The sequence below is a fragment of the Balaenoptera borealis genome (genome assembly GCF_965194805.1).
Source record: "Balaenoptera borealis genome assembly, chromosome: 2".
NCBI classification, from domain to species: domain Eukaryota; kingdom Metazoa; phylum Chordata; class Mammalia; order Artiodactyla; family Balaenopteridae; genus Balaenoptera; species Balaenoptera borealis.
Genome location: NC_138867.1, coordinates 148310912 through 149464344, shown reverse-complemented (window position 1 = coordinate 149464344; position 1153433 = coordinate 148310912). Strand labels below are relative to the sequence as shown.

Below are 1153433 nucleotides of genomic sequence, written 5' to 3'. Positions count from 1 at the left end.
GAATGGCTTTTCTTTCCCCAAAATTTATACAGTGTTTGCAGGAAAGCACATATTTAAAAATAAACAACATTAAAACAATGGGAAATTGAACCCTCATAAAGTGTTTATGGAAATACAAAACAGTGCAGTCACTTCGGAAAACAATCTGGCAGTTTCTCAAAAAGTTAAATGTAGAGTTACCATATGATCCAGCAATTCCACCCCTAGGTATAAATCCAAGAGAAATAAAAACATGTATCCACAAAAGAACTTGTACATGAGTGTATTATTCATACTACCCCCCAAAAGTAGAAACAACCCAAATGTCTATCAACTGAGGATGGATAAATAAAATGTGGTATACCCATACAATGGAGTATTATTAGGCCATAAAAATGAATGAAGTGCTGATACATGCTACAACTGGGATGAACTTGTAAATATACACTAAGTGAAAGAAGCCTGTCACAAAAGATCACATATAGTATGATTCCATTTACATGAAATGTTCAAAATAGGCAAATTTACAGAAGTAGAAAGATTAGTGGTTGCCTAGGAAGGAGAGAGGGGAATGGAAGAAAGAAGAGCGATTGTTAATGGAAACGAAGTTACTTTCTGAAGCGATGAAAGTGTTCTAAAATTAATTCTATTGAAGGCTGTACAAGTCTGTGAATATACTTTGTACTGTATAATTTAAAACGACTGAATTGTATGATAAATGAATTCTATCTCAATTAAGTGGTTATAGTTTTAAAAAAGTGTAATGTAGCATGAGATACACACATGCATATATACATATATATATATATCCTGTATACCAACAATAACCAGACTGAATATTTATATTTATTCAACTAACATTAATTGTGCACCTAGAAAAGAAGAAATATATTAAACATTTGTTTAAATGACAGAAACAGTAAGGAAACAATAAGCTTTTAAAAAGAATGAGGTAAATAAAATTCAAGCAAATCTAGAGAAGAGAAAAGAAATATGAGTCAAACCTTGGCTCTATGAGTTAATACCAGAGTAACCTTAAACTAGACATTTAATCTCCCTCAGCCCAGCTAATCCTCATCTGCACAGCAAAAGCAGTCTGATTGTACTAATCCGTCTTCTATTCTAGAACATTTAGATCATTTTTAATGTTTTTGGCAATTACTGCTTTTAAATTAAAAAAATAAAACAATAGGAAAAAACTTTTAGAAATTAAATTTAGCCTATTTCATTAAACTGCATGTATTTTTAAAGACAGAAAAAGAAAGACTGCATAACCATATTTGCCATACCCGTGCACCTTACAGTGGAAAAAAATGAATGCCTAGAGTGGAACAAGATATAGTGTCAAATTCATAAGTTGCATTTCTAATTTGGGGCCTATTACCAGTGTTTTAAGTAAGGTATTTTACTTCTATCATGATCAATAACAAATAAGTCAAATTTGTCCATCCCAAAGAGTGTTTAAAATCAACAATTATCACGTTTTTTTGTCAAGCAACTTCATTTTCAACGCAAAAAGCAAACACACCAACAGAATCATTATTCCTTAATTTTCAGAGAGTAGTGGGCCCGAAGCCCAGGTCTGCCTTCCTTTCGTTTGTCTTGTGACTCCGCAAGTCACTTTACCTTAGTCTAAGTTTCAAAGGCAGATGCTATAAGTTGCCTACTCATTTTCTATTCTCTCCTTGTCTTTAGATATAAAGGCCAATTAGTTTTGGACATCAATGTACCCAGTTAATACTCAGCTTTCCCTGTGTTAGCTTTAGGCATTGAGAAGTAAAAGGAAGTTCCTGAGAGGGGCTTCCATGAACACTTTCAAACAGGGGCAAGGTCAGCTGGCATTCCATTTTGGTCCTTTGTTCTTCATGCTTCCCCGCTACAGCTTATCTAGAACGTGGACACCACACCTGCAGGAATAGCAGCCATACTATGGATGAGGTAGCACATCACACACCATGGGTGGGACGGCGAAGTAGGGAGATAGAGGGATTTCTTACAATATCACGTAGCGAATGCACCAGCCCTGGACACTATACATAGAAACTAAATCTCATTTGCTTAAGCTTCTGTTTCCTAGGTTTTTCATTGCTTGTAGCAGAATACATTCTTTTTCTGATACTATCTGAAGGTAATAATTGTACCAATCGCTGTGACTGTTGATTAGCACTATGCTTAGCACATGGTAAGTACCAGAAAATGTTTACTACTAATGTTATTAGCAGGAATTCTATCATAAACCTTAACGGATAGACATCTCTAAGATATCGAACTTCTGAGGCAGGACATGACTGGGAGAGAGATGTGTATATGTGAAACCAAATACAAAGATACACATTTAAAAATCTGATCTGTTTCTAGTCACACCTTCATTCAGCTAGGGAAGGTTTCTATATTATACGCTTAACTTTGGAGCTATTGCCATTTTCCCATAGTCTCGAAGAAGTCAATAAGTAATTGATAAATTTTCTGTCACTGTGGGCAATTAATAGAAGTTACACAGCATCGGTTACATCAATTTTCCTGTATCCGAGGAGCAAAAAATTGATTTCACAAACTTACTGGTGCATATTGATTCAATGCCTATCCCTAGGCCATTTCTATTTAATGCTTTTGTGCAGTCATTGAAAAAAGTCTCAGACTGCCAAATAAAATATAGTTCTGTGGAGTTTTTATCTATTACTCTGCTTTGCAAATATTTTTGGAATCAGTAATGCACTTTCAAGCTGAGGGATGTGGATATTCTTTCTCTTAAAATATTTTCATATCTAGAAAATAAGAATAGGAAACAATTATTCATTTAAGTCTGAAATCTCAGGTGACACATTCACAAAGATATGAGAGTATGTGTTTTTTGAAAAAGAATAGGATTTGTGTTTTAAGCTTCTCTCTTGGGTTTCAATAAGTGGTTTGAGATAAAGGAATACAAATATATTTCCAACACTTTATTTTCAGGGGGGTACTGTGCCCTCATCTTCTCAGGGAGGCCTGGGGTCACATTCAAAGAGCAGGGAGGCATCCAAAAATATATCTGAATATATATAATATTCAGTAATACTAGACCTTAAAAGCAATTCTAAAAACTGCTTTATTCAACTATTTCCCTGTCAAGAAATGTGGATGAAGTGCCCATTCTGTGGCAGGTATATTCTAGGTCTTGGGGAGAACAGTGTGAGCAAGACAGACAAGACTCCTGCCCTCATACAGCTTATATTCAAGAGAAGTACAAATGGATGGGGAGGGGAAAGATAGAAAAATATCAACAAATAAACAGCATAATTTCAAACAGTGTTAATGCTGTGAGGAGCGGTGATGGTATCTAGCAATGGATGAGACAGTAAGTGGGGTGAGTGGGAATATCCTACCTAGATAAGGTGGTCAAAAAGTCTTTTCAGAGGAGGGGACATGTGAGCTAAAACCTGAATGACAAGGAAGAAGCTGTACAAAAATCAGGTAAAGTACAGTCTAAAAAGAAAGAATAGATTGTGCAAAGGCCCTAAGGCAGGAAAAAGTTTGGGTTCTTCAAGGAGCAGACAGAAGAGCTAGCGGCTGGAGTGAGCAAAGTGTGAACAGGGTAAAATAAGAGCTATCAACAGAGGCTAGATCATAAAAATCTTCATTCTTACACAGAGTGGATTTTATTTTATGTGACATGAGTAGCCACTCGAGGGTATGGGAGTTACTGCACCAGACTCATATTTTGTTTATTCAATCCCAGTGTCCCTAATTAAATCTATTTTGTCATTAATTCTATATCTCAATTCCCTCCTGCTCCTTCATGTGAGGACACAGCAAGAAGCCAAGCCAGGAAGAGAAAAACCTTGATCCTTTTTCTTGGGCTTTCCATCCTCCCGTATTGTGAGAAAACAAATTTCTGTTGTTTAATCTACCCAGTCTGTGGTATTTCGTTAAAACAGTCCAAGATATTTGGATATGAGCTTTCCAAAGAGTGATCAACACAGAGACAGAGAAGAGCTTGAGAAAGCAGCACTAATCTCCCCACGACACACGTCAAAGTCATAGTGATCTTCCACACAATGCTTATCAAAGACTATTACATTGAATTTGATAGATGATCAAGAAACCGTTTTCCAAACTTTGCTCTGGGATAGAAAATCTACATTTATACAACATCCCTTGACTTATTCACAGCAGCACCCTCCTGAAACCAGTTACCCCCTTGACAATGAGGCAAACATTCAAACATATGGCTGCATTCAATAAAATAGCAGTCAAGTTATGTATATGTCATTTTACAACAACTAAGGTTATAGTGTGGTATTTATTTTCTAATTGAAATTTACTATCATTTTTTTCCTGAGACATTTTTCCTAAAGATGTAAAATAATTTTATGTTTCAGCAAATGCAATTTTATTCTTCTTAATTAATAACACAATTGTGTGTTTCTCATTTTGATTCATTACAAAAATCTTGACAGTTGGAAGAGTTTGTAAAATGTGTTACGTTGTGTTGTTGCTTAATACCTTATTAGGAAAACTGTCTTGCCTCCAAGTTAGTTCCGCTTGCTACATTACAATGAGACTGTAAGTTACTTTGACAGGGAAACAGGAAAAGGAAGTCTCTACTTATAAATACTTATTTATTTACATATAAATATAAATAAGAGGAAACGTAAAATTATTCTGCAACTTACATGATGATTGAGAATCCTGATCAGCATAAGCATAAAACTCAAACACAAGGCTATTTTCTTTCTCCTCTGATATCTTTATGAACATAATCAGGACTTTTATACAGGCCTTACTAGCCAATATTATAAACACTGTTAATGTTTATGAATACATGTCTCATTTCCATTTTTAGCATCTACTTATCCCTAAAAATAAATGCCCTATAGTTCTGCTCAACTTAAATATTAAGAATCTACCAGAACTTATTCTCCTCTGTAAGAATAACAAAATAAGCTTATTTCATGGTTATGTGTGATTATTCTAGTCTAAAACATTCATAAAATTGATTGTAATATATGACTATCTTCTTCAACATGCAGTCTAAGAACAAAAAGAGGGTGGGGACAGCAAAATGTTGCTCAAGATGGAGATTTATTATTAAACTGAAATAACAGAAAATTAAGCAAGGGATTTTCAGGCAAAGGGAAACAAAACATTCTGCTTTCCTGATGCACTGTTATAGTATTAAAGCTAATCAGTTTTGTTTGGTGAGTGCTCTTGTGTTAAACTTGTCAAGTGCAACATTAATTAATCATCTTTACCTCTGAAAAAGGATCCTTAGTGTCTGTTTCTTCTCCTCTCTCACAAGAAGAAAGGAAAAGAAAGATAGAAAGGGAGAGAGAGAGAGGGAGAGGAAGAAAGAAAGAAAGAAAGAAAGAAAGAAGGAAGGAAAGAAAGAAAGAAAGAAAGAAAGAAAGGAAGGAAGGAAGGAAGGAAGGAAGGAAGGAAGGAGAGAAGGAAGGAAGGAAGAGAGAAAGAAAGAAAGAAAGAAAGAAAGAAAGAAAGAAAGAAAAAAGAAAGAAAGAAAGAGAAAGAAAGAAAGACAGACAGACAGACAGAAAGAAAGAAAGAAAGAAAGAAAGAAAGAAAGAAAGAAAGAAAGAGAAAGAAAGAAAGGGGAGGAGGCAGGGAGGGAGGGACAGAGGGAGGGAGGGACAGAGGAAGGAAGGGAGGGGAAAGGAAAGGAGAGGAAAGGAAAGGAAAGGAAAGGAGGGGAAGGGCAGGGAAGGGAAGGGGAAGGAAAGGAAAGGAAAGGAAAGGAGGGAAGGGAAAGAGACTGAGAGAAAGAGAGGGAGGGAGAGAAGGGAAAGGAAAGGAAAAAGTGAGAGGGCTGGGAAGAAGAGCTCAGCCATAGATTGAAAAAAAAGGAACCAGGTAGGTTTCAAGTTGCTTTAGGAGCAAGAAAAAAGTTATGGAAACCATTAAGTTAGACTGCAGTCAAACCCTCCCTTTCAGTAATGACCATTGTACCACAGGGCTTGTCAAATTTCACAACCCCCTGGAAGCAATGATTACATTACCCATAATCAGATGAGTGCCCTAAGGGGCCCAATCTGCTTGGGGAGCTGATAAACCAGGTCTGCACACAAAGCTTCAGGTAGTTTGGAGAGCAAAATAAGATCTGGCTTGCTTATGCACAGTGGCTTTTGGATATTTTGCATTGCTGCACAATATGTCACTCTTTAAAGATAAAGAAATAATACCCACCAGCAATCACCTTTCATCAGTCATTTGTGTCTCAGTAGAAATTAGGTTCAAGTTGCCAGGGCCTGGTGTGAATTTTCCTTTATAAGCATACCTGGGCTTCATGCTGCTTTGTTATGTGGCTACTTACATAATTTACAGCCTCAACACTTGGGCCAGGATTATAGGAAATCTATGCGCAGGGTCTACATTTGTCCTTTCATTTGGCTGAGCGTGTATTTTAAAGAGAGAATCTTAATAATTTTATGTTTCCCCTTTTTGTTTTTGTGTAAACAAATAGGTAGTGCAAAAATAAAAAATAAGAGAATAATTTTATTCCCATCTCAGTTCTTTATACCATACTCATCTTGCCTGAGTCCCAAGGTAGGCAAAACGAAATTTCACTTATTCATGTTGCATGTTCTTTTAACTACAGGCTGATTACTGATCTTCATAATACAAGCCCCCTTAGTGAACACTATGTGTCTTTTTATAGGGAATCATAGTGCTCCTAACATCCCATGTGCATTTCTCAAATAATCTGTTCTCTTTTAAAAGTACTGGGGCTCATTGCCAAACCATTAAGAATTAGAGGAAAAACTCCCAAAATGTATACATAAAGAGGACAGGTTTAAAGTTGAGGGATTGCTAATATATATGTTGTCTTATTTGGACAGCTATAACAAATTATAACAGAATGGGTGGCTTAAACAGCAAACATATGTTTCTTAAAGTTCTGGAGGCTGGAAGTTTAAGATCAGGGTGCCAATATGGTTGGGTTCTTGGGGAGGGCCATCTGGCTGGTTTACAGATGGTGGTGTTCTTGCTATGTCATCACATGGCAAAAATAGAGCTAACTAGCTCTCTGGCCTCCTCTTATAAGGGTACTAATCCCATTCACGAGGGTCCCACCCTCAGGACCTAATTACCTCCCAAAGGCCCTACCTCTTAATACCATTACATTGGCATTAGGGTTTCAACATATGAATTTTGGGGAACACAAACATTCTTTAGATAGATAAATAGACACCTGCACTCCAAGTGCAATGATGAAAAATGGCAAAATTATGAAATATCACTGACACCTTTCACCTACCACAAAAATCATGTTCAGTGCTTTTTCATGGGCTCTACCACTCCCACCTTAAAGGAAGTATTTTGCTGTTTATTACTGCTCTAACTGCATCTTAAAAAACCACTTGAAAACACAATGAATACTGCAAATGAAAGTACCTCTACTGGTAGAACTCCTGGTATTTGAAAGATGATAGTAGAAAAGATACAGTTTTAAACAGTAAGAACCCCATACCTTCTCAACTAGGAGTATATCATGTTAACATCCATTTACACCCGCAACAAACATAAGGCTGAATAAAATTACCAAAATGTACTTACACATTTTATGCACTCTATACAATGATAGGCTCTTTTCTTGTACACCGTTAATGAGACAGGTGAAACAAACACTGTTATATGGCTACTGATGCATCAACACCCATGGGCAACTACCCATGTGAATTAATAGACGAAAATGGAGTCCATTGTTCCTTTAACCTTGATTTTCCCCTATGATATAAAAAGTGATAAGCTACCTTAGAGATAAGTATAATATACAATAGGAGCCAAATTACTGGACTTTCACCAGACATCTGTCACCGTGGTAACATCTATAAAGACAGAAGCAAAAATAACAGGACTGGAAAAATCAAGCTTCCTAGAAAACCATCCTTGCAAAAGAGGTAAAAATCTAAAACATTTCTCATTATTTTCTTGTCAAGGAATGAAAACATGGCCACTGTGGCATGTTTCAAGATTCCGGATAAGTGGCAAAACCATTCTTAAACCCACAACTCCACTTCAGAACAACTGCTCATTTAGAATCCTTCCGAACAAAGATGGCACATAGTATGATATCTTTCCACTTCACTTGCTACTCCCTTTGAAGAGTTGCACTTGACATTCAGTGACAAATCACCTCCCTTAAGGCTCTCAAGTCACATATCACCTACTGCACACTTGAGATTTAAGTCCTATACAAGAGAATCATTCTCTACCAAGCGAAAAATTTGCTTCCTGAGAATTCTCACCTCCTCCTCCAAACATGAGCCACCCCCATGCAACAGGGGGGCTCCTTGAAGGAGGTCTTTAAAATAGAAAGTAACTATGCTTCCCTGTCTCACCAAAGAATTCAGTATAAGGTAGTCTTGAAACTATATTCATGGGCTTTTTCTCATAGCAGGAAGATGCATATTAAAATATGACGTTACTGTATGCTGATTATTTTCCTTTGCAGGAAATGAATTAAAATTAATTAAAATTGGGAGTGGGCCAAGATGGCAGAGTAGGAAGACCCTGAGCTCATCTCCTCTCACAGGTATACCAAAATTACAACTATTTACGGAGTAACTATTGATGGGAAAGATCAGAATCCAGCAGAAAAGATCTTCTACAATGAAAGATATAAACAAGGAACCACAAGACAGGTAAGAGGGGTGGAGATGCAGTATAGACAAGACCCATACCCCCAGGTGAGTGACCCACAAACAAGAGGATAATTACAACTGTAGAGGTTCTCCCCAAAAAGCAACAGGTCTGACCTGTTGCTTTTTGGGGAGCAACCCTACATTAGGCTCCCCCAGCCTGGGGGTCCTGCAATCGGAAGATGAGACACCAGAACATTTGGCTTTGAAGTCCAGGGGGGGTTACTTTCAGAAGACTCAAAGGGCTGTGGAAATAGAGACTCCATTCTTATATGGTGCACACAAAATCTCACACGCTCCAGGACTCAGGGCAGAGGCAGTAATTCGAAAGAAACCTAAATAATTTCACATCAAAATATGCAATCAGTCCACATGTTCCATTGGCTACATAACACAGATACCCTGTGCAATTTTGTGGGTTTAGAAAGATGAACCAACTGAATATTTTACTTGCAAATAGGCATTCACCAAGAAAGCCAATAAGGTCCTTAGAAACATAACAGATAGGAGTTTCTGACAGGAATTCTGTTGGCCTCTCCCTCTAAATAGGCAAAACTAGGAAAACATTTGTAATGATAGAAAGTTCCCAGTTTCTGCATCCTTCTCACATTTTCCACCTTGCTTGATCATCTGTTACGACTTTCCCAAACCAATCTCTTTCTTATTTGTATGTGGAAGAGAGGCATTCCCTAAGGAAATATACAAAATTGAAGTATTTTATGGGTGCAGTCAGCATGTAACAAATGACTTATGACAACCATCTGAAATGTAGCAATTTTGCATTTTCTAAGTCCATTTACTACACTCTGCTATACTCTTGAGACATAACCAAGACCCTAAATGTTTCATTGTGTCCAGAAGACAGCAGAGATGAACTTTTTATAAAGCAATAAGTTTCCTTGGGCATATCTGTTGCTTCCAGGTAAACTTAACTATGATAGTCATTAATACAGTGGTCAGTATAAATGTCCTGAATATCTCAGTCACAATTAAAATAAATAAAAGTATGCCAGGGGTTACACATAACCCACTTTAGCCTCTAGGATAAACCACTTTCAAGATTTGCCTGGTGTATCTCAGTCTTCAGCAAGATAATTATCTATCATAAAGACAATGTTTAAAAAGCAACTGTTATTGGCAAAATATCAAAATTTCAAATATATTTAATAGTAGGTAGCTATAGCTACATTAAAATAATAAAATGTACCTCTGATAATTTCATTATTTTATTATTAAATTGATCTTCCCGATGCTTATGATATATCACCTCCTATTCAGAATCTAATGCTTCCTCAATAGACACTGGATAAAGTCCAATCTCCTCAATTAAAATTCAAGATGTATCCAAAATGAAAATAAATAAGGAAACACAAGCTTTAAATGATACATTAAACAAGATGGACTTAATTGATATTTATAGGACATTCCAACCAAAAACAACAGAATACACATTTTTCTCAAGTGCGCATGGAACATTCTCCAGGACAGATCATATCTTGGGTCACAAATCAAGTCTTGGTAAATTTAAGAAAATTGAAATCGTATCAAGTATCTTTTCCGACCACAACGCTATGAGACTAGATATCAATTACAGGAAAAGATCTGTAAAAAATACAAACACATGGAGGCTACACAATACACTACTTAATAACGACGTGATCACTGAAGAAATCAAAGGGGAAATCAAAAAATACCTAGAAACAAATGACAATGGAGATACGACGACCCAAAACCTATGGGATGCAGCAAAAGCAGTGCTAAGAGGGAAGTTTATAGCAATACAAGCCTACCTCAAGAAACAGGAAACATCTCGAATAAACAACCTAACCTTGCACCTAAAGCAATTAGAGAAAGAAGAACAAAAAAACCCCAAAGCTAGCAGAAGGAAAGAAATCATAAAGATCAGGTCAGAAATAAATGAAAAAGAAATGAAGGAAACAATAGCAAAAATCAATAAAACTAAAAGCTGGTTCTTTGAGAAGATAAACAAAATTGATAAACCATTAGCCAGACTCATCAAAAGAAAAAGGGAGAAGACTCAAATCAATAGAATTAGAAATGAAAAAGGAGAAGTAACCACTGACACTGCAGAAATACAAAAGATCATGAGAGATTATTACAAGCAACTCTACGCCAATAAAATGGACAACCTGGAAGAAATGGACAGATTCTTAGAAATGCACAAACTGCCGAGACTGAACCAGGAAGAAATAGAAAATATGAACAGACCAATCACAAGCACTGAAATTGAAACTGTGATTAAAAACCTTCCAACAAACAAAAGCCCAGGACCAGATGGCTTCACAGGTGAATTCTATCAAACATTTAGAGAAGAGCTAACACCTATCCTTCTCAAACTCTTCCAAAATATAGCAGAGGGAGGAACACTCCCAAACTCATTCTATGAGGCCACCATCACCCTGATACCAAAACCAGACAAAGATGTCACAAAGAAAGAAAACTACAGGCCAATATCACTGATGAACATAGATGCAAAAATCCTCAACAAAATACCAGCAAACAGAATCCAACAGCACATTAAAAGGATCATACACCATGATCAAGTGGGGTTTATCCCAGGAATGCAAGGATTCTTCAATATACGTAAATCAATCAGTGTGATACACCATATTAACAAATTGAAGGAGAAAAACCATATGATCATCTCAATAGATGCAGAGAAAGCTTTCGACAAAATTCAACACCCATTTATGATAAAAGCCCTGCAGAAAGTAGGCATAGAGGGAACTTTCCTCAACATAATAAAGGCCATATATGACAAACCCACAGCCAACATTGTCCTCAATGGTGAAAAACTGAAACCATTTCCACTAAGATCAGGAACAAGACAAGGTTGCCCACTCTCACCACTATTATTCAACATAGTTTTGGAAGTGTTAGCCACAGCAATCAGAGAAGACAAAGAAATAAAAGGAATCCAAATCGGAAAAGAAGAAGTAAAGCTGTCACTGTTTGCAGATGACATGATACTATACATAGAGAATCCTAAAGATGCTACCAGAAAACTACTAGAGCTAATCAATGAATTTGGTAAAGTAGCAGGATACAAAATTAATGCACAGAAATCTCTTGCATTTCTATATACTAATGACGAAGAATCTGAAAGTGAAATTAAGAAAACACTCCCGTTTACCATTGCAACAAAAAGAATAAAATATCTAGGAATAAACCTACCTAAGGAGACAAAAGACCTGTATGCAGAAAATTATAAGACACTGATGAAAGAAATTAAAGATGATATAAATAGATGGAAAGATATACCATGTTCCTGGATTGGAAGAATCAACATTGTGAAAATGACTCTACTACCCAAAGCAATCTACAGATTCAATGCAATCCCTATCAAACTACCACTGGCATTTTTCACAGAACTAGAACAAAAAATTTCACAATTTGTATGGAAACACAAAAGACCCCGAATAGCCAAAGCAATCTTGAGAACGAAAAATGGAGCTGGGGGAATCAGGCTCCCTGACTTCAGACTATATTACAAAGCTACAGTAATCAAGACAGTTTGGTACTGGCACAAAAACAGAAATATAGATCAATGGAACAGGATAGAAAGCCCAGAGATAAACCCACACACATATGGTCACCTTATCTTTGATAAAGGAGGCAAGCATATACAGTGGAGAAAAGACAGCCTCTTCAATAAGTGGTGCTGGGAAAATTGGACAGATACATGTAAAAGTATGAAATTAGAACACTCCCTGACACCATGCACAAAAATAAACTCAAAATGGATTAAAGACCTAAGTGTAAGACCAGACACTATCAAATTCTTAGAGGAAAACATAGGCAGAACACTCTATGACATACATCACAGCAAGATTCTTTTTGACCCAGCTCCCAGAGAAATGGAAATAAGAACACAAATAAACAAATGGGACCTAATGAAACTTAAAAGCTTTTGCACAGCAAAGGAAACCATAAACAAGACCAAAAGACAACCATCAGAATGGGAGAAAATATTTGCAAATGAAGCAACTGACAAAGGATTAATCTCCAAGATTTACAAGCAGCTCATGCAGCTCAATAACAAAAAAATGAACAACCCAATCCAAAAATGGGCAGAAGACCTAAATAGACATTTCTCCAAAGAAGATATACAGATGGCCTACAGACACATGAAAGAATGCTCAACATCATTAATCATTAGAGAAATGCAAATCAAAACTACAATGAGATATCATCTCACACCGGTCAGAATGGCCATCATCAAAAAATCTAGAAACAATAAATGCTGGAGAGGGTGTGGAGGAAAGGGAACTCTCTTGCACTGTTGGTGGGAATGTAAATTGATACAGCCACTATGGAGAACAGTAATGGAGGTTCCTTAAAAAACTACAAATAGAACTACCATACGACCCAGCAATCCCACTACTGGGCATATACCCTGAGAAAACCATAGTTCAAAAAGAGTCATGTACCAAAATGTTCATTGCAGCTCTATTTACAATAGCCAGGACATGGAAGCAACCTAAATGTCCATCGACAGATGAATGGATAAAGAAGATGTGGCACATATATACAATGGAATATTACTCAGCCATAAAAAGAAATGAAATGGAGGTATTTGTAATGAGGTGGATGGAGTTAGAGTCTGTCATACAGAGTGAAGTAAGTCAGAAAGAGAAAAACAAATACAGTATGCTAACACATATATATGGAATCTAAGGAAAAAAAAAAGGCCATGAAGAACCTAGTGGCAAGATGGGAATAAAGACACAGACCTACTAGAGAATGGACTTGAGGATATGGGGAGGGGGTGGGGTGAGATGTGACAGGGTGAGAGAGTGTCATGGACATATATACACTACCAAATGTAAAATAGATAGCTAGTGGGAAGCAGCCGCATAGCACAGGGAGATCAGCTCGGTGCTTTGTGACCACCTAGAGGGGTGGGATGGGGAGGGTGGGAGGGAGGGAGATGCAAGAGGGAAGAGATATGGGAACATATTGTATATGTATAACTGATTAACTTTGTTATAAAGCAGAAGCTAATGAAAAAAAAAAAAAAAAAAGAAATGGACCCAAAAAAAAAAAAAAAAATTCAAGATGTGACAGGTCTACCCTACCTCCCTCTCTAAATTTAACTCCCACTGCTACACTGGATAAACTGCATCATTCTACTTCTTCCACTGAAAAGATGCTCAACATCACTAATTATTAGGGAAATGCAAATCAAAACTACAATGAGGTATCAACTCATTTTGGTCAGAATGGCCATCATCAAAAAGTCTACAAATAATAAAAACTGGAGAGGGTGTAGAGAAAAAGGAACCTTCCTACACTTTGGTAGGAATGTAAATTGATACATCCACTGTAGAGAACAGTATGGAGGTTCCTTAAAAACTAAAAATAGAGCTACCATATGATCCTGCAATCCCACTGCTGGGCATATATCCTGACAAAGCCATAATTCAAAGAGATACATGCACCCCAATGTTCAGAGCAGCACTATTTACAATAGCCAGGACATGGAAACAACCTAAATGTCCATTGACAGATGAATGGATAAAGAAGATGTGGTGTGTACACACACACACACACACACACACACGCGCACACAAAATGGAATATGACTCAGCCACAAAAAAGAATGAAATAATGCCATTTGCAGCAACACAGATGGACCTAGAAATGATCACACTAAGTGAAGTGGTCAGAAAAAGAAAGACAAATATCATGTGATATTGCTTACATGTGTAACCTTAAAAAAAAAAGAATGATATAAATGAATTTATATACAAAACAGAAATAGACCCACAGACATAGAAAACATATCTGTGGTTACCTGAGGGGTGAGGGGAGGTGGCATAAATTGGGAGGTTGGGATTAACATATACACACTGCTATGTATAAAACAGAAAACGAGCAAGGATCTACTGTATAGCACAGGAGGCTATATCCAATATTTTGTAATAACCTATAAGGGAAAAGAATCCTAAAAAGAATAGATATATACGCATAACTGAATCACGTTGCTGTATACCTGAAACTAACACAACATTGTAAATCAACTATACTCCAATAATAAATAAATAAATACAGTCTCCACTCCCTGAGGAACTTTGTTTACAATATTCTTTCTGCCTGTTGGCTCCTCTCTTCTACATTTAGAAGCATCACCTTTACTTCAAGACTCTCAGAGACAGTGTCAGAGCTTGGTGATGGTAATGACAGCAGCTTCTTAATAAACAGAATTATTATTCTTATTATCTACCAGATGCTACACTTGGAATATCCTCATTATATAACAATTCTCTTCCTCAGTATTAAGACATCAAATTTTAAAAATCATTTCTAATTCTCATAAATTTCATTCATGCAGTCCACATATAATTTTTCAATTGGATAAAGTGGCAATACAATACTGACCAAGGCTGACACGGGCCTTGCCCTCATGGAGGGCACCATGGTGGGTGAGGAAGGATAACAGCTAAACTATGAAGCATGTATTATTATTATTCGATGCCACAGATGGACAATGCGGGCTTAGAAAAGAAAAGCAATTTAGCTAATTCCATACACTAAGCAGAGTTCGATTTCCTTGTCCAATTCATTCTCTCATTCCTTGGTCTAACTACTTTATCTAAATTCTTATGGTATGGTATGCATGCAACATTCATTCAGCACTTACTATATGCTATTTTGCATTGATATTTAAATATCCATATGTGCATCCTTTCTTCCTAAATAAAGTGTTAAAACCCTTGAAAGTAATGACACCATCATATATCTTTTGTATCCTTGAGGCTAAGGGCAGTGTTCAATCTAAAAAGCAGATATTGAATAAGCTTGATAATGATATGAACAGATATATTATCAACAGATATTATAATAAGTTTACAATAATTAATATTTAACACTTAGCAAGCATGAAGAATATCTGCCTAGACACTTTACCAGTGTCAAGCATGTTATTTTAAAGCATATCAAATATGTTTTAAGGCATATCAAATTATTAAAATACAAAAACAAAAACACAAGGCTATTCTCTAATCTACAGACCTTACTCAGATTTTGCCAATGGTCCTAGTAATAATTTTTATAGCAAAAGAATATCCAAGACTATGCATTGCATTCAGTTGTCTTATCACTTTAGTCTCCTTTAATCTAAACATTTGTTGAGTCTATGTTTCAAGACTTGACATCTTTAAAAAGTATATCCAGTTATACAGAGAATATCCCTAATTTGGATTTGTGTGATGGTTCCTCATTATTAGATTCATTTTATGGACTTTTGGCAGGAGCACCTCAGAGGTGGTACGGTGATGTAAAGTTCTTCTCAGAGCATTGTATCAGGAAGTACACCCTATTGATTAGTTCCATGATTGGGGCTAATTGGATAAAGTGGTGTCAGCCAGGATTCTCTACCGCAAAGTTAATATTTTACCCTTTGTAACTGATAAGTCTTATAAGAAGATAAATTGAGACTATGTAAATATCCTGTTACTCCTTAAACTTTCACCCACTGGTTTTTATATCCATTAATAATTTTTGCTTGAATCAATTATTATTATTACATTTGCCAAATGATAATTCTATTAGTCTTTCTACATTTATTAGTTGTTTGGAGAAGACAAACTGTGAGAAAGAGATTTCTCTTTAATTTGTTTAGTTAATTACACCAATGTGAATTCATGGGTTCATATTCAATAGGTTAAAATCCTTTGCTATCGTTATTTTGGTGCTCAAATTGTCTCATATTTGGCTATTGGAGGTCTCTTCAAACTTGCTCCTATGTCCTTTGGAAACATCAGTCATCGACTACATCCTCACTTTCTGCCACATCATATTCCGGGTTCATCTTGTACTTTCCTTGCCTCAGCCCCAAAATCAGATATTTCTCCAAGGAACCCTGGTTCATTCGTTTTAGTGGAGAATGGTATTTGGAAACCAAGACAGGGCCCATTTTCTTTTGAAACATCTCCAATCGGGCTGAACAAGAGAATCCACGTTGGAAAACCAAGTGACCCTTTCTCAGTCTTCACCATACGTGCCCCAGCAGGGGCATCTGACTTGATGATTCACTCACTTGAAATATGCTCCTTCCTTGGCTTCCTAGGTGACATTTTCTGAGTTCTCATTAGACCTCACTGGTGCCCCTTCTTGGTTTCCCCTGTAGGTTCTTCCTCATTTTCCTGACCTTTGTTTACTGTATTATCCTAGGACAATCCTTGGAGCTCTTCTCTAAGCACACACAGTTCCTAAAGAACCTCACATGGGAGGTATCATAGCATGATTCTAGAAGTCAGTCTGCCTGAGTTTGCATCCCAACTCCATAACTTACTAAGTGTAAGTATGTTATAGGGAAGATACACAACCTCCTATGCCTCAGCGTTCTCCTCCGTAGAGTGGAAATATTATTAATACCTACCTTACAAGGTTGTTCTGAGAATTGAAACTGTTCCTGTCCCATAGTAAACTCTATATATCATCATCATCAAGTTCCACATTTTTAAATAGCATCTTTATACCTCTCCAGCCTCAACCTCCCCTACACTCAGAAATATTTCCATCAGTTGGATATATAATGGTGACTAGGTGTCCAAAATAAATCTCAGAATTAACATTTGCAGAACCAAACATTTAACTTCATTCATAATAGCTCGTATCTACTGTCCCTAGTCTTCCCCATTTCAGAAAATAAGAGCCAGAGGGATCCACTTGAATTATCTCTCTACTTGAAACACTCAAAAGACCTACCTTTATAAAAATTAAAGCAGAGTCCCTTACCATGACCTATGGGCTCTATGTAGCTTTGCCTCAGCTACTTCCACAACCTCACGTCTCTTTTCTGCCTTCCCACTCACTCAGGGCCTTAGCACCCTCTTTCCCCCCTGCCTGAAGCTCTCTTCCTGTCCATATCCCAATGTCTCATTTGCTCACAGTCTATGTTAGTCAGAGTTCTTCAGAGAAACAGAACCAAATAAGATGTGTATATAATTTCCAATTCAAGACCCAGGAAGAGCCAGTGTTTCAGTGTGAGTCCAAAGGCAGGAAAAACCCATGTCCCAGCTCAAAGGCCGTCAGGCAGGAGGAATTCCTCTTATTCATGGGAGAGTCAGTCCTTTTGTTCTACTCAGGCCTTCAACTGATTAAAAGTGGCCCACCCACTTTAGGGAGGGCAATCTGCTTTACTCAGCTTACCAATTCAACTGTTAATCTCATCCAAAACACCCTCACAGAAATACCTGGAACAATGTTTGACCAAATGTCTAGGCACCCTGTGGCCCAGTCAAGTTGACACATAAAATTAACCATTACACAGCCTTTCACAGTTTTGCTGAAATATTATATCAGATAGGATGTCTCTAACCATCTATATAAAATCACAACCGTATTCTGTCTCTGGTTCCTTTACTCTTCTTTATTTTCCTTTCTAGAACATATTACCAACTGATGTATTATATAAGTGTTCCTTGTTTACTGTCTCTTCCTTCCTACCTTCTACCCAATACATTTGATTATAAGCTCCATAAAAGCATGGACTTTGTTTTATTCACTGCTTTATTTCTAGTGCTTAGAACAAAGAGGTAATCATTAAACATCTGCTCAGTGAGTGGATGAATATCTTCCTTACCTGCCATATTATTTAAAACGTAAACTAGCTTGTCCTTTTATCACAAAGAGGAGTAATATACCATAGAATTTAGTCATTCATATGTGATAACCTAGAGACAACCTTCTATAAGGCAATCATTGGTGAAGCGTGGAAACTGCTTTTTTGTTTCAGAATATACACATCATGTGGATTATCATCATCACTCTTTAAAAATAGATGTTTATTTCTCAGTATTCACCAAGAGAGCAGCAAAACCTTTGATGAGCTATTAAGAGATTACCAAGTTCAGCATAATTGTCAGAACTATGAATACTGATTTCTATTTTAAACCTTTTGCTAACTTTTTTAAAAAAAAGGTAAATTTCTCAACTACTTAAATAACATTTTACGCCAAACAGTTCTCAACTGAAAAGTTGTGATGACTACATTTCTGAGTTAAAATAAGCTAGCACAGTGATCAGTTAACAAAGAGTATATATAATGTGCCTTCAACTCTGATTTCTTGTTGTCTATCCTGACAACCATCTCCATTTTACTACCTAGACTCACTTTACAGATAAAAGGAAAACATTTTTCTTTTTCATTTTCCTTCTCCCAGTTGCCATCTCTTTCTCTCATTTCATCTCATTTGATCTCATTTCTGGTTTTGACTTCTATTAAGAAATGGAATTTTCTGCATTCAATCTACTGTATGCCCTGTACCTTCATCAATTATGCTTCAACTGTACACAAATATGGAAACTGATAACTGTAGCCTGTCAGAAGGTATTTCTATAATAAGGCAGAAGTTTCTATAATTCATTTTTAAGGGAAGTTTCCTAATGAATTTTTAAAGCATGTATTTTTTCATTCTTAGCATCAAAGTCTATTATTTTCATAAGCAGTTTTCAGAATGGTATATCCACATGTGAAGCTTTGATAACATCCTTTATTACGTTCTTAACAAATGTGGAACTCAATTATTTCAAATCTGTTCAATTAATGCTCTATTGCTTTTTCATGCTGGTCAGTCAGTCTTTTAAACTCTTTGCTGAAATAATAGGAGCTTAAACCACATAATACTTGGTGTTTGAGGAGGGGGTATGCCTTGAAAAGCTCAATTCTCTAAGCAAAGTAGTTCTGAAAACTGTTTTCATTTTCCTGATGATAATCCATCAATTTCTACAGTCCTTAAAATAATATAAAGCAGTTAAGCCATGGAGTTTCAAGCCTTACCGACCACTGGAAGTAAGCTTAAGTCCTGTTTGGAAGGATGTAAAAATATTTTTATACAAAGAAAAATTAATAGCCTCAAGCATTTGGATAAGGCCAAAATAATCCATAAACTCTAATATTTTGGTTTACTTGGGAAGCCTTCAAAAAGTGTTAAAATGGAAAAAACAAATATCTCAAAGATAACTTTAATGGAAAATTCTAGAAATTAAATCTTTTCCCCTAGTAACATATGCTGTCATTTACAGTAAATACAGTTTCAAAGAATCAGAATCAAAATAGACCAACCCAGCTCAATGATACCAGAGACAACGTCTTGGTTTGATCATTGTAGAAATGGTTCAAGAAGCTAAGAAATAGAGAGTATGATTCTCCTATCATCTATCAGAAATTTCAGCACAAGTTTGTTTTAAGGCAGCAATAATCCCAAGCTTCTAGAGCAGAGAAAAAGGTCAGCAAACTATAGTCCAGCTAAGGGCCTGCTGTGCAATGGTCTTCACATTTTTAAAGAGTTTAAAAAAAAAAAAAAAGAAGAAGAAAGTAAAAGAAGAGGAATATGCAAAAGACAACTGTATGTAGCCAGCAAATCCTAAAGTATTTATACCAGGCACTGTACAGAAAAAGTTTGCTGATCCCTGTTCTGATGCATAGTCTGAAATTTAAATTTAATATTTCTTTTTCCTTTACCAGGAAAGCAACAAACTAGGACACAGAGAACTAGAATCAAGAAAAAGTGAAAATGCCACATCTACCACAAAAATTATCCAGGAATATGAATTAAATGCAGTCATGTGCTTGAACTGGTTCATATTGGTTTCCATGGATGAGTTATTAAATTTTCAGGAATTTTGTGAGTTAACTGGCAAACCATTGCTAGTTTGAAATCAGCCATTTGTGAGAATATTTACACCATGGAAATTAGCAAGCACTATAAATAGAGCTTTGGGGGGGGGGTTGTTTGTTTATTTTTATTTTGTCTGCTTTAGAGCACACCGGTGACTGAATGTCTTCTTCACATGAATTGTAAAGTAAGATTTCTGTCAAAGAATCTCAGTGTTGAAATTATCTTGCTCAACCCTGCATATATTTCTAACAAAGTGATCCTTAGCCTTTTGCATATAGTTCTTTTGACTGAGAACTTTCTTTTGGCAAGGGAGCCATTAAATTTGGGATTTGTGTAACAACCACCACAGACTCCCATTTCTACAGGATTACTGACTGAAAACCTTCTGTTGCCAAATACAAAGAAATTGTGGATGGGATATAACAAGCAGTTATAAAAGCTACCTATGTGCATGTGTTTCGTGCATGTATTTGGATCTCCCCAAGGGACAAAAACTAAAAGAAAACTGGAAACAGAGGGAATGGCATGCGAGCTGACTCCACAGAAGCTGTATGGAGGGTTAGTGCTCCATAATCAAGGAACTTAGGATTTAAATATCCTGAGAACACAGAAGAGGAAAAGATGTTATTACATAGACTCTCAGATGAAGGCAGGACAGTTGAGTGATTTTTAAAGCAGTAAAATGCTATTGAATGAGTACCTATGGTTCAAGGAAGTGGTTCGAAGAAGTGAAAAGGAAATTGAAGCTTGGATTCTGATTGGTAAAAGAGACTTCCTTGGGAAGTCATAGGCCAGAGGTTCAGATTTAAACTACTTGCTTGATCTGGACCCTACCAAGCTGAAAAATGAACATCAAAGGGGCAATAATCATCACTAAAGGTATTTGGCAGAAGCAAATGAAAATCTTCTTAAATGATTAATTATCAGAGATCAAGGTCTTCTAACAATAAGCCCACAAAGATGCAGAATATGCAAGGAACATGTAACAGACCATGAAGAAAGTCAGTAGACCCAACAAACACACAAAACTTACAATAATAAAGCTATCAGAGTTAAGTATTTTGAAATATAATATTCATGTAAAAAGAAAATTGAAGGCACAAGTTATAATAAAGAAGAAATAATTTTTTAAAACCTGGCAAAAATGAAAAAGAAACAATTTAGATTTCTAGAAATAAAATCACTGAAGAGATTTAGTAAACTGTGTATGTAAAGAAATTAACTAGGCAGTGAGCACACATAAATAGAACACCTGGAAGAAAAGTTAACAGACACCAACAATAGAATGAGAAGGTCTAATATATTCTTAGTAGGAGTATGCAAAAAGAATACAAAGAATGGAGAAAGGTGATATATTGAATATTACAGCTGAGAATTTCCTGCAACTAACTAAATGCAAGAATCCTTAGCCTCAAGGAACAAACAGAATGAAATAGAAGTAAAATAAAATCTACACCTGGACATACTGAATATAAAAACAAAGAACAAGGCTTGAAAGTAGCCAAAAAAAAGAAACAGAATAACTTAAAAAAAAAATTACATCTTTAATAATTTTTTTCAGTAGCAACAATGGATAGAGTCCAGAATATTTGGGATAAAATTAAAGTATTAAAAGAAATCATCGATAATTACTACTCAGCTAAACTCTTATTCTAGAATAAGGAAAAAAGTAAAAATTTTCAGTAAAGAATGAGAGAGAGAGAGAGAAAGGGTCTGCTATAAGAACTACTAAATGATATACTTCATGGAAGAGGAAGTTAAATTCAGGAGTAGCAGGAAGGAGTGGTGAGACGAGAAAGTGGTATGTGGATTGCTGAATCTAAAGAAGCCTTGACTATCTGTATTAGTCAGCTCTGGCTACCATAACAAAATACCACAGAGTGGGTGGCTTAGACAACAGAAATGTATTCTCTCACAGTTCAAGAGGCTGGAAGTCCAAGATAAAGGTACCAGCAGGGTTGGTTTCTTGTGAGATCTCTCCATGGTTTCCAGAAGGCCATCTTCCCTCTGTGTCCTCACATGGTCTTTTCTCAGTGCATGCACACTCCTGGTGTCTCTTTCTCTTCTTATAAGGACACTAGTCCTATTAGATTGGGGCCCCACCATTATGATCTCATTTAACCTTAATTACCTCCTTAAAGGCCATATCTCCAAATACATTTACATTGGGAGTTAGGGTTTCAACATATTAATCTGGGGGCACACAACTCAGTCCATAACACTACAAAAGATAATAATAGAGGTAATCTCCAATGGGAAGGGAAAATAAGGTAAAATTAAAATATCAGAAAGCAACATGTAAAAGTATGTGTCTTTAATTTCTTCAGAAGTAAAAAGAAATGTAAATAGTTTTAGATTTTATGTCAAATATGCATGTTAACTTTTTAAAACATAGATATAGAATGTAGAAATTCCAAATAGAGGAGGAAAAAGTAAAAAGAAAATTTGCTCAATCTAATAAAGACAAAAAGAATCATAGATTAAAAATAATACATTTATCTTCACCCTAAATATTCTAGGTGAAATATAAAAATATCTAAGTCTACTGATGATTTTACAAGAAAGTATAGAATATTCAGGCCCAAAAGTAAACAAAGGCGGGAGTCCAGAAAGTTAAGCAGAACACTGAAGCTCACTTTTACCTTGAAGGCCTTTGCTGAACCAAGAGAACTTAAGCTTTGGTTTTGTGACTTCAAGAGGCATGAAGCATAGAAGAATATAAGCTAGCAAGTATAAAAGTAATGATAGAAATATAAAATCAGAATTTTGCAGCTCTAATATAATAATTGATTCAGACAAGGATCATCAAGCCCATAAAGTAAGATGTTGCTGGCAAGTAGAATATTTGCATCTTGCCAAAGCATCATCCTACAGATTATCTGTTAATTAAAAAAAATAAAACTAAAGTGAGCCTTAACAAAGGTGAAATATGATGTTCACCACTTTAACTAAATGATCAAGGCTAGCATCACTGACAATGAGATACCCTAAGTACCCCCTGATGAGTGCATCAAGAGTACATAACATCACCTATGAAGTATTCTTGCCAAAAATTGTATCCAGAATCGAATCACATCATATCAGAGACTTACCTTCCAGTTTATAAGAAAGCCAGTGCGTAGACAATTTCACGCCATGGGAAAATAGAGAGACCAGTACAGAATAGAGACTTTCTGCATGACAACTGGCCAGGCCTTTTCACAAGTTGATATCACTGAAAAGAAACAGAAAAAGAAAGGTTAGGGACTGTTCGAGATTAACTGAAACTAAAAAGGAAGTTTGAATGTGGACTGTATTTAGATGATATTAAAAGCTTGTTGCTAGTTTTCTAAGGTGTACGAGAATTATTTATTTTTGCAATATTTACACTACAATATTTAGGCAGAAGTGGTTTGACATTTGTCAATTTACTTGCAAATTATTTAGCATAGATAGATTAAATGTGCAGAGAGATAAGTATGGCAAAATGTTAACATTCTTAAAGTTAGAAGTATAGACTTTAGAATCAAACTGGTCTGATTTCAAGTCCTAGTTTCATCTCTTTCTAGTCCTAACCCAGTTCAGCATTGCTTACCTCCTGGTTGTTCCAGAAAGTGCGGCCTTAATTCCTGTCTCAGTGCTTTTCCTCTGAGGTGCCCTTTGCCCAGACTGCCTGTCCACCACCAGTGAATTTATCCATGATCCAGCTGCAGCCGGACACACAGCCATTCCTGACCACTCTGCCTTCAGGGGTCTCTTCCTGTGGCCAGTCTTCCCCACAGAATGGGTTTGAATGAGAAGGGGGTTGAATACTCCCCTAAATCCTGCTCTGTTTATACCCTCAGGCTCCACATATGGCTGTGATAGAGAGCAAGACAACGGACCAAGGCAGGGTCTCAGACACAGGAGACAAGCCTCTCAGTTACTTAAACTAGACCATGGTGTGGAGGGAGAGGGGGCGGTATAAGAGACGAGAAATACGAAAAACTTCAGCTGTTAGAACTAATGATTTCTTTCTAGGCGCCTGATTCAGCAGGTAGAGCAGGGCGAAGGCACTGGGGTGGAGCTGGGATGAACCACATCACCCCTACCTTGTCCACTCTTCTATGCATGAAGATCACCAGCAGTAAATCAGCAGGCTCCAAGGGCTTTCACCACACAATTCTGGGGGGCCTCCCACAAAACCTTTGCCTCTTTTATTTGTGGCTTCCATCCCTTTGCAAATATCTTTGCCAGCAGCCTCTACACTCAGCCATTCAATGCCTTTGTCCCCGTGTAGGTGAATGAAGGTGAGAAAACATTTGGTGCCTTTGGCCACTTTGGACCCTGAGTAAGGGTCCAAGATGAGCCCCGGAAGTACTATATCCTCTGGGAAAGGTGCAGGAACCACCAGTGGTACATGTCCCTAAAAGACACCTGTCATGTCTCCACCAAATTCAGGTAGGTCACAAGGCAGGAGTCTGTAATAGGGAAAATGGGGACATTCCATTCCTTCCAATCAGCTGATTAATTCTTTCTCCTTCTCATTCTGTTTCCTTATTTCCCACTCAGTGTACCCACATTTTTAATTGTGATAAATAACACATAACATAAAATTTACCACCCTAGCCATTTTTAAGTGTACAATTCAGTAGGGTTAAGTATATTCACCATGTTGTGCAACAGACTGCAGAACTTTTTCATCTTGCAAAAATAAAACTCAATACCCATCAAACAACAACTTTCCATTTCCCCTCTCCCCAGGCCCTGGCAACCACAATTCTGCTTTCTGTTGCTGTGAATTTGACTACTTTAGATACCTCGTATAAGTGGAATCATGTAGTATTTATCTTTTTGTGACTGGATTATTTCACTTAGCACAATGTCTTTAAGGTTCATCCGTGTTGTACCATGTGACATGATTTCCTTCTTATTTAAGGCTGAAAAATATTCCATTGTATATATATGTCACATGTTTTATCCTTTCAACTGTTGTTGGACATTTTGGTGGCTTCCACTTCTTAGCTAATGTGAATAACACCGCAATGAACACGGTGAGCAAATATCTCTTCAAGATCCTGCTTTCAGTTCTTTTGGATATATACCCAGAAGTGGGATTCTTAGATCATATGGTAATTATATTTTTAATGTTTTAGGAACCTTCATTCTGTTTTTCACAGCAGCTGCACAAGTTTACATTCTCATCAACAATGCACAAAGGCTCCAACTTCTCTACATCCTCACCTGCACTGCCTAGTGCTGTTGTTATGATTGTTTATAATAGCCATCCAAATGGGTATGAGGTGATATCTCATTGCGGTTTGGATCTGCATTTCTCTAATGATTAGTAATGTTGAGCATCTGTTCATATGCTTGTTGGTCATTTGTATATCTTCTATGGAGAAATGGATATTCGAGATCTTCGCCCATTTGAAAATCAAGTTTTTTGTTGTTGTTGTTGTTGAGTTAGAAGTTCTTGGTAAATTCTGTATATTACCCCTTTATAAGACATATGATTTACAAATACTTTCTCCCATTCTATAGGTTGCTTTTCACTCTGTTGTTTCCTTTGATGTGCAAAAGTTTTTAAGTTTGATGTAGTCTCATTTGTCTATTTGTGCCTGTGCTTTTGGTGTTATGTCCAATAAATCACTGTCAAATTCAAGTTCAGAAAGCATTTCTTCTAGTAGTTTAATAGTTTTAGATCTTATATTTAGGCTTTAATCGATTTTGAGTTAATTTTTGTATCGGGTAAAAGCTAAGGGAGCAATTTCATTCTTACATTTGTGGATATCCAGTTTTCACAACACCATTTGTTGAAGAGACTGTCCTCTCCCCATTGTTTGGTCTTGGAACCTTTGTTGAAGATCATTTGGCCATATACATGAGGGTTTATTTCTGTACTCTCTATTTTATTCCATTGGTCTTTATGTCTGTCTTTATGCCAGTATCAGATTGTTTTGATTATTGTGGCTTTGTAATATATTTTCAAATCAGGAAGTGCAATGCTTCCATCTTCGTTCTTCTTTCCCAAGATTGTTTTGGTTATTCAAGGTCCACTGAGATTCTATAAGAATTTTAGAACACTTTTTCCCACTTCTTCAAAGAATGGTATTGGGATTTTAATAGGAACTGTGTTGAATTTGTAAATAGTGCTAGGCAGTAAGGACATTTTCAGCTATATTAAGTCTTCCAATCCATGAACATAAGATGTCTTTTCATTTATCTGTGCCGCCTTTAATTGCTTTCAGCAATGTTTTATAATTTTAAGTGTACAAATCTTTCACCTCCTTGTTTAAGTTTCTTCCTAAGCATTTTATTATTTTTGATGCCTTTGTAAATGAGATTTTCTTAATTTCCTTTCGAATAGAGATATTTTGCAAAAATAAAAGTCTGGATTCCATGTGATCATGTAAACAGTCACAGACCCTGAGACAAGGGTTCAAGGACAAATGTCTTATTTGGGAGGTGATCCCAGTAGGCACTGGTAGCGGAACAACGACATGAGACAGAGGATATAAGGCAACCTACAACGTATGCACTGTTCTGCCAATTCACTGATCTTTGTCCCCACGGGGATGAAAATGGGAGTCCGTGTGGCACATATGTCTCTGAGTCATCCCACTGATAGGATCACTGGCTGAGAGTTGCCCAGGGATCATTCATTCTCTTGCCTTTCCAGCCTGCCAGGGCCCTGGGAAGAGCAGGCTATGGTTGCTAGAGAGAATCCTCAGGGAATTGGAAGCCATTGCTGTTATGCTCAGTGGTTGTAATGAGCAAGGGGTATGAATAGAAAGCTTTATGTCTGCTTCATATACCCTGACATTTTTTTAGACTAGTGGTATACTAACTTCTCCTGGTCTGAAGTTTCAAATGCATCTTCTCTCTACTGCCCTGATTCACCCATTCCTGATTATTGGAGGCTGGTTAGGACTTCAGTCAGGGCTTGTCTGGAAGGGGAATAACTACTCTGAGGCCAGCTAGAGAGCAGATGAACCTCAAATATGGTTGGGTCAGTATCCATTTTTATTTGCCTGCACAGATTTTCGGCTTCCAAAATCATTTTAAATTTATTTGGGAAGTTACCTCCCTTCCCTCCCTCCCCTCCAGCCCCCTATCAAGGCAAATAATCTCCAGTCCACATGAATCAGGAAATACATATGCAGTTTGATTCAGGTGTTAAAAATATCAATTAGAGCAAGTGTTGGCAAAATTTTCTGTAAAAACCAAACAGTAAATATTTTAGGCCTTGTGAATAAGAGGCAAAATTAAGAACACTGTGTAGGCAGTAATATAACAAAAGAAAAAAACAAATTTCCACATTTTTTTTTAACAAAATCCAAAAACAATCGAGTATATTTTTTGTAATAGAGGTCTGCAAATGGAATTCTCTTCTTTTGAAGGAGGGATAACATTTCACTTAAGTGATGTTCAGAGTTAGTATTCCCTACAATAAAAATCAGTTGCAAATGTTCATCTGTTAATGCTGATCTGTAATGAGATTTTACCAATTTCATCTTTAAAAATGCTGTTTCACACAGATAGGTACTGTCAAGTACTGATACTAATTCATGAGCATATAATTTTAATTGTGGATATTCATCACTTGGAAGACATTTATAAATTCTATTAGAGTCTTCTCTTGGTATTTGTCTTTCAGTATGTCATTACAATGTAGATTAATCACTTCCAATGGAAGGTTAAGTGGAAGCTCCTCAGTTGTGCAATTAAATGGATTTTGAAATATGGAAATTCCCTTTCCACTTGCATTGAGATCTGAAAAATACTGCTAGATTTGTAGTTTGAGCTTAGAAAATATATTTGCTGTAAATGTGTCTGGCATTAAAGATCTTACTTCTTGTTTTAACTCTTAATAGTACAGTAAGTATGCAAAGAAGCTTGTGATTCAAGCAATGTTAGCTGTTGTGAAAATATTTTTACAGCAGTATAAATTTCATATATAAGTGCTGTTTTGCTTTAAAATTTTAGTTTTAATTTATTATACAACATTGTCAAGTCTTCAGCAAAAGCAAATTAATTTCCTAATGTGCAGTGTTCCATAACAGACAGTCTTCTTGTTCAGAAAACTTTCCACCTCAGTCCTGAGCTCAAACAACTGCAATGAAACTTTATCCCTGTTAAAGCATCAGAATGCTGAGTGGTAGGGCAAGTCATGATATTTAGTTTCTATTTTTGACAAAAAATCATAAAACTGATGATGACTAAGTCCAGGAGAGTGAGTGAAGTTTACATTGACACTACCAATTCAATAACACATGATAAATTTAAATATTTTCCACAAAGTACCTGCCAGTGAATAACATGCCAAATAACCATGGGCATTTAAACCCTTCATATTTTCACAAGCTTTGTAAATTCGTCCAGCTAAACCTATTCCTGTTCCACACATATTTTTACCACCATCATGTATAACACATCTTAGCAGATTCCACTTCAGGTAGTATTGAATTAGTGTTTTCTTAAAGTCCTTGAAAAAATTCTCACCTGTAAATGAGACTAATTCTTCAGTCTCTTCAAACTTGGTAATGATTTCTCAAACAACTGAGCAGTATGGTAATCAATTGGTAATCAATTCACCAAGAACCAAAGAAATCCATTCAAAATTGTTTGCCTTGTTTTATAATTGACTACTGATGTTGTTCCAAATGTCCTCAACTCTTTAAGCAACTGTTCTCACCAAAAAGCTAATAGTCTTAAACAAGTTTATTTTCTCTAAATGCATTTTATTGGTTGTTTCAGTCAAACATGATTTAATTAACTCACTATCAGTAAGTGACTTTTCCTGCTTAGTTAACAAATGAGCCATTTGGAAGTTTACTTTGTTCGCAGCTTCATGTTTAGTTTTCATTGTTGTGAAGAATTTCCACTGAAATAAGATACTGTCTTGTAAAATTTTCTAATTTTCTTGATCATTGCTTTCCTGTGCATTAAGAACATTGTGATGCGTGCTTATCCTGGTAATACCATCATATATTGTAGTCTTTTAGCACCTCTATATTGTCACTACATAGTAAACTCAATTTGGGGCATCTAATTCAATAATTCGCACTCCATTGTGCTTTAAAAGTATGATATTCCACATTAGTTTCCTCTGTAGCTGCTGTAACAAATCACCACAAACTTAGTGGTTTAAAACAACACAAATTTATTCTCTTATAGTTCTGGGAATCAGAAGTCTGAAATAAGTTGTATGGGACTGAAATCAAAATATCAGCAGGACCAGTTGGAAGCTTTGGGGAGAATCCATTCCTTGCTTCTTCCAGCTTCCAGAGACTGCTGGAATTTCTTGGCTTGTGGCTTGCATCACTCCAATCTCTTCTTCTGTCATCACATCACCCTCCCTATCTGACTTTCCTATATCCCTCCTGTAAGGACCCCTGTGATTACACCGGACACACCCAGATAATCCAGGATAATCTGTTCATCTCAAAATCTTCAATTTGATCACAGGTTCAAACAGGTTGAACAGGTTTGATCACAGGTAACATACAGGTTCTGGATATTAGAATATGGACACTTTTGAAATATTCAGCCTACTGCACAAAGTCTACTTTTCTCATTTTGATATAATGAGAATGCACCCACAATAAAAAGTAAAAAAATGAGACAGTCCATAATAATATGCATTTTGAAATGCTGTCAAGTTATAACAGCATCATTGCAATTTGTATACACTGAACATTATGAGAAAATGTTGTAACTAATCAACTCTGCTCTTATAGCATGAAAGCAGTCATAGACAATATGTAAATGAGTAAGCTTGGCTGTACCCCACACTAAAATTTAAATTTCATATTATTTTCACATCATGAAATATTAATCTTCTTTTGATATTTTCAACCATTAATAAACCTATCTATCAGGCCATACAAAAATATGGTGGTAGGCTGGATTTGCCCTGGTAGGCCATAGTGCGCTGACTCTTGGCATAAAGCAACAGACAACACAATAGCCAGATGAGATCTACAGGTATACTTTGGAACACCAGGTGGTTAAAAGAAAAAATCTCCCGTTTAAAAGTCAGGGGAGTTCACATAAAAACCTTGTTTTCTTCTTCTCTTATAAAATCTGCAGATCTGGCAACACTGGGCCCACATGACAAAATTCCTACTATGAAATAATCTACCACTTACCTGCCTACCTCAATCTTACATTACTTTGAGTATGTGACCAAGGTTTCTTATTGCCCTAAACTTCCTATTGAATTCTTTTAACAAACTATGAAAGAAACTATGGACATACTTTCTCAGCCTTCTGCAATCTCAATCCCTTTCCTTTGTACCAGCGCCATTCTCTCCTAAAATATGGCACCCAATACACAATGAAATGCTTTACCTACTTAGCACAGACCTTAGATCAGCGGCCCTTAACCCTAGCTGTATATGAAAATAACCTAGAGATACTTCAGGGAACAAGTCCAATGCTTGGGTCCTACCCTAAAACAATTAAATCAGAGTCGCTGAGACTGGGGCCCAGGTGTCAGTATTTAAAACACCCCAGGTGATTTCAATGTGAAACCAGGGCCCAGGCGCACTGAATTAGAGCGGTTTAACATCATATCATCTTCTTTTTCTGGGGTTCATGTATTTAAACCAGCTCTGAGACTTTAAAATGAGAAAAAAAAAAATCCAGTAAACTTCTATTTATCTAGAATACTTCATATTATGGAATACTTCTGTTTAACTTTTATTTTTTAATTTTATTCATTCTTTCACTCAACAAGAATTTATTAAGCATCTACTACTTTCCACACACTAGGCCTGATTAGGTAATTACAGTAAGAATAGCTTGTTAATTTTCAGTTCAATTTGTTGACGTGATTTATACTACATTAACAGCTACCATCTACTGAACATCTGCCTGTGTGGCAGACTTTGTGCCAGGCACCCTTCACGGATTTCTCAGTTTCCTCTTATAACAGCATACTACTGTACATACACCCTTACTACCTCCAGAATACAAATGTTGATCCTGAGGCTTGATGAGATTGAAAACTTCACGTTTCCACAACTAATCATCTGTACACGCTGGGATCTGAAACAAGATTCCAGAGCCAAACTATCTACCTCTCTGTCAACTCCCTTTCCATGGGATAAACTATATCCCACACTAAATATAATGTTTTTAATGATATAAAGTGCTTCAGGGTCATGCAGTGCTTCAGGCTCAACTCTGAATAACAATACCCATATTCGTACGGAGATCATACATCCTTGTTTACCTGTGATACACCTGGTTTATGCCGATTTTCTCAGCAAATATATTAATAGACCAGTCTCCACCCTCAACAGTCTCCTGGTTGAGACAATAAATTATATAGTCACCTAGTTTTATAAGGTTATAGCCCAGTACAGTGCCAATAAACACTAGGCACTCAAAATTTGTTGTTTAACAAATAAAGGGGGACTTCCGTGGTGCAGTGGTTAAGAATCCACCTGCCAACGCAGGGGACACAGGTTTGAGCCCTGGGCCAGGAAGATTCACATGCCGCAGAGCAACTAAGCATGTGTGCGACAACTACTGAGCCTGTGCTCTAGAACCGCGAGCCACAACTACTGGAGCCTGCGTGCCTAGATCCCGTGCTCTGCAACAAGAGAAGCCACCGCAATGAGAAGTCCGCACACCGCAACAAAGAGTAGCCCCTGCTCGCCACAACTGGTGAAAGCCTGCACACAGCAAAGAGGACCCAATGCAGCCCAAAATAAATTAATTATTAATTTATTAATTTTAAAAAAAGTTGTTTACCAAATTAAGTGAAAAAAAATTAAAAACAAATAAAGGAATGCTGGTGAAAGTAAGAATTTAGGTCCTGCCTAAGTTATGGTCTGGCATAGCTTATGTTTCAGAAAAGTCACCCAGAGCAGTGTGTTTATCATGTGCTGTTTGTTCTCAAAACTTTAGTATAAGGCATTTCTAAATATTCAAATATTCAGAAAAGAATTTACAATTAAAGGAGAAGAGTTTCTTTAGTTATTATGACTGCTTGTTTTTGTCAATGAAATAAATGTTATTGACTAGCACTAAATTTTAAACATGGCTAATTTTAGGAGCTTCATGCCCTTTGAGATTATTTATGCTGTTCCTGGAATTTTCCCATGTGAGAAAAGGGATTTAAAAATATACATGTCTCCTTCCTACAAGGGCCAAAGAGACAACTCCGTAGAGACGGAAGTTTTTTCACTTACAAGAGGCATTATGTCCTGGGCCAGGTCTAACACCCCATTATAATGTGAGACGCTGTCAAGTCTAGGAATGTAATCTCACAACCACAAGCTAAGGGATTTGCTGTTGATTGCTCCAATCACTCCTCATAACTCATCCTTAATGTATTTGACCATTAATAAAGGCTCACAGAAAATAACTATTAGTGTATTTTTAAAATCATAAGTAGGTGAGAGTGGAGGTGAATTTGCATGTGAGTCTGCATTTATTCATGTTGTAGGTGTTTGTTACGTAATGAAATGATGTACTTTTCAGAGTCCTAAGAATGCCATTGAGGCAAATTTTATATTTTCTCACAGCACACTTCTTTCTCTAAAATTGTCCGTACTCTTATTTGACTTGTATTTTTCACCCTGTGACTACAATTACATTATATATTAAAAAGTAATAAAGTGTTCCCACTCGAAAAAAATACAGAAAGATGTGTTTCTCTAGTCACTTATGATTAGCTTTAATCTAGCTCTCCAGAGGGAAGGGACATGACATTGAACATGGAGTCTCTCTACTCAGAAAGCTGATCCTTAATAGCGCTGAGGAAAAAAAAAATGATTCTTTTGATCTTGTATTTTAATCTTAAATTTTAATTTGCACCATACAATTTTAATAACTGTCCTCTAGGTTTCAAAGTGAATGGAATTAAGTATTTTGCGCACGTTGCATATTACACATGTAACTTCAGATTCCTTTGTATCTGCAAGAGCTCTGAAGACTGCTTATTAAATTAGTAATGACCACCAGTTAAGGGCTGTCAACCTCTTTGTACACTCATGAGCCTTGGCCACAAATCAAAAATAGGTGTTGAACTCCTTTTTGTTCCTAAGTATAATATAATGATATGGCCATGATTAATAAACTCTATGTTTCGCATGGGGTGGTAAATAACCATATCTCCTGCTTTCTCCAGGCTTTATTACACACGAATGAATAAAGATGTCAGTCGATTGCTTATACAGTCTAAAAGTATGATGATCAAGTTCTAACCTTACAAAAATAGAACCACTTCTGAGCAGCACTCTCCTATCCTTATTATCCAAAACTAAAGCAAAGTTAATGTTCCAACAATGGAAAGACATCCATAGTCCAAGCCTATTGAGAAGTTGCTATTTCATTTTTCTGTTTTGCTTTTTTGTTTTATGTGAAGATTAGATACTATCTAAAATTAAAAATACATTTTAAAGAAATTACATCCTGCACTCCTTGAATGCATGTGAGAGAATATGAGTCTGAGTGTATATATTTATAATTCAATTTGGAAGCAAACATTAAAAAGTTACAAATGTATAATACAATTGGCAAATATTTTATATTTTTCCAAGAAAGTACACTTCTGTTCATTAGTTCCCTCGGGGAAAATACACTGAGAACTGGTTCTATATTATGTACTGTGCTAGCAGCACACATATAAAATTTTATAAAACAAGGGGTTTTGTCCGCTAACATACTGTTTACTCGAGAAGATAAACATGGACTCAGTCACGTGAAAGCACTGTAAGTAAAAGAATGGAGCAAGGGCAATAGACTGAAACAAGGGGGTGAAGCTCTGCCTTGAGGGGGCAGGAAGTTTCACTGAGGACCGAAAGCCTGACTTAAAGCTTGAAACATAAGGAGAGCTCACCAGAGCAGAGAAGTGGGGCAAAGGCATTCCAGGCAGATCTCAAGTAAGGAAAACGGTATCAACGCGTGGAATGCAAGGCCCATTAAGGGCTTTTTGAGTTTTTAGAATTGCTAGAAGACAAGTGGGAGAAATAGGAGATTATGTTGGAGAGGAAATCAGGATTCTGCACACACATACACATGTATGGATTTTAGTTTCTGAGAGTTAAAAAGGCTACCTAAACTGTGTACATTTAAAATGTAGCCATATAGGATTAAATGCTCCCACCAAAAGACATACACTGGCTGAATGGATCCAAAAACAAGACCCGTATATATGCTGTCTACAAGAGACCCACTTCAGACCTAGGGACGCATACAGACTGAAAGTGAGGAGATGGAAAAAGATGCAAATGGAAATCAAAAGAAAGCTGGAATAGCAATTCTCATATCAGACAAAATAGACTTTAAAATAAAGACTATTACAAGAAACAAAGAAGGACACTACATAATGATCAAGGGATCAATCCAAGAAGAAGATATAACAATTGTAAACATTTATGCAGCCAGCATAGGAGCACCTCAATATATAAGGCAAATGCTAACAGCCATAAAATAGGAAACGAGAGTAAATGACTGCCATTATGTTCTCCTCCCACCCTCAATGCCTCAAGGGACCCACCCCTAAAGCACATATTGTTAGTCCAGAAATAAGGTATTCAATGAACAGAAACCATATCTACTAATGACCTGGTAAAACCAAAGTATAACAGACTCAAGTCTTTCTTATCATGATGATTCACACTAATGTTGATTCAACAAATTATCTGATATACTTTGCTTATTGAGTTAGAAATTACACATTGTAAAATTAGATACTTTTAGCGTAAGGTTCTATGAGCTTGAAAAAACATTGTTGTGTAAGTATCATGACAATCAAAATACAGTTCTACCATCCCGAACAATTTCCTTGTGTCCCTTTTAATCACTCCCTTCTCCACGCTTCCCCAGTCCCCAGCCAACGGCAACAACTGATGCTTCCTGCCCCTATAGTCTTGCCTTTTCCAGAATGTAGTATACATGGAATCACTCAGTTTGCAGTCTTTTGAGTCTGGCTTCTTTCATTTAGCTTAATGCCTGTGAGATTCATTAACATATGATGTACATTCATACACACACGTATCAAGAGTTCTTTCACTTTTATTGCTGAGTAGTTTTCCACTGTACGGGTGCACCACACAGTTTATCCATTCATCAGTTTAAAGATATTGAGCTATTTCCATACTTTGTCAAATATTAATAAAACCACTATAAAGATTACATAAAGTTTTGTGGTTGGGGGGGCAGAGGCCACCGCATGTCTGTTCGGCAGGTGCGGTTGGCATTGGGTACCCTGGGGGTTCGGGACTTTGGACCCGGCAGCAGCGGTGGAGGCAAACAAAAAATTTGTGGGTGAACATAAGTTTTAATTTTTCTAGGTAAGTGTTTTGGAGTGGGATTGCTGGGCCATAGAGTAAGCATGTTTTTAACTATATAAGTAACTGACAAAACTGTTTTCCAAGGAGGCTGTACCATTGTGCATTTTCACCAACTATGTATGAAAGGTCCAATCATTCTGCATCCTCCCCAGCACTGAGTTTTGTCATATTTAATTTTTTAAGCTATTTTAATAGTATGTAGTATCACAATGTAGTTTTAATTTGCATTTCCCTAATAACTAATGATAATGAACATTTTTCCATGTACTTTTTGCCATCCATTTATCTTCCCTGGTGAAGTGTCTGCATAAAACCTCTGCCCATGTTTTCAAATGGGCTGTTTTCCTATTATCACGTTTTGAAAATTCTTCACATATTGTGAATATGTGTCCTTTGTCAGGTATGAGTTTTGCAAAGATTTCTCTCAGCCCGCAGATTTTCAATCTCTTAATAGTATCTTTCACAAAGCAGAAGTTTTTAATTTTGATGAAGTCGAATTTATCATTTTTTTCTTTTATGACTATGTTTTAATGTCATATCTAAGAAATATTTACCTAATCCAAGATCATAAAGATTTTCTTCTAAAAGTTTCATAATTTTAGGTTTTACCTTTAGACCTAAGAAACATTTTAAGTTAATTCACATGTAAGATGTGTATGGGTCTAGTTTCATTTTTTTGCACACAGATGTCCTATTGTTCCAGCACCATTTTTTGAAAAGACTTCTTTCTCCACCGAATTTCCTTGTGCACCTTTGTCTAAAATCGATTGGTTGTGTAGGTAGAACTGGTTTTGGACTCTTTGATATACTTTTAAAAATGTAACTAGTAAGATGATGAAACTCACTGTAGTTCTACTAAGCAAGTGCCCTAAAATATATGGGAAAATGAGAAGCACAAACAGGTAAGAGATGGAGAGAGGCTTGACAGAACACTGATGGAACTAGAAACATGAGATGCTGTAGGCAGTAACACAGAGCCATCCTTCTTTGTTAAACTGCTATTTCCAAGCATCTGGGCCACCTCTCTTTATTAGAAATATCAGGTTGGATTCTTTCTCCATAAACTCACTGACTTAAACTGAAGATGACCCATCACTCAGGAAAGCAGCAGATTTGACCCATGGTGGGCAGACCCATAGGAGGCAGCACACACCTGAGTACCACGGGATGAATAAAGAACAGCTTTTCATAGCTCTGTGCACAGATCTTGCAAGTGTTGTTTGTTTTTTGTTTGTTCATTTGTTTTTTCCTTTCTCCGGACTCCCTTTACATACACCTGTAGCATGGTCTCTCAAAGAGCACTCCACTGAAAGGGGATTTCTCAGATTCAAACCCTCTGAGGCAACAGGTTTTGATACTTAACTGTCTAAATCCAAATCCTCAGCCAACTTCTATCTGTACACCATATTCCTTTGTGTGGTTAAGGAAGTCATTCACATAAAAGCCATGTCTTTCACAGGCTGTAATTCTCCTTTAATTAGATTATAATTAAAAACAAATAAAAAACGTGCAGAGGAATAACTTCATAAGTTTTGTTTTTCCTCCTGGAAAATAGCTATTTGTTTCTTTCATAATCAGCCTAATATAGAGTCGGAAAATGGTTTTGAGCATTTTGATCGTAAACTTCTGTCGTGTGTGTGCGTGTGTGTGTGTGTGTGTGTGTCTTTCCCTGAATGGCACTCACACAGAGAACATTTTAATTTTCCATGGTATTGCTATCTTGACCTCTGAGACCTTGCAAAGTAAAGTATTTATGATCCTGGGCTTTTTTATGGTATTGTTTCAATATTTTTGTAACATTTGTATTTCTTGCTGATGTTTTTGGCATTAAAAATCACTCAAGCTGTGCTGAAATATAATGGTATTCACTGAACCATACCATGGAAGGATAATTCAGTTCAGTGAGGTTACTGTAGCTCATCATGTACACAAAGGATTGAAAGAAACTGTAGAAGATTCTCAGTTCTCTACATGGGCAGCATTGAGTCCTTTTTCCCTCTAATAACTTGACATAGAAAAACCTTCACTTGAACATAGAAATATCTAGTTTTAAGTCTTTAAAGCAAACCAAACGAACAATACAATGGCCCAAGGCATAAGGAAGCAAAGTACTGGTGAACAGTTGCGCTAGATCACTAATTTCCTTTACCTGTTACCCAGACAAAAATCAAACCTCAACAAGTCAGCTTCCATTCCCTATTTCAAGATATCCCCCTAAATAAGCCCCGCAAATTCTAATTCTCAAACGTGATTAGAGTAGTGGATTGTGCTATTACAAACAGAAATCAGGGATGATTTAATTTCCATATATTTAAATTGTCCCTAACTATAGATATCCGTAATGCCTGAGTTTGACTGCTATGCTTATACCATTTTGTATCTATTTTGCAATTTTTGTCCCAAGAATAGATAAATGCAAAGACTTTCTGTATCTTGTCACACTCAGCTTAAGATGTTGATTACAACAGCACCCAATATTATTTGACTTTTTGTATATTTTCTCTTTGATTGGCTAATCATTCAAGTTTAACTTTGATTATGCAGCATAAACTTCTAAGGAATGAGTATAAAAGCTTATTGGTCAAAGCACTAATATTTACATGTTTTGTGTTTGTATATATATATGCATACAGATAGATATACTCTCCAAAAATTTTACTCAATTCCACAGGACAAATATATTTTGAACTGCAAATGATTGACTGAGAACTTAAATTTAGTGTACTCATCTGACAGAAGCCATAAATTCCTCCTGAAGATGAAAACCAGATCTCCCAAGTTTTACTCCCCGTAGATAAGTAAAAGTAAATACTGTTGCAGTATTCAAACACAGCAGAGTGCTTAAACACATGGGCTCTGGAACCTGACAAACCTATGTTCAAATGGTGCCACTGCTAGTTATCTGCTGAGTGACTTCGGACAAATTTCTTTGTCCCTATAGAGCTCAATTTTGTCATCTGCAAAATGGGTATAGTAGTAATTTGGTTTCTGGTTCAGTTGCTGTCACACACACTGTAAAATAATATTGACTCAAACAAGATAGAAGTTTATTTCTCTCTCAAATAGCATGCTGAGCCTAGTATTCTAATACAGCAGCTTTACGGTGCTAGGGACAGGGCTCATTCTATCATGATGCTCTGCCTTCCTCAACATACAGCTTCAATATTTTGGTCAAAGCTCTTGTTATTATGTACATGTACCAGTCAATGAATAAAGGAAGAGGAGGTGAGGTACACTATAGAAATAATCATCATTCTCCACTCTTCCCTCTATCCATGCCTCTTCACAGAGTGACTTTGCAGTAACTCCCATAAAGCAGTTTATGTCCCCACCCCTTGATTCCATGAATGCCTTACAACTTCCTTTACCAAGAGAATGCACCAAAAATGACATATATGAATTCTGAATCTAGATCTCCATATGCCTTGCACTCTTCAACTTGCTCTCTTAGTACTCTCACAGCAACTGTGTAAACAAGCCCAGGCTAGCCCTCTGGATGAAGAAAGACATGTAGCCCAAGCACCCTCATTGCCTCAGCTGATGGGCAGCCCCCAGCCAATCTGATAGCTAATCACAGATAATGCCAGAAGAATCTATGAGCTGATCCCAGCCCAGAGTGCCAACCTGTCGAATTATGAGTAAAAATAAGTTACTGCTGTTTTAACCCACAAAATTTTAGGGTGGCTCGTTAGGCAACAAGTGATAAAAGGAAAAAAAGCATCACTTTCCTTTTAATGCTATGACCCAGGATCTGCACATATCCCGGCCACTCTTGTGGCACTGGTAAGAATTTAGTCATATGACCACAGTAGCTACAAAGGAAGCTGGGAAATGCAGTCTTCACTGAGTAGTTGTGTGTCCAGCTACAGCCAGGTTCCTATCACTAAAGGAAGAAAAGGGGAATCTAGGGTATCTGTATTGGCAGACAGCTAGTTAGGTCTCTGCCACCTCTACCTCTTCAGCTGGCTATGAAGGTTAAATGTGAAATCAACCTAACAATCTCAGCCCAAGAGCTGAAACCCAGAAAGGACCCAGTAAACACTTCTGTCATTTATATTCAGAATCAGAAATAGATGACATTTGTTTAAAGGGTCACAAAGAATAGTCAGAAGTATCAAGTTCTCCAGACCTACTTCTGGTTTGTCTGTTATCTTCCAGCAACCATTCCCCTGTACCAAACTAAAGTTAGGAACCACACGGGAAGGAGATCCATAGAGAGAATATAAAGAGTGACATTGAAATACTGTGTCCACTGATGTGATGCGACAAAGCCTGGATGTCTGTTAGAAAAGATTAGATGGAGCTTATGGCAGAAAGCCAGGGGACAGGACTGTCACTGTAAAATAAATAGAGAATGTCACTGGGCAACAGTCAGAAATCAGAGTGTGAAGGGCTTTCTTTATTTCCTTTTTTTTTTTTTTTTTTGGTACTGGGAGTTTTGTTTAAAAAAGAAAGGTAAAGGGTGTGGTAGTAAACTACCTTGGCCTTGAGGCAAGGGAAAAAAAGCACATGTCCATTTCCTGGAGCCAATTTATGTATCTTCTGATTTTAATGGAAAAGAAATGAAAGACAAGAGCAGAGTGGGAGATGGGTCATGGAAAAGTGACAGAAAAGAAATTTAAAAGGAAAGCGTTTGAAAACAGTTTGATGGATATATGCAAACTAAACCCCCCCAAAAAGATGATCATCACTTATTAACCAGCTAGATGATTACATAATGGTAACTATAGGATAAGTAAGCAACCATTAAACAAGCCTTAGTCAAGAACACATGTTCGCCTATATTTTGATGTTTCAATTTATCCCCCAGACTACTAGATGGCCTCATATTTGGTAAATAGTTATTATTGTTGAAATCTGTGTGAATCATACCTCTCTCCTTCCAGAGTTGCCGCCAATTCAGAATTTGCTATTACCAGTCAAATCCTGAAACAAGCTGAAAAAGTATAACTATAACTGAGGGACCCTGGATAGAAGAAAGATTAAATAATCAATAAGTAAAGTGACACATGCACAAAAGAATGAGACAGCAGTGAGATGCAGGGCAGGTGTGGGCCACCTTATGAGTGGCAGTATTTACTGAGTATGTCCAGATGAAACACAAGGAAGGGCTCAAGGTCAAAAACAACTAGAAAAACAGAAAGCCATAAGAAAGAAGCCTTTGTCAGGGGTCATATATGGATAAGGCCTAAAGGCTGAGAGTGGTGTACTCAAAGGTGAGCCGGAGAATACAAAAGACATTCCAAAGGAGAGAAACTCAGAAACAGGAGAAGGATCATGGACCAAGATAATGGTATAGAGGAGAAAAGGAAGATGAATGGCTCCGAAGCAGCATCTGTAGAAATATTTGTTTTATTCCAAGTGATTAAGAAGCAAACACCTGTGTCACCTACAGGAGCTGACATTTTAAAATATGAGAAAATGTCAGGATAATCGTATCAAAGGATTAGGAAACTGTAATATAGAGCATAGGAGGAATCCAATCAGAGGTTAAAGTGTGATGCCCAAGAGATGTGAGTCAGCACTTCCAGAGGGTATTCAAAGGAATACTAGTCTTTCCTAAGGGTAATAAATATTACATAAAAACAATAAATATAAAAAAAACGGCCAGGTTACACGTGGTTATACAGGTTTCTTTCCTGCAAAGAATATTCAGAGCTCATGTGTACTGGGACACTCCAAAAAGTAGATGTGTGGTGAAGAACTGCTCTTTGTCGGCACATCATCACCGCCACTTTTCCTTTGGGGAGCAAGAGGGCTACTTGCATTGGGATTTTCCATCAGAGCCCTCAGGTTACAGGCCCCGTCCAAAGTAGCAGACACGTGACCAAGTCAGGCCAATCAGGTTCTCCCTTCTTCCTAAGAATGTGCCACTTCAGCAGATGGACACAAGAATAAAAATTGGAGTCATGAAGCATCACTGCTTTGTCCCTGCTAATGGGCTTCCCCTCCCTCCCAAGGCCTGGTAGTTCATGTTCCCTTAAGTGTTCTGAGCAGCCCCACATCCCTCTAATGAATTCCTCTCAGGCTCAGTAGCCAGAGTTCCTTTGTTTATAACCAAATTGCTCGGAGGGAGCAGTGTGCAACATGTCACAAGTACAGTTGACTATGGATTTTTTTTCTTTTTCTTTGGCAAAATAATACACTACATGGGTTATCTTCAGAACACACACTGCTCTAGATAATAATGGAGGGCTTTTGGAACATATTACAGGAACATAAACTGTACTGGACGCTTGTATTTACTCATCGGAAATCACCAAGCAAGGAGCAATAATACCTCCCCCCATGCCTGTTCTTGCCAGAGAGAGCGTTAAAGTGGCCTTGCTAATGACGGTGAAACAACCACACAAAGATATTGTACTGGCACTAAGACCTTCAAGGGTCAGAGGACTCTTAGTGTAAGGAGAAATGTCCTTAGCAAAGTACAGGATTTACCAGGGCATCATATTTTTAAAGGACCATAGAATGGAACCTTGAGCTAACCACACTCAGGACCTGCCGGGAGAACAATAAGCTCTCGTGAACAGAACAAACTCCCTCACTCTGGAAGGGTGTGGAGGGTAGGGGAAGTACCCCTCACAAGCCCCCTCCCAAAGCCTAGTAGTAATCTGGTGTTGTGTATATACCTTTGAAGAAAAAATATCTCTTTAAGTATATTCATTTAAGAAAAGTAACATGCTCCTAATACAGGACACAAGGAAGGAATATCCCTTGGGAAAACAGGGAGAAGAGGAGGGTCCAAGTGGAAAGAAGGAATAAAAAGGTGCTAAAAAGCACACACCCAAATCACGTTAACTCTATCTTTGTGTTCCTCCACACTTTCTACAATGACAAGTCCAGAAACAACAACAATAAGTATTCGTAATTGTACTAGTAAACACTAATGAAATGATTTGGGTTCTATTTTACTTCTATTACAAATCATTATCCCCATTATACAGATGAGAAAACTGAAGCAGAAGGTAGGTTAACTGTCCAAGAAGCCTGCCTCTTTAGCCAATTTAACTTCCCCTCAGCTAGTTCTCTTGCCCTGTCTTCCTCTCTACACACAAAAAATGCAAACATGATACAATTGTATCAAACATGATACAATGCAAACATGATAAATGATACAAGGATACACCATTTCCTTCATAAGAGTGATGCAAGGAAACTGTATATAGGTTTGTATGTATACACACATACAAACACATGTTCAAAAGGCTGCATGAAAAGAATGCATAATAGAAGGAATAAATAATAAATGGATTGAGGCACTGAAGGGGATAGGAAGGAGAGATGAAGAACAGTCTTGAAGAACGTATTTTTTTCTAAGTCTGCATAACAGTAAAAATAGAAATGTTTTGCAGTAGGTATCAGGAATTTTGCGGAAATTCATGTCTTAAAGCAGTTAAGACACTTATATAAGTGTCATGCAGAGTGATCTGAGAAAAACAATGTTTTCCATCTTTTATTGAGTCTATTGGTCTGGACTAGCTTCCCCTTCTCTAACAACCTGTCCTCCATCCATGTAGGGTATAGATATTTGTCTATGATGGAGGTTAGATGAAAGAGTATGGAGTAAATCAATTATATATGGTTGCACCATGTTTATATAAATTCTAACAGCTCTTAACAGCTCTCACCAGAATACTTTTAGAAATCTTATAACTTTATCATGAACTTTCAGTTTGGTCGGGCTTTGTCAAGAGTTCCAATGTCTTTGTTTTACCTTTATTCTAAAGTCATGAAGAATGTTTCAAAATCAGAAGTCATCTAGATCAGGTGCCGCAAACTCAGATGACCCAGAATCTAGGCAAACAGTGTACGTGAATGAAGCAGTCGATGTGTGGAAAGAAACTATACAGCTGTCTCGGTCTGCCTCTCATTTGCCTACTCTTCATAGTGCTCTAGATGCAGAACAGAATCTCCCTAAGAAAAGTTACCCCAAAAGTGCAGTAATAATGACAACCCACACTGGTCTTAGTCTCAGATAGATAATAAGGAGTGGGTAGGCACAGTCATAAACTGGCAAATGCATAACCCTCTAAAGCTGGCAGCTGCCACCCACACTTACCTATTAGTGCCATGCCTGAAGTGTGATTCCAACACTGTCAGATGCTCTGAATTTTTAAGCAAAATGCATCTATGCCCTTTGTCATGTAACTATGCAGTGCCTTCATACGCTGACTACAGGATCACTTATGTCACTTGCTTTCACCAACAGAATAAGGCACAAGTGACAGTAATGCCAGAACTTCTAAAACTAGAGCTTAGAAGGTCTTGCATGTTCCTGTATGCTCTCTTTTACTTTTACCATTAGCATGAGAAGGTAGCCTGATGTGTATGAGAGACAAGGATGTGGAGAAGCCATAAACTGCCCTAGCTGACAGCCAGATGAGTGAGTCACCAAGATCAGCGAAGCCACATACCTAACCCCCAACTCACCCCAGACACATGAGCAATAAACTTACTTTTGCATGCCACTGAAGCTCTGTGGCTGTTTGTTATGCAGTATTATCATGGTAGTAGATAACTGATATACAAAACCAGGCTCTTAGGTAAAATCTTTTGATTTTTAAAATTCACACCTGAAAGAAGTTCTTGGAGAAGTATCACGCAGAGCGATGTGAGGAAACAACTGTTTTCCATCTGTTTATTGAGTCTACTGGTCTGGACTAGATTCCCCTTTTCTAACAACTCATCCTTTATCCATGTAAGATATAGATATTTATCTACAATGCAAGTTTTTTTCTAAGTTAGCAACCAATTCAAGTTGTTTAAACAACACACAGTTAGGGGCTTCCCTGGTGGTCCAGTGGTTAAGAATCCACCTTCCAAAACAGGGGACGCGGGTTCGATCCCTTGTCAGAAAACTAAGATCCCACATGCTGCAGGGCAACTAAGCCCGTGCCGCAATTACTGAGCCTGCACGCTCTAGAGCCCGTGCATCACAACCAGAGAGCCCATGTGCCACAACTACTGAGCCCAAGCACCATGGAGCCCATGTGCCACAGCTAGAGAGGAGCCCGCATGCCACAACAAAAGATCTCGCATGCCGCAACTAAGACCCCACAGCCAAAAACAAAAACAAAAAAACACACAGTTAAAACACAATATTTCTGTGGATCTGATCCAGACCACAGGCCACTATTTTGCATTCTCTGTTATAGTCTAATCTCTTCATTTTATTTTTAAGAAAAGACACTAAAGAGATAAAATATCTTTTCCAACAGTAAGTAATTGGACCTCAGATGTGTAACTTCACCTAATGCAGTTAGTTTTTTAAAAGTAACCAAGTGTCCTCTTTTGAGTGCATGGATATTTCCAAAATCATTCAGTTCTTCTCTCCCCATCCTTCCTGCCACTTTGTTTTTGTCCAGAGGCTAGATCCACATGAAGGATCTACACTGTATTCATCTCTACAAGCCTCATCTGAGCCCTGTCAGCTATTGAGAAGGGGATTTGAATTTTCTTTTTCCCAGGAAAGGTAATACTTCTAAAAATGTGCTTGAGGCCACAAACTTAGTATATTCTTTCAGCATTAAACTCACACCACCTCTTTCCACGAAACAAATGAATAGATGATGTTTCTACTTTAAAATGGTATAATTTTTACACAATGCTAACTAAAGCAAAATTCCCATGAAATCTGAATTACATCGGTCTTGGCCAAGGAACAATCTAGGATGAGAGCAGACAGATGAATTCTAATACGGCATGTGTCCATTCACTTAGAAAAACATAGTTTCTCTTTCACAGAACTACTGAAGGAGAACCCATATTGAAAGTTGTGATTATTGTTTTAGCCAGAATTCATAAAGAGACTGAACAGCTGCACATTTTATTAGATCTAACCTAAATACCTGTTCCTTGTATTTTGTGCTGGGAGTTATTTATGTTACCAATTCAACTTTATACTAACCATCAGGCGGAATATTCCCTGTAGTTCTGCTGACTCAAAATAATGACTTGTAAGGGAGCCCTAATGACAGAACAAGGGGCAATTACAGACACAGCGTGAGACTTGGAACAACTGTGTGATGTATTTTGTGCACTTGATTGACCTCATGTTCAAGTTCATTTGTGTCTCACTGTTGTAGATACGGCCTATGCCTCAGGGTATATGCCTTGTTAATTTCAATATAAGACGACAGAACGGAATAGATCAGATGGCTCAAACAAACAAAAAAAAGCTGCACCAGTGCTTGGCGGAAAAGTGATGGCACATTGGGGTCTACCTGAAGAAACCATCAAATATCTTTCAGGTTTTCAAGACTGAGAAGTTAGGATAATCAATATGCAGGGTTAATTCATTTCTATGCTTGGGATAACTAAAACTGCATATCTTCTTGTGTCTTTACATAACTGGGATGGCTGCTGAGAGGACTTAGGATTTATTGTAAAATGATAGAGGGATAGGAAAACAAAGAGAGCATAAGAACTCAATATAAAATAAGGTTATCGCGAGATATCCATAGGTTGTATTGCTTTAGAGTAAAACCGTAAGGCAGTCTCTTCTGCACGTGTCACTTTGAAATACACTCCTGCTGTGCTGTTCCGCTGAATGAGAAAGGGTGAAGTGAGTCTTTTCTGATGGGTTGTTTATAATCCCAATTCCTAATATGCTTACTTAAATGCAGGGGCAAGGGAGAGTAAAAGATGGCGAGTGTAGGAAAGGAACTGTTGTCTGTTTATCAACGTTAATGTTACCCAGAAAAAAAAGAAGAACAACAAATCCTCTTGTTTCGTTGTGTATAAAATTATAGAGGGAGTTCAAGCATATAACGATATTGCAGACTGACTTGAAAACAACATGGAATAACTGGCACTTAGGCAATTTCTCAGAAACATAGCTTTGATTCTAAATTGGTTGAAAGAGGTGTTGTGAAATAAATGGTCGTTTCATCAGTCTTGGTTGTTTGCTAATAATACCATCTAGTCAACCCCACCTACACTTCCAAAGTGGCTGTTAGAAAAACCTACAAAAGCGTTGATGAAAACTTGAAATCAAAGTTTTCTAAATGATCCTGGGAACTACATCTTGGCTCTTCTATCATTAGCCATCTAATCTTCGAGAAAGTGCATAACTAATATCTAATATTGAGTGAGGAAGCTCCAATATCTGAGGAATCTGAGGAAGCTCAGATATACAAATAAAGTGCTAACCTAGCAAGGACTACAGGCAAACACTGCTAATACAGAATATGGAAATCTATTCCATATGTATCTGGCCTGAAAAATTTAGGCTGTAAATGGGTCATAACAGAAACTATAGGAATGTAAGAGCTATTACAGGAAGGGACAAGATGCTGATGCTTTCCACACTAATTTTACCTCAAATGTTAGGGAAAGAGCAGGAAATGTACGCTCAAACATGCAGCGCCTTTTAAAAAAATTGATTTTCAATAGGCCAAGTTTTAAAAACATGTATTAGTAACTTCTTTTCAAGACACCACTCAGATAAAATATACTGATTTTAAACAGTACGTAGAAGAATGGATTTTCTCTGAGAAAATAGATTTGTGACTGAAAACACTTCCTTGAGAAAAAACATTTCTTCTCCACTAAGGCACTATCCTTTACTAACTTAGAGTAACTAACAAGATATAGGCAATAAACAAGTATAGCACGCATGATTGATTCATTAATTTTAAATCACTGTCTTTCAGTTTTATTTTAACAGCACTGCCATCACTTCTTCCCCAAATTAAAGAGAGAACTCAGGGAAAAAAGACAGATAATGCTATTATTTTATAGTACATATATTTGTAAAAGTATAAACTCACTAATCTAAAGTTAATGAGTTACAAAAATAAAGCTACTTTCACGATATCAACAATTGGAAAGTAGGGATGCAGACAGAAGTTCAGTCATGTAACAGCCTTTGATTTGATCTATTTCAACATTTTATTCCACTCAAGTTGAAGAATGTTTGATCAAAAAAGTCTATGATTTGGACATATTTTAACAAAGGCATCTATTTATCTTTCACCTAGTCAGGTGATTTTCCTCTGGAAGCCATCTACCCAACTTTCAGTTCATGCATTTGGGGATATTCATGACTCCACCCAGGCAAGTGACTCAGGTCTGGCCAATCAGACCTTATTTTTCCGGTTGATAGTAACTGCTTCAAAACAGAGTATCTGACACAGTTAAGATCCATGAAAGGGTCTAACCCTGAAATTCTTCTGCAATTATTGAAAGAGTCACTGGATTTTAACCTGGAAGCATTTGGCCTGGAGTTATCTGCAGCCATCTCACATTAAATAGAGCCTGAGAATGAGTCCATCAAAATAGAATATAGCTCCACAAAATAAAGTGAAAATAAATTCTGATGCATTCATTTATTTACTAATTTATTAATTCAACAAATATTTATTGTACACTTACTATGGACCAGAACAGTTATAGATAACGTAGCAAGTAAAATAACAAATGCTCTTGCCCTCATGATGCTTACTTTGTAGTGGGGATAAAAGCACAGTTGACCCTTGAACAAACCTCCACACAGTTGAAAATTTGCATACAAGTTTACATTTGGCCCTCCATATCCACAGTACCACATCCAGAGGTTCAACCAACCACAAATCGTGTAGTACTGTAGCATGTATTTAGTGAAAAAAATTCACACATAAGCACACATGCATGGTTCAAACCCGTGTTGTTCAAGGGTCAACTGTAGTTTTAAAAAATAATGTAAAATAATTTCAGTGTGATATGGGGCCTTGTAATGAAAAATTGTGCTAAGAATGAATGATAAAGTGGGTATGCTATCTGTCTAAGCATGGGCTGGCAAATTACATGTCATAGGTCAAATCTGGTTTTCATATTTTTAAAAGACTGTTAGAGAGAGAGAGAGAATATGCAACAGAAATAAGAATTTACATGGCTATAAAAGCCAACAATATTTACTACCTGGCCCTTTATAGAAAAAGTTGCTGGTCTACCAAGGTGGTTATCAAGAATTCCTCCTGTCCCTCTACAAGCATGCCATCGATCCTATTAAAAAAAAAAAAAAAAAAAAAAGAATATATTTTCCCACCCTTTGTATCTTGGCTGTGCTTGTAAATACTGTTGGTGAATAAAGTGCTGTAGAAGCAGTATTCTGAGACTTCCAAGCCTACTTCTTAAGAGGCCTTGTAGCTTTTGCTTTCACCTTTCCTAGACCCCCTATAAAGAGGTCTAGGCTCACCTACCAGAGTGAGAGGCCATAGAAAGAGAGAGGCCCTAGAGGATGAGAAACCTCATGGATAGAAAAGCCACATGCAGGAGAGCTGAAGCATCCTGGGCAATACTAAGGCTCTCTTCACATTTGTGGAGCTGTATCTGGTCCTCCAACGGCAGTCAAGGCACTCCAGCCAACAGCTACTATGTGGAACAGAGATAAGTCATCTCTGTTAAACTACCTGGAATTTCTGACTCAGAATTGTGGACAATAAAGTGATTGTTTTAAGCCATTAACTTCAGGGGTGCTTTGTTTTACAGTAATAGATAAGTGAAAACGAAATTGGTACCAGAATCAGGGTGCTGCTTTGACAAAACCCTGAAACACATCCACAGGCCTTTGGAACTGGGTGACAGGCAGAGGCTTGAAGGGAAGTGAGGAACCAACAATGGAGGTCTGAAGAGCAATGGGGGAAAAAATGCTACTAAAGACCAGAGAAAGAATGACCTGCGTTACATAGAGGTGGAACATTTGGAAACACTTGTGAATCTAGCTAAGATTTTTAGACAGAAGTCTGAAAGTGCCAATTATTTTCTTGTAACTGTATATCATAAAGTATAAGAGAGAGAGAGAAACTAAAGAAATGTTCCATTTACGAGCAGAATTTAGAGAAAATCTAAGGACCCAGGACAGTATTTCCAGTTTAAAAAATGTTCTCAAAGTGAGAAACAGTCCCCAAGTAAAGTGATGTCTATTATACCCTTTGGCAAAGTAAGATTCTTAAGATACTGTCCGAAATCAACCTGATATGCCCAAAGTAGAACACCACCAACAAAAAAGTTATCAATGTGACTTGAGGACATGGAGCGAACTTAGATATGTGAGAAGTCCACAATATTTTAAAGCACTACATTGATAGAAGCACATTGGATTAAATAGGATTAAGAGAGGAAAAAAATGAAGAGAGGCCTCAGGGCCCCCAACTTTGTATAGGCAGAAAGCAGAGGGAGGTAGGAGCTAAACTGCCAACATAGGGATTCTCAGTACACATAGCCATTAGTTGAGGAAAACAACGCACTTGAGAACCACCATTGGGGAGCGGAAGAACCAGGCCCCAAAAAAGAACCATTCTTGGGACTTCCCTGGTGGCGCAGTGGTTAAGAATCCTCCTGCCGATGCAGGGGACACGGGTTCGAGCCCTGGTCCGGGAAGACCCCACATGCCACGGAGCAACTAAGCCCATGCGCCACAACTATTGAAGCCCACGCGCCTAGAGCCCGTGCTCTGCAACAAGAGAAGCCACCGCAATGAGAAGCCTGTGCACCACAACGAAGAGTAGCCCCAGCTCACCACAACTAGAGAAAGCCCACGCGCAGCAATGAAGACCCAACACAGCCATAAATAAATAAATACATACATACATACATACATACATACATAAATAGAACCATTCTTTTGAATTGGAAAACAGGTGCCATGTGCCTAGATGTAGTTTATAATTGCTATGGACCAGTTCCTGTCTCCCATTGTTAAATGGATTGTCTATTGCAGTTAGCCTGCCCTGTCAACCTGTTGGTGAGTAGAGAGGAAAACTTGATTTTCAGTTCACAAATCTCTTGATCAAGAAGAACTATCTTCAAGGACTTATCCTCTCCAGAACAGGCATAGATTGCCAGACACCTAATCTGGGGCCTGATGCTATTTTTGAATACAGTTTGGGGGTTTGAGAGAGTGAGTATATTTTTCATGTGGAACAAGTGAGAAAGGGTGTAGCCAGAAGGTGGACTGTGGTAGATTATCTGCAAAAATGGTCTCCAACAATTATCCAATCCCTGTACGCACACGACACAACTCCCATCAAGTAGGGAGTACATTCCCCACCACTTGAATCTATGGTGGTCTTATGACTTGTTTTGACCAATAGAATGAGGTGAAAATGACATTCAGGGTCTCCAAAATACAGGCCTGTAAAAGCCTGATAGCTTTGGCTTTCACTCTTGGAAGACAGCTACTATATACTAGCAAAGTCCTGACTATACTACTGGAGAGAGATGCCACAGAGAATGAGAAGGTCCAAAGATGAGTGATCAATTGAGGAGAGAAGCTGGGTAGAAGAGAACCGAGGTGCCCCATCTGACAGCCAGCGTCAAAACCCCAGAGAAGTTAGTGAACTTGGTTCTCCAGCCCCCATTGGTCCACCCAGCCAACACCACATAGAGCAGAGACAAACCACATACTGAGTCTTGCTTGATTCTGACACATAGAATCATGAGCGATAAATGGTTATTTTAAGCCACTAAGCCTTATGATGACTTGTTATGAAGCAATACAGAAAAGACACATAGTCTATCTTAGAGTAGCCAAAGAAGCTGTCTGAAGAGATGGCCTCTGAACTGAGACCAAAATGATATGCATGAGGAAACCATGATTGAACACTGCAGGCAAAGAGACATACTATAAAGCTTTATTGACTTAATCTATTGTAGAAACCACAAGTTTTCTGAAGCTGGAGTGGTGTGGATAAAATGAGGAGTAGAAAGAGATGGGGTAAGTTAATAGGAAGAAACTGAAAGAAATCAGATATTGTAAGACCTTTCAGTCCAAAGAAAGGAATCTGAATTTTATTCTAAGCCTGTGTTAGAGTTCCTGAATCAAGCATGCTACTCTAGAACTTTTGTTTTATGAGCCAACAAATGATTTTCCTCTCCTTTCTAAACTTGTATTTTCATGTGAAAGGGCTCTAACTAAACAATCTGATTCACTGAGAAGACTGAGTTGAAAAGTAACAGCATTTGAACACCTTACACTGAAACCTTAGGATAGAATTCCATTAACTATAAAAGGTAAGATAAACTTTATCTAGATATCGAAGTTCTACACAAAAATGGGATTCCCCTGAAAGGAAGAACATACTAGTGATCTCCAGTGTGTTCAAATTTGGCAGATGACATATGTAGGTACTTTCCGAGTTCATGTTAATTAGTTTTAAGTTATACTTGTATTAGTTTCCTGTGGCTACCATAACAAATGACCACAATAGAAATAATACAAATATTGGGTTGGCCAAAGAATTCATTTGGGTTTTTCCATAATATCTTAATATCATAATATCTTATGGAAAAACTCAAATGAACTCTTTGGCCAACCCAATAAATTCTCTTACAGTTCTGGTGGCCAGAAGTCCAAAATCAAGGTATTAGCAGGGCAGTGCTCTCTCCAAAGTTTCTAGGGGAGAATCCTTCCTTGCCTCTTCCACCTTCTGGTGGCTCTAGGTGCTCCTTGTGGCTGCATTACTCTAATCTTGGCCTCCATTGTCAAATGGTCTTCCACCGTTCTCTGTCCCATATGAAGACACTTGTCATTGGATTTAAGATTCAACCAGTTAATCAAGAATGATCTCATCTCGAAATCCTCAACTTAATTACATCTACAAAGACCTTTTCTCCAAATAAGATCACATTTATAGGTATCAGGGGCTGAAACTTGGACTTTTTTGGGGACAGACACCATTCAACCCACTAAGATACATTTTTAAGTCAAAGGGAAAAAACAAAACAAAACATCGTGGAATGCCTGAAGCACCATTACAAGGAACCAAGTTCGAAAATTATGGCTTTAATTTCAAAGGCATATGTTACTTCATTTCTTTTTAAATTTTATAATTTCACAGGATGATGAAGAACTGAGGTTAAGAGGGACCAATAAATGGAAGAAACCAGCTTATACTTTTATGTATTGCACCCAGCCAACTTAAACATTTGAAGCTGTTGAAAAAATCATTTTGAGAATCCCAATACTTCAGATGCCAACCTCCATCTCCATTCCTAAGAAATTTTTATTTTCATCTTGCTTTCACTGGAACCATCCTTACTCCATTTACAATGTGAATTACAATTTATATTGCTGCCCTACACGCCTGAAGGTGACTCAGTAGAGAACAGAAAAGGGAATCACTGTAATACAGACAAGCTTGGTGATATATGTCAAACCAAAACAACATCCAGTGAATGTTTACTGACTTTTTTTATAATGCATCCACCTGAACAGCTAAATCAAAAACAATTGTAGTGAAACAAATCAAAAATAACACTAAAAGCAGTATTATATAATTATGCCAATTTAAAACTGTAATAGCAATTTTCATTTCTGACTACAAATGCACTAATGGATACATGCTCTTAACATAAGAAATGTTCATATCCTTTATGTTCGCACATTTCTAATTCTCATATCTAAGAATATTGTTGGTCAGAATGATTTCTGTTCTAAATGACAGACAGGGCAACTCAAATTGGATTTAGAAAAAAAAGTGGAAACAAAAACAAAGAACTTAGTAAATAACTTAATGAAACAGTGCAGACTTAGTAACTCACTTAATGAATGAGTCCAAAGCCTCAATTATTGGTGGAGCCAGGTCCCTAAACGAGTCTTGCTCCATATCGTGTATCTACTTTCTTTTTTATTTAATTTAATTAATTAATTTATTTTTGGCTGGGTTGGGTCTTTGTTGCTGTGTGCAGGCTTTCTCTAGTTGCGGCGAGCTGGGGCTACTCTTCGTTGCAGTGCGCAGGGCTTCTCATTGTGGTGGCTTCTCTTGTTGCAGAGCACAGGCTCTAGGCATATGAGCTCTGGAGCGCAGGCTCAGTAGTTGTGGTGCATGGGCTTAGTTGCTCCGCGGCATTTGGGATCTTCCCAGACCAGGGATCGAACCCGTGTCCCCTGCATTGGCAGGCAGATTCTTAATGACTGCACCACCAGGGAAGTCCTAAATCTACTTTCCTGTGTAATGGCTTCATTCTCAAAAAAGGCTCTCTCCGTGATGTATTTCTAAAAGTCTTGGGTCACATTCTTTCAGATTCAAATCTAGGAGAAGAGTAAATATTTTTCTCTCCAACACTCCAGCAAAAGTCTCAGGTTTATTTTGGTAGGATCATGTGCCCAACCCTGAATCAATCACTGCAGGTGGAAAGATACAATGCGCTGATTGGGCAGAGCTAATATATGTGCCCAGCTCTGGAGACTTCAGTAAAGTCAACCCATCATTGGTGGAAATTTAGGTTGTTCCCTTTTACTTTCATTACAAATATCTCTTTAAGGAATTTCCTTATGGATGTGTATGTGTTATTTTCTGATTACATTAACAGAATAAATTTTAGAAGTGGTACTGCTATATCAGAGTATACACATATATTTTGAAACTTAAAAATAAATGTACAAAATTGCCTCCCAGGAAAGTAGTATAAATTTCTATTTCAGTGAGTAGTATATGAATTTGCCTTCACATGGTCTTATCATATTTGGATATTATCATTTTTGCTAATATTCCCCATACTGGAAGACTAAATAAATTCATGTTTATATATCATTAAGCATACATATTATTTTCTTGAAACTTTGAAAGTCATTTATAGATATTAAGATACTTTACCTCTACATACTTCAGAAATTTCTCTTACATAATCACAATACCATAATCATAAGCAGAAATTTAATATTGATACTATTTAATAAACATTCCATATTCAAATTTTTCCAATTGACCCCCAATGTCCTTTATAGCTTTTTTTTAAAATCAAGGACCCAATCAGGATCATGAATTACATTTAGATATTATCTAACTAATATTCTTTTATCTTTCTTCCCAAACTGCATTCCTTTTATTTCTTTTTCTTGTGTTATTGCACTAGCTAGGACTTTCAGTAGGGTATTGAAAAGACAGGATGAGAGGAAACATCCTTCCCTTGTTCCTGATATTAGAGGGAAAGCATCTAATTTCTCACCATTAAATACTATGTTAGCTGTAGGTTTTTATAGATGTTCTTCATCAGACTGAGGAAGTCACCCTCTATTCCTAGTTTACTGAGAGTTTTTATCATGAATGGATGTTGGATTTTGTCAGATGCTTTTTCTACAGTTATTCATATGATCATGTGGTTTTTTTCCTCTTCAGCATGTTGATGGGGGATGGATTACAATAATTTACTTTCAAATGTTGAACCAGTCTCATGGGCCTGGGATAAATCCTGCTTGGTCATGGTGTATAATTATTTTTATACGTTGTTGAATTTCTTTTTATACATTGTTGAATTTGCTAATGTTTTGTTGAGAATTCTTGCACCTATGTTCATGAGAGATGTTGGTATGTTGTTTCCTTCTCTTGTTATGTCTTTATCTGGTTTTGATACTAGGGTAATGCTGGCCTCACTGAATAAATAGGAAGCATGCCCTCTGCTTCTATCTTCTGTAAGAGTGTAGAGAACTGGTACAATTTCTGCATTAAATGTTGGTAGAACGGTGAATCAATCTGGGCCTAGTGCTTTCTATTTTGGAAGGTTATTCAATACTGCTTCAATTCCTTTACTATATATATATGACTATTCATATTGTCTATTTCTTTTTGTGTAAGTTTGGCAGATTGTGTCTTTCAGGGAATTGGTCCATTTCATCAAGGTTATCAAATGTGGGCACAAAGTTGGTCACTGTATTCCTTTACTGTCCTTTCAACAATCATGACATCTATATAAAGTCCCCTCTTTTATTTCTATTAGTAATCTGTGCCATCTCTTTTTTTCCTTAATTAGCCTGGCCAGAGGCTTATAAATTTTACTGATCTTTTCAAAGAAGCAGCTTTTGGTTTTTTTTAAAATTTTCTTAATGACTTCCTGCTTTAAGTTTCATTGATTTCTGATCTAATTTTTATTATTTCTTTTCTTTTACTTTCTTTGGATTTAATTTGCTCTTCTTTTTCTAGTTTCCAAATGTGGAAGCTTAGACTACTGATTTTCAATCATTCTTCATATATATATACACATATATATGTATACATGTATATACATACACACACACACACACAATGCTCTGAATTTCCTCCCAAGCATTGCTTTCACTGCATTCCACAAATTTTGATAAGCTGTATTTTCATTTTGTTCAAAATATTTTTTTAAATTTTTGCTTGAGATTTCTTCTTTGACCCACATGTTATTTAGAAGTTTTGTTTGTTTGTTTTTTAATCTCCAAGTATTTGGGGATTCTCCAACTCTTTCTATTATTGATTTCTACTTTAATTCCATTGTGGTCTGAGAGAAGACATATATTTTCTACTCTTTTAAATTTTTAAAAGTGTGTTTCATGGCCCAGAACGTGGTCTTTCTTGGTGAATGAACCATATGAGCTTGAGAAGAATGTGTATTCTGCTGCTGTTGGATAAAGTGGTCGATAGATGTCGATTATATCCAGTTGATTGATGGTGCTCTTGAGTTCAACTATGTCGTTACTGATTTTCTGCCTGCTGGATCTGTCCATTTCTGATAGAGGGATGTTAAAGTCTCCAACTATAATAGCAGTTTCATCTATTTCTCCTTGCACTTCTATCAGTTTTTGCCTCACTTATTTTGACACTCTATTGTTAGGTGTACGAACATTAAGAATTGTTATGTCTTCGTGGAAAATTAACCCCTTTATCATTATGTAATGCTTCTCTTTACCCCTGATAACCTTCCTTGCTCTGAAGTCTGCTCTGTCTAAAATTAATACAGCTAGTCCCTCTTTCTTTTAATTAGAGTTAGCATGGTATATCTTTCTCCATCCATTTGCTTTTAACAGATATGTGGCTTTATATTTAAAGTGGGTTTCTTGTATAAAACATATATTTGGTCTTATTTTTTAATCCACTCTGACAATCTCTGTCTTTTAATTCATGCATTTAGACTACTGACGTTCAAAGTGATTCATGATACAGTTTAATTAATAGATATCACAGTTGTTACTATTTTCTATTCATTGTCCTAGTTCTTTGAACCTATTTTTGTCTTCCACTCTTTTTCTGCCTTTTGTGGTTTTAATTTAGCATTTTATATGATTCCATTTTCTGTCCTTTTTAGCATATCAGTTATACTTCTTTCTTTGTTTTTATTTTTAGTGATTGCTGTGGAGTTTGCAATATACATTTACAACTAATCCAAGTCCACTTTCAAATAACACTATACCTCTTCACAGGTTAGTGCCACTACTTTATTACAACAAATGATCCTAATTCCTCCCTCCCATCATCTCTTGTATCATTGCTGTCATTCATTTTACTTACATATAAGCACACATAAGTACATAATCAAATACACTGCTATTATTATTTTGGACAAATTATCTGGTAGGTCAACTAAAAAGAAGAAAAATAAAAATTTTATTTTACCTTCATTCATTCTTTCTCTGATACTCTTCCTTTCTTTATGTAAATCTGAGTTTCTGACCTATATTATTTTCCTTCTCTCTATGGAACTTCTTTTAACCTTGCTTGCAAGGCAAGTCTACTGACAACAAACTCCCTCCACTTTAGTGTGTCTAAGAGTCTTTATTTCACTTGCACTTTTAAAGGATAATTGTGCAGGACACAGAATTCTAGATTCACGGGTTTTTTATCTCAACGCTTTAAATATTTCATACCATTCTCTTCTTGCTTGCATAGTTTCTGAGGAAAAGTTGGATATAATTCTAATGTTTGCTTCTGTATAGGTAAGGCGTTTTTTTACCTCTGGCTTCTTTCAAGATGTTTTTTCTTTATCTTTGATTTTCTGCAGTTTGAATATAATATGCCTAGGTATAGGTTTTGACATTTGTCCTGCTGGTGTCTCTAAGTTTCCTGGATATGTGGTTGGGTATTTTACATTAACTTGTGGGAATTTCTCAGTCATTATTGCTTCAAAGATTTCTTCTGTTCCTTTCTCTCTTCTCCTTCTGGTATTCCAATAACATGTATGCTACACCTTCTGTAGTTGTACAATTCTTAGATATTCTGTTCTTTTTTTCAGTCCTTTTTCTCTATTTGCTTTCAGTTTTGGAAATTTCTATTGTTATACCCTCAAGCTTAGAGATGCTTTCCTCAGTCATGTCTAGCCTACTAATGAGCTCATAAAAGGCATTCTTCATTTCTGTTACAGTGTTTTTGATCTCTGGCATTTCTTTTTAATGCTTTCTTAGAATTTCCATCTCTCTGCTTACATTGCCCATCTGTTCTTGTGTGGTGTCTACTTAGTCCATTAGAGCCTTTGGCATATTAATCGTAGCTGTTTTAAATTCCCAGTCTGATAACTCCAACATCCCTGTCACATCTGAGTCTGGTTCTGATGCTCGCTCTGTCTTTGTAAACTGGTTTGTGTGTGCATGCGTGCGCACGCTTGCTTTTGCCTTTTAGTATATCTTGTAATTTTTTTCTTGATATCCATGTAACTGCAGTAAATAGGCCTTTAGTAAGGTCATGGTAAGGCATGAAGGAGGAGGAGGAGAAGCCTTCTATATTCCTGTAATTAGGTGTCAGTCTTTTATTTAGCCTGTGCCTCTGGACTCTGAACTTCTCAAATGCTTCTCAGTTTTTTCCCTCTCCTTAGGTGGACAGGATAGCTAGGCTGGAGCTGGGTATTTCCCTTCTCCCATGTGGAAGACTAGAGCAGGCTAGAGTTGAGTATTTCCCTTTCCCTAGGTTGGTTAGGCTCTGAAGAAAACCCAATACTTTAGGCTCTGGTAAAACAGTTTCTTTTGTAGGTAAGTCTTGTTAACAGAAGAACAGAATGCTCTGGTGTATTTCAAAATCATTACTTTTCCCCTCTTCTACTGGACGCATAAAAGGCTTCTTATTTTTTAATATTTATTTATTTATTTGGCTGCACCAGGTCTTAGTTGGGGCATGCGGGCTCTTAGTTGCAGCATGCATGTGGGATCTAGTTCCCTGCCCAGGCATAGAACCTGGATCCCCTGCATTGGGAGCACAGAGTCTTAACCACTGGACCACCAGGAAAGTCCCTATGAAAGGCTTTTTCTCCAATACTCACTGAGAAAACCTGGTCCAGCTTCTGGAGGTAAAACTCACATACCCTTCATGATTGCCACTCCACCCCACCCCACGCCCAAAATTTTTGACTCTCACACTGAGCCTCTAGCAATTCATCAATCAGATGTTCTAACCCCACCACTGGTTCCTGTAATTTCTGCTCTGGGTTTCTCTCCAATAAATTGTGATTCTTTGTCTGTCTCTTCAAGTTGGGGGGCAGTAGTTTGTCATGTGACCTCACTTCTCTGAAGAATCTAAAAGGAGTTGTTGATTTTTCAGTTTGTTCAGCTTTTTACTTGTTAGGGCAGAGTAGCGACTTCAAAGCTCCTTCCGTGCTAGACTGGAAACTGCAAGTACTCACTCTTTTCTCTAGTTTACCATTTCCTCATTTCTAATATATATCCTGAGGCAGTTTGTGGCCTGCTACTTCCTTTATAGCAGATATGCCTTATATGCCCTTGCACACAACAGAAATTTCTCATTTCTTCCACCATAATGTCTGCATTGATGCAGGTCCAGTATTTGCTGGCATGCTGGAAAGTTGGTACCAATCCCTGATGAGAATCTAGTCTCTTACGTACAGTGAGGAACTATAAGAATTGTCATCCTCTTATATGCCCTCTTCATGTTAGCAGAATATATTTGATCTCAGCTGCAGATGACAGAAAGCCCAATTCAAATGATCTTGTGCCAAAAGGGAATTTATTGGCTCTTGTGAATGGAAAGCTCACAGGAGTAGAGCTCACTTCAGATACAGCTTGATGTTACAAGGACACTCTTCTGACCCAGCCCGGCTCTCTTCTGTGCACAAGCTTTCTTCTTACACAGCTCTTCTTTTATGTTTCTATGATAAATACCTCAAATCTAGATTTTCTCTTCTCAACTGCATGTCCAGGGGGAAAGAATGAGAAACCCTCTTCCAAGATTTCCAGAAAGGCTTCATTGCATCATTGGCTCTGAATAGTTCTAAATAGGCTGTGGACACACATCTGATCCAATCACTATTGCCCAAGAAATGCAAGATGCTGGTTAGCTATGACCTAGGCTATATAATCCACTCATGAACAGGGAATGAAGTCAACTATGCTGGAAACTTGGAAAGAGCTGGAGATGGTGGGTAGCTCAAAGGAGAATCAGGATTCAGTTAGTGAAAGGCGGATGAATAGATACTGGGTGGCCAAATCAACATATGTTGTCTACCCTGGAAAACTAGAGCTAATTTGTGGTTATTCACATCAGCAGGTCCTGGATGAACAACTCAAAATTAAATTTTACTACTCTGTGATAATTTAAATTTTTTTCTCTTTTTCTCCAGATTATATTTACAAGATTATAGTATCAGAATTTTGGTATTTATTCAGTACTTCATTAATTTTGGATTATAATTTCCCACCTCTAATAAAAATGTTCTACTCATGATATCATAATTAAGTTACTTTGGAGGAGATTTTGATACCATGAACTGAAGATTATAACTACAGGTGAAAAATAAATAACAGGAACCACAAAGGGAGAATAAAGGCACTGGTTTCATGAAAATGCCCCCAACTCCATGTAATGACTCCATGTAAATATGATTTGTGATTTACTGGTACTGTTGTTTTTAAAAACACATACACACTTGTCTTCAATTTCCCCCTAGGGTACACACTTGGTGCTATAATAGCTAATGATAATTCATAAATGTTGAATTGCTATGATTTCATTTGCACTTTTATTATTTTGAATGCAAAATAAGAAATATGAAGTTGCTCTATACGTATACTATTGTTTGTATAAGACAAACAGGATTGATAAAATCAGTAAATTAGTCTACAAGAAATAACAACTGTATAATAGGTGGTATGCACAGGCAAAGACTAAATATAGTTTGCATTAATCAATTAGAATTATGATAAAAGAGTGAGGAACAATAATCTAAATTAATAGGCTTCTTAATATTCAGTATCACTGACATGGCTGTAAGTTGCAGAAATGATGGAGTACAATAGAAACAACTGAAAAAGAAAGCCCTGAGCAGGGGTCACTAATGTTAAATAAATATTCAACACTCAGTTTCCACAATATTGAAATGCTGGCAGGCTGAATCCCAAAGGCCTCACAGACCTAACTCTCACAGAAGTGTAGTTTTGAATTAACAAAATATTCGGAGCTCAGTAAAAGTACTTTAGCTCTCAGGCCCCAGGGCCATAGGAGGAGAAGACGGAGATATGCTGAGATGTCAAGTATTGTTTCTGTTTCTTCCCATCCCATTGAAAAAAAAGGAAAAAATCACACTGCATCCTCTATAAATCAATGAACTATGCACATCTTACAAGTCTTTACTGAGCTCCTAATACATGTCTGGTGCAATTTCCAAATGTGGTAAAGTTTGAGTTCATGATACACTGTAATCTCCACTAAGATCTCAGAATGATTTTGTGGGTAAGTCTCACTGATGAGACAGTAGGTTGACCAAACAGGAAAAAGGAAAAGGAGAAAGGTAGCGTTAGTTCCTCAGAGAAGTCTTCTCCAAGAAACCAGAATCCCGGTATGTTGTAGTACAGTGAGAAGAGTGTGCCATTTGGAGTTAAGTAGACCTGAATATGCATCCTGACACCCACCAGTTGCAGACTGTAGATGCTGGTCAATTTGCTAAACTTCTCTGAGCTTGACTATGATCATCCACAAATGGGTAATCACTCCAACTTCAAAGGTTTGTTTAAGAGTGAAGACTCAATCTAAAAACTTTGGAGAGATTTTTTCATAAACCTAAAATTAGGTGGAAAAAATATAACTGCATGTGTATTATTTTGTGTAGATAACTATATCATTACTCTTACTGGTATACCACAAACAGTGCAATAAACTAGCATATTAAATATTGTATATCTTTAGATTTTAAGGTGTATTTTATGTATGTATGTGGTAATTTACCATCTATCCCTCTATTTCCAGAAGAGAAAAAAAAGACCATAATTTTCTTCTTACTATGCTTTCAAAAAATTCCTCATATCTCTGAGTTTCTGAGTATTAGTTAAGGATTTGGAGCATAGAATTTCCAGGAAATATCTTACTTTAACCCAGCACCCAAGAGATTATTTTCACTATGTCTAAAATATCTTATCCAGTAAGAATGAGAGGGAAAAGAAACTTTTCCATTTAATTGCTTCTTTGATTTATATCAGCTGCCTTAGCTTTGTTGCCGATGCCAAGCATAGTTAGAAGATTTGGAAGGTGAGAGATAACAGAAGAGTAGCTTCTATACAGCTTACAAATGCAAAGCAAAGCAAAGCATCTTTATTGATATTCTTTTAAAAGAGTTCACTGAGGTGCAGCTCACAGTTGTCGAATGGAATGGAAAACAGAAATCCCTCTGAAAATAAGAGATAGAATTCAAGGTCAGTCTCCCACAAGCTGGTATTCCCTCTACCCTCACCTTTTTTTGGAAATGGTAAATCATTTATCTGGGTTTGCTCACTGCATGCTGATGGTATCACACCTTATCTCTGTCTAAAAGAACACTTCACGAGCATATTTTTAAAACACCAATTTATCTTCTCTTGTGCCCTAAGCTAATTTGAACCCCAAAAGTCTCATTGGAAAAAAATTTGTAAGTTGCAATGTTTTTGATAAAAGTTAAAACTTTCTTAGATCTTGTCATTCAAAGTTAATAAATAGTAGATACATTTATAGTAGATACATTTTCTCTTAGATGAGCCCACTCTGCCTACTCCAATGACAATATTCACAGCATTCAAGACAAGAGGAGAATTATTATGTTATTCCTATGTGGATGACAACATGTTTCTGGTCATCTTTTCCCCATTTCTTTTATGCTGAATCTCTCGAAAGAAAAAACACTGGTGATGAGTTGCTGAGACTCTCATATTATCATAGCACAGGATACCTAAGCCAGAAACTTTAGCTCCACCAGAATTTCTGATTCCGTAGGTCTGGGGTGGGGCCAAAGAATTTACTTTTCTAACAATTTCCCAGATGAAGTTAATGCTCCTGGTCTAGGGATCCTACTATGGCAATCACTGGCTTAAGCCACAGAAAAATAAATTCATTAGTCATCAGCATCAGGATTGTAAAGTACTACTTCGTTGCAGGTAAAGGGATTTCTAAAAACACTTGAATGGGATTTCCCTGGTGGCGCAGTGGTTAAGAATCCGCCTGCCAACGCAGGGGACACGGGTTCCAGCCCTGGTCCGGGAAGATCCCACATGCCGCGGAGCAACTAAGCCCGTGAGCCACAACTACTGAGCCTGTGCTCCAGAGCTCATATGCCTAGAGCCCGTGCTCTGCAACAAGAGAAGCCACCACAATGAGAAGCCCCGTGCACTGCAACAAAGAGTAGCCCCAGCTCGCCACAACTAGAGAAAGCCTGCGCGCAGCAAGTAAGACCTAATGCAGCCAAAAATTTTAAAAATAAAAATACTATAAAAATAAAAATGCTCAATAAAGCAGAGCTATAAAAATGCTCAATAAAGCAGAGCAAAACCCATATAATATCTATGACAAAATCAGTTCAGCGGACATGATATTTTAAGACTATTAAAATACAAATTTAAGATTCTATTTTCTGCCAACAGGTACTTTAAGATACAAACTATGTTCAATTATGGAAAAATAAATTATGTTTTCCTGCACACCTAAGTTTTGTGGCCTAAGACACTGTTAAAAGGTAAACTGAGGCACATTAACATTTTCAAGAGTTTATTTGAGCACACATGGATTCAAATTGGGCAGCACCAAACCACAGGTGGTTAAGAGCATTCTACTGACAGGAGACAGGGAGGAGTTTGCTTTTGGTTTTTGTTTTTGTTTTTTTGGATCATAAAATGTGGAAGCAAAGCAAGGAAATTATTTGATTGGCTATAGCTTAAACAGTTCCCTTATTTGGGAAAGCCCATTTGGATATCTGTGATTGGTTATTCTTAAGTCTCATTTTGTCAGGTTTGAATGTATTGACTCTGGCTTAGGTTTTGGTTTGCTTATGTAGGTTACTAAGGCATTATAGTCACCCCAGTCAAGTGGCCTACACTTTTAATTAGTTTAACAACTTTATAACTGTTTCATTCATTTTTAGGGGGCAGGAATTTACTGGGGATTTCCTACTAATGGCTAAGGTGGTATTTTTTAATCTCTGTGCCAAATTTAAGTAGTGTGTAAATTTTATATTTGCTTTGCCAAATCTTGATATATAAATTTTATATTTTCTATAACTTGATTATTCATATTGTTAGACGTCTATGTGTGTTCTTGTGACAGTAGAGACCGGAGTACATTTTTCTCCAAAGAATAGATAAGAGACAAAATGTTTTTATCTTTTGGTCCTGACTTGAAATTAGAACAACAAAAACAACAACAAGAAAAGAGCTCATGTTTCTGGAATACAGAAGGGCTCTATATCATTATTATTATGCATGAGCCAGTGGTAGGGAAAGTAACAGTTCTCCTCTAAAACAAGATGTCCTAAAAAAACAACCAAGAAAAGAGAATGATTCCTAAGGATGTTTAAAAGCAAGACAAAAAGAAGTGATTAATTTATCTTCCACAGTTACAATTTAGTGTTTTGCATCTTTGAGGCTTGCCTCATCCTAAAAGCTAGTATTATTCAAAAATGCCCTAAGAACCTAAGGACACAGAGAGGGGTAAGAACTATAGGGCTAGAGTTGAATTGCATGATTTATTTAAACACAACAAGACGAGGATACAGCAGCCATCCCTCAACTTTAGCCAGTATTACTTATGAAAACTAAAGATCCTTGAACTCTGCTCCCAAAGAATCTGACTGATTAATTTGGGGGGGGGGGGGCGGTGCAGGAATCTATGTTTATAAATGATTATGACAAGGACCAATGTGGAAACCTCTAAAAGAGATGGTAATCCTTGGAAAGCTCTTTCCTCTTCTCTGTCTTGCTTTTTACTCTACTGCAATCACTTTCCCATCCAGAATTGCCCATAAGGACTCCCCGCTGATCACTAGACTTATACTTAGCTATATTATTAAAAATAAATGTTATACTGTATATATGCTCCCAGTCTTATAGACATTCTGCCAACAGAAATGGCTACATATCAACTTTGTTTTGGAGATTCCCTTTAAAAATAAGGTATTTAAAGACTTAAGCAGTTCAAGATGTCCCTTTCTCTGAAAACCTCGGCATAATGCTAAGGTTTGCCCAAGACTTTTCCAATTTTAGCACTAAAGATCTTGCAGCGTAGGAACCCCTTAGTTCTGGGCAAACTAGAACAGTTGGTAACCCCACCAATCACTCTGTGCTTGAATGCTTATATTTCCCAGATGCCTATATGGAAAGTGAAGCAATAAAAACAAACAAAAACCCTTCAGAGTTCTTTCTTCTTTTTCAATTGCACTCTTGCTCCTATTCTGCTAATACCCTTCATATATTTTTCAGAACAAGAAACAAAACATTAAACAGCCAAATCCAAGAGTGACTTGAGGGCAAATACAGCATTTTATTCAACTTTCCATCCCCAATGTCTACCCTAGTGTCTGACACTGTGAGTGGTCTTCAATGAAGTTTGGGGGACGAAAGAGGTTGGAGGACTTTAAAATATTGTTTTCCATATGCAAGAAAGAAGTCATTTCCTTCTGTGAATATGCTCAGAGCTAGTTCTCCTCACTCCCAACTACCAACAAATGGACTCTGCCAATCTTATGTTTCAGATATATTATGTTCCATTGGCAATCTAGCCTTGCTCCTCTAAATGATCTTCATAAAATAGTAGGTCTCAAATCTCTCTGTCAGAAGAACTGTTGAAGTGCCAGAGAAGAGATCTGTCACCTGTTGTGATGTCTGCTTTAGGAAAATCAGTAAGTGCATGTATGTACACAATCAAAGATCAGGGCATTCATTCTAGGCTTTTGGATGTCTATCAGTAAGGACACCAGGACAGTCAGATTAAGTTTAGATACATTTCTCCTGATTCCTAGTAATAGCTGGCAGGCATTTGACAGCCATTCTCACAGTGAAAAAGTTTCCTCCTATGAAGGAGAAAACTATAGAACCGAATACCAAGCTAGGGCACTGAAGCAAACACTCTAAGGCTTTCCAGAGACTTTTCAATGAAGAGGCTTAAGAAGAAATCCTGACTCTTATTTTAAACACATATCACAGAAACAACAAATAAAAATTCAGAAATCAGTGAATCCACTATTACCACCCCGTATCAATTAAAATTATGAAGACTTCCAACTGTCCAGGAGTGTGTGTGTGTGTGTGTGTGTGTGTGTGTGTGTGTGTGTGTGTGTGTGTGTGTGTGTGTGTGTGTGTGTGTGTGCGTGTGTGTGTGTACACGTATCTGGACAGGTGTGCTTAGATCTGGGAAGAAAATATAGTAGGACTTTGAAGAAGATACAGATCCCATTCCTATACAAAGAACAAGTGATTTGGTAGCTGGCAGTTCACACTGGTGTAGCTGATTTGAAAACTCTATATGTAGAAGACTCTTCTCCACAAACCTTAACATTCACTCTTGTACTAACCACACAAAATGCTTTACACATTTCAGTCACCCATTAATAATGATGAAAGCCCTTGGAAAACATCCTTTGGGCCATAACCTTTCAACATGGTGTTTCAATATTCTGTTGCTCCGGGTTCCACCACTCATATTTTCCCATCACCTCTGCCTGAAACAGCAAGTTCAAGGCCTTTCCTCTCCTTCCCATGTATGCTCCATCACTTTGAAGGCTTTCCTTCAACATCCTAGCTCCTCTTGCTTTGGCAAACAGACTGATGAAGGACAGAAGCACATGGCTTTTACAAAGTCTCTTTACTTAGGTGGTGTAGGATGATGCAACCCAATCAAATTCTTCCAAAGAATTCAATAGGCACTGAGAATATTTCTGTTATTTCTCCCATTTCACACCCCACCTCTCTGTGCTGACAGCTGGCTTTAACAGTTTGTTCCATTCCGATGTTACCCCAGGCATACGATAGGTCAGATCTTTCACAAGAGTGATTCAATCTGGATGAAGAGGAAACATACTGGTAATAAAGTTGTGGGTGTATTTACTTGATAACAGCCTAAGATGATGGACCCATTTATTTTTAAAGACAAACAATTATTTTAATAGTGCCTTCACCATTAAGCTTTGTGTTTGCTTTGTTTTTTTTTCCCTTTGGGGAAGGGGGGTTGTTTTCATTTTGGCCTTAGCACTCAATAATAAGTGCTAATTATAAGTGTTTTGTGATTTCCTTGAAGGAGATGAGCATTACCACCAGAATTGCTCCGCAGATTATTTTTAAAGTTTCCCTTGCAAACTATGTCATTTGGCTGTCTTGAGAACTCCCAAGATGAATAGCACTTTTTGGTTAAAAAAATAAATAAATAATAAAGTTGATATACACTCTGCAAATAACATTGCACCTACATATATTAGATATTTAGGGGTCAGTCAGTGATTATTGATAGAACTTTAAAATCATCACAGAATAAGAAATGATCTTAGTTGCAACATGTCTCATATAGAGTACAGGCTTGTGAGAGTCAGGAATTTTTATAGATTTAGGCATGAAACCTTTTATGGTTTCATGCAGACTGGTTGAAGAAGACAGAAAATGTCTGATCATGTACAGAAGTGACTGCCAGGGACAAAAGGAGGTGCAGAAGTTGGGAATCTGCATGTCTACCCCTTACCAGCCACTCTCCACTCCTGCTCACATTCAAGGTTATCTGCTCCTGGGTTAAGGTGGTAAGTGACAAAGACTCCCTCCTTGACCAAACTCCAGTCAGGTTTCTTTCAGCTCTTTTTGTCTAGGTCCTGGCCTCAGGCATGTCCTTAAGAGCCGATTTTAGCAAGATTCCTGTCAAGTCATATTAGCCAGAATCCTCCATCCTTGATATCCGATCACTTTTCTCATCCCTACTGTCCCCCCAGGTGATGTCTGATCACCCCGGCTTGCCTCTAGTAAGAATCCTATTAGGTCGGTTTGGGCAGAATGCCTCCTTACCCCTGATGTTTCCTCTTAGTCATTTTCCGCCCTGCTTCTTGGCTATAAATTCCCATTTTTCCTTGTTGTATTCAGAATGCAGCCCAGTTTCTCCCCCTACTGCAAACCCCATTGCAGTGAGTTCAATCTCTCCCCGCTCCTAGAAAAGCCCACTGCAGTAGTCCCTACACCTTTCATGATAGTCCTTAATAAAGTCTGCCTTAGTGTTCTTTAACAAGCACCATGAATAATTACTTCTTTACATAAGACACTCAAAAGATATTTTAGGAAGCAATGATTATTTTGTTAACTGAATGCTACATCCAACTGGGAAGTTAAGTCACCTGTGAAAAAAAAAAAAGCTAATCTCCCTGGGTGCATTTCTGTCGTCCAAGGAGGAGAAGATGTGGTCCTACCAAGAAAAACAGGACTGGAAAAGGAGAGCCATATACCCCTGCAATGCGTCTACTGAGGAAATGCTAGAAGAACGAATGGCGGATCAGTGAACCTAGTCAGAGACAGAAAGATGAAAGTTCATGATCCCAAGGATAAAGAAGTCTCTCTTGCCTAAGCAGATACTCGGGATGATCATTAGGATTTGTGGTATTATGTGGAAATGATTCTGCACTGGAAAGCAAGAGCTGTTACCAAGGTTCACTGACATCTTTGTCACCGTCTTGTTTGATTAGAGACGGCAGAGTTTGAAAGGCTATTTTAATTTTTTCATTCTCTTTCACAAATAAACCATGAAAGATTGGAAGAGGGAGAGATTTATAGGTTTGGGGGAGTGAGAATTAAGGATTCTGGAGGTTCGTTTTTTCTTTAAACAAAGTCACATAAAGTAGCGTACCACACCCCTGTTAAGTTCACAGCTACTTTTTCACATTGTACTCCTTGCTTCAAATTAGACTTTTGGAGGGATTCTTCATTTAATTTTTTTTTTTTAATTTTTTATTATTTTTTTAATGCTATTCTTGTCTGCTTACATTCTTTTTATGTATGTATGTACGTATGTATGTATGTATGTATGTATGTATGGCTGTGTTGGGTCTTCGTTTCTGTGCGAGGGCTTTCTCTAGTTGTGGCAAGCGGGGGCCACTCTTCATTGCGGTGCACGGGCCTCTCACTATCGCGGCCTCTCATTGCCGAGCACAGGCTCCAGATGCGCAGGCTCAGTAGTTGTGGCGCACGGGCCTAGTTGCTCCGCGGCATGTGGGATCTTCCCAGACCAGGGCTCGAACCCGCGTCCCCTGCATTGGCAGGCAGACTCTCAACCACTGCGCCACCAGGGAAGCCCTCTTCATTTAATTTTAAATAATATTTGGATTTCAAAAGGGAAATCATATTCCTCAGCTGGAGTCAACTCTTGTGGATGGGAGAGACTAAAGCTCACATCATAGAGGACACAGCATTCCGTCCTTGCCTTTCCTACTGTCTATCGCTATTCTGAACTGCTAGGGACACACTGAAAGAATATTTATGCTGTACATGTTTTGGAAGTCTATTTTCCCTCATTTCCCCTTTACCAAGAAGAAGCTTTGATAAAGTTTCATTAATTGGTCTATACCACAGCTAATATTCAGAGGCAAGATTACTGTTGATTCACCACAGCTGTTCTAGCCTGAGCTTCTTCCAATATTTTCCCATTTCAGCTGTTTTAAACTATCTAATGTTAATTTCATTGGGTTTTCTAGGTCATTTTAGGAAGGAAGGAAGGAAGGAAGGGAGGAAAATAGATGTTAGGAAATATGCCCATACATTACGAATAGTTCATTATAGGGTGACAATTTGCATATATACATAGATATGTATGTATGTATATGTGTGTATGTCAAAACAAAAAAGGTCAAGAAACCTGAGGAATTACAATGTATTTATAAAAATAATCTTTCATATTTCAAAAATTTTATGTACTATAACACCTAAATAGCCCTTTTTCTGATTTTTTTTAAAGACTTTTATAAGTCCCCTATAATCTCTCTTTCATTAGGGAACATAAAACAAGAAGTCATGGTCCTTCATCTGGAGTTAAGTAGACAAAATATACACATATAGAACAACTGAAGGACAATAAAATCAAGTGCAAGTTTCTATGATAGAGTTCAAAAGTGTACAAAATCTTATTCCATAATGACCCTCCACTTTGTCAAGTCATTATAGAAAAGGATTTGACTTGGTCGTCCAAAGGGCAATCCAAGAAAGACATACCATACACACAAGGTCACAGACAAGGGTAGAAGTACGGCATGCATATTTTTTTTTTTCGGCATGCATATTTTAATGTATTATTATACACAGGAGCAGAGGCCTGGTAAAGAAATAATAAGAGAAAGTTTAGAAGGGAAGAAAATTGATATCTATATATTAAACACATTAAAACTAAAAATAATTGGAAATCGTTTCATAAATTTCTACCCAATTTACAAGCATGCGTATCAGTTTGTCATTTGTATGTAGAATTTTCTGCTTTTTGTGTCCAGAATCTACCATTTCCAATTGTGACTTTTTTTTCTATGTCTTCGTTTCAGTGAATCTACGCCAGGTATCCCCAAAGCAAACAGTGTGGTATATTCTCTTTCCTTTGTTTTAATTGTTTAAATGACAGCTAAAATAATGCTCTCACTTCTAAGAAAATCAAAGAGTAAAGTTACCCATGCCTGCTCTGATTCCACAGTCAAAAGCAGCTGGAGTTTATACAAGGTCCAGACAGTTCAGACCCAATTGGAGCAGCTTTATTTTCCTTTTCCACTTCTGACTGTGAAAGACCTGGTGTCAGGTTATCATTTCCAGAAAACATCTATGCCAGAAAAACCTGCAGATAGAGGCTTTTTTTTTCTTTCTGAATTGTTAGTTGGTCTCTCAGCACATTTTGAATGTAACCTTTTTAATCCCTGTATTTGCAATTAGAGATTAAAATTCCATTCCAAGAGCCATTTGGCAGATGGCATAGCATGAAAAAACTGGAGGTACTTTAAAATTGTATTTATACAGAACACCAGATGAATTTGCCAGGCTGTTTCTTCCTGAGCTTATACACTCGCTTGTGAAAACTGATTGTTTAAGATGTAAATTTCATTTGCTGGGATTTAGCATTTTTATAGGATTTTAAAGCATCAATTAATCCATCTATTTTGTTCAGCACAGTTGCTTTAAATATGGAAGTAAAATCTAAAAGAAACTACTTCTTAAGAAGATTAAGTCACCTGAGCAAAGGTCACTAAGGTAGGTTCATAAAGGCCACATGATAATGGAATGGACAGGCCACTGAACCAATGCATCTGTTAAGTGGAAGCCTCATCACATCTTAGGCCATTTAGGCAGTCTGATTCTTAATAAAGATTTTTCCTTTAGCTTCACCTAAGAGCTTTAAAAAAAAAAGTCCTTATAGCTTTTAAATGTTGACTGACACATAATAGATACAGAAAAGTGCACAAATCATGAATGTACAGCTTAAGGAATTTTTTAAAGTAAGCGTACCCATGTAAACACCTCCCAGCTCAAGAAATAAAAACTTACTCATACCATACCATACCCCAGAAGCCTCCCTTGTGTTCCTTCCCAAGTTATTTCCTCCCCCAATATAACCACTATTTTAATTCTAGCACCAAAGACTAGTTTACATCTTACTGAAATGTATACAAATAGTCTCATATAGTGTTTGCTATTTTGTATCTGGCTTTATTCACACAACATTCTGCTTGAGATTCATCCATTCTGCTGCACAGAGGGGTATTTTGTTCATTGCCATTGCTGTACATAAGCATATTTTATAAATATACAACAATTTATCCATTTTACCATTGATGAACTTTGAGGATTTTTCTAGTTTGGGGTGTGATCACAAATACAGTAGACCCCTTTATCCGCAGTTTCGCTTTCTGCGGGTTCAGTTACCCAGGGTCAACCTCAGCCTGAAAATAGTAAATGGAAAATTCCAGAAATAAACAATTCATAAGCTTTAAATGGTGTGCCATTCTGAATAACATGATAAAATCTCACACCAGCCTGTGCCATCCTGCCCAGGACATGAATCACCGCTTTGTCCAGCTTATCCCACCCATAAGTCACTTAGGGGGTCTCTTCTTGGTTATCAGATCAACTGTTGCGGTACTGCAGTACTTGTGTTCAAGCCACCCTTATTTTATTTAATAATGGCTCCAAAGTGCAAGAGCAGTGATGCTGGCAATTTGGATCTACCAAACAGAAGCCCTAAGGTGCTTCCTTTAAGTAAGCAGGTGAAAGTTCTCAACTTAATAAGGAAAGAAAAAAATTATATGCTGAGGTTGACAAGATCTACCATAGAAACGAATCTTCTATCCATGAAATTGTGAAGAAGGAAAAGGAAATTCATGTTAGTTTTGCTGTTGAACCTCAACTGCAAAAGTCATGGCCCCAGTATGAGGTAAGTGCTTAGTTAAGATGGAAAAGGTATTAAATTTGTCCAAGATATTTTGAGAGAGAAAGACCATATTCACATAACTTTTAGTATAGTATATTGTTAAAATTGTTCTATTTTATTATCATTATTAATCTCTTAGTGCACCTAACTTATAAATTAAACTTCATCATAAGTATGTATGTAAGGACAAAACAGTATATATAGGGTTTGGTACTATCCATGGTTTCAAGAATCCACAGGGGGTCTTAAAACACATCCCCTGCAGATAAGGGGGTACTGCTGTAGTGCTTCTATGACCATTTTTATACATTTTTTGGTGAACATACATATGCATCTCTGATAGGATTAGATGTATTTGTGCAACTGGTCACAGTTTTCCAAAACAACCATATCCACCAGCAGCGTATGAGGGTTTCAGTCGTTCTCCATCCTTGATAGCACTGGACACTGTCAGTCTTTTTCACTTTAGCAATCTGGTGGGTACGTAGTGGCTTTGTATTGTAATTTTAATTTGTGCTTCCCTGATGACTAATAAAATTGAGCACACTTCCATATTTACTGGTCATTTGTAAAATGTCTGTTGAAGTCATTTGGCCATTACTCGATTGATTCATATTTTTTTTAAATTTATGCTAGATGCAAATCTCTTATGAGATACATATATTGCAAATAATTTCTATTCTGTGGCTTGCTTTTTCACTCTCTTGGGTACTTAAGTGGTTCTTAATTTTAAAGAAATTCAATTCACCAATAATTTTTTTTCTATACGCCTAGTGCTTTTTATGTTTTATTCAAGAAATCTTTTCCTCTCTTAAGTTATAGACTGAACTATGCTATCTTCTAGAATCTCTATCTTTTTTCCTATCAAACTGGGTCAACAATCCAAATGTATTTTTGTATATGGTGTCAACAGGGATTAAAGTCATTATTTTCCATTAGATATATGATTGATCTAGCACCTTTTGTTGGAAATACCACTGTTACTCCTTATCCTCAATTTACTGCAGTGACATCTTTTTCATAACTCAGTCATTCCTATATATGTGGGTCTATTTCTTTTTTTAAAAAATTTATTTATTTTTGGCTGTGTTGGGTCTTCGTTGCTGCGCGCTGGTGAGCGGGGGCTACTCTTCGTTTCGGTGCGCAGGCTTCTCATAGCGGTGGCTTCTCTTGTTGAGGCTCACGGGCTCTAGAGCACAGGCTCAGTAGTTGTGGCGCACGGGCTTAGCTGCTCCGCAGCGTGTGGGATCTTCCCGGGCCAGGGATCGAACCCATATCCCCTACATTAGCAGGCGGATTCTTAACAACTGCGTCACCAGGGAAGCCCCTGTGGGTCTATTTCTGACCTATTCTATTTGTCTATCCCTGTGTCAACAGCACACCATTTAATTGTATAGCTTTATAAATCTCAAAGCTGGTGGAGTAAGTCCTCCAATTTTGTTCTCATGCAGTAATTCATTGGCTATTTTGGTCCTTTGTGTCTCCATATATTCCACATATTCCAATACATTTAAGAATCACTTGTGAATTTCCACAAGAAAACAAAACGTGAAGGGATTTTGACTGAAATTGCATTGCAAATAGGTTATTTTGGTGAGAACTGACATCTCCGCAAAACTGCATCTTTCATTCTGTTAACATGGTAGTTCCCTCTCCTTCCCAAAGCCTTTAATTTCTCTCAGTAATCTTTTGTTTTTGTCTGTGTATGGTAATTATACATCATTTAATAGGCCTATTCGTAGTTTTTGCTTTGCTTTGCTATTGCGTTTGGTATACCTTCAAATTTTATTTTCTGACTTTATATTGCTAATATTAAGAAATGTGTGTGTGTGCATGTGTGTTGAATGTGATTTCTGAGAATTTGCTAAGCCTACTTATTAATTCTAATGGTTTGCCTGCACTCTTTTGGATATTCTAAGCATACAATCCTATTTGTAAATAATGACTTTTTTTCCTTTTTTTCATATACCTTTTATTTCTTTTACTTTCATTACTGCCCTGGCTAGAACTCCCAATAAACTTTCCATAAAAAGTAGTCATAGGGGGAATCTTTGTTTTACTCTGGATCTGAGGGGGTAAGGTTTCAGTAATTCATCCTAAATTAAGATGTTTACTATAGGCTTTTTTATATTCTAAAAAATTGTGGAAGTTCTTTTTTATTCCTTATTTATGATGAGTTTTTATCACGAGTAGGTATTCACTTTTATCAGATGCTATTTTTTTGCATTTACTGTGATAATCATGCATTTGTTTTCTTTTTAATTCTATTAATGTGAAGTTCAGTGATTGATTTTGAAATATTACACACACCTTGCATTCTTGAATTCTACATAACTTTGCTGTGCTGTATAATACTTTATATATTGTTTGTTTTGTTTTCCTAATATTTATAGCATTTTTCATTTATGTAACATAAAAGGGTTTGGTCTATAATTGGGCTATCCTGTAATGCCCTTGACAAGTTTTGGTATCATGATGCTAGTTTTATAAAATGAACTGAGAAGGATTCTCTCATTTTCCATCCTATGGAAAAGTTTGTGTAAGGTTGGTGATAGTTCTTCCTTAAATTTGCTGGAAGAACTTAGTGGTAAAGCTCTATGTGTCTAATGTTCTCTCTTATAATATGTTATTATTTGTGGATTTATTTTTTGTGGGTTCCATTTTTTGCTTTGATACAGAGCAGTTCAGAATTTCTATTTCTTCTTGTGTCACTTTTTATAACTGTGTTTTTATGGGGCTTTACCCATTTCACCTAAATTACAAAGTACTATTAAGGTTATTTTATGATATCTTTTTTAATATTTTCAAATGTCCGTAGGCTCTGAGGTGATTTAATTTTCTTCATTGCTGATGTTGGCAGTTTGCACTTTCTTCATTAAGAGTATTTCAACTATATGAGTTTTTTCAGAAAATAAGATTTTGGCTTTACTGATTTTTCTACACAAATTTACTATTTTATTACTTTCTCTTATCTATTGTTTCCTTTTCTTTTAGTTTACTTCCTGTTTTTTCTAACATTTTTTCATTTGATAAAATTATTGCCTTTTCAAGATTTTTCTTCTTTTGTAATATACACATTTAAGGCTAGCTATTTCCCTGAAGCTACACCTCACGTGTTTTAATAAGAAGTACTTTTTACCACTTAGTTTGAAATGTTTTCTACATTTTATTTTGATTTCTTCTTTGACCCATGGGTTATTTAGAAACGTAAGTTACGTTTTCAAAGATACTCTTTGTTTTTGATCTTCTGCCAATTTCAATCTGGTTGAAGAACACACTCTGTATAAATGTCATCTTAGGAACTTGTAAAGGTTTGCTTTAGGAAACAAACACATGGTCTAGGGCTTCCCTGGTGGCGCAGTGGTTGAGAATCTGCCTGCTAATGCAGGGTGACATGGGTTCGAGCCCTCATCTGGGAAGATCCCACATGCCGCGGAGCGACTAGGCCCGTGAGCCACAATTACTGAGCCTGCGCGTCTGGAGCCTGTGCTCCGCAACAAGAGAGGCCGCGACAGTGAGAGGCCCGCGCACCGCGATGAAGAGTGGCCCCCACTTGCCGCAACTAGAGAAAGCCCTCGCACAGAAATGAAGACCCAACACAGCCATAAATAAATAAACACATGGTCTATTTTATGCGCATTTGAAATGAATGAACCCTGTAATTGTTGGTATAGTGTTTTACACATATCAATTAGATCACGTCATGCATTGATAAATTTTTCTATATTTCTACTAATTTTCTATTATATCTTGCATAGACAGGGATGACTATCCTGTGTGAAGCTGACTGATTTTTACTGTTTTTCTTTGTTATTGTATACACAAAATACAACTGTTCTCTTTTCCTAGTAGATCGATCCTTCTATAATTATGAAACTTCTCTGTATATCCAGCAACGTTTTTTCTTATAGTCTACTTTTTCTAATGTTAGTATAACTATGTCAGCATTCTTTTATACAGTGCTTGCCTCTTCTATCTTGTTTTAAAATCCTTTTATTTCAACATTTAATCTGTCCTTATATTTATGGTGTACCTCTTATAAGTAGTATACAGACAGGGCTTGTTTTTTATCCAGACTGACATTATTTTTCACTTGGGTGATTTAGTCCACGTACATTTAATGTGATTATTAATACATTTGAGTTTATCTACTACCTTATTCTTTCCTTTCTAATGACCCAATCTATTCTTTTTTTAAAAACTTTTAATTTTATATTGGAGTATAGTTGATTAACAATGTTGTATTAGTCTCAGGTGTACAGCAAAGTGATTCAGTTATACATATACCTTTATCTATTCTGTTTCAAATTCTTTTCCCATTTAGGTTGTTACATAATATTGAGCATGATGTTTGTTCTTTTTCTTTTTTCCCTTCCTATGGTCTTTTGAAGTAACAACCATATTTTACTCCATTTTCACCCACAATTAGCTTTTTAGTTATACTTATTTTATTATTTTTTAAAGAATACCCTAAAGATTATACTACCATGTTTGACCTATTAAATTCTACTATTAAGGTAGTACTTTTGCCACTACCAAGGCAAAGTAAGGATGTTAGAACTCTTCAAATCCATTTGCTGCTCTCCAAACTTTTATGTAATTGTCATCTATTTTGATTCCAATTATATTTATTGTTTTGTAAGTCAGTATACATTTAGATTTATCAACATATTTGCTTTCATTGCTCTTCATTATTTATTGCATCGTCATACTTTTATAAGGGGTCATTTTCCTTCTGCTTGAATAATCTCCCTAAATTGTTCTTTTAGCATGTTTCTGCTAATCATAAATTCCATTTTTTCTGGTAATATTATTTTCTCTACTTTTGATTTTTCAGGTTGGAAGTTATTCCTTTCAGTACTTTAAAGACATCATTTTAATGTCTCTGGTTTCCATTATTTGTGCTAAATATCTATCACTCTTGTTGTTATACCTTTGAAACTAATGTGTATTTTTTTTCCTAGCTATTTTTTAAGATATTCCCTTTATCTTTGGTTAGACTATCATGAATCGAGATGTGTGAATGTGTATGTGTGTGTGTGTGTGTGTGTGTGTGTGTTTTAATTTATACTGCTGGCAGTTTAGAGAAAAACTTCCTAGATCTGTACATTGATATAATTCATCAGATTTGGAAAATTCCTGGCCATTGTATCTTTAAAGATTGCTTCTGTCTTATTCAATTCTCTCTTCTCCTTTTAGAACATTACACATATGATAGACCTTTTTGTACTAGCCCATATATCTCAAATGTTCTTTTATGTAGTACATTAGTTTTCTCTTTTGCTTCTAAACCAAACTGTTGGGTTTATAATTGCTACTTAATTTTTCAGTTCTAGAATTTCCATTTGATTATTATTTATCCTAATGTTTAATTCTCATATTCTTATCTATTTTCTTGAACATAATAATGAGCAATTCTAAAGTCTTGAACTCCAGTTTTTGAATTGCTAAGATCAAGACTCCAGTAGAAACTTCACCGAGATTTTTAGCCTCCATTCCTTTCTGCTTGGCTTTTTAGTCCTCTGTCCTGCCCAGAATATGGATCAATAAATGCCTCAATTAGGCAAGAACCACAGAATGTCAGATCCATTTGGTTTTTGCTGTTTCCTTCTCTCTAGAACCTCAGCCTCTGCAGTTCTGACTTCCTTCATAACCCTGATTTCCATCTTCCATCTACTCAACCTGAGGGGACAGCCAAAAGCTCTGAGCCACTGTTCTCTGCCCATACTACTTATGAACCAGAGAACAATTTTAAGGAAAAGTGGAGGAGAAGGTTAGGTTTACCTCACCCTTTTCTTCAGAATCTTTAACACCTAAGTCCTGGATGCTTTGGTTGCTTTACTATGCCTTTCGTATTTTTACTTATCCTTTATGATTGTTCTGCATTGTGGGTTAGTAAGATACAAGCTATTCTATCAGAGCCAAAAGGAGAAATATCCTAGTTCAGAGTTTTCAAAACTTCAAAGTTTGAAGCTGTAAGAGAGACTGGAAGAAAAATCAGTGTATCTTCGGTCAGTCCTCATAATTTTCTTTAAAAATTTGGTATTATAGATTGAAATATAAGTTGGGAAATTGTTAAGTCCAAATTGGTAATCAACCTATCCATTATGAATATGGGGGGAAGGGAGAAACTACAGGATATGGAATAAAAGGACCTATTTTTAAACCCCAGTAATGAGATTCACTAGCTCTAGGACCATGGCTGATCACATAAACCTTCTGAGGGTTGGTTTTCATCTGTAAAGAGGAATAATAATTAGTGAGATTAAATGATATTTTAATGTGAAAATTATTTGTAAATTGAAATGCAATATGAAAATATGAGATAAAACCAATTGTGATACCAAAGAAATAAAGAAAACTTCAGAAATATTTATATTAAAAAGGGTCATATTTTGAAGAACTTAAGTTGACATATACTAATCTGCTCCACACATAAAAGCAAGCATTTTATGGGTTCTGAGAAGGTATTTGTCAGTGGGTTTTTATTTACTCAAAACATACCTAACTAAAATATGATCTTTATAAAAGGAAATAGAAAATATGAGTAGACTATGAAAATAAAGAGATTGAATCAGTAATCAAAAATATACCTACAAAGAAAAGCCCAGGTATAGATGATTTCACTGCTGAATTCTACAAAATATTTAAAGAATTGAAAAGACATCATAAGGAAACTATAGACCAATATCTCTTGTGAATACTGACAAACAAATCTTCAACAGAATACTAGCAAACCAAACCCAACAACATGAAAAAAGATTATACACCATGACCAACTGGGCTTTATCCCAGGAAGGCAAGGATAAATATGCATAAAATCAATTAATGTAATAGAACATATCAACCGATAAAATTAAAAACCAAAACCACATAATCATCACTAAATTGCAGAAAAAGCATTTGCAGAAAACCCAACACCCTTCCATAATAAAAACACTCAACAATCTAGGAATAGAAGAAAACTCACTCAACATGATAAAGGGCACCTATGAAAAACCCACAGCTAACATCAACTTAATTATGAAAGGCTGGATACTCTTCTCTAAAGATCAGGAACAAGATAAGAATGTTTGCTCTCTTTACTTCTACTAAACATTTTACTGAGGATTGTAGTCAGGACATTAGGACAAGAAAATGAAATAAAGGGCATTTAAACTGGAAAAGAAGAAATAAAATGATATTTACAGATGATATGAACTTACACATAGAAAATTCTAAGGAATCTACTATTAAAACTACTAAATGAGGGCTTCCCTGGTGGCGCAGTGGTTGAGAATCTGCCTGCTAATGCAGGGGACACGGGTTCGAGCCCTGGTCTGGGAAGATCCCACATGCCACGGAGCAGCTGGGCCCGTGAGCCACAACTACTGAGCCTGCGCGTTTGGAGCCTGTGCCCCGCAACGGGAGGGGCCGCGATAGTGAAAGGCCCGCGCACCGCGATGAAGAGTGGTCCCCGCACCGCGATGAAGAGTGGCCCCCGCTTGCCGCAACTAGAGAAAGCCCTCGCACGAACCAAAGACCCAACACAGTCAAAAATAAAATAAAATAAATAAATATATTTCCAAGGCAACTAAATGTAACTTTAAAAAAAAATATATATTGAAAAACACATTTAAAAAAAAAAAAACTACTAAATGAGTTCAACAAGGTTAGAGGATACAAGATCAATATAAAAACCCAATAAAATTCCTATACTATAGCAATGAACAATCTAAAAATGAAATTAAGAAAATAGTTCCACTTAACAATAACATCAAAAAGAATAAAGTGCTGCTTAGAAATAAATTTAACAAAAGAAATGTTAGATTCCTACTCTGAAAACTACAAAACATTGTTGAAAGAAATTAAAGAAGCTTTAAATGAATGGAAAGACATCCCATAATCACGGTTCAGAAGATTTAATATGGTTAAGATGGCAAAACTTTCCAAATTGATACACAGATTCACTGCAATTTCTATAGAATTCCAACTAGTTTCTTTGTAGAAATAGACAAGCTAATCCTAAAATTCATATGGAAATTCAAGGGACTCAGAATAGCCAAAACCATCTTGAGAAGGAAGAACAAAGCTGGAGAACTCATACTTCCTGATTTTAAAAGTTAGTACAAAGCAGCTGTAATCAAGACAGCATGGTACCAGCATAGGATAGATATATAGATCAAAGGAATAGAACTGAGTATCCAGAAATCAGCTTTGGATTTGGTAGCAGTTTCTTAAGCATGACACCAAGCATAAGCAACAAAATTTTAAAAAGATAAATTGAATTTCATCAAATTAAAAACATTTGTGCTTGAAAAAAACAGTATTAGGAAAGTGAAATCATGACCTACAGAATGGGAGAAACTATTTGCAAACCATATATCTGACAAGGTACTTGTATCTAAAATATATGAAGAGTTCTTACAACTCAATAATAAAAAGACAACCCAATTACAAAATGAACAAAGGATTGACTAGACATTTCTCCAAAGAAGATATACAAATGACCAACAAGCATGTGAAAAGACGCTCAATTTCACTAATTAGGGAAATGCAAATCAAAACCACAATGAGATACCACTTCACGCCCACTAGTATGGCTCGAAACAAAAAGTCAGATAACAACAGGAGTTCATAAAGATGCAGAAAACTTGGAACCTCTATACATTGCTTGTGGGAATGTAAAATGGTGCAGCTGCTTTGGAAATCAGTTTGTCAAATCATCAAAAATTTAAACACAGAATTACTGTTTTACCAAGCAATTTCACTCCTAGGTTTATACTGAAGGGAAATGAACACATATATCCAAACAAAAACAAATACAGCATTATTAATAATAGGCAAAATGCAGGAATAACCTAAATGTTCATTATTATGTGGTATATATGGATAAACAAAATGTGGTACACCCATGAGATGCAATATTATTCAGCAACAAAAAGAAATGAAATCCTGATACATTCTTCAACATGGATTAAGCTTGAAAACATTATGCTAAGTGAAATAATACAGTTACAAAAGACCACATATTATTTTATGAAACGTTCAGAATAGGCAAATCTATAGAGACAGAAAGTTAATGATTGCCTTGGGATGAGGAGAGGTGCGGGGATTGGAGAATAACAGCTAAAGGGAATAGGGTTTCTTTTGGGGGGTGATAAAAATGTTCTAAAATTGTGGTTGTGATGCTTGCACAACTCTGTGAATATAGTAAATACCATTGAATTGTAAAGTTTAAATGGGCAAATTGTATGGTATGTAAATTATATCTTGATAAAGCTACCATCCCCACCCAAAAAAAGGGGTACATGTATTCAGCACTGGTTCTGGGTACTACAAGGCTTAAAATATATTAATCCCTGATTTTGATAAATATAATAAAATCTATAGAAAAAAGATATAGTTTTTTTAAAGTTTTTTTAAAAAACTTTTTTTTAAAGCACACTGATAAATACCTATTTGCCTCATTTTTTAGATTCTAACTTTCAATGGTTTTAAAAATCTTCACATGTCTAAAAGTAGCGTATATCTTGGGACTTCCCTGGTGGCGCAGTGGTTAAGAATCCGTCTGCCAATGCAGGGAACACGGGTTCGAGCCCTGGTCCGGGAAGATCACACATGCTGCGGAGCAACTAAGCCCGTGTGCCACAACTACTGAGCCTGCGCTCTAGAGCCCGCGAGCCACAACCACTGAGCCTGCGAGACACAACTACTGAAGCCTGTGCACCTAGAGCCCGTGCTCTGCAACAAGAGAAGCCACCACAATGAGAAGTCTGCGCACCGCAACAAAGAGTAGCCCCCGCTCGCCGCAACTAGAGAAAGCCCGCGCGCAGCAACAAAGACCCAACGCAGACGTAAATAAATAAATTTATAAAAAATAAAATAGGCTATACCTTAAAATCAAGGTATAATTTAATTCAGGTTACCATCCCTCATAAGAACTATGAGTTATTCTTCTTCAATAACTTAGAATCAAATAAATGTTGAGGAATGTAATGGAAAATAATTCGTATTATACAGGTCTAATCTCATTGTGAATTCATGCAAGAAGTCCCATACTACTGAGATTTGAAATGGTCAGAGAAGCCTTTGTCCAGATTTGTGCTCAAAGAAGTCTTTGAAGACTGGGCAAGGCACAGATTGGGGGGAAAAGCAAAAAAGAGCTTTTCAGGCACTTTTTACAGAATTTCTGCAGATGCCGTATACTTTCATTCCCTTTTGCTTCTGTTTCTATGCCCTTGCTTTTAACCATCTTGGACACACACATCTGCTGCATATAATCATCCAAATAAAAAACGAGGTCCCTGTCTTTTCCTTTTATAAAGCACATATTACCCATACAAATACCTCACACCATTCAAGATAAAATGGATAAAAACAGAGCATTTTTAAATAAAAGACGAGGAAATTACAATGATTCTCTGATAGTCTATTGTTTTATTCATACATGAGCAGTGATTATATTTATAGGAAATCCAAATTCATACAGGGATTTTACATTTTACATAATTTCTTTCATCCTCCTCGAATGTTACATCAAGAGCTACACAACAATCCCACAAAACAATATAGGATAAGCCCAGGCATCATTTCCTTTAACAACTAGACAGAGGGGCTTCCCTGCTGGCGCAGTGGTTGAGAATCTGCCTGCCGATGCAGGGGACACGGGTTTGAGCCCTGGTCTGGGAAGATCCCACATGCCGCGGAGCAACTGGGCCCGTGAGCCACAACTACTGAGCCTGCGCGTCTGGAGCCTGTGCTCCGCCACAAGAGAGGCCGCGACAGTGAGAGGCCCGCGCACCGCGATGAAGAGTGGCCCCCGCTTGCCACAACTAGAGAAAGCCCTCGCACAGAAACGAAGACCCAACACAGCCAAAAATAAATAAATAAATTTAAAAAAAGAAAAAACTAGACAGAATAGTGTAATTGTTAGGAGCTCAGGCTGGTTTCAAAACCAAAACTCTGTCATTATTATCTGTAAGACCATGTGCACATTCCCTAATCTCTGAGTCTCAATTTCCTCATCTTAAAGTGAGAATAATAATAATATTTAGCTGTAAGAAAATGGATTTGTTTTCATAGTCTTCATATGAACTTAGTATCAGAACCACTCAGATAAAAGATTATTAAACCAGAGTTGAAGTAGACTTCAGGGAAATGGATTTACGTAGTTCAAGAAAACTAGAGGAAGCTATAATCTACTTTCTGCTTCCAGTTAAGGATATAGATTTGATATTACTAAGTTTGGTTTCAGAATCATGAGTGTCTCATTATTGGAAAGATTCCCTTAAAAGGGAACATAGTTTGTGCAACTTTCTGAATGGTGACACAAAAAATGACTGTGGCATGGCGAAAATGATGATCTCAGGTCTGCCAAAGCTTATCAGTAGTTCTGGGTGATCTCCTGTTAAGGACTCTGGAACACATAGGAAATATGCTAAGATATGCTGAAACTGGACCTGCTTTCTCTCAGCATCCACCTCACTTACACAAAGACTTTGCATCCCTGACTAATTAACTCAGGCTCACAATCTAACCTACAGAGGATCTCTGTATAAGTGCCAGTCTCTTCCCGGGATCTGTAACTTCCTAGGCCGCTGTGTGCCCATAAGCATGTAACATATTCAAAGTGCTTAGCAGGATGCCTGCTATAGAGTAAAGCCCTAAATAAACACGAGTTAGGACTGCATGAAGTTGATGACGTTGATTATGAAACGAACAGATGCACGTATGATGTCAGCATTCTATTTTGGTGGATGATCAATAAGACAGGAGGAGGGGAGGTGCCTCCTTTACTCCTCGAAAGCTCCTGGCATGAAAGAACAGGGATTTTAATCAGAATCTTGCTTCTCCTCAATTTCTGAGAATTTTAGACTAAGATAATTAAAGGCAATGTGATGTAATCCAGAAATGACCTCAAGGATCACTTTTTTTCCTTTGTATTTAAACTAAAATTGGAGAGATGGATATTAAAGTAAGTTGGAATCTGACATCCCAATCGTGGTCATCTTTGTGATTCAGAGGGAGTCTGTGTTCAAAGTTTAATACAACAATATTTCACTCACTTAGCAGACCACCGTGCAAGATCATCCAGAAGACACAGAGAAGATCTAAAGGCCCCTCAGAGTGAAAGTAATACATACGGATGAACTACCATAGCCTCTGTTTCTGTCTCCCTTCTATTAAAGATTTGCTATTACCGGCTTTGTAGCCTCAAGCAAAATACTTAACCTCTCTAAATCTCATTACACTCACTTGTGAAATGGAAAAAGTAGAAGCTACCTCATACATTGTGTGGGTGTTACTATTATCATTTCACCATTATAAGCATTATCAAAATGTCTTAATTAAAAAGGATGGAATAAAAGGAAACCAAGGTTATTCAGAAGCCATGACATAGTATCCATCTTCCTTTCTAACTTCGTCTATAAAACAGCCCTCAACTCTTCCTACATTTCAGATACCTCAAAATATTAGTTGCTTCTATGAAGAGAAAAATGTTGCCTACCATTCCAGTTCTGCAGGGATCAAGTCATTAGCCACTGCACTCGCCCACCCACAGTGCACTCTGAGGGGAATTCAGGATGGAGAAAAATAGGAAGTATTCTGTGCTGTCCTTAGTAAGATACATATCTAAGGAAAATTTTCAATGACCCCCAGATTCTTGCACCTAAGAGCACTAAAATCATTAACTTAAAACGTCTATTCTTTGTGATTAGCAGTAATATTTTTATGCTTGACCACGTATTTTCCCAGCAAAAAAAAAGTTCATATGTAACTGGGCTCCTCCCTTCCCTCTTTGGAGCAGTTCTTCAAAGGTATCTGAAAGGCTGTCTCCTGGGTTATCATGCTCAGTAAGGCCCCTGAACAAAACTTAACTCACAGTTTTACACTGTGCGTTTTTATTTCAGTGGACACTCGTTAATTACACTTAATTCTTTCATTCTCAAACATTACTTAAGCACCTGCTATCTTTCAGGGCACTGAAATACAACAGTGAAACAACTTGGACCCTGTCCTCAGGGAATTTACAATGTAGTAAAAAACCATTACTGACATTTCTCTTAATCTAAACGTAATTCTCTACTACCAGCTTCCATTCAGGAAACATTTTCCAATACATCCAAACAGTCTAGATCTGTCTGCCTTCTTCTCTTGTTACATTTTTTTTAACTTTGCATATAGCACTTAAAACACTGGGTTATACAGAACAGTTAGTACAGTAAATTCCATTTTGGAAAAGATGGCATCTTTTTTTATATAGGGTCTCATTTCTGTGTATCCAACAGTACTAGTAAGCTATATCTATTATCAGACATTACACATAAATAAATATACCTAAACACAAATAATAATACCTATATTCCTTTGGCATTTTATATTTTCAAAACACTTTCTCACATACCTCTTCTTTTAACCTCACAATAACTTCTACAATACATTAATGTGAAAGAAAATAAGTCTGCTTTAATGAGTTGCCAAAAGTCACCAAAAGTTAGAGCTGGGGAATCTAGAACAAAAGACTTCCAACTCCTGTTTCAGTGACTTTTACATGAGGAGCTCATTGCCTTCTAAGAGCCATCCTACGATTTGTCGATTTTTAAACAGGCTTTAAAGAAACATTTCGGCAGGAGATTGGAAGTTAGAAATGAGAAAGATCAGGAGAATAAAAGATTTATTACCGTCTTGAAAAAGATGAAAAACTATTGTTAGCAAATGACAAGATAAATTTGAAAGGCAATTCTAAATAACTTCTGGCACTATTCACCTATTAGTATATAACTAAAGCCAAAACCTTTCCACCTGTGGGAGCTACTAACCTTTTTGACTTTGAACCTGAAGCACAAGGGTTCAGGACTATGTTCATCTCCCATTAAAAAACCTTATGATATTGGTTACCATGTTCATAAAAGACATGACTGGTTTCCCTACGTGTGTATACATACATGTACTGTGTGTGTGTGTGTGTGTGTGTGTCTGAGGCTCTGTCGTTGTAAAGAAAAAGCACTAGACAAGCTCCTAATTCAGAGAGCTCTCTCACCAAATAACCTACCCTTAAAATATTGTGATTCTCCCTGGAGAAAGGACACAACTGAACAGAATCCAGTGACCTGAGCCTGGAATTCATGAACTATTATCTTTGATCCACCCAACTCTTCCTGTCATTTAATCTTCTCATTTTGGAAAAATTAGTTGTGATTTAAATAGTTATTTTTCAACATGTATGATTTGCTGGTCGATATTGGTACTAGAAATGTATGCTTAAGGAGGCATTTGGGGGGCTTCCCTGGTGGCGCAGTGGTTAAGAATCCGCCTGCCAATGCAGGGGACATGGGTTCGAGCCCTGGTCCGGGAAGATCACACATGCCGCGGAGCAACTAAGCCCGTGCGCCACAACTACTGAGCCCCTGTGCCACAACTACTGAAGCCCATGCACCTAGAGCCCACGCTCCTCAACAAGAGAAGCCACCACAACGAGAAGCCCGCACACCACAACGAAGAGTAGCCCCCACTCCCCACAACTAGAGAAAGCCCACGCACAGCTACGAAGACCCAACACAGCCACACAGCCGAAAATAAATAAATAAATAAATAAAATTAAAAAAAAAAAAAAGGAGGCATTTGGGTCAGTCGAGGGACATATAATGGACTAAAACAGACTAGGTTGAAATTGTCATGCTTCTACATTGTCAAAGAGGAATAGCCATGAGACTCCTGAATTCCAGGGAGCTCTGTTCTTTCACCTCACCACTACCTCCACAGTCATTTGGATGGGCCCACGCAATGAAGCAAAAACTTGCCACTAATGCTGAGCTCATCCCTTTCTCCTAAATTTCAGAGTGACAGAGGGACTGTTATTTTATTGTCTATAAAAAATAAATGGCTTTGAAGCTGGGGGGAAAAAGGGGACAGAGAAGAGTGCAGATTTTAAAGCAAGAAGATATCTCTACGTCCTGAAAATTTGCTAGGTTCAAAACGTAGCCCACAAATGCACTCAGTGTTGCTCTCTATTCTACCTCCACAATGTTGGACATACGCTTTCTAAAAGGATCTTAGTCTCCAGGTGTTTTTTTTCCAAGCTCTCCCAAGTTTTAATTATCAATTCACATGATAGGTCTAAAATCAAGTACAGGAACAGATTTGTTGCCATGGGGACAAGGCTCTGTGCATAAAATATCAGCCCTGTTGGCCAACTGGCAACTCTCTTTGTTTGCACACTCTTGCAATTACTTCCAGGTCATTAGGCCCATCTTGAGTAGATATTTTACTGTCACTAAGAAAAGTGGTGTAATGACATTCAGTGATTTCATGATAATAGCTCTAAAAGACAGGGGCAAGCGATGCCAGCAAGGAAGACTTATAGGCACTGAATCTGAGCTAAATTTTATAAGAAAAAAATCAGCATTATTATACACTAATTACCAATAGATTTGTTTTATTCAACAAAGCTATATTGAGGGCTTACAGTTAGCCAGACACTGTTCTAGGTGCTAAAAATAGAGCTTTGGAGAAAACATACAATGTACCAGAATGTATTAGTTGTAAGTGCAATGAAGAAAATAAAACTAGATGATAGAACAGAAAATGATGACCAGGGACTTAATAATACAGAAGTTCTCCCTGAAGCATCACACTTAAACTTAGACCCAAATGCCAAAAAGTACCCAGTCATTTGGAAATCAAGTAAAAGCTGAGATATCTGGTACAAAGCCTGTGAGACAGGAATAAACTTTGCATGCTTTAGGAACAATAACAACAACCAAAAAAAAAAGTCAGTCTGGCTAGAGAATATTAACCTAGAGGAAAGGACTGGAGAAATAGTCAGATTAGATCACGTAAGGCCTGGTAGGCTCATATAATTGTACTAAATATTTACTGAAAACCTGGTATGTACCAGGCACTACTGTAAATTCCAGAGTTGTATCAGTGAACAAAAGGGCAAATTCCCTGACCTCAGGGAGCTCACTGTCTAGTTATTAGAGACAGACAGTAAACAAAATTTTAAAAATACAATGCTACGGAGAAAAAATAAAAGGGCTAAGGAATATAATTGCTACGTGGTGGGGAGAGGCATGCTATATTATACAGAGTATTATGGTAAGTGAAGGATGACTGCAAATTCTTTGCCACTCCTTACATTAAGATGTTGAGGCTGATTCCCTTACCCTCGAACCTGTGCTAGCCTTGATGACTTTCTTCAATAATAGGATCCAGTGAAAGTGATTTTCTGAGACTTGTGCAGCTAGAACATAACAATCCTTGTGGCTCCTACCCAGGTCTCTTGGACCAGTCTTTCTGGGAGCTGCTGAGAGCATCACATGGGAGAGGTCATGCATAGACACTCTGGTTGTGGTAGACAGCATCTAAACTGGCTCCCAATGATCCCAACTTCCTAACATTCATATCCTTGTGTATTCCCCTCCCCTTGAGTAAGGGCTGGACCTAGTGACTCACTTCTAACAAAGAGAATAAATACCACAAACATGTTGAAATGTCACATCCACCCATTAGGTTCCAAAAACCAATGTCTTCTGTCTTGCTTGATCAATCTCCTGCCCACTGCAACCCTTGCCCTGCACCAGATCTCTCACTCCGGGGAATGCAAGTTGCCATGTTGTGATGTTGTGGCCAACCTACAGAGAGGCCCACATAGCAGGGAACTAATATCTCTGACCAACAACCAGCAAAGACTTGAGACCTGCTAACAGCTGCATGAGTTTGGATTCTGCTTCTTCCCCAGGCGAGACAAGGTAACTGCAACCCTAGAAAACACCTTGATTGCCTTCCACGTGAGAAACCCTGAGCTAGAGGACTCAGCTAAGTTCTACCTAGACTTCTGACCCACAGAAACTTCGAGATAATAATGTTTGTTATTTTAAGCCACTATGTTTTGGGGTACTTTGTTACACAGCAAGAGATAACTAATACACTGGAAAACCATCCTAGTTGAGACCAGCCTTCCATCATCCCTGCCAAAGTGCCAGGCATGTGAATGAAGCCTCCCTCCAAGCCCATTCACCCACTAAATAGCCCTGAATGACCTCTGTCAATATCAATTTCAATAGATTCTTCCAGCCAAGCCCTGCCCAAATTCCTCACCCACAAAATTGTGAGCTATAATAAAAATGCCACTTAAAGTCACTACGTTTTGGGGTAGTTTGATACGCAGCAACAGATAACTGGAATACATGGTCAGGAATAGCTCTTTGATAAGGTGACCTCTGAGCAAACATCTGCAGGAAATAGGGAGTAAGACATGCCAGTTTCAGGCCAAGGGAACAGCGAGTAAAGGACTGAGGTGAAAGCATGCAAGGCATGTTCAAGGAACATCAAGGAAGTGGCCCTGTGACTGGAATGGAGTAAGTAAAGAATAGAGTGGTAGCAGATGCACTCAGAGAAGAAGCGGGATGGCAGATCACGAAGGCCATTTCAAGGACTGGCACTTGCTGTGAGTGCATTACAGAGTTTCGAACAGTGGCTCAAATTCTGAGTGGAATATTCTGTCATAAAATTCTGTCTCTTAGTCTGACTCTCTTCCCTTATAAATGTCATGTCCAAATGGTGAGCAGCACAAGCTTACAAAAGACACCCTTCATAGCATCAAGCACCCAACAACAACCAGTCATTGTCAACTTCCCCTAAGGAATGGCTCATGGACCCTGCAGTCTGTGTATGGCCGGTGCCTTTACCTCTTCCCATCCTTCTTCTTTGCCTGGCCATAATTGCAATTCAGCACCTGGTGCTTTCATTTTCAGATTGTTTACATTAACTTGAAGTTGTTAACCTAGTTGTGTTGCAGCATGTTTCAGACAATGCCAGAGGCTATAAATAAATAACAGTTATTTCAGGTCTGCCTGGCAAATAAGCGCCTGGATTCTGCTGAGGCCACAGAGACTATGACTGCCGCAGTGCTGAATACCTCAAACAGGGCTAAAGCAGGTATCCTCAAGGAATACTAAGCAGATGCACTCCAGCTGACACAGTTATGTTTCCCATCAACATGCATCTCCTGATTGCCTTGGAGACCAATAAATAGACCTCCCTCATACCCACTCGGAATAAACCATGGCTAACCTGAGCCCAATTACTACATATTACCAACCAGACTTCTTATCTCACCTTGAACTTTAGCAACTGACAAATGACCAAAACAAAGTCTTCCAAGGATTTTTTTTAACGTATGCTGTCATCTAGAGGAGTAGATCCCCAGTTTTTCAATTAGGAAGACCTATTTTTTTTTTAAACATCTCATTAATGACCAATATATAGCTATATGCACTTGGACCAGATAATTCATCTCTCTGTGCCTTGGTTTCTCTACTTGTAAAATGGAAATTAAACTACCAACTACTGATGTCATAGTTAATGAGAACTTAAATGAGATAATACATGTAAAGTGTTTAGAAAAGTATCTGATCTGCGGTTAACAGTCAATAAATATCAGCTCATCATCATGTAAAAATATTATTGACTATTCTCTCCACATAATAGAAGTTATACTTCTAGCCAGTTTTTCTAAGGAAAACTGTAATTACCATGTTACAATGAATTCAGTAGCACTTACAAATGAATTAATAATTCATTATTCATTAGAGAACTGCATATGCTTAAACCGTAGGACGTATTGGAAGAAGACAGGGTTTATCAAGTCAGTCGTGCCTCAGGAATATGTGGCTGTTATAGAGTTTGGGAATCTCTGGTGCATGGGTCAGGGTACATTTATCCCTATCCACTTTATCATTTATATCTCTAGCATTATACACTGAAAATTATTGTTCAGAATTATGACACACTGCCCCAGCAAGAGTCTCACTTACCAAAGAATGCAATTAAAAATTACATCAGAACATTTTAAGAGAAAGATGCAGGAAATTTGAATTTGGAACTCTTTAGCAACAAAACTGAAACAAAAAAAAATGTCCTTCTGATTCATTTTCAGTTAAGTAGAAAATTCAACCTATCAGAATTCCTCTTTCTTGGCAATCTAGCTGGTTAAGGTTTTATAACAATACATTTCATTGAAGTACCTCAGGATGCAAACTGGCAGTCCATTGCTTCGTCTATATATTTTTTAATTTGTGCAACTCAATCTTTCGACAAAATGTCACTTAATATATAGACTAAGGCTCTTGGGAAATGGCTAAGGGTGGTCAATTTTCTCCTCGTAGATGTCCGATCTCCTTATAATTAAGTATACTATTTATGGAAAAACAACATCAATTTCATCTAATTGTTAGTTTATATATTAATTTCAAACAAAAACAGAAGTAAATACTTTCTCCAATATACTAAACATTTACTAGGTTTTCATGTGGGAGGGAAAGTAGAGATAAAGAACTGAAAATATCATTCAATTCATATTCACAAATTTACCAATGAAATTACATAATATATCATGAATTTGAATTAAGGCAAAGTCTTAGTTATTAGGTTATAATTGTCTTCATCTAGTTTTACTTCACTAACATGTTTTTGGACATAACTTTACATGTAGTAGAGAGAACTATCCTCCTGCCCCAATTAATTGCGAGGTTGTAAAGGAGCAAAATACAGTATTTTAGAAAAAGGGGAAAGAGGAAAAATTAATAAGGTTTTAGAGTGGGAACTATTGATAGTATCATTAATGAATCTACCCATCTTTAATAATTTTTCCCTCATATCCATTTTCACATTTGCCATTCTTAAGAATATAAACCATTCCTTATAGATAAGCCAAAGTGCAAAATTAAATGCTATCAGGATATCTAATTACTAAGAATAACTGTCTTCTGAACAAGAGAACTTATTACTACTAATCTTCAGTAATGACTTGGATCAAAATGTTGACTGTTTTTCATCCCCAAATTAGCTGACCACACCCATGTAAAGACCCTGCCTTTGTTCTCTTGCTTGTCTTGGAATTCATACATCCCTAGTTGCTATTTGCAGGTTGAGGTTGAACCAGGAATGCTTCACCCGGGTCTTTACTCCCAGAAACTCTTGATAGTATGGGTTAATTATCTCTCATCTCACCTGCCATTACCACTCATTCAATTAAATACAAATTTGAAAGAAAAAAACAGTTTTCTTCCCACACAAATGTTTGTTTTTAGCCTAATGCAGTTTTTAAGTAACTGGTTGCCATGGTGGCAGGCGCTTTGGACAAAGAGTCTCAGAGTGAGTAGAGATCATTAAAAATGACTAATTAGCCATGAGATAGGAAGCTGCTATTTTCATGCTCAGGTGAGAACCAGAATTCTCCTTGCAGATTTCAGAAACATGCATATAAAATGGGAGAGGGATAAAGGTAAAAAAAACAATGTTTTCTTTTATCCTTCTTTCTTCCCAACCAGGACTCTATTTCAAAAACATATTATAGGCTACAAAAATTGCTTGATCCTCTTGGTTACCTGAGTACCAATTACTGATGCCTTTCTAGAATATCTATCCAGTATCCATCATTTCATGGGTCAGTTGTTTGTGATGTATACGAAAAGAATGCAGGCAGTGGTACTTTAGCCATAATTAGATTCTGCTACTTCCCTCACCAATTCAAAACTCACGATTGTATTTCCAGAGAGATGTTTCTAAGCACAAGGTCAGAAAGACACTACCAATTTCAGTTTAACCTGCCTCTTCAATTGACGGCTTAACTGACAACTCTAATTGTCCACCAGTGAACACACTTATACATTAAAATGTCTGGTTACATTGTTCTAAACCAAAGGATAATCTGACTTCAATAATCAGGTCTGAATTTAGAGGCTAACTGTATCTCATCCTTTAACCTTTAAAATGACTTGCCCTTATAATTTAGCAGAATTCTCTGCACATGTGTCTAAAACTAAAGGTTCAAAGGGGTGGAAATGAAGAGATTATTCTCTGTGACTGAAAAGTGACAAAGCAATGACCCCTCAAGTCTTCAATTTCAAAAGGGTTGTGAAATCTATGTTCATATTGTGTACTTGCTGGATTTATAATGTGTTCCTTGCCCATTGCTTTGATTTGCATGAAAAAAAAAAAAGGAGGGAAAGGTCAATATGTTCCTTCTAAGGTGTCTAAACTTCAATTCCAAAAAGCATTGTTTAATGGATGGTCTCTTTTCCTTTCTCCCTTTCTCCCTCCCTCCCTGTATCTCTTTCCAAAAGATACAACCCCATGATGTAGACTTGCATTTGGTTTCAGAAAAATCTGAGCTTTGATCCTAACACAACCTTTATAAGTGGAATAACCCAGAGAAAATATACATTGTTTGTCTCTGAAGTATAAAGATTATATTTATAACCTACTCAGTTACCAGCAGTGTCTTGTATATGTTTAATTGATAGTCATTTGCTATTTGTTTGTTGCCATATCATCGGGTACATTTGTAAAAGCCTGAACAGAAATGAAGCAAATTATGTATGTTTATTAGGGACCACAGCTGCTGGCTGCCCCCAAACAGATTATAACCATGCATCTACCCAGGTTAAGGAAACAATGAAAATGTGTCCTCAGAGAAGGATGAATCCATATTAAATATCAGGTGTTATTACTTGTCTAGATTTCTCTATCACTTGTCTACTGTGCTACACAAAAGAAACAATAACTCACAACTCACGTGCTTTTCTTCTGATTCTTAAACTGACTCTAAGTTGTAGATTCTGTCATTCATTCTGATCCTTTCCACGTGCTACACAACTTTCAAGCAGGTAACATTGGTGAAAAAAATAGTACGAAAGTAAAGTACAAATGTGTCTGTGCCTATCTGACTGGACCACTGAATTAAATATACTTTTGAATTTTTGACATTTTGTGTATTTGAATGGAACGAAGAGAATCCCTCTTCTCTGACCAGAAGTGCTTATTTACAAAACAGAAATAGAGTCACAGATGTAGAAAACAAACTTATGGTTACCAGGGAGTAAGGGGGGTGGGGAGGGATACATTGGGAGATTGGGATTGACATATACACACTACTACAAGGTAACTAATAAAGACTTACTGAATAGCACAGGGAACTCTGCTCAATATTCTGTAATGACCTATATGGGAAAAGAATCTAAAAAAGAGTGGATATATGTATATGTATACCTGATTCACTTTGCTGTATAGCAGAAACTAACACAACATTGTACAGCAACTATACTCCAATAAAAGTTAAAAAAAAAAAAGAACTGCTCTATCAAAAGCCTAAGATAATCTAGTGGGAGTCGGGAGTGGCTGTTCAATAGGTATAAAGTCTCAGTCATTGAAGATGAAAACGTTCTAGTGATTGGCTGTACAACATTGCTGTCAGAGTTCACAAGGCTATGGTGTACATTTCAAATTTTGTTAAGAGGGTAGATCTCACGTTATGTGTTTTTTAATATGATAAAAAATTAAAAGTCTAGAAAAGTCTTTATTCCACAGATGAGTAAGAAACCACTGGGGTTTGAAGAAAGCATTTGAAAATCAGCTATTTATAACAAACAGATTTAATGATGACCTGCTGCCCTCCATAAGTGAAAATGCTATTATTTCTGGTGTCCCACAGTAAGCAGACTAGACTTGGTTTACTTGCTTGACATGTAGTTTCTAGAACTCCCAAAGATTCTAATTCATTAGGTCAGCTTAATGGTCCCCAAATCTGCACTTTTAACAGCATGTCAAGTATTTATAGGCCTATAAATAGGAATATAAGTCTATAGTCCACACTTTGAAAAGTCTGTGGGTGGTATGCTCCTTCTACCCCAAATACCAGGGGTATTTGATGAATTCATTTACAGTACCTTTCAGGGTTTCTGTTGAAACATGCACTTGGAAAACACTGGCCTGGATGTACCTGAAAGCCTAAAATAGTGTAATATTAAGGGGTCAATTTTGGGAATAAAATCCATGACTCTGGCACTATTAATACCAACAACTGGTTGCTATGGTGATGGAACTATGGTCAAACTGGCTCACACAGAAAGAAAATTTCATTAAAAATGACTAATACACCATCAATAGGAAATTTACTAAAATAGCTATAATTCATGAGCAAGTTAGCTTAATAAAGGAAGAAATAAAGAGGAAAGAAACGACTCTTGAATCTGTCAGATCTCAGAGCCTGTTTTTTTTTTTAAAGCTCCTTATAAATACAATGAGGTTTCTGAATGGTGATGCTGCAACTTTAGCTGTTCATTTGTCTCCTTTCAGTAGGACACCACTAACTTTGATTAGAATATTAAAATTCCAGGAGTTATTGCAATGTAAAAAGAAAACATATTAAGAAACGCTGATGATAACAAAGACAGGGAAAAAATATATCAGCAGGCCACAGGACATTTCAAGATTACAATTCTCTTCTTTTTTCTTTTAATAGAATGAAAACCTTTTTCCACTCAAAAATCTTCAAATCATGTTCATCACATCTTGGTATTCTTCGAATATCCTTCTTTTCTATATAAGGTCCAGTGATTATAAATCAAAACCATCAAATAGAATCCTACTCCCAGACAATAATTTCCTGGATAACTAACCTTGTATATTTTAAGATGTCTCAGAATATGTAAAAATCCTCCTTCCCTAATCAGACCTGCTTCAGTAGAAGTCTAAGAAAGTCTTTCATACCATGGGTGATTAAGAAACCACTGGAATGTGAAGGAAGAATTTAAATACTCCAATCTCTGTAATGCTGGAAAGTTGTCAAATCATTCACAGATCACTTGCATTTGTATTCTTCTTTCTTTGTATATGTGAGCTTCAACAACACTCACAAGACCAAGTTATCAATTAAAAAATAATCAGTCTCAAGCAAAATTTACATCTAGATTTTGATGGGTACCCTAGACTGTTTAATTCACATCTCACAGCCTTTAAAAAGTTTGTTACAGTTTTCTACTTGTCAAAAATACAATACTGCCATCAAAATAGAACTTGCAAACCATAAATACTGTAAATGGCGTCCAAAACTCATGTTCCATCTTCCTAATCCAAAGAAAAGGTTTCAAACTAAAAACAATAATTTGACTATCTTAAAGATTTTGCTTCCATTAAAGTAGCAGACACTGATGAGGATAATATGGGTCTCAAACCACATTTAAGGGAATAGAGACAAAAAGCTAAACTACTGCATCCTGAAGGAGCCTGCAGTCCAGCAGACCTGACCATTACAGGGCCAGTTTCTGCCAAAGTGATGAAAATCACAACCCAGGTATGCAAAAACTGTGTGGGAGCATGGCTGAACTTTAGAGTGGCTCTCTTTGTCTAGGGGAAGAGTCACTACTTAATGAAATACCTATTTCACAAATCCCACTCTGTCCCATGAGCAAAAGTAGATCCTGGGCAGGTAGAAAAGAATCAAATGGAGAGGGGCATATGTGATGGAGGGAATATTTGTCAAGTGCACAGACTGCTTCATGGGGCTGAAGGATGGAGTAAATGGTGGGCACTGGTAGGAGATGAGAATGGAAGTCTTTCCAATCAAAAATCTTTAAAACAAGTTTATCTCTTTCTTCAATTCACCAGCATCTTCTGAGCGCCTACCACTCTCCTTTCCCACAGTTTTATGTTCACAGTATACACATACATACACATATAAAACTACTTGAGGGGCACACTGAAGTAAAAGTTCCTCCCAGGACTGAAGGAAGCCCTTCAGCACACCTGAAACTCATTCCCAGCCCAGCAATGGGAGGATCCAAGTCGGAGAAGAGCAGCCTGATTGAGAATCAGACATCTCAGAATTAAACTCTCTAGATTCAAATCCTGATTCACTTACCTTTGTGAGCTTAGAGAGGCTTCTTAACCTAGATAAACTTCTGCTTCTTTATCTGCAAAATGGAGATAATATTTACTTGCCCATGGTGGGAGGATTGAATAGATAGTGGAAGTTAGTAGCAAAATTTACCTAACAGATCACCAAATGACAACTACTAATATTATCAGTATTATTTCACCTGGGGAATAGAGAACAAATAATAATAATAGTAGCTTTTATACAATGAACCCCTACTAAGAGGCCAGAGCTATTGAATCTTCCTAACATTCTAATGAGGAAGGCACTGTGATCATTCTCCTTTTACAGATGAGGAAACTATAACACAAAGAAGTTACATAACTGCATAAGGTGCACAGCTAACAAGTGAGTCAGGTAAACTGTCACTCCTGGGTGGCTCTCTAGCCCACAGAAGAAACTTCTTTAACAAAGAAGTTTGTTGCGTGCCACAACTACTGAAGCCCATGCGCCTAGAGCCTGTGTTCCACAACAAGAGAAGCCACCACAGTGAGAAGCCTGCGCACCACAATGAAGAGTGGACCCCGTTCACCACAACTACAGAAAGGCCGCGCACAGCAATGAAGACCCAACGCAGCAAAAATATAAATAACTAACTAAATAAATAAATAAATAGGTATGCAGGATAACCATGTTTTTAAAAGACATGGAGGTAAATCCCAGATGAAACAGCTAAACTGGATTAAAGTAATTTTTCTGAAAGCGATGTAGCAGCAGGAAGTTGGTTGGGAAGGATCAGGGTACAGCTGTTTTTAGCTGTTAGACATTTGAACACTTGTGCAAATTACTCTGTCAAAGAATTAAATACCTTTGGAAGAGTATTTAATGCTCACTTGCTAAAATATACAAGTGCAGAAATAAATATTTATCCTGAGGATGATATGGCTATGATATATGGCTAACGCTGAGACGTGAGGCCAATTTAAAGTTTGACTACTAGTAAAATATCCACCCTCTCTTGAAGAAGCAAAGAAATTAAAATAAAGTCAACAGTGCAGTCTATTTGTTTAATCAGGAAACTTTTAAAACATGAATCGCTTCGAATAGAGTTTCCCCCATCAGTTTGAGAATATAATTTACTTCCTTCTTCCCTATGCATTTATTATCTGTGTTATTTATCAGATAATCAATACTCTGCAGTTAGTCCAAAAACCCTTTGATGAAAAGTCCATATTTTCTTCAATTCTTATCACATATAGATACATAATGATGGGAGAAAGAAAGAGAGGGAGGGCAGTTACAAGAAACAAGATGGGCAATTACTATCCAGTGCTTTACAAACAAAAGTGGTTTAACACCCCTCTTACCCAATGGACAGATCATCCAAACAGAATATAAATAAGGAAACACAAGCTTTAAATGACACAATAGACCAGATAGATTTAATTGATATTTGTAGAACATTCCACCCAAATGTGGCAGAATACACTTTCTTCTCAAGTGCATATGGAACATTCTCCAGGACAGATCACATCTTGGGTCACAAATCAAGCTTCGGAAAATTTAAGAAAATTCAAATCGCATCAAGCATCTTTTCTGACCATGCTATGAGACTGGAAATCAATTACAGGAAAAAACTGTAAAACACACAAATACATGGAGGCTAAACAGTGCACTACTAAATAACCAAGAGATCACTTAAGAAATCAAAGAATAAATTAAAAAATACATAGCAACAAATGACAACAAAAACATGACAACCAAAAATCTATGGGACACAGCAAAAGCAGTTGTAAGAGGGAAGTTTACAGCAATTCAATCTCACCTCAAGAAAGAAGAAAAATCTCAAATAAACAATCTAACCCTACACTTAAACAACTAGAGAAAGAAGAACAAAGAACAACCAAAGTCAGTAGAAGGAAAGAAATCATAAAGATCAGATCAGAAATAAATGAAATAGAAAAGAAAAAAAAACAATAGCAATGATCAATAAAACTAAAACCTGGTTCTTTGAGAAGATAAACAAAATTGATGAACCCTTCGCCAGACTCATCATGAAAAAAAGGGAGAGGATGCAAATCAATAAAATTAGAAATGAAAAAGGAGAAATCACAACTGACACCGCAGAAATACAAAGGATTATAAAAGACTACTACAAACAACTCTATACCAATAAAATGTACAACCATGAAGAAATGGACAAATTCTAGGAAAGGTACAATTTTCCAAGACTGAACCAGGAAGAATTAGAAAATATAAACAGACCTACCACAAGTAATGAAATTGAAACCATAATTAAAAATCTTGGGACTTCTCTGGTGGCGCAGTGGTTAAGAATCCACCTACCAATGCAGGGGACATGCGTTTGATCCCTGGTCTGGGAAGATGCCACATGCCATGGAGCAACTAAGCCCGTGTGCCACAATTACTGAGCCTGCACACCTCGACCCCATGCTCAACAAAAAGAGAACCAACCACAATGAGAAGCCCACACACCACAATAAAGAGTAGCTCCCACTCACCACAACTAGAGAAAGCCCGTGTGCAGCAGCAAAGACCCAATGCAGTCAAAAATAAATAAACAAAAAGAGAAATAAAACAAATAAAAAATAAAAATCTTCCAACAGACAAAAGTCCAGGACCAGACGGCTTCACAAGCGAATTCTATCAAACATTCCGAGAAGAGCTAACACCGATCCTTCTCAAACTCTTCCAAAAAATTGCAGAGGGAGAAACACTCCCAAATTCATTCTACAAAGCCACCATCACCCTGATACCAAAACCAGAAAAAAAAAATCACAAAAGAAAGAAAACTATACACCAATATCACTGATAAACACAGATGCAAAAATCCTGAACAAAATACTAGCAAACAGAATCCAACAACACATTAAAAGGATGATACACCATGATCAAGTGGATTTATCCCAGGGATGCAAGGATTGTTCAGTATACGCAAGATCAGTCAATATGATACACCACATTAAAAAATTAAGGAATAAAAACCACATGATCATCTCAATAGATGCAGAAAAAGCTTTTGACAAAATTCAACACCCATTTATGATAAAAAACTCTCCAGAAAATGGGCATAGAGGGAACCTACCTCAACATAACAACGGCCATATATGACAAACCCACAGCCAACATCATTCTCAATGGTGAAAAACTGAAGCCATTTCCACTAAGATCAGGAACCAGACAAGGTTGCCAACTCTCACTACTCTTATTCAACATAGTTCTGGAAGTTTTAGCCACAGCAATCAGAGAAGAAAAAGAAATAAAAGGAATCCAAATCGGAAAAGAAGAAGTAAAACTGTCACTGTTTGCAGATTACATGATACTATGCATAGAGAATCCTAAAGACGCCACCAGAAAAATACCAGAGCTAATCAATGAATTTGGTAAAGTAGCAGGATACAAAATTAATGCACAGAAATCTCTTGCATTCCTTTACACTAATGATGAAAAATATGAAAGAGAAATTAAGGAAACACTCACATTTACCACTACAACAAAAAGAATAAAATACCTCGGAATAAACCTACCTAAGGAGACAAAAGACCTGTATGCAGAAAACTATAAGACACTGATGGAAGAAATTAAAGATGATACAAACATGGAGAGATATACCACGTTCTTGGATTGGAAGAATCAACATTGTGAAAATGACTATACTACCCAAAGCAATCTACAGATTCAATGCAATCCCTATCAAACTACCAATGGCATTTTTCACAGAACTAGAACAAAAAATTTCACAATTTGTGTGGAAACACAAAAGACTCCGCATAGTCAAAGCAATCTTGAGAAAGAAAAATGGAGCTGGAGGAATCAGGCTCCCCGACTTCAGACCATACTACAAAGCTACAGTAATCAAGACAGTATGGTACTGGCACAAAAACAGAAATATAGATCAACGGAATGGGACAGAAAGCCCAGAGATAAACCCACACACATATGGTCACCTTATTTTTGATAAAGGAGACAAGAATATACAATGGAGAAAAGACAGCCTCTTCAATAAGTGGTGCTGGGAAAACTGGACAGCTACATGTCAAAGGATGAAATTAGAACACTCCCTAACACCATAAACAAAAATAAACTCAAAATGGATTAAAGCCCTAAACGTAAGGCCAGACACTATAAAACTCTTAGAGGAAAGCATAGGCAGAACACTCTATGACATAAATCACACAGCAAGATCCTTTTTGACCCACCTCCTAGAGAAATGGGAAATAAAAACAAAAATAAACAAATGGGACCTAATGAAACTTAAAAGCTTTTGCACTGCAAAGGAAAACATAAACAACACGAAAAGGCAACCCTCAGAATGGGAGAAAATATTTGCAAATGAAGCAACTGACAAAGGATTAATGTCCAAAATTTACACGCAGCTCATGCAGCTCAATATCAAAAAAACAAACAACCCAATCCAAAAATGGGCAGTAGACCTAAATAGACATTTCTCCAAAGAAGATATACAGATTGTCAACAAACACATGAAAGGATGCTCAACATCATTAATCATTAGAGAAATGCAAATCAAAACTACAATGAGGTATCACCTCATACCGGTCAGAATGGCCATCATCAAAAAATCTACAAACAATAAATGCTAGAGAGGGTGTGGAGAAAAGGGAACCCTCTTGCACTGTTGGTGGGAATGTAAATTGATACAGCCACTATGGAGAACCATATGGAGGTTCCTTAAAAAACTAAACATAGAACTACCATACCACCCAGCAATCCCACTACTGGGCATATACCCTGAGAAAACCATAATTCAAAAAGAGTCATGTACCACAATGTTCTTTGCAGCTCTATTTACAATAGCCAGGACATGGAAGCAACCTAAGTGTCCAACAACAGATGAATGGATAAAGAAGATGTGGCACATATATACAATGGAATATTACTCAGCCATAAAAATAAACGAAATTGAGTTATTTGTAGTGAGGTGGATGGACCTAGAGTCTGTCATATAGAGTGAAGTCAGAAAGAGAAAAACAAATACCGTATGCTAACACATATATGTGGAATCTAAAAAAAAAAAAACTGATACTGATGAACTTAGTTGCAGGGAAGGAATAAAGATGTAGACATAGAGAATGGACTTGAGGACATGGGGTGGGAGGGGAAAACTGGGGCGAAGTGAGAGTAGCATCAACATATATACACTACAGAATGTAAAATAGTTGGCTAGTGGGAAGCAGCAGCATAGCACAGGAAGATCAGCTTGGTGTTTTGCTTTGACCTAGAGGGGTGGGGTAGGGAGGATGGGAGGGAGCTCAAGAAGGAGGGGATATGGGGACATATGTATGCATATTGCTGATTCACTTTGGTGTACAACAGAAATTAACACAGTATTGTGAAGCAATTATACTCCAATAAAGATCTATTAAAGGGCTTCCCTGGTGGTGTGGTGGTTGGGAGTCCACCTGCCAATGCAGGGGACACGGGTTCGAGCCCTGGTCCAGGAGGATCCCACATGCTGCAGAGCAACTAAGCCCGTGAACCACGGCTACTGAGCCTGCTCTCTAGAGCCTGCGGGCCACATCTACTGAGCCCTTGTGCCTGGAGCCCATGCTCCGCGGCAGGAGAGGCCACCGCGGTGATAGGCCCACGCACCACAATGAAGAGTAGCCCCTGCTCCCGCAACTATAGAGAGACCCTGGGCAGCAGCGAAGATCCAACGCAGCCAAAATAAATAAATAAAATTTATAAAACAAACAAACAAACAAAAACAAAAAACCCTCTTACTCTTTAAAAAAAAATCTATTAAAATAAAAAAGTGGTTTAGTATACGTATAGCTGATTCACTTTGTTATAAAGCAGAAACGAACACACCACTGTAAAGCAACTATACTCCAATAAAGATGTTTAAAAAAATGTATTTGTTAAATAAATATTCATTAATATTAAAAAAAAAAGTGGTTTAAAACCCCTTGAACTTTGGCAGCATGGCTTTTCTGTTCTTTGGGTGTTTTTGTTTAATTATACAAGAATAATATCAGAAGCTCGTGGTTTCAATTTGTCTGATAAGAAAAGTTAGAGAATTACCCTTCATAATATTTAATTAAACATTTTTATCAATTACACTGAATAAATATACAGTCACAAGTACCACTGGTTCAGCTGGTGTTTAAAAAGCTGGCATATATTAAAGCCCCAGTTTGGCTATGCAACACATTCACTTCGGTTAGCAAACACAGCAATTGTTTTTCCTAAGAAAATTGTTCCTTTTAATTAAAGCATTTGCTCTTCTCTTAGCACTCTACAATGTGTGATACAAAACAAACATAAAATAGTAACTGCAGATTTTTCCTCAGCTTTCTCAGTCCAGATTCAGAATAATTTTTTAAGGGTTTATTTACTTGAAATGGGAGCAAAAAATACTACTGGCAATTTTGGTAATCAGCAAAACTACTTTATCAATAAATCAGACTACTAAGAAAACTCCTATAGAAAACATAATGAGATATTATGAAACGGAAAAGGAAATCTCCAGTTATATATTGAGATGTCTGTTGAAAAAATTGAGTCACATGGGAACATGATTGTTTCAGACACTGAAGATCAGGTAGAAATAAAGAATATGGATCTTGAGCCCAAGGTAATTTACCAGAACTGGATGTTCTTTCTCTTTGAAATGCTGTAATTACTTAAGGGTGAACTACTTTTGAGTTCATTTTTTAAACTAATCTCTGATCATAATATAAATTGACTTATTCTTCAATTACAATTTTAAAATGTTGTAATTTTTTTGTCCCCCTTTCTCTTTTTTTCTCTCCATACATATTTAACTTATGTGACAGATCCACTTTTTAAACATGAGTATTTGATGAAAGAATGTTCATCTAGTATGCATCAACCATCACACACAAAAAAAAAAAAGCGTGATTCTGCTGGATTTTCTCTTCAAGTGAATATTAACAAAGGTTTTAGGAGCCATGGAATCAATTCCTCTTGTAGAACCACTGCCAATAGAAACGAAGTATAGAACTGCCCGTCTGTACACTCACCTGTGTACTGAAGTTTTTAAAGAAAAATTCAATGAAACCATCTTATGGTTCTTTGTGATGCCAAATGCAGGTTTCATTTTTTAATCAGGTGTTTAGAATTCACTGGGTTTTTTAGCAAACAAAAGCCCACTCCACCTCCCAACAATGTGTGTGTATGTGTGTGTATAAAAGTTAAAAGAGTAGGTCACAAAACTAAAGACACAAAGTTCATCTTTCCTCATAAGAACCCAGAATTAGGAATTAGAACCAGAAACTATACCCTCTGTCTACCCCTCTTTCTAGGGGCAAGCACGCCTGCCACCTGCCTCATGTCTGCCCCTTTCCCCACACTCCTTCTGGTTCTCCCTTCTACTGAATGGAAGGAGAGTCTTTTCATTCTGAACTAACTCCTTACTTTCACTCCTTCATTTTGAAAAAGCAAAACTGGAATGTCTGGAGTGTGTTTTACCAACTAATAGGAAAATCTCTGTCAAAAGTCCAATAGAATTGACTGAGTCAGTGAGCACTGTGGGACCCAGTCAAGAGTCACTTGAAACAAGGAATGAGTGACATAAGATGGGCCTTTCATGTATGCATATCCTGCAGATGGCAGGCACAAAGGAAAGGTGACCTGTTCCTTTCATCCACAGAGCAGAGCCTCCAAGTACTAAATACACTCCACAAGCAAAGAAATAAGAGCATTTATGGATCTAAAGCACTATAATGGGAATAAGACAATAGGAATCCAGTTTGAGGTGAGAGAATTAGCTTTAGAGTGAAAATACTTTGGATTCAATTTCTGACGGAACTACTGTTAGCCAAGTAACCCTGGGAAAACAGCTGAACCTTCATGTGTGTCTGTTTCAACTCTTGTAAAATGGAGGTAATATCTACTTTGGTAGGGTTGGTGAAGTAAAGGAGATAATGCACATAAAGCTTATGACACAGTGACAGTCTTTACCGAGTGTGTGTATGGGCTCAGTGGTGAGAAATGTATGCGATCAAATGTAATTCAAACAAGAATGCAGAAGAGTATCTATCATTCCCTAATCTGGTCAAGGCCTCCTGGACTGTCTGTCCCTGTCATTTCTTCCCCAAAGTGCAGAGTGCCAGAATAAAAGGCACTTGCGCAATGAGCAGCTCAAATACCGCATGGAGCACCTCTCTTCAACACCCCCAAGGTTGGCTAACTTCTATTTATCCTCTCGTTCTGAGCTTAGGTGCTCCAAGAAGCTTTATCTTACTTGCTGGACTGCCTCCCAGAAACTAGGCCAGGCCAGCACTCCCTCTAATTGGTCCAGAAGCTATGCCCTGTGCTCTAATATAAATCACTAATTTGTCACCTCTTTATTATCATACTGGGAGATTCTTTAGAGCAGGGAACATTTCTTGGTCACTACTGCATCTCTAGCAATCCATACAGAATCTGACAAATGAGTGGCCAGAGTTAACATTTGCCATTTGTTGTTTAGTAATCCAGCATCCAAAAACCCTCTGACTTCTGGTGAAAACTCCAGTGCATGAGTATTGGTAGTAATCAGGGCTGACAGGAGCCATATGGTACCAGAAATTCTCATTTTCTGATACCTAGAAATTAGGCCTGGAGCATGAGACCTAGGATTGGCCAACTGGACACCCTTGCCCAGGACTCTGAAGCCACGGGAATGAAAACAAAAGCATATGAGACAGAGATTATTCACAGTGGCATCTGCGCTATCAGGAGTCCAGTATTGACAATTATATCATAAAAAGACCATGGACAAGCTCTGGCACCTATCTTACCAAGGTCTGTGTTGCCGTTTGCTTTGAATTCTCAGTCCAGGTCTTTGACTCTACGAGCTGCACAGTTTTCTACAAATAAATCAATTTTCTGCTTAAATTAGTCACTCATGATTTCTGTTGTTTATCATCAAGACCCCTAAAGAAGGAAAGAATTCAAAATTTCAATAACTGGATGGTCATATGGATAGAATGATGCACAAATAATTAAATCAGCAAATGAATGAGTAAAACAAACAATTAAAGGAAGTCTAGGCTCAATTTCCATGGTGATTACTATTATTTCTCTCTCTCCTCCCATGAATTGGCCTCCCAAACCATTCCTTAATAACAATTAATTTTTAAAACAAATCAACGTTCCAGTTTCCTAGAAACTCTTAAGGTTCTTATATAACGTATAATAATGATTCCTAAGGTACTGGTTTAATTATATTCAACTAGAGTGTGAACTAGTTGAAGTAGAAGACTTGTATCCTCTCTTTGAAGCTCATCTATGTTTTTGAAACTAAGGAAGAGATTAGAAGAAAGAAAACGAGCATCTTTTCATTTACAAAAACTAGCTGAGCTTAGTATTATGTTAAAGCTTGGATTTCAATAAACAATTCCGTTCATGATTCTAAACAGCAATTAGAGACCTTCCTGTGAGTATCTCTTAGGTACCTTGAATTTAATGTCTTTAAAAATTAATTTACCTCTTTAATTCTAAACATGGTTTAAAACTTTGTTTATTCTTCATGTTCCAGATGAAAACATGAGCCTATGGATAGATGTCCGCACTCCTTACCTTCAAATTTCCTTAAAATCAGTTAAGAAATATGGTAGAACAAATCTCTATTACAACTAGAAAAAAATTTTTTTTAACTGTTCCATACAAGTGCTAGATATTTTCAGGCAATTCTATGAATACTGGAAGGAAGGATTAGAGACTGGAATTCCCATTACACAAAGGAAATGCCAAGATGGGGAGTAAGTGAAGGAGCCCCCAGCAGAACTATTCTCAGACCTCATACTCAGAGAAGCAAATGAGATCGGGGGGCGGGGGGGTGGGTGGGGGAAGAATGAATCCTATTGAAATTAGAGCAGGTTTTTTACATGGCAGCATTAAAATGTGGGAATCTATGAAATCTCATTTTGTGCTTTGACTAACAGAGCACAGCAAATGTAACTGCGACTTCCAAAATTTTTTTCAATGGCTAACATCATGCAGCCTGGGCTCTGTTCAATGGAACACTCTCTAAGGGAGCCCTGGGCCTCCATGTAAAATGCCTTACTGCTCTGAACAGCCCATGTTGGGCGAGCCATGTGTAGGCACTCTGGTCAACACTCCCAGCTAAGTCTTGCCTCCAGGCATCCATGCCAAGGTGCCAGACCTGTAACTGAAGCCAGTATGCCCAACCAGCTCGTTTACTAGCAGAATGTCATGGAATGACCTCCATCAATATCCCCTTGATCAAAAGAAAAATCAAGTCATGCCTTGCCTGAATGCCTGACCCAGAAATTTAAGAGAAATAATAAAAAGGCTGGTGGCTTAAGTCCCTATGTTTTGGGGCAGTTTGGTATGCAGGTACAGAACTTGTAACAGAAATGGTTACACTAAAGGTACAACATTGGGTGTGAATCTGGGAAACAGGCAATGAATAAAAGCATGATAGGACTCAAGCTGGCTGTCAAAGGGCTTGAAGTGAGAAAAAATATTTTGGAGGCTGGAGGAAAAGAAATTCTTGTTATGCAATAGCAGAAAGTTTGGCAACACTGTCCCCTGGGCTAACATGGAAAATAGGACATATACTTAATGAATTCAATGACTTACTCAGGAGATTTCTGGACAGTGTTGGAGATACCATCTGACCTATCCTCGATGCCTATAATACAATGAAAGGGGGAAGCAACTGATCAAAGAATGAACTCTTCAGTTTTTGAACAGAATTGGAAGGAAATGTAAAGGGTCCAGGAGAGTCTTTATAAGCAACCCAATGTTCTAAAAGATTTAGCCTTAGGGAAAAGATCAAATTCAGAGCATTGCAAATAAAACACAGCCTCAAAGAACCCAAGGTTTTGGCTGTAAAATCCTTCCTTAAGATGTGAGAAAGATTTAAGTCAGTACCTCAAACACCCTTTCACTTATACAGAGAAGCTTCTAAGGAACACTAATAGCATGGCTTACATTGTCAACAAGACAACAGTGCTTCTAAGACTCATAAAAGTGCGAAAATCTATAGGCAGAGAACAGATGAAGAAAGTTACTTAGCTGCAATATTGGCTATGTTTTAGGGAAAGTACTACTCAGAAGGCAGAACCAAGACTTGCATGGAATCATTCACAGAGAGCAAGACTGAGCCCCATTCATGAAACTGACAATATGTACACAGCTGAATTTCAGAAGTGCTCTACTAGTGACTGCCATATACCTCCCATACCCCTCCTTTACTGAACAGGAGTGTCTAATGTGGCTAGTTCCCATCACGGTATCTTGCCTATATGCGTCTTGAGGGTGGGAGGGAGACAAGGCATTATTCCTTAAGTTCACAATTCTTCAGAACAAGAATTGTGCCCAAGTAACTCAACTCAAAGAGCTTCATCTGCTCCCGGACATGATTTAAAATGAGATCCTGGGGGCTTCCCTGGTGGCGCAGTGGTTGAGAGTCTGCCTGCCAATGCAGGTTCGAGCCCTGGTCTGGGAAGATCCCACATGCCACGGAGCAACTGGGCCCGTGAGCCACAATTACTGAGCCTGCGCATCTGGAGCTTGTGCTCCGCAACAAGAGAGGCCGCGATGGTGAGAGGCCCGCGCACCACGATGAAGAGTGGTCCCCACTTGCCGCAACTGGAGAAAGCCCTCGCACAGAAACGAAGACCCAACACAGTCAAATAAATAAATTAATTAATAAATAAAAGAACGTGAATTTCTTTAAAAAAAAAAAAAAAAAGAGATCCTGGATCTCAAGCCAATTTGAGGGCAGATTGTGGCAGTTTTGAAAGTGGATGCAAAATCTTTGATACTTCATCAAAAAGTGGGGCTTACATAGCCCCCCCTTGAAGTGAGGTAAATTAGTAGATGCTTCAACTAATAAGATATACCAGAAGTGATGCTGAATGACTTGTAGAGGGTAGCTCATAAAAGGCTATGCATCTTCTGCCTTATTCATTGGAAGTCTGACCACTGCAAGGCCGCCATCATGGAGAGACCTCTATGAGCAATCTGGTTGACGGTTCCAGCTGAGTCCAGCCTTCCAACCATCCCCACCAAGGCACCTGAATGACAGTGAAGCCATCCTGGAGGGGCAAGAGCAGCCCTCCACCAGCTGAATACTGTGAGGTGACCGCCATCCATACCACATGGAAGAGTCACCCAGCCAAGCCCTCAACTAAAAATCATAAGTCCTAAATCCTCAACTCAGAAAATCATAAGATGTAATAAAGTGTTTGTTGTTTTAAACTAACAAATTTCGGGGTCATTTGTTAGGTAGCCACAGATGAGTGGAACACTTCCTGAAGCTTCTAGAGTGTTTACCATGCACTCCAGGCCATGTATCACAAGTCCCACCGGGAGGATGGTAACTGGCACCTGTTACAAATAATAAACTGAGTAACATGGGGGCTGCTGCTGGCAAAAGAAGGAGTTAGTCCCAGCTGATTTCAGCAAACCACACAATAAAATCCCTTTCTCAGGATCTAAAACCAATTAGACACATGTATATGGATATACATACACATGTACATGTATAACTGAATCCCTTCGCTGTACACCTGAAACTATCACAACATTGTTAATCAACCCTACTCCAATATAAAATTAAAAGTTTTTTTTAAAAAATCCCTTTCTCTTTAAAGGATCACTCCCCCACAGATACATCCAGCCAGCCACAGGAGCTTCCCTATTCTTCACCAATCTTCCAGCTGGGAAAACTAAATTACAGAGAATTCTTCTCTCCCTCCCTCATTTTTTTTTTTTTTTTTTGTCTTTTCTTGGAAATACATACATATATATATATACACTCAAAAAAACGAACAGAATTGAGTTTAAATCTATATTCCTGACAAACATCAATGTAAACAAACAGAGAACAATCTCTGGGTATATGGGAAAACTGAGAAATTGAAAACAAGGGGAATAACCTCCTCTCTGACCCTACTGGACTCTCTTGCTTTGGAAAAAGCCTCCTGAGAACAACTAGGAATGTGGATAAAATTTTTTAGCCGGAGTCCAACATTCAGGGTCATTTATCCAGTCATCTCTATCAGCATTTGCCAATCACCTCAATCAAGAGGCTAAGAAACTGAAAATCTGAGCAGAAATTTTCAAGTTCAACTCCTTTATCCATTCATATGGAAAATCTGATGGATCGTAGAACCAAAATGTAATCATTAAAAACAAAAAGCCTTTAGAAAAGAACGTAAAAGAATATTTCTGTGATTGTGGGAATCGTGGGATAGGCTTGGACAGGACACAAAAGCACGAGTAACACCCAAAAAGTGATAAAGTGAACTTCAATAAAATGTTTGCCCATCAAAAGACCCCAAGTAAGAAATGAATAAACAAGCCACAGACATGGAAAAAAGATTTGCAGCACATATACCTGAGAAAGAACTTGTATGCAGAAGAAAGAACGAACTATAAATTACCAACAAAAATACCCTAAAATTCCTAATTTATAAAATGAATACAAGACTTAGATAGTTGACAACAAAACAAATTTAATTGTCTAAGGAAAACAAGGAAATGTACTCAACATTATTAGTCACCAAGGAAAAACAAATTAAAAGACACATTGAGATACTACTTCAAACATGATAGATGGCTAAAAACAGAATGCTGGTGAGGATGTGGAACCATGGTCTCTCTTGGTTGATAAGAATGTGAAAGATGCAACCACTTCAGAGGACTGTTGACATTTTTTGATAAATAAAACATAGATCTAGCTTATGACCCAGCATGTCTAGTCCTGGGTATCTACTCAAGAGAAATAAAACCATATGTCTATCCAAAAACTTGTACAAGAATGTTTACAGCAACCTTATTCATAATAGCCAAATACTACAACAACCCAAATGTCCATGAAGAAGACAATGGATAAACCAATTGTGGCTTAGCCACACAATGGAATACCACTCAGCAATAAAAAATAAAGTATTGATATACTGATATTCTTTGTTTCATAAATTCCACTTCTAGAAATTAGAGAAAATGAATTAGGAAGATGTGCAAAATTTAACTACAAGATAGTCATTACATAATGTTTATCATAGTAAATAACTGAATCAATTGAAGTTCCCCCAATTAGGAAAGAGATTAAATTAATTGTAGTTCATACATGCAATGGGAAAATACCAAAAATTAAAACTAAGATGCAGTTTTATGGAAAACTGGTCACAATGTTTTAACTGAACAAGCCAACTTACAGTATAGTATATAGTATAATATGTTATAGACAATGGGTAAATGCCCACATAAACTTATACTTACAATAATATTTATGTAAATATTTGTATATATGTGTACCCTTGTGTGTCATGTGCTAGTGTCTCAAGCACATGCATATATGTGTGCACTTGTAGAGAGGCTGAGAAGTGGGGATAAGAAAGTCATGCTGGAATAATGTTCTGGAGCTTCCTTCTTCAATGACATTGCTGAATCTTGTTTTGTTTTTAACAGATGTTAACTGCTAATATAGCAAAAGCAAACCATAAACTAATAAAAATTCAGTCTATAAATCAAATAATAAAATATGCTTAATTATATGCTTTTTATGTAACCTATTCATTAAAATGAATCATAACTTTTCATCAGATGCTTTTATTTTTCCTAAATCTGATGTAAAGCCAGCACGTATTTTTCTATTGGTAGGTCTAGCAGGTAGGAGGTACCATTTCCATTGACTGAACTCTCCTTAGAATACTCTTTAAATCACTTTCCCCCTATACCAGGGAAAGCAAACTTTTTCTGTAAAAATCAAGATAGTAAATATTTTGGGCTTTGGAAGCTACTGGTCTCTATCCAATTTGGCATAGAGAACACAGTTTGCTGACCCCTGCCCTATATAATATAAATAATCATAGTAATGATACAAAGAGTAATGAAAATATGGAATGAATATAATAGAAATGGCAAGGACAAGGTAAGACATGGATTAATAAATTAAACAGATTTTATATGCTGAATACTCATTTTGTAGTTGTGAAATATTTTGCTAAAATGTTAGCAATGTGTTATTTTCTTATATTAATATGCAACCTCTAGCAACTAGTTAAAAATATTTAACTCAAAGAAGAATCTTGTAGTAAGAAGATGAATTATATTTTAAGACTTTTTTAAGAAATATACATCTTCGGAAAGATATATACCAATGTGATAATGCCAATTATCTCTGAATGTTAAACTGATAAGTGGCCACATAATTGAGAAAATATGGGGAATGAAAGCAGAACTAAGATCATTAAAATATATACTTTTTGGAATATGCATTTATTGACCAACAATTTTGCTTCATTATATTGTTAGACTATAAAATAGCTCTATTCAAAACTTATTTCCAAAAATGAATAAAATTATTTCTAAAAATAAAAACATACACACATGTTAATTTAAGCAAATTGGTTTCTATTGATTATCTGTACATTTAAAAGTAGCATAAGAAGAATAATCATTCCTATCTCATATGTCCCTCATACCATGTCACAGGTATTGTTCTAAGTATATATTTTCCAATATAATCTTTTTATTACCTTATTAACAAACTGTTTGCAATCTTCAAATTTGCATTTTACAGTTAATAGATTTTAAATTGTTGACATTTTCAATTGGTTCCTCTCTATCATTCTCTATTTAGGTTCCAAAGTAAGCAGAACAAACTCTGCTAAATGGAGAATATTCTCATTTCCAACATTTGAATATTATAAATATTTCAACCCAATGTATTTATAGGTGCTGACTTTTTGCCTCCATTAAGAGAATCTTTCTTCACAACCATTTTTACAAAATAAAAATCTTCAAATAAGTCTTCTCTATTTTTAGATATTCTTAACATCTTTCACCAAATATAAAGGCTGAAAACTCATAGAACTACTCAAACTCAATCCGTTCCAGTATGGAATATAAATGTTTATTCCTATTAAGTTAAAATTAGGAGCTCCATCAAAAACTGTTTCCCACCATTTGAAATATTCCAAAGTACAATTACAGAATTTCAAATTGAAATTTTGTACCCCATTGGGGGAATAATATTTAATTTGTTCTGATCTTCCCTTGTTTTAATAGAGATGCATTGCAATAGTTTCCTGTTCATAAATTTTGTTTTGAACAATCACAATTTGATAAAAAGAATTAAGAACTGATGTTTCTTGGTGCTCCATTCATAATACATTGATTAAATATTTCCAACTAATTTTGAATAAAATGTAAAAATTTTAGATGACTCATTGTCAAAAAAAGTTCAATATCATGGAAGAACATTTATGTTTATTTCCAAATATTTCAGAGCCTAAAACATTTCTAATATCTGATTGCTGGTGGGCAGCAAAGATGGAAATCGCATCTGTCAGCTAAAATTACTTTTTTGCTCTTATTCAGAAGAGCTTCCCACATAAAAATTTTGTAGTTCAGTTACTCTAAATTGTGTACGTATTTAAACTGTATAAATGTGACAACTCTTGCTTCTGCTACCATTTATAGACTAGGAACAATGATAAATTACGTGCTCACCATGATGAATACCAAGCACACGGCTCCAAATTTTCTTAATTTAGTAACAATATTGTTTTCCTATGATGCTATGCTCCACGCTTTTTAGTAATACAGCAAACCAAATAATTTTATTTTGAATGGTGAACCTTTTAACGGAATTTCACAAAAGCATCCACCATAATATCAGACATTTCACATTTGACAGAATGAATTTCCAAAGGCTTAACTTTGATTCCATAAATTGAATGGGAAAAAAAAAAATTTGACGCACTACTGGAATTAACTAGTCTTCTGTTTGAAGGATCTGAACACTCTGGTATAAACCTGACATCATTTAATGATTGGAGATATTCTTCTGCTAATACAGCTAACATATTCACAGCTACTGCTTAAGTTTTCATACTTGTACAAGATAATCTGGAATAAAAATTGAATAAAAGCTATTTTAAACAGCCACTTTATTTAAATGATAAATGATATTTCACAGAGTGATGTAAACATACCATCTGCAGATGCATATTAAATCACAGTCTTCAGGCACATTCTTTTTAATATAATTATTAACTTTTGAAGTAAATTCTGATCCTTCCTTAGCATATTTGTCTTCTGTTTCCCATTTAGACACGAATATCACTGTGGTCCCCATGGTGGGTAGTAATTGTCAACAAATATTTAGCATAAGCTAAATGTTCTTTATCAACTCTTTTGAAAAACAAATTTAGTACTTAATTTTTTTAAGTATGCACTTCCAGTTTTTGAGCTCATTGCACCCAAAAGGATTTATTCAAAAATTAAGTAATAAACACATATAAAAACATAGTTGTATATATGTCCATATAATAAACATCAATATCACTGTAACAGTAATGTTCAGAACACTCTCAATATTCTTGGCCTCTCTTTCCTGAATATATTTCACATATACTTAACCAATAATTGTCCATGTTACCCAGTGATTCCTCCAACTAGTGATCTGGAAACTTCACGCACCTCACCGGCCACAGCACAACCATCCGGCACACCAAGTAGGGAGAGCAATGAACATTTCTTCCATTGGTACCAAGAAATGAGTTAGTAGTCCCTAACTATTCTTGGGAGGTAATTGTTCCCAGGTAAATGAAAAGGATAAAAATATATAAACAGATCATAGCTGAGTATTTCATCTTATTTTGCTTTGTTTCTCATATTTAACCATGTAATAAAACAAAACCTCTACTGCATGGCAGAAGCTGGAAGGTCAGAGTGGAGATCTATAAAACCAGCTGTACTTTTCCAACAAACAGTTGGAAACTGGAACTAAAGAAATAATACCATATATAACAGCATCAAAACATAAAACACTTAGGGATAAATTAAACAGGATATGTGCAAGAGCTGTAGACCAAAATCTACAAAGCACTGCTGAGAACAAATTTTAAAGACCTAAATAAATACATAAGGAATCATGACTGTGGTTTAGAAAACTCATTATTAGGAACATGTCAATTCTTCTAAAGTTGGCCTATTGCAAACTCATTCAAAATAGCAGGAGAATCTTTGTAGAAATTGAGGAGTTGATTCTAAAATTAATAGGGAAAGACAAAGGAAATTTAAAAACCCCAAACAATTTTGAAAATGAAGAACAGAGTTGTAGAATTTATGAGACTACATTTCCAGACATCCCAGAAAGCAACAGTAATCAAAACAGTATGGTACTAGACAGACACATAAATCAAGAAACAGAATAAAAGGGGAAAAATACACACACACGCATTTGTATAAATTCATTCATGTGACATTCTGAGAAAGGCAAAACTACTGGGTCAGAAAACAGATCAGTGATTTCCAGCGACTAGGGGTTAAGAGCAGAAGCCTGACTGCAAAGAGACAAAAGAGAACAATTTTGCGGTGACGGAAATGTTATACCTTGATTGTGCTGGTGGTTATATAACTGTATACATTTGTCAAGTCATGGAACTGAACACTTTTCAAAGTTGTATTTTATCATATGTACATTTTAGCTCAACAAACATTACTTTTAAAGAAGAATAAGGAAAAGGAAATCTCAACTGAATATCATTTTCTCTTGGAAATATTTCTTGCCTTCATTATTTTCAGCCTGTTGTCTCACTTCAGTGGTTACTTGGCCACTCTCCTGAACGTGCCTCTATTCCTGTGCTTAGTACCCTAGATTAAACTCAACGTTGTTTCTGTCATTCTCCCACTGGATTGGGCTCCCTGAGAGATTTATTTCCCCCAAAGCTGTATCCCCATGCTTAAAGTCATATCTAACACATAAAGATAATCAAAAGGTGTTGGGAGAAAGAACAAATGAATGAAGGAAGGAAGGGAAAAAGACACTCTCTTTCATTACTGTTTTCTTTCCCAACCATGCTTTGGGGGAAAAAATGTTTTCTTCTGTCATTCTGTAGACACCAAAGCTAATCTTAATTATAAAAATGTCCTGGATTTATGTTTTAAAATGAACCTTGGATTTTGTTTTTATTCAGGTCAATAGATCAGGAGATGATTGTCATTGAAAAGACAGTTTGTTACCCACAGTTCCTAAGAGCAGGGGGGCATACCACGCAGGGCCACAAAGAGAAACACCAGGGTCAATCAGGAGGTAAAAGGAGTGAGGAGAAAGGAGGAAAAGGTGGGTCAAAACCTTTATTGTGGTTTTCATGAGGGTATGAGCAAGAAAATGTAAGCAGCTGAGTAGGCTTAGGACTGGATGGTCTGAATAACTTCAGTGGACTGCGGGCTCTAAGGTTGTCTCCAGTCTTCTAGTACCTAGAATTGGGGTGATTCAGGGCAAGAGGATTGTGTCCCAGACTGTAGGAGCCTGACAAAAGGATGCAGAAGGGGGTAGTACTCAAGCCTGCTTGCTTTGCATATCAAAGGGACACTGCCAGGCAAGTATTCCTTATCTCTAGGAATGGGACAGTCTCTTTCCCCTTCCTGCTCCCTCACCCTCCACCCCTATCAGTGAGGCCCCATTTGCCATAAGAGAAGAATACAGAAAATAAGAAAATATAGTTAATACAGTGTATATAGGATCCTTCCTATATACATTATAGTTTATCCCATAACCTTTAGATGACCAGCATTGCACATCCAGTTTTATTCTAAGTATTATCACTATTTTCAGTCTATAAAATGCATCTAACATCTTGCTAAATATCAAGTGAAAAATTGCTTAGATGATGTGCTAAGGCATATTTCTCTATATTCTGCAATAAGCACCATGTAAACACTGAGAGAGATATTTAATTTGTTTATGGAAAGACGGATTACATAGTCAACTGCTTTAACTTTTATTTCCTACTGTGAATCAACAAAAGCCACGCTTTAGTGCCTCCCGGGATAAGTAATAGAAAATGCCACAGACACAAACTGCTGAGTTATTTTCACCCTTGTTCTTTTATTTAATATTATGTCCATGTTATTTCATTTAATGAAAGATACAAGGGCTGAGAAAACACAAGAGTGTGTCTGTACATGTAAAGATATAGGAGAATCAATTACAATATAATAGAAAGCATTATATTTTCTTACATACATTTTGTTTAAAGTATTAGGAAAAGGCCACACTATATTAGACTCCAAAATATATATATTTTAAAATAAATTCCACTATAACAAGATAACAAAATATTTATCACTGTTCTAAGATCACTATTAGGTTTTCATTTCTGATGTCTCTCTTACATGTCTGCTTTTGGCATTATTCAGGGTTAAAGTTGGGAAGAACAATAATTAAATATAAGACCATCAGATACTTTCATCATAAGGTTCTCAACTGCTGGGTAAATGCATAAAATAACATACTCATTTAGGAAATTGTGTTTTGTATCTCAAATGGCCTCTCTCAATTGCCCTCTTATTTCCAAGAATATAAATACAAACATTGGCAAACTCTAAAAAGAGTGTTTAAACATAACCTACAATAACAACAGTAATATTAAACAGCTAATGCTTGATATCTTACTATGTGCTTATTAATTGTGACATATATTATTTCATTTATTCCTCCAAATACTGCATGAGGGATGTATTTATGCCATCCCCATTTACAGATGGAGAAACTGATGGACAGAGAGATTAAGAAACTCACTCTGTCACTTAGCCGCTAAGTGGTAAACCCAGGATTTCGATGAAGGGCTCTCTGACTCCTGAACCTACACTTTTTACCACTCTATTAGGTTGCACCTCAAGTATAATCTGCTTGGTTGGAGTGATTTCCCCTAGAAACAGTGTTTACAGCCCTATGAGTACCCACAAAAGCATAGTGTACCCACACAGAAGTATGAATACTATTTTACAAAATCTGACCGTAATGTATAAAGTTGGTTCTGTGAGACAATACATGCTAAGATTTTTATTCTTGACAGCATGAATAGATTTTTGTATTTATGTAACTGGACAATGGAATCTTTCCCCTTTCCCCTGTGCCCTACTAAACCTGGATACAGCTGATTATGTGGGGTTTTGTGATAGAATAAAGAAATAAGAATCACTTTCACCATGGAGGGGACAGAGATAGGGCATTCTAGAAAGACTAAAATAACTCTAACAGGTACCGTAGAAGTTGAGAATCTGTTGAAAGTTTGTTTTTGAGAGAATACAGTCCTATCATCTATTATGTACCTATAGTTTCCAAGCCCTTGCTAGATATTTTACAGACATTAGCGCTAATCCTCACAGCATCCTTATAAGGTAGATACAGATATTTTTATTTCATAGTTTAGGGTCAGCTGAAATGACCCTAATGAAAAGGTGGTTCCCATAGCAGTAGAATCAGTCTCTGAATTCCTGGTATGTCCACAGCCTAAGTCTCCCCTACAGTGTGGTCATTGGTGATGAAAGATCTCTGACAAAGGCAGTTAACTGTCTGCCTGAATGTCAAGGTTGTTTCCACAGTCATATTTTATTTGGTGCACCAAGTGTTGTAAGTAATTTTTAACTTAAGTTCCTTTGTCACCAATTTGTTACAGTTTTCACACACACCAGCTCTTACACTGCTTCCAACACAGTTAAATTTATTTTGTGGCTCCTGAAAGAACTGAAGAAGCCTGAAGGAGGAAGATGATGATAATGATACTATCAAGATACTATACAGAAGCTCTTCAGTAAATGCTTTACGTGTATCGTCCCACATTTAATCATAATAACCACCCAACGTGTTAGATATGATTATTCCCATTTAACAGATAAGAAAATTTATTAATTTACCTAAGGCCACACAGCTCTCTAGTGGTAGAGCTGGGATTTGAATAAGTCTATATCACTCAAACTGTGCTCCTAACTACTAGTTGTATTGCTTCTACTACAGGACTACATTGTAAATGTTGCCATTAAAAACGACTCCTGAACAATAGCTAGAAACATGAGAATATGCCCTGAGAAGTAGCAAAGGAAGATGACTAATCAGTGGACTCTCCCCTCCTTTAAAAAAGAATCAGCCAAAATTTCAATTCAACTCAATTTCATACACCTTCTATTGAGAAAACCTTCACCCTAGGAGGTTGACTTAATTTTCTAGAGGATTTGAGGCTAAATATTCTGTCCTTTGATTTCACTCTTGAATCAATGGCCCTCATGTCCTTCTGTCACTGTGAAGACTACAGCATCTTACCTCCAGACAGCAGAAGAGCAAGTGTGCTAGAAGGGAAGAGACTGATGTATTAAAGAGAACTGCCACCTGGGCAGAGGATTGATGGTGGCTTCAAGAGAAGGCGCTCTCCCGTCCACTCACAAGTGTAATTTAAAGAGGATTTTTCAAGGCGTGGATAGACACCATTACTCACATCAACTCCCACTGCTTTCTCCCTCTATAACTCTTTACCAATTCTGGTCCACAGCTACTCTGCCCTGTTTAATCAACAGCATGCATTTGAGAAGTATTCTCCAGCATCTCCAAATGAATTTCTTATAACACAAATCGAATGAAGTGGTGAAAATGATAAATATGTCTGCAGTGTAACAGATTTGTTTCAAGCTGTGAGATCTGCCTGAGGGTAAAAAGGACTTCCCAAACAAACTATGCCAACTTCACATTTGAAATTATCTATTTTGACCATTATCATACTCTCACTTTTTCTCCCATGAATTTTTTTACTCTGTGAAAGTTTTTATCTACAATGTTTTATGATATTCAGGTCAATTCTCTGCTTGGAAAACAACGTTATAAACAAATTCAAGGACATCAGTTTAGGCAAGACAAAGATTTCATAAAGTAAAAGGCATTTGAGACTCACGAAGTTTTCTAACCCTTTCTCCATATGAAAACTGTGATAGAATAAAGATGTCCACGTCCTAGTCCCTAGAACCTGGGAATATTTTATGTTATGTGTCAAGGGTATTAAGGTTGCAGATGGAATTAAGGTTGCCAACTACCATGATCTTGAGATGGAGAGATTATCCTGGATTATCTGAATGTAATCACAAGGGTCCTTGTAAGAGAAAAAGAAAGCCAGAAAATTGAGTGTCAGAGGGATGTGAGAAAGGAAGGGGCCATGAGCTGAGGAAAGTAGGTGGTCTACAGAATCTCCATGGAAAAGGCAAGAAAACAGATTCTCCCCTAAAGTCTCCAGAAAACAATGCAGCCCTGCCAACACCTTGATTTTACCAGTGAGATCCTTTTAAGATTTCTGATCTTCAGAACCATAAGGTACTAATTTAAGCCACTATATTTGTGGTAATCTGTTAGAACAGCAAAAGAACACAATACAGATACTGGTACCTGGAAGTGGGATGATGCTATAACAAACATGTAAAAATGTGAAAATGGTTTTGTAATTAGGAAATGGAAAGAGGATGGAAGAAATTTGGGGATCATGATAGAAAAAGCCTAGATTGCCTTGAACACAGTAAAAACATGGATGATAACAAATCTGTTTGTAAGAAAGCAGAAGGAAATAGAAGGATGGTAGAGAAAAACATGTATTATGTCTCAGAGAAAACCTAAATTATCATGATCAGACTGTTCACAATGAAGGTGTGAGTATTACATGACTATATGCCTGCCAAACATGGCAGATAACAATTATATATACTTTATATATAACTTTAATTCTTTCTAAGAATTATTGAGAGGCCAATAGGAATTTTGATGGAAACAAAGGTAAAAATCTTCACAGGGTAAGTAACCACAGGCATTATTTATTTTAAAGCAGATATGTTGCATTATAGAATTCCAAATGCTCTTAAAGAGAAGGCTTCCCCAGGCTCCAAATCCAGATGGGTTTAGAAGTGCAGTTTGGGAAAAATACTTGAGAGCGGAGAAGTACTCATATAGTTATGGGTGAAAATATGTTAAGGGTATAGAAACCTCAGGACATGGTCCAGCAAGGTGGGGCAGGCACTGCATGGGAATAGAGGGAAGATCTGAGAAGCCTTGGGCAGAAAGCCCAAAAGAGACTTCAATAAATAAAAATACTGAATAATTGGAAACTTACATCTAAACAGCTAATATAAATATGAAAAGGTGTTGCACCTCATTAGTCATCAGGAAAATGTAAATTAAAATCAGAACTAAATACTATTGCACCAGCTAAAAAGATTGACAATATAAGGGTTAACAAGAATGTGGAACAATGGAAATTCTCATAAGCTACTTTTAGGAAGTAAATTGCACGACTCTGACCTACCAATTTCACTCCAAAGTACATACCCAAATTCAGCATTATATCTATGTCATAGCTCTCACCTGGAAACAACCAGAATGTTGATCGACAATGGAACGGATATATCATTTGTGTTATGTTCATATAATGCAATAGTATACAGCAATAAAAATAAGCTAACTACAGCTACACATAACAACTTGGATATTGAACATATACTCACAAACATATTATTGAGCCAAAGAATCCAGACACAAAAGAATATGTGGTGTGTGACTGTCCATATAAAGTTGGAAAATTTATATTCAGGAATAGACACTTAGGTATAAACTTAAAAGGAAAAGCAGAGCAGTAATTCCCCTACAAGTGAGGATGATGGTGACCTTTGAGAAACATTGGAAGGGACGGGAAGAGGGGTTCTGGCATGCTGGTGACAATCAATTCCTTAACCTGGGAAGTGGTCACACAGGTATTCATCTTTGTTTTATGTACTTTTCTGCATGTGGCTTATATCTTACAACAAGAGTAATGACAAAGAGGAAATTCAAAGTTGCAAGTTGGAAAACCATAGTACCAAAGGTCCTCAAAATCACCACAGACAATTCTGTTTTATGTCTTAGCTACCTTTTTCCAAGACAATATGGTTTTAAACTCAAGTCATGATTTTTACCCCAAGGATGTAAATCACTACCATTGCGCATTATAATGCATTTGAAATTACTTCCCATAAATGTGCATGTCTCTTTGTCTCCTTTAAAAATCTTTAATTCAGAGAGCATTCCAGACTTGGAAACAGCAGCACAAAATAACAGCATTCTAAAACATGTCACTGTGTCCATTATCTCTGTGACATTGGTCCTGGCCACTGCAGTTATAGACCCCTACCTAAATAGGGAGGGAGGAAATGACCGTTTTCAAGCAATAGCTCTTCCACATATAGTGTGCATGAATAAATGAATAATTATAGACTAATGGAACCATACTTATTTGTCCTACAAGTTACTGCAATTAATTCTTACATATTTCAGCAAATGAATATTACATGATGATTATTATCTCTAGTAGCAGTTTCAGGTGCCCAATGAATACAGCCAAAACCTAACCCTCTGATGAGACCTTTAGATGTATTTCCTTGGTACAAGGGAATGCAGTATCAGTATTCCATGTGTAAATAAGTTCAATTAACAACAAGTTATAATTGCAAAGGGAGATGAAAATTAGTTTAAACAAGTCAATTAAATCATAAACATTTCATAAATAAGAGGATATGTTTGTAATCCAATTAGTGTGTTAATACACTAATAAATTTACTGATTTGAATGGTACCTTAATTGTATAGTAGGGCACCAGAAGAAAAAAACAGTATATTTTAATTGTCATAAAGGGAGCTTTGGCTGCAGCATGACTACATAAGTTTGGAGAAAATTATCCATGTTAATGAGATCAAAATGCTTCTATCTAGAATAATAAATAAGGTTACTTGACGGTTTGGTTAATAAAAATGCATCCAAGGGACAGGGGAAATGACTGAACACAGTGTTGTCTGCCAGACACTAATTACACTAAGTTCCTGATGGGAGAGAATGGGACATTTTATACTATGACCAAAAAAAACCACTTCCATAGTTTAAACACTCAGATGATCATGGGAATAAAATATTCCAGGGATAATTCTTTATTGCTACCTCAATTACCACAAATTAAGCTGATATTAATATACTTTACTGCTGCTCAGCCTTAAGTGAAATCAGTTGCACTTCACATATAACTCAAGGGAATGAGCTGATCTCCTATTTCTGCGTAATTACCTGTAATTTATGGAGCACGGAGAGACCTGTGAGCAGCCTAGTCAAGGTCACCTAAGAAGGTTGAATCGCATCGTTTTCAATCACCATCTGTGATCTGGCCTGAGGCTGCCATCTCCCCAACTGCCACAAGAGGAAAGGACCCCTTCCCAGCAAAGGGGTAATAGGACCAAATCCTCAGGCCAGGGGCAGAATGATCATGAGCTTTATACAAAGTGTGCCTTTTAACGAGTAGATGGCATTCCGATGAGAAGGCTGAAATAGATAAATAATGGGTTTTAGTGCTAATTGCAACATTTTAGATCAATTGGAATGCCTGCAAAGATTTCTGACAACCCACTCTGGATGGATTCCAACTTATTCCTGCAAATGTGGTCTCCTCCTCAAGGCTTCTACTCTATTGCAGTATGAGTGTAGCATCCCCTCCAGATCTCCCCAACTTGGCCAAACCTCCGCCCATTTTAAACATCACCAAAAGCCATTGTTACTCCACAAATATTTCTCAATTTTTACCTCACTCTAATAAAATTCATTATGAGTATTTTCTATTTGCTTATGTGCTTGTTTTCTTGCTTTACAAAAAAAAAAAAAAAAGTCAAGTGGAAAAGCATTTGGGAAATGACATGCAGGGTAAATCACTAAACACAACGACAAACTAGAAGTAGCTGAATGTGAAGGGAAAAGATAATCTGGGGTTTCTTGGTGAGCACTGTGTGCAGCGTTTTAATAAAACAACAGCATTTTGCAAAAGCCAAAGTCAGGAAACCAAGAGAGAGAATGATCTCATATCAATTAATTTAACAAATACATAATAAGCACTTGCTTTGTGCTGGCCACTAGAACACAACAGGGCCCCTCATGATGGCCTGGGGTTCACAACTCCAAGTTTACTGCTTAGGAGGCAGATGGTAAACAAATAAACAAGAGTAATTATAAAATATAAATGATAAACGAAGAGAAAAATAAGGCAAGATAAGGAAGAAAAGGAATAGGGGGAGGGGGAATTTTTATTTATGATAAAAGAAGGCTTTTATCCAATAAGCAATAAGATAAAAAAAGAAGGCTTATCAAATAAGCAATATTTGACCACAATTGGGAGAGAGAAAGCCATGTGATTACTGGAGAACAGAAGTGTCAGGCAGAAGGAAGAGTATGTGAGGTTGGGCCATGATGTGGAGGTGTGCTTGGCAGGTTTGAGGAAGGGGAAGGAGGTCAGTATGGCTAAAGTTTAGGAAGCATAGGGGAAAATTGTAGGACATGGTATCTGGGAGATCACAAAGGACCAGATATCAAAACGTGTTGTAAGCCATTGTAATAAAATTTTCTTTTGCTCTGAGTGGTATGTCCATGTTGTTGGAAACCACTGGAAGATGCTGTGATCTGACATGTTTCAAAAGAATCATTTTGACTACTGGATTGCAAATGGATGTCAGCATAGGAAAGAGAACAGTTAGGAGACTACTGCAATCATTCAAGTGAGAAATTATGGTTGTTAAATCAGGAAGATAGCAGTAGATATAATTAGAAAATATCAGAATTCTGTATATAAATTAAAGGTAGAGCCAACTAGATTTTCTCATTGGAAGTAGGACTGGAGAAAAAGGCAAGGGTCATGGGCAAATCCAAGATTTTGGTATAAGCAGTTGGAAGGATGAAGTTATTCTTTACTGAGATGGAGAAGACAAGAAGAAACAGGTTGGGAAGGAGAGAGGAATTGGCAGTTAAATTGCAGACATATAAAGTATGAGATGCCAATTCGTCATCCAAATGGAACTCTTGGGATAGCAGCCAGATAGCTGAGTTCATATCTGTCCAGGCTGCAGATACAGATTTAGAAATCACCAGTTTTTAAATAGTTTTAAAAGCAAGAGTCTGGATAAGATCACTCTGGAGTGAGAGTAAATAGAGAAGGGAAGAGATCCAAGGACTAAGATGAGATGAGGAAACATTAGCAAAGGAGATAGAGAAGTGTCTAATTTCTAAGAGGAAAACAGTAACCCAGAATCCAAGTGTTATATCTGAGGTCAAGAAAGATGAAGACTAAGATGTGGCCATTGGTTTTTAGCCATGTGGAGGTCGTTGGATTTTTCTGACAAGTGTTTTCAGTGGAGTGATGGGGATAAAAACTGTTTTGAGTATGTTCAAGGAATTTGGGAGCAAGCAAATAGACACCTCTTTCAAGGAGTTTTATAGGAAAGGGGGTCAGAAAATAGGGCAGAAGCTAGAGGGAAATGTGAAGCCAGGAAATGTTTTTTCAGATGTGAGAAATTATAGCATATTTGCATGCTATTAGAATAAATCAGTAAAAAGGAAGTGAGGGGGGGAAACTGCTGAAGCACAAGTGTTGAGTTCGGCCTTAGAGAGAAACACTGAGGTTTCATTCCTAAAAATAAAGGAAAGGCAGACTACATGGATATAGTTCCAAGTTGACTGGCAGATGCCAGAATGGGACCATGTAGAAATTTTCTTTTAAGTGCTTTTACTTTCTCAGTGAACTAGGAAGCAAGGTTATCAAATGAGAATGAAGATGAGACAGTATGTGTTGAAAGTTTAATGAAAATGAGATGAAAAGGAAATATTCGTCTAGGAGAGTAAAAGAATGAATGGACTAGGAAAATGAGGTAGGATGGCTGAACAGTAGATAAGTCCACTTGAATAAAGTGGCCATGGATTTCAAGTAAGACTATTCAACATAGCTTTGTTCTCCAGTCATGTTCAACCATCTAGGTCCAGAAGCATAGTACGTAGAGAGTTGGATTCAACCATGCGTGTTTCTATGTAAATACAATGAAGGGGTAGAGGAAGAAAGGACAACATAGTTGAGAGTGTATTAGGGAAGTGATTAAAATGGCAGACCTGTTCAAGAATAACCAAAGACCAGAAATATCAAAGCTGAATGTATTAGTCTGCCATGCAAGGGAAAGTCACTCTGGAGTGGACAGTAAGTTTCTCTGAGTGTGAAGTCTTTGGCTAGATATAGGACAAGAAGGAGGAATTTCTACCCCAGGAAGATAGGATTCTGAAAAGCACTTTTTGATTACAGAAGAAAGCAATGAAAGCCTTTCTCAGGATTGGTCATTATCTCAGCATGACTGGTCATTTGTGCAAGAGTAAAACAGGGTCTGATTCTCAACAAGATGGCATAAAGTAACTTAGTGTCAAACTAGCTCAGGGTTAGGAGTGACCCAGTCCTAATGAGCAGGTACAAGACTGGATCAGACATAGGGTCAAGCAATGGTCAAACCCTGAATTGCAGTACAAGGTTTGAGCAGAGGTATTTCACAGTTAGGCCAGAGAACTCAAGCTAAGTAAGGTATGAAGGAGAGAATAGCAATGAAAATGTGATGTTAGTGTAAAGCCAACAGAGTGAAAGAATGGTTGCCACGTGTTTTAGAGGGAGTGAGCAAGAAAGATGATGGCTGGAGAGTAAGATGCTTGTAATTAAAATTATGGAAGAGTTGTAATTTTAGAGTATCTGACAGTCTAGGGTTCAGCTAAGGAAGGATACGACTGTAGAAGGTAGAGGACAGGTTCCCTGGAAGAGAAGAAGTCAAGGAATTTGGAAATCAGGGTGGTAGAAGAATTATTAACAGGAAAATTAAAATCAGTCACAATGATGATGGGAAAGTATGAGAGAAAAGGACAGGGAGCTAGGAGTTAAAATCTTCACAAAGTGAGAAGTTATGTGTCCATGAAGACTACAACAAAGGAGGGGTAGCAGGGAAGTGCAGTCTGACCCTTTGGATTTCAAGACTGGAAACTTTGGGGGAGAAGAGAGAGAGACAATGAACTCTAACTGCCAATGATAAAGACACTACACCTTTAGAAAGAGTGGAAAGAGGCCAAAGAGGATGAAGATGAAGTCAGATTAGTGGATGTGCAGAGCCAAATAAGAATGCAACTCCAGGTCTTGACAGACGACCTGGGAAATCTTAGGCTTCTTGAAGACGCTGAAGCATATAGAAATGAAGGGCATATGGGATTATTCTTGGTGGACTCAAGTCAGATTGCAGAGGAGACACCATTCGTATGGAGGAAAAGAGAGAAGTAGAACTCTTGACTCTGGAGCTCCACTACGATGCCTTTCAGCTCTTCTCTTTTAGCTTTCACTGCATTATCCCTGGAAAAAGTGATTCTATGCTTTGTTAAGAGTTTCCCATAGTCCTTGGCAACCACCCCCTGCTTTAAGAAACCCCTTGCATAAGAAAACTGGTTCTTCTGGGGAATCACGTATTATATATCCTCAACAGAGGCCTGAATTACTTACCACTTTTGTTCAGAGCCCTCAAATATGCCTTATCAAACAAGTTACATCTTATAAACCCTTATTTTATACTGAGGAGCGCTGAAGAGTTCAGCTAAAATCTGAAGCTGTAATTTCAAGTATTCTGCCTTTCCTTTAATCAGTATTCAATCAATTCTCAACCAAACTTTCCATTTTACTTCTGTCTCTTAAACATTGTCCCCAATTTATCATCTCCTAACTTGTTTCATTCTTCAAAAAGAAAGTTACCAAGCGCCTATTATGTGTTATGTGCAACAGAAGATACAAAGAGGCAGATGCTATTTCTGCCCTGGAGGAGCTCAGAGCCTTGGGTGAGAAGCAAACATGCAAATGAGTAATGTAAAACTTTGTAGAATGTGGCACTAACAGAGGGATGTTCAAAACACAGTTTTGTTTCCGGGTTCCAAAACTGACTTTAGAATTGATAATCAGAGTTTTTATTGCCTTTTTTAAAACTTACTGGCCACTTTCTAAATCAATTTGGAAGAGATAACTTTCCTCTTTCTTGTATTCAAAGTCTTTCTTATATTTATAGCAACAATCCAGAGCTCTAACTCCCCCAGCTTTGCATTCACAACTACTTGTCAGCAATTACCAGCCACATAACCCCTTCATATAGGTTTGAGTACTTATAGAAAGAAACAGAATGAAGGAGTGACTTCAGCATCATGGCAGCTTGAGACACTCTCTTGGTCTCTCCCCCTCAGTCTACAACCAGTAAAACCCTCACAACTCAGCAAAGGTGCCTCTGCCCAACATACCAGGATGCCAGAGAATTCCAGATGTCTGTACATCTAAAGGTGTGAAAAGTGGGACACACAGAAGAGGCAGAATCAGGTGAAAGGTGGAAGGTGACTATGATCCCTGACCTTCAGCCACAGTAGCCAAGCCTGCAACCCCAGAGAAGCCAGTAGCATCAGGGGAGGCAATGGATACAACGCCCATGCCTTGGCCACAGTGGAGCCCACAGACACAGGAACCAGGCAGAAGCAACAGAGGAAACTGCAACCTCATCCCTTCATTCACGGAGGCACTCACAACTCCAACCCCCCACCCCATCCACAATTGTGGCACCCTGGAACATGAAAACCCCAAACACGGCAGAGGCCCCCACAACCCTAGCTCCTGTCCTACTCTCCCCTCCCCTAGCAGCAGTGGAGCATGTGACTCAGGAGACCCTAGATGTGGCAGAAACACCCACCATCCCAGTGTCCCAAGGAACAATACCAATGACACCAACAGCGGCAAAAAACCAATGACACCACAGGCAGGCACAGCAGCAACAACCAGGGCACTGGGTGACACCTCTTATGGAGATAGTGGAGTATAGAAAGTGCCAATTCTCAAATATAATTACAGGTAAGAGAAACGAAAAACTTGTGCTACAACACACCTACTGGGGGAAAATAAAGGCACCTAATTTCTAACTAGTTGAATCCTTAGAATCCAGTTGGGGGGGCGGGGGGAGAAGACCTACCTAAAAAAGAAAAGAGTTTGCAACTTCAAATGGGCTGGCAGAGAAATAACCCATCAAGCATATAAAAAAAAATAAAATTAAATAAAAAAAAATCACCGTAATACTGTATCACAAAAGAAAATGAAAATTCCCCCAGAAACTAAATTTAAGTCACAGAATATTGTGGTCTAACTAATGAAGAACTCAAAATAGCTGTCATGAAGAAACTCAGCAAGCTGAAAGAAAACTCAGAAAGGCAGTTTAATGAGCTCAGGAATAAAATTAATGAACAAAAGTAATATTCAACCAAAGAGATTTTTTAACTCTAAAAAAGAATCAAATGGAAATTCTGGAGCTAAAGAACTCAGTAAATGAGATGAAGAACATTAGAAAGCACTGGAAATAGAGAAGACCATGTGGAAGAGAAAATGTGCAAGCTCAAAGATTCAAATCTAGAAATGATACAGGTAGAAGAGGAGATAATATCTAAAAATAGTGAGGAAATATTCAAAGAACACTCCAACCCTTTTAAGAAGGATAACATAAGAATAAGGGGTATCCCAGAAGGAGAAGAGAGGGAGAAGACAGTAGAAAGTTTATTTAAAGAAATAATAGCGGAGCACTTCCCAAACCTGGGGAAAGAACTGGATTTACAAGCTCATGAAGCTAAGGAAACAACTAATAACCTCAATACAAAAAGACCTTCTCCAAGCACATTATAGTAAAACTGTCAAAGTAAATGACAAAGAAAGAATTTTAAGGGCAGCCAGGGAGAAAGTATGGTAACTTACAAAGGAACCCCCATTAGGCTACCAGCAGATTTCTCAGCAGGAACTCTACAAGCCAAGGAGGAGTAGAATGACATTCTCAAAATATTGAAAGATGAAAACTGTCAGCCAAGAATATTCTATCCAGCACAGCTATCATTCAGATGTGAAGAAGAAATAAAGGCTTTCCTAGACAAACAAAAGCTGAGGGAGTTAATCAACACTAGACCTGCCTTACAAGAAGTTTTTAAAGGAGCTCTTCTATCTGAAACAAAAAGGCAAGAGTACATAAAATTTCGAGCAAGGTGATAAACAGAATCAGAAAAATGCAACTCTATATCATAATAGGTGTTGAACACTTAATTAAAGCACAAAGGTTAAAGGTTAAAAAGCAGTAAAACTAACTATGGCTACTTCAATTTGGTAACAAATTGAACATAAAAATCAATAATTTGAGACAACAAAAACATAAAAGGGGGAAAGGAAAATGATAGAATCCATACAGGTAATTGAAGATAAGATGCTTTCAGCAGAAAAAGGACTGTTTTATCTATGAGACATTTATACAAACCTCGCAGTAACCACAAAACATAAATCAAGAGCAGAGACACTAAACATAAAAAAGAGGAAAATGAGAGAAAGATGACAGAAAACCACCAAACCAAAATGGCAGACAAAATCACAAGAAAAAAGAAACATCGGAGACAGAGCACCAGAAAACAAAACATAAAATGGCAGTACTGAGTCCTCATTTATCAATAAGCACCATAAATGTAAATGCATTGAACTCACCAATCAAAAGACATAGAGTGGCTAGATACATTAAAAAACAACACAACTATATGCTGTATCCAGGACACTTACCTCAGCTCTAAAGACAAACATAGGCTCAAAGTAAAGGGATAGAATTTGATACTCCAAGCTAATGACAGCCAAAAGGAAGTGGGTATAGCCATACTTATACCAGGTAAAAGACTTCAGCTAAAAAAGTAACAGAAGACAAAGATGGACAGCATCTAATGATAAAGGGGACAATTCATCAAGAATATGTAACTGTTATTATTTATATATGCACCTAACACACGGGCACCAAAATATATAAAACAATTATTAACAGACCTAAAGGGAGAAACTGACAGCAAGACAGTAATATTAGGGGACTATAACACCTCACTTTTATCAATGGACAGATCATCCAAACAGAGAGTAAAGAAGAAAACGGTGCCTTTAAATGAAATATCAGACCAGATGGACTTAATAGATTTATATAGAACATTCCACCCAAATGCAGCAGGATAACCATTCTTCTCAAGTGCACAATGGAACATTCTCAAAGATGGATCATATACTGTGATACAAAAGAAGTAATAAATGTGAGAAGACTGAAATCATATCAAGCATCTTTTCCAATCACAATGGTATGAAACTAGAAATCAACTACAAGAAGCCAGAAAAATCACAAATTGATGGAGACTAAACAACATGCTATTGATAATTACTGAATTGAAAAAGGAAATCAAAGATTTTAAAAAATACCTGAAGACAAATGAAATTCAAAATACAATATATCAAAATCAATGAGATGCAGCAAAATCAATACTAAGAAGGAAGTTCATGGTAATACAGGCCTACCTCAAAACACAAGAAAAGCTCAAATAAACAATTTAACCTTACACCTAAACGAACTGGAAAAAGAAGGACAAATGAAGCCCAAAGTCAGTAGAAGGAAGGAAACAATACAGATCAGAGTGGAAATAAATGAAATACATATTAAAAAGACAATAGAAAAGATCAATGAAAATAGGAGCTGGTTCTTTGAAAAGATAAACAAAATTGACACACCATTAGCTAGACTCACTAAGAAAAAAAGAGAGAAGGCTCTGATAAATAAAATCAGAAACAAAAGAGGAGAAATAACAATGGACACCAAAGAAACAAAAAAGGTTAGAAAAGAATACTGTCAAAAAATTGGACAGCCTAGAAGAAGTGGATAAATCCTTAGAATCATACAATTTACCAAGACTGAATTAGGAAGAGATAGAAAAGCTGAAAACACCAATTACTAGTAAGGAGACTGAACAGTAATCAAAAACCTCTGAAAAAACAAAAGTCCAGGATGAGACAGCTTCACTGGTGAGTTCTCCCAAACATCAAAGATTTAATACCTATCGCTCTCAAACTCTTCACAAACCTGAAAAGAAGGGAATGCTTCCTACCTCATTTTATGAGGCCAAAACCAACACAAAAAAATTACAGGCCAATATATCTGATAAATATAGATGGAAAAATCCTCAACAAAGTAGCAGCAAACCAAATACAACAATACATTAAAAGGACCATATACCATGATGAAGTGGGATTTATTCCAGGGATGTGAGGATGGTTCAGCATCTGCGAATCAATCAATATGATATACCACATTAACAAAATGAAGGATAAAAATCATATGATCATCTCAATAGATGCAGAAAAAGCATAGGACAAGATTCAACAATCATTTATGATTTAAAAAACTCTCAATAAAATGGATATAGAAAGAACATACCCCATCATAATAAAGGCCATATAGGACAAAACCACAGTTAACAACATACTCAATGGTGAAAAACTAAAAGCTATCTCTTTAAGATTAGGAACAAGACAAGGATGACCACCTTCACCACTCTTATTCAATGCAGTACTGAAAGTCTTCACCAGAGCAATTAGTCAAGAAAAAGAAATAAAAGGCATCCAAATTGGAAAGGAAGAAGTAAAACTGTCACTACTTGTGGATGACATTATTTTAGATATAGAAAAATCCTAAACACTCTACCAAAAAACTATTAGAAATAATCAATGAATACAGTAAAGTTGTAGGGTACAATTCAACATTAAAAATTTGTTGCATTTTTATATGCTAACAATGAGCTAGCCAAAAGAGAAATTAAGAAAACAACCCCATTTACAATCACAACAAAAAGAATAAAATACCTAGAAATAAATTTAACCAGGGAGGTCAAAGACCTATATAAAGAAAACTATAAGACATTTTTGAAAGAAATTGAACAAGACACAAAGAAATGGAAAGATATTTTGTGCTTATGGATTGGAAGAATTAACAGTGTTAAAATGTCCATATTGCTTACAGCAATCTACAGATTCAATGCATCCCTATCAAAATTGCAACAATGTTTTTCACAGAAATAGAACAAAAAATCCTAAAATTTATATGGAACCATGAAAGACCCAGGATACCTAAAGCAATCCTGAGAAAGCAGAACAAAGCTGGAGGTATCACACTCCCTGATTTCAAGCTATGTTACAAAGCTATGTAATCAAAACAGCATGGTAATGGCAGAAAAACATATACAGATCAGAGGAACAAAACTGAGAGTACATAAATAAACCCACATGTATATGGGCAATTAAATTACGACAAAGGGGCAAAAGAACATACTTGGAGAAAGGATAGTCTCTTCAATAAATGGTGCTGGGAAAACCAAACAGCCACATGCCACAAAAAAATGAAACTAGACCAATATCTCACACCATACACAAAAACTGCTCAAAATGGATTAAAGACTTGAATGTAAGATCTGAAATCATGACATTTCTAGAAGAAAACATAGTACAGTCTTTGACACAAGTCTTAGCAATATCTATCTGGACAGGTCTCCTCAGGCAAGGGAAACAAAAGCAAAAATAAACAAGTGGGACTATATCAAACTAAAAAGCTTCTGCACAGGAAAGGAAACAAAATGAAAAGACAACCTACTGAATGCAATAAGATATTTGCAAATCATATACCTAATAAGGGGTTAATATCCAAAATATATGAACAACTCATACAACTCCACAACAACAACAACAAAAACCCAATTAAAAAAATGGTAATAGGATGTGAACAGACATTTTTCCAAAGAAGATAAACAGATGGGCAACAGGCACATGTAAATATGGCTAACATTACCAACTATTAGGGAAATGCAAATCAAAACCACAATAAGATACCTCCTTCAAGCTTATGAGAATGACTATTATCAAAAAAAAGGAAAGAAAAAACAAGTGTTAGTAAGGATGTGGAAAAAGGGAACCCTCTTACACTGTTGGTGGGAATGTAAATTGGGTACAGCCATTATGGAAAACAGCATGGACATTCCTCAAAAAATTAAGAATACAACTACCATATGATCTAGCTATTTCACATCTGGATATTTATTCAAAGAATATGAAACACTAAGTTGAAAAGATTCTGCACCTCTATGGTCACCACACCATTATTTACAATATCTAAGATATGGAAACAATCTAAGTGTCCATTAATGGATGAATGGATTTTAAAAATTGTGGTATATACATCTATAAAATATACTACTACTCAGCCACAAAAAAAGATGAAATCTTGCCATCTGCAACAAGATGAATGGGTCTTGAGAGTATTATGCTAAGTGATATAAGTCATACGGGGAAGACAAATACCGTATTTTTATTCCTATATGAGATAAAAACAAACAAACAAAAATAAATAAATAAATTTACAAACCAAAACAAACACGTAGATACAGAGAACAGAGTAGTAGTTACCAGAGGGGAAGGGACTGGGGGAAGGAAGAAATAGGTAAAAGCAGGCAACTGTATAGCAACAGATGGAAATTAAATTTTTGGTGGTGATCATGCTGCAGTGTATACAGAAGTAGAAATATTAATGTTGCACATGAAACCAATGTTACTTCTATTTAACAAATCAGAATGGAAATTGAAAACAAAGGGCTTTAACCAAAATCCTACTTTATATGGTAACTCATGCACTCCTGTATTCATTTATTCTTTCACTCATTTATTCAATATAAACACTGATAAAATAAAATCTATACGGTAGGCACTGAACAAGGTTCTGCCTAGTGCCTAATGAGAATAAATCAGGGGACACTACAGATGACTTATCATGCCCTCTCTGGAAAAACATCTCCAAGTAAAAAGACATTGGGGGTAGGATAAAGTTTCACCTATCCTCTAGCAATTCATGACAGAGGGAGAAGCAAGTTCTAGACTTCAAGCACCAAATGAGAATACCTTATTCAAGGTGAGCCTGGAAATGAAGTGTCCTTGCAAGGCAGGGCTGGGTACCAGCCTAAAGTTCTACTCAGCGAGAGAGTTTTCCCTTGTCCGATGTTAGGGTTTGAGCCACAGAAAGAATGATATTTTGGAACCTTCACAACATGGGCAGCATAGGATTGCAGGCTTTAGGGTAGCAAGTAGTGAGAATTTCCACTGGATGATTTCTATTTTCTCGCTGTAATCACTCATACTAAAGTAACAAATATGACCTTCCTGCTCTTAAATCCAATAAATGCTTTGTTGTTCCAGTCTTCTTTAACCTCTTAGCTCTACATGCTCCCTGTTTCTCATAATGCTCTGCTCTCCTGGCTTCCCTAACATTTTACTCTGCTAGATATATTGCTGTACTTTTTCAGTTCTTCAAAAAATAGTGTGCCACGCCCCTCCTGGGAGCCTGTGCAGCCCGCCACTGCCAGGGTCCCATGATCCAGGGACAACTTCCCCGGGAGAATGCACGGCGCACCTCAGGCTGGTGCAAATTCACGCTGGCCTCTGCTGCCGCAGGCTCACCCTGCATCCGTACCCCTCCCTCCCACCGGCCTGAGTGAGCCAGAGCCCCCGAAGCAGGTGCTCCTTTAACCCTGTCCTGTCTGAGCGAAGAACAGACGCCCTCAGGCGACCTACACACAGAGGCGGGTCCAAATCCAAAGCTAAACCCCTGGAGCTGTGCGAACAAAGAAGAGAAAGGGAAATTTCTCCCACCAGCCTCAGGAGCAGCGGATTAAAGCTCCACAATCAACGTGATGTACCCTGCATCTGTGGAATACCTGAATAGACAACGAATCATCCCAAATTGAGGAGGTGGACTTTGGAAGAAAAGATATATTATTTTTTCCCCTTTTACTCTTTTTGTGAGTGTGTATGTGTATGCTTCTGTGTGTGATTTTGTCTGTATAGCTTTGCTTTCACCATTTGTCCTAGGGTTCTGTCCATCCTGTTTCTCTCCCTTTTTTTTTACTTTTTAAAATGTTTTTCTTAATAATTTTTATTTTTTATTTTAATAACTTTATTTTATTTTATTTTACATGATTTTATTTTATTTTAACCTCTTTCTTTCTATTTTTTCTCCCTTTTATTCTGAGCTGTGTGGATGAAAGGCTCTTGGTGCTCCAGCCAGGAGTCAGTGCTGTGCCTCTGAGGTGGGAGAGCTAACTTCAGGACACTGGTCCACAAGAGACCCCCCAGCTCCATGTAATATCAAACGGCAAATATCTCCCAGAGATCTCCATCTCAATGCCAAGACCCAGCTTCACTCAACGACAAGCAAGCTACACTGCTGGACACTCTATGCCAAACAACTAGCAAGACAGGAACACAGCCCCATCCATTAGCAGAGAGGCTGCCTAAAATCATAAGAAGGCCACAGACAACCCAAAACACACCACCAGATGTGGACCACCCCACCAGAAAGACAAGATCCAGCTTCATCCACCAGAACACAGGCACTAGTTCCCTCCACCAGGAAGGCTACACAACCCACTGAACCAACCTTAGCCACTGGGGACAGACACCAAAACAACGGAAACTATAAACCTGCAGCCTGCGAAAAGGGGACCCCAAACACAGTAAGTTAAGCAAAATGAGAAGACAGAGAAATACGCAGCAGATGAAGGAGCAAGATAAAAACCTACCAGACCTAACAAATGAAGAGGAAATAGGCAGTCTACCTGAAAAAGAATTGAGAACAATGATAGTAAAGATGATTCAAAATCTTGGAAATAGAATAGAGAAAATAAAAGAAACGTTTAAGAAGGACCTAGAAGAACTAAAGAGCAAACAAACAATAATGAACAACACAATAAATGACATTAAAAATTCTCTAGAAGGGATCAATAGCAGAATAACTGAGGCAGAAGAACGGATAAGTGACCTGGAAGATAAAATAGTGGAAATAACTACTGCAGAGCAGAATAAAGAAAAAAGAATGAAAAGAACTGAGGACAGTCTCAGAGACCTCTGGGACAACATTAAACGCACCAACATGCAAATTATAGGGGTCCCAGAAGAAGAAGTGAAAAAGTAAGGGACTGAGAAAATACTTGAAGAGATTATAGTTGAAAACTTCCCTAATATGGGAAAGGAAATAGTTAATCAAGTCCAGGAAGCACAGAGAGTCCCATAAAGGATAAATCCAAGGAGAAACACACCAAGACACATATAAATCAAACTATCAAAAATTAAACACAAAGAACAAATATTAAAAGCAGCAAGGGAAAAACAACAAAAAACACATAAGGGAATCCCCATACGGTTAACAGCTGGCCTTTCAGCAGAAACTCTGCAAGCCAGAAGGGAGTGGCAGGACATATTTAAAATGATGAAGGAGAAAAACCTACAACCAAGATTACTCTACCCAGCAAGGATCTCATTCAGATTTGATAGAGAAATTAAAACCTTTACAGACAAGCGAAAGCTAAGAGAATTCAGCACCACCAAACCAGCTTTACAACAAATGCTAAAGGAACTTCTCTAGGCAGGAAACACAAGAGAAGGAAAAGACCTACAATAATAAACCCAAAACAATTAAGAAAATGGTAATAGGAACATACATATTGATAATTACCTTAAATGTAAATGGACTAAATGCTCCAACCAAAAGACGTAGATTGGCTGAAAGGATACCAAAACAAGACCCATATATACGCTGTCTACAAGAGACGCACTTCAGACCTAGGAACACAAACAGACTGAAAGTGAGGGGATGGAAAAAGATATTGAAAGCAAATGGAAATCAAAAGAAAGCTAGAGTAGCAATTCTCATATGAGACAAAATAGACTTTAAAACAAACACTATTACAAGAGACCAAGAAGGACACTACATAATGATCAAGGGATCAAACCAAGAAGAAGATATAACAATTGTAAATATTTATGCATCCAACATAGGAGCACCTCAATACATAAGGCAAAAACTAACAGCCATAAAAGGGGAAATTGACAGTAACACAATCATAGTAGGGGACTTTAACACCCCACTTTCACCAATGGACAGAAAACCAAAAATGAAAATAAATAAGGAAACACAAGCTGTTACTGATACATTAAACAAGATGGACTTAATTGATATTTATAGGACATTCCATCCAAAAACAACAGAATACACGTTCTTCTCAAGTGCTCATGGAATATTCTCCAGGACAGATCATATCTTGGGTCACAAATCAAGCCTTGGTAAATTTAAGAACATTGAAATCATATCAAGTATCTTTTCCAACCACAATGCTATGAGACTAGATATGAATTACAGGAAAAAATCTGTAAGAAATACAAACACATGGAGGCTAAACAACACACTACTTAATAACCAAGAGATCACTGAAGAAATCAAAGAGGAAATCAAAAACTACCTAGAAACAAATGACAATGAAAACACGACGACCCAAAACCTATGGGATGCAGCAGAAGCAGTTCTAAGAGAGAAGTTTATAGCAATATAATCCTACCTTAAGAAACAAGAAACATCTCAAATAAACAACCTAACCTTACACCTAAAGCAATTAGAGAAAGAAGAACAACAAAACCCCAAAGTTAGCAGAAGGAAAGAAATCATAAAGATCAGATCAGAAATAAATGAAAAAGAAATGAAGGAAACGATAGCAAAGATCAATAAAACTAAAAGCTGGTTCTTTGAGAAGATAAACAAAATTGATAAACCATTAGCCAGACTCATCAAGGAAAAAAGGGAGAAGACTCAAATCAATAGAATTAGAAATGAAAAAGGAGAAGTAACAACTGAAACTGCAGAAATACAAAGAATCATGAGGGATTACTACAAGCAACTCCATGCCAATAAAATGGACAACCTGGAAGAAATGGACAAATCCTTAGAAGAGCACAACCTTCCAAGACTGAACCAGGAAGAAATACAAAATTTGAACAGACCAATCACAAGCACTGAAATTGAAACTGTGATTAAAAATCTTCCAACAAACAAAAGCCCAGGACCAGATGGCTTCACAGGCGAATTCTATCAAACATTTAGAGAAGAGCTAACACCTAACATTCTCAAACTCTTCCAAAATACAGCAGTGGGAGGAACACTCCCAAACTCATTCTAGGAGGCCACCATCACTCTGATACCAAAACCAGACAAAGATGTCACAAAAAAAGAAAACTACACACCAATATCACTGATCAACATAGATGCAAAAATCCTCAACAAAATACTAGCAAACACAATCCAATAGCACTTTAGAAGGATCAGATACCATGATCAAGTGGGGTTTATCCCAGGAATGCAAGGATTCTTCCATATACGCAAATCAATCAATGTGACACACCATATTAACAAACTGAAGGAGAAAAACCATATGATCATCTCAATAGATGCAGAGAAAGCTTTTGACAAAATTCAACACCCACTTATGATAAAAACCCTCCAGAAAGAAGGCATAAAGGGAACTTTCCTCAACATAATAAAGGCCATATATGACAAACCCACAGCCAACATCATCCTCAATGGTGAAAAACTGAAACCATTTCCACTAAGATCAGGAAGAAGGCAAGGTTGCCCACTCCCACTACTATTATTCAACATAGTTTTGGAAGTTCTAGCCACAGCAATCAGAGAAGAAAAAGAAATAAAAGGAATCCAAATTGGAAAAGAAGAAGTAAAGCTGTCACTGTTTGCAGATGACATGACACTATACATAGAGAATCCTAAAGATGCTACCAGAAAACTACTAGAGCTAATCAATGAATTTGGTAAAGTATCAGGATACAAAATTAATGCACAGAAATCTCTAGCATTCCTATACACTAATGATGAAAAATCTGAAAGAGAAATTAAGGAAACACTCTCATTTACCATTGCAACAAAAAGAATAAAATATCTAGGAATAAACCTACCTAAGGAGACAAAAGACCTGTATGCAGAAAATTATAAGGCACTGATGAAAGAAATTAAAGATGATACAAATAGATGGAGAGATATATCATGTTCTTGGATTGGAAGAATCAACACTGTGAAAATGATTCTACTACCCAAAGCAATCTACAGATTCATTGCAATCCCTATCAAGCTACCAATGGCATTTTTCACAGAACTAGAACAACAAATTTCACAATTTGTATGGAAACACAAAAGACCCGAATAGCCAAAGCAATCTTGAGAAAGAAAAACGGAGCTGGAGGAATCAGGCTTCCAGACTTCAGACTATACTACAAAACTACAGTAATCAAGAGAGTATGGTACTGGCACAGAAACAGAAATATAGTTCCATGGAACAGGATAGAAAGCCCAGAGATCAACCCACACACATATGGACACCTTATTTTTGATAAAGGAGGCAAGAATATACAGTGGAGAAAAGACAGCCTCTTCAATAAGTGGTGCTGGGAAAACTGGACAGCTACATGTAAAAGAATGAAATTAGAACACTCCCTAACACCATACACAAAAATAAACTGAAAATGGATTAATGACCTAAATGTAAGGCCAGACGTCATCAAACTCTTAGAGGAAAACATAGGCAGAACACTCTATGACATCAATCACAGCAAGATCCTTTTTGACCCACCTCCTAGAGAAATGGAAATAAAAATAAACAAATGGGACCTAATGAAACTTAAAAGCTTTTTCACAGCAAAGGAAACCATAAACAAGACCAAAAGACAATCCTCAGAATGGGAGAAAATATTTGCAAATGAAGCAACTGACAAAGGATTAATCTCCAAAATTTACAAGCAGCTCATGCAGCTCAATAACAAAAAAACAAACAACCCAATCCAAAAATGGGCAGAAGACCTAAACAGACATTTCTCCAAAGGAGATATACAGATTGCCAACAGACACATGAAAGAATGCTCAACATCACTAATCATTAGAGAAATGCAAATCAAAACTACAATGAGATATCATCTCACACCAGTCAGAATGGCCATCATCAAAAAATCTACAAACAGTAAATGCTGGAGAGGGTGTGGAGAAAAGGGAACCCTCTTGCACTGTTGGTGGGAATGTAAAGGGAACCCTGTTGCACTGTTGTTCTTCTTTCTCTAATTGTAGGTTTTTCCTTCCGCCACCTCTAGCCTGCCCTTACTCTGCTGCCACTACCTTGAATGTGTTCATCTCTTGCAATTAATTTCTCATACTATCTTCAAAAAGACCACTCCAGCTCTTGACTTTTTCCTGCTTTCCATTGCTTGTTTTAAGAATATTTTTCAGCTCTCTCTCTGCTCCAAGAATAGAAGCAGGTGCTGAGAAAACAATATTAAGTAATAGACTATATACTATGTAGGAGCTTGCATGTTGAGGAAGCGGGGTGGATACTAATTAAATACATAGTTTTAATATAACATTATAAGATACTACAGAAGGTGCTGAGGCAGCATCGAGAAGGGAAGACCTTCTGAGCATGGGATGTAGAGGAATGGGAGAAGTCATTAAGAAAATTGTTCTACCTCCTTTCTCTGGATTCCTATAGTAAAATACCATGTCACAGTCATTCTAGCAATTTCTGTGCCTAACATCTGTTGAGCATACCCATTATCGCATTTAATTCTCATTACAACGCTATGAGTTAGAAGGACATAGATGCTACTATGGTCAGCATTTTAGGGTGAGAAAACAGACTAGGAAACACTGGGTCAATGTCCAGGCTCTTAACTACTATGCGGCAAAATTCCAATCATCTGTGGCTGATACAAAAAATACTGCGGACAAGGGAAGGGGGTACATGTGTCACATGAATCCTAGGACAGTAACTAGGCACACAGTAAATTGTTTGCAGGTCTTTTTTTATTTTTATTTTTTAACAGCTTTATTCAAGTATAATTGCTTTACAATGTTGTGTTAGTTTCTGCTGTATAGCAAAGTGAATCAGCTATATGTATACATATATCCCCATATCCCCTCCCTCTGGCATCTCCCTCCCACTCTCCCTATCCCACCCCTCTAGGTGGACATAAAGAACCGAGCTGATCTCCCTGTGCTATGCGGCTGCTTCCCACTAGCTATCTATTTCACATTTGGTAGTGTATATATGTCAATGCTATTCTCTCACTTCATCCCAGTTTACCCTTCCTCCACCCCGTGTCCTCAGGTCCATTATCTATGTCTGTGTCTTTATTCCTGTCCTGCCCCTAGGTTCTTCAGAATCTTTTTTTTTTTTTTTTGTATTCCATATATATGTGTTAGCACACGGTATTTTTCTCTTTCTGACTTACTTCACTCTGTATCACACTCTAGGTCCATCCATCTCACTACAAATAACTCAATTTCATTTCTTTTTATGGCTGAGGAATATTCCATTGTACATATATTCCACATTTTCTTTATCCATTCATCTGTTGATGGACACTTAGGTTGCTTCCATGTCCTGGCTATTGTAAATAGTGCTGCAATAAACATTGTGGTACATGACTCTTTTTGAATTATGGTTTTCTCAGGGTATATGCCCAGTAGTGGGATTGCTGGGTCATATGGTAGTTCTATTTTCAGTTTTTTAAGGAACCTCCATACTGTTCTCCATAGTGGCTGTATCAATTTACATTCCCACCAACAGTGCAAGAGGGTTCCCTTTTCTCCACACTCTCTCCAGCATTTGTTTGTAGATTTTTTGATGATGGCCATTCTGACTGGTGTGAGGTGGTACCTCACTGTAGTTTTGATTTGCATTTCTCTAATGATTAGTGATGTTGAGCATCCTTTCATGTGTTTGTTGGCAATCTGTATATCTTCTTTGGAGAAATGTCTATTTAGGTCTTCTGCCCACTTTTGGATTGAGGTGTTTGTTTTCTTGATATTGAGCTGCATGAGCTGCTTGTAAATTTTGGAGATGAATCCTTTGTCAGTTGCCTCATTTGCGAATATTTTCTCCCATTCTGAGGGTTGTCTTTTCATCTTGTTTATGGTTTCCTTTTTTATGCAAAAGCTTTTGTTTCATTAAGTCCCATCTGTTTATTTTTATTTCCATTTCCACCCAGGAGGTGGGTCAAAAAAGATCTTGCTGTGATTTCTGTCAGAGTGTTCTTCCTATGTTTTCCTCTGAGAGTTTTATAGTGTCTGGCCTTACATTTAGGTCTTTCATCCATTTTGAGTTTATTTTTGTGTATGGTGTTAGGAAGTATTCTAATTTCACTCTTTTACATGTAGCTGTCCAGTGTTCCCAGTACCACTTATTGAAAAGGCTGTCTTTCCTCCATTGTATATTCTTGCCTCCTTTATCAAAGATAAGGTGACCATATGTGTGTGGGTTTATCTCTGGGCTTTCTATCCTGTTCCATTGATCTATATTTCTGTTTTTGTGTCAGTAACATACTGGCTTGACTACTGTAGCTTTGTAGTATAGTCTGAAGTCATGGAGCCTGATTCGCCCAGCTCCATTTTTCTTTCTCAAGACTGCTTTGGCTATTCAGGGTCTTTTGTGTTTCCATACAAATTGTGAAATTTTTTGTTCTAGTTCTGTGAAAAGCCATTGGTAGTTTGATAGGGATTGCAATGAATCTGTAGATTGCTTTGGGTAGTAGAGTTATTTTCACAATGTTGATTCCTCCAATCTAAGAACATAGTATTTCTCTCCATCTGTTTGTATCATCTTTAATTTCTTTCATCAGTGCCTTATAGTTTTCTGCATACAGGTCTTTTGTCTCCTTAGGTAGGTTAATCCTAGGTATTTTATTCTTTTTGTTGCCATGGTAAATGGGAGTGTTTCCTTCATTTCTCTTTCAGATTTTTCATTAGTGTATAGGAATGCAAGAGATTTCTGTGCATTAATTTTGTATCCTGCTACTTTACCAAATTCATTGATTAGCTCTAGTAGTTTCCTGGTAGCATATTTAGGATTCTCTATGTATAGTAACATGTCATCTGCAAACAGTGACAGATTTACTTCTTTTCCAGTTTGGATTCCTTTATTTCTCTTCTCTGATTGCTGTAGCTAACACTTCCAAAACTATGTTGAATAATAGTGGTGATCCAATATCCTTGTCTTGTTCCTGATTTTAGAGGAAATGGTTCGTTTTTCACCATTGAGAACAATGTTGGCTGTGGGTTTGTCATATTTATGTTGAGGTAAGTTCCCTCTATGCCTACTCTCTAGAGACTTTTTATATAAATTGGTGTTGAATTTTGTCAAAAGCTGTTTCTGCATCTATTGAGATTATCATATGGTTTCTAGCCTTCAATTTGTTAATATGGTGTATCACATTGATTGATTTGCGTATATGGAAGAATCCTTGCATTCCTGGGATAAACCCCACTTGATCATGGTATCTGATCCTTCTAAAGTGCTATTGGATTGTGTTTGCTAGTATTTTGTTGAGGATTTTTGCATCTATGTTGATCAGTGATATTGGTGTGTAGTTTTCTTTTTTTGTGACATCTTTGTCTGGTTTTGGTATCAGAGTGATGGTGGCCTCCTAGAATGAGTTTGGGAGTGTTCCTCCCACTGCTGTATTTTGGAAGAGTTTGAGAATGTTAGGTGTTAGCTCTTCTCTAAATGTTTGATAGAATTCGCCTGTGAAGCCATCTGGTCCTGGGCTTTTGTTTGTTGGAAGGTTTTTAATCACAGTTTCAATTTCAGTGCTTGTGATTGGTCTGTTCAAATTTTGTATTTCTTCCTGGTTCAGTCTTGGAAGGTTGTGCTCTTCTAAGGATTTGTCCATTTCTTCCAGGTTGTCCATTTTATTGGCATAGAGTTGCTTGTAGTAATCCCTCATGATTCTTTGTATTTCTGCAGTTTCAGTTGTTACTTCTCCTTTTTCATTTCTAATTCTATTGATTTGAGTCTTCTCCCTTTTTTCCTTGATGAGTCTGGCTAATGGTTTATCAATTTTGTTTATCTTCTCAAAGAACCAGCTTTTAGTTTTATTGATCTTTGCTATCGTTTCCTTCATTTCTTTTTCATTTATTTCTGATCTGATCTTTATGATTTCTTTCCTTCTGCTAACTTTGGGGTTTTGTTGTTCTTCTTTCTCTAATGCTTTAGGTGTAAGGTTAGGTTGTTTATTTGAGATGTTTCTTGTTTCTTAAGGTAGGATTATATTGCTATAAACTTCTCTCTTAGAACTGCTTCTGCTGCATCCCATAGGTTTTGGGTCATCGTGTTTTCATTGTCATTTGTTTCTAGGTAGTTTTTGATTTCCTCTTTGATTTCTTCAGTGATCTCTTGGTTATTTAGTAGTGTATTGTTTAGTCTCCATGTGTTCGTATTTTTTAGTTTATCTCCTGTATTTAATATCCAGTCTCTTGGTGTTGTGGTTGGAAAAGATACCTGATACGATTTCAATTTTCTTAAATTTACCAAGGCTTGATTTGTGACCCAAGACATTGTCTATCCTGGAGAACGTTCCATGAGCCCTTGAGAAGAAAGTGTATTCTGTTGTTTCTGGATGGAATGTCCTATAAATATCAATTAAGTCCATCTGGTTTGGTTTAATGTGTCATATAAAGCTTGTGTTTCCTTATGTTCATTTTGGATGATCTCTTCATTGGTGAAAGTGGGGTGTTAAAGTCCCCTACGATTATCGTGTTACTGTCGATTTCCCCTTTTATGGCTGTTAGCATTTGCCTTATGTATTGAGGTGCTCCTATGTTGGGTGTGTAAATATTTACAATTGTTATATCTTCTTCTTAGATTGATCCCTTGATCATTATGTAGTGTTCTTCTTTTGCTCTTGTAATATTCTTTAAAATCTATTTTGTCTGATATGAGAATTGCTACTCAAGCTTTCTTTTGATTTCCATTTGCATGGAATATTTTCTTCCAACCTTCACTTTCAGTCTGTATGTGTCCCTAGGTCTGAAGTGGGTCTCTTGTAGACAGCATATGTACAGGTCTTGTTTTTGTATCCATTCAGCCAGTCTATGTTTTGGTTGGAGCATTTAATCCATTTACATTTAAGGTAATTATCGATATGGATGTTCCTATTACCATTTTCTTAATTGTTTTGGGTTTGTTTTTGTAGGTCTTTTCCTCCTCTTGTGTTTCCTGCCTAGCGAAGTTCCTTTAGCATTTGTTGTAAAGCTGGTTTAGTGGTGCTGAATTCTCTTAACTTTTGCTTGTCTGTAGAGGTTTTAATCTCTATCAAATCTGAATGAGATCCTTGCTAGGTAGAGTAATCTTGGTTGTAGGTTTTTCCCTTTCATCACTTTAAATATGTCCTGCCACTCCCTTCTGGCTTGCAGAGTTTCTGCTGAAAGATCAGCTGTTAACCTTATGGGGATTCCCTTGTAGGTTATTTGTTGTTTTTCCCTTGCTGCTTTTAATATTTTTTCTTTAATTTTTGATAGTTTGATTTTGATTAATATGTTTCTTGGTGTGTTTCTCCTTGGATTCATCCTGTATGGGACTCTCTGTACTTCCTGGACTTGATTATTTCCTTTCCCAAAATCAGGGAAGTTTTCAACTATAATCTCTTCAAATATTTTCTCAGTCCCTTTCTTTTTCTCCTCCTCTTCTGGGACCCCTATAATTCAAATGTTGGTGCATTTAATTTTGTACCAGAGGTCTCTGAGACTGTCCTCAATTCTTTTCATTCTTTTTTCTTTATTTTGCTCCATGGTAGTTATTTCCACTATTTTATCTTCCAGGTCATTTATCCATTTTTCTGCCTCAGTTATTCTCCTACTGATACCTTCCAAAGAATTTTTAATTTCATTTATTGTTTTGTTCATCATTGTTTGTTTGCTCTTTAGTTCTTCTAGGTCCTTGTTAAACGTTTCTTGTATTTTCTCCATTTCACTTTCAAGATTTTGGATCATCTTTACTATCATTACTCTGAATTCTTTTTCAGGTAGACTGCCTATTTCCTCTTCACTTGTTTGGTCTGGTGGGTTTTCACCTTGCTACTTCATCTGCTGCATATTTCTCTGTCTTCTCATTTTGCTTAAATTACTGTGTTTGGGGTCCCCTTTTTCCAGGCTGCAGGTTCGTAGTGCCCATTGTTTTTTGTGTCTGCCCCCAGTGGGTAAGGTTGGTTCAGTGGGTTGTGTAGGCTTCCTGGTGGAGGGGACTGGTGCCTGTGTTCTGGTGGGTGGGGCTGGATCTTGTCTTTCTGGTGGGCAGGACCATGTCTGGTGGTGTGTTTTAGGGTGTCTGTGAACTTAGTATGATTTTAGGTAGCCTCTCTTCTAATGGATGGGGTTGTGTTCCTGTCTTGTTAGTTGTTTGGCATAGGGCGTCCAGCACTGGAGCTTGCTGGCCGTTGGGTGGACCTGGGTCTTAGCGTTGAGACAGAGATCTCTGGGAGAGCTCTCGCTGACTGACATTACGTGGAGCCCGGAGGTGTCTGGTGGTCCAATGTCCTGTACTTGGCTCTCCCACCTCAGAGGCTCAGGCCTAACACCAGGCCAGAGCACCAAGACCCTGTCAGCCACACAGCTCAGAAGAAAAGGGAGAAAAAAAGAAAAAATAGAAAGAAAAAAATAATAATAAATAAATAAAACTATTAAAATAAAACAATTAATTAAAAAAAAGCAGAGAGCAGCCAAACCAATAAACAAATCCACCAATGATAACAAGCGCTAAAAATATATTAAGATAAACATAAAAATCAGAAACAAGTCAGTCGCAGACATCAAACCCCACGTCTACAGTTACTCCTCAAGTCCACCACCTCAATTTTGGGTTGATTCGTTGTCTATTCAGATATTCCACAGATGCAGGGTACCTCAAGTTGATTGTAGGGATTTAATCCGCTGCTCCTGAGGCTGCACGGAGAAATTTCCCTTTCTCTTCTTTGTTCGCACAGCTCTTGGGGTTCAGCTTTGGTTTGGCCGCACCTCTGCTTGTAGTTTGCCCTCAGGCTTCTGTTCCCACCCAGACAGGAGAGGGTTAAAGCAGCAGCTCATTAGGGGGCTCTGGCTCACTCAGGCCGGGGGGAGGGAAAGTTATGGTAGTCATAATTGGAATGCGGGGCGAGCCTGTGGCAGCAGAGGCCAGTGTGATGTTGCAACAGCCTGAGGCGCGCTGTGTGTTCTCCCGGGGAAGTTGTCCCTGGATGATGGGACCCTGGCAGTGGCAGGTTGCACAGGCTCCCAGCATGGGGTGGAGGGGCAGCGTGTGGATACTGACCTGTGCTTGCACACAGGCTTCTTCATGGCTGCAGCAGCAGCATTAACATTTCATGCCTGTCTCTGGGGTCCGCACTGATAGCCATGGCTCACACCCGTCTCTGGAGCTCGTTTAGGTGGTGCTCTTGCTTGCAGGCCCTGTTTTTTTTTGTTTTTTTTTTTTTTTGCTCTTATATATTTGGACCAAGGATAATCAAGCTCAGGGGTAGAAACGAAATCCACAGCTTCTAATCTCCCACTCCAGTATATTCACACATCAGACCTAGATTTTTTTTCTCTCTTGTTGTACATTTATATGTTTTGTTTGAATTGGGGGTAGGCATGTGTTTATTTAATAGAGGAAAGTCTCGCAGGAAGAAGGAAGAAATACTACAGTACTTGCTCCTGTAGGAAATAAACCCAGATGTGAGAATTTGCTATCATTCCCCCCATTTTTATTAGAAAAAAAGAGTCTCTCTCTTGCCTTTCTCAGTGTAGACAATGAGGCATTCACACCAGCCCATGGGTTCCCCCATCCTCTGTGCACACCAACCAGGCAAGGCTACTGTCCAACTGCCCTTCTGATACTTCTCTCGCTGTTTGCATGAAAGAAAAGCTTGAAATAAAATTTACTCTTTGCTCTCAGCAAGAACTAATACTCATCAAATGCCCTGGTCAAACACAATAAAATCATACTGTGTAAGGAAATTGCTTTTGTAATTGATTTACTAGTTTTCATAGAGGAAAAAGCATTTCAGTAGCATTTTCATTAAATTGCTTGTCTACGACAACCAAAAAATATCTAGTTTTCAGTTTTTAAAGACCCAGTATCTCTGTCACTTGGATTTTTTTTTAAGTAATAGAATAAGGAAAAATACTAAACCTCATGGTGTGCTGTACGGTAAATAAAAGATCTAGACATGTCCTTCATGGTAGAAAAGTTTAGAATTAGAAATTATTTCTAGGGAAGACCGTGCTTTTGTTTTTGTTGTCTTAGGTTGGAAGACAGAAAAATAAAGTGACAAAGGAGTAGTCTGGCTTTGTTTATTTTTTAAAAATGCCTTAACCCACTCCCCAAAGGAGGGTCCAGCAGTCAAAAATCAAATTCAACTGCTCAGATTCTGCTCCACAGGACTCTGTATGTCACCCAAGGCACCATGATGAGCCCATAAGCACCAATAAAAAGCTTTTAAAATATACTCGGTTCACAAGAGATCAAGGTAATGAACTGCATCCAAGTTTCCTATTGGTGAAATTACTTGACATAAAACCAAACCACAGAGCCTTTGGCTAAAAATCTGTATATAGTCACTTCCATATTAAATTGTAAGCACCCTAAGGACAAGGTCTGTATGTGTGTGCAGCTGTGTCCCCAGGGCCAAGCACAGAATGTGATTCGCAATTAATATACACCTTTTGAATAAATAAACAAACTTTAATTTCCCATTGAATCAAATAAAAAGTGTCTTTGAATGGATGTCAAAACAATGTCTTTCATCATTAACCTTTCAGGGGGGAAATCTTCCCAAGCTCCCACTTGAATCTACCATTTTAGGGTGCATCAAAGGAAAGGAAAGAGATTTGGGAGCCAGGGCAGAAAAATAAAATAGGAATAGTAGAAAGAAAAGCTATAGGAAATGGAAAGATGTCACTTGGCATGATCAGATCAAAAGCTTGAGCTCCACATCCCAAATGGCAATCTTAGCTTACTTTTAAATATAAATACTGTGGGTGACTACATTTGGTAGGCACTACAAGAAACCAGGCAAAGTAAAAAGTGTTTCCTTTGGAGAAACTAGAGTATTGCAGGAAACGCACTTGACATGTTGACACAACTTGAGAGCATTCATTTATCCAACAAATATTTAGAGACCTGCTTTATGCTAAGTACTGTGCTAACTGCTGTGGATTCAACAGTGAACACACAATGTGCATCTGAGATTTTTTTGAAGGTCCTAAATCAATTTAAGAATCTGATATACAGACCCTCTCCCTAGGGGAAAAAAACAGAAGAAACAAAACCACACATGTACATGTTTTACATACAATTTCAAGGAAGTTGTAGAACAACCAAAGCCAATTCACATACCCAGAGTATATACAGGTATAGCAACCTACTGATTCCACTGCCCTCTGCCCAACCAGTGATCTGACATGCTGTATTTTGTCTTTTTGCATTTAAATTAAATTCAGGTTATGTACTGGACAGAAGCCTCTTGATTAGAACAGATTACAGAAGGAGGCTTAAAAAGGCAGGGCAAGATGGCAGGTGATTTCAGCCCCTTCCCAATCTTAGAGAGCTTCCTGAAGTACTAGCTTGTAGAAATTAAGTAAATCATTGTAATATATTTTTTAGAAACCTCCCCTAACTTGATTTATCAACTTAGAGCACTTTCTATTTGAAAGGTCTTTCTCATTTAAAACACTTGCATTTTCAATATGTGGATAACAAGCCAGATATGATACAGAGAAAAATCAAGCCAAGGTGTCCCATTCCACATAGAAAGAGAATGTCAGGTGGACATTTAAAATACTTATTTGCAGAAACGAATCTTTGGCTTTTTTTAAATTAATTATCCTGGTCTCACTTTCTTTATGTATTATAATTCACGGATTACAGGAATTAAAAACTGAATAATATGTAGATGTCACCTAGAGGTGCTAAACCAATTCTCCTCCTTAGAATTGCCTGTCTAAATAAGAATGACACTAACTTTAGCATTTTCTCTCTGATTAGAGACACTATAGATCTGCAGTCTGCTCCATGCAATATAAATCAATAAAGAATAATTTTCCAGGCAGTAAGTCAATTGTCAGTTCACAGACCCTAATACCCCTGTGCAGGATTTATTGAAAAAATGAATGGCAGTCTTGTTACGAGATGTACAGCATGCTTTATAGGGACATAATAGTGTAAGCCCCAGACTATTACACTCACTACAGTGAGGAATCCAACAGACCTAACTCTTTCCTTTCCATGGAACACACACTTAAATGGATCTTCTAATGACAATATGAAAAAACTTAAAAGACGATTAAAAGAAAACATCTCTGGAGTGGGAGGGTATGTCAATCTTGGGGACACCATAACACCTTGGCTGGGACTTTCTGCACTTTTGCAGTGGTAGACCGGAAAAGTTAATATTCCAAACCTCTGACATCCAACAGATTATCCACTAGCCACAAGGGGGTTTTGAGTTCTTATGATATGGCTAGTCCAAGGTGAGATGTGCTTTAAGTAGAAAACAAACATTAGATTTCAAGGACTTAGTACAAAACAAAAAACATAAAATATCTCATTAATCATTTTTATACTGATATGTTGAAATGGTAAATATTTTGTTATATTAGGTTAAATAAAATACATTATTAATTCAACTGTTTATCTTTTTTATGGGCAACAAGAAAATGTAAAAGTACATATGAGTCACATACTATTTCTATCTTATAACACTCTTCCACAAAGTAACTGACTGAAAAATTGTAGCACTATAGGTCAACGATGAACTAGCAAATCCTCAGAGGATCAGATAGTTAAGTAAGGGAATGACAAAATGAGACTCCACTTTGAGGAGGAGAACAATACATGGGTTTTCTGAAGAAGTGGGGAGAAGACAATAGCCAGAAGTTCATGGGTGGGAGGGGGGAGGTCCCCACAGATCATTTGGTAACTAACATTATTATTTAAAGTGCTTGGCCACTGAAAGTAGAGAACATGAAAGAAGAGAAATGTCAGACCTACCAATGGCTACAAAACCAGATTTCAGCTAATGAGAAGTATAGGAAAGAGTAAGCCAAGAGAAGTTTGATTAATGCCCTATTAAGATATTTTAAATCTGTTTGTACCAAAAGTTATCTTTGGTTCAACAGTGACAAGCAGTCTCATTCATTACTAGACGCCCAGAATCTTGCACAGGGCCTGGTTCTAGAAAACACTCAATAAATACTTGGCAAATGAATTAATGAAATGATTAAATAAAAAAAAAAAGACCTAATGAACCTAAAGCATCATTCAAGTGCAAGAAAAAAAAAGTGTATTAATTTGTCTACTGCACTAAACTAGAAACTAGAAACATGGAGCAGGGTGGAGAGACTGGAACGCTAGACAATGACAAAGAATTACTGAGAAAATGGTGGATAAAGATGGAAAGATTTTTAGACCTAAGAGTAAGGAAAAATTAAAATGTATACTAGCATTAGTAATCATAAAACAGGGGAAGGTAAACAAGGATTAGAAGATGTAAAGAGTTATAGGATCTAAGACAATTTCTACCATTCTGTGGCTGGGTGAGGCAAGTCATAGGTTTTTGAATCTTGAATTTTGAATTTGTATAATGAAGCTTCAGAATTAATTCTAAAATTCTGGTAGTCTGTAATATGAATGATATGGGGAAAAATCAAAGAATGCAACTAACCATTCCCAAACCCTCAGGAAGTTCTTTGAGAGGTTTAACGTCAAGGAGAAAATGCATGTAAACTTCAGTGCTTCTCAGCTAGGGATGATTTTGCTCCCCAGGGGCGTTTGGTAATGTCTGGAGATGTTTTGGGTTGTCACTACTTAGGGAGTACTACTCGCATCTAGCAGGTAAAACCATAAATGTTGCTAAATATCCTATAATACACAAGACAGCACCCCAAAACAAAGAATTACTTGGTGCAAATCATCAATAGTGCAATGTATGAAACCCCAATCTACAGTAATACAGAAATAGTATTTACAGAGCCAATGAAGGTGAGCCAAGGAAATACCAGAAATTTCAAAGCACTGCAGTGATAGGACAAAAGAGCTTGTGTAAGTCTTAGGCTTAAAAACATGAAATAACACCTAAATTCATCATTCACCCTTGCTTCCCCTCTCTCAATATCACTTCAGAAGTTCTGCTAGAATTTTTCTTAAGAAATCATCATCTCTAAAACAAATACCATATGCTAACACATATATATGGAATCTAAAAAAAAAAAAAAATGGTTCTGATGAACCTAGGGGCAGGAGAGGAATAAAGACGCAGATGTAGAGAATGGACTTGAGGACATGGGGAGGGGGAAGGGTAAGCTGGGACGAAGTGAGAGAGTAGCACTAACATATATATACTACCAAATGTAAAATAGCTAGCTAGTGGGAAGCAGCCACATAGCACAGGGAGATCAGCTCTGTGCTTTGTGACCACCTAGAGGGGTGGCATAGGGAGGGTGGGAGGGAGACGCAAGAGGGAGGGGATATAGGGATATATACATACGTATAGCTGATTCACTTTGTTATATAGCAGAAACTAACACAACATTGTAAAGCAATTATACGCCAATAAAGATGCTAAAAAAAAAAAAAAGAAATCATCATCTCTAAGAAAATGAGAAAAATAATTCAAATTTGTAGGGGAGATGTATGTGCATTTTATGTAGAGGAAGTAAAAATTATGCTTTATTCTATTATGAATAAAAAGACATCATAAATTTAGACTTGGTTTATTTCTTTATGCTTAATAAAGCCTGCATGTGAGTACCTGAACAGAAAGTAGACAGAAAGTGTAAGCATTAAAATATTTACCCTTCCAAGTAACCTAAAGCAGTAAGAAATATAGGCCTAAGTATCTTCTCAGATTTTCAGCTAGCACATGAATTTGTAGTCCTACTACACTTGAAAAATAAAGAACACATTCAATACCAAATTTAAATCTACTGCTTTAAAAATACCTTCCTTTGGGCTGCAAACTATAATCAAGTATTCTGTATCACCATGAATTTTAGTACATTAATATGATATAAAGTATGCTTTAAAGATATAGTCATGATTTATAATAATTGCAACTCTCAGAAACTAAAAGCCAGAAGCACTTGACTTTTACCTTCAAATATCCTCACTCAAATCCAGTTAAAATACTGTCTGAACCAGCATAAGAGGGTCTACAGTAAGATATTAGAAACAATCATCATTTTTTAAAAGAATTCTGCTATTCAGTTAAGGTTTGATATGTTACTCTTCCCAGGTAAGACATTTTTATTTTGATAGGAATTTATTAATAATATACTTAAAAAGAATTCTAGTGATGTTATTTCCAGGGACCCAGGGACCCAGAGCTGGAAAGCACATATGTTTATGTGTGCGTGGGAGTGGGCATTGAGGGACAGAAAGACTTTTTGGAGTATCTTACCATTTTCATTTCCTGAGGCTGCTATAACCAACTGCCACAAATTTTGTGGGTTAAAACAACAGAAATTTATGTGCAGTTATGGAGTCTAGAATTCTGAAATCAAGATGACAGCAGGGTTGGTTCCTGCCGGGCGCTCTAAGGAACAGTCTGCCCCAGGCCGCTATCCCAGATTCTGGTTGTTGCTGGCATTCCTCGGTACTCCTTGGTTTGTAGCATCGTTTAACCCCAGTATCTGTCTCCACCTTTACATGGCTTTCTTCTCAATGTTTCTGCCTCCTCTGTGCCTGAGGGTCTCTCTATGTGTCCTCTGCTCTTATAAGGGCAACAGTCACTGGGTTTCAGTGCACTCTAATTGCAAGATGATTTCACCTCTAGATCCTTAACTAATTATAGCTGCAAAGACCCTATTTCCAAACCCATTCTGAGGTCCTGAGTGGACATCAACTTTGGGAGGACACTATTCAACCCATTACACTCACCATACCTTACCTATGGTCAACTATTTTATTTAAATAGTTAAATAAATGCTTCTGTCTGTGTCACCCTCTCTCATTTTCCTTATGGTGCCAAGCCTGAAATTATATACAGATAACCCTTCCCAAGTACCTACTGTGTCATCATCTAAACAACGGCACTGCCATCAACAGATGTCAATGAAAGAATCCAAACTGACTTGGAATAAAATGGACCATGTACCAGAGTTTGGGCTTTTTCAGAAAATACCTGGGAATATTAGAGAAGCAGTTTAACCTCTTAAGGTCTGTGTTATCAGGAAGATAAAATGAATTAACCACCATACCATGATTCTAGTTCTTCCACTGAATAGCTATTTGAGCACAGCCAAATTACCCAGTCTCAGGTCCTGTATTTGTAAAACCAGAATAATGTAGTGTTGAATTTAATGATAAAACTCCTGTATATGAATAAGCCTACCACAGTAAATGCAGTAGGTTAGTTAGATATTTTGTTTGGCCAGCACAGTGGACTTTATTTTTTATTTGAATATAAGTGACTTTAAGCAGAGAAGGCATTCTCCAATTTGCCCCAGACACCACACTCCACGGCCTTAACCTGGGTTTACCTGTCCTAGGAAGCCTTTGAGTTTATTACTACAATGTAGACACATAGCAAATATTCAATAAATGAGATTGATATCAGAGGCTACCTGTCCCAATACTGACCATCCAATTTAGCAACAGGGAATTCACTACCTAGAGAGAGAACTAATTCCATTTTTTAAAATAACTCAATTTTCTGGTAAATTCTTCCATCTATTATTTCTGTAAGTTTTATTTACTGACCTTAGTTTTCACTCCTAAAACAATATTAAATAAATCTAATCAACTGTCTTTCATCTACATGAACACATCTAGTGTGACTCCCCAATACATGAGATCATTTCTATGACAGCATTCAAAAGCATAATTGTAAATTACAATTAGTATACACCATTGAACCATTCATCTCATTGCTGTCAAAAATTGCCCAAGGAAATGTTCACGCCACGAGATGATTATACTTCAAGCTAATAAATAATCAGCCCTCCTTTAGTTTTTTGACTTTGTAAGATATGATGGGAAAACCCCAATTAATCACTCCCAATGTTTATACGCAAAAGGAAAGAAATATACCCTTGTGTGTATTTAACAAAGGCTCTCCTTCTTCTAATTTTCTTGGGCCCAAGGATCATAGAATAAGATTAATGGGTAATTTTCCTTCTTACAAAAATAATATTTAAAGCAAACTAAACCTTCAAATTTAGCAATTGGCTGTGGTAAGCTTCCCCCAACCCCTCCCCTCCAGGCCACCTTTCCAGCTCCAGAAGCGCTATAGAAAAGCTTGATGTTTGGAAGTACACTGAAAATGCTAGCTTGAAACTACTGACCAATGGTCATATATCAGGAGTCTGGAGAATTTGACAGGGACTTTGCATCAGCCCTGGTATTGCTGGTATTTAGAATGCATGAGAAAGAAATCACCTTGAGCAGCAACTTCTCATGCAAAGGCTATAAGTGCCAAGTGACCAGATGTCAATATAGTCAGCTCTCTGCAGCGGCAATAGGAATTCTATGGCATCTGGAATGCTGAGATTTACTTATCTTGCTGATGGTAAAATAAACTACTGTCACCAAGCCCTTGATACTTAGGCCCTGTAGGAGCTAATTCTCATTAAAGATATGGCAATCTGAAGTGCCCAAAACATTAACTATTGGTAATGGGAGAGACAAGAATGCCATTGCCGGTAATTTCCAAAGTATGTCACATTTACATTTCTTTTCTATTCCTCTACTCTAACCCAATGCTAAACTTACCCAAATAATTCTCTGATTAAGGAAATGGTTGCACTTAAAAGCTTTTAAAGCACAAGTCTTTGAAGGTAGTTGGAGTATATTAATCTATCGATCATAAATTAAGAAAATATTTTCTGTATGCAAAAGGGTTTTTAATTTTTTTAGAAACCTACACATAAACTACACATACATTGTATATAAATTCAGCAAAGCAGTAGAAAAAAAGAATTAAAAAAATCACTCATAATCAATCTTGACCATCAGAGATTTAAGACGTGATAAAATTTTGGATTTTGCATAGTACCTTTCAGACAACCAAAGACTTACAATGATGGAAAATAAGATGGTTATCAACCTCATATGGCATGAGTACAGTTCTATTCAAGGCAGCATTTTCAACAATCATTCTATCCAACTGGACACTCTGCCAACAGGTCAGCCTTAAGAATTTCTCCTACACTGGTGAAATGAATATACTCTCAAAACTTCCTGAATCTTGTTTTCATGTAATTCCTCATTTATTTAGAATGGTTAATAAAATTAGCCTACACAGTGACCACATTTTATTACATGCAATAACTAAATCCATATAACTCAGATTTAAAACTCCTCATGTTTAAAAAATCCAGTTCAATAATGTGAATTTGCTCCAACTTAACATTTGATACTCAAAACACTTACTTAGTTTTTCAGAACAAGAGACCCTTATTAGGCAAATACAGGCGAATATAATCAAATGTATTTTATGAGATTTTAAAGACATTAAAACAATAAATGCACTGTCATAGTAGCGTTTCTCAAAGAAGAAAAAGAGAAAGATATATTTAACCAAAATTATTCCTCACTTCCAGTGTGCTGATGAGCTGTGAAAATGCCAAAGGGTGAAATTAAAGGATTAAAACAAGTGACTAAAAAAAAACTTGGTAATTGTAGTTAAGAAGTTATAGGCTTTTAGAAAATTATATCTCTTACAGTTCAAGACTCCCAGTCTGTAAGTCAAACAGAAGATGAATCAACCCTAAAATGGTATTAAATAGTATTTAATAAATATCAACATTGGATAAGATATAGTAGAATAATCAAGGGCCCCAGCAGCAAGATAGCAGGCTAGGACTGGAAAAGGTGGATCAAAGGTGAAAGATGGGGTGTCTCCTGTAATGGGTACAGTCTCTGAACATAAAGAACATCATACTCAAAGGAGTCAAAAACTTATGTCCACACAAAAAACTGCATACAAATATTTATAGCAGCTTTATTCAAAACTTGGAAGCAACCAGTATGTCTTTCAGTAGATGAACAGATAAACTGTGGCACATCCAGACAACAGAATATTATTCTGCTAAAAAGAAGTGAGCCATCAAGCAATGGAAAGACATGGAGGACCTTAAATGCCTATTACTAGGTGAAAGAAGCAGTCTATAAAAGCTACATACTATACGATTCCAATATATGACATTCCGGAAAAGGCAAAGCTATGGAGACTGTAAAAAAAAAACTGGTTTTGGTGGTTGCCAGGGGTTGGGGGAGGGAAGGATGAATAGGCAAGAGACACAGAAGGCTTTTCCTAAAAAAAACTGAAACTTTTGCCTTCCGGATCAAGTACGAGGTTGGAGAGGTTGTCCTCCGTGGTTCCATGTGCCACGGTCGAGGGAGGAACCGGGCCTGGAGGGGCTGGGGAGGTGGCCCAAACCCGCCAGCCAACCTAGCCCCTGGGTCCAGCCTCCGCCTGAGCCCCATCTTGGTCCTCAGCCTTCGACACGTTTCTGCTTCCCCCTCCCCCCAGTTCCATCGGGAAGTTGGAATCTCCAGAACTGCTTCTCTGTAGAGGGCTGTCGGTGATCCGGCTGGAGACCTTGAGGTAAACCAGCATCAGTCTAGGGGCCTTGGTGCCCTGACTCGGATCCCTGGATTCAAGGAACCTGAAGACACACTTCCCAGCTATTCCCGTGAACCTGCCCAAGAAGGTGATCCCCAAGCCAAATGACAACCGTATTGATAAGTAACTCATCTTGCTGCCCCTGCCAGAAGCCTGGAACTAAAATCTGCAATGCATCGGTGGCTGGCATCACCGCCATTACCCCTAATTTTAACTGCGAAGACCAAACAGGCAATGCCACCCACTGGTGCCCCCAAGATCAGCCGGCCGGTGGGATGTGTCTCTCCTGGACAGGCCTGGAGCCAAGCGTCTGACACACATCTTCCCCACGTGTGATACATGTTTTTTGCCTCTCTGAAAGCCTTCGAAAAGACTCATACACCCTTATTCAATGGTGGGATCCTCTCCTCCAACTGCACTGGAACCCCCTTGGGTAGACTCTCTACTGAAGTGGTTTAATTCCACAACAGTATGTCAGGCATGTACCCCTCCCGGACATCTATTCCTTTGTGGTCCAGATATAAACTGACTGTCCTCTTCAAAAAAATCCAATCCCTCTTTCCCTTTCCTGGGATTAGCTGTGGCCTTTCCTTGTACAGACAATGCTCTGTTTACAGGACAATGTAATGCTAGGCCAACTGAGTAACCAAACAAACCCAGGTATTACCATCTATAACATCACCCACCCCTGGGGCAAAAGGGCAATTGGCCTCCTTTGGCAGGAAATGGAGCTGCTGTTGGTTTGGTGGCCCCTTGGGGAGGCTTTGTTTATCACGAAGCATTGTTCCACAATCTTTCAGATGCCCTGTCTGTCCTGAGTGAATCCACAGGGAGCGCACTCACCAGACTCTCACTGTCTCTAAGTTCCTTGGCTAATAAAGTGATGGCTAATAGACTAGCCTTGGACTTCCTCCTAGCCAAACAAGGAGTATGTGCAGTTATCAATAAGAGATGTTGCACCTACATCAATAACACTGGGCTAGTAGAAAAGGATGTCAAGAACATGTGACGACGCCAAATGGCTTCATTCCTTCGGGCAGGGTAACCCAAGTGCTGACTATCTAGACTGTAATTAAGGAGATGTTACCAAAATGTGACCTGGTTCTTACCCCCTGCTTGGGCCTCTAGTTGCCATAATCCTTTTACTGAACTTTGGCCCCTGCCTTTTTAATCTGTTAATTTTGTTTCTTCCTGGTTGCAACAATTCCACATCAAGATGATGGTGATGCAGGGATTCCAGCCACTCCCTGACATAGATCCTACCGGAAAAACAGCAGAAGTCACCCTGGGGCCCCTGGACAAGACAGGGCGAGAGTTCCGTGGCCCCAATTAGGTAGGGTCCACGAGCCCAGTGCCAGACTGAAGAAGCTACAGAAGACAGACCTCCACCCCTCATCCTCCCAATAAAGAGTTCTCGGGGTGCACGTCACTCAGGGGAGATTTGAGGTAAGAGATAGGTGGGCCCCAGGCTGAGCAGCTACAACCATTCTCCTGCTGACACTTCAAGATAAGGTATAGCAGGAGCTTTGGGCCCTGACTGGGTAGAAGACAAAGCGACCACAATTTCCTCATTCTTGTGGTCAAGGGGATTTTCCAGCCCAACACATTTGTTTCACAGTCTTGGTCTCTTCTGGATTCTTGATCTTGCTGGACTCTTTCCTCAAAGAAGACATCTCTAAGTCTGTCTGAAGCGCTTAGCAATAAAGCAAAGGCGGTGAGTTGAAAAAAAAAAAAAAAACCCTGAAACTTTTATAATACTGCAATGGTGGATATATGCCATTATACATTTAAACCTATAGAATTTGCAACACCAAGAGTGAAGTCTAATATAAACTGTGGATTCTGGGTGATAATGATGTGTCAATGTAGGTTCATCATATTTAAAACATGTACCACTCTGGTGGGGGATGCTAATAGTGGGGGGAGGAGGTTATACATATATGGGGGCAGGGGATACATGGGCCATCTCTTTGCTTTCCTCTTAATCTTGCTGTGAACCTAAACAGTTTTTAAAAATAAAGTTGACTCAACAAGAAATGAAAGCAAAATGAAGACTTTTTCATACAACAGTTGAAAGAATTCATCACCAGCATATCTGCATTACAAGAAATGTTAAAGAAAATCCATCAAGCAGAAATATCAGTAAACAATACCAGTTGGAAATATGAATCTACACAAATAAATGAAAGATACAAGAAATGGTGGCTATCTGGATAAATATGCAATTTCTGTTATTTAAATCTCTATAAACAATAATTGACTGCCTAAACAAAAATAATAATTAAAAATGTGGTATGATGTTTATAATATACTTAAAAGTATGACAAAAATATCACAAAGGTAGGGAGTCAAAAATGAAAGTATACTATTGTAAGGTTCCTACATGACATGTGAAGTGGCATAATATTACTTGAAGGTAGACTGTGATGAGTCAAATATGGATGCCACAAATTCTAAAGCAACCATTAAAATAATAAAGTAAAGAATCATAGCTAGTAAGTCAACAAAGGAGACAAGAGGGAATCATAAACACTACCCAATTATTACCAAAGAAGGCAGGGGGAAAAAAAAAAAAAAAAAGGCAAGAAAGCACATGTGGGAAAAGAGCAATATGGTAGATTTAAATTTTATTGATCATCACAGAAAATATCAATGTTCTAAACACTTAAAAGACAAATACTGTCAGATTGGATACAAAGCAAAATCCAATTATGTGCTTCTTTTGGAAATGCACTTCAAATCTAAAGCACTAATGGGTTAAAAGCAGTGATAAAATAGACACATACCATGGTAACACTAATCAAAAAAAAAGGTGGAGGGGGTGACATGAGCATCACTGCATCATAAGACACTTTGCTCCCTTTCTCTGTCCCCTTCAACATATACCCAGTAAAACGTCCATAACATCATAAAGGTTCTTCTGCCCAACATACACTGGAGAGGTCCACACATGTGCACATCTAAAGATGGGTGGAATGGAACACACAGAGGAAGCAGAAGGCGGGAACAACAGAGGCGATGCTGGGGATCCCATCCCCCCCCCAGCACAAGGGGTGACCCTGTGGCCCCTGAGAACCCAGAAGTAGCAGGGGAGGCCGTGCATACAACTCTAGTCCCCTGACTGCAGCAGCACACTCCACTGCTGAGAACAGGGCAAGAGAGGCAGTCTGGCCTCTCACTCCATCCCTCTAGCTGCAAAGGCACCTGCAACTCCAGCCCCCACACCCAAGAGGCAGTGCCCATGAACCTAACAAACCTGGATATGGTAGAGGCAGAGTCTGTGACCCAGGCTACCCCTGAGGCAGTGCAGGCGCCCACCATCTGGGCACCCCAGGAAGCTACACCAGCAACAGCAGCAACACTGGCTACAGCAAGGCAGAAGCCAGCCCGAAGGCACAAGAAGCAACAGTAAGGGCACAGGGCAAGACCTGTGGCAGAGGCAGTGGAGGGTGGAAAGAACGGATTATCGAAGAGCGATACAACCAGAGGCAGCTCAGGTAGGAGAAACCAAAAACTTGTGCTATAGCGCCACCTACTGAAAAACAAAAGAAGGGTCTCTAAATACTAATCTTGAATTTTTACAATCAAGTAAAGAAAGCTTTACCTAAAGAAGCAAAGTGTTTGCTACTTCAAATGCAACAGCAGAGGAACAACTCATAAAGTGCCACGAAAATCCACAGTAACGCTAAATCACAAAAAGAAAATGACAATTCTCCAAAAACCAAAGTCACGGATAGAGTGATCTAACAGACAGATAATTCAAAATAGCTGTCACGAAGAAATGCACAAGCTACAAAAAACTCAGAAAGGCAGTTCGAGGAGCTCAGGAATGAAATTAGTAAACAGAAGGAAAATTTTACCAAAGAAATTTAAATCTAAAAGAGAACCAACAGAAATTCTGAAGCTGAAGATGCAATAAATGAGATAAAGAACACATTAGAGAGCATTGGAAATAGAGCAGACCATATGGAAGACAGAGTTAGCAAGCCTGAAGATACAAATCTAGAAATGATCCTCGTAGAAAAGGAGAGAGAATTAAGATCTAAAAGAAATGAGGAAATCCTAAGAGATCTATCCAGCACATTTAGGAAGGGCAACATAAGGCTAATGGGTATCCTAGAAGGAGGAGAGAGGGAGAAGGGCATAGAGAGTTTATTTAAAGAAATAATAGCTGAGAACCTCCCAAACCTGGGGAATGAACTGCATCTACAAGTCAATGAAGTTAAGAGAAAACCTATTAAGAAACCTCAATGCAAAAAGACCTTTTCCAAGACACATTATATGAAAACTGCCAAAAGTCAACAACAAAGAAAAAATTTTAAAGGCAGCCACAGAAAAAAAGGATGGTAACCTACAAAGTAACCCCCATTACGCTATCAGCAGATTTCTCAACATAAATTCTATAAGCCACAAGGGAGTGGAATAACATTCTCAAAATATTGAAAGATAAAACTGTCCACAAAAAACATACTCTTTCCAGCATAGTTATCATTCAGATATGAAGGAGAAATAAAGGCTTTCCCAAGCAAACAAGAGCTGAGGGAGCTCATCAATACTAGACTTGCCTTACAGCTCTTCTACCTGAAACAAAAAGGCAAAAGTACACAAAATGTTGAGTAAGATGATAAATAGACAGACAGAATCAGAAAATTGAAACTCTAAATCAGACTAGGTTTTTTAAAGGAATAAAAATAACTATAACTACTTCAATTTGGTAACAAACAACATAAAAAGTGATAATTTGAAAAAACATAAAATGAGAAGGGAAAAGGATGGAATTCATAGAGGCAACTGAAGATCAGATGCTACAGTCAGGAAAAGGAATATTTTATCTATGAGATATTTTATACAAACCCGATGGTAACTACAAAACATAAATCTAGAGCAGAGACATTTAAAAAAAAAAGGGAAACTGAGGAAAACATCATAGAAAACCACCAAACCAAAATGGCAGACAGAAACAAGGAAAAAGAAACATGGAGATATAGAGCAAACAGAAAACAAAAAATAAAATGGCAATACTAAGTCTTCATTTATCAATAATCATTTACATTTAGTAAATGAATAGAATTCTCCAATCAAAAGACAGAGTAGCTGGATTGATTAATAAATAACAACCAACTATACACTGCCTCAGAAGACTCATCTCAGTTCTTAAGACAAACATAGGCTCAAAGTGAAGAGACAGAAGACAATACTCTAAGCTAATAGCAGACAAAAGAAAGCAGGTATAGCCATATTCATATCAAAGAAAATACACTTCAAGCCAAAACAGGTAACAAGAGACAAAGATGGACAGTGTACAATAATAAAAGAGATAATTCATCAAGAAGCATAACAGTGATTAAAATATGCACCTAACATATATAAAACAATTATTAACAGACATAAAGGGAAAAATTGACAGCAACAAAATAATAGGGCACTTTAACACCACACTTACATAAATGGATGGCTCATCTAGAAAGAAAGTCAACAAGGAAACAGCAGCCTTAAATGAAACGTTAGACCACATAGGTTTCATAGAATGTACAGAACATTCCATCCAAATGCTGCAGAATACACTTTCTCAAGTGCACATGGAACTCTCTCAAGGATAGACCATATGCTGGGATTCAAGTCTCACTAAATTTAAGTAGATTTAAATCATATCAACTGTCTTTTCCAACCACAATTGTATGAAACTGGAAATCTACTACAAGAAGAAAGATAGAAAAATCACAAATATGTGGAGACTGAACAACATTCTACTGAACAACTATTGGGTCACCAAAGAAGTTAAAGGAGAAAGAGAAAAAAAAATACCTGAAGACAAATGAAAATGAAAATGGAAAATACAAAATATACGGGATAAAGTAAAAAGGGTGCTAAGAGAGAAGTTTATAGCAATATAGGTCTATCTCAAGACAAGAAAAAGCTCAAATAAACAGTCTATCCTTACATCTAAAGGAACTAGAAAAGGAAGAACAAATGAAGCCCAAAGTTAGAAGAAAGGAAATAATAAAATCAGAGCAGAAATAAATAAAATAGAGACTATAAAGATAAAATATCAATAAAAATAAGAGCAGGTTCTTTGAAAAGATAAAATTGACACACCATTAGCTAGACTCACTAAGAAAAATACAGAGAAAGCTCAGATAAATAAAATCAAAAATGAAAGAGATGAAATTAAAATAGATATCACAGAAATACAAACGATTATATGAGAATACCAAGAATACCTATACATCAACAAATTGGACAATGTAGAAGAAATGGATAAATTTTTAGAATCATACAACTTTCCAAGACTGAATAATGAAGAAAGAGAAAAAGTGAATACACTGATCACTAATAAGAAGATTGAAAAAGTAATCAAAAACCTCTGAAAAAAATAAGTCTAGGACCAGACAGCTTCATAGGTGAATTCTACCAAACATTCAAAGAAGATATAATACCTACTTTCAAATGTATCCAAAAAATTGAAAAGAAGTTTCTAACTCATTTTACAAGGCCAACATTACCCTGATACTAAAACCACACGAAGACAACACAAAAAATGAAAATTACAGGCCAATATCTCTGATAATGTAGATGGAAAAATCCTCAACAAAATACTAACAAACCAAATACAACAATACATTAGAAGAAACATACATGATCAAGTAAGATTTATTACCGGGATGCACGGATGGTTCAACATTCACAAATCAATGAACATGATATACCACATTAACGAAGTAAAGGATAAAAATCATATGAATATCTCAATAGATGCAGAAAAAGCATTTGATAAGATTCAACACCAATTTATGATAAAAACTCTGAATAAAGTGCATATAAAATACCTCAACATAATAAAGGCTGTATATGACAAACCCACACCTAACATCACACTCAAAAGTAAAAAACTGAAAGCTATCCCTAAAAAGATCAGGAACAAGACAAGGATGACACTCTCACCACTCTTATTCAATACAGTATTGAAAGTTCCAGTCAGAGCAAAAGGAAGGAAGAAAGAAATAAAACTTTTACTATTGAAATTTGTGGGTGACATGATTTTTTATATATATATTAAAAACCGTAAAGACACTATCAAAATACTATTAGAAATAATAAATGAATACAATATAGTTGCAAGGTATAAAATTGATACACAAAAATCTGTTGCATTTTTATATGCTAACAATGAGCTAGCAGAAAGAGAAATTAAGAAAACAATCCCATTTACAATTGCAACAAAAAGAATAAAATACCTAGGAATAAATTTAAGCAAGGAGGCGAAAGAACTATATACTGAAAACTATAAGACATTGTTGAAATAAACTGAAGAAGACACAAAGAAAAGGTAAGAGAGTCCACGTTCATGGATTGGAAGAATTAACATTGTTAAAATGTCCATATTACCTAAAGTAATCTACACATTCAATCCCTATCAAAATTCCGATGACATTTTTCATGGAAATAGAATTAAAAATCCTAAAATTTATATAGAAATAAAAAAGACCCGGTAGCCAAAGCAATCCTGAAAAAAATGTACAAAGCTGGAGTTACCACAATCCCTGATTTCAAACTGTACTACAAAGCTATCAAAACTACACTAAAAAAATAGACTACAAAATAATCAAACGGCATGGTATAGTCAGAAAAATAGACACAGATCAATGGAACAGAATTGAGAACCCAGAAATAAATACACACATATACAAACAATTAATTTATAGCAAAGGAGCAGAGAATATAAATGCGAAAACGACAGACTTCAATAAATGGTGCTGGGAAACCTGAACCGCCTCATGCAAAAGAATAAAACTAGACCACTACCTTATACCATACACAAAAATCAACTCAAGATGTATTAAAGACTTGAATGTAAGACCAGAAACCATATAACTTCTAGAGGAAAACAGAGGCAGTGTGCTCTTTGACATTGGTCTTAGCAGTCTTTCTGAATATGTCTCCTCAGGCAAGGGAAACAAAATCAAAAATAAACAAATAGGACCACATTGAACTAAAAAGCTTCTGCACAGCAAACAATCAACACAATGAAAAGACAACCTACCAAATAAAAGATTATATTTGCAAATCATATATTCAGTAAGGAATTAAAATCCAAAATATATAAAGAACTCATACAACTCAACAACAACAAAATAACCTGATTAAAAATGAGCAGAAAATCTTAACAGACATTTATCCAAAGAAGACATACAAACGCCCAACAGGCATATGAAAAGACATTCGACATCACTAATTATTAGGGAAATGCAAATCACAACCACGATGAACTATCACCTCATGTCTGTTAGAATGGCTATTATCAAAAAAGCAAGAAATGACACATGTTAAGAGAGGGTGTGGAGGAAAGGGAACCCTCCTACATTGTTAGTGGGAATGTAAATTAGTGCAGCCACTATGGGAAAAAAAAGTATGGAGATTCCTCAAGAAATTAAGAATTCAGCTACCATATGATCCAGTTATTCCATTTCAGGCTACCTATTCAAATAATAGGAAAACACTAAGGTGAAAAGATATCCACACGCCTATATTCATCGCAGCACTATTTACAGTAACCAACACATGGAAACCACTTAGGTGTTCATCAGTGGATGAATGGAGAAAGAAGATGTGGCATATACATACAATGGAATACTACTCAGCCATAAAAATAGATGAAATCTTGTCATTTGTGACAACATGGATGGACCATGATGGTATAACGCTAAGTGAAATAAGTCAGAAATGACAAATACCATATGATTTCACTCATGAGTGGAATATTCAACAACACAAAATAAATGAACACACCAAACCAAAGAAAAACAAACACATAGATACAGACAACAGAGTAGTGGTTACCAAAGGCAAAAGGGGGTTTAGGTGAAATGGGTAAAGGGGGGATCAACTGTATAGAGATGAATGAAAACTAAACTTTTGGTGGTGAACGCACTGTAGTATATACAGAAGTCAAAATATAATGGTGGTCACATGAAACTTATATAGTGTTATAAACCAATGTTACCACAATTTAAAAAAAAAAAGAAAGCTGCAGTGACTGGAATATTGGACAAAACTGAGACCGGAACAAAGACTACTACCTAGGATAAAGAAGTTTACTTCAAAAAATAAGGAGATGGATTCATCAGGAAGACCTGATGTGCTAAAAAATTTCAAGTGCACACAAAAGACTTACCACATTCTGCATCATAAAATGTTATAAATTTTTAATTATTCAAGTCATACAAAATATGTTCCATGACCATAATGATATTAATAGATATCAATAAGAGAAAGATCTCTAGAAAATCCCCAAATATTCAGAAACCAAATAACATACTTCTAAATATCCCATGAGTCAAAGAACAAATCTAAATTGAAATTCGCAAGTATTTTGCAGTGAATAACACAGCATATAAAAATTTCCAGGCTATCTCTAAAGCAGTACTTCTGGAAAATCTAAAGCACTAAAGAAGAAATATCTCAAATCAAAGACCTCAGATTTCACCTTAAAACATATGAAAAAGACAAGCATATAAAACCCAAAGTCAGAATCATAAAGGAAATAATAAAAATTAGTGCAGATACCAAAAAAGTAGAAAACAAAAACAATTTTTAAAATCCAATAAAATTAAAACTTGGCTTTTTGAGATCTTGATAAATACATCTATCAAGGTATTGATATAAGACATTGATAAATATTTTATCATGCAGATGATATAAAAAAGAAAGAAGACACAAACTAACAACATCAGGAATGATGGAATAAATAATAGGTTGGGTATTGGGAAAAAAACAGTATCATGAATGATGGGAGACACTACTATAGACACTATAGAATTAAAAGAATAATAAAGAAAGTCACCAAAGGAAAATATTTAATTGGATTACCTCAAATTTAAACATTTTTACAACAGATAATACCATGCAAAGAATGAAGACAACCCACAGAATGGGAGAAAACATTTGAAAAAATCATGTATCTGACAAGGAACTTACATCTAGCCTATGTTACTTAATGTTGAAAAACCAAACGGTGCTCCTCAGATAAGGATTAAGACAGGATGTCCACGCTCACTATTTCTATTCAACATTGTACTAGAGGTTCTAGGCAGTGCAATCAGGGAAGGAAAAGCAAAGCATAAAGATTAGAAAGGAACATGTAAAAATCTTTATTCACAGCAAAACATGATTGTCTATGTAGGAAATCCAATGAACGCTACAAAAAGCTACTAGAACTAATATATGAGTTTACTAAGGTGCAGGATGAAAGATCAGTACATAAAAACCAATTGTATTTCTCTATTCTGTCAACAAATAATCAGAATTTCAAATTTTTTTAAAATACCATTTACAATGGCATAAAAAGTATGAAATATTATATTTAAGGATAAATCTGACCAAAGATGTAAAAGATCTATACATGAAACACTAAACAATTCAACATAGCACTGGAAGTCCTAGCCAGAGCAATTAGGTAGGAAAAGGAAAAAAAAGGAAACTAAATCGGAAAGAAAGGAATAAAATTTTCTCTACTTGCAGTGGACATGATATTATATATAGAAAATCCCTGGGGCTTCCCTGGTGGCGCAGTGGTTGAGAATCTGCCTGCTAATGCAGGGCACACGGGTTCGAGCCCTGGTCTGGGAGGATCCCACATGCTGCGGAGCAACTGAGCCCGTGAGCCACAACTACTGAGCCTGCGCGTCTGGAGCCTGTGCTCCACAACAAGAGAGGCTGCAACAGTGAGAGGCGATGAAGAGTGGCTCCCGCTTGCCACAACTAGAGAAAGCCCTAGCACAGAAACGAAGACCCAACAGAGCAATCAGTCAATCAATAAATCTTTAAAAAAAAAAAAAAAGAAAAAAAAATCCTAAAGATTCCACACAAAAATAACCTGTTAGAACTAGTAAACAAACTCAGTAAAGCTGTAGGATACACAAACAATACACAAAAATCAGTTGTGTTTCTACTCGGCAAATACAAAGTAGTGAATTCCTGTTAAACTATAACATGGATGAATCTTAAAACAATTATACTATGAGAAAAGAAACCAGACAGGAAAGAGCAAATGCTGTATGATTTCATTTACATCAAATTCTTTAAAAATGCAAAACTACATGGACAGAAAACAGATTAATGGGTGCCTTTGGTAGGGGAGATGGAGAAAAGTCCAGAGGAATTACAAAGGGGAATGAGGAAACTTTTGAGAGTGATGAATATTTTCATTAACCTGATTGTGCTGATGGCTTCACTGGTATATACATATGTCCAAATGTCTCAAATTTTACACTTTAAATATGTGTAGTCTATGTCAATTACAACTTAATAAAGAGGTTTTTAAAAATTAAACTAAAAGCAAAGAGAAAAAAGTTCCTATGAAAATTTAACAGGAAATATAATCAACATCTGGGAATAAGCCAGGATTAGATTAAAATGCAATAATAAATTATTTAATTGATGAGAATACTGAAAAGTTTTGGTCATTTACATTTACCTTTAAAGATCACTCTATCAGAAAAATCTGCTTTATCCAATTAGGGCTTCATAAGTCCAACTATATTAACAGAAGACTTATTTTAAAAAAATCAACATCTGATTTTACAATCTAACAACTATAATATTTTACTCTTGGCTTCTGATTTTCAGCATAAATTCACAGTAGTTTGGAAATTCAATTCTAATTGATGTTCTTCATTTTAAGATTTATGAGTATTTTGTATCAGGGAATTCTGAAATATAAGCACTTAACATTTTGTAATACATAATATACTTTAAATAGCATAAGTAATTCAATTTGCATGTTTAAATCCATCATTCAATGTAGAATGAGTATAAACAAATCTCACCTTCTCTGTTATCAGATTTCTGTATTTTATGTTGACTGAGAAATAATTATGTAGTGCATAGGAAAGATTCCCAAAGGTAAAATACAGCCCTCTTACAAACTGCCAGGTATTTGTGTTTTTTTATATGAAACATTGTGGGCTAGAGGCCATAGGGTATATTCAGTGGTATACAAAGTATCTTCTGCCCTCAAATAGTTTGCAATCCAATAGAGGAAATGAAATTAACACATAATAGAAAAATCGGTAGGTGAACAGATAAAAGTAAGTAATGTAATTAAACGGCCAGTGAGTAATCTTCGTAAGTTCAGAGAAGCCAAAGTGGTTTGGGATGGTTTCCATGTGATGATGAGATGGAAGTTTATCACATGATACCATAACTGAATATTTACTTGTCAGATTCCCTGTTATAATGTAAACTCCGTGAAAGCAGAGATTCTGTCTTCTTATGAGCTGAGCACTAAAGACATAGGTGCCTAGTTCAATGCCAGTACACAGCATATACTCAATAAACAGTTGGTGAATAATGTATAAATAAACCTTGAAAGTTTTAAGCATATACGATTTGAATACACTAATAAGACAATTTAATTTTTGGCAGAGCCAACAGCATTAAGCAAAAGCACATGGTTGGAAAAGCAAGAGTGATTCAATGAGACTGGGCATGCCAATGTACCCGGAGGGCAAGATGCATGCACAACAGTCAGAAGATATAGAACTGGAGTGGTTAGTACAACCCCAACTGAGATTGAAGGTAATAACACCAGTTAGGGGGCTGAAAATAATGCACATATGAGCCAAGGAAAACCTAAGCCAGGATATGGACAGTGGAAAAGGAAACTTGTTATAACCCAACATCCACTAGAAAGGAGGAACTCTGCTGGCTTCAGCAGTACATACTCAAATTAGAGTAATACAGAGAAAATTAGGATGGCCTCTCAGCAAGAATGACATGCAAATTCAGGAAGCATTCCATATTTCATAAAAGCAGCATGTGTTGACTGAATTGAGAGGGACCATAAAAATACATAAAAAGTCAAGAATGACCAAGCCCTTCAACTCTGGGTAACAAGAAACAGAGTGGTGCCTTTTCAACATAGGACGGGGGATTCATTTTGATAGGAAAAATATGAGTTATGTTTTAGTATTAAACTTAGATTTTTGCACATCAAACAAGAAATTTCAAGGAGAAAGTGTAAGATTTTAAAACAGACCACTGAAGAGATCAGAATTAGATAGATTTTCTCACCGAAGACATAAATCAGAGCTTTTGGCTGAATCTAGAATAGCAAATCTGAGTTGTAGTAAACAACCATAATATTGAAGGAAACTGGAAAGAAAAGAAAATGACTAACGGGAGAAGAAGGAGACACTCAGAATGTTGCAGCACTAAGGAGACTAAAGAGTAGTCCTAAGGCAGGGGCTGATAATAGTGGAAATACTATGAGACGATTAAGGAGAAGGCTGTGACCACCATGGAAGACATCAGCTACCTTCGAGAATGTAAATCAGGAGTGAACATCCAGTTCTAAATTTTAAAGGAGAACAAATGGTGACGAATTTGATGAAGCATAATTATGTACATATAGTACTGCCTCAGGAAGTGTGGATATAAAAGAAAACTTTCGTGCTTAGCAATAACAGCAGAGTAAAATAGGGAATTGTGTGTATATGTGTAAGACCAGGAAGGGGAAGGAGGTGTCAGGAGAGTGGGAACTGGTGCACATTTTAAACACAAGAGAATATACTAATAATCAGAATCCAAAAATAAAATAATTTAATTGGCAGACTGCATAACCAGATGGTGACTTTTTTAAAAGTATTTCTTCCACATCTCTTTAGACCTGCTCTGTCCAAAACGGTAGCCACCAACTACATGTGGCTATTTAAATTTAAATTAATTAAGTTCCTCATTCACTACATTCAGCTACATTTCAAGTGCTCCACAGCGACACATAGCGAGTGGCTACCATATTGGACAACACATATTTAGAATGTTCTCCAAATCTCAGAAATTCCTATTACAAAGACCATGGTCTTTGAAAGCATGTAAATTAACTATGAATGTCCCTGAAATGTTTTAGTATTATAATGGAATAATGTACTCCTCCTCTTTGGTTCTTCTTCTCCAAAGTAACCACAAGCTCGTGCATGCACACACACATACAGCATTTTACTATGAAAGACATAAATTATAAACAGAATCCAACTCGCACAGAACCATAAGCTTGATTACAAATCCCTAGAAGTACTACATAGCTGGTGAATGTTTTCTTTTTTAGCTCTTTTTCCTGACACATCAATATATCAAGCATTTTCAATAAACACACTTCACAGATGGGTTTCACAGATGGGCAGACTGAGGCCTAAAGTGAGGAACACGTATCAGGAACAGTTATGAGGACTGTCAGTTGCCCCAGTGTGTTTCTCTCTCTGAGGATTCTCTTCTCAGCAGCCAGAGCTCAGTCTGCTCCCACCCCATGCACTTCTAGAGGTAGCATTTCCTTTGCTCTCCGACAGTTGTCAAAAACCTCACGCACAGGCTATGTCAGATGCTAGATGAGAAATCAACAATAGATACTTCCTAGTAGCTGTGTACTCTGTGTGCAGGTGGATATTTCATCTGACACAATCATCCACCGCACTATTATGGCATACAAATGCACTTGAATGTCCAGGTTTATATTGCTTTTCTGCCAAGGAGCCAAACAAAAACTCTTCAAAAAAAGCATCTTCTTCAGTTTCTCCTTTCTAGTCACTACAAATGCCATTACTCATATTTATTTACATGTGTTTATTTTCTTATTTTTTTAATACATTTATTTATTTATTTTTGGCTGCGCTGGGTCTTCATTGCTGTGCGCAGGCTTTCTCTAGTTGTGGTGAGAGGGGGCTACTCTTCGTTGTGGTGGGGGGGGGCTTCTCATTGCAGTGTCTTCTCTTGTTGCGGAGCATGGGTTCTAGGCGCGCAGGCTTCAGTAGTTGTGGTGCACAGGCTCAGTAGTTGTGGCTCACGGGCTCTAGAGCACAGGCTCAGTAGTTGTGGCGCACGGGCTTTTGCTCTGCAGCATGTGGGATCTTCCCGGACCAGGGCTCAAACCCATGTCCCCTGCGTTGAGAGGCAGATTCTTAACCACTGCACCACCAGGGAAGTCCCTGCATGTGTTTAATAAAGTTACATTCATAAATGCATCCACAGTGTGCTCCAGCAAATCATAAAAACAGACCGGAATAATAAAAGGACATATATTTTGAAGGGATGGGAAGGATGATAAACATGGAAAAAAAAAACAACTAAGAATAACTCCACTTTCCCAACTTTCCACAGTGGAAGACTGGATTTTTCTGGCCTATGACTCCCAATCAAGTTCTCTTTGGCATTTTAGGAACCTGTGAGGATAAAGATAGACAATAATATTCGACAAATTTGAATTATAATTCTTGATGTTTTTTTAGACTTTCTTCTCTTTGTCCATTGCATTCACATCACTGTACCCACCCAGGTAAACAATATGGGCAGCTACTAACAAAAGGGAACAGTCTCCATGATTCACTGGAATTATTATTTGATTGATCAAGACTGTTCCCACCAACCTCTGTCCAATAACTCACATGATTATCCTCCTCACATTCTTAAGTACTTCCCAGGTACTTAAGTACCTCCTTGGTACTTAAGTACTTCCTTCATTCAAGAGACTCATGATCCCCTAAGAAGTCTTTGTTTCAGACAGCAGGTTTAGCAAATAATTTTTTTCACCCCTATCCCCCGCTTCCTGTCACTTCCACTCAGATCACAGCTCAAATATCATCTCCACAATGAGGTCTTGCTTGGCCATCCCCTCTGCAACAAACTATCACTAACTCACTGTCACATCATCATACTTAATTTTCATCACAGCACTTACCATTAGGGGAAGTTATCTTTATATAGGTCCATAATATGTTTGTTTAGTGTATGTCTTCCCTGGTTATAATTTGAGCTTCATAAAAGCAAGAATGCATCTGTTTTGCTTACCATACTGTGACTGCCATATTCTGGGCAGTCATATATCTACTTAAAATCCAATTGAGTCTCCAGACCCAAACTCTAGTGCACAGTGAATTCAAGGGCTAGAGATACACACATTAAATGACACCAAAAGGAAACAATCAAGCATATCAAAATGTGGGAGATTATACATAGTAACTGACTTGAACTCTTCAATACATCAGTGTCATGGTGAAAACAAAGTGGAGGGATTATCTGAGGAAGATTTAGATGTTCAATGATTTATGGAATTGTTATTTTCTTAGAAATGACAATGACACTGTGATAATTTAGCCAAATGTCCTTATTCTTAAGAGATCCATGCTGAATTATTAATGGCTGAAATTTTTAAATATCTGCAACTTAAATTTTCAAATGGAATGTTGAAACTCAGTGTGTGTGTGTGTGTGTGTGTGTGTGTGTGTGTGTAGACAGAGAGAGAGAGAGAGAATGAGGAAACGTAGATAGTAAATCTTAAAGGATATTATATAGGTCTTTATTGTACTTGTCTTTTGACTTATTTCTTATGAAAATTTTCAAAGTTGGGAAAAACAGCATTTGAATAAATGACTAGCTAGGTAAAAGGTAGCAAGTTCCTATTGATTCTAGCCTACCTAACATGAAGTACTCAGGATGCACTATTGTTCCAATTTTTCATGATAAGAATGTTTATTTACACTTACTTAATAGTCTAAGCCATCGGTCTCTTGACTTTTAACAAGTTGTATGTCCTTTATACCACTTGGTTCAATGATAATCCTTATAGAATAAGAGCCCAGATGTCAGGAATCATGCCAATCAATTCACTTCCAATGCCCATACTAGAGTGTCAAACACAGAATGATGATTTATAAATTACTGGAGGAACAAAAATATATGCAGATCAACTGTCCATTTAGGTAAGTCATGCATCTTGAGCATCTAGATAGAGATCTTGGAACCAGTCCCAAGAGAGCTGTCCATGAAAGGGAAAGTAACACTGTAAAATGAAGTAAGTGCGGTTCAGTTCCCAAATGTTTACACTGCAACTTATGCCAAGCCTACTTCAAACACCATGGTCACGGAAAAGGGCATCTTGCAGTGCCCAACATGGCATAAAGAAAACTAATGAATTCCCATTTCCTTTGACTTTCCCAGATTGCTCACTAGAATACAAAATACAAGACAGCGAGAGTTTGACTATTTGTTCACAATGCTGTATTGTCAGTGCCTAAAAAGAGTGCCTAGAATTTGTTAGATACCCAATAAATATTTATCGAATGAATTAATGAATCAAATTCCAGTAAAACAATGGTTCTCCAGTGTATGCATACATCAGAATCACCTAAAACATTTGCTAAAACACAGATTGCTGGACCTTACTCCTAGAGTTTTTGATTCAGTACTTCTGGAGTGTGGCCCAAGAGTGTGCATTTCTAACAAACTACTATGTAATGCTAATGCTACTGCCCTGGGGACCACATTTTGAGAAGCACTGCCATAGGAAATATCTCTTTTAAATTTCCCCTTGCTTCAGAAAGCTGCTGCTGCTTCAGAAACAAACACAGTACTATGCAGTCCTTTTATATAAGATACTTAAGGTACCTCACTGTTTGTTTGACCAATAATCTTCTTATGGTATTATAGAAACATTTGAGTTTAGATTAGTCAAAATTCAGACACTTTCCCATCAATCAAGCCAAATATTTACCATAGGTATTTGTCTCCCTGCCAGGAAAGCTAGAATTCTATATTACCAGCTCAGTATACTACTCCTCCAGCTCATATTTGTGTATTTGGAAGAAGTCTGGGAAAATATACACTATCTCTTTGCAGCACGATTGCTCTGTGAAGCATGTCTGCCCCCAGAGAAATCAGGTGCCTCGTGCACAGCAGAAATTTATGTTAAAAAAGTCTGTTTACGAGAAGCGAATGTGTAACCCAAATTTATCTCCCAGTGACAACTTCAGAATCTGAAAATTTCCAACTTCTCCCCTTGTGAGTTGCTTGAAATTGCTGTTTTTCAAGTCAAGAACACCTGTTTAGTGTTTTTCTGCTTGCCCTCCCTGGTAAATGAAGCCGCTAGGAAAACAGCATCTGAAGGTTTTAATGAATAAGACACACAAAGTATTGACAGATTTCAACACATTATACAACCCTTACCCTGTCCTCCTAATGAGGTAAGATCAAAAAGGAAGAAAACAGTTGTGATATTGGGCTCTGGAGTTTGCTTTTAAACTGCTGCAAATGAGCTCAGATCGAGCACCGTTCTACTGGGTACAGCCATAAGCAATTTGCATATTGCTGTGAAGTAACATACACAAACATGACTTTGGTAAGTGAACAACTACAGGTTTGATGTTCAGCATCAGGCACCCTTCCAAACAACTTTCCATCTCAACTATATGACACTCTAGCAATCAAAATTCCACTTGTGCTTTTACCACTGGGTCAGATGCAACTACAAAGCAAAGAAAATCACAAAAACAAACAACCAAAAAGCCTGAGCCTCTTATTGAATCGTATTCTACTTGAATAGTTATTGAGTACCTACTCTGTACAAAGTACAGATTTTGAGAACATAAAAGGAAAATATTAGTTATGGCTTGGTGGGATGAGGAATCAGTGAAGGCTTCAGGTGATATAACCTTTATTCATTCCCTAGTATACTGTTATAAAGCACCTACTTTGTGCTAGTTACAGACCTAGGTGCAAATATTTATTTGATGGCCACAGTCCCCATATGTCTTTGTGCAGCTTGGTCTCGTCACAGCAACAAACAAACAGGTCAACAAATAAATGGATATGTAACTACAAGTTAAGAAAAGTACACCAAAAGAAGTGAACAGAAGGCCTTTCATTCAACCACCATTTGCTGTACAAGTGCAGTAAGTCACGTCCTGTGGCTTGAAGGGTGGATGGAATTTTGAGAACGAGATAAGGAAAAACTGAGGAAAGAAGGTTAGTATGGTAGTCTATGTAGATTGAAAAACATGAGGAAATATATAAGATAGAAAATTACAAGTGAGTCTTCAAATAGAAGTGAGATCTTAGAAGGCTTTGAACTCCATACAAGGGAGTATAAATTTTATCCTCTAGTACAGAGGCCTATGAATTGGGGTTTACAAAACAATTAAACCATTGAAGGGAGGAAGAACAAATCAGAATATCTATTTACATTTCTTATCTAAAAATTGTAAGACAAAGATCCCTATAGCTTCCTTACTTGACCCATATGTTGGATAGACATGAAATTTTGAAAGGAATCTTGACAGAGCAGGTCATTTCCTTCAATCTTGCCCTCATCTGCAGTGCTTGTATAACTGCCCTGAGATGTTAGATAATGTGAATATGTTTAACTAGTAGAGATCTTATAATACTTTATAATAAGATAAGCACTCATCAAGAACATCTTATATATCACTCAGATGTTTGTTGGTTACCTTAATGAAGAGTATTTAAAAGAGTTGTAGAGTTGTCAAATTAAAGATGAATTATACATTTTTTAGAGAAATAAATTCCAATTTTTCAGGCCTCTTCTATGACAATAGATTTAAAATATCATACATGCCTTAACTGTCCCTTGAAGGTAAACGTTAATATTTTAATGACTAAGAAAGTAACTTATTTGGGGAGAGAAAAAAAGCTATGGAAAAAACATTTAAAATATTAATGTTTGCGAATTTTCCCATTTAAAAATTTTTGTTACCTAAGTAACTGAAGTATGTCACATAGTTAAATACATATCAATACATTTAAATTTGGGAATGGAATTTTCTAGCTTGAACACAAATCTTCTAAATGAGTTTCAGACTGTTTAGAGCCATTTGTTAATATAAAAATGTTTGACTGATTACTGTGCAAGATTAATTAATCTGCAAGCAAAACTGACTAATGTTAAAGAAGGCAGAAATTTACATGTCAAATTTCAGTGAAAAAAAAAACTTTCATATAACTGGCAAAGCAGATTGAAAATGAGTATCATGACAGTGTAGTAAACAATGTATTCTCTCATATGTATATTATGAGGCAACTTTTTTTCGTTAATAACATCTATAACAAGTATCAAAATAATCTGGATGTAGTCCAAGATATTCAATATATTAAAGTGTTAAGCCAACAGTTCCATAAAATTATGGTGCATAACTTCATCACATTTCTCTTACTGATAATATTAATAATTTTACTAAGAAATGGGAATTTTGTACTATACACAAAATTTTTAACTATCTTAAAAGCTTTATTTCATCTTTTGCACATATTTTTGAAAATTTTACATATGTGTATAAGTTTATAAAACACTAGTACAATAGCATATGAACAAAAATTATAATTAAATAAAAACATTAATGTGTACATAAATTTGTATAGATAGGCTGCATAATCAAAAGAGCTTGGGGAATACTGCCTTACTGAAAATGCTGCCAATGAAGCTTTTTGAGGACAGATAAAATACTCTACACTAGACTTTATGGAGATGAGTCTGCCAATGGAGATTAGGATGTCTGGAGAGATGAGAAACTAATGGCAGAGAAGAAAGTCAAAGGCTATTGCAACGATCCTAATAAATGGGCCTGAAATAAAAGATTCACTTGGTAATCATGAAAGAAGGAATGGATATGATAGTTATTGTGACAGGCAGAATAATGGCTCCTCAAATATATCAATATCCTGATTCCTAGAACCTGTGAATATATTATTTTAAGTGGAAAGAGAGAATAGCATTGCAGATGGAATTAAGGTTGCTAATCAGAAAACCTTAAAATAAAAAGCTTAACATGGACTATCTTGGTGGGCCCAGTGTAGTCACAAGGGTCCTTAAATGTGGAAGAGGGAGGCAGAAAAGTCTTTGGCAGAGTGATACAACATGAGAAAGACTCAATCATATGTCTCTGGCTTTGAAGATCGAAGGGGTCAACAGTCAAAGAATGCAGGCAGACTCCAGGAGATGGAAAAGGGCATGAAAATGAATCTCCCTTAGAGCCTCAAGAAAGAACACAGCATAGCCAACATCTTGATTTTACTCCAGTGAGACCAATTTTGGACTACTGACCTCTAAAACTATAAAATAATAAATTTGTGTTGTTTTAAACCAGCAAGTCCATGGCAATTTGTTACAGAAAATTGGAAAACTAATATAGGTATTATGAAAGAAACATGATGCATAGTAGCTGGAGGAAAGACTAAGAAGTTAAAGATGACTTGGATGTTTAAAGCTCTGAAGACTCCAAGGGTAAGGTTAACAATTACAGAATCAAAGAAGAAAGGAGCCAAAACAGAGGTGGGGAGTATGTTAAAAATAATATTGTAAAACCATCTAGAGTTCTAGTTCTATACTGTGCTCTTAATAAATATTAATCAGTTAAAATAAAGAAACTGTTCACCACTTCAGTAAAATTTTTAATAACCAATGTCACATTAAACTTTTACAATAAAATATTTAATTGTTAAAATTCTGGAGACAATGCAAAAGAAATCAGGCATCTGCTTGACCAGTGATCAAATGCTATCCTATTTGGAAACCTATCCCAAACATAATCTCAGTATCAAGAAAAAGGGTGCAATACTTGCACTAATACTAATCATTGTTTTTATCTTTGACTCCTTTTTTCTCCTGCCTTTAATGTGTTGTATTCCTATAAATAACAAGGTGCTTCAGTACCTAAATTTAATGCACTAATAACTTGATATTGCTTTGGAATAGAAACAAGAAATTATTAGAGGGGTTGAAATGGATTAGTCTAGTAAATGTACAACAGATGTCTCTTTTCTGTTTTTCATGTCATGTCCTCTGAGCTACTCACTGAACTGCCTGGTTAGAGGACCAGTGAAAACTGGATGCTATTGGAACCCAACAAGCAAGTGCAACTCTGGATTAGATAATGGGGCAACACACGGGGTTTTCAGATGCTGACAGAACACTTGCTGTTGAATGAACACAGACTTAAGGAGAGCACTAAAGTGAACAGTCACTGTGTTGTAGAGCTCTCCATTTTACTTCTTGGCTAGAAAATCTGGGTGGTGTTCAACTCAAAAATCTCCATATGCTAGTAGTTGGCAAGATGCTACAAGAGCATGTAAACGTATATACTCTCTGACCCTGTAATCATACTTCTAGTACTCTATACTGAAGAACTAATCAGGTGTAGGAGTGTGTGTGTGTATGTGTGTATGTGTGTGTGTGTGTGTGTGTGTCTATGAGAATAATTTCTACAAATGTTCATTCAGTTTTGCCTTTCTATATTTCCTTCACCCTCCTCCAGTTTCAAGCAATGGCCAGGCTATTTTTGCTTCCTCAACTTAGGTATTTTTCAGGGCAAAAAGCAAGAGAAGCCCAAGTCTAGAGTTCTTACTATAGGTGGAGATTCATAGAAGAAATAATGCTAGGTGTGGGAAGGGAGGGAGGGAACAAAATTAAAAGCCAAAGAAATAAGAGAAATTTCCTCAGACCAGAGTAAGGAGTGAGTACTGTGAGTATTTATTCATATATACACATCTCAGTTTTTACCCACCCAAGGAACTCAGATTTTCAACTCCAGCTCTGCCACTGACAGGGTGGGTAACCCTAGTTAAACCCTGTTCCACATTCTGAGGTTATATCAGTGAACAAGACAGACAAGCCCTATCTTTATGGAACTTACCTCCTCTTAAAAGACAAAATAAAATAAATAACTCATTCTGCCCTAGCAATGATGTTACCCAAAACCTGGAAAAAAATCAGTTTAAAAAAAACCCTCAGTAGTGACACTGATGGTGGAACTAGTTGACACATACATTAAGTCAACTAATATAACAATGTTCAGTATTTAAAGGAAACTGGAATATAATGAGGAGAGAAACAGATGATATAAGATCTCAATGGAACTTTGAGACATGAAAAATACATTATCTGAAATGAAAGCTTCACTGGAAAGTCTCAATAGCAAATTGTACTCTGCAAATGAAAAAATCAGGGAACCTGAAAACACAGCAATAAAATGTATCAAAATAAAGCACAGAGGTAAAAAAGAGCAAAAACAAACAAAAAAAAACACAAAGAAAAACAGAACCATAGTAAACTGTAGGAAAATATCAAGCAGAATGGCAGCAAGAACAGAAAAATCATTTGAAGAAATAATGGACATAATTTTTCCAAATTTGATGAAAATTTTCAACACACAGATTCAAAAAGATCAACAAAACTCAAGCAGGCTAAATACAAAGAACACCATATCGATACACATAATAATCAAATTGCTTAAAAAAAAAGCGATAAAGAGAAAATCTTAAAAGCAATCAGTGATAAATACGGACAGATTATGTACAGAGAAGAAAAAAAGAAAGAAACATAAATGACTTCTCATCAGAGAATATGTAAACATAAAGACAATAGAATGACATCTTTAAAGAAAATAAAGAATATCAGCATTTGGCAAATCCCTAATAATAAATCTAGCCAATGATTATCTAGGCTACGAACATCCCATAAAGACAAACAATTTATCTCTTGTTGGAAGTACACAAACCACATATGTTTGTATTTTTGCCAAAAAAATAAGAACCTGAATCAGTTCAAACTTCTAAATGCAAAATACACGGTACATGGGAACATATTAAATAAAGTTTAATGGTTGCAATCAGCAAGATCCAGAATGAGAGAAATACTACAGAATAAGCAACACATTTCCTTAGCCAAATAAATCTCAAGAAAATAAAGAGACTTAAGAGACATATCAACCAAATTCAATGTGTAGATTTTAGTTACATTCTGATTTTAACAGATTAACTAATAAAAAAATTTTGCACTAACTGGGTATTTAAGGATATTAAGGAATCAGATATCCATACTAAAATATTTATGGTACTTGCAAATTTTTTTGGGAGGAGGTGAAGAATACATACTGGTATAAATAAAACCACAGTGGCCATTAGTTGATATTTACTGTAGCTGGGTGAAGGGAACATAAGGGTTCATTGCTCTCTGCTTTTATTTATAAATTTTACATAATAAAAAAATTTTAAGAACATGAAGCGAAAGAAATGCAATGTTTTTCATATATCTAAGTTTAAGGAATAAAAGTTATAGTCTCACAACATTGTAAAGCAACTATACTCCAATAAAAATTAATTTAAAAAAAAAAGAATGTTTCAGGTAAGCCCCCAGCAAAAAAAAAGCCATATTCTCTGTATGTATAGACATGTTATCTGTAGTGTTATAGAATGGAAATGGGGTGAGTAAGGATATAAAAATGTATATAATATGATCTCAATTTTTAAATATATAGGACTATTTACATATGCCTGGACAAGAGAGGAGAAAAAAAAGTAAAAAAGAATGCCAAAATATTAGCTGTAATTATTTCCAAGCAGAATTATGAAAGATTTATTTCATTAAAAACTTTTTTCCAAACTTTCTATGTGACTTATTACTATAATTTAAAAAGTATAAAGTATTTGAAATAGAGACCAAAACAAGCACATCCAAAATCAAATTCATAGTAAGAGTTTGAGAAAATTAAGTCTACCCTTTACTTTGGAGTTGATGAATAAAGGGATAATCCAGAAATATTGTCATGATACCAGTGCATCTACTATGATGTCTTCTCCAGGCACATGTAACGCTTTCTTTCACTGTTTTCTGAAAGCACATTGTACGTGTCTCTTTTTTTATTGCTTCCTTATCTCATTATATTATCATTTTAAAGTGTCTCTCTTTCTTCTTTTGCTTAAATGCAAGCAAGACCTTTGTATCACAGCACTGACACATAGACGTTCCCTACATATATGTTAGAGAAATGAATGAGTTACTAATGTTCTTTTAAAAAAAAAAGTAACAGCATGAAATTAACAGAAACTAGAGAAAACAGGAACAAAACAGGAACTCTCCTTATACCACAGGATCTTTTGATGAGATCTATGAATCAATTCTTCAGGCTTTTAAATACATATTCATTAAGCTTCAATCTTGTGCTAGGTAGATGGAGAAATTTTTTAAAACTCAGATTATCTGAGCTCAGGAATGAAGAGGAGGAACCAAGATGGCGGAGTAGAAGGACGTGCTCTCACTCCCTCTTGCAAGAATACCAGAATCACAACTAACTGCTGAACAATCATCGACAGGAAGACACTGGAACTCACCAAAAAAGATACCCCACATCCAAAGACAAAGGAGAAGCCACAATGAGACGGTAGGAGGGGCGCAATCACAGTAAAATCAAATCCCATAACTGGTGGGTGGGTGACTCACAGACTGGTGAACACTTATACCACAGAAGTCCACCCACTGGAGTGAAAGTTCTGAGCCACATGTCAGGCTTCCCAACCTGGGGGTCCGGCAACGGGAGGAGGAATTCCTAGAGAATCAGACTTTGAAGCCTAGTGGGAATTGATTGCAGGACTTCGACAGGACTGGGGGAAACAGAGACTTCACTCTTGGAGGGCACACACAAAGGAGTGTGTGCATCGTGACCCAGGGGAAGGAGCAGTGAACCCAGGGGAGACTGAACCAGACCTACCTGCTAGTGTTGGAGGGTCTCCTGCAGAGGCAGGGGGTTGCTCTGTTTCACCATGGGGACAAGGACACTGGCAGCAGAAGTTCTGGGAAGTACTCCTTGGCGAGAGCCCACCCAGAGCCTGTCATTAGCCCAACCAAAGAGCCCAGGTAGGCTCCAGTGTTGGGTTGCCTCAGGCAAAACAACCAACAGAGAGGGAACCCAGCCCCACCCATCAACAGTCAAGTGGATTAAAGATTTACTGAGCTCTGCCCACCAGAGCAACACTCAGCTCTACCTACCACCAGTCCCTCCCATCAAGCCTCTTAGATAGCCTCATCCACCAGAGGGCAGACAGCAGAAGCAAGAAGAACTACAATCCTGCAGCATGTGGAACAAAAACCACATTCACAGAAAGATAAACAAGATGAAAAGGCAGAGGGCTATATACCAGACGAAGGAACAATATAAAACCCCAGAAAAACAACTAAATGAAGTGGAGATAGGCAACCTTCCAAAAAAAGAATTCAGAATAATGATAGCGAAGATGATCCAGGACCTCGGAAAACGAATGGAGGCAAAGATCGAGAAGATGCAAGAAATGTTTAACAAAGACCTAGAAGAATTAAAGAACAAACAAACAGAGATGAACAATACAATAACTGAAATGAAAACAACACTAGAAGGAGTCAATAGCAGAATAACTGAAGCAGAAGAACGGATAAGTGACCTGAAAGACAGAATGGTGGAATTCACTGCTGCGGAACAGAAAAAAGAAAAAAGAATGAAAAGAAATGAAAACAGCCTAAGAGACATCTGGGACAACATTAAACGCAACAACATTCGCATTATAGGAGTCCCACAAAGAGAAGAGCGAGAGAAAGGACCAGAGAAAATATTTGAAGAGATTATAGTCGAAAACTTCCCTAACATGGGAAAGGAAATAGCCACCCAAGTCCAGGAAGCACAGCAAGTCCCACAGAAGATAAACCCAAGGAGAAACACGCCGAGACACATAGTAATCAAATTGGCAAAAATTAAAGACAAAGAAAAAGTATTGAAAGCAGCAACGGAAAAACGACAGATAACATACAAGGGAACTCCCATAAGGTTAACAGCTGATTTCTCAGCAGAAACACTACAAGCCAGAAGGGAGTGGCATGATATACTTAGAGTGATGAAAGGGAAGAAGCTACAACCAAGATTACTCTACCCAGCAAGGATCTCATTCAGATTTGATGGAGAAATCAAAAGCTTTACAGACAAGCAAAAGCTAAGAGAATTCAGCACCACCAAACCAGCTCTACAACAAATGCTAAAGGAACTTCTCTAAGTGGGAAACACTTAGAGAAGAAAAGGACCTACAAAACAAACCCAAAACAATTAAGAAAATGGTCATAGGAACATACATATCGATAATTACCTTAAACATGAATGGATTAAATGCTCCAACCAAAAGACACAGGCTTGCTGAATGGATACAAAAACAAGACCCATATATATGCTGTCTACAAGAGACCCACTTCAGACCTAGGGACACATACAGACTGAAAGTGAGGGGATGGAAAAAGATATTCCATGCAAATAGAAATCAAAAGAAAGCTGGAGTAGCTATATTCATATCAGATAAAATAGACTTTAAAATAAAGAATGTTACAAGAGATAAGGAAGGACACTACATAATGATCAAGGGATCAATCCAAGAAGTAGATATAACAATTATAAATATATATGCACCCATCATAGGAGCACCTCAATACATAAAGCAACTGCTAACAGCTATAAAATAGGAAATCGACAGTAACACGATAATAGTGGGGGACTTTAACACCTCACTTACACCAATGGACAGATCATCCAAAATGAAAATTAATAAGGAAACACAAGCTTTAAACGACACAATAGACCAGATAGGTTTAATTGATATTTAAAGGACATTCCATCCAAAAACAGCAGATTACACGTTCTTCTCAAGTGCACACGGAACATTCTCCAGGATAGATCACATCTTGGGTCACAAATCAAGCCTCAGTAAAATTGAAATCATATCAAGTATCTTTTCTGACCACAATGCTATGAGATTAGAAATCAATTACAGGGAAAAAAATGTAAAAAACACAAACACATGGAGGCTAAACTATACATTACTAAATAACCAAGAGATCACTGAAGAAATCAAAGAGGAAATCAAAAAATACCTAGAGACAAATGACAATGAAAACATGAAGATCCAAAACCTATGGGATGCAGCAAAAGCAGTTCTAAGAGGGAAGTTTATAGCTATACAAGCCAAACTCAAGAAACAAGAAAAATCTCAAGTAAACAATCTAACCTTACACCTAAAGGAACTAGAGATAGAAGAACAAACAAAACCCAAAGTTAGCAGAAGGAAAGAAATCATAAAGATCAGAGCAGAAATAAATGAAATAGAAACAAAGAAAACAATAGCAAAGATCAATAAAACTAAAAGCTGGTTCTTTGAGAAGATAAACAAAATTGATAAACCATTAGCCAGACTCATCAAGAAAAAGAGGGAGGGGACTCAAATCAATAAAATTAGAAATGAAAAGGAGAAGTTACAACAGACACCGCAGAAATACAAAGCATCCTAGGAGACTACTACAAGCAACTCTATGCCAATAAAATGGACAACCTGGAAGAAATGGACAAATTTTTAGAAAGGTATAACCTTCCAAGACTGAACCAGGAAGAAACAGAAAATAGGAACAGACCAATGACAAGTAATGAAATTGAAACTGTGATTAAAAATCTTGCAACAAACAAAAGTCCAGGACCAGATGGCTTCACAGGTGACTTCTATCAAACATTTAGAGAAGAGCTAACACCCATCCTTCTCAAACTCTTCCAAAAAAATTGTAGAGGAAGGAACACTCCCAAATGCATTCTATGAGGCCATCACCCTGATACCAAAACCAGACAAAGATACTACAAAAAAAGAAAATTACAAACCAATATCACTCATGAATATAGATGCAAAAATCCTCAACAAAATACTAGCAAACAGAATCCAACAACACGTTAAAAGGATTATACACCAGGATAAAGTGGGATTTATCCCAGGGATGCAAGGATTCTTCAATATATGCAAATCAATCAATGTGATACACCATATTAACAAATTGAAGAATAAAAACCATATGATCATCTCAATAGATGCAGAAAAAGCTTTTGACAAAATTCAACACCCATTTATGATAAAAACTCTCCAGAAAGTGGGCATAGAGGGAACCTACCTCAACATAATAAAGGCCATATATGACAAACCCACTGCAAACATCATTCTCAATGGTGAAAAACTGAAAGCATCTCCTCTAAGATCAGGAACAAGACAAGTATATCCACTCTCACCACTATTATTCAACATAGTTTTGGAAGTCCTAGCCACGGCAATCAGAGAAGAAAAAGAAATAAAAGGAATACAAATTGGAAAAGAAGAAGTAAAACAGTCACTGTTTGCAGATGACATGATACTGTACATAGAGAATCCTAAAAATGCCACCAGAAAACTACTAGAGATAATCAATGAATATGGTAAAGTTGCAGGATACAAAATTAATGCACAGAAATCTCTTGCATTCCTATACACTAATGATGAAAAATCTGAAAGGGAAATTATGGAAACACTCCCATTTACCATTGCAACAAAAAGAATAAAATACCTAGGAATAAACCTACCTAGGGAGACAAAAGACCTGTATGCAGAAAACTATAAGACACTGATGAAAGAAATTATAGATGACACCAACAGATGGAGAGATATACCATGTTCTTGGATTGGAAGAATCAATATTGTGAAAATGACTATACTACCCAAAGCAATCTACAGATTCAATGCAACCCCTATCAAATTACCAAGGGCATTTTTTATGGAACTAGAACAAATCATCTTAAAATTTGTATGGAGACACAGAAGACCCCGAATAGCCAAAGCAGTCTTGAGGGAAAAAAACGGAGCTGGAGGAATCAGACTCCCTGACTTCAGACTATACTACAAAGCTACAGTAATCAAGACAATATGGTACTGGCGCAAAAACAGAAACAGATCAATGGAACAAGATAGAAAGCCCAGAGGTAAACCCACGCACCTATGGTCAACTAACCTATGACAAAGAAGGCAAAGATATACATTGGAGAAAAGACAGTCTCTTCAATAAGTGGTGCTGGGAAAACTGGACAGCTACATATAAAAGAATGAAATTAGAACAGTCCCTAACACCATACACAAAAATAAACTCAAAATGGATTAGAGACCTAAATGTAAGACCAGACACTATAAAACTCTTAGAGGAAAACATAGGAAGAACATTCTTTGACATAAATCCAGCAAGATCTTTTTTGATCCACCTCCTAGAGTAATGGAAATAAAAACAAAAATAAACAAATGGGACCTAATGAAACTTCAAAGCTTTTGCACAGCAAAGGAAACCATATACAAGATGAAAAGACAACCCTCAGAAATGGGAGAAAATATTTGCAAACGAATCAACGGACAAAGGATTAATCTCCAAAATATATAAACAGCTCATGCCGTTCAATATTAAAGAAACAAACAACCCAGTCCAAAAATGGGCAGAAGACCTAAATAGACATTTCTCCAAAGAAGACATACAGATGGGAAGAAGCACATGAAAAGCTGCTCAACGTCACTAATTATTAGAGAAATGCAAATCAAAACTACCATGAGGTATCACCTCACACCAGTTAGAATGGGCATCATCCGAAAATCTACAAACAACAAATGCTGGAGAGGGTGCAGAGAAAAGGGAACCCTCTTGCACTGTTGGTGGGAATGTAAATTGATACAGCCACTATGGAGAACAGTATGGAAGTTCCTTAAAAAACTAAAAATAGAATTACCATATGACCCAGCAATCCCACTACTGGGCATATACCCAGAGAAAACCATAATTCAAAAAGACACATGCACCCCAATGTTCATTGCAGCACTATTTACAATAGCCAGGTCATGGAAGCAACCTAAATGCCCATCAACAGGCGAATGGATAAAGAAGTAGTGGTACATGTATACAATGGAATGTTACTCAGCCATAAAAAGGAACGAAATTGAGTCATTTGTTGAGATGTGGATGGATCGAGAGACTGTCATACAGAGTGAAGTAAGTCAGAAAGAGAAAAACAAGCATCGTATATTAACGCATGTATGTGGAACCTAGAAGAATGGTACGGATGAGCCTGTTTGCAGGGCAGAAGTTGAGACACAGACGTAGAGAACAGACATATGGACACCAAGGAGGGAAAACCACAGTGGGGTGGGGCTGGTGGTGTGCTGAATTGGGAGATTGGGATTGACATGTATACACTGATGTGTATAAAATTGATGACTAATAAGAACCTGCAATATAAAAAAACAAACAAAAAGACAACTAATATTAAACTTTCTTTGGGTTATTTGTATGGAAATATGTTAATATAAATGTTTCAGACATTACATGAAATTTCTAAAAATCTTATATGTTCTAGTATAATGTTATAAGTCATAATTCTAGTTATTAGTTTAAAATGTATATCTCAGAAATAACTAAATTTCCTTGTCAATTGCATTATTATGATCTTTCATCAAATCTTTAACCATAGTCATTTTTAAGTCTTTTGTCATTTACAGACAGTTCTGGGTGTACTCTGATGCTTCTGCAAATATGTTCCTATAAAAGGGTTTCATCTTCAAGGAATTCATGGAAAAGCCTCTGACAAGTACAGGTTTCTGTTAACTGACTATACTGCTGAACTGAATAAGCATTTTCAGAACTCTAATGGAAAACTGATGAACTCATAAAAGTGCTAACAAAAGATCAAGATGAAAAAAATAATTAATTACATGGGACTGAGTGAAATTGACAAGGATGATTATAATTTTTGTGACTTTGTTTGAATAAAAAACAAAAATCAGATTATCTTCCCTCAAGGAGATTAGAATCATACAAGCGAAAAGAGAGAATTATAAATAACCGCACTAACAAGATCATAGGAGGAAAGAGGCATGGATGGTACCAAGAGTCCTTATCATGGAATAGTACAGAATATTTACATCCTAAAGAGAATAGAAGGGAAATCTCTGTGGAGAAGAAAGTACTGGCATTGGCTTGAAAGATGTTTGGAAAACATATGTGGTAAAGAATGGCATGAGTTAAAGATGTGCACATATGCATTCTTTGACACCATCAGTAAAAATGAAAAAGGCAGAAAGTGACTAGATGGACCTTTAATTGAACAATTAAAAGCCAACAACTAGCCAGATATTCATTAATTCTTCCAGTAAATATTTACTGAAAGATCCTGGGTATCAGGCACCATGTCCACCACCCTTTCTGGTCTGACCTCTACTCGCCCGTCCACTTCACATGTTTCTTTTCCCCACCACACATGCAATGTCTTAACCCTCCACTTTTCCTCCTCCTTCCCTCTTCTATTTTCTCCTCCTCCCTTTCATCCCTATGCAACTCATCCAATAAAACTCCCCTTCGAAGTCACTTTTTCAGGTAAATTAATACACCCCGCCGCCTCAGATGCTCTGGGTGGGTGCTGCCCCCCCCCCCACTGTCACTATATATATCACAATTAGAGACTAACCAAGAACATCAATACCATTGGATATCAGTGACTGATGTTTGTATCCACAGTTCATCAACTAAAAGTCAATAATAATTTGACAGTCAAGAGAACATTGTTATTAATGGCAGGTGGGTTTGTTAAGGAAGTTTGGTAGATGGAGCCCCAGATGGTTTAAACTACAAAACGCTTTTCAGCTCAGCTTGCTGTGGTGAAGACTGGGCAAAGAATGCAGAGGCAGAAAGACATAATACTGTGTGAGGTGTCTTTATTTCCTCCTTTCTTTCTATTTGTAGAAATGGGTGGGGGAGGGGAGGCATCTGAAAGTATCCCATCACACTGAAGTTTTTCTTTCAGAACTCTCACCCACAACAAATCTCAGCAGACATGGGAACAATTTTCTCCAGGTGAATCAGGTCATTGTTACTGAGCTTCTCTTTACAGCAAGGTATGCTAATGGCATTTTGTTCTTTCCTTCACAAAGGGAGCCAGAATATCTGCCTCATTTTCTCTCAACTATTCACACCTCAGCTAATGTCAGATTCTTTCTTGTTCTCATGCTTGGCTACCTCCATGGTGTTGACCTAATAAATCAAACTTACCCAAATGTCCCCAAATGTGGCCAGGAAAGAGAATCTGATTTTTTTTTTTTTTTTTTTTAAATAAGCACATACTCGCCAATCATTTAGACTCCTTTGCACTTCTAGCGCTAAGGAGACAGTCCCATTATCTCACAATGTCCCCTGTTAGTTCTCTCTGGTTTTATTAAAACCTTTTCTCTTTCATTAAAATAAAAAGCCCCTGAAAAACTACAGTTACAGATTTTCTGCAACCCACAATTTATGGCTGCTACTTGCAACCTTCAAAAGCTTTTAAAAATAGCATCAGCTCTATTATTCTGTATTATGGTAATTGTAGTAAAGATTTAAGAGGCACTTTAAGACTTTTTAGCTCTACAGTATATTTCTGTTCCAATTTCTTGCTTAGGCATTTGGGAAAGAAGCCTTATTTAAAAGCTTTACCCTCTGCCCTCTGATACACAATTTCCCTCTTAACTAGAGTAACTAGACCTCACCACACAATTAGGGAAGCTAGGTCTCCAATTAGAGCTCAGCAAAACGTGGGGCAAAGCACATCCGTCCAGAAGCCCATTCCATTCATACGCACCTGACAATAATCAAAATTTTTCTCGTGTGCTAGGTACCTTTGACCCCTTTGTTATGCTTCACATCCCCTTGTTAACTCCCTACCCCTCCTTTGCTCCCATAGGAAATCAGCGAAGATAATCACAAGATTAAATAACTCCAATGCCACTAGTGCTAAAACGTTCAAAGCCATTAATATGACAAACGCCCAAGTGGCCACAGGGATTTATGCAGTATGAAATTAAACTGACCTCACCCTATCTTCCACATAGATCTGTTCTTCCTAGTTAACCTGTGTTCTTCTTTTGTTGCCTAGTCTAGGATGGTTACAATTCAAAACAACCAAGGAAACACCTAGTGGAATTTCCACAACTGTGAGCATGCACCAAATCCCAATCTAAAGGTTGCCCGGGCATTGTCCTTTGTATTCATTGCACCAAATGAGAAGAGCATTTTAAACACAATTCCCTCCACATACTACTTTGCTAAGGCATTTGTCTTGGGTGCACACCATATGGAAAAACCACGCATCCCCTGCTCTTTCCCTTCCCTCCTTTAGGATTTCAGTAGCATCTGGACAGCACAAATCTGTAATGGTCCCCAACTCTGCAAAGGACAGAGCCACATCCCAGACTTTCCTTGTTCTGACTCAAGCCTTCCTACTGCAGAGCCACAGTTTTTTATTATGTCAACAGTTATCAGCTGGGGAGCTTTTCATATGAACTCCCTCACTGAGTGCATTTTCCCCCAACTGCCAGCTTCCTCCCAAAGCAAAAGGATAGCTCTATTCCATACCCATAGTAAAAAATTTTAAGTGTTTCCCCGTTGTTTCACCTTGCTCCAAGTTTCCATGTAAATTTCAGAATAGTGAAACACACAGTGATTCCTGCCCACTGGTATTTTACGATTTTAATTTGCTCAAAAGCTCTGAATTTCATTATATATTTTCCCATTTGGTGCATGGGATTTTTACAGTTAACAGATGTTCACTTAATAGAGCCTCCTAGTGAGCAAATCAGTTTTCTCCCTCTGGTATTCATGTAACTTTCTAGTCCTGCAGTAGCTGTTTCTGGTGCCTGCCAAGTTATCTGGCAGTGGAAGCTCAAATTGCAAAGTGCAACAGCTTTTTGGAAATGCTCGTTCCTTTAGTCCCACTCATCCCAACTTGACTCCTTCCTCCTAAACACCATGTGAGAAAGCCCCCAGGGGAAAACACCAGCCTCAGACCATAGACAGGTTTCACTCACAGATGCAAAGATGTTCTGCACCCAATAAATATTTTCTCAGCCTACAGCCACTGCAAATGCCAAAAATTATAATGCATCCAAAATACTAAAGGAAGAGTTTCCCAAACAGCTGTCCCAGGCCAATCTCCAACTCATGAGTTGTTTGGAGTTTTTTTACTCAAATATATCTCAGGACATTAAAATAAGTCACAGCATTGAAGAAGAGTCTGCATCCCAGGAATACTGACATGTCTGATTATAGTTTCTTACTTAAATAGGAGAGGCTCTAAGGGTGTCTGCAGAGGCTGTTATTACAGGTCTCCCTCAGTTTACAAACGTGACCTAAAAGTTTGAATATCCAATGTCCCACCAACCTCTTATTTGATTCAGGATATAAAAGATAATATTTTTTTTAATTGAAGTCTAGTTTTTTTTTGGTTTTTTGTTTGTTTTTTGCCACACTGCATGACACGTGGGATCTTAGTTCCCCAACCAGGGATCGAACCTGAGCCCCCTGCATTGGAAGGCAGAGTCTTAACCACTGGACCAGGAGGGAAGCCACAAATTAAAGTATAGTTTTACAATGTTGTGTTAATTTCTGCTGTACAGCAAAGTGACTGAGTTACACACATTCTTTTTCATGTTCTTTTCCATTATGGTTTATTACAGAATATTGAATATAGTTCCCTGTGCTATACAGTAGGACCTTGTTGTTTATCCATCCTACATATAATAGTTGACATCTGCAAATCCCAAACTCCCAATCCATCCCGTTCCCATTCCCCCTCCCCTTTGGCAACCACAAGTCTGTTCTCTATGTCTGCGAGTCTGTTTCTGTTTCATAGATAAGTTCATTGGTGTCACGGATTCCATATATAAGTGATATCATGTGGTACCTGTCTTTCTCTTTCTGACTTACTTCACTTAGTATGATAATCTCTAGGTCCATGGAATGATCTCTCTTGAGAGTCTATTTGAAACCCCAAATTATCCACTGAGTAGCAGAACTAGAGGACAAATATCTTTACAAAGAAATCAAAGCTCTCAACTTGCCAGAAGTCCTCTTGGTTATTTCTTGGTACGACTCCTAAGATTAGGGCTTGTGACAAGTGAAGGATAAAGAAAAGAGATGGGAGGAATTTGGGAATGTCATCCAACCTATTCCTTCTCTCCTAATTGAAGATTCCAAAACATCTGCAATAGACTTGCTCCTGTTTGGTTCCTAACAAGAGCTGTCTGGCTATCTAATGTGGTCTTTTCTAATGCCCTTATCTAGAATGTTTATACCCTCACCAGCTTTCCAGTCTGCCTGTAACATCAATAGTCTCTGGGTTAGTCATCCTTCAGGACTCAGGCCAATTTTCCCTTCTTCATGAAGTTCTCCCGGATCCCCACCATTTATCCCCAACCGAATTAATATCTACCTTTTTGTATCTGAGAAATACATTATTTTTTACATGTCTTACTGAACAGGTAGGTAAAGTGAGGTCCTTAGCACTTAAGGTATTAACCTAATTTCTCATAGATGGCTTAACCCGGAGGCAGAAGTTAAACCCAAGTGTCCAGTGTCTGACTGGAGGCACTTTCTACTATCTCACTTACAACCCACTTTATCATCTTTTAATTTATACTTTCCTTCTATCCCTGATCCCTAATCATTCTGAGGCTTCTTGAACATCTCTTACATAGTAGGGGCTTTAAATGCATTTTTTACTTAATCCTGAAAGATTAAGTCACAGTCTAGTTAGGAAAACAGAAAACACTCTAGGTGTTCCAAACCAAGAGCATTTAAAGTAGGAAATCAGTCACGAAGGTGATAGGAGAGTTGAGAAGCCTAACAGGGATAGTAAGGCTGCTCAGAATTGAGCCAAAACAGGAAGCTGCTACCTCAGGGCTGGAGAGATAAGGGAGAGGGCATGTCACCAGAGCCCACGGGTCAACCTCAGTGATGAAAGCTGAAGCCATAACCAACTTGTCTGCTGGGAGCTGGAGCCCTGGGAGAGATGCAGCTGCTGCCAGAGAGGCTGCAGGAAGCAGACAGAGGGAGAAATACCCTAACTTCTATGTTCCTCCAGCCCTCCACTCTCCCACCAGCAGATCCCATTGGCCAAATCCAGCACAAGTCAGCTGACAAGGGAGTTTGAGGAATCAGTCCCCGCCTGGATTTGGAGTAGAACAGAAGAGTGAAGAATGGCTCTGAGAACAAATAGGTAGCACAATAATTACCATCAACTCTACTTACCAGTTCAGGAGCCTTAGGCTGAAAGTGAAGATACCTACCCAAAGTTAGATAACTGATAAGCGATGGACTCTACATTCCAACTTCAACACTGTGCAACTGATTCCAATGCCCGTAATCTTACATTGCCCCCTAATCAATCCAAAGCCCAAAATCTCTCACTGTCCTGCCTTCACCCTCACACATGAACTCACAGTGGGTGCTTAATGGGCGACCAACGAATTAGATGTAACGCCGAACAAGCAGCCTGGCTCTGTTCACATGTGAAGGCCTCCCTATGTGAGTTTCCAGAGGTTGCTGATTCTGTTTAGGCTTAGAGAAATTCTACTCATTTCCCATTTGTGGAAAAGAGAGATGCCATAATGGACTCCTCCAAATCATAAACTTCCATGGAAGATGGTTTTAGAGCCAGTCATAAGTGGTTCACATCTTAAGCAATATGGGATACAGCTGTGTTTAACGAGCAAGGGTTCTGAAATTAGACTGAGCTGGACACAAATCTCTGCTTTGCTATTCACAACCCGTGTAGCCCTGGACAAGTGAATTTCCCTGAGTATCAGTTTTCCCATGAGTCAAATGAAAATAACAACACCTACCATACAGGGTTGTTAGGTGGACTGTTAGGTCAGTTACATAAAAGAAATAATATGGTACCTAACACACTTCCAGTGCTCAATAAATATTAGAAAAGAGAATAATGATAAATGTTCAGAAAAACATTCCCTGGGGGGAACACAGCTTTACACGGATAGACCAAAGAGTAAGGCTTCTCCCGAGTACTCCCACATTAACTTGTGCTTCTGTGGTGATTAAAAAATAAGTTGGCAATGCAAGCTAGCATCCCAGGGTCCCCAGGGTCCATACTAATACTGTGGGGGGCATTTAAATGGTTTTTTTTAGCTCTTAATCGGCAACAAGTTAGTAACCCAAGAATTATAAAGAACCGTATTTATCTGCATCCAGCTGATCAATATTCACTCAGCATGCTTCAGCTCCTAGCATCTCAGAGGAATAAAATTGTCAGTCAGTAGCACAATTTTGTTGTGATGCTGGTAGTAGTCATTTTTTTTTTTTTTTTTTGCTAAATTATTCACCTTCTCGAAAAGCAATTTGATAAATGTTTATTTCTCCATAATACATTCTAACAACCACTGATTTGTGACCCTCGTTGTGGACTGAATTTAAATTGGAGAGGAGGTAAGGACTCCACGAAAATGCCAAGACAGGGCCACAGACTAGCTCTAGGGCTCCTTCCTTCTTGCTCTCAGAGAGCACACTGGCCTCCCACAGCAAGAGGGTACTAATTGAATTTAAGAGAGTAATAAGTGAGAAGCGAACACAAACACGACCTGCAGCGCGAACGCCAACACCACGGGCTTGACAGGAGATTCGATGGGACAGCACAGGGGAGCAGACCCACAGCCAAGCCAGAGACCAAGACTTGGAGATGTGTTGACGAGTGACCTGGGAGACAAGGGGACAGGTAGGGGTCAGGGAAGGTGGAATTCTGTGTGCTTCTGGTTCCAGAAAGCATCCTGACCAGCAAACACAACTAAAACATACATGAGGTTATTTTCTTCCTGCGGCCTCTTCTGAATAATCTCTCTCCGCTGCCCCCTGCACTACCATTTAGAGGCTCCCCAGGTTGAGAAAAAGGAAATGCTTCTTGCAGGCAGCAGGGTAGGAAGGTGGTTCGCCCAAGGGATCCTTCTCCACTTAGTGCTCCCCTATCATCTTGATATCCTTGATGGCAAATGACTGAGAATTTCCACAGTCTTTCCTCCAGACATTTAAGAGGATTTAAATTAAGAACTGAAGCTCAGTGTGCCAGGGGCAGCAGGACAGAGCGTTATTTTCCTGCACACAGGAAAAGTACAGACGTGAACACATGCTGCCTGGCACGTGGCCCTGCTATGGAATCACGCCACGGAAGTTCCCTCACAGTGAAGGGCCGTCACAAACATCCTGACTTCTGTCCTACCTGCACCATGAGGCAGACTGCTCGGGTTTAGCTTGGTTGGGACTACAAACTTCGAATCCATCATTTCCCATTTCAAATTCTCTGACATAGAAAGTTCTGGGAAAAGACCATAGCAAATTCTTTCAGGTATCTGCTTCTGAGCATTAAGACTGTTGCTTTTTTCCCATCAACCACCATGTGTTACACATACAACTTTAAAAATAGCACAGGAGAATTTATTCCTAAGTGAGGCAGGTTCCCAACCTTTTGTACTCATGGTTGCCATAGTTTTAGGGCCAGCCTCTGAGCACTTGGTGGCTTACCCTTTAGGTTAGGGACATAAGCTCAAATCCCTACACAGGTCAGGAAAAATAAATAAATGAGTGAAGCCAGCTAGGTCAGGGAGTGCAAGGCAATGGTATGGACTGTGGAAAACTTAGCACAGGGGCTCCATTCACTGAGGCGACTATCACTGAGCTCCCAAAAGACCGCCTTCCTGGGGAAACGAAGTCTCAGTATTGCCAGTTCTTCTAATTTTGCCAAACAATTGCCAAGTTCTTCTAATTCTTCAAAAAAAGCTGGAAATCTAAGTTTTATATAAAATTAATTGGCAACAAATTCAATAAAAAAAATAAAACAAATACAGCATGGGCCAACATGTGCAGCTGCAGTTGTGATGTCTTAACCAGTATTTCCCCTTCCAAAATTCATGGTACTCTAAATTAGGCTGATTGGGTTGCAGTAAGAAATTCAATCAAATACCTAGTGGCTCTCAACACAACAAAAGATTATTTCACGCTCACATAACAGTCCACAGTAGGTCCAAATCTGCTGGGGCCAGTGGAAATGGAGGATGGGGGATAGGCGAGTGAGGCCCTACTCCGTACAGTCATTTAGGAAACCAGGTTAAGTGACCCTGCCATCTTTAGTATATAAATTCCAAGGGCACCCTGGGAGTTACTCCATCCAAGTCAAATATTAGCTCCTCTCTCCCGTTCCTTTGCACAGAGGCAAAGCGGGACAGAGAGGGAAGATGGGAGTAGAAGATAAAACCTGACTTTCTCCTGATATGACATTTTCTATTAAGGGTAGGGGGGGTTTTTAGTCTAGGCGAATCTGGAGAAAAGCTGGTGTCTTATACCAGGGTTCTTTCTGATTTTGAAAAGCCAACAGATCAAAGATTTCATGGTATTTGAAAGTCTGTCAAGGTATACATACACCATTCTCCACTGTCAGATGGAAAAAGAGATAAAGTTAATAGCGATTGCCAGTAATGGGCATTATTTCATGAATATCATAGAATTAGAGTTGGAAGCTCACCTAATAAATTGATCCCAGCCTCCTCAACTGGGATCAAAGACAAGTGTATATTGAAAGACAAGTGTATATCAATGGTCACACAACTCATGCAAGGCAGATGGACAATTAGAAAAATCCCAAACCACTGTTTTCTCCCTTACTTTATGTTTTCTCCACACTGTCCAAGCTACAATGTAAATCACTTTTCCACACAGTTTAAAGGAATATTATTGTAAGATGGTCCATTTTTTTTATAGATTTCAAAAGCCAATAGTAAAATAAAAGGGCAGAGGGAATGTGGTGGACATTTGTCATTTGTCATTTTTTTGCCTTCCTAATACCCTTTCTCTCTTCTTCTGGCAATAGCACCCTGCTTTTCTGTTGAGGAACCACCTCTCCCCAGTTTTTGAATGTTGTTTGACCCCATCTTCTCCCTCAGCTCCTGGAATAGGCAGGTGCACCCGACCTGACCAATCAGAGTATTCCTACCAATTCAGAAATAAACACATGTTCCAAGAAAGTCAAGATTCACAGTTCAGGGACGTTTGTTAGATTGCTTGGGAATAGAAAAACACGATTTCTGCTGAATTTGAAGATTAAAAAGAGGGTATAAAGCCAGGAACTATGGGCCTAGAGAGTAGAAAAATCCTGCTTAATCATGAAGCTAAGATAGGAAAACAGGTACCCGACAGAAAGGCCTCCATCCTCCAACATCATTTGAACCTCTGACTCCAGCTGTATATAACACCAATCCTTTTTTTTTCTTTTTTTTTGGGGGGGGGTGGGGCTTAAGTCAATTTGAGCTGACTGATAAAAAAAAGTCCTGCTAACAGAAAAAAGTATTGCAAAGAAATCAGATACCATACCCAATGGGAAAAAAGTCAAAATTGACAACTTATTTACTGTTTGTGAGGAAAGCTCCTTTTAGGAGGAAGACACAAAATGATAAGTAACAGTCACAGCAGTAAGTACTCAATAAATGTAATTTCTGCCAGGTGCTGCCTCCAAAATTTTACATCTATTAACTTATTTTAATTTCACAAGCCTGTGTGGTAGGTATTATCAAGACCCCCATTGCACAGACAAAGAACTTAAAGTTTACAGAGGTAACTTGCCCAAAGTCCTAAAATTAGGAAGTGGTAGAGCTAGGAATCCAATCTTCATTTTATAAAATTCAAAGATACATTCCTCATTCCTGCCCTTGTAATATCTTGGGAGATACTTCCTCACAGAGAACATCAGTTCAAGAAAATGGTAAGATTTCCTGTAAAATGTTGAACAGAACACAAGTGCTTGTTCTACTTACCTGAAAGATAATAATCTTCTTCAGTGAGGATTTTTCCAAGTCTGAAAATAAGAAAACTAAAGTCAGGGCCCCTGCTAGCCTATATGAAGCTCTGGATAAATGCAGCCTCATTTCAGGGCTGATCATCACAATCACCCTCTCAACCTAGTGCTCGTGTGCAGTGCACCAACTGCAGAACGAGACCCAGCAGCCCTGAGTAAAGTCCAAGTTAGTTAAATGAATTGCTCAACATTAGAAACCTGGAAAGAAACAAAGACAGAACCACAACCAAGGTCTCCAAATGAACATGGCGGAATAAGGGACAATTCAACCTTCTCCTGGGTCCTTCTCCTCATTCCAGTATTGCTCACACACTCTCAGTGATATAAATATCTGCAACATGTTTTTATACCCCAGCCAGCTGCAAAGAATACAGGAAGCAAGTGGTAATGGACAGACCAAGGGCTTTGCTGATCCCAGCTGTTTCTTTTGCTATTTGCGTGGCTTTGAGCAAGTTGGTTAAATTTCTAAGCATCAGTCTGCTCATCTGTCAAGTGGGAACAGATATCTAATCCACCGGCTGCTGGCACAGTGATTAGTACATAGCAAGTAGCAAACAAATGACGGGTCTTCCTCTCCCACTTCTGCCGACACCTCAGGATCTCTGCTCAGCTAGACTTTCTGAACAAGGTCCATACTTTTGGAGCATCCAGCAATAGTGTCCCATGACTCCCTGTTTTTGATTAATGAGGAGCATGCAAAGCTCAGTGGAGCTATATAGCTAGGGTGTTTTGAGATACCAGTGGCATTCCTCCCTTTCCTCATTTATATTTTAGAAGAGCCAGACCAGACACTCTACATTCAGTTTGCTCCCACAGGACAGAATTGACCTGTAAAGTGAGAATATCAGTGATAACTTTGCCAGAGATGATAGCAATGATTAGTGAGAGAAGATAAAAAGCACTTAGCTGACCATAGAGGGCAACTGGAAAAGAAAACTGAATAACCAAACATACTTTTTAAACATCCGGATAAAGTAATAGAGAAGTTCAAGAATCTAGTTAAATGCTATTAGTTTGTATTTAAGTATTTAAGTAGAAAGAAATACCCCAGTGTGGCAAATAGCAATTATTGCTTCTTGAAAAAAAGAATGAAAGAATAAAAGAAGAAAGAATGGGGGGGGGATGGGGGAGGGAAAGAAAGAAGGAAGGAAGGAAGGAAGGAAGGAAAGAAAGAGGAGGGAGGGAGGAAGGGAGGGAGGAAAGAAAGAGAAAGAAAGAAAGAAAGAGAGAGAAAGAAAGAGAGAAACAAAGAAAGAAAGAAAGAAAGAAAGAAAGAAAGAGAGAGAGAAAGAGAAAGGAAGGAAGGAAGGAAGAAAAGAGAGAAAGAGGGAAAGAAATAAAGAAAGAGAGGGAGGAAGGGAAAGAAAAAAGAGAGGGAAAGAAAGAGTGAGAGAGAGGGAGGGAGGAAGAAAGGGAGAAAGAAAGAAAGGACAAAGCCAATGTGACTATTCAGAAAAAAAAATTAACTATCTTTCTTTTTAGCATCCTCTATGTGCTTTCTGTGGTACTATATAAAGTAAAAACTCATCCCTCCCCCTTAGGAGTCTTATGCTTAGAAAAAAGATAAACAAGAAGGGAAAATAAACAAATATATGAGATAAATATTTTTAGTTATCAGACAGCTGATGCATTCAAAGGCTACCGAAGTTTATAGGGTAGAAAATTCAATCAGATCTCCACTCCTCCCTTCCCTTCATATCCACATCCAATCAAACACCAAAACCAATTGTCTCCCCCTTCTCCACCTCTCTCCAACACATTCTTTCCATCACCACTGCCCCTCCTATGAGTCAGGGCACCACCATCTCTAGCCTTGACTAGACATTTCTGCAGCCTGACAGCCTCCAGGCTTGCCACTCTCCATACTTAACATGAATTAGGTTTTTTTTAATGCAAACTGAATCAGTGTTGAAACCACTTCGATAATGCTGAATAGGCTTCAGAATAAAATCAAAATAACTTTAAATGATATGAGAGTCCTTTGTACTCTGCCTACCTCTTCAGTCTTATCTCCTGAAAACCTTTCCTTTGCAAATTCAAGGCCAAACTGAATGCTGAGGTCTCCTGTCTGATCTTTGACACATTCTCTTCTGTCTGCCCAGAACAATCTCACTGTCATTCATTTTCTTATTTCTGGATTATTCCTTATTCTTATATCTGGTTCATCCTTTTGGATTCAACTTTGAATGCCATGGTCTCCTCCATGAAGCCCTCTCTGACCCTTCACACAGACAGACAGGAAGAGAGTTGGTATCCCATCAGAGAGACTCCCCAGAATACTGTATTTACCCTAATCATAATGTTAAGGGAACCACTGACCGAAACCACCCACCCTGGCCAGGCACAATAGTAATCACTTGCATGAGTTATCTTACAGCAGGAGGTCGAACAAGCTACCACCAACCAGAAGAATTCGGGAAAGGTCAAAAGGAGAGAGGAGACACCAGTCCATAAGTCCTACCAACCTCCCAGAATCCTTCTCGCTGGAATCCATCTTGGCTGAGTGATGTGTGTACCACCAGGAAGGATCCTGAGTCAGAATGACTGGCCAGAGGCAACTCAGAAACTAACCCCATTACAATAAAACCGAAGACCACAAGCCACGTGGCAGACTCAGAAACTAACCCCATTACAATAAAACTGAAGACCACGAGCCACGTGGCAGACTCAGAAACTAACCCCATTACAATAAAACCGAAGACCACGAGCCACATGGCAGAGCAGTCCTCCTGGGTTCCCTTACCCAGCTGCTCTCCGCCCAGGTGCTCCTTCCCAATAAAGTCTCTTGCTTTGTCAGCACATGTGTCTCCTGGGAAACTTCATTTCCAAGTGCCAGATAAGAGCCCACTCTCAGGCCCTGGAAGGGGTTCCTCTTCCTGCAACAACAATATTAAATTGAAATTTCTGTTTACTTCTCTATCTCTCCATTAGACTCAAAGATCACTGAGTCTGGGAGCTCTCCCATCATAGTGCCTAACAGAGATTCTAACAGACATTAGGCACTAAGAAAATACTTATTAAATAAATGAGTGGATAGAGTTGCTGGGGAAGACATTTCTAAATCAGATTCAGAGGAATTTAAACATGTACAATGGAATGAAGAGGACTTTCCAAAAATTTTTATCTTCAATAAAGCTTAATAACATGCAAATATCCTTAATGGTTGGCACCAAAAGGTATTAATTGTTTATCACCAAGTGTGTTCCAATTTAAAGCTAGGCTCTATATACATAAGACAGAATGTTAGAAGAGATAAACTTTTGGACACTGGAATGTTAAAAAACAAAATTCAACCAAGTAAATTTGAAGCTCTAATTGGCTTTATTTAAGGGTTCATGAATTAGGCAGCATCTCATTTAGTAAACAGAAGGGCACTTGAGGGGCTGTATAAAGTGGAAGGTTTTTTTAAGCAGAAGGAGGGTGGGGCAAGAAGAAAAGAAAGGATTGTGTCAGGCCAGGCCATGTCCTCCGGGTCTTTATCATGCAGATTACCTCACCAGTGTTGATCACGAAATTTCAGATTGACTGTTTCTAGGGTCACTTTTCTGGGAGAGGCTGAAACTACAATAAAGTCTTGGTTTGTTGTTGCTGGGGGTAAAAGACTCCTTTTTTTTTTTTTTTTTTTTTTAACAGGAAGAAAACAAAACTCATTCTTTCTAAACCAGATTCCTCCATTTTAGTCTGTTTACTCTGACAAAGAGCAAAATTTTAAACACTGTACTTGGGGAAAAAAATGCCCTAGATAATAAAAAATATTTGTTCCCAAAATATTAAGTGACCGAAAAAAATGCATGCTCCAGGAAAGCAACAATGTTCAGTGGCTCATCACTACAGCATGAGCTCCCACTGTCTTAACCTGACATTTTACATTTTCCCATCTTCTTTTCTTGTTTTTCTTGTTATTATTCCTTTCTGTATCCTTTTCAATATCGCATGGGAATATTATATATTCCCAGATAAACCATAGTTTTATTTTTATATTTCTGACTTTCCACATCTTGTAACTTTTTCCAAAATACTCTTTCCTTTTCCTAAGCTGGTGAACTCACTCATCAATTCCCAATTCAAATTCTCACCTCCTCTGTGAAGTCATTTCCATCCCCTGCCAAGGTGAGTTCACTCTACCATCTCCATTCTGCCATAGCTGTCTATTTATCTCTATTCAAATACTTTCTGAGGACTGTTAATTTCATAGACTGTCAATAGGTCATACAGGAACCAACGGTTTCCATTTTCAGTAATTATGAAATATTGGGCTAAAGATGTACCATTTCTGTAGCATTTCTGAGATTTTTATGCACTGTAAAACTTAAAAAGATATTATGGTTTAATGTATTTTTCAAATTTATGTAGTCATGAAATTCTTGAAGACAGGAATCCCTTTCTTTACAAAATAATTTGTAGGGCTAGTGTTTCCAGAATAATTCAGGAAATGTGGCTTATTTTGTTGTGATCTACATGTCAGTCCCCACAAAGAGTCTGTATGCTCGTTGTGAACCGTGAAATAAAATGGAGTCGCTATGTCAAGGGGTTTTAAAATGGAGCCAAGAGGCCATTAAGGAAGTAGGCCTTTCACCTTATCCTCACAGGGTAAAACATAAACTTTTGAAAAGGGCCAAACCACAAGTATTCCAAATATTGTAAGAACTCCACAAGGATACCTACAACTTGTTCCAGGAAGGGACTTTTGTTTAGTGATAGCCTTAGCAACCAATAATGTTCGGTCAAGACTAGCTTTCTGTCACCAACACCAATCAAAATTCTCTGTTAAGAGAATTATGCAGACATTCCCTTTTTTGTCTTTAAAAATCCCTGACTTTTGCTCCCTAGCGGGACACTATTTGGGTTGCTACCCAAATCTGTGTACCCCACATTGCAATTCATTGATGACAAATAAATGATTTTGCTTGATTGTTGCCTCTTAACATTTTTAGTTTGACATAACTGGTGTTATGTCAAGTGGGATCTCAAGCCACCTCACTGCCATAGGACCAGCGTTACCTAGAACCAGATGCGGTACCCACCTGAGCCTTTTGTGCACACCCCTTCCACAAACCACCATCTCCTTCAACTGAGAGTCTTCTTAGGCTCTGACCTCCCTCCTTTGGTTGAGGTTCTTTGGGATCAGGTGGGCAATTGTCCTAGGAGATGATCATCTTGTGGTGCTGCCTCATGGTTACATCCCTGTGGTGCATTCTCAATTTTTTTTTTTTTTTTTAGATGCTCCTTTAATTATGAGATTGTTTTTTCCTAAGTCCTCCCAAGAGGATTATCCTCCCTTAGGGAAGTCAGCTGGTTTTATGTTTAAAAACCATGGTCCTTTATCTTTTAAATTTATACCTCAATGGACCAACACCAAGGATAACTTATAATTACAATGGCCATAATGGAGTTTTTTTGAAGTCCCCAAACTTGTTTTCCTGCACAATAAACTTAAAAACCATAGAACTAAACAAACTGAATGGAATGCTTGCTTTAATTTGGTATTTAGAAGCCTCTAAATGAGTCTATGAATCCAAAATCACTTCCCTCCAATACATAAATTCTAAACTCTCCAAAAAGATTTCCCAATTACATAAGACTCATAACACTTCTCTGTCACCTCCTTCTGCTATTCAAGGCTGTACTCTACCCTCCACCTCTCTTCCTTCTCTTTACCCTTCTTTTGCTGAATTTCCTTTGTATCCTCAAGACCCTGAAGGTCCCCTCAATCCTCCAGCCCCAACCTTTTCCACTCAACTGGTTTAAATTCATCCCTTTAAATTAAGACCTAACATTGAATAATAAAGGCACCCCTTTAAATGTAGCTTATACACCTTGGACTAAGGCAGAATTACAAATTATAGCCAAGGAATTTCCCAACATTACTCACTCTTTAGCAGAGAAATTTAACACTGTCATTCAAACCTATGAACCTGGGTTTTCCTATTTCTGTCAACTAATTTACATGCTCATGGGATAAGGTCAGGCCACCACCATATGGAAATCTTCAATAAACCATGTCAAATGATAAATCTAAAGCACCAAGAAGAGCAAAAGCCTTATATGAAGCCATCCCTCTGTCCCTCCCAAAACCTGTCGATGGGAATAAAATCCAAGCATGCACTCAAAGGACTAATGAACGTATGCATGACTATTTTAACAGACTTGAAATTGCTTTTAAGGAAAACTTTCGATGCCCTATAGACACAGAATCTACTAGAGCAGCGGCCCTCACCCTTTTTGGCACCAGGAACGGTTTCGTGGAAGACAATTTTTCCACGGGGGGGGCGGGGAGGGAAGATGGTTCAGGCAGTAATGCGAGCCATAGGGAGCGATGGGGAGTGGCAGACAAAGCTTCGCTCGGTTACCCGCTGCTCACCTCCTGCTGTGCGGCCCAGTTCCTAACAGGCCATAGACTGGCAGTCCACAGCCTGGGGGTTGGAGACCCCTATACTAGAGGTCTTTTAACTCTATGTTCATAAATGGCCTAGATGAAGATCCTGCACTTCTAGTAAAGTGAGCTCAACTTAATTGGGAAACTATGGCAACTCCTGATTTGGTTAAACTGGCCAAACAACTGGTGCAAACCATACAAAAATCAAATAATGAAAGGCCACTAAAATCATGAATTCCCAGCTTCAACAGCCATCAGCCTCCTCCCAAAGTCCTTGGCAAACTAAATCAAAGCCTCCAAACTCTAAAAATGTTTGCCATTATTTACAAAAAACCTGGTCATTGGAAAAAGGATTGTCTTAACCTAAAACACTTTTAAACAATCCTCCAATGTTAAGCCTTTAGCTCCTCCATGGATGAAAGCTCCTTCAAAGACAATTAAGGAGTTTTTCTGATCTTTCCCTTACTCAGCTGGGTGAAACTTCCCTTATGATCAGAAACAAGGTCATTACTGTCTTAATCAATATAGAGCCACACTTTCCATGCTCAACCTCACCAAACTCAAACAACCCCTTCCTCAGAGTACTGAAAACATTCAAATAGTGGAAGTATCTAATAAAACCCTTACAGCTTACAAATCCCTTCCTTTACCCTTCCATCTGGGCCCCCTTCAGGACAACCATTCCTTCCTATTGATCAATTTTATTCCTGTCAACTTACTAGGATGAGACTTTTTAGAAAAATACCATGCTGCCATCTTTTTTTCTCAAAAGGGAGAAATAATTCTGGAACTCAACTTAGCCTCCATTTCACCTGGCACTACTGAAGACCTTTCAATGTCCTTAACAGTTTTGAACCTTAAACCAACTAAGGAAAATAATGAGAGCTTAACCCTCTTAGAGCAAGTTCCTGAAAAGCTTTGGTCAAAAAGCCACCACAGATACCTGGTGTATTCACTCAGCACTCTTGATAAAAATTCAAATAAATCCAAGTAAGCCTCTCCCCAACATCAGATGCTTTTGACCATCTGACCCTTGCAGGAATTAAACTAATTATAAAAGAATATAATGCCCAAGGTCTTATAATCTCTTGCACTAGCCCTTGTAACACATCCATCTTCCTTGTTTAAAAAAAACAAAAAACAAAAAACAAAAAAACCGTGGATGAGAATGGAGATTTATCCAGGACTTCAGAGCCATTAATAACATTGTCATTTCTCAATATCCAGTTGGCCCTAACCCCCACACTCTCCTAACTTCCTTTCGTATGGAAAGCAAATTCTTTACTATAATTGATCTTTGCAGCACCTTCTTCAGTCTTCCTGTAGATCCTGAAAGTCAGTTTTTGTTTTCCTTTACTTGGAAAGGACAACAATTTACTTGGACTGTCAAGTCACACAGCTATACAGAGCCCATCCTACTTTTCACAGATTTTAAAAGTCAGACTTGGCAGATGTTACTTTCCCATATGAATCAAACCTTGGCAGTATGTTGATGACCTCCTCCTCTGCTCTCCTTCCAAGCAAGGAAGCATGTGAATGGGACAGTATTCACCTCCTCGAGCTACTAGCAGCCAAAGGCCATAAGGTCTCCAAGGAGACACTTCAATTTGTCCGAACTCAAGTTAAATGTGGGACATTTAATTTCAGATCAGGGATTCCTTCTGGACCCTGAGAGATTCCAAAGCATTTTAAACTTCCCGCAACCACAAACTAAAAGACAACTGAGAGGATTTTTAGGGTTGGTAGGATATCATAGAAATTGGATACCTAATTTTTCCTTAATAGTTCAACCCCTCTATGTCTTGCTAAAATCTGATAAATCTAACCCTATAGAATGGGAAAAGAATGTTCATGCACCTCCTGCCAATTAAAAGAAAGGTTCCTCAGCCTATCTACATTATTCGGACACCCTAATTATCAACTTCCTTCTTCCTTTTCATATGTGAAAAGGAAGGAAATGCCTTGGGGTAACCTATTATGAATGCCAAACTTTCATGGTTTACCGATGGTTCCTATTTAAGAAATGATGAAGGGAAATATTGCACTGGGTATGTTATTATAACTCCTTTTGAGGTGGCTAAAGCATCTCTGCTGCTGACAGCCACTTCAGCTCAACAAGCTGAACTATAGGCTTTGACTAAAGCTTGGACTTCTGCAAAAGGTAAAACTGCAAACATTTATACAGACAATCATTATGCCTTTGGGGTCCTTCATGATTTTAGCATGTTCTGGAAACCGGGAAAATTTCTAACCTCTGGAAAATCTCAAATTAAGAATGGATCCTTCATTAATGAATTACTAGATTCAATCTAACTTCCATCTGCCTTGACCACTGTCAAAGTTCCTGGACATTCAAAATTAGACTCAGAAGAAGCTGAAGGCAACAATTTGGCTGATTAACCAGTGAAGGCTGCCTTAAAATCTATCAAAACCAAGGCTCTTATAGCCAACATTAATTACCTCCTGAAGGAATATCTAAAATTCATTATTAAGGATGACCAATCTAGGGCACCTCGCAAGGAAAATCTTTATCGGGCTGACAATGGTTACAGTTTCAATCCACTGAACAATTTATGGTCTGGCCCAAATAAGAAACTTGCCTTGCCAGAGTCCAAAAAATGACCCTCATGGAAATGGCTCATCAGATGACCCACTGGGCAGTTGATAAACTTGTAAGTTTCACGAAACAATAGATGGGGATATATTTCTAGGGCTGCTCAAGAGGCACGACTGGTTTGTATTGTATGTCTTAAATACAATCCAGGGAAGACTATCCACACAGCTCCTGGACATTTTGACTTACCTAAAGGACCTTCTAAAGTATGGCAAATGGATATTACCCAGCTGCCCTTCTTGGCTGGAACATATTCCTAAATCCATATCTATCAAAGAAATCATAAATAACTATACTCTTGGTGATGTACTATGTACCCCTTCTGGTTACACCTTTGTATGTGATTACAGAGGAGAACCATGGGCTTATGAATGTCTAGACAGTTGGCGTATGGCAGGACAATGTCTTTTGGGCTACCATAGTATTCCATTTCAAGTGTTAAAGAAAAAACCCAAGTAAATAAAACTTGACAACCCTCTTTTCAAACCCCATCTACTCTGCATTGATTACCAGTGGCAAAGAATTTGTTCCTTGGATTGGTGTGATCCATAATGACCTACTGATTAAAAATGTACCCCTAACTGTAGCTGAATTAGCAAACCCCACTGCTGGAGCCTTGGCTCAGCAGCAACAATCCTTGGGTTCCCTAGCAAGGAATAACACTCTATTATCTCCTTGCAGAATAAGACAACATCTATGCCATAACCAACACCTCCTGCTGTACCTGGATCAATACTTCTGGTGAAACTGAATTAGAACTTGAGAAAATTAGAAAAATACCACAAGATCTCTCCATTCCAATGTCTTTTAATGGCACCCTCTGGTTCCCTATTGATGTTTTTAGCTGGCTTCCTTCAGGTATAGGCAATAGGTTAAGATCAGGATCTAAAATATGATCGGTGATAATTTTGGGGAATTTTTTCTATATGTACCTGTGTTTAAACTTCTTATACTACTACTTACTCAGTTCTTCTCCAAAACCTCTACAACCACCAAGATTACAGTCACTCAACAGGTTGAAATGATAAATAAGGCGTATTCATCTAAACTTCCTGGTGGCTTAATGAAGTTCCCAGGCAAGGAAACTACCTAACAACCACTTCCTGACTGCTTTCTTGTTGCTCAAATGTGGCCTAACCCTTATGACACTGACTCCTTGAAATAACCATTAGAGATTTAAAAATTACCCCCACGTAGGACATGACTTTCAGGAACATGTTCATCCCAGCAACACAGGACTAAGCAAATCTATGCTTGATCAGCAATGCCTTCAGAGAAAGATCCGGATCAAAAAAGCTAGACGTGAAAGATGAAATAAAATTAAGTCACTTATGTCAAGGGGTTTTAAAATAGAGCTAGGAGGCCATTTAGAAGTGGGCCTTTCACGTCCTCACAGGGTGAAACATGAACTTTTGAACTGGGCTAAACCACAAATATTCCAAATATTCCAAGAACTCCACAAGAATACCTGCAACTTGCTCCAGGTACAGACTTCTGCTTAGTGATAGCCTTAGCAACCAATCATGTTTAGCCAAGACTAGCTTTCTGCCACCAATACCAATCAAAATTCTTTGTAAGCCAAGTATGTAAACAGTCCCATTTTCGTCTTTAAAATGCCGTGACTTTTGTTCCCAAATCTGTGTACTCTGAATTGCAATTCTTTAATCCCAAAAAAATGCTTTTGCTTGATTATTGCCTCTTAATATTTTTAGATTGACATCATTAAGAGTAGAACCCATTTCGTATTGGTCTTTGCAACTTCAACAACCAGGACACAGTAGTTAATGACTATCTCTGAAATTACTTTATAGAAAGATGATAAGGGTGCTGGGTGAAAAAAGGTAATAGGGATGGCCAGCCCCATGGATCTCTCATGATAGAAGGAAATACACACTTACATATACCCAGATACCCACGCAGACCAACATAATATGACTTAGTTGCAAGTTAAACCCAACTCAAACTAACCTTTACAAAAGAGAAATGTGTTGGCCATGCACCTGAATATTGAAGTAGGTTACAGAATTGATGAAAAGCCCACAAAAATCTAGGACCTAGGGAAAAGAATGAGCAACTCCAAGCTGTGGGACACATATTCTCTCTGTGTCCATCTTCCACTCATTCCAACACTGTTTCTCTTTGTATTTATGTATCCTCCAACTAAAATAGGTTAGTCAGAATGGCAGGAACCCTGGGAACAGTAGCCAAACAAGTACCCTTTTTGGAAGGCGTGAGCCTCCTTCTCCCAGTATCTATATACCAATATCACGTAAGGATTCTAGTGGTCTTTGCATGGTTCATGAGCCCATGCTTAGGATCAATTTCTGCTGCCAGGGAGATGGATAATAGAACCAAGGCGGGCCACAGTTCCATCCATTCCAGTGTGCAGGAGCCTAGGTGCATTACCCAGAAAAAAAGAGACAGAAAGGCTTGATGAGCAGACCAGCAAAGAGCTACTACTATTCCCTCTAGCTGATTCAACATGGCCCAACTAAAAGACTGTCCAGACACTTTACTCTTGGTGACACAGGAAAATAACATTTTATTGTTGTCGTGGGAAGAGCAGTGCCTCACTTTGTGTTTTGGCTTCAAGCATCTCTCTCCCACTGTGAAGGAAGAAAGTTTCAAAAAGCAAAGCAAAGGGACATAGAGAATATATACTTAGCTTACTGAAGCAGAAATATGCTGAGCTTGACCTTAAAATGCAAATATCTGAACCCTTTGAAACCCCTGGAAGCTAGGTAACAAGAGAAACACCTGTCTGATAGCTTAACCATGTCAAGTTATGTCTTTATTTCACATGTCTTTTTTCTGGGTAGAAACACAATTTGACCTCCAGACTACCCATAAAATTTGGACAAAAAATAAGCCAAGTTGTACACAAGACTGTTACAATCAACGTAAATCTAACATTACTTAATGCTTATCTTTTCCACTTTACCAGGAAAAAATTTGGAAGAAGCACTGGGATTTTGCTTTTCTCTACTGCTTACCTAGAATTTTCCAGCCATCAATGGAGCAGAGTTTAATTTTTTTGAGAGACAGAGAAAAATGAAGAATTAAATTGTAATTAGAAAAATTGCTTCAATTAGAATTGCACTTCAAGATGCTTGAATGGATGGGCTAAATAAGTTCAGGCATCCATTAGTTTCCAAATTGAATTAAAATATATTGAGTGCTAATTCAAAAATCTAAAGGCAGCCAGCTGGAATAGAATGGGAATCATCTGGGTCTAAAAGGGTAGTGCAGACGACACAAAGCAAGAAAAGATGATGGCATTTTTGCTGACCTGAAAGAACAAAACAGAAATCTTAAAAACTGCTAGTAATTTATTACAGCCCATTATACTAATATTATTGCTGTTTACTCCAAGCCTGCATTATGGGGGGGGGGGGTCCCTTTTGATTCTGCACAGCACAACGGCCCAGTTCTAACCCTCCTTTCTGCTCCTTCGCACAGCCTTTTTTCTCTGCCATTTGCTGTATGCAGCAGAGATGACCTGTGGTAATTGCTGAAGACATTTTCACCCATATTTTTTTAGCAAATGTAATTTCCTTTTGATGCAGCCACATCCTCTCCCCACCCTGCTGTGACAACGAACTCCAATAATCATGCGACTAACATTCAGATAGAGATCAAGTAATGCAGCCAGCTGTATCACAACTTTTGACTTTCAACTTTGTACTTACTTGGGTGCACATATTACCACATTTGAGGAAATGAAAAACATTTTTTCCTCTAATGAAAATAGCTTTTGGCCTGGGGTGAGGCTGGTGGAATTGTCCTGAGTTTAATTTTTTTTCTTCATATAATTTGGCTGTAACAAAAGTCCTTTAAAAAAAAAAGTGAATCCTTTTCTGTAACACATTTTCAAAGCACCTCATGGTTAAAATACTCATTATTTATAGACTTGAAGAAATAGTCCTTACTTTTAAGACTGTCCACCAAATACTGTGAATCTTTAAATTTTTTTTTTTGAAGGAAGGGAAGGAGATAGAGAAAAGAAGGACGGAGAAAGGGTTGCATATCATCAAGGAATATATAACAAATTACTCCAAAACTTAGAGGCATAACCATTTGTTATGCTCATGGATTCTGTGGGTCAAAAATTCAGATAGGGTTTGGAACTAGCAGATGCAAACTATTATATATAGAATGGATAAACAACAAGATCCTACTGTACAGCACAGGGAACTACATTCAATATCCTGTAATAAACCATAATGGAAAAGAATATGAAAAGGAATGTATACATATGTATAACTGAATCACTCTGCTGTACAGTGGAAATTAACACAACATTGTAAACCAACTATACTTCAATAAAATAAATTTTTTGAAAATTCAGATGGGACACAACAGGGATGGCTTGTCTCTGCTCCCAGTCAGCTGAAGCCTCTTCTTGAAGACTTGAAAGCTGACGTCTGGAAGCATCTGAAGTCTCACTGACTCAGCGGTCTGGCAGTCAATGGCGGTTATCAACTGGAGAACCGAGATGCGGCTAGTGTCAGTTGGAATACATACCCATGGTCTTTCTGCTTGGCCTGGGCTTCCTCACATAATGGCAGTATGAAACCAATATGATGTCTCCCAAAAGACCAAAACATGCTATGCCTCGGTATCACTTGCCCAGACATCCAGTAAACTGATGGACTAACATCTCCTTGGAGACCAGCCAAGAAACAGAGTATATCACTTGAACCAAGGTCACTCCCCACATGATGTCATCTTGGGAAGGAAGAAGAAAAGCTGCTTAAGAAGAAAAATAGACTTGATAAAGTTCCTGAACTTTGAGCTGACTGAATATTTACCCAAAGAAGATTGTTTTATATCCAAAGAGTTTGAGTTCATTTTAAACATGAAGTTTAAATATTTTCTGTTGTCAGCAGAAATGGGAGTCCAAGAACAAGATGAGATCAGTTATAAAAATCATAAAGAAAGCCACTTTTATTTTGATATCTGGGTTGAAATACAGACATTCCTCCTAAACTAGGAATTTAAGTTTTCAATATGTTAAGAAGTTAGCTCGGGACTTCCCTGTTGGCGCAGTGGTTAAGAATCCACCTGCCAATGCAGAGGACATGGGTTCGATCCCTGGTCCGGGAAGATTCCACATGCCGTGGAGCAACTAAGTCCGTGCGCCACAACTGCTGAGCCTGCGCTCCAGAGCCCATGTGCCACAACTACTGAAGCCCGCACGCCTAGAGCCCATGCTCCGCAACAAGAAAAGCCACTGCAGTGAGAAGCCCGCGCACCACAATGAAGAGTAGCCCCTACTTGCCCCAACTAGAGAAAGCCCACGTGCAGCAACGAAGACCCAACGCAGCCAAACAAATAAATACATAAAGTGTCTTTTAAAAAGAAAAAAAAAAGTTAGTTCTTCCTTAGACCATAAGCTACTTGAGCTGATGAACTGTGATTCCTTTCATCTATTTAATCAACTTTCAATGAATATCTACCATGAGCAAGGCATTCTAGTAGGCACTCAAAATATAGAAATGAAGGGCACAGTCCCTTCCCTCAAGAAGCTCAGAGTCTATAATATAGAAAGAAAGCAAACAATTATTTTAATAGGGGAGCTCCACTGGTCCATTCACACCAAAAGAAGATCCCGTATGTGGTTTTAAAACTTCAGGAGAGAATGAAAGAATCATCAAAGTTGTTTGCGAATTAGGAAACTTTGTGCTAAATACACAAATGGTTTATCATTATCTGCTAAATGCTAAATACACAAATGCTAAATTTGCTACATGCTAAATACACAAATGGTTTATTATTATCTGCTTAGCTCAGTCAGTTAGTGCAGACTAGCAATAAAGTCAGGATAGTGATAGTTAGCTCTGCACATGATAAACTATGCCCAAAAGCCATAAGCTACATTTCTGTTTCCAGTCAGTCATCATCTTGAAAATGCACGATTAGGACTGACTGCCAAGGGTATATGGTTGAAAGGCACTCATTCTCTAAGAAAATATCTCAGTACTTAAGAGCTTCTGACTGTTGCTCTGTTCCATCAAGCTAGGGAGATGGGAGAGATGTCAATTATGAACCAGTTTGGAAAACTGGACGTACCATATTTTACCAAATCTAAGACATCAATTATAAGATGCTCCACTATTTTATTTACCACCAGGAAATACAAATGGTATCAAATAAATGATGACACTAAGCCAAGACATTCTCACATTCCAAATTCAGAGATGTAAAAAATATGAAAAAAAACTCAGCTTATAATCAATAAAATATCGTGTCATGAGAAGCCCTGACAGATCTCCAGGGAGAAATAATGAGGCAAGTTCTTCAGACAACTTCACAACAGAAAGTCTTAAATAAGTAGAAATGATTTTCTCTAGTTTTAGGATCCACACTCCTTGTTATGACCTACAGTACAGTCTGGTTTGCAGTTTCTACTCTGGCTCTTCTGGGCCACCCTACCCTTCACCTATTCTGCTCCAGCCTCCCTGGAAGAATGAGGTCTTCATGGCTCATTCTGGGATTCTGTTGTACTTTGTTCCCTCCACCAAAAACTCTCTTTACCCAGGGCTTCACAAAGAGGTATGCTGCATCTCATTCAGGTTTGAGATCAATTATCACATCCTTTGATCATCCCATCTAAATATCCCTCTCTCCTGTAACAGTTCTTATTTTATAGTCAGCTTTACCTTTCTACATGACACTCTACATCTGGTGCTTATCGTTCCTAAAATAATTATACATTTATTTGTTTTCTTGTTTATTTTCTATTTCCCCCATGGATACAAGAACTTCATTAGGGCAGGGAAACTGTCTTTTCTCAATGTTAAAAGAATGCCTGACATATAACAGACATGACATAAATGTATTTGAATAACTGACAGAGTCATCTAAAAGTAAACAAAGAGCTAAAATGTTTAACCCAATCCTGAGGCTCTGATTAGCATAAATAGAGAAAGAATTTTAAATATGAAACTGCGTGATGCTATTTGAGTTACCCTCCAACAAAGCCCCTAGAATTTATTCTCAAGTTTTTCAAGGTTAGAGACAATTAGAAATTGAAAAAGCAAATCTAGAGTTGCAACGTAAGGAGTACCTATTGAGGAGCCAAATTAAAAAGTGTTAATACCTGTGTATCAAGTTTTCTTCTCATCCCCACCAAGGGACTCAATACCACTGGCTTTGGGAATAACCAAGTCATCACAGATAAAGACAAGAGAGATGACCACAAAGTGATAACTTTTATTACCGTGGAATGACAAGGATCATTTGAGGATCAGGGAAAGAATATAAACAGGCAACAAGGTGCCCCTAAAAGGTGCCAGGACCATCCTGAGAGCAATAATTTCCTAAGTGGTTACAGGTACCAGTTAAGTTGTCAGAGAATGACTTGGGTGGGCTAACTCCATTTCCCACCATTTTCTAACTTTCCTTAAGTCACCTAATTGGTTTCAGATGTTAAGCAGTTTTTTAAAAGGACACAAAAAGAGAAAAAAAAAAAAAAAGAACAACTCATCAGTGTGTTAGAACAAAGCAGAAAAAAAAAGAGTAATATCACTAATCTCCAAGCCCCCTTCACCAACTCTTCCACCCTTGGTTTCAAGAATTGGGCATGTCATGTTTTGGGATGAATGTAGCTTACAGTGAGCCTCATGGTATGATTCTTCTAAAAAACATCTTTCCCATCCCTGGAGGAGCTAAAGAACTTGAGTAGAGTCTTGGGGCTTTCTTTTTTAATGTATTTGATATAATAAAAATGTCAAAAACTCTAGTCTGTATCTAGAGTTCAGAGAGTTTAAAGGGCCTCTCACAACTTCTTCAACCTGAGCAGAACCAGCTTCTGCCTGGTGCCTCTCCTCCAAAGATAATATACCAGAAAGAAGGGTAGGGAAAATTCCTCTGGGGTTATTTCATCCTAAGACCCAGAAGAAAAGACAGAGGCTTTCTTATACTTTATCTTATACAGAGATTTAGGAATAAAAGCTTAATAGATGACAGCATTTCTCTGATAGCATACTGTTGATTGGCACAAAATTATTTTCAAATTCACTGGACTATCTGCAAAGTCACCGTCAAGAGCCCTGGATTTGAAGTATGACTAATTCGTGTTCTTATACCAGGAGAAAACAAATGATAAAAGAAAGTTCTCATAAAACTGGGCACGGGGGTGTGGGAGGTGGGTGGGTAAAGTGGGCTTAAACAATTTGGCTTCAGGGTGAAGCACAGTTTGTGGGGAGTTGGAAGGTATACCCAGTCACTGCCTGGCTTATCTCCATCTCAGAGTCCTGTTTCTCCCTAAAGGAGAAGGGGAACTAGTGCTTTGTAGATGGGTCTCTCATAATCTCTTAATTGCAATTATTCAGACACAAAGAGAAATTCAAGTAATAGCAACCACAATAATTGGCATGCTTTCCATTTTGAACACAAAGACATGTTCCCAGGACCACAGAGGTGGTAAATAGCAAAGCTCAAAGCCAGTACATCTCTGTGGTCTTCTCCCTGAGCTTTCATGTCAAGGGGAGACACATGAGAGAAAAAAGGTCAAGGGCAGGGAACAAGGAGGTGGACATAACTGGCCTGTGACATTACAGACCATGGTTAACAACTCAGAGCTCTACTGGGGGATGGAAGGATTAAGAAAGAGGGGTTTCAATGATTCAACCAGATTTTAAGTGTTTCAACCACTTCTAAATCTTCAATTCAGACTGGACTCTAGGGTGTTTGCTCGAGAGCCTTCAGATGTGTCTTAGAGAAGGGACAGGAATGAATCTTAACTACCACCCCCCAAGCTTTTTTTTAATTGTTGGAAAGTGATATTATTATTACTATTAAAAATTAACACTATATAGAAAAATGAGGAGGATTACACATCAAAAAATAAAGATTAGGGCTTCCCTGGTGGCGCAGTGGTTGAGAATCTGCCTGCCAATGCAGGGGACAGGGGTTCGAGCCCTGGTCTGGGAAGATCCCACATGCCACGGAGCAACTAAGCCCATGAGCCACAACTACTGAGGCTGCGCGTCTGGAGCCTGTGCTCCGCAATGGGAGAGGCCGCGACAATGAGAGGCCCGCGCACCACGATGAAGAGTGGCCCCCGCTCGCCGCAACTGGAGAAAGCCCTCGCACAGAAACGAAGACCCAACACAGCCAAAATAAATAAATTAATTAATTTTAAAAAAATAAAATAAAATAAAGATTAGGTTTGTGGGGGGAAATGGGGAGTTATTATTACAGGCATCTTTTATTTTCCACATTATGTATCTTTCTAATGTTTGACTTCTTGACACTGAGCATATATTACTTTTATATTTGGGGAAAACAAGGTGGTTTGAATTTTTTAATCACTGCAAGAAAATGAAAGATCACGAAAAAACATTTACAGTGCAGGAGTCGTTAAAGAAAAGTAAAAGATTTTGAAAGTTTAAAAACAGAAGGGAAGACATTCAAGCCAAGGAAAAAGAACTGGTGTTTTAATTACCAGTCCTCTCGTCTTTCATTTTCAGAAAAATAGATAAGGTACAGTGAGAAGGACATAAGAGGAAAGAAGCCACTTTCTTATTACTTGGAGGAAGAGGATTCAAAAAGAACAAAGCAGCTCATTGACAGGTCTAACCACAGACATAAGAAGGGGGAGAAAAAAAGGAGAATTTGGAATCATGAGCATTTGTTTTATCTGTCACATTTCCTTCTTCACAGAGGCACAATGAATTTGCAAGCCAGCTACTAAAAAAGAGTGGCCAAGTAAAATAGAGAGAGGGAATGGGAACCAGCTATTCCCCCTAGGAACTCAGTCAATTAAATGCAGCCTGGAAGGGATCTAATCTAATATCAAAGAGGCTGTCAGGGAATCAGTTCCCCAGAGTGTAGGGTTAATGATGTACAGCAAGGCAGCCTGGCCAGGAGCAGAGGAAAAGAAACCTCACCGAGATCAGGTGTAACTAGAAAAGACCAAAATAAAATAAAATAAGCATTTCCCAGAGTAATGGAGGACCTTGGGCAAAACCTTCTGCAGACATGTCACAATATCCTCTGCTTGCAGCAATCCTCAAGGGGTTGGGTTCTCCAAGATTTAGCATGTTTCACTGTAAATCGAAGTTTTTTGCCTAAAATCATAATCAGCATTGAAGAATGACCTCCCTTGATATCATTCACAAGTCCTGGAGTATTAATCTAGTAGACCCCAAAGTAAGTCCCTCTTCTACCCAGGGTTCAACTGGAAGCATCGTATTAATCCTGAAGTTTTTATAAAAAAGAGCTCTGAAATGAAGGTTACTGGTAAAATTGTACCTAGAAATCTGAGTGTAAGTTAATTACCTACCAGCCTACTGTCCACTTTGGTGAAAATCAGTGACCAACACAAATGGAGACAAGGTGAACTACTAAATGCTACGCCTTTGCTAGCTGTGGTCAACTGAGCCCTCTTTCTAAAGGGCTGTGAATCTGTGAAAAGATTCCCCCACTATTTCCGAGGCCAAGTGTGAGAGATGAAGTAAGAAAGAAACACAACCTATTCATATAAACAGGCAGATAGATTGCAGCCCATGTTCAGTATCTAAACTTTTAAAGTTACTAAAATTCATAAGCAACTTGTCTTTTTGGTTTCGTAAATTTCATTTCCAACAACATGGTGGACCAGATACCTTGAAAGTTCATTACACCTGAAGGACAATTCTATTCCCTTTCTCGCCTCATCCTTCCTAATCACAATCCAGGAGTTATCCTGATAATTAGTATTTCTTCTAGCTGTGTACACTGAGGAAAAAAAAGAAAAGAAAAAAAAAGGCCCACGATGTCCTTTAAGCCTTTGACAGATGCTATGCTTCTCATTTTACTCAATTCTTTTATTTAACTATTTTATTAAACTATTTGGTGATGTAAGTTTTTCATAATCAGTAAATGTTAAGTCAGATAACAGAAAGGCAATATGAGAGACAGAGAGAGGCCTTTGTTAACCTTTGCTGGAATTACTCTTTGATGGAAATCAAAGAACAAACAACTCAATAGAGCTGTAATAGGTCTTTTGGAGAGAGAATAAAAAATAGTGTACTCCTCAAAGCAGTCATGGAAGCCTCACCATTATTTAGAACTTAATGGCTCTGAAAATAGTAGTGAGAAAGGAATCAACTACTTTTCCTTTTTGGAAAGAAGTGTTAACTCTTCCGGGATGCCATTTAGAGACCCTAGCGAGCCAGTTTACCCAATGGTGCATAAGTGGCCTCTAAAAATTAATGGACCTTTCAGAGGTTGCTACTTATTACCTGATGCTGAGGTCTAGGGATAGGCATTGTTGAGGAGGAAAAAAAAAAAAAGGTGGGAACACACCACAGATGCTCAAGTTTTGCAATAGCCTGTTATCTAATCCTGAGAGTACAAATGGCTTTTGTGGATGACATTTATTTAGCACTTAATAAATGCCACACATCAGGTTCATCCCCTTACACACATTAGCATATTTAACCTTCACAACAACACTGTGAAGAAGGTACCGCTATTATCTTTGCTTTACAGAAGGAAACTGAGCCTTACAAAGATTTTTAAAAAGTGATCCAACAAATCCCCACACAGGAAAATTTATGGGCACAAAAAAAAAGAAAAATTACTTAACAAGAACACTAAGCATTTCTGTTTCTGGACAACTGTTCAGAGGCCAAAAAGCCACTATGCCTCTCAAGATAGTAAATGGCAAGTCAAAAATGCATATTAGCATACTGTCTCAGGAACACCGGGAATTCCAACCACAGAATTCAGAATAAACCACAAATAGCAATGGAGAATTTAACACCAAGGGAAAAACCACAAGCAATTAACATTAATAACCTCACACGGACATTATAAAACCATATTTATGAGTCTCAGACTCACAGGCCCTCTGGATCCTGACCCTAGAAGTTTTTGTGACGGCAATAAAGCAGGATCTGATTAATGTGAAACTAAACTGTCATATCCATGCCCTTTTATTTGACAATCCATCATGTAAATGCAACTAAAACACAGAAATTTGTCAGTGTTCATGGTGTTTGGCTTGGAACTTCTCTACAGACCCAACACTCATAAGATCTGTTTGAAGTTTCTAAGCACTATCAAGCTCCCAGATCCTTAATGAAGGCAATAAAAGAGTAGAGTAGTCATTATACCTGATCCATTACATTTTCACATTCATCTACAAAGAAAGGTTCCTTGAACCAGTCATGGACTATCTTTGCCTAGGCTATAGTGCCTACACAAGAGAGATTATTTTCCAGCAACTGACTTAAAAATAACGGAATGAAATATACACATACACACAGATGCAGGTAGATATGCATACATATCTACTTGCATGTGCATACATATATATAAACATATATATGTATACTGCTGTAAAAAAAAAAAAAAAAGTCTTTGCCTAATAACAATTTCAAGTGTTTATATGAGCAACAAGCCAAATTCTACAGGTGCCATCAGCAGTAAACAATCTGACCCTCATCTTACTTCTCCAATATGGAGACCTACTGACCATCTAGACAGATGAAGAGACTGCCATGGGAGCACAGGCTGCAAAACTTGACTTGCTTTGGAAGGCTGGGAAAGGACGATACCAAATTTTTTTAAATGGCATGTATAAGGTAATAGGTTCATCTAAATTTCAAAATGCTAAAGCAAAAACACTCCTGAAATGTAAATGGGTTAAGTACATGACGAAATCATTACTTCATATAGAATGCAACAATCTTAGAAAAACAGTTACCTTCTCCCCACCCCCCTTCCCAAAAAAAGGACCTAAAGAGACATGACGACTAAATGTCATGTGGTATCCTAGATGGGATAGTGGAATAGAAAAACAAAAGGCATTAGGTAAAAAGTAAAAAACTCTGAAAAAGTATGGACTTAGTTAATAGTAATACATCAATATTGGTTCATTAGTTGTGGCAAATTCACCATACCTGTGTAACATGTTAATAACAGCAGAACCTGGGTGTGAGGTAGAACTCTCCGTGCTCTCTTTGCAACTTTCCTGTAAATCTGAAACTATTCTAAGATTTAAAAGTTTATTTTTAAAAACCTAGTAGGCCTGACATTTTTTGGCAACCACGAGCCTATAATCTCTACATCTGTCCAAAGGGGAGGAAAATAAAGCTTATCTTGCTTACTTCTCCAGGCTCACCTCAAACAACTTTCTCCTCTCTAGCATGGTGCACCTCCCTCCGATCTTCAAGGATGACATTTTGTAAGATTCTGCAGGTGCTGTTCTACTGCCAGAAAAACTCTCCCTGCTTTTCCCTTTCTTTTCTGACTCTTTCTTTTCTGTCTGAAATAATCCAAAAGACCTATAGCAAATGCTTAGCCACACATATACAAAAGCCATCCTGAAAGAGCAAAGTGGCATATCCAATCTTTCTTTGACCTTGGTAGGAACCGGCAGAAAAAAATAGCCCTGATTCATAAGGCAAATAGATTGTGGGAAATTCAACAAGAGATACAGAAGAGGCTCTAGTGTTAGGAAATGTTAACTTTCTATTCCCGTCTCATTGTCACTTTTGATGCCCATCAGGCTTTCCCTGCTACCTGGAGCCCAAAGTTGCCCAGCTCCTTTGTGCCAGCCTTGCAACCAGAAAAGCAATGGAAACAGCCACTAACTAAGAGGCCAGGAGGCACCTGAGGTGGAAGCTTCTGGTCTGCAGAAACTCTGAAACTGATCCCAACAACCACGAGTAAGGATTGCTGTTGGTAGCAAGCACGGCAGATCTGTACACTCTTTTCTTGTTTAAGTGCCAGGAAGGCACACAATACTTTGGATTTCCACAAATCCATAGAGGAAACATAATCCAAACTTCTCCGAAGGGATAAAAACAAAAAATAAAATAAAATTAAAATAAATAAATAAAATTTAAACGGGGACTGTTTACGAAATCCAAGGCGAGGGGCGGGGTGGGAGGCAGGCAGGCATAATTTTACATGGTTTCTCCCCCTTTTAAGACCTAGAATAAGTGTCAGGTGGAAGATTTTGTGCGTTCCCTGTCTTCCTGGGGGCACTCATTCCACTTGTAATTATTAATATCTGTGTTCCCTGCTGTCATACTGCAGGGATCATTCCATTCTATTACATCCTCACGACCTACCTTAGTGCTGTTACATAGTAAATGCTCAGTAAACAAACCTCCTTATGCCTCTTATCTAGTTTTCTAACACAACTGTGTATTTTTTTTATCTCTACTTCCTGGTCTTAATAAAGTACTTAAAATCAATTTGCCTTCAGGGGCTCAGTTATCTTATTAATTGAGTAAAAAAAACTGGTTTTAATTATAATTTCTCAATCTACATTATACCCAAAGACAAAAGATTTTAATCAGAAATGTATTTATAATTAATTTGTCTTTTATTTTAAAAGGCATAGAAAACGTCTGTCAGTCACCTTTGAAAGACGTGGTTAAATGACTCAAACATTCCCGTGAATCCAGCCACAGGGAGTATTAAATATTTAGGAGTGTGGTGGCGTCTAGTTTGTCAGAACAGTTCCATTTAAATTATGCTCCCCTGTTACCAATTGTAGCTGATGATTTAATTAGGTGGATGGAGTGAGTTACAATGATCATTAATAAGCTGTGTTAATGTCATCAAAATTCCTATTCTCCAGAGTTGGGGGAACAGAAAAAAAAAAAAAAAAATCCTGCCTAGTGAGGAAGATGGCCTATTTCTCACAAAATTCATTCTGTTTTTTTTCCCCTCCAGTAATTAGCCTTGTTTTGTTTGGTATGTTCACACTAATTACAACAACAGCTTTATTTTGCTGTGTATAAAAGATTGCTTCATTTGATTACATTTGCAGAGAGAGTCTGCATAGTGTAGCTATTATAAAGTGTCCAAAAGGATGCTTTTGTGTTCTTTTCCCAAGGCATTCATAAGAGCTGTTCTTATTATTTAAACTGTGATATAAAGAGTATCAGAAAACTAATATGCAAATAAAACTAAGTTCTTTAAAGACTATATATCACAATAACCTTTTAAAAACACCTTATTTTAGAGCCCCCCCAAAAATGTTTTCCATCTCCTAAATGAAAATTGTTATAGAAAAATGCCTGAGAAGAATATCATGTAGGACCCTGGATTTGCTTCAGAGGCTGACAGCTCCAGGAAAATTTCCCTACAACCTGCTCAGAGGGCAGACAGACAGTGACACTGAGTAGGAAGAGAGAATTCCATATCCAGTTGCGACCGGACCCACTGTGACCTGCTGATCATAGTGATTCCATACAGCACCCACAAATGAAAGGTTTTCTCTTCTCATCTATTAGGCTGAAGGTGATCTCAGCAATGAAGAATCCTATTTCCAACTCCCCATTTATCCACAGGACAAACCCTATACCATTCGCTCACAGGGACAAGAGGAAATGGAAAGAACGTTAGTCCTCTGAATAAGGAGAACAACACTCTTGAGCGATAGGCTCAAAAAAAGCCCATCTACCCAAGAAACTCCCTTTCAACCTGACAGGCAATTCCCACAAGAATTCATTATTTATAGGAGTCTCCGCATTGAAATGGATGAAGACTTACTTGTCCTCAAAGAAAGAAACATTAGACAACTAACTCAATAGAAAGGATTAGTTTATCTCTTGAAACAATTAGAGTCACTATCACCTAGAAAAAGTAAGGTGGCCTGAAAAATGCACCAGGAGGCCAGCAGCTTTTATTTGAAAATAGGAGGCGCAACATCAGGAAAATCCCATGCAAAGAATTCAATGAAGGACACACTGGCAGAGTCCATCAACACGAGACCTTATGAACATTCATTCTTTTTCTCAGCAATTTTTTTTTTTTACCAAATATGCAATATATACAAGGTTCTGTACTTGCACTAAGTGGGAGGAGAGAATGTAGCATTGGATGACCACCACTTACATGCCAGCAGCTTTCCCTGGGTTTCCTTGTTTCTCTCTCATCACAGCCCCTAAAAGGTTGTCATCTTCATTTTACAGGTGAGGAAACAGATGCATCGAGACTGAGCCGTCTGCTCGAGATCACACCCACCAAATGGCAGAAGCAGCAGCTAAACTCTCTTCTGCTGACTCCAATCCCCATGCAAGTTTCTGCAGGAAAAAACAAAGACATCACCTACCCTCCAGAAATGGATCCCTGAGCCAGGGAGAAAGGGCAAAGATAAAGATCACTCTAATAAATGTTTCTGGGATGATGCTATAAGGAAGGATACGTCTAGTGCCTTAGGAGTTGAGAAATGAGGGAAGAACTGAAAGAAATGAAATATAAGCTAGACCTGTGGTAGATTTTGGCATGTGACTCACAAAGCATTCCAGAAGAAAGACAAAATATAAACAAAGGCACAGAAACAAAAAAGTACAATGTAGGTTTGGGACACAATGAATGATTGATTTTGGCTTCAAAACAGGGTACAGGTAAGCAATATGCAGTGGGTGATTTACAACATCAGCTTTGGAACGAGGCTGTCTGTATTCCAATTCCAGCTTGACCACTTGTTAGCTGTGTGAACTTGTGCAAATTATTTAAGCCCTCTAAACCTCAGCATCCTCATCTGTAAAATAAGGATAATGGTACATATCCCAAGATTTGTTTCAAAGGTTAAATGACATGATACATATCAAGCTCTTAAGAGGATACCACATACCTGGAAAGTGAGTGTTAGCGGTTGTTACTGTATGGAGGTCGTGGGAGATCAGCTTGAAATAGAAGGTTGGGACCATACCGAAGACTGGTGTGAATGCCACGGAGAAGAGTTTGGACAGTGTATCGTGGGCAAGAGAGAAATAACACTGAAAGTTTTTGACTCAAGGAATTTTATGATGAGAGTTATACTACAGAAAGAATAATGTGGCAGTGGTGTCCATAATGGACTGGGAAAAAGAAAGATGAACATAATGGAGACACCAAAGATATTCTATAATCAGCCCTCATGCCCTACTGCAGAGGCAGTCTGCAATTAATGAGCTAAATATTAACTGATCCTATAAACTCACTGCCTCTACAGTAATAGGAGATGCATAAATGAGATCCAATGACAATAACTGACTATGTAACTCTACAAATATTGTCTCCAGTCTTTTATGTTTTATAATAGATGTTTGGGATACAGTATTGATTGTGACATTATTCCCACCCTCAATGCACTCAGTCTAGTATGAGTTCTAATGGTACATATACCAGTTGCTCAATAAATAGTGAATGGAAGAATCAGGTGTAATCACATCAACATTTTTAAGGTCAAAAGACCAGCATTAAAATCTCAGCCCAGATACTCACTAAATTTGTGCCTTGGGTGAATTATTTAGTATTCCTAGCCTCAGTTTTCCTTACCTGGAAATAGGGATAATGAGAGTTACAAGCTGACATAATTATGGTGAGGATTAAATGAAAACACATACTTGAAGACTGTAAAGACTAGAAGATCTAGAACACAAACTAAGAATATTTAAAGCATTTAAGGAACTAGAAAAAAATAAATTGAAAGCACAAAGAGGGGGAAAAGAGATTATTAAAAATTATCAGGAATTTGAAAAAGAACCAAAGAGAAGTTTTAGAAATGGAAAATAATAGGTAAAATTTTAAATATATTGGATCAATTAAACAGAAAATTAGACACCTCTGGCAAGACGATTAATGAACTGAAAAATATAAATGAAGAAACAACTCAGAAGTAGTAAGTACATAGAGTTAAAGAAAATCAAATATGAAAAGAAATTAAAAGAGAAAAAGTATAAATTCCACCACTTAAATTTGGAGTTCCAGAAATAACGGGAAAAAAATGAAGGAGAAAAAACATTTAAGTGAGAACACTTACGATGGCTTCAGGACAGTAATACTCTGGTTTGGGAAACAAAAATCTGAAGTTTGAATGAAAAGAATCACCAAAAAAAGACATGCAGTAATAGTTCAGATGAACTTATTTGCAAAGCAGAAATAGAGTCACAGATTAGAAAACAAACTTACGATTACCAAGGCAGAAGTGGGGGTGAGATGAATTGGGGGATTGGGATTGACATATATACACTACTATATATAACTTATATCCTATATAGGATATTAGTTATCCTATATATACAGTAGGATAACTAATGAGAACCTACTGCATAGAGCAGGGAACTCTACTAAATCCTCTGCGGTGACCTGAATGGGAAGGAAATCTAAAAAAGAATGGATATATGTGTATGTATAACTGATTCACTTTGCTGAACAGCAGAAACTAACACAACATTGTAAAGCAACTATACGCCAATAAAAAAACAGATTAAAAAAAAAAGACATAGTAACGAAAACTGAATTATACCAAAGACAAAGAGAAAATCTTACAAGCAGCCAAAGATCAAAGACAAACCTATGGTTGACTTCACTTGACTGGTAACCAAAGCCAGAAGACACAGTAATAAAATCTCCATAAAGTTCTGAGAGAAAATAAATGTTAATCCAAAACTGTAAATTTAGCAAAATTTACAATTTCAAGAACAAAGGACAAATACATTTCTTTCAGACAAAACTTTACAACCAACAGACACTCACTAAAGTTATTTGAAAGAATGTACATTAGAAAGTTGGGAAATGGGGACTTCCCTGGTGGCACAGTGGTTAAGAATCTGCCTGCCAATGCAGGGGACACGGGTTCAAGCCCTGGTCCGGGAAGATCCCACATGCCACAGAGCAACTAAGCCTGTGTGCCACAACTACTGAACCTGTGCTCTAGAGCCTGCGAGCCACAACTACTGTGCCCACATGCCACAACTACTGAAGCCCATGTGCCTAGAGCCCGAGCTCCACAACAAGAGAAGCCACCGCCATGAGAAGCCTGCGCACCACAACGAAGAGTAGCCCCCCCCACAACTAGAGAAAGCTCGCATGCAGCAATGGAGGCCCAACGTAGCCAAAAATAAATAAATAAATTTATTTTTTTAAAAAAAAGCAAGTTGGGAAATGATTGCTGAAAAAAGGCTTAAAATGCAAGAAGAAATCTTGAACAAAAAAATGATAAATGAGGATAAAAATTTACTCTAAGATCAAATTTACTATAAAATAAAAATTACTCTAGTGAGCATGATGAAAATATCATCTAATTTGTATGGTTAGAAAAACAGCACATAAATAAAATATTTGATAATATATTTGATGGTAGTGGGCTGTATATGTTGAAGTATCATTAAATCTTTGTGATGTTTGAAAAATAGGTATTTTAATTTGTTAAATGAAACTGTAGAAACAAATCCAAGACTATAATATTGAATATTAATATTATGATACTCATAATAAAAGCAAATGAACTCTTACAAAAAGAAAAGAGAGGAATAAAGTTGGATACACCAAGTAACTATCAAGCCAAAAAAAGTCAGGGAAACAGATTTATTTCAGATAACATACACCTGAGGGAGAAAAACATCATAAGGAACAAAAAAAAAGATATTATAAACAGTTAAAGGAGTAAAAAATCAAAACAAGAAAAAGTGATAGAAAGGGGCAGGGAGAGAGAGGGAAAGGGAGAGAGAGAGAGGGAGGGAGGGAGAGAGGGAAGGAGGAAGGAAGGGAAGGAGGGAGGGAGGGAGGAAGGAAGGAAATAATAAAGATAAGGACAGAAATCAATGAAATGGAAATAAATGACAAAACCAAAAGTTAATATTAGCAAATCCCTGGCAAGACAAATCAAGAAAAATAATTTAAAATGTATATATCGGAATTAAAGTGGGTAAATTATTACAATATAACAAGTATTAAAAATATAAAAATGCTATGGAAAACTATGGTAACAAATGTGAAACCTAGACAAAAAGCATACATTTTTGGAAATATGTAAAATATCAAAATAGGAAAGTTGAATGGGCCAAGAGCCATCAAATAAATTGTAAGTGGTAATTTTGGCAGTTTGTTTTCTGTTAAGCTAAAAATGATATGTTAAATGACAAGATTCCCAGAATCCCCTTCCATGAATGATTCTGAGTTAGCTCTTGCCAAAAGAGAAATGTGTAAAAGATTTGGAAGGTGGAAGTGAAGTACTGTCATTATTCTCTGAAGGTTGTCATAGTCAGATGTGGTGACAGACCAGTGCTATGCTGGGGCCAGCCTGTGCCAGATCACAGAAGTTCATTATGCTTATTTCTTCACAACTTATCCTTCAGAGACCATATTGTTAGCTTGAAATCGGACACAGCGGCAATATTTACACCACAGATATTGGCAAAGACTTAAATCAGGAAGCCACCCCCTCCCCTCACGACCCCCCACAGAGAGCCTGTTATTAAATATTTTCAACAAATTACTATGACAGATACAAAGCTGTCAATAGGTTTCCTGCTGATCAACTGTAATTCTGGGCCCATTATCAAATGCTTTGAAGGCAGTGATGATCTCTGTCTTATTCAAGAAATTCTAGCAAGTATGAAAAGAATGTGAGCTCCCTGATTATACTGCAAAGCTAAGGATTAACCTAAAACCAAATCTGGATACAAGAAAATGACATTATAGGGTCATTTCAATACATGAATATAGATCCCAAAATCTTCAATAAAATGGAAGCTAACTGCTCTAATTCTATATTAAAATGTGTACATCATAATTTGACAGTTTATCCCAGGAATGTAGAAACTGTAACATCAGACAATCTAACCACCATCATGCACCATATTAATGGACTAAAGCAGAAAAAAAGACATGATCATTTCAACAGAGACAGAGAAGGCATTACACAAATCTCAATAGTTTATAGGATTATTATTAAAAAAAAAACAAACTTGTAAAATCTGAAGTAGAAGGGAACTTGCTTAATTTGATAAATATCTGCCCAAATTTCCCCGTAATCAACGACACAAGTGGAGACATTTTCCCTTTAACATCAGAAACACTGCCACTCCTCAACACTGTACTAGAAGCCATAAGCCATAAGAAAGCCATAGCCCAATACCATAAGCCAAAGAAAAGAAATTAGAAGTATGAGGATTTTGAAGAAGGTAAAATTACTATTATTTAGTAAATATTATCTCTTGCATAGCCAACCCCAGAAAATTAACAAAATACGTCTATTAATGAGTTGAGAAAACCTTGTAAAACATTAGCATGAAAATCTACACATTTGTCTTTAACAATAGCAACTAGCTAAATGATATAATAGAAAACAAGATACTAGGGACAGCCATGACAAAGCAGCTAGCAAAAATCTAGGAATTACCCTAAACTAAAAGGACATTTGCAGGAAAAAAAATAATTATTGAAAATGTTTTAAACTGAGTAAAAAGTTCATGTTCAATAAAGAATTTCATAAACAAAATATGAGTGACAGACTGAGGGAAAATAGTCACGATAATTAAGACAAAGGATTGATTACAATATACAGGGCATCCTTATAAATCATCCAGAAAAAAACTGGAAATCTGTAAGTAAAATGGGCAAGGTTATGAACAGGCAATTTCCAAAAAGAAAAACCTTTAATGCCTAATAAGCATATAATGTTTGACCTCATTAGTAATCAGAAAAATGCAAATTAAAAGAACAGGATGCCACTTTACATACACTAGAATGGCAAAATTTAAAAGATCAGATAACATCAATTACTAAAAGCCTCATGAACTATTGGTGGGAGAACATTAAGTCAGAGTATATATATCCTGGCACCCAACAATCATCCTTACGGAGACACCTAGGAGATAATTGTTGAAGCATTGTTCTCATACTAAAATGCTGGGGTCCTCCAAGCTGTCCATCACTAAAAGAATAGGTAAGTAAAATGTAATAAATGTATATGATGGAAAAAATAAATAATAAATAATATACTTTATAATAATAAAATATATTTTGAATGTTGAGGAGATAAATCAGGAGTGTGTTTTACAGCCTAGTACCATGTATGTAAACTAAAACCTCACACACACAAAAATAGCAGCATGTTTGTTAAGGATGTATACCTGAATAAACATAGGAACATAAGATTAGAAAGAACTATGTTAAATTCAACAAAGTGAGTGCTTACAGACAGAGTGGAATGATGGTAAGGACTGAAGATAAAGAGAGAAAACATCATTAAAGAAGATAAAAGATATTAAGGAATGATGAGATTGCCGTATATTAAGATTAACTCAATTCTTGCACCTAAAGTTCACACTAAGAAAAACAAACGGTCAATGGCACACATCCACATGTTAGAAGAGAAATGACCATCTGTGTCATGTAACTAAATGCCAATTGACAGATTCTATTCTCCCAAACTGATTTCCAGGTGGGTGAAACATTCTTATGTCCAAATGATAAACTTGAACACCCAAATGAAAGGGGAGAATAGTATTTCTCTCTTCTACCCTGTCCCCCACTTGCAAAAAAGACAATCAAACACTGATATTGGCATAGGAAGAAGCTGCCACCTCTAAATAGTATGCAGTTTTTCAAATCACAATTTTATTATCTCTATACTTCTGAAAATTCCCAAATCTCCAACGAGGAATAACTCTCATAGATCTCAGATTCAGTCAGGGGATAAACTTAAAACAGAAGTAAAACAAGGCACAGTTTGTCTAGAGATTTTTCTTTAGAAAACATAAACTACTCTATGCAATTATGTTGAGAATTGAAAACTGCTACAGATGGCTTACTAAAACTATTAATACCATAAGACCATTATATGCAATTCTGTCATTAATTGCTAAAATCCCACTGATTTTAATCTACAAAACTAATAAATCCAACATACCGTAATTGCTTGTAGTTTTAAACCCTAAGAGATTAGACATTTTAAATCTTCTTGTCTCTGCCCTTAACTAGGGAATTTAAATATTAGAAAATAAATTTGAAGCTTCTGCTTTAGGGAGGAAAAACATAAAAACAGATGAATTCAGTGCATACTATTTACCTCACTACAGCCTTTCTATAAAAATTGTAAGATAAAACTGAACATTAGCAAAATTTAATATTCTTGACTCAGAATATGACCTAACACGGGTCTCAGGTAAAATAATATTATAACCTTGATAGATTTTAGAACATATTTTCTTACGATTATAGTTATACATATTTATTGTTGTTATGCTTATGACTTAAAATAATAGTATTTATATAAAAATATTTTCAAATATATAGTCACAACAATGTAAATACTCTTTACTAGGTTTTAATTTTACAGCTTAACAGTAGTCAAACACAGAAATCTTAACGGTTCTAGAACAGACTGTGTTCTTAATAGTAAAGGATATATAAAGTATGGGATAGAGTAGGAGAAAGAAATAAAGATTTACTTTCAATACTAAATTATTCTGAATTATTTCTTTAATCTTTGCATGTATAATTTTGATAAACAAAGAAGCAAAAATGCAGATAATGGTTATGTCTGAGAGGTAAGATTACAAGAGATACTTAATTTTCTCCTTCATACTTTTATATATTTTTCCAATTCTCTTCCACAAGAATATATTTCTTTTTTACTCAGAGGTAGAATAAACCTTAAAAGTAAAACAAGACAGCCCCTGCCAGCAATACAGCTAACCAGATATCTAGAGTACAGCGTAAACACAAACCACCTAAATCTCTAGATAAAATATATTTTTTTAAAAGAACACTTTTTAAAATTCATGGCTAAGAATTTTTTTTAAATGAGAGGAAATGGAGTAAGATGCTAGACAAGAAACAAACATTCCAAGTTCTAAGGGAAGCTTATTAATATTGATAAAAGTCTAAAATTAAATATGCATGTTCAACTTTAACATTTTACTGTAAGCTCTAAAAAAGTATAGTGCCCATTTTCATACCAGTTTTTAAATAGTAGTTTTAGTACCATCTGAGGATATGAGAGGACTATCATTGCATATTAATATGGAAATGTTGCCTTATTCAATATATGGTGTTGAGACCATGGGCTGGTCATATGGAAAAAAAGAATCCATTTGAATCTCTCTCATGCATCAAAAAATTCAAACTAAAACCACACTGAGATACTACCATAGACACATTCAAATGCCTGAAATTAATAAGACTGACAGTAGCAAGTGTTGGCCAGAATGTGAAGAAATTGGAACCTTCATACATGGCAGGTGGGAATGCAAAAAGGTACAACTACTTTGGAAAACAAGTTTGGCAGTTTTTATAAAGTTAAACATAAACTTACCACTCCTAGCTTGACTCACAATAGTCAAAAAACTGGAAAGAGGTAAATGGACACACAAACTGTGGCATATCCACACAGTGGAATGGAATAGCACTCAGCAAAAAAAGAGAATAAAAAGGAACCAACTAGTGCCACATAGAAAAACATGGGCAAATCTCAAATACATTTTGCTTAGTGAAAGAAGCCAGATGCAAAATAATACATACTGTTCGGTTCCGTTTATAGGAAGTTCTGGAAAAGATAAAACGAACCTCTGGTTACAACACAGATGAGTGCTTGGTTGGGGCCAGGAAGGTTAGAGGGTACACATTTGTCATAACCCAAACTGTACACTTTAAATGGGTGTATTTTATGTGAATTAGGCCTCAATTAAATGTACGTATATGTATAATTTTAATATGGATTAAAAACTTAAATGTTAAAGACATAACATTAAACACCTTCTGGAGAAAAAAATACCAGAAAATATACCAGCTCTATGTTTTCTGGGTAGAAAAGAATTTTCTAAATAAATCACAGAAAAAAAATCGTAAATGGAAAAGAGAAATGGTTTTGACTACATTAAAGTTATGAACTCCTTTCCTTCTCAGATACATTAGAGTGATAAAAAAAAATTATAACCAGCAAAAAGATATTTGAAATATAAAATGACAAAGGATTAGCATCCAGAATATTTTTAAACTCCTATGACTCAAAAAAGACAACCCAATCGAGCAACGGGCATAAAATAAAAATAAGCAATTCACTTAAATGTAAACATGATTGTCCAATAAATAGATGAAAAGATGCTAAACCTCGTTAGGGACTGTCAAATTAAAACTACAACTTGATACCATTTCACACCCGCCAGATTTGTAGAAATTAAAATGTCTGACAAAGTTAGGTACAAATACAATAAGGCTTTCAGTAAGACTGGTGGTAATCTAAATTGGCACAAGGGTTTATAAAAGTATTTAGCATTACCTGCGAAAGCTGAATAACTCCATACCTTGTGACTTAGCAGTTCTACTCCAAGGAGTAAAATATTTTAAGTAATTAATAGCAACCTAGGTAAATTGGGTATACTAAATTTCCTTTAGGGCAGTAGGTCTAAAATCTTAGCATGCATCAGAATCCCCTGGGAGGCTTCTTAAAGCAAGGATAAATCCCTGGGCCCATCCCAGAGTTTCTGATTCAGTGGGTGGGATGTGGCCCTAGAATTCGCATTTGTAGCAAGATCTCAGGTGATCCTGAAGCTACTGGTCTGAGAACCACACTTGGAGAAGCACTGCTCTAGAATAATGTGCTGTCCCAGATTTACACCTTGACAAAGGCGTATAGGAAAGAAATTCTTCTTTTGCTTGAGACATCTCCTCTGTCATTTCAAGGAGAAGCATTATCCCTGAGAAACAAAAAAACAAAAGGGAAGTAATAGTGAAACAAGTTTACTCCAAAAAAGGAGTGTGTCTCAAAGGGATTGACAGCCTCTGATTTTAACACATAGTAGACAGTCTAGGTTTAGTTACTTGCTTTGTACACCTACAACCTGAAAAATGACACTAGTACTTTATCAGTTTCAACAAACTAATCAATCATTTTCTAATTGAGAGACTTTTCTGCCAACATTTCTAGTTTCTTACTAATCTGTATACTGCTTTTTATGGAGTATTTGGTAAATTATGCAAGAGATCTAATTATACCTATTTTTCAGAAGACAAGATGAGTAAACCATGGACTTAAATAGCAAGAAATGAACATCTGATTTTAATTTACTTGCTCTCAACATCAGGAAAAAGAAGAAAATTCCAATTACAGATTACATTCACAAAATCTAATACAGACTGACAACCTCTAAACAATTTATTTCAAAAACCACTGTTTTGCAATTCCCAAAGATATTTCCCCTGAGATTTTCCATGACAGGTTTAAAATCGTAAAATTATGTGAAACTTGTACAAGGCATATAATGTTGGACCAGATTTGTCATTTTATGTTATGGCATCATCAAGCAATTTAATAGAACCCAATAACCTTCTGTGACTAATAAAAGAAGATACATGGTTATTCAAAGAGCTTTGAGGGTTTTTTTTTTAAGAGTGATTTTATCAAAAACAGGAAACCTCCTATAGATAAGCTTTTCATGTATCTGAACGCAAATAAACTCATTCATACAGGATGCCAGTAACTAGTCAAAAATTAATACAATAATCATCTAAAACCAATTTCCACTAAAAACATAAATAGAATTATATAAGGTTCCATGAACAAATACTAACTACAATAGTTGTTAATAGTGTAATAACTGAGAAAATTATTTCATGTGAATAAATCAATGAGGTGAGAGATACACCTGAGTAAGTACGTGGGCGTGGGTAAATAGATAATAGGAAGAAGGGAAAACCTGAAGAGGATAATCAGTAATTGTTTAGTCAAGAACATTTCTTCAGAGACCCACCAAAGATGCTAGCACCCTATTGTCAAAAGCCAAGAAACGCCCCATAATTTATAGCCATTTAGTAGGCTGATGAACTCCTCTAAACCTGAAGCTTTCGTATTGTAAAATGGGAACTGACAAGGCTGCCTCATCCGGGGGCAATATGCATGTACTCCACAAAGTAGTTTGGTTTAGGGGGAAAGAAGGAGCCCAGATCCATTCCTGTTCTACTTCGTCAGACTTGTCTCCCCCCCTCCAACCAGAGGGGCTTCCTTTCTCTACTTCAGGAACCATACAGACTAACAGCAGCCCTGTTAATGAGCCTATCCCATCCTGTTGTTCTAAGAATTAATTAAAGGAGGTAATGAATCAATATGTCAAACATGCATAAAGGTTAAAGGAGGTAATGTATGTCAAATAGTGTAGTGGCTACAATATAGTAAGCACTTAATAAATGTTAGCTATAATTGTAATGGCAGCTTTCATCAAGATCTGATGATCATGGGAAAAGAATCTAAAAAGAGTGGATATATGTATATGCATAACTGATTCACTTTGCTGTACACCCGAAACTAGCACAACATTGTTTTTTTGTTTTTTTGGTTTTTTTGTGCTTTCAAATACTTTAATACCATCCTATTATTACAGTGATTACAATTAAAAATGAATCTTATCTTTCATTAAAGCAGGCCCAGCATAATTCCTAATCATCACAAACTACCCATCACTCCTTTTCACATATTCTACTGTTTAGATTCATCACCAGTTCAGACTGGTTTCTCCTACAATTTGAATTAATAGTGACAGACCAACTAACACAACATTGTAAATCAACTATACTCCAATAAAAAGTTTTTAAAATAGTGACTGACCATTTGGATTGATGTTATGATTTACACAGTATTCTTCCCTGGAAGAGCTTCATAAACATTATGTTAAAGTTTAACACCTCCCTTTAAACAGACTGACATTTCCAGTAGATCTTGGAGAAAGAATCATGCAACAGAGTATGTTGCAAGCTTGTGTTTCAAATGTGTTACAAAATTACATTACTCCAAATGAACTGTAACACAACATTGTAAGTCAACTATACTCCAATAAAATTTTTTTTAAAAAGATAATCAATTAAAGAAATACCAATAAAATATTCCAATGGCCAATAAAACCCTTGGAACTTTGTTTAAAAGGAAAAAAAAAAGATCTGATTACCAGGACTATGAAAATATCATCATGGACAAAAAGATTTTAACACTGTACTCTACCTGGATCCAATTAAAAAGGAACATCTCAACTTTCTGAAGATTCTTTATCATGATTGTGGTGTTGATTACATGACTGTATACATTGTGAAAAATTAATGTGCATCCTTAAATTTGGTGAATTTTACTTTAAATAAATTATCCCTCAATTAAGTTAATTTTTAAAAAGAAAATAAACAAATCTGCTGGAGTTCTCCTGAGATTATTTTCTTGTGCCTGACAAAAAGATAGAAGAACATGAGGAGATCTGTCTCTCTTGTCACCCTAGCAGATCCTCTACTTCCTACCTTGAACACAGTCATGTCAAGACAATTTCTGGGCATTTGACAGCCATTTTGTGACCAGGAGGTAATACATCTCAGAAGCAAACAGGGGAATTATAGAGAGAATAGAGGAGGGAAAAGACATAAAGCACGGGGAGTTCCCCGGCGGTCCAGTGGTTAGGACTCCGTGCTTCCACTGCAGGGGGCCCAGGTTCCATCCCTGTTCGGGGAAGTAAGACCCCACAAGCTGCACGGTGTGACCAGAAAAAAAAAAAAAAGCTTGTAGGTTCTATAGATATCAATGAGCTGTCAAAGCAATCCCTCTCTGTTCTTGTGTTAATCCAAGACGCAATGCTGTTAGATCTGAGTATCTATGACTTGCAGCACAAAGCATTTTGACAAGTACTTACAGCACACAGTATTTATGGAATGTGACAGAAACACTGCATAGGGAATATCAGATGACACAATGAACAAAGTCTTCAACTACATACAGAGTAGTGGATATTTACTTTTGTGCCTTCCTTGTACCTCTGCCTTCTTCTGGAAACTACATGCTTTGGGGGGTCTTGCTCCTCTCCCATTGGATCAATGTCCCAGCCCTCACTACTGTGGGTAAATTAACCATTCAAACAGAGCTTTTTAATTGCCCAGTTCAGCTGGTTAGTTGGTTGTTTCTACTGTAAGTTAATAATCATCTTAGTCCCTCAAAAATAAATGTTTTTTTATTATTTGGAGAAATAAAAGGAACTTGCCTGGGTCATTTCCTCAATACTACAGAAGCTGGCCCCCCATCATACAAGTCTAACTAAAGTTGTCTTCCACTGAACTTTTCAGTATGCAGAGCTATGTGTACGTGTAGAAGTATGTCTGGATGCTGTTATGAGCACAACACCTAATGATTCGAGTTTGAGATGTTTATACTCATGTCTAACCACACAGACAGAACTCGATTTAAACAATCTATAATTTCAAGTTAAAATACCATGGGGCATTTCTGGTTGAAACTTCATATTTACCTTTCCACTTACCTCAAATTCTTCTCATCCTTCAGGATCTATCTTGAGCCTCCTTTTTAATGGGGTTGTCAAACTACAACAACTTATATTGATTTTCCCTACTCTTAAACCATCCAGTATATATCTGGACTCTACATGTTAACATTTTGATCATTTCATATTTAATTTTATTTTCCAATCTTATTTCTAAATACTGCATGAAATGCTTGACATACAGTACGTTCTTAGTATATACCGTCTTTGAAACTATCACCCTTTATCATCTATCCAAATCATGGGTAGCATGGTAAAGACAATGCTAAACTTATGTTTAGTACTTAAATAAAAACACTGGATACTAAATTAATAGCTTTCTTTTAAAATCTTTCTTTTTAAATTAAAATATGGAATCTTAGAAATAACATAGTCTAATAAAACATGCAACATATTGATCTTCCAAATAAACCAATGGGTTTTTCCAGGGCCTCTAACATATTAAAAACACACCATTATGCATTTTTAGTATTCAACGATTTTTTAAAGTTATGATTTCTCATATTTGCTTTGAGAGATGCATAAGACAGATATCATGCCCTGTGATATAAGAAGATATCAGAGCTACACAAATAATAACTAGGCTCTCCTAAATCTCAGCTCCCTGCCTGTCTTTCTAGAGACAGAGCTGTAGAAATGGCATTATTTCATCATTCTAAGAAATGTCATGTCCTCCATAAATCGCAAGGACACAAATTTGTTGGCAGCTAATAAGTTGGAATCAACCTAATGGGTTAGATAGTATGATCCCATAGATACTTGCAGTTCTTAAAAACGTAGCTTTTTATCATAAAATATGATTAAAGTGAATGTGTGACTAGAAATAGAAAACAGTAAAACAATCATATACCAAGGTGATAATGATGATACACTGAGAAGTCAAGTCACAAATTTCTATATTGATGGTCCTGTTAGCAATTAAACTGGTAAAACTAATGTTAGAGCACATACATGCCCAGAAGCATTATTGGAGAAACCTGTGAAATGGAGTTGATGCGTTCCAATATAAATGTCTGCTATCCTTCCCATCTGGAACGATTACTGCTCAAAAATAAAACTAACATCCCCCAAAATGTCTATATCATGCCTTTACTTTCTCCTTAAATCCTTAATATTACTTCATCCTCCTCAGCATTTATCTGTATCTAATCCATCTTCTTCCTACTAGTCTTACAACTAAGAACTATCACTCTTCTTAAGAAGAGCCTTAAAGTTGCTTTTTTTTTTCTCTCCCTTTCCACTTGAGCCTTCCCCTCCACCAAAAGCTGTCTCCTACTCTACCTACCCTTGGTCCCCATCACTCAAGTCTTCTTTTGCTTTCAGCCTGTCTACCTCCCTCCCTTTCTTCACCATACAAGATCTTGAAAGAGTAGCTCATGCTTGTCTCTACTCTTAATCCATAGCAATCTATGCCAACTACCATGCCCAACTGCCCCTTAGAAGGTTTCTAATGGCCACTTCATCATAAAATCCTAAGTCTATTTCTCAATCTTCCATTTTCTTGATCCCTATATAGCTGTTTATAGTCTTGACAACTTATCTTTTGAAACTCTCTTACCTCATGGGACCATTATTTTCCTATGTGTCTGATCCAATGCAGGTCCTCTTGCTGCTCCTTCACTAGATGTGGGCTACCCTGCAGAAGTACCCTGGTCCTCCCCTCTACTCTTTCTACTTCTCCCCCTACCCCCTTGCTCTTCTTGGTATATTAATCCAGTCTCATGGCTTTAAATATCACCACTATTCAGAAGACTCTCTGATCCATAGCTCATCTCTCTCTTCCCAGCCCGGACTCCTCTTGCAAATTCTAGTCTCCTTCCTGATCAATTCAACTTTCAAACATTTAGTCTCTGTGTTCTCTGGGACTGAGAAATTCATACAATAATGTTTCTTCTTTCAAAGATCTCTGTAAACATAACTACAGAATATCTTTGATAAATACTGAACATGTCCTATTGATACATCTAAAGATGAAATCATCTTCTCATTACCCATCTTGCCCATCACCATTTGAAAACATCTTCTTCTTCTGTGCTCATAATTTTGGTTAATGGCACTGCCATTCTTGTAGGTTTCAACTTTGAAAAACAACTTTCTCTCCCTTGCTTCCTACTTATACTTAGTTTTGGAATCCGTCCCCTCCACTTTATTCCCACTAGAGCCTGATTGGGTCATCACTATTTCAAGGATGCAGCACAGCAAAGAAATTAGAAGTATAGACACTACAATCAGGATGCCCAATTCCTCATCTTACAGAGGAACATAGCAGGGGAAAGCAGCAATGAGGAATCCACAAGAATAGAACTAGTAACATTCATGGCCAATCTCTTGAAGCTTAGGACAGACAAAGGCAAGATGATAAGTAAAGGCAATTCTTACCAGAATAGGACTCTGATGGGTGCCAAAGTGTTTTAGTTACCAGAGTACTCACCAATGAAAGGGGGGTGGGGGGGGGCGGGTGAGTGAAGAAGACATGGAAAGGACAGCATCTACTCCAGTGATTGAGGCTCACAATGAATACCATTTTCATCTTTTTCGTCAGTATTCACAATATTTGAACTGCACCATAATTTCCCTTCCCAGAACCTAGCCCATAAACAATAGGTATTTAAACATCTGTTGAATGAATATTAACAAACAGCAACCATTTACTAAGCACTTACTGAGTACCAGACACAAAAAAAGTCACTACATATATAGAAGAAATTATTTCGTCCTAATTAGACGAGGAAAATGAGGCTCCCATGATTAAATATTTTGCCCAGCCTCCCATTAATTTATAAATGATTGGGTCAGAATTAAAACCCAGTTCCATTCAACATGAAAGTCTCTACTCTTTCTGCTGCATCATAATTAATAATTCTTTGAAGATATTAAAAGATGTTTTGAAAGGTCCTATAAGGCCTCAACCATGATCTACTGTTTGCATGAAATGCCATCATGAAAAGTAGAATCCCTCCTGAAACACATAAAAGTTATTATGGGGGGAGAAAGAGTTAAATTTAAGCTGTTGTTATTCATTTTGTTTGTAGAAAGGAACGGAGAAGGGGTTGTACAAGAAAGTAAGTAAAAAGAGGGTGGGAAGAGAGTGAGAAACTAACATCATCAAAGATCCTTAACTCAACATACTTTACAATTTTGCCTAAGGCCAGCCCTGAATTATCATCTCCAAAAATCCTAGAAATAAGACTTATCTCAAAGAAGCAGCTGTCTTCATTAAATATAAATGAACAGAAAAGACAATATGTGAGAATGGAATAACCCACGTCCTACTTGTCCAAGGCAAAAACTTGGAGAAAACCAATGTGAGACCATTTTTTTTCTCTGACCTGTGACATAATTCTGGAGGCATGCATTCTGACTCCCAAGAATTTAAGATCAATATGTTGAATTTTATCATTGTAAATAGCTAATGTGAATTATTTGAACCAACTACCCCCTTCATCTCTAATACTTCATGTAGGAAAGAAAATTAAGCAAAGCAGAGTGGTTCTCTTTGTGTGACTAAAGCCCCACCATGTACTAACTATGCATTTGAACAAATAACTTATTCTCTCTATACCTTAGTTTTCTTTTCTTCAAAATGTGGATAACAACAGGACAGTTGTTGTTATTAAATGATTTCTTAAATGAAGTAATAGAAGAGGGTTTAACAATTGTAAGCATCAGTAAATATTAATTACATTATCTCCACCCCCTAGAAAGTTCCATAAGGGCAGGGATGTTAGTCTGTTTTATACATTACTATATCCCCTTGAGCCTATGAAGTATATATCATATAGGACATGTCAATAAGTTTTCCAATGAGTGAATTTTTAAAAAAGTAAATAAAACATGTTTACCTGAGTCCTCTGACAATACAAGTAAAAGTGAAGTTGCCTTTGTAATTAGCTAGACGGCCAACTGCTTCTACTCTCATTCTACCAGATTATTGAGCCCTGCTCTAAAGACCTCTGGGGTAACAGTTCCCTGTTTTCATGATTAGAAGTGTTTAAGGCAACGGCAGTCCACCTCCTCATTTACCCTCTTAGTGCTTAATACTGCCCATCGGTTCATCAAGTTGGTCATATCAGTTATGATCTCTAGGGAAAGAAGACACCTCTTTCATTTGGGGTTCTGACTTTTATGAGGAGAATGCTGCTGGTACTAAAATAATAATAATTAATGGAGATGAGGTCATCAACATTACTTGCATTATGAATCCCTTTTCCCTGACCAGCCAGGTGTTTGATGGACAGTCACTTCACTGCTCAAACCTCCACTGTAGGGAAACTCCTACAATGAATGTAAATTCAGCTTTATTTGCTGTGGGATGAATGGCAAGCAATTAACAAACGTTCACAAAGTACTTGCAAAGAGATAATGGCATGATATAAATGTTACAGATTATTGCACCATGAAGCTTAAAATCATAATCAACTCTAAGATGGCTTAATTGGAAAGGTAACAAAAACTCTTCCAAAAAGAGCCTCCTTCCAGAGAATTATCAAAAAGGAATTGCTTTTCTGTGGCCGATAAATCAATACCAGACCTTCACCCCTCATCCACGCCCTTGAGGAAATAAGGATAAGAAGAAGCTACATGGCTATGATGAGTAGGGGGAAAAAAAGAATATGGATAAAAAGCAAAAATAAACATGAAATCATTACCTATCCAGAATTAAAGCAGAGAAAAAACTTAAAAGAGTCCTGGCTTTAAACTAGGTTACTAGGGTGTCACAAACAATTTTTATGCAAGTCACAAACAGCATAACATAGAAGGCAGTGTGCACAATAGCAAAGAGCATACTGGTTCTTTGTTGACTGGTACTGACTGCTCCCAAAGGTATACCTCCAACTCATTCTCAGTATCCTGTTATCATCTCCACTGCATACCAAACAGACATCTCAAACCCAACATGTCCAAAACCAATCTCTTGATCCTCCCCTAAAAACCTGTACCCTCACCAGCCACAGTCCAGCCATTCTCTGCAAACAGCAACTCTACCTTCCAGTTGCTCCAGCCAAAAACCTTGGACTCAACTCTTCTATCTTACAACCCTCATTCAATCCGATAGTAAAATCTGGTGGCTCTAATTTCAAACTATACCCAGAAATCAACTTCTTACCACATTTACTAATACTGCTCTGGTCCAAACCACCACCTCCTCTGGCCTGGATTATTGAAACAGTCTCCTAATTTGTCTTTCTGCTACCTCCCTTGCTTTCCTTTTTTTTTTCCCCCCCAATAAACTTATTTATTTATCTTTTATTTTTGGCTGCATTGGGTCTTCATTGCTGCACGCAGGCTTTCTCTAGTTGCGGTGACCAGGGGCTACTCTTCATTGCGATGCACGGGCTTCTCACTGCAGTGGCTTCTCTTGTTGCGGAGCACGGGCTCTAGGCATGCATGCAGGCTTCAGTAGTTGTGGCACGCGGGCTCATTAGTTGTGGCGCATGGGCTTAGTTGCTCTGCGGCATGTGGGATCTTCCCAGACCAGGGATTGAACCCGTGTCCCCTGCATTGGCAGGCAGATTCTGAACTACTGCGCCACTAGGGAAGCCCCTCCCTTGCTTTCCTTTAGTGTATTCTTAGAAAGTCAAATCACGGCATTCCTCTGCTCATAATCCTAAAATGACTCTCCACTTGACTCCAACTGAAAACCAAAGAGTCTTTATAATGGCTTATAAGAACCTACATGATCTATCTCCGTCATCTCTGAGCTGATCTACTACAACTCTTTCTTCCTTCCCATCTACTCTAGCCAAACTGGCTTCCTTATAGCTCCTGGATGGTACCACAAATGCAAGTGCCTCAGGGCCTTTGCACTTGCTGCTCCCATCTATCCAGATATCCACATTGGCTTGCTCCCTCTCCCCTTTCCCTTCTATACTCAAAAGTAATAACTCAGTAAGAATTTTCCAAGCCAATCCTTCTCCTTTCTAAAATTGCAAGCCTCACCCCGACCTGACTGTCCCTTTAACCCTTATCTATAATTTTTCTTATTATTATCTATCACTATTTGGCATTACCTGTTGAGTATTTATTGCTGAATACTTCCCCCCTCATTTGAATGTACTCTACATGAGGACAGTAACTTTTGTCTATTTCTTTTCTTTTTTGTTCACTGTTGTCTCTCCATCCCCCAGAAAAATGTCTGAGATATAACAAACACTGGATAAATATTTTTTAATTTACTTTTTTGCCATTTTACTGGTCCTTGAAATCCCAAGTGCCAAAATTATTGCACTAATAATCTGTGCTAAAGAATCACATGGCATCATCAAGAAAAATACCAGGAATGCAGTTGGCTTGCTCTCAAATTTTCAAATTATATGACTTCTGGGCATGAAGATATTAAAGGGTAAAGCTGGAATTTGATTTTTCCATAGTTATTAATATTGAACACTAGCCCTCTAATCATAAAACGCAAGGCTGGCTTTTCTCGTGAATCAGGCTGGAGGGGAAGAAATCAAACCAAGATGTGCATTTCATACTCTGGCACCGTCCCTTGGATATAAGAGACAGTTTTGTTCAACAGCTAAAACAATGTTTTTAAAGTGTAAATTCTAAAAGAAAATTAAAACTGGCAGCTACTTGATGTTTAGCAAAAAAAAAAAAAAAACAAAAAAGACCTCCTGCTCAGCAATCATTAACATCTAGAGCTGCAGAAATTCCCTCTAATAAAAAATAATTTATGATTTTCTCGGAGCTGAGAAAATGATGGTGCACCTGAGCCTCTGACTTATAAAAAATGCATCTCCAACTCTTTTTTTTTTTAACTGCATCTTTATTTCAGCTTTACAGCTCTTCAGTTGAAGCAAATCATAATAGTAATCCCTCGACAAGAAGGTAAAGGCCACAAAAGGAAGCCTTCTCTAAACTGCAGGGGGAAAGGAGCAGACTTAACTTTGGAAGACCCTCTCAAATGTGACACAGTGGCCTTCCCTGACCATCCAACCTAAGTGTCCCCTCCAGTATCTCCCAATCATCCAATTTTAATTGTTGACAGAGCAATCATCCTTCTCTTGCTGTGTAATACCAGTCCCCGAACTCTAGACACTCCCAAAGACAAGGACCTGTCTGTCTGGTCCACCAAGGTACTTACAATGGCCAAAATGACACCTGGCAAAGAGTAGGTGCTCAGTACAGATTTGCTGCATGAATGATTCCATTAAACATTTGAATTTTTCCCTCTTGCACTCTGTCCAAGTAGGAAGTATGATTCTAACCCTTGCCGATTAATAAGTTAACCTGAACAGCTAAGAAGATTCTAGAGAAATGCATGCTTCTGTAACGTCTAAGTTCTGCCTATACAAATTAGTGCTGTAGAAAAGAAAGTCCTGTAAGAGTGAACCCATTCCTGTTCCCCTCCCCAATTCCTAATACAATAAATGAAATGTACATTTCTGTTGGCTTCTATTTGCTGGTGACATTTAGTTTTAATTCGAACCAGTCTTCATAAATTCTGGTACTGTGCACAACATCTTAAATGGCTCTATTCTTTACTCAAAATCATCCCTCTCATTCCCAGAATTGTAATAAATAGATCTTCTAAAGGGGAAATAAAACTATGTCAACAACAGGCCTATTTCAGTGATCTTTCAAAAGGTATTTCTTTCATTCCCTTGGCTAGAATTTTCATTTTATGCTTGGAAAGTTGTGTTATATATACATGTATTTTAGTCCAAATGGATGTGGCTTTTTGTTGTTGTTACTGTTGTTGATTTTGGCTTTTCTATTTTCCACTTCAGTATGTTTGCAAAAGCAAAACTTCATATTTCTCTTATTTCTGCATTTGTGAGTCTCTATTACTAAACCCATGTTCTCTTTCAAAGAAAGCATACTCAGAACACTCTGTGATTCATATTTTCCCTAATGAAAAAAGTCAAATTTATAGATCAGAATATTTATAGCATATAATAATCTCAAATAAACTTTCACTTTTCTACACAACTTTTAAGGACTGACTTACATGCATAAGGATCTTTTCTAAGTTTTGCTTCCCATATACCCTCACTATCAACTACAGTCCTCAGAATTATCAACAAGCCAGAGACCATTCCACACTATCTCCCACAATGCTGAGAGAGATGACTGGAATGGAGGAAAATATTTCAAAAGTCATCACTCCTTCCCCCTCTAATCAACACCTTCAACTTCACCAACCCCTTTCTCCAGCCCCAAGCCCCTTGGTGACTTAAAACCTTCAGAGAAATTTTAAGTAATTTTAACTAATCCTAAGGAAACACTCAGAACAGTATACCAAATGTATCTATAAAAGGGTTTATCACAATATTATCCTATTATAGTATCAAAAATATACATATGTGTACCCATATTGAACAGAAAAAAAGACTGTAATGAAATAAAACCATTTAATACTATGATACATCCCTAAATAAAGGAATTATCAATTATTCTTGTTTTCTTTTTACTTTATGTGTTTCTGTTTTTGTCAACTACTACATGTTCCATTAAAAATTCATAGTTTTAATGTTTAAAAAAAATCCTTTTACCAATAAAAAGTAGAAGAGTCCTCTGATCATAACTGTCTTTTTTTAATATTTGTATCTGCCTTAACTGCCAGATTAAAAGGAACAGAGTCTCAGCCTAAGATAATATTGAGAGATCCAGTATCATATGGTGAAAACACATCTCCTAAAAGCCAACCAGCAACAAGTTTGTGGATATAAAAATAAAGAAGGGCTTCCCTGGTGGCGCAGTGGTTGAGAATCCGCCTGCCAATGCAGGGGACACGGGTTCGAGCCCTGGTCTGGGAAGATCCCACATGCCGCGGAGCAACTGGGCCCGTGAGCCACAATTACTGAGCCTGCGTGTCTGGAGCCTGTGCTCCGAAACAAGAGAGGCCACGATAGTGAGAGGCTCGCGCACCTCAATGAGGAGTGGCCTCCGCTCGCCGCAACTAGAGAAAGCCCTCGCACAGAAACGAAGACCCAACACAGCCAAAAATGGATAAATAAATAAATTTTAAAATGGTCCACATCAAAAAAAAATAAAATAAAAAAAAAATAAAGAAGAGGAGGAGAAAAAGGAGGAGGCTTTTCCAATGCTAGAGAATGGATCTTTCATAAATTTCACCCATTGTTTCTTTCCTTTTCTCTTAGAAGCCTATGGAGCAAACTGGAATTTCTGATTGATTACATTTAGGAGTCAACATGATCAATGACTGTTTTTCTAGCCAAATCTTTTGACAGATGAGCAACTCACAACTTCTTGGAGGTATCCCCAAACAAACAAACAAAAAATCTTATCCAAAGCCGTCTTTCCCCAATTTGTACTAATATTTTACTAAAAATATATATCAAGTTACCATCTACCATATTAACTATTTTCATCTATGTTTTTCTTTCTAATCCTCATCCAGACATTTCTATTTCATGGAGTTGTAAACATGTTAAAAGATTTTGCGTTTTGCTCTCTTCATTTAATTTTAGAGAGATTCTTATTTTAAACTATGTATGGTTTTAATTCAAAGAGAGAAGATAATTCTATGAGATTTTGACTAGAGATATCTTTCCACCCAAGTATAAACCCTAAAAGTAAATACAGCCATTAAAGTTAATTACACCAAATTACTTGAGCAAGGCAAACAGAAAACCCAGGGCCGAATGCTAAAAACTTGAGAGAGTCAATTATCAAGCTATATAATAATTATTATAATTATAATCGATAATCCTCCAGCCTTACTTTTACGATGACATTAGAAATAACGTTCAATTTTTTATATATAAGGAACGATCTCATGGAAAGTTGGTCTATGCTAATTTTTTAAACCTATTACCAACATTTTATGCATCATAATCCTAGCTAAATGAGAGTGTATATATATCTATTTAGGTCCTCCCAACAACTGCACTTTCTAAAAGGGTCCCTGCCAGGCAGTAACACCACTCATTTACTAAATATTGCTTGGGGACCCAGCCACGCATGACTCACATTAAGGCAGATGGGAGTTTCACAAGTAATATCCGAGGTCTGTGGAAAAAACAGAGTAACCCATTATTGGTTCTTCTTCTCTCATATCTATTTAATGTGGATCATAAAAAGAATTTGGTCTGCTATGCTTTACTCAATTGCCAGATACCATTAGGTTCATATTTTTAGACTTTGTTTTCCCTTTGAACCTAGGTATCTTTTATCCTCACGAGTTCACAGGTAGGGGGAAATCTATACCTTAAGCCATTATCCTAAGACTATATCTTGATCAGCCACCTGTTGTCTCATAATTATTTTATTGGCATAATTACAAGTAAAGGAAATTCGATACTCATAAAAGTTGCTACATAGGATGTAAATCTGTATTCTAATGACACCAAATACTGCATGTATTCACACCACAGATGATAATTGTTCTGTAACAGAGCAGTCTGTCAATTTGATTTCCTAATGTTAATATTACTAACCCAAATAATGAGGCTCACTTAGGGCTATACAAACAAACAATTAAGAGACACTTGTTTCTAAGCCTTCAACAATATGATGAAATAAATTACAGCCTATCCATCCAAGAAAATATGTCAAAGCCATTGAATATGATATATAGGTCCCTATTTATTGTCCAGGACATATTACCAATTAAAAATTAGCAAACAATAGGTCAAGATGGTAGATGATCCAATTTTAAGACTGTATATGTGCGTTAAAATGGAGCATGGAAGAGTATACACCAAAATCTTATCAATGGTTATCTCTGGTAAGATTACAGATGAGGTGCTTGCTTCTTCTAACCTATCAATGTTTTATATCATGATAAATTTAAGTCTATATGATAAAAAGCTTGGGGAAAATGTTTGAGAGACAGAGAAAGTGAAAGAGAGAGGTGAGTTAGGATCAAGCGAGACAGACAACCAGCCTGCCCTTCAGTTCAGTATCAGACATGTACATGCTACTTCTTATAAAGGATAACTTTATTGACTTGGGTTAAGAATCCTGAATCTAACCATCAGTTTGCAACTTCCAGGACACAGACAGTTAAACCTTAGCACACCAACGCGTCTTTGCCATTCTTTTGTCCCGTGCTGCAGACTAGCTCAATTTCCTTGCCCACATGTCCTCCATTAATTGCCTTTTCAATGGATTACTAATAAGTTTTTGATGTTAAGCAAACATCCTATTAAAGTGCGACCAAACACTGTGACTGTTTGTTTAATAACACAGTCTGAATGAAGGACGAAGTTCAATTAGCACTGGAGCTGATACAGGCTTCATTAGGAAGGAGAGGCAATTAAAAATGGAAGGCTGCAGGAGGCACCGATGTGCACATCATGCGGCAAGTGGAAAAGGACAAGTGGCACAGAGTTCCTTTGAAAAAACTGTAACCTGAAGACAGAAAGAAGGATCATTAGCACAAAATTAAGCACCCTAATAGGGTGATCCTTATCCCACCACCTCCAGAAAAAATATGAGGCCAAATCACGTAATCTAAATAAACTGCAGGGTGTCAGGACAATTGGAAGGAACGGGAATTATCTAGCAGATAGAATTTCAGTTAGCACAGGGCTTGGTTCATAGACGTTGCTCAATGGATACTGCGGAGCACTGTTTGGGGAGTCAGAAGACCTGCCTGTACCGTTAACTAGCTGTGTGACCTTGAATAAGTCACCCAACCTCTGTAGATCTGTTTCCCTTTTTGTAAGGTTAAGGAATTAGATAAATGAGCTCTTCTACAAAAATTCCATAATTTTATGATTCCAGTTACTCATCGTTATCATTGTTATCTTAGAGATCCAGGGGACAGTGCACATCACAAATTACCTAAAATTTACCAATATTCATATTATTTCTTAAAAGGATGGTGGTAAATATAAGCAAAAGTGCTGTAATTTTTTTTTTTTAAAGGTACGTACAGACAGGTATTTTTTCATGACTAAAATCCCAGGATGTCTTTGATCTATTCCAATTTCAATATATGTTCTGGAAATTTTAAACCAATATGATAAATCCAGTCTTTTCTATACCTTTTCTTTGTGGTACTGAGTATTTACAATTTAGTGCCAGACATGTGAGGAGAATTAAATGCAACTGAAAGATGAAGAGGAGATTCTTTCATCTATTAAACTGTTTAATGACAACTCTGTCATACCCCAAGGTCACTCTTGAAATCACAACCTTGTGAAGAGGCCCATGGGATCAGACCAGCTGCCTAGTGCCTCCTTCTCCTCCAGAGATCCCAGGAGGGAAAGAAACCAAGCCAGCCTTCCACAGTAGAAACAGCAGACAGACTCACAGAACCATTCTGAAGAGGGGCAGGAGAACACTAAATGAGATAGGCAACGGTGTGGGAAGGAGGAGTGTAATAACAGAGGATTTGAAAAAGACAAACAATTGCAATGAGCACACAAGGAAGCAATTTCCCTTCTAGAAATTTATTCTACACAAGCATTTATTCAAATGGACAAATATATGTTCATTCAACACTCATTCAACAAATATGTAAAGCAACATTTGAACAGAGACCTAAAGGAGAAATAAGGGAGGGAGTCAGGAAAGTATGAGGGAAAGGGAGAGGCTTGAAGATTTCTAGGCAGTGGAAACTACAAACACAAAGACCCTAAGGAAAAACTGTGCTTATTACATTCAAGAAATAGCAAATATTTCAGCGTGGCTGGTGTGTAGTGAATATGGGGGAAGGATGGTAGAGGTCCAGGTCAGAAAAGTAGTAGGATGCTGGTTTATGGGATGCCTTAAAAGACCATAGCAAACACTTTGGATTTCAGTGAGTTAAATGGGGAGACACAGAAGAGCTTTGACCAGAGTGATTTTTATCTGACTGAGTTTTAAAAAATGACTCTTGACTGCTGTTGGGAAGAAGAGACACTGCTAGAAGATGATGACAATAATCTAGATAAGAGGCAATGATGGTTTGGACCAGATGTTGGTGATAAGAGGTGCTGAGAAATGGCCAATATATTTAAAAAACAGAATCTGCATATATGTAAAAACTAAAATCAATAGGATTTGCTGTTGAATTGGATACAATAATCTCTGTGTTAGAGAAAGAGAGATATCAAGGATAATGCCAAGGTTTGGGGCCTAAACTGGAAAAATGAAATTTGCATTTACAGAGATGTTAAAGACTAAGATACTTATTTCCATATAGTTTCCTATTTTCCGGTAACTACAAATAATCTAAATAGCAGTGAATAGTATAATAACTAAATAAATTATGGTATACCAATACGATAGAACCAGTAAGAAAAATTAAGACAGAACCACACAACCTTTCATGGAAAAACATCCACAACACATAATAAAGTTAGTCACAAGCTACAGAAATATGACAAATAATATACAACAAACTTTAATGGTAGCTATCTTTATGGAAACTGGTAGGTTAGGAGTGACTATCATCAATTTTATCAATTTTACCATAGACTGAGATTTTAACAACTTATGTATCTTACTACTGTCCATTAATAATTAGCATGTATTACATTTTATATTTACAAAAAAATTTATTTTCTTTAATTAAACATAAACAAGAGCATCCAGCCAGTGTCAGTCTATAGCAAAATTGTTAAAGGCTTGGACTCTGAAGTCAGACTCTGAATTCAAATGCTGGCTCTGTAGCTTATTAGCTACGTGACCAAGAGAAAATTGCTCAACCTCTCCGTGCCTCAGATTTTCATTGTTAAAAAATGGATAAAAATAGTATCTATCTAAAAAAGGGGTGGTGAGGATTAAATGAGGTAATGATTGCACAGTTCTTAAAACAGTACCTGGAACAGAAAACATGCTAAACTGAAGTGAATAATGAATAAAACTCTACCATGAGATAAACCATCATAAATTGCATAGAGTTTATTATTTTTTTTAAAGTACAAAGAAGTATATGTGTACGTAATTGTCTATGTGTATATTTAAAGTTGGTGGATTTACACCAGAAGAAAATGAACACTAATGAGGACTTGAATTTTAGTCATAGTCTGTGTTTTGAGGAGGAAGACATCATTTAGGCTGGCACTCAAGGAAAAATTGTACTTATTACAGTTTAACAACCTAAAAGATCAATATTCAAATTATAGGGGTCCCAGAAGAACAAGAGAAAAAGAAAGGGACTGAGAAAATATTTGAAAACATTATAGTTGAAAACTTCCCTAATATGGAAAAGGAAATAGTCAATCAAGTCCAGGAAGCACAGAGAGTCCCATACAGGATAAATCCAAGGAGAAACACACCAAGACACATAGTAATCAAACTATCAAAAATTAAAAACAAGGAAAAAGTATTAAAAGCAGCAAGGGAAAAACAACCAATAACATACAAGGGAATCTCCATGAGGTTAACAGCTGATCTTTCAGCAGAAACTCTGCAAGCCAGAAGGGAGTAGCAGGACATATTTAAAGTGATGAAAGGGAAAAATCTACAACCAAGATAACTCTACCCAGCAAGCATTTCATTCAGATTCGAGAGAGAAATTAAAACCTTCACAGACAAGCAAAAGCTAAGAGAATTCAGCACCAACAAACCAGCTTTACAACAAATGCTAAAGGAACTTCTCTAGACAGGAAACACAAGGGAAGGAAAAGACCTACAATAACAAACCCAAAACAATTAAGAAAATGGTAATAGGAACATACATATCGATAACTAACTTAAATGTAAATGGATTAAATGCTCCAACCAAAAGACATAGACTGGCTGAAGGGGTACAAAAACAAGACCCATACATATGCTGTCTACAAGAGGCCCACTTCAGACCTAGGGACACATACAGACCGAAAGTGAGGGGATAGAAAAAGATATTCCATGCAAATGGAAATCAAAAGAAAGCTGGAGCAGCAATTCTCTTATCAGACAAAATAGACTTTAAAATAAAGACTATTACAAGAGAAAAAGAAGGCTCCTACATAATGATCAAGGGATCGATCCAAGAAGAAGACATAACAATTGTAAATATTTATGCACCCAACATCGGAGTACCTCAAATACATAAGGCAAATGCTAACAGCCATAAAAGGGGAAATCAACAGTAACACAATCATAGTAGGGGACTTTAACACCCCACTTTCACCAATGGAGAGATCATCCAAAATGAACATAAATAAGGAAACACAAGCTTTAAATGACACATTAAACAAGATGGACTTAATTGATATTTATAGGACATTGTATCCAAAAACAACAGAATACACTTTCTTCTCAAGTGCTCATGGAACATTCTCCAGGACAGTCCATATCTTGGGCCACATATCAAGCCTTGGTAAATTTAAGAAAACTGAAATTATATCAAGTGTCTTTTCCAACCACAACACTATGAGACCAGATATCAATTACAGGAAAAAAATCTGTAAAAAATACAAACACATGGAGGCTAAACAATACACTAATAAATAACCAAGAGATCACTGAAGAAATCAAAGAGGAAATCAAAAAGTACTTAGAAACAAATGACAATGAAAACACAAAGACCCAAAACCTATGGGATGCAGCAAAAGCAGTTCTAAGAGGGAGTTTATAGCAATACAATCCTACCACAAGAAACAAGAAACATCTCAAATAAACAACCTAACCTTACACCTAAAGCAATTAGAGAAAGAAGAACAAAAAACCCCCCAAAGTTAGCAGAAGAAAGAACTCATAAAAATCAGATCAGAAATAAATGAAAAAGAAATGAAGGAAACAATAGCAAAGATCAATAAAACTAAAAGCTGGTTCTTTGAGAAAATAAACAAAATTGATAAACCACTGGCCAGACTCACCAAGAAACAAAGGAAAAAGACTCAAATCAAAAGAATTAGAAATGAAAAAGGAGAAGTAACCACTGACACTGCAGAAATACAAACGATTATGAGATTACTACAAGCAACTATATGCCTATAAAATGGACAACCTGGAAGAAATGGACAAATTCTTAGAAAAGCACAACCTTCCGAGACTGAACCAGGAGGAAACAGAAAATATAAACAGACCAATCACAAGTAATGAAATCGAAACTGTGATTAAAAATCTTCCAACAAACAAAAGCCCAGGACCAGATGGCTTCACAGGTGAATTCCATCAAACATTTAGAGAAGAGCTAACACCCATCCTTCTCAACCTCTTCCAAAATATAGCAGAGGAAGGAACACTCCCAAACTCATTCTATGAGGCCACCATCACCCTGATACCAAAACCAGACAAAGATGTCACAAAGAAAGAAAACTACAGGCCAATATCGCTGATGAACATAGATGCAAAAATCCTCAACAAAAAACTAGTAAACAGAATCCAACAGCACATTAAAAGGATCAGACACCATGATCAAGTGGGGTTTATCCCAGGATTGTAAGGATTCTTCAATATACGCAAATCAATCAATGTGATACACCATATTAAAAACTGAAGGATAAAAAAAATATGATACTCTCAACAGATGTAGAAAAAGCTTTTGACAAAATTCAACACCCATTTATGATAAAAACTCTCCAAAAGTAGGCATGGAGGGAACTTATCTCAACATATATATGACAAACCCACAGCCAACATCATTCTCAATGGTGAAAAACTGAAACCATTTCCACTAAGATCAGGAACAAGACAAGGTTGCCCACTTTCACCACTATTATTCAACATAGTTTTGGAAGTTTTAGCCACAGCAATCAGAGAAGAAAAAGAAATAAAAGGAATCCAAATCGGAAAAGAAGAAGTAAAGCTGTCACTGTTTGCAGATGACATGATACTATACATAGAGAATCCTAAAGATGCTACCAGAAAACTACTAGAACTAATCAATGAATTTGGTAAACTAGCAGGATACAAAATTAATTCACAGAAATCTCTTTCATTCCTATAAACTAATGATGAAAAATATGAAAGAGAAATTAAGGAAACACTCCCATTTACCATTACAACAAAAAGAATAAAATACCTAGGAATAAGCCTACCTAAGGAGACAAAAGACCTGTATGCAGAAAACTATAAGACACTGATGAAAGAAATTAAAGATGATACAAACAGATGAAGAAATATACCATGTTCCTGGATTGGAAGAATCAATACTGTGAAAATGACTATACTACCCAAAGCAATCTACAGATTCAATGCAATCCCTATCAAACTACCAATGGCATTTTTCACAGAATCAGAGAAAAAATTTCACAATTTGTATGGAAACACCAAAGACCCTGAATACCCAAAGCAATCTTGAGAAAGATAAATGGAGCCAGAGGAATCAGGCTCCCAGACTTCAGACTATACTACAAAGCTACAGTAATCAAGACAGTATGGTACTACCACAAAAACAGAAATACAGATCAATGGAACAGGATAGAAAGCCCAGACATAAACCCACGCACATATAGTCACCTTATTTTTCATAAAGGAGGCAAGAATATACAATGGAGAAAAGACAGCCTCTTCAATAAGTGGTGCTGGGAAAACTGGACAGCTACACGTAAAAGAATGAAATTAGAACACTCCCTAACACCATACACAAAAATAAACTCAAAATGGATTAAAGACCTAAATGTAAGGCCAGACACTGTAAAATTCTTAGAGGGAAACATAGGCAGAAAACTCTATGACATAAATCACAGCAAGATCCTTTTTGACCCACCTCCTAGAGAAATAGAAATAAAAACAAAAATAAACAAATGGGACCTAATGAAACTTAAAAGCTTTTGCACAGCAAAGGAAACCATAAACAAGACCAAAAGACAACCCTCAGAATGGGAGAAAGTATTTGCAAATGAAGCAACTGACAAAGGACTAATCTCCAAAATATACCAGCAGCTCATGCAGCTCAATATCAAAAAAACAAACAACCCAATCCAAAAATGGGCAGAAGACCTAAACAGACATTTCTCCAAAGAACATATACAGATTGCCAACAAACACATGAAAGGATGCTCAACATCACTAATCATTAGAGAAATGCAAATCAAAACTACAAGGAGGTACCACCTCACACCAGTCAGAATGGCCATCACCAAAAAATCTATAAACAATAAATGCTGGAGAGGATGTGGAGAAAAGGGAACTCTCTCGCACTGCTGGTGGGAATGTAAATTGATACGGCCACTATGGAGAACAGTATGGAGGTTCCTTAAAAAACTAAAAATAGAACTCCCATATGACCCAGCAACCCCACTATTGGGCATATATCCTGAGAAAACCATAATTCAAAAAGAGTCATGTACCACAATGTTCATTGCAGCACTATTTACAATAGCCAGGACATGGAAGCAACCTAAGTGTCCATAAACAGATGAATGGATAAAGAAGATGTGGCACATATACACAATGGAATATTACTTAGCCATAAAAAGAAACGAAATTTAGTTATTTGTAGTGAGGTGGATGGACCTAGAGTCTGTCATACAGAGTGAAGTAAGTCAGAAAGGGAAAAACAAATACCATAAGCTAACACATATATACGGAATATAAAAAAAAAAAAGGTTTTGAAGAACCTAGGTGCAGGACAGGAATAAAGACGCAGACGTAGAGAATGGACTTGAGGACACGGGGAGGGGGAAGGGTAAGCTGGGACGAAGTGAGAGAGTGGCATGGACTTATATACACTACCAAATGTAAAATAGATAGCTAGTGGGAAGCGGCCACATAGCACAGGGAGATCAGCTCTGTGCTTTGTGACCACCTAGAGGGGTGGGATAGGGAGGGTGGGAGGGAGACGTAAGAGGGAGGGTATATGGGGATATATGTATACATATAGCTGATTCACTTTGTTTTACAGCAGAAACTAACACACCATTTTAAAGCAATTATACTCCAATAAAGATGTTAAAAAAAAAATGGGTCTCTTACAAACAACAAAAACCAGAAGATAAACAAACAAACAAAAAGATCAATAGAAAGAGACAATGGTAAATTAAGAGAAAAACAGTCCATGTAGGGACAAAAGACCTGAATGAGCTACTTCAAATTATCAGGTTGATTACTTTTAAGAAGATCTGGTCTTTTAAAAATATATTGTTACCAATACTATTTTGGCTTATTTTTTAGAACTCATTACCATATATACCAAAACAGATGGTGACCCTGAATATGATTCCCCCATTTTCCTAGTAAGAAGATTCCTAAAATATTTCTAGCCAACTTGAGCACATAAACTTTTACATTAAGATAGAAGAGTTAAATATTTACTTCTAATGACTGACTTTTTTATTCCTTACACTCATGTTTAAAACCACATATTATATGAAATATATTAATTTAGAATTACTCCTCTTTCCTATTCTCATATTACTTGAAGTAATTTTTTTTTTTTAATTTATTTGGTTTTGGCTGGGTTGGGTCTTCATTGCTGCTCGCAGGCTTTCTCTAGTTGTGGCGAGCGGGGACTACTCTTCGTTGCAGTGCACGGGCTTCCATTGCAGTGGCTTCTCTTGTTGCGGAGCACGGGCTCTAGGCACGCGGGCTTCAGTAGTTGTGGCGCACACGCTCAGTAGTTGTGGCACACGGGCCTAGTTGCTCCGCGGCATGTGGGATCTTCCCAGACCAGGGCTCGAACCCCTGTCCCCCGCACTGGCAGGCTGATTCTTAACCACTGCACCACCAGGGAAGTCCCTTACTAGAAATAATTTTACTTGAATTCTTCACATGTATCTTTATCATTATGTCTGTATCAACTCTGGATCCTCATTTTGAGGTGTCTAACAGCTTTCCAGAGCTCATCGAGTTCTCTTCCATCTAAACTGTATGAATTTGTGCAAATGCGATCAGTAGCAGTATTACCCACACCTGAAGTCTCATCAGCATGACATTAGGGCACTTACTCTTCTCATCATCCTGTAGGAATATACTCCTAATTTCCACAAACCCAAACACACAGAATTTTCCTTCCTTAAGGACTAAAATTTTGGTTTATACTGGCATACAATGCTTAAAGTTGTGAGGTCAAACCCCCAGGAACAATTACAAGCTGTGTTAAATAGTTTTACTTCTTTTTAAAACCTATGATGGCAGACGAGCTCTTTAAGTATGCAAAACTAACATTCAGTGAGGTCTTTAGGGCTTCTGTGTTTTCCACAAATCTTAACACTATTTTACAGTGCATCCCTTATGAGAGGCTTCCAAAGAACTTTTTATTAAATGCCACTCAGTCTTCCAGCGGATAATATTTTAGAGAAAAGAAAGCCTTTCTTATGTTTAAACATCAATCAGGCAGTATGTTAAGCATCTTATATGTAATGTGTTCTATATGAAATTTTCAAAATAACCCTGTGAAGTGGAAAATATTATTGTTGCCATTTTCCAGATGAGAAAACTGAGGCAGTTAAGTAACTTGCCCAAGATCACAAGACTAAAAAGTGATGGAATGAGTATTTGAAACTCCAAAATCTATGCTCTCAGCCATTACTTTCTATGATGCTCCCAGTCAAGACTATTGGCATAACATCCGTTTTTGAAGAAAGGCTAAGAAATATGAAAGAGAAGGATCCAGACAACAGCATGAGTCTTTTCACTAAAAAAAGACGAAGAAATCAAACAGGAGAGGAAAATATGGCCAAAGCTGTGTTTTTTAAAAACGAATATAATTAAATCTTCACGGACCAAAGGAAGAACAATTTTTCAGAAAAAAAGAGGCATAGCTATTTCAAGATATCTTTCTACAGAGGACATTACAGAACCACAAGGGATTTAAATTGAATAAAATTTTTCTAAAAATGCAACTTTTAGAGCCTGGGAAGTTTACTTAAGAAAACATTAGAATTTATCCTTTCTGGTTTCCTTTTACAAAGTAAAGGGTAGGGCTGGGGAAGCTATGTTTTTTCCTATGACTAAAATTTCTCCATAACAACTGCCTTTGACATCAGTGGGTAGAAAACCTCATACTGGACAATCGGTTGTGTGGGAAAGAAAGGACTACTAAATTAAGTAGTCGAGTCAGGAAAATATGATTCAGCTTCCTTGTGATTTATTCAATGGTGTTTCTGTGGAATGCACTGGATTATTCAATAAATATACCTTGAGTATTCATTATTTGACTAGCACTTTGTTAAGCATTTTAAGTTTCTAAAAAAGGGTCTCTGTCCTCAAATCTACTTAAAATTTAAGACTAATTATTATTGGATGGTAGGATTATGTTGATTTTTATTTTCCCTTTTGGACTATATTTTCTATCTATATCAACCTGGGGAAATTAATCTCGCTAAGCCTCCATTTCTTCATACATAAGGCAGGAATAATAGTATATCCATCTCATAAAGTTCATGTGAGAAATAGACGAAATAATGATACATAGTAAATGTTTTTCAATAAATATTAGCTATTATTTCATTTTTATTGGGTTTTTTAAGATTTAATTTTATTTATTTTTGGCTGCGTTGGGTCTTTGTTGCTGCGCACAGGCTTTCTCTAGTCGTGGCGAGAGGGGGCTGATCTTCATTGCAGTGCGCAGGCTTCTCATTGCAGTGGCTTCTCTTGTTGCAGAGCACAGGCTCTAGATGCACAAGCTTCAGTAGTTGTGGCATGCGGGCTCAGGAGCTGTGGCGTGCAGGCTCTAGAGCACAGGCTCAGTAGTTGTGGCACACAGGCTTAGTTGCTCTGTGGCATGGGGGATCTTCCTGGACCAGGGCTCGAACCCATGTCCCCTGCATTGGCAGGGTGATTCCTAACCACTGTGCCACCAGGGAAGTCCCTTTATTGTTATTTTAAATGCTTGCTATTTTTAACAGGACTGCTGCAATCCAGTTGTGGTTGTGGAACAATATGATACTTATCTGATATTAAACAGCTTTTATTTAGCTAATTTATTGCTACCACAAGAAAGTATGTAATTAAGTACCTAGTGAATGTCAAACAGAGTCAAGAACTCAAAGGAGAGATCACTTTTGCCTAGAGCAATCAGAAATGACTTGACAGACATGAAAACTTCAAGTTTCCATGAATGAAGATGAAGCAGGAGAGAACACAGGCAGCCCATGTCAGAAGCCATGGAAAAATTAAGCTCAAATCAGGACCTTGGAATAGAAGCAACCAGGGGGTAGAAAGGAAAGAGCAAAGAGCACTGAGGGCGTTCCCTCATCAATTCCCAGGTTACAAAAGCCTTTCCCTTTTAAGTTTTTTCCATCCTGACATTCGCATTTCCACTTCTCAGGTGAAAAGCTATTCTTCCTTTTCCTATGGCCCAAGCTCTGGCAATTTTCTCTCTGTTCCTTTTCCACCTGCAAGTCTTTTAAGAATCAGTAAGCTCACCTACCCTTGCTAAGTGTAGGAGTAATAGGTAATCATGGCTAGTCAGAAAGAAATATGAAGATTCTTCTCTGTACCAGGTGCTATAATACAAAAAGCATAGGCTAATAAATCAGCCTTAAGTTCCAGTCCTGGTTTTGCCTATATGAACGACATTTCAGGGCCTCAGTCTTTCCATCTGTAAAATGGGGTGGTAACACCACAGTTGTTAAGAATATTAATTTAATAAAGTTGATAAGGTGCTTAATATAGCTGATATACAGTTAGAACTCAAATAAGAGATGGGATGGTTATGAAAATGAAGGCACAGAAGAAAAGGAGGAGGAGAATAAGTGAATATAAAGACAGAACTTCATTGCAGACCTTTTTTTTTTTGGCAACCCTTGTTTTGAAGAGAGTCAAAAACAAATGAATCATTGGGAAACCAAAGGAGAAAAAATGTGTTTCAAAGTTGATTTATCCTGTATTCTAGTCTGTCTAACTATTTCAGCAATAGAGCTCCACATTTCGTTTCTCAACTTGAAATTTTAAAAATGTCCTCTAATGACTTATTCAGAACCTGTTAACAACCATACTAATTTAATTGCCATTATATTTTAGCAAGAGAACCCTATTCTCCTTACACTAAATGATATAGCCCTTAAATTTTTTTCTGTACACGAATGTTTACAGCCACTTCATCTGTGATAGCCAAAAACTGGCAACAACCCAAATGTCCATCAACAGATGTTACATCCATACGATGGAATACTACTCAGCAATTAAAAGGAACAAAATAGTAATACCCACAATAACAGGGACAAACCTCTAAAACATAGTACTAAGTTAAAAAAGTGAAACACAAAACACTACATACTGTAGGGATCCTTTTATATGATATTCTAAATAAGATAAAACTACAATGATAAAAATCATATCAGTGGTTGCCTGGGGCTGGGGATCAGGGCCTACTGCAGAGTCATGAGAAAATTTAGGGTGATGGAAATGTTCCTATGTCTTGCTTATGGTGATTGCTTGCACCACGGTATACAGTTACCCTAATTCAAACTGTACACTAAAAGGGGTGAATCGTATTATATGTAAGTTATACCTCAATAGGTTGGGGAGGAAAAATCTCTAAAGCAACTGCTGCTTCCTAACAAATAAGAGGAACCTTCCCACACACAGTTTTAAATGAACAATGATGCAACTCCACCAAAGCAAAATCAGGTCCTAGTATTTTTTTCACTCTCATTCACAAAGGTTACACTGTATTCCCAAAATATTTGCATACTACAAAGGTGAGAAGAGCACCTTATTCACCTCTGACTTCAAAGGCTTTGATAGCTTCTAGCATTTGTATAACCTCAGCTGCTTTCCATACATCATTGGCTTCTTCCCCTAGTATCATTAATTGTGCTGTTTACGTGACCTGCATTAGACGCCAAAAGGTCCGTTTTACTAACACCTTCTATCTCCAACCAAAGTTCTGAGTAAACTCCTGAAAGAATTTGTAAGAGAACTTACCGCAAGCAGCCGAAAACAGCCTGTTGGGCCTTAAAATGGTTTCCCTCGACAATCAGCGTGATGTAGCGACCCGGTCCTGCTCTAGCGAGAGCAGGTCAGTCCAGGATCCTTTCAGGATGTTCAGGGAACTCCCGAAGGCACTCCATCTTCTCCTCGGCCTCCACAGGCCGTCAGCTTGCGGTCCACATATTGCGTCACTGTGAGGGGCCCCGGGGTCTCACACTTCCCGAGCGCAGACCCTGCAGGGGAAGAGCCAGCAAAGCCCACTCAGCCCGCTTGGGGCGGAGCCAGCAGAATGGCTTTGGGGCGGGGCGGGGGCGAGGCCGCGTGCTGGGAGGAGGAAGTTGGCTGCGCGGGGTTGGGCCTGTTCGGGCCTGGCTGAGCCGGGGGAGGGGATCTTAAATCACTGCCCTTCCTCCTTCCACCTGACCTATCCGACTCCAGGTGTGAGTGCTTCTCACGCGGACCTCGGCATCAGCCCTTAAACTTTTTATGATGGGGCTCAGCTTTGCGTCAAAAACACTTCCTCATATTTACACTGTATCAGCCAACAAACATAGCCGATAAAACTGTCTTCGTTCATTCAATGTTTTGCATTTATTCCATCGTATTTGTTCACATAACCAACATTTACTGAGCAAGTTCTGGGTCGGCAACTGTGCTAGTTGCTAGGGTTATAACGCTGACCAAAGGAGATGCAGGCCCTGCCCATCCCTGGCCTTACGGTCTGGTGGAATCAGACCCTGCTCACTGCCTCTGGTGAGGGCAGACTGTACACGGCACTTAGCCTGCCACCTCATTTTAGCCCACAACACCTGGATCAAGTTGGACTCTGATTATTCCCCAAATCTACAAACAAGAACCACGAAGCCCAGAGGTTAAATCATTTGTCTCATATACTGGTAGGGTCATCCCTAGGCAAAAAAAATAAATGTGACTGTGATAGAGCTGATCCATGGTACTGTCTTGCCTTCACCTTGCCACAAAGAGCCTTTTTCTAGACTCCTTAAAGGCCTCTATATGAGGGATCATGCACTCAGCCAAATAGGTGCTCATTAAAATTTTAAGCCAATGAATAACATTTCCCTAAGGTCCAGTGGTTCTCAAATTACAGCAATACTACAATTGTTCGAATGGCTGATTAAAACTCAGCTTGCTGGGCCCCAACCTAGCATTTGATTTAGTAGGTCTGGGGTTAGGGCCCAAGAATTGACGCACCTGCCGGGGATGCTGAAACTGCTAGCTTAGGAACAACGTTTCGAGAATCACTGCGCTAAAAGAATGGCTGTGCCTTCTAGCCCATGTAACATAAAGAGTTCAAAGTTAACAACAACAAAATCTACAAAGCTCTTCTTGTTACCTGCCTAAGACATGGGAACAGGAATGAGCAGAGCACATGAGAGAAGTTTGCACCCTTAAAATGTTTACAGGTGAAGCAAACGAGGTTCAAAAAACTTGTGTGGACCTTAATATAAACTAGGGACTGGGGATGCCAATGAGGTGTAAATGTAGCTTCTCAGCTGGAACGAATGTACCACTCTTGAGGGGGACGTTTGTAATGGACGAGGCTGTGCATGTGTTGAGGCAGGAAGTGCAAAGGCATCTCTGCACCTTCCACTCAATTCGGCCGTGAACCTAAAACTGCTCTAACAAAGGATAATCTTAATTTTTAAAAAATGTTAGGCAGTCCTTGGTTTTCTATAAGTGACAAGGCTGAGGCTTGGAATCAAAGGCTGTATGATATATAAGCCGAAGAGTTTTCTTACTCTGATGCTAGAGTTTTACACCTGGAGAGCAATAAGTACATTACAGGTATCAGGTATCACTCTCCTTAGTGCCCAGGATGGCAGAGTAGGGGGACTTGGGGTGGCCTGGGCCCTGCAAACAGCGTCCTCCAGACCAAGTTCAACTGAATCTCTTGAATTTCTCTTAGGCCCTGGCCCACACCTATGGTTTGCAGTATGTAGGTTTGATTTGAGTAGGGCCCGGAAATCTGCATTTCTCCAATCACACAGAATTTTGAGAAAAATTAAATGGTTGTTCATGCCTCAGGGAAATATTAACCATATCCAAAGCAATCCTCTCCGCTGTTACTACTTACAGTGTGCTGATTAGGTGTTAAGTACTGGGGTCAACAACAAAGCCCAGCAGGTTGCAACTCACCCTCCCTCCCTCAATTTTCCACATGGTCAGTGAGCTCTGCAAATCGGACTCGTATTGGGTCAGTGGATCTTTAATCTCCTAGATGATCTGAACAGGAAAGATGGCCCAGCAGCAAGCCAAGACTGAATTCATTTCCCTTACAATCTGCATTCCATACCTGGTCATCTCCAATTCTCAGTTAATGTAACTGAGCTTCATCCAGAGCACCAGTTCCCACAAAACGGTCTATTATTCAAGGAACCAGAATCTGATCAAGCCTTAAGTATGTGTGTGAATGTGAACAAAAAGAGGAAAGGGGGAGACTAATTAGTATGCATGAGAGGTTAAGTAAGAAACTGTTTTCCTACCCAACTCATGTACTCATTGATCAAATGCCTACCCTATACGCCTGCTCTATGCTAGACCCTGAAATCTGAAAGGAGCACTAAATCATGCTGTCTTCCCTTGTAGAGCCTGCAGTCTAGTGAGTAAGAGTCCTCTAATCAGCAGAAGTAGAGGGGAACAACCCTTGCCTCGTTTACACAAAGAGGGGACCCAAAACAAGTAAAATCAAGTTGGAAAAAAGTGACAAAGTAGTAAAGTAGATGGATTTAGCATCTTCACTTCAGAAAGGAGGCTCTGCATACTTTATCCAGCAACATAATGAATCAATTCTCCACGTTTTCCTTTCTACATAGGATTCAGGAGAGCCCTGATCAAATCGTACCCTGCAGTTGCCCCCAAATCTCTCCCCGACAAAACAACTGTCCTTCCATTATTCACCCCCTCCTTTTGGTTATGCCATTTTCCCTGATCCTTTTATAAAGACAGTTACCCCTCAGAAGATTCATGCCTTAAGCCAGGAATCCTCAGACTTTGGTGAGCATAAGTATTTCTTGAAGCTCTTTTAAAAATGCAGATTCCTGGACCTTTCCCTCAAGATTTCAAGTCAGTTGTCTAGAATAAGATTCAGAAGACTCCATTTTTAACAAGCACCTTAAGTGTTCGATCCAGACACTGAGATTGAAATGTGGTGTTGCACTTACTGCTCAAAATAGCCCTATTTACAGAGGGGGACATAACGTGAAAGAAAAATAATTCACCTAAATTTACACAGCAAGGAAATGGCAGACTCAGGATCCTAACAGAGTTTCCAGACCGCCAAACCCAAGGACAACCCCAAGTAGGCAAGCCTGATGCCAGAGGTAATTAAACTGAAAACTAACAAAGTTTAAGGGGAAATGGAAGGAAGGCTTAGGTTCAGGGAGAGGAAAGGTAAGCAATGAAATCAGAAGGGGCTCAGAAACAGACTTCGCCGGCCACTCAACTTTGGCTAGGGCCAGTTCCACTCCTGCTAAGGCCAGCAGAAGTGTACCGGTATAAACAAGGCAAAGCAGTTTCTATAAATGTGTCAGAAAAAAACTTGAGGTTTTACATGCAATTAATTGCAAAGACATTTCTTAATGGCAGCCTCCTCTTGCCTTTCCAAATTAATGAGTCAGAAAAGCACTCCTCTCAATAGCACCTTTAGAAATGGGCAAACCCCCCTCCTGGGCTCCCATGAAAACAGAACACAGGACCTTGGGCTAAATGCTGCAATGTCCTCCAATCTAGAAAGTCATCTCAAAGCTGTAAAAGCCTGTGCACAGATCCCTTCCTTGAATCCCTTTGGTCCCAGAAAAAAAAGAGAAGCAGGAAAGAAATGAAGATGTGTCATCTTGGTTAACATGTCATTTGGGTAATATTTTGGATAACACTAGAGATAGTTAACTGATTTAAAAGATGATTCTTCCTGTGAAGGAAAATGTCTTTTTTGTTGATGAATAAAAATTATGCAAGTAAAGAGGGTGGGGCTGGAAAAAAAAAAACCTAAACTATTGTATACCAGGAAGCACACTCAACAACAGCATTTTCAAGTTCTTTCTGTTTTTACTATAGTGTGTGTGTGTGTGTGTGTGTGTGTGTGTGTGTGTGTGTGTGTAACATACATTGGGAGGAACTACTAGTGAACAAATTTTCTTATATAACATCCAATCTACGAATAGATGAAGTCTGATGGGCTACAGCCTATCACCAAATTAAACTCCAAGTTAAAGGCCTGGGTGGCCACCTGGAAATTTGCGTTCTGTAGAGCCTTGCCTTTTAAATGAACCAACAAGGGCCCACCTGTGTTTGTTGCATGTCCCTTGGATAATTCATGCTGGTAATAACACCTAAATGTTAGCACACAAAGCACCTGGAATGCAGCTCGCCATACACATTCTAATCACACCAGCCACCTAACTCTCCAAATGACCTTCTGCAAAACAATGACTGTCTCTGAAACCACCGAAGCCAACCTAGGAGGAAGCCGTTTTTTCCCCAGGATTTGGCTGCAGCGGAGCAGTTCTTAAAGCTACAGTGGCACCAAGTGGTCAGGACGGGAATCAGGCTGCCAGTTTGTATTCGCAGCCTCTGGCCAGGCTGCATGCCTGTCAACACAATGTTGCTCCCAGGGCTGCCGGAGGTCTCAGCCCGTCTCCTCAGAATGGTGACCGGGACCAGAGAGGAAAACAGAGGCCCACATACCCCTGATACCTTAGAGGTGATTCTGAAACTCACATAAATCCTAAACTCTCCTAATTTTAAGGAGACTTAACATTTTAAAGATCACCAAAACAGGGGCGGGGTTAGGGTAGATAGCAATGAGGACAGCCTGTTCCATATCACTGTTTATAACAGTCACATAGTATTTTCTATTTTTACTGAAGTCTGTCTGTGTCACTGTGTCCCACAAAGATAATGAGAAATATTGTCTCCATATTACAGGTAAAAAAGAAGGGGTGACGTGATAAGAACAATAGGGAGAGTATTAGTCAGAGAACAGGTGAGTGTTCTATGAGTTTGATAGTCCCTTGTTTAACTGCTGAACCAATTCTCCTCCTGTCCGTTAGCTTTTCATGGCCCCAACCAGTTTTTTTGTCTCACACACAAGGTTTCCCCCTAGACCAATATCACTACTCCATATTCTGACTTTCTCTTCTTTTTTCATATTTGTCTTACTTTGTTTCTTCCTGTTTTTTCCCCTCTAATGGCTCAGACTCAGATAACTTGGGTGGCTTCAAAGACCACTATCAGAAAGGGTTTCTCCCTCCTATGGTTTCATATAATTATAGACATACCATTTTCCCATAATGCTGCAGCATCGTTAATCACTTCAAATACAGAGAGAGCCAGGCACGCTTTTCTGGGAGCAAAGAGCTCACGGTCCCATTTCAATTTGCGATTGTATCAATAATCTCAAGACTGTCTTATGTGAACTGACCCATTATTTCTAGAGAAACTGGAAGGAAACTGGTAGAATCATATAGGCTGGCTGACACAGGGAGTATATTTGTATGATATAAAATTCCAGATGACATTTGTCAGCTGCTTTGTCCTTTGTTTCTAAGTGGCAAAAAGGCAATTTTGCCTTTCCTGTCAGGGTATTCATGTAAGGAATTATGAGAACCTCTATCACTAAAAGAACAAATTATCTAAGGATCTCTCCCACACACAGCAGAGGCCAGTATGAATTTAAACTGCTTATAGATCAGAACAAAAACAACAACAAATTAATCTTGATGTACTTTTCTAGAATACCTTAGTGTAATTTTCATGCTGCAGCCCCTGCACCCCCCAAGACCACAAGCAAATATTGTAGCAATTTCACAGATAATAGTATGGCAGATTGGAAAGATTAGAGGAAGCAAAATTTCTAAAGAAATCATTTCATAGAACAAAAAGCTTAACATAAATAGTGTGATTTGTATTGATTATTTCTCATGAATACATCTTTAACCAGGCTATCTTCAACATAGAATAAACAGATCACAGGTCATCTCCAAACAGGAAAATACTTTTCTTTGGGATAATAAAAGAGGAATAACACATACTGCTATGGTCAAACAGTGGAACCACAAGACTGTAGGAGGGAATGTTAAGATATAACTTGCCTTTAAAGAAAATGCATTCACTTGTTCAAAAAATGTCTATTGAGTATCTACTATATGCCAGGTACAATCTTTAGGACAGCAGACAAGTCCCTTGGACATTATAATTGTGCTGTGTAAAAACAATAAACAAATGAATCTAAAGTCAGGTAGGAAAAAATGCTACGAAGCAAAGTATACCACTTGAGAACTATGTTATGAGAGCGGCAGGGTGGTCAAGGAAGGCCTCGCTAAATATATAAACTTGAAAGCAATGAAGGCCCATGATCAAATGTGCATTTTAGGATTTAACCCTAATAGCAGCCAAAAGGAAGTACCAAAGGGAGAAAAGAGTGGAGGTACCCAACAAATGGGGATGACTTTTATTCCATAGGGAGGGTGGAGAGGGACAACTAATCATCGGGGATACTAAGTGTCTGTTCCTCAGCTTCCTAGAATCTAAGTGCTTATCCAATGCCTTCTGCTTTGGCAAGGGAAAGAATAAGGGTCACACTATAAACAGATCATCCTTGACATTTCACAGAGGTTTGAATTAATTGCCATGGGATAATAGCATCAAGACTTAAGCTTATAACAAATGTTACTTTTAAATCAGTTATGCAAATACAGCTTTAAGAAGCCTGATATATGTAGATTTATGACTAGTTCTTTACAAGTAATGATCTAAAAAAAAAGTCTTCTAAAAAATTACACTAATGTCTAAGGGGGATTTATAATGTAAAATAAAAATAAGAGAAAAGCAAACAATGGACCGCTAAAGTTTTTCATCAACAAAGAAATGTAGCTTATCTACTAGAAATAATAATATAAACCCACTGATTTCTTTTCTCACACAGCATATTTTACTGAGCTTTTGCATATATCAGAAGGCAAAAGCAGCCAGCAATCTGGAGCTCTGGCACATAGTAGATTTCACCTCATTTTGCATATATAGGGCCTCATGCTGTGGAATTAACAACTTTTAGATTGTTCTAGTGCAACCATTGAGCTGTTGCACTTGAATATGATGTATATTTTTTAATTTAAATAAAATACATTTAATATTGATTTTTTTCATCCATATTCAGTATGCCATCCAAACCACAAAATATACTGATGATAGAAAAAGTCCCTTCTGGAGCTTAACAAATCTTCTATGATTCTGTATGACGTTTCATTTATACTTAGTACAAATTTGCCACTCCAGAATTCCTCAGCCTTCTGTAGTCCAATCAATAATTGCTGATAGTTTATAAAATAAAAAGGTTTTCTCCAGATACTAAGCAAGTATATTATTCAATGTGTTTTTTGAGATTCTATAAAGGTATAGAATTAATTTCTTAGATGTGCGGCTATTGAATTAGCAAAGCATTGGCATACTACCAAAATGGTCAATTTTATAAGGAGACATAATAAACATCACGTTAGCCTGCACACTGAGCATAATCAAAGGTGAGTATGTTTGGGACAGATTTCCTCTGGGCATGAAACCAGGAGTGGCAATTGCCTGGAAATGCTTGAAGGACCTACTACAGTGGAAAATTTTCAAAACAACTTCTTAATGACATGGGGAAAATGATCTAAGAAATTATTAGGAATTAACAAAAAATATATTCATAGTTGATGTTTATGGAATTTTACATAATCCCATCCAGAGTCCAGATGAGAAAACTAGCAGACAAATATTTGAACAGCATCATTGTGTCCTGTAGGTCATTGGTGAGTTTTGTTTGCCTGGGGTGGTGATATTCTATACAACAATTAAGAGAGGGAAGATAAATAATTTAACAGTTCAGATGAGACTTTTTTTTTACACCAGAAATTTTAAAAATATTTTTAAGTTTTTGTGTTTTTTTTAAATTTTCTTTATTTTTTGGCTGCACTGGGTCTTAGTTGCCGCATGTGGGATCTTCGTTGAGGCATGCGGGATCTTTTTCGTTGCAGTGCATGGGCTCTTGGTTGTAGCATGCAGGTTTTCTCTCTCTAGTTGAGGTGCGCGGGCTCAGTAGTTGTGGCACGCAGGCTTAGTTGCCCTGCGGCATGTGGGATCTTAGTTCCCCAGCCAGGAATCGAACCTACGTCCCCTGCATTGGAAGGCTGATTCTTTACCACTGGACCACTTAAAGGGAAGTCCCTTTAAGTTTTTCAATTTAGTAAAAGTACAAGAAATAATGTACATACTCTTATTTATAACTATATCTTCTTTCTGAATTTTATGTGAGCTCAAGTGAAAACTTTTATTAAAATGCAGAAAAGTCAGATCATATGGTGCAGAGAAGCAAAAACCATCTACTTTAAAATGCATCCCACAAAAAATTTATAATTTCCTGATAGATCTCCTGTCATCTTCAAAGACTGTCAGTGAAAGTAGCAAATCCTTAATCATTTTTAAGTAGCAAACCCTTAATCATTATCAAAAGAATTTAAATTTGAGGTACCCATCTGTTGCATTTTTTAGAGGCTCCAAACACCCTTCCTAGAGAGAAACCTTGGTTTTGAACTTCAGTGATTAAACAGTGGTCTCCTTTGTACAATCTGCTATACTGCTGTTAGATAGCAAGTATTTTAATACCAACCTTCAGTCAAGAGCCTCTTGTCCTACAAGACACTCATTATTCAAGAAAAAAAATATCATCTACATTTAAAAAATGAAAGGAGGGAATCTGTGCTTACACAAGGGTTTTGTGTTGTATTTTTTTTTTTAATCTCCAATTCAGAGGCTTTGCAATTATCAGAATTGTGAAGATTTTTCCTCTCTGAAATAATAAAGAGACCACTTAATTATCATCTCATGGTCATTTTGCCTGCTACGTGCGGATTGCAAAACCCAATAACAACTCTAATGAAAAGCATTTCTTCATGGCCACAACCTCTTTACACCTGGACTCTGGCTTTCAGGAGATGATTATACGGCTGCTGCACGAAGGTCACCACACAAGGCCAGAGTCACAATCCAGATGCCTGAATTCCTCCCAAGCACTTTACCAGCACGTTGCAAAATGAATGGCTCCAAACGATGGAGTGGCTTATGAAAGAGACTTTCAAAATGTCATTTTAATTTTAAAATGTTTTGAAGAGACAATTTCAAATGCTTTTAAAAGACAATTTTAAATAACTATAACTGTACACAGAGGTTAAGATAATGGACTGACTCTCTAAAAAGTTAATCAACTTGTAGTTTGAAGTAAGAATTAGGGTAAAAGGAGATGAAACTAATATTTTACAAGAATTTTCACCAAAGTAAATGAAACAGTACTTCAATAGGAGAACCTAGGAAGAATGCAGAATTCTACCCATCAATTTGTTATAAACGACAGCATATGTTGTGTTTTATTTTGAATTCTTTGATAAATGAATGTTTATCCTAGGATCAGTGGTTCTGGGTGAATGGCAGATTGCAGCAGCAATTGCTTTCTCACCAAGAGAATTATCTTAAATCAGATCTCCTTTGTTTGATGAAACTTAAATTGCAGGGGGAATATTTAAACATCTAAGGAGAAAATCCATAGATAAGCTAACACATGGCTCCAAGATGCATTTAGCAGAACTAATTGTCTCTATTATTCTTTTATTCTAAAAGCTACAGATAGAATGTAGAAGTCAAATAACAAAATGCTGTATCATTATAGGTACCCTGATAAGGGACAATAGGCCACCAAAATGCTATATTTACTTCAAGTGATATTGGAGGGCTAGGGCAAATGAGACGATTATGTCTATGGTAAATCCAGCTAAATAACAGGATTAGGAAGAAAAACTCCTTCCCTGTGCTGTGTGATATTTTTATGAGGCTAAGCAAAACATGGAAGCCATCTCTTCTGTGCAGTGTCCATGGCCACAAATGTCCTCAGCATGCCCTGGGACCAAGAAGGCTCTCTATTCCGTTAGGTGACCACAGACCCACGGCCTTGATGAAGGTGGTGGAAAAATTAACCACAGTTAAGAGCTCAGCCTCAGGGGGTAGATGTATGTTGGAATTCTGCATCTGCCACTCATTAGATGTATAATCCCAGGTAAAGCACTGAACCTTTCTAAAGCCCCTTTTCCTAATTGGTTAGCAGTGGAATGATAAGCATATGTAAAGTATCAAAAGGCTATCTTACCGCCATATTCTTGCCTCTCATGTACTTCTCAACCCACTCCTGTATGGCTTGTTGCCTCCCCACTCCACTGAAACAGCTGTCCTTAAAGTCACCTTTGTCACTAAGTCACCTTTGTCCCAAGCCAATGGCCACTTTCCCAGCCCCCACTGTGTTACCACAGTACCTCAACAGCATCGAACAATGTTGGCCACTTCTGCCTTCGTGAAACAGCTCCTTCTCTCTGCAGAAAGATGCACAAAAGAGAAGCCGCTGTGGTGCAAAGGACAGCAGCTACCTGAGTTTCTTTTGGCTCTTGGAACTAGGGTTCCAGCCTTCCTGACTTTGGGTTCTGTGACCCTGTCATGAATCTTTATTGTGACTGTCCCTTTGGGGTACCTTAAAAGACCAGAGACACTATACAGACGGACAGGACCACCGTTAAGTCAATTTTAAGTTTTTCTCTTCAATAGCCTGCATTGTGTCCCCTCCCCCCGACCTTGATTTCTTAAGCTTTGGCAACAGACAAGCACATAACATATGCAATTGACAGGCACTGGGAAGGGGTGAAAAGAAACATGAAAGTCCATGGCTCAATGTGAGTCATTCCTAAAGCCCCTTCACCAATTAAGTGGTGTCCCTGGAGGGTTTTTCCAGGTCAGGAGGTGGAAAGATTTCCTTGAATTTAGAGGAAACTCACTTAGGACAGCCGCAAGCCTGTGACATTTCTTCACCCCTTAAGAGACTTATTTAAAATAAATAGCCAAGGCTTTGCCTCTTTGCCATGGCCTTCCCTATTATGAGATGAGATCAGGACAGATAGTTCATGTCCCTGACTCACAGCTAAGGATGAGATGACTCCTTCGAGGAATCACTAAATCACACGATCCTCCTGGCAAAGGACAAATGGAGTTTGCCATTCGCCACCGGCTCAAACAGGTATCAACAGGACTAGGAATCAAGCCTCTTAGGTTTCTGCTTTGCTTGAGGCCCATCTAACTACCCCTTGAACAGGTCACTCCATCTCTCCTGCATCCTGGCCACATCTAGGTAGAGAGATTCAGTGCTGTCTTATTGCGAGTGCTCTGTGACTGTCAGTGGTGTGTCTGCTAAGACAAAGACTGACAAATTGCACTCCTCACATTAATTTTCAAGTGCATTTTTAAAGCACATGCCTCTGATGAAGTATTTTGAATAGTGCTATAGATGTCAAGGAGACATTTAAAATATCTCACTCATAATTTTTGAAAATCTTCCTCATTCAAAGTTGTCACAGCTTGACAGCTTAGCTCTGTTTTGAGTATATTCTTTTACAATGTACTACAAACTGATTGAAGAGCTGACAAATCTGACTTAACCCAAACAAGAATCTTTAAATATAGCTCATTGAAAAGAATGTTTAATGAAAATGCATATACAGATATTACATCTAGCATCCTATTTTTAAGAAGTCAAATTACACAATTAAAATCTTTACTGAAAATATGCCTCTACCCCAGGACTAGAAAAAGGAAAATCACTCCCTGATCTATTGAGACAAAATTCTGAAGTTATTAGAAATTACTCTGATTGAATATTCATTTATCTTTTTTGTCTAAATAAAAGCCAGGGTTTTGTTTTCTGTGTATAACTTTAAATGGAGTTTAATATAATTATTGCCCAACTGACCCATTCCTTTGAATCCAATGACTGACCCTAGCTTGTACAAACAACTTATAAGAAAGAGAGTAAAACACTGAAATAAGGTTATTATAATTCTTCTCTAATTCAGGCTGGAAAAGTAACCTTATGATTATTAAGTACAAAAAAAAGAAGGAAAAAGAAGAATAAAAGGGATCTGTAGCTAAATAAAGGGAGAGAAATTGGCTGTGGAATGCAGGAGGTAACCGTGAGTTAGGGTTCCTACTGCAGTGAGGGTTCTTAAACACCCACAAGCAAAGCAAACCCTTAAAATTCCACCGATATCAGCAGAGCAAAGGAGAGAAGTTTTTCTGAAGAAACAGCCGTAAGATTATCTCCCAAAATATTTTTTGGTCTTTGGTTTTGCTAAAATACATTTAGTTTCCTACACACCTTTCTGGCATTAAGATTATGTCACTAATAAGGAGTAAAAAAAGAACAAGTCATAACATAAGGCAAAAATTCCTGCCAGAAAGGGGATGAAGTGGAAAACCTTTCCAGTGCTGGCATTAAAGGAAGAAATAAAAGAAAGAAAGAGAGCTTCCCTGGTGGCGCAGTGGTTGAGAGTCTGCCTGCCAATGCAGGGGACATGGGTTCGAGCCCTGGTCTGGGAGGATCCCACATGCCGCAGAGCAGCTGGGCCCGTGAGCCACAATTACTGAGCCTGCGCGTCTGGAGCCTGTGCTCCGCAACAAGAGAGGCCGCAATAGTGAGAGTCCCGCGCACCGCGATGAAGAGTGGCCCCCGCTTGCCACAACTAGAGAAAGCCCTCGTACAGAAACGAAGACCCAACACAGCCATAAATAAATAAATAAATAAATAAATGTAAAAAAAGAAGCCACCCGGGACTATAGCCTTGGGGTGTACTTTAAAAAAAAAAAAATCAGCTGTGACCACGTGACTAGTTATAGAAATGAGGACTGTAGTTGTAATGATGTCATGAGTCCTTCTTCCTTATTTTGTTATGAATATGTTTGTGTATGTGTGTGCTCGTAAAAAAAAACAACTTTGTTTTCTCCCCTTTCTTATTTCCTTATCATGTAACATACATGTATTGACTTTATATCATAGTATTTAAGTTTTGTTAACTTTACAGCATAGTATTTAAGTTCCATAAAATCAAGGAGAAGAGTAAACATCATCCAAGGACTTTACATCCTCTTCTAGGGGAAGGATTACTGCGGTTCTGGTTGTACACAGAACAGTTGTGTCATGTTAGGTGGAAGTATGGCCTTGTCATTGTCTTTGGAGATTAAGAATGGTCTAAGGTGATGCATACAGGCGCCAAGTTGACAAGAGGAGAACTTGTGATGGTTAATTTCATGTATAAACTTGGCTGGCCCATGCCCAGACATTTAGTCAAACATTATTCTGAGTAATTCTGTGAGGGTGTTTTGGATGAGATTAACATTTAAATCAGTGACCTTTGAGTAAAGCAGATTGCTCTCCATAATGTGGGTGGGCCTCACCCCATCAGTCGAAGGCCTGAAGAGAACAAAAGACTGGTCTGCCCAGAGCAAAGGGAATTCTTCAGCAGATGGCCTTCTGTAACATCGACTCTTCCCGGTTTTCTAGCGGACTGCCTGTGGACTTGAACCACAACTCCTTCCTGAATCTCCAGCCTGTTGGCCTCTTTACTAGATTTTGGACCCACCAAGCTCTACAACTGCATAAGCCAATTCCCTAAAATAAATCTCCTCCTATAAATATACACATTCTATTTGTTCTGTTTCTCTGGAGAACCCTAATACAGGGTTTAACATAGCATCCTCTAAAGAAGGTCTCCTCATCAAATCCTCTCTTCTCAACATTTTGATCCCTTGCTACAACTTTGACTGAAAGATCCTTCTTCTTTAAATAGGCTGCATTTTAATCTGGCACCTTATTTAGTTAAGGAGCATCTGTAACATTTTACCTTTGAAAGATCCTACTGAAACTTTCTATTACAGATGCTCTTAAGGGGAAGGGGACAGGAGAAGACCAGTGCTCAGGACAAGGAAACCTCAGAGAGTAGAGACCTCACAACCAGAGACAAAAAGGGTGTGTGGTGCTCCACAGCAGAGGCCAGCATGCCTGGGACCATACCAGCAATTCACATACGATGGGAATCAGCCCAGGACAAAACAGTCCTGAGAGGTTAGTGTCATCTCTGAATTGACTGTATTTTATCTACAAGAGATGGTTTCAAACTAGAGGAGTCCCATTAAGGTGATTGGAAAGTTTACGGTTTTTTTCTTTCCACGAGAGGGAATAAGTAAAAGAAAAACATGAGAGCAATATGAAATTAGTTTTAGAAAACAAAGAAAGCTACATGTTTATTCACATCTAAGTCATAATGAAAATTTTAGTTTTTCTGATTCTGTTTCACAGAGAGAAATTTTTGTAACTGAAAGCTAACTGATTTCTTGGCTGTAATAAATCAACCACAATATAAGTTAAGCATGAGTATATCGTGGATCCACATAGAATGTGGAAAAGCATGGAACACATAGATAATCAGCAGTCAAAGAGGAAGCAGGGCAAAAGGAGTAAGAGTCACAGATTGACCAAGACTGGGACATTTCCATTAGCCTCTTCTGGGATTATCTAGAAATGTGTGAATCCTTGGAGAGGACAAATTGTAAGGAAATGTTAGAACCATAATGTAGTTATAACTGTATTTTTATTGTAAAATGTGAGTGTGTGTGTGATATACATAAATGTGCATACTTATAAAATATTCATTGTTTATTCCTGAGGTAAGAGAAATGGTCATAAAATTCATCTACTTCCAGATATTAATAGCCCCAAACACTATTAATAGGGTTCTAGACGTTGACATTTTAAACACTTCTGTCTTTTAAGCAATCAAGACCAACAGCATAGTATAATAGTTAAAAGTACATATTCTAGACGTTCCAAATCACAGCTCTTTCTTTTATTAGGAGTGTGACCTTGGGAAAGTTATATAACCCCTCTATGTCTCATTTCCTAACGTGTAAAATAGGGATAATGGTAACAACCTCGTAGGGGTGTTATACAGATTAATGAAGGGATTTATTATCTATCCAGCTCTTAGAATAGTGCCTGGCACATGGTGAGCTCTACACAAAGATTTGTTAAATTAAACTAATATGGTAACACATTAAGACCATGATGATAAAATGTGTAAATTGTGTATTTTGTTTTCTTGGGATATTTCATTTATTTTTGTTCTAAACCAGTCATTTTTATTTTCTTTACCACATTCAGAAAAGGGGGGAACTCCCAACTGCAATTATTATTTTGAAGTGGCTTAAATCAAGTAAGCCAATGAAACAGCTACAAATAAAACTGAGGTTCTAGTACAGTACTAGAAGTTTGGAAATAGCACTAAAATAAAGGAATTTTAAGATTGTGCAGATATTAAATTGATATTTAAAAAGAAAAGAAGGAAACATAACTATCAGTCTTTCATAGGGAAAAGATAAAAATACAGTGGAGCTTTGAAATTCAAACTACCCTAACTTTCAACTAGCTAGGGTTTCCCATTTGATTGAAACTTAAGAGTATTTATAAAGTTAAATTTAAAAAATTCTAGATATGGCTTAGGAAATTCCCTAGCGGTCCAGTGGTTAGGACTCTGCATTTTCACTGCTGAGGGTGCGGGTACCATCCCTGGTCGGGGAACTAAGATCCCACAAGCCGCATGGCATGGCCAAAAAAATTAAAATTAAAAACTAGATATAGCTTATAATCAACCAATATTTAGGCCAATCTATTTACTATAATCAATGAAATTGATAAATTGGAATGATTTACATTATGCACTGTAAGATTTTTAATTAAAAGTGGATCTTATTATGCTTAATTTACTGTTTTTAAAGACAGTAGAGTGAGTGAACTCAAACATTAAAGATTTTCAGAGCTGGAAAAAGAAAGGATGCCTAACCTTTAGCTAACTAAAATATAAAAAATTTTAAATTATCTGGGATACCCCATTCTTCCAGCTTTGAAGTTTATCCAAGTTATATTACTAAGTCTTGATTTCACTTTGGGCATATTGCTTACCACATTTATAGTTCTGATTTTTATGCTGGCAAAATTATTTGAAATGCACATAATTTGGTAACGTGCTTGCTGACAAAGAATAAATAATTCTGCAACTGGTGACACAAAAAATAACCACTCGAGGACAAACCCGTAATAGAAGTTCACAAAGTCAGCAGCTTAGATGTTTTGTGGGGAAAGCTTCTGGTTTTCCATACAAGCTAACCCAGAATTGAGAAATAGGAAAAGAAATGTAACATAATAGCCACCCACCAAAAGCATTCCACATGAGGTAGACCAGGATATGAGTGAACAGATTATACTGCACACGGGGCTTCAGGGAGCTGGAGTCTATGCTCATTACCACTTGTAAGCTTTGGGATTTCCCACAGTTATTTACGCAAATAGAGCCTCACATCATTAAACCCTCATCAGTGCTGTCACTCTCTGCCTCTGACCGCACAGAATGCTAAAGAAGGAAATGGGATTTCAGAGCTTCATCTTCAGGAGACTGAGAGGTTACAGTTTTCCCTCCTGGAGACCTGTGTCTAGAGACTGAGGAGCTCCTGATTATCTGTCTTCAGTTTCTCTCATTTGTTCTTTGTCCAGAAAGGTCATTGTCTGTTCCTCAGAAGAAGCGTCACGCCAAGCCTCTTCTGTGAGATGTGTACCTCTCAATCCTTTCTTATACCCCTCAAACCAGAGGCAACCTTGAGCATAAGTGTGCAGGGAATATTATTGTCTTAGGCAGGTTGGGCTACTACAACAGAATACCAGAGACTGGGGGGCTTCAACAACAAACATTTATTTCTCACAGTTCTGGAGGATGGAGAGTCAAAGATCAAGGTGCTAGGAGATTCAGTTTCTGGTGAAGGCCCTCTCGTAGACTGCTGCCTCCTTGCTGTGTTCTCACATGGAAGAGAGAAAGAGAGAGAGAGAGGAAGAAACGGAAGGAAAAGGGAGGAGAAGGAGAGGGGAGGGAAGGGACGGGTGAGTGAGAAAGAGAGTTTGAGGGATCACTGTCTGTTCTCATAAGAGCACTTAATCTTATATGAAGCCTCCACCCTCATGACCTCATCTAAACCTGATTACCTCCCAAAGGCCCTACCTCCTAATACTGTCATATTGGGTTTAGGATTTCAACATATGAATTTTGATACCAGGGATACAAACATTCACTCCATAACAATTTTCCTATGTGGACTCTCTAATACCTAGACAAGAGCCACACCCTCACTCTCTCTTTGTATTATACCCTCTGGCCTGGCAAAAGGACAGCTTTGATAACAAAGGTAAGTAGTATTTTCTGATCTTTCTCTTCCGCTTATATGATTCAGAGAAAATCAAAGATTAAAATGGGACAGAATAGCTTGAGTAAAAAGATCAGACTCTGAAATCAATATCTGTTTGATTTTGTATAAAATGCTTAATCTTGTTTCCTCCTCTGTCAAATTGGGTAACAGTAATACCTACTTCCCAGACTGTGTTGTGAATATTAAGTGGGATCTCTTTGGTCATTTCTTCCAGTACTTCTTAAGTACCTACTCTGTGCAAATGCTGTTTAGACACTTTAGACTGTCAAAATCTCCACATGATGGAGCTTGCATTCTAACCAAAGAGGTAAACAAACTTGTGTACTTTATAGTTAAGCAGTGCCAAGAACTATGCAGAGAAACAAAAGCAATGTGAAAGGCTAGAGAGTAACAAAAAGTGCTATTGGGAATAAAGGTGGTCAAGCAAGGCCTCTCTCTGGCAATGAATTTGAGTGAAGATCTATTAAAGTGACATTGCAAGCCATGCACATATGTGGAGGAAGAGACTTCTAGACAAGAGCAAGCGCAAATTCCATGAGATGGCAACATGCTTGGGGTCTTCAAGGAACAATGAGGAGGTCACTGTGGCTGGCGTTCTGTGGCCAGTGGGCAGAGTAGGGGGACGTAAGGTCTGAAAAATAAGGGGAAGGGAGTAGAGGCAGATCACGGAGAATCTGGCACAGAGCAAGTGTTCAAAAGGTGGCTATTTTTAAAATATTTCATCCCTGTGTTGTTGATGCAAGTTAGGATTAGATAGCCTTCCTTAATACTGTCAACAAGGTCCTCTTTCCAGAAAAACTCTTGCTGAACAGCTTATGGCCCCATCACTTTCCCACAGTGCTATCAGTAGAGTATTTGGGTTCTCCTTGACCCTTTCAGTAAGTGGCAATTGCTTTTCCTCTTTCCAAGGTCCTGTTCATCCTAATGAAGATGCATCATTGGCACTTGCTTCCCGCATGGCTGGGAAAGAGCAGTACAACCAAAAGGCCCCATCCAGATGGAGGAGCTCAGTAGAATATCTGCCTTGCGTGTCTGTCACCTCCCTACCTCCTGCTGCTGTGTTAGCTGCCAGCCATCATAGCAGCTCCTGAGTCAAGGGCCCTCCTCATCCAGTGTTTTCTTGGAGCTTTGACAGATTACCTGCAGTCATTCCCAACAGCATCATGCCATCTTTCTTAAAATTGCAGGAATATCCTGATGGAAATCTGTCTTTAAAAAAAAAAAAACCCTCCAAAATGGGATCCATTAAACTATAGTTATGCCTGCGAGTTTTATATCAACTGGCACTGGGCAGTTAATTCATTTGCATCAATAACATGGATGGCCTAGAGTGGTCCATGTGACATTGAAGAAATGAGACAGCTATGGAGAGTGCATTCATCTCTCTCCATCCCCTCTACCACTGCTCTAAGTCCAAATCACCATCATCTGCTGCCTAGATTACTACAATAGCCACCTAACTGATCTGGTCCAAACCACCTTAGTCCAAACCGTCACTTGCCTGATCATTACTAAAACCAAGTAGCCTCCTAACTAGCATGTTTCCACTCTAGCTCTCCTTACCCCAGTTGATTTTCCCACATTTAGCCATGTGAAGAGATTTTTTTTTTTTTGGCCATGCTACATGGCATATGGGATCTTAGTTCCCCGACCAGGGATCGAACCCACGCCCCCTGCATTGGAAACCACATTAACCACTGTAGCGCCAGGGAAGTCCCTTAAGTGACATTTTGAAACCAAATTCTGAACATTTGAGTTTTGATTAAAATCTTTCTGTGGCTTCCCAAAGCTGTTAGAGATTATTTATTAGTGATAAATCATGATTCCTATTAGCACCCTGAAGGTGATGCATGATCTAGGCTTTGCCTAGCTGTTATCTAACAACATCACCCTCCCTGTTCCCCATACCTTAGTCCTATCAGCCTTTTTTCTGTTCTGCCAACATGCTATGATCCTTTCTGCCCTAGGGATATTTTAATACTGTTGCCTCAGTCTGGAAATCCTTCCCAACCTCATCGCACTTCACCTACTAAACCATCACCTTTCATATTCCAATTCTAACACCACTTCCTCAGAGATACCTGCCCTGCACTCCCAGACAGCTCCATCACCTGCCTTCCTTTCTATAGTTCCCTCTACCCTACTTCTGAAGCTTTTATAGTTTGTAATTACATGTCACTGTGATTATTTTATTGAATGCCCATCTCCCTCCACTAGGATATATTCACCAAGAAGCCAGGGACTTTGCTTTTCTCACCTCTTGAATCCCAGCATTTTCTGATTCTGAAGCTCATGCTCATTACACTGCTTTTTGAACAGACTTGTCAAAGAACAAATAACCATTTAAACCTAAATGGCTCTCAATATAAACACTGCCTGTATAAGTTTTTCAAGCCTATGCCATTTGGTGCATTTTATATGGGAGAAATTGCAACATCAGTATTTTCAAACATGAGCTTGAGCTAAGAACTGAACTAAGAGCTGAGACGCCCATAATATTTGTTGTGAGTAACATTTGCAAAACTAAAGACTTTTATCCACTCTTTTCTTCTCATTGAAGTTTTATCCAAAAAACTCAGCTGTGGACATAAGCAACAAGGTAAAAATGGAACTGACCTAATCTTCTGCTTCTGTGAGTTTAGCTAATTTATTTAGTGAAAATGAATATCTACTTGCTTAATTCTGTTAAGTCCTGCTTGGATTCTTGGTACCAATTCCATATGTTAAGTGAACTAAAAAGGCAAAGCCTTGCTCTATTATGACATCATCCCTTCCTTTGAAAATTAAAAACTATTTCATAAATGTGTTTAATAACACTACCTTAAACATCTGAGTTTTTCAAAAGGTATTATTTTACACTATGGAAAAAGAATAGAAGAATATCACCAATACAGCTCAATTATAAATTCCCAGAAAAAAATAACAAGAAAGAAGAGGAGGAAAGACAAAAATATAAATAGATAAAGCAATATTTAGAAAGCAGAATAATTAGTCATAAGTCTCAGAACTAGGGATTCTGTATGAAATCATCATGTTATTCTAATACAGATACAGAAAAACGTGATAGTATTTATATAAAACTACCCCCTTAAACTAACCACTAAATTATAACAATTTAAAGCACATAAAATTGTATTTGATGTTCAGACATCATAATATCAAAATTCTATCCACTCATGGGCAAAAACCTTATTTCTTTAATAGAAGCAACAAATATTTATTGATTATCTACTATATGCCAGGCAATGGGATCCATGAGTAAAGAAAATCCAAGATTTGTCTCCATAAAATTTAGCTACTACTAGGTAAGTATAATCAATAAGTAATAAGTATAATCAGTACATCATATAATTTGTTGGAAGATGACAAATGTTATGGAGAAAAACAAAATCAGAGAAGAGTTGAGAGTAGAGGGATGTGGAATTGCAATTTAAACAAGGTGGAGATAGGAGGCCTCATTAGGGCTGTAACATTTAAGCAAATTTTGAGGAAGGTGAGAGAGCTAGCTAGCTACTTGAATATTTGGAGGAAGTGCATTTCAGGTGGAGGTCAAGACTGTATCTGGGATATTCTAGGAACAGCAAATGGCTGATGTGGAGCAAGTGAGGCAGGAGATGTAGGAAAGGAATTCAGAGAAGGGCTAAGAAGCCAGGTGATGTATTTTTACTCCCCTGTTGGTTAATGGTGTTGAACATCTTTTCATGTGCCATTCGTGCATACTCTCTGGTGAAGTGTCTGTCTAAGTCTCTGCTAATTTTGAAATTGGTTTGCTGGTTTCTTTACTATTGAGTTTTGAGAGTTCTTTATATATTTTGGATAAAAGTCCTCTGTTGGGTATGTGTTTTGCAAATATTTTCTATCAGTCTATAGTTTGTCTTTTCATTCTCTAAATAATGTCTTTTGCAGAACAAAGATATTTAATTTTGATGACTTCCTATTTGCCAACTTCTTTTATGGATCCTACTTTTGCAGTTCCATCTGAGAATACTTTGCTTAACCCTAGGTCATGAAGATATCCTCCTAAAAGTTTAATAATTTTAAAATTACATTTGTAATTCATTTTGGTGTCTTTTTTTTTTGGCTGTGTTAGGTCTTCGTTGCTGTGCGTGGGCTTTCTCTAGTTGCAGTAAGCGGGAGCTATTCTTCATTGCAGTGCATGGGCTTCTCATTGAGGTGGCTTCTCTTGTTGTGGAGCACAGGCTCCAGGTGCACGGGCTTCAGTAGTTGTGGCACACGGGCTCAGTAGTTGTGGCTCGCAGGCTCTAGAGTGCAGGCTCAGTAGTTGTGGTGCACGAGCTTAGTTGCTCCATGGCATGTAGGATCTTCCTGGACCAGGGATCGAACCCATGTCCCCTGCATTGGCAGGTGGATTCTTAACCACTGCGCCACCAGGGAAGTCCCTGTAATTCATTTTGAGTTGATTTTTATATAAGGTGTAAGGATGAAATTGAGGCTCATGTTTTGCATACAGATTCAAATAGTTCCAACACTGTTTGTTGAAATGTCTATTCTTTCTCCATTGAATTGCTTATGCACCTTTGTAAAAATCAAATGGTGGCATGGACATATATATACTACCAAATGTAAAATAGATAGCTAGTGGGAAGCAGCCGCATAGCACAGGGAGATCAGCTCAGTGCTTTGTGTCCACATAGAGGGGTGGGACAGGGAGGGTGGGAGGGAGATGCAAGAGGGAGGAGATATGGGAACATATGTGTATGTATAGCTGATTCACTTTATTATGCAGCAGAAAGTAACACACCATTATAAAGCAATTATACTCCAATAAAGATGTTAAAAACAAAATCAAATGGCAACCATACACTGAAATATTATTTAGAAACAAAAAGAAATGAGCTATCAAGTCATGAAAATACATGGATGAGTCATAAATGCACACATTTAAGTTAAAGAAGTCAATCTGAAAAGGCTACATACTAGTTACAATTATGTGGCATTCTGGAAAAGGCAAAACTATAGCAACAATAAAAGATTAGTGGTTGCCAGGGATTCAGCAGGGAGGAGGGGTTGGCTAGCTGAGGCACGGGAGAATTTTCAGGGTGGTGAAACTATTCTGCATGATATATAATTGCTGATACAGGGCACTATGCATCTGTCAAAACCTATTCAATTTTATAGCACTTTACAATGGAACTTAATGTATGCAAATTTTAAAAAATTACTTAGAATGACATGGGATCCCAGGATGGACTATCCATGAGCCCATACTGATAGAAATAAATGACTCAACAAAAAAATGAACGGGAAGAAGAACTAAATATTTTACGCAGAAAAATTCCAAATAATTTACTTGCATAGTCCTTCCATGGGGAAGTATAACTGCTCACTCCCTAATTGTGGGCTATGCATAGAGACTTGTCTCCAAATAGTAAAGTTCAAAAAGGAGGAGAAATGAGCACCTTTTCATTTGAGAAACCTGACAAACACTATTTCAGCCAGATGCTCAAGGTCAACACCAACCGTGATGTCATATTGGTGGTATGTGTTCTTGATATGATGTGATGAAAAAGGCAATGTACCTCTACAGTCTTCTTCCCAAAAAACTATAGCGCCAGTTTAATTATGATTAAAATGTCAGAAAAATCCCAATTGAGGTGCAATCTGTAAAAGACCTGACAAGTACTCTTCAAAACTGTCAAGGTCAACAAAAATAAGGAAAGTCTGAGAAACTGTCAGAGTCAAGAGAAGCCTAAGAACAGATGACAACTAAATGTAATGTGTATCTTACATGGAATCCTGGAACAGAAAGTGAACTTTAGGTAAAAGCTAAAGAAATCTGAAAAAAAGTATGGGCTTCAGTTAATAATAATGTATTAATATTGGTTCATTAATTGTAACAAATGTACCACACTAATGTAAGATGTTAATAATAAGTGAAACTGTAGAGACAGGATATATGGGAACTCTGTATTATCTACTCAGTTTTTTCATAAATCTAAAATTGTTCTAAAATAGTTTATTTTTTAAATAAATAAAATTCCTCAAGTGCAAATATAATCAAAGGGTCATATTTGTGTTAGTCTACTTCTGGAATCTCTTCCACTTCATTGATCTGTGTGTCCATCCTGTTGTCAATACCACACCATCTTGATAACTGTAGCTTTATAGTAAGTTTTTAAATTGGGTAGTTTGATTTCTGTAACTTTATTCTTCTTTCTCAAAATTGTTTCAGCTATTCTAATTTCTTTGCCTTTCCATATATATTTTAGAATCTGCTTGTCTGTATCTACAAAAATCCTGCTGAGATTTTTATTAGAATTCTGTTAAGTCTACAGATAAATTTGGGGGGAATTTAAATCTTTCCTCTGCTGAGTCTTCCTGTCTATGGATATGGTTTGTCTCTCCGTTTATATACCTCTTCTTAGATTTCTTTCAGCAGCATTAGTACTTTCAGCAGACAGGATACAACATATTTTGTTAGATTTTTCCTAACAATTTCACTTTGGGAGCCAATCTAGAATTCTGTACACTGTGAAATCATCCTTCAAAAGTGAAGGAGAAATAAAGATTTTTCTCAGACAAACAAAAAGTAAGCAAGTTTGTTGCCAGTAGGCTTGCCATGCAAGAAGTATAAAAGCAGCTCTTTAGAGAGAAGAAAAAGTTATAGTTCAGAAACTCAGATCTACATTAAAAAGGGAGGCGAATTAGAGAAGGAACAAGTGAAAATAAAATAAAATCTTTCATTTTTCTTATTCTTAATTTATCTAACAGAAAACAGTTTGTTTAAAATGATAATAGCAACAAAGAATTCAAGTATGTATAATTTTATTCAACTTTATATATTTATATATGTTGATTATACATTATTATTATTTATTATATATTTATTTAATATATATGCCTATGTGTACTTATGTATAAGTTAAATAAATGACAGTAGTGATAAAAGAGACAGAAGGGAGGAATTAGGATTATTTTTTTATTATAAGGTATGCACACTACCCATGAAGTATTATTTAAAAGTGGACTTGGATTACTTGTAAAAGTATACTGCAAACTCTAGAACAACCACTAAAAAAAGTAAAAAGAAGTATAACTGATATGCTAAGAGAGGAAAATGGAATCATATAAAATGCTCAATTAAAACCATAAAATGCAGAGATTGGTTCAAGATGGCGGAGTAGAAGGACATACTCTCACTCCCTCTTTTGAGAACACTGGTTGAATAATCATCAACAGGAAGACACTGGAACTCACCAAAAAAGATACCCCACATCCAAAGACAAAGGAGAAGCCACAATGAGATGGTAGGAGGGGCACTATCACAATAAAATCAAATCCCATAACTGCTGGGTGGGTGACTCACAAATTGGAGAACACTTATACCACAGAAGTCCACACACTGGAGTGAAGATTCTGAGCCACATGTCAGGCTTCCCAACCTGGGGGTCTGGCAACGGGAGGAGGAATTCCTAGAGAATCAGACTTTGAAGGCTACAGGGATTTGATTGCAGGACTTTGGCAGGACTGGGGGAAACAGAGACTCCACTCTTGGAGGGCATACACAAAGTAGTGTGCACATCGGGATGCAGGGGAAGGAGCAGTGAACCCAGGGGAGACTGAACCAGACCTACCTTCTAGTGTGGGAGGGTCTCCTGCAGAGGCGGGAGGTGGCTGTGGCTCACCGTGGGGACAAGAACACTGGCAGCAGAAGTTCTAGGAAGTACTCCTTGGCGTGAGGAAGGGAACCCAGCCCCACCCAACAGCAGACAAGCAGATTAACGTTTTACTGAGCTCTGCCCACCAGGGCAACAGCCAGCTCTACCCACCACCAGTCCCTCCCATCAGGAAACTTCCACAAGCCTCTTAGATAGCTTCATCCACCAGAGGGCAGACAGCAGAAGCAAGAAGAACTACATTCCTACAGCCTGTGGAACAAAAACCACATTCACAGAAAGATAGACAAGATGAAAAGGCAGAGGGCTATGTACCAGATGAAGGAACAAGATAAAACCCCAGAAAAACAACTAAATGAAATGGAGATATGCAATCTCCCAGAAAAAGAATTCAGAATAATGATAGTGAAGATGATCCAGGACCTCGGAAAAAGAATGGAGGCAAAGATCGAGAAGATGCAAGAAATGTTTAAAAAAGACCTAGAAGAATTAAACAACAAACAAACAGAGATGACCAATACAATAAGTGAAATGAAAACTACACTAGAAGGAATCAATAGCAGAATAACTGAGGCAGAAGAACGGATAAGTGACCTGGAAGACAGAATGGTGGAATTCACTGCTACAGAACAGAAAAAAGAAAAACAATGAAAAGAAATGAAGACAGCCTAAGAGACCTCTGGGACAACGTTAAACTCAAAAACATTTGCATTATAGGGGTCCCAGATGGAGAAGAGACAGAGAAAGGACCCGAGGAAATATTTGCAGAGATTATAGTCAAAAACTTCCCTAACATGGGAAAGGAAATAGCCACCCAAGTCCAGAAAGCGCAGCGAGTCCCATACAGGATAAACCCAAGGAGAAACATGCCAAGACACACAGTAATCAAACTGGCAAAAATTAAAGACAAAGAAAAATTATTGAAAGCAGCAAGGGGAAAATGACAAGTAATATACAAGGGAATTCCCATAAGGCTAACAGTGGAATTCTCAGCAGAAACTCTACAAGCCAGAAGGGAGTGGCATGATATACTTAAAGTGATGAAAGGGAAGAACCTACAACCAAGACTACTCTATGTGGCAAGGATCTCATTCAGATTCAACAGAGAAATCAAAAGCTTTGCAGACAAGTAAAAGCTAAGAGAATTCAGGACCACCAAACCAGCTCTACAACAAATGCTAAAGGAACTTCTCTAAGTGGGAAACACAAGAGAAGAACAGGACCTACAAAAACAAACACAAAACAATTAAGAAAATGGTCATAGGAACATACATATCGATAATTACCTTAAACGTGAATGGATTAAATGCTCCAACCAAAAGACACAGGCTTGCTGAATGGATACAAAAACAAGACCCATATATATGCTGTCTACAAGAGATCCACTTCAGACCTAGAGACACATACAGACTGAAAGTGAGGGGATGGAAAAAGATATTCCATGCAAATGGAAATCAAAAGAAAGCTGGAGTAGCTATACTCATATCAGATAAAATAGACTTTAAAATAAAGACTGTTACAAGAGACAAGGAAGGACACTACATAATGATCAAGGGATCAATCCAAGAAGAAGATATAACAATTATAAATATATATGCACACAACATAGGAACACCTCAATACATAAGGCAACTGCTAACAGCTATAAAAGAGGAAATCGACAGTAACACAATAATACTGGGGGACTTTAACACCTCATTTACACCAATGGACAGATCATCCAAACAGAAAGTTAATAAGGAAACACAAGCTTTAAATGGCACAATAGACAAGATAGATTTAATTGATATTTATAGGACTTTCCATCCAAAAACAGCAGATTACACTTTCTTCTCAAGTGCGCACGGAACACTCTCCAGGATAGATCACATCTTGGGTCACAAATCAAGCCTCAGTAAATTTAAGAAAATTGAAATCATATCAAGCATCTTTTCTAACCACAACGCTATGAGATTAGAAATGAATTACAGGGAAAAAAACGTAAAAAACACAAACACATGGAGGCTAAACAATACGTTACTAAATAACCAAGAGATCACTGGAGAAATCAAAGAGGAAATCAAAAAATACCTAGAGACAAATGACAATGAAAACATGATGATCCAAAACCTATGGGGTGCAGCAAAAGCAGTTCTAAGAGGGAAGTTTATAGCTATACAAGCCTACCTCAAGAAACAAGAAAAATCTCAAATAAGTAATCTAACCTTACACCTAAAGGAACTAGAGAAAGAAGAACAAACAAAACCCAAAGTTAGCAGAAGGAAAGAAATCATAAAGATCAGAGCAGAAATAAATGAAATAGAAACAAAGAAAACAATATCAAATATCAATAAAACTGAAAGCTGGTTCTCTGAGAAGATAAACAAAATTGATAAACCATTAGCCAGGCTCATCAAGAAAAAGAGGGAGAGGACTCAAATCAATAAAATTAGAAATGAAAAAGGAGAAGTTACAACAGACACCGCAGAAATACAAAGCATCCTAAGAGACTACTACAGGCAACTCTATGCCTATAAAATGGACAACCTGGAAGAAATGGACAAATTCTTAGAAAGGTATAACCTTCCAAGACTGAACCAGGAAGAAACAGAAAATATGGACAGACCAATCACAAGTAATGAAATTGAAACTGTGATTAAAAATCATCCAACAAACAGAAGTCCAGGACCAGATGGCTTCACAGGTGACTTCTATCAAACATTTAGAGAAGAGCTAACACCTATCCTTCTCAAACTCTTCCAAAAAATTGCAGAGGAGGGAAAACTCCCAAACTCATTCTATGAGGCCACCATCACCCTGATACCAAAACCAGACAAAAATACTACAAAAAAAGAAAATTACAGACCAATATCACTGATGAATATAGATGCAAAATTCCTCAGCAAAATACTAGCAAACAGAATCCAACAACACATTAAAAGGATCATACACCATGATCAAGTGGGATTTATCCCAGAGATGCAAGGATTCTTCAATATACGCAAATCAATCAATGTGATACACCATATTAACAAACTGAAGAATTAAAACCATATGATCATCTCAATAGATGCAGAAAAAGCTTTTGACAAAATTCAACACCCATTTATGATAAAAACTCTCCAGAAAGTGGACATAGAGGGAACCTACCTCAACATAATAAAGGCCATATACGACAAACCCACAGCAAACATCATTCTCAATGGTGAAAAACTGAAAGCATCTCCTCTAAGATCAGGAACAAGACAAGGATGTCCACTCTCACCACTATTATTCAACATAGTTTTGGAAGTCCTAGCCATGGCAATCAGAGAAGAAAAAGAAATAAAAGGAATACAAATTGGAAAAGAAGAAGTAAAACTGTCACTGTTTGCAGATGACATGATACTATACATAGAGAATCCTAAAGATGCCTCCAGAAAACTACTAGAGCTAATCATTGAATCTGGTAAAGTTGCAGGATACAAAATTAATGCACAGAAATCTCTTGCATTCCTATACACTAACTATGAAAAATATGAAAGAGAAATTAAGGAAACATTCCCATTTACCATTGCAACAAAAAGAATAAAATACCTAGGAATAAGCCTACCTAAGGAGACAAAAGACGTGTATGCAGAAAACTATAAGACACTGATGAAAGAAATTAAAGATGATACAAACAGATGGAGAGATATACCATGTTCTTGGATTGGAAGAATCAACAATGTGAAAATGACTATACTACCCAACGCAATCTACAGATTCAGTGCAAGCCCTATCAAATTACCAATGGCATATTTTACAGAACTAGAACAAAAAAATCTTAAAATTTGTATGGAGACACAAAAGACCTCGAATAGCCAAAGCAGTCTTGAGGGAAAAAAACGGAGCTGGAGGAATCAGACTCCCTGACTTCAGACTATACTACAAAGCTACAGTAATCAAGACAATATGGTACTGGCACAAAAACAGAAATATAGATCAATGGAACAGGATAGAAAGCACAGACATAAACCCACATACATATGGTCAACCAATCTATGACAAAGGAGGCAAGGACATACAATGGAGAAAAGACAGTCTCTTCAATAAGTGGTGCTGGGAAAACTGGACAGCTACATGTAAAAGAATGAAATTAGAACACTCCCTAACACCATACACAAAAATAAACTCAAAATGGATTAGAGACTTAAATGTAAGACTGGACATTATAAAACTCTTAGAGGAAAACATAGGAAGAACACTCTTTGACATAAATCACAGCAAGATCTTTTTTGATCCACCTCCTAGAGTAATGGAAATAAAAACAAAAATAAACAAATGGGACCTAATGAAACTTAAAAGCTTTTGCACAGCAAAGGAAACCATTAACAAAATGAAAAGAAAGCCCTCAGAATGGGAGAAAATATTTGCAAATGAATCATCAGACAAAGGATTAATCTCCAAAATATATAAACAGCTCATGCAGATCAATATTAAAAAAACAAAAAAAAAACCAATCCAAAAATGGGCAGAAGACCTAAATAGACATTTCTCCAAAGAAGACATACAGATGGCCAAGAAGCACATGAAAAGCTGCTCAACATCACTAATTATTAGAGAAATGAAAATCAAAACTACAATGAGGTATCACCTCACACCATTTACAATGGGCATCATCAGAAAATCTACAACAACAAATGCTGGAGAGGGTGTGGAGAAAAGGGAACCCTCTTGCACTGTTGGTGGGAATGTAAATTGCAGCCATTACGGAGAACAGTATGGAGGTTGCTTAAAAAGCTAAAAATAGAACTACCATACTACCCAGCATTCCCACTACTGGGTATATACCCTGAGAAAACCATAATTGAAAAAGAGTCATGTACCACAATGTTCATTGCAGCTCTATTTGCAGTAGACAGGACATGGTGCAAACTAAGTGTCCATTTACAGACGAATGGATAAAGAAGATGTGGTACCTATATACAATGGAATATTAATAAAAAGGAACAGAATTGGGTCATTTGTAGAGACGTGGATGCATCTAGAGACTGTCATACAGAGTGAAGTAAGTCAGAAAGAGAAAAACAAATATCGTATATTAATGCATATATGTGGAACCTAGAAAATGGTACAGATGAACTGGTTTGCAGAGCAGAAATTGAGACACAGAAGTAGAGAAAAAATGTATGGACACGAAGGGGGGAAAGCGGCAAGCTGTGGTGGTGGTGGTGTGATGAATTGGGAGATTGGGATTGACATGTATACACTGATGTGTATAAAATGGATGGCTAATAAGAAAAAATAATTAATTAATTAAAACAAAACAAACAAACAAAAGCATAAAATCAAAAACAAACAGTGGAAGATAAAAATAGGGATAAACAATACAGGGGATAATCAAAAAACAGTAACAAATATGGTAAATATTAATCCAACTATACCAATAATCTCTTTAAATGTCAGTGGCCTAAATAAACCAGTTAAAAGGCAGAGACTGTCAGAATGGGTCAAAAAACAAGACAACTATATGTTGTCTATGAGAAACTCACACTAAATATAAAGGCACATATAAAAGAATTAGAAAAGATATACCATGGTAACACTAATCAAAAGAAAGCAGGAGTAAAGGGGTCATTGCTTCAAGAAGACATAAGTGCATATGTGCCTAACAGAGAGTCAAAATACAGAAGGCAAAAACTAATAAAACTGTAAGAAATAGGTGAATTCACTATTAGAGTTGGAGGCTTCAGTACCCCTCTACCAGAAACTGACAGATCCAGTAGGTAAAAATAAGGAAAGACATAGTGGAACTCAACCCCATCAATCACCTGGATATAATTGATATCTATAGACTGTTTCATCCATATCCTTCTCAAGCTCACATGGCACATTCACTAAGAAAGACCACATTCTGGGCCATGAAACACACTTTGAAAATTTAAAGCACAGAAAACATACAATGCCTCCTCACAGATCATGGAATGAAACTAGAAATCAATAACAGAAGGATAGCTGTAAAACCCCAAAATACTTAGAGATTAAATAACATGCTTCTAAATAACACAAGTCAACTAAAAAAAAATCTCAAGATGAATATAAAAATTTTTTGAACAGAATGAGAAAGAAAATACAACTTTCAAAATTTGTGGAATGTAGTGAAAGCAAAACTTAGACGGAAAATTATAGCAATGAATGTGTATGTTAAAAAAGAAGATCAAAAATTAATCATCTTAGTTTCTACTTTACAAATCTAGAAAAAGAAGAGCAAATTATATCCAATTTAAGGAGAAGAAGAGAAGGAATAAAAAATTACAACTAGTATACTGCAACCTTGCAAAATTCACCTATTAGTTCTAGGAGTTTTTTATTCGGTTTGATTTAGTTTGATTTGTTTTTGTTGTTGTTGTTGCTGCTGCTGTTGCTGCTGCTGTTATTTGTAAATTCCTCAGCTTTTCTATGTAGAAAATCATGTCTGCAAATAGGGAAAATTTTATTTCTTCCTTTTCAGTTCATGTCGTTTCTTTCTTTTTGTTGTTTATTACATTGGCTAGGCCTTTTAGTAGAGTATTGAATGGGAGTGGTGAGATAAGGTATCCTTTCCTTGTTACTCATCTTCCTGGGAAAAGCATTCAGTCTCTCACCATTAAATGATTTTGGCAATGGCTTTTTTACAAATACTCTTTATTAGGTTAAGGAAATGCCCTTCTATTTCTAGTTTTTTGAGAGTCACTATAAGAAATAGACGTTGAATTTTGGCAATTTTTTTTTTGCATTGGTTGACATGATCATATGGTTTTCCTTCTTTAAAAGTGTTAACTCAGTAGATTACTTTGATTGATTTTTAGATACTAAGCCAGCTTTACATTCCCAGAATAAAACCTGCTTGGTCATGTTATAGTATTCCTTTTATGCATTGTTGGATTGAATTTGCTAATATTTTATAGAAAATTTTTACAGTGATACACATGAGATAGATTGTTTTATTGTTTTGTAGTTTTCTTCTCTTGTGATGTCTTTGTCTTATTTTTATATCAGGACAATGTTGGCTTCATAAAATGAAGAAATTATATAGAATTTGTGTTAATTCTTTAAGTGTTTGTTAGAATTCACCAGTGAAACCACGTGGGCCTGTAGATTTCTTTTACAAAAGATTTTTAACTATGTACTCAGTTTTTTAATAGTAATAAGACTAACCCTGTTACCTATTTTATCTTCAGTGAGTTTGATAATTTAAATTTTTTAAGGAATTAGTACTTTTTATCTATCGCTGAATGTCAAATTCACATGCATAGAGTGTTTTGTAGGATTTCTTTATTATCCTCTTAATTCTGCACAGTCTGTAGTGATATCCACTTATTTTATTTCTGATATTTGTACAGATATTTTTATCTGTAATTTTTATCTTTTCTATTCTTTGGTCAGTCTTATTAACATCTACTTTTGACACTTCAGATTCCTTACAATAAATATTTGTTATTTTATAATTAGAAAAATATTATGATTTTAAATACATTTTAAATTTGCTTGCTTCTACATTTAAATTATGAATAAGAATGCCAAAAACATGGAGTTGATATGTGGACTAAAAGCAATAATGTACATAAAAGTTCTGTACAGTCTATATTCATGTTAGCTATTATGATTATAACATACATAAGTAAAGGAAGACAGCTGCGTAACTGATTTAGAAGAACATTGTTATACAACTGAAGAATAGATGGTAATATTTGAATTATGATTTGGGGGGGTTCAAGAGAATAACCTAAATGTTTGTGTTTTTTTTTGCCACTCCACGCAGCATGCAGGATCTTAGTTCCCCCACCAGGGATCGAACCCTCGCCCCCTGCAGTGGAAGCACATAGTCTTAACTGCTGGACCGCCTGGGAAGTTCCTGGGAATAACCTAAATTTTAAAACATGGTTTCCCACAACATTTAGAGTACGGTTGTCCACAATTAGATATGTGACATTTGTTTATTTAAAATTTTTAATCACTTCTGAAAATGACTAATCACAACTAAAAATTTTAAATCTTTGTAGACGAGTAGAAAGAACAGTAGAAGGTAGGCAATTATCTCATTAATTCTGAAATATCCCATGTATTTCTTTGAAGACCAGTCACCTAAACTAAATCCTACAGTATAGTTAGTGGATTCATATTACATATTTAGGTCCACAGGTAGATTACCTGTGGGCCTACAACATGCTAGCTTACTTGTCCTATTTTTCAAATTAATTTTTAAAAAACAACCAATATAAACCTGTCCTGAAAAGAAACCATTCAGATAATATACTTTTAAATCTCACCTTTTATATTAGCACAGAGTTTAGGGGCAAATGGGAGGGTGGGGCGGGGGAATTACATTTTCTTTTAAAGCACTTAAGGTGGGTTGGTACAAATATTCCATCTCATAAAAAGGGTTGCTGAATTTTCCCCCTCTGAAGCCTGGAAGCACTCTACCTGGCATTTGGAAGATGCTACTCTATGAGGAAGTGATCCTGTAAATACTAAGCTCTCAGAGCCCCGTGAATTCGCAGGTATGAATGAGGCAAGGGAAATTACAAGATGAGAAGGATTCCAATTGCAGGAGAGAGAAGAGCATTAGAGGAAGCCGACACATTCAGCCATGATTTATGCAATACCCAAGTACTAATTCTCAAGCCAAGAGCACACTTTCAGGCTATATGCAACCACCAAATTATCATAAATTAAGCTCAGGCAAAAAAAAAGGCCATAAAGTGGACACTTTACAGTGGCTGTTGACTACGATGTTCAGTTTGCATTAAATCTTCTGAAACATTGTTAGTTTGTCAACTGAATTAGTAACTGGTGTCTTCTTGGGAGGGAAATATATCATGCTTCAAACTCCATATATATTACTCACCACAATTAAAGTCACTTGCTGTAAGAAGCTGCTATCTATATGCAGCAGACTAATTATTTTGTGCTTTTTTACTAAGATAATGGGACACTGCTGCCAGTGGGCAAATCTTGATCATACATTATGTGGTACTTCCTAGCAATTTTTGATGAAAACTACAGGTAGAAACAGATTATAATGGGAACATCTAATTGAAATTCATCTCCATTTTGCTTCAGATGGAAGACATGCTGCTTGAGCCCTGAAACTTATTCAATTTCATTCAAATGGGATGCAGATTTTTCAGGCAAAAACTAAACTCAAAAAATATATGTTTCAAAGGGTCCTGGAAGAGAGTGAAGAGTACCATAAATGTTGACCACTCAGGTTTATTAGGCTACTGCTCCCAAGGCAGGAATAGAGGGCTGAACTCCTACTAAGGGCCATTATCTTTGTTATACCCTATTCCACTGGCAGTTAGTAACCCCAGGTTCACAAAGCCCAGGAGGAATACTGTTTAGTCCTTTCATAAATTTCCCCCCCACTCCACAGTCAGGTCTCCCCAATACTGCACAGTTCCCCACTGTCACCTCCTTCCATGTCCTGCCTCTGGCACTGCCTCCTAGGGCAGAAGATGAAGACTTTCCCAGTGAGACACTGAATAGGAAGGCATCTCCTTCCTGGGCCAAAAAAATTTTATACACGAACACACATATATTCACAGACACATTCACATGTAATACATGCACGCATATATTTATTTTATGTAAGTGTGTATATAGGATATGTATATCCCCCTCCTTGTCTATAAACCAAAACATCCATCATTGGCAATATGACTGATAAAATGCTTAGTGAAGTATCAGATAAGTACTCAATAAAATAGTACTTAAAATGGAAAATTGCCGAGTTATTTTTGCTAAATGCTAGACAATGTACTTCTTAAGAACAACTTATTTATTCATTTATCTGCTCATTCATTTAACCAATATTTGATGAGCACCAACTATGTGCCATGTACTAAAATAGATGCCAGAGATACAGCCCTAAACTCAACAGTCTCAGCTCTTGAGAAGCTTTCATTCTTGTGGGGAAGAGACAAACATAAATATGTCAGATGGTGATATGTCCTATAAAGAAAAATAACAAGTTGCAGTGAAAACAGAGTGATGGTGGGCACTCTATACATGGTGATCAGCAAAGGCCTCTCTTACAGGGTCATATTTTAAGAGACTTGAATGAAATGAGAGAGTAAACCAGGAAGATAACGGGAGGAAGAGCATTTTAGACAGAAGGAGCGGCATATACAAAGGCTCGGCAGCAGGAGCGTCCTGTGGCTGGATTACAATGAGAGAAGGGGAGAGTGAAAGGAGATGAGGTCAGAGGGAGAGCAGAAGAAAAGATAATGCGAAGACTTATAAGCTTTGGTGATGGCTTTGGCTTTTACTGAGTGAGATGGGAGCCATCAGAGGGTTTTGAACAGAGGAGCTACATGACATGACCTTTCATAAGGCTTTCTCTGTTTGCTCTGTAGAGGAAAGATGGCAGGGAGAAGGAAAAGAAGCAGGCAGAGAAATTAGGAGATGACCACAATAATCTGAGGGAGAGAGGATGGTGACTTGAATCACAGCACTGCAGTGCAGGTGGTGAGGACTGGTCAGATTCTGAATATATTTTAAAAATAAAGACGACAGGACATGCTGATAGATTTAGGTGGAGCATAAAGAAAAATGAAGAATCAAAGTTTACTCCAAGGCTCCTGCCTGAGCAACTGGAATAAGCGAGTGGCAGGTAAAGTGCCAGGATGCAGTAGGTGCTAAGAGATGCCAGCAATCGGTATGCATATTACTTCCTTGGGGTGAGACTAGTGACTGTCCTCTTAACCAAGCACAGGTGTCCTAATGAATAGCTGTAATGAAAGCCTCTGTCTTTGAGCTGTTAGTTTTTATCATCAAGAGGGACTCTAAATGCCAAAAACTTCTTCCCTGGGGGAGGGAGCTGGAGTCTTAAAACGGAAGCCACAAATAAATCTCCAGGGATTTCATGGACAATTTCTATAAATTTTCTTTTCGTGCTATATTTTAAGATGTGCTCAAATTTCCACAGGCAACATACTAAAATCAAAATTAATCCAGTCCTTCGGATGTGGAGTTATAATTACAAGTGACCATTCAAAGTATGCTTTAAATACAGTGAACGAAATATAGAACATAAAACCAAAACAAAGCAACATGGCTGAACGCAGTCTTTTAGGAGGTACAGCAATGTGGCTTCTTTAAGGAGCTATGTTTAGAACAGTCAGCCTGAATAGTCAGCACATTCGTTACAAATAAAAATAGCTTCATGGAAAATATAAGTAAATTCACAGAATATAGAATATAGGCCCGGGACTTCCCTGGCTGTCCAGTGGTTGAGACTCTGCGCTTCCAATACAGGGGGCGTGGGTTCAATCCCTGGTCGGGGAACTAAGATCCCACGTGCTGCGCAGTCAAAAGTAAATAAATAATAAAAATCAGAATGATAGGCCCACAATTACTGAATAAGAGAGGATAAAGTATACTATAGATATATTGCCAAATTTAAAGTTGACAACCAGGCAGACAACTATGATCTTCCAAAATATTCTTCTTGTAGCCTTTTCCAGAGACAGAATGTGAACGGACTGAACCGCGGGCAGGACACAGGAAGATAATTCTAAAGATGTCACTCATGCTCTTTCAGAGTTTCTAGTCTCTATGATGAAATTGTAGAGGCAATTTTACACTGAGAAAAGAAGCATGTCTGCAGAACAAAACATATCCATACATTTGCCATCCACAACTTAGCACACAAATGTGCGACTAGAAAATGTTATCTATACCAATGCATGCTAGATATTCTCTGTTTGCCCCTTTAGGTCCACTCTCCAGCCTTCTTCATCCTACTTTGCATCTCAGGAGTCTGATTTTTATTGGCTATGTCATCTGGACTCCCTGGCCCTTTGGATTTAGCCAATGGAAAGTACCAGATTGAGATCAAAGAGCAAAAGGAGAAAAAGATTTTTCTCTCTGCTGGACCATGGGTTGGTCCACAGTTCTTGTCCAGGAGTCCTCTAAGTCTGACCAAGTTCTGATAACCACTCCTGCCCCTTGCACCTGTTTCCTGGTATTGCTAGCTGTGGGGGCCCACCATCCCTTAATAGTTTACTTTAAACTTGCCCACACTTTTGTAAATAACTCATTATTAAAATCTCTTTAATAACCCTTTTGAGTTTACTGTCTGTTTCCTGCCCCTCAACTGATACACAGTGATCTCCACACTTGCTTCATAATCATTTGTTGAGCTTTTTAGAAACATAGATTCCCAGATCCTACCCAAGACCTAGTGAAACAGAATTTCTATGCCTGGAGCTAAAGAACGTGTAACTTTAATAAACAACCCAGGTGATTCTGATGCAACCAACCTGGCAACCATCCCCAGACCAGCATTTGGGGAAAAGTGCTCTGCAGATCCTACCATACCAAACAGAATCATCTGAAAACAAACATGGTGCTTCCAAAACACAACCCCAGCTACACTTCCCTCTAACACCAGAGCAACCAGTACTCAGAAAAAGAAGTGGATTCTCCATGGGGACATCCAAAGCTGAGGAAAATGAGCATATGGTCTGCAGTGATAGGAGACGCTCCAGAGGACATTAAGTAAATGCTCAACTACCCCTTTCACATTTGATTAGATCCTCAGTTGAATATCACTTTTCAACCATTTTGCAGGAAATGAAATCCATTTCCACCTCCATCTGGTGCCAAAATTAACAAAGTGGAAAATGCCGACCCGCTTAGGCCTGTCCAGCTTCAGCTTAGAGTGGGCACCAGAGCACCCAGTGCCTTTCAGCCCTGGAGAAATGAGCCTGTTTATTCCTGAAGACCATGAGCCTCTGGTAGGACCAACGGATATACAGAATCAAGAGCCCAACCTGCTACAGTCTCTGAGGATCTATTCTTCATTCCAAAGCCAAAGGCATCAGGAGATGGGCTAAGTTGACCATCTGTTCTTCTCTCTGATAATATGTAATTAAGTAATTTATTTATTCAGCACTTGAACCCCCTCCTCTCGCCTCCCATTAGTCAGGGATGATTATGCCAGATCCAGCTGCAGGTAACATATTGCACACTCAGATGAGCGCTGTGCTACAAAGCACTCTGCTAGCCTCCTGGCTATGGCCACCTCTCAGACCCTACCACAGGAGTGACTGCGTGAGGCTTGCTGCTCTGCTGGCTTTGCTTTCTTCCCCAACGATTAGGCAGCACTTTCCTGCTGTGCATCAAACCATTTACTGTGCATATTTAATTCATTTGTTCAAAGATGAATTTACCCACATTCTCTGATCACTTCCACCAAGCCAGCTTACTGGCTAGGCAGCACCGATGGATTTGTCCCATCTGGCAAATTTTATCTAAATATGTAAACAAACATAAATGTACCCAGAGCCTGATGCACGGCTTTAAAGCAATGGGATTGACTCCATAAGCCTCCGGCTAAACTTAGAGCTGAAACTATGATTACATATAGCATATGTAATGTTTTGCGTATTACATGTAATGTTTTGCGTATTGCATCTGTTATTGTGGCCTGACCAACAAATATGTCTCTTTTTCTGATAGTGGCTTTTTAATATTTTAAAGGAGAACCATCACTCCTTACCCTATGTCCCTGCAGTTTCAATGGGTCTGACATGATCCAAGGTTGGGCTTATGACCTTGGCCAGCCCAATAAATGCAAATTCTAAAAACAGTTGAAAAAATGGAGCTTTTTCCACTGAGGTCTAAGAAGATATCAAGGTTGCCTGGGTCATCCTGGTGATCATCTAGCCATCTTAGTATTAGCTGGCTGAATACAATCAATCAGAAAGAACCAGAACTCAGAGATGAAGAGACCAAGTCCTAAGCAAACAAGTCACCATTTGAGCCCCGGATCCTGCCGACGCTATACCTATTCCAAGCCTTTTCTGGTATGTGAGCCAATAAATTCTTGTCATTGCTTAAGTCACTTGGTTATTTTTTAACACTTGCAAACATAAGAATTTTGATTAATATATTTCCTTATTTTAAATGTGATAGGTCACTGTAAAACCTCAATAACCATTCAGGCATGGATTGGGATAAATTCACCTGAGCTTAGCATATTAGCATATTCTTTTTTGTAATAGATGGTACAAATGGAAGTTAGTAAATATAAATCAGTTCCTGAAAAAGTAACTTTAAAACAGTAATTCCAAAACCATAGATTCTTGAGAATAGGAAAGGGCTAAAGGTTATTGTAGTACAAACTAATGGCCAATGATATTAGGTCCCTAACACTGACATTACTCAAGTGGAGGCTGGAGGACACTTGCCCAAGATACTGTAAAGAGTGGTATTAGGGCAATGAAGATATCTGTTTGATGTCCACAAAGCTTGCTGTGGTAGGCTGAATAATGGATCCCAAAAGATATCCCTGTCCTAAACACTGGAATCTGTGAATGTTACCTTATATGGCAAAGAAGAATTTTGCAGATATGATTAAGTTAAGGATCTTGAAATGGTAAGGTTACCCTGAATTATCTGGGTGGGTCCTAAATGTAATCACAAGTATTGAAACCTACATTTAGAGTCTGAGAACTTAACTATTACAGATAAGATAATGTCTGCCTGTGTTTGATCGCTCCCAATGATGAGAAAAGGACAAAGTCATCAACCATTTGTAGGGTGGACTATCTTTTCATGTGCAGCTGCCTCTAGTCAGCAAGAGGTTTTCCTCATATCAAGCCCAAATTTACCTCCTTCTATAACTTCTGTCAGTTGTGAAGCTTTCTGAAGATACAGAGGATATATTTGATAGGTTTTCCACAACACAATCCATCACACCCCCTTAAGTTTTCTTAAGTATATAACTGTATCAAATCAACACATTATACACCTTAAACTTATACAATGTTATATGTCAATTATATCTCAATAAAGCTGAGTAAAATATATATTCTTTGATTTAGCAGCAATGTCATGGAAAAAATTACACATCCTTTCAATGTAAGGATAACATCTATTGAGTATACATGAAATAATTCAGCAAGAAAAGTTAATTTTAGGGCTTCAAGCAAAAATATCAGATCAGATAACCTGAATACCTCCTGTGATAAAATATATAGATATTCTGGTTAAAAAATCACAAGTATCCTTTTAAATACATGTCTGAACTTAAAACTAAGGAAAATCCCCAGGAATCAAAAATGAAGATGGAAGGAAACTCAGTGAGACAGTACCATATTGTCCTGGTTTGGTGATTGGGGAAGGGATTGGTCTGGTCTCCACCCAGGGTCTTCGATTTTAATAGCTACACACATAGGACATAAGACCTGGGACCTATGTGAAACAGACAGTTGAAAATGAGACCTTCACCCTTAATCCAGAACCTTCAGAGGACTGCACTTTCAATTAAATGGTGTTTTATATGCTCACTGGCACAGGAAGGTAATAAAGAGGCAGATGCAGTTCTACATTCCAGGCAGGAGGAGTGGGGGAAGCCTTCCCTGATTTAACCTGAAGCCTTTCTTCCCATGAGTTTGGGTTTATTTTATACTGTCTTTGCAGTGTCCTGTATTCCTAAGGCAAGAAATTAACATAAAAATTTATCCTGGAACACCTGGCAGGAGAAAAGGAGAAATTTACCTCAGTAGAGAAAGACTCAGCCCAAACCGCATAAAAATCCCATGGATAAAGCTCTACTGAGAATGCACACGCAAAACAAAATTATAGAGTTCAAGAGGAAAAATCTAATGTTCATGATAAATCAGCAGATAAAAAGAAGAACTAGATGCCCCACCCCAAAACTTCAGATAACAAAACAGTCAGAGATTATTTTTTTTTTAAGTATGCTTAAAATGATTAAAAGGACAGTGTATTGAAAACATGCAGTTAATTCTGGTCCTTCCCAAAACCCTTCTAAAATATAGTAAACCTTTTTCCTCCCTAAGGCATAAACACACAAATGTAAAAAGAAAAAAAGTAAGAACCAAACAAAAAAATTTTGAAGGATGGAAAGCTGATGGACAAGTGATAATTTACTAGTAGACAAGAAAAGGCTACATTCTAAAGTAGTAATCAGAAAAGCCAAGAAGTACCCAATTTACCCTACAGATAACACCCCCATACTCAACAAGCCTCACACATATGCTCAAAATATTTATAACCCCACTGGTACATATGAGCAGATGACCCAAGTATGGGCTAATATTTGAGAAAGAAGATGTGAAAGTCAGACTATACCTGAATTCCAACTCTGCAACTTTGTACTATGTACAAGTATTTACCTTCTTTATGTCTCAGCTTTTTCACCTGTAAAATTAAGAAAATGATAATATCTCCAATAGTTAAAGTGAAGATTAAATAAGTTAGTATGTATTAAATAAGTTAATATGTATAATGCACTAGAAGAGTGACTAGTGCAGAGTTAGTGTTTAATAAATGGTTGCTACTACAGTTGCCATTGTTGTCTGAAGAGAGGACAAAATGAAGATGCTGAAGCCAATTAGAGAAAATGGAGATCATATAGGGTGAAAAAAAATATTTTAAATTAATAATATCCTCAGAGAGATAAAATATCTTGGCTATTGTGCTCAGGAAAAAAGAGCATACATTTATTTTTCAAAAAAAACTATACTCAGAGAATAAATACACTCAAAAGAAAGAACAAAAACAGTTTCAAGAAATCTCTAGAAATTTGGAATGGTGGGAAAAGGATATCTGAAAAACCACTCTATAAAAACAGTGGAACACTAGCAAAAATTGTTGAAATCAACTTATTCAGACCACTGGAAATTAAAGAATGACATAAAACAATCCAAGGAGTGTTTATTCAAGGAAAACATCTGAGTCCCATAAGGACAATGAGATTTGTGGTGTTTTAATGTAACCTATTCCATCACCCTCTACCCAGCTCTGCAATAGCCTTGAAAACCAACAGTCTAACAAAGAGAGTAGCTGTGGAAACCAGCAGCCTTAGGGAATTCAGGTGTTATACTAGGAAATATCTAATTAACACAAAGCAAAACAGTATGGAGGAACAGAGAAACAAAAAGGACAAAAGACATAGAGATATAAATAGCAAACCTGCGGACATAAATCCTACCTTGGCAGTATTTGCATTAAATGTAAACAAACACTCCAATCAAAAGACAGATATTGACAGATGGATTTTTAAAAATATATATATTCCAACTATATGTTGTCTACCAGAGATACACTTTAGACTCAAAGACACAAGTAGGTGAAAAGTAAAAGGACAATAAAAGACACACCATGCAAAGAGTAACCAAAAGAAGTTGGAGTGGATATACTTTTATCAGGCAAATTAAACTTTAAGACAAAATTGTTATTAGAGAAAAAGGCATTTTATAATGATGAAAAGGTCAATCCATCAAGAAGACATAACAATTATAAACATATATTCAACTAACACAGCCCCAAAATAAATGTAGTCAAAACTGAAATAATTAAAGGGAGAAATATACAATTCAACAAAAATAGCTGGAGACTTCAAATCCCCACCTTCAAGAATAGATAGAACAACTAGACAAAAAAACAAGGGAACAGAAAGAATTGAAGAACAGTATGAACAAACTAGACCTAGCAGAAATCTATAGACCAACAATAGAAGAATATACATCCTTATTAAGTGCACATAGAACATTCCCCAGGATAGACCATACACTACTACATAAAACAAGTTTCAACATATGTATAAGAATTTCTATCATACAAAATGTGTTCTCTGGCCACCATGAAATGAAATTAGAAGTCAATAACAGAAGGACATTAGGGAAATTCACAAATATGTGGAAATTAAATAACAGAGTCTTAAATTACCAATGGGTCAAAGAAGAAACCACAAGGAAAATTAGAAAATACATGCAGATTAATGAAAACAAAAACACAGCATGCCAAAATTTATGAGATGTGGCTAAAGTAGTCCTTTGAGGGAAATTTATAGCTGTAAAAGCCTATATTAAGACAGAAGAAAGATCTTAAGTCAGCAACCTAAATTTCCACTTTAAGGAACTATGGGAAAAAAAGAGCAAACTAAACCCAAAGCAAGGTTAAGTGGAGACAAAGGGAGGACACAGGAGAGGAGGGAAGAGAGGAGACCTCCCAGAAAGTCAGAACACAAAAATGCAGAAATTGAAAATAGGAAAGAAAAGATAAGAAAATTAGAGGAATAGTACAGGAGGTCTAACATCTGAATAAGATGAATCAGAGAATGGAGGAAATGGAGATTAATGAACCATTCAAAAAACAACCATTATTATTATTCACTGAAATATAAAACGTTCCAAATTTAAAAGGCACATTACCAGCAAAATGGATGAAATAAATATACACCAAAACATATGGGAAATTTCAGAAGATTAAAATATATATTATAGTACACTTCATGGCTTGACTGTGAATAGTTCTTATGAAGCCATAATAATATAGACATTCAATGTAGAAATATAAATCTAACAAATTTCAACTAATTCTGAAACAGAGCAGGACCCTGTGGGGTCCTCCTGGGCACCAAAGCCTTTGTGTCTCTGTTTCTTATTTGCAGGAAAAATGCTTCAGCCTCCTAAGACCTTCCTGAATACCAAAGAGCAGATTCAAAGAGTTGCTAACCAGGGAAGTGAGGGAATGCAGAAACAAAGGAGGAACCATCAAGCAACTGTAGTGCAGCTATTAAAGCAGGATCCTTCCTCCTCAAGGGATATACATAACAATATCTTTGAGTTCTTCTGCAGGAACTGAGGCCCCCACCCAGGTGGAGGATGGCAATTTCAGGCTGAGCACAAGATTCCTGGAACAACACCCTGTTACCTCACCAACCAATCAAAAGAAAGTTACACACCCTGCAGCCCTCACCCCAAACTTTGCCTATAAAAAGTTCTCCCTGAAAATCATTGGAGAGTTCCAGTTTTTTGAGCACGAGCTGCCCTTTCTCCTTTCTTGGCCCTGCAATAAACCTTTCTCTGCTCCAAACTCTGATGTTTCAATTTGTTTGGCCTCACTACACGTCCAGCACATGAACTTGAGTTCGGTAACAGTTCTGTTGAATAAATAGGGAAATGGGAAGATTTTGTTTTGTGGTAGGGATCAAGGATGAGATACAGCTAAAACCTTCCATATTTGAAATTGAATAGATAAGACTTAAAATTGAAAAATCAAGAAACAGCAATAAAAGCATGTTATTTAGAAGCATTGCTTAATTCCAAAATAATAAGTTAAAATAATTAAAGTGGTTTTGTAACTGGGAAGAACAAAATATGACTCCATGTTGGATCTGTTTCTTTTACTTTAACCTTTGCTCTCTGTTGTTTTTTATTACTATAATCACTAAAAGAATGTTGTCTATAGCTATTGGCATACATAATGGCCTCCCTCGGGGAACCCTGCCCCTCTGCCTAAATGTTAAACTAAAGTGCCTTTATTCGGCCCACGGGGAAACACCCTGACCCTACCCACCTGTGAATGGCTGCAGAAAAGAAGAAATTAACACATCCCCTCCCCAAGGATGGCCAAAACCAGAAGATATTTTGCAAGACTAATGGCCTTTTTACTTTTTTGCCCCAACTCTTCCCCCTCTCTGTTCTATAAAAGATACTGGCATCCAGACCCCAATAGGATGGTACTCTAGGACATTAGTCTGCCATCTTCTCGGATGCCTTGCTTTCCAAATAAAGTCGCTATTCCTTGCCTCAGCACCTTGTCTCCTGACGTATTGGCCTGTCATGTGGTGAGCAGAGTAAGCTTGGACTTGGTAACAGTTTCTCAAGAGCAAAATAGGGAGGGAAGAGGAAAGGAAGGAGGACAAAAGTAAAACAAAAAACAAGACACCACTTTAAAAGGGCAGGGAAATTTGAAAAATCCAGGGACAAGAAATATCCTTGCAGTAGGAAAGTAGACATATTTACAGTGAAATGGAGGGCATGATCATTGAAGAACAGACTTTTGAGCTTTAGCAACATCCTGGAAGACAATCTTTTTTTCTTCATAGAAATCATGGAAGCTCATCAAACCTATCTTTCCAAGGGAGCACCAAATGAGGACATCTACAGGCATTCAAACATTGACAGTGAGAGGGCTTCACCTCACTACATCACTTCCTGAAATAACTATTAGGAACAGAACTTGCTAAAGCCAGAAAAATTCAACTGAACTCTGTGCAGAAGCAAACTTTAAGAGATGCAGCAGAAAAATAGAGTTTGTTGTGATTATCCTACCAATACTTATGTCAAAAGGCAGAATACTCAGGGACAGTGAAAAAGACAACACAGACTGATGACCTGGATCAGGATAACAATAGAAAGGGCCAAGAGGAAGAACAAGAGATTACCAAAAGAATCTGAAGAAGTATATATATATATATATATATATATATACACACACACACACATACATATAGAGTTATATATATAACTGAATCACTTTGCTGTACACTTGCAACTAGCACAACATTGTAAATTAACTATATCTCAATATTAATTAATTAAATAATTTTTTTTAAAAACAAGAGATTACCCTTGTTGTTTTTGACAAAGGGCATTACCTACATACTTACGAACAACTAGTAATTAATGCAAAACTACATGTGGTTACATATGCATGTCATTTGTAATTTCCTGTGTGAGTGTATGTATTTGCATAAAACACTTAGAAAATTGTATATAGTTCAGTTCACTGCTGAATACTTTTGCTGTTTTCAGGAAGTTAGGTCAGAACATCATAGCAAGTAGGGTAAGTGAAATAGTAAGCATCTTCATTCACTACCCAGGTTCCACATTGCATAGATAGGTAAGATACTATAAGATACTTTTTCTTTGAATATTATGCATAAACATTTTACATACCAATAAAAGAACAAACTATTAATTGCAGTTAGCTCTCTTAAGTTTTCCTTTTTTTTTTTTTTAATTAATTAATTTATTTATTTCTAGCTACGCTGGATCTTCTTTGCTGTGCGTGGGCTTTCTCTAGTTGCGGCGAGCGGGAACTACTCTTTGTTGTGGTATGCAGGCTTCTCATTGCAGTGGCTTCTCTTGTTGCGGAGCACAGGCTCTAGGTGAACGGGCTTCAGTAGTTGTGGCACGCAGGCTCAGTAGTTGTGACTCTCGGGCTCCAGAGCGCAGCCTCAGTAGTGTGGCACACGGGCTTCGTTGCTCCGTGGCAGGTGGGATCTTCCCAGACCAGGGCTCGAACCCGTGTCCCCTGCACTGGCAGGTGGATTCTTAACCACTGCACCACGAGCGAAGTCCCTAAGTTTTTCTTAACAGGCAGCACTTTATGTCATTCAGGATTACAAATTTGGGGGAAAAGAGTTACAATTCTTTAAAACTATTCTTTAATATAACAGCTAGAAGCTTTGAGTCTGTGACTTAAATCTGGCCTAAGACCTGTTTTAACTTTCACAAGTGTTATTATTAAATTAGTTGCCAAAATATAAAACTTGGAAGACTTTGCAAACCTCCCCCTCAAAATCCAGATTTATGTATTCTCTATTTTTAAAAATGTTGTAACAGTTGGCTAGAGCTAAGTTGGGGTGCCCACTTTGGACAAGGTCTGCAGGCAGGAGGTCTTCTTCACTCCGACCCCCAACCTCCTCCCCTGTCTGCCTGGCCCCATGGGCATTGAAGACTAGGATCTTGGCTCTAATTGCATGTACAGACCAGCCTAGCAAAATCAGCATCAAGCCAGACAGACATGGTTTAGAACCCTGGGTTCACCAGACTTTCCCGATGCTGGGTAATTTATTTACTCTTTTAAGCCTCAGTTTCTCCATTTTTGGCAAAATGGGAATAATTCTGTCTTTTTTATAGGACCATTATGAGGATTCACAAGAAAAGTGTATGTATGTCAAATGCTTGGCATATATATTCAATAAATGATAGTTCTTCCCTTCCCCTAATTGAACTTTTCACCAACCCTAACACATTCAACATCTTGAATCATTCAGCACACTTCTGAGTGACCTTCACATGTAAGTGATTATACAACAGGTGGTTGAGGATAAAAAGATATGTGTAACCCCTGCCTTTAAGAAGCATATAAGCTAGTATAGGAGATAAAAACTAAGAGCAGAACAAGGTAGAACATGATGTCACCATACACCTACTAAGAATGGTCGGGACTTCCCTGGTGGTGCAGTGGTTAAGAACCCACCTGCCAATGCAGGGGACACAGGTTTGAGCCCTGGTCGGGGAAGATCCCACATGCCGCAGAGCAACTAAGCCCATGTGCCACAACTACTGAGCCTGTGCTCTAGAGCCTGTGAGCCACAACTACTGAGCCCACATGCTGCAACTACTGAAGCCCACGCACCTAGAGCCCATGCTCCACAACAAGAGTAGCCACCACAATGAGAAGCCCATGCACCACAAGGAAGAGTAGCCCCCACTCACTGCAACTAGAGAAAGCCCGCGTGCAGCAATGAAGACCCAAAGCAGCCAAAAATAAATAAATAAATTTATAAAAATAAAAAAAAAGAATGGTCAAAATCCAGAACACTCATTGCAGCTCTATTTACAATAGCCAGGACACGGAAGCAACCTAAGTGTCCATCAAGAGATGAATGGATGAAGAAGATGTGGCACATATATACAATGGAATATTACTCAGCCATAAAAAGGAACGAAACTGAGGTATTTGTAGTGAGGTGGATGGACCTAGAGACTTGTCATACAGAGTGAAGTAAGTCAGAAAGAGAAAAACAAATACCGTATGCTAACACATATATATGGAATAAAAAAAAAAAAACGGTCATGAATAACCTAGGGGCAAGACGGGAATAAAGATGCAGACCTACTAGAGAATGGACTTGAGGACACAGGGATGGGGAAGGGTAAGCTGGGATGAAGTGAGAGAGTGGATGGACATATATACACTACCAAAAGTAAAATAGATAGCTAGTGAGAAGCAGCCGCATAGCACAGGGAGATCAGCTCGGTGCTTTGTGACCACCTAGAGGGGTGGGATAGGGAGGGTGGGAGGGAGGGAGATGCAAGAGGGAGGAGATATGGGGATATATGTATATGTATAACTGATTCACTTTGTTATAAAGCAGAAACTAACACACCATTGTAAAGCAATTATACTCCAATAAAGATATTAGAAAAAAAAAATCCAGAACACTGACAACACTAAAATGCTGACGAGGATATGGAGCAACAGGAACTCCCATTCACTGCTACTGGGAATGTAAAATGGCACAGCCACTATGGAAGACAAGTTAGTGGTTTCTTACAAAACTAAACATACTCTTACCATACAATCTAGCAATTGCACTCCTTGGTATTTATCCAAATGAACTGAAAACTTATGCTCATACAAAAACCTCCACATGAGAGATTATAATAGCTTTATTCATAATTGCCAAAACTTGGAAGCAACCAAGATGTCCTTCAGAAGGTAAATGTATAAATAAACTGTGGTATATCCAAACAATGGAATATGATTCAGTGGCAAAAAGAAATGAGATATCAAGCCATAAAAAGGCATGGAGGAATCTTAAATGTATATTACTAAGTGAAAGAGGCCAATCCAAAAAGGCTATGTACTGTATGATTCTAAGAATATGATATTCTGGAAAAGGCAAAACTATAGACACAGTAAAAAGAGCAGCAGTTACCAAGTTTTTGGTAGGTAGGGAGGGATGAATACATGGAACACAGGACATTTTTAGGGCAGTGAAAATACTCTGTATAATACTGTAATGATGGGTACATGTCACCATATATTTGTCCAAAACCATGGAATGTACAACATTAAGAGTGAACCCCAAGGTAAAGGATGGACTTTGGGTGATTATGATGTGTCAATGTAGGTTTGTCAGTTTTAGCAAATGTACACTTATGTGGGAGATGGTGATAATGGGGAGAATATGCATGTGTGGGAGCAGGGGGTATTTGGGAAACCTCTGTACCTTCCCCTCAACTTTGCTATGAAACGAGTTTCTCTCTAAAAAAAGTCTTAAATAAAAAATTATAATAAAGGTGGCAAGTTGGAGGAGAAAAGAAGGATAGAGTATGATGAATGCCAGGGCAAAAGTGAAAACAAAATACAATGAATATACTGAGGTCACATGTGATTAGGCAAGTGTTATTCAGCCGTGTTTTTTTTATAAACCTTTATGGTACTTTTCCGTGTGTTATCACCTACCTCACCCTCATTGCCATCTACACCAATACAAAGGCGGGGGGGATGGGGTAACTACAGTTAGGACTTCACTTAAGGAACTGAAAACTCACCGGTCTTCACAGATCTGCTTGCTGGACATCCAACCCTGTTCTCTACAAAGAGAAACAGCAGCTACTGCTGCTGGTTTAAAATAGGATGTCATATCTAGCTGTGAAATAATATTTAGAAGACTCTACTTTAGATCTGAGTATATATGGTGGGGAAAGAAAAGGAGGTCAATTTTTTTTTTTAATAAATTTATTTATTTATTTTTGGCTGCATTGGGTCTTCGTTGCTGCGTGTGGGCTTTCTCTAGTTGCGGTGAGCGGGGGCTACTCTTCATTGCGGTTCGCGGGCTTCTCGTTGCGGCATCTTCTCTTGTTGCGGAGCACGGGCTCTAGAGGTGCGGGCTTCAGTAGTTGTGGCATGCAGGCCCAGTAGTTGTGGCTCACGGGCTCTAGAGCTCAGGCTCAATAGTTGTGGCGCACGGGCTTAGTTGCTTCGCGGCATGTGGGATCTTCCCGGACCAGGGTTCAAACCCATGTCCCCTGCATTGGCAGGCGGATTCTTAACCACTGAGCCACCAGGGAAGTCCCAGGAGGCCAATTTTTAAGAACAATCTTACTTGTCTGGTGGGACTCATGCTTTATCTCAAATACAAATGTGCTATTAAGTGAATCTAAAATAAGTGATACAAATCTCTCTACGGAGCCAGAGGGAAACTCCAACCTTTGTAAGTTGGGAAGTGCTAAACCAGCAACCTTTTAGAAAAGAGTGTCTTTTTGAGCTGTTTCCGGGGAACTGCATATAAAGCATTCTGAAAACAAAAATACTTCCCAATTTTTCCAGGATTTGTTTGCCAGCTTGATACAAGGCTACCCAGGACAGATATTGTCAGGGCTCAAAGTGTTTTCAGAATTATATTCACAGTTGAAATGTTCTCCAATATGGTGTTTGAACATCAAAACCAAAACAGCCCTTGAGGAGATTAAAAAAAAAAACAAAACACATTCCCTAATTTTTTAGTCCCTTTTAAATGTCTAAAGGAATTATTTTCTCTACCAATATTCCTATCACTTAATAATTTGACAGGCCTTTCTGAAAAATGTCTTTAGCAGATTTACAACTAGAAGAACCAGGCATATTTTGATTGACTACAGTAAGCTACAAAGTGACATAATTCTGATTGATTTTAGGTGGGAAAGAAAAACCATATGCTAAATGTTTCTGTCTTCTTATGGGTGGGAAGAGTAATTATTGGTCAGGTCCCAGGGGTTTCAGAAATGGTTAAGTATGCAAACTTCATTTTCTAGTTAAATCTTTGAGTCATTCTTCTGATGATTAATTCAGCTTTGCAAAAATATACTCTTGTGGCAACTTATTTGGAATAAGAAGTCAATGAAAAAACCTTAACTTTATTGAGCTTATATGTTGACACAACTGTCAAAAGATAACTAGATTTTTTTAAGAAAAGATTAATTTATACATGACAAATTCAGGAAAGATGACTAAAGGGGAGTTAACAATGTTTGGAGTATATTCCTAATATGGGGAGGCTATTAGAGACTGAATGTTTATGTCCCCTCAAAATTCACATGTTGAAGCCCCAACCTCCAACGTAATGGTATTTGGAGAGGGGGTCTTTGGGAGGTAACTGGGGTTAGATGAGGCCATGAGGGTGGGGCCCTCATGATAGGATTAGTGTTCTTACAAGGAGAGACACCAGAGAGTTTCTCTACACACACACACACACACACACACACACACACACACACACACACACACACAAAGAAGAAAGGTCATGTGAGGACACAGGGAGAAGGCAGTCATCTGGAAGCCAGGGAGAGAGGCCGCACCAGAATCTGACAGTGTTGGCACCCTGATCTTGGACTTCCAGCTTCCGGAACTGTGAGAAAACAAATTTCTCTTGTTTAAGCCATCAAGTGTATGGTATTTTGTTCTGGCAGCCCGAGCTGGCTAATACAAGGACCATATCCCAGAAGAAAGTATCACGCTCTAATATCCTTTAGCAGACATCTTTTGGGATGTGCCTGCCTAGCCCACATCCCTACTGCTGAGAACAGACACCCCCTTCACCCACAGGGTATTAATGGTACTCACTCTCCTGCCCATAACTAACTGGCCTAGGGGTAGACACCTGGCAAACCATGCTGCTCTGAGCCATACTGGAGCCTGAGGCAAAAAGAAAAAAATCAGTAATAGTGATCCTGTCTTTATTCAAAATTTTGTATCTTGTTCACCACAAAATTTTTTGCATTAATTTTTATTTCGTAAAATATTACATTGAAGTATTATTTATCCAGATTATTGATATTTTTAGTCATTGCCTTAATTTTGCTGAGGCTCCACTCACCTAACCCTAGACCCATCCCTGCTGACAAAGTTAGGTATCCCCTGAACTTGAGAAATGGTCTAAGAAAGCCCGGTCAAGGGATCTTACACTGGCAGCCTCAAGACTCCATTTGGCCCGTAGACTCTAGTTGTGTGTGTGGTTTTGTTTGTTTGTTTTTAGATTTTTTTGATGTGGACCATTTTTAAAGTCTTTATTGAATTTGTTACAATATTGCTTCTGTTTTATGTTTTGGATTTTTGGCCCTGAGGCATGTGGGATCTTAGCTCCCCGACCAGGGATCAAACCCACACCCTCTGCATTAGAGGGCGAAGTCTTAACCACTGGACTGCCAGTGAAGTCCCTCTGGTTGTGTTCAGTTTTTACCACTAATATTGTTTAAGTTGAATGCTTTTAAGGAAGAAATGCACTCTGCATATTGCCACTGTCCCATCACTACCTGGTAATTAAGATGTGGCCCAGCTCCTGACAGCCTTTGGGCCTAACTCTGACCCAGCGGGTGGGACTGGTCACTGAAACTGAGACCCTTTGAGGCCACTATATTCTGCACATGCAGAAAGATGCAGAAAAAGCCCAACTGCAGAAAGAAAAATGAAGTAGATGTGCAAGAGGAGCAAAAAGGAGATCTCCAGGAGAGAGAAGAGTATAAGCTTGACTATGGTGATTTTGAACTTCCTGTTCGTATCACCCATGGGCAGCTCTAATTCTACCTTCAGTCTGAATGAAACACCCATGTCCCTCCTCACTAACCACCCCTTGCTCTCCCACCTTCCTGGGCTAGGGCTCCTGATACGTGGAAACTTACAATCCTCACCAAGTCTCCTAATGAGGAAAAACCATTGTCCTTTCTTACTTTCTATTTACTGTAAAACGAGCAGATAAGCAATTCGCCAAGGAAGTTCTGTCCTTCTCAGAGTCCCCAACCTGTGCAAACAGCTGCCATTTGAAAGGAGGAATGATCTTTCACTCCACAGTCTTTGTTGTGTGGTTCGTAACCCCGTCTGCGCCGCAGATACAGTTAACACTTAAAAACTGGCGAGCACAGAAAGGCTGGATGGAGACAGCCTCCAAGAGCTACAAAGAACACCCAGGCTCATGCTGTGATTTACTGTTGTTATAATTATTCGGAATCAATTTTAATCAAGAAACAACATACCCATTTAAATAAAATGAAAATAAAAGCACTGGGAAGAAAACCAAAGTTTGATTCCAAGCAAAACTGAAGACTTCAGTCTCTGCAAAGAAAATCTAATTCTGCCAAAATTTAGTACATTTTACATTTAATTTTGCTCTGACTTATGACTGAATCTCCTGTACCAATGGTACATAAAAAACCATTAACTCTGTGGAGGCAATTGTTAGTTTTTATCATAAAAAATGCATACTGCTTATACCATTATTGCTTAGGAAATTAGGAAACACAGCTTCTAATACCCTGTGCGTGGAATACTGTAGCAAACCACTTAACTTGCAATAATAGAGTATTGACTGGGTACAGTGATCTGTGAGCCACGGCCACAGTCAGATTAAGCTATCATCACGCTGTGCTCGATAGAGCCGCTCTTATAATACATTCATTCCACCTTAGCCAAAGAATAGCTAACAGATTAGCCACAAACAGGCCTAAGAGGCTCTTCCTGTAAAGTATATATTATTTTCCTTGTTTCACTTTGTTTTCAAATACTTAATTAAACTACTGACTTCCTTTTTCCTCCTATCTGCAAAACCTTTAGGACTTTGTAATACTGTAAGCCTATGATTTAAGCAATATCTGAATTAAGAGAAGGGGTTTCTGAGGCTAATTTCATGTTTACCCAAGAGAATCACCATCCGAAAGGTTGGATTATCATTTGCAGGTCTTGAAGGTGTGAGAGGATAAATTTAAGAGCTTTAAAATGCCGTTTCAGTGAGCTTCACTAGCCCAATGGCATCAAAGCACACATATGTGCACGCTCTTTCTGAAGGCAGGCTGTGATCAGCACCCCTCTCCCCCTCCTCCCTCTCCCTTCTTCCCTTTCCCCCTTTTCTCTTCTCACACACAGACACACACACACACACACATCACACACACACTCACTCACTCACTCACACATAGACTTTTCATTATTCCTTAGTTAATCTGAGGAAGTGATCCAGCGTATTACATAGTGACAGGATATGATATTCTGGTCCCTGTCACTATTCTTTAATGGACACCGGAACATTTAGTCTGAAGCCTTTTCTTTGCGTCCCAGTTAGCATTGTGGACAGATCCTAAGTGTCTGTGGCAGATGAGCCTTAATAACAAGAGAAAAAAGGCACCACCCTGGAAAATCTATCCAAGTTACAGGTCACAGGAGGGAAAGCCTCAGTGGGAGACATAAAAAACTGATATGCCCCCAAAACACTCCTCCTGTTTTACCGTAATTAGTATTACTCCTTTGATTTCAGGCATTACCTAAATGCAATAACTATAAAAATATGAGTCTTTTGAACATATCATTGGGGTCAACTCTTCATAGGTTTCTCATGTTCCTGCAAGTTTTCTGAGCAGAGGCATTGACAGTTTTTTCCTAGACTATCTTGTCAAGAATGTTTGAAGAGCAAACAGCCTTGGAAGCTAGAGATAGTATCTTCCTCTGGGACAGAGGACAGATTTGTTTCCTGACCAATGTAAGAAAGATAATATCTCCCTCTGAGGCAAAAGTTGGTCAGGTTTATCAGCAGCCCCTTTAAAAAACTGGAGTTTCCTAAGCTTGGGGTTCCTCAACCATGACACAAACCCATTATATGCACAGCAATCCCATTGGACCTCTTCTGCATCATCCTTTGGACTTGGGGACAAGGGGAACCAAGGAGGTCATGATGTTCATGCTGCCTGGGGAGCCATGAATAAGGAGGTCTGTTGTCTCTACCCAGGAGTCTTATGTTTTCAACCAGCATGCATGAAATTGTCGCAGGCTGACTCGTTAGTTTGCAAGTAGGTTAAAATTTCAGACAATCACAGCTCTGGACACTCACCACACAACAAATTAATATGTAACTTGAGAACAACCAACTCTTTCCTCACAGGAATAACAGATTGCTTGACTCCTGAATTGCAGTGGTTCTAAGGGATGTTTAAAATATTCCCCAGGCACTGTCACCCCCAAAAGAATGCTACACACATTCCCATGAACCCATATGTCAGCAATAGCCACCACACAGAACTGCCATGTTCTGCCTCTCCTGCACCAACTGCCTCCACAGGTGTTTTGAGCTTCCCCCAGCAACTGCTCACCACATCCACCCTGTGAATGCTGGTGCCCATGAAAGAGCATGGTCTCCAGAGAATCCTCCATGACGCCAATCCCAAAGGTGCCAAAACAGTGCTTAGGGACTTCCATCTTTTCCATTCTGTGCCATACTCTGACACCGAGGTTCTGCAACACAACTGATTGGGCACCGGAATCCCTAAAGACTCTCATAAGAAAAATAATTACAGCAACTCCTGACCATTGACCCATTAAGCAATGAACTCAAACCCACTCCATTGTATAGGCAAGAAAGACAAAACAACACCCTCATCGTTTCTGTCTCTCCTCCTCCTTGTAACCTTTATTGCAGCCAAGCTCCTCCCTCCAATTCAAACTAACAATCCAATGTTCTTATATCAAAGGATACAGACAGATTCTGGGCAAGTGTCCAAAGGCTCCATTCATCCTGGTAATAGTCTATTACAAACCCTTTTTGTTTATAAGACTATCTCCCAACCAAGGAGCAGAGAACTATATTAAAGAAAATGGAACACAAGTTGGATAAATACTGCAGAAGAAAACAGAGAGGAAAAAAAAGACAAAAAAAAAATGACCTAGACTCTAAAGATATATGGGAAGTATGCACCTAGGCATTTGAACACGTTCTTGGCAGTAAAGACAAGATTGTCAAGGTCATCTTCAGCCTTGAGCACCTCTATCCAGGGCAATACTTCTTTGCACATGTACCCCAGGCTTTGAAACTGGTCATGCTTTTATCTAGGTGATGATGCTCATTTGTATATTCAAATATGCTAACTAGTAATTATGAAAAGTAGTACATGCAAAACATGGGAGGACTAGAGTAATCGCTCAATAAAAACTGAAGAAAAACTGAGTCTTGCTATCTTTCATTTTTCTGTCTTCATCCTCCAAAAAAGAAGAAAATGTAGACTTGCTAGGGAACAAGAAAAGCATCTGGATCAGAATGCCCCCCCAAATTTCATATTCAATCCTGCCATCCAAACGAGGATTTAGAAGCACTTTTCCTAAACCAATAATTGAGTGGTGCCTGCCAATTTCTCCCAGAACTTGGCTTTTCTTAACAAGCCATTCCACTGCCTTTATCCCTTTTGTTCTTCGTAATGAAAATAAGAAAACTGGATGAATTGCACACAATCAGTAGGGATATCATGGGGGTAAAATTGTGTAATGAACTGTAAAAAAAAGGCTTTTGAATCATGGAATTTTCTGAGAAAAATCCACAAATAAAAAAATACCATCTAGAAAGTTGACAGTTTTATAAATCGGTCCATAAAACAGTAATGCTCAAATTTTTTTACTAGCCTAGAAATTGTTTAGTTTTGATAGCAATGACCCAAGTAGCAAGGACTATATTTCTATGAGGAAAGTGGTAAATACGTAAAATGTAGCCAGGACCAATTTTTGCCAAAAAAATCAAAGAAACTAAGTTACTTAAAGACAAGAATGAACTAACATCTAACACAACTCAACAGTGATTTCGCTGACAGATTTCTCAGGAAGGCTGTACCATTACCCAGACCTCTGGATCTTTCCACTGCCCTGGTCCAGTTCTCTGAGTCCAAGTTTGATCCTAGGTTGATCACTGAAACAATGTTCAGACCACTTATGGTTTCAGAAGATCTAATAAGAAAATTTCCATCTGAATCTTGATCCTGAAAGAGGAGATTTGAGAAAATGCATCAACCTTGTGAAACAGCCTCTCCCAAAGCTGAATCTACTCCCTGGGAGTAAGTTAAATTACTACAGAAGCACTGAGGGTTCTGCAGGACCATGTATCATGAGGTCAACAGCACAGGTTTGGCAGAGGCCAGTCTCAGGTTCAAATCCCAGCTCTGCCAGCACGGCCCAGGTGGCCTTAGGAAAGTTATAAGAGATTCTGTAAGCCCAGGTTCTGCTTCTCTAAGAGAGGGATACTAATATTACAATACATGTTCTCTGTGAAACTCTGATGATCAACCATAATATATGAACTGGAACTTTGCTATATAGCAGAATTGTCACAGATCTCAAATGACTTCAACACCAGCAGAAAGAAAAGCACCACTGTGGAATAATAGCTACTTTGACTGTGATGAGATAAAAAAATCCCTACAGGAGAAAAGAGGGGTGTTAAGAAGAAAACAGTTATTCACAACTTCTCCTTCTGGAGGTATCTGTTTTACTTCTCCAATCTCTAAAAGCTGTTGAGGCTTCAGCTTCTTCTATGAACAGGAGCTGACCGGTGACGGGAAAGGAAGCTCAGACCAGCAACAGGAAGTCGTGTAATCAGCACTGGCTGAGAAGCCCTAAAATCTCGCCTGGGCTTCGCCCCTAATAGGCTGTACCTGGGGCCCTCGCTTAACGTCTCTGCGACCCCAAATTCTCAATTATAAAATGAGAGATTTGAACGGAAAATGTTCTAGAAGGTCCACTAGAGCTAATGAAAAACATTCCAAATTTCCATGATGCTACTAAACAAAATACACAGATGATCCAAAAAAGATTGCAAGTCAGGTTATCTTTCCCCTGGAGAAATCGAGCTTGCGTTATAGGGAGCTCATGCCTTGTTTGGCAATCAATGTCCTGATCCACTGCACTGGGCATCCAGGTAACCCACATTTCTGTATAAATGCTTCTGCTGGTGCCAAGGGCTGCATGTGGCCTGGAACTAGAAAGGAAGAGATTAAACGGAAGGCACAAACACCCGCCTCAAAGCCTGTAGGGAGCTCTAACCATTCTGATGGGCCATTTGTGGTAACTGTCCTGTCTTATCCAATAAACTGGCTATTCAGGCACTGAGAGGTTGATGCCTCCTGTCAGTTGACCGTAATTCCAATCACCTCCACTGCAGATATATGTTTTATTTGCATCACACCTGTACCACCACAGACCAGGAGAGACCAATTAAACTATGATGAGCACATATGCCACCTAAATCTGACAAACGTCTGTTCTCAATGAAATTAAAGAACTGTGTTAGGGAAGGCCAGATGACCACTTGGGTGTGGGAGGGTCGTACCAATGACATTGAGAATATGAGACGTGCAGAAATAGATCTAAAAGAAATGGGTTTTGTTAGTTGCATTTTCTACTGCTATTGATAGACAACTTTTGATAGCACATGTTCAGACGAAGGAGAGCATTCCATTTTAAACACCTGCTAGCAAATCAAGTGGCAAAGGAATAGGATCATGTAGCTTGACTTAAATAAGTACATCAATTGCCGGGGCATCTGGACAATTAGCAACTGGATACAATGTCATTTGGGCTATTGAAACGTAAAGCACAAATACAGACAAGGTCATTGCCGTGACTAATACATCATCCCAACTTGCTTCCCTGCCTGTGTTAGGGCAACACCAGCTGCTCTTAAAAATAAAACTGTTAGCATCTAGTGAAAGTGTTCTAGGTGAGCAGGCTACTCTCCTCCACATGGAAATTTAGAGAACCAGAATCCTACTGTCTGGTGGCTCTGTCAATCCCTAGGCCCCTGGAGTCTCCTGTAACCAGATGACAGACAGGGGAAAGACATGGTCAAAGAGATACTGGTTTCTTAAAACTCTGGCCCAGGAAATAATACCTCTGCTCCTTTGCAAGAGCGGTCACATGGCATATCTGGATGCCAGCAGGACCAGGAAATGTAGTCCCTAGGTGGGCAACTTCTTCCCAAGGTTGATCCTATACCATGGAAGGCACAGCACTCAATTTTGGTGGACGGCTAGTCTCTTCTACAATTACGTACTCTCTTGTACAGAAATGTGTCTACTTGCGAGCCGGTTTTTATATCCCAATCATTTCAATTGTACTTTATCATTGACTAGATATGTTACATCCCAACTTCCTGCTTTTTCCTAGTCAGTAACTTCATATGGCTATCACACTGAATGTTTTTTCAAGGTATTGGAGGATACCCAACCAGACAATAAAGATGCCTCAGAAGTGTACTATTAGGAGCAAGAAGAGCATACGATTGCCTTCCTCGTGAGGAAAGAGAAACTATTGATTTGTCTTCACTTTTTTGGTCACTCTGCTTTCAAGCTTTACACCCAGTAGGGTGACAGGCTGGTCATAGTGTCTAACTCTGCCTCAGGAACCTGGATCATGATGTGAGCCCAACACCAGCTTTGCCACCAACATCAATAGTAGATTCTTGCACAGGCCAAAATCGGGGTCACAGCTCATGGCTCTGTGAACTGTGGGAAGGGAGTATAGATGATAGAGGTTATGGTCAAAGATGATTGCCAGATGGCATAAGGGAGAAGGAAAGACATATTAAGAATGTCTTATTCAGTGTATCAGTTAAAGTGTCAAAATCCTGCTTGCCTTCTTAATTGAATTCTATCTTTGATACCACTTTTAGGATTGATAGAGCATCCTGGGATGGCTGAACTTTGTTATAGAAAAAAGAATACCAAGTCATAAATGTAAAAACAGAACAAAAACTCGTCATTCATAAGAACTGCCCTGGGCTTCCCTGGTGGCGCAGTGGTTGAGAATTTGCCTGCCAATGCAGGGGACATGGGTTTGAGCCCTGTTCTGGGAAGATCCCACATGCCGTGGAGCAACTAGGCCCGTGAGCCACAACTACTGAGCCTGCGCGTCTGGAGCCTGTGCTCCGCAACAAGAGAGGCCGCAATAGTGAGAGGCCCGCGCACCGCGATGAAGAGTGGCCCCCGCTCACCGCAACTAGAGAAAGCCCTCGCACAGAAATGAAGACCCAACACAGCCATAAATAAATAAATAAATAAATAAATAAATAAATAAATAAATAAATAAATAAATAAATAATTTTTAAAAAAGAAACTGGTAAAATATGTTATATTAAAAAAAAAAAAAAAGAACTGCCCTGAAGGAAGCAGGAGACTGTTCACCAGCCAGGTGATAGGAACCACCACTTCCCAGTTTCTTAACATGCTGAAATGACAGTGTTCCTTTTGTTCCTGAGTATAGTTAAGATCCCCACCAAGATATGTCTTATGGACAGCAGGTAGAAGTAGCTTACGTCACTCAAGTAGGGAAGATGGGACCATGTATCTTTCAGCAGAGGAGGAAAAGGCAGATCTTGTAATCATAAGCTAGCCAACTTTAAAAAACCTATTTAAAAAGAATTCTGATAACACTCATTTTGATGAGATCAAAATACGTACGTAAAGAACAGAATCTATGAGCTGCAGTTTATGTCCAGGGTAGTAAGCCATTAAGGATCTCTGAGCTTAGATTCTTAACTTCTAAAATGCACGATGTATTTTAGAAGTTAAGAATGCATCAAGTTCTGTTGATTATAGAGAGTCTGATTTTCTAGTCAGCATCCACCAAAAGCAGCCACAGAAAATGCTTCTGTAGCACAGTTCTGCTGACTTATGATCCCTACTCTGCCGACTCTCATCTGCTTCTAGGCACAGCTGTTCCAAATGGAACGGTACTTTATGCAAACAGTGCCAGCCTGGCCTCAGAGCAAGAAAGCCCAAAGAAGAGGAGTTGGGGAAATCAGTCTTTTATAGCTGGAGCCAAGAATTTGGACCATCACCTGCAATTTCAGATACCTGTGATGTTACAAGGCTTCCTCTTTGCTGAAATGCACTGCCTGAAGCAGATCTTAGAGAGATGTTATGGCAACCCTGTTCTCTGGGTCCCTGAAAACTTCCATGAGACTGCCAAGAAGATGAGCAAATCGGAGGATAATGAAGAAGGCTGTAGCATGCACAGTGCCTCATCTATCTTTGCTGAACCTCAAGGAGAAAACTGCACCCAAGTTGATAATTACAATACCAGAATCCATGTAAGCGTTTTTTGTTTGTTTGCTTGCTTTTCTATAGAGTTCAACAGTACAGACTTTCTATTAAAAAAAAAAACTAAAACTAAACACAGTGAACCAAGGAGTAGAATTTCAGATTCAACAAGATACGTGTCATCAACAAGAGCAGGACCTTTGGGAAACTAAGAGAAATAGACCCTCTAAAGAACAACACTTCTCTTGAGACCCAACAGAATGTTTTACAGAAGTCAACCTCCTGCACTCGGCTCCTGGCTGATGACTACCAACTGCTATAATCCTACATCTTCCAGGACTTTCGAAGGCTAGGATTTGATCCATAAGGCAAAGTATAAATTGTAGTGTTTAAGAACAAAGCCTTTGGAGTAAGTCTTTCTTATTTTATATCATGGCTTCACCACTTACTTAATAACTGTCAGTAAGTTACCTAATTTCTATTAAGCCTAATTCACACATCGGAGAAGAAAGAGCTGAAGATATATATTTTTAAATATATGTATACATATATCTATATATCTTTATAACAACAGTTACCTCTGGATAGAGGGACTAAGCATTAAATTATTTTATTTAATTTATCTGCATTTGCTAAAAAATTTTACAATTGAGCATATATTATTTTTATAAAAAGAAAAACAAACATGTCATATAATAATAAACTTAACTAAGGAAACTGGAACTTAATGAAATAATGGCTTTAATAGAGTAACTCGTGATAAATCCAAGCAATAGTTAGATCCCAACTGTGTTCCTCTAAATACTGTCAAAATGCCAAAAGTCAATTTGAAAATCAGTTGATGGGCTTCATTCTAAATAAAGGGAAACAAAACCACAGCACAGTGTAACAAATAAAATTACAAAACCTCCCCATCTCCCCATTGGTCCCTCGATTCCATTCCTCCAGGCCTTAGCTAGCATGGTAACTGGCTCCCTTGACAGTCCTGTGATGCCTCCTGTACCAGACTCTGTGCTGTTATCCAGATATATACCTCCCAGGGCTACCACAAAACTGTCCTTCCAAAAGATTCCAGCAAAATGAAACATTCTGCTGGAATGTTTTTAAACAAGTTATTGAAACACAGAAAGGACATTTGCTTTCAAAGTTTTAGCCTATTCCAAGAACCCTGTTGAGATTTCTGGCTCATTCTCCAACAGCCCTGACACAAAACTCAACTGATAGAGGCAGTCCCGCTTCATGATGACTGACTGAGCACGGAAGGTGCATCAGCCAACCTGATCATTAAGGAACTTCAGGAAGATAGAAAAAACACATCATATGATTGACAGTGAACTCCCGAAGAACTGAGAAACCTCCAACCTCAGGCAAAAGAGAAGACCAACAGAACTACAGAATAATCCCCAAATAAGAGAATCAGGTACTGTAGCAAGCTTCAGCAGAGACAACAAATCTTGTGATTGTCCATGAGAAAACTAAAGTGCTAGAGAGCAGCTGCAATGGTCCCTGCTTTCAAATCGTCTTCAGTACATTTTGAATGAAAGCCTCAAATACAACCCTCTAAATAAAGTGGAAGATATGCCCCCAAAAGATAATTCAAGCAAGCACTGGAACACTATGTTGCATGAAACTCCTAGCATCCAAAGTTAAGCTATTCATGCACCTAAAGAAAAGGCTACACAGCCCAATGTTTCTCTCCCCTTCTACCCTACACAGCTGTAGAGCCACAGATCCTGTAATCATAACTGAATTATCTACCAGAAGAACAGCTATTTTCATTTATACTGAAGAAATCCATTCCAACTACTAGTACTGATCAATCTAGACCCCAAATTATAAATATAAGAATGTCAAAATAACAAAACTTATGAGGAAAACTAACAAATGAAAGAGATAAAAGGCTGAAAAGCAAAATAACCAATCCCTGTAAATGAGCTTATGAACAATAGTAAATATAAATTTAAATACATAACAATTATCTTCAAGAGATTTGATAGGACTTACAGCTATAAAAGAGTGCTGTGAAAAATGATCATCACTCAGCAAATTAAAAACATGATTGCTAAGATTTTTTTTGAAATGAAATAAATCAACAAAATAGCAAAATGGACATCAACGAAAACTGCATTAGCAAGCTGAAAATCCATCAAATGGACTAAGAGATAGAAATTATAAGAGAGGTGGCAAAAGTCATGATAAATCTTAAATCTTTCAAGACAGATCTTAGAAAGCCAGTATCTCTCTACCATGAGTTCTAGAAGAAAGGAATGAAAAACATGGAGAGGGAATATAATGAAAGAAATAAAAATCAATTTTCCTTGACTTAAAGACATTTTCCACAGGACATGGCCCACTGTAGAAAAGATAGCTAGTTGTCTCACTATATCCATTCTCCCTTTCTTCTCTTAAGAAACCCCCTGAGAATTTTAGCTGATCACAGACGACCAAGCTAAATACTTTCTCATCCCCTCTTGCTTATTGGTCATGTGACAAAATTCTACCCAATAAGATATGGGATGAAGCGATATGTGCAACTGTGCACCATTGTCTTAAAGAAAAGAAAAATGCCTTCCACTTTCTCTTTCCTCTACCCATTGGCTGGAATACAGATGTAATGGAACAGACGTTTTAAATCAAAGATGAGCAAAAACAGCCAGGCCTTTGTATTTACTTATTTTCAATGGCTGCTTTTGCACTACAATGGCAGAGGTAAATAGCTGCAATAGAGGCCTTATGGTTCATAAAGTCTAAAATATTCACTGTCTGTCCAGTTATGAAAAAAGTTTGCCATCCCAGGTTAGAATTTTAAAGACTGAAAGCATATGTGTTGGTGATTATATGAAGCACCTGGAATACTCAGGCAACGGCCAGTTGGAGTGTAAAGTGTCACAAGCATTTCCTAAAACTGTTTGAAAAACAGTTTGAATAAAGTAAAATATACGGCTGCCCTGTTACCCAGCAATTTCACATCTATATATATTCCCAAGATAAATAAGTATGTGTTATGTGTGCATGTGTGTATATATCCACAAAAGGCACGTTCAAGACTGCTCAGAGCTGCTTAACATCACTAATTATTAGAGAAATGCGAATCAAAGCCACAATGAGGTATCACCTCACACCAGTCAGAATGGCCATCATCAAAAAGTCTACAAATAGTAAATGCTGGAGAAGGTGAGGAAAAAAGGGGACCCTCCTACACCATTGGTGGGAATGTAAACTGGTACAGCCACTACGGAGAACAGTATGGAGGTTCCTTAAAGAAACTAAAAATAGAGCTACCATACAATCTAGCAATCCCACTCCTGAACATATATCCAGAAAAGATGAAAACTCTAGTTCGAAAAGATACATGCACCCCAATGTTCATTGCAGCACCATTTACAATAGCCAAGACATGAAAACAACCCAAGTGCCCATCAACAGACAAATGGTTTAAGAAGATGTGGTATATATATATAATGGAATATTAACCATAAAAAAGATTGAAATATTGCCATTTGTGGCATAATGGATGGACCTAGAGATTATCATACTAAGTGAAGTAAGTCAGGAAGAGAAAGACAAATATTATATGATATGTGGAATCTAAAAAATAATACAAATGAATCTATATACAAAATATTAATAGACTCACAGTCTATTAATATCACATAGAAAACAAACTTATGGTTACCAAAGGGGTGAGGGAGGGAGGGAAAAATTAGGAGTATTGGATTAACAGATACAAACTACTATATATAAAATAGATAAGCAACAAGTATTTACTGTATAGCACAGTGAACTATATTCAATATCTTGTAATAAACTATAATGGAAAATAATCTGAAAAAACATACATATACAAAACTGAAACACTTCGCTGTACACCTGAAACTAACACAATATTGTAAATCAACTATACTTCAATAAAAATTTTAAAAAGACTGCTCAGAGCAGTTTTATTCATTATAATCGAGTGGATAAACATATTTTGATATATTCATACAGTGAAAAACTACACAGCAATAAAAAGGGACAAACTACTGGTATGCCCAAAGACATGAATGGAACCCCAAAACATACTAATGAGTGGAAGACAGACACAAAATAGAATTTACTGTATGATTTCACTTATATGAAGTTCAAAAAGAAAAATTAATTTATAATGATGGAAATCAGAATGGTTAATACAGGTGGAGGATGTGTATTCACTGATAAGGGCATGAGGAAGCCTTTTGGGGTGCTAAAAATTCTATAACTTGATCTGGCTGGTGGTTACACAGATACTACATTTGTAAAAATTCATCAGGCTATGCACTTAAAGTTTTTGTACTTTACTGTATACATATAATAACTGAATAAAAACTGAAAGAAAAAAAAGCTGAGATAAACAAAAATATATATATCTTGTAGTTAACACAGAATAATTGTTGATTAATTTTTGGCAAAACAGCAGGCCATAGAATTGAGCACATTACCTGAAAATGTAAGACTGAAAAATGTAAGAGGCTAGAATAAGAGATAAGCTCTTCTAAATCATGAATAGAAATAAATCAACTGCAGCAATATTCAATAAATATTACAATGTTTAGTAAAAAGAATAAGACATGAGAAACAAACACAGTATGAGTCCGTTCACACAAAATTCAAAAACAGATTTAAAGCATATATATTAGGAATGCACGCTTAGGTGGTAAAACTACATAGGAAAACATGGTAGTGAATTCCATTACATTAGGAGAGTAATTACCTTGGGCAATAATAGAAGGGGCTGTGATAACAAAATGATGGGGGAGGGGAAATTTGGCATGCTGGTAATGTTATTTCTTGACCTACATGGTGATCGTACTGATGTTCACATTATTACTACGCTAAAATGTACATATGTTTTAAGCACTTTTCTCAATGTATACTTTATTTTACATAACAAAAAGGTTTAAAATGAAGTAGAGATATAGAGAACTTGAATAACAAAATTCATTCACCATTATACATGTGTTATCTCTTCCTATATAGGTATGAATATTATACCCATAGAGATATAATATTATAGACTCATACAAATTTAAATGTAACATATATTATATATATATATGTGTGTGTGTGTGTATGTACCAAACAGAGAAGATGCATTCTATTCAAATACTCATAAAACCTTTTCTTAAAAGTCCATCGGGCTTCCCTGGTGGCGCAGTGGTTGAGAGTCTGCCTGCCAGTGCAGGGGACACGGGTTCGAGCCCTGGTCTGGGAAGATCCCACATGCCGCGGAGCAACTAGGCCCGTGAGCCACAACTACTGAGCCTGTGCGTCTGGAGCCTGTGCTCCGCAACAAAAGAGGCCGCAATAGTGAGAGGCCCACGCACCGCGATGAAGAGTGGCCCCGCCTGCCGCAACTAGAGAAAGCCCTTGCACAGAAACGAAGACCCAACACAGCCATAAATAAATAAATAAATAAATAACAAAAGTGATAAAAAAGTCCATCATCTACTAGGCCAGGGATAATTTCATCATTGCCGCAGCTCAATCATGGCTGTGAGCTTCCCATGCTTTCATTTTCCAGGTTGGGGTTTATGTATTTGTGTTTATACTGTCCTTATTTATGGATGTATGGTAGGGGAGAGAAGATAACTCAGCTTTCAGTTCATGTGTTGCAGGTCACGAGGAATCAGCATTCACCCACACTTCATCATTACCCAGAAAGCCTACATGCAGTAAATGAATGGATGCAGTAAATGAATGGGACTCAGGATTGTCTCTCCAAGGCAACAGTCTGAGAAGAAAGGTGCTCTTCTTACATACTTGGTAGCCAGAGGCACGGACTAGCACAAAGATGGCTAACTGCGTTACCCTTCCCCCAAAGAGCTGAGATGTCTCAGAGAAGTAGCTGCTTAGCCAGGGACTACATTTCCCAGTTCCCTTTACCATTAGAGGCAGTCACGTGACTAAGTTCTAGCCAACAGAATATGAACAGAATTGAGGGCCTTGACTTCCAGACATGACACATAAAGACCACCCACACAGCACTCCATCGTATTCTTTTTATCTTTCAGCTAGCTAGAATGGAGGTGATCCCCCAGGGTGACCTTAAAAACTATTTGTTGAAGAGGAAAAATTCTCCGTCAGCCCAGGTCCCTGAATAACTGTATGGATGGTAGGATAACTTACTACCCCGCAGTGTGGTTGTAAGGATTAAATGAAATCACGGAAAGAAGATGCTTAGCACAGTGCCTCACACATCATACGTGCTGAGTGTGTGTTAGCTTAGTAAGTACCCAGGAAATTATTACGAGGACCTGAGAGTCTTCAAAATGATTAAGTTTCAAGAGGTGAGCTCTTGAAGATAAAGGAAAGTGATTGATGACAGTCTACTGAGCCCATTTCTTCCAGTTAATCACTCCTTCCTCCAAAGAATCCTCTGTGCTTGGTTATATGAGTTGCACAGTAGGCAACGGAAGCACATTTGAGGAATCAAGCTGCAAAACAAGCTCAATATGCTAACCATCAGGGACAAAGATGGACCAGCTGGAGACTCAGAGAGGAGTCCCTAACATCAGTGAGCAGAAAGGAGGAAATCATATGTAAATACAGGTGTAAAGGTAAAGTTTTTCCCTGCTTTTTCCCTTTCTGCTTGCATCAAGAATATGTGCATGTATACAAGCACACACACACACACACACACAAACACACACACACACTGACACACGGATAGATTGCTGTGCTGCAAACAGTATTGGTGATTTTATTGATGATTCTCTCAAATCACTAAAACAAAATAAGCTGTTCACTTCACAGCTGGAGTCAAATAGAGTGAGGACAGTTGTGTCACCCTTCTCTGATGATAAATGAGCCTTCCCCTCCTTACTCGGGTCCTTGACCCAAATTCACAGTTATTCCAGTGACCCAGGCAGACAGACCTCTGAGATGAAAAAAAGCCACACTCACAAATGCCTAATGAAGCTTGTCTCAACTCTTACTATTGTAGCCTGTCATTCTAACTATAATTGATTTGCTAAGGTAGCTTTTTTTTTTAATCATCAGCCTAGCAGACAAAAATACCTAATATAAATTAAACACATCCTTTTCTCTCTCTCGCCCACATTTCACCAGCCCCACTATCCCTTGTTTACTTTAAACTTTCTCTGAAACTTCATATCCTCCTTTTTTATCTTGGCAGTTAGCAAATAAGTGTCTGGCCTTTAAGAAGTCCTTTGGTTAAAGAATCTTTGAATCATGTAAAGGGAACTTTTCTCCCCTCAACAATCTTTTTCAGTGAGGCACAAATTTCAGTCAATTGAGAGGGACTCTCTAGAACCCTCTTTGAAAATGGTTTGGAAGCCACATCAGAGCTTAGCAGGAAAGAATGCCATGATCGAATAGCAATGTTTACACAGACAGGGAATGGTGGCATATTCAAATATATTCCATGTATTTGTCCTCTCTAGGAGTCAAGATACAATGAGACATAGAAAATTCCAGAAAGCAATATATCTAGCCTATTGTATATAGATATAGACATAGATACAGATATTTAGAATCCCAGTCCTTCAAAGAAGATAACACAACCTCGTCTCAAAGCACATTCCTTGAAATTGCTTGTACTTGTTGGTTGTTTCCTACAACCATCCACTTTAAACTCCTTCTGTTGTGAAACAGAGATAAAATTAAACGGCTTACTCAGGGAAAAAGAGAAAAAGGGCTCTTAGAAGTAAGGCCCCGAGGTTTCTGTGTTCCTTTCACAAAACCAAGCTCTCTGAGACATCCTCCAGCCTGAGAGCCTCCTGGAGGCCATGTGCTTTGTGGCTACCTGGATGTCTTTCTCCAACAACGGAAGGGTGCGTGTTAACAGCCTGTAGTAACGAGACTCCATTATTGCCAGAACATAACATCTCAGAAGGACTCCCAGCTACCCAGAGTCTGCAGAGAGTTCCATTTACCACCATCTTTGTGAGGCGTGAACACCTGACACAGGATGAAAGTGGAGGAACCAGCCCTGGGGAAGAAGGGCTTCTTCCCTTTCAAGTTTCTGAACTTTTCTAGGTCTGTGGCGGTCCAAACCACAGAACCAAGGAAACTGAAAAGGAAAGCCAACAAAAGAAGCTGCAAATCAAAAGAGCCCTCTCCACTGCACAGCTCCTGCTGTTCTGCTTTCATTGCACACCAGCGTCATCTGAATGGATGGCAGCACCTCAGCCTCCCCGTACAAAGTCAACACATTGTATGGAGGGGGGTGTGTACAACTTGCAAAGGAGCGGACTGGCTGCTGGCTAAATTCTCCAGCCCCTTTCCGTCTCCCTCTGCGCTTTTTTTCTTTGCGGGGCTGCGGGCTGCGGGGTTTTCTTTGTCCTGTGATTACTAGGTTCCTCTGGAATCTTTAGGAACACCCTAAGGATGCCCCTCCGCCCACCCCCCATATGGCCATGCCCTCCCTGAGAGCTGCACCGCAATTAGGACCTTTCTCTGCCCACCCACTACACCTGTCCTCTTCTTCCCTCTGCCTGTTACTCTGCCACTAATTTCTTTAAAGGTATTTGTGTTAGTCAAAGCTCTCTGGCTTGTATAAAGCAGAAATACCCTTCAAACTAGGGAGAAGGACCTTTTGGAGATTACGTAAGTGAGTGAGCTTATGAAAATAAAGCAAAAGCAGAGAGGGATCCAGATTTTGTAGGGCTCAAAGTTTAAACAGTGCTGGCAGGGAGCAAGGGGGAAATCTCTGTAATTTCAAATACAAAATTAGGTTTGAAAGTGAGTATTTATTAAGAATGAGAAAAGAAACCACAGCAAACTGCGAATTTTTAAATGTTGACAAATGTTACAAATACCACAAAATCCAGAAAAATATCCTAATGTTTTTGTTAATTAACTGGCTGATAAAACTCTTGTAATAACTTTGTCCTGTTCCTTTTATCTGCTTACTCTTTGATCATCTCTCCACATGACAATAACTTTGTACTGTAATTTTCTCTAAGAGAGTAAAAAGATAGTTCAGTCTTTCTTCTGGCACAGTGGATCAAAATTCATTACCGAAGTTGGGATGCAGAAAACATGCAACATTACACACAGGGAGTGCTCACTGTTTGCAGTACCAATACCTGTCCTCGCTCTACGAAGACAGGAACTCTAACACATTATATTTTGCATGATTCACAACAATAGAGAAAAATACACGGTTTATTTAAATTGCCTACACTGCATAACCAAATATATTCCTCCCTATTTCCATTTTGATAGACATCAATGAGGACCGAGTCCTCTTCTTATAATTTTAGATTTCTGGTTATTTATGTGTACAACATTCTCCCAAATCTTCCTTCTCCTCCACTTTCCACATACATCTGATCCTAGGAGCTATACAATATGTTCGTATTTTAATCAGATCACACTTTCCCGCCCTGTCTTCTCTGTAGGAAAATGATTATGGACTGAGGGGAGGGGAAATGCAGAGTGGAAGCAGAGAGAGCAGCCCGGAGGCTCTCGAAGCAGTGTGTGCAAAGGACGACGGTGATTTAGACCGTGGTACTAGAGGTAGAGATAGTAAGTGATCAGACTCAGACAGATTTTGACAGCAGAACCAATATGACTTGCTAATTAGATATGGGAGACAAGAAAAAAAAAGTTGAGCCAAGTAGATAAGAGGACCATTTTCACACAGGATTATTCTGAGTGCTAACTGAATTAATGCTTGTAATTGTGCCTAGCATGACGCCTGGAACATAACCGGAGCTCAATAAACATTAGTTGAATCTGAACCTTGTTTATATTACTCAAAAAAAAAAAAAAAAAAAAAAAACCCCTGAGAATGAATCATATAGCAGACCCTATGTTGTTCCTGGCTTGATTATTCATGACAACAAGCATTTCTGAAAATTTCCCTCACTGGCCCCTACAGATCTGCTGAGCACAAGATAGGATAACAAACCGAGCAAACAATTAAAATGAGATACTTATAAAAAAGAATGTAGAGCACAATCTTATATTTATCTACATAAACACAACTCACAACACAGCTCAAAATAGATATATCTAGGGTGATCACTTCAGTGCAAAGGAGAAACTACTGAAGAAGACTCATTCTGACAAAACCTGCTGGGGTTTTTAGATCGCCAACCTAGTGATTCCAATACACACCCCTCAACACCCTTATAATTCCCACGACTACACAGCCTTGAAATTATACCCTTATAGGGCATAATTTTTAATTTGATAAATTCATGCTATTTCAAATCTTTCCATTAAATGAAATATTAATATTTGCATCATATCACTTCACCATTTGCTTAAATTTGCACAAAATAAGATCTTACCATATAACAAAATTATCAACATAAGTTATTTCTAGTTAGTGAGATTTTGAATGCTTCTTTTTTTTCATCTGTATTTTGTAAAATGTTTGCAATGACAGCATATTACTTTAAGAGGAAAGAATGTATTTTTAAAACGTTAAGAAAAAAAGGCTAAGAAAAACAAGTGGAAATATTACTTGATTACACCTCAGTAATAGCAGCCTCTTAGTAAATATAAATAAAGTTGAACTTAACTTTTTTTTCTTTTTAAATTTTTATTTATTTATTTTTGGCCACATGCTGCATAGCTTGCGGGATCTTAGCTCCCCAACCAGGGACTGAACGCAGGCCCTTGGCAGTGAAAGCATGGAGTCCTAACCACTGGACCACCAGAGAATTTCCCTACTTAAAACTTTAATGAATGAGAATAACTGAGGATAATGGTGCAAACTCTAATGGTGCAGTATGATATATATTTTAGTCATACATATATATTCACACCATCTTTGGTCCCTGCCTTCCTCTTCTCTCCCTAATTCTTCTCTTTCTACTTCCTTCTCCCAAGAATATAGCATAGTTCATCAAGAACTTCCAATATGCCATGTGCAAGCCTTTGTCATTAGCATTTAGAACATTGGGCCTAAAGAAATCTCAAAGGGCTTATACTTTGTAGAAGAGATTTAAGTCAGTATTTACCACAAAATAAGGAAATTTCCCAAGAGAATATGGCAAATACTGTAGGTTGGCTCATGCCATACTTTTCCCTTTCCCTTTTCTTCCTCTCCTGCAAACCCACCTAGATAGATGTAAACCCAACTTTCCAGAGACCCCCACAACTAAGGATAGCCATGTGACACATTTACAACCAATGACAGCTATGCAGATATCTCCTGGGAATTGCTGGGAAACACTATCGCTGTTTGCCAGTTCCTGCCTGGAATGCAAGCGTAATAGTTAGAGTGGCAGCAGCCACATTGGGACATAAGGAAAAAAGTCAAGAGAACCACAGAGACTTTGGGCCTCACGTCTTGGACCCACTGATCTACTACCAAATGTCACATACCTCCAGACATTTTTGCATGAGACAGAAAGAAGCCTTTATATATTTATGCCTATTACAAGTCCAGCTCCTGCTATAGACAAAGGCAAATCCTAACAAATCCACAGGCCTAAAGTGGCTTTTTGCCTTTAACTAAATCTCTACCACCTTATGTTCCTAAATTAGCCACTTTCTTCTGATATCACAATTTAGGAGAATACTAATTACCTGATGGTTCTGGAAAATTGAAATTGTTTACCAAAAAAAAAAATTCATATTAGGCTTTTTAGACCCAATGCTCCAATTCATATATTATGCATTTATGGAATAGGGAAAAATCAAAGAAGTAAATGAAATAAATCAAATAAAATAACAAACTTGACAATTTCAAAAACAGTTATTGGGGAAGAAGTCCTTAGAGTCAAGTCTTCACATCTGAGAAGCCCTGTGGTGTCTGCAAACCTTTGTGTCAACAAACCAGCTTTGCCCTGTAAGAGGTGACTGAATGTTCAGAACGTACAAAGGCCACTAACTCCTAACATGGAAATTTTTCCATCTAGTCCATGGCCTAGAGGGTATCTGCACCCCACCCCCAATCAAGAAGAGTACAGGAGACATCAAGGCCATGAAAAGGTAACGGACAGAAGACAATCTCACCAAGATTACATTCCATAAAACGGAATTGGCAACAGCTGCTCAATCTACTGTAGATAAACAGTGAACTATTTTCCATCTCATTAACTGAGAGGATGAGATATTAAATAAACCCCAGGGGCCTCATGCTTTGTTATCACATTTAAGGGTTGGCCCAGACTTGCTGCATTAGCTAATCCTTATAATGGTTTACAGTCTAAAATCCTACCAATTCCAATCTCTCTTTCTCTTTCTCACACACCAACACACACACACACACACACACACACACACACACACATTCCCAAATGGCTTAAAACCAAAAGTTCCTGCTTAATCTGGCTGTCTCTCTAATTACTAGTCACTTAGCTTAAATTATTAACCATGTCTTCAACTGTGATATATGATACCTATAGGTCTCCAAACAGGATTCTAATAGAATTATCTAATTCTATTAAACTGAAAACAACTGCCCATTAAATATTTATTAGCCAGCTTGCATTCATTGCAGATAGATTGGAGTGTCAGCAAATCTCTGTGTTCCCTCTTCCCGGAGCTCTGTCACACACAAGACTCAGCCAGACCAGCTCGTCAGAATCATACCTACTGATCAACTGCCAATTACCTCTTTAATGAAAATCAATGGAAACAAAAAGAGTTTAGAAGAACTTACAAGATATGGTATGGATCTTTTTTAATACTTGGTTAAATAAGTAAATTGGTTAAAATATAGCTAACTTGATTGTAAACACTTAAGGTTTATTTTTACCAGGGGGAAAACTGCTGGCGGTTAAATAATTAGATTGTCTTCCTCAGCCTGGTGAATTGCATTTTTAATAAAGGAGTTGAAGATCTGTCAGTTTCAGCCACTCAGGAGTGATGCTTTTTGATGCTGTACTTTCAGGCTAAAATAACTTCTTTCTTAAAGCCATATGAAAGTTAACCTGACACCTTTGGCAGACAGCATGCCTTAAGATGGTAAGTAAGCATGTGGGCAGTTTTAGACAATTAGATTATGCAAGATGGCAACTGTTCATTCACTTAAAATGCAAGAACCATCTGGATTCTCCCAGAGGATCTGGGGAAAATGAACAAGGAAAGTCCCTCCTCTAGACAAACCATTTTAACATGAATCATTCAAAACCCAAATTGTAAATCAATTCTTAATAGCAAAAGGTCATAATGCAGAATATAGATGAAGGGCAGGAAAGTCATCTGACTCTTGTTCAACTAGTGTCTCAACAGTCATAGAAAATCAGGCAAAAGAAAAACAGGAATTACTATAGCAAATAATCAGTAGTAGTATAAATTTTTGCTTTCTGGTTGCTGTATTTAAAGATTCAACCTCAGACAACTGCCTTGTAGGTTGATTTTTGAGAAAATACTCCTGTCCAGAAGCAAAATAATTAAGATGGACATGAAAACCAACACTAGGAATCGTCATTAAAAACAAAGCAACGGGAAAGTAAATAAATTGTGTTATATTCACACACTGGAATAAAGTATTGCAATGCAAATGGACAGACTATTGCAACATGAAAAATGGATTAATTTCATAAACATCATGTTGAATGAAAGAGCCAGACCAAAAAAAGAACAGCTTCTGTGTGACTGAATTTACATAAAATTCAAAAACAGGCAACATTAAGCTATGTTTTAAATAGAATAGTATTTACCTTTGGGAGTGGGAGAAAAGATAGTGACCGGGGAGGGGACACGAAGGAGATTTTTGAAGTGCTTGGTAATATTCATGCTCAGTCTACAAGCTGGTTACACAAATCTAGTCCCTTTGGGAAAATTTCTGTACTTCTGAACGTGTGTTATTTTTCAAAAAAAAGTTCACTTTCCAAAAAGTAAAGCAACAGAGCAATTTATTTGTGTGGCCTTAGGCAAGTCACTTATCTCTGGACCTCAAAAGTTCCATCATGTGTAAAATAGGCAGTTGGACAAGATGGTCTTCAGATTTCTATTGCAAAAATGCTCTGACTCTACGAAAGATCACTAGTCTCACAAGGACAAAATGAATCAATAAACCTATTTCTGACACCAACCTCATTTTAGTAGTCAGATGCCTTCCTCTACCCCCTCACCCTTTCTACACCCTTTATTTAAATAGTAAAAAGCAAGTTTTTAGGCAGCACACTTACATAGAGAATCCTCCTGATAGATAGATAGATAGATAGATAGATAGATAGATAGATAGATAGATAGGTAGATGATAGGTAGATATGCAGATTCATAGATAGACATATTCTTATAACACCAGACAAAAAGGAGAGGTAAAGAACTTTCACACACTCATGAACATGCCCTTCAAGTTTCTTTCAATTTTTCATTCACATGGAAATATTTAACTTTTGAGTTATTTTATCCATGGTTCTGAAATCAGACAGGCATGGACTTATAAAGAATGCAAAAAAATCTGCCCTAAAATATCTCTTTGGCCTAGCTACCTAAGTGCCTGATGTTCCCACAATTAGAGCATCTTAGATCAATCAGCCCTTCACCTAGCAGAGAACTGACCTCTGAAGATGTGAGACATAGGACACAAGTTTTGTCCATGTGGGAGAGGATGGTAGAGATCAGGAGCCTGGTGCATCTTTAGAAGACAGGATGCTGATGTTGGGTACCAAGATGGCATTTCCTCACCTGCCCAGAACTAAAAACCAGACAACACTGTTAGGGAATGGGACCCAGGTGTTCTCCCACTGTTCATTTCCCACCTAACACCAACTTATTCCTGGTTCTCCTCATGTTTCTACAAGAAAAAGTCTTGTGATTTCACCATGTGATAAGAAAATGAAATCCCATCAATGGCTTACTTCCCCTAAATAACCACAAGCCACCAAAATAAACTGTTCACTTTTTAAACTATTAGTTATATATACAACACTAAAGAAGGACTACTCAGAATTTCCCTTCACTCATTGTAGAAACCAAAGCATAGATCTCTCTTCTCATAGAATTTTATAAGGACATGTTGGAGTTTCACTGGGGAATGAGCACATGTCACCGATGCATGGCCAAGATAATGGACAGAAAGAACCTAAATCCCTCAAGCATAAAATATGACAACTTTTAAACTCCCCAGTAGTGTATCTTTTAAAAGGACAAAATAAAGTACAAGTCAAGAATTGCTCTTTAGAGGAATATCCCTAGATCATGTTGTCAGGAAACATATCATTTCTCCTTAGACTTCAGGAAGAGTAGAAGTGCCTGGAGAATATGAGATGAGCAAGTTACCTGCTGTTGTCTTTTATAAATCTTAAACAGAGACCAGAATCAGTTTGGTTGGATTTCCTTAACAAGGTGCAAGCATCTCTAGAGAACACATTCTCATGAGGCAAAAAAGCTGCCTCTAAATGTCTCTGTTTCATGCACTCCCAGCTGGGATTGGGGATCTGCTCTCTCCTTTAGAAGCAAAGGGTTCTGCTGTGCATCTGGGGAAAAGATGAGGAAGAATTATATTCTGGTTTTTCTTTCTTTCTTTCTTTCTTTCTTTCTTTCTTTCTTTCTTTCTTTCTTTCTCTTTTCTTTCTTTCTTTCTTTCTTTCTTTCTTTCTTTCTTTCTTTCTTTCTTTCTTTCTTTCCTTCTTTCCTTCCTTCCTTTCTTCCTTCCTTCCTTCCTTCTTTCCTTCCTTTCTTATTTATTTAGTTACGGCTGCGTTGGGTCTTCATTGCTGCGCGCAGGCTTTCTCTAGTTGCGGCGAGCAGGGGCTACTCTTCGTTGTGGTGCACGGGCTTCTCATCACAGTGGCTTCTCTTGTTGCGGAGCACGGCCTCTAGGCGCGTGGGCTCAGTAGTTGTGGCTTGCGGGCTCTAGAGCACAGGCTCAGTAGTTGTGACGCACGGGCTTAGTTGCTCCGCAGCATGTGGGATCTTCCCGGACCAGGGATTGAACCTGTGTCCCCTGCATTGGCCGGTGGATTCTTTTTTTTTTTTTTTTTAACATCTTTATTGGAGTATAATTGCTTTACAATGGTGTGTTAGTTTCTGCTTTATAACAAAGTGAATCAGCTATACATATACATATATCCCCATATCTCCTCCCTCTTGCGTCTCCCTCCCACCCTCCCTATCCCACCCCTCTAGGTAGCACCGAGCTGATCTCCCTGTGCTATGCAGCTGGCAGGTGGATTCTTGACCACTGCGCCAGCAGGGAAGCCCAAGAAGTATATTTTGTAGGTATATGTTTAGGTGTCAATCTTCTTCTCCAGTCTGTAAAAACAGAGCAATTGTGCAAATACTATTTAACTCATAAAAAATGCCATTGACCTAAGCCCAGTATAGGAAAATCCTGTGATAAAACAGTCTTTTCCACTCCCAGAAGGTAGAAGCAAGTTGGGAGAAGAGACAAGAACGTAAAGAAGAAAGTATAAGAGGGAAACTAGAGCCTTGGCTACAGCCAGAACCATTCCATAAAAAATTCAGAGCTGCATAGATGCTGAGGCCCACAAAGATGCTACTCATGTTGCCATCCCTCAAGGACCCTGAGATTTCTAGTCTCTATCCCATATTTATTTTTCTGTAATAATAGAAGTTTTATCATGTGTATGGCTACCAGGTTAAAGACTACATTTCTCAGCCTTCCTTAAAGCTGGATGTGGCATGTGACCAGGTACTAGCCAATAGGAGATGCAAGCAGAAGTTACTTATGCAACTTTCTGGTCACACCCTTAAAAAATAAGGCACGTGCAATTCTGTTGTTCTTTCTTTCTTCTTACTTGCTGGAATTCAGACATAGTGGTAGGAACTAAAGCACCTATCATGAACCGAGAGTAAGAAAGCACAGGCTAAACATGGAAGAGCAGCAACACAGAAGGTGCTGAGTCCCCACGCCACGGACCTACCATATAAACCTGACTGCTTACACTCAGCAGCCAAACCAATATACTAAAACATACAACCACCAATTGGTTCTTCACCATCCTCTGTTCCATTTGGAGTTATGCTTCTCCCTCCTCTCAACATTGCCCACTGCTTCCCATCAAGCACGAATGATTCCCCCATCTAACATCCTGGCACAATGGACTGCCCCCCACCACCACTACCCAGACTGGGGGTTACTACAGATAGACAACTTGCAGGATCACGGTAGTTTGAATCAAGAGCCCTATCCTAATCAAGGTGGGACCATGATGAACCAGTTTGAAATCATCCACTGAGCCTGGTCAGCAGTGGCTATATTATCCCTGATGACAGCTCAATAGCTTTTTTCTCCAGCCAGGAAATTTGAGAGGTGAGTCAGGGCAGGGTTACCTAAATAGATTGTACCTGCCAAGACCTGGTGCCTGGATAAATAAGTGCACGTGGAATGGAAATTAGGAGGCTGGACTGAAAATAAATTTAACAGACTGCCTCCTCTTTACGTACTCCTTTTAATCAGCTGGTTTCATGAGATTTCACTTTGCAGAAGAGGAGATGTGACTCATGAGCATGCTTGCCAGAGACAGATGCTTTGTGGGTTTTGTTGTGTTTAAAAAAAAAAAAATTCTATCAGATAAGGATCTGCAAGAAATTTGGATGAGAAGAAATGCCAAAGGTAAACATGATTGGAATCAAGGCAGATTTTGGAAGGAAGTTGTACAGGATTTTTATAGACTCGTAGTTCCTCAAACTCTTTTCAAAGACATAAAAATAAAAGGTGAATCAGATTTTTACAAATAAAAAAGTCATCTAGTTCAACTCAGTTTTCCTAAAAAAATACTTAAGATAGTATATAACACACAGTTGTCAAACAAATATTTATTTTTGTTGTTGTTGAATAAATGATTGCCTGACTAGAAAATAAGGGAGATAAGTGACTTGTTCAAAATTATACAAGAAAGATTCAGGTGAACTAAGATGTCTTAACCCCAAGCCCAATATATTTTCTATGTTGTCTTCTCTCATTATGTGGCATAGGCACTTTAGTTTTTGAACTGAGCACAAAAAATCTATGCACATACCTTCCTTTTCCTAGTGTCTATTACAGTTAGAACAATTTTAGCCAAAGGTAACACAACATCTAGCAAAACACTGTTTAAATCAGAAGAATGTTTTATCGTTTACCTTACAAAAATTCAGAGGTAAATTATCCCAGGGTTGATTTTGAGGACTCAACAACATCACCAAGGACCTAAGAACCTTCCACTTGCCCATGCTCATGTGTTGCTTTCATTTGGAGGCCTATTTCCTCATGGTTGACAAATAGTTGTAGCATTTCTTCTTATCTTCTATGAAAGCATCCAAGTAGAAAAGAAGGGAGAAGGATACAAATGGCTTCCTTCTCACACCACTCTATTAATAAAAAGCAAAATCATTCCCCAAACCTTCAACATACTTCCCCTTATGCCTCATTAGCCAGAAGTGGATCACGTGCCCACCCTTTGACCAATCACTGGCATAAAGGAATGAATTGTGATAACTGGGTTAGGCCAATGATGATTTCCTTATCGGACCTGGGCTCATACCATCCCAAAGAAATGTGTTAACAAGGAAGAAGGGAAGTGGCTATCTGAAGACATCGATGAGATTCTGCCACATACACAGATTGCCTTGGCAGCTCTACTGAAGACTAAGCCCACAGGTATTATATCCCAACAACGCTAGATGTAGAAGTATGAATTCAACTCAACAAACACTTGTCAATCCCCTTCTATTCTCCAGGTTCCACACGGACCCTGCAACTAAAACTACAAATAGGACTGACACTTTTCTTAACCTCAAAGAGTTCACTATACAGCGGCAGATGAAGACCACTAAATAGGTTACTACAATCCCAACATGACGTGTGTTCTTAAGGGAATGTGCCTACACACCCATGAGATAATAAAGAATACCTACCTAGCCCACATACAGACCGTCAGGGAAGACTTCCAAAGAGCAGGTGTCATCAACAGAATAAGTAGAAGTTAGCATAGAGATGCTATGGAAAAAGCAGAGTTCCAGACAGAAGACTCAGGATAGGCCAGATGCAAAAGACAAACGAGAATACAATGAGTCTGAAGGCTCAAAAAAAAAAAAAATTCAGTAGGACTAAATCACTGAACATAAGGCAGAGAGATCAAGTGAGACTAAAGAGGTAAGAGCTGGTATGCCAATTAGTCCTATTTCAAGTTTTTGCCAGTTTGATAAAGGATTCGCCATGACAGCTGTAGGTGGAGTCACAGGTGTGAAAACAACTAAAAGGCAGCAAGCACAGAGGTGACCTCCCCCAAGGAAATAGATCATGACATTGCTACTTGGTGACTTGCAATTCCCTTTGCCAATTCTCCATCTATCGAGGCTATTACAGACTAGGCTGAAAATAATGTACCAGTTCAGAGTGTCGACAACTCCCAGCATAAGGGCTAGTGTGGGTAATGAGTGTGTTTTGACAGCCCAAGGTCAGGTATTTAATAACAATATTCCAGAGTTTAAGTATGATACACTGAGCACTGTTTTAGCTCCTTACTAAAGGCTCACAGCTGCTAATATTTACAGAAATAGGAAGCAATTACAGTCTGCTGCCACAGGAGGAACTTAAATAATTTAAGACTCATAATGCCTCTGAGTCTTTGCAAGCCATCTTTTCTCCAGAACCAGCTGCTTCTGGCTCTCAGAAAGCCCTCTGTTCAGAAGGCAGAGTCGTCCTGATGCACAACCCTGCTTTCGCTTGCCCAAAAACTCAAGCACACAGCTTTTTGGCATCCATAACATTTCTCCCACACTTGTTCTTCAGCTCTGGAAAGGGCCCCTTTTCTCATCAGCCATGAAACTCCACAGCCATCTGCCTGGGCTAATCTGGGCAAACTGGGATGAGCAGAGAGAACCATACTGTGATTTCACAAATTAAACTACTTTATTTCAGTAGCCATTTTCATGACACGGATGTGGTGGGACAAGAATAGAGAAGAAGAAAGGGGAATGGGGGAGAAATTGAGTATGTTGAATGCCAGACAGAATAAAGTCAAATTTGCAGCGCTCCAAGTTTCCGTGTGAACCACCATGAGAGTCTCTCCTGATGATTCCATTGTGGACACAGCTCTTTCCCATAGTGGACTACAAGCTGATGAGTGGGGTAGGAAAATGTAGACAGTTATAAATTTTTTTAATGGAAGTGTAGATTAATGAGTTTCTAATATTAGTCTATAAAATGACCTTTGCAAGAGTGAGAGAACATTGGGTTATTTGCTTCCATTATAAAGTTTTAAAAACTGACTAAGAAAGTAACTGATAAGGTTATTCCACCTGGGGATAGACAGTTTTTATAGGAAAGGTGTTCTAGGATCTTTGGCTTCCACAATCTTACATTCATCATCACAGTTTTCTTGGGAGGATATCAGACTAGAAGGGAAAGAGCATGTTTTCTGGCACCCAACCTATTAGCTGTCAAATCCCAGCTCTACCCTTTTCTGGCTCCAAACTGTGGGTGGTGATTCCATGTTTCTGAGCCTCAGTTTCTACGTCTGCAAAATGGAGATGACCTAATAAACATGTTTTAATGAGAATCAAATTACTTTAAAGGAAGTAGCTTGGACAAAGAACCTAATACTGTCTAGGCTATAGAAAGCATCCAATGAAGCCTGGCTCCTTCCCTTCCCTCCCAATACATGTTCTTCCATTTTTCTTGTCAGGATAATATGTGTACGTTTCCAATGGCTGCAGCAATTGGGAGAAATGCTAATCAGTTGCTCCTGTTTGTACACTGAAAAATACAGAAACACTTTTTTATGTCTGAAAGGGCCCTGTTACAGTTTGAATTGTGTCCCACCAAAGTTTGCATGTTAAAGTCCTCACCCACAGTACCTCACAAGGTGACCTTATTTGAACTAGAGTTGTGGCAGATGTAATTAGTTAATACAAGGTCATTCTAGAATAGGGTGGGTCCCTAATCCAATATGTCTGGTATCCCTACTAAAAGAACACCATGTGAAGAGACAGACAGGCCTCCAAAGAGAATGCCACGTGAAGATGAAGGCAGAGATCCGAGTGATGCAGCAGAAGCCAAGGAATGCCTCATTGTCAGCAAACCACCAGAAGCTAGGAGAGAGGCATGGAATGCTTCCTCCTAGCCCTGAGAAGGAACCACCTCTGCTGACACTTTGATCTCAGGCTTCTAGCCTCCAGAACTGTGAGACAATAAACTATGAGTGTTTAAGCCACCCATTTGTGGTACTTGGTTATGGCAGCCCCAGCAGACTAATAGAGTCCCACTGCTAAAGTCATTTTCTACTCAGTATACACATTAATAGCTTTCACCATTACAACATTTTTTAGAGGTTGCCAATAACTTTAGGTCTTTTGAGTGAACATTCAATTATACCCTGTGCAAATACCATGGCTGGCATGGATCATTCAGGCTGGCTGAGAACACAGAGGTCCTTAGTCATTGTCTCCTTTACTTCCAAAGCACCTTGATTAAAAGGTTTCACTGGCTCTATTTATTTACCTGTTTTTCTTTTCCTCTAGGCTTCAAGGTCCTTGAAAGCAGAAACTATGTCTCACTCATCTTTGTATCCCTGGCAGAAAGATGGGGAAGGGGTGTAACATTTGTTGAACATCTGACTTTTGCCAAGCATTCTAAACTTAGGTCCACAAACTGATCTGAGTGCCCACCACATGCCAGACCACTTCCCCAAACCAGGAGAGGAAAGTATCAAGGTCTTCATCTTATGAAAGAAGAAATCAGGTTCAGAAAATTAAGACGGAAATGGTGAAGGCCTTTTTTCTTTTTAATGGTATTTTGCAACATGATTTCAGGAAATATAAAATATGAGTCCAGGGACTTCCCTGGTGGCGCAGTGGTTGAGAGTCTGCCTGCCAATGCAGGGGACACGGGTTCGAGCCCTGGTCTGGGAAGATCCCACATGCCGCGGAGCGACTAGGCCCGTGAGCCACAACTACTGAGCCTGCGCGTCTGGAGCCTGTGCTCCGCAACAAGAGAGGCCGCGACAGTGAGAGGCCCGCGCACTGCGATGAAGAGTGGCCCCCGCTTGCCGCAACTGGAGAAAGCCCTCGCACAGAAACGAAGACCCAACACAGCAAGAAAGCAAGAAAGCAAGAAAGCAAGAAAGCAAGAATAAACTACTCTTACATGGAGAATTTAATGTAAAAAAAATAAAAAAGAAAAAAAAAATGAGTCCAATGCAGAAGCTCTCCTGGAACTTGGACTCAGAGAAGGCAAGGAAGAATGAGAGAGAAAGAGTTGGTGAAAGATGTCATCTCCCAATAAATTCCCATAAGTAAACCATACATTGTAAACAAACTACAATGAGTGATGACATAGTTCTGACCCTGAGAAAATGTAGGTAAAATCTAGAATACAGTTATGTCTCAGAAGAAATGTCTGACCCAGAAAGACTCATTCCCCTTCTAAATTGTTCAACACTTATTACTTGTATCCTGTAAACTAAAATGCTAAGTTAAAATCATGCCTTACCTTTTACCATTCAACACATGAGTGTTGAAGAGTGGCCCCCGCTTGCCGCAACTAGAGAGAGCCCTCGCACAGAAACGAAGACCCAACACAGCCATAAATAAAAAAATAAATAATAAATAATAAATAAATAATAAATAATAAATAAATAAACACATACACATACACCCCAGACTTATTTACTAACAGAAATAAGGAATACCCTTGAGTATCACCACTATATGCACTCCCAACCCCTGCTGCTTTCCTTGATCACAAAGATCCATCCCTTCAGGATGACTTGGGACCAATCTGGACATGTGAGTGCCTAATGGCTATGGTCTAAATGTTTGTGTCGTCCCCGCCCCAAATTCCTAACCTCAATGATAATGGTATTAGGAGGTGGGGTCTTTTGGAGGTACTTAAACCATGAAGATAGAGCCCTCATGAATAGGATTAGTGCTTTATAAAATAGGCTCCAGAGAGATCCCTGACCCCTTCCACCATGTGAGGACACAGCAAGAACCTGGCTGTGAACCAGGAAAAAGGCTTTCAGCAGAATCCGACCATGCTGGTACCTTGATCTTGGACTTTCCAGCTTCCAGGCTGTGAGAAATAAACTTCTGTTGTTTATAAGCTACCCAATCTGTGGTATTCTATTCTAGCAGCCCAAATAGACTAAGACACTGATCAGCTTTGACAGACACCCTCTGAGTTTGACATTTCTTTTGCCCACTTCACTACTTATTAGTTGGTTTTCTTCCCTTCCAGGCTTCTTATTTACTGTATTATTCCATGAAGAGGGGACACAGACCAACTTTATACAATCCTGCAGAAACTCTAAAAAGTACCTCCATGTCAGGCCCTTGAACCAAATCCAGCACTTCAGCTCTTGCCTGCAAGTTTCCAAATCCCTTCTACGGAACTCAAGGAAAATCTCAACTATGAACATTCATGGAGAATTGGTACTAAATCAGTACCAAACTAGATGCTTAATGATTAACTATATGCCCTTGATAAAATATTCAATCTCAACATTGCCTGGCAGTCATGGCTTGCTTGAGAACACCTCTCAAAAGGGATGGCAAAGCATAACCAATTTTAGAAACCATCTACTTCTCTAAAGGAAAACATATATAAGCAATGAAATTCAATATTTACACTGAATTCTTTTTCAAAGAAACCATGAGCTCTCTGAGGACAGAAACCATATATTGTTTTTATCCTGAACACCCATCACAATGTTTGGTACACTGTATGCTTCCAGTAGATGTTGGGCAGGCTGACTGAATGGCAGAGAAGGTACTGAGACATATACAAGTTAAAGACCAAGGCTAACATCACAGGTGAACAAGAGTCATTACAAGTACATCTATTTGCATATCAATTTCCAAAACTAGCGGAAGTGTTTTTGATGCTTGCCTTGAACAAGGCTCTAAGAATATGAAAGTAGTAACTTTCATATTCTTAGAGCCTTGTTACCAAGCCTGATTCCTTAGTGCCAAAATGTAAGAAACTCAATTGTTCCTGCAAAACCTAAGCACAGTTTAATTTAAAATGACAACTCAGAAACTTAAGGCTTAACCACGTCAACTGAACAATTAACTTCTTTATTTGAAACATACAATATATTTGAATTACATTTACTAATCATTCTACTCTGTTACACATTAGAGGCTTTTGAGTTATACAAGGAGCATAAATATTGCTTGTGCTTTTAAACTTTTCTAAATACAAGAAATTGCATACTCAGTAATACAGGGAGGGATGACATAGAAAGTCCTTGTGATCCAGTATCACTGCTAACTCTCTGATGCTTTTTCTTCCATGTTTTTTTCATTTAAGATCACATAACATTTAGCTTTTAAAAAAGGGATCCTATACATTGTTTTGTAACTTGCTTTTTCCATTTTCTTTGTCTGTCTTTAATGCCTATAGTTTTTAAAATCAGATAAAAATGTTAAATGATTAGCTGTCAAACCTATATTGACAACCACGTACTGCTTATTTTTGATAAGTAATGAACAATTTCATGATTTGTACATTTCAACACCCCAGTCAAGCTGAGGCGATGTGAACAAAGATGGATCTCTGTTCAGAAATATATTGAAACCTAAAACTCAGGTATTATAGCAGAGCTCAAGAGACTGTCAAAATGTTGAAATTTTTAATATAGGCTGACCCTGGGTGACTCTGATTGACCCAAACCCTTTGCTCACAAGATAAGGGTCTCTATTACCATGTCAGTTCACCAGTTGGGATGTTGACTTTCTGACATTAGGGGTGAGAGTAGGGGAGGAAAGAAAGAAAAAACTACCCATTCAGACACTGTAGTATATCACCAGCAGATTCCCAGACATACTGTGGCATACAAGCCCATCAATTATATAAACTCCCAGCAAGTTCAAATAAAACAATAAACAAAGAAAAGGTCATCATATAACAGCAAAACAAGTCAGGGAAAACAGCTGCCAGTGTCAGGCAATGCTTGATCCAATCTAAGGCAGAAAATATCAAGAGAGACTAAGACTGCTTATTGCTTTAAATCTGTAGGTGGTGCATTCCCTCTGAAGCTGCAGTGCCCAGAAAGGCAGCAATCAAAACCAGTAACCCAGTGGCCCTTTCAACCATGGCTCTCCCTCCCATAATGGGTTGTCAACACCTATTCGTGGGCTCAGAAGCCTGGAGTTTGGGTTATGGTCTATGAAACATTAGAATGGGCTCCTGAAAAGACACAAAAGCTAAAACTGTGATTTACAAATTCTTCATGAGGCTCTCCTTTGGGAGAAAGTAATGTGATCTGAAGCTCAGATCCAGAATGAATCTCTATCTCAGGCAACATTAAGAGTGACTAAGGTTATGCTGGTCTGTCTAAAACCCAGATAAATGATTATGAGATTTCCAGATTTCAGTTTCAGAGATTGGTCTAACTTCATTGCTAGAAGTGCTTTGACTAGAAAGAAAGCGAGGCAATTAAAAGTTGAAGTCATCACGTCTTTAAATACTGAGATAAATAATGGATACTAGTAAAATGTTTTTCAAGTTCGGGTTATCAAAATTCCTGCTACTAATGTATTTTGAGTGCTTTAACGCATACTGCTGAAACTTTGACTTTCTCCTAATTACCTGTGTATACCTTAGTGATGAAAACTGACGGGGTCATTTCATCCCCTTACTTAAAATCCTTCAATGACACCAAGTCCAAATGCCTTCTTATGTCCAAATAAGTCCTTCCTGATCTGGGCACAGCCTCAGGGTTCCCCTCCTCAACAATCCTCAGTGTACAAGGCACGTTCAGCTGTACGCTGCTACTTACAAATCCCTGATTTGTGCCACACTGTTTCACATCTCTCTGTCTTGCATGTGCTGCTCACCTGGCCAGGCAAACCCTTCCAAATTCCCCAACCCTCCCTTTATCCCAACTCGACCTCCAACTCTTCCAGGCAAACCCTTACTCACCACTACTTTAATCAAACAGAGCCACAAAATGGGGCTGACTTTGGAGCTGATAACTTGGATTTGCACCCTGCTTCTACCCTCCAGTAGTTTACTTAACTACTCTGTGTCTTTGTTTCCTCATCACCGAGATGTGAAGAGGAATAATACCTAGAGATGTTGAGAGGTTTCAAGGAGGTAAGACTTTATAGGTAGCTTTCGAGAACACACTAAGTATTCAAAAACTATTAGCTATTGTCACTAGCATCCTCCTCATCATCACTCTCTCTTAAGACCCCAGTTAGGGACTTCCCGGTGGTCCAGTGGGTAAGACTCCAAACTCCCAATGCTGGGGGCCTGGGTTCGATCCCTGGTCAGGGAATTAGATCCCACATGCATGCCGCAACTAAGAGTCCGCATGCCACAACTAAGAAGTCCGCATACTACAACTAAGATCCCGCATGCTGCAACAAAGTTCTCACGTGCCGCAATGAAGACCCAGCACAGCCAAAAATAAATAAATTAACTAATAATAAATAAATAATTTTTTTTCCTTTAAAAAGACACCAGTTAAAGCTCCTTTAAAATCTTTTGCACAGCAAAGGAAACCATAAACAAGACGAAAAGACAACCCTCAGAAAGGGAGAAAATATTTGCAAATGAAGCAACTGACAAAGGATTAATCTCCAAAATTTATAAGCAGCTCATGAAGCTCAATATCAAAAAAACAAACAACCCAATCCAAAAATGGGCAGAAGACCTAAATAGACATTTCTCCAAAGAAGATATACAGATTGCCAACAAACACATGAAAGGATGCTCAACATCACTAGTCATTAGAGAAATGCAAATCAAAACTACAGTGAGGTATCATCTCACACCAGAATGGCCATCATCAAAAAATCTACAAACAATAAATGCTGGAGAGGGTGTGGAGAAAAGGGAACCCTCTTGCACTGTTGGTGGGAATGTAAATTGATACAGCCACTATGGAGAACAGTATGGAGGTTCCTCAAAAAACTAAAATTAGAACTACCATATGACCTAGCAATCCCACTACTGGGCATATACCCTGAGAAAACCATAATTCAAAAAGAGTCATGTACCACAATGTTCATTGCAGCACTATTTACAATAGCCAGGACATGGAAGCAACCTAAGTGTCCATCGACAGATGAATGAATAAAGATGATGTGGCACATATATACAATGGAATATTACTCACCCATAAAAAGAAACAAAATTGAGTTATTTGTAGTGAGGTGGATGGACCTAGAGTCTGTCATACAAAGTGAAGTAAGTCAGAAAGGGAAAAACAAATACCGTATGCTAACACATATATATGGAATCTAAAAAAAAAAAATGGTTCTGAAGAACCTAAGGGCAGGACAGGAATAAAGACACAGATGTAGAGAATGGACTTGAGGACACGGGGAGGGGGAAGGGTAAGCTAGGACAAAATGAGAGAGTAATATTGACATATATACACTACCAAATGTAAAATAGATAGCTAGTGGGAAGCAGCTGCATGGCACAGGGAGATCAGCTCAGTGCTTTGTGACCACCTAGAAGGGTGGGATAGGGAGGGTGGGAGGGAGACACAAGAGGGAGGGGATGTGGGGATATATGTATATGTACAGCTGATTCACTTTGTTATACAGAAGAAACTAACACAACAATGTAAAGCAATTATACTTCAATAAAGATGTTTAAAAAAAAAAAACCTCCTTTAAAAAAAAGAAAAACAACTCTTGGCCAAATACAACCTCTTCTCCCAAACATATTGATTACTTACTCTTTTGTTCTACCCCTGAAACTTGGACATACTTCTAATGCAGTTCTCATACGGAATCACAAGTATTTCTTTTACATATCTGTTCCCTCCCTGAAAGCTTCTCAACAACAGGAACCATGTCTCATTAATCTTGTATTCTCAGTGCCTAGCGGTGCCTGACACATGGGAGATACAAAAATAAGTATTAGCTGAATGAATAAATAATTGAATGAGTTCCTAAAAAACCAAGTGAAAACCAAATACTGATCAATCAAATCATGTTTAATTATTCTAAGGAAATTTGATATTCAGAGAAATCATAAGAAAAATTCAAGGACTGGGTGAAATAATGGAAAGCACATAGATTTAGGAGTCAGGCCTACCTGAATTAGAATCCTAGTTGTTCTCTTACAAGTTTTATGACATGGGCCAAGTTATTTAACCTCTGGGAAACTCTGCTTCATTTTTAGGTAAGAAGATAACATCTACCTCATAAGTTAAACAATAAATAAGAAGATACAAGCAAAGTACCTGGGCCTACAAGCAAGCGTTCATTCATTTATCATTTCCCTTGGCCTTTAATGAAGACCTATTTTTGTATATTTCATTATTACTTCATTCATCTTTGGGTTAAATTTGGATCTGCTAAAATGCTTCATACAACTATACCATCATAGGAGTCAAGTTTTGTTTTCTTGTCCTGTACCCACATTCTTTAACACCTGGACATATACACCCCATCTGTGACCAAATTCATGGATTTGTATACTATGGACAAGTGTTCTTTGCTTCATTTCAACTGCTATATTTTCCTTCTACTCAAACCAATAATTTCAACCTCAGAATTTGGAAGGTAAGTAAGTAATCATTATCTGAGGTTCCAGGAACCCATGCTTAGACCTAACCCTGCAAATGTTACTATATTCTTTACCACTGCATTACCAATAAATTGATCAGCTCCATATATCTAAGGAAGATAGAGCTGCAAAAAGAGAAGACAGAACTAAAGGAAACACATGACAAATCCCATCTCTTTTGTTAATTTGACTAGGTCTGACCATGATGATACAAATTCTTCAGTCACTCAGTTTTTTAAAAAAATGGATTAAACATTTTTTTTCCAGGCTTCCCTGGTGGCGCAGTGGTTGAGAGCCAGCCTGCCAATGCAGGGGACGTGGGTTCGAGCCCTGGTCCAGGAAGATCCCACATGCTGCGGAGCAGCTGGGCCCGTGCGCCACAGCTGCTGAGCCTGCGCTCTGGAGCCCGTGAGTCGCAACTACTGAGCCCGCGTGCTACAATTACTGAAGCCCGCGTGCCTAGAGTCTGTGCTCCACAACAAGAGAAGCCACTGCAATGAGAAGCCTGCGTACCGCAAAGAAGAGCAGCCCCCACTCGCCGTAACTAGAGAAAGCCCGTGTGCAGCAACGAAGACCCAATGCAGCCAAAAATAAATAAATTAAATAAATAAATTTATAAAAAAAGAAACACACATTTTTTTCCTACCGTAAGATAAATTACTCATGAATTTCAAACAAGTGTACAGGTTTGTCAGGGAAGTTTTTTAAAAAGGAGGGTATGGTAGGAATGACAGAGTTTCTGGTTTCACAAGTTCAAGGCATTCCCGGTTTATCTGTAACCATTCTTATCTTTCATTCTTGCTTCAAGAATAAAGGGAGTGGGCTTCCCTGGTGGCCCAGTGGTTAAGAATCCACCTGCCAATGCAGGGGACACGGATTCGAGCCCTGGCCCGGGAAGATCCCACATGCCGCGGAGCAACTAAGCCCATGTGCCACAACTACTGAAGCCTGCACATCTAGAGCCTGTGCTCCGCAACAAGAGAAGCCACCACAATGAGAAGCCTGTGCACCGCAACGAAGAGTAGCCCCCGCTCGCCGCAACTAGAGAAAGCCCACGCACAGCAATGAAGACCCAACGCAGCCAAAAATAAATAAATAAATAAAACAAATTTTTTAAAAAAGAATAAAGGGAGCAAGAAGAAGATGATATCGATGTTACTATTGATAAACAGAGAAACTGAATTAAAACCACCCAAAATCTTGAGATCCACTGAACAGACTTGAATCATACATAGATATCAAACTGTTTATTTAGCCTCTAAAGCCTAAATTTAATAAAACTGCAAGAGTGGAGAAATGGGAACCCCCGTAAGGTGAGTATGGACACAGAGCGTCATCTACCTTTTAATATTATGTAGCATCATCCATTGTGTGCATTGCAGATGCAAGTGTCATTAAAATTAGAAAACACACAATCCCCCTTCAGCTTCTCCGAAACCCCAAAACGTCATGATTGCTAATGAGTGGATGGCTTACCTTTACTAGATTCCAATTCTTGAGGACGTCAACAGACGCACAGGCTAATACCTGTATTTGGCTTATCAGAGGAATAGAAAAAGAGGAATAAGAAACTTTGCAGAAGTAACTAATACTACAGTAGTGTGGCTATTAACAAATGCCCCCAAAGTAGAACTTAGATCCAGAGAAATGCAACTTTATTTAAAGCATCAGCTACAAAATAAAAGAGTTGGCCTATCAACACCACATAGTGAAATTTAATCAAACTGAAAAGAACAGTTGATCTGTCTTCAAGAGAAAATGAGGGGCTCGTGGATAATATCTTTAACATATGGATGGCTGGGTACAGTAAATGACTGTTGCACAGAAGGTTTATCTGTAAACACTGCAGCAAGTTTGGGGTTTTTAACTGCAATATATGGCTGGCTTCAATCAGCTGCTACTAGCAGGAAATCTATGGCCCATAGGAGCAATTACCCATCTCTTGACTGAAGCACAGGGCAATTATAAGCTATGGAAGTACACTCACGATGCTGGAGCACTTGACAGTACGGTGCTAATGGAATTCGGACAGGAAACAGTGTTTGGACCTACATTTCTCTGTTTTAACCCCCTCCTCAAATCCTTCCATATTTCTCTTTCTCGCAAGATGGCAGCACAGACAGAGAAACTGTGGTCTGAAAAAAGCCGTGTCATCTTCACCCAAAATACAGACAACAGGGTTTTCTCTGGCCTGTACCCCCCTACAGCCCCTTAAAATTATTACACTCATCCTGATTTTTCGAAATGCATCACGCCTTCCTCTGTGGTTTTACAGATTTCTTACCCAAGTGTCATATTCAGCATTTGGTGCTCATTACTGACTAAATCAATTAGCCAAATTAGGACTTCTAATCTCAAGGAAGTGAAGAGAAACTTGTCAGGGAAATAAATGGGGAAATAATTACTCTTTTATGTCACTGTGAAAAAATATGTCAACTAGGTATCCTTTAAAGAGGTAACCTCTCTAAGATTAGAGAAAGGAAAATGAAAGAGAGTAAGTGGTCTGTCAGTTAACCTTCCATCCTCATTACATTTCTTTCTCTTTTTTTTTAATTAATTCATTTGTTTGTTTTTATTTTTTTGGCTGTGTTGGGTCTTCGTTGCTGTGCGCGGGCTTTCTCTAGTTGCGGCGAGCGGGGGCTACTCTTCGTTGCGGTTCGTGGGCTTCTCATTGGGTGGCTTCTCTTGTTGTGGAGCACGGGTTCTAGGCGTGCGGGCTTCAGTAGTTGTGGCTCGTGGGCTCTAGAGTGCAGGCTCAGTAGTTGTAGCGCATGGGCTTAGCTGCTCTGTGGCATGTGGGATCTTCCCGGGCCAGGGATCGAATCCGTGTCCCCTGCACTGGCAGGTGGATTCTTAACCACTGCACCACCAGGGAAGCCCCATTACATTTCTTTCTAACAGAAGACCTAATGTGCTAAGCATCATATTAGGTGCTTAAGTGCATTGTCTCATCAAGCCTCACAATAACCCCAAAGCAGGTACTACAGTCATCCTCATTTAAAGAATGAGATAATGGAGACTCAGTTTGAGTAATTTCCTCAAGGCGTCACAGCTAAGTACATTGTGGAATCAGGACTTGAATCTGCTCTGTATCAGTCCAAACCCTAGCTCTTAAATACCCTCTCATCCTGCCCCTGCTATTATTGGGCGACTCTGTGAGAGGAGATGAATAATTGGCAAAGTCACTCTATTATGCTCCCATGATAGACATTAACAATGAATCCCAGCATCCTTTCCCATTGAGTGTAGACAGGACCGTAGAATCTCTCTCATCACAGTATTTCAGGAAGCCAACAGTCTTCAATTCTTATGCCAACTTCGGTTTAGAATTCCTCAGCACAGTAGCCTTGGCACAGTACTCGACCTATTAGTAGGCAATTCAATAAATGTTAGATTTTAAGAGATCACTGTATAGAAGGAACATAGGCACCTTCATTAGACCCGAAGTGACCAGGGTTTAACTTGTGGGTCTACCGTGTATTACTCACATGCTTTAAGCAACTTATCTAACTCTGGGTCTCAGTTTCCTCAGCTTTAAGAGAAGGATGGTACAACCTACCTCACAAAGCTGTTTTTAGGATCAAATGAGATGGATTCTGAGTTGAGGTAACTGACCCTCCAGAAATACTAGGCCTCTTAGTAATAACGAAAGATTATTAGGTTTGCATAAAACTACTAGTATCCCCAAAGACCAAAATAGATAAGAGCTATGCTCCTAAGAAGGAAGAATGGAATTAAAAATAATGGAGTATAGTGAGAATCCTGGAAATGGGACTGTGAAAGAAAGTTAAGAGACTTGAAAAAGACATATGAGGTCCTGAATTGAGTTAGAAAAACAAAAAGACCACCCCTGGGGAATGGATGGTGGGGTGGGGTACCTTTATTATATCAGGGCATGTGACTCAGAGGAAGAAAATACAAGGAAAAAATAATCAATTTCTTACTTCTAGGTCTTGGACCCAGCTAGCAAGACTGAATCTTTGTTCTCGTCAATTGAGAAACTCTTAAGAGAGCATAGTAATATATAGCGTAAACTATGAGTTAATTTTAAGATAACTGATCCTCCCCCAGACTACTGGTGACCCTGTCTTTCTGGGGAATCAGACAGAGACCCGACCATATATCATGGGCGGGGAAGGGGGGCAATCAAGCACAATGCCCAGCTCACAGGTAGTGCTCATGATTAATGCATATTGATTTTCATCCTTGTATCCCTTAAGAAAGAAGAAAACCTGGGCTTGGACTTGCTTCTCCAAGTGCACCTTGGTTCCTGCCTACATAGAAATGCACCATTTCTGCCCTGGCCCTTATAACTAAGTAGCCTCCAGGTGAGTGGAAGCAACAGTGTGCCTGATACAGTTTCCAAAGGGTCCTGCAACAGAGGATTGGGGTTGTCTTTTTTTCCCTCTTTTTATTCCTGTATTTCCTATTTCTCAAGAAATGAGGAAAGCAGAGAAGATGCTCTACAAGACAAATCTCAATGCATCCAGCAGATCAAATCTGGACAGAAGTGGACAGCACTGAGTTGCTTAATCCCACGAGTCCCCCAACTGCACGGCACAGTCTTCTTCCAGGCTCTAGTGGCGACAGAGAGGAGTAGATGCAAAGAAGCCAAACATATTCATAAAACTGAGTCAGGGACTTCCCTGGTGGTCCAGCGGCTAAGACTCCGCACTCCCAATGCAGGGGGCCCAGGTTCGATCCCTGGTCAGGGAACTAGATCCCACATGCTGCAACTAAAGATCCCACACGCCGCAAGGAAGATCCTGCGTGCCACAACTAAGACCTGGCGCATCCAAATAAATAAATATTTTTTTAAAAACTGAGTCATAAAAGAGTTCATGAATTACACTTACTCTCACAGAGCTAGTTTGGAAAAAAAAATGACCGAAATATATTGGAAAAAAATGTACACTACATTGCAAGAAGTCCAAACTATTAGGTTGACTGCGTGGTCAACACCTCTGACTGTATTTCCCTTTATTATTTTTTTTCCTATTCTGTCGTTCATGATTCAAGGCCTGAGTTTAGGGATTAGGACACACCATGTCGCTTTGCAGTTATGGATTCTCACTGACGCCTAAATTCCCCATTCCCCTCCATTAAAGCTTCCCTTCTTGCTGAGATCACCTATTTCTTTTTTTTTTTTTTTTTTTAGATCACCTATTTCTAATTCTCATTAGGTTTATTCTATAGATCAGAAATGTTCGTGCTAAAAAGTCCATAGATGCAGATTTTATGGAAATCTGATGACACTCTTATTCCAATATTTATAAAATGCTTCTTTGAAGAAAATACACGTAAGATTTGGGATCTTTAAGACATTAACTGCTAAGGTTTTCAACTATAATATGACTTCACTTGAGTTATTGAAAACAAAGCAATAGAAAGATGCTTTGACGGATTTAGAAAGGTCAAATATCTTTGGTGACACTAGATATTCAACTCTGTGACAGTCAACCTCATTTTTATGACAAAATATTTCAGTTTTTTTTCCCTTGGTTCACAGATGCTCTCTTTATCTCACATTATACATTCACAAGGCATAGTGTTGTGTTACAACATTCATTCTGGTCTCCTTAGCCTCCTGGCTGCCTACCCCTTTCCATTACCTTACCAAAAAAGTAGCCACAAAATTAAGGGAAAATATCCAGCTTAAAGGGCAAGGATTTCTAGTAGTGGAAAAAGAGTAGGAAATGAATTGTTTCAGACCAAAAGCAATTATATTTTGAAGGTAGAAGCAGACATCTTCTGGCACAACTGTCAAGATGTTACAAAAAGATTAAAGGAGTTTTTTTTTTTGTCATTTAAAATCTGTTTCTAGTTCTCAAAAAAAAAAAAGGTCTGCTGTTCAGTTTGTGATTTTTAATAAGATTTCTCAATAGACTCACTGCTTTTAAAAAAAAAGTGTGAGGGAAAAAAGAAGCAAAAAATCGAAGGCCATGTAGCAAATACAGCAATGACTTTGATATAGTATCATTCATTTTCACCATTCTGGTGGATTTAGACAAGATTTTTGTAGGAGGTTATACCCTATACAATAACCTGTCAACAAAATATACTTTTTGCAGAGACTTTTCAGGATTTAGGCTTCTATTGGGGTTAAAGTAGAAACACCAGATTAATTCCTTTGAAAACTCTAGGAAATTTTGCTCAAGGAGGCAAAGGATGGTATTTTTCACCGTTAACAGTGTGCAAACCTCTCCCTAAGCTCCAAATGTCCAGAAACTACTTCATCCCCATTCTTTGGGATATTGGCTCTCTCAATTCTTCATTAAGTACTGATTATCAAGCTCCTGCTGTAGAGACACAAGAGGGTATCTTGAAGAACTAACTGAGGTTATTCAGTCAAAAGGGCCGTGATTTCCAGTGATTATCCTCTACCCTGTTCCCCACCTTTATGACATGGAAATTGTTTTGGAACTTGTTCACAGCCAAATTCTCTCCATGGCAGCTGAGCAATCACCAATTCTCTTTCATCTTTCACATTCTCCCCATCTTCACGACATTCTTCATCTCTTTCCATTGTTGGAGTTTAACGTATTCTTTTCAAAGGCTTCTCTTCTGGCCTCTCTTCACCCTCCCTGTACATCCACTTCTATTGGTGAGCATGGTGAGTCACAGCTTGGCCTTAACATATTCATTAACTGAGGGACACCACAGATGGGAGATAGGCTCAGGGCTTCATTTTCTCTCATCCTGTTCCCAACTTGCAATAATGCATGCACAGAATGGGGTTAGGAGCTGTAGGAGGTCACACCAAGTAAGTATGTGAGATGACCCATCCCCTCAAGTATTTTGCAATATTTTGAACAAAACAAGACTTCTACTTGGAAAACAATTAGAGGACAGCGTGTGATGGTAATTAATGAAGGCTAAGTCACCTGCCAAATGGTATGATACATATAAGATCTACTAGAAGGGGCAGAGGGAAAGAAATACTTCTACTCAATCCAGTCCTTGCATTCATTTTTCATCCTATGAACTCATTCAGATGTCAACCTGCTATGGCAAATGTGACTTTGCAAAGGAACAAGTTCTCAACTCTCCTCCTCTGATTTACAACCCTGGTGACATTTCTCCTTCTTTTATTTCCCCTTGAAACTCCAAACTACCAAAATTGCCATCAAATATGATACAGGAATCCATTTAGAGTGTATCTCAGCCTCCTCTAAAATATTTACAAGGCTGAGTATGCCTTAACTTTCTACTTCACAGTTTAAAAAAAAAAAGACATGAAAATCAAAGCTTCAGCATCCAGGTTAGGTCAGCAAATTGAAAATTTTAACATGAAGTTTTACCAGTAAACTTTTCTTATTCTAATGCTCCCCAGATGGAAGAAATAAAATCTGAAAGAGGCTATTCTGAAATGAGGAAATACGGTGATGCTTCCAGGAATTTAAGATTAGAAAAATATTTAATTTCTCATTTAACTCAATGTATGCTTTTGGCCAGTCACCTTTACCAGATATTAAGAGGGGAGGGGAAAGATGGTGAAACTTTGATCAGCATTTACTAATTGCTAGAAAGTTTATAGGGAAAGAGATTGAAAGTACTGAGTAATTTCTTTGAAAATGCAGCATATTTCACATTTCCCGATATCACACTGTAAAATACAATAAAACAGAAAGATAAGGAAAAAAGGAACTTGAAAAAGAAGAACACAATTCTTGAGCACCAGTAACGTGCCAGACACTTGGCTAGGTCCTCCATATACATTATCTCATGTAATCCTCCTAACAGCCACACACAGGGTCATTAGGAACCTCGTTTTACAGATGAAGCATTTGAAGATTAGGGAGGTAAAGAAACTTGGTCAAGACCACACAGCTTAGACCACACAGTGCAGAACTAGGATTTGATTCTAGATCTAACTCAGACTCTTGTCTTCGTGGTACTATATTGCCTCTCCAAACAACCAATCATTCCTCAGGGGTCCTTCCAGAATAGTCACACCCTACACATTTTGGGTGCCAAGGAGACAGCCTTCTACTGGGGAACTCCCAGGCTCAGCTAACCAGGGGACACAGTGAACACATGGAAATATATATGATTTTTCCCCCTCTCCTCTCATTGCCTCTTACGATCTCCCTTCACATCCTCCAGGCAAAAGCCCAGCCACCTGGAACATCAAGGAAAGTGAAAGCATAACCCATCAAGGTGGATGGAGATCAGGAGGGAAAGTGTGGGATCATCAATCTCCAGTTCAGCACAGACCCACTCATGACCCAGTAACCAGGGGACAGAAAGAATTCCTGACAGAAGCCTGACCACAACTACAAAATGGTCCTAAGTCCCCAGGGCAAATGTACCTGCTCGGTCTATCTAACTGAGAGAAAAGGTTGACAAACGTACAAGCAAGAGAAAAAAATGTGCTCAGAGTATTTTGTATTTGTCAATGTGCAGTTGGCATTGGGGTGACCTGCTGTATGGAAGTGGGACAGGCTTGGGGAGGGGGAGCTGCTGAAAAGAGAGGAGAACGCAGAGGATGAAAGTGAGACAGACAACTCAGAATTCTTTCCTTTTGAATTTCAACCTGTTGGATAAAAACAATAGCAAATGAGGCACTGAATATGCATGAGGCCTAGAAGGTATTTTAAGTTTTTCAGGAGACAGCTCGCTGAATGGAATTGCTAATTATGTCTCACATTGCTCTGTCCAATTCAGTTAGCTTGATTATAGCTGAGTTGTCAACTCTCCTGAACTTGAGGTTCCACAGTTGCAGCCCATTCTGAGGTTCAATTCAAAATTAGAATTAGCTTTTTCCCCCCAAAAAAATGTTTTCCTCACTGAAGAGCTAGCTTTACCCTTTGCGACAACATAACCTTTCTCAACAAAAATAAAATTAAAACCACCAAGGTTTCAGATTCAAGGGTTTTGGGAGTTGGTGGAACTTGGGAATGTGATCACAGCTGTGACAATTGCAAATTAAGATTGAACAATGAGCCAAATTAAAAGGGTGAGAAAGAGCAGAGTACCATATGGAGCAGCTCGCTACTACCCCCACAGGATGTGTTTGATTTCTTAGGATAAGGAGGCTTTGCCAAGTGAGATACGGACTAAATAGAGCCCTAGAATCTCACTCTTTTTTTTACCCTAACCTGCAGTGACTGCCTGAGTCAAGGCAGTTGAATTTCCCATTTCCTTTACTTAATTCCTTTACCTCTAAAATGAGACAAACCTCACTCGATAATGGGGCTAGCTCAAGAGAGGGATGATGGGTGAAGTAGAGGTCCTAGCTGGACAGTTATATAAAGATCAAAGGCTGTCTAGAAAACCAGGACCTCGGGAGAATTTACCCTAAAGATAGAAGGAATGGGGCATGATAGGCTTAGTCAAATAAAATGTCATTCGATTCATTCAGTGTGATGCCCTTGAGCAAATCCAACCATTCCCAGCCAAGCCCATGCTGGACACATGTCTGAAATGGATGAAATACAACAGAGAATGGAGAAAGATGAGCAAAATTGAGAACACAGCAGTCCTGCTTGGGGGCCCCTCCAAAACAGTAGTCCAAAGAGGGAAGGAGCAATTTTCCCGCCTTGCCCCAGAGAGCCACACTGCTTCGGGGACATGAGGATCGAATGCATGGAGGAAGGTATACGGTAAGAGAGACCTGCAATGGCAGCTCTGCCGTGCTGAACTAATGGAAGGGTGGGCAAACACTGCAGCAGCTGGCAGAGCAGCACAGCTTCAATGGAAGCGTATATTCTGAGAACATTTGTGACACATTCTCAGGAAGTATAGGAAATGGTCCAGGATGAACTATTTCTTAAGGGGGTTGAGTTTTATGTTATACAGTTGGGAGGCTGCCAATGCAATGTAAGAAGCCTAGGCTATCCTGCTGAGAAGCCATGCAGAGGAGAACCAAGCCACACAGCCAATCGCTAGGCATGTCAAAGAGGCCCTGGGAACCAGTCAGCTGACTGCAAACGCATGAGTGAGGCCAGCCATAACCACACATAGTAGAGATGAGCCAGCCCAGCTGAGCCCTGCCCAAATTGCAAAAGTATGAATAAACGGGTGTTGTTTTAAGTCACTGTGTTTTGGGGTGACATGTCACAGTGTATTAGATAATTGATACAATCTGTACCTAACTCTTTTCCTTCTGATACTCCCCCATTTTCAAGACAGAAAAAAAAATGATGTTTTTCCCATGTCATCTGCTCATGAAAGCAAGCTTAGTTGCTCCAGAGTAACATCTGCTGCTGACCTTAATCAGAAGCATTAGAGAAGTAACAATCATCCTACTTGCTAAATTTAAAGCTTTAGCTACAGTACGTCATTCTGCCTGAGCAGAAAAATCATCCAATAGCAACAGCTTCGATGCCCACATCTGTCTGCCGTGAATAGACTCAGAACTGGGTGATGTACATGCACTTCGGCCTCAGTAACACACCAACCTCCAAACGGGCTGTGAGTTCAGGATATCACTGCAGTACTACAGGCTTGGTTATTTGCCCTAGAGTTGCTTTCATAACAGTTCCCTTGGTTCTCCAAACATCCCCATGAGGATTAGAGAAGATAAAAATCACGTCTATAAATAAAGCAGCCAAGCTACTGTGAGAGGGGAAGGCAAGTCAGCTGCAAAAAGGCATGGCAAACAAAAACATACAATATTATCAGTCGGTGCCGTTTTCCAGTGTGGCAGGAAAACAAAATCTCCATTCCTCCACCTGACATCTCCAGGAGATGTCCTGAGGAACATGCAGGGTTACTTTCTATCAAACCTAAGTGGGGAAGTTACCAGGAGGAAAAAGTGCTATTTTTTTAAAATGTTTGAAATGTTCCTTTTTTCTGTTTCTCATCTCCTGTCCTCCTTTCTCCTAAACTCAAGTGTTTATTTAGTGAGGCAAAGACTTTCTCAAGCAGAATTTTCTTTCTGATGAAATCTTCTCTGTTCTCATGCAGTTCCATTGCTTCAGCTCTGATAAGCCTCAGGTCAGCTCTATCTGAGTTTACAATCCAATTTGAACTTTCAGTGATCATGGAAATATAGCTATTTCTTATTTCCAGTGATATCAGATTAAGCTGTCATCCCTAAGCAGCCAAGGTGGGAGAATTAAAATCATATCATGAAATGCAGAAACTATTTATTCACTTAACTCTTTCTCATAGATGTTCCAGATATGAGTACATCAAAATGTTGCTGATAGTCAAGGAAAATTACCCCCTAAAATACAACCTGTGCACATGATTTTTTAATGTGCTCCTGATGTCTGTCCTTAAAAAAAAAATTGGGTTTGGGCTTCCCTGGTGGCGCAGCGGTTGAGAATCTGCCTGCTAATGCAGAGGGACACGGGTTCGAGCCCTGGTCTGGGAAGATCCCACATGCCGCGGAGCAACTAGGCCCGTGAGCCACAACTACTGAGCCTGCGTGTCTGGAGCCTGTGCTCCGCAACAAGGAGGCCACGATAGTGAGAGGCCCGCGCACCGCGATGAAGAGTGGCCCCTGGTTGCCACAACTAGAGAAAGCCCTCGCACAGAAACGAAGACCCAACACAGCAAGCAAGCAAGCAAGCAAGCAAGCAAGAACAGGGTGCAAACCTCAGGGTTTAAAAAAAAAACAAAAATTGGGTTTACTTCAATAGATTCACCTGCTTGCTGTGATGATCTATGCCAGTTGGAAGCCTCAAATTTAAGTCGATGGTGCTTAAATAAGAAGAGTGTTTCCATGGTTCCAAGTCAAAAGGTTCAGCCTTTTTTTTTTCAGTCTCAGCAATACAACACATACTAATTTAGCTAAACTAAATTCCATTTTTCTCACTATGTATTAATATTAGGCTTTAACTCTGCATGACCAGAGTCAGACTAAAAGAAAAGTCTACACTAAGATAAATCCAAGCCTGAGGAGACAAAAGGACAAAAATCCAGGGGTAGCAGACTAACCAGTAGGGAAGAAAGAAAACAGAGAGGAACCACAGTCTTATGTCACTCTATGTTTAAGACTGACCATTGGACTCTGAAGAGAGGTTGGGAATGGCAGCAGAGATTCAAGGCTAGTATACTCCTACGGCAGTCACTGAAATGAGCATTTATTGTGAAGAATCCCTAATCGGAAGAGATAGACCTCTTTCCTCTCCTCCAGCCCCCAATGCCCTTCTCTTGGCTAATTCCTGTGAAGAGTAACGATGGCTCCATTACATCTCTTATCCCATGACTACCTAGAACTCTTTCCTAGATGTTTAAAATAAGCTTACTCAGAGGTTGTTTCACTGCGGCAGTTCAGAAGGCAACTGATACCTGCAAGAGGCCTAGAAAGAAATATTCCAATTCCAATGAATATTCCAATGAATAACAATACTAGGAAGACCTTTTTTCTTTTCTTTTTATTCTTGATTACTTACTGTATATCAATGGTACAAAAAATTTCTATCATTTAATTCTTACAATAGTCCTATGAGGAAAATAGTAGGCGTTGCTTATTTTTTGTCTGCTAACACACGCTACACTATCCCATTCCTTTGGGGACCTGCTTCTCCCATTCTCCAATCCTATGATAGTGGTGGGGCTGGCAGTCCCATACCCCACAACCATAGCCCTAAGAGGGCAAGTAGAACGGTCTAAACAATCTAAGTCCCCTCACCAGACCACATGATTGGTCCAGGGTGGGGATATGACCAAAGTAGAACTAACTTAGACTATTTTACCACTTTTTAAAAAATCAGTAAATTGTTTAAATTTCAAGTTAAAGAACTAGATAATGTAAACGAGGAATGGCAACACCTTCTTCTCTGCTATGTGGACAAATCCTGTAGGCAAAAATACGATTGAGGCTAAAAGAGGCAGCAAATCAAAGGAGGGCAACAAGGTCATACCTTAACTAACCACTCCTGGAGAGTACGGTGATGAGACAGAGACACAGACAGAGACAGATTAGCTAGCACATTCCCTTTTTGGCTTCAGCAACCATAATTTGGATGCTGACATGACCAAACAGCCTTGATTTATCAAAACAGGTACTATTATTATCCTCTTTACAAAGATGGGAAAGCTGAAACTTAGAGAGATTCAATAACTTGCCCAAGGTCACACCAATACAAAAGACAGAACCTGGATTTACACCAAACTCAGTAGGACTCCAGAGTCAGAGCTCTTAATCATTGTAAAATATAATCTATCAAGCAAAGCCGTCCTGTTAGGCATTTTCAGAATGCAGGGGAGATCAAAATTGCTCTTAAAGAAATAGTGCTGTAGGAGAGATAGATAGGAATATAAGTAGCAATAATATAAAGCATATTGTGCTATTATTATGTGATCTAGCACTCTTCAGTAATAAATACTGCTCATTTACAGTATCTGATCTGAACTTCTCAACGACTCTGTGAAGTAGACAGCACAGGGATTTTTGTTATTCCGTTTTACAGATTAAGAGAATGTCTGAGAGAAAGTTCTCCCAAGATCACCTCACTATGTGATGACTAATGAGATCAAGATAAGACTAGACACAGTGTCTTCCAACTTCAAGGCCAGGGTCCTTTCTCTATCATACTATTTACTTAACCTGGCTTAACTAGGAAAAGTGGTGCTCCGCTGCTCAGGAAAAGATACTTGGGATTCAGAGATTAAGCATTAGAATCTCCCTCTCAACATTGAACTACTTGGGAAATTTCTGATCAAAATTTCTAAACAAAACTTTTAACAATAAGGACTTTTTTTCATCCAGCGTAATTCTTAGACTCTCACAAGTCTGAGTATTCAGTCAGATAAGACAGATGAGTGGAACATATACTCGCCAATATTTTTTCCTGTTCTTTTATACTTTTTAATTTTTGATTTGAATCCATCTGGAACATATTTTGATGTAAAATGTTAGATGGAAAATAACTTTTTCCCCTCCATATAACTGATCAATTCACCAGTATCATTTATAAACTAATCCAGCCTTTCCCTCTATATACTCATATATACACCCTTAGATTTTTTTTTTCTGAGCTATTACTTCTATAATACTAGTGTGTGAAAAGTTTTATAAGTATAAAAGACAAGAACAAAAAAGGAAAAAAGACAGAGAGGTTTGCATCTGTGCAAACAAACATGCAATATCAATTGACAGATTTAAAAAGATTTAAGCCAATACAGACTCTGTGATATAAGGCCAAAAATCTTAATTTGCATAATAGTTATAAATACAGAAAGATAAGATGTCCAAGTAGAAAGATAAAGATTAGGAATAGTCAGTTTGCAGGAAAAGAAAACATATTAGCAAAAAAAAAATAAAAATGTGAAGCATGACAATGTTGGCAAGGGGGTGGGGAAACTGTCTCCTCTACTGCTGGAGACTGTGCAATAATTGGTATCTTTCTGGAAAACAATTTAAAAGTATGTATCTAAGGCATACAATGTCCCATACCCTCTAATCAGTGACTCTACTACTAGGAATTTCTCTAAAGAAATAACTAAGACTGTGGGCACCACTGTTTCATACAAAGATGCCCATATTCTCATTTATAATAGCCAATAAGCAACTTCAAACTTAAACTATAGCTAGACAAACAATGGTTTTATCCATGCCTGGAGTATCCTGTAGGTGTGAAAACTTGTTCATTCATCCAAACCAAAGTTCTTGAAGCTTCCACTGTGTGTCAGGTACTATGTTGAGCCTTGAGAATACACAACCCCTACCCTTATGAGTCTCACAGTCTAGTGGGAGAGACAGAACAATCAAAAATCACAGAGGAATTAAAAATTTATAACAGTGATCAGTGCTCAGAAGAAAACTGCTAAGCCATGAGAATATCTAATGGGGCATAGATAGGTCAGGGAGATCAAGAATGGTTCCCAAGAGAAAGAAGGACAGTCCAGTCAGAGGAAACAGCTCACACAAAGTTGTTATCCTTTGCATGAAGAAAATATATGGATGTGGAAAAAAGAATGGCTACAAAAGCATATGTACATTATACTACTTTTACACACACACACACACACACACACACACACACTTAAAAATTAGGACTATCAAAATATTAAGAGTAGTTTTATCTTGTTGGGGTGATATTTGTCCCTACCACTCCTTCCTTTTTTTTCCTGTCTTCTCTTTTATTTCTTTTTGTATTAATTTTGTAAATAGAAAAATAAAGTATGAAATAGGATGAAAATCTGCATGGTTGCTTACTGATATACCCCATTTCCACATGTAGGATGTTGTGTTTTTCAAGCCAATTCCATCCCAGGGCCAGCTCTAAGTTGCCTTACCCAGAGAAAAAGTTCAGAGCAGCTACAAACTCCAGAGTAAGCTGTGTTTTCTCACTCGCATATCTTTAGTTACAAATGACTATTTACCTGCCAGTTGGGCTGAGAACACCCATAGGTTTTCCTCTGAAGTGAACCTCTTGGATTTAAAGAGATTTTTTTTAAACTGTTGAAGGTTTGCTTGATCTAAAGTCTCAGAGACGTTTGAAGTTGTGACTTAATGGAAGATTATTTTTATTCACAGTGATCAAGCAGTTAATGAGATAAAGTAGTGAGGAGACAAGCTTAATAGAATATGTGGTTGTGCTGCATGTTAATCTTCATAAAAGGCAAAATGAAAATAACAGGAAACCAGGAAGAAATTGGGACAGATGGCTGAACAGCTCAAAGATAGGAAAAACAACTCTTCCCTGCACAGGGCTTTCAAAATTAAACCCCTCTCATGTTGAGTTCAATAGATTAAAAAAGCGATAAAGAATGAGAAGATGCAGAGCCAGGACGAAAAGTTTCCTGGTGGCTTTCCCCTAACCCTTCCTCCATGCCTGCCCCAGCCCTCCTCTGAAGGGCAAAATCATCCAGAGCGGCTACAAGTCTTCAATGTGGAAAGAACATAAGCAGTAAAGAAGGCTGCCATCTGCCTCAAAGGCTCACCATGCACCATTTTAACCTCCATAAGTCATAACAAGGTAAAGGGGCATCTCCAGCCTGGACGGACTCAGCAGCAACGGACTTGGGAGGCCAGCGAAGCAGATGCAGAAGAGGGGAATTGAATGTCAATTCCATTTACTCTCTATGTTGGTTCAGTATCATTATTATTATTATTATTTATTGTCATTTGCTTGTCTTTCAGGCCAGGGGAGAAAAATCCTGGCTACCTAATTATCCACTGAAGTCAGAAAACGGATAAAGCCAGATAGACACAAAGGAGAAAAGTAAATTTGTCATTAAAGGGTATTCTTTTAACCCACTAATGTGGAGGTGAACCCAAGCGTGGATACCTTTAGTATTTAAAGTGGCCAGTGGAATACATTTTAGGAAAGCAGCAAAGCTTCATTTGCCAGTGGGTCTTCTGAGAGCAATCTGCATCGTACTCCTTTGGGATGCTTATTTAAAGTGCAAATTCCTGGACCCAGACTACCTATTGATTCATTGGGACCCAGGAATCCATACTTTTCAAACATCTTAAAGATACTTATATTCTGTACCTCATATCCAATGTCTAAAAGTCCTTGAGAGTCTGTATTTCTCCTGGGTCAGGTTACAAATGGATTTGGAAACTGGAGTTAATGTTAGACTGGGCTTTATTTCTAGAATCCACCTGGGCAGAGGGGCAACCCTGCAAGGAAAATACTCTGGATTCTGTCCTCCATGCCTCCATTCCTTCAACCCAGGAACTAGGAGTTAGTTTCGGGGCTGGGGTCTTCGTGGACCATGCAAGTAGTGTGAACTCACCAAAGGGCAAGCCTGTGGTATAACCCACAGGGGAGAGCCCACCTTCACCCCCTCCTGGAACTCAGACCAGGAGGGCTAGACTCCTTATCACTTCCCTTTGCCAATGGTAGATTTGTCTTTCAGTCTGCCACTTTTTAATTAGGAAAATGCCCTTTCGAAGAGATGGAGATAGAAGTCTCAATTCTTACCCCATGCCTTGGGGCAGCCTCAGACCTTGTCTTCTGTCCACCTCTAGCCTAAAATACATTACTCTAGATTATCACCCCTCGAGGCGGCTGTGGCGTGAGCACCCAATTACCTCTTCAAGTCATAGCTCCTCCTGCCAGTTTCTGGCTGTAGGAATTTTCCTTTCTTGGTCACAAGCTCAGTTATGCATTTATAATCATGTTGGCTATACTTTATCCAACATTTCTAGGAGTTGTGTAGCAAGAGGGTTTTTTGGGCTCTCTTGCCTTGTGTACTGCTGGAAATAGAAGTTCTCAAAACTGCATTCTTAGCAAAGCACCGCAAATGACTCTGATCCACACAAGTTTGAGGACATTATAATCTGAGCAAGTAATGAGACTTTAGAGTTGTGTAACAGTAGTTTATAAAATGTTTTCAGATTCATTTATTTCATTTCATCCTTGCAACAACCTTGCAAAATAAGCAGAACTGGTATTTTTATTCCCAACTCTCTGACGATAAAGCCTTGTCAGCCTAAGTTTCTTGCCCAAAGATATAAAAGTGTTTAAGGAGCAAAAATGAGAAGCCTCAGACTTCCCTGGTGATGCAGTGGTTAAGAATCCGCCTGCCAATGCAGGGGACACGGGTTTGACCCCTGGTCCGGGAAGATCCCACATGCCATGGAGCAACTAAGCCCGTGAGCCATAACTACTGAGCCTGCACTCTAGAGCCCGCGAGCCACAACTCCTGAGCCCGCGTGCTGCAACTACTGAAGCCCGCACGCTCTAGGGCCCGCATGCCGCAGCTACCGAAGCCCGTGCACCTAGAGCCCGTGCTCCACAGCAAAAGAAGCCACCGCGATGAGAAGCCCACGCACCGCAATGAATAGTAGCCCCTGCTTGCCGCAACTGGAGAAAGCCTGCGCACAGCAATGAAGACCCAACGCAGCCAAAAAAATAAATAAGAAAATAAAATAAGAAAATGAGAAGCCTCTCCTAAATTCTGCCTGGCTGCTGAAGGGTTAGAGCCTGGTTGAATGACTCTTCCTATTCTCCATACTCTAAATCATGGGCTCTTCCTGATTTGGGGGATCACTTTTCAGCCCTTCAGGAAGACTCAATGAGCTGCTAACCATGGTCCAAGCAGTACTGGGCTCACCATAAGACTTCAGCCACATCTCTGTTTCTGGGTTTGCATTTGATCATTCATCCTACAACCACATCCATTCCACAAACATCTGAGCACCTACAATGTGCCTGAAAACAAACTAGAGACTGTCTCATATCCAGCCTATATTTTAATATTCTATGGGGAAATTTTACTACGGCCTTAACACTGCAGTTTCAGATTGCTTCAAAGGGCCTTTTAGCAAACAATCGTGCAACTAAAATAGTTTTCTGCTCTGTCCAATGTTAATAGAGTCTTCTCTTTCCACTTGGCATTATCCCCTTTTCCTCCTATCTTTAGGGTTTACAGAGAATAAGTGTCTTCCCTATAGAAGACATGCCAAGAATTTTTTCACAAGCACAAATTGCCATGAAAACTTAAAAGAATTTGTTTAAAGGGAAGTTAATTAATTTTATTTTAGCGTTGTTGTCCAAATGGCTTTGAAATTGCTGCCTTTTTCCCTGTAGGGCCAAGCTGATTTCCTTTAGTCCCTTTAACACATGGTAATTTGCATGAATGTGAAAACATTTTATCTGCATTAATATTCTAGAATTTGACAAGTGTGTGTAGTCATGAAGGCAATCAGGTCAGCCAGTATCCATCAGTAGTAGGGTGGGAGAACACATAACTGTATATGCAATCAACAGAAAACTCAACTGCCATCCAAAAAATAAGGTGGACTTATGTTGAACGTACCAACATGGAAAACTCAAGTTACATCATTAAGTGAGAAAAGTTTAGTTAGAAAACAAGGTATAAGGTTTGATCCCATTCATATAAACACTTAGAAAGAAGTCAATTTTGAGAAAGAAAAGAAAAATCAAGAAGGTAAGAGGCTCTCATTTTTTTTTAAATTCAAAAATGCATCAGTGCATAAGGAAAAATGTGAAAGCACTCAGGTATAATACCTTTAACAAGTATATCTAAGCCACCAAATAGTGCCTAACTGATAATCATCTCCGATTGTCCTCTAAAACTACCAGATAAGGAGACCATTCTACAGTTCTCCTTGTAAAAATGTTTGCGTTGTCCTTCTCCACATACAATTATCAGAGAATAATTTTAGTAATGTCGACATGTTATTAAACTCTTACAAGGAACCAATCACAGTGCTAGCTCTGAAAGTGTTAGCCAGAAAAAGAAGGGAAAAGAGCACTAAAATGCAAAATCTATAGGTCATCGCTGCTCCAGAATTTCTATAAAGCAGGACCTAGAGCCAGCAATCTGAAAGGGGTTTGGACTTGAGCTCTATTTGTATAGAATTTGAAACAAGAAAATGCCAACAGATCATATTGAACAATGGGGAGAGAGTGAATAACTAGTCAAATGATGATAGACGGACCCCCCTCGATGTTTCTGATGTCCTGGGATGAGAAAATCCCCAGTGGAGAAGACACTGCCCTCTGGTTCTGGGTAAGAAAATTGGATTTTTTCTGGTAGAAGATTCTAGAAACTCAACAAGATTTCAAGAAGTTTCACAGAAGCATCTTCAGCAATGTAATAGTTATAATGCCATGGACACAGCAACAACCTGATCCGTTCCTTTTAAAAGTATACATATTGTATCTAATTACACATGACCAACAGCTTAATTTTCCTTCAATGCAGAGCTTCCCAAACTATCTGCGGTGAAGGACAAGTCTGTTTTCACTCCTTTGTTTATTAACTTCCTTTCCATAGGAGATTGATGACAACAAGTAGCTTATAGTAGATGTGATTCACCATATGGGTTTGACATCACCCAACTGGACCAGACACTGACTGAAAAAAAAAAAAGAGTTCACTGATCACTTGCTTGAATGTCACAGCAGTGACAAATTGTTATAAATTTTTCTAAATACTAATTCTCCATTTCTATTCTTTTGTTGACCTAGAGCAGTAAAAATGCTGTTCCACATACCACAATTTAAGTAGTGCTGGTAAGAAGCATACAGATTCTATCTCAGTCTTTAAATATCTTTAAATCAGACACTGATCAAAAAATAGACATATTTAAACAAATGACATAAACAATTAAACATAGACAATAAAACATAGATAGTTTAAACAAAAATGTCCTACGGCTCCTTGTTTACACTTTTTCCGCTCAGTTTAATTGACAAGGATCTTGACACATCAAAGCAATCTGTTTCCAAAAGCTGCTACCATTTGCAACTACTTATCTTTATGAATTATAATTTTCCTCAATATCGTGCAATCAAAATAAGATAAATTGGATACTGAGACTGAAAAAGTATCCTGCAGAGATACTCTACAGAAGAATTTAAATTCCACTATAAAACACATGATTGCAGTAGAGATTCACAGTGTACAATGGCCCTGAAACATCCTACAGAAGTAAGCTGGATTGACTTTTCAAAGGTTTGTGAGTTATTTAACCACAAAATGTATTCTTTACATTATATCAAGGAACATGCTGATTTACCCATTTTGAGAATTGTTGGAGAAGACTCTCTGTAAGGGTACCTTGTCCTTTCTAATGCCTCAGACTTCCTGAATCCCTGTATAGCAAATGCAGATGCCTTCACTTTTCATTACCCACCCGCCCCTCTCGACACACGCACACTTTTCAAGTGCATCCAAAATTTCTATTTTTTGCCTAGGAATGAAGGACATCTAAGGCCTTCCAGTTTCAGTAATAACAATCAGAGCTTTGCGTAGAGCATAACCTTTCAGTTCTGAGAAAACTAACCACTGTGCTTACAAGTAAAATAGAAGAAAGCTGTTCTGAGATCATGAATGCTGGAGAGTTAACTAGAGTCACGCACTAGCTGAGAAACTAGTCTTATAGCCAGTGACACAGCAAGGAGAGTTCAAAGCTGTACTTCAGCCAAAGTAAATGTTAGTGCATCATGGATTCACACAATCACCTGAGGATACTGAAAGCAAAAAATGTTAAACCTATCACTGCCAAGGTTCTATGGAACAATCGTGACTCCCTCCTGCCCAAAGACCTATGCAACAATACTAAAGCTCAAAGCAAATTGGGTAAAGCTCCTGCAATCCATGGGATCACATCAAACAGGGTTTTTCAGCTTGAGAGCCCAGACCATTTCATGGGAAATCCCTTGTTAAAAATGCAGCTTTTTCTGGACTGTGGTGATAATAAGACAACTACATAAATGACTTTAAAAATCACTGAAATGTATACTTTCAATGGTTGAATTGAATGGTATATAAACTACACCTCAATAAATATGTTAAAAGTCAAAACAAAATTTTAACCTCAGCTCCTGGGCCCCATCTCCAGAGATTCAGAGGTAGTAGATGTGTAATAGGGTTTAGGAGCTCACAATTTTTTGTAAAGAACCTAGTAATTCTTCTGAGGATGAATGTTTAGGCTAGATGTTCTAAATTATATACTAGAATTAAGCTAGGTCATCAGAAAGCAGCATTTTCCTGGGTTACATGTGAAATCATTTTACTGAGTTGCTGTCACCAAGGAATGTCACCGTCGGGGAATGCCACTATCAGGAAATGCCACTCATTTGTTTTAAGATGTTAAGTATATATATTTTTTAAATTATATATTTCCCCTTCCCTGTTATGAGTGTTGAATGATAACTTAGGTACCAAGAAAAGACTTCCCTCTTCCAAGGAACTGTTATGTTTGTATATGATTTTCACAGATAATTTAACTGACATTACTTCCTCTTTTAATTTGCCTGCTAGGAAGTTCAGAAAACAAAAGTTCTTCCAACTGTAGTAATTATATAGGAGTTAATGGTGTGATTACCTTCAGTCATAATTTCTGTCTTCTCTGGTCTTGATATCTTTTTTACATATTTCATCTTATAGGAAACATTCTTATAAGCTGCCTCAAAGCTTTGCACAGTGGCAGTGTCATAGCCAGTGAGGTTTATCTGAGGCATAATAATCACTGCAAGTTAAGTTGCTTCAAATTTTGTATGAAATAAGACAAAATAAAAATAAATGCTTACAATAGATATAACTACATGGAGAACTTGCATTGTAAAAACTCCTATTAAATAACCAATACTATCGTCCAAAGAATTGGAAAAGAAAAAGATTACCAAATAAAAACATTATCTAGCCACTTGGGTGAATTTAGAAATATGTGAGCATTATGGAACAGCCTTGAATTAATGAAGGAGATGCATTAAGAGAGCCTCCTGCATTGTAGCCCTGTAAGACACTAGGCAAATGTCACCAGTTCACTTGAAGGCAAACATTTCCATCAAACTGCAGAGAAACCTTCCCCCAAATTCTGAAGATTCCAATCAGCCAATAAACTGGTGGGACTGAGGTTGGGGGTGGAGCTGGAGTACAAAGGTGGACTATAGAGATATTTGGTACCTGTGGGGAAGTTATAGGAGTTATGGTTGGTTTTACTAAACAGAAAGCTTTGGGATTCTGAAGACACCCTTTGTCAATTCTACATTTCTCCTCCATTCTAAGCGTGACGAGAAGCCACTGGAGGTTTTTTTTTAAATAAATTTATTTTATTTATTTATTTTTGGCTGCATTGGGTTTTCGTTGCGGTGTGCGGGCTTCTCATTGCGGTGGCTTCTCTTGTTGCAGAGTACGGGCTCTAGGCACACGGACTCAGTAGTTGTGGCTCTCGGGCTCTAGAACGCAGGCTCAGTAGTTGTGGTGCACGGGCTTAGTTGCTCCTCAGCATGTGGGATCCTCCCGGACCAGGGCTCGAACCCGTGTCCCCTGCATTGATTCTTAACCACTGCGCCACCAGGGAAGTCCCCACTGGAGAGTTTTGAGCAGTGGGGCTGGCATGATCTGGTGAAAGTTTTAAAATGATTTTTCTGGGAGTTTTCTGGGAAATAGACCAAAGTAAGGGGGCAAGAGTGGAGCAGAGAAATCTGTAGTCTGCAGCAGAAGTCCAGACAAGAGATGATGGTGCCTAGAAGGGATAGGTGGATAGCAGAAGAGATGGTGAGAAGTGGTTGGATATGTCTTGTAGGTAGAGCTGACCAGACCTGCTACTGAACTGAACTCCAGTTTTACCAGTTTATTCAACCCCCAGGTTTTGGCGCTTGTGCCAGAGTCTACAGTGATAAGATTTGGTCACAGCCCTCAATGAGCTCTCATTTGATAGCAATGAGTCAGACTTGTTTTTAAAAATTCTAAAACATAATGCCTTTGTGTTAATAATTTTTAAAACATAAAAATAATTTCCCATAAAAATATAACTTAAACATAACTAAAGAAGACAGACAAAATATAAATAGAATAGCATTTTAAAAATTAAATCAACATTTATATACACACACAGAACCAGCAAGCCAAGACTACTGAAGCAGTCAATTTTCCCCCATTTTAAGAAGTAAATAATCTTAATCTCATACAAACTATTGCAGAGAATAGAAAAAAGCAGCAAGCTCTCCAATTCATCATATGAGACTAGAACAACCTTATCTCAAAACAGATGAAGAATAAATGACAAAGAAAAAAACACAGCCAACTCACTGGAGCATAAGTACAAAAATAATTTTAAAAAAAAAGAATTGGAGAACTAAATTCAATAGCATTAACCCCCTACATCCCACCACACAAAAATATTAATTCAAAATGGATCATAGGCCTACATATAAAACTTAAAATTATAAAGCTTCCAGAAGAAAACAAGAGAAAATATTTACAACCTTGAGGTAGATAAGTTTTTAGATAGAACATATAAGATGCAAGTTATTTTAAAAAATGATAAATTGGGCTTCCAAATTAAATGATCTTGATTTTTAAAAGACATCATTTTTAGAAAATGAAAAAGCAAGTTACAGACTAGGGGAAAATATTCCAGAAACATATATCAGATAAAGGACTTGTAGCCATAATATACATAAAAAACAGTGTAACTCATTAATAAGAAAACAACCCAATTTAAAAAATAGGACAAAACTTTGAACATAAACATCATAAAAAATATGTTCAAATAGCTGAGAAGCACATGAAAAGATGGAAAACATCATTAGTCATCAGGGAAATGCAAATTAAAATCATAATGAGCTATCACTACACATACATTAGAATAGCTACGTTTCAAAAATAATCATATCAAGTTGTAAAGGCAAGGATGTAGAGCAACTGGAACTCTCATGGATTGCTGATAAAAGTATAAAATAGTATATCTTCTTTATAAAACAGCTTGGCAAGTTTTTTTTTTTAAGTTAAACATTCACCTACCATATAATCCAGCCATTCTACTCCTAGGTGTTCATCCAAGAAAGATGAAAATGTATGTCTGTACAAAGATTTGTATATGAATCTTCATAACAACTTATTTTTAATAGCCAAACACTGAAAACAGCCCAACTGCCCATCAACAAGTAAGTGGATAAACAAACTATGATGCATCTATACAGGGAATGCCGGTGAGCAATAAAAAGGAATGAAAGGTGGATTTAACTATAGGTACCTATCATTACAAGTCACCCATTAATTCAAACAATTAAAGGAAAGAAGAAGATTGTGATCATCAGTTTATGTGGAAAAGGGACCTTCTAAAATTCAACATCCATTCCGGCATTAAAAATAAAGTAGCAAACTAAGAAAGAGAAAGACACTGCCTTAATCTGATAAATAGTATCTTCAAACAAAAACCTACAGCAAACAGAATAGTTAATGATGAAAAGTCAGAAGTGTTTCCTTTCAAGTCAGAAACCAGCCAAGGCTGTCCAACCACTACATCTATTCAACATTGAACCATAGGGCAGACAACTCAGTAAGAAATAAAGTGTGTAACATTGGAAAGGAAAAAGCAACTGTTATTCATAGGCATTGACATTGTGAACGTAGAAAATCCAGATTATTCTATGGAAAAACAATTAGAACAAATAAAAAGAATCAGAAACTTGCTAGATATAAGATCAATTTCTTTTAAAGTTGTTTTCCAATATACCAATAAACAATGAGAAAAATTTTAAAGGAAATTGTTGGTTCACAAACTCAATAGCTTCCCAGGTGAAATATGAAACTGACCCCCAAACACGGAAGGCAAGGAGAGACCGAAGAAAGAGATGGACCACTTCAGGTTGGCAGGTGGCAGGTTTAGTAACCAAGGGAACTTACTTATGAGGCTTGTCTCGGGCGGCTGCAAGACTGAGTAGATCTCCACACCAGCCCACCAGAACCTTAAAAGTTTATATAGAGGCCCTGATTGGGTTCGGTCACACATACCATCCAGATGATCTCAACAACACCTTACTTTCTCAAGGCTATATCCTTGAAACAGCTCCTAGAGTGGGAGTGATGGGCAGAACATACATTCCAAGGACGGGGCGAGGGGGTTAGGGGGGGCAGTGAAGAGCCTCCAATTGCCCGCGTCCAGCTTGTGGGTCAACTGGTGGTCACACCCTCTTAATGACCTTCTCCAACAGAAATATGCTGTTGCCCACCCTGCCCCCAACACACACAAAGTGAGAATGAGGGTGCAGTCAGGATACAGATATGGAAAACCTTGTAGTTCATACACAAAAGTCACACTTTTTCCTGAGGGCAAGACCTTGGGACTCTGAAGAGTCGTACACAGGGGCAGCAACAGCCAGATTTGTGTTGTAGGAGGTTCCCTCGAGCTGCAGGATTGGAAGAGCAAGCAAGGCCACAAACTCCATCTGAACTGTGTATACACTCTTCAGGCATCCTAAAGATAACTACTACTGAAACAATAACCAGCTCAATGCAACAGGGTGAACCTTTCATTAACAGAAACCAAATACTGCCTTTCAATGCAAAAAGAAGTTCATGCAAATACGAGGCCTGATAACAGTTTGTGAAATCAAGATTTGAAGGATCCAGTAAAGGACAAGTTTATTAGGAGCTCACAGGGGGTGACAGCTATTGGGAAAGCTATTAGGAAATTATAAATTAAAGAGAAAAGAGAAAAGATGAAAAAGAAAATCTCATGGCCTCTCCAATAGCATACTAGGCTAATATGTCCTATTGTGAACACTGTAGCTACATTTTAAGAAGTGACATTAGACATGAAAATGGAGGGGCATATGGCCATAAATTTTTTGATGCTCCTCCCACAGAGAGGTAAACCTATGTCCCTTTCTCCTCATCAGAGTGGGTTCTGTGACTTCTATGATCAGTAGAATGTAGCTGACTCTAACAGTTTCTAGGCCCAGACTTTAAGGCTACTTAGTAGCCTTTACTTATTCTATCTTGGACCATGGAGCCACCATGTAAAATGGCCATGTACCCAGAGGCCATCATGCTGGGAGGAAGGGGAATGGCCTTGTGGAGAGATAGAAACCCAGCCAGTCTCAAGATATTCCAGGACCTAGCAAATCAATTCCTGGCCCAGACCACAGCCAGACACTGATGACATTTCGGAAAGCCAGCCCAAGTCAAACCAGCCCCACTGAGAATTTGACTGCAACTACATGAGTGATCCAAGCACGAATCAGCCAAGTGGGTTCAGTCAACCTACAGATTCATGAGATATAATAATAACATGATCACAATTTTATATACTATATCATGTACAAGTATTAATACAATAAAAAGTGGTTTTAGCCATTAAGTTTGTTACACAATAGAGAACTAAAATATGAGTTTCCTGTCTCACAGACTGTTTCCTGCCACATGAGGAATGATTAAAAGAACAGTGGATATTTAGCCTAGAAAAGGGAACACTTTAGAAAAGGATAATAACCATCTTCAAGTATTTGAAACTCTAGCATGTGAACTAAAGAAGAGCTTTATTCTCCAAAGGACAGATCTAGGACCAAGATCAGATGATATAGGGAAGGAGCAAACATCAGGTTCCTAGAAAGAATATTCCAATAATCAGTGTGGTACAAGAATGAAAACAGCATTATAGTAATGTCAGAAACAACTTTCTCTGGACATGTTCAACTAAGTGGACATTTTTCCAAAGAGGAAATGCAAATGGCCAAGAGGCTCATGAAAAATGCTCAACATTGCTAATTATCAGGGATATGCAAATCAAAACCACGAGGTATCACCTCACACTTGTCAGAATGGCTATCATCAAAAAGAACACAAATAACAAATGTTGGCAAGGATATGCAGAAAAGAGAACCCTCCTACACTGATGGTGGAAATGTAAATTGATACAGCCACTATGGAAAACAGTATGGAAGTTTCTCAAAAATCTAAAAAGAATACTACCATGTTACCCATCAATTCCACACTTAGGTATATATCTGAAAAAAAAAAAAACCCTACTAATTCAAAAAGATACATGCACCCCAATATTCATAGCAGCATTATTTAAAATTGCCAAGATATGGAAGCAACCTAAGTGTCTATCAAGAGATGAATGGATCAAGAAGATGTGGTGTATACACATATACAATAGAATACTACTCAGCCATAAAAAAGAATGAAATTTTGCCATTTGCAGCAACATATATGGACTTGGAGGGCATTATGCTAAGTGAAATAAGTCAGACAGAGAAAGACAAATACTATATGATATCACTTATATGTGGAATCTAAAAAATATAACAGACTAGTGAATATAACAAAAAAGAAGCAGACTCACATATATAGAGAATAAACTAGTGGTTACCAGTGGGGAGAGGGAAAAGGGCAGGGGAAATCTAGGGGTAGGGAATTAAGAAGGACAAAGTATTAGTTACAGAATAAGCTACAAGGATATATTGTACAACACGGGGAATAGAGCCAATATTTTATAACTATAAGTGGAGTATAAAAATTCACCTTTAGGGGCTTCCGTGGTGGCGCAGTGGTTAGGAATCCATCTGCCAATGCAGGGAAAACGGGTTCGAGCCCTGGTCCGGGAGGATCCCACATGCCGCAGAGCAGCTGGGCCCGTGAGCCACAACTACTGAGCCTGTGCTCTAGAGCCCACAGGCCACAACTGCTGAAGTCCATGTGCCACAGCTGCTGAGGCCCGCGCGCCTAGAGCCCGTGCTCTGCAACGGGAGAAGCCACTGCAATGAGAGGCCCGTGCACCACAACAAGGAGTAGCCCCTGCTCTCAGTAACTAGAGAGAACCTTCGTGCAGCAGCAAAGACCCAATGCAGCCAAAAATTAAATAAATTAAAAAAAAAAATTCACCTTTAAAAATTGTGAATCACTATATTGTACACCTGTAACTTATATAATATTGTACAGCAACTATACTTCAATAAAAGACAGACTAGAAGTATGACCAGGTTTCTGTGTTCCTACTGTGTGTTTCAGAGAGGTGACAACTAAACTTGCCGACATCTGTGTGAACTGAAAGTAACCAAGCTCTTCTTAATTCTTTCTCTTTGAAAATACTGACTCATGAGGCAATCACATTCCATGGCCTTGACTCCAACTCATCCTAAGCTTAAACAAGACAAATATCTTAGGAATTATACACATATTCTATCTGTAAGATGTTCACAAAAGCGAGTGACACAAATGCTATCAGGAACCTCTTCTAGTATTTAAACAAACAACTTTATGGAAACACTTTAAGACTGGAAGAGATGATCCTTCACTACACCTCTTTCACCTACACTGGATAACTACTTCCCTACATCTGATCACTCACTATAATCCAGAAACTGTGCTAGTCATTTTAGAGTATTCTCCTATTTGTGCCACACAAAACTCTAAGATAAGGTCTTATCCCTATTTCACAGATTAAGAAACTGAGACACAGAGGTTAAGTAAACTGCCCAAATGTGCAGCCAATAAATCCTAAACTCTTACCCAGCTGGCCAATTACCTGGGCAGACTGAAGAATCCTTCTCACAGAAAGCAGTGACTTTGCTTTAACTCAGTTCCTTGGAAGCCCCATCCATACCTGTTTCTTGGTTTCCAGTAATGCCTTTATTTGATTATCAAATGGGTGACTAAATTCTTGTGTTAGAAAAAGCAGCAAGGAGAATAGATGGAGAATGAAGTACCTGTCTTTACATAGAAGTGCAATTATGTGCGGGCTTCTAGGTAGAGTTGAAGACAAAATTGCTATCGCAACCATTCTAGGTCTCTTCCCCAAAATACAGGTTACTTCACAAATCAGACAAATGCCATATAGCATAGCACCACCTCAGTGAAAACTAGAAAATAAATTGTGTTGATCCAAGGAGAGCAAACTATGATAAACAAAGCTAATCATTCTTGGGTCTCTCCATTTAAAACAACAACAAAACAAACAAACAAACAAACAAAACTTTAAAAAGAATTTTCCCTAGAAATCAGATAAACCAAACATGCTGTTGCTATATTCAAGAATCAGTCCACCAAATAAGGCAGCCTCTCATTCAGAAAGAGTCCACTTGGGAGCCCAACTTAGGCTTATCATCAAAGTATTGATATTAAAACGTCCTGAGAAAACAATCAGTTGGAATGCCTAATGTATATATTTAAAACCCATCTCTGGATCTTTCTTCCTTCCAGGGGTCACAGGGTGTATGAGGAAGGTTACGCAGTGGGATACACAGTTATTTGTAGCGGTGTTTTCTGCAGGGGCTTGGACCAAATGACCCTTCAAGGTGATTTGGTATCTTTCAAGTCCACAAGCTGTGTTTATACCCAATCCCAGCTCAGACAAGCTTCACTAACCACAGAAGCTGGGATAAAAGCCAGATGCATCCCGCACATCCCTGTGGTCCTCCTGCCTTCTGGCAAACTCCAGGACCAGATTGGAAAATCTGTGCCCGGTTTGGGGGCCAAGTTTGGTGAGATCCGGGGATGATTTACATGGCTTCGGTTGGAGTCCACACCATATGTGCTACTTTGGCCAAGTTTAGCTTTGGGGTTTCTGACTCATTTGAAGTGAAGTGTATCAGGTGGGAACAGATGGGCCCCCCCAACAGGGATCAGAGGGGTCTCCTCCAAATCTTGTGGGACACTAAGACAACTGAATTGCCCACCTCTATACTCAAAAGTCCAGAAAACATGCAACGCAGGTGGTGTCAGGGCAAAGGAGCTGGATGTACAAGTGCTTTCCATGAGTTGCCAAAAATAAAAATAAATTGCTTTAATTTCTGAAGGGAGAAAGGCTGGATTGATTTTACAGAGTCTCCTCTGAACAGCAATTTACGTGCTGAAACTGCAAAGCTGAGGGTAAAATATCCCTTCCAGGTGATTTGAAATCCGTTGATTAATTTCAAGTTGATGACCTTGTTCCCCTACAACAATAGAACTTTAATTCATCTCACTCAGGCTGCCTCTAACTAGTTTTCAACAATCACTAAACAACAAGCAAGTGGTGGCTATTTGGTGGATAGAATCCCTATTAATAAATACAAATTAAATGAAGCATATCAAAAGAACCCGATCCCAGTACCAAACTAAATAGGATTTTCTCTGAATTTAAGAGCAAAAAACATCCCCATCAGAAGCATCTCAGATACTGTAAGGCAGCTCTGCTCAATAGATAGAAATAAAAGGCGATGGATAAACAAGGCCCTACTGTATAGCACAGGCAACTGTATTCAATATCCTGTGATAAACCATAATGGAAAAGACTATGTAAAGAATCTATATATATGCATAACTGAATCACTTTGCTGTAGTATGCAGAAATTAACACAACATTGTAAATCAACTATACTTCAATAAAATAAATTTAAAAATAAAATAAAAGGCAAGCCACAAATACAAGCCACTAGGTAATTTTAAAATTTTCCAGTAGCCACATTAAAACACAAGAACAGGTGAACTTAATTTTTTAAATATTTTTATTTAACACAATAGATCTAAAATATTATCATTTCAACATGCACTCAATATAAAATGTTTAATGAGATTTTTTTACATTCTTTTTCCATGTAAGTATTTGAAATGTGGTATGTATTTTACACTGCACAGCATCTCAATTCCAACTTTCTGCATTTCAAATGCTTGAAAGACTTATGTGACTAGTAACTACCAACGACGGACAGTGCAGCTCTAAGGTAATTAGCCACCCTAAATATCTTTCAGAAAACAAACGTTACAGTCAGCTCAGACACAAGTTACAGGAAGATGAATAACGGCTTTGATGAAATGGCAACATTTGGGAGGCCGTACAGTACCAGGCCGCAGGGAATCTGAGAAAAACTCTGCCCAAGCTTTACCTCCACCTGCCTCAGTTTCCTCATCTGTATCGTGAGGATAAGAGCTCAAGCTATCTCATATGGCTTAGCAGTTAAATTAGTGAACACAAGTAGAGTGCCTGGAACCATTCCTGGCATATCATAACAATCAACAAATCCTGGCAAGAAGAGGTTGATCAGAAATACCTTGAAGGGGCTTCCCTGGTGGCACAGTGGTTGAGAATCTGCCTGCCAATGCAGGGGACACGGGTTCGAGCCCTGGTCTGGGAAGATCCCACATGCCGCGGAGCAACTAGGCCCGTGAGCCACAACTACTGAGCCTGCGCGTCTGAAGCCTGTGCTCCGCAACAAGAGAGGCCGCGATAATGAGAGGCCCGCGCACCGTGATGAAGAGTGGCCCCCACTTGCCGCAACTAGAGAAAGCCCTCGCACAGAAACGAAGACCCAACATAGCCAAAAATAAATAAACTAATTAATTAAAAAAAAAAAAAAGAAATACCTTGAAGGCAAGGACTGTTCCTTATTCATCACTGTTAAGCCCCAGTACCTAGCATAGACCTGGTACATGGTCAATGAACATTTTCTTTTAAGCTGTTAAGAGTGGTAAGATGTGGTGATGGGTTGCCCAGATCCTGCTTTCAGAACGAAAAGGAATTTAACTCGGGCTGTTGGGCATGCTGCCAGCAGGCAGCCCTCGGCTATCCTCTCCCTATTGGGATTGCCTCAACTGAAGACCAATGGCTTGCTTAAAGTCAAGCACCTTTTCCAGGTTTGTTTACTTACAATACAACTATCAGGCAGGCTCTCTCCTCCGCAGGGAAGACAGCTCCAAAAGGCCATACCAGCTCCAGAGACCCTCATCCCTGTGTATGTAACCTTGAGCATGCGTTGTGCATCGACTTCTCCCTCTACCCTATGCTGCTTCCCTCCCCCTCCTTCCACAGGTGTCGATCCTAAAGGCTCTCCCTAATAAACACCCTGCCTGTTAACACACAACTCACAGAACCCAACTGGTGATGGATGATAAGAAACCAGAACTGTCTGTCGAAAGAAGAGTTAAGATGGTGAATAAACAATATTTACCAGTGGCTTTCTAACAATTTCTATTAACCAGGTCAATACATGTGCCACCTGTATGCCATGCATCGTGGAGTGTCTCTTTGAGTCTTTCCACCAGCAGCTCATTTCTTCCAAGACACACAACCAAGTAATGACAGAAGAAACGAGAACAGCTGCAAGCACTGAGACTTTCAAGAAAGCCTCTTTCTTCTTTAGGTTATCCAAGACCCACACACTACAACCAGACGCATGCTGGAGTGAGCCCAAACCACTGACTTCTCTCCCATCTCGGACTTTCAATTCTTAAATTTGCCCTTTACTTAAAAAAGTCAATGATTTCACCAAGAAAGTTTGATTAGTTTCTTTTACTTTCTGTAATGAAGTGCCATCCTTTTTACACTTGAAAGGATCTTTGTAATAATGCAACATTGATCTTTTGAATACAGATGAGCTAACCTAGATAATAGGATTTAGAATGTGAAAGACAGGACTTGGTACGATATTTAAGGCTCCAGTGCCATCAAGAGGAATTGCGGCATAAGACATCTGTTTCCAGAGATGTTGCCTGGTGCCACATTAATAAATGTCGGATCATGTTCCCTCCTGCACAAAGTTTTTATTTTGTTCAACAGCTTCAGAGATGTCAACATGCTCTGTCCCAAGATGTCAATCACCCAGTACAAAAAAAAGAACGAAAAGAAAAAAAGAGAGATTTAGCTCTGCAATCTGTCCTCTACAGCCTGCAGCTTTACGCCTCAAAAGTGGACAACCCGGGAGCTTCCCTGGTGGCGCAGTGGTTGAGAGTCTGCCTGCCAATTCAGGGGACGCGGGTTCGAGGCCTGGTCTGGGAGGACCCCACGTGCCGCGGAGCGGCTGGGTCCGTGAGCCACAACTACTGAGCCTGCGCGTCTGGAGCCTGTGCTCTGCAACAAGAGACGCCGCGATAATGAGAGGCCCGCGCACCGTGATGAAGAGTGGCCCCCACTTGCCGCAACTAGAGAAAGCCCCCGCACAGAAACGAAGACCCAACACAGCCAAAAATAAATTAATTCATTAATTAAAAAAAAAATGTAAATAGTGGTAAAAAAAAAAAAAAGTGGACCGCTGGGATTCAAATTTGATACTAAAAAGCAATTCTAATAAAGCTTTAGAAAAAAATATCAAGTCATTCATTCAAACAATGCTATTTTGCACCAGGCTTAGTTTAGATAGAGGCTGGGGATATAAGAATGAATTAAACATAGTTCAAGCCCTTGAAGAACTAACAGGGGAAGGCAGGAGATGTTAGCTCTGGACAATGAAGTGTATTTTGCAGGAAGCCATACAGTAGGTGGCTATTTTTCCACCTCCCCAGCCCTTAGAAAAATGGAGAAAAGAGAGCTTTTTGGTGGGCCCACCCTCCAAGAGAGGCTGAGTTAAGACATCCTTATACACAGCCTCATACATAGTGGTCGCTCTTGCTCAGTCAGGGCCAAGGTCATGAATTCTGTGTATGCAACCATGTTAGATTTGACCTCAGAACAAAGTAAAAAGAACTATCATGAAAGACCCAGTCCAGTGACAAGTCTAGGAGGATCCATGTTATTCTTCTCTCTCCTTATGGTATGTTTGAAATTATCGATATTTTTTTCTTAATTAAGTCCAAATTTAGTTTGGGGAGTGATAACTAAGCCACCAGCAAAATCAAGTGCCGAGTCTGAGATACCAACCATAAAGTATATAGAGCCAGAGAGAGCTCAGTGTGGGCTGAATTGGGCTAAATTCTATCATCCAAGTCCCAAGGGCTTCTTGGGACTTGGATGATAGACTAGCTGAGAGTTACTGCTCCCTCACTCTGTAACAGGTGGTATGAGAAGCACTTCACACACACTGTCTCATTGACCCCTCATGGGACTGTATGAGGGAATTACCTCTGCTTTGCAGATGAGAAAATTGCAGCCCGAGGTTGAATAACTTACCCAAGGTTGTGCGATTCTTAGGTGGTGGAACTGAAATTTGAACTCAGTTTGTCTGACCCCCAGAACCTGAAGTCTTCAGCAATTAAATCATACCAAACACTTGGCAAAGAGTGAGGATGGATCAGCGAGACACAGGACCAAAAAGGAAGACCAGGAAACCTGCTAGGCCCATGGGGAAAGGCATATTGACAGACAACAGGTAGAGATGTAAGCAGGTGTCATGAGGAGAGTCTAGCCATACAGAGTCAAGTTTGATGCTAGACCTTGGAATGACAAATAGGTCCAAAAGAATTGGGATAACAGATAAGAGACCAAAGCAGGGATGCCCTTACTGGAATGCCTTATAAGACAGCGACTTGGTTACCAGGTAAGATGGTAAGAGTACAATTCTAGATGCAAAATATCAGTTGCCAGAAAAGCAATAGCAGAGCTGATTGATACCCTCATTATATGCTGCCTGGGAATCTAATTGGTCCCAGACTCTGGCCTTAGGCTCCCCCTATTGAGGAACATGATAACCTCAACCACAATGGGCAGAACTGTAGCTTCTAAAACATGGACTATGACATTCTGGCCCCATGAAATGTGAAAAGAAAAGAAAAGAGAATAAAAGAAAAGGAAAGAAAAAAGAGAAAAGGAAGGAAGCAAGGAAAGAAGGGAGGAAGGGAGGAAGGAAGAAAGGAAGGAAAGGGTGAAGGAAGGGGGGGAGGGAGAGGGAGAGGAAGGGAGGGAGGGAGGGAAGAAGAGTTTTAAATTCCTAGGTCCAAATAGCTTGAGAAACCCTGCATGCAAGAGCATCCTTTGAGAGATTTATAATGCACATTAGCATAAAACTCCATTTAAAAAAGCAAACATTTTCCAAATTTGTTTGCCCACTGAGCCCCACAGAACACAGCCTAGGAATGAATAGTGTAGAGAAATGCAGGGGCAGAGAACAAAACCAGCCTTCTCGAGAGAAGGAAGGGTATTACAGAAAGTGGAGATGGCCAGAGAAAAAGGCATGAAGAGGAGCCAAGATTAACCAGGAATTATGGTTGGAAAGAGACAAAGAATGGACAGAAAGTGGGAGAGTCCTGAACTGAGGAATCATAACATTAACAGCAGAGATCGAATGTGCTGGGTCTAAGAGCTCAAAATCTAAATTGGGAGAGAATGTTGGTGAGGGTGGTGGGGTGAGGAGGTGGGATCTGTTTTTAACTCAAAGGCAGTGTACGCCGTGGAAAGCGCCAGAGCTTTGAAATCAGACATTTCCATTTGAATGTCAATGCTGTCACTTACCCCCGTGTAACCTTGGAGTTTGGGGCTCCATCTCCTTTCCAGAAGCTGGGAAACAAAGGCTTAAAGAAGGAATGTGACTTGCCCAACATTCCACTGCAAAAAGCATCTCAGCCAGGATTCAAAACCACATTTGGTGTAAAATAGATAGCTAGTGGGAAGCAGCCGCATAGCACAGGGAGATCAGCTCGGTGCTTTGTGACCACCTAGAGGTGTGGGGTGGGGAGGGTGGGGAGGGTGGGAGGGAGGGAGATGCAAGAGGGAAGAGATATGGGAACATATGTATATGTATAACTGATTCACTTTGTTATAAAGCAGAAACTAACACACCATTGTAAAGCAATTATACTCCAATAAAGATGTTAAAAAAAAAAAGAAAGAACAAAAACCACATTTGGCTGCCTCCAGAACCATTGGGCTGGACCATGGTATTATACCATCTCTGAGATCTTTTCCCTTCAGCCCTTCAAGGGCAAGAAAGCCAGTCACTCACCCAGTTTCCATGGTTCTCCCTGGTACCTCTGCCTCTCCACTTCCCTGTTAGTCAGCTGAGAGCATCACCTGTGCCCCACAAGAAAGGTGTTATTGGAATACAAAGTTACATAAGATCTGTGCTATTGTTTTTAAAAATTCACCCAACGCCACCTTTAGCCAACTATTTTTATTCCAGACACTGACTATTAGGATAGTTATTTTATTTCAAGCTAACAGATACACCCAGTCCAGTTATATCGTTGGCCACCGTTCAGGTGACAGAGCCAACGCCACCCCTTAGGGATATCTCTGGTGGTTTCCATTCTTTGAGCAGCACGGTTCAGCACCTTTGTTCCGGCTGCAATTGCTTAAGAACAGCACCTGTCCATTTCCTTTTGCGTCACCTCACTCTTTAGGTGATGCTCAACTCTAAAAGTCACCAGTTCTAAAGGCTTTTTTTTTTTTTTCGTTTCTCGAGTTAGACCCTGATAGGTCTGGGGTGAGCAGCCCCGGCTCCCCGTGACGTAGAGAGCGGGTTCTCCGTCTGAGCCACCCCCGCAGGGTCATCGCAGCCCCAGAGGCAGCTGATAGGCCCGCGGGCGGCATCTCTTGGAGGTGAGAGTGCGGAGAAAGCCCGCCTGAGCCTCGGCTTTGACTTGTAAACAGAGGCTTTGAAAGAGCAAAGTTGTGACTTTGTCTCCACCAAAGCAAACTTCCTCTGCTGTTTGCTTTGGGCGTTTTGCCGCTGTCTCTGCAGAGCGAGCATGGATTTCCTGTCTGTTCCTCTAGCTTCTTGGAGCCGCACGGAGCTCAGCTAGCACCGCGAGGCTCCAGAACAGGCGTGCAGCCGCGTCCGGGTCGGAGCCCCAAGCCAAAGGCTTTCCTCTCTTGCTCCGCGGCTCGCTTAACCCTTTCTTCCCCAAGCACCGTCAGGCAGGGAATCTGCAGCTTGCTAGAGTGCTAGTTAGGAAGCTCCCTGAATCACCAGCCTGCAAACCCAGCGCTCCCAAGAGCAAACCAAGAAAGAGCCAGGAGGTGGCCTCCCGGGCACCGTGCCAAAGAGCGTACCCTGTTAAGGTAGTGCCTGCCTCGCCAGGGCTGCCGTGAGGGTTAAATGAGATTATCCCCATTTCACCAAAATCACAGTGAGACTCTACCCAAGGTCCACCTCGGGTCTGCCCACCTTCAAAAACAGAGCTCTTCCAGGAATGAAATTCAAGGTGCTGGCAATTTCTCTAAGTGCTGCCCAAGCAGGGAGCTCCACATTCAGGCTGATTTTTCTTGAGACCTGTGGCGCCTTCACTATATCTTTCATTTTTCTACTTTGAGACAGGCATGGGTATTAAATGCTCATTTTCCTTTTTATTGTGACAAAAACAGTGCAAAGTGATTTCAATTGGCACCTCCTTCAGTGTCAGAGAAGCAAAAGGGGACACCCGGGTGTGTAGTGACTACAAACAGCTACAGAGAAGGCTGCCCTTTGTCACCGGGCTAGTCATACCAAATTGCCCAATGTTTCAAGAAAAATCCAGGTTTCAGCAAGAAACCTGGATTTTTAGTAAGACCTCTTTGCATTTAAGTGTTGGCAATTAATTTTAAAAAAAAATGTTAAACACCGTATGGGCCCATACAACCTGACAAACTATATATGCTCATAGGATAGGTGTTAGAACTGTCTGCCATTGTAACCTCTGCATTGTCCTACCTTAGGAAGAGTCAGCTGATTAGCTCTGAGTTAAGACCTCCTGCATCCAAAGGGGCCAGGGGACATTAGGAACCCAGCAGGACTAGACCTATCTGTGAAAGAGGTGCTTCAGAGTTTCTATGATCATGAGGTTAAGGAAGGTCACAGAGTTCCATCTTCAGAGAAAGCTGGCTAGATTCTGCCTACTGAATAGGTGTGGAGAAAGATTAAATGCAAAAATTTTCTGATAGCAACAGCAGGATTTAAGTCCTATCTAAGGGTATTGAGGGTTTGGAGGAAGGATGGGCTTATGTATTATCTTTGTGACATTTCCAATTAAATGCAAAATCAACAGAACATCTTCTGCCAGGGTCACAGTGGTAATGAGCACTCACCCCAGCTTGTTAGCACAGCAATCACTCAAAACAGCAAAAAGGAGGATAAATCAACTGCCTTTGCTACATTTATCAGCATAAACAAAGATAAAAATACGGTATAAAATTTTAACTATCTTCCCCCGTTCTACCTGCAAATGTGAAATTCCCCTGTGCTTCAATAAAGGAAAAATACATCCAATGAAATCTCACAAACGTGCCATCTGTTCAGAAAGCAAAGGCAGGCATCTTTTATATGTGACACTGCTGCCCTCGTGTGGTCTAAAGATATAATGCAACTGTTTTCCAAGAAGGCTTGAAAGGTTCTGACTGCAAAATGTACTTATAAGTATGTCAGTTATAAAATGGGACAATACATGGAAAAACTTTCATTTTAAAAAACACAAATATCACTTATAATAAAAACCTCCGTTCAAATCAGACGCTGGACTCTGAGTTTCATTCCACGCTGAGCTTTCTTATGAAAGGGAGAAGAAATCAAGGGAAACAAGTATCATTAGGAAATAGCTGGATAGCAGGGACGCAGAACTCTCAGACCTAATGATGACGTCAGTCACTTCTCTGCCACAGTGCCGGTACCTGGCTTCCCACCTCACTGCTTTCCTGTATGGTTCTGCAAAGGTGGGGGAAAGACCTTTTACTTCCCACTCACATTTACTGGCTCCACAACATTAGTTTGGACCACCACCTCCGACTACACCATTCAAGTCCATGGGCTTGAATATTCCAGAGGCTCCCCCTGAGTAGGCATCATCCGAGGGGGTGGCAGGAATTCAGTGCCCAGACAGGGAATAGAAAGGAAAACTTCCCCAGCATGGTGAACTAGACAGGATGGAGACAACATTATAACAAACTAAATAAATAATACTTCTATTTTCTTCTCTCTTCCACTGACTTTAGGGTGACTCGGTTATTCAACGAACAAATTTTTTTTTAATGGAATATCTATGAACACAAAACAAGGTGGCAGGCACACTCAGAGTAGAAACACCTCTCACCCAGCTTTCTTCCCTGTAAAATGGGAATAATGCCTTCTATTTAATCCTTACCATCACCCTATGGAGTGATGGGCATCAAAGTCTCTCCAAGATTGAGCAAAGCCTGTAGGCTTTCATCATAACATTCTAGTTTGAATTGAGGTGCAAGTGAATGGGATGTTTGGTTGATAATCTGAAAGCTGAGTGGATTTCTTGAGCTTTGTGACTCAGAATGGCTTGTTGCTCCCTGCAATGGTTGAAACCAGGCCAACTGGTTGCAAAAGCGGAAAGCCCCCAAGGGAGCCCAACGTAGCTGCAAGGTCCAGGCTGCTGCAGTCAGTGTTGGGATTGCTGGCTGAGTGGCTGGCCATGACAGGTCCTAACCAGCTGGACCCCAAGCACCTCTGAGGGCTGCAGGCTGCTGTGCCCCGTCCCAACTCCCGCCACTGCCCCAGATCCTGCTGCAAAAGTGAGTGGGACCCTTACTCCCCAGCTAGTAAGCGGGCGGGCAACATAGCTAGTCTTTGTTTTATTCATATCAGGCATGTCTGCCGCTCTGTGCGAGTGCCCATTCAGTGTCCGAGAAAATGAGTTTTGGCATCAGATACACCCAAGCTCAATACACCCCACCTCTGCCCCTTACCAGCTGTGTGATCTCAGCGAGTTAATCTGTGTCTCGAGTTTCCATCCTCATCTATAAAACAGGGATAACGGTCCCTGACTCACTGGGTTGGTGTGAGAATGCATGCCTGTTTGGCACACGACACATGTTGTTAAATGATGACAACAGAGCTGGCACTGTAAATAATTGAAGCAGATTTTGAAGGCCGGGTGAATTTGAGCTTGGGGTGAGCAAAAGTATCGAAGCCAGAAAAGCCTCTGGATGCGATTTAGACTTAGTGACTATGAGGGATGCAAACTCTCCAGCATCAAGATCAAGGGCAGGGTTGGGATTCCGACAGCCCAGCCAACATGACTCACAGCCATTTGTTGAACATTTACTCCTTCCCTTGTAACCTGTCAGGGGCCACTATCAATCATCTTCCTTCCCTTCTGAGCCATCCCCGCAGCTGGGCTGACAAGGGTGAACGGCAAAGTGCTGGCTCCTAACTAGGAGGTTTTCATGATGCCGCATTTCTCTGGCTGCTGCTGTAGTCTTTTCACACCAGGGTGACCAAGCCCTGCCCTGGAGCGTTTCTAATGTGGTGCTCCTAATGCTGCTGAAAAGCAAGCCACGACCTTCTTTGTTTCTTTGCTGTCGAGTGCTGGGCAGATGGATTAAGCTTCCAATCCCCAGTCTCCCTTCAACCTAGAGTCCGTTCTCTACTTTGTATTCCGGACCCATTTTCAGGCCAATCCCCAATGGGAATCTTGGCCCTTGATCCATCATTACCTTTTCAGGGAGCTTTGGTCCCAACTGCTTTGTGCGGATCCACTCTTCCTTTCAATCACTACCCCTCCACTTTTTCTTTTTGACAGTGAAATAAAGCCCGTTTGACCTGCCTCATCTGCAGCATCTTCCCTGATAAAAAACTGAAATTGACATCCCAGTCTCAAGCTGGAGGGTTTTTTTTTTTTTATAGTTTTCTTGTGATAGAAATTACATATCTTAAAATTTACTACTTTTAAGTGTACAGCTGAATGAATGATAGTAACATTACAGTTGTACAATCATCACCACAATCTAATTTTAGAATATTCCCATCCACCTAAAAAGAAACCTTGTGCCCATTTACAGGCACTCCACAGTCCCACCCCCCCAGACTTTTGACCATTTCATGTAAATGAAATAATACAAAGCATGCACTTTTGTATCTGGTCAAGCTGAGCTCTTTTTACATATCCTAGTGCCTTGGCCATCACCTTGGACAGCCCCCCAAAAGCCCGTATATCCTTACTCTTTTGTTCTCTATCCTCTTAGTGAAGATGCCTGCCTTTCTCAACAACTCTGAGCCTCCTCTATATATTAGGCTCTGGGCTTAGCCTCAGGATACAGTGGTCAGCAAAACTAGACATAGTCCTTGTGCTTACAAAGTTACACAAGTATTTATTTCACCCAAATTTAAAGTGATCAGTGTGATGTGTTCTGCAACAGAGAGACAAAAATCTTGATTTTATTCTGAGCTAACTTAATGCAGTTTATAAGAATTGCCTACTACCAAGCATCTTGAAAACCACAGACTTTCCGGTCAAAGTGGAAATGTTTTTGTTTTTGCTAAAAGTAAGACATGGTATTCTATGCAATCCCTATCAAAATCCCAGTTGCCTTTTCTGCAGAAACTGACAAACTGATCCTGGAATTCATATGGAAATGCAAAGCACCGCAAATAGCCAAAACAATCTCGAAAAATAAGACCAATGCTTTACCTAATGTCAAAACTTACTACAAAGCTACAGCAATTAACACAGTATGGGGCTTCCCCGGTGGTGCAGTGGTTGGGAGTCCGCCTGCCAATGCGGGGGACATAGGTTCAAGCCCTGGTCCGAGAGGATCCCACGTGCCGCAGAGCAGCTGGGCCCGTGCGCCACCGCTGCTGGGCCTGTGCTTTGGAGCCCACGAGCCACAACAGCTGAGCCCGCGTGCCACGGCTACTGAAGCCCGCGCGCCTAGAGCCCATGCTCCACAACGGGAGAGGCCACTGCAATGAGAAGCCCGTGCACCGCAGCGAAGGCCCAATGCCGCCAAAAATGAATAAATAAATAAATAAATAAATAAATTTATTTTAAAAAAAATGACAGTGTGATACTAGCGTAAGGATAGGCATATCGATCAACAGAATAGAATTGAGAGTCCAGAAAAAAACATAGACATTTATGGTCTATTGATTTTTGGCAAGGGTGCTAAGATAATTCATTAGGGAAAAGAATAGTCTTTTCAGCAAACGATGCTGGGACAACTGAGTATCCACATGTAAAAATTAACTCAAAATAGATTAAAAACCTAAATCTAAGAGTTAAACCTAGAAAAATCTTAAAAGAAAACATATGTAAATCTTTGTGACCTTGAATTAGGCAATGAATTCTGAGATATGACAACAAAAATATGAGCAACAATAAAAAACAGATTAGACTTCATCAAAATTGAAAACTTTTGCACAGCAAAGCACATTATCAAGAAAATAAAAAGACAACCTATAGAATGGGAGAAAATATTTGCAAATCATATATCTGATAAGGGGTTAATATCCAAAATATATAAAGAACTCTTACAACTCAACAACAAAAAAAATCCAATTAAAAATGGGTAGGACTTCCCTGGTGGTGCAGTGGTTAAGAATCCACCTGCCAATGCAGGGGACACAGGTTCGAGCCCTGGTCTGGGAAGATCTCACATGCCGCGGAGCAACTAAGCCCGGGCACCACAACTACTGAGCCTGCGCTCCACAGCCCACATGCCACAACTACTGAAGCCTGTGCACCTACAGCCCGTGCTCCACAACAAGAGAATCCACCGCAATGAGAAGCCTTCACACCACTACGAAGAGTAGCCCCCACTCGACGCAACTAGAGAAAGCCCGTGTGCAGCAACAAAGACCCAACGCAGCCAGAACTTAATTAATTAATTAATTTTTTAAAAATCATTTACACTTCAAAAAAATGGGTAAAGGACTTGAATAGACATTCTCTAAAGAATTTATACAAATTGTTAACAAGCACATGAAAAGATGCTAGGGTTATTAATAAAGTATAATTTCATTTTACAGAAAAAATCACATGAGATATCATTTCACATCCATTAGGATGGCTCTGATCAAAAAGACAGACAATAACAAGTCTTGATGAGGATGTACAGAACTGGAACCTTCATACATTGCTGGTAGGAATGTAAAATGGTACAGCTGCTATGGAAAACAGTTAAATAGTTCCTCAAAATGTTAAATATAGAGTTACCATACGACTCAGCAATTCTACTATTTAGTATATACCAAATAGAATTGAAAACATATGGCCACACAAAAACTTGTATACAAATGTTCATAGCAGTGACATTCATAATAGCCAAAAAGTAGCAACAATACAAATATCCATCCACTGATGAAGGATAAACAATATGTGGTATATCCATGTAATGGAGTATTATTCAGCTGTAAGAAGCAGTGAAGTACTGATAACACACTACAACATGGATGAACCTTGAAAAGTTTGCTAAGTGAAAGAAGTAAAATAAAGAAGGCCACAAATTATATGATTCTGTTTATATGAAATGTTCAGAATAGGCAAATCCACAGAGACAGAAAGTAGATTAATGGTTGCCTAGGGCTAAGGGGAGGGACGGGGGTGTAGGGGATGGGAGGTGATAGCTAAAGGGTACAAGATTTCTTCTGGGCTGATGAACATAGTCTGGAATTAGATAGTGGTGATAATTGTACAACTTTATGAATATACTAAAAAATACTGAACTGTATACTTTAAAGGGGTACATGAAATATATCTCAATAAAAAAATAAGTAAGGCTTGGTCACCATAAGCCAATTCAAACAAAGCAGAAGAACATATAACATGAGAGTAAGTGTCTGCATTCCCTTTTCCCCACATGACTGTCATTAAGCTCCTGTCTCCGGGCTCCAAGCCTACTTTTCCATAATCTGCTTTGTGATGCTTTGACTGGGACTCAGCATGTCACATTTCTCACAAGAGGGGCATTGTCAGGCAGCAACGTCCCTTGACCCCAGGAGCGCAGTTTGTTCCAGTTCCAGCCTCCAGCTTCTTTCAGCCCTCCTAGCACCATCCCTGTGGCCCCCTTTGGAAGGGTACCAGCAAAAGCCAGGGCTCGCAGGTCTGAGCCCTCCTCTGAGGTTCTAATAACATTCAGCCTCATCCTATTTCTCATTCTTAGATGTGGTAGCTGCTTCCCACAGTTACTGTCTTTGTGATATCTCAATATTCCCTTCTTACTTTTTCAGCACTCCAACCTTGTATATATTTCTTTATACCAAATCCCTTTTGTTGAAATATTTTGTATGGTTTCTGTTTGCTTAATTGCATCTTGACTGACAAAGCCCATTATATACCTATATATTCCTCTAAGTTGCTTTTAATTCATATTGAAATATTACCTACCATTGTTCTTTATATAATGGGATACTATATTATGCCATAAGTTGTTTTACATTGTTTCATCAATGTACTTCCACATCATCTTGTATACAGTTAATGTATCCTTTTTATGGTACTTGGATCCATTTCATCTTCTCCCATGATGTTCATTGTTCTAAATGTGTCTAAAGTATATTATTCTTTTGAGAAACTTTGATTGCACTGAATTCTAATTATATTCACTTATTTATGAAGCACCTACTCTGTGAAAACATTATACTGAGTGTTTGAGAATGTAAGGATAAATTAGACATGGTCTTGCACTGGAGGAGATATGAGATATAACTGAGACTATAAAATTGAATTTTTTAAGACATTTCCAGTTTTAAGTAATCTGTCCTTTTCCTTCAATATACTAATTCTCATACCCAAATTTTTATTTTCAGTCAAACACAAATCTCCATTCAGTCGCTACTATGCAACTCTTTATCCTGATGTTCATCTGCTGCATAAAAAGAGAGGTTCTATTCATACCTTGTAATGGTTTTGAGACAAAAATTCTGAGAGTGCACCTAAGTTTAATTGTTTTCAGATAAAAAGGTAGTAGTTCCAAGGAGATATAAAATTTATCAAACTGGAAAAAATAGTAATATAATTATACCTAATATTACACTGGTATTCAGAGAATTATCTGAACCAAACTCAATTTTGACCCTATGGGAACTTAAATAGTCTCCCACTGGGTCACCAAAAGGTATTTTCTTAGACATCCTAACAAGGTCATTTCTCTTGGTGTACATAAGGGCAAGATACCAATCCTACATTTCATTGACAACTGGGAGAGGCCCAGAGGCTCAGAATAATTTATGACATTTTCTTTAAATAAGTTCTCTTCATAAGTCCATAGTATATTTAAAAGGAAAAAGAGGAATGAAATAAACTTATTTAACATCACTAAGGGTTGCTAGAAAACCAATTCATGACTCTGAAATTTGATAATTAAAAGGGAAAAAAAAAGGTCAGAATATACTACACCTTTCTAGGGTAAATATACCTTAAGGCAATGAAAACACCTTTAGTGAAGGAAAGAAAGTTTTCTATCTAAAAGAATTCCAGCTAATAAATACAAAAGAAATGATAGAATTCACAAATCACCATTTCACAATCTTTAACGAAATACCAAATCCAGGCAATGATCATGTATTAGTTTCCTAGGGCTGCTGTAACAAAGTACCACAGACTGGGTGGCTTAAAAGAACAGAAATTTATTTTCTCACAATTCTGGAGGCTGGTAGTCTGAAACAAAGATGTCAGCAGGGCTCTATGCTCCCTCTGAGACTCTGGATAGAACCTCCCCTTGCCTCTTTCTCACTTCTGGTGGTGGCCCCATCAATCGTTGGCATTCCTTAGCTTGCAGCTGTATAATTCCAGTCTCTGCCTCTGTCACCGCGTGGCATTCTCCCTGTGTGTCTCTGACTTCACATGACAGTTTCCTCTTCTTATAAGACACCAGTCATATTAGATTTAAGCCCACCCCAATGACCTCATGTTAATTTATGTCTTTATGCAAAGACCCTACTCCCAGACAAGATTCCATTCACAGGAACCAGGGGTTAGGACTTCAACATATCTTTTGGGGGGGGACACAATTCAATGCATAATAGTCAACAACAGATCATAAAAAGATTAAACAAAATGTTGATGCAAAACGTTACACTGAAAAGATGAAAATGTCACCACCTGAACCCACTGATCAATATTAGTGTCACTAAAGGCTAAACAACAAAACATTACATATGACATGACATGATAAAATGTAAACCACTTGGCACCCCTACGGCATATTCTTGTAAAACAAATAAAAAGTGAACTGATTTTGAAAAGAGTTTGACTTTAGTTCTGCCTTCCCTCCCACAGAATACTGGAGATAGAGGAACACGTTAACCTGCACCACAAGGAAACCTCGGCCAAACCCAGACTGTGGGACAACTACCTTGTTTCTTCAACAAGCAAAGACATGGGGAATGAAAGAAAGGGAAGTGTTCTAGAGGGGAAAAAGTAGAGCTGAGAGAAAATTCAGGTGTAAGAATGAAAAAAAAAAAAAAAACAGACCACATTTGGAAACCAAATCAATAAGCAGAGCAATAGTTAGAATATAAGTTTATAATAAAGCAATGTTAATATGCACTGGATATTAGATAATATTAAGAATATTTTCCTAATTCTATTGGCTTTTTACGAAACAGACATTTTTTGAGAGGCATTTTGCAGCATTTAGTGATTCACTGACAGGATATGTAATATTTACTTTAAAATGCTGCACACAGTGGGTACTCTTCGTTAAATGAGTGAATGGATGGATGGATGGATGGATGAGGATGAGGGTGGCTATGGCTTTCGCCTGTGGATTAGGTCACTCTGCTTTGAATGTCAAGTGTTGCCCATTCAGGTGAGACTTAAAGATTATGTCTCACAAAAATCAGCATTTCAGAAATAGGCTCAATTCCTGAATATTTCATACCTCTTTCGACCATTTTCTGCCCATATCATAAACTGATTTAAGCATGAACAAGAAGCTAAGGGCCACCGTTTCCTGAGCACCTACTATGTGGCAGGCGCCGTGATGACACATTAAAGCTATTGTCTCAGTTAATCCCTAAAACATTCATATGAGGCAAGTACCATTTTAATCTTCATTTTACAAATCTGGAAATTGAGGTGTGGAGAGATGAAGTGACTTTCCCAGGGTCCCAGAGGTAATAACCGACAGAGTCATTGCTTGAACAGAAATCTGTCTCCCTCCAGCACTTGTAATTATAAGAACGGTGAAGTAAGATCAACTAGGTGGGCTCCTTAATCAATAGTTTGCTTCACCTACATGGGAGACTTTCAATAAAATTTAGGAAATGGAACACACATTACCTCCTCTCCCTCCCAAGACCTCACTATATCCCTCACTAAAGGGATTTTAAAAGAAAAAGGCATAAGAACAAAGAATAGAAGAAAAAATGAAAATAAAATTTTAAGATCTGGAAAGTAGACTAAGTGGTCATCGATTTAGCAGACCTGGAAAACAGAATCCTAAGCTGGCAGAGGGAGATCCGAGAAGCAACCCATCTGACATCAGAACCCAAAATGCACAGGAGTTTGTCACAATAGATACTTCTGGGATTGTGGAATAAGGATGAAACTAAAAACCTGAAAATTGATGGAGCCTGTTTCATAAGCAGTTAGATGCGCAGAGCCCTTTCCTCATTATGCACAGAGAGGCAGTGAGGGTACTACAGAGGCTAAGGTAGGAAGCATCCACCAAAAACAGGAGGAATAAGAGAAAAGTTACATACCAAAACTTGAGACTCCCAGGCTTCTTCCCCCACCTGAGCCCAGAATGTTGATACCTTAAATTATACCCTCTGGGCGGGATGTAACAAAAGACCTCACTATGGAATCTGACCAGCCAGAGAGGAAATACCTAACAATCCTGGTATTTGGGGTACCCTAAGGAAATAGCCAGTGAAGTCACCTTACAGTGAAGCTCACAGTTGACAACCCTTATTCTCACTCCAGCTTTTTGTGCCCTATTCTTAAAAATGATCAGGACTTTCCTGGTGGCACAGTGGTTAAAAATCCACCTGCCAATGCAGGACACAGGTTCGATCCCTGGTCCTGGAAGATCCCACATGCTGTGGAGCAACTAAGCCCGTGCGCCACAACTACTGAGCCTGCGTTCTAGAGCCTGAGAGCCACAACTACTGAGCCCATGCACCACAACTACTGAAGCCCACGCGCCCTAGAGCCCACGTGCCGCAACTACTGAGCCCACGTACTGCAACTACTGAAGCCCACGTGCCTAGAGCCCGTGCCCCACAACAAGAGAAGCCACTGCAATGAGAAGCCCGCGCACTGCAACGAAGAGTAGCCCCCGCTCGCCGCAACTAGAGAAAGCCCACATGCAGCAACGAAGACCGAACGCAGCCAAAAAAATAAATAAATAAAAAATTTTTTTAAAAGATCATTCTTGTATGATTCCAACTATGTGACATTCTGGAAAAGGCAAAAACCATGGAGAGAGTGAAGAAAATCAGTGGTTGCCCAGGGTTGGAGGGAGGAAGGAATGAAAGGCAGAGCACAGAGGATTTTTAGAGCAGTGAAACTACTCTGTGTGGTACTGTAATGATGAATACATGTCATTATACATTTGTCCAAACCCATAGGATATAAAACACCAAGAGTGAACCCTAAATAAACTATGGTCTTTGGGTGATTATGTATGTTCATCAATTGTAACAAGTGCACCTCTCTGGAGGAAGACATTGATAACAGAAGAAGCTGTAAATGTGTGGGTTCAGGGGGTACATGGGAACTCTCTGAACCTTCCCTTCAATTTTGCTGTGAACCTAAAACTTCTCAGAAAAATTTTTAAAGGAGATCTTTATATTATTCTTACAAGTATTCTGAAAACTTATAATTTCATCAAAATAAAGTTACCCACCTCATGCCCCCTCCCAAAAAAAGATGTATATGCAATTGATAGAAGGGGTCAGGAGATAGAAGGTGTTGTGGAATAAAAGGACTGAGAATTCTGAGATGTGCTTTCAACCTTTTAGAGTTGTTTTAATGCCTCTTCCCTCTTTCTGGAAATAACCATATCCAAAGTCTGCTCGTTTATAACCCCACATAAGAGACAATTTTCAGATAGCTAAAAAAAAAAAAAAATTGCCCGATACCCATTGTAAATAACCAAGTCTCAGAAAATAGACATTTTGGTTCTAATTTGGTAGAACATCCAAGTGTGCAGAAAGTAACATCAAAAAAGGGGGAGCAATAGCCTAAAAAGCCAACAGCAGGGAAGTGATTAAATACATGGTGTTACATTTGCAACCTGAAATAGTATGACATAGATATATTAAAAGATTGCTTATTGTCATGGTTAAATGTCTATGATAGCACATTGAGCAAAATAAGGTACAGAGAAACCCATACAGAGGAATCCATGCAAAGAGGTGTGTAGATGGGGGAGTAGCCCTCTTGTATTGTATGTGGCATAGTAGTTTCTAGGAACCTAGCATAATAAGATCTATCTCTTAATGAATGCAAAGTATTTGCATATGGCAAATACTCCATAAATACTGTTAAAACAAAAACCAGATGAAAACAAACCAAAATGTTAGCAATGATGACTTCTGTGTGGTAAGATTGTGAGCCATCTTTCTTATAGGTGTGGTTTGCTTTTTTTTTTTTTTTCTGTTTTTGATAATGAACATCCACGATCTTTTTTTTTTAATCAGGAAAAATATAAATTGTCTTCTCCTGGCCACACTACTTCCACCTGGAAGTTAAAGGACCCAAAACTGACCAGACATAATGTTCAATTGTAGGCATCCAGAGAGAGTCCTGCAATTGAAAAAACAGACCTGGGTTCACTGACAGCAAGAGCATTTATGTCCAAAGAAGGCACAATTGCTCCCTTATGAAGGCTGAGAGCTTGACATATATAAGCTCTACTGTATGCTATACTGTATACTATACCATACAGTATAGTATAGTATACAATACTATACTATACTGTATGCTATGCTGTATATACTATTATATACAGTAGAGTGAGACAGGTTAAAAAAAAATTGTGTGCACTTGCCCAAGTTTCTCAGAAAGCATAAGGAACACTGAATAAATCCTTGACAAAAGTGATCATTAGATATGCATTAAATCCAGAGTTCCGAAGTATGTGTTTAGCTTCGTTGTGGATTAACACTAAAGGTAAAGGAAAAGGAGGCTTGGTTATTAATAAACATATTTCTTACTTAACCTGCTGAAGGACGCTTTGGGAGGCTAAAGCATCACACTACCCTGGGGACATTCTCCAAGCTTGAGTGTGGGCACCCTCATGTATCTAGATTGAAAAGTATCAACAAGCTCCTAAAAGGAACACCGTGGATAGTCAGGTCTGAGGCTCTGTCACCAATTCTGAAAGGTCTCATTCCCCTCCCTACCCACGGCAACAATAGAACTTACAAGGGTTTTCACACTTGAGAAGACCTCTTCCAGAAGGATCCCAAACAAAGTTCCTCAAAATTGATCCATCTGTTATGAACTGAATTGTGTCCCCCCATGTTCCTATGTTGAAGCCCTGATCCACCCATGATATGACTATTTAAGAAGATAATTAAGGTTAAATGAGGTCATGGGGTAGGGCCCTAATCTAATAGAACTGGTGTCCTTCAAAGAAGAGGCAGAGATACCAGAGCACAATCTCTGTGCACACACAGAGAGAGAAAAGGTCATGTAAGCACACAGCAAGAAGGCACCCACTGTCTGCCAGCCAGGAAGAGATCTCACCAGAAACCCACCCTGACAGCACCTTGATGTGGAAAGCCCAGCCTCCAGAACTGTGAGAAAATCAATGCCTGTTTAAGCCACCCAATTTGTGATAACTTATTATGGTGGCCTTAAGTCAACTAACTCATCACCCTTTCTTTTTAACACAAAAATTTAACCATGCCACATTGAAGAATCTAAGGAAACATTTTACAATGGTCAGACTGACTGAGGTTTGAACTTCCACTTCCTAATTCCCTTTTCATAAATATCAGGCTAAAGGGGTATTTTCCTCTAATATGGATCTACTCATAATGCTTGATGGTTCACTTTATTCTGACTTGACTGTCTGAAGAACTGGATATATAAGAATCAAAATAACTTCCTCTGATTACCAAATAAATGCGTAATGAAAATATGCAAAAGCCATCTGGGGCTACACAAGCCAATCCTAGATATCATGATTGTTCCCTTTAAGCCTGCTTTGGTTTGAATTGTAGAAAACTGATGGGAAAATTCTTTGAGTTTTTCAGCTATGATGCTGAGAAGTACAGAAGGGATCGTGGAGATTTTATCTTTGACACTAACAGAAAAGAACTTCTATAGGAAAGCAAACTGCTTTTATGCTTCACTGCTCTCAAAAATGACCAGAAAGTCACTCTAAAATTTACTTCTGAAAAGGTGTCAGATTTGTACTGACCTCACGGGAGCCAGATTTTGGTTAATTAGAAGCTCATCTGTGAACAGACATCTGAAAGTTCAATGAAGAACCATTAACAACTTTTTGGACAGGTTTCTCTTCATCTGTTGTCTCACAGAGCAGTCAGTATTGGGATCTGTCCCTTTTTCTTAAGATATAAAAGTCCAGTTGTTGCCAAAACATACGTTCCGTGAGCTGGTGCCTTCTGGAGGGCAGGCTTTTGTTGGCCTCTTTTATTGATTTTCTTGACCCCAGAAATTTGCAGTAAATAGCATTCTGTTCAACTTGAAAAGAGAAACTAGACTCCCAACACTGTCCATACCAATCTAAACCCTTCACTGATTAAAAAGAAAAAAAAAAAAAGGAAAGGCAACAACAAATGAAAAACCACAAAAACAATAGGCAGCAAGCCAAAGGCAAGACCATTATAAATAAAATGATCTGCTTTAGAAAAGAGGCCCAGTGTTCTCCATCTAATTTAAAAATTATAATGCATTGAGCTAAAAATCAGATAGTCTCTTTTTATGGTAGATAAAAGAGGGAACCAGGAAGACCATCAGTGACTGAGCAAGAATCGTGGTTATGCTGGGGGAAGGGGTCCATGATACCCCTCCTTGACCTACCATAACCTCATCCTGCTACCCTGACTTTGCTGATAATAGTGTTTGTAATATAACAGATGACCTTCCAGTTAAGAGTAATAAATCCAGACCTATTTAAGTGATTCTTCTCACTACCTGGTATTAAATTATACATTTATTTTCCCTTGTATATTGCCCTTGAGCACCACCAGAATCAAACCCATAAAGTCACCTCTATTTCCTCAATATTTGATGAATAAAGGAATTAATGAATGAAACATAGGGGTTGAGATTGTTGCATTTGCTTGCAGCAAGCCCCTGAAGATGAAATGAGAGCTCAAGTGATCTGGAGGAAGGGAAATGGAACTACTATATTCAGAACATTATCCCTCGATTATTAGGTAAAAGCTAGAAAAAGTCATTTGATATAAAATAGAGAAATCTTGTTGGGAATGATCAAAGGATACTACTATCATCAATGACTACATATATAAACCATAATATCATCAATGACTATCATCATTGACTACATATATAAACCATAATATCAATACAATGGGAAGGTATACAGCCATTTAAAAAATCAGATCACAGAATATATTTCAAGGGGGAAAAACAGTGACCGCATGTATATTAGGTGGAAATGGCACGTAGCAAATGCATAACGCAGCTCCTTTTATTTAATAATCTGAAATCCCGTACCACTAAATACTCAGTAATCATCATTAGATTAATTCAGTGTGATTAGATTTCCTTGCACTTATTGCTGCTTTTAGGAGGTGTCTGTATTGGATATGTATTCATTCATAATTAGAAACTGCTCCATGGAGTTCAAGAAGAAAGACTTTCCTTCAGCCTGAAGCTCACAATTGGATCACAGGACTACATTTACTGCCCTCATAGTCGTATCATCTACCCTTCGGAGACAGTATGGGTGAATGAAAGCAATTCTCTTTTTAGAAATAGGACTCTTTAAGAAAACAAACAAAAATATATCTACCTCTTAACCTAGTCTGTCAAGCTCCCTGGACCCAACCAACAGCAACATGGCTCTTCTGACTATCCTCAGACCCTGATCCTTTCCTCTCCCTTTGGATACCTTTTGTTATGTATGGTTTAGAGTCTTGCCTCCCATTTGTCCATAGCAGATCTCTGTGCTTCTTGCAGGTGCAAAGGGAAGGCTCCTATCACAGGGAGGACCAAGAGCCTGCTAGGACCTTATATCCACCCGGAAACTGTCTCAAACTGAAACTCCTTACAGCTGCAGGTTAACTAATACCTGACACATAGAGTTGTCGCAAGGACAAGTGGTAATCCCGAAGTTAGACGCATGGGGTGGGGCGGGGGAGAAGTTCCTAGAGGGTGTCCTCTAAAAGTAAACAAACACCAGATTCACCTGAGGAGCTGGTTAAATGAGAAGTTTCCATGACCTCGCTCCCAAGATTCCTTTTCAGTAGGTCATTTTTTTTTTTTTTTTTTTTTTTACTTATTTTTGGCTGTGTTGGGTCTTCGTTTCCGTGCCAGGGCTTCCTCTAGTTGCGGCGAGCGGGGGCCACTCTTCATCGCGGTGCGCGGGTCTCTCACTATCGCGGCCTCTCTTGTTGCGGAGCACAGGCTCCAGACGCGCAGGCTCAGTAATTGTGGCTCACGGGCCCAGTTGCTCTGCGGCATGTGGGATCTTCCCAGACCAGGGCTCGAACCCGTGTCCCCTGTATTGGCAGGCGGATTCTCAACCACTGCACCACCAGGGAAGCCCCAGTAGGTCATTTTTAATGTGTACATTGAATAGGTTTCTAAGGCAATTCTGCTGCAGACAGTCCACAGATGACACTCAGAAGCAGTGCTTCCAAACTTTATCTAATGACACAGGGTAGACAGTGAGGCCAACGGAAGTGCCTCAACATTTTATCCCAACTCTGGTTGAACTGAAGTCAAATGGTTTGCCTCGGGGCTTGCCTGGTGGCACAGCGGTTGAGAATCTGCCTGCCAATGCAGGGGACGCGGGTTCGAGCCCTGGTCTGGGAAGATCCCACATGTCGCGGAGCAACTGGGCCCGTGAGCCACAACTACTGAGCCTGCGCGTCTGGAGCCTGTGCTCCGCAACAAGAGAGGCCACGATAGTGAGAGGCCCGCGCACCGCGATGAAGAGTGGCCCCCGCTCGCCGCAACTAGAGGAAGCCCTGGCACGGAAATGAAGACCCAACACCGCCAAAAATAAATAAATAAATAAATAAATAAAATTTAAAAACAAAAACAAAAAACGTTTGCCTCTAGCTAGCTGTAAAACAAACAAATAAAAAAAGCTGAAGTAATAAAGTAGACTTTCAGAGCATCTGACATTTAAATCTCAATTTCTTTTAGGAATGTGACAGCGTTCTCACCTGGGAACTTTAGGCAATGCTGTTTTGCATTTATAGTTTAGTTTGCTCGGTAATTATTCACAAAATGTTTTACAGGGTGTATTTGGTCTCCCCAGCTTGACTATAAACTCCTGGCGTAGTTGGAAGGCTTTAAAAAAATTTTTGTAATGACATGGAAAGAGAGAAAATGTGCTTAGTTCAGCGCTGTTGACAAAAGTGCATCCAAGGTCACTAGGTGTATATTTTATGCTGCCTCATTCACCTCTAAATCTGGAGTATGATTCCTTTTAAATTGGAGACCAGGAGTAGGAATATCAGGTGGAGAATATTATCGTTTTAAATAAAAAAGCTTTTACTTCATAATCAGGGCAAGTTTCGTTTTAATGCAATGGTCCTCAAAATGCGGTCCACAACCAGCCAAATTAAAGTCACCTTATGGAAAATGCACGTTCTCAGGCTCCTCCCAGACCCACTGAATCAGAAACTCTGGCAGTGCACCCAGACATATGAGTTTTAACAAGTTCTCCAGGGATTGCTTCTGTCTTAGTCAGCTAAGGCTGCTATAACGAAATACCACAGACTGGTGGGGGTGGGAGGGGGGGAATTAAACAAGAAACATTTAGTGCTCACAGTTCTGGGGGCTGGGAAGTCCAAGATCAAGGTGCCGGCAGATTCGGTCCTTGGTGAGGGCTTTCTTCCTGGTTTGTAAATGGCCGCCTTCTTGATGTATACTCACGTGGCCTTTCCTAGATGCTCTCTCTCTCTCTCTTATAGGGTCATTAAATCCCATTGTGGGACTTCCTTGGCAGTCCAGTGGTTAAGAGCCCGTGCTTCCACTGCGGGGGGCACGGGTTCGATCCCTGGTCGGGGAAGTTCCGCATGCCGCGAGGTGCGGCAAAAAAAAAAAAAAAAAAAAAAAAATCCTGTTATGGAAGTCCCCACCCTCAAGACATAGTTTAAATCTAATTACCTCCCAAAGGCCTTACCTCCAAACACCATCACGCTGGAGGTTAAGGTTTCAACATGTGAATTTGAGGACACATTCCCTCCGTAACACGTTAAAATGCACACTTAAATCTAAGACTGGGGGTAGAAGGGATGGAGGAAATCTGTCTTATTATGCATATTAAAAACAAACAAATGAAAAACACTTGAAGGCAATAAAATAGTAAAGCTAGCATGTAATCAAAGTGTACAATGTGCTTGCTAGAAAACACTATTCATAAAATAAATGTGCATGAAAAGAGATCCCCCCACATACATGTATAAAATAAATGCACAGAAACAAATGAAAATGTTTCTGTTGCATTTTATAAAGTGCCTTGTCTCACTTGATCTCAGTGGAGTCTCCTAACTTCCCTGAGATGAAAATTAAGTCCTATTACTTTTCTATTTTACAGGTAATAACACGAAGTTCAGAGATGACCTGGGGCAAGTCACATTGGTACCCAAGCTGCCCAAATTCTGTATTCGCTTCCCTCCACCAAAAAGCATTTCCTTCTTTTATTGTAACAAATGAATTCTCCTGTTCCTTCACCCTGTTTCACAAGGATTGGGGTAAATGTTATCTTCCAGAGCTCCTAGCTAGTTTGTTTGTTGTCTGCAGACCTTTTCTTCATTCACAAATTAACAGCTTGTCCTCATATTAACCAGATGGATGGCTGCACCTGGTTAATTGGAGTTGTAAGATGGATAAGTGGATTAAAGAGCACAGCAGCTGGAATGCTCACTGCTGGCCGGACATAATTAAGAAAGGAGGAGTGAGCAAGTTCTACTGGGGCTTCAGTGAGGGAAAGGCTCAGTGGACTGATTTCCTGGAACTGCTTCAATTGCTAAATTATGAGAAGCGCTTGCTGCTGCATCGGGGGAACGTTGCAATTCTGCTGCTGAGAGAGCACAAATTCTGCTCTCTCCCTAAGATGTTCAGCATTTAAATCAATGTTTCTCAGAGTGTGTCTACTGACCAACTGTCTCAGAATCATCTGGATGTTTATTAAAAATGCAGATTTCTGGACCTCATCCAAGACCCACTAATTTAGGGGGCGGGGGTTGATGGTGGGGACCAGGAATCTGTATTGTTAACCATCTCCCTCTAAAATTGTGAACCACTGACTTATTGCTACCTCAAATAGGTAGAATTTCTAGAATCACCTAAAAAAGACTGCACAACCCACACTTTGGGAACAGTAACTCTGGTAGAGCCCTTGGCTACCAAAACCTCCAGCAACTGAATCTCCAAAACCCCAAAAGTCCTTGAGAAAGCAAAGAATCTATTGCCAGAATCCAAGTAGGTTTTGTCTCAGAAGCCTCCTGAGACACTTGTTAGAAATTCTCCACCTCAGCCCAGAAGTGGTGAATCAGAAACTCTGGGGATGGGGTACCCTCAGGATGAGTCTGAGGCATGCTGAAATTTGAGGACCACTGCTCTAGACCCGTTCCGCTCAACTTTCAGTGCACATATGAATTCCCTGGAGATCTTGTTAAAATGCAACTTGTTTCAGTAGGTATGGGAGCTAAAAATCTCCCAAGTGACATTGATGCTGCTGGTTCATAGACCACACTTTGAGGAACAAAACTCTAGGTTACTTTTTATCTAATGGTATGAGATAAAATCCATATGTTAAAAAAAAAAAAAAAAAAAAAAGCGTGTTCCCAGGCTTAGGCTGAAATGGTTACGAAATCAGCACACTCCAAGCACAGAAAGTGAAGCTGCTAAAATACCATCAGTTGGATTTGAGCTCTGAATACGAGGGATGCATTTGTACTGACTGGCCCACAGGCCATCCTCCAAAACCGTGATAACTAAGATCACAATTTTTTTTTTTTTTTTTTGGTATTTTGGCTACGCTGTGCAGCATGCAGGATGGTTCCCCGACCAGGGATTGAACTCCGGCCTCTGCAGTGAAAGCACCAAATCCTAACCACCAGACCACCAGGGAACTCCCCTGAGATCACAGATTTTTACGTGGCTAGGAAAGGAAGCCAAAAATGGCTTCGCAAGGATCAAACTCTGACCCAATTTACAAACACTGTCACCAGTCAGCTAATAGGCTCTGATAAATTATACTAACTCTCTCTAGACCGGACTCTGTTGTATAGACAGCTCTGGTCAGGGACTTGGGGACTCCTAGTTCTGACTCATGTCACTTCACTGGGCCTTGATTTCCTCACATATTGAGTGATAGGTTTGGGGCCTTTGCCTACCCTTAAAAGTCTGTAGTTCTATGACCCGTTCAGTCCAATTGTTATACTTGCTATATTGCCTCTGGAGCTGAAGATTGCCACTGCCTACCCTTTGCACTTGAGTTCAGCAAAAGCACAGTTTTGTTCCTCTGAGTCAGCCTCTATTGCTGGTCCCGGGATCACAAACTTCTGCAACATGCGTATGATCTCAGACCCTATGCGCTTCTTGCGCTTGTACTTTTCACCTTTACCTTGGTATGTTTTCAATGATTCAGCCTTGATGTTCCATCACACTAAAATTCATAATTTGGAATATTATCACATAGAAGACTAGTTTGCCTGGCTGTCAAGGGTTTATTAAGTAGCCCACGTCTGCTGAGATGAGGTATGTATAAATTAGAGTGTGAGGATTTGCTTCTAATAGAGACCTACCAGAATAATTTGTGCAATAAAGACTTTGAATAGCTAGTAGGTTTATAGAATTTCTCTAGTGTAATTAGGAGAGGCATTGTTGTGTAATGAAGAAAATTAATTAGAACTAAGTGTTCAGGGAATGTCTGGTTAGATAACCAAAGGCATATTTGCAGCCTAATTGTTTTTTGGCAGCTGGAGGTATTTTATACCCTTTCAGAGTGTTTAGTTAATGGATATTTTAACATGCCCCACTGTTTGCTTTTCCTTAAATTTAAACTACTCCCATATATTAAAAAAAACAAACAAACCAGTTCATCAAAGGTTTGAACCAACTATCTATCCCATTGGAAAAATGCCTCAGTTATCTGATTTATTTGATCATACTATCTGCCAAATGTTCATTGTTTTCAGAGGAAGTCCATACTGAGAGTAATTTGCATGCCCTCCCACACCATGTGTATAGAGTTCTACTGTATGCTTATAAAGCACAAACACCAAAACACTTTCTAATATTTTTCCAATATTTCTTCTAACCTGCACCCAAGTTGCAAGTATTCTGTCTCAAGTCTTCTCTGGAACAAGGTAGAGTTTTGAAAATCCAGTATGTTTTAAAATAAGATGGGGGCTTCCCTGGTGGCGCAGTGGTTAAGAATCTGCCTGCCAATGCAGAGGACACGGGATCGAGCCCTGGTCCAGGAAGATCCCACATGCCATGAAGCAACTAAGCCTGTGAGCCACAACTACTGAGCCTGCGCTCTAAAGCCTGCGAGCCACAACTACAGAGTCTGCATGCTGCTGCTACTGAAGCCTGCACACCTAGAGCCTGTGCTCCGCAACAAGAGAAGCCACCGCAATGAGAAGCCCAAGCACCGCAACAAAGAGTAGCCCCTGTTCACCGCAACTAGAGAAAGCCCGCGCGCAGCAACGAAGACCCAACACAGCCAAAAATTAAAAATTAAAAAAAAAAAAAAGATGGATCAGTTATTATCCAGTTGGTTGATTATTTTTCTAATATGCATAAAAATTTGAAGTCAAACAGACATAGGTTCAAATCCTGGCTCTGTCACTTGCTATGAGATCTTTAGAAAATTATTTAAACTACTTAAGGCTTAGTTTCATGATCTGTAAATGAAGATAATAAGCCTGGCATTATAGGGTTGAAGTGAAAATTAGACAAAATAAGTATATTTTATTAAATTAGGACATTTTTGGTTTCAGATGAGAGAAACCTGACATAAAATAACTTAAAATAATAAGAGGGAAATAATGTTTATTTAGAATAATTTTATATTTCCAAAAGAATTACAAAAATATTCGTTTCCCTTGAGCCAGCTTCCCCAAATATAAACAAGTTCACTGCCATAAAATTATTAAAACCAGAAAATTAACATCGACAAAAATACCTTAATCCACAAACCTGATTCAAATTTTGGCAATCATCTCTTTTCTGGTTCAGGATCCCACATTGTATTTAGGCTTCATATCTCCTTGGTCTCCACCGCCTGGGAAAATTCCTCAACTTTCTTTATTCTCTTGACCTTGACAAGTTTGAAGAGTATTAGCCAGTTATGTTATAGAAGTCTCTCAACTTGAGTTTGTCTGATATTGTCTCATGATTTGGATTGAGGTTATTCATTTTTAGTAAGAATACCACAGAAGTGACGTTGTACTCTTCTCAGCGCATCAAGAGCCAGATGTCAATATGTCCCATTGCTATGATGTTAACTTTGATCACCTGGTCCAGGCGGTGTCTGCAAGGTTTCTTCACTGTAGGGTTACTAAGTTTTCCTTTGCAAATAACTATTTTGTGAGATGATACCTTGTGACTGTACAAATATGCTTTTTCTCATCATAGTTGTGTCCACTCATAGCATCCATCAACAATTATTGCCTGTAACAATTATTACCACGGTGTCTGGCAAATGGTTTCTATTTCCACCATGCATTCTGCATTTATTAATTGGAATTTTACTGTAAGGAAGAGTTGTCCCATCTCCCTGACCTATTTATTCAATTATTTATTTACTGATGTATGGACTCACAAATACCTTATTCTATAGGATATAATCCATTACTAACTTTATTTTATTTATTTTTTATTTTATTGCTAAAATTGCCTTAGATTTGGTCATTGGGCGATCCTTCAAGTTGGGTTCCTGTGTCTTTTTAACTTGCCTCTGTTATTCTTTGGGCCCTTTCTCACTTTCTGGCACCTATGCCCATCTCATAATTCCAGCCCTGGAATGAGCCATTTCTCCAAGAAAACTTACATCGTTGGGAAGTTCAAGGCAATGAAGCTGGCTTTAAGCACAGCTGAATCAAAGGGTTCAACGGATGTCACTAGGAATTCAAACCTTTCTCTCAAACTTTTGGTTCTGCTTTTCTCAGTTTCATTCTTAGGCAAATGCTTACACATGGTGGCTAAGATAGCTGCTGATGCTTATTTTCCTAAGAAAAAAGAGAAAACTCCTGATAGTCACACTGCAAGTCCCATGGAGAGGTCATATTAGCACAGCTTGGGTGATATGCCCATCTCTGATACAATCTCTTTGGCCAGGGAAATGGGGTACTCTGCCCAGGTATGTATCATATGGCCACAGGCAGGGAGGAGGGGAGTTCAGTCCCATGAGACCACATGGAATGGCTTTTCCTCAAGAAAAGTGGGCTTCAGTAAGATGTGGATGGGCTCCCACCATACACAACATCTACAAGGCTCTTTGCTTAGTGAAGCACATAGTGAATATTACACAGTGACTTTTCCATCAACTCACTCTTCTGCCTCACTTCATCACTTCCATCTGAAAGCAGGCAAATCTGAGATGAGATAAAATTCACATGAAACAAGTTGGTTACTTGTTGGCACTGCTGGCCAAAGGTTTTTTTTAAGTAAAAAGATGAGTATAATGTTACAATATAGGAGGTCTCAACCTCCTATCTACAACAAAAGGCTACCTGGAATGGCTGAGGACTACTATTCTGGTTAACACTGTGGATGGTGTGCACGTATATGCTTGCATGTGTGTGTATAACATTCAGATTCACAGTTTTCAAAGATTTAGAGGTAGTGTGGCAGAACAGAAATAATAGGGCTTTAGATACAAGTAGATCTCAGTTCCAGTTCTGCCCCTTGCTGTGCCTTGGGTGAGTTACTTAGTCTCCCTGAGCTTGTTTCATCTGTAAAATAGAATAATTCGTACCTCACATGATGTGAGGAATCAGTGACATAATGCATGTAGAGCACCTAGCACAAGAGTAAGTGCACGAGAAAAATTTCAAATAAAATACAGGTAAAAATAAAGGAGATACATAGAAAAAATAAACTAGAATGGATGTCATCTTTCTTCAACAATAATACAGGCACCTCAGAATGTCCAAAACATCATTATAAGCATCAGCTATTGTTGAATTAAAAATATGAATGTTACCAGTTAACAAAATCTGCAGTGCATATTTCTCTTTTTATGTTGCCTGAAAACAAACAAGCAAACAATAACAACAGCAAAACCTAGAGTGAGGAAAAGTAAACAACAGAGTGAGAAGGCAACCTACAGAATGGTAGAAAATATTTGTAAACCACATAACAGATAAGGAGTTAATTTCCAAAATATATAAGGAGTTCATAGAACTTATTATCAAAAAACTAATAACCCAATGTTAATATTGGCTAAAGACTTGAATAGACATTTCTCCAAAGAAGACATACAAATGGCTAACAGGTATATGAAAAAATGCTCCGTGTAATTAATCATCAGGGAAATGTAAATCAAAACCACATGAGAGGGGCTTCCCTGGTGGCGCAGCGGTTGAGAGTCTGCCTGCCAATGCAGGGGACACGGGTTCGAGCCCTGGTCTGGGAGGATCCCACATGCCGCGGAGCGACTAGGCCCGTGAGCCACAACTACTGAACCTGCGCGTCTGGAGCCTGTGCTCCGCAACAAGAGGGGCCGCGATGGTGAGAGGCCTGCGCATCGCGATGAAGAGTGGCCCACACTTGCCACAACTAGAGAAAGCCCTCGCACAGAAACGAAGACCCAACACAGCCAAAAACAAAATAAATAAATAAATAAATAACAAATCCTAAAAAAAAAAAAAAAAAAAAAAACCACATGAGATCATCTCACACCTGTTAGGATGGCCATTATCAAAAAAAACAAAAGATAAGTGTTGGCAAGGACGTGGAGAAATTAAAACACTGTTGGTGGGAATGTAGTAATGGTGCAGCCACTATGGAAAACTGTGTGGAGATTCCTCAAAAAATTAAAAATAAAACTACCATGCAATCTAGCAATTCCACTTCCAAGTATTTATCCAAAATAATTGAAATGAGGATCTCAAAGAGATATCTGTACTCTCATGTTCACTGCAGCATTATTCACAATAGCCAAGATGTAGAAACAACCTAAATATTCATCAACAGATAATGGATAAAGAAAATATGGTATATCATACAATGGAATATTATTTGGTCTTTAAAAAGAAGGAAATCCTGCAATATGACATAGAAGAATCTTAAGGATATTATGCTAAATCAAATAAGCCAGTCACAGAAGGACAAATACTGCATGATTCCACTTAAATGAGGTACCTAAAATAGTCGAGCTCACAGAAGCAGAGAGTAGAATGGTGCTTGCCAGGGGCTAAGGGGAGGGGGAAATGGGGAATTGCTAATCAATGGGCATAAAGTCTCAGTTATGCAAAATAAGTTCTAGAGATCTGCTGTACAACATTGTCCCCATGATTAACAATATTCTATTGTACAATTAAATATTTATTAAGAGGGTAAATCCCATGCTAAGTGTTCTTACCAAAAACAAAACAAACAAACAAACAAAACCTAAGAGTGAAGAAGCCAAAGCCACAGTTCCAAATGTAGGTAGAGGGACTTCCCTGGTGGTCCAGCGGCTAAGACTCCACACTCCCAATGTGGGAGGCCCGGGTTTGATCCCTGGTCAGGGAACTAGATCCCACATGCGCGGCGACGAAAATCCCACATGCCGCAGCTAAGACCCGATGCAGCCAAATAAATAAATAAATAAATATTTTTTTAAAAATGTGGGTAGAGCAATGGGGCAGGGGTTACATCTCTGTTATTGAGGGCTATGACACATGAGGGTTCCACTTTGTTAAACGTGGCTCCAACAGTCTCTCCATACTCAAAACCCCCTTAATACTTTCCTGGCATTTGTTTGTTAACGTTGATATGCAGTGATTTAACAAGGTGGCTCTTTTAACGTACAAGATGGAATATAAATCCAAATAAATGTCATCCCCTTCAAAATAGTTTCAGAGAAAAGATATATACTTGTTTCAGTGATGTTCCAAACTTCTGTGTCTAAAATTTTTCCCAAGACCAGATATTCAAAAATCAATTAAAATTTATTTAAATCCGAGATTAAAGAGAGTGATCAAGTTTAATGAATCTGTTTGGCATTGAAACAATAAGGTAATAATAGAAAATAACTGGTTTCCATATAATGGGATCCTATGAAGCTATTAAAAATAATGGAGCAGATATATATGCACAGCTATGAAATGACTTATAAGACATATTATCCAGTGGAAAAAAACAAGGACCATAACAGTACATATGGCATGCTTTTAACTGTTACTTTTTAAAAGGAGTATGTGTATAGATATATGCTCAATCTATACACAGGCTGTCTCTGGGAGGATATCTAAATAATTGATAGTTTGCAAGTAGTTGTTGTTCCAAAAATACTAATATGTTTATGTAGCATTTTTACATGTTTGATTCTTAGCTCTTATTAGATTTCAAGATCCCTCAGGGCAGGGATCATGCTCTGTTCCTCTTTATATTCCCACGTGCACAGGAAATCACACTGAGTAGATACTCAATAAAAGGCTGTGGATTAACATGCTCAGAGTTACATATGGTAAAGCTAAGTAAAGATGGGGCGTAGAGACAAAGATTCATCAAAATGAAGATGAAAGTAATGTGAGGGCTTATTTGAGGAGATATTCAAATACAATACAATGAACTTTTCATATTCTTCTTATCTCATATAAATAAGTGTGACTAAAACTTGGCAAAAGCCTGTGCATTCTACTGGCTATTGTGATAAGTGTAACAAAAAAGATAACTTTCCATTTCGTCCCCAGAAAGTGGATAATTCATCATGTTTATCCTGCAGCCCAGTTTTGCACACAGACACCTGCAGTTATATTTACCATCATAAAATTAATAGCCCGTGTGGTTCCCAGAACTTGGAAAGGGAACTTCCCATCACGTAGTGTGTAGTGTAACTACATAGTGTGTAGTTAGAAACAGCTGGTCCCATGGCCAGGGAATATGCTGACTTCTGCCAAAGCATTTTCCATGGGTCATTGCCATTCTTGGAGCACCAGACCAGCCCACCAGCTCTTCATGATATGATACAAACCCACAAGCAGGTAGTTGCCACTCCACTTCATTTCCTCCTTCAAAACATTTCCTGAAGACATAGCAATGAGCACGTGGTAAGTGAAATATAAAATTCCCAGATGGAGAACAAGTACATCTAAGACTATGTGACTTGGTACAACTTCAGAGGAGATGTAGTCCTTGCCTAAATGGATTGAAGTGTTGAAAAGTCCGCCAATCTGAAAAGTCACGATGCTTGATGTTACCACGAGAGAGAGGCAACATGGTAAACCACTTTCCCCATCAACATCAGAAATCAGCTGATTTCATTTGCAAATTATATCATTAAGGGGAGAACATTAAGGAAAGGGTTAGCTAACACTTCAAATTTTCTCAAGGACCTACTATAGCCATGAATGTTTATGGGGGTTATCTCCGTTTTCTTCACACAAATATCCCTATTTTACTGCTGAGGAAACTAAAGCTCAGAGAAGTTAGTTAACTTGCCCTAGATCAAACAGCCATTGAAATGTCAGAATCTACATTTAGGATCTGACTTAAAGCAACAATTAGTTCTCCCAGTTCCGACAGCCAGTGAAAAGCAGAGGTGAACAGCAGGGGCTCTGGGGCCAGATCACCTGGGCATGAATCCTGACCCCCATCACTTGCCAGCTGTGAGACTTAAACAACATGCTTAGCATTTTTCATCACTGTCTCTCTTACCTCCATTTGCAAAATGAGCACAAGAATAGTAACTACCCAAGAGGGTTATTTTGAGGATAAGAAGATTATTACAAATAAAGCACTTAGAAATGTACTTAGTAAGCAATACTATTATGTTGGCTGCTGACTCTGGAGAGAATCAGGACAAACATACTTTGATGAGAAGTAGAAAGGAGTATGATAAAGCTGTAAATCAGAGGAAGGTAGATCAAGGCAAGAGAAATAATGCAGAGGTCTCAGTTTCGACCTGCGATGGTATCTGAGGATGGGAGCAGGAAACAGCCCACCAAGAGAGAACATGGACGAATGCCAATGGACAGAACATTAACGAAGACAAACTTAGAAATCAGAGTTGTTCTGTTGATGGGAATACCCTGCAGTTTGTTTTTCACTGGCTTTGCTGTTGTTATTGTTCCCTATTCTTTAAACAGAAAAGATATCACTTTGTTGAACCATCTCAAAAGCAATTGTGTAAAAAGTAAAGTCTATACAATCTGAACTCCTATGAGAGGTTTAGTCTACCTTCCTCAGCTCAGGCAAAGGCTTCTGGGAACAAAGCACCAACTTTGATTCCTAAATGAGCATCAGTCCCTGTGGTTCAGTTGCTCAAAGCTTCCAGCAGCACAGAACCTAATAGTTCATGCTCCACAGCTGGGTTCTGAGCCTGGGGCTTCCAGTGACTTTTCAGAGAGCTTCATGATTGGTTTGCTTCCATGGGATTTGGATCAAGATGAAAAATGAGCCCAAGGTTATTTGGAAACAGTTCATATTTAAGAGACCTTCAAACACTTTCACAAATAAAAGCGGTCTATGAATATTGTATAATAACCCTCTAATAACTTCCCACTTGCTAATGTTTATCACGGGAGGAAAATTAGCAACGGGTACACCCATACTTCAAAAGTTAGGAAATGGGAGATAAAATCCAAGTAGTTTGGAAGAGTTGAAATCACTTTACTCAGAAGGGAATAGCAGTTCATAAGGGAAGGAAATTGCATTTGAATTTCCTAGCATGGTGATAATAAAAGTATTCTATCTAGATACTTATTTTTGACAGAGTATCCCCAGACTCCAGCATCTAACCCACCAATCCCTGTCCCCACCAACTCATAATGGGCCATCCATGGAGCCTGTATTGTTCTGGAGTCACAGGGATGGGGTTATGCAGATTGAAGATCATCTGTCTACCTTTAATGCATAAAGTAGAAACCAAACGCAATAATCTCATGGACACTTAAATCAATGTCTTTTCAATCACCATCCATCACCATCCTTTTGTGGCACTGGTGCTAACCCTCACCCTTCATTCTGGAGCAGAGCTGCCCTTTAGGACCTGTTCCACATTAGTGAGTCAAATCAGCCATTTTTTCATTGCAGACCCGCTGGCTTAAAAAGCAGCGTTTACAAAGAAGCTTGTGATGCGGTGAAGAGCCAGGACAGAAATGTAATAAACAATGTTTTGAATTACATTTTGGACATTTAAAAATGCTCTGGGCTCAATTTCATAAGGCATTTGCATTTGTAATGAGAAAAAAAAAAAAAACCATCTCTGAGCTTCCAGTCTCAGGTTAACAGCCTCTTCTATGCTGTAAATTTTTTGTAGGAGCAATTACAAATTGTACACAGATTCATTATTTCTCGAGTACTTTATCAGGACGTTTCCCCATACATCTAATTTATCCTGTCTGAAATGTAACTTGACATAAGGGATTTTCTTAATTGCTTTTGAAGCCCTTCCAAGATAATCAACTGCTTTTGGGAGGATGATAAAAGACAGTAGACAATATTGCCAGTCTGTCTGCAGATCACACGCTGAAGTTTATGGGTAAGAGATAGCAAAGAAAGGCAACATTTGCCTCTTAAACGATCTAGTATCTCTATTTTAATTTGGTTTCCATTTAAATGGCAGTGTCTAAGAATAGCAAGAAGAAAATCTCCCATTTTTATCTGCCCCATTGCAATGGCTGTCACTTTGGGGGGGGCGGTAGATGCAGTCATTATTTACAAATAGACAAAAGTACAGTCTTTGTTATTCTGAAGAATCCTAACCAAAGATTAAATAAAGATTAAAGCAAAAATAAAATAACCAAATTTGGGGAGGAGAAGAAATGCTGTCAAAAGCTGGTTGTGTTTCTGCAACCCACCATTTAACAATTTAAGCAAATGGTGGAACACTTTTTTAGAACCTTTTTACCTTGAGTTTTCAAGCTGCCAATTCTAAATAATTCCATTTTTTAGTTACAGAACTGTTATCTAATGTACATGGTAGGCAGGATTATGGTTGCCCACAGATGTCCATACCTTGACACCCAGAACCTTACACGGCAAAACAGACTTTGTAGATATGATTAAGACTGTTGACCTTGAGATGGGGAGATTATCCTGGATCATTGGGAGATACCCAATCTACTCAGGTGCGTCCTTATAATTGGAGACCCTTTCCCGACTGTGGTCAGAGAGCGATGAGACGGAAGCGTTGGAGAGATTCAACGTTGAGGACTTGCCCCACTGCTGCTGGCTTTGAAAATGGAAGGAGGGGGCCACAAGCCAAGGAATGTGGTGTCCTCTAGAAGTTGGGAACAGCCTTCAGTTTATAACTAGCAACAAAATGGGGACTTCATTCCCTCAGATGCAAGAAACTGAATTCTATCAACAACCCTAGTGAGCAGGAAATTATTCTTCTCTAAAGCCTCTGCAAAGGAATACAGCCTGGAGACACTTTGATTTTAGCCCATTGAGACCTGTGTCAGACTTCTGACCTACAGGACTGTGAGATAATACATTTGAGTTGTTTAAGCCACTATGTTGGTGGTTATTTGTTAAAGGTGCCCAGAAAACCAATATGCTGTCTAAAGTATAATATCCTATTTTGGTACCCAGATCATCTTCGTAATGCCCAAATACAAGAGATTTAAAGGACTTGTATTATCATTTAGCATTTAGTTAGTACCACCCTGTGCAATGGAAATTCAAATACTGCTTGCTAAAATCAAATTAATTATATCTCACAAACGGAAAATAGAAAGACTCTAGTGTCCTTTTAGGGAGCTGACATTATTAACTTAAGAACACTAACTGGGACATTGGGTAAAGGAAGAAAATTATTAGCTTTGTTTTAGATCAACAATGTTAATATGCCATGCTGACCCTTAATCATCTCCCAAGAATTGCTCTTGGCAGGAATTGGAAAACTGATTGTTTTCAATTTTAAAGCTTAGCCTTGGCAGTCTGTAGTAAGAAGTCCACAGGAGTTCAAGGAATATTTAGATCTTTTCAACTAAAAGATACTCCAAAATGATAGGAATCATAACTAATAACAGAATCACTTTTTCCAGGTAATGCAGGCAATATTAATAGCCAAAATTAAAATGGTTAGTTTGGTGCTTCACTTGTATTAAACGATGGATGACCTTATCCTAGGTATCATGTTCCAGTTGTAGTTAATTAACTTTCCCAAAGACACAACAGCAAAGCATAGCAATTCAAGTGAGGCAGGAGATCACAGAAACTGCTATGGAAGGCATCAAACTAAAGAGAACTGGGAGCGTTCAGCTCATAAAGCAGGTCAGGAGGAGATCCATGATCTAAGTCTATAAATCAATAAAAGTATGGTGTCCCATTTTAAGATGGTGGATGGAATACATGTATCAAATTTTGTTTCCACCCAAAACCCCAGTGAAAAATACTTTTTTTAAAAAAAGACATAAAATAACAAGGACGGGAAGAACAGGAAATGAGACAACAGTAACAAAATTTTGGAAGCTGGAAAGCAAAGGGAACTATGGTAAAGGATTTAACCAACCCCCAAAAGCTGAGTTGTAGCCAGTGGTTGGGAGAGCTGAGAACCAAAGTAATTTACTCTGAAAATCCTTAAAAGACTCAGGACCAGATACCTCCAAATCTTGGGTGAAAGGGAAGGAAGAGAGTAAAGAGAGATGAGTGAAATTAGATTCCCAGATCCTCTCCCCAACACCTCCAGATTTCTGAACATCTATCCTCTGGATAGTCTTTTAACACAGATGATGTCTGGAGTGGAGTACGGGAGGTGAGATGGGCAGGTTGAGGATGGAGGTACTACACTGAAGACAGGAGGAATAAGTGAACGTATGAAAGCTGGATGCTACCTTCAGGACTTCGAACTGTGTGGGAGCGCTAACATAATCTAGCAAGGAGTTCACTACCTTGGGTCAAGGTCTCTACTGGATGAACTGCACACCTTAAGAAAGCCTATTATGTAGGCTGCCTGTGTGGGCCCTCGGGGCTGCGTGAGCAGGTCTAGGACGCCAAGCGGTGCGTCTCCGCCGCACCCAGGGGTCGTGATGCCTACGTAGTAGAGTGACAGCAGCTGGGCTAAATGTTTCACCGCTGAACTGCTTCCTCAGGTATCCTGGCTCTGGCGATTGCTATGGGAGATTGGATGACTGTTACAGATTGAGGTCTGTCTTCAGAAAGCAAAAATATCTCTCAATATACCTCAGAAACAAAGATGTCTCCATCAAGTTTATACTCACAGCAAGTGCTATGTTCTTCAATACCTTTATCAAAGAATGTGCATGGTTTTTTTAGTGCCTTCTGCACAGAAGAGAATATTGAACAAAGTATTTCATATCTTGATCAGGAATTGACTACTTTTGGTTTTCCTTCATTATATGAAGAATCCAAAGGTAAAGAGACAAAGAGAAAATTAAATATACTTGCTGTTTTAAATTGTATGAATGAGCTACGTGTACTCAGCGGAAGAACCTTCTAGCTCAGGAAAATGTGGAAACACAGAATCTGAAACTGGGAAGCGATATGGACCATCTGCAGAACTGCTATGCAAAACTTAAGGAACAACTGGAAACCTCCAGGACAGAAATGATTGGTCTTCAGGAGAGAGACAGACAGTTACAATGCAAGGACAGGAATTTGCATCAGCTACTGAAAAATGAGAAAGATGAGGTGCAGAAATTACAAAATATCATTGCAAGTCAAGCTACTCAATATAACCATGATATGAAGAGAAAAGAGCGTGAATATAATAAACTAAAGGAACATCTACATCAACTTGTTATGAACATGAAGGATAAAAAGATAGCTATGGGGGCTTCCCTGGTGGCGCAGTGGTTGGGAATCTGCCTGCCAGTGCAGGGGACACGGGTTCGGGCCCTGGTCTGGGAAGATCCCACATGCCGCGGAGCAACTAGGCCCGTGAGCCACAATTGCTGAGCCTGCGCGTCTGGAGCCTGTGCTCCACAACAAGAGAGGCCGCGACAGTGAGAGGCCCGCGCACCGCGATGAAGAGTGGCCCCCCGCTTGGCACAACTGGAAGAGAGCCCTCGTACAGAAACGAAGACCCAACACAGCCATAAATAAATTAATTAATTAATTTTAAAAAATAGCTATGGAAGTTTTAAATTACGTGGGGAGAGCTGATGGAAAAAGAGGCTCCTGGAGGACGCGTAAAACTGAAGCCAGGAATGAAGATGAAATGTAAAAAATTCTCTTGAATATTGTCAGAAACAAATCCTAATGGAAAATGCTGAACTTAAGAAGGTTTTTCAGCCAATGAAAAAGGAAATAATTTCTCTTCTTTCGCCCCAAAAGCAGAAACCTAGAGAAAGAGCAGAAGATGATAGTACAGGAATTGTTATCCCTGATAGTGAAGAAGATGCTGGGGAACTGAATAGAGGCAGTACGTTTCACCTTTCCTGTGAAACCGTGAGAGAGCAGCTTACCAACAGCATCAGAAAACAGTGGAGAATTTTGAAAAGTCACGTAGAAAAACCTGATGACCAAGTTTCAAAGGTACACTTAGAAGGTTTTAATGATGAAGATGTAATCTCACAACAAGACCATGAACAAGAAACTAAAAAACTCGAGTTAGAAATTCAACAGTGTAAAGAAATTATTAAAACTCGGCAGCAACTTTTATAGCAGCAGCTTGCTACTGCATGTGATGATGACACCACTTCACTGCTACAAGACTGTTACTTGTTGGAAGAAAAGGAACGCCTCAAAGAAGAATGGTCCCTATTTAAAGAGCAAAAGAAGAATTTCGAGAAAGAAAGACTAAGCTTTACAGAAGCAGCTATTCACCTTGGATTGGAGAGAAAGGCATTTGAAGAAGAAAAGAGCCAGTTGGTTAAACCAACAGGTTTTAAATATGACTACCTATGACCACCAGAACTCAGAAAATGTGAAACTTTTCGGTGCCTTCTCACGAAGTTCTGATCGGGACAACCCTACAGCACACTCGAGGCCACGGCAAAAGAAACCTCACGGTGTGCCTAGTGGGTCTCCAGTTTGCAAGTCTAAACTTATTAAATCTCTTCCTGCTTCTCCCTCTACTTCCGACTTTTGCCCGACACGTTCCTGTGTATCTGAACATAGTTCAGTCAATGTACTAAATACAACCCCTGAAGAATCTAAGCCAAATCAGGTTGGAAGAGAATGTACAAATCAGAAGTGGAGTGTGGCATCAAGGTCTGGATCACAGAAAGGTTGCTATAGTGGATGCTCCTCGACTTATACAAATTCTCACGTAGAGAAGGATGACTTACCTTAGACACGTGAACTGGGATTTTTTTTTTTTTCATTAACATGTTCATCAAATTTCACATCTGAGTTGAAACAGGGTGTGTTATAAAGTCAATCATCTCTAATAATTTAAGATGGTCTGTGTTGCTTGGACTTCCCTGTTCCTCCCCCAAAGAGCTAAAATGTTAAATCTATTTAAAAGGATATAAAAGCTTCGGATATGTATTTTTAGTAACAGAAGCACCTGGTTCTGTGAATAAAGGAATGTACAGACGTTTCGATGGAAACAAAGCACCAGAATGAGTTTCCTCTTATAGGTATTAAAAATAGCACTTTTAGGAAACTGATTATTGTAAATATTTAATTTTGTCTCATATATAGTTGGCATTGGAAGTTTAGCCTTTCCTTGACTGTATACTGCAGATTTTTAACAAAGCAAGTTATATATTTATGATGTTTAGTGTGATTTGAAATACCCTCGTTCATGTTTTAAATAAAGTGAAATTTATGTAAAAAAAAAAAAAAAGCCTATTATGTAAAAGATAAACTTGGCTCTCTAACAGTGGCCCTCTACATTACTAATTATGGAATCTCTAAACCGTATTAACCTCAGTAGAAAAAGGATGGTATGAGAGAGTCCTTGGAGGCTACGAGTACCGCCTGCCCCAGGCGGGTCACCCTTCTGGCCCTTCTATCTCCAGCATCTCAAGGGAGCTTAAAGGCAGTGATGTGCTGATGTACTTAGTGCCCTGCTCCCTCTGGCAACACTTCTTTTGTGATAAAACTTTCTCTCTGATTCACTCTCCCTCAAACGGCTTAATAGTACAGATCTCAGGCTTCTTCTCCAACCAGCCACCAGACCACTGGCAGTCAAACCTTTGCCCTCCAAGCAGGGGACTGGAAGACCCTTTTCTGAGGAATCTGACCTGCCCAAAAGGAAAAACCTGAAAATAATGACATTGGGAGCTCCCCCAACTAACGGGAAGCACTCACATTGTCCTAGAATAGTTGTTCTCCTTTGGGATGACTTTGCTCCCAGGGAATATCTGACGATGTCTGGAAATATTTTTGATTGTCAAGACGGGAGGGGTGTGGCTGGTGTCTAGTAAGGAGAGGCCAAGGGTGCTGTTAATCATCCTACAATACACAGGACAATCTTCCTACACACAGATACTCAGCAGTTCCAATTAGCCTTTCAGTGTCTCGCTCTCAGTCATGATCAGACAGCCAAGGGTTACCAGACAGCTTAGCAAAGCCTGTAACAGAGAAGAAAACAGACTAAGCACAATCAAACAAATAAAAGCAGTTTGGAGGAAACATACCTTGCAGCCAAAAAAAAAAAAAAAAACTAAAACTATCATTAATAAAAAAAGAGATAACACAGTCCATACATCCATGAAACATAACAATGATGCTCTTTTTTAAAAAGGAAACATTGAGAGAACACAGGTTCTTGGAAACTAAGATGATAACAAAAAGAATAATTTAATAGAAGTGGGGAAAATTTTTTTAAAGTTAACGTTATCTCCCAGAATGAGAATACTAAAAAGACAAAGAATTAAAAAATAGAGATGAAAATCAGAGGATCAGTTATTGGTTTCCTATTGCTGCTGTAACGTATTACCACAAACTTGGGGGCTTAAACAACACAAATTTATTATCTTTCAGTTCTGGAGGTCAGTAGTCTGAAATGAGTTTCACTAGGCCAAAACCAAGGTGTTGGCAGGGTCATGCTTCTTCCTGAGGTGCTAGAGGCAAATCTGTTTCCATACTGCTTTTTTTGGCTTCTGGAGGCTGCCTCCATTCCTTGGCCTGTGACCTCCTCCTTGCATCACTCCCATCTCTTGCTTCCATTATCACATCTACTACTTAATTTCCTGCTTCCTTCTTAAAAGGACCCTGTGATTACATTGAACCCAGGAGGACAATTCAGGACAATCTCCTTATCTCATTATTCTTAATCACATTTGCAAAGTTCCTTTTGCCACATAAAGTAACATTCACAGATTCTGGGGATTAGGACATAGGCAAGTTGGGCAGGGGGCATTTTTTGGCCTACCACAATCAGATTACGAGGCGTGATATCCATAAAGTACAATGAAAAAGAAGATGGAGAGGAGGAGATAGTAATGAAATACTGAAGGCTTTAAGTTTAAAGACTGAATGGGCTAAGGGCTAAGCAAAATGAATGAAAATAGACCTACAACAAGGGGCACCACTGTAAAATTTCAGAATAGCAAAGATAAAAAGAAGATTCAATAAGCTTCTAGCGAGGGGGAAAAGAAACATACGAAGGACAAAAAAATCACTGCCTCTGGACTTTCAAATACCAACATTGGAAGCACAAACAATGGAACAATGTCTCCAAAATTCTGGGGGGAATTGTTTCCCCTGTTATCATTTTATACCCAGGCGGTCAAGTTTCAACATTTTCATCCCTTATCGACCCTTTCTCAGGAAGCCACTGAAGGATGTGCAACCACAACTAGAAAGCACAATAAAGTGACAGAAATGAAATGCAGGAAACAGGAGACTCAACATAGGAGAGACAAAGTAAATTCCAGGACAATAGAGAAGGGAGATCAGAAAATACAGGGCAGCAAGTCCAGACTGGAGCAACATGACTAAAGAGAGTAAGCTGAGAGCTATCTCCAAGAGGGTGTTTGCAATCCTATCATCTTTGTTTTAAACCTGAGAATGTCAGATGAGTCTGGCCCAGTTTGTTCTGTTTCTGCTCTGCCCTTCATGCTGTGAAGCCTGGAATTGGTGGGGATCTTCATCTTAACCCCAAAGAATAAGAGCTACCTACCTGTGACAGCTAGATGGTAGGCCACAACAAGCTTAGAAGCAGAAAACACAGAGCAAGCCAGTCCCTGTTACCACATTCTTACTGGCCTTCCAGACCTACACAACAGTAGTTGGTCCAATTTTCCCAAGACTCGTTCACGCCCTTGCACACTGTAAACTTGCAGGAAAGCTGAAACCAGAGACATTCAGTAAATCATCTCCTGGGAGCTGTCGCTTTGCAGTAGCAATATTATCCTTTTCTTCCCTGGCTGTGGGCTTACTATCCGTTTTTCAGAAGTAAATAATATATAGTTGGAGATGCGTACATAAATTGTAAATAAAGACAATCAAGACAGTGACTAATACAAGAGTCACGATACTACCGCACACCCATTAGGATCACTACTATCAGAAAAACAGAAAATACCAAGTGTTGGCAAGGATGTGGAGAAACTGGGACCCTTGCCCTGTTGGTGGGAATGTAAAGTGGTGCAGCCACTATGGAAAACAATATGGTGACTCCTCAAAAAATTGAAAAATTGAACTAGTGTATGATTCAGCAATTCCACTTCTGAGTATGCACCTCAAAGAATTGAAAGCAGGGTCTCCAAGCGCTATTTGACACCCATATTCACTGCAGCATTTCTCACAATAGCCAGGAAATGGAAGCAACCCAAGTATCCATGAACGGATGAACAGATAAACAAAATCTGTACATACAAACATGGAATATTATTCAGCCTTAAAAATGAAAGAAACTCTGACACGTGTTTCAGCATGGATGAATCTTGAGAATATCACACTAAGTAAAATAAGCCAGTCACAAAAAGACAAATCCTGTACGGTTACATTTATATTAGGTACCTAGAAGAGTCCAATTCAGAGACAAAGTAGAATGGTGGCTGCCCAGGCCTGGGGGGAGGAGGGAATGAGTTGTTGTTTAATGTGTATCGTTTGTTGTGCAAGATGAAAAGTTTTGGAAATTTCTTGATGAATGTACTTAATACAATACTATTGAACTGTACACTTTAGAATGGTTAAGATGGTAACTTTTATGTGTATTTTATCACAATATAAAAAAATTTTTTTAAAGTGAAGATAATGGTTACCTCTGGAGGGAGAATTGGCACTGTGTGTAATTTTGTAATTTTGTGTGTCAATCTGGCTAGGCCACAGGGTACCCAGATATTTGGGCAAACATTATTCCAGGTATTTCTGTGAGGCCGTTTGGATGAGATTAACATTTAAATCAGTGGACACTGAGTAAAGCCCTCCATAATGTGGGTGGGCCTTATTTAACCAGTTGAAGGCCTGAATAGAACAAAAAGACCAGCCTCCCCTGAGCAAGAGAGGATGCTCCAGCAGACTGCCTTCACACTTCACGTGCAATATCAGCTCTGCCTGGTTCTACCACAGACGGCCTACGGACTCAAACTGCAACACCGCTTCTCCTGGGTCTCCGACCTGCAGGCCCACCATGCAGATTTTTAATTTGCCAGCCTTCACCATCACATAAGCCAATTCCTTATAAATCTCTCTCTCCGCATATACATACATCATATTGGTTCTGTGTCCCTGGAGAGCCCTAATTAATACAGGCACAATAGGGGAAAGGCATACAGAGAGCTTTTAAGATACCTGCAATGTTCAATTTCTCAACCTGGGTGGTAGTACATAAGTGTTTATCACTATTCTTTAAACTGCACATACATTTTATGCACCCTCTGCACGTAAGATTTTTTTCACCATTAAAAATACTTTTTTTAAAAAAATCTAAGATTGGGATGAAACCCAATCTATTCACCAAAGTTCACGTCTAGATTTCTTAACCCTTCAAGATTTTAAATAAATAACCTGGGCCTGATAAACCTCTCTGTAGCTGAAGATGATTAAATTGGCTTGGCAGAGTTAAGTGGATCATGAATGATGGATCTGAAATGAGTCATTAAAAACTTAAGAACGTTTAGAGGTTGACATTATGAAAGATGACTACCCCTCAGGCCGCTGAGAGACATGTTATCAAACCAGATAGAAACTGGTGCCATCTCACATGGTCTTAGCTCATATAGCACATATTTTTTTCCATCATCCATCCTCGTCCTTTAGTTTCAGTGTGAATTCTAACTACAGAAGAACCCTCAACACTCTTTCAACTATCCAATGACTTATTATGTACCAAGCACATAAAGTCTGGGGTGAGACAGTGTAAGGAGAAAAAGAAATTATTCCCCACCCTTCAACATACCCAAGTGTTTGTCCTCTCCTGAATAAGTTTAGCATCTCATATTAAGATGTTTTGAAGCCTCTAAGTCAAGTTTACATTTTAAAGGTAATTTTTTTTTTTTTTTAGGTAAGAAGTGGATTTATTTAGAGAAACACATTCCACAGACAGAGTGTAGGCCATCTCAGAAGGCGAGAACGGCCTCAAAGGTAACATTTCTTGAGTTCTATAACAAAGTACGGAGAAATTGGAATTGCCCAGTAACATGTACTATGTTTTTTCAAAAATTAGAGTGGAGATGGGGACCAGGGAAAGCAAACAATCATGAGTGTGAGCTGAGCAATTTCACGGCCATCTTTTGATATAAATCATCTGCAAATAAATATATGAATTTTAATTTATCCAATTTCCAGATATACAAATACATGCATATAAATTCATGTATCTTCTCATGTGTGTGGCAAAATATGGAAAAGAAATTTCAGAAGTTGTTAGGCTAAACAGGTTATAAAAATAATTTACATTATTTTCAATTTTTCAAAATTTTATTTCTAAATATAAAAGTATGCTCATTGTAGCAAAGTACTACTAATGATACGGTTTTCAAAGAGATAGGATTTAATTTGGACTCCAACAGTAATTTATTCCAAAGGTTTTGCAATACTGGCAAGTTGGATGTTTCCTTCCTTCCTTCTGAAAGTAGCTAAAATGATTATTTCGTATTAAAACCCATGCGAAATAAGCAAATACTTTGAGGTAGGACAGTGTTAGTTTAAGCAAGTAACATAAAAATAGTCTGATTAGGATGCACTCTTTTCCTCACACATTCAGGTCCATATCTCAAGCAGTATTCCTATTTTGGTAATGAATTTTTTCTGAGTTCATTCCTACTTCACAGACTGATACACATTCAGGACCTGTAGCATATACTTGTCAGCTTAGAGGTATAATCTGTGGACATACAATAGAAGAGAAAATCCCCCAAACTTGAAAGTTTTAGACAATGAGCTCACGAAAAGCATGCTCTAAAGATTCCACACAAATAACTGACTCACTTCTCTGTACAGCAAAGACTGGCACAACACTGCAAATCAACTATACTTCAATTAAAAAAAAAAAGGCACAAGACTAAAGATTCCATACAATCAAAAGCACATCAGTAAGGGGGCTTCCTTGGTGGCGCAGTGGTTAAGAATCCGCCTGCCAATGCAGGAGACACGGGTTCAAGCCCTGGCCCGGGAAGATCCCACATGCCGTGGAGCAGCTAAGCCCATGCGCCACAATTACTGAGCCTGCGCTTTAGAGCCCGCGAGCCACAACTACTGAAGCCCGCGTGCCTAGAGCCTGTGCTCCGCGACAAGAGAAGTCACTGCAATGGGAAGCCCACGCACCACAACGAAAAGTAGCTCCCGCTCGCCGCAACTAGAGAAAGCCTGGGAGCAGCAACAAAGACCCAGCGCAGCCAAAAATAAATAAATAAAATAAATTTAAAAAAGCACATCAGTAAGAAACTGATTCATTCACTTGATACAAGGGAATAAATGCAGCCATTAAAGAATACCTAGCTGCTTCTCTTTGGTGCTCTCCTGGTACATGGTGGACTGCAGGGCTGCTGATGCAATGCCTCCTGGGCTGGGAGAAGGTCCTCGACCAGGGGCAGTGGCCCACTCGGTCACTGGCATCAGGGCCATGGCCCAGGGGTCAGGAATGCTCAACTGGCTCACAGAAGCCTGTGTGGTAAGGGGGTGGGGAGCAGGAGGGACTTGGTGTGATCGGAAGAATGGCTCTTACAGGTGACTTGAATGTTGAAAATAATGGGAGCTAGGTTTCTAACTGTCAGAGAAAGGAACTACAAATACGAGAAGAGGGAAGCTAAAATAAACCCTGTGGAGCAACATTAGAATTGGAGGCATCGATGTGAATCCATGATGTCCAAAAGTCAAGTCATGAAAGAGAAAAAAAGACTAAGGAACTATTCTAGACTGAAGCTGAAGCAAGATGGTAACAAATGCCATGAGTAACCCTGGACTGGACAGACTTACAAAGGACATCACTAGGACAACTGATGAAATGTGAATAGGGTCTATGAATTAGAGGATAATATTGTGTCAATGTTAGCTTCTTGACTTTGATGGTTACATTATGGGATATGTAGACATGTATTCTTACTGTTAAAAAACATACCTTAAGTTTATACACTAAGTAGGTGATTGGGCATCATGACTCCAACTTACTCTTAAATGGTTCAGGGAGGGACTTCCCTGGTGGCGCAGTGGATAAGACTCTGGTGTTCCCAGTGCAGGAGGCCCGGGTTTGATCCCTGGTCAGGGAACTAGATCCCACATGCACACTTCAACTAAGAGTTCACATGCCGCAACTAAGGACCCAGCGAGCTGCAACTAGGGAGCCCACGTGCTGCAACTAAGACTCAGCACAACCGAATAAATAAAGATTTTTTTAAATAAAATAAAATAAAATAAATGGTTCAGGGGAAAATACATGTATCCTGTGCGTATATGTAAAAAAGAGAAAGAGAAAATGATAGGAAAAATACGGCTAAATGTTGACAACTGGGGAATCTGGAAAAAGGGATTACAGGCATTCTGTATGGTATTATGGCAACTTTTCTGAGACTGAAATTTCAAAATGAATAGGAAAAAAAAGACAGTCTTTGTAACTATATAAATTCTAAGGCATAGTAAATGAAAAAAAAAACACTAAGTGCAGAAAAATGTGTATTATATTACGCTATGTAAATAAAGTATGGTGAGAGTATGAACACGAATATGTATGTCGTGAGACTATATCCTTATATAGGTAGAATGCCTCTGAAAACATGCCAGAATCTTATCTACACTGGTTTCTTCCACAGATGAAAGATAAGTGGCTAGAGAAGAATGAGAAAGAAGTTTTTTTTACTCTGAAAATTTGAATTCTGTACTATGTGAAATGAAGTAACTTAAAAAGACAAGCCAGAATGCTTCAGTGGTTGCCAAATACAGGTGCCAGGCTGGCTACCTTAGAAGAACCTGGGGAACATTTAAAACTACATTAGCAGGCATCAATTCCAGAAATTCTATTTCAGTGGGTCCAGGATAGGGCTCAGGTAGCGGTAAAATTTCCCTAGTTAATAATAAAACATAGCATGGTTTGGGAACTGCTGCTTTAATCAAATCACCCAGACTTGATGCTCTCTAAACCCCAAATTCTGAGTAAATTAGGAAATTAGAAACAAATACTTTTTGTCTAATGAGAAAATAAGATCATAACATCTAGGGAAAGAATACTCCACAAGTGAAATTGGAAAATCCGAAACCAGGATTTGCACTGAACTCGAACTCCAAATAGAAGCCAAGTCCCACTAGTTACTCTACCTTTCTGCTCCCTTATTAAGGACCAAAAATATTGTTGAGGCTAAGGTAACCTGAATATCACTTGGTATAGAAAACACATTCAAATACTCTGCATTCTTCAAAAGGAACATTCTATGTAAATCTATTACAAGAGTATATAGTTATTTACTTTCCATTAAAAAAATCAGTGGGCACAACAAGTAAACACGATATCTGTAACATTCTAGATTTCAAGTGGTATGTTCGCCAGGGTTCATTTTATTATTGTGCTTTATATCTTAATGTATATTAACTATATTCTCTTGTATGCATCAGATGTTACATGGTAAGAAGGTAATTGTAAAAAATTAAAGCAACAAAACAACAGTTCAGATAAATGGTCCTTACATTTAAAAAAAGAGAAGTAAATACAAGAAAACTAAGCACTACCATGCCAGCAGTACATATTTATTATTATTCATGAATGGTCAAAAGACTTACAAGGCCCATTACTATTGATATAACCACACATATGAAATATCACTTAGTGACATGGAGTGAAAAGGACAGTTTCATATATATTAAAAAAATACATACACATACACACATTCTCTCTCTCAAAGGCTCACCATTCACTGCTACAAAAGCAGGAGGCATCAAGCTGCAGGAGTTCCAATATACATAACAAGTTGAAACATCTCAAGCATAAAAACTACACTTAAGTTGCAAAAATAAAGTTTCTTTCTTCAAACATTTTGATCTGAGCTCGAGCAAAGCAAATAATGGACACCAATTTTTATACTATTTTTATACTATTTAACACAGTTTAAAACATAAAAGGATCAACAGATGCAAAAGTCCTGAAAATGTAGAGGTTATTTATAGGAATGAACAATGCATTTCATCCAAAAAAATGTCTACAGCAGATGTGTTTCATCCTGGCTCTCAAATGTTTGAGAATCATAATTTACTATATTCAAATAGCAAGTTAAGCCAGAACAAAATGATAAACAGGAAACTCATTACTTCAAACAAGGCATTACTGACCTTGGTTTCCTTAGACAGTTTCACTAGTGCAAGAGCATCATTTACCTGAAAGACCATGAGTCACAAAGAGCACTCGTACAAAACTATTTCCTTTTTTCTTTAAAAAGTGCCACATACTTGACTTCTCATTTAAAAAAAACAACAACAACACACATACACTAATGAAAGACCGTCTGTCTCCATCTCTTGTCAATGAGGAAAGGCCAGAGTGATTCTTTGATTCCAATTCGAAATGGTGTTCGCTGGCCAATGCCTAAGGTCTCCAATTTGGAGCAGTCAAGCTGAGCGTTTCTCGGACGTTGTGCTCCTAAGACAGGACTGTCAGTTATCTTTAAAACAAAAACAAAAAATCAAAAATAAGAAGCCCCAGGCTGAGGCTTTATATTCTCTACTTCCCTCTGCCCTCTTGCCCTCGGTGCAAGAAATCAGATTTGATCCCTGGAAAAATAAATAAAATGTCCGCCACAGTCAAGACAATACTTTTTCTATAAACTTCACCAATACTCATGGGCTTCTTTATACATGGTAATTTAGAGAAAATTAACAATAGAAACTGTCAAAATACAAGCAAAGTTCACTTTGATTAGTACCAGAAAATAAACTTATCCAAAACTTCCAAACAACAAGAAAAATGTTATCCATAGTACACACCGCAGTGATAGACCGGGACTTCCAAACAGTAAGGTTAGCTTGTTTTTTTTTTCTTGCCCACGCCTCAAGGCTTGCAGGATCTTAGTCCCCCTACCAGGGACTGAGCCTGTGCTCCCTGCAGTGGAAGCGCCAAGTCCTAACCACTGGACTGCCAGGGAATTCCCAGTAAGAAGGTTTTAAATGCCATGTACTTACCGGTCTTAAGTGGCTGCTGGGGAGGTTGAAGGTGTCTGCAATTGCACACGCCATTTCATACTTAGTCATCTGTTCATTGCCAGACCAGTGAAAGGTTCCCTTAATTGATGGATCCTGACAAGGACACAAAAAGTTCAAAATGGTTTCAAACTTTTTGAGTTGAGTGGAACGGCAAGTTTGACAAGAAAACTAACTTAAACAGGCTCAGGAAATAAAATGCATCACTCCTTTCTGGAATGCTATACACAAGATATCTAAAATCAAATTCCTATAAATACCCCCAGCTAAACAAGAAAAGCAATTTCTAGAATTTAGCCTTAAGAATTCTTTTAAAATAAAAATGTAAGTAGCTCCAATTTTATTTAGTGGGAATCCTAAAATGATTACAGATTTTTATGAAACACAGGCCAATTTAACAAGTATTTCCAATTATCCTAAGAAGCTAAAACCAAAACTTAACAGAACCATTTTTCAAGATGAGCTAATTAGTCATAACATCCTTAAGTATTGTCATGGTACATATTTTTTTTAAAAAATATATAAATTTTGATGTATTAAAAAAAGTCACGCGGGACTTCCCTGGTGGCGCAGTCGTTAAGAATCCGCCTGCCAGAGGCTGACAAGAATGACAGGTCTGTGAACAATCTGGTCATCCTGCTGTACGAAACGGCTCTCCTGTCTTCTGGCTTCAGTCTGCAGGATCCCCAGACACATGCTAACAGGATCTATAGGATGATCAAACTTGGTCTTGGTACTGATGAAGATGACCCCACTGCTGACGACAGCAGTGCTGCTGTAACTGAGGAGACGCCGCCCCTCGAAGGAGACGATGACACGTCCCGCATGGAAGAAGTAGACTGAGCTCTGCCTGAGGATTACGTGGCCGCGTGTTCAACACTCTTGTCTTCCATTTCTTCTGATAATATGTTTTCAAGTATTTCTTTATTTGTGTTAACATTTAAAAACCTGTATGGCATGACAACTACTTACGGGTAAGGTAAGATTTCTTTCTACTAAGTGTGATACTGTGATACTTCAGACACTAAAAGCAGAGCTAGTTTTTTTCTAGTTTCATGTTGGCTTATTTTAACAGACGGAAGCAGCATTTGTCGTCAGGTGTATGTAACCTACGTTAGCTTCATGGTCTGAAGTGTTTAGCTATCAAGCGGATTCTTTAGTAGACCAAATCTTCTGTCACTGAAGTGTTCTGAAGTATATACCTTGATGTTTAAAAGAAAATACTTCTTAAAGCAACTTTCATCTGCTGGGATTTACTTTTTAAACCTTCCATCGCCTGTACTGACTGCATGTGCCAGGCCCCTAGAAATTAGTGTGTTCAACTGAACCAACTTGATGGGAGTCACTGTCCATACATAGGGCTTGTTTTCCAAAGAAAAGTGTTGTTGAGAGTAGCAAAATTATAAGCCTATCTAGGCATGCTGTAAAGCTGTTTAAAAAGTGACTCGGAGCAAGTTTTGTGAGTGGAGATGTAGTGCTCAAGTCACATTCTGTTTTAAAAGTTGTAACAAATACAGATAAATTAAAAAGAAACTTATTGGGCTTCCCTGGTGGCGCAGTGGTTGAGAATCTGCCTGCCAGTGCAGGGGACATGGGTTCGAGCCCTGGTCCGGGAAGATCCCACATGCCGCAGAGCAATTAAGCCCGTGTGCCACAACTACTGAGCCTGTGCTCTAGAGCCCGCACGCCACAACTATTGAGTCCACGTGCTACAACTACTGAAGCCGGTGCACCTAGAGCCCGTGCTCCACAACAAGAGAAACCACCGCAATGAGAAGCCCGCGTACCACAACGAAGAGTAGCCCCCACTAGCCGCAACTAGAGAAAGCCCGCGCGCAGCAACGGAGACCCAACACAGCCAAAAATAAATAAATAAATAAATTTTTTTAAAAAAAGGTCATGCTACTATTAATATTCTAAAATAAATCCGTCTCTAATCTTTCTTTCTGTGGATATTCTATTTTTTCAGATGCTTAAAATGAACTACTATTCAAATATCCAAAAACAATTACAAATTATTCTTACACTGGCTGAAATGATAAATCCCTATGTAGGTTCTTCTTTGCCACTACCTAAATCTTAAATAGACATTATTTAAGACAGTCTTCTTAAAAGACATTAGGAGATTATTTTGTTACCTGAAGAAAAATACCAGTTTTCAGTTATCTTGCAATAAGAGAATGACAGATGGGGTCTACAGTATTTGAGAAATAAAATCAAACGTAAGAGCATAATACTTTTATTATTCATAAATACAGCCTACTATCTGAACTACTTTTGTTTGGTGTCCTTGTTAAGTTTTTAAAAAGCACTTAGAGGGCTTCCCTGGTGGCACAGTGGTTAGGAATCCGCCTGCCAATGCAGGGGACACGGGTTCGAGCCCTGGTCCGGGAAGATCCCACATGCCGCGGAGCAACTAAGCCCGTGCGCCACCACTACTGAGCCTGCGCTCTAGAGCCCGCGAGCCACAACTACTGAGCCTGCGCTCTAGAGCCCGCAAGCCACAACTACTGAAGCCCGCGCACCTAGAGCCCGTGCTCTGCAGTGAGAAGCCCGTGCACCGCAACGAAGAGTAGCCCCCGCTCGCTGCAACTGGAGAAAGCCCATGTGCAGCAACGAAGACCCAACGCAGCCAAAAATAAATAAATCCATAAAAAAAAAAAAAGCACTTAGATTCTCACCAGCATCCTCTTCTCTGCTAACTGACGACACACAGTGGCCACATCTTTGACGTGTGTGGGGAACCGCTGCTGCCAGTGGTCCATGTTCGCAGACTTGTTGCTGAACTGCACTTTATCAAACATAACAGTCACGGCGCTTTCCTCAAGCTTTTCAACTTCTCCATACAGAACAGGAATTCTCAAAACAGCAGCTCCTAGAGAGTAATAAAAGCAGATAATACCTCAAAGCTGACTGGTTCTTAAGTCTTGCTATAAGATCAAAGTGTGCGGATTTAAACGACATCATCGCAGAAAACTTGCAATATACCAAAATGACACAGCTCACCTATTTAACAAATGTGATCCTGAATATTTTTAAGTGTCTCTGTCATGTGGGGTATTTTTTATAATTATATTAATTAAATAATTTCTACATTATTGTGGCCATTAAAAATAAAACTGATCATGACAACTAAATGCAACAAGTGATCCTTGATTGTACCTAAAAAATAAATGCAATAAAGGACATTACTGGGACAAAATTCCTATAGAGACTGTATTGTATTAATGTTAAATTTTCTAAGTGTGATAACTGCATTGTAATTATGTGAAGAACATCCTTGTTGAAGATACACAGTGAAGTATTTCAGGGTGAAATTCAACTAATTCTCTATGAGTTCAGGAAGAAAAGACTGTACATATAAAACACGTGGCAAAACATTAACAACTGGTGAATCTATATAAAGGGTATATGAGTGTTCACCACATAGTCCTTGAAAACACTGACTAAGGAATTACGAGGTATTTCTATTTTATGTTGGTCAATACTGAGGGGTTACAACAGACTAAATAATTAACGCTTTAATTGAAATTCAAAAAAAACTATTTAAAATTAAATTAACTTATTGCACAGCTGCACAGACGACCTTTGAACAACACAGGTTTGAACTGTGTGCATCCATTTATATGTGGATGTTTTTCATGTAGCACATCATGTACAAGACTTAAGCCAGCCTATCCTTACATAGGCATAAGGTGAGTGACCATTAATATAAAATTAATAACGTGTTAGTTTCCTTATTGTTTTATAACTTTGTTTTCAAAGAGTTACATTACCATACAGCATGCCTCTCTTCTCTCTCATAATTGGAGAAACTCCGTATCAGTCTACCACACAGATAAGTGGTTTTTGAAAAAAATATACCAGTATTTCTAACACTGTATAATGAATATGACTATAGTACCGTATGCCATTTAAATTTTACAAAGATTCACTCATTAGTGTATAGGCTAGGCTATCATGAAACAATCATACCGATTACACTAGGCTACCATAAAGCAATCATATTACTGCTTCTTCCTTATCAACGCCTGAATCATACCTGTAAATAAATACAAATTTCTTCTCACACTGTCTTTTCATTTTTGATGTGTAGTGTTAGTAATACGTGTAACATCTATAGTGTTTGGTATCATATAACACAACAATGGGACTTCCCTGGTGGCGCAGTGGTTGAGAATCTGCCTGCCAGTGCAGGGGACACAGGTTCAAGCCCTGGTCTGGGAAGATTCCACATGCCGCGGAGCAACTAAGCCCGTGAGCCACAACTACTGAGCCTGCACTGCAGAGCCCGCGAGCCACAACTACTGAGCCCACGTGCCACAACTACTGAAGCCCACGCACCTAGAGCCCGTGCTCCGCAACAAGAGAAGCCACCGCAACAAGCCTGCGCACCGCAACAAAGAGTAGCCCCCGCTCACCACAACTAGAGACAGCCCGCGTGCAGCAACAAAGACCCAACACAGGAGAGAGAGAGAGAAACACGAGAAAGAGAAAGAGAAAGAGAAAGAAAGAGAAAGAGAAAGAGAAAGAGAAAGAGAAGGAGAAGGAGAGAAAGAGAAAGAGAAAGAGAAAGAGAAGAAAGGAAAGGTTAAAGACGTGACTGTCCTGGGAATTACATTAAAAAAAAATACATGCAACACACAAAATATGTGTAAATCGACTGTTTATGTTTTAGTAAGGCTTCAGTCAATAGTAGGCTGTGAGTGAGTCTTCGGGGAGTACACATGGATTTCCCACTATGCAGGGATTGGCAACCCTAATCCCTGCACTGTCCAAGGGTCAGCTATATATTGATAATATATTCAAGGATGATTTCCGAAGGATAATTTATAATACAAAAAGAAAACCCCTAAATGTGTTAGTATAGTATATATACTAGGGGATGCTTCTCAGGGATGTAGTACAGTCTGAGGCAGGAGTTTTAGTGCAGGGGATCATTAAGTCAAATATTATGCAGCTACTGATATGAAAAAGATATTCCAGAGATGGCTCCGTAAGAACTGAAATGTATGTATGTGGGGGGAGAAAAACCAGGTTACAAAACAACATGCACACAGGTTTAAAAATTCAAAAAAAATACTTCCATACATAAGCACAGTTGGTGCTTCTCTCTCTGAGGGAGTACTGAGAGAACTCTTTACAATTTTAAATGTTTTTAAAAATTTTTTCAAGGAGGGTATACTTTTTATAATCAGCACATTTATGTGTGCGTATATATACACAAACACACACAGGAAAAAAGAAAAACCATACAAAAAACAGAATACCGCAATCCAAGAAAAATAATATTGACCTGTATTACAAAAATTTGTACTGTATGATTTGTTTTCTTTAACAATATTCCTGTACCCACCAATTCTGGAAAAAGTCTGGAAGGATTCATAAATTCTTCAGGATTTCGAAAATTCTTGTTTTTCTATTAATTGCATTCCCTAGTTTTTCTCCAATGATTTATGTTCCTTGACTAATTTTTTTTAAATTAGAAACATATATAATACATCATAAACAAAAAGGAATCCTCAAAAGCAGTCACGTACGGGGCTAAAGAGATGTGTCTTACCTAAATTGTTCTCCAGGACAGCCCTTTCTCCTTCTAATTTTGTTTTGCCATATAGATTTAGGGGACTTGGTATGTCTTCCTCTCTATAAGGTGGGTTTATTCCATCAAAAACATAATCGGAGCTAATGTAGATTAGAAATGCTCCAACTGCAGCTACAAAAAAAAAAAAAGACACAAAGAAAAGAATCTATTAAATTACTACACGACATTACTCTACTGGAATTTCTAACAGCTTATTCATCATATATATAACAAATCTTTTATAAACCATGTACAAAAGTTTAATCTTTACAAACTCAGCAGTCACTCAATATCTTATGAAGATTTTATAAAGACATCATTACCTGCTTCCTTTGCTAAGTTCCCAGAAGCAGCCACATTAAGTTGAGAAGCAGCATCCGGCTGATTTTCGACAACATCTGGCCTTCTCTCTGCTGCACAATGTACTATGACATGGGGCTGGGAGTTCAGCATGGATGTGTTTTTAACCCAAAAAGGAATAAAACAGAAGAACTGTAGCCTTCCAACAGTAAATTAATTCATAGAAAATGTTTATTAAATCGACATTCCTTCAACTAAAGAATCATTGTAATTTTTAATGTAGTTTTGTCACACTCCCCTTTTTCAACTTTCAAACTTCCTGAAAGGGAAAGAGCAATTTAGCAATTCCTAGGCAAAATCAGACACAACTCTTGTTGACAACCATGCTTTTAAATCAAAAGAAGCTTCATCCCCCTAATCTGGGTGGGAGAAAAGAGCGATCATTTATGTAATTAACATGACCTAAATACTTAATAAGTCTAGGATAAATGGAGAGGAATATCAATTGCAAATTAAATTCATAAATTCCAATCTCTTAAACCAATCATTTAAAGAAGATTAACCATCCATAAAAATTGTATTCCCAGTTGAGCATTTAAGTATGCCACCTATATGCTAAGCACCGTGCGAGGAGCAAGGATTTCCAAATCTAATGCAAAAGACAGATATGTAAAGAGACTGTTTCAATATCATATGACCTACATCAGGACAGAGGAATGCAGAGGGTCCTTTGTAGAGAAGGGGCACCTACTTCCCAGAGGAGCTGAGTAAGAGCTAAGATTTGGCAAGTTCAGTGACATACAGGGCTCGTGTACCCACTCACCCAACTTCCTCCTTCTCAGCAATTGCTTGAGGAAGCATGATCTGAGAGCTGTTTTCAAACTTAAATGTGCATAAGCTGGGATGGTTCTTAAAATGTAGAGTCCCAGGGCCCACCACACACTTATTGAATGAAAATCTCTGGGAGTGAGCCCTAAGAACAAGTTTCCCAAGTGATTCTGATGCAGGTTTTCCTTGGATCATATTTTTAGGAAGAACCTGAACTTCTGATTTGATCAGAGGTGTAACAGAATCTAAATTTTTCTGTAAGTCTTCTGTGACCATCGCCAACAAGTGGTTTAACCACTCTTGCCTTTGTGATCTCTAAAATGCAAATGAGAATATTTTGCAGTGTTGTAAGGTTTACAAATAATATTAAGAAAGGATATGCATAGAAAGTAGTACTTAGGAAGAATACTTCACAAACATAAGCATTTTACAAAATGCTTCATTTTCTGCCTTTTGTCAACCTATGTCTCAACCTAATCTTTTCAAGGATGACATATTCTTATCCATGCCAAAAAAAAAAGTGTACTATATATTATTGTTGCTTAATATGTTAGAGCTTTCAGTAACTTCCTTGAGAACAAGAGCACTTTTCAAGTCATCCAGACAATTATTAATAGTTAACTTATGTGTTAAAATAAACCATACCTGAAAATCATAAATGATGTGATGAACTGCACTAGAATCCAAGAGATTAACCTGCTCAAATTTTGGTCTTGCTCTTCTAAAACCACAGCCAACGGCATGCCAATTATTCTGCTGAAATTCTTTGTAAACAGCTCTGCCAAGAAGCCCAGTGGCACCAGTAATCAGAACCCGCCTGTTGGGGATGTTAACTTCCTCCTAAATGTGAAGGGGGCGGAAAAGGATTGTTTAATTTGAAAATAGTCTCTCAACGAAATCAGCCACCATCTTCATTCACTACATACTTCAAAGTCTTAATTGTATGCTTCCTTTCCCATACCTATAAGCCAATTCTTAAGTTAGAAAAAAGATTAATCAAAATGCATGGGTAAGTGTGTCACTTAAGAAAAAGTTTTGCCACGGAGCAACTAAGCTCGTGCGCCACCACTACTGAGCCTGCGCTCTAGAACCCGAAAGCCACAACTACTGAAACCTGTTCACCTAGAGCCCGTGCTCCGCAACAAGAGAAGCCACTGCAATGAGAAGCCTGCGCGCAGCAACGAAGACCCAACACAGCCAAAAATTAAAAATAAAATAAATTTATTAAAAAAAAAGTTTTAATAATCTTACCCAAGAAAAAGAACCTAAGATGATACTGCAAGGAATCACCTAGTCAAATAGATTTAGATTTCCTGTGGTAATAATGGAAAAGCTTATTTTTACGATCAATGATGTCCAAATTAGTAAAAAAACAGCAATTACGTTCTTCTGTTTATAAAAATGCAGTTAGTTCTAAGCTTACTTACTTTATGGCCTGATTAAATACTGGGGCTATGTTCTGCCGATATGTTTCCAAATTGACATTTTTGGTCTTCAGTTTTTAATCTCAAGTTTTTTTTCAAATCTCACTGACTTTATCATACTGTGATAGGTCCAAATTAGAGAATTCACATTTCACAGAATTTATGTAGAAGAAAAATAAATTTGGTCCTTATAGCACTACCATTCTTTCTAAGTTTAACCAAATTGGCAAATATTCCTGAATTACCTCTTTTGTAAATACTTTCATTTGTATCATTTTTTTAGATACATCATATAACATTCTTTTTCTTAATTTTATTTTTTTTACAGCAGGTTCTTACTAGTTACCTATTTTATACATGTTTGTGTATATATGTCAATCCCAATCTCCCAATTCATACCACCACCACCATCCATATTCCTGCATTAACTCTTAATTTACCTATTTAGACCAGTTAAAACTAATAAACAAAGATAGAGGATAAGAAAAAAATAAATATTTTAAACTGGTCTGTGCTGCTATTGTGAAAAAGGAAAAATTCCTCACACACTGAAATTAAAAAGGAACTACTATTTAAGAAACAATTTAAGTTCTATGTTTACATAGAACTTTCCCTTCTTCCCAAGATAGGTAACACCGAATTTCCTCAGACTCTTGAATTAAGTCAACATTTACTATTAAAAAACAACAAAAAGTTTTATTAAATTTTATCAACTTGAGGCCTTTTAAATTTCAAATGTTGTTATAGTCACCTAATTCTGAGCTGTCAAAAATCTTAAATATGCACACAATAACCTTTTTTGTGCACACAAAAAGACTTTTTTTTTCCTGGCCCTCAATTCAGCTAACTTAGAAGACTATACATTTTTTTAAAAAAGGCCACCCAAATCAAGTATTTCTATTATACGAAAAACCTGAAATGAAAGGGCTGACAGAGACAGTACAAAGGTAATTCTTAAAGATATTTTTTCCTTAGTTCAACCAATTTCAAGACATTTTAGAAGTTAGAGAAAAATTCATCTATGCTCTGTGTTGCAAAACTTGGCTCTAAGCCAAATGATCTATAAAAACAAGGATTTCAGCCAGCAAAATATTTTCTTTGAATTTCTGGCAAGAAAACAACTCTACAAAGATTCTAATTGTAAAGAGGTTAAAACATGCCAAGTCTAGTAGAGATACAATCAGAAAACAATTTACACAGGATAAATACCATAAAGATCCCTGGGAAAAGACTATAACAGAGCTATGATGTGGTCTCTTCTGAGTTTCTCACTTCACTCTCAAGAAGGAAAGGAACAGACAAGGGTTCTTAGATCAGTGGTTCACAGGCTTTATTCGCTGAGGATAGGAATCGACTGCAAGGCTTTCAGATCAAGTAGATTTGGAATGAGGCCTGATAATTTGCCTTTCTAACAAGTTTCCAGGTGGTGCTGATGCTGGTGATTTGGAAACTGAACTTTGAGAACTCCAGGGAAGTCCAAGACCTTCCTAAAGATAGCTCTTAATCAAAGAAGTCAAAAAACTGCCATCTACCTTTCTAGCAGCGACAACATCTTTCCCATTTTCCCCCTTAAAAAGGAAAACTAGAAGTAGTTAAAGAACAAGCATCATGCTTGCAGTAACCACAAAATTCTTAAACAGTAAAATAAGATCTCTAGGTACTTCACTGATTCTGTGAAGCACATTTTTTCCTCATTTATCATCTCTGTTAAATGAATGAAATAAAGATGGTTTGGCAGTGTTTTTTGCTTTTTAGTGCATCTTAAAATAAGAGCCCAGATAATCTTATAATTGAGAGCATCTTAGATTTGATGAAATACAGTATTAAGTTACAAGCACAGCAAGGCTCTTTAGGGAATATAATACCACTTAACTTTAAAAAAGGATGGGCGTTGCATGGAAAAAATACAACCTTACATCCTTATACCCTGGGATAATATGTAAGGTCCCTGGAAGAAAATATGAAACAGTCTGTGTTACCTAGTGGTCACATGTCAATGCTCAAGAATTTTCTATGTTAAAAGAGCAGAGATCTAAAGTACAAGCATTTTCTGAAACAAATGATTCTGCACAATCTTATATTTGAAAACTATCATGTGTTATATAAACCTGCATCATACCTTTTGACCACAGGAGGAGTCCTATTAGACAGGCAGGGCAGATGTCACTTCCAAAGTGAGGAACCTTGTCTACAGATGTTAAAGGTTTTGCCCACAGTAAAAGGGAAAAGGTTGGAAGCAGAACTTGGGCCCTTTTGCTTCTATCATCCAGCCAAGTTTTGTCTCAATCCTTTGAACTTATACAGGGTTTCATGACGATTAACCACACTCTGTGGCATTGAGAAGTTACTCCATCTCTACTGATCTAACTCCTCACTGGTGAAATGAGGCATTTGGACAAGATGACTAAGGCTCTTCCAGCTTTACAGTCCTACAATTCCATATTATCCTTACCACAGAGAAATCTGAATAGAGTGAAAGAAGGTTCATTTACTTAAAATAACTTATCCTCTTTTCATATAGTTCTCTCTAGAGACTCAATGAGCACCTTCTGTCACCAGTATAGGAGCCCAACAAGATGTTTTCATTTGGATTGCAAGTTTATTGGTGGTTAGCAAATAAAATATGCATCACTCTGAAATTAAAAGAGGCCAAACAAAAGTATCTCTTCTATATTTGACTTTGTATAAACAACTCTACCTGAAGCTTCTTAAAGCACACTATTTTGATTTTTTTCTTTTTAAAAGAGAAATAATCCTCTAAAAATTATTTTGGACCATTACCCTGTAAATTACTTTAGTTCTGCAAAACACAGGAATGTCCAAACACTTCAAGGAACTCTGAATAGAGGAACAAAAAGCTGTCTAGTTAACACAAAGAATAATTAAGAGTTGAAGATACTCTGTCTGCCTGAAGAGTCTATTTCTCAATTTTTATTCTTATGGGTCAGGAATATTAAACACCACTTTAAGTTGCCCTGAACATATGTGCCTCTTATCCTATAAACTCTTAGATGTACAGAATTCAGTAACTTCAGGTGACCAGATTTACAGACACCAAAAACAAACAAAAAACACTTGAAAAAGTAAATGCATATAAATAAACGAAGAGCTGTAGCTCTTATTATGCCATCAAATCAAATAATACCAAACTGTACAGGTAATGGAAGATAAATGGCTCTTTCAAAATGGTCTAAACAGTACTCTGGAACAGAGGTTTCTACTTCAGTACACTTGGATTAACTTCTACTAAAAAATGTCCTAGAAAAAGTCAAGAGTGAAACAAAACAAATATCTAAAGAGAGTTCTTCTTAAATGTTAGTGGTAAATGTAATTATACTTTGCTATTTTTAGAACCTCTTCAATTTGGCAAAGCTTCACACTGATTTATATGATTCTAACAACATTCCCCTTGAGGCAGATCTTTGAGGAGATACTCCTGGACTTTAAAAAACTTTAGATACCTAGGTGACACTTGTCTAACTCCTACTGGCATCCTATTGTACCCCACAGACAGTACTATTAACAGGAACCACTACAGTCTATTTCTCAAACAGAAACTGTAAGACACGAGCAAGTTTTAATTCCGGTTTTGAGAGCAGCAAATATGTGCCAAGCTTTTGGTTGTGCAATTTTACTGAAGGAAAATCCATTTTCATTAGTCTACTGAACTCCTACTGTGAAAACTGATTAAGGTGTATATACATACATGTGCGCATATACACTGACATAAACAAACAATATGTAACATTACAATACTCAGCATTGTTTGGGGTACACAGGAACAAAAGAGAGGTTTAAACAGCCCATTATTCTAACCTTACCCTCCAAATACCAAAACGATTTGAAAACACTAAATATGCTGTATTTTGAAGGTGTAAAAATTCTGCATAATCAAAAATAGCCATCACCTATATCCTCTCTTATATCCTTAAGATATGTTGGCCTGGGCATTAACATTCTTCCTATCCCCAGTGCTAGATATATTATGTGGACTGATGAATGCTGGGGGGCCTGGAATGAAACAGGAGAGAATGAGGGCTCTCCAAACACAGTAGGAGCTTTCGTTTATGCAACCTCCGTAGTTGTTCAAATAGATCTGTATTTGAATCCCGGCTGCAACCTTACTGAATGAACTTGGGCCAAGGACTTGCCCTCTAAGCCTCAATTTTCTTATCTGTAAAATGGAACAAAACCAGTATCTCATAAATATGAGGACTAAAGTAAATAATGCATGTAAAGTGCATAACACAGTGACGAGTTCAGTAACTTTTCACCTCCAATCCTGTTATTATTTCTGAAAAGCCACCTGGCCCCTTCTTTCTTAGGGATACGAACTGTTAAGACCGAAGGATACGAACAAAAGATGAAAACGAAATTTAGAAATAATCAAAACTGAAACAGCTCTGAAAACCCCTCTTCGTTCCCGGGAGGGGAGACGGGAGGCTCGAAAGTGAAACCCGACCTACTCTTTTCCCGTCACAGCGGCTGAAAAAGAAAACACAGAAGGGTGTGCACCAAGGTAAACAAACTCGGCGGCGCCGCCCTCGCCGCCCGGGGCCTCCGACTCCTGCAGGAGGCGTCTGGAAAACCACTCGAGCTCCCGCTGCAAGACTCGTCCCCCTCCGCGCACTCAGTTCCTACGAGACGCACCTCCCCTCCCCGCCCCAAGACCCGGGCCGACTCCCTCACCTCCACCAAACGGCAGTTCCCGGGGACAAAGTGGATAGAGAGCTCCTTCTCCCGCCCCACCATGCCCGCCGTCTTGGCGCCGCCGCCGCAGCGACCGCCACTTCCCCCAGCCCACGTTCGCCGCGGTCCGCAGCTCTAACGCCCTCGGCCCGCCTCCCCTAGGTCCGGGCCAGCCCCCGCTCACCGCTTCCGGCTTCCGCCGCCAAGACCGCGCCCCTTGATTGGCCACGCTCCGCCGACGCCCCAGAAAGGGGACTGGCGCGCTCGGGACGCTCTCAGCCCACGCGCCAACTCTTAAAGGGAAACAAAGGCCTTGGTCTTAAGCAAGGAATGCGAGTTTTGTTTTGGGGCCGGGGGCGGGGGGGAAGGAGGAGTTGTTTATTTTGTGTTTTTCCTTCCCGACTAGGTAAGGATTGAATTGGATCGCCTAGACTTGCGCAGTGCATAAGAATCTACTGCATAAGAATCTACTGGGCACGTAATACATAAAGTGGGATAAAATAGTTTAAAGTCATGGCGGGAGGGGGGAGGCGGGGGGTTGAGGGGGAGGGGAGGAAGCACAATGGACCTGTGTCTCTAGAGCATTAAGAGTGTTTTTTGAGAGATTTAGAAAGACACTGGAATAAAAATAAAAGTGTTGGTATCTGAGTCATTAACACCTCAAGAACCCATTCGTCTTTCCGGGATGCTAAAAAGTAGTACGTGTGAAATTCCAAAGATGTCAAACTAATTTTGACTAGTTAAAAATAAAAAGATGTGGGAGGCTGGGGGATGAATTATTTGGGTGCCTCTTCAAAACGCATATTCTCGGACTTTACCAGTAATTGCAGAATGAGCTGTGGTAGTAGAGCCTGGGACTTCTGGTGGATTTAACGGGAGTCCAGATCAGCCTTTGCGAAGCACCGCCTTACAGGCTGCAGCGTCGGGCTACACGAGCCGAACCTCCGCTACCAAGGAAAATTAAAGGAACCAGGGGAATATAGTAATACTGAACCTTCTACCACCTGGATCGCGCTTTTTTAAAGTGACAAAGACAGCTCTAAGCTTTGAGGCCGACCTAGCACTTAATTGCAACTGATTTCTCTTCCAGTTCAAACCCGAAAAGCCCTCCGCCAGCCGAGATGCTTATGAAATTTACTCGGCGGGCGGGGGGCGGGGAACCAGAGCGTGGACCGCATAGATTTCGCCAACTTTCCACCGAACAGTCTTGCGTGTTCTTGTCCAGACATACCGGATACCAAGACCTTAAAAGTCGCCCGCAAACGTGATTACTGTTTCTAAAACATTATTTCATAAACCTTTTTTTGGCTTAATCTTAGAGCTCAACGCTAAGCAGCCTTGAAAAATTTTTTTCCACATCTGAGTCCCGTGACTTTCCTTCCTACCCAACCCCCAACAAGAACTCATTTCCTTATTTGCATAAGCATAAAGTTTCTTTGGAATAGTAACAGAAGAGAGCCTGAGGTCCCCCACTTTTCAATTTCTGTTTTAATCCAGGCTGTTAATCAACTTAGCATTATTTAGAGTCCATGAGAGGAATGCCCCACTTAAACCATGCATAATCTGCAAACAACAAAGAAAAGGTGTGGGTGGGTTTTGGGGGAGCGGAATCAAGATCCTCTTGATCCTCTAAGGAGCGGAAATTTTTGTTAAGTTTCTAGTTGCAACGTGTGATGCAGTGTGATCTTTCCAGGAAAAAAAAAAATTGTGTTCAACGCGAAGACGGTTTAAAGTCATGCATATGCAATTAGCATTTTGAGTCTCAGAGCAGCCTTATCTAGAGTGAGGAACAAATAGAGTTTACTTGCCTGCATTTGAGGATCTGTTTTCATGTTTGCCAGATAAAACGTGGGTATGGTTCCAGGGGCACATGTTCGTGTATGGGTTTTAATCATTCTTTTTAAAAATGGAAGTTTCTTTGTGAACAAAAACGCCACTGTTACACAGACAATATCCAAGTTCCTGTGGTGGCTAAGTCTATAAATTTAAAGACAGCAATCTGGAGATAAAAGTTAGGTTAGCAGATTCATTTCATGCCAAGACAAAGAAAGGCTGGAGCACACGACTATAGATAAAAACCGTTATTTATATAGAACCTTCACCTACATCACTGCATTTAATCTGGTAAATGAAACTGCTGTTCTGTTTTGGATTTTATTTTTGTCAGTTGAGACTTAGCTGAGCTCTCCATACAGCGTCAATAATTAAAGTTGCTTTATTAGTCCAAGTCCCAAAGTTACACGTTTTAAAGAAATGAATGACACTTATTTGTTTTTTTTACACACCCTTTCGGCTTTTACCAGACCTTCATTGGGATTCTTTTAAAGAAACTCTTAACTCCAGAATGCTTCTTTTCTTTAATAGCTAACTCTTACCTGTTCCATGTTCTCCGGCATTTCAGGCATGATTCCAAAATTACCTCAGGAAAAAGATTTAAGATGGGTCTCTGCCTCTGCCTCCTCGGGCTGGGTCTTTGTTCTGCCTGCAGAGAGCGCAGGCACGCGAAAACGTGAGCTACAGCTTCACTCGACCTTTGAAATTAGCATTTTGAGTCCAATCCCAGAATCTCGTGCAGTTTTCCACATTGCAGTAAACTGGCAGCTGATTCCCCGTGGCAATCTTGAAAATACCCAATGAGAAGTTTCATGTTTTATTGCCAGCCAAATGAAGGTCCATTATCAAAACCATTTGGAAAACCAACTTTTTTTTTTTTTTAAGAAATAAAGATGTAACAACAAAAACTTCCTGTGAAAACTTGTTGCAGTTTTCTCTTGTAAAAGAAAAGCAAGAGCCAGCAGTTGGAAAGCACACAGACTATGCAATTGATTCCTGTTTTGAAATATTTTATTGAGTTATGCCTTGTTACAACAGAATCCGTTTGGTAAAGTTCGCCAGTGCTTTCCCAACCAGTGCTTTCTAATTAACTATTTCAAAGGACGGTAAAAGGCACTGGTGGTAACAATACGCAGAAATTAAAACGCAACAGGTTATTTCCATGAACAGTGTCCTGGCCTCTGTTTGAGGAAATGGTAGGTGGAGTAGCCTTAAGTTTGGCCGAGCTTTAAGGACTACTACTAGATCAGTGATTCCCAGACCTGCCAACACCGGAGAACCTATGAAACACCATCAAGTGGAGCCCAGCAATCCTATTTTTAACAATTTCAAGGGTGATGAATATGCTCAGTTAAATTTTGAACCACTGTTCTGGATTAAGGCTCTAACAATTTAAGAACAACCAACAAAAAACTGCCATTCAGATAGAGCTTTAAAAAAAAGTCACTTAACTCTTTATATTCTACGCAGAGTACACAGCATGTGGTAAACTGTATGAGGCATGTAGAGGGTCTGTAAGTGATGAAGAATATACAATTTTTTAAAATTGATAAATTAAAATTCATCAAAATTTAAAACTTCTGTTCATCAAAAGACAATATTAAGAAAAATAAAACAGACTGGGAAAAATAATCTTGATACATATACCTGAAAAGGACATATTCAGAATACTTTAAAAACTCCTGCAACTCAATATTTTAAAAATCATTTCTAAAATGGACATAAGTTTTGAACACTTTACAAAGTAAAGACATCATGGCCAATAATCGCATAAAAAGATGCTCAAAGTCAGGGAAATGAACATTAAAATCACACTGAGTTACATACCTAACAGAATGGCTAAAATAAAAAGACTGATAACATTATATGCTAACAAGCATTTTAAGCAATTAGAATGCCATTCATTGTTAGTGGGATTCATTGTTAGTTTCACTTTAGAAAGCTGTTTGGCAGTTTATTATAAAGTCAAATATACACCTACCCCATGACCCAAAATTCCACTTCTAGGTGCTTACCCAAGAGAAATGAAAGCATATATTCACTAAGTCTTGTACAAGAATATTCACAGCAGATTAATTCAAAATAACTTAGGGAATTCCCTGGCCGTCCAGTGGTTAGGACTACGCCCTTCCCCTGCAGGGGGCACAGGTTCAGTCCCTGGTTGGGGAACTAAGATACTGCACATGGCCACAAGAAAACAAAACAAAAAACCCAAAATAACCTAAAACTGGAAACAACCCAAACATCCATCAATAGATGAATGGATAGACAAATTGTGGTAGAACCATACCATGGAATATTACTCAGCTATGCGAAGTAATGAACTGTATGAATGTAATGAAATAAAATTTTATATTTTAAGGCAAGACAAGAAAAATTAAACATAAAATTCTCTCTGTGTGTCCACTTTGGCCTCCTCCCTCCCTCCCTAATATGCACTGTGCATCTGCATTACACATTAACCAGAGCTCATCAAAGATGGGAGTGCCTGCTCAACTGTAAAGATCAATATTTTTTTCCTTTCTTTTGATGCTAGCAATGTGACTTCTTAAAAGAATAAAGTTCCCTCCCAGCTCTGTAAGGGGTCTAGTGACTTACTGCTCACTTTGTATGTGCTTACCTGGACTACATACCTTTGGTGAACTTTATGTAAACATTAGTATGTCATTTGATGTACGAGCTTTTGTCTCAAAAATGTATATGACTGTGCTTTCAACTTCTAACTGGAGGAACAGTTCTCAGAGCTTTATGAGAATCTGTCTCCCAGGTTATAATCCTCAGTTTGGCTCAAATAAAATTCCCTTTTATTCCTTAAGTTGATTGTTAAATGAATTTTTGTTGACAAAGGAATCTCAAAATCATTATACTATGTGGGAAACCAGACACAAAACAGTATAATTTGATTTATGTGAAATTCTAAAACAGGTGAAACTAATCTATGGTGAAAGAAATAATCTTGCCTTAGGGAAAGGTAGGGATTGACTGTTGCAGCCATAAATGAACTTTCTGAGGTTATGGAGATGTTTTATATCCTGATAGGGGTGTGGGTAACATGACTATATATGTTTATCAGAACTCATCGAACTATATCAATTAAGATCTGTTTATCTCACTGTCTGTATTGCTGTTTGTAATTTATACCTCAATTTAAAAACAATAACACAGTCATACTTTGGATCATTTGGGTCACAACCTTAGACACAGGCAACAACTTCCAGGATACTAGTTTGAGGTAGTGTTAACCATTGCATTGGAACCAAGTGATGAAATAAATGGACAGTTTTTAAATTTCTAAACTCATTAGGATTTTAAAAATCAAAAATTTTTTCCTTGACATGGTACGCATACATATTTCAAGTTTGAGAAATCCATCTCTAAGTTATCGTGATACCAAAGGACAAGAACAAAGAGTTCTGTTTCTTCCTTTTTACAACCTCCTGTGTCCCTGTGTAAATTACCCTCTGCTTCCCCCATCCCAGCTGTTCCCATTTCTGTGACTGACGCCCACACTAATGGCTTTGACCAGTACTCTCTCCCAAACCATAGTTTCCATATTCTAGATGCCTAAAAGGCATTTATACCTGATATTCCACTGACATATCAAACTCACAGATACAAGAAACTGAAAGTAAATTTAATATTAATTCCTCATCTTGCCCCCAAACCTGCTCTTCCTCTTAACCTCCCAGGTTTATGTGAAAGATACTATTACACTAATTAATTCAGCTAGACTCAAATATGCATATGGGAATTTATTAGGGGACAAAGATAATAAATTAAAAATGAATCATTAAAAACAATAAGGCCGGGGGACTTCCCAGGTGGTGCAGTGGATAGGACTCTTGAGCTCCCAACACAGGGGACCCAGGTTCGATCCCTGGTCCAGGAGCTAGAGCCTACATGCATGCCGCAGCTAAGAGTTTGCATGGCGCAGCTAAGACCCAATGCAACCAAATAAATAAATAAATAAATATTAATTAAAAAAAAATAAGGCTGGATTCCTACTTCTCTTATACTAAAATAAGTTCTTGACAGATTTAAAAAGTTTAACCAAAATATGGAACAAAAGTACTAGAGGAAAATGTGTAGAATAATCTTAGAGTGAGGAAGTCTTTTATAAGCATATCATGCAATTCAGAAACCAAAAGTGAAAATATCAAGAAAATAGACTACATAGATTTTTGTAAATATCTGCATAACAACAACAATAATGATAATTAACATAATCAAAAGACAAACTGGGAGAAAATATACGTGATGCATGAGAGACAAAGAGCTAATTGCCATGCTACGTAAGGAACTTTTGAAAATCAATAGGGAAAAAGCCAATAAACAGAAATTGAATATTGGACTTCCCTGGTGGCACAGTGGTTAAGAAACCGCCTGCCAATGCAGGGGACACGAGTTTGAGCCCTGGTCTGGGAAGATCCCACATGCCGCAGAACAGCTAAGCCCGTGTGCCACAACTACTGAGCCTGCGCTCTAGAGCCCATGAGCCAGAACTACTTGAAGCCCGTGTGCCTAGAGCCCCAGCTCCGCAACAAGAGAAGCCACCGCAATGAGAAGCCCGCGCACTGCAGTGAAGAGTAGCCCCCGCTCGCCACGACTAGAGAAAGCCTGTGCGCAGCAATGAAAACCCAATGCAGCCATAAATAAATAAACAAGAAATTGAATATTGATATTAAAAAGCAATTCAGTTGGGAGTTTGGAGTTAGTAGATGCAAACTATTGTATATAGGATAGGTAAACAACAAGGTCCTGCTGTATAGCACAGGGAACTATATTCACTATCCTGTGATAAACCATAATAGAAAAGAATATGAGAAAGAATGTATATATGTTTAACTGAATCACTTTGCTGTAGAGCAGAAATTAACAGAACATTGTAAATCAATTATACTTGAATATATGTTTTTTAAAAAAGCAATTCAAGATGACAAAATTTGAATGGCCAAAACACGTGACAAAATACTCAACCTCACCATTAGTCAACAAAATGAAACTGACACTATTTTAAGTTCTCTAACAGGTTGAAAAATCTTTAAAGATTTTTTTTAATTAATAATTTTTGTCCGTTATGTTAACTGTTGTATTTACTAGTCAAGATAGGCTAGTTTACACTAAGTTAACACATTAAATCCAAGATCTCAGTGGCTTCACTTTAAGAAGTTTTACTTCCCACTCCTACAGGTCAACCAGCCAGGATGCTGCTTTACAGTTACCACAGAAAGCCAGGTGAAGGAGGTTCCTCCATTCTGTAACTCCAAGAATATCTAATAAAAGAACATTCCAGGCAGAGGAAACACCAAGTGCACAGAACACGTGCCTAGGCAGCCTGATGGGCTCAAGCATCTGCAAGAAGTCTAGTGTGGCTGAAAAGAATAAAATAGGGAAGTGAGAGGTAGGAGGTGAAGCCAGAGAGGGGAGGGGTGGGCATGTGGGGATGGAGATCTGTTAGGACCATTTAGGCCACTGTGATAACTTTGGTTTTTATTCTTGGCGTCTCTGCACATTGCACTACACCACCACCCACTGAATAACCTTTTTAAGGCATAGATCAGATTGTTTTCCTACTTTCTTACAACCTGTCAATAACTTCCAGTCTACATGAGCATACATGATCTTTGTCCCACCTTTGACTCCACTCACATTGTCAGCCTCTCTCCTCAAATAGACATACAGACAGACATACGTAGACACACAGACACACACACACAATCTTAATTAGGCCTCCATGTTTTCCTTTCTCACAGCATTTTATACCTTTTTTTTTTAGCGTTTTTTATGTGTGATTACCATCATTTACTTCATGTCTGTCTCCTTCCACTCAACTATAAACTTAAGTTTTTCACCTCTGTGTATCAGCTCCAGACTCAGCACCTGGCTCAGAATGGATATTTTGTAAATATTTTTTGAATATATGAATCAATGAGTAAATGAATGGATTAAAATCAATATCAAAAGCAGAATTTATTGGTGAACTTATTTCATTCTTACTAAATTCTCAATTGTGTAAGTACATGAATACTTTTTTGATTGTTTTTCCCCCAAAATAAACTTTATTCTAAACAATCCAAATTAATAAGGTATGTGTTTGTCATTATTCTGTTGCTAGAGATAACTTGTTTGCTCTTCTAAGCACCAGTGATTGAAGAGACAGCACATCTTAACTGTGAAAATAAATCACTATAGGAAAAGGCAGAATAGTAGAAAAAGAGTAGGGAGAGTCTATTTCTGTTGATGATTGCTAATAGCGAAATTGAAGTATGTATATTTAAAGAACAAATATTCAAAATATTTATTGTTGAAGATGAAAACACCGACCAAAACTAGGCTTTGTTTGTGTCAGACTATTTTTATGTTGTACAGGCAAGAAAATTTGCATTCTAGGAGGTAACATATTTCTAGGCAACTTAAGATGGCACTCTGCTTAAGGATTTTTTTAAAAATAGCTTTATTTATATATAATTCACATACCATAAAATTCAGCCTTCTAAATTGTACAATTTAATGGTTTTCAGTAGATTCACAGAGCTGTCCAGCCACCACCACCATTCAGTGACCATTGCCAAATTCTCTGAAGTGACCATTGGAATTGTCATGTTGGTGGAGTGAAGGTACAGAAGTTCAACTGAAGGGTGAGGAGAGAGAATGGAAAATAAAGACATGGATGCCAATACTGTAGAAAATTCTTCCAAGTACTTTTCCTGTGAAGGGGTTAAGTAAAGGCATGGATGCTGGAGAGTGATAGAAGATCCCAGGAGAATTGTAAGTTTTGGTTTTAGGTTTTGTTTTGTTTTAGCAGGTCCAATATTAGATCATGTTTATATGATAGTGGGCATGATCTGTTAACCAATGGGAGGTGTTATGGATTGATATGTTGAAGTCCTAAGCCGCAACATCTCAGAATGTGATCTCTTTTGGAAACAGGGCCATTGACCAACTCACATTTACCAGGGCAGGGATGTATAATTCTCCTGAAGGAAGGTACACTGCGAGTTCCATGGCCCAGCCTAACATCAATGGAGGTGAGAAGTATAATCCTCCCCTGGGAATTACTGTATTTGAAGAACAATACAAGGTGCTGCACCTTGTAAGGAGTAAAGGAAGGGGATATGAGTACATGTGTATTTATGTTGGAAAATTTAATAGAGAAGGGGTGAAGAAGTCGCTGTCTGAATTCTTCAATTTTCAGCAAAGTATGTGGTAATGCCATCAGCTGAGGGTGATAAGGAACGAGGGATACATGAGTCAGGACTTTGAGGAGAGGCCTGAGCTAAAATTATATGTTATCACTTTTTAGCTAATGTGGGGAAATTTTTTAAACTTTTTTTTTTAATATTTATTTATTTATTTTTGGCTGCATCGGGTCTTTGCTGTGGCGCACAGGCTCTTCTCTAGTTGTGGCACGCAGGCCTCTCTCTAGTTGTGGCACACAGGCTTAGTTGCCCCGTGGCATGTGGGGTCTTAGTTCCCTGACCAAGGATCGAACCTGCGTCCCCTGCATTGGAAGGCAGATTCTTAACCACTGGACCACCAGGGAAGTCCCCTTTAAAACTTTTTATTATAAAAATTTTCAAACTTACAGAAAAGTTTAAAGAATAGCTTAATGGATACCATTGTATTTTCTACCCAAATTTTGTTTGGCTATTATGTCTTATTAGTTTTATTTTCATCTAAATCAACACTTCTACTTTTTTAAAAGAATTAAACCTTTATTTTATTTATTTATTTTTTAAATTTTATTTATTTATTTATTTTTGGCTGTGTTGGGTCTTCGTTTCTGTGCGAGGGCTTTCTCTAGTTGTGGCAAGCGGGGGCCACTCTTCATCGCGGTGCGCGGGCCTCTCACTGTCTCGGCCTCTCTTGTTGCGGAGCACAGGCTCCAGATGCACAGGCTCAGTAATTGTGGCTCACGGGCCCAGTTGCTCTGCGGTATGTGGGATCCTCCCAGACCAGGGCTCGAACCCGTGTCCCCTGCATTAGCAGGCATATTCTCAACCACTACGCCACCAGGGAAGCCCTATTTTTTTTTTTAAGAGCAGTTTTAGGTTCATAGCAAAACTGAGGGGAAGTTACAGAGGTTTCCCAAATACCCACTGCCCTCACACATGCACAGCATCCCCATTATCAACATCCCCCATCGGAGTGGCACATTTGTCACAGCCGATGAATCTACGCTGACAAATCATAATCCCCCAAAGCCCATAGTTTACATTATGGATCACTTGTGCTGTTGTACAGTCTATGGGTTTAGACGAGTGTATAATGACATGTATCTATCACTGTGGTATCATACAGAGTATTTTCACTGCCCTGAAAATCCTGTGTTCTGCCTATTTATTCCACCCCACCCTTCACCCCCTGGCAACCACTGATCTTTTTACTGCCTCCATAGTTTTGCCCTTTCCAGAATGTTATATATTTGGAATCATACAGTGCGTAGTCTTTGCAGATTGGCTTCTTTCACTTAGAAATATGCATCTAAGATTCCTCCTCTAGGACTTCTCTGGTGGCGCAGTGGTTAAGAACCCGCCTGCCAATGCAGGGGACACGGGTTTGAGCCCTGGTCTGGGAAGATCCCACATGCCGCGGAGCAACTAAGCCCGTGTGCCACAACTACTGAGCCCGCATGCCACAACTACTGAAGCCCACGCGCCTAGAGCCTGTGCTCCGCAACAAAGAGAAGCCACTGCAATGAGAAGCCCATGCATCGCAACAAAGAGTAGCCCCTGCTCGCCGCAACTCGAGAAAGCCTGTGTGCAGCAACAAAGACTCAAGTCAGCCAAAAATTAATTAATTAATTAATTTTAAAAAAAAAAGGTTCCTGCTCTATGTCTCCTCATGCTTTGACAGCTAGTAATTTTTAGTGCTGAATGAGCTTCCATTGTCTGGAGGTCTGGATGTACCACAGTTTATTTATCCATTCACCTACAGAAGGATATCTTGGTTGCTTCCGTGTTTGGACAGTTATGAATAAAGCTGCTATAAACATATGTGTGCAGGTTTTTGTGCAGACATTCCTACTTTTTTTTCCCGTCGCTTTGGCTTTTTGAAGATACCAATGATGATACCAATTATCTGATTATTTTCTTCAGGGAGTCATTTAATATTCCACTAAGCTTTGTGTTTTCTGTAAAGTGAATTTTTTTTGAGACTTGATTAGATTGACGATGCTGTGTATTCCATGTTGTATCACATTAGATGACAAAAGGTCATCTCAATATTAGTGATTATATGTTTTCCCATTTGTTAGAGTGGTACTTTTTTTTACCCTTTGTAATAGTACGTAATCTTTGGGGTCCTACTTTGGAATCTGTAAATATCCTGAAACCTAACAACTTTCACCTAATTGCCTCCATTGATGTTCCTCATCTAAATCAATTATTACATCGGATGCGGCAAAGTGGTAAAGATGGTGTTTGAATTCATGAAATTCAGTGAGCTCATGTAGGAAGAGAGTGTGGATAAAGAAGAAAAGGCTAATCCCTTACTCACCCCAACAGTTACAAGTCTAGTGCAGGATGGTCCAGCAAAGGAGTGAGGAAAGAAACAGGTGAAAGGAAAACCAAGGAAACGGCCTCAGCGGTCTAGAAATGAGAGCTTTCAAGAAAGAGGAAGTTGTGAATTAGAGTAAGATGGAACTAGAGAAGTGTCCATTGGATTTGGCAAGATAGAATTCACTGGAGAAATTAGCAGGAGACTTCACAGAGGACTGGGGACAGAAACCAAACTACAGTGGGTTAGAGTAAATGAGAACTAACAAAGGAGAAAGAGCCATACGATGTACCTTTTTCAGAGGTGGCTTCAAGTATCTCTAGCTTAGGCATGTCAATAAACATTTATTGGCTTTCACAAATTTTACATTTATTTCTCTTCCTTTGGTCATTTCTCTCAACGTGAACTTTGAAGTGTAGCATGGTGGGATTAGATCTTGAAATACTAACCTTCATGGTTTTTACATTTCTTACTGCACTTCCTTAATTTTTCCTACCCAGATGGCAAGCATCCGTAGAGCCAGGAGGAGAATTAGGATGATTCAAGTGAAAGTACACAGAAACAGCAAATATTTTTTCTGCTGTTGTTATTCTCTTGAATCTAGAGCTAACAGGGATTGTGAAGTGAATGGGGGAGGGAGAGGATCAATCAATTCTGGCTCAGGGAGAATGGATAAACGTTACTGTGACTGAGATGGAGATAGAAGGTATTGAAGCCACCCTCTCTGTTGTAACAGTCTCCAGAAAATCTAGTCGACAAAATTTGATTTGTGATTGAGGTTCAGATGACTTCTATGTTAAAGAACTATTGAATGAGCTAGACTTGGAGTCCTAACTAAAACCTTTGTAATGAGAGTAGATGTCTCAATGTCTTCAGACTCTGGGTCCTTATCTTTCACACTGCCTCCACCCTCCTGGGCCCCACCCTGTATAATGTGGTGTTCATGTAGAAGTCATGAATAGCAGCAAGAAGAGAGGATGTGGTAGAAGGGTTCCAGGGATAGTGGGGAAGGTGGCAGGGCAGCCCAAACTGCAGACAATCCCCTCTTGTCAGTAGTGTGAAGCATGGATGGGTATTCACGGTTAAGGGCTATTATGGAGACATAGGGCCTGAGTGGAACTAGACATGTCCCAACCTTCTCATCACTTGGATTTTTAACTGTCAGCCCAACACACACAGGCCAGGTCCTGCATGTTCCTTGGCAGGCAGCATGGCAAAAACCTTGAGGCAAAAGCTTGGAGGCTTAATAAACAGACCGAAGTTTAGCTCCTTCCTCCCAAAGAGACCTCACCCACACCTTCAATACACTCTAGCCTGGCACTCCCTCAGGAATGCAGTCCACTTATACCAGAGCTGAATTCTGAAAGATTTAAAATCTTCCCCTAGATATCCTCTTCTTTTGCAGAAAGCCAGGACTATTACTACTACTACTACTACTACTACTACTACTACTACTACTGCTGCTGCTGCTGCTGCTGCTGCTACTACTACTACTACTACTACTAACTACTACTACTACTACTATTATTATTAGCAACTTTATGGAAAGCTAACCTCATTGGCCACTCACTCATGTAGTTGGTGTAAACCCTTGCTGGTCAGTTATTATCATCTGTACCTTCATCCCCATAACACTATTAAAGCTGCGCTCCTTTTTCTTCAGAGTAGTTAAATGAGTTTGTAATGTTACATTTATAAGGATGACTGATTGTCTTTCTCGCTATACTGTAAACTCTGAAGATAGGAATTGTCTTGGTTCTTTTATAGCCTCTAGCACAGTGGTTATTTAAAAAATCTTGATAGCTGCTAAATGACTCTAACATTCTGGCAGATCTCACTGATCCTAAAAATCAATTACCATCTGCACACTCATCATTTCCAGATGTGTGTCTCTAGCTCAGAGCCTTCTCCTGAGGACGTGTGTATGCAAGATTCTACCTGACATCTCCACTTCCTCAAATTCAGTGTGTATCAAACCGAAAGTGTCAACTTGTCTCTGCAAATGTGCTTTTTTTCACCCAAGTTCTTTATCTCAAGGAATAGTATGGTCTTTCCTCCAACTGCCCAAGCCAGAAAGCCTTGAATTCTTCCTCAGGCCAGGGGCCATATTTTACCCTTACGTGGAGTATTGTTTTTTTTTTTTAAAGCAACTAGACAGTGTCTAACTATATACGAGGTATTCATAAATAGTATTGGATGAATAGTCTGACTTCAGGTTTATTCCCATTCAATTAATTTCCTACTCAGCAGTCAGAGTGATGTTCTGAAACACGTACCTGTTGCTGCTCTAATACCCTTTAATGGCTCACCATTGTCCACAGGTTAAAGATCAAACTCTTATTGCATGTTTTGCTCTTTATGATTCACACAATCAGATCTACTTACCCTTGCAGTTTAACTCCTCACCACTTTTCTGCTGGTGATACTGAATGTTCAGTTTCTCAAATATGCCGAACTCTCCTACCTTCCCATTTCATGTTATTTACATTTGCACTGAGTCCTCATACCCCCACGCCCCTTCATCTGACTCACTCCTACTAATTCTTGAGGTTCTACCTTAGCACTCACCTCCTGACCTGACCTGGACGAGGTTAGAGACTCCTGGCTAGATCACTAAGTACTTAGCTAATCAAGCATGTACTTAAGCAGGCACTTAGTTAATCAAGGACTACATTGTCTTTTGCTACCAAACAGTTTTGCAGAGAATATTCTTATACTGAATTCTATCCATATTTGTATGGATATCTGAAAGACTAAGTCCTAGAAGAGGAATTTCTGGATCAAAGAGCACATGATTTTTGACTTTAACAGATACTGTCAAGATGATTTTTATGGGGACTTCCTCGGTGGTGCAGTGGTTAAGAATCCACCTGCCAATGCAGGGGACATGGGTTCGAGCCCTGGTCTGGAAAGATCCCACATGCCATGAAGCAACTAAGCCTGTGCACCACAACTACTGAGCCTGCGCTCTAGAGCCTGTGAGCCACAACTACTGAGCCCGTGTGCCACAACTACTGAAGCCCTCGAGCCTAGAGCCCATGCTCCACAACAAGAGAAGCCACTGCAATGAGAAGCTCACGCACTGCAAGGAAGAGTAGCCCCCACTCACAACTAGAGAAAGCCCACGCGAAGCAACAAAGACCCAACGCAGCCAAAAATAAATGAATAAATTAATTAATTTTTAAAAAAGATGATTTTTATGATTAAGTTGTATGATATGCCATTTCCTCCTACCTTCACCTTAGTGTATCATCAAAGTTTTGATCATTGTTAATCTGATATGGAAAGATTAACATTTCATCTTACTTTGCATAACTTGGATGATGAGTAAGATTATCTTCTCAAAAATAAAGAACATTTGCATTTCTTCTTTTAAGTTGTATCTGTATGGATCTGGTTTACTTATTGATTTTAAAAAGCCTCTAATCAGAGGAAATTTGCGTTGCATGACTTTGTGTTTGTCATTTTGTTATGGAATTTTTCTACATCCAGATTCTTTTACTTTTTAAGAAATCACAGCTCTCTTTTCTGGCTTCATAATCTTCTTTAGAAAGCCTCTCCATTTTGAAATTATAAAGACATTCTCCCACATTATCTTGTAATATTTTTCTAGTTTTTTTAATTTAAAAAAATTTTTATTAGAGTAGAGTTGACTTACAATGTTTTGTTAGTTTCTGCTGTACAGCATGACAGAAATAGAGTCACAGATGTAGAAAACAAACTTATGGTTGCCCGGGGGGTGGGGTAGGGACGCGCAGCAGGGTGAGGAGGGATAAACTGGGAGACCGGGATTGACAAATACACACTACTATATATCAAATAGATAACTAACAAGGACCTACTGTATAGCACAGGGAACTCTTCTCAATACACTGTGATGACCTATATGGAAAAAGAATCTAAAAGAGAGTGGATATAGGTATATAGTTTGTTTTTTTTTAAAATTTAAATCTGGAGTTTATTTTTGGTTCGAGAGTGAGGTAAAAGATGCAACTTCTTTCCAACATGTGGAAAGCCAGTTATCTCAAAATCATTTGTTGAATAACCTACATTTTTAGGAAATTCCACCATTGTTATTTTAATTTTCTTTGTGAAATAGAAGTTGCTATCATCTGCTGAGGGGAGGTGGTAAAGTCTGAGGTTTGAGAAAAATTTAAAATGGGAAAGAAAAAGGAACAATAATGTTAGGTGACATTAAGAGCCTAGTTAAGGTGGAAAGCAGGACCTTGCCATGGCCACCAACTCTGAAATTAGAAGATTTTCTTTAATAGTGCTTGACGGCCTGGGTACAAAAGCATAAGATACAGACATTTGAATTTGTGAAGTGTTGAATTTTAATAGGAAGGTGAGAGGAAAAAGAATGGAAAGATAGAGGGTAGAGTGATGGAACATTGAGTCTAAGATAAGTAGTAAAGGGAATTAAATAGAAGGTAGTCTGGTAACAACTCACTCTAAAACCTTGTGGCTTAAATGGCAACATCTATTTTGTCCACAAATCTGTAATTTGGGTAGGGTTCAGCGCAGGCCACTCATTGCTGCTCCACACCTGGGGCAGCTAACTCCAAGGATGGGAATCAACTGAAGGTGAATGGCTTTCAAGAATGAGTATCCAAGAACACCAGGGAGACACTGTATCATCTTTGATGAATATGGTAGACAAGCTAACGACTCCACCACATATGTCCACATCCTAATCTCTGGAACCTGTTAATAGGTTACTTTACATAGCAAAAGGGACTTTGCAGATGTTAACTAAATTAAAGACTGAGATTGGGGGATTATACTTGATTATCTATGTGGGTCCAGTGTATTCAAAAGAGTCCCTATAAGAAGGAAGCAGGAGGGTCAAAATCAGAAAAGATGTGACAGTGGAAGCAGAGATTTGAGTGATATGCTTTGAAGAGGGAGGAAGGGGCTATGGACCAAGGAATGCAGGTGACCACCAGAATCTGGGAAAGACAAGGAAACTGATTTGTCCCGGGAGCCTCCAGAAAGAATGCAGCCCTGCCAACACCTTGATTTCAGCCCCATAAGATGCATTTTAGACTTCTCACCTCCAGAATTTTTAGATAATAAATTTGTGATGTTTTAAGCCACTAATTTTGGGGTCAATTTGTTACAGCAGCAATATGAAACTAATATAGATGACTTAGCTACTGAAGTTACATAGTGCCACTTCCACTATAGTTAATGGGCCTTCCCAATTCACGGGGTGGGGAGGAAACAGACCACTGTCTCCCAATGGAAGAGAATGTCACTTCAAAGAAGAGCATGTTGGTTAGGAGATATTATTGTGGCCATCTCTGGAAAATATTATCTGCAGTAGAAGGAAAATTGGGATCAACTTGATTAGTTAAGACCTATATGTTCAGAAGCCCAGTCTTCAGGAGCTGAGTACTTGTAAATCTTTATTAGGGCTTAACCGTGAACACTTTCCAACATGTGGCTTTTCAAGATTGGGTGCTTCTCAGAAATTATAGGCACTCTGGAGTGGTGTTAGCAAAAATATGGGACTATATTTTGAAGCTGTTCCAAATATCTATTAAAACTGCTAATAAATGGAATTTAGTACTTTATATAATGAGATAAAGGGGTTGTTTACCATTTCATACTCGAAGGATTGTATAATGCTGGGGATGAGAGGGGTTAGGCGGGGACAAGAAAAAAAGGTTTGGGACTTGACATTCTCAATCTGAAACCATCATACATGTGGTACCAAAGATTCCTCCTAACAACTGTCCCATTTTCCTCATAATCTCAAAAGGGAAGAAATCATTAGAAATCATTACAAAAAGGGCATATTTTTTTCCCTTAAGGGATTTTCTTCTGTTAATAATTAAAAAACAAACACATTCTGAAACCCTCCCCCCAAAACAAAGCTCAAAATTTTCTAAGAATGAAAACTAATTTCCTTTGAACAAATCTTAACTAAAAATAATGCATGTAAAAATGAACAGGTCTTACTAGAGTCTGTCATACAGACTGAAGTAAGTCAGAAAGAGAAAAACAAATACCTTATGCTAACACATATATATGGAATCTAACAAAAAAAAAAAGGTTCTGATGAACCTAGGGGCAGGACAGGAATAGAGATGCAGATGTAGAGAATGGACTTGAGGGCTGGGACAAAGTGAGAGAGTAGCACTGACATATATACACTACCAAATGTAAATAGATAGCTAGTGGGAAGCAGCTGCATAGCACAGGGAGATCAGCTCGGTGCTTTGTGACCACTTAGAGTGGTGGGATAGGGAGGGTGGGAGGGAGAGGCAAGAGGAAGGGGATATGGGGATATATGTATACACTGTGCTGATTCACTTTGTTATACAGCAGAAATTAACACAACATTGTAAAGCAATTATACACCAATAAAGATGTTAAAAAAAAAAGAATTAAACACACATACACACACACACAAATGAACAGGTCTTAGGTCAATAAAAAATCAATCTAAAAAAAAAAATCCCCAAAGACCCCAAAAAGTTCTTCAGAAATAAAGCCATTTAAAACCAGTAGCCCAAGAGACAAGGATAATGGCAATATTAAAACTTTAGTTTCAGAATGAACTACTTTTTAAGAGCTCTACTGAAGTGTAACTGACATAATAAACTGTATGTATTTAAAGTGTACAATTTGAACAATTTGGTATGTTTGATATACATAATACATACCCATAAAGTTGTCACCATAATCAGGATAGTGAATATATCCATCACACACAAAAGTAATGTCACCTTTCTTATTCTTGATATTGCTAGTTTATGTATTTTTATATTCTCTATCAGTCTAGCTAGAGGTTTATCAATTTTATTGGCTTTTCTCAATGAATTATTTTCATTGATTTTTCTCTATTGTTTTTCCGTTTTCTAGTTTACTGATTTCTACTCTGACCTTTATTATTCCTTTTCCTCTACTTACTTTGGATTTAAGTTGCTCTTTTCTTTCTTATTTCTAAGGTAAAAGCTGAGGTCATTGATTTGAAACCTTTCTTTTTCTGAGATATAGGCCATCATTGAAGTAATTTTGTGCTAAATCTGCTTTAGCAGCATTCCACGTTTTGATATGTTGTGTCTTCACTTTCATTCTGTTCAAAATAGTTTCTAATTTCTCTTTTGATTTTTTCTTTGATCAGTGGCTCACTTAAAAGTGTGATAACTGATTTCCAACCGTTTATGGGTTTTCCAGAGATTTCTGTTATTGATTTCTAATTCAATTCTATTGTGGACAGAGAACATACTTGGTTTGACTGGAATCCATTTAAATTTATTGAGATAGTTTTCATGGCCCAGTGTATAACCAATCATGGCAAATTTTGTGTGCTCACTTAAAAAGTATTCTGCTGGTGTTAGGTGATGTCTATAAATGTCAATTAGATCAAGTTGGTTCAGAGTATTTTTTAAATCTTCTATGTTCTTTCTCATTTTCTATTTATTTGTTCTACAATTTAATGAGGGAGGCTATTGATACCTCTGACTATAATTACAGATTTTTCTATTTCTCCTTGTAAATCTATCAATTTTTTTTAAAAAAACATTTATTTATTTTTGGCTGTGTTGGGTCTTTGTTGCTGCGTGAGGGCTTTCTCTAGTTGCGATGAGCGGGGGCTACTCTTCGCTGTGGTGCGCGGGCTGCTCATTGCGGTGGCTTCTCTTGTTGCAGAGCATGGGCTCTAGGCACGCGGGCTCAGTAGCTGTGGCTCACAGTCTCTACAGCGCAGGCTCAGTAGTTGTGGCTCACGGGCTTAGCTGCTCCACAGCATGTGGGATCTTCGCGGACCAGGGCTCGAACCCGTGTCCCCTGCATTGGCAGGCAGATTCTTAACCACTGCGCCACCAGGGAAGCCCAAATCTATCAATTTTTGATTCATGTATTTTGAGACTACCACTGGGTACATAAATGTTTAGATTTTGGCCTCCTGATGAACTGACTCATTTATCATTATGAAATGAACTTCTTTATATTCCCAGTAATATTCTTTGCTCTGAAATCTATTTTGTCTGATATTAATACAGCTACTCTAGTTTTCGTTTTCAATTGGTTAACATTATCATGGCATATCCTTTTTTTTTTTTTGTGGTAAGAATATTTAACAGATCTACCCTCTAAGAAAATTTTAAGTGTAAAATACAGTATTTTAATTATAGGCATGATGTTGTAGAGCAGATCTCTAGAACTTACCTTGCATAACTGAGATTTCATGCCAGTTGATTAGCAACTCCCCATTTCCCCCGCCACCCAGGCCCTGGCCACCACCATTGTACTCTCTGCTTCTATGATTCTATTTTAGATACCTCATATAAGTGGAATCATGCAGTTTTTGTCCTTTGGTGATTAATTTAGTTTACTTGGCATAATGTCCTCAAGATTCATCCATTTCTTGCATATGGCAGGATTTCCTTCTCTTTAAAATAATATTCCATTGCAGGTATGTATCACATTTTCCTCATCCATTCCCACATCTTGGCTATTGTGAATAACAATGCAATGAACGTGGAAGTGTAAATATCTCTTTGAGATCCCGATTTCAATTATTTAGGATAAATACCCATAAGTGGGATTGCTGGATCATATGGTAGTTCTATTTTTAATTTTTTGAGGAAGCTCCATCCTATTTTCCATAGCGTCACACCATGTTAAATTTCCACCGACAGTGTATGAGTTCTAATTTTTCTACATCCTTGCCAACACTTACTTTGCTTCTTCTGTTATGCAGAAAGTTTTTAGTTGCATCTAGTCCCACTTGCCCATTTTTGCTTTGCTTGACTGACCTTTTGGTATCATAACCAAGAAATTGTTGCCAAGACCAGTGTCATTAAGTCTTTTCCATGTTTTGTTACAGTAGTTTTAGTTTAAGGTCTTACGTTTAAGCCTTTAATCCTTTTTGAGTTGACTTTTGTGTAGTGTAAGATAAGGTTCCAATTTCCTTCTTTTGCATTTGGATATCCTATTTTCCCAACGCTATTTGTTGGAGAGACTATTCTTTCCCCATTTCCAAAGGGAATTTGTCTCTGTATTGCTGTTGAATCAGTGTGTTTGTGAGGGGAAGGAGGCACCAGGTCTTCCTATCTCTTCAGCATGGTGTATCTTTTAACACCCTTGTACTTTTCACCTGTTTTTGTCATTATATTTGAAGTGTATTTTTGTTGGCAGCATACAGTCAAGTCTTGCTTTTTAATCTAATTTGATCATTTCTGTGTTTTAATTGAGGGATACAGACCATTTACATTTAATGTGACTATTGACATGGTTAAGTTTAAATTCATCATACTGCTATTTGATTTCTTTTTGACCCCTCTGTTCTGTTTTCCTCTTCCTCTTTTTCTGCCTTTTTTTGAATTAATTGAATATTTTTTTATGATTCCGTTTTATCTTCTTTGTTGGTTTATTGGCTACAAGTGTTTTATTTTAGTGATTGTGTTAGGGTTTACAGTATACATTGTTAACTTACCAGTCTGTCTTCAAGTAACCTTATACCACTTTACATATAGTATAAGGAACTTACAATCATATACTTGCATTTTTCCCCTCCTGGGCTTTGAGCTATTGCTGTCATACTCTAATTTTAAGTATGTATAAATTACAGACCACGTTGCTATTCTTTTTGTTTAAACAGTCAATTATATTTTAAAGACACTAATAAGAAAAAAGTTTTTTATGTCTGAAAGTAAGTTTTCACCTTTGCTTCTGAGAACTATTTTTGTTGAGATAGTTTTAGGTTGACAGTTTTTCTTTATCATTGCTTTTCAGCAATTTGTGATGTTCCATATTTACTGTTCCTGGAGTTCTAGTTTTCATCATATTTGGAAATGTTTCCACCAGTATTTCTTCAAATGATTTTTCTGTTGCCTCCTTCTATCTTCTGGGAACTCCGATTACATATATATTAGGCTGCTTGACATTGTCCCAGAGCACCTTGGTGTTCTGTTCATTTTTGGAATCTTGCTTTGATTGGATGTTACTTTAAAATTTACTTTTCTGAGCGCTTGATATTTTTATAAGCCTATACATTTTCTTGAGCTTTGTTCTGGGATGTAATAATTAAGTTTCTTAGAAAGAGTTTGATCCTTTTGGGTCTTCCTTTTAAGATTTGTTAGGTGGGACTAGAGCAGTGCTCATTTTAGTACTAATTATTCCCCAGTACTGAACACTTCTGTATCCCCTATTCAATGCCCTATTAATCATGAGGTTTTCCAGTTTGGCTTGTGGGAACAGGCAGTATTTTCTAGCCTGTGTGAACTTTGAGCACTGTTACTTTTAATTTTGGAGGGTGGTTCTTCCCTAGGCTTCAGGTAGTTTCCCTATATATACGACTAGTCAGTATTCAGGTGATTACTTGAGGGACCCTTTGTGTATCTCCAGAATTCTCTCTCCCTGCAATTTTCTCCTTTCTGGTACTCTGTCCTGCAATCTCTAGCCTCTTTCATCTCACCAGTTCTGTATTTTCAACTCAGTTAGTTCGGTGGGCTCTGCCTGGGTTCCCCTTCCCTGCATCATAGTTTGGAAACTCTCTCAAGGCTGTAAACAGCGAGCAATTGTAGGGTTCACCTTGATTTTCCTAAACTCTAAGGGATTGTTGTGTTTTTTATCTCATGTCTAGCATTCGGAAAATCATTCTTTTGTATATTTTGTCATTTTGGATAGTTTTAGGGGTGTGTGTGTGTTTTTGTGTGTGTGGAGGGTAGGAGGAGGAGCAATAAATCTGATTGCTGTTACTCCATCTTGGCTAAAAGCAGAAGTCTTGAAATATTTCATTTTATTAGACAATTTTTCTAATTTCTACATTTCCTCTGAACTTAATTATGTATTAATATCTAATAAAATAATTTATTATGAAAAGTTATTCTTATTGTAATAGTCTCTGTTGGTCCATCAATGGGGAAACATTACAAAAAAGATGACCTATAATATCATACCAACTGTGTTAATCAGATATTTTAGATGGAGAATGACCACTTGCTAAGTACTATATTACCATTAGTGATTCTGGAGACAAGTTGGGGAGGGGAGGGCAGAGACAATAAACACACCTGAAATAGAAGGATTAATGTAACTTCATATAATACAAGTTGTATAATTGGGTCAATGAGTTAATGTGTGATTTTAGTTCATATTACATAAATATAAATCAAACACCCAGGAATCAGGCAGATACCAAGCAGCATAAGACAAATTCTCTAAAGGGGTTATGAGCAGAGTTTCTAAGAATTAACTGCAGTTTGTTAAAAATGCAGATTTTCAGACCAAATCCCAGATTTTAATTTAGGAGGACTGGGATGGGGTCTAGGAATCCATAAATTATTAACCAACTCAGTGACTTTGGTAAGAGATAAAGAGGTTGCTACAGAATTAAGCATACCTTTATTTCTTACTTGAACTGGAAAAATGGATGATGGGTAGGACAGAATGAACATTATTAGGAGAATCAAAATAGAGGCAAGACCAAGCCAAGGTATTTTAGCCCTTAAGGTTCAGATTAGAAAAGGCCTCCAATATCAAACTAAAAAACCTGGGGATTAGAGTCTTGAAACCACCTAAGGTTTCAGAATACAGAAATAATAGTATGAGAGTCAACATTTTTAAAAGAATATATTGACTTGATGGGATGAGCTGCAAAGCTGGAAAGCCTGTCAGAAGGTTTAGAACGAGGTAATAAGGGTGAGCATCAAGGAGGAAGTGCTGACAATAGAAACTAAAATGTCAGAGACATTTAGTAAATGTAAAAATTCTGAACTTCCTTTCACATATGTAAGGACAGGAAGTTAATATTAAATACGAGATTTAAAAATATTCATTACAAACAATAACAACAACAAAAGTAGCAACAATAACAATAAAAATAATAAGAACGAAATAATCTTCAACAGGCTTTTCAGATGTTTACTTGCATGATTCTTGAAACTCCATTAAGAGCTCAGGAGCAGTTTGTATTGCCTGAAAGGAGTATTAAACAGCAGTGTTAGTTTTCTAAATTAAAATGAATTCATCAGTTATTATGAACTAAAAACAGGCACCCTCTATCTTCTCTAAGGCAGATGAAGCAATGTGTGCGTTCTTTAGCATAATTTTATTTATATTTCTTCATTCACTCTTTCAGCCAATTTCAGTTTATTGTCAAAGATACAGAGATTTGTAGTCAAGAAAGAGGGAAAATCTACTTCTTCAAAATTACAAATTGGACATTTAGGTTAAAAATGCCAAGGGTATGATAGAGGGATTAACTCTGGTAGGGGGGTGGGTAGGAGCAAAAAAGTCAGACAAGGTTTCAAGGAAGATATAACTTGAGCTGGGCTTGAAGGACAGATGGGATCTGAACAAATGGAGAATAGAGAGTATGGAAGCAGGAAAGAAAAGGCATTTTATGCAAAAAATCTCAGTAAGAATTTCTTTTATATCAGAAACTGTTAACAAATTTTCACAAAGATGGATAACTTGCTCAATGCTGTGAAAGGAAATCCAAAGGAAGATGAGACTTATGGACATTTATTCATTTCTTACCTTCTTTTAATGGGGTTTTGAGACCAAAATTTTCTTTACTTTCATGAAGAAAAGCCTTTGAAGGATCAAAGTGTTTGATACCCAGAACTTTATTCAATTCCTCCTGAAGTCTTGTTTCACGTTGTTTTCTTTTAGCAAGTTGAGCGCGGAGTTTTGACACCTCCTATATAAGAAAAAATACAGTCAATAAATAATTATTGAAGATCGTGTTGATGAAATGCATTACCAATGCTACCGACAATCCCAAAGTTGTTCATTTTTCGAAACTTAATGGCAAAAGCCTACTAGATTTAGGCTTTCAGACTATAAATTACAAAATGACTTTGAACAGCTGTGACAAAGAAGACAAGTCATTTAAATCTTCTTGTCCCTCTACAGGTACAAAGCTATGTTTCTGATAAAAGTTGAACACCAAATTAAATGCTGAGATCCACTACAAGCATGATAGCATGAGAAGCTCTGCTGACCTGTTCCCCAGTGATATAAAAAATTATAAAAAGGCAACCACTTAAAGCCTCTGAAAATTGTCCTATGGTAAAACAGCAAGTGAAGAAATATTTATTCAAGCAGATCCACAAAAAGGTGGTTAAAAAAGGCAGCGGCCTATTGTGTTTGAACCAATCCTGTTCCCTTTCTCTCCAATCCCTGCTTAGCAAAGACTTGACATCAGACCTTTGCAGCCAAGTGCACAGGGCTCCCTCTTTCCCCAGCTCCCAGTCAGAGGCTTTTCCTGCCAGGGGGAGCAGGACATCAGCATCTCTCATCTTGCCCCCCAGCTACCTGTTGCTCTGAACCACAGCAAATGTTGTTGAGAGGTGGGGGGTCTTTTCTTCCAAGGAACGGAGGCCTTATCTCAGGTGCAGAGTGCTGAAAATACTGAGACCCTGATCACCCTTTCCCTGGCTCATGAGACAATGGTTTCAAACCAAGAGGGGCAAGGTGAGAGAACCTCAGGGTGCTCCCCATCTCTCTCTCCTCCAAGTCTACTGAGCATCTAGCCACTGGGACAGAGGTGTCGTTCAGAGAAAAGCTTGCCATCGTCTGCAAATCCAGCTCTGAAGCCTGGGCTCAGAAAGTTTGCCTGGTAGGAGAAGCAGGCTATAAAACACAGAGCTCCTAATTTATTCCCAAAGGAACTGACTTGACTTGCAACAGAGCTTAGAGAAGTTCAAGCTGAAGGGTGCTCTCAAGAACAGTAGAGGGACTTCCCTGGTGGCACAGTGGTTAAGAATCCACCTGCCAATGCAGGGACATGGGTTCGAGCCCTGGTCCAGGAAGATCCCATGTGCCGTGGAGCAACTAAGCCCGTGCGCCACAGCTACTGAGCCTGCGCTCTAGAGCCCGTGAGCCACAACTACTGAGCCTGTGTGCCACAACTACTGAAGCCCATGCGTCTAGAGCCTGTGCTCTGCAACAAGAGAAGCCACTGCAATAAGAAGCCCATGAATTGCAACGAAGAGTAGCCCCTGCTCGCCACAACTAGAGAAAGCCTGTGCGCAGCAATGAAGACCCAATGCAGCCAAAAAATAAAAAAGAATAGTAGAGTTTGTGGGGCAGGGGAATTGGAAAGTGATTCAAAATGTAGGCTAAACTGTAGGCTGTCTGCTTTGTAGAGGAAAACTGCTGAATGAGAGGAGTGGGAGGAGCCCTCCTGGAGTACTGACCTAAGACACAATTCCAACAAAGGAGCCAGAATTAGATTGGATTAGTCTGTAGAGCAACTTATTATGCCCCAGGGCATTGTTGAAAATAACAGAGGGATAAGCCAGCAGCTGGGAGTGTTTGGGGAGAGAGGAAGACAGCCTTACCAAAACCAAAGTCATCTCAGGGTGACTGTGGGCACACCCCAAACTGAACCTTCCTCAGTAGCAACATCAGAGGCACAAACTACTGGGGGTGGGGAGGAGGAATAGACTTCACTAAACAAGAAATAACAACATACCTGGAAAGGGATAGCAGTACCCAGAGGTGCTACAACATATTATCTAAAACATCCATTTTCCAACAAAAAATTACAAAGTATGCAAACAGGAAAGCATGACCTATATACTGGGAAAAAGCAGGCAACAAAAACTGTCCAAGAGAGTAATCAGATATTGAATTTACCCAAAAAAGATTTTAAAGCCATTATAAACATGTTCGCAGAAGGAACTAAAAAAAGGGAGTATACTCAAATTACTAGAATCAGAAATGAAAGAGGGGACATTACTACTGATATTACTAAAATAAAAAGGATTGTAAGGGAATATTATGAACGATTGTATACCAACAAATCAAATAACTAAAATGAAATGAACAAATTCCAAGAAATCCACAAACTCCTGAAACTGTCTCAAAAAGAAATAGTCAATCTGATAGACCTATAATAAGCAAATAGATTAAACTAGCAATCAAAAACCACCCACAAAGGAAAGCCCAGGTCCAGATGACTTTACCACTGAATTCTACTACACATTCAATAAAGAATTAATACCAGTTATTCACAAACTATTCCAAAAAAACAGAAAGGATGAAACACTTCCCAACTCATTTTATGAGGTCAGCACTACCTTAATAAAATAAAAACCACCCCACCCCAATATCAATATCAATAGAACTAAATGTGATTTTTACAAACCGATTTGAGTTGGCTATTTTCATCTTTCAATTTCACAACATGCTTGATTTTTTGCTTTAGATTCTGATGACCCAGTAATTTAGCATACGAATCTCTTAGTTTATTTAGCTGTTCCTGAGCTGCACCATGTTCATTCAACAACGCCTGTTTCTCTGCTTCAAATGCATCCAGTTGTAGCTGAAAAATATATTTTTTTATAAAGTTAAGATTTAAAACTGTTAAATCTTACTTGACTCATATAAACTATAAGTACAACTAAAGTGAAAGAAAAAAAGGCAAAAGACAAAAAAAAGATTATGCTTACTCTTAGGGTTCTCCATAAATTGACTCTTTTTTAAAAAAGTTCTTTTTCATTTCAAAGATCATTATTAAAACAGAGGGAAAGAAATGAGGAAAGAAGCCCTGCTAGCCAGCCTAATCTGTATCAGCCACATCACCCCATTATAACTAATACTGTCTTCTGACTCTATTTAACTACCAAGATTAGCATTTATCCTTTTACGATCAGTGTATTAGAGAAAAACTGAGAAAAATCATAATAAAGTAAGTGTCACAAATTTACATAGCTTAATTATCAAAAGTTCACATCAGGAGAGCCTTCTAAGCTATTAACTTTAAGAAGCTTATTAAAAGGTAATTTTTTATTTTTATTTTTAGTTTTGGCTGCCTTGGGTCTTCGTTGCTACACGCGGGCTTTCTCTAGGTGCAGCGAGTGGGGGCTACTCTTCGTTGCTGTGGTTTCTCTTGTTGAGGAGCATGGGCTCTAGGCGCATGGGCTCAGTAGTTGTGGCACACGGGCTTAGTTGCTCCGCGGCATGTGGTATCTTCCCGGACCAGGGCTCGAACCCGTGTCCCCTGCGTTGGCAGGCGGATTCTTAACCACTGTGCCACCAGGGAAGTCCCTAAAAGGTAATTTTTAAGCCTATAAAGGTTACAGTAAAAAATGTTATGCATAGGGACTTCCCTGGTGGCGCAGTGGTTAAGAATCCGCCTGCCAATGCAGGGGACACGGGTTCGAGCCCTGGTCCGGGAAGATACCACATGCCGCGGAGCAACTAAGCCCGTGTGCCACAACTACTGAGCCCACACGCTGCAACTACTGAAGTCTGCGCGCTCTAGAGCCTGCGTGCCGCAACTACTGAGCTCGCATGCTGCAACTACTGAAGCCCACTCACCTAGAGCCCGTGGTCCGCAACAAGAGAAGCCACCACAATGAGAAGCATGCATACTGCAATGAAGAGTAGCCCCCGCTCACCACAACTAGAGAAAGCCCACACGCAGCTACGAAGAGCCAAGGCAGCCAAAAAAAAAAAAAAAAGTATGCATAATAATGCAATAAAATTTATAGGCTTTTTAAAATAGGAAGTTAAGTTGGTACTGTAAATGCACAGCGAAATGATCTTTCAGAAGAACCATGTCACTGTCATGACTGTGACAGGGAACAACATGAATTCTTAAATACAAGTAAGTTAAGTCCTAATTGACAGACCTGAAAAGGTTTTGTTTTATTATGTAATTCTTCATAGAGGAGACGCCACTTATTCATTTCCTCAGTTAATTCTGCGGTTGAGTTTTCTTTTCCAGCTTTTCTGTAAGGGAAAATTAAATTTTAAACCACTGTATACTAGAAAAAATAACTGAGACACATGGCATTTCGGTTCTAAACCTAAATTACCTTGCTTCTCCCTTTTCCAGTTGTTTCTTAAAGTCTTCTCCTTGTTGCTTGAGTTGGTTTTGCAAATCAGTTATTTTTTTAAGAGAAGAAACTGTGATTTCTTTAACTTCTGCTTCTTTAAGTGCTGATTTGGTCTGCAGATCTAGAAGCATCCTTGGGTTTGAGAGAGAAGAGTCCACTAAACAATTTACAGCCATTTTAGTTTTTTTAACTCAAGCAACTATCAAGAATTATACTTTTTTAACTGTCTAAATTCCTAATTTGAAATTGAAGATCACCCAAAGCAAGCCATGGGACTAGTTTCCTGCATCACTTAGTAGCTGACTTTCAACAACATTAAATTGTCTTAATGGTTCTCAGGTCACAGGTGTCGGCAGGTTTTATTTTTTCCCAATACCTTGCGTATTCTTGATTTGCATTCTCAGTTGCCAATATCTCATGCTGAACATCCTCTGCACTTTTCTCAGCCTTGGCCACTTTTTCGTGAAGTGACATGTTCTCCACCTTAAGATCTTCTATCTCACTTGCTGCTGATGCTTTATAGCTTATAAAAAAGAAAAAAAAAAGGTTAAAGGATTTTTCTAACTGCTGTATGCATGACAAATCTATAGCTGATTAGCTTATATTTTATGCACTTTTAGGCAGGGGTCCCCAACCCCTGGCCCGTGGACTGGTAGCGGTCTGCAGCCTGTTAGAAACCGGGCCGCACAGCAGGAGGTGAGCGGCAGGCGAGCGAGGGAAGCTTCATCTGCCGCTCCCCATCGCTCGCATTACAGCCTGAACCATTCCCCCCACCCCAAGGAAAAACTGTCTTCCATGAAACCGGTCCCTGGTGCCAAAAAGGTTGGGGACTGCTGCTTTTAGGTAAAACAAATAGAATCTTATCTATTTTTGCATTTGCATAGGTAAGAATTCAATGTTTTGAAGTCAGTACTTATATGACATATGCTGTTCATTTGAAGAGTCAAGTGCCTACTATGTGCGGAAACTAGGCCTAGAGATGAAAAGAAATCAACTACCAAACATCGAAATTATCCCAAAACAAAAAGCCCACACATCCTTCCACCTATTGTCACAGACTTTATCATCCTGTGGGTAAGAGAGGGAAAAAAATGCCTCCACAGGTCTTTGCAAAAAAAAAAGGAAAAATAAATATATATAATTACATTTGTAGTACGTGTTTTGAAGGAAAACTACAGAACACCTTAGCTGATTAGCTGATAGAAATGGAAAAGGCCTTTCTGAGGAATTTACAGTTAAGCTGAGACATGATGGATAGGAAGGATTTAGCTAGCCAGTTGGGGACAAGTATTTCAGAGGGAAAAGATGCGTATGTGCTCAGAGACAGGCAGAACACAGTCCATAAAGAGTTGGGACTGGAGTCTAATGAACAAGAGAGGCAGGGGCAGAAGCAAGAGGCATGAGGCCAGTCATCACTGGTGGGGCACAGTGAGTGGGTTCACCTGAGGGATAAAGGAGAGACTTCACAGGTCTCTAAGTAAGTGTGTAGATTATTCTAGAGATACGTGGAGAACTGACTGGGGAAGGGGCAGGAATGCTAAACTGGAGGATTAACTAGAAGACAAGTATTTTTCAGCCCAGGTGAGTGGTAAAGGAATCTTGAACCAAGGAGTTGGCAATGGAAAGATATGAGCTCTCTTTTGGAGGCAGAATTGAAAAATTCAAGAAATAGATTGGATGTTGGGAGAAGGGGAGAGAAAATGATCAAGATGACTCTAAGATTTACGGAACGAGAAGCTCGGAAGATGGAGATGTCACTGACTGACATCAACAAGAAGGAGAAACTAGAGGGAGAAAGAGGTAGAAAGGAGATCAAGAGCTGTTTTGGTCAGGTTAATGTTAGACGATAGTGAGATATCTACTTGCAGAAGTCAAGTAGGCAGCTGGATATATGGGTAGGAAGCAGAAAGGACAGGTCTGATTTGAAGAAATAAATTTTAATGCTATTAGCATACTGATGGTGAGTGACATCATAGAATGGTTGAAAACTTCTTAAGGCAGTATTTTTTAAAATAGCAAGAAGGGAAATTGCTTTCAGGGTTGAGAACAGCACTAAAAATTATATATATATTTATATATATTTAATTTATATAATTTATATTCATGTTGACATGCGTAAATTATAATTAAAATATATATACTCACATACATTATGTGTGTGTGTGTATACATATATGTATGTCATAATATATCAGATGTAGGAACAGGTCACTGGGGAAAGAAGGTACTGGTCAATGAATGGGTTCTAGGCAATTGATTATCCATATGGGAAAACAAAAGTAAATTTTATCCCTTTATCACTACACATACAGAAATCAGTTCTAGGTGGAAAAATGAAAAGTGAAACTTTGGAACTTTTAGAAAAAAGAATAGGTGAATATCTTTGTGTTCTTGGGATAGAAAGAAGTTTTGGATGTGAAAGTGTTCACATAAAAATTTGTAAACTTAAGCACATTAAAATCAAGAATTTCTATTCATCAGAAGAAACCATAGGCACTTCCCTGATGGTCCAGTGGTAAAGAACCCGCCTTCCAATGCAGCGGCCTCGGGTTCGATCCCTGGTCAGGGAACTAAGATCCCATATGCTGCGGGGCAACTAAGCCCGAGTGCCACAACTACTGAGCTCGCACGCCTCAACAAGAGAGCCTGTGTGCCGCAAACTACAGAGCCCACGTACTCTGGAGCCCGCACTCCACAACTATAGAGCCCACCCACCCTGCAGCCCGGGCACCGCAACTAGAGAGAGAAAACCTGCACACCAAACTAGAGAGAAGCCCGAGCGCTGCGACAAAGAGACCACATGCCGCAATGAAAGATCCCACATGCCCCAATGAAGATCCTGCGTGCTGCACCTAAGACCTGATGCAGCCAAAAAAATATAGAAAAACAGTAGATAATCAGCAAGGACCTATGTATACCAAGGAGGTCTATCAACACTCTGTAATAACCTACGTGGGAAGAGAATCTGAAGACGAATAGATATATGTATATGTATAACAGAAAAAGATACTGTACACCTACAACATACACAATATTGTATATAAATGTTACCCCCCCAAAAATAAAAATTAATAAAAAAAGAGGTAGTGAGACACAAGCTTTAAAAAAAAAAAAAAGAAGAAACCATAAAGAAAGTAAAAAGACAAGCCACACTTTGCGAGAAGATATTTGCAACCCATATCGCTGATAAAAACTACAAATCAATGAAGAAAAGAAATGAAATGAGAGAGAAATGAAAAAAAGTCACATACAAGCCTGTTACAGAAATGGAAAGATAAATTATCCCTAAGAAAAAGCTCTTTTACACTTATTACACTGGCAAAACTTATGAAGTCTGACAAGTTTTGGAGGGGAGATAGATCATTGAGAACTCACACATCACTAGTGGGAGTGTAGATTTTCACACCCACTTTGTAAAGTGATTGGGCATTAAATTTTAAAGTTGAACATTCACTTAAATATTACTTTAGATAAATTCTTACACATGTATACTAGGAGACCACAAGAATATTAATAGAGTACTATTAATAAAATGAAAGAAATGGGAAACAACCCAAAAGCCCAAACGGAGAATGGATAAATAGTGGTAGATTGATAAAATCAAATATTCTATAACAGTGACCATGAATGAACTATAGCCTCAGGCAACACTGTGATTCAATCCTAGAAACATACATAACGCAGAGTGAAAAGGCAAGTCCCAGGATATGGCATACACTACATGACATTTTTGGTGAAGTTCAGGAAAAAACAAAATTAGATAATATATTATTCATATGGATATACATGCTATAAAATTATACACAGGAAAAAAAGCAAGGAAATAATCAATGTAGACTCTGAGATGGTGTTATCTGTCGGCGGAAAGCATGAAGGCATGAAGATGCGATAGTGGAAGAACTCATATATATACCGAGCGGCTGAAAATCTTTTAGCCTGTAGGTTGTCTTCTATGAGCTCATGCACGTTAATTTTACCTTTATGCTTTATAATTTATGTATACATTGTATATCTTTTCTATTTATTGAACATACTAAAATAGACAAAGAAGAGCCCTTCCCCCCAAATTATATAAAGTAAATAAGTAAAAATGTTAACGTTAATATACTCTTAGTGTGAGACTGTGTGATGTATTGGTATTTGTTGTATTATCCTTTGCAATTTGTAGTCCCCTCCAAAATAAACTTTAAAAAAAGGGAAAATAACAAGTGAGAAAAATAGGAAGTAAAGAAGTGGATACAGTATATAATCTCCTATCAAGAAGATGGGCTATGAGATGCAAACTATTATATATAGGATGGAGCAACAACAAGGTCCTACTGTATAGCACAGGGAACTATATTCAATATCCTGTGACAAGCAAGCCATAACGGAAAAGAATATGAAAAGGAATGTATATATATGTATAACTAAATCACTTTGCAATACAGCAGAAATTAACACAACACTGTAAATCAACTATATTTCAATAAATTAAAAAAAAAAAAAGAAGAAGATGGGGGGAATTCGCTGGTGGTCCAGTGGTTGGTTGGGACTCCACGCTTCCACTGCAGGGGGCACGGGTTCGATCCCTGGTCAGGGGAACTAAGATCTCACAAACTGCATGGCCAAAAAAAAAAAAGGGCTATGAAGAGGAGTAGAATTTTGGGGTAAGAAGGGTGCTGGGAGTGACAGGTGTTATTGGATAACTGCAGAAGGAAGTGGGGGGTAAACAGAGAGTTTTTAAAAATGTATTTTAAAGATGAAGGCACATTAACATGTTTTAATATTGACTGGAAAAATTCTAGAAGAAAGGCTGAAAATTATGAGACAAGGGATAAATGATAGCATGAGGTCACTGAAGGTTAAAGTAATTAGATACTTCATCTGTAATAACTGGGAGGAAGATGGGATGAGCATAGATGTAGATGCGTTTACAGGTTTGATGAAGGGGAAATAAAAGCTTTAGGATTCTTCATGAGGAAAATGATGACATCAGGAGAGTCAGACAGAAGTGCCAAAGGTCTGAGAATGCATGAAATTTGAAGTGGGTAGTGGGAAAGGGAAATTACTATATATTCTAAGATACGAGGTAACATTAAATGCCCATTTATGATTGGATACTATGGAATTTAAAGTAATACCAATTGTTTTATTCTTGTGATTGTTTTGTTGACAGATGTTCCTACGTAAACACCCCTCCTTGCTCATGTGTGTTCGAGAGTGCAGTCTCCCCATACAAATACCTTTCAAATTGAGCGGTAACATCTCCCAGGCTCTGCACTGTACTGTTATACCTTTCCTGCAAAAGCAGTGTGGCCTGAGCGTGAGCAGCATTACTTTTCTCCAGTTCAGCTTCTTTCCTAAGAAAAAGGAACAGTTAAAAGACAAAATGCTAACTGCAAATCATTAGTCTCAGAAAGAGACTAGGATGTACCTTTGACACTGTGAATCATATATCCCATATCTTCATGTTTATGTCAGATACTGGCAGCTTAGACCTAAATTTATGACCTACATCTAATAGCCTGTTCATTTACATACAGCTTCATTTTATCTTTCCTGCTTTTATTTTACTTCTGTTTTCATCCTAATTTACTTATTTATCATTTCATATCATACATACTTAGGTAGGTAGTTTAAACACTTTTTTGGAAGAAAGTAGATTAAAAAGACTCTGAAACAGAATCTTGATAGCAGCCAAAACTAAAGAATGTGAAGGACTACCAGTTAAAAAGCACTAGGGTTGAATGAAATTTAATTCTCTGCACTTAGACATTTAAGGAACACTAGGTACAGTTAAATTAACTTCATTTTAACAGTTCTTTTGAAAAAAGAGTTACGGAACTATGTAGATTTATTTTGATTATACCAATTACCCACATAATAAATTGTTAATTATCCAAAGATTCAACAACTTATTTAGTGCACTATTTTGAATAGACAGAATGGCTTTTAAGACATCTTTATAAATATATACTACAAATCTATAGATTTTTAAAAATATTAATGTTACATATTACCACAACGGTGATACAACTTTTTTGATAGGCATATGAGCTTATAAGAGATCTTTTAAAGAACTAATAAAAACTGTAAGTAAGAAGCATTATTCACTTACAGACTAAGTTGGACACTGAGACAAGATAGTTGGTCAAATTCATTCTGTAATGAGTATAGTGTTTAAAAAATATATACCACAGCTAAAAGCAATCAACTAGTACTAAAGGGTTTATAATAAAAATATTCTCTTTCCTGCCCCCTAGAGGAATCATTGTCAACTTCTAAGTTTTTCTCTTAAGCTTGAAATTTCCAGGCTGGAAAGAACCTTAGAAATGATCTCATAAAACTCCTTTATTTTATATCTAATGAAACAGAAAATAAATTAAGATTGTCTTGCTCAGAATCACACAACTAGTTAACAGATCTAGGAATAAAATCCTTATCTCCTGACCTCTGGACTGAGTTCTTTGAGTTGGAATAAATGAGTATCTCATCTTTCTTTCCTAAACTGACATCATCCACTCAAGTTTCTTGTTCCCTGGGGCTGGTTGCAGTATAGAACAATCCCCCTAAGTACACTTTGGTAGTGTTCCCCAAAATGCAAGCATAGATAAAACTTTGGTGTTTTTTAAATCAGTAACAACTAAAAGAAAACTGAAAAGGGATTAATAACAAAAGTACCTAATAAGAGATAGATACACACTTGTGAAATAAGTGGCAATTCTGTAGCTTTATGTCTAGTACATGGTTCCTTGCTAGAAAATGTTTTACTGCTGAAATCCCAAGGATTCAAATATTTATTCACAAATTGAACTCAAGAATCAACCCAGATATTTTTGTTTTGTTTTTATACCTTCTGTATTTATTAGCTGACTCTCTTCTTTTTTTTTTTTTAACAACTTAAACTTTTTATTTTTATTTTATTTTATTTATTTATTTTGGTTGTGCCGGGTCTTAGTTGCGGCAGGTGGGCTCCTTTGTTGCAGGTTGTTAGTTGCGGCATGCACATCCTTAGTTGTGGCATGTGAATTCTTAGTTGCAGCACGCATGTGGGATCTAATACCCTGACCAGGGATCGAACCCCTGTCCCCTGCATTGGAAGGTGGGTTCTTAACCACTGCGCCACCAGGGAAGTCCCTAAACCCATTTAAATAAATGTAGTGGAGAAGGACCTATAATGTGATGAAAATAATGTGGAATAAGAGTTTAAAAAAAAAAAAAAAAGCATGAGATCTTAGGCTTTCTACTTTTTTTTTTTTTTAAAATCCACTAGCTTTGTCTACCTGAAATTGTCCTCCTCCTCTTTCTGGCTTTGGAGACTGAGGTTATTTATTTACTTATTTTTTTATAAATTTATTTATTTTATTTTTGGCTGCACTGGGTCTTTGTTACTGCGCGCGGGCTTTCTCTGGTTGTGGCGAGCGGGGGCTGCTCTTTGCTGAGGTGCGCAGGCTTCTCACTGTGGTGGCTTCTCTTGTTGCAGAGCACAGGCTCTAGGTGCCCGGGCTTCAGTATTTTTGGCACTTGGGCTCAGTAGTTGTGGCTCACAGGCTCTAGAGCGCAGGCTCAGTAGTTGTGGCGCACGGGCTTAGTTGCTCCGCGGCATGTGGGATCTTCCTGCACCAGGGCTCGAACCCGTGTCCCCCGCAATGGCAGGCGGATTCCTAACCACTGCGCCACCAGGGAAGCCCCAGGCTTTCTACTTTTAATGACAAATTTTAAATTTTTGAATGTTTCCCAGTCCTGGTTGTTTTTCTCCCATTGTGCTTTTTGATTGTTACTTCTGAAGTGTTTGTGCTCCCTCAAAAGAGGTAATTAAAAGTATAACTTACACTATGATGCACATATGGACAAAAAATGGAAATGTTTCTTATTAAAGGGTGGGAATCTTATTATTTTGGGTATTTTTCTAAATCTGTTATCATTGTAATGTTAATGTCCAATAATTTTTAGAAAATATAAGAGCAGTATAGGAATCCAAAATTTTGGTTATTAAAACTCTCTTTAGTTAAACCTTGGGCCTTAAATAAAGAAAGGGCATGGCTTCTGACTTTGGCTATCATACTTGTTTATATGCACATCCTGTGCATGTACTTTACCTGTCTGTGTTTATCTCTTGTTTGTAAAATAATTCCAATCTCACCACTCACATGATTGGTGTGAGAATCCTGAGAGAATGTACTAGAAAACACTTGTTAACATCTGAAGTCATATATAAAAATGAAGTCTTATTAATACAAACCCTTTCAGCCTTTCTTCTAGGAGTTTTATTTCTTCACCTCTAGACCCTGATTCCTCTTCCAATTGCTTGACCAGGCTTTCAACTTGTTCCTCCTTTTGCTGTAATTTATCTAGCTCATCCAGTGCTTGCTTTAATTCTCCCTCAAAGAGATTCCTCTCTTTAACCATTTCCTCTTGAAAAGAACATAGCTTCTGTTGAAGACTAGAAGATAATTCCTGCATCCAAATAGAAAACCATCAAAACAATTTGAAAGCTTTTAAAAATTTAATAAATAATTAAATTTAATGATTTGTGAGGTTTTACTAAGGGCAAAAAAGAAGTACAGATGATGAAGTATGGACACTAAATTCAAGGGCCTCCAGGAAACTTGAAAAATAGAGAGATATCATATTCATTTTATCATGGATTATACCCTACACCTTGTTAACATTATGGCAAACGTTATTTCAGTCTTTTTTCCTACTCAACACACACACACACACACACACACACACACACACACACTTAGAAAACTAAAATCATATTCTACAACTGACTTTTACCATTTTTCTCATATGATTTATATAAAAAGAGTACTATGATTTCAATGTTATATAAAATATTTTAATGTTATATAAGATGAGGAAATATGAATAAATAAATACAAGTAAATCACTTGTGAAAAAATTCTAACATTACAAATAAAATGAAAATTGCCTACTCGTATTCTAACCTTAGTTTTCCCATTCCAGAGATAACCACTAGTTTGGTATTCTATGCCTTATGGTCTTTTTCTATATATTTATATACTTAAAGTGTAAATGATATATACTGTGTATGCAAAGGTCATTTAAAATATCATAAAAATAGTAGTTGAGATCTTTTCAAGTCAATATATACAGATCTACTTAATTCCTTTGTTGTTGCAGATTGCCCAACGATATAATATTTCATGTGCATGTGAATGCCTGCTTGCCCAGCTCTCACCAATGTGTCATAGTAGTAAATGTTTTAATATGTGCCAATCTTGTAAGTGACAAAAACAAATTATTTTTATTTCTTGGATTACTACTAAGGTAGAGCATCTTCTCGTGTTTACAGGCTACCTGAATTTATTTATTTTTTTAATTTTTTTTATTTTTTGGCTGCACCATGCAGCTTGTGGGATCCTAGTTCCCCGACCAGGGATCGAACCGGGGCCCCCTGCAGTGGAAGCGTGGAGTCCTAATCACTGGACCGCCAGGGAATTTCCGAAGCTATCTGAATTTCTACTTCTAAGAGTTATCTATTTCCATCCTATGCCTATTTTTTTTTTTTTTTTAGTGAACTGTCTTTTTTTCCTCATTGATATGTAAAGTGTTCTTTATGTAATCTGCATTTAAAAAAACTGTCAGTTTCCTTTCTTGTCTAATTAGACACTCTTTTACCATAGAACTGTAAATGCCTATGTAGTAATCTAACACAAGAATGTGCTGAAAATTTTTTTAAAACAATTTCCTTATTTTGCTTCAACTGTTGCTTGAATTTTTTCACATTATGAATAACCCTGTGGTGAACAGCAGTTAAATATGCGGCATAGGCACGATTATTTCCTCAGGATAAGATTCTAGAAGTAAAACTGATGGATCAAAGGACATATACAATTTAAAGGTTTTCTGATACACAGGGAAATGTATTACCTAAAAGAAGCACTAGTGTTTTAAAACATTGTAGTAAACTACCTTCTCCTGTTGCAGAAGTGAATCAATTTGCAATACTTTTTGTTGTAGCTCTTCATGTTCTTGTTGCTCAAGAACAGACCTCTCTTTTAAGTTTTGCATCTCAGAGTTTAGATTTTCATCCTGTGCTCTGTCCCTATTGATGAGGTCTTCTAGAAAAGGGAGAACATTAACAATGCTGTAATTAGATACTAATATTAACTTTGAGAAACCCAGATTCCCATAATATCCCACTATACTGCTTTATAGCATGTTACAGAGATCGAGTATTTCCAAAGGGGGGAAAAATAACTCTGAAGTTGGTATGATTACTATATATAAAATAGTATGTATATTATATAATAAAACCCTCAAACCTAGTTCTATGTATCTACCAATTTTAAATGGCCACCCAATGGGGAAGTCAAGAACTGCACAACTACATATATTTCAATCAAGACAATATATTGAAATAAACAGATAACAAATATCATAAAAGACAAAAATTCCCAAACATAGAACCAAATTTTTGTTGTTTATATAATTATTTTAGAAAGTTGTTATAACATAGCAGTACTTTTAAAAAATATCATCGGTAGTACTTATCTAAAGAAAGGAGTACTATAAACAGTGTAATACCTTTTTCTTTTTCAAGCAGCTGGCATTTAGCATTCATGTCTTCTACTTGTTTAGACAATATAGCAACATTTTCCTCCAGAGACTGCTTAAGGCTTAAAACTTCATGATTCTTCTCTTTCAGATTTTCTTCTAACTGGGCAATATCTAGCTTGTATTTTTCCACTTGATCTGATGCACAACTGCATTAAAACAAATTATGTTGAAGAGCACATCTATTTAAGCATAGGGAACATTAAATGAAAAGAGATGAAAATGATGTATTCATCACAGTTCAACAAAATAAAGTCCAATTTAAAACTACTCTTCATATTACCTTATTTCTTCGATGTATTCTAAAAGTTTTTCTGTTTCAGATTTTTCATCAATCTTTTCTTTCTCTATTGAAATACTAAAAAAAAATTGCACATATTAATATACACAATAATCACGCATAATGCTTACTCTGTACCAGATACTGTTATCTCAGGTAGGCTGACTCCAGAGTCCAAACTCCTAACCATTCACTTATGTGACCTCTCAAGTTGACAACTTAATATATGCAAATAGGAGGCTCAAGTTGTTTTTTTTTAAGTAAGAAAGCTTTCCAAATATATTCTGACAAAAGGGTTATGATGATGAGAGTCATCATCTGCAACACTCCAAGTGTAGCAGAAATCATCTTTTCTGTAGCTTTCCTAGCTTCCCCACCTCCCACACATACAAAACAGCATTTTGTGTGCCACAAAGCCTCTGTTCTAGGCTGCCTTATATTCAATTACTTATGTGTTTACCTCCTCCAAACACCACAATTTGAGAAACGGGCAAGCGACTTAAACAGACACTTTACAAAAGGATATATACGAATGGTCAATAAGCACATAAAAATATGCTCGACATTAATAACAACAAATTAAAATCACAAATGAGGGACTTCCCTGGTGGTGCAGTGGTTAAGAATCCGCCTGCCAATGCAGGGGACATGGGTTCGAGCCTTGGTCCGGGAAGATCCCACATGCCATGGAGCAACTAAGCCCGTGCGCCACAACTACTGAGCCTATGCGCCACAACTACTGAGCCCATATGCCACAACTACTGAAGCCTGTGCGCCTAGAGCCTGTGCTCTGCAACAAGAGAAGCCACCATAATGAGAAGCCCATGTGCCGCTATGAAGAGTAGCCCCCGCTCACTGCAACTAGAGAAAAGCCTACGTGCAGCAACGAAGACCCAATGCAGCTAAGAAAAAATAAAATAAATAAATTAAAATAAATAAATAAAATCACAATGAGATACTACTTCACATCCACTAGAAAGGCCGAAATCAAATAGATGACAACATCAAATGTTGATGAAGATATGGAACAGATGAAACTATCACACATTGTTAGGTGGGAGTGTAAAACAGCAAAACCACTTTGAGTGTTTTAAAAAACGTTATATGTATACAACCCTATGACACAGAAATTCCACTCCTAGATATTTACTCAGAGAAATAAAAGCCTGTGTCTACAAAAAGGCATATAGAGTAGACTTATTGATAATAGTCAAAAACTGGAAACCCAAGTATTGATCAATAGGAGAATAATAAACAAATGGAGGTATATTCATATAATGGAATACTACTCAGAAATGAAAGGAGCAAATTATAATACACACAACAGTATGGCTGAATCTCAAAAAATTATCTTAAACAAAAGAAGCCACATATACACACATATGCATGCATGTGGTAATAAATGTCCCCAAAAAGGCCAAACTAATTTATGATGATAGAAGTCAGAAAGTGATTGCAGGGGTACGGGGGCAGCCATGGGGGAGGAACAGGGGAGCAGGAAGGAGCATGAAGGAACTTTCTGAGGGGATGGCTACACTCTCTACCTTATTTGGGTGGTGGTTATACAGGTGTATACAATTGTCAAAAGTCACTAAACTGAATACTTACGATCTGTGCATTTTACTGTACACGAATTACAGCTGAGTAATAAAAAGAAGGCTAGGATTGTGCATTAATCACAGCTTCCTATACCAATACTTCTCAGTTTTGGTCTCACTACAACCTCCATAAGATTATGTTGTTAGAAAGACTATGAGTCTTTCCTCATCATTGATATAGAAGATGTACAAAAGTAATACATTCATACATCTTTCAGCATAAAATGTTTGGGAATGATTAGGGCTCAACTGTCACTTAGGAAGAGAAATAGGGCAAATAGAGGCAGGCAATGAGGTAAGTATGAAGGGAAGGTTAAAGTCTCAGTAAATAACTAGCCGAGAAAGGTAAATCAAAAATTGGTTACACACACACACACACACACACACACACAAATTGGTTATACAAAGGAATCTCTTTCCTTTTAGTCACTCACAGTTTCCCCTCAAGTTGTGCTATTTTCTCCTGAGACTCTTCAAGATTCTTCTGGGTGACCTGCAGCTTCACCTCCATGCCTTCTTGCTTAGCCATCATGCTCTACACAACAGAAATATGTTTTAGGAAATGAGAACTTGTTCAGATCCCCCGTTCCAAACACAGCAAACTTACCAAAGGTATCACTCACCTTCATCTTTATTTCTCTTTTGTTTCTAAGTTTCATCAACTCAAGGCTTAGAATTCTCAAATTCTTCTGGTTACTATCATCAGAAAACTAAGTACAACAAACATAAAAAATCGAGAAATATTTTCTATTAAGTGCTGTAAAAAAAAATCACTTAAATATTGATTATCTATTATTGGGACTATTATTTGCCTACAACATACTCTGGTAGAGAAAAGAGCCAGGATTACTGGTTTTACACTGCTACTGTTCTTGTCTCTCCTTTTCCTTCATGTGGCTTTCTGGTCTACTTTTGAAATCAGCTTCAGTGGTCATTTATCTGTATATGCTAGAAAGTCCACTGTGTGGCTCTAAAACAAGCTTCTTGGAGAGAATTTCATAAAGTGTGTTTGCTTAACAAAATGCATCTGCATTGTTTGGTCTACTTTGAAATATGCAGACTATAGGGTCCATCGCAGGTCTAATAAATCAGAATCTCCCTGAGTGGGGACCAGGAATCTGCTCCCTTCCCCGTGCTTAATTCTTACGCATCCTTACTCCCTTTGTAAGCAAAGAGCTCAGCACATTACAGGCCCTGAATAAATGACTCTTATTAAGCTGAACAGTGATTTACAGCTTCCTTCTACTTCTGTAAAAAAGCAAGACGACCATGTTAAGTCCTTTAAGATCATTAGTATATTAATATTGATAAATACAATTTATCTATTGAACACATTTAGTCCACACAATTATTCATTTCCCACTATATTTCCAAAAGGATTTGAGATGGAAGCTTGCTATTATGCTATTATTTATAAGATCTATAATATGCTATTATTTAGAAAGATCTTTAAAGATACTTCTAGATGTAAATTCTGCAACATTTATTAGTGGCCTTATTTATTGGGGGTGACTTTGAAGAAGGTGAGAAAATGTCAGACATTAAAGCAAAAAGTAAACTGTTTTGTTTATAACCTCTTATGTGCCAGGCACCAAAATAAAAAAGATGCAATAATAATTCCTACTGGAAGCAGCTTAATATTTAAAGTACATTTAGTGAAGGAAAATGACTAAACTAGGCCTAAAATTCCCAAACAGCTATATGAGGAAAAAAAACATGTTTATTATTTATTCAATTGTAAATATTATCATGAGGTTCAAATACCTTAGATTTTAGTAGCTCATTAGTCCTGGTTAATTCAATAAGCTGTTTTTCCAGTGAAGCATTACTTGCAGAGAGAGATGTTTTTTCCCTGACGGCAGCATTTAGCTTTGCTTCCATCTTCTCCAACTCAGCTTCCAGATCCTGGATCCGCTTGTCTTGAGCACCACGTTCCTGCACAAGAACACGAATCTGGACAGAAACAAGGTGATGAATGAATAATTCACTGATTACTGCCAACATAATCACTAAATGCTACTGATAATCAAAATATTAACGTTCTAGACAAACTTCTGATTGTGACATGATGCTCTTAGATATTCTTAGCTGTTTCAGCAATCATATTTATTTTATGACACATCTTGAAAAACTGTAAGCATTTTAAGAACAGAGGATTTGAACTGTCATAAACTTCTAGGTGTAACTAAACTGTTTATTCACTTTTAAGGTATTTCTACCTATAAAAGTTCTTCCTTACTCTAGTTCTAATTATAGGAAGTCAAATTATAGCTTGCAATGCTAAATATCTTTTTCATTTCTGGGGAAGCAGAACTGGGCTTCTGAGTCGGATATGGTAGGCATCAGCAAGCCATCATTCCTGCTGCAATTACTAGGTAAAAACCAAAACCTAAATCAAAAACACATACTTGTCAACAGAAAATGTGGAAGCCAGAAGACAACGAAATGTGTAAAATGTATGCAGAAAATCTGCCAATCAAAAATTTTATTCTCAATGAAAATATCCTTTAAAAATATGAAGGTGACATACAGATGTTTTCAGAGGGGAAAAAAAAAAGGCTGAGAGTATCTGTCAACAGTAGAACTGCATAAGGAATTCTAAAGGAAGTTTTTCAGGCTGAAGGAAAGTGATCCCAGATGTTTGTAAGATATGCACTTTAAGGACATAGATAGATTGACAATAAAGGAAAATAAAGGAAAAGATTTACCATGTAAGCATTAAACAAAAGAAAGCTGGTATGGCTATGTTAATATCATACAAAGTAGACTTTAAGGCAAAAAATATTACTAGGAATAAAGAATTTTACGGGTAAAAGATTATTTCAAGAGGAAGACATAATCTTAAATTTGTTGTGCACAACAAAGTAATATCATAACTTCAAAATATACAAAGCAAAAACTGACAGAATTAAAAAGATAAATAGACTAATCCCCAGAGCTACAAATTTAAAAATACCTTTCTCAGTAACTGATAGAATAAGCAGACAAAAATATCAGTACAGATAAAGACCTGAAGAAAACTGTTAAACAGCTTGAACTAATTGTCATATATAGACCACTATAACCAACAAGTGCATATACATTTTTTTCTAGTGCACATAAAACATTTACCAAAATAGACTATTAGCTGGGTATAAAAGTATCAAGAAAGCACAGCTGCATTAAATCACATGAAAAGTATTTTCTACCCTTATTGGCTTTGTATTCATACTAATCTCAGTATTCTAAGCCAATTGCTTTAACTAAATATATATCAAGCACCACTTATATATATAGCTGTGAACTAGATGCTAGGGACTGAACGAGCTTTAAGATTCCCTACCATAAGATTCTTTATGCCTACATTATTGGTTTAAAACCAATGTTGATAGCACAGCATAAAGCAGAAAAAAGGAGGCTGAGATTATCTACATCACACTTTTTTCAGCTAAAGAAACTTAAGCTCCAAAAAAGGACTGTAAACTCAAACGCCTACATGACCAAGCAGATAATATAAATAAGAGAGCCAGGCGAGGACTGACTGAGCAAATGTGGGGTCTAAAGAAGGCAACGGATGCGGAAACTGTGCTATCAGATCTTCTAATTTTGCAAGAGAAGTCAGAAATCTGAATTTGTTTTGCATGATATTTTACTTTTAAATATTGATAATTAATTCAAATTAATCAAACAAACAACAAATACTGTGGGGCTTAAATAAAATTGAGCTGTATTTGTCAAAAATTTCTATTCTAAAAGATTAAGTAACTGATACAAATTACCAGTTCTAATCCTGGCACTGCCACTCACTCACCAGCTATCTCATAGAGACTCAGAGACACTCAGTTATTATATATCTAAGTATTAACTCCTACATCATAGGCATGTATCCTCAATAAAATGATAGCCAATATTACTAAAATAAATACAAAAAGGATCAGAGCAACAAGGGCAAAGATTTGCAAAGTTATTTTGACATATTCTTGATCTTAAGCCAACATTTAACTGTAATCAATAGTAAGTTTTAATACGTCAAAAGAATATGTCTAGGGGACTTCCCTGGCAGTCCAGTGGTTAAGACTCCATGCTTCCAATGCAGGGGGCACAGGTTTGATCCCTGGTCGGGGAACTAAGATCCCACATGCTGTGTGGTGTGGTCAAAAAATATAAATAAATAAATAAATAGAAAATTCTTAAAAAAAAAAAAGAATATGTCTACTAGAAAGAGTTGCTCAGTAATGGAAACACAGAAAAAAAAACTGCCAGAAAAGCAGAGCTGGCAGTGACCAGCCTCGCCCTGCTTAGGGAAGTAGGCAGGTTTTTTAGGTCAGCTTTGCTCAATAGAGATTTCTGCTACGATGGAAATGCACTGTGCAGTATGGTAGCCACTTACCACAAGTGCCTATTGAGCAGGTGAAATGTGACTAGTAGAACTGAAGAACTGAATTCTTAATTTTATTTAAATAGAGACACGCGGTGAATGGCTACTATATTGGATAGTACAGGCAGTAGGTCATTTTATCCTTGAGGAAGGCATATACCTATAGTGCAGAGATGCAGTAAGTTAGCACAACTCCATCACAATTCAAATAACCTGCTAGGATTTCATGCTCACCAAGTTTTCTAGCTAGTTACTGTCTTAACACATAGATTACTATATAGGAAGAGTGTATGCTATGAGTAAAGGTTAATATTTGATCCACGTACAGTTGTAATAAACTAACATATTGAGTTTTAGTTATCAGTTTTTCATGAAGTAGATTATCTTGAATCCGTCCCTTAGTACGCTAACAAATTGCATACCACATTGACAACCAAGCTGTAAAATATGGTATCCAAGCCAAGGATTGGTTACCCTGTAGGTACCGGCCTGGATGGTACATATGCCTCACTATGTGACTCCTCAAATAGCAACAGAATCCTTGTCTCTTAACTATGGGTAACTCTTTTTCCATGATATTGCACTTACTTTTCAGTAAGTTGAAAGTATTGCTTACCTCTTTTTCCAACATCTTCAAATCTTTTTCATTCTTTTGAGACTCTTTCTATTTGAAAATCAAAGAACAGAGACGATCAAATTTAAGTGCCACAAATACCATAGCCAAATTTGATTTTTAGTTATCAGAAAAGATTAAGGGTTCCAAACATTTCACTGACTCTATAAAATATTTTGTAGGTGACTTACCTAGCAAATGAAGGAAAAGTTTCTTCAAATCTTAAAATATTTCAGGCTTGAACATTTTTACCCCAATAGATGAGGCTTTTGCTAACAAGTCCACTGAAAAGAATAGGTCCTCTTTTCTAATGTTAAACAGCAATACATTTTAAATACTTAAGTATGCTATCTCAGAAAAAAAAAGACTCTTAAGAAGAAAAATCAGGGCTTTCCTGGTGGCTCAGTGGTTGGGAATCCGCCTGCCAATGCGGGGGGCGCGGGTTCGGGTCCTGGTCCGGGGGTATCCCGCGTGACGCGGAGCAACTGAGCCCGTGCGCCGCAACTACTGAGCCTGCACTCTAGAGCGCGCGAGCCACAGCTGCTGAAGCCCACGTGCCGCGGCTGCTGGGGCCCGCGCGCCTAGAGCCTGTGCTCCGCACGGAGAGGCCACCGCAGTGGGAGGCCCGTGCACCGCAAAGACGAAGAGTGGCCCCCTGATCGCCGCGGCTGGAGAAGGCCCGTGCGCAGAGGCGAGGACCCAATGCAGCCAAAAATAAATAAAATAAATTTATTAAAAGAAAAAAAAAAAAGAGAAATCAGCTTAAACTTAGATCCCAAATATGAAAAAAAATCTACAAGTGCAAAAACATAAAGAAAAACTGAAATAATACAAACTGATTCTAATCTACTCATTGCCTTTATTCTCAATAAGATGTATTTTTACGTATCTTTTTATATCCAACAGCCTTTCTGAGATAATGGCCCAAAACAGAATATCTATCTTTTCCATCTAAAGATGGAAGAAAAGTCATAAACACCTTGAACAAAATGTGTTTCATATATTTCTAAGTTGGGGGAGGGCCACCAGTCTCATGTTTAATTTCACGCCTGATAGCATTTTCTACCAAGGAAGGCCTATTACGTAGGAGTTTTACACAAACTTGTTTGTAATTTAGTTTTAAATTTCAGAACTGTTTCTCCAAGAAATTCAAGTCAAGAAATTTACATCAATTTCCAAGAAAAGGGTATCTGTATCAGTGCTGCCCATAAAAATATAATGCAAGCTATGTACATATTTTCAAATTTTCTAGTAGCCATATTTAAAAGGTAAAATTTTTAATAATACATTTTACTTTACCCAAGATATCAAAAATATTATTTCAACATGTCATTAGTATAAAATTATTAACAAGATATTTTATATTTTTGGTACTAGGTCTTCAAAATTTGCTGTATATTTTACACTTACAGCACATCTCAATTCAGATGCTAAATTTTCATTAGAAATATCTATCTATATTTAGATTTCACAAAATATACAGATGAAAAAGTAGATTCACATACCCAAGTTATTCCAAAAACATTTAAGTTTTATAACAACAGAATCGAGTATCAGTTTTTAACTACCCATTAATTAAAATTAAATAATACTAAAAATTCAATTCTTCACTTTCAAGTGCTCAGTAGCCACACGTGGCTGATCACTTCCATATTGGACAACAGCTCTTTTTTTATAGAACAAGAGACTTAGGTAATCACCAAATTAATGAACAAGAATAAACTTAACTTACAGCTTTGATTTCCCAACTCTGAATCTTTTCACATTAAAATACCAAGTTGTACAACTTGGTACTTGGTACTTCCTTAAGGAAGTACAACTTGCTTTATGAACTAATGGAAACCGTAATAGTAGGCTCTTGCACAAGCTATAACATGAAGTTATTAAGAATTTAATCTCCTACCACTCTTTGGCAGTTTCTGAGTAGCAAACCTCTTTTAGGCATTAGAAGTTTTTTCCTTTATCTTCGCCAATATTTACTCTTCCACCAAAACAAATAAACAAACAAAACCAGAACAACTCAAATTATGGTAACTAACAAATCAAAGCATTGCATAATTTTTAAAGCCTTACTACGTATTATAAAATTTACCCAGTTATAGAAATGACTGAGAAATGGAGACCATTTTGTAATTCTGAACTAAGGGCACATTTAAACACAATATATTTAGTAATGACCCAGGCAGGTATGTAAAGCTTGCTAGAGTTCCAATGATAATGTTTTACTAATTTACAGATTTGCCAATAACCTTAATTTATACACTTAACCCATTCTAGTCAAATATAGTACCTTTCAGAAATATTTTCATATTACAGTTTATAAACCAGCTAGAATATAAGAGCTCCTTACCTTTAATCCCGAAGTCTTAACTTTTCTTGATGAAGCAGGCAAGGTAGTATCTTTGTCAACATTAAGATTTTGTTGAGATTCTGCTATAAAACAAATTGTACAGATCATGGTTTGTGCTTACATATTTGAACCACAGACAAAACACAATTCCCAGATTTCTTATAGCAATATAAAGTTATTCTTTTCTTGATTGTACATTTTCAAATAATTAGTTGCACAATATTTTTTACACATCTCTTTCCTGATTTCCCTAATATTCTTTCTAATATTCTCCAACAGAGAGTTAAAGTAACCGAAAAGGAAAACTACATATCTATGGCATCTTGCTTAATTTTCCTGGTTATATGACAGTGTAATGATGAAAGTGTTATTCTGAAGTTGACCCTTTTGTAAATCTATCAATTAAGAAAAATTAAATATAGGTGTAGCTTCACATTTTTAGAAATACTACAGCATCTTTAAATTTAAATACTGTTTTCTTAACTTCAAAATTTACAAGATCATATAACCATTATTTTATTTTGGGATCAATTACCTTTTTGGTTTTTAAACCTTTGTGACTTCCGAAAGGATACTGGTCCTTTTAATACTTCTGAAGTTTTAACATCATAAGCACCTGGAGATGGTGCACATCCTAGAGGAAACATAAAATATTAAAATCACATCTAATGTGACTTATGATCTTAAGTTAAAAACATGTCTTACAAATATTATATGATATTTATATGTGGAATCTAAAAATTAATACAAACGAATATATATGCAAAGCAGACACAGACTCACAGACATGGGAAACAAACTTATGGATACCAAAGGGGAGCAAGGGGGGAGGGACAAGTTAAGTGTATGGGATTAACACATACAAACTACTACACATGAAACAGATAAGCAACAAGGATCTCCTGTGTAGCACAGGGAATTATATTCAATATCTTATAATAACCTATAATAGAAAATAATCTGAAAAAAATATAATTGAATCACTTTGCTGTACACCTGAAACTAACACAATATTGTAAATCAACTATACTTCAGTTAAAAAAAAGTCATAGTAAAGTGAGTAATATAAATGTAAAAATACTATTAATAAATTGCTTCTTTTTCTAATTTAAAAAAATGATATAAATGAACTTACTTACAAAACAGAAAAAGACTCACAGATTTCAAAAACAAAGTTATGGTTACCAAAAGGGAAACATGGGGAGGAGGGATAAATTAGGAGCTTGGGATTAACATATACACACATACATATCTATATAAAATAGATAACCAACAAGACCTACTGTATGGCACATGAAACTCTGCTCAATATTCTGTAATAACCTATATGGGAAAAGAATCTAAAAAAGAATGAATATATGTGTATGTATAACTGAATCACTATGCTGTACACTTGAAACTAACACAACACTGTAAATCAACTATACTCCAATAAAATTTTTTAAAAAATTGCTTCCTTTGTTTTCAAATGTAAAAATAGCGCCCATTTGATATTAGGCTTCTCTGTGAAGAACAATATCATTATCTTCCCAAATGACCTTTATTTCAATTGGGTCAAAGGAACACAGACAACTGAGCAAAACAACAAAGACAGTTTTGGGATGAACATTGTGTCAGAACAAGCAATACAGCTTTGTTATTAAGGATTGAATATAAGAAATAAAATATTTGGAATCAACTCTACTCAGAGAGATTCACTGAGGTAACTATCACCAGATTTTAGAAATGAAGTTACTAAAAATGTCCAGCCCTCAAGATTTAGCTTGGAATAAAAATTTAGTGACAATCCATCTCTAATATCATTACACCAGAAAATTTATAAAGCCATGTTATGCAAAGTACAAACTACGCTAGACTATATTTCTATGTTCCAGCAATTTATACTGTATAACCTCATGTAACTGGAGTCCCAAATCGAAGGCATTTCAGAGTGCTTATGCAAAGCTGACTTGAGATCCGGCTCTTACTTACTTTAGATCTCAGCCTGGAGGTCGCCTCTTCCAGTTTTCTCCAAATCCCCAAATCAAGCTAGAAACTTCCATTCCACAGCAGCCTACGCATATTGTTACTATCACAGAACTTCTTGCAGTTTTGTAATGGGTTATAATAATGTACTTATCCATCTCCCACCTTAGACAAAACTGCTTGAAGTTAGGGACAGTCTCAATCATGTCCATTTCCTCAGTATTTAGGTCAGGGTTTGGCAGTGTGGCAAAGAAAACAGAAAGTTACTTGGGATGTGGGATTGGGAATAGAGTTTTGTATAGTAATCAGCTAGATGGATGTTCAAATCCAGCTTTGCCTGCCAATCAATAGATAATACTATATGCCAGGTACTTTGCAGTCATAGAGAGAAGATGATGAATAAGAACATTATACTCTCTCCTTTTCCAGTCTAGCTTTAAGACCCCTGGGAAGTTATTTCTATTTGAGATTGATTCTTCATTCACGAAACAGGAATAAAAAATAGTATCTACCTCACACTTTGGTTCTTAGGATTTCTGGAGTAATATGAGAAATCACTACAGTGCCACACACACACGCACACACACACACACACACACACACACAGCATCAAATAAATGGTAACTTATTACTCTTGAAACTATGAGCCTGAAATTTTGTGTAATTGGAAAAAGCAGTTTCATCTATTATAAAGCAAGCAAACAAATCTCCTTAAAAGATACACTGCTGACAGAACTTAGAGTAGGTTCTTTGAATGTCTGGAAAATTATATGGTTCTTGAGTCTTCTAATTAAAAAATATTCTTGTGCTGATGCATTTGCTCCCTTGGCCTTCCTTTGTGAGCAGAGGTCTTTTCCACTTGCATTTTAGCTAATAGAAATTAAGGTGTAATGAGTGACTGTTAAAAGTGTACATTATAAAGGACAAATCATGAGCTTTGATATTAAGCTCTGTCACTTACAGGCTGCTCAGTACAGTTACAAAACCCCTTAGTGTCCTCAGCTGTAAAATGAGGACAATATCAGTACCTGCCTCACCTGGCTGTTGGCAAGAATAAACCAGATCTAGTAGGGGAGACCTTAGCATAGTCCCTGCATACAGTGAGTAGTCACTAAATGATGAATGCCTGACCAACCACATGGAAGGCTTCATCGTTATTGTGCTTTTGCACCGCAGCGGTTAGGAGCACAGGATGGGTTCGTGGAGGCCTGGTTTCAAGCCCCAGTTCTGACAGTTTGGATTGTGTAACATTTAGCAAATAGTCTCCATCTCTTTATCAATAAAATAATGAATAACAGGGATTTGGGGGAAATAAAATAGAACTAATAATCTATGTAAAGACTTAGTGTGGTGCCTGGGGTACTGTCAAAATTAGCTCCCATTACTTCATCTATAGTGTTTTCAGTAAGTGCTACTGCCATAATTTTACACCCATAAACTGCCTTTACCAGTCTTCCTTCTTTTACGCCTGAATGGGATATCCAAAAGAAATCCACAAGTTCAAACCAAAAGCAACAGTAAAAATACATATATATATATATATATATATATATATATATATATATTTTAACAGTGAGGCCTTCGGACTTGAGCAACAAATAGCTATCAATGCTTCCTAATTCCTATTCCCTTCCCTCTGCTTTAGTTTCTCCACAGCACTGTTTATTGGCTGCATTCTCCAACTGAAGGTAAGCTTCATGGAGCAGGGATTTTGCTTCGCTCGCTGTTGTAAACTTATCATTCTGAATAGTGCTTGGCATGTAGTAAAACCTTAGCATGTGTTTCAGGAAAATGAATCAATTAAGTGAGCCCCATCCCAGCCCTAAAAATCGCCTTCTATTTGCCTCTGATGAAGGGAACCAAGAGGGGCAAGGGGCGTGAGAGCATCTTCTGTCCCCCAGATCCCTTCCCCGTACGCACCAGAAGGGTCATTGAATCGTTTCAGGGGCGCCTTAGAAAAGGACATGCTGACGACCAGCTGCACAAAACCGAAGGTTTCTAAGGTGCTCCTCGGCAACTTCCTGCGGCTTGTTAGGCCCTATTCGCTTCAAATTCAAATCTCCCTGCTTATTCCCCGCCCACCCAACTTTAACCAATCGGAAAGCCAAAGTCTTGGGCACAGCAATCCAGGACGGGAACATCCATAGAGCATGCGTACTCGGTTCTTGCAGCGTCCAATTAGGTGATCTGTTTAGGTTACCATCCAATAGGAGACTATTACTGTCTCCTCTCGCCCCTCCCCCCTCCGCACGGGCCCAACCCCTACTGGCGTTACTCAATTTTAACTACGCACCAGCAGCATTTGCGCAAGCGCAGTTCACATCAAAGAATTTTCAGTCGCTTTTGACGTCATATTGGTGGCAGTGTAATGAATTCTGACTTTACTGGTTCCAGCCCTCTCCCATCGTTCCTTGGATGTAAACTTTTCCGGATTTCAGTTCGTTAAACCTGGGTCCTGCCAGCGTCCTAAATGGCCCCTGAAAGGGAAAAACGAACACGAGCGGAGACTTCAGGTTACTTCCTGCGCATGTGCAGTGACCCGAGCGGAGAAGCCGGGGTGTGGCTCGAACGCGGAGATTCCGTGCGTGCGCTCGGCTCGCTCGGTGCCACCGCGGCCGGGAGGCGACTGGAGTATGTCAGCCCCGTTTGAGGAGCGCAGTGGGGTGGTTCCGTGCGCAACACCTTGGGGCCAGTGGTACCAGACCTTGGAGGAGGTGTTCATTGAAGTTCAGGTGCCGCCAGGCACTCGCGCCCAGGATATTCAGTGCGGCCTGCAGAGCCGGCATGTGGCGCTGGCCGTGGGGGGCCGCGAGATCTTCAAGGTAGCGGCAGGTTGGGGCTTGTGCTCAGTTTCTTCCCGGCCCCCTCAAATCTCTGAGTGCTAGAGTTCATAGTTTCCTTGGAAAGACTGGTCTGCGGAGACCCCACCCTCAGGGCCAGTCCTGAGTTGAGGTGGGAATTTTGAGTACGCCACTTTTCCTGGCTTTGTTTCTAAGCCAAATGAAGCTGTTCGTTTTGTTTCTCTGCGGGTCCTCAGCTGAGAACTGCTTAACTAGATCGTTGAAAGAACAAATACTTACGGTACTTATAGTTTCTTCCAGGCACTGATCTCGGTGCTAGTAGTACAGCGGTGAACGAGCCAGATAATATTCCCACACTCAAGAGAGGTTATGCTCTTGTAGGGAGTCATAATTAAACTAATAAATATTTAGGCAGTTACAAGAAAATAAAGATGAAAATAAAGGATAAAGATGTCAGGATGAGGATTCGAAGGTGATGTCAGGTGATTTATTTTCTCATCTGAAATTAGAAAAATTCTCGTTTGTGGAGTGGTTAAGCAGTGTCAAGAGGTCGTGAAGAAAATAATATCCCTTTTATTCTCATCAGTACCCTTTGGATCTGGTACCCATTTTTTCCTTGTTAAAATTTATAGTTAAATTCAGTTAAGTTGAAGTTAGATTTCTTTCTCAGATTAGATGCCCAAGATATTTGATGGCAGTGTTGTGTAATGGTCAAGGGATACTACTTGGTAAGATACCTGGCTTTGTCATTTTTCCAGTTTTGTAACCTTGGGCAAGAGATTATTCATTGTTTAAGCCTTCATCCACAAAGTGGGGTAATTATAGTACCTTTCTCAGGATTGTTTTGAGCATAGCATGGTGAGTGAAGAGCTTGGAGTAAGTAGTGACTGGTATGTAATAAGCTCACACTACGTGTTAGTTATTTTATATGAAAGGGTTTTGAGTGCCTCAGAGAAAAGGAAGATTCATGTGAAAGACATTGATTTATGTCAGCTTGGATCTTTTGTGCAATTTTGTGCGGTTTACTGAACGGTGATTTAATATTACATGTCAAATTTACTTTAGTAAATTTAGTTAATTTGCAATAGCTTAGGGAATTTAGCAATAACTCTAACTCTAGGATTTTAGACAAGTAGGATTTTTTTCCACTGGTATTGACATGAAAAGAATGTGTTTTCTTTTTTTAATGTGACATTTTAATTTCATTTCCTACAACAAATCAAAATGGATTTTAGCAGATGCATTCTCTTTTAAACTTATATTTTGCTTAGTTCTTTCTTAAAACGAGTTTCTGAAAAATCAGTGACAACTCATCTGACCTCAGATGTACAGTATGTGCTTTAAAATTCTTTTAATGCTAAATTGCCCTACAAAGAGATTGAACCAGTTTTATTTATTTATTTATTTTATTTTATTTTTCTTAACATCTTTATTGCAGTATAATTGCTTTACAATGGTGTGTGTTAGTTTCTGCTTTATAACAAAGCTTTATGACAAAAACACCCCTCTAGGTCTTCACAAAGCACTGAGCTGATCTCCCTGTGCTATGCGGCTGCTTCCCACTAGCTATCTATTTTACATTTGGTAGTGTATATATGTCCATGCCACTCCGTCTCACTTTGTCCCAGCTTACCCTTCCCCCTCCCCGTGTCCTCAAGTCCATTCTCTACGTCTGTACCTTTATTCCTGTCCTGCCCCTAGGTTCCTCAGAACCATTTTTTTTTTAAAGATTCCATATATATGTGTTAGCATACAGTATTTGTTTTTCTCTTTCTGCCTTACTTCACTCTGTATGACAGACTCTAGGTCCATCCACTTCACTACAGATAACTCAATTTCATTTCTTTTTATGGCTGAGTAATATTCCATTGTATATATGTGCCACATCTTCTTTATCCATTCATTTGTTGATGGACACTTAGGTTGCTTCCATGTCTTGGCTACTGTAAATAGAGCTTCAATGAACATTGTGGTACATGACTCTTTTTGAATTACGGTTTTCTCAGGGTATATGCCCAGTAGTGGGACTGCTGGGTTGTATGGTAGTTCTGTTTTTAGTTTTTTAAAAGTTTATTTTAAAAGACATCATTTCTTCTTAATATCCATAGGAGAGCTCTTCTTGTAGTTTATTATAGTTGGTAAAGTTAAAGCATTTCAGTTATTAACTTCACATTTGGCCAATCAGTGATCAGTAGTATTTCTTCATTTTCTAAAAATTAAGGAGCCCTTATCTTTCTGTAGAGAGCCCTGTGTTCTTTGTCTTAGTATATATTCCGTAGTGTAAACTAGGTTCTGTTTCACTCGCTAGGAGGGAACTTAGGGTTGAGCACCTATCGGTGTGTTGAAATGGTATAAAATTTGATCTCCCCACTCTAAACAAATTAAGTAATTATATGTGGATTAGATGGGAAGTAAGGTAAGTCTTAAATCATGAAAACTTTATGAAAATTAATGGAATTTCTTTATTTTTAGTACTCATATGTTTATTTTTCAGGGCAAACTCTTTGATTCTACAATAGCTGATGAGGGAACGTGGACTCTGGGTAAGGGTAATCTATTATATTTCTTAGAATCTTTTTAAAAATTAATTTTGTCTTGGAAATTAGTATGTTTCCCCCTGCTGTAGATTTGCAGCTTTGGAAGATATAGTAAAAGAAATGTATTGAAAACAATTGTACGTCAAGATTCCCTAATGATTTTTTTTTTAAATAAATTTATTTATTTATCTATGGCTGTGTTGGGTCTTCGTTTCTGTGCAAGGGCTTTTTCCAGTTGCGGCGAGCAGGGGCCACTCTTCATTATGGTGCGCGGGCCTCTCACTGTCACGGCCTCTCCCGTTGCGGAGCACAGGCTCCAGACGCGCAGGCTCAGTATTTGTGGCTCATGGGCGTAGCTGCTCCGCGGCATGTGGGATCTTCCCGGACCGGGGCACGAACCGGTGTCCCCTGCATTGGCAGGCGGATTCCTAACCACTGCGCCACTAGGGAAGCCCTCCCTAATGATTTTTGAAAATACAAATTAATGATTAACTCTGATTTCTTTGTGATTTTTGTTTGTTTAGAGGATAGAAAAATGGTCCGTATTGTTCTTACAAAGACAAAGAGAGATGCGGCAAATTGTTGGACTTCTCTTCTAGAATCTGGATATGCAGCTGATCCTTGGGTGCAAGACCAAATGCAGAGAAAACTTACATTAGAGAGATTCCAGAAAGAAGTAAGTCAGATGAATGTATGAATATGTATAGTTAAACATCTTAAGCTCATAGAATAATTATTATTTGAAATTAAAACTCAAATGTGGTTTTAAAAAATTACTAAAATTCTTCAAAGAAATTTTTTAAGTTAAATGGTTAGAAAAATGACTGGCCTTTCCATATATGGATTTGCATGCCTCAACTAAGAAGTCCTCATGCCACAACTAAGAGCCTTCATGCCGCAACTAAACATGCCGCAACTAAACATGCCGCAACAAAGATGCCGAGTGCTGCAACTAAGACCTAGTGCAGCCAAAAAAAAAAAAAAAATGTCTTCGGTTTCTTTCCCTACTAGTACATACAGATAAAATTCATTACTTTTAACTGCTTTAGAGTGTTCCCTAGTTTGAGTGTATCATTATTATTTAGCTGTTCCTCTTTGATGAGATTTCGATTTCTCTGTTTGTGTCTATTTCAAACAGTTTGTACTTTCATCTCTGAAAATATTCAAGTTTTCCTTTAAGATAGATATATGGGAGAATTATTACTGGATCAAACCATTGTTAAAGTTTTGATGGATAATTTCCATCTATATGATGGTGATTCCCAAACGTATGTCTCTGGCCTGGACTTTTCTCCTGAATGTTGGATTTGCATATCCAGCTGCCTATTTAACATCTTCACTTTTCTGTCTAATAGACATGTCAAACTCAACATGTCCAATGTGAACTCCCTAATTTCCCTCCCACATTTGTCCTACTTATGGCCTTCTCATCTCACGTGATGGAAACTGGGTGTTCAGATTAAAAAAATCTGGGGAATCATCCTCCATTCCTCTGTCTCTCACACCCTATCTAATTGTCAAGAAACCTTACTGGCATGGCCTTCTAGATATATTCAGGATTTGACCACTCATCACCACCAACTCTACTACCACTCTCACCTGGAACACCTCTAACGTCTTGCCTGGGTTACTCTAATGACCTTTTAATTGTTCTCTTTACCTCTACCCTTGCCAAGCTACCGTCTTCTGAAAATAGCAGTTAGAGCAGTCCTTTTAAAAATGCATGTCAGATTATATCACTTCTCAGAACTCTTTCACTCAAGTAGAAGACAAAGTCTTTTACAAGGCGCTAATTGATCTGGTCCTCCATGGTGTCTCTGACCTCCTCTCCTACTACTGCCCCCCTCATTCATTCTGCTCTAGCCATACTGGCCTTTTTGCTGTTCATTAAACATGCCTGGCCTTTTGACTGCAATGGTCTTCTCCCAAAGCTTAGCTAATTTCTTTACTGTTTTCAAGTCATTTCTCAATGAAGCATACTTTGATCATTCTATTTAAATACTCTAATCTCCTCATTTTCCTTACTTGCCCTACTTTCTTTTTTTTTTTTTTCTTCCTATACTATAGCACTTAGGAACTTTTAACACACTAGATCATGGGGTTGGCAAACTATGGCCACTGGTCAAATCCAGCCCACTGCCTGTTTTTGAAGGAAAGTTTTACTGGAACACAGCTATGCTCATTTGTTTGTGTATTGTCTTTCATATAGTCACAGCAGAATTAAGTAGTTATGAGAGTCTATGACCTTCAAAGCTTAAAGTATTTACTACCTGGCTCTTTACAGAAAAGCTTGCTAACCCCTGCTCTAGGTAATTTAGGGTTTATTATTTGTCTCCTCCTGTTAGAATGTAATCTCCACCAGAACATGGATCTTTGTCTATTTTGTTCATTCGTAAATTCCGCATGCCTCTCATGGTGTCTTCTAAACAGTAGGAACTCAATAGATGTTTGTTGAATAAATGAAATGTCTCTAAAAATACTGAAGCCTGAGGTAGTACTTACTCCATAAGATTGTCGTGAGGATTGAGTATTTTAAAATATATACATCTCTTAGAACCCTGCCTGGCATGTAATAAGCTCTCAAAAAATGCTAGTTATTAAAAATCTGTTTATACACTGATGGTAAAGTATGTGTTTGCCCATACACTTGTCAACATTGTAGTATGCATATTGATCTTCTAAATATTTGTAAATATGAAAGTTGAAAAAGTACCTCATAGTTTTAGGTTCCACTTTGGTGATTACAGTGAGGTTTGATATCTTTTCACATGTTTATTGTCCATTTAGATTTCCTTTTTTGTCAATTGCTGGTTTATATCTTTTTACCATTTTCCTTTTGGGTTACTTACATTTTTCCTGGTAAGTTTTATAATGTTATTTTTTCATATTTTTCAGAATCCTGGTTTTGACTTCAGTGGAGCAGAAATCTCAGGAAACTACACTAAAGGTGGACCAGATTTCTCAAATCTTGAGAAATAACTGCCATCTTCTTGCTGCATTTTGTGGATCCTAGCAGATGTTGCCAACTTAATCAAAGGAACAGATTATGTGGTGGAAGAAAAATGTGAATGTCTACAGTTAACAAATTGCAAAATATATTTAAATATGGTTCTAAAAATTGCATTCAAATATGAGTTACATAGGAAACATCTTAAATACTGTAGGAACTATTCTGTTGATATACGGTAACTTTTTTTTTGGACTTGTTTTTGCTCAGCATGAAGTTTTATATGCTGCATTTTACTAATTTCATATTTAACCTGTATTTTTAATACAAAAATCTTTAGGGTATAGATCATGTGAAATGACAGGGTGCCATCAGGGAAAATTAAGTTTTTCTTTCAATAAGTGTGATGCAGGAATAATGTTCAATAAACTTTTCCAAATAGGAATTGTGTACCTCTTTGTCTAAGTGTACCAGTTCATACAAGGAAATTGTATTACTGAAAAAAATTTTCAGAAAGGAAAAAACAATCCACAGATATATTCTAAGTTAATTTTAAGAGTTACTGAAATTTTCTGAATTAGTATATTATTCCTTGAGAGATGTCTTTAAGTCAAGAAATTGAAAAATAGTTAAAAACCTATCAATAAGAATAGATTAGTGCAAAAGAGAATTGGTGAGGTGAATATGGTTATTGGGTGAATCCTTTGTTAGTGACAAAAACAAATTATAGTCAATGGTTATAAGTCAGTGACGACATTTTGATCTCCAGTGATCCAGACATATAGGTAAGAATTGTCTTGAAGTTTTACTTCATCCTTTTTATGTCCTTTCTAATTTTAAATATTTTAAAGAGTCTTAAATGTATTGAAAAGTTACAAGTAAGGTACACAGAATTGTTTTCTTCCTGACTCTTCAGGTTTGTGTGTAAGTTGATAACTTGATGCCCCATCACCTCTGAGTACCTTAGTGTGTGTTTCCTTCGAAGGACATGCTGCTACATAGCTACAATACAATCATTAAAATCAGGAAAGTAGCATTGACACATTATGACCACCTAATCCTTGGACCTTCATTCCATTCAAGTTTACTTATTGTCCCAATAATGTTCTTTATAGCAAAAGGGTCCAGTCAGAATCATGCCTTGCCTTTATTATTATTTTTTTTTTGCCATGGCACATGGCTTGTGGGATCTTAGTTCCCTGACCAGGGATTGAACTTGGGCCGCCATCAGTGAAAATGTGCTAGGTCCTAACCACTGGCCCGCTAGGGAATTCCCCATGCCTTGCCTTTAATATCAGGGTCTTTAGTCTTCTTCAGACTGGAACAAGTCTTCATTTTAACCTTGCCTTTTACAGCCTTGGCTCTTCTGAAGATGACAGGCTAGTTTTGTACACCTCTGTCATTGTGAATTTTGTTTGATGTTTCTTCACGATTAGAATCAGGTTATGAATCTTTGACAGGACTGTTGCAGGAGTGATGCTGTGGTCTCTCTGTATCCTAAGTTATTAGTTTCAATTTGTCCTTTTTCTGATAGTGTTTACTGTTGGCCTGCCATATCTGTGGGTTTCAAATTCTCAGATTCAACCAACTGAGGGTAGAAAATAGTAAAAAAAAAAAAAAAAAAAAAAAAAAAAAAATCCAGAAACTTCCAGAAAGCAAAACTTGAATTTGCCTTGCAACAGGCAACTAGTTACATGGCATTTATGTTGTTTACAACTATTTACATAGCATTTACATTGTATTAGGTATTATAAGTAATCTAGAGATGATTTAAAGTATTGTGGGATAGGATGTGGGTAGGTTATATGCAAATACTGTGTCATATTATTGAGCATCTGTGGATTTTGGTGTCCGAGGGGGATGCTGGAACCAATACCCTGTGGATAGTGAGGGACGACTGTACTTAGATCACTGATTAAGTGGTGTCTGTCAGTCTTCTCCACTATAAAGCTATTCTTTTCATGTTTATGGTTAAGTATTTTGTGTGATGTAGTTTCAAAGTACCACCTTGTTTCTTATCAAACTTTAAATTTATCTATATATACTCATGATTTCCACTTTATTCATTGGGTTAAAATCTATTATTCCCATTACTTTGATCCTCAAAATTTTTTCTGGATTCGGCCAGTGGAAGGTCATTGTAGGTGGCTTCTATGCCCTTTTGACATGTCCCCATCATTATTTGAGCAATTTCTTATTCTCTGGCATAAGCTATACCAGACTTATTATTGCTTTCCCTACCCTAGCCCAAGATTCAGCCATTTTTCCCAGGAGCCCTGGTTCTCTAGTGAAGAATGGTGTTTAGAAGCCAGGTTCTATGTGTTAGTGAGTAGGTGCTGTTGGTGTGTGTTTATTATGCATATATTTACATTTGTATTTTTATATTTATGTATATATTGAAAACCATGAGTTCACACTTAAACTTTCATTTCTGATCCCATGGGGTTCATTTTTGCTCTCTCCCTTTGTATAAAACTCCTTTCAACAGCGAGATACCTGATCGCTATTATCCTTAATATATTTGGTTCACTATTCTAGGTCATCTTCCCATGCGAATACCTTTCTCACTCTGCTCAGGCTCCAAAACCCTATGCCAAGCAGAGATAGCCTGCCTCACCTACTTGGATCCTAATGCCCCACTCTGGGCCACTGCAGCCCAACCACACCCTTTGGCCAGATGCCTATGATGTTCATTTTACCCAATAACTTTAGGAATGAATTGTTGGGGAAGAGGCTTTTTTCTTTTAATTGGCTTATCTATGTGACATTAAAATTTTTTAATATTTTGAATAAACATACAGTAAAATCAACTTTTTTTGTTTGTAGTTTTGTGAATTTTAAGTTATGTAAAAATATGTGTAAACACCTCCAAAATCAGGAAATTGACCGGTTCAGTCAGCCCAAAAACTCCTTCATGCTTTCTCTTTATAGTCACACCCTACTCCTAGCCTCAAACCCTGGAGTCCACTGATTTAGTCTGTGCCTCAATATTTTTTTTTTTCAAGATCTTCATTTAAATAGAATCATATATAATCTTTTTAAAAACATAGCTTTGAGATAATTCACATACCATACATTTTACTCATTTAAAGTGTATAATTCAGTGGTTTTTAGGATAGTCACGTTAAGTTCAACCATCACCATCGTCAACTTTAATTTTCATCACCTCAGAAAAAACCCCCCACCAAATCCATACTTTTAAACTATCACCCCACCCAACCACCTACAGACACCCAACCCCCTGAAGCAACCAATAATTTACTTTCCATTGCATAGATTTCTCTGTTCTGGATATTTCATGTACCTGGAATCATAGTGTGGTCTTTTGTTTCTGGTTTCTTTGACTTAGCATAATGTTTTAGAAGTTCATCCATGTTCTAGTATGTCTCAGTGCTTCATTCTTTTTGGCTAGCTAAATAATACTCCATTTATGACTACCACATATTTATCCATTTGCCAGTTGATGGACATCTGGGAAGTTTCCACCTTTTGGCTACTGTGAATAATTCTGCTATAAACATTCAAGTACAAATTTTTGTGTGCATCTGTATTTTCATTTCTTACCTAGGAGTGGAATTTCAAGTTTTATGGAAACTGTTTAATCATTTGAGGAACTGCTAGATTGTTTTGCAAAGTGGCCTACACCATTTTACATTCCCACCAGCAGTATATGAGAGTTCCAGTTTCTCCACATCTTTGCTAACATGTGTTATGTGACTTTTTGATCCTAGCCATCCTAGTGAATATGGACTTGTATCACATTGTGGTTTTGATTTACATTTCTCTGATTGCTAATTAATGTTGAGCATCTTTTCTTGTACTTATTGACCATTTGTGTATCTTCCTTGGAGAAATGTCTATTCAGATCCTTTGCCCATTTTTTAATGGGTTATCTGCCTTTTTATTATTGAGACGTGAGAGTTCTTTATATATTCTGCACAAAAGTCCTTTATCAGATATGTGATTTGCATATATTTTCTCCTTTTATGTATGTTTTTTCACTTTCTTGATGGTGACTTTTGAAGCATGAATGTTAATTTTGATGTAGTTTAAATCATGCTTTTGGTGTCATGTCTAAGAATTTTGTAATCCCAGGTTATGAGGACTTTTTTCCAGTATTCTAAAAGTTTTATAATTTTATCTTTTACATTTAGATCTGTGACCTATTTTTTGTAGGAGCTGTGAAATATAGGTGGTTTTTTTGCATATGGATGTCCAGTTGTTTCAAAATCATTTGTTGAAAAGGCTATTCATTCTCCATTAAATTGTTTTTGCACTTTTCTCAAAAATCAATTGCTATTTATATGGGTCTGTTTTTGGTCTCAGTATTCTGTTCCATTGATCTATGTGTCTTTCCCTTCACCAATACCACACTGCCTTGACAACTGTAGCTTTAAAGCAAGTCTTAAAATTGGGTAGAGTGATTCCTTTAACTTAATTCTTCAGAATTGTTTTGGCTGTGTTAATTTTCTTTGCCTTTCCGTGTAAAGTTTAGAATCAGCTAGTCTGTATCACAAAAGGTCCTGTTGGAGTTTCCACTGGAATAGCATGTCTTCTGATCCATGAACATGGGGCATCTTCATTTAGCACCTCTTTGATTTAGATCATCAGCATTTATGGTTTTCAGCTTATAGAACCTGTACATCTGTTGTTAGATTTATTCCTAAGTGTTAATTTTCTGGAGCTGTTGTAAATGATTTTTTATTTGGTTGTTGGTATTTTTCAGTCCTTCTATGTCCTTGCTGATTTTCTAGTAGTTCTATACATTACTGAGTGGAGTGTTTAAGTCTCCAACTGTAATTGAAGGTTTGTTCATTTCTCCTTTCACTGCTGTTTTTACTTCTTGTATTTTTAAGCTCTGATGTTAGGTGCATACATATTTAAGATTGTCACGTCTTGGTGAATTGATTCTTTTATCATTTTTAATATCCCTCTTTATTCCTGGTAATTTTGATACAATTTCACGAGTCCATTTAATCTATATTGGGAAGTAATGTGCAGAGAGGTTAAGAGCATAGCCTCCGAGTCAGAATTGCCTGGATTGAATCACACATCCAAGTACAGGTGTATGACCTTGGGCTCATCACTTACCTGTTCCTTGGCTCTGGTTCATTTGTAAATTGGGATAATCTCATTCAATTTGTAGGATTAAGGATTACATGAGATGATTCATCTAAAACATCTGACAATAGTACCTGACAGTAAAAACTTATCATGGTTAACCACAAATGTTAGATCAGAAATGTCTAGTTTTTAGAAAGTATGTCACATAATTAGAAATACATAGAAGGTTCAGGTCCCTTTTTAAAAACAACACTTGCGAAAAGAGGGATTATTAAATATATCTAACCTGAGTCAAATACCAAAGGAACCTTCTTTTATAAAAGTTTTTCTTTCATCAGTAATTCCGTACAGTGTCTACTTTATATCTTGTTAGTTTAAACATGAACAGTTCAAAGTCATATATTGTTTGAGTTCCAATAATAATTAACCAGTGATCTAAGCAGATTAACAACCACCTGCTGGAATAGTTTAATTAGATAATAGGGTTGCACAGAACTTCAGGTGGGCTGAATCTGATGGTGAATTTGTATTATGGATAGCCATAGTAGTGATGAATCTAAATAATAAAAGCAACCAATAGTGTATAAACACCGACTTTTAAATGCATATTAAGCATATTTAATTGTCATTATCTTGTGTCTATCTTTAAAAAACCATTAGAAAGGAAAGTGTCAATTAGGTAATAGCCATACTCTTATAAGAAATTGTGTTTCTCCTACCATGCATCTTTAGTGCTAAATTTAAATATAGTGAGTGAAGACAGCTTTTTATTGTGGTTCTATTATCACAGTGCCAAAATAGTTAATTAAATTAGAAGAGAAACAAATAGAAAACCACCCAGCAAAGGAATGCATTTCAGTAACTTTATTGAAAGGTATATCCCTTAGTACCAAAACATAATGGTAGTTGGTTAGGTTACCTCTGCCAACTCAAAATTAACACTGATGTATTCAAAATATTGAAATTTATCAGTCTTTTGGGAAAACTGGAAAGTTATCCATAAAACATGGTTTACAAAAGTATAAGATACACTGTGGTTCTTTGGTTTATTTTCCAATGCATATCTCTCCATAACATGATGTCAAATTTGGGTACAGGCATCCTGGATGGATTCAGGCTACACATTCCACTAACTGTTTATAACACTTTAACACAGATCTCCTTAGGTTCACTGAAATCCTGAACACTACCTCAGCAACCTTATAATTATGAAGATGCCTACTTACCCTTCTTAATACTTTCTTTTGGCACAGTAGGGGCAATTAATGAAAGTATATTCTCTCCCTTTTAAGCAAAATTCTAAATTAGAAGCAATGACAGTTTCATAAAAACAGTGCTTAGTAAAAACTTCTGGAGTGTTAAATCAGAAAGTTTTCAGAGTGACGTTAATTTGTTTTGAGTTACTACTACAATAAAAACTAATTTTCTAATTTTCTTGATGGGACTAGACTGAGGCAGTAAATTTTGTATAAAACTTTTTAAATCATGGATATAAACATCACCTGTTTAATAGAAAAATATTAAAGATAACTTAATATGCTGAAATTTAATAGGTCTGTAGTTTTGCTTTATATAAAATGCCCTCAAATTTAAATGTGATTCCCATGTAGCAATAAAGTCCACATCTCTGGATTATATATTACTTGCATTATGAGTGCCAAGAAACCATTTTCACTGCCTAGAATACTGACCCTTATTATGCCTTAAAAGTGCATTTGTGAAGTGGTGGTTTTGATGTAAACCTCATATTTAAATTTAAAGTTTAAATTTAAATTAAGTAGGTTACCATTTTTAACACCACCTAAAATACAATATATTGACCCAATACAGAAAGTTGGATCAATGTTAGAAATGAAGATTCACAGTTTACCTTCCCAGGCTTGTCATTAGCATTTCACATTTATGCTGTTAGCTTTGATTTGTATGCTTCACAGGTGAATTCAAATGTGAGTAATTCCACTATAGGGTAATGTTAATTAGGCAGTTTTCCCAAATCTGAGAACACCAATGTTAATCTACTTGTGATGTTTTGAGGCTTCACAGCTTAAATCCATTATAACATTATGGAATCCACAGCTCAGGATTGTGGAGAAAGGCTTCAGAAGAGTTTTTTGTTGCTGTAAGAATCCTATTTAATAAACAAAAAAATCAAGTTATCAGAAGTCTGCCAAACACAAATACTACTACCTGTTAAAATATCTAAGATTCATAATCACGTCTTATGTAGATGTGTTCTATGTTAATATTCAGTTTTGAGTAGGAAGAAAGAAATCACCAACATGAATTAAACTTAGATGGCAAGAGTGTATATCATATATTTGTGAGGAGGCTTACATTTTTTTATGCATGTAGATACTTTCCAGTGTTCAACTACTATAGCAATGATACACATACAGTTGAGATGTATAATGATACACTATACAGTTGAGACATCCTGGCGGTTTCTAGACACTCAATGTAGAGACCACCTGTCACAACTTACTTTTTAAGTACAATACCCAAGTTCATACTGATTTTGCTAATAAGCTAACAGTCTCAAATTAGTTCAATGTATGGTTCAAACTTTTGGTCCTGTTCCCTTACTCAGGCTTGTGTAACTTTAAATGAGCCAAAGCCTAAGTCTACATATAGCAAAATGATGTGAAATTGAAAAAAAAAAATGCTGTTTTAGTGCTACTTTTAAAGTTCAGGTTATTAAGGATGCTGCTTTTTAAGCTGAAAATTTAATGGCTAACATATATATCAAAGGTTAAGAGGATTCCTTACTCTTAGGGTGTTGTACCTTGAAAGCAGTAAATGCCCTCAAATACTAGCTGACTAGATCAGTGAAGTCATTTTCCCCTCTGCTAGTCCAATTCCATTTTGTTTATTTTGAAAATAATGCAGATTTAAATTCTTGAGTTGCAGAAGAAAATTACAGCATTAGAAAAGTTTCTCTACATGGAGAAAAACTATGAACCAAATTTACCAATTAAGGGACCAATTCAGGAATCGTTGGAAGGTGGGTTATTCTGTAGTAACTATGCTTCAGTTGCCGTGCAGTACGCCCAGAAACAATCCATTTCAACTTCTGAACATTTGGTTTGGAGCACTTGTTGGATGAATATTCAGTTAAACACTTGGATACGAGCTCTTGCCAGAAAGTCAAATCTCTGCCATTGATCTGTGCGTAAATTAAAAAAATATATTCCTTAAAATAAAAGTCCTACAGTATTTAATTATAGTAATAATTGCAATCTTATTAATGTGTGTTTCCTCGTCAAAAAAATTTGAGGATAAGCTACTTAAGTTTCAGACAAACACAGGACATCTCATTTTACTTTAGGAACAAGTGGTTTAGTTTCTTTTACAGCTGTGAACAGGATTTAGGCTATGACCTGTACATACCTTGGAATGTTTCTGAAGACATTCTACTCCTTCTGTGAACTCTACACACTTCTGTGCCTGGATCTCCAAGGCAATGATAGACAGTGCCAACACAGATGGCTAAAAGAGATAAATTTTAAAGTAAATGCTGAATATAAAAGTAGGTATATAAATAGGTTTAATCTTTATAAAATATTTACCTTTGCTTTAGAAAATATGATCCTGCAGTAGCATGCCTTAAGTTGAGCTTCTAGTCTTTCAAAATTAAGGCTATTCCTCCTTTAAAAAGAAAATGAAATCAATTTTATATAGATAATTTTACATCAAGTCAAAAGAAATTTTTAGAAAAGTCAATTTTAAAGTGAAGTTTATGCACACTTATCATAGAAAGTGAATTATCTGAAGTAAAGAATTTCCCTTCCTTCAGAAACATTAACTTCTTAAGGATACCATATATGAATTTTAACTGATTTGGGCCAAAAAAAAAAGTATCATGCTACAACTCCCAAGGTTTCTTTTCATTTTAATAAATCTATTTTTGAATCTGAAATTCCTTTTTCCATAAATCTGTGTTAGATGCTTACCTACTAGGTTCTATAAGTTAACTAGTCTATAAATGGAAAACATAATTTAAAAAAAAAGTTGAAATGTCCATCTTAAGAATTCACAGACTTCAAGAAGGTGCTTTTGACTGAAAGTCTTCTCACTTCTGCTGGAGAGTGAAGTGAAACTCAAGGAGCTTAGCTGTCACTTTACTTATTTTGATTGGAATTCTCCCAGGATATTGATTTTATGTAACATCCGGACAATACATTCTGATTTCCAAATCTGCTTTGTTAAAAACAAAGATCACATACCTTTCATATGGCAAGTTCTCTTGAAGGAGTGAATAATAGAGTTGTAGAAACTGAAAGGCAGTAGTAGCTTTGACTTTCCAACACACCTTCTCCAACACAATCTTTTCCATTCTCATCAAGTCTGAAACCGTGAACCTATACTGGCTTATTCGGATCAAGTCAGTTGCCAATGGGACATTCCTTTCCTCTTCTATTGATTTTACAGCCAAATAGAAGCAGCTCAGTCCAACACACCCAAGGTGCTTGGGCTGTACCTAAAAAGACAGTAATTTTACAGCCAAATAGAAGTAGCTCAGTCCAACACACCCAAGGTGCTTGGGCTGTACCTAAAAAGACAGTAAGTCCATGTCTTTACCTTATTTCAGTTAAAAAAACATAAAGGATAATCTAGAACTCAACCCATCACTTCGAAAATGTATCTTTGGGGCTTCCCTGGTGGCGCAGTGGTTAAGAATCTGCCTGCCAATGCAGGGGACACGTGTTCGAGCCCTGGTCTGGGAGGATCCCACATGCCGCGGAGCGACTAGGCCCGTGAGCCACAACTACTGAGTCTGCGTGTCTGGAGCCTGTGCTCCGCAACAAGAGAGGCCGCGATAGTGAGAGGCCCGCGCACCGCGATGAAGAGTGGCCCCTGCTTGCCGCAACTAGAGAAAGCCCTCGCACAGAAACGAAGACCCAACACAGCCATAAATAAATAAATGAAAAAAAAAAAGAAAATGTATCTTTGAGGTATATTTCTCAGCTGTGAAGGACTTAACAAGATCCACTGATACCTCAACTGTAGCCTCTTAACCATATGAACCCACTTGGAACCAATTTTTGAGTAAACAGACTAAGTTTCAGTATAATGTGTGGCTTCAGCACATAACAATTCTTACTTCTTTTGGTTTGTTTAAATCACTGCAGAACGATAAGCAATAAGCTACTAGGTCAAAGGCTTATATGAGGACTGAAATACCTTACAGCTTACGCACAAAATTTCTTTCCGGAATGTTGTGGCTTTCCAGGCTGTTTTCTTTGTAGTAACACATGTAAAATGTTTTTAAATACTATAGCACATACTGTTTACTCTGCCTGTAAAGCTCTATTCACTACCAATATTTTAAATTTATTCATCATTTTCTGAATGTCTACAAAATTTGTCACAGTCAAAATTCTGTCCACTTTAAGTTCTGCTCAACGGAAACTTTAAGAAGCCTTTACCAGTATTTGTGCTCTCCTCTTCTCAGAACCCCTTCAGCAATACATTTATGCCTCTTTTGAGGTATAATGTAATCATTTTTCTTATTATTCCTTGTACTATATAATAGTTATCAGTGCAAACATTACTGCCACTAAGATTATAATACACTTAAGGGATAGATGTATGTCATTCATCTATGTAACATTTATAGTCAAAGGGAGTGCCTGCACATGGTGTCTAAAGAGTTGTTTAATTAGGCTATTGAAAAAGTTTCTTGAACCATTCAATACACATTGAGTTCCTCCCATATATGATGCATTCTGTTAGGTACTGAGGACTAAAAGATGAGTTGCATTTTAACTGTCACATTATTTCATTATCTACCAATGACCACTGGCACACAGAGAAGTCAGATGTATTTTTAACAATTAAGCTCTGAAAGCTACACAGATGTCCTGCTTATCCAATACAGGGAAATAACTATGTATAAATGCTCCTTCAGAAGATACTCTCTCTCTATTGCATGCAAACTTAGGCTGGAAATGACAAGCATAAGCACAACTTGGGTAAATTTAAGGCTAAAACAATTAGAACTTTATTCTATATGAATAGAGATCAAGAAATATACTCTATTGACCAGGTGGTTGACAGTATCAACAAAAAGGAAAAAAAGAAAAGAAATATAGTCTAATTCTTAACCGACAATCTAGCATTCTGCCTCTAACACATTTCTTAAAATTTAGAAACAACAGTAAATAAATGAAAACACCCAACCTATCAAAAAAGACTTTTAAAAACAACAGCCAACTCTCCTACTGGGAGACTCTGCAATTAATTATTTGATATTAGACTATTTTTCAATGTCAGAAGGTAAGTCGAATAAATGATGCATCACTCTTAATTAAAAGCAAGGATTTCATCAGTGCTGTAGTACACAGAATTACCATAATGTTTTGGCTACTTGCTGAAAACAAAAAAGGTCAAGTTATGAATACCAGCCCAAAGCTAGCAATACCACCTCCAAAACACACTGAACAAAACCACGAAATAGGGTAATGTAGCTTTAGACGTACCTTCATTTTAGACAGGAATCTGTCCAGTAAATTCACAGCTAGAGAAAATGTCTCCGTGTCAAAGCCAAAGAACTGAGTTAGACTAAGGAGATCTTTTACTTCAAAGTCCCTCAGTCTTGCAGTCATTCTAAGGCCATTATCGTGTGCAGATTCAATTAGTCTCAAGCCGCAGACCTTTGGCTGACATCTCAACTCCTGTTCCAACAGGGCATTCAGCTGGTGTAGCAGTTTCTGAGAGTCAGTTGTTGTCACTACCTCTATCATCTATATATAGAACAAAGCCCAGAAAGGAGTGAAAGAACAGCCCTTCCTGCCTTGTGTTGTGCCAGGTGCATTATAACACAAGTCTCCCCTCCCTCAATGCTATTAGTGAATCTAAGTCACTGCAAAATGCCATCTGTTATTCTCCCCCTCCCCAACCAGTTGGTCACATCCTAAATTGTGAGTTCCTAGAGGGCAGTAGCCACGCCTTTTTGCAGAAAAAAAAATGCAAATCTTCATGCCCAAACTTTGAAATTAGATGGTAGCATGTATTCTGCCATTTATTAACAATGTGAACTGTTCAAGTTAGTAAATTTTTCTTAGTCCTCAATTCCTAATCTGTAAAGTGGGTATAAGGTTATTACCTATTTCATAGACACTTGTGTGGAATGAATGAGATCATCTAGGTACACAGGTACTTAGCACATACAGTAGGTGCCTCATAAACACTGGGCAATATTAATGAGCTTATTTCTAGTCTGTAAAATGAGGCAATATCTGCCTCTTTGAATGGCTGTGAAGATTAACCAAGATGATTCAACTAAAGAGTTTAGCATAGTGCTTGGCACTCACTGCTCAGTAACTGTTAACTTTTATTGATGTTAGGAAAGGAAGCTTAAAGGCAGTTATGGGCGCACGCAGTGGGGGCGGGAGGTAATCCAGCCTGCAAGAGGAATCTGGCAGTTTCATTAATTTAAGACAATACTGAACATCTACTATGTGCCTGTTCCGGGCACAGGCTAAGCCCTGGACACACGGACGGTCCCTCCCCCCAGCAACCGAAAGACAGGAAGGCAGAAAGAATCCTTAGGGTTGCGCGACGGAAAGGGTGGGCAGAGGGAGAACCGCAAACTTCAGGGGTCCAACTCTTTGGCCCCTGGGCTGGTGCCTGGGAGCCGGCCCATAAGACACTAAGACGTCTCAGGAGGTAGGATCTGGCCCCGCCCCTCCATGCTCGTACTAGCCTGAACATGTTGCTCGGGGAGAATTAACCGAGGAAAAGGGCTCGAGACCTACCCCTCACCCCGCGCCCCCCAACCCTGCTCCTTACCCGCACTCCGAGGTCAACCCCGAAATCCGAGCTCACCTTGATTGCGACTGCAGCTCCTCAGCGGTAACCACCCTCCCCGGGCCTGCTCTCACCTCACCCCAAGATATTAGAACCGAGAGGCCTACGAGGCGAGAGGGCTCGCGGGCAAGACGGGAAAGGCCCGGGGAGGGGGAGCTGTCTTGGGTGGAGGTCTCTACAGCGCCGCCGAGATGACACTGCCCTCCTCGGGGTCAGCTCGGAGCCGAAGGGGCAGCGCCTGGCCGCCTGAGTAATATATTGGAGGGCGGGGTTTTCTCGCTGCGGTGGGAGGGGCACATGGGAGGCATTTTCGCCGCTGATTGGTGTAAGTCTTATGATGGATGGCTCCTGCGGCCCAAAGAGGGTTGGTCCGTAGAGGGAAGAAGTCCGGCCAATCAGCACACGCTTTTCACAATCCCGGCGTCAAATTCTCCGCCCCTTGAGACCACGCCCCCTACCTCTGGGCGTCTCTCATTGGAGGATTTCTCCAAGTGTCTTCAATGAAGAGGAGGGAGAGCTAAACGCTGCGCGCACCAACCCAGGCCCGGTAAGGCCTCTGCTGGCAGGCGGATTGGCCAGAATATCGTTCCAGAATGTACTGGGAGTTTTCGTTCTGTTCGGTTTAGTAGAGTGCTTCTGCTCTCTCTAAAAATACAGTGTCTGATTCCAAAAAAAAAAAAAAAAAGTAAAGGCCTGATTTTTCATTGCAGTTGGAGAGGTGGTGGAGTTTCTATGATGTGGTTTATTAAATTTCCAGAAGTTTCTCCCTGTGAGCTTTGGAAATCACTTGTTCCTTGCCTTGTTTTGCTTTTTTGTGTAATTTATCAAAGGGTGGAGTTGGGCTACGTACATTCTTGGTCTCCTACCAATTTCCTGAATTTGATTTTTGAACAAATTAGAAATAGAAAAGTTGGTAGTTCTTCATCGGCTTAAAATGAAAGGTGTGTGATTGACTCAGGAGGAATAAGTAGACAAAAATAATTGTAGTGCTTATGAATCTGAGTTCACAGATCCATGTGTGAAGCAATATTAGTCTTTTTACTTGCTGTCCATGAACTTAATCTCTGATTGTGAGCCTTTGCCTGATAAGTGGAAAAATAATTAGCTTGAAGCCTTCCTGGACTCACTCCTTCCCTCTTTCTTTCCCTATTGTCACAAATGGGAAGGGTCTACATTAAAAGGGCCTGAGGATTGGTGAACAAGGAATTGGTTATCAGTTCTGGTGGTGAACAAGGAATTGGTTATCAGTTCTGGTGGACTGTACTTTGACGTCTCTGTTCTCACGGTCTCTTCCTGGTTGGTGGCTACCTGGGCTTTGAAAAAATGAAAATCTGAAAGATTTGCTGGCATGTTTGCTGTTTGCCCTGCCGGGTGCTTCCCTGAGGCAGTGACACAGAACCAAGCCCTGAAATGGGGGCAGAGTTGTGGAGAGAAAGGGGAAGGGAAAACCTGAGAGAAAAAGTTAATGCCCCAAAATATTATCTTAGCCACATCTCTAGGTCAGTTTGTCAAACCTCTGCGTTTCAAATGGGGAAGAGGCCTTGGTCACCCTTGAAAAAGAACTCACGTAATGAATATAAATGGGCAATTAAAACCATTTAAAAAGTTCTTTTTACAATAATGTGTGAGTTTACAAATGTACGTTTCTCCTTTAGTAACAAAGGAACAAAATTAGTAACAAAATTAGGAATATAGGTATGTACACATGCACTCTTTCACTATTTGTTGAACACGTAATATGTGCCAGTGGAGGACAGAATATACTGGTTCCCGTCCTTGTGGATCGTGTAGTTTTGTGGACAATATAAACTGATTTATTTTCAAGTCACAGGCTACTAACTAGGTACACGACTTTTAGCAAGTTTTTAATCGCATTGAGTTTCCATTTTCTTTTATTAAAAAATAGGAAGTAAAAGTACCTTATTCACAGGGTTATTGAGAGGATTAAATAATGCAAAGTACCTAAAGAGGTAGGCATTGTGCCCAGAGCACAGTAAGTACTTGATAAATGGTAGCCTTTATTATTAAATTACTAACATTTCTTTTGAAATGTCTTGCTTAACATACATTTAATTCTGTTTTATCTATTGTCAGAATTAGTCTTCTAGAATCGGAGTATTGGAGTTGTTTACTTAACACTAATGAAAGTATCTAAATTGTGTGTATTAATTTCTTTTTTTTTAAGATTTATTCATTTATTTATTTTATTTTTGGCTGCGTTGGGTCTTAGTTGTGGCATGCGGGATTTTTTGTTGCGGTGCATGGGCTCTTCGTTGTGGTGCCCGGGCTTCTCTCTAGTTGTGATGTGTGGGTTTTCTCTCTCTAGCTGAGGCGTGCGAGCTCAGTAGTTGTGGCACTCAGGTTTAGTTGCCCCATGGCATGTGGGATCTTAGTTCCCTGACCAGGGATCGAACCCAGGTCGCCTGCATTGTAAGGTGGATTCTTCACCACTGGACCACCAGGGAAGTCTCATGTGTATTAATTTATTAATTTATGTGCCTTTTTTATACTTAAAATTTTCACAAGCAGCTTTAGGTAATATATCATTGTTTATGTAATAAAAATGTTTTCTCTTACGTTAGGATCTTATTACTTTTTATTAAAATCTGAAATTACCTGCATGAAAAAAATTGTTTCTATAGCACTGAAGAAACATTGATTCAATACAAATCAAATCAAATGGACATTTTTTACCTTTTCTCCTTCCCCTCACCTCCACTGGCATTTTTATTCCATAATATTAGAATACAGACTATCATTTAAATAATTTTAAAGTCCTAATTAGCAAAGTGTGCAAATGTAAGACTCAATTATATACTATTGTAAAAGAAAAAAAAATGAGCCTTTTGTTAATTGTGATTTATTTTTAAAGACTTACAGATTTAGTAATGAGTCTATCAGGAATCTTTCAAAGGACTGACTTCCAGGGTATTTTCTAGGCTCAGTGATATATTCAGCTGCCATCTTCACACTTTCTTCTCAATCAGCAGTTAAGTTCAGCAAGAACTGAAGCTCAGAATAATGGCCTCGAGGCTGGGCAAGAATCCAAGGCAGTAACAGGAAGATTTAATCATATTCTCTACATTGCGGATTATAGAAGTGCCTTGAGCAGCAAAAATTATAACAAGCAGGTATAACAGTGGTGGCTTGTCAAATGCTGCCCTGACCAGGGAAATTCCTCATTGGTTCTGTTTCCATCCTAGAGACTGGAGGAGTCTTTGCACCTCACCCTCTGTTGAGGCTCCCTGACAAATGTCCAGAACTTTTGGATGTGGGCTTGTCCAACTGTGATGAGGGCTGAAAAAGTGAGGATCCAGAAGATCTCAGCTCAGTCTCTTCCCCTCTACTTCCTGATCCTTCCTGGAACTAATTATGGCCCTCTCCACCTCTCCAACTGTTCTCTAGTGCATCTGCTCTGTCTTAGAAGAGAACTTGCTTGGCTGTGGCTTTTTGGAGTCTTCATTAGCCCCTGGGATAGCAGAGAAATTGTGTATAGTTTGGGTGGTGATGGAGAGGCAGGGAAAAGGATACATAGAAAACAGATTAGTAATGTCAGGTATATCTTGCCCTTCAGAGATTCTAGCTATCTCTGATAAAGTAACCCTTTCCAATTAATTGAGGTGTTAATATATTCAGTAGAAAAATAAACTTTGTCAAGTAACCACTGCTATATAAAGGCACTGGGAGACATTAGACGGAGATCTCCCACTTGCTAGCATTTAATCTAATGGCCATAGACTCTGTTGAGTATAGGACTCAAAGCCAAGATCAGCCAATAATGAAAAGAGTTTGCATTTGTTATATATTTCCCAAATGCCAGGCTGTGTGCTCGACTTAAACACACATGATCTTATTTAGTCCTCTAACAACTCTGATATTATTATTATCTTCAGAAATGAGGAATATCTTGTATATCTCCTGTTTAGCAACTACTTTTTACTGTTTACTAAATATTCTTAACACGTAACTTGAATTTGGATTTTACAGCGTTTAAAAACAAGTTTTTATTTTGGAACCTTTTAAACTCACTACCCAACTTCAATAATCATCAACATTTCGCCCATGTTGCCTATTTACTTTCTGTTTGTCCCATCATTCAACAAGTATTTATTGAGAACTTTCTAGGTGCCAAACCATTGTGTTTTGTAGTCCCAGATTGAAAATGTTACGATTTTGGGCCATAGGGTGCGTTGGCTATTGTTTTTTGTGAAGATAGAGGTTGGAAGGATCAGCTGGGTCATTCTCCAGGTGCATCTCTTTCTACTCTGAAGCCCACACTGAAGGTGTCTCTGGGGTCTGCTGCTTTGGTAGGAGAAGGAGGGAATGGGGAGGGATAACAGTTCCCTTCCTTATTTAGGTCTCTGCCTGTACTGCTAACCTTCCTCACAAAAGTGCATGCAGACACACCCACCCACACCCACCCACCCACCCACACACACACACCCGTTTACAAAAGATTTTGACAGAGTTGAGTTTTGGGAAATGAAGTACTTTCGAATCTAGCTTTTTTGTCCCTTAGGGATCTCATAGGTCTGAACTTTTGTTCTCTAGGTCAGCGTTCCTTGCTTGAGGTCACCACTTTCCTCATTTCTTTAGCCTTTTAACTCTTTAACTCGTGATCTGAGTTTTGATGCAGCCAAGTGAAGAGGTTGGTGCAAAGGGCATTCCAGACAAAAGCAACAGTATGTGCAAAGGCATAGAGGAAAGAGAGACTAAGTTGATTTCTGTAAATGAAATATAGATGACTCTGGCTAAAGCATGGAGGGTGTTGGAGGTGGGGGAGTCTAGCAGTGAGGTGGGGAAAGAAGCAATTGCTTATCCTGAAGGACCAGGTATACCATATATACCATTATTGGAATTTTGGACTTTATAGGCTTTGGGGAACCAACCATGGAATTTAAAGGGAATGCCACAAACTGGATTTGTGATTTAAAATGACCATTTGGCATCAGTGTGAAGAGTGGGAAGAGGGGGCCAAGAGTGGAGTCGGAAGAGCAGTTTTAGAGGCCACTGCCTTAACCTAGGAAAAAATGAGAAGATTGAACTGAGGGAGTGAGAGTGGGAATGGGAAGGAGATGGATTCAAGGGACCTTAGGAGGTTGAGCTGATGGATTGTGGTGACTGATTAGATTTGATTGGTTAGAGGATCAGGATGAAGGCAGAGTCAAGAATACTGTTCAAATTTCTGGTTCAGGCAAAAAGTTGAATGGAGAGTCTATTTATGTGCTAAGTTCAGGGAATACAGGAAAAAGACCAAGTTTGTAGGGGAAGACGTTGACCTAGAGATGCCTGAGGGAACTCCAGGTGGAGATGTCCAAAGGCATCCAGAGAAACATTTGGTGCTACTGATAAGTTTGGGACTCATCAGAACATGGGAGGTGATTGAATCATGGAAGGAGATCAGTCAGGGACAATTGAAAGTGGTAAGAGAAGCCTGAGGAGAGAGTCTAGGGAACAGGAGTCTCTGAAGGGATCTAGAAGGAGAAGGCATGTTACAGGAGTCAAGAGAAAGTGTTTCAAGGAGAGAGTGAGCACCAGTGTCTGATGCTGCAAAGAGGATAAAATGAAGTATGAACAACAAAGAAAGAAAATGAAATCAATGAATGTGTGACCCACTCTTGCAAGGGGCTGGACTGCAAGAGGGATAGAGACCCTGGACAGAGAGTGGACATGGTGTTGAGAGAGATATTTTGCTTTTCAAAGATGAGCTAGACTTGTGCATGTTTAAGTAATGACCAGAAAGAGCCAGCAGAGAAAAAGAAGGATCTGACGGCTAGAACAATCTAAGTTCTCAGATGACACTAGTCAATTTGCATTCTGTCAGCTGTATTGTTATAGAAGCTTCTATATAGTCAAATACTCACAGACTACAATGGAAGTGAACAACACAAAGGGGCAGAAATTATATGTGTTTAGCATGCCTAAAATTCTCTAAATAGGTGTTAAGAAATATCACTACATGCTTTATAAATGTTTATGTTTTCTATAGCTATTTTATATTCAGGATTTCCAGTTTCAGATTATCCAAAGCACTCCTCTTGATTTACAATATTCTGGCTTGCCAGGTTTAGGAGCTTTATATCAGCGTTGAAGTAAAAGTAATAAATAAAAACATGCATTTTATGTACCCATATGTAGTTAAAATATGATAGAACAAGGCATCCATTTGCTCAAGCCTTAAATATCTAGCTTTTGTTGGAAGTCAGCCATACATAGATTGAGCTCAAATAGAATAAAAACTTGAGGCACATTATGGAGGTTTCTACTTTTAATGGAAATATACATATATTTACATCATACAACCATAAATGTGTGTGAGCATGGAAATATGTGGATGTGATAAGTAATACTGCCAAATAGCATTGATATAGATTTTTCTATAACACATTTCCTGTCAATCCTGGCCTTGTAGAAGAATTTTTAATAACTAAAAGCAGTGCATGAAGGGACAGACTACAGTCTGGGTCTCATTTTCCCCAGTTACTCTCTCCCACCCTCAATATTTTCATATTTTAATTGGGAAAATAATAACAGTACTACATCAGAGGTTTAATTAATTGAACTAATACTCAGAAGTAGCATATGTAAGGACTTAATAAATGTTAGATATTATTATCTGCAGAAATAAGTAACCTTCTGTGAGATAAATAAATTGCAACCCACGATACTGCTGACATCAATTACTAAGTGTATTTAAATGAAGCAATATTATCAAGGTCTTTGCTCTTTTTTTACTTACAATAATAAGTTTGTCTTCCAGTTGTTTTCACTTTAAAGTGGGAATTCATCTCCTACTATGCCAGATATAAGACCTCATAAACTGGGAGGAGTTGCTAGTACAAATCAACTAACAAACATAAACCAATGTTTTAGGTTTTTCCTTAGTCTTTCTTCTGTGAAGCATTTTCCTTAAGCGGACTCTCCTTTACGTATGAAAGTGTATGATGATTCCCATCAAGATAAAAATCTTCTATTTTTAGTAAACTTCATAGTTTACCAAGGATTTTCACATATATTTTCTCAAACTCCCTAAAATCCTTGCCAGATTTTCAGGGCATAGATTTTGTGTTAGTTTGCTAGGGCTGCCATCACAAAATACCACAGACTGGCTGCCTTAAACAACAGAAATTTGTTTTCTCACAGTCTGGAGTCTGAAGTCCAAGATCGATGAGACGATAGGTTAGGGTTCTTCTAATACCTTGCCTTGGCTTGCATGTGGCCACCTCCTCGCTGTGTCCTCACGTGGACTTTTCTCTGTATCTGCATCTTCCTGGTGTCTCTTCCTCTTCTTATAAGGACAATAGTCATATCGGCTTAGGGACCCACCTTTATGGCTTCATTTAACTTTAATTATCCCTTTACAGGCCCTATTTCCAAACATAGTCAGATATGAATTTGGGGGGACACAATTCAGTCCATAACAGATTGTGATCCATATTTTCTTGGGGAGAACGGTAAGGCCAGAGAGGTTAAATGATTTTATTCAGGGTCACTTGGCAGGACTTTTCATCCTCCTATTTTTCCCCATTGAACATCCCACATTCCCTTCTGGAATTACTTCTCCAGAAATGCTTTTTTTTGATGGCATGTGTTTATGAAAATGATTTTAAGTTCATGGACTAAAGAATGCTATTTTATCCTGAATTTCACAATTTCATTGCTTGATTGTACTTTCCTCTATTCAACTAAACTCTGTCTTAGACTTCACTATTGTTAATTTTTAGATGGTCATTTCACAATAACTTTTGGACTATCTTGAGAAATTAAGGGCTAGCTTATTCAAATACTCCCTAACGCACAAACCCCTTAACAATAAGAACCTGAAAAAGGAAAGAGCCTATTATGAAATTGCTTGTGAGGAATGTGATGTTAAGAACCTCTCTTGGGCCGTGAATTAATTATTATTGTGGTTCCAAGTTTTCATTTTTTTAAAACAGGAGAATGAATAGGGACATCTTGTCAGTACTGATGCAAATGAAATGTCCTCTGTGGAATACAGAGTCTCAGTTCTTCTGGCCTCTCCCACCCACAGTCCATCATCCCACAAGGCTCAAAAAATTTATATAATGTTGAGTAACAGAATTTGGTAATATTTGAGGACATCTTTCTAATCAGACATTTTATTACACTTACACATTTACTCTTGATTCATTGTATATTGAAAAAAAAAGATGTTTCATGCAGACTTATCTCTGATTCACTGTACATTTCAAGCAAAAGGTGTTTTCATAGCCAGTATGACTATAATCCCCTTTCTTCCAAGGAGAGGTCATCATACCAATACTCTACAGAAAGATATCCACACAAAAGGCATACCTGCTACCCTTTTCCTACCTCCAATGTGAGATCATTACTAAAAGGAATTTAATGAATCTATGGACATAAGTGTTTGTTTTTGAATATATAATTCCTTCTCACATGTATGTGCCTTCCATAAGTGACCGTATATATCATTTCTTCTCTCAATTAGAGTGATTTTTAAAACTTTTTGAATATTTTTATCAAGATTTTAATTCACATACCCCCAAAGTGTACAATTCAATGGATTTTATTATATTCATAGAGTTGTGCAACCATCACCACAATCTAAGTTTAGACCATTTCACCCCCAAAGAAACACCATATTCATTAGCAGTCATTCTTCATTCTCGTCTCTCAATTCCCCAGCTCTAGGCCATCAATAAGTTACTTTCTGTCTCTATATATTTGCCTATTCTGGACATTTCATATAAATGGAATCTTAGGATATGCGGTCCTTTGCAATTGGCTTCTTTCACTTAGCATAATGTTTTCTAGGTTCTTCCATGTTGTGGCATGTATCAGCATTTCATTCCTTTTAAATAATATTCCATTGTATGAATATACCAAATTTTGTGTATCTTTTCTACAGTTTATGGGCATTTGGATTTGTCTTAGTCAGCTCAGGCTGCTATAACAAAATACCATTGACTGGATGGCTTAAACAACGGATATTTATTTCTCATAGTTCTGGAAACTGAGAAATCCGAGATTAAGGTGCTGGCAGACTTGGTTCCTGGTGAGGACCCTCTTCCTGGTGTGCATATAGCTACCTTCTGGCTGTATCCTCAATGGTGGGGTGGTGGGGGAAGGAGAGAGAGAACTCTCTAATCCCATTAAGTGGGCCCCACTCTCATGGCATCATGCAAACCTGATTACCTCCCAGAGACTCCCACCTCCAAATCCCCTCACATTGAGCATTAGGGCTTCAGCATACAAATTATAAGGGGACACATAACAGGGTTGTTTCTATTTTTTGGCATTTATGAATAATGCTGCATTCATGCACATATTTTTGTATGGACATATACTTTCATTTCTGTTGGGTATTTACCTAGCAGTGGAATTGATGGTCATGTGGTAGCTCTATATTTAACATTCTGAGTAACTGCCAAACTATTTTCTAAAGTAGCTGCACCACTGTACATTCCCACCAGCAATAGGTAAGGGTTCCAATTTCTCCACATCCTTGTCAACACTTGTTATTATCTGTTGTTTTGATGATTGCCGTCCTAGTAGGTATTTCATAGTTTTGGTTTGCTTTTACCTATTAACTAACGATGTTGAGCATCTTTTCATTTGCTTATTGGTCATTTTAATGTCTTCTTTGGAAAAATGTTCAAAGCCTTTGCCCAATTTTTTTTATTGTGGTAATATATACATAAGATAAAACTTACATTTTAACCATTTTTTTTTTTTTAAAGAGATTGCAAGTTCTAGAAGGAGGAAGTTTTTTTGGGGGGCTGCATTGGGTCTTCGTTGCCATGTGGGCTTTCTTTAGTTGCCGTGAGAGGGGGCTACTCTTCGTTGCAGTGCACGGGCTTCTCACTGCGGTGGCTTCTCTTGTTGCGGAGCACGGGCTCTAGGCACGCGGGCTCAATAGTTGTGGCACACGGGCTCTAGAGCACAGGCTCAGTAGTTGTGGCGCACAGGCTTAGTTGCTCTGCGGCATGTGGGATTTTCCCGGACCAGGGCTCGAACCCATGTCCACTACATTGGCAGGCGGATTCTTAACCACTGCGCCACCTGGGAAGCCCACATTTTAACCATTTTTAAGTCTACAGTTCAGTGGCATTAAGTACATTTACATTGTTGTGCAACCATCACCACCATCCAGCTCCAGAACTTTTTCATCTTCCCAAACTGAAACTCTGTACCCAGCAATAACTCCCCATACCCTCTTCCCCAGCTCCTGGTAACTGTCATACTACTTTTTGGCTATGAATTTGACTATTCTAAGTGTTTCATGTAAATGGAACCATACAGTATTTGTCTTTTTGTGACTGGCTTCTTTCGCTTAGCCTAATGTCCTCAAGGATCATTCATGTTGTAGCATGTGTCAGAATTTCTTTCCTTTATAAGAGTAAGTAGTAGTCTTTTGTATGTATATACCATATTTGTTTATCCATTTATATGTCAGTAGATATTTGGGTTGTTTCCATCTTTTGGCTTTTGTGAATAGTGCTGCTGTGAACGTTGGTGTATAAATATTTCTTTGAGACTCTGCTTTCAAGTCTTCTTGTGTATATTGAAGTGGGATTGCTGGTAATTCGACTTATAATTTTTTGAAGAATTGCCATACTGTTTTGTATAATGGTTGCACTATTTTATGTTCTTACCAATAGCACACAATAGTTCTAATTTCTCCACATCCTTGCCAATACTTGCTATTTTCTTTTCTTTTGTCTTTTTTTTTTTTTTATAAGAGCCGTTCTAATGGGTAAGAAGTGGTATTTCTGTGGTCTTGACTTGCATTTCCCTAATGATTAGTGATGTTAAGCATCTTTTCATGTTCTTTTTATTCTTTTTTAAATTCAACTGTTGTTTATTAGGTGTCTTCCAAGACCTAGGTCTGGGCATACAGAAACAAAGTACATCCATAATCCTGGACCTCAAGAAGCTCTTCTTAGTAGAGTATAATCTAGTGCTTAAGACCTCTTTGGATTTAGGGTAGCTCTAGCTGAGTGACCTTGGGAATATTATTAACTTGTCTGAGAATCCATTCCATCTTCTGTGTAAAAGCAATAACACCAATTTCACAGGGATGTTGTGCCTTTTCATGTTGTTATTGACCAATTTATATATCTTCTTTGGAGAAATGTCAAGTCCTTTGTCCATTTTTAAATTATTTATTTATTTATTTATTTATTTTTGGCTGTGTTGGGTCTTTGTTTCTGTGCAAGGGCTTTCTCTAGTTGCGGGGGCCACTCTTCATCGCGGTGCGCGGGCCTCTCACTATCGCGGCGTCTCTTGTTGCGGAGCACAAGCTCCAGATGCGCAGGCTCAGTAGTTGTGGCTCACGGGCCCAGTTGCTCCGGGGCATGTGGATCTTCCCAGACCAGGGCTCGAACCCGTGTCCCCTGCATTGGCAGGCAGATTCTCAACCACTGCGCTACCAGGGAAGCCCTGTCCATTTTTTAATCAGGTTTTTTTTTGTTGTCGTTGAGTTGTAGGTGTTTTTTATATATTATGGATATTAACCACTTATCATATGTATGATTTGCAAATATTTTCTCCCTTTCTGTGGGTTGCCTTTTCACTCTGATGGTAGTGAGCTTTGATGCACAATAGCTTCTCATTTTGATGCAGTCCAATTTTTTATTTTGTTGCCCACGCTTTTGGTTTCATGTACGAGAAATTATTGCTAAATATAATGTCAAGAAACTTTCCCCTTGTATTTTCTTCTAAGAGTTTTATAGTTTTAGCCTACTCGACATAAGCAGAAAAAAAAATCTTGCCTTAGATGCAGTATCTCTCTTCTTCCTTTTTCTCTTCATGTTGTAATCCCTCATCGTTTTTATAAATTTATTTATTTATTTATTTATGGCTGCATTGGGTCCTCGCTGCTGCGCGTGAGCTCTCTCCAGCTGTGGCAAATGGGAGCCACTCTTCCCTGTGGTGCACGGGCCCCTCACTGCGGTGGCCTCTCTTGCCGTGGAGCACGGGCTGTAGGCGTGTGGGCTTCAGTAGTTGTGGCACGCGGGCTCAGTAGTTGTGGCTCGCGGGCTCTAGAGCGCAGGCTCAGTAGTTGTGGCACACGGGCCCAGTTACTCCACAGCATGTGGGAACTTCCCAGACCAGAGATCGAACCCGTGTCCCCTGCATTGGCAGGCGGACTCCCAACCACCGAACCACCAGGGAAGTCCCCCTTATGGTTTTTATATCTACTACAAAATGGCTAGCTACTCTGAAAAGTTAACCTGTACCAATATTAATGTTTTACTCCTGTTGGTTATCTATGGGTACATAAAAAACTCTCAAAGCTAAGTGACGTAAAATAATGTCATTTACTTACTAACAAATCTACACTCAGCTTGTGTTGGCTAGAGTGGGTTGGAGGCTGGTGGCTGGAATTCTCTGAAGGGTCACTCACTCACTCACTCACTCACTCAGACGTGTGTCCTTAATGCTATCTGAGACTTCAGCTTTGGCTGTGGTCAGAATGCTTACATGTGACCTTTTCATGTGGCCGCTGGGCTTCCTCACAGCACGGAGACAGGGTTCCAAGGGTGATCATTTAGGGAAAGAGACAGAGACAGAGAGAGACAAGAGCAGGCAGAAACCATATTGTCTTGTCTGAGCTAGTTTTAGAAGTCATGCTTCTTTCCTTCTGCTCTTCTATATTGGTCAGGTAGCCTAGCCCAATTCAAGGACAGGGAAAATAGGTTCCACTTCTTGATGGAGAGCTGCCAGGTTCTGGAAGAGCATGTAAAACTGGAAATATGGCTGTGGCTATTTTTGAAAAATATAATCTCTGCACCTCTCAATGGTAGTACACAAATTTTAAAAAGGCAAGATTCAAATCTAAAGAAATGATTGTCAAAGTGGGAATTTCAGGCAATAAAGCACACCTCTGACAGAGATATTTAGGCAGCTCTTTCAGTAACATTAGGTAGGCAATCACATAGTCTTCAGTTCTGAAAGGGAACCATGAACTTTTCTAAGGCTTAAATGAGCCAAGCTTTCCATGCAAAGTCTTGCAAAGTAGAATTTATTTTTGCAAACTCACTAATCTCAGGATTTGAAGGAAATGTTCTAATAAGTTTTTTTAATCATTCTACTTAAACTTGTACAGAAATATTGCCATCCGAAATGGTCAGGATGTTATCAGTGTGGGTTCTTTTTTAAAACTCCAAAACCACCTAATTATAAAATTAGTAAAGTTTATACAGTATGAAAGATGAATGTTGAACAAAGTAATATGTCAAGGAAGGTCAAAAAAAGACATTGGATTTGAAGGCCATTTAGAATTCTATGGAGAAAGAGTCACTGTGTTGCTAGAATATGGTCAGTGCCTTTATTCATGCTGATTTTGAACTTAAAGTCTAAGTGATTTACATTTGTGTAACCAGGTCTGATTATTTCCATGGTCAGTATGTGCCTGTTGAGAAAGTTACTCATGACTGGGGTGGGGGAGAACTACTCCAAATTTTATTGTTTGTCACTTTGCTAAACAGACAGTTCTGCAAATAGATATATTTGATATTTTTTTATTTTTATTTTTTATTTTATTTTATTTTATTTTATTTTTTTTGGCTGTGTTGGGTCTTCATTTCTGTGCGAGGGCTTTCTCTAGTTGCGGCGAGCGGGGGCAACTCTTCATCGCGGTGCGCGGGCCTCTCACTATCGCGGCCTCTCTTGTTGCGGAGCACAGGCTCCAGACGCGCAGGCTCAGTAGTTGGGGCTCACGGGCCTAGTTGCTCCGCGGCATGTGGGATCTTCCCAGACCAGGGCTGGAACCCGCGTCCCCTGCATTAGCAGGCAGATTCTCAACCACTGCGCCACCAGGGAAGCCCTACATTTGATATTTTTATGCGAACTTCAGTCTACTTACTGGTACCAAATTTTGACACTCACAGGAATTAAGCATTAAGTGAATATTGAATTGCTACAGTTAGTATTATTCTGATTTGAGAAGAAAGACACCGTTGCTTCATTCTCTTGGTCACATGCTGTTACTGGTGGCGTTGTCCCTCCCTATTTAGTCCCTTGAATTGTGGGTTAAAGATTAAGGAAACCCGAATGCTATCAGTTAACCAGAATATTTGAGTAACTCTCCTTTATCATTCCCTGGACAACAGAGCCTTTATTTCATATGTAAGCTCAAGACTATTGTGGTAGGTAACAGGGAGTTCTTGTTAAACAAGTGCTTATGAAAGTTACCCCACAGTTGCTGTAGTGGATTATAATATGAACATACTCACTAATGACCTAAACACTTATGAAATTAGTCTCATCTCAAAGATTCTTTCACTCATCAGCACTTGTGTCTAGCCCACCCATCAGGTCAACGTCTTTGTCAAGCAGAATATATAATGTAAATAGGACACAAATGGATTACAAAATGAAATTGCAAACCTTGTAAAAAGGATGATGACAGGATAGATGATTCAGAAGGGAATGATGTGAATATCAAAGGATAAGGAGAGGCCCTTGGGAAAACTGATGAAGCTCTGGAACATTTTGCAAAAAATCTGAAAATTGAATATGAAAGACTGACTTATTACTCTCAGACAACTTTATCAAAAGAATCATGCCAAAAATAAAACAAAGTCTACCCTTAATACATTTTTTTTTTAATTTTTATTTATTTATTTATTTATTTATTTATGGCTGTGTTGGGTCTTCGTTTCTGTGTGAGGGCTTTCTCTAGTTGCGGCAAGTGGGGGCCACTCTTCATCGCGGTACGCGGGCCTCTCACTGTCTCGGCCTCTCTTGTTGTGGAGCACAGGCTTCAGACGCACAGGCTCAGTAATTGTGGCTCACGGTCCTAGTTGCTCCGCGGCATGTGGGATCCTCCCAGACCAGGGCTCGAACCCATGTCCCCTGCATTGGCAGGCAGACTCCCAACCACTGCACCACCAGGGAAGCCCCCTTAATACATTTTTTGTTTGTTGTGTTACAACTTAATTGTAATTATAAACTAATTTTTAAATGTGTGATAAAATTATTTCATAATCTTTGGTTTCTCTTCTCATTATGAATATCCTTATAAAAATTTTCTCATTATTTGCTATGAAATGATATTCTCTTTTTAAGTAGATGTAATTTTCTTGTTATTATTTATCCTCAGATAATGAGGACATCCTAAATCAATACTCTTCCTCTTGGTAGTTTCCTAAAAACCTGGATATTAATACATTCATTCTCCCTACAAGACTAGCACCCCACAGACACCTCCTAATCCCAAACACTGGGTTGACATCCCCCTCTTAAAATATTTGAGGATTACAGCAATTGCTAGAATATTAGAGTTTGACATGACATAACATGCACTGCATCTAACAGTGCAGCCCTCTGCCTCTAGCTGAAGAAACTGAACTCCTTCCCTTGTTTCCCTATAACTACTCCAGTAACATTGATTCTGTTCTCCCTGGCTTTTGTATTCTATCTCACCTAAACATAAATTCCTCTGCCTGAAATGTCTCCCACCTTCTTAGCTCCTCTCTTCTCAATTGTTATGGCCCTTTAAGATAGTTTTCAAACACAGCTTCTTCAATGAAGATATTCCCAATTCTCAAAAGAAAAATAGCTTTTTCTCTTTTAAGTTTTTTACATCATTTGTCTTCTGCATTTGGCAATTATCACCTTATGTCTTCTTAGCACTAATAGTAACAGCTATTTTTGTATCTATCGATGTGACTCAAATCCCTGCCCCACTTCTTCCCATCCCTCACTTCTGTTCATTAGAGATAAAAGCCCTTAACATTTTAACTACTTTTTCTTGCATTTACAACCATACTTTTAAAATGGAGGGCAGGGGTCCTCATCTGGGCGTGATTTTGCCCTCTAGGGGACATTTGCCTCCATCTGGAGATGTTTGTGATTGTTACCACTGGGGAAGATCTATGCCTTTTTACTGGCTAGAGTCCAGGGATGCTGCTAAAACATCCTATCAAGTACAGGACAGATCCCACAACAAAGAATTATAGGGTCCAAAATGTCAATTCTGTCTAGGTGATTGGGTATAATGACCTCTGCTATATTAGTGATGAGACAACTGGGAGATATATTCACAAAAGTATTTCAAAAATTATTATCTATGGAGCTTCTTGGGGAGCATTCATTTTCTCCACCAAGGGATCCTCTAATAGTTAGTCTGCAGAATTAAAAGAAAATAAGTTCAGCTGACAGTGTTTGGGGAGTGAGGTAGGGAAGTCCACTTGTTTTCAGCAAGGTGCCCCACCCCCTCTCCTCAGTGCCTCGTGTTCCAGAGCCCAAGATCTCTCTGCCTCAGTGTCTTTAGAGAATAAGCCCAGCAGTGTCCATGGTGGTCTGGGAGAAGCAATTACCTGGCTGTGACATGGGGATGGGGAAATGGGTGGTTTACTGCTCCTTTTACAGAGTTTCAAATGATCACCAATAGTTCACTCTGTCTTCTGAGATACCTGAAGCCTTTAATTCCTGTGGTGCTTCTCTCTCTCCCCTCCCCTCGCCTCCACTTTCCCTTCTTCTCTTTCTTTTTTTGACTGAGTAGGTTTTCTTTTTTTGGCAGCAGGAACGGTGGGAGGGGGAAGCTCTTTCCTGCAGTCCTGGTTTATGCTTTCTCAGCTCTGGTAAATCAGTTACCATTGTGCTAACTACTTCTCATCTTTCAAAAACATGTTAACTTCTTCTTCATTGTCTCCACTCCCATTCTCTTTGTATTTTGGAATTACACTGTTTTCATTTCTTTTACTGTTTTTTCAGTGGGTGTCAGAAAGGAGTGGCAGTTAACACATGTATCCACCCTGTCACTTTAAAGGAAGTCCAGAATGCTGTCAATCCTTTTGCATGGCCTTGACGTATCATAATGAAAAACCAACATGAAAGAATGAAGTGATTTTCACTCTAGAGATTCATCGTCTCGTTTTCTGGCATAGGGTGTGTGATGGCCAAACAAAGGCAAATAACCAGAGAGCACACACATCAGACCTGATACTGCAATATCCACTGGAGAAAATTCACAGAGACAGAAGTAGCAGGCAGGTGGGTACTTTTGCCCATTCCTTCTAGGGCAGCACAGAGATCCAGCAAAGTCAGACATCAGATTGCATGAGAAGAATTTTAGCTGCATGATTAAGGAATAACTTGCCCCACTTCCAGAGGGTAAGAGGCCAGGATACAACAGCAGTATGATGTGATGGAACCTTGGCTGCAGCTCTAGCCCCCATCTAGAGAGTGGCAAAACCTCAGAAGGAACTGCTCTTGGTGGGCCCAGGAAGCTGAATTCTGGGGCTACTGGCTGAGGGAAGTCCCTTGTGCTCTATCGACATGGTGGCAGTAGAACCGCCCACTTCAAGGGGCCCTGCAAAATCAGACATGAGGATAATGGCAGGAATCACAGTGGACCGAAGAGGAGATGAATTTTGTTGATTTCTTCAGTACAATACTTTTAAGCTCCCCAGATTTCCATGTAACTCTAGAGAAGGAAATAATGATGGAATTGGGTTAAAGAAAAATCAATGTGAGATTTCTTACACACTCGAGTTGGTGAATTAGGTGTCACATATACCATATATGTTTGAAATATTGTCCCACTGACTCACTATGGCCTGACATAAATTAATATGAAACTAGGATGTTTTCAAAGGCTTGTTGGGGGCCTAAAACAGAGTTGATCTTTTTTTACTGCAAAGACTATGGAGACTATTTATTGCTATGAAAATTTCAGTATGTTGGCCCCTAGACGTTCCGAAATTCAGGAGAACATTATAGTGATGAGGAAGTAGAAATGAAAGAAATGTAAACAGCGCAATTGGAAGAGGAGTAAGTGCAAGATGAATCTAGATGATACAGACCAGTATGGGGCAACCACATGCGCTCTCCCTATATTGGAACAGTGACCAGGCTATTGTCAAAAAAACAAACTCAGGGTACTGGATAAAACAAAGCAGGAAGATGAATTTATTGTAAGGGTTTCAACCTGAAGCTGGGAAACTCAAGGCTTACATGAGCAATGAGTTCTGAGTTGCTCACAGACTAAGGGATTTTTAGGGGGTAAATGTGGCACTAGTTATTTGGCTTTTCCAGCTGACTGGTTGCCTAGTGGCCTTCTTCCTTATTTGGATCAGGGTAGCTGGGTCACGGGAATGAGGAAGTCCAGAAATAGTGTGAACAGACTTGACATTTGGGGATTAGGTGGCGTCCTCTGCTGATCTCTGAGAAGAGTTGTAAGTTTCCGTTAGGCGAGGTGTTTTTTTTTCCCTTTCTGTGCCTTCATTGACCGTCTCCATTTTGTCCCTGACATAAGTGACTCCATTTTAGTTTGGTTCTACATTATAATTTTAGGAACTGGCCCAGAGAGGACCCACTTCTCTTGCCTCTGAGGTCTTGTGCTGATCAAGTGCTTCTGTGTTCTGCTGGCTGGTCTCACAGATGAGGGAGGATCAGGGGTGTCTGAATACCACACAGCTTGGTCTGGGAAATGGATCAAACCCAGACTGGTAAACTCTGGGACCTTGGGTGTAGTGTGAGAGGAATTTCTGAGAGTAGGATGATGGGGGCATTTGGCCTGGAGGCTAAGAACATTGTCAAAGTGAAATTAACCTCGGCTGAGGCAAATCATGCGTTTCAAAGTAAATAGACTGAAGAGGTCTTCTGTGGCTGAAAAATATAGTTGTCTATCTTGTTTTCATTTGAAACAGCTTATTTTGCACAGTTACCTATGAAGAGATGCTATGAGCAAACAACATTTCACAATTAACTAGTTTACAGGATCTGTCAAAGGAGACAGAGTATCTTACTAACAGCTGAACATGTTCAAAACCCTAGAATTCAACTGTATAGATACCACAGTACATGCTAGTTATGAAGTGACTGTGATGTTAGGTAAAAAGAAAAAAAGCTCCTTCAGTGAATAGGAAATAATAAAGAATTTTATTAATGCAAATTGCATTTGCTTTATAAATATGTATATATGTGTATGTATGTATGTATATGTATATGTGCATGTATACACACACACACACACACACACACATATATATATATATATATATATTTTTTTTTTTTTTTTTTTTTTTTTTCTGCACTGTGGCGTGTGGGATCTTAGTTCCCTGACCAGGGATCAGACCTGTGCCCCCTGCATTGGAAGCATGGAGTCTTAACCATTGGACCGCCAGGGAAGTCCCTGTATATATGTATTCTTATAAATGTAAAATTTACAACAGGCAACCTGTGTGGAGTTTGAGAAGGGCAGTGACATGTGGGGGAGTGGGTGTGGTCATTCTCACATGTCCTCTCTCTTCTACTTTGAAGCTGGTCCAAGAACAATGGCTCAGGGGGCCTCAGTGCCAGGCACTGAGAGGTAAACATGATCTTTCTGGGACTCACTGGCTTCATTTCCAGTGATGCTGCAGAGTGCAGGCTTGGTTTTGAAGTAATTAAAAACGAGAAGGCCATTAGACTGGGGTGGCTTCAATGCCTTGGCAGCTTAAGGAAGCAAGCAAACCAAACCCTAAGTCAAAGTCAATGCACTTGAATCCAAGAAGATGGAACTTATGAACAACCAATCACAAACAGCAACTAGGCTTTCCCAAATAAGGCAATCACTACAGTTACAGCCAAGGTAATGATTTCCTTGTTTTGCTTCTATGTCTTCTCTATAAAAACCTCTCCCCCTGCTCCTGTCAACGGGGCGCTCCTAACAACTTCTGGTTTGGTGCTGCCTGATTTGAATGGACGTGTGCTCAAGTAAATTCTTGAAAAAAAAATTTTAATGTGCCTCAGTTTACCTTTTAACAGTTTGCTTTTACTGCAACATGGTGGTAAAGAGCATTGGAGGTGGGGGCAGGGTACAGAGGGAGAGCCGGCCTCAGAGTCTGTTTTGGTCTGAGGCTTAGGAGAAGGAAAGCTTCCATATGGTACAAATTGATTATTAGATTTCTGTCTGGAGATTGGGTCCAATCTCCAGATTGGCTCTGGCTGGTACTAAAGTGTTCCTTTCCTTTTCTATATCTGGGTAAGAGCAAGGATAATAGCTAAGATAATTCCCTTATTCCTGAGTTTGATGGCCATAACAACATCCAAATAGCTCTCAGTATGACTCCAGTTTCTAACACAGCATGAGGTTCTCAGCCCCTCTCAACCTGGTGGCTGTCTACCTTTCGAGTTGACGTATTTCGCTTGGTGTTCCCTCATCAGATCTCTTCCTGTCCTTGGAACACATGATACCCTCATGAGCTTATACATTGTTCTTTTCTTTCCTTTGTTCTGTTTTCTTTATCTAACAGCTTACTTTTAACCCATCCTTCAAGGCTGTATTGGTTTCCTAAGTCTGCCATAACAAATCACAAACTTGGTGGCTTAAAACAACAGAAATTTTTTCTTTCACAGTTCTGGAGGCCAGAAGTCCAAAATCAAGGTGTTGGCAGGATTGGTTCCTTCTGGAGGCTCTGAGGGGGATTCAGTTCCGTGCCTCTCTCCCAGCTCTGGGGTGGCTGGCAATCTTTGGCCTTCCTGGCCTTATCACTCCGGTCACCGCCTCCATCTTCACGTGGCCTTCTCCTTATTTTTCCTCTTCTCAAATCTCCCTTTTCTCTCTTTTATATGGACACCAGTCATTGAATCTAAATCCAGGAAGATTGCAAGCTCTGTAACTTAATTACATCTGCAAAGACCCTTTTTCCAGGTTCTATCACAGTCACAGATACTGGGGACTAGGACTTGGACATATCTTTTGGGGACTGTTGCTGAACTCACTACAGCAGCCTAACTCACTTTTCTCACTGAAGTCTTTCCTAATCAGTCCACACCGTTTCCCCCTCCTCTGTGATGCCGTGGCACTATTCTAATTGTTTGTGTGCCTGTTTCACGTGGGAGATTAGGAGCTCCTTAGACTTGGTGTTCCTAGCACAGTGCCTGACATATTGTAAGACCTCAGCGTGCTTGTTGAACTTAAACAAAGCATTGCTCATGTCACTTTGTCATTCCAAGGCTGACTTACAACACAATTATGTCATTCAGACCAGAGCTGCTCACAATCCGTTGTGAAATCAGTGAGCTCCTACCAAGGCTCGATACCTTCTCTGAACTAGAAAACATTTTACTCACCTGTTTTTTAAAAAAATTTTATTTATTTATTTAATTTATTTTTGGCTGCGTTGGGTCTTCGTTGCTGCGCGCGGGCTTTTCTCTAGCTGCGGCGAGCAGGGGCTACTCTTCGTTGTGGTGCGCAGGCTTATTGCGGTGGCTTCTCTTGTTGCAGAGCATGGGCTCTAGTCACATGGGCTTCAGTAGTTGTGGCTCACGGGCTCTAGAGCGCAGGCTCAGTAGTTGTGGCGCACGGCTTTAGTTGCTCCGTGGCATGTGGGATCTTCCCGGACCAGGGCTCGAACCCGTGTCCCCTGCATCGGCAGGCGGATTCTTAACCACTGTGCCACCAGGGAAGCCCTACTCACCTGTTTTATGTCTTAGATATGGAGCCAAGTGGAGAGGGCAACTGTTCATGTGATGCTTACTCATTCATTCATTCATTCAACAAACACGGAATAGCTGTTCTGAGCCAGGCCCTGCCCTCGGCATTTGAGATACAGTGTACACATAATAAAGCAGTTGGTACCCAGACTGGGACTGGAACATGTGAACACTCAACTTGTATTATGGTAATGGCTTGAGTGCTGAATGAAGTGCAGGATGATGTGAAGTTCCTAACACGAGCCCAGAACCTAGACGGGTGGGCAGGGAAATTATCTGGGAAGAAGCGACCTGAATGCTGAGACCTGAGGAACACCGAGGAGTTATGATGGCGAAGGCGTAGGCCTGGAGCGTTCTGGGACAGGCATGTGACAATGGTGGCAGTGAGAGGGAAGGTGTAGCATGCTTGAGAAATGGCTGAGGATGGCCAGGCAGTGGTTCTTAAACTTCGGCTGCATCAGAATCACCTGGAAGCTTGTTAAGCACAGGTAGCTGGGCCTTACTCCCAAGAGTTTCTAATTCAGTAGGTCTGGGAGGGCTGGAAAATTTGCATTTCTAACAAGCTCCCACGTAATGCAGATGCTGCTGGTCTGGAGACCACACTTTGAGAACCACTGGGCTAGAAAGAGCACAGTGAGTGAGGTGCAGAACTGGCTAGAAGTGGGCTGGACATGAAGCAGGGGCTAGATTAAAAAGGGTCTTAAAAGATGTTTGAATTGGGTCCTAAGGTCCATTGGAAGCTTTTGATGGGGCTTGATGGTGACATACTTTTGATTGCTTCAGTCTATGTATGGAGAATCTGTTGCAGATGGACAAAACTGAAAGAGGCTGTTGTAGGAATGGAGGAGAGAGGCGGTGGTCACCTCAAGTACAGAGATGGCAGCAGGGATGGAGAGGATGGATGGATTTCAGAAATAAAGGAGATAGCACAGGAACAGTCTGCAGAGGTGCTCCTTTAAAAATTCTCTCCCTCATCAGCTGTATCCTGTTATGATATTCTGTCGTAGAAATTGGAGACCAGATTGTGGTCCCCAGACCAGCAACATCACGGCATCCGGGAAATCGTTAGAAATCCATGTTTCCAGAAAGTGTAGGGGCCAATATTCTGTGATGTATAGAGCCCTCAGGGTGATTCTGATGTATACCAAGGTGTGAGAGACACTGCCTAAGCAATTGTGTCCTTAACTGAACAGAATAAGATGAAACGCAAAATAAAACGAAATCCAAACTAAATCAAAATTAAAATGCAAATCTCCCATGGAGTGACCCAGCATTAGGAATTTTTAAAAATAAAATAGCACTGAAAATGAGTCAGATTCTTTCCAGTGTGGTACGTGGCCGACAGCAGGTTTTGATGGGCTGGACGGGGCTAAGACTAGCAAGACCTTGGCGGGAAGGTGGGGCACCAAGTTGGAGAGAACTCAGAGAAGGGGTTTGTGTCAGTAGCTTTGTTGCTGTGCTTAAGGAAGTTGGCACTTTACTGCCAATCAAGTCTTGTGGCGAGGGAGTGTTTTTAAAAATAGGGGTACCTTTTGGAAGGATTCATAGCTCTGGTTCTGAAATACAGAGTTTGGCTTTCATTCATTCAACCACGAGATGGCAGCCTCGTGTCACTTTTCGAATAGTCAGCAAAGTCTAAATTTAGGAGGAAAAAACTCCAGCTTAGGAGTTTGGAAAGGATGCAAGCTCATTCATCTGTATCCTGCGCGTGGTTTTGACATTCTATTTTTTTGGACTTCCTCCATTAATTATGACACTCAAAGTTTTTGTTCACTGAGAGGCAGAGAGCCAAAGCTTTAATTAAACCCTTGGGGGCGCTGCCTCAATAACTACCATGCGCCAGGCACTTTACATGAATTGTTTCATTTAATTCTCATAACATCCCCATGAAATAAGTATTATTACCTCTCATTTTACACTGGAGAAAGCTAAGGGTCCAGAGGTTTAGTGATGAGCCCAAGACAATGCAGCCAAAAGGTAGAACTGAGTTTGGAACCCAGGTTAGCTTAACTTGCCAGTAAAACACCCTTGCTTAATTCTTGAGAAAATGTTGATTGCAGTTAGATTTTTTAAAAATCTCAGTAAATTACAGCTAGATTCAACCCCAAGTTTTATAAGATGGGACTCATGCACAAGGCTTTAAATTAACTGTTCCCCATATTCCAACATCAGAAGTTTCATTGGTTTTATTTGTAGGGATGGCATTTAGCCTTTTCTAGATTTATTATAGAAAAGAAATCGGTTTAATCAGGATTTAGATCTAAAAAAATCTCCTATTCCAACTGAACGTTAGAACTCTCTTTTGCTTCAAAGCTTATAGAAATATAGGCATGATTTTCTTATGACATATCACTTTCTACTTTGTACTATAAAGTAGTACACAGATAAAATCATCTATTTCCCTGTGAGTTCAGGAAGATAGGATTCATGCCTGAGCCATTTCTTCATATTCTTGCCTTATATTGCCTTTATTGAGTTTGTGTATAGTCAGAATGTGTGTAATCAGGGCAGAAACAAAATAAATGCAAAATAATCCATATGAAGAAAATATCAAATATTTATATAAAGATAGGACCAGTATCAGTGCCATGCTGATCCAGTTTGGAGCCTGAGGCAAAAGGTTCCAAAAGGTTTTTCGATGCCCCCTTAAATTTTGCACTGAAATGGGTGTCTCACTTGCCTTTCCCTAGTCCCAGCCATGGAAATACTCCTAAGTGATTATTCAGATGGGTTTCCTCAACATTTATCCAATAAAAATTTATTGAGTGACTACTACATGCCAATCACTGCGCTCAGTTTTTTTAAACAAAATGATGAGTAAAGATGGACCTAATTTTTCTTTCATGGAGCTTTATTTTTCCTATGTAAAGTTGGAAAGCACTCTTATGCAGCAAATGACTATTAGTTACTCACTTCTTTGTTATAAACAGGAAAAACAGGTGGCAAACCGAGCCACGTAATGGCACTTTAATGGAGCCCTGTTTCACTGATTAATTTTATAGCTTCTAACTACAGTTTGCAGATTGAGACCAGAAAATATTCTGAAAGAAGTTTAACCTGTTGAAATAAACCATTGTCCTTAACTCCTCTTCTTTCATTAGTTTTTCTGACCAGGAAGATTGACATACTGTCATAATCGGGGACATCATACGTTGTTTTCCAGTGTTATAGTGATTATGAGTGTGGGTTTGGGATGGTCAGATTGAGTCTGTGAGTTATTAAGAACAACTGGTATTATAATGCTGGGGTTTGCCTCCTGGCTCTACCACTTTGTATTTGGGTAACTTTGGAGAATTTAACATCTCTTTGCTGCTGTTGCCTCATTGATTAAAGGACGGTGATGAGTAAATAAGCTAATCTATGTAAGGTGCTTAGAACAATTCTTGGTACATTGTAAATACCGTATATGTATATTCCTACTAATTATAGTAGCAGTAGTTCTGTCACTGTGATCCTATGTAAATTACATGCTTATCTAAGCTTCAGTTACCTAACTGGCATATGGAAAAAATAATAGTACTTTTATCATGGGGCTCTTGTGATGACCAAGCGAGAGAATAAATGGAAATCACTTAGCTTGGCATCTAAATGCTCAAAAAAGGTAGCTCTTTTTTTTATGTTTGTCTTCTCAACTAAAGATCCTTTAAAATCCAGTAGGAACTATAGATTATTCATCTTGTATCCTTGGTGTTATTCAGAGTGTCTGGGACACAACAGATACCCAATAAATCTTTGATGAGAGCATTTAGAAATGACTAAATATTGGAATCATAAAGCTCTTATGCTCTGAGGTGTGTATGTAGTTGTGAAGTAAATAAAGGTCATTTTGGGTGCGTGTGTGTATGAGAGAGAGAGAGAGATTATACCTATCTAGGAAAGTACTATGGTCTGAATGTTTGTGTCCCCCCAAAATTTACATGTTGAAATATAATGACATTAGGATGTGGGGTGTTTGGGGTTAGGTCATGGTGGTTCTGCTCTCATAAATGAAATTAATGCCCTTATAAAAGAGGCTCCAGAGAGCTAGCTTGCCCCTTCCACCATGTAAGGACACAAGGAGATGTCAGTTTGTAATCTGGAAGAGGGCCTTCACCAGAACCCAACAATGCTGGTGCCCTCATCTGGGACTTCCAGCCTCCAGGACTGTGAGAAATACATTTATGTTTTTGATAAGGCGCCAGTCTGTGGGATTTGTTATAGCAGCCCGAATGGACTATGACGGAGTATAAGTGAGGAGCTGCATTGAATTCCAGTGAACCTTTTACATGCATCCCTTGCTAGTGTTTAATAACGACCACAAAAGAAGTCTTCAAGAAGACAATGCAGATTTTTGCGTGGAAAAAAGGATATTCCCAGTTCTATGCCTATCAGTTTCCCTGAGAAATCACCCAAGTCAAGTGGAGTTATTCAAGTAGATATCAGAGTAGATTAGTTTACTGGAAAAATTTAGAGCTGAGAAACACAGAATAGTGGTGATATTTTTTTTCCTTTTCTTCTTGATCCTCTCCTCCTTGATCATGTTCTCAGTTTAGCTCACCCTTTTATTCTCTTTTTAAAGCTTTTTCAAAAGTTAGAGAAAAAACACCGAGTCAATCAATATTTACTTCGAAGATTAAAAGCTGTAGCTTTTTTAGAGTACATCTTTTAACCTGGTGCCATTGTTATGAGGCTGTCTGGACTCCCACCTTATATCCAGAAAGGTTTCATCTGCATTCACTAAGAATTAAATCATATTGAACAATTGACAGTAAGAAATAATCAGTTTAGTTCTTGGGAGTTCAGGCTGTAGTGTTTTTATCATCATAATGTCAGGATGGTTGGTCTAGTTAAAATAAAAATCCATTATCTTCTAGAATTTTGCCTGTGCCTGTTAAATAGTTGAATTAAACTATCCACTTAAGAAAAGAACTAGCCAAGAAGGTAAGAGTGTGAGCTCTTGGTCAGACTGCTTGGCTTTGAATCCCGATTATACTGTTTGTCAACTATGGGACTTTTGTAGTTTACTTAAACCTTTCGAGTGTCTGTTCCCTCATCTCTAGAATGGAGAGAATAATATCTGTCTCATAGTTGCTGCAGAAATTAAATGAAGTAATGTATGTAAGGTGCTCAGCACAGTGTTGGCATATGACAAGTGCTCCATAAATATTAATTATCATCATTGTTATTCAACTGATTGAGCATCCGATGGCTGCAGCCACTGGTGAAGTCACTTCCGAAAGGGGGAAAGTCAGAGCATACATTTCTTTCAAGGTTGCTATTTTGCAAACTTTAATATTAATGCACTCAATTCAAGGGATGAGCTTCAGAAAAACTGGATAGCTGGAGAGGAAAATTACCTAATCACCAATGTGATTTAAAAAGGTTGTTTCAAATTACACTGAATGTTAACACTGAACTGTTAGGGAATGAGAATATGGATCATGCCCTGTATTATTTCATGTTCTCAACTGCACCACACAGACACTTTCTCAGAAAATATCGGTGATTAGAAGCTCTTTCATTGTGTATATAAGAGAATGTATAGTGTATAAACTATTTCTTTGTTTTTTGTTTTTTTTTTTAAATTTTTTGGCCGTGCCCTGTGGCTTGAGGGATCTTAGTTCCCCAACCAGGGATCGAACCCGTGCCCCCTGCAATGGAAGCGTGGAATCCTAACCACTGGACCACCAGGGAATTCTCTTTGAAACTGGTTATAATAACTTGCAAACATTTCTAGGGTACCAGAAATTTCCAAATAGTTGGACATAAAAGAAACATAAATTTAGGGTAAAATATATATCTATATATATATTTTAAAAGCAAGCATCTGCCTTTTTAAAAATAATTAATTAATTAATTAATTAATTTTTGGCTGTGTTGGGTCTTCGCTTCTGTGCAAGGGCTTTCTCTAGTTGTGGCAAGCGGGGGCCACTCTTCATCGCGGTGCGCGGGCCTCTCACTATAGCGGCCTCTCTTGTTGCGGAGCACAGGCTCCAGACGTGCAGGCTCAGTAGTTGTGGCTCACGGGCCTAGTTGCTCCGCGGCATGTGGGATCTTCCCAGACCAGGGCTTGAACCCGTGTCCCCTGCATTAGCAGGCAGATTCTCAACCACTGCGCCACCAGGGAAGCACCCCCCCCCCCACGGTGAAACACTTTAATGTAGTCTCTTCCACCACCAAATGAAAATACATGGGTATTTGGTTTAGGCAGAATAACTAGAGCTATTTCTGGCTACTCTATATAATATAAACTCACATGAGTAAAAATATTATTAGCAACTACTATTTGGTAGGTTCTGTATTTAGGTCTGTCCAAAACATCTCATTTCCATTAAGTCTTTCTCTGAAGGGGGTCAAGAACTTATTCATTTTTCCACCCCGTAGATCAAATGTTATTTATTTATTTTATTTTTGTGCACAATTTCAGGTTAATCCACCAGTGATTTTACTCTAGAGGTATAATTATCTATTGAAAGTTGATCAGTTCTAAATCTGAATTTTGCATGGATGAGGCATAGGTATGGCTAATTTATCCCCTAAGAGATTAGGGCCTGTGGGCTTCTAAAGGGCTGTGTTTGAGACCTGAAAAAAAAAAATTCTTTGAAGCAGCTCAAAAATGCCATAAAAAGTTAAAAAGTCATAATGTAATAAATGTTAAATCAGATGTTCACAAAATATAATATGTTGTCAATTTTAATAATCTTAAATGTATGTCATAAAAATTCATTCAATTTGAAAACTTTTTAAAAATTAATTTGCTCACCTGGTATGAATTCCTAAGTATGTGTGATGATTGCTGATAAAAATTAAATGTGTTATCCAGAGCCAAATAATTTAACAAGCAAAATTTGTAAAATGTTTAAGAATGTTTATATAGCAAAAATTATTTTAATGAGGCATTTGTAGTTATATTTTCATATAATTCATTAACATGATGTGAGGGAGAAATCTGTATGTGTGAGAGTGAAATGGCCTTGTGATTGTCTCAAAATATTCTGGGCAGGCTTTTAGTTTTAGCTTGCTGTCTCTTTCTACATGACCAATATGGTCGTGGTTAAACACTCTTACAGGATTAAGGACTAAAAGCTAAGACAGCAAGCTCCATTTGTGCCTGTCCCATCATTAAGTCAACAGAAAATAAGCAAGGTCGTTGCTTTTCAGTCAATATTGTCAGCTGGGTACTGTACTGCTGTAATGGCCTGTCAGCTCTGATTCACTTACATAGAAAGATTAAGAGAGGGGGAAAATGCCCTTTTAATCATCCTGCTGGGAATCGACCTGCTCTTTCTCTGTAACCAAACAAGAAAAAACTGAGGTGTAAGTGCTGATCTCTTGAACAGCAGGCAGGACTTAATTTTCAAAAGAAACACGAAACTCCCCAATGCAATTGCTAGTCTTGATTTTAGGGGCCTCGCCTGGGATCAAGATGAAGTCTTGGGTTGGGGAGTGAAGCCTTCAGAACTCACCACACGTGCTCTTGCACCCTGGAATGAATTTAATTAATTGATTAATGTTTTAAATAATGAAGAAAGAAAACCAGGAGCACCAAGTCCACATTTTCTATCTCTAACAAAAGACAAGTAGGAACAGGTTCATGTATTCCTAACACTGGATCGGAAATTCACTCTGGGTTCCTGCTTTGCATTCTTTTGCTCACTTTTCCAGTGATTATTTGTTGAGCCTTTTCTATTGGCCAGGCACAAGGCTAGGCCCTAGGCATATAGCAAAGAACAAGTCAGATAAGCAATGTGTTCCCATTTGGCTAATGTGAAACACACCATCAGGTCATTCTGTTAATGGTGGACACAATTAAAGAAGCTACCCGGAGTGTAAGATAGTAAGTCACTGGAATTTACAAAGGATGGTCTGGGGTGTCTTCTGGGAAGAAGTGGCATGTAAGCCAAGAACTGAAGGATGAGAATGAGCCAGCTAATTGAAGAGATGAGGAAGAGCATCACAGGGCGAGGAACAGCAGGTGCAAAGGTTCAGTGGTGGAAAGTGCACCTCTGTCCTTCACGAATGGCATGGTAAGGAAGGAGCCAGCAAAAAGTAGGGGAGCCCCCCTCCCAATTAGATAATTCTTTATGATTTATTTAACAAATACTGATTAGGAGGCATTTTACTAAGTACTTTTAGGGACATAGTCCTTGCCCCCAAGGAATTTATATAGAAAATGTTATTATTTCCCTGGTAGAGATTCATTCTCTAAGTCAATGAATAAATAAATATACTATAGCTTTGTGTATGCTGGTAATATAGATCTCAAATTTAGCTTATGCTAAACAAACAAACCAGCTGACAGGCAGAAAAAATGGTCTGTGGGGTCAGATTTTTAAAGATATAGACTTGAGTCACTCCAAGAAGCTGAGCAGTTAAGACATACTATTATTTTGATCTCATGGCTTTAAAATCTCAGACTTCCTCTGCTGTGTGACCTCCAATGGGGACTTTTAACTTTCTGGGCTTCACATACAACATCTGAAAAATGGAGGTTTTGGGTGGAATCTAGCTGTTGATTCAAGCTGATTCTGGAACTGAATGATGTGACCATGTAACTGTGGCCCAGTAATGGCAGAAAGGAAGGACACATTTCCCAAATGTGCTCTTTCTTCCTGCTGGCATTTTCATGGGGGAAGTAGGAGAACTAGAAGAGACATAACAACAAATACTATTTGGTAATCTACTACTTTGTCCACCTACCATGGTAAGCCCCTTTATTCAGTGTATCTCTTTTAAATCTAAAAAGTACAGATGAGGAAACAAGTTTAGAGCACCCAAGGTCATATATCTAGAAAATGGTGGAGCCAGATTTGGAACTCTTATCTGTGCTCTTTCTACTGTATCTAAAGAAAGCCCAATTGTAGGCAAATGGGTAGATGACCAGGGACATCTTTTCTGGTATCATCTTTTAGGAAGAACTTCCTAAATGAGATGTTTGCTGTAGCCTGGAATGGTTGCTAAAGGGAGCTGGTAGGCTTTTAAAAACAGAATAGCTATTTAGCTAGAAGAGAAATCAGGCAAAGCAAGACAGTAACATTTATTGTGAGTGTATACTTTGTACTAGACTCGATACTATATGCTTTCAATACATCTCATTTAAGTCTCCCAACAAACCTTTAGCAGGAAGTATGATCACCCCACTGTAGATGAGGGTATCAGTCCTGACCAAGAAAGTAAGGCCAAGAGATTAGGGAACTTTCCCTTGGACAGATAGCTGGTAGGCAGCAGCTATGACGTTCAATCTCCTATTTCTTTGAACATCAAACCTGGGCTATTTCCACTAAGAGAAGCCAAGTTTTAGACAGGAATATAGATGATTTCTAGATGTTTTTCTAGTTCCTAGTATTTTTTTTTTTTTTACCCTTTGGCCATCCTCATTTTATTTCATTTTTTTACTTCTGCATCCATATCTTTCACGTACACAAAACATCGTTGATGTCTATTTGCCTTCCTTTACTTTCAGCTCAGCTCATTTTAATATATCTTTTTTTCCCCTTTGCTGTCTATGACCAAAGGCTGATTGATGAAAAGTTAACAATTCTCTAGTTAGCATATTAAATAGACTTTTATCCCTCCTGCCAATGTTGAGGCAACTAATTAACAGCCCCGTTTGGGAGCAAGGAAAGTTGACCTCGGATGGAGCAACAGAGCCTTTCAAAGAGAAAAAGGGAAAAGCGGGGTCTCCGAGCTCCCTCAGCTCCAAGCCAATCTGATATAATTGCCTGAGAACAAGGACTCAAGTACTTGGAGTCTTCATAGATAGAGAGCGACAGAAATAATGATTACAGCAAATCAGGACTCATGAATATGCAGCTTATTTCTGCTTAGAGACACTTGAGTTATCGAAATTAAACATACAAAATTATGGATTGCAAAGAAAGCAGCGGGTTTTGTTTTTTTTTAATTTTAACAATTGGAAAATATCACTGGAAATGAAGTCTTCCTGCCAACATGAAGCACATAATAATCATGCCAGGGAAATAATGCTTTTCTAAATGCTTGTTTAAAATAGATTCCCCCCCGCCCCACACACAAAAAAACTGTGTTTAAAGATAGACTATGGAAGCTTTAACTCATGTGATTTTTCTTTCTGTGGATTTCAGTTTCAAGGTTATTCATTTTGGAACAGAGTCTAATCCCATCTCATTCATGAGATGTTCTCTATAGTTAGCATCTACCCTCAAAAGCCCTGAAATAAGGCAACTTGGTTCTGGTGCCTTTTTCTTTCAGAAGTCCCTTCCTTTTTTCAGCATTCCTCTAGGCTTGACATTTTAGACCCTGCCCCATGCGTTAGACCTTTCTTCTATTTCCTGCTAGTCCGTCAAAATGACTCATTCTGTGCTCTCTTTATTCAGGATTTGTTGAGGCAACATGGTTAACAAATGTAAGTGAATGTGCTCATGTTTTATAATTTGTGATGTTACTATCATCTTTTAAAAAATTTCTTATTATTTATTTATTTTTTAAATTAAGAATGATTTTATTTTAATTAATTTATTTTTTTGGCTGCACTGCGTGGCTTGTGGGATCTTAGTTCCCCGACCAGGGATCGAACCAATGCCCACGGCAAAGAAAGCGTGGGGGTCTTAACCAACGGGCTGCTGGGAAATTCTACTATTATCTTTTTACGAGTTAAATTTGCAATCCCATTTTTTTAAAATTAATTAATTAATTTTTGGCTGTGTTGGGTCTTCGTTTCCGTGCGAGGGCTTTCTCTAGTTGCGGCAAGCGGGGGCCACTCTTCATCGCGGTGCGCGGGCCTCTCACTATCGCGGCCTCTCTTGTTGCGGAGCACAGGCTCCAGACGCGCAGGCTCAGTAATTGTGGCTCCCGGGCCCAGTTGCTCCGCGGCATGTGGGATCTTCCCAGACCAGGGCTCGAACCCGTGTCCCCTGCATTGGCAGGCAGATTCTCAACCACTGCACCACCAGGGAAGCCCTGCAATCCCATTTTTAAATGGGCTTGCAACACCAGGTTGCCACCATGTGGTTAAAATTGCCTTGATCACATGGCTTGTACTACTAGATGCAAGAATGTGTAACTAAAATAGTTCTTTTAAAATGATTGTGTGTGTGTGTGTGTGTATTTGAAGAAATAAGTAAACCAAAGCACAGGATTTAGTGATACACAGGACAGTTGGCAAACATATAGCAGGCATTTTTCCATTTCTCTCTTAGTGATTATGGCAGATATTGCTAATTGCTGAGGCATCCTTTCAACTAAATTAGGATAAGGCCTCAGAATCCTTCTTAACACAGCACCTGAAATAGGCTCTATCCATTAATAGGAAGTGGCATTTGGGATAAAATCACATATCTTTCTTGATATAGAGGAGGTTAAAAATAACCACAGCAAACCAAGGCTTTGAATCATCAGGCTGGTGAGCTGGTGCTGGGATGTAGGAATGAGACAGAGATGATCTTTGGTTATAGGGGTGAAGTCCAGGTAGAGGTGGGAGTGTGGTATTAATAGAGCAATTTAAGTGAAGCAAGTTTCAAAACCAAAAGGCAGTGTGAAAGGTCAAGTTATAAGGGGGTGGGGCAGGCAGAGAGGTAACAACCAAGAATAAAGTGAAAGGAGTGTCATCTTGGGGGATTGGGCAGGTTTGGGAGGGTAAAAGGGGCAGAAATGGTAGAGATTTCTTGAGGCTTTGCAGTTTTACTTCTGCTCAAAGCATCAGTACCTCAAAGCCTTTTCCAAATGCACACCATCTGCCTACTTAAAACAACTTGGCATTTGCCATTTTGAATGTATAGGTTGGCACACCTGCCATGCTCTTTGCATTCCTAAGTGGGCTTCTGAAATTGAGTAAATAGCCACGTTTTCTAACTAAAAGACAACGGAGGCAAGAACAGGACAACATGCTTCTCCTAGAACCCTTGTTTCTTGAACAATGCAGTAACCCTAACCCCATTTTACTTTCTGTGCTTTTCAACTGAGGTTGAAATGACAACAAGTCCCAGACTTTCCAGGCTACTTTAGGGCCAGTTAATAACTACCTTCACTGCATCCTGCTTTCTCGCTACCTATTGGAGAAACAACTGAATTTCATGCTCAGATTGACCAATGAATAGGATGCCAAGGGCCATATAGTTCTGCCAAAACTGTACACAGGCCTATAAAAGAAACTTGTTGGAGTCATGGGATCAGGGGTATCAGATTTATAGTCTCTTCACTAAAGCTCTGATTCCTTTTCTTGGCTGGGTGTGAGGCTAATGCTTCTGAAATGGAAAAGTTGAGCAGCCTAGATATCTTCCCAGGCAGTTCTGGGTCTTGACCTTCACCTGACACATAGACACAGATGGTTGGGATTGCTAGTTTTGCATTTTCAATATTATCTTCATCCCTCCCTCCAGCCCCTCTGCCACCACTTGCACAGGAAGGAACATGAACCCACATGGAACTGAAGGGGAGAGCTGGATTAGACACTGAAACTAGGACTAAATTGCCTAGCAGGTTAGAAAGGGAAAGCTCTGCCTTTTAATGGTCTCTTCTCTGTGGGCCAATGAATAGAGACTGATTAAGGTGTTAAGTCCTTTTGGTCAAAGGTAATCTAAACTCCTTTACCTGAAATCAGGTTTACTACATAATGACCAACCAAAGTTGAGGGCTGAGACCATTATCTGGATAATTTAGTCAATAGGAAGAAACCTAATTTTGCTTCAATTAATCTGATTTTACTGAATAAAACAGTAGAAATTTTGGCCTGGGTTATGAAGGTAGTTTGGTCTGAGAAGAATAGACTAAACCCTTTCTTCATTAGAGTGAATGCAAAAATGCAAGTTTAAAGTTCTCAGAGGTAATGTATTCCTTCTTTCATTTCCACTCTTGTGATGATGTTTCTTGCTTTATGGATCGGTTGCCCAAAATGTTGGTTTGGTTTTTCTCCATAAGGTGGCTCCAGTAGCGAGCGCTTAGTTGCCTTTAACTTCATTCGAAACAATTTTGTTAGATTGTATTGGGACAGCTGTCGTATCAGCGTGCATTTAAAAAAAAAACATCAAAATTGGTGAATTTTTGTGTAGCCATTTTAATATTGAAGATGGAAGAAAAAAAGCAACATTTTCTGCATATTGTGCTTTATTATTTCAAGAAAGTAAAAAACACAACTGAAACACAAAAAAAGATTTGCGCAGTGTATGAAGAAGGTACTGTGATTAATCGAATGCGTCAAAAGTCATTTGTGAAATTTCATGCTGGAGACTGCTCAGTGGTTGGGTAGACCAGTTGAAGTTGATAGCGATCAAATCGAGACATTCATTGAGAACAGTCAATGTTATACCATGTGGGAGATAGCCAACATACTCAAAATATCCAAATCAAGAGTTGAAAATCATTTGCACCAATTTGGTTATGTTAATTGCTTTGATGTTTAGGTTCCACATAAGTGAAAAAACCTTCTTGACTGAATTTCCACATGCAATTCTCTACTTAAACATAATGAAAACGTTCCGTTTTTATTTCTTTTCTTTTCTTTTTAAAAAAATGTTTATTTATTTATTTGGTTGCACCTGGTCTTAGTTGTGGCAGGTGGGCTCCTTAGTTGCAGCTCCAGGGCTCCTTAGTTGCGGCTCGCTGGCTCCTTAGTTTTGGCTCTCAGGCTCTGTATTGCAGCACATGGGTTCCTTGGTTGTGGCATTCGAACTCTTAGTTGTGCCATGCATGTGGGATCTAGTTCCCCGACCAGGGATCAAACCTGGGCCCCCTGCATTGGGAGCGTGGAGTCTTATCCACTGCACCATGAGGGAAGTCCCCAAAACGTTCCGTTTTTAAAACAAATTGTGACGGGTGATGAAAAGTGGATACTGTACAACAATGTGGAATGGAAGAGATCGTGGGGCAAGCGAAATGAACCACCACCAACCACATCAAAGGCCTGTCTTCATCCAAAGAAGGTGATGTTGTGTATATGGTGGGATTGGAAGGGAGTCCTATTATGAGCTCCTTCTGGAAAACCAAACGATTAATTCCAACAAGTACTGCTCCCAATTAGACCAACTGAAAGCAGCACTCGATGAAAAGCATCTGGAATTAGTCAACAGATAATGCATAATCTTCCATCAGGATAACGCAAGACCACATGTTTCTTTGATGACCAGGCAAAAACTGTTACAGCTTGACTGGGAAGTTCTGATTCATCCACCATATTCACCAGACATTGCACCTTTGGATTTCCATTTATTTAGGTCTTTACAAAATTCTCTTAATGGAAAAAAATTCAATTCCCTGGAAGACTGTAAAAGGCACCTGGAACAGTTCTTTGCTCAAAAAGATAAAAAGTTTTGGCAAGCTGGAATTATGAAGTTGCCTGAGAAATGGCAGAAGGTAGTGGAGCAAAACGGTGAATATGTTGCTCAATAAAGTTCTTGGTCAAAATGAAAAATGTGTCTTTTATTTTTACTTTAAAACCGAAGGAACTTTTTGGCCAGCCCAATATTAGTTTCCTACAGCTGCTGTAACAAAGTACCCCAAACTGTGGCTTCAGCAATAGAAATGTATTGTCTCACAGATCTCACAACAAGGTTGGTTGCTTCTGCAACTGTGAAGGAGGATCTGTTCCATGCGTCTTCCCCTGTTTCTGGTAGTTTTCTGGCAATCTTTGATGTTCCTTGGCTTGTAGAAGCATCACCATGCTTGCTGCCTTTATCCTCACATAGCATTTTCCCTGTGAGTGTCTTCAAATTTCCCCTTTTTATAAAGATACCAGTCATATGCTAATGACCTCATTTTAAATTGATTATCTCTGTAAAGACCCTGTCTCTGAATACGGTCACATTCTGAAGTATGAGGTGGGCTATGACTTCAACATATGAATTTTTGGAGGACACAATTAAACCCGTAATACTCTAATATATTGTGTGGATCCCTTATATACACACTGAATATATAATTATAAAACCATAATTATATAATCAACATGCCGTTGCCTTCATTAAGCGAGTCTGGTTGGATAAGCTTTTCAAATGTATATATTTCCTCTTCCTAACTTGAAATGAGAGAGTCAGAATTTATCAATATCTGTTCAGCATTGTGTTGGAGCTGTGTAGTAATCCTTTTTGCTATCTGGGAAATAGAACCAGATGGACAGCTGGCTTCAGAGTTTGCATGAAGAGTACATAATCCTACTTATGTAACCCATCATGTTTGCAAAATCTGCACTGCAGTTTTTGAGAGGGAATGAGATGTTTGGAAATAAAATCTGCTGTGCAGGAGTGTAAAATTTATCCACTCCTCACATTATTTTTGTTGTCTATATTCTTATTTTGCATTCTCAAGAGGTATGTATCCCTGCTTGTGTGTTTCTTTCCTGCACATCTTAGGAATTCAGAAAAGGTGAATTATGTTTCTAGGTCTATTCATTGACTTCTTTGTGATGTGCAAGTTGTTTAATTCCTCAAGGAATTAATTATGATTTCTTAAGTGTAGAGTCAATCAGATTAGACTGAGGTGGGATGAGGAAAGAGTGAATTAGGAATGAATAGTTATGCTGCCCTTAAAAGTATGAGGGTTCATTGTTCAAATTGTAATTCTGCAAACAAAGTCGGTCCTTACGTCCATGTACTAGCCATATATATATATATATATATTTTTTTTTTTTTTTTATCAGCCCAGCAACACTTCTACCCTGCTTCTTCTGATTTATGGCACTATTACCCCTTCTTCTGTAGGAACTTTTGTCACTGGCCAGTCATATTACCCTATCAACTGGTGACAATGATTGGACAATGATTGGACAAAGACATGTGAACAAGTCAGCCAATCAGAGACCTTCCCTGTGATTTTAAATACTAAGGCAAGGTTGGGAAAAAAAGTTTTCATTTTTTTGTGAGCTTACCAAGCTGGGATGACTTAGTCTTATCTGAAGTCATAGCCTGCTCAACATCTTATGACCAAAGCCTCCATATGATAGGAAAGAATTAGACAACACATAGACACACAGAGAGAAAGAGAGAATGACATTATCATTTGAATTCTTAGACAAGGTCAGTTTCATGTGTGAACTTTTAAGTTTCTTGAGTCGATAAAGCTGTCCCATTGCTTAAGTTGGTTTCAATTGGCACTCTGTCAGTTGCAACAGAAATAGTCTTTTTCTAAGACAGTCCATAAAAAGAAAAAGCAATAAAACTTGTATTAAAAGTTCAGGTCTTGGGGCTTCCCTGGTGGCGCAGTGGTTAAGAATCTGCCTGCCAATGCAGGGGACATGGGTTCGAGCCCTGCTCTGGGAAGATCCCACATGCCGCGGAGCAACTAAGCCCGTGCGCCACAACTACTGAGCCTGTGCTCTAGAGCCACAACTACTGAGCTTGCATGCCACAACTACTGAAGCCCGCGCACCACAACTACTGAAGCCTGCGCACCTAGAGCCTGTGCTCTGCAACAAGAGAAGCCACCGCAATGAGAAGCCCGCGTACCACAACGAAGAGTAGCCCCCGCTCGCCGCAACTAGAGAAAGCCTGCGCAGCAACAAAGACCCAACACAGCCTAAAATAAAAATAAATAAAATTTAAAAATTAAAAAAAAATTCAGGTCTCTCTTTTCAGTGGCAAGGAAAACTTTCTGCAGGTAGCAGTATTTGAAAGGTTTTAGGAATAATATGTTTTTCATAATCTTATTTTTTAGAATTGAAGCTAATATTTTTAATGGAGTTACTCTTCCATTATCACCTGGGATTTTACTTCTCACTTCATGTTTGCATTTCCCATAATCTGAGGGGACCTTAAAACTGTATCTAGGGCTCTCAAAGTCCTCTGAAAGAGAGGAAGGTCTTTAAGTTTATGCTATACACTATATGAAATGCTTCTTGTTTTCTACTTATCCTTTAAGACCAGCTGAAATGCTACCTTACTGGTGAACTCTTCTCCAATTTGCTTGCTTAGAAGTGGATCTTACCTGTGTCCCATATCACCCTATGTCTTAATGACACCAATCCCATTCTGCCTTCTGTTATGGATTCCAGTGCTGTGTAATGAATCATCCCAAATTAATGGCTCTTTTATTATAACTCATCATTTTCTTGGTCAAGGATTTGAATAGGACTTAGCTGGGGGATTGCTCTCCATCTGTTGTTGACTGAGGTCACTTGATAGTATTTAGCTGGTCTGGTCTAGAATATCCAAGACAGCTTCACTCACCAGTCTTGCACCTTGGAGGGGTTGCCGCTGCTGTTGTCTCCTCTATGTCCTTTCGGGTCCTGTTTTCCTTTTTCTTTTGGGTTCATGCTTGAAAAAAATCCCTTGCCTCTTATTCTAGAAGGGTTGCTGGTGGGAGGATGTGTTCAGTCTAGCATTTTAACCTGGAAGTCCCCGAAACCTAGTTTACAAAGTACTTTCACATTCAGTTTCTATTTTGTCTTTACAAGAGCCTTATGGTTCTTATTCCTCTATCTGTTAAGATAGGAAAACTAAAGTGGACAAGGTAAGTGTTTTGGTATTCAGGAATAGAAACGCATTGAAGCTAGTGAAGGTAAATATCACTTTTCCATTTCCTTTAAATATCCTATCAGCCCCCAGGCTTACACTTGTGTTTGAAGGTTGCTCTAGGTACACCATTTGGATTCTCCTGATTTCTGGAACCTAGGTGTTTATTAGGGTTCCCAGATAAAATACAAGATGGCCGGTTAAATTTGAATTTCAGCTATACAACAAATACTTTTTGAGTAAAGGTATTTCAAATATCTCATGGAATACTCATACTAAAAAATTTCATTATTTACCTGATATTCCAATTTAAATAGGCATCCAGCATTTTTATTTGCTAAATCTGACAACCCTAGTTTACTTAGGCCAACATAGGATCTATTCTTATGAGGACTGGTTGGATTTTGAAAGAAAAATTAAGAAAACATCCTTGGTGCTTGGCTGCCAACTGTTTGTAAACCTGGAATCATTCTTTAGCGAAATCTTAAAGAAAGGGAAATGTTGTCTGTTTTGTTTTTTAACTTTTTACCTTTATCTTCCTCCCTCATCACACGTCAGGTGGCTTGAGTAATCTTCAAGCTGTTTTGCAGCAACATAGTCATTGCCATACATCATAATAAAAATAATAACTGTCATTTATTGGGCTGTATGCCAGGCATATTGCTAAATACTTTAGGTGTGTTATTTAATTCTCACACTAATAGTAGGTGATAGTATATCTGATTTTACAGGTGAGGAGAGGCTCATAAAGCTTACCTGACTTGTCTAAGATTAGTTAATAAGTGAGCGAGGAGGCAGTGGATCAGTAGTGGCCCAGCTTTTTCCCAAGAGCAGTTTTGTTGAAAAAGAAGGAAGGAAAGTCTGTGAAATTAGTCCTTTGCATCTTACTGTGAAGGTATTGGGAAGTTTTCTTTTTCCAGGGACTTTGGAGTTTTGTTTGGCCATGAAAAGAATCCAGGTCTCTGAGTCCCTTATCTCTTGTCTTCATGGCACTGTACCAATTCTCCTTCCCTCTTAGTTGCTCATCTTTGCAGGCTTGTTGGGCAAATTCGAATTCCAAAACAGAAGAGTGCCTGCAAACCCCGAAGACATTGACTTGTACTTTATTCTTCCACAAAACGATGGTGAGTGGTTCTATTCTGCTGGACTAAGCCTGGAAGACTCGTCATATTCATCGCTCAAAGCAATTGATTAACCCTTGAGAAAACAGGCCAATAACTAAAGTTTGTTTACACAGTGACTCAGCCTTAGTCCAGAATTAGGTAATAGGTCTTTATTACCTTTGCTTTCTTTCCTAGAAAAAGAATTGACTAAGTCCTAATAGTGGAGTGCTTGTAGCATTTGGAGGTCCTTATAAAAACTTCAGATGTTGTCACTAAACATTTTTCAAGATCCCCAGGATGACATCCTTCTCATTTCAGTTCTTCCTCATTAAAAGAAAAAGGTGCAGTTTTCATTTTTCTTGACTCGGTCATCAAGGTTCTTCTCTTGAGTCGTGTGTGTGTGTGTTTCTGTGTTTCTTCCCTCAAAAGACACTAATAGGTCTGTGTGATAATATTTTGCTAGCCACATCTCTTTCCCCAAATCTTAACAGACATTTATTCTGCAATTTGAGATTGTAATTGAAAACAGGGGAATAGAAGAGGCCAGGAAATCTTTAAACAAAGGGACATTAAACTACATCCCAAAAAGTGGGAAAATTGGGCCTCTTCATAATAGGCATACTATGTCTTTGTGTTGAATAACCACAGCTAATCTTAATACAACTCTGCCTTGGGAGACATACTGCAAAAAAGGCTAAGGATAGCTCAGGCTCTGGCACTAGTCAGCTGTGTGATTTTGAGCAATTCACGTAACATCACTGCATTTCAGTTTTCTCATTTCCAAAGGTAATGTTCAGTGTTCCTCAAACTTCGTTATCTGTATATCCTTCTTCGTGGTTTTTTTCTTTTTTTTAATTGTTGTTGATGCCTCCTCACATCTGTACTCTTATTGAGCTAACATTAAAATAAGCCTCTTTTTTTTCCTTTTAACTGAGGTAAATATTGTAGATGAGGAATGAAAGGCAGGTGTGAAAGATAGTGAAGACAATGGCCAGGAAAGAATAAGCTACAGCCTAGAAAGGCCAGGGCAGAGGAAAGTGGGTTGGAGGCTGGAAAGAGTTTGCCAGAACAGGTGAGGGCAGACAGAGCTGGGCTTCCTGGAAGTTCTTTAGGAAAAGAAGTTTGGGCCCAGTGATGGAGAGAGTAGGAGGATCTAAGACTAAAGAGGGTTCTAAATTAAAAGGTTGCCAGTAGGGGCTTAGGAAAGAGGACTCTTGGGGCCGCAGAGCTGTCTGCTCCACGTTGAAGCACACTGGGCTTCCTCCCTCAGCCTCTTTCTCCAACCCCACCCTGCTGGAACCTCAGGCCACCACCTTGTGCTTCCTTCAGGCTCACTGGTGTCTAACCTGTCCCCTACAGCCCCTCTTTAGGGAAGGCAGAGCCGAGGGAAAGTGCAGCGTGGGAGTTGGGACCCTGGAGGGAAGGTTGGAGGGGGATTCAGAGGTGGGGGCAGAAGGATGGATGAGGTTAGGAGGGGCCAGAGAAGCTGGAGGTTTTAGAATAGGGAAACAGGAGGGGATGAATAACAGCCATATCAAACTGAGCAGGTTGTGTCTTGAGATACTGTGCTGCATAGTATCTGGTGAGTTATGTGTAAACTACCTGAAACAATAATTGTTGTATACAATTGCATCTACCTCAATATGTTGCATGGTGTGGTATGTGTAGAGGTAGTAAAAAAATACCTAAAATAACATCCCTAACCATTTGGGAAATATCCAGGTTGATGCGATTATATTGAACAATTGTCATGTACTAATGTCCTACATATGCTACCTCATTTAATCTTATGATACCTACTGTGAGGACGGGTATATTAGTCTATATATTTTATGGATGAAGAAACTGAGGCTCAGAGACATTCAAGGACATGTAATTGGATTGGAAGCCAGATTTTTGGAGTACGTCTGGGCTTCAAGGGATGCTTCCAGCCTTACTGTTCTGTTCCACCTCTCCCTGCCCCCCACTGTTGCCAATTTCTGAAAGGGAAAAGATTCTTAGTGAGAAAGGGCAACTTATGGGCTCCATGTTCCGTGCCATTTATTTTATAAACTTTACAATCAAAAGTCTGCAGATCAAATGACTTACCTATCTTTGTTTTTGGCAGTTTTCTTCATCATAATTATTTCAAATAACCTGATTCTCTTTTCATCATGGTTTTACATTCAAGCGATAAGAGAGCTAATTGGAAGAATTAAAGAATGACTGAAATAGAACTTGACCTTGACCTTGGTGGTGGAACGTGCTCAAGTTTTGGAGTTAGAAGGCATGGATTTCAGTTTTGGTGCTACCCCTTGCGGTGGCCATGGTTAAGCTATTTAAATTCTCCAAGTCTCAGTTTCATCCCATGTATAATAATAATATGGATAATAATACCACTTCATACAGTTGTTGAAAAGGGAAGGAAAAGATAAGATGTCTGTGACAGCATTTTGTTAAGAACAAGGCACTTATGGATAGAAAACATTATATTGTGTTGGACATTGACATAATGATTAGGTCTTTCTCCAAGAGCAAAACAGAATTTTGGTATTCATTATATTTGCTTGGTTAATGCCTACTATCACACTGCTGGTTTGAATTACAAATCTAGTTTTCTATTTCTCCCTAACAAATGAATGCAAAGATTGCCAAATATTTACTCACTTTGCACTGTGTGGATATATTGGGGGAACCACTGACGGAAACCGCCCACCCTAGCCAGCCCTGATAGTAACCACTTGCATGAGTTATCTTACAACAGGAGGTCCTGGTAAGGAATGCAGAACTAACAAGCTACCACCAACTGGAAGAATTTAGGAAAGGTCAAAAGGATGGAGGAGATGCCAGTCCATATGTCGGGCCAACCTCCCAGAATCCTTCTTGCTGGAATCCATCTTGGTTGAGCGATGCATGCACCACTAGGAAGGACCCTGAGTCAGAGTGATTGGCCAGAGACAAGTCGGAAACTAACCCCATCACCATAAAACCCGAGACTGCAAGCCACTTGCCAGAGCAGTTCTCCTGGGCCCTGCTGCTCTCCTCCTTATTGGAAGGTGCCCCTTCCCAATAAACTCTCTTGCTTTGTCAGCACGTGTGTCTCTTCGGACAATTCATTTCCGAGTGTTAGGAGCCCACTCTCGGGCCCTGGAAGGGGGTCCTCCTTTCCTGCAACAGATATAGCCCAAGTAAGAGAGTTTAATATAATAAAAACTTTCACAGGCACTACTTGATCATTAAGAAATTTTGGGGGCTTCCCTGGTGGGGCAGTGGTTGAGAATCTGCCTGCTAATGCAGAGGACACGGGTTCGAGCCCTGGCCTGGGAAGATCCCACATGCCGCAGAGCAACTGGGCCCGTGAGCCACAACTACTGAGCCTGCGCGTCTGGAGCCTGTGCTCCGCAACAAGAGAGGCCGCGACAGTGAGAAGCCCACGCACCGCGATGAAGAGTGGCCCCCGCTTGCCACAACTAGAGAAAGCCCTCGCACAGAAACGAAGACCCAACACAGCCATAAATAAATAAATAAATAAATAAATAAACCAAACATACGCATCTGATTCAAGATCCTCATTTTTGGAATCGGAGTCTTCTAATATCCCACCAATATTCACCTGAATCTGCTGCTACAGAAACTGCCAATTAATTAGCAAATATTTATTGAGACTTTACTCTTGGTAGAGCATTTTTATGAAGTTGAGCATGCAGTTGCCAGAGGCAACTGTACACAACCATGCTGTACAGCCAAGGGGCATCATTCATATGGACTGGGATGCCATGGTACTGCTCGAAGGTATGCAGTGCGGAGGCTGAAATATATATTTTCTGGTTTAGCAATGAAAGTACAAAATAATTTCAAATGATGCCCCACAGGGCTTTTGCAAACAGTGATAATTTGTACTTGGAAGTTTATTTCAAGGGAAATTCAAACATTTCAACCCAGAATTATCTGGTAGCCTACTATGAATTAATGAAAGAATTCAAAGGCAATACTTTGTTTCAAATTCATCAGACCTCTCCTTTCCTGAAGCAATAGAAAAATTTACCCTGAAAGGGCTTAGAAGAATGAAACAAAAGGTGATTGTATAAACCCTCTCAAAATTCTAAATCAAACCAAGAGTGTGATTACTTTCTTCCTAAGGCAGGGCAAGAAATCAAAGATATTTCTAAAATCTTCAAAACTGAAGCATTAAATTCTGCTTTCTTCCAAGTCTGACATCTTTTAACAGTAAAATTATTGACAGTTGGTTCTTGATTTGCGATTAAGAAAACAAGTACTCATATTGAGTAATAATTTTATTTTTTAAGGTAAGTAGCCGTCACTCAAATATTTCAGATTTAAACCTAATTAGTTAATTATACCTATCACGTTCCGATATAAATATTGAATTATTTTACCGATTGCAAGTTATGTTTTCTCTCTTCTTGAAAAGCTGTAACTTGGAGTTTTAAAATCAACTTAAGGGGGACAATATTGGATATAAAAAATCTCCCTTCTCTGCCTTATAAAAATAGTTTAAGAATCAAATTATGCAGTGGCAATTTAGCAATTGAATTAAATTAAAATTATCAAAAGAAAGGTATGGAAACATTACTCTTAATGAGTGATCTGTTTGATCCTGAACTGGAAATGTTCCTAGGAAGTAAGAGTATAGAATGGAGTTTTGTAAAAAATAATGGACTGAGAATGAAAAAACAAAAACAGAATCAAAAACAGAAAACCAAACCCCACACTGGATGATCCTGCTGGCCTCATTTCACTTTTGTGTCTCTGGAAGGTGTGGGTGTAATGGCTGGTTCAGTTGGTAATACTTGATCCACAAGGTCATCTACGAGTCATCAGTACAAACCGTCTGAAGAGTATGAGACCTCCAAATGTTTCTTTTAATCTATGCAGAATCAGATTACTATTTTGAAGAATCTTTGCTATGTGATGGGGCAATCAGTCCATTCATTGTAGTAAATTAAGCTCTTATCTGGTGATCTGAGCCATGTAGACAATCATGATTGGATTCATATTAGCAGGTAAGAATTTCTAGGGGTTATGGGTTCACTCTTACTGGAAAAGTATAAATTAAAGCAGTTTCCTCATAAGATATTGTTCATAGAATTGGTTGCCTTTGGACATTTCTGACCTTGTATAATCACTGTGGTCGGATATTAAATATAGTCATTACAGGTAATGAAGCTGTTTTAAAAAACACTTTAAAAAATGAATACTTATAAAATCAAATGATTATTATTGCATTAAAGGCCATTCCCTTATCCAATTATTCTGTTAGAGAGTGAAACAGCTCTAGAATAGTGCTGGAAAAGACCTTGGTGATCAAGTCATTCTTAGTTGACTGATAAGGAAAGCAAGCTATGTGGAGGCTAAGTTGCTCAAGTTCACCCAGAATGATAATTAAAACCCAGTTATCTTCTTATGAAATTGCCTTCAGAAACACACAAGAAAACCACTCATTGTGGTAGAGACAAACAGAGTTTTCAACCAAAATGGAATAATACATTTGAATCAACACCTCACTCATGAGACTTGCTTTCAAATTATTTGAGGCTTAAATTATTTTTGTTATGGAAAATTTCAAACATATACAGAAGTACAGAGAAAAATATAATGAACCCTAGTGTACCTATTATTCAGTTTCCATATTATAAAACATTTTGTTAGTCTTATATTATTATTTTTTTTTAGATTTATTTTATTTATTTATTTTTTATTTTTGCCTGCGTTGGGTCTTTGTTGCTGCGTGTGGGCTTTCTCTAGTTGCGGCGAGCGGGGGCTACTCTTCGTTGCAGTGCACAGGCTTCTCATTGCGGTGGCTTCTCTTGTTGTGGAGCACGGGCTCTGCATGCACGGGCTCCAGGAGTTGTGGCACGTGGGCTCAGTGGTTGTGGCTCGTGGGCTCTAGAGCACAGGCTCAGTAGTTGTGGTGCACGGGCTTAGTTGCTCTACAGCATGTGGGATCTTCCTGGACCAGGGCTCAAACCCGTGTCCCCTGCACTGGCAGGTGGATTCTTAACCACTGCGCCACCAGGGAAACCCAGTCTTATATTATTTCCCATCCCTACTACTACTACTATACTACTCCTACTCCTACTCCTCCTCCTACTCCTCCTCCTCCTCCTCCTCCTACTACTACTATTACTACTACTACTACTAGTGATGGTGATAGTGTTTTTGCTGGTATATTTCAGCCTTTAAAGAAAATCCCAACTATCCTGTCATCTAACTAGAGTTACTAGTTTATTATGCACATTATATGCATTATATATGTCTGACATATAAGGGCATATTTTTTTAAAAACAGAAATCAATGCCATTACCATACCTAACAAAATTAACAATTTCTTAGCATTATATAATACCCAGTCCAAGTTTCCGTGATTATTTCAAAAGTGTTTTTTAGAGTTAGTTTATTTGAATCAGGGTCCAAACAAAATGTGCACATCACATTTGGTTTTTATATTTTTAACTCTTTTAATTTATAATGGTCTCTCCTTTTCTTGTTAAAAAATGCTATTGTTTATTGAGTAAACCAAGTTAATTTTCCTGAAGAATGTGCTGGATTCTGAATGTGGCTGATTGGTTTCTTCTGGTGTTTAACTTTTTTGCTACCCTCCTTATTTTTGTACATGGGAAATTAGAACTGGAGGCTTGATTAGAGCCGGGTTTCTTTGTTTTATTCTTCTTTTCTATTTTTTTTTTTGAAGCAAGTGCTTTGTACTTTTTGTTGCATCACATGAGGAGGCATAATTTTGGATGCTCCATTTTCAGATGGTGTCAGCTTGATTTCTTCCTTTTAGAGTTCCTTATCAAATTTCACCTAGTGGTCTTAGCACCTATGATGATTATTGCCCTGATCCATTATTTTATTAGAGGTTGCAGAATGGTGACTTTCTAATTTTACTATACTTTCTGCACTTATTGGCTAGAAATGTTCTGTAAAAGACTTTCCTCAGCAACTATTGGCTTTGCTGAAATATAGCTCATACAGGAAAGTTGGGCTAAGTACTCAATTTATTCCCTTTATTTGTCAGTTTTTAAAGTAATGGGTTGGTGATATAGCCAATTCCTGTAATGAAAATGAGGTTTCTTTTCCAGTATCATTTTTCAAATATTTGCTATATTTTCTTCAGATACTATTATTATTCCTTTTTGATACTCAAATTGTCCCATCTTAGGCTACTAGGAGTCTCTTCAAGATTGGCTCTTGAGTCAGGTTGGCCTTTTGATATCTTGTTCTCTGGCACAACATAAACAATACCTAAAGGAAGAGACAAAATTTCTGCCACAGACATTTAAAGGAATATATTAGTTCTGAGGCTTATAAAAAGAGGTTAGTTTTTTTTGAGTTGACAACGATGTTGGAATAAGTATTCAAAGTAATTCATCTGAAGGGGACAATAGTCATATGAAATTTTTTGGTGATATTTATTCTTAAAAACCCAACCACTTCACATCGTTTTACAGGCATACCTTAAAGTGTGATCTTCATTTTAAACCAAGTGACATGGAAGTTCAGAATATTATATCACATATTGTTCATTAACTATCTTTTTCAAGTGCTGAGAATCCAGGGATGGAAAATAATGCAGGAGAGGCGTACTGACTCAACAAGTTGGGTTTATCATTTAGGTTCCAAAAAAAACCCCCGTTTGGTTTCTGTAAAGGGGAGCGGAGCACACTGACGAAGAGATCAGGTATTGGAATCGGATGTGTATTGTGACTCCTCCGGATCCTGGCTCTGATGCCTGTCAAAGTCACCTAACCTTTTCAAGATTTTTTTCTTCACATGTGAAACAGGGTAATAACGCTGATTTCATCATGTAGGAATTAAGATGTGATGACGTAATTGTAAAGCATTCCACTTAGGACATGCATTGGTGACTGGTGAAAGCAGCATTTGGTAAAGATGTCTGGATGAGGTTGATGGTGGCAGGGAGGACAGTACAGCATGGTGGGGGTGGACCATCGGAAGGAACCACCTGCTGACTTTTCAAGTCCAGAATCCATTAGTCTCCATCATATTTTAGGATGCTAGCTTTATAAAATTTCTGAGAAGGGACTTTACAGGACTTCTGTCTAACCCCCCATGTTATACGTAAGAAAACTGAAGCCCAATGAATTTAAGTGACTTGCAGTAACATCCCTAGCACTGTGAAATGAAAGCACTAAGCCTAGAGCAGCATTGTCCAACAGAAATACAGTGCAAACCACAGACATGATGTTAAGTTTCCTAGTAGCCACTCGTATATATACACATATACAGAACGTCTCAATTCAGACTAGCAACGTTGCAGACATTCAGTACCCCATGTGGCTGATGACCACTATATTGGACAGGACATCCAAAGCTAGTTCTCTTAATTCTCAAGCTTATGCATTCTCTGGTACAAACCATGACCTTATTATTATTCATATCAGAAATAATTGCCTTACAACATACATGGGCCATCAAACATTTTTTATCTTGAAGAAAATGTCACTTGTGGTCATGATGCATTTTAGAGAATTCTAGATAAACCTTTCCCAGAGACCTACCACTTCTAGAATCTCTACCAGTAGCTTACCAATGAGTAATTTTAAAGGAGGACTTTTTTTTTAGACACAAGGTGCTAACTGCAATCATAGAGACATATTTTTCTGAGAACAAGATTTTTGGCTAAAAGTTCTTTCAAAAAATACATTATTAGAGAAAATCAAATTGTTGGCCCATTTCTAGGAGATGCACAAGTTTTTACAGCATGCATTAGCTTCACTCCAGTCTTCATTGTATCTTGCATATTTTAGTTTCCCATTAGCACATTTACTACTTTTTAAAAATACTGTCATTTAAAAATTAAAGTTATACATATACCTGGTTTTAAGAATAAAAAATTACTCTAGAATTATTTTAAAGACAGCAGTTATATCTTTTAACCCTATTTCCTGATTCGCCCTCGCCCCAATCCTCCAGAGACAAATACTTCGAACTCTTCCAGTTACTTCTTCACAATTCTAAATAATAGACTTTTGTTTTATATCTTGACTTTCCAGTTTTAGGCACTTTTATGGCAACTTTTGTGCTATGGAAGATAAAGATTTAGCTCCCTCTCCCCCCTCCCCCCATCGTTCTCCTCCCTTACAAATGTAATCACTCTCCTGACCCCTCTCCCACCTAAAACAGTTATATCATAATTTTGGTTAGAGAGTTCAGTGTTCGGCAATATGACTGTTGTCTGTAAATATTATTCATGCCTTAGTCATGAAGTATACAGTAATTGTTCTTCTTTTTTTACAAAGGCTTTTCTGCTGGAGTTAACAATCTTGTTTTGTTGTTTTATTTGGATTTTCATATACGTATCCAACCCCAAACTCTCTTACCTGAGAAGTGCAGTTTGAGCTTTTGCCTGCAAGATGAATACATGAAAATTAGTTGATGGAGGGGTGGAAAGAGGAAAAGCATCTATTAAGAGGGAAGAATATGTGCAGAGGCCCTCTGGCTATAGGACAATGGTAAAAGAGAAACCATGAGGTGGTCAGGGTGAGTAGAATTTAGAGATTAAGGGAGAGAGAGATGAAATAAACTGCTGGAGAGGCAGGAAGGGCTGGGCCATGCACGGTGTATAGGCACTATTAATGGTTTGGTCTTGATCTTAATTACAGTTAAAAGAAATCCACTTAAGCATTTCCGGCAGGGGAGTGAGATGACCAGAATTACACCTTTTACTCCATTCTGTGCATTCCTTCACTTTTTTATAATGACATTCTATTTTGATTAAGTTAGGATCTTTTCTGTTGTTTGAAATCAATGAAGCTTAACTGATTCTGCAGCTCTCTCGATTTGCATTCTGCTGTCAACACTCAGTTGGACTGGATTTCATTACACTGGGTCCTGTTTTATTCTGTTGCCTGAATATTGCCTAAAGCTACAAATACACTGTCCAAAAGATTCTTTTGTATTTGTAGCATATAGTTGTTTTTGGTTCCCTTTAATAGCTGTTGTTGAATTCAAATCCATTCACAGCTGTCATTTTTCAGGTACAGTTCTCAGGTTAAACCTCTTTTCAGTCAAGTCTTTTAGTGTGTCAAAAAGAACTTTAATTTGTTTCTGGCATGTTATCTCTTTTAAGTCCTAAGAACTCCAGGCATGACCATTGTCACTGCACGATTCAGCTGCAATTCATTTGTTGTCTTGTTCAAAAATTTTAATTTATTTGTAAAAGGGGCAAAAATTCATGATGTGTGAGTATCACATTTTTCCCTTTCCCCTTACCTGAACCTGAAGGTTTTGTGCCTGCCCATGCTACCTCCTCTCCTTTTACCTACTGTGCTCATCAGGCCAGTCAGTGAACCAGGGATGGGGAGGGAGTTGTTTCAAAAAGAGCTAAGAGGTATTGCGAAGTGCAAAAATGCCCGCCCAAAATGCTAGTACAGAAGAGAGTTCAGGAGAGGAACAAGAAAACAGAAGTGTCTGTGATGATAGGGATGTTGGGTAATTAAAACATTTTTTTTTCTAGAAAATGAAGAATGAAGAATGGGGAGAACAATTTTGGGCAGTTACCATGAAAGATGGGGGTGGAAAGAAATGTGAGAAGAATTTTAAGATGTAGTGCAGTAGGTTTATTTTAAAAAATAACTTGAAGAATCAGAATCAGAATTACTTTTTTTTTTTTCTTTGAATGTTGTGAGACTGGGTCATATAGACCCTCACTTATATTCGAGTAGTAGTAGATTTGTACTAAGATTGGGAAACAGCAGATGGAGCTCCAAGTTATTTTTTTGATAAATCATGCTAGTGGCAGAGTTCTTTGCTAGTATGAAGAAATAGGCTCTGGGCATCGTCTGGAAGGAGAGGGCAGTATCAAAAACTACTTTTTCTGCATAAAAACATCATAGGAATGTGATTTTTGAGAGGGTATCTTAAGGGATTAAGGAACCAGGGAGATGGGGAGAGGGTCAAGCAACATGATGAAAGGGCCAGGACTGCAAGGTAAAATATGGCCATTGCAAAATTTCCAGTGGTGAAGATGGCTTGGAGAAATTTAAGAACAGTGATGTGTAATGTTTGATTTATAACTGTTTGCTCTGCCATGACGGAACCCTCCATTGTTATGTCCAACACCACCCTGTGGGAGACATACTTAGGGAGATATTCAGTTAACATTGGGCAGGGAAAAAGATAACTATAGGAGGTTAGAATGAGTAAGAATAAGGCTTCTGTAGGATCTCGAAATAAGAATAAGTAGTAATAATGAGAATATAATTTCCTAAAATCTGTAGAAGCATTGGGAAGAGCATTATGGATTGGGGGGCAGGAGTAATGGAAGCATGACCCTATAAATTGGAAGCAGACACGTGGATTACGAGAATACCGTAGCTTTTCTCCCATCATCGACAAAGTTTGTTTCTTTAGATGGTTTTCATTTTTTTTTGACTGATGTGAAAATCCTCCACAGTCAGCTACTCAAGAAGGAATTTGCAAAGGCCTCCTTTCTACCCAGAACGAAGTGATAATTGAGTTCAAACAACAACAGTAGAAAACTTTGTTGCACTTCTAACAGCAAAGTTGGCAAATCACAAGACATTTAATTATATGGGGCTGGATGGGCTCCTGGGAAACCCAAGGCTAAATACCTTGAACAATTTGTTAAGGGTTCTGCACTCTAAATGGCCTCTAGATCAGCACAGCTGCGGGCAATTTGCAGGAGACTGGCAATGTGGTGTGTGGACCCAGTGGCAGCGAATGCTAATCTGAGACTATCCCCTCCAACAGCTTTTGCCATTTATCATTTTCACATCCAGATGGCTCCCATTGTCTCTCTAGTCCTCTTTTTGTGCAAAGTGGCTGCTCTTAAATCATGGTATATTAGTCTTGGAAGCAATTTTATTATTCATCTAGTAGTCCAATTACAACTCTTTGTAGAAGAGGAATTGGAAACCCAAAGAGGGGAAATATCACGGTTAGAACTACCCAGTTACTTCATGTCACAGCTGAGGCAAGAACATTTATCTCTTGGATCTCAGCCCGGTGCTCATTCCAGTTCACCAGGATCTCATAACTTTGGTGAAAACATGTAGCACAGGATTTGGAGTCAGATGATCTCAAGTCCAGATCTCATCTCTGTTATTTAATGTGACCTGGGAATGTTAACCCTGTTTTCTCGTCTGTAAAATGAGGATGATAATGGAACCTCCATCACAGGCTGTCATGACAACAAATGGATACTGATATTTAAAGTGCTTATTATGGTGTCTGGGTCCATAGTAAATGCTCAGTTAGTGAGCTTTTATCATTATGGCTCCAAGTCTTTTCACATTAAAGCATGAAGAATTGGTTCTTTTTAGGAAGGAAGACAGAAGAGTTTTTTGTTCATGAGCTTCTGGCCAGGCATACGTATTAATAGTATAGTTCAGTTCAGTGATCAATGCTTGCCAACATGATGGTTGAAAATGTCTTTCGATAGGGAACATTTTGCTAGACAGTACGGAGAACGAAAATTTTAAGTTCTTAAATACTGTGCCCCCTGTTGGTATCTGGCATTCATTGGTAATTCATTGGTAATGATCATTAGTGGACCTTGTCAGCAACTTGGGGAACCAAATATAAAGAGACTCTCTGAATTCATGGTATTCTGCATATTTAAGGAACTGTTTGATTTTTCAAGATTATAAAAATGGCTTCAAAATAAAACAACACAATCTTTCTCTGAGTTAAAAACTTGAAATTTTGTAAGGTGATGAGCATCTGGGAGATACTGGAAAAAATATGCACTTGGAAAAAATTAGCAAGAAAACAATAGTGTTTGACGTACTGACATTTATTTACTCTCTACTGAACAGTCTTTCCCATGAGGTCATAACATCTTTACCATTAGTTATAGAAGTTCAATTTCCATGACATCGAAAGCCTCCACAGACTAATTACAGAGGAATTACATGAGGGCGAAAGTTTTAAGATTCAAATTCCTTTGGTTTTACCCTAGAGGTTTTGGTTCAGAAGGTCTAAGGTAGGGCTCAGGAATCTGCATACCTAAAATCTCTCTAGATGATTCTTGGGCACCTAAAATTTGAAAACCACTGGCCCAAGGGAAGTACTGCTTTGGGATTCTGTTGCTTCAAACAAAAATATTCCATGTCTTAAGAAAACCTAACATACTCAAATCTTAGAATTAAAATGACTAGGTAGGACCTGGCGGTACAGTGGTTAGGACTCCTCACTTTCACTGCCGAGGGTCCAGGTTCACTCCCTGGTTGGGGAACTAAGATCCCACAAGTGGTGCGGTGCAGTCAAAAATAAATAAATAAATAAAATAAAATAAAAATGATTAGGCCATGATTATATGCATCTCTCAAGGATTTCTTGCTCTATAAAAAGATTTATGTTTTGTTTTTATAATAGTGAGTTTTTGCACATGTGATGATTTTCTTTGTACAAATTTGATTAATGCCAACCTCCCCTCCCCAAAACAACAATAAAAATCCAAACAAGCAACAAATGTCAATAGTCAGCTCAAATCTGACCTTACCTATGAAATCTTCTTCTGAGTTTAGATGGTCCTTAGTATCTAAGTCACTCACCATCCTGCTTTGTAATACAAGGCATTTTCACCTGTATATAGCTTGTCTCCTTAATTATATTTTGAATACTTTCAAGACAAGGACTGTGAGTACCTTTGCTTGTGTTCCTTGCATTGTTCCCTTCTTTCCTTCTTGCTTGCCGTTATTCATTTATTCATCAAAATTTATCACATGTCTGCTGTAAGTCAGGTTCTGTAATAAGTTCCAGGGTGGAGGGAAATCCAATGACACTAAGATGAGGGTATGGACTATATCAGGTGTTGGCAAACTACAGTTCACTGGCCAAAATCCAGCCAGCTCCTTTTTTTTGTAAGTAAAGTTTTATTGGAATACAGCCATACCCATTCATTTAGGTATTGTCTGTAATAGCTGCTTTTTTGCTTCAGTGGCAGAACTGAGTCGTTGCTATAGAGACTGTATGGCCTGAAAAGCCTAAAATGTTTACTGTAGTCAGCCCTTCATATCCATGGGTTCTGCATTCATGAATTCAACCAACCACAGATTGAAAATATCTTTTAAAAAAATTCCAGAAAGTTCCAAAAAGCAAAACTTGAATTTGCTGCACACTGGCAACTATTTACATAGCATTTGCATTGTATTAGGTATTATAAGTAATCTAGAGATGATTTAAAGTATTTGGGAGGATGTGTGTAGGTTATATACAAATACTACACCATTTTATATAAGGGACTTGAGCATAAGCAGATTTTGGTATTGCAGGGGTTCCTGGAATCAATCCCCCATGGATACCAAGGGACAACTGTATTTGTCCCTTTACAGAAAGTTTGCTGACTCCTGGATTATATGATTGCTAAGGTCCTGCCCAGTTCACAGCACTCCACTGATGAATGCTATGAGCTGGAAGTGCAGGGTCCTGTCAGGGGCTGATGGGTATCTCAGGAGGCAATATTTAATCTGAGACCTGGAGGATTTGTAAGAGTTAAGTAAGGCAGGCCAAGAATGGGGGAAGGGCATTCCAAGTTTTATGAGTTTTATGAGATTTTATTTCCCCAAAAAATGTTGCGGCCCAATAGAAGGGGAAAAGAAAAACATACAGAGACTACCAATATTTATTGTTATTTTATAGGAAATATGATGAAATGATTTATGTTCTGAATCAGTGGTCTTATGACTTTTTTGCAGCTAACTAAGCATGTGGAATTAGATGCCATTTAACCTTTTAGAGCAGGGATCAGCAGACTTTTATCTTAATGGGAAAATAGTAAATATTTTAAGATTTGCCAGCCATACAATCTCTGCCACAACTATTCATTTCTGTTACTGTAGCATGGAAGCAGTTATAAGCAATATGTAAATGAATGAACATTGGCTATGTTTCGATAAAACTTTATGAATAGTGAAATTTGAATTTCATGTTATTTTCATGTGTTATGAAATACATATTATTCTTCTTTGATTTTTTTCAATGAATTACAAATGTAAAAACCATTCTTAGCTCGTGGGCCATACCAAAACAGGTGGTGGGATGAATTTACCTGGCAGGTCATAATTTGCAGACCCCTGTTTTGGTATGACATTCTTTGCTGGTAAAATGGGAAGATATTTTCTCTACCAACCACCTAGGGTGGTGATGAGTGAGAGGCATTTGTCATTGAAGTTCTTTGCATAGGGCAACATGTTCAGATGTGATATATTATCATTTTATATTCACAAAAATTATTGAATTATCCACAGTTGCAGGATGCACAATTTTCCTGGGAGTTGATGAGAAATTTATCTTTTTCATGAATAATTTTTGCTGAAGGGAAAATTTGAATATATTTTGCATATGTAATAGTACAAGTATGATTCTTTTATTCCTAATATTCCTAGAACACTGGTTGTAAGTTATTTTCTAAGCAGAGAAGGGTTTGAGCTAATTACAGCAACTCAGATATCTTATTGTACTTTATTTTTACTCTTCTCATTGAACTTAACGTTTTTTGTTTTATGTAGATGGTTTGTTGGACAGACTGGACTTGAGAAGGTACAATCAGGAACCAGCTTCATTATTTTCCAAGCACTGCCTTCAACTAGACTCTTTGGATCACCTTCCCCAATTCAGAGGATTTGTACGCCAAATCTCAGACACTTTCAGGTATTTGAACAGTGTCATTATCAGATATTATGAATTTGTGTGCAACCCAAATCAAAACGTTAATCACTCATCTAAGTCAGGGTTTCTGTCTAACCAACCTCTTCCCTGCAGGCCTGACCGCTGAATCCCTAGCCTACCACTGGGAAAGGGCAACGTGGTTCATTCTTTGGTTCTGCTTGCTCCACCTGGTCCTTCCATCCACTCTGCTGCTTATGGCTCTTCTAGAGTTGAGCACAGAGCGTGCACGAGTGTATGTGGATGTGTGTGTGTGTGTGTGCACACGTGCAAGCACGCGCTGAACTTACAGAGAAAGGGCGAAGTGTTACTTCTCTGATGCTGGTCAATTTGATTGCTGGTGCTTTCTTTCATGACAAGGGTAACCTGCTGGCTCTTCCTACCATGGGGCGCTTGTAAGGACTCTTTGGATACCCCATGAGGGACAAGCGCCACCCTCTTAGGATACTGACATCCCCTTAACTTCTGCCCACTGGCAGTGCGCTCCTGGTGTTCCCTTTGTCATGAAGCAGGAGTTCTCTCAAGATGGCTCTGGCTCACCTACCATTCTGTGTGCCCACCTGCCCTTCCAACCCCAACACTCTGGATTTATTTCCCCCCAATCTCCCTGAAGGATTCTCCTGCTGACCCTTCACGGAGCTTGGGGAGAGAGAGGGGGTATGTGTCAGAGCGCTGTGTTTCCACAAATACCCTTCAAAGTATGCTCTCTCTTCCTTATTGAATCTCTGGGCTTCTTTTATCCTGGGTGGGGGTATGTGATGACCTAAGGACTCCTACTGGACTGGATAGCAATTCCTTCAGAGGTGTGCAATGTATGGGCATTAATTGCCCATGATTGTCATTAGGGTTCCAGGAGACAAGAAATGTCCCACATAAATTGCTGTTTCATTTATATATGCCTATTTGTCTCCCCTGTTGTCTTTCTCCTTACTGTATTCATAAGCTACTTGAGGGCAAGACTTCTTTGCATTTTCCTCAGTTTTAATACTCATTCAATGGATCATTGAATTCGCTCCTAATTACTAAGTAAAGGGGGATTGAAGTCAGTGGGCTGATTCATTCATTCAGTATTGAATGCCTACCATATGCCAAGTTCTGTAATAAGTGCTGGGGATATAGCAGACCAAAAAGACATAATCCATGACTTCAAGGCTTTATTTTAGTGGAGAGGATATATATTAAACAATCACAGGAATATACAATTAATTTCAAATTTTGATGTGTGCTGTGAAATAGTGCGGAGTCCTGTCAGAGAGTATAAATGGGAACTTAATTTAAATTGGGGTGATGGGTATCTCAGGATGTGGTATAAATTTGAGAACTGGAGGATTTGTAAGAATTAAGGCAGGCCAGGAGTGGGGGAAAAGCATTCCAAGCAAGAGAAATAGCGTGTGTATAGACTCTACTGCAGGGAGAAGCTTGGCATTTTAGAGGATGCTTTGAAGGATGTAAAAAAAGGTGAGTGTAGCAGATTGTGAATTGGGGGGAAAGAGTGGGGTAAGGTGAGGATAGAGAAGTAGTCCGGAGTTTGACCATATGAGGAACACAGGCCATGAGAAAGGATTTGGATTTTATCTTAAGAGCAGTGGGAAGCTTTTGGAGAGCTTAAAGCATCCCATTTGCATGCCTAGGTGGTTCATATTCAATAACTTTTTGGCATAAGGGATATAGTTAATAAATACAGGAAAGGTGCCTTATCAACAGAGGTCAGTGCCTGTTTTAGCCTTATAAGTGTCCTGCAAATCCTACTGCATTCAATGAAGACATTCTTCAAAAAACACATCGTGTTCCCTGCTAGTCTGAGACTGCATTTGATCATACAGATGGAGTTGTGTTCAAAGGACATTCCATGCTCTGCGGAAACATTTTGGAGCAATCCTGCAGATTTCAGATAACCTAATGGTGAGAATTCTGTTCTTTCAGTGGGAAACCATAGCAACATGCCACTTAGAAGGCACGCTATATAATCTATCTGTTCTTCAGTTAGTATTTTGCAGTCCAGAAATAGTCATCATTGCCTAATGTGAGTATGCAAAAGGTCAGGCAAATATAAGCCCCAGTGACAGTGCAGTTCTCCCTCTAACCACAGGGTGGTGGTGGGGAACTGCACCTTCTCTGGGAGACACTCTATCAGGCGCACGGGGGGCCATGAAGGAGGAAGGAATTTGGACTAATAGCTCTGTGTTTCAGCACAAATTGTAAGTTGATCCTCAATCTCTAAGTACAAAGAATGGGGCTATGATCGATAGATCTGGATCTTTTTTCCAAAACCTCATATACAGACAGACCCAGTACCCCTGGGTGCAATTCTTGTTAAACTGCAAGATTTATGGTTCAGAGATTTTATGTCCCAACACCTTTTGTGATTTCAAACACACTCCCTATCTTGCCTTAGGTACAAAACAATAATCTATAAATTCTCCAATAAATACATAAACAATTGAGGAACTTAGAGAGCCAAAGCTGCCAGCTTGGTATCCATCAATGTGTAATGGTTAAAAGGATCTTTGCTAAAAAACAGGTAGAAATGGTAAGATCTTTAGGGACGGGGATTCAAGATAGTTGGTCACAGTATTACTTCAGTTAGTATTTGGTCAGTGAAAAATGGTGAAACTCTATAGAAAGAAAAGAGAAAAGCAAAAGGAAAAGAATCTCCTGGGGTCTTCTACACTGCTGGTAAGACGTATGGATATGTTTTGTTTTGATGAGAATCACGTCTTAAGGTGCCATTTTCTTCTCCTATCTTCCTCCTATCTAGGATATTTCCCCCCTTTTCTTTCTCCCTGTGATCTCCTTGGGTCTTGCATTGCCTTTTTAATTTTTAGTGCTTTGTGCTGGCACCATTTTGTGAAATGGCTCCCCAAGCAGCCCATCTGTTAGGGCTCCAGTGGGCTGTGTGCTCTATCCATCACCCTCTCCTTAATGCAAGCATTACAAAGCTTGGTTGCTAAGAATATTTACTTCCCACCCTTGTTGACTCACATCCCCAGCGTGTCAAGGGCCCACCAAGAAGACCTTTAAAAGAGATCGCACAATTACATGGGCATGATACCATGACAGAGGCCTAGGGGAACACAGTAATGCTACCCCAATGTAAAATGGGCATTTGCTTTAGGTCTGTACCTAAAGTATGGAGAGGGAGAAAAGAGAAGTCAGAGCTCCTGGAAATGATGCCCAGAGGTATTTAGTTTGATTCATTCATTCATCTCTTCCTTCATTCTTTCATTATTCAACAAATATTCCTTGAGTACCTACGTGTCAGGTATTGTGCTAAGTATTGGGGATAGAGCATAGACCTGAATAGACATAGTTCCTCCCTGAAGATAGTTCATGGTCTTGTTGGGCTGCATCCTGCAGGCCTGCAAGCCTTGTAATTGCTCAGCCGAGAGACTAAAGAAAGAGCCCAGAGACAGTGACAGAGACATCAGTGGTTTATTGTATAGGGAATCTTACAAGTCTGAAGCAAAGTCCTGGAGTGACAACCCACTGTATACAGCAGCTGGTCGACAGGACATGGCAACAGTCTTCGCTACTGGGGACAGGGGAAGGGGGGTGAGAAGGAGGCTACCAGTTATAGGGGGAATTGACGTCAGTCTGGCTTATCAGTTACCAGGGAAACCAGAAGCTGGGGCAAGGGGCAAGCATGTAGGGAGTTACTGATTAAGCCCTATAATAAAGAGGATTGGATAGTCATGTGAGTAGGTGTAGGTCGAGCAGGGAATGTACAGAGAGCAAGAGGAATAGCTATCTTGAGTGGCCTGTCCATGCAGTCTGCTATGGTAAGTAAATAAATGGGCAATTACTATACAGTGTGATAAGAATGAGCCTTGGCCATGTGGATTTTATGTGAGTGAGAAATAAACTTTCTTTTGGATTAAGCCACTGAGATTTTATGGTTGTTTGTCACTATGGCATAGCTTATCTTATCATAACTAACAGACTGTATCTGCATAAGAGGAATTATACCTGCCTAAATCCTCTCTCAAGCCTTTTTTTTTCATGTTTCAGAAAGATATTCAGAGGCCAGGATTCATTCCTCAAATTAATCTCTATTTCGCCACATTATTGTAGAAATTGGCCTTTCCTTGCCTCTGTCTCATCAAAAAAGAAAGCTCAGGTGGATATTCCTGCTGCTTACCTTATGTTTAATGGAATCCTCCTGCGATTTGGCTAAACTTGGCATCTGAAGAAATTTCATATCATCCGTTCTCAGCAACCAAGAAGCAAGTTCTGTTTCTTCTCTGCTTCAGTGCTCCTGCCTGATGCTAAGACAGCTAAGTAATTTTTTCCCTACTTACTGCTCTTCCAAAGCACAAAAGCTGTCTTCACTGGAACATTAATGAGTTATTCAGCTGATATAACTATGTCTAGCAAGTAAATCACCTACAGCTGCCTATCAACAAGGCTAGGGCAAGGTGATTACAAAAGAGAGGGATTTTATTTAAAATGAAATTGAGCTAGTTTCTTAAACCATACAGTCTGTCCCTTTTGGCCATCCACCAGAAGGGGACAGTATAAGAACATGGTTTGCTCAAGGCTAACTGCACCAACTCTTTGAAGAACCTGCATTTGAGAATGTTTTTTGTTAGAAATCACACCAAGTGCTTTGTGAAATTATTTTTACATATATTTCCAGGGCTGAGAAATTCCAGAGCATTAAAAAAAAAAAAACCTCCAACATATACGAGATGTTTAATGGCCTTGGTTTAAACTCCAGGAGACAGAAGTGGAATTTTTCTAGCAAAGATCGGTTAAAAGGTTGACTGGAGGAAGACCAGGCAAATGAATTTAAGCCCAAAGTGTCCTTGTTCAGCTTCTACTCTTGGCGGGGTGGTTATTGGAGTGTTGAAAACTTCTCTTTGAAGAATTTGGCTTTCTCATATTCTCCTTCTGACTGCAGGCAGCTAACACCCAGCAGTCCTTTAAAAAACGTTCCTAAATCAGCACTAATTTTGCATATTCAAGAGCACCAACCACTAGTTATTTCGGAACAGGGATGCTGAATCTGACAGGTGTGGAAGGAAGAACAGTGGATTCTGAGTTTGCCAATGAGAGGCTGAGTGTCATCTCATGTCTCTACAGTTCAGTTATCTTCCCTCTTAAATGAGGGGCCCGGATAAAATAATCTCTGGAGTTTGTTCTATGTTTGAACATCTATGATTCTACAGTCAAGCAGGATTATTCTACTACTACTGTCACTATTACAGCTATTATAGATGTCACTGATTGAATGATTAATATATACCAGCCATTGTGTTGACATTTCACATTCATTATCTTTAATTTTGAAGCAATACTATGAGGTAGATATTATCAAGTTTGTTAAATAGGTGAGAAAGTTGAGGACCAGAGAAGTTACAGGAATTGTCGAAGGTCCCAAAGCTAGCAAGTGGTGAAGACGTGAACCAAAATCCAAATATTTTGACTCCCAAGTCCCTACTCTTAACCACTGCCACGTATTTCTTTCTTTCTTTCTTTTTTTTTTAACTTCCAGCACTTGCGTCCTTACATTATTAGTCTTTAACATTCATAGGCGTGGTGCCAGGCTACAATGATTGACCTCTCTTTGGCCCCTAGCCTTTGCTTCTCTGTTCTTTCCATTTTCCATGTCTCACAATGCCCTCTTCCTGGCTATCCAAATATTACTCACCCTTCAAGTTCTAGTTTACTCCTGCTCTCTTGCCTGACCACTCTCACCCATACTAATCTGATTTTCTTCTGGGATTTTATTGCATTTATAATCCATTCCGTGTAATTCAGACTCAACTCGATATTGTCTCTTATTTTGCTCTGTGTTTTAGATACGTTAGTCTTGTCAACATTAACTACAGTGCAAGGCTCCTGAGGATGAAGAACACATCTTAGTCTTTTTAATCTTCTGCTATAAAGCGCGTGGGCAGGGTTGCATAACAAGTTGGGGATCAATACCTTCTTCTTGTTTGCTAGAGACAGACCTTAGGCAAAAATGATCCCCTTTGCTTCTAAAAATTACGACGTTCTCTGAGAAAAATTGTTTTCTACTCTTGCTTTAAAAAAACCCTATGAAATTGCAAACCTTCCTGGCCAATATAGTCAAGTATTTCACAAGTTTAAAAATCAGAAATGATTATTGTTATCATTATCATTAACATTATACAAATAGTTAACATTTATAGGTTACTTGCTACATTCCTTGCATTGACCTGATGTTTTACATGAAAATTTTATACTTACAACAGCACTATGAGGTGGGTAAGTATTCCCCACTTCACAGAGAGTACAACAGGTTTAGAGAGATTGAGTAATTCATATAAGGTCTCACAGAGCTGGTAAGTGGTAGATTGGCTACAACCTTTTTTAAAAAAAATTTTGGGTGTGGCTTTCCTAGATCTAGGCGACTTGTACCGTGTTGTAAATTAGACTATTTCTACAAAGGCTGGTGCCTGGCTGTTTTTAATCCACCTGTTCCACTCTGTCTAGAAAGCTGCCTAGGAGTTCGTTCATCTGATTATTTAAAAATTCCTATATTAGATTTTGCCTCTCTATCCCAGTCCAGTGGTAATTCACATTTCCAAATTATGGTGGGCTGAATTATGGTCCCCCAAAGATGTTTACCTCCTAGCCCCCAGAACCCATGAATGTCACCAACGTTGCAAAGAAATTTTGGACATGTGATTCATTTAAGGGTCTTGAGATGGGAAGATTATCTTGGATTATCCTGTGGATCCTAAAGGTAATCACCATGGTCTTTATAAGAGGGAGGCAAGAAGATCAGAGGTGGAAGAAGGCTATGTGACGATGGAGCAGATATTGGAGCGATGCCACCAGGAGCCAAGGAATGTTGCAGCCTTTAGAATCTGGAAGAGACAAGGAGCAGATTCTCCCCTGGAGCCTCTAGAAGAAACAAGTTTCCCAACACCTTGATGTTTGTCTCTTAAAACTCATTTTGACTTCTGACCTCCAAACTGTAAGAGAATACATTTTTGTTGTTTTAAGTGTGTGGTAATTTGTTCTGACAGCCATAGGGGACGAATACACTAATACAGAGTTCTATAGATATACCCATTTACAGAGGCTGAGAGTCAAGACCAAGTCCAATTGCTCATACTAAACCCTTACTCTCTCCTTTGAGCCAGAAGAGATGAATCCATCCGAAAGTTTTGAATTAGTAAGGGCCAGCCCTAAATGCTGTCTAGTGTCTGAGCAGTAGTAACTGGAGAGTACAAGAAAAATGTGCAACCAAACTCACACTCCACTAGGGTTTTTCTTTAATCTGAAAAGGAGGGAAAGACTGATGGAGCACGATTTCATAAGGTACCATGGAATGGGATGGGGTGGGGACTTAATGTTTAGGTGGTTTTATTGAGGTTGGCTTTTGTTTGTTTATTGTTTTCTTAATAGAATTCTTCCTGCTTGGATTTAAATGTCTGTTTTCAAGATACTAGCACTACTGCACCAATAGAACCACTACCAACAACAATTAAACACTAGAAGATGCTGCCGTTTGACAACCTTAAACTGCCTGCTTTTTATTTTGTCTATAAGCAATGGAATGTAAATGTTGCTGACTCGACTTTTAGGTACCAATATCATGCATTCCTTTAAACCAGGTGATAAACATCCACCTGGGAGGCACCCTTGGTTTTGTAGGGAAATGAGTCATACTGAACTCCTTGAATTTGCCTGTGACAAGCAGAATCCACAGGTACTAGGAGTTCTGTTGAGAAGTTAGCAGAGTAAACCTTTGATGAAATCTTTTCTGAGGACATGCCAGTGAGGTCATCCATCAAGACTGCCCCATTCCATTTTGTTACATAGAGCTTAGCTGCTAAATCAGAATCCAAGAATTGTGAAAAACCTCATGAAAGCATCTGGAAACCATTTAACACAATTATTAACAACAAAGTTTTGACTTCAGGAACTCTGTTACCTGGTATGTGACCTTGAAAAATTCACTTAACTTCTCTGCGTCACACTTCCTTCATCTATGAAATGGGGATAATTATGGTTTCTCATGTACATAAAAATGTTACCAAAGAATCTAGCATAAAGGGGCTAGTCAAGACCTTTGCGGTTATAAGCAGCAGAAACACAATTCAGGTTTGTTAAGCAAAAGGAATATGTTTTACATGACTAAAAATCAAGGCTAGACCTGGATTTGGCGCTGCTAGGTTCCATAATTCAAAGAATGTGATTATAAAGAGAGACTCATTTGTGAGATAGTTTCCTTCCTAGAAACATTTCCTCTCTCTCTAAGAGCACTGGCTGAACGTTCCTGGGGAGCTCCTGCCTTGGCTTCTCTGTGCACCCTTGAACCGTAATTACTGTAATCTGAGGGATGGATGTGCTCTAATTGACCAGGCCTGGGTCTCATGCTGGTTCAAATGTCTTTTGTTTGCAAGAGACAGAGAGTTCATTTCAAACTGTTAGAAACAATAAAGGAAATCTAATGGCTCATACAGATTTGATTTCAGATGGGGTTCAATCTACAAACAATGTCGTCAGGGATCAGATTTCTCCCCATCTCTTCACTCTGTATCCTGTATTGTTCATTTCATTATCGGGCTCCATACATGGCCCTGGCAACTGGAGGTTCTCTCTTCACGGAATCAAAATGATTTTATTTCTCACACCATGTGATTCAGGTTGAGAGTACTCTTTTAGTGCTCCCACACGATTTCTGACATTCATCTCCTCTTTTTTTTTAAAAATTTATTTTATTTATTTATTATTTTTGGCTGCATTGGGTCTTCGTTGCTGCGCGTGGGCTTTCTCTAGTTACGGCGAGTGGGGGCTACTCTTCGTTGCGGTGCGTGGGCTTCTCATTGCAGTGGCTTCTCTTGCTGCGGAGCACCGGCTCTAGGCACACAGGCTTCAGTAGTTATGGCTTGGGGGCTCTAGAGCGCAGGCTCAGTAGTTGTGGTGCACGGGCTTAGTTGCCCCGTGGCATGTGGGATCTTCCCGGACCAGGGATCGAACCCGTGTCCCCTGCATTGAAAGGCAGATTCTTTTTTTTTTTAAGTAATCTTTATTTATTTATTTATTTATTTATTTATTTATTTATTTTTATATTTATTTTTGGCTGTGTTGGGCCTTCGTTTCTGTGCGAGGGCTTTCTCTAGTTGCGGCAAGCAGGGGCCACTCTTCATCGCAGTGCGCGGGCCTCTTCACTATCGCGGCCTCTCTTGTTGCGGAGCACAGGCTCCAGGCTCAGTAGTTGTGGCTCATGGGCCCAGCTGCTCCGTGGCATGTGGGATCTTCCCAGACCAGGGCTGGAACCCGTGTCCCCTGCATTAGCAGGCAGATTCTCAACCACTGCGCCACCAGGGAAGCCCTGAAAGGCAGATTCTTAACCACTGTGCCACCAGGGAAACCCCATCCCATCTCTTAATGGCTGGCATTGGGTCACATGCCTCCTCCTATGGCCTGGAGGATGGAATGTGTCAATTGCATTAAGCCAAAAGTAGCTTACTTATTCAGCTAGGACATGACTAAGAATGGGGAGATGCATATTCCATAAAGAATATCAAGGTAGTGTTGGTGAGAAAAGAGAGTTAAATGCTGGGAAGAAGTGTATCATGGTGGCACAAACTCAGTCTAGGCTACTCGTAATGACTTTCTCACTTGTAGGACAGGTCCTGTTACTACACAGAAGGTAAAGGGATGTGTATACGATAGGCAAAACAACAAGTATCCATGATATTCATCTTAATATATGTTAGTTATTTTGTTAGGATATTATCATCCCATTCATGTTGTATAAACTGGGGTCCTGAAAGATGAAGTGACATTCATAAAGTAGCAGAGGTAATAAGTAGCTGAGCTGATACCAATATATTCAGAAATATATTCTTTATGAAAAGCAGTTATGTGAAGTAGTTACAAGGGCCTACTATTCAAGGAAAAAATTGCACAAGCATAGACCTAAGGGGACAGAGAAATGAAAGTACTGAGGATGAGAAAACAAGACTTCCAGAATTCCCAATTATATTTTAAAACAGAGATCCCCTCATAACCATTTTTCTGTTGTTCTACTTGAGGATCTATGGTCTAGAACTTGAGAAAACATATCATTGACTGAACAGCTCTCCTGAGGCATAAGGCTTTTAGCCACTTCTAGTTTCCCACTCAGCTAGGTAGGCTAGTGAGACAAGTGGCTTCTTTTTAGCCACTTGTCAGGGTGGGATTAGGAGTTCAATCACTGGGTGAATAGACCAGACCATGTGGGAACAGCAGGTGGACACAAGGCAGTTATTAGAGCAACCAGCTAGAGGAAGAAGAGCTGGGCAGATGGGACCTGGTATGTATAGAGCATGATGGCAGGTGGTAGGTCTTAGTCCTGGCTGGTGTTTGAAAGGATGGCTATCAGTTTGAAAGGATGATACAGCAGGCAGATGGTACCTGTTCGGAGACTTGGATTTTTTTTGCCTTGATATCCTTTACACCTGGTATAGTCTTACTGTAGTAAAGTGTTGCCACATAGTAAAGTCTTGATGTTTCTTAAAAAAATGAACATTTAGAGATGTAGAAAGGCAGCTGGCATCAGGGAAATTTGGTAGAGGGTAAAGAGGGAACACATCCATAGATAGGGTTTCCCAGGTGCAGGACTTTCAGGGCTAGAACTGTGATGGTTCTGGGAACACCCAGATGATTGGTCACCCTAAACCACATGGTCAAAAACTAAAGGTTGAACTCTAGGAGACTAGTAACAGTGGAAGGCATCCCTTCTCAACTTCCAAGGTGTCATATCTGGCTCAGTACAAGGTCACCTGTTGACTCAGAGCACCTCTAGTTTGTGGCTCCTCTAGGATGAGAGATGAGGTTTCTCTCTTTTTTTTTTCTTAACATCTTTATTGGAGTATAATTGCTTTACAATGGTGTGTTAGTTTCTGCTTTATAACAAAGTGAATCAGCTATACATATATCCCCATATCTCCTCCCTCTTGCGTCTCCCTCCCTCCCTCCCTATCCCACCGCTCTAGGTGGTCACAAAGCACCGAACTGATCTCCCTGTGCTATGCGGCTGCTTCCCGCTAGCTATTTTACATTTGGTAGTGTATATATGTCCATGCCACTCTCACTTTGTCCCAGCTTACCCTTCCCCCTACCTGTGTCCTCAAGTCCATTCTCTATGTTTGCGTCTTTATTCCAATCCTGCCCCTAGGTTCTTGAAAACCATTTTTTTTTTTTTAGATTCCATATATATGTGTTACCATATGGTATTTGTTTTTCTCTTTCTGACTTACTTCACTCTGTGTGACAGACTCTAGGTCCATCCACCTCACTACAAATAACTCAATTTTGTTTCTTTTTATGGCTGAGTAATAATCCATTGTATATATGTGCCGCATCTTCTTTACCCATTCATCTGGCGTGGACATTTACGTTGGTTCCATGTCCTGGCTATTGTAAATAGAGCTGCAATGAATATTTTGGTACATGACTCTTTTTGAATTATGGTTTTCTCAGGGTATATGCCCAGTAGTGGGATTGCTGGGTCGTATGGTAGTTCTATTTTTAGTTTTTTAAGGAACCTCCATACCGTTCTCCATAGTGGCTGTATCAATTTACATTCCCACCAACAGTGCAAGAGGGTTCCCTTTTCTCCACACCCTCTCCAGCATTTATTGTTTCTAGATTTTTTGAGGATGGCCATTCTGACCAGTGTGAGATGATATCTCATTGTAGTTTTGATTTGCATTTCTCTAATGATTAATGATGTTGAGCATTCTTTCATGTGTCTGTTGGCAATCTGTATATCTTCTTTGGAGAAATGTCTATTTAGGTCTTTGCCCATTTATGGATTGGGTTGTTTGTTTTTTTGTTATTGAGCTGCATGAGCTGCTTGTAAATCTTGGAGATTAATCCTTTGTCAGTTGCTTCATTTGCAAATATTTTCTCCCATTCTGAGTGTTGTCTTTTCATCTTGTTTACGGTTTCCTTTGCTGTGCAAAAGCTTTTAAGTTTCATTAGGTCCCATTTGTTTATTTGTGTTTTTATTTCCATTTCTCTAGGAGCTGGGTCAAAAAGGATCTTACTGTGATTGATGTCATAGAGTGTTCTGCCTATGTTTTCCTCTAAGAGTTTGATAGTGTCTGGCCTTACATTTAGGTCTTTAATCCATTTTGAGTTTATTTTTGTGTATGGTGTTAGGGAGTGTTCTAATTTCATACTTTTACATTTGGCTGTCCAGTTTTCCCAGCACCACTTATTGAAGAGGCTGTCTTTTCTCCACTGTGTATGCTTGCCTCCTTTATCAAAGATAAGGTGACCATATGTGCGTGGGTTTATCTCTGGGCTTTCTATCCTGTTCCATTGATCTATGTTTCTGTTTTTGTGCCAGTACCAAACTGTCTTGATTACTGTAGCTTTGTAATATAGTCTGAAGTCAGGGAGCCTGATTCCTCCAGCTCCATTTTTCATTCTCAAGATTGCTTTGGCTATTCAGGGTCTTTTGTGTTTCCATACAAATTGTGAAATTTTTTGTTCTAGTTCTGTGAAAAATGCCAGTGGTAGTTTGATAGAGATTGCATTGAATCTGTAGATTGCTTTGGGTAGTAGAGTCATTTTCACAATGTTGATTCTTCCAATCCAGGAACATGGTATATCTCTCCATCTATTTGTATCATCTTTAATTTCTTTCATCAGTGTCCTATAATTTTCTGCATACAGGTCTTTTGTCTCCTTAGGTAGGTTTATTCCTAGATATTTTATTCTTTTTGTTGCAATGGTAAATGGCAGTGTTTTCTTAATTTCACTTTCAGATTTTTCATCATTAGTATATAGGAATGCAAGAGATTTCTGTGCATTAATTTTGTATCCTGCTACTTTACCAAATTCATTGATTAGCTCTAGTAGTTTTCTGGTAGCATCTTTAGGATTCTCTATGTATAGTATCATGTCATCTGCAAACAGGGACAGCTTTACTTTTTCTTTTCCGATTTGGATTCCTTTTATTTCTTTTTCTTCTCTGATTGCTGTGGCTAATACTTCCAAAACTATTTTGAATAATAGTGGTGAGAGTGGGCAACCTTGTCTTGTTCCTGATCTTAGTGGAAATGGTTTCAGTTTTTCACCATTGAGGACAATGTTGGCTGTGGGTTTGTCATATATGGCCTTTATTATGTTGAGGAAAGTTCCCTCTATGCCTACTTTCTGCAGGGCTTTTATCATAAATGGGTGTTGAATTTTGTCAAAAGCTTTCTCTGCATCTATTGAGATAATAATATGGTTTTTCTCCTTCAGTTTGTTAATATGATGTATCACATTGATTGATTTGCGTATATTGAAGAATCCTTGCATTCCTGGAATAAACCCCACTTGATCATGGTGTGTGATCCTTTTAATGTGCTGTTGGATTCTGTTTGCTAGTACTTTGTTGAGGATTTTTGCATCTCTGTTCATCAGTGATATTGGCCTGTAGTTTACCTTCTTTGTGACATCTTTGTCTGGTTTGGTATCAGGGTGATGGTGGCCTCGTATAATGAGGTTGGGAGTGTTCCTCCCTCTGCTATATTTTGGAAAGGTTTGAGAAGGATTGGTGTTAGCTCTTCTCTAAATGTTTGATAGAATTCTCCTGTGAAGCCATATGGTCCTGGGCTTTTGTTTGTTGGAAGATTTTTAACCACAGTTTTAATTTCAGTGCTTGTGATTGGTGTGTTTATATTTTCTATTTCTTCCTGGTTCAGTCTCGGAAGTTTGTGCTTTTCTAAGAATTTGTCCATTTCTTCCAGGTTGTCCATTTTATTGGCATAGTGTTGCTTGTATTAGTCTCTTAGGATGCTTTTTATTTCTGCGGTGTCTGTTGTAACGTATCCTTTTTCATTTCTAATTTTATTGATTTGAGTCCTCTCCCTATTTTTCCTGATGAGTCTGGCTAATGGTTTATCAATTTTGTTTATATTCTGAAAGAAACAGCTTTTAGTTTTATTGATCTTTGCTATTGTTTTCTTTGTTTCTATTTCATTTATTTCTGCTCTGATCTTTATGATTTCTGTCCTTCTGCTAACTTTGGGTCTTGTTTGTTCTTCTTTCTCTAGTTCCTTTAGGTGTAAGGTTAGATTGTTTATTTGAGATTTTTCTTGTTTCTTGAGGCAGGCTTGTATAGCTATAAACTTCCCTCTTAGAACTGCTTTTGCTGCATCCCATAGGTTTTGGATTGTCGTGTTTTCATTGTCATTTGTCTCTAGGTGTTTTTTGATTTCCTCTTTGACTTCTTCAGTGATCGCTTGATTATTTAGTAACGTATTGTTTAGCCTCCATGTGTTTTTGTTTTTTACGTTTTTGTCCCTGTAATTGATTTCTAATGTCATAGCGTTGTGGTCAGAAAAGATGCTTGATATGATTTCAATTTTCTTAGATTTACTGAGGCTTGATTTGTGACCCAGGATGTGATGTATCCTGGGGAATGTTCCATGTGCACTTGAGAAGAAAGTGTAATCTGCTGTTTTTGGATGAAATGTCCTATAAATATCAATTAAATCTATCTGGTCTGTTGTGTCATTTAAAGCTTGTGTTTCCTTATTATTTTTCTGTTTGGATGATCTGTCCTTTGGTGTAAGTGAGGTGTTAAAGTCCCCCACTATTATTGTATCACTGTCAATTTCCTCTTTTGTAGCTGTTAGCAGTTGCCTTATGTATTGAGGTGCTCCTATGTTGGGTACATATATATTTATAATTGTTATATCTTCTTCTTGGATTGATCCCTTGATCATTATGTAGTGTCCTTCCTTGTCTCTTGTAACATTCTTTATTTTAATGTCTATTTTATCCGATATGAGTATAACTACTCCAGGTTTCTTTTGAGTTCCATTAGAATGGAATATCTTTCTCCATCCCCTCACTTTCAGTCTGTATGTGTCCCTAGGTCTGAAGTGGGTGTCTTGTAGACAACATATATATTGGTCTTGTTTTTGTATCCATTCAGCAAGCCTGTGTCTTTAGGTTGGAGCATTAAATCCATTCACGTTTAAGGTAATTATCAACATATATGTTCCTATGACCATTTTCTTAATTGTTTTGGGTTGGTTTTTGTAGGTCCTTTTCTTCTCTTGTGTTTCGCACTTAGAGAAGTTTCCTAAGCATTTGTTGTAGAGCTGGTTTGGTGGTGCTGAATTCTCTTAGCTTTTGCTTCTCTGTAAAGCTTTTGATTTCTCCTTTGAATGTGAATGAGATCCTTGCCGGGTAGAGTAATCTTGGTTGTAGGTTCTTCCCTTTCATCACTTTAAGTATATCATGCCACTCCCTTCTGGCTTGCAGAGTTTCTGCTGAGAAATCAGCTGTTAACCTTATGGTAGTTTTTGGTAATTATGGAAAAAGTAATTTTTCTTTGTCTTTAATTTTTGCCAATTTGATTACTGTGTGTCTCAGCGTGTTTCTCCTTGTGTTTATCCTGTATGGAACTCACTGCACTTCCTGGACTTGGGTGGCTCTTTCCTTTCCCATGTTAAGGAAGTTTTCGACTATAATCTCTTCAAATAATTTCCCTGGTCCTTTCTCTCTCTCTTCTCCTTCTGGGACCCCTATAATGCGAACGTTGTTGTGTTTAATGTTGTTCCATTTGTCTCTTAGGCTGTCTTCATTTCTTTTCATTCTTTTTTCTTTATTCTGTTCCACAGCAGTGAATTCCACCATTCTGTCTTCCAGGTCACTTATCCGTTCTTCTGCGTCAGTTATTCTGCTATTGATTCCTTCTAGTGTAGTTTTCATTTCAGTTATTGTATTGTTCATCTCAGTTTGTTTCTTCTTTAATTCTTCTAGATCTTTGTTAAACATTTCTTGCATCTTCTCGATTTTTGCCTCCATTCTTTTTCTGAGGTCCTGGATCATCTTCATTATCATTATTCTGAATTCTTTTTCTGGAAGGTTGCCTATCTCCACTTCATTTAGTTGTTTTTCTGGGGTTTTATCTTGTTCCTTCACCTGGTACATAGCCCTCAGCCTTTGTATCTTGTCTATCTTTCTGTGAATGTGGTTTTTGTTCCACAGGCTGCAGGATTGTAGTTCTTCTTGCTTCTGCTGTCTGCCCTCTGGTGGATGAGGGTATCTAAGTGGGTGCTTTGTTCTTAATTGGAGTGCAAAGTACTCCTTTTGTAGGCCATTGCATCTGCTAGTGTTGGGGGGGGTCTCCTGCAGAGGCGGGCGTTGTCTCTGTCTCACCGTGAGGACAAGGACACTGGCAGCAGAAGTTCTGGGAAGTACTCCTTGGCTTGAGCCCTCCCAGAGCCCTGTTCATATTTTCTATTTATTCCTGGTTCAGTCTCGGAAGGTAGTGCATTTCTAAGAATTTGTCCATTTCTTCCAGGTTGTCCATTTTATTGGCATAGAGTTGCTTGTAGTAATCTCTCATGATCCTTTGTATTTCTGCAGTGTCAGTTGTTACTTCTCCTTTTTCATTTCTAATTCTATTGATCTGAGTCTTCTCCCTTTTTTTCTTGATAAGTGTGGCTAATGGTTTATCAATTTTGGTTATCTTCTCAAAGAACCAGCTTTTAGTTTTATTGATCTTTGCTATCGTTTGCTTCATTTCTTTTTTATTTATTTCTGATATGATCTTTATGATTTCTTTCCTTCTGCTAACTTTGGGGTATTTTGTTCTTCTTTCTCTAATTGCTTTAGGTGTAAGGTTAGGTTGTTTATTTGAGATGTTTCTTGTTTCTTAAGGTAGGCTTGTGTAGCTATAAAGTTCCCTCTTAGAACTGCTTTTGCTGCATCCCATAGGTTTTGGGTCATTGTGTTTTTGTTTTTTTTGTTTTTTTTTTTAGAAATTTTTTTTTTTAAATTTTATTTATTTATTTATTTATTTATGGCTGTGTTGGGTCTTCGTTTCTGTGCGAGGGCTTTCTCTAGTTGTGGCAAGTGGGGGCCACTCTTCATCGCGGTGCGCGGGCCTCTCACTATCGCGGCCTCTCTTGTTGCGGAGCACAGGCTCCAGATGCGCAGGCTCAGCAATTGTGGCTCACGGGGCCAGTTGCTCCGCGGCATGTGGGATCTTCCCAGACCAGGGCTCGAACCTGTGTCCCCTGCATTGGCAGGCAGATTCTCAACCACTGCGCCACCAGGGAAGCCCGGGTCATTGTGTTTTTATTGTCATTTGTTTCTGGGTATTTTTTGATTTCCCCTTTGATTTCTTCATTGATCTCTTGGTTATTAAATAGTGTGTTGTTTAGCCTCCATGTGTTTGTATTTCTTACAGATTTTTTCCTGTAATTGATATCTAGTCTCATAGCATTGTGGTTGGAAAAGATACTTGATATGATTTCCATTTTCTTAAATTTACCGAGGCTTGATTTGTGACCCAAGATATGATCTATCCTGGAGAATGTTCCATGAGCACTTGAGAAGAATGTGTATTCTGTTGTTTTTGGATGGAATGTCCTATAAATATCAGTTAAGTCCATCTTGTTTAATGTATCATTTAAAGCTTGTGTTTCCTTATTTATTTTCATTTTGGATGATCTGTCCATTGGTGAAAGTAGGGTGTTAAAGTCCCCTACTATGTTTGCATTATTGTGTATTTCCCCTTTTATTGCTGTTAGTATTTGCCTTATGTATTGAGGTGCTCCTATGTTGGGTGCATAAATATTTACAATTGTTATATCTTTTTCTTGGATTGATCCCTTGATCATTATGTAGTGTCCTTCTTTGTCTCTTGTAATAGTCTTTGTTTTAAAGTCTATTTTGTCTGATATGAGAATTGCTACTCCAGCTTTCTTTTGATTTCCATTTGCATGGGATATCTTTTTCCATCCCCTCATTTTCAGTCTATATGTGCCCCTAGGTCTGAAGTGGGTCTCTTGTAGACAGCATATATACGCGTCTTGTTTTTGTATCCATTCAGCCAGTCTATGTCTTTTGGTGGGAGCATTTAATCCATTTACATTTAAGGTAATTATTGATATGTATGTTCCTATTACCATTTTATTAATTGTTTTGGGTTTATTATTGTAGGTCTTTTCCTTCTCTTGTGTTTCCTGCCTAGAGAAATTCCTTTAGCATTTGTTGTAAAGCGGGTTTGGTGGTGCTGAATTCTCTTAGCTTTTGCTTGTCTGTAAAGCTTTTAATTTCTCCGTCAAATCTGAATGAGATCCTTGCTGGGTAGAGTAATCTTGGTTGTAGGTTTTTCTCTTTCATCACTTTAAATATGTCCTGCCACTCCCTTCTGGCTTGCAGAGTTTCTGCTGAAAGATCAGCTGTTAACCTTATGGGGATTCCCTTATGTGTTACTTGTTGTTTTTCCCTTGCTGCTTTTAATATTTAATTTTTGATAGTTTGATTAATGTGTGTCATGGCATGTTTCTCCTTGGATTTATCCTGTATGGGACTCTGTGCTTCCTGGACTTGATTAACTACTTCCTTTCCCATATTAGGGAAGTTTTCATCTATAATCTCTTCAAATATTTTCTCAGTCCCTTTCTTTTTCTCTTCTTCTTCTGGGACCCCTATAATTCGAATGTTGGTGTGTTTAATGTTGTCCCAGAGGTCTCTGAGACTGTCCTCAATTCTTTTCATTCTTTTTTTCTTTATTCTGCTCTGCAGTAATTATTTCCACTATCTCATTTTCCAGGTCACTTATCCGTTCTTCTGCCCCAGTTATTCTGCTATTGATCCCTTCTAGAGAATTTTTAATTTCATTTATTGTGTTGTTCATCTCTGTTTGTTTGCTCTTTAGTTCTTCTAGATCCTTGTTAAACGTTTCTTGTATTTTCTCCATTCTACTTCCAAGATTGGGATCATGTTTACTATCATTATTGTGAATTCTTTTACAGGTAGACTGCCTATTTCCTCCTCATTTGTTAGGTCTGGTGGGTTTTTGCCTTGCTCCTTTATCTTCTGTGTGTTTCTCTGTCTTCTCATTTTGCCTGACTTACTGTGTTTAGGGTCTCCTTTTCGTAGGCTGCAGGTTCATAGTTTACGTTGTTTTTGGTGTCTGTCCCCAGTGGCTAAGGTTGGTTCAGTGGGTTGTGTAGGCTTCCTGGTGGAGGGGACTAGTGCCTGTGTTCTGGTGGATGAGGCTGGATCTTGTCTTTCTGGTGGGCAGATCCACGTCTGGTGGTGTGTTTTGGGGTGTCTGTGGCCTTATTATGATTTTAGGCAGCCTCTGTGCTAATGAATGGGGTTGTGTTCCTGTCTTCCTAATTGTTTGGCATAGGGTGTCCTGCACTGCAGCTTGCTGGTCGTTTAGTGGAGCTGGGTCTTGGTGTTGAGATGGAGATCTCTGGGAGGTTTTCACCATTTGTTATTACGTGGAGCTGGAAGGTCTCTTGTGGACCAGTGTCCTGAACTTGGCTCTCCCACCTCAGTGGCACAGCCCTGATGCCTGGCTGGAGCACCAAGAGCCTGTCCTCCACACGGCTCAGAATAAAAGTGAGAAAAGAAAGAAAGAAAAAGATAAAATAAAATAAAGTAAAATAATTAACAAAAAAATTTTTTTAAGTAAAAAAAAAAAAAAAGTGGACAGACAGAACCCTAGGACAAATGGTAAAAGCAAAGCTATACAGACAAAATCACACACAGAAGCATACACATACACACTCACAAAAAGAGAAAAAGGGAAAAAATATATATATCATTGCTCCCAAAGTCCACCTCCTGAATTTGGGATGATTTGTTGTCTATTCAGGTACTCCACAGATGCTGGGTACATCAAGTTGATTGTGGAGATTTAATCTGCTGTTCCTGAGGCTGCTGGGAGAAATTTCTCTTTCTCTTTGTTTGCACAGCTCCTGGGGTTCAGCTTTGTATTTGGACCCACCTCTGCCTGTAGGTCACCTGAGGGCATCTGTTCTTCACTCAGACAGGACGGGGTTAAAGGAGCAGCTGATTCGGGGGTTCTGGCTCACTCAGGCCGAGGGGAGGGAAGGGTACGGATGCGGGGTGAGCCTGCGGCAGCCGAGGCCGGCGTGACATTGCAGCAGCCTGAGGCGTGCCATGCGTTCTCCCTGGAAAGTTGTCCCTGGATCACCGGACCCTGGCAGTGGCGGGCTGCACAGGCTCCGGGAGGGGCGGTGTGTATAGTGACCTGTGCTCGTACACAGGCTTCTTGGTGGCGGCAGCAGCAGCCTTAGCGTCTCCTGCCCGTCTCTGGGGTCCGCGCTGAGGGCCGTGGCTTGCGCCCGTCTCTGGAGCACGTTTAAGCGGCGCTCTGAATCCCCTCTCCTCGCGCACCAGGAAACAAAGAGGCAAGAGAAAGTCTCTTGTCTCTTCAGCAGCTCCAGGCTTTTTCCCGGACTCCCTCCCGGCCAGCTGTGGTGCACTAGCCGCTTCAGGCTGTGTTCACGCAGCCAACCCCAGTCCTCTCCCTGCGATCCGACCGAAGCCCGAGCCTCAGCTCCCAGCCCCCGCCCGCCCCGGCGGGTGAGCAGACAAGCCTCTCGGGCTGGTGAGTGCTGGTCGGCACTAATCCTGTGCGGGAATCTCTCCGCTTTTCCCTCCGCACCCCTGTGGCTGCGCTCTCCTCCGTGGCTCCAAAGCTCCCCCCCTCCGCCACCCGCAGTCTCCGCCCGCGAAGGGGCTTCCTAGTGTGTGGAAACCTTTCCTCCTTCACGGCTCCCTTCCACTGGTGCAGGTCCCGTCCATATTCTTTGTCTCTGTTTTTTCTTATTTCTTTTGCCCTACCCAGGTACGTGGGGAGTTTCTTGCCTTTTGGGAGGTCTGACGTCTTCTGCCAGCGTTCAGTGGGTGTTCTGTAGGAGTTGTTCCACATGTAGATGTATTTCTGATGTATCTGTGGGGAGGAAGGTGATCTCCACGTCTTATTCCTCCGCCATCTTGAAGGTCTCTCCCGAGGTTTCTCTTAAGCCTCAGGGGTTTTTTTACAAAAAACCTTTGGCCAGGTATCATGAATAGAATGGCCATTAGAGATGAACAATATTGGTTGATTCTCAGCCCCACCGAGTAGGACATATCATTTGGTTGTTAATAAGTTGGTGTTTGGAATCAGAGGGACCTGGATTTCCACCCCTGTCTTTATATAGTAGCTTAGGTGAGTTACTTAATTTCTTTGTTTGCTCCATCTGTGAAATGGTATAATAGTCTCTATATCAAAGGGCTGTTATAAAGCCTAAGTGGTATAAAGTATGTAAAGCACTTACTACAGTACCAGCCTCATAGCAGTCAATTAATAATAGATATTATTCTATGGTGAGGGCTTTCCATAGTCTGCTTATGTGGGTTTAATAATGACGTAATATTTTGTAAACACAACTTTGGGTTTACCTCTAGGAGAACCCAAAGCTGTACCTGATCCAGAACACAAATGAATCTCATTAAGAAATAAGAGAAGCTAATGCATGAAATATGAGAAAATAATTCACATTCAGAGTGTTTTAAGCCTTCGTTGAAGTCAGATAAGGATGCACATTGTATGAATTGTTAAAAAGCAGCTAAAATCTAGAATGCTTATGTGATTCTGAGATTTTACTGGGAAAAGCTAACCATGATATAAATTTATAATTTAAAATAATTTTGTTTTAAAGCTGTACTGGTGTATCTGTAGAGTTAGAAACCAGCCATTTGATGTAAGGCTTCTTGAAGACTGGGAAAGACAATTCCATGCCTCAAAGAATTTTTATAAGTTCAGTGTAACTGTCTTTCCAGTGAATTGATGTTAATTAATGTTAACTCTGATGTGAATATGATTACTGTTTTCTTTCAAAACGAATATATTCATATACAGAAAAGCAGATCAACCATGTGTTTATGAACAGGAACCTACTTTAGCATTAATTGGGAGGTTTGTTTGCTGGATTTTGCTCCCCTTTCTACTCCTAATTATATGCAGCCTTAAGCAGGTCACTTATGCTCTTCATGCATTAATTTCCTCACTTAATATTTTTATTTTTAATTTTTATCTTTGTGGGGGATAAAATGACATATTAAATGTTGATTATGCAGGTCAGTGGTTCCCAATCAGGTATGATTTCGCCCCCCAGTGGACATTTGGCAATATCTGGGGACACTTTGGGTTGTCCTACGTGAGGTAGGGCCATGCTGTTGGCATCTGATGGATAAAGGCTATAACTTATGCACAACATCCTACAATGGACAGGACAGGCCCCACCCTGCCCTCCTCCTGCCATATTAAAGAATTACCATAATCATGAAATTAGTTGAAGATTTTTCTCTTTTTACCGTTGAAGAATTCGGAAAAATATTTACGAGTATTCTCTACTTTATATCGTCCTAAAATTTGTAAATTCATTTGGAAACATGATTTTTATGAACAGATTAGGGAAGTTCTCCTCCTTTCTAGGCCCAGTGCTGAGTGCTGGCGTGCAATGAAGAACCAAGTAGTTATGGTCTATGTCTTCACACAGTGTCGGTCTTGTGGATGAGTCAGACAGTGACAAGTAAACAAAGAAGTGCTTAATAAAATTTAAAATACATTGTCATAAGGGAAAACAACAGGGAAGCCTCTCTGAAGAGGTGACAGTTGAGCTGAGCCTTGAAGAGTAAAATGGTGCTAGTCTTTTAAAGGATGAATAGAAGGATGTTCCAGGTAGTGGGATGAATGTGTTTACTGGTTTTGAGGTGGGAAAGAACTTGGCGTGTTAGAGGACCCGAAAAAAGCTAGTATGACTGGAATGTTGTTAGTGAGAGGGAGAGGGGGTGAAATGAGGTTAGAACGAATAAGACACAGGCAGTCACCAGAGCATGTGAGCTCTTGTAGACTCGTTAAGGAGCTTGGATGATTTTGTAAATATAAGGGAAAGCCAATGAAAGGATTTAGGCAAGAGACTTAAATGTTCTTATTTATGGTTTTAAAAGAATCCCACTGATGTTGTAGGGAAAATAGATTGGATTGGGGCAAGGATAAAAGCAGGAGATCAACTGAAGTTGATTGGAATAGCCCAGACAAGAGATGATCATGGGGGCTTCCCTGGTGGCGCAGTGGTTGAGAATCTGCCTGCCAATGCAGGGGACACGGGTTTGGGCCCTGGTCTGGGAAGATCCCACATGCCGCGGAGCGACTGGGCCCGTGAGCCACAATTACTGAGCCTGCGCGTCTGGAGCCTGTGCTCCGCAACAAGAGAGGCCGCGATAGTGAGAGGCCCGCGCACCGCGATGAAGAATGGCCCCCACTTGCCGCAACTGGAGAAAGCCCTCACACAGAAACGAAGACCCAACACAGCCATAAATAAATAAATAAAATATTAAAAAAAAAATACTTTAAAAAAAAAAAAAGAGAGATGATCATGGCCTGGACATGGGTAGTGGCAATGGAGCTGAAGAAAAGCTGATGGAACCCAGACACAGGTTAAAAGTAGAATAGATAAGAATTGATGATAAAGGGGATAACTTTAGAGGAGTGTGAAGAAAAGAGAAGAGTCAAGGATGATGTAGGTTTCTGGTTTGAAAGGCTGGGTAGGTGCAGAATGGTGCCATTTACTTAAATGTCAATGACAGAGGGGAGGGAGAGGTTATAGGGAGCAGAAACCAGGAGTTCTGTTTTGGATCTAATCATACTGAGGTGCTTGTGAGTCTTCTAATTGGAGATTCCAAGCAAGCAATTGTAGAATACCTGTCAGGAGCCTAAAGAGAAGTCAGGTTAGAGACATAATCTGGGAGTCACCTACAAAGAGGTGTCAATTAAGACCACAAGAATAGATGTAATCATGCGAGAAGAGGTGTAGAGAAAGAACAGTAGTTGGGGGCCTGGGGCTGATCACAGAAGGACTTAAATATTTCAAATCTGGCCCGAAGAAATGCAAAACATCAGTGAACAAATGTGAACAGTGTATGTTCACATTTGTTAAAAATCCTATTCTACCCTCTCCTCTACCCGTCAAATTTAAGTTCCATATTATCAGTCATGCTTCTTTTGCTCACTGAGCTAACTAATGGAATTCCAGTATTAGCCTTCAAACTCTAGCCACCTGTAATTGCTGGTGCAAGAAATCTTGGTGCCCCAAGGAGAAAAATTTCCACCTTCTCTTGTAGCTGCAGATTCTGTTTTGTTTGCACCATAAAATTCTCTTTGCAATGGATATTTTTAATAATAGCATCTTGTAAGACACTGGGACTTCACATATTGACAGGTTCTATGAAAATAACCTTTAACCTCTAAAATGTCTGTAAATCTCATTAGTTTTGCTTAAGAATGTGTGGCTCAAAAAATAATATTTCAGTTGACATCTTTGTTTTCAAAGAATTTTAAATACTTGTGAGTTTTCTTTGTTAAACCAGAAGGGGAGCATTCTTCCTCTACATGTATGAAGATACACCACCAACAACAAAAGAAACCTAAATCTCTGCTAATTTCTTATTTAAACAAAATATTTCAGAAATTAAAAAAAAAACCTTTTAATATGACAGACAGAAAGAGCTGGCAAAGGAGGTTGAGGAGTCAGATAGGCTGGTGAAATACTAGGAGAGTGGAAGAACAGAGCCTAAATTTAGAAAAGAGTGTTTCCAGGAAGTGATCGGTTATGGAGAGATGTCTAGAAAGGTGTTGACGGAAAATGTCCACCGGATCTTTATAGCATGGAAGTGATTGGTGATATTTGTCTGACCAGTTTCAGTGGAACAGTGGAGATGGAAACCAGTCTGGGCTAGGCTGTTTGGAAGGTGGAAAAGGCAAAGACAGTCTGTGTGGGGGAGAAGATACAGAGGAGGGGGGTGTAGGGCACTGAAGGAGGCAGCAAATATCTTTTAAGCAGCATGAAACCAGCTTGTTTCACCACGTAACACATGATAATTTTGTAGGACTTTTCATTTCATTTCCAAGACTTCTATCAAGTCAGTGGGATAGGTCTTTTATCTCCATTTTTATTGATAAGGAAATAGATAATCAATTACTTACTCAAAGTTTCAAAGCAAGTCAGTACTGAGTAACAGAAGCCAGGGCTTGAAACTAGGTCTACAGAATCAAGGCCAGTACCCTTTTTTCTTGCATATATAAGGAGAGGCAATGTTCAGGAGAGGCGGAAGTGACCCAAGAACAAAGCATCCATACCCAATTAACAAATTTCTCCACTCTAACTGGCCCTACACTTGGTTCCTACCTTTTGTAAGTGAATGAAATGGTGGATGGAACACGCCTAATTCTTTGCAGAGGACAGGAGACCCTAGGTTCATTGCACAATGAAAATGGTGCATTTCTAAAGGAAAATTCAAAGAACCACCATTTAGACAGCAATAAGCAATTGAGGAGAATTTAAAAAGCTAAGCATCAGCATGAGAAACACTCATCGTTCTTGCTTCAACTATACTGACAAGAAGTGCTGGATCCTGGAAGTGTCAGTATCAGATATGCCTTTTATGGGCTCACATGGTACACCTTGGTCTCTCCGGAATTCAACAGCAACACAGTGAGAAACTGCATCAGCTGGACATAGGAAATGTATCTGCTGAACTCTTGAGCAGCTTGAGTTTAAAATAGGAATACCATTTTTATGTCATATTCCTTGAATTTGTCAGATTCTTTTAAAGTATCTGAATTTGTTCAAGGTGTAAAAATATTGAGATAAATTGAAAAATGTTCTATTGATATTTCTTACCCTTGAATATATGCAGAAAGCAAATATCAACATGGAATCTCTAAGAAATATCCAATTAAAAAGAACAGGGTTATTTGCAATTTTTGAAGCCTGAACACCTTGCTGGGATGGTGGTCCTGGTTTAGAAAGACCTAAAAAAGTTAGGTACGACGTTTTTTTTTTTTTTTAATTTAATTTATTTTTTATTTATTTACTTTTGGCTGCATTGGGTCTTTGTTGCTACACGCGGGCTTTCTTTAGTTGCGGCGAGCAGGGACTACTCTTCGTTGGGGTGTGTGGGCTTCTCATTGTGGTGGCTTCTCTTGTTGTGGAGCACGGGCTCTTGGCGTGTGGGCTTCAGTAGTTATAGCACGCAGGCTCAGTAGTTGTGGCTCGCAGGCTCTAGAGTGCAGGCTCAGCAACTGTGGTGCACGGGCTTAGTTGCTCCACGGCATGTGGGATCTTCCCGGACCAGGGCTCGAACCTGTGTCCCCTGCACTGGCAGGTGGATTCTTAACCACTGCGCCACCAGGGAAACCCATGACATATTTAAAATGATGTCAATTACATACTGTATGATTCCAACTATATGACATTCTGGAAAAGGCAAAACTAGGGAATTCCCTGGCAGTCCAGTGGTTAGGACTCTGTGCTTTCACTGCCGAGGGCGCCGGTTCAATCCCTGGTCCGGGAACTAAGATAAGATCCTGCAAGCTGTGCAGCATGGCCCCCCCCCCAAAAAAAATCAGTGGTTGCCAGGGGTTAAGGGGGAGGGAGAGATAAATAGGCAGAGCACAGAGGATATTTAGGGCAGTGAAACTACTTTGTATGGTACCATAATGATGGATACATGCCATTATACCTTTGTCCAAATCGAAATCCATAGAATATACAACACCAAGAGTGAACCCTAAGGTAAACGATGGACTTTGGGTGATTATCATGTGTCAGTGTAGGTTCATCATCAGTTGTAACAAATGTACCACTCTGGTGGGGATGTTGATAATGGTGGAGGCTATGCATGTGTAGGGGCAAGAGGGATATGGGAAATCTCTGTACCTTCTCCTGAATTTTGCAATGAACCTGAATGAATTCGTGACCAGTCATGTTTTCATCTAAACCCCTATCCATTTACCCTCCTCCTGTATTATTTTAAAGAAATTCCCAGGTATTATATTAATGAAGCTTTTTTGCTTTAATTTAAATCAGCAGAATTGCATATGCTTGCTTTATATAACTAAATGTATATAGTACATAATATACATTGTATAATATATGTTTTATGTTCTCAAATATCATACCTCTCTATCTATTGTCTCCACTGTGGGAATTGTAATAAATTCAAAATTTTCATTAATATTTATTTACTTTTTAACAGGTAGTACATGCACACAGTTCACAATTCTAAAGATTTGAAAAGGTATCCATAAAAAGTTAAGATTCCTCCTTCTCCCTCCTCTTCTCCTTCTCTCCTCCCTCCAGCCACTGTGTCTGGTTTATGTATTTGTTCATAGATATTCTGTGTATGTATAAAAGTGTGTGTGTGTGTGTGTGTGTGTGTGTGAGAGAGAGAGAGAGAGAGAGAATATTTTATTTACTCTGACTTTGTTTTTTTCACATAACAATATGCCTTGGACATCTTTCCTTAACAAGATTTATAAAATGTAGAGCTGCCTAATTATTATTATTATTTTTTTTAAACTCAAGTAGATTTTTTAAAAAAATTAATTTAATATATTTATTTATGGCTGCGTTGGGTCTTCGTTTCTATGCGAGGGCTCTCTCTAGTTGTGGCAAGCGAGGGCCACTCTTCATCGCGGCGCGTGGGCCTCTCACTATCGTGGCCTCTCTCCTTGTGGAGCACAGGTTCCAGATGCGCAGGCTCAGTAACTGTGGCTCACGGGCCTAGTTGCTCCACGGCATGTGGGATCTTCCCAGACCAGGGCTCGAACCCGTGTCCCCTGCATTGGCAGGCAGACTCTCAACCACCGCGCCACCAGGGAAGCCCCTGCCTAATTATTTTTAAAGGCTGCATAGCATTTCATTTTGTGATGCTACTATAATTTGTTTAACCCACTTCTATTGCTGCACATATAAGTTATTTCCACTCTTTTGCTGTAATATATCTTACATAAATTCCAAGTCTCTGGTACATTTTTTTAAACTGAATGCCTTGGAACCAATGTTATAAGTACATTCTGACTTTCTTTTTCTACCCGTTCTTTGTTCTAGTCTCTTTGCCCTAATTTCCCACCCATAGCCTCCTCACCACGTTTTTGGCATGTGATTGAAAGTCAAGGGCCATGCCTTGCTCTTAAGGCAGTGACACGGTGATGATCAGGAGGGTGAACTTTCCTTGGCTCAGCTGAAGTCAGCTAAGCCTGGCAGCCCAGCCCATTGCAGGATAGTAAAGCTGGATACTTTAAATTCAACTCTTTCATTTAATGGTAAACTAAGGCCTAGGAAAATTATTTTACCCAGTTCCTCAGGATTCTTAACTTCTTACTCAGAGGAGAGAGTCACAAAAAGACTGAAAAAAGTCTAAATATATTTCTTCTTAAAGGGAGATATAAACTTGCCTTAGAGTGTGGCTTCTGTACTTAAGGAGTAAATGAGAAGAATGTTCTGCTGACATCACTGGGAGAAAAGGAGGCTGTGGTCTGTATCACTTGCCCTTATTCATATAGCGCATCTAGCAAGACAGGGGGGATAAACTGTTTTTCACTGAGTTCCCCTTAAGGTTCATATTCATAACATCTTGTTCCCAGTCTAAGCCTCTCCTAGGATGCTCATGATACCTTATTTTACATGAATAATAGTAACAGCAACAACAACAGCAGTAACAGCAGCTCACACTTACATGCTTTAAACGTGTTCATTTAATCCTTACAGGCGTCCTATGAGGGAGGTACTATTACAAGTGGAGAAACTCAGGGCAAAGAACAAAAGTAACTTGCCCAAGATCACAGCTAGTAAGTAGCCAAGCTGAGATATGGGTTTGGTCAGGCTCCAGAATCTGCGTTCTTAAGCCTGATGCTATACTTCCCTTCGAATAACAATGTTTGGGAGAAGGGGAGTGGGAGTGACCTGGACCAGTTCACAGATGTTCAGATTTTTTGCCCTAGTAGTGGGGGCCAGGAGTTGGATGGACCTGGAGTTCTATGCGCTTGAGCCAGGTCTGGATGGGACGGTACTGCTCACGGACTTCCAAGGACACACCAAGAAAGATCGTAAAGCAGACAACCAGGCAGGATGCTAGTCAAGTCAGGCACACACTTCAGCCAGAGGATTAACATAGGGGAGCTGCACAGAGTCTGAGGGAGGCGGCAGAACAGAAGCTAGAGCTGTTGGGAAAGAGTAGACAGGTTCAGCATGGAGGAAAATAGACTTGCCTCAGAGTTTCCTGAAATGTGGGAGCCCAACATCAGAGACTTTTTTTTTTAATTTAAAAAAATTTATTTATTTATTTATTTATTTTGGGGGGCCGCACCACGTGGCATGTGGGATCTTAGTTCCCTGACCAGGGATCAAACCCGTGCCCCCTGCATGGGAAGCATGGAGTCTTAACCACTGGACCGCCAGGGAAGTCCCCAGGGACTTTTAAAAAGAGCTTGTAGCCTCCTTTGTGGGGGAAGAGATTTGATAGGGGTGTTGCTTCACTAACACAAGTCTGTACAGTAATTACATGGGAAGGTGGTTAAACATTCAGATTCCTGAACCTCACGCCCTGAGGTTCTGAGGTAGAAGGTCTGAAACTGGCCCCTGGAATCCCGTCTCCAGCAAACACCTCAGGCAGTTCTGAAGCAGGAGTTCCATGGCCTTCACGTTGAGAGACCATAGATAAGTGTGGAGAGGCAAATTGTTTCCTTCCTCTTGACCTCAAATCCCATTTACTTAAATGCTGGAAAAGAATGATGTTTGGAAATTTCACAGCAGAGACTAATCTGGATTATAGAAAAAGAGGAAAAAAAAATCCACAGGGATGTGGGCAGGGGAGGCATCGCCATCTTATTTGTCTGTTGGCTGGGTCCACATCAGAGAAAGCTGCAGCAGGGATTCTTCACTTGGCTGTATCTTTAATTAATTAATTAGTTAATTAATTTAAAAAATTTTATTGGAGTGTAGTTGATTTACAATGTTGTGTTAATTTCAGGTGTACAGCAAAGTGAATCAGTTATACATATACATATATCCAGTCTTCTTTTTTTTTTTGATTCTTTTCCCATATAGACCATTACAGAATATTGAGTTCTCTATGCTGTACAGCAGGTTCTTATTAGTTATCTATTTTTAAAAATAAATTCATTTTATTTTTTATTTATTTATTTTTGTCTGCGTTGGGTCTTCATTGCTGTGTGCGGGCTTTCTCTAGTTGTGGCGAGCGGGGACTACTCTTTGTTGCAGTGTGTGGGCTTCTCATTGTGGTGGCTTCTCTTGTTGCAGAGCATGGGCTCTAGGACCGTGGGCTTCAGTAGTTGTGGCACGCAGGCTTCAGCAGTTGTGGCTCACGGGCTCTAGAGCACAGGCTCAGTAGTTGTGGCACATGGGCTTAGTTGCTCCGCGGCATGTGGGATCTTCCCAGACCAGGGCTCGAACCCATGTCCCCTGCATTGGCAGGCAGATTCTTAACCACTGCACCACCAGGGAAGTCCCAGTTGTCTATTTTATATATAGTAGTGTGTAAAACTGGGAGATTGGTATTGACATATACACACTTGGTTGTATCTTTCATGTGCCTGGGAGTGTCCTGTTTTCTGTCCCCAAGAAATCTGAAGATCAAAGGAACAAGCTAGATTGAGAACTTTATTCATATTTTCATCATTTAATTATATAATTAAATAATTAGACATTCATTAGCCACGTATGTGTGCCAGACAGTGTTCTAGGATTTTGGAGGTATAAAAGTGAGCAAGATAGATCAAGTCCTTGACCTCATGGGGCTCACAGTCTGGGGAGTAATTGAAAGAGATGGGATTGCACAGTGGCTAAAAATGTAGTCTCTGGGGTTGAAACTGCACAACTCAGATTGGGACTTGAACCCACTGTCTTTTAATTAAGATGACACACCTGGTCTCAGGACCTACTGAAGTTCAGGTTCTTTATGTCTCAGCACAGAAAGAATTTAATGAGACACAAAGCGATAGGTAAGAAGTGGATTTATTTAGAGAGATACATGTTCCATAGACAGAATGCGGTCCCTCTCAGAAGGTGAGGGCAGCCCTGGGAGAAACACCCTCTGTGAGAGGCCCCAAAATATGGGGTGGTTAATTGTTTTTTTTTTAACATCCTTATTGGAGTAAAATTGCTTTACAATGGTGTGTTAGTTTCTGCTTTATAACAAAGTGAATCAGCTATCCATATACATATATCCCCATATTTAAGGTGGTTGTTTTTATGGGCTATGTAATTTCATAGGCTAATGAGTTGGAGGATTATTCTGACTATCTTGGAGAAGGGGTGGGGATTTCCAGGAATTGGACCCAGAATTGACCTTTGATGGTAGGCCTCAGAACTGTCACAGTGCACAGGGAGATCAGCTCGGTGCTTTGTGACCACCTAGAGGGCTGGGATAGGGAGGGTGGGAGGGAGGGAGACGCAAGAGAAAAGAGATATGGGAACATATGTATATGTATAACTGATTCACTTTGTTATAAAGCAGAAACTAACACACCATTGTAAAGCAATTATACTCCAATAAAGATGTTAAAAATAAAGTAAATAAATAAATAAAAAGTATCCTCTTTGAAAATGTAAAAATAAAATAAAATAAAATAAAATACACCTATCCTTTGCAAAAAAAAAAAAAAGAACTGTCAAAGTGCCTGTGGGTGGGTCATTTAGCTAATGAATTACCATGAGCATGTAATGGGGCTCAAGATCTACTGGAAGGCGAATCTTCTGCCATCTTGGGCCTAATCGGTTCTAACCAGTTTTTGTCGTTTCCTCCAGGGCTCTGTCATTCTTTAGGGATTGTGCCCTGCCCCCTTGCCTCCTGTTTCAGGGTCAGACTGCCTGGTGCAAACCCTGGCTTCACCACTTACTTACCGTGTGACCACTCTATGCCTAAATTTCCTCATGTGTGAAAAGTGGCTGATAATGACACCTCTCATAGAGTCCTAAGGGTTAAATGTGGGAATGAATGCAAAACTTTTACTGTAGGCCTGGCGTATGAGTTAATACACAGCATTGTTTTTCCAAGGTTAGTCTTCTTTTGGAGTCTTTGGTTTATAGCTCTTGGTAGTCAACTTCCTGGATTGTCTTCATTCCCTCTCTACCTAAGTGGAGCTGCAGGTCAAGGAGAGCTTCCTGCATCCCCAGTAATCTTCACTCAGAAAGGACCTCCTGTAAGCTGCAAACTTGGCTACTTGTTGCAACTGAAACTTATAAATTATGTAATCTGGTTTGTGCCCAGCCTAAAGTTTTGAATTATTCGAGTCAGTGTGGGAAAATGTTGAGGGAAAGGAAAAAGAAGTGATATTCACTCCATGTGATTTTTACGAAGTATTCTGCATGAATATTCAAGACCTTCACCAGCACCAGTCGCAGCAGAGAAAGGCTGGCCTAACATTTGCTCCCTCAAGTGTAGTCTGTTTTTCTCCAGACAGTTTTATGTAAAATATCTACATTATGAAAAAGAAAATTAGAGTGAGATACTAGGAAGGGATAGATGGAGCCACTGTGTGCTTTGATAATTCTGCATCTGAGTAATTAAGAATACCCTCAAATGCTTCCAGATTCTACTGAGCTCTTTCTCAGGAAACTGCAGAATAATTCATTCCTATTACTCACCACTTTAAGGACAAACCTCCCGTCATGGATGCGCTTTTGCAAAGGAGAACTACTTAATGGCTAGACTAATTGAGAATGTTTACATATCAAATGCAAAGTCTGGGGAGGATTTGGAAAATAAAAATAAATTCAGTGGGGATCAAGGCTGGAGTCCATTTGGCTTTCAGATTGGAACATGCTGCCTTTTAGATTGGAACCTTATTTCTTGGTCTGATCAGAGCATAGTCCAGGCCCTAAGGATTGCTTAAAAACTTTTCTTTCAGAACTCTTCCCAGATTCCATTTATCTCAAAGGAGAAGAAACAGGCTGATCTGCATTCAGCAAGTGACTGCCCCAGCGCCTCTGCAGTGTGAAGATTTGAAATCGACTTTCTCCCTGGAGGATGTTTCTTGGATGCAGGAGGGGAAGAAAAGTCAGCTAAGCCAAGTCATCTTTAAAGATCTTCTCTCGGAAGCAAGGTACAAACTGTGCTCTTTAGACAATACATTTCCAATGTTCTAACCTGTGACCTTCCCTACTTCAAATGAATACCAATGAAAATCAATTCCTCCCTGAGTGAGAAACAGAATTTACTGGGGTTAGGAGGTAGGTGACAAGGGAATTTAGTATATGAAGGGAATAGTAGTTTTTCCAGGGGTTTCCGGATCTGCTAAGCAAGTTTTCTCTAAGGGGAAAAGAGCTTTAAGGAAAGTGAGACGTTTACTTCAATCTTGGAATTCAAGAAAATTGAGACTTTTGTCACAAAACGGACATTCAGAGACCTTTGAACATAAATGTACTCCTTCCTCAACAGGGAGAACACACTCCAGTCTGATCATGTTTATCATGACTTTGACAATCATGATGCTGGGAAAAGCCTAAGTACTGGGTTGGGCAGACCTGGGTTCATATCCTGCCTCTGTCGCTGTTAGCTCTGTGTTCTAACCTCTATAACCTCACTTTCTTTATCTATAAAATGGAGATAAGAGAGCTCCTCAAGATGGCGAAGTAGAAGGACGTGTGCTCACTCGCTCTTGCGAGAGCACTGGAATCACAACTAACTGCTGAACAGTCATCGACAGGAAGACAAAAAAATATCCCACATCCAAAGACAAAGGAGAAGCCACAATGAGACGATAAGAGGGGCACAGTCACAATAAAATCAAATCCCATAACTGCTGGGTGGGTGACTCACAAACTGAAGAACACTTATACCACAGAAGTCCACCCACTGGAGTGAAGGTTCTGAGCCACACGTCAGGCTTCCCAATCTGGGGGTCCGGCCATGGGAGGAGGAATTCTTAGAGAATCAGACTTTGAAGGCTAGCGGGATTCGATTGCAGGACTCTGACAGAACTGGAGGAAACAGAGACTCCACCCTTGGAGGGCACACACAAAGTAGTGTGTGCACTGGGACCCAGGAGAAGGAGCAGTGACCCCAGGGAAGACTGAACCAGACCTACCTGCTAGTGTTGGGGGGTCTCCTGCAGAGGCGGGAGGTGGCTGTGGCTCACCGTGAGGACAAGGACACTGGCAGCAGAAGTTCTGGAAAGTACTCCTTGGCGTGAGCCCTCCCAGAGTCTGCCATTAGCCCCGCCAAAGAGCCGGGTAGGCTCCAGTGTTGGGTCGCCTCAGGCCACACAACCAACAAGGAGGGGACCCAGCCCCACCCATCAGCAGGCAAGCGGATTAAAGTTTTACTGAGCTCTGCCCAACAGAGCAACAGCCAGCTCTACCCACCACCAGTCCCTCCCATCAGGAAACTTGCACAAGCCTCTTAGACAACCTCATCCACCAGAGGGCAGACAGCAGAAGCAAGAAGAACTACAATCCTGCAGCATGTGGAACAAAAACCACATTCATAGAAAGATAGACAAGATGAAAAGGCAGAGGGCTATGTACCAGATGAAGGAACAAGATAAAACCCCAGAAAAACAACTAAATGAAATGGAGCTAGGCAAACTTCCAGGAAAAGAATTCAGAATAATGATAGTGAAGTTGATCCAGGACCTCGGAAAAAGAATGGAGGCAAAGGTCGAGAAGATGCAAGAAATGATTAACAAAGACCTAGAAGAATTAAAGAACAAACAAACAGAGATGAACACTACAATAATTGAAATGAAAACTACACTAGAAGGAATCAATAGCAGAATAACTGAGGCAGAAGAACGGATAAGTGACCTGGAAGACAGAATGGTGGAATTCACTGCTGCGGAACAGAATAAAGAAAAAAGAATGAAAAGAAATGAAGACAGCCTAAGAGACCTCTGGGACAACATTAAATGCAACAACATTCACATTATAGGGGTCCCAGAAGGAGAAGAGAGAGAGAAAGGACCAGAGAAAATATGTGAAGAGATTATAGTCGAAAACTTCCCTAACATGGGAAAGGAAATAGCCACCCAAGTCCAGGAAGCACAGAAAGTCCCATACAGGATAAACCCAAGGAGAAACATGCCGAGATACATAGTAATCAAACTGGCAAAAATTAAAGACAAAGAAAAATTATTGAAAGCAGCAAGGGAAAAGTGACAAATAACATATAAGGGAACTCCCATAAGGTTAACAGCTGATTTCTCAGCAGAAACTCTACAAGCCAGAAGGGAGTGGCATGATATACTTAAAGTGATGAAAGGGAAAAACTTACAACCAAGATTACTCTACCCGGCCAGGATCTCATTCAGATTCGATGGAGAAATCAAGAGCTTTACAGAGAAGCAAAAGCTAAGAGAATTCAGCACCACCAAACCAGCTCTACAACAAGTGCTAAAGGAACTTCTCTAAGTGGGAAACACAAGAGAAGAAAAGGAACTACAAAAACAAACCGAAAACAATTAAGAAAATGGTAATAGGAACATACATATTGATAATTGCCTTAAACGTGAATGGATTAAATGCTCCAACCAAAAGACACAGGCTTGCTGAATGGATACAAAAACAAGACCCAGGGTCTTCCCTGGTGGCGCAGTGGTTGAGAATCTGCCTGCCAATGCAGGGGACATGGGTTCGAGCCCTGGTCTGGGAAGATCCCACATGCCGCGGAACAGCTGGGCCCGTGAGCCACAGCTACTGAGCCTGCGCATCTGGAGCCTGTGCTCCGCAACAAGAGAGGCTGCGATAGTGAGAGGCCCATGCACCGCAATGAAGAGTGGCCCCCGCTTGCCGCAACTAGAGAAAGCCCTCACACAGAAACGAAGACCCAACACAGCCAAAAATAAATAAATAAATAAATAAAATAAAATAAAAAAAAAACAAGACCTATATATATGCTGTATACAAGAGACCCACTTCTGACCTAGGGACACATACATACTGAAAGTGAGGGGATGGAAAAAGATATTCCATGCAAATGGAAATCAAAAGAAAGCTGGAGTAGCAATACTCATATCAGATAAAATAGACTTTAAAATAAAGAATGTTACAAGAGACAAGGAAGGACACTACATAATGATCAAGGGATCAATCCAAGAAGAAGATATAACAATTATAATTATATATGCACCCAACATAGGAGCACCTCAATACATAAGGCAACTGATAACAGCTATAAAAGAGGAAATCGACAGTGACACAGTAAAAGTTGGGGACTTTAACACCTCACTAACACCAATGGACTTATCCAAACAGAAAATTAATAAGGAAACACAAGCTTTAAACGACACAGTAGACCAGATAGATTTAATTGATATTTATAGGACATTCCATCCAAACACAGCAGATACTTTCTTCTCAAGTGCACATGGAACATTCTCCAGGATAGATCACATCTTGGGTCACAAATCAAGCCTCAGTAAATTTAAGAAAATTGAAATCACATCAAGCATCTTTTCTGACCACAACGCTATGAGATTAGAAATCAATGACAGGGGAAAAAACGTAAAAGACACAAACACATGGAGGCTAAACAATACGTTGCTAAATAACCAAGAGATCACTGAAGAAATCAAAGGGGAAATCAAAAAACAGCAAGAGACAAATGACAATGAAAACACGATGATCCAAAACGTATGGGATGCAGCAAAAGCAGTTCTAAGAGGGAAGTTTATAGCTATACAAGCCTACCTCAAGAAACAAGAAAAATCTCAAATAAACAATCTAACCTTACACCTAAAGGAACTAGAGAAAGAAGAACAATCAAAACCCAAAGTTAGTGGAAGGAAAAAAAATCATAAATATCAGATCAGAAATAAATGAAATAGAAACAAAGAAAACAATAGCAAAGATCAGTAAAACTAAAAGCTGTTTCTTTGAGAAGATAAAAAAAATTGATAAACCATTAGCCAAACTCATCAAGAAAAAGAGGAAGAGGACTCAAATCAATAGAATTAGAAATGAAAAAGGATACGTTACAACAGACACCGCAGAAATACAAAACATCCTAAGAGACTACTACAAGCAACTCTATGCCAATAAAATGGACAACCTGGAAGAAATGGACAAATTCTTAGAAAGGTATAACCTTCCAAGACTGAACCGGGAAGAAATAGAAAATATGAAGAGACCAATCACAAGTAATGAAATTGAAACTTTGATTAAAAATCTTCCAACAAACAAAAGTCCAGGACCAGATGACTTCACAGGTGAATTCTATCAAACATTTAGAGAAGAGCTAACACCCATCCTTCTCAAACTCTTCCAAAAAATTGCAGAGGAAGGAACACTCCCAAACTCATTCTATGAGGCCACTATCACCCTGATACCAAAACCAGACAAAGATACTACAAAAAACGAAAATTACAGACCAATATCACTGATGAATATAGATGCAAAAATCCTCAACAAAGTACTAGCAAACAGAATCCAACAACACATTAAAAGGACAACACCATGATCAAGTGGGATTTATTCCAGGGATGTAAGGATTCTTCAATATATGCAAATCAATCAATGTGCTACACCATATTAACAAATTGAAGAAGAAAAACTATATGATCATCTCAATAGATGCAGAAAAAGCTTTTGACAAATTTCAACACCCATTTATGATAAAAACTCTCCAGAAAGTGGGCATAGAGGGAACCTACCTCAACTTAATAAAGGCCATATACGACAAACCCACAGCAAACATCATTCTCAATGGTGAAAAACTGAAAGCATTTCCTCTAAGATCAGGAACAAGACAAGGATGTCTACTCTCGCCACTACTATTCAAAATAGTTTTGGAAGTCCTAGCCACGGCAATCAGAGAAGAAAAAGAAATAAAAGGAATACAAATTGGAGAAGAAGAAGTAAAACTGTCACTGTGTGCAGATGACATGATGCTATACGTAGAGCATCCCAAAGATACCACCAGAAAACTACTAGAGCTAATCAATGAATTTGGTAAAGTTGCAGGATACAAAATTAATGCACAGAAATCTCTTGCATTCGTATACACTAATGATGAAAAATCTGAAAGAGAAGTTAAGGAAACACACCCATTTACCATTGCAACAAAAAGAATAAAATACCTAAGAATAAACCTATCTAGGGAGACAAAAGACCTGTATGGAGAAAACTATAAGATACTGATGAAAGAAATTAAAAATGATACCAACAGATGGAGAGATATACCATGTTCTTGGACTGGAAGAATCAATATTGTGAAAATGACTATACTACCCAAAGCAATCTACAGATTCAATGAAATCCATATCAAATTACCAATGGCATTTTTTACGGAACTAGAACAAAAGATCTTAAAATTTGTATGGAGACACAAAAGACCCCAAGTAGCCAAAGCAATCTTGAGGGAAAAAAACGGAGCTGGAGGAATCAGACTCCCTGACTTCAGACTATACTACAAATCTACAGTAATCAAGACAATATGGTACTAGCACAAAAACAGAAACATAGATCAATGGAACAAGATAGAAAGCCCAGAGGTAAACCCACTGGTCAACTAATCTATGACAAAGGAGGCAAGGATATACAATGGAGAAAAGACAGTCTCTTCAATAAGTGGTGCTGGGAAAACTGGACAGCTACATGTAAAAGAATGAAATTAGAACACTTCCTAACACCATACACAAAAATAAACTCAAAATGGATTCGAGACCTAAATGTAAGACCGGACACTATTAAACTCTTAGAGGAAAATATAGGAAGAACACTCTTTGACATAAATCACAGCAAGATCTTTTTTGATCCACCTCCTAGAGTAATGGAAATAAAACAAAAATAAACAAATGGGACCTAATGAAACTTCAAAGCTTTTGCACAGCAAAGGAAACCATATACAAGATGAAAAGACAACCCTGAAAATGGGAGAAAATATTTGCAAACGAATCAACTGACAAAGGATTAATCTCCAAAATATATAAACAGGTCATGCTGCTCAATATTAAAGAAACAAAGAATCCAATCCAAAAATGGGCAGAAGACCTAAATAGTCATTTCACAAAAGAAGACATACAGTTGGCAAGAAGCACATGAAAAGCTGCTCAACATCACTAATTATTAGAGAAATGCCAATCAAAACTACAATGAGGTATCACCACACACCAGTTAGAATGGGCATCATCAGAAAATCTACAAACAACAAATGCTGGAGAGGGTGTGGAGAAAAGGGAACCCTCTTGCACTGTTGTGGAAATGTAAATTGATACAGCCCCTATGGAGAACAGTATGGAGGTTCCTTAAAAAACTAAAACTAGAATTACCGTATGACCCAGGAATCCCACTACTGGGCATATACCCAGAGAAAACCATAATTCAAAAAGACACATGCACCCCAATGTTCATTGCAGCACTGTTTCCAATAGCCAGGTCATGCAAGCAACCTAAATGCCCATCGACAGATGAATGGATAAAGAAGATGTGGTACATATATGCAGTGGAATATTTCTCAGCCATAAAACGGAACGAAATTGCATCATTTGTTGAGACATGGATGGATCTAGAGACTGTCATACCGAGTGAGGTAAGCCAGAAAGAGAAAAACAAATATCGTATATTAACGCATATATGTGGAACCTAGAAAAATGGTACAGATGAACTCGTTTACAGGACAGAAATTGAGACACAGATGCAGAGAACAAACGTATGGACACCAAGGGGGGAAAGTGGCGGGGGGTTGGGGTGGTGGTGTGATGAATTGGGCGATTGGGATTGACATGTATACACTGATGTGTATAAAATGGTTGACTAATAAGAACCTGCTGTATAAAAAATAAATTAAATTAAATTTAAAAAAAAAGAAATGGAGATAATACTTGCACATGTGTTCCGATGATTAAATGTGATTACTATGTAATGCAGTGAGTGCAGTACTGGCCCTCATTGGGTATCCAACGCATGCTTCTATCTCTCTTCTCTCCTCCCCCTCCCCCTCCTCCTTCTCCTTCTCCTCCTCCTCCTCCTTCTTCTCTCTGTCTACACACACACACACACACACACACACACACACACAGACACTCACTCTGAATTTCCTCTGTGGATTGCTCTCTTCTCCCTTCTCTGTCTCTCATTTGCTCATTCTGTAAGGCTCAGCTCTCATTGCCTTCTTCTTGGTCCTCTTTCTACATATATGTCTCCTTTTTACTTTTTCTAGTGCTCATAGTTTTGTCCATGACCCTCAGGAGTTTATTATTTGATAACTATGGCAAAACCATAATTTTAAAATACTCCACAGCCCTGCAAACTTTGAAGGATACATAGTAAGTTTACAATAAATTTTACTGGTTGATATTATTATTTTTTACTTCAGGTACAAAGTCCCCTGATTTCTTCTTTTCTCTAAGTTGGTCTGGAGACATCATTATTAATATTTATAGAGTAAACATACAATTTGCATATATTAACTCAATCCTTCATAAGCACTCCATGAGACAGGTATTGTTATCCTCATTTTGCCAAGGAGCAAACAGAGGGTCGGAGATTTTCAATAACTTGTTCAAATTATACACCAGTGGCTGGATTGTTAGGATTTGAATTTAGGTCTTTCTGATTCTAAAGCTTAAACTCTCTCTGCCATATTATGTGATTTTTCCATTAAGTTTGTGATGAAAATGTGTTTAGGGTTCTCAGTCATGGCTTTTGAGCATGATTTTCTCTGAATACTCTTCATTACTAAATTAGTTCGTCCCTTGGAACAGACCCAACCTCTCCTTGGTGGCCCTTCCGATATGATCCTGGGTCCCTGTGAACAGTGGAAGGAGGTGCTTGGATTCCTTTCTTCTGTTCAGAGATTTCAGGTGGCACTCAGTCTCCTGTCCATACCCCTCTTCTTCTCGCTGTGAACATCATTAGACAGCTAGCACCTTTGTTAGAGAGGCAAGAGAGAGCATTATAGATAGAGAGAAGACTATAGGTGTGTGGGTGGAGGCGTTGGTAAATAAGCTGGAAGAATCATCATAGAGTCATGACTTAACTGCATGATATAAGCTTTTCCCTTTTATAACAAGCTTATAGCACTGTAGCAATATATATTAATAATTACTTTTGTCGCAATTGCTCTGTTTTGTTGCTTCGGAGTATGTATAATTCTTAGCTTGACTGACCATTCTCTCTTCTCTCTATCATTTTCTCTCTCATCAGACTCATCTTTTTGTCCTTTACTTAACCAGGAGCCGTTAATAACAATGCAAGGCAGTATAGAGTTAAATGTAAAACTGAGAGGAGTGGAAAAGGAGACATGAAAGTAAACCCAAAATGTTAGGTGAGACTGTTAGAAAGGGTAACATGTGATCTAGCCCTTTAAGCATGTATAGGATTGAACCGGCCTAAAGGGAATACCTCAGAGTGATATTTAGTTAAATATGATGGGAAAGATAGCTGGTGAAGAAGTGGTTTCACCCATCTGGGTAATTTTTAGGTTAAGATATTTCGTGCATGGCTTTGTTTATAGGCTGAAATCCACACAGTGGGTTTTATCTAGGGAGACTTCAGGCTTTTTTGAGCCAGGTGTGATGTTGTCACAGACATGGCTGTCAGCCAGTTAACACTTCTTAAGTGTGAATCAGAAAAAAGAGAGAGAATAAGCCTAGTACTATAGAGCTGATGGTACTGGTAGTAGGGGCAGTGGGAGGCCTCAGATTTATCAGTCTGTGAGTCAGGAAATCGAGGTACAAATGGGAAAACTGGGATATTAAGGATCAGGATGAAGACCCAGGAACAAGGTTGCTAAGTAAAGTGGAAAGAAGGGACCAAAACTTGATGGTCGGTATTATCAATAGTATACCATAGCAATGAACTGACTCCAAGACGTCTGATAGGATCAAGATCAATGCACCAGGAGTAATATTCAGGAAGCCTTTCCAATCTGCCCCTTATTTTGGGCCAAGATTGCTGCTTCACTGGAGAAGGTCTTACTTGGAAACTTTTTGATCCCAAAGGAAACGCAAATTGCAGGATACTAAGAGACAGGCACTGGTCAGAGGATTTCATTCTCTATTTAATTCCTGTCTGAAGTTGGGATTCTTCAACTTTCTCAAGAACTGATGTAGCTTAAAGAAAATGGACATGGACAAATAAATGGAGATGGATTTCTAGCAATGCTACCAATTTCGTGAAATTTTGACAAAGGCATCTTCTTGGAAAGAGAGACAGAGGTGGAGGAGTGAATGTCTCTTTTTTTTTTTTTATAAATTTATTTATTTATTTTTGGCTGCATTGGGTCTTCATTGCTGCGCATGGGCTTTCTCTAGTTGTGGTGAGTGGGGGCTATTCTTCACTGTGGTGCGTGGGCTTTTCACTGAGGTGGCTTCTCTTGTTGCGGAGCACGGCTCTAGGCTGGCGGGCTTCAGTAGTTGTGGCTCGCGGGCTCTAGAGCACAGGCTCAGTAGTTGTGGCGTTTGGGTTTAGTTGCTCCGTGGCATGCGGGATCTTCCCGGACCAAGGCTTGAACCTGTGTCCCCGACATTGGCAGGCGGATTCTTAAGCACTGTGCCACCAGGGAAGACTGCGAATTTCTCCTTTGTTATTTCCCTTATGGCAGAAATTATGGACCTTGGTGACAACCACTCATGACATTCTTTTTCCTTATTTGGATCACTATTGTTTGTTTGTTTGTTTTTAACATCTTTATTGGAGTATAATTGCTTTACAGTGTTGTGTTAGTTTCTGCTGTATAACAAAGTAAATCAGCTATATGCATGTTTATATACCCATATCCCCTCCCTCTTGCGTCTCCCTCCCGCCCTCCTTGTCCCACCCCTCTAGGTGATGGCAAAGCACCGAGCTGATCTCCCTATGCATTGCAGCTGCTTCCCACTAGCTATCTATTTTACATTTGGTAGTGTATATATGTCAGTGCTACTTACTTTACTCTGTATGACAGACTCTAGGTCCATCCACCTCCCTACAAATAACTCAATTTCCTTTCTTTTTATGGCTGAGTAATTAATATTCCATTGTATTTATGTGCCACATCTTCTTTATCCATTCATCTGTTGATGGACACTTAGGTTGCTTCCATGTCCTGGCTACTGTAAATAGTGCTGCAATGAACATTGTAGTACATGACTCTTTTTGAATTATGGTTTTCTCAGGGTATATGCCCAGTAGTGGGGTTGCTGGGTCATATGGGAGTTCTATTTTTAGTTTTTTGAGGAACCTCCATACTGACTTCCATAGTGGCTGTACCAATTTACATTCCCACCAACAGTGCAAGAAGGTTCCCTTTTCTCCACACCCTCTCCAGCATTTGTTGTTTGTAGATTTTTTGATGATGGCTATTCTGACCGGTGTGAGGTGATACCTCATTGAAGTTTTCATTTGCATTTCTCTAATGATTAGTGATGTTGAGCATCTTTTCATGTGTTTGTTGCCAATCTGTATACCTTCTTTGGAGAAATGTCTGTTAAGGTCTACTGCCCATTTTTTTTTTAAATTTTTTTATACAGCAGGTTCTTATTAGCCATCAATTTTATACACATCAGTGTATACATGTCAATCCCAGTCGCCCAATTCATCACACCACCACCCCCACCACCCTGCCACTTTACCCTCTTGGTGTCCATACGTTTGTTCTCAACATCTGAGTCTCAATTTCTGCCCTGCAAACCAGTTCATCTGTACCATTCTTCTAGGTTCCACATATATGCGTTAATATACGATATTTGTTTCTCTCTTCCTGACTTACTTCACTCTGTATGACAGTCTCTAGATCCATCCACGTCTCAACAAATGACCCAATTTTTGTTCCATTTTATGGCTGAGTAATATTCCATTGTATATATGTACCACATCTTCTTTATCCATTCATCTGTCGATGGGCATTTAGGTTGCTTGCATGACCTGGCTATTGGAAATAGTGCTGCAATGAACATTGGGGTGCATGTGTCTTTTTGAATTATGGTTTTCTCTGGGTATATGCCCAGTAGAGAAATTATGGTTTTCTCTGGGTATATGCATGTGTCTTTTTGAATTATGGTTTTCCTGGGTCATATGGTAATTCTATTTTTAGTTTTTTAAGGAACCTCCATACTGTTCTCCATAGTGGCTGTATCAATTTACATTCCCACAACAGTGCAAGAGGGTTCCCTTTTCTCCACACCCCCTCCAGCATTCGTTGTTTGTAGATTTTCTGATGATGCCCATTCTAACTGGTGTGCAGTGATACCTCATTGTAGTTTTGATTGGCATTTCTCTAATAATTAGTGATGTTGAGCAGCTTTTCATGTGCTTCTTGGCCATCTGTATGTCTTCTTTGGAGAAATGTCTATTTAGGTCTTCTGCCCATTTTTGGATTGGGTTGTTTGTTTCTTTAATATTGAGCTGCATGAGCTGTTTATATATTTTGGAGATTAATCCTTTGTCAGTTGATTCGTTTGCAAATATTTTCTCGCATTTTCAGTGTTGTCTTTTCGTCTTATTTATGGTTTCATTTGCTGTGCAAAAGCTTTGAAGTTTCATTAGGTCCCATTTGTTTATTTTTGTTATTTCCATTACTCTAGGAGGTGGATCAAAAAAGATCTTGCTGTGATTTATGTCAAAGAGTGTTCTTCCTATGTTTTCCTCTAAGAGTTTAATAGTGTCCGGTCTTACATTTAGGTCTTGAATCCATTTTGAGTTTATTTTTGTGTATGGTGTTAGGAAGTGTTCTAATTTCATTCTTTTACATGTAGCTGTCCAGTTTTCCCAGCACCACTTATTGAAGAGACTGTCTTTTCTCCATTATATATCCTTGCCTCCTTTTTCATAGATTAGTTGACCATAGGTGGGTGGGTTTATCGCAGGGCTTTGTATCTTGTTCCATTAATCTATGTTTCTGTTTTTGTGCCAGTACCATATTGTCTTGATTACTGTAGATTTGTAGTATAGTCTGAAGTCAGGGAGTCTGATTCCTCCAGCTCTGTTTTTTTCCCTCAAGACTGCTTTGGCTATTTGGGGTCTATTTGTGTCTCCATATAAATTTTAAGATTTTTTGTTCTAGTTCCGTAAAAAATGCCATTGGTAATTTGATAGGGATTTCATTGAATCTGTAGATTGCTTTGGGTAGTATAGTCATTGTCACAATATTGATTTTTCCAATCCAAGAACATGGTCTATCTCTCCATCTGTTGGTATCATTTTTAATTTCTTTCATCAGTGTCTTATAGTTTTCTGCATACAGGTCTTTTGTCTCCCGAGGTAGGTTTATTCCTAGGTATTTTATTCTTTTTGTTGCAGTGGTAAATGGGAGTGTTTCCTTAATTTCTCTTTCAGATTTTTCATCATTAGTGTATACGAATGCAAGAGATTTCTGTGCATTAACTTTGTATCCTGCAACTTTACCAAATTCATTGATTAGCTCTAGTAGTTTTCTGGGGGCATCTTTAGGATTCTCTACATATAGTATCATGTCATCTGCACACAGTGACAGTTGTACTTCTTGTTTTCCAATTTGGATTCCTTTTATTTCTTATTCTTCTTTGATTGCCATGGCTAGGACTTCCAAAAGTATGTTGAATAAAAGTGGCGAGAGTGGACATCCTTGTCTTGTTCCTGATCTTAGAGGAAATGCTTTCAGTTTTTCACCACTGAGAATGATGTTTGCTGTGGGTTTGTCATATATGGCCTCTATTATGTTGAGGTAGGTTCCCTCTATGCCCACTTTCTGGAAAGTTTTTACCATAAATGGGTGTTGAATTTTGTCAGAAGCTTTTTCTGCATCTATTGAGATGATCATATGGTTTTTATTCTTCAATTTGTTAATATGGTGTATCACATTGATTGATTTGCGTATATTGAAGAATCCTTGTATTCCTGGGATAAATCCCACTTGATCATGGTGTATGGTCCTTTTAATGTGTTGCTGGTTCTGTTTGCTAGTATTTTGTTGAGGATTTTTAAATCTATGTTCATCAGTGATATTGGCCTGTAGTTTTCTTTCTTTGTGGCATCTTTGTCTGGTTTTGGTATCAGGTTGATGGAGGCCTCGTAGAATGAGTTTGGGAGTGTTCCTCCCTCTGCTATATTTTGGAAGAGTTTGAGAGGGCTAGGTGTTAGCTCTTCTTTAAAAGTTTGATAGAATTCCCCTGTGATGCCCTCTGGTCCTGGGCTTTTGTTTGTTGGAAGACTTTTAATCACAGTTTCAATTTCAGTACTTGTGATTGGTCTGTTTATATTTTCTATTTCTTCCTGGTTCAGTCTTGGAAGGTCATGCTTTTCTAAGAATTTGTCCAGTTCTTCCAGGTTGTCCATTTCATTGGCATATATTTGCTTGTAATAATCTCTCATGACCCTTTGTATTTCTGCAGTGTCAGTTGTTACTTCTCCTTTTGCATTTCTAATTCTATTGAGTTGAGAGTTCTCCCTTTTTTCTTGATGAGTCTGGGTAATGGTTTATAATTTTTTCTATCTCTCAAAGAACCAGCTTTTAGTTTTATTGATCTTTGCTATTGTTTTCTTTGTTTCTATTTCATTTATTTCTGCTCTGATCTTTATGATTTCTTTCCTTCTGCTAACTTCAGGGTTTTTTTATTCTTCTTTCTCTAATTGCTTTAGGTGTAAGGTTATGTTTGTTTATTTGAGATGTTTCTTGTTACTTCAGGTAGGGTTGCATTGCTATAAACTTTCCTCTTAGAACTGCTTTTGCTGCCTCACATAGGTTTTGGGTAGTTGTGTTTTCATTGTCATTTTTTCTAGATATTTTTTGATTTCCTCTTTGATTTGTTCAGTGATCTCTTAGCTATTAAGTAGTGTATTGTTTACCCTCCATGTGTTTGTATTTTTTACAGATATTTTCCTGTAATTGATATCTAGTCTCATATCATTGTGGTTGCAAAAGATACTTGATACGATTTCAATTTTCTTACATTTACCAAGGCTTGATATGTGACCCAAGATATGGTCTATCCTGGAGAATGTTTCATGAGCACTTGAGAAGAAAGTGTATTATGTTGTTTTTGGATAGAATGTCCTATAAATATCAATTAAGTCCATCTTGTTTAATGTGTAATTTAAAGCTTGTGTTTCCTTATTTATTTTTATTTTGGATGATCTGTCCATTGGTGATAGTGGGGTGTTAACGTCCCCTACTATGATTGTGTTACTGTCGATTTCCCCTTTCATGGCTGTTAGCATTTGCCTTATGTATTGAGGTGCTCGATGTTGAGTGCATAAATATTTACAATTGTTATATCTTCTTCTTGGATCGATCCTTTGATCATTATGTAGGGTCCTTCTTTGTCTCTTGTAATAGTCTTTATTTTAAAGTCTATTTTGTCTGATATGAGAATTGCTACTCCAGCTTTCTTTTGATTTCCATTTGCATGGAATATCTTTTTGCATCCCGTCACTTTCAGTCTGTATGTGTCCCTAGGTCTGAAGTGGGCTTCTTGTAGACAGCATATATATGGGTCTTGTTTTTGTATCCATTCAGCTAGTCTATGGCTTTTGGTTGGAGCATTTAATCCATTTACATTTAAGGTAATTATCAATATGTATGTTCCTATTACCATTTTCTTAATTGTTTTGGGTTTGTTATTGTAGGTGTTTTCCTTCTCTTGTGTTTCCTGCCTAGAGAAGTTCCTTTAGCATTTGTTGAAAAGCTGGTTTGGTGGTGCTGAATTCTCTTAGCTTTTGCTTCTCTGTAAAGGTTTTAATTTCTCTGTCGAATCTGAATGAGATCCTTGCTGGGTAGAGTAATCTTTGGTGTAGTTTTTTCCCTTTCATCACTTTAAATATGTCTTGCCACTCCCTTCTGGCTTGCAGAATTTCTGCTGAAAGATCAGCTGTTAACCTTATGGGGATTCCCTTGTATGTTATTGTTGTTTTTCCCTGCTGCTTTTAATATTTTTTCTTCGTATTTAATTTTTGATAGTTTGATTAATATGTGTGTTGGCATGTTTCTCCTTGGATTTATCCTGTATGGGACTCTGTGTGCTTCCTGGAATTGTTTAACTATTTTCTCTCCCATGTTAGGGAAGTTTTTATCTATAATCCCTTCAAATATTTTCTCAGTCTCTTTCTTTTTGTCTTCTTCTTTTGGGACCCCTATAATTTGAATGTTGGTGTGTTTAATGTTGTCCCAGAGGTCTCTGAGACTGTCCTCAATTGTTTTTATTCTTTTTTCTTTATTCTGCTCTGCAGCAGTTATTTCCACTATTTTATCTTCCAGGTCACTTATCCGTTCTTCTGCCTCAGTTATTCTGCTATTGATTCCTTCAAGAGAATTTTTAGTTTCATTTATTGTGTTGTTCATCATTGTTTGTTTGCTCTTTAGTTCTTTTAGGTCCTTGTTAAACGTTTTGTTGTATTTTCTCCATTCTGTTTCTGAGATTTTGGATCATCTTTACTATCATTACTCTGAATTCTTTTTCTGGTGGGTTGCCTATTTCATCTTCATTTATTTGGTCTTATAGCTTTTTACCTTGCTCCTTTGTATGTAACAAATATTTTTGTCATTTAATTTTTTTTGTTTTTTTATGGGTGGTTCTGTGTTCCTGTTTTACTGGTTGTTTGGCCTGAGACGTCGAGCACGGGAGTTTTCAGGCAGTTGGATAGAGCTGTGTCTTGGTGCTGAGATGAGGACCTCCAGGAGGCCTCACTCCAATTGATATTCCCTGGGGTCTTAGGTTCTCTGTTAATCCAGCAGTTTGGACTCAGAGTTCCCACCACAGGAGCTTGGGCCCGACCTCTGGCCTAGGAACCAAGATCCTGCAAGCTTTGTGGTGCGGTAAAGAAAAAAAAAAAGGAAAAGGAGAAAGAAAGAAAAAAAGGAGCAGTACAATATCAAAGAATAAAAAAAAAAAAATTAGAAAGATAAAAAACATATTAGGAAAAATAAAACTATAATTGAAACAACTGCAACAAGGTAAGATAAAACCACAACAGAAAAAAGAAAAAAAAAGAAGGGGCGGGGGACAAGTCAAAAGGAGAGATCACTAACAAAGTATAAAGAATAAAATAAAATTAGAAAAATAAAAGATTTATTAGGAAAAATAAAAATATAAAAGAATCAACAACAATGAATCAACAAGGTAAAACAGAACCCCCATCTAAAAGAGGAAAAAAGAAAAGAGAAGAAAAAGAAAGCCTTGGCTATGGGAGCCAGGTTTAGGCAGGGCAGGGCAGGGATGGAGAGGTGGAACTTAGGCAGGGAAGGGGTTTAGGGTGGATGGGACCTAGGCGTGGGGGGAGATGAGTTTTGAGTGTGTGGCAGGGCCTAGGCTCAGGACCGAAAAGGCCCTGGGGGTGGGCCCTAAGTGGGATGATGTTCAAGCTTGGGGCGGGGCCTCTGCTTTGGACCTTCAGGGAAGTGGAGAGGCAGCACGTGGAAAGGAGGGCCTCTGGAGTGTGGAGTTCTAGAGTTTAGAGGTAGGGCCCTGGGTGAGGGTGTGTGGGTGGGGTTTAGGCCCAGCGCATTGGATGGGGGCTCCGAGTGTAGAGGTGGGGCCCTGGGTGGGGGTGTAGGGGCAGGGCTTGGGCTTTGTATGGCAGGAGGGAGGCTCCGAGGGCAGAGGATTAGGCCCAGGAGCCCAGCAGGCTCCCCGGTGCCTAAGTGGAACAGGAAAGCACTGACCCCGTTCCCTTCCATTCCTTCATGCCCCTCCCTAACCATCTCCCCCAGGGTCTCCCCCGTCGCCACTTGACTCGTAACCATGGGTGGGTTCCGCTGGGTGTAGGAACTCCTTCCCTCCCCCAGCCACCACTCAGGGGTGCCGATCCTGGAGGCCCGGCCTTTACTTTTGCTTCCCCTTCCCTCCCTCCCACTCCCTCAGGACCCATGTGGCTGGAGGGGGCCTAGGTGGGCAGAGGATCAGGCCGGGTGTCTCAGCAGGTTCCTGGGGGCCCAAGTGGGCAGGGGAAACCTGGCCACGCTCCCTTTTGATTCTCTGCCCTCCCAGTGGTTCCCCAATTTCCCCCCTCCGGAGTGGGATCCCTTCTCCTCCCCCAGCCGCCCCTGAGGGGTGCCAGTCCTGTCCTGCCTCCACTTCTCCTCCCCCCACGCTCCACACCCTACCTGGCTGCTGGGGGTTCCTCCCGTCCCCTTAGGTGTCCGTGGTCCCCCACCAGTGCCTGGTAGGTGCCCTAGTTGTGAGGAGACATGAATTCTGCATCCTCCTAGTACGCCATCTTGACTCCAACCCCTACCACTATTGTTTTATAAAATCTTGAAAAAAGCAAAGACACAATTTCTAAAGAAAGAGTCCTTGAGCAGGAGACTTAAAGACATTATATATTCTCTTTTTTCAATGCAGATATACAGCTTATCTCTTAGAAGTGCACATAGGCATTGACTTGTGGACATTGACTAAGGGCTTCCAGTTAAATACAGAGGACTGAACACATGCATTTATTTTCACACCTTCCTAAGTCCCCCAAAATGAATAAAAATATGTGCTTATTTAAAAGAGTGAAACAGAAGAGGACAACACAGGACATTTTGGGAAGGGAATGCAGATGGAATAGTAGACACTGAATTAGCCAACCTGGGAAAGCTGAAACTAAAGCCTGCAGTGGATGAAGCCAATGAGAGAAGAGGAAAATTATGTCCCGGCATCTAGAAAGGTGTAGGAATTAGAGATACCAGGTGGTTTTAAAAAGGGAGCATGGGGCTTCCCTGGTGGCGCAGTGGTTGAGAATCTGCCTGCCAATGCAGGGGACACGGGTTTGGGCCCTGGTCTGGGAGGATCCCACATGCCGCGGAGCAACTAGGCCCGTGAGCCACAATTACTGAGCCTGCGCGTCTGGAGCCTGTGCTCCACAACAAGAGAGGCCGCGATAGTGAGAGGCCCGCGCACCGCAATGAAGGGTGGCCCCCACTTGCCACAACTAGAGAAAGCCCTCGCACAGAAACGAAGACCCAACACAGCCATAAAGAAAGAAAGAATCCTGGTCAAAAAAGGTGATGATTTATTTAAAAAAAAAAAAAAAAGGGAGCACGGCAAGAAGTGAAAAATAGGGATTCATTTAAACTTTTGTGTCATGAGCATTTAGACCCCTAGATGACCTCTCTTAGCCCTCTTAGCCTAGAAGCTGCTCCTTGTCCCTCCTGGTAGAAGATGGGAAGTTCACACTGGAGAGGTTTGTACAGCTGGGGATCACAGTGAGATGTTGAATGTCTGCAGCTTGAATGGTGAGCTCCCCTGTCCCTATTCTCCTGAAATGCTTTCAGAATACTGACAGTCAGGCTTATACCCCCAACAGGAGGAAGCCACAAATGCTGACAGTTGGGTGTTCCTCAACCAAATGGCCCACTCTCTACCCCACCATCTGACTGTGACTTGAAAGCCACGTGGATGCATTACTTTGCTAAAATTAAGAAAAGATTAAGTGAAAAAGAATAACTCACAGCCTGTTAAACCATCTGCTTCTAACAAGAAGAAGAAAAAAATGCTTGTCATGAGGCAAGAGTGAGGGCTCATAGGCCCATATAGGGAATTTTCCTAAGGGTATCCTATAACAGATGGGAATCCCTGGGTCACCAATATGTATATACAGAGAGTCATTACAGAGATTGACTATTGTACCTCCAAGTATGGTCTGATTAGAGTTATGCTGGGGAAATGGGGTTAATTGCAGAGATAACTTACTTGAGATTTTTCAAAACAAGTGTCATAGGAGATAAAGTCTGTGGTTGTCAGAGTTATTTCTCACTGCTTCTTTGTTACTATATCCATTCTTTCCCCAAGTTGCAATGGTGCTTCTAAAAGACACATCAACCTGGCATATGTTTGTTCATTTGTTCAGTCATTCATTCAAGAAGTATTTTCCATCCTCTTATATTTCACTGGGCACTATTCCAGCAGTGAGAAAACAAAACAGAGTCCATGATTATGAGATGTAATTTACATTCAAGTGGGAGAAATTGACATAAACAAATAAAAACTAAATTCTTTCTTCCCTTCTTTTTACAAGAGTTGACTTCACCCTCTCCCGGGACCAAAAGCAGAGAAATGAGAGATTTACATTCTAACATTTTTTTTTTTTTAGATTGGGAAATTGGATTGGAAGTCAAAATGGGAAATACAAATTAGAACTTTCTATAGAAAACTTAGCCCTTGAGGTGATAATGGAACATAAGTGTTAGAAGAAACTGGGAAATTGAAAGATCAAGATAAGCAAATGGGCCAATGAGGTATACTGTGTTAAGCTCCGAGCAAACCACTCTGGGAAAAAAAGCACATGAATATAATAAATACAGGCACTATTCTCTGAAGTCTTGTTCAATTTCTGGGAGATTTCCTCACCTTCTTTTATCTATTCCGTTGAGTTACATGCACACACACACCCTTGTATATAAACACACATGTATGTATATGTACTATGTTCTGTTTTTCCCAGAACTCTTTTTCCCCAGTAGCTCTTTTTTTGTTCTTTCTTTTCTTTCTCCCTCACCTCCTCCCCTCCCACTTCTTTTCCTCCTCCTTCTTCTTTTAATAGTACCATGTTCTTATTTCATATATATTATAGGTTTTCTTATCTTTTGAGTAAAGCAAGGATAGTTTGTTTAAAGTTTTATTCTCCTTGCAAAGACTGCGTCCTCCAAGTTGCTTTTATTTCTTTCAAACCCTACCTTACATGTTTCAGTCTTTTTTTTCTGATGTTGGGGATCCTTCAAGACTGGGGCAATACACAGCTGACAGGAAGCTCCTGAGCGCATGTGTGGGGCTTCTGGACTGTGGGCTCCATTGTAGTTTGATCTCAGTGGGCCCTTTCATTGAGGCAACTCCTGATGGAGAATCCCTCCTTTTCCATCTATTATCTTCACCCTTAATTATCTATGCCTTTTGCTCTCCATGTAGAGAGTAAACCTATCTTATTTCCTGTAGAGGATAAGCCCCTTTTATCCTGTTGGGGCAGAGATGATGCACAGACTGTATGAAACAGGGAAGGGATAGGGATGTAACTGAATTTCGGATTTCTCCAAGTGCTTCTTTAACCGTCTTTCCAACTGTCCTCTTGTTTTTAATTTCACTTCCACATCCATTCCCAGAGGACCTAATGTTGCCAATTCTGGAGCCTTTGTAGATTCTGCAAAGCATATTGGGTTTCTTCCGGGCTTCCTCCACTGATGGTTTAGGACTGAGCTTTCTTTAGATTCTTTCCCATTCATCCAGCTTTCAAAACTGTGCTGCAGTTGTTCCTTTTTTCTTTGTCCTTGTGGTTTGTGCCCTTTAGAAAGTTTTTTTCTGATGTTTTAGTGTAGTTTTGGGAGGGAGTTAAATAAATGGAAATTTACCTGAAGGTCTCCCTTGTTCTCTTAAGTATTTAAAAAATTACAACAATAATTCAAAAATACATGAATTTAAATTCAAACAATCCAGCAATAAATTAAAGAAGATGTGGCTATCTTCCCCCCACCCCCACCTTTGGATTCCACATTCACTTCCCCCGAGCTAAACAATATTAACTATCATGATTATTTTTCCAGTTCTTCTTCTGTGCATTTACATGCACTTACTTACATATTTCAAAAAATAATTGGGATTGTATCAAACACATGACTTTATGTTGTTTTGTTTGCTTTATTTTTTTAGACTTGGTGATCTTTCCACATAAATACATGTATTATAGTTCTTTCCTGTTCTTTGAACAGCTGCAAAGTAATCTAAAATAGTGGTACCATATTTTATTTAACTTCTTGTCCATTTAGGAATATTTAGTTTTTTTTCAGTTTTTCTGTATTATAACAAGGCTGTAGTGAACATATTGGAACAAACTTTTTTTGCACATGTACAAGTATTTCTTTAAGAAAATGTTTAGTGGCTCCTAGCCTAGGTCTGTGTTTTCCAAACTTAACTCAGTTGCATTCCATTTCTTGATTTTTGCTATATATGCATAACACATGTACTATTATATACTTAATTTCCCCTTAAATTAACTAATTTTTATTTTATTTGCAATGGAAGCTTTATAGTGTTATTTCTATTTATTTATATAAATAGGAAAAGAGTGCCATTTGCCATAAATAGATGGTAAATATAAAAGTAAATGCAGATTGAATGGAAAAAAATTTTATTGAATTTGAAGTGGATGTGGTTGCTTTCTCTCTTTGTTAAAAGGGATATTAACAAAGTGTTATAGAGCTGTTAAAGTCATATTAGTACCAAACCAAAAACTCCTTCAAGTCTTCTGAAAATGAAAATTAAAGTAGAATATATTTTTCACTGTGTAATTCAATATTACTTAATTCCATGTTCAGGTACCACCTAAAATCATTTCATATACCATCAGTTGGTAAACTCTCTTTCTAGTCCAATATGTATACTACTAACAGTATTATCTTCCTTTGATGCTTCACCATGTCACCTCTCTGCTCAAAGATTCTTTAGATCTTCACTGCCTAGAGAATAAAATAAATATCCTAAGACTTAAGGTCCATCACCTGATCTTAATCAGACCCGGTATGGGCTACTCCCATGTCTTTATTGCTTTTTGAGTTTCTATAGGATTGCTATATACACACATTTGCTTTGTATGACATTCCACAGCTTTATATCTTTTCTTGCATTCTGGTTATTGTTTTCTCTAATACAACATTATTTCTTTGGGTAACACCTGTGTCTTTCATCTTACACTTTCTTATGCCCTTTACCATGCCTAGCACAGTGCCTTGTACATGGTAGATGCTCCATCAAAGTAAGGTAATTATTTATTTATAGGCTTTATTTGTTACCACAAATGAAGCAGTCATTACATAAAAGCTTAGTAGAGATGATTCAATTATCAAGCCATCTAAATTCTCGTGATAATGGAAGGAGATTTTTCTTTATAATACTGCAATATTAGAAAACACAATAGAAGAAGGACTTTCTAGTGATGACACTTTTCTACTGAGTTTGAGTTCATGTTCATCATATTTGTTTCCTTAATTTGAAAGCCTAAGCTCCCATAACTTTTTATGAACTAGCTTATTTCCATGTTTCTGAGTCGCTTCTGGAACGCATTTTATCTTAATAAGAATAACCCATCAAGCAAGAAAGCCAGCAGGCTCCTCATTATCATTCTCTGTATATAGGAGTTTATCTTTTGGCTGCCAAACCTGATTTCCACACCGTCCGACTTTAGAAAATGGATTGTTTTTAATGGGTAAGTTTGAGTGACAAAGGCAGAGAGCAAGCCAGTGGCTTGTCCTCTCAGTTGATAGGATTAGATCTGAATGAATAAAGGTATGTGATGGGCTGCAGACTTCAGGGGAAAGTCTGCAGTGCACATTGGCACTTCTGAGCAGCATTAGCATTAGCATTCTCTGCCTGCTGTACTAACTCTTTAAAATGCCATTTGCATTGACGATGGTATAATTGACATTGCTCCCAGAGGAGCTCAGAGGATTGTGGGGAGGTGGAATCAAAGAAAATTCATCTCTTCTGAAGGTTCTCCTCTGGCTACAAAATGCAGAGAGAAGAGGACTGTTGTAACTGAGTGATGTCATATTAATAAAAAACAAACAGGCACAAAAATCTATCCATCATCACATTTTTCCCAGTAGCCTTTTTATCTCATCATGCATAGTCTTTCTAATTGCATTCATAACATTTATTTGGATGCATGATATTATTATTATTAATTATTATTTTGCACTAAATATCTGTTAAGATTCTTTATGACCTATTTGCTCTCATTGATCTCTCTTTAAAAAGTTAAACTTGTGTGGTTCCAGCAATAGCTTAATGCCTAGTCAGACAGCTATGAACGTGTATGAGAGAGGACACTTGGGCAGGGGACTCAGTATTCAGCCTTTGCTATAACTGCATGGGGTTGAAATCAACATGAATGAACAAGGCCATTTCGCGGTCAGAGAACAACCTCAGTATGTTGAAACCATAATGTAGAAGGACACATGCACAGATATGAATAAGGGCTTAAATGAAACTGTCAGATTTCCACAAGGTCAGTTGTGATATATTTTCTCCCTAGATTTGTTCTGGATCAGTGTATATTAGCAAAATTTTGATAAATGTTTTGTGAACAATGGGTTAAGTAGAGGAAATAAGTGACTTCTAACTAGCATTTTATAACAGTTATAGTAGAAATAACTGATTTCTTAGAGCATTTTATATAAGTTAAATCGGACAAAAGAACATAGATAACCAAAGTAGAACACAATCTCTAGTCCTAATATTGGCTTTTCACACAGCAGTGGATCAAGGGATAGTTTTTTTGTTTTAGTTTGGAAAAATGCCAGTAAAAATCTGTTTTTCTCCCCTTAATATTTATTCCAAATGGAAAATATAATGATATTTGTAATGTAAGAAACAACGTAAGAAGATTCAAAAAACAATGAAATGACTGGAAAGCACTTAAAAGAAGTAGTCAGGTTAAAGTTTAGAGTTTAGAGTTTAAAGGTATCCTCAAGGTACCTTAGAAAACATAACCCAAAGGCACTGGATTATTCTGAAGGGCCTTCTAAGTCATCTAGGAAAGATCGAAGTATGTTTGGTGCTATTTTGAGGTTGTTCACTTAATTGTATTATAATCTTTGAACTGTTAATCTGTGTATATTATATGTGTCAGTGCATGTTTGGTTGCAAAGAAAAGAGAGCTATTCAAATTTGCTTGAGGACTTACTGTAAATAATAGAGGGGTATCACAGAGAAGTCAGTTTTAGGCAGTATAGCTAGACCTCCAGGTGAGTAGAAGAGACAGACACTCAACTCAGGCTGGCCAAAGCAAAAGAGGGATTGTGTCACAAACCTAAAAAGCATGGATGAATCAGTATGTTTGTATCCAGGTGCACAGACAAGGTCAGGAGTTTGTCTCTGTCGCTAAACAGAGCTTTCCTCTCATTTGGCTTCATTCTTAGGTAGGCTCCTTCCTTCTGGTGATAAAGTTGCAACTTCGCCTTACATCCTCAGATCTTAGCAACCCTAGTGAAGAAATATTCCCTCTCCTAAGAGTTCTTACAAAAATTCTGGGTCTGGCCCTCACTGTTTCAAACTGGGTCATGAGCCGGTGGCTAAACCCATAATTACGACCCTGTTAGTTGGAAGCCTCGCTCATGTCTATTGATCACTGGAGTTGGGGTGGGAAGAGTAGAGTCAACCCCACCAGAACAAGCTGAGAGTAAAGGAAGAGTGCTTCCCTGAGGGAACAATGAGGTTTATTAACAGAAGAAATGCAGTAGGTGCTGTTGGTGCTTGTTGGTGCTCCTCCCAGATCCATTTACCAAGTCGGGGCATCCATCCCTGAGCTGCTATGACTGTTGGCTGCTAACAGCTCAGAGCTTTCCTCTTCTCCAGTTAATTGCCTTCACCAAAGGAAGCAGCTCATCCGGAAAGTAAATCACCCCTTTCTTCAGCAGCTTGCATCTCGTGACTGTTTGATTCAAGGGCACAAAGGGCCGCCTCTTTTCTCAAGGAGGGAATAAGTTCATAATGCGCGTCATGTTTCAAAGTTCTAGGGGAGAGCACAACCTGGATTAGCTTTCCCCCCTTCCCATCACTCTTCCCTCACTCCCTTTTTCCTGAGAGTACAGCCTTAATAAATAACTCCTTCTCAGGCTCTGCTTCTGGGGAGCCTAAACTAAGATTTAGGGCTGGACGTTGGACAGGGAAAATAATTAACATCCGTCTAGACAAGAACTGAGATCTTTTTCTCCATCTCTCAAGGGTTCCTTCAGTTCTTTCCTTTCTCTGGATGTCTGTCTTATTCTTCTCTCAGAAGAGATCTTCCTTAACTTGTGCAGCCTCTGGTTCTCAGTTTTCTTGCTGATTCTTCTCCCTTTTTCTGACCTCCGAATATTGATATACTGGAATGTTAAGTTCTCAGTCCTCTGTTTTTAATCTATCCTGATTTCCTAAAGAATCCACCCAGTTACATGGTTTCAAATAACTATCACTGATAATTTCCAAATTTACATCTCCAATTCCACCTCTCCCAGAGTCCCAAACTCATATGTCCAATTGCCTCCTCGGCATTTGCATTTAGATATCTAACAAGTATCTCACACTTGACAGAAATCTTGATCCCACCCTCCAAACCCATCTCTCTCTGAGTCTTTCCCATGATTAGAAGAAGAGGTACTGGCTGATCAAATATTCTGTTAGAGTGATCCTATCACAGCAAATATAGTGGCCAATCTGCCTGCTCATCTTCTGTGAGATTCAAACTGCCACTTACAAAGCCATATTGGTACCTCATGAACAAACAGGGCCTCCTGGTTCTCATGCAGATACAGCTTACCAACCCAGGTGAAGGTGGAAATTTTAAGTAGATCCTCCTTGATTTTGTCATTTCATGAGATGGGAAGTAGAAATAGGCAAGAAGAAGGAAGAACGTGAGACAGGACCGTGAAGAAGCAGCGATCTCCATCTGGTGCAGCAACCCTGCACCATGGACATTTTGAGCTGGATGATTCTTTGTTGTGGGAGGCTGTCCTGTGTGTTGTGGGGTGCTTAGTTAGCAACATCCCTGGCCTTGATCCACCAGATGCAAGTGGTATCTCCCCCCCCAACCCCCATCCAAAGTCGTGGAAATAAAAAATGTCTCCAGATGTTGCCAAATCTCCCTTGGCAGCCAAAATGTTGCCAAATCTTCCCTGGCAGCCAAAATCACCCTTAGTTGAGAACTTCAGTATAAGAAAGTAAATGTATGCATGTCAGACTGTCACCAAACTCCCCAACCATTTATAGCCTTTCTTCCTGTGGAGAGAATCCAATAAGGGGTGAAGAGAAGTGTGGAAGCTTTTTTTATCCAGCTCTTCCTAGAGAAAGCTGAAATTTTGACGAAAGCTTCTATTTTATAGAACAGGTTGAGACTAGGAGGAAAGGGTATAAGAAGATGTTTCTATGAGGCTTTACTGTATACTATCTTTTCACAGCATGTTGAGGTGTAGTTTATCCATTTCCATTCAAATACGTGTTCAGTTAGGCTCATCTTTCCAAATTGACTTGTTCAAAGATGTAGATCTAAAACCCTACGCTATTCTTTCAAAGTATCAGATAAATATGGCAAACCAATTGTCAGTTTATAATACAGTTTGTAGTGTTTCAAGAAACAAAGGAATTTTTTTCCTCACTTGATTCTTACTTTAATTGTAGAAGACACCTCTGTTAAGAGATGCATGATAAATGTGGAATTTAGGAGTAGGACCCAACTCTACTCGGTATTTTGCTTTTGCATTTTAGTCTGGTAGGTGTTTACCTTTGTCTTGATGGAAAATCAAACCAAACCAAACTAAACCTAACATACCTCCATGCCCAATTTTCACAATATTGTCAACTCTATTCTTTAATACATAGTCTTTAATCCATGAATTACTAAAATCTTAAATTTAAATTTTATTGATTATTTCATTCCATTATGTTTTCATAGCATTATGCTGTTTTTTTCTTCTCAGTCTACTTTACATTTGATTTTCTGCTCTTATTTTACACAGGTTATATATTCTGGCATCCTATTGAGGAGTGCTGTAGCATTTATAATGTTTTTCCTTTGTTTCTACTAGTAGATCCCTTTCAGAGTCATGGTCTTATGATTCTTCAGTGCGATTTTTCTTCTTAATGTTCTGCATATATCATCATTCGTTGAGGACACATCTCTGTCTATCTCTCTATCCCCCAGTCAGGAGATACTTATCCAGATTCAATGTTTACCAGCAGAGGGTTGTGTACATTTCTCATGGTTCTTCCCTGCTTGTTAAATTCTTGTGTCAAATCAACCATAAGAAAGTAGCTCTCTTTCCAATGCTTTATAGATTTAAATACAGGGATTTTGTTTTTAATATTTTAATTTTATTGGAGTATAGTTGATTTACAATGTTGTGTTAGTTTCAGGTGTACAGCAAAGTGATTCAGTTATACATATACATATATTCATTCTTTTTTAGATTCTTTTCTCATATAAGTTATCACAGAATATTGGGTAGAGTTCCCTGCACTATACAGTAGGTCCTTATTGGTTATCTATCCTATATATAGTAGTGTGTGTGTGTTCATTCCAAAATCCAAAATACAGGGATTCTTAAACCCTACTGCCTAGAACCTGAACATTTCGAACTGATTCCATATACATACTTCAGTAAGTACTTCTATCAAGATCTTCCTTTCTTAGCTTTTCTTTGACCACATTCTTTTCTTGCAGAGACTACACCTTCTACGGGAGATATATCTGTGCCTTTCTTCTTTCTATGTCTCCTATTTATATTTTTGAGAGTTGTTCTTCCCAAATGACAAACTGATTCTGGGTCGCATAAGCCAGAGGGATTTGATATTTTGGAAAAAATTAGAGAATTGTACAATTATTGGGTTACTAGATGGGCATCACTGCTGCATTTGGGCATGAAATTTAAATGTCTTTCACCTTTGTGTCACTTGGTCAAACTTTAATATAGGGGCTGGGAGCATCCAGTGGGCTGAGATCCATCAGGTCATGTGCCTGGGTGGAAAGTGGGACAGTCTGACTCCTTCTGCAGTACAGGGCCACAGGGCACTGCCTCGCACCAAAATACACACGTTGTAGGTTGAATTGTGTCCCCTCAAAAGATATGTTCAAGTCCTAACCCTTAGAATTTGTGAAGGTGACCTTATTTGGAAATAGGGTCTGGTGTAATCCAGTTAACATGAGGCCGTACTGGATTAGGGTGGGCCCCTAATCCAAGGACTGGTGTCCTTATGAGACGAGGGAAATTTGGACACAGCTACACAGGGAAAACACCATGTGACAATAGAGGCAGAGATTGGAGTGATGTAGCTGCAAGCTAAGTCACATCAAGGGTTGCGGGCAACCACTAGAAGCTAGGAAGAGGTAAGGAAGGACCCTCCTCTAGAGCCTTCAGGGAGAGCATGGACTTCCCTATGCCTTGTTTTCAGACTTCCAGACTCCAGAACTGTAAGCGAATAAATTTCTGTTGTTCTAAGCCACGTGGTTTGTTTTAATTTGTTATTGGAGTCCTAGGAAATGAATACAACCCACAATAGGGGGAATTCTCCTGAAATTGTAAAGGGGGCAGGTGGATGCTGGCCAATAGCAGAAATCCAGTGGTCCAGTAAGGAGAGGGTAGAAACAGGCAGTGTCCTGTCCATCTCTTTTAGTAGCTGAATGCCCACCCTCTTTTCCTATTGTCCAGATCCTGGGTCTTTCAGGCATCAGACCAGAGTGGAAAAGGAATGAAATCTCTTCCTCTCTGTTATCTGGGTTGCTCTGTCTGATGAACTAAAGCATTTTTTTTCTTTGTCCAGTTTCATAAGCCATAGTATTGTGGGAATCCTCCCAGATTTTGGAAATAACATATTTGTTCATCTTTACTTTAAGCATTTTAAAAAAATTGTTATTATGTGTGAATATTTATGAGAATTTATTTTTATGAGACATCAAGAGGATCTACAATCAGAGACACCCTGTTAAACTTCTCCATTACTCTATCTCTTAAATTATAAGCTTAATTGAAGAAGGTTAGGGAATAGGGGCAAAAGTGGCACCAAGCAAGACCTCATGTCATCTTATGATATCTAAAATTTTGTCAGCTTTTTGTTTCCTTTTTCCTATAAGATGGGGCAACTAGCCTATTTCTAGAGATGTCTAGATTATCTAGAGCTCTCTTATGTGAGTACTGCAGTCTTAATTATGAAATGATAGAACTGAAAAATTCCTTCTCTAATATCTTGGTTTGTTAGTCTTTGAATTATGTAATATGTAAATAGCATTAAGCCAATTTAAAGAACTTTAAAAGCAAAATTATGCATTAAAATACTAAGCCATCAGAGCCACTTAAGAGTCAAAAGCATGTAGCTGCTTTTGAATAATAATTCGAATGATTTAATGGAGGTAAACTCTTAAACAATTGTTAAGAGAATAAAGACATAATCTTGGACTTTGAAATAGTTCTGAGAATATTTTGAGCAACAATTTGTTAGCTTGAAGTTTATTTCAAATGTCTATCCCAGGAATGTAATTGAAACAAAACCAAAAAACTGTCTAGTCTAATTTTGAACTTTATCCTCTATCTTAAAGTTTGAACAAGTTAAAAAATAAGCATTTTAGGGCCATAAAGTTTTTCAAAAATCAGAAATCTTTCTCTGTTTTACTTATGTTGAAGATATGTTTTTTTGATTAAAAAGCAGAGAAAGCTACCCTTTTCTTTAGCAAATTTCAAGGCATCTGTTCTCATAGATAGGGTATTTACAAATGAAGACTATCCAAGGTAATTTAAAAAGCAGTGAGACTTGATGAGGGGAAATATGTATTTTATTTTTGTACTGATACTGCTGTCACTCAACTCTGCAAAGAAAAACAGAGAAAAAAGGAACAACAAAAGGACAAAGTCATTTACTTTTAAATGCTCAAAATGTGCAGGTGGTCTGCAATGTTTTGCAAATGAAAGGATTTTTCTTCTTCCTACTCATTTTTTTTTAGACCTCCCTGAACAAGGGGAAAAATATAATTTAGATAGAAAAATCAGAGTCAATGAAAATTGTTATGAGTGGGAGCTTGTAAAATTAATTTTAGTTTCTAGGCCTTTTCATATCAGGGTGTGTCCTATGCCCTGTGCCCTCTTAAAATAATCCTTTTATGTGGCCCAGGGCAGATGTATTTTGAAAATGGCACCTCTATTAACCTTAGTTGTATACCTCTCAGAAAAAAAAATCACTGGAGGTATATTTTGAATGCTGCCCATGCTGAACAATTGCCACAGAATGTTAGTTTGAAATGTAAATGGTGTCTTGACTATTCTTTTCAGGTAGGAGAGAAACAAGGTGGTAAAGAAAAACAAAGATGTTTCTCACCCTGAATTTCTTACGACATTGTGACATTATGATGGTATGTAAGAGGATCTAGAGAAAACAAGAATCAAAACAAGAACTTTTAAAAGGGGGAGGAAAATATCTATAGATGTCACAGTGCCAGACAGTGAAATGATAATAACTAATGTTTACTGAGTGCTTATAGGATGCCAGCATAGCACTAAATGCCTCACATGCTTTAGCTCGTATTTTCTGCCAATAGCTCTAATATTATCATCCCATTTTTATAGCTGAGAAAACTGAGGCACAGAGAATTTAAGAAACGTGGCTGAATTCTCACCAGTAGTAAATGGTGGAACTGAGACTGGATCCCATAATTTGCATCCCTGGATCTTGCTCTTAACTTCTCTACTCTCATGCCTCCCTCCCTTGTAATACCTCTTCCATCTCATCCTATTTATGTGGGTACAGGGTGTAGATTTCAGTGAATAAGTGGGATGACTATTTATAAATTGCCAGATGTGTGATAGCATTTGCAGAAAAATGATAAAGGATTATAGTGGCCTTGATTGATTTTGTTGGCTCAGTGTCTCCTCTCTCTTATGTTGGTATCAGCATCCTGATTTTGCTTAGGAAAACTATCTCTCCCTCATCATACAGTATTTATTTGGGTGCCCTGCCTTCCCTTGGCTAAAGGGTAGACTAGGGATGCAAGCTAGTGGGATCAGATCCTCTGTCCCTGGATTTTGAATCTTAAGGGGAATGAGAAAGACCAAAAATAGTTGCAGTTCTTCCATCTTGATGAGGGTGTCAGGAGGAGACTGACCAGAGTTCTTGTAGTACATTATGATTCCTGAAGGTGCTCTAGCTGTGCCCTCTTAGAAGTATGTCGTGTTCGCTTTCCTTCACTTCCGTGAGCCGTCCCAGGTCTCTCAAATAAGTTCCTTTCTGCCTTAAGATAACCAAATTCTATTTATTTTGCTTGCAGCCAAAGAAGCTTAATGGAGCCACTGACAACTGTCTCTCTTTTGTGAGACTGACATAGTGGTATTGCAGGAGGGCCTCCATCAGCTCAGATTGGAACACCAGGACAGGGGTTCACGGCTTGAAGGAAAGGTGTGTGGAGTTTTGGGCCTGTTGCTTTCTTGCTCTGAGTTGATAAGGACTTTGTTCTTCCTTCAAACAGCCATTTGCCATTTTGTGCCAGAAAAGTTAATTTTTTTTTTTTTTTTTTGGTGGAAATCAATTCTGGTTTCACTCAGAAGCTCCTGTTGTCCAGTAGAAAGGAGTGTAGGGTAAAGAGTTGAGTTTTGGTCATAGCTTACTGTTATAAAAACTCTGTGAAGTTAAATTCTTCTTATGGCATTTAATTTATCTTTTAAATGAGGAAGAAAATAGTCTTGGTTGACAGATGTGAAATAACTTAAAAATGGTTAAAGTTGTTATTACATCCTAGGGGAGAGTGGGCAGACCCATGTCACTTCCTTGCTTCGGCCTCTCCCCTGCCAGCCTCTTGATAACCTCCAACACTCATTGCCTCACAGTGTCTTGAATTGACCAGACTGTCTCAAGTATCTTATGTGATTTCACTTCCTCAGAATGCCTCTCTCTAACATGTCCATCTAACACACTTCTATTAATCCTCCAACAGGTCACTCCAGCATCTTCTCTGTTACATAGCCTTCCCTTACTCTTCTAAGCCTGGCTAATCACTTCCTCTCATCATGCTAATCTGTGTGATCTTATCTGATTAGAAGATGTATTACACAGTATTTCAATTATTTAACATACAGGTTCATTTCCACCATTTCTGTGAACTTCCATAGGGCAGCCCCTTGCATTTTTGCATCTCTAATGTATTTTGTCATATTGAAAATGCTTAATAAATATTGAGCACACCTTGCCAAAATTCCCAAGAAAGCTTACCACTTAAAGCAACTCTGTTACAGATTCTCTGTAAATTTAAAACTTCTCGGAAAATGCTAAACTCATTTCACAATGATATGCTCTTTAAATCATTTTTTTCACATTAATACATTTTTGGATCATGCTACTAAGTCTATTCAGGCTGCTATAACAAAAATACCATAGACTGGATGGTTTATGAACAACAGAAAATTATTTCTCACAGTTCTGGAGGCTGGAAGTCCCAGATGAGGGTGGAAGCTTGGTTGGGTTCTGGTGAGGACCTGCCTCTGGGTTGCAGACTGCCCTTTTCTCCTTATATCCTCACGTGACAGAGAGCAGAGCGGAAGTAAGCTCTCTCGGGACTCTTATTAGCACACTAATCCCATTCGTGAATTCCTGAGGGTTCCTTTCATGATTTCATCTAATCCTAACCACCTCCCAAAGGCCCCACTTCCTAATACCACCACACTGGGGGCTAGGGCTCAACATATGAGTTTTGGGGGGAACACATATTCAGTCCATGACACGAAGTTTTTTAAAGATGCAGCTCAATTATGAGAAACTGCCTGCTACCTGCACAGCTCGTGTCTTGAGGACTTGATGACTGTCACTTTTCCTGTGGGCCGTTCTGTATCTCCTACCTCTAAATCCCTAGAAATGTCCTTAGACATGTGTTTGAAATAGACAATGCCATACCGAGTTAGAGCAGCAAGGGAGAAAAAGAAATTCTCAGCATATTTTGTACTAAGCATCCAAAAAACGGACTAGGAGGTTGCTGGGGGCTATGCATCCATTAAGAGGTGTGATTGACAATGGAAACTGTATTATAAAGCTACTGGGATTTCTCATTTCATATCAAACTAGTTTTATTTCATTTGTGGGGAAGACAGTCATCTCCTACAGTCCTCCTTATGGTCTAACTTGTCTTGATTTTAGGATACACAGAGATATCTCGAGTAGCAGAACTGAAAGCAGTAATGAGAGAGTGCTCTTTAGAAAAGCTTTACATTTACATGTGGTTAGAGACGTGTGAGTATGTATCCGCTCTTGGGACAGATTTTTCCTCTCTCTTTTTTTTTTTTAACATGTTTATTAGAGTATAATTGCTTTACAATGGTGTGTCAGTTTCTGCTTTACAACAAAGTGAATCAATTATACATATACATATGTCCCCATATCTCTTCCCTCTTGCATCTCCCTCCCTCCCACCCTCCGTATCCCACCTCTCTAAGTGGTCACAAAGCACCGAGCTGATCTCTCTGTGCTATGCAGCTGCTTCCCACTAGCTATCTATTTTAAGTTTGGTAGTCTATATATGTCCATGCCACTCTCTCACTTTGTCCCAGCTTACCTTTCCCCCTCCCTGTATCCTCAAGTCCATTCTCTAGTAGGTCTGCATCTTTATTCCCATCTTGCCCCTAGGTTCTTCTGACCGTTTTTTTTTTTTTTTTTTAAGATTCCATATGTATGTGTTAGCATACAGTATTTGTTTTTCTCTTTCTGACATACTTCGCTCTGTATGACAGTCTCTAGGTCCATCCACCTCACTACAAATAACTCAGTTTCATTCCTTTTTATGGCTGAGTAGTATTCCATTGTATATATGTGCCACATCTTCTTTATCCATTCATCTGTTGATGGGCACTTAGGTTGCTTTCATGTCCTGGCTATTGTAAATAGAGCTGCAATGAACATTTTGGTACATGACAGTTTTTGAATTATGGTTTTCTCAGGATATATGCCCAGTAGTGGGATTGCTGGGTCGTATGGTAGTTCTGTTTTTAGTTTTTAAAGGAACCTCCATACTGTTCTCCATAGTGGCTGTATCAATATACATTCCCACCAACAGTGCAAGAGGGTTCCCTTTTCTCCACACCCTCTCCAGCATTTATTGTTTGTAGATTTTTTGATGATGGCCATTCTGACTGGTGTGAGATGATATCTCACTGTAGTTTTGATTTGCATTTCTCCAGTGATTAGTGATGTTGAGCATCCTTTCATGTGTTTGTTGGCAATCTGTATATGTTCTTTGGAGAAATGTCTATTTAGGTCTTCTGCCCATTTCTGGATTGGGTTGTTGGTTTTTTTTGATATTGAGCTGCATGAGCTGCTTGTATGTTTTGGAGATTAATCCTTTGTCAGTTGCTTCATTTGCAAATATTTTCTCCCATTCTGAGTGTTGTCTTTTCATCTAGTTTATGGTTTCCTTTGCTGTGCAAAAGCTTTTAAGTTTCATTAGGTCCCATGTGTTTATTTTTGTTTTATTTCCATTTCTCTAGGAGCTGGGTCAAAAAGGATCTTGCTGTGATTTATATCATAGAGTGTTCTGCCTATGTTTTCCTCTAAGAGTTTGATAGTGTCTGGCCTTACATTTAGGTCTTTAATCCATTTTGAGTTTATTTTTGTGTATGGTGTTAGGGAGTGTTCTAATTTCATTCTTTTACATGTAGCTGTCCAGTTTTCCCAGCACCACTTATTGAAGAGGCTGTCTTTTCTCCACTGTATATTCTTGCCTCCTTTTATCAAAGATAAGGTGACCATATGTGTGTGGGTTTATCTCTGGGCTTTCTATCCTGTTCCATTGATCTATATTTCTGTTTCTGTGGCAGTACCATACTGTCTTGATTACTGTAGCTTTGTAGTATAGTCAGAAGTACAGGAGCCTGATTCCTCCAGCTCCGTTTTTCTTTCTCAAGATTGCTTTGGCTATTTGGGGTCTTTTGTGTTTCCATACAAATTGTGAAATTTTTTGTTCCAGTTCTGTGAAAAATGCCAGTGGCAGTTTGATAGGGATTGCATTGAATCTGTAGATTGCTTTGGGTAGTAGAGTCATTTTCAGAATGTTGATTCTTCCAATCCAAGAACATGGTATATCTATCCATCTATTTGTATCATCTTTAATTTCTTTCATCAGTGTCTTATAATTTTCTGTATATAGGTCCTTTGTCTCCTTAGGTAGGTTTATTCCGAGGTATTTTATTATTTTTGTTGCAGTGGATAATGGGAGTGTTTCCTTAATTTCTCTTTCAGATTTTTCATCATTAGTGTATAGGAATGCAAGAGATTTCTGTGCATTAATTTTGTATCCTGCTACTTTACCAAATTCATTGATTAGCTCTAGTAGTTTTCTGGTAGCATCTTTAGGATTCTCTATGTATAGTATCATGTCATCTGCAAACAGTGACAGCTTTACTTCTTCTTTTCCAATTTGGATTCATTCATTTCTTTTTCTTCTCCTATTGCTGTGGCTAAAACTTCCAAAACTATGTTGAATAATAGTGGTGAGAGTGGATAACCTTGTCTTGTTCCTGATCTTATTGGAAATGGTTTCAGTTTTTCACCATTGAGGATGATGTTGGCTGTGGGTTTGTCATATATGGCCTTTCTTATGTTGAGGAAAGTTCCCTCTATGCCTACATTCTGGAGGGTTTTTATCATAAATGGGTGTTGAATTTTGTCAAAAGCTTTCTCTGCATCTATTGAGAGGATCATATGTTTTTTCTCCTTCAGTTTGTTAATATGATGTATCGCGTTGATTGATTTGCGTATATTGAAGAATCCTTGCATTCCTGGGATAAACCCCACTTGATCATGGTGTATGATCCTTTTAATGTGCTGCTGGATTCTGTTTGCTAGTATTTTGTTGAGGATTTTTGCATCTCTATTCATCAGTGATATTGGCCTATAGTTTACCTTCTTTGTGACATCTTTGTCTGGTTTGGTATCAGGGTGATGGTGGCCTCGTATAATGAGGTTGGGAGTGTTCCTCCCTCTGCTATATTTTGGAAAGGTTTGAGAAGGATTGATGTTAGCTCTTCTCTAAACGTTTGATAGAATTCTCCTGTGAAGCCATCTGGTCCTGGGCTTTTGTTTGTTGGAAGATTTTTAATCACAGTTTCAATTTCAGTGCTTGTGATTGGTCTGTTTATATTTTCTATTTCTTCCTGGTTCAGTCTCGGAAGTTTGTGCTTTTCTAAGAATTTGTCCATTTCTTCCAGGTTGTCCATTTTATTGGCATAGAATTGCTTGTAGTAGTCTCTTAGGATGCTTTTTATTTCCATGGTGTCTTTTGTAACTTCTCCTTTTTCATTTCTAATTCTATTGATTTGAGTCCTCTCCCTTTTTTTTCTTGATAAGTCTGGCTAATGGTTTATCAATTTTGTTTATCTTCTCAAGGAACCAGCTTTTAGTTTTATTGATCTTTGCTATCATTTCCTTCATTTTTTTAAAATTTATTTTTGATCTGATCTTTATGATTTCTTTCCTTATGCTAACTTTGGGGTTTTTTTGTTCTTCTTTCTCTAATTGCTTTAGGTGTAAGGTTAGGTTGTTTACTTGAGATGTTTCTTGTTTCTTAAGGTAGGCTTGTATAGCTATAAACTTCCCTCTTAGAACTGCTTTTGCTGCATCCCATAGGTTTTGGGTCGTTGTGTTTTCATTGTCATTTGTTTCTAGGTATTTTTTGATTTCCTCTTTGATTTCTTCAGTGATCTCTTGGTTATTAAGTGTGTGTTGTTTAGCCTCCATGTGTTTGTATTTCTTACAGATTTTTTCCTGTAATTGCTATCTAGTCTCATAGCATGTGGTCAGAAAAGACTTGATACAATTTCAATTTTCTTAAGTTTACCAAGGCTTGATTTGTGACCCAAGATATGATCTATACTGGAGAATGTTCCATGAGCACTTGAGAAGAAAGTGTGTTCTGTTGTTTTTGGGTGGAATGTCCTATAAATATCAATTAAGTCCATCTTGTTTAATGTATCATTTAAAGCTTGTGTTTCCTTATTTATTTTCATTTTGGATGATCTGTCTATTGGTGAAAGTGGGTTGTTCAAGTCCCCTACTATGATTGTGTTACTGTTGATTTCCCCGTTTATGGCTGTTAGTATTTGCCTTATGTATTGAGGTGCTCCTATGTTGGGTGCATAAATATTTACAATTGTTATATCTTCCTCTTGGATTGATCCCTTGATCATTATGTAGTGTCCTTCTTTGTCTCTTGTAATAGTTGTTGTTTTAAAGTCTATTTTGTCTGATATGAGAATTGCTACTCCAGCTTTCTTTCAATTTCCATTTGATTGGAATATCTTGTTCCTTCCCCTTACTTTCAGTCTGTATGTGTCCCTAGGTTTGAAGTGGGTCTCCTGTAGACAGCATATATACGGGTCTTGTTTTTGTATCCATTCAGCCAGTCTATGTCTTTTGGTTGGAGCATTTAATCCATTTATGTTTAAGGTAATTATCGATATGTATGTTCCTATTACCATTTTCTTAATTGTTTGGGGTTTATTATTGTAGGTCTTTTCCTTCTCTTGTATTTCCTGCCTAGAGAAGTTCCTTTAGCATTTGTTGTACAGCTGGTTTGGTGGTGCTGAATTCTCTTAGCTTTTGCTTGTTTGTAAAGCTTTTAATTTCTCCGTTGAATCTGAATGAGATCCTTGCTGGGTAGAGTAATCTTGGTTGTAGGTTTTTCTCTTTCATCACTTTAAATATGTCCTGCCAGTCCCTTGTGGCTTTCAGAGTTTCTGCTGAAAGATCAGCTGTTAACCTTATGGGGATTCCCTTATGTGTTACTTGTTGTTTTTCCCTTGCTGCTTTTAATATTTAATTTTTGATAGTTTGATTAATATGTGTCTTGGCATGTTTCTCCTTGGATTTATCCTGTATGCGACTCTCAGTGCTTCCTGGACTTGATTAAGTACTTCCTTTCCCATATTAGGGAAGTTTTCAAATATAATCTGTTCAAATATTTTCTCAGTCCCTTTCTTCTTCTCTTCTTCTTCTTGGACCCCTATAATTCGAATGTTGGTGCATTTAATGTTGTTCCAGAGGTCTCTGGGACTGTCGTCAATTCTTTTCATTCTTTTTGCTTTATTCTGCTCTGCAGTATTTATTTCCACTATTTCATTTTCCAGGTCACTTATCCGTTCTTCTGCCTCAGTTATTCTGCTATTGATCCCTTCTAGAGAATTTTTAATTTCATTGATTGTGTCGTTCATCTCTGTTTGTTTGCTCTTTAGTTCTTCTAGATCCTTGTTAAACGTTTCTTGTATTTTCTCCGTTCTACTTCCAAGATTTGGATCATCTTTACTATCATTATTCTGAATTCTTTTACAGGTAGACTGCCTATTTCCTCGTCATTTGTTATGTCTGGTGGGTTTTTGCCTTGCTCCTTCATCTGCTGTGTGTTTCTCTGTCTTCTCATTTTGCTTAACTTACTGTGTTTAGGGTCTCCTTTTCGTAGGCTGCAGGTTCGTAGTTTACGTTGTTTTTGGTGTCTGTCCCCAGTGGCTAAGGTTGGTTCAGTGGGTTGTGTAGGCTACCTGGTGGAGGGGACTAGTGCCTGTGTTCTGGTGGATGAGGCTGGATCTTGTCTTTCTGGTTGGCAGGTCCACGTCTGGTGGTGTGTTTTGTGGTGTCTGTGGCCTTATTATGATTTTAGGCAGCCTCTGTGCTAATGGATGGGGCCGTGTCCCCGTCTTCCTAATTGTTTGGCATAGGGTGTCCTGCACTGCAGCTTGCTGGTCATTGAGTGGAGCTGGGTCTTGGTGTTGAGATGGAGATCTCTGGGAGATTTTCACCGTTTGTTATTACGTGGAGCTGGGAGGTCTCTTGTGGACCAGTGTCCTGAAGTTGGCTCTCCCACCTCAGAGGCACAGCCCTGATGCCTGGCTGGAGCACCAACAGCCTGTCCTCTACACAGCTCAGAATAAAAGGGAGAAAAAAAGAAAGAAAGAAAGAAGAAGATAAAATAAAATAAAGTAAAATAAAATAAAGTTATTAAAATAAAAAAAATTATTAAGAAAAAAATTTTTTTTAAGTAATAAAAGAAAAAGAAACAGACAGAACCCCAGGACAAATGGGAAAAGCAAAGCTATAGAGACAAAGTCACACACAGAAGCATACACATACACACTCACAAAAAGAGAAAAAGGGAAATAATATATATATAGTTGCTCCGAAAGTCCACCTCCTCAATTTGGGATGATTCGTTGTCTATTTAGGTATTCCACAGATGCAGGTACACCACGTTGATTGTGGAGATTAAATCCGCTGCTCCTGAGGCTGCTGGGAGAGATTTCCCTTTCTCTTCTTTGTTCGCACAGCTCCCGGGGTTCAGCTTTGGATTCGGCCCCGTCTCGTGTGTAGGTCGCCTGAGGGCGTCTGTTCCCCGCCCAGGCAGAACCGGGTTAAAGGAGCAGCTGCTTCGGGGGCTCTGGCTCACTCAGGCCGGGGGGAGGGAGCGGTACGGAGGAGGCGGGGCGAGCCTGCGGCGGCAGAGGCCTGCGTGACGTTGCACCAGCCGTGACGTTGCAGCAGCCTGAGGCGCACCGTGCGTTCTCCCGGGGAAGTTGTCCCTGGATCACGGGACCCTGGCAGTGGCGGGCTGCACAGGCTCCCGGGAGGGGCGGTGTGGAGAGTGACCTGTGCTCGCACACAGGCTTCTTGGTGGCAGCAGCAGCAGCCTTAGCGTCTCATGCCCGTCTCTGGGGTCTTTGCTGATAGCCGTGGCTCGCGCCCGTCTCTGGAGCTCCTTTAAGCTGTGCTCTGAATCCCCTCTCCTCCTGCACCAGGAAACAAAGAGGCAAGAAAAAGTCTCTTGCCTCTTCGGCAGGTCCAGACCTTTTCCCGGACTCCCTCCCAGCTAGCTGTGGCGCACTAGCCCCCTTCAGGCTGTGTTCACGCCGCCAACCCCAGCCCTCTCCCTGGGATCCGACCTCCGAAGCCCAAGCCTCAGCTCCGGCAGGTGAGCAGACAAGCCTCTCGGGCTGGTGAGTGCTGCTCAGCGCCGAGCCTCTGTGCGGGAATCTCTCCGCTTTGCCCTCCGCACCCCTGTGGCTGCGCTCTCCTCTGTGGCTCCGAAGCTTCTCCCCCACTGCCCCCCGTCTCCGCCAGTCAAGGGGCTTCCTAGTGTGTGGAAACCTTTCCTCCTTCACAGCTCCCTCCCACTGGTGCAGGTCCCATCCCTATTCTTTTGTTTCTGTTGTTTCTTTTTTCTTTTGCCCTACCCAGGTACGTGGGGAGTTTCTTGACTTTTGGGAGGTCTGAGGTCTTCTGCCAGCGTTCAGTAGGTGTTCTGTAGGAGTTGTTCCACATGTAGATGTATTTCTGATGTATCTGTGGGGAGGAAGGTGATCTCCACGTCTTACTCTTCCGCCATCTTGAAGCTCCCCCCACCCAGATTTTCCCTTTCATGCACTCTCTCCTGCTGCATACACAAGTATTTTCCAAAGGGTGTTTTGGGGAACATTACTTTCTCTAAGTATTCACTGGTGTTAAAGGGAGGAGGACAAAGTTTTTTGAAGCTAAGTAAATTTGGGAAGCACTGGATTAAACAGGTGGAACCAGTTTCTTCACTGTCATACATGTTAATCATAGAGGAAGATGAGGCATTCAGCCCAAACCTACTCAACCCCGGACCCTCACAGAGAATTTTGCTTGTGGTATGTTGAGGCAAACACTGCTGTGATAAATGGCCTGATTCATTCTGTTAGAAGAACAGTTCAGGCCCATGGTTGTTGAATATTTTATGGCATAGCTAGCGTTTATTCATGTGTTGTTTTTAGCCCCCAGAGAGCCTTAGAATTAACTTGCTGTTTTCTGTTCTTTTGTGATGAATTGGTTTTATTCACTTTCTTGCTTGATTACCTTTTTCTAGGTACTTAGGATACTCTGCTTTTATGTCTTCTCTGTTGTTTTTTAATGGTTGATACTAATGCCAAAGCATTTCCCCCTATAGAACAAAACAAAATAAAACAAAGAAACAAAATCTAAATGCCAATAGTTCTTCCTTAATGTCTGCCACAGGAAATTAGCCAAATTCAGTGGGACGAGTTCCACAGTTATAACTCAGGCTTGGTGAGTTGTGATTCTGGTGCTGCTCTAAATTTGCTGACAGGACAGACCTCATTGTTTATAAAATGAACATGAGGCTAATTGGCCTCATGAGCAAGTTCATTTTTCATGAATTCAACACATTAATTAATTCAACCTGTATTTACTAAGCATCTTTTATTGGTCTTTGGGGAATAGTGAATAAAATAAATGTGACCGTTTCCTGGAGGTTTCTATCTGATGGGATAGAGAGAAGGAAAGAGACCACTATAATGCAGGTAGATAGGTGATAGTGATGAGTGAAGTTTAGAGGAAATACACAGAAAGTCCATCTATTTATTTGAGAGAGAAGTTATTCACAAAAAAAGCAAGTGGGAGGGGAAAGATATTCCAAGCATGGAAGAAAATGTCTGAATACAGTTTTTATTGAGCCTTAGCATCCCACTGTTCTAGGCACTGGAGATAAAACCGTTCCAGTTTATATGGAAACATACATTTCAGTCAATGAACTGTTAAAAAAGAGGTTTAGGGACATGTTTCTATGGCAGCACAGAGGAGGAAAAGATTTTGTAGCTGGAATATTATGAGGTTGACTGACATGTGTTGGCTAAGAATCATTTAGTTGTCAGTTGCTACCTTAACAATCATTTAGTTGTCAGTTGCTACCTTAAAGTGTCCCTAAAATAGGTTGAGACATATTTACAAGGCAGGAGTTCTCTGGGACACAAGTGTTTTCCCAACATTGCTGTGACAATCACCACCTACAGCTCAATCCTGTGCAAGAAACCTGTTAGCTACTATGCTGTCTCAGAGATTCAGTGCCCCCTTGTTCATTGGCTCACTGAGTAATTCAAAGACTTGGGTATAGTTTCTTGTTGCACTCCTTCTATGGTTCAAATTGAACCCATTTGCTCTTTATATGTTTAACAGTGATCCTTTTTCCCCTGAGCATGCTACTTCTGCAGCCACACTGTCTCCTGGTCCTCGAATGTGCCAAACCTTTCCCACTTGCTGGCCTTTCTCACATATTGTTCTGTCCTCTTGAGATGCTTCCTGCTGTCTTTGCTTGAATAACTCATCTTACTCATAGTTTAGGTCTCAGTTTGAGGCATCTTTTCTTGGGATTTTCTCTGACCTACCCCTTTCCTAGAGTAGGTTAGGCCCACAGTACTTTTTCTTCATGCACTTATTACCATAGCAGTTAAGAGCATATGTAATTATTAATTTGAGATATATATATATATGTTTTTACTTCACTAAAAGATTGATGAGGGCAGGCATTGTATCTGTATCTCTTTGTTGCTCCTTGCTGCATCTCCAGTGTCTACCACAAAGGCTGATATCCTAGTAGGCATCCAGTAAAATAATTTTTGACTGAATGAATTAATGAAGAGTAAGAGTTTTGTTTTGTTTTGTTTTGTTTTTTGCTTAGTTCCACAGAGGATCAGAAATGACAAAATAGTAGAATGGAATGAAATGTCAATCTTGGAATTCAGATAATAATAATTACTATAACTTTGAGTGTATGTGATGTGCCAGTGAATTGTGTTTTAGAAGTTATCGTAAATCTAGACAATAATTCTACAAGTGTGAAACTGAAACTCAGAGAGGTGAAGCAACTTGCTGAGACTCACACAGCAGTTTGTGAAGGAACAGGCATGGACCAAGGTCTGTCTGACTTGGAAACTTCCTTCTACTGTATCATGTAGCATTTCATTGATTGTGAGCCAAAGGCACTGGTAGTGAGTTATAGAGGGTAACCAGTGGCTGGGGGGATCAGGCTGGCATAGTAACTCTAAATAACTAAGGATAATGTCTAGAGACCAGAACAATCCGCTGAGGCAAAGAGAAACATACTGTGCTCTGAATCTACAGAGATTAAACATGGAGCCTAGGGTGCTTGGGTGAATGAGAACCAGTGGATTAGGGGTCTGAGTAGAGGTTCTGTTCAGAGAGATCCAGGCAGGGTGGGACTCTCTGGCTCGTGATCTAGGCAAGGGTCCCGAGGCAGAGGCATCCACAAGAATGTGTGCCTTGGGCCTGTCTGACATACATTTTGCCTTGCAGACCACCCTTCCCGACCCCAACGCAGAGTCAGACCTAACTTTGGGAGAGAGGCTATGAGTCTGTACATCATTGCATGTTTGTTATCACGTGTGTGCTTAGACTCTGTTGTTCATCTGGCTTCTCTCTCTCTCTCTTTTTTTTTTTCCAGTGAGCTCCATTGGAAATTCCTGGATTCATTTACTTCATTTCTCTTTTACTTTCCATTTGATATATATATGTAGTGCCCATTTTTCTTTTCAATCTTAAATTGACTAAATATCTTTTCTTGCCACAGAAATGGCAAGCCCAATTTTAAATGTCCCACATTTTTAATAAGACATATGAATATTGTGCTTAGTTTTGCTTCTATTTTACAGAAGGTCTTCTTAGAATACTTACAAATATATATACATACACACATTTTAGAATTTTTCTTAGTGTATATATGTATATATACACATACACTAAGAAGTAATATATATACATATACACTAAGAAATATGTATTCTCTATATATAACCTACTAGCATCCTATATAAAAACCAAAATATATAAATATATATTATATATTTTTATTTTTATGTATAAATTGTCTTTTACATAGGCTGTTAGTTTTCTTAATTGGTCCTCATGCAGTTCTTCCAGATGAACAAGTTTGATTTATTGTCAGTTTATTTTTCTATATTTTTGTTATTTGAGATAAATAGCTTTCCAATGAGATTGCACTTTATCTGAAAATAAAAATCAGTGCTATTTGATTTGTTTTTGTTTTGTTTTGTTCTCTCATAGGTAATTTGGTTGCCCTTCAGGTTTGCTTTCTGCCATGGAATGTTCAGAACATTGCTGCCTGGTTTCCCAGATTTTCCTACCTTATCTTGTTCCTAGCGTCCTGCTGATCTGGGTACAGTGAAGGCTTCTAAATCCCTGGTTACACTTCCCTGTGTTTTCTATTAATCTCAAACTGATCATCTGAAATGGACTCTTAACTTTTCCCCCCAAGCAGAGATATTCTAGGATGATGCTCTATAGTGAAAAACAACCTTAAAGTAAGAAAAAACAACAACAACAACAAATACCATCTAAAATTAGAAATCAGAAAATAAATTTAGAATCTAGAAAATTTTGCATCTGCAGTGTTATTTTTGTGCAAGGACAGTTATATGTCTTAGTTAAAAATTTTTTCAATTAAAAATGGAAATTGAATGATGTTCTAATTTTCCTATAGCTCTTCAGCACTCTTTTAGAGATGAAAAACAGCTGCAGAATATTATTTTTTCACAAGTTTGAAAGATGCTTTATATTTTGGAAGGTCTGTGTATAAATCTTTCAGGTTAGTTTTCCTTTATCAGCTTTCTCCTCTGTAGAGAATGTTTATATTTAGGCATTATGACCTATTGTTATCATCTTTATTACCATCATCATCATCATTATCCTTGTTCGTTTTGTACTTTTAACCAAAGCCAGCCATAGTTTGTCAAAGATTACAATCCCTAAATTTTATATTTAATTTCTCTTCAGAAGAAAAGTTCCATTTTTTAACTTCATTTGAATTTATAGGAAGCCCCCAATAAATTTAGGCCCCCACAGGGATCAGCTCTCAAAGATTATTTCCCCTCATTTTGCTAGAAACACCAGAATAATAAATTTTGTGCCATAATCTCAAATGGCTGATGTTGACATAAGGACCAGGCACGGTAAGTAATCTCTTTCTTTCTCCCCTGTTATTTCCAGAGCACATAGCAGACATCACTAAGCAAACACAAAATATTCTCCTCCCCCCCAGACATTACTAATCTATCAGGAAACTTTCCCATCACTCAGGAGAAACCAGACATGCTTTTAAAGTTCTTGACATGGAGCTACAGTCATCCACTACCAACTGATCCTAGTTGGAGCATGATCTGATTATAAGATTGTCTTACCTTCTACCAGCCTTCAGGCAGCAACTGTCTCTCCCCCTTTATTGATATCTTTATCTCCTCTGGTCATTGTTGTCTTTGAGATGGTGAGAACAAAAGAGTTTAGGTTTGTTTGTTTTAAAGAATAATAAAAATATAAGACAATGGAGGACCACAATGATTATGTAATGTAGTAAAAAGAGCAAAAGAATAATTCAGAGTCACAGAATATGGTCCAGGCTTTCACACTATCTTTTGGGTTACTTTGGGTGGATGACTTTGTTTTGTTGGACTTAAGTTTTCTTATTTTAAAATGAGGGTTAGAATACCTTCTCCATACATATGATAGAATTTTGTGAATATCAAGCTAAAAAGAAATAATGAATGAAAAAACCCTCTACTAAGAAAGACACTGAGTGCCATACCTGAAATTATCCTTTGGTTGGAGACATTAATCCAAGCCTGCCACAATCCTTTTCCAAGGTGGCTTCTTTAACATTAAATCTCCATTACCCTACCACCTGAGCACTAGAAATTGGGCTCGAGATGAACACCTGATCCTAAGTCACCAATTCAAAAGCTGGCCTGTGTTCTATGTCAGCAGTCCCCAACCTTTTTGGCCCCAGGTACCAGTTTTGTGGAAGACAATTTTCCCACGGACTGCGGTGTGGGGGGGCGTCAGGGGCGTTGGGGATGGTTCAGGTGGTAATACCAGCGATGGGGAGCGGCAGATGAAGCTTCACGGGCCCGTTGCTCACCTCCTGCTGTGCGGCCCGGTTCCTATCCACGGCCCGGGGGTTGGGGACCCATGTTCTATGTGATAGTCTTCTGTGGTGAGGAGTGGAATGGAAAAGTTTTGCCTCATGTGGCCACAGACAAGTAACTGAACCAATCAGATCTTTTGTTGCACAGTTTGGATTTAAGGCTCGTTTTTAACTTATTTAAGCAGTTAGTATGGGAGCAGAGGCCAAAATAGAGGAGGAGGAGTGGTCTTGATATTTCTGAAAAGAGAGATTCAAAGAATGAGAGAGAGTCTCCTACTGGCCTTGGCAAAGCAAACTGCCACATTGTGGAGAGGGCCACATAGCAGGGTCTGAGCATAGCATCTAGGAGGCCCTAGAGCAGCCCCAGGCCAAGTCAGCAAGAAATCAGGGAAGATTTACTCAGGCCCACTCAGTCTTCCTTGTGTCTCAAGGTTGTCTTGCCCATGGCTACCCTATATCATAAGAAAATTCTAAACATAGGAAAAGGTGGCTTGGAAAGAGACATACATATAATGGCCTCCTGAGGTAACTAGCCTAGATCTACATAATCGTGTATATAAGAACATTTGTAAGTTCAGATTACAATGGAGCTGAGAGAGATGTGCTGTCTACATGTGATCTATGTTTTTGTTTTGTTTTTTTTTCTTTCTCTCTCTCATCTCCCTGCATGGAAAATCATAATAGAAACCATCTAAACTTAAAATGTGTAGTCTATAGTTTTTAGATTACAACATTTGTCAAGCTTTAGAAGACTCTGAGGTCTCTATGCCTTCCCCCTTCCTTAGCTCCTTGTATTCTATGAGCACCCCCAGTATTCCTTCCTAGGCTTTAGCTACTGCTAGATGTGTTCCTCCCACTTGCAAGTCAAAGAGTTCTGCCTCTTTGAAATTCATATTATTATTTGTATTTTCTGGGAAAGGTATTAATATTCATGTTTCAGGGAAAGAGAGACCTAGTTCAATTATTGCCCAAGGTCTTGTGTTATTATATCTCAGATTGTCTTACTCCAAACTCATGTTCTTTCAGTCCCATTAAACTTCCTCCTTCCTATATGAAAATTGCTTCCAATTTCTTTCTCTCTTTCTTTCTTCTATCCTTTTCCCCTCTCTCCCCTTCCTTTCCAAGGTTTCTTGAGTGAAGAGTGAATGAAAGATTTCTGTGGAAATTTCCCAGCTTGCGTGACAAAATGGTATTTACTGCAAGAACAAGATCCCTCAGGAAGCTCTCCATCTCTCTGTATTTATCAGCTACTAACTGAATATTATGGAGCCTCTAAAATGTGGCCAGCACTGTGTTATTAAAAAGGATAAGTTAAAAGAACAGTGAGAAGGGAAATGGCTCCACATGTGTCTTAACATCCACTTGGAGAGATAGTACATAAACCTAAATAAAAATAAATAAAATATGTCAGTGCATGGTTAACATGCTTGACTACAAAATAAAAACGTTTCAAAGTAATTGCAAAGATAATCTTGGATGTCGATTGGGCAAGTCTGGCAATCTGTGCACAAGGACTTAGAGATGGCTGTGACTAGAGTCATCAGGGAAATAGCCTTATGAATTGCCTGTATCTTTCCTATCATCTGTACCTCATATATTTGTCTCCCAAAGGACCAGAGACACCATACATTAATGCAACATTTATTGGGCACTTAACTGGTTCTAGGAACTATATTAGATGCTGTGGCTAAGAAGATGAGTAAGATGTGGGTTTCTAAGGACAGGTGAGTTGCTTTGCCAAAACTTCAGTACTTCCTTCTCATTTCTTTCCAGAAAACTTTACCTTCCTGCTTTTCTGAACACCATAAATATGTTTTCCATTTGCCTTGGCCTATGGCCTATGTCTTAGGAAAAAGTCCTAAGAGAAGGTGATAACCAAGGAATAGGAGTCTTCTGAGAGATAGTGCTTCCTCATCACCAACGGGCAGTGGGTATGCCAGAGCTTTATTTAAGATTATTTTAGGGGGAGCAAGCAGGTTGTTGGAAGAAGAGGTAGTTAGAGAGTTGTCATAAAATAATGTTTCCATAGCAAGCACACTAATTTTATTTAGATTCTGTATTTGAATTGGTTTGGGGGAAGAGGGAGAGAAAAAGATAGACAATATTGGGAAAAATTGAAGATTTCCCCAAGCCAATCCTTGGTGTTGCCATTGTGGATAGAACTGTAGTGATCTACTGTTTCTACAGCTGAGTGTCTTACTGAGAGAGCCACCTTGCAAACTTAAGGAAAAACAGTTTCTATGGCAACACTCAAGCCATTTGAAGGAAGACTAGATAATCCTTTCTTATAACCAAGGAAGCAGAGATGGAAATTTATTAAAAGGTATAGTTCAAATATATTCAAGTACATATTCAGGATAAGTATGTTCCATCTGTGTCATGTCATACATCTGACTTAAATCCCAGAGTGTTAAATACTGATGTATCTCAATGGCTTAATTAGTTTTCCAAGACACATTTAGCCTACTAGGAGCATTAACATCATGATTAAGGACATACTGTGGAACCTGACTGCCTAGATTCATATCCTGGCTTGGACACTTACTATATTCTCAATTTTAATTTATTGACCTATCTGCTGTTCAGGTTCTCATCTTTAAAATGGAAACAAACATAATATCTACTCATCATGTTTTTGTAAGCCTTAAAGAAAGGAATATGTATAGGCACCTTAGAACAGTGTCTGGTAAATAACCGTTCAATAAATATTAACTATTATAATTAGCAAGTTTTTCAGCAACTAAGTAGCTTTCTCTATTTACAGATAGAATTGGAATTCATAGTGCATTTAAATAAATACAAGTAAATTCAACTAACATTTCTTGGCCATCTGTTTTACACAAGGTGTCACACTTGAAGTTGTGGGTAATGAAAAATGAATACTGTATCACTTCTGCCCTTAAGTTGTTTATTATCCACTGAGAGAAGTGGAAAGAGACAGACAGCCATTTACAACCCAGATTCCAAAGGCAGAAGGGCTTATTAAAGGGTCGTATTCTTAGCCTCTCTCCTCTTCTTCAGATACTCTAGCCTAGCTGGGATACATACCAAGCTTATTCCTGCCCCAGGACCTTTGTATTTGCTGTTCCTGTGCTGGATTGTTCCGTCTTAGTACTTAGAAGGGCTGATTCCTTGTGGTCATTCAGGTCTTAGCTCCTATATCACCTCCTCAGAGAGTCATTCCCTGAATACTTTTACAAAAGTTGGTTCCTCCTGGTCATTTTCTATCAGAGCACCCTGTTTAAAAAAATTTTTTTTTGATTTAAATTTTTTTATTCCTAGCATTTTAACAATTTATAGTTATTTGTTTTAATTAACTTGTTTGCCTGTGTCATTGACTGGACTGAAGTTCCATGAGAGAAGGGACTATTTCTGTTTGATTTGCAGGTTTATCTCCAGTACCTTTCATAGTGTTTGGTGTCTAGTAGGTACTTATTTAATGAATGAATGAATATAGTGAATGGGACTGTAGAGGAGAAATTAATAATTTGACTAGGCACTCCACACAGTTTTTAAGGGAGAGGTTGAAAATGTAGGAGAGGCATTGTAGAGCTCAAGAACACTAGGGTGAAGACACGGAGAATTTTATGCCCTTTTCTGCTTTTGATGGAGAATCTGTGTATCCTCAGAAGCTGTCTCCTTACCTCGGTCCTGTTATTGTGTAACTTTTCCTTTCACAGCCTTGTCTTTCCAATCTTGTTACCATCCACTTAAAGAAACATACCAGAATAGAGTGCCATCTTGTTGCTCTGAAGCAGGAGATTTTGCTAAAACATTCACACCCACACTCAAATGATGCATTCACCAGGGACTGCATAGATAGTGCAATCACGTTTATGCAGCAGAGAGCAAGAAAAGGTCAGGTGACTGGTGGAGATCACTTAATTAAGAGCTATGGGCTTCTATTAACTGTGGTCACCAGAGACTAATTTCACTGCTGAATGAGAGCTGTAAGATAATTAGGAAAAGTGCATGCCAGAATACCAGTACATATTTCTCCTAAATTAATACAGCCTCATCAAATAGGTTACATTAAAAACAGACACTTTATGATACAAGATCATTGATTGGCTGAATTAATAAGAATCAACAGCCAGAGTCAGGGCCTGCATTCACCTTGGCAGCAGTTTGGGATTTGGGGAAGGTAACTGAGCAAGAATTATCTGCGGGGAGTAAATCCATGCTTACAAAATAGCTTCTGAGATGAAGCCTGGCTGTGCACTAATGCAGCTTCTGTGATCTTCACGCAGCTCTTTCCCAAAGGATCTCCCCTGGGAGGACCCACCAGGGTCTTGTTCCAGAGCAAGGTAGGGAACCTGCCATGGAGAGATGGATGGTTCAAAGCCACGAGATTCACTGGTGGAGATGAATCAATCAAATACAAAACTTTTCTAATTTTGCTAGCAAAAAGGACTCAGAAACTAAAGCACAGGGACACAGTGATAATGTGCAAAAAGGTAGAGACTTAGAAGGGACATTGTCCAGACTGTTAAGCAACACAGCATTCCTGATAAGGTGGCTTACCTAGCCCCATGTGAGATGAAAAGTCCTGCATTCCAATTATGGAGATTTTTGGAACCATTACTTCCTAGATCAGGGAGAAACTTTTGCTGTGGTCTGAGTGATATTCTAGGAAATCTCCAGTTATTTCAACTGGCAGATTTAGTGAACAAAAATATGAGACACCCAGTTAAATTTGAATTTCAGATAAACATGCAGTATTTGGGACATACTTGTTCCTAAAAAAATGTTTTCTGAATCCAGATTTAACTGGGTGTTCTGTATTTTATCTGGCAACCATATATTGTTTTAATTCATTTTATTTTTAAGTGGAATATCTTCTGGATTTACAGGGAAGGAGGAGACCAAAATATGTTAAAAAAAATTAGCATACATATACTGAGCATTTTCTGAGTTAACTGGTGGGGATATAAAAATGAATAAGATTCATTTCCTGCCCTCATAGGGTTCAGTGTACACTAGGAGAGACAGACTTCAAAGAATATCATCTGATAATTGTTTAATACGTGCTGTACTAGTGGTATATCCAAGATAAAGTGAGGTCACAAAGGAAGGAGTGACACCAAAATAGTCGAGCATTATTGTCCCAACTAAGGGATAGTAACATCACACATTAATAATATGTTTCATGCTCTTCTCCCACTACCATTTTATCTTCATACAGTTTAGTTCTTAAAAAATACGGAAGAATGGATTACCTTCTTGGGAATCAACTTTTAGGTAGTAATAATAACAAGATATTTTCAATGCCCTTTTATAGAACCTTTAGAAAGCAATCTTAAAATTTGTAGAATTTGGTTGTTTGGCAGAAATGATGAAATAATTGCAGCCAGTTAGATAATTATAACACTGATCCAACGCTGAGGCTGTCTTAAAGTATGTGGAGCACCAGTGGGCTGATTGAGACAAAATGGGTAGCTCTGACATGAGCCAATTTTGAAGCTGCTTCATATTATTTAAGAAAAGGAATATGCAAAAAAGTGTATCAGCGTGTTTCCTGTATTTTTAATATTTAGTGGTTTGATTCTTGACTTTTAAAGAATTTTTTGGAGATTTGATCTTGCACCAACAGTGTCCCCTTGAGACCAAATTTTCTTGTGCCATTGAAGCTAAAGATATGCATATTTTTGAACTTTGTCATGCAGGATTGACTAACTGTTGTTGATTATGTTTAGAATTGGCAAGGGTTCAGAGAAAGTAGTACTTCCACATATTGGCAGTGCCTACTTTATACTAAACGCTCAATAAATATTTGTTGACTGAATATTGGTTGAATGAATACCTCTTAAGCAGGAATTTTATTTTTAGGAATATAAATGAAGAAAATAATAAGGAGGTGACAATGATTTAGCAATAAGGATAAGTGCAGAATTTTTATAATAGTTAAAAAAGAGGGAAAAAACTAAATAAGCAGTGGCAGGTTACTGAATAACACACTTATGGCTCCATTATTTAATGAACTATTAGCCAGCTATTAAAAATTATTATGCAGATGTACATTTATTGAAATATACAAACATTCACAATGTATTATTAAAGGAAAAAACATTTCATCAGCAGCAAGTACTCTCGTATCCCATGTAAAGTGTGTGTGTGTGTATTTGTGTTTGTGTGTATGTGTGTGTGTTTATGGAAATGGAAAAAAGCCTAGAAGAGTCTATATCAAATATTGACTATGGATGACAGGATTCTTAATGATACTTTTCTACACCCATTTCTTTTTCCTTTTTTCTGGGACTCTAATAACATGTGAGATCTTTTGATATTGTCTTACAGTTTGGAGTCTCTATTTTTTTCAGTCTTTTTCTTTCTGTTCTTTAGATTGCATACTTTTTATTGCTCTATCTTTAATTTCCCTGGCTCTTTCCTCTTTCACATCCATTCTGCTGTTGAGCCCCTGCAATGAATTTTTAAAACTTAAGTTATTGTATTTTTAAGTTCTAAAATTATCATTCGGTTTTTTTTTTTTATAGTTTTAATTTTGCTTCTGAGAACTTTTATCTTTCTCCTAATTTCAATAGTGTTTACCTTTGCCTCATGGAATATTGTTATAATAGCTACTTTAAAAGTCTTTGATAATTCCAACATCTGGTCACCTCAGTCTTGTTATCTGTTGGCTGTCTATTCTCTTGAGTATTGGTCAGATAATTTTGGTTCTTTGTATGTCGAATAATTTTGGATGGTATCCTTGATGTTTTGAATGTTGTGTTGATAGACTCTGGGTCCTATTAATTCTTCCTCAGAGTGTTATTTTTTTGTTTAAGCACGCAATTAAACCTCATTACATTCAGATCACAAGTTCTGAACTCCTGATGGTGTTGTTTCCAAGGTCAGATTGGATTTTAAACCTTTGCTGTGCTTTTTGGATCAGCCTGGCACATGTGCCTCTTGGGGTTAGTCTTGGACTTGGGCAAAGGTTTATATGGTAGTTCACTTCTTGAAGCCTTTGCTTTTTTCTTTGGGTCTGTTCTGTGTGTGCACGCCTTGAAGACAAGTCCAGAACTTATGTGACTTCATACACAGAATTAGAGGAATCTCCTTCAGCTGTCTCCTCTGAGATTTCCCCCATACTCCCTGGATCCCACGGTTCTCTTTTCCCTGCACCTCTGATCAGAAAGATTTAAATATTTTCTTCAGACTTTTAGCTTTCTCTACTGTTAGGAAGTTCCTCGTGACTGGTGCCTCCCACTTTGCAGACAATTATTTAAATTCTGATTTTAGTCCTCAATCTACCAGCTATTTATTTTTTCTTTTCAGAGTCCTCAGGTGGTGCATTTTGCATTCTATTCAGAATCTTTAGTTGTAAATCAGTAGGAGAGAGAACCTTTATCAGCTTCTCCATCTTAGCTGCACCAGAAATCCCTTGATATTTTATTTTCCTGTAAATCTTTATTTTCTAAATCTTCTACCATGAACATATGCTATTTGTAAGGGTAAATTTTTTTTTAATTTAAAAGGAATAATTTTTGTGAGGAATACCATGATTTTTTGGGAAGCATTGTAATGATATAATTGTTTTTCAATGATCAGATAAATAAATATGAAAATGATTGATAATAACGAATGTGGGTGCAGGTATGGGACAATAGGCAATCTGTTATAATGACAGTGGTATACACATTAGTACAGTCATTTTCATAGTCATATGGCTATCTTGATAAATGTAAAATGTACATTTCCTTTTATCTAGAAGTTAAAATTTCAGGAATACATCAAGCAAGCAAATACAGTGAATGTTCTTTCTAGCATCATTATATATGTGAAAATTGGAAAGAACTTAAACTCTCATCAATATGGCAATACTTTAATGGATTACAGTATCCCCATACAATTAACTTCTATGTAGCTACTAAAACGTCTGTATTTACTTACTGAAAAAGGTATCTACAATTAATGTTTGAGTGAACAAGTGGGTTACAGAAGATTATACATATAAAAAAATCCCATTTATGTTTATATATGTGTTAATAAACAATGCACAGAATCACTGTACAGGAATACACATCAAACTGGTAAGAGTAATTTTCTTTGGAGACTGGAAAATTAGGGGAACATGAATGCTATTTCATTGTCTCTGTTGCTTGAGGTTTTGGAAATTAATTAATGTTAATGTGATATTTTTAAATCAAAAAAAAATATTTTAAAATGCTTCTGGAAAGAGATTTCAGTCTCTTTGAGAAGTTTAAATTTTTGTTTTCTCCATAATTGATAATTAAGTAATCTTTGCTAAACCTGGGGCAGGTGGTGTGATGACAGAGGTGTGACTTAGCTTCAGGCTGCTTCCCTGAGAGTTGCATAAGTTGCTCTGATTGGTAATGAAGAGAACCTTCTGGACAACCAGTTAGGAAGAGATGGTATTACCAGTAAGGAAAGCACCCTGTGACATGAAGTAGACCAGAGCGACACTGATTTTGAGACAGTGAATGCATAGGTGCATATGCAAAAGCTTGCCTTACCGAATATTTGAAGGTTCAGTTATAGAGCAAGAAATGCTAGAGTGACTGGTCATGGGTACCCATAGAAATTAGGAGTAGAGTTTATGTGCAACTGATTCCTACTTGCTAGGTTGATAACCTCAGCAGCTGTTTCTTACCAAGTACCAGATTTTTGAATCAAGACTTTTGCAGAGCCATGAAATGATGGGGTTGGTAGATCAAAGTTTAAGGGTAAAGGGAACCTTTGGGAGAGTATCTCTGAATTCTGGTATACTAAGGGTCCAAACAACTCCTATTCATCACCTGCTTCTCAAAGGATCTGCAAAATTATTTCATGCATGTGAAGCTCATTTCTAAACTATATGTTTCTGGAGGGAGTGACTCCTTACTATGCTTTATTTTTCTTGAGCACATATGCTACTTAATATTTTTCTATGACATTTTAATTTTATTTTGTTATTTATCATCTGTTTCCTCTACTACAATATAGGCTCTAAGACTGACTTTTCATCTCTTGTTCTGTGCTATAGGCCCACTATTGAAATGGTGCCTGAGCCAGAGTGGGGATGTAATAAATATTACTGATTAAAGAATAATGCATGAGGGCTAGACATGGGGTTTCTACTTTTTCTCTCTCTTTCCTCATATTCTCTTCCCACCTCAATTTCTCCTATTTCAGTGCATAGCACAGTGTTAGCACTTTGACATCAACAAAATGGGGGATTTGGAAATCAAGACAGGATTTGAAAGTGCCTTTTCTATCCGTCTTTGAAACATTCTGGACCTGAAGATTCTCCACTGTTGGCAACATGAGTGGGTTTCAAAATAGGAATTAATTCCACAATTTTCATTTTCCTACTTGAAACCTTAAAGCCAGTTTTTCCCAAACAGGGGCCACAACTAATACATTTATACTTGCACCTAATCCCTTATATTACTATTTTCACAACTTCTCAAGTGAGCATTTTATTTCACATTATGAAATATGAATGTCTCTTAATATCATTGGCATCTAAGCAATATGTCATATTTTAATTTGTAATGTTTGATATATCATGCAATTGATGGATCTGAGGTTTTATGAAATATTGTATTTGGGTTTAATCATACTTTTTATATTAGTATTTTAGGGAATTAAATGGAAATTAGTGTTGTAGAAAGAGGACTTGAGTTGTAAACAGAAAAACTGAATTTGGTTCTGCCAATTATGTGTGTGACAATGTGCAGGAACATTGCCCTTCTGGGCCACTCTCTGATCTGTAAAATGTCATTGGAAGATAGCATTGGTCTACTATTTTAGTGAGGGATTATTTGGTGGATAGAAACAGAAACTATAAGGGTGAAAGAAGTGGCCGTAATGAATCATGAGTTAGCATGGAAATCAAGGGCAGAAAGTAGAGTTTGTTTTCATGAAATATTAATACCTGGAACTGGAAAATGGTCAAGATCTGAGGAGGTTACTTTCTTCTTATTTTTTTTCCTCTTTTCCCTTATCTCTTTCATTCCACATATGTTCCCTTCTTAAATTGCTTTTTCTTTTCTTTTTTCTTCCAATACTATGGACTCCTTTCCCTGAGTTGGTATGTACATGATCAAAAATGGCTTCTTTAGCTTCTAGTTTAATTCCAGAGGCTAATTAGCATGTTTGAGGTTCAAGTCTAATCTGATTCTCCCACGTCGGTTCAGGGAAATCTATGCCTGTGAACAGGTCGGGAAGAATCATTTATTACAAACACAACTGAGAGGTCCACTCCAGTATTTGGAGGGAGTTAATTCTCAGAGAAGAGGGACAAAAGGACAAAAGTTAGGCAGGTTCTAGCATAGCTAGATAATCTCTATGGTCTTTTCTTGCTCTAAAATTTGATGAGTCATGATGTGGAAAGAAAATGAATTTTTAATGTAATCCAGAGCTTTTCTGCTAAAGAATGGTCTTGGTGATGGATTTCAGGGTGGTAAATAGCCCTTCCTTTATACTGTCTCAGTAATGAAAATCTTACTACTGACTCCTGGATCTTTTTCTTATTTTATAAAAGGACCTATATAGATGCGGCTGTTTCCCAAATCTGGCATGAAGCTAGTGAGGAGAGAACTTTGAAAGGCATTAATATCATAACTTTCCATTTTTTTCAATTGAAATAATTAGCCTAAGGTTAATTATTTGTTGTTGTGAGGGTTTTTTTTTTAACATCTTTATTGGAGTATAATTACTTTACAATGGTGTGTTAGTTTCTGCTGTATAACAAAGTGAATAAGCTATATGTATACGTATATCCCCATATCCACTCCCTCTTGTGTCTCCCTCCCACCCTCCCTATCCCACCCCTCTAGGTGGTCACAAAGCACCGAGCTTATCTCCCTGTGCTATATGCAACTGCTTCCCACTAGCTATCTATTTTACATTTGGTAGTGTATATATGTCCATGCCACTCTCTCACTTCGTCCCAGCTTACCCTTCCCCTTCCCCATGTCCTCAAGTCCATTCTCTATGGCTGGGTCTTTATTCCTGTCCTGCCCCTAGGTTCTTCAGAACCATTTTTATTTTTATTTTTTTAGATTCCATATATATGTGTTAGCATATGGTTTTTGTTTTTCTCTTTCTGACCCACTTCACTCTGTATGACAGACTCTAGGTTCATCCACCTCACTACAAATAACTCAATTTCGCTTCTTTTTATGGCTCAGTAATATTCCATCGTATATATGTGCCACATCTTCTTTATCCATTCATCTGTTGATGGACACTTAGGTTGCTTCCATGTCCTGGCTATTGTAAATATAGCTGCAGTGAACATTGTGGTACATGACTCTTTTTGAATTATGGTTTTCTCAGGGTATATGCCCAGTAGTGGGATTGCTGGGTCGTATGGGAGTTCTATTTTTAGTTTTTTGAGGAACCACCATACTGTTCTCCATAGTGGCTGTATCAATCTACATTCCCACCAACAGTGCAAGAGGGTTCCCTTTTCTCCACACCCTCTCCAGCATTTATTGTTTGTAGATTTTTTGATGATGGCCATTCCGACTGGTGTGAGGTGATAGCTCATCGTAGCCCTGACCTGCACTTCTCCAATGACTAGCGATGCTGAGCATCCCCTCATGTGCTTCTTGGCAATCTGTATATGTTCTTTGGTGAAATGTCTATTTAGGTCCTCTGCCCATTTTTGGATTGGGTTGTTTGTTTTTTGGATATTGAGCTGCATGAGCTGCCTGTAAACTTCGGAGATTAATCCTTTGTCAGTTGCTTCATTTGCAAATATTTTCTCCCATTCTGAGGGTTGTCTTTTCATCTTGTTTATGTTTTCCTTTGCTGTGAAAAAGCTTTTAAGTTTCACTAGGTCCCATGTGTTTATTTTTGTTTTATTTCCATTTCTCTAGGAGGTGGGTCAAAAAGGATCTTGCTATGATTGATGTCATAGAGTGTTCTGCCTATGTTTTCCTCTAAGAGTTTGATAGTGTCTGGCCTTACATTTAGGTCTTTAATCCATTTTGAGTTTATTTTTGTGTATTGTGTTAGGGAGTATTCTAATTCATTCTTTTACATGTAGCTGTCCAGTTTTCTCAGCACCACCCATTGAAGAGGCTGTCCTTTCTCCATTGTATATCTTTGCCTCCTTTATCAAAAATAATGTGACCATATGTGCGTGGGTTTATCTCTGGTCTTTCTATCCTGTTCCATTGATCTATATTTATGTTTTTGTGGCAGTACCATACTGTCTTGATTACTGTAGCTTTGTAGTATAGTCAGAAGTCCAGGAGCCTGATTCCTCCAGCTGTTTTACTCTCTCAGGATTGCTTTGGCCACTCGGGGTCTTTTGTGTTTCCATACAAATTATGAAATTTTTTGTTCTAGTTCTGTGAAAAATGCCATGGGTAGTTTGATAGGGATTGCATTGAATCTGTAGATTGCTTTGGGTAGTATAGTCATTTTCACAATGTTGATTCTTCCAATCCAAGAACATGGTATATCTCTCCATCTGTTTGTATCACCTTTAATTTCTTTCATCAGTGTCTTATAGTTTACTGCATACAGGTCTTTTGTCTATTTAGGTAGGTTTATTCCTAGGTATTTTGTTCTTTTTGTTGCCATGGTAAATGGGAGTGTTTCCTCAATCTCTCTTTCAGATTTTTCATCATTAGTGTATAGGAATGCAAGAGATTTCTTTGCATTAATTTTGTATCCTGCTACTTTACCAAATTCATTGATTAGCTCTAGTAGTTTTCTGGTAGCATCCTTAGGATTCTCTATGCACGGTATCATGTCATCTGCAAACGGCGACAGCTTTACTTCTTCTTTTCCGATTTGCATTCCTTTTATTTCTTTTTCTTCTCTGATTGCTGTGGATAAAACTTCCAAAACTATGTTGAATAATAGTGGTGAGAGGGGGCAACCTTGTCTTGTTCCTGTTCTTAGTGGAAATGGTTTCAGTTTTTCACCATTGAGGACGATGTGGCTGTGGGTTTGTCATATGTGGCCTTTATTATGTTGATTATGTTGAGGAAAGTTCCCTCTATGCCTACTTTCTGCAGGGTTTTTATCATAAATGGGTGTTGAATTTTGTTGAAAGCTTTTTCTGCATCTATTGAGATGATCATATGGTTTTTTTTCTTCAGTTTGTTAATATGGTGTATCACATTGATTGATTTGCATATATTGAAGAATCCTTGCATTCCTGGGATAAACCCCACTTGATCATGGTGTATGATCCTTTTAATGTGCTCTTGGATTCTGTTTGCTAGTATTTTATTGAGGATTTTTGCATCTCTGTTCATCAGTGATATTGACCTGTAGTTTTCTTTCTTTGTGACCTCTTTGTCTGGTTGTGGTATCAGGGTGATGGTGGCCTCGTAGAATGAGTTTGGGAGTGTTCCTCCCTCTGCTATATTTTGGAAGAGTTGAGAAGAGTTTGGTGTTAACTTTTCTCTAAATGTTTGATAGAATTCCCCTGTGAAGCCATTTGGTCCTGGGCTTTTGTTTGTTGGAAGATTTTTAATCATAGTTTCAATTTCAGTGCTGGTGATTGGTCTGTTCATATTTCCTATTTCTTCCTGGTCAGTCTTGGAAGGTTGTGCATTTCTAAGAATTTGTCCATTTCTTCCAGGTTGTCCATTTTATTGGCATAGAGTTGCTTGTAGTAATCTCTCATGATCCTTTGTATTTCCGCAGTGTCAGTTGTTACTTCTCCTTTTTCATTTCTAATTCTATTGATTTGAGTCTTCTTCCTTTATTTCTTGATGAGTCTGGCTAATGGTTTATCAATTTTGTTTATCTTCTCAAAGAACCAGCTTTTAGTTTTCTTGATCTTTGCTATCGTTTCCTTCATTTCTTTTTCATTTATTTCTGATCTGATCTTTATGATTTCTTTCCTTCTGATAACTTTGGGGTTTTTTTGTTCTTCTTTCTCTAATTGTTTTAGGTGTAAGGTTAGGTTGTTTATTTGAGATGTTTCTTGTTTCTTAAAGTAGGATTGTAATAGTATAAACTTCCCTCTTAGAACTGCTTTTGCTGCATCCCATAGGTTTTGGGTCTTTGTGTTTTCATTGTCATTTGTTTCTAGGTATCTTTTGATTTCCTCTTTGATTTCTTCAGTGATCTCTTGGTTATTAAGTAGCGTAGTGTTTAGCCTCCATGTGTTTGTATTTTTTACAGATTTTTTCCTGTAATTGATATCTAGTCTCATAGCATTGTGGTCGGAAAAGATACTTGATACAATTTCAATTTTCTTAAATTTACCAAAGCTTGATTTGTGACCCAAGATATGATATATGCTGGAGAATGTTCCATGAGCACTTGAGAAGAAAGTGTATTCTGTTGTTTTTGGAATGAATGTCCTATAAATATCAATTAAGTCCATCTTGTTTAATGTATCATTTAAAGCTTGTGTTTCCTTATTTATTTTCATTTTGGATGATCTGTCCATTGGTGAAAGTCGGGTGTTAAAGTCCCCTACTATGATTGTGTTACTGTTGATTTTCCCTTTTATGGCTGTTAGTATTTGCCTTATGTATTGAGGTGCTCCGATGTTGGGTGCATAAATATTTACAATTGTTATATCTTCTTCTTGGATTGATCCCTTGATCATTGTGTAGTGTCCTTCTTTGTCTCTTGTAATAGTCTTTGTTTTAAAGTCTGTTTTTTCTGATATAAGAATTGCTACTCCAGCTTGCTTTTGATATCCATTTGCATGGAATATCTTTTTCCATCCCCTCACTTTCAGTTTTTATGTGTCCCTAGGTCTGAAGTGGGTCTCTTGTAGGCAGCATATATATGGGTCTTGTTTTTGCATCCATTCAGCCAGTCTATGTCTTTTGGTTGGAGCATTTAATCCATTTACATTCAAGGTAATTATCGATATGTATGTTCCTATTACCATTTTCTTAATTGTTTTGGGTTTGTTATTGTAGGTGTTTTCCTTCTCTTGTGTTTCCTGCCTAGAGAATTTCCTTTAGCATTTGTTGTAAAGCTGGTTTGGTGGTGCTGAATTCTCTTAGCTTTTGCTTGTCTGTGAAGGTTTTAACTTCTCTGTCAAACCTGAATGAGATCCTTGCTGGGTAGAGTAATCTTGGTTGTAGGTTTTTCCCTTTCATCACTTTAAATATGTCCTGCCACTCCCTTCTGGCTGCAGAGTTTCTGCTGAAAGATCAGCTATTAACTTATGGGAATTCCCTTGTGTGTTATTTGTTGTTTTTCCCTTGCTGCTTTTAGTATTTTTTCCTTGTATTTAATTTTTGATAGTTTGATTAATATGTGTCTTGGCGTGTTTCTCCTTGGATTTATCGTGTATGGGACTCTCTGTGCTTCCAGGACTTGATTAACTATTTCCTTTCCCATATTAGGGAAGTTTTCATCTATAATCTCTTCAAATATTTTCTCAGTCCCTTTCTTTTTCTCGTCTTCTTCTGGGACCCCTATAATTTGAATATTGGTGTGTTTAATGTTGCCCCAGAGGTCTCTGTGACTGTCCTCAATTCTTTTCATTCTTTTTTCTTTATTCTGCTCTGCAGTAGTTATTTCCACTATTTTATCTTCCAGGTCACTTATCCGGTCTTCTGCCTCAGTTATTCTGCTATTGATCCCTTCTATAGAATTTTTAATTTCATTTATTGTGTTGTTCATCTCTGTTTGTTTGCTCTTTAGTTCTTCTAGGTCCATGTTAAACGTTTCTTTTATTTTCTCCATTCTATTTCCAAGATTTTGGATCATCTTTACCATCATTATTCTGAATTCTTTTTCAGGTAGATTGCCTATGTCCTCTTCATTTGTTTGGTCTAGTGGGTTTTAACTTGCTCCTTTATGTGCTGTGTGTTTTTCTGTCTTGTTATATGCCTAACTTACTGTGTTTGGTGTCTCCTTTTCACAGTCTGCAAGTTCGTAGTTCCCGTTGTTTTTGGTGTCTGTCCCCAGTCGCTAAGGTTGGTTCAGTGGGTTGTGTAGGCTTCCTGGTGGAGGGGACTGGTGCCTGTGTTCTGGAGGATGAGGCTGGATCTTGTCCTTCTGGTGGGCAAGGCCGCATCTGCTGGTTTGTGTTGGGGTATCTGTTACCTCATTATGATTTTAGGCAGCCTCTGTGCTAATGGGTGGGGTTGTATTCCTGTCTTGCTAGTTGTTTGGCATAGGGTGTCCAGCACTGTAGCTTGCTGGTCATTGAGTGGAGCTGAGTCTTAGCGTTGAGATGGTGATCTCTGGGAGAGCTTTCACCGTTTGATATTACATGGAGCCGGGAGGTCTCTGGTGGACCAGTGTCCTGCCATCAGCTCTCCCACCTCAGAGGCACAGGCCTGACACTTGGCCAGAGCACAAGACCCTGTCAACCACATGGGTCAGATGAAAAGGGAGAAAAAATGAAAGAAAGAAAGAAAAATAAATAAAAAAATAAAGTTATTAAAATTAAAAAAATTATTAAAAAAGAAAAGATGTAGTAAAAGAAAAAAAAAAGGACAGACAGAACCCTGGGAGAAATGGTAAAAGCAAAGTTGTACAGGCAAAATCATACAAAGAAGCATGCAAAGAAGCATACACATACACTCTCACAAGAAGAGAAAAAGGAAAAAAATATATATTTCTATATAAAAAAAAAGGAAGATAGCAACCAAATCAATACAGAAATCTACCAATGATAATAAACTCTAAATAGTAAACTAAGATAGACATAAAACCAGAAACAAATTAGATGCAGGGAGCAAACTCCAAATCTACAGTTGCTCCTAAAGTCCACCACCTAAATTTTGGGATATTTGTTGTCTATTCAGGTATTCCACAGATGCAGGGTACATCAAGTTGATTGTGGAAATTTAATCTGCTGCTCCTGAGTCTGCTGGGAGCAATTTCCCTTTCTCTTCTTTGTTCGCACAGCTCCCGGGTTTCAGCTTTGGATTTGGACCCGCCTCTGCGTGTAGGTCGCCTGAGGGCGTCTGTTCTTCGCTCAGACAGGATGGGGTTAAAGGAGCAGCTGCTTCGGGGGCTCTGGCTCACTCAAGCCGGGGGGAGGGAGGGGTACGGATGCGGGGCGAGCCTGTGGCAGCAGAGGCTGGTGTGACGTTGCAGCAGCCTGAGGCGCGCCGTGCGTTCTCCCGGGGAAGTTGTCCCTGGATCACGGGAGCCTGGCAGTGGCGGGCTGCACAGGATCCCGGGAGGGGCGGTGTGGATAGTGACCTGTGCTCGCACACAGGCTTCTTGGTGGCGGCAGCAGCAGCCTTAGCATCTCATGCCCGTCTCTGGGGTCCGCGCTGATCGCCGCGGCTCGCGCCTGTCTCTGGAGCTCGTTTAGGCGGTGTTCTGAATCCCCTCTCCTCACACACCCCTAAACAATGGTCTCTTGCCTCTTAGGCAGCTCCAGGCTTTTTCCCGGACTCCCTCCCGGCTAGCTGTGGCGCACTAACCCCTTCAGGCTGTGTTCACGCAGCCAGCCGCAGTCCTCTCCCTGGGGTCTGAGCTCCGAAGCCCGAGCCTCAGCTCCCAGTCCCCGCCCGCCCCTGCGGGTGAGCAGACAAGCCTCTCGGGCTGGTGAGTGCTGCTCGGCACCGATCCTCCGTGAAGGAATCTCTCCGCTTTGCCCTCCGCACCCCTGTGGCTGCACTCTCCTCCGTGGCTCCGAAGCTTCCCCCCTCCGCCACCCGCAGTCTCCGCCTGCGAAGGGACTTCCTAGTGTGTGGAAACCTTTTCTCCTTCACAGCTCCCTCCCACTGGTGCAGGTCCCTTCCCTATTCTTTTGTCTCTGTTTTTTCTTTTTTCTTTTGCCCTACCCAGGTACATGGGAGTATCTTGCCTTTTGGGAAGTCTCAGGTCTTCTGCCAGCGTTCAGTAGGTGTTTTGTAGGGGTTGTTCCACACGTAGATGTATTTCTGATGTATCTGTGGGGAGGAAGGTTATCTCCACATCTTACTCCTCTGCCATCTTGAAGGTCTCGGGGGCATTTTTTTTTTATCTTCAAAAAGACAGCAACGCTTGAATCAGGCATCTTTCTGTAGAGTTTGTATTTATTCTGTTGCTTCCATTGAGTGAGACTATGTAATCTTACTGTTTTTTCTTTCATTTGGGACACTGTGTGTGTGTGTGTGTGTGTGTGTGTGAGAGAGAGAGAGAGAGAGAGAGAGAGGGAGAGAGAGAGAGAGAGAGAAAGGAGGAGGGAGAAGAAGAAAATGAGGAAGAAGAGGAGAGGCTACAGTAAGGGACCTTGGGGACAACCATGCTCCAGGCTCATTCATCTAGGATGTTAAATTTCTCTTGTTTGGGGCAAGTGGAAAAACCAAGGTCACTAACAGTTGGGGTGACCTGGGACAGTTGTTCACTGTGGGCAAAAGACCTAAGAGATCTTAGTTTCGATGGAGTGAAAAGTAATAGTACTTGCATATATACTTTGTACTAGACCCTTTTTATATAGTAGCTTCAATAGTTATAACAGTTTGGCGAACTGTTATTATTCACAAATCACTGAAAAGAAATAGTGGGTAATTTCAACTAGGTTACACAGCTAGTGTATGGTGGATCTGCGATTTGAATGTGGACATATCTGCTTCCAGAGCCTGGAGTCTTTCATCATATCATCGTGTTTACTCTTCAGGACTGAGATTCAGTGCACAAGCTCTAGTCCTAGCATTTGTGAAGTTGCTCTGAGATCTTAGGCAAGCCCCTTAACATTTCTGTGCTTCGTTTTCATCAGGCATAATGTCTGTCAAATAGAAATTTATTAAAAAGTATTTAATGAATATAACTGGATACTCACCTACATCCAGGGTTATTGTGGGTGATTTGTGTATAGAGCATGGGGAGTAAGAGTTTGGGCTTGCTTAGTCCATCTACGTGACTGGGCTTAATTTCTTTAAAACTTGGTTTTCTTAATGATAGAACAAAGGATAAAAGAAATGTACAAAGTATTATATATAAAATAAGCTATGAGGATAGATAGTACAACACAGGGAATATAGCCAATATTTTATAATAACTCTAATGGAGCATAACCTTTAAAAATTACGAATCACTATATTGTACACGTTATATTGTTATGTAACATATAATATTGTACATCAACTACACTTCAATTAAAGAAAAAGAAAAAAAGAAAACTAACTCATTGGATCATTATGAAAATTAAAAGCATGTAAAATATTTACCAAGAATCTAGGCACATATCAATTGCTCTACAAATTTTACCTGTTCACTCTTATGAAGGAGACTTTATATGGCCAAGGACTTGGAAACTTTGGATTCAGAGTCCAGAGTTCTCACCATTACATCCTGGAACCGCCTAAGATTTGGAAAGTTTTTTGGTGTTGAAATACAGAAGTTTGAACTTAGTTTCAATCCTTGCCCTGGTGGTGCTGTAACCCCATTTCAGGGTCTCTGGGACACACAAAACTCACATTTCTCTGTGGCAACATCTGATTCCAGACTTGTAAACAGCCTAAGGGCAAAAAAGATGAGAATTCTGGGCATCATTAGGAGGCATGTAGAAACTTTCCAGGGTATAACACATAAGTTTAATTTTCCAGTTTTCCTTACCTAGACACAGTTCTATAACCCTGAATGTCTATGACTTCCTTTCACTGACACTCAGAAATCTGAGTTTAGTTGAGGCAAGAAGAAAGAAATGGAGAGAAATTAACAACAAATTTACTCTTATGATCGGATTTTGAAAGATTCAGTGTCTGTGTATGTATTTGTATAATCCGCATCTACTGATACCTTTTAATGTAGAAAAATGACTAATATCCCTTCTACATGCCACAGTTTGTTAAGAAGCGGGCACTTTGTCACCTTTCTTTAATAGATTACCATAAAGTATGTGGTGGAAGATTAGTCCACTCTGTTATGTAATTATATAAACTACTTTAGAATTCAGTTTAGATTTGGGAGTTTCATTCTGTGGAATGATGGGGCTATCTTTTGGTAGTTTGCTTTTTTTTAATAAACTGATATTCCTTACCATTACCCATTGGTAGATATCAATCTTCAAGGCCCAAGTAATGCCCTTTCATAGAATTGAATTTTGCTTTCCTTTGCCCAGATAAAATTTCCCTTCAAAAACTGGCATATATTTAGTGGGATATTCAAAAACTGTTGGTAATTTATGGATAGTCCTGCTGGGCAAGAATTAACCTTTTCCTTTATTATAAGACCATAAGTCCAGTGGAGTGAAAACGTAGAAGAATTAGAATGAAAGATCTTATCAGACTCTGCTGCAGCAGTAAAGAAAATGACACCAAGACAAGCATCCTGAAGAATTTAAAGAAAGTGTAATATATTTTAAATCTTGTCTGTTTAATATCAATATAGCACATTGTAAGACTCTTACCTTTCATTTCACCTATGGACAGTAGATAAATATTCTGGACTGAAATATTTAAAAGTGAAAGGTTGTGTGGTTTAAATTTCATGAGAAAACATTATATTTCAGATCTACTTTTTGAGCACTCAGCAGCATTTTTGAAGAATTCCTCTTCAGTCTGAGAGCTGAAGGTGGAGCCCTTGTGCTGTGTCCAAGAGACATTCTTAGCATTAAGTCTTCTAAACTTGTTTATGCAGTTCTAGAAAAGACACAGGCTAGCAAAGAAATTGTGACTGTTTTTTAACTTTTGGATTGCCACCTTGGATATTTTGTGGAGGAGGCTGTTTTATAGGATTTCATGGGACATGGTAAAACCAGCCAAAAGACCTATTGAGGTTTGGAGTTTGGGGTTTTTGGAGTGACTTGTGGTTTTGATAATTTCTGGAGGATGGGAGGAAACTGTCATTATTCATTCACATCTTCGTGGGTGTTCTCCTGGAAACATCCCTGAAGGGCCTCAGTTTTACCGTTTGTAAAACGAAAGGGACCTATTAGCTGTTTCTTCCACTCCTTTCCCCTTAGAACATTCTGTGACTCTGAGGTGTTTTTAAAGTGTTCTCCATCCAGATCAGCTTGAAGAAATGTAACTTCTTTAGGTGTGAGGGCAAGGAAAGGAGTGAAAAAAGATAATACTTGTCAAATCCCTACTCTGTGCCCAGAACTTCACAAATGTTGTCTCATTTTCTTTTTAACGACAACCCTCACAGGGTTCACAGTAGATATTAGTAGCTCTCCTTTACAGATAGAGATGCTCAAGCTCAGTAACAGTAAGTAATTTATGCAAAGACACATATTGATGAAGTGCAGAGTGAGATTTGGACCCAGCTCAGTTAAACTTCAATTTTGGGGGTATTTCCACTGAAATCAAAACTTTGTTTACGCCTGCAACAGAAACTATGGAAAGTAGCCTTTTTTCTTTGAAATGAATACAGATAATTTAAATTAAAAATATGTAGCATGAACTTAAGTTACATGGAAATATTACTTTTCACCTATCAGTAAGGTAAAAGTAATTAGCACATTGTTTCAACAAAGGTGCTACAGAAGAGACACTTTAATGCTCTGACCAGACTTTTCCTATATTTCACATACTTGAAAAACCTTTCGCTTTTTATATTATTAGTTGTAATTGTCTTTGCCTAGTTTGTCTTTTTATCAAGTTTTTCTTTAGATGTTGTGTCATAGTTTTACATATCTTCCCCAATTTGAGATTCTAAAAGAATTTACAAATGGTTTCTTCTAACACTTCTATGTTTTGTAAATTCCTTCATCTTTTGGGGAGTTTATCTAAGTATAAGGGGGATCCAGTTTTCCAAACAGCTAAATAGTTGTCCTTATTGCCTAAGCTATCTTTTCCTTACTGATTTAAGATGCTTTTTAATAATACTAAATCTTTGTATGCATTTGGGTTCATTTTTGCACTTCTGTTCTAATCCACTGATTATCTCTTCATGTGCTGCTACCACAGTGCTTTAGTTATTGTGACTTCATAATGTTTTCGGGCCAGTCCCTTTCAATACTCTGATTTTTTTCCTCAGATTTTTTTTTCCTGGATATTCTTGCTTGTTTCTTGTTCCATATAAATTTTGGAGTTAAGATTACTCTACATTCTTAGATCAATTTAAGGAGAAATAACATTTCTATGATGTGTAATCTTCCTATCTAGGAATATGGTATGCTTTTATTTGTTCACCTTTTAGAGTCCGTCAAGAGCATTTAAAACTTTTCTTTATTTAAATCTTGTGAATTTCTTGTATGTTTATTCTTAAATATTTTTTATTTTAATTGCTATTGATTTTACAGCATTTATTCCATTATTCTTTCTAGGTGGTTATTGTTTGCAAATGTGAAAGCCATCAATTTTTGTATATTAATTTTATTCCAGCCTACTTATTTGTATTTTCTTTTTTGGTAACAGTTTTTAGGTTGAAATCTTTGATTTTTCTGGTATGTAGTCATATCATCTTCAAACTTTAAACAACTGTACGTTTTGTTTGCACTACTAAAATAGCCAGAACGATGTTCAATAATTGAAGTGAGAAGGAACATCTATTTTTTTAAGTAAATAATTTTCTAATGTTTAACCACCTCTCGTGTTTCTGGATCCATCCCAATTGATTATTATTTTAAATTATTTTACTATATTGCTGGGTTGATTTTGCTAATAATTTTTTTTAATCTTCACAATGAAACTGGTTTATAATTTTCTTTTCATTATACTCTTATTGGGTTTCATATCAAAATGGTTATTGCTTCATAAAATGAACTGTGAAGTTTTTGATCTTTTTCTGTGGTCTGAATCCTTGAAGGTTTGGGAAAATGAGTCCCTAAAACATGGATGTTTCATTAATTACCTTTTAAATTTCTTGTATGGTAATTAGTCTGTTAAAGTTTCTTACTGATTCAAGACTCGATTTTCATAATAGATGTTCCAAGAGAACAGTCTATTTTATTGAGTTGTTGATTTATCAGTATGAAACTGTATAGAATACTCTCTGACCATTATTTTGATGATAGAATATCACCAGTTTTCATCCCCAGTGAATTAATTGATGTGGCCAATGATTAGCAATGGCTGTTATATCACAAAAGCAGAGAATCGGATCCCGATGGAAGTACCCAATGTCACCTATAAAATAAGTTGTTTTATCAAATAATGGAACCTGAATCTTATGGAGTTTCTGGATCTGACTGCCAGTTTTCAGCAATTGAAGAGAACAGAGAAACATACTAAATGACACTGCAGGATGTAATCAACAAAATCCAGGCTGTGGGTAAACCATAGGACAAAAGGCAGTTTCCTCAACAAAAAAAATTACAAGGAAAAGATAAGGGAAACATGCATTAAAAGAAACAGAAAAGACCTATCAACCAATAACAATGTAGAGACTGTTTGGATTCTGGTTCAAACAAACTAAAATATTATAAGGTGACTGGGAAATATAAAAACAGAAATATAAATACTGAAAGCACGATGATGATATAGTGGCTGTCTTTAAAAAAAGCTACTACCTTTAAGTGATACATACTGAATATTTACAGATGAAATCATCTGATGTCTGAGATTTGCTTTGAAATCATCTAGGCTGTGGGGAGTGATAGAGGATAGAGATGAAACAAAATTAGCCAGGAATTAGCAATTACTGAAGCTGGCTAATGGATACCAGATTCATTAGTGTATTTTTTCTACTTCTGTACACATTTGAAATTTTCCAAAACCCCAAGGTATCTTTGTATTTCTAGTTATGTTCCCCTTTTCATGACTAATATTGGTTATTTAGTTTTTCTTCATTTTTTCCTGATAAGGCTTTGCAGAGGTTTGTCTGTTTTATTAATCTTTCCAAAGAACCAGTTGTTGTTCTTCAGTCTACATCTGAAAAACAGATGTATACTGTTGTTTTTTGTTGTTTCATCAGTCTACATCTTTAAAATTTGTTTTACTTTCTAATAATTTCTGATATTTTTTTCTGATGAATCCTATTCTTTTCCTTTCTTCGGCTTTATTCTAACCATACATCTAGATGCTGCTCGAGAGAGGAGTGAGGTTTGACTTGTTTTCTGGAAGCATTTCTTTTTTTTTTTTTTTAATTAATTAATTAATTTATTTATTTTTGGCTGTGTTGGGTCTTCGTTTCTGCGCGAGGGCTTTCTCTAGTTGCGGCAAGCGGGGGCCACTCTTCATCGCGGTGCGCGGGCCTCTCACTATCGTGGCCTCTCTTGTTGCGGAGCACAGGCTCCAGACGCGCAGGCTCAGTAGTTGTGGCGCATGGACTCAGTTGCTCCGTGGCATGTGGGATCTTCCCAGACCAGGGCTCAAACCCGTGTCCCCTGCATTAGCAGGCAGATTCTCAACCACTGCGCCACCAGGGAAGCCCCTGGAAGCATTTCTGTCCACAGCACTGGACTTGATTATTCTTTCCCCCAAAAGCCTGTGAGGATTAAACTCATCATGCCAAACATCACTGTTTACCTCAGTCACCACTAGAAAATATAATCTTCCTGAGCATTTATTATCAATCCCATTTTTTTTTTTTTCATCTGTGTACTGTCCTGTGTGTGACCAGCCCCTCATTCCTGGCTCCCAGAGCCTCCCCTGTGTCTTCTGGGACCTGCAGTGCTGATCAGTAAGCTGTCCTGCTTTTCCTCTTCTCCTTGCATGTTCTCTTCTTATTGTAACTGAAACATAGGTGTCTTCTCTGGGTTCACCTCTCTTAAAAAGGCTGTATTTTGTTTCTTCCCTCATGCTCCATGTACCTCAAGAGCAGATGTTAGAGTAGGCACCCTCCTTGTGCTTTATTGGTACTTCTAGACCAGGACTCTCTCCTTCTTGAACAAAACCTACTCCTTCTGGAGATACATAATCCCTTTCCTCATAGTGTTCCTATCACATCACATGGTCTTCCCTGTAACTTCGATGCCTATCGTCATTCTTGGCAAATCCAGTTGCCACCCTTCAATATCTGGCTTCTTCATTCCTGGAACTTAGTATGAATGATCCTTTCCTTTACTATACCAGCCTTTTAGTTCCGTAGACACACTCAGAACCACTTAAAAAGTGGCACCTCATCTGTAACCTCAACGTCAACATACGACCTTGAATACAACCCTCTATCTCAGTGTACTTCAATGTACTTTCTCAAGGACAACTGTTTCTCAAGTACTTTCTCCAGTTTCTCAGTACTTTCTCCTAGTGTAACAGTTCGTTGACTGCATCATCACTTGAAACTATTATCACCATAAATTTAACCTTATTCTATAGTTTTTTATATTTAGCATAGTTTACTTCTAAATTGTCCTTAATTTCGGTTTTTCTAATATTTTATTATGAACATTCAGCGATTTTGAAATAATTTTAGAGCGAAGACCAGTATACCCACCACCTGGATTCTACCATTACCCTTTTATTCTACTGTTTACCATGTATCTGTACGTGTACCCATTGCTCTATCTATGCATTAAGCCATTATATTCTTTTGGATACATTTCAAAGTAAATTGCAGTGTTCAGTATATTTCCCCCTACATGCTTCCTCATGTGTGTGTATCTTTAACTAGAGTTCAGTATTCATTTATAGATTATTTTGTTGGATTTAAAAATTATATATAAATAAATTGAATCACTATGTTGTGTACCAGGAACTAACATAGTGTTGTAGGTCAATTATATTTTGAAAACAAACAAACAAACTCATAGGAAAAGAGATAAGTTTTATGGCTCCTAGAGGGGGGAGTGAGGGGAGGGGCAATTGGATAAAGGCAATCAAAAGGTGCAAACTTCCAGTTATAGGGTAAATAAGTACTGGAGATGTAACGGACAATGTGATAAATATCATTAACACTGCTGGACGTTATATATGAAAGCTGTTAGAGTAAATTCTAGGAGTTCTCATCACAAGGAAAAAATATTTTTTTCTGTTCTATATGAGGTGATGGATGTCCATTTAACTTATTATGGTCATCATTTCATGATGTATGTAGGTCAGATTACCATGCTGTACACCTTAAACTTACACAGTGCTGTGTGCCAATTGCATCTCAATAAAAATGGAAGAAAAAATTTCTTAATTAAAAAAAAGTATATGCAACAAAATATAAACTACACACTTGCTGAATTTTGACAAATGCGTATTGCTGTGTAGTCCAAACCCCTATTAGGATGCAGAATGTTACCAAGGTCCCAGAAATTTCCCTCATTTCCTGTCCTACTCAGTCTCTGCCCCACATCTCCAGAGGCAATTGCTGTCCTGATTTTTTTCATCATAGATTTGTTTTGCGTTTTCTAGAATTTCATGTGAATCAAATCAAATAGGTGTTCCTATGTGTAAGATTTCTTTCACACTGCATAAAGTTTTTGAGCTTCATCCATGTTTTTGCATGTTTCAGTAATTTATTCATTTTTTATTGCTGAATAGTATTCTATTGAATGAATGTGCCACAGTTTATCCAGTCTCCTGTTGATGGACACAGCCTATTTCCAGTTTTTACTATTAACTTCCATGTATTAATTGGCCATTTGTATATCTTCTTTTGTGAAGTTTCTGATTAAAACTTCTCAGTTTTTAGGTTATTTATCTCTTTATTATTGAGTTGGAGGTGCTCTTTGTATAATCTGGATAACATCCTTTATCAGATATGTTTTGCACATAATTCTGCCTTGTTTACTCACTTTTTAAATGCCATCTTTTGATGAACATAAGTTTAACATTTTGATGATTATAATTTATCAATTTTTAATGCTTATTACTTTCTATGACTTGCCCAAGAAACATTTGCCTACCCAAAGTCATGAACATATTCTCCTATGTTTTCTCTAAAAGTTTTATGGTTTTAGCTTTTACTTTAGGTCTGTGATACACCTTGAATTAATTTTTGTGTGTGGTATTAGGTAGGGGTCATGGTTTATTTTTCCCCATATGGATAGTCAGTTGTTCCATTACCATTTATTGAAAAGATTTTCAGTTCTCCATTAGTTTGCTTTGGTGCCTCTGTTAAGTATCAAATAACTGTAAGTTATGCCAGTGTATATATATATATAACATATATATTACATACATATATATATACACACATATATATGTAATTTTCATTTTAATATTTCCTTCAGCAATGTTTTGTATTTTTTTAGTCTGCACATTTTGATGTTACTCTGCTAAAATTATTTGTAATTATTTTCTTTTTTTAAAAAATTTATTTTTATTTTTTTGAACATCTTTATTGGAGTATAATTCCTTTACAGTGGTGTGTTAGTTTCTGCTTTATAACAAAGTGAATCAGTTATACATACACATATGTTCCCATATCTCTTCCCTCTTGCATTTCCCTCCCTCCCACCCTCCCTATCCCACCCCTCTAGGTGGTCACAAAGCACTGAGCTGATCTCCCTGTGCCATGCAGCTGCTTCCCACTAGCTATCTGTTTTATGTTTGGTAGTGTATATATGTCCATGCCACTCTCTCACTTTGTTCCAGCTTAACCTTCCCCCTACCCATATCCTCAACTCCATTCTCTAGTAGGTCTGCATCTTTATTCCCATCTTGCCCCTAGGTTCTTCTGACCATTTTCTTTTTTTTTCTTTTCTTTTTTTTTAGATTCCATATATATGTGTTAGCATACAGTATTTGTTTTTCTCTTTCTGACTTACTTCACTCTGTGTGACAGTCTCTAGGTCCATCCACCTCACTACAAATAACTCAGTTTCATTCCTTTTTATGGCTGAGTAATACTCCATTGTATATATGTGCCACTTCTTCTTTATTCATTCATCTGTTGATGGATACTTAGGTTGCTTCCATGTCCTGGCTATTGTAAATAGAGCTGCAATGAACACTTTGGTACATCACTCTTTTTGAATTATGGCTTTCTCAGGGTGTACGCCCAGTAGCGGATTGCTGGGTCGTATGGTAGTTCTATTTTTAGTTTTTTAAGGAACCTCCATACTGTTCTCCATAGTGGCTGTATCAATTTACATTCCTACCAACAGTGCAAGAGGGTTCCCTTTTCTCCACACCCTCTCCAGCATTTATTGTTTGTAGGTTTTTTGAGGATGGCCATTCTGACCGATGTGAGATGATATCTCATTGTAGTTTTGATTTTCATTTCTCTAATGATTAATGATGTTGAGCATTCTTTCATGTGTTTGTTGGCAATCTGTATATCTTCTTCGGATAAGTCTATTTAGGTCCTCTGCCCATTTTTGGATTGGGTTGTTTGTTTTTTTGATATTGAGCTGCATGGGCTGCTTGGATATTTTGGAGATTAATCCTTTGTCAGTTGCTTTGTTTGTACATATTTTCTCCCATTCTGAGGGTTGTCTTTTGGTCTTGTTTATGGTTTCCTTTGCTGTGCAAAAGCTTTTAAGTTTCATTAGGTCCCATTTGTTTATTTGTGTTTTTATTTCCAGTTCTCTAGGAGCTGGGTCAAAAAGGATCTTGCTGTGATTGATGTCATAGAGTGTTCTGCCTATATTTTCCTCTAAGAGTTTGATAGTGTCTGGCCTTACGTTTAGGTCTTTAATCCATTTTGAGTTTATTTTTGTGTGTGGTGTTAGGGAGTGTTCTAATTTCATTCTTTTACATGTAGCTGTCCAGTTTTCCCAGCACCACTTATTGAAGAGGCTGTCTTTTCTCCACTGTATATTCTTGCCTCCTTTATCAAAGATAAGCTGACCATAGGTGCGTGGGTTTATCTCTGGGCTTTCTATCCTGTTCCATTGATCTATATTTCTGTTTTTGTGCCAGTACCATACTGTCTTGATTACTGTAGCTTTTTAGTATAGTCTGAAGTCAGGGAGCCTGATTCCTCCAGCTCCATTTTTCGTTCTCAAGATTGCTTTGGCTATTCGGGGTCTTTTGTGTTTCCATACAGATTGTGAAATTTTTTGTTCTACTTCTGTGAAAAATGCCATTGGTAGTTTGATAGGGATTGCATTGAATCTGTAGATTGCTTTGGGTAGTACAGTTGTTTTCACAATGTTGATTCTTCCAATCCAAGAACATGGTATATCTCTCCATCTATTTGTATCATCTTTAATTTCTTTCATCAGTGTCTTATAATTTTCTGCATACAAGTCTTTTTGTCTCCTTAGGTAGGTTTATTCCTAGATATTTTATTCTTTTTGTTGCAATGGTAAATGGGAGTGTTTTCTTAATTTCACTTTCAGATTTTTCTTCATTAGTGTTTAGGAATGCCAGAGATTTCTGTGCATTAATTTTGTATCCTGCTACTTTACCAAAATTCATTGATTAGCTCTAGTAGTTTTCTGGTAGCATCTTTAGGATTCTCTATGTATAGTATCATGTCATCTGCAAACAGTGACAGTTTTACTTCTTCTTTTCCGATTTGGATTCCTTTTATTTCTTTTTCTTCTCTGATTGCTGTGGCTAAATCTTCCAAAACTATCTTGAATAGTAGTGGTGAGAGTGGGTAACCTTGTCTTGTTCCTGATCTTAGAGGAAATGCTTTCAGTTTTTCATCATTGAGAACAATGTTGGCTGTGGGTTTGTCATATGTGGCCTTTATTGTGTTGAGGTAAGCTCCCTCTATGCCTACTTTCTGGAGAGTTTTTATCATAAATGGGTGTTGAATTTTGTCGAAAGATGTCTCTGCATCTATTGAGATGATCATATGGTTTTCCTCCTTCAATTTGTTACTGTGGTGTATCACAATGATTGATTTGCATATATTGAAGAATCCTTGCATCCTGGGATAAACCCCACTTGATCATGGTGTATGATCCTTTTGATGTGCTGTTGGATTCTGTTTGCTAGTATTTTGCTGAGGATTTTTGCATCTATGTTCATCAGTGATATTGGCCTGTAGTTTTCTTTCTTTGTGAAATCTTTGTCTGGTTTTGGTATCAGGGTGATGGTGGCCTCATAGAATGAGTTTGGGAGTCTTCCTCCCTCTGCTATATTTTGGAAGAGTTTGAGAAGGATAGGTGTTAGCTCTTCTCTAAATGTTTGATAGAATTCACCTGTGAAGCCATCTGGTCCTGGGCTTTTGTTTGTTGGAAGATTTTTAATCACAGTTTCAATTTCAGTGCTTATAATTGGTCTGTTCATATTTCCTATTTCTTCCTGGTCAGTCTTGGAAGGTTGTGCATTTCTAAGAATTTGTCCATTTCTTCCAGGTTGTCCATTTTATTGGCATAGAGTTGCTTGTAGTAATCTCTCATGATCCTTTGTATTTCTGCAGTGTCAGTTGTTACTTCTCCTTTTTCATTTCTAATTTTATTGATTTGAGTCTTCTCCCTTTTTTTCTTGATGAGTCTGGCTAATGGTTTATCAATTTTCTTTATCTTCTCAAAGAACCACCTTTTAGTTTTCTTGATCTTTGCTATTGTTTCCTTCATTTCTTTTTCATTTATTTCTGATCTGATCTTTATGATTTCCTTCTGCGAAGTTTGGGGGTTTTATGTGCTTCTTTCTCTAATTGCTTTAGGTGTAAGGTTAGGTTGTTTATTTAAGATGTTTCTTGTTTCTTAAGGTAGGATTGTATTGCTATAAACTTCCCTCTTAGAACTGTTTTTGCTGCATCCCATAGGTTTTGGGTCGTTGTGTTTTCATTGTCATTTGTTTCTAGGTATTTTTTGATTTCCTCTTTGACTTCTTCAGTGATCTCTTCGTTACTAAGTAGTGTATTGTTTAGCCTCCATGTGTTTGTATTTTTTTACAGATTTTTTCTGGTAATTGATATCTAGTCTCAAAGCGTTGTGGTCAGAAAAGATACTTGATACAATTTCAATTTTCTTAAATTTACCAAAGCTTGATTTGTGACCCAAGATATGATCTATCCTGGAGAATATTCCATGAGTACTTGAGAAGAAAGTGTATTCTGTTGTTTTTGGATGGAATGTCCTATAAATATCAATTAAGTCCATCTTGTTTAATGTATCATTTAAAGCTTGTGTTTCCTTATTTATTTTCATTTTGGATGATCTGTCCATTGGTGAAAGTGGCGTGTTCAAGTCCCCTACTATGATTGTGTTACTGTTGATTTCCCTGTTTATGGCTGTTAGTATTTGCCTTATGTATTGAGGTGCTCCTATGTTGGGTGCATAAATATTTACAATTGTTATAACTTCTTCGAGGATCAATCCCTTGATCATTATGTAGTGTCCTTCTTTGTCTCTTGTAATAGTCTTTATTTTAAAGTCTATTTTGTCTGATATGGGAATTGCTACTCCAGCTTTATTTTGATTTCCATTTGCATGGAATATCTTTTTCCATCCCCTCACTTTCAGTCTGTATGTGTCCCTAGGTCTGAAGTGGGTCTCTTGTAGACAGCATATATACCGGTCTTGTTTTTGCATCCATTCAACCAGTCTATGTCTTTTGGTTGGAGCATTTAGTCCATTTACATTTAAGGAAATTATCAATATGCATGTTCCTATTCCCATTTTCTTAATTGTTTTGAGTTTGTTATTGTAGGTGTTTTCCTTCTTTTGTGTTTCCTGCCTAGAGAAGTTCCTTTAGCATTTGTTGTAAAGCTGGTTTGGTGGTGCTGAATTCTCTTAGCTTTTGCTTGTCTGTAAAGTTTTTAATTGCTCCATCAAATCTGAATGAGATCCTTGCTGGGTAGAGTCATCTTTGTTGTAGGTTTTTCTCCTCCATCACTTTAAATATGTCCTGCCACTCCCTTCTGGCTTGCAGAGTTTTTGCTGAAAGATCAGCTGTTAACTTTATGGGGATTCCCTTGTGTGTTATTTGTTGTTTTTCCCTTGCTGCTTCTAATATGTTTTCTTTGTATTTAATTTTTGATAGTTTGATTAATATGTGTCTTGGTGTGTTTCTCCTTGGATTTTCCTGTATGGGAGTCTCTGTGCTTCCTGGACTTGATTAACTATTTCCTTTCCCATATTAGGGAAGTTTTCAACTATAATCTCTTCAAATATTTTCTCAGTCCCTTTCTTTTTCTCTTCTTCTTCTGGGACCTCTATAATTCGAATGTTGGTGCATTTAATGTTGTCCCAGAAGTCTCTGAGACTGTCATCAGTTCTTTTCATTCTTTTTTCTTTATTCTTCTCTGCAGTAGTTTTTTCCACTATTTTATCTTCCTGGTCACTTATCCGTTCTTCTGCCTCAGTTATTCTGCTATTGATCCCTTCTAGAGAATTTTTAATTTCATTTATTGTGTCGTTCATCATTGTTTCTTTGCTCTTTAGTTCTTCTAGGTCCTTGTTAAACATTTCTTGTGTTTTCTCTATTCTATTTCCAAGATTTTGTATCATCTTTACTATCATTATTCTGAATTCTTTTTCAGGTAGACTGCCTATTTCCTCTTCATTTGTAAGGTCTGGTGGATTTTTACCTTGCTCCTTCATCTGCTGTGTGTTTTTCTGTCTTCTCATTTTGCTTAACTTACTGTGTTTGGGGTCTCCTTTTCAAAGGCTGCAAGTTCGTAGTTCCTGTTGTTTTTGGTGTCTGTCCCCAGTGGCTTAGGTTGGTTCAGTGGGTTGTGTTGGCTTCCTGGTGGAGGGGACTAGTGCCTGTGTTCTGGTGGATGAGGCTGGATCTTGTCTTTCTGGTGGGCAGGTCCACGTCTGGTGGTGAGTTTTGGGGTGTCTGTGGCCTTATTATGATTTTAGGCAGCCTGTGTGCTAATGGATGGGGTTGTGTTCCCGTCTTGCTAGTTGTTTGGCATAGGGTGTCCAGCACTGTAGCTTGCTGGTCGTTGAGTGCAGCTGTGTCTTGGCGTTGAGATGGAGATGTCTGGGAGATTTTCGCCGTTTGATATTACGTGGAGCTGGGAGGTCTCTTGTGGACCAGTGTCCTGAAGTTGGCTCTCCCACCTCAGAGGCACAACACTGACTCCTGGCTGGAGCACCAAGAGCCTTTCATCCACACGGCTCAAAATAAAAGGGAGAAAAAATAGAAAGAAAGAAAGAAAGTGGATAAAATAATATAAAATAAAATAAAATAAAGTAAAATAAAATAAGATAACGTTATTAAAATAAAAAATAATAAATAATTATTAAGGAAAACATTTTAAAAAGGAAACAAACAAACAAAAAAACCACAAAGAACGGATGGACAGAACCCTAGGACAAATGGTAAAAGCAAAGCTATACAGGCAAAATCACACACAGAAGCATACACATACACACTCACAAAAAGAGAAAAAGGGGGTAAAAAAATTTATCTTTGCTCCCAAAGTCTACCTCCTCAATTTGGGATGATTTGTTGTCTATTCAGGTCTTCCACAGATGCAGGTACATCAAGTTAATGGTGGAGCTTTTATCCGCTGCTCCTGAGGCTGCTGGGAGAAATTTCCCTTTCTCTTTGTTCCCACAGCTCCTGGGGTTCAGCTTTGGATTCGGCCCTGCCTCTGCGTGTAGGTCGCCTGAGGGCGTCTGTTCTTCGCTCACACAGGACGGGGTTAAAGGAGCAGCTGATTTGGGGGCTCTGGCTCATTCAGGCTGGGGGGAGGGAGGGGTTCGGATGCGGGGTGAGCCTGCAGCGTCAGAGGCCGGTGTGACGTTGCAGCAGCCTGAGGCGCGCCGTGCGTTCTCCCGGGGAAGTTGTCCCTGGATCACGGACCCTGGCAGTGGCAGGCTGCACAGGCTCCCGTGGTGGGGGGGCAGTGTGGATAGTGACCTGTGCTTGCACACAGACTTCTTGGTGGCTGCAGCAGCCTTAGCGTCTCATGCCTGTCTCTGGGGTCCACGCAAATAGCTGCGGCTCACGCCTATCTCTGGAGCTCCTTTAAGCGGCTCTCTTAATCCCCTCTCCTCGTGCACCAGGAAACAAAGAGGCAAGAAAAAGTCTCTTGGGCAGCTCCAGACGTTTTCCCGGACTCCCTCCCGGTTCGCGGTGGCTCACTAGCCCCCTTCAGGCTGTGTTCACGCAGCCAACCCCAGTACTCTTCCTGGGATCCGACCTCCAAAGCCCGAGCCTCAGCTCCCAACCCCCGCCCACCCCAGCAGGTGAGCAGACAAGCCTCTTAGGCTGGTGAGTGCTGGTTGGCACCGATCCTCTGTGCGGGAATCTCTCTGCTTTGCCCTCCGCACCCCTGTGGCTGTGCTCTCCTCCGTGGCTCCGAAGCTTCCCCCCTCCGCCACCCGCAGTCTCCGCCTGCGAAGGGGCTTCTTAGTGTGTGGAAACCTTTCCTCCTTCACAGCTCCCTCCCACTGGTGCAGGTCCCGTCCCTATTCTTTTGTCTCTGTTGTTTCTTGTTTCTTTTGCCCTATCCAGGTATGTGGGGAGTTTCTTGCCTTTTGGGAGGTCTGAGGTCTTCTGCCAGCGTTCCGTAGGTGTTCTATAGGAGCAGTTCCATGTGTAGATGTATTTCTGATGTATTTGTGAGGAGGAAGGTGATCTCCACGTCTTACTCTTCCGCCATCTTTAAGCTCTCCCTCTCTTAATTATTTTCTAATTTTCTAACTCCAAATTTATTTTTGATGCTATTGTAAATGTAATTTTAAAAATCATTTTTTAAATTGTTGAATGCCATGTATGTAAAAATGCAAGTTTTTTGGTATATTTTTCTTATACCCTGCAAAATTTTCAAATTTACTCTTTAGTGGCTATTTTATAGATTCCTTAAAATTTTCCAAGTAAGCAATTATGTCAGCTGCAAATAGAGACAGTTTTGCTTCTTCCTTTCTAATCAGTATGCCTTTTAATTCTTTTATTGGGTGGGCTAAAAAGTGCCTTTGGTTTTTTTAAGTAAAAATAAAAGACACATTTTTCATTTCCACCAAGAACTTTATTGAACAACGTATTCATCCTTTTGTTCCACTACCTTCTGCCATTTTTCAGGCAACTTCATAATTCCATCTTCCCAAAACTTTTTATCTTTTTGAGCAAAGAACTGTTCCAGGTGCCTTTTATAGTCTTCCAGGGAACTGAAATTTTTTCCACTAAATGAATTTTGTATGGACCGAAATAATTGGAAATCCGAAGGTGCCATGTGTGGTGAATATGGCGGATGAATCAGAACTTCCCAGCCAAGCTATAACAGTTTTTGCCAGATCATCAAGGAAACATGCGGTCTTGCATTATCCTGATGGAAGATTATGTGTTTTCTGTCAACTAAATCTGGATGCTTTTCGTTGAGTGCCGCTTTCAGTTGGTCTAATTGGGAGCAGTACTTGTTGGAATTAATCGTTTGGTTTTACGGCAGGAGCTCATAATGGAGGACTCCCTTACAATCCCATCATATACACAACATCACCTTCTTTGGATGAAGAACAGCCTTTGGTGTGGTTGGTGGTGGTTCATTTCGCTTGCCTCAGGATCTCCTCTGTTCCGCATTGTTGTACAGTATCCACTTTTCATCGCCCGTTACAATTTGTTTTAAAAATGAAACATTTTCATTACATTTCAGTAGAGAATCTTATGCGGAAATATGTCAAGAAGGTTTTTTTCGCTTAACTTATATGGAACCCAAACAGCAAAGCGATTCACATAACCAAGCTGGTGCTTTATTTTCAATGCTTGATTTGTATATTTTGAGTATGTCAGCTATCTCCAGCGTGTTATAACATTCATTGTTCTCAATTATTGTTTTGATTTGATTGCTATCAACTTCAGCTGGCCTACCTGACCGTGGAGCATCGTCCAGTGACAAATCTCCAGCACAAAACTTCGCAAACCACTTTTGACACGTTCGATCAGTCACAGCACCTTCTCCATAAACTGCACAAATCTTTTTGTGTGTTTTAGTTGGTTTTGACCTTTCTTGAAATAATAAGGCATAAGATACTGAAAATGTTCCTTTTTTTCTTCCATCTTCAATATTAAAATGGCTACACAAAAATTCACCAATTTTGATCTCTTTTTTAAAATGCACGCTGATATGACTGCTGTCACAATACAATCTAACAAAATTGTTTCAAATGAAGTTAAAAACAACTAAGTGCTGCTAGAGCCATCTTACGGAAAAAACAGAACGAACATTTTGGCCCACCCAATACTTGCCTTATTGCAATAGATGGATCCCCATTCAATAGGTGTAGTGAGGATTGGCATTTTTGTCTTATTCTTGTTTAGTGAGAAAGTGCCCAGTATTTCACCATACAGTGTAATGTCAGTTATTGGTTTTTCATAGATTCCCTATATCAGATGAAGTGAGTTCTTTTCTGTTCCTAGTTGACTGAGGGTTTTAATCATGAATGGGTGTTACATTGTGTCAAATGTTTATTCTTCATCTATTGAGATTATCATATGAATTTTTGTTTTTAGTCTGAACATGGTAAGTTATGTATATTGATTTTCAAATGTTAAACCAACCTTGCATACCTCATATAACCTGCTTGCTAATGGTGTGTTATTCTTTTTATGTATTGCTTAAAACATTTGACTTTTAAAAAAATGATGCTTGTGTACATATTTTTGAGAGATGTTGATTTGTGCTTTTCTTTTTTGTCATATCTTTATCAGGTTTGCTATTAAGATTATGTCAGCTTCATAAAATAAGAATTGTTTTCCCCTTTTTAATTTTATGATAGAGTTAGCATGAGATTTGTGTTATTCTTCCCCTAAATGTGCAACAGACTGCATCAGTGACAGACTGATCTAGGCCCATCTATCTGGACCTAGAGTTTGGGATGGTGTTTAATAATGAATTTGATTACTTAATAGGGGTATTCATATTTTCTGTTTTGTTTCAGTCATGGTAAGTTGTCATTTTCAGAAAATTTATTCCTTTCATCTCAGTTATTAAATTTGTTAGCATAAAATTGTTCATACTATTCTTTTATTATCTAATTAATTCCAGTTTTAATGTTCATTTTTACCCATAACTTAAAAAAAATTCTAACAGGACAGATATTTTTGTGGTACTTTTAAATTTATTTTTTGTTTAAATAAACTTTTAATTTTAGAATAGTTTTAGATTTACAGAAAAGTTGCAAAGATATTACAGAGAGTTCCCAAATACCCTTCACCAAGTTTTTCCTATTATTTACATCTTATATTACTATGGTACATTTGTTACCACTAAGAAACCAACATTAGTTCATTACTATTAAATAATCTCCATACTTTATTCAAATTTTAATAGTTTTTTAATACTGTCCTTTTTCTGTTCCAGAATCATCCAGGAGACATTACATGTCTCCTTAACCTTCTCTGGTCTATGCTAGTTTCTCAGACTTTCTGTTCTTGTGTTTTGTTTGTTTGTTTGTTTTTGTCTTTTGATGACCTTAACAGTTTTGAAATCAAGCTTTTTTATAGAATGTCTCTCATTTTGGGTTTGTTTGAAGTTTTTCCTCATGATTAGTATATGGTTGTGGAAGATCACAAAAGTGAAATGCCATTCTCATTATATCATATCAAGAGAGTATACTGTCAGCATAACTTATCACTAGTGATGTTTACCTTGATCACGTGGTGGAGGTAGAGCTTGTCCGGATCGCCACTGAAAGGCTACTTTTTTCATCCTTCCATAGTCTTACTCTTTGGAAACAAGTCACTAAGCACAGCTCACACTCAGGGATGGAGAGTTAAGTCCCACCTCCTTGAGGGACAATATCTACTCAAATTATTTGGAATTCTTCTGTAGAGGAGATCTATCTCTTTTATGGGAGTTTTTTTTTTTTCCTTTACTATACCATAAAATTTTTAAATTTCTAATTGTATTATATTGACATCAAGTAGTGTGGCCAAATTGTCCCCACTTCACCCCACCCCCACCCCCACCTTCCCTTTCTCTCCAATACAGATTAGAAGTTCAATTATACTGGTGAGCAAAACTAATCAGTTTTGTTGATTGATATAAACATTGTGGTATTTATGAGAACTTGTTGCCATTTTGCTTCCTTCTTCACATGAGGCTACTGGTCACTAAAATAATGATAATTTATCAGCAACATCAACAGTTTACACCCCAGTATGGAAGTTATAAGGTTGCATAGCAGACAATATCATAATGCCTTTTACTCATAAAACATTCTCAACTGGGGATGAGTGTTCATGATGTTTGAAACATTTATTGAATTTGCAGAGTGTCATGACCATACTGTTTTTGGTGTGGGTGGAAGCGAGTAATTCTACTTTTGAATCATAGAATAACAATGAAGGCTTTTAAAGAGAAGGAATGAGAATAGTAGGTGCTATTTTGGCTCTGAACAAAAATGCCCAGTGAACTCTGCCTGCTGCCATCACGAGGCACCTGGTGAGAAACACCTGCCGCTCCTCTTTTCTACCATTAAAGAACTTAATGTCAGGAAGTAAAACTCTTCCAATGACACATTCAGAAAAGAAAGGGTACAAAGCCTTATATACTTAGGAAGTTTGTATAGCTTTTGAGATAATGGCTTATATCAAATGTCCTTCTCCTCAGGATGATAAATGGTATAGGTATATTTAATGACATTAATTGTGAAGTATCTTTTGTATGAATTCCCTACCACTCTTTAGAAATAAATGGTAAAATAAATGGTATACTTATTTTGGTTGATACTCTTTCAAAGTAGTTTCCAGGCCTATACACAAGTATATGTATACTTTTACAATGCTCTACTCATACTAAATATATTATTTTAGGACAAATATCATGAGCATTTCTTCATATTATTAAAAACTTTCACATCATTTTAATGTCTACAGCATTCCAGTGAATGGAGGCACTGTAATTTAATGAGTCTCAGATTATGAAACTGTCACAAACAGTGCTAATGAACACATCTGCATAGTCATCTTTGACATATTACTGATTATTTCCTTAGAGCAAAGTTTCTCAAACTTGGCACTATTGACATTTTGGGAAGGAGACTTTTTGTTGCTGTTGTGGGGACTGTCCTGTGCACTTTAGGAGGCTGGGCAGCATCCCTGGCCTCTATCCACTAGATGCCAGTAGCACCTCCACTCCTCGTTGTGACAGCCAAAACAGTCTGCAGACATTGCCAAATGTCCCCTAAGAGCCAGAATTTCTCCGCCATTGAAAACCGCTGACTCAGAGTAAGTTCTTTGAAGAAGAATTTTCACATAAATGATATGCACAATTTAAAGTTAAAAAAAAAATCTATGTGGGTTTTATTTTCAATTTGAAGAAAGTAATAGGATATAGAGAGATAACTTAAAAATTTGTGAAAAAATTTTTTCCTGAACCTCTCCTACCAAAATTCTTAGAGTTGACTGTGCCCAGGGATTAATACAGCAGGGTCCTATTCCACTTTAGCTACAGAAGAATCACTCTATGTAGCAAGAGAGTGACAGAGGGAATTCCCTGGCGGTCTGGTGGTTAGGGCTCCATGCTCTCACTGACGAGGGCCCAGGTTCAATCCCTGGTCAGGGAACTAAGATCCTACAAAAAAAAAAAAAGAGAGCGATAGAAATCAGGGATATAAGAGAGAAGGCCCAACTCTCAAACTGCTTCTCATCTTTTTGACTCTACAGTATTTTGTGATCTCAGATTCTATAACCAAGTTTACACATTTTTGACCCCTAATGTTTTTCTTTTCTAGGCAGTAAAGAGGAGTAAGTGTTTAGATATTGAAATCAGTCCAACCAGATTCTGATACTATCCCTTACCAGTTTCTAACTAGTTGATCTTGGACCACTTTAATCCTCTTTCTGTATCTGTAAAGGGTCCACCATACAGAGTTGTTGGGAACATTAAATATGAGATGTTTTAAATCTTGGCACTGATAAAGGACTCATTAAATATTATCCACTCTCCCCCCAACAAGTTGAAAGAAGAATTATTTATTTTCTCAATTTAATTATATACTTCTAGGCCATCTGAGGAGGCATTACAACAGAAAGCATTGTCCTGAAACATTTTCATTGGTATAATAACGCATGTGATATTAGAAATGTAAATTTCATAATTGTGTATGAGACACCATGGTAGCTGCTATTTGAGTTACTTGGAACAGTATCCCATCGGGTGAGTGTGGGAAGAAAATACTAGATGCTTGATTTTCTATGTATTTTAAATTTCATCCATTTTATTTTCTACTTTTATATTTGCTCATAGTTTAATATATTAGTACAATGGTGTGATGTATATGATTTATAAGTAAATAAAAATATGTTGAGGATGCTTGTTCAAAGTTTCTTTACTGCTGGGGTGTGAGATCAACATCTATTTTGGAGACCATTGACCTGGAAGGTAGCTTTTTACTGTTTCTGTGATTTGGGATGGAGGAAAGGAGTCATACATTTCACTGCCTGTCAGAATCCCCACAATTCACGGAGGGTTATTTCAACATCGTTATGCATGAAGTTTCATCATTCTTGTGGTTTTCAATAACAGTTGAGGCATGTTTTAAATGTTCCCACCCCAGTCTCTCTTTCAAGATTGATTGGAGTAGGAAGCAGGATGAAGTATTTTCCTATGTCACTGATAGTACCTGGGAAGATGTTGTTTCCCTCTGTTTTGAAAATGGAAAATAAAATACTACCTTTCTCTTTTGAAAAAACCTAAGCTAGGTATTAGGGGACAACAATGTCCAAATTAAATCTTCTCCTTGTGCCTTTCTTCAATTCTCCCTTGAATGGAATAAGGATATCTAAAAGATAATGGAGATGTATGGTAAGATTGGCGGCATGTAAAATGGTGTCGGGGTTCAGAAGGTGTTGGAAAGGAGTGGGTTGTGTGTTTGAGTGTGTGTGCACACATGCACACTCGTGTTTGAATGGGAGAACCAATATTCATGGGTTCCAGGTGTCTGGCAGGTTCTTTACATGGAACATTTACATCATCCATATTCACCCTCATACAACCAAGACATGGGAGAAGAGAATTTTTTGCCCTTCTCATGGTAAAAATTTTCAACATAAAGAAAAGATACGGTGGAAAGTTAAGGTCCTGTTGTATCCCACATTGGCCCTTCTCCCACTCCACAGGCTATCAGTATTTTGTGTATTTTGTACTTCCAGAAATTTCTATGTCTACAAGGAAAAAAATACATATACAGCCTTTTCACAAATAAGATCATAATGTGCAAATAGAACTCATATTAAAGATTTGTTATCAAACTGCTTTTCCTCATTCTGCAATAAAATTGGGATATTTTCCATATCAGTATATATAGATTTACCTCATTTTTTCTAGAGGCTTCATGGCATTCCATTGCATGGATTTACTATAATAAATTTAGCTACTTTCTTATTCAACACTGTAATATTTTTCTTTGGCTGCGTTGGGTCCTCGCTGCTGCGCACGGGCTTTATTTAGTTGCTCCGCTACGGTGTGTGGCTTCTTATTGCGGTGGGCCTCTCCTGCTGCAGACCATGGGCTCCAGGCATGCAGGCTTCAGCAGTTGTGGCACACGGGCTCAGTGGTTGTGGCTCACGGGCTCTAGAGCGCAGGCTCAGCAGCTGTGGCGCACGGGCTTAGTTGCTCCGCGGTATGTAGGATCCTCCCCGACCAGGGCTCGAACCTGTGTCCCCTGCATTGGCAGGCGGATTCTTAACCACTGCGCCACCAGGGAAGCCCCAGCACTATAATATTTTTTGCATATATCTTTGAATACTTTTCTAGGGATACATTTATAGAAATGGAATTACTGGCTCGAAAGGTATGCATGTTTAAAATTTAAATCCATCATGAGTACATCAATTTATCTACCCACAAGTGAGACATTTAAAAAAATTCATATTGTTTAAATTTTATGGGCAAAAAAGGCATTTAATTTTTCTCTTAATTTTTTCTTTCAAATATTGAGTGATATTGTGCATCTCAAAGAGGTCATTTGTAAACATGACTGAGGTTAGGGCTCTTTCTATAGTATGTTTGTTGCATCCTAATCTGTTTCTATACTTAGGGTCGCCAGAAAAGCCAGAGTGCAGACTGCAGGGAGTACGGATTTGAATGAACTTTGGCTGCTCCATCAAGCATGCTGATCACTGAGGAAACATCAGAAGCCTCACCCAAGTGACTCATCCCCCAAATCCAACAGAGGTAATAGAATAACTTACATTGCACAGCCTTTTGGCTATTTAGTTGGATGTATGAGATCAACGGTGCACACTTTCTCTGCTGGATTTTGTTTTGGGAAAGAGACTTATTGGTTAGATGTCACATTGCAATGCAGTCAGAGGCTTTGGGACCTGATTCCCAATACTCAGAAGCATAGAGAAAAATTATTTAACATCTTGGCCTCAGGTAACAATATCTACTTCATGGAGTTGCGTCAGGCATCAAATTCTATGGGGATGTACTACTGTCCACTGCATTAACTATCCTTCATGTTGTTTCATTATTTTCTGAGTCTGTACTTTGTATTGGATGGTGAAAAGCTTGAGGCTAGAGATAACCAAGGTGGCGATTTTAAGAGGCACATGAAATAAAAACGTGAGAGGTCGTGCACGTGGATTATTAGATGTCAAATGTATAATATAGCTTTATATATGTAGTGTTACCCGGATTGGACTCATGTGCTATAATTAGTTTTAAATTTATTACTATCTTTTTTGTGAAATTCAGATAGTCTGACTAGTTTGTATTCTCTAAACATTTCTTGTTTTACTCTTTCATCAGATTCCCCTCTTAAAATTCACTGCATGGTCTCCACAGACAAGAAGTGAAGGTTTTGCATTGCTACAGCCTCTCAGTTAAAAGACAGGGAATCCACATTTTCCCTCATTTTACTCTTAGGCTGCCAGTATGTTTTATAGTCTCCCACACACTTTTCTTCTCTCAAAGACAGTTTCAAGTTTAATAATTTATTTTTTAAAAGTCAGATAATTTTCAGGTAATAAAATTCTGGAATCCTGCAGACTTTAAAAGAAATACAAAGAATTAAAAAAAAAACCTCACATACCGAGCCATTTACCATGTCTATCTAAAAATTACAGCTACCCATTAGTAAGTTGCCTTATTATAGAATTGCTGATATTACCTACTTTTTAAAAACATTAAAATAAACTTCTTTGGAAGTGATGTTATTTACTAAAATAAAAAAGGCAGAATAAGGCATATATCTAAGTTGGTTTAAAATTGAAGTATATTTTATGTAAAATGGGACATTTTAAAGAATAATCTGAACAGGGAAGTCTTTTCCTACATAAATATCTTATAACTTCATCCTGTGTAATATGGGAGTTTTTCCTGTTATTTTGTGGTTTTGAGAAGTATAGCTCTTAGTTAAAATGTACCAATTTGAAGGTTTCTTAGCTTTCATTATGAGGGTACAGTGACCAAAAAAAAATCACGTGTCTCATAGTATTCTTTGTACTGCATGTAGTCTGGTCAAATGGAATCATCTACTTCAAAAGTTATTGTGAAAGAAAACTGAAAAAGAATAAATTGTGTAATTGTGTTAAAGAATAAGCTTTTACTGATCAGTTAGAAAATAACAAAGACATATTCGCTGTCTGTGCCTGGGTAGTCAGTGGGGGGTTAGTAATATTATTTTGTACAAGAAAGAATATTTTTTAAATGTGTTAAGTTGTTCTTTACTGAAGGGCATGAGAACATTGCATAATCTTTAACTCCTGCCAGAGAGGCTTTGTCACTGGGTACAACCATTTTTATAGTCTATTCATGTATTCAACCAGCATTTATTGAAGCTCTCTTCTTTTTTTTTAAAAAATTATTTATTTATTTATTTATTTATTTATGACTGTGTTGGGTCTTCGTTTCTGTGCGAGGGCCTTCTCTAGTTGCGGCAAGCGGGGGCCACTCTTCATCGCGGTGCGCGGGCCTCTCACTGTCGTGGCCTCTCGTTGCGGAGCACAGGCTCCAGACGCGCAGGCTCAGCAATTGTGGCTCATGGGCCTAGTCACTCCGCGGCATGTGGGATCTTCCCAGACCAGGGATTGAACCCGTGTCCCCTGCATTGGCAGGCAGACTCTCAACCACTGCGCCATCAGGGAAGCCCATGAACCTCTCTTCTTTTTATTCACTCTGCTAGGTACAGAGTTTGGGGTGGACCACGTTAGGGGTAAAAGAAACTCAGGAAAGCACACTGCCTTAAGTATTGACAAGCTTGAGGATGGGAGAGTATAGAGAGAGTATCATGTAAATAATAAATGATAATACAAAGAAGAATGAGAAGTAGTCATCAAATGTAAAAATGACATAATAATAAGTGCTAATATTAGCATAGTGTTCACTAATTGCCCATCATTAACTAAGGAGTTGACTCTGCACAGTGGGTCTTAGGTCATTTCCCCGGCATCCATTCCCCTCTCCGTCTCCATCTCATACTTACTGTGCAGTTTATAGGCAGATAAATATTTTCCAGGGTTTGTAATCTCCTCTCCTATGCTACGGTGATTGGTCCATTTGAGCAGGTCTGAGCCAATTAGTAATTCCTCTGATCCAGGCAGTGGTTCCAGAATGGGCTTGTTATTCACACTGGACAATGGGACCTGAGAGGTTTTCTAAGAATGTCTGGAAAAGTTCTCCATTACTATTCTGGGAGAGCTTTTCAAAGTGATCATTTTCTTCACTCCTTTGTTTTGGATGAGGAAGCCTATAATCCAATGATAGCCTCTCATAAGCATGAGGGAGAACCAGCCTTAAACTGAATCTGACACCTTAGAAGACAGAACAGAGGGAGAGAAATTAGATCCTTGATCCATGGCTGAACCACTGAATCAATCCAATCCTGAAGCCTACCTTTCCTCTGGACTTTGAGAAAAGTGAGCCAATAAAACACTTTTGTTTTTTATGCTAGTCTGAGTTGGGCTTTCTCTTACCTTCAAATAGACTAAATTATACTAAGGAGGTTTCTTTTTCAGTCTTCATAACAACCCTATGAAATAGATGATAGTATTGTCATCATTTTATGGATGAGGAAGCTGAGGCCTGGAAAGTTCAATAGCTTGTGCTGAACCACGAAAGTAGTAAGTGGTAAAGCCAGGACTTTACCTGTGGAGTTAAATCCAGACACCGTATTCCTAAGCACCACGTCCTATTGCTTGCCATGCTTTGGGGTTGCAAAGAGAATGTCAGTCAAGTTGTAGGAAAATTATCCCAGTGCTGGAAGCGCTGGCTTTGGGCCTGTAGGTGGGACTTAAATCAGCACGAGATGGAGCTGAAGCCGCAGATTTGGAGTAGAGGGGGTCACGTGGCTGTGGCTGGGGGTCTAGTCCATGTGTGGCCTCTCAGCGGGGGAGGAGCAGCACCAACAGGAAAGCTTGGAGGTCCCCCAGAGGCTAGAAGACAAAGAAGGAGATCAGAAAAGGGTGGCATGGTCAGACAGAGGAAGTTCAAAGGAGAGAGGAGTCCTTGAATGGCAATGGTGAATCAGCAGAGGAAGCAGAAATACTGAGATTGATAATGACCTACTTCTAGTCGCTGAGATTTTGAGATGATGGGACTAGGGGTGGATTAGCTGGGAGGGGGGGGGTGAGGAAAGATGACATCACCAGGATCTGTGTACACTTGAGAGTTCAGTAGTATCATTATCTGGGCAAAGCCAGATATCAGTTAAGGAGAGAAGGTAGAGGAAGTGTTACTAGAAGGGTTTGAGTGAGAATGTGTGTCCAAGGGTTTAAAAGAGCACAGTGAAGGGGTACTAGGGGAATGGAGGGGAGAGGGGGAGGGTAAATGAGCTGGAGAGAACACAAGCATGAGAGGGCTAGCGGACTGGAAGCAGGTGTGTTTTGGTCAATGTATCAAAACGAACAAGGTGTGGAAATGTGGGAAGGAAAGAGGCAGCTTCCCAGGTTGCATTTACACTGTGGATTCCTTTGCAGTTCTGACTCCCAATGCTTTACGTCCTGCTGGCAGAAGGGAACCGAGGTGGCTATGGCAACCTGACAAACCTCAAACAATATTAATATTCACAAACATCTCTGAAAGCTGCAATCTTTTAAAAACAACAATAATACCAGCAGTGGCAGCAGCAGCAACAACCATAGTAATTTGTAACTCTCCCCTCTGGAGAAGCACAGAGCTGCATGTATTATATTTTAAATAATCAGTCACAAATTAGCTAATTGCTGCAAACCTTAAACCTGTTTTTCCCTCCAGCTTGTCATTATCTGCAGACGTCAAAACAAGTAAAATAAATGGACCAGATTTCCTTCAGATGTTTGCCGATAATAATTGTTCTCTTAAAAAATTAAAAATTGTATAAGTCTGACAGCAAAATTCCTTCCTGTGTTGTGACTTTAAAATGTCTTTTTCTTGCCTTTAAATTTCTGTTCAAGATTTTTAAACTCTGCCTTGCTCCTTTTCTGAATCATCAAATCCAGTGGTTCACCTGGAGAACTGGTTAAAATTCACCTTGGAAGAGCAATTAAAAATGCACATTGCTGGTCCCTACCTTAGAGATGTAGATTTATTAGGGCTGGACCAGGGCCCAGGAATCTGCATTTAAAATTATCTCCCTAGGTGATTCTGATGCAGAGGTACTAGGTAAGCCTGTGAGAAACAGCTCAAGTCTTTTTAGCAGGCTGGGAGCTGTGGCAGAGGATAGGGAGGTATCAATCTTTGCTCTCAAAGTTTAGTTTTTTCTAATTCTCATTTCTCTCCTCTTCACCACAAACCCTTAGTCTTTGAGATACAGGGTTATGGAAGAAACTCAGGCACTGGCATGAGGACTGGATTTGAATCCTAGGTGTAGAATTTACTAAAGGTGAACTCTTGACCAGAGGCTGGTAAATTCATTCTGACTCAGTTTCTCCATCTGTGAAATGGCCCTCAGATGGTGATGTTCAGAGAGTGCCTTACTTAATATCTAGTACACGGTAAGTGCTTAAACATTCGTGTTATTATGACCTTGATTTCTACTTGGCACTGACTGCCTGTGGGGTTGCCAGCGCCGAAGGGTTAGCTTATGGAGGTTTATATCAGGGGTACTCATGCTAGGAGTTCTGTTCTTTTACTCCCACCTTTCCCTTTCTTTTTGGCTCTGAATGAAGGCTCATCGGTGAGTTGCTGAGCCCCGTCGTGGGTGGAGAAAGAGGAGTGCTACGAGACTGACAGCAGAGCAAAGAGCATGTAGGCAGTGAGGCTCCCAGAAACCTCTGATCTTGCACAGGGTGCTGAATAGGAAAGGCACAAGGCAGGATAAAGGTATGGTTCTGCACATTTACGTTGTCTGTTGAGGGCACTGAGCAGAGAAAGTAGAGACTTTGATCTGTTTCATTTCTGCCTTTCCTTCTGGAAAGTTGATAAGGTGGGGTCGTGTAAGGGCAGAGATTAGAAAAGGCTCTTCTTGTTAATGCTGTCCCTTCTGTGTCCCCTCTGTGTACTGTAGACGTAGGGACTTGGTGAAATTGTGGAGAGTTAAGGCACACCCTAGGTTCTGTGTGTATTGCTGTGCATTCCACAAAACCTGTTACCCATCCGGTGTTTTGGCGTGACAGGATTTCTAGTTTCAGAATTGTCATTGAACAGGATCAGTGGATGGAAGTAGATAGTTTAACTCTTGGCTTGTGTTGGAGGAGGTCATTGAGAGGTCGTGACTACCCCTTGACCTGTGAGCTGGACCCAGGCATTTGGAGGATCCTCATTCCCGCCCCGTCCTTGAAATGTCCATTCTGCCCACTGCTGCCACAGCCAGAGCCATTTCAAGGATGCAACCTTGAGAGAGCAATGTGTTGTGGAGACCATCTGGACTGTGTATGTGACTGAATCCCACTAAGGCCTCTATATAAAGCTTTTAAGATCTGGGCAGGCAGGTGTGGAGATCTACTCACCTTGCAGCCCCTCAAGACGAACCTCCTCTGAAAGTTCCCTTGCTTATTCTAACAGCCACCTACCAATCCAGAGTGATCTGCCTCTTTCTTTGGTCTCTCTGTGCCCTCCGTGCATGAGGGACAGTTTGTGAACCAACAGCTTGGATCATGGATCCTCGAAAGAGAATTTTTTGGAAATTCTTAATTATTTCTTAATGCAGCAGCGCCAAGGGGCTTTAATTGATTTGCCGTAGATTGCAAACTGGCAGCTATGGGCCACATTAATTCTTTTAAAATTTTTGCTTTCTTAGCAGCACTGTTTTTAAAAAAAAGAAATAGGCCACCAGTGTAAACAAATAAACAAAAGCAACTAGGACATTTCACCTAAAAATCCGTATTTCTGGCTTTTCTTGAAAAATCCAAACAAAATACATGTGGCTACAAAAGTCCATGTGGCAATATCGGCCAAGAAGCAGGGAGCACACACACCAATTTGTTACAGCCCCTACCTGGTGATTCCCACTTGGCTTGGACTTCAGCGGCATTGGAATTTGTGACCTCAGACTTGAGAACACAAGCTGTAGGCTTAGACTGCTGGTCTTGAGTACCCACTCCTCCAGTTGCCCTGTGGAACTCGTGGTGAGCTGGTTAATCTTCTTTGTATTGTTTTCTCATCTGCAAAATAGGGATGATGATAATAATATCTACAGTATCAGATTGTTAAGAGAGTTATATTAAGAGCGGTAAGAGAGTTAAAATACATGTAAATATTGTAGAACATGGTTAGTGCCAATGGTAGTTCGCTGCTATGATCATTATTATTGTTAGTTGCTTCATTAACAGCCTGTGCTAATATCTGTGGAGTGATCTCAGCCGCTCAAAGAGAGAATAAATTTTTACCAGTTAAATGATTGAAGACTTTATGACTATAGTTTTCTGCTACATAGGAGGATATTTAAAAAATACTCCTACTTAGTATTATTGCTTACTGACTGAAGACAAGAGTGAAATGAAAGACAATAATGTGTACTCATCCTTTTATTATGAAAAATTTCAAAAATACAAAAATTAAAAAAAAAAGTCAAATGAGCATTTATATAACCTCAACCTAGATTCAACAATTAACATTATATCACATTTACTTCTTCTCTTCCTCTCTCTCTCTCAGTATTTTTTCTGTTATTTAATCTGTAGAAATCAACTCTTCATCCTAAATCCTTTTGGGTGAATCTTCTAAGAGAAAAAAAATTTCCCTACAGTACTGTTGTTATACCTAAGAAAAAAATCCCTAATTTCATATATCTATGTAATCCATAGATAAATTTCCTCAGTTGTCCTACAATTATCTTATATGAGTTTTAAAAGAAGGGGCCAATGAATGGTCACACATTGAAATGGCTTTTTAGTCTTTTTTATTTTAAAGGAATCCATTTTTAAAAAATTGAGGTGTAATTGACCTAAAAGTACACACATTAACCATTAACCGTACAGTTTGATAAGTTTAGACAGATTTACACTGTGAAACTGTCACCACAATCAAGACAGGGAACATATACATCACCCTTCAAACTTCTTCGTTCCCCTCTTTAATCTTTCCCATCCCCCTCTTTGTCCCCCTTTCCCATCCCCAGGCAACTACTCATCTTTCTGTCCCTAGAGATAGGTGTGTGTTTTCTAGCATTTCGTATAAATGGAGTCATCCAGTATGTACCATTTTGTGTCTGACTACCTTCCTTCAGCATCATTATTTTGAAATTCCTCCATGTTTTTACATATATCAATAGTTCATTCTTTCATTGCTGCATAGCATTCAGTTTTGAGGGTCTATCTATCGCAAGTTGTTTATCCATTTACTTGTTCATGGCCACCTGGATTGTTTCTATGTTTTGGCTATTTCAAATGAAGCTGCGGGAATATTTGTGTGCCACTCTTTGTAAGGACATATGCTTTTTTTGTCTTGGGTATATTTCTAGGATTGGAATGGCTGAATCATATAGTAGGTGTATGTTTAACATTTTATTTTTTAAATTTTTTTATTTAACATCCTTATTGGAGTATAATTGCTTTACAATGTTGTGTTAGTTTCTGCTGTATAACAAAATGAATCACTAATATGTATACATATAACCCCATATCCCCTTCCTCTTGCATCTCCCTCCCTCCCACCCTTTCTATCCCTCCCCTCTAGGTGGTCACAAAGCACCGAGCTGATCTCCCTGTGCTCTGCAACTGCTTCCCACTAGCTACCTGTTTTATATTTGGTAGTGTATATATGTAAATGCTACTCTCTCACTTCGTCCCAGCTTGACCCTTCCTCCTCCGCATGTCCTCAAGTCCATTATCTATGTAGCGTCTTTATTCCTGTCCTGCCCCTAGGTTCATCAGAACCTTTTTTTTTTAAATTCCATATTAATTTAATTCCATAACATATATGTGTTAGCATATGGTATTTGTTTTTCTCTTTCTGACTTACTTCACTCTGTATGACAGACTCTAGGTCCATCCACCTCACTACAAATAACTCAATTTTGTTTCTTTTTATGGCTGAGTAATATTCCATTATATATATGTGCCACATCTTCTTTATCCGTTCATCTGTCGATGGACACTTAGGTTGCTTCCATGTCCTGGCTATTGTAAGTAGAGCTGCAATGAACATTGGGGTACATGAATCTTTTTGAATTATATTTTCTCAGGGTATATGCCCAGTAGTGGGATCGCTGGATCGTATGGCAGTTCTATCTTTAGTTTTTTTTTTGTTTTTTTTTTTGTTTTTTTTTTCACACGCATGGTTAGTGCTTTACTCTTTGAAGAATGGTTCTGAAACATCACACTAAGTCAGGCTGAAAGGTAACGTGTAAAATAGTTGTATAAGGATATAACATATGTACTGACTGTTCATGCTACAAAATCTTGATCATAGAGCTTATGATACACTTAGTTAGCAGCAGCACCCAGGTTTTCCAATAGTCATCATTTTTCTCTTGTCTGCATAGACTTCTTCTCATTGGCTGCCTTCTGCTTTTGTTGCATGATCTCAGAGTCCCTCTGTTTCCTCTGAGAGGCACTCAAGCTATCCTCTTTTCTTTTTCCCTTACTAATTTCCTGGGATTTCTTCATGTTTTTCTGGCGGGCAAGTTCTCGTTGATTTCCGCGGGCCATGCTGACCACCGGACCGAGCCTGGAAAAGAGCGACTCGGAAAAGCAACGACTTGCTCGCACGCTCAGCGGCCGTCCCCACCCGTCGATCTGGAAGCCTAAGCCCGCGCGGGCCCTCAGCAGGGATACGCCTGTGCTCGGTGGACGGCCCAGCCCAACGAGGCCAGACAACAGCAGTCGGCAAGGCCGGCGAGTGACTGCACGTGAGTCCTATCTTTAGTTTTTTAAGGAACCTCCATACTGTTCTCCATAGTGGCTGTATCAATTTACATTCCCACCAACAGTGCAAGAGGGTTCCCTTTTCTCCACACCCTCTCCAGCATTTATTGTTTGTAGATTGTTTGATGATGGCCATTCTGACTGGTGTGAGGTGATACCTCATTGTAGTTTTGATTTGCATTTCTCTAATGATTAGTGATGTTGAGCATCTTTTCATGTGTTTGTTGGCAAATCTGTGTATCTTCTTTGGAGAAATGTCTATTTAGGTCTTCTGCCCATTTTTGGATTGGGTTGTTGGGTTTTTTGATATTGAGCTGCATGGGCTGCTTGGATATTTTGGAGATTAATCCTTTGTCAGTTGCTTCGTTTGTACATATTTTCTCCCATTCTGAGGGTTGTCTTTTCATCTTGTTTATGGTTTCCTTTGCTTTGAAAAGCTTTTAAGTTTCATTAGGTCCCATTTGTTTATTTTTGTTTTTATTTCCATTTCTCTAGGAGGTGTGTCAAAAAGGATCTTGCTGTGATTTATGTCATAGAGTGTTCTGCCTATGTTTTCCTCTAAGAGTTTGATAGTGTCTGACCTTACATTTAGGTCTTTAATCCATTTTGAGTTTATTTTTGTGTATGGTGTTAGGGAGTGCTCTAATTTCATTCTTTTACATGTAGCTGTCCAGTTTTCCCAGCACCACTTATTGAAGAGGCTCTCTTTTCTCCACTGTATGTTCTTGCCTCCTTTGTCATAAATTAGGTGACCATATATGCGTGGGTTTATCTCTGGGCTTTCTATGCTGTTCCATTGATCTATATTTCTGTTTTTGTGTCAGTACCATACTGTCTTGAATACTGTAGCTTTGTAGTATAGTCTGAAGTCAGGGAGCCTGATTCCTCCAGCTCCGTTTATTTTTCTCAAGATTGCTTTGGCCACTTGGGGTCTTTTGTGTTTCTATACAAATTGTGAAATTTTTGTTCTACTTCTGTGAAAAATGCCATTGGTAGTTTGATAGGGATTGCATTGAATCTGTAGATTGCTCTGGGTAGTAGAGTCATTTTCACAATGTTGATTCTTCCAATCCAAGAACATGGTATATCTCTCCATCTGTTTGTATCATCTTTAATTTCTTTCGTCAGTGTCTTATAGTTTTCCACATACAGGTCTTTTGTCTTCGTAGGTAGGTTTATTCCTAGGTATTTTTTTCTTTTTGTTGCAATGGTAAATGGGACTGTTTCCTTAATTTCTCTTTCTGATTTTTCATCATTAGTGTATGGGAATGCAAGAGATTTCTGTGGATTAATTTTGTATCCTGCTACTTTACCAAATTCATTGATTAGCTCTAATAGTTTTCTGGTAGCATCTTTAAGATTCTCTATGTATAGTATCATGTCATCTCAAAAAGTGACAGCTTTACTTCTTCTTTTCCGATTTGGATTCCTTTTATTTCTTTTTCTTCTCTGATTGCTGTGGCTAAATCTTCCAAAACTATGTTGAATAGTAGTGGTGAGAGTGGGTAACCTTGTCTTGTTCCTGATCTTAGAGGAAATGGTTTCAGTTTTTCACCATTAAGAACGATGTTGGCTCTGGGTTTGTCATATGTGGCCTTTATTGTGTTGAGGTAAGCTCCCTCTATGCCTATTTTCTGGAGAATTTTTATCATAAATGGGTGTTGAATTTTGTTGAAAGCTTTTTCTGCGTCTATTGTGATGATCATATGGTTTTTATCCTTCAATTTGTTAATATGGTGTATCACATTACTTGATTTGCGTATATTGAAGAATCCTTGCATTCATGGGATAAACCCCACTTGATCATGGTGTATGATCCTTTTAATGTGCTGTTGGATTCTGTTTGCTAGTATTTTTTGAGGATTTTTGCATCTATGTTCATCAGAGGTATTGGCCTGCACTTTTCTTGTTTTTTTTGACATCTTTGGTTTTGGTATCAGGTTGATGGTGGCCTCATAGAATGAGTTTGGGAGTGTTCCTCCCTCTGCTATATTTTGGAAGAGTTTGAGAAGGATAGGTGTTAGCTCTTCTCTAAATGTTTGATAGAATTCACTTGTGAAGCCATCTGGCTTGGGCTTTTGTTTGTTGGAAGATTTTTAATCACAGTTTCAATTTCATTACTTGTGATTGGTCTGTTTATATTTTCTATTTCTTCCTGGTTCAGTCTTGGAAGGTTGTGCATTTCTTAGAATTTGTCCATTTCTTCCACATTGTTCGTTTTATTGGCATATAGTTGCTTGTAGTAATCTCTCATGATCCTTTGTATTTCTGCAGTGTCAGTTTTTACTTATCCTTTTTCATTTCTAATTCTATTGATTTGAGTCTTCTCCCTTTTTTTCTTGATGAGTCTGGCTAGTGGTTTATCAAATTTGTTTATCTTCTCAAAGAACCAGCTTTTAGTTTTATTGATCTTTGCTATTGTTTCCTTCATTTCTTTTTCATTTATTCCTGATCTGATCTTTATAATTTCTTTCTTTTTCTAACTTTTGGGGGTTTTATGTGCTTCTTTCTCTAATTGCTTTATGTGTAAGGTTAGGTTGTTTGTTTGAGATATTCTTGTTTCTTGAGTACGATTGTATTACTATAAACTTCCCTCTTAGAACGGCTTTTGCTTCATCCCGTAGGTTTTGGGCTGTCGTGTTTTCACTGTCATTTGTTTCTAGGTATTTTTTTATTTCTTCTTTGATTTCTTCAGTGATCTCTTGGTTATTTAGTAACGTATTGTTTAGCCTCCATGTGTTTTTATTTTTTACAATTTTTTTCCTGTAGTTGATATCTAGTCTCAGTGTTGTGGTCGGAAAAGATACTTGATACAATTTCAATTTTCTTAAATTTACCAAGGCTTGATTTGTGACCCAAGATATGATCTATCCTGGAGAATGTTCCATGAGCACTTGAGAAGAAAGTGTATTCTGTTGTTTTTGGATGGAATGTCCTATAAATATCAATTAAGTCCATCTTGTTTAATGTATCATTTAAAGCTTGTGTTTCCTTGTTTATTTTCATTTTGGATGATCTCTCCATTGGTGAAAGTGAGGTGTTAAAGTCCCCCAGTATGATTGTGTTACTGTCGATTTCCCCTTTTATGGCTGTTAGCATTTGCCTTATGTATTGAGGTGCTCCTATGTTGGGTGCATAAATACCTAAAATTGTTATATCTTTTTCTTGGATTGATCCCTTGATCATTATGTAGTGTCCTTCTTTGTCTCTTGTAATAGTCTTTGTTTTAAAGTCTATTTTGTCTGATATGAGAATTGCTACTCCAGCTTTCTTTTGATTTCCATTTGCATGGAATATCTTTTTCCATCCCCTCACTTCCAGTCTGTATGTGTCCCTAGGTCTGAAGTGGGTCTCTTGTAGACAGCATATATATGGGTCTTGTTTTTGTATCCGTTCAGCCAACTGTGTCTTTTGGTTGGAGCATTTAAACCATTTTCATTTAAGGTAATTATCGATATGTATGTTCCTATTACCATTTTCATAATTGTTTTGGGTTTGTTATTGTGAGTCTTTTCCTTCTCTTGTGTTTCCTGCCTAGAAAAGTTTCTTTAGCATTTGTTGTAAAGCTGGATTGGTGGTGCTGAATTCTCTTAGCTTTTGCTTGTCTGCAAAGGTTTTAATTTCACCATCGAATCTGAATGAGATCCTTGCTGGGTAGAGTAATCTTGGTTGTAGGTTTTCGCCTTTCATCACTTTAAGTATATCCTGCCACTCCCTTCTGGCTTGCAGAGTTTCTGCTGAAAGATCAGCTGTTAAGCTTGTGGGGATTCCTTTTTATGTTATGTGTTGCTTTTCCCTTGTTGCTTTTTTTTTCATTATATTTAGTTTGTGATAGTTTGATTAATATGTGTCTTGGTGTGTTTCTCCTTGGATTTATCCTGTATGGGACTCTCTGTGCTTCCTGGACTTGATTGACTATTTCCTTTACCATATTAGGGAAGTTTTCAACTATAATCTCTTCAAATATTTTCTCAGACCGTTTGTTTTTCTCTTCTTCTTCCGGGACCCTTATAATTCAAATGTTGGTGCATTTAATGTTGTCCCAGAGGTCTCTGAGACTGTCCTCAGTCCTTTTCATTGTTTTTTTTTAATTCTACTCTGCAGTAGTTATTTCCACTATTTTATCTTCCAGGTCACTTATCCGTTCTTCTGACTCAGTTATTCTGCTATTGATTCATTCTAGAGTATTTTTAATTTTATTTATTGTGTTGTTCATCATTGTTTGTTTGCTCTTTAGTTCTTCTTAGGTCCTTGTTAAACGTTTCTTGTATTTTCTCCATTGTATTTACAAGATTTTGAATCATCTTTACTATCATTACTCTGAATTCTTTTTCAGGTAGACTGCCTGTTTCCTCTTCATTTGTTTGGTCTGGTGGGTTTTTACCTTGCTCCTTCATCTGCTGCATATTTCTCTGTCTTCTCATTTTGTTTAACTTACTGTGTTTGGGATCTCTCTTTTGCAGGCTGTAGGCTCGTATTTCCTATTGTTTTTGATGTCTGCCCCCTGTGGGTAAGGTTGGTTCAGTGACTTGTGTAGGCTTCCTGGTGGAGGGAATTGGTGCCTGTGTGCAGTTGGGTGTGGCTGGATCTTGTCTTTCTTTGGGCAGGGCCACGTCTGGTGGTGTGTTTTGGTGTGTCTGTGAACTTAGTATGATTTTAGGCAGGCTCTCTGCTAATGGGTGGGGTTGTGTTCCTGTCTTGGTAGTTGTTTGGCATGAGGCATCCAGCACTGGAGATTGCTGGCAGTTAGGTGGAGCTGGGTCTTAGCATTGAGATGGAGATCTCTGAGAGAGCTCTCATTGATTGATAATATGTTGGGCCGGGAGGTCTCTGGTGGTCCAATGTCCTGAACTCGGTTCTCCCACCTCAGAGGCTCAGGCCTGACACCAGGCCAGGGCACCAAGACTCTGTCAGCCACACGGCTCAGATGAAAAGGGAGAAAAAAAAGAAAGAAAATAAATAAATAAAATTATTAAAATAAAAAGTAAAAGTTAATAATAATGATAAAAAAAGAGAGCAACCAAACCAATAAACAAATCCACCAATGATAACAAGCAGAAAATCTATACTAAGATAAACATAAAAATCAGAAACAAGTCAGTCACAGACAGTAAACCCCAAGTCTACAGTTGCTCCCAAAGTCCACCACTTCAATTTTTGGATGATTCGTTGTCTATTCAGGTATTCCAGAGATACAGGGTACATCAAGTTGATTGTGGAGATTTAATCCGCTGCTCCCAAGGCTGCTGGGAGAAATTTCCCTTTCTCTTCCTTGTTCCCACAGCTCCCGGGGTTCAGCTTTGGATTTGGCCCCGCCACTGCGTGTAGGTTGCCCTCAGGCATCTGTTCCCCACTCAGACAGGAGGGTGTTAAAGCAGTGGCTGATTAGGGGGCTTTGGCTTACTCATGCCTGGGGGAGGGAGGAATATGGTAGTTATAATTGGAATGCAGGGCGAGTCTGCAGTGGCAGAGGTCAGTATGATGTTGCAACAGCCTGAGGTGCGCCGTGTGTTCTCTTGGGTAAGTTGTCCCTGGATCATGGGACCCTGGCATTGGCAGGCTGCACAGGCTCCCAGGGCAGGGGTGTGGATAGTGACCTGTGCTTGTACACATGAATCTTGGTGGCTACAACAGCAGCATTAGTGTTTCATGCCCATCTCTGTGGTCTGAGCTGATAGCCGCAGCTTGCGCCTGTCTCTGGAGCTCATTTAGGTGGCGCTCTGCCTTCTGTGGGCAGACAGGGAAGGAATCCCCACTCCTCGCGCACCCCGAAACAATGGTCTCTTGCCTTTTAGGCAGTTCCAGACTTTTTCCCGGACTCCCTCCTGGCTAGCTGTGGTGCACTAGCCCCCTTCAGGCTGTATTCACGCAGCCAACCCCAGTCCTCTCCCTGGGATCTGCCCTCCTAAGCCCAAGCCTTAGCTCCCAGCCCCTTCCTGCCCCGGTGGGTGAGCAGACAAGCCTCTCGGGCTGGTGAGTGCTGGTTGGCACTGATCCTCTGTGCGGGAATCTCTCCGCTTTGCCGTCTGCACCCCTCTTGCTGTGCTCTCCTCTGTGGCTCCGAAGTTTCCCCCACCCCCTGCCCCATCTCCTGCAGTGAATGGACTTCCTAGTGTGTAGAAACTTTTCCTCCTTCACAGCTCCCTCCCAGAGGTGCAGGTCCCGTCCCTATTTTTTGTCTCTGTTTTTTCTTTTTTCTTTTGCCCTACCCAGGTACGTGGGGGAGTTTCTTGCCTTTTGGGAAGTCTGAGGTCTTCTGCCAGCGTTCAGTAGGTGTTCTGTAGGAGTTGTTCCACATGTAGATGTATTTTTGATGTATGCTTGGGGAGGAAGGTGATCTCCACGTCTTACTCCTCCGCCATCTTGAAGGTCCCTCTATGTTTAACCTTTGAAGAAATTGCAAAACTGTTTTTCAAAGTGGTTGTACCATTTTATGTTTTCAGCTGCAGTGTATGGAAATTCCAGTTCCTCCTTGCCAAGACTTTGTAAAATAACTTTTTATAAATTTTAGCCATTTAATAGGTGCTCTCAATTTTATTTATTTAAACTTTAAAAAAATTTTTATTTATTTATTTATTTATTTTTGGCTGCACTGGGTCTTCATTGCTGCGTGCAGGCTTGGGCTTTCTCTAGTTGTAGCAAGTGGGGCTACTCTTGGTTGCGGTGCACAGGCTTCGCATTGCAGTGACTTCTTTTGTTGTGGAACACAGGCTCAAGGCACACAGGTTTCAGTAGTTGTGGCACGCAGTCTCAGCAGCTGTGACTCATGGGGTCTAGAGCGCAGGATCAGTAGTTGTGGCACACAGGATTAGTTGCTCTGTGGCATGTGGGATCTCCCGGACCAGGGATCGAACCAGTGTCCCCTGCATTGACAGGCAGATTCTTAACCACTGCACCACCAGGGAAGTCCTTAAACTTTTTTTGATGTGTGTGTTTGTTTGTTTGTGTTTTCCATGACATTGACTTTTGAAGAGTCTATGAACGACATCTTGTGGAACTGTCCACATTCAGGAGGTTTTGAAAGTGTTTTAAAGGACACTATATTGAGCCCTTTTATTTCACAGCCTTTGGTAGGCAGTCACTTTGTTAATTCTCTGGTTGTTAACTCCAGTTGAGAATGGATTTAAGGTATGAGGCATTTGCCCGTGGCATGATACTGAGAATTTGTCTTGTGAACATTTATCCTAGGAAAATCAATATTCAATCCTTTTTGTTCTGATCCTGTAGGAAAGCTCACATTTCATCCAGCTTTAGACTTCACTGTAGAAATGGACTCTCTTGACTAGCATGCCAACTTTGCTTGAATTGTATTTTTATATGATAGGCTTTATTCCTTAAGCTAATGTAACTACAATTAATTTCTGGAGCAAAAATAGTTATTTTTGTCTTAAGACTTCTCTCTTCTTTCCAAAGAAAATTAACCAAATAGAAAAATATTTAAAAGGACTAGAGTTTCATTTGCTTATTTCCTTACATTTTGGGTCCTGACTGGGGAAATAAAAACTGGATTGTGAAATGTCTGACTGCATGAACATGCCTTCTTTTTGACTAGTTTGTCCAGTAAGGGCAACCAACTGTGTGGCATGAATGAATGCACTTCAGAAACATTTCTTCATGTGGTAGGCTCTCTGGGGTTATACCCCCTCCCCATTTAAAAAATGTTTTTACAAATATACTTTGGAGTTATTAAAAAAATACCTATCATAAAACTCAAAAACCTCAAAACATGAATAAGAACTTCTCTATTAGTTTATTTGTTCATTTTTACTTTATCTTTTTTTACATTTATAAACTTTGCAGTTTATGTAAATGAATCCTTGGAGCAAGTTAGTAGTTACTTAAGATTTAATGTTTAAAACCTGGTCTCCCTATTTCTTCAAGCTATTTAGGGTAAAATTTACCCTAGTTTTATTATATTCTAGACTGTGATGAGCCAGAAATCAGAAAAAGCTTTTTTTCTTATCAGTATGAAGTTATTTAATAAGCCAGTGATCTTCATGGGCACACCCACATGGGATAACCTTGAAAACTGAAAACTGTCAAATCTTTCTTGGGATACAAATATTTATAAGAAAGTTTTAAACTAAAAGGGTAGTCATATAGTAATAGGAATAACCCTTTTCTATTGTAGGATGAGTCAAATTTTCTAAATGGCAATGGGTCATAATATACTAGAGCTAGAATGGATATCAGATATCTTAATAATAGACTATCTAACAATTACTGAGTGCTTTCCTATGTAACAGGAACTACAGTTTGCATGCCTTATTTCATGTCATTGTCTCAGCAGCTCTTGCCCTAGGTTCTATTATTTCCCCATTTTAATGAGGAATCTAAAAATCAGAGAGGCCAAGGAACTTGATCAAGGTCATGTATCTCATTTGCTTAATATTCTCATCTTGGAAGTATCGGTTGATTAGGTATTTTTCAAGGTCATGTATAAGTAGCAATTTATTAGAAATTATTTTTGAACTTTGAATTTAGAAAGCTAAACACTCCTTGTTGCATAACCTTGTTGCATAAATGGTTGGTTTTCAGACTTTTCATGATTTAATCTGCCTGCTGAGAAATCTTTTCTCCTATTGCAAAGGCTCATAATATGTGCAGACTTCAGAGCCTAGCTTGACTTTCCTATAAGATGCTTATTGACTGAGCCATAGAAAATTCTGTGTAATTAAAGAAAAATTAAGTGATGTGTGAATAAGTCTTAGGTCAGTTGCTGAGGTAGGGGTTAATGCTTGTGAGTATTTTTCAGCTCTCTGTACAGGTCATATCCATGTCTGATGTGGCAGCAGGCAAGAAAAAGGATAAAAAGAGAATATACAGGCAGAACAAATAATTTGTCAAGCAGCTTCCTCTAAGCATAGAAAAGTAATTAATTAAATTATATCAAGTGTCCTGCATTTAATATGAGAACTTCATTAAAGGTAATAAGGCATTGATTAACTTCCCCTCTGAAGGGAATGTTCTGTAGGCAAAATGCAGGATGCCTCCTGGCCTTAGTTCGTGTTACCTTTGGAGCCTGTATATGGGTACTAATCTATTCTCCTTGATGTAAAAATCCCGAAGTCTTCGAGGGTTGTGAGAACTAGTATCCCTGGATACGCTCAAGTTTCAAGAAGCTTCCCCAAATAGTAATGTCACAAAAGGATTTTTGGTAAGAGAATAATAATAATAATGATTAATAGTAATAGTAATAGTAATAGCTTTCTCTGTTTCACTTTGGGCTGTTACTGCAACCCTGTGATAACCACATTGGTTATAAAGCAGATTGTGATTCTTATTTGACAGATGAGGAACATGAACATTAGAGAAGTAATTTGGCCAAGTAACTCTGCTACCAGGTACAGAAATGGGATTGAATGCCAAGTCTGCCTAAACCTCTAGGCCTGCTCTCTGAATGATTCTGCTCTATCGTGACTTAAATAAAAGATAAATGGTATATTTACTTAAATATTTTACCTTTTAAAACAAAAGTTTGTTCTAATTTTCTAAGTCATATTTAAGCTGTCATGTATATAGGAAGTTACAAGTTGAAGAGAAATTATAGGTGCAAACAAATGAGAATTCAAAATACATATTTTGCATGAGTAAGGATCTCAGCAGGAAAAGAGACACTTGTGTGGGATAATTTGAGAAAAGTTTAATAAAGGGATTATTGTAAGAGTATAGGTTAGTGTCTAATACTGCTCAGGCTGCCATAACAAAATACTATAGACTGGGTAGTTTACACAACAGAAATTTATTTTCTCACAGTTCTGCAGGCTGGAAGTCTGAGGTTGTTAGGGGAACCACTGACTGAAACCTCCCACCCTGGCCAGGCACCACAGTAACCATTTTCATGAGTTACATTGTGACACGAGGTCCTGGTAAGTAACGCAGAACTAAAAAGCCACCACCAACCTGAAGAATTTGGGAAAGGTCCAGAGGAGAGAGGAGACACTAGTCCATATGTCCTACCAACATCCCAGAATCCTTCTCGCTGGAATCCATCTTGGCTGAGCGATGCGTGCACCACCAGGAAGGACCCTGAGTTAGAATGATTGGCCAGAGACAACCCAGAAACTAATCCCATCACCATAAAACCCGAGACTGCGAGCCACGTGGCAGAGCAGTCCTCCTGTGTTCCCTTGCCTCCTGATGTCCACCCGGGTGCCCCTTCCCAATAAAGTCTCTTCGGACAATTCATTTCCAATTGTTAGACAAGAGCCCACTCTCAGTCCCTGGAAGGGGTCCTCCTTCCTGCAACAAGGTCAGGTTGCCAGTATGGTTGGGTTGTGATGAGAGCTTTCTTCCTGGCTTGCAGAGGGCTGCCTTCTCATCGTGTCCTCTCATGACTTTCATGGGGACACAATTCAGTCTGTAGCAGTTAGGGAAGCCGCATTGGATACTACAGTGCCCTGTGGCTAGAAACATTAGGGAGTTACCCCTCTTGGGCCTGAAGTAACTGAAGAGGGTTTGGCCACGACTATGGGCAGAGAGGGAATGCATGTGGTGACGGCTACCTGACAGGAGCTGTAACCATAGTTGGGGAATGCAGCCAGCCAGCAGCAGCAACCCATCAGCAAAGATGTGAGGGCTTCACTCTTCTGCCTGCCTCTGATTTTACCCTTGTGCTTCTCAGCGGAGGAACCTAACTGGAAGCCAGAGGGAAAAGAATTTTCATTGATGAAGTCCATACATGTGTAGAGGAAAAAAGATGATTTTTTCTCTACCCTTCTGAGTTAGACCTCTGTAATAAAAGACAGATTAACAAGAGAAAAACAAACAGAAGTTTATTAACACATATACCTCATGTATACATGAGAGATACCTAGGGAAAAATGAATAACACTCTGAGTTGGCTTAGAATTCAGACAAATACCATCATTTAAAATTTTTTTAAATTAAAAAATGTATTTATTTTTTATTTTGTTTTATTCTTTTTAAACATCTTTATTGGAGTATAATTGCTTTAAAATGATGTGTGTGTTTCTGCTTTATAACAAAGTGAATCAGCTATACATATACATATATCCCCATATCTCCTCCCTCTTGCGTCTCCCTCCCACCCTCCCTATCCCACCCCTCTAGGTGGTCACAAAGCACCGAGCTGCTCTCCCTGTGCCACGCGGTTGATTCCCACTAGCTATCGGTTTTACATTTCGTAGTGTATATATGTCCATGCCACTCTCTCAATTTGTCCCAGCTTACCTTTCCCCCTCCCCAGGTCCTCAAGTCCATTCTCTAGTAGGTCTGCATTTTTATTCCCGTCCTGCCCCTAGGTTCTTCTGACCAGTTTATTTTTGTTTTAGATTTGATATATATGTGTTAGCATACGGTATTTGTTTTTCTCTTTCTGGCTTACTTCATTCTGTATGACAGACTCTAGGTCCATCCACCTCACTACAAATAACTCAATTTTGTTTCTTTTTATGGCTGAGTAATATTCCATTGTATATATGTGCCACATCTTCTTTATCCATTCATCTGTTGATGGACACTTAGGTTGCTTCCATGTCCTGGCTATAGTAAATACAGCTGCAGTGAAAATTGTGGTACATGACTCTTTTTGAATTATGGTTTTCTCAGGGTATATGCCCAGTAATGGGATTGCTGGGTCATATGGTAGTTCTATTTTTAGTTTTTTAAGGAACCTCCATACTGTTCTCCATAGTGACTGTATCAATTTACATTCCCACCAACAGTGCAGGAGGGTTCCCTTTTCTCCACACCCTCTCCAGCATTTACTGTTTCTAGATTTTTTGGTGATGGCCATTCTGATCGATGTGAGATGATATCTCATTGTAGTTTTGATTTGCATTTCTCTAATGATTAATGATGTTGAGCATTCTTTCATGTGTCTGTTGGCAATCTGTATATCTTCTTTGGAGAAATGTCTATTTAGGTCTTCTGCCCATTTTTGGATTGGGTTGTTTGTTTTTTTGATATGGAGCTGCATGAGCTGCTTGTAAATTTTGGAGATTAATCCTTTGTCAGTTGCTTCATTTGCAAATATTTTCTCCCATTCTGAGTGTTGTCTTTTCATCTAGTTTATGGTTTCCTTTGCTGTGCAAAACCTTTTAAGTTTCATTAGGTCCCATTTGTTTATTTGTGTTTTTATTTCCATTTCTCTAGGAGGTGGGTCAAAAAGGATCTTGCTGTGATTTATGTCATAGAGTGTTCTGCCTATGTTTTCCTCTAAGAGTCTGATGGTGTCTCGCCTTACATTTAGGTCTTTAATCCATTTTGAGTTTATTTTTGTGTGTGGTGTTAGGGAGTGTTCTAATTTCATTCTTTTACATGTAGCTGTCCAGTTTTCCCAGCACCACTTATTGAAGAGGCTGTCTTTTCTCCATGTATATTCTTGTCCCCTTTATCAAAAATAAGGTGACCACATGTGCGTGGGTTTGTCACTGGGCTTTCTATCCTGTTCCATTGATCTATATTCCTCTTTTTGTGTCAGTACCATACTGTCTTGATTACTGTAGCTTTGTAGTATAGTCTGAAGTCAGGGAGCCAGATTCCTCCAGCTACGATTTTCTTTCTCAAGAATGCTTTGACTATTTGGGATCTTTTGTGTTTCCATACAAATTGTGAAATATTTTGTTCTGGTTCTGTGAAAAATGCCAATGGTAGTTTGATAGGGATTGCATTGAATCTGTAGATTACTTTGGGTAGTAGAGTCATTTTCACAATGTTGATTCTTCCAACCCAAGAACATGGTATATCTCTCCATCTATTTGTATCATCTTTAATTTCTTTCATCAGTGTCTTGTAATTTTCTGCATACAGGTCTTTTGTTTCTGTAGGTAGGTTTATTCCTAGATATTTTATTCTTTTTGTTGCAGTGGTAAATGGGAGTGTTTTCTTAATTTCACTTTCAGATTTTTCATCATTAGTGTATACGAATGCAAGAGATTTCTGTGCATTAATTTTGTATCCTGCTACTTTACCAAATTCATTGATTAGCTCTAGGAGTTTTCTGGTGGCAGTTTTAGGATTCTCTATGTATAGTATCATGTCATCTGCAAACAGTGACAGCTTTACTTCTTCTTTTCCGATTTGGATTCCTTTTATTTCTTTTTCTTCTCTGATTGCTGTGGCTAACACTTCCAAAACTATGTTGAATGATAGTGGTGAGAGTGGGCAACCTTATCTTGTTCCTGATCTTAGTGGAAATGGTTTCAGTTTTTCACCATTGAGGACGATGTTGGCTGTGGGTTTGTCATATATGGCCTTTATTATGTTGAGGAAAGTTCCCTCTATGCCTACTTTCTGGAGGGTTTTTCTCATAAATGGGTGTTGAATTTTGTCAAAAGCTTTCTCTGCATCTATTGAGATGATCATATGGTTTTTCTCCTTCAATTTGTTAATATGGTGTATCACGTTGATTGATTTGCGTATATTGAAGAATCCTTGCATTCCTGGAATAAACCCCACTTGATCATGGTGTATGATCCTTTTAATGTGCTCTTGGATTCTGTTCGCTAGTATTTTGTTGAGGATTTTTGCATCTATGTTCATCAGTGATATTGGCCTGTAGTTTTCATTCTTTGTGACATCTTTGTCTGGTTTTGGTATCAGGGTGATGGTGGCCTCATAGAATGAGTTTGGGAGTGTTCCTCCCTCTGCTATACTGTGGAAGAGTTTGAGAAGGATAAGTGTTAGCTCTTCTCTAAATGTTTGATAGAATTCACCTGTGACACCATCTGGTCCTGGCTTTTGTTTGTAGGAAGATTTTTAATCACAGTTTTAATTTCAGTGCTTGTGATTGTTCTGTTCATATTTTCTATTTCTTCCTGGTTCAGTCTCAGAACGTTGTGCATTTCTAAGAATTTGTCCATTTCTTCCAGGTTGTCCATTTTATTGGCATAGAGTTGCTTGTAGTAATCTCTCATGATCCTTTGTATTTCTGCAGTGTCAGTTGTTACTTCTCCTTTTTCATTTCTAATTCTATTGATTTGAGTCTTCTCCCTTTTTTTCTTGATGAGTCTGGCTAATGTTTTATCAATTTTGTTTATCTTCTCAAAGAAGCAGCTTTTAGTTTTATTGATCTTTGCTATTGTTTCCTTTATTTCTTTTTCATTTATTTCTGATCTGATCTTTATGATTTCTTTCCTTCTGCTAACTTTGGGGTGTTTTTGTTCTTCTTTCTCTAATTGCTTTAGGTGCAATTTTAGGTTGTTTATTCGAGATGTTTCCTGTTTCTTGAGGTAGGCTTGTATTGCTATAAACTTCCCTCTTAGAACTGCTTTTGCTGCATCCCATAGGTTTCGGGTCATCGTGTCTCCATTGTCATTTGTTTCTAGGTATTTTTTGATTTCCCCTTTGATTTCTTCAGTGTTCACTTCGTTATTAAGTAGTGTATTGTGTAGCCTCCATGTGTTTGTATTTTTTACAGATTTTTTCCTGTAATTGATATCTAGTCTCGTAGCGTTGTGGTCAGAAAAGATACTTGATACGATTTCAAATTTTCTTAAATTTACCAAGGCTTGATTTGTGACCCAAGATATGATCTATACTGGAGAATGTTCCATGAGCACTTGAGAAAAATGTGTATTCTGTTGTTTTTGGGTGGAATGTCCTTTAAATATCAATTAAGTCCATCTTGTTTAATGTATCATTTAAAGCTTGTGTTTCCTTATTTATTTCCATTTTGGATGATCTGTCTATTGGTGAAAGTGTGGTGTGAAAGTCCCCTACTGTGATTGTGTTACTGTCGATTTCCCCTTTTATGGCTGTTAGTATTTGCCTTATGTATTGAGGTGCTCCTATGTTGGGTGCATAAATATTTACAATTGTTATACCTTCCTCTTGAATCGATCCCTTGATCATTATATAGTGTCCTTCTTTGTCTCTTGTAATAGTCTTTATTTTAAAGTCTATTTTGTCTGATATGAGAATTGCTACTCCAGCTTTCTTTTGATTTCCATTTGCATGGAATATCTTTTTCCATCCCCTCACTTTCAGTCTATATGTGTCCCTAGGTCTGAAGTGGGTCTCTTGTAGACAGCATATATATGGGTCTTGTTTTTCTATCCATTCAACCAGTGTGTGTCTTTTGGTGGGAGCATTTAGTCCATTTACATTTAAGGTAATTATTGATATGTATGTTCCTATTCCCATTTTCTTAAATGTTTTGGGTTTGTTATTGTAGGTGTTTTCCTTCTCTTGTGTTTCTTGCCTAGAGAAGTTCCTTTAGCATTTGTTGTAAAGCTGGTTTGGTGGTGCTGAACTCTCTCAGCTTTTGCTTGTCGGTAAAGATTTTAATTTCTCCGCCGAATCTGAATGAGATCCTTGCTGGGTAGAGTAATCTTGGTTGTAGGTTTTTCCCTTTCATCACTTTAAATATGTCCTGCCACTCCTTTCTGGCTTGCAGAGTTTCTGCTGAAAGATCAGCTGTTAAGCTTGTGGGGATTCCTTTTTATATTATGTGTTGCTTTTCCCTTGTTGCTTTTAATTTTTTTTCTTTATATTTAGTTTTTGATAGTTTGATTAATATGTGTCTTGGCGTGTTTCTCCTTGGATTTATCCTGTATGGCACTCTCTGTGCTTCCTGGACTTGATTAACTCTTTCCTTTACCATGTTAGGGAAGTTTTCAACTATAATCTCTTCAAATATTTTCTCAGACCCTTTGTTCTTCTCTTCTTCTTCCGGGACCCCTATAACTCAAATGTTGGTGTGTTTCATGTTGTCCCAGAGGTCTCTGAGACTGTCCTCAATTCTTTTCATTCTTTTTTTTTATTCTGCTCTGCAGTAGTTATTTCCACTATTTTATCTTCCAGGTCACTTATCTGTTGTTCTGCCTCCATTATTCTGCTACTGATCCCTTCTAGAGAATTTTTAATTTCATTTATTGTGTTGTTCATCATTGTTTGCTTGCTCTTTAGTTCTTCTAGGTCCTTGTTAAGCATTTCTTTTGTTTTCTCCATTCTATTTCCAAGATTTTGGATCATCTTTACTATCATTACTCTGAATTCTTTTTCAGATAGACTGCCTACTTCCTCTTCATTTGTTTGGTCTGGTGGATTTTTACCTTGCTCCTTCATCTGCTGTGTGTTTCTCTGTCTTCTCACTTTGCTTAACTTACTGTGTTTGGGGTCTCCTTTTCGCAGGCTGAAGGTTCATAGTTCCCGTTGTTTTTGATGTCTGTCCCCAGTGGGTAAGGTTGGTTCAGTGGGCTGTGTAGGCTTCCTGGTTGAGGGGACGTGCCTGTGTTCTGGTGGATGAGGCTAGATCTTGTCCTTCTGGTGGGCAGGTCTGCGTCTGGTGGTGTGTTTTGGGGTGTCTGTTACCTTACTATGATTTTAGGCAGCCTCTCTGCTAATGGGTGGGGTTGTATTACTGTCCTGGTAGTAGTTTGGCATAGGTGGTCCAGCACTGTAGCTTGCTGGTCGTTGAGTGGAGCTGTGTCTTGGCGTTGTGATGGAAATCTCTGGGAGATTTTCACCGTTTGATATTAGTGGAGCCTGGATGTCTCTGGGGGACCAATGTCCTGAACTCGGCTCTCGCACCTCAGAGGCACAGGCCTGATGCCCGGCTGGAGCACCTAGACCCTGTCATCCACATGGCTCAGAATAAAGGGGAGAAAAAAAGAAAGCAAGAAAGAAAGAAAAAATAAGTAAAATAAAATATAGTTATTAAGATAAAAACTAAAAATAATTATTGAAAATTAAAAAAAATTTTTTTAATTAATTAAAAATAAGAAAGAATGAAGAGAGCAACCAAACCAAAAAACAAATCCACCTATGATAACAAGTGCTAAAATCTATACTAAAAAAACAAAAACAAAAACAAAAACGTACAGACAGAACCCTAGGACAAATGGTGAAAGCAAAGCTATACAGACAAAATCACACACAGAAGCATACACATACACACTTACAAAAAGAGAAAAAGGAAAAAATATGTATATCGTTGCTCCCAAAGTCCACCACCTCAATTTGGGATGATTCATTGTCTATTCAGGTATTCCACAGATGCAGGGTACATCACATTGATTGTGGAGATTTAGTCTGTTGCTCCTGAGACTGCTGGGAGAAATTTCCCTTTCTCTTCTTCGTTTGCGCAGCTCCTGGGTTTCAGATTTGGATTTGTCCCCGCCTCTGCATGTAGGTCACCTGAGGGCGTCTGTTCTTCGCTCAGACAGGATGGGGTTAAAGTAGCAGCTGATTAGGGAGCTCTGGCTCACTCAGGCCGGGGGGAGAGAGGGGTATGGATGCGGGGCGAGCCTGCGGCAGCAGAGGCCAGCATGACATTGCAACAGACTGAGGTGCGCTGTCTGTTTTCCCGGAGAAGTTGTCCCTGGATCACGGGACCCTGGCAGTGGCGGGCTGCGCAGGATCCCGGGAGGGACGGTGTGGATAGTGACCTGTGCTTGCACACAGGCTTTTTGGTGGCTGCAGCAGCAGCCTTAGCATCTCATGCCTGTCTCTGTGGTCCATGCTGATAGCTGTGGCTCACGCCCTCTCTGGAGCTTGTTTAGGTGACGCTCTGAATCCCCTCTCCTTGCGCACTGCAAAACAAAGATGCAAGGAAATGTCTCTTGTCTCTTCGGCAACTCCAGGCCTTTTTCTGGACTCCCTCCCAGCTGGCCGTGGCGCACTAGCCCCCTTTAGGCTGTGTTCACGCCGCCAACCCCAGTCCTCTCCCTGGGGTCTGACCTCCGAAGCCCGAGCCTCAGCTCCCAGCCCCGCCCGCCCCGGCGGTTGAGAAGACAAGCCTCTCGGGCTGGTGAGTGCTGGTCGGCACTGATCCTCTGTGTGGGAATCTCTCCGCTTTGCCCTCCACACCCCTGTTGATGCGCTCTCTTCGGTGGCTCCGAAGCTTCCGCCTCCGCCACCCACAGTCTCCGCCCGCGAAGGGGCTTCCTAGTGTATGGAAACCTTTCCTCCTTCACAGCTCCCTCCCACTGGTGCAGGTCCCATCCCTATTCTTTTGTCTCTGTTGTTTCTTTTTTCTTTTGCCCTACCCAGGTACGTGGGGAGTTTCTTGCCTTTTGCAAGGTCTGAGGTCTTCTGCCAGCGTTCAGTGGGTGTTCTATAGGAGCAGTTCCACGTGTAGATGTATTTCTGATGTATCTGTGGGGAGGAAGGTGATCTCTGCGTCTTACTCTTCTGCCATCTTGAAGCTCCTCTATTTTTTATTTAAAAAAATTTTATTTTATTTTATTTTTGGCTGCGTTGGGTCTTTGTTGCTGTGCACGGGCTTTCTCTAGTTGTGACGAGCGGGTTTTACTTTTTGTTGTGGTGTGCAGGCTTTTCGTTGCGGTGGCTTCTCTTGTTGAGGAGCATGGGCTCTAGGCATGCGGGCTTCAGTTGTGGCTCGTGGGCTCTAGAGTGCAGGCTTAGTAGTTGTGGTGCACGGGCTTAGTTATTCCACGGCATGTGGGATCTTCCTGTACCAGAGCTCGAACCTGTGTCCCCTGCATTGGCAGGCGGATTCTTAACCACTGCGCCACCAGGGAAGCCCTTAAAATTTTTTTTTTTAATTTTTAATTTTTTAAATTGAAGTATAATTGATTTATAATGTGCCAATGTCTGCTGTACAACAAAGTGACTCAGTTATACACATATAGACATTCTTTTTTTTAATATTCTTTTCCATTATGGTTTATCACAGGATACTGAATGTAGTTCCCTGTGCTATACAGTAGGACCTTGTTGTTTATCCATGCTGTATATAGTAGTTTGCCTCTGCTAATCCCAAACTCCGAATCCATCTCTCTGCCACCCCTCGCCCACTTGGCAACCACAAGTCTGTTCTCCACAGACAAATACCATCTTAACAGGGAAAGGGGAGATGGGGGAAATGTAGGCCCCTTAAAGGATGGTTAATGGTATTAAGAAAGATGAATGGGCCCTTAGAAGAATAGATGGGAGGTATGATAGTTTGTGAGTAATTTTGTCTGGGTGTGCTGTTTACTGCTACTCTCCTCTCCTGTGATAAGAGTCAGTCTTCTTTCAGTCTGAGTCTGAAGGCAGGAAAGAACCTATGTCCCAGCTCAAGACAGTCAGGCAGGAAGAATTCCCTCTTACTTGTGAAAGGGCCAGGCTCTTTGTTCTATTCAGGCTTTCAATTGATTGGATAGGGCTCATTCAGATTAGAGAGAGCATTCTGGTTTGCTCAGTCTGCTGATTCAAATTCTAATCCCACTCAGAAACATCCTCACCAACACACCCAGAATAATGTTTGACCAAATGTCTGGGCACCTCGTGGCCCAGTCAAGTTGACACATGAAATTGACCGTGCCACCATTCTACTGTCTGCCTAAGGCTCGTCTCCTTACATGAGGTTTCCTGTCTGAGAAACTGCCTCTTCTCTAGGGAACTGAAACCAGAAAGATCTTCACCTGAGGTCATGACTCTGCATACTTCATGAGGACAAGGCCTTACCTTAGCAGAGATCGACTAAAGCGCTTACCCCCAAGGAGGACCCTTTCTTTGCATCCTTCTACTCTCATTTATCCAGATTCACCACTCTCTTTCCTTCCCCTTAGCAACCCCTCATCTATTACTTCTTGATCCCTCACTTCTGACCCTGTGTGCCTGGACTCAGGGACTAATTCTCTACCAGGCATCTAATAACCCAATTATGTCCCCATCCAAAATATCTATATTTAAACCATGACCTTCATTATCTTATCCTAAAGATACCCAAAGACTTCTCAACTCAAATCACATTCAAATTAATTCAAATTCCTGTGACACTAATGACACAACTTGTCTGAGGCCCTCCTTCCCAAAATCGGTATTTCAACACCAACAGAAAATAAACTGGAAAAGAATGGAAAAAAAAAAAAAAAAAGCCTCAATTTTCCCTGGTTGATAAAACTCCTGGGTAGAGGGTTTATGACAATTGAGTTCCCTTTGGAGGATCTGTCTTTAGCCAGATAAAGGGAGTTCAGAGAAAGCCTCTCCCTGCATTTGCTATTTTTCAAGTGCCTATAAGCTCAGAATAATCAATACACCAAAGCGGCATATTTCATATCTTGGGGTAGCATGTCCTGAACCCATACAGCCATGTTTTGGGGTGCCATATTTTGCTACCCTTCCCATGTCTTCTCAAGGCATAGAGCAGGGTGGAAAAAGAAGGAGAATGAACCTGAAAGGACAAAGGGAAGATATCAAAATGTATCTACTGTCAACTTTATCTTATAGCTGACCACCTTGTCTAAAATGGACCTTCTGATTCATCTCTCTCCCCTCACATTACTCTCTACCACATCATTGGTTATCTCCTCCATATCACTTATTCCATTGGGGGTACATATCTCCCCTATTCATTTGTATATTTTGTATTTGTATGACTCCTTTCACTAATAAGTTTCTAAGAGCAGGGACTTTTCTTGTTGTGATCGCTGCTCTGGCTGTCATCTTCTTTTCCTTTAGGTACCTGGAGAGATTGTACTTCCCTGCCCCCATTATGGTTGGTTGGTACTGAAACCATGTAGCTCAGATTGGAACTTGAACCCATGTGCTGGGACTCGAATCTGACCTAAAGCCAGATTGGGACTTGAACCCAAGGTCTTTTAATTCAGATCACACACGTGGTCTCAGGACTTAACGAAACTCAGGTTCTTGATGTCTCGTCACAGAAAGAATTCAGTGAGAGACAAAGTGATAGGTAAGAAGTGGATTTATTTAGAGAGAAACACGCTCCACAGACAGAGTGTGGGCCATCTCGGAAGAGGCACCAGGATACAGGGGTTATCAGTTTTTATAGGGGTGGGTAATTTCATAGGCTAATGAGTGGGAGGAGTATTCCAGCTACTTTGGGGAAGGGGTGGGGATTTCCAGAATTGGGCCATGGCCCACTTTTTGACCTTTTATGGTTAGCCTTGGAACTGCCATGGTTCCTGTGGGTGTGTCATTTAGTGTGCTGATGTATTACAATGAGCGTACAATGAGGCTCAAGGTCCACTGGAAGTCGAATCTTCTGCCATCTTGGATCTAGTTAGTTCTAACCAGTTTTTGTCATGTCTTATGGCTGTGTCATTCTTTTAAATGTTGTGCCCTGTCCCCTTCCCTCCTGTTTCAGTATGGCTATGGCTTGTTTTAATCAATAATTTCTGAGTGAAGTGAGAGTCATTTCTAGGCAGAAACAGTTAATCACTGGTGCAACACACCCTAGAGCTATGTTTTCCCATTGTCAACGTGACCAGCAACATTTGAGATGGTTGCTCCTCTATCAGCTGCCACCCAGAGTGAAACAACCTACAGTGGCAGCAATGTGGTGTGAAATAGACCTTGGCATTTATAAGTCAGTCAGTGAGATTTGAGGATTGTTTGTCAGCAGAAAATAGCATAGCCCTATTCTGACAGATCCTTAATTGTGGAAAGAATGAACAAGCTTGTCTCTTAATTTGAGCAGAAGATGTGTAGAGCCTGTGATTATCCAAGTAGCTAATTTACATAGTTTTGAAACTTTAGCTTGTCAATATGTCCTTGTCATAACCTTAAAATTCACAAGTTTAATGTTATATTCTATCTCACAGTAGAAGGATTTCTAAATATAACTCTCATCAATGCCAACTCTCTTTTGCATATTGGAATGACACTCTAGCCTTTGAAATTTTAACTTTGAGTGAGAACGATGCATGAAAGATCAGAATCAGGCAGTCAGTCTCTCCTGGGAGGGCAGGAATTAATTTGAGTTTTGAATTTATCCTTTTGATGTTCTATTATTCCCAACAATAGTAAGTAATTTTAAGATGGACAATTGAAGCTGCCTAGGCCTGTTCTATTCTCTCATGTCTAGTCCACTGTTGTTATTCAAATGTGACTCTCATTTATTACTTTTATTTCTAAACAAATAGGTCTGTAGACATATACTTTGCTTTGTCCTGAATGTTAAACAGAGAAAAAAGGTTCTCAGCATGGCAATTTTACAAAAAGCATGAAAAATTTGAAGTTGAGTACATAAAAAGCTAAGACTATGCTTTAATTGTCTATTTTACTTTATCTTGCTTTGGGTGAGAATATTTTTTATATTATAGGTTTAAAGTTAAATCAAACTGACAAAAAATTTTAACCAACTATAACTTTTAACCAATATTTTTTGGGGGAGGTGATTCTTTTGGGGACATAAGAAACATAAAACCTTCATCTGTCAGTTTCAATTAAAAAAATTACAAGCCCATTGTTTATCCCAGAGTAGGGAAAAGGATCAGACATGAATATGGACTGATGATTTCTCTATTTTGTTCAATGTGTTCAAAGACCACTGTTTAAGCACCCAGCTCAAGAATCATATATGTGAGTAGTCAGTGATTTTCAGAATTAGCTTAAGGGTATATGAAAAATAAAAAGACTTTTCTAAGTGAAGTTATTACTGAAGATTAATAGATATATGCCTCCAAAAAAGATTAAGAGTAATTAGAATTATGCTGATTCCTGGGAATAAGATAATTAAATGAAATTGGGGTGGAAGAGTTGTCAGCTGTATAGTGAGAAACTTAGGTGCTGCATAAAAGATGGACTCATGATCTGGTAAAAAGAAAGACTTTATATTTGTTTTGTTTGGTGTACTTAGGGGAAAAGGATTTGGGAAGAAGATGTTCTTGAGGGCTTCATACATAGGAAACCCAGTCAAGTAGATTCCTGTGAATTAACTTTCATTACCTGCAAACCTGACCAATTGGATTCCATCTATTCTTATTTCTGTACCCTAGCTGTTTACTTTTCTACCTCAGCCCCAGCCATCTTTGCAGAATGCTGTGTTAGGGAGATGGAGCCAGTTGTTGGATTAAAACAGATGATTGGGCCAGGGACTAGGAATTATAAATGGGGCCAGGAGCTAGGAACTATAAATGGGATGAATATGAAGGGAATCTGTCACTTCATAGGTAGCTCTGAATAAGGGGTGAGTAGATAGGAAGGGGGTTTAATACAAATTTTTCATATTGAATGGCATCAATAAAATCCTCACTTTTGGGAAGTGTAAATGCTGGTCAAAGAAAGATGATTTAGGCCTTTTAGTTCAAGGTTGTTGTATCTTTCAAGACTGAACGACTACTTGCAGTTATTATTAAAGCCTACTGAATATTCTGTAGCTGGGAAGACGAAAGCCAGCATGACTATGCCATTACAAGTAAATTCACCTCTACTTTATTATATTATGAATATTTGTGGTAAGCTTTTGTCGTTCTAGGTAACAGATCAGTGTTTCTTTTGGTAATCTGGAGCATCTAATTGGCTGGACTTATACAGGTTCTTTATCAATATGTATTACATACATTTAATGAAGGACTCTAAATTATTTCTTTGTCTCTTTTTCAGAAAATGAAAAATATACAAATCTACTTTCTGATATGTACAAACCAGCCTGATGTTGACCATCTGCATTTATGGTGTAATTATTGCTGGTCAAAGTCTTCTTAAAGCCTTGAAAGACATTCAGGCACTGAGAAAGATTAAATTATGCAGCATATATATGGATAGCTAGATATAGATAGGTTGATATAGAGAGACAGTGTGTGTTTGTGTGTATGTTTGTATTCAGAAATTGTTGAATTAAAGGATCTTCTGCCTCAATATTTAACTAACCAGACAATTCAATTAACCATAGTTTTTCAATGCATGAGCTTTCTATTTAATGTAAAATGTTTAGATTAGCTGATAAAATATTCAATTAAAATACAAAATGAAATTCAAGGCCATATCACAAAAGCGTTTATCTAACCAGTTACTTATTATGAAATCTGTGTTTAAAAGTCATTGTTAAAATGTACTTCTGTGACGAATTTTAATTCTTATATAAAAGGCAGCTAACGTAGGCATTTGTTTAATATACAGAAAACAGACTTGAAATTATGACCAAGAAAGTACATAATCATGAATCTTTGAGTGTGTTAGTGGTATAGATTGAATATTTGTTACTCCAGAATTCATATGCTGAAACCCTGACCCCAGTGTGATGGTATTTGGATGGTCCTTTGGAAGGTAATTAGGTTTAGAAGACTTCATGAGGGTGGGGTCCCCATCATGAGATTAGTGTACATATAAGAAGAGGTAGAGAGACCAAAATTCTCTCTCTTTACCTTGTGAGGACATAGAAAGAAGGTGGCCATTTGCAAGCCTGGAAGAGGCCCCTCACTAGGAACTGAATAGCCTGGCACCTTGGTCTTGTACTTTTCAGAACTGTGAGAAATAAATTTGTGTTGTTTAAGCCACCCAGGATATGGTATTTTGTTATGGCAGCCTGAGCCGACAAATGTAGTTATCTCGTCACTCTGGTGTTAGTAACCCATGCATCAGAGTTCTGCAATGACTGTTTGGAATGTAAAAGCAGGTGTTTTTTCTGTTCTGAAGCTCTTTGAAAATGTGAAATGATATGGATTTCATGGCATGTATTTTGTCAAAGCTTACTTTGGAAGTGTAGGTGGAACCTGTGATGGTTCGGTGTGGTTGGCTTCTTGTGACTTTGTTAGGTACCATGTGGAGAACGTATGGGGTAAGTTCTTGGTGAGTTATATTTGAAATAGAATCTGGAGTAAAGCTAGATTTTTTTTTTAATTGAATATTGTTAGAGTGTTACTTTGGGAGAACACTTTTATTTTTTTAAATTTTTAAATTACTTTTTAAAAATCAGTTTAATGTTTTTATTTTATTTTATTTTTTTAAAATAGCTACAGGTTTGAATAATCAACAACTTTTTTTTCAGTTTTTATTTATTTATTTATTTATTTATTTTTGGCTGTGTTGGGTCTTCGTTGCTGCATGCAGGCTTTCTCTAGTTGCGGCGAGCGGGGGCTACTCTTTGTTGCGGTGCATGGGCTTCTCATTGCAGTGGCTTCTCTTGCTGCGGAGCATGGGCTTCTAGGTGCATGGGCTTCAGTAGTTGCAGCATGCGGGCTCAGTAGTTGTGGCTTGCGGGCTCTAGAGCGCAGGCTTAGTAGTTGTGGCACACGGGCCTAGCTGCTCTGTGGCATGTGGGATCTTCCTCGACCAGGGATCGAACCTGTGTCCCCTGCATTGGCAGGTGGATTCTTAAGCAGTGTGCCACCAGGGAAGTCTCCTAAAGCTAGCTTTAGTCAGGGAAATGAAACTGTCTGATACATTTGGTTTGGGGGCAGCTCTTTGCTTTTGGATAGGTCTGGCTCATATTAACTCTAAAAGAGAAAAATTTCATTATGAGGGGATTTGAGTTAAATGGAGACAGAAAGAAATTGTATGATTCAAAAATGCTTATTCCACATGATAACTATTTGGAGAAAAACAGACACATGTTTTCTGTATACACATTAAAAATTAATTCAGCTGAATTAGTATTGGGTTGAGTAGGCCAATTCTACAATATGGGTTCAATGAGGATCAAACAGAAGAGTTGAACCCATGTTAAAAATTGAGAGATATTAGCACTTAGGAAATGGTTTTGTTTGATTTGAAAATGAGTATCAGCTGGATTCTTTTTTTTTTTAAATTGGATTTTTAATCAGATATTGAAAGATTTGAATATACATTTCTCAAGTGTGTCTACCTTCAAAAGAAGACATACAGATAACCAGTGAGCACATAAAAAGTTGCTCAACATCACCAGTCACCAGGGAAATGCAAATCAAAAACCACAATGAGACATCACCTCACATCCACCAGGATGGCCATAATCAAAAAGATGGATAATAACAAGCATTCAAGACATGAAGAAGTTGGAACCTTCATATGTCGCTGGTAGGGAAAATGGTGCAGCCACTTTGGAAAACAGCGTAGCAGTTTTTCAAAAAGTTAAACATGGAGTTACCATATGACCCAGCAATTCCACTCTCAACAATTCTACTCCTAATTTCAAGAGAATTGAAAACATATGTCTATCCAAAAATGTGTGCGTGAATGTTCATAGCAGCATTATTCATGATGGGCAAAAAGTGGAAACTGCCAAAAGGCCATCAACTGAAAATTGGATAAACAAGATGTGTTATTCCGTACAATTCAATATCATTCAGCCATAAAAAGGAATGAAGTATTGATACATACAACAACATGGATGAACTTTAAAGACTTCATGCTAAGTAAAAGAAATCAGTCACTAAAGGCCACATATTATGATTCCATTTATATGAAATGTCTAGATTTGACAGATCTCTATAGACAGAAAGTAGATTAGTGGTTTCCAGGGGCTGGGGGAAGGGGGCAATGGGGAGTGGCTGTTAATGGGTGTGGGGTTTCTTTGTGGGATGACGAAATATTCTGAAATTAGATAATGGTATGGTTGCAAAACTTGGTAAATGTACTGAAACCACTGACCTGGATACTTTAAAAAGGTGAGTTGATGGTGTGATTTTTAATTTTATGTGTCAACTTGACTGGAGGACACAAGGTACCCAGATCTTGGTTAACCAACCGTCATTCTGGGCATATCTGTGAGAGTATTGCTGGAAGAGATTAGCATTTGAATTGGTGGACTGAGTGAAGCAGATTGCCCTCCCCAGTGTGGGTGGGCATCGCCCAACCCACTGAGGGCCTGAAGAGAACAACTCTCTCTGCCCAACTTCTCTTGCCCTGGGACTTAAACCATTAGTGTACTTGGTTCTCAGACCTTTGGACTCGAACTAGAACTACACCACTGACTTTTTTGTGCCTCCAGCTTACAAATGGCAGATTGTGGAACTTCTTAGCCTCCATAATCATGGGAGCCAATTCCTTATAGTAAATCTCTTTTTAATATTTTACTTAGAAATATATATTTATATAGATATAGATATAGATCCTATTGGTTCTGTTTCTCCAGGGAACCGTGACTAATACAGATGGTATGTGAATTATATCTCAATAAGGCTGTTATCTTTATTTTTTTATTTTTTATTTTTTTTCACACACACACACTGTATTTTATTTTTACAAGAGATAAATAGACTGACACCAAGCATTGTAAATGGATGACCACAACAAAAGCAGCAATGATTGCAATTACCAAACATGAAACACACTCACACTATGTCATAATATTGACATTCAGTCCAGTAATCCTCCACTGTAGCAACAGCTGGATTTTTTGATCCTTTGGCCTTTTCCCTTTCATCTATGACAGACTGATGCATCCATCGATCAACCTGAAGTAAAAGAATTATGTGTCTATAATAAGTGTGTAACCATTTAACATCTGTAAGTAAGGGGGATCTATTCTTTCTGGTTATTTTAGGAAGATGCCAAAAATTCCTACTGAAGGGTTTGCTTGTTATCATCGGCCCCTCGCCCAAGAAGGTGAAGCAGTAGTGGTACTTTTTTTTTATAATGTAGTTCACAGAACTAAAAACAGGAATGAGATTAACTGTTTTTTACCCCTTTTCACTCAGTATTGTCTTTTATGGTAGATCTATGGTGTGCTACCTAAATTCCCAGCCTGCCTTCCCCATTCTCCCCAGCACCCTCTACCTTTAGCATCTAGGCATCCAGTTGCTCAGCTTCATTTTAGAAGTTGAATTAAGATTTATAGTACACATGTTTAACTTGTCATAATCTACCTATTGACAGCTCACAGCTGAGTGCCTACCAAGGCATTACCTTCATCAAAGGAGAGTCTTCTTGCCCAAGATTATGCCCCACCTCAGGAACCACCCACATCCAAAGACTGACCAATGTGGGGAATAAGGGCTTGGTTCTCTTGCTTCTATTTGGCAAATCTCAGCTTCAGAGGTCCCCATGGAAGCAGCTGAAGTGTCTGTTTCAACTACATCACAGTTGAAGTTCTCCTACTCAGTCCTATATACTTCTTTTCATTCCTGTAGGATTTTATGTTGAAAGCGTTTCCTAATAAACTACTTGAATGTAAATTCAATCTCAGAGTCTGTTACCTGGTGAGCCTGACTTAAGACAGTTGGAATCAGCAGAATCTAAATGACAAGCAGATTCTAAAATGAGATTTTGGTGCTGATTACCAGTTGGCTGGCAATAAGGATTACATCACCGATGGTAGGCAGAGTGTATATAGTCTGTGGTATCACCACAAGTATTCAAATATCCTTTGGTGGTGAATCAAGATCAGATGCTGATAGAAGGAAATATACTACAAGATTCAATATCACAGACATTTGAAAGGTTTAGGGAAAGTAGTAATCGTAAGGTCTGTGGAATTGATTATCTCTTGCTCGGTGCCATGAGTACTTTGAAGAGAGTGAAAGACTGTATGTGATTGATCACTGACTTAAGTGTGAAAGTCAAAAGACCTCAGTGGTAAGATACAAAGAAATTCTCGTCTCTCAAAGTGAGAGAAATGAGAACACTGAATGTCAGGATCAAAATGGGGCTTCCGAAGAGAACTGCAATATTCTCAAGGCCAGGAATTCTGCTATGCAAGGTAAAGATCCTGGTTGGGAAGGAGCAGGATGCTGTGTCTTGGGATGGGGACATTTAAGTTAAATTACCTGAGAAAATTGAAACTTCAGATCTTTCTGAATCCTCTGGACCTGCAGAAGTGGCTCACTACATCCTATTAAATGCTAGTACAATCTCTTTGCTTGAAGATGATGCTGAAATTAATATACTCAACACAGCTTTCTTTTGATTAGTGTTATCTAATCAAAAAGTTGTGGAAAGTATATTTTTTCCATCCATTTAATTTTAACCTATTTGTGTTTATATATTTAGAGTTCATTTCTTATAAGCAGCATGTAATTGGGTCTTACTTTTTTCTTTTCCAGTCTTTGCCTTATTGGCATGTTTACATCATCACATTTCTTTAATGGAAACATCATAAAGTCCTTTAATTTTTATTTTTATTTAATTTTATTTTAAAAATTAATTAATTAATTTTGGCTGTGTTGGATCTTTGTTGCTGCTTGCAGGCTTCCTCTAGTTGCGGTGAGCAGGGGCTATTCTTCTTTGCAGTGCACAGGCTTCTCATTGTGGTGGCTTCTGTTGTTGTGGAGCACGGGCTCTAGGCGCATGGGCTTCAGTAGTTGTGGCATGCGGGCTTCAGTAGTTGTGGCTCGTGGGCTCTAGAGAGCAGGCTCAGTAGTTGTGGCGCACAGGCTTAGTTGCTCCGCGGCATGTGGGATCTTCCCGGCCCAGGGCTGGAACCTGTGTCCCCTGCATTGGCAGGAGGATTCTTAACCACTGCACCACCAGGGAAGCCCTAATTTTTAAAATTATTTCATCTTCTGTTCATCATTTAAGTCATAAAGAGGAAAATAATTCTAATAGTTTTAGGTGTACAACATAGTAGTTTGATATTTTTATAGATTATACTTCACATAAAATTATTATAAAATATTGGCTCTATTCCCTGTGCTGTATAGCACATCCTTGTAGCTTATTTATTTTATACCTGGTAGTTTGTACCTCTTAATCCTCTTTACCTTTATTGCCCCTCCCACCACCCCTTTTCCCACTGGTAACAATTAGATTATTCTCTGTATCTGTGAGTCTGTTTCTTTTTAAAATATTCGTTCATTTGTTTTATTTTTTAGATTCCACACATGGTTTTAGGTCTTACATTTAGTTCTTTAATCTATTTTGAGTTTATTTTTGTATATGGTGTGAGAAAATGCTCCAATTTTATTGTTTTACATGTAATTTTCCAGTTTTCCCAACACCAGTTATTGAAGAGACTATTTTCCCCATTGTAGACTCTTGTCTCTTTTGTCATAGATTAATTGGCCATAGGTGCGTGGGTTTATTTCTGGGTTTTCTATTTTGTTCCATTGATCTATGCACCTGTTTTATGCCAGTACCATGCAGTTTTGATTACTGTAGCTTTGTAGTGTAGTCTGAAGTCAGAGAGGGTGATGCTTCCAGCTTTGTTCTATATTTTTCTCAAGATTGCTTTGACTATTTGGGGTTCCTTACACATTGTAGGATTATTTATTCTAGTTCTGTGAAAACTGTCATGGGTGTTTTGATAGGAATCGCATTAAATATGTAGATTGCTTTGGGTAGTATGGACATTTTAACAATATCAAATCTTTCAATCCATGAACATGAGATATCTTTCCATTTATTTGTATTGTCTTCAGTTTCCTTCATCAATGTCATATAGTTTTCAGAGTATAAGTCTTTCACCTCCTTGGTTAAGTTTATTCCTAGGTATCTTGTTTTCTTGATTTCTCTTTCTGATAGTTCATAATTAGTGTATAGTAAAGCAACATATTTCTGTATACTAATCTTGTATCTTGCAACTTTACCAAAATCATTTATTAGTTCTAATAGCTTTTGGTGGAGTCTTTAGGGTTATCTATCTATCTATCTATCTGGTATGTCATCTGCAAATAGTTCTACTTCTTCCTTCCAATTTGAATGCCTTTTATTTCTTTTTCTGGTCTGATTGCTGTGGCTGGGACTTTGAATACTATGTTAAATGGAGATGGTGAGAGTGAGCATCCTTGTCTGTTCCTGATCTTAGAGGAAAAGCTTTCAGCTTTTCATTGTTTAGTATGGTGTTTGTTAGCTGTGGGTTTGTCATAAATGGCCTTTATTATGCTGAGGTATGTTTCTTTATACCAACTTTGTTAAGAGTTTTTATCATGAATAGATGTTGAAGTTTGTCAAACGCATTTTCTGCATCTACTGAGATGATCATGTAACTTTTATTCTTTGTTTTGTTAATGTGGTATATCACATTGATTGATTTGCAGATATTGAACCATCATTACATTCCTGGAATAAATTCCACTTCATCATGGTATGTGATCCTTTTTATGTATTGTTGAATTTAGTTTGCTAAATTTTTGTTGAGGATTTTTGCATATATGTTCATCAGGAGATTGGCCTGTAATTTCCTTCTTCCTTCCTTCCTTCCTTCCTTCCTTCCTTCCTTCCTTCCTTTCTTTCTTTCTTTCTTTCTTTCTTTCTTTCTTTCTTTCTTTCTTTCTTTCTTTCTTTCCTTCTTTCTTTCTTTCCTTCTTTCTTTCTTGTGTCTTTGTCTGGTTTCATTAATGGGGTAAAGCTGGCCTTGTAGAGAGAATTTGGGGGTCTTCTGTCCTCTTCAATTTTTTTGGAAAATAGTTTGAGAAGCATAGGTATTAATTCTTCTTTAAATGTTTGGTAGAGCTCCCTTGTGAAGCTTTCAGATCCTGGACTTTGTTTGTTGTGAGTTTTTGAGTACTGATTCAACTTCAGTACTAGTAGTCAGTCTGTTCAGATTATTTCTTCCTAATTAAATCTTGGAAGATTGTATGTTACTGGGAATTTATTCATTTCTTCTAGGTTGTCTAATTTGTTTGTGTATAACTGTTTGTAGTATTTTCTTATGATTATATTTTGGTTGTAACTTCTTCTCTTTCATTTCTAACTTTGTTTATTTGGACCCTCTCTCTTTTTTCTTGATGAGCCTGGCTGAAGGTTTATCAATTTTGTTTATTTTTCAAAAAACCAAGTCTTAGTTTTATTGATTTTTTTGGTCTCTATTTTATTTATTTCTGCTCTGATCTTTATTATTTCCTGCCTTCTGCTGACTTTGAGCTTTGTGTTTTCTTTTTTTCATTTGTTTAGATGAAAAATGTTTGTTTGAGTTGTTTCTAGAGGTAGGACTATATTGGTATAATCTTCCTGAGGTAGGACTATATTGCTATAATCTTCCCAGAACTGCTTTTGCTCTGTCCCATAGATTTTGGAAAGTTTTGTTTTTGTTTTTATTTGTCTCAAGATATTTTCTGATTTCCTCTTTGATTTCTTTGTTGACCCATTGGTTTTTTTAGTACTAAGTTGTTTGGTCTTCACATGTTTGTCTTTCATTTTTCTTCTGGTAATTGATTTCAAGTTTCATACCATTGTGGTTGGAAAAGATGCTTGATATAATTTCAGTCTTCTTAAATTTACCAAGACTTGTTTTGTGGCCTAGCATGTGATCTATCCTGGAGAAAATTCCATGTGCATTGGGAAAGAATGTTTTTAAATGGAATGTCCTGTAGATATCTATTAAGTCCATCTGTTCCAGTATGTCATTGAAGACCACTGTTGCCTTATTGATTTTCTATCTAAATGATCTATCCATCGGTATAAGTGGAGTGTTAGAGTCCCCTACTATTTTTGTGTTACTGTCAATTTCTCACTTTATGTCTGTTAATGTTTGCTTTACATATTTAGGTGCTCCTAAACTAGGTGCATATATATTTACCAATGTTATATCCTCTTCTTGGATTGACCCCTTTATTTATATTATGTCATTCTTTGTCTTTTATTATAGATTGTTTTAAAGTTTATTTTATCTGATATAACTATTTCTACCCCAGCTTTCCTTTTGTTTCCATTTTTATGGAATATATTTTTCTATCTAGACATTTACACTTGATGTGATTATTGATATGGGTAGGTTTAAGTTTATCCTCTCACTATTCATTTTCTATATGACTTATCTGTTCTTTGTTTTCTTTTCCTCTTTTTATGCCTTCATTTGGAATAATTGTAGTTTTTATGATTCCACTTCATCTCTTTTATTGGCTGTAACTTTTTGTTATTTTAGTGGTTGATTTAGGATTTAAAGTACATGTTTAACTTATTACAATCTACGTTCAAGTGGTATTGTACCACTTCATATATAGTGTAAATTGTGTAAGTACCTTATGGTAGTATCCTTCCATTTTTCTCCTTCCAACTTTATGCTCTTGTTTTATACATACTTACATATGTATATATGTTACACATCCCACCATATTTTGATATTCTTTTTGTTCAAACAGTCAAGTGGTTTAATTATATTTAAATAATAAGCATAAAACAAGTATTTACCCATGTGTTTACCATTTCTGCTTTTCTTAATTCTTTTGTGTAGATCCATGTTTCCATCTGATATCATTTTCCTACTGGCTCGAAGACTTCCTTTACCACTTTTTATAGTGCAGCTCTGCTGTTGATAAATTCTTTTGGTTTTTATATGTGTGAAAAGGCCTTTATTTCATCTTTAGTTTTGAAAGATATTGTCACTGAGTGTGTAATTTTGGGTTGACAGTTTCTTTCCATACCTTAACAATGGACTCTCAGCTGTATCTCCTCAACTGAAGGGAATTACTGTCTTTTGTTGCCTGACGTCTAGTGTGTTGAAACTGTGCTTTCATATATTTTATGGGTTTTTAAAAATCGTTTCAGGTGGGAGTATAAATTTAGTCTCTAACTTCATTATTTGTGAAAGCTTCTGCATTATATGTTAATACTTATCAGAGAGCATTTGTACAACATTTCACCAAATAACTAAATAGATAACAATGATTATACCAGGAGATGTCTACCAGCCTATCATCAGCACCCAAGTTCTGGGAATAACCGTGGTAGCAAGGATGGAGGCTATCCATGAGCCCACAGCTTTAACTCACCTAGGCTAATCCAGCTGTGCTGATGCTGATTAATGTCTAAACTGCCAGCAACAGAGACAATGCTGAACCCTTGATATGCCACCATTCCTTGAAAAGACTAACTAACCATTTGGTAGTCATTACAATAAGTTGATTATATTGGACCCCTTCCACCATGAATGAAAAGAGATTAATGTTGACTGGGATTGGAATACATTTTAGGTATGGTTTTGACTCTCCTGCCTACAGGGCTTCAGCTAGCTCCACTATCCAAGGGTTTAGTAGTGTTTGATCCATGGACATAGGATTCCATATAACATTGCTTCAGACCAAGGGACCCACTTTATAGTTAAGGAGGTGCGACTGTGAATGCTTGACTGTGGTATTCACTGTTCTATCCTATACCAAAACATCCGAAAAATGCTGGCCTGTCAGAGTAAGTAAGTGATGAATGAACAGCTTTTTAAGGGTGCAGAACACCAGATACAAACCTTCTTAGTCAATAGCCATTATATGATGGCCCCAGTAAGCTGACTGCATAGGCCTGGAAACCAAGGAGTGGTGGTAGGAGTTGACTTGCTTCCTATCACTCCCAATGATCCTTTTAAGGAATTTTTTTTCTTGTTCTTTTAACTCTGGGTTCTGTGGGTCTAGAGATTATGGTCTCAGAGAGAGAATGCATCCACCAGGTGACACGGCAAGCATTTCATTAAGTTCTAATCTATGGCTAAGGATCCAGTCACTTTGATATCCTTGTGCCAAGAAACTAGAAAGCAGGGTAAGGGGGGACCACCCTGGCAAAGATAATTGACTGTCATCATTAGGAGAAAGTAGGATTGCTTTTATGTAATGAACACACCCAGATCCACACAAACATCCACTGGGCCTCTCTTGGTATTCCCCTGCCTGATTTTGACCATAAGTGGACAAGTGCAGTGACCTGAGAAAGGTATGATGAAAAGGGGCTTATATTGGCAGATGTGCTAGCTTGGGGGTGGGGGAGGGGAATCGCAAATTGGAAACGTAGGAAGGAGATGATGAATATCAGTTGAGGCCCTGAGAATAGTTGCAGTAGTGGAGGAGCTGTAGTGTATCCCACTAACTTTCTACTTGCAAGTTTTCCCAGGGAAAGAGAGCAATCAGAATGCTAGAGGAGGTGTTTCCAAATGAGGTAAACTTATTTACTACCAATGGATCTGAGTAGCAAAGAGGCAAACCCAAGAATGTTGTGGTATGCTGCCTAGATCACCTACATCAGTATCAAGGCACTTTTGGTAGTGTTATCTGCTGAGAGGGCACAGCTGAGTGTCTCCCAGGAACCGACTGCAGTGGAAGGCCGTTGTGTCACCCAAGGTTATGTCCCCTCCCCTGGTGCAGCCTGTATCCAATTACTGGACAATGTGGGGAGCCAATTACTTGCCACAATTCAGGACAACTCTGAAGACTATACTAGCTTCAGAGCTCCCTGTGGCACTGGCTAAGACCAACTTGTTCAGAGTTCTTTTTCCACTGCTCAATACTGCTTCCTTCACCCATTCACAAGTGTTGATGAATGCATGTCCCAGTGAAATTCATGCATGTGATCTCCATTTCAGAGTCTGCTTCCCAGGGAACCTGATCTACAGCATGTTTTCTTACCCTTCCTTATGTAGCTTTATGCCATAAAACTAGCACTCAGCCTTCAATTAATACAAAATTGAGCTTGGGATTTAATATAAGACCTATATGGAACTGTCATGAATGACTATTGTTTCTGCCTTTCAGAATCCATTAAGCTTTCTTCTGGCAATTGTATACTGATTTTCCCGTGGAGATACACTTTGTTTTCCTTCTCATTCTGTGTGCTTTGTATGACATTGACTCACCCCCAGTTTAAGGGATTGACTTGAGATTAACGCCTAACCATTCAAAGGATCACTTTTTTCTGGCCAAAGTTTAGGAATAAGTATGTCAATGAGGCAAAGCCAATGAGGCAAAACAAAACTTTCTTAAGTTGCTAAGAAAAATGTATGGGCACTTTTCCTATTGGATTTGAACCTGGAAGCCTGTGGTCTAGAACTGTGGGCAATTATTTTGCCCCCTGAGATCGATGCCAACATTGAGGAGAGCAGAACCAGGAGAAAGAAAAGATCTGGGTCCTCATGTCATTATTTAAGCCCTTGGATCAAGACATACCTGAAACAAACATATTCTTGGAATTTACATTATGTGATTCTTATACCTTTCCTTTTTAAAATAAACTATTTTGTGTTTAATTTCCTGAAAGTCACATGGTTGATGTAGTAACTTAGTGAAGTAAGTCATGGAAATGGAAAATTAAATTACTAAAAGAGCTTTGGATGGAGGGAACAACTGCATGGAAGGAATTAAGATTTGAAAAAAATAAGGTGCCATTTTGGGCATTTCTAGGAGTTCTAAGGGAAGTTTAGACTGATATTTTCCCCTTTTCTTACAGTATGTTTTATTCTTGTTACTGTCATAATTACTGTAATCATATAAGCATGGCATAAAAAGGTCCTGCTGTTAATTTGGGATAAAACAGGAACACTTTATTATATTTTCTCTAATTACTAAATAGTGTATTTGCAAATCCAGAATCTTCCTCCAGATGAAGAAAAATGCCCCATATTTTGCAGAATGTCATCTGGCTAGGGACAGTCTATTATAACCTCTGTAAACCTCCCTTCTCTAATCTTTGCAATGGGAAAAATTCCTACATCTAACACAGAAATTGTAAGGATGAAATGAAATTATGTATATGTAGGTGCTTTGTAAACTATAAATGACTGAATAATTGCCTATGACTATATTGTTGGGAGCTCAGCAACAAATAAATAAATGATGTAAACCTGAATCTTTTAATTTGTTTGTAGTGAGCTAAAGTGTAACACGGTGTTGATATGGATCTTTAATTCTCTACTCCTTAAGTAAAAAAAATGTATTGAAGAGTTATTAGGGCATGGCCTCTTCAGTGTTTTCTGTTTTTCAATTGGGCTTATTTGCAGTTAGGTGGATAAGAGTCTCAGTTCCTAGAGATTAATTCCTTAGAGTCTAAGGGTAAACATCCAGACTTCCTTTCTGGGACTCCTCTTCACTGTTCTTATAGCCTTTTGATCTTCAATCACTGCATTTATCCTAGGATACTGAAGCAATCTGCCTATATGTCAAATGCTTCCACTAAACGGAGAACTCCTTGAGGCCAGGGACTGTATCTGTTTTAACAATCTTTCAATGCCAAGCAACTCACAGTGATTGACATATTGGTAGTACTAAATGAATGTTTGTTGAATTTAAAATTACGCTATCCATTTCTTTGTCCTTATAGTTATCCTAAAATATTTATTGTTCTTTATTTTTGAAAATTAGCACTGATTTTTCTGACTAATATTTATTGATAGAAGTCTTCATTATTAGATGAAGCTTCTAGGTCTGTATCTGAACCAAATAGGAATAATAGATATCATATCTCTTAGTAAGGATTCAAAATACTTTTAATCACAGAAGTAGTGTATGCTTGATGGCAATTTTAAATAACTTTAAAATAATTAGTAAGTAGAGTGTAAAAACTAACACTTCCCTACTCACATTTTCCTAATCCCATCTCTTTTCCCAGAGAAAATCCTATCATCTGTTTGATATATATCTTCCCACATATTTTTCTTTGCGTTTGGAATCATGTATGTACACACATGTGCACAAATGCACCCTAATGACATAAATAATATTTACATAAATAATATCATGCTGTGAAACTTGTTCTGGAATGTGCCTTTTTAAAATCTCTTTTCAATTAACAGTATATCTGGGATGACTTTCCAAATCAGCATATAGAAATTGTTTCATGATTAAAATGGTTGTATTGCATCCATGGCATAGTGTAATCATAAATAATGTATGCATTTTCCTATTGATGAAATTTTTGTTCATTTTTAATTGTAAAAAAGTACACAATAATATTTTTGAACATGTATCTTTGTTTTTTTTTTTTCTTTTTTCTTTCTTTATTTTTGGGGAAGAGTATTTTCAAAAGTTGGATTTGCAAATGTTAAATTGTGAGAATGCTATCATTCATCCAGATAGAGATGTCCAATAGGCAGTTGTATGTAAGAATCTACAGTAAAGGTGAAATATTAAGCCTGGAGATAAAAGCTAGGATGAACATGTATCTTTGAACATGTCAGAATTCTGCAGCATGGATTCATAAAAGTAGAATTACTCAGTGAAAAGATGTGCACATAAATAGATATCAAATTACCCTCTAAAAAGGCTGAGCCAATTTATACTTCTATCAGTGTGAGAGTATTTATCTCCATACCATTGGTAACAATGGATATTTATTTTTACTTTTTACAAACTAATGTGTGAAAATGGTCTCTCATTGTTATTTTATTTGTATTTTTCTAATTACCAGTGAAATTTTCTTCAAGATGAAGAGTCTTCTTTCATATAGCAACAAGCCTCTATGCTCTGGTCCTCCTAATTTTTTTTTTTATTGAAAAAAAGTTGATGTACAATAGTTGGTGTACAATATTATATAAGTTACATGTGTACAATACAGTGATTCACGATTTTTAAAGGTTATACTCTACTTATAGTTATTATAAAATATTGGTCCTTCTATTAAGATTTGAATCAGTGTTTAAAAATTCAGGCATTATAAAATTGCATTATTTTTCTTCTAAGGGATGGTAAGAATAGTGATTCTTTAGTCACTTACATCTTTGAATTATTTGACTCAGTAACTTACTGAAAATCTAAAAGATATGCTCAAGTACTTTCTCCATTTTCATCTTCTAGACATTTGCTTACTGAGACTTTGGTTAGCAATTATAGTATGGTGCATTTAAAGCAAGGTGGTTCTTTCTGCTAGAAGATTTTGAGAATTGGATATAATAGTAGGAATAATTAATAACCATGATCATTTATTGAGTCCCTATTAAATTGCAAGCCCTTAGCAAGCATTATTACATTTAGTTTACCAAAGTCTCACCCTTAGTAGTTATTTAACTCCAGAGCTAGGATGATTCTGTGGTTTCTTTATAATCTCTCATTCTAGTCTATATATTTCTAATTTCACATCCCATAGACATTTCCTGATGGTCAAATCTCAGGACAGAGGGTAGGGCATGCATAGCTCTTGTCAAGAAAATGTGACTAAATCATAGTCCCCCAACCCTATATCTACCAGCTTTTGTCTACCAGTGTTCTGTGAGAAAACTAAGGCATGTAGAAAATGATTGAGCTCAATTCTCCCAAGGATAGTATGCTAGTACCATTCTAGGTGCATAGGAAATAAGTTACTTCACTATATATGATGAGTGTCTTGGGCCATCAGGACTTACTGCTCTCAGGGAATACTGGTTAAGAAAGACTGACAGAATATCGTCTTCCATTAGTCTCTGTCCCTTGACCAGTGTTCATTGTTTAAACTTTAAAAACAGACACACAGGAAAAATGACTCAGTGCCCATGAGATAACACTTCTGTGGACTGTTTGATACCTAGCTGTCACTCAAGAAATTAGTCTATTTAGGAATAAACTTGTTCTTCTGCAAATTACCTGAGTGTTGATAATTTAAGTTAGAAAATATGTTAAGAAAGCTGTATTTTACATTCAAACACCTCCCTACCCACCAGTCAGAATGTAGGATTTCTAAGAAATTCCACTGGATCATAATCATGGCATATTCTTCTGGAATTTTTGTCAGAGAGTTAACAGCCGCAGTTTGTTTATTTCTCTTCCTAGTAGATTAAGTTTGAATGATTAAGCTTGAAATTATCTTCAAGACTATATATGTTCTGATACTGATTTTGCTGTATGTGCTTATATAGCATACTCTAGTATCAGGAGGCGTAGGTAAGCTTTTTCAGAAAACTGGATAGTAAATATTTTTGGCTTTACAGGCCATACAGTTTCTGTCACAACTATTTAACTCTGCCTTTGCAGCATAAAAGTAGTCATAGGTGGTATGTAAATGACTGGATATACTGTGTTCTTATAAGACTTTATTTGCAGAAACAGGTAGTAGATTCGTTGTCCTCTGGGCAATAATTTGCTCACTCCTGCCTCAGTAGAAGAAGCATTAAGATCTGGTTGATTCTCAGTGTAATGCAGTTTTCTACAGCTTTAATTTTTCCATAACACATAAACTGAGTTGCAGGATCCAGGCAATTCTTAAGATCAAACACCCAGATTTAACTATGAAAATGTCCCCTTATTTGTCTTATTGAATGTACCCTCTCAGGCTCTATCATAAATAGTTTATATATGCAGTTTCTTTAAACTGTCTCTTAGCCCTCTAGAGAGGCTCAGAGAGATTAAGGAAGTTGCCCCAGTGTTCACAGCTGGTTAGTGACAAAGCCCAGACTTCTAAAGTCTATTGACCTCAAAGCTCTTTACACTAGAACATTATTTTTCCTAGGTGTCCAGAAAGATTGAAATAAATGCAAATACCTTAATGTCTTCTCAATGATGGCTAACTTCATGACTTGAGGAAGCAGTAATAACATCAATGTTAACATCTAAAAAGCAGATAAATGAAAATATCAGGCTGTAATCTGATATAGTGAAAAAAATAAGTAAATCATTTCATGAATATATGGACTGGATATCATCTAGAAGAGCACTCAGTCAACAGAAGAGGTTTGCACCTCTTTACTTATGGTAAGAGTAGACAGGAGGTCTTTATGAGAGATGCCCCCAGACACTCACCCCATGCTCCTGGCAGTTTATAGCATTGATGATGCAGCTTTGAGCCCTGTACCCTTAACACGTAGAACAGAACATCAGGAGGGATTTCTTCTTTTTTTTTATTCCATAGGTAGCGTTATTTTAAAAGTTTAGTCTCTGCTCACAGCCCCGTTCCTGTCTTAAACTGAATGTGACTTAGGATTTCTCTATTAAAATTTCCACTGCCTTCCAGTTCAATTTTGAAAAACAGGATGATTCCATCTTTATAAAAATAGGAATCAAACTCTAGTGTTAAAGATCTTTGTAATCCCTCAGTGTTGTTAAATAAGGTCAATTTGTTACAAATACCATGATACTCCTCCCCACACCCTGTAACTCAGGCTCCATGAGAATCCTGGGTAAGCAAGGTAAATACAGAGATCAGCCTGACTCCTGGAACCTTGCGAGACTTATTTTGAACTTGATGGTAACAATAGATCAGGCTGGTTTTACGCATAACTCAAAGAAGAATGGTCTTATACAGTTTGTAGGTGAGCTTCTGTCCATTATGACAGTGCTTTCCAGTCTCCTTATTTTCCTCATCCTTACTCCAGTTTCTATAACAACATACATTCCACAAGCAACTTATGTTTGCTTTTTTGTTTTTTTAAAATTTTTATTTATTTATTTTTTTAACATTTTTATGGGAGTATAATTGCTTTACAATGGTGTGTTAGTTTCTGCTTTATAACAAAGTGAATCAGTTATACATATGTTCCCATATCTCTTCCCTCTTACGTCTCCCTCCCTCCCACCCTCCCTATCCCACCCCTCTAGGTGGTCACAAAGCACAGAGCTGATCTCCCTGTACTTGCTCTTGTTGACAGTCTGTTGCCTACAACACTGCCAATTAAATTTTAGTGTTCAAGCATTCCAGACTCCTCAGTGCCTAATATAATAATATTGTGGTTGTAACTCCAGTATAAATAAATATCAATAAATAAAAACATCCATATTTTCTTTGAATGTATGTAGGGTATAGGAGAAACATGCTTTCTTCAGCCTAATTTAGTCCTTAGAAAGAAGAAGAAAAGTCTTATTGGTCTTCTTCAGATAAGAAATTATTGCAAATGTGGGAAAAGAATTCCTGAAATACTTTATCTGGGAAAACAATGATTTCAAAAATCTCACATTTTATCAGTTTCTTTGTGAGGAAAGAGTGAAAGATGCACAGTATGAATATTTAAGTGTTATGACTTTTAGAACCATCACTCAGATTTTTTTAATGATAACATTAGGACTCAGAGATACCAACATTCATGGTTTCACCCATGTATCATCTGCTTTACATGTTATTAAAATGGAGTGACACGAATCTTAGTACTCAGTGACCTGTGTATGATCTTGATCTTCTTATTATGTCATACACTGTGATTTAGGTTTTCAGTTAGTCTTTAAAACGTTTTGCCTCACTTGTCTCCTTTATTCAGTTCAGTTCCCTAATCTCTTCCAAGTCATGATTTGAAATTGACAGAGGACTGACTGAACCATCCCCCACTGTAAGGGATATCAAGGAAAGATAGATTCCAAAGTTGTTTTAGATTCCTATGTGTAATTTCAATGCAAATTATTTGCAAGTGGTGTGAATTATATACTTCTAGTTGCTTAATTTTTTTTTATACAGAAGGTTCTTATTAGTTATCTATTTTATACATATTGGTGTATATATGTCAATCCCAATCTCCCAATTCATCCCAGCTGCCCACCCCTGCTTTCCTCCCTTGGTGTCCATAGTCATTTAATTTTTTTAAAAAATTAATTAATTTACTTATTTATGGCTGTGTTAGGTCTTCGTTTCTGTGCGAGGGCTCTCTAGTTGTGGCAAGCGGGGGCCACTCTTCATCGCGGTGCGCGGGCCTCTCACTATCGCAGCCTCTCTTGTTGCGGAGCACAGGCTCCAGACGCGCAGGCTCAGTAATTGTGGTTCACGGGCCCAATTGCTCCACGGCATGTGGGATCTTCCCAGACCAGGGCTCGAACCCGTGTCCCCTGCATTGGCAGGCAGACTCTCAACCACTGCACCACCAGGGAAGCCCCAGTCATTTAATTTTTAAATCTATCATTTACTTTAGTAGCTTTATTGAAGCGAAATTCACATACTCTAAAATTCACCTGTTTTAAATGTAAAATTTAATGATCTTAGTAAATGTATAGAGTTGTGCAATTATCATTATAATTCCATTTTAGAACATTTCTATCAACTCAAAAAATCCCGCATGCCTATTTGTGGTCAATTTCTGCTCCACTTCTAGCATCAGACGACCACTGATCTGCTATTTATTTCTTCAGTTTCCCTGCTTGGAACACTTCACTTAAATGAACTTACACAATGTATAATTTTTTAATCTTTTGTATAGTGTTTTTGAGCAAATTGTAGCATGGATCAGTAGTTAGTTCCTTTTTAATGCTGAATAGTATTCTACTGAGTGGATATACTACGGTTTATCCATTCATTCTCTAGTTGGTAGGCATTTGAATTGTTTCTGGTTTTTGAATAAAACTGCTGTGAGCATTTGTGTGGATATGTTTTTGTTTCTCTTAGGTGGGAATAAAATTGTTGTGTCATATGTTAAGTTTACTGTTTAACTTTTTAAAAAAACTGTGAAACTCTTTTCCAAAGTGGCTGTACCATTTTACATTCTAACCATCAATGCATGAGAGTTCCAGTTTCTCCACATATTTGCCAACACTTGTGATCATCTGGTTTGGAAGTACAGTCATTACAGTCGGTATAAAGTGTTATCTCATTGCGGTTTTACTTTGCATTTCTCTAATGACTAAAAATATTGAGCACACTGTCATGTGATTTTTAGCTATTTGTATGTGTTCTTTAATAAAATATCTGTTCAAACCTTTTGTCTATTTTTTAATTGGTTGTTTGCATTTCCATTTCTGAGTTGTAAGAGTGTTTTATTTTTTTCTCTTTTAAAAATAGTCTTGATATAAGAGCTTCATTAGATATATGAATATTTTCTCCCAATTGGTATTTAAAAAATTTTTTTCTTAATGGTGTCTTTTGATGAAATCCAATCAACCAATTTTTTTCCTTAATGGATCATGCTTTTGGTGTTGTATGTAAGAACACTTTGTTGAAACTGATTCACAATGATTTTCTCCTGTGCTTTCTTGTACAAGTTTTATAACTGTAGCTCTTACATTTAGATTTATGATCCATTTTGAGTTGATATTTGAGTATGATATGAGGAAAGGATCTAAATTCATAATTTTGCTTATTGAGATTCAACTGTCCCAGCACTATCCTTTCTTAATTCTTGATACCTTTATTGAAAATCATTGCCTATAAGTGTAAGAGTTTATTTCTGGACTCTCTTTTCTGTGCCACTGATCTGTATGTCTGTCCTTATGCCAGTGGTATACAGTCCAGATTGCTGTACTTTGATTGAATGTTTTGAACTTAGAGTAAGTCTTTCCACTTTCTTTCTGTTTTTCAAATTGTTTTGGCTCTTCTAGATCCTTTGCTTTTCCATATAAATTTTAGGGTCAACTTGTTAATTTCTGCACAAAGCCTGCTGGAATGTTGATAGAGATTGCATTGAATCTAAAGATCAATTTTGAGAAAATTCCCATCTTACACTATTGAGTCTTTCAATCCATTAATATAGAATGTATCTCCATTTATTTAGGTCTTTAATTTTTCTTGGCAAAGCTTAGTATTTTTCAGTATACTAGTCTTGTACTTCTTTTGTTAAAGATATTCCTAAGTATTTTATTCTTTTTTGATACTATTGTGAAAAGAATTTCTTTCTTAATTTCCTTTTCTGATTGCTCGTTGTTAATGTATAAAATGCAATGTTATTAAATATTAATCTTGTATTCTGTGAACTTGCTGACATGTTTATTTGTTCTAACTGTGTTTTTGTGGATTTCATAGGATTTTCTACAAGATTTTATTGTCTGTTGGTGAAGAAATTTTTACACTTTTACTTCTTTCTTCCTTCTTCCTTTCTATTATTATTGTATTATAACAGTTATTATTATTATTATTGTTATTATTATTTTGGTTTATTGCACTGGCTAGAACCTCTAGTACAATGCTGAATAGAAGTGGTGACAGCAGGTCAGACAGTGACAGTCTTGCCTTGCTCTCAAACTTAGGGGGAAGGCAAAATCTAGTTTGATGTTAACCATAGATTTTCTTAAATGCTCTTTATCAAGCTGAAGAAGGTTCTCTTCTTTTCCTACTTGGTGGAGAGTTTAAATCATGAATATGTTGAATTTTAGTCAGATGCCTTTTCTGCATTTATTGACATGGTCATGTGATTTTTGTTCTTTAGTCCAGTAAACATTAGATTGATTGATCTTAGCTAGTAAACCAACTTTATGTTTCTGGGATAAATCCCACTTGGTCATGGTGTTTAATCATTTTTATATATTACTGGATTGGGCTTGCTAATATTTTGTTGAGGAATTTTTACATCTATGTTCATGAGGGATGTTGTTCTGTAATTTATTTTCTTGTTGTGTCTAATACCGGCCTCATGGAATTTTATGGGAGAGTAAATGAAAGAATATTGTTTATCTTTTTTCTAGAGTCAGATTTAGTAATTGATTATTATACTTTTCAACTCCAGAATTTTCATTGAAAATGCTTTCTATTGAAATTGTCTAATATGTCATTATCATAATAATTTCCTTTAATTCTTTAAATATAGTTCTTTTAGTACCTTGGACATATTTATAATAGTTGTTTTGTAGTCTTTGCCAAGGCCAACATCTGGGAACACTCAGAAACATGTCTAATTGCCTATTTTTCTCTTCCCTCAGTAGGAATCAAATTTTCCTATTTCTTTTCATATCTCATATTTTGTTGTGGTTGAAACTGGGCATTTTTAATATAATTCTGGATTCTGATTTTTACCCTTCTGAGTTTTTTTTGTTGTTGCTATTTTGTTTGTTTTGTAAGTAAGTTGCCTGGACTAATTCTCTGGAGTCTATCTCCCCCTTCATGTGTAGCCACAGATGTCTCTGTTTAGTGTTTTTGTTATTGTTGGTTTTCCTTAATTTTTGTATTTATTTTAAAATCTGGCTAACTTGGGGTCACCCTTGAATCTGCATGACTTGATGTTCAGCCAATGTTTGGTCAAGGGTTATGTTTGCATGGGTGGAAAAAATTTTACTCTGTTCATCTTCAATTCTTGGCTGGGGTTCTGTAATAAAGGATTAACAAGAGAAAATAAAAACAGAAGTTTATTTATATGTATATATATAACTCAGGGAAGAGTAACTCAGAGATCTGGCTTAGAATTCAGGCTTATATAGTACCTCCAACAAAGAAACAATAAATTTGTAAAGAAATGATAGGACAAAGGAAAGCAATTATAGACTTCAAGAGCAACAAACTATGGGGAAGTAAATATATGGGAAACTAATGGTACAATAGTTAAAGGCTACTGGGCTAATAGGGTCTGAAGTTGTCTCCAATGATTAACTTTTGTCTTTCCTGGTAGAGAGGGAAGGAAAGACACCTTTGAAAATTTGTGTCCTGATTTTAGCAAAGAGGGAGAAGGCAAGGATCTTTTCTTGTATCTGCTTCTCAAATGCCTTCAGCTCAAAATAATCCTTGTGCCAAAGTAGCTTATTTGGGGGTTACATATTCTGATTTCCTTCATGTTCAAACATCTCAACTTGGTAACGTTTCCACCCTTTGCCAATGGATGTATGTGTGGTTTGGGGAGTGCATGCAAAGTTCCATCAGTTTACAGTTTCCCTGACTTTTATTTACTGCTCAGCCCTCTTTCACCTCTGCACATGTGCATGGCCTCATATTCAGCTAGGGGAGTGTGATTGCTCTCCTGTCTGACTGATGTCAAAAGCTTGGCCTCTGTGTACCAGTGCCAAATCGAATCTCAGAGACAGAGTTTTGGGTGAAGTAGAAAAGAAATTTGATGCTGAAAGCTCAGCCTCTGTGCACCAGTACCGAATCGAATCTTGGAGACAGAGTTTTGAGTGAAGTAGAAAAGAATAGCTTTTTTGCTTTTCCAGGCAAAGAGGGACACAGCAGGCTCCTGCCCTGAAAAACTATGTGTCTCAGTAGGGGAGGATTTGATGAGGAGTTTTATAACAACGATTCAAGATAAGGGTGTGTGCAGGGCCTGTACTCCTCTAACCTGGTCTCAGGTAATCTTCTTGATGAGCTTCTCTGGTTCCTTTAATGTAGCCTCAGGTGGTCTTTCTTTGGTATGAAGAATATTGACATCTTAAAGAGCTTAAAGACATTGTTATGTGTGTCCCTTGAGGTGGAACCAGGACCCTGCCCCAAGGCTGCACTACTGTTTCTTGGCTGCCCCTCCTTTGTCTTTTCATCCTTTCCCTTCCCAGGTAAGCAACTGCCAGATCTGCCCTTTGGAACTTAGGGAAGGTCTTGGAGGCTAGACTCTGTTTCCTACAATAAACAGAGGACAGAAAGGCTTCTGTGCCCAGGAACCCCACAGGGTCCTCCTTGGTTTTCATGACCTTGTCCTTATGTGTACCTTCTCAGACTACCAAGGATATGTAGTTGCTTATCGAAGCCAAATAGGTATGTCTCATTCTCTGGACCTCCCTGTTAAATTTCAAGCTAGTCTGCCAGTTTATTACTAGACCCAACCAGGATCATCTCCTCAGGCCAGCTGTGACTTTGGTCTTCCCCATTCTGTTAACATCTAGGTGGCTACTCTTTTTGATAGTTCCTAGGAGCATGGGCTTTTTCTGACTTTTCCCTCCAAATCAACATCCCTCTCAGGCAACAGTATCCCTCCAGATCAATATCCCTCTCAATCAATATCTAAATCAATATCCCTGGTTTTCAGAGCTTGCCACCACCCTAGTAGATCTTTGAAGCTGATGGTTCTGGGTAAGAGGTTGGAAGCAATTCCAGGCTAAAACCCCATGGACTCCCACAGTTATGACCCAAGATTTAGGATTTTTTTTCTTGAATAAACATATCTCAATTTGTTGTATGCCTTCAGTCCATTTCCAATGAGATTGTACCTTTGGCCCATTTCAAAATTCTGAAATGTTAGTTTTGGATAATTTTGTTCAGTTTTGTCAATGCTTTTTGAGGAGAGGATCTGTTGAGCTTCTTACTCCAGAATTCCAAGAGTCCTGCTCAAGTCACTTTTTAGCAGTTCTCTGAGCCATAAAGATAAGGTTACAGAGGTTGTATATTTAAGACTAAAAAATTTTTTCTATTATTAAACACAATGGATTTGTTGATTTTCTAGGCATTGGCCCATACTGCCTACTAATAATCACTTCTCTCCTTAGAATTTGCTTGTAGTTACTCAAAACAGTTGTATGGTGTGATGACATTTTATTGAACATTTTCCTTATCAACTGCTAATTTAGTAACCTTATATTACATTGGTTAGTGAACATTTTCATTGATTCTTTACTTTGTAGATAGTCATGCACTGTCCTTGTGGGATGTGAAGATTATTAAGTTAAAATTCTCTGAGGCTCTCTCATTTCTGCTCTTTCATTCATATCCATGGTTAATGGCTGTCACCAGTCTCCCATCTCAAGGACATCTTTTCAAACAGTTTCAGACCCCAATCTGGACCATCTGTGTTCAGTACTGCCTCTTGCATCTTTATTTTTTCTTATTTATAGTCTTCTCCTCTTGTTGTCGAACCCAAGTTTGCGTGTTCAATGCACAGTGAGGCCAAACAAACTGAAACGTTGGAGTTTGGAGTGGAGAAAGGTTTATTGCAGGACCAAGTAAGGAGAACAGAGTGGCTCATGCTCAAAAGACCCAAACTTCCAAGTGGTTTTCAGGGAACAACTTTTATAGGCAAAATACGGGGTAAGGTCTGCAGGGTGTGTGACCTTCCTCTGATTGGTTGGTGGTGAGGTAAAAGGATGGTGTTCCAGGTATCTTAGTCATCAGCCTCTGGTTCCAACCAGTAGTGCTAGTTTTCACCCTGGAGTTACCATCCTCCACCTGGGTGGGGGCCCTAGTTCCTGTCAAAGAACTCAGAGATGTGTATCAGATTGTTATGTATATCCCTTGGGGAGGAGCCGGGACCAGGCCCCATCTCTGCACTATTGTTTCTTTCTGCATTCCCTCTCTTCCCTAATTAGTGACTGTTTGAATCTGCCCTTTGGAATTCAGGGAAGGTCTAGGAGACTGAAACCTTTTTCCTACAAACAAGAAATAGGGGACACAGAAAGGCTTTCATGTCTGGGAGGGTCCCACAGGGTCCTGCTAGGTTTCAGTCCCCCCTTTTCTTTGCTACTCCTCAGTCTTGAGGGGAACAGGTGTTGGCAAAGAAAGGGAATAAGGTTTTGGAGAGACAGGTTAGTCATAAACTTGGCAGAGGACTCGGTTTTACTCTTTGTAGCTGAGAGACCTAACACTGCCTTAAAAATAACTTTCAAACCTTTAAAAGCTCTTGCTTAAGTGGAATGGTAGAATACAGTTCAGGCCTGGAAGACATGGACCTGGTTCTGATTCTCCTCATCTATAAAATGAAGGAGTTGGACTAGTTCAGTTCTAGGATTACCTCTGTCTCTATAGGTTTGTGATTCTGTGGATTTGAATTCCTATATTAACTACAAAATATGCCTACTTAATAGATTTGGTCTTACATATTAAGACCCAATTAACATAGATGTGCAACTAATCAGAAGGATAGGTGTGTATTAATTAACTGTTCATTTAATAAAATTGTCCTGGGAGGTGAGGTGAAATTGAGGATTGAAATAAATCCTCTTTCTTTCTCATGGCGTGTTCTCAAGCACAAACTGTCGTTTAGAGGTGATTAGGGCCCACTAGCTTTTTCTTTCACAGATGAGGTGAGCATTGAGAAGTTAATGGACTGACAGTCAAGGTCACAGAAGAGGTTAGTGTGAGAACCAGAAATGGGATTTCAAACTCTAGCCTTCTGTTCCTTGCTCATCCACAAGCCTTTGCTGCTGCCTTCTCCTAGTTCTGCTTTTAGATGTTTTAGAAACATCTTGAGTTGTGCTAATTATTCAGTGTGTATTAAATATCAATGTGAATAGTGAGGCTGAAAAAATTTGCCACTTATTTATTGCAACTACACACTCTGAGCAACATGCTTGGTTTGTAAATGTCACTGTAATACTTCACTGTATAACAATACTTTGATACTTAAATATAATTGCTATTTTGTAAGTTTATGCTAAATTTTATTTCAAATATTTCCAAGCAAATATAGTCATTTTATTTACTCCCTGTTAGAGAGAGTAAATTTATATTTTTTCATATCTCTCCAACTGTCTGCTTCTTTTTGACTGAGATTTAGAATTAATCTCTGTTCCCTTGCCTCACCCAAATAATAAGAACTGCCCTTTACTGGATGTCTACTATCTGGCAGGTCCCACACTAGGTGCTTTACAAAGAGGACGTCTAATTCTTGGAATAATTCTGCAAGCTAGGACTTGCTTTGCAGGGGGGAAAACAGGCTTAGAGAGATGAGTGACTTAGGGGCTTACTGCTTGTAGGTTGTATAAACAGTTTTCAGAGACAGAACTCTGGCTCCAAAGCTTGCATCCTTTTTCTTACCCATATAAATCCTCTCTGCCTACCTCCCTGTCTATTGACTCTTTTAAGGGATATTTGTGGATGTTGGCTATTTTATTTAATTTATATTTTGGTCTGTCCTGCATCTGTTTTTGGGGGGAACTGTCTTTTTTTTCCCCATACCCTGCTCTCCTGAAAGGGTTAATTATTTGGCCCTGGGTTCTCTGCCCAAAGCGTGAGCATGTAACCCAAACAGGGATGGCGCCATCAAGAGGCTGACACAGGCACCCAGGGGTGCTCTTTTTGCTGAATTTACAGGCTCAGAGAACAGCATACCTTATCGCTGCTCTTATACAGTGAGGGATATCTGGGAGAACAGAGATTAGGGAGGGAGCAAGAGACATGACAGCGTAGTTTGAACCCCTCAGCCATCTGTGTCTGAGGCCAGTCCGCTCCCCTGTAACTTCCAGGTTAAGTGTAACAATATATTCCTGCTGTTGCTTAAATCAGCTTCAGTTGGGTTTCTGATACTTGTAACCAAACAATCATAATTGAGAATTCCTAACACATACTTGCTCTCCCAGGACTTGAATAGTGCTGTGAGGCTTGTCAGCGATAACCTTATCCCATATAATACTATTTGGTGGTTATATGGCTGCTCCAGGTGACCAGCCCAAGCTTCTCACCCTGGAGCTGCCAGCAAAGGCATCCATTTGAAGTTCATGCTTACTGGGTAGAGATGCCAAGTCATTCTCCACAGTTGGGAAAGGAAAAGATGCAAATGACTTAAAAATGATAAGCTCTTCTTAAGGTTACATTTAATTTGATGTGCTGAAGTTTCTGTTCTCGGTGCTGAATATTCATGCTTAGTGAGGAGTCCCACAGGCTTCACAAGAGGGTCATTTTCTACAATTTCAGAGTGGACAGAGATGTGCTTTTTGCTGATAATATACCCTAGGAGTGATGAAGGTGAGCTGCGGAATCTTTTTTTAACCGTTTACGTTCTGACAAGTCATTTTTACAAAAAGCTCACAATTCAGATTAAGAGCACTATGAGGGCTTTTGCTTAATTACTGGTAAACTTGTTTCTGCATGAGGATACATGAAGGGCAAAAAGGCATATGTAACCCATCTTTTAATAAACCCTGATTAAACTCAGTATGAGGTGCATGCATTATTTCAAAGTTATTAACTTCTTGACTCAGTTTAAATTGCCAGAAATTACATCTGCACCAACGATTTAGCCAGCCTCTTCCCCCAGTAGTGCAAAATGTCATGGAATGATAACAGGGCTAGAAGGAAATTGAAGCCAGAATGAAATCTTACTTTATGCAGGTTGATAGGATTCCTTATCACTACTCACAAAGAATGCAAAGACTTGTATTTTTTTATTTGCCAGCATTTTTAGTCATGCTGTAGAGAGATTTTTTAATAAATACTATTTTGAGAGGTTTGCCTTGGGGAAGTAGAGTGAGTAACAGGAGAAAGTGAAATGTGGTTAGATTAGAAAAATAGAAGCAGACCTCTTACGCAAAGCAAGTAGGAACAATGGGTGGTGGGTTAATTGAAAAAGTCATTTAATGAGGGAATCATAAAAAAATGAAACATACACAGTTAAATATTTTGTTTTAATGTAAAACGTTTAAATATATATTCATTTGCCAATCTCACTCATATAATCTGAGGCCTTTGTTTGAGGGGAACTTCACTGATTGGAGTTCTCTATCTTTTTTCTTGACTAAACTATACCCGTGAGGTTGCTGTTCACTTATATTCTGTTTCAGGTTCCATTTCTTTAAAAAGAGTCAGAATTTAAAAATATTGTGAAGCTGCCTACTTCCAGACTCCATCTAGATTTTTTTTATCACCACCCACATCTCATTCACACAACTTAATAGCAATTTTTGATAGTGGTCCTATTTAGAACATCTTTTCAAAACATTTACCTTGACTGTCATAGAAAAACACCTTTCATTCTTTTGAATTCATATTTCCGTGGTTTACACAACAGTTTATTAAGTGCGTTAATTACCTTGACAAGTTCAACTGGTCTCAACAGGGTAGGAACAAAGAAACACAGTTCACTCTTGGTAAAAGTACAACCCAACTGGTGGGCCCATAATTGGATAGAGTGCTAGAAAAATGCCTATAAGTTTATCATGCCACGGATATTAGTTTGGTGAGTCTGTCAGAGGGAATGGAACAGGTCTTTTAATCTAGTGATTTGTTTAAATGAAGGTTAATTATAGACTTTCTACAGTAAAATGTTGTCAGAGAAGGAACTGTACTGGACCTTGTACTTGACAGATCTTTTATTTTTTAAAGATTACTGAGCTTTACCTCAATGAGCAAGGAAAACAAACAGACAAAAAACTTGTACCATTAAAAGTAGTCTCGCTTTGTGTGTGTGTGTGTGTGTGTGTGTGTGTGTTTTCAGAGTGGATAAGCCAATTAGGTGTGCCGTCTGGTTTCCAAAGAAGCCACCATGACTGGAATTGAAAGGTGATAGGTGGGTCCCTGCTTCTGCTGAAGCAAGTGCAGGTAAAAGCTATAAAAAACTGGGACTGCTGGGATACACAGTTGTTTAAATTCTGCTTTGAGACCTGACTCAATCCCAAAGACAATCTCCAGTGAACTTATTATCTCACAGATGTCATTGCCTTTATACCCTGTGGCCTTGTGGGGATGAGTGTCATAGTGATAGACTGGAAAGTGCATGTTGCCTTTGACCATATGCTGTGAACTTGTATCCAGCATTCTCTCAATCAGAACCCCACAGCATTTGTTTGTAATCAGATTCCATCCCCATATACCAGCAAGGGAACCTGAAAAATGACAGGATTGCAGTCATAAATATTTGGTGGTTTAGAGTAAGCTGTAGGTCTTCCATCATAACTGTCATCTTTTCCCCGCTAAACTGTGTTGCCATTAGAATTTATAAAAACCAGTTTTCAATGCATTACTGATTAATGCCGGGGACAATATGGTCATATTTTTTCATGAAAAATACTGCCTGGGTGTCCTTGGGTCTACAGAATTATTAAATTTGTCATCTACTGAATATCTAAAGACCATAGCCTTCTTGGAGCATAGAGTAGAAAGTAAGAGCAGAAGGAATTATGTTCACTTTTTTTTTTTTAATTTTATTTATTTATTTATTTATTTATCCATTTATGGCTGTGTTGGGTCTTCGTTTCTGTGCGAGGGCTTTCTCTAGTTGCAGCGAGCGGGGGCCACTCTTCATCGCGGTGCGCTGGCCTCTCACTATCGCGGCCTCTCTTGTTGCGGAGCACAGGGTCCAGACGCGCAGGCTCAGTAGTTGTGGCTCACGGGCCTAGTTGCTGCGCGGCATGTGGGATCCTCCCAGACCAGGGCTCGAACCCGTGTCCCCTGCATTGGCAGGCAGATTCTCAACCACTGCGCCACCAGGGAAGCCCCTATGTTCACATTTTGGTAGATGCTAAACAGTACCTAGTTCCTACCTTTCATGCCATATGTGGACAGTCACCGGGGCTCACTACCCTGGATGTTACAAGCTTCTGTAAGTACTCATACCGCAAACGGAAACTCAAAAGCATTTCCATTTATCCTGCTTTCTGAATGTTGTTTTAATAGGAAGACTAATCATAAATAATGAAATCGAAGCCATATAATCCTCAGGGACTGAGCTCCTCCTGATGGGACTGAGCTCTTCCTGATGGGAAAGGCAGATTCCAGATAAGCAGTCCTGGTTCTGATGTGTGATCAGTTCTGAGAATCCTGTACTCTCCATGTACTCCCCAACCATAAACAGGACATAAAGAGTGAAGAAAGGGGGTCTGAACCCAGAAGTGCTTCTAGAATTAGTGAAAGGCTTTTGACTTATGCTATTAACTTTGCATTTATAGTATTAGATGACATAATGGAGACAGAACTGTTTTCTGTTAATATAGATAAGAAAATTAGTTTTTTTTTGTTTTTTTTTTTTGTATAGCTTTTTTCAAAGACTTCCTGACTCATTTCCCTCCTCACTTTCTTTTAGGTTTGAGCTCTGACTCACCCATGAAATTTCTAGTTAGGAAAAAAGTGAAGAAAAGCTAGATTTGGTTCAGTAAGTAGAAAACTATGATTAGAAACATTTATGTATTTATATTATTGTATTTGACACGTGGAATTATATATCAGCTGGTTATAGTGTGCATAATTCTATTTCCAGTTATTTCTGCTGTAGTTCCTTATGACACAGGTATTTAAAAGTGCTAAAATATTCTTTTCTGATATCTGTGGAGATTAATAAAAATGAAATGGTTGATGTCACAAAACCTGCTGCACTGTGCATTTGGTCTTTAGCATTAGAATGTGGTTGTGAGCACATACATAAAACAAGATATAGTCTTATTTAGGTAAATAGAAGTGGTAATATAACCACTGAAAAACTATTATAAATCTTCTCACGATGCCTTCGGTGAAAAATAAAAATTGTGTCCTAAATACTTGAAGAAGTATTAATGATTCATGCAGGTTAGAGCACCTGAAAAGCTCAACTTGTCCTTCAAGACACCATCTCTTCTGATTGTCAGGTGCTTGCATTTCATTCAGGTATTTCCTGTGCTTGGTTTTCCAATGACATGTACTTTGTGCAGATTTGTGTATTTATTAATGACTCAGAAAGTGATGTACTGAAAGGTGACAATATTACATATTACATCATGACATATCTTTTCAGAGCTAAGTATTTTATATTCTCATTTAGCCATGGTGAAGGATTGGTAACTATATGATGAGTAAAGTTTAGATTTGATTTATAAGAGCCTTCAACATTTGGAAGTTAAACAATTTAATTTTCTACTGCCTGAAAGAAGAATTGGTCTGCTTTTAGGGTGACTCTGGGTCCCTAATTTGGAAAGAAAAGTGATTTAACACTTACATCAGAAGCAGAAGAATGACTGATTCCCAACAACTAATGGAAATAAAGTAATTGTAGGCCTTGCCCCAGCCATCATTTTTGTATCAAATGTGAAAAGTTACTGGTTCCATATGTAAATATCAGATATTCTCAAATATAGCAGAGATGTTTTTGCATTTAGAGGTGCTATTCTTAAGCTATTGAATATTGAGAGGATGCTGCATATACTTATGGTCTATGGAAAAATCAGCTTAAAGTGTAAGATTGTGTAGTTTCATTATTCTGGGTTTTTTTGTTAGCTCATCAGAATGAGAAATGCAAGCCTCAGTTGTTCTCAAGGGCTTAATGGCCAATCTTGTTCAACTTTTCCTACATCATTGATTTATTTTGGATGTTGATCAAGGCTGACCCTGGATGCTTCAGCATTCCAGGGACTTTGGCCTGATGTTGGGTAGCAGGAAAAGCTAATCATGTTTTGGATCCCATCCAGGTGTGCACAATTTTAGTGTATTACATATTTCTACAGGCTTTTAAATTATCATTTCAATATCAAATTTACCATAATCCAGGGATTCCAAAGTCAAATTCGATTGGAAAGTTGAAAGAGACATATCATCATTGACTAAGTCAGGCCACAATCAATCACCTCATCCTATAGCTAGGACCAACTGTAGTCAAAAGGAAATGATACATTATTGAGTTTTGTAATTATTAGTCATTATGGATAACATTAAAAATAAAAAGAGTAATATACATAAGTGAAAGAAACTTTGAAACTTTGCTCCCTCCTTCATTCATTATTAGGGAGCATTTGAAGTCAACATAGTTTTGATTGATTACATATCTGAATATTGCTATTTTCTACTTTTTCTTTCCAGCTGATTAGAACATCTCGGTAAAACTATGTTCATTCAAAACTTGGACCCAATTAAAATCCTCTATCAGTGGAAAACAGAATAATGGCTCATCTTTTCTTCTTGTCAAGTGAAACATAGAATAATGTTTTAGGATTTTTGAGGTCTGGTATTGGGGTACTGTTTGATGCTACCACATGTATGAGCCTGTATGCATTTATATCCACTTATCCTGGCTTCCCTTCTGTTACTATGGAAAAACTATCTGTTTTCCTACTTAAGGCCAACACTTCCCCTGGTCTACGGGGTCCCATTTTCTTTTGCTTTTTCAAAAATATCAGTCTAGCAATTCTCCTCTCTCCTGTAAATCAATTTTCCCACTAAAATTTTTATCAGCCTAGTGGTATGATTATCCACTAAAAAAACTTTTGGGTATACTTCCTCCTCTAGCTCCCATCCCATTCTGTAGCCCCTCTATAACAAAACTTCTAGAAAAACTGTCTCTATCACCTGTGACCGATTTCTCTCCTCCCATTCTCTCTGTGCATTTCTCCCCTCATTCCATCAAAATTGTGCTTGTCAAAGTCATCAATGACTTTCCTTTTGCTCTTCTAATGACCAATCCCTAGTTTGTATCTTATTTAACCTTTCAGATCATTTGACACAGGTGCTCGCTCCCTAATTTTCAACTTAGCTTTGGGGACACCATTCTTTCTTGATTCTTCTTCTACCTTACTGGGTACTTTTTCTCAGTCTGTAGTTCCTTCTCATCTCCCTAACTTATTTGGGACACCTCAGGGCTACATCCTTAGAGTGTCCCTTTTCTTTATCCACACTCCCTCACTTTGTGATTTCATCAGATCTCATGGCTTTAATACCTTCTAAATATTAACAACTCCAAAATTTCTGTATCCAACCTTGACCCACTCCCTGAACACCAGACGCATAGATTCAAATGCCTACTTGTTGTTTCCACTTCAATGTACTGTAAACTTATTAAATGTAGTATTGTATGTCTCAAATTGCACTTTGATTTCTCCCTAGTATTACTCTTCTAAGAGTCTTCCCTATTTTAATAAATGGAAACTCCTTCTTTCCAGTTGGTCAGACAAAAATAACAAACAAACAAACAAACAAAAACCCCAAAATAAAACCAAAAACCCCAGCAAAAACAAATAAAAAATGAGCAAACCAAGAACAAAAACAAAAACCATAGAGTAATCCTTCATTCCTCTATTTTTCCCAAGCCCCACTCCTAATCTTTCAGGATATCCTGTTGGCTCTACTGTCAAAATACATATAGAATTGATCCATTTCTTACCACTTTTATTGTGATCACCTCCCAAATTCTCTGCACACATTACAGCCTTATTCATCTAACTTGTCTCCCTGCTTCCACACTTGCTCTTCCTATGGTCTATACTCAACATTGCAGGCAAAATAATTTTTCTAAAACATAAGTTAGATTATGCCCTTCTCCTCAAAATCATCAACTGGCCTTCCATTTCATTCAGAATAAATTCCACGTCTTTTTATGGTCAAATAGGCTTTCAAGATCAGCTCCTCCGCTACTTCAATAACCTCATTTCCTACATCTCTCCCTGTGGCTCAACTTCCCTGTCTGGCCTCTTTGTTGTTCCTTAAGCATTCCATTTAAGCTCCTGCTTCAGGGCCTTCCCTGATCTCTCTTCATGGAATTCTTCCCCGAGACAGCCCATGACTCATTCACTTCCTTTCTTCAGATCTTGTTCAAGTGCCACCTTATAAATGGGACTTTCTTGGTTACTGGATATAAAATAACACCACCTGCCTGAAATTGGTACTACCATGATTTATTTTTCTATAGTACTTATTATATGTCAGACTATGTATTTATTTGCTAAGTTGTCTGTTGCCTACTTCTCCCACATGGAAAATACATGTTTCATGAGGGCAGTGTTAATGAATATACGACTAAACATCCATGTAACACAGACCAGTGCTTCCTAAACCTGAAGGCTCATCACACTCATCCAGATAACCTGTTAAAAATGAAAATTTCAAGCTTTTTTTACACAGTCATTGTAGCATACAAATGGCTGGTTGAACAGAGCTTGCTGCATAGCAGATGCTCAATGAGTATTTGTTGAATGACTGAAGGACTGAATGTGTGAATGACTTTAGAGATTCACTATTCAGGGGTGAAATGTGTGATTTTATTTCCCTTTTTTTACTAATGCATTTCTTACTATGTGCAACACTTGGTGCAAGGTGCCAAACCAAATTGAAAGGTAGATTGCATTTCATTTTTTTTTCTAGTTAATTAAAGGGATTACTGTCATGGCTAATAAAATGAAGACTATTTACCACAATCCCACAGAGCAATCTACTTCAACATTCAACCACTTGAGTTCTACCTCCACTCTTTTTACATATTATTTTTGTCTAAATTAACATTATGTATAATAAAGAGAAGGTAAATATAAAAATAAGTTCTGAGATGTCTGATATAACAAAGTGATTCTCATAGAACTCTCTATTTAGTTTTCTAGAGATTTTACCCCTGCAACTTTTTTTTTAATTGGAGTATAATTGCTTTACAATGTTGTGTTAGTTTCTGCTGTACAATGAAGTGAATCAGCTATATGTATACCTATATCCCCTCCATCTTGGACCTCCACCCCCATCCCGCCCATCTAGCTTGTCACAGAGCACCAAGCTGAGCTTGCTGTGCTTTATAGCATGTTCCCACTAGCTATTTTACGCATGGTAGTATATATATGTCAATTCTAATCTCCCAATTTGTCCCACCCACCCCTTCCCCCCTGTGTCCACATGTACATTCTCTACGTCTATGTCTCTTTTCCCACCCTGCAAATAGGTTCATCTGTACCATTTTTCTAGATTCCACATATATGCTTAATATATGGTATTTGTTTTTCTCTTTCTGGCTTACTTCACTCTATATGACAGACTCTAGGTCCATCCACATCTCTGCAAATGACCAAATTTCATTCCTTTTTACGGCTGAGTAATATTCCCTTGTATATATGCACCACATCTTCTTTATCCATTCATCTGTCATTGGACACTTAGGTTGCTTCCATGTCCCGGCTACTGTAAATAGCGCTGCAATGAACATTGGGGTACATGTGTCCCTTGAATTATGGTTTTCTCAGGGTATATGCCCAGTAGTGGGAGTGCTGGGTCATATGGTAGTTCTATTTTCAGTTTTTTAAGGAACCTCCATACTGTTCTCCATAGTGGCTGTATCAATTTACATTCCCACCAACAGTGCAAGAGGGTTCCCTTTTCTCCACACCCTCTCCAGCATTTATTGTTTGTAGATTTTTTGATCATGGCCATTCTGACTGGTGTGAGGTGATACCTTATTGTAGTTTTGATTTGCATTTCTCTAATAATTAGTGATGTTGAGCATCTTTTCATGTGCCTCTTTGCCATCTGTATGTCTTCTTTGGTGAAATATCTATTTAGGTCTTCCACCCACTTTTTAAATTTGGTCGCTTATTTTTTGATATTGAACTCCATGAGCTGTTTGTATATTTTGGAGATTAATCCTTTGTCTGTTGCTTCATTTGCAAATATTTTCTCCCATTCTGAGGGTTGTCTTTTCTTCTTGTTTATGGTTTCCTTTGCTGTGGAAAAGCTTTTGAGTTTCATTAGGTCCCATTTGTTTATTTTTGTTTTTATTTTCATTACTCTAGGAGGTGGGTCAAAAAAGATCTCACTGTGGTTTATGTCAAACAGTGTTTTTCCTATGTTTTCCTCTAAGAGTTTTATAGTGTCTGGTCTTATATTTAGGTCTTTAATCCATTTTGAGTTTATTTTTGTGTATGGTGTTAAGTAGTGTTCTAATTTCGTTCTTTTCCATGTAGCTGTCCAGTTTTCCCAGCACCACTTATTGAATTCTTTTCTCCATTGTATGTTCTTGCCTCCTTTGTTATAAATTAGGTGACCATATGTGCATGGGTTTACCTCTGGGCTCTCTATCCTGTACCATTGATCTATATATCTCTTTTTGTGCCAGTACCATATTGTCTTGATTACTGTAGCTTTGTAGTATAGTTTGAAATCAGGGAGTCTGATTCTTTCTTCCACCTCCGTTTTTCTTTCTCCAGTTTTCTTTGGCTATTTGGGGGCTTTTGTGTTTCCATACAAATTGTAAAATTTTTTATTCTAATTCTGTGAAGAATGCCATTGGAAATTTGATAGGGATTGCATTGAATCTGTAGATTGTTTTGGGTAGTATAGTCACTTTCACAATGTTGATTCTTCCAATCCAAGAACATGGTATATCTCTCCATCTGTTTTTGTTGTCTTTGATTTCTTTCTTCAGTGTTTTGTAGTTTTCTGAGTGCAGGCCTTTTGCTTCCTTAGATAGGTTTATGCCAAGGTATTTTATTCTTTTTGCTGCAGTGGTAAATGGAAGTGTTTCCTTAATTTCTCTTTCAGATTTTTCGTCATTAGTGTGTAGGAATGCAAGTGATTTCTGTGCATTAATTCTGTATCCTGCAACTTTACCAAAGTCATTGATTAGCTATAGTAGTTTTCTGGTGGCATCTTTAGGATTCTCTATGTATAGTATCACGTCATCTGCAAACAGTGACAGTTTTACTTCTTCTTTTCCAATTTGGATTCCTTTTATTCTTTTTTCTTCTCTGATTGCCATAGATAGGTCTTCCAAAACTATGTTGAATAATAGTGGCAAGAGTGGACATCCTTGTCTTGTTCCTGATCTTAGAGGAAATGCTTTCAGTGTTTCACCATTGAGAATGGTGTTTGCTGTGGATCTGTCATATATGGCCTTCATTATGTTGAGGTAGGTTCCCTCTGTGCCCACTTTTTGGATAGTTTTTACATAAGGGGGCATTGAATTTTGTCAAAAGCTATTTCTGCATCTATTGAGATGATCAAATGTTTTTATTCTTCAATTTGTTAATATGGTGTATCACATTGATTGTTTTGCATATATTGAAGAATCCTTGCATCCCTGGGATAAATCCCACTTGATCCTGGTGTATGATCCTTTTAATGTGCTGTTGGATTCTGTTTGCTAGTATTTTGTTGAGGATTTTTGCATCTATATTCATCAGTGATATTGGTTTGTAATTTTCTTTTTTTGTAGTTACTTTGTCTGTTTTTGGTGTCAGGGTGATGGTGGCCTCATAAAATGAGTTTGGGAATGTTCCTTGCTTTGCAATTTTTTGGAAGAGTTTGAGAAGGATGGGTGTTAGCTCTTTTCAAAATGTTTGATAGAATTCACCTGTGAAGCCATCTGGTCCTGGACTTTTGTTTGTTGGAAGTTTTTAAATTATAGTTTCAACTTCATTGCTTGTGATTGGTCTGTTCATATTTTCTATTTCTTCCTGGTTCAGTCTTGGAAGGTTATATACCTTTCTAAGAATTTGTCCATTTCATCCAGGTTGTCCAATTTATTGGCATAGAGTTGCTTGTAGTAGTCTCTTAGGATGCTTTGTATTTCTGTGGTTCTAATTTTATTGATTTGAGTCCTCTCCCTTTTTTTCCTGATGAGTCTGGCTAATGGTTTATCAATTTTGTTTATCTTCTCAAAGAAGCAGCTTTTAGTTTTATTGATCTTTGCTATTGTTTTCTTTGTTTCTGTTTCATTTATTTCTGGTCTGATCTTTATGATTACTTTCCTCCTTCTAATTTTGGGTTTTGTTTGTTCTTCTTTCTCTGGTTCCTTTAGGTGTAAGGTTAGATTGTTTATTTGAGATGTTTCTTGTTTCTTGAGGTAGGCTTGTATTGCTATAAACTTCCCTCTTAGAACTGCTTTTGCTGCATTCCATAGATTTTGGATTGTCGTGTTTTCATTGTCATTTGTCTCTAGGTATTTTTTGATTTCCTCTTTGATTTCTTTAGTGATCTCTTGGTTATTTAGTAACATATTGTTTAGCCTCCATGTGTTTGTGTTTTTTATATTTTTTTTTCCTGTAAATGATTTCTAATCTCATAGTGTTGTGGTCAGAAAAGATGCTTGATATGTTTCCAATTTTCTTAAATTTACAGAGGCTGGATTTGTGACCCAATATGGGATCTATCCTGGAGAATATTCTGGGTGCACTTGAGCAGAAAGTGTGATCTGCTGTTTTTGGATGGAATATCCTGTAAATATCAATTAAATCTATCTGGTCTATTGTGTCATTTAAAGCTTGTGTTTCCTTATTAATTTTCTGTTTGGATGATCTGTCCATTGGTGTAAGTGAGGGGTTAAAGTCCCCCACTATTATTGTGTTACTGTCGATTTCCTCTCTTATAGCTGTTAGCAGTTGCCTTATGTATTGAGGTGCTCCTATGTTGGGTACATATATATTTATAATTGTTATATCTTCTTCTTGGATTGATCCGTTAATCATTATGTAGTTTCCTTCCTTGTCTCTTGTAACATTCTTTATTTTAAAGTCTATTTTATCTAATATGAGTATTGCTACTCCAGCTTTCTTTTGATTTCCATTTGCGTGGAATATCTTTTTCCATCCCTTCACTTTCAGTCTGTATGTGTCCCTAGGTCTGAAGTGGGTCTCTTGTAGACAGCATATATATGGCTCTTGTTTTTTTATCCATTCAGCAAGCCTGTGTCTTTTGGTTGGAGCATTTAATCCATTTTCATTTAAGGTAATTATCAATATGTATGTTCCTATTACCATTTTCTTAATTGTTATGGGTTTGTTTTTGTAGGTCTTTTTCTTCTCTTGTGTTTCCCACTTAGAGAAGTTCCTTTAGCATTTGTCGTAGAGCTAGTTTGGTGGTGCTGAATTCTCTTAGGTTTTGCTTGTCTGTAAAACTTTTGATTTCTCCTTCGAATCTGAATGAGATCCTTGCCGGGTAGAGTAACCTTGGTTGTAGGTTCTTCCCTTTCATCACTTTAAATATATCATGTCACTCTCTTCTGGCTTGTAGAGTTTCTGCTGAGAAATCAGCTCTTAACCTTATGGGAGTTCCCTTGTATGTTATTTGCCATTTTTCTCTTGTTGCTTTCAATGATTTTTCTTTGTCTTTAATTTTTGTCTGTTGGATTACTATGTGTCTCGGCGTGTTTCTCCTTGGGTTTATCCTGCCTGGGACTCTCTGCGCTTCCTGTACTTGGGTGGCTATTTCCTTTCCCACGTTAGGGAACTTTTCATCTATAATCTCTTCAAATATTTTCTCAGGTCCTTTCTCTCTCTCTTCTCCTTCTGGGACCCCTATAATGCGAATGTTGTTGTGTTTAATGTCCCAGAGGTCTCTTAGGCTGTCTTCATTTCTTTTCATTCTTTTTTCTTTATTCTGTTCCACAGCAGTGAATTCCACCATTCTGTCTTCCAGGTCACTTTTCCATTCTTCTGCCTCAGTAATTCTGCTGTTGATTCCTTCTAGTGTAGTTTTCATTTCAGTTATTGTATTGTTCATCTCTGTTTGTTTGTTTTTTAATTCTTCTAGGTGTTTGTTCTTTAATTTTTCTAGGTGTTTGTTAAACATTTCTTGCATCTTCTTGATCTTTGCCTCCATTCTTTTTCCGAGGTCCTGGATCATCTTCACGATCATTATTCTGAATTCTTTTTCTGGAAGGTTGCCTATCTCCACTTCATTTAGTTGTTTTTCTGGGTTTTTATTTTGTTCCCTCATCTGGTACATAGCCCTCTGCCTTTTCATCTTGTCTATCTTTATGTGAATATGGTTTTTGTTCCACAGGCTGCAGAATTGTAGTTCTTCTTGCTTCTGCTGTCTGCCCTCTGGTAATGAGGCTATCTAAGAGGCTTGTGCAAGCTTCCTGATGGAAGGGACTGGTGGTGGGTAGAGCTAGGTGTTACTCTGGTGGGCAGAGCTCAGTAAAACTTTAATCCACTTGTCTGCTGATTGGTGGCACTGCATTCCCTCCCTGTTGGTTGTTTGGCCTGAGGTGACCCAACACTGGAGCCTACCCTGCTCTTTGGTGGGGCTAATGTCAGACTTTGGGAGGGCTCACGCCAAGGAGTACTTCCCAGAACTTCTGCTGCCAGTGTCCTTGTCCTCACGGTGAGCCACAGCTGCCCCCCGCCTCTGCAGGAGACCCTCCAACACTACCAGGTAGGTCTGGTTCAGTCTCCCCTGGGGTCACTGCTCCTTCCCCTGGGTCCTGATGTGCACACTGTTCTGTGTGTGCCCTCCAAGAGTGGAGTCTCTGTTTCCCCCAGTCCTGTCGGAGTCCTGCAATCAAATCCCGCTAGCTTTCAAAGTCTGATTCTCTAAGAATTCCTCCTCTCGTTGCCGGACCCCAGATTGGGAAGGCTGATGTGGGGCTCAGAACCTTCATTCCAGTGGGTGGACTTCTGTGGTTTAAGTGTTCTTCAGTTTGTGAGTCATCCACCCAGCAGTTATGGGATTTGATTTTATTGTGATTGTGCCCCTCATATTGTCTCATTGTGGCTTCTCCTTTGTCTTTGGATGTGGGATATTTTTTTGTCTTCCTGTCGATGATTGTTCAGCAGTTAGTTGTGATTCTGGTGCTCTCGCAAGAGGGAGTGAGCACACGTCCTTCTACTCTGCCATCTTGAACCAACCCGGAAGATTTTTAATTACAGTTTCAATTTCATTACTTGTGTTAGGTCTGTTTATATTTTCTAATTCTTCCTGGTTCAGTCTTGGAAAATTGTACCTTTCCAAGAATTTGTCCATTTCTTTGAGGTTGTCCATTTTACTGGCATATAGTTGTTTGTAGTAGTCTCTTATAATCCTTTGTATTTCTGCAGTGTCAGTTGTGATTTCTCCTTTTTCATTTCTGATTTTATTGATTTGCGTCTTCTCCCTTTTTGTTTTGATGAGTCTGGCTAAAGATTTATCAATTTTGTTCACCTTCTCAAAGGACCATCTTTTAGTTTTATTGATCTTTACTATTGTTTTCTTCATTTCTATTTCATTTATTTCTGCTCTGCTATTTATGATTTCTTTCCTTCTACTGACTTTAGGTTTTGTTTGTTCTTCTTTCTCTAGTTGCTTAGGTGTAAGTTTAGATTGTTTATTTGAGATTTTTCTTGTTTCTTGAGGTGAGACTGAATTTCTATAACTTCCCTCTTAGAACTGCTTTTGCTGTGTCCCATAGGTTTTGGGTCATCGTGTTTTCATTGTCATTTGTTTCCATGTATTTTTTGATTTCCTCTTTGATTTCTTCAGTGATATCATGGTTATTTAGTAGTGCAATGTTTAGCCTCCATATATTTGTGGGGTTTTTTTCCTGTAAGTGATTTCTAATCTCATAGTGTTGTGGTTGGAGAAGATGCTTGATACAATTTCAATTTTCTTAAATTTTCCAAGGCTTGATTTGTGACCCAAGATGTGATCTATCATGGAGAATGTTCCATGTGCCCTTGCGAAGAAAGTGTATTCTGCCAACATTTCCCCTGCCACTCGGGCCCAGGGAGCCTGCTGGGGTCCCAGACCTGGTCCTCCACCCTCCAAGGCCATAGGCAGTCCTGCCCCCTCCTGCTTTGCTGAGCCTAAGCTTCACCCCCACTTCCACAGGACCTTTTCCAGCCCTGTGGGTCCTAAGCATAGGGCCCGTCCCCTGTCTAAACCTCACCCCTGCCTAAGCCCCACCCCCCACAGCCAAGGCATTTTCTGGCTTTTTTTCCCCTCTGTTTTGCTATTGTGGTTTTGTTTTATCTACCAGTTGTTGTTTCACTTATATTTTTATTTTTTCTAACATATCTCCTAGTTTTCTAATCTTATTTTATTTACTTTTTTTTAAGTTTTTTTTTTTTTTTGGATGTGGACCATTTTTAAAGTCGTTATTGAATTTGTTACAATATTGCTTCTGTTTATTTTATGTTTTGGTTTTTAGGCTGCAAAATATGTGAGATCCCAGCTCCATGACCAGGGATTGAACTGCCCCCCTGCCCCTGCCCCATGCACTGGAAGGCGAAGTCCTAACCACTGGACTTCCAGGGAAATCCCACTAATCTTATTTTATGTTTTATTCTTTGTTATTGTTCTGCTGCTGTTTTTCCTTTTCTTTCTTTTCTTTCTTTCTCTTTTTTTGCCACCCTTCATGGCTTGTGGGATCCTGGTTCATGAGCCGGGGGTTGGGCCTGAGCTCCTGTGGCGGGAGCCCTGAGTCCGAACCACTGGACTAACAGAGAACCTCAGACCCCAGGGAATATTCATTGGAGTGAGGTCTCCCGGAGGTCCTCATCTCGGCATCAAGACCTGGTTCTACCCAACAGCCTACAAACTCCAGGGCTGGAAGCCTCAGGCCAAACAACCAGTAAAACAGGAACACAATCCCACCCATCAAAAGAATAAAAATGAGAAGACAGAAAAATATGTCACAGATGAAGGAGCAAGGTAAAAACCTACAAGACCAAATAAATGAAGAGGAAGTAGGCAATCTACCTGAAAAAGAATTCAGAAAAATGATAGTAATGTTGATCCAGAATCTCGGAATAAAATGGAGGCATGGATTGAGGAAATACAAGAAATGTTTAACAAAGATCTAGAAGAACTAAAGAACAAACAAACAGAGATGAACAACACAATAACTGAAATGAAAAATACACTAGAAGGAATCAATAACAGAATAAGTGCGGTAGAAGAACGAATAAGTGAGCTGGGAGACAGAATGGTGGAAATAACTGCCAAGGAGCAGAAGAAAAAAAGAATGAAAAGAATCGAAAACAATCTCAGAGACCTCTGGGACAACACTAAACGCACCAACATTTGAATTATAAGGGTCCCAGAAGAAGAAGAGAAAGAGAAATGGTTTGAGAAAATATTTGAGGAGATTATAGTGGAAAACTTCCCTAACTTGGGAAAGGAAATAGCCACCCAAGTCCAGGAAGTGCAGAGGGTCCCAAAAACCCTAGGAGAAACACACCAAGACACATATTAATCAAACTATCAAAAATTAAGTTCAAAGAAAAATATTAAAAGCAGCTAGGGAAAAGCAAAAAACCATACAAAGGAATCCCCATAACCTTATCAGCTGATTTTTCAGCAGAAACTCTGCAGTCCAGAAGGGAGTGGCAAGATATACTTAAAGTGATTAAAGAGAAAAACCTACAACCAAGATTACTCTACCCAGCAAGGATCTCATTCAGCTTCAACGGAGAAATCAAAAGCTTTACAGACAAGCAAAAGCTAAGAGAATTCAGCACCACCAAACCAGCTCTACAACAAATGCTAAAGGAACTTCTCTAGGTGGGAAACACAAGAGAAGAAAAAGACCTACAAAAACAAACCCAAAACAATTAAGAAAATGGTAATAGGAACATCCATATAGATAATAACCTTGAATGTAAATGGATTAAATGCTTCGACCAAAAGACACAAACTGGCTGAATGGATACAAAAACAATACCCTTGTATATGCTGTCTACAAGAGACCCACTTCAGATCCAGTGACACATACAGACTGAAAGTGAAGGGATGGAAAAAGATATTCCATGCAAATGGAAATCAAAAGAAAGCTAGAGTAGCAATACTCATATCAGATAAAATAGACTTTAAATTAAGGACTGTTACAAGAGATAAGGAAAGACACTGCATAATGATCAAGGGATCAATCCAAGAAGAAGATATAACAATTATAAATATTTATGCACCCAACATAGGAGCACCTCAATACATAAGGCAAATACTAACAACCATAAAATGGGAAATCGACAGTAACACAATAATAGTAGGGGACTTTAACACCCCACTTACACCAATGGACAGATCATCCAAACAGAAAATAAATAAGGAAACGCAAGCTTTAAATAACACAGTAGACCAGATAGATTTAATTGATATTTATAGGACATTCCACCCCTGCTACTTCTTAATGACTGCTTTGAGATTAGATTTCAGGCCATATCTGTAAGATAAGCATATCACATTCATCCACTTTGTATAATGTATAATGCTCCACCTAGAATAATCTCTAGACCTGACATGGACTTGGGCTATGTTTTTGAGTAATACTACCCCAGAAGAATGCAGAAAATATGCCAGAAAAACTAAAACATGTGACTTAAGGCTTAGTTTCTGCTGTCTAGAAGCTTACAAACCTGGTTATGGTGTTAGATAATGAACATATCAACTAAGTATCAGTGCAGTATGGACCAGTGCTTCCTAAATTTAGAGGATTACCAGAATTATTTGAGTAGCTTGTTAAAAATGCAGATTTCCAGATTTCTTTCTTTCAGAGACTGATTTAGTAAGTCTGAAGTAGAGTCTGGGAAGCTGAATGATTAACGAGTTCCTCAAATAATTCTTTTGAGCAACAAGCAGTTTGAATGACTGCTGTAGATAGTAAAGGTTAATGAACTAGAGCAGGGCTATCTTCTCTTGGAATGAGATTGTCAGGTGTTGAAAATTTCATTGGACTTTGAATAACATAGGTCATGTTCAGGTAGACAAACATAAGTTGGTGTGGGGAAGAGCAAATTTATGGAACAGTATAATTAGATGTGTAACAGTTATAGGGCTCTCCTCTCTAAGTAAAAACATATAGATAAAAGAATTTGAAGCCATAAGGATATTTATTAACCATTTAACAAGGATTCTGGACATGGGGCAGATTTTAGGATTAGCAAGTTTAGAAGCTCATTGATGCTGTCGAAGGATGATGCTTTTCTACCCTTTAGAGAACCACCATTCTTGGTGGTTTGATTTTCACTGTTAGTGTTATCCCTTCATGGTTGCTACATGGCTGCTGTAGCTTCAGACATCATGTCCTCATACAAGTACATCCATATATATAAGAGGAAATATGGGGAGTTTCTCCTCACATATCTTTTGATTTGGAAGTCAAACTATTCCCAAAGCCTCTAAACAGAATTCCCCAGGATCGTATCACAATGTCCAACTCTGAACTTTTAAAAGTATCTGAGAAGGTGAGAATCTGATGCTTTCAGCTTTTATAATGCAAAGCAGTCTGTGCCGGAAAATAAGAAAACGGGCATAATACCTAGTGGATGGGTAACCCAAAGTGTCAGAACAAAAATGGTGACTTTATAGAAGTAAAGGAGTCACATTTTTAAAGTAAATTGGTGAACATTGCTCTCCCTTTCGCCTTTCTTGCCAAGAGAAAGCTTTTCTCTGGCTCTCAGGAGGATGGTGGAACATTTTTGTGAGTGAAAGAATGAAGATAAGAATGTGGTTTTGAGGAACAGTTGCTTTGGCATCACTATGTATGAGTTTTACTAGTCTTTTTCTTCTGTACCTATTTGGAAGTGTTGTCGAGGGAGGGTTGTGGTGGTATATGGAGGATATTGTTCATGAGTGACCACTGAAAATATTTAATGATTTTTGAGATAACCTTTTAACTTTAGAATAATTTCAGATATACAGCAAAATTGTGAAGGTAGTTTAGCGAGTTGCCATATACCCCCACATTCAGTTTTCCCTGTTATTAATATCTTATATAAGAATCATGTACTTGTCATAATTCATGAATCACTATTGATACATTATTATTAAATAAAGTCCAGACTTTATTTAGATTTCCTTCATTTTTTTTTTTTTTTTTAATTTGGCTGTGCTGTGGGGCACACGGGATCTTACTGCCCCAAGCAGAGATAGAACCTGTGCCCCCTGCAGTGGAAGTGCAGTCTTTTTTTTTTCTTAATTGAAGTATAGTTAATTTACAATGTTGTGCCAATCTCTGCTGTACAGCAAAGTGACTCAGTTATACACACATAGATATTCTTTTTAAATTTTCTTTTCCATTATGGTTTATCACGGGATATTGAATCTAGTTCCCTGTGCTATACAGTAGGACCTTGTTGCATCCATTCTAAATGTAATAGTTTGCAGCTACCAACCCCAAACTTGCAGTCAATCTCTCTCCCGCCCTCCTCCCCCTTGGCAACCACAAATGAACCTATCTACAAGACAGAAACAGACTCAGAGATTTCCTTCATTTTTAACTCATTGTGTTTTGTGGTTGTTGTTGTTCCAGGGTTCCAAACAGGATTCCACGTTAGTTGTCATTCATGTCTCCTCAGGCTCTTAAAGTTTCTCAGATTTTCCTTGTTTTCAATGTACTTAACCATTTCAAGGAGTACTGGTCAGGTACTTTGTAGAAATCCCTCCATTGAGATTTGTCTGTTTTCCTCATGATTAGCCTGGAGCATTGTGTTCTTGGGAGGAAGACCACAGAGGTAAAGTTTGATTCTCATCACATCCTATCAAGGGAACACACTATCAATACAAGTTATCACTGTTGATGTTTACCTTGATCTCCTGGCAGTCAATGTTTGCCAGATTTCTCCACTGTAAAGTTATTCTTTTTCCCTCTTTTTGTACTCTACTCTTTGGGGAAAAGCCACTATGAGCAGCCTGTACTTAAGGAGTGGGGATTTGTGCTCCATGTCCTTGAGGGGGCAGTATCTACAAACCTATTTGGAATTCTTCTGAACGGGTTTGTCTGTTTTCCCTTATTTACATACTCAATCCTTTATTGATATCAGTATGGATTGATGAATATGCATTTTATACTTTGCGTTGTACTCCAATATTACTTTGTTTTGTTGCTCAAATTGTTCCAGCTTTGACCAGCGGGAGCTCTTTCAGTTGGTCCTGTTCCTATTGACATACCCCCATCATTGTGTGTATGTGTGTGTGTATGTATGAGTGTTTTAACACTTGCTTTCTGGCACTACAAAGTGCTCCAGGCTCATCTTGTGTATGTCCTGCCATATTCCTAGGATCAGCCATTTCTCCAAAGGGCCCTGGTTCCTGTCATTGGAGAATGGTGTTGGAAACCAAGATCTGGGTGGTAGATACCCTGACCTCTAGGCCCTCTCAGCTGATAGACCAAGGAAATATATGTGTGTGTATACACATATCTATAAATATTTATATGTTGTAACCATCTGTACCTCTATTAAGCTAAACGTGAGTTCATATGATATTTCCGACTCTGAGCCATTACCATGTGGATTATTCTAGTCTTCTCCCCTTGATTATCTTTAGCTTCCCATTCCAACAGTGAGAAACCTGACTCCTACCATCCATGATCTATTTACTTAATTTTTCAGTTACAGTATAATTTCAGAATTGTTAGCTCATACCCATGTAGGAAGCTTTCGATACTTTATCAACTGGAGTACCGTGCTTATGTACGGTTCCCTTTGCTGTTAGCATTACAAGTTCCACTCATTTCTAAAGTTACTTAAGTCAGCATCTTCTCCCCAATCCTCTTCAGTGAAGTTGTTTCATATATTTGCAATATTGTTGGATTCTTTTGTTACATACTGTATTTCATCCTGTGATCCCTGACCTCCTAAATGATTTTTTAAAGTTTGCATACATTAAGGTTCACACCTTTTTCTACTGTCTCTACAGTTTTGACTTTTCTAGAATGTCATGTAGTTGGAATCGTATCGTATGCATACTGGCTTCTTTCACTTAGAAATATGCATTTAAGATCTATCCATATCTTTTTATATCTTGGTAGTTCATTCCTTATTATTGCTAAAATTGTGTGGGTGAGATAAGTACAGTTTGCTGATTCATTCACCTGTGAAGGACATCTTGATTGCTTCCAGATTGGCAGTTAATGAATGAAGTTGCTATGTACATTTATGTGCTGGTTTTGGTGTGAGGACATAAGTTTTCAAATCAGTAGCTTAAATACCTAGAAATGTGATTGCTGGATTGTATTGTTTGGCTATGTGTAACTTTATGAGAAATTTGTAAGCTGTCTTACAAAGTGGCTAACCGTTTTGCATTCCCATCAGCAATGAATGAGAGTTCCTATTGGCTGTAACTGGTTTTGTCAGATTTTTGCATTTTGGCCATTCCAATGGGTGTGTAGTGGTACCTCATTGTTTTAATTTGTGTTTTCCTAATGACAAATGATGTTGAGCATTTTTTCATATGCTTATGTACTTACATATCTTCTTTGGTGAGATGTATGTTCAGATCATTTGCTTTTTAAAAATTTGGGTTGTTTCTTTTCTTATTGGTGATTTTAATAATTCCTTGTATATTTTGGATACAAGTCCTTTATGTGTCTTTTTCCCCAACACTTTAAATATTTCTTTTCACTCTCTTCTTGCTTGCATGATTTCTGTTGAGACGTCTGCTGTCATTCCTATCCTTGTTACCTCTAGAGGTGAGCTATTTTTTCTCCTGTGGCTTCTTTTAAGATATTTCTCTCTGTCTCTGCTTTTCTGTAGCTTGAATATGAAATACCTAACTGTGGATTTTATATGTTTTGGTCACTTTTGTTTTTGTTTTTTGGATTTTTTGTTTTGTTTTGTTTTTATTTTGGTATTGATCCTGCTTCCTATTCTCTGAGCCTCCTGGATGTGTGGTTTGGTATCTGTCATAAATTTTAGAAAATTCTTGGTTATTATTATTTCAAAAATATCTTCTTCTTTGTTGTCTTTCTTCTCCTTCTGGTATTCCAATTATGTGTATGTTACACCTTTTGTAATTGTCCCTTAGTTCTTGTATGTTCTATTATTTTTTTCTTCTTTTTTCTCTCTTTGCACTATATATCAACCTATATTCAAGGTCACTAATTCTTTTCTTGGCTATGCTGAGTCTTTTGATGTGCCCATTAAAAGCATTCTTCATTTCCACTCTTGTGTTTTTGATTTCTAGCATTTCCTTTTGATTCTTCCTTAGACTTTTCATCTCTCTGCTTACATTACCCATCTTTTCTTACATGTACTCTATTTTTCCATTAAGCTGTTAATGTATTAATCATAGTTATTATAAATTCTCTGTCTGATAATTCCACCTGCTGTGTCATACTTGAGTCTGGCTTAGATGATTGCTTTGTCTCTTCACTCTTTTTTCTAGCTTTAAGCATGCTTGTAATATTTTGTGATAGCTATGGTATCAGGCAATAGAACCAAAGGTAAATGGGCCTTTGGTGGGAGGATTTATAGTAACCTGCCTAGGACTTGGGCTATATTTAATGATTGCTATAGTTATAGGTGCAAAAGACTTCAAATTCCTCTGGGTCTTTGCTTTTGTCTTCTCTCTTGACTTTGAACTTTCCTGAGTATCCCTTCACAGAGAGAGTCTGTCTTATAGCTCTTTCAGTTGTAATCCAAGGTTATTATTCTGGAGTCTGTTTGGTGGTGTGGTAAGGTATGGGGAGGGGGAGCATTCTGTAATCTTCTAATTAAATTTCAGCTTCTGGTGACTCCCTGTCTTGGGCCCATGACATTCACACTTGTTTTTCCAGTAGTATACATTTTATCCTCACTGTCCCTTATCTTTTTCCTTGGCTACAGCATTCCCAGTTTATCTCCTTGAAGCCTTGAGCCCTGTTGACTATAATTTTTTTCCCCTTAGGTGAAACAGTGAGGTTCCAGGGAGCTGGAGTGGGAGGAATGCCCTTTCCCCAACTAGGATAAGAGTCTGGAAAAGTAATTTTCTTTGGAGAGAAGGCCTTTGTTATGAAGAAGACTTGGGGTGTATTTCATGTTGATTAATATTCCTCTTTCCTGCAAGAGCCAAGAGAGGATCTTTCTTAGATCTTCGCTGTGAACATCTGGTGGGATTCCTGGAGGTGAAGCCTTAAGACTGCAGCCTCAGGAGTTTCTTACTCTCATACTAGACCACTCACTCTCCAGCAATGTCCAAATTACCATTAGTAGTGGATTGAATTGTGCCCCCTCCAAAAAGATATGCTCAAGTCCTTGAGGAATCCAGCTCCTGGTCAAAAACCTGCATGTGATTTTTCAGGCCCAAACACAGACAATTACAATGGCTTTAGCTGCCATGCCTCACAAGGAAAATCTGACCTCCCCACACCAGACTTGGGGGTGCACAGTCAATGAACTGAAGTCTCTTTAGGAAGCTGCAGTCAAGGACCATCCTTTTACAGATATCTGCATTCCTAGCCTAGGAGCCTGCATTCAAAAGCCTTTGTATTGGGGCTTTCCTCAGGCACACCTGTCAAAGCCTCCTTACTCATGGGAGGCTACCTTGAAGACACTTTTTCTCTGCTCTGACAGTACTCAGTACTTTTCCATTACTAGCCTTTCCGCTCACTCGCCCTCTGGCCCCCAGGTCCAAAAAACTTCAGGGGCTTTTGGTTGGGGGCTCTCTCAGCAGTGAGAAACCTCCCTATGTCTGTGCTGATCCATTTGTTCTCCACAAGAACCATTCCATGGGGAAAACAGAACAGAGGGGAAGTCATTGCTTTCTATACTTTAGGCTCTTGCTTATACTATGGGGCAGTAAGTGATTAAAAACTCGACTGTTACTTTCATCTGGCTTGTTGTTTTACTTGGCTACTCCAAAACTTGGCAACTCAGCTCTCTAGCTCACCTCAGTTCTTGCTAACATCTGTAGCTGTGAATGAGACCACGTTTGGAATTAGGGTCTTCACAGATATAATCAAGTTAGGATGAGATCATACTGGATTAGAGTAGGCTATAAATCCAATGGCTGCAGTCTTTTTTTTAAATTAGTTCATTTATTTTTTTAACATCTTTAGTGGAGTATAATTGCTTTACAATGGTGTGTTAGTTTCTGCTTTATAACAAAGTGAATCAGCTATACATATACATATATCCCCATATCTCCTCCCTCTTGCGTCTCCCTCCCACCCTCCCTATCCCACCCCCCTAGGTGGTCACAAAGCACTGAGCTGATCTCCCTGTGCTATGCGGCTGCTTCCCACTAGCTATCTATTTTACATTTGGTAGTATATATAAGTCCACACCACTCTCTCACTTCGTCCCAGCTTACCATTTCCCCTCCCCATGTCCTCAAGTCTACTCTCTACGTTTGCATCTTTATTCCTGTCCTGCCCCTAGGTTCTTCAGAACCTTTTTTTTTTTTTAAGATTCCATATATATGTGTTAGCATACGGTATTTGTTTTTCACTTTCTGACTTACTTCACTCTGTACGACATACTCTAGGTCCATCCACTTCAATACAAATAACTCCATTTCGTTTCTTTGTATGGCTGAGTAATATTCCATTGTATATATGTGCCACATCTTCCTTATCCATTCATCTGTCGATGGACACTTAGGTTGCTTCCATGTCCTGGCTATTGTAAATAGAGCTGCAATGAACATTGTGGTGCATGACTCTTTTTGAATTATGGTTTTCTCAGGGTTTATGCCCAGTAGTGGGATTGCTGGGTTGTGTGGTAGTTCTATTTTTAGTTTTTTAAGGAACCTCCATACTGTTCTCCATAGTGGCTGTATCAATTTACATTCCCACCAACTGTGCAAGAGGGTTCCCTTTTCTCAACATGCTCTCCAACATTTATTGTTTGTAGATTTTTTGATGATGGCCATTCTGACTGGTGTGAGGTGATATCTCATTTTAGTTTTGATTTGCATTTCTCTATTGATTAGTGATGCTGAGTATTCTTTCATGTGTTTGTTGGCAATCTGTATATCTTCTTTGGAGAGATGCCTATTTAGGTCTTCTGCCCATTTTTGGATTGGGTTGTTTGTTTTTTTGATATGGAGCTGCATGAGCTGCTTGTAAATTTTGGAGATTAATCCTTTGTCAGTTGCTTCATTTGAAAATATTTTCTCCCATTCTGAGGGTTGTCTTTTCGTCTTGTTTATGGTTTCCTTTGCTGTGCAGAAGCTTTTAAGTTTCATTAGGTCCTATTTGTTTACTTTTGTTTTTATTTCCATTTCTCTAGGAGGTGGGTCAAAAAGGGTCTTGCTGTGATTTATATCATAGAGTGTTCTGCCTATGTTTTCCTATAAGAGTTTGATAGTGTCTGGCCTTACATTTAGGTCTTTAATCCATTTTGAGTTTATTTTTGTGTATGGTGTTAGGGAGTGTTCTAATTTCATACTTTTACATGTACCTGTCCAGTTTTCCCAGCACCACTTATTGAAGAGGCTGTCTTTTCTCCATTGTATATTCTTGCATCCTTTATCAAAAATAAGGTGACCATATGTGTGTGGGTTTATCACTGGGCTTTCTATCCTCTTCCATTGATCTATATTTCTGTTTTTGTGTCAGTACCATACTGTCTTGAAAACTGTAGTTTTGTAGTATAGTCTGAAGTCAGGGAGCCTGATTCCTCCAGCTCCGTTTTTCTTTCTCAAGATTGCTTTGGCTATTCGGGGTCTTTTGTGTTTCCATACAAATTGTGAAATTTTTTGTTCTAGTTCTGTGAAAAATGCCATTGATAGTTTCATAGGGACTGCATTGAATCTGTATATTGCTTTGGGTAGTATAGTCATTTTCACAATGTTGATTCTTCCAATCCAAGAACATGGTATATCTCTCCATCTGTTAGTTTCATCTTTAATTTCTTTCATCAGTGTCTTATAGTTTTCTGCATGCAGGTCTTTTGTCTCCTTAGGTAGGTTTATTCCTAGGTATTTTATTCTTTTTGTTGCAGTGGTAAATGGGAGTATTTCCTTAATTTCTCTTTCCTATTTTTCATAATTAGTGTATAGGAATGCAAGAGATTTCTGTGCATTAATTTTATATCCTACTACTTTATCAAATTCATTGATTAGCTCTAGTAGTTTTTTGGTAGCATCTTTAGGATTCTTTATGTATAGTATCACGTCATCTGCAAACAGTGACAGCTTTACTTCTTCTTTTCCGATTTGGGTTCCTTTTATTCCTTTTACTTCTCTGATTGCTGTGGCTAAAACTTCCAAAACTATGTTGAATATAATGGTGAGAGTGTTCAACCTTGTCTTGTTCCTGATCTTAGTGGAAATGCTTTCAGTATTTCACCATTGAGAAAGCTGTTGGCTGTGGGTTTGTCATATATGGCCTTTATTATGTTGAGGAAAGTTCCCTCTATGCCTACTTTCTGGAGGGTTTTTATCATAAATGGGTGTTGAATTTTGTCAAAAGCTTTCTCTGCATCTATTGAGATGATCATATGGTTTTTATCCTTCAGTTTGTTAATATGGTATATCACATTGATTGATTTGCATATATTGAAGAATCCTTGCATTCCTGGGATAAACCCCACTTGATCATTGTGTATGATCCTTTTAATGTGCTGTTGTATTCTGTTTGCTAGTATTTTATTGAGGATTTTTGCATCTCTGTTCATCAGTGATATTGACCTGTAGTCTTCTTTCTTTGTTACCTCTTTGTCTGGTTTTGGTATCAGGGTGATGGTGACCTCGTTGAATGAGTTTGGGAGTGTTCCTCCCTCTGCTATATTTTGGAAGAGTTTGAGAAGGATAGGTGTTAGCTCTTCTCTAAATGTTTGATAGAATTTGCCTGTGAAGCCATCTGGTCCTGGGCTTTTGTTTGTTGGAAGATTTTTCATCACAGTTTCAATTTCAGTGCTTGTGATTGGTCTGTTCATATTTTCTATTTCTTCCTGGTTCAGTCTCAGCAGATTGTGCATTTCTAAGAATTTGTCCATTTCTTCCAGGTTGTCCATTTTATTGGCATAGAGTTGCTTGTAGTAATCTCTCATGATCATTTGTATTTCTGCAGTGTCAGTGGTTACTTCTCCTTTTTCATTTCTAATTCTATTGATTTGAGTCTTCTCCCTTTTTCTCTTGATCATTCTGGCTAATGGTTTATCAATTTTGTTTATCTTCACAAAGCAGCAGCTTTTAGTTGTCTTGATCTTTGCTATTGTTTCCTTCATTTCTTTTTCATTTATTTCTAATCTGATCTTTATGATTTCTTTCCTTCTGCTAGCTTTGGGGTTTTTTTGTTCTTCTTTCTCTAATTGCTTTAGGTGCAAGGTTAGGTTGTTTATTCGAGATGTTTCCTGTTTCTTGATGTCGGCTTGTATTGCTATAAACTTCCCTCTTAGAACTGTTTTTGCTGCATCCCATAGGTTTTGGGTCGTCGTGTCTCCATTGTCATTTGTTTCTAGGTATTTTTTGATTTCCCCTTTGATTTCTTCAGTGATCACTTCGTTATTAAGTAGTGTATTGTGTAGCCTCCATGTGTTTGTATTTTTTACGGATCTTTTCCTGTAATTGATATCTAGTCTCATAGCATTGTGGTCGGAAAAGATACTTGATACGATTTCAATTTTCTTAAATTTACCAAAGCTTGATTTGTGACCCAAGATATGATCTGTCGTGGAGAATATTCCATGAGCAGTTTAGAAGAAAGTGTGTTCTGTTGTTTTTGGGTGGAATGTCCTATAAATATCAATTAAGTCCATCTTGTTTACTGTATCATTTAAATCTTGTGTTTTCTTATTTATTTTCATTTTGGATGATCTGTCCATTGGTGTAAGTGGGGTGTTAAAGTCCCCTACTATGATTGTGTTACTGTCAATTTCCCCTTTTATGGCTGTTAGCATTTGCCTTATGCATTGAGGTGCTCCTGTATTGTGTGCATAAATATTTACAATTGTTATATCTTCTTCTTGGATTGATCCCTTGATCATTATGTAGTGTCCTTCTTTGTCTCTTGTAATAGTCTTTGTTTTAAAGTGTATTTTGTCTTATATGAGAATTGCTACTCCAGCTTTCTTTTGATTTCCATTTGCATGGAATATCTTTTTCCAACCCTCACTTTCAGTCTGTATGTGTCCCTAGGTCTGAAGTGGGTCTCTTGTAGACAGCATATATATGGGTCTTGTTTTTTTTATCCATTCAGTAAGCCTGTGTCTTTTGGTTGGAGCATTCAATCCATTTACATTTAAGGTAATTATCGATATGCATGTTCCTTTTACCATTTTCTTAATTGTTTTGGGTTTGTTATTGTAGGTCTTTTCCTTCTGTTTTGTTTCCTGCCTAGAGAAGTTCCTTTAGCATTTGTTGTAAAGCTGGTTTGGTGGTGCTGAATTCTCTTAGCTTTTGCTCATCTGTAAAGATTTTAATTTCTCTGTCGAATCTGAATGAGATCCTTGCTAGGTAGAGTAATCTTGGTTGTAGGTTTTCCCCTTTCATCACTTTAAATATCACTCCCTTCTGGCTTGCAGAGTTTCTGCTGAAAGATCAGCTGTCAACCTTATTGGGATTCCCTTGTATGTTATTTGTTGTTTTTCCCTTACTGCTTTTAATATTTTATCTTTGTATTTCATTTTTGATAGCTTGATTAATATGTGTCTTGGCATGTTTCTCCTTGGATTTATCCTGTATGGTGCTCTCTGTGCTTCCTGGTCTTGATTAACTATTTCCTTTCCCATATTGGAGAAGTTTTCAACTATAATCTCTTCAAATATTTTCAGCTGCTGTCTTTTTAGAAGAAAGGAGGGGTGGATCTGACACACAGGTACACCCAGAAGGAAGACAGCTGGAAAGCTGAATCGAATTTAGTGATGTCACTACAAGCCAAAAAAAAAAGAAAGAAAGAAAGAAAAAAAAAAAGCCAAGGCTTGTCAGCAACCACTAAACCACTAGAAGGTTGGAAGAGAAAGAGAAAAAATCTTACCCAGAATTTTCTGAGGAAATATGGCTCAGCTGATACATTGAATTGGCACCTTAATTTTCTAGCCTCCAGAAATGTGATAGAATAAGTTTCTTTTGTTTTATGCTACCAGTTTGTGATAATTTTTTTATAGCAACCCTAGGAATCTAGTACTAGCAAGTGGGATGCTTCTGTAACAAATATCTAAAAATATGGAAGTGGCTTTGGATTGGGTAATGTGAGAGGGTGGAAGAACTTTGAAGCACCTGGTAGAAAAATCCTAGCTTGCCTTGAAGAGACTATTAATGGAAATATGGATGTTAAAGGTGTTTCCACTGAGTTCTCAGATGGAAATAAGGATAATGTTATCAGAAACTGGAGGAAAAGTTATCTTTGTTATAAAGTAGCAGGAAACTTGGCTGAATTGTGTTCTACTATTGGGTGGAAAATAGAACTTGTAAGCAATGAACTAGAATATTTTAGCTGAGGAGATTTCTACACAAAGTATTGAAGGCATGGCCTGTTCACCTTGCTGATTATAGTAATATGTGAGAGGAAAAAGATAAGTTGAGGAGGGAATTATTAAGCAAAAAGAAACCAGAACTTGATGATTTAGAGAAATCTCAGCCTATTTATATTGCAAGAGATGCTAAAACATGTTCTAGAGAGAGTGCCATGTGTGTAGCTGGGCAACCTTCTGCTGGTGAGATTAGGCATGTGATTCATGGATCACATAATGGTTGATTGCAACCATCTCAGCAGAAGCCAGGAATAGAGGTTTAGTTATCTAGGCAGGACCTGTGGAGGATTCTCATGTCTATGATGTGGATCTTCTTGAAATACTCAGAAGACCCACAAAGGTTTTGAGAATGTTATGCCACCTAAAACACCGCCAGTTTGGATTGAAGGGACAAAGATGGGATAAAATGATGGAAGACTATCAGACTTCTGGGATTCTACAGGCAGAGAATGAGCCAATCAAGCTATTCAGTTGCAAACATGTTCTGTCCTTCAAGAAAAGGAAAGAATGACTCAAATGACAGAGCTATCAGCTGAGAGGGAAGGGATACCAGTGCAAGGGCAGCAGAGGAGGGGCCCTTGCAATGGGCAGTGAGCAGAGGGGACAAAGCATAGAGCCACAGAAGATTGTTTTCAGGCCTTGGAACTTGATGGAATTTGCCCTCCTGGGTTTTAGACTTGGGACCAATGACCTTTTATTCTTTCCAATTTCTCTATTTTGGAATAGGAATGCCTACCTTATGCCTGTCCCACTATTGTATTTTGGAAGCAGATAACTTATTTTTAGTTTCACATGGCCACAGATGGAGAGGAATTTTGCCCCAGGAGGGATTATAGGCAGAGTCTCAACCCTACCTAATTTAGATGATTTAGGTGAGATTTGAGATTTTTTGAGTTGATGATATTTAGATGAGATTTTGGACTTAGATGTAATGCTGAAATGGATTAAGACTTCCAGGGGTGTTGGGATAGGTTAAATGTATTTTTCACATGGGAAAGATATGAATTTTGGGGTCCAGAGGGTAATCTGTGGTGGATTGAATTGTTTTCCTCCAAAAAGATAGGTTTAAGTCCTAACCCCAGTACCTGTGAAAGTGATCTTATTTGGAAATAGGGTCTTTGCAGATGTAATCAAGTTCAGCTGAGGTTTTACTGGATTAGGATGGGCCTTAAATCCAATAACTGGTGTCCTTATAAGAGAAAGGAGAGGGAGATTTCTGATTATAGTAAAATGTGAGAGAATAGAGATAAATTGAGGCAGGAATTGCTAAGTAAAAGGAACCAGAACTTGATGATTTGGAAAAAAATCTCAGCTTATCTATATTGCATAGAGAGGCAACACATAGAGGGAAGACACAGAGACATGCAGAGAAAAAGCAGCCATGTTAAGACAGAGGATGAAATTGGAATGATGCAGCTGCAAGCAAAGGAATGTCAGGATTTGCTGTCAACCACCAGAAAGAAGGATGGAGCAAGAAAAGATCCTTCCCTGGAGCTTTCAAAGGGAGGATAGCCCTATCCACACCTTGATTTTAGACATTTAGCCTCCAGAACTGTAAGAGAATAAATTTCTCCTGTTTTAAACTACCAAGTTTGTGGTAATTTGTTACAGCAGCCCTAGGAAATCATACATGATTTAAATTTATAGCACAGTGCCGATCGTTGACTTTGTCTCTCCAGATTAGTCTATCTCTTCAGATTTCAGACTGGTGGTTTACTCTGCAAACTCAGTTCTTTGAATAGTCCAAGAAAAGTCATTTATTTTCAGTTTGTCCATATGTCCACTTTTTTTTTTTAATAAGGATGGGAATGATGACTGCCAAACTCTTTACATGTCAGAGCTGAACCTGAAGGTGTCCCTATTACGTTACTTTTGATCTATTCTCCTCTTTTTACCCTGTTTAACATTCCTTTCTACCTTTTGACAAATATTGTTAGAATTTGTTTGTTTACTGTGAGACCTCTATCATGGAATACTCTCTTACCCTTTCCACTTTTCACCATATTATATTTATTCTTCAAAGCTTAGGTCAGAATGTCAGCTACTCCATGAAATCTCAGGTTTACCCTCTCTGTTTAGTTAGAACAAATCTTTCCATCATCTTTGTTTGTGAAGCATTTTGAACATTCCTTGATTATAGTGCTCATCAAATTATATTATAGATATGTCTTCATTCAAAAATGAATATCCTTAGCATCTTTTTCCTATTTTATATTCTTATCTCAATTATAGCTGGACAATTATTTTTTAATTTGTTGTTTAATATTTGTTTTTACTTTAGAATATTTTCATAAGTGAAAGAGATGTGTTTTTATTGTTCAACACTTTATTCACTTATTGGACAAATATTTTTGAGTGTTTACTAAGTGCCAGGCATCAGACAAGGAACTAGGGGTATCAGTAATAAGAAAAATGTGTTCCCAGCCCTCTTACATCGAGCAGTGGAGGAAAATACACACACGCACACACATATAATGATTATATAAATAGTAATAAAAACGATGAAAGAAAGAAATGGGATGTTGGAATTAAGACTCATTGTATGTGTTAGGGGGTAGTCAGGGTAGACTCTTCTTCAGAGATGACATTTAGATTAAGATCTGAATATGACAAGGGAACAAGATATCAGAGGAGAGTAGAATTGTGTCCAGCTTCCTAGACTGAGAAATCCTATGTGTGGCCCTAAGGTAGAAAAGAATTTGAATTTTTTTACACTGTGAACTCTTGAGTCAACAACTCTACCCTCTATCTTTGTGTTTATACATATAACAGCACATAGTAGGAGAGGCTGCCTCGAGGGAAGGAAGAGGGGTTGATTGTTAGTTGCCTAGTAGCTGTCAAACACTGGACTCACATGTTACTTAATTTAATTCTATAACAGTCTTGAAAGGTATAATCATTTCTAAAGTAGAAGAGGAAACAGAGTCTCAGGAGAGCCAAATGTCTAATCCGAGTCTATAGAACCAGTAAGTGGGAGAAGCAGGATACAAACCCAGCAGTATATATTACCAAATTTCTTATCCTATTCACCATATTATGTTGCTTCCTAACAACAAATGACTGTTGAGTAATGAATAAATTAAGGCTGGAAAACCTGCTGAATATGGGCATTTAAATCACCATTATACTATAGCAGATGTAGAATTTTACCTTAAAGATCGTTGATTGGATATTTTAAGTTATCTAAATTTTATGTGAACGTATTATTCTATCTTGGTTTTGTAATACCCTGCTTATTGCTATGACAACCATTTGTAATGAACGAGTGTTTATCAAGCTTAGGGTGGTCAGAAGCTCAGGTTTTCAATCTGGATATTTATATCTTAGAAGCAGGAGTGAGACTGTCAACCAGTGGACAACCATTAAGCAGTGGGGTTTATAACCTAAACCAATATAGGAATGCATAGCATTCAATGAACAAAACAAAACGTGTTTGGGGAAAAGTTTGGAGACATTTTATACTCAGTGGATTCTAAAATGTAAGACCCTTTGTACCTATAGCTTCTGCAGCTGAGTGCCTTCTGTTCACCAGCATGGAAAATTATGTTTCATATTAAGTGATGGCAGAAGCATCTGTTTCTGTCATTTCGACTGCACATCAACTTCATTTCACATATGCAGATGATGTAAGCTGTTAAAAAAAGAGCGGTGTAATTGACTTTGCATTAAGGATTGTAAAATTTGTTATTCTCCTAGACCTTGATTTAACCCGTGGGTAGGCTTTGAGTGCAATTCATGGCCAGAGACTTGGGAATATTTGATCACTTTAGGGAAGGCCAAAGCCAGGTTACAGGTGTATAGAAAGATGGCAACTATAGTTTTGATGTCAAATGGGGGAGATGATTAATTTAGTGGACAGAGCCATGAGATAGGATCAGAAAATCTGGTTCCAAGTATTAGTATACCCTGAACAGTTGTGTGACCCTGGGCAAGCTGCTTTTATTCCTCACAGACTGCGAGGTGTGAAGGGCTTAACTACCTAGTGCAGGGCATCCCAGTTAGTGAAAAGTTGCCTACTGATGACATGTGTGATGATTTTAAGTAGTATAATGACATGGCATTTAATTACTTTGAATCTCATAAGTAAAAAAGGTTTTCTCTTTTTTTAATTTTCTCTTGATTGTTTTGATTTACTCAGGAGGAGAAACTCTCAGTTTGGTGCTGGTGAGTTCTTATCACTTCTCCAATACCTTGTCATCTTTTTTAACAGAGGAAGGTCCACATGCAGAGTCTTTGACTAGAATAATAGCTAACTGAAATGCCATAAATACTATTTTGTTTTCAATATATCCATTTTCAGATTACCTTCTATGTGTCAAATGCTACTGCTAATTAGTTATTTTCATTTTCTAATTAAAATGAAAAAAATTTTCATTTAAAATATAGCCATGTAAGTAACAAAGACGTTCAATTTAAATAAGACAATGTCAATAAACAGTTGTAAAGTTGGTTTATAAGCACGGTAATTATCATTCATTCATTCAACAAGTATTGAGTATCCACTAGTGCCAGGCTGTGTTCTAGACATTAGGGGATATAGTGATAGGATAGATACTTTCCCCTTTAGCAACTATACAACTTAGAAGGAAAAACAAATAATAAAAAAATGAATGAGTATAAAAAATATCATATTGTAATAAATTCTATGAAAACAAGTAAGTGGGCTAGGGGATAGAGAGTGAAAGTTTGTGTGTGTGTGCTATTTTAGATAAAAGACACTCAGGAAGGAACTTTTTAAAGAGGACTGGGATAAATTGAGATAGCAATATTTACAAAGTTCTTAGAGAAGGTGATTATAGGTACAAGAAGCAACAGCTATAAAGACCTAGGGCAGAATAAGCTTGGTGGGCTGGAGAGACAGCAAGAAAGCTGCATGGCTAGACAGGAGTGAATATGGCAGAAAATGTAGAGATGAAGCAGAGAAAGAGGAAGAGTGATATCATGCCAGGCCTTGTTGGCCATGGTAAGCAGTTTGCATTTTATTCTGAGTGTGATTGGGAAGTCATTGGCGATCTTTGAGTCAGGGTGTGCTGAGATCTACTTTGTTCAAGAAAAATTCTTCCTGACAGTGGTTAAAGATGATAAGAAAGGTTTTATTCAAGAGGAGACTTCTGCAAGGGGGATTTTGCAATGGGGAAGAGAGATGGGGCTCAACTCCCGATACAATATGGACAAGTATGGATGTGTAGCCAAGGAGCTGGGCGTGGGGGTCAGTAGGTAGAAAATTCCTAAGAGGAAACGTCAGGGGTAAAGGGTGTTCTGGCCAAACTGCTTTGACAGGATTCTTGCTGAAGGCTGGCCAGAGTGGTAAGATATCAAGGGTCATCAGAACCAAAGGTGGGGGGTGAGGAATTTGATTAGATATTGAGGGTGGGGGGGGGTCTCACTGAACTGATCCAGCAGGTTTCTTGCTAAAACTGGACTTAGCAGACCAAGGACAGAGCCTAAGTTTGGGGCCTAGTGGAGAAGAGGGGTGGGAGGAGCTGACTCAAGTGTGGTCAAGGAGAGAGTCCTTGTGAGCTTTATAATTCAGAAATGCCACTTTGGAAGTTTTATGGAGAACTGGATGTGGTGGGACACCTACTGAAGCGAGGAGGTGAACAGGAAGTGATTGCAGTTTTCTAGGTGAGAGGTTGTGGTGGCTTGGACTCAGGGCTGCTAAGCACAGTTTTGCAGGATGAGGATCAAGTAGGGGCTGAAATACAGCTAGAGCTCTGCTCTCCAAGCCTTGCGCCCTGGCAAGGGTTGTTTTCACCTAGAGGAAGGAGAGCCTTTTCCAATCATTGCAAAGTTCATCTGTTGCCAAGCCATGTGATCACAGGAGGGGCATATTTTTTCTAAATCTCACAGATGCCCCATTTTCTCATCCAATGATATTCCTGCCCCAAGTGGGTACCTTTAAAAATTTTGTACAATGACAATTTTAGGCCAGTAGCGTCCTTGCTTCTACTAGGGTTGTGATGATGGAAGTGGTGAGAAGAGAATGAAATCAGGATAAGTGTCAGAAGTTTAATCAATAGGATTTGCTAATAGGTAAGATGTGTGGATTGGGGAAAAGAGAGAAGTCAAGAAAGTCTCCAACGCTTTTGACCTTGTTGATGGAAGGAGAGGTATTGCCACTTACTGAGATGTGGAAGTGTAAGGGAAGAGAAAATTTGGAGATTTTAAAGAGAGCAAGTTTTGTTAAAGGGTTTTATCTTGGACATGTTAAAAGTGAGATGCCTGTTAGACATCCAAGTGGTGATGTTTAATAAGCAGTGTATATGAATCTGGAGTGTAAATGAAAGGTTACAAATGGATATAGGTTTGAGCATATATGATATTAAAGTTAAATGTGTGTCTAGTGAATTAATGTATGTTGAAAAGAGAAATGGGCTGAGGATAGAGCCTTGGTAGATAAGAGGTAGGAGAAGGTGAGGTAAGAGAAAGACTCAGAGTAGTGTGGTATTCTAGAAGGCAGGCTAAGCATGTATTTCAAGAAGGACTTTTCTCTCTCAAGAGAGATATAGGTGAGGGAGATTGAGGTACAAACTTCTAGCTGCAAAATGAATGAGTCACTGGTGTGAAATGTACGGTTTGGGGAACATAGTCAATAATTATGTGATATCTTTGCATGGTGACATGGTAACTAGACTTATCATGGCAATCATTTTGAAATGTACAAAAATATCGAGTCACTATGTTGTGTAACAGGAACTAACATAATGTTGTAGGTCAATTATACTTCAAAAACAAGTACACAAGCAAAATGCATAATAGAAAAAGAGATCACATTTGTGGTTACAAGAGGCGAGGGGCCGGGGAGGGGGAATTGTATAAAAGTGGTCAAAAGATACAAACTTTCAGTTATAAGGTAAATAAGTACTAAGGCTGTAATGTGCAACATGATAAATAAAATTAACATTGCTGTATGTTATATATGAAAATTGTTGAGAGTAAATACTGAGTTCTCATCACAAGGAAATTTTTTTTTTACTTCTTTTGTTTTGTATCTATAGGAGATGGTGGATGTTCACTAAGCTTATTGCGGTACCCATTTCATGATGTACGTAAGTCAAATCATTATGCTGTACACCTGAAACTTATACAGTGCTGTATGTCAGTTATAGCTCAATAAAACTGGAGGAAAAAAAACCCAAACAAACAAAAAAGAAGGATAGAGTGATCTGTAATTTTAAATGCTGCTAATAGATTCAGTCAAATGAGAACTAAGAATTGATCACTGGATTGGCAGAATGGAGATAATTTGTTACCTTAACACACATCGTTTACTAGTGTGCAAAAAGCAAAGTATCTGATTAGAATGGGTTGAGGAAAAAATGAAAGTGAAAAAAAAAAAGAATGGAATAACATTTTTGAGCAGCCTTGCCATAAAGGGCATCAGAAAAATGGAGTGGTTGGTGGAAGGCAGTGAGGGGTCTGGGTGATGGTGATATCACTATTTATATGCTGATGGGAATAATTCAGTGGGTGAATCATGAAGATGGGCAGGAAATGAGTTTTGAGGGATTTCCCCCCCTATTTTACTATTCCTATATTTAGATAGAGATCTTGCAATCCAGGAGGTTAAACGAGTTATCCAAAATCACACTACAAGCTAGTAGGCTAAGCTTGCAGATTTCTAGTTCAGAACTACCCTTGCCACCCACATGGCTTGAGTGTGTCTAATCTCTGGGCTAGGGTACTTGGGAAGGTATATAAAATTCAACTTATCTATTTTCATATTTTCTTTAAGAATTTCAAAGATGAGAAAAATTTCAGAAAACAAGTAATAAATCATACCAAAATGTTGAATAGCTGAAATTTTGGTATAGACATTAATTTTAGCAGCCATACAAGGAAAAAATAGTGATGACTGAGTCATTAGTGGAAAGTATTTCGGGTAAAAAGAAAAACATAAAAGGTAGACATTCGAGAATGATTCTAGTATCTTCACAAGGCAGTCAAGTATGCAAATTTGATTAGAACCAGGACAAGGGATGGGTAGCAACTGAAAATGAAGTTGGTAGAGAAGATGATTTCAACCTGTTATTCAAGGATGCTAAAGACCTGGGAGAAGTTTTAGCTAATTGTGGTAGAAAATGGGGAGCTACTGAAGATTTCTGAGGGGAGGAGTTGGATGACCTCACACTAATTTTATTTGTGGAAAGGGACGGGAGAATCCCTAAAAATCTGAAGGTTTTTAAGTCAGAGCGGGATATGGAGGTGCTAGCAGTAGGAATTAGTGAAGGAGAAAAAGGTCATAGGAGATGTTCAGTTCAGTTTGAATTGTGGTCAAATATACAACAAGAAATGGACAAGAGACATTTGGAATCACAAGCTTGGCGCTCAGATAAACAGGAGGAATTAAAGTTAGAATTTTATGAGGCTATCACATAAAGTTGTGTTGAATGTATGATTATATAGTACAAGAGTTCCTTTGGATAATGGAAGAATGGGGACTCAAGACAGAGTTGTTGAGAATATTCACACTCTAATTTCTTTAAGCTTCCATTTCGCCTACTCTGAACTGTGGTTAATATTACCCACCCCACCTACCATATTCACAGTTGTTGTGAGGCTTTCGGGAAATGAGAGATGTGAACATTCTATGAAAAACTGTGGTGTTATTTCAGATGTAGTGTGAAATTGCAATGACAAATGATATAAACATGATCAAATAGGATAGCGTTTCAAGTTATCTAAAAAATAATGAGATTGAGAAAAGGTGCAATTATGTATCCGTAAAAATGGCTTTAATATGCTTAGTTGAGACTGGCTGTTGGATCTTCCTGTACATATGAGTTCCCAACTTTCAATTCCAAACTTGAGTTTGAAAATTTAAAACAACTGTTAAAGAAGATGATTTTAAAAAAAATTCAAATTGAGAGAAAGCAAGTTGTTTAAAACTGTTGTTTTAAAGAAGCAGCTGGTAGCATGTGTCAGGACAATTTGCAGCTATTATCACCTCTTTAAGATACTGAGAAAATTGAATTGCTGACTAATGTACTTGTGGATGAAGGTCACCTTTCAAGAACCCAGTGACTGCAGTAGGACCCTACTTTAAAAATCCATCTTGCAACGTTTCATTTGGGAAACAGCTTTTCTCTGACAACATGTTACATTTTATTTTAAGACACATCAAGTTTGACTATGTAAATACATGTATATGTATATGTGCATATTTATATACATATATATACATGGTATATATTTGTATAACAGGAAGGAATGCCCATCCTTTTTACCCCCTTCTGTTCCCCTTCTGCCTACTGAAACCAGTTGTGCGGAAGTGGGGGCAGGGGGAGTTTGGACAATGGTAAAAGGAGAAACAAAAAAATGATAACTTCCAATTTTTTTTTCAAGTCATTTGTACCTAGGAGTGGTTATGGGAGGCAGATGTTTATGTTGCATATACATGCTGTTATCTGCTAGTTTCTTAGGCAGAAGTATAGCCTGACTTGGTATGAACAAGACAGTGTATATAGAGGAACTCAGACCACTTGCCCTGTATTGAAATGTAAAAAGGCTATCTGCCCTGTGGGCAGGGGAAACTTTTGCAGAGAAATTTACATTTGGGAAAGTATTATTTTTCCATGAAGTGTATTTGCATGTGTGTGTGTGTGTGTATATACTGTGTTCTGATAATTGAAAGTGTGAAGGGGCATATCTTTACCTTATATTGGTGGTGGACCCTTCAAAATGAATAGGGCCTGGCATGTAGTAGGGACACAGTAAATATTGTATGTTTGGTGTCTTAGTCGATTTGAGCTGAGATAACAAATACCATAGCTTGGGTGGCTTCTCAGAAATATATTCCTCACGGTTCTGGAGGCTGGAAGTCTAAGATCAGCGTGCCACCATAGTTCATGGCATCCTCACAATGGCAGAGAGTACAGAGAGAGAAAGCAAGCTCCCTTGTGTCTTTTTATATGGGCACTAATCCCATTCGTGAAGACTCCACCCTCATTACTTAATTCCCTCCCAAAGGCCAAACCTAGTACCATCACATTGGGGGATAGGATTTCAACATGTGATTTTTTTTTTTTAATTGAAATATAGTTGATTTACAATGTTCTGCTAATTCCTGCTGTACAACAGAGTGACTCAGTTATACACATATGTACATTCTTTTTAAATATTCTTTTCTATTATGGTTTATCACAGGAGATTTGATATAGTTCCCTGTGCTATACAGTAAGACCTTGTCATTTATCCATTCTAAATGTAATAGTTTGCATCTACCAACCCCAAACTCCCAGTCCATCCCTCTCCCCCCCCTGCCCTCCCCCTTGGCAATCACAACACAAACATTCAGTCCATAACATTTGGAGAGCTGCCTAATGAAAGAACCCAATGTACTAAAAGCCACTGAGATCAACTAGATTTGGAGTGTCAAAACTCTTCCACTGTGCAGTGTTTTGCTGGAGGTCTTTGCCCCCTTTTTATAGAAGGAAAACTCTTCAGAAAATGTACTAGAATGTGTAATTGTGTTTTACTGTGAGACATGGATAGGGGAAGGCAATGGACCCTATGACAAGACTGAGCATTTCTTCAAAATAAGGGTACGGATTTGCATCTTTGAGGATGGAAAGATGAGGAAGGACTTACAGAGAAACAAAGATAGAGACTGTGGATCATCCTTTAAGAGGATCCCTGTAAATATTCAATAACTAACTATTTATTTAAAATTCCTTCCCTTAGACTCTGAAAAAAATTGTGTTGAGTATCCATGTCTAAATTTCTTTTTCTTTACAGTGACTTACTTTAGTTGTCTCTGGAACTTCAGAAAAAACACACAGACTTGTGTTAGTTGTTGGGAACGTATCTGTGGTGGTGGTGGGGATGTAGGGAGAGCCCGTGGACCATCTAACATGATTAGTTCTACTGTCATTTTCTGGCTTTCATGTTTTTGAAGTAAAATGCAGCTCAGCAGTTAGGAAAAGAAAATCGTAAACAGAGTTGTGCAGCAACATGTCAGACAAACTGACTTTCCTAAAACCTTTTGTGTGTTAGGATTTTGGCTTTGACATTAATATTTTGGAGACATAAGGGCATTTAATGGCCAATAAAAAGCCAAACCCATGGGATTATTTGGCTGATACAATAACTTTATGTACCAACCTGACTGGTCTATAGGGTGCCCAGAGATTTGGTCAAACATTATACTGGATGTTGCTGTGAGGATGTTTTGGGGTGAGATTAACATTTAAATCAGTAGACTGAGTAAAGAAGATTGCACTTCATAATGTGGGTGGGCCTCATCTAATCAGTTGAAGGCCTGAATAGAACAAAAAGGCTGACTTTTCCCTGTGCAAGAGAGAATTCTTCCTGCCTGCAAGGAAGAATTTTGAACTTGGGCATTGGCTCCCCTGGTTCTTGGACCTTCAGACTTGGACTGGAACTAAACTATCAGCTCTCCTGGGTCTCCAGCTTGCCAGTTCACCCTACAGATCTTGGGACTTGCCAGCCTCTATCATCACATGAGCCAGTTCCTCAAAATAAATCTCCCTTTGTCTCTATCCTATTGGTTCTGTTTCTCTGGAGAACCTTAACTAATAGGGCTGCCATCCTTAGTTGATCTTTTAATATACTTGCTTCCTTCATTAGTGAGTTTTCTAAAAATGCTGTATTTACTGTTTCTCCACAAAGTACATTCCAAGTAGTTTGCTAGCTGCTGAACATTCAGTAGATGACACTACAGACATTGCCTCTGCTTCTGTTGATGCTCACAGACTAATTAGGAAGCTCACAGCAGAGGCATACCTTAGAGATACTGTGGGATCAGTTGCAGACCACTGCAGTAAAGCGAGTTTTGCAGTAAAACAAGTCACACAAATATTTTGGTTTTCCAATGCAAATAAAAGCTATGTTTACACTATACTGTAGTCTATTAAGTGTGCAATACCATTGTCTAATAAAACAATGTACATACCTTAATTTAAAAAATACTTTATTGCTTCAAAATGCTAACCATCATCTGTGCCTAGATGTTGATAGCTGCTGACTGATCAGGGTGGGATGGCTGTGGCAGTTTCTTAAAATAAGACAACAATGAAGTTTGCCACATCGATTGACTCTTCCTTTCATGAAGTAGAACTTCTTTCAAAATTGGAATCAACCCTCTCAAACCCTGCCACTGTTTTATCAGCTAAGTTTATGTAATGTTCTAAATCCTCTGTTGTCATTTCAACAATCTTCAGAGTATCTTCACCATGGGTAGATTCCATCTAAAGAAACCACTGTCTTTGTTCATTCATAAGAAGCAACTCTTCATCTGTTAAAGTTTTGTCATGAGATTGCAGCAATTCAGTCACATCTTCAGGCTCCACTTCTAATTCTAGTTCTCTTGCTGTTTCCACCACACCTGTAGTTACTTTCTCCACTGTCTTGAACCCCTCAAAGTCATCCATGGGGGTTGAAATCAACTTCTTCCAAACTCCTGCTAATGTTGATACTTTGACCTCTTCCCATGAATCATGAATGTTCTTAATGGCATCTAGAATGGTGAATCCTTTCTAGAAGGTTTTCAATTTACTTTGCCCACATCCATCTGAGGAATCACTGTCTATGACAGCTATAGCCTTATGAAATGCGTTTTTTTTTTTTTTTAAGATTTTTTTGATGTGGACCATTTTAAAAGTCTTTACTGAATTTGTTACAGTATGGCTTCTGTTTTATGTTTTGGTTTTTTGGCATGTGTTGTGAGGCACGTGGGATCTTAGCTCCCTAACCTGGGATCGAACCCGCACCCCCTGCATTGGAAGGTGAAGTCTCAACCACTGGACTGCCAGGGAAGTCGCATGAAATGCATATCTTAACATTGAAACTCTTGAACTTTGAAATTACTCCTTGATCCACAGGCTGCAGAGTGGATGTTATGTTAGCAGGCATGAAAACATTAATCTTGTCCATCTCCATCAGAGCTCTTGGGTGACCAGGTGCATTGTCAATGAGCAGTAATAATTTGAAAGGAATCTTTTTTTCTGAGTAACAGGTCTCAACAGTGGCTGAAAATATTCAGTAAACCATGTTGTAAACAGGTGTGCAGTCATCCAGGCTTTGTTGTTCCATTTATAGGCAGGATAGATTTAGCATAATTCTTAAGAGCCCTAGGATTTTTGGAATGGTAAGTGAGCATCGGTTTCAACTTAAAGTCACCAGCTGCATTAGCCCCTAACAAGCAAGTCAGCCTGCCCTTTCAACCTTTGAAGCCAGGCATTGACTTGTCCCTTCTAGCTATGAAAGTCCCAGATGGCATCTTCTTCTACTATAAGGCTGTTTCATCTACATTGAAAATCTGTTGTTTAATGTAGCTACCTTCATTAATGATCTTAGCTAGATCTTCTGCATAACTTGCTGTGGTTTCTACCATCAGCACTTGCTGTTTCACTTTGTACTTTTATGTTGTGCAGATGGTTCCTTTGCTTAAAGTTCATGAACCAACCTCTGCTTCAGACTTTTCTTCTGCAGCTTCCTACCTCCTCTCAGCCTTCATAGAATTGAAGAGAGTTAGGGCCTTGCTTTGGATTAGACTTTGGCTTTGGGGAATGTTGTGGTTGGTTTGATCTTCTCTCCAGACCACTAAAACTTTCTCCATATTGGCAACAAATCTGTTTCACTTTTTAAAAATCATTTGTGTGTTCACTGGAGTAGCACCTTTAATTTCCTTCAGGAACATTTCCTTTGCATTCACAACTTAGCTAGCTGTTTGGCACAAGAGGACCAGCTTTCAGCCTATCTCAGCTTTTGACATGCCTTCCTCAATAAGCTTAATCATTTCTAGCTTTTGATTAAAAGTGAGAGATGTATGGCTCTTCCTTTCACTTGAACACTTAGAGGCCATTGTAGGGTTATTAATTAGCCTAATTTCAATATTGTTGTGTGTCAGGGAATGGGGAGGCCTGAGGAGAGGGAGAGTTGGGGGAACGGCTGGTTGGTGGAGCTGTCAGAACACACACAACGTTTATCTATTAAGTTCATGGTCTTATATGGGTGAGGTTCGTGGCAATCCAAAACAATGTTGATGTTACAATAGTAACATCAAAGATCACTGACTGATCACAGACCACCATAACAAATATAATAATAACAATATAATATAATATGGTATAATATAATATTAACGAAAAAGTTTGAAACAGAGGGAGAATTACCAAAATGTGACACAGACGTGAAGTGAGCAAATGCTGTTGGAAAAATGGCGCTAATAGACTTGCTTAACACAGAGTTGCTGCAAACCTTCAATTTGTAAAAAATGCAATATCTGCAAAGCTCAATAAAGCAAAGTACAATAAAACGAGGTATGCCTGTACACAAAAATTGTATAAAGAATCTTATATTTACAGTACGGGAAAAGGAGAAGGAAACTAAGCTCATACTTATCCTGGTCCAGGACATGGAGAGGGCTTCCCAGAGGCAGTGGCATTTAAATTAGGTCTTAAGAGCTGAGTAGAAGTTACTCTGTAAAGGTGCTTGAGGGTTAAGGTGGAAAAAGAGTGTTTGCAAAGGCCCTGCACTCAGGTGGATCTTTGCATATTTAAGGCACTGGTATATCTGGAGTTTAAGAAAGGAGAGGAAAAGTGTTAATTGAAAGGGACCAGGTTGTGCTGGACCTTTAGGCTGCATTAAGAATTTGAGATTAGATTCTAAGAGCAAAGGTAAACCATGTAAAGCCTTTACTCAGGAATGTGACACTGTCATACACCATTCCTTGAAAGAAAAAAGAAAACACTGTGGCAGCAGTATGGAAAATGGATGGTAGGAGGACAAATATGACTGTCAAAAGGAAGACCATTTCAGGTGACAGATACAGTTGTCCAGACAAGGTAGGACAGTTACTTCAACTTGGATGTTGTCAGGGAAAATAGAATGAAGTAGATACTAGCATCATCTACTAAGTCAAAGAAAATTGAAGTGAAGAAGATTTTTCAGGATGATCAAGGGTTCTGCATTAGAGGGGATACAGTTAGGTGGCTGAGATATTCACATTGAAATGTTAGGTAGGCAGGTGGAGCTTAGAAGATAAAAATTTGGAGTCATCAGGGTATATAAATTAATTGAAGTCATGTGACTGGACAAGTTTTCTAAGGGCAGAAGGACTATAAAAGGAAAAGAAAAGAGGACCCAGGACTGAACCCAAGGGACTCCCAACGTTGTCGGTTTAAGAATGCTGGAGCATGTTTTAAACAGGTGCACTCACTCTGTCCAAAGCAGGAGCTTTTCTGGATTTGTAACTTGGAATAATTAGCAATGTTTGATTAGAACCCTTACACAAAGTGACCACTGATGACCTTCTCCTCTCTCTGTGCCCTTCACCTTGAGGTTCCTTCTCTTCCTCAGTATTGCAACCTCATCTTATCACCCATTTTTCTGCCCCTAGATCAGGATAAACACTTCTTCCTTACTCTCCAGGCAGGTGTTAGATGATCTGACTTTAGTCAACCTCTCCCTGCTCTGCAATTTAGCACACATCTTCAATGTTTGCTGAATTTTATCTAGGCCGAATAAGTCCCTGAGGCACCTTTAGAAACAAGTGGGAGGTGTTCAAAGCTCCTAACTAGGATGCAGTTTCATTTGCTGATTTTTGGTCCTGGAGTTGAGTCAGGATCCCAAAGGAGAGAAATACTAACCCTTTCAGGACCCCCAAGTCAATGCAATCTATGAAATATCCATGAACATAACTTTAAAAGTAGTTCAGTGCATTCTCCCACACTGGAAAAGTACATTTTCAAGGAAAACAGAATTAAGTCTGTTTCCTACCACAATCAGAGTCCTATTATCAAGGTGAAAGCAGAATTTAAAATACAGGGATTTTTAGATATAGTAACCCTGAGAAATTTTTTATTTTAAACCTTTCTGTTCCTCACCCTTCTGGCTCTGAAGATAACCTTCAGAATGTAAATTGATGGACTTCCCTGGTTGTGCAGTGGTTAAGAATCCACCTGCCAAGGCAGGGGACATGGGTTCCATCCTTGATCTGGGAAGATCCCACATGCCGCGGAGCAACTAAGCCTGTGCGCCACAACTGTTGAGCCTATGCTCTAGAGCCCACAAGCCACAACTACTGAGCCTGCGCTCTAGAGCCCTCCAGGCACAGCTACTGAAGCTCACCCGCCTAGAGCCTGTGCTCTGCAACAAGAGAAGCCACCCAATGAGAAGCCCGCGTATCGCAACGAAGAGTAGCCCCTGCTCACTGCAACTAGAGAAAGCCCGCACGCAGCAACGAAGACCCAATGCAGCCAAAAATAAAACAAATCAATTAATTAATTTAAAAAAAAAGAAAAAGAATGTAGATTGATGCAGCAAGGTTTGGATCCCAGAACCAAAAATTCTGATGCAATATCTCAAAAAATGTTGCAGCTTCATTTTTCTATACCAATTGCTAAGAACTTAAGATGTAATATCAGTTAGGTTTTGTTAGACATTTACTCAGTACTTGCCTTGAGATTTTAAGCTCTTCTACGAGTTAAAAAACACTGCATAGCCTGTTTTACAAATGCCTCTTTTTTTCTGGCATTTGACTAAAGGTTTCAGAGGGCAACATATCTTACGCACTTCAGCTACATAAAACAGAATAAAGAGCTGCATAGTTCTACATCCTAGAAGGAATAATGGACTTGTAGGAATTTTTAGGTTCAATTCTATTTACAAGTAATTATTTAAGACCTAATATGTGCCAAGGTCTGAGTTAAGGATGAAAAGATAAGACAAAATCACTGCCCTCAAGGGGCTCACTGTGCAGTGAGGGTGGGTAGGACAGATATGGAAAAATAATCACCATATATATTATAAAAGCTGTATAATATATAAGCTCAGATATAGGAATGGCCCTACTTTATTTATTACATGATTATTTTTTACATAATGAATTCTTTCTCAACAATGGCTACCAAATTGACTGCATATTACCAAGAGAAAGGGAAGTATCTCTTCTCAGTTCTTCTTCTTTTTTTAAAAAAATATATTGAAGTATAGTTGACTTACAGTGTTGTAGGTTAGTTAGTTTCTGGTGAACAGCAAAGTGATTCAGATATATATATATATATATATATATAATATTCTTTTCTGTTATGGTTTATTACAAGATATTGAATATAGTTCCCTGTGCTACACAGAACTTGTTGTTTATTTTATATGTAGTAGTTTGTATCTATTAATCCAAAATTCCCAATTTATCCCTCCCCCTCCCCCCTTTCCCCTTTGGTAACCGTAAATTTGTTTTCTATGTCTGCGAGTCTGTTTCTGTTTTGTAAATGAGTTCATTTGTATTATTTTTTTAGATTCCACAAATAAGTGATATCATATGATGTTTGTCTTTCTCTATCTGACTTACTTCACTTAGTATGATAATCTCTAGGTCCATCCATGTTGCTGCAAATGGCATTATTTCATTCTTTTTTATGACTAAATAGTATTCCATTGTACCACATCTGTCCACATTTATCCATTCATCTGTCAGGACATAGGAGGTGTCCACCAGGAAGTGTGCTGTGTGGTATCACCTGTCACCCACTGTGTGGGCTCACAAAGTACACTGTTGTTGGCACTGCCCTTGGACCTGCCTCAACCATGGGAATGCTGGCAATCAGCCCAGGTGTCCCTCAGGCACTGTGCTCAGAAAGCCACCAGTGCAGGTCCCCTGAAGTCAAGCACTGGGACCTGCTGTAGTCATGTGTAGTCACGTACCTGGACCCGCAGTGGGAGTTATGATATCAGCCCAGACCCTGGCCCTGCCTCTGCGAGCCTGTGCCCACAAAGCCTGCAGCTACTGATGCCAGACCCTCCCCAGACATGGGAGCAACAGTAATTGGCTTGGATGTCCCTCAGGTGCAGAGCTTACATAGCCACAGGTGGCAACAGTGTAAATCCGTGGATCTCAGAGCTGCTGTGCTCAGATTTCAGCCCTGCTTCCTAAGTTGCTCAGCCCCTGAGATTGGCTCAAATTTCAGCCCCACCTTCATGTACAGGCAACCCCTGGCGCTTGCACACTCCCAGAGCTCGTAGAGGCAGAGCCGTGCCCTCTGTGAGCATGTGAAGAATGAGGCTGCTATGGTGGGGCCCCGCTCCTCCCTTCGCATGTGAGTTAGCAGCAGGGCTTCTATGGTAGACCCAGGTTCTGTCCTGCATATACCCCTGGTTGTGGGTTGGCCCACACGCCCTCCCCTTCGGGCTATCTCCACTCAGCCAACCACAGTCCTCTCCCCAGGTCTGTCTGCTGAAGTCCAGTTTTCAGTACCCAGCCCACACGTGCTGTAGCAGATGTATTTCTTGGGCTTGGGAGTGCAGTGAGGTGGCCAGGACAGGCTGTGCTGGTCTCTCTCTGTTCTGCCTGCCACAACCCAGCTGCTGCACTCTTCTCTGAGCCTCTGAAGCTCCCTTCTGTCCTGTCTGATCTCCCAGCTGGTGAAGGGGGTTTCCAGGGTAAGGGAACCTTTCCTCTTTCACAGCTCTCTCCCAGGGGGCAAAGGTCCCATCATGATTCCTTTTTCTCCCTTTCATCCTACCTGGTTATATGGTGATCTTGCAGTTTTGGTTGTCTGAGGTCTTCTGCCAGCGTTCAGTAGGTGTTCTGTGAGACTTGTTCCACATGTAGATGTATTTTTGATGTATTTGTGGGAGGAGGAGAGCTCCATGTCCTTCTATTTTGCCATATTGATCTCTCCCTCTCTTCTCAGTTCTTAACTCATTTAATTTGTATAGAATCAATCCCTATGTCCAGACTGGGTCAGAGATGAGTACATTAGTCAAGTTGGGTACATGGCACTGAATTCCAGAAATGTGCAAGAATGTATAATTGGGAAGGAGAATGCAAGGGCAATGTAAGCTTGTAGGTGCTGAGAGCCACCACATGGAAAGAACCCATCAAATGATGAAGCTAACACAGAGAAATACTGTGCAAACTATAGAAGGAGTGATCCTTGACATCATTGTTTGAACCCCTGGATCCAGCTGTCCCAGAAGGAGGAATCATCATCGACCTCCTTAGTTTTTGAAGACAATAGCACTCCCCTTCCTTTTTTTCCCCTAAGGCAGTATGAGTTTTCACTGTCACATGCAACTCATAATATTTCACAAAATATTTTGTGAAAATTACCTGGGAAATAGCAGACCTGAAACCTGCTCATAAGTAATTTGCTATAATAAGATAAAGAAGATTAACAGGCATGTAGTTATTAGAAAACAATATAAAATATATTGTTAAATGTCAGACTATGAAATAGTCTAAAAATTGTCTCATGGGATGCTGGTTGTAAAGACAGTTTAGAATCTCTATTCAATATATAAAATCTGTACTCTATTCAATCTTGAATTATCTATTTAATATTTCAAAGTGCTGCCGCATTTTCACAGTCAATAGATATGAAGGCAAAGTACTTGGAATGTGGCAAGTAAGCACCTATATTTTGCATCAGCGATCACAAGGAAATCTGAAGAAAAATCATGAGAAACGCATTTGCATTTTACATTAGATGAAATAAATATACTAAGTAATCATAAGAAAAATAAGCAAGCAAACACTTCCACCAACAGCAACAAAGAAAGCAAAAACTAAACCAAATAAAAACTAGAGAGAAGGAAGATGTTTTTTAAATTGGTTAGGTTAAGGGTTTTCTTGATTCCTAATTGCCACTTGGAACTCTCATTTATTTTATTGTCTACCGTCTCCAACCTGGAAACTAAATAAATTTCAATTCTCACAAATGTCATTTTACTTTATCCATTTTTATGTACACAGGTAGACTCGTGCAGCAGACGTGTGAAATAGAACCAAAACAAGCCTCATTGAGCCCAGGGATTTCTAAGAGGTCCATGAATGGGCTTCAGGGGAATCTGTGATTCTCCAGAAATTGTAAAAATTTGTGTGAATGTGCATTTTTTTTTTTTTTTTTGCCCCAAGGGAATCTTTAACTGTCATCAGTTTCTCAAAAAGATCTATGACCTAGAAAATGTTATAATTTTCTGTCATTTTAGGGCACTTTATAAGAAGTTATTTATCTTCACTACATGTTAATATATGCTATCATATTAAGGTATTATTGGCATTTTGAAGTAAACTGTGAACAACACTAAAGTCCTAAATAAATCTTAGAATTAAATACATTTTTCCTAAATAAAATTTGTCCATGCAGTCCTCAGTCTACCTACCAGTCATGTAATAATTCTTTCAGAATATTTAACTTAAAAATGTTATCATCCGTATCAAAATTGTATTTTGGTCAATTCACATTTATTAACTATCTCTGCTCCTTTGTGAATGTTAGCTTTACTCTGTTTGATGGCCTTCCTCCATTTTCAAGGAACAAGTCTTTACATAGCTCCTGTCCTTTTCATTTTTTTAGTTTTTTCAGTAGTAAAGGTCTATCTCTTTTTTAAATTTCCAGTTTGAAAAATCCCAGGGAAAATATTTTGTTGGTCTCACATACCTACTCCTATTTCCCTGTGGCTGGGGGAGTGGATACTATGTTTAGCAGACCCTATGAAACATGTTTAGAATGAATGAGTGGGTATGAAAAGCATACCCCACCCCCCTCCTAAGAGCCTATTATTCCCAGGAGATAAGACTATTCCCAGGATGATGGGAACATAAAATAATAAATATTGGCTAGAGACATGTATCCCAGGAAATAATGTGAAATATGGCATGCATATATGAAATAGCATGGAAATTTGCAAGTTCCACTAGAGCAGTGACATTCACTCTGGGATGTAAGAAGTATAGATTGTAGAAGTAGGCAAGGGCCAGATTAGGAGGACTGTGTATGCTGTGATAAGGGATTGATTTTATCCCACAGGCTAGTGTGTTATAAATATTGTGATGGCATCATAGGATGGAGGGGGATTTGTTTAAAAGCAGATTCACAAGCTCAACACTAGAGGTAAAGACTCCAAATCACTGGGGGCTTGAGGTCCTGCATTTTTGAAACAGCATCCCAGGTGATACTTAAGCCAACTAAACTCTGAGAGTCACTGCCAAGGAGAATAGAAAACTAGTGAAGAAGCAAAATGGCACAACTAAAACATCTGTTAATGTGACTACATACCCCAGATTAATTAAGTTTCATGCTGTATGGCCATGTGTGTGTTTGGGGCATGAGACAGGTGCGTCTCCTGTGTGTACATCTCAGAGTGATTTTGGTCTAGCTAAACGCTTCAAGGAAAACACCATGCTCAATGGCATAGGGTTTCAAAACTGAAGACGATAGTGAAATATCCCTACTTTAAGCCACTCAAAGGAAGCTTTAAAACCCTAGAAAATGTTGTATCCCTGTAAGGATGGAAAGTCTCTCTTCTGAAGAAGATGCAGAGATTCTAAATGGAACATTAACGAAGGGAACTGTAACCTTCTTTCTTTAATCTGGAAAATTCAAGTGTTAGGTAAGTATCCAGTTTGCCTAGGTGTTCTTATCACCTTCATTAGTCAACTTTGTTTCTCAGCATCTATTAAATTAGAAAAAGGTTTTTGCTTCCGTGGTTTTTGCCTACCACATGTAGAGTAGATGGATAGGGCCAGGACAAAGAATTGCATCAGGGTCTTTGGAAATTAGTTTCATTATTCTGTGGTGGATTTGGGACAGTTTCTTAACAAACTGTCCTCTCTTCCAATCAAGTCAGTGGTTCTCCTAACCTTTTCAGGCATTCGTCTCTGTCAGCTACAATCTTGCAGGAGGATAATATTTTCCATGAGAGTAACACACACACACACACACAAAATGCATCCTTGATTTGTCACCAGAATAAGTGTATATGGTTTCATGGTTAACTAAGCTAAAGCTTGACCTATGAAGGAAAGGTTAGATGTGTGGCTTCTTTAGTGTGGAAAAGGATAGCCAGTTGGGTGTTTTTAATTTAATTTTTATTTTTATTAATGTTGTTTTAATTTTTTCAAGATCTAATTTAAAGACTCATACAGCTCTCCAAGGCTATTTGGAAGAATATCTGTCTCCAGATTCTTCTGCCCATTTTTTGCATTCCAGAGGCAACTATTTTCAACAGCCTCTTATGAAAAGTACCTCCACATTTCTGAACAATGGTTTATGGTACTTCTTTCTGATTTTTACATTTTAGCCAGCATCTATTTACTTCTCACTTTGGTAGAGGAAAATTTACCTCTCTTTCATCACCCCTCCTAGCACAGGCAAGCATAAAAACATAACTGCCCATTCAGTGAACATAGTTAAATAATTATTTGGGGTAGATGAATATTCACCTTTTGTATTTACTATGATCACGTAAGTCGTAGGCTCAGTGGAGCCATGTGGTATATTCCAAACATTATTCCTTTGTTGCATAACTTCCTTTTTTCCCCTTTAATTGCTAATTGTCCTTTTTAAAATTAAAATGTATATATACACACATATATGTAAAATGTATATATACATATGTATAAATATATATAATGTATATATATACATATGTATAAATAAATAAATATATATTTAACCATTTCTTCTACATTTATCTAAATCTCCTTTCAATCAGTTCAAGTGCATCAGGTATTCTATTTTTTTCATCTTGACAGTATATCCCTCAGAACCTCTCTGACCTGCTTCAATCTGTTCAGCTATACAGCTGTCAGCCGGAGATTTCTCTTCATTATCATCTTTGGCAAGGGGATTCCCTTTATCTCTCACTTGTTTCCTGAATCCTATGACTTTCTTGTTTTGGGGGAGTATCTCCTCTAGTAATTTTTTTAAGAAATGGTATGTAGGATATTTTTGGAGATCTTGAATGTCTGAAAATGTCTTCAGTCTACCTATGGATGATAATTCAGTTAGGAATAAAATTCTAGGTTGGAAGTAACTTTCTCTTAGAATTTTGAAGGTGTTGTCTTTTTGCTTTATGGTACTGATTTTGAGAAATCTGAAGTCCATCTTAAACATGAAGTTAATTAAGTAACCTGTTTTTGTCCCCTCTCTGGATGCTTTTAGTATCTTTTCTTTTTCCCTAATATTCTGAAATTTCAAAGAAGCGTGCCTTGATTTTTTTCCTTTAGTTTTTTTTTCTGAACAACTGATTGGCTCTTTCAATTTGAGGTTCAAATTTTTCAGTTCTGGAAATTTTTCCTGAATTATTTTGTTCATATATTGCTCTGTTCCATTTCTTTATTCTTCTTTCTCAATTTTCATTTCTTGACTATTGGAGCTCATGAATTTATTTTCTAATTTAAAAAAATGTTTTTTCCTCAAATTTCTGCCTTTGGGAGATTTCATCATTATTACTGTCCAACTTTTTACTGGGCCTTTCATCACTTCTGTTACCGTATTTTTTATTTCTAAGAGTTCTTTCTTGATCTTTGATTGCTCTTTTTAAAAATAGCATTCTATTCTTTTTTCATGAATGCAATATCTTTTTATCTCTCTGAGGATATTAATTATTTTTAAAGTGTTTAGTTCTCTGCAAAGTTTTGTTTCCTTCAACTAGCCCTTTTTCAGTTTATGTGTTTTGCTGTATATATTTTATATTTGAAATTTTCCTCAGATGTTTGGCTAAATGTGGGCTTCATTATAGGGTAATATATCTGAGCCATTTAATTGGGGGAATATGTTGTATTGGTGAGTTTAGATCTTGTTTCTTCGGCTGGTTGTGTCACCCAATGAAGAATCCTGTTTCCTGTCTTGATGATATAATTGCTTCCAGTATTCTGAAAGCTGAGCTGGGGAGGTGGCTCTACATTTTAGTGTTTCCATGAAAACTTTTGGTTTTCCTTATCCTGCCTTTCATTATGACCTATCCAGAAGCTCAATTTTACCCTTCCATAAAATGAACTTCCATTTTCTTTGTTAGGTTGGGGAGGAATCTGAAGTTTAATAGCTTTCTAAAAAGATTTTATACCTATTCTCTAATTTTTAGCCTTATTTTTACATTCACTTCTAGAAGTAATATGCACAGACAACATATGTATCTTTTGAGGGATTTTGTAGTCGAAATCAGATTGCATCACAGCTTTCTTACTCTTGGCTTAGGACTCAGTTTTCTTGTGTATACTATTCATGCTTCTACTCTCCAGTTTCTAGAATTTTATTACCATCCCTTTATTTTTAATCCTTCTGTGTTTATATTTTAGAAATTTTCTTTACTTTCTTTTTTATTTAATGGAAGAGGGGAAAGAAGAGGTAAATGCATGTTTTCAATTTATGGTCTTTATAGTTTTCTGATACATTTTATTAGTCAAAGTGTCACAAAATGAGTACTGCATTTGGAATAAGAACAAGTAGGTTCAAATTCTAGGTCTAGTACTGTTTAAGGGTATGACTTTAGACAGGTAACTCGTCTCAGTCTCAGTCTTCATTGGTAAAATGGGCATAATGATCTAATTTATTAGTTGGAAGACTTTGGTTGCAAGCAACAGAAACTTTGGGTAACTCAAGGAAAAGGCATTAAATGAAAGTCTACCTAGCATTCAGCAATCAAAGGGAAGGTTGAAGGATGACTTGAAACAAAGCCTCTTCTGAAGGCTAGAAAGGAAGAACTACAGGAATTTCTGGTAATAGGGACAGTCTAGTTAAGGTTACACTATCAGGGCGAATAACATCAACGATGTTTTCTTCTTCCATTTTTGCCCTAAATAGTAAAATTTCTGTCAGAAAACTTTGACAGGGTTCAGGTTATATGTTCAACTGCTTGGTGTACTAGGACAGTGCAGAATACTCCAGTCAATTTGGGTTCTAGTGGCTAACAGACACCTGGATTTATAATCTTACCCAGACTACAAACGATGGGAGACAGATAACTCCCCAAAAGGAAATAGGGTATGGTTAGGAAGGTGGAAATGAGGCAGGGTATCCCCCAAATAATAAATATCTACTCTGCTTATCTCCTAAGGTGTGAGGATTTAATGGGACAATGTATGTGAATGTAATCTGTAAAGTGTTAAATGACATTAAAATTTTCTCATATTATAGCCCTGGGACAGTGAATTATAGTGCCTTCCAGTCATCAGAAAAGGTTAGGCTGAGGCAGCTGCAGGGAGTGGAAGAAGATAAGAATTTAGGTTAGAGATACAGGCAAATACCAGGCTATCTACATATACCTAGCCAGACTATTCTCTGTCAAATTAACTTGTCATAAAAAGGTATCATCCCTAGAAACATTCCTGTTCATTTGTTTACATTTTTCTCACCTATTTACCCCAAATTGATTGCAAGTTCTATTAGATCAAGGACCTTCTCTGTCTTGTTCATTTCTCTATTCTTTGTGTCAAGGACAATGCCTGGAACATTGTAAGTGTTCAGTTAATATTTTTTGAATAAATGTTGAATACTTTAATTATAACCTGATTTTGGCCCAGTGGGAAAAAAATGTCTCCCTAGGAAGGGCAGACATGGGATTTACCCCATCCTCTTTCTACCCAGCAGGGCCCAGTGATTTGTACTGACTTCATATTCACCTTGCCTTATTCCTGGTTGAATGACTGCACTGGCACTTCATTTAGATATTTACTAATTTATGTACATGTTGAGGTTCAAAGAATGCACAGAAAAATGTTTTGACTCGTCCATCCCTTTGGCTTCTTGAATCTTGTGCTTATTATGTTTAGATACTTCTTATATTTTTCCCTTGGAAATATATTAATACTCTCACTGTGTAAGCAGTGTGTTTAGGTGTTATATCTCACTCAGCGTTTCCAAGATTTTTTTTTTTGAGGTGTTTGCTTTTATTTTAGAGAATAATATGTAACATCCTATTGAACAGTGAATGGAACACTGAGGTAATCATCTAATGGACTTAACAAGTCAATATTACTTATACAATTTTTGATTGATTCAGTTGATAGATATTTTAACCTGTTTTGTAAAGTTCTTTACCTTGTGGCATTTTAGGAGCTATAACTTACTAAGAACAGGATTTTCAGTATAGTACCTTTTAGAAGAATTAAGGACAAATCATTATTTGGGTTGCAGGATCACAATCTCAAATGACAACAGAGGCCACTTGGTATAAGGAATTGGTGCTAAGCTGCTTGTCTATTATGGCCATGTATGACACCTGCCTTATAGTGTGACTGTCTCAGTCTGCTTGGGCTGCTATAACAGAATATCATAGACTGGGTGGCTAAAACAACAATTTTAGATTTGAGAAACAATAATTGTTTCTCAAAAATAAATTTGAGAAACAATTTATTTCTCACAGTTCTGGAGCCTAGAAATCCAAGGTCAGGGTGCTAACATGGTCAGTTTCTTGGTGAGGGTCCTCTTCCTGTTTATGTCTTCACATGGCCTTCCTGGGTGTGTGCCCTAAGAGAGAGCTCTCATGTCTCATCCTCTTTGTATTGATATAAAGGCATTAATCCCATCATGAGGGTCCCACCTTCACAACCTAATCTAACTCTCATTACCTTATTACCATATTCCTAATTACCAAAGACCCCATATCCAAATACCATCATGTTGGGGTTATGGTTTCAACATATGAATTTTAGGGGCACACAGACATTCAGTCCATAGCAATGACATTTGCTTTATTTTATATTTAAGCTATTCAATAGGCCATCATATTAATTAAAACTTCAACACACACCTAATCAAAATTAATTTCTTCCTCAAAGAAAATAGCTTACTCACATTTCTGCCAACTGCCTAAGCACTTTGTTATACTGCCCTTTATAACAATATCTGGGCTAAACAACAAGTTATGAAGATTTTGCTCATGGGTTTCCAGAGTTTGACGCATGATTTAGGCTGAGTACACTTAAGAGGATTACATGAAAATCATTGCCGCTTTTTCCTTCTTGGGAAAAAAAAATAGATCTGAAAATTGGGTTCATTTATCCTTAGATCAGAAGATTCAGGTTCTTGCCTCAACTCTATGGCTGAATAGTTGTGTGTTCTTGAGAAACTATTCTTTTAAAATTTAACCGCAAAATTGGGATAATGCCATCCTGCTCGTCCCCACAAGACAATGAGAGTCAAAGAAAATGATATAATGGAAAAACTCTATTGAAATATATAATCTGCTTTATAAAGGCAATGAGTTATTATTTAAAAGAAAGTGCAGCCGGTTACATAAAAGTAAGTGTAAAACATATCATTGCCTCTAAGAGTTTAAGATCTAAGACAATATATAGGCAGGAAGATAAGAGCTCCCTGCAAATGCTATTGTAACTGGGAAAAATTGTGAAATCTGGACATAAAATAAGTGTCAAGATTCTGGAAATGTGCCCATTTACAGCACAGTTGTTGACATCAAGTAGAATAATGATTTCATTTAAGTTCTGATAACTGCTATTACCTGTCTTTTTTTTTTTTTTTTTTTGAGGATATTATTTCCTGCTCTTTCTGTTTTTTCATACTAGGCAGATAGCAAAATTTGAAAGCAGGTGTGTAACTGTGTGAATTCGTAAATGAAATGAAGCCATCAGAAAGGGATCTGCTCTTTCAAAGCCTTTCTTGGAGTTTTTCTGATGTGACCTGATCTTTTTTTTTTTTTTTTTTTTTTATTTATTTATTTATTTTTGGCTGTGTTGGGTCTTCGTTTCTGTGTGAGGGCTTTCTCTAGTTGCGGCAAGTGGGGGCCACTCTTCATCGCGGTGCGCGGGCCTCTGATGTGACCTGATCTTAATGTTTAGAGCTTAGTCCCAACAAGCCACCTTTGGTTTACTGGCCTCAGCAGCGTAGCCCTCATTCTGCAATTCAGTCACTTATCCTGTTGCTTCATGCTGCCATTACATCCATCTTGTTTGGCAGCTTCATTATTCTTACCCTTGAGTTTTTTGGCTCCTTTGCATACAAAAATATCTGGATGGAACTATTGCTACTTTGGTGGAGTTGTTTGGCCAGCTTTTCCTCAAACCTAGTGAAATATTAAAGAAACAAGTAAAAGGGGGTCTTCGGTTCAAGGATTTCTTTTCAGTGGCCTCTGGTGCCCAGTTCAGTTCAGAGTGTTAGCCATGATGGATAGCTTGTGAGTGTGTTTATTGTTGTCTTTTTAGCAGGATAGTGCACATTTATCTATGCACTTACAGGGGCAGTGTCTGTCCAGGTACCCCATATTTGATCTCCTTTAAGATGGCCTAACTATTTTGGGGGGAGGAATGGCCCATCCTCTCATAACTTTCTAGATATATAGGACTGCCGTCAGTTTGACGTTAATAATGCTGCTGGTGTGTGTGTGTGTGTGTGTGTGTATTTGTGTAACCTTTGCAGGAGTACCCCTTAACAGAGGAACAAATATGAGACAGCTGTAAGCCTCCCTTCCCTAATATGTGCATCTAGCTTCAGATCCTCCATAGAGCTGAGATTGGCAGTGGTTCTTCAGCAGGGCTGGGTAATAGTATAACTCCTGATCATTTTGAGTTTCCTTTCAAAGCATAGCTTTGGCCATCTGTATGTCTTCTTTGGAAAAATGTCTATTTGGGTCCTTTGCCCATTTTAAAATCAGATTGTTTGTTTTTTTGATATTGAGTTGTATGAATTTTTAAAATATATTTTGGATATTAACCCCTTATTGGACATATGATTTACAAATATCTTTCTCCATCCAGTAGGTTGCCTTTTCATTTTGTTGATGGTTTCCTTCACTGTGCAAGAGCTTTTTAGTTTGATGTAGTCCCATTTGTTTATTTTTGCTTTTGTTCCCTGTGCCTTTTGAAACAGATCCAAAAAAAAAAAAAATTGTTAATACTGATGTCAAAGAGAGTACTCCCTATGTTTCTTTCCAGGAATTTTATAGTTTCAGGTCTTACATTTAAGTCTTTAATTTATTTTGAGTTTATTTTTATACGTGGTATAAGAAAGTGGTCTAGTTTCATTCTTTTGCATGTAGCTGTCCAGTTTTTCCAACACTATTTACTGAAGAGGCTGTCTTTTCCCTATTGTATATTCTTGCCTCCTTTGTCATAGATTAATATCACTAATCGTTAGGGAAATGAAAATCCAAACTACAATGAGATATCACCTCACACCTGTCAGAAGGGGTGTTGTCTAAAAGACAAGTAATAAGTGTTGTTGAGGATGTAGATAAAAGGGAACCCTTGTACACCATTGGTTGGAATATAAATTGGTGCAGCCACTGTAGAAAAGAGTATGGAGGTTCCTCAGAAAATTAAAACTAGAACTACCATATGATCTAGCAATTCCACTTCTGGGTATTTATCTGAAAACAATGAAAACACTAATTTGAGAAGATATATGCACCCCAAGGTTCGTTGCAGCATTATTTACAATCGTAAAGGTATGGAAGCAACCTGAGTGTCTGTCTGTAGATGAATGGATAAAGAAATGTGGCATGTATATATAATGGAATATTACTCAGACATAAAAAAAATGAAATCTTGCCATTTATGACAACATGGATAGGCCTAGAGGGTATTATGCTAAATGAAATAAGTCAGACAGAGAAAGACGAAAACCATATGATTTTACTTATTTGTGGACTCTAAAAAAATAAAACAAATGAACAAATATAACATAACAGAAACAGATTCATAGATACAGGAAGCAAACTAGTGGTTGCCAGAGAGGAGGAAGGTGGGAAGGATGGGCTAAATAGGGGAAGGGGATTAAGAATTACAAACTTTCGGTTAAAAAATAAATCTTGAGAATGTAATGTACAGCATAGAGAATAGAGTCAATAATATTGTAATAACTTTGTACAGTGACAGATGGTAACTAGACTCACCATGGTGAGCCTTTCATAATGTATAAAAATATTGAATCACTATGTTGTATACCTGAAACTAATATAATACTGTAAGTCAATTATAGTTATATACATACATATATGTATATACACATATGTATGTATATAAGAGAAAAGCATAGCTTTGGAATCTTGGGTTCAAAACTGAGTGCCTCTTGCAGCTGTGACATGTTACACATGTTACTTAACCTCTCTGAGCCTTAGCTTCTGCACCTATAAAGTGGGGACTTAAACTTCTCATAGATTTGTTGTAAGGTTTAAATGCATAATGTGTAAAAAGCCCAATATAGTACCTGACATTAGAAGGTGTTCAGTAAATAATAGAGATCTATCTCTTTGTCAATCATTTTTTTCCCACCTCGAGTTCATTTGTTGTGTTGGCATGAGATACATCTTCATATTCTTCATTGGTCAATATTTTACTTTAGAGGATTTTGTAACTTCAGTTTCTTGAGAAGCTTTACATTTTATGCATCCTGGAGAATGTCGAAATTGCTCTGATTAGTAAATAAATAAAAAGCTAAACTAAACCAGCCAAACTCCTAGTTCTTTTAATAAATCTCTTTCAATAAGACTTTGTAGATTTTAAGAGTTACCTGAGGATAAAATATTAATTTGTTTTTAATTCAGTGCACTGCAATGAAGTATGCTGATACTGTTAAACTCAACTTTCCTCTGACTTGGGGGTGAAACTAAATCACTACATACTGAGGCCACATACCACAGCAACACATATGCTGAAGGGCTTTGCAAACACTACAAATTAGGATAAAGTTTTATATAACCAATTGGAACAATGCTAGATATTTAATGTGCATTAGAACATCATCAGTGAGTGATATTAAGTTCAGAGTTTTTGATTTGAATTGTTTAAGGCACTCAGCACAATAAAATAATTTATCTTCTGTGGCTTTCTGGGGATGGGCTCCATGATTTGAAAATTATTGTACAAAAGGAGAGAAAAAGAAGGATTTGGTAGTAAGATAGTTGTATTTCAGAGGTCCATTTTACATACTATTTAAAATTGTGTAGGCAACAGTGAAAGAGTTTTAAACTATTAAAATGCTGGCATTAGTAGAGTTTCTGTGATATCCCTTCTTTTTTTGCTCACAGGGTTGAGCAGATAATGAATGCGATCTTATCAGTATTCCTATCAAACACTTTTGTTATCTTTCCATCACTGAGTGCAGGAGTGAAAAACTCACATGACTTCCAGGCTCTGGCAGGAAACAAAACAAGTGACATGCACTGGGCAGGGTCCGTGGCCCACTGGATCACACGTGGCTCTAAGAGGGCCACGTGATCACCTCACCTCTGAGATTATCACCACATCTGAGTTTTCAAGAAAGAATAAAAATACGGAATTTTATGTAAAAATGATTATGTAATCTATAGGAAATTTTAAAATGCCCTTTTGGGGAGCAAATTTGAGCTGCTTGGGCACATAGTTTGTCTGACCCTTTACTTATGCATAAAAAGCCATACCCAATCTGGATTTAACTTTGTCTCATTGCTCTCCTCGCTCCTACCCCTACCACCCACTGCCCTCACCTCTCCCGCACACGGAGCACTTGCACTCCAGTTATGTCAAATTGTTATCTTTCCCAGAGCACTTCAATCATTTTCTTACCTCCTGCTCTTCCATTGGCATGCATGCTCTCTCCTTGACTCCCCGCTTCCACACACCAGCTTCATGAAATTTCTATATCCTCCTCCAAGTATCACCAGGTGACAAGTCTTCTGAGCTTTCTGTGAGCATCTGATCCCAGGACTGAGGTGAGTTCATTGCTCACCAATCTGAACTTCCACATTACATTGTATTATAATTACTTGTTTGCATGTCCGTCTCACTACTACTCCGCCACCTCTGTTCACTCAGCTGTGGCAGGGAGCACAGTGACCATAGACAAAGTGTACCTGGTTGGGTTTGGTAACCAGGGAGGCTTCTGATGTTTCACCAGGACACAATTGCCACTATTTCTCCTTGGGAGAAGGTCACCTCATGGGGACGTGAGCTGGGTTCGCAGGCTGCCCACCTGGACTGCTGGGCAGAGTGGACATTTGGAATTTCTGAGTCAGGCTAGATGGGACACATTATCCATAGTTCCTTGTTTTTCCTCAGGCTGGTTTCATAATCTTAGTTCAATCCAAGCCTTGGTCATCATCCTCTCTGCCTCGCTCCAGTCTCCCAGGTTTGGCACTCAAATAGAGAAGCTTGATCAGGGAGGCAGGGGAGGGGGAGACCTTTCACGTTATAACTTCGATTAATAACTTGAGCCGCAGAGCTTTTATTTTCCACGTTCTCATTCTGCACTCACCTTGCTGCTCATCATGGTTGCTCCAGCAGTCAGATTTTAAAGGTTTCTCATTCTAACCACAGTGGGAGATCTCACAGGGGCAGGAGCTGTATCTCATTAACCTTTGTATCCTCAGTGCCTAACAAACAGAAGGAGCTGAAATACTTGTTAAATGAACAGTCTTGAGGGAAGAACGGATAAAAAGAGGGTATTGGATCTTGTTTTTTATTTATAGCTAACATTTTGTGACCCACATTGCCAAATGTACATGGGCTCCTTGACCACTCTCACATTTACTGAACAAATAAAGAGAAGACTAACAGGACACCCCATTTGCACTTTCTCCACATTTTAGGCAGATGGAGCAAACAGTACTTGCTGTGGTTTTATTTCATTTTCGCTCAATCCTCATTGAACTTGGACTTTACCCAGTGTTTACTCAGCTCAGTCAGGGATCTCGTCATGATCGATGGCTGCTCTCACCACAGTTTTCTTGCCTCATACTTAAAGATTATAGGTTATAAAAGAAGATTTAATTTTGAGGCCAGAAATTCATTTTGAGTAAGTGTGAAACTGGCTGAACATACTGTGATTTTTTTTCTAGCTTTGTCTAACGATACTTAAAAATAAGATAATATATCAAAATGATAAGCTAATAAAAATAACCATCATTTATTGAACATTTAATATATGCCATAGTCTGTACCAACACTTTAAAAAATGGTATATTTAGTCTGCAACTTCTCTGTGAGTTATAGATGAGACCCTAATGCTCAAAGATGCTAAGTAAATCACCCCAGGTGTGATTTACTAGTAAACGTTCATCTGGCTTTAAAGCCTGAACTCTTTCTATGATACCAAAGTCTGAGTGTGCAGTTATACTTCATTGTCCTCAGAATTCAAAATCCTCACTGAGTCATTCTAATAGTTCCAAAGTTCTCTAAATTAGGAGTAGTTTGAGGATTACTGCCTCCTCAGAGATAAAGGGATGAATGCAAGGCCTGCTCCCAGGAAATACACTCTCTGAAAGTCATTCATTTTATACTTTAATGTCTGTTTTGGTCTCTGTTATTTTATATCCACCGTATGGCCAAATAAAAAGTAAACCTTTTGCTTATTCCATCTACTAATTCTGCTTCTCTTGGTGATCATTATACTAAAATCAGCAATCAATTGATTTCAGTTTATAACCAGCACATTACATGCCCTTGGAATCTAGGATAAGATTGGTGTTGGGAAGTTTTGGAGAGATTGCTGATAGAATGTTTACTTCAGTATTGAGTACAGAGAGAGGCAGTACGGAGCTTGCTTAAGAACATGGGATTTGATAACAAACAGAAATACAAAGCACCTTCCCAGACATAAGGACTTAGGTATATGTGTGAAAAACAGATGAATGAATATAAAGTGTATCTTCTGCATTGGGTATTTTGCATGGATAGTTGATTTTTTATTTAATTGTTTACATTTTAAAATCTATACTTTTAATAGTATAGGATATTTACTTAAGGTTATTTTTCAATTATGACATCATAGCTTCTATTTGTTTCTAGCTAAGTATGAACACCTCTTTGCATATTTTGTGTATATTTTAGAATGAATGGGTATTCAAAATTAAGAGATTGCTTTAATGCTTGAAGTTACTAGGATATCTATGCTCAGCCCAATTTCAATTTGTTGAATGTTAAACAAGGCAAAATTAAAACCTACCTGATATGTTTCATATTTAGATATTATATAAATTTTTAATTGAATGTGTGGATTTATTTTGAACTTTAACATTACTGGAGGTGAATTAAAGAAACTAATCTACAAATTGGCGAAAAGAAAAACATAAAACAAAAACAAACAAAGAAACAAACATGGGATCTGAAATTTCTATTAGGAATGTTTACAAGTTGAAGTAGTGAAACTCTTGCCTAACAGTGACTTGAATAAGTAGAGGTTTATTTTCTCTTTCATGATGAGAAATCTGGAGGTAGAGGCTCCTGGGATTGGTTTAGTGGTTCAGTATTAACAGGGTTGGCATCTCTGTAATCCTCTAGGCCTTTTCCATGTGGTGACAAGATGGCTGCCACAGCTCTAGGCATCAAATCTGCATTCAAGGCAGGAAGAAAGGGGGAAAAGTCATGTCATTCATGACTGTCTCTTTTGATTAAGAAAACAAAAGTTTTCCCAGAAATCTCCTGAACCAACTTCTGCTTATATATACTTGGACAGAACATTATCTCATGGCCATCTCTTACTACAAGGAAAACTGAATATTTCACTTTTCTAGCCACAGTAGTAGAAGGTAGTATGAGAGAAGGGAGAGAGAAATGGCTCTGCCAACTACTTTTATTTGCCATTGAATCATATGGTGGTTGTAGCATTAAATTAAATGTATGGAAAGCACTTAGCAGAGAGTCTGACTTAGAGTAAGAAGATATAGCAGTTTTTATCATTCTCAGTAACGTGTTTTATCATTATAAATAAGTTGCCATTAGCTTGGCAATCTTACATCTCTTTGTTTATATCCTACACTCTCATCACATGCTATAAACCCACTAGAAATAGAGTATCTTACCTTTATTTTAAAACTTTAAAACCTATAACTTTCTCACATTAAATTTCCACACCTATGCCTTTATTTGGGTTGATGGATTTATGATAAAAACAAATTATTTCTGTTTTCTGATTCTGTATTCTCTATTCCCACAGAAATATGGAGGAAAAATAGTTATTTGAAGACAATCAAATTGCTCAAAACTTTCTGTGCCCAGTAACTTCATTTGATTTGTGATAAAAGAAAAAACCAAGATTCTGAGAGGCTGAGCAAAAAGCAAATGGCCTCACCTCTTCAATGGCCCAGATTTCCTTTCTGTAAAGAAAAATCGATGATTTCCAATCCTTCAGTGCAAAGACGTATGATAAGCATATCATACTAATGTTGAGACAGTACTGTCCTTAGGAAAGGTATGGAAAACTTGTCAAGGAGTGGAGGGTCCCTTTAAAATGACCTGAACTTTGACTGATAACGACAAGAAATAAATAGATTGGTTCTAGTTGTCATTAAGCTGACCTTTATTTAAAACTCAAAAAGAGAAAAAAATGTTGCAGCAAGGAATTGCATATACTCCAAGTTTTTTGTTTTTGATTTATTTCCTCAAAGACCTTTAGGATATTTTTTGCTCTGATTAAGACTAATCTCTTTTAGAAGTGTCCCTTCAAGTCTTAAGACTTCTTTTAGGTAGAAGGCATATTGGAAAACTGCAAAAATTTGACCTGGAAGTTGAATAGTAATTTTAGATAACTGGTATACTGCACTGGAAATGCAAGTAATGGTAATAACAGAGAGACATTTCAGTACATAATGAGGCATTTAATTTCAATTTATTGAGGGAAAGAGACAAATGGAGAAAATTACTGTGTTTAGCAAATCAACAGATTCAGGCAAAAAGGTGGATTTATAAGTTTTCAGAAAGATTTTCAGACTGTAACAAGGTGTGTCAATAATCTATTGCCATAATAACACTGTGTAATAAATCACCTCAAAACAAAGATGTTTAAAACACACATTTATTATTTCTCATAAGTCTGTGGGTTGGCTACTGGTTTTATTTTTTATTTTTTAATTTTTATTTATTTATTTATTTTTTTTAAACTAAATTTTTTATTTTTTTTATTTTTTTTATTTTTTTCAAATAACCCAATGAAAGTTTAGTATTAGTTGTTTTGTTTGTTTTTTTATACTGCAGGTTCTTATTAGGCATCAGTTTTATACACATCAGTGTATACATGTCAATCCCAATCGCCCAATTCAGCACACCACCATCCCCACCCCACCGCAGTTTTCCCCCCTTGGTGTCCATATGTCCATTCTCTACATCTGTGTCTCAACTTCTGCCCTGCAAACTGGCTCATCTGTACCATTTTTCTAGGTTCCGCATACATGCATTAATATACGATATTTGTTTTTCTCTTTCTGACTTACTTCACTCTGTATGACAGTCTCTAGATCCATCCACGTCTCAACAAATGACTCAATTTCGTTCCTTTTTATGGCTGAGTAATATTCCATTGTATATATGTACCACATCTTCTTTATCCATTCGTCTGTTGATGGGCATTTAGGTTGCTTCCATGACCTGGCTATTGTAAATAGTGCTGCAATGAACATTCGGGTGCATGTGTCTTTTTGAATTACGGTTTTCTCTGGGTATATGCCCAGTAGTGGGATTGCTGGGTCATATGGTAATTCTATTTTTAGTTTTTTAAGGAACCTCCATATTGTTCTCCATAGTGGCTGTATCAATTTACATTCCCACCGACAGTGCAAGAGGGTTCCCTTTTCACCACACCCTCTCCAGCATTTGTTGTTTGTAGATTTTCTGATGATGCCCATTCTAACAGGAGTGAGGTGATACCTCATTGTAGTTTTGATTTGCATTTCTCTAATAATTAGTGATGTTGAGCATCTTTTCATGTGCTTCGTGGCCGTCTGTATGTCTTCTTTGGAGAAATGTCTATTTAGGTCTTCTGCCCATTTTTGGATTGGGGTGTTTGTTTCTTTGATATTGAGCTGAATGAGCTGTTTATATATTTTGGAGATTAATCCTTTGTCCGTTGATTCATTTGCAAATATTTTCTCCCATTCTGAGGGTTGTCTTTTCGTCTTGTTTATGGTTTCCTTTGCTGTGCAAAAGCTTTGAAGTTTCATTAGGTCCCACTTGTTTATTTTTGTTTTTATTTCCATTACTCTAGGAGGTGGATCCAAAAAGATCTTGCTGTGATTTATGTCAAAGAGTGTTCTTCCTATGTTTTCCTCTAAGAGTTTAATAGTGTCCAGTCTTATATTTAGGTCTCTAATCCATTTTGAGTTTATTTTTGTGTATGGTGTTAGGGAGTATTCTAATTTCATTCTTTTACATGTAGCTGTCCAGTTTTCCCAGCACCACTTATTGAAGAGACTGTCTTTTCTCCATTGTATATCTTTGCCTCCTTTGTCATAGATTAGTTGACCATAGGTGCGTGGGTTAATCTCTGGGCTTTCTATCTTGTTCCATTGATCTATGTTTCTGTTTTTGTGCCAGTACCATATTGTCTTGATTACTGTAGCTTTGTAGTATAGTCTGAAGTCAGGGAGTCTGATTCCTCCAGCTCCATTTTTTTGCCTCAAGACTGCTTTGCCTATTCGGGGTCTTTTGTGTCTCCATACAAATTTTAAGATGATTTGTTCTAGCTCCGTAAAAAATGCCATTGGTAATTTGATAGGGATTGCACTGAATCTGTAGATTGCTTTGGGTAGTATACTCATTTACACAATGTTGAATCTTCCAATCCAAGAACATGGTATATCTCTCCATCTGTTGGTATCATCTTTAATTTCTTTCATCAGTGTCTTATAGTTTTCTGCATACAGGTCTTTTGTCTCCCTAGGTAGGTTTATTCCTAGGTATTTTATTCTTTTTGTTGCAATGGTAAATGGGAGTGTTTCCATAATTTCTCTTTCAGATTTTTCATCATTAGTGTATAGGAATGCAAGAGATTTCTGTGCATTAATTTTGTATCCTGCAACTTTACCATATTCATTAATTAGCTCTAGCAGTTTTCTGGTGGCAGTTTTAGGATTCTCTATGTATAGTATCATGTCATCCGCAAACAGTGACAGTTTTACTTCTTCTTTTCCAATTTGTATTCCTTTTATTTCTTTTTCTTCTCTGATTGCCGTGGCTAGGACTTCCAAAACTATGTTGAATAATAGTGGTGAGAGTGGACATCCTTGTCTCGTTCCTGATCTTAGAGGAAATGCTTTCAGTTTTTCACCATTGAGAATGATGTTTGCTGTGGGTTTGTCATATATGGCCTTTATTATGTTGAGGTAGGTTCCCTCTATGCCCACTTTCTGGAGAGTTTTTATCATAAATGGGTGTTGAATTTTGTCAAAAGCTTTTTCTGCATCTATTGAGATGATCATATGGTTTTTATTCTTCAATTTGTTAATATGGTGTATCACATTGATTGATTTGCGTATATTGAAGAATCCTTGCATCCCTGGGATAAATCCCACTTGATCCTGGTGTATGATCCTTTTAATGTGTTGTTGGATTCTGTTTGCTAGTATTTTGTTGAGGATTTTTGCATCTATATTCATCAGTGATATTGGTCTGTAATTTTCTTTTTTTGTAGTGTCTTTGTCTGGTTTTGGTATCAGGGTGATGGTGGCCTCATAGAATGAGTTTGGGAGTGTTCCTTCCTCTGCAATTTTTTGGAAGAGTTTGAGAAGGATGGGTGTTAGCTCTTCTCTAAATGTTTGATAGAATTCACCTGTGAAGCCATCTGGTCCTGGACTTTTGTTTGTTGGAAGATTTTTAATCACAGTTTCAATTTCATTACTTGTGATTGGTCTGTTCATATTTTCTATTTCTTCCTGGTTCAGTCTTGGAAGGTTATACCTTTCTAAGAATTTGTCCATTTCTTCCAGGTTGTCCATTTTATTGGCATAAAGTTGCTTGTAGTAGTCTCTTAGGATGCTTTGTATTTCTGCAGTGTCTGTTGTAACTTCTCCTTTTTCATTTCTGATTTTATTGATTTGAGTCCTCTCCCTCTTTTTCTTGATGAGTCTGGCTAATGGCTTATCAATTTTGTTTATCTTCTCAAAGAACCAACTTTTAGTTTTATTGATCTTTGCTATTGTTTTCTTTGTTTCTATTTCATTTATTTCTGCTCTGATCTTTATGATTTCTTTCCTTCCGCTAACTTTGGGTTTTGTTTGTTCTTCTTTCTCTAGTTTCTTTAGGTGTAAGGTTAGATTGTTTACTTGAGCTTTTTCTTGTTTCTTTAGGTAGGCTTGTATAGCTATAAACTTCCCTCTTAGAACTGCTTTTGCTGCATCCCATAGGTTTTGGGTCGTCGTGTTTTCATTGTCATTTCCCTCTAGGTATTTTTTGATTTCCTCTTTGATTTCTTCAGTGATCTCTTGGTTATTTAGCAACGTATTGTTTAGCCTCCATGTGTTTGTCTTTTTTACGTTTTTTCCCTGTAATTCATTTCTAATCTCATAGCATTGTGGTCAGAAAAGATGCTTGATATGATTTCAATTTTCTTAAATTTACTGAGGGTTGATTTGTGACCCAAGATATGATCTATCTTGGAGAATGTTCCATGCGCACTTGAGAAGAACGTGTAATCTGCTGTTTTTGGATGGAATGTCTGATATATATCAATTAAATCTATCTGGTCTATTGTGTCATTTAAAGCTTCTGTTTCCTTATTTATTTTCATTTTGGATGATCTGTCCATTGGTGTAAGTGCGGTGTTAAAGTCCCCCACTATTATTGTGTTACTGTCGATTTCCTCTTTTATAGCTGTTAGCAGTTGCCTTATGTATTGAGATGCTCCTATGTTGGGTGCATATATATTTATAATTGTTATATCTTCTTCTTGGATTGATCCCTGGATCATTATGTAGTGTCCTTCCTTGTCTCTTGTAACATTCTTTATTTTAAAGTCTATTTTATCTGATATGAGTATAGCTACTCCAGCTTTCTTTTGATTTCCATTTGCATGGAATATCTTTTTCCATCCCCTCACTTTCAGTCTGTATGTGTCCCTAGGTCTAAAGTGGGTCTCTTGTAGACAGCATATATATGGGTCTTGTTTTTGTATCCATTCAGCCAGTCTATGTCTTTTGGTTGGGGCATTTAATCCATTCACGTTTAAGGTAATAATCGATATGTATGTTCCTATGACCATTTTCTCAATTGTTTTGGGTTTGTTTTTGTAGGTCCTTTTCTTCTCTTGTGTTTCCCACTTAGAGAAGTTCCTTTAGCATTTGTTGTAGAGCTGGTTTGGTGGTGCTGAATTCTCTTAGCTTTTGCTTGTCTGTAAAGCTTTTGATTTCTCCATCAAATCTAAATGAGATCCTTGCCGGGTAGAGTAATCTTGGTTGTAGGTTCTTCCCTTTCATCACTTTAAGTATATCATGCCACTCCCTTCTGGCTTGCAGAGTTTCTGCTGAGAAATCAGCTGTTAACCTTATGGGAGTTCCCTTGTATGTTATTTGTCGTTTTTCCCTTGCTGCTTTCAATAATTTTTCTTTGTCTTTAATTTTTGCCACTTTGATTACTATGTGTCTCGGTGTGTTTCTCCTTGGGTTTATCCTGTACGGGACTCTCTGCGCTTCCTGGACTTGGGTGGCTATTTCCTTTCCCATGTTAGGGAAGTTTTCGACTATAATCTCTTCAAATATTTTCTCTGGTCCTTTCTCTCTCTCTTCTCCTTCTGGGACCCCTATAATGTGAATGTTGTTGCGTTTAATGTTGTCCCAGAGGTCTCTTAGGCTGTCTTCATTTCTTTTCATTCTTTTTTCTTTAGTCTGTTCCGCAGCAGTGAATTCCATCATTCTGTCTTCCAGGTCACTTATCCGTTCTTCTGCCTCAGTTATTCTGCTATTGATTCCTTCTAGTGTAGTTTTCATTTCAGTTATTGTATTGGTCATCTCTGTTTGTTTGTTCTTTAATTCTTCTAGGTCTTTGTTAATCATTTCTTGCATCTTCTCAATCTTTGCCTCCATTCTTATTCCAAGGTCCTGGATCATCTTCACTATCATTATTCTGAATTCTTTTTCTGGAAGGTTGCCTATCTCCACTTCATTTAGTTGTTTTTCTGGGGTTTTTTCTTGTTCCTTCATCTGGTACATAGCCCTCTGCCTTTTCATCTTCTCTATCTTTCTGTAACTGTGGTTTTTGGTCCACAGGCTGCAGGATTATAGTTTTTCTTGCTTCTGCTGTCTGCCCTCTGGTGGTTGAGGCTAGCTAAGAGGCTTGATGGGAGGCTCTGGTGGTGGGTAGAGCTGACTGTTGCTGTGGCGGTCAGAGCTCAGTAAAACCTTAATCCACTTGACTGTTGATGGGTGGGGCTGGGTTCCCTCCCTGTTGCTGTGGCGGTCAGAGCTCAGTAAAACCTTAATCCACTTGACTGTTGATGGGTGGGGCTGGGTTCCCTCCCTGTTGGCTGTTTTGCCTGAGGCAACCCAACACTGGAGCCTACCCGTGCTCTTTGGTGGGGTTAATGGCAGACTCTGGGAGGGCTCACGCCAAGGAGAACTTCCCAGAACCTCTGCTGCCAGTGTCCTTATCCCCACGGTGAAACAGAGCCACCACTCGCCTCTGCAGGAGACCCCCCAACACCAGCAGGTAGGTCTGGTTCAGTCTCCCCCAGGCTCACTGCTCCTTCCCCTGGGTCCCGATGCACACATTACTTTGTGTGTGCCCTCCAAGAGTGGGGTCTCTGTTTCCCCCAGTCCCGTCAAAGTCCTGCAATCCAATTCCCACTAGGCTTCAAAGTCTGATTCTCTAGGAATTCCTCCTCCCGTTGCCTGACCCCCAGGTTGGGAAGCCTGACGTGGGGCTCAGAACCTTTACTCCAGTGGGTGGACTTCTGTGGTATAAGTGTTCGCCAGTCTGTGAGTCACCCACCCAGCAGTTATGGGGTTTGATTTTACTCTGATTGCGCCCCTCCTACCGTCTCACTGTGGCTTCTCCTCTGTCCTTGGACGTGGGGTATCCTCCTTGGTGAAGTCCAGGGTCTTCCTGTCAATGATTGTCCAGCAGCCAGTTGTGATTCTGGTGCTCTCGCAAGAGGGAGTGAGAGCACGTCCTTCTACTCCGCCATCTTGGTCCAAACTCTGGCTACTGGTTTTATTGATAGAGGCTGGGTTGATCTGAGGTGGGCTGGCTCATGCATCTCTGGTCAGCTGGCAGGTAAGCAGAGGGCTGTCTTAACTAGGATGACTTTAGCTTGGACAGTTTGGGTTTAGTCCATATGTCTCTCATATCTCTTCATCAGACTAGCCTAGGAATGTTCATCTGGTAGTTGTAAGGGTCCAAGAGTAAGCCAGCCCAGTCACACCAGAGAACAGCAGAAACGTACATGTCCTCAAGTCTCTGCTTACAGCATGTGGGCTAGTATCCCACTGGCTAAAATAAGTTAGTTGGCCACAGCAGGAGACAGAGTGGGAGAGGACCACACAGTTAAGGACCACAGTGTAGGGAGGCATTATTTGGGACCATTAATGTAACCAATCTACCATACTAGGCTTGGTTTTGTTTTGTTTGGGGAGTGTAACAAGAACAATCTCTGTTCTCTGAGTACTTCAGGTAACTTTGGTTGTACTGTTACTAATTGGCTGCAGAATTATCAAACTAGCATATGTGTAAACTGGTTTGCTTGTATCTTGGGATGGTAATTATGATATTTTCAGACCTGCTACCAATTTTCTTTTTATTGTTTTGAGAACTTTTATGAATATTGCAATTAATTGACTACATCTCCGCAGTATACGCCTTTATGTTACTTCTCAACAGATCAAGACTCCTATTTCTCTCATATAGCACGTATTATCCTTGATTAAAGGAAAGCTCTATCTATGAGATAAAAAAAATTCTTTCAAGTATTTCTATCCATGAGATAAAAAAATTCTTTCAAGTATTTCTAGAACTAAATTAGGCTAGACAAAAGGAGGAAAAGTTTCAACTAATTGGGATAAATTCCATGTTGCTGTAATGTGCCACTATGATACTCACCAAATAGTTCTAGATTTAGGATGATGTGTATATTGCTTTGAGCCATTGGAAAACTTTGCCCTGTAAGCACTCAGAGATGTGACTTTGTCATAATTGCTTAAATATCTGTTTGTAGTTACAAAAAGTCACCGTCACTATTAGAAAAAGTCACCTTATTGCCTTAAACTTTCTCTAACTCTGAAAAATTGTCTTAATATAGGCAGATGCTGACTCTGGCAAACACAGAATCTCTCATTTTGCAGCTGAAGAAATGGGTGGGGTGTTTTCCTAAGGCAACTTGAGTTTCCAAGGCATTTGTCGAAAATTACATATGCCTCTGACCCACACTTAATTATTACTAACTTATTCTAACCTTGCCACTATAAAGTGGAAAAGCCCAGACCAAAGTTTCAACATAAAAAATTCAACTTAAATGCATAAGGGAATAAAAGTGAAGAACCACAGCAACTGTTTTCTAAGATGTAAAGAAAATGCAGATGAGCACTGTTTGTGAGCTTATGAAAGAAGATAAAGCAGCCATCTGTTAAAATAACTCAAAAGCAAAAATTTGGTTAGTTATTGACTGGTCTTAGTAAGCTTGAATGTTGTTAGTTCACACGCAAAGAATTTCAATCTGAAGTCGACTCTTCATTATTTTTCAATCAGCATTCCATGATCAGTGTCAGATCACCATAGCCCATGCACAGCAGCAGATGGACCAGATGCTGAACATTAAATTAGCAAAATAACAAGGCAAAATTCTCCTTGCAAGCTTTGATTCCCTCCTGCCTTCCTCCTACACATAAAACTTGGAGACAAAAAAGAGAGAGAGAAGGATTGGGGCAAACTGCAGTTATATGGCACTGGGTCCTTGTTAATGTATTTAACCTTGTTTTGTTTATGTATTGACTTCTGTTCTAGCATGGTATGTGGTCAATAGCTGGTAATAGATGTCTCTATCACTTCTCTAAAGGTTATTTATACTTTCTCAAGATGAGATCACTTGACAAATAACTCAATTCATAACTCAGATGCTGCTGCTTCTATTTAAAAGAGATTTTTCTGGATTCTCTCTTTTCTATTCTACCTTCTCCACAATATACATATCTGTCTCTTTTCAAAATGGCTGTTGACCTAGTTACAGACATGGTCAGGAAAGAAAGTTGTTAGTCTTTTTTTTAAAAATTAATTAATTTATTTATTTATTTTTGGCTGCGTTGGGTCTTCGTTGCTGCACGCGGGCTTTTCTCTAGTTGCGGTGAACGAGAGCTACTCTTCATTGTGGTGTGCTGGCTTCTCATTGCGGTGGCTTCTCTTGTTGTGGAGCACGGGCTCTAGGCATGTGGGCTTCAGTAGCTGTAGCATAAAGGCTCAGTAGTTATGGCGCACGGACATACTTGCACTGCGGCATGTGGGATCTTCCCGGACCAGGGCTCGAACCCGTGTCCCCTGCATTGGCAGGCGGATTCTTCACCACTGCACCACCAGGGAAGCCCAGAAAGTTGTTAGTCTTTTATGAGTGGCAAATAGCTTATGTGTGCAGATACTGAGAAGTCAAGTCTTTCATTCCAACTCAGCCATCCTACCCTCAGAAGCTAATCAACCTAATCCTTATACTAAATGGTTGAAGTTCAGCTACTTTCCCATTGTTAATGAGTATACTCTGTTGAAAATAACAAAAAAGGGGCAGAAATATACATTTTACGATTCCCAGAGCAGTTATAGCTTGTCCTAAAGAAAACAAGTCTTCTACACGTTCCTAGATCACTTAGCAGCAGGTGGACCCCAAGTTAGTTAAAATTCTATCTTGACTTGACAAATCTCACATAAATTACAGCAATCAAAAGCCAATTTTTCTCAAGAAAGATTGCTGTGCATGTATAGGCACTGCATTATTTATTATTTATGGCAAATTATAAGAAAAGTTGTAGTTGCTTTGGTGGTTGCAGTTGAAGTAAATTTTATTGCTGCATTTTGAAACATAAACAAAAACAATTAAATATTTAAAATAATAATAACACCATTGAACATATGTTTTTACTGTTACATTAAGTACAAAACAGATTATTTATAGTATTGTTACTGAGAATACATGTTACTATTTTAACTAAAATTTGATTAGTATCTTAAAAATGGAATACACACTGCTACTGTAAAGTGGCCATGGAGATAAGACTGAGTTTATAGCACTCTTTAAAAAAATGCTAGGGTTGTTTCCCGTGCTACTGATGGCAACATGACAGGTGGAAACTCTAGAAGATAAAACTTTCTAAAGTATAAAATATGAGACTATTTAAGAAGGCAATAAAGTATTTAATCTTTTTGAGCAGCCTAGATGAAGCCATAGCCTGAAGACATCTGTATTTGGAGCGCTGCTTGTGTTACATTAAGATGTGCTAGGTTCCCCACACAGGGGCTCTGTGGGTTGTGGGAGGTCCCCCCAATGCTGGAGCAAGAAGGATCTGCTTAACTGTTGGCTTGTAAGAAAAGTGCATGGGTTCAGTTTCATGATTATAATGGATAACTTTTTGCTATGGAAATAAAAATATGAAAATATGAATGTAATTGGCAGGAGTGTTATCATGCTTTTCTAAACAAAATTCTGAAAGCAGTATTGAATGAATTTCTTTGAAGTCAGTGACATTCACAAAGACAACTTTATGAACTCCAAGTATTCTCTGATGATGTCTTCATTCTCTAGAACAGAGGGCAGCAAACTATAGCCCACAGGTCAAATCTGGCTCATTGCCTGTTTTTGTTTTGTTTTGTTTTATTAGAGCAGTTTTAGGTTCACAGAAAAATTGAACAGAAAGTAGAGAGTTCCCAACAGAAAGTGTGCTCTCACCCCACTCACAGTTTCCCCTATTATTAACATCTTGCATTAGTGTGGTACATTTGTTAAAATTGAGTAACCAATATTGATACATTTGTATTTACTAAAGTCCATAGTTTACATTAGGGTTTACTCTTCACATTGTACATTCTATGAGTTTTGCCAAATGCATAATGTCATGTATCCACCATTACCTATCATAGAGAAGAGTTAGTTCCACTGCCCTAAAAATCCCCTGTGAGTATTCTAATGAACAAAACACATAAATTTTCAACTCCTTTGAGTAAATTCCAAGGAGCATCATTGCTAGAACGTGTGGCAAGAGTATGTTTCCTTTTGTAAGAAACCACCAAACTATCTTCCAAAGTGGCTACCATTTTGCATTCCCACCAACAATGAATGGGAGTTCTTATTGCTTCACATCCTTGCCAGAAGTTGGTGTTGCCAGTCTGTTGGATTTTGGCCATTCTAATAGGTGTTGGTAGTTACCTGTTTTCATTAATAAAATTGTATTGGAACATAGATGTGCTTGTTCCTTTACCTGTGGTCTGTGGCTGCTTTCATGCTACATTGGCAGAGTTCAGTAGTTGCGATAGACACCATATGGCTCACAAAGCCTAAAGTATTAACTGTCTGGCTTTTTATGGAAAAAGTTTGTGGAGACTTGCTTTAGAATATTTTTTTTCAGCGCATTCCCTGATGACTGTTTTAGAATTTATACAGGTCCATCCTACAAAGAACTTGGCAAAAATGAGACTTTTGTGTTCCTCTCTTTGTTGAACAAAACACCTTTTGGGCCTTCCCTGGTGGCGCAGTGGTTGAGAATCTGCCTGCCAATGCAGGGGACGCGGGTTCGAGCCCTGGTCTGGGAAGATCCCACATGCCGCGGAGCGGCTAGGCCCGTGCACCACAACTACTGAGCCTGCGCATCTGGAGCCTGTGCTCCGCGACAAGAGAGGCCGCGATAATGAGAGGCCCGTGCACCGCAATGAAGAGTGGCCCCCACTTGCCACAACTAGAGAAAACCGTCGCACAGAAACGAAGACCCAACACAGCCATAAATAAATAAATAAATAAAAACACCTTTTGGCGGACATTATATAAACAGAGGTTGCCCTAGACCAATAAACTGTCATCACAAACTGCATAACTACAAATAGAATAATCTTGAAACCACAGATGACCTTCGTAGGATGCATGTATATGAAAGTGTATGTATATATGTGTAAGTATTTACTAATTAAGAATAGTTTTCATGATTGAAAAATCCCACTTGTTGTCAGGTTTGCTTCTCCTTCCCAACCTTCTTATTATACTTGGCAATAAAACGGAACGCACTACTTATACACACCATGACGTGGATTATCTTGAAAGATGCCAGGTAGAAAAGAATGCATGGTTTTCATATGTGCTTAGTATCAATATTAATATAGTTATCGGAAAAGATAGAAATTGGTTGCTTGCAAAAGAATGTGGCTTGGAATGAATTTGAAGATGTAAGTTACCATGGCGTGGAGAGAAAAACTAGTTTCTTCTCATGGATTCAATGTGAGCTATCTATTGGTCACAGTGTCCCCTGGAGCAGTGTTTTCCAAATCTGGTTGCTACAGATTTCCAAACCTGACTCCATTCCGCCTGATTTATAATCTGAATTATGGGTCACCCAAGGTGACTCTGATAGAGTTGTCAGAGACTCCACAAAATAAGACCCTTATTTTTTAACTCTACCAAGTATCTAAGAAATGATTTACAAATGGAGAACCAGTGTTCTTCATGCAAGTGATGCTTGGGGAAGTTAGTCTATTTTGATTGGTAATTTGTCCAACATCATTAAATGAAATTTCTTTTGATGATGTGTGCATGCCTAATCTCCTTCAGAAATATTTTATCATTTGAAATAGGAATGTGGAATTCCAAATCACCCTAAACACGATTTTGCTAACGAAGTAGCCAAAATTCTGATTCACCTCTCATCCCATGTCACTCAGCCATCTGTCGTAGTTTTCTGATTACATGGCCGCAGGCTGGGCACAGAGATAATGCCTTTACAAACTGTCACTGCCGCGAAAATTGTCAACAACTGCGTGAGGTTGAACAGCTGAGTCAGTATAGCCATCTTTGTTTAGCAAAGCACTGCACCCTGTATGTTCACAGTGCTTTTATCTTTCAAGTTGAAACATCCAATTCATCCTAAAGCATTCATTCTGTAATTTCTGATCAGAAACCTATGAAAGTTAGGTGATGTGCTGAGAAGAGAACGGCAGATCTGCCCTCTGGGGTGGTCGAATGGTTTTCTGGGGCTGACTCCATCACTATCTAGTATTAAATTAATTAAACAACGAGGCCCTTAGACTGAGGAGGCGCTAATGCTGTGGCCTACGTGAGCAAACCAAAATCTAAGCCTGCAAATGCTTTAGGGTTCCAAAATCAATACACTAAGGACAACCAATCACAAACAGCCAACTAGGCGTTAAGCTATAGCCAAGTTATGCTTTCCTTTCTCTGCCTCTGCACTTTCTCTAGACACGTCTCCTCCCATTCTTCTCGGCAGAGCCCTCTTAACCACTGAAGGTTTGGCACTGCCTGGTTCCAATTGATTTTTGCTCAAATAAACTTAAAAATTTTAATATGACTCAGTTTATCTCAACACGATATATAGTAAAAAAAAAAAAAAGTCATAAATTTTCTCTCTTGGCTTCTTCCTCTTTAAAATCTGAATAATTCTTTTGATGTCACACTATTACGGATTAATTACGAGCATGTGAGTAAAAGCACCCTAAAGGGAGAGACACATCCATCTCTCTTCAACTCACCTTTTCACCTCGCTCGTCTGGTTTGGCATATCTTGCCTGGAGTGTTATGGAAGATTCCCCACTGCTCTTCCACTCTGCAGTCTAGCCTCCCTCCAGTTCACTGTGGATTTTTCTTTTGTTATTCTTCCTAAACAACGTGTGTTGTCTACTTTTGAAGCTTCCTAGTTTCTGACAGGGCAGTGTTTACAATCATTTATTTAGCATTTAAAACCCCTTACAACTGGGTCCAATATGAACCTTCTTCAGTCAATCTGAAACTATGGCTGCTCCTCTGTGCAAAGTAATTTTTACTCTGTACGTGCTATTTCATCTGCCTGGAATGCATTTCTTACCCACCATTTCTACTTGCCTAGAATGCATTTTTTTTTTTTTTTTTTTTTTTTTTTTACCCATCATTTCCATTATAGACTCTCTATTGCTTTTTTTTTTTTTTTAAACATCTTTATTGGAGTATAATTGCTTTACAATGGTGTGTTAGTTTCTGCTTTACAACAAAGTGAATCAGTTATACATATACATATATCCCCATATCTCTTCCACTTGCGTCTCCCTCCCTCCCACCCTCCCTATCCCACCCCTCTAGGTGGTCACAAAGCACCGAGATGATCTCCCTGTGCTATGCGGCTGCTTCCCACTAGCTAGCTATTTTACATTTGGTAGTGTATATATGTCCATGCCACTCTCTCACCCTGTCACATCTTACCCTTCCCCCTCCCCATATCCTCAAATCCATTCTCTAGTAGTTCTGTGTCTTTATTCCCATCTTGCCCGTAGGTTCTTCATGACCTTTTTTTTTTTTCTTTCCTTAGATTCCATATACATGTGTTAGCATACTGTATTTGTTTTTCTCTTTCTGACTTACTTCACTCTGTATGACAGACTCTAACTCCATCCACCTCACTACAAATACCTCCATTTCATTTCTTTTTATGGCTGAGTAATATTCCATTGTATATATGTGCCACATCTTCTTTATCCATTCATCCGATGATAGACACTTAGGTTGTTTCCATGTCCTGGCTATTGTAAATAGAGCTGCAATGAACATTTTGGTACATGACTCTTTTTTTTTTTTTTTTAATTTTTTTTTTTTATTTATGGCTGTGTTTGGGTCTTCGTTTCTGTGTGAGGGCTTTCTCCAGTTGTGGCAAGTGGGGGCCACTCTTCATCGCTGTGCGCGGGCCTCTCAGTATCGCGGCCTCTCTTGTTGCGGAGCACAGGCTCCAGACGCGCAGGCTCAGTAATTGTGGCTCATGGGCCCAGCTGCTCCGCGGCATGTGGGATCTTCCGGGACCAGGGCCTGAACCCGTGTCCCCTGCATTGGCAGGCGGATTCTCAACCACTGTGCCACCAGGGAAGCCCAACATGACTCTTTTTGAATTATGGTTTTCTCAGGGTATATGCCCAGTAGTGGGATTGCTGGGTCGTATGGTAGTTCTATTTTTAGTTTTTTAAGGAACCTCCATACTGTTCTCCATACTGGCTGTATCAATTTACATTCCCACCAACAGTGCAAGAGTGTTCCCTTTTCTCCACACCCTCTCCAGCATTTATTGTTTCTAGATTTTTTGATGATGGCCATTCTGACCAGTGTGAGATGATATCTCATTGTAGTTTTGATTTGCATTTCTCTAATGATTAATGATGTTGAGCATTCTTTCATGTGTCTGTTGGCAATCTGTATATCTTCTTTGGAGAAATGTCTATTTAGGTCTTCTGCCCATTTTTGGATTGGGTTGTTTGTTTTTTTGTTATTGAGCTGCATGAGCTGCTTGTAAATCTTGGAGATTAATCCTTTGTCAGTTGCTTCATTTACAAATATTTTCTCCCATTCTGAGTGTTGTCTTTTCTCTAGTTTATGGTTTCCTTTGCTGTGCAAAAGCTTTGAAGTTTCATTAGGTCCCATTTGTTTATTTGTGTTTTTATTTCCATTTCTCTAGGAGGTGGGTCAAAAAGGATCTTGCTGTGATTTATGTCATAGAGTGTTCTGCCTATGTTTTCCTCTAAGAGTTTGATAGTGTCTGGCCTTACATTTAGGTCTTCAATCCATTTTGAGTTTATTTTTGTGTATGGTGTTAGGGAGTGTTCTAATTTCATACTTTTACATGTACCTGTCCAGTTTTCCCAGCACGACTTATTGAAGAGGCTGTCTTTTCTCCAATGTATATGCTTCCCCCTTTATCAAAGATAAGGTGACCATATGTGCATGCGTTTATCTCTGGGCTTTCTATCCTGTTCCATTGAACTATGTTTCTGTTTTTGTGCCAGTACCATACTGTCTTGATTACTGTAGCTTTGTAATATAGTCTGAAGTCAGGGAGCCTGATTCCTCCAGCTCCATTTTTCATTCTCAAGATTGCTTTGGCTATTCGAGGTCTTTTGTGTTTCCATACAAATTGTGAAATATTTTGTTCTAGTTCTGTGAAAAATGCCAGTGGTATTTTGATAGGGATTGCATTGAATTTGTAGATTGCTTTCAGTAGTAGAGTCATTTTCACAGTGTTGATTCTTCCAATCCAAGAACATGGTATATCTCTCCATCTATTTGTATCATCTTTAATTTCTTTCATCAGTGTCTTATAATTTTCTGCATACAGGTCTTTTGTCTCCTTAGGTAGGTTTATTCCTAGGTATTTTATTCTTTTTGTTGCAATGGTAAACGGGAGTGTTTTCTTAATTTCACTTTCAGATTTTTCATCATTAGTTTATAGGAATGCAAGAGATTTCTGTGCATTAATTTTGTATCCTGCTACTTTACCAAATTCATTGATTAGCTCTACCAGTTTTCTCGTAGCATCTTTAGGATTCTCTATGTATAGTATCATGTCATCTGCAAACAGTGACAGCTTTACTTCTTCTTTTCCGATTTGGATTCCTTTTATTTCTTTTTCTTCTCTGATTGCTGTGGCTAACACTTCCAAAACTATGTTGAGTAATAGTGGTGAAAGTGGGCAACCTTGTCTTGTTCCTGATCTTAGTGGAAATGGTTTCAGTTTTTCACCATTGAGGACAATGTTGGCTGTGGGTTTGTCATATACGGCCTTTATTATGTTGAGGAAAGTTTCCTCTATGCCTGCTTTCTGCAGGGCTTTTATCATAAATGGGTGTTAAATTTTGTCAAAAGCTTTCTCTGCATCTATTGAGATGATCATATGGTTTTTCTCCTTCAATTTGTTAATATGATGTATCATGTTGATTGATTTGCGTATATTGAAGAATCCTTGCATTCCTGGAATAAACCCCACTTGATCATGGTGTATGATCCTTTTAATGTGCTGTTGGATTCTGTTTGCTAGTATTTTGTTGAGGATTTTTGCATCTATGTGCATCAGTGATATTGGCCTGTAGTTTTCTTTCTTTGTGACATCTTTGTCTGGTTTTGGTATAAGGCTGATGGTGGCCTCGTAGAATGAGTTGGGGAGTGTTCCTCCCTCTGCAATATTTTGGAAGAGTTTGAGAAGGATAGGTGTTAGCTCTTCTCTAAATGTTTGATAGAATTCGCCTGTGAAGCCATCTGGTCCTGGGCTTTTGTTTGTTGGAAGATTTTTAATCACAGTTTCAATTTCAGTGCTTGTGATTGGTCTGTTCATATTTTCTATTTCTTCCTGGTTCAGTCTCAGCAGATTGTGCATTTCTAAGAATTTGTCCATTTCTTCCAGGTTGTCCATTTTATTGGCATAGAGTTGCTTGTAGTAATCTCTCATGATCATTTGTATTTCTGCAGTGTCAGTGGTCACTTCTCCTTTTTCATTTCTAATTCTATTGATTTGAGTCTTCTCCCTTTTTTTTTTTGATGAGTCTGGCTAATGGTTTATCAATTTTGTTTATCTTCACAAAGCAGCAGCTTTTAGTTTTCTTGATCTTTGCTATCGTTTCCTTCATTTCTTTTTCATTTATTTCTGATCTGATCTTTATGATTTCTTTCCTTCTGCTAGCTTTGGGGTTTTTTTCTTCTTCTTTCTCTAATTGCTTTAGGTGCAAGGTTAGGTTGTTTATTCGAGATGTTTCTTGTTTCTTGATGTTGGCTTGTATTGCTATAAACTTCCCTCTTAGAACTGCTTTTGCTGCATCCCATAGGTTTTGGGTCGTCGTGTCTCCATTGTCATTTGTTTCTAGGTATTTTTTGATTTCCCCTTTGATTTCTTCAGTGATCACTTCGTTATTAAGTAGTGTATTGTGTAGCCTCTATGTGTTTGTATTTTTTACAGATCTTTTCCTGTAATTGATATCTAGTCTCATAGCGTTGTGGTCGGAAAAGATACTTGATATGATTTCAATTTTCTTAAATTTACCAAGGCTTGATTTGTGACCCAAGATATGATCTATCCTGGAGAATGTTCCATGAGCACTTGAGAAGAAAGTGTGTTCTGTTGTTTTTGGGTGGAATGTCCTATAAATATCAATTAAGTCTATCTTGTTTGATGTATCATTTAAAGCTTGTGTGTCCTTATTTATTTTAATTTTGGATGATCTGTCCATTGGTAAAAGTGGGGTGTTAAAGTCCCCTACTATGACTGTGTTACTGTCGATTTCCCCTTTTATGGCTGTCAGTATTTGCCTTATGTATTGAGGTCCTCCTATGTTGGGTGCATAAATATTTACAATTGTTATATCTTCTTCTTGGATCCATCCCTAGATCATTATGTAGTGTCCTTCTTTGTCTCTTATAATAGTCTTTATTTTAAAGTCTATTTTGTCTGATATGAGAATTGCTACTCCAGCTTTCTTTTGATTTCCATTTGCATGGAATATCTTTTTCCATCCCCTCACTTTCAGTCTGTATGTGTCCCTAGGTCTGAAGTGGGTCTCTTGTAGACAGCATATATACAGGTCTTGTTTTTGTATCCATTCAGCCAGTCTATGTCTTTTGGTTGGAGCATTTAGTCCATTTACATTTAAGGTAATTATTGATATGTATGTTCGTATTCCCATTTTCTTAATTGTTTTGGGTTTGTTATTGTAGGTGTTTTCCTTCTCTTGTGTTTCCTGCCTAGAGAAGTTCCTTTAACATTTGTTGTAAAGCTGGTTTGGTGGTGCTGAATTCTCTTAGCTATTGCTTGTCTGTAAAGATTTTAATTTCTCCATCAAATCTGAATGAGATCCTTGCTGGGTAGAGTAATCTTGGTTGTAGGTTTTTCTCCTTCATCACTTTAAATATGTCCTGCCAGTCCCTTCTGGCTTGCAGAGTTTCTGCTGAAAGATCAGCTGTTAACCTTATGGGGATTCCCTTGTGTGTTATTTGTTGTTTTTCCCTTGCTGCTTTTAATATGTTTTCTTTGTACTTAATTTTTGATAGTTTGATTAATATGTGTCTTGGCATGTTTCTCCTTGGATTTATCCTGTATGGAAGTCTCTGTGCTTCCTGGAGTTGATTAACTATTTCCTTTCCCATATTAGGGAAGTTTTCAACTATAATCTCTTCAAATATTTTCTCAGTCCCTTTCTTTTTCTCTTCTTCTTCTGGGACCCCTATAATTCGAATGTTGGTGCATTTAATGTTGTCCCAGAGGTCTCTGAGACTGTCCTCAGTTCTTTTCATTCTTTTTTCTTTATTCCGCTCTTCAGTAGTTATTTCCACCATTTTATCTTCCAGGTCACTTACCCGTTCTTCTGCCTCAGTTATTCTGCTATTGATCCCTTCTAGAGTATTTTTAATTTCATATATTGTGTTTTTCATCATTGCTTGGTTCCTCTTTAGTTCTTCTACGTCCTTGTTAAATGTTTCTTGCATTTTGTCTATTCTATTTCCAAGATTTTGGATCATCTTTACTATCATTATTATGAATTCTTTTTCAGGTAGACTGCTTATTTTCTCTTCATTTGTTTGGTCTGGTGGGTTTTTACCTTGCTCCTTCATCTGCTGTGTGTTTTTCTGTTTTCTCATTTTGCTATCTTACTGTGTTTGGGGTCTCCTTTTTACAGGCTGCAGGTCGTAGTTCCTGTTGTTTTTGGTATCTGTCCCCAGTGGCTAAGGTTGGTTCAGTGGGTTGTGTAGGCTTCCTGGTGGAGGGGACTAGTGCCTGTGTTTTGGTGGATGAGGCTGGATCTTGTCTTTCTGGTGGGCAGGTCCACGTCTGGTGGTGTGTTTTGGGGTGTCTGTGGCCTTATTATGATTTTAGGCAGTCTCTCTGCTGATGGATGTGGCTGTGTTCCTGTCTTGCTAGTTGTTTGGCATAGGGTGTCCAGCACTGTAGCTTGCTGGTTGTTGAGTGAAGCTGGGTCTTGATGTTGAGATGGAGTTCTCTGAGAGATTTTCGCTGTTTGGTATTATGTGGAGCTGGGAGGTCTCTTGTGGACCAGTGTCCTGAACTTGGCTCTCCCACCTCAGAGGAACAGCCCTGATGCCTGGCTGGAACACCAAGAGCCTTTCATCCACACGGCTCAGAATAAAAGGGAGAAAAAATAGAAAGAAAGAAATAAAGAGGATAAAATAAAATAAAATAAAATAAAGCTATTATAATAAAAAATAAGAAAAAAATTATTACGAAAAAAATTTATTAAGAAAAAATTTTTTTAATTTTTTAAAATAAAAAATAAGGAAAAAATTATTAAGAAAAAATTTATTAAGAAAAAAAAATTTTTAAGTAAAAAAAAAAAAAAACAGACGGACCGAACCCTAGGACAAATGGTGAAAGCAAAGCTATACAGACAAAATCTCACCCAGAAGCATACACATATACACTCACAAAAAAAGGAAAAGGGGAAAAACTAATATATCCTGCTCCCAAAGTCCACCTCCTGAATTTGGGATGATTCGTTGTCTATTCAGGTATTCAACAGATGCAGGTACATCAAGTTGTTTCTGGAGCTTTAATCCACTGCTTCTGAGGCTGCTGGGAGAAATTTCCCTTTCTCTTCTTTGTTCGCACAGCTCCCGGGGTTCAGCTTTGGATTTGGACCCACCTCTGCGTGTAGGTCGCCTGAGGGCGTCTGTTCTTCGCTCAGACACGACGGGGTTAAAGGAACAGCTGATTCGGGGGCTCTGGCTCACTCAGGCCCGGGGCAGGGCAGGGTACGGATGCGGGGCAAGCCTGCGGCGGCAGAGGCCAGCCTGACGTTTCACCAGCCTGAGGCGCACCGTGCGTTCTCCCGGGGAATTTGTCCCTGGATCACAGGAGCCTGGCCGTGGCGGGCTGCACAGGCTCCCGGGAGGGGCGGTGTGGAGAGTAACCTGTGCTTGCTCACAGGCTTCTTGGTGGCGGCAGCAGCAGCCTTAGAGTTTCATGCCCATCTCTGGTGTCCGCGCTGATAGCCGCGGCTCGCGCCCGTCTCTGGAGCTCCTTTAAGCGGCGCTCTTAATCCCCTCTCTTCCCACACCAGGAAACAAAGTGGCAAGAAAAAGTCTCTTGCCTCTTCGGCAGCTGCACACTTTTTCCTGGTCTCCCTCCCAGCAAGCTGTGGTGCGCTAACCCCTTCAGGCTGTGTTCACGCCACCAACCCCAGTCCTCTCCCTGCGATCCGACCGAAGCCCGAGCCTCAGCTCCCAGCCCCGCCCGCCCCGGCGGGGGAGCAGACAAGCCTCTCGGGCTGGTGAGTGCTGGTCGGTACCGCTCCTCCGTGCGGGAATCTCTCCGCTTTGCCCTCCGCACCCCTGTGGCTGCGCTCTCCTCCGTGGCTCCGAAGCTTCCCCCCTCTGCCACCCGCAGTCTCCGCCCGTGAAGGGGCTTCTAGTGTGTGGAAACCTTTCCTCCTTCACAGCTCCCTCCCAGAGGTGCAGGTCCCGTCCCTATTCTTTTGTCTCTGTTATTTCTTTTTCTTTTGCCCTACCCGAGTATGTGGGGAGTTTCTTTCCTTTTGGGAGGTCTGACGTCTTCTTCCAGCGTTCAGTAGGTGTTCTGTAGGAGCAGTTCCACGTGTAGATGTATTTCTACTGTATCTGTGGGAAGGAAGGTGATTTCCGTGTCTTACTCTTCTGCCATCTTGCCCAGACCCCCCCCCCATTGCTTTTTTTAAAGCCCAGCTGAAATGCTAACATCATCTGGATTTTGCTAACCTCTCTCACCCAGTGGTAATACTTTTTCCTTTGTGCGCCTATAACATCCTGTTATTTCAAAAACCATCTTTGACACTTATGCTTCCTTTTAGTGTAGATATTTATATACCTGATTTTGTATATTAAGATATGTATTTCTTTCAAATTTTAATGTTTCTGATATTGGGTTTATCTTAAAAACTCTATGTATATTTATTGATTTTCTTTTTTCCTATAAAATTATTATTTTGATTTAACTCCAGTTGATGGTGTCTTATGTTCAGTGAAATAGACACTATGCCTTGTGTCCCTTTGCTATAACGCGGGTTTCTTGGATGACAAGGACCATGTGTTACACAATTTTCTATTTTTCACAGCTCCTTGCACAAAATAGGTAATCAAATGCTTTTTAAAGGAATGAAATACATAAAATGATATAAAAATGAAAGATAACAATATACTGTTCCTTGGGCTGTGTATGAAATGAGATTCTGCACTTTGAAGGTTCTCTGGGAGTTCAAATCATAAATCCTTCTCCAATATTTATATCATTTATGCCTATTGTACACCTGTCATGATATACTAGGAGAGAGAAAAATGTACTTTGCCTCTCATGATGTTTTAAGCATGATCTGTTTATTGTTTCTCCAGTTCAGCTACTGTAATAATTTTTATGCCAGACTGCTTAAGTAGGCAATAATACCTTTTGCTTTGCTTTATTTTGTTTCAGTAATCTTGCTCAGACAGCAGGGAGGCCTATTAGTAGCTTTCTTGGAATCTATTTACGATAAATTCTTTCTATTTACTATGTATAGCTCTTTGCCAAAAGTCATCCCAACAGTTTTGATGCTTCTTTCCTGGCCCTAAGTTGGAAGAAACATCAATTCAAATTGCTTCAAATAGATTTCCAATTATTTCTGTGCTTAGAGCATTGAGAGATTTACCTGGAAAATTTAATATCCTTCTGTTTTGTACTCTAAGTTTTTTCTTCCATTTTTTTAAAAAGGCACTTAAATGTATCAGAAATTATCTTCACTTGATCTTTGAACCAGAGCATCTCTTCATTATTCTTCTTTCCCTCCTTGGATTGTTATTCTGAGTTTTTTAAGGATAAAGACAAAATAAAAAATAAGAAGTCTAACCCATGCAATGGCTTTCATTTTTTATTATGTTTTCCTAATCCCTGTCTGAATAACAAAAATAATTATAGCAGCTAACATTTTATGTTTACCTTTTGCTATGTACTGTGGGAAGCATTTTATGTCAATTATCTTAGTTAATTTTTTAAAAAATTTTTTCGAGAAGAGGGCTTTTTTTTTAATTTTTAATTTTTATTTTTAAAAGGGAGACTTTTTTTTTGTGGCTGTGTTGGGTCTTCATTGGTGCGCGCAGGCTTTCTGTAGTTGTGGTTAGCAGGGCCTACTCTTGTTGTGGTGTGTGGGCTTCTCATTGCTGTGGCTTCTCTTGTTGCGGAGCATGGGCTCTAGGTGCACAGGCTTCAGTAGTTGTGGCATGCAGGCTCAGTAGTTGTGGCTCGCGGGCTCTAGAGTGCAGGCTCAGTAGTTGTGGCACACGGGCTTAGTTGCTCCACGGCATGTGGGATCTTCCCGGACCAGGGCTTGAACCCATGTCCCCTGCATTGGCAGGCGGATTCTTAACCACTGCGCCACCAGGGAAGTACCTATCTTAATTTTTACAGTAAACTTATGAGGAAGAATTGTTATTATTCCTGTCAAATGTAAGGCAGGTGATATCATTTCTTTTCTCAAAATCCTCTAATAGCTTTTTATTCTCTCTAGGGTCCTTGCTATGAACTAACAGGTCTGTTCCCCAGCTCTGACCCCCTTTACTTCTTGACTTCCTCTTCTGACACTCTACCCTTCATTTCTCTGCTTTTGCTGTCTTTTGCTATCTTTTCTTGTCAGGCATAGTCTTGCCTCAGGGCCTTTGCACTTGCCACTCATGAAATGCTGTTTCTTTCCATGGATATCCACACTTGTTCCCTCACTTTCTTCAGATTATCATCAAGGTCATCTTCTTGGTGACATCTTACCTGTCCCTCTCTAAAATATCTGTCAAATACCTGTGTAATACCCCTCCAATAGTTCGTATCCCATTCTTTTATTTTATTTTTCTTTCTAACATTATCATGTTCTAATATATATTTGTCCTCAGTCTGTTTTGCCTCTCTCATTTCAAAGTGTGAAGGCAGAGATTGTAACCTCTTTTGTTAACTTCTGTATTTTCAAACCCTAGAGCAGTGTCTGACATGTAACAGGAGCACAATAAATATGTGTTGAATGTATAAATGTATGAATTAGAGACATTAAATAATTTAAATTCTTTTAACTAGTAAGTAGTAGAGCTAAGGTTCCACACAGATCGTTTTATTTTTTCACATTCAGCTTTTGAATATACTTCAGGAATTTGTTGTATAAAAAGTGGAAAGTTGTCTGTAGCTTCTCCATAAGTAATTCTTCTACATTATATTGTTTGACAAAATAGACCAAGACTCTCTGTTCAGAGTTGACTTAGATTCCTAAATGTCTTTTGGAAGCATTTTTAGATACATCATGCATACAAGTTGTCTTCTTTGAATTTATTTTTTAACTGAAATGTGTCCATAATCTTCTTATCTCTGAACTGCCAAATTATACCACAGTCTGTTGATCAAGATTGATTCTGAGCATGTGCGACACATTTTAAACATGAAAGAATCTTGTTTGTCATTTGTAATGTGATAGCTAATGCACTGGAAACAGATTGCATGGACATTAAACTTCTGTCCACACATCTATGTTCAACAACTCAAACAATAAATATTTGCCTTGATGATTGCTTTTGTTGGAGAGATGCAAACTGCCATGGTTTCAAATTTTTTTGTATTCCTGTTTTTTTCTAAAGAAACTTTGACTTGAATATAAACACTGGCAAGGAAAATGTATCATTTTTATACACATTTTGGGAGACTAGTTTGGTGATATGCTTCTGGAACAAAAGCTAGAGTATAATCAGTCTACTAATAGGAGCAGAAAGTCATTTCTTAAAATGGCTCTACAGCCACCTTGTTAATGTTGAGGATGATTTGAGCTGACTGATTATATTGCTGCTTTCTTCTTACAAGAGGTCTCAGTGCATGAAGTGGTTGCATATGTAATTTAGGTTTCCATGATTTCCAGCAACCTAATGATACACAGGAAGTTGAAATAAAATTCCCACTTTTTCCCAGATAAAATAGGCACATTTTCACTCTTTGAACATCTGTCTTTTAAAGACAGAAGGATATTGTGGTTGATGGAAAGATGATAGTTTAATGCCTCTTTGGTGACTTGCTTTTCTAATAAATTATTTCAAAGCTGTCCTGCTAGTGCTCTGGGGACCCAGCAACATTATTGTATATAGTTTCAGGATAGAAAGAGGGTAGAAGAGGCAGCTTAGCCTAGAGGCAGCTTAAGCTATAGTATTTCAGACAATACTATACTATACTAAACTATACTCTACTCTACTATACCATACTATACTTTAAACTTACACTTCCAGACAAGTATTTTAGTGGTTTATATTTGAATCACAGCTCTGTAATTCAACAATGCTTTATAAAATCCCCCTTCCTCTCTCATTTTTAAATTTACCATAGTATCCCTGAATGTTTCATTCTCTCCCTTTATTTCCTGTCTTACCAAGCCCCAAACCATGTGTCCATTGTGTTTGGAAGCATCCTCATTCCTCCAACCAGATATCACTATACCTGTTCTCCAAATTCAGGATGATAATATCCTGGGGACCAGGTTTTCAAGAGAGCAGAGAAGAAGGAAGAGAAAGAGAATGAGCAAATTCTTTATAACTGGAGGTGATGTAAGAAGGCTAGGATCAGTCAAATGTTAAATTTCTTTTGTCTCCATCAGAATATTTTTACCTAAGATCAGGTCTATTAATATGAAGGGCTCCACAATGGTCAGGTAAAAGTAGCATGCCTGTAACCTACAGTGTGTTCATGAGTGATTCAGAGATATGAAAATAGACATTTGGGAAGGTATAATTTTGACTTTAACACATGAGAACTGAGATATTACAACAGTAATTAATTCTTTAGTCATTCTGAATATAACATTTTAAGTTTGGCTTTGGTTTGGACTCTATAATGAAAACATCATTGGGATGATGGACGTTTCCCTTTCTTCCTTTTGGAGAATGTCCACCCCCCTTTCTATCATTATCTCCAAGCTCCTAAAAAACAGGACATGTGGAGTTTTTGATCAAGCAGGCTTCCTTCCTAACTTGGTAAGCTGAAACGGGATGGCGTTTTAGTTTTTCTTCTAACTAGTCTTGAGCTAGTTATAGTGGATTAACTTCCTCTTTCTTAGTCTTTAAGGCTTGCCTGATCCATCTTGGTTCTCACTCTACATTTACAGATACATAGTGATCTCCTACTATGTTCCAACTACTGTGTTAGGTACAGGTTATATCCATGATGTGTCCCTGCCACAATTTTGCTTTCAGACTCAGAACTAGTGTTCAGCAGAATGAACCCTTAACTCATGTCTACCCTGCTAAAATATGCTTATCTAAATCTTTATCATCAAAATTCTCCTGAGAGTAGGGAAAATGGTAATCAAAGGGCTAATCCTCTTCCTTCCGTCCCCCCATCCTATAATATCTTCATTTGAGCAAAAGGTTTCTGTCATGTTCTTTGCTCCCAGGGTGGGTATCCAGTTTCACCTCTGTATTTGTTTTTCTTTTGGAAGTGGGTATTGCTTTCTTGATTGCATACCCAAGACTCCTGCCCAGTTTGTTCCTAATTTGGGGCAAAGAGCATGACTGTATATTTAAGTGGGGTGGTGAAGGACAAAATTGTAACTGACTTGAAGATTTACTTGCACAATGAGATCAATCTGTTTCTCGTAGTCAGTCTTAGTTTGGGTCCCCCCAGGAGCAGATCTTGAGACAATAGAAGGACTTGAGTGCAAGTAGTTAGCTTGGCAGGTGCAGGAAACATGAGTAGGGGAGTGGGGAAGAGACACAAGGAAGGTGGGGTAGCCAGTGTGCAAAGAACTATCAATGCAGCCACTGCTATTGGTAACTAGATCTTAACACCTCTGGGAAGTTCTGAAAAAATGGTGTAAAACACACACCTTGCCTGTGGGGTGAGCAAGCTGGGCATTTACCAAGCAACTCCATTCAGCCCTTGGTTTAGACTGCTCCCTGGGGTAGAGGTGTTAGTTCCCCCCACCGCAGGTCTGCTGGGTGCAAGGTGTGGCAGCCTTCCAAGTCTTCAAAGGCTTGTGGGCGAAGAGATGCAGATTCTGGCAGTTGGTATTTGTACAGGAGCAAACTGAAGTAACAAGACCAGAGGGATATGGGCAGGGAACCAGCAACATCTGCTCTAGACTGATAGTCCACAATTTTTATTTTCATGATTTCCAGGTATTTGGCACGTGTAAAACGCTTAGCACGTATTTCTCAGCCCATTTAAAGTACTCAAAAGTTTACTTTCTTTTTTTAAAAATAAATTTATTTTATTTATTTATTTTTGGCTGCACTGGGTCTTCACCACTGCTTGCGGGCTTTCTCTAGTTGCAGCAAGCAGGGGCCACTTTCTTCTTATTCTTTTGGGTAAATAAAATTTCTTCATCATGAAATAACTTGACATGATTAATCTTCATACCTGAACACTTAATTTATCAATGATAGGATTAGTTCAAAACTAGTCTTATCAAGTAATACTTCAGGGTGTTGTATATTTGATCAAAACTATTTTAGTAAGTTCTATAGCCCTGCTATTTGTGACTGGAATTTCTTCATACATTTTTAATGCTTAGAATAGACACATGTTAACCTGCCTGTAGAATTTTAAAATGCTAGAGCTAAAAATAAACATACAGATTATATAATCAGGGCTCTTGCCACCTGGTAGCTATTCGGCAGATGAGGAAACTAAGGGTCAGTGAGAACCACTTGCCTAAAGCTGTGGAAATAGTCTTTTCTTTCTATAACCCTGCATAAAACTGGATAGTACTCTAGATCCAGGGTAAAATGTTTTGTTTTCCTGGGACTGAGGATTAGATTATAAACTTCTAGAACTAATGTGGAAGTCTCTGCATTTAGAGTTGTTGGCTATGTCTCGGAATTTAAACCACTTGTTCCTGGGGTTTCTTTTCTCCTTGAGGTGGAGATACAACAGTGATAGGGTTTCCTTATCTTGGTGGATCATACATATGGCTCAGATGGTGTACTTATTATTTTTTTAAACATAGGCTTGACTTTCATCATCTACATACTCCTTGCACCCAGTCTGTTGGCTTCATTTTATGTTTAACACTGTGCTTTGATGCTTGACTTCTTATTAATTTTACTTCCAGAAAATTCCCTGGACTGGCTTCTAATAAAAAGCCTTTATATATTATAAAGGCTTTTTATTAAAACTGAGAAGAGTAAAGTGTATAAGCAAGTGGGAATACTTTAAATTCTCTCCATCTTGATTCCTACTAGATATTTAAGATTTATAATAAAGCAAAATAAATTGAATGCCCAGACATTTAAATATGGACTTTCTTTTGCTTTTACTCATTGTTGCATGCTTCTCAGTATTGAGGCTACAGAAACTGTGAAATTTTTCTTGGGAATTCTTAAAGGGCTATCAGAATTATTAAATAAAAACAAATTCCCTTAGATGATAATGAATTTTTAACTAACGGTTAGGACAGAAATCTCTTTTTTGTAAAGATGACTCTAAATTAAAAGGTATTGTCAAATAGAGTAATCCAAAAATTAACAGATGATCAAAAAGAATCTCAACTACATGGAAACTAAGAAATTCACTCCCAGATTATTCTCGAATCCAAGAGAAGACAGTGAATATTGCAAATTCTTTAGAAAGCAATTTAATGAGACACATCACATACAAACCTACAGGCTATAGTACAAGTTGTAATCAGAGTCCTAATGCTTACCTTAGGAGAGAAAGCAAAAAATAAAAGAATTAAGAAGTTAGAAAAAAGAAAAATAAAGCAAGAAGAGGGACTTCCCTGGTGGTGCAGTGGTTGAGAATCCGCCTGCCAATGCAGGGGACATGGGTTCAATCCCTGCTCCAGGAAGATCCCACATGCTGCGGAGCAACTAAGCCCGTGTGCCACAACTACTGAGCCCGCGCACCACAGCTACTGAAGCCCATGCACCCTAGAGCCCACTTGCCACAATTACTGAGCCCACGTGCTGCAACTACTGAGGCCCGTGTGCCTAGAGCCCGTGCTCCACAACAGGAGAAGCCACTGCAATGAGAAGCCTGCACACTGCAGCAAAGAATATCTCCCGCTCACTGCAATGAGAGAAAGCCTGCATGCAGCAACGAAGACCCAACACAGCTAAAAATAAATAAAATTTAAAAAAAAAACTTAAAAGAAAAAGCAAGAAGAGACAAATAGAAATAAAAGATGTTATTTATGAAAAAGAAGGCAAAAATTTTAAAAATTCTAGAGAAGATAAATAAATACTAATCTGGTTCTTTGAAAATAACAGTAACATCATTACCCCTTAAAGTCTATTAAGGAAAATAATAGAGAGTAAAAATATTGAAAATGACCAGAGTAACACATATTTATTTGTTGAATCATGAATTTATAGAATGGGAACTATGTGCAGGGCATTGTACTGATAAACACCTTATTACATTTAATCTTCACAAAGAGCCTTTTGTGATGGGCACTACTTTTATCCTCATTTTACCTGTGAAGAATCTGAGGCTTAGCAAGATTAGAGAAAGTAATGTGTGCAAGATTACACAGCTGGAAATCAAGCCCAGGATATCAAATCCAGCACCTTCATTCCTAACCATTGGTTGGAGATGGCAGCTCTTATTTATTTATTTTTAGTTACAGTTCTAATGGAAAACCCCAGTGTGGGTTCTATAAATCACCCTTCTAAGAATTCTAGTGTGAAGTTTAAAGTACTTTTTAGTTAAAATTTCCAGGAAAAGTCCTACTGAATAGCATCAAACTTTAAAAAGTTTGTTGTTGCAAAGGCATAGAAGTATCTTTTGGATAATCACCTACTACAAACGTGGGAAATTTAGTATCAGTTTTGAGTAGTGAATCTGAACTCTTTCAGCCCCAAGGTTGTGTCCTTCCTCTGGTTAACAGGACGAACTTTGTAGGAGGGACTACATTCTCTCACCTGTAGAGTCTGACCATGGCGATTTCAGTAACATGAATTCTTCAAAACTGGATTTCTTCCTCCCTCTACTGAAAAGTCTTTTTAGGACTAAGAAAAAACTAAGATTTAATGAGAACAGAAGTCCCATGGCCATGGTTGAGACTTTAAAGTAGAAAGACTATTTACTAAAACTACATTATTTTTCTCTTCACACTTAAAATGCTCATTGCTTTAAACATGCATAGTTTCTGAATCTGTTCAACTGTCTGCTTATTTTCTTGTTAATGCAAACCATGAATATGTTATCTGAATCTAATTTAACAATTTGAACTTCCGTTAACACCACAAATAAAATTGATACACTCTCTCAGCACAACATATAAATCCTTTCAGGGTAAGGTATGGTGCTTTAAGTTATGCAGGTACAAATTTCTAATATTTAAATAAAAATATTCTCCTCAGTTCCAGCATTTCAGGCACTCTTTGATAAAAGAAAGGGTGTTATGTTATGGAAATAAAGTCAAATAATTTTGGAAGGAACATAGGGTCTGTTCCTTGGTTGGGTGCCAGTGATAATCTGGCCTCAGTGAAGGGAAATGTCCAAATATTTCCCTTGGAGGGTAGTAAAACATTTAGAGCAAAATAGTAAAATGCATTAATCAGTTATTAATAGGGTAGCAAATAGCATGGGTGTTAAATCAAGCATCTGATTAAGTAATAAATATTGAGTTAGCAAAAAATATTTAAGGAATCCTTTTAGAGAGAGATCTTCACTGTAATGTAAGCTACTTATGTCAAATCCTTGTCTTGATTTTCCTTATGCACTTGAAGTGCTTCGCAAGCACTGGCACATAGTAGGTTCTCGAATACTTGGTTGAAGGAAAAAAAGCTTATTTACTTATACTAGTGAAATATGTTAATGCAGAGCAAACATTTTAAATAAAAGGCAGAAAGGATTTTCTCTATTTGGGATCTGTTGAGAACCAAAGCATGTAATCAAATTAGTTGGGTTTTTCTCAGGACGCTGAATGGCTCTGCAGAAAGGCATAGATTTAATCGTGGGTTAGAAATTCTTTGCAACAGTAATGAAGCCAATAAACTTGGAAGATTAAAAGAGATTCACGTCTAAGGAATTACAGTGGACTTTGTTAACTTAATTAAATTGTATGTCTAATCTTTTTTAAGTCTAGTGGCAAAAGGCTTCTTTTTATGAGACTGAGCTGGAAAATTCTCATTTAGACCACCATAACATATTAGATTATGAAATTATTTCTTTCAGGCTTGTGAGAATTTTAAATCTAGGTTCCTTTCAGTGGAATATAGGTTTTTAAAGGGCAAGTAAACATTCTTCTTAATTTTCCAGCAATGTGCAAAAATCAAATCACTGGGGCATTAGTCATTAGAGATTCATTTCAGTTATAACCCTAAAGTTGTCACATGGAAGAAGAATGGGTGGATAGGAGAACTAAAATCGTAGAATTTTAAATGTCACATTGCAGGTGATTATTAATTCAGTATATTTTTAGCTGAGTTCTCCATAATCAGAGCTCATCAGACTATTGACTATATTCAAGAGCTAAGTAATTAAAAGGAGGAAGTCAACATCACAAGTTAAATTTACCTAATCTCCATGTTTATTCTGGCCCATGTTGTTAACTTTTGTGACTTCCTGGGATGTAACTTTTGGATCCAACAATCATGTACTTATGACTTGCTAGAGCTTTGCAAACACATGTATTTTCTAACAAACTTCAGATATAGCTAAAACCAATCTCCAATGATAGCACTGGAGTATTTTGTCCTTGAAGGGAAAATCTTAGCCAAAAAAATGTAATAACTCAACATTTAACTTAATTTGACTTTAAAAATGGTATTTCAATCAATGATTAAGGCTTTAAAGAAGAAACCATTGTTTCTCCACACTTAACATTTAAAATGCAATGGAAAGAAGGATTGGAATAAACTACCAGTCGACAAAATTTTTAAATTCAGTAAACTGTGCATAGACTTGTGTTATAGCTGTTGACATCTATATAGTTTACTTACAGTGACCGTAACCTTTTCAGAGGATCCAATGGATGGGTCTTAACTTTAACTATAAAGGCAGTTTGGAGAAAATAATCCAGAGAAATTGTGCTTTTGAGCCCCTTCATGCAAAATCCAAGAATCCTTGCTCTGAGCCGCCTACCTATTTAATAGTTTGCTTAGTAAAGGATTATGCCAGAGCCATCCCTAGCTAGGTCTTAAGGCCAGTTAAGGGTTGGTGAAAGGAAGATCTAACCAATTGATGTCCACATAGCTTAGAGTCTATTTGATCTAGGTCAGGTGAAAATCTAGGCTCAAAGACCATTTTTTCTTTAACTTATTATTTAAATGTCTTTTTTTTTTTTTTAATTAGGAAAGTAATATATGCTCACTGTTTCCAGTGAAAAAAGAAGCAAAGATACATGAAGAGAGAGCTTCTTTCTCTTTCCCTACTCCTTTCCTACCTTAAAAAATGTTATTGGCACAACTTTATGCTTTCACATACAGAAGTATGAGTACATATCAAAAAAGTGTATGCTTTATAGATGTTTGTTTTTAGAAAAATGCATCACATTAAATATATTACTCTGGTGGCGCAGTGGTTGAGGGTCTGCCTGCCAGTGCGGGGGACGCGGGTTCGAGCCCTGGTCTGGGAGGATCCCGCATGCCGCGGAGCGACTGGGCCCGTGAGCCACAATTACTGAGCCTGCGCGTCTGGAGCCTGTGCTCCGCAACAAGGGAGGTGGCGATAGTGAGGGGCCCGCACACCGCGATGAAGAGTGGCCCCCGCTTGCCGCAGCTGGAGAGGGCCCTCGCACAGAAGCGAAGACCCGGCGCAGCAATCAATCAATCAATGAATCAATCAATAAACCCAAAGTTTAAAAAAAAAAAGTATATATATATATATATATTACTCTGAAATTTAATTTTCTCATTTAACAATATGAATAGACTTCTCAAGACAAGTGATGTAGATCTAACCATGTATCAGAAACACATGGATAACTTAAGACACAGATTACTGGGCCCCATCCTCACAGATTCTAATTCAGTAGGCCTGGCATGGGGCCAGAGAACATGCTTTTCTATCAAGTTCCTGGGTGATGCTGAGGCTGCTGGTCCAAGGGCCACACTTGGAGAGTCATTGGCCGAGTCATTTTGACAGCTGTGGACTGTTGCATGGAGTAGATGTACTGTGATTTATCCAACCATTTCCCTTTTGGTGTCCCTTTATTTTTTCTTTTATTCTGCTACTATAAAATAGAGTTGCAATAGACATCTTTGTTCATAGAACACGGGGTTTTTATTTCTAATGGATAGATTTCCAAATCGAGATTAATAGGTCAATCCAAGAGGTCATTGCAATTCACAAATTATTTCCTATCAGAGGTTATGTATCCCTGTTTTTTCATCAGTGCTTTATTCTCACTATATTATTATTTCTGTATGAGATTAATGAAAAAATGACATCTTGTTGCTTTCACTTGCATTCCTTTAAACCCTAGAGAAGTTAAGAGAATTTTTGTGTATTTATTGGCCATTAGAATTTCTTCTTCTGTCTTTGCCTTTTCATCCATTTTTCCTTCAGTTACTTCCTTTTTTCTTAATTATTTCTGGAGATCTTTTAATACAAGGAATATTAACCCTTTATCTGACATAGGCATTGAAAATATTTTCCTCAGTTTCTCATTTCTCTTTAATTCTGCTTATGGTATATTTGCCATGAAAGGTGTTTAATTTTTACATAATGAAATATTACATAAGGCTTTTAGGTCTCCTATCTTGCCTAGGATAATCTTGTATAATGCAAGGTTATACAAATACTCTTCTTAAATTTCTTGTAATGTTTTAACCATTATGTATTTTGCATTTAAAAACTTATTTCATCTGGAATTAATTTTAAAATATCATGTGAAAATGGGGTACAAGTGGCAGTCCGTTCCCCACTTCAGGGACAGGGCATTTTTCTCCTCTGTGTAATTTCTTCCAGGCCTCTGGGTCAGTAGGACCACATGCAGCAAGTGGACAGGTGCAGTCGTTCTGGAGGAGAAGCCCAGGCTTCTGCTTGCTGATTTCCTTCAAGAAAGAAAGAAACCTGAGTCATCATTGGAGACCCCAAACACAGGTAAGCCCTTTCCCTTGGGTCTGATCCCTTGGCTTAGATCACGAAAGAGAATAGTTTACAGCTGATTCTTGGTCCCTAAAGACATCTTTGAAGTGTTATATGTCCTGCTCACCAGCCTCCCATCCCAATATGGTATTATTTAGAAAAGGTATTTAGAGTGAATCAGGAATCTGTGTTCAAGCTGCTCTCTTCTCAGAACACAAACATTACACAGTTAATACATGTTTATACCCATTGGGGGAAAATTAGTAAATAGAGATTAGCAAAAAGAAGGCAGGAAAAATCACCCATATTTCAACCCTCCTGATATTCCTAGTCTTTTGGTATATATCTTTTCAGATTATATAAATAAATAAATAACAGACAAACACATAAATTTTAAAATAGTACTTTCCATGCTTTTTTTTAATCTCCCCTATTTTTTGACATTTAGGTTGCTGCCAATTCTTTGTTGTCATATATACAATGAGAGAAACATCACTTTAGTCACATTTTTGTGATGATTTATTATTGTTCCTTTAGTATAAATTTCTAGAATGGTGTATATTCATATTTAAGATGTATATTCATATTTAAAGTGTTTCCAATTTGCTCTTCAGGAAAATTCTAAAGTTTACACTCCCACCAGCCATGCACGAGAATGCCCATCAGTCCATATAACTCTGCAGAAAAAAGTTTGTATGACCAAATGCAAACCCAGTTTCTCTTTAAAAACCATTTGTTCCTTCTATGGTAGATAGATAGTTTATTTTTATTGTTTGGTTGCTCAGGATTGATTTTTCCTTTTATGTGTAAAAAAGCATCACAATTTCCCACTCTTGTATGTTTCACATTTGGGTGAACTACTTTCCCCTGCTCCAGGTCTGGGCTTGTATGAACACATCAATATACATATTCTCATCCTCTAAGACTGAGTAAGTAGTCCAAACCAGGTTTGTATCAATTTTGGGATTTTACTACAATGAGAGAAAAGAAGTTCTCTCTCTTAATCTCTCTCTCTCTCTTTTATTTTCCAGGATTTTGAAAACAACAGAGAAAATTATAGCAGAAAAATGGAGGGAGAAGGGGGAAATGGTGAAGAGAGGAAGAGGGGGACAGGAGGAGGAAGACAGAGTTAGCTGTGCCTGAAGCAAGAGCTTCTGCTGGACTTTATATCAACATGAGCCAATCACTTCCATTGGTGAGTCTACCTTTCCTCTTACTCCTTTTTAAAGGCACTGATCCAGCGATTTCTTTTCTATTGTATAGTCATTATTCAATCATCTAGAATGGATTCTTAATCTTTAAAGGTAAAATAATTATTTTTCAGTCATCACAAATAATTTGGAACCAAATAAACACGTTTTTCATTTTCTTAGCATTTTCTATTACAAAATGTTTACTATTACAAAGAGGTTCACACAAGGTAGGTTGTTTGTCTCCTTGATAAAGTAGAGAACAGAGATAAGAGAAGACTTTTTTCTCATTCCTTCCTCACCTTTGAGCTTTGGCTATTGTATTAGCAATCTAATGGTGACAAGTGACTTTGGTTCCCTGGTCACCTCATTAATCACATTAATGATGTCAGACACCAAAAGGAAGGTAGAGAAATCACTTGCCTTATCATCTAATGTCTTTCCATTAGGGACCCAGTCAAGGAGTTTTAAAGACATTGACATTGACAACAAATAGACAGTTGGTATTAAATCGGCTGAAAGCAATAATAAAGCATCCAGATTCCAAACAAGCTAGCAGTAACCTAGTGGGACTAGGTTAATCATTTCACTTATCAATGTTTAAATTATTTTCCAGGAAATCTCTTTAGGAGGTTGGAGGATAATATTGTTTTCGAAAAGATAATCATAAACTCTGGTATTTATTTTCACAACTCATTCCTAGGCTTGATGGAGCTCCCAAATTTATTACTGGACCTAGTATGAAAAAAGGGTCATGTCTTTTGTAAGAATGGCCAAGGGTTACATCTCAGAATAAGAATAACAGGTTAATGTTGAAGAGAAGTTGAAAACCATGCTGAAACCTAGACCACCTTCCCAGAGAGATTCCAGCAGGAATTTAAACTTTGGGTCAGTGTAGCATTTGGCTGATAAGGTATAGACTTGGTTTAATTTGATTAGAAATAGATGAGTACAAAAATGCTAAAACATACCTCAGTATAGCATTAAATTAAGTGCTGGGAGCCAGTTGTCAAAAAAGATATACAACCCCCACTGAAAAATGTAAAAATATACTACATATGCCTTTGGTTTTATTCATGCCACATGAGTAGCAATAATGCACTAAAGACAGTGGAGGTACTTTAACATCTTTTTCATTATAGTGATCAGCATTTGATTAAGTTGTCTTTTGCACCCTGTTCTAAGAAAATGTTCATGATATGTTCCAAGTACGAGGCACATACCAATACTGAAGAAACAACATCTTTCTTTAATTTTTCTTCCTTGGAAAACCACTATACTCTGCATTCAGTAATTCCTTAACAAATATTCTAGACATTCTTATAGAAAATAGGAATCTAACAATAAACATGATATACAAGTTTCCTATCCCCAATCCAATCTATATTGTTATAGTGACAGAAAGACAATAAGCAAGTAATCTAGATAATTTCAGATAGGAGTAAGAACCATGAAAAACATAAAGCTTTACCTGGGGTATAAAGTTACCTTAGATTGGTCAGTTAAGAACATTTCAAAAGCTAACATTTGAGCTGAAGCCCAAGTAAGAAAGAGTTACCTCTGTGATGACTGGGTGAAGGAAGAAAATTTCTTGTAGAGGAAAGTGAGCAAAGTCAGAAGAGACTTAAGTTTTGAGGCTATGGTCATAGGATAAGAGACTCGAGAGATAGGCAAGTCCAGTTCATGTAGAATCTTCCAAAAGAGGATAAGGAGGTTATACTTGATTCTTAGCATAATTTATCTACTTCATGATAGTCCTCTCCTTTCTTTAAAATAGAGATAACAAAACAAAGGGCCTATATTGTTCCTAGAAGGGTTGCGTCAGTTTGTATTTTCAACTGAGAGAATTAGGAACACCCACATATTTGGTACATCACTGGTCCTAGCTACCGTGGGTGCATCTTGTTACAACCTATATCACATCACAGAGTAATATGCCATTATAGTATCAATGACACAACTTAATCATCAGTCAACAGCCATCAGTTGTTTACATTGATTGGCAATATATATCTCTTTCAGATTTTTAACCATTTATCCAAAGTTGCTTAAGACCTGCAAATAAAGGCTAACTCATGGAACTTTGGGAAAACTTTCTGCTCCATTAAAATTTTGAGAAAGAAATTTTTGGATTGTGGAAATTTCTAGAAAATTCCTCAGAATTATTTTCATTTCCATACTTCACCTCAGGGTTCTATCCTAACTTTCTCAGATGGATTGAGAAATAAGAGAGGGAATCCTGAGACCTTTTCTCAGAAGTCTGCAGAAAGCCACTTCAAGCCCTCTTTCTTTCTGAATGCCGTGTTTTCCAACATCTAGTCCCAGCATACAGCTTGTGCACAGATAGTATCAGTAAATGACAAGTTCCAATATCTTGGACACCCCTTTAAAAGGATAGGTTGCCCCTGGCAAAACCAACCAATCAACATACTTTGTAATGCTTCCTTAGCTGCTTAGTATGGGGAAGTCAAGTCATCGTTAACATGTTCTTTTGAAGTGATGATTTATGTGGTGTATTGTCAGGGTTTGAATGCTCAAAGGTAATGAGTTTTGTTTCTTTTGTTGCCTTTGCTTGAAGTAATGCAAAAACTAGTTGGTGTTGGCTGCACAGCTTGAACTGCCCACCCAGTAGAAAAGAATTAAATGTTTAAAGTATTGAGTTGGTCAGTAGTGCTTTTAAAATATGTGTAAGTGATTGGCTCTGCCTCTATCCAAGGGAATAACACCTGACTTTAAATGAAAAGCCCAGTGGTTTTTTTTGGCTAAGGCTATAGCACCCCATGGAAATCCTTACTAGTGCCTTTGACAGAGTATTTCATTGCCATTCAGTGTGGTCTGTTCCCCTATTATCCAGACTAGAAAGATGACCTATCCTGCATTTGGGAGCCATACAGCGTTTCTAAATCCTCTTCAAGTGGTATGCAGATAGCAGGAGGATAAGGATGGAGCTACGTGCTAAAACACTTGCTTCCCTGAGTGGGTGGGGCTTAGAGGTAGTAGGTGCTGACAGAGGCAGTATCTGTACTTGAATATGCATTACTCACCATGAACCATGACCCAGTAATGCTGGCATGTAGGAGGAGAACCTAAGGGATTAAATGCAGGGAATTATACCTTGATAATTCTCTTTGGAGGGAAACCTAATATATAGGAATCCTTTGCTGTCTTTGCCCAAGAAGGGATGCCAGGCTTATAGGAAAGCTAGTTTTACTAGTAGAAGTAGGTAGTTTCCCGGTAGCCTAACCTAGTAGCTTGGGCAAACCAAGTTATGCCCTCAACATTCCTAGGCTCTTTAAGTAATATCTATGTAATTATATCTGTAGTTAGAGGGAGAGAGATAGAAAGGCAACAACCCATCTCTCTTTATTCCTCCAATTTGAACACGCTCCTTCTAGGTATGTGGCTAGTAATGAAAGCAATAATTCCCCTGTTGGAATAGCTGAGATTTTGTTCCAGGGAAAATGAAGAAGTAGAGTTGTGTCTAGATGAGTAATGGAAATATGTTTTCTTAATTTTTTTTGTATATATTTCTTTTGCAGTTTTCCTAAAATGAGCATGAATTATGATTCCAATGAGACAAATGTTATATTTAAAATTATGTTCAGCATTTTCCAGCAACAAATTTCAGCGCTTGTTTCTTACGCTACTCCCTTTCCCAAAGGATCGAGCCCAGGCAGAATGCAAGAATTTCAGTACCTTATCTACTCATTTCAAAAGCATTCTTTTTTTTTTTTTTTTAAACATCTTTATTGAAGTATAATTGCCTTACAATGGTGTGTTAGCTTCTGCTTTATAACAAAGTGAATCAGTTATACATATACAATATGTTCCCATTTCTCTTCCCTCTTGCATCTCCCTCCCTCCCACCCTCCCCATCCCACCCCTCTAGGTGGTCCCAAAGCACCAGCTGATCTCCCTGTGCTATGCGGCTGCTTCCCACTAGCTATCTATTTTACATTTGGTAGTGTATATATGTCCATGACACTCTCTTACCCTGTCACATCTCACCCCACCCCCTCCCCATATCCTCAAGTCCATTCTCTAGTAGGTCTGTGTCTTTATTCCCGTCTTGCCACTAGGTTCTTCATGGCCTTTTTTTTTTTTTTTCCTTAGATTCCGTATATATGTGTTAGCATACTGTATTTGTTTTTCTCTTTCTGACTTACTTCACTCTGTATGACAGACTCTAACTCCATCCACCTCATTACAAATACCTCCATTTCATTTCTTTTTATGGCTGAGTAATATTCCATTCTTGAAATCTATCACAAGTAGCAGCTGTTATAAGAACTTTCTACTCCCTTAAACACCTAATCCCCTGTGACACATTCCATTTATCCTTCTTTTGTGGAGACTACAACTTGAGCTGCCCCATGTGGTGAGACGTGCTCATTTTATTTCATTGCTCTGGATTGCTGCTTTCAGATCGCTGGAAAAATGAACTTTTTCTATGACGCTCAGTTTGTCGTATTCCTCCTTTCCCAAGTTACTGTTCTAAAGTATCATCCAGTGTCTGAGATAATTCTTTATCTACTCAATATGGTTCTTGTCTTTTACCTTGTACCTGCCAACCACTTTATGTTGGTAATTTGTGCAGGTCTATGCTAAGAGCTTCTTTGAAGAGCAAGTAAATTATGACTACTTTGAACTCCTTCTAATCAAAACCTGCTGTTTGAAATTCTGACTGTGATTTTGCTTCTGCTAAACCATGGACAGTTTGGGCATAGTTATTTTTATTCTTTCCAGCTAATGAAAATCTTAGAATAAAGAAATGATCTTTTGGTTTTACATTTCTAAAGGTGCATTTGTTTAACTGGTCAAAATTATCACAGAGTTTTGGAAAGTCAGATTTGGAAGGGACCTCAAAGACCATCTGGTCCAACCTTCTCATTTGTCAGGTTGAGAAAAACGAGCATCAGACCTCAAACATACAGTAACCAAACTGAAACTAGAATCCATATCTCAGGTCTCCAAGCTCAGTACCTTTTTTCCCCCACTATATCTGATCTATTATAATTTGCTCTCAGTGGAAAATGTAATTTCATTTCCTAATTTCCAAAAAAAGAGAAACGTAAGGAATGCAATCTTGATTCATCAGAGGGGCTTTAGTTGCAAAGGATAGAAACTAACTGGCCAATTTAGGAATTTTCTGCAAGGTCATAAGAGGCTCACTTAATTCCTTAGCACAGGTTTTCAGAGTGGGGAGTGATTAGGGTAACTGAGGGAGAAGCAGCGTGTTCACTGACAAAGATGGCTTCAGTGTTCTTCTCACCATCACTAAACATAGACAGTTTTCTTTCTGACTATAGGCCCCTGAGATTCCTTTCCTTAGAGTATTTACTTTAGAAAACTTGCAACTATAAAATCTCTCTCAGCCCCTTAGAGATATAAATCTTTTCCCAGTCTCCTGCCAGTTTTACAACCCAAGAATGTCTTCCTTCAGAACCTAGGAGCCATTCCTTTGAATAGTAACCATCAAAAAAGACAGAGCCTCTATCTCGCAGTCTCTGTGGAACATTCGGAGCCTTACTTCAATAAATGTCAATTATTAAATACAGATGGTCTTCAAGATTTGTTCAGTGCCTGAGTAATGTCCAGAAGCCAGCCACTTTCTGTCCTTTTGCTCTACTATCCTTGACCTGTTTTTTGTTTTTCATCCTGAAACAACTAATGGCTGCAGAATGGCTGCCAAATGTCCATGTATCACATTTCTGTTCAAAAGTAGGAAGCAGGAGAGAACTAGGGCAACTTGAGAACTACTTCTTTCCTTTTATCTGGGAATGATAGATTGTTGTTCCAGAAGCCCCCAGCATATCTCCCCTTATGCTTTATTCACTAGACATAGTTCACATGCTGCTAATTAGTGGCAAAGGCAATGGAATTAGAAAAAAAAAAAAGAGATTTATCCCCTAGCAATGGATGAGAAAAATAAATATTCACCCTCCACCCTCAGGGTTGGAAGAGAAGCCTACTTTCCTCAAGTACATTGCTGGCAATCTGATACCCAGACAAGAGCATGTCACTATTAGCCAGGGAGACGGTGAAAAGGCAGTTATGTAGGGAGTCAACAGTGTGTGCTATGACCCACCTTGGGAGGCTTTGAGTGTGTAGACTTATGTGGGGTTAGATCTGGATGAACAGCAGAAGTCTGGAGCAAGGACTCCCAAGAGGAACAGACAGAGATAGAAATTGCAGTAGATACAAGAAGCCCTGTAAGATTAGTGATAAAGAGGACTGTAGAGATTTCAAAAAAAGCCCTAGAGGACTCAAAAATATTACTGGGCACTTGTCTAAAGGGTAATTGGAATAAGTTTCTGGCAGGAAATTTGGCAGCATATGTTAAATGCATTAAATTTTCATACAGTTTTTGACTGTTGAGAAACTCTACTTTTAAGAGTTTACGCTAGGGAAACGACCAACTCTGCATGCAAAGATTTACATATTAGCATGTTGATCATAGCGTCATTTATAGTTACGTAGGCCTGGAAACAGGTGAAATGTACCATGGTAGGGACTTATGCAAATAAATCAAAAGTTCATACGTTTGAAGAATATTTAATGATTTGAAGTATAGTAAATGTTTCTGAGGAAAAAAGCAGTTTTCCAAAAAGGTTATGTGTGGGTGGGGGAAAAACGCAACATAATCAGGATCATCATTCTTACATGGTAGACTTGCTGCAGAATTTTTATGTTGTTCTTTATATTTGGGGATCGTTTCCAAAATTTATACAGTACCTATGAAATAAATTCTGTGAAAGATAGCCCTTAGTTTTGCCTAGGGTAGAACTGGAACCTGATGTTTATTTCAGATGCAGAATCTGTGGTCAGCCATCCAAGCTCGTTTCACTTTCCATGCAGAATTTAAGTTACATGTAAAAACAGCTCACTTAGAGCTCACAGTCTGTGGGTGAGGGAGCTGAAGGCAGAGAGGCCAAGCAACATGTTCACAGTGCTGGGAAGGAACATCATCACGTCTCACCGGGAAGAGTATTGCTAAGCTAGGCCTCCCTGTTCATTCCGTCCCACCTACTGTTAGTTCCCCATCCAGCAGTGAGTTTGAACTTAAAAATCTAAGTCAGAGGATGACACACACACTCACTCAAACTTCCTAGAGACTTCCAATCACACTCAGTAACACCCATATCCCATGAACCTATCTCTTGCTCTCTTGCCTACCTCATCTTCTGCATGGCTAATTTAGTCTAGTTACGATGGTTATCTCTTGTCCCTTAGACCCACCAAGCCTGACCCTCTTGAGAACATTTGTGCTGGCTGCTCCGTCTTCCAGGAATACTCTTCTGTTGGGGCTTGAAATGGCTTTACTTCCTCATCTTCATTCACTTCTGGCGTTCAAATGCTTTCTCCTTGAAGAAGCCTTCCCTAATCACTACATATTGTAGTCCCCCCTCTCTCCATCACCCCCCACTTTTTATTATGGATCTATGTAATTCTCCTTTATAACAGGAAATACTCTATTCTGTTTGTATGCCATTTGTTTGTCTGTCTTCCCTACTAGAATGTAAGCCCCATAAGGGTAGAGACTTTGTCTTGCTTCCTGCTGTATGCCTAGTGCCTAGAAAAATGACTGGCACATAGTATGAGCTCAATAAAATCTGCTGAATAAATGTATCAATAACAGCCCATGCTATCTGACCTCAAATCACATGCTATTTTTATTATACCTTAATCAGAATATTTGTATGGTTATAGATCATTTTAGACATGTATCAATTAAAGAGTGATTAGAACATGTTTTTCATAATTCTTCATAAAAACTAGAACATCAAACTGTATTTCTTAAGCAGCTGTACATCTGGAAAGAAGAAAGTAAAGATTCATGTACGTTAATGTTCTAATTATTTTCAGAGTTTACTTCAAGAGGAGGGAACATTATACTGACCAGAAAGTCAGTTTAACTTGTCTATAAAGATTTATCAAAATTAAGTTTTCCCTACTGCTTAAGCCCTACTATTAATTAAAACAGGTGATTATGTTATAAACTATTTATAATGTGTTATAGCTATTAGTAAGCTGTAAGTATTTAAAGCATCATTAGTATGAAAGTGCATAGAGATAGAAAAGTTTACTGTGTCATTACAGTAAATTATGCAGTCCTTTAAAGGACTGCATAATTTCAGTGATGTGTTAGTGATTCCTGGGTATAATGTCAAGTGACTGAAATGTTGGTAGGTGGGCAATGAGAAATGAGTTTGAAGCTGATGAGTTATTATCACTTCATCTTTTGCCCTTTTATTGGTCTTAATATTCAAAATTCAATTTGAGTTACCTCCTTAGATAACTGATAAATTTTATCTCATTTCACAGTGGTATATATTCCATTTTCATTATTCTTAAGTTTCAGTTCCAAGACTTTATAATTAAAAAATGATATCTACCATCTAGAGAGCATTTATAATGTGCCAGATATTGTGCCAAGTTCTTTGCACACTCTCACATACAATCCTCTTAGCAAGCTTTTTTTTAATTTGTTTTTCTTTAGACTTTTAATTTTGAAATAGTTTGACTCATTAGAAGTTGTAAAATAATATAGCGAGTTCTTCTGTATCCATCACCCAGTTTCCCTCAGTATAATGGCTTACATAACCATAGTACATTGTCAAAACCAGGAAACTGACATTAGTAAACTATTAACTTGAATCCAGACCATATTCAGATTACATCGGTTTTACATGCATTTTTTGGTATACAGTTTTATGAAATTTTACCATATGCATCTATTCATGTAACCATTATCACAATCAAGATACAGAGTTCCATCATTGCAAAGAAATTTCTTCAGGTTATCCCATAATAGTCACACATCCCAACTAAACAATCTGATAACCACTGATCTCTTTTCAATTGCTATAACTTTATTACTTTAAGCATGTTATATAATTAGAACTGTCAGCAACCTGTTAAAGCAGGTACTATTATTTTCTTCATTTTAACCTAGGACACAAAGATGCCAAGAGTCTGGGAGGATGCCGTGTTAAAAATCAGCTGGCCAGTAAGAAATGGGCTGCGATTCTAACACAGGCTTATTTGACTCCAGAGCCTATGCTCTTATCTGTGCTGCTCATTTTTCTTCACCTACTTTGTAACTGATAAATGCCTAGGTCCTAATGATATTAAAGTTATTGTTTACAGGAGTTATAGACAAGTTTCCCTTTGAAAATTTTTGTTATTTTTCCAAGTGAAATAGTCTTTATTGAGTTAGTTTAGATATCTCTATTTGAGTAGAATAGAACATTATAGAATGTATGGCAGTAAGTGGATCTTTCAATGGAATGGAGCTTATCTTGGAGGACATCTACCCTAGCACATTACCTGGCCCTTTCTTAATGTTATATGCAAAGGAAATTTTGACCATTTTGATGTTATTTATACCTTCCAGTTGAAAGATTTGCCAAACTGGAGGATTCACAGGGGACCATAAAGGAAAGTAAATCAAAGATGGTTACAAATGCAGCAGCGTTAGGTGAGTCACTAAATACAAATTTTGAAAAACGGAATAGACAAATACCTATACTAGGTAGTTTAAATCAGATTGAAAACTGGTGGATTGTGTATTAAATATGGCCTACAGGTATTTTTATTTAGTCTGTGTAGTGTTTGAAAAACATCATTTTGAAATAGTTACAAATATCTAAACATGGAAAGTTTTAATGCAAACTCTGAGTTTCTGGCTTCTTTTGGAAAATTAAATAATCTGGGACATTGATTCTGCATTAAAGCTGAAGCTAAGTCATTAGTTTCTCCTCTGTGTTGGATATATTCTTTTCAGTGTGCTTTAGTCCTGCATTTGAGTTTGTGACATCTCGTCAGGAGACCGAGTGAGATGATCTCTTGAGATTTCTTCTGGTTCTACAGTTTTAAAATTCTTTTTTTTTAATTAATTAATTAAGTAAGTAAGTAATTTTGGCTGTGTTGAGTCTTCATTGCTGTGCACCGGCTTTCTCTCTAGTTGTGGCGAACGGGGACTACTCTTCGTTGTGGTGCGCAGGCTTCTCATTGTGGTGGCTTCTCTTGTTGCGGAGCATGGGCTCTAGGTGCGCGGGCTTCAGTAGTTGTGGCACATGGGCTCAGTAGTTGCGGCTTGCAGGCTCTGGAGCGCAGGCTCAGTAGTTGTGGCGCACGGGCTTAGTTGCTCCGTGGCATGTGGGATCTTCCTGGACCAGGGCTCGAATCCGTGTCCCCTGCATTGGCAGGCGGATTCTTAACCACTGCGCTACCAGGGAAGTCCCAACAATTTTAAAATTCTTGAATTAGAATTTTAATTACTCTCTCTAGGAAAGCATTTTCTATACTTTGCTCTGTAGAACAATGCTTCTACAAGATGAGAGCAGATGACAAGGACTTGAGGGTCAAATAAAATTGGAAATGCTGAGTACTCTATTCCACTTTGGAAATTCATAATCATATTTGCGTGTTAAAGGCTCTGAGAAATTGACAATTATAAGGCCTATTTAGCCTTGTCTAACTCAGTATTTCCTATATTTATTTGACTATATAAATACCTTGTGTGTATATATATAAATGCCTGTCTTATGTATGTATATAGGTATGTGAGTATGTGTTTTTGTATACACACCATCACTTCTTGGAACAACTGTTTTTATTAAAAAGTTCTTTTGGGAACTTCTTATTAAGATTAGAAATGTTTGAGGGCTTCCCTGGTGGCGCAGTGGTTAAGAATCCGCCTGCCAGTGCAGGGGACATGGGTTCAAACCCTGGTCCGGGAAGATCCCACGTGCTGTGGAGCAACTAAGCCCCTGCGCTACAACTACTGAGCCTGCACTCTGGAGCCCGCGAGCCACAACTACTGAGCCTGGGTGCCACAACTACTGAAACCTGCACACCTAGAGCCCATGCTCCGCAACAAGAGAAGCCACCACAATGAAAAGCCCGCACACCACAACGAAGAGTAGCCCCTGCTCACCGCAACTAGAGAAAGCCTGCGCACAGCAACAGACCCAATACAGCCCAAAATAAATAAATAAAATAAATAAATTTATTTTAAAAAAAGATTAGAAATGTTTGAGCCTTCAGTTTCTCATAACATCCAAAATAATTGAGTTTTTGGAAATAAAAGTCTTAAATTTTCATTCCACTTCTCTGAAATCAGCATGGCATACCCATTAATGCTGACTGAAACAAACACTCAGTTGAAACTGGGAAAAAGGTTAAAAATAAAATCCAAGATCTTTGAAGACTTGTGAAATTGGAGACATCAATGGAATACTCTATGGTTAGCATATTTCAAATGAGAGGGAAATAGCATCCTTTTGCAGAAAAAAACTGCCAGATTGTGGTTTCAGTTTTTGCTTTATTTACTGATAGTAGGTTCTGAATTCAGTAGATTATTAGTGGTGATTTGCAAACTGGCCCGCATACATGGAGGGCAAGGAGAGACCAGAGAAAGAGGCAGACCACTCCAGATTGGTAGGTGGCAGTTTCAATGAGCAAGGGAACTTACATACAAAGCTTGTCTTGGGCAGCTGCAAAATGAGACCTCCGCACCCACCCACCAGAATCTTAAGTTCATGTAGAAGCCCTAACGGGATTCATTCACGTATATCGTCCAGATGGTCTCAACAACACATTGCTCTCATAAGGCTGTGTCCTTGAAAACAGTTCCCACTTGGGAAGAGTGGGCAAAACATACATTCCAAGGACACAGGAGGGGGTGAGGAGCCTCCATTTCCTGGGTCCAGATCAAGGGTCAACTGGAGGTCACATCCTCTTGATGATTTCCTTCAAAAGTCAGCCAGGCTGATGTTTGAAGATGCATGCCTGATTCTCCAAGGAGGAGCATTTATCACTTCACTGCATCATTCATTCTTTCAGCAAATATATATCTACAATGTTCCAGGTGCTAGGTGTAAATTAGTGAGTAAAACAAAGCCCAGCCCTCACAGAGCTCACAATGTTATGGGAAAAATGAGAAATAAGCTAGTAAACAAGGCAATCAACAACTAAGTACCTGTTGCCCCAAGTACTGTGAAGAAAGCAAAGACCAGGCTGCTGAGTAGAGAATAAGGGTGTGGGGAGAGGATGTTTCTCTTCCAGTTGAGTGACTCTGGAAGGACTCTTTGAGAAGATGTCATTTATGCTGAGTCCAGAATATGAAAAGGAACAAAAAAGGATAAGCAGAAAGAATAAAATTCCAAGTGAAAGGGACAGCACGTGCAAAAATCCCAAAGTGGGAAAGACCTCAGCGTATTTTACCAGCTCCTGACATGGCCCTGTGACTGGGTGACAGTGAGTACATGACAGTGAGTACATGGTGAGTGATGATGTGGGGTAGGTGGGAGAAGTAGGCAGAGCCCAGCCTGCAGGGATTCACCTTTGACCGTGAAAAGGGGTTTGGGTTTAATTTGAAGCTCATCTGGAAGCTAGTGAAAGGTTTTAATCAGGTAAATGACATGATCATGTTTATCTTTTTCTGATATTGCTATGGCTACTATTAATTTGGGTAGGGGATGAATTTAGATGCAGGGAGATTAGACAGGGGGCTAAGGTAGTTATGCAGAAGAGGATTGATGGTGATTTTGACAGTGCTAGTGGTAGCAGAGTTGGAGACTACTGTATGGATTCTGTTCATATTTTAGATATGATAGCAATAGGATCTGCTGATAAATTCTGTGTGAGATGTAAAGGAGTAGGATGACTCCTATGTTTCTGACTTAAGCAGCTGGGTAGCTTGAACACAGTTCAATGTCGTAGGGAAACCTAAAGGGTGGACAGCTTTGGAGGGAGAAGGTAGCAATCCATAATCAAATTTTAGAGCATTCTGCAGCATAGCCTAGTGGAAGAGTCAACATGGAGTGGGTATGAATCTGGAAGTCAGAGGAGAGGTAGAAGCTAGAGTTTATCATTTGGGGCACCTCTACATTTGTTTAAATGTTTGAGAAACTAATAAACAGAATCTAATCACATATAGGAACCGTTTTCTGTGAAGTTTTGGTTTGCTGGAGGCAAGTCCACTTATACATCTAATTTTACTTATATGTCAGATTTTAAAAACTGTATTTTCCTCATTCATGTCTAGTAGTATTTCCAAAATCTAAAATTTAGTGAGTCTGAATCTTGACATTTCATGGGTATAGTCCCAGAAGCATGGGGAAGAGCCAGTTAACGGCAGTCACAGCTGGGCACTTCGCCACCCAGTCTTGGTTGAAGTCAAGTCACCCTGAATAACTAAAGGCTGATATCGCCTATCGAAGAGATTCATGGATGTAACTTGGATGTAACTCTGGGAGCCTTGGATGTAACTCTGGGAGCCCATTTTTTCTTAGTTTCCTTTTTCAATCCATTGATGGGCAGGTGGTGATGACTCAGTAATATTAAAATGTAAGCTTCATCTTTCACTTCTCTTGCTGATTTAGAATAATGACCCTTGGATTAATCTACATGATAGAGAAGAGACTCATTTTAATAGAGGAACTCACGGGAGGTAAAAATGAAAAGTGTGGTTTGAGGAAGAGAGTCCTGGTCTAAGACACACCATGATCCAAATGCCAGAACTGCTATTAACTGTTTATGATTTGGGGATATATTTATTTTCTCCCTTTAGTGTGTGGGGCTTAAACAAACATTTGAGGAAAATCTAAACTGAAGTAAGTTTTAAAATAAGTAGAATTTCCTGAAGTTCCAGTTTATATGACTTTGTTTCCAGTGCTGTAAATATCATTTAGCTACTGTTTTTCTGGTTGGTGTATGGTTACAAGATCCCAAAGATCAAATGCTTTTCTGTATATTTATGGCATTGTTAGATGTAAGATAAAAACCATTCATCTGATGTGTATGTTCTGTTTCTGTTGAAAAAATTAGAAAGAGGTGTTTTTTCTCTTTGCTTTATCAACCTACAAGTAAGCAGTTGTCTTATTTCTGGGATTCTATTGACAACTCTGTGCCTTCTTTCCATTTAATTTTATTTGCCATTATGTCCCACTAAGTAATTAACTCTGCATTTTAGAAAATTTAGAGGGTGAAGAGAGCTATTTCAGAACACTGTTGAATAGTTTTCTTATTTATAATAGTTCAAGCTGTGTTAAGCTTTATCACAGGCTTTTAAAATGTGAGACCCACTTGTGTGTTTGTGTCTGGATGGAAATTAACATCTGAGAGAAAAGCAAAATTATCTCTAAGAGATTGAGAAATCAAGGCAATGTAAAATACAAAACAAAGCAAAAAAGCAACACCAAAAGCTACTGTCTTGACAATTTATTTATATCAAAATAACATGAATATTGACATAAACTTTCAAAGGAGAAATTGTTTTGCAGTTACACATTAGGTTTAATATATGGAAAATCAAGTTCCTCATGGGTCTCTTCTAACACTAACTTCTCTCCCCAGGCAATCCCGAGTATGGCCAGGGCCTCAGGTAACAAATATATGTGACTATTCCAGTTTGCATATCCACACCAGACCCTTCTGTGAGCTATTGGCTTCCTTTTCCAAATGTTTACTGAGCAGCTCCGCTTGAATGTCTCAAATGCACGTCCAAAGTGAAATAATCTTCCCTTATCTATGTTTGCTCCTTCTCTAATATTTATCTAAAATGTATCCAAATATAACTCTATAAAACTCCCTCTCTCTCTATATATTTTTTGTTTGTTTGTTTGTTTGTTTTTTAACATGTTCTATGGTCCAGAAGTGGAAGGGGCAGTATCTCCATGGATATTCCCTCTCCCGTAGTGATCATCAAATCCTGCCAATTTAAATCAGTTCATCTATTTTTTAGCTCTGTGTCTAGTGCAAGCTACCGTTTTTGCTCCAGTGTGCTATACATGGCCTCAAGGGTACTTCTTCTACCTACTCCGCACTTTTCTAAACTAACCTCTACAAGATAGGCATAGTAGTCTTTTCAAAACACACAAAGTTTTCTTGCCACAGATATACTCCTTTCTTAAAACCTTTCAATGGATTTTTATTGATCTTATTTATTTATTGAATAAATTCAACATATAACATTGTATAAATTTAAGGCATACAATGTGCCACTTTGATACATGTATATATATTGTAATATGATTGCCATTGTGATATTTCTAACATTATATAATTATAGTATAATTATTGTCTATATTTATTACACTGTGCATTAGGTCTCCATGGCTTATTTACTACTGGTTGCAAATTTGTACCCTTGAACAACATCAATCTTATTTTAAGGACTACAGGTTATAATATGGCCTTTAAGGCCCAGAATGACCCAGCCCCTGCTTGCCTTTTCAGACTTACCTCCTGCTAGTTTTCCCATTTTATCTCTACACTTCATCTATATTTCCTTTTTTTAATTCACTGAAAGTATTTCTTAGTACATTCTTATTTATCTTTCATTCCTCATCTCAACCTCACTTTTTCTATGAAGCTTATTACCAATCTCCCAGATAAGACCAAATCATCATTTATATACATATTTTCTTGAAACATGCTCCATGTATTTGTATTGGGTTGGCCAAAAAGTTCGTTCAGTTTTAAGTAAAAATAAAAGATACATTTTTCATTTTCACCAAGAACTTTATTGAACAATGTATTCATTACCGAACGAACTTTTTGGCCAACCCAATATAATATTTTAGTTAATATCCTTTAACTACACTAGTCTACAAGTTTCAAAATGGGAGAGATTTTAATCTGTTATTTTCAACTTTGTATCTTTTACATCTAGAACAATGCCTAGCGCATAGCAGACACATAGTAGATAAGTATTGGCACTCTAACAGCATGTCATGGACCCATATCGGGATCTGTAGTAGATTCTGTCAGTTGTGTCACCTCAGCATACCCTAGGACAACTGCACGTAGATCCCTTATATGCCCAGAGCCTTCTGTGCTTCTTTGCCCAAGGACTTTCTCTGGCTGCAGGAGTATGGCAACCAAGGGGAAGGCCAGACGTGCTAGAGAGTTAATGTTCCTGGAGTGACTTTCAACCCAGTGAGGAATGGGAGTCTTAGTGTGTGTTCCACAAAGACTCTCAGAGGGTCTTTAGCAGGATTGATATCCAGTTGTCTACAGTAGTAACTTGCTTATTTGTGAACCCTGTTTTAACTTTTCCTCCCTTCCCTCTCTCGTTTTTCTGTTCCTTCAAAGTGCTTCCTGGTATCAGCTTCTAAATAAACTACTTGCACCCATATCATTGTTTATGGAGACACTCAAGCTAAGACAGGGCCAGTGCATTGCAAAACTCCAGAGGCAATGTTCATGTTGTATTCTGTCCTTCCGTGGGTGCCATTTACATTAGAGTTCTAAACAACTGTGGAAGAAATATTTAAGGAATAGACTTTGATAATAACTAAATCTTAGTTTAAAACTTTCAGCTAATGTTTATTGGATGCTTTCTGTGTTCTAGGAGTAGAAGAGAGGGAAAGATGGAAGAAAATTAAATGGTATGTCTTTGACTTCATTGAATTTATTGTTTATTGAATACAAAACAGTTTGGAATACAATATGAGACTTTCTATATCCAAGTGCTGATTTTGCCTAAAAGATTTTGATCTGTTCCTAATCACAACATTTGTGACACCAAACGTTTTGGGTTTTTTTCCCCACACCAACCAATTCTCCAACTTTCCAGACACCAACTGAGTGTCTTACAATTCAATTCAATTCTGACTTTCCAGACACCAACTGAGTGTCTTACAATTCAATTCAATTCTGACACTAACTACCTTGTGTTAACACAGATCCCAGAGGTTAAAGGCTCAGTGCTACAAGACTACCTCTTATTTCACATGTCCATTGCAAGTTCTGGGTCTCCCATCCTTCTGGCCACCTGACTATGAGTTGAGGGTTCCCATGAAACCCTCCTCATGTTCAGTAATTTGCTAGAATGGATCACAGAACTCAGGAAGACACTCCATTTATTATCACTGGTTTACTATAATATATTAAAAGGATCAGTCATGTTTTGTTTCAAGGAAAATTATACTCAGAGACTGAGATTGTTTTTGCCAATAGTTTATTTAACACAGGTTCACTGTGGGAATTGTAATAATTTCACAAGCTAACAGCATACAGGATAATATCTCTTAATAAGCCAGTAAAGATGTAACATACTCCAAACCAATGACAGATTAATCACACTATTGTTCCAGACAAGGGGAGATGAAAGAAATAAAGTTCAGATTTAGTTGAGGTGAACCCTTTCTACAAATTGCTTCTTGAGAGAGTGGGCTTAACCAACCATGAGCTGACATCCAGCTGCCAGTGAAACAAAGGTCCCCTGTTGCTAGAGCACGTTGCTAGGGAACAATGGCCTTGATGCTGGTGGGCAAGATGATCCTCTTCTTGCAGCTACCGCACTGCCAGTAAAAGAGTTGCCTTTACTCCAGCGGGAGCTGGTGCCCCACGGTCTTTGGAGCGCTAATTTAGACCATCAAAGGTTAGCCTTGCCTAGATGACCGATCTCGGTTAGTGCTCATAAACTTTTGGTATTTATAGTCTAAATGTTCCTCCCCATAGTTGCGTCTCCCTATGTTCTTACTAATAAGGCCCCAGCAGGGCCCCTCAGGAGCTGAGCTTCTGAGTGCTTATTGGAAACCACAGATGTGGATAATGACATCCTGATACACAATTTTACTTTTATATCAAGACAAAAACTTCATTCTTAAAAACAACTTTACTCTTAAAAACAACTTCATTTTTGTCATAAACAAGTGGATTTGAAATCATATCAAAACAATCCACATGAACAGGTGTACAGAGTGAGGTCTGGAAGGGTCCTGAGTACAGGAGCTTCTTCCCTGTAGAACTGGGGTGCACAACCACTGTCCCGGCACTGGATGCATTCCCCAACCAAGAAGCTCTCTGAAACCTGTAGTTTAAGGACTTTACAGAAGTCTCTTGACACAGACATGATTGATTAAATCGTTGGCCATTGGTGATTAGCTCAAATTCTAGCCTTTCTCCCTATCTCAGAGATGGGGAAGGTATGGAAAGTTCCAACCTTCTAATCATGATTGGTCTTTCTGGTGATCAGTCCCCATCCTGAAGGTATCTAGGGGCCCTCAGCACCAGTCATGTCACTAGCACACAAAAGACACATCACTCTGGAGATCCTAAGGCTTCTAGGAGCTTTGTGCCAGGAATCTGGGACAAAGACCAAGTGTATATTTCCTGTTGTACCACAGAGATGAATACCTGTGACTTGAGAGACTCAGACCAGAGGTTGGTAGAGTTTGTCTCTTTGAAGCATTGTCTGATGGAACCTGTGAGTAAAGGTGAGGGAGGATTTTGATCAGGTAGGATGTGGAACACCTTAATTCCATTTCATCTTAAGCGACATAAGTAGGAGTATATAATGCAACTTAAAAAAAAAAAAATCGAGGTAACATTGGTTTATAACATTGTATAAGTTTCATAGCCTGCCCATGCACATGAAATTTGTTCTTACCAAAGCAGTGGAGATGCTTCATCAAACTAACTTCACTTCTTGTTATGTGCTCATTCTATCAACATTCTCCATCTTTCAGATTACTGTTGAGTAAGGAAGGACCAAAAGGAAAAGGAACTATGAGATACCCCATAGTTCTCTTTTCTTCTGTGTCATTATTTTCAGCATAAGTGGTTGCCTAATACAGGAAAGTAACAGTAAAAAATGAATACAATTGGGTTTTCTGGTCATTTGTGTTTCTTAGAATGCCATTGCTTTTTTCTCCATTGAAGCAAGCCTGATTCAAGTGGAAAGTGCGGTTTTCAGGGGCCTCAATTACTCAGTTTTAGGTAAAAATTCTTAGTTAGTGTTTGCTTTGAATCTTCATAACTCTACAGACTGGAATGCTGTATTCACGGGGCCTCCAGAATGTGATATACATTTTATATGTGAATGGAGTGACCAGGAATGGTGCATATTGTATGTATTTTCTCTGCGCACATGTATATTCTATTGTCTCATTGGACTTTATTTACAAAACACAAATTCAAAGAGAAAATTATTAGCACTTTGAAACAGAGACTGAAGAGCATTAAACCCAGTGTGAGGCCCTTATAAGTGCAGGGCCCTGTACACCTTCACAGCTCACATGCCTGTAAAGCTGGCTGGCCCTGCAAGGGCACGGGAAATACTCTGTTTCAATCTCAGTCACTTGCTTACCCCTGGAGTTGTGAGTCATAATCAAAGTAACAGACTCAGAGTGGGAAAGGAAATGATTCTTTAAGAGAAGGGAAGAAGGGACTGTGGAGAGACAAATGCAGCCGATGTTCACTATGGGAATAGAAGACAAGGGGGAATTGTCTGTGCTATTTTCTGCATCCATAAAATACCAAAGGGTTGTCCAGCCCAAGGGTAAGTGGAAAGTTTTTTCTCCAGAGTACCTTTTTATTTCTTGCTTTGCTTTATGTGAAATTTATCTCTACTAGGAACACAGAATCTAATCTGTTTACATCTATTTTTAGAACCCATGCTATCCAGTACTTGTGAATAATGTTAAATTGGTAATCCCAGGATTGTCTGTAAATGGAGATTACTGTGGCTATAATGTGAGACTCCAAAGGAAATTGTCTTCAGAATGTTCCTGATGGCACTTGGTGGGATGGAAAGTTGATTCCAAGTGCGTGAATCGTTTTATCACATGATTCTGTGAATGTGTCCCTTTTATCTGTCCAAGCCCAGGATGAGAGGAAATGGTCTACTTATTTGTATTCCTAATAATAATATAAAGAATAATATCTGAAACATAATTCATGCTTACCAAATATTTGCTGACTATTGAATGAATGCCATTATTACATGATTGCTATTCTTTAGTTTTTATTCACAGGGCTTGTATTTTCCAGAGTTAAGAGACTGTGATATGATATTCATTTGGACATGCTTCTTTTTTTTTTTTTTTGAAAATCTTTATTGGAGTAAAATTACTTTACAATGGTGTGTTAGTTTCTGCTTTATAACAAAGTGAATCAGCTGTACATATACATATATCCCCATATCTCCTCCCTCTTGCATCTCCCTCCCACCCTCCTTATCCCACCCCTCTAGGTGGTCAAAAAACACCGAGCTGATCTCCCTGTGCTATGCGGCTGCTTCCCACTAGCTATCTGTTTTACGTTTGGTAGTGTATATATGTCCATGCCACTCTCTCACTTCGTCCCAGTTTACCCTTCCCCCTCCCCGTGTCCCGTCTTATAACTTGGTAGGATCCCTGTGTTTATTATGCTATTAATTCCCCTTGCTTTTCCTAGAGTTCTTATTGGTAAAATCACAGGGAAAAACCTTTAAAGAATCTGTCTAAAGAAGGGGCAGGGAAAGGAAGGGGAGAAGTCTTAAAACTGTATCTCAGTCCATGGCAAACTGTGTAGGAAAGTAACCCAAATATAGAAATCAGGGTGGCTCTGGAGGGAGATGGTGTCTCAGTCCTTGGAGTTCTTATGAGATAAAGTTAGGGAAGTGCCTTGAAGCATATACCAGCACAAAACGAATCTTCACTGGACATGCTTCTTTTTTAATTGTATCATGTTGTTCTGAGTAATTTGCCCAGGTCTCTGCTGTACAGGGCTCAACTTGCAGCAGCGCATCTGAGGACTTTCCTGATTTGGGGGAGGTTGTTTTGGGAAGGTCAGAATACTCCATGGTGCACTTACTGCATTGAGTGAAAAAGGGAGTTAGAAAAAAGATTGGCCACACTGGCTTCCTTGCACTTCCTCACCCTAGTGTCTGTGCCTTGTTCTTCCCTCTGCCTGGAATTCTCTTTCCCCAAATATGCAAATAGCTTACAACTCACCTCACTGAGATCTTTACTCATATGTTATCATCTTGGTGAGCCTTTCCCTGACTATTCTATTTAAAATTGAAACTTGCTCCCCACCATGGCAATTCTATGCACCTTCACTGTTTATTATTCTCCAAAGCACTTATCATCATCTGACACAGAATATATATTACTTATTAATTTTTATGTGTCTGTCTCTGGACACTAGAAAGTAAGCCCAGGAGAGCAAGGGCTTGTTCTATATTATTTACTGCTGTATCCTCAACATCTAGAATAGTTAATAGCACATATTACATCTAAGGAATATTTGTTAATGGTATTGCCACTGAATTGGAGAAGTTCGTGGCCCACTGTAAAGTGTGTGACAGCCCATAAAGGGCCATGGACCATACTTTGAGAATAACTGCCTGATAAGATACTAGTTTATTAGTATACTGAGAAATATTTTTCTGAGGCCCCTTGGATTTGTACCTTTTCCCTCTTTCCTTTAGATTTTGCAAAATCCTCTGTCACTGAAGGTTATCTGAGCAGTCATGCTCATGTGGAAGTGCCAGCACACGTGTTGGTCTTTTCAGGTGCACAGTCATTTTTATAATTTAATTAGGACTGAATGGGTAAGCATCTGCTGAAAATAAAAGCAGATTAAAAGATTGAGTTGTGACTGAATAGAGTATTCCTAATCACTTAAAAAGATCATACTTTTCCTTTATAATTCAACTTCAGCTTCAACTTAGTTAGTTTAATTTACTTTCTAATTTGTTCTGGTTTTTCCTTTCAGCATATCTTCACATGTCCCAAATGGGGTAGGCTGAAATCAATTTAGCCCTACAGAGCTGGGCTTAGAATAATGACGTTGCTGCAAAAGGCACCAATGGGTTAGCTAAGGATAGTTCATGAAGTGAAACAACTCAGGCGGGAGGGGCAATTTCTACCAATAACTAGCAGGTATGGAGCATTTACTCTATACTAAATACCTTGATAAGTGCATGTGTAGACATGTATTTTGTCAGTTAATCCACACAACAATCCTATGATATTACTGTTATTCTCATGTTACTAATGAGAAACGGAGGCACATGGAGGTCAAATTGTTTACAGTTAAACAGCTGGTGATTACTGAATCTGGCATTCAGTTGTGTCTGCCTGGACTCAAAGCTCGTGCTCTCACCCCTGTCTGCTGGACTGCCTTAGGTAATTTAAACTTTCAAGCAACATAAAGAAGTACAATTCATTGATTGGTTAACTAATTCTCCAGTTGGTGGTTGAAGCTGCCTATATTTACATTTATTGAGTGCTTTGTACTTTTCAAAATGTTTCCATATTCTCTCTTGTCTTTTCATCTCTGTTTCTGACTCTCTGTCTCTTTGTCTCTCTCTCTTTCTCTGCATCTCTCATCTCTCCTCTACTTTTTCCTTTTTTTTTTTTTTTTTACTAGGAGCTACTTGTTTGTTTGCATTTGATGATTGAAAAGAGTGTATAATTGCTCTCTGAGATGGAGCTGGAATGAATGGATACTTTTCAGGTCTGTCTCCTTTCTCTCCATGGTAAATTGGTTGAAGTGAGACAGCATTACTTTATTAATAAAAATTTGGTGATAATTGGGACAGGATCTAGGCTATATTAAAATGAAAAATACCTTTTGATATGCAAATGCTTTCTTTCTTTGGAAAATTAATCACATACATTTGATTTCAGGGGAATATTTAAATGACTTCGGGCAATAGTCTTCAAGGACCTTAAAGCCCTTCACATACTTAGTTATAAAAGGAGAACATTAAACAGCTGAATAGGCCCTCACTGAGCATTTGGTTCGACTACTTCGTTTTGCAGATTTGAAAACTGAAGCACCAAAAGCTGACTTCTACAAGATTACAGTTTAAAAATTGGCTGAGTGAGATTCGAATCCGGATTTCCTGGTTTCTTGTCTAGAGATCATTCCTCCAAATCACATGGATATAAAATACACAAACAATACTTGCAAATCCATATATTGTTCAACAAAATAGCATGACAGCTGGATTGAATTATTGCATCTAATTCTAAAAACTAAGGTAGCATTTCTCTTATGGTTTCCATAATCCAGAACTTCCCCTCATTTGCGTGGTACTTTATCTTTGTTTTGTTTGAGAATGTGGGTATTTAGTTTACTGCCTCTACTCCTCCTCCTGCTGTGGCTATTACTACTATTACCATTACAAGTTATCTTTATTGAGTGCCTACTGTGTGCTAGGCACTGCACTGTGATGAATACTTTATAGGTTTATCAGTCAGGTCAGTCAGGAAAACAGACATTATTCTAAGTATTTTGTGAAGAGAGGAATTTAAAACAGGTGATTGGTTGATTACAAAATTATTGGATGGGCTTGAAGAGTGAAGGTCAGGAAAAGTCACTGACTTTCTGTTGGCTCTAGATTTTTAGAGGATCAAGAGGTTGCTGCTTTTGCCATGTTAGGAAAAGACAGACAACTTGTAGCATGAAGATAGGTAATGCTGAGGTGTGGGCGGGGATGGGGGTGGGAAATATCCAGAGGCCACTGTGAAGCATTATGTCTGCCAGAGGTCACATGATCACCTGCCACTACCAAAGGAAGAGTAATGTACTGTAGCTGTCTCTGTCTTCCAAAACTCACCCGAATTGTAGAAACTAAACTATATCTAGAATCATATTGGCAAAGGAGTCTGAGAAATATAGTTCCTAAGATTCTAGCCTCTGTTATAAAGGGAGAAGCCTAGAAGAGGGTGAAAAGTCTGCTAAATCTCTACATTTAACACATAGCAGAATAGTTGTTGTCTCCTTTCATTCTTTAAGGATTATACATGAGGAAACCTGAGACTTGGAAATTTTAAAGAACTTGTGTAAGTAGCCCCTGGATTACATCATAGGCTGACTGACACGTATTTAGTATAGCAGAGATAACCCCTGAAAGATAAAAAGTAATGAAATAATGTGTTATTTGATATTTTAAAAAGAGGCATTGAGGCAGGAATCCAGGGACTTATATATATAATTTTATATATAATTACATATTTTTATAATTTCAGATATATAAATATATGTATATTGATATTTTCTTTCCTTTTTTTTTTTTTTTGAGCTATAAAACTGGTGAGGATGTGGTAAGAAGAGCATCGAGCTTAAAGTCACACAGTTAATCAGTGGGAGAAGCAGGATGTAAGGTCTCTGGAAGTCTGACTCCAGAGCCTGCTTTTTGCCACAAAACCAACTATGTTGAGTCGCTGAGTGGAGCTCCACTTAGTATGATTATTCTTTAATTAGCATATACTTTAATAACTTCTCTTTTGCTCATCCTGGATCCGAAAGATATATTTTACTTACTGTCACCCTATTTTAGAAGGAAAAGAATAAAGGTTGTTATTATATTTTAGACCTATTGCTTTAAGCTAGAAAGCAAACAGTCAGGTCTTGACCAGCTCTATGAGGAAATAAAGATCCCAAAGTAAATAGTCTTGACTTTTAGGGTGAAGAGGAACCAAGAAAACAGATGAGGATGAGGGAGTGCAGGTTTCTTTGTTGTATAAGCCTGGCAGCCAGCCAGCTCTGAAGAGAGGAAACTGAGAGGGCTGCACGTTATGATGGGAAGAGGTGGCAAGCTCTGAGTGAGGAGGCAGTACCCTGGGGTTTTAATCCCAGCTACCCTTGTCCCTTCTGGGAGTTCACTCAGACTGTAAGTATAATGAACAAATGTGAAACACAGAATTTCGTTTAGGTGGTTGCTGAGATTTCTTTCTGCTCTGAAATTCAGACTTTGCAGTCTGTGAAGCATTATCATAGTATAAAGTTTACTCTTGCTTGCCAGGAACTGCTGACATTTTCCTTACACCTTTGAGATTTTGAAAGTTTAATAAGTTTGAAATTCATGGTCACGTGATGCGATTTTGAGGTAACTTATTTAAGCACAGATTTTTCACGTTTCTCAATATATTTTAGTCAGGCAAATTTGTCATTTTTAAACATTTCTCTATCTGTTGCTTATATGTTTAGTCCCAGGAGTCAGCTCTCAAGTTATTTAAAGGAAAAGATTTTTACAGATAATTGCTAAATTTGCAAGTTTATTGGATGCATATCAGCCTCATACCAAAGAAAACTAATTAGGATCTAAGTTGGAAAAATAGCTATGTCTGCTCAGTATCTGATTATTTTGAAGTTCAAAGCTTCAGAGTACTTTTATTTAAACTGAACTGCTTTTGTGTTTTTCTCCATTTTAGTTTAAAAATTGATAGGCTGGAAAACCTAACTGTTTTAACCAACTCCCATTGAAGTGATTAATTCGAGGTAGAGTTTATTCCCATGCAAATTAAATTAATATAGTAGAAGAAATAGATCACTTTTTTTTGTTGATGACTTTTAATTGGTTCCAGTTTAATAAGCAAACATTACTTTAATGGAGTTTCTGGGTTTATTATGGTAGGAGGCTGTTCACTCCAGTTCCAGCATTAACTTGTCACCTTAGGGCATAGCTGCTTTATATTAGTACAGTTTCTTGTCTTTTAGGAATGGACTAGAAGTTTACTGTTATCAATTGTGTCAATTCTTATCCTGGGTAGACGATGCATGGGGTACTGCCTAGAGAACTATTTGAATCTCTGTATATGCTCAGTGAGTAAGTGGATTGTGATAGAAAAACCTTTGTCTATCCCAAGAGAGGGGAGAGAATGAGAGTGTACTGGGGAAGCAGTGGCTATAAGAAGTAACAGGTAGCAGTCATTCGCTGTCACTGGTATTATACACTGGGAGAAGCATGGCCCTGGAGATAGAGGGAATTCGGCTGTAGAATCCTGAATCACCAGCTGCACGTATTTTGTAGGACAAGGCACCTCATCTCTCTGCATCTCAGCCTTCTCATGTAAGAAATAGAGGTTTGACCCTGGTGATTTTGCCGGCTCTGAGAGTCTATGATCCTCTTTTGTTCAATTGATTTGACAATTGACCACTGTCCATTCAGTCTTTGGCAGTTCATTTCAAGCCCATCTTTTTGAAAGTTTTGGTTAGAAAAATAAGAACAAGCCTTCCTAGGAATCGAGAGAGAGTCATTCAGGGAGACAATCTTATTCTTTAATAATACCAATTCTATCCACTTCAGGTTTGTCCTGCAACTCTTTACTTGAGTCCTTTACTTTTTACAGAAGTCCTACTTCTTGGAATTTGCTAAAAAGTGGCTCTATTCTTGTAATATTCTTACATATTGAGAAAAATGTCCATCTTTCCCATGTATAAGTTTTTAAGGTACTTAACCACGTAATACTTGGAGGTACATATTCATAGGATGCTATTTTTCTTTTTAGAAACTCATAAATGTAAAAATAGTCAATTTGATTTGTACATTCTTTAAATTCTTTTTATTTCTTATGATAGATATTTATATTTAATAAACTTTTACATTTTATAGTAGTTTTAGACTTACACAAAAGTTGTGAAGATAGTACAGAGAGTTCCTATAATACCTCATACTTGGTTTCCCCTATTATTAATATATACATTAGTATGATACATTTAGCCCAACTGATGGACCAGCACTGATACATTGTTACCAACTAAAGTCCAGATTTTACTCAGATTTCTTTAGTTTTTGTCGTCTAATGTCTTTTTTCTGTTCCAGGATCCCATCCAAGATACCACATTACGTTTACATGTCATGTTTCCTTAGGCTCCTCTTGTTTGTGACAGCTTCTTAGACTTCCCTTGTATTTGATGACCTTGATAGTTTGAGGAGTACTGTTCATGCATTTTGCAGAATATTCTCCAGGTCAGATTGAGATTTCTGTATTTTCCCTCTGTTTATTTATTCAATCAGTTATTTAGATTAGTATGGATTTGTGAGTATTTATTTTATACTTTGGGTTATAATCTAATACAATTTTATTATTTGTTGCTCAAATTGTTCCAGCTTTGGCCTTTGGGAGCTCTTGCGGTTGGTTTCTGTACCATTTTGACATACCCTTACCAATTTTGGCTTATTTTTAAAATTACTCTGTACAAGATAATCCATGCTCATCTTGAATAATTACTTCCCAAGTCCTAGAATCAGACATTTCTCCAGGTAGCTCTGGTTTCTTTTATTGAGCATGGTATTAGAAATCAAAATTTGGGCTTTAGGTGTGTTAGCTGCTACTGGCATGTTGTTTCTCTTAGGCCTCACAGCTGACAGAAAAAGGAAGTATATGTAAGTATATAAACCTGTGCATATACACATATCTGTAAGTATTTCTATACATTTCCATCTATATTTATATTAAGCTAAACATGAGTTTATACTGATGTCTCCCATTCTAATCCATTACCACCAGGATCATTCTAGTCTTGTCCCCTTGCTTGTCTGTAATTTCCTCTCAAATAGTGAAAAACCTGCTCCCACCATCCACCATCCATTTACTTCATTGTTCAATTCCAATATACATATATAGTTGTTTAGAACTGTTCATCTAAGCCCCTGTGGAAAAAAACGTTATCAACTAGAGTACTGCTTATGTAAAAAATTTTTTTTGCCTTTTCTTTTGCCGTAGCCTGCATTTTATATTTGAATACTTTTTTAAAAATTGAGGTATTATAATTGACGTATAACATTATATTAGTTGCAGGTATAAAGCATAATGATTTGATACTTGTATATATGGCAGAATGATCACCACAGTAAGTCTAGTTAACGTCCATCACCATCACCATACATAGTTACAATTGTTTTTCTTGTGATCAAGACTTTTAAGATCTACTCTCAGCAACTTTCAAATATGCAACACAGTATTATTAACTATAATCCTCATGCTGTACATTACATCTCCATGACATTTATTTTGACCCCCTTTGCCCATTTACCTATCTCCTACCCCCCACTTCTGGCAAGTATCTATGAACTAGTTTTTGTTTGTTCATTTGTTGTTTTTTAAAACTTCACATATTAAATAAGATCACATGGTATTTGTCTTTCTCTATCTTACTTACTTAACTTAGCGCAATGCCCTTAAGTTCCATCCATGTTGTTGCAAATGGTAGATATCATTTTTTTTCCCCTGGCTGAATAGAATTCCATTGTGTGTGTGTGTGTGTGTATGTGTGTGTGTGTCTGTGTGTAGTATAATATATGTATATACACGTACATATGTGTATATATACATATATGTATATATACATATACATATGTACGTGTATATATATAATAATCATGTCGTCTTTATCCATTCATTCATTGATGGACAGTTAGGTTATTTTCATGTCTTGGCTATTGTAAAAAATGCTGCAGTAGACATGAGGGTGCATATATTTTTTCTGAATTAGTGCTTTTGTTTTCTTCAGTTAAATACCCAGGAGTGGAATTTCTGGATCATACGGTAGTTCTATTTTTAATTTTTTCAAGAACCCCCATACTGTTTTCCATAGTGGCTGCACCAATTTACATTCCCACCAACAGTGCACAAGAGCCCCTTTTTCTCTACATCCTTGCCAACAGTTGCTATTTCTTGTCTTTTTTGATAATGGTCATTTTATCAGGTGTGAGGTAGTATCTCATTGTGGTTTTGTTTCGCACTTCCCTGTTGATTAATGATGTTGAGCAACTTTTCATGTACCTGTTGGCTATTTGTATATCTTCTTTGCAAATATGTCTATTCAAGTCCTCTGCCCATTTTAAAATCAGATTTTTTTTTTTTTGCTATTGAGTTGTATGAGTTCCTTATATATTTTGGATATTAATCCCTTATCAAATATATGGTTTGTGTACATGTGCTCCATTCCATAGGTTACCTTTTCATTTTGTTCATTGTTTCTTTTGCTGTGCAGAAGCTGTTTAATTTGATATAATCCCACTTGGTGATTTTGCTTTTGTTGCTTGTGCTTTCAGTTTCACATCCAAAAATATCATTGCCAAGACCTATGGCAAGGAGCATTTCACTATATTTTCTACCAGGAATTTTACCAGTTCAGACCTTACATTTAAGTCTTTAATGCATTGCATTTTTGTGAATGGTATAATATAGGGGTCCAGTTTCATTCTCTTGAATGTGACTATCCATTTTTTTCAACATCATTTATCAAAGAGACTATTCTTTCCCCATCGAGTATTCTTGCCTCCCTTGTCAAAAATTATATGAGCACATGTGCAAGGGTTTAAATCTGCACCCTTGATTCTATGCCATTGGTCTATGTGTCTATTTTTATGCCAGTATCATACTGTTTTGATTACTATAGCTTTATAATATAGTTTGAAATCAGGAAGTATCGTGCCTCTAGCTTTGTTTTTTCTCAAGATTGCTTTGGCTGTACAGGGTCTTTTGTGGTTACATACAATTTTAGAGTAGTTTTTGCCATATCTATGAAAAATGCTATTGGAAACTTGTTAAGGATTGCACTGAATCTGTAGATTTCTTTGGGTAGTATGGACATTTTAACAACATTAGTTCTGACCTATGAAAACAGGATCTCTCTCTATTTATTTGTGGCTTCTTTAATTTCTTCATGAATGTATTATAGTTTTCAGTGTATAGATCTTTCACTTCCTTGGTTAAATTTATTTCTAAGTATTTTTCATTGTTTTTGATTTTGTTGTAAATGGGATTGTTTTCTTTATCTTTTTTCAGATAGTTGATTGCTAGTATATACAAATGCAATTGATTTTTGTATGTTGATTTTCTATCCTGAAACTTTACTGAATTTGTTTATCAGGTCTAACAGTTTTTTTTGGTAGTTTCTTTAGCATTTTCTGTATATAAGATCATGTTGTTAGCAAACTAAGACAATTTATTTCTTCCTCTCCAATTTGGATGCCTTTTGCCTTTTATTCTTTTTCTTGCTCTGGCTAGGACTTTCTGTTCTATGTTGAATAGGAGTAGTGAGAGTAGGCACCCTTGTCTTGCTCCTGATATTAGAGGAAAAGCTTTCAACCTTTTCCTGTTGAGTATGATGTTAGCTGTGGGCTTATCATATAATGACCTTTATTATGTTGAGGTACATTCCTTCTATACCTGAGAGTTTTTATCATGAAATGATGTTGAATTTTGTCAGATGCTTACTCCGCATCTATTCAGATTGTCATATGATGTTAATCTTTCATTTTGTTAATGTGGTGTATCACATTTATTGATTTTTGTATGTTGAGGCACCCTTTCATCTCAGGGATAAATCCCACTTGATCATGGTGTAAAATTCTTTTATTTATTTTATTTTAATAAATTTATTTATTTATTTATTTTTGGCTGCATTGGGTCTTCGTTGCTGCACGTGGGCTTTTCTCTAGTTGTGGAGAGCAGGGGCTACTCTTTGTTGCAGTGTGTGGGCTTCTCATTGAGGTGGCTTCTCTTGTTGTGCAACATGGGCTCTAGGTGCATGGGCTTCGGTAGTTGTGGCACGTGGGCTCAGTAGTTGTGGCTCGCGGGCTCTAGAGCGCAGGCTCAGTAGTTGTGGTGCATGGGCTTAGTTGCTCTGCGGCATGTGGGATCTTTCCGGGCCAGGGCTCGAACCTGTGTGCCCTGCATTGGCAGGCAGATTCTTAACCAATGTGCCACCATGGAAGTCCTAAAATTCTTTTAATGTGATGTTGAATTTGGTTACCTAGTATTTTTTTGAGAATTTTTGCATCTATATTCATTAGGGATATTGGCCTGTAGTTTTCTTTTCTTGTAGTATCCATATCTGTCTTTGGTATAAAGTAATGCTAGCCTAAGAAACTGAGATTGGAAATGTTGCCTCCTCTTCAGTTTTTTGGAAGAGTTTGAGAAGGATTGGCATTCATTCTTATTTAAATGTTTGGTAGAACTTATCTGGGAAACCATCTGGTCCTGGGATATTCCTTGTTGGGAGGTTTTTGATTACTGCTTCAATCTCTTTACTGGTTACTGATCTGTCAGATTTTCTATTTCTTCATGGTTCAGGGTTAGTAGGTTGTTTGTTACTAAAAATTTAATTAATTTCTTCTAGGTTGTCCAATTTGTTGGCATATAATCATTCATAGTAGTCTCTTATGATCCTTTGTGTTTTATCAGTTGTACTGTTACCTTTTTCATTTATAATTTTATTTGTTTGAGTACTCATATTTTTCTTGGTGAGACTAGCTAAAGGTTTGTCAAATTTGTTTATCTTTTCAAAGAATCAGCTCTTAGTTTCATTGATCATTTCTGTGTTTTTCAGTCTCTATTTCATTTATTTTTGTTCTGATCTTTTTTTATGTCCTCCCTTCTTCTACCTTTGAGCTTAGTTTATTCTTCTTTATCTAGTTTCTTAAGGTATAAAGTTAGGTTGTTTGAGATCTTTCTTTTTTCTTAATGTAGGCATTTATTGCTATAAACGTCCCTCTTAGCACTGCTTTTGCTGCATCCCCTAAGTTTTAGTCTATTTTTTCATTTTTGTCCATTTCAAGGTATTTTTTTATTTCCCTTTTGATTTCTTGTGACCCATTGGTTGTTCAGTGGCATCTTGTTTAATTTCCACATTTTAATAAATTTTCCCATTTTTCCCCTGTTATTGATTTCTAGTTTCATTCCATTGTGGTCAGAAAATATATTTGGTATAATTTTAATCTTTTTAAATTTTTTGATATTTGTTTTGTTACCTAACATGTGACCTATCCTGGATAATATGCCATGTGTATTTGAGAAAACTGTATTCTGCTGCTGTTGGATGGAATGTCTGTATATATTTGTCGGGCCTGTTTTGTCTAAAGTATAGTTCAAATTTAATATTTCCTTATTGATTTTCTGTCTGGATTAATCTATCCATTTTTGAAGTGGGATATTGAAGTAACCTACTATTATTATTATATTATTGTCTATTACTCCTTCAGATCTGTTAATATTTGCTTAATATATTTAAATGCTCTGATGTTGGATGCATATATACTTATAATTGTTATATTATCTTAATGAATTGACCCCTTATCATTATATAATGACCTTCATTGTCTCTTGTTACCATTTTTTACTTGAAGTCTATTAATTTTGTCTGCTATAAGTATAGCTACGCCTACTCTCTTTTGGTATCCATTTGTGTGGCATAACATTTTCCATCCCTTCACTTTGAGCTTATGTGTGTCCTTGAAGCTGAAGTAAGTCTCTTGTGGGCAGCATATGGTTGGGTCTTATTTTGTCTCCATTCAGCCACTGTGCCTTCTGATTGAAGTATTTAATCCATTTACATTTAAAGTAATTATTGATAGGTAAGTACTTACTGTTGCCATCTCATTAATTGTTTTCTTGCTGTTTTGTAATTCCTTTATTCCTCTCTTGCTATCTTCCTTTGTAAATTAATTATTTTCCATGGCAGTATATTTTGATTTCTTTCTCTATCTTGCATGTATTTACTAGAGGTTTTTGCTTTGTGGTTACCCTGAGGCTTACCTCAAATATCTTATAGTTATAATAGTCTGTTTTAAGCTGATAACAGCTAAACTTCAATTGCATATGAAAACTCTACTGTTTCATTTCCCCCTCCACATTTTATATTTTTGATGTTACACTTTACATCCTTTTATATTGTGTATCCATTAATAAGTTCTTGTAACTGTAGCTATTTTTATTACTTTTGTTCTTAAACCTTTATATTAGCTTTAAGTGGTTAATATACCACCATATTACAGTATTAGCATATTCTGAATTTAACTATATATTGCCTTCACTAGTGTGTTATTTATTTTCATAAGTTTTCATGTTACTAGTTGGTATCCTTTCATTTCATCCTCAAGAATTGCTTTCAGTGTTTCTTGTAAGATAGGTCTTAGGAAATTCTTTATCTCATCTTCATTTCTGAAGGATAACTTCGCTGGGTATTCTTGGGATGGCAGTTTTTTTTTCTCTCACCACTTTGAATATATCTTCCCATTCTTTCTTGGTCTGTAATGTCTCTGCTGAGAAATCTGCTAATAACGTTATGGAGGTTTCCTTGTATGAAAAAAATTTGATTTTTCTTACTGCTTTTTAAACTCTCTTTTTGACTTTGATTTTAGGCAGTTTTCTTATACTGTGTCTTGGAGAAGATTATTTTGAATTGAAGTTTTAGCATGACCTATATGCTCCATGAACTTGAATATACAAATCTCTCCCCAGGTTTGGGAAGTTTTCAGCCGTTATTTCTTTCTTATTCTTTTCTTTCTTCTCATTTCCCCCTCCCTACCTGAGATAAAAATGCAATAGTATTTTGGTAAGTCTGTAACTTTTTATATTTGAAATGTACCTCATAGGATGTCACTTCCTGTATCACATTATGATTTTTTTTGTTTACATATCTTTATTATTTCCTGCTGGGCTATAAGCTGTTTCTGAGCTGGAAATAAATTGTCATCTCTCTAGTGCCTGATGTGATGTTTGTGTTATACGTAGTGCTAATTAAATGTTTGAATCAATGAACCTTTGAGTTTTATGCGAGCAGAGCAATGCTGTCATAGTGAACCAGGCTTACGGAGTTGGGTTGCCTTCAAACAGAAAGTTAAACTGCCTTTTGGGTGTTTACATTGAACATTTAACCTGATACATAGTGGTGTGATGTCCAAGGGTAGGGTCTCTGGAATCAGAATGTCTAGCAATGAATCTTGGCTCTACCACTTACAAGTTGTGACCTTGGGAAGGTTATTTAACTTCTTTATCCCTCAGTTTCCTTATCTGTAAAATGTGGATAATAATAAAATCAAGCTCATAGCGTTCCTGTGGGTTGAATGAGAACATACTTGTAAAAGGACATGGACTATACATATACTGCTTTAAAAAGGTCGGCATTATTACCATTGAATAATTTTAATATGATTTTATTCTTAATTGGCTTATTTAAAGTATTCCTTCCCCTTTTCCTTTCCTTCTACTAGAATATTTTTAACCTTAGTTCTCAGCCTTAATTTCTATAGATTTGATTATTTTTCTCCTAATATTTGTGTGTGTATGTCTTTTTCCTCAGCAGTGAGCAGAATCATTGTTTCTCAGAGAGCACACTCTTAGCTTGGATCCTGGCATGAGAAGTAATTATTTTGGCATTATCTTCAATTGCCCTGAATTTGCCATCTGTTGGCAACATCATTGAAATGATCCAAGTCTTCTGTAATCTGGCAGTATTTAATTAATTATTTTTTATTTTTTTATTTTTTTGCTTTAATGACAGCTTAAGTTCTGTCTCTCAAATGGGGAATTTGGCTAAAATTAGAAGTAAGCCTGAGTATTTGGCGTTTATATAGAACATCTATAGTTTGCAATTTGGAAAGACAGCTATTTTACATTTTAAGATCCTATTAAATATGAGAGGAAAGAATAACTTAAAAAGAAAAGAATGGCAGAATGTTGTTTTAATTTTGGTTTATGCTATTATTTGTATTAACTCAGAACTATCCAAAGAATGGCCCATCTTTGTAATTTCTACATTGGGTACGGCAGTGATCTTTGAACACTGAGACATTTTAAAGATAATCTGTGCCTTAGAAACTTTATCATGCAGACCATCTAGTTTCCGATTCTAAGCCAATTTCCCCATAGGTCTTCCAATTGCTTGATGTTCTTTTACAACTGTCATTCTCAAGAGCTATTCAACAGGCTGAGTTTGCATCCCCAGAATCACTGTTCCTTGGGGTCTTCCATGTCACATGAGGAATGTCTTTACCACTGCCACATCTGGCTTTCTTTTGCACATTTGTATTTATCTTTCATGTGGATCTATTCCAAAGCCTCCCGTAAATCTTAGTAGAGTGCCTCTTAGCCTCTGAATTCTCTTTACGTCATGGAAGCATATCTTGAAAGGATTCCAGGAGGGCAGTTATAATGAATGATCCTCTCATTTTTCTCATTCTTTCTTTCAGACCTGCCAGAGAAACTGCTTATTTCACAGAAGGATGGTGCTGGCTGAAAGATGCTTTCTTGAAATGGAAGGATTACTGCCTTACACAGGTTCCCCTGAAGATGTATTTTATTTGCATTTTAATTCTTAGAGCTAAAAGGCATGAGCATGAACTATTGAGGATATTAACTCTGAAACCTCATCTGCATTGTTTCTGTTTGCATTCTGTATAGTGTGTTACATAGGAATATATCAACAAAAATATATACTCCTGGCTATAAATTAGGTTTGACTATTCATTTGATAAAAGCTACACCTATCCTTTTGATAATAAATAAATTAATACATAATAGATTGATAATGTCTAGTGTTGGTGAAAGTATGGGGAAGCAATTACAGTCATTCTTACATATTGCAGAATAGTGGTGATTGCTGCAACATTTTGGGAAGGTATTCTGGCAGCATGTAGCAATATTTTAAAATCCTTTTTTTCTTTTATGAATTCATTTAATGAAAACCTATTGAGCACAGACTATGGAGCAGCAACCATTCTAGTTACTAGGGATATGGTAGTGGCAAAATAAAGTCCTTAACCTCATGGATCATGCTTTTATTTGGAGTGGGAATGGAGACAGAAAATAAACAAACAACTAAATACAAAGTATGTCAGATGCAGACTAATGCTCTGAACAAAATAAAGTAGCGTAAGGGGGAATAAGAATACCCGCTTCTTTTGGGGAGGTGTGTCACTTATTTTATATAAAGTGGTCATGAAAGACCCCACTGAGAAACTGACAGTTGAGTAGAAATTTGAAGGAAGTGAGAGAAATAAGGACATCTGGAGACCTGAGCAACAGAGTTCCTAGTAGGGGCAACAGTGAATATAAGAAATTCTAAGGTGGAGGCTTCTTATTGGATCAGTGGACTAGTGCTGAGGCCAGTGTGTCTTTCGTAAACATTGATAATGGCATTTTATTATTCAAATTTCTGAAATGTTTATGTTTTCAAATCTATCAGCCTCTTTCTTTCCAGTTTTGAACTTTGAAAGTATGTTTAGAATGACCTTCCATGTGCTCACAATTATGAAAAAAAATACAGTTGGCCCCCTGTATCTGCAGGTTCTGTATCTGTGGATTCAACCAACTGTGGATTAAAAATATATTTTTAAAAAATTCCAGAAATTTCCAAAAGTGAAACTTGAGTTTGCACCATGCCTGCAGCTATTTACATAGCATTTACATTTTATTTACAACTATTTACATAGCATTTACATTGCAATAGGTATTATAAGTAATTTAGAGATGATTTAAAGTATATGGGAGATGTGCGTAGGTTATGTATGAAAATGCTATGCCATTTTATATGCGGGATTTGAGCACCGTCCAATTTTGGTATCTGCGGGGGATCCTGGAACCAATCCCCCATGGATACTGAAGGATGACTGTAGTTTTTTCTTTTAAACTCTACTGATAAGTGTGTTCACACTTAGAACTTTTTGAAACTAGATGTTAACTATGAAAATGATCATGCAGTGATTGTACATCACTACAGTATGTATCCTAAAATCATCTATGTTTATGTTGACAGATTCTTTGCTTGATTGACCAAACTTTAGTTAGGCTCCTGAACCTTCTCCTGGACTCACCTGTATACTTCCTTGTAAAATCCAGTTTTAGCAAGAACCCTGCCAAGTCAGTTTAGCAAGAGTCCCCCATCCTCAATATCTGATCACCCTCTATATCTGATCAGGTTCTTCATCCTTCATCATCCCCCAGATGATGCCTGATTACCCTGGCCTATCTTCAGCAAAGAACCCTGTTAGGTCAGTTTAGGTGAAATTCTCCTTATCCCTGATGTTCCCCTTAGTAATTTTACATCTACTACCCTCCCTCCCCTTCCACTCCTTGGCTGTATATTCCCACTTGCCCTGTATTTGCAATTAATCTAGGTTTGGTACTGAGTCACTTTTACCTTATTGCAATAGTCCTGAGTAAAAGTTGTTTTTGCTTTTTTAACTACTGCCCAGCTCTGGTTTTTATTCAAGAATGTTTAGTCTGCAGTGGAGCATCTGAGTCACTCTAGAGTTTTGTAGGTTTCTTAATATTAGGAAGATCATTAGTTATTATAAACTTAGAAATCTTTGTGCGAGTAGGTGACTATGTTTTTCTTTTTGTATTAGTATGAATAAGCAGTTAATATGGTTATAATAGCATATAACTCAATGTCTTTTTCTGAGAAAATACTAATCATGAATTACTATGATGGATCAGTGTTGGATGATATTATTTTCTGTGGTTACCTTAAATATATAGTTAAAAATGCCATCAATTATAATGCAAAAGATCAAATTTGACTATACTCTACCCAGTGATGAATGACAAATATGCTGAAAACTTAAGTTAACCCAGAATTATTTACTTTCCTCAAGATTCCAGTTATTAAAACTTGCAAATACAACACTAGATTAAACTTTCATTTTTTGTTTCTGGCTTGGTCTAGGTACATATGGAGTCCTCCTTTTGGAATGTAAGTCTTATGTATGACTTGCTTTGAGGAAGAGATGCTCGTTAATATTAAAATTTGTATATGAACAGTTAACTGTTATACTATTGATGGGTTATATATCTTTTATTGTTACTAATTATATTGCCCTTAGAACCTTTGAAAAATCGGTTGATAACTTCCATTTCTAACAGGAATCATGTTATTCATAGGGTCTCAGCTAAAGGGACATTAATATATATATTAGAGGTGCATTCAATGTTGGAATTGTGTGACCTCTGATACCATAATCATTAAAACCCAGTACTTCTGCATATACTGCCTTAAACGGGATTCTGGGATCCTTCTATGTATACCGGTCTAATTTCCTCAAGGACATTAGAAGTTCCTTGAGGGGATTACACATGGGAAAATAGCACAACAAGTTTTTAAGTGAAGTAGGGAGGTAAACCTTACAATTTTGACCCATAATTTCAGAGTAAGATATGATCATTATCAGCTAGCAGTCATGTTTTTCCATTTCTGGTCAAATTAGCTGTCCACTGTTTCTCTAACATTTGCAGAAAATTGGTTCAGTAGTCTGTACATGAATTATTCCCCTGTCTGGTATGAATAAACATGCAATGGAAAATATTAATTAAAGCAAGTCTGGTTATTCAAACAGTGCATTATTTAGGAAAGATCTTTAATATTTAATGCCCATTTTCTTTCTTGTATGTCAACAATCTCCATGATTTTTTGTTATTTAAATTAATAACTGATTAATCAAAAGCACAAATATAGGAATCTTAAGATCTAGTATCCTCATTCATAAAAACACTTTAGTAGTGGTCCCTAAAAGATATCAAATACTTACTGTTTTAAAAAACCTGGTGGTAACATTCTCTGTGTTGCCTAAGGGTAGCAATTCTTCAACTGAATGTTTTACTATGACATTTTTTATTTCTTGTTGTGGTGTACATTAAGGTTAATATAACTTGTGTTCTTAAAGCGATTCCTTCAAAAAGAAATGTCGTGAGCTAGAAGTTCATCTTCAAACCCAGTGGCCAAGGGCAGCTCTTTAAAGTGATTTTAATGAATTATCAATTTCATTCTGATACACTACAGTGCCTATAAATACCTACATATTTTCTGGGAATGCATGCATGAAACTATACACACGTTGTCCTTTGTTAGAATGCAAAGCATTGATGTCTGTCTTTAAAAACTATTTTCAGTTTCATTTGGAGATGGCCAAGTTTTAATTAAATAAAAATGTTAGGAATAATGAATAAAGATGGAAAAATGGGATAAAAATTCATCAACCTGGCAGACCTTGCTGATTTGGCATTAAAGAAGTTGTATTTAAGATCTAATTTTAACAACATTCTTCAATAGTGTGACACAGTAAAGGAATATTCTTCACGGGCTACTTTACTTCTAATTTGCTAAATAATGCATTTCTAATTGCTAAAATAATAGTCAGTGAAGGGAATTCCCTGGTGGCGCAGTGGTTAAGAATCCGCCTGCCAATGCAGGGGACACGGGTTCGAGCCCTGGTCCGGGAAGATCCCACATGCTGCAGAGCAACTAAGCCCGTGCACCACAACTACTGAGCCCGAGCTCTAAAGCCCGCGAGCCACAACTACTGAAGCCCATGTGCCACAACTACTGAAGCCCATGTGCCGCAACTACTGAAGCCTGCGTACCCAGAACCCATGCCCCGCAACAAGAGAAGCTCCTGCAATGAGAAGCCCTCACACCGCAACGAAGAGTAGCCCCCGCTCACTGCAACTAGAGAAAGCCCGCGCGCAGCAATGAAGACCCAACAGAGCCAAAAAAAAAAAAAGGTCATTAAATTGTTAAATTGCATTGTATTACTGAAGTACAACATATATTTAAAATATAGCTTTTTAACTGAATACTTAACATTTTTGACTCACAGTAATTGTGGTGGTTTTAAAATGTGTCCCCCAAACCTTTGACACGCCTGTCTATAAAAGGTGGAGCCTAATTTCCCTCCTCTTGACTATGGGCTGTACTTAGTGACTTTCCTCTAATGAATCAAATGTGGTGGAAGTCATGGTGTGTCACTTTCAAGGGTGGTTGTAAAAGATACTGAAGCTTCTGTCTTTCTTTTGAATCACTTGCTTTGGTGGAAGTTGGCTGACTTGTGAGGACACTCAAGCAGCCCTAAGGAGAGATCCTTGTAATGAGGAACTGAGTCCTTCTGCCAAGAAACGGTACTGACTTGCCAGCTGCTTGAATGAACCACTCTGGGAGGAAATCCTCCAGCCCTATTCAGACCTTCAGAAAACTGAGCCGTGGCCAACATCATGGCTGCAACCTCCTGTGACACTCCAAGCCAGGATCACTGGGCTAAGTAGTTCTTACATTTCAATCCATAGAAACTGGGAGATGATGCATATTTTTTGCTCTTTTAAGCCACTAAGTTTTAAGGTAGTTTGTTAGGCTTAACCCTTTAATACTTTGAAATCAGCCTGATAGAGTTTTTGGTTTAACTAGATGTTCATAAAGCTGTATTTCAGGATGCTTTTTTTCCAGTAGTTGTAAATTATGCTCTGGACATTTTTTAGTAGTGACTTTAAAAACCTTTTGAGTCTCTGTACAATAGGTAATTAAAGGCAAGCAAAAGTAGATACTTTAAGATTTAAAAAAAAAAAACAAAAACCTTTTGGTCATATTTATTCTTGAAACAATGATTTTTAAAAGTCTTAGATGTTAACCTAGATGTAAACTAGATGTTAACCAGGCTTTTACTGACCTGTAAGATTTTGATAAGATTACTTGAAACTTCATTTCATATATAACAGTATGACCACCTCTCCAGGATTTGCATGGTTCCCAAAGGGCTTACTTTCTTAAAATCACTGCTGCCTTTCAAATTCTCCATTAATTAATTCATTCATTCATGCATTCATTCCTTCAACCAACAAATATTTATTAAGCACCTACTACATGCCAGATACTATTTAAGGTCCTTGAGATGCGTGATGAATAAAGTCATCATCTTCTGATGAATAAGGTCAGTTTGGGGATGGTCTGTCCATTCTGCCTCTGTCTCTGTTTCACACCACATGAACCAAGAAGCAGAGTATTTAGCCTTTCCCCCCACTTTTCACCAAACCATTTATTTAAGGAATTTGTGTCCAGGTTTTCCTGAATTTTTGAGTAGGTGGAGACTTTTACCCTGAAGAAACACATATAACTTAAAATTCACGGTAAGACATGCCTGTTTTTAGAAGTCCTGTAGCTATTTCCAGAAGTTGAGCTCCAGGCTCCCTAGTTGTGTTTCCTCATCCTCTTTGTGCCTCCTTCTCTCTTCTTTGTTTTCACACCTTCCCCACTTTTGATTCTCTGTGTATACAATAGGTAATTAAAGGCAAGCAAAAGAGGATACTTTATCTCTTTTTTTCCAGTGTGGAGAATTTTAAATATTTCTTCTGTTGTACTTGCTTTTGCCAACCTATCACCACTTTCACTCTTCCCTAACTCACTTTTGTATCATTGCATTTCCTACACAAAGTTGGTTCCCTCCACAAAAAGAAATCTGGTGCTATCTGTTAAATAATTTTCACACTGCTCCAAGTATTTTTTCCCTGAAGTGAAACATTGATGAATAACATCCAACAAACTGGTCGAACTAGTGGTAAAAGTAGTTCAAAGATTATTTGCTGTGCAGCCACATATATACTTTGTAAATCTTTATTTACCAGTGAATTAGGGACACAATGATAATCACGTAGTCCAAGAAGGCTATTATTTCCAGAGAAATAAAAAAATTTTTTTTTCAATCTTTAATTTTTAATTTAAACCCCAAATTGGCTTTTTTCAACCTGTGTTCTGTTGTTTGACACAGCAGTTCCATCCAGACCATAGTTAATCTTAACATTAGAATCATTATTCCATTAAAAGTCTAGGCTATAAATCATACTTTTTATGTGAGAAAAATACCAGGAAGAATAGTGAGATTGAGAAATGTATGTTTTGGGAAAAATCATTATGAAATCTTTGCTCATTTTTCTTCTTGCTTTGGATATGCACAGATTCTTTACCTTTTAGAGGGTTCAATTATGGAATATCTTTGAAAGCTATAAAAACACAATGTTTTAACTTTCAAGTTAGGAGTATAGAACACAGGTTTATCATACTACCGTTGTTATCCCTAAACAAAGAAAAAACTTGTAAAGGTGTAGATTTTATAATGGATTTGGTTTCCCTATCAAGTGAAGCATATATATGTATATATTTGTATATGTTTGTGTATCTATCTATCTATCTATCTATATAGTATTGCATTGCATGGTATGGTATGATATGGCATGGTATGGTATGGTATGGTATGGTATTGCATTGTATTAGTATTGCATTGCTTACCACTTCTGGCAATATTCTGCTATTGATGTTGGCAGAGACAAAATCCGAGAACAATATAAATTTTTTTTTTTAAATCTGAAAACCTTGAAAAAGATTTGCCTTTGACAAAATACAAGGTCTAGTAATTAAGCTATTTCTTTCCCTTCCCTTCTCTTCCCTTCCCATCCCCTTTCTCTGTTTCTTCTTCTCCTTTCTCTTTTCATATATTATAGGCTGGAGAACTTGAAAATATATCAAGCCAGATGAATAGCTATGTGGGACCATAGCATGTGTCCAGGCAGATGTAGAGACTATTATCTATTTCCTCCCTCAAACAGGGATCCATCAGTTGTCTCCTCTTAGAAGTACTTAGAGAATGTAAGTCTGGTTTAAAAATTGCTTTATGTTTTATCAATCTAAATTTTCTCTATAAGGATTGAGGTTTGTTTTGTATCTTTTTTCTAAGCTGCTCAAAGAAAACATAAATATGAGTAGAGAAATATGGATTCCAGTTACAATTAACTTTTAAGTTTGATGTTAAGCATGACATTTATGCTATTCAGGAAACATGTTTATTTATCTATCAAATATATATGTTGCATTAGCTGATCTCTAAGATTTCTTCTAGTTTTTAAGCTGTAAGAGTTTGTGATACTAAGTATCCTTTTGTTTTGTGTTAAAGTGTGACATTATTTAATGTAAAATTATCACTGAGCATAACTGGTGCAGTCCATGGCTATCTCAACACCCCCTGGTAATAAAACTTACCCTTCAATTCTCCAAACAAACAAAATTTCAAAACCAGTTTAGTGGACATTTGTTGATATCTTCTGTGATAACCCTCTCCTCAATCCCTTTTTAAAACAGTTGCCGATTTCTCTCGTGGGCATCTAGTGGTGAAGCCAAAAACCTAGGTAGACTAAGCCAGTCAGATCAGTTCATTTCATTGATTGTATGCTTTGGTTCTGGGGTTGCCATCCCATTCTCATGTCGCCTTAGTTCTAATAGAAGTGAAATTCAGGGTTTTGCTGAGAATTCAGGAGTAAAGATGTTCTCTTTTCCTGCTACATGTGGATAAGGAAGCATGTATCCCATGTATTAGCAGCCATCTTGAGATCACAAAATAGGCTGGTTTTAGGAATATGTAAACATCTTGGCATGCAGAGTGAGATATGGGACACACACACACACATACATACACACATTCACATGCACACACAACTTTTGTGATACAGTTGAGCCTAAACTTTTTAGGTATTTCTTTTATTGGTGACCAAAGCCAATGTTTAGCTTTCTAAGTGTGCTAGCTAAAGTAAGTTCAGAGGATTAATCACAGTTATATGGGGGGAAAGCAACTACAGGATGGAACAAAATTAGGAGAGGTGCTTAAATCACTGTGAAGGATCCTCAGCTGGTTAAATGAATGGTGCTATAATGTGAAAAGGATGAGCTTTGGAGGAAGGTAAACTTTAGTTTAAATCCTGACTCATTTACTTAGCATAAACATTAGATAACATTTATTGACCATTTACTGTGTACTGAGTGCTTTTTTGATCTCATGTAATCCTTTCAATGATTCTTTTACAGGTACTATTTTTTTTTTTTTAACTTCTGGGTTTATTTATTTATTTATGGCTGTGTTGGGTCTTCGTTTCTGTGCGAGGGCTTTCTCTAGTTGCGGCGAGCGGGGGCCACTCTTCATCGCGATGCGCGGGCCTCTCACTATCGTGGCCTCTCTTGTTGCGGAGCACAGGCTCCAGACGTGCAGGCTCAGTAGTTGTGGATCACGGGCCCAGTTGCTCCGCGGCATGTGGGGTCTTCCCAGACCAGGGCTCGATCCCGTGTGCCCTACATTGGCAGGCAGATTCTCAACCACTGCGCCACCAGCGAAGCCCTTACAGGTACTATTTTTAATCTCCATTTTACAAATGAGAAAACTGAGGATTAGAGAAGCTAAGGACATAGTTGTTATGTGGCATAGTTAGGTTTGAAACCCAGGTGTGCACTATCGAGAATCTTCTTTTTTTTACTTATCCACAGGTGTATTTTATTTGGCCTATGTATTATATTTTTAAATTGTTTGAGCCAGCATTTAAAAATTGGAGGACTTCATGTAAAAATCCAGACTTGCATCTTCCCTTGAAAAATGTGTCTATATCCTAGGGGAACTATCAACTAGAGAGTTACTCTGTCTCCTCCATTTAGTCAAGACATGACCTCTACAGTTTGCCATAGTTTCTGTCCTTCTATATTGTTGTCCTGACTGCAAAGCTGGGACAATAAGCAGTGACCATTTCTTTCCCATTGTTGCCTTTCTTATAATAGAGAAAATGTACCTTCAAAAATGAAGGATGGGGACTTCCCTGGTGGCGCAGTGGTTGAGAATCTGCCTGCCAATGCAGGAGACACGGGTTCGAGCCCTGGTCTGGGAAGATCCCACATGCCGCGGAGCAGCTGGGCCCGTGAGCCACAACTACTGAGCCTGCGCGTCTGGAGCCTGTGCTCCACAACAAGAGATGCCACGATAGTGAGAGGCCCGCGCACCGCGATGAAGAGTGGCCCCCGCTCGCCGCAACTAGAGAAAGCCCTCGCACAGAAACGAAGACCCAACACAGCCATAAATAAATAAATAAATAAATTTTTTAAAAAATGAAATCATTTTAAAAAAATGAAGGATGGATCTAGGGGGTGGGGATTTTCAAGGAAAAGGAGACAGTGTTCTCTTTTTTTTCTTTCAGATGTATTGAGATATAATTGATATATAACACTAAGTTTAAGATGTACGTGTTGATTTGATACACTTACATCCTACAGAAGGCTTAACACCATAGCATTAGGTAACACCTCCATCGTGTCACATAATTACCCTTGTTTTTGTGATGAGAACATTTAAAATTATAGTCAATAATACTGTATTGTATACTTGAAAGTTGCTGTACTCTTAATTGTAGAGGCAAAGAAAAATTTTCTTGTTTAATATGCAAGTGCCACACCTAATTTATTCATTTGTCTTACCTGCTTGGCTCCTGTGAACATCTGAGTTTGTGAAACTTGCACTAAACAATACTTTTTTTTTTCTGTGTAATTTGGGAAACTCTTCTTCAAGCCTTCTTTTCCTCATTTTAAGAATGGAGATTTTATGACAGGATTAAATGAGATAACCTATTTAAACAACTTAGCTTAATACCTGGTTCTGGTGGTTGCTCAGAAAAAAGAAGCCTTAGCTTCTCTAACCATTCTTTTTCATGTATGAATCTGGCCTACATTACTGTAATATAGTTGTTAACACAGTATTTTTTTCTTTTTACCTTAATGGCTTTGCTGTCTATATCATTTGCAGACTATTATCTACTTGGTCTTTTGCTTCGTGGACCTGTGGATAGTGCCTTTTGAATTTGAGAGCTGTAAAGGGAACATGAATTAGTGCCATGTGGATGAGATTTCAGTGGGCTGAAACTTCCCATGGTATGAGAGAAATCAAGTAGCGGTGTCTGTTTCCTCAAACTGCCATCCAGGAGAGAAGGTTTATGACAGAAAGAGGCCAAATTGCACATCTAGAATAAAATAGGTACTGACTGTCAAGAAAAAGAGGCACTTTAATTGGTGATGGTACTGTCAAATTTCCCAGAAGCTGTCACCATGGGAGTGACCCCTCCAGAGGAATGTTAGGTCAAATGAGGAAAGAAAAATATATCCTTCTCAGTGCCTTGCCCTTTTGGAGCCATTCAGTATGTCAGGTAAAATAAGAGTTTCATGATAGGAAAGTCAGTCCCAATATCTATCTGCCTTTAACTTTGGAGAAAAATAAGTATTATTTATAGCCATCAACATATCCTGGAATTTAGCCCATCATTGAAAGGATTGAATTATAAACGTTTAAAGCAATAAAAAGTAATACTGTTTAATTTAACCCTTTTACTGTACAGTGACGTCTCTGAATTTTTCTGGCTGGTTAACTAGATACTGGAAACCAAGTCTTTTAACTTTCAGGGTAGTGGTCTTTTCATTGTGCTATGCCTTTGATTGTGGTTCTTCTGTGAGCTGATGCTTAAAGGACACTATTAACGTTCAAAAGAATATGGTGAGAGTGGATTCCTATCCATGATCCTCTCAGCCCCCTTAACTTACTGAGGTCTGCTTCCTTTTGGGGAGCAGGTAATTGCTCTCTCCACCCACGTGGGTCAGAGGGAGCTGCTATATTTGTACAATATGACCCTTGCTCTCTAACCACAACCAATTTGTTGAATGGTAGGTATATAAATCAAAGCAGTCAAATCAATCCTTCCCATGACAATTTGGAATTGGGACTGAAAAAATAAGATTGACCTCTTTTTGATTGGCTGAATATGTAACATATAAATTCAGTAGCCTGGGGCTGCTCTATTAACTAAAAAACAGAAAGCTAGTTGAAATGAAGAAGACATGAAATTAATTGCAGAGGGAAGCAGCAATGAGAGAGGGAGAAGGAGGATTCCTTGCGTTCCCTATTTCCAGTCTTGTGCTCCATGAGGTATCACTGTAATCTCCTAATGGAGTCCCTCTTCTATTTAAAGTAGTTCAAGGGGGTTCTCTCTAAAAATCTTTCATTTTTTTATAATCAGAGTCCAAAATTCTCATGTGAGATTTTGTATCTTTATATTTGTGGTTTTCTTGATGGCAAGTTGCATCTTGTTTCTTCTTATCAGTGGACGGTATATAATAGTATATAGCACTTACAAAGCACTTTCTGTGTGCCAGGCACCATCGTAGGCACATTATAAACATTATCCCTAAGCCTTAGCCTGCAAATAAGGAAATAATATTGACATTTTAGAAGTGCCATTTAGAATGATTAACTTGCCCAAGATTCCTCATCTCATAAGTGACAGAGCAAACTTTATACCTATTCCTTCATTTATTCCTTGAGAAATATCTCATTAAATGCCTACTATCTTCCAAGTATTCCAAAGGCACTGAAGATGCATAAATGAGCCAGACAGACAAGGTCTCAGTTCTCATGGTTCTACATTTTAATGGAAGATGCAGGCAATAAACAGACAAGTAAGTATAAATATAAAGCAGTGGTAAAGGATATAGTGAATACAATATGAGATGGGGTAAAAATGAGAGATTGGGGACTATTTTACGTTAAAATTGTCAGAAAAGTACCCTTTGAAAAAAGACCTAAATGGAGAAAAGAGTAAGCCAAGAAAAGACCTGCCGGAGATGCTTTCCAGGTAGAAGCAACAGCAGGTGCAAAAAAACTCTTGCTAATAGATAAATCAATCAATGGAATGTTAGAAATCCTAGAACTATACCCATATATCCAAATATTTCATGTTTATATATGAAAACATATTACAGAAGTGCTGTACAGATGATTTGAAAAAAGGTGGGCTTAGCAATAAAAAAGTTAATGGACACACATTTGTTTATGTGGAAAGATATGAAATTGAATCCGCTTCACTTCTACAGACCCACAAACAAACATCAATTCTTGGTGACATTAATTATAAAAGATGTATTTATATATTTTTAGAGAAACATATTCTTTATTATATTCTTAAACATGACACAAACCGTCAAATTATACAGAAAATTAATAACTTTACATTAAAGGTAAGACCTTACATTTATGAAAAGACTGTAAATCATGAAAATGCAAACTAAAAACTATGATGTATTTGTAATACTTATGACTCTCATAGGATTAATATCCAGACTGTCTTGTACACGATGTTCTAATGACGAATACTTAGGTGATGATGATGACACAAAAACATCTCAAATAGTTCTTTCCATATAGTTATTAGATTTTCACACAAAGACACACACACATACACAACAGATACGTTTATTAAGTGTACATGATGATTATTTACTACATTAAGTAGAAATGGATCATCATAAAGGTCTTCATCTTTGTCACCTTCAGTTTAGTAGGCTAAGGAGGAGGAGAAGGAAGGGTTGGTTTTGCTGACTCAGGAGTGGCAGAGGCAGAAGAAGTGGGGGAGGTGAAAGGGGAGAAAAGAGGGGCAGGCACACTCGGCAAACTTTATGGAAATACACTGTAATTTCTGTCTGACTTTCTAATTTCTCTAAAGTGTTTTATATGGTGCCAATCCTTTGCTGGAATTAAATTCTCCAGCTTTATATACTTTACCTTCCTTTTGCTTTAAGATGTCATATATTGACTTCACTGTTTCTCCAATCCTATTAGAGTCTACAGGTATCCTTTCTTATAACAATCCTGCATCCACATAAAAGCTGCATTGTCAATATGAGATAAAAAGGTATTTTGCAAAAAGTGCAAGGTTTTCGTGCCTGCTGGTGTAGCTGCAGGGATGGCTTCATGAATTTGCTTTTCTTTTTTTACAATGGTCCTTACACAGGATTCACTCATCTTGAAATGCCGGCAACAACAGCGGCAGACCTCAATTTACGGTACATAGCAAGCAATTCAGATTTTTCCTGTAACGTCATGACTTTTCTCTGCTTCTTGGGAGCACTTCCAGCATCACTAGTGGCACTTCGTATGGGTCTCATGGTGTTATTAAAGGTTTAAGGTATTTCACTAAGCACGATGGAAAATACGCGAGAACCGCGAGAGATCATGTTCCCGCGAGATGAGATTTTTCTGGCGAGACACAGCTACTCAGGTGGGGATGATTGGCGTCTCTGGCGTTCGAAGCCGAGGCGCGCAACACTCGAGCTCCCCACAGTAGCAACACGAGGTGGCTATGAAATTATCACAGGACTACGGTATGTACTACTGTTAATTTGATGCAGTTATGACTTAATTCTTCATCTTTACGTTTGTTTACATTTCTCTTGACCGCAAATGGCGCCATGTACAGTTTGTGTGCAGTTTTGGTAAATTTTAACTTTTTATGATAGATTTCTGTATATTTTATTGTGGTAAATGATAAAATAGACTAGTATCTACATATAATTTATGAATTTATGACGTACCTTTTTCTTAATTTTTCGATATTTCTAGACTACTAGGTTCATCTGCGAGTTTTTTCAAATTGTTGCAAATCTCCAAAAATTTTCCAGTATGTTTATTTAAAAAAAAAATCCCTGTATAAGTGGACCCTTGTTGTTCAAGGGTCAACTGTATAATCACGTGGGAAACGTTAGTATTATCTAGTAGAAAAGCAGATGCATGTACCTTAAGAACCAGCAATTGTATAAGGTATTGTACGCTCACACCTTGGATAAACTCTTACACATTTCTAAGTGATAAGATATGTGTATTTATCACAGCGTATTTTCTTAATAGAGGAAGCAGTCCAACTTCCATCATTAGAAACAGTAGATAACCAAATTTGGTTTGTACATACAGTGGTTTACTATTTAGTAATGAAACATAGATGGATTTTAAAAACAATGGTTATCAATCAATAAATAAAAGTGGTGGAAAGATCTACCTAAATCTTAAAAACATGCATGAGCAAGCTTTTTAACTAGGGACGTCTGTTTGTAGGGCAAGTCTAAGGAAAACCGAATGATGATTAAAAGAAATTTAGTACAGCTGTTACCTCTCAGGGGGTATGGAGGGGCTCTGTTCAGGGAGGAGCATCCAGAGATCTTCAAAATACCCATAAGGGTCTCTTCCTTAAGCTGGGTTCTGGGTGCTAGGTGTTGTTTTTAATCATTATTTAAACCATACATCTAACAAACTTTAAGCATTACAGGTGCTATTTTCTATGCACAAAATAGTTCACAATTGAAAAATAAATAAAACATAAATATACCATAACGCTATACTTCCACAATGCAAACAGAAAGCAATCATTTTCCCATGCTAGTACACTTCAAATTGATTCTATTTCTTTATTTCTTCCTTTAAGCATCCCTAAAATTCTTTCACAGGAAAGCAGTTTATTCCTCATTTATCATTTTATACCCTGTTTTTAGGCTTTAAAATTTGGTGAAAGAAATACCAGTTTCATGTTTGGATATGGGTAATCGAATGTGCAGTTGAGTAAGTAAAATGTAAATTGTAATTGTCAAATACCGTTATGCACTTCTTTATGTACCAAAGACAACTTGTTTTCTTATTAGATGCTTTGAAAACCCTTCAGAACTTTGATAAGTAGCAATCTGTAAAGAACATTTTGAGCTTTTAATTTATTTTTTTCTATAGAGATGAACTAGAAGAAAATTCTTACTATAAGTGCATGCAATTGAAGGCTGGAAGAAGAGATGTGTAGTAAAGGAAGACAATAGAAATTTATGTGCATAGTATTCTATTTTTTCCCTAAATATTGTTCTCTGTTCTTCATGGCTGGCTTCTTATTCTTTGATAATACTGCCCAAGCATTTTGATCGATTAAGTAAGAAAGAACTTCTGATCCACCTATTCAAAGGTAGTAATCTTCAACTAATGCCACTTTTAATTTCCCAGTTATTGTAATTTATAGTTGATATAGGAAGAAGACCAAAGATAAGGACCATTTAGGGAAAAGGCTTATTTTTCTGCCTCTCTGAAAGGTGCCGCATGTAATATAAAGAGTGGTAAAGATTGAAGCTAGTTGGGCTCTAGGAACAAAGTTCCTTCTACTGAGTATCTTTTTTCCCTCTTATTTCTTACTGTAGCTCAGGTCAGAGTATCTGATTCTTTCCAATACTAAATCCTCTACTTAAAAATATAAAATTGTACTTTAAAAAACAGTGGTATATTGGTTCAAATCTTTAAATTTCCTTAAGTGCATCAGACAGCTAGAATTAAATCATTAAAAATACCTGTATGCCAAGACATGGACATGAACTGCAGAAGCTCTGAGTTATAAATCAAGCTTTTGGAACTATGTAGCACTTTTTTCTGTAGACTTAACCTATATTTTTCTTTCAAGAATTGGGGAGGATTATCTTCTCCCCATTTGCTTAAGAAGCACAGCATTCAGGGATGTAGAGGGACTTTGGGGGCTTGTGCTATTATCACATTTAGTCTTCGCTCTTCATATCAATTATGGTTCTTTAGTCGAAAGCAAATAAAACAAACTCTGATAAGCCTAAGCAAAGTAGATATTTGTTGAAAGGATATAGAGTAGTTCAGAGAATTGTTGAACAATTGTGTAAAGATTGTAAACTTTATAAATGACTACAGTTGCTCTGAAAATTCAGGGAGCAGAAATGGATGGTCCTTATAGGGTACTTCTCTTGGATGAATGAACTTGAACTTTTTAATCTGTGGGTTTTTCTGCTTAAAATTCAAGTTCCAGGAAGAGAACATCTGGCGTCCTGCCCACCCTTGGCCAGGAGTTGAGGGGGCCTTGATCTATTTTCCCACTAAATTTATATTCAAAGAAAAATCAGGGTCCTGTGACAAAAACAAACAAACAAACAAGGAATTGATGCTGGTATAGCAGTAAACTACAAACAAAACAAAACAAATTGTGAAAACATATTGCCACAGCATTAATAGTAGGGATACATTGCCTAGCAGAGCTCTTTTGCTTCTCTCCTACTTTTAAAATGACATACATCATTTCAGTGGACAATCCATTTACAATATTAAAAATGGGTGATGTTAGTAACTTTCCAACTAAAATAGGCTGCAAAGGAGGCAAAAGTAGAAGAATTATGATCAGTCTGGAAAGCATTAGTGAATATAGCAATCTGGACTAGAGGGGTTCTTAGAATTAAATGACTAGGTCTACAGTTTGTTCTTCAGTAAATGGGTGTTTATGCCAAGGGAATGGTGGTTTCACTGTATTTTATTACGCTCTACTGTTCTCTCAAATTAATAAAAAGTTCCTTTGCCTTTGTTGACCAGAAAACACACACATAATTTGGTGGGCTCAGGTTAAGAATATGCCCTGGGATCCAATGAGGTGACATTAATAGCAGGTTAGGGAACTGAGTTACCCATGTTGTTGTAGAAACGAAAGGCTTCCTTAGATTTCTTATCTGGTAGCAGAGAACTATATGACCGAGTTTCCAATAACAAGAAGGTGTTACCTCTGTCTGCGATTTGGGCTAATAAACCATTCCCCCTGGAGAAATTGGGAATGCATATTGCCCATTTATAGTGTAGTGGCTCTACTTTATGATACCATTATCTTCTAAAATATGAGCACTCCTGTTCATTAAATTACACCTTAATGTTTATTGTCTAATCAAACTGGATGAAATTAAAATCAAATTGATTTTCATTTTAATTTGTGGGAGGCATTATCAAGATTTTTCTGGGAGAGTTTCTTAAAGAATGAGTTGCTCTTGAGTTTGAGGTTTAAATTTGCAGAGTCTCAAGAACCAATGGATACTCACTTGTGCTGAAGATTGTAAATTGTTTAATATTTATCTTCTGTTTCTTCATTAGTAACATTTCCATGAATTGTGGAGATAGGGAAGGGAAGCAATGTGCCCTGCTCAAGAAACAAAAAACAAAAACAAAATCAAAGTCCTGCAATGCCCAGTCTTTCCGGCAGATAAAAATGACTGACGTGTAAGCAGGAGTCATTTGGTAGAGTCCAGGAAAAAATTTGTAAAGGGAGCAACTTGGTGACAAGATACACGCTGTCTGTCCTTCCCCCTTTTCCCTTCTTCCAGCCTTCTCTGGGAACACTGTGGTTGCAGTAGCATATTCTCTGTTTTCATTGAGACAACCTTGAGAATGAAAGGCACGTGCTAAAGACGATGTGACAGTAAGATGGAAGAGGCTTAGGACAATGAGAATATTGTCCATCTTTCATATCAGCGCTGGTTGTCCTACTTCTTCTGGGCTTCCATATTGAGAAAATAAAACTGTATCTTGCTCAAACAACTGTTATTTGAGGCCTGTTTTAGCAGCTGAATGCAATTCCAAATTCATGTGATGCTTTTAATAGTTTTATGTTCTTGGTCTGCTTTCCAAACTAAACCATTTTAAGCTCATGGGAAGATTGTGGGAAGGCCAAACTACAGAGAGCAAAAATGAGAGTTAGTGTGGTGTAGAAGTAAATGAGGCAAAGAAATGCAGAGCAAGGGCAGAAATTATAAAAACAATTAAGAATTTTAAAAGTACCCCCAGGGAGCTTCTACTTTGATTAATACAGTAACCATATGAGCAACTCTGGTAGCACATGTTAACTATACAGTACAGTACTGTTAGCTATAGGTACTATGCTCTATATAGTAGATCTCCAGAACTTATTTTGCATGGCTGAAACTTTGTAACCTTTGAGCATCACCTCCTCATTTCCCTTCCCCTCAGCCCCTGACAACCACCATTATATTGTCTGCTTCTATAAGTTTGACTATTTTAGATTCCACGTGTAAGTAATATCATGTAGTATTTGTCTTCGTGTCTAACTTCCTTCACTTAGCACAGTGTCCTCCAGGACTACCCATGTAGATCTTATGTTAAGTGTTCTTACCAGACACAGAAAATAAAAATAGCAATATTGGGCTTCCCTGGTGGCGCAGGGGTTGAGAATCTGCCTGCCAATGCAGGGGACACGGGTTCGAGCCCTGGTCTGGGAGGATCCCACATGCCGCGGAGGAACTAGGCCCGTGAGCCAAAACTACTGAGCCTGCGCGTCTGGAGCCTGTGCTCCGCAACAAGAGAGGCCGCGATAGTGAGAGGCCCGCGCACCGCGATGAAGAGTGGTCCCCACTCGCCACAACTAGAGAAAGCCCTCGCACGGAAACGAAGACCCAACACAGCCAAAAATAAATATAAAAATAAATAAATTTTTAAAAAGACCTAAAGAAGAAATACATGGCGAATATCTTAAAAAAAAAAAAAAGCAATATTAATAGTAACAAAGGGAGTGAGAAGAAAGTTTGGGAGGCATTGGATATGTCTGTGGCCTTGATGGTGGTGATGGTTCCATGGATGTATACTTATCTCCAAACTCATAGGTTGTATACATTAAATATGTAGAGATTTTTACATGTTAATCATACCTTAATTAAATGGTTAAAAAAACAAAGCAGATAGGCTTCACTTCCTCATATCTAGGTAAAAATAGTGTTGACTCTAGTGTGGAGAATTCATCTCTTTCTGTGTTGTGTGGGTTTTTAAATAGCGGATGTTTGATCTTAAATCCTTCTTAGAACAGGAATGGTACCAATAAATGTATAAATTAATATCTAAAAAGTAACTACATGAAAATACATAACCTGTCTTGTAAAAGGCATTTCTTGTTTCTGCCAGGCCAGTATATAGTTTCCTGTCTTTTAGTAGCTGCAGCCTGATTTTGAGGAGTAACTGCCCCTACCACAGTCTAAGATTTGGATGAGACTGACCTCCTATCTTGGCACCATGGTTAGGCAAACAACCCAGGCGTGGACGTATTTCATCCCCTTCCATGATAACTGGTGCAGGAATCATCAATGTGACATGAGTCAGGCCATTAGCATGTAATCTAGTAAAGGCTGGGGCAGAGGAGCGTCTGTTTTGCTACCTGTGCAGAACAAGGAATCTTGGAGCAGCCTGTGACATCTCAGGAGAGAGCCTGCCTGAAGATGATGCCAACACAGGAAAGCAGACTTGAGAGACAGAGAGGAACAGATTTCTGACTACATCACTTTAAATAAGTTCTCCAAGTGATTTTGTGCAGGTGGTCCAAGGCTCCACTTTGGAAAACATTGTTTTATGCTTCAGCCTTACTAAAAAGGCTACCTAGAGAAATACCCTAAACGAATCAGAGACCTATTTTCCTAACATCCCTGTTACTTGCTTATTTCTTGTGTATGTTAAACTCATACTTCCATTGCTTGAGATTTATTATGCTTGTAAATTTCAGGTGTACAGCATAGTGATTCAGTATATTTGCAGATTGTACTCCATTATAAGTTATTACAAGATAATTCCCTGTGCTATACAATATATCCTTGTTGCTTATCTATTTTATACCTACTGGTTTGTATCTGTTAATCTCATGCCTCTAATTTGTTCCTCCGTGCTTCCCTCTTCCGTTTGGTGACCACAGGTTTGTTTTCTATGTCTGTGAGTCTGTTTCTGTTTTGCATATACATTTATTTGTATTATTTTTTAGATTCCACGTGTAAGTGATATCATACAGTATTTGTCTTTCTCTGTCTGACTCTCCGGTTTCTTTATCACATCGGTCTCGGTGTTGATAACCTTATTTATCTTCTCATTCTACCTATGGGAAAAGGGCCAAAGCTGATGAGACTGGAAGCTGGAGCTAGTGACTGGGTGAAAAAGACTGAGGATTCACCTTTTCTCAGAATCTGTTACCCTGGTTACTGCACTTTAACCTAGGCGTTTGTTCCTAGAAAACGAAAAGATTTTGCCACATTCATAGAAGCCCCAAATTCCAGAACACCATCCAGTAATCCCCCAAAGTACTATAATCTATGTTCAACTAACACACAGAAACAATCTTTTCTTCCCTAGATGAACATTCTGTGGCAGTATTTTCTCAGAAACTGTACCTTGGTGGGCCATTCTGCTCTGTCACTTTAGCTGTTAAGCCTACAGTATGGCTTTGTTAGCACCAAAATATGTTTTCATATCATAATCATTGCTGTAATAAATGGGATGACAGAGAGTTAATAATAATAATAGAGTATCTATTGAGTAAGGCTTCGGTGGACCCACAGGAGTTGTATATTATATAAAAAACAAAAATGAATTCAAGACTATAAAACATAAAACTTCCTTTCCCAGCAGCAATATGCCAACCTGTAAAATACAATCATAGGTGTTTTCCACAATCAAAAGTCTAATGCCAATCCCTATCATTATTCCGGCTTCCTAAACGGAAGTATTTCTTCTGTAAACAACCTAAAGTTTGATTCCAAAGATAAGCTTTTCTCCTAGAGGGAAATATCACGATCCTATGCTTTCTGAAGAATAGTGTAAAACTTGTATCCTATTTTGTGCTCCTATTTTAAGTGCATATGTGATTTCTGTTAAGGTACTCTGTCTGACTTTTTAAGAACATATATTTTGTTAATTTAATAGCATTCTGGGTGAGCAGGCTAGTAAAATACTGGAGACCAGAAATTTAAAAAATGTAAGTTCACAAAAGTTAAGAAATTGAATTGCCACTTGTTTTCAATTTACTTACCTGAGAAAATAGCAGTATTTGCTATTATCTAGTACAAAATAATATTTCAGACTAAATTTAATATTTCTACATGAAATTATTTAAAGATGTTAGAATATGTTCTCTTAGGAAAAACAACGTGGTAAATTATGTGAATGGGTAAATCCACATGCAGATATTTTTCTCCTTTCTGCCTTGTGTTTCTTTTAGTTCAAGGAAAATGCCCAGAGTACAAGATAACTCCCAAACCGCCCGCGCCTAAGTCTTCACTTACCTTCTGTTTATTCAGTCAATCAATCATTCGGTTATATACCAAGTATTTGAAGGACCTCCCTCCTTCCCCTCCTCCCTCCCTCCCTCCCTCCCTTCTTTCCTTATTTCCTTGAATATTTAAGTTCTATTCTCTTAGCAAATATCAATTATATACCACAGTGTTATCAACTCTAGTCACCATGTTTTACATAAGATCCTCAGACTTCGTTTTATAGCTGAAAATCTGTACCCTTTTACTAACCTCTCCCTATTTCCTCAACTTTCCGATCCTTGGCAACCAGTTTACGCTGTTTCTGTGAGTTTGGCTTTTTAATGTGCCACATACAAGTGAGGTCATACAGTATTTGTCTTTCTCTGTCTGACATTTCATTTAGCATAATGTCCTCAAAGTTCATCCAAGTTGTTGCAAACAGCAGGGTTTCCTGCTTTCTCATGGGAGAATAGTATTTCACTGTGTACCTCTTTATCTGTTCATCCATTGACAGACATTTAGGTTAATTCCATATCTTGGCTATTGTGAATAATGCTGTAATGAACATGGGAGTGCAGATAACCTCTTTTATATCCTGTTTTCATTTTCTTTGGATAAATTCCCAGAAGTGAAATTGCTGGATCATGTGGTAGTTCTATTTTTAATTTTTTGAGGAATCTTCATATTATTGTCCATAGTGGCTGCACCAATTATATTCCCATCAAGAGTGCACAAGGGTTCCCTTTTCTCCACATCCTTGCCAATACTTGTTATTTCTTGTCTTTTTTAAAAAAATTTATTTATCATATTTATTTTATTTTTTTGGCTGTGTTAGGTCTTGTTGCGTGCGGGCTTTTTCTAGTTGCGGTGAGCGGGGGCTACTCTTCGTTGCGGTGCGCGGACGTCTCATTGTGGTGACTTCTCTTGTTGCGGAGCACGGGCTCTTGGTGCACGGGCTTCAGTAGTTGTGGCACGCAGGCTCAGTAGTTGTGGCTCGTGGTCTCTAGAGCACAGACTCAGTAGTTGTGGTGCATGGGCTTAGTTGCTCCACAGCATATGGGATCTTCCTGGAGCAGGTCTCAAACCTGTGTCCCCTGCATTGGCAGGCGGATTCTTAATCACTGCGCTGCCAGGGAAGCCCTATTTCTTGTCTTTTTGATAATAGCCATTCTAAAGGGTGTGAGGTGTTACCATATTGTGGTTTTAATTTGCATTTCTCTGATGATTACTGATGTTGAGCACCTTTTCCTGTACCTGCTGGACATTTGTATGTCTTCTTTGGAAATATGTTTATTCAGATCTTCTGCCCATTTTTAATCATCTTTTTGTTGTTGTTGTTGTAGAATTATATGAATTCTTTATATACTTTGGATTTATTTATTCCTTACCAGTTATATGATTTGCAAATATTTTCTCCCATTCCATAGGTTGCCGTTTCATTTTGTTGATGGTTTCCTTTGTTGTGCAGAAGCTTTTTTAGTTTGATGTAGTCTCGTTGATTTTTGCTTTTGTTGCCTTTGGTTTTGTTGTCAAATCCCAAAAGTCATCGCTAAGACCAATGTCAAGGCTTTTACCCCATGTATTTTCTTCCAGGAAGTTTATGGTTTCAGGTCTTATGTTCATGTTTCTAATGCATTTTGAGTTGATTTTTGTGCATCAACACAAAATAGGGGTCCAGTTTCATTCTTTTGCATTTGAGGATCTATTTTAGAATGCATCAGAATCTCCTCAAGTGATTATAAATGAAAATTATCAGGCCTCATTCTCTGAACATCTCTCTCAGTAGGTTAAGGATTTGGTATAAAAAAAATCTCAATTTTGCCAGGTTTTGCAAGTACTTCTGATTCAATACTATAAGCCACACTAAGGAAAATATTGCCTTCCTGTATGCTATGCGTCCTAATGTCAAATGTGGTTGAAATGATACTATTTAAATCAGGGCTGGGTGCAGCAAGCAAGGAACCCAAGGTACAAAATTTAGGGAGGCATCCTTGGCCATGACCCTGAGCTTGACCTACAGATTCAGCTAACCCAGCACTTTTTCTGAATTGTTGAATCCCCATCCCCACCCCATGTCCAAGTGGGGGCTTGCGTTTCATCATGACTTTGGCTCTCTACCTTCTCAGAGAGAGCTAATACAGTTCAGCTGATTGTCACATAGATGGGCATTATGTAACTCCCTGTAATACCAGATTTACTTTCAGATCATCGGTGAGTTAACTGAACAAATGGCAGAGATCCTGCCAAAATCTGAGGCCTTGTCCTCTGCCCTTGCAAGTAGTTTAAGTGTAATTTCATTTAAATAGTCCAAAAGCTTTTAAATAAATACAACTTGGCAGATAAATGATATTTGGGGAAGGTAAGAACAGAAACTGTATGAAAGGGCCAAATGAAGTGAATAAATATTTCTCATAGAAGTAAGTCATATTAATTTGTACTTTTCAAAGGTATTACTGTCCATACTTGCATTTACCTGTCAATATGTTTATATTTATCTAACACATCTTCTTTATGGTATGTTGATCCTAGATGTAAGCAAAACATGACAGTGATGTGGCCTGTAAGCATAGGTGCTCTGGATGTGACCAAGTGGAATAATGCTGTATTCCTCCTACAGATGACATTGCAGTTATTAATTGCTGAGTGCATTAGAATATATGTGAACCTCATACCTCAAGGGTGTTTGTTTTACTCTTAAAGTTTTTCAGTTCAAAAAAAGGTTAAAGATCTATTTCCTGACCAAAGAGAGTCAGCCATCTTCAGGTTTGCTCTGTACTATGTACTAAATTTAAATCTGCCTGTTATAATAAGCTAGTTGGGAACAGACCTACACTCTTAAATCTGAGTGTAGATCTGAGTCTCTGATGCTGAGACTTTTCTTAACTCTGTTTCTGAAGATATAGTCTGCTTGTCAGCATTTCAATTGTTGCTAATCTTATTCAGCATCCCACATAATTAGAATTGCTACACATTCTAACTGTTCAATCATCTCTTCCCTCCTTTATGAAACATGCTAACAGACTATGAAATGGAGGTGGGCTCCCTGTGCTCTTGCTTTGAGTCTAAAGGAAGTTAAATATAAAAACCCAGGAAGTGTCTGAATACACCTCTCTTTCAACGTGATCTTCAGTTAGTACATTTCCCTTGAGGTTGGCAGAGAAATGTGAATACAATTTTTGTTTAAAACTATCCAATTTCAACTTAAAATTTAAAGTCTTAAAATGTTCCTCTACTGATCCAGTGGGTGCCCTAGATTATAGAGGAATGGAGAGAGAGAGAGAGAGAGGAAGAAAAAACTTGGCTGAATCATTTGCTATCTTGTGATATTTCATGTCGTATGTTGTTTGTCTTACTAGAAATGAATATATGTTAATTCATATTCAGATCTAAGAAGAGGGCATGACATGGGACAAACTAAGCTAGGTTGAAGACACCTACAGATATGTTGAGCTTTGGAAAGAAAACATCTGGATTTTGGAATATTGGTCCAAACCTGTTTGCTCTCAGAGGGTCTCTCATAGGTGTGAAGAAAAAAACTTACATTGTGATTTTTATTATTTTCTAATTTAGCAGAAGAGTAGAATTCATATCCCTAGGTTAACTCAAACCTGGGAATTTGGCTCTAATGTGTAGCCCAATTTGTGAGCTTGACCTTTTCTAGAGTTTTTGGAAATACAGGTGAGTAGAGAAGCTTGAGCTTATGAACTCCTGGTTGTCAACAGTGTCTTCTTTCTTTTCCTCACATTTAAGAATTTTCAGTAATCAGTTGCGACACTGGCTCCATAAAGCTTCTGTAAAAGTGCAGATCTTTTTCCAATAAGGCACTGAACATAAAAACACCTGTCAGTACTTTATATTTGTAGTAGGGACCTAATTTTAATGGAATATTGATAAAAGTCTCAACATTTGAGAACTTCCAAGAAAGGAGGGAAAACGGCATGCTGTCCAGGGGGGTCCTGGGTAAACTTAGGCACAGGCAGAATTAGGGCATCGAGCTCAGAGACAGGAGGACTGCCTCAGATATTTCTTATTTTAGTTTTTCTTGGGGCTGCCCACACAAAGTTTTCAGTCAGTGACTCATCAAATTTCATTCTCCTAAATGGATGCTATTTTCGCTATCTTAAGAGGTTCAACAAGCCTCTTCCGCCAGAGAATATATTTCTGATAAGCAGAAGTCCTTAAGCAATTTTGTACCATGGACCTCTTATGGCACATGGTAAAACCTATGGACCTCTTTTTTGAATTATGTTATTAAAGGTAAAAAATAGAACACCTACGATTAAAGGAAACCTATTATGTTTAAATACAATTCTCAAAACAGAATAAAAACAAACTTGTGACATAGTAACATATATACTTCAACACAATAATAGGATTTATTATTACCTAATTATTACCATAATTTTGAAGTAGTGGTGAACATTAATGATATATTGAACTATTTGTAACAACTGCAATGTAATACAAAAATATCTTGATTTTTCCTGATAGAACCATAGATTCTGCTAACAGTACTGGAATTTGTTGCCTTCACTCATGATTGAAGGAAAAGCTAAATCAGGTACAGGTTAGTGAGAAACAAAGGATATAATTTTGTTTTAACATCTTTATTGGAGTATAATTGCTTTACATTGTTGCTTTAGTTTCTGCTGTATAACAAAGTGAATCAACGATACATATACATATGACCCCATATCTCCTCCCTCTTGCGTCTCCCCCCGACCCCCCCATCTCACCCCTCTAGGTGGTCGTAATGCACCCAGCTGATCTCCCTGTGCTATACGGCTGCTTCCCACTAGCTATCTATTTTACGTTTGGCAGTGTATATATGTCAATGCCACTGTCTCACTTCATCCCAGCTTACCCTTCCCCCTCCCCGTGGACCGCCTGACTTTAATCCATGGTCTCCTTGATGGCCTGTTGTTCTCCAGGTTAGACATTCTTGTTACATAGATTAAGAAAAGATATATCAGATGACTTCTTATATGTCAAAGGATAGTTTTGATGCATTTCTCATGACATAAGTTATAACACTGAAAAATTATCCTTGAAATGATATTTCTGTAGGGAAATTGGGACTAGATTTTGTTCTTTTTGCTTTTTTTATTATTATGAAGCAAAGTGTTCCCTTGGCATGCCCATCTCAATTAAATGCATTTAATAAAATCCCTGTGGTATTTGTATACTCTGACATTGCTGGGGAAGGGTGTCTATTTATAAAAATAATGTTGTTAGACTAAAGAACTAAATAAAAGTATCTGATGAATCAAAAATAACAAATTTCTATGGGAATAGGGATTTTTTTTAAGAGTAGATTAATCAATAGCATTTTACTTTAAGATGTTATTAATCTCTCTCAGTCAGGACCAAAACAGCAAGCCATTTCAAATTGATCACAGGACAAAAATTGGCACCAAGCTCCTTGGCTTCCACTTGAGCATGCTACATGGCTCATTTCATGAGTAATGAAAATAATGATGATAATGACAACTGAGAATACCGTCCAAAATGTAGGAGAGAAAGAAACCAAACGGGGAAAAAACATACTTGTTTCTAATACTGTGCTTAAAGTTCTTGGAATTTGAGTTTCCATAGTTAAATAAAGCTATCTTCAATAGCAAACCAAGTATAACATTCCTAATATCCAAGTCATGTTTTGTTTCTGTTCTCTGAAAATTTACATTTCCAGGGAACACAATGAGAAGAAACCAAAGGAAGTCATAATTCCAGATCAGGGTTATGACTCAAATGTTGACAGAGGTCAGGCAGGAAACATACAAGCCTATAACAGGCCAGGTACAAAATAGAGGAAGGGCTAATAAGATGACCATAGGTCACAGGGAGTGGGGTTAAGTGAAAAGAAAATTGTGTAGCCAATGAGATTTTCATGTCTAACTATGAGAAAGATGGTCATGCCTAGATTCATAAATTTCTGGGTCTTCCATAGGTACAAACCAATGCCCTTGATTCTTTGCTTTTTCAGTTATGGATTCTTGGAAAGAGGTTTCGGGAGCCAAACACACTGGCCATGGTTTGAAAGAATGGATGGAGAAAGGAAAATGTACTTTCTCAAAAAAAGCAAAATTCAGTATTTCCATCCCAGTTCTAATGGTCTGCTCCACTGTACTCTGGCAACATTTAATTAATTGATCTTTTGTTTTGGTACATTCTTACCACTGATACTTCTACCTTGACTCATTATGTAACAATAGAGTTTCATGCAATAATTTATTCTTTGGTTTATCCCAGAAGATTATGTATATATAGATATGGCTGCAAAATAAAGCAAAGATAATAGTTTATTTAGCCTCAAGTCTGTGGAGTTTCTCTGATTTGCACTGGGTTTGGCTGATTTGGCTATGCTTGTTGGTTCATGTCAGCTGGGCTCACTGTGTCTCTGCATTCAGAGCAGGTCAGCTAGGTAGCTCTGCTCATCTTGGCTGGGCTCACTCACATGTTTGAGGATCAGCTGCCTATTACGTGATCTAGGATGGCCTTGTCTGGGATGACTTGAGCAACTCAGCTTTGTTCCTCATATTCCCTCTTCCAACAGGCAAGCCTGAGCTTGTTCTTCCCATGTTATTGGCAGAGAGCAAAGCATAAGCATTTTTTAAAGCTTATTATTGAGTTGCTGTGCTAATATTCCATTGACCAAAGTTAGTACCAAAGTCAGATTCAGGAGTAAGGGAATAAATTCAAATCAAAACCACAATGAGATACCATTTCACACTCATTAGTTTCGTTGTAATCAGAAAGGAAGAAAATAACAAGTGTTGGCAAGGAAGTACGCATAGCTGGCAGGAGTGTAAAATGGTGTATCCACTGGGGAAAATGGTATGGTCATTCCTCAAAAGATTAAATGTAAAATTCCACATCTGGGTCTGTATCCAAAAGAATTGAAGAAAGGACCCCAAACAGATATTTTCATACCCATGTTCATAACAACACTATTCACAGTAGCTCAAAAGTGGAAGCAAGCCAAGTGTCCACTGATAAATGAGTGGATACACAAAATGTGGTATACACACACACATGATGGAATATTATTCTATCTTAAAAGGAAGGAAATTTTGACTATGCTATAAAATGGATGAACTTTTATGATATTAATCTAAGTGAAATAAGTCATGAAAGGACAAATATTATAAGATTCCACATATATGAGGTTCCTAGAATCATCAAATTTGTGTAAACAAAATAGAATGGTAGTTGCCAGGGGCTGGAGATAGAGAGGAATGGGGAATTAATGTTTAATGGGTACAGAATTTCAGTTTGTGAAGATGAAGAAGTTCTGGAGGTGGATGGTGGTGATAATTGCACAATGTGAATGTACTTAATGTCTGAACTGTAAACTTAAAAATGGTTATGATGGTAGATTTTATGCTGTGTATATTTTACCACAATAAAAAAATGCATAAAAAGAATAGATTCAATCTCATTAGTAATTATTACTGCAAAGACATGTAGCAAAATAGGCATGGATGCACAGAAAAGCAAATAATTGGGGACGTTCAACCAATCAGTCTACCGCAGAGGGGATTTTAAAGGCAGTAACATTTTTTTTTCAAAGCACAGTGAATCATTGCAAAATTTAATTTTCTTCAGATGACTTTGACATTTGTAACAGATTTAAAAAATTGTGGTGAGGTGTTATATCCGTCTTAGCAGAGCACTTTGTATGTAACAGGGACTTGAATTTTGGAACTGAGTTCAAGAATATCAGTGACAGGACACCCAGTCTCCTTACCACACAGAATACTAGTTACAATGACAAACTCGAGCTGTAGGAAAGGAGTCAAACCCCATTTATTATGCTTTGCTATGCTGCATATAATCAACTAAGCAGTCAAAGTCTTCTGTATCAAATGGATAACATTAAGATATGTAAAAAAAAATTAAGTGCCAAACACTTTATTCAACTTCACTTACCTTTCAGCAGTTATATAAAGATAGAAATCTAGAGTTGCTGCCATAGCATTGTTATATGTCATCGTGATTTAAACTTAGAGTATTTCAATATTAATTAAAATTCTGTGCTATTATTCATTATTTCCTTCATAATCTATGCTATTTCCAATTTTCTGGTAATGGAAATGCATATGGTACCCATCAACAAGTCACCTGCCCAGTATTTGCACATTAACATCATTAAATATTTCCAATTTATTGAAATTCCTGTGAATGTTCTTTTTGAAATATTGGCTAATGACTCCATTCATAAGAGACATTTGTGTGAGTTCTAATTTCACTTAGAGAAAACTAAACATCACATAGTGTATATTTTTAAAACCACAGTACAAATAATAGTAATAATAGTAGTAGTAGTTACAGTAACAGTAATCCTTTTGAGTGCTTTATGTGTTTATTATTAATTTAGGAGGGATAAAAATCATGAAAGTAAAGTAAGATCAAAGTCATTCCTTATAATGTGAAATACATACTGAATTACTTTAAAATTTAATATTTTATTCTTATAACTTCTCAAGGCAGATATAATGGATACTGTGCCCATCTCACAGATGACATAGTGAAACTTACAGTTTAAGTGACATTTTCAAGGTTACCTTGTTTAATGATGGAGTCAGAACAAGATTCTAAAATCACTTCCCTCTAGAACTGTGAGGTACATTACAGCAACCACCTGCCACATTTGGCTGTTGAGCACTTGGCATGTGAAAACTCTGAATTGAGATGTGCTTTGAGAGTAAAATAAACACTGGATTTCAAAGACAGTACTAGAGAAGGAACATAAAATAGCTCATTAATAATTTTATATTGACTGCACATTGGAGTGGTGAGACTTGGGATATATTGGGTTAAATAAAACATATTAAAGTAATTTTACTTTTTAAAAATTCTTTTAATATGGCCACTAGAAAACTTAAACATTTTATATGTGGCTCTCATTCTATTTCTCATGGAGAGTGCTGTCCTAGAACTTTTACTTTTTCTACTGATTTGGGCTAAGCATCTGAGTATGGGGTATGAATTATGTGTCTAAGTTCATATTGTGTGAGTCACAATTTAAGAATCAGGTTTGATATGAGTATTCCTATGTTAGTGTAAACATCATTACTGGGTATTGTTCAATGAGTTCATAAATGTCATATGAAAAAGTTAAATGTATTGCCTAGAACTTATAAGTTCTAATAAATAGGGTTCCTTGCTTTTTATCACAGATTTGTTAAGTTCATTGAGGTTATGCATTTTAACATCTTCATTTTTGGTCATCATCTTTAGTATGCAATATCTAAGTGTTTAGTAGTATTCAGAAAGCTTATCTGAGAGGAAAGAGCGTTCTGGTTTCTCACCATTTGGGTTTTCTCCAATGCTTAGCTCAAAGCAGCAGAGAAAAATAAAGTTCTAGAATAGCACTGTGCACGAGAAATGTGAAAGCCACATATAAAAATTTTAAATTTTCTAATAGACACATTAAAAGAGTAAAATAAAGTGAAATTAATTTTATAATATATTTTATTTGATGCAATATATCCAAAGGAACCAGAGTAGCAATCTTTTAAACAAAGCTGTCCATGTCTCCTCACTTCTTGTAACCCACCTATGCCTTTCTAGTGTTCTCAGGTTCATTAAAATTCTTAGCATGGTAGAGTTCTTGCCATGATTTATCCAACCTATGTGCTCACTCGCTCTCAGTCTCTTGCTCCGCTCTCTTCCCATGACCAGGCCTAAGCTGTCTTCGTTCCTGTCCTCCAACACTCCAGCATCCTCTCACTTTGCCCAGGGACCTACCTGTGTGATGCTTCCTCCCTCTGGAACGCTGTTCTCTTTTGGCCTAGTTAATTCCTGATAATCCTCCAGCTCTCAGAACAAGACTGTCATTTCCTTGTGGACTATTTCCTTGACTTCCAAATGTAGGTCAGTCATTTTTCATTATATGCGCTCATAACATTTTGTTTCTTTTCTTTGGATAAATTATTTGAATTTAGAATGATACATCCATTAACATGCCTATTTCATTCATATCTCTATGCCCTGGTGGACTCTAAGAACCATGAGGGCAGGCTCCATGTCTGTTTTCGTTCAGTATTGTATCCCCAATGCATAGTCCTTAACACATAGTAGGTACTCAATAAATATTAGTTTAATGAAGGAACAAGCAAGTGCATATGTCAGTAAATGAATAGACAGTCTTTGGTGTATGCATAATGCTCCCTTTAATATACAACTCTTGGTATATAATTTAAAAGAGTCCCTTGACATTTTACTAGCTATTTTATCTTCCCTATTTGTTTTTCAAAGTATTTCAGTTTCCGACTAAAAATAAGATTCTCTATTACAGTGTATCTTTGAATATTTGAACATTGTCAGTAATATTGCTTAACATTAACCATCATTAGTTACTTGGTTCACACAACATCCTTAAGAAGGAAATACTGATATTTCTACTTTGGAGAAGAAAAGTTAAATTATAGGAAAGGTAGATAACTGCTCAAACTTAAGGGGACAATAATAAATATGGAAATAGATTTGGAAATGGTGTGTGTGTGAATGTGTGTGGAGAAAGAGAGATTGAGAGAGAATGATCAACCAAGGCTAGATTTTGAAATACTGCCATTTTTGGTGTCAGTTTTCACGTGTGTGGGATTTTTATACTTTTTAAATGCTACTGTTGCCTTAAAAAATATAGACAATATAATCTTAACTCTCACTTATAGCAGAATGATTTTACTCCTATGAAAGGAGGAAAATCATAGGAAAACAGTCTGATGATAATTTTAACTATAGATTACCATGGAAAACTCTCAGAGACACTGTATCCTGGGGTCACAATAGCATATATGTTAATCATCTGTTCTATCTAAAATTCTGAAGAATGAGAACTGATGTCCAAATAATGACTTAATGACCCAGAGGGATCCAGAGAGATCCTTTATTAAAGAAACATTAAATTATGTCTGGTAAGCATTATGAAATAAGAATGTAGACCTTTCCCTTTCAGAAGATTTTTTATCAGAAAGTTAAAATGTTTAAAATTGTTTATGGTAAATTTTCTAGTTGGTAATAAAATGTACTACACTAGACTAATAATTTTCAAAGTGTGGTACCTGACCAGGAAATGGGCATCACTCTGGAACTTGTTAGAAGTTGTTAGATTGTTAGAAATGCTAATTCTCGAGCCCCAATTAAAATCCACAGAATCAGAAATTCTCAAACCAGGAATTTGTGTTTTAATTTCTCTGTATGATTCTGATGCACTTTAATATTTGAGAACAACTGAACTAGACTATTATATTTAAGGAAAATACTTAGTGGCAAAACATTATTGAGCCATGCTATAACAAAGGGAAAATTATAAATATTAGAAAACTTCTGTTCTTTAAAAAACAAAAGTATGCGAAATTTTTCATTTCAAAAGTCTCTCTAAAATTTCTATTTCAAGTTCCAAGTCCTCAAACATTTTTATAAGAGTAGGGGTTTTTAACTGTAGGAAATATTTGGAACATATATGATTAGGGATAACAAATAGGCAAATTTGTTGGCAAATAAATTCTCTGAAAAAAGATGCCCACATTTGTAGTATTTTCTGATTTCCATGGTGTATATTTTCCCAGCATGACCAGTTTCTAGCCTCTAATATAGTGTCACTGAAAATAGAGTTGGGGAGAAATGCTCAGAATAGGCCTTCTATTTCTCTGAACAGAGGGGGAGACTCTTTAGAAAGGTTTATCTTTTCTAGTCCTCTCATTTTTAGAACATTTCTTTTTACTGCATATTCTTTTCTGCCTTGTTAAAAAGAAGACACACAGATTCTTAGATTCTTGACATTAAGAATTCTTATGTAAGAATAATGTTTTGTTTTTTTTTAAATTGGGCTACCAGGCACTTGATTATGATATCCTTTTTCACAAGTAATGTGCTGAATTCTCAACAATTTATGCATAGAGAGGTGTCCTTTACAATGGGAAACATTTGGGACATATGCAATCTAGGTCAGATTTTATATAGATATCCCAATTATTCTATTTTACTTAGGGACTCTTTGGTAACCAGAGTCAATCTTCAATAATTTCATCCTATAGCAAAACCAAAAAACCTTGAGTAATTAAGAATCAACATTTCAATTTTTCAAAACATTATTGAACATAATTATAATTGAAAATGGTGCCAGTGAGTAAAAACAAACATTGAAAGTGAGGACATCTTTTTTCAGAGCTGGTAAGAAACAAATCTGGTGTGTTGTTATTGGTGCTGAGGACTCCGTAAACAAATCTGGCTGGTTATTATTTCTAGTGTAGGCTGCTGTCCTGGATTTCAAAATATTTCAATTCCTCTTTGGGTCTTTCTGCTCTTTTTCTCTTTTTAAATTCCACACTCCTGCCAGATTAATGTTAGTAAAAGTCTGTTTTGTGTCTGCTGCTCCTGTGCTCAGAAAGTTTTAATATCTCCCACTGCCTACAATATAAAGCCCAACACTTTAGCTTGGTACTCATACTCTTTGACTATTTGGTCCCTTCCTAACTTTCCATCTTAATTTTCTAATACCGCTTTACATGAACTCATGGACTTTGCCAACTCTGCAGTATCATGTTTTTCCTGATGCCTGCAATATGTTCTCTCGGTCCATGATATTCCTTCTCTTTCTCATGACTGGAAATACTGTGTATACTTTATGACCTAGAGCAAATCTCATATTCTTTCCAAAATTTTGTCATCCTTCCCACTACTGTAGGTGAACAGTGGGGTACAATAGTTGGAGTCACTGCCTGAGTTTGAACATTTAACAGCTATGTTATCTTGTACACATCACCCAAAACTCTCAGCATATCTTCATCTGTAAAGTGGGTTTAATAATAACAATCTTATAGAGTTGCATTTTAAGGATTAAATGAGAGAAGACCTGTAAAGCATTTAGCAAAGTGCCTGGAAAGAAATACTAACTTTGACTTATTTTCTCTTTTGAACTCAAAAGCTATATCTAACCACTTGTTTGGTCCTTATGTGCTTTCTTGTATTATAGATTTTGTGTATACTGTTGTATTGCCAATACATTTTAAGAATCTTGGCCATGGGGACCGACCTTTTGACATCTCTATAGGACCTAACACATGCCTTGCATATAATAGATGCTGAGTAAATAGCTGATGAATCAATAAATGGAAGAGGGCAAGAAAAACTCATTTGGGTACTGGGAAAAGAGGGTCCTGGTCTCAGCTCTGCTTACATATTGTTGTATTATATTAACTAACTAATTTTTTTGAGCTTCTGAGTCTTCATTCCAGAGGTAGAACTACTAGATAATCTCCATGGCGTTTTTCAACACCAATGTGTAATTATCTGGGATATGGTTTAAGCCTACTAATGTAAATATAGACCATATTTAATAATTATTTATTAATGCCTCTATTGAAAAAATTGTTTTGTTCTGTTTTGTTTTTAAGTCCCCAGAATTGAGATCATCATCAGTTCATGGCACATAGTTATCCTTCATTTGTGGGAAAATCATTTTAGAAATTGTATAACCTGACTCTCCCTTCAGCTTATACACTCTGTGGATTAAAGATTTAAATGTAAAGAAAAAAATTGTAAAACCAACAGAAGAAAACATAAGGGACCTTTGTGACATTGGGTGGAATATATTTTTTGATTCACGAAGGAAAAATCCTAAAGGGAAAAATGATGGATTTAACTATATCACTACTTAATATATTACTTTTTCCCCCAGGCTATGCAAAAGTATTTAGAGTTAACATGTCCCAAACTGCCCTGAATTCTTCTATCCAATTGTTAATACAAACGAAACAACAACAAAACAAAAACAAGCTTTCCTTGGTATTTCTTTAATCCTCATCTTCAATATCCAATCATTCAAAAGGTTCTGTTGTTTCTGCCATCAGAAATTTCTCTTGTGCCTTTCCATTTCTAACCATCTCTGCTGATAATACTTGTCGAGGCTACCATCATCTCTTGTATTATAATCTCAGTATTTTCTCTGAACTATTTTTGAGTTTTGAGTTAGGCTCACCCCTTATCAACTTATTTATTTACGTAGCTCAAGCTAGTTTGAAATGTGTTTTGCTACTTGCAATCAGAATATTTCTTATAATAAAAGAATCAGACTTTTGAAAAGTAGCATCATTTTTAAGAGCTGAAATGAATTTTAGAATGGATTTCTTATCCAACCCACTCATTTCATAGAAAATTTCTTATTAGCTCTGATTTCTTTGTGAGTCACTAAGAAGTCACATAACATGTAGGTTTTTTCACACTAAGGGCTTTATTTTTCTCTCTCAGCAACAATGTCTGGGTTTTTTTTTCCCACCCTTTCTTTCTCAGCAAGGACCAGCATTATTCAATGTACAACTTTCTATAATATCAGTCCAGTTTTTATAATTCTTAATAGTTTTAGTGGACTGTGGGCCAAAAGTAGGAAAGTACTTACCATATGCTCTGCAGTAAATGAGCTAGTGATTTCATTTCCTCATTATATCAAATTAATTGGATTATTAAGTGCAACATAATTTTTTCTGACCCATATATTTTTTTTTAAACATCTTTATTGAAGTATAATTGCCTTACAATGGTGTGTTAGCTTCTGCTTTATAACAAAGTGAATCAGTTATACATATACAATATGTTCCCATTTCTCTTCCCTCTTGCATCTCCCTCCCTCCCACCCTCCCCATCCCACCCCTCTAGGTGGTCACAAAGCACCAAGCTGATCTCCCTGTGCTATGCGGCTGCTTCCCACTAGCTATCTATTTTACATTTGGTAGTGTATATATGTCCATGACACTCTCTTACCCTGTCACATCTCACCCCACCCCCTCCCCATATCCTCAAGTCCATTCTCTAGTAGGTCTGTGTCTTTATTCCCATCTTGCCACTAGGTTCTTCATGGCCTTTTTTTTTTTTTTTTCCTTAGATTCCGTATATATGTGTTAGCATACTGTATTTGTTTTTCTCTTTCTGACTTACTTCACTCTGTATGACAGACTCTAACTCCATCCACCTCATTACAAATACCTCCATTTCATTTCTTTTTATGGCTGAGTAATATTCCATTGTATATATGTGCCACATCTTCTTTATCCATTCATCCGATGATGGACACTTTGGTTGCTTCCATGTCCTGGCTATTGTAAATAGAGCTGCAATGAACATTTTGGTACAGGACTCTTTTTGACCTATGGTTTTCTCAGGGTATATGCCCAGTAGTGGGATTGCTGGGTCGTATGGTAGTTCTATTTGTAGTTTTTTAAGGAACCTCCATACTGTTCTCCATAGTGGCTGTATCAATTTACATTCCCACCAACAGTGCAAGAGTGTTCCCTTTCCTCCACACCCTCTCCAGCATTTATTGTTTGTAGATTTTTTGATGATGGCCATTCTGACTGGTGTGAGATGATATCTCATTGTAGTTTTGATTTGCATTTCTCTAATGATTAATGATGTTGAGCATTCTTTCATGTGTCTGTAGGCCATCTGTATATCTTCTTTGGAGAAATGTCTATTTAGGTCTTCTGCCCATTTTTGGATTGGGTTGTTCGTTTTTTTGTTATTGAGCTGCATGAGCTGCTTGTAAATCTTGGAGATTAATCCTTTGTCAGTTGCTTCATTTGCAAATATTTTCTCCCATTCTGATGGTTGTCTTTTGGTCTTGTTTATGGTTTCCTTTGCTGTGCAAAAGCTTTTAAGTTTCATTAGGTCCCATTTGTTTATTTGTGTTCTTATTTCCATTTCTCTGGGAGCTGGGTCAAAAAGGATCTTGCTGTGATTTATGTCCTAGAGTGTTCTGCCTATGTTTTCCTCTAAGAGTTTGATAGTGTCTGCCCTTACACTTAGGTCTTTAATCCATTTTGAGTTTATTTTTGTGCATGGTGTCAGGGAGTGTTCTAATTTCATACTTTTACATGTAGCTTCTGACCCATATTTTTACAGAATTATTTTTTTCATTAAATGTTAACATCAGAAAGAAAACTAAAGAGTGTAGACCAATACTAGTTGAACTGCTTTCAAAATATGGAATATCTGCACATTTGGAAATGTTTAGGAAATTTAACTTCCAGTTTCCATTTCAATGTCTATGGCAGCAAATAATAATTCACCCTATATTACTCCAAAGCATCATCAAGAATAAAACAACAAAACATGGAGTATTTCTATAGAATTGCCATCTACATGGAAATATAGGGAATGATATTTTAAATGTGTACTGCTATTGGAAGATACTATTTCTACCTCATCTGGTTTACATTATTTTTAGTTAGTTTGTTTAGTCATAGAGAAGCTTCTTTGATTTTCCTTTATGAAAGCATCTGGAAAACCCTCCCAGTAAAAATTCTGAGAGAATTTTTTTTCTTAGATTTTTTAGAAAAATTCCTGAAATTTAGATTTGCCTCTTTAATGTGGTACTTAAATTTTTCCATATTTGTTTGCATTTTGTTTTCAATTAATCATATATTCTTTAGGTCAGACATCATGGTCTACAACAGTTATAAACACACTGGACCTATAGTCAGAAATCCCAGGTCAAGTCCCAATTCTGTCATTGTCTATATGAACTTGGGTGAGTAGCAACCTCCCTTGGGTCTGTTTTCCAGAGAGCTACTTCACTGTATTATTATGCAGGTTAAATGAAATGTAGTGAAATACCCTTTGCAAGCCATAGAGAACTATAGAGATGTAAGTTGTGTTTATTTTTCTTTTGCAAATGCCTCAATACAGTGCAGAAAATAGAAAAAGAGATTAGATATTTATTAAAGGAACACAGGATTTTACGAAGAAGATTGATGAAAGTTAGAAAGAATTGACTGTGTTCTAAAGAATTCATTGAGTTCCTAAAGTACTAAGACATTATTTAAATCAATTAATTTCCCCTATCAGGTGGTCATAGAGCATGGACACGAAGAACAGAATGTGGTTAAGTTTGGGGTATTATCTTCAGAGAATTCCAACATCTGTTCCCAAACTCTGTCTAGGTTGTTGTGAAGACTTTATTGAAATATTGGGTAATTCTCACTTCTTTCTCTTCTTACAGGAATATGATTTTAATCTGACATACTGTGGTCTAAACTGAGCATGACACAATATATACAATGTCCCAAGTTTCATGCAAATTAAAAAAATTAGCTATTTGTTCTGAGAAAGCAGATTAATTAAAAGACAGTAATCTTCCCAGGACATTTACTCAAAGGCACAAGTCATATCCATTTAAGTACTTATTTATCTTCCTGATTTAAGGAACTCAGCCAAAATAATTTCCATCCCGAGCTCAAAAGGACATTTGTTAACTGAATTTAGAGCTCTATAATAAGAAAGTAGCTAAGTAACAGCTAAACAAAAAAATAAGCTAAGATTATTATTCTATTATGGTGAATAATAGTAATGTTAACCACTGGAAATAATTGGAAATGATTCCAGCTTCAGAAACCAACTCATTTTAGAACCTAGATAGGGCACACAGAAGTAATATGCTTAGCAAATTTGGCTTCTTATACCTTCCCATAATGCATTTATAATCTATACATCCCATTTGTTAGGTAATGTTGCAAGTTTTGTTTGAGACTTTATATAGAATAAACCATATTATCCAAGGGAGACAAGTGAAAAGAAATCATCACATTAATGTAGAACCAAATTTATTAAAAAAAAACACACATACAGTAGGAGTATAGCATATATTTCCTAATACAGAGATGAAATACTTTCTTATTTAAATCTAAACAGATTCAAATTTTGTAAAACAATCAAAATTACTTATTAAGGTCATATGGAAAATCTAAACAGTGCATGCAAAATATCACCTTCTCTGAAGTATGACTCAGTATTGCTTGAGAGATTAGTCAGTCAAAACATGATTTGATTCTCTGCTGGTTTGTGCTCAGTGTGATTTCAGAACCTGAAAGTAAATAATTAGAATGTGCCTTATCTCACTAAGCCAGTGGGAGAGGTTCATTATGAATCCAGCAACAAACTTATGGTCCTGTGGTCATGCATCAAAAAGAAGAGCTGAGATTGTGTTTAGACCTTCAGAAAGTTTAGTCATCCATCTTTGTAGTTTCAGCACCATGAACAGTACACTTTCCTACAGTGGTGAGGGGGAAGGGACTGAAAATTCAGTTAGAGCTGTAGTAACCTTAAAGGAACTCTTTTTCTATATTATCAAACTAATTTACTGGAGGGTGAGTGAAAATGTTGCTTTAGGATCTTGATGTAGATTTAGTTTGTAGGTAACTTTTTTACTTAGTAGTCAAAGAATTTGCCCTATACGTTGTCCAACTCTTTTCCACTCTTCCAATTTCCAACAACTTCTGCTAATTTTCTGTTTGTTGGAATGTATAATGTTGAGCAAAAGAAAGATAAAAGCAGTCTCCTTTACCGACAGCCATGGGGAAAAAATCTGCTTGTAGTTGTGTAATTATTGATATAAATGAGTGTTCAGCCATGTATTTATTTTCATCTCTATTTATCATGTGTCCAGAGATAGCATTTCTATTGAAACCATATTTCTGAGATCAATGAAGGTTAGTGTCAATTCTTATTCAGCTGGCCATTCATTCAGTCATTCAACAAATATTTATTGGGCCTAAATTCTGAACTAAACCCTCTTCTATGTACTGGAGTTAAAAGAAGTAAATAAAACTGATGCAATCCCTGCCACTCATGGGCAAGTCTAGTGAAGAGCAGGCATTACAAAAAAAAACTATAGCATACAAATTATACATCTTAAATTGAGATAAATATGATGGGAAAAAAGATATCATTAAAGTACATAGTAGCTGGGGATAAACTCTTTGTCAGGTTTGATATTGGTCAGGGAAGACTCACATGAAAAGATGCCTTGATTTCTTGCCTGAATGTCAAAAATAACCTCTAAAATGGATTTCACACACTCACTCTATTTTGCATCCAAACTGTGTCCCACACTGTGGTCAGAGTTATCTTTGCCATGTGTTAACATGACCATGCTTGTCTCCTGATTGATTCTCTTCATGGCTTCCCGTTAGTCTTAAGACTAAAATCTTAAGATTAAAATCCTTGCTAGGAATGATCAGGAACTGTAATGACTATATCTCTTTATATTTGGAATCCCATTTCTTCTGTACCCCCTGTATTTCTCAGGCATACTTTCTCCATACTGGGGGCAAAGGTCCCCATGAAGCTCATATTTATGCCATTCTAATGGTTCTCAATCTCAGTTCCCCAAATTACATGGACTCGGGGAGAGAAATCTTCCAAAGGAAAGAGATGAACAATGGATAAAATAACACATATTCTCTCTAGTCATATAATTAGAATAAAATTATTCTGCATATAGTGTAATTTTCCAGCTGTCAACTAATGTTTTTATTTAAACCTATATTTAAACAAGTATATCAAGCAATTTGCTACAGTAAATTCCCACATAATGAAATAATTTAAAAGTCTCTTGGAGATATTTGGATAGAGGTCGAAAGTTTGTGGGGTAAATTATTTTATACTCTCTGTATTCTGGTTCTAGAAAATGATTGGATTTAAATGTTGATATTTTGAGTTCATTTAGTAATATTAAATATAGTTAACATTATTGATTTCCTACTATATTCCAGGCACTTTGTTAGTTTGTGTTACCTCTCATAACTTTCTTAACTCCTGTCGTTATTCCTTAATTTTTGATGGGAACCTATGGAGAATTTCATGCTTACTGAGATAACACAAAAGCACTGCTTTTTAAAGCATGTGAGTTTTTGTTTATTGACAATGGAGTATTGCAACATAAAAGGTGTATTGGGCAAACTCTATCATAAAGCTGCTTTTCTTCTTGTATAGCTTCTGTCTAGTTCTTTTATTAGTGTCCAGGAGGCTCAAAATCCTAGGCCAAAATCAGATCTCTAATATCAAGATTATGACATGTGTAACAGATTGGGCATAGGAAAGTGTAAATCATTTGAAGGCTATAGATTTAGCTACCCACTTGGAACAATAAATTATGTGTATGTACTGGGCCATTGGTGTATAACTGGACAAAGTATGAAGTTGGTTTCAAGCTGGAAGAGTTATGAATCAAATGATATTAATGGTATAGTATGGATAGGTACCCTGGGGTAGATATCTTGGGATTACTGAGTAGGTAGTATGTTCTCTATTAGACGAGGTAGGTATGTCCCCTAAGAAATTCTCATTGAGAAGTTGAGAATTTATTCAGTTACTCACCTCTAAATCATATATGGCTAATGTTAAATTGACAATTATGCTAATTTTTGTTTTGTTTTATTATGTTTTGTTTAAATGCATAAATTTGTAATTTCCAACAGAACTATGTCACTTTTCATGTCTTTATTATCTTTTATTTTTATACTTATTTCTTTAGGTGAGATCTTGAGATACTTAAATTGGTCATCCAACAATTGAAGTTCTATAATAGTAAAACTGTGGAAATCCTGTGTAATTATTACTCTATTCTTTGTGACAAAGTTTTTACTGTATATCAACATTAACAAAATACCCTGATTTAGAATCAGCATGAAGTAATGCATAAACTTTCCCCTGTCTTTCAATATCTTAGTGGTTTAAATTGATGTCTTACTGAAAGTCAAACTTTCCAAAAGAAGAGACACTTTCAATAGAGAAAATTCCCCAAATTCTCTTCTTTCAATCAAGTTTCATCCTGCTCAACAAGTTTCATCACACTTACCTAAGTTAGCTTGGAACATGTCACTATTATCTACATTTGTAGAGTGTCAAGCTGTTAATGTCCTAAATATTTTGATAAGCACCATATAGTTTAACTTTCATAATTACCCCCTGAGATAAGTACAACCATTATTTTTAGGTGAGGTATGTGAACCTGGATTCTATAATAGAACGGTTTGTTAAAATGGAGCTGGGACTCAAAATTTCTTCTGTTTGACCAGACTTCACACTCTTAGTACTACATTAGAAATCAAAGAGCAACTCATTTTAGGTGGCCCCAGGCTGCTTCTAGATATTACTTTACAGCACTGGCTTTTTATTACAATTTTGTTTTGGTTCAGTTTCTTTTGCCAAATTGCCAAGTACACAAAATGCCCCATAATGTACTGTATAGTAACTTGGCTTGTCCATTTAAGTATAGATAAAATTCTCAAAGCCTGTCTTAGATACACCTCCAGAATGTCAGTGTGGATTTAGAATGATACTGGAAAGAATGACTGAACAGTTTTTCTTCAGTAGCCTTTATGAATGTTTTCCTGGGATGAAGAACTTAATCAGGTGTCTGAAAAATGGAAAGATTTCAAAGTTTTTGTCAGTTTTCATATTCGTTGACTTTTGTGGAGTTTGTAATGAGATCTGAGTATGTTTTTTTGTGACTTTAAGATGATTCTTTTTGATTTATATCAGGGTTTCTCAACCTCAGTACTGCTGACATTTTGGATAGACAATTCTTTATTATGGGAGACTGGCCTCTGCATTGTAGGATGGTTTCAAAGCATCCCTGGCCTCTATCCATTAGAGGTCAATATCAGCACCCTGTTGTGACAAACAGAAATGTCTCTAGGCATTTCCAAATGTTCTGTGAGAGAGGGCAAAATTGCCCCTATTTGGGCTTCCCTGGTGGTGCAGTGGTTGAGAATCTGCCTGCCAATGCAGGGGACACGGGTTCGAGCCCTGGTCTGGGAAGATCCCACATGCCGCGGAGCAGCTGGGCCCGTGAGCCACAACTACTGAGCCTGCGCGTCTGGAGCCTGTGCTCCGCAACAAAGAGAGGCCACGATAGTGAGAGGCCCGCGCACCGCAATGAAGAGTGGCCCCCGCTCGCCGCAACTGGAGAAAGCCCTCGCACAGAAACAAAGACCCAACACAATTAAAAATAAATTAAAAAAAAAAAATTGCCCCTATTTGATAACCACTGATCTGTAGGTATACACTTCGCAGAGATGCAAAACTTCCTTATTTTATGGAATGTAAACAAATGCCAGTGCTTTTTAAAGTAATTATCCTGATTTCATTGTTGTTAAGGGGAACTCCTAATTGATCACTATTCTGTGCTTTTTTTTTTACTTACTCTTGGATACATTGATTGCATTACTCTCTCAAGCCAATTATTATCATTTAAAATCCTCAGAAAGGTCTTTGCTGTGTAAGTGTTCAAAGATCCCATATGAGGTGAAATGGCAGATCTTTTTATCTGAGAACTCAATAAAGGAAGTGTTTCAGAGGAAGTAGCAGCTATATAAGCTATTTTTTCCTGTTAAATCTACCCTCTCCTACAATCTCAGACTCTTGAGTTGAGGCAGAGTTGCCAGCTTGTAGTAGCCTCATTTTTCAAAGAAATTTTATTTCCTTGTCTTACCACTAGGCCTTGGTTGAAGCTATTCTGGGCCACTCCTCTAATTTCCAGACATCAGCTATCAAAGATAAGGATTTCAGGTATGACTCCTTTCCCTCCTTCAGGTTCTAGCCTCCTTAGGCATACTAGTCTATTCGTTCTGAGAAACCAACATGGAATATGTAGGAATGAAGATTTGCTAAGGTACTCAAGAATGTAACAGCTGACTCCCACTTCTTTATATTGGCATAACTAAGTCATTAAAATGACCTTTTGCAGAACCAAAATTCTCTTCAAGGTGACTTTTCCATCCATTTCCATATTTTAAAATAGATGTCAGCTTCTCTCTCCAAAAGACAAGTGGTCTCTTAAGCTAAATGGTAAGGAGTTTTAGTTACCAGTTTTTATACCACACAGTGATGCAATGTCCTTGCAAAAAGCAATCTGCTTTTTTGATCAGTTGCAAAATTCAGTGGCCACAAACGGGGAAGAGGGCAGGAAAGAAAACCCCACAGGCATAGTTGTCCTTGTTTGAGGATGTCATTAAGAAGCCTATTCTGGTTCATGGCCAGATACTTCCTGGCTGCCTTTGTGGAAAGCCAATCCACTTGTTTATGTTTGGTGATGCAAACAGCTATTTTTGTTGTTGAGTGCAGTTGCGTCCATTTAGGAGTACTTAAAATGAGCACACATTCTTTCTGCAAAGTTATTGCATTTTCATTTTATTAAATGATTTATTGGATGGCTCCCAAAATGATTACCTAGAAATGTCAGGTAAAGGTTAATTCAATACCATGGAGCAGGGTAGTATAAGGCTTGTGTGGCATGAGGTTGATAATACCATTTGCTTTAGGAAAGAAAATGAAATGATTTAGTGTAACACCATGGGTACCTGACATTATTTTTCAATTTATCTGTGGTAAATAAATACATTTTGAACGTCTTTTCCATTTCATAAAAAGTGGGAATGTTTTTGAAAGACTGGCCTCACATTGCTATTTGAAAATAAGTGCTAGAATAACTTAGGAATATTCTCATTTCTGCTGAAACATTATCTCCAAATGAAGTTATGATATGGAAGAAAAGTTAGATATGGGGAGGGAGGTGAAGTAAATTTTTGCAGACATATTATTACATAGTATTTTTGAGCATATAGAAGCTCTCAGTCAAAAAATGGGGGCTTGATTCCTGGCTGCAGCATCAGTTTATTGAATATATGGTGTTGGAGAAATTACTCAACTTCTTAAGCTTTAGTTTCCTCATTTATAATATGAATAATGCAGAACACAATTCTTTGCACACAAGGAGCTATTCCTTTATTCTACCTATTCCCTTAATTCAAGAACTATTTATGGAGTACCAAATGTGTGCTAGGAATGTTTTTTTCCCCAACTTTATTGAGATATAATTTACATACAACATTGTGTAAGTTTAAGGTTTACAGTGTAACGATTTGATACTCATATATTGCAAAACCCAACTTACAGTAGGGTCAGTTAACATCTTCATCACCTCACATAATTACCATTTCATGTTTGTGTTGAGAATATTTAGATCTACTTGCTCAGCACATTTCAAGTATATAATACAGTATTACTAACTATAATCACCATACTGCATATTAAATTCCAAAATATATTCATCTTAGAACTGGAAATTTGTATCTTTTGACTAACATCTTTCATTTCTCCCACCCCCTAGTCCCTGGCAGCCATCATTCTACTCTCTGTTTTTGTGAGTTTATCTTTTTTAGATTCCACATACAAGTGATATCATACAGTATTTGTCTTTCTCTGTCTGACTTATTTCACTTAGCATAATGCCCTCAAGGTCCATCCAAGTTGTCCCAAAGCCATGATCTCCTTCTTTCTTATGACAGAATTGTATTCCATTTTATTTATATATATATATATAAATATATATATATTTAAATATATATATGTATATATAGGTATGTGTGTGTGTGTGTGTATATATATATATACACGCTACCCCTTCTTTATCCATTCATCCATAGATGGATGCTTAGGTTGTTTCCATATCTTGGCTGTGTAGTAATGCTGCAATGAACATAGGAGTGCAGATATGTCTTCAAGAGAGTGATTTCATATTCTTTGGATATATACCCAGAAGTGAAATGCCTGGATCATGTGGTAGTTGTCTTTTAAATTTTGAAGAACCTTCATACTGGTTTTCTTAGTGGCTGTGCCAATTTACATTCCCACCAGTAGTGCATGAATGTTCCCTTTCTCCCCATCTAATACTTGTTATTACTTGTCTTTTTGATAATAGCCATTCTCACAGATGTAACACTCTTGATTAAATTTATTCGTAAGTATTTTATTATTTTTGATGCTATTGTGAATAGGATTGTTTCCTTTATTTTTCAGATATTTTGTTGTTAATGCATAGAAACACAACTCATTTCTGTATTTTGAATTTCTGTCTTCCAACTCTACTCAGTTATTTAACAGGTTTTGGTGGAGTCTTTAGGATTTTATATACTATATGATATGTCATCGGCAACCAAACATTTTACTTCTTCCTTCCTTTTATTTCTTTCTCTTGCTTGATCACTGTGGTGAAGACTTTAGTATTATACTGAATAAGAGTGGTGAGAGTGGGCATCCTTGTCTTTTTCCTCATCTGAGAGTAAAAATTTTCAACTAAAAGGTTTTGAGTGTCATGTCAGCTCTAAGTTTGTCATATGTGCCCTTTATTATGTTGAGGTACATTTCTTTTATACCCACTTTGCTGAGAGTTTTTATCATGAAAGGCTGTTGAATTTTGTCAAGTGCTTTTTCTGCATCTATTGAAATGACCATATGATTTTTGTTTTTGTTTCTATTAATGTGGTATATCACATTTATTGATCTGCATATGTTGAACCATCCTTGCATCCCTGGAATCAATCCCACTTGATCATGGTGTATGATCTATTTAATGTGATGTTGAATTCAGTTTGCTCATATTTTGCTGAGAATTTTTGCATCTGTATTAATCAGGGATATTGACCTGTAGTTTCTTTTTTTTCCTTCTTGTAGCATCCTTATCTGGCTTTGGTATCGAGTAATGCTAGCCTAATAAAGTGAGATTGGAAATGTTGCCGTCTCTTTAATTTTTTGGGAGAGTTTGAGAAGAATTGGCATTAATTCTTATTTAAATATTTGGTAGAATTTATTGGGGAAACAATCCTGGAATTTTCTTTGTTGGGAGATTTTTGGTTACTGATTTAATCCTTACTCATTATTTGCTGTTCATATTTTCTGTTTCTTCATGATTCAGTTATGGTAGTTTGTACAATTCTAGGAATTTATTCATTTCTTCTAGGTTGCCAAATATGTTGGTGTATAATTGTTTATAGTATAGTCTCTTATGATTCTTTATATTTCTGTGGTATCAGTTGTAATGTCTCTTCTTTCATTTCTGATTTTATTTGGGTCTTTTCATTTTTTTTTCTTGGTGAATCTAGCTAAAGGTTTGTCAATTTTATCTTTTCAAAAAACCAGCTGTTACTTTTACTGATCTTTTCTGTTGTCTTTTTAGTCTCTACTTCATTTCTTTTTGCTCTGATCTTTGTTATTTTTCTTCTACTAATTTTGGGTTTCATTTGTTCTTTTTCTAGTTCCTTGAGGTATAAAGTTATTTTGTTTACTTGAAATCTGCCTTGCTTCTTTTGTAGGTGTTTATTACTAAAACTTCTCTCTCAGCACTGCTTTTGCAGCATCCCATATATTTTGGTATGTTTTATTTTCATTTGCATTTGTTTCAATATTTTTTTTTATTTCCCTTTTGATTTTATTCTTTGATTCATTGGTTGTTAAGTGTGTTGTTTAATTTCCATGTTTGTGAATTTTCCAACTTTCCTCTTGTTATTGATTTTTAGTTTTATATTATTATGGTTGGAAAACATACTTAGTATGATTTCGGTCTTCTTAAATTGGCCAAGACTTATTTTGTTACCTATCATATAACATATCCTAAAGAATATGTTCCATGTGTGCTTGAGAAGAATGTGTACTCTGCTGCTGTTTGATGCAGTGTTCTGTATATGCCTGTTAGGTCCGTTTGGTCTAAAGTATAGTTCAAGTCTAAAGTTTCCTTTTGATTTTTTGTTCCTATTCATTTTTGAAAGTGGGGTATTGAAGTCCTCTATTATTGTATTGTTGTCTATGTCTCCCTTCAGATCTGTTAGTATTTGCTTAATATATTTAGGTATTTGGATGTTGGGTACATATATTATTTATGATTGTTATAGCTTCTTGATGAATTGACTTCTTTATCATTATATAATGACCTTCTTTGTCTCTAGTTATAATTTTTGGTTTAAAATCTACTTTGTCTGAAATATGTATAGCCATCCCTACTCGCTTTTGGTTTCCACTTTCATGGAATATCTTTTTCTGTTCCTTCACTTTGAGCCTAAGTGTGTCCTTAAAGCTGAAGTGAGCCTTTTGTAGTTAGCATATAGTTGGGTCTTGTTTTTTAAATCAACCAGCCATTCTATGCGTTTTGTTTGCAGAACTTTATCCATTTACATTAAGATTAATTATTGATAGATAAAGACTGACTAATGCCATCTTATTAATTGTTTTCTGGCTTTATTGTAGTTCCAGTCTTCCTTTCTCTCTCCAGCTGCTTTCCTTTGTGAATTGATAATTTTTAATAGTGATATGCTTTAATTCCCTTCTATTTTTCTTTTGTGAATCTCCTGTAGGTTTTTGTTGTGTGATTATCATGAGGCTTACATTAAACTTGTTACAAATATCTACTTTATGTTGATAACAAGTTAACTTTTTTGCATACAAAACTCTACCTTTTTGGCATACAAAACTCTACCTTTTTATTCCTCCTTTCCATTTATGTCTTTGATGCCATAATTCACCTCTTTTTATATTGTGTGTTCAGTAACAAATTATTGTAGCTATAGTTACTTTGAATACTATCATCCTTTAACCTTTATGCTAGAATTAAGCGGTTAACACACCACAGTATCACAGTATAATAGTATTCTGAATTTGACTACATACTTACGTTTACTGACGTGTTTTATATTTTCATATGTTTTTATGTTACTAGTTAGCATCCTTTCATTTCATCTTGAAGAATTCCTTTCAGTATTTCTCATAAGGCAGGTCTAGTTGTGATGAACTCCCTTCAGTTTTTATTTGTCTGAGAAAGTCTTTATCTCTTCTTCATTTCTGAAGGACAACTTTGCTGGGTAAAGTATTCTTGTTTGGCAGTTTTTTCTTTGAGCACTTTGAATATATTATCCCACTCTCTCCTGGCTTAAGTGGTTTTTGCTGAGAAATCCACTGATAGCCTAATGGGGGTTCCCTTGTAAATTGCAACTTCTTTTCTCTTACTACTTTTAAGAAACTCTCTTTGTGTTTGATATTTGACAGTTTTATCATAACATGTCTTAGAGAAGATCTCTTGTCCTGTCTTGTAACTCACAGATCGTTTTTTCTGCTTGATCTAGTCTGCTGTTGATTCTGTCTGTTGCATTTTTTATTTTATTCATTGTATTCTTCAGCTCCAGAATTGTTGTTTGGTTCTTTTTTATGATTTCTGTCTCTTTGTTAAACTTTTTATTTTGTTCACATATTGTTTTCCTGATTTTGTTGAATTGTCTTTCTGTGTTTTCTTGTAACTTAGTGATCTTCCTTCAAACAGTTATTTTCAATATCTTATCTCCATGTCTTTGAGCTTGGTTACTGGGTGATTATTTTGATCTTTTGGTGGTCATATTTTCTTGATTTCTTTCATGTTCCTTGTAGTCTTCTGTTGCTGTCTTATTTACATTTTAGTCACATCCTCCTCCTGTCTTTACTAAACTGCCCTTGGGAAATAAATATCTTGCATCAGCCCTACTAAGGAAGTACGAGGCTTTCTCAGACCTTCTATGGATATAACTGCTCCATGCTTCTTGTTCCCTCTTGTGACAGAATTTGTAAGAGTGTATGGTTTCTCTCCACCCCAAAAAGCACCAGGCCAAATGCTGACTACCTTCCTGTTGCTTTCCCAAGGGCCAAACTCCAGCTCAAATTTATGGTCTGTCTCTAGCTCACAGATTCAGGTCAGCTTTCTGCATGTGCTCATTAGCCATCTTCCAGAACTGGCTCTGCCACCATCTGGAGCATGCACAGAGACCTAGCTGCAGGGTGGGGATATGTGTTGGCAAGGCACCCAGAGCACCGAGGATGCCCATGGGTTAATTGGGGGTATCTGTAGATGAGGCATCCCCAATGTCTCATGGACAGGCTTCTTGGTGTAGTTTGTGATGTAGTTGGTAGGATCTATGTCTCTTTAAAGCTGTCTGAGAGTCCTATCTGCAGCTCTCTCAGCTTTTTCCCTCCCCTACTCATACAGCTCATGACTTAGTACCCTGGATGGGGCGAGAGAGAAAGGGGATTATGGCAACATCTCATATAGCTAGGGAAGCTGGATACTCACCTACATGCTCTCAGTTTTCCTTGTGGGAGCAATCATGGGCCTAGCAGGTCTCATTTGGCACACTGAGCTGTGCCACCCTGGGGGAGGCATGACATGGGTAAAGGGAAACTTTCCCTCCAATCTTCTTCAATGCATCTAAACTCATTTTTTTTTCTCCAACAGTGTGCTGGAACTTCTTTTTTGGAAACTTGGACTTCTGCAAGGACTGTCTTATCTGCATGATTGTCCAAGACAGTGTTCTCCAGGGCCTCCTGGACCGTGGCTGAGAGTGGCTGGAGCCAGTTCACACACCATGCAGTGTCCACAGTCAGGACCAAGGTCTGTATGCCTATTATCTAATGTATGGGTGAGCGGGACTCTTCCTGGGTTCTTTGGTGTATGGTGCTAGATCCCACAGCTCCCCCAAAGGCACTTTTGTCTGTGAATGGATGCCAAATTGTTGTTGTTGATGGGGGGAATACAACGAGGGATGTCTTATTCAGCCATGTTGCTGATGTCACTTGCCCAGGAACGGTTTTAAGTTCTGGGAATAAAGGGGTGAGCCAAGGCACACTCATTCTGCCTTCATGGAACCTATAAGTTGGGGAGTTTGTGAGCTTAGTTGAGAAGACAGCTATGAATTAAATAACTACACAAATATGTGTAACATTTTAACTGTGACAAGTGCTATGAAATAAAGCAGTACAGTATTACAGCTCTGAGGTATCTTCTGAGTCTGGAAGAGCAGGAAAACTTCCTTGAGAAGGTGACATCAGAGTTAGATCTCAAAGATGAGTAGAAGTTAGCTAAGGGAAGATGGGGAGAGAGAGAGGAGAGGTTTCATCACATGGAGAGTAAGACGTGCAAAGGTCCTGGAATCAGCAGGGAGCAGGAGGCTTCTGAGGAACGCAGTATAGGCCAGTGTGGCTGGAGCCCAGGCAACAAGAGGGATGAGTGATGTGTGATGAGGCTGGAGATGCTAGCAGGCGTCAGAACATATAGGACCTTTTAGACCATGTTATAGATTCTGATTTTTTTTTAAATTGAGATTTTTGAGAAACTGCTGAAGGGTTTTAAGAAGGATAAGGTGTTGGTGGTGTTGACATGAGTATGTTTGCATTTTGAATTGTGGTCACAGCATGAAGATAGGGGAGGGTAGGTGTGGATGCTCAAAGACCTAAGTGAGGAGGGGACTGCTGTCCACCAGGTGAGGGCTGATGGCACCTTGGATTAGAGAGAAAGGGGAGTGGAGAGGGCAAGAAGTTCATGACTTTGCAAAGCTAAACTCAGTATACATTCGCCATGATGATTGTCGTTGTTATTGCTATGGTCCTTTTGCCATATGATCAGACTACTGACATTCTTCCTTTTGAGTTGGAGCCAATAGCTTTTCCTTGATTAGAAAAACTTGATGATGGTGGGAAGCCCTGTTTTCTAGATGTTTTTTCTTTGATGACCGTCACATTTAAGGGAAAATTTTCACCCAGTCCATTGAACCCATCTGGTAGGCTCTGAGAGGTCCAACAGCAGATCTCAGGTTGTTTCTAGCGTCTCTGGATTCTAAGTTTTCCAAAGAACAGTGGACCCCCTGCCAGGGAGGACCCTGGGTCAGCCTGTTGGCCTTCCTAACCTTGACATGATTTAGGTCCCGGTTCCCTATCATTTTTGGTGAAGAAGTGTGGATCTTAAATTTCTCATTTTCTTCTGTGTTACTTGAAAGGTAAAACATTTTATACTCTCTCAATTTAGCTGTGAACCTAAAACTGCTCTAAAAAGTAGTCTAGTATATTAAAAAATGTATTCCACATAATTGCAATCTGATGGGTGGCAATAACTGAGTCTCTACTCTTGAATACCTGGCTCCTTTTAATCCTCATTTTTAGTTCTAACAGTTAGTATGTGAACTTGAACTCATCTCCCTCCCACCCCCACCAGCCCCCCAAACTTGTACTCAAGTTTTGGGCTAAAAAGTTGAATATACAATTATCTAGACACTCATAAAGATATTTTGAGGTTAAAACATTATGTGCATTTCCATAAACATTCAAGTACCAGCTGTTTGTTTATTCAACAAATATTTATTAAGCACATACTAAGTGCATGGAAATGTTTAAAGATGAAAACACAAAATAGAGCTGTTCTTGTGGAACTTGCATTCTGATTATAGATGGGGTAGGGGTGGGGTTTAGACTGCAATACCTCTCTGAAATTCATACAAGCAGGGCCCTGTCCTGGGCCTTACATGTAAGAGGATCACACTTTGGCCCTATCCAGCACATCCCTCCATATTGGCCATGGTGTCCGAATGGCCAAGGGAAGCTGCTGACTTGCCTCTCTTTTGAGATCATAAACCAGGTAACTGGCACCTTGAGTTCCTTGCCCAAACCACCCTGAGCCGACTTCTAGAGAATGCACCAGCCTGTTTCATGAATCCCTTCTAGTATGACACTCTTGTGCTCCCTTCTGTGTCTGCGGAGTGGCCAGGGCCTTGTTACTTGTCTGGGAGGAGGAACTGTAGATGAGACATGGCTGAATGGGTTGGTGTATTTTGTATGTTAATATGAGGCATTTTTTCTGAGTGGGCCATTGTTCAAGGGTGGGAAGGGAAAGGGGTTGGGCCATGAGCCAGGGTTTGACCCCCCTCTCTCAGGCTGCATATTCTGGCACAGTACATCAAGCAGTCTGAGCATGGTAAATTTGAACTTGGCCTTTCATTATTAAACCTTTTTATCAAAGGTAGGAAGATAGAATGTATTTTATTTAGCAGGTTTTTTTTAGCTTGATTTATAACTTTTAAATGTTTAAACATATGTCAGTGGGCATTGAAAATCTTAGGGGTGGGCTTGTTGAACAGACGGCTAATCAATAGGTAAGCAAATACTTGAAGACAGTATTTTAGACAGTGATAAATTTGTGACTGAAGTAAGAGGGAGTTGAGAGTGAATTCGGGAGTAGCTGCTCCTTTAGATTGGACGTTGACAGTAGGCCTCTTCAAACATGGGGCAGAGAACTGAGTTGAATGAGAAGGTGCTCATTAGAAAAACCTTGGGGCAGTACATTCTGTCAAAGGAAAAGGCAGATGCAAAGGCTCTAAAGAAGAGAGGTACCTGGTGTACCCAAGGAATAGAAAGGCCAGTGTGGTTCACATATAGTAGGTCCAGGTTCCTAGCATGAGTTGGCATTCAAGAGGTCTGCAGGGGCCAGAACCCTATATAAGGCCTTGAAGATCATAGTTTGGAATATGGATTAATTTCCAGTGCAGTGAAAGCAATGGAATAATTTACACAAGGGAGCGGCATGATCTGATTTAACTTTTACAGTAACTCTGGCCACTCAGTGATGAACTTGTAGGAACGGGAATGGAAGCAGGAAAGCCATATAAGAGGCCATTGCAGTGGTCCAGTTTAATACTGATGGTGGCTTGGATAATGTTTCAGACCATGGTAGACATTCAGTGTGAAAATAATTTGGCAGAATGTGTACTTAGAACTGTTATTTTAAGTTCTGTGAAACTTCTAGCAGCTAATCACTTGTTCATTTCCTTCTGTGACAATTCCTTTTGAGACATCACTCAGCAAACTCACTAGTTTTTCAATAGTCCTCTTTAATACGGAACCACCTATGATCCTAAGAGCACTGGAAAATCAAAACAAATTATTATAAACACCATTTGACGATGGAACATAGGGAACTGCAGTAGAGGCTTAGGCTGGGTTTTGTGATGGCTCACGTGTTAACAGCTGATAACGGAAAATGATTAGTAAGGAACAGGAAAGAGTGTGAGGAAATAGCACAGTTAAATTTATTCTAATTGCATGTCAGACAGCATGAAAGCTGAAATACTTGGCTTATTAATAAAACTGTGGTATAACATGCAAGGCCTTTGCATGAGGAATGACTAAGCAATGTTTTCAGCTTTGCTATTGAATTACTATTTTTTTTATTTTTTATTTTTGCTATTGAATTATTAAAACACAGAGTGGAATTTACAAGGCCAGAAAATTTGCTTTATCCAACAAGTAATTCCTGAAAGCTTGCTGTGAGCAGACACTGAACCAGGGAATCCTGAGTAAGCTTTACGATTTGACTACTAGAAGACCACAGTTTGGTAAAGTCTTTGCATTTTAAATCTTAACTTGTTTTTCCCATTTTTAGAAAACTTATAGTTGAAAAAAATTACCCACTCTATCTTATTTAATTTTTTTTCAGGTTGCAAACTTTGAGAAAAGGGAGCCTGTGAATTTTACTAGGCTTTTCTTTAACACAGCCCCATTCCATGGATGTCTTTCATAGTTGGTTAAAATGTTCCTAGCCCAGGATTCTTTGTCTTTAGAATAAATTACTCCCTGGGTTATTTTAATGTTCTGGTCCCAGTGAAATGCAATTAACCTGTCTCTTGCTTCTCTTTGTCCAAAGTAACCAGTTACCATTAAATTAGATCTTGATTCTGTGATTGGATGGCAAAGCACTTAGATAAAAGGAGTGATGTCTGCCACAGTAGGTGTCCTTTTAAAATAACAAAGTATATATATACTTTTTGCACGTGTCAGTTTCACTGTGCTTATGTATCCTGTTAGAAACTGAGAATCTGCTTGCTTTGAAATCATTTTTTACTCGACTTTTTTAGCCTTCCACAAAAGTTGCATTTGCAAATTGCTTTTACAAATGCAACTTCCTGAAGCCCACAGTGTCAGTAATAATATTAATGATAACTAAGCCTTATTCAGTATTTATTACTAGGTCAGTGAAGGGATTTATATACATTATTTTATATAATTTTCACAATAACCTATAACATAAGCATAACAAAGGTTTTGTAAAAATATCTTCATTTTACAAAACTGGCATTGTTTGTTCACTCCCATTTTGAACAATCTCCACGTGAATGTAAACTCTAGGAAGCCAGGGGTTACATCTGCCTGTTTCTCTATTATACTCCAGTAGTTTGCATGACACCTGATCCACAGCCAATGATTAGTAAATATTTAACTGCATTCTTTTTTTTTCTTAACATCTGTATTGGAGTATGATTGCTTTACAATGGTGTGTTAGTTTCTGCTTTATAACAAAGTGAATCAGCTATACAAATACATATATCTCCATATCTCCTCCCTCTTGCGTCATTGGCAGCCAGAGGTTAAGTGGCTTGCCCAAGGTGATAAAGCTAGTGTCGTCCTATCTTACTCCAAAGAGTGTGTTCTTAGTGAGCTTGATACAGTTTCAAGGAAGAGTTCATTGGCCTGCTGGGTTGGATATTAGGAATTCCTTATATCATTTAGATTTATCTAATGATGGTACAGCTCAAGATCTGCTACACTTGGTATTAGCTCATTTGGGAAAATTTTATTCTCGGATAAATAGCATCAGGCTCCTATTAAACACTAATGGCATACTTTGAAGCTTGTCCTTTTTTTTTTTTTTAATTAATTCATTCATTTATTTTGGCTGCATTGGGTCTTTGTTGTGGTGCGCGGGCTTTCTCTAGTTGCGGCCAGCAGGGGCTACTCTTCGTTGTGGTGCACAGGCTCTAGGCACGCAGGCTTCAGTAGTTGTGGCACACGGGCTCAGTAGTTGTGGCTCACGGGCTCAGTAGTTGTGGCTCACGGGCTCTAGAGCACAGGCTCAGTAGTCGTGGCGCACGGGCTTAGGTGCTCTGTGGCATGTGGGATCTTCCCGGACCAGGGCTCGAACTCATGTCCCCTGCGTTGGCAGGTGGATTCTTAACCACTGGGCCACCAGGGAAGTCCTGAAGCTTGTCCTTCTTACCATAGTGATGTTTTCCCATCATGTTCCAACTTAGTTCTAAAGGAAGTAACTGAACAATGAGTGTAAAGTTCCTCTTTCTCATATTACCCATATAAAGTTATTAAGTTTTTCTTAGGCTCTAATTAAAGTCCTCCTGTCCCAACCTCAGTGAGTTTAGAAATAGCAAATTCTCCTTTCCAGGCAAATTATTAATCCTGACATCATTGTTCAGACAGCAAGCTTTGGGTTGATTTCACATTTCCTGCTGAATTGAGTTCCAACTTCTCTGATGGGCTTCCTTTTCTCACACACTTTTCCAAACCCTGAAATCTAATTATATCTTCTGGTCTCACTCCCAGAAAATTCTACTGATACTCTATAATGCAGGGAGACTGGAGGGCTGGCTCTACCTTTAACATACTCTGGGATCCTCTAGATCTGTACGTTTGTGTGAACTGGTATTACCACCACCATGCCTTTTTTCCTGCATCTCCGTTTATATGAAGCTTGCTCTCTCCCTTGGGCAGAACAGAGGCAAACTCTCCTTTTGCAGCTTGTGTCTTCCTTATGGCTGTCTCCTGAGGACCAGACTGTGAGGTACAGTACACCCCCTCAAGGTGTGGGCCTTTCATGACAGGGACTGAGGCTCCATCTCTTTGAGGGCCCAAAGCAATGCCCGCTTCATAGCGTGAACAGAAGGGTACACGGCAGAGTGTTCTGTTTTCTTCCTCATTCTCCCTGCAACCCTTTGTTCTTTCTTTGAAACCACTTTCTACCCCGAAGGGGCAGGACCCTGAGTATCAGTTGAGGAGGATTTAGATTCTTTTGGATTGGAGCATCTACATAAAAACAAAATTTCTCTTGCTTATATTAAACATCCCTTTACTCTGCCCCAGTGAAGACCTTCCTCCAAGGAAAGGGTCAGGGGGAAGGAGAAAAATGGGTTCTTCAAATGTAAACTCTGTGGTTATTGTTATAATGTGTTGGAGGGTATAGATATAATCCATTACCCAAAAGAAAATGGTACATACTAATTCTTGATTTTTCCATTAAATAATTTGTCAGTCCATTTGACTAGGCACCATGGAGTTCACTTCTTTGTCTGATAGTCACCTTTTTTCAGTGTGTTAGTCCTTTTGTTTTCTTTCACCTCCCTGAGGGTCTTAGTTCCATATTGGGGAGGTACTTCCAGGCCTTCCCCCACGTGTGTCGCAGGAGTAGGTTCTTAATAGTCTCTAGGGTGAAACACAAAGACAAACACATCTTCCTTTGGATAATAAAGAATTTTTCACAAAATAATTTTGATGAAAGATCTAGAATGTAAGATCCATAAAAATACATGTGCTATGTGGACAGGACCTTATTAGCTCATTATGGGATTATCAGTACTTAGTAAGTGCTCAGGACTTACTTGTTAAATGTATGAATAAATAAATGTGTTAGAGTTCTGAGATGTCTTTGCCCCTCTTCTCTGTTTACAGTACTGAATGAGGGGTGAGAGTGGAGGAGGATGCAAGACAAGAAAGTCTGGGACAGGGAGAGAAATTCTCATCCTGCTGCAAATAAAAATGAGAGGAACTGACTTTTTAACGCTTCTTTAGTGTTGCCAAACCTGCCTCTGTTAGGGACCTCTCTTATTTTTCCTTCAAATAGAGCATGTGGAATTTAACCTGTCACAGTGTCATTTTGAAAGGCTTTGCTTTTTGAGGACAAGGGACTCAAGCCTTGTCCCGTCTGTTTTGTCTATAGTAAATTTAATAGCAAGATACAAGCAGTACCACAGAGACTTAACCTACCAGCAATTTGAACCTCCTGATCACCATCCTTGGTTAATATTTTATTCAGAGAACTCTCAGTAAAATTTTCCTGTCTTGTGATGAGGTCCATGAAACGTTTTTTCTTTGGGCTTCTTGAAATCATAGCTGAAAGCTCAGCCGATGTAAAACATTTCCATCACTTTTGGCATTATCTGATTTGAATTTTTCAATACCCCACCTACTTTGCTCTAAACCCATAGCTCAGATGCTTTAGTGACGAAGTATATTGTATTGTGCATATGTCCCTGGACAGAAAGGGGAACTTTCAAATTGTTCTGAGAACATGTGGAGGGAAACAGAAGTTTGGCCTTCACCAGTAGAAGCTAAGATCAACCAATCCATGTAGCTTCTCATGTATATATTCAAAGAGCTTTTGCAAATTTTCCTAATACATTTACCTGTTTCTTTTTGTTGAAGCTATTACATAGTTGAAGTGCAGCTAAAATATTCCTTCCACGAAATAATGTCTGATTTCATTTTTTTTTCCTCCTCTGTATCTTATTGTTTTCCCCCTTCTGTGATTTATGGCTTGAACTTGAGAAAATTTCTGTCTATGTCTTATCTTCCCTACTATGTTCCAAGCTACTTAAGAACAGGGAATACTTCTTTTACAGTTTTTAAATGTCTCCAATACATACATATATATTGAGGGCCATTAAATTTGTTTTCTGGGCCTAATTTGGGTGACTCAGCACACCAGTGAATGCAGGGCTAGGAGGTGAAAAATTTGCCTTGAGGAGGAGAGTCATAGGTAAGCCTATACATTTACCAGGGTTGGAGATCTGATCCTTTTGGTTCAGGTGCTCTGGACTCAAAGAATGACCTTGTGTAAACTCAAGACTCCCCCTGTCCCAAAGCTAATGGGGAGTGTACAGTATTCTTCAGTCTGCTCTTTGTCTGAAAGCACAAAGTCTGGTGTGTGTGTGTGTGCGTGTGTATGTGAGTGTGTTGTGTTAAAGGACTTGAAACAGCCATATCTAGGCACGAGTGGGACTCAGGGCTGGCCGTAACCACTAGCCATTAGCTGTCCTTCCCAAACAGGCTATTAATGGTTCTAGAACTCTGCTCTGTACCTGCATTTCAAACTAAAGGCACACTCTTATGATAGGCCAGAAGGACTTCCATCATTTGGCCCTAATTTTTCACTTTACCTGTTCCTTGGACCAGTTTCCCTTCTATATATAACACCCCAGAAATATTGGCTTGCTTTCTGTTCCCTGGCACATCAAGGTATTTCCCACTCGGAATCTTCAGACGGTCCTGTGATTTTTTCCGGTACTGCTACTCACTCCCTGTTCCCCATCCTGTTCATGCTTTACCTGGCTCACTCTTCTGTCTTTTAGATCTCAGTTCAAATGTGATTTCTTAGAGAGGATGGCCTTGCCACCCAAATCTAAATCATACAAATTTTATTCCACCTGTTATTCCTGTTTATAGTTTTTCCTTTATTTTACACTCTCACAATGTAAAACCGTGCCAATTCATTTTAGATAAAATTCCTCACTAAGGTCAAGAACTGAGATTAGCTGCTATATTGACAAGGTCCTGCATGATGCTTGGTACGTTGTAAATGTCACTAAATATTTTTTTAAGCGTGTGAACTACCAAGGAAGACTAAGTAATGATTGGCGCCTAAACTATACAGGCCAGAGGAAGGGGTTGTTTGTTCCTGGTATAAAATTTAAATGATGCATCTAAAAGAAATTTATGCAGAGAGTTTTCTCTTCCCTATAAACATCGATGTACGTTTTTTACAGAGATTGGGTGGAGTAATTTAAAAATGATAAATGTATCTCCAGATTTTTTCCGTGCTGCTTATTCACTCTGGTAGGCTATCCCTGCCACTGTCACTTCCTTTTTTACTCCCTTTTCACATTCCCCATCTTTTAATTTGGTACATTCCGTTTATCTTCTAGATCACAGTTTAAACTTGCATAGACTCAGGGAGACATTCCCTATCCCTAAATTAGGCTAAATCCTTTGCTATGTACTCTTAGAGCACTCTAAAAAGCCCTTGACTGGCTCCTGAGAGATAACATTTAAGCCCTTGGAATATCCTGCCTGATAAGAGTATCTTTGTACACCTGAGGCCTTGGGCCACAGCAGATAGTTTATGCTAACAATGAGATTCACAGGGCGGCCTTGAGCAGTATTGTGTCAGCTTGACCTCTAAAGGGGCAGGAGAGGTCACTGAGTAACCAGTGTCAGTGTTTCCTACCTATGTGATTGACCTCCAATAATAAACCCTGGACAGCAGGCTTAGGTGAGCTCCTTGGTTGGCGATATTTAATGCCTGTTGTCACACATCATTGCTAGGAGAATTAAGTGCTGTCTGTATGACTCCACTGGGAGAGGACAGCCAGAAGCTTGTGCCTAATCTCTGCTGAATTCTGCTATATGAGTCTTTTTCCTTTGCAGATATCAATCTGTATCCTTTTTCTGTAATAAACCATACCATGAACATAACAGCTTTTCTGAATTCTGTGAGTACTTCTAGTGAATCATTGAAACTGAGGGTGGTATGGGGACCCCAAACATAGTCTGTTACTTGTCTAACATGCCAGACATCTATTAGGGGCAAGATTTACAGTGATGAATGAAGTAGACATGAGTCCTTTCTTCATGGGTGTATCAGCTGATGTTGGAGAACCCAAATTACAAACAAATAAGCGGACAAATAGATAAATACAAATAAAAAGTAAGTCCTATGAACAAACGAGCAGAATAAAATAATAGTGTTGTAGGAGAGTCTGTGTTTTTTTGCCACACACAAACTCTGTAAGAGCGACTGTGTGTGTGCATTTAATTTACCATTTATCTTCAAAGTGTAACAGGTTCCTGGCAGAGAATAGACACTCAATAAATGCTTGTAAACTTAAATCGAATACCTACTCCCTTTCCCACAGCTGTCCTTTTCCTTGCTGAAATTTTCCTGAGCAAAGTAAATTAAATTTAGGATGGTAAAATGTACAGAGCATAGCTAGATTACGTATTAAGCACGGTGTGTGTGGGTGTGTGTCTGTGTGTGTTTGTGTGTGTGTTTCCTCTTATAGAGAGAAGGCTAAGCTGACTTTTGAGAATGAAAATCTCTAGTTTGCTGATTTGGGTTTTGAAAATTTTGTTGTTACTTCTGACTAGTCATAAGTAAATAACTTTATATGGGAAAATCCATTTACTGATTTAAGAATAAATTCAATATGAAGATAGCTGCAAGTGTTTCATTGCATGAGTATTATGTAGTGTTAAACATGCAAAATACTTATTGTGCTTTGAAGACTACATAAGGCAGCATCAGATTTTTCTTTGAATCCTAATATCTAACATGCACTGTATGTTGAGTAATTTCTACATCTTAAACTCTGTGTTAAGAGATTAAGAGATTTTATGAAATCATCATCTTTTTAACAGGTTGAAACATACCACTTCTTTATTCCTCTAAGATGTTTTTTTCAGCACTGGGTTCTGGATACTCTCATCTGTGTTTATTGTGCACATTTCAGAGCTGAGGCAAGTGTAAACACTGATCATGTTTGTTTATAGATCCTTTCTCAAGGAACTAGGCTATACTGCATTCCTTCAGATATCTTTCTGTGATAGTGGGCCATGTTAGAAGTTACCAAATAAATGGTGCCATGTGGAAATTTAAATACTGTAACAATAGTGATATAATGTATTGTTTGGCAGTTGAAATATTATGATGGAACATTCTCCATGGTTGTGTTGCTTGACCAAAGATGAATTTCTCCTTCCTTTTAGAAGTGCTAACACTAAATGCAAGAATATGTGATGGAGGTGGCAGTGGTGGTCAAGGATGTCTGTGTGTGTGTGTCAAAGGACATGAGTGATGGATTAACCAGAGATACCTGAGAGCTTTTTTATGAGGTGTTTGCCTATGCTTGTGGGTGGATGTGCTGGGTATAATATGATCATTTTAAAGAAAATCACATGGTTGTTATTTATGTTTTTCTTAAAGTAGAAATATTAATTATTTTCATTGTATATACTTCACACTTGAACGGGGACGAATGATTGCAATATGACATAATAGGAAGAGTATGAGCTTTGGATTCAGATGACCAAAAGTTTTAAATCTAACCATAAAACTTAGTAATTGCATGAACTTAGGAAAACAACTTTGCTTCTATGGCCTCAGTTTCTTCATCTGTAAAATAAACATAGGGCAATTTGACAGCCGAAAATGAGGAGTCTTAGCTTAATTTAAAGGTCTGATTTTATATTTGTAAAGTACTTAATATCTTTCACAACACTTTCACATGTTGGTTTTTTTTTAATTCACATGCTTCTTCAATCATCTCCTATTCACCTTGTTTATGACAGAGAGATTCCACCATTGGGCTATGGCAATGGCTGAACACATGACACCACAACACTGGACAGATGAGATTGACAGCAGTTAATTAGTCACATATATAGGAAGGATGATACTGTGCCATGCAGGGCCACACAGGGGTTGTATTTAGGAACAGAATGAACAACCAGGGGCTGTGGGCAGCAAGGTTTGTAGCACCAAGAGGGTGAGGTGACCTCTTGTTCCAGCAGGAGGATGCGGTTGGCATGTTTGAATAATTTCATGGGATGGCAGGGAACTGAAATATGCTACTTAGGGATAAGCAGGGGCTGTGCCTGGTTCCCTTGGTAAGGAAGGTTGTTTAGCTAGGGGACCTTACCCACAGGATCAGAATGGGGAGGGAAACTTGGAGTTAGGCCAGATGAAGCCCTCCTGGTTTCTCCCAGATGTCAAGGTAGCACGTAACGTTGGACTTTAATTTTAGGCCTTAAACCATGCATGCTTTCTGTCATAAGACTGTGAAATAGGTAATGTTGATGCAAAATTTTGAAAATTTTGATAATCATAGAGGTGGTTACATATTGTCATATTTAAAAAACAATGAGCTAAAAGATGAGAGTTAAGATTATCTGTGTGTGAAATATTGTGTGTGAGTACATGTAAGTTTAGATATCTTTGTGCATGTAAGTGCCTTGATATTTAAGAAAAAATTGTTCCTTGGTTCATCCAGTAAAATAAGATTTATCTTCACAGTTGCATGGGGTTAAGAGTCTTGAGAAAGTGAAGGTAGACTTTGACCAACGAAATAACTTAACAACTACTACAATCCTATGTCTTCTCACACCAAACTTTGCTTAAAAACCTTTCATGGTTTTCCTCTGTTCTCAGAGTAAAGATGAAAACCTTAACAAGGTCTACAGGACCCCATATGGTGAAGACTTTCTTCACTTTCTTCACTCCATTTACACTGATCTTCCTTTAACTATGTCTACTTTCCGTGCTCACTCCAACCACAGAGCTTTGTCCATATTTCCCCACATGCCTCTCCTTCCGCTGGTCCTAAATCCTCTTAGTTAACTTAATCTCATCCTTTTTGTCTGCTTGAATGACATTTCCTCTGGGAATCTTTTCCTGGTATGTAGGTTAAACTATGTCTCCTATCTTAAGCCCCTAAAGCACTCTGTATTTTTCCTTCCTAAGACTTACCACAACATTACATTCATTTATTTGTGTGATATTTAATTACTGATTTGTTTACAAGTCAACCTTTGAAGGAAGAGAAATGTAAAGTAAAATTGAAGTATCAGGGTCTAAGTTGAGCCATTGGGTAATGGCTTGTTTCTAGAGGATCACATTAGCCAATTCAGGAAAAGAAAAAAATCCATCAACAATTTGTAGAAATGGTAAGGTGGCTTTTTGAAATGACTGTTCACGTCCAGTAGATATTTAGAAGGCCATACCAGTAGCCTTCTGTCAACTCAGCATGGTTAGGCATGGTGAGTATAATAGTTTTGAGATTACTATCAAATTAACTGACTTAGCAGTCTCAGGAGTGAATTCTGAACTTTCTGATTATGTTTCTGCAGTGAGGAACAAGTTTCTGCAGGCATCCCAGCCTAGGGCATTAGAGAAGCTAGGGCAGGAAGTGAGAGGGTCCCAGTCCAGTTTGGAGGTGAAGAGCCATGACTGTATCGATGACTGGATTAAGAGATGAGGCAGAGAGGATTTGAAACAATGCCCAGCATGTCCAGTTCTGATCTTACACTAATTTTATAGAAAAGAACAGTTTTCCTTCCTCTGTGGCTTGTTGTCAGTTTACCATGAGCAGAGTATCTGCTGACCTTTGACACCAAAGTAGAAATGTAAGTTTTGTATTACAAATTGATATACAGTAAGTCCCCTACATATGAACGAGATCCATTCCAGGAGTGCGTTCGTTAAGTCCAATTTGTTCGTTAAGTCCAACAAAGTTAGCTTAGGTACCCAACTAACACAATCGGCTACATAGTACTGTACTGTAATAAGTTTATAATACTTTTCACATAAATAATACATTAAGAAAACAAACACAAAAATAAAACATTTTAAATCTTACAGTACAGTACCTTGAAAAGTACAGTAGTACAGTACAACAGCTGGCATACAGGGGCTGACATCAAGTGAACAGGCAAGAAGAGTTACTGACTGGAGGAGGGAGAGGAGGTGGGAGATGGTAGAGCTGAAGGATCGTCAGCAATAGGAGACAGAGGGGAAGCTGCAATTTCACTTACGCCTGACACTGATGGAATGCATGTTCGCATCTTTGAAAGTTCGCAACTTGACGGTTCATATGTAGGGGGCTTACTGTATTGCTTTGTTTCTAGAATTTATTCACTAAGCTTTTGAATACTGTGAAAAAGACATTATGGAGGGAGATAAAACTTAAATGGTTGAAAACATTTTCTTATGTATTTAAGCCAGGAAATATAGAGAATACCATAGTATAGAATTTATTGTAGGTGATGGGGAAAGCTTTAAAATAGAAAAAAACCAAACCAAAACACACATAAATGGATAATTTCTGCTCTTTATACACCAGAATTCTTTTCATTGCAGGACCCAGAAACCCAGCAAAGACTAGTTTAAATAAGGAAGGGAAATATATTTTGTCATATGTCTGGGAAATCCAGGATGTAGGACTGATCTACTCGCATTTAGTCCAACTGCTTAACTAATGTCATTAGCATTTTTCTTTTCCTTCCTCCATCTCTCAATTTTGGTACCTTCTATGTTGGTCACATGCTGTGCTTTTCAAATGGTCTTTCTTTATGTAGCCGGGGAAAAAATGATGGCCAGCAGCTCTAGCTTCACTTTGGCCTTAATGCTTTTATTTCACATAACATTTATTTTATTCCTTAATAAAACAAAATGTTTACTCTTAAATGTGGACAGATAAGTCCAGCTACAACTTAGTATCTACCAATAAAAATATAGATCATAAGAACTCTTCTTCCACGCTATCCTAGACTTACACCTATGACTTTGAGCATAATGATTGACAGACTTGTGTCACATGAACACTCTGACTTCACAGTTTCATGAAAATCGTATGGACTAAAGGAGGGATGTTGAGATAAAACAATATATATGCATTACAAGTGCTGAGCTTTAAGTTTAGGCTGTATTAGGAGAGAAAATGTATGCCTAGTGAGTATGCTTTGTTCGATTAATGGAAAATTAAGTTCATCTATATGGGAATGAAGTTATATATTGAACTAACCAAGGCTGCGAGTTATATATTGAACTAACCAAGGCTTACATTAGGGATGCTTCCTAGAATATCATAAGAATATTAAATATTAAAGTATAAAAAGAAGCTACTCTAATGCCTTTATTTTACAACAAAGAACAACTGAGATTCAGAGAAAAGAAGTAACTTTTTCAAGGGTATATATAGAATATCGTTGGCATGCATGTTGAGGAAGGGTGGGAAAGCGTAAAGGCAGGAGCCAGTAAACAAATTTGTGGAAGTGAGTGAGATTAACTTTGCATTTCATGAGGCTCATAAAATGGAGAAGGACTAATTAATAAAATACATACTTGATGCTTAAAATTTACAAAACTTCAGTATCAGATTTTTGAATTTTTAAAAAATTTGGTTCAAACAATGTTTTTCTCATTGTAGAAGCAGTAAAGACATGCTGCAGAAAGTTATAAATGATATAAATATAAAATATATAAGTGTATCATAATTATCCCAGTTGTAATTAATGAATTATATATATAGTATATATTAAATAAAATATGTACAGAGACTCAGATATATGTACTATATAAAAATATATTTTCCCACTGAATAGTTTTTTCCCAGTTATTTTACTATTATAAACAGTGTTTCAAGCACACTTCTGTAAGTAACTCTCTGTGCAAGTTCTTAATTATTGCTTAAGAAAAATTTATGAAAGAATTTCTAAGACAAAGAGAGTCTAATTATTTAAGAACCTTGTTTTTATTTTTAAGTAAAATTGGAAGTAAAGTATCTTTATAGCCTTTATTTTTTGCAGAAAAGCAAAGAAAAAGAAAAGCCAGTTCATTTAATTCCTTACTCTTTTAAAAGCAAGACATATCTTTAGCAGCAGTGGTCCTGTAACATTTATGTTTTGTTCAAGGGTAATCAACTGAAATGGATGTCTCTGAAATTAATATCCCATCGAGAGCACATTTCATAGCAGGTCTTAAGGATTTCAGTGCAGCTAATGACCTTTTACATTTGTCAAAATTTATTTATGAGTTTGAAAAGTAAAAACATTTGGTTGTACGTTCAACCAGTAAAATAGGAAATCTAGTATTTAATAGATATTGAATAAGACACTGAAATCTTCTATAAACGTGGATTTTTCAGATTGTTATGCAGTAATCAAAATACTGCTCATAATTACTTCAGTCGATATTTTAAATAATTGTATTTAAACAATTGCTAGATGTTGGAATGTTTTAAAAATTCAGTGCCTGGCACATTGCTTTATAAATAATGGGTTTTTAATACTTATTTGAATGAATGAGTGAATGAATGAATGTAGTCTTTCCCAATTTTACATTAACAAGTTATGTACATTATATATAATTCTTATTCAAAATTCATAGGTTGAGGGAGTAAATTCAAATATAATAGGTTTAAAACTATAAATATTGATTATTCTGATAGCAGATAATCAAAGAGGCAATTGACCTATGGTATATCCAAATTTGCTGCTTCTTAGCAGCAAATGTATATGTGTACGTATACCTATATATGTATATACACATTTTTGACACATAAAATAACCAAATGAAAGGTGTAGGATCATGCCTACTGAAAAAAGCCATTGGTAACTCATTTTATATTGTCTTTCTGAGTCCCTGTTTGAGATAGTCAATTAGATGCAATGTCAGCAGAGCCTCTTGCTTGGGAATCCAAGAAGTTTTAAAATAATTTTCTTAGGAGCATGAAACTATCAACCATAGAAGCCCATAAAATTCTGAGAAGGCCACATGGAAAGTGACCTGACCTGTGAGAGTAATCTAATACCAACTCTTACTGTTTGGAAAAAAGGCACAGTTGTTTTAAGGAGAATGAAAGACCCCTGGAGATGCATGTAAATTTATTTTTTTCATTGGAGTCTATTTTCAGGCCTAATAACCTATATTTAGAACTGTTTTTAAATGCCAATTAGCTTTATTAAATTGGCATGTGGCTTCTGGGAGTCTGAAATGAGAAACAGTTAAAAACGCCAGTGAGCTTTACCCAGAGAGCTCAAGTTTCAGGACCATGGACAACGCATATCCCTCCAACCAGCCTGTTCATAAGTGTCTTCTCTTGTTGGCAAAAGAGGGTGCGTAAGGTTGTGTTGCTGGAGTGGTATCAGTGCTCTAAGTGAAGAGAAATGCCTCATGGTTTGTGCTTTGTCCACGTTGGATTGACACAGCCTCTGCATACCCTTTGGGCAGAACACATTTGAATATTTTGAGACTTTTTAATACGTTTATATTCCACAATGAAAGATGTCATTTATTCAACAAATGTTTGTTAAATATCCACTGTATGAAAGGCATGGAGATAAGCAGAGATGAATGAAATAGATGTGGCTTCTTTCATTTCGACTTGGTCACTGAGCATACTATGTTATTCATATAGTGACTGTTTCTTCTCTCTCTCAAGATACATTGTTTCTTAAAGGCAGAATGTCTGCTCTATAATATTCAGTCCTTTATAATATTTGCAGTGTTAGAATGCTCTGTGTTTTAAAATAGGCTATAAGCATATGAAAGTAATATTGTAGAGTCAAAAGCTCAAGATTTAGAGCCAGACTTGAGTGCGAATTAACTAATGCTATTTGGTAATTATGCACTATGTTTGGGAATAACACTTATCCTCTTTGAGCCTTAATTTCCTCACCTGTAAAATGAAGATAATGATGCTTATTTTGTAGTGTTGTAAGAAATAGAGTACATATCTATGTCTTCTCAGTATATGATAATTCCTTGAACTAACTTTATTAATTTGAATGAATAATGTCATATAGATATTTTTACTTTCAGGGGAGGTCTTCTGGGACTTTCAAAATTTTAAGTGTATTTGAGAGATAATATTTCTTTACAGATTTTATAAAAATTAAAACATAAAATATATACTTTGTAAGAATAATAAGGAAGAAAATTACCCATGCTTTTGCAATCTAGTTTAAGGTAACTGATGTTGACAATTTTGTAAACACTTTTTCATACTTTTTCTAGTATTACAATAAGGCTATATGTACATTATAGAGGGATTTCATCTTTTAAAATAGAATTATTCTCTAATTTCCTTTTTCACTTAACAGGTGTAACTTGGAAACTTTTCATATTTATATACATAATTTTTTCCATAACTGCATTATGTCCTACAATTATGGAACTTATTCATATATTCCTCTCAGAGAATAAAGGGTTTTCCTTTGCTATTTCAAATACTGCTGCTATACATCATCATAAGATCATATTAAATACTTTCCCATTTTGTCAAAACAATATTAAGTCACTAAAGCTGGGAGGAGTGTGAGAAAGTGTCTTTAATGTGCTAATGCTGATGGCCATGATATTAACAACACCCTCATTTTCAACAATGACCATTAGAGTTAATGATGTTTCTGAATTACAGTGAGTTTTGGTAGACGAATGCATGCACGAGTAGATAGCGTAATCAGTACCTAGAGTTTATTAATCAAATTCATAGACACTGCTTTAAAAACTAGTTAGTGACAAGAGTCAGGCTTTTAATTCTTAAGGATATCATTAAGTATGGTTGTTTGGAGTGAATGTTGATGAATGCTCTTTATTAATTGAGTTTATTTAAGGATACATATGCACAAGTGCATATAATTACTGTCATACTAAGTGATATATAATAAGTGCCAATTGATTCATATTTTTATGTATTATGTATGCTCTAATATTTTTATTTATCTTGTTTTGCCCTTTAATTTCATAATGTGTCATTGAAATTTTTAAGATTTAGCAATAAAGATTTTGTTCGACACCTGTGGCAGACATCTATTTGACAGTCCCATGGATGTAAAGATGAGACTGGGATAACACGAGGCTGGATTCAGAGAGCCTCACTCTGACTCTTAGTCCCTACAAGTTACTCATCCTTTATGACTTTACAGACCAGGAAGGAACTTTAGGAATTTTTAAACAGCTTTATTGACGTACAATTGACATATGATAAACTATACATATTTAAAGAGCACAGTTTGAGAATGTTCTATATATATATGAAAATATCACTGCAGCAATGATAATGAAAGTTTATTTGTGCATCTCTGTACTCTCTCCCTTACACACTCCCTGACCCTCTTGTCTCAGTAACCACTAATCCGCTTTCCTTAACTATAGATTAGTTTGCAGTATCTATAACTTTATATAAATGAAATAATACAGTATGTAATCATTTCATCTGTTTTTAAAAAATCTGCATAATTATTTTGAGTTTCTTTATCCTTTTCCATGTATCAGGAATTAATTCCTTTATTTTGCTAGGTAGTATTCCATTGTATGCCTGTATCACAGTTTGTTTATCCTTTCGTCTTGTGATGGACAATGGCTTGTTTCCAGCTTTTGGCTGTTACAGATAAATCTGCTGTGATCATCTGCGTACTTATCTTTGCATGAATATGTTTTAAATTCTCTTGGATTGGATTGGAATATCTGAATTATATGGTGGACACGTTTCACTTTTCCAGAAACTATCAAATTATTTTGACTACGTTGACCCATCTTACATTCCCTCCAGTTGTATATGAGAGTTCCAATTTCTCCACATCCTTGCCAACATTTGATGCTGTCAGTCTTTTTAATTTCAGCCAATTTAATAAGTGTGTAGTGATATTTACTGTTGATCAATAATTAAGACCTGATGGATTCACCACTGAGTTTAGGTTCGATTTAAAGATCAGAATATTCTAATGGCATTTAAAGTAGTCCGAGACATAGATAAAGATGAATTGTTTCCCAATTTATTTTGTGAAAACTAAAATTGCTTTAATAACTATAAATACATAAACATCTAGTATAAAGATGAAACTAGAGACCACTTTCATCCTAAATATTGAGCAGAATTCTTGATAAAATATTAGCAAATGGTTCAGAAATGTGTCAAAGAATAATAGACTGTTATAGAGTTTATTTAAGGAATGCAAGTTTATTTTAATATCTAGAAATAATTATTGTACATTGTATTAACACATTAAGGTAGACAATTTATATCAATACGTATGAAATGTATCTGACAAAATTCAACAACGTTATTTCTTCACATGCAACTCCTATATATAAGTAATTTATCCAAAAAATATACTAATAAAATATGATATAGACCTCTTTTCCAAAGACAAAAGTATGTAGACATTTGCAGTTAGATCATGGTAGTTGTTGAGAACAATATATAGTGGGTTTGAGGTGTTTTAATGAATTGAATAATTTTTCACATTTCTCAAATATTTGAAATTCTAAAAAGGTAAAATTTGTAGTTTTAATTTAACATTAAATTAATACTGTTAAAAATAAAACTATTTGAATTTAATAAGAACAAGATAGGCATGTTTATTATCAACATTATTATTCATTGACTTAAAAGTTCGTAAAAGTTAGTAACTCTTGCATAAACATTGGAAAAACTAGAATGCAATTCTGTCTTTTTTCTGATGTGTTGTATTTCTATAAAATGCAAGAAACCAAGAAAAAATATTAAAACTTCCCGAATTCAACAAAAATTGGGTACTATGAATGGGGAGAAGAAATATCATAAATAAACCCATTTTTTCCTACTGCAGCAATACTTAGAATAATACAGGTAAATCTGTACTGGAAATAATCAACTACAGCAAAAGTACACTGAAAAGTACTTAGTAATAAATTCAGGAAAAAAATTACATAAGATTTATGTGAGAAAATCTTTTTAAAAGTCATAAAACAAAATCTTAGTGAATGGATAAGAAAATCATATTTTTATTTAATTTAATTTTTATTTTATATTGGGGTATAGTTGATTTGCAATGTTGTGTTAGTTTCAGTTGTACAGCAAAGTAATTCAATTATACATATACATACATCCATTCTTTTTCAGATTCTTTTCCCACATAGGTTATTACAGAATATTGAGTAGAGTTCCCTGTGCTATACAGTAGGTCCTTGTTGATTATCGGTTTTACTTATAGTAGTGTGTAGATGTTAATCCCAAACTCCTACTTTATCTCCCACCCACCTTTCCCCTTTAGTAACCATAAGTTTGTCTTCTAAGTCTGTGAATCTGTTTCTGTTTTGTAAATAAGTTCATTTGTATCATCTTTTTAGATTCCCCATATAAGCGATATCATCTGATATTTGTCTTTCTCTGTCTTACTTCACTTAGTATGATAATCTCTAGGTCCATCCATGTTGCTGCAAATGGCATTATTTCATTAAAATCATATTCTTAACTGGGAAGGCTTCTTATGAAAAGATGAGTTGTCCCCAGATTTACATAAATTAAATCCAATTCCTATTAGAGTACCACATGGATTTTTACTGGTATAAGATAATCTTAAAATTTATATGGAACCGTAAATGCTGGCAAATACCCAAAGAACAATGAGAGGATAATATAAAGTCACTGCAACCAATTCAGTGTGGTAGTAGTATGTGGAAAAGGCAAATAAATTAGTGGACAAGAATATATCCCAGAATATTTGAGAAAGGAGACATGTGATATACATACGATAAACTACCATATGATATAAATGATAGCTTAACTCACTATGGGAATAGGATAGTGATGATATTGTCAAAACAGCTCTAGAATAAAATGATATTGGACCCTCCATCTCCAACTACAGTTAAAAGTGTAGTCTATATGGGTTAAACCTATAAATTTAAACAATTGGACAATAAAAATGTTATAAGATATATAGGAGACTATATCTATAATCTCACGGTGGAAAAACCTTCTGAATCAAGGGTAAAAATGCAAAACTAAAGAAAAACAACAGGAAAAAAGGTAAAAAAAATTAAATGTATAAAACAAAAATATTTTTGGTATTATAAATACATATAAATACATTGTAGGTAAATTATATAACAAAATTCAAAATTGAAAAATTAAAAAATATACAAGAACAACTTCTTAAAATCTTAGTAACGGAATGGATGTGGGAAAAGGATAATCTCATATTTTGCTGTTGAAATGTAAAAAGCTACAGCTTTTGTTCTTGGTAATATTTATTTAAATTCAAAAATATATAATTTTGACCCAACTCTCTTGATTTTGGAAGTCAATCTCATTGATTGATACATATAAATGTATCTTTATGTAAGGACATATGTACAAGGATATAGCAACATTATTCAAAGTGGCAAAAAGTGAAAAAAATAAATGTCCATTAATAGGGTTATGGCTGAAAAAATGTTTGAGCTGTTTAATGCAATATCATACATGATTGACAAAAAGAAACTAAAGCTTTATTGTCTGAATAGAAAAAAAAATCCCTCAAATTATTGTTTCATGAGGAAAAAAAGGTACAGAAATGTGTATTATATGATCTTATTTTAATAGCACAATGACCAACACTGCTCCCTTCCCCATATTTCATGCATACATTTGTATTCATATTTCGGAAACCTGAGTCATTCTTTTTAGAAACATATGTTCAGAGTCTACTGTATACCACACATTATTGTAAGGGCTGGGCTGAAGGTAAACTGGACAGGAAAGTCTCTTCTCTTTTAAAGTTTGTATTCAAGGGAGAGAATGACAAAAAAAAAAAAAAGAGAGAGGATTCAAAGAATAAGGCAGGGATTAGATGATAAGTGCCTTGTTAGGTGAAGAGTTTGGACTTTATTCTCAATGCAATGTGAAGTCAGTATAGGGTTTTGTTCAGCATAGTGACACGCAATGATACTCTGTTTCAGAAGATTACTCTGGCTACTACTTGCAAAATGGTTTGGAGAAGGGGCAAGAATAAAGACAGTGATCTATTTCAGAGACTACTGCAGTTTGCTGGGCAAGAGATGGTGGTGGTTTGGACTAGCATGGTAGCAGTGAAGGTGGAGAGAAGTAGGCACTTTGGAGTTATATTTTACACGTAGAACAAACAGGGCTTGCTGGAGGATTGCATGGAGAGAATGAGGGAAGGCAAGGAATCTGGGACAATTTGTAGATTTTTAAATCTGTGCCATAGAGTAGATGGTAGCCCTTTTTTACCCCAATGGAAAAAACAAATTGTTAGAGGAGTTTATTTGACTTTTGGAGGTAGTAGTTGACTTTTGGAAGCATGAAGTTTAAAATGTTCATTAGATGCCTATTCAAGTGGAAAGATCAAATTAGCAGTTGAATGAATGGATATGGAGTACAGTGGAGAGCACCAAGCTAGAGAAATAAACTTTAGAGACAACAGTAGCACATAATTGGTATTCAGAGATTTAAGACTGGATGAGAGGACCCAAAGGGAGAGTGTAAATAAAGAAAATGACACATGCCTGAGCTCTCACTGTTGATATCACATGAAAGTTCATTAAAACTTTAAGCGTTTATGGTGTTGAATGTGGATGATTCACTATAAAAAGGGGAGTTCAGTTAAAGTGCGTTAAGGGAGGCATATTAATTATTGATAAATTCCATGTAGATGATTACTTGGTCTTCTGAATAATTAAGGACATGCTTCAGGGCATGCAATTCCTTTTAACGCTAAGACTAATCCTGTCATCCTATGGTATTGTTCTTGGTGTTTTTCCATAATGAATGTAATTATTACCTCGTGGTGATAAAAGACCTGCATAAATTTAACATACTGTTACTTCCTAGCATGGAGAAGTTTTAGAGGTTGAATTTTTTTCAGGCCATATGACAATTTAGAGAAATTTGGAAAATTGGAAAAATGTTTGGAATTTTAGTGAGAAGATTCTCAAAGATAGAAGACATGTTACTTTCAATGGGGAATTGCCCAGAATGAGAAATGAAACATGATTTTTTCCCCCCAGAATAGCTGGACTGATTTTCTTTAGCAGCATGAAAAATACATGGATTTCTTTGCCTCTGGATTGACAGCTCTCTTAGCCTAACTGTTGTGTCAGAGTTAAAGTTGTTGTGCAAACCACACAGAAATTCTTCCCATGGGATCCAGAAAAGGTTTTATTTCGAGATTTAGGGATTTCCAAGCGTGCCTGTAATTGGAAAAGCCATGGCTCTGGCTCTTGGGAGAAAAGCAAACATAGGAGACAGGTTTTGAAGATCATGTAGAAATTTAATTGAGATATAAAATGTTCATCTGAGCAACCTTTGTGAGGGAAGTGTTTTTGAGAACCTGACCTTTCAAAGTGTGGCTATCCTTTTCCCCAAAGTTGTTGCTTTTCTTTTAAATATATTTATTAATAAGTAAGAACTTTGAGTGGTAAGATGACTACATGATAATTTATTCTTTACTAATTCAGAAATTCAGAGCCAGTGGTAATTTGAATTTACCTCAATTTAGGAAACGGTATCTTCATGAAGGTTACTTGTGGAGATAAGGCTTAATCTTAGAGAACAATTTTGTTCAGAATCTTAAATCCCTAAATTGGCACACAGTTACCTACTGAAAATTAATAGAATAAATTCCAAATTATTATTGTTTCTTCACCAAGGAAGTGATAAGACATCTATTAGGTAGTCCTTTTCTATTCTACTTAATAGTAAGCACTACAAATAATAAAACTATTTTAAAAAATTCTACATATGGACATTTTAAAATCAGAACTTTAAAAATCTACTTGAGACAATAAAATCTCATCATACTATTAATAGAAATATATTTTTTTAATGGAACAAATTTAGGAACTTTATTCAAAAAGGTATCTCTAGAGATCATGGCATTTGGAAGAGTTATCTCTTCTTGTTTATTTCTTGAATAAATGTTTAAATGTAAGTCCCTGCTGAAACGTCTGGGCAACAAGACTCTTTCCTCCTCTAAGTATTTCAAGATCTTACTTTCATTTTAAATTCTGACATTTCTGGAACATTCAATCCTTTTGCAATGATGATGCACATTGGATTCTATGTTTCATGTACCTGTGTAAAAGACCTGATAAGAATCTTAAATGTGGCTAAATTTTAACAGGCCTAGTATATTTCATACCACTCTTCTCCTTGATATTTAACTAAGTTGTGAAGAGTAAGATAAACTAGGTTCCTGATTTGCTAGAAAATACTTAACTGAGATATGGAGAATTAATTTTGCTTAATTTTAATTCAACATATACTTTATATATTTTGCCTACGAATTTCCAGGATTTTGAAATAAAACTTAAAGCAATGATGTTTTTGATAATGTATTTTATAATTTGAGAAAAAAGGTACCACCCTATGCCCTCCCCACCCCCCCCCAAAAAAAAAATAAATGAGGGAGGTTGATATTTTGGCTAAAAAATTTTATTTCTAAAGTTCTTGAAGACATATATAGAGAAAAGTAGCCATGAATCTTGGATGTTTAATCTAAGGTTCAGGTAATTTTGAAATCTTAGGATTCAGAATCAATACTTCTAAACCTAGTTCTGATATAAACTGTAAATCATTCTCCCTTGCCTATGCAGACATTGCTAATCAAGCATGACACTATGCACCGCCTTTAGAACTCCCACAGTCCTTTTGAATGCTGTCCTCCAGGAAGCTACTTTAATATTTAGACCTGATACACGAGATGAAATCTGTTTGCCTATTCCTAAGGCACACACCTAGAATTTTTTAAACTCATAAAAGTATAAAAATAAAGGTAATTGTTAAAAATGAAAATTACCTCAGTGAAAAGGATTATGAAAGAAGATTTAAAGATAAATTATAGGCTTGATACAATATGACTAACAACTTCCTTAGGTGTCACTGAGAAGCTAGGATATAGTTTGCCTACTTCTATTCTAGATTTTTCAGGGTAGAAGAGATTTTAGACATTATCTAATGTAATTCTCATTAATTCAAAAGAGGAGAAAACTGGCACAGAGATGTTAAATGAGTCAGAGAGTATCATAAAGCCAGTTAACAGCAAATTTGATTCCAGTACCCAAGTACACACAGTCGATTGCAGTAATTCCATTCTGTCCATCTTCCTGAAGCCTGGACTACATGTCCCTCTTCATTCCTGCCCTCCCTCCCCCTTGAGCACACAACCTAGAAGAACTTGAGAATGAACTAGACATCTAAATAGAACCATAGTGGGAGTGTTGCCCAGACTTTACCAATTCACATACACCTGCATGATTTTTGTCTTATCTGTGCTCTATCCTTCCTCAGACTTAGACTTAAACATAGTTCACAGATGCATTTTGTTTGTCTTAGCGTGATATTTTAGAAACATTTTCAAAAACATAAAAAATCAAAAGATTGGACAGCTCTGAACCTAAATTCTCAAAGGCAGTGGTAAGGTAGGACTGGGGAATAGCTGACACCTTTGGTGAGATATGGGGTCTTCACTTTGCCAAAGTCCAAATGCTTCCCTCTTGTCTCTGACACTAGTATTGAACATTATTTACCATTCATCATCATATTTGTATAGTATATACATTTTTATCTTCACTGTATCTCTGTCAAAAGATTGATGAAAAAATGTAGACCAAGATGGCCATGTGGTTTTTCTGCAACTGGGTTCACTTTACTCCTTGACTTTACCTGTATGGACCCTGAAAGACATTTGTGTTTACAATGCTCAGACAGACTGTAATACACCCACGTGGCTACAGTATATATTAAAAATTTAGATTTAAAAGTATAAGACTACATGATCTTTCCTAAATTATCAGTGTTGAAGTAAATAAGAAATAACAAATTAGTTAGCCATTTCCATTACTCATATTATTGTTGTCAGGTACATAATTATTTTCTGTATAACATTTGTACACCTAAGAAATGACTAAAAAATACCTCTTCTTTTGAAGTTCAGTATTTATTATAAATTTGGCAATCTTTGTAACACTGCTAAATGTCACAAGATTTAGAAACACATGGCAAAGTAGTTTCTCAGCAGCAGATGAATTCTATAGCCCAAAGATTAGAATTGCAATTGAGCCTGTGACGATTGGTGATGCAGTTTTTTCCAGCAATATAGGAAATCCTTGGCTAAATCATTTTGCCCTTCTCAGAATGACCTGACAGGCTGTACTGTGAACATCAGACACTTCTTTCCTCAACTGATTGCATTCATTATGAACATTTTCATATGAATTCTAGACAACCTTGGCAAGTGATGGATTGATATCCCAACTATGGCTTATTAAAACCGTAGAGAAGCACTGTTCTTTTTATTTCCTGACTTCTATGTAACTTTGGTATTGATTTACACAGCATCTCATTTATTTCCAAGGAAATAATCTGATTAATTGATTTTTTTATGTTTTAAGATCCAAAGATTATACCTTTACATCCAAATATGAAGAAATCTAATTACAAAAATAGTCAGCATCTCTCTTCATCCCTTTTTCATAAATGATAGTGTAGCTTATTTCCTTATCTAATCATCCAGCCTTCACTGTGGCACATTTGGGCTATTGTCTAAATTTTTCTCTGACAAAGATTTCTGATATGAACCTCATTAAAGAAATAACAATGCTATAATTCCATCAAAAAAGAGAATCCCAGAACTGTTTTGGAAGTATGCGGATGTTACCAATGGATGTATGAATGAGCCCTCCGCCTCTCCCATTTGGAGCAAAGATGAAAAGGTGGCACACATCTTCCTATTTTTTCTTCCGGCTGCTTTTTTTTTTTCCTACTCAGTGAGTGAGGAAAAAAAAAAAAAAAAAACCCACAGGAACAATCAGACATTTTTCAGCTATCTCTTTGGATTCTATTGTCAGCTGTCCTTGGCGGGTTAGAGATCATTCTTATTAAGAGGCACCCTCCAAAAGCTCATCTCCTGTTTCCTGTGCAGGATGAAATACCAAGTAGAATTCTGTAAAGGCCAGCTATTGATTGTGGGACTTTATATCTATTATTGCCACTGCCTCCCTTTCTGTGTGCTACTTTTACTCTTTTCTCCTCCTTTTGTCCTTTACTCCACAGTCTTTTGTTGTTTGCAACCTAGCTATCTTCTTTAGTCCTTACAGAATTATCACATAATTATGGGTTTTAATCTCAGTTCCTCTGGTTATAGCTATGTGACCTATTGTAAATTGTTTATTTTCTTTGAGTTCCTGATTTCTCTTTTGAAAATAGGATGGCTAATAGTTCTTTTTTTATGCTATTATTCACTTTAGCCTAATGCCTGGCATATAATAATTATTCAATTATAATACATAATTGTAAAAGAGTCGTGTATGGATTTCCTGGAATTAAGAGATAGGGGGATTGCTAAATACTGAAGAAATACTTTCACTCCTATGAGAATTGTACCTAAAAGGAAAGTGTACTTTCTTCAGTTTCATTCCTGAAAAGGATTTTGGTCAGTTGATATGTAGTTCTCTAAATTTCTGCTCAGTCCAAATCCACCTTTAATCAGAAATCTGGTCAGCATGATATTTTCAGAACTAGAAGAAAATAAAATGGGATGACCTAAGGACATGAAATAAATACCCTAGGGACAGGTAGTACTCTTCTCTGACTTCCTTTATTTCTAAATCTCTTGTACTTTAGAGGCTTTTTTTTTTTTCTTCAAAAAAAAGACATGAATTTTACAAGAAACACTGAAAGAGATTAAAAATGAGAATAAGTGAGAGACTGGATAACAAGAACTAAATTGTCAAAAAATAAAAATAAAGAGCTAAATTGTCACAGTGATCAAGTATGAACTCTACTTAACCTTCTATTTTGTTGGTTTGTATGGTCTCAGTATTTTTGAGCCAACACATAAAAATCAGTATATTTTACATAAACATTTGGATTTTTGGTTCGTCTTCAAAATCAGATCTGTTTTACCTTCTGAGACTGATATGTGTTGATTTCTAAATTTTAACATAAAGGCTGGCACTGTTATATGTTATAGGTGCTCAGTAGATAGTTAAACACATTAAGGAGTGATTATACTAAACAAAGAATATGGCGTGATTGTGATTGAGTGAGTCATGCCCATGGGCCTTTAGGTTGCCAACAGAGGATACAGGAGAGAAAGCCAGTGGAATGATCTGTTTTTTTCCATCTTGAAATAGCTTTGCAAAATGATTCATATATACTAATCTTTAAGAATTGCCTATTAGACATCCTGGACAATTTTTTCCCCAAAACATTACATGGGAACACAATAAGCTCCTGCAGTCTATCATCTTTAACTTCCCTTGTTCTTCTCTAATTGCATTCTTGTAATTTCAAGTGACAATCAGCTAGTCAAATCCAGTGATATCCTCTTAACTCTTATGCCCTTTGCCTTTTTGTAGTATTTGATACCTTTTGTCCTCCTATTTTTTCAATTCTCCTCACTGGAATTTCGCTAATGTTTATTGAGAATTTACTTTGTCCTGGGCACTATTCTAGCCTTGAATAACTTATTTACCCTTTGTGAAAACCTCATGAAAGTATTTATTATTACCAATTTAAAGATGGGCAAATTTGCCCATGATCACTCAGCTAGAACATGGGAGAAAAAGAATCTGATTCCAGGCACTGAGCCCAGAGCACACCTTCTCATCACTGTTAAAATGATGACAACATAATGACCAGGGTCTTCTCAGACCACTTCTCTGTGTCCCTTTGTCAGTTTGGCTGGCTGGTTCTGTTTTACTATCTGCCCCTCTCCTTAGTAATGATGATAACAACCACAAAACAAAACAGTGATTGCCTTCATTCTATTTTATCCTTTCAAATTAGTGTTCTTTGATCACATCCCATGAATTGTGGAACAAAGGGTAATTCTCACTGATTCTTTTTTTTTTTTTTTTTTTTTTAGCAATTGAGATTATTTACTTCTTGCTTCAAAAGAAGTTTAGAAGAGTGTTTTTAAATATCTGAGGGTCTGGATATAGTTTTTACTTTTGATTTCTATTGCTTTTTAAAATTGTAGTTCATTTACAATGTTGTGTTAGTTTCAAGTCTATAGCAAAGTGATTCAGTTTTATATATACATATATTCTTTTTCAGATTCTTTTCCACTATAGGTTATTATAAAATATTGAGTATAGTTCCCTGTGCTATACAGTAGGTCCTTATTGTTTATGTATTTTATATATAGTATCTGTTAATCCCAAACTCTTAATTTATCCCTCCCCCTACCCTTTCCCTTTGGTAACCCTAAATTTGTTTTCAATGTCTGCAAGTCTGTTTTGTAAATAATTATCTATTGCTTTTTAAAATTAGATTATAGTCATTGAATGTCATTTGTATGCTTTTCATTTTAAAAAAATTAATTTTTTCCTTGTGGCCAAATATATGATCAAAATTTGATTACTATTTCATGGATATTTGAAAAGAAAATGCACTTTTTTTTTCCCAGAGTACAGAGTTCAGTTCTTATTAATTTTCTTTTGTTCAGCTCTCTTACGTCACTTTTGATTATTTTATTCACATAAAGAATGAGAACTGTGTTAAAACACCTTGCTACTTGTACCTGTTTGTCTCTGCATACCCAGATGTTTTGACCCTAAGTGTTGTGTTACTATAGTAATTTGCCCATAGGTAAACCACAGTTACATCTTCACTGTATATTGTACTCTTCTGTGCTTTACTTAATGTGTAATATTAACTATTATTTCAACTTTTAAATCAATATAGTAACTCCTGCATATTTAACCATGCATCATGTATTATTTAATCCCAGCAGGAAGCCTCAAATGCCTGACACATAGCTGGTACTCTAATATTTGTTGTGTAAATAAGTGAATACAAATTAGTTTACTGGGTTACATTTATGGTTCCTTCAGTCTGTTGTTTCACCCAAGGACAGGCACAAGGGCAAAATTATAGAAAAATTCTCTGAAGTTAATTTATAGAAAACATCTCTAACATAGCCCACAGTTTGTCACTAGAAGATTATCTAAACTTTTCAAAAATCAATATTTTGGGTCAGTATTTCTTCTGTTTTCACAAATAATTTTTGTTTGAAGTATAATTTATTTTATCTTCCCAAATTCAACAAGCTTAATTTAAGGTGTTAAAAAAAAATCGGTCTTGGTTTATAATCAGTGTTAAAAAATGTCCATTATAACAGTATTGTCTCAAGTGGGAGGTAAGGTCATTATTTGTATTGAACTTTACTTCTTTACATTTCCAGTGTTTTACTATTTAAAAAAAAGTTTCAATTAGTATTGCTTTTATTTGCAATGTTATTTGTCTAAAGCACTCATATAGTAGGAGTCCATCAAATACGCCTCTTTCCATAAACCTGGGAATATTCTTTATTGCTCAGCTTGATCAAGGTATATTGGTATCTCTGGATATTGCTGTCAAATGATGAGGTAAGACTTTGAAAAAAGACTCCTTTTACCTCATTTCAAAAGAAAATGAAAAATCTCTTGGGATGTTGTCCCTTTCAGATTTTTGATATCTTTTTAAAAAATTTTATTTTATTTATTTTTTTATATAGCAGGTTCTTATTAGTTACCTGTTTTATACATATTAGTGTATATATGTCAACCCATATATACACTAATATGTAGTTCATATTCGTTCATCCCACCACCATGCCCCCCTTTCCCCCCTTGGTGTTGATATATTTGTTCTCTTCATCTGTGTCTCTATTTCTGCCTTGCAAACCGGTTCATCTGTACCATTTTTCTAGATTCCACATATATGCGTTAATATATGATATTTGTTTTTCTCTTTCTGACTTACTTCACTCTGTATGACAGTCTCTAGGTCCATCCACGTCTCTACAAATGACCCAGTTTCGTTCCTTTTTATGGCTGAGTAATCTTCCATTGTATATATGTACCACATATTTATCCATTCATCTGTCACTGGGCATTTAGGTTGCTTCCATGACCTGACTGTTGTAAATAGTGCTGCAATGAACATTGGGGTGTATGTGTCTTTTTGAATTATGGTTTTCTCTGGGTATATGCCCAGTAGTGGGATTGCTGGGTCATATGGTAGTTCTATTTTTAGTTTTTTAAGGAACCTCCATACTGTTCTCCATAGTGGCTGTATCAATTTACATTCCCACCAACAGTGCAAGAGGGTTCCCTTTTCTCCACACCCTCTCCAGCATTTGTTGTTTGTAGATTTTCTGTTGATGCCCATTCTAACTGGTGTGAGGCAATACCTCATTGTAGTTTTGATTTGCATTTCTCTAATCATTAGTGATGTTGAGCAGGTTTTCATGTGCCTCTTGGCCATCTGTATGTCTTCTTTGGAGAAATGTCTATTTAGGTCTTCTGCCCAATTTTTGATTGTGTTTTTTTTTTTAATATTGAGCTGCATGAGCTATTTATATATTTTGGAGATTAATCCTTTGTCCGTTGATTCGTTTGCAAATATTTTCTCCCATTCTGAGGGTTGTCTTTTTGTCTTGTTTATAGTTTCCTTTGCTGTGCAAAAGCTTTTAAGTTTCATTAGGTCCCATTTGTTTATTTTTGTTTTTATTTCCATTACTCTAAGAGGTGGGTCAAAAAAGATCTTGCTGTGATTTATGTCAAAGAGTGTTCTTCCTGTGTTTCCTTTAGGAGTTTTATAGTGTCTGGTCTTACATTTAGGTCTTTAATCCATTTTGAGTTTATTTTTGTGTATAAACTGTTAGGTATTAGGGAGTGTTCTAATTGCATTCTTTTACATGTAGCTGTCCAGTTTTCTCAGTACCACTTATTGAAGAGACTGTCTTTTCTCCATTGTATACCCTTGCCTCCTTTGTCATATATTAGTTGACCATAGGTGCATGGGTTTATCTCTGGGCTTTCTATCCTGTTCCATTGATCTATATTTCTGTTCTTGTGCCAGTACCATATTGTCTTGATTACTATAGCTTTGTAGTATAGTCTGAAGTCAGAGAGTCTGATTCCTCCAGCTTTGTTTTTTTCTCTCAAGACTGCTTTGGCTATTCGGGGTCTTTTGTGTCTCCATACAAATTTTAAGATTTTTTGTTCTAGTTCTGTAAAAAATGCCATTGGTAATTTGAGATTTTTGATATCTTGATATGTGTTTTTTCCCTTATGCATTTTTTTGAAATCAAATATTAATTATTGGATATAAATAGCTTTGATTTAAAATGTAATTATAAGTATTACAATTTTCTGAGAAATTTGAATATATGTTAAAATGAAACAAAAATCTCCCCACAAGTACTTACAATGGAACTGTTGACCACCACACATATAATTACTTTTATACCTGTAGTTATTTTTAGTTTAAAATTATTGCAGTTAATCCAGGGATTGACATATCTACTTTACCACCGAAGAAGATCAGAATGATTATATTAGACTCACTGAGGTTGTGAATGTAACTTAGTAGTGAGAGGTTTAGTGGATGTGAGATATATGTGGGCCTTCATGGTCCTTCTACTCTAAACACCTGTCAGAGATAGTCTTTCCTTCTTATTTCTAGGGCTTTCTAAATCTTACAAGGCTCAAAGAGTTAAATGAGTTCCAGTTTATTTCTAGTTATTTCCCATCAAACTGATATGTGTTCAAATTGCTCACATAGTTGCAATTATTTTTCTTGTGGTAGAAACTTTTAAGATCTACTGTTTTATCAACTTTCTAACATACAATACAGTATTGTTAATTATAGTCACCATGCTATATATTACATACCCCAGCCCCCTGCCTTTGGCAACCACCAATCTGTTCTCTGTTTCTATGAGTTTCCTTTTTTTAGATTTCACATATAAGTGAGATCATACAGTATGTCTTTCGCTGTCTGATTTATTTCACTTCAAATTGTTTTTAAGTGTCATTATACAACCTTACGTACAGAATTTTTTTATAACTAGGGCCTGGTTTGGTTTGCCTAAACAGGAGGCTTCTGGTCAGTTTGGTTCCCTATGGCCCCATTTTTTGTGTGTGTACATTCATTAATGATTAAGAACCTCAATGTTAGATGTTAGAGAGACATCTCCACACTCTCCTCCTTAATGCTGTTCTATTGTCACAACATCTAAATTTTATTTTTATATTTGTGGAAGCATATCTCTAAAATTCCTGCAGACATAGTTAACACTTTTTTTTGATAAAGTGTGCTCAGCGTGGGCTCAAGGTTGTGATCCAGTGCTGACAATCCATATTTTTTTCACGAGGACCAAATTCATTTGAGAAAAGAGGATAATCACACTTAGGCCAAATATAATAGTTGAAATGCAATTTTAATGAAAAGGAGCTGTGGCCCAGTTTCTTTTCCCCTGACTCAGGCAATGGAACTATGGGTGAGTTTAAAGATTTACAAAATGTTTTCTATTTGCCTCGCTCTGTCTCTCTTTCTGTCTCTGTCTATCTCTATATGCCCATATGTACATTAATATATGTATGCATAACTATTAATTTATTGCTATATAAATATGCATATATTTATATGTATGTATGTCTTTATATATACTTATCTATCTATATATCTAGATATATAAACTTGTTTAACATCTAACATACATAATATATATATAGAGAGAGATAAATAAAAATTCTGATACCTTCATGGAATGACAGTTTTGTTAAGTAACCCAGGAAGTGAAATCTGAGTTTGAAGTATTGTAGAGTTAAACAATGCATTTTGCCACTAGTTATTTTTATTATTGGATTCTTATATCTCTTATATATATTCTTTTCCTTCCCTATAAAATGAACAGGCACATGAAGGACAGAATCATGCTTAGAGTAAATGCTCAGTAAATATGGCTGCTCTTATTATTCCCTGTCTCTTGATATTCTGGAAGGTACCTAGAACATGGAATACAGATTTAAACTCCTCTCCTTCCTTTCAGTATTCTGTTTCTTTGAACCAGTTTCACCTCAGAATACTCGGGCTTCTGTCACTTTGCGTGACCGTTGAACCAAAGACGATTTACTCTTTGTAAAATAAAGGTAAATTGTCATGTTTTCTCTTTTCCACTTTTAATTTCACCCCAAATTTATAGCTGAGAGTATAATAATGTTTCTAGGGTGATGTTCTCAGTGTGTACTCAGCAAAGCTGAATATGCAAACATTCACATTTGTTCTGGTCAGCCAGATTTGGATTGGATTTGGAGTGATCATTTTTTTTTTTTTTTTTTTTTATTTATTTATTTATTTATTTATTTACTTATGGCTGTGTTGGGTCTTCGTTTCTGTGCGAGGGCTTTCTCCAGTTGTGGCAAGCGGGGGCCACTCTTCATCGCGGTGCGCGGGCCTCTCACTGTCGCGGCCTCTCTTGTTGCGGAGCACAGGCTCCAGACGCGCAGGCTCAGTAGCGGTGGCTCACGGGCCCAGTTGCTCCGTGGCACGTGGGATCTTCCCAGACCAGGGCTCGAACCCGTGTGCCCTGCATTGGCAGGCAGATTCTCAACCGCTGCGCCACCAGGGAAGCCCTGGAGTGATCATTTTTGCATACAGAAACATCAGACTTAGCATTGCTTGATCTTACCATAGCTCATTGGTAATTACCTGCTAGTGTTCTGTTGCATACACAGTTAAGAAAGGAATGAAATAAAACTAGCTTGGAAGAACTAATCATCAGGAGTCCCTCTAACATTTGACTCAAAGCTGTTCAGCCCATACCCATAGGAGGAAAAGATTTCAGGTTTGATTTTAGCACCTTGAAGTGACACTAACATACTGAGAGCCACACAGGGCAGACACTCACTATTTCAGTTTTTCCTTGTAGATTTTATAATGTTAAGCTTAGATATGTAATGTCTGTAAAGTTGTTGGATCAAAGGAAGCTGTCGCAAAAGTATTTGAGCCAATGTTTTAGAAATACGCTGAAATTTTAGATACTCCCTTATAATTTATAACATGATATAAAAATGCATTCTAATTTTAAACAATTTGTTATGACTAAAATCTGAATACCGGATAATATATTAAACTTACAGCCATGGATGCCTAGTTAACGTGCCATTCTAACAGAACAAACAGAAATCTACAACACTGTTCTCACTAAATTTGAGCCATTAAAGACTGAAAGATTGACAAGAAGTGTGCACCTCACCTTGTTTGCTTGTTATAATGTAAGCCAGAGCTGTTTGTTGGGTGATATGCTCAGCTGGTTAAGCTGGAGCCATCTTTAGATCTGTGTTACACAAAACCTAGAAAGAGCTAATGTATAATTCTCAAAAACAAGTATACAAAACCTACCTTTTAAGCTGCATAACGGAATTCAGCTTTACAATATTGACTTCTAATAGACCCCTTGGCACTCAGATTATTATCCTGAGATCTTAAAAGCAACATGGCACCTCATTTTTAAACAAGCCACTAGCTTGTTCCATACACTGGACATAGAAATGTTCTTTATTTATTTCGGGAGGATATTCAAAACCAGTCTGTCCTATCTCTATGATAAGTCCTCTTTTAAATTCAATTAACAAGACCTAAATAGCCCATAAATGACTGACATGAGAATTATTAACCCCATTTTAATTGCTAAAGGCATCATAGATTTTGGATGGGCACATTTTCAAAGCTGTTATCCAGTGCTTGATGCTCACATCATCTCACATATTTTTGGGGGGTTAAGTTAACAATTTTATTCTCTGTAGGAGGAAATTTGCTGAGGTTCACTCATAATGGATCAAGAAACATCTGCAATATGGTGCAGCTAGATTAGTAAACCTGTAATTTAGGACTGAAAATATCGATTGCATTTTTCTCCTCTTGCGCTTTCTGCTTTCCTTTTTAATAGTTTCTTACTCATTATATTTAATTTAGTCAAGATTACAGCCACTGAAGGGTGGAGTAAACTGCTGTCTTCAGAGACAGCATTCCAGGGTGAACTTATTTCCTCTCCACTGCAATTATTTATGTTTAAACAATATTTTGTCCTCCAGAAAGATTTCAAATTCATGCAAAGGTAATTAGGAGTTATATGCATTCTGTTTTCTCCGTAAACTGTATCATACAGAGATTTATACTAAACCATTTTTAATTGCTTTGGGCTATAGCACAGCTTTTAAATGTAGTCAAACCACCCAGAGACGATATTTTAAAGATCTTTTAGCTTGAACTAGCAAAACATAAATGAGAAACATTACTGGGTATGATTAGGAGTGCATCTGATTAAAAGAAGGAAAACAGAGAGGGAAAGAAGAAAATAAACATAAAGAGAGAAGAATTTAATGGTTGAATAAAGACATATATACAAAAATAAAACACGATTTGGCTGGAAATCAGGGGACTTAAAATAACAGCCTTACACTAGTGAATTTTCCTGTCTTGGTCTCAGTTTCCTCATGGGTATAAGCCCAGATTAGGCAATTTTGTTGGTTACTTCTAGCTTCATTTCTGTGATAACAAAAGGTAACTAGTGCTGGTAGAGGTAGGTGCCCTGGAGGGTCATTTTTGTTCTTAGAGAAAAAAAAAGCTGTTGAGGAAAGACATATTTTAGAGCCAAAGAAATATAGACCGTTAACCATTCCACTTTTGTATGTAATTTTGATATAGCATACAAAAGAAGAGTTTTTATATGTGCTAAATTCTAAGACAGTGGATCTCAAAGTGGAATCCAAGGACCCCTAGGGAATACTGAGATTCCTTCAGGGATCCACAGGGTCAAAACTATGTTTATAGTAATACTAACACATTATTTGCTATTTTAGTGTTTGAAATTTGCCATAATTTTACAAAAAGCAATAACAGGTAAAATTGCTGGTGCCTTAGTACAAATCAGTTCAGTGGCAGCAAATTGTACTAGCAGTTGTTATATTCTTTTTACTAAGCACTCATGGTTTTTAAAAAAAAAAAAGACTTCTGATTCCACATATAAGGAGCTTGGAAGTCACTACTCATCTTAACAACAAGTAAAAAGCTCAACAAACTAAGACATCTACAACTCTTCTTGGATCTCTAAGAGAGGGGAGGACACAGAACGAACTGCTGGCCCCAAGGATGGAGAGACAGACGGGCAAATACAAAGAGTCATGGCTTAGTGGAGCAGAGACTCAAGAGCAGAAAGTAGAACTGGGGCAGGGAAACCTGAACTGTAATTGATGAATTGCTGGAGGCTCAGTGTTGACAACTCGGAGAGTTAAAACTCCAGGGGAACCCAGGCATAAAGGGGCCCTGGAATATTGTGAGAGTTACCACAGGGAGCTCAAAGAGGTTCTTAGTAAATATCAGAAAAAAAAAAAAGCTAGTTGTGTTTCGGGCAGGGGGAGGGGAAAAGGAATAATTTTGAGATATGTAGAGCACTCTTCTTCTTAACAAGGCCTAACTGACCTGGGGAAGGGAAAACCCAACTCCAGCCCCCTCAAGCTTTCCACAGTGAAAGAAAGGAAGTATCAAATTCCAGGCCACTCTAGCAATCCTTTCCCACCTAAGAGGGGATCAAAAAAAAAAAAAACAAAAAAACCCCGAGAAACACTTGTGATGTTCACAGTCCAGAAGCACTGGCTCACTAAAAGACTGAGACCTAATCATCGGATTATCAATTTCTTTTCCTGCCCTATCACCTTACTGCCACATTACTAAAGGCCTATATACAGCAGTTCTTTTTACCTGGTACATTAGGTCCAGCTAGCAAGAAAAAATTACAAGGTATACTAAAAGGCAAAATCCACAATTTGATGAGATAGCAAGCAGATACGGCAGGGATGTTGGAATTATTAAACCAGGAATTTAAAACAACCATGTTTAATATGCTCAGGTCCCTAATGGATAAAGTAGACAACATGCAAGAACAGATGTGCAATGTAAGCAGAGAGGTGGAAGTCTTAAGAAAGAACCAAAAAGAAATGCTAGAGATCAAAAACATCATAACATGAATAAAGAATGCCTTTGATGGGTTTATTCATAGACTGGACACAGCTGAGGAAAGAATCTCTGAGCTTGAGGATATGTCATTAGAAACCTTGAAAACTGAAAAGCAAAGAGAGCAAATACTGAAAAAAACAGAACAGAATATTCAGATACTGTGGGACAACTACAAAAGGTGTAACACTTATGTAAAGAGAACACCAGAAGAAGAAAAAGAAACAGAAGAAATATCTGAAGCAATAATGACTGAAAAATTCCCCAAATTAGTGTCAGACACCAAACCACAGATCCAGGAGCTCAGAGAACATCAAGCATATAAATGCTACCCCTGAAAACAAACAAACAAATGACACATAGACATATCATTTTCAAGCTACAGAAAATCGGAGATAAAGTCCCTAAAAAAGCCAGAGGAAAGAAACAATGACAGCAAATGCTATAAGGGACAGGAGGGAGAAATTAGGATGATTTTGTTATTATATACCTGTGAAATGGTATAGTGTTATTTGAAAGTGGATTTAGACTAGTTGTAAATGTATATGGCAAACTTTAAGGAAAACAAAGGAAAAAAGAAGTATAACTGGAATGCTAAGGAAAGAGAGAAAATGGAATCATATAAAATGTTTAATTAAAACCACAAAAGGTAGGAAAAGTGAAAGACAAAAATAAGAACAAAGAACAAGGGCAACAAATAGACAATAGTAACAAATATGGTAGATGTTAATCCAACTATATCAATAGTCACTTTGAATATCAGTGGTCTAAATGCACTAATTAAAAGATTGATTATCAGTTGGTCAAAAAATAAGACCCAACAGTATATTGTCTACAAGAAACCCACAAGACTATAAATATAAAAGTACATAAATATTCAAAGTAAATGGAGAAAAATATAAAATCCCAACACTAATTAAAAGATAGTAGGAGTAGCTATACAGGTATACATTAATTTATTGCCCTTTGCCTATTGCACCTCACGGATATTGCGTTTTTTTACAAATTGAAGTATTGTGGCAACACTGCATTGTCAGATAATGGTTAGCAATTTTTTTTTTAGCAGTAAAGTATTTTTAAAGTAAGATATGTACTTTTTAAAGTCATAATGCTATTGAACACTTAATAGAGTACAGTAGAGTATAAACATAACTTTTATATGCACTGGGAAACCAAAAAAATTCATGTGACTCACTTTATTGTGGTAGACTGGCACTGAACCTGCAATATCTCCAAGGTCTGCCTGTATTAATTCCAGATTGAAAAGACTTCAAAACAAGGAAAATTATTAGGGATAAAGAAGGGCATTGTATAATTATAAAGGGATTAACTCTCCAAGAAGACATAAACATCCTTAATGCAGATAAACCTAACAACAGAGCATCAAACCACATGATGCAAAAACTAGTTGAACTGTAAGGATATATAGATGAATCCACTTTCATAGTTGGTGACTTCAACACCCTTCTATCAGAAGTGGACAGATGCTGCCCGTAGAAAATCAGTTAAGGACATAGTTGGGAGGGTGGAGTCAAGATGGCAGACTAAGAGGATGCAGAATTCGCATCTCTGCACAACTAGGGCCCCTACCAGGCATCGGTGGGCGACCATGGACACCTAAGGGAATGGGAGGAACCCCAGCAGCTGGGTAGGACATGGGGCATGGGGGGAGTGAAGGGGGAGGAGGAGTGGAGGCGGGATGGGACTGGTGCCCCTGAGGGGTGGCCGGGGGGGAGGGGAAGGGATCCCACTCCCGAAGGGGTAAATTGAGGGACCATTGGGAGGGCAGAGGATCAAAAGGGAGCGTGGCCAGGTTCCCCCTGCCCACTTGGGCCCCTGGGAGCCTGATGAGATCCTGGGCTTGATCCTCTGCCCACCGAGGCACCCTCCAGCTGCCTGGGTCCTGAAGGAGTGGGAGGGAAGGAAGGGGGAGCAAAAGTGAAGTCTGGACCTACAGGACCGGCACCTCTGAGGGGTGGCTGGGGGAGGGGTGGAGTTCCTACATCCAGCAGGACCCACCCATGGTTAGGGGTCCAGAGGGGACAGGGGAGACCCTGTGGGAGACCGTGAGGGGAGGGGCGCGACGGAACGGAAGGGAACGTGGCCAGGACTTTCCCTGTCCACTTAGGCACTGGGGAACCTGTTGGGTTCCCGGGCCTAATCCTCTGCCCTCAGAGCCTCCCTCCTGCTGTGCAGAACCCAAGCCTCACCACTACACCCCCCACAAAGGGCACTACCTCTACACTCGGAGGCCCCCTCAGAGACCCCCTCCAACTGTGCTGGGCCTAAACCCCACCCACACACCCTCACCCAGGGCCTTACCTCCAAACTCCAGAACTACACACTCTGGAGACCCTCCTTTCGATGTGCTGCCTCTCCCCTTCTGCACACAGGTCCTAAGAAGAGGCCCTGCCCCACACTTGAACGTCATCATGCCTAGGCCCCACCCCGAAGGCCTTTTCCAGCTGTGTGGGTCCTGAGCCTAGGCCCCACCCCACGCTCAGAGGTCACCCCCAACCCGCCTAGGTCCTGCTGCTCCCTAAACCCCACGCCTGCCTAAGTTCCACACCCGCCTAAACTCCACCCCCCATAGCCAAGGTTTTTTTTTTTTTTTTCCTGTTGTGGTTTTATCTTGTTGCAGTTGTTTCAATTTTATTTTTATTTTTCCTAATATATTTTTTATCTTTCTAATTTTATTTTGTTTTTTATTCTTTGGAATTATATTGCTCCTTTTTTTTTTTTTTTTTTTTTGCCATGCCACTTGGCTTGTGGGATCTTGGTTCCCAGGCCTGAGGTCAGTCCCGAGCTCCTGTGGTGGGAGGTCCAAATCCAAACCGCTGGAGTAACAGAGAACCTCAGACCCCAGGGAATATTAATCGGAGTGAGGCATCCCTGAGGTCCTCATCTCAGCACCAAGATCTGGCTCTTTCCAACTGCCTGTAAACACCTGTGCTGGACGCCTCAGGCCAAACAACCAGTAAGACAGGAATACAGCCCCACCCATCAAAAAAAAAATATGAAACGACAAAAAAATATGTTACAGACGAAGGAGCAAGGTAAAAATCTACAAGGCCAAATAAATGAAGACGAAATAGGCAACCTACTTGAAAAAGAATTCATAGTAATGATAGTGAAGATGATCCAAAATCTTGGAAACAGAATAGAGAAAATACAAGAAACATTCAACAAGGTTCTAGAAGAACTAAAGAGCAAACAAATAGTGCTGAACAACACAATAACTAAAATTAAAAATACTCTAGAAGGAATCAATAGCAGAATAACTGAGGCAGAAGAATGGATAAGTGAGCTGGAAGATAAAATGGTGAAAATAACTGCCAGAGAGCAGAATAAAGAAAAAAGAATGAAAAGAATTGAGGACAGTCTCAGAGACCTCTGGGACAACATCACATGCACCAACATTCGAATTATAGAGGTCCCAGAAGAAAAAGAGAAAAGAAAGGGTCTGAGAAAATATTTGAAGGATTAGAGTCGAAAACTTCCCTAATGTGGGAAAGGAAATAGTTAAGTCTAGGAAGCACAGAGAGTCCCATACAGGATAAATCCAAGGAAAAACATGCCAAGACATATTAATCAAATTATCAAAAATTAAATACAAAGAAAAATATTAAAAGCAGCAAGGGAAAAACAACAAATAACATACAAGGGAATCTCCATAAGGTTAACAGCTTATTTTTCAGCAGAAACTCTGCAAGCCAGAAGGGAGTGGCAGGACACATTTAAAGTGATGAAAGGGAAAAACCTACAACCAAGATTACTCCACCCAGCAACGATCTCGTTTAGATTCGACAGAGAAATTAAAAGCTTTACAGACAAGCGAAAGCTAAGAGAATTCAGCACCAGCAAACCAGCTTTACAACAGATGCTAAAGGAACTTCTCTAGGCAGGAAACACAAGAGAAGGAAAAGACCTACAATAACAAACCCAAAACAATTAAGAAAATGGTAATAGGAACATACATATCGATAATTACCTTAAATGTAAATGGGTTACATGCTCCAACCAAAAGACATAGACTGGCTGAATGGATACAAAAACAAGACCTGTATAATGCTGTCTACAAGAGACCCACTTCAGACCTAGGGACACATAGAGACTGAAAGTGAGGGGATGGAAAAAGATATTCCATGCAAATGGAAATCAAAAGAAAGCTGGAGCAGCAATTCTCATATCAGACAAAATAGACTTTAAAATCAAGACTATTACAAGAGACCAAGAAGGATGCTACATAATGATCAAGGGATCAATCCAAGAAGAAGTTATAACAATTGTAAATGTTTTTGCACCCAACATAGGAGCACCTCAGTACATAAGGCAAATGCTAACAGCCATAAAAGGAGAAACAGACAGTGACACAATCATAGTAGGGGACTTTAACACCCCACTTACACCAATAGATCATCCAGACAAAAAAATAAATAAGGAAACACAAGCTTTAAATGACACAATAGACCAGTTAGAGTTAACTGATATTTTTAAGACATTCCACCCAAAAGCAGAAGAATACACTTTCTTCTCAAGTGCACACGGAACATTCTCCAGAATAGATCACATTTTGGGTCACAAATCAAGCCTTGGAAAATTTAAGTAAATTGAAATTGTATCAAGCATCTTTTCCGACCACAATGCTATGAGATTAGATGTCACTTACAGGAAAAAAACAGTAAAAAAACCCCACAAACACATGGAGGCTAAACAGTGCACTACTAAATAATCAAGATATCAGTGAAGAAATCAAAGAGGAAATTAAAAAAATACCTAGAAACAAATGACAACGAAAATACGATGATCCAAAACCTATGGGATGCAGCAAAAGCAGTTCTAAGAGGGAAGTTCATAGCAACTCAAGCTCACCTCAAGAAACAAGAAAAATCTCAAACTGTCTAACTTTACACCTAAAGCAACTAGAAAAAGAAAAACAAAGAAAACCCAAAATTAGTAGAAGGAAAGAAATCATAAAGATCAGAGAAGAAATAAATGAAATAGAAAGAAAGAAAACAATAGCAAAAGATCAATACAATTAAAACCTGGTTCTTTGAGAAGATAAACAAAATTGATAAACCTTTAGCGAGACTCATCAGGAAAAAAAGGGAGAGGATGCAAGTCAATAAAATTAGAAATGAAAAAGGGGAGATTATAATCAACACCGCAGAAATACAAAAGATCATAAGAGACTACTACAAGCAACTCTATGCCAATTAAATGGACAATCTGAAAGAAACTGACAAATTCTTGGAAAAGTACAAGCTTCCAAGATTGAACCAGGAAGAATTAGAAAATATAAACAGACCAATCACAAGTAATGAAATTGAAACTGTAATTAAAAATCTTCCAAAAAAAGTCAAAGACCAGATGGCTTCACAGGTGAATTCTATCAAACATTTAGAGAAGAGTCAACACCTATCCTTCTCAAACTCTTCCAAAAAATTGCAGAGGGAGGAACACTCCCAAACTCGTTCTAGGAGGCCACCATCACCCTGATACCAAAACCAGACAATGATATCACACAAAAAAAGAAAATTATAGACCAATGTCACTGGTGAACATAGATGCAAAAATAGTCAACAAAATACTAGCAAACAGAGTCCAACAACACATTAAAAGTATCATACACTATGATCAAGTGGGATTTATCCCAGGGATGCAAGGGTTCTTCAGTATACACAAAACAATCAATGTGATACACCATATTAACAAATCAAAGTATAAAAACCATATGATCATCTCAATATATGCAGAAAAACCTTTTGAAAAACTCAACAGCCATTTATGATAAAAACTCTCCAGAAAGTGGTCGTAGAGGGAACCTACCTCAACATAATAAAAGCCATATATGACAAACCTCCAGCAAACATCATTCTCAATGGTGAAAAACTGAAAGCATTTCCTCTAAGATCAGGAACAAGACAAGAATGTCCACTCTCGCCATTATTATTCAACATAGTTTTGGAAGTCCTAGCTATGGCAATCAGAGAAGAATAAGAAATAAAAGGAATCCAAATTGGAAAAGAAGAAGTAAAACTGTCACTGTTTGCCGATGACATGACACCATGCATAGAAAATCCTAAAGATGCCACCAGAAAACTACTAGAACTAATCAGTGAATTTGGTAAGGTTGCAGGATACAAAATTAATGCATAGAAGTCTCTTGCATTCCTATACAATAACAACGAAATATCAGAAAGAGAAATTAAGAAAACAGTCCCATTTACCTTCGCAACAAAGAGAATAAAATACCTAGGAATAAACCTACCTAAAGAGGCAAGAGACCTGTACTCAGAAAACTATAAAACACTGATGAAAGAAATCAAAGATAACATAAACAGATGGAGAGATACACCGTGCTTCTGGATTGGAAGAATCAATACTGTGAAAATGACTATACTACCCAAAGCAATTTACAGGTTCAGTGCAATCCCTGTCAAATAACCAAAGGCATTTTTCACAGAGAAGAAATTTTACAATTTGTATGGAAACACAAAAGAGTCCGAATAGCCAAAGCAATCTTGAGAAAGAAAAACAGAACTGGAGGAATCAGGCTTCCTGACTTCAAACTATACTAGAAAGCTACAGTAATCAAGACAGTATGGTACTGGCACAAAGACAGAAATATAGATCAATGGAACAAGATAGAAAGCCCAGAGATAAACCCACCCACATATGGTCACCTTATCTTTGATAAAGGAGGCAAGAATATAGAATGGAGAAAAGACAGCCTCTTCAATAAGTGGCACTGGGAAAAATGGACAGCTACATGTAAAAGAATGAAATTAGAACACACCCTAACACCATACACAAAAATAAACTCAAAATGGATTAAAGACCTAAATGTAAGGCCAGACACTGTAAAACTCTTAGAGGAAAACATAGGCAGAACACTCTGTGACATAAATCACAGCAAGATCCTTTTTGACCCACCTTCTAGAGTAAGGGAAATAAAAAGAAAAATAAACCAATGGGACCTAATGAAACTTAAAAGGTTTTGCACAACAAAGGAAACCATAAACAAGATGAAAAGACAACCCTCAGAATGGGAGAAAACATTTGCATTATACAAGCAGCTCATGCAGCTCAATATCACAAAAACAAACAACCCCGTCCAAAAATGGGCAGAAGACCTAAATAGACATTTCTCCAAAGAAGACATACAGATGGCCAACAAACTCATGAAAAGATGCTCAACATCACTAATCATTAACGAGATGCAAATCAAGACCACAGTGAGGTATCACCTCACACAGGTCAGAATGGCCATCATCAAAAAATCTACAGACAATAAATGCTGGAGAGGGTGTTGAGAAAAGAGAACCCTCCTGCACTGTTGGTGGGAATGTAAATTGATACAGCCCCTATGGAGAACAGTATGGAGGTTCTTTAAAAAACTCAAAATAGAACTACCATATGACCCAGCAATCCCACTACTGAGCATATACCCTGAGAAAACCATAATTCAAAAAGAGACATGTACCACGGTGTTCATTGCAGCACTATTTACAATAGCCAGGACATGGAAGCAACCTAAATATCCATCAACAGATGACTGGATAAAGAAGATTGGCACATATATACAGTGCAATATTACTCGGCCATAAAAAGGAATGACATTAAGTTATTTGTAGTGAGGTGGATGAACCTAGAATCTGTCATACAGAGTGAAGTAAGTCAGAAGGAGAAAAATATATACCATATGCCAATGCATATATATGCAATTTAAAAAAGGAGTACTGATGAACCTAGTGGCAAGGCAAGAATAAAGACGCAGATGTAGAGAACAGACTTGAGGGCACGGGGGGGATGGGGAAGCTGGGATGAATTGAGAGAGTAGCATTGATGTATACTACCAAATGTAAAATGGATGGCTAGTGGTAAGCTGCTGAATAGCACAGGGAGATCAGCTTGGTGCTTTGTGAGGACATAGAGGGATGGGATAGGGAGGGTGGGAGGGAGGCTCAAGAGGGAGGGGATATGGGGATATATGTGTACATATAGCTGATTCACTTTGTTTTGCAGCAGAAACTAACACAACATTGTAAAGCATTTATACTCCAATAAATATGTGGGGAAAAAAAAGGACATAGTTGAACTTAACACCAGCAATGAACTGATATAATTGACATCTGTAGACTACTTTGTCCAACAACAGCGGAGTACACATTCTACTCAAACTCACACGGACTATTCATCAAGGTAGATGACATTCTGGGCCATAAGACACACGTTAATAAATTTAAAAGAATAGAAATCAGAGAGTATCTGCTCTCAAACTATAATGGAACAAATTTGTAGTCAATGACTGAAAGATAACTGGAAATTTCTAAAATACATGGAGTGTGAACAACACAGTTCTGAATAACACATGGGTCTCAAAGGAGAAATCTCAAGGAAAAAAGATTTTGAACTAAATGAAAATGAAAACAAACCTTATCAAAATTTGTGGGATGCAGTAAAAACAGTGCTGAGAGAGAAATTTATGACATTGAGCACATATATTATAAAAGAAGTAAAATCTAGAATCAGTAATCTAAGTTTCTTCCTTAGGAAACTAGAAGTAGAAAAACAAATTAAATCTAAAGTAAGCAGCAAGAAAGAAATAAGTGTTTCAACAGAAATGAATGAAATTGAAAACAGAAAACCAATAGAGAAAATAAACCAAAAGCTTGTTGCTCAGAAAGACCCATAACATGATAAACCTCTAGCCAGGCTAACTAAGAAAAAAGAGAGCAGACACAAATTACTAAAACAAATGAAAGGAGGAACATCATTATAGAACTTATGAACATTAAAAGGATAATTAAAGGAATACTATGAACAACTCTTTGCTCACATTTTGATAGACTAGCTGAAATGAACCAATTCTTAGAAAAACACAATTTGCAAAACTCACACAAGACAAAATAGACAAACTTAATAAGCCTATCTCTATTAAGTAAATTAAATCAATATTTAATAAGCTTCCAAAATAGCACTGGGCTCAGATGGGTTTACCGGTGAAGTCTACTAAACATTCAAGGAAAAAATTATACCAATTCTCTACAATATCATTCAGAGAATGGAAGCAGGTGGTATACTTCCTTAACTCATTCTGTGAGACCCGTTTTAACCTAATACCAAAATCAGGCAAAGACATTATAAGAAAAGAAAATTACAGACCAGTATCTCTCATGAACGTAAATGCAAAACTATGGAAATAGTAAAAAAGATCGGTGATTTCCAGGGCCTGACTGGGGGAGGAGGGATGATTGGTGGGACACAGAGGATATTTAGGGCAGTGAAAATACTCTGTATGATACTATAAGGATGGATACATGTCATTATACATTGGTCCATACTCACAGAATGTATTAACACCAAGAGTAAATCCTAGGGTAAACTGTGGACTTTGATTATGATGTATCAGTGTAGTTCATCAGTGGTAATAAAAGTGCCACTCTGGTGGAAGATGCTGATAATGGTGGGGGTGCGTAGGGAGTGCATGTGTGCATGTGTCAGGGAGTATATGGAAGTCTCATCACCTTCCTCTTAATTATGCTGTGAACCTAAAACTGCTTAAAAGAGTAAAATCTTAAAAAAACAAAGTTCAGTTTACATCTGTAAGGAACCAAAAAAAAGATAATTTTAATAAATCTCAACCTCTGAGTACACATCTTTTTAACATTCTGTGTGACAAAATCAGATGTGCACATAAAGCACTTCCGCTGTCTACTGAAGTATGGTGGTGGTTTGAGTTGCAGGCAGAGCTAGCTGTTTTTCACATGAGGTACCATTTTTCCAACTCTCTTATCTGTGAGAGGCTGAGTTTCCTACACATACTTTAACCATCACAACAAATCACAACAGATTGATATCAGAGGAAAATAGAACTCTGGTGTCTTCTATCAAGCCAGACATTGATAAGTTTTGCAAAAATGGGAAATAATGATACAGTTCCCACTAAGTTATTTTAAAATTACTTTTTATTATTTTTATAAAAATATGCTCTTCATGTGAACATGCTATATAGGTTATTTAAATGAATTAAGCAAATATTTTTAAATTTCTCACTTTTTGTTTTGAAATCTGCTAAATATAAATAGATAAAATCCACATAAACAAAGGCCTTTAGTGGTCTTCAGTAATTTTTAAGGATGTAGAGGGACTGTGAGACCAAAAAATGTTAGAATAGCTCTTCTATGTGGTCTCCTGAAAATGAATAGCAGCACATCTGATTGCATTTTTTTTTTTCTGGAGATGCCTTTTCTGCAATAAAAGTTTACCAGTTTCTCAGGACAAAATATGAGAAAGAACCATCTTTTGGAAAAGCCATGCCTTAACTTCTGTTAGAGTCCTGGAGCTTCCCAGAAGCCAGTATTTTAGGTTTGAGGAGAAGGGAAAATGCTAGTATTATGCCACTGACCTTGGAACACATTTTTGAAGCACCCAGAATCTCTGATTCTTCCTTTGGTTTTATTTTTATTTTTTCATCTTGCTTTAAAATCATGAAAACACCTGGAGGATTTTTAATAGGGTTGTGTATAGTGAAAATGATTACTGTAAGGTGGCATATTGGGAGGTAGGGATTATTTCCTTTGGTCCTTCATCAATTCAAAAAAGTTCAAGGAGGCCTTCACAGGAAGTATATGAGCCAGTGGATAAGTTTGCTAAGGCATCAATTCATCTTAGCTCCTGAAATAACATTGAAACAATAATAAAAGGTAAAATCAACCAGTGGAAATAGGTGTAACGGATTGTGTAAATGAAGCATAACATATGCATTATTATAGTTGACTACATGTGAACTGCACTTAGGCCAGACCTTATTGCTAATTTACCAAGTTATACCGGGGAATTGAATGAAAGGCAGTAGATTATCAGACTGCTCTGAGCTGGGCAGGACTCCGTGAGTGAATAGTGATTTATTGGTTTGTATGCCATTCCATACCTCCTGGGAGTAAATTCTGGTTGGGAGCACATCACAAATTATAAACTTGTCCTCTCCGCAGCCAAATCTTCATTTCTTCCTCTTTTGTTTTTGCAGAGTACTTTATGATATGCTAAATTAAACTGCACTGGCTGTTCCCTTGATGGAGCTTGAACAATCCCTCACTGATGTTTCCAGTGTAACTGTGGAAGTAGATAAAAAGTCAATTTGTAATATGCATGAGGTGCTTCTGAATGTCAAGCTCTGAACTAGGCTCTGTGGGGTGAGTGCAAGAAGCCAGAAGAAACTAGTTTCTCCCCTGTAGGGGCTTGTAGCCCACTAGGACATCAGTGATGCAGCAAAGCGTGAGAAAGTGTAGAATTTATAAATTCTTCTAAAGCAGAGTACACGACTATCAGAGGGGAAGTCACAGAGTAGTAATTGATAGCCTGAGTATAACACAAAGACTGGAATGACATGTTTTTTTTTTTCAAATATATTTTTTGTTTTTTTAAAAATTTATTTATTTATTTTATTTATTTTTGGCTGTGTTGGGTCTTCGTTTCTGTGCGAGGGCTTTCTCTAGTTGCGGCGAGCGGGGGCCACTCTTCATCGCGGTGCGCGGGCCTCTCACTATCGTGGCCTCTCCTGTTGCGGAGCACAGGCTCCAGACGCGCAGGCTCAGCAGTTGTGGCTCACGGGCCCAGTTGCTTCGCGGCATGTGGGATCTTCCCAGACCAGGGCTCGAACCCGTGTCCCCTGCATTGACAGGCAGATTCTGAACCACTGCGCCACCAGGGACATGTTTTTAAAAAGCCTTTAAAAAAACTATAAAGTATTTTAAATATATTGCTCACACGATGATGTGGTAGTCCTCTCTGTTATCACTGTGCACATTTAAATGTTAATATTTGGCTTTACTTCCTTCAAAATCTTGTTCGTCTCTGAGCATGTGTTCTTGGTTCTTTTGTAAAAATAGGGTCCTACAGTATGTGATGACACTCTACAATCTCTCAACCCCACGCATGCTCCTCTTCAGTTCTTTCCCATCTCTGTGAAGGCAACACCTTCAACTAGTAGATACTAGTTATATAAGCAGGACATGGAGTCATTTTAAAAATCTTTTTCCTCTGTCCTCATATCCAGTCCACCCCAATCCTGGTGATTTTATTACTAAAATATCTCCCAGATCTAGAGAGTTATTTTCAGCTATACTACAACTGTGGCTGTCAGTGGTCACCTTACCATCACGTTTCACTTGCACTGCTCCAGTGACCTTCCAACTGCTCTAATCCCATCCACTCTTTGCCCTCCAAACTATTCTCCATCACTAGTGATCTTTGTGAACTGCACATTTGATCCTTAAACCATGCAGTGGCTTCCCTTTACACTTCAGATGAAGATAAATCTATCATAGATTTAAGACCCTGCGACATCTTACTTTTTTAGCAACATCTTGCACCAATCACACTGTGCCTCAAGGCTGCTGTGTGTAGTTGTGTTATGTTGTATACTGTACAGCTCCAGGAAGCATTTGACACATTTTAGTCTGTGTGAAGAAGGCCCCTAGCTTTTGCAGTATCATGATCCATACATCCATGTGAGGTAACATTACTCCCTCCACTGCTTTTGTTCTCCAACTCTACTGGTCCTATTTTGTGTTCTGCAATGTATCCTCTCTTTTTTTTTTTTTATCATAAGGCGTTTTTCTCCTGTTCTTACTTCCTCTTGGAATGTTCTTCCATCCCGTCTTTACCAAGTTAACCTCAAGCCATGCTTCAAATCTCTGCTTAGTCTTTGGACCTTTATTTGAGTCAAGTATCCTTATTATACTTAGTAATAGGTCCATGTAAGCTGTCCTTTATATCATGTAATTATTTGACTAATATTTGTCACTTTCATCAGCCTGTGAAAGGTGGGCAGTGTGTGCAATTTGCTCATCATCATATGACAAATAGGTGACACATAGAAGGAGCCTATTAAATGTTATCAGTGGGTGAATTTATGATGTTTGCACCTCTCTTTTCCACATATCGATTTATTATATATACTCTTGTACAGAATGCCTTTGCTAGTTGCTTATTAGTTCACAATACACATATTCCATAGCTAGCTAATCTCATTTGTTGGACATATTCATTGTTTCCAGTATTGTTCACATTCCTTCATTTTATCTTATTAGTCATCAGTTGGATTGGGGGAGAGGAATATATGCTGGGCTTGTGCAGAGATAAGAATGTTTTTTAGATGGAAAGAAAAGCATGTTAACTGATATAGTTAGGAGGTAACAAGAGTTAGCAAGGAGGTGGGCTTGGCAGAGTCAGAAACAGCTTTGACATGTAATCAAAAGTAAGTTTCTTATGAAGAGGAAATAAGGAGAAAAATTACTATTAGTTGAAAGCCTTGAAGTTTGGAGTGAAGTGTTTGGCTCCTGCCATATTGCTAAGTTTGACTAAATTGCTTGGTTTGTGATGAGTATAATGAGTGCAGAAGCTCCTCATTTAATAAAAAGAGAATTTTTTTTACCTCTTTTCCCTTTTTCCAAACTAATTATGTAATATCATCTTGCTTTTTCACCTCTAATTTCCCATTTTGGCCAATTTAGGGCTACCAAGACATATTGAGAACATCAAAGAAGCAACTGTAGTATATTTAATCAATATACAAATAAGGTTTGGGATCCTATCAGCCAAACATCAAATGCCAACACTATCATTAGTGAGTGGAAGAGTATTGATGTGGTAAAGATCAGAGCTGTATCAGTTGGTCAAAGAGAATTCAGAGTATCAGGATTTAATGACCATCTACAAACATTGGATTGATGAAAACAGAGGAAGCAAGACTCCTTGGTGTTTGATGGGAAAATATCAGATGGAGACTCATGCCTCCATGAAGTGAAAGTTAATAGTGAAAGTTACAGAGGGCAGCTTAGGATAGGGAAGTAGTTCTCTTGCCACCAGTTGTTTCAGTCTTTTGAACTTACCTGTTATCATAGGAAAGAGTGCGCTGGATAGCAGTGGTAATTAAAGGAATATTCTTTTGTAGGGGTGTCTGAATAAATTTGGCTGCATGTTGAAAAAACTCAACTACAACTGCTTTAATCAAGAAAGAAATTCCTTGCCGTCATAACTAGAAAGTCTGAGGTAAGGTAGTTTGCAGGGGATGTTTGTTCAGTGGCTCAATGATATCATCCAGGATCCTTTTCTTTCCATCTCTCTGTTCTACAATCCCATTTCAAAATGGTGGCAGCAGTTCCACCACATCTAGACAGGATAAGAAGATACAGTATATCTTTCTATGCAGTCAGTAAAAAAGAGGAGGTATTTCAGAGTCCCATCCAACAGATTCCTACTCATGTATGAAGAGCATTATATGACCAGTCTGTTCTTGAGCCAATTATTGGAAAAGGGATGAGCTTATCATTATTAGCTTAGAGGAATGATTAGGGGTAGAGATGACATGGGGTAGTCAAACACAGTAAGCAATATAGCAAACAACATATGTTATTAAAGTAATAAAAAGTTAAAGTATTTGAATTCTGATTAGTGAAGATGATTTATGGTAGGGTTGATAAGAATTTGTATATGTAGATTTCTTTGTTGAAAGAGATGTGTCTTGAATTTTATGACTTCATAACATAGGTATTTTGGCAGTGTTATTTATATAATTATTTCCAAATTTTTTTCCTCATAATGTGTTTCTTCAAATATAATCTATTAAATCACTGAGGAAAGAGATTCTCATTCATCATTTATTTATTCATTCTAGGTTCTGGAGATAGAATACTGTAAAAGACAGAGAAAATTCTGTCTTCGTGGAGTTTATACTTACTGACAAGAGGTGGAAAATTAAAAAGCAAAAAAATATGTCAAAAATATAATTTCCAATATTGATAGTTATCTTTCAAAAATGAAAAATCTCCGTATCACACAAGACACTCAAGTAACTACTTTGTCTGACAGACATTTTAGTAAAAGTACATATCAATTGTAATTAAATCAAATTACCGCCTTGATCAGCATTGGGTCGTGAAGAACCTGTGGCCCACCAGCACTCCGTAGCACATGGATTGAGAACCACTAGCTGGATGACCTTGGGCCAATTATTTAACCTTTCTCTATGGTCCAGTTGCCTTGTCTTTACGGTAGAGTCATACTCCCTGTTTTAAGGCATTTCTGTGATGATTAAATGAGATGATGTCTGTAAAAAGTTTAGAACAGTGCCTGGCACATGTAAGTGGAGTGTGTGTATACAATAAATAAAATTAAATAATAAACGCATCTTATGAAACAGGAGGTAAAATGTGCCTCTGCCTTAATTCCTTTCCATCGTATTAGGTGGTTAGAAATGGCTTTAGAGTGTATTTAGTTCAATATTCTCATATTAAATGCGAGGAAATGAAGCTGAGAGAATGGGCAGTATTTCAGCCAGAATTAGGCCTGAGGTCTTTCTCATGCCTATCCAGTGCTCTTTCTAGTATTTTATTCTGTCATGATTTCCATTCACACATTTTTTAAGTATATACATCCTCAGGAATTCAGAAACCTGCCTCTGTCTGAGGGTTACTTCTTCAGGAGCTGTAAACTCCTCTTTCCTGGAGTTGTAGTCACTACTTCACTTTTACCCTGGGGTCTGGATATGGCGTTCATTTGGTAAGAAGTGGGTGTTTTCAAAGCCAAGATACTGTGGTTACCTCAATGGGCAGTTCACGTAGTGGTGTTTTTGGTTAAAGTCCTAATTAGCCTTCTGTAGCCAATGAGTTTGGGGGTTATAAATCTAGTTATTATTATGAATGATAGGGCCAGTGCTTAAAATTTGCCAGTGTTGCACTAAGACATAATTATTTATGAAAAGGCCTTGCCCCAGAAATGGAAATCATAATAATTAGGTTTAATCTTTCTGTGGCTTATGTATTTTTTTTCCCCCCAGGGAAACAGATGTTTAGAGGGTACTAATTACTAGTAGTGGAAAGTTTCCTACCCAGACAAATCAGAAAGTCAGGAGGCTAACTCCTGGAACTTTCAGCTGCCACTTAGCTGTGTGCCTTCTGAAAAGAAGCAACACCAGAGGCTTTCTGTCTGTCAGTGGCAGATTTGTGCTGCATAATGTCTCCAGCTGAGAATCCTCAGAGCTTTGTTTCTTCAGAAAACAATGGATGTTTTTTTAAGGTGCTTTTCTTTTCTTTTTTAATTGAAGTATAGTTGATTTACAATGTTGTGTTAATTTCTGCTGTATAGCAAAGTGATTCAGTTATACATATATATACATTCTTTTTATATGCTTTTCCATTATGGTTTATCCCAGGACATTGAATATAGTTCCCTGTGCTATACAGTAGGACCTTGTTGTCCATCCATTCTATATGTAATAGTTTGCATCTACTAACCCCAAACTCCCAGTCCATCCCTCCCCCACTCTCCCTCCCCCTTGGCAACCACAAGTCTGTTCTCTATGTCTGTGAGGCTGTTTCTGTTTCATAGATTGGTTCATTTGTGTCATATTTTAGGTTCCACATATAAGTGATATGGTATTTGTCTTTCTCTGACTTACTTCACTTAGTATGATACTCTCTAGTTGCATCCATGTTGCTGCAAGTAGCATTATTTTGTCTTTTTTTATGTATTCCATTGTATAAATGTACCACATCTTCTTTATGCATTCATCTGTTGATGGACATTTAGGTTGTTTCCATGTCTTGGCTTTTGTGACTAGTGCTGCTATGAACATAGGGGTGCATATATCTTTTTGAATTATGGTTTTGTACAGACATATGCCCAGGAGTAGGATTGCTGGATCATATGGCAACTCTAGTTTTAGTTTTTTGAGGGACCTCCTTGCTGTTTTCCAAAGTGGCTGCACCAACTTACATTCCCACCAGCAGTACAGGGGGGTTCCCTTTTTTGCACATAAGGTGCTTTTCATAAATGGTAAAATCGATATAACAAACGCGTTTCCAAGAGATTATTAACTTGGTTGAAACTGGACCATGAATAATGTTATATCAGGAAAAGAATGTGGAAATTACCCCTTTTGGTCAAGATATTGAGCTTTATGGTCAAGTATGGGCTGGCCCAAGAGTTCTACAGCTAGTGGCACATCACACACTGACACGTGGGTATTCAATTCCTCAGTCAAAATTATATCTATCCAGTTTTCTTGAATCAAGTAGTATAACATGCATTCATTAAACTTAATGACAAATTTAATTAAAAATCCTGTTTCTAAGATTAAAAGATATTGCTGGTGGTCTTTGTGGCTAAAGATGGTGTTTTTGGATTTTAATACACTAAAACAATTAAATTAGAACTGAGATGATCTTTAGAGACTATCTGTCTAAATTAATTTGGTCTAGTGCTAGACCCAACTCTTCATTTTAGATGAGGACACCAAAGTAGTGTGATAGGTTACGTGAGGTGAAATGCTAGATGCTTGTTAGTGGCAGAGCTGAAACGAGGACATAGATCTCCTGGCTTCTAGTTCAGTATGCTTCCAGCTACACCTTAAAGCCGTCAGGTTGTCTTTAGCTAGTCAAAATAGTCATCCTGCTGCTAATCTCCCACAAACCCTTGCCTCACATCTCCCATCTTCCCTGTAACACGGCTTTCTCCCCATCTAGCCCAGCTGAGGAAGGATGCACTTGCACTTTTATAGAAACGTTTTCAAGTATTAATATTGCCCCTAAAAAAAGAGGTGTGCAGTACATAGGTCTATCTGCTTCTTAGTCACACTGCATTCTTTTATCCTTGGTACCCTAGCATGATGGGTGTGAATATGGCTTCTGAAGTCTGACTGCTTAGGTTCAAATCTCACTGCCCTCATTTGTAATATATGTGACCTTGAGTAAGCAGCTCTGCTTCAGTGTTCTCATCTAAAAAAACCCTGAGGTTATTAATGGTAAATACCTCACATATTTTTGTTAACATTAAATAAACTGATATTCAGAAAGCATTTAAGAAAGTGCCTGGTACACAGTATGCACTTAGTAAAAGGTAGCTATTATTTTTTATAGTATTAGGCAGAAACAAATCAATGTGTAAAATAATATGGATTATAAATGCATTAAACTTCCAAGTCCAATGCATAAATAAGCCCTTATATTCATTAGTCATCACGGCAACCCAAAATTGGATATTAGCCTAATTTTATACACAATAGCACCAAGACCCAGAATGATTATATCACTTGCTCAAAGCTCTACAACCGGTCGGTTACTGACAGCGGCTTCCATAACTCAGATTGTTGGTACATTTGAAGCTCAAGCTTTTGCCTTTCTGTTGATCCAGATTCCAGAGGCCAGTGATGGTCCACTAGGTTTTCTGTGAATTTTTTTAAAGCTTTTTTTCTTTAAAAAAAATCATAATTGATTGACAAGTAGTGCTAGCTGAGTAGGTTTTCCAGGGGTAAGGCTCGAAAAGGCTAAGGTTGTTTTGCGTCAGGATGCGGGATGTTTTTATAAGGCTTCGGAGGATTCTCAGCTTCAGAGGGGAGCACTTTATTCAGCACTGGAACACACCTGGCCAAAGGGATGGCAGGAGATGGGTCTGAATTCAAAGGGCAGCCACTTCCACCTCCTGACTCAGGCCATTCTTTAAGGTCCACACTGACAGCGTTGCTCTCTAATAAAGATCACCCACAGAATGACACCATCTGGCAAATGTCAGAGGAGAGGGGACAGGAGGAACAGCTGCTGAACTTCAGCTGCAGTCATCTGCCTATGTTGCCAGTGACTTGAAAATGAATGGGCAGGGAGGGTTGATGCTTCCAGCTGAGTGAATATGCTGTCATGCCCAGTTCCATCTTTTTTTAGATTTTAATAGAGATACTCCTTCAAAGATTCCTGGCATCCTCATGTATTCTTTTGTATGTGGAAGTTAGATTGATGCCTCTAACTCCAGATGTTTTGAAGTTGAATGCATGGTTTCTTCAACTCAACCCCTTCACTCCCCAAAACCAGAAGTGTCCCTGTTTCAACAAATAATACTCTAATCTACCAAGGTGGGCAAACCAGAAATATGTATGTTATCCCTGACACCTTCCTCTTCCACCCTTTATGACTCAGACTAAGTTGGGTCCCTTTTTTTGTGCTCTCATAATACTGTGTGATTTTTGGTTCATAGGATTTATTGAAGTTTGTGATCATTGATTTATATTTGTGACTATTTCATGAATATATATATATGTGTGTGTGTGTGTGTGTGTGTATGTGTGTGTGTGTGTATATATATATATATATATATATATATATATATATATACACACACACATACACACACACACACACATATATATATAACTTCACTGGCCTGAAAGCTCCATGAGAGTAGGAATCATGTCTATGTTTACTCATCAGTGCTTACATATTTGCTTATGCTATAACTCAGTGTTTATCACATAGTAAGGGCTCGAAAATTAATTGCTTAACAAGTCTTGAACAAATCTTCACTCTCCTTGCTTCATTATTTTCAATGCCATGTCTTTAGAAAAGGATTTGCTAATAATGGCAACAATCAAATGGGAATCAACCAACCCTGGAAATGGTAAGATCGCCGTCACTGGTTTTCACCATCATCTGGATGGTCTTCTGTCGTCTTGAATTTAGAGGAGTTTGGATTAGGTGATCTTTAGGTCCACCCCCAACACCGTGGCTTATTATTCCACTGTGCTCACTAAGGCCTTATATATTGGTATAGTGATACCCCCTTTGCATTGGGGTGTCAGGAAACTTGGATTTCAGTGCAGATCTCAGTGACCTTGAAGAACTCACTTGTATTATCTGCAATCCTGTTTCCTCATCTTAAAATGGAGTGTATTAGTAAGATTGGGTTAAATTATTCAGAAGTAACAAGTAACCATAGTAACTCGAAGTTTAATACAACAAAGTTACCTTTTCACTTATTTTGCATGTCCCATGTGGTTGGACAGAGGGGTCTGCTCCACAGTCACTTGGGCAAGGAGATGGAGGCTTCTCTCTCTTGGAGTTGAGCCATTGTGAACATGCGTCTTCCCCACTTGCCATCTCACCTCATCAACAGAAGAGAGAGAGTAGGGAATTGTGTATGAGCTTGTTACTGCCTCATCCTAGAAGTGATATATTTCATTGGTAAGGAACAGTCCTTGGTCCTCTCTAACTGTAAGAAAGCTGAGAAATAGAGGAGAACAAATGAAATATTTGGTGTGTGTGACTTTGTCTTCCACATGAGGGGATTTTGATTCTTTGTTTTATTTTCTTAACCAGTGGAAGCATTTCTTTTAATGAAATATATAAATATGTAAAGCAAATAAGAGTGAAACTGTATTAATGGAAGCAGTGCTGGAGAGGCCTGGGTCTCTGCCTGCTTGCCCTGTGCTTTATAAAAACCATGCCATGTAATTATACCCAAAGCACTTCCATTGACTTGCAATGGCTTTGTTGTGCATAGTGTGAAAACTTCCTGGCTGGCTGGCCTCTAAGGTCACCTTTACCTTTTAAAATTCTATTTGTAAATGATGAATTCTTCAAATTTGTTATGCAACTGTATATACATGTTAAAAAGCCTGTTGACAATTCTTAAGGATTTTAAACAACTTATTATTTTAATTGAAAACATGGATGTCCTACTACTAAAAAAGATGTCCTCCCATAATCCCTGACAAAATTATTTTTTATTTGCCTCTAGGTCTTGTCTATATTCCTTATATATATTTTACAGAGTTGCATTTATGTGCAATTTTTGTATTTTTGTATTTCACATTTTTTCATACATTTATTTCAATTCTATTTGGCCTTTGTAATAATTATTTTTATAAATAGAATATTATTAACTAAAGCAATCCTAAATGCAGTAAGTCCTTAACTCAGTATATGGAAATGTGTTAGTCCTCAGAAAAATGACAGTAATAATTAATAACAGGTTGAATTTTTAAGAGGAATTTAGAAATTAGAAGAGAATTGTCCAAAGGAAATTAGATGAGTAGTACTCGCTGTATGAACCAAACATATTATCTGAGCTAAAATCAGAATTATGTTAATATTGCTGAAAGTATACTATGTATTGTGCATTGTCTAAGCATTGTCCATGCGTTATCTCACTTAATCCTCACAACAGCCCCTATGAGCAATAGGTAAAATTTTTTTGTAAATCATTTTACAGAGGAGAAAACTGCAGCTCAGTTTGTTTAGCAGTCTGTCCTGAGTTAACTGACTAGATGGTGCTTTATCCTGGAGTCCAATCCAGGTCTGTCTCCCAAGCCTAGACCCTTGCCTCCCATTAAATGAGATGTTTAAAGCAATGCTGTATACCTGAAACTAATATATTGTAAATCAACTATACTTCAATAAAAATATAAAATAAAACTTTAAAAAAAAAAGTGAAAAAAAGGCAGCTGTCTATGGTGAGGGCAAATTGGTGAAGAGGTATTGCAATTCTATTGCCGTGGCCTTACCCAGTCCTACTCGTTGTTTTCCTTTTTAAATTATCAGCGTTTAAAATTGCATTGAAATTTAGCTTGAAGATTTAAAATATAAATAAAATGTTAAGGAAGACTTTTAATGCAAACATACTTTAATATAGTTCCATGGTTCATTTTACCATAGGATTAATGAGAATATACAAATAACAAATTACTCTTTGGGTTAATATTATTTCTGTCTCTTGACCCAGTGAAAAATATCTATTAGATTATATAAATCAAGCCCAGTAAGAAAATGACATATTTAAACTGCCTTCAAAGCAGCGTACATAATAGTAATGACTCTAATAGTGTTGCAAAAGAGAGAAAGGTTACAAACAAATGTTGATTATTAATTATTCAAATATTAACAAAGTCCATTCTGAAGGATCTTGACCTCTATGTAGTACTAACAAATGCATGTAGGAGCAAAGACCAAATATCCATAAAACCAAATATCCATTTTCTTTTTAATGATATTTTTATTTTCATGCCAGTTCACTTAAGAAAGAACATTTTATTTTAAAAGATACAGCACAATATTGGTCTCGTTAATAACATGTATCTCCTAAAGTAGAGATCACAAATTATGTCCCCAAGTCAAGATGTGGACCACAGACATGTTTTGTCTGGCCCCAGTGGTGTTAGTAATTACTTGTCCACATTTTAAATTTGGGTTGTGGTAGGCAGAGTAATGGCTCCCCAGAGACGTCCATGTCTTATTCCTTAGACTGTGTATGTTTCATTACACAGCATAAGGGACTTTGCAGATATAATTAAGGTTATGGACCAGACCTTAAAATAAAGAGTTTATCCTGGATTGCCCAGGTGAGCCCTATGTAATCACAATAACCCTTAAAAACAAAGAACTTCCTCCAGATGAAAGGCAGAGAGATGTGACAGCAGGGAATACCTGAGATAGTCAAAGCTTTAGAAAAAAAACGCTCAACTCATTGCTACAGGAGGGAGGCCGCATGGAAAGCATGAGGAAGAATGTGGGCAGCCTCTAGCAGCAAAGACCAGCAAAGAAATAGGGACTTCACTTCTGCAACCACAAGGAATTGAATTTGGCCAAATTTGCATGAGCTTGGAAGCCAATTTATCATTAGAAGCTCTAGAAAGTAACTTAAACTTGCTGACACCTTGATTGTAGCCTTGAGAAGCTCTAAGCAGTGGACCCAGTTGAGTTATGCTATAACTGGATTTCTGACCTCCAGATCTGTGGGATAATAAAAGAGTGTTGTTTTAAGTCCTTAAATTTGTGGTAATTTTTTTTATGGCAGTGAAAGGAAACTAGTACTGAGATATTTCACACAGAAATTCATGTGTCTAAGTATATTTTTTGTCCACACTGGATTAGAGTTGAGTAGTAGAGGCCCCATTTGGTTGAAACCTGGGACTCTTATTTATACAAGTTATCACCTGGCCCGCTTTACTCATTTGCCCTTTTGGCACTTGTGTTTTTAAACACTGATCTGTTGGGACTTCCCTGGCATCCAGTGGTTAAGACTCCACGCTCCCATTGCAGGAGGCATGGGTTTGATCCCTGGTTGGGGAACTAAGATCCCTCATGGTGTAGCCAAAAAAAAAAAAAAAAAAAAATTGGGAATCAAAACACTGATCTGAAAGTTAAAAGGGACACAACTGGATAGGCATGGGTAGCTTGGGGATTTTTCTATCCCTCTTCCAATGACCTTGACTTCAGCAGTCTGAATTTTTGCCTAATATGCTATTTCACATTAGACCCCACTCTGTCCTTCACTTCTGTCTCTCTCTGTTTCTTTCTTCATTTTTAATAGAGCTCAGTGGACCCAACAAAGTTGGTTGCTGTAGAAACATAATCCTTCCTTTTCACAAATGTTTTTCAGGAACAAATGTCAGCACGTAATTCTTTTATCAAGTTTCACTCCTAGCCTCAGTTGCTGTTGAATTTCCTTCCTCCATTTATTGAACCACATTGGACAAATGTTTTTACTGCAGAATCCAAGTAAAGGCACTGCTCCAATATTTTAAATTTAATTACAGTTGCTACATATAAGGACAGGGCACTAGATTATTTAGAAAGAGTAAATAAATCTTGCTCTTGGTGTAGAATTATTTTGCACTTGAAAGAAACAAGTCTAAACCATGAAACAAACATCTGCCTGAGCAATAGTTAAAGGAATTCCAAGCCCTCCATATTTGTATGCTTCTTGTTCCCATGATTAGAAATTTCAATAAAGCTTAATCATCACTTACATATTCTCATAATACCCCATTGTCTCTCCATTTTATCACATTCTATAACTGAAATTTAATGTTTATTTATTTAGTAATTTATTTAGTCTCCTCTTTTTTTATTTAAATTAATTTATTTATTTTTGGCTGCATTGGGTCTTCATCACTGTTCGCGGGCTTTCTCTAGTTGCGGTGAGTGGGGGCTACTCTTCTTTGTGGTGCGCAGGCTTCTCATTGGGTGACTTCTCTTGTTGCGGAGCACAGGCTCTAGGTGCGTGGGCTTCAGTAGCTGTGGTGCGCAGGCTCAGTAGTTGTGGCTCGCGGGCTCTAGAGCTCAGGCTCAGTAGTTGTGGCGCACGGGCTTAGTTGCTCTGCAGCATGTGAGATCTTCCCGGGCCAAGGCTCAAACCCGTGTCCCCCTGCATTGGCAGGCGGATTCTTAACACTGCGCCACCAGGAAAGTCCTAGTCTCTCTTTTCTACTATACATATAAACTTTCTGATGGCAAAGTCTCTGTATCTTGATCTCCATTTTATATTATTATAATCTTTCATTAATTCTTTGTTGAATGAAAGATACATTCGTTAGTTATCACTTGTATGGGTGGAATTGGGTGGGCAATATCTAATTCTGAATCCTAACATTACAAAGCATTAGAGACAAAATATTTAAGTCTAAGCATGATTCAGAAACCATTTGTTCAAGTTGAAAGAATTCAACTTCCCACATCTATCCACATTAGGGTAATGTCTTGCCAGAGAACTGAGTCTGTTCCATATCCTGTTAAATAGCAACCTGATAGTGTCACATATAGGATGCCAGGAAAGTAAAGGAATAAAAGTAATTAATGATGGCCTACAAGCTGTCTTGTTGTGGGTGCCAAGTATCCAGTAGTCTCTAAACATTGCTCCTCAGAATCTTCAAGTAGTCAGTTTGACTGGTAATTTGGACTCATTTGAAGATCTTTCTTGCTGCTGTTGGCAAAAACTTTGGACCTTTTTCCAGCCTCAGTGTGTCTCTGCCATCTTAATTTCTATATGCTTTGAATCTTTGTTGATCTCGTATTTTATCTACCAATCTGTTTCATTGGGTTGCAGTTTTGTTTCTGATCTTCCACACAGTCTGATGTTGCTCATGACCACATATGTCATTTCATTTTCACCTCAGAGTAGAGCAGCCTACAGCTTGAGACAGATGCTTTTCCTCTAAGAAGAGTTCTCAAAGTTAATCCTAGAAGAAGTCAATTTCTAGGGATTGAAGAACTGCTAATATCCCTCTTTTTCAGGATGGAAAGAACAGTTGAAAAAATGTCACCTAAGAGCTTTTTTCTTAAATTTAATATTCAAATATTGATACATTTATTTTCCAATTTAAAAAATAATGCATATTTATTATAAAATTTAAAAAATTGAGATTATAGAAAATTGCTTCTTTTCCTCTACTCCTTACTTAATTCTACTCCCCAGATAGAACCATTTTTGATGTTTGGCACATTTCAAGCGTGTTTTTCTTATGCAGGCTCTGAATTTGATCTGATCCAGGGTAGAGCTCAAGTTCTACCATTGCCTTACTGAGTGAAGTTAAGCAAGTCACTTAATCTTTCTGAGCTTTAGTTTCTTCATTTTTAAAATAGAGTTTCTAATGGTACCTACTTAATAGGCTTAATATAAGGATTTAGTGAGGTAATGCACATAAAAAGCGTTTGGTATTCAACACAGCAACTGGTATTAATGGGGTATTGCTATTCACTTTCTTTATTTACGACATTTTACTAAAAATATGTTAATGGATATCTTTCCAGGTCAATACATAAACATCAAAGTTCTCTTTATAAGTGACCTCAGAATATTCTAGTAGATGGATGTACCATGATTTCCCTAATGATGAAAAATTCTCTTAATTTTAATCTATGTTTCTATTCAAGTTGTTTGATTATTTCTTATAAATGTAAGATTGAGGTCATTGAGAAATCTCCCTAGACCAACCCTCAGTACTTAGCTATTGCCACTCAGAGACTCTGATGTCCACTACCCACCTGACTGAATCAACTGTGATTCCAATTTAGATGATATCTTATTGAACACTAGTACCAAATTAGGGATTTAAAATGCCTATCAATAAACCCCTTTGGTTACTAACGATTATGAAGTCTGAAGGGAAGACAGTTAACAACTGGCTAAATTAAACATTGCATGTTATTTGAAAACATCATTTGGTATTATTCCCCAAGAAAAATGTAAACAGTTTACATCATCTGCCTTCTCTAAATGTCAGTTACCATAAAAAGTTTATGGTAAATTCATATCCAGTTTCTAGAGTAATTGCTGATTAGTAGTTATCCATCCAGTTGAATAGGTTATGTTAATACATGTCATTTTATACATACTTGAGCTATAAATTTTATTTTTTATAAAAATCATTTGAAAGTATGAGCTGATGTTAGCAGGTTTCTGGTTAGATTTAGACCTAGGTAGTGACATAGTCACAGATCTAAAGACTAGAACGTTTCTGGAATCTGTATAGGATGAAACTTCCCTGAGAAGCCTCTTTACCTAAAGTCAATAAGTAAATAAATTTATAAGCAAGAAATTGTACAAATCAATTTATAGGTGAGCAATGATGGGATAAGAGAGAATGGAATTTTGAGTGAAGGAAGCTATAATTTGCCAAAATAGCAGAATAGCTGAATTTTTGTCACCAGTGGTAGTGTCTTGCCTTTCTTTCTCCTATTGCCTACCTACTCTATTCATGAAATTATAGGGACCTTAGTTCATTTTTATTATACAGATTTTAAAAGGCAACTTAAACTTCTCTGATAAAGATTAGAGAATGAGTAATTTTCATCTTGAGAATATATTATAGATCTCAGCTTCTAAGTCTATCCTAATTTTAAAGTTTAAAGTCAATTTTTGGATAGAGCAGCAGTTCTAATTAGAGAAATAACAAAGAAAGTATCTTAAAGCTTCAACCAAAAATCCCTGTTCTGGATAAAATGTCAATTTGGATGAAAGAAAATTTTCTTTAATGGTCAATGAAATCCCAAGAGTCAGGGTATTGAGGGAAATATTACAGATTCGCAATGGTTCATTGGCTCTAGGGTCACTTGCCACTAATACTTGGATTGCTGGTTTGTAGCCAAACAGAGATAGCCTCACTTTCTTCTTCTTCTTTTCCTAAGAAGGCATCTGGAATACTTTCACAGAAAATGTCTCCTAGTATCAAAAATATTAGTAACCGACTTTCTGATATCAAAAAGATTACTATACAATGTAAAGGAATTATAGAAAAAACCCAACTTTAGCTAACTTAAAGTCTTTAAACTTCCTCATTTTAGAATTTCTTTGTCCAATCACTCCAAGCCAAGTTGTTCCTAGTCTAGGTTTTCCTAGGGCTCTATATCCTTTCTAGTTCTTTTTGGCTTTTTGTCTTGGTTCAGGCTATGTTTTTCTCCCAGAGACTTAATTTTCTAATGAAGAAAAGTCATGGACTTATCATTTCATTCATTCAGTACATATGTCCTGAATGCCTACCACATACTAGGCACTCTTCTGGGTGTCTGGGAATAAAACAGATAAAGATCCTTATCTTCATGAAGCTTACATTCTTATAATGGAAGAGCAGTAATAAACAATGAACACAATAAAGAAGTAAATTACATGGCATGTTGGAAGGTGGTAAGCGTCATGGAGACAAAAGGAAAAAGTAGAGCAAGAACTGGGAATTGAGAGTGTGGGGGGCAGGCTGTAACTTCAAATGTGGTGGTTGGGATGGTCCTCCTTGAAAAGGTGACATATGAGCAAAGATGTGAGAAAGGTGTGAGGTTAGCTTTGTAAATATTGGGGAAGAGCATTCCAGGCGGAGGAAACAGCTGGTATGAAGATTTTCAGGTGAAAATGTGCCTGCAACATTCAAGGAACAGCACGGAGGCTACCGTAGCTGGTGGGGAGTGAAAGAGGAGGAGAGAGAAGGAGGTGAGGTCAGAGGCGAGGTGAGGCTGCTGTGGCTTTGGAGAGGCTGTAGGCGAGCAGATCACAGAAGGCCTTGAAGTTCCCTTTAAGGAGTTTTGCTTGGACTCTGAGTGAGGAGGCACCTTGGCAAGGTTTTGAGCAGAGGAATGCCAGGATCTGCCTCCCGTTTAAAAGGGATCACTCTGGCTGCTGTGCTGAGAATACCTTCTACCTTCTATTATATCCAGTCTTATGCTGCATTTTAAGATCTAATTTTTTGCATATATCTATAATCAATTTTACCTCTGGGCACTTCACAATATATGGAAAAATGTGTTGACTTCTTTATATTTTAAAATAGTGAAGTCACTCGGAACAATGATAAGTATAATTTCTTATCCCCAAATCCAAATATAAGTTGAATAATTTAAGAAAACTTTTTCTGACTACTTATTACCACTCTTTATTTGAGATGCCTCAGGCAAGTTTTGCAGATTCTACCGTTTTTACTGTTCATAATCAGCTCCTACTAAGATTTTAGGAGTTAATTAATTCTTAACAGTTTTCTGCAACTTACTCTGAGTACTAGTTTTAACTGATAGATTTTTTTAAAATGCTAGATGTTTTTTATTAAGAGAATTCATGCAGTAGAATTTTATGTGACCCCATCTGCTCTTAATTCAGGTCAAAGTTTTATATAAATCCAATCGACTGGTTTGAAACCCTGCTGCAAAAGAAATATTGATTAAGCAAAGGTAAATAGGTCTATTCACAGGTTCCTTGCTTTGACCAGTAGGTTAATTTTTTTCACTCTTTTTCCCCGTTAGTTTTTAATTTTCAGAAGAATTCATACAGAAACAGACCCATTGAAAATATAAGATTGTCTAAAATAGGATTATGATAACTTATAAATGCAGATACAACTTTATTCAAAGCACTACTTAATACAATTTCACTTTTCATTGCTAGAAACATTATCTTTTTGAGTTATAAAAAATCACTTAAGGTTCAAATTAATGCAAGCTTAATTTGATTGCACTGTCTCCCTAGAAAACTGATTTTTGTCCTGAAGAAGTAAACTATATGGCATATTATAAGTGCTGTGGAATGTTGATGGTGTGTGGAATACATACCCCATGAATACCCCATGGGCAGTATATATGCCCATGAATACCATTTTTAATACCAACCAATTTGTGTTCAAAGTATCCAATAATATTCTCAGAGTTTTCACAGTATAATAGCTTAATCAGCAACTCTGAACTCCAGTAAATTTACTAACAAGGAATACTGAGGATACTAATGTTGGAGTCTTCAAACGTTTTAAGTATAAGATATGGTCTAATATCTAGAAGAAATAGTTTTAAGAAACTTCTGAGTCATGAGAAATAAAATACAAGTTCAAATGAGCAACGTGATAAGAAGACACATGAACAGCAGTTTCTCAGTTATTTCATTCCAGGTTTCCCCTGCTTTGTGGAATAAATCTGGCAAAGAAGAAAGTGGAGAAAATGACTATCATTTCATAATTAGTTTTCATGAAAAAATTTGATGTCTCCTGATAGGTAAATTTCTCAACACACAATGTATTTATTTAACAAATATTTACCATGTTCCTGTCATATTCTAGACATTGTATTAAGTACTGAGGAAATGGTGGTGAATGAGATAGTTGTTCCCCACCTTCGAGGAGGGAGGAGAAGAGAGATTAAAAATAAAGAGACAGATGAGTTAAATAATTGCACATTCTAGTAAGAGCCATGAAGGAAACAAATAAAGGACTTAGGTAGTGATTAAGGAGAAGCTATTTTTGGTAGGGTGGTGAGGGAAAACTTGTCTTGTCTTTGTCTGGCATCAAACTAAACCCTACAGGAGGAAAACAAACTGGTCACGTGAAGGGGAATGGGCTAAGATATAAGAGGAGGGAAAGGGAAAAGCATGCCAGGCAGAAGAATTAGAGACAGCCTGTGCAAAACCCAAAGGGAAAAATGAGATTGGTCTATTCCAGGATCAGAGGCGCCTAGAAAAAATTGATCAAGGAGTAGAGCCAGCCAGGGTGAAGATGGAGAGAAGCCTGTGATAAATCATAAAGGGTTTTGCAGAGTGTGGTAAACAGTGTGCACTGGGAATCCAATGGAGGGTTTAACCATAATCATGACAATCTTATTTATATTTTTTAAGTTTATTTTGACTGTTGGAGAGAGAGAATGGATTTTGGTTCGGGTAAAAAAGGAATGGAAGTTGTCTACTGGAATAGTCCAGGCAAGAGCTGACAGTGACTTTGACTAGAGAATAGCAGTAATGATGGGGAGAAGTGAATGCATTCAAGACATTTTAGAGGTGAAGTGTTATGATTATTAGGGACTGGATGTTGAGGGTGGGTAGAAAGAGAGGAGGAATCAGGAATTTCTGGTTTGAGCACCTGGATGAATTGTGACACTAGAAGAATAACTTTGAGGGGGCAAATCAGGTCACCCTGATTTTGGACATGTTGAGGTTGAAATGGCTGTAAGACATCTAAGTGAAAATAGGCATATAGATCCACACTTCAGAATAAAAGTATGGGCTAGATTTGAAAGTGTTAGTTTAAAAGAAATAATTGGCTGCCTCGGTGGAGGACTGTTTTAGTCAGTTTGGGCTGCCTTAACAAAATGCTGCGGACTGTGGGGCTTAAACAAGAAACATTTATTTCTCAGAGTTCTGGAGGCTGGCAAGACCAAGATCAAGGTGCTGGCTGACTTGGTTCCTGGTAAGAGCTCTGTTGCAGTTAGCTGCTTTCTCGCTGTATTCTTACACAGTGGGGAGATCTCTCTCTCTCTCTCTCATTCACACACACCTCTCATCTCTTCTTTTTTTTAAAAATTAATTTATTTATTTTTTAATTTATTTTTGGCTGTGTTGGGTCTTCGTTTCTGTGCGAGGGCTTTCTCCAGTTGCGGCGAGCGGGGGCCACTCTTCATCGCGGTGCGCGGGTTTCTTACTGTCGCGGCCTCTCCCGTTGCGGAGCACAGGCTCCAGACGCGCAGGCTCAGTAGTTGTGGCTCACGGGCTTAGTTGCTCCGTGGCATGTGGGATCTTCCCAGACCAGGGCTCGAACCTGTGTCCCCTGCATTGGCAGGCAGATTCTTAACCACTGCGCCACCAGGGAAGCCCTCTCATCTCTTTTATAAAGGCACTTATCCCACCATGAGGGCTCCACCCTCCAGACCTTATTTCCTCCCAAAGGCCCCACATCCAAACATCATTATATTAGGGATTAGGGCTTCAAAAATGAATTTGGGGGAACACAAACATTCAGTTTATAGCGAGGGGTAAGTTGGCAAATACGTACAGAGATTTGCCTCCTTGGAGTGTTTTCTAGCTCCTTCCTGTGACCTTGCAGTTCCAGCTTTACCCTCCCTCTAACCTCTCTTCTCTAGGGATCATAGGATGGCTTCCCCCACCGCCCCAAATTCACCTTTGGAGCTGTGACTGACTCAGACCCATACTCTTTGCTTTTACTATACTATTTAATGCTTTGCTTTCTTGAGCCTTCTTTCTTGAGGTAGTGGTGGTATTGAAATATCACACCATTTTCCTATGATATAATAAAAAATGTGGAAAGGTCTTTAAAGACTCTTTTATCATAATAACACCCTCACCCCCACCAGCACCCACACCTGTTAATAGATAAGAAAATAAGCAAAGAGAGAGTAAAGCAGTTTCCTCCAGTTCTAATATCTGGTAAGGGTCAAGCAGAGTCTTAAATTCAAGTCAGCTGACACCAGCATCTATATGTTTTTTAAACCTTCAGAATTTTTCTTATTTAGTTTTTGTCTCTGAAATAGGTTTTCACAGATTAACTTAAAATAATGGTTATGTGATATTGAAACAGATAATCTAAAACATTTGATTTTCTAAGCTCTGCTATAAGTTAAATTCCTCTTTCCTTTGTATAAGTAAAGGATGCTTTTAGAACTTAAATAAACTCATAATATTTTAGACCTAGAACTACTTTAGAGATCAATCCTAATTGAGGCCCAAAGAAATTATGTATCTTCCCCAAGGTCATGCAGCTTGCTGGAAGAATAGCCCAAGCTAGAAACTTTTCTAAAGTTTAGAGCTTTCCTCCCCAACCTTCTAAAGTAATAAGCGGTAACTTTTGTAAAGCTACTCTGTGCATAAATTACTGATGATTCATTGTCAGATGTTTAGTCCTATTTTATCAACCTTTTCAGAATATTAATTTTCTTTTCTGATAGTGACTTGACACAAAGAAGATTTTCAGTTTATATGGCATAAAATGCTCTTTATGCTGGAACATTTGTCAAAATAATTTTGGACTTATTTACTGAACACTTATTCTGTGGACATTTTGGACAAGAAAATCATTAAACACAAGCTCCTTCCCAAAGGGCTCTTCATAATGTTGAGAGAACATATAGAGAAGAAGAATATGAAAGGGTTTAATCAGTTATTAAATTTGTTGATACAGATTATAAGCAGTAGTAGAGTAGATCAGAGATGAGTTAGATTAGTATGAACTAATTAAGACATGAGAGAAAAGTCAGAACAGAAATAGGTTAAGAATTATACTTGTGGGTAAAAGAGGATGATTCCTATAAATTTAAGTTTGCAGGTATAATTTTCATTAATTTTATTAATCTTTAAATGTTTGGTTCTTTGTGATGTATGTCCACCTATCACATTTCAGTGATTCCCTGTTGTTTAAATATTATCAGACTACATATCTAGTTAATGCAGCTCAGCTTACTCATTAAAATTTACTTGGAATAAAAATAGCTAATTTAAATGTTATCACATCTAAAATGAAAAATTGGAAGTTTTATATATCGTGTGTAATTATGCAGCTCTCTCACTAATCTTTAAATGTTATCAATCCCTGTTTAATCTAAACCTGGTCTGATTTTGAAGCTAGATTCCTCTGGGGCTCTCTGTCCCTTTTCAGAAGTCAGTCTATATATCTATTTTTATACTTATAAAACAACTGTGGGGTATAATGGAAAGTATGCTGGTTGGAAACACATGGGTTCTCATCCAGACTAAATCACTGACTTCCTGTGTGATGGTGAGCAAGTCTCCTAGCATCTTATATCATTTGATAAAATGAGGGGTTGTACTCAATATTCCTTAAGAGCATTTCCGTGTCTGCCGATTCATGAATACGATACTACCTTTTTCCAACTACACAACTTTTCGGTTTCAATTGCTTAATTACAAGAGCAGAAACAAAAATGTATTTATGAGGCTCTTATTCTTTCTCTTGTAGGATTTGACTAGTCGTTATAAGATACAATTCCCTAGCAAAAGCTTGGCATTTCTACTAGTTTGAAACAACTTTTAGGAAATGGGCCTATCCATTTCCACAAACCATAACATTCAAAAACAACAGAGTGTTTTGTGAATGTCATTTTCCTGGTTTTAATAATGTACTATGATTTGATAAGATATTAACATTGGGGGAAACTGAGTGAAGGCTATATAGTAGCTCTCTTGATAGAAGAAAATTTCACATATTGATGTATGGGAAAGTCATTCTGACTTATACATGATTTAACTTAAACTTTATGCTAACTATCAAAAGAACAGCCTGTTTTGTGGCTTCTTAAACATGCATTGTACATCTGCTTTAACCATTAAAGAAAAGAATGTATTCAAAAATCTAAATGGTTCAGCTGTGGTTCAGGCATGCAGAATGAAGCTGGGTGGCCACTGTGGACATGCCTTCAGACATGTTCCTGCATCACTGAGAACTTGAATTTTCTGAACTCTGTCAGACTCAAGGACATCACCAGCTGTTTTCAAAACATTATCTGCTAGCTGCCACCAGCTGCAACGCTATGGTCTCAAGGTCTCCCCTTGAAACTATGCAACCATTTCAGACCCCAACCAATCCTTGCTTAACAAGCACCCCTCCTTCTTGCCGGCTCCAGTTAAAATTCTTGACAAACAACTTATGTAATTTTTCACTTTTTGCCTCCCCCATTTTGTAGTCTGGCAGAACACAATTCAAGTGCCTCTGAATCTGTATCTCCCAGGCTGTAGTCTTCAGTTTGGCTCAAATAAAATTCTTTTCTATTCCTATTATAGATTGTTTACTGATTATTTTCATTGACACTCTGTACTGTATTTGCAACTTGTACTGAGTCTAAAATTATTGCCTAAAGGTTTTTTTTTTTTAAACGTATTTATTGGAGTATAAGTGCTTTACAATGGTGTGTTAGTTTCTGCTTTATAACAAAGTGAATCAGTTATACGTATACATATGTCCCCATATCTCTTCCCTCTTGCATCTCCCTCCCTCCCTCCCACCCTCCCTATCCCACCCCTCTAGGTGGTCACAAAGCACCGAGCTGGTCTCCCTGTGCTATGTGGCTGCTTCCCACTAGCTATCTATTTTACGTTTGGTAGTGTATATATATGTCCATGCCACTCTCTCACTTTGTCACAGCTTACCCTTCCCCCTCCCCATATGCTCAAGTCCATTCTCTAGTAGGTCTGTGTCTTTATTCCCATCTTGCCCGTAGGTTCTTTATGACCTATTTTTTTTTTCTAATTAAGATTCCATATATATGTGTTAGCATACAGTATTTGTTTTTCTCTTTCTGACTTATTTCTGTATGACAGACTCTAGGGCCATCCGCCTCACTACAAATAACTCAATTTCATTTCTTTTTATGGCTGAGTAATATTCCATTGTATATATGTGCCGCACATTCTTTATCCATTCATCTGTTGATGGACACTTAGGTTGATTCCATGTCCTGGTTATTATAAATAGAGCCGGAATGAACATTTTGGTACATGACTCTTTTTTTTTTTTTAAACTTTGAGTTTATTTATTTATTTATTTATTTATTTTTGGCTATGTTGGGTCTTCGCCTCCGTGCGAGGGCCCTCTCCAGCCGCGGCAAGCGGGGGCCACTCCTCATCGCGGTGCGCGGGCCTCTCACTATCGCGGCCTCTCTTGTTGCGGAGCACAGGCTCCAGACGCGCAGGCTCAGTAATTGTGGCTCACGGGTCCAGCCGCTCCGCGGCAGGTGGGATCCTCCTGGACCAGGGCTCGAACCCGTGTCCCCTGCATTGGCAGGCAGACTCTCAACCACTGCGCCACCAGGGAAGCCCAGTACATGACTCTTTTTGAATTTTCGTTTTCTCAGGGTATATGCCCAGTAGTGGGATTGCTGGGTCGTATGGTAGTTCTATTTTTAGTTTTCTATAGAACCTCCATACTGTTCTCCATAGTGGCTGTATCAATTTACATTCCCACCAACAGTGCAAGAGGGTTCCCTTTTCGCCACACCCTCTCCAGCATTTATTGTTTGTAGATTTTTTGAGGATGGCCATTCTGACTGGTGTGAGATGATATCTCATTGTAGTTTTCATTTGCATTTCTCTAATGATTAATGATGTTGAGCATTCTTTCATGTGTTTGTTGGCAATCTGTATATCTTCTTTGGAGAAATGTCTATTTAGGTCTTCTGCCCATTTTTGGATTGGGTTGTTTGTTTTTTTTGATATTGAGCTGCATGAGCTGCTTGTAAATCTTAGAGATTAATCCTTTGTCAGTTGCTTCATTTGCAAATATTTTCTCCCATTCTGAGGGTTGTCTTTTGGTCTTGTTTATGGTTTCCTTTGCTGTGCAAAAGCTTTTAAGTTTCATTAGGTCCCATTTGTTTATTTTTGTTTTTATTTCCATTTCTCTAGGAGGTGGGTCAAAAAGGATCTTGCTGTGATGTATGTCATAGAGTGTTCTGCCTATGTTTTCCTCTAAGAGTTTGATAGTGTCTGGCCTTACATTTAGGTCTTTAACCCATTTTGAGTTTATTTTTGTGTATAAACTGTTAGGTGTTAGGGAGTGTTCTAATTTCATTCTTTTACATGTAGCTGTCCAGTTTTCCCAGCACTACTTACTGAAGAGGCTGTCTTTTCTCCATTGTATATTCTTGCCTCCTTTATCAAAGATAAGGTGACCATATGTTCGTGGGTTTATCTCTGGGCTTTCTTTCCTGTTCCATTGATCTATATTTCTGTTTTTGTGCCAGTACCATACTGTCTTGATTACTGTAGCTTTGTAGTATGGTCTGAAGTCAGGGAGCCTGATTCCTCCAGCTCCATTTTTCGTTCTGAAGATTGCTTTGGCTATTCGGAGTCTTTTGTGTTTCCATACAAATTGTGAAATCTTTTGTTCTAGTTCTGTGAAAAATGCCATTGATAGTTTCATAGGGACTGCATTGAATCTGTAGATTGCTTTGGGTAGTAGAGTCATTTTCACAATGTTGATTCTTCCAATTCAAGAACATGGTATATATCTCTATCTATTTTTTTTTTTTAAACATCTTTATTGAAGTATAATTGCTTCACAATGCTGTGTTAGTTTCTGCTTTAAAACAAAGTGAATCAGCGACACATATACACACGTTCCCATATCTCCTCCCTCCCGCATCGCCCTCCCTCCCACCCTCCCTGTCCCACCCACCCAGGCGGTCACAAAGCACCAAGCTGATCTCCCTGTGCTATGCGGCTGCTTCCCACTAGCTATCTATTTTACATTTGGTAGTGTATATATGTCCATGACACTCTCTCACCCTGTCACATCTTGCCCCTCCCCCTCCCCCTATCCTCAAGTCCATTCTTTAGTAGGTCTGTGTCTTTATTCCCATCTTGCCACTAGGTTCTTCATGACCTTTTTTTTTTTTTTTCCTTAGATTCCATATATATGTGTTAGCATACTGTATTTGTTTTTCTCTTTCTGACTTACTTCACTCTGTATGACAGACTCTAACTCCATCCACCTCATTACAAATACCTCCATTTCATTTCTTTTTATGGCTGAGTAATATTCCATTGTATATATGTGCCACATCTTCTTTATCCATTCATCCGATGATGGACACTTTGGTTGCTTCCATGTCCTGGCTATTGTAAATAGAGCTGCAATGAACATTTTGGTACAGGACTCTTTTTGAATTATGGTTTTCTCAGGGTATATGCCCAGTAGTGGGATTGCTGGGTCGTATGGTAGTTCTATTTGTAGTTTTTTAAGGAACCTCCATACTGTTCTCCATAGTGGCTGTATCAATTTACATTCCCACCAACAGTGCAAGAGTGTTCCCTTTTCTCCACACCCTCTCCAGCATTTATTGTTTCTAGATTTTTTGATGATGGCCATTCTGACGGGTGTGAGATGATACCTCATTGTAGTTTTGATTTGCATTTCTCTAATGATTAATGATGTTGAGCATTCTTTCATGTGTCTGTTGGCAATCTGTATATCTTCTTTGGAGAAATGTCTATTTAGGTCTTCTGCCCATTTTTGGATTAGGTTGTTTGTTTTTTTGTTATTGAGCTGCATGAGCTTCTTGTACATCTTGGAGATTAATCCTTTGTCAGTTGCTTCATTTGCAAATATTTTCTCCCATTCTGAGGGTTGTCTTTTGGTCTTGTTTATGGTTTCCTTTGCTGTGCAAAAGCTTTTAAGTTTCATTAGGTCCCATTTGTTTATTTTTGTTTTTATTTCCATTTCTCTAGGAGGTGGGTCAAAAAGGATCTTGCTGTGATTTATGTCATAGAGTGTTCGGCCTATGTTTTCCTCTAAGAGTTTGATAGTGTCTGGCTTTACACTTAGGTCTTTAATCCATTTTGAGTTTATTTTTGTGTATGGTGTCAGGGAGTGTTCTAATTTCATACTTTTACATGTACCTGTCCAATTTTCCTAGCACCACTTATTGAAGAGGCTGTCTTTTCTCCACTGTATATGCTTGCCTCCTTTATCAATGATAAGGTGACCATATGTGCGTGAGTTTACCTCTGGGCTTTCTTTCCTCTTCCATTGATCTATATTTCTGTTTTTGTGCCAGTACCAAACTGTCTTGATTACTGTAGCTTTGTAATATAGCCTGAAGTCAGGGAGCCTGATTCCTCCAGCTCCATTTTTCGTTCTGAAGATTGCTTTGGCTATTCGGGGTCTTTTGTGTCTCCATACAAATTGTGAAATTTTTTGTTCTAGTTCTGTGAAAAATGCCAGTGGTAGTTTGATAGGGATTGCATTGAATCTGTAGATTGCTTTGGGTATTAGAGTCATTTTCACAATGTTGATTCTTCCAATCCAAGAACATGGTATATCTCTCCATCTATTTGTATCATCTTTAATTTCTTTCATCAGTGTCCTATAATTTTCTGCATACAGGTCTTTTGTCTCCTTAGGTAGGTTTATTCCTAGATATTTTATTCTTTTTGTTGCAATGGTAAACGGGAGTGTTTTCTTAATTTCACTTTCAGATTTTTCATCATTAGTATATAGGAATGCAAGAGATTTCTGTGCATTAATTTTGTATCCTGCTACTTTACCAAATTCATTGATTAGCTCTAGTAGTTTTCTGGTGGCAGTTTTAGGATTCTCTATGTATAATATCATGTCATCTGCAAACAGTGACAGCTTTACTTCTTCTTTTCTGATTTGGATTCCTTTTATCTCTTTTTCTTCTCTGATTGCTGTGGCTAACACTTCCAAAACTATGTTGAATAATAGTGGTGAGAGTGGGCAACCTTGTCTTGTTCCTGATCTTAGTGGAAATGGTTTCAGTTTTTCACCATTGAGGACAATGTTGGCTGTGGGTTTGTCATATATGGCCTTTACTATGTTGAGGAAAGTTCCCTCTATGCCTACTTTCTGCAGGGCTTTTATTATAAATGGGTGTTGAATTTTGTCAAAAGCTTTTTCTGCATCTATTGAGATGATCATATGTTTTTTCTCCTTCAGTTTGTTAATATGATGTATCACGTTGATTGATTTGCGTATATTGAAGAATCCTTGCATTCCTGGAATAAACCCCACTTGATCATGGTGTATAATCTTTTTAATGTGCTGTTGGATTCTGTTTGCTATTATTTTGTTGAGGATTTTTGCATCTATGTTCATCAGTGATATTGGCCTATAGTTTTCTTTCTTTGTGACATCTTTGTCTGGTTTTGGTATCAGGGTGATGGTGGCCTCGTAGAATGAGTTGGGGAGTGTTCCTCCCTCTGCTATATTTTGGAAGAGTTTGAGAAGAATAGGTGTTAAGCTCTTCTCTAAATGTGTGATAGAATTCGCCTGTGAAGCCATCTGGTCCTGGGCTTTTGTTTGTTGGAAGATTTTTAATCACAGTTTCAATTTCAGTGCTTGTGATTGGTCTGTTCATATTTTCTATTTCTTCCTGGTTCAATCTTGGTACGTTGTGCATTTCTAAGAATCTGTCCATTTCTTCCAGGTTGTCCATTTTATTGGCATAGAGTTGCTTGTAGTAATCTCTCATGATCGTTTGTATTTCTGCAGTGTCAGTGGTTACTTCTCCTTTTTCATTTCTAATTTTATTGATTTGAGTCTTCTCCCTTTTTTTTTTTGATGAGTCTGGCTAATGGTTTATCAATTTTGTTTATCTTCTCAAAGAACCAGCTTTTAGTTTCATTGATTTTTGCTATTGTTTCCTTCATTTCTTTTTCATTTATTTCTGATCTGATCTTTATGATTTCTTTCCTTCTGCTAGCTTTGGGGTTTTTTTGCTCTTCTTCCTCTAATTGCTTTAGGTGCAAGGTTAGGTTGTTTATTCGAGATGTTTCCTGTTTCTTGAGGTAGGCTTGTATTGCTATAAACTTCCCTCTTAGCACTCCTTTTGCTGCATCCCATAGGTTTTGGGTCGTCGTGTCTCCATTGTCATTTGTTTCTAGGTATTTTTTGATTTCCCCCTTGATTTCTTCAGTGATCACTTCGTTATTAAGTAGTGTATTGTGTAGCCTCCATGTGTTTGTATTTTTTACAGATCTTTTCCTGTAATTGATATCTAGTCTCATAGCGTTGTGGTCGGAAAAGATACTTGATACAATTTCAATTTTCTTAAATTTACCAAGGCTTGATTTGTGACCCAAGATATGATCTATACTGGAGAATGTTCCATGAGCACTTGAGAAAAATGTATATTCTGTTGTTTTTGGGTGGCATGTCCTATAAATATCCGTTAAGTCCATCTTGTTTAATGTATCATTTAAAGCTTGTGTTTCCTTATTTATTTTCATTTTGGATGATCTGTTCATTGGTGAAAGTGGGGACTTAAAGTCCCCTACTATGATTGTGTTACTGTTGATTTTGCCTTTTATGGCTGTTAGTATTTGCCTTATGTATTGAGGTGCTCCTATGTTGGGTGCATAAATATTTACAATTGTTATACCTTCCTCTTGGATCAATCCCTTGATCATTATATAGTGTCCTTCTTTGTCTCTTGTAATAGTCTTTATTTTAAAGTCTATTTTGTCTGATATGAGAATTGCTACTCCAGCTTTCTTTTGATTTCCATTTGCATGGAATATCTTTTTCCATCCCCTCACTTTCAGTCTGTATGTGTTTCTAGGTCGGAAGTGGGTCTCTTGTAGACAGCATATATATGGGTCTTGCTTTTGTATCCATTCAGCCAGTGTGTGTCTTTTGGTGGGAGCATTTAATCCATTTACATTTAAGGTAATTATCGATATGTATGTTCCTATTCCCATTTTCTTAAATATTTTGTGTTTGTTATTGTAGGTGTTTTCCTTCTCTTGTGTTTCTTGCCTAGAGAAGTTCCTTTAGCATTTGTTTTAAAGCTGATTTGGTGGTGCTGAACTCTCTCAGCTTTTGCTTGTGTGTAAAGGTTTTAATTTCTCCATCAAATCTGAATGAGATCCTTGCTGGGTAGAGTAACCTTGGTTGTAGGTTTTTCTCCTTCATGACTTTGAGTATATCCTGCCACTCCCTTCTGGCTTGCAGAGTTTCTGCTGAAAGATCAGCTGTTAACCTTATGGGGATTCCTTGTGTGTTATTTGTTGTTTTTCCCTTGCTGCTTTTAATATGTTTTCTTTATATTTAATTTTTGATAGTTTGATTAATATATGTCTTGGCGTGTTTCTCCTTGGATATATCCTGTATGGGACTCTCTGTGCTTCCAGGACTTGATTAACTATTTCCTTTCCCATATTAGGGAAGTTTTCAACTATAATCTCTTCAAATATTTTCTCAGTCCCTTTCTTTTTCTCTTCTTCTTCTGGGACCCCTATAATTCGAATGTTGGTGCGTTTAATGTTGTTCCAGAGGGCTCTGAGACTGTCCTCAGTTCTTTTCATTCTTTTTTCTTTATTCTGCTCTGCAGTAGTTATTTCCACTATTTTATCTTCCAGGTCACTTATCCGTTCTTCTGCCTCAGTTATTCTGCTATTGATCCCTTCTAGAGTATTTTTAATTTCATATATTGTGTTGTTCATCATTGTTTGTTTGCTCTTTAGTTCTTTTAGGTCCTTGTTAAATGTTTTGTTGTATTTTTTCCATTCTGTTTCTGAGATTTTGGTTCATATTTACTATCATTACTCTGAATTCTTTTTATTATTAAGAAAACATTTATTAGGAAAAAAAATTTTTTTAAGTTAAAACAAACAAACAAAACGGACGGACCTAACCCTAGGACTAATGGTGAAAGCAAAGCTATACAGACAAAATCTCACCCAGAAACTCACAAAAAAAAGAAAAGGGGAAAAATTAATATATCCTGCTCCCAAAGTCCACCTCTTGAATTTGGGATGATTCGTTGTCTATTCAGGTATTCAACAGATGCAGGCACATCAAGTTGTTTGTGGAGCTTTAATCCCCTGCTTCTGAGGCTGCTGGGAGAGATTTCCCTTTCTCTTCTTTGTTCGTACAGCTCCCGGGGTTCAGCTTTGGATTTGGACCCGCCTCTGCATGTAGGTCGCCTGAGGGCGTCTGTTCCCCACCCAGACAGAACGGGGTTAAAGGAGCAGCTGCTTCGGGGGCTCTGGCTCACTCAGGACGGGGCGAGGGAGGGGCACGGATGCGGGACGAGCCCATGGCGGCACAGGCTGGCGTGACGTTGCAGCAGCCTGAGGCGTGCCGTGCGTTCTCCCGGAGAAGTTGTCCCTGGATCACGGGACCCTGGCAGTGGCGGGCTGCACCGGCTCCCAGTAGGGGCGGTGTGGAGAGTGACCTGTGCTCGCACACAGGCTTCTTGGTGGCAGCAGCAGCAGCCTTAGCATCTCCTGCCTGTCTCTGGGTTCCGCGCTGATAGCCGTGGCTCGCGCCTGTCTCTGGAGTTCGTTTAGGCGGCGCTCTGAATCCCCTCTCCTTGCGCGCCGCGAAACAAAGAGGCAAGAGAAAGTCTCTTGCCTCTTCGGCAGCTGCAGACTTTTTCCCGGACTCCCTCCCGGCTAGCACTGAAGCCCGAGCCTCAGCTCCCAGCCCCCGCCCGCCCTGGTGGCTGAGCAGACAAGCCTCTTGGGCTGGTGAGTGCTGCTCGACACCGATCCTCCGTGCGGGAATCTCTCCGCTTTGCCCTCCGCACCCCTGTGGCTGCGCTCTCCTCCGTGGTTCCGAAGCTTCCCCCCTCTGCCACCCACAGTCTCCGCCCGCGAAGGGGCTTCCTAGTATGTGGAAACCTTTCCTCCTTCACAGCTCCCTCCCACTGGTGCAGGTGCCGTCCCTATTCTTTTGTCTCTGTTATTTCTTTTTTCTTTTGCCCTACCCAAGTACGTGGGGAGTTTCTTGCCTTTTGGGAGGTCTGACGTCTTCTGCCAGCGTTCAGTGGGTGTTCTGTAGGAGCAGTTCCACGTGTAGATGTATTTCTACTGTATCTGTGGGAAGGAAGGTGATCTCCGCGTCTTACTCTTCCACCATCTTGCCCTAGCTCTATCTATTTTTATCATCTTTAATTTCTTTCATCAGTGTCTTATAATTTTCTGCATACAGGTCTTTTGTCTCCTTAGGTAGGTTTATTCATTCCTAGGTATTATATTCTTTTTGTTGCAATGGTAAATGGGAGTGTTTTCTTAATTTCACGTTCAGATTTTTCATCATTAGTGTATAGGACTGCAAGAGATTTCTGTGCATTAATTTTGTATCCTGCTACTTTACCAAATTCCTTGATTAGCTCTAGTAGTTTTCTGGTAGCATTTTTAGGATTCACTATGTATAGTATCATGTCATCTGCAAACAGTGACAGCTTTACTTCTTCTTTTCCAATTTGGATTCCTTTTATTTCTTTTTCTTCTCTGATTGCTGTGGCTAACACTTCCAAAACTATGTTGAGTAATAGTGGTGAGAGTGGGCAACCTTGTTTTGTTCCTGATCTTAGTGGAAACGGTTCCAGTTTTTCACCATTTAGGACGATGTTGGCTGTGGGTTTGTCATATATGGCCTTTATTATGTTGAGGAAAGTTCCCTCTATGCCTACTTTCTGGAGGGTTTTTCTCATAAATGGGTGTTGAATTTTGTCAAAAGCTTTCTCTGCATCTATCGAGATGATCATATGGTTTTTCTCCTTCAATTTGTTAATATGGTGTATCACATGGGTTGATTTGCGTATATTGAAGAATCCTTGTATTCCTGGGATAAACCCCGCTTGATCATGGTGTATGATGCTTTTAATGTGCTGTTGGATTCTGTTTGCTTGGATTTTGTTGAGGATTTTTGCATCTCTGTTCATCAGTGATATTGGCCTGTAGTTTTCTTTCTTTGTGACGTCTTTGTCTGGTTTTGGTATCAGGGTGATGGTGGCCTTGTAGAATGAGTTGGGGAGTGTTCCTCCCTCTGCTATATTTTGGAAGAGTTTGAGAAGGATAGGTGTTAGCTCTTCTCTAAATGTGTGATAGAATTCGCCTGTGAAGCCATCTGGTCCTGGGCTTTTGTTTGTTGGAAGATTTTTAATCACAGTTTCAATTTCAGTGCTTGTGATCGGTCTGTTTATATTTTTTATTTCTTCCTGGTTCAGTCTCAGAAGGTTGTGCATTTCTAAGAATTTGTCCATTTCTTCCAGGTTGTCCATTTTATTGGCATAGAGTTGCTTGTAGTAATCTCTCATGATCCTTTGTGTTTCTGCAGTGTCAGTTGTTACTTCTCCTTTTTCATTTCTAATTTTATTGATTTGAGTCTTATCCCTTTTTTTTTTTGATGAGTCTGGCTAATGGTTTATCAATTTTGTTTATCTTCTCAGAGAACCAGCTTTTAGTTTTATTGATCTTTGCTATCATTTCCTTCATTTATTTTCATTTATTTCTGATCTGATCTTTATGATTTCTTTCCTTCTGCTAGCTTTGGGGTTTTTTTGCTCTTATTCCTCTAATTGCTTTAGGTGCAAGGTTAGGTTGTTTATTCGAGATGTTTCCTGTTTCTTGATGTAGGCTTGTATTGCTATAAACTTCCCTCTTAGAACTGCTTTTGCTGCATCCCGTAGGTTTTGGGTTGTCGTGTTTTCATTGTCATTTGTCTCTAGGTATTTTTTGATTTCCTCTTTGATTTCTTCAGTGATCTCTTGGTTATTAAGTAGTGTATTGTTTAGCCTCCATGTGTTTATATTTTTTACAGATTTTTTCCTGTAATTGATATCTAGTCTGATAGCATTGTGGTTGGAAAAGATACTTGATACGATTTCAATTTTGTTAAATTTATCAAGGCTTGATTTGTGACCCAAGATATGATCTATCCTGGAGAATGTTCCATGAGCACTTGAGAAAAATGTGTACTCTGTGGTTTTTGGGTGGAATGTCCTATAAATATCAATTAAGTCCATCTTGTTTAATGTATCATTTAAAGCTTGTGTTTCCTTATTTATTTTCATTTTGGATGATCTGTCCATTGGTGCAAGTGGGGACTTAAAGTCCCCTACTATGATTGTGTTACTGTTGATTTTGCCTTTTATGGCTGTTAGTATTTGCCTTATGTATTGAGGTGCTCCTATGTTGGGTGCATTAAATATTTACAATTGTTATATCTTCTTCTTGGATTGATCCCTTGATCACTATGTAGTGTCCTTCTTTGTCTCTTGTAATAGTCTTTGTTTTAAAGTCTATTTTGTCTGATATGAGAATTGCTACTCCAGCTTTCTTTTGATTTCCATTTGCATGGAATATCTTTTTCCATCCCCTCACTTTCAGTCTGTATGTGTCCCTACGTCTGAGGTGGGTCTCTTGTAGACAGCATATATGGGAGTCTTGTTTTTGTATCCATTCAGCCAGTCTGTATCTTTTGGTTGGAGCATTTAATCCCTTTACATTTAAGGTAATTATTGGTATGTATGTTCCTATTACCATTTTCTTAATTGTTTTGGACTTGTTATTGTAGGTCTTCCATAGGTTTTTTTTTTAAAGAAGCATGAATGACAGATAGAGGAATTTAATTTTAAAATTACCTTCAGTAAACTTGACTAGAACTGGTTTAATCCCACTACTTTCTGTATGCTTTTAGTTATTTCATCCCCATTACTTTTATAGAATAAGGAAACATTAAAACTGAGTTACTAGGATATGAATCTGAGATCTGTTTTCCTTTTCCTTCTGCTCCCAAGTACTTATTGGACATCTACTATGTGGTTGTATGTAATGAGATGAGGAAAGACTCTGGAATCAGGTGGTTTAGGATTAAACTCTAGTTTGATTGTAATTCAGCTCCCTCTTTTGGAAAAATTGGTATGATAACAATACACATCTCACAGGGCTGTTGTGCAAATCACATGAGGCACTGCATGTAAAATCCCTTAGGAAACTGTTTGGCATTTAGCAAGATCTTTTTACAGTGAGCCAGGCAATACCATGCATATAAAGGAAGGCCTTTTCTCAGGCTAGGGAACCAGACTAGATCACACCCTGCATTTAAGTGCTAATTCTCATGCTGCTCTCTGATGATGAGCATAAAGAGGGAAAAGAAAGATGAAACTAATGCAGTGAGAGTGATCAGTGAAAGTATTATGGGGGAGATTGGATTAAGCAAATGTTATGTAATCTTGGCAACAAAACAGATCTCAGTTACTTAAATCTTGCCTGTTATCGTTATCCTAATCTATAGAGATAATATTTGTAAATTGTCTAAAGTGTTTTGATTGTTAGAGTCCTTCTATAGAAAAAGCGCTATCATTGTATTCACAAACTATAGCTAACTCCAAGTGTTTGAATGGGTGTTTCTGCTAGAGACTCCACACTTAGATGCAGGAAATTAAAATGACTGATAATTAAATTTATAATAAACCTTGAAGACAGAGATCCACAGTTTGAGCAGTGAATTTTTCTAACAGCAGAATATTTATTTAACTTTGGCGAAGGAAAGTTAATTCGTCATACTCTACTTATGTGGTTCTTATGTCATTCTTTGAACTTGTAAAGTTGAACCAGAAACTTATAAAAATTTACTTTCAATTCACTCTTTTGCCTTAGATAATTTTTAGGTGGCTGTAGATATATAAAGGAGAAATTAATTTTTCTTTTCAATGGATTTGGATAGGCTTTGTTTACAGGAATTCTTTTTAGACTTTTATCTTCATTATGTGGCCCTTATAAAACATAAATTTCCTTAAATCAGTGATTATTTTTTGACGGAAATGTTCAGTTTCATGTAAGGAAATATGAAGTAATTGTGCTATTAAAAGTACCTGGGTTGGATCTAAGTGTCCCTGTTGTTTTTTGGCTTTCCTATGTAAACTGCTCTAAATAAAAATAAAGCTATGCTTGGGCATGTAAAGAGAGATGAAGTAATTCACCCTGTGTAGCTGTGAGTTTGAATAATAACAATGCACAGTCACAAATGAGACTATCAGTTTCATCTGCTCACTGTTAGAATAATAATCTCCAGATTATTATTGCTTGTAATTCAAGCAAGATTTCATTTTCAGAGGACATGAATGGATATTTTACAATGGCATTAAAGTAATTTTTGGTAGTATGAATTTGTTTTTATTGTGCTATGGTACTTCCACTGATATACTTTCTCAGATTACTATACTGAAAAATTTCTTTAGCTGCATCTTAATAGCTATATTTTTATTGAGCCCTTTTTATTTTCCAGACACTGTAATAGTATTTCATATGCTTGCTTGGGGTCATACAACTACAGTAGGCCCTCCATATCTGCAGTTCCGTATCTGTGGATTCAACCAACCACAGACCAAAAATATATTTTAAAAATCCAGAAAGTTCCCTAAAGCAACTATTTACATAACATTTACATTGTATTTTCAACTGTTTACATAGCATTTACATTGTGTTAAGTATTATAAGTAATCTACAGATGACTTAAAGTATATGGGAAGATGTATGTAGGTTATATAAGGGACTTTAGTATCTGCTCATTTTGGTATTTGGTGGCTGGGGTGCTGGAACTAATCCTCTGTGGATACTGAGAGATAACTATAGTAACTGTGGAATTAGAAAATTTGTATTAATACCTAAATTGTAAACCCATGCTATTATTCTAATACTTCAAAGGCAAATAGTTAAAGAGTTATATTTTCTATAAGACCAAAACTAAATCTTTTCAGAGGCATAGTTTATAAGTATTCATATTTTAAGCTACCTTTGAAAATAAATTATGATAAATATATAGTTTTGATCACATTTTATCAAAGAGGAATATGTCAATGCATGTAATTCCACATTATTTAGTTTTTAAAGGGTATTTATTTTTAAACTAATAATATGTATTTAATAGAACGTTCACTATAAAAAAAAAGATGAGAAATAGAGAAAAAATAAAGAGGACAGTGTCATTCTCTTAAAATTTTGACATATTTTCTCCATTCCTTTTTTCTCCCTTCCTCCTTTCTTTCCTTCCAATTTTAAAAAGTGCGCTAAGTTCTTATCTTGTGCCCGTGCCTGTACTAAGAGTTGGAGGTTCCAGAAGTAAACAAGACAGAAGTAACCCTTTTCCTCATGGATGGAATAGATGTATGAATACATTTTTAAAATAGTCTGCCACTTAAGTTTCTAGGACATATTTGGGTTTTAGTTTTCTCTTTTATTATTTTTTTAAATTTTTTTTTTTTAAACATCTTTATTGGAGTATAATTGCTTTACAATGTTGTGTTGTTTCTGCTGTACAGCAAAGTGAATCAGCTATATATGTATACATATATCCCCATATCCCGTCCTTCTTGAGCCTCCCTCCCACCCTCCCTATCCCACCCCTCGAGGTGGTCACAAAGCACTGAGCTGATCTCCCTGTGCTATGCGGCTGCTTCCCACTAGCTATCTATTTTACATTTGGTAATGTATATATGTCAGTGTTACTCTCTCACTTCGTCCCAGCTTCCCCTCCCCTCCCTGTGTACTCAAGTCCATTCTCTATGTCTGTGTCTTTATTCCTGCCCTACCACTAGGTTCATCAGTACCGTTTTGTTAGATTCCATATATATGCGTTAGCAGATGGTATTTGTTTTTCTCTTTCTGATTTACTTCACTCTGTATGACAGACTCTAGGTCCATCCACCTCATTACAAATAACTCAATTTCATTCCTTTTTATGGCTGAGTAATATTCCATTGTATATATGTGCCACATCTTTTTTTTTTCTTTTTTTTTTTTAACATCTTTATTGAAGTATAATTGCTTTATAATGGTGTGTTAGTTTCTGCTTTAAAACAAAGTGAATCAGTTATACATATACATATGTTCCCATATCTCTTCCCTCTTGCATCTCCCTCTCTTTTATTATTATATTTTTATATTAAGCAATTCTTTTCGTGTGCTGAATAATTGTGTGTCAAGTTGACTGGGCCACAGTGCCCAGATATTTGCTCAAACGTTATTGCAGTCGTTTCTGTGAAGATGTGTTTGGATGAGATTAGCATTGAAATTGGTGGACTTTTAGTGAAGCACATTGCTCTAATAATGTGGATGGGCCTCATGCAATCAGTTGAAGAGCAGTCAGTCCCCCGAGGAAGAGGGATTCTGCCAACAGATGGTCTTCAGACTTGAACTGCAACATCAGCTCTTCCCTGGGTCTCTAGCCTGCTGGCTCACCCTGCAGATTGTGGACATGCCAGCATCCATAATTGCATGAGATCGCTATTTCTATATCTGTATCTATATCTACATCCTGTTGGTTCTGTTTCTCTCGAGAACCCTGATGAATACACTTTGTAATTCATTTTTCTTGATTTTATGTGAGAAAGTACTATCTCACTCTAATATTTAGTAAATTATCCACTAATAGTTTCTATTTTTCATATTAGGGCTAATTTATTTTCTTTTACATTCATTTATGTTATTGCATTTAAATAATTAAGGTAAAATTCATTTGTATGTGTGTGCATACATGCATGTGTATGTAAGAGAGAAAGGGTCGCAACTTGATTTTCTTCCAAATAATTGATTATATCAGGACTACTTATTTTTGAATGCTTAAAATCACACACACACACACAAGATCACTTGTAACATTTCTAAGCGCACCAAAAAGTACAATAAAGAAAGTTTAAAAATAATCTCAGTAGCTAGATACAACTTTCATAACTGTTAGTGAACATTTTAGTAGTCGTTTCTCCCTTGTGCATATTGATCTACCAAAATAGAAGGAAAAGAAGGATGGAAGGGGAAAAACAAAACAAAGAAAGAGAACTATAAGGAAAAAAGAAGAAAATATTTTAAATATAATTTAATTATACAGGCCATATTTCCAAATTAAAATTTCATTTTAATTTAATTTTATTAAAAAAGAATCTGAAGAAAAACAGAATTAGGTCCTGTATCAGTCAGGTCTCTCCAGAGAAGCAGAACCAGTGGTAGATAGATAGGTGAGAGAGAAAAAGAGAAACAGATGGGGAGGGGTTTCAAGGAACAGGTTGACACAGTTTTGGGTGCTGGCAAGTCTGGTATCTGTAGGGCAGGTGGGGAGGCTGGAAACTCAGGCAGGAATTGATGCTCCAGGCTTGAGGCAGAATTTCTTCTGTTTTGGGAAATCTCAGTCTTTGCTCATAAGGCCTTCAGTTGATTGGATGAAGGGTCATTGAAGGTAAGCTCCTGATCATTGATGGTATTTTCCTTAAAGTCAACTGTTTATAGATGTGAACTACATCTATAAAATATTTTCACAGCAACACTGAGATCAGTGTGTGTTTAAATAACGAGGTACTATAGTCTATTTAAATTGACACGGTTGACACTTTAATGTGTTCCTAAAAGGTAACACTAAACTTAAGAAAAAGATTATAAAAAATTATAGGTTGAAATTCTTAGGTATTTGTACTATGTATTTAATTTAGATATTTTCTGTTCCCTTTCATAAAAGATATTTTATTGTCCCAGTTTCATTTTCCTCATTTCTGCCTAGTCTACTTTCCCTCGGTTCATCTTAGTTATATTATTATTATCTTAAGGTTTATATCTATAAATATATATGTTAATGTTTGTAACCATAATTCTCCCGGCTTTAAAAACTTGATTCTATATTCAAATTGACTTATTATTGTTTTTCAGTTCCTTTATTCCTTAATTATTTATTTTAACCTATGTCTTGGTTGGATTTCATACTCAAGTGAGTTATTTTTGGCTTGTTTTATTTTCTAAGATGGCCTCTGTTTCTTAGTTTCTCGCATACTTGTGCATGTTTGGGAATAATATTCTTTCCCTCATCACATCTTATACATTGTGATAGTTTCCTGTGGCTGCCATAACAAATTACCACAAAGTTGATGACAAAATAACAGAGATTTATTCTCTCACAGGTCTGGAGACTAGAAGCCTGAGGTCTAGCAAGGCAGCAGTCCCTCCGGGGGTTTAGGGAAGAATCTGTACAATTAGTAATTGTTTACAAACCTGGCAAACAGCCTCTTTCAGCTTCTGATGGCTGCCTTAGCCTTCTTTGTTTTGTGATTATATCATTCTGCTGCCTGACTCTGTCGTGGCCTCTGTGTGTCTGTGTGAAAGCTCCCTCTGTCTCTGTTGTACAAGGACACTTAGACGATGGCATTTAGAACCCACCTGGATAATCCTGGGTAACCTCATCTCGAAATCTTAATTTAGTCAAATCTTGCAAACACCTTTTTTCTAAACAAGGTAACATTTACAAATTCCAGGGATTAGAACTTGATATCTTTGGGTGACCATTATTCAACCTACTACACACATTAACCAACTTTATTTTGGCATTGAGTATTGCCATAGAGTAGTCTGAGGTAAATCAGTTTTTCATTAGTGCATTATTCAGTTTTCTTGCTTAGATGCATATGAGATTCATTCCTTATTTTTGATGTTCAGTAATGTCTCAATATATCACTGGCATAATGTATCAGTATATGGGATGCTCTTTTAATCTACATCTCATTATCTTTTCTTTATTTCAAGGAGAGTTTTATTACATCCCGAATATTTTTTTTCTTTTGCATTTTGGGACTCTTCTTTGGATATGATTTGTGTATCCTCCACATTTATCATTTGCTCTGTGCATTTTCATGCATACATCTTGTGGTGGTTTGTTTCTGGTTACTGTTTATTCCTTAAGAAGGCTGGCTCCTTCCTAAGAATAAAGTGAGGAGGGGTGTGTGCAAACTGGAGCAGTCCATGGCTCTAACATGGGTCTGTTGCCTTATACCATTTATCACCATATCTGTTAACCCTATTATATTTCCCCTAATATTTTGTTGTTGAAGCAAAATCTTTGAAAGATCCCCGATCTATCTGTTGTAGTCCTAGACAACACTTTCTATTTCTCCTTGACTGTACTTTTCTTCTTCTAGGAGGCTTGGTTATAGAGCGGAGCTTCCTAAGGTTGTATCATTCCTTTATCCACCATTGAGATTTTTAAAAATCATATTGTCTGCCCGAGTTTTACATAGTATTTTTCTTTAGATCAACTCCTTCTGTAATTTAATTACTCTCAGGAAGAGATCTTATATCACCATGGTGAATTAAACTCTAGGATCATTTGCCATAAGGAGTAACAGTAAATTCATACAGTGAAAACACATTGCTTCTAAAGGCCTGCCTACCCTTTGTGAGATGAGTGCGACACATTTTAATGAGATGATAAAGAAATACTGTTATCCAACAAAGACAATCTTTGAGCCTACTCGGAGAAATTGAAAAGAATTGAGGGAGGAATAACTATGACTCAACTAGAGCAATTGCATTGTTTAGCCACTTTATTATATTTTCATGTAAAATTTGAAGACAGGTTTCCACTACTGAAAAGATTTAAATTAACTATTCTAGATTATACCTACAACTTTGAAAGATGGAAAAATAATGAAGCAGAAGTATGCTAAATTCCTCAGTTTTCCCAGAGATAGTCACTGAATGCTGTCTCTTTCTGGCAGTATTTTAAAAATAAAAGTATGTAGAGATATATTTTTTAAAACCTAAAGGAAACCATCAAATTTCAGAATATATATAAATATAAATACATATATATACGTATGCATTTAACTTACTAAAAGTCAAAGATTTTTATTTGAATAAAAAAAGCCATGTGCAGTATATTTCATTGTTATATATTATTACTTACAGGAGATATACCTAAAACCAAAATTATGTGAAGTTTAAAAAATAAAAAAATTGTCAAAGTATAATGAGCAAAAACAAATAAAGCAAAGGCATTACAGTCCAGCAGTTATGCTTCTAGGTGTTTATTCAACTGATTTGAAAACCTGCCCACGCGAAAACATACATTCAGGGAACACTGGGGCCAACTGGAAAAACTCCCAATGGAGAAGATGAAACAAGTTGAGACACAAAATAAAGAAGTATTGCATTATAACCCAAAGTATAAATTAAACATCTATGAATCCATACTGATGTAATTAATTGATTGAAAAAAATAAATTGGACAGAATACACAAATCCCCTGTGAAGAACTGTTTCAGATAACCTATATGAGAATGCACTCTTAAGGAGTATAACCTCCAACTTTTTACATGTGAGCCATGTATAGTGACTTCCTTCCAAAGGGTATAGTATGGAGACGGCAGAATAAAGAGTCACTTTACAGTGCAGAAACCTGGCAAACAGTGTCTCAACCAGTTGACCAAGGTTAACACCCACAGGTGTAAATCATCTTATAGTATCTATTCTTAATATGATATGATGAAAATGGCACTTTACCTCTGTAATCTTCTCTAAATTCCATAACTCTACTCCAGTCATGAGAAATATATCAGATAAATCCCAGCTGTAGAACATTCTACAAACTACCTGACCAAAATTATTGAAAACTGTCAAGGTCATCAAAAGGTAAGAAAACTCTTAGCCAAGAGGAGATGAAGAGACATGATGACTTAATCTCATATGGTATCCTGGATGGATCCTAGAACAGGAAAAGGATATTATGTAAAAACTTAGGAAATACGAATAAAGTATCCAGTTCTTTTTCATCTTTCTACTTGCTGACTACTATATGTATCAGCTTTATCTCAAGTTGGCTTCCCTCCGGGTTACAAGATAGCTAACAGCAGAATTGGTATAACATACATTCTTGTTTACAAACATCAAGAGAAAGAAAGAGAAGCATCTTATTCAAGCATGGAATATAAGATTACCCTTTCTGTGGAGTTGGGCAAACCATTAGGAATATGCAGAGAAATGCTCTCTCAGGCTTTTGACAAAGCATGAAAATAAAAGCAAGGATTTAGAAAACTTGAAATATGAATTAATAGGCTATATGTACCATATAAATATAAATTTTTTTGTGTTACAGAGAGTACAGGAATTTTTAAATAAATGTTGACTATTGTTGGGGAGGGGGAAGTTTCCCTCTCTACCCCTCTTGAGTTCTTATGGCTGGACTAATAATAACATTGACACAGGACAGATTAACAGAAGAAAAAGAAGCCTATTTATTTATTTATTTTTAAAAAGTGCTTAGTTAATTAATTTAGTTAGTTATTTTTGGCTGTGTTGGGTCTTCGTTTCTGTGCGAGGGCTTTCTTTAGTTGCGGCGAGCAGGGGCCACTCTTCATCGCGGTGCGCGGGCCTCTCGCTCTCGCGGCCTCTCTTGTTGCGGAGCACAGGCTCCAGATGCGCAGGCTCAGTAGTTGTGGCTCACGGGCCTAGTTGCTCCGTGGCATGTGGGATCTTCCCAGACCAGGGCTCGAACCCGTGTCCCCTGCATTGGCAGGCAGACTCTCAACCACTGCGCCACCGGGGAAACCCACGAAGCAAATTTAATTCATGCCAGTGGAGGTCTTATAGAAATGGGATCTAAGAAGTGGCCAAAGCAGGCAGCTTTTATACTTTTTAGAAAAAGAAACAATAAATTTGAGAGAAATTGACAGGACAAAGAAACTTAAGTTTGGGTGCTTAATTAGTAAGGAATTTAAGCCAAATTTGGGCTTGGGTAGTAAATTAGTGAAGAAGTAACAAAGTTGGTTTATATGGGCTTCTTGGCCCTGAATTCCCTGTCTCTGGTGATAAGGGTGTCTTTCTACCTCTTGTTACAAGAAGGGTACCTTTCACACTGGAGATTTATTTCCTGCTTTCGGGGAGATATAGAGGAGGGTCAAAGTGTCCTCTTGCATCGGCCATTTCTTAAATAACTTTAATTCAAAATAATCAATATTCTGTTGAGGTATTTTTGGGTGGACTGCCCTGGGTCCTAACACTATTTACATTCTAGGTCATTAGAATAAGTTCAATGAATTTTTCAAAGTAGAAGCCATACAGTTTACATTTACCATTATCAATACCGTATGCTAAATATGAATGTTTAAATAGAAAGCACTAAGACGTTTGAAATTAAAAAGAAAATCTAAACACTCAACATAAGGTAGACATCAAGCTCAAATTATATACCATTTAGTAAACAATGTCAAAGAAATCATTAACATAAAAATAGTATGTCATGCTACAAAAATCAGGTGAATGTACATTCTTAATGCTGTTTATTGTTAAATAAGAAAAAGAAAATAAGGATTTAATTTTAGAAATTAACAAAATTATAGTAAAATAAACAGAAAATGTTAGTAAATCTAGAAGGAGAAACTTGTAAAGGAGAAAACAGAAAAGCAATAAAAATAATAAATTAATTCCAAAAAAAGGTAAATTCCAAATATACACAATTCAACATTAGAAATATAACTAGCAATCCAGAGAAAATCAGAAGTTCATGAGGATAGTATACATAAGTTATATGTATTAAATATTTCAAAAGCTCTGAAATGAACTATTTTCTAGGAAAATTTAAATTATAAAAAATAATTCAAGAATAGACTCATGATTATGAAAGGAATTGTGAAAAAATTTCACAAAAATTATGTTTTCCACAAAGTCATTAATGGCCTTCACTTTGCTGAATCCATTGGTGAGAGCTTCTAGAATAGCACTATCCAATAGAAATATAAGGTGAGTTACACATGTAATTTAAAAATTTATAATAGACATGTTAAAAAAGTAGAGAAATGAAATTAATTTTAATTGTATATTTTATTAACATCCATGTATCTAAAATATTATTTTAATCCACATAAAATTATTAATAAGATATTTGACACTCCTTTTTCATGTTAAACCATTAAAATCAGTGTTTAATACAACACATCTCATTTTGGACTGGCCGTATTTTAAGTGTTTAATAGCTTTATGGCTATTGCACTGGGCTCTGTAGTTCTCATGTTTAAGTAGCATTGCTTTTGCTTAGAGGGAATGTGACCAGATCTTGTGGTAGTGAAGAGTTTTCATTTTTCGTTAAGCAGCCTTGGCAAGCATGGTTTTATCTGGCTGTAGTTTTATTTATGTTAAGAGAATGAAACAGACATACACTATTTTTTTTTTTTTTTTAGAAAATTGGATGGTTGAACATAAATGAGGATGATTTTAAGAAACCTGTAACAAATTAGTTGAAGTATGTTTCTAAGTCTCTTTTCATTAGGGAGAGATAGATAGAGAGACAGAGAACTGTTTTCCAGTGTCCACTTTGGCTCTTGGAAACCATGCGACTTTAAGAAAGAAGCATACTTTTTTAATGTCCAGTTCAGTAGTTAGAAGACTCTTGCAATGTAAAGTTTGGGCAAGACCAGATTTCAAAATTCTATCACTCTTGCACCAGTTGGGTACCTTGTATGTAAGTTAATGGTGTAATTACAATGAGTAACAAAATAATATTGAATTCCACTTAGAGATCAAAGGCTCTGAGCTCTTTCTTTGCTAAAAAAAAAAAGGTTAGAAAGTTTAAAAGAAGTTTGAAAGACATACTAGTATTGATCTGAACATTTATCCTTGACTAATCAGAAAATAAAGAGAAAGGGTGCATAATACATTTATTTATTAATGCCTGTCACTTTGTACCACCTATAATTATCTGTTACACTCCTCAAAACTAACTTTTTTTCCTGTTAATCTACTTATCCTTACAATAATAATTATTTTGTTAATTAATTTGTCTTTTGACCTTTGTTGCTTGGCTTGTATCTTTGTTCTATGCTTTTTAAATTTGGACCTTTCAGGTTTGACCAGTATTTTTGTTCTTTAATTGTTTCTTTTTCTAAAATATCATTTTTGTTCTTTTCCCATCTTTTGTTTCTTTCTTTCTTTTTGAAATTTCTTTTCTCCTCTTTCCCCCTTTCTACCACCCTAACCTTCCCCCCTCCCCCCTCCCCCCTCCCTCCCTCCTTCCCTTCCTTCCTTCTTCTTGTTCTATAATTCATTCTAGGAATTACAGATTGTCAAAAACTGAAGGCAGAGTCTGACAACTGAAGTGTATAAGTGCTTTAGTATTCAACGAATGGGCCACAAATGTGCTTGGGTGACTCAGGGGTGGTCACTGGTGGGAGAGGCTAGGATAGCTGAAAATACTCTTGGTCACTTGCCTCAGTGTGCTACATAAAATTACCATTTTTTAGGTATGCCATGAAATATTTGAGAAGCATTGCCTAAGACTACACCAGTTAAATTTAAATAAATTGTGTCAAAAATCAGAATAAACAACTTCTTGTCATGAGTTTTGAAGGTTAGACTATAATATTTTTCAGTGAAAAAGGATATAAAAGATGAATGGTAACAGTAGTTCGGGACAAATGCAGCAACAAAGAATAACTTCCAATTTTCAAGTTTCTTAGATAAATTTCCTTAATTTTTTGAAATTTATAACTTACCTTTAAGATTCTGCCAGCGGTAGAATGGCAGTGACATTCTACTTAGTCAAAGTGCAACTGAAAATGGAAATGCAATTAATACTACCACCCAAGTGTTAGCCTATCACTGAGGCATGGAAGCCTACCAATGGGAATTGTAATCACACAAGACTAATTATCAGGACTTTGTATTTCTACATAGAGAATGAGGACAATTTTGGGAAAATGCTTTGTTTCTGTTTTTGACTTAGGTTCATGGAAATTGCCATTTTTCCTTCCAGCTGCGTTCTTGGTTCATATTTAAATTTGACCCTTAGTGGCAATATTGAATGTCTCTGGTCTTAGTACCTTATTTCAAATTTATGTCACATATTTTCAGAGTTTTAAATGATACTGGTGTTTTCCCAGCATGACCCTTTGACTCTCTGGAACGTTACATTTATATAAGATTAATAATGGTTTGAAGGAGGTAACTATTTCAGAAGAAGGTGGCACAGAAATTGAATTTAGACATATGTAGACAATGCTGTTTAGAATATATGACGATTTTAAACAGCAATTCTCAAGCAGTATTCAATGGCTCTTTCAGAAGGGCAAAGGATACTGTGGACCATATGCTAACTACCTGTATTTACTGATCAGAGTATAAGCAACACCCTCTGAACTATCAAAACAAATACTGAGAATGATGCTGGTTTTGGCAAAACATCAGTGGGGGGGCTTACATCTTTTCTTAAATATTGAAAGTAAGTTATTCAGATCAGAATAGAAAGTGTAAATCTCATTATTCAGAAATCTAGATTATCTAGACAGTCCTCATGAACCATTACTCATATATGAAGGACAGTAGATTTGTTTTTCATTTGTGTTTTTGGACTGTCACTGAGCTGGGCTTGGACGTAAAGTGTTGGTCTAGGTTTGAAGATTGGTGATGATGCTAACTCATTAGGATCATGCTGGCTTTGGTTTAATTTAATTTTAATCAGGATCTGAGCATAACCGCAGGTATGCAGTAGTTAAGGATATAAACATGGGGAGCTCTGCAAGTAGCCAACACCCTCCTGGTTCCTAGGGGAGATAAGCCTAAAGTTCAGGGGCCAACACAGCCCATGTGGAGGTAGAAACTCTTCAGGTCAGAGGAGCTCTGAGGCCTGGTCCACTGCAGGGGGAGATGCCAGCATGCAAGAGTCCACTGACTACTGTAGAAGAACATGCTAATGCAGTGGTTCTGAAACTTAACATCAGAATCGACTGGAGGCCTTGCTGAAGCATAGATTACTGGGCCCATAATCTAGACTTTCTGATTTAGTAGATCTGAGACAGGCCTGAGAACAGCATTTCTATCAAGTTCTCAGGTAGTGCTCCTGTTGCTGGTGCAGGGACTACACACTAAAAACCATAGTTCACGATCGACCTATTTACATTTTTCTCCCTTGCTTTGTCATCAAATCTACAACCTGAGTACAGCCTACCAGAAGGTACCTGGGAATAAGCCATAAAAACTAATGTGTACATTCTGGAAAAAGTCATTAGATTTGAATTGGTCCTACCAGAATTAAGCAGAGGATAATTCAGACCCAAGCCCACTTCTCTCTCAATTTCACAAGCAGAGTCAAGCAGTTTGATGAGCAGGATTTAGAAATGCTATTGACCATGACAGTTTTTAGGAATATAAATAGCAGACTCTTCTAATCTTTGCTCATGAATATTGATATGCATCAGAAACTTTAGAGGGTCAACCAACTTATCACTGAATTCATTGTTACTGTGAATCAGTGAATGTACTTACAGAAGCAGCAGTAATTGCAACATTGAAGATTGCCCAGTTTAGGATTTTTTTTTGTTGTTGTTTGTTTATCAAAACAGGGCCTGATCTCATGATCTGCATTTAGTATGGTGGTGGTGAAGCCCTAATTCAGTAAGAGGACTGAGTTAAGTTTGTTTAGCCCTAATGTTAAAAATAATTAGCAAATAGTTATTGTGAAAGTATTTTTGACCAAGAGAAAATTCTGTGTAAGGAATTTTAGCTGTAGGAAAGCAGTTAAAGATGAACTTTTTCTGAAAGGATTAAAATCTAGTTTAAAGCATAAATCGAACTTAAACCTCTTTTCAAAATGTAGATAATGTCTTGACAGTATATTTCAATGAACAAGGACTTAAGGGTATCTGATAAATCCCTGCAAGATCTAAAATACGCAGATTCAGGTATTTCTTTTCTACAGTTCTCAGGGGTGGCTTCTTAAATTCATTTCTAATTAGAATTTTAATTAATCTGAACATATCATGCCCCTTCTTTGAGTTATTCTTGGTATGGATCAAATTAGAAATGCCAGCAATTCCTTGAGATTTCTAATTCCAGTTTCAAACAAGAGTAGTCTAATCTGTAGAGGTATTCAAAACAATTTGCTAAGGAACAGCCAAATTCTTAGCTATTAATTATTTGAATTAACTCTTTCAAAAGTCATGCCTTTGAAGAAAAACTTGATCAATTGATGATTTTAAAAAATTCTTTAGTGTGCAATTTGATCTATTTTTGTAAGATTTAAAAAATCTTCAAGGAATTTTGAACTCTTATGTAAGTTTCAGGACATGTTTCTCAAATCTTTTTTTCTGTTCAGGATCCAATGATATTCCAAAGAATGAACATAACTTTTTTTTCCAAAATTTGAAAGAAAAAAAGACAGAAACAATCCCATTTACTTTACATGTGATACCAGGGAGTTCATTAAAAATGAACTGTATTTTGTATAAGATAATTCCTACAATGGGAAATATAAGTAACTATCAGTATTTTCATGTTTTATCCCTGTTAGAGCCATTCAGTTTATGGAATAATGTTGACTGACTTAATGACTCATTTATTTATGAAAAAATATTTATTGAGTGTCCATCACTGCCTGAATCTGGGAAGAAAGTACTAAAAGAGATAGACATGGCTCCTCCCCTCATAAAACACAGATCATAGGGGGAAATACAGCCAATAAACAAATACAAAAAAATAATTAACAGTTACAAATTATGATAAATAAATGCTCTGATGGAAACAGTGCATTGGATATCAAAGAGAAAAAATGGAGATCAGTAATTTAGAAAAATGGCTAAAAAAGTCTGCTTTGGAGGATCGAATTCAATGCAGAGAAAAAGAAAAGAGTATGAATAAAGACAGAAAAAAAAAGTGCTTTAGGTTGTGCTGCATCTTCTTAATCTGAGGTTGTTAAACTTTACCTCTGATGCTCTGAATTGATTCAAGTTTATCCATTGTGTTCCTCTGCTTTACAGTACTAACATTTGATGTAAAGCTAGCAGAATTAGGGGCCCAAGTCTCTACTGCTGTAAATTTTTTCCACCTGAAACACCACAGGTTTCAACAGTTTATATGAGATATGTGCTGGTGGAACATGAATCTTACTGTTTACTACCGGATACCACACAAAAGTGAAATCGTGGGCATGAAGCTGATAGTTTACCTTTCTGAGATTCTGCTGCTAGTTCTTTATTCCAAACAGAGCTCCCATGACTTACCTTGTTTCCTATACTTTTCTACTAAAAGATACATTTTTCAGGAGTGTAGAGGTTGCATTTATTGTTATAAATTATTTTGAAAATTTATAACATTACTACATGCACAGTGCAAAAAGAAAGCCATGCAAGTATATAAATGTTAAAATCTCCCTTTATTATAATATTAATTATAATTATAATTAATTATATTATATTATATTTATATAATATATTATAAAATTATATTATTTATATATATTATATTATATATATTTATATAATATATTATAAAATTATATTATATATTATTTATATAATTATATTATATTATAATAATTATATTATAATTATAATTATAATATTAATATTTACAGTTAATCATAGTTATTAATTTTAATCAATTAGTTAAAATTAATAGTTACATAATTATAACTACTAACTAGTTTGTGTTATTCTTCTAGACCAATTATGTTGTGCATATACATACACACTGAAGATATACATTCAATTATATGTATGTATGCTGTTTTATTTAATTAGGTTACACTAAGTTGTGCATTACAGTAAGCACTCCAAAAATTCCCAGTCTTAAAACAATGGTATGGTTTTCTTATTCACATGACATGTCCAAGATGGGTTGGTTGGAGATTTGCTCTTTGTAGCCGCAGAGACCCAAGTTCATGGAGAAGCTACCGTGTGGGACCTTGCCAGTCACGGTGCCAGAAGGGGCGCCCAGGTGGAGAGCAGTAGGGTAAGGGAACCCAGGAGAACTGCTCTGCCACATGGCTCACAGTCTCGTAGAACTCTTAATGTCTCAAACCAGCAATTAAATGCTTTGTCCCAGAAGTGACCCATGTCACTTCCACTCACAACTCATTGTCTAGAACTAGTTGTCTGTTTCCACTGAACTGTGAAAGGCCAGGAACTGCAATCATACTCAGTCTAGAAGATGGAGATTAAGAAATATTTCAACAGTTCTAGTGATGACCACAAATTTCCTTCATTTACTTCTTTCTTTCAAGAATATGCCATGAACATTCTCACTTTTTACATATATATATATATACATATACATATATATATCTATCTATTTTTATTACTTAATTTTTCCTAACCTATTAAATCACAATTAGGTAAATACAACATTAAAGGTAGTCACTTCTATTATTCTTGTTGCATTTGTTAAGGAAGACGTATCTGAAAGAATTTGTGTAATTCTGAAAGCTTAGAGACTGACTCAGACTAGACAAAAAATGTATTTGGTTGTTATGTTGAAGGGAGCCCTCTAGAAATCAAGGAGGGAGAGTTTCTTCAAATTAAACTGACATTGAATACCAATTTAAGAATATAGTGATACTAACAAACTTTAGATGCTCATTCAGATGTGTATTCAGCTGTCAGCTTAATCAGGTGTTGTCACCTAAGTATGGGTGGCCAAATTCAAAGTATGAGGTAATAAAGGGAAGGTCTGTCTGCTAGTTAGAAAACACAGGTTTCACACACTAAGAATTCATCAGGGTTTTATCTCATAATGTAAAACTGTCATTGAAGTATTTACAGATGATGTACAGGCTCACCTTGGTCATACATGAGAGATTTTAATGGATAGACAGTGGTCCCTTGTGTTTGACAACTATTCACTGGATACCTACTATATGCTAGGCATTGTTCTAGCCACTGGGGATACAGCTGCAGATAAAAAAAATACCCATTACTTTTATTATTTTTTTGCAAAGATATTAAACTCTGAAATACTTAGTTGTGTTATTCATCTTTTGCTGTAGCAAAAACAACCCCAATACCACAGTGACATATACCAATATGTATTTATTTCTTGTTTATGTTATGTGGCTCTGTGAAGGCTTTGATTCTGTTTAGATTGCTTGAGCTCCATATATCTTCTCTAGAACCCAAGCTGAAAGAATAGGTGACCACTGAACATTCATTTCTCATGGTATTTGTCTCAGAGCAAGAAATTCAACACAAAATGACACAGCTACTGTTCAAGCTTTTGCCCAGGTGCAACAATAGTCGCATCCATTCACATTTCTTTGACTAAAGCAAGTCACATAATTAAGGCTGAGATTGGTGGGGCAGGTAACTATAATCTGCCTGCAAGGAAGCATGGGAGGGGTGCAGAGGAAGCAAAAAATTGTGAGCAATTTAATTTGTTTATTGTTTAATAAAATTCACCCCGGTAGTAAATATTTTTCTAGTAGTTACTTTTTGTTCTACTTGGTATCACTATTTCAGCAGTATTATACACATACACAATAATATAGGAATTCATTTCCACAAATGCTTCTCATTACTTTTTAAAAAGCTTTTTAAAAAAAAGCTTAAAGACCTAAATGTAACACCTGAAACCATAAAATTCCTCAGGGGGAACGTAGGCAGAACACTCTTTGACATAAGTTGTAGCGATATTTTTTTGATCTGTCTCCTAAGGCAAAAGAAATAAAAGGGAAAATAAACAAGGTGACCTAATTAAACTTAAAAATAAACTTTTTCACGGCAAAAGAAACCATCAACAAAATGAAAAGACAACCTACAAACGGGAGAAGATATTTGCAAATGATATGACCAATAAAAGGTTAATATCCAAAATGTATAAACAGATCATACAACTTAATTTATATAAAAAAAAAAAAATACCCAAACAACCCAATTGAAAAATGGGCAGAAGACCTGAGTAGACATTTTTCCAAAGAAAACATACAGATGGTCAACAGGTACATGAAAAGGCACTCAACGTTGCCAATCAAGAGAGAAATGCAAATGAAAATCACAATGAGATATCACCACACACCTGTCAGAATGGCAATCATCAAAAGGGCACAAATAACATTGGCAAGGATTTGGAGAAAAGGGAACCCGCATACACTCACTGTTGGTGGAAATGTAAATTGGTGCAGCCACGATGGAAAACAGTACGGAGGTTCCTCAAAAAACTAAAAAAAGAACTACTATATGATCCAGCAATCCCACTACTGGGTATATATCCAAAGAAGACAAAAACACTAATTCAAAAAGATATATGCACCCCAAGGTTTGCATTATTTACAGTAGCCAAGATATGGAAGCAACCTAAGGTTCCATCAATGGTAAAGAAGACGTGGTGTATATACATACAATGGAATACTACTCAGCCATAGAAAATGAAATTCTGCCATTTGCAACAACATGGATGGACCTAGAGAGTATTATGCTTAGTGAAATAAGTCAGCAGTGAAACAAATACTCTGTTACCATTTATATGTGGAATATAAAAAATAAATCGAATGTATATAACTAAACAGAAACTGACCCACAGGTATAGAGAACAAACTATTTGTTACCACTGGGGAGAGGCAAGTGGGGGCAAGATAGGGGTATGAGATTAAGAGATACAAACTACTATGTATAAAATAGATAAGCAGCAAGGATATGTTGTATAGCACTGGGGAATATAGCCATTAGTTTGTAAAAACTTTAAATGGAATATAATCTACAAAAATATTGCATCACTGTGTTGTACACCTGAAACTAATATGATATTGTAAATCAGCCATACTTCAATTTAAAATTTGAGGACATTGAGAGGCCAATTTTAACAGGAACTTTCTCACCACTCATTTATTCACTGATTCAACAAATTTATTGAGTGTCTACGATGTCCCAAGCATTGTTCTAAGCACTAAGGTTTCAGAAATGAATGAAACAGATAAGCTCCTAGGGAGAATATTCTTGTTGGGGAAGAGATACAATTTAAAAAATGAATAATTAAATGTGTAACAGATGATGATGCATACTTTAAGGAAAATAAAGATGAATAAGAATTTTGAGAGAGCAGGGCTGCAGCAGTTTTAGATAGGGTGACCAAGGATATTCTGATGAAGTGGTAGTTGAACAAAGACCTGAATGACATGAGGGAACAAGACATGTGGCTATCTAGGAGAGGGAATAGCAAGTGTAAAAATCTGGGGGCATGATCATGCTGATAGCGTTTAAGGAGGAACAGAAATGTGTCTGGATTACAGTAAGGGGAGACAGGTCAGATTCTAGGTCTGAGAGTAATGCAATGCGGTATCACAGTGGGCCTTACCAGCCATGGTGAGAAATGGCTGTTTTATTTTGAATAAGATGGGAAATCATTAGGAAGGTTTGAGCAGATCCTGTTGCTCTACTGAATTCAGATGTCATCAATAAGTTTTCTTTCTCTCAGTTCAGAATATTTGTTTAGCTTGAAAATGATGTGTTCTCTTTTCAGAACCTTGTTTTGTGCTTTTCTTAAATATATTGATGTGCTCTTGTGCTCTTTTTATGTTTGGTCATGTTATCTTTCTCCTTCAGAATCTCTAGTATCTGTAAGGGCTCATTTTGCTTGTCCGTTTCCTCTTTCATGCTGATAGGGTGCCACTGAGCTTGTGGTAATTTTCCTTTGTATGCCAGTTGCTTGATACCTTAAATGTTGGCATCCCATGAGTGAGGTAAGTTGCAGGACTCTGAGTATATGTAGGTTGGTATTATAACAGCTGACAAGCTGCAGTCACCTCTAGATACACAGGAAAAAGCTTCCCTGCTCCCTGTTCTCGTCTCAGTCTTTTAGTCTCATGGAGAGGTTGGTCTCCATCCACTTCTCCATCACTTACTGAGTGCTTGGTCTCCAAGGAAAACAGGCCTGTTTTTGGCAATCTATATCCTGTCTCAGGCCTCTCTGTTGCCGTTCTCCAGACTCGCCTCTGGTCCAGAGAGACTGTCCGTCTCCATGAGGAGGAAGACAAAGTTGTAACCTCTCATTTACCCTCCTAGGCTCTGCCTACCTTTTCTTCTCAGTAGGGGCTCGTTTAGCAAAAGTGAACAGGTGAGAACTGAGAGGCTAACCAACCAAGGTGGGGGTCATTCAAGCCACCATCTTCCAAGAATCCTTGTGCTGTGGAAATAATTGTATTTCCAAGGAACTTTCCTAACTGCTAGATGAACCTAATACTTCTCAATCATTCGAATATACCAAAAAATTACTTTTAAAATGCCATTTTCATTTTACATGTTTATTTTGTAAACATGAAGAACTCAAGGAGTGGGACTTCCCTGGTGGTCCAGTGGGTAAGACTCCATGCTCCCAATGCAGGGGGCCCAGGTTCGATCCCTGGTAGGGGAACTAGATCTAGCATGCTGCAATTGAGACCCAGTGCAGCCAAAATAAATAAATAAACAAACAAATAAATATTAAAAAAAATTGAAGGAGTATAATCATTAGTGATTAAAATGTCTGTTAGAGCAACGCTATTTGCTTCTAGTTTGATTACTACTGAAAATATACTGTTCAATTTCTTGAAAATAATCAGCTCCATGCTGACTTTGCAAATGTCCAGGCAATGTGTTTCTAGTTAGTCGTGGGTATGACTTCAGAGTGGATTCTTTTTGTAACAGCGAACAGTTATGCCAAGTGACTTACTCAAAATGGGTATGAAAGGATGTAAAACATTTATAACGCATCAGGGACAAGGTATTAAGTAAACCTGCCATAGCTGGAAGCTTATGAACCATATTTTATGAATTCAGTTCAATTAAAAAGATAGAAACAATTGTGCAAATAGTGGGAATCATTATTCTTCTTGAGCTTTTGAAACACCTGAGTGAAGAAATGGCAGATGAAAACTTTAAAGAGAGAAAAATGTGTAGCTCATTGTGTGACCAATGGAAAAGCATAGATTTTTTTAGTAATTTTTTATTTCACTGTCAAAAATTTAGACAATCAATTATGAAGAAGGTGACAAAACATATCAACCATAAACTGCTTCAGGAAATGTTACTATTAACAGTTCAGAGTTCAGAGGGTTTCTTTCCAGTTTTTACATGCCTGTATACATGTGTGTATATATAAAACATAGTTTATTTTTATTTTTATTCATTTGACATTTTATGTAATATTTTTGTTTTGCATTTCAAATTATATCCTGATTATTTTTTCATAATTACAAATACTTAACCTGTAGTAAAATATTAAAACATGGTTGGAGGCCAAATCCAAAGTGTTAGAAAATATGGAGCGTGTTGATCTTAGAATTATCTCTCACAAGATTGAATTAGAAAATTCCACCTGCACCGTCATGTGTTTAAGAGTAATAGTGTGGCTTGGTGTGTTTGTTTCTTTTGATGCGGTCATTATACAAATGGCTTTTTCTTTGTATTTGAAGGTGAGTCTATCTGTATGAATCACTAACTAGATAAGGTGAACACTTATGGGTAGTCAAAATAATGCATTCCCTGAGTCATGAAAGTGTTTATTTTTGAGGTAAATGGAGTTCATAAAAGAAGTAATTTCCATGGCACCAGTGAATTAACATCAGTAAGTCCATACTTATTTTCTTAAAAGGATCATGGTTCATACTTTGTTAATTTATGCCTACTTTTTCAAATAGCTCATTATTATGCAAATTTTATTTTATAGGTATAATTAAAATATTGAATAATTTATTCTGTTTCATTACATGAAAACTTAGGGCATTAATAATATGTTGCAAATATTTACCCTAAAGTATGAAGCTAGATCATATAGTTGTTAGGCTGAAATTTTCCAACTGCATTTTTTTCGCCATTTCAACATGTTTTTCTCTTAATTCCCAAGGGAACTTGTTAGACAAAGTGCAGGTTTTATTGCAAAAATAGCTCCACAGTGACTAAGGATATACTCTTGAACATTCTGGCTAATACTCAATCTGTGTAACATTTCTTTTTCAATAAAATAGAGATTCTCTTACTATACAGATATGTACAGTTCTAATTTGATTAGATGCATTTTACTTTATTTGTGGTTGACAAAAATGCATATATTCAAGTGGTGAATCCATATAAATGGGAGACTGTGATTTTAAAATTATTAATGCTGTGAGGTTGATACAATGACGGTTGTTAAGAAAATCTGGAGGACAAGCTTCTAGACAGGTATTCTTAAATGTAGTTATCCAGTTCACTTAATTTTTTTGTGCTAAAACTCAGTTTTAAAAAAGGTAAACCACTATTCTCTTAAAAATATAAAATGAACACATATTCAAAATTTTATTTGCTTCGTTAATTAGTGAGGGAACCAATAAGATGTTAAAACCAGTTTAAAAAAAAATTGAAGAACTGATGCGTGTGTGATTCTATGTGTGTGTGTGCATGCATGCACATACAGGAATGTAAAAATGAAGTTGCTAATAGATGTAAAACTGGTTAACATCGTATAGGACAATAAAACAGTGTAATGTTGATCTATTCTACAAGGTATAAATAATTGATTCTCCACCAGATGATCTTCATTTGCATTGTTATGGGTAAGGATAATTTGCATTGCTATCAGATTTCTTCAAGTTATCTTCTGCCATTAGAGAGATGTAAAATAATCTACTCAATAGAAAGTTAGATGTTCAACTAATAGAATCAAGTAATTCCCAGAGGGCATGCTAGAAAGCATGGACATACTCCTTAAAGACACCCAGTAATCTCTTGCCCATTCATTTCCAAGTTTTGAAAAATTTTTCCTGACATTTGTGATTGAATTGTGCTTTGGAGGAATAAAGTTTGAATGACCTAGTTTTCCAGATTTGCTTTTCAAGGTAGAACAACAAAACAATAAGGAGTGAGAGAACAATATTTTTTAAAAGGTCATTAAATCCATCTTCAAATCTCTAACCAATAGCTAGGAATTCTTGGTTAAATATGCCCAATATTTATATAATATATTTTAATTTTAATATATTTAATTTATATAATTAATATTATTATAATTCAATTTTAATATATTTAATTTATATAATTAATATTAATGCTTGGTAAATATTTTAAGTATCATGTGACTCAATACAAATGCAACACAATGCTTGATGGTCTTTTAATACCATTGACCAACTTGTATTTCTGATTTGAGAGACTGTGTTCTGAATTCCTAGCCCACACACTTTGGCTTTGTTGAGCAACTGTGGAGAAATGAGTTAAATGTATGTGTGCATGTGGGTGTGGTGGGAAGGTTATACACATCTAGTGTTAAAAATGACCCATGTTTTATTGATATTGACCCTCAACTTTTGTCACCTTGTGTATTTTTCAATGTTATAGATTTCACAGCCATTTTATCTCCATCTTTCTAATCACTAGATTAACAAAACTATTTTTGCTACAGTGTAATTTGTAGAGTCTTTCCCTTCTGATGTATACCTTTCAGAAGATAAGTGTACAGCCCAAAGAAAATAGAATCTATTAGTTTACAACATTTATCACTTTTCTTTTTTCAGTTTCTAAATACACCTAAAAAGATTCATGTGTCATTATAGCAGTCTTATCTGAGAGCAAGCAGTGCATTTTACCTTTTACCTTAAGATTAAGCCTCTCATCTACTGCAAATTCTTTAGAACTTTGTGCATTCATTTTTGCCTCTCTATGCAGCCCCTTTATTTAAAAGCCCTTTTGTTTAAAGCACACTATTTGCTCCTCCATCTCTGAACAAAAATAAAATGAAACATCAACAAAAAACCTGCCCTCATGCTTATTATTGCTTTCAGCTGCCTCCATTTTGTCACTCTCTTCCATCCTTCTGGAATTTCTAGGTCAAGTAGTATATAATTATTTTTCCCACATCATCACCTCATTCCTTCTCTTCAGCCAGCTGACACCTGGCTTGTATTTCTACTACACAGAGAGTCTTGCAAAGTCCAGGGGCTTATTTTCTAATTGCTAAATCCTATGACCTATTTTAGTTTGTCCTTAGACCTTTTCTTCAGTTTTTCTTGACCAAGTCCTTCTGTCTTTCTTCCTTGATGTAATCTTGTCTTGGCTTCAAGAAAACTGTTCTGCTTTGCCATTAGCCACTCCCCCGACCTCTGTGCCCTTAGATTTCCTCTAAAATTTGACCCCTTCTCACTTTCCTTCATTTCTTAGACTTTGACACTCTCTGAGATTTTATCCTTGATTCTCTGCTTTTTCTTCCTCTTCTCCCTGGGTGATAACATTTGCTTCAAGATTTCAAGTACCATACCATCTAGAGCAATTGATTTCTAACTACATGTCTCCTGCACCTGATCTCTCTCCTGAGATCCACTTCTGTATTTGTAACAGAATTTTTGCATTTCCAGTAGATGTTTCTTAGGAAATTCAAACTTGAAATGTCCAAAATAGAATTCACTCTCTTGATATTAATTCCTTATTTCTATTTCCTATCTTGGTTAATGACATTACTATTGACTTTAAATCTATACAAGAAAGACTGCTGTCATTCTTAACTTCTGCCTTTCCACTCATTTCCCAACATAATTAATTATAAAGTTTATTGATTAGGCCCCTTAATGTTATCCCTACTATAACTGTTCAAACTGCTATCTCTTGTCTTAACCATTGAAAATATCAAAATTTGGTAACAAATCTCTCTTTAGCTGTATTAGCTGCCTCATCCTTTGCATTCTATGCTCTTGTAACACGGAATTTTTCACAGTTGTTAGATCACCCATGAGTTTCAAAACTCCAATCCTTTTCTCATTCTGTGCTCTTTCCATAGATTGTCTTCTCATATTTTCTCAGTATTGCAAACTTATTCCTCAAGACTAAGTTGAAATATTACTTTCTCTGTGGGCATTCTCTTGAATGTCCCAGGTAGATCAGGCATGATTCCTCTGAGCCTGGTTCTGTTACAGGACTGTGCAATCTGTATGTGTGCCTCGCTTCCCCACTGTGTGAGTGCGGCTTATTTATCCTTGTATTCTCAGCTCCTTTTGCATGTCTTAGCCCGTAGTTGATTCTCATAAATGCCTTTTGACTGAATGGGAAACATTATTTTAGAGTGAAAGATTTGCCATTATTGAGAGATTATGGAATAACTTCTCAGTGTAACTTCCTCTCACTGTTAATCTTAGGAGGGGTCTTGGAGATCTTTTCAAATGAATAAATGTGTTTTCTGTGTGGGAACATAAAGCTAGTCAAAACTGACTCATTCCTAAGGGTTTGTTCTTCAGAAATGACAGAATTTTCTTTAGGGTCTTGGGTTTTTGTAAACATAAATCATTTCAGTGCTTTAGGCCACATGTCCTTTGTGGTTGTGCATAAAATTCCTCGTTGTAGGCTACCACTTGTGCTCTGCTTCACGGTTGCTACGTATTTCAGGTTTTGAAAAATATCAGTGCTAATGGCACAGGGTTTCTAAATTTTAATTTTGACTCATCAAATGCTTCCATTAATAATCACAAATATCACACACCTGAAGAAAGCGATTTTAATTTACCATAACTCTTGACAAAAAGTATGAGGATAAGAAAGATGACTTGCTTCTTTATGAAACTCTGACATATATACTGTAACAGTTATGGTTTAAATGGTTTTCCTCTGTCCCGTATGACCCCATGGTCCACAGGAAAGGTTGGCCATTTGGCAAAACTGACTTCTCAGGAGGAGACATGCATATTTTGATAAAATAATCTTATGATCCAAGGTCAGTGAGCAATTAATGGGCTATGTGCAAGTTTATATCTCTTTTTATCTTGTTGCTACACATCAGTATCGCATTTTTGGGAAATATAATTCTTCACGCAGAAAAATGTTCCATGTGGCAACTTCAAAGACAACCTGCTAAGAAACCAAGAGAATATTTAATAATGTTCATGAGCAATGAGGCATGAATGATCAAATGAAGGTCTTCCTAGTTATCTATTGATTATTCTATCATGGCAGGTAACTTCAAAACCACACACAATCTTTTGAACATTACCTCCATCTCCTAATATTTCTCCCTATCACTAGAAGAAAATTACTTTTCTTGACCTTCCATAACAGGCAAATGTATTTGGTAATATTTATTGATCTTATAATATAATATTCTAGGGAGGGTAAATGGGACTCATTAGGTTCAAATGAGTTATAATTGTAGGAAACGTAATGGTAACTCTTTAATCCTCCTATACTTGATACGGAAAAAAAATCCATTTCTCATAGAAAGGACTTCCAGAACACTATCAGGACTTAGAGTTTAAATTGAAAATGAGTTTTTATTTTATACTCTTTAACATCATAAGGGGAAGTGTGCCATTTGGCAAATATACCTTAATATACAGGAAACTAGTAAATATATAGGAAACTAGTAGCTAGGTTTCACCTTAGCTTACCAGTCCTCATGGTTACCTCCATTTCCTAATTGACAAAAGAATTCTAAAAATTAGCTTTGAAACAGAAGAGGAAAACATACATGCTCAATAAACCCTATTCAGATGTGGTAATAGTCTTCAAAAATGGCAGTAGCCATAAAGGCAATAAATAAATGATTTAGTTTGAAATTAGAAGGGACAGCAAAAGCACAGTCTACTACCTTGCTAATCCTTGTGGGAAATCATTCCACTTACTGACTGTAGCTATTATATATACACTGAATGAGGTCAATTTAAAATTATTTAATTGGATAGGGGAAATTTCTATATAAGCCTAAAATAATGAACATGTAATTAAAAATACATTACAAAAAAATGAAGGCTATTGTTGTAGTTCCTTGGTGTTCATTTTCCATGTGGGAAATCTGATTATATGCTGGAGCCTTTTTCCATTGTACCAAATTCTGGTCAATAAACATTTCATGCAATACCCTTAAAATTGTTTTAACACCTTGTCTCCCACTACAGTTGCTTTGTTGAGTTCACAGATCTGTACTTGTCTCTTTTTACATCATAAGGCAGCAAAAGCAAAAGCTGCTCTAAAAAATAAAATTGGTTTATTTTCATAGTTAACAATTTAATTAATTAAACTGCTTGTTTATTGCTTATTGGGCTTTAAAGAAAGAGCTGAGTGCTATAGTAGAAAATAAAGAGGACATGCCTTACAAGGCTGAGACTGGACAAGATAACCTATATACGTGTGTAAATGAATAGCTGTTATATTGGTTCAAAGGGCTTATGATTTATGCACATTTATAAAATAATAAATCAGTATATAGAAATAGTCTTCTTGTATTTGCTTTGATTCATTGCAACAATGTCTTTATTTTTTTCACAGCATTTACAAAACCTAACCTAGGTGAGAGGTATAATAATCATTTCTCTTTTTCTATAGTACCTTCCTTACCCTGAGATTTATCAGTTTTAAAAAGTTAATAAAAATAACCCTTTCTTACATTTATGCCGCATCCTTCTAAAAGCTTTATGATTCACTATTGTGCTCATTTCCATGGCAACCATTTAAGTCAGGTTTCTCAAAACTAAATATTATAAAGGAAAATAGAAAATCCAGATGAAGCTTTGGAGTTTTCTTACCTGGGAAGATCAGTTATGTCCGACATGTGTTCCAAAGGTCAATACTTTGATGAGACTCTTTTTAGACCAAAGAGACGGTCGATGTTATGTTCTTAGCTTTCTCAAGAAAAATGATATCTGTCTTTCAAAAAACTAAGGTCTGAGGAAAAAACAGTTTCATGACACTTTCCTAGCCCCTGCCCTATAACCAACTGCTCTTTAGTCATAGGAAATATTTATAAATGTTTGTAGATTCAAGATATTCTCAGAATTTCTTAGTTCAAGCAGGTAAATGAAATTGGGAGATTAACGAGTGTTTATTCATTCTACATATGTTTGTTGAGTGCCTATCATGTATCACATACTGTTCTTGGCACTGAAGATGAGGCAATGAACAAGAAAGATAGGTTTTCTGTTTCATCGTGGTTATATTTTAGCAGGAGGAGAAAAAATATTAAAAAGTAACAGTGATAAGACCTATGAAGAAAATGGTACCAGGTGATTTGGTTTGAAGATGGAACATGAACATCTGATATTAAGAGAACATGGCATTTCAGAGACATTGAATATAAACTGTGGGTAAAAATTTTCCTGGTGCTTCATGAATTTCTGGAACTGTAAGCAATACCTGTAAGACACAATAAACCCTCTCACCCCTAGGCAACCACTCATCTACTTTCTGTCTCTATAAATGTGCCTAATTGGGATTTTTCTTTTTTTTTAAATAAAAAACCTCACATTATCTGTATACAAAATTTATGCACGTGTTGAAAATTTAAAATAATAGTGAAGTACATATATATGTATATGCAGGAAATAGGTGTGTGTGTGTATTCAGGAAATACATATCTGTGGGAAGTATTTATATATCTTTAGGAATCAGGACATTTCCAAATAAACTGGCACATCAACAATTGACAGACATGATTTAGATTTTTTTTAGTATTGGATTAATGAGTAATTAAAATAATGAAACTATTGAGTTTTTAACAGTAAGCACATTTTAAATGTTAAGTCATCATGAATTTAAAGAAAGAAGTTAATAAAGTTAACTTAGTTCAAGAAACAGTGAGACTTTTATTAGTTTAGTTTGAAAATTACGTTTTCCCCTGAGTGAATTTAAATGAGCTTCATTGGCTGTTAAAAGCGATTAATCAAGCTTTTAGTTGTATTTGGAGAGTATTTGGCATCATTCAGGTAGCCTTTGTGTAAATTATGTAGTTCCTGCATCTGTGCTTTTTCTGTTTTAGCTAATGAAGGCCAACATTCATGAATAGTGAATTTGAAGGTGATCTACTGTTTTCTCCTAATGAGTTAATATTTGATTTCTCAACATTAATTTTTCTTTAAACCTCAGGTAATTATGGTTAATGGAAAAAAATCATGTTTTTTCTTTTCTATTGTGGATCATAAAAAGCAATCCCTGTCACTGTCAGTGATATGACTGTTGCTTGCTTGCTGTAATCTGAATTTTGAAGAGACCCTTCACTTTTATCTGCGGAGTGAGATGTGTGAAGTTGCAGGTAACAAGTGGCAGGGATGACACTGAATGAAGATGCAAATACAGACAAACATAAAAAATCTGTATGATTTGTCCTCCTTTAATTTGATAGTTTTTATAGTGCTTCAGCTGCCCATTTTGATTTTACTGTTTCAGCAAGGGAAGGTGGTTAACAACCTCAGCAGGCAGAAGAGATGAATAGGGAAACACAATCTCAGTATTTATATTAGGAAATATCCCAAAGAACTTATTATCCTGCTTTCACTGATTCTTATTGAGCTGAGAATTACCTTATTATCACTTTATATTGTCACTCAAGGAGAGGCTTTTGTAGAAATTATTCCCAGTCAACGGCCAGTTGCCACCCACATGCTAGTCATCCTCTTGCCTTCTCCCTACATATAATGCCTCAGAACAGGTGGTGCCTGCTCTCGGAAAAAGACTGACTCCATGCGTTAAATTAAACGTGCCTCAAGATTCCATTTGTCTTTGCCTGTAATTCAGTAGGTGGCAGTCTTTTCATTTTGACTAAAGCTAGGACCTGAATTACACACAGACTTAGAGAGAGGAGGCAAGGCTGGTATGAGGCATAGAGAAAGTGTCCATGGTGGTATGATTTGGGGAATTGAAACATCTTCTTTGCCTGGAAATTGTTTTCTGAACAGGCACTCACATTGCCTGGTCAGTTAGTTGTTGCTCCTGAAGAGCCTTTTAAAAATGGTTCTATTCATTAGAGCCATTGGAATGACTTTGTATCAGAAAAAAAAAAAAAAAAAAAAAAATGTCAAGTGTGTTTGTGTGTAGAGAGGGAGCATGCAGTGGTGTGAAAGAGGAGAAGAGAAGATTTGGGATTCTGGGTCCTTGTCTTGTCCTTGGGTAAGGATACCAAGTGATGGTGAAAGTAGGGAATGGAAAGAGGAAGTGATCCACATTTTCATGCTTCCTCACACCCATATTGTCTGCGGCTATACCTAAGAAGACACACTCTGCTCATGTTTAGGGAAGAATGAACTTTATTTTAAATATCTGCTTGATGTGTAATCTTTTAATCAGGAGTTCTCAAACCTTCTAATCCTTAGTATATGCTTAAAAAGCAATGTTTGCTCTGTACCTCTAATGTTTATAAATGATACTAAACTATAACATCTTCCTAAATAACGTTTCTGGATTTGTGTATTAATAAAGTAACAACTTAGCCTTCCATATTCATCGCAAAACAATTGTAAAAATTTTTTCTTGTGTGTATTATTTTTTTGTTGCTTAACTTTTAGTCACACACACATCCCACCAACAATAAAAGTATAGCTGAAGCCTTACCATGTAGTACGTTGAAATGATAATATTTTTGAGCATGGAAATGATTCTAGGTATTGTCTATTAATATTAGAACATCAAATAAAATAATTGAATCTAAAATATTTTTGAGCACTTGAGTTAGAGCTTACAAATTACATATTTCACATTCATGCTTTTGACACACACAAAAAACCTTTTTGAAAAGTGTTAACGAGAACTTCTCTAAGCTGTTATTACTTTGGTAAAATCAAGGTTTTTGGAGTCCAGTCATTTAACCAGCTGGAAATATATATAGCCCATCTCGACATCATAAGAATTATGACCGAATGCCTGGCTGCAATCCAGATACATTGTCCATCCATCCATTCAATCATCCATCCATGCACATATCCATCTATCCAGTTATTCATTCGACATTCATTGAAAGCCTAGTAGCTATACAGAGTGATGAACATGGCAGACAGGACCCCAGTTCTCCTACAGCCAATATCCTACTGGGAAAAAACAGACAAACTACAAGTAAATAAATACATAAACTAGATAAATTCCATGGTTTTATGGGAAAAAAAAGTGACATATACCTGGATGTATATGGATATATATCTGGATATATGATGGGCATACATGTTGGTATTTTTGGAAGGGTAGTCAGGGAATTCTCCCTGTGGAGAAAATAACCAAGCTGAGATCCAATTGTCGAAAAAGAGCTCCCTTCAAAAAACAATGGGAAAACATTCTAGGCAGAGGGAACAACATGTGTAAAGATGCTGAGGTGGAAATAAGCTAGAAGGCTATTTATTCATTCACTCAACAAGTATCTACTGCATGCTCAGGATGTGCCAGGCACCCCCATTGTGGGGGACTCTGCATTTTGCCAATGGCATTTCAATTGTGTCTTTTTCTAACAAAGGTAGATCTAAAGTGCAGATGAGAATCACGCCACGCAAGGTCAAATTCTGACTGCCAATGGTTATTTATACGACTTTGGAGAAGTTATTGAATTTATCTAAGTCTCAGTTTCCCCTCTGTAAAATGAGGATACTAATAATACCTATCCCATAGGATATTTGTAGGGTTAGGTGAGTCAATTTTTATATGGACTATATAGATATAGTTGGAATAGTGCCTCGCACATAGTTAAGTCCTCAGTAACTGTCATCTACTATTTTAGTGCCTACTGATTTAATTTACTTTTTTTTTTAACATCTTTATTGGAGTAATTGCTTTATGATGGTGTGTTAGTTATTGCTTGATAACAAATTGAATCAGTTATACATATACATATGTTCCCAAATCTCTTCCCTCTTGCATCTCCCTCCCTCCCACCCTCCCTATCCCACCCCTCTAGGTGGTCACAAAGCACCGAGCTGATCTCCCTGTGCTATGCGGCTGCTTCCCACTAGCTATCTGTTTTACATTTGGTAGTGTATATATGTCCATGCCACTCTCTCACTTTGTCACAGCTTACCCATCCCCCTCCCCATATCCTCAAGTCCATTCTCTAGTAGGTCTGTGTCTTTATTCCCGTCTTGCCCCTAGGTTCTTCATGACCAATTTTTTTTCCCTTAGGTTCCATATATATGTGTTAGCATTTGGTATTTGTTTTTCTCTTTCTGACTGACTTCACTCTGTATGACAGACTCTAGGTCCATCCACTTCACTATGAATAACTCAATTTTCTTTCTTTTTATGGCTGAGTAATATTCCATTGTATATATGTGCCACATCTTCTTTATCCATTCATCTGTCGATGGACACTTAGGTTGCTTCCATGTCCTGGCTATTGTAAATAGAGCTGCAGTGAACATTTTGGTACATGACACTCTTTGAATTATGGTTTTCTCAGGGTATATGCCCAGTAGTGGGATTGCTGGGTGGTATGGTAGTTCTGTTTTTAGCTTTTTAAGGAACCTCCATACTGTTCACCATAGTGGCTGTAACAATTTACATTCCCACCAACAGTGCAAGAGGGTTCCCTTTTCTCCACACCCTCTCCAGCATTTATTGTTTGTAGATTTTTTGAGGATGGCCATTCTGACTGGTGTGAGATGATATCTCATTGTAGTTTTGATTTGCATTTCTTTAATGATTAATGATGTTGAGCATTCTTTCATGTGTTTGTTGGCAATCTGTATACCTTCTTTGGAGAAATGTCTATTTAGGTCTTCTGCCCATTTTTGGATTGAGTTGTTTGTTTTTTTGATATTGAGCTGCATGAGCTGCTTGTAAATCTTGGAGATTAATCCTTTGTCAGTTGCTTCATTTGCAAATAATTTCTCCCATTCTGAGAGTTGTCTTTTCGTCTTGTTTATGGTTTCCTTTGCTGTGCAAAAGCTTTTAAGTTTCATTAGGTCCCATTTGTTTATTTTTGTTTTTATTTACCTTTCTCTAGGAGGTGGGTCAAAAAGGATCTTGCTGTGATTTATGTCATAGAGTGTTCTGCCTATGTTTTCCTCTAAGAGTTTGATAGTGTCTGGCCTTACATTTAGGTCTTTAATCCATTTTGAGTTTATTTTTGTGTATGGTGTTACGGAGTGTTCTAATTTCATACTTTTACATGTACCTGTCCAGTTTTCCCAGCACCACTTATTGAAGAGGCTGTCTTTTCTTCACTGTATATTCTTGCCTCCTTTATCAAAGATAAGGTGACCATATGTGCGTGGGTTTATCTCTGGGCTTTCTATCCTGTTCCATTGATCTATATTTCTGTTTTTGTGCCAGTACCAAACTGTCTTGATTACTGTAGCTTTGTAGTATAGCCTGAAGTCAGGGAGCCTGATTCCTCCAGCTCCATTTTTCATTCTCAAGATTGCTTTGGCTATTCAGGGTCTTTTGTGTTTCCATACAAATTGTGAAATTTTTTGCTCTAGTTCTGTGGAAAATGCCATTGGTAGTTTGATAGGGATTGCATTGAATCTGTAGATTGCTTTGGGTAGTATAGTCATTTTCACAATGTTGATCCTTCCAATCCAAGAACATGGTATATCTCTCCATCTATTTGTATCATCTTTAATTTCTTTCATCAGCGTCTTATAATTTTCTGCATATGGGTCTTTTGTCTCCTTAGATAGGTTTATTCCTAGATATTTTATTGTTTTTGTTGCAGTGGTAAATGGGAGTGTTTTCTTAATTTCGCTTGGAGATTTTTCATCATTAGTATATAGGAATGCAAGAGATTTCTGTGCATTAATTTTGTATCCTGTTACTTTACCAAATTCATTGATTAGCTCTAGGAGTTTTCTGGTAGCATCTTTAGGATTCTCTATGTATAGTATCATATCATCTGCAAACAGTGACAGCTTTACTTCTTTTCCGATTTGGATTCCTTTTATTTCTTTTTCTTCTCTGATTGCTGTGGCTAAAACTTCCAAAACTATGTTGAATAAGAGTGGTGAGAGTGGGCAACCTTGTCTTGTTCCTGATCTTAGTGGAAATGGTTTCAGTTTTTCTCCATTGAGGACAATGTTTGTTGTGGGTTTGTCATATATGGCCTTTATTATGTTGAAGAAAGTTCCCTCTATGCCTACTTTCTGGAGGGTTTTTCTCATAAATGGGTGTTGAATTTTGTCAAAAGCTTTCTTTGCATCTATTAAGATGATCATATGGTTTTTCTCCTTCAATTTGTTAATATGGTGTATCACATGGATTGATTTGCGTATATTGAAGAATCCTTGCATTCCTGGGATAAACCCCACTTGATCATGGTGTATAATCCTTTTAATGTGCTGTTGGATTCTGTTTGCCTGTATTTTGTTGAGGATTTTTGCATCTCTGTTCATTAGTGATATTGGCCTGTAGTTTTCTTTCTTTGTGACATCTTTGTCTGGTTTTGATATCAGGGTGATGGTGGCCTTGTAGAATGAGTTTGGGAGTGATCCTCCCTCTGCTATATTTTGGAAGAGTTTGAGAAGGATAGGTGTTAGCTCTTCTCTAACTGATAAAATTCGCCTGTGAAGCCATCTGGTCCTGGGCTTTTGTTTGTTGGAAGATTTTTAATCACAGTTTCAATTTCAGTGCTTGTGATTGGTCTGTTCATATTTTCTATTTCTTCCTGGTTCAGTGTTGGAAGGTTGTCCATTTCTAAGAATTTGTCCATTTCTTCCAGGTTGTCCATTTTATTGGCATATACTTGCTTGTAGTAATCTCTCATGATCCTTTGTATTTCTGCAGTGTCAGTTGTTACTTCTCCTTTTTCATTTCTAATTCTATTGATTTGAATCTTCTCCCTTTTCTTCTTGATGAGTCTGGCTAATGGTTTACCAATTTTGTTTATATTCTCAAAGAACCAGCTTTTAGTTTTATTGATCTTTGCTATTGTTTCCTTCAATTCTTTTTCATTTATTTCTGATCTGATCTTTATGATTTCTTTCCTTCCTCTAACTTTGGGATTTTTTTGTTCTTCTTTCTCTAATTGCTTTAGGTGTAAGCTTAGGTTGTTTATTTGAGATGTTTCTTGTTTCTTAAGGTAGGATTGTATTGCTGTAAACTTCCCTCTTAGAACTGCTTTTGCTGCATTCCATAGGTTTTGGGTCATTGTGTTTTTATTGTCATTTGTTTCTAGGTATTTTTTGATTTCCTCTTTGATTTCTTCAGTGATCTCTTGGTTATTAAGTAGTGTATTGTTTAGCCTCCATGTGTTTCTATTTTTTACAGATTTTTTCCTGTAATTGATATCTAGTCTCATAGCGCTGTGGTAAGAAAAGATACTTGATATAATTTCAATTTTGTTAACTTTACTAAGGCTTGATTTGTGACCCAAGATATGATCTATCCTGGGGAATGTTCCAGGAGCACTTGAGAAGAATGTGTATTCTGTTGTTTTTGGTTGGAATGTCCTATAAATATCAATTAAGTCCATCTTGTTTAATGTATCATTTAAAGCTTATGTTTCCTTATTTTCATTTTGGATGTTCTGTCCATTGGTGAAAGTGGGGTGTTAATGTCCCCTACTATGATTGTGTTACTGTTGATTTCCCCTTTTATGGTTGTTAGTATTTGCCTTATGTATTGAGGTGCTCCTATGTTGGGTGCATAAATATTTACAATTATTATATCTTCTTCTTGGATCAATCCCTTGATCATTATATAGTGTCCTTCTTTGTCTCTTGTAATAGTCTTTATTTTAAAGTCTATTTTGTCTGATATGAGAATTGCTACTCCAGCTTTCTTTTGATTTCCATTTGCATGGAATATCTTTTTCCATCCCCTCACTTTCAGTCTGTATGTGTCCCTAGGTCTGAAGTGGGTCTCTTGTAGACAGCATATATACGGGTCTTGTTTTTGTATCCATTCAGCCAGTCTGTGTCTTTTGGTTGGAGCATTTATTCCATTTACATTTAAGGTAATTATCAATATGTATGTTCCTATTACCGTTTTGTTAATTGTTTTGGGCTTGTTATTGTAGGTCTTTTCCTTCTCTTGTGTTTCCTGCCTAGAGAAGTTCCTTTAGCATTTGTTGTAAAGCTGGTTTGGTGGTGCTGAATTCTCTTAGCTTTTGCTTGTCTGTAAAGGTTTTAATTTCTCCATCAAATCTGAATGAGATCCTTGCTGGGTAGAGTAATCTTGGTTGTAGGTTTTTCTCCTTCATGACTTTGAGTATATCCTGCCACTCCCTTCTGGCTTGCAGAGTTTCTGCTGAAAGATCAGCTGTTAACCTTTTGGGGATTCCCTTGTGTGTTATTTGTTGTTTTTCCCTTGCTGCATTTAATATTTTTTCTTTGTATTTAATTTTTGATAGTTTGCTTAATATGTGTCTTGGCGTGTTTGCCCTTGGATTTATCCTGTATGGGACTCTCTGTGCTTCCTGGATTTGATTAACTATTTCCTTTCCCATATTAGGGAAGTTTTCAACTATAATCTCTTCAAATATTTTCTCAGTACGTTTCTTTTTCTTTTCTTCTTCTGGGACCCCTATAGTTCGAATGTTGGTGCGTTTAATGTTGTCCCAGAGGTGTCTGAGACTGCCCTCAGTTCTTTTCATTCTTTTTTCTTTATTCTGCTCTGCAATAGTTATTTCCACTATTTTATCTTCCTGTTCACTTATCCATTCTTCTGCCTCAGTTATTCTGCTATTGATCCCTTCTAGGAATTTTAAATTTCATTTATTGTGTTGTTCATCACTGTTCGTTTGCTCTTTAGTTCTTCTAGATCCTTGTTAAATGTTTCTTGTATTTTCTCTATTCTGTTTCCAAGATTTTGGATCATCTTTACTATCATTATTCTGAATTCTTTATCAGGTACACTGCCTATTTCTTCTTCATTTGTTAGGTCTGGTGGGTTTTTGCCTTGCTCCTTCATCTGCTGTGTGTTTCTCTGTGTTCTCATTTTGCTTAACTTACTGTGTTGGGGTATGCCTTTCGCAGGCTGCAGGTTTGTAGTTTCCCTTGTTTTTGGTGTCTCTCCCAAGTGGCTAAGGTTGGTTCAGTGGGTTGTGTAGGCTTCCTGGTGGAGGGGACTAGTGCCTGTGTTCTGGTGGATGAGGCTGGATCTTGTCTTTCTGGTGGGCATGTCCACATCTGGTGGTGTGTTTTGGGCTGTCTGTGGCCTTATTATGATTTTAGGCAGCCTCTCTGCTAATAGATGGGACTGTGTTCCTGTCTTGCTAGTTGTTTGGCATAGGGTGTCCAGCACTATAGCTTGCTGGTCGTTGAGTGAAGCTGGGTCTTGGTGTTGAGATGGAGATCTCTGGGAGATTTTCATCATTTGGTATTATGTGGAACTGGGAGGTCTCTTGTGGCCCAGTGTCCTGAACTTGGCTCTCCCACCTCAGTAGCACAGCCCTGACGCCTGGCTGGAGCACCAAGAGCCTTTCATCCACACAGCTCAGAATAAAAGGGAGAAAAAATAGAAAGAAAGAAAGAAAGAAAGAAGATAAGATAAAATGAAGTAAAATAAAATAAAGTTATTGAAATAAAAAAATAATTATTAAGAAAAAATTTTTTTTAAGTAATAAAAAAAACCAAAAAATGGATGGACAGAACCTTAGGACAAATGGTAAAAGCAAAGCTATACAGAGAAAAATCACACACAGAAACATACACATACACACTCACAAAAAGAGAAAAAGGGATAAAAAATATATATATCTTTGCTCCCAAAGTCCACCTCCTCAATTTGGGATGATTCGTTGTCTATTCAGGTTTTCCACAGATGCAGGTACATCAAGTTCATTGTGGAGATTTAATCCTCTGCTTCTGAGGCTGCTGGGAGAAATTTCCCTTTCTCTTCTTTGTTCAAACAGTTCCCGGGGTTCAGCTTTGGATTTGGACCCGCCTCTGCCTGTAGGTCGCCTGAGGGTGTCTGTTCTTCGCTCAGACAGGATGGGGTTTAAGGAGCAGCTGATTCGGGGGGTCTGGCTCACTCAGGCGGGGGGGAGGGAGGGGTACGGAGGAGGCGGGGCGAGCCTGCGGCGGCAGAGGCCAGCGGGACGTTGCAGCAGCCTGAGGCGTGCCATGCGTTCTCCCGGGGAAGTTGTCTTGGATCACGGACCCTGGCAGTGGCGGGCTGCACAGGCTCCCAGGAGGGGCGGTGTGGAGAGTGACCTGTGCTCGCACACAGGCTTCTTGGTGGCGGCAGCAGCAGCCTTAGCGTTTCATGACCGTCTCGGGGGGTCTGTGCTGATAGCTGCGGCTCGCGCCCGTCTCTGGAGCTCCTTTAAGCGGTGCTCTTAATCCCCTCTCCTCGCGCACCAGGAAACAAAGAGGCAAGAAAATGTCTCTTGCCTCTTCGGCAGCTCCAGACCTTTTCCCGGACTCCCTCCCGGCTAGCCGTGGCGCACTAGCCCCCTTCAGGCTGTGTTCACGCCGCCAACCCCAGTCCTCTCCCTGCGATCCGACCGAAGCCTGAGCCTCAGCTCCCAGCTCCCGCCCACCCCGGCGGGGGAGCAGACAAGCCTCTCGGGCTGGTGAGTGCTGGTCAGCACCGAGCCTCTGTGCGGGAATCTCTCCGCTTTGCCCTCCACACCCCTGTGGCTGCGCTCTCTTCCGTGGCTCCGAAGCTTCCCCCCTCTGCCACCCGCAGTCTCCGCCCGCGAAGGGGTTTCCTAGTGGGTGGAAACCTTTCCTCCTTCACAGCTCCCTCCCACTGGCGCAGGTCCCGTCCCTATATTTCGTCTCTGTTTTTTCTTTTTTCTTTTGCCCTACCCAGGTACATGGGGAGTTTCTTGCCTTTTGGGAGGTCTGGGGTCTTTTGCCAGCGTTCAGTGGGTGTTCTGTAGGGGTTGTTCTACATGTAGATGTATTTCTGATGTATTTGTGGAGAGGAAGGTGATCTCCGCATCCTACTCTTCCGCCATGTTGAAGTTCTTCCCCTAATTTACTTTTAAAATACTCATAAATTTTCTGTATAGTAAATAGCTTAAACATTGTTTTAGGAGTTCTGTTTTGAAATTTGTCTTCTTTTCCCTCTGAAAATAGTCAGAACATTGGACTATATGCAGTTTATTCTAAATTCTCTGTGATTCCCCAAACAGCACCACTAACCTAAAACATGTTTGAAAAGCAGTTACTGTGTACTTGAAAAATCAAACCACTTAAAAGCAGCTTTCTCTTCACCTTTCCTTTCTCCAGTTAATTTTTATATTAACACTGCTCTTTCTAATTCAGTTGCAGTTCACAGTGACACCGAGTTGAATATTTCTGCTTTCTTTGACAGGTAGGAATCATATCATACCTACCTTACTGTTTTGGGGAATTGAAGAGTTAATGAGATAATAATATATAATTTTACTGACACATAGAAAACATGTTAGCTATTGTTATTTTGTCTCAATATTGTGGTTCTATTTCCTTGTTCTTATTTGGACTTTAAGTATTCCTGTTTGTACATGCCAAAATAGGTTTGTTTTTTTTTTTTTTTTTTGATTTGTAATAACATTTTGGGTATTTTTTTCTCAGTGACTTTCTTAAGCTTGTTCTTGTTTTTCTTTGCTTTTATTGCCCTTGTCCTCATACGTATCTACAACTACATTCTGGAACATGGTAGAGAATGAGTTTATTTTGAATGAATGGACGAATGAATGATACTTTGTGCATCTTTAAAAAACTGGATTTATTAATGAGACCTTTATATAATGCTATTAATTTAATTAGCTTCTTTCTCCTTTTTTTAATCATTTATCTAGTGCCTAGAATAGAGTTGTGCATGGTATGTGTTCAGTATTTGTTGAAGCAATGAATTAATATGTTATGGCATTTTCAAAATTTAGTTTTGAATGGATTAGTTTAATTTATGAGCTTGTATTCATAAGAGAAAATGCTTAAAATATTTTAACTTCAAAATTTCTATTTATCTTAAAACTGGTGACTTTTGTAAAGTAACAGAAAAAGAGTGTGTCTACTGTGGATATGACTCATATTGTATATATAAATGTAAATATGATATGGTTTATAGTCCTCTTAGATGCTGATCTTTTTTCTTTTTTTTTAAAGAAACCAGAGCTATATTATGTCTTTGGTGATTTCAAAATGCAATCCAGTAGGTGAATTAGCCTTTTTATCCTTTACACGTTGTTTAATTCAGGGAAGTAAATTTATTAAATTTTAGTAAACAAATATTTATTTATATGACTCTGTCGTCAAATACTCCACCTTTAAATTCTAGCTTTGACATTTACTAGCTGTATGACCTTGAGTAATTGGCTTAATTTCTTGTATATTGATTTCCTTTTTTATAAAATGGGAATGATGTTAGCATAATCTTATTGGTTTGCTGTGTGGGTTAAATGAATTGATCTATGTCATGTGCTGAGAGCAGTGCCTTGTATATAATTAGCAATATTTAAGAGTGTTAGGATGATTACTAGTATTTCTGTTAATACTGTATGCCAAACACTATACTTGGTTCTGGATTCAGGAGATATTTGGCAAATATGCGTGACAAAACTGTATGCAAGAAGCAGAAAGAAAGCAGTGCTTTGATTAGCAAATGTTCCCTTTCAGCTGACAAAGAGGCACAATTCTTCTGTGGTTCTGCTTTGTTTCTCTTAGGTGTGAAAAATAAATGACAATCCTGCTGAGCCTAATGAACTGTTTATGATACCTGAAGTCATATGTTGGCTTCTATATGTGATGAAAAGAATTGAATGTTAATGTTTATATAAAATTCAGATAATTTGTTTTACTAGGATTCTATAATATTTCAAAGCAGTCTCAAATTTTTAGGAAAGTACAAATAACTTTTTGTCACTCTAACATTTGAGAGGAGGTGATCTGACCTGATGTCTCCTGACCCCCTACTGGTTTAATGTGTGTATATTGTATTTATTTAATATATTACTTTAGAATTTTTCCTATGATATCTGTGGTTTTGAAATTTGTCCTTTATCCTCTTGAACCAACCAGAATATTGACCTATATGCAGTACATTCCCAGTTCTCTTATAGCATCACAATAAACTACCAAGATCAGGAAACTAACACAGATACATTACCATCATTTAATCCTATTCATGTTATACCATTGTCCTGATAATATCTTTTATAGCAAAATAATCCAGTTCAGAACTTTTTACTACATTTGGTTGTCATGGATCTTTATTCTCCTGAACTATGGAAGTGTTTTTTTCCAATTTTTTTCTTGACATTCAAGACCTTGACCCATTTAAAGATAAGCCTAGTTATTTTTTTCAAATGTTCTTCAATTTGTGTTTGTCTTTTGCTTACTCATGATTATATTAAATTATGCATTTCTAGGAGCAATATTGCAGAATTGATTGTATGTCTGATGCATCCTGTCAGATGGCACACAGTTTTGATCTGTGGTGTTACTAATGCTGTTTGCTTTGATTAATTAATTAAGCTGGTGTCTACCAGTCACTATTTTCTCTTTTGAAATTAATAAATATCTGTGGACCTTATTTTTTAACCATTACTTATCATATTATGGACTCATGGTTTCCTACTTTTGTCAATGCTTTATAATCCATTAATTTGATTATTTATTTTGATACTCAAGTTTGCTTCAGATCTAGTCAACAAGAGTCCCTCCAAGCTGTTCTTTATGTCCCTTTGACATGATCTAATCATTTCTTGAATACATACCTGCTTTAGGCACGCAAAAACTTGTCTCTGGCTCATTCTACTTTTCGTGCCTCAGCTCTGGAAACAGTCATTTCTACAAAGGGTCCTACGTCCTTTTGGTGAAGAATGATATTTGGTGAAGACCTGGGCATTAGGTATATTTATTGCTAGGGTGTCATTTGTCCTAGACCATCTCTTTGAACACAGTATGCATTGCACGCATAGGTGTATATACACTTACTTTTATGTTTATTTGTATATCTATCTGTATATGTTGAAAACCATGAATTCACACCATACTGCCAATTGCAATCCCCCACCACATGGGTCATAATAGAGTTCTCCTTTTTCGTATTTGTAACTCCATTTTCTGACAGTAGGAAGACTGGCTTGCATCATCCTTATATATTTATTTATATGACCAATACCCTCTATACAGCCAATCTTCTCTTACCATTGCCACCCCTTCTGTGTGCTGATGCCCCCTTCACTATGCTCGACTCTGACTCCCCACTCCTGGATGCCTGCTCACACTATGTAGACACCCTTCTTCTCACCTTGCATGGGCTGCCACCATGCTGGACCACACCCTCATGGGGATGCTTTCCTTTCATCAAATGGTACCATAAACTGCTGACTACACCTTCCCTCCCTCCACCCTATGGATGACATTCCCATCCCATGTGATCCTATGTAGACCCTGGCACTCCGTACCAGGTCGCCCCTTTTCAGATTTGCCTTCCTTGTCTTGCACAGGCTCTGATACTCTGCTTGGGGTCCCCCGTCTATGGCAATATCTCAACCTGTCCTTCTCTGGACCAACACATTCTTCCTCTCCCAGTGTGTGAATACCTACTTTGCTTTGTTGTACTTAATGGATATAAGAATTAACTATTAAGGAAGCTAAGAAAATGGAAGGGAAGGGAGAGGACAGAAAAGGAAGGGAAAGAACAAACCAGATTATAATTAGAAATTAAACTAATGAATCCTTTTAGAAGGATGCAAAAGAAACATTGCTTGTGGCTGCAAATGAAAGTTGAATTAGTTTATATTGGTTCTTAATAGCATTGGTTGGTTTACCAATATGCATACCTCCCACTCCCACATCCCTAATTCTCCCTTCTTTGATTAATTTTGTGTTACCTAGAAAGAGAATTAGTTAGGTCAGTATCTGTAGTGTCATGGTGTGTCTTTTGGGGTCTCAGTATAGGGTGCATGTAGCTTAGTAAAGAAAAAGGAAACTTCAAATAGTAATCAGAAGATCAGGGTTGCCCCTTTCTCTGCGTGGTCTGAAGCAATCATCTCATCTTGCAGTCATAATTCTCCTTACTTATAAAGTGAAACGGGCTGATAATCTTTGAGACCTCGTGGAAAACTAGGATTATATTAATAAATAAGTGTGCAATGTAGTAATTCAGTAAATATTTACTGCATGACATTGGGATTGGTTCTTTAATCAGTATATTTTATTATTTGATTCCATGTATGTAAAATGTTCAGATGAGAAAGATCAAAGAAATAGTAAACCGATTAGTGGTTTTCAGGGACTGCAGGGAGGGGCCAAAGGGAATAACTGCTAATGTGTATGGGGTTTCTTTTGGGGATGATTGTAATATTCTGGAATTAGATAATGGTAATGGTTGCACAACTTTGTAAAATATACTAAAAAACTCCAAACTGTAAACTTTAGAAGGGTGAAATTTATGATATGTGAAGTACATTTCAGTAAATGTGTGATTTAATGTATTCTATAATGGGAAAGTTGTGGTATAACATGGCAGGGTTTGGGCACTAAAACCAGTTATATATATAAGCATCTTTCACACATTAGAAATATGTGCGTTGAACAATTATATGTTGGTTACTATAAAAAAGCAAAAGTAGCCACAATTGGAATTGAGCCAGTTGTAAGAATTCCGAAATTTTGGAGAAGATACAACCAAAGGAAATGTAGTTCACGTGGCTAAAAAGACCAATAAGGGCAAGAAATAGCAGCATCACTTATAACAGTGAACATCAGAAAGAGCTCAGATATTGGCCATTGGAGACTTGATTAGATCAGCTGTGTTACATCGAGTGCTGGAATGCTAAGCAGCCTTAGAGACTAGGAAACGTGACATTAACATGGGAGAAAATTTATGACTATAAATGTATTTTGAAAAAAACAACATAAACTGGGTGAAAAATAGCAGTTGTAATAGCCACAATGTAATTCTTCAAATATGTAAATACACACAAAATGAAAATGTTAGGATCTGTATCCTTTCAAATGTTGATATATTGGTATCCTTTCTTTTTGGGGTAGTGAGATTATGTGTAGTTTTAAACATATATGGTCTTAAATATTTTCCAAGTGATAACATAAATAGCTTTTATGCTTAGAGAGATAAAAATGTATGTTTTTGGGAAAAAATGGGATTCTGATAGTGAGATACGGATAATACTAAAATGAAATATTAACTGAAATGCTTCATTTATCAACATGCATTGAAAGTGATCTTGCCATTTCTCTTTACAGGTATTTAGTATTGTTGGCCTTACAGCTAAATACTAGTAGCATAGTCATTAAGTATTGTGACAATCAAAAATACTCCCCTCACCACATTTCTGAATACCCTGTGAGAGGGATAGTTACATTCCTATTTAAAAATAACTAGGTAGCCATACGTATTCATTTGGCTACATTTAGGTAACCTTACGTATACGTATTCATGGATATTTTACCCTCATTTTCCTTCTTCCATCACAGACTTTCTTTTTGGGTCATTTCCTTCTTTTTAAAATATATTAATAGAAATTTCTGTAGTGAAGTTCTGTAAAACTGATCACATTTTTGTTTATCCAGAAACGTTTTTATTTTACCCTTGTCCTTGAAAGCTAGTTTTGCTGGAAATACAGTTTTAGGATGACTTCCCCCCCCTCCCCTCCACCTCAGCTGTTTGGACATATTATGCCATTGTATTCTTGTTTTCATTAATGCTCTTAAAAGGTCTGCTGTTACTCTGTTTTTGTTCCTGCTTGATTAACCTTTTTTATTCTGCTTAAGTTTAATATTTTATTTGTTTTTTGTGCTCTTTAGTATCACTACAATAGGTCTAATATTGGATCTAATTTAATTTATACTGTTTAGTTTATAATTTACTTTTATCTCCATCCTCAGTTCTGAAAAATTCCTAGCCATTATTTTTTCAATACCTCTTCCCCTCCACTCTCTCTATTCTTTCCTGATGGAACACTGATTATATATGTTCGACCTTATTCTGTTCTATATATTCACTTAATAACTCTTTGATATTTCTCATCTTGTCTCTCAATGCTTTACTTTGAATAATTTATTTAGATATATATTTCGTGCAATTATTTTCTCTTTAGTTGGTTCCTAGTTTACTCTTTGTCCACTTATTGTTTTTTGTTCCAATAATTATATTTTTAAGTGATAGAAATTCCCTTTGAATTTGTGTTTTAGATATGACTGGTCATTCTTAATAGCCTCCTATTGCTTGTCATTCCATCCTCTAAAATATATTTCTGTATTAGCTATTATCTATTCATTTTGACAATTCTAAAATCTTAAATTCTTGGGAGCGTCTGCCCATTGTTTATTTTTGGTTTTGGTATCAATCTCATGCAGACTTTTGTTTTCTTGTACATCATTTTTTAATGTTAGTTTATATGCTGAGGTTAATCTGTGAGAATCCCAAGTGTCTAAATTAGGGACAATTTTTATTTTCAGAGAGGATTCATAATTGTTCTTCTGATTGCCAGGAATTTGTCACACCCTTGGATCACTGTAATTCTCTGAAAGGGCGTCTCTGGGTCTACATCTTTCTCTTGTAGGACTTAAAGCTCCGTCTTATATTTGTCCTGGAATTGGCATTGCCTTCCTCTTGGATCTTGCATTATTTATGGCTCTCAGGTATCAGCTTTCTCTTCCTCTCTTCCCCTCCTGCTTGGGAAATGCCTTGAATTTTTTCAAGGGTCTAGTTATATGTTAGTTACAAATCAATTCAGAGACTCTAGTCCATTAAGATATTGAAAGCAGAAAGCCCCTCATACCTTTATGACTAGAGAAGTTTCTGTTTATCCTCCATGTTGCTAATTAAAAATTTTGCATCTTAAATTTTCTTCTTTTCACTTGAAATCTACATTCTAAATCTGTTGTGGTATAGTTAGCTTTTCTAATTAGTCCTTTTCTCATCTATTTCTCTTTTTACATATTTGAATTCAGGAGAAGTTTTTTATTTTTTAATGAATACACTGCTGCTTAAAAAGATTCATATCATTTCCCATAAGTCAAATCTTGCAAATCTGATTATGAGAGGGTCATGAATCCCTTTTCCTAACTACTCTCAATTAGTTTGTTATGCATGTTTTTATTCTGCTGTGATTTAAAAAAAAAAAAAGCCTTTATTTTTCCCAGTTGACTTGTGAAGAGAATCAGTGTTAAAGAAATACAATTCTAATTCCTGAAACATGTAGAATAAATGTGAGAAAGCAGAGATTAGTTGGGGTGCAATGATGCTTTACTTAGATTTATTTAGATGAGTGTGGTACTGTTGATTCAAATTGGTGTCCTTAAATATTATTTACAAGAAGAAAGCAAGTGCTGGAAAGGGCCAGATTAAATGATTAAGTTGATGGCAATATCACCAGCATACGGAGAATTCCACTTTATCTTGAGATGAAATTGCTCTGAAATATTTAGAGCAAAGTATCTGCTCAAATTAATTTGCTTCCATCACATCTTTCTCCTAGCTGCAAAAATGTTGATCTCTGAGCATTTTGCTTCTCATCTGAAGCTTTTATATATATAAAAAAATTAAACAGCCTGCTTAGATTGCATTCTTGCCTTCAGCTGTGACCTCCCAAGAGTACATCTAAAGACCATTGGAAGTCTCAGTTCTCTTTGGATTGAGGTTAAAAATAGATTTTCACATGAGAAAGAAAAAAGGTGGATAGGGTTTAGAAAGGAGACATAAAAATCCTAACTGTTAGGACTTGATTATCTAATCCTAGAAACATCCTCTGAACTGTGAAGGAGGTAGATATAAGAGAAACAAATTGAGATCTTATTTCACGCAGTATATGGCAAATTCTCTGATTTTATTTGTACCCATGTTGTTTCCTCTATTAGATTGGGAGACCTTGTGGGCAGGGGTCTGTTCCTACGCATCTTGTCATACACATCTGCCACAGTACAAAAGGTGTCAAAGACGAATGGATGAAGAAGATGTGGCACATACATACAATGCAGTGTTACTCAACCATAAAAAGGAACGAAATTGAGTTATTTGTAGTGAGGTGGATGGACCTAGAGTCTGTCATACAGAGTGAAATAAGTCAGAAAGAGAAAAACAAATACCGTATGCTAACACACATATATGGAATCTAAAAAATAGGTACTGATGAACCTAGAGACAGGGCAGGAATAAAGATGCAGACATTGAGAACAGACTTGAGGACACGGAAGGGGAAGGGGAGACTGGGATGTAGTGAGAAAGTAGCACTGACATATATACACTACCAAATGTAAAATAGATAGCTAGTGGGAAGCTGCCGCATAGCACAGGGAGATCAGCTCGGTGCTCTGTGACCACCTAGAGGGGTGGGCTAGGGAGGGTGGGAGGGAGACACAAGAGGGAGGGGATATGGGGATATATGTATACGTATAGCTGATTCACTTTGTTATAAAGCAGAAACTAACACACCATTGCAAAGCAATTACACTCCAATAAAGATGTATAAAAAAAATAAACATAGTGGCCAAGTTAAAAAAAAAGGGTCAATATATGTCCATAGAGCTGAGTTGAATTGAAATTGACTTTCTCAGAAGGTTAACTGGGGAAAATGAAGAATTTAGAGGTTTTCCAAAAAAAGTTATTTGTGGTATCTCTCTAGCAGAGGACTAATGTAAGCCAGGGGCTGCTTTTTGGGAGTCCTATGCTGGTCAAAGTTTGGGTAGTTATCTCTTGTCTATTAAAGTAGCATCCTAAATGGTCTGTTTGCTTCCAGTTTTGATGTGCCACAATTCATTTTACACAGAGCAGCCAGAGTTGTAATATTAAAACGTAAATCATCCCCAGTTTCAAAACTCTTCAGTGCTTTGTCTTAGCACAATCTGTGGGGCCCTGCATTGTCTTCCCCCTGCAGTTATAGCTGATGCCACCTGGCTCTCCCTCTGGAACTATATGCCTCAGCCACACTGGCTCCTCTCTGTTCTTTCAACAGCTCCTGTGGACCTACTTTTCCTTCTTACTGTCAAGCTCTCTCCTAGACTTTTCACATGTTAATAATAGAATAAATGTTCATCTTTTAACTCCTTCAACCTCAGATCCAAATGTAATCTGAGAGAGACCTTTCATATTCTAAAGTAGGCCTAACCCAGATTCTTTCTATACATCACCCTGATTTATTTGCTTTGTAACATTTGTCACAATTTTGATATTCTTGCTCTTATTACATTTTACTTGGTTTGACTTTTTTGTCTCTTGACCCTAGACTAATGTCCCTGATGACAGAGGCTTTACTCTTTGGTTCTTTTGTGCATCTCCAGCACTTACTAAAGTTACCTGAATATAGTAGACACTCAGTAAAAGTTTATGAAGGATTGAATATATGAATAATGTATGTAAGTCTAAGTTCTTAAGTTTAATGTCATAAGGCATTTCTCCCTTGGTTACAGTTATGTATGATTCCTTTAACCATCCCACCGGAGCTGCTAGTTAGAAGAGATATGGGTCCTCTTTATACAGTCTTGAAGTCAGGGGCAGATTGTGAAACACACACATGACTAAATGGGATGCAGTGAAATGATAAATGCTAAGTAATGTGGAATTTAGGACCAAAGGGACCTTTTGCTATTGAGTGTCATTGCTTCTAGGCCCTCTCAAAAGATAGAGCTAGAAAATACATGTGTGAATACCAACCTGTGTGTGCACACATAACATGTATTTATATATATAATCATATATAATGCAATGTCCATCTGTATCAATGTTAAACTAAACACGAATTCATCCTGATGTCTCTGACTTTTATCCAGTACCACATGGATTACTCTAGTCTTCTTCCCTTGCTTATCTGTAACCTTTCACTCCAACAGTGAGAATCCTAGCTCCTACCATCTGTCATCCATTTACTTATTTGTTCAATCCCAGTACACTTGTCCTGTGATTTTAGAATTGTTAATCCATATCCCTATAGGAAACCACTTAGCAACTACAGTGCATAGCGTGCTTGCCTACAATTCCTTTTGTCTTTAGTTTTACAGTCTAACATTGTTTCCCATGTTACTTAGGGCAACACTTTTCCTCCCACCCACTTCAGAGGTGTGTCATACATTTTTACACAGTTAGATACTTTTGCCAGTGTCCGCATTGCATCTTGGGCCCCTCAATCTCCTAATTGATTTTTTTATTTGTATATATTAAGGTTCATTCTTTGTGCTGTAAGAATCTATGAGTATTGATAAATGCATAGTCATGTATCCAACATTACATTGCTATACAGAATAATTTCACAGCCCTAACATATCCCCTCTGCTTCACCTATTCAAACACCTGCCAACTACTGACCTTTTTACCATTTCTATAGTTTTGCCTTTTCCAGAGTGCCGTACAAATGGAAATGTATAGAATGTAGACTTTTTAGACTGGCTTCTTTCACTTAGCAATATGTATGCAAGATTCATCATTGTCTTTGCATGGTTGAACAGCTCATTCCTTATTATTGCTGAAAGCATTACATTGTATGGACATATCAAGTTTGCCTGTCCTTTCACCTATTGAAGGACATCTTGGTTGCTTCCTGTTTTTGATGATTATGAATAAAGCTGCTATAAACAATCATGTGAAGGTTTTGTGTGGACATAAATGTCAACTCATTTGGGTAAATCCTAAAAGCCTGATTGCTAGGTTGTATGGTAAGGCTTTATTTAGCTTTATGAGAAACTGCTAAACTTCCAAAGTGGCTGTACCATTTACGTTCTCACCAGCAATGAATAAGAGTTCCTGTTGCTCCATGCAAATTGGTAGTGTTAGTGTTTTGGATCTTAGTCATTATAATAGGCATGTAGAGGTAACCAGTTATTGTTTTACTTGCGTTTTCCTAATGACAAATGATGTTGGACATTTTTTTTCATATGCTTATTTACTATCTCTATATCTTCCTTGAGGAAGTGTCTGTTCAGAAATTTTGGCTATTTTTAAATTGTTTTGGCTATTTTAAAGTTTGTTTTATTGTTGAGTTTTACGAGTTCTATGCATATTTTAGATACAAGCCCTTTACCAGATATTTGATTTTCAAATATTTTCTCTCAATCTTTGGCTTGTCTTTATACTCTTTCAACAGTGTCTTTCACAGAACAGTGTTTAATTTTAATGAAGTCCAACTTATCAAATACTTTTCAGGAATTATGCCTTGGTGCTCTGCCTAAGAACTCATCACTAAACCTGAGGTCACACACATTTTCTCCTGATGGTTATTTTTCAGAGTACAAATAATTTGTAGTGCAGGAAGCTCCTGTGATAACTATAATAAATGATTTTTTAAAAAAAATTCTCACCCAAATCTTTGTTTTATTAATAAGCAAGATGATGATTGTTAGTTTTGTACCAGAGATGATTATGAAATACTGCTTACATAATGTACAGAAATAAAATCAAAGGCATTTAAAGGCATTTGTAAAATATTTCCAATTGCAATGCTAGCCAATTAAAGATTAATTTTCTTTCATTACTATTAGACCTGCACAGATAATAGGTCAATTCCTCCCCCTTTGTGTGTAGATAATTCCCTTTATCATTAAGTGGAGTTTTATGTGTAAGAAGAAAGGGAAACATTTAAACTTTATAGGGAGAAACCATTATCAGCTGTCCAGTAGGCCGAATTCTCTCAACCAGTAGATGTCATTCTCCCTCTATTTTAATGTGAATTTCTAACCGCTACCTTTAGTTATGTGTTTTGACGACAGGTTAGGAAACCCATTCCATTTTGGTCTGATCATTGTTATATTATAGTTCTCTTGATCATTGTTCCAAGTTAGTATCTTTTCCCTTCCATGATAGGAAGAGTGCCAGAGTGTGAAATTGGGGCAGTTTGACAGAAGTGGCAGTTGATAAGCTTCTGTCTTTCAGTCAGTTAGCCCTTGGTGTGGAATATTTATCTACTTCTTCATTCCATTCACAGTAAAACGTTGGTTAACCTGAAATGGAGAGACATTCTGTTATCTGTCTTTCAGAGTTAGGGCATTCCATGGTGTTTTTTGGGGTAAGGATAAACAGGAAATAGCTGTTTATAATTTGGGTAAGGTTCAAAATAAGCAGTCAGGAAATGCAAGGACCATGTTTCCTTCGCGTGTTATACGGCCCTTCGGATGCGGACAGCTGTAGATGTTATCTCTCCCTTGAGAGGACCATGGCTCACCAAGTCCCAGTTAATTGCCTCTGCTTCTCGCTCTCATCGCACTCCATAACTACTATAGTGGTGCATGTATAATCCTGCAATATCTATGTCTGTTTACTGTACTCATTAAAGAGTACGTGTTTGGAAGGTAGACACACCACCCCTGCATTAACCCACATTAATTTAATGAGTAAATATTTACGGATATCTGAATTTTTCAAGCACATTTTAGGCCATGGAAACACCATGGTGAATGCCACAGTGATTGCTTGTAGGACTCTGAGAGGCAGGGAGAGTCCAGACAAGAAAACAGCCAATGACTGTCCAAGATAAAAATGTTACAAAAGAACTAAATAGAGAGCATTGTGGAAGCATGTAGAAAGAACATCTTTCACTCTTGGAGAATCAAGATAGGTTTTCCAGAAAATATAGTACCTAAGCAGAGTTCTTAAGTATAATAAGAAATAGCCAGGAGGAAGGCGCTAGGGTGGAATAGCAAAAGACAAAACAGAATTTCAGGAAAAGCGCATTTACTTTCTGCATTATTTTGTTCCCGGCACTTAGAACCGCAAATGGTAGATTCATTATAATTGTATGAATGAGTAGGTAAATTTCAAGAATCCAAGGTTGAGTTGAAGAGGCTAAACTCTCCTAAACATAGAAAAATTAATATGCCTACTATTTTAAATAGCCTCATAGTCATATTAGCAAGAGAAGAGAAGAAAAAAACCACTTTTCCCCAACTACTGGATTCTCTAGAAGACATAATCATTTTGGAGAATATATTTTCAAGATGTATTATTCTCAGCAAATGGCCATAATGGTAAATGTAGTTCTCATGTGCATTTTTAAATTCTGGAAAATATGGAGGCTAAATACATGTACTTTGAAATAAGATTATGTTTTTTAAACCTAAGTCATGCCATTTATTAAGCTTTTAAGCCCCTAATAACTATTCACTTGATTTTCTCTATAACTTACGAAAAACAGGAAAAAATGTTTATTTCACTTGAGTAGGTATTTTTATAATTCCACTGTTCATAAATGTCACGACTTATCTATCAATTTGTATAGGCATTCAGCATGGTTCACCCCAGTTTTGTGGTGTGTCTCCAATCAGCTATCTAAAATGAATACCAAACATCCTTAGTGCTAGTAAAATGTATTTTAATAAATGCATACGTATATAGTCCTCAGATTTCATAAGTTTAAAAGATTTGTGTAGTTGTTGAAAAGTTTGGAAGAAAATAGGATTTATTTCCTCAAGAAATGGAGTAAAGTGTTTGAGTATAGGTATGCTTCTGAGGTGTTTATGTAGTAGAAAAATTTTAAAGTGTGAAACCTTATTCTTTAAAAATAGTGTGATAAAATATCACAGTATATATTGGAATACTTGGAATAATCAGTGACTTTGAAATATATTTTTTACAGCTCTTTCACAAGTGATTCAATTACAACGGCAATTTTGACCACCACGAGCTCTCATGCATCTCACTCCTTGATATGGGTGTCCCAAAGTCTCCTCTAATAAAAGAGGTCAGAATCCCTTGAAAGGGCAGTGCTGGAAGAAAATAGAGCTAACTTAAAGAGTCTCCATCGGCCAAGAAATCTGAGCACAGTTTCAGTAAAAATGACAGCAGCAAAAACCATCATAGCTATTATGGCTGATTGAAATAATTTCAGTTTGTTAAGGCTACTATGTTCATAATGATAATTAGAAAAGAAAATACAGAGTATAAAAAAAGTTACATAGTGTTAAAAAGGTTCAATAAGCATGACTTATGGAGGTACCAGCGGTTCGTTATAGCTGGCATTCATTTTTTTGCAGCTGGCATCTGTTTTGATGAACTGGCATTTGAACTCTCCCAGTTGTTAACTTTTAAATAGCACTCCTTGTTTCAAATTTATATTCATGAGTCAGGATATATACACACACACAAACACACACACACACATAAACACACGTGTGTATATGTGTATATATATACATATTTTAAAATATTATTATATTCATTAGGTATTTGTCTACATATTACGTCTAACAAAATTATTTTCTAACTGTATAAGCAGTGAAGCATGAACATAGGGAGTTGTAAATTAAGACAAGTAGTCCCTGAAAGCTAAGAACTCTATTGTATGACAAGGAATGATAAGTTCCTACACAATTATCAAGTAGCAAAAGTTATACAGCCTGTTCCTGGATAATAAATTAGCAAATTTCTCAAAAAAGACAGCTAACTACATAGACTCAATCTCTTACTTTCTAGGAGATGAAACCTCTACATGGCCCTGCTAATTACAATATTATGTTAATAAGGGATGCATCAACTTTTAAATAATTCTAACAAGTCAGGTCAATATGGCAAACTGACAGAACAATGGATTATGTCATGCAAACTCTATTTTTATTTATTTATTTTTAAAATTAATTTTTTTTGGAGTATGGTTTCTTTACAATGTTGTGTTAGCCTCACTGCATGACAAAATGAATCAGCCATACACATACAGATATCCCCTCCCTTTTGGACTTCCCTCCCATTTAGGTTACCACAGTGTGTTAGGTAGAGTTCCCTGTGCTATACAGTATGTTCCTATCAGTTGTCTATTTTATACATAGTATCAATAATGTATATGTGTCATGCGAACTTTAAAAGTGAGACTTTAAAAGTTCATCTTACCCTTACAAAAGGCTTTCACAGTCATTTTCCTGATGGACGTTTCAAGCTAAGCCTATCTGTTATTGTAGGGTGACGTAAAACCAGTTCAAAATAGTTCACAAATTTCTTAAACCTTTGGTGTTATTTTTAGAATACATGTGTCTAAGAATAGAGCTAACTTGTATGATACTTTTATTGGTGTGGTTTGTCTGCTTTACATGGTTTGAAGCATCCAAAAGAATCAGGTACACAGTGGCAGGCAGAATAATGCCACACTCCCCTGGCAATGTCATTTCCTAATCCTCAGAACCCGTAAATGTGTTACCTTACATGGAAAAGGGGACTTTGCAGATGTGATTAAGGTAAGGACCTTGAGATTGGGGGAATATCCTGGATTATCTGGATGAGCTCAAACTAATCATGAGTCCTTAAGATCAGAGAACATTTTTCTGCTGTGGTCAGAGGGACATGTGACCATGTAGCAGGAGCCAGAGAGATGCAGTATTGTTGGTTCTGAAGATGACCATGGGACAAGTAATGTGGGGGCCTCTAAAAGCTGGAAATGGTGAGGAAACAGATTCTCCCTGATAGACTCCAGAGAGGAACATAGCATTACTGACACCTTGATTTTAGCTCAGTGAAACCTGTGTCAGAGTTCTGGCTGTCAAAATGGAAAGAGAGTATATCTGTGTTGTTTTCAATATTACAGTAATTTGCTGCAGCAAAAAAATATATATCAAATGTGCCATATAGTTTAAATTATTTAATGGAGTTTACTTAATTATGATTATATCCAATGATAAAATGCTTAGATACAATTTACCTCTAAAGTTTTAATTTAGTAGATATTTATTGTTTAGTGGATACTTATGATTTATTATTAGACATATAATGTGCCTAATGATCATGAGTTTTAGGTGAAGATATTAACAAACAGAATGTTATTAAGATGTTTGCTTATTATTTTTTGCCTTTAACAAGGAGCTGCAAGAAACAGATAACTCAGAAAATTATTGGTCAGTGTATAAGCATGAATAAAGGGGGAAGGAGAGAGTTTAGAATATCAGGGTTGGAAGAGGACTGATTGGAAATTGAGTCTCATTTCCATTGGGTAGAAGATAACACAGAGATTATCTGTGGGGTTTGCACTACAAATGCAAGTTAGAACTCATATGGTTTCTTTTGGCCTATGAATTGCGAGGGGAAGGGACATATGCAGTCTGTCAAATTCTCTCTTTCCTGGAGCTGTGGTCATGGGAGCCTGTCATGATGGTGCTTCCATCAGCCTGAGTCCTGGAAACATGCCATTAGGCAGGGACCCCTTGCCAATATAGAGCATGATCTACCCGAACCTGATGGGTAGTCAACTTTGCTAACAGTTCAGAAAAAACTCGTAGAAGTAAGTTTTTATGGTTATGATTGTTATAATATAAGCCATAATTCCATCCTTGACCAAATTACTGCTGTCAAAAGAATAACATATGCTGAGTAGTTTAGGCACAGGCTATGGGACTTGCTGGGAGATGAGGCATGTCATCAGATCACCAAGTTTGGGGTGAAGGAAAGGAGTTGGTTTTCACAAATCTAGCATTTAATGGATGTTCTGTTTATAGAAGTGGTTGAATAGAGGAGGGACAGTAAAATGAATACTTATCTGATCCACTAGTAGTTCCACGTCATCTGTATCATCTATGCCTAGCTCTTTGATAGTTCTATTTTCTTTGGATTTCTACCAGTATTCTTCATTTTTTTTTTTTCTTACATGAGAAAAATTGAATTGACTTTCAATCACTGTCAATGTGACAAACTAACCCCAGTCAAAACTGAATTCTCAAATTAAAACTCATCAGTTTAGATGTTATGCTGTAATGATAAATACTGATGGTTCCCACTATTTCATAAACTCTACAATGTAGAAGAATCTCAGAGAAAGACTGTACCACATGAGCGCAGATTACCTTCAAAATGCAGAATATATATTGGGCTTCTTATAAAATTTCTAAACATTTCAAATACTCCAAAAAGCCAGTTCCTCACCACCTCCTAGTTTATACTAACTCTAAAAACTCCAGTTAGTTTACATATTATAACTGTGAAAAATACTGTCCTTGGAATTAATTTTCTTATTTACTGTAGTGGTAATTATGGATTGCATGCTCAAACTTCACACTTCTAGAAAAAAATTGTACGTAACAAAACCCCCAGGATTAATGTATAAATGCACTTTTTTGATCTATTTCAGCCTGACTCTGAAATGATCTGTATTTGGAATTTACCTTTGAGATGTTATAATAAGAGCTTCGATGTGACTTTAAAATAAACAAAAGGCCATCCAAACAAGTTGATTTTATTGCATTGGTTTTAGCAGTGAACTGTATAATTTGTTTCCCTGCCAACAATATTTTGTTTGGTTAGGCTTGCTGAAGGAAGAACCGAGTAAAATCCTTTTTTGAGTAGAGGAATATTTAAAGGATGGAGAGGCTTCTGTAACAGCTAACCTTAAATATGGCTTTCATCTGTAACCTGCACAGCCAACTGTACAATTACCTTGCTTTTATAATCCAAAGAGGCCAGAGGATTTGGACAGCTTTGCACCAACGCCTTGGCTGATAGAGAATGGAGTCTAAATGCTCCTGAATTATAGCTGCTCTCCAAACTATATTTTAAAATGCATTCAGTAGGTTTAAATTTTACACTAGCCTTCTTACTAACAACTTGATCTTCAATTCTCCCCTGCTTAGCTCCATTCTCCGTATTACAGCTAAAACCAGCATGGCATTGTCACACTTCTGCTTAAAACATTTTGGTGGTCCTTCATTGTCCATGGAATAAAGTTTTAGATCTTTTGGTCTTCTGTGTCCTAGTCTCTGTCTACTTCTCAGCCACTTGCTGCTGAAATAATACCACATTATTGTGAATTCTTTACATACGTTGTGTGGTTTCTCTCCTCTGTATTTGCTCCTGTTCCTCCGGTCTGGAATGCCCTTCTCACCCTTTTTTCAATTAGTCTCATTCTAATTCTTCCTTCAAGATTCAGGTCAAATGCCATAACCTCCAAATACTTCCTCTGAGCCCTTTCTTTGTGCTCTTAGAGCAGAAGAACGGTACTTACCGTCTTGCTTTGAGATTATCTATTTGTATTTCTCTCTTTGGATAAAGTCCTTGAAGAACCTGACTGTTGAGAGTGTATCCTCTATAACCCAGCTCTGTTCCCCAGCCACTCCTCCTGCTATGCCCCACTCCTGCCCACAGGCATCTACTCATTTCCTAGCATAGAGCCTGGATATAAAAAGTGCTCAGTGGGAATTCCCTGGCAGTCCAGTGGTTAGGACTCTGCACTTTCATTGCCAAGGGACGGTGCGGGTTCAATTCCTGGTCAGGGAACTAATATCCTGCAAGCCGCCACGTGGACCAAAAAATAATAAAATTGCTCAGTAAATATTTGTTGAACTGAATGAAGTAGATTTGCCTTAAAACATCCTAGAAGAGTAAGTAAAGCACTGGAATTCAAGGACTGATTTAGTCAGTTCAAAAAGAAATGCAAGACCAGCATTAATGAAGTTAGACTCATGGATTTGATGCTTATCCAAATCCATTTTCTAACTGTATCTGGCTGACTCTCTATGTCTTAGAATATTCCTGACCAACAGTGTATTTTCAATTTTCTATAATGGCCAAGCTTCTATTCTTCTTTTAACCCTCAGTTTAAGTATTGTCCCTTTGGGAAATCTCACATTCTCCAGTTATCTTTTCACACTTTTTTCTTGCCCTTGTACCTCACTGCATAAATAACTCTGGGACTTATAATATCATATTGTAATTGCTTATTCATCTGTCTCTCTGCACTTTCTTTAATTCAGTGCTCCTTGAGGGCAGGATTTTCTTTTTTCTTTGTTATCCCCACACCCCCTTCCATCCATTGATTAATACAAGGCTAAAAATTGGATGTTGGATAACCATTTAGTTTCATTGTGCTGGTCTCAGCCACTGTCTCAGAACTGCGCTCCATGGGTGATAAGGAAGATTGAGATTTAGAGCACAACTGACAAATTATCTCCAGCTAGAGGAACAAAAAAATCTAAGTATATGATGCCTTCAAGGACAGCAAGCATTAGACTCTCATACCAACTTCCAACACATGCACTGTAGGGTCTAGAGACCTAGTTTTAAACCTCGGCTTCACCACTTAAGTGGCCTTGAGTAATTTATTTGATATTTATTTCTCATCTGTAAAATGGATTTCATTCATAAAGTTTAGTCTGGCCTCTTTTGGCTAGAGGTGTCAGAAATCCAAATCCAACTCCATTGACCAGAAAAGGAATTGAATGGTCACGTAACTGAAATCCAAGTGTAGTTCTGGCTTTAGGCATAGTTTGGTGCGGAGGTTTCATAAGATAGTTGCTGAGACAGTGTTTCTCTTTTCACCTCTTGGCTTGGTTGTTCTCTGCTCAGCTTCATTTCATGCTTTCTCTGGATCAGGCAGGAAGGCCTCTGCCATCTCCACTTACATCTCCACAATAGAAAGCCCAGAGGAATTGTTGCTCACAGAGGCCTCGGCAGATCTGATTAGATCTGCTTGGGTTATGAGTGTGGTCAGGCACATGAAGGCATTCGTGATGGCCAGTTTGGGGTTTGTGCTCCCTCCCTTTGTTTGGAGAAGGTAGGGCAGCATGACTGAACACACCCAGAGGACAGAGTATAGGAAGGATATTCCACAAGAACTATAGAAAAGGAGGGGCCGTGCTACACTGACACTATTAAACGTTTTTTATTCTAACAACTATTTATTATGCTCATCTCTCAAAAAATTGTTGTAGGGATTAGAGATAATTGATGTAAAGTGCTCAGCTCACAATTTAGCACATAGCAAACACTCAAAAAAAGGTGACTGTTATTACCATTAGTTAATTGAACCAAAGACATTTTGTTACGTGCTTAATAATCCCATACCTGCTATTCATTTATATTGAAAAGTTTCTAAAGGGACGATTGATTGGCAGATTGACTTCTAGACATATCTAGGTAATGTAATTGTTTCAAAATACCTTTTGCCATTCAGATATGAGGACATTAATCAGCTTTATTTCTTTGAGAACATTAAAATAGCAGCAGCAGTAATAACAACAACAAAAATTTTAAAACCTGTCTTCTCTTTGCACCTAGAAACTTCCAGGTATTATATTTTACTCCTAGAGCAGTAAAAGAATGAAGCCTCAGTATTTTGGTGTAAAAATAATTCTTTTTTTTTTTTTTTTAATTTATTTATTTTATTTTTGGCTGCATTGGGTCTTTGTTGCTGTGTGGGCTTTTTCTAGTTGTGGCGTGCAGGGGCTGCTCTTTGTTGCGATGCGTGGGCTTCTCACTGCGGTGGCTTCTCTTGTGGAGCATGAGCTCTAGGCGTGTGGGCTTCAGTAGTTGTGGCGCACGGACTTCAGTAGTTGTGGCTTGTGGGCTCTAGAGCGCAGGCTCAGTAGTTGTGGCACGTGGGCTTAGTTGCTCTGCGGCATGTGGGATCTTCCCGGACCAGGGCTCGAACCCGTGTCCCCTGTGTTGGCAGGCGGATTCTTAACCACTGCACCACCAGGGAAGCCCTTTGGTGTAAAAATGATTCTTACTATGAAACCCTACCATCTTTGAAGCAACCTCTCCTTATAGTATCCTCACATGAATTTAATCCTCTATGGAAAGGTCATATGGCTGAAAATCAAGATGGCAGCCAGTTGTGCCCAAGCATCATGAGAAGATGCTCCTCTGAAAAGGCTTTTGCATTTGTCCCATTGCTGGCTTTAATCAGTGCCCTAGAGATAAAGAAGAATCTGAAAGACTTGCTGGCTTCAGTGAAATGTAAATTCTGGGACAAGGTGGAGATCTTGGAGCTGGTTCAGAAAGCTCGGGCCCGCTGCCCAACAAAGAAACAACCTACCAGTCAGGAGAGCATATTTTTAAAACGGGCTCCTGCTTCCATCTGTGACTTTGAGCTTGATATTTAACATGTCTGGTTGTTAGTCTCCACATTTCTAAAATGGGACAAGCTAACTACTAGGGTCAGAAAAACAGATAATGCTTTAAATATGTACTCTGATCTTTCCCTAGAGGCCTTCAGAAAACTCTGGATACCTCTTAAGTAACTCATTCATTAAACAAATAAAGAATTGCAATAATGCTGCATTTTTTGCTTGATGAAGTTAGGCAAGGCAATTGCTACTAGAACTCGTAATTCAGAAATCCTAATACAGAGCTAATAATAACGAATTATGAGGAACTTCCTGCCAGGACATTAAAACTTTTTATCAATTTTAATCAGCGTTTAATCCTTTGAATTGTGTTATAAGTTACAGAGTAGAATCCTGCTCTTCTTTCAACTTTCTTTTTCCCATGTGCTACACTTCCTGCTCTATCCTTAAAGGAGAAACAGAGAGGATGAGAGTAATAGTTAGAAATTAGACTATGTTAAAAATGGATGAACAGGAATGTGAGCCCCTTGGGAGACCTTGAAGATATTGGATGTTTTCCTACTGTGCACAGAATGGATCAACGTTATCTGGATATTGCAAATGGACCCCCAAAGGCCAGAGGACTTTGAGACATCTGGGTTACACTAAGAAGACTTTTTTTTAATGACTGTTGTACCTATATAAATGGTATTTCATCCCTGCTCACTTTGATGCCTCCCTTGACGATTTCCGGGCAACTGTTCTTTGCATCACTGAAGGATGTGGGACTCTTGCTGCAATTTCCTAGAACCTGGGCTTCCTCTGTAGATTTGAGCCCTGTGATTCAGCACTATGGGGGTTTGTGTTATAGGCCTGTCTGGAAGAATATGCCCATTACAAAGCCCTACACCATGTAAATGTGCTTGAATGGTACTGGCCCCTTATTTTAGCCTTACAAAGGATCACAGATGAAGGGAGGAAAATCAACCCAAGCAACCCTGTCTTTTGCCTCTTCTCAGACATGTTTCTTACCCTGTTTTTTTTTTTTTTTCCAGTTCTGGTTTCTGCTGTTTGGTTTGATATTCTGATAAGCACAGACTCAAGAGGGAACAGAACTGCAGGGCTGCGTTCTTTGATGCATATTAAAGTCACCTCTGTGAAAAAGAGCTAGAAAGTGCTGAGGTACCGGAAAATAGGAAATTATAACACACAACTTACTAAGTCTACCAGCATTATAGTATATCTTTATGGTAAGCTATTGATTGCTTGGTTTTAGAGGTACCATGCTGAATCTGTGGCTCAGTTTGTGGCATTGACTAAAAGCAAAGCTCCATAAGACACTGAACAGTGGTTGTTCCAATTGCCATTTTCCCCCTGTATTTTAAACTACAAAAACATGCCCAGACCTAGTTTGCATTTTTGCCTGGAACCGCTGTTTATAATTCGAGTGATTCAACACAAGTCATTGGAGCTGAATGTGTCATGTCATGCAGTAAAAATTAAAATATACCTTATTGTTTTATGGGAACATGCAGTTCCAAAAAAAAAAAAAAAACCTGGGGTAAAAAAGACCAATTTATGATTTAAACAATGAGATGCTTATTTAGTGAATAGAACATGTTAGTTCAGGGATCAGTAAAAAGATAGGCAGATGGTGCTGTCAGGGCTTTACCACATTTTGATGGTCTCAGTGCACATGAAGTTAAAGAGGATTTTATTAATATTGTCCTACTTTTAGTATAGCCATACCATCTCAGTGACGATATCTATAAAGCCCACTTTGAATCAGAAACCCGGTCAAGGGGATCTGATGCCTTTTTTCATTCATTTGGAGACAAATCCTTACCAGCTTCCACAAGCATCAAACTAGAGATACTAGAGATTCATTTTATTTTCTGACTTTAAACACATAGATTCAAGTTTCACTTTTTCTTCCTCCCTGTTTTCCTGAAGGTATTTTCCTTAGGACATTTAGCCTGGGTTGATGTTGTGGTAGTCCATAAGAAACATGATAGAAATGTGAATTAGGGAGATTGGATAGGCACATGATGGGTATTTATACACCTGGAATTTGGATAAAGAGATAAGAGGAAATCAAAGCTGGTTACAAAGTTTTGAGCCCAGGTCCAGTATTTTTCTAATACTAGAAGTACCTCTCAGGCAAAGAACTTGAAATGACTTAACAGGGGAAGATAATGAACTTGGTTTTGGATATGTTGCAGTAACCTCTAAAATTAAAACATATGACAAAGAATAATAATGGTAATAGTACCTTATGTACATTTATTTGTACCATGAACCCTGCGAAGTTCTATGTACATATTAATTAATCATGAAAACTTTTATGAGTAGATGATGTTAATTCCGTTTAAGAGAACAGAAAACTGAGAATCAGAGAACTTAACTGACTCTCCCAAGCTCACCCAGCTAGAAATACACAGAACCTTAGTTTAAATCAGGTCTGTCTGACTATCCTGTTACATACTGTCTCAGTGAAATAGAACAGCATAAAATAGCATAACTATTTTTTTAATAGATCTTTATTGGAGTATAATTGCTTCACAGTACTGTGTTAGTTTCTGTTGTACAACAAAGTGAATCAGCCATATGCATACATATATCCCCATATCCCCTCCCTCTTAAGCCTCCCTCCCATCCTCCCTATCCCACCCCTCTAGGTCATCGCAAAGCACCGAGCTGATCTCCCTGTGCTGTGCTGCTGCTTCCCACTAGCTAACTATTTTATATTCGGTAGTGTATATATGTTGATGCTACTCTCCCTTGACCATTGATCCAAGGTTGAATTTTCAGTTCTCCTGTATAATGCCATTCCAACATTTTGATTCTTTCTACTTTTAAATTTGCTATTTTCCTCATAGATTTACATTGATTTTGGATTAGTGGTCCTTAGAACCTGAACTAGTAATAGTCTGCCTTTGAAATTCTGTTGTCAGTCAAGATGAACTTGCTTGTACTCTTGTTGAGATGCAGATGACTAAGTAACTATCAAAAACCCTTTGTCCTTTTCTGTGTCAATAGAAGCACTGTATGGTGGCTGCCCAGACAGGAACTACACTTCCCAGCCCCTTTGGCATCTCCACGGGGCCATGCACCTAGTTTTCATTAATGTGAGTGCAATTGCTGTGTGCCTTTTCTGGTTTATGGCCTTTAAAAAGCTGGTGTGGGTCTTTATCCCCTTCATCTAGTGGGGTATGGGCACTAACAAGGTTCTGGAGATGTAAGAATGGAAGAACTATGGGCCCAGATCACTGTGCAGAGAAGAGCCACCAGCCAACGTCACCTGCTTTGCACTGAGGAAGAAATAAGCAACTACTGTGTCTGAGACATTAGAGTTTTGGACCTCTTTTTAAAAGAGTATTCTAGTCTAACGTTACTAACATTTCTATTATCCATAAAATGGGTCCTATTTTATAATAGTAATAGTGGAATATAATTCTATATTATCTTCTGTAAGACATGTTCAGACGCCTAGTGGCTCTTCCAAGCTACCTGGCATCTAAAGTTCTTTTGTGGCCTGGATTTAGGCTTGGGTTGTGAACTGTGCCCTGCATCCTCAAGTCAGACTTCTTTCTGTTTGCAAGTGCAGAAGAAATTTTGATTGCGCTCTTATTTATCATATAATGGTCCATGGCGTGATGAATGAATGTTTATTGAAGTCTTGACATATGCTTAATCACTGAGCCTGAGATGGGCTTTTTGGCGGATCCATCGGAAGGAAAACACACTTCTTTTTACAAATGTCCCCGAATATTATGCAGCCTATTTTTTCACAACCAGATAATTTTGTTCTTTTCAAATTCCTATCAGTCTTTGAAATTTAATTTTTCATATGCAGAAAAGTTATCTTGCCGCTACAGATGTCTCTGAGAGAGAAGCTTATGGTCAGGCAAATCCTGCAAGGAATTCTACAGGAGGACTTGGGTTAGAAAGTCTGTCACTTAGAGGAGTCTGTGGACAGTATTCAGGCTCTTTTACTTTGTGTACTTCAGAAGGGCAGCCTCTGATTCTGGCATTCTGAATACATGTTAAGAGATGTATTTTCAAGCAAGTTCTCCGGAGGTCAGGAGAAAACTTTCAATTCAACTTTTATTTGAATTTCATCATCTCTTCCTTTTTGCTGCTGTTGTACAGCAGTTACACTCCCCAGTTCTGGCTGTGTGTCAAGGGTCTTCAGTTATTGCCATCTTCAGGCAATGCCAGAGAGTAGTGTTTGAAGAACAAGCTGTGAAAGCTTAAAAAATTAATCTACCTAAAGGCTGGACCAAAAGCTTTTGCTAGAGAACAACTTTCACTTTAAAAACCAATGACTAAGCTCTCAGAGCAGAGCAGAAGCAAAAAGCAGAGCAGGCAAGAAGGGCAGTTGTTATAAGGAAACCCAGCTCCTTTTCCTTGAGCCTCTGAAGGTTTTCTCATACATTTCTCTGTCACTTCTTGGCAAGGCAGTCTCACCACTGGACCAGGACCTGGAAAGATTCCACCTATATTTTGCATCAGTATGCTTTATGATTTTATTTTTTCTGTAAGAAGTAGGTTGTTTATTTTTTTTATGATCACTAGAGTTAGATTAGGTTGGGTTCAAATTCCAGCCCTGAGGTTTTCTAGCTCCATGGTCTTGAGTCTCAGTTGACTCACCTGTAAATTATAGGTAATAATATTTATTACAGTTACTGTGAGAAGTAAATGAGTTGCAGCACGTGAAGGGCTCCACTCAATTTTTTGCTTTTGTAAATGTTCAGTAAATATCAGCCCTTCCTGTGTTCTTCGGGGTGGTTGTTGATGGTAGAGGTATACCTTTGTGAATTCCCTGTTCCCTTCTGATTAATGCCCTCTTCTCCTTTAGAAGTTGTAATGTATTTAATCCAGTTTTGTATTGAATATCACGGATAATATTTTATATCGTTAGTATGGCTCTCTCATGCTCTTCCGTGATACATATTGTTTCAGAGTTATCTGGGTGATCCCATTTCCATTCACATCCAAGCTGTTTGGAAGGGGGCATTACTATAATATACATTTGATTGAAAATGATAAATGTTTCTTAAATGGTCGCAATTGAATACCTTTTTTTTCTTCCAATTTTTACAGCAGTTACAACTGTAAAAGTAGCAGGGAAAGTTCAGTGAAATAAAAATCCTGGTATATATTTTGTGAGGTAGTTAAAACTTTTACATTACTGAGAGCAAAAATAGTGTGATTGTCCAGGACCTGGTGTGAACCCAGAACCAGTCTGTTCTGGATTTTAATCCTGCCTCTGACCATTCATAGTTGTGTGACCTTTTCAGATCACTTGTGATTCTTTGTGACTCCATATTTTCATCTATGAAATAGGCATAAAAATAATATTTACCTCTTAGGACTCTTGTGAGAATGAAATTATTTAATATATGTAAAGTGCTTAGAATAGTACATGATTCATAATAAAGTTTTTATGTTATGGTTGCTGTTATGTTACTGTTGTTACTGTTGTTCTTACAGATTTCACTGCTGTATAGCTTGAGGAGGAGTTAGCTACAGTGTTTGTAGAGTCATTTGCTTGTAGTATAAACTTTAAATAATGTGTGTTTCACATGGCATTGGGGAGCCATTTAAAGTTTTTAAAGGCATAGGGAATAGTGAGATCAATGATCTCCATTTAAAATATATCACTCTCTTGGGACTTTCCTGGTGGTCCAGTGGTTAAGACTCCACACTTCCAATGCAGGGGGCCCTGGGTTCGATCCCTGGTCAGGGAACTAGATCGTGCGTGCTGCAACTAAAAGAGCCTGCATGCTGCAACTAAAGATCCCATGTGCCACAACTAAGACCCGGTGCAGCTAAATAAATAAATAATTTTAAAAATAAAATAAAAGTAAAATATATCACTTTCCCTGGAGCAGCCCAGAGTGGACTCGTGCAGACTTACTAGGAGACTGTCAAAACTCTGAGCATGAAAAAAAGTAGTATGTACTAGGCTAGAGCTGGATAGAATGAAAGATATTTAAATGGTAAAGTGTACATAATTTTGTGATTAAATGGATATGGAGGTCAAAGGAAATGGAGATTTGAAGAATAACATTTAGGTTTCTCAATAGCACAACAAGATGAGTCAAGGATCCAATGACTGTGTAGAGAAATGAACAAAAATAGGTGTAGAGATGACATGGTCATAAATTTTATTTTGGACACGTAGAGTTTGAGGTGCTCTAGGATCTGCAAAGGAAATGTCAAATGATCATTGGACACAGTGGGTTGGTTCTCTGAGGAGAGACCTGGGGTTATTGTGAGCTCTCACCATATACATTTCTATTAATGCCATGGGATCTCTGAGGCATAGAAGCTTGAGTGAAAAGAAGAGGTGAATTAGGAATCTGCCTTGAGAAACACCACCATTTTATGGCCAGGTAGTGAAGAAGAAGAGAGGAAGGGAGAGAGGGAGGGCAGAAGGGAGGGAGGGAGGGAGGAGAGAAAGGGGGGAGAGAGAGAGATTTCCCAGAAAGGAAGGAAAATTGGGAGACTGTTATGCACAGAAGCCAAGGAAGGAGAGGGACTGATGGAAATCAGTTTGGGGTGGAGTAAGGAGTGAAAGGAAAGTGGATAAATGACACAACAAGAATAGATGTCTCTCCAAGAAACTTGGGTTATGAAGGGGAGAAGAGAGGACAGGGTTCAGACAAATGTTAAGGGGCCAGATAAAATTTTTAATTAATTGATTAATTAGTATTCTTAAAAAGGGGGTAGCTTGCGTATTTAAAACCAATGGAAATAATGTAATTAAAAGAGAGAGTTTAAAGATTTTGGAGAGATGATTATAGAGAGGGTAAGATTCTTACAAAAAATGTCAGGGGTGAGTATAAGAAATAGGTACAGAAGGGAGTAACTCTAGAGCAGTAGTTATTGACTGTGAGTGATTTAACCCATAACTTCCTCTTCCACCCCTCAGGGCATTTGGGAAATTCTGGATATATCTTTGATTGTCACAAGTGGGAAAGCGGTGCTACTGGCATTTAGAAAGTTGAGGCCAGGGATGGTGCTAAACATCCTACAACATACAAGACAGTCCCCACAACAAAGAATTATTCCGTTCAAAATGACAGTAGTGTTGATGATGAGTAAGCATGTTTAGAAGAACAGACAACTTCAATGTAAGAAAAGAGTAGAGGAATAGAATGGAGCAAGAAGTGGGCATATTTTTACATCCAGTATTAATCACATAGTGACTACCCAATAAATATTAGCCATGGTTAATTAAACTATGTCTCTAGTAATGTCTATTTCCTAGTAACACGGGAATAATGAGCAATTAAAAAAAAAGGAATTAGCTTAATTCATTACAGAGTTACTATAATTTGTTTTTATAATATGAAATGTGACTATTATAGGTGCTCTTGACCCCCCCGACATTGAATTCTACCTCCTTTTAAATTTTATAACATTTTATAGACAACATCTGTGACTAAATAAACAATTAAATTTGAGCCACTTGATAGGAATAAATTAGATTCATTTTTCTTAAATATTGCTCAAAGCTGTCTGATGATTTTTAGAGAATTATGACATAGTGGATAAAAACTGAGGTCCAGGAAGCCTTAACCACCAGTTCTAAGCATTTACTAGCTAAATGATTCCAAGTACAGTATGTTACTTAACCACTGTGGGCTTTATCATCTTTACCTATAACATGGGAATAGGACCATTCTTCTTACAAGTGGCTGTAAGCGTCAGTGACTGTTGTCTGGAAAGCATCCATCACAGGGCTGAAATAGCAAATTTTAGTGATTGATGCTGCTGATAAGGATTTCATTTAGGCTTACTAAGCACATAATAAAATAAAATTCATCAGTCAAAATTCTCACTGTGCATATTGGGCATGTAAAACTGTTTTTAGGTGTTCTTGGTAAATAAATAAATATTCCCCAAATCTTTATTTCCACATCAAGTTTAAAAGATTGTGAATCTGGGAATTCCCTGATGGTCCAGTGGTTAGGACTCCGTACTTCCACCACAGGGGGCATGGGTTTGATCCCTTGTTGGGGAACTAAGATCCTGCAAGCCGCGAGGCCTGGCCAAAAAATAAATAAATAAGTAAAAGATTGTAAATCTGAAAAACAGAAATTGGTTATTCGCCTCTGATTTACATAAAACTAATTTTTCCTTGTTTAGTGCTACTTCTGTTATGATAAACTCATATACTGATGTGTAGCAACAGCCAGAAACTATTGGCAGTGAGCAGTTACGTTTTCTACAAAGTAAAATAAAACAGAACCTCACAGGTTTTCAGCTTGATTCCTGTTAAACGGGTCTTGGCAGTTTGTTTGGTTTCCTTTTTGCGATAAGAAGGGCAAAACAACAGGAATCCCCATGTGCAGGCCTGGTCTCAGATCAGTATTGAAAATATACGTGCAGTCAGGCAGCAAGGTTAGAGTCACATAAAGACAAAAATAGACAGGCACGGGCAAAAGCCTGTACTGATGTTCTGGGCCTCTGCTGCAATCTGCCTTTTCAGTCTTACCCTGATCAATGCCAAAATGTGAAGAGCAGTGCAGTGCATGTTTACTTTATTCCCCTCTCTCCCATTTGATGATAGCATCCCCTTTTCCTTTTGGGGAATCACCTTTGCCCTATGCAGTTTTGTTGGGATTACCAATTAAAGCATTGTGCCTTCTCTGGGCATAATGTCCCAGATAAGACCAATTGGATGTGTTCCTCTGAGAATTCGAGCAGATTCCCTGACTCTTGTCTTTTTTTTGGAGTCTGGCTCACTAGTATTATCTTTGAAGCTGTGTGCTACATAACAGCCTTCTAGTTAATTTCTTAACGTCTGTAGTTATTCACTGTTGATTTCTGTTGATTACAACCAACAAAATCCTAACTGACATAGGCAGTACTAATACTGGAGGCTGGATAAACAGTCTCGGGACCAGGAAATAACTGAGTAACTATAGTTGTTTAGCAACTAAGGGTCAGTGAGAAGAGCTGTATATCATTCTTATATTCTAGATGAGAATGTCTATGTATGTCTTTAACAAATTCCAGTGTGTGGTTTTATTTCCATTACTACATGAATATCTTATTCACTTCCTAACGAATCTTTTCCATTTTTCTAAGACTCTTTTGCTTGGATCAGGACATTATTCAATCAAATAAGACACACTTCTGTTCAATGAACACATTTATTCCTAATGCTTTGAGTTTGCAGTTGCCAAAAAGGAAATCAATCCAACCCATTCATACAAATAGATTGGGCTGCATTCTCTCATCTTTCATCATTGTGTTCAAGGTAGAGCTATGCTTCTATTTCAAGAATGAAGAACAAATTTCGAGGAGAGATAACTTGTTACTGAAGAATTCCTATATAATCAGAAGCCTTAGAGGCAAATAATAATTATAATTCGGACTCAAGAGATTGGAGCCACTTCAATAATGATACTCATCAGATTTTTTGTTTCTCTTCTCTGGACTATTTAGGAGCAACAATTGCTTAATGTCCTGATGGACATAACCGACGTAAACATGGTGATTATTCCTGGCACGATGTCATCCTTGCAGATCACCAGATTGAAGGCTCCAATTGCTTGCCTTGTCTCATCTAAGCAAAAACAAATCTTTCCCAAGATGCAATAACACACGGTTAGGATGTGCAAAAAATAAAAAAAAGTGGGATGATAGTCTATCTGCAAATTACTTCTAGAAAGCAAAAATTTATTATTCTTTGGTTTGTCCTAACAGACTTTCTTTTATTAATAGCAGACTATGAAGATCCATGGCAGGCTAACTGCAGAGGGGATTATAAAATGGTTTATTGTTCTCTCCAAGGAAATAGGCATGCAAATGTAGCAGAACTAGATATGAATAAACAATATGGTAGGCTCAGTTTTTATTATTAGTTAAGTCCACCTCTCAGAATAGAAAATTTTGGTTCTTTGTAACTTGTAAAGGAGGATCACTTTGCCATCGAAACCTAGACATGTTTATAAGGTTTTTTCACTATATTTTACTTCATGTCTTTTGTTAATAGAAAAAAGCAAAAAGAACAGAGAATTAGGATTACAAGAGGCATCAATGTACAATTCAACACAATTTTTATATACATGAATATATTTGAAAGGCCAGAATGATAGGATCTGGATATTGGAAAGAGAATCAGTTGTATAATATAAAAGTATACAGCCAAAAGACAGAACACTTGGAATCTAGATCTAGCTTTGCCACAACTTGCTATAATGGCTTTAAGTCACTTATTTAACCCAATATCCACTGCAGTTTTCTATCTGTAAGATAGCTGAACATTAGACCTGGAATTTCACCTAGTTGGCTCTGAGTCAGATCTAGTACAGACAAATGTTTGTTTCATCATCAGGGAATTTTTATAAATTGAATCTGATGCATTTCATCAGGGGAGAGTCTGCAGTTCTCCACAAACTCTGTCACTCTCTGATGTCTTCTATTTCTATTACCTGCCTGGTCCTTGAAGACAGTTGATTCTGTGTTCCCTTCAGGAAATGTTCCCTTAGGATAGTTATGTTCTCAAAATCTTATGATTCTAACTATGTAGGTTTGGAGTGGGCCAACTAGCCCTGTTGGAGCTTACTTAGCATAAGTGAATAGCAAAAAGATTGGGGAGCCAAATTATACATTTAATTTTATCCTATAATCAAATACGATTTTAGAATGAATTTCTGATTTCCCCAGATACGTCTACAAAAATGTGTTTATTTATATGTAACCTCAGATAAATGTATGTGTACTATACATATACAAGAGGTTTTCAGTATAGCTCATGGAAAGTTATGCTTTCTGAAAACTGATTTAAATTTATGCCATCAGTTTCAGTCTGAACGGGCTATAGAGTTAAATGAAACAAACAAACAAAACTCAAGTCACTAAATATTGAGTCATAACTTATTTCATGAAACAGTTTTCATTTTGATCATATGTCTCAATATTGTTTTCCTAGTATTAACTCTAAATAAAATCAGTTTTTCTCCTTTCAAGTTATTTCTGAGCAGAAAGTTCTTTGACGTTTATTTTCAAAACAAAAGCAACTCATGCCTCCACTAATAGAAATGATAGGTAAGTTGCATATTCACGTTGAAGAGTATGTTTTTAATAATGCATTTGACAGCAGCATCTAAGTCATAAGCATTCACTGTGAAAATGGTGAATAAGAACTAATTGGTTTTTTTCCCCCTCTCCTTTTACCGCTTAGACCCATCATCTTCAGAGTAGTGGCATATTAGCATATTACTCAATGATATTTCATTGGAGGAACCTATTCCTACAAATGACGATGTCTCTCCTTTGCATAATATTGTTAATTTTAAAATTACTATTATATTCACTATTTTCTTTTATTGTCAGAAAACAAACATTTATTAAGCATATGCTGTTTGCAAATCGCCATATACAGTGCTAATAATATATGGAGGCATGTGATAGTGATACTGCCCCATGGCTCTTAAAAATATAGTTGGGAAAGCCAGTGTAAAAGTAAAAACAATAAACAACACAACTTGGAGAGTTCACACAAAATGCTGTAGAGACTGTTGCTTATCTAAATACTGCTTACATTTTCTCTCATGAACAAGGGAGCCAGTCTTCACACTACCAGAAAAACGCATCCTTGGATATTTTCCTTTGAGTAACCTTTCCGACTTAGCCATGAAAAAAATGAAAATTTTGCATATTTTTTGCATTATCTTCTGTTGGAATATTTCTCTTTCTGCCCCCCCTAGGACCAGGGTCATTAAAAACAGGGAGGTGCCAGATGCCACTCCCTGGTTCCAAAGGAGGGACACTGTGGAAGGGGCATGTTGTGGGCAGTGGAGAGGTCTGTTGTTAATGGTGGAACCTGGTATAGCTCTTTACTCCCAAGGTGAGAGGCTGCTGTCACTGGGTCTAGGGAAAGTTCCATCTCATAATAGAGCTGCGATAAACATTGGTAACCTGGCTCACCTCCCCAAACTGCTGCATGTGGCTTGTCTCTGAACTCCTGGCACACACCTCCAGTCCTCCTCCTGCCCCTTCTCCTTTGCCACTCGTCACATGTATGGAAAAGTGCAAAGTCCTTTAGATCTTCTGATTCAAAACTTCCATCCATCTTCTTAATAAGTACACAATTCCAGCAGGACAACACTGTTGACATTCTATTTCTAACTTTTAATGCGTCCAAATCACAATCCCAGCCCTGCATACAGAAGCATAGCATTTTCAGTCTCTTCTGAATGTGCTGATGTCCTGGCAATAACTCTATTTTTCTTTTCTGGTAGCTCTCAAATGCTGAACTGAAAATAATTTCATGCAGTAGGAAAGAGCACTGGATATATTCACAATTTTAAAATAATTAGTTGGAAGAGACTTTGGAGCATATCTAGTACTATCTTTTGTATAGCACACTAACAGTTGATTGATTACCTAGCCTATGCTTGAACCCTTCTAGTGACAGAAAGTTCATTACATTGCAGCTTTGTCTTTTCACTTATGGACAGCTCTAATTGCTAGGCATATTTCAACTCAGATTTCTTTTTTTCATGTAGTGTTCTACTGACAACACTTCTGAAACCTTACTTGTCCTGGGTAGTCATCCCTGATTGTTTGAAAGTTTGTTCTTATGACAGATTCCGAACACTTCACTTAATCCTACTTAGGCTCTCAATGTTCTGAGCAATGTCTACTTGTTGTGACCAGTACAGCATGTGGTACCCTGTCTGTCCCTTGAGCTAGACAATAGTTCTGTTTTGTAGTCTTGGATTTCATTAGCTTTTTAGCAACCAATTAATTGAAATGTCCATTCGTAGGCAATTGTAATCTTATTTTAACATTTCTTCTATCCTATATTTGAACAGTTGATTTATTTTGAGCAATTGACTTTTTGAACTTAAATGCCAAACTTTACATTTACCTACTATCTCATTTTAACCTTACAATGATCTTGGGAGATAGGGAGGAACTATATTAGTTTCATTTTTATTGATAAAAATAGTGTCTCACAAAGAACCTTGCCTAAACTCAAATAGCAAGTTAGTGGTAAAGTTAAGTACCAGAACGTATGCATTTTTGATGTGGTGAGAAAATGTCCAACATTGACTAATGACTTAAAAATGCATTTATGTGGTAACCTCTGTTGGTAACACATAGTTGAGAAAAGAAGTAAAACTGCTGATATTTAATCCATTTCACTCTTTTGATTTCATTCTTACCAGAGATTCCTTCATGTTTCTATATACCTCCTTAATAACCAGTAGAATTCTCCTCTATCCAATTGCACAAATCAGTCATGTAACAAAAAAGATCTGTATTTGTTCTTGCTTTATCCCATAGAGATATAGGCATTGCATTTTAGATCCTCATGGTAATTCCCAAATCTACAGCTATAACATGTGCTTGTCTTACTAAACTGAACATTTGCTCAGTTTGAATCTCAATTTCGACTGTTTGTATCCAGTGTTTAAATGAGAATTCTCTGGTGACCAAGCTGGGAATTAATGCACATTTTAGCTTTTACTTAAGAGGCAGAATTAGAAGATGAGAAAATAGAGTTTCAGTGACTTGAGAGTAACACCTCCTTTTTTCCAGAAGATTCCCTAAATATTTTGCTTAGTTGTCTCTTCTGCAAATATTTCTGTATTAAATGGTACATTCCTCTGAGCCATCTGTTTATCACTCTCAAAGCAACAGTGCAGTCACTTTTTTAAGGACATGAAATAGCTGGAAAATGCTTACCTGAAAATATATTTTTTTCTTTACACTATCATGTGTAACCCTGATGTGATGGCTTATTACCCATTTCCATATAGAGATTGGTGTGGGCAGGTGTTACTGACACATTTGTCAGTTCCAGCCCAGAGCTACAAAATTCCTTGTCCAAGGACACAGAATCGACTAGCTCAGTATTAACGTTCAAAAAATGCCAAAGACAGTTCTGTTCTCTCACGCATTCCATTTGGTCTAATTGAGCTTCGCTAACCTTTTCTCTTTGACAGAACAACTTTGAATGCATGTCAGGAGAGAGCTTTATAAATATTTATAGAATAAAACAGCTTGTTTGGATATGAAATGAGTGTAGAGACAGGAATTAAAGCCAGTCAAACTCTAACTTTCTGGTGTGGAAAATGTGAGCTGGGAGAAGGCCCAACATCAAATTTTAAATAATAACCAATTTTGTTTTTAGTGTTCAACTTAATGTAGTGTTATATTGAACTTGCATTTGCCCATTACTTGTAAAAATTTTCTGGAGGGATAGGTTTTATTTATTATTCATTCATTTACTCATTAATTCACTTATTCATTTGTCTGTACATTCATTCATTCCTCACATTTCTAAGAATGATTTAAGGTCATTTAAAGAAATATATATGACATATTTTAAATTGTACTCAAGATATCCAGGCAAAGCAAGAAAAATATGATAAATACAGGGATGGTATCTAAAACAAAATTACACTCTATAAGGCATGAACATTTGCATTAGGAGGATTATAAAGTAGGTCCTGAGTTTTCTAGTAATCAATACGAAGAGGGAATGCTTATCAATTACATGTTTCATTTTCATGTAATACATTTCTTTTCATATAATAAACGCAAAATAGTTTATTAGGAGAAGCACAACATCTTTCTGGATGTCAGAATAGAGTGAAGCTTTTCCTCTGGGTATTGTAAGATATAAGAAAAAAAAAATCTCTGATAACTCCCACATGATAAACACAACTTATAACTATGCCTTATACTTTTATTATTTATGCATGAGAATTGGAGGTGGGGCATCTGTGTACTTTGTGTTTTTATCAAATGAGTGGTCTGTTTTGGCATTGCTGGTGATAATATATGTCTTCAGTGGTACCTCATCCCCTTGTCTCTGTGCATTTGAAAATGCATGTCCTTGTCCCTCTTGCCTTTGTTTCCCCCACTCCCTCTTGCACAAGACTTTATCTCCTTACCGTTCCTCTGCATCCCTCTTGATAAGATCCACATTGTCCAATCAATGAATGGTAATTTACAGGAAAAATTCCTCCTTTTTCCCAGAACCATCTTTCATCCATTGTTCCTGAAAATGGCTGCATTTTGGCCAGCCTCCTCATGCTAATGCCCTATAACACAAGTTAGATACTCCTTAAAATCCTTCTGCCAGGCATTTTCTAATAACAGCTCATGCAAATGATGCTGTGTTTGGCTTTCTTCCTTACCTAGCGGAGGGGTGACTGGTGCTTAGTAAATGGTCAAAAATCTTTGTGGAATGAAACAGACCTTTTAAGAATTGTATAAACATGATTCTAAATCTAAAATGATTTAGATAGTTTAAGTCAGCAGCCCATCTGAATACTTTGTTATGTCTATTTTCCAGTCAACTCCAGTAACTAAGAAGAGTTTTTCTTTCATATTCCTAAGTTATCAAGTTTAAAATTCTTTGCCAGTAATTTATTTCTTTTTTACAAGTAGATTTGTGTTATGAAGTTGAATGGCTGAATCAAAATATTTCCTTATGAGAGTAGAGTTATTAAATAGGCAAAGAGCTGGCTAGTCAATTTAATTTTCTGGTAAGATACCATATCTCTCTTCCAGTAAATCATGTAGGAGCTAGACTCTAAAAATGTGAAGAGTTTTATATATTTTATTGTCCTACTTGACATGGATCAGAATCAGTCATCACAAATCATTCTTTTTATGCTGTAGCATCCTAAAAGACATAGACTTCCCAGAACTATATAAAGGTTAAAATACCAAGTCAGAGCTTGCTTGTTATATACATATGGGTATTAATAGATGTAGGGGTGAGGGGAGAGGAATAATTTTCTGAGAGTTTAGAGCTGTGAATTTCTGTACTCATTCCCTTCCAAAAATTGTTCATTCATTCCTTAGACAGGAACAGTGATGGGCTTTGGGGGAAGAAGATTTCAGAGTTGCATAGAATATAGTCTCTTGTTTCAAGGATGTCACAGTGTCACGGGACAGAAAGTATTGTTGCAAGTTCTGAAATCAGGAAGTGTACAATTTTGTAGGCACGTAAATCTATGAGGTGGAGTGCCAATGCCCTCATCGTATTATCTGAGTGTTAAAGATTGACAAGTCATAGTTTACAAATTAGAGAGAAAGGAAAATAATTCCAGAAATAGGGAAAACAAATTTCAAGGGCACAGAGACATTGAAGAGAATACTACCCTGAAATCTAGTGGTGGGAGAAAGAAATGAGTATTTAAAAATTAAAAAAAAAAAAAAGCACAACGGAGCTTACTTAACAGTAATAGTGGACTTTCATGGGCTATATGTTCCATATTACTCAAATAATAATATTTGATGAACTAGACAATTTTATCCTTTCATTAATGTTACAGTTTTAAAGTTTAAAAAATAAAGAAAAATATATTTCTTGGAAGGTTAAATAATTTTTCTTCTAAAATGGCCATTGCTTTGCTTGATATTTAATCATGATAATTATTTTGATCTCTCTGTTTTCATCAAATATCATTAATGTAAAGTTTTAGATTGTTCCTCAAATTGGAGGGTTAATAATGGTTGATAAAACCTGAGAAAACCACTTTGGTAAGAATTCACATGTGAGGAATGAGTGGAGTGAATAGGTATAGTGGGAAGAGGCAATTTGCTAGAAAGAGAAGCAGAGGAATCATTTTTTTAAAATGTTTATTTATTTATCTAGCTGCACCGGGTCTTAGTTGCGGCACACGGGATCTTTAATTGCAGCATGTGATCTCTTAGTTGCGACATGCCTGTGGGATCTAGTTCCCCGACCAGGGATCGAACCTGGGCCCCCTGCATTGGGATCGTGGAGTCTTAGCCACTGGACCACCAGGGAAGTCCCGAGAGGAATCATTTATGCTTTAAAATGAATCCTTTGAGTATTCCATTATTTAGAGGTTCATTTTTGTAAATAAAGCCCTTTTAAAAATACAAGGATAGGGAATTCCCTGGTGGGCCAGTGGTTAGGACTCCTTGATTCCACTGCAGGGGGCTCAGGTTCGATCCCTGGTCAGGAAAATAAGATCCTGCATGCCACACAGTGTGGCCAAAAAACAAAAACAAACAAACAAAAAACAAGGGTAACACATTCTTTTTTTAAAAAAATAGAGCAGTTAAAATAATAAACTTGGAATCTTGGAGTGAATATACCCAGATCATATTCTGGTTTCAACATTTACTAATTTCATGGGAGAAGAAGCGTCCTTCTCTCCAAAACATTTTTTTTTTTTTCTGTTTTCCTAGAGAGAGAAATCTAATTCCTCAGACTCTGGATCAGTGGTTGGACCATTGTTATTAGTAATTAGGGTCTTTTTTCTACTGCAGCTCTTTTTCCTACTTTCTCTTCCTTATCTCCAGGACCTGTGTGAGACCAAGGCCCACACTACAGGGTAGGGCCAGTTACCCATCCTGTATCTCTGTGCTTCCTCTCAGAGCATTCCCCAAGCCTTAGGGAATCATCATCGCTGGGTTCCGTTCTTTGACATAGAGAAGGCTGTGTAGGGCTTGGGTGTAAGCTGTGGGTTTGATCTAGGTTACAAGAAAGTCTCACATATATAACATATATATCCAGGGTTGAGAACCTCTGGTATTGGCCCTTACAGACCACTGTAGCAAAAAACCAAAAAACAAACAAAACCCAAAAAACAAACAACAACAAGAACAAAATGGGGCTTTTCTTTGAGAAGAGAAATTGTGGAATGGTTTTTGGGAGAGGAGTAACATGATTGGTGTTTTAACATAACTGCTTTGGCTGCTTTATTAAAAACAGATTGCATGGTATTTACAGCAACAAGACTGGTAATATTAGCAAGAGTGTAGGTAATGAAAAGAAGGGAACAGGACTAGAAAGGGAGTCCTGGGGTACACTAAATTAGAGAAGTGGCAAAAGAGAGTAAGAAATAGTGGCCATTCAAGTAGATGAAAAATCTGCCTATGGTGTCTTATAATCTACGTGAGTAACGTGTTTCAAGGAGTATGAGGAATAAAGTGTGTGTCCCAAAAGAATGGATTCTGTGGCAGGCCCACTCTGAGACCAGTTGCAGTATATGCCATGTTTATTAGGGAACGCTGGTGGGAGGAAAACCTGTGGGAGGAAGAGGAAGAAAGCAGCATGGGGCAGAGAGAGAGATGGAGCTGCCGTGATATGGTGAGAGCCTAGGTTGATCCCACAGAAGTAAAATGGCTCATTATAGTTGTCCCTTGTTAAATTGAAATTGTTGGACTTTTAATGCCCTACCACAATTAGTCATTAAATTTGTGTTTCCCTGGGAAGGGTATAACCTTGAGCCAGGTGACTCTTCGCAGCTGAGGCAATTCCTTAAGGGTCTGACAACCACAGGCTGTTGACTGACATCCTTCATAATGGCTGAGGCAACAGGTCCTTTCTTGAGTGGTGCATCTTTGTGCCCACTATAATCCACTCTTTGCACTCAGATTCCAACATGGATTTGATCTGAATGAGTCCACTTATATGCAGTGTTTTTCAATAAGTACAGTACTAATATTCTCATTTTACAGATCTTTAAATTAACTAAATATGGGGAAAATTTTGTGTTTGATTAGAGATCACAGTGCATGGAATCAAAAGAGCTAGGGTTTGAGTCTTGATTCTATCCATACTGTTTCAGCTTCCTGCCCTTGTGTGTGTCCTTTATCAATTCCTTTGTTTTTGAGGCAGAGATAGCAGTACGTGGACTTTTTTTTTTTTTTAATTTTATTTATTTATTTATTTATTTTTGGCTGTGTTGGGTCTTCGTTTCTGTGCGAGGGCTTTCTCCAGTTGTGGCGAGCGGGGGCCACTCTTCATCGCGGTGCGCGGGCCTCTCACTATCGTGGCCTCTCTTGTTGCGGAGCACAGGCTCCAGACGCGCAGGCTCAGTAGCTGTGGCTCACGGGCCCAGTTGCTCCGCGGCATGTGGGATCTTCCCAGACCAGGGCTCGAACTCCTGTCCCCCGCACTAGCAGGCAGACTCTCAACTACTGCGCCACCAGGGAAGCCCCAGTATGTGGACTTTTGACTGTGTGTGTGTGTGTTGGGTGGGTCGGTTCCCATGTATATATATGTATATATTTGCATTTGTTGTTTGTTTTGTTTTACTTTTATTTCAGAGAGCAGATCCTCCATGATTCTGATTGGTTTTGGGGTCACAATGAATGCTCATTTTCTTTCTCCTCTGCTATATATTCCAGATTTCCCTCAGCAAAAGTTAGCATCTCTGGTGATTTCAGGGCTTGTCTGGTAGCATGGCCCAGAACCTCATTTCTGGTCACCATGCTCTTCTCAAATTAATGTTACTTCACTTGTTGATTTATCATAAAGACTTAGCAAGAGAGTATCAAGTGGCACCTAAGTGTATCACTGGAGTGCCAAAAATACTCCTTCTTGCCCTCATTGCGTAACCGTAACCCTGTCAAGGTGGTGACTCTTTGATGTCTGGTCTCTGGACATAAGGAGCCACAAATGCTTAGGCAGCATCTATAGTTTATAATTCAAAGGGACTCTTGCTTGGTCCCCTAGCCTTATTTAGTTACTGAGACCTCTAATTCTGCAGTACCTAGAGTTTTGGGGAGAGAAATTACAAATCCCTCAAGTGACAATTAAATCCTAGGTCTGGTTCTTAACTTTCTCTGGCTTGCTGCAGGAGATGAGAGCTTATTTGTATACCACCAAAGAGGCTCTCTGGCTCTCACACTTGGCTTTCAATTGCCTGTTAATTGCTCTTAGCTTTTATTGTCTTTTTCTAGCTCCATCAATGGAGCTTAGTAATAGCCACTTAATTCCATTATCATTATAGTTACTATTTCCCCGTATTTTTCAAATGCCTGATGCATTGTGTTAGCTCTTGCCTCCCCTTGCACTAGCACATCATTACAATTCACTACCAGTGAAAATTGTAGCAATTGGGGCATTTTGTTTTACCAGCGTCTATTTGTGTTATATCTATCACCAATGATGTGACCCTAATTGCTAGGCAGACAGTGACTAATCCAGCTACAAAAATCCATTCTATTGCCTAATTTTTTTGTACCACTCCTGTTACATACTATTGCATGTTGAACTTTCTGGGAATTGGACCATGAGATGGGTTTAGTGTGCCAGCCATTTATTAGGGTGAGATCCTGGGCAAGGTGGCTTTATACAGCTGAGGCAAACTATGAAGAACTGACCCTTGTAGGACATTTGGTCTTGTCCAAATCATCTATAAGATATTTGGTCCATAAGACGTTTGGTCTTTGGCAAAAGGTCTTTGAAATTTGGTGCTGTCCAAAACGTCTGTGAGCATATTTGGTTAATGCCACTGGGTTTTGGACAGGACCAAATATTAAGGACCTTTTGGCATGGACCAAATGTCTTATGGACGTTTTGAACATGACCAAATGTCTACTAACTGAACTGACAGATGAAGATGGTGGGCCCCCACTACTCCTAGCAGCTGGGGTAAGATCACTCAGCAATGTAGAAGTCATTAGCGAATATTGAATATGCTTTTCTGATAATATTTTATTGTCATTCTTTTCAAAAATTCAAAGCAAAACCAGCTTGACTTCGGTTGGAGTCATATTATATTAGGAAGGGTACAGGTTAAGTTGCTTTAACTAAGAAACCCTACTATTAAAGTGCCTGTAACTTTATTTTGTTTTCATATAACAGTCCAGCACAGTCAGCTGCCATTTTCACTTTATGTAACCAAGGAAGATCGTTTACTTCTCACCATCTATCAACCTATAGGAAGGAGCAAAGCGTAGAGGATACACATCCACTCCTTTTAAAGGCAATATCCAGGCATTGCACACTTCATTTCTTCTCATATTCCAATGGCCAGAACTTTAGCATATGGACAAACCCAGATGCAAGGGTTGCTGGGAAATGTAGTTTAGCTGGGTGGCCACATACTCATCTAAAACTTTATGAGAAGTGGGGAAGTTATTCAGGAACAACTTAAAATCAGTCACACCTGTACCATGCAAAATAATCTCCACAGGTGGAAACTTACATTCAGCCTTCCATGAGCTTTTACCTATTTTAAGAGTAACTCAAAATAAAAATTCTTCGTGATAGACCTCACATTCACACTAAGCATTCTAACCTAGAGCTTGTAGTAACCACTGTGTTACTACTATTCTATAGCAACATTTTGATGGCAGTGTTTGGTTTTCTAAGTTTTCTACATCTTCTATCCTGAGTTTTATGTTATTCCTGGTTATTTCAGATATTTATAGTATTGGTCTCTGAGTCACCCCTTTATTTCCTCTGATTCCATTGTAAGGCTTTGGACACAGTGTAAATGTAAGCAATATTTAGAGATCGGTATATAGACTGAAAGAGTTTGTATTGAGGTTAGCTACCACTTTTGCATATTTATCAAGTTTAAATTAAAGTCCCAGAAAAGTCGAAAACAAGAGACATCTACATATTGGTTTGGCATAGTATCATTGCTATCAGAGCAAAAGATGAGGACAAATAATACCTGAAATAATGTCTGAAGGTTGTGTTTGAAAATTTGGTTTAAAAATTCTGGCGCAGTCTTTTTTTCCTTCAAATTTTATCTTTTGAAGTCTGGGACTAAATTGGCATCAAAGTTAGTGAAAACAGTCAGATTGGTCCTGTAAGATATTTTGGCAAAATTTATCAGACAATTTTAAATGTTTATTCCTTGATTTGGTAATTTCCATTTTGGGAACTTCAAAGATTTGACACTAAACATGAGAAAATCCATGCATAAAAATATTTATATCAATATAGTTTATAATAGTAAAACTGAAAAGAAACTAAATGTTCAATTAGAAGAGAATTGTTGAATAAACGTATTCATTTGATAGAAAATTGGCAACTATTAAAAATAACATGAAAAATATTCATAATATTAAGTGAAAAAATCAGGATACTGATTAGCACATATTCTACATTTACTATATGTTAGGTGCTTTTCTAAGTACATTAAATGTGTTAACTCTGAATTATCATAAGATCCCTGTGAAGAAGACCCTGATAGTATCCCTATTATGCAGATGAGGAAGTCTAGACACAGAAGATTTATAGTATCTTGATCAAGGTCATAAAGAAAGTAAATGACAAAGATGAGATTTGAACCCAGGCACTGAAGCTTCAGAGCCCATATTCTTAACTGCCGGGAGATGTTGCCTTATATGTAGAATATAGTGACTATGCCTGGTGGGGTAAAATTCTATTTTGTCTGCTTGAGGAAAGCATTGATTGATGTGACTTGAAATTTGTCTTGGAATTAGTGGGCTCATTTACCTAAGGTGCCAGGGAGGTTTTTGAAGAGAAAGAATCAAGACCTAACTCCTTTCTCCTAAGCCAGTTGGACTGAGGTGGCCCTGAGTGATGCTCTGGGATCAGGGAAGAGCAATTATGACTCCAGAGATAAACTTTGAATAAAAGCAGAAAAGTACAGAATGACCCTGTGGGCTCTCCACTGCTCTAAAGCTATAGGTCAAAAGGGAATGGTGTGCTTCTATGGGTGATACAGGGATGAATGATATAGGGATATGCCCTATGCTAGACAGGCTTGTGCCCTGCAAAGTGGTTTTTGTGACTGAATCCAGTTATAATCCTGGGATCCAAGACTAATGGTAGTACAAAGATGTTTATCTTTAGCTCCCATCACACTGATGGAAAGTTCATCCTGTCTCCCACCTTGAAGAAGCCCTGTGATCTGCCTGGAGGGTAATAACTTCTTCAAAAGAAGGCTCAGGCCCAAGCATTAGCATTGGAAACATACAGGCTTATGATGTATTTCAAAGTCCGCAGTGGCGACTCTGCCATTCTCCACTTTTCGATTCAATCCCAGTCATCTGTTTTGGGAACTGTTTGGACCAGACTAATCAGCTCTGGTCGTTATTCTGGAACCTTTCATCTTCAAGGTAGTACATACATATTCTGGCTCAAGTAAGGAAATGAGGGCAAACAGGAATTGTCCTTTGGATGATGAGAGAATTGCAGGTGAAGTTGTGTGTGTTGGGTGTGTGTGTGTGTGTGTGTGTGTGTGTGTGTGTGTGTGTAAACATGGCCTGATTCCAGCTTAAGTATTGTGCTTTGGAACCAAACTGTAAAGATAAACAGTATGGTTACAAGAGATGATTGATGCTTTGCAAAACAAACAAAAATTATACATGAGGAAGAAAGATGGGAGGAAGTACAGCAAAACATTAACATTGATTGTTTTATGATAGTGATTTTTTTTTCTTTTTCCCTGTTTTATTGGACATTTTTGAACATAAAAGTAGAGAGAGTAGTGTAATAAACCCTGTGTTTCTATTACTCATCTTGAATGATTTTCAACATTTTGCCATTTTTGTTCATCTTTCTCCCAACTATTGGGGGGAGGATGGTGGATCATTTTAAAGTAAACCCCACACATTCAACTGAGGACATTTCTTTTTATGTCTATCTGTCCCTCACATTTTTATTTGTTAGTTTATATTTTGTACTAAAACTCATTTTTTGTTTAAGTCCAGTATAATATGTTTACTGTGGAAAGTTTGGAACATAGAGAAAAGTATTAGGAAAACAAACCATCTGTAATCCAGCTTTCAAGACGTAACCACTGCTAACATATGGCCATGCTGAATTTATACTTTTATACCCTATTTTTTTCATGTCTTAAATCTTCAAAGATATTTTATGGATATATATGATGGTGGTTCTTGAGGTATTAAAAATGTCTATGTTCAACCTTTTCTTTAAGGAATAAGGGTTACTTTTCTAATGAAAAATAAAGGTAACATTCTTTATCATTTTATCTATAACTGTTGTCGGGGAAAGACTCGTTTCCTTAGGTTCTCTTCAAACTTAATATTTCTTAAACATATTTATTTGTTTCAGTCTAACATTTAAAAGTATATGTATAGCTGATTCACTTTGTTATAAAGCAGAAACTAACACACCATTGTAAAGCAATTATACTCCAATAAAGATGTTAAAAACAAAAACAACAAAAAAAAGTATTTCTTCATCAATTCATTGTACCTTTTGAAGAAGAATCAACGTTTCCAGAAGCAATTTTACTTGCTAACTACACAGAGGGGACATGATTTCCGCATTTCACTTGAATAATGCACTGCCTTCTAAACAGATAACATAAGGACCTTAGGGAAACACCAAGGATATGCATTTACGATCTATGTACACAGTGAAATCTCAAGGAACTCAGCCCTTTACACACTTCATCTCAAAATGCCCACATCAACCTTGCATTAAAATTCAGTGGTTCAGGGAAATGCTCACCAATGTAATCTTTATAACCTCTTACAGGGAGCAAGGTTAATTCTATAAAGTTGTTCCCTGCATTTTAATACCTCTTTAGTCTGTACTTTGGGCATGTGAAAATTAAATTAAGGGAAACAAATTAAATTGCCGAATTCTATCATATGTTAATTTTATTTTATTTTTTTATATTTCTCTACAACTAAAATGATTTAAGTTTTGATTTGAAGGTTGCTTGGGTTGCTTTACTGTAGAAAATCACCGAGACAAGTTTGTTCATCCCGACAACAGTCCATGACTCCAACCAGCATACTGGTTGCTTTTTAGAGAGGTGTCTTGCAGATGTCAGTAAATGCCTTGCTTTTCCTAATGCTGATTTCATGGGTCTGGGTAAGAATAATAGAAGGCAAGGTGCATGATAAATCTCAGTAAACAAATCAGGGTGTATGTTACCTTTGGGAAGTTCAAATACTTAGTAGTAAACCTCTATTACTCTTTGGAGCAGTGGCCCAATCAGGATAACCGTGTACCGCTGTTCATATGGTACACTCCAAGGGGGTGCCATTCACTGTACTGTCTTGTCAGTGGCACCTTTTAAAGTTATGTAACATATCAGGAAAAAATTCTATCACAGTGGTATAATGGAAAAAACATTGTTCTGAGAGCAGGAAGAGTGCGATTCCTTACCTGACTTTGCTAGTGTTGAGCCATTATCTTGTCAAACATTGTAAAGAATAAAAGCATAATTTGCTCATCTGGCTAATCAATTTATATCAGTAGTGGGTGTTGTTATACTTCAGTGACTATTTTCACATTTTGTTTAAGATCATATTGACAAGAATTAGACACCTAAAATGAGAGCAGCTGGCATTTTAAAAATAACGTCTTTGTAAATAGTGCTGCTGCAAACACTGGGCTAAGACATGGAAACAACCTAAATGTCCATAGACAGATGAATGGATAAAGGAGATGTGGTACCTATATACAGTGGAATACTACTCAGCCATAAAAACAATGAAATATTTCCATTTGCAGCAACATGATGAACCTAGAGATTATCACACTAAGTTATGTAAGTCAGACAGAGAAAGACAAATATCATATGCTATCACTTATACGTGGAATCTAAAAAAAAGATACAAATAAACTTATTTACAAAACAGAAATAGGCTCACAGATGTAGAAAACAAACTTATGGTTACCAAAGTGGAAAGGGGAGGGATAGATTAGGAATTTGGGATTAACATATACACACAATTATATATAAATTAGGTAAACAACAAGGACCTACTGTATAGCACAGGGAACTATACTCAGTATCTTGTAGTAACCTATAATGGAAAAGAATCTGGAAAAGAATACATATATATGTGTGTGTGTGTGTGTGTGTGTGTGTGTGTGTGTATATATAGATAGATAGATATCTGAATCACTTTCCTGTACACTTGAAACTAATACAACATTGTAAATTAACTATACTTCAATTAAAAAAAGAATACACCAAAGGAATCACAACAGGAAAAAAATAGCTTTGAGATATAATTCAACTATTTAAAGTGGAAAATTCAGTAGTTTTTAACGTATTCACAGAGTTGTGCAACAAACAACATGATTTTAGAACATTTTCATCACCCCAAAAAGAAACTTCATATCCATTAGCAGTCAATCCCCATTTCCCTCCAACTTCCCCTACTCCCACATTCCAGTCTTGGGAAACCACTAATGAACTTTTTTGTCTCTATAGATTTGCTTATTCTAGACATTTCATATAAATGGTATCATGCAATGTGTACTCTTTTGTGACTGACTTCTTTCATTTAGCATAATATTTTTAAGGTTTGTCCATGTTGTAGCATGTATCAATACTTCATTCCTTTTTATTGCTGAATAATATTTCATTGTATGCATATACCACCTTTGCTTATCAAATGGTCAGGTGACAGGCATTTGGGTTTTCCTCATTCTTTGACTATTATCAGTAATGCTGCTGTGAACATTTTTGTATAAGTTTGTGTGTGTGTGAGAGCAGATGTCTTTATTTCATTTGGGTACGTAGCAAGGAGTGGAATTGCTAGGTCAAATGATAAATCTGTGTTTAACATTTTGAGATTTTAGGTTGTTTTCCAGTGTGGCTGTACCATTTTACAATCCCACCAGCAGTGTGTGATGGTTCCAATTTTCCACGTCCTAAGAACAGTTGTTATTATCTGCCTTTTTGATTACAGCTATCCTAGTGGGTGTAGAGTGGCATCTCAATGTGTTTTGATTTGCATTTCCCCAGTGGCTAATATGTGCTTATTAGGCAGTTGTATTTCTTCTTTGGAGAAATGTCTATCCAGCAATCCATTTTAATTGAGTGTTTCTCAAATAATAATTTCTTAGTAGAAACTTGAGAGTGCTCAAATTCTTAATAAGTGAGATATACTAGACTTTTTTAATCCTAAGTTTGATCTATCATTTTATGTGATGTGTATAATCCGAAGAGAGTACACAGCCCATAGTATTTCTCCCCACCAGGTTGTATACTCCAAGAAGACAAATACAGTCTGTTTTAGTTATTAGTGAGTTTTTAGCATCTAGTACTGGACTTTTAATATGAGAGATAATAAAATTTATTTGATGGATAAATGAATGGAGACATTTCTTGTTCAAAAACACCAACCTATTCTGCTCACCTGGGCCTGTTTATATGATCTTTTCTATCCCCACTAGGTCAGGTTTATCCTGAATTATTAAAAGTAATAGTAAAATCTTAATCACCTGCAACTTAAAAATTATTATAATTAACCAAAAATATACTTGATTCAAGAGAATACCACCCCTGCGAAGAAAAGAAGATGATTCAGATCATATCTTTGGGTCTTTCCAAGTGTGGCATTGTGATATAATAAGAAATATATATTTGATCTTTGTCCTTGGTTCTTAGCACAGAACAACTAATATAATAAAATAAAATAATATTTGGTTTTTTTCCCCTCAGTTCCTGAAATAGCTCCAAAGTGATAAAGGTAAAAGGAGCATCTTTTGTTATTCATAACAAGTCCTTTTCAACTACACCTGCATTTATTTTAATGAAGTGACTTTTGGAAAGTACCTAGGATAGGAAGCTGATTACTGTGAACCAATCATGTGATTAGAGAGTTGGCACTTTTGGCCCCAACACTCAATCTCTGGGGAGGGGAGAGGAGCTGGAGATTGTTAATCACCAGTGGCCAATAATTTAATCACTCATGCCTATTTAGTAAAAACTTCATTAAAAACCCTAACCAAAGAGGTTTGAAGAGTTTCTGGGTTAGTGAACAAGAATGCATCCAAGTGCCAGTAGGGTGGTACACTCCAAACTCCATGGGGAAAGAAGCTCCTGTGCTTGGGACCCTTCTGGACCTCATCCTATGTATCTCTTCATCTGGCTGTTCATTTGTATCCATTAATGTATCCTTCATAGTAATTGGTAATAGTGAGTCAGCTGTTTCCCTGGGTTCTGTTAACCATTCCAGAGAATAATTGAACCCGAGGAGAAAGTCATGGGAACCTCCAATTTATAGCTGCTCATGCAGAAGTTCAGTAAGTCCCCTACATACGAACCTTCAAGTTGTGAACTTTCAAAGATGCAAACATGCATCTGGTTCCAGCATGGAACTAGAACCTGTGCCATCAATGTCAGGCGTCAGTGACATTACAGCTTGCCCTCCGTCTCCTATTGCTGATGATCATTCAGCTCCACCATCTCCCACCTTCTCTCCCTCCTCCAGCCAGTAACTCTTCTTGCCTGTTCACTCGATGCCAGCCCCAGTATCCCAGCTGTTGTACTGTACTACTGTACTTTTCAAGGTACTGTACTGTAAGATTAAAAATGTTTTCTTTATTTTGTGTGTGTTTGTTTTTTATCTATTATTTGTGTGAAAAGTATCGTAAACCTATTACAGTACAGTACTATGTAGCCAATTCTGTTAGTTGGGTACCTAGGCTAACTTTGTTGGACTTATGAACAAATTGGACTTATGAACGTGTTCTCAGAACGGAACTTGTTCATATGTAGGGGACTCACTGTATAGGTGACAACCAGGGCCTTGCAATTGGCATCTAAAGGTGGGGGCAATCTTGTGGGCCTGATCCCTTAAACTGTGGTGTCTGTGTTAACTTCAGAAGGATCCCAAGCACAATAGCCATTTTGGCAGGTGTGAGGTGATATGTCATTGTTGTTTTGATTTGCATTTCCCTGATGATTAGAGATACTGAGCATCTTTTCATGTGCCTTCCTTCTTTTGTAATATCTTTTCTATATAAAGTTCTACAATGCTCATATTTAGCATAACAATGGATATAATAGATTTTCTTTCTTCTGGTTCATATATGTTTACTATATATTTTATATTATTGTGTATTTTTTTTCCACTTTGTTTTTCGTTGGTTGGACCAAGCTGCTTTTTTTCTCCCAATCTGTCTTGCTATTTTGGAGTTTAATTGTTTATTCTATTTCTCTAATGTCTGCCTATGTTTGTTAATGGCAAAATACATGTATCATTTTTTTTTTTTTTAAGTTTTTTTTTTTAATTTTATAGCTACTTTATTTATTTATTTATTTATTTTTGGCTGTGTTTGGTCTTCAGTTCGTGCGAGGGCTTTCTCCAGTTGCGGCAAGCGGGGGCCACTCTTCATCGCGGTGCGCGGGCCTCTCACTATCGCGGCCCCTCCCGCCGCGGGGCACAGGCTCCAGACACGCAGGCTCAGTAGCTGTGGCTCACGGGCCCAGCCGCTCCGCGGCATGCGGGATCCTCCCAGACCAGGGCCCAAACCCGTGTCCCCTGCATTAGCAGGCAGATTCCCAACCACTGCGCCACCAGGGAAGCCCTACATGTATCATTTTATGAAAGTAATTTATAAATAATTCTCATAGTAAACTATGTTTTTCAATTCCAAGAAGAAGAGACATTGAGAATAGTCTACATCTGTATCCTACTACATTTTAATGTTTTATTTATTTTTTCTGAGATATCTTAGTATTTTTAGTTCCAGATTATTGTTTTTTATTTTTTTAAAAAAATTTATTTTATTTTATTTATTTATTTTTGGCTGCATTTGGTCTTTGTTGCTGCGCGCGGGCTTTCTCTAGTTGCAGCAAGTGGGGGCTACTCTTCGTTGTGGTGCGTGGGTTTCTCATTGCAGTGGCTTCTCTTGTTGCAGAGCACGGGCTCTAGGAGCATGGGCTCAGTGGTTGTGGCACACGGACTCAGTAATTGTGGCACGTGCAGGCTCAGTAGTTGGCACCCAGGCTTAGTTGCTCCACCGCATGTGGGATCTTCCTGGACCAGGGCTTGAACCCATGTTGCCTGCATTAGCAGGTGGGTTCTTAACCACTGCGCCACCAGGGAAGTCCCAGATTATTGTTATGTTTTCCCCAGTAGTATTTCTTTTCTATGCCAAGAATCCTTACTTGGCTCTTAAATTACATACCGTCAACCACTATATTATTATCCATTTAGATTCAGCTGTGTATACTGCAAAGTTCATTGTTCTACTCTCTTTCAATTTTTTATCTTACTTTGAGGTCTCTGCCCTAACATTTGTATTTTTGGTTATATTTTTTTCCTGAGAATTTTTCTCCGAAATTTTTCTTTAATTTACTTAATGATATTTTATTCCTGGACCACCTATTATTTTTAGCTAGTACTCTCAGATTCATCTTGCAAGTCTTGCTTCCCATCTCTTCTATTATTATTTTTTGTATTATGTCTTTCTTTTAATCTTCCAGACCACTAATTGGGATTTCAAAAATGCCTATTCAATTCCTCATCAATTTGTCCTTGAATTTTATAGTTGTATATCACTTTCTTTCACATAAGCTTTTTTGTGCTAATTTTGAATGTCTTTAATTGCTCTTATTGGTTTTTTCTGTTACTCAAGTTACTGTCTTTTCCCCCATTAGTTCTGTTTCACTGAGTCTCTCATTCTGTTTTTTTCTGCTTATGTTTTCCTTATCTAGGGGCCTTTTTTTTTTTTCCCCTTTGTTTGCTTCTTGGTGCTGAGGTTGAATTTCTGGAGCATGTTGAGTCCTGACCATCTGCAATATCTATCTGGATAGTCTTGGTTGAGCTAGTGAGCCAGGCAGCAACTTGTAAGGCTCCTTCTCGAGTCTAGATCCCTGAGGGAAGGTTCTCTGCTTACCAACTTCATTATTGCTAAAGCTGGTGTTCCTCATCTTGTGAGAGAAGGGAGGTTTTCATGTAACATTTACTCCTTTTTAGGTCCTCTGATCCAGAGTCACATCCAACCTCCAAGACACATTACTTATGCAGGGGCAGTGTGTCAGTATTTCTTCACCATGTTTGGTTAGATACCCATTCTAGAGGTCTCTTCAGACCATTACCAGACTCTCACTTTTTCCTTATCTCTTCTTGAGAACTCAGCACGGCCAGAGGACTTGACTCTATCTTTGAAAAACCAGCTTAATTTGGGAGATGATCTGTTGGATTACACTTCATGAGCAAGGGAACCAGAGCCAATTTCAATTTGTCATTTTATAAGAATCTCCTTCTATCCATCAGTTCTTCAGAAGTTATTACCCATATAGGAACTGAAATGTGTTTTCCATTCATATACTTATTCTTTGTTTCTGAGAACCAGTGAGCTACATCCATCATTAGGTATCTTTTGCAGTGAAAAACAACAGTAAATTTCCTGCTTTTGAGTAGAGTTAAAGTCTGAGAGAAAAGTCTTTTTTTTTTTTTTTCATTTACTTGAAATACCAACATGATTATACTGTTTATAGTACAACCTGTAGTCATTGAAGAGAAAAACTAACTTCAGAATGGTAAGACACATATAAGTCAATGTATTCACATGACTACCATATTTATAGAATCAGTTAGCTACTGAATATCGGATTTGGATCAATTCCTATGTCAGAGATGATTGTTTTTAGGTAACACCAGCTATTGCAAATAAGTAGGTGCTGGAAGGAATTCATCTTCTCGAGAAGCATGAATTTATTGAATACCTGTACAAAGAATTGTATTGTCTTGAGAGATTATGTTGGAGAAGGGATGGGCAAAGAGGAGAGTGAAAGCAGTAAGAGTTTAGACCTTACCCCTGAGGACCTCACACATCTAAGTATATAGAATATATTATATCTGTATAATGAAGATTATATTAGAAACCTGTACATGAATGGATGATTACAAAAAGACACACTTAAAGATATATATTGAGAGACCATCTATTCAGTTCTTGTAGTGTAGAAGAAAGATCAGAAAACTGTGGGCTTAAATCCCAATTTGCCTACTTACTAGCTGAGTAATCTTGAGTCTTAAAAATAGGAATATAGTTAGGGAGAAATAAGATGGTTCTGTTTCAGAAATTTAATTTTAGAATTATATATACCAGAAGGCAGAATTAAAGCTGTATAACTTCTATCTTCCTATTCACAATCACTGGAAAGGCATATTAGTTATAACGTCACTTAAATAACAAAAATAGCTAACATATTTTGAGCCTTAACCATGGATCAAGCATTGTGCTAAGTACTTTACATGTATTATCTCATTTTACCCTCACAACAGTCTTATGTGTTACATACTATTATTATCGCTGTTTTACACATGGGAAAACTTAGGATTAGACAAGTGAGTGTGTATGAGTGTATGTGCCTGGATATGGGCATGGACAGTAGAGATGCGTGTGTGTGTGTGGTTGTATGTTAAATTGTCTTGCAAAGCTTGCAGCAGACACTTTTTCTTTTCTTTTTAAACTAGTTCAGTATGATGAAAATTGACAGTGTGAAAAATCTTGACTCTTATTGGAATTGGTAAACTGGCTTCCCATTTGAGCTTTATAGTTGTGTTCACTCTGATGTCAGTTTATGATTCTCTCAATGCTAAAATCAAATCATAGGATATATATCTAAACTTAGCACAACTTGAAAAAGATGAAACTAGAAACTAGTATGTATTACTGATCTCAGGTAAGACAATCAGCACTTGTCTGCCCAGTACTATTGCCTAAAGCCCAGGTTACATTTCATTACTACTGCTTTAGGGCCTCCTATATATTTCATTCCAACTAAAGTGTAAAAAAACAAAACAAAATAAAACTAATGAGATCTTGATAGAAAATAAAGAGATTCTTGACAGCATTTAAGTGTCACTTAACATTTATGTGATTTATAATCAAATATTAGACTATCTCTTATACTGTTGATTCCTCATTTTGCAATTTCCTATGTTCCCCTACTAAAGATTACCAAGAACAAGCTTTATGATGCCTAAATAGTGATATAATTGAATTGCCATGTACACTAATGAAATTAATTTAGAAAAATATTTTCTAACCTTTAGATTTTAAAATAGCAAAACACTTTTCAAAAAAAAATAGCATCTTATTTGGAATTAGCTGGTGGATTTAAAACAAATTCTTCAACACCCTTTTCTCCAAAAGGAGGAGTCTAAGTCTTCTTGCTTTGACTGTGGCCTGGCCTTACTGACTCTCTTCTAACAAATAGAGTATGGCAATAATGATCGTGAGTAACTAGGTCAAAAATGACATTGGGGTTTTCTTTCTGCTCTATCTCTTGGATAACCACTGGGAGAAGTTAACTACTATGTCATGAAGATCCTCAACAGTGTTATGGAGAGTTCCACACAGTGAGCAGCTAAGGCCTCCAGCTAACAGCTGTGTGAATGAGTCATCTTGGAAACAGATGACTGTAGCATTGACCAGGAACTTAACTGCAACCTCATGAATGACCCTGAACCATAACCACATAGCTAAGCTACGTCCCACATTACTGACTCTAAAAACTGTGGGAACACATAAATATTTTTTAAGTAATTACATTTAGGGATAAATTTGTTACACAGCAATGATTAACTAATAAAAGGACCAATATATAAAATAGTTTTAAGTGGGACTGCTACTTTTGAAGATTGTTATTTAGGAACCAGGAGAAACTTGTCTCCCTAGGGCTGCTTCTGTTTCTCCAGCTCAGGTCTGTGAAACACCTTAGCATGGATATAATGACTTACAGAGCATTAGATTGTGGCCCATTGGTATAGAAGCCTCTTCTGTGTTCTTGAGATGATGATTCAATTTGATTTAATTTGCTAAGTCAGAAATATCTTCCTATAATGAAAGGAAAGAAGAGGCTTGATCTACAACATCCTAACTTTCCCTAACTCAGTACACCAGGATAGAAATTACCTGCAGACTGAAGGTAGATAGTATTCCCTTCCCAGTGTTTGAACATGGAGAAAAGCTCTCTGATATTCTGCATACTGTGTGTGCATATACTAGATGCATGCATGTGTGTATGTGTGTGTGCATATCCTGGAATTATATTTATTTATCCTTAAAACTCTTAATTATGATCTATGAAGGCTATTTTGGTGTAGCAAGACCAAAATTCAATACTGGGTATACCACGATCCAGTCATATGAACTCTGGAAAATTATTCATCTCTTTGGGGCTCAGTTTTCTTAACTGTAAAGTAAGGATAATAGTCATATCTCAAAGAATTTATATTCTTGGTAATATGTATGTGTATGTCCTAGTACAGTTCCTATAACAAAGTAGGCACTTAATAAATGATTCTTGTTTCCCTCTTGTCCACTGCTTTTCACTTTTTCCTTAATGCAGAAATATCAACTTAAATAACAGTTCATATTCTTCTCCCTCTTCCCCTCCTCCCCAACTGTCTCTCTCCCTCTCTCCTTCTCTTTCTCTCTCTTCTATTTTGCTATAAAAATAAAGCAGCTTAAAGCTAATATAAATTAGAATCATGTATTATACATGTAGAAACCACATTAGCTGAGATTTTTGCCATAAGTTTTCTTTCTTTTCCATGGTTCATTATTTCTATTTCTGTTTTAATGTGCTTTATTGTATATGTGAGATTTTTTTTTTGGATAAGCTGACTACAGTCCTTTTTGACAGTAGGCAAGACATATAAATAAATAAAAATAAACCAACTATGGTTATTTAGGTTGGAAAGGCTGTTATATTAATCAAAAAGAAATTATAACTCAAAAACTCTGAGCATTCAAGATCCTTTTTGCTGTGACGTTTTCTTGAACATACTCACTGGCTGAGAATGGAACTCATGAATGCCTTCCAAGGACTCTCAAGTCCGTAACAGTAATACATTTATATATTTAAAACTTTTTCTTAGTCTAAATATTGAGGACTATACGAAACTTCCTATTGATCTTTTGGTTGATGCTGGGGAAAATATTATAGAAATAAAAATACATAGAAACAGAGTTGATGACATTTATATGAGAAACAGGTGAATTCAAGGCAAAAGGCATTAGATAAATAAAACAGGAATATTTAACATAGTTTAAGTACAAGTCACTGAAAAGTTACAAAAATGATATATAATCATAATACAAATAATATAACCCTAGCATCAAGGTGTATAAAGCGTCAGTTGTTAAAGAGAAAAAGATAATTTGATAACATACATTAATTTATTCAATCACTAAAAAATATTCTGAATACTTTGGCTGTTTGTACTAGTCATTGGGGATATAGCAATAAACAAAACAAAAAAAGTCCTTGTATTCAAGGAGTTCACATTCTGCTTTATGGAGAATAACCACATACCAAACATATATCCAGTGGGTCAGATGAGGATATGTAACTTGAAGGAAAATAAGGCATAGTAAAGAGTGATGGGGTAGGGCTATTTTATATCAGGTGGTTAGGGAACACCTCGCAAAGATTTGATATTTGAGTACAGATCTCAAAGAAGCACACAAGCCATGCCGATATCTCAGGCAATAGCATTTCAGGAAGAGGACACAGCAAATGAAAATCCCAAAGTAGGAGCAACAGGAGGCCTGATTGATTAGAGTAGATAGAGCCAGTATGAAATCAGAGCAAACATGAGGCCAGATATCCCACCTTTTATTTCTCTGGGAGAAATAAAATGAAAAAAAAAAAATGATGGGCTCTCCTATAATCTCTGTTATAATTTCTTATCAATCAGTGAAGTTATTGCTGTTAGCTAAAAGCATGGATCAGTACACTATGGTTTGTTGAGACAACTATAACACAGCATGGTACTGGCCTGTCAGCATGGAGTAATGAACAGAACTTCTAAACATATAGAACAATTTAACACAAATGTTCAACAAGTACGTGCTTAGTCGGATACAAGGTACAGTAGCTAACCATTGTTATTCACAACTAATAAGTATATTATTTTGCTTGAGGTAGGAGTATTGACAATATTTAAATATTGACAATATTTGAAAACATTTTTTATAGCTGGAGGGTCTCATGATAATGACAAATGACAGTTATATCACAATTTCCACTCAAAGGTTTTGACACAAAGTATGCCACAAACCTTTTAAATGACATAAATATGTCACACACCAGTAAAAACAGCTACCTATCATGTAAAAAGAAGGAGGCAACTTGTAAAAGGCCTCAAGAATGTAATATGTAGGAAGGCTCTACACTTAAGAAAATAAATTGGTAAACTTCTTAGATGAAAAAATCATCTTCGCAAAGCCTCTTAGATAGCCTCATCCACCAGAGGGCAGACAGCAGAAGTAAGAAGAACTACAGTCCTGCAACCTGTGGAATGAAAACCACATTCACAGAAAGATAGACAAAATGAAAAGGCAGAGGGCTATGTACCAGATGGAGGAACAAGATAAAACCCGAGAAAAATAATTAAATGAAGTGGAGATAGGCAACCTTCCAGAAAAAGAATTCAGAATAATGATAATGAAGATGATCCAGGACCTCAGAAAAAGAATAGAAGCAAAGATTGAGAAGCTGCAAGAAATGTTTAACAAAGACCTAGAAGAATTAAAGAACAAACACCTAGAAGAAGTAAAGAACAAACAGAGATGAACAATACAATAATTGAAATGAAAAATACACTAGAAGGAATCAGTAGCAGAATAACTGAGGCAAAAGAACGGATAAATGACTGGGAAGACAGAATGGTGGAATTCACTGCCAAGAACAGAATAAAGAAAAAAGAATGAAAAGAAATGAAGACAGCTTAAGAGACCACTGGGACAATATTAAACACACCAACATTCACATTATAGGAGTCCCAGAAGGAGAAGAGAGAGAGAAAGGACCTGAGAAAATATGTGAAGAGTTTATAGTCAAAAACTTCCCTAACATGGGAAAGGAAATAGCCACCCAAGTCCAGGAAGCGCAGAGAGTCCTAGGCAGGCTAAACCCAAGGAGAAACACACCGAAACACATAGTAATCAAATTGACAAAAATTAAAGATAAAGAAAAATTATTAAAAGCAACAAGGGAAAAATGACAAATGACATACAAGGGGACTCCCATAAGGTTAACAGCTGATTTCTCAGCAGAAACTCTACAAGCCAGAAGGGAGTGGCACTATATATTTAAAGTGATAAAAGGGAAGAACCTACAACCAAGATTACTCTACCTGGCAAGGATCTCATTCAGATTTGAGGGAGAAATCAAAATCTTTACACACAAGCAAAAGCTAAGAGAATTCAGCACCACCAAACCAGTTCTACAACAAATGCTAAAGGAACTTCTTTAAGTGGGAAACACAGGAGAAGGAAAGGACCTACAAACAAACTAAAAATAATTAAGAAAATCGTAATATGAACATACATATCGACAATCACCTTAAAAATGAATGGATTAAATGCTCCAACCAAAAGACACAGGCTCACTGAACGGATACAAATACAAGGCCTGTATATATTCTGTCTACAAGACACCCACTTCAGACCTAGGAACACATACAGACTGAAAGTGAGGGGATGGAAAAAGCTATTCCGTGCAAATGGAAATCAAAAGAAAGCTGGAGTAGCAGTCCTCATATCAGATAAAATAGACTTTCAAATAAGGAATGTTACAAGAGACAAGGAAGGACACTACATAATGATCAAGGGATCAATCCAAGAAGAAGATATAACAATTATAAATATATATGCACCCAACATAGGAGCACCTCAATACATAAGGCAATTGCTAACAGTTCTAAAAGAGGAAATCGACAGTAACAAAACAATAGTGGGGGACTTTAACACCTCACTTACACCAATGGACACATCATCCAGACAGAAAATTACTAAGGAAACACAAGCTTTAAATGACACAATAGACCAGATAGATTTAATTGATATTAATAAGACATTTCATCCAAAAACAACAGATTACACTTTCTTCTCAAGTGCACATGGAACATTCTCCAGGATAGATCACATCTTGGGTCACAAATCAAGCCTCAGTAAATTTAAGAAAATTGAAATCGTATCAAGCATCTTTTCTGACCACAACACTATGGTATTAGAAATCAGTTACAAGGAAAAAAACGTAAAAAACACAAACACATGGAGGCTAAACAATACACTACCAAATAACCAAGAGATCACTGAAGAAATCAAAGAGGAAATCAGAAAATACCTAGAGACAAATGACAATGAAAACATGATGATCTAAAACCTATGGGATGCAGCAAAAGCAGTTCTAAGAGGAAAGTTTATAGCAATACAGTCCTACCTCAAGAAACAAGAAACATCTCAAATAAACAACCTAACCTTACACCTAAAGAAATTAGAGAAAGAAGGACAAAAAACCCCCCAAAGTTAGCAGAAGGAAAGAAATCATAAAGATCAGAGCAGAAATAAATGAAAAATAAAGAAAACAATAGCAAGGATCAATAAAACTAAAAGCTGGTTCTTTGAGAAAACTGATAAACCTTTAGCTAGACTCATCAAGAAAAAGAGGGAGAGGACTCAAATCAGTAAAATTAGAATTGAAAAGGGAGAAGTTACAATGGGCACCACAGAATTACAAAGCATCATAAGAGACTACTACGGGCAACTCTATGCCAATAAAATGGACAACCTGGAAGAAATGGACAAATTCTTAGAAAGGTATAACCTTCCAAGACTGAACCAGGAAGAAATAGAAAATATGAATAGACCAATCACAAGTAATGAAATTGAAACTGTGATGAAAAATCTTCCAAAAAACAGAAGTCCAGGACCAGATGGCTTCACAGGTGAATTCTGTCAAACATTTAGAGAAGAGCTAACACCCAACCTTCTCAAACTCTTCCAAAAAATTGTAGAGGAAGGAACACTCCCAAACTCAATTCTACGAGGCCACCATCAACCTGATACCAAAACCAGACAAAGATATTACAAAAAAAGAAAATTACAGACCAATATCACTGATGAATATAGATGCAAAAATTCTCAACAAAATACTAGCAAACAGAATCCAACAACACATTAAAAGGATTATACACCATGATCAAGTGGTATTTATCCCAGGGATGCAAGTATTCTTCAATATATGCAAATCAATCACTGTGATACACTATATTAATAAATCAAAGAATAAAAGCCATATGATCATCTCAATAGATGCAGAAAAAGCTTTTGACCAAATTCAACACTGATTTATGGTAAAAACTCTTCAGAAAGTGGGCATAGAGGGAACCTACCTCAACATAATAAAGCCCATATATGACAAACCCACAGCAAACATCATCTCAATGGTGAAAAACTGAAAGCATTTCTTCTAAGATCAGGAACAAGACAAGGATGTCCACTCTCACCACTATTATTCAACATAGTTTTGGAAGTCCTAGCCACGGCAATCAGAGAAGAAAAAGAAATAAAAGGAATCCATCTTGGAAAAGAAGTAAAACTGTCACTGTTTGCAGATGGCATGATACTATACATAGAAAATCCTAAAGGTGCCACCAGAAAACTACTAAAGCTAATCAATGAATTTGGTAAAGTTGCAATATACAAAATTAATGCACAGAAATCTCTTGCATTCCTATACACTAACAATGAAAGATCAGAAAGAGAAATTAAGGAAACAATCCCATTCACTATTGCAACAAAAAGAATAAAATACCTAGGAATAAACCTATGTAAGGAGGTAAAAGACCTGTACTCTGAAAACTATAAGATACTGATGAAAGAAATCAAAGATGACACAAACAGATGGAGAGATATACCATGTTCTTGGTTTGGAAGAATCAATATTGTGAAAATGACTATACCACCCAAAGCAATCTATAGATTCAATGCAATCCCTATCAAATTACCTACAGCAATTTTTACAGAAGTAGAACAAAAAATCTTAAAATTTGTATGGAGACGCAAAAGACCCCGAATAGCCAAAGCAATGTTGAGGGAAAAAAACAGAGCTGGAGGAATCAGACTCCCTGACTTGGGACTATACTACAAAGATACAGTAATCAAGACAATATGGTACTAGCACAAAAACAGAAATATAGATCAATGGAACAGGATAGAAAGCCCAGAGATAAACCCATGCACATATGGTCAACTAGTCTATGACAATGAAGACAATGATATACAATGGAGAAAAGACAGGCTCTTTAGTAAGTGGTGCTGGGAAAACTGGACAGCTACATGTAAAAGAATGAAATTAGAACACCCTTTAATGCCATACACAAAAATAAACCCAAAAAGGATTAAAGACCTAAATGTAAGACTGGACTCTAAAACATAGGAAGAATGCTCTTTGACATAAATCACAGCAAGATCTTTTTTGACCCACCTCCTAGAGTAATGGAAATAAAAACAAAAATAAACAAATGGGACTTAATTAAACTTAAAAGCTTTTGCACAGCAAAGGAAACTATAAACAAGACAAAAAGACAACCCTCAGAATGGGAGAAAATATTTGCAAACAAATCAATGGACAAAGGATTAATCTCCAAAATATATAAACAGCTCATGCAGTTCAATATTAAAAAAACAAACAACCCAATCAAAAAATGGGAAGAAGACTGAAATAGGCATTTCTCAAAGAAGACATACAGATGGCCAAGAGGCACATGACAACCTTCTCAACATAACTAATTATTAGAGAAATGCAAATCAAAACTACAGTGAGGTATCACCTCACACCAGTTAGAATGGGCATCATCAGAAAATCTACAAACAATAGTTGCTGGAGAGAGTGTGGATAAAAGGGAACTGTCTTACCCTGTTGGTGGGAATGTAAATTGATAGAGCCACTATGGAGAACAATATGGAGGTTCCTTAAAAAATGAAAAATAGAATTACCATATTACCCAGCAATCCCACTACTTGGCATATACCCAGAGAAAACCATAATTCAAAGACACACGCACCACAATGTTCATTGCAGCACTATCTACAATAGCCAGGTCATGGAAGCAACCAAAATGCTCATCGACCGACAAATGGATAAAGAAGTTGTGGTACACATATACAATGGAATATTACTCAGCCATAAAAAGGAACGAAATTGGATCATTTGTAGAGACGTGGATGGACCTAGAGGCTGTCATACAGAGTGAAGTAAGTAAGAAAGAGAAAAACAAATATTGTATATTAACATATATATGTGGAATCTGGAAAAATGGTATAGATGAACCAGTTTGCAAAGCAGAAATAGACACACAGACGTAGAGAACAAATGTAAGGATACCAAGGGGGGAAAGTGGGGGTGTGGTGAGATGAACTGGGAGATTGAGATTGACATATATACCCTAATATGCATAAAATAGATAACTAATACGAACCTGCTGTATTAAAAAATGAAATAAAATTAAAAAAAAAAAAAGAAAAATCATCTTCTGCTGCAAAATGTCATTCCAATCTCCTTAGTTTTTATAACTATAAATGTATTTGCCTTATTCAGAAAAGGTGACTAAGGACTTTTATTGCTTACATTCATCAAATACAAGAATGTCAAATATAATTCTTTGTATAAAAGTAGATATTCAATAAATTTTTGTTTAGAGAATAAGTAAATGGTAATAGGCTTTGGTGTAATGGATCCTTTATATTATCAATTCTTAAACTTTGAGGTGTACATCTGCATAATAATCATAAAATAGCCATTGATGATTGTGATAAAGAGACCCTTAAAGGAACTCTTAAAAAAAACCTGGAGAACTCTTTATCTAGAATAGTATTTGTCCTTTTCATTGTCCCAATAATTTTTTCTCAATATAAAATTTCTCTTTCCTTAATTATATACTATTCTGAATTAAAGGGGGGAATTTCAGAGTTTAGCATGGTGTGCCATGCTATGCGTTGACATAAAGTTTATTGTTTTTTAATTTTAAGTTAGAACAATTTATTGAAAGGGTTATGAAACATCTTTTGAGGATTCAGAAAGATGGGCCATAACAGTAATAGGACAGTGATTTGTAAGAGTACAGTTTCTGAGTTTTACATGGCATACTAAGGTATGAAAGTAAATTGTGAGACTCTAAGCACAATTTCTGTTTTAATTGACTGCTATGGAAAAGTTTTAATTTCATGAAGACACTCATTAAATTTAAAAAACACTACAAAATCTGATTTTAAAAAGTACTTGCTAGTAACCCCTTAAGTAATCCAGTTTCTCTGCTAAAAGAGTATAAACAAATATTTGTGTAACTTTCAATAGAAAAGATGATATAAAAGTAATAGGTGTAGCTACTAGGGCACTTGCTACTTCTACCACTTTTTGTCCATTGTATCTTATTGTTAAAAAAGAAAAAGACCAAATCATGTAAGGCTTAATATATCATGGTGAGGCCTTTTGATACTATTCTATGGAATGTATAAAACACTGGGATATTTTTAACAGATGGGTCATATAATCTTATTTCTACTGTAGAAGAAAGACTAGTCTGCAAGGGGCAAGCACCAAAGCAAGAAGAACAGGTGAGAAATGATGATAATTTGGACCAGGATGATATCAATGAAGGTTTGCAGAACTAATAAGATTCTGGGTATATTTTGAAGGATTGTATTTTCTGATGAATTCAGTATGAGGTAAGAGAGTAAATTAAAAATTAAGAATGATTTGAGGACTTTGGTTTGAGCAAATGAAGGAATGTAGGGCCATTTACTGAGATTTGGGAGATGGCAGAAAACATTGGTTTGAGAGAACAACTTAAGAATTCCACTTATATGATTAGGTTGAGATGTTTATTAGACAATCATATGGAGATGTTGAGTAGTTGGTAGAGTATATGAATCTTGAATTATGGGTGAAGTCTCACTTGGATATGTGAGTATTGAGTTGGCAGTGTGCATTATAGTATATTAAAACCTGGAATAGATTGTTTAGGGAATGTAGAAAGAGAATAGGTCTAAAGCCTGACCTTGGACCCTTTAATAGTTACAAGAGGAACTAAAGGAAGGAAGAGCAATAGAGTAGAAGGATAATAAGAGATCAAGTGAAGAAAGTTCTTTAAGAAGGAAGGATCTAGAAAATGCCAAATATTACTGATAAGTAAGATAAGGATTGATCATTGACCACTGGATTTGTCACTATGGGAGTCTCATAAAGTAATATCCAAAATATCCAGGCTTCAATAGGAAATAACTTGTCATACCAAGAAGCAGGAAGATTGCACACTGAAGGGAAAAAAAATTAACATATAGAAACACCAAGATGACAGGGATATTAGAATTGTCTGAAAGATTTTAAAGCAGCCATCATAAACATACTTCAGTGAGAAATTATGAACATATTTGAAACAAATGAACAAATAGAAAGTCTCAGCAAAATAAATAGAAAGTTTTAGCAAAGAAATAGTTCTATCAGAGGAAGTGAACAGAGATTTTAGAACTGAAAAATACAGTAACCAAAATAAATCAGTTGATGGGCTTAAGAACAGAGTAGAGCAGGAAAGAAGGAAGAATCAGTGAACAAGAAGATAGAACAATAGAAATTATCCAATTAACAACAGAAAGAAAAAAGAGTGAAAAAAAATGAACATAGCCTCAGGAACCTGTTGGACTATAACAAAAGATCTAACTTTTTTGTCTTTGATGTCTCAGTAGAAGAGAAAAAATAGAGCTGAGATAAAGAAGTACTTGAAGTACTGGAAAGTCCTTGAATGGCTGAAAACTTCCAAATTATAGCAAGATGTAAACATACAAATTCAAGATTCTAAGCAAACTCTAAATAGAATAACCTCAGGAAATCTACATGACATATCATGGTAAAACTTTTGTCAACTAAAGACAAAGAAAAATCTTGAAAGCAGAAAGAGAAAGAAATGATGCCTTGCCTATAGAGGAACATATTCAAATGACAATGAATTTTAATAGAAAACCATAGAGGACAAAGAAGTGACCCACCATTTTTGAAGTGCTGAAAGAAAAGAACTGTCAACCATGAATCTTATACCAAATGGAAATATCCTTCAGAAATAAAGGGGAAATCAAGACATTCTCAAATAAGGAAAAACAAAAAGAACTTGTTTCCAGCAGACATACCCTAATGAATGGCTAAAAGGAGTTCTCTAAACAAAGAAATGGTAAAAGATGAAATGTTGAAACATCATTTCAACACAGTAAGCAAAAATATGGAAAAATACTTCTCTTGAATTTTCTAAATTTTTGATGGTTGAAGTGAAAATTATAAAACCATCAGATTTGGTTCTACATGTATGCAGAGAAAATATTTACAAAAATTTTAAATGGAGCTTAAGGGGACTGAAAGGGAGGTAAAGTATATATACTATACTTGAACTTATAAAATGTTGACAGTAGTAGTCTGTGATAAACTGTGTAAATGTATAATGTAATATCTAAAGCAAACACTAAAAAGTTATACAAAGACACACACTCAAAACCAGAATATAGATACGCTAATGCACATATATGGAATCTAAAAAAATGGTACCGATGAACCTAGTGGCAGGGAAGGAATAAATATGGAGACACAGAATGGACTTGAGGACACAGATGGGGAAGGGGAAGCTGGGACGAAGTGAGAGAGTATCATCCAAATGTAAAATGGATGGCTAGTGGGAAGCTGCTGCATAGCCCAGGGAGATCAGCTCGATGCTTTGTGATGACCTAGAGGGGTGGGATAGGGAGGGTGGGAGGGAGGCTTAAGAGGGAGGGGATATGGGGATATATGTATGCATATAGCTGATTCACTTTGTTGTGTAGCAGCAACTAACACAACATTTACTCCAATAAAGATAAAAAAAAACAAAACAGTATAGATAAATCAAAATTGAATTCCAAAGAAATATGTTCAAGTATTCCATAAGCTGACAGAAAAAAGAGAAAAATGAAAAATATTGAGATAAAACAAAAGTAAAATGGCATAGTTAAGCCCTAAAATATTAAAATTAAATTAATATAAATGAGTTAAAAAATCAGTTAAAATACAAAGATTGAAAGAGTAGATTTAAAAAAACACCACTGCTGAAACAACAATAAAAAATAACCCAATTTTTTGTTGTCTAGAAGAAACTCACGTTAAATGTAAGGATATAGTCCAGTTGAAAGTAAAGGGATAGAAAAATATATCATACAAAGATTCATCAAAATAAAGCAGGATATTAGTATAAGATATTAATATCATATAAAGTAGACTTCAGAACAAAGAGAATTTCCGGAGACATAGAAAGTCATTATATAGGGATAAAAGTGTTAGTCCTTCAGAAGACATAACAATCCTAAATATGTATCCACAAAATAACAAAGCTACAAAATATGTAAAATAAAAACTGAAAGGAGAAATAACTGACCTGAAAGGATAAGTAGACAAATCCATAAATATAGTTGAACTTTAACAGTCTTCTCTCAGTAATTGATTAGAGTAATAGAAAATTAGCAAGGATATAGAAAAACTCAAAAGTACTATTAACAAACAGGATTTAATAGATATTTATAAAATATTCCACCCAACAATAGCAGAATACACATTCTTTCCTAGTGCCAATGGAACATATACCAACATGGACCATATCTTGGTCCTATAAAAAATCCTGAACAAATTTTTAAAAATTGAAATCATACAAATTGTACTCTCTAAAATAAAATTAAACTAGAAATCATAATAAAATATATCAGGAAAATCTCCAAACACTTGAAAATTAAGCAGCACACCTCTAGACAATCTATGAGTAAAAGAGGAAGTATCAAATGAAATATAAAAAACATACTTAGCTGAATGAAAAGGAAAATACAACATATCAAAATTGATGGGGCTAAATGGCTAAAGCAGTGCCGATAGGAAAATTTATAGCACTAAATACATACATTTGAATTGAAGAAAAATCTCAAATCAGTAATTTATGCTTCTACATCAAAAATCTAGAAAAAGAAGAGCAAATAAACCCAAAATCAAGCAGAAGGAAGAAAATAATAAACATAAGAGCAGAAAGCAATTAAGTTGAAAACAGAAGCAATAGAGTACATCTATAAGAGAGATTTAGCTCTGAGAAAAGATCAGTAAAACTGATAAAATTCTAGCCAGACTGACAAAATATAAAAAAAGAAAGAAAGTACAATTTAGCAATAGCAGAAATGAAATAGGGGGTGTAACTACAGACCTGCAGACAACAGAAAAGCCTATAAGGGTATGTTGCAAACAACTCTTCACATGGAAATTTGACGACTCAGATGAAATAGGCAAATTTCTCAAAAAGTACAAACTAATACAAATCACCCAGTATGAAGTAGTAATTTGAGTAGCCCTATAACTATTAAGGGAATTGAATTTGTAAGTAAAAACTTCCCCAAAAAGAAATCCTCAGGGGCACAAGGTTTCACTGGAGGATTCTACCAAACATTGAAAGAAGAATTAAGTTTTGCACAAACGCTTCCAAAAAATAGACGAGGGAACACTTATTAAGTCATTTCATAAAGCAGTTATTACCCTGATACCAATACCAGAAAAAGACAGTGCAAAAATAGAAATAGACTATAGACTGTTATTCCTCATTAATAAGATGCAGAACCCCAAAACATATTATCAAACAGAACTGAGCAATACATGAAAAGAATTATATACCATTACCAAGTTGGGTTCATTCCAGGGATGCAAGATTGGTTCAGTATTTTAAAAAATCAGTGTAACACACCATAATAACAATCACAGAACAAATCACACAATTTAAGTATTTTACAAAATTTAACACTCATTCATCACAAAAATCTCTCAGAAAAATAGGAATAGAGGGGAACTTCCTCAACTTGATAAAGAGCATCTAAAAAACCCCCCACAAAAACCATATATAATATTTTGCTTAATGGTGAAAGACTACATACTTTTCACCTAAAGATTGGTAACAAAGCAAATATGTCAGCACTCCTACACAACATATTGCTGGAACTTCTAGCCAGTGCAGTAGGCGAGAAATGGATATAAAATGCATAGATTGGAAATGAAGATCTCAAACTTCCCCTATTTGCAGATGACATAGTTTTCTACTAGAAAAACTCCTAGAACTAATAAGTCAATTCATCATGATCACAAGATACAATTTAAAAAATCAATTTAAATACAATTTAATATGTACTTCTATATATTAGCAATGAATTTGAGACACTGAAGTTAAAAATACAGAGCTGCTTATAATCACTCAAAAAATTAAAATACTTAAATGTAAGCCAGTCAGAACATGTACAAGAGTTGTATGCTGCAAACTATAAAATGCTGATAAAAAGAATTCAGAGAAGAATTAAATACATACACAGATGTACCATGTTCATCAAGAGAAAACGAATAATGATATCAGTTCTGCCTAAATGGATATACAGATTTAACACAATTTCTAGCAAATTCCCAGCAACACTTTTTATATAGACAAAATTATTCTGAAATTTAATAGAAAGACAACAGATGTAGAATAGCTAAAACAATTTTGCAAAAGAATAGAGTGGGACGAATCAGTCTACTTACTTTCAAGACTTATGATCCAAACTATACGTTATTGGCAGAGATAGACAGAGAGACCAATTGAACAGACTAGAAACAGAGAAATGGACCACACAGATACAGCCAACTAACTGTTGACAAGGGAGTAAATTAATTCGGTGGAGAAAAAACTTTTCCACAAATGGTGCTGGAGCACATACGTAGCATAAACAAAAAAGCGAGCTCTAACTTAAGTCTCACACACTATGCAAACGTTGAGTTAACATTGATTGTGAATTTAAATGTAGCACATAATGCTATAAAACTTTTAGAAGAAAAGTTAGGATGAAACCTTCAGGATTTAGAGCTAGTCAAAGTGTTCTATCACTTGACATGATACATAAAATAAAAATTTGGTAAACTGGACTTGATCACAATTAAAAACTTTGGCTCTGTGAAAGACTGTTAAGAAGATAAAAAAAACTTGCTACAGCCTGGGAGAAAATTTGGCAAACTGCATATCTGACAAAGGACTAGAATCTAGAGTATATAAAGATCTCTCAAAGCTCAGCAGTATTTTTGTTTGATTGTTTTTTATATTCCACATACAAGTGAAAGTCATACAGTATTTGTCATTCTACATCTGACTTATTTCACTTAGCATAATACCCTCAAGGTCCATCCATGTTATCATAAATGGTAAGATTTCATCTTTTTTGATGGCTGAATAGTATATATATGGAACTTATGTTATAAATCAATGTTACCTCAATTAAAAAGCCCGACAGTAAAAGGAAACCCCAAAACATTCCTATTCCAAAATAAGCAAAAGATGTGAAGAAGATATATACAGATGGCAAACAAGTTCATGAAAAGAAAATCAATATCATTTTCATTAGGGAAATTAAAACCACAATGAGATCTCACTATACACTTAATCAGTATGTCCAAAATAAAAAATAGTAACAACACCAAATGCTGGCAAGAATGGTAAGAAACTAGATCACTTATACATCACTTTTGGAAATGTTAAATGGTACACCTATTCTGGAAAACAATTTGGCAGTTTCTTGTATAACTAAACAAGCAACTACTATATGACTTATCAGTTGCATTCCTGGGCATTTATCACAGAAAAATGAAAACACATTCACACAAAAGTCTGTATATGAATATTTATAGTAGCTTTATTCATACTATCTAAAAACTGGGAACAATCCAGTTGTCCTTCAATGAATGAATGGTTACACACTTGTGGAATAATAACTCAGCGATAAAAAGGATCAAACTCTTGATAAATGCAACAACCTGGATGAATCTGCAGATAATTATGCTGTGTAAAATAAGCCAGTCCCCAAAGATTACGTATTGTATGATTCTCTTTATATAACATTCTTGAAATGACAAAATTACAGACACAGAGTACAGATTAGCAGCTGCCGGGGACTAAAGAGAGGCTAGGGCTGTCAGTAAAGTGGGTACGGTTGTAAAAGGCAACATGAGGGATACTTGGTGACATGTTCTGTAACTTGATAGTATCGGTGCCAATATCCTAAATGGGATACTGTACTATAGTTTTACAAGATGTTACCATTGGGTGAAACTGAATAAAGGTACACAGGAGCTTCTTATAGTATTTCTTAAAACTATACTATGTGGATTAAAATTGCCTCAAAAGGTTTAATTATAAAACAAACAAAAAATAGTGTATCCTTTCATATTTGCTATAGACTGATGTTTAAATAGTCTTGTGTAGCTCATAATAAAGCCATCCATCTTCCTAAGTGATAAGTAGGAATTGACTAAATAAATGTTTAACAATAATGTGTGAAGCTCAGACACTTTTTGTAAATCATGCACAAAACTTCAGTCTGCTCCACAGCTGTAAGCCTGTGTATTACATCTCCAATCATGGAGGTGAGAACTCAGTGTAGTGCTAAGAGAGATTCTAGTTAGCATAATGACAGCTAAAAGTGAAGCCACAAAATTGAAGCCACCAAAGTAGCCCTGAAGACATGTTATACTCAATATGCATGACTACTGCTGACTTAAATAATTACGAATTCTACAGAAATATAGAAAATTTAATGTATATTATTTTGCCTTGAGTAAATGGGATCTGGATTATCAAAGTGTGGTTTCATATTTTTATTTTATAGAAGAGTATTTACCTTTTGTGCTTCCAGTGAAGTTGAAGCCAGCACAGTAACTTATGCAGAAGGCTTTGGTCATGACTCTTGAAGTTGTATGGATAGGGTCTCCCTGTATTTATAATCCTGATAATTCATTATTAAGACTGGCAAAATAATTTCTATATAAAGATTTTCTATAAACACACTTCTTATAGTTATTTTAGGGCTCTCTTGAGTCTTCAGTCACTAATATATTCTGAAATATGGTCAGAGTCTCAAAAGAGTTATCACTTCTCAAACTTGCATGTCCAGTGGCAGAGCTACCTATTCTGTGTCATCTGGGACTTCAGTAATGGCTTGTTGGCTCCTGTGGACTCTGCATCAGCAAAAATTACTTCTTAAAACAGCTTCCCAAACTAAGTAGCAGGTTCGCTAATACCATGCTTTCCTGCCCAGTATTTTATGTTTTTCAATGGTGAGATCTTTGCTGCAATTAAATTTCAAATCCTTTTTGCTGCTAAGAGCCTTCCTGGGCACTGACCATTTGGGGTTCCAACTGTCAAGCAACTTCTCTTTTTGTTACACTTTGCTGGCATTATTTGCTCTTGAGTTCACTTGCTAAGCACGAGCCACACCCACCCTAGGCTTCTCTTAGTCTCTTGGGTCTTGCCTGCTCTGTGGCTAATGGCACCTTAGTCTTGACAGAAACTAGGTCCTGACTACCCAAGGCTATGCAGCGTTATTCTTTGTTTAGGTGCTGAATTGGGTGGTGCAAGTCAGGCATTGCATATTTTGAGATCAACTGAAATTTTAAAAGGAGGATTAAAGTATACAAATTATAGTGTGTTATATTTATTTTGGAATGAGTGAGGGCTCAATAATTATTTGCTGACTGGAATATTTTTTATATTTTAATATTGACCCAAGAGCTCCACTATACATATGTCAAATTGTACAAATCAAGTATTGCAAATGAAGGCAGAGGCACAGCATAAAGGATGGATGGGGAAAATCTGGCATCCAACCAACCAAAGCTATAACTTTTAATGAATTGCCTTTTTAACAAGCTTCCCTGCCAATTACTGTCACAGAATCATATTAACATAAAGCAATCTCTGTTTCTGATTTATTTGTTGTTTTAAGGCCACACATCTTTTGTTTTCCTTGCTTTGGCTTAACTCTGTGACTTCTAACCTGATTTTTACATTATTATAATCAATAAAATTTTGAAACAATGGGGGTTATGATCTGAGTGTTTCTACAATAATGATTTTCATTTTCAAAGTAAAAAAAAATGCAGGTCCAAGGATAATGAAATACGAAAAAGAAGTTTTTTATTTCTATGGAGACTTATGCAATCATTTTATTTGAAATTGGCAGTTTCAAAAAACAATTTTTGCATTGTTCTGAGTACAAAAGTGCTTTAAGTTAGATTTTTTCCATTTAATTGTATTCTGTTTGATCTAGATATGTCAGCTAAACACAAAAATCCCCATTGGATCTTATTGTTACCATAGCAACCAGATTGCAGTTTCCAATATCTGTGTAATGAAGTGCTGACACGTTTTCAGCACAAGGTGTTAAGTGGAGGTTTGTTTCACTAATTAGGTGGCAAAAATAATTAATTCCTTCATGATTAATGATATCACAAATTATGCAGTAGACAAACCTGAAAACTTTCTTAACTAGTACTTTGTTGCTTAGAGGGAAAGGTAAAAATGATAAAAGTCATTTTTCAATTCTTTTGGTTAACTAGTAAGAAAGGCCTAAGTTTCTGGGACCATCTTACTCCCCGTTAATAGATATGCTCTGTGCTTTGCTTAGTTTTTAAAGTCGTTAGCCTTGTTAACATTTTATATGATTTAGTATCAAAAGAATGACAGTTTGATGTTTGCTTGGATGGTAGAGGACAGAAATGGATTGTAATTGTTTCTTAATCTTATTGCCACCTGAAATTTACTGGTGTTTCAGAAGCCTGTGCTTTCTCTTATCTAAATGAGCTTCTGTTTATTAAGTATGTTTTCGATGAATAGGACATCTTGGGTAATTGAGTATATTGGTTAATAGGATAATTACTATACCTCTAGGATGAATTGAATACCATTCTTGTCCTTTAGAGGTTTATAATCAAGGTGAATTCATAAGATATATAGACATGGTGATAGTTTTTACGAAATCCTTCCAAATATCATATAGACCAAGGCTTCCTAATTCAGAGCAAATGGGAAAAACTACATAACAGGTCCTATACTTGGGCACCCTTAGTTTAGGGACTTACAAGTGACCAGGACTGTTGGTTTAGTGGGTTGTCCTTAGATAATGGGTCCTCCATTCTTCGGAAAAATTGGGAGAGTTGTCCTTTCTATGCTACTTCCTGGTCCTTCAGAATGTAAACTTCTTTTTTCTCTGGTTACTCAGAACCCTCCACTCTTTCCGCCTCTTTCTCCTGGCCTTTCTGCAAACCCTGCTTTTATAAAAGCACAGAGTCCATGATCTAGAAAGAAAATAGAAAGCATAGGGATAAATGCTTTGTCTAGTACTCAGGGGGAGGCACAGTCACTTTTTAGTCAAGAATGTATACTGATGTCAGCATCTTTTTTGAGTCTTTGTTTCTACTTTGGCATAGGCTGGGTAATGCAGAAGGCTGTTGTCAGGATATACGTGAGATATAACCATGGCACACATTTATGAAGCACCCAACATAGCACCTAACACATAACATATAAAGAATAAGAGGTATCTATTGTTAAAAATAATAGTGATCATGATGAAATGATATAGGACAAGCTATATATGCTGAAATTTTATGCGATTGGCTATGCATAGTGAAATAATATAGGACAGATCATGCATAGGCACATGACATAGGGCAGGTTATACATGGTTTAGGAATTCAGAGAAGGAAGAAATTACTTCAGAATGTATTGATTGCATAAATTGTTATGAAGAAGAAGGGCATTATGGTGAGTATAGGAGAGCTGAGAAGGATACTTTTGAGGTTGTCATGACCTGGGAAATTAAAACGGGAATGAGCAAAGTTTGTATAAAGGATAGTATCAAATAAAGCAACAAGATGGTTGATCTGGGAGGTTGCATATGAGGTTGTTTAGGCCATTTCCTTTCCTCTAGATGGCGAAGGGTGAGAGCCTAGAGCAACTTGGCTACATCATCTTCCATCCCAGTATTAAGCTGTACTGCCGATCTAGATGGATCCTCTTTTATTCCTTCCTAGGAGTCTTACTTGAAGCTGTGGGATTGTACGAAAAAGGATGACCTTACCAAATACAAGAGAACCATTTCTTGGTCAAAGTTTATTGTCCAGAACAGGCCATGATTACACTGATGACCCTAAACCTAGTGGATTTCTTAGGTATTATCGGGTCTGTGAGTTACTTTTCGTGTCCTGAGTCCCTACTGGAAACCACATATTACCCACTCTCAGTTTATAAATGCATAACATTTATAAAACTAAAATCTAACAATTCTTCACTCTAGCTCATAATGATCTAAATTGTGTAGTGTCATATATGTCCTCATGGTTCAAAAAAATTCGTAATACATGGAGTTTGAAAGATATTTTATAAAAATGTCCATGATCTAGAAAAGAAATTAAAAGGGAAACAGTGATACAATTTGGAGACTTACTGATTTATTAATTCCCTCATTCATTCAAACATTTATTCTGCAAAAAATTTTGAGCCACTACTCTGTGCCAGGCATTTTGCCCACCATTGGGAACTCAATAATGAATAAGGCAAAGGAAGGGCCTTGCCATCGATGAGCTTAGAGTCAACCTTGTCAGACAAATGACTCATTACTGTATTTTAGAATCATTCAGCTTTATCCATGCTTACCAAGGCTGAAACTGCCTTGGATTTATCTCTGAAGGGAAGAGGAATAAATTCATTGAAAACTATGTGTCAGTAATCATTCCTTTTAGACACAGTGTTAAGCAGCATTAAGATCCATTGTCTGAGTTCCCACGAGATGCTTTATTTACCTAAGAGTTAGCACTTCTGTATTTTCAATGAAAGTATCCCCCAAAGAAATCCAAGTGGGTAGAAATTAAATCTCATTTACTTTAAAGAATTGTCATAAATAATTGTGTGAATGTGTGTGTATGTGTGTATGTGTTTCTGCTTATGCATTCCTGGGCCTCACAGCTGCTTTGACCTGGTTACTCTAATAAAAGAGACAAACATTGGCTGGGACAGCGAGGCTACAAAAGCCACACAGAAAATTGCATCATTAGTCTTCAACTATACAATGTACCTTGTTTAAAACGGTGCTGTGAACCCATAGGAATCTGCGTTAGAGATGAGCAAATTCTTCAGGCTTAAAAAACTCACCCTCTTTTCTCCTATGCTTTGTCTTCTCTTCTTTTATCAAAAGTAGTGTGACAAGTACTTAGACGTGAACATTTAAAAATACCTTTTATCATTTCAATTAATCTGCTTAATTTCAAGAGCAAGTTTCCCAGTTTTCAAAAATTTAATTGCCTATTGTCACAGCTCTAACGTAGCAAAAAAACAAGGAGACAGTGGACTGCCAGTGCTTTACATAGCTGAGGAAGCCCTTAGGAGAGATTCCTAGCCTTCCCCATGTCACCATGCCGTTGTACTTACCCAAAGAGCTCGGTATTGGTTAGAATGATTTCAAAAACAACTATTTTAAAACCTCACTAATAGCGGCTTCCATGTTACATGCAGCTATTCTGCTCACGTGGTGACAAGTCTGGGGGGAGGTGGTTCCAGGGTTGCTGGGTCAGTGGCAGTTGTTGGTGCAGCGTCCCTGTGATTGTCTTGGCCCTTCCTTCTTGATTGGAGGTTGGAGGCAGCAGAGCTCTGCCTGAGGAACTTATAGGACAGAGTCTCACGCAGGAAGTAGGATGGGTGGTTGTCAAAGGATTTCTCTTGCGTGCCTCTTTTCAAGGAGGAAAATCTTTCCCTGGAGCACAAAATAGGTTCACCCTGCTTGTCATTGGCCAGAATTGAATTAATGTCTATCCCAAGACCAATTGTAGGTAACAGAAATATAATTTTAATGATTCGCTTCAACCAGTTATAATTTATTTCCTAGGGAGGACTCCTGGCTGCCCAAACAAAATTGGGATCTGTTAGCAAGGAAGAAAGGGGAAATAGCTTTTGTGAGGACAAGTAAGAATGTCTGCTGTTTGGTTCTGATCTAAATAAATGTCTTTCTTTAGTTGTCATATTTTTAATTCTTTACTGTTACGCTACACCATTAGCAAATTATATTTGTACAGTTTCATATCTTTGCAAGGAATTAACATCTGGGTTATGTTGTTTGTTCTTCAAAACCACCCAGAGAGGAAAGAAGTGAGTATCTTTACCAGCGCTTTGTGATGAGGAAACTGAAGTTTAGCTGGATGAGGCAACTTGCCCAGAGCTGCACGGCTTAAAAACAAAACCAACAATAACGAAAAACATGGTCAGAATTTTAATCTAAATCTTCTGCAAGCCTATGCTCCTTTTTAAGCTATTCTCTTGGTTTCTTCTTTGATTGTAACAAAAGTCGCATTGTCTCCACAGTAACTATGCCTGTATGCCTGTGGATAGCCTAGGAAGTGCTTGGCTTTCTCTTCACCTCATGCTACCAGACTGTTATGAGATTATAAACGAGGAGATTTATTTTCCTATAAGACCATGAGCCCTTCATTAATTATTTGAGAATAATTCATTAAGCAGCAACTCTACCAAAAACTGTGTTAAGTTATGAGGATAACATAGCAGACAAAAACATTCCTTGTCGCTGGAATTTGGAATCTGAGAAAGATGACAGAATGTTAAACACTCTTTCACATTAAAGTGTCACACATGCTCTGAGGGGGTAGTAGAGGGTGTGTTGAAACCATATAGTCAAAGGATCAAATCAAGTCACTGGGAAGGGTAAAGGTTACAAAAATTTTCCAGAGAAATTGCTATTTAATCGGAAGACAGTGCTCAAAATACAGTAGTTGCTCAATAAACATTTTAATGCCTTTTTAAAAAGAGCTTTATTGAGATATAATTCACATTACATGCAATTCACCCATTTAAAGTATACAGTTCAGTGATTTTTAATATATTCTCAGAGTTGTACATCCATCACAACAACCAATTTTAGAACATTTTTATTACCCCCCACAAAACCCCACACCCCTTAGCACACCCCCCCGCAATCCTTATATTCCCCCTTCCCCAGCCGTAGGCATTACGAATCTACTTTTTGCCTCTATAGGTTTGCTTATTTTGGACATTTTATGTAAATGGAATCATATAATAGGTGCTCCTTTGTAGCTGAATTCTCTTACTTAGCATAAAGTTTCAAAATTCATCCATATAGTAGCATGTGTCATTCTTTTTTATTGCCAAATAGTACTCCATTGTGTGGATATAACACATTTTATTTATCCATTCATCATTTGATGGATATTTGGTTATTTCTACTTTTTTGGCTGTTATGAATAATGATGCCGTGAACATTCATGCACAAGTCTCTGTGTGGTGTTGAGCTGTAATAGTCCCTTATCATATACAGGACTTGCAAAATTTTTCTCCTAGTCCATAAATTGTCTTTTCACTTTCTTATTGGTGTCCTTTGAAGAAAAACTTTTAATTTTGATGATGTCTATTTATCTATTTGATTTTGTTGTCGCTGGTGTATAATTCAAGGTCATGAAGATTTATGCCTACATTTTCTTCTAAGTTTTATTTTTTTATAACTTCTAGGATTTTACTGCTTTTTAAAATAGTTCTCACATTTAGGTCTTTGATTACATTTTGAGCTAATTTTTGTATGTGATGTGAGTAGAATGCCTTTTGAAAAGTTGAGACCCTTTTTCAGGTCAGTGAGTATTCTTCAAAATGTGTCTGAGGTCCAGTAACAGCAGCATCACCTGGAAGCTTGTTAGAAATGCAAATACGCAGGTTTCTACTCCCAACCTATTGAGTCAGAATCTCTGGGGGTATAGCCCCAGAATTTGCATTTTCTCAGATTCTTAGGTGATTCTTACACACTCTAAAGTTTGAAAAGTACTGCCTTACAGAGTTGCAAACAACATTACTATCCACTCGTACTAACCACCTCTTCAGCTCCACCGTAGGAAGGTATCACTTTAGTGGAAATCGGCAGTCCTCCTTCCATTTTAAAATGGCAGATAGCAATTTTCAGCATTCAGCATGTCAAACTGTTTCAAAGAAGAAGAGCTCAGAGATCACCTTGTCCAAAAATTACATTTTACATAGGAGAGTGCTGACATGCAAAGTCTGTATTTTCATATGGCTCAAATTTATACTCAAGTAAAACCTTTCTGTGGAATAACAAAAGCCTGTGGCCTCTAATTTTGTGGTCTCTGATTTATAACACACACATTCCAGGTTTTAAAAATTTCCTTTCAAATATTTTAGGGCATGAACAGAGAAAAATAGTATTCCTTGGTGAAATGTCTGTTTTGAGAAAAACAGTTATTTTATAAATCGTTTTTAATCTGAAAACTACTAACACATGGTAATGCAAAATATATACAGTTCTAGGCCTATCATAGCTTAGCACTAGCTTCTGTCATGTGGTTAGCTATTTATTTTAGCCTTTTCTGATATATTTCTATTTAGCAAGCATCAGAGCAGTAAATCAAACTCAAGAAAGACAGTTTCAAGAGTGTGTAATTTTGGCTGCATACTTTTAAAGGATAAAAATATTCAAAGTATTGAAGAAAATTCAACTAATGCATGAATTACAGAATACATGGGATTCTTTAAATAAGTGATTAAAAATATCCTTTGCTCTGAAGACATATATCATTTGGTGACTCTTAAAATAAATCTGTGAGGCTAGATGGTTCTGAATACTCTCCTTTTTCTCTATGTCCACCATATGCAAACTCCCACACATACTCACATGCATACTAAAAGTAGGCCAAGTGAACCACTCTGCTTTCCTGTGTATCTAGGACATATCCCTGGTCCATTATATAATACTACAAAAATACTGAGTCACCAGGTCACTGTTCACAAGTATGTTTGGTCTTAATATTTGGAACTTTCGGACGTAAAGATTAATGTAAGTTCAGGTTAAGCAAAAAGCTGTGAGTAGATTGGTAATCATGTCATGGTCTTTGGGGAAATTTCAAATCTTCTCTACTCTTTTAGAGAGAAATGAAAATCATTATTGCACAAATGGAAAAACTCTGGTGTATGTGAAAGACTTTTCCTCCCACTGCCAAAGATAAATAGCACAGTACAGTTGTTCCTACCAAGCATAGATTTAATCTCAAAATTGTTGCTTGTATGATTTACATTTATGATATAAACATTTGTGACCCTCTGTGGGGATGTATTTAAGAATTTGAACTATGTAGCCACATAGACCTGTGTTCAAATACTGGCTCTACAATTTACTACCTGTGCCACTCTGGGCAGGTAACAATTCTTTGTAAGCCTTAGTCACACCATTTGTAAAACTGAAATAACATGGATACCTAAATTATGTTATTTTGAGGACAAAGTGAAATGATACAAATATAGTGTCTAGCATTTAAGTTATTATTGTTAGCGTCTTTGTTCCATGTTTTGCCAAGAAAAACAATTGAGAAAAAACTTGAGGAAATGGAGGAGGTAAAGAGTTGTGGACATTTTAAAATTTAAACTAGTTTTCTTTAATATATATAACTTGATAGAGACACCATTTAAAATCATTAAGATGCCAAAGAGAAATGAGATATGTTACCATATTTTATGTTGCTTTGTTATTGTTTTTATAGGAAATCTATTTTGTGGAGATGTCCTTTAGATCCAAGGTCAACCAGTTTGTTACGACATACTATTACAGGGCTTAATTTGTTTACTGAATGGAGAATATCAACAAAAAAATTTCCACCTAGAGAAATATAAGAAAAATGTGAACACATGAAGAGTGACATAATATTTGTCTATGTTTTTGCAGAAAATCATGAATTTATGCATTGAATTAAGCCAATTAAACACATGAACCCATATTGTCACTTCAAGGGTAATCATAGAAGATGTAAAGGTGAGGACCTAAAAGATAACCAAGTTTTAAATGAAACCTTCAGAGAACTTATCCCCTCTGATGAGTGTATCTTGCTTTTATGTTGCTAGGTGATATGGGGTTCATAATTAATTTCCCATTTGAGCCAAATTGAAGATTTCTCTAAGCTACATTTATTTATGTAAATCTGGTCCCAAGTACTCATAGAATTAGTCATTCCAAGGTCACCGTTGACTTCATAGCTCTCAATTGATTTCTATTTTCCAGTGCCTAACCTGTAGAGAATGGCATTAGCTTGGCAGTTAAGACATTTTTTTGTCTCTTCTTTCCCTCCTGGATCCTACTGAGAGAAACAGCTAGAAATCCCAGGAGAATTGGAGGAAGAGAAAGTCTTTAATGCGGTTTGGCCGATGACTGCTCTTTTTTAAGAGTGCCATTTCCCGTGGGCAAAACACAAAAAGAAAATTGTACCTAAAAAATAGTGTTCCATGCGATGTGTGGAAAAGTTTGGAAATCCACTTGGGTCCTGCAGGAAATTAAAGAGCAGGAAAAATTGGACCAAAGAGATTAAGACAATTTTTAGATTACAAACACTTTCTGGGAAAGGATTCAAACCAATTCAAATGAGCAGCACAGAGGAGAACAAGGGAGGTTTCAAGGACGACTGGGTAAAACTAAATTGCAAGGTTAGGTTAATTGGTATGGGCAGGAAGGCTTCATATCAGGTTTAAGCAGTGAGCGTGTCTAAATAATGCTGAGAAAATTGAGTTAGAGAGTGTACACACAACACTTAGGAACCGTGATGATTGCATTTCTGCTTAAACCAGAGATCTAGCTAACAGAAATCATTTCCCTATTTATTCACATGTGCAGGAGAGAAAGGGCATCTAGAATTAAATCTGAAGGCAAGCTCATGAGCCTGAGTTTGGTTGTCTGCAACTCTAACACAATGATGCTAGTTGCAGATCTTTTTTAGAGCTACTTTACTTACTTAGCTTCTCATTTATGTCAAATAAAATGTAAACAGTGAAAGTACATAAGCTCAATTTTAGAAGGGTAGGGATGCAAACATAATGAGTTTTCTAAAATTTTGTATGTAATGGTGATTGCAGTCAAAGTCGATTTTATTAATATTTGTTTTATTTTTATCTTTTTTAAAGGGTACATATTTGCTAAATGAAAGCTTTAAACTTCACATTTTTTAACCTTAAAAAATGGGATGATCTTACTCGGAAAAGTGAATAGTGAGATATTTTCATACAGTCATTCTCACGCTATTAAAAAAGGAGATGGAAAGGCAGGGGGTTTTAAGATCATCAGTTAGCATTTGCAAACCTAGCATCAATATTCTTTTCCATCCCTTTTACCCACACATACAATTACTTTTTCTGAATGTCTGGCACCGTATTGAGTAGTCAATACCATCCTTTAAATCTGACAGTATAACAGTCAGGGCTCTTGAGTTTTTAATTTCTTTATTGCAAGCAACTGAAACCATCTCTAGCTGTCCTGAGAGAAAAAAGTATTTAATAAAAAGCTCTTTGGAATTCACAGAGGAGAATAAAGGCTGGAGAACCAGATTTGTAAAGTGTGCATGTGGGCAGGAGGGATAGAAAGAAAGCTGGTTTGACAGTAGGTAGCATATACCATGCTTAAAGAGGCAGGTGCTTGTCCTCTTTACCTCACCATCAAGTGAATAAGAGTAGATTTGGGAACTTGTGATTGGTGACCTAGTCCGTGTACTTACATACAACTGTAAGCAAAGCGGACAGAATAAGGATTAACAATTCTGTAGCTCTCCCCGACCAGCCTTCTACAGAGGGATGTGATGTAAAGTATCCCACCTGTTATATTTGCAATGAAGGGTTCCCCTCAAGGAGGAAGGGCATGGAGCATTGGACGGACACACACACACACACAGACATGTACATACATGCCCTGAAACATATACAGTTAGTGCTCAGAAAACACTTACTTGTTTATTTATTGCAATTAAGATTGGTAAGACTAAATAAATCTAATTTAGCAAAACAGTCATCTGGTATGATTTACTAATAAAGATTTGTTAAAGCTAGTCAGTCACAGCTTAGAGAGGGAGTTCTGGAATCTGTTTTCTATGAATTTTAAATTGACACAAAATAAATAGTGTTTCTGGTAAAAGCTTCTTTTGAAAAGGCTGGGGAAGAATCATAATTCACAAAAATGTCATGTTTTAAAGAATTTGTTAGTATTAACATGACCTTTAAAACTGTATCTCATAATAAACCAAGTATATGTGTAGAGAACCAAGTCAGTTATACGCACCGTCCAGACTCAGAACCAGGCTTTGTTTTAAGGTAAGATAGAGAATACAAAGGTGTATTCTGGATAACCTGACTATTTACTTTTCTAGCCAATATCTGAAACAAAATGGAAGTAGTATCAATAAACAATAAATATTGATGTGTGACTTTTATGTTCTTTCTCTTTTTCATTGACAGTCACTTATAATAGATGTCTGTCTCCAGTATTACTCATCATCCAGAGTTTTGGAGGACGTTGCCACAATTAGATATTTAAGCTGTCTTTAGCTTCATATTATCTATAGCAAAAGAAAGAGTGGGAAATGGAAGAATAAAATAATGCACGGTGTGGCCAAATGAATAATTTAGGCTGGGTACAATGTTTAACTTTGACTTTTTATTGTTTCTATCGCTCTTGTTTGAAATTACTTTCAAGTCTTCCTTAAGAACATACAGAGTTTAATTTTACTCTTCTAAATGAAAAGCTTTATTTTTCATTAAAGGAAAAATATGCATGGTTTTCCATATGGCTATGAATTTATTTCACTGGAATGCAATTAAAGATCATTACACTAATTTCTTATGCAAATGTGTCAAAACTGACAATTTTTATTTTGCTTATAACTCATTGAACACTTAGTCATGTAAATAGAAAAAATAGTGACTTGATAGCAAAACAAAAACAAAGTATGAATTAAATTGGCAATTTCCAAATGCATAGTTACATTCTTTCAAATGAGATTCCTTGGATGAATGACAAAACTACATCAGGGGCAAGGCTGTATTCTACTCTCTCAGAATCTAAGCCCTGGATTGCAGTAAATCAGGTCCCCTTTGAAGTGCTCTCAGCTCCTTCAGAGTCTCCATTAGGAAATTTGATGTTGTCTGTACTGTTCAATGTTCTTGGTTGAAAGCAACTAAAGCAGACTTTAGCTGAATAAACAGAAAAAGAATTTATTATAAGAATATTGAGAGTTCATAGAATTGTTGGGGTGCTGGAAAACAAGACTCAAAGGTATGCAGCCAGAATCCATGTCTAAATATAAACCATAGAGCTCGTTTGTTAATAGAACTGGCAGTTTTGATGGGATTTATTATTTTCAGAAACTGTTACTGTCGCTCTAAAGAGAGAGATCCTTACCACCCTTGCTGATCCAGTCACTAAGCCTGATGCACTGTTAAGGCTGCATCTAGGTTACATGTCTGTGTCATAGCATTGACACCTAGGGAAATGGGTATCCAGTATTTTCCAGCTTTTATGGTTGGAGATACTCATTCATAAAGTGAGGAACTCCCCAAACATGGGAAAGAAGTTCAGTATTCTAAAAAATGCAATACAGAATTTATCACCCTCATGGAATCACAGGAAGACACACAGTACACTATAACTGTAGACAAAATGTTTTATAGCATGCTTCAAAGAACCTGAAGAAACTTCTCTTATCAGCCTTTCTCATTACCTAAACACCTTGAAGGTGTATATTAAACCCAGATTTGGAAGAAGGACCCTATTAAGCTCATATCACCATTAATCGTCAATAAAATGTAAGTTCTTTCCCTTAGTTGACAGAATAAAATGTATGACAATTACATTTTGAAGGATGGAGAAGTGGAGTAGTCAAAATTCTAAAGATTGCTCACTCCCCAGATAAACATGCCTTGATTTTACAACTAAATATTAATCCAAGTTGTTGAGCATTTTCATCACTAAAATGTTTTGAATTTTATTGAATAAAATTTATTGAATTTTTATGCATCTATTGAGATAGTTATATGATTTTTATCCTTCATTCTGTTAATGTCTTGTATCACATTTATCGATTTGTGTATGTTGAACCATCCCTGCATCCCAGGGATAAATCCCACTTGATTATGGTGTATGATCCTTTCTATGTCCTGTTGAATTTGGTTTGCTAGTATTTTGTTGAGGATTTTTGCATTTATATTCATCAGGAATATTGGCCTGTAGTTTTCTTTTCTTTACCTAGCTTTAGTGTCAGGATAATGCTGGCCTTGTAAAATTAGTCTGGAAGTTTCTTTGATTTTTTGGAAGAGTTTGAGAAGGATTGGCATTAATTCTTCTTTAAATGTTTGGTAGACTTCACCAGTGAAACCGTCTAGTCCTGGGTGCTTTTTTATTAGGAAGTTTGTTGTTGTTGTTTAAATTTTATTTCTTTATTTTTTTTAATGTTTATTGAAATATAGTTGATTTACAGTTTTGTATTAGTTTCAGATGTACAGCAAAGTATATATATATATATGTGTGTGTGTGTGTGTATGTGTGTGTGTGTGTGTGTATATATATATATATATATATATATTCTTTTTTAGATTCTTTTCCATTATGGGTTATTACAAGAAACTTAGTATAGTTCCCTGTGCTCTACAGTAGGTCCTTGTTGGTTATCTATTTTATATATAGTCGTGTGTATATTTTAATCCCAAACTTCTAATCTGTCCCTCCCCCACATATCCCCTTTGGTAACCATAAGTTTGTTTTCTATGTCTGTGAGTCTATCTATGTTTTGTAAATAAGTTCATTTGTATCATTTTTTTTAGATTCCACATATAAGTGATATCATGTGGTATTGGTCTTTCTCTGTTTGACTGACTTCACTCAGTATGAAAATCTCTAGGCCCATCCATGTTGCTACAAATGGCATTATTTTATTATTTTTATGGCTGAGTAATACTTCATTGTGTATATGTACCACATCTTCTTTATCTATTTCTCTGTTGATGGGCACTTAGGTTGCTTCCATGTCTTGGCTATTGTAAACAGTGCTGCTATGAACATTGGGGTGCATGTATCTTTTCAATTTAGAGTGTTCTGCGGATATATGTCCAGGAGTGGGATTGCAGGATCGCTCATATGGTAACTGTATTTTTAGTTTTTTTAAGGAAACTTCATACTGATTTCCACAATGTCTGCACCAATTTACATTCCCACCAACAGTGTAGGAGGGTTCCTTTTTCTCCACACTCTCTCCAGCATTTATTATTTGTAGACTTTTTGATGATGGCCATTTAGATTACTGATTCAATGTCTTTACTGTTTTTTGATCTGTTCAGATTATTTTCTATTTCTTCATGATTCAGTGTTGGTAGGTTATATGTTTCCAGGAATTTATTCGTTTCTTCTGTGTTTTCCAATTTGTTGGTGTATAATTGTTCACGGTCTCTTATGATTCTTTGTATTTCTGTGGCATCAGCTGTAATGCTTTCTCTTTCATTTCTAATTTTATTTGAGTCTTCCCTCTTTTTTCTTATACAGTTTCTTAAAAGTTTGTCAATTTTATTTATCTTTTCAAAAAACCAGTTCTTCCTTCTGTTGATCTTTTCTATTGCTTTTCTAGGTATAGAAGGAATGTATTTCAACATATTAAAGGGCATACATGACAAAGTCACAGCTAACATCACACTCAACAATAAAAAAACTAAAAGACTTTCAAGATTAGAAACAAGACAAGGGTGCCCACTCTTGCCACTTCTATTCAACATAGTACTCAGAGTATTAGCCAGAGCAATTAGGCAAGACAGTTAAATAAAAGGCACTCAAATTGGAAAGGAAAAAAATTAAATTGTCACTTTTTGCAGATGACAGACCTTATATGTAGAAAACCCTAAATTTCACCAAAAAAACTTAAAACTAATGAATAAATTTGGTAAAGTTACAGAATAGAAAATAAACATAAATCAATTGCTAGTCCATATACAAACAAGAACCTATCAGAAAAGGAAATTAAGAAAATCATCCCATTTAAAATAGCATCAAAAGAATAAAAATAGTTAGGGGTAAACTTAACCAAGAGGTTAAAAGACTTATACACTGAAAACTATAAAACATTGATGCAAGAAGTTAAAGAAGGCACAAATAAATGGAAAGACATATCATGTTCATGAATTAGAAGACTTCATATTGTTAAAATGTCCATACTACCTAAAATGTTCTACGTAGTTAATTCTATCCCCATCAAAATCTAATACAACTTTTTTTACAAAAAAATATTTAAAATTTATATGGAACCACAAAGACCCAGAAAAGCCAAAGTGATCTTAAGAAAAAGAAGGTCACAGCTGGAGGCATTACACTGCCTGATTACAAAATATGTTACAAAGCCACAGTATGGTACTTATATAAAGACAGATACATAGATCAATGGAACAGAGTAGAGAGACCAGAAATAAACCCACACATATATGGTTAACTGATCTCTGACAAGGGTACCAGGAATACACAATGAGAAAAATATTATTTCTTCAGTAAATGATTCTAGAAAAACTGTATATCATTATGCAAAAGAATGAGCCTGGATTTCTATTTTATACCATATACAAAAATCAACTCAAAATATATTAAAGACTTAAACATAAGATCTGCATTGTAAAACTCCTGGAAGAAAATACAGGGAAAAACTTGTTAACACTGGTCTTGGATATAACAACAAAAACACAGGCAACAAAAGCAAATATAAACAAGTGGGACTGCGTCAAACTAAAAAGTTTCATAGAGAAAACAATCAACAGAGTGAAAAGGCAACCAGTAGAATTTGAGAAAATATCAGATAAAGGGTTAACATCCAAAATATCTAAGTAGCTTCTACAACTCAAAAGCAAAATACAAACAAAAACCCTAACAAGTAACACAATTAAAAAATGGACAAAGGACCTGATTACACATTTATCCAAAGAAGACATATAAATGACTACTAGGTATGTGAAAAGCTGCTCCACATAACTAATTATCAGAGAAATGCAAATCAAAACCACAGTGTGTACCACCTCACACCTGTTAGGATGGCCATTATCAAAAGTACAAAAGATAATAAGGGTTGGAGAGGATGTGGGGAAATTGGAGCCATTGTACACTATTGGTGGGAATGTAAAAAACTACAGCCACTGAAGAAAACAGTATGGAGGTTCCTCAACAAACTAAAAATAGAATTACCATGTGATCCAGCAATTCTACTTCTAGGTATATATTCAAAGGAATTGAAATCAGGATATCAAAGGGATATCTGTACTCCCATGTTCATTGCAACATTATTCACAATAGCTAAGATATGAAAATAACCCAAATGTCCATTTACAGGTAAATGGATAAAGATAATGTGATATATACATACAGTGAAATATTCACTTTAAAAAAGAAGCAAACCCTTGCCATTATGAACCTGGAGAACATTACACTAGGTAAAATAAGCCAGTCAGAGAAGAACAAGTACTACATGAGTCCACTTATATGAGGTGTCTAAAATAGACAAACTCGTAGAAACAGAATGGTGGAATGGTAGAATGGTGGTTGCCAGGAGCTGAGAGCATCAGGAAATAGAATTTGTTTCTTGATGGTTGTAAAGTTTCAGTTATCTAAGATGAATAAGTTCTAGAGAGCTGCCGTACGATATAGTGCCCATAATAAACAGTATAGTATTGTGTACTTAAAAAAATTGTTAAGAGGGTAGATCCTGGGTAAAAGTGTTCTTACTACAACAAAAACAAAACACAACACAATAGCAAGAAACAACATGGTGACACAAAGAAACTTTTGGAGGTGATGGATATGTTTATTACCTTGAATGTGGTGACGGTGTCATGGGTGTATGTATATGCCCAAACTCATGAAATTGTATACATTAAATATGTGTAGGTTTTTTGTATATCATTTATATGTCAATAAAACTATTTTAAAAAGTTATCTAGGTACTGCTGTGAACAAACTTTACAGAAGGAATTTGTCTACTAACCCACTGACCTTAATATAAAGAGATTATCCTGGTGAGCCTGATGCAGTCACATGAATCCTTGAAAGCAGAAGAGGAAGGCAGAGAAGAAATGAAGTTAAAGGGTAGGTCAGAGAGATTCAGAGCATGAAAACTAAATGTACTGTTGGCTTTGAAGATGGAGATAGAGAGCTATGAGCCAAGGAATGTGGATCTCAACCATCAAAAGTTGAGAAGGACCCCCAGACAACAGCTAGCAAGGAAATGGGGACCTCAGTCATACAGTCACAAGGATCTGAATTTGACCAACAACCTGGATAACATTGGAAGCAGATTTATCCCCAGGGGGTCCAAAAAATATCTCAGTCCTGCTCACACGTTAATTCAACCTGGTGAAACGTGGAGCAGAAAACCAGCTGAACCAGGGATAGCCCAGACTTCTGACCTTCAGAACTGTAATATGATAAATTTGTGTTGTTTCAAGCCACTAAGCATATGGTAATTTGTTTTGAAATAGAAAACTAATACAAGGAAATAAGAAAAGGTGGGGATAGAGAGTGATAGCTGGCCTTCTGGTACAAAAAAATGAGCCATATAGATTAAGACAGCATCCTAGCATCAAGTGCTAGGATGTGTAGGGATTGAGAGGAATAGGAAACAGAATTTGGAGAGAAAAAGAGGACCATAAAAAGCAATTTGAAGGCTATTGAAGACACATTTGATCTTTGTTTGATTGGCTATTCTTGTTTTTAAGTGGCTTTCACCCTAAACATGCTTCTCCTGATAGAATAATATTACTATCATTTACAGATCAAAAGATCCTTATTTTCTATCTGCAAGAAGGACCAATAAAAATGGAGGACAGTTTGGAATTTCTGCTGATTAGTCTAGGGGATGAAATATGTTGCACTGACCCATAAACCTTAAAATATACTCAGAACTCTTTTTATTTTTTAGAATTTTTCTCTCAATGAATATGCAGGCATAGGCATAAAAAGTAAGCCAATATCATATATTCAGTATTTACATAGAAAAAATCCCTCATTTCCCAAACACTGAATTATTTTTTTTTAACAATGCCAACATTTGTTTTTGTTTATTCTTCTACGAATACAAACATGAAAAAGTTTTGTTTTAAAAACAGAAACAAAATACTTACAGATGGGTTGAGTTATTTCCAGACATTTTTTTTTTTACTTGTGATAAGAAAATAAAGACTTCTGGGCCAATAAATGTAGCACTGTCAAAAGTTTATTGTCCAGTTTAATATATGACTAAATTGAGAATTTTGGAATGTTGGGGATAAGTTAGTTTAGGGTACCTGGGGTTGACAACAGCTAAGCTAGTTGGAACCAGGGAGAGAGGGTCAAGATGTTCCAGCTTTGTTTCCACATATTCCTTGGTCTAGAGGTAGGATTTTGGTACAATAATGTATTTTTATTCATATCATCTTTTGACTCATCAACTGAGGCTGCATGTCAAGGGCTGCAAAACACTAGAAAAACTAGTCACTTAAAATTGATGAACTAGGAACTGTATATATTAGAAACAAAACGAACAAATGAACAACAGAAATAGTCCTCTAAACAAACTTGGATTCTCTCTTGCAATAATTGAAAATACAAAGTAATTTAAAAAATAAAGGGACTTTATTGGCTCTCATAATTTGAAAATCTAGGAGTAAATGTGGCCTTAGATTTGGTTTGTATTACTGGTTCTAAGATGTCATCAAGGTCTGAGTTGTCAACCACATATGAAGTCTTGTTTGTCATGATAGAAATATGAATGTAGCAGTCCTAGCTGTCAAACCATATCACACTATTCAAAAAGAGAGACATAATGGCTTTTGGTATCATTTTTCAAAAGTGTAAGGAAAGAAATTTCTATCTCCAGAAAATACCCACTTTTTTTTGCTTTGGCCCCAGCTGAGTCACACGCACATTTCTTGCTTTCTCCCTGGTTTAGGCCTAGGTTAGATGAACCAATAGAATCTCGAACTGGGGGATGGAGTCCATCTCCACAAACCACATGGCTCTCACACAATGGATGTTGGAGTCACCATCAGTGCCCATCTCGAAATTGTTGATTTTCATCTAGAAATCGTTGACTTCTTCCTTTATCCCTTAGACAGGATTCACTCCCATAATATTTTGTACATCTCTCTTTAAAGCAATTATTATACTTTATAGAATTGCTTGTTTTATTTTCTATCTCTTCTACTGAACTTTTCTCCAAAGTTTTACTGTGAAAAATTTCCAGTGTACAGAAAAATGAAACAATTACAGATTGAGCATCTATATTAACTCGACCACCTATATTTCATAATGAATATTTTGCTATCTTTTTGTTAATATATCTATCCAACTATTCCTCCCTCAATGTATTCATTATTCCCGTTTAGTATCTATTGCTGGATTTTAATATCCTTGAAGGAAAATGAGCTTCTGTCTTGTTCAATATTATAACCTCTACATACTAGTATGGTATCTGAAACATAGAAGGAGCTCCATAAAGACTGAAGAAGGAGAAAGTGAAGGAAAGGAGGGAATAAAAAAAGGAAGAGAGAGAAATAAGGAAGCAAGGAGGAAGGAAGGGTATCTTTTGTGGAAAGAGAGCTTATTTTTGGCTTAACCAGAGCAACTTGTACCACTATAGGACATGACCTAATTTAAGAGTTCACAAAACAATACCTAATGCCAAAGTCAGCATGAAATTCAAACTGTGTCTTTGGAAATGATTACAAATCTAGAGATGTTAATATTTTGTCAGTAATGGGGTATGTGATCAGAATTCTGCGTATTTATGTTGGCTGCATGGGGCATGTGACTATTGAATGTGACTTAAAAGTATTCATATCTATTTTCTTTAACCAGGCATTATTCATAACATAGTTCACGAAGTAATTTTGGAGGGATTAAACTTGAAATGTTCATAACTGTATAATTAATTTTACTCACCCTTGGTTACATTTGCTAATTAATGTCAATTTATGAGCATGGACGGTACCTTGTGCAGTCAGCCACACAACAGGAGGTGTGAGAGTGATGGGGGTTTGTGTATGGCATTGAATTCAAGTAGTCTTGTTCGCAGTTTGTTCTGAAAAGCTCAGACGGGCAGCCTGTGATGGTCAGTGGGGTGGCTTTTGGCCTTTAGTTTCCCAGACTGTAGGTAAAGAGTAAGAAATCATTTGGGGATAAAGGGTGTGGTCAGTTCAAGTGCTGGTAAAACACATGTGGAGAAGTGACCATATCAGCAGGACAACAGAAGGAGGCTGCATCTGGCAGGGTGCAGAGGTAAACAGCCGATAGCATTTACAGAGGACAACCGTAATACCCTATAAGAAATATGGTAGGGACCATTGGAAAAACACCAATAATCAACTTCAGGGTTGGGATCTGGGACATCTGCTTCTAGAGGCTCAGAAATGGCATGGTTCCCAACACACAGGAGATAGACATGCTTAACTTTATCCCTTTTCTTATGTCTCAAGTGGTTGGAAAACTAAGGAGGCATAACTTATACAAGTAAAATGCCTTTTTAAAAAAAAAAGTCACAAAAGATGTTTCTGTTGGGATGGTAAAAACTGATCTATGTTTATGATATAAAGTCAGCATTGTGTTGTGAAATAGGTTTTAGTGATTAAAGTAGTCCAGACAATAAAGCTTTGCTATTTATGTGGGTCATGCCTTCCAATTGGTTACATATAAATACACTGTTATATTATCAATAAAGCTGAGGAGCACACAGAGAATATTTTATTATCCTCATTTTATAGATGAGAACATTGACAACCAGAGAGGAAAAAGTCACAGGGGTTTAGAACCCAGTCTATTGATTCAACTTCACCTTTATGCATTGTCTCTTATTATCTCCTTGCCTTGTAAGGAAGCTATGTCTTTTAAGTTAATGCTGTACTTTCACAATCAAAAAGAATTATAGATTCTTTTTTGGAGTTAACTCTAGAATAAGTAGATGTATTTAACTGTGTTATATTGTGTTCATGTAGAAATTTGAGGACTAAGGCTAGAAATCCATTTCATACAACTTCTATGCTGTGCCTAATTGCCTTCTATCATAGAGAAGAGAAATCCTATAGGAAGACGATTTTTAGTCAAATAAATAATCCTCTCAGTTTTGCGTGTTGTCACATCTTGGTGAATATTTTTTTCCCTTTGTGTCAAAATATACTAGCAAGACTCTTTTGGGTACAAGTCCTAAAAACCCAGCTCACACAGATTATGCAACATACAAAATTTATAGGCTCAGGAAATGAAAATCTACCTGGAAAGATCAAAGCTTCTGGCACAGTTGGATCTAGGTGTTTCAGAATGTCTTCAGAACTCTTTCTCTACCTTTTCTTGGATTTGCTGTCCTAGAAGTTGACCTTAGTCTCTGGCAAGCTGTCTTATAAAGTAGGAGAAGGACCACCAGGAGATCCAGGCTCACATTTTACCAGCTTAGTAACTCTTTGTGAAAGATACTCTCTTTCCCAATTCAAACAAACAAACAAAAGTTCTAGGCTTGAGTTCATTGGCCTGTATCAGGTCCTTTGGCCATATTTAAACCATGATATGTAGCTCTGACTAGCCATATGCTAATCTCTCAGTCCTTGGACTAGTCTCAGACCCCTTCAATCACATTGTCTGAGCATGAGGTGGGATGACCCACCAGGAAAAAATCAAGGTATCAGTTAGCAGAAAGGAAAAATAGATACTGAGCATACTCAATGAAGTCGTTCCTTCAAGTTTAAATAAAGTGATGTGTTTTTTGATATATTTGTAGGAGAAAAATAGAGAAAAAAAGTAATTTTACAAGATATACTTCCTTGAGAGATGTAAGTTGATAATACTTACAGGATATTAATGAGCCATTCATATTTGATATGTCAAAATAGAAAAATATTTGTTGAGTAACAGTACTGATCATAGTATTCCAAAGCCTAGTCTTCCTTTAAAGGTTGTAAATAAAGAATAAGTATTAACAAACTGGTTAATTAGTGTTATGTCCTCACTTTTATTGGCAAATGAAAAATAAGTTTAAAGGGAAGTTTATTTAAATTCCTGTCTTTTATTTCTGCTGGTCATTACATATTTTTATACTTAATTTTCAGAATATATATATTCCTTGCCAAAATATACTCTATAAAGTTCTGGAAGCTTTTATTTGATTTTTTTTAACATTTCATTTTTCACTTTCACTGTGCTGAGAAAAGAATTCAGAAAGGACATGTCTGTAAGAGTTGACACCTTCATATTCTATATTCACAGACTAGAAGTGTTATGCAAACAAAAGAGCTCTGGGTGAAAATTAGTTTCCTACAATCCAGTCAGGGTGCTGGGCCACACTGAGGCATAATTGAACAGGGGCCATCAAAATTGATGGTTTAGCATTTGTGCCTTAGAATCAAATAGAATTGGGTTGAGTCACAGCTTCATTACTTACCAGCTGTGTGACCTTGAACAGTTTGCCTCACCAGTCCTCAGTTTCCTCATCTTTGAAGTTAAAATCAAACGGTCTTCTTCCAAAAATTGTCAGGATTATATGAAATTAAGCAACTGAAACATTCATTATAGTTCCTGGTACAAAATAAGTATTCAGTTTGTCATTCTTTATTTTCTTATTGGAACCACTAAGTAATGACTTCTAAACCATAGTGATTCAGGGCATAACCTTTCCAGCTGGCTGTTTGAAACTGTTTTATTTGCTCTGTCAGTGGACTACCTTCTCATTAATGAAGACATTTGGAAATACACCATTCAGTCCTAATTCGAGTGAATTAGATTTTCATCAGCTTCAGTGTGCACATGACTGTAATTAACAAGTAAAATGAACACATACCATTTAAAATTCATTAAAGTATGGGAGAAAAATTCCATTTGATCACACGTAAAATTCTCTATTCATGTTTGCTCACTTAGTGGAAGACATTTGGGGAGAAGTACTTACTTGCTAATGTGTCAGCACATCACAAATGAAACTGCTTGTAACCTCCTGCTGCCATCATTATGAAATGTAGGCAACATTAATTGAAATACCTGAGTGCTTAGTGTCACAACCTGTGAGCCAGGCGTGAAAATCCTTTGTATATTTTATTACTTGTTTTCTCCGTTATGACTATTAGAACATCAGGTTTTCATTTATTGCTTGTTCTGTTTTGATAATTATTACAGTAAATGGTTTCTCTAAAATGTGCCTAGGAGATACCCATGAAAGAGTTAATATCCCAATCTCTGTGCCAAGTGAACACAAGGAAATTAGTTGTTTGCAATTAAGGTTCAAAACTAGACAACCTCAACTCCATCTTCAAAGGACTGACATTGTGAGATTGAGTGGAATCCTAAAATGTTTTGAAAAAGGAAAGAAGAAAAGGCTGTCCCTTCACTGGGGGTGGGGGAGAGAGGGATTTGCTCATTATTGCAAAGTGTTTGGGACAATATGATGCTAGTTAGTTTCTGTCACTTACTGAAATGGTGGCTTAAAAAGCCCACAGGGCCTTTTTTGGTAAGTACTTTGCTGAACTCAGACTTCTTTGTTCTGTTTGCCTTGTATTATTTTTTAACATATGCCAAAGAGAGAAAATGAAGGAATATTGCACCTGTACAAAAGCCACTTTGTAAACTCAGATATACAAACTGATTTTGAAGGCCTTGTCACTTAATAAAATAAAATGAAATTATTTATCAAAATGACTACTGAGCTATTATGCCATCTCTTTATTTTTTCATTAAAAATCACACACAAATATTTATGAGCCTCTGATGAGCTTGTCCCTGTTCTAGTATCTGGGAACCTGGAAAGAAATAAGAGCAGCTCTGCCACTAAGCTGCATACAGTCTTCTAGAGGATTATGTTGATTTAATGATTTCTCAACAATAGAAGCATTGGTGTATTAGTAGTATGTTAAAAACTGTTCCTTAAATCCAAAGGCTAGATTACAACTTCATTGATCCATAGGATATAAGAGCTAATAAAGCTTTAATTAAGTAGTCCAAAAGATTCTATAACTTTATTTTTTTATAGTGGAACCCATTTTTTTTTTTAAAGGAATTCCTTTATTTTTATTTATTTATTTATTTATTTTTGGCTGTGTTGGGTCTTCGTTTCTGTGCGAGGGCTTTCTCTAGTTGCGGCAAGTGGGGGCCACTCTTCATCGCGGTGCGCGGGCCTCTCACTGTCACGGCCTCTCTTGTTGCGGAGCACAGGCTCCAGACGCGCAGGCTCAGGAGTTGTGGCTCACGGGCCCAGTTGCTCCGCGGCATGTGGGGTCTTCCCAGACCAGGGCTCGAACCCGTGTCCCCTGCATTGGCAGGCAGACTCTCAACCACTGTGCCACCAGGGAACCTCGGAACCCATTTTTGACAATATTTTATTAAGAAAATGTTCAAATATAGAGAAAAATTGAAATAACTTCATAGTGAACACCATATTCACAGCATGTAGATTCTACTATTAAAATTTTAACTATATTTTTTTATCACATACCTATCAATGTATACAGAAACATACATTTTAAAATTTAGTCTTACAGGGAACCCCAGTATTTCCTAAGATCAACTCAAGGATGCTCTCATCACACTAGATCTTAACGTCCAGAGGTCTACTTGCTCTAGTTAACCCTTCCCTGAGGGGACCACTGTGTCAGTTCCTTTGCACACAATTTGACAACCAATGATGGAGTCAAACCTCATTATTATGCAGATAAAAATCCCCTGAGATGTAGAAACTGAAGTCTCTAATGTAATGCTACCTTCTAAGCTGTTGCCAGAGCTGGAACTAGAATCTAATTTTCTGTCTTTGCTGCAGATGTAATCAGTTTTTAAAAAATCACATCATGTTGTTTAAACAGATGTCAGGATGGTCTAATCAAGCTGTATATTTTATATTCTTGAAGAATGACAACGTGTGTGGTGCTGGTTAGAATGAGTGTGGAATAGCTTAGCTCATGTGATGCAGGGAAAATAGCTATTGTTGAGACATTGGTCAGGATTATATTTAGGCCGTAGGGCATTGGTAATGCAGAGAGTCATCAGAAAATTAAATCTTACCGTAGACCTAGGTTATTATACAAATCCTCTTAAGTAACATTTCTTTACTTGCCGTTAGACTCATTGCTTTACTCGTGTATTCATTCACAGAGCTCCTTTTTGGTATTTTTATTCCTTTCAGTTACATAGCACTTGGATATTTCCTTTAATAAGACGCCTTAATATTTGCAGTTTCCTCTACTGGAGTATTTTGCCTCTAGCTTTTTCAGTGGTTAGTTTCTGCTTAGCCTATAGGCATCAAGTTAAATAGCACTTCCTCAGAAATGTCTTCCCAGGCCGACTTAAGGTAGTCTGGATTGCTATAAAACACATCGTTGTATATATTTCCCTCACAGCACTTATTATCATATGTAATTATCTGGATTTTTGTCTTGGTTATTTATTTTCTATTAGTTTATTTTCTGCATGAGGGCTGGACCAGGAAAAAAAAAAAAAAGTCTGGCTTATAGTAAATGTTCACTCAAACATTTATTTGAGTATATTTAAACATTTACTATGTGTCAGGCATGGTTTAGACTCCAGAATACTACAATGAAAAAATAGACAAAGTCCTTGCTTTTTAAACTTAATATTTTCATGAGGGAAGACAAATAATACACAACAATGAGTAGATAAATAAAAGAATAAGGAAAAATATAAAATAAAATTTTAAAATGTAGGAAGTGGATAGAGAGTGATGGAAGGTGCTCTTTTTGATATGGTGGTCAGATAAAGTTTCTTTGGGGAGGTGATATTGCAACAGAGATGAATTAAGTGAGGGGGTACGTCACTGAGACGTCTGGGAGAAGAGCCTTCCAGGCAGAAGGTAGAGCATGTACAGAATATCTGAAGTAGTATTGTTTTGGGCATGTGCAAATAACAGAAAAAAAAAACGTTTATTAAGCCTGGAGAAAAGTGATTCCAAAAGAAAATCATAGGAGATAGGACATTTGGGGACCAGGTAAAACTTATAAATTGTATTTGTAAAGAGAGGCTTTTACTTCTCTTTAGCATGAAACAGTGATGGCTGATTTGTTACACATTGTACAGTTATCACTATGGCTAACATGTGGAGAGGAGAATGATGCTAGGAGTGGAGGTGTCGAACAGGGGAACTAGTTAGAAGGTTGATGCCGTGGCCCGGGTGAGAGGTAATTGTCCCACAGGTTCGAGCAGTAGAATCTGTAGGGGATGTTGGGGCAGGATGGATTCTGAAGGGAGTGACGGCAAGATTTGCTTTTGGATTGGGGTATAAGAGAAAGAGAGATCAAAAGTGAATGCCAGGGCTTCCCTGGTGGCGCAGTGGTTGGGAATCTGCCTGCCAATGCAGGGGACACGGGTTCGAGCCCTGGTCCGGGAGGATCCCACATGCCGCAGAGCGACCAGGCCCGTGAGCCACAATTGCTGAGCCTGCGCGTCTGGAGCCTGTGCTCTGCAACGGGAGAGGCCGCGATAGTGAGAGGCCCGCGCACCGCGATGAAGAGTGGCCCCCGCTTGCCACAACTAGAGAAAGCCCTCGCACAAAACGAAGACCCAACACAGCCATAAATAAATAAATAAATAAATAAATAAATAAATAAATAAATAAAATTAAAAAAAAAAAAAAAAAAGTGAATGCCAGATTTTTATCCTGAGAATTGGAAGAATGTTATTGTCATTTATTGAGGTTGGGAAGATTGAGGAAAAAGCAGGGGAGAAACATCAAGTGTTTGTTTTGGGACATGTTCAATTTGAGGCTCCTGTTATGTATTCACAAGGATAAATTAAGGAGGCAGATGGATATAGGAGTCTTAAGTTCAGAAGAAAGCCAAGCCCGAAGAAATTAAATTGTGAGTCATCAATATAAAGATGGCATATAAACAGTGAGGTCACCGAGAGATTGAGTGTACCTAGGTAAAATAAGATATCCAAGGACAGACCCTTGTGCACTCTATTATTTAGAGTTGGGGAAGAAAATAAAAATTCAGCAAAGAAGACAGTGAGCTAGGAAGTAGGATGAGGTAGGAGGAAAGGAAAAAACAGGGTATCATATAAATAAAATGACAGTATTTCTAGAAGAAAGGAGTGATCATCTACATTAAATGCTAGTTAATAGAATAATAAAAGAACTAAAAATTGGCCATTGTATTTCTTCATGTAGAGGTCATTACTGACCTTCACAAGAATGGATTGGATGACTGGAGTAGATTGAAAGAATGTGAAAAGATAATAAATAGAGACAGCATTTCAAAGAGTTATGCTGTAAAAAGAAGATAAATGGGTGCTAACTAAAAAGGAATGCAGAGTAAGAGCTTATTGTTAAATGCAGAATTATCATAACAAATTTTTTTGATGGTGGAAATGATCCAGTGAAAAAGATATTAGTGATGAATAAGATAGAGCAGAAAACTGGAAGAAAAATGTTCTATAGTGAGCAAGAAGCATGGTTCAAATAAATGGAGAAAGACCAGTTCGTTATTACAGCAAGGAAAGAGTGGGACAAGTGATTTGAGCATTTTGTAAGAGAGTGATTAACATGGTAAATTTGGAATCTAAATTGATTACGGAGGGAAATGCGAATATAAGGGAGAAGGGTCAGCAGATCAGATGTCTCTATGTGGTTGAGGAACTGGTGATTTCAGCCTATTTGAGGGAAATGAGATTTCAGAGTTACGGTTAATAAAAAAAAGATTTCAGAGGCAAGGGAACTATTGGTAATGAAAATGGTCTAAAGTACAGCTTTTTCAACTCTAACGTATTGTAAAATCCCTCAGGAAATTTGTGTGTTTACTTATTTATCCATCCATTTATGTATTCTTTCCTTGCCTGCCTGCCTTCCTTTCTTTAAGGAGAACTGTTGCCTGGCCCCATTCCCTGAAATTATGACATTAATTGGTCTGGGCTGTGGAACCAGAACACTGAAATTTAAAAAAAGGTTCCCAGGTGCTGTTGATACAGAGAACTACTGGTTTATGACACTGGTTTGCACCCCTAGCTACTCATGGGAATCACTTATTGTCATTTGAAGTGAGCACATTAAGGTATTGGTTGAATTGTTTCTTTGGATTGTGAAATCACAAATAAAAATGATAGGAATAGAAGATGGAAGAAAGTATTTGAGCAAGGTGCTAAAATCTTGAAGGAATGAGATCAGTCTGCAGATGGCAGCACAGGTTGGGAAACATGGTGCGGTGTGACAGTAAGATCTGGGGGTTCACTAGGGAGAAGGAAGGAATGGTGATTTGAATGCAGCAATGTGAGGCAGGGTGATCAGTTACCCCACCTCTAGGTCTAGGATATGGCAGCTGAAGCAGCCACCAATCGAGAGAACTTCAGGGGACCCCAAGGGAAAGCTCGATACCTGTTGCTACTAGAAGGTGAAGAAAATGTTACAGAAGTGCTTTAGGTTTCCTGGGATGTGACAACTAAACCACTGTAGTGTTCAATGAATCTTTGTTAAGTGAAAAAGTATTTTTTTTTCCAGATCATTGTTGTGTGTATACAACAAGAACCATATGATGCTGGATTAAAAATAATTATTTGGACATCTCTTTACCTTATTTGTTTAATTAGAATTTATATTGTGAAATATCAACAGATACTTTTATTAGCTCTGAGTTCACGCTAAGGAGTTCATCTAATGGCAGGTTCACATGAAGATGTAGGAATCCTGTTGTTTGAATATTATATGGATGAGTTTACTGAATATGCAAATGAACAATGGCCAGACCATATATGACGACAGGTTTCTGACCCACAAATTCTGCAGCAACTGGCCTGGGAAGCCAAACCACAACTTCTGTAGCAGTCAGCCCAGAATGGTTAGGACTTAGTCAATAACTGCAACTTCCCTATATTTTGCCCTTGCTTCCAACTCAGGACGAGCCAGAAAAAGCCAAACAATCTTCCCAAACCACTCACATAAGGTCGTTGGCTTTCAGTTAGCCTACCTTCAGCTTCTCCATGCCAACAACTTCCAGTCTGAATATACCTGAAGCCCTCCTTTTTTCATTGTAAAGCTCTCATTTACCTCCCTGGCTTTGAGTCTCTTAAATACAAGTGATAGTGATTGACTTCCTTGCTATTGCAAGCTCTGAATAGTCTCTGTTCTCATTGAGTGGTCTTTATTTTCATATGTGAGTGACTAATAAGAATGTATAAGTGGATAGTAATAATTGAGCCCATTAAGCATTAAAATTTATAAAAATAAGGTATTTTAATGAAATATTCTAAGAGGGGCAGTTCTCTTAGTTTTATTTTTTAGAATTATTGATAGTTATAATTTTTGTAAAAGATGTAAGGGGTGTTTAAATAGCTAAATATTAATGACATCTTCAATATGAAAAATTGTTGTGGAAATGAGCTTAGATGCTGCATTCAATGTAGTTAACAAGTTTTAATTTTTTTTAACTGATAGAAAATATAAATTCAGCTTATGGACAAGCTAATGTGAATGAATATTTTCAAATGCATTATATATATATAAATTCTTCAAGAATATAATTTACCTAAGACACAAAATATTATATTGTACTACATAGACTTGAGTGAAATATATAATTTTGAATGTGAACATTGATGGATATTAGAAAATATGTGTGTGTATAAGTTTTTTAAAGGTTTATTTTCAATAAGACAACTTAACCTTTGCAATCTTTAAAAAAAAAAAAATCTCTTTTAGGCTTTTTACAATCCTGAGTACAGATCTATTTTAAAAATCAATAAACTGTAAAATTCTGAGCTAGATATCTTTCCTTTTTGCAAGGTATTAATATATTAGTATTTTTCTCCCTATTTTTCCTAAAGATACACACAAAAAAATGATACTTGCTATGGAAGTCCATTTTTATGCTAACCAGAGGCTGCTTATCCAAATAAAAGTATTGAAAGAATCCTTAGAGGTTTTATCCATTAGGAAGTGCTAATACATAGGTCAAGCTATTAGTTTTCATATAAAAATGTTATTTGAAGTTATAAATATTTACCATGACAAATTTTATTTATAATCTCTGATTAAAAGTGTAATGTATTACTTCACAAGTGCATTATGGCTTCAGTGATTCTTCATATGTGAACCATGGACCAGTGGCATCACCTGAGAACTTGGAAGAAATAAAAATTCTCAGACCCCATCCCAGATTGACTAAATCAGAAAATTTGGGAATGGGATTGAGAAATTTGTGTTTTAGTAAGTCTTCCAGGTGATTTTGATGCATACTAAAGTTTGAGATCCTCTGCTGTATGTAATGTTCCCAGTTAATCCATGGAAACTTTCAACAATAACAACACAAAAGAATGTGTGATTTACACAGTAAACACTCTTAGGCTTGATTGAAGTTTTATGAAAATTACTAAATATACCAGATATTTTATTGCCATGGAGATAAGGCAGTCAGAAGAGTTTCTGAATTTGGGGTGTGGGGCAATAGCCTATAAGGGTTGCTACTATTTCTTTCCTAAAGTTTTATGCCTAGTTGGGTAATTCAGTCAATTTACAAAAAAACTGAGGAAATTGGGTAATATTATAGTTTAGGAACCTTCAATAGTCCTCAACCCTCTATTTCATCATGAAAAATAGAAAGTCTTGATTCTTTTAGTAGTTACTATAGTTATCTGCTGTACCTCAGTTTCATAGAGCAGGGATCCCAAACTTGAATGCATTCATGAACCAGGTTGATAACTTGATTGCAGCTGGTTGAATGGAATCTTCACTTCTATGCAGAAAATTGTTTTCTTCCACTTATACTGGAATAGGCAGGCCTTTCAGTTTATCATTAATTTTGCCACTTTTGACAGACATGGGAACAAATAATACATCTCATTCTTTCTGATTCTAGGAGAACAGCAGTGCAAGCACAATGACGACTATGAACAGACCCTCCATCTCAGTGTTAGGAAGCATAAAGAGAGAAAGGGATTGTGGCAACTTAACTGCTGTATTGTCTTAATGACAGGAAGGGAGCCCAAGAGGTGGGGAGGAGCTTCTGCTCAATACCTACCAAATGTGGCCATATGTGAATGTAAAGTTGACAGTGTTTTAGCTCCTACTTTCCCCACAAAGAGAGACCAGAGATTAAATTTTCCATCTAAAATTTGTTTAAAAGAACATTTTTGTGTGTGGTAAGGGCACGTAATACAAGATCTACCCTGTTAATAAAATTTTAAGTGCACAATACCGTATTGTTAACTACACGCACATGCTGTACAGCAGATCTCTAGAACTTGTTCATCTTGTGTAACTGAAACTTTAAACCCAATGGATAGCAACTCCCCATTTCCCTCCTCCCAGGCATAGGCAACCACCATTTCACTCACTGTTTCTATGAGTTTGGCTCTTTTAAATACCTCATATTAGTGGAATCATGCACTATTTGTCCTTTCGTGACTCGCTTTTTTCACTTAACATAATGTCCTCCAGGCTCATCTATGTTGCTGCAAATGGCAGGATTATCTTCTTTCTTAGGGCTGAATAATATTCCATTGTATGTATATACCACATTTTCTTTATCCATTCATTTGTTGATGGATATTTGTGTTGTTTCCACATTTT

General features: G+C 37.8%; 5 protein-coding genes, 4 long non-coding RNA genes and 1 pseudogene across 24 annotated transcripts; 4 read left to right on the top strand and 6 right to left on the bottom strand.

Annotated features, from left to right (window-relative positions):
- Positions 1–132304: 132304 nt before the first annotated feature.
- On the top strand, positions 132305–351139 carry LOC309622738. Its single transcript, XR_014241096.1, has 2 exons — positions 132305–132742; positions 346777–351139. It is a non-coding gene; the product is annotated as an uncharacterized lncRNA (long non-coding RNA).
- A 30561-nt stretch (positions 351140–381700) lies between these two features.
- Positions 381701–390076, bottom strand: LOC309622741. The gene is made up of 2 exons (XR_014241099.1): positions 383978–390076; positions 381701–383894 (listed from the first exon to the last, which is right to left on the bottom strand). It is a non-coding gene; the product is annotated as an uncharacterized lncRNA (long non-coding RNA).
- Positions 390077–417443: 27367 nt separating this feature from the next.
- LOC309622724 (afadin- and alpha-actinin-binding protein-like) lies at positions 417444–427227 on the top strand (annotated as a pseudogene). The gene is made up of 2 exons: positions 417444–418130; positions 418435–427227. The product of its transcript is annotated as an afadin- and alpha-actinin-binding protein-like (transcript).
- A 1114-nt stretch (positions 427228–428341) lies between these two features.
- Positions 428342–445160, bottom strand: MAT2B (methionine adenosyltransferase 2 non-catalytic beta subunit). Of its 6 annotated transcripts, XM_082378791.1 has the most exons (9): positions 442649–442765; positions 442314–442444; positions 440079–440147; positions 437181–437375; positions 435731–435906; positions 435387–435539; positions 432505–432698; positions 429806–429919; positions 428342–429288 (listed from the first exon to the last, which is right to left on the bottom strand). In XM_082378791.1, the coding sequence occupies exons 4-9, from the start codon at positions 437276–437278 to the stop codon at positions 429118–429120; spliced, it is 906 nt and encodes a 301-aa protein (XP_082234917.1). In that variant the 5' UTR covers positions 437279–437375; positions 440079–440147; positions 442314–442444; positions 442649–442765; the 3' UTR covers positions 428342–429117. The 6 variants fall into 6 exon arrangements, with proteins under 6 accessions (XP_082234917.1, XP_082234915.1, XP_082234914.1 ...); XM_082378789.1 differs by lacking the exons at positions 440079–440147; positions 442314–442444; positions 442649–442765 and adding an exon at positions 445024–445160 and having other exon boundaries at positions 435731–435845; XM_082378788.1 differs by lacking the exons at positions 440079–440147; positions 442314–442444 and having other exon boundaries at positions 435731–435845; positions 442649–442821.
- A 105-nt stretch (positions 445161–445265) lies between these two features.
- Positions 445266–495032, bottom strand: HMMR (hyaluronan mediated motility receptor). Of its 4 annotated transcripts, none has more exons than XM_082378759.1 (18): positions 494440–494596; positions 491090–491188; positions 490555–490637; positions 488208–488255; positions 484999–485187; positions 483858–483944; positions 483669–483769; positions 481640–481714; positions 481327–481505; positions 480712–480860; positions 479012–479226; positions 476013–476129; positions 471164–471310; positions 470767–470919; positions 470581–470680; positions 469092–469268; positions 466475–466637; positions 445266–451112 (listed from the first exon to the last, which is right to left on the bottom strand). In XM_082378759.1, the coding sequence occupies exons 1-18, from the start codon at positions 494483–494485 to the stop codon at positions 450967–450969; spliced, it is 2274 nt and encodes a 757-aa protein (XP_082234885.1). In that variant the 5' UTR covers positions 494486–494596; the 3' UTR covers positions 445266–450966. The 4 variants fall into 4 exon arrangements, with proteins under 4 accessions (XP_082234885.1, XP_082234884.1, XP_082234882.1 ...); XM_082378758.1 differs by lacking the exons at positions 445266–451112; positions 494440–494596 and adding exons at positions 464716–465910; positions 494813–495032; XM_082378756.1 differs by lacking the exon at positions 445266–451112 and adding an exon at positions 464716–465910.
- A 10-nt stretch (positions 495033–495042) lies between these two features.
- On the top strand, positions 495043–501249 carry NUDCD2 (NudC domain containing 2). Of its 3 annotated transcripts, none has more exons than XM_082378821.1 (4): positions 495043–495341; positions 497815–497863; positions 498457–498533; positions 500753–501249. In XM_082378821.1, exons 1-4 carry the CDS (start codon positions 495153–495155, stop codon positions 500834–500836), a joined length of 399 nt encoding a protein of 132 aa, XP_082234947.1. In that variant the 5' UTR covers positions 495043–495152; the 3' UTR covers positions 500837–501249. The 3 variants fall into 3 exon arrangements, with proteins under 3 accessions (XP_082234947.1, XP_082234946.1, XP_082234948.1); XM_082378820.1 differs by having other exon boundaries at positions 495044–495341; positions 498382–498533; XM_082378822.1 differs by lacking the exon at positions 495043–495341 and adding an exon at positions 496013–496048 and having other exon boundaries at positions 498382–498533.
- Positions 501250–506717: 5468 nt separating this feature from the next.
- CCNG1 (cyclin G1) lies at positions 506718–513911 on the bottom strand. 5 transcript variants are annotated; one of them, XM_082378798.1, is made up of 7 exons: positions 513660–513907; positions 512348–512611; positions 510092–510345; positions 509435–509513; positions 509256–509354; positions 508837–509031; positions 506718–507996 (listed from the first exon to the last, which is right to left on the bottom strand). In XM_082378798.1, exons 2-6 carry the CDS (start codon positions 512609–512611, stop codon positions 508840–508842), a joined length of 888 nt encoding a protein of 295 aa, XP_082234924.1. In that variant the 5' UTR covers positions 513660–513907; the 3' UTR covers positions 506718–507996; positions 508837–508839. The 5 variants fall into 5 exon arrangements, with proteins under 5 accessions (XP_082234924.1, XP_082234923.1, XP_082234927.1 ...); XM_082378797.1 differs by having other exon boundaries at positions 513696–513906; XM_082378801.1 differs by lacking the exon at positions 512348–512611 and having other exon boundaries at positions 513696–513911.
- A 95-nt stretch (positions 513912–514006) lies between these two features.
- On the top strand, positions 514007–942779 carry LOC309622727. Its single transcript, XR_014241076.1, has 12 exons — positions 514007–514224; positions 569089–573024; positions 601755–601949; positions 632491–632618; positions 688445–688581; positions 844817–846131; positions 855524–855607; positions 860491–860518; positions 862490–862526; positions 880622–880709; positions 887691–887835; positions 930560–942779. It is a non-coding gene; the product is annotated as an uncharacterized lncRNA (long non-coding RNA).
- Positions 697043–697613, bottom strand: LOC309622722 (small EDRK-rich factor 1). The gene has a single exon (XM_082378823.1). The coding sequence runs from the start codon at positions 697416–697418 to the stop codon at positions 697230–697232; it is 189 nt and encodes a 62-aa protein (XP_082234949.1). The 5' UTR covers positions 697419–697613; the 3' UTR covers positions 697043–697229.
- LOC309622733 lies at positions 803971–812086 on the bottom strand. Its single transcript, XR_014241091.1, has 2 exons — positions 807825–812086; positions 803971–807526 (listed from the first exon to the last, which is right to left on the bottom strand). It is a non-coding gene; the product is annotated as an uncharacterized lncRNA (long non-coding RNA).
- Positions 942780–1153433: the final 210654 nt, after the last annotated feature.

Coding starts and splice junctions, on each gene's coding strand:
- MAT2B (XM_082378787.1), bottom strand. CDS start 442,711: ATGGTGGGGCGGGAGAAGGAGCTCTCTATCCACTTTGTCCCCGGGAAC. Junction 437,376..442,648: donor GGAACTGCCGTTTGGTGGAG/GTGAGGGAGTCG, acceptor CTTCACATTTAG/GAGGAAGTTAACATCCCCAA. Junction 429,920..432,504: donor TAGCAGAGAAGAGGATGCTG/GTGAGAATCTAA, acceptor TGTCCTTGTCAG/GATCCATCAATTAAGGGAAC.
- HMMR (XM_082378759.1), bottom strand. CDS start 494,485: ATGTCCTTTTCTAAGGCGCCCCTGAAACGATTCAATGACCCTTCTG. Junction 488,256..490,554: donor TTAAGACTTCGGGATTAAAG/GTAAGGAGCTCT, acceptor ATTTTCAAATAG/AAAGAGTCTCAAAAGAATGA. Junction 470,681..470,766: donor CTGGAAAAGGGAGAAGCAAG/GTAATTTAGGTT, acceptor TTTCCCTTACAG/AAAAGCTGGAAAAGAAAACT.
- NUDCD2 (XM_082378820.1), top strand. CDS start 495,153: ATGTCAGCCCCGTTTGAGGAGCGCAGTGGGGTGGTTCCGTGCGCAACA. Junction 495,342..497,814: donor GGGGCCGCGAGATCTTCAAG/GTAGCGGCAGGT, acceptor TTTATTTTTCAG/GGCAAACTCTTTGATTCTAC. Junction 498,534..500,752: donor TAGAGAGATTCCAGAAAGAA/GTAAGTCAGATG, acceptor CATATTTTTCAG/AATCCTGGTTTTGACTTCAG.
- CCNG1 (XM_082378798.1), bottom strand. CDS start 512,611: ATGATAGAGGTAGTGACAACAACTGACTCTCAGAAACTGCTACACCAG. Junction 510,346..512,347: donor GATTCCTGTCTAAAATGAAG/GTACGTCTAAAG, acceptor CTGTCTTTTTAG/GTACAGCCCAAGCACCTTGG. Junction 509,514..510,091: donor GAGAACTTGCCATATGAAAG/GTATGTGATCTT, acceptor TTCTTTTTAAAG/GAGGAATAGCCTTAATTTTG.
- LOC309622722 (XM_082378823.1), bottom strand. CDS start 697,418: ATGGCCCGCGGAAATCAACGAGAACTTGCCCGCCAGAAAAACATGAAG.